Here is a 1,153,433-nt window from a genome sequence, read left to right on the forward strand (position 1 = left end):
TGTATATATCTGATGTTGGCCTAAACTACCTAAGTGATTCCAAAGCTGATACCTCATTTCCCTAGTAATTAGTAAGAAGAGTTATTAAAAATTGTGTTGCTTTACAAAATAAGCCAAATTCCTTCTGTGTTAAATTCCTTGGAAGACTCTATTTTAATTCCTAATCCAACTCAATCTGGAAAGCCTGATTGCTCAGCCTTTATTGTCGTGCTGTATTTAAGATGTTTAAGGTAAATTAATTCAGAGTCACTGCTAAGTGTGAGCTCATCAATAAAAGCACAACAAATCAGATTTTTCCCCTGTAAGTGGTTTCAACAGCTGTCTTTTCACCCTCCCTGGTCCCCCTCCCCCTCTTCCATGCTTGTTATCTCTTTAAGAAATCAGCCTCCTCCAGAGCCAGGAGTTTCACCTTCTCTTTTGCTTCTTGCTGTATCTCCTCACCCTCCCCAACACCTAATCCAAGCATGGGGGTGACAGTGGCAGGAATCACCCAGCAGAGTAGATCACAGTGGCTGTCATGTCTATGCTCTAAACCCAGGCTCTGGATTCTTTAAAAGCGCTTCTCAATCAATCAGAATCTTTTTACTGTTTTTTTTAACACATAGTTATGACAGTGCTAGCTACCTGCTTTTCTTGCCCCCAAAATACGAGAGGTAGCTAACTGGTGGTTGGAGGTTAGCCCCGGTCAGAGATCATAAGCATCAGATAACAGAAAGGAAGAAGGTAGAAAACCCTGACCTTGAAAATCACAGCCATCACTTAATGCAGATGCAAGGAAACATCTCTCAATAGCCACTTGGGAGTTTATTGTTCTGTAGAAACAGAATTCCTATCCTGAATCATGATCCTGAGACTTGGAAAGATTCTGCCACGCTCAAGATAGTCTATTGGGTTGGCCAAAAAGTTCGTTCGGGTTTTTCTGTAAGATCTTCTGGAAAAATCCGAACTAAAATTTTGGCCAACCCAGTATTTCAAAAAGCAGAGACATAATATAATAAAGTTATATATTTATGTATGTATGGAAAAGTTTCATTCAAAAAGGTAAAGAAAGTTTTAAAACATTGGCACTTGGAGAAGAAAATTTTGTTATGTAAGAGTTAGCCTTTTTAAAACAGCCCATTCCTGGTTACTCTGAATTAATAAAGGTGAACCTGATATAGAAAACAGCTACAGAGCAAAGAATTAGTTGCTAACATTAGCGATTCTCACATAGTAATATTTGGTGAAATTCCAGAGTCCCCTCCTTAAACAAATGTTGAATACCTAGGATGTGCCGGATGCTGAGTTAGGTAACATGAGGAAATCAGATATGGTACCTGACTCAAAGAGCCTGGGCCCAGTGAGGAGGGTATCTGGATCAAGAAATAATTACCACACAATGTGGTACTATTGTGAAGTGGTTCAGAGCCGTAAAGGGAGCAGTGTATTCTGCTTGGAAAGGATAAGAAAGGCTTAAAATAAGGTGTACCTTTTGAGATGTGTTTTATTGGGTTTTTAAGGGTGATAATAAACCTCATTCATCCCCTTGGAGTTTGAACCAACTGAGAAATAGAATAGGGAGTAAATGTTGCATATAAAACTGGATTCGAGAATGAGGCTTGGGGCTATGGGTGAAAAAAATCTTCACATTTCTCTCATAGTCTAGACTTCAGTACCTGCACACAGGGAGTTCATGAGAAAACCACGTGAGCAGGGCAGACTCTGAGCCAGCAGCAGGCTGGATTGTGAACTGTGGCACAAAAGTTGAACGCGGAAGAGAGAGAAAGGCCACGTGTAGGGGCGATTTTAGCCTGTTAGCCTCACTGAATAGAGAAATATAACTATAGGGGAGGGTGTCAGATTTCTCCAATGGTTCAGTCAAATAAATCATGCCTCCTTCCATAAGGAGATACAGTCAAGAGGAAAAGAGAGGGGCCAGTGGTGTTTCTGCAGCACTATTTCCTCCTGGTGAGTGTAGCAAGTGTGCCCTCCCCTCAACCTCAAAATGATCAGCAGTGATAAGCATCACATGCCACAGGTCTTGAAGGACAAACAGAGATTCAACAGGTAGATGAGAGGGAGCATTCCAAGCAGAGAAAAAACAACAGCAAAGCAGGGCAGTTTCAGTGTCCAAAGTGCCTTAGGAAATGGGGAGTGGTCATAGGGAGTTTGTGAAATATGTCAGTTTTCTAACCAAAGGTGGTCAATGCCCCAGAATAAATATTTCTATTTCTCTAATTCTAAGCCCTTACTTCTTATTGTACTCAGTTCAGGATCTAAAAACAGCACAGAAAGGCACCACAAGTTTGTATTTATCTTGCTTGGGGTTTGCTGAGCTTTCTGAATCTGTGGGAGGGAATCTATCTTTCATCAGTTTGGGAAATTTTTAAGCATAATCCCTATTGTTTCTTTCCATTCCCTCTTTCTCTCCTTCTGAGACTCCGGTGACCCCACATGTCACACTGTTGATGTTTACTTTTTCATATTTTTCTTCTGTATATTTATTTTGAATACTTTCTAGTAGGCTGTCTTCCAACTAGTTAGTAAATTATGTTCACAATCTGACATTAAACCCATTCATTGAGTTCTCAAGCTTAAATATTGTATTTTCCAGTTCTAGAATGTCCATTTGATTCTTTCTTTAGAGATTCTATTCCAAATGTCTGGTGAAATTCTCTATTCTGTCATCTCTTTTGTCCATCCTTTTCTCTACTTTCTTGAGTATATTAATCATAGCTATTTAAAAGTTCTTATCTGTTACTATCTGGACCATCTATGAGTTTATTTCTATTGTCTAGGTTTTTAATTTAGTTATCTGTGGTACAATCTTGCTTTTCACGTGTTTGGTAATTTTTTATTAGATGCCAGACATTTTGATGAAAGACCTGTAAAGGCTCCAAATGATGTTATCTTCCCCTTTTCCTCTGTTAGGCATCAGGCAGGAGACTGTCCATCAGAGGCTGAGCTGAATCAGGCCTTGGATGAGATTTTGGTAAGAGTTTTGGCAAGACTCAGTCTACCTCCAGCTTACCCTGTGCCTAGGGTATGACTCTGCAGAGTTTTCATTTAGAGCCTGGCAGGTCTTTGGCTCCTTCACCTGAAGACTACAGGAGAGCTCTGCCCTTCACAGGTTTTCAGCTTAGCTTTTTTAACATCTCACCTCATACAGATTCAAAATTTAGTACATACCCTAAGAGGGAGCCCAGCCATCTGTCTGAGGTCCCCTAGTCTTCAGTTGTATCACCCCAGTTTCTCATAAATATCATAAGCTCTCCACCTCTAGCTGCAGACTTAGAGGCAAGCCTCGACTCCCAGGCTCTAGCAGCTTCCAGAATTCATAAGTGACCCCAGGTAAAAAAGGCCTATGGAATCTCAGTGTCAGTGTACCCCTCTCCCTATAGCTTTCATCAGTTGCCTTTTTGTTTTCAGTTCATTTCCACCTGGCCATTTTAGTTTCTTCAGCACCCCTAGACCATAGGATATTTCACTCTGCCTTTTAAAACTTGTCACCTAACTCTTTTGTCACCCTCACTGCCTCAGATTCAGAAAAGTTTTTGCGGGAGAGCTAGCCGTGAGTTGGAGACTCCTAAAAGCCCTCTTTGAGCAGTGCAACCCCGCAGGGCCCCCGAGAGTTTGGCTGCTTCCTGCCTCGCGTGGTGCTCAGCCCAGCCCAGAATCAGAAAATGACCCAGGGAAATAAAGGGCAGCCAACTGTCCACTCAGCTCTGGACAGTTCTCCCCTTTCTGAAATGTTAGTCCATTTATCCTTGTAGCTTCCTCAACTCTTTGATGCCATTAAAAATATGACTTTTGTAATTTATCCAGTTTTTTCTGCTCTTTGTCAGTAAGTGAGTTGGTGTGCCATGACCTACTCTAGCCTACCCAGAAGCAGAACTCAGCTTCACAAGTTTGCCTATGCCCTCGGCTAAACCGCTGCTCACCCCGCCCCACCCCCCAAATGTGAACCCTCAATATGCCCTTCATTCTGCAGTCTTTTTCCTCACTGGACTCTTCACTTCTATAGATACTGGTGGCAATCTCCGGTCACCAAGTTTTCACCCCCCACTACAGCCCTGGTCTCCCCTGTCCACCACAGCCCTGGTCTCCCCTGTCCACCACAGCCCTGGTCTCCCCTGTCCACCACAGCCCTGGTCTCCCCGGTCACCACAGCCCTGGTCTCCCCGGTCACCACTGCCCTGGTCTCCCCTGTCCACCACAGCCCTGATCTCCCCTGTCCACCACAGCCCTGGTCTCCCCTGTCCACCACAGCCCTGGTCTCCCCTGTCCACCACAGCCCTGGTCTCCCCGGTCACCACAGCCCTGGTCTCCCCGGTCACCACAGCCCTGGTCTCCCCTATCCAACACAGCCCTGGTCTCGCCGGTCACCACAGCCCTGGTCTCCCCTGTCCACCACCGCCCTGGTCTCCCCTGTCCACCACAGCCCTGGTCTCCCCGGTCACCACAGCCCTGGTCTCCCCTATCCAACACAGCCCTGGTCTCGCTGGTCACCACAGCCCTGGTCTCCCCTGTCCACCACCGCCCTGGTCTCCCCTGTCCACCACAGCCCTGGTCTCCCCGGTCACCACAGCCCTGGTCTCCCCGGTCACCACCGCCCTCCACTAAGGATCTGCACTCAGTGTGGGGAGAGGTGCTAGAGTGCTGAACCCCGTGTCTGGCGGGGCGTAGCTCACAGACTGAGCTGTGGGACTAAAAAGGCTCTGATGCTTCTCACACTCCTGGGTCATCACCCTGCCCGAAGGGGAGTGCATGGCTTTAGGAACGGGATGAGAAAAGAGTTTTTAAAGGCAAAGTCTGCTGAGAAAAGATTTAAGCAAAGGGTCGTGGTTCAAATTTTGGCCCTCATGTGTCCCAAGGGAATGAAAAACATTTGCGTAAAAATATTTTTATTTTATTTTTTGAAGAAAAATAAGCAAATTTTATTTATCTATTTATTTATTTATTTTTAAATTCTCTATTAGAGTATATTTGAGTTACAATATTGTGTTAGTTTCAGGTGTATAGCAAAGTGATTTAGTTATACATACACATATATCTATTCTTTTTTAAAAATATTTATGTATGTATTTATTTATTTGGCTGCATTGGGTGTTAGATGGCGGCATACGGGATCTTCACTGTGGCATGAGGGATCTTTAGTTGTGGCATGTGGGATCTAGTTCCCTGACCAGGGATCGAACCCTGGTCCCCTGCGTTGGGAGCAGAGTCTTAACCACTGGACCACCAGGGAATTCCCTACATATATCTATTCTTTTTCAGCTTATTTCCCCATATAGGTTATTACAGAGTATTGAGTAGAGTTCCTTGTGCTATATAGTAGGTCCTTGTCGATTATCTATTTTATATATAGCAGAGTGTATATTTAAATTGGGAGATTTACATACACACACACACACACACACACACACACACAGACATCTAGATTCCTGTTGCTTCTTTAAAAACCAAGTGATCTGGTAACTGGGCTCATAGTCTCAGAAGCAAATACTGTCCTGAGGCAGGACATGCCCCTCCAGCAGAGCCTGGAGTGGGGTCAGTGGGTTGCCTAGTGTAAGCAGGGTCTGCGAGTGCAGAGCCAGCATTTGTATCATCACCCAGAGAGTGAACGCCTCCTTACATTTTCACCCCGATGTCTCACTGTCCTCACCTGCCTCACTCCAGTCTGGTCCTGCCCTCCAGTGCCTCACCTGCCTCCTTCCTCATTCAGGTAGCCCGCCTGGTCCCCGTGAGCATGGAGGAGGCTGCATGAGCAACTCCGGCTCCTGTAAGGACTAAGCCAGCCATCACCCTCGCACACACCTCTTCTCTTGTCACAACAGCAGACACAGCAACCCAGGGAAGCTCATTCTGACTACTCAGCCACAAAAAAGAATGAAATTATGCCATGTGCAGCTACATGGGTGGACCCAGAGATTATCATACTAAGTCAAGTCAGTCAGACAGAGAAAGACAAATATCACATAACACTTACAGGTGGAATCTAAAATATGACACAAAGGAACTTATTTACAAAAAACAGAAACAGACTAACAGACATAGAAAACAAACTTATGTTTACCAAAGGGGAAAGGGGGCGAGGGATAAATTAAGAGTAACATATATACACTACTGTATATAAAAGAGATACACAACAAGGACCTACTATATAATACAGGAAACTATATCTTGTAATAAACCATAATGGAAAAGAATTTTTAAAAAGAAAAGGAAAGCTTATTCTGAAAACTCTCCCTCTTTCCTTCACGACTCCTTAAATGGAATGTTTGTATGAATCACAAACAACTTCATTATCCAGTGGGAAAGCGAATCTGTGGCCCTTCACAGTGTTCCGAGTTCCTGCACAGCTCGATTGTGCCTCAGACAAGAAGCCAGTTGCTAGGAGACCAGCAGGCAAACTTCAAGAGTTGAGTGGTTTCTACTCTTTTTCTCTGAAGTTCTCTATCCAATCCCAGCCCAGCCCAGCCTATCAGTACATTAAGAAAAATAAAAATGGCAAACACACACACACACTCTCCCTTCCACAGCTTCAAAGAAGACTTTGCATTATCAGAGAAATAACAAAACTTTTTTATTTAGAGTTTATTAATATAGAGTAAAATATAGTCTCAACTTTCTAACTTTTACCTGGAACTGTGCTGTCTGCTTTCTTTAGGATATCAGCATGCTGTGCTGCTATAGTCACCCCTATGAAGTTACAAGGGCTTTTTTCTTTTTCTTTTTATGTTCCTTCTTCTAGAAATATGAAGGTGATGGGTTGGACCACAGAAAGAAACCTGAAAATATAAAAGAACTAGGAAACTCTTCTATATTGAATTTGCAATGTAAAGACAACTTTGTTGATCAAATAGCTTAGATCCCTTAGAAGATATGTGAATCCAGTTAAATGATAAAAGTCCTAAAATATTCACAATGAAAATATGCAGCACCGATAAGAGATTATTAAATATCATGTGCCACAGACATGTCTAATTTTGTCCTTCCAGTGGCAGATGGTAAACAGGATGTTGAGAAATTGAGGTTGGGGTCTCCGAGTCTGCAGGAGTCCCTTAACGGGGCTCATTTGTAAACAGGAACCCTTTTAGGCATCCTGGGCTGGGGATCCTGTGATCTCTTTCAGCATTTCCTAAAGTTTTCCGTCTGGGACAGGCTGACCCCAATACTATCCTGGAACCTATCCTTTATGCCTGAAAGAGCTGGAAGGATTGCAAGCACAGTCTAGCCTAGAGAGACTAAAATATTTACTATCTAGCCCTTTACATAAAAAGTTTGTGCATCTCTGCTTTCAATGAATGCCTAAAATTTAAACTTTTTTTAGTTCTTCTCTTAGAACAAGAATATTATCTTTTACAATATTTGCAAAACCAGTTAAAAACATTCATTAACTTCAACTTCCTTGTTTTCTTCTGGCAGCTCAATGATATGTATAAAAATGTTAGTTATGCACCATGATTTTGTCCCTCCCTAGTACAATCTAGTTGAATTGGATATATGTATGTTTTTTTGACTTTATTACTCATAAATTAATAATCTCATTTTGAATTCTCCATCCTAGGGAGGGATTATTTCTTTAATTTTTATCCAAACTACATGTTTCGGCCATTATAGCATCACATTTCAAAATCATTTCTGTTAAACTTAAAAATTACCCATTGTTTTCTATAAATATTGCACTGTTAGTGCCATCAAAAGCATCATTATATTTGGCTAAATATTGGACGTATAATATTTCAAGTCTTGACATGTATTTCCTTGTCATTGTTGAGTATCTTGACTGTTGGCTGCTTATCTAGTCTTCTGTCCATTTTCATAATGACATGAGTGCATTTTGACATGCAAACCTGCTCACTTTCAGCATTTCCTGTTTCTAAAGAATTTAAGCAGTCCATTTCTCTAAAGATTTTCTATTTCTTTTCTCTTTTCACCCTTTTTTCTGATTTCCTCTGTCAGATTTTCTATTTTTTTCATCATCCTGATTTGTTCTCCTCTTTTCAAGGATCTGGAGAAATTAAAGGGAATTGTATCCCAAATGCACACAATTTTTTTAAAATTAATTAATTAATTAATTTATGGCTGTGTTGGGTCTTCGTTTCTATGCAAGGCCTTTCTCTAGTTGTGGCAAGCGGGGGCCGCTCTTCATTGCGGTGCGCGGGCCTCTCACTATTGCGGCCTCTCTTGTTGCGGAGCACAGGCTCCAGACGCGCAGGCTCAGTAATTGTGGCTCACGGGCCTAGTTGCTCCGCGGCATGTGGGATCTTCCCAGACCAGGGCTCAAACTCGTGTCCCCTGCATTGGCAGGCAGATTCTCAACCACTGCGCCACCAGGGAAGCCCCCAAATGCACACAATTTTAATATCTATTTATCAAAAATGTAAACTACCATAAATGTAAACATAAAAATGATTTGGTATATTACTTCAAACATGTTACCCCTAGACCTTTACACATACAGGCTGAAGAGTAATATGAATTGTTTAATAGTACAAAATGGTCCTCAGCCGCCATATGCACCTGTTGTGAATGTCACAGAATTGGGACCATGAACTGGAACATGAAGAGAAGCTAGAAAATGGACACTTCAAACTATACAGAAGCAACACTTTGCTGTGCACAAAGCTATTCCTTTGATGCTACTTAAGAAGATGCATTTGACAAGCTAATGTGTCTTTTCTCCACCCTAGACACTCCCCGTGCTCAACTCCTCCCCACATTTCACAGTGGTATCCAGCTCCCTGCAAGCATTCTGTCTCCACCACCTTTTGTTTTGAAGCCACAGAGCAAAAGACAAGGGCAGGCATTTCTCTGAGGCCTGATAGGTTTTCGTAAGGCGACTGTTTGGGGTTTACAGGTGACTCTGTGCCAGCACTGGGGGTTGTGTCCCGAGTGCGTGTGTGTGTGTGTGTGTGTGTGTGTGTGTGTGTGTGTGTGTGTGTGTGTGTAGTGTGTGTACATGCATGATTTGTGGGCCCTGTATAGCGTGGCACCCCTCTTGCCCAGGCTTAAAGGCTGGTGCCGAGAGTGAGGGGCCATTTGGGGCTTACCCCTGCCTCAAGCTGCGCTGGGCACGGAGAAACAGGAAGACTGGAATGAGATTCTGAGAGCTTCCCCCATGCCCAGGAAGGGGACGGGAGTCCTTAGGTTCTGAGCACAGCATCCCTGGGATGTGGCAGGACCTCGAGGAGAATATCTGCTGGAACACAGCTGGGGCTGTGACCTGGGGAGTGACCTCCATGCCCTGGCTCAGCAGATAAGAACAAGGAGGGTATCAAACCAGGATATGGTGACCAGAAGACCTGGGACCTCCCTGCTAGGACCCCTGGCACCTTTATATGAACCTGGGAGGGCAGGTGAGGGCTTCGGTCATTACCAAGATGGAATTCCCTTTCAACCTAGCCAGATTAGAGCAGATAGGATAGATTTGGATTGGGAAGAAAGGAAAGAAATGTGACATTTCTTACACACCGTTTTATTCAGTAAAGTCATAATCCACTCCATAAATAAGTTTGGTGAATCCTGACACTCTTCTCCTCCTTTTATCTCTTGAAGTGGGGGGAGCTCATGGTCTGGGGAAGGGTGGACTCCAGGGCCTTCCCTGCTGGACAATCTTGACATGTCTGGAACTTGCTTTAGGGGAAAAACAAAATGTCTGGGTACTTAGCAGATCACTTTGTGGAGAATTCCTGGTCAGAGAAATCAGGGCCCCCGCAGCTCATCCCCACCCCACTCCCTAGTTCTTTCCAGTTGCTCTGGCTCCCCAGGACTTTTCAGATGCTGGTGGGGGGCGGTTATAGGTGGTAGGAGGTTTTCCCATCAGTCTGAGGGGAGGAAAATGGAAACCACGTGGAGCTATCAACAGAAGTTCTCTGTCTTCTGAACACCTTCTGGGTTGAAGCAATGCCTCTTTAAAAATTGAAGTATAGTTGATGTATGATATTATATAAGTTTCAGGTATACAACATAGTGATTCACAATTTTTAAAGGTTATACTCCATTTACAGTTATTATGAAATATTGGCTATATTCCCTGTGTTGTACAGCATATCCTTGTAGCTTATTTATTTTATGCATAGTAGTTGGTACCCCTTAATCCCCTACCCCGTCTCACCTCTCCCCCTTCCTTCTCCCCCTTGGTAACCACTAGTTTGTTCTCTATATCTGTGAGTCTACTTCTTTTTTGTCATATTCACTATGTGTCTTAAAAAATTTTTTAGATACCACATATAAGTGATATAATACAGTATTTGTCTTTTCTTTGTCTGACTTATTTCACTTAGCTTAATACCCTCCAAGTCTATTCATGTTGTTGCAAATGGCAAAATTTCATTTTTTTATGGCTGAGTAATATTCCATTGTGTATACACACCACATCTTCTTTATCCATTCATCTGTTGATGGACACTTAGGTTGCTTCCATATCCTGGCAATTGTAAATAATGCTGCTATAAACATTGGGGTGCATGTATCATTTAAATTAGTGTTTTTGGTTATTTTGGATATATACCCAGGAATGAAATTTCTGGGTCATATGGTAGTTTTGTTTTTGTTTGTTTGTTTGTTTTGGCTGTGTTTTGTCTTCGTTGCTGCTCTAGTTGCAGCGAGCAGGGACTACTCCTCAATGCGGTGCGCGGGCCTCTCATTGCAGTGGCTTCTCTTGTTGCGGAGCACAGGCTCTAGGTGCACAGGCTTCAGTAGTTGTGCCACGTGGGCTCTAGAGCGCAGCCTCAGTAGTTGTGGCGCACAGGCTTAGCTGCTCCGCGGCATGTGGGATCTTCTCGGACCAGGGCTCGAACCCTTGTCCCCTGCATTGGCAGGTGGATTCTCAGCTACTGCACCACCAGAGAAGTCCTTATGGTAGTTTTATTTTTAGTTTTTTGAGAAACCTCCATACTGTTTCCCATAGTGGCTGCACCAATTTACATTCCCACCAACAGTGTACAAGGGTTCCCTTTTCTCCACATCCTTGCCAACATTTGTTATTCTTAGACTTTTTGATGATGGCCATTCTGACAGGTGTGAGGTGACATCTCATTGTGGGTTTTTTTGTACATCTTTATTGGAGTATAGTTGCTTCTCAATGCTGTGTTAGTTTCTGTTGTACAACAAAGTGAATCAGCTATATGTATACATATATCCCCATATCCCCTCCCTCTTGCGCCTCCCTCCCACCCTCCCTATCCCACCCCTCTAGGTGGTCACAAAGCACTGAGCTGATCTCCCTTTGCTATGCAGCTGCTTCCCACTAGCTATCTATTTTACATTTGGTAGTGTATATATGTCCATGCCACTCTCTCACTTCGTCCCAGCTTACCCTTCCCCCTCCCCATGTCCTCAAGTCCATTCTCAACATCTGCATCTTTATTCTGCCCTGCCCCTAGGTTCATCAGTACCATTTTTTTTTAGATTCCATATATATGTATTAGCATACAGTATTTGTTTTTCTCCTTCTGACTTACTGCACTCTGTATGACAGACTCTAGGTCCATCCACCTCACTACAAGTAGTTCAATTTCGTTTCTTTTTATGGCTGAGTAATATTCCATTGTATATATGTGCCACATCTTCTTTATCCATTCATCTGTCGACGGAAACTTAGGTTGCTTCCATGTCCTGGCTATTGTAAATAGTGCTGCAATGAATATTGGGGTACATGTGTCCTTTTGAATTATGGTTTTCTCAGGGTATAAGCCCAGTAGTGGGATTGCTGGGTCGTATGGTAGTTCTATTTTTAGTTTTTTAAGGAACCTCCATACTGTTCTCCATAGTGGCTGTATCAGTTTACATTCCCACCAACGGTGCAGGAGGGTTCCCTTTTCTCCACACCCTCTCCAGCATGTTTGTAGATTTTTTGATGATGGCCATTCTGACCAGTGATACTTCCCTGTGGTTTTGATTTGCATTTCTCTAATGATTAGTGATGTGGAGCATCTTTTCACGTGCCTGTTGGCCGTCTGTATGTCTTCTTTGGAGGAATGTCTGTTCAGGTTGAAGCAATGTCTTTGTCATTTGCTCAGTGCTCTGTGGACCCCTTTGCCTTTACAGACTGCCTCTTCACTGCCACCCCAGGTACCCAGAAAAGTCCTTGAAAGAAATTGTGCTCCGAAGGCCACCGGTCAATGAGTGGGTCACTCCCAGCCCCGCCCATTAGCTCAGACAGTGACAGGGCTGTGTGTCCTGCTGAAATTCAGATCAGCGGCTCTCCCGGTCCTGTGAGAGCCCCAAGAGTCTGAGCCAAGTCTTCGTGCCTTCAGATTTTCTCCTGGCACAGCTCTTCTTCTTCACCTGAAGCAAGACTTAAAAGCATCCAGCAGAGGGAGCCAGCAGCCTCCCGTTGGCTTTCAGGCCAGGCTTCTGAAGTGTAGTAAGTATTCCAAGGGCTTGTTGGCTCTTCCCCCTGGAACTGGAGCGCCCGGAAAATACACATTGACTTAAGTGAATGCCTCTCGAGGGCCCACTGTGGTTTCCTTCCAAAGTCATCACCTGTGTCGCTCTCCCATGTCAACCCGTCTTTTCACAGGCGCTGTGTTATTAACAGGTGGAAATATAGCTTGTCTAGTAAGGCTCGTTTTTCTCAGATTTACAGAGGGAATTTACCTTCTTTTCCGATTCTTTTGCAGTAGACAGTCCCTTCCCTCTCTCTAGAACTTAAATGTGTGCCCTTTCCCTCTGGTCCTCTTTGAATAGCTAACCTGTGGACACCCAGAAAAGCGCTGGGGGCATTTTCTGTCTCTGAGGACCCCGAATCGTCTATAAGAAGCACCTTTTGGTAATGAAGCTAATCAACTCCTCAGCCAACTATCTGATACCTGATTTTAAACAGGTGTTCTTCAAGTAAGGCCCCCCCCCGCACTTTGTGCTACAAAGAGGGGCTGAACCCAATCAGCAAAGCCCAGGTGACGTGCATCTTGAGGAAAATGGAAAGCAGAAAAGCAGCAGAGGCAGCCTCTGTCCACCTCTCTCTCCACCAGAAGCCCGTGGGCTCCGCCAGGCCAGAACTCCTCTCTTCCTTCCCTCCTTCCCTCCTTCTGCTGAGAATTCCTTGCATCTCCCACACACGGTCCCCACAGACCTTGAGGGACAGGTGCTGTAAGTTTCTTGAGATCAGGGCTCACGGTTGGACTCTGGGTTTCAGAAACGCCTCCGCTTTCACCTTCCAGGACAGCTGCCTTCCCTTCCTCAGCCTCGTCCACCACTGGGGCTACCTGGTTATTTTAAAAGGTCCTGGTTGCCCGCACGCTGATCCCCTCCGGAACATCACAGAGGTCTCCGCTCCACAACTTTCAACTGCTGTCGGGAGACTCCGCAGAAAAACATTGACAGTTTCATGACTCGGGGCAGACATTGACCATGTTTAACAAAGAAATGGAAGTCTGTCATTGTCTTGCTCAGACATTCCAAGAATCCTGGAGGGAGCCAGGAGCCAGCAGTGGAGATGAGGAGGAAACCTGGAAGGAGAGGGGTGAGTACGGGGGTGGCATTGGGTGGTGGATTCATCGGGCTGACCGGTGCTTCCCAAGGGGCCCTGTTTAAACGCAGTGGATCCCAGTCTGGATGTGGCGTGTGGTGGCCTCAGGCCATATCCTCAGCCTCAGCCAGTCGGCACGTCATCAGTGTCCTTTGTGAGGCCACATTTACGCATGACACGCTTTGAGGGGTAGCGTGTGTGCTGAATGACAGAATCGGCATTGTTAAAAGTACTCAAGAGACTGAAACAATCAATCCAATCTAACACGACAAAATTTGATCGAGATAAATGTAAAGTTCTGAATGCAGAAGGAATACCCTAAAATACCGCGTGTGAACAAGCATCAGGTGTTGGAGTTGCCTCTGTGCTCATGTGGGATAGAGAGGCCAAAAGAAGGTCATCTTCGGCTGCATCACAGGGCATATGGGATCCAGAAGTGGAGAGGTGGTTACTAATGCTGCGGTGTTGTGTCCATTTCCACCTGTTGCCCTCTGAAGGGAGCCCGGGCAAACAAGTGACCAGGATGGTGAGGGGACTGAGGCCAAGGCTGCTAAGTGGCAATGAGAAGCCCAAGGCTGCTTGGTCTAGGAGAAAAGACCGGTGTAGAGAGGCCTAGAGAAAGAGGGGTGATGTTTTTCTTTGGGGTTTCAGAGGATAGAACCAGGCCCAACAGGCTGCGAGGAACATTGGTCCAGGGCATCCCACAAACCTGCGTTCAAACCCAGCTAAGTGACTCAGCGATCTCCTTAGCCCACTGAACCTTGAACCTCAGCTGTAAAGCAGGGATGCTGGTATGTCTGCACCCCCAAGCAGCACCCAGGATGGGACGACGGCCACAAAGTGCTCAGCAGAGGGCCGGAAGCATTGTGAGGCCTGGATAAAGTGCACTTGTTGTTACTATTAGGGGGTGCTTAGAGGGGGATAATTTGGGGTTTAGTGCAAAAGAATCTTCTAGCACTTGGAGCTTCCCCTCCACAGAGTGCAGTTTGGGGAGGTTAGGAACATTCAGGTGGTTATAATACTGAGAATGTGTGTACTTTGCTGCCCCAGCTAGATTGATTACAAGTATCGTTCTTGGTGTCGAGGGAGAATTTAGCCCTGCTTTTAAAAAAAGAACTGTGCTTGGCCCATCCGGCCACTGTGCTGCAGAACAGCCAGCCAAAGGGCACGGCTGCAGATGTCCCCACATCTGGACATGGGGAAGCTGTCCCAAACCTAGGGCAGTGCTTCATCGCACCCCCATTAAGTGAGGCTTAGAGGCCGCAAAGACAGAGACTGGCCGGACGTGGCTGGAAAGGTGAAAGGCATTTCGGTGCCGGGGGAGGTGGATATCCCTTGCTCCTCCGAGGGCGTCTTTCATGAAGAGTCACATGACATGAGATGGGGGGGGCTCACTGCGCCCCAGCTGAGGGCTTTCCTTGATTCCACTTCCTGCTACTTCTCGTGGTCAGTTCTCTGGCGGGTTAAGCATTGGGGCCCAGCAGGCAGGCCGTGTGAGTTGCAGGAGGGAGCTGTTTAGGGGATTACGCTGACAGATCTCCCACACGAAGCTCACTCAAGTGCAGGAAACAGGGCTGCCAGGCCACTTCGCATGCCTCTAGACAGCCGGCAGAGGGCGTCGCAGCCCTGCACACCGGCATTCTGGCGCATCGCTTCCCTGGCAGCAGAAGGGAGGCCGTCGCTGGGCTGCAGAAGCAGCTAGGGGACTGTCCCTAGAGCTTCGGCCCCTGGCTCCCTGCCTGCTGGCTGGGGCTCCCCGCACTGTACCACTTCCTACCAGCCACCTCCAGACTGCTCTGCTTACCCTTGTCCTTCTGGTAGCCCTTAAATGGCCTTTGGGTCCTAAGGGCTGCCCCAAATATGTAGTAAATCCCGAGTTCTCAGGAATGTGGTGATGGCCTAGGGAGCCAGCTCTTTCTTGGTCCTTCAGAGTTGGGGGCCTCTCAGGCCCCACAGCAATTGTCGACCTTGGGTGGACAGGGTCTTTGGATGGAGACTCTCAGGCTTAGTGGGAAGGGGGCTGGGGTGAGGGTTGACCGTCTCTTCTTCTGCCAGTCTCTTCTGATGGCACGCCATGGCACTCAGACCAAGCTGGGGTAAAAAATAAAAAGGAGTGTTTATCAACTGGTGAACCTCAGACCCGCTGATGGGAGTGGTGGTGAAAGGGGTGAGGGGCAGTGGGGCCTCTCTGTCCAGCAAAGACATTGAAAAGCGCCTGCCCTTCCCCCCCCATGACCACGTGAGGAATGAGGTAATTGCCCACAGGTGAAATCAGCATTCATGTTTCTTACGGCTCCTGATGAAACTTCTGGTATTCTAGTCTTTTTATGTTAATGGAAAAATAATTGACCATATAACACTATATTAGTTTCAGGTGTACAGTATAATGATTCAATATTTGTATATTGCAGAATGGTCACCACAGTAAGTCTAGTTAACATGCATCACCACACAATTTTCTTCCTGTGATGAGAACTTTTAAGATCTACTTTTAGCAATTTTCAAATACTGAAGGCAGTGTTACTAACTGTTGTCACCACGCTGTACACTGCCTCCCCGTGACTTACTTATTATGTAACTGGAAGTATGGGTCTCTTGACCCCCTTCACCCATTTCACCCACCCCCCAAGCCCCCACCTCTGGCAACCACCAATCTGTTCTCTGTATCTCCAAGTTCAGCTTTCGGGGAGGGTTTTTTCGTTGTTTTTTTAAGATTCTATATATAAGTGAGATATTACAGTATTTGTCCTTCTCTTTCTGACTTATTTCACTCAGCATAATGCCTTCAAACTCCGTCCATGTTGTCTCAAATGGCAAGATTTCCTTCCTTTTTATGGCTGGATAATATTCCTCTGTGTGTGTGTGTGTGTGTGTGTGTGTGTGTGTGTGTGTACACACACACCACTTTTTCTTTATCCATTCATCCATCCATGGATACTTGAGTTGTTTCTGCATCTTGGTTATTGTAAATAATGCTGCATTGAACATGGGGGTGCATATATCTTTTCAAGTGAATGTTTTTTATTTCTTTGATTAAATACCAAGAAGTGGAATTGCTGGATCACAGGGTAATTCTATTTTTAATTTTTTGAGGCGCTTCCATACTGTTTTCCATAGTGGCTGTACAATTTACATTCCCACCAACAATGAACATTCTTGCCAACACTTCTTGTTTGTCATCTTTTTGATAATAGCCATTCTGACAGGTGTGAGGTGATACCTCATTATAATTTTTTTTTTAGTTTTATTTATTTATTTATGGCTGTGTTGGGTCTTCATTTCTGTGTGAGGGCTTTCTCTAGTTGCGGCAAGTGGGGGCCACTCTTCATCATAGTGCGCGGGCCTCTCACTATTGCGGCCTCTCTTGTTGTGGAGCACAGGCTCCAGACGCGCAGGCTCAGCAGTTGTGGCTCACGGGCCTAGTTGCTCCACGGCATGTGGGATCTTCCCAGACCAGGGCTCGAACCCGTGTCCCCTGCATTGGCAGGCAGATTCTCAACCACTGCGCCACCAGGGAAGCCCCCTCATTATAGTTTTGATCTCCATTTCTTTGATGATTGGTGATGTTGAGCACATTGTCACGTACCTCTTGGCCATTTGTATTTCTTCTTTGGAGAAATGTCTATTCAGATCCTCTGCCCATTTTTTTAAATTGAGATAACATTGGTATATAACATTATATAAGTTTCGTATGTACAACATCATAGTTCTACTTCTGTATACACTATAGTAGATCACCACCAAAAATTTAGTTTCCGTTCATCACCATACAGTTGATCCCCTTTACCAATTTCACCCTTAACTTCTGCTTACCACTACTGTTTTCTGTATCTACATGCTTGTTTTTGTTTGGTGTGGCTTGTTGTATTTGTTTGTTTATTTATTTATTGTGTTTGGTTTTTATATTGCATATATGAGCAAAATCATACAAAATTTGTCTTTCTCCATCTGACTTAGTTTACTTAGCATAATACCCTCAAGGTCCATCCATGTTGTTGCAAATGCCAAGATTTCATCTTTTTATGGCTGAGTAATATTCCATCTTCTTTATCCATTCATCCATTGATGGGTGCTTAGGCTGTTTCCCTATCTTGGCTACAGTAAATAATGATTTAATAAACATGTGGCTGCAGATATCTTTTCAGATTAGTGTTTTCATACTCTTTGGATAAATACCCAGAAGTGGGATAGATGGATCATATGGTAGTCTATCCTCTTCTTTTTTTGAGGAACCTCCATACTGTTTTCCACAGTGGCTGCACTAATTTACATTCTCACCAACAGTGCACGAGGGTTCCCTTTTCTCCACATCCTCACCAACACTTGTTATCTCTTGGCTTTTTGATAATAGCCATTCTAGCAGAGATGAGGTGATATTGTGGTTTCGATTTGCATTTCCCTAATAATTAGTAACGTTGAACATTACATTCATGTGTGTGTTGGCCATCTGTATATCTTTGGGAAAACTGTCTATTCAGATTCTCTGCCCATTTTTTAATTGGGTTGTTTTTGTTGTTGTTGAATTGTATGAGTTCTTTATATACTTTGGATATTAATCCTTTATCAGATATATGATTTGCAAATATTTTCTCCGCTTGGGTAGGTGGCCTTTTCATTTTGTTGATGGTGTCCTTTGCTGTGCAGAGCTTTTTAGTTTGATGTAGTACCACTTGTTTAGTTTTGCTTTTGTTGTTTTTGGTGTCAGATCCAAAAAATCATCACCAAGACTGATGTCAAGTTGCTTACCATGTATGTCTTCTTCTAGGAGTTTTATGATTTCAGGTCTTTCATTCAAGTCTTTAATCCATTATGAGTTAACTTTTCTGTATGGTGTAAAATAGTGGTCCAGATTCATTCTTTTGCATGTGGCTGTCCAGTTTTCCTAACACCACTTACTAAAGAGACTGTCCTTCCCCATTATATGTTCTTGCCTCCTTTATCATAAATTAACCATATATGTGTGGGTTTATTTCTGGGCTCTCTATTCTGTTCCATTGATGTATGTGTCTGTTTTTATGCCAGTACCATACTGTTTTATTGTACCTCTGTAATAAAATTTGAAATCAGGAAGCATGATGCGTCCAGTTTTTTGGTTCTTTATCAACACTGATTTTTGGCTATTCAAAGTCTCTTGTGGTTCCATACAAATTTTAGGATTCTTTATTCTATTCCTGTGAAAAATGCCATGAGAATTTAATAGGGATTGCTTTGAATATGTAGATTGCTTTGGGTAGTATGGAAATTTTAACAATATTCTTCTAATCCATGAGCATTGATTATCTTTTGTGTCTTCTTCAATTTCTTTCATTAATGTCTTGTACTTTTCAGTGTACAGGTCTTTTACCTCCCGGTTAAATTTATTCCTAGACATTTTATTCTGTTTGATTCAACTGTATACGGGATTGTTTTCTTAATATCTCCTTTTGATAGTTTGTTATTAGTGTTATTAGAAACACAAGATTTTTGTGTATTGATTTGTGTCCTCCAAATTTACTGAATTTATTGATTCGTTCTAATAGTTTTTTGGTGAAGTCTTTAGGGTTTTCTGTGTATAATATCATGATGTTTGCAAATAGTGACAGTTTTACTCCTTCCTTTCCAATTTGGATGCCTTTTGTTTCTTTTTCTTGCCTAATTGATCTAGCTAGGACTTCCAATACTGTGTAAAATAAAAGTGGTGAGAGTGGGCATCCTTGTTTTGTTCCTGACCTTAGAGGAAATCTTTCAGCTTTTCAAAGTTGAGTATGATAACTGTGGGCTTGTCATATGTGGCCTTTATTATGTTGAGGTATGTCCTCTCCATACCCACATTGCTGAAAGTTTTTATCATAAATGAATGTTGAAAACTTCGACGGCTTTTTCTGCATCTATTAAGATGATCATATTATTTTTGTCTTGCATTTTGTTAATGTGGTGCATCACAATGATTGGCAGATTGTGGTGTATCACATTTATTTTATTGGAGTATAGTTGCTTTACAATGTTGTGTTAGATTCTGCTGTGCAACAAAGTGAATCAGCTATATGTATACATATATCCCCTCCCTCTTCGACCTCCCTCCCACTCCCCCCCTCCCAATCCTGCCCATCTAGGTCATCACAGAGCACTGAGCTGAGCTTCCTGTGCTATACAGCAGGTTCCCACTAGCTATCTATTTTACACATGGTAGTGTATATATGTCAATCCTATGCTCCCAATTCGTCCCACCCTCCCCTTCCCCCACTGTGTCCACATGTCCATTCTCTACTTCTCCGTCTCTATTCCTGCCCTGCAAACTGGTTCATCTGTACCATTTTTCTAGATTCCACATATATGCGTTAATATACGATATTTGTTTTTCTCTTTCTGACTTACTTCACTCTGTATGATAGACTCTAGGTCCATTCACATCTCTACAAATGACCCAGTTTTGTTCCTTTTTATGGCTGAGTAATATTCCATTGTATATATGTACCACATCTTCTTTATCCATTCGTCTGTCGATGGGCATTTAGGTTGCTTCCATGACCTGGCTATTGTAAATAGTGCTGCAATGAACATTGGGGTGCATGTGTCTTTTTGAATGATGGTTTTCTCTGGGTATATGCCCAGTAGTGGGATTGCTGGGCCATATGGTAATTCTACTTTTAGTATTTTAAGGAACCTCCATACTGCTCTCCATAGTGTCTGTATCAATTTACATTCCCACCAACAGTGCAAGAGGGTTCCCTTTTCTCCACACCCTCTCCAGAACTTATTGTTTGTAGATTTTTTGATGATGGCCATTCTGACTGGTGTGAGGTTATACGTCATTATAGTTTTGATTTGCATTAGAATTAGCGATGTTGAGCATCTTTTCATGTGCCTCTTGGCCATCTGTAAGTCTTCTTTGGAGAAATGTCTGTTTAGGTCTTCCACCCATTTTTTGATTGTGTTGTTTGTTTTTTGATATTGAGCTGCATGAGCTGTTTGTATATTTTGAAGATTAATCCTTTGTCAGTTGCTTCATTTGCAAATATTTTCTCCCATTCTGAGGGTTGTCTTTTCATCTTGTTTATGGTTTCCTTCGCTATGCAAAAGCTTTTAAGTTTCATTAGGTCCCATTTGTTTATTTTTTATTTTATTTCCATTTCTCTAGGAGGTGGGTCAGAAAGGATCTTGCTGTGATTTATGTCATAGAGTGGTCTGCCTATGTTTTCCTCTAAGAGTTTTATAGTGTCTGGCCTTACATTTAGGTCTTTAATCCATTTTGAGTTTATTTTTATGTATGGTGTTAGGCAGTGTTCTAATTTCATTCTTTTACATGTAGCTCTCCAGTTTTCCCAGCACCACTTATTGAAGAGACTCTCCTTTCTCCATTGTATATTCTTGCCTCCTTTGTCATAGATTAGGTGACCATAGGTGCGTGGGTTTATCTCATAGGTGCATGGGCTTTCTATCCTGTACCATTGATCTATATTTCTGTTTTTGTGCCAGTCCCATACTGTCTTGATTACTGTAGCTTTGTAGTATAGTCTGAAGTCAGGGAGTCTGATTCCTCCACCTCCGTTTTTCTTTCTCAAGATTGCTTTGGCTATTTGGGGTCTTTTGTGTTTCCATACAAATTGTGAAATTTTTTGTTCTAATTCTGTGAAAAATGCCATTGGTAATTTGATAGGGATTGCATTGAATCTGTAGATTGCTTTGGGTAGTATAGTCATATTCACAATATTGATTCTTCCAATCCAAGAACATGGGATAACTCTCCATCTGTTTGTGTCATCTTTGATTTCTTTCATCAGTGTTTTATAGTTTTCCAAATACAGGTATTTTGCCTCCTTAGGTAGGTTTATTCCTAGGTATTTTATTCTTTTTGTTGTGATGGTAAATGGGATTGTTTCCTTAATTTCTCTTTCTGATATTTCATTGTTAGTGTATAGGAATGCAAGATATTTCTGTGCATTAATTTTGTATCCTGCAACTTTACCAAATTCATTGATTAGATCTAGTAGTTTTCTGGTGGCATCTTTAGGATTTTCTATGTATAGTATCATGTCATCTGCAAACAGTGACAGTTTTACTTCTTCTTTTCCGATTTGGATTCCTTTTATTTCTTTTTCTTCTCTGATTGCTGTGGCTAGGAATTCCAAAACTATGTTGAATAATAGTGGCAAGAGTGCACATCCTTTTCTTGTTCCTGATCTTAGAAGAAATACTTTCAGTTTTTCATCATTGAGAATGATGTTTGCTGTGGGTTTGTTGTATATGGCCTTTATTATGTTGAGGTTCCCTCTATGCCCACTTTCTGGAGAGTTTTTATCATAAATGGGTGTTGGATTTTGTCAAAAGATTTTTCTGCATCTATTGAGATGATCATATGGTTTTTATTCTTTAATTTGTTAATATGTTGTATCACATTGATTGATTTGCGTATATTGAAGAATCCTTGCATCCCTGGGATAAATCCCACTTGATCATGGTGTATGATCCTTTGAATGTGTTGTTGGATTCTATTTGCTAGAAGTTTGTTGAGGATTTTTTTGTCTATGTTCATCAGTGATATTGGTGTCTAATTTGTGTGTGTGTGTGATATCTTTGTCTGGTTTTGGTATCAGGGTGATGGTGGCCTCGTAGAACGAGTTTGGGAGTGTTCCTCCCTCTGCAATTTTTTGGAAGAGTTTGAGAAGGATAGGTGAACTCTTCTCTAAATGTTTGATATAATTTGCCTGTGAAGCCATCTGGTCCTGGACTTTTATTTGCTGGAAGATTTTTAATTACACTTTCAATTTCATTACTTGTGATTGGTCTGTTTATATTTCCTAATTATTCCTGGTTGAGTCTTGGAAGTTGTACCTTTCCAAGAATTTATCTATTTCTTCCAGGTTGTCCATTTTATTGGCATATAGTTGCTTGTAGCAGTCTCTTATGAACCTTTGTATTTCTGTGGTGTCAGTTGTAATTTCTCCTTTTTCACTTCTAATTTTATTGATTTGAATCCTCTCCCTTTTTTTCTTGATGAGTCTGGCTAAAGGTTTATCAATTTTGTTTATCTTCTCAAAGAACCAACTTTTAGTTTCATTGACCTTTGCTATTGTTTTCTTCATTTCTATTTCATTTATTTCTGCTCTGATCTTTATGATTTCTTTCCTTCTACTAACATTGGGGTTTTTGTTGTTGTTGTTCTTCTTCTTCTTTCTCTAGTTGCTTTAAGTGTTAGGTTAGATTATTTGAGATTTTTCTTGTTTCTTGAGGTGAGGTTGAATTGCTATAAACTTCCCTCTTAGAACTACTTTGCTGCATCCCATAGGTTTTGGGTTGTCATATTTTCGTTGTCATTTGTTTCTACGTATTTTTTGATTTCCTCTTTGATTTCTTCAGTGATCTCTTGGTTATTTAGTAGAATATTGTTTAGCCTCCATGTGTTTGCGTTTTTCACAGTTTTCTTTCCCTGTAATTGATTTCTAACTTCATAGCATTGTGGTCGGAAAAATGCTTGATACGATTTCAGTTTTCTTAAATTTTCTGAGGCTTGATTTGAGACCCAATACGTGATCTATCCTGGAGAATGTTCCATGTGCACTTGAGAAGAAAGTGTATTCTGCCACTTTCAGGTGGAATGTCCTATAAATATCAATTAAATCTATCTGGTCTATTGTGTCATTTAAAGCTTGTGTTTCCTGGGACTTCCCTGGTGGTCCAGTGGTAAAGAATCCAGCTTCCAATGCAGGGGACCCTGGTTTGATCCCTGGTCAGAGAACTAAGATCCCACATGCCACAGGGCAACTAAGCCTGTGCGCCACAACACTGAGCTCACGCACCTCAATGAGAGAGCCTGAGTGCTGCAAACTACAGAGCCCATGCACTCTGGACCCTGCGTGCCACAACTAGAGAGAGAAAAAAAACCCACACACCACAACTAGAGAGAAGCTTGCACACCACAATGAAGAGCCCACGCCACAATGAAAGATCATGCACACCTCAACAAAGACCGCTCGTGCCGCAACTAAGACCAGACACAGCTAAAAAAATTAATTAAATAAATTAATTAATTAATTTATATTAAAAAAAATAAAGCTTGTGTTTCCTTATTTATTTTCTGTCTGGATGATCTGTCCATTGGTGTAAGTGGGGTGTTACAATCCCCCACTATTTTTGTGTTACTGTCAATTTGCCCTTTTATGGCTATTAGTATTTGCCTTATGTATCGAGGTGCTCCTACATTGGGTGCATAAATATTTATAATTGTTATATCTTCTTCTTGGATTGATCCCTTGATCATTATGTAGTGTCCTTCCTTATCTCTTGTAACAGTCTTTATTTTAAAGTCTATTTTATCTGACATGAGTATTGCTACTCAAGCTTTCTTTTGATTTCCATTTGCATGGAATATCTTTTTCTATCCCCTCATTTTCAGTCTGTATGCGTCCCTAGGTCTGAAGTGGGTCTCTTGTAGACAGTATATATATGGGTCTTGTTTTTGTGTCCATTCAGCCATTCTGTGTCTTTTGGTTGGAGCATTTAATCCACTTACATTCAAGGTAATTATCAATATGTATGTTCCTATTACCATTTTCCTAATTGTTTTGGGTTTGTTTTTGTGGGTCTTTTTCTTCTCTTGTGTTTCCCTCCTAGAGAAGTTCCTTTAGCATTAGCTGTAAAGCTGGCTTGGTAATGCTGAATTCTTTTAGCTTTTGCTTGTCTGTAAAGCTTCTGGTTTCTCCATTGAATCTGAATGAGATCCTTGCTGGGTAGAGTAATCTTGGTTGTAGGTTTTTCCTTTTCATCACTTTAAATATATCCTGCCACTCCCTTCTGGCCTGCAGAGTTTCTACTGAAAATCAGATGATAACCTTATGGGGATTCCCTTGTATGTTATTTGTTGCTTTTCCTTTGCTGCTTTTAGTATTTTTTCTTTGAATTTAATTTTTGTTAGTTTGATTAATATGTGTTTTGGTGTGTTTCTCCTAGGGTTTATCTTATATGGGAATCTCTGTGCTTCCTGGACTTGGGTGACTATTTCCTTTCCATGTTAGGGAAGTTTTTGACTAATCTCTTCAAATATTTTCTCAAACCCTTTCTCTTTCTCTTCTTCTTCTGGGACCCCTATAATTTGTATGTTGGTGCATTTAATGTTGTCCCAGAGGTCTCTGAGACTATCTTCATTTCTTTACATTCTGTTTTCTTTATTCTGCTTCTTGGCAGTTATTTCCACCATTCTATCTTCCAGCTCATTTATTTGTTCTTCTGCTTCAGTTATTCTGCTATTGATTCCTTCTAGTGTATTTTTCATTTCAGTTACTGTGTTGTTCATCACTGTTTGTTCTTTAGTTCTTCTAGGTCCTTGTTAAACATTTCTTGTATTTTCTCGATCTGTGCCTCCATTCTATTTCTGAGAGTTTGGATCATCTTTACTATCATTACTCTGAATTCTTTTTCAGGTAGATTGCCTATTTCCTCTTCATTTATTTGGTCTTGTAGGTTTTTACCTTGCTCCTTTGTAACATATTGTTGTGTCATTTTTTTTTGATTGGTGGGGCTGTGTTTCTGTCTTACTTGTTGTTTGGCCTGAGACGTCCTGCAAACTGGAGTTTGCAGGCAGTTGGATAGAGCTGGGTCTTGGGGCCAAGATGAGGACCTCCAGGAGACCTCACACTGATTAATATTCCCTAGGGTCTGAGGGTTCTCTGTTAGTCCAGCAGTTTGGACTTGGCACTCCCACCACAGGAGCTCAGGCCCAGCCCCTGGCCTGGGAATCAAGATTTTGCAAGCCCCACAGCATGGCAAAAAAAAAAAAAAAAGAGCAGAACAATAACAAAGAATAAAAAATAAGATAAAATTAGAAAAATAAAAAATATATTAGAAAAGATAAAAACATAGGGCTTCCCTGGTGGCACAGTGGTTAAGAATCTGCCTGCCAATGAAGGGGACAGGGGTTTGAGCCCTGGTCTGGGAAGATCCCACATGCTGCTGAGCAACTAAGCCTGTGCGCCACAACTACTGAGCCTGTGCTCTAGAGTCCACAAGCCACAACTACTGAAGCCCACATGCCACAACTACTGAAGCCCACACAACTAGAGCCCATGCTCCATAACAAGAGAAGCCACCGCAGTGAGAAGCCTGCGCACCTCAACAACAGGTAGCCCCTGCTTGCTGCAACTAGAGAAAGCCTGCATGCAGCAACGAAAACCCAATGCAGCCAAAAAAAAAAAAAAAAAAAAAAAAAAAAAAAAAAAATATATATATATATATATATATATATATATGAAACAACAAGGCAAAACAGAACTACAACAGCAAAAGAAAAGAAAAAGGCTGGAAAAGGCCTTGGTAGGGGGGCAGGGTTTAGCTGGGGGGGCAGGGCCTAGGCTCAGGACCTCCACAGCTGGAAAAGGCCCTGGGAGTGTGGGGGGGCGGGGCTTAGGCTCAGCACGGATGGAGGGGGCCCCGGAGGGCTGAGGTTTAAGCCTGGGACCCGAGTAGGCTTGCTGGGGATCGAGCAGGCAGGGGAGATGCTAGCCTCCTTCCCCTCTGATCCCCCAATACCCTGAAGGTCTCTCCCATCCCCACTGATCCCTGCTCTGTGGGTGGGCCCCTCAGATCGTGGGAACCCCTCCCCTCCCCCAGCCATCCCTTGCGGTGCCAGTCCCATCCTGTCTCCTCTCCTCCTTCACCCCCCCAACATCTTACCCAGTTGCTTGGGGATTCCTCCCATCCCTTTAGGTGTCCAAGGCCCCCAAACAACACCTGGTAGGTGCCCTAATTTTGAGGAGACTCGAACTCCACATCTTCCTACTCCACCATCTTGACTCCTCCCCCCTGTATCACATTATTGAACCATACTTTCATCCCTGGAATAAATCCCACTTGATCAGATGTATGATCCTTTTAATGTGTTGTTGAATTTGGTTTTCAAATATTTTGTTGGATTTTTTTGCATCTATGTTCATCTGGGATATTGGCCTGTAGTATTATTTTCTTATGGTGTCCTTTTCTTTCTGTCTTAATACCTTTTGGTATTAAGGTAATGCTAGCCTCAAAGAATAATTTGGAAGAGTTCCCTCCTCTTCTGTTTTTTGGGATATTGAGAAGGAAGCTGTCTGGTCCTGGACTTTTGTATGTTGGGAGGTTGGTGGTTGCTGATTCAATCTCCTCCCTAGTAATTCATCTGTTCAGTTTTCTATTTCTTCCTGATTCAGTCTTGGTAGGTTGTATATTTTTATGAATTTATCCATTTCTTCTAGGTGTCCAATTTTTTGGGTGTATAACTGTTCACAGTAGTCTTTTATGAGCCTTTTTTATTTCTGTGGTATCAGTTATAATATTTCCTCTTTCATTTCTGATTTTGAGTCCTCTCTTTTTCTTGGTGTGTCTAGCTGAAGGTTTGTCAATTATGTTTATCTTTTCAAAGAAGCAGCTCTTAATTTTGTTGATTTTTTTCTATTGTCTTTTTAGTCTCTATTTCATTTATTTCTTCTCTGATTTTATTTCCTTCCTTCTACTAACTTTGCTCTTTATTTGTTCTTCTTTTTCTAGTTTCTGGCAGTGTAAAGTGAGGTTGTTTATTTGAGATCTTTCTTGTTTCTTTTTTTTTTAATTAATTAATTAATTAATTTTTTAAACATCTTTATTGAAGTATAATTGCTTTACAATGGTGTGTTAGTTTCTGCTTTAAAACAGATCTTTCTTGTTTCTTGATGTAGTCCTTATTGCTATGAACTTCCCTCTTAGAATTGCTTTTGTTGCATCTTACAAATTTTGGTATGTTGTGTTTCCATTTTCACTTGTCTCGAGGTATTTTTTAATTTCTCCTTTGATTTCTTCTTAGACCCTTTGGTTGTTCATTAGCATGTTGTTTACTCTCCACCTATTTGAATTTTCTGGTTTTCTTCTTATAATTGATTTCTAGTTTCATATCATTGTAGTTGGAAAAGATGCATGATATGATTTCAGTATTCTTAAATTTATTAAGACTTGTTTTGTGGCCCAACATATGATCTATCCTGGAGAATGTTCCATGTTCACTTGAGAGAATGTGCATTCTTTTGCTTTTGAATGAATTCTTATGTATCTGTTAAGTCCATCTGGTCTAATGTATCATTTAAGGTTGATGTTTTCTTATTAATTTTCTGTCTAGATGATCTATCCAATGATGTAAGTGGGGTTTTAAAATTTCTACTATTATTGTATTGCTATCTATTTCTCTTTTTAAGTCTGTTAATATTTGCTTTATATATTTAGGTGTTGTTGTGTTGGGTGCATAAATATTAACAAATGTTATATCCTATTGTTGTATTGACCCCTTTAGAATTATGTCATGATCTTTTTTGTCTGTTATTACAGTTTGTCTTAAAATCTAATTTGTCTGATTTAAGTATTGCTATCCCACCCAACTTTCTTTTGGTTTCCATTTGTGTGGAGTATCTTTTTCCATCCCTTCCCATTTAGTCTGTTTCCTTACATCTGAAGTGAGACTCTTGGAGGAAGCATAGAGATTGGTCTTGTCTTTTTATCCATGCAGCCACTCAATGTCTTTTGCTTGGAGAATTTAGTCCATTTACATTTAAAGTAATCATTGATGTGTATGTACTTATTATCATTTTGTTAATTGTTTTCTAGCTGTTTTGTAATTCCTCTTTTCCTTCCTTTTTCTCTTGCTCTCTTCCTTTGTAATTTGATGATTTTCTGTAGTGGTATGCTTAGATTCATTTCTTTATATCATTTGTGTATATACTCTAGGTTTTTTGCTTTGTGGTTAAAAAAAAAAAAGCCATGAGGCTTTTTAGATTCCACATATAAGTGATAACATACAGTATTTGTCTTTTTCTGTCTGACTTATTTCACTAAGCATGATACCCTCCAGGTCTACTCATGTTGGTACAAATGGCAGAATTTTATTCTTTTTTATGGCTGTTTGGGTTCATCTTGTTTGGGACTCTCTGTGCTTTCTGTACCTTGATATCTGTTTCCTTCTTCAGGTTTAGGAAGTTTTTAGCTGTAATTTCATCAAATACATTTTTGACCCATTTTTCTCTCTCTTCTCCTTCTGGGACCCCTATAATTTGAATGGTGGTATGCTTGATGTTGTCTCAGAGATCCTTTAAACTGTTCTCATTTTCTAAAATTTATTTTTCTTTTTGTTGTTCCGATTGGGTGATTTTCATTATTCTGTCTTCCAGATCACTTACACATTCTTCTGCATCACCTAGTCTGCTGTTAATTCCTTCTAGTGTATTTTTCATTTCAGTTATTGTATTCTTCAGTTCTGACTGGTTCTTTTTTATATATTCTAGTTCCTTGGAAAAATTCTTACTGTGTTCATCTATTCTTTTCCCTAATTCAGTTAGTATTCTTATTACTAATGCCTTGAATTCTTTATCTGGTAAATTATTTATTTCTGTTTTGTTAGTTGTTTTGTCAGGGGTTTTCTCTTGTTCTTTCAATTGAAACAAATTCCTCTGTCTTCTCATTTTGCTTAACTTTCTCTGTCTCTATGAAATTGGGTGAAACATTTACCCATCCCAGTCTTGAAGGGGTATCCTTGTGTGGGAGCATCCTTGTACAATCTGTATGTGCCCAGTGGCTTTGGTGAGCTGGATCTGGCATAAGCATGAGTCACATCTTCCTCAGGGTGTTCTGGCAGCTATCACCTTGGTAGGAGATGGGGCTGGAGATGGAAGGGCTATGGTCAGAGCCAGGTGTGAGCTGTGTCTTCTCCTCTGCTCAGTGGCCAACATCACCCTGTTGGTGGTGGGGTCAGGTCCCAAATCGCTGGGGCAGAAGCACTGAAGGCCAGGTTCAAGTTGGCTTTATTCCCTCTAAGTGTGTGCTCTCCTCCATCCTAGCACTGGCACCCTCACCTCAGAGGGAAGCACTGATGGAGCAAGAGGAGTCAGAGTGGGTGCTTGACATGGATGTGGGTGCAGGCTCTGGCAGTCCCAGACTACTCCCAATCCTCTGCCTCTGTGAGCACCGTCAGTGGCCATCCTCACCCTGTACAGATGCTGTGCCAGGTCTGAGCTGGTTTCTTCTCTCACAAATGGGCACTGCCCTCAGCTGCAGCAGGCCTTGCCCCAGTGTGGAGCTGCAGCACAGAGCAAGAGGGGACTGGAGTGAGTGATCAGCTCAAGCTGGGCCGTGTGCTGGGGTAGTCACAGGAAACCCACAGGAAACTGGCAGAGTCCTGGGCATTTTCAATCTTCTTCCTCTGCCTTCTTTTGGCAGTAAGCAAGTATGTGCATGCTTTTCACAAGTGGAGTCTTGGTTTCTTACAGCCCTTCTATCAGTCCCTCTGCTTTTCAAACCAGCGTGGGGACTTGTCCTCCCCAGTGACAGACCGCAGGGTTGGGGTGCCCAATATGTGGATCAAACGGCTCACTCCCCAGGGAGGATCTAAAGGTCATGCTTCCCCTTCTAGGAGTGCAGGACCCGGCATGACTGCTTCTCTTCCCTTCCTGTTTCCTTGTGGATCTTTCTTACAGCCTTGGTTGTATGTGTCTCTCTGCCAGTCTCCAGTTTGTTTTCAGTGAGAATTACTCCACATGTAGATGTATTTTTGATGTGTTCATGGCGGGGGGGGGGGGGGCGTGAGCTCTGCCATCTTGATCTCCTTCCCTCTTTTTTCTTAACTTTTGACACTTTATAATGTGTCTTGGTGTGGGTTTCTTTGGGTTCATCTTATTTGAGACTCTCTGAGCTTTCTGGATCTGGATGTGTGTTTCCTTCTCCAGGTTGGGGAAATTCTCTGCCATTATTTCTTTTTTTTTTTTTTTTTTTAATTTATTTTTGGCTGTGTTGGGTCCTCGCCTCCGTGCGAGGGCCCTCCCCAGCCGCGGCAAGCGGGGGCCACTCCCCATCGCGGTGCGCAGGCCTCTCAATATCGCGGCCTCTCCCGTTGCGGAGCACAGGCTCCAGACGCGCAGGCCCAGCAATTGTGGCTCACGGGCCCAGCTGCTCCGCGGCATGTGGGATCCTCCCAGACCAGGGCTCGAACCTATGTCCCCCGCATTGGCAGGCAGATTCTCAACCACTGCGCCACCAGGGAAGCCCCATTATTTCTTCAAATAAGTTTTCTGCCTCTCTCCCTCTTCTCCTTCTGGGGCTCTTATAATGCAAATGTTGGTCCATTTGATGTTGACCCATAAGTCAGTCCCTTAAGCTATTTGTGTTTTTTGCTGCTCTGATTGGGTGAGTTCTACTACTCTGGCTTCGAGTTCAGTGATACTTTCCTCTGCATCTTCAGGTGTGTTGAACCCCTCTACTGTATCTCTCAGTTCAGTTACTGTATTCTTCGGCTCTGTGACTCCTGCTTGGTATCTCTTATATGCTCCACCTCATCGTTGAAATTCTCACTTTGTTCATGCATTCTTCTCTCAAGCTTAACGAGCATCTTTATCACCATGTATTTGAAGTCTTTATCAGGCAGATCACCTACCTCCATTTCATTAAGGTCTTTTTCTGAGGTTTTATCTTCTTTTTCATTTTGAATATTTTCCTTGGTTTCTTCGTCTTCCTTGACTGTGCTGGGTTTCTATGCATTAGATAAAGCAGCCACCTCTTCCAGTCTTTAAAGGGTGGCCTCGTGTAGGAGATGAAACTTATCATTCTACCCTGCCCTAGTTTTCAGGACAAACCTTTGTGATCGTTCAAGCTGCTTATTTTATTTTTAATAGCCTCTAGTAGTTGAAGATGTGAAAAGACCTGTCAGTATCCTAAAGGGGAGGATTTCAGTCAGCACCTAGACTCTGGCTAATCGGAAGCCAGACCTTCAGGCAGTAGCTTTTAAATTATGCAGATATACCTCTCTCAGGGGAAGACTGGGAGATGAGCATTTCTCCCTGTGCTGAGACTTGAGAGCTAGTTAAGAACTGTTTTTTTCTTTCTTACCAACCCATTGAACTCGTGAACACAAGTCCCACTGGCCATTAGAGCCAGGTGATCAAGGGGTATCCCCGGGGTGGCAGCCATAACAACAGGGTACCAGACATAAAAACCGGGGCACCAGATACAGGCCCCATTCCAGGAGATAATGGTGTTCTGGAGAACAGCAGAGGGAGAGTGTGAAGATAGTGCCTGTCTTCCCAGGTCTCTGGAGAGGATTACAGTTGGCCGTTAAATGTGTGTTTAATTAGAAGCCACCCCTCAGGCTACAACTAGGAAGACAAGCCAGTAGGTTTCTTTCACAGACAGACTGGGCACTCCCATCTGTTGCCTCTCTGCCACGTCCTGCGAATGACAGCCAATTAAGAACTCTTTCTCCATTTGTTACAGTCTTGTGGTACCCGTGAACATAAACTCCACTGGCCACCCAAGCCAGGAGATCTAGACGTGTTCCCTAGGCAGCAGCCACAACAATTGGGGCACCAGACAAGGGTGTAAACTCCTTTCTGGGAGATACGAACAAGCTGGAGCAAGGCAGAGGGAGAACACGAACACAGCAACTGCTGGCCCTGTCTTTGGAGAGTACTTCAGTAGAGCCCTAGATGTGTGTTCAGTTAGATGCCTGCTCCTCTGGCCATTGCCTTAAGATAAGCTAATAAGCCTCTTCCACAGAAAGCCTGGGGCCTTTTCATTCGGCAGCCTCTGTATCAAGCTCTGGATTGGTGAGTCTGCACGTGAGCCCTTTAGGGACTGCTTCTCAGTTCACTATAGCCCTGTGGGTCTCATGGACACAAGCCTCACTGGCTTTCAAAGGTAGATGTTTGGGGGGATTCATCTCTCAGGTGCAGGTCTTAAAAGTTGGGGTGCGAAAGTGGGGTCCAAACCCTTTGCTCTTCAGGGAGAACCTCAGGTTTGTGAGTTTCCCCCTGATCCTGTGCCGGCGGTTGGGTTTATAGTGAGACTGTGCCTCAGCCTCTCCTTCCCACTTTGATGTGGGATTTTCTCATTTGCCTGATGTGTAGGAGTCACTTGTCTAGTTTTGGGGTTTGGGATTTGGGGTGTTCATGGGAGGAAGTGAGTTCAGGATGCTCCTACATCGCCATCTGGAACTGGAGCCTTGTATTCTGGTCTTAAGGATTTAGCGGTCTGTGAAGGGAGAACGGCTCTGAACCCATGGGAGCCAGAGGAGAAGAGGCTGGCTCTGGGAGATAAAGATGGTGCATATTCTTTGACAAGCCTCTCTTTGAAAGGTAGGGTGTGTCTATTTCCCCTCCCCATGACTCGGGGCCTGACAAAACACGAGAAGTGACACTAAGCCATTTCTGGGCCTACCTTTTAAGAAGACTGGCCGTGTCCACCTTGGTCTCTTGGAGCCCTGAGTACCATGTTAGCAGCCCAGCCACTGTGCTAGGAAGGATGCAGGTAGAAGCTCTGAGACTGTAGAGAGAGGGGAATGGGCCCTTCTGAGCTCAGCCTTCCACTGTTCCTGCTGAGGGGCAGCAACATGAGTGAAGTCATCTTGGACTTTCCAAACCAGTCCAGCTGAATGCCACTGAGTCACCCCAGTTAATGCCACATGGAATCGAAGAATCACACAGCTGAGTCCTGCCCAAATTCCTGACATGTGAGATTGTGCATAATGCAATGGTGGTGGTTTAAACAAGCAAGTAGGAAGTAGTTTAAGTGGCCATAGATAACCAGAACACTGGCTGAAGGAAGAGGTCCTGGCCAGGGACACTGACTCCAGCTGTCCTGCTGTAGCCTTGGCAGGCAGTCGGGAGGCATTTGGACTTTTGCCTGGGTTTACACTTGGGAGCTGGGCTTGTTTTGCTCCTCTCAGTCTGTTGCTTTAGCAGGCAGACTGCAAGCACCTTGGGCATGGTTTTCCAACAGATGGGTTTCGAAGTATAAGCTGGAAGTCTCTTCTTTGTCTTTCTATTTGCTAAAAACAGGGACCAGCTTTGAAATCTATGACTTCTATCTGCTCACTAGTAAGGATACAGAGCTGGTAGCAGGTTATTACAGCAACACCAGTAATGAGATCTGATTAGATCAGGGTGTAAAATTAACATTGTTGCAGTTTATCCTAAGGAGGGAAGAGTGTTAGATACAATATTTAGAAGTTGGTTTTAAAATAACGATTTTAATTGGCTTCCACTTAAGCAACTACTTCTTGTTTTAAAAAAAGGAAAACCTGGGAGTAGGGTGAGGTGAGGCTGAGAATTCTCAGCCACTGTATAAATGGCTGCTCAGAGGGTAACTCTACCCTTCTGTGACCAAGAACCCTGGCTGGCCAGCAGGGCCCAGGCTGCCGTTCTCCACCTACTGGGGGAGCAGCAAGGCATCCAGGTATCTCAAGCCAGATGACCACTTGGCCTACAACACCTTGCCTTAACACACCATTCCCTTATTCAGAAGAGCTGGCCAACAGTTTTTGAAAGCTTAGGGCAGAGTTTCTCAGAGAGTGGTTCAGGAGCCATCCACGCCATAAATACTTGGGATGCTTATTAAAATGAAGCTTCCACAGCTCCACCCAGACCTAATAAGACTAAACCTTCGAGCTTGGAGCCCAGGAATTGGTAATTAGATAAGCTCTCCAGGTGGTACTGATGCATTCTTAAGTCTAGGAAGCATTGGCTTGGGCTTCTCAAAGCCTCTTTACTTCCAGAGTTGGCCTGCGGTTGGACAGAGATGTTTTCTTGAATTGATATTTGTAGGGAGAACATCTGTATTGTATCAGAGAAAATGTCGAAGCACTTTAAAGCTTCCTCTCTGCTAAAGGGTCCCCAGAAGAGATGGTTTCCTCTCAGTCCTCCAGCCTTTAGGGACACTTTGTTGTCTTCCCTGGCTCTCAGCCCCACCCCACTTATGGCCCAGTGTCTGGGATGCTCACTGTCTAGGTGCCTTTGGTAAGGATCCACGCAACCAGGTCGTGAAGGGGGCCCATAAGTTGGAACCAATACAATCGAGAAAGTACAGATTAAGTATTGGCTCTGAAATCAGAGGCCTGGGTTTGAATCCCAGCTCCACCATTCACCAGCTGTTTTACTGCAGACAAATTATTTGACCTTTCCAGGCCTCAGTTTCTTGTTTTTGTAAAGTGGGGACAAAAAAAGCACCCTCCTCACAGGGCTGTTATAAGTATTCGAAGAGCAAATGCATATAAAGCAATTGTGTCTTTAATACATATTATGTGTGATTAGATTATGCAGGGGAAGGGACTGGAAACCATGACACATGAGGACAAGTTGAGAGAATAGAGAATTCTTATCCTGGGGAAGAAATAATATTGGGAAGACTTGATATTTCCCAACATATTGATGGTTATTACCTGGGAAGGGAAATTTATATTTGTTTGTGTAATTTAAAATGGTAGGACTGGGAGTAGTTACAAAAATTAAAGGAAAATGGATTTTCTCTGAATAAAAGGAGGCACTTTTTAAAAAGAGGAGTAAATATAAAGATAAAATGTGCTGTCTCAGGAAGTAGTGAGCTCCCCATCACTGGATGTATTCAAAACCCAGGTGCTTGAACTTGCGGCTGGGTGATGAAGAGAGACTGACTCCTGGGAAGGGAGGTAGAACCGTAATGTTGAAGGTTCCTTTCCATCTTGAGTCTGTAACTCATGACTCCAAGTTTATTTAAACAGGGAGGAGTCCACTAGAAAAGGTGATGAGTGGCATCTTTGCAAAGTGGTTCCAGGCCTAACTTAATTCTTGGCTTCAAGTCCAGGAAACCACCCAATCAGACATAATATATTTCCTGTAACTTGTATCCATTGGTCCCAGTTTTGTCTCTAGAACCACAGAGATCAAGGCTGCTTTCTCCTTCACACCATGGTGTGTCAAATACTTAAAGATAGTGATCAGTAGTTCCATATCCCTGAACCCCTCCTACCCTCCACTGAGTCTTTTCTCTTTGGGGGTAGAATTGTTTGTTCCCAGTGCCTGTAAATGAAGTTCAAGTTCTTACTGCAGCTGGAATCTTTAATATTAAGCTAGACTGCACTGACAGCACATGTTTCAATAGGCATAGCCTCATTAATTTGATATGTGCCTACACTGGGCTGAATGTATCTTTGTACCAACTACTGCAAAAGTTTGCTAAACATATTCTTTGCCTTAAGATTGTAGAGCAATGTTTAAGCTGCTTAAGAGAAGTAACTGTTCAAATACCCCTAAGCTCTTTACAAAAATTACTGGGTCACTTACAAATCCATTCCCAGCTCTTCACTAAGACAAGAGACAGAAGGACCGCCTCCGGGCAATTTTATTAGTTACTTCTAGCTTGCTATTTGAACTTGAATAAAACTCCTTTCTTAAATGTATTTTCTCAGAGCTTTCACTCCCAGGAACACAGAGCAGGTGGGGTCGGGGTGGGGTGGGAATGTCTGTCCATTATGGGGCGGGGTGGGGGTGGGGGTTGGCGGAAGTGCCGCCCTGGGTTTGGCCTGGGGATCTGGACACCCACTCAAATGTCTACCTACCAGTCTAGTTAAATGTGTGCAGCGAGTTGGGGGTAGGTAGGGCAATAGCGAGTGGAAGTGTCACTGCTGAGTGGGAGAACACACACCCTCCCAGCCATTTATACTTTTGCCAAGGGAGCTGGATTTGATTGGTGGATAGCCATTTTGTGATTCTTTTCTTACATGCTGAATTACAGAAATGTGTAGGAGAGGTACGGCTGGGTGGGCTCATTAGAGATTCAGGGAGTGTTCTAATATCTTAAAAAATGTGTACAGAGATGGGTCCCTTTAAGAGAACAGAGCATTCTGGTTAAGGACAGGGAGTGACGGGTGCATCCCTAGAACATGTGATGAGATCCTTTAAGGAAAGTATTTAAAAATACACAGTAAAATGCCCAAAGCTTAGGGGATTTTGCCTGGGAGATCATTCAGCTTGAAAATGGGTCATGAGGGATACAACTTGAAGGATGACACGAGCTGCACGTATTTGAAGGTGGGGCTGTCCTGGCAGAGGAGTTCTTTAAGGGGCACAGTGACGTGTGCTCATTTAGAAGAAGTAATGGGAGGACATTTGAGACAGGCATGTTCACAGGACCAAAGGCAATCGCGGTGAAGGTGTATAATGAGAGGTGTAATGCGACAGGGAAGGCGAAAGCTCTCTTTGGTCTCAGGTACGATGACTCGGATGCGCTAAGGCATGAGAGGGGGAGATGTTTGGATATTTAAGGATGGAGGACCGGAGGGGCTCAGCTGACAAGGAAACAGGAGCACGACACTGGCCGACTCTTCTGGGGAGAGGGGGGAGACCCGAGGAAAGGAGAGCAGCAAGGGGACAAAGCAGCAGCAAATAAAACCATGGTTATAATGATCTCCAAAAAGACCGCCAGTGTCCTCAAGCCTGCGCTGCAGCTTATCTAAAGGATACAGAGGATCAGCAATGCTTTCCTTCTCTCTGGACAGTGGCACAGAAAATGGGCTGTGATGCAGCATGAGGATAGATTTCTTAAGTTTGGAGCAGGTATGAGGGCAGTCGGGAAATTTGATTGTCTAGTAACTTTGAGGGTTGATAGGTTCTTGGAGAGTAGGGTAAACAGGACGGGCTGACTTTGGAAATTAGTGACTGGAATTCAATGCTCCCAGCCTGGGACCTAGTCTCCCGGTCTTTGTACTCCTGTGAAGCCGCACACTGTGGGCCTGGCTGAGGGCTCTTCACTGGCTCCCAAACTGTTAGCTCCTCAAGGTCACCAAGGTCATTCCTTGCTGACCTGGTAACTAGTCTCATACCATTAATGGTAGTTAAGGACACTCCAGTCACATCTAGGTAACACAAGAATTTAAAATAGTCAAGTGGCAGAAAATGTCATGCAAAGGGGTCTCTAAATTACCTTTTTAGTAAAAAAGAAAAAATAAGTTATTTTGCCTAAGCTCTCTTTAGCTATAATTTAAGCCTGTTTCCTTCGGCAAGGTGCTCTGTGGTTAGCCAACCTGTCAAAATAATACTCAGGTTTCTGGACATGGTTAAGAGCCTCGCATCGTAGCATCTATTTCTTTCAATTACTAATGGGCATGGCTATCCTCTTGTTAACTCTATTCTTCAAAAGTCCTGCTTCTAAATCATCACCTGGGAAGTTGGAGAAAATACAAAGTTCCCATCCCAGACCTGCCCAATTACAGACCCTGGGGATGCAACCCAGTGACCCAAGTTTTTAACCAACCCTCCAGGTCACTGTGATGCAAGCTCAAGTTTGAGTCACTGTTCTAAAATACACGGCAAAGGGTGAAAAGCCCCGGGCCGATATTAGGCAGAGTGGACGAGCTCATTCTGGCTCTTCCATCTCCCTCTCCTATTAATATGTCAGGACTCTCTCCTAGAAAAACAACATAAAAGCCCTAACATATTGGAAATGGAAGACAAGGAAAGACACATAATTACTGAGTGCCTTGAATTTGCCAGTCACTGGCTTTACACATATGATCCCACTTAATCCTTAAAACAATATGAGGCTGTTGCTGTTTTACCAGATAGGAAACCAAACTCAAATATATTCGGTAATTTACCTAAAGACACAGCCGCTACACAATTGGATGGGATTTGAGTCCAAGTCAAATGCCTTTTTTATTAGAGTATGTTGATTCCTTATGGACAGGTCAGTAGTGGCATAAATCATACAGGGAAAAGGTATCCAATATTACTGTGCTCTCATTCTCTTAAAATAACACACTTCATCTTTAACAATGCCCAAGTCTTTACTGTTTAAGTGCATTTCTGACCAAGGTGTGCCACCTTGCACTTTAATCTTGATTTTGTTCCTTCTGGGGAAATAGCACCAGGTGGTTACATATATCTACTGTGAGGCTGTAATCTGTTCAGGTCATTGCTCTGCATTTAACTAGAGGCAAATGGCTTAAGCTTGCTGGGCCTATTTCCTTTGCCCTTGTACTACCATTTTTATCCCCATCTACAGAGTTAGTAATCCAACACAACCCAATCTGTTTATCACCTGCAGCAGACTTGTAGTGCTACCAATTGGCCCCTCCAGTCAGCTCATGGATGAAGGTCCTCCATCAATGTAGGTCAATGGCACCTTCTCCCAGGAACTCACGACCCACGTCCAAGCCCTTCGGAAACCCTCTAAACCAGGTAAAAAGCATGGTCTAAACAGACTTTTTAGCTTGCTAATCAGAGTATCTTGTGGCATCCAGTCTTAGCCTGTCTTGTAATTCTAGAATTTGTAGAATTGCTGAACCAAATAAAAGGAAGAAACTCTACTGTCAGCTCTCAATTAGCTGCACCACTGGAGAGGAACAGTGACGTGGTAGATTTAAAAAATTTGGTTCCATTTGGCTTTGGAATGCATTGTGATTTTTTTCAGTAGATTAACTTTCCTAATTACATCTTGCACAGCCTAGTATTAACAGGCATTTGTATTCCCTGAGCATACGACATCTAACATTGAGAGTTGGGCAGATGCCGTAGAGGAGTCCAAAATGTGCTGGTCTCAGGGAATGAGCGTTGTTACGGACAATCCACACACGGGTAATGAAGAGGGAACTAATTATAAAGTGCTCTGCAAATATTAAATTGTAAGCAGAGAGGGCAAATTAGGAATTCTCTATGGACATGTGAACAGACAGTATAGAAGCTTATTAAAATTCTAAAAGGGACAAAGTTTCAAGGATCATCTTGGGTGTTAATGGAGTCTGATGGAAAAATAAGGATACAAGGAGGGTCAATGAGTTACTGGGTGGTCTTTCAAAGAAGAAAGAGAATGGACTTGAGGACACGGGGAGGGGGAAGGGTAAACTGGGATGAAGTGAGAGAGTGGCATGGACATAGATACACTACCAAATGTAAAATAGCTAGCTAGTGGGAAGCGGCTGCATAGCACAGGGAGATCAGCTCAGTGCTTTGTGATCACCTGGAGGGGTGGGATGGGAAGGGCGGGGGGCACGGGGCACGGGACGGAGGAGATATGGGGGTGTATGTGTGTGTATAGCTGATTCGCTTTGTTGTGTAGTGGAGGCTAACAGACCATTGTGGAGCGGCTGTGCTCCAGTAAAGATGTTAAGAAAAGAAAAGATAAGAAAAGAAAAGACAAGACAAGAAAAGAAAAGAAAAGAAAAGAAAAATAAATAAGAAAACCTCAAGCAATAATACCAAAGTGTTTTAAAAGAGTGTTTAAAATGAATTTTATTATTTGAATTTTACAAGTAGTCTTTAAAGGCTTCAAACAAGAACTCTGTTGCAAAACTCTAATAAATAGCTTGCCCCAAGTCCCCAGACAAAATGTAAAACAAAATAAAAACTAAACTCAGAAGGCTAAGCAAGACTTCAGAATGCTTGGATGTTAGCAGTATTTCTCATTTACAAAGAGATATCAGGCAATGTACAATCTCTTTCATACAAGTCAAAGAGAGAAAGAGACAGACAACTGAGATCTTTACAGAGCACTCCGAAATCTTCCTATTTCCATGACAGAAATGTCACCAGAAAAAAAAAAAATCCCATGGAGAAATCACAATCGTGAATGAAACTGTAGCATAAAAGTCTAGTGATGGGGGTGCAGGGGAGAAGAGAGGAAAATCCATCCCGTTTCTTTCAGGGATGGAGAGAGGAATGGGCTGAGATTACTTGGGGCAGGGAACTTCCAAGCAGGTGCCACTGGATAGCTGAACGTTCCCTTAGACCAGAGTTACCACTGAAGGGGCACAGGTGGCAATTTAGTGACAATTGTGAAGGCAAGAAACAAGGCCACCAGGAGCTCCCCTGGGGCCTCTCAACACTAGTGACCCAGTTTCTCTGTTCTGTGCAGGACTGAGAGCCTTGGAACAACGGCCAGGGGCCCAAAGCAGCTGCATCACTAGACAGGAAAAATAGCACATCAATCATTTCTGCAGCAGAATCCTTTGGAAGGCCACACAAGGATGCAGAAAATGCTGGGCTGAAATTGTACACTGGGACATGCAGGTCTCAAAAGGCCATTCCATTATCACAGTCATTGCTCCTAACAAGTAAGTATTAAAGTTCACAATTTAACATTCACTTTTCCTAGTTACAAATACTGGTGAAGTCTTGCTTTGGAGAGAAGGATTTACTAATTTATTAATAAGTTCATTTTGAGCAAGCTAAAAATACAATTTTGCCACATTGTTATCTTTAAAAATCTCAAACAAAAACTCTACTTTTGACCAAAATGCATACAAATCATATGATTTTTAGTTTGGAGGAATTCTGAAACCAATTACTGTTTGGAGCCAGGAGGCTATAGAAAGGCTGATCCCACTTTAGAGGGACTGACTGACTTACTTAAGCCAAACAAAAAGGGCTCCAGCTCAGAGGAGCACACAGCACCTGGGACCATTTTCCCAGGGAAAGGAAGGAGGAAGTAGTGATGGCATAATGCAGGCTGGAAAAGGGGTGTGGCCCACAGCCTCCGTCTCTGCCTCTCTCTGGTTCACTGATTTGTTATTGTCAAGTAACCCCGATCCTGCTGAGCTCTGGAAGATAGGGACAGACACCACTAGCTCATGCACAAGCCATTCGAGGGAGGCAGGCGTTTTCTCAAAGCACCTCCCTCCCCAGGCATTTCAGGAACGAAAGTAAGGAAATCCCCCTCCCCAAATAAACAGTTTTTAAAAACTTTATTGTCTTCCTAGGAATAATGACATTTGTCAGGATACTGAGGGAAAGCTTGGGTTACCTGAAATAGATAAGAAAGAGCTGATGGAAATAGAGGCAGATGGGCCAGTGGGGGGAACCCTGGTCCTAGGCCCAGTTTCTTTTTAAATACATAACAACAGATAAAGATATTGTGCAAAAAAATAAAGACATTCACATTTTAGCAGTTAAACTTTTATTTTACTTTTTAAAATTTTTATTTACCGTTTTCTTTTTCTTTTCTACAAAAGGCAGATAATGATTGTTGATCTGCAATTGTTGTGTTGTGCACTCCCCTCAAGGGGGCAGAGTTGGGAGCTGGGGCGGGAGCTCGGAGGATGCCTTCACCGGCGGCACCAAGGGGCGCGCGCTCCCGCGGCCCCCTCTCCCGGCCTAGCTCATGTCGATGGTGTTGAAGACCCACTCCGTGAACTTCTTCAGCTTGTCGGAGGCATTCTGGGACTCCTCCTGCAGCCTCAGGTTGTCCTCTCGCAAGTGCTGAACCTCCGCCTGAAGGTGAGCTTTGTCTTCTTTTTCCTGGGAGGGCGAGCAGGGCAGGCAAGAACTAAGAGGGTGGCCTCACCCTGCCCAGCCGCTAGGAGTGCTGTGGATCTGTGTGTGCCCTTCACCCACTTCCCTCCTTCATTCCACTGAACAGCTGTCTACGTGGCCTGGTGCTGGGCCTTAAGATGCTCTTACCCAGGGAACGGGACTTCCAGAGGCATCCGCTACAGGTTGATTTTGGAATGTAAATACGTGACTGCGTAGTTTAATGTCTTTGTTAAGTTGTAAGGAATAAGGGCTGTCTTACATTTTAGACGATTGCTCTGGGGGCTCCTGTCTTAATATAAAGCCACTCAAGAAACAAACAAACAGCATCTAATTCTTTTGGTGCAAGAGCCCGAATAGCAATGAGGACACGTGGGTCTGGGCTATGGACCAGGAGTGGGGAGGCCGGGAGAGGGCTGGCTGAGGTCTAAAGGCGTTCACAAAAAAGGGAACGCTTTTTCTGTGCGTGTGACAATGAAAGCTTTCTTGCACTATGTGTGTCAGTGGGAACCAAGCTCTAAGCAGCTCCCTAAACATGTGTTCGGAGAAAGTAGGGAAAACGCCCACATCTTATTCCACTAACAAACACTGCTGACACAGGGCTCTCACAGTTCAAGGGCAGCTTGCGTGGACTGGGTAACCTGCTTCGAGAATATGGTTTACCTTCTTCAGATCTTCTCGAAGCATCTTCAGTATACCTTCCAGCTGGTCCACTTTAGAAGCCAGAGTGGGAGAGGAATTTTTACTGCTGGGAACAAGAAACAAAAGACCTTGCTGGCAGGAGCCTCCATGGCTAGCTCTGTTTGGCATTTTTTTTTTTTTTTTTTAAGGCGGCGTCTGAATTTACAAAATGGTTTTCAATATCAAATTACTCAGTATGGTGACACAACCGTGCATTTTCATTTTAAAAAAGAAAATGGCAGTCTTAACAAAAGGTAATACAAGTGTGAACTACAGCCAATCAATGGCTTCCTTTGTTAAAGATGCTGCATCTTTGTGACAAAAGAACATAGGACAGTAAGTGAAAATGGTCTCTTTGGCAGCACAAGAAGAACCTTCTGGCAGACACGACTGTCAAACAGTGAAATGAGTATCTCTTTAGAGGCTTTAAGAAGAGGAGAGTTACTCCTCTCTGTGTGCATGTTGGCTGGGGTGGGGGGCTGGGGCAGGCTCTACCTTGGGGCAACCCACTCACCCAGTGGCGACTGAGTCATCGGGCCCACGTCTTAACTTACACTAGTTTAAATATCTTCAAATATTAAAAAAATAAGGCTCCATCTTTCAGAAGCTTGTCAGTCCAACCTTAATGTCTTAAGCTCTTTGCTATTATGATCAGCAAACTCTAAGGCCCACAGTTTTCTTATTTTCTCCCATTTCATTTAAGTGCTAAAAATGCCATGCCAGTGGAGCACCAAAAGGAGGGGGAGTTAGAGGATGAGAAGGCCGTGTAACCAGCTGGACAGATGACACAGCTCGGCAGGGGCTGAAGACCTGTCAACTCTCCTTCCCCGACTCTCCTCTACTTGAATTCAAGCTCCAAAAAGTTTCCAGGCGAGTTCTAGCCAGAAGCACAACCTCAGCCTCACACAACCAAGAATCTGAAGGCTTCCACGGAGCCAACTGGCAGCTGCCTCTTTCCAGAGGTCAAGGGGAAGAGGTGGCGACTCTGAACTCTTGGCATGATGAAATAAAAGGTATTCTTTACTTTAAAAATCGAAGTTCAAGTTGGAATTCCTGACCTACAATAAGCTGTGTCTGTCAGTCAACGTCTTCTGCTAATTCTAGGTCTACCGCAAGCCCACAGTGGCGTGGAGTGTCACAAGGCTGTAAATAAAATGGCATGATCATGACCTTCTCCCTTCTAAGCAAGACAGGACGACCCGTTAAACGCTGACAGTGAATGGATTTTAAAAGGGAAGCGGTCAGCTGCAGTCCACAGCACCTCACAAGCGGGTCAGGTTTGCATGGGTTGAAGGCCAAAGATGTGACAGAATAAGAGGGGTGTTGGACGGGAAACACTGAGGCTGGGGATGGGGGCGGGGCTGTCCTTCACAAGCCGTCGAGTCCACACTCCCCGCTCCTGGCAGGGCTGACGCAGCCACTGCAGGCTGTCAGTAACTCTCAGTGGCGTATCTTGATCTCTGAAGGTCTGCAAAATGAATTCTGTGACTGTGAGTGCACTGATAGTCTTTAAGAACATATTTAACTCCATTTGCATTTGCTCATCCACACCGAACAAAGCCCCAATCATCCTCCTCATCTTAAGCTTCTACAGGTTCTACAAAGATTTAGGAACCGCTTAATAATTCCTTCTCAGGAGAACAGTCTTTGCTCACTCAGACTTCTCTTCATCCTAAGAAGGGACATTTGGGGCTCTCCCCTCGACTCTGCAATTTTTAAAAAAGTGCTCAACAGCCAAACTAACTGCCTCTTTCCTTCCCCAACTGTCCCAACAATAGGATAAATGCAGCGTCTGTTACACTCACAACGAACGAGCCATTGCTCTTATACTTCCTCTTGAAGAGGGTTTCCTTACGGACTTGCTTCAGAAGTCTTCAAGCACAAGTCGCCGGTATGTCTCTGCAAACCTATGCCAACCTCACTCTTCCCGTTACTGGCTGTTTCTGACCAAGTTTTCTAGATACCTGGATTCTTATCCATCATCAAAAGGTTTTAAGAGATTTCAAATTGATGAAATTATTCTCCGTTAAGGAGGGCTTACTATGTGTCCACGGCTGACCGCTGGGATGCTTTAACACATAGGAACATCACACATTTATCCAACCACCTCACCATTTGAAACTGAGGGGGAAATGGAAAAGTCAGCGAGTCCATACCCTTAACTCAGCTACTGCTTTTTTTTTAACTTCTTATTTTACATAAATCTTTCTTACCTATCCTGGTGACCCAGTTCTAATGTAGGTCTGAAGCAGAACGTTGGGCGCTGCTAAGATGCAGGCACATTTACAAGCGTGACCAACTGACAGCTTCAAAACTGACAGACTCAAAAACCAGACTCAAGGACTAAACGCATAGGAGTCCGAGGATATTCAGCACAAATGATTTCTCTTACCTTACCTAATAAACCCTGAGGACACAAATGTACTACGGCATTAAATAATTATGAATATTCATAATGATGACTTTTAAGCCATCAAGAACAGTTTCAGGGTGTTTAGAGTATTTGGTTACAAAGCATTCGAACAAGAAGTGAAGCGTCTGGCGCTGCAGTGATGAGCTTCATTCAGTTGATCCATGTGGCCTCCATCGCCTCTTCCCCACACCTGCTGTCTGTCACTAGCAGAGGTGGTGTGTGGTGTGGAGTGGTACCCTCGCCACTGGATGACTAACCTGCTGTAAGACTTCATCTGGGCCAGAGCCTGGTCTTCAAGCTGGTCATTGTTGGACGCAGCACTCAGGGGGCGATGGTTTTCATCACTAGCAGCAAAGAACGAGGCTCTCTGGACTGAAACGGAGAGGAGAAACCATTCAGTATTTTGGAACTGGATCCTGGGCCCTCTCTATGGGGGGCCCTCCATTTCTAAAAGAAATGGCCTACACGCACAGTCAGATCTAGTCAAGGGGCAGGAATGCATCGGAAACCTTATCTCCCAACCCTTGTAGGAAAAATTTTTTACTGTTTTAGCTGGAAGAGGATAGTAACATTGTAATTTCTCTTTTAAAAACAGCTGTTGTGACTCAACTTCTATTCCAGCTTTTCCCTTCTTGCTCATAAAAGTACCATTCTATTGTTTCCCCGGAAACAGGCCTCGTGCCAAATTTCCAGACAGATGCTTTCCACTCAGTGACAACATGAAACGCATTAAAGAGCTAGTACTAAGCTTCTTGAGGCTTCCTGAAGTATGCTTTCCCTAAGACTCCTGGCCACCTTGGTGGGCTTTAGCCTAGGCACGCACCACCTCTGTTTCAAAATACACAAACTTCAGGCTTGAGCCAAGAAAAAAATCAAATTAAAAAAAAAAAAATCTCCCACTGAAAAACCAAAACTTCTTTGCAGCAACATGGATGGACCTAGAGATTGTCATACTGAGTGAAGTAAGTCAGAGAAGGACAAATATCACGTGATATCACTTATATGTGGAATCTAAAAAAAGGGTACTAATAAACTTATCTACAAACCAGAAGTAGAGTTACAGATGTAGAAAACAAACTTATGGTTACCAGGGGGTAAGGGGGGGAGGGATAAATTGGGAGATTGGGATTGACATGTACACACTACTATACATAAAACAGATAACTAATAAGGACCTACTATATAGCACAGGGAACTCAATACTCTGTAATGGCCTATATGGGAAAAGAATCAAAAAAAGAATGGGTATATGTACATGTAGAACTGATTCATTTTGCTGTACACCTGAAACTAACACAACATTGTAAATCAACAACTATACTCCAATAAAAATTAAAACAAAAAACAAAACTGTGATTTTATATGAAGGAGAGTGACCAACACACTGAAATTTACAATCAAGTCAGTCCTGGGGAATTGCCATCAGCTAAAACGGGGATTCACTGTTCACTGCTCTGTGGTTGTCTGACTTCTGAATTCCATGGCCTAGGCAATTGGCTCCCCCAAACTGGAGCCTGACTGAAGAGCAACTTTCAATCCTTCCAAGTAAGGGCAATAAAACAAAAACTCAAAACCAATCACCTGCTAGCACCATCATTTTACAAAGACCATTTTAGCATCAAAAAGTCTGGAAGGGCAACCTTAGAGTCAGTCTGTCAAAAAAAGACCTATGACAGCCTCATGTCAACACACACAGCAATACTTTTAGTTTTTTTTCTATTTCAGCAGAGCAGGTCAGCACTAGTCTAAGGGCCTGCATTTAAGGACCACTGGCTTAACGCAAGCACACAGCCAGTGCGTTGACGTAGGAACGAAGCAGGCAGAAAGCACACCTGCTGCCACACACCCGAGAGATGAGTGAGAAGAGCAGAGGGAGGAGCCTGGGGCCGGGCCAAGCAGGACAAGCATCCCAACAGATCCAACTGCGCGTTGAGCAATGACGTCTTTACGACGGGATAAAAAACTCTCCCAGACACGTGCTGTTTTCAGTCAAGTGGCAGCTGGGATTCCCCTGCACTCTGCCCTTCTCAGATACAGGGAGGCGAGGCATCCGTGTGATGAATTCCTGTGTAGAGGAAACACTGGGTTCCACCTGATTAAATCTGACAGTGGGGGGCCCCTACCAAGTGCTCAAGAACTGTTAGCTCAACTGGTTTCCGGCTGTGCTGGTAAAATGTGTGTGTTGTCAGCGTGTCCAGAGCGCTCACGCTGCCCACGGCCTCAGTGTGGCCCAGCCTGGGTCATCAGCAGACTCACCCTCATACGCCTTGGCAGCGTCCACCAGGTTGGACCAATCCAAATCCGCAGCGGCGTCGGGCAGGGGCATCAGGCCGGGGTCGGGCATGGGCGGCCTTTGGGTGTCCTGGATGTCATTGAGGGAGCTGTCCGAGGCCGAGAACTCTCCTGCAGGAAGGGACAAGGGATAAGATGTTTCTCATGCCCACAGGAGAACCACTCAAAGTTTTACCCATTTTCTGTTACAATATATTGGTAAGTCATTTGTTACCTGGAATCAGTTTCTAGTCTAACAGGACATTAGTGGTCATTCTAAAGCTGAGTGGAACTAGGGATTGACTTCCTCCAACCTTAATTCACTTTTGTATAACCTCCCACTGTCCCATTTCTAGTGGGGAGAGTCTTGGAAAAGTCAGTCCTGCACCGAGGCAATGTGTCTGCTTTGGCAGGAGCTGCTTGTCTACGGTGGGACCCAGGGCAGCTCCTCATGTTTCCTTGCAGAGTCGAGAGATTCAGGCTGGGGTGAAGGGACCTACTTCAAGAGAGGTGGGTTTTGCAGCCAGGCCAGGGAGGCTTGGTGATGCTTGTGTGAGGGGATAGGAAAGCTTATTTTTATCTGCACTGGAACCTGGGATCTGACTGCCCTCCATGTGGACTCCCTGCATCCCTGGGACTGGTGACGGACATCCCTGGCCCACGTCTGTCCTGTATCCCAGGAGCGGCCCACTGGTTTCTGCAGTTGGATGTATCCAGGGTGGTGTGAGAACCAAATCAGAGCACGTGAGAGTGAGTGCTGGGTCACCCAGCAGAGTTAACACAGGTTAACTGGTGTTGGCATCCTTCTCCTTCCCAAGGACACGCTAAGCAACTCCCGGCATCAGTTTTCTTTCTTTTTTTTTTTTTGCACATTTTATAATCTTAAGTTCTTATTTGAGAATGTAAAAATACAAGGTACGATAGACTTCAGCAGTCTTGGTTGAGTGCCAAGAATAATATAGAAAAGGAAGATAGTTGATACATGAGTTTACAGGGTTATAATCTTAAGACAGTAAAAATGTAGAAAGACAAAAAAAAATGGTCCACATCAAAAAAACTTAAAAAAAAAATCAATTATGTAAACTTACGACTAAATAAATCATATTTTTAAAAGATGGTACTCGGGCTTCCCTGGTGGCGCAGTGGTTGGGAATCTGCCTGCCAATGCAGGGGACACGGGTTCAAACCCCGGTCCGGGAAGATCCCACATGCCGCGGAGCGGCTAGGCCCGTGAGCCACAACTACTGAGCCTGCGCGTCTGGAGCCTGTGCTCCGCAACAAGAGAGGCCACGATAGTGAGAGGCAAGCACACAGCGATGAAGAGTGGCCCCCGCTCGCCTCAGCTAGAGAAAGCCCTCGCACAGAAACGAAGACTCAACACAACCAAAAATAAAAAAATAAATATAAATAAATAAATAAAAACTATTCCCTTTAAAAAAAAAAAAGAGATGGTACTCAAGACTCATCACTGGTTGATTACTTTTTTTTTGCTATTTTCTATGTTGTGGAGGTATCTATATGGTGGAAACTCTATACAGTAGTGTATTTGTATACATCTCTTCCCAGTTTGCTTTCAGTGACATCACTTTGGTAACCTGAAATCAGCCGTAGTAGGAGTATATCTACACCACAATTACTGGCAAGTGCTGCAAGTAAGGGCCTTTGCCTCCTTCCAGGAGCTGATTGTTAAACGTTTACCAGCACAACAAGAATCATACTTCCAATGGGGACAAAAAGACACTGAGAGAGACTCAGCTGGGAAGTGATGTAATAAACTTTGTTCATTGGGAAGATCATTTTGGTTTTTTTTTTTTTTAATTCAAACAGAAAGTCACAAAAATAATCATCCTCATCAGTTCACTCAGTCCCATGTAATTAATTTTTTTTTTCATCTTAATCTTTTGTTAGCACTTTTATGAATTCATCAGTTTTCCATTAGAGTTCTGAAAATGCTTATTCATTCAGTTCAGCAGTATAGTCAGCTACCAGAAACCTGTACAGTTTTCGATTTACAGCAGCCCAACATCCCAAGCCCCTTCTAAGGTGACAATTTTTAAAAATACAAATATTAAACTACAGTAACAGCTAATCTCTGCTTATCCTGGGGACGGGAGGAGTGGGTGAAATGAGCCCCTCTGTGCCGTGGAGGGTGTGCTGCTACCGCTCAGGTTCGTATAGGTGGAGAAGCGAGGGAAACGTAGCTCAGGAAACGAAGATGCTCTCAATGGGGCAGCAGCTGGGGCAGCAACGAGAGCAGAGCACGTGCCTCCGTGAGAAGGGTCACCCGCACAATGGGACTGTAACACTAAAACTCACGCAAACACAAAACTGAAAGTGAACTTCTCAGTTAAAATCTCTAAGCGACTCTGGAAATAACTGTGTACAATGAGTTAAAAAATTTTGTCAATTATGATGGCCTATAAACCAGAGTATATTTAGCGCTTGCTTTCCCTTTCAAATTACATAAAGAACTGATCTGAAGTGCAGCTACTAGTTATTAATGTGCTTAACATTAGCAAAATTATGAGTAAATGGAAATCAACAAATGTTGCCTGATATTAAAGGCTCAGTTGTATTTAAACTTGCTCCCACCAAGGGCAAGTAGTTGGAATGATTTACAATGTTGTGTTAGTTTCTGATGTACAGCAAAGTGATTCAGTACATATATATATATATATTTTTTTTTCTTTTTCAGATTCTTTGGAACAGTTTTGTGTGTCACACACAACCCTTCTGCCCTTTTATCTCTGGGGCCCAAATTTCCACTTGGAAAAAAAAGAAGTCGCCCATTCTCCAAACACATCTCAGTATCTCAGTGGTGGTCACACCACCGAGGCCAAGGCATAGGGATCAGCCCACCAAGGACTGCTCAGTTTAGGGCGTGGGATCACTGTGGCTGCTGCCTGACTTTCAGGAAAGCAAGAAGAGGTGATGGGAAGGGGCTGGGAGAGGGTGGCCCGCTCCTTCCCTTCCTCAGTGCCAAGCCTTCAGCCCCAGGCTTCACAGGGAAGGTGTGAGGGGAGCAGATTTCCAGGCTGTTCTCTTAGTATGTGAGCTTCTAGAAGGCAGGGCCTACTGTGACATGACACATGCACACAGGCTTTCACATAGGGTTTATTTTTATCCCTATAAAGGTTAAAAAAAATGGGGAAGTGAAAGAAACATTCAAGGTAGGCAGGAAGTTGTAAGAGGAATGGAGGGCAGGGAGGGTGGTCCCAATGCAGGGAGAGAAGGGGAGAAAAGAAGGCTACTCTTTAGGGCACAACTAGGAGGTGGTTTCTAGTGTCCAGATGGTAAGAAGTGGTCATTTCATGTGTCAACTTTGGTTCATAGACGGTGACCTTTCAGAGCAAAGAGAAATCAGGTTCAAGCCATAGTTGGACCTCTTATAAAGAGGGAGGAGGGGGAAGCTGATGTGATTCTTGAGTGATGTCTGCCACAGGGGAGAAGGGGAGAAGGGAACTGTGTGGGAAGCAGGATGGAGATGATGGAGGAACAGTCATGGGAGTGGGTTGAAAGCTCAGAAAAGATGCAGGGAGAAAGAAAACTAGGATGGCAGGAGATTGAAAGAAAACACTGCTTCAGAGAAGAAGCAGAAGGAAAAGAAATTGGGTATAAATGGACATAGAGAGAGATAAAGCTGCAGAACTCCCTGAAGGAAAAAGGGCAGAAGGGAGGTGGGGTTACAGCCATATGTATAATAAGCAGGCACACAGGTTCCATAATAGGTATCTGCTGTGCTGGGCAATAATGGGAGGGTAGGTGCAGAACCCTGGAATGGAGTTGGACAGAGGAGAAAGAAAAAAAGCAATTTTTTTTGGTCCCCGAAGATGGCCCTTAATAAAACTGGGATCAAGTAAGGTGATGGAGGAACAAGGCATTTATGAATCAAAGGGAAGAATACGGAGGTGCCCGTCATCAATAAGCCTTTTCCTAAATAATACTCACTCACTCAATGAATGAATGAGTCAACAAGTGAGTGGCCGACACCACAGCTAATATTCTCACAGCTGGGAAAGACAGAACAATGGTGTGGCTCAGGGAAGCCAGTGGATAAAATTCTCTAAGAAATAACTAATCTGGTGTTAGCCAAATTTGCCCAATCCTAACAGCAGCTGGGATGTTTGGTAAAAATACAATATAAACCACACTTTTGTATTCAAATTCAGCAGGTCTTGGGTGAGGTCTGGAAATCTCTATTTTTAACAAGCATCCCAAAGGAGAGCTTTTTACCACATCAGGTGCCCCAGTTCTGTGGCTGCTACACAGTGTCTGCCCCTTGATCGTATGGCTCTGGAGCCCAAGAGGAGCTCATGTTTCTGGGTCCCACGGGACTCTAACACCTGAAGAGGCAGTTCTTGGCAGGCTACCACCCCCCCAGGGCACTGCCAGGCAGCAGACTGAAACACACCCCCAGTCTTTCTGTGAAAGAGTCCTATTTGCTTGTCCTGGAGCTTTGGCCACAGGCATAGCCTTCTGTTTTGGCACATTTAGAGGCCTACAAGGTGCTCTCAGGGAACAGAGGCCAGTGGACACAATCTTTGTGCTCTCCATCTGCCTCACTCCAGCTCATAGGCATCTCCAGAAAGGCGCTTATACATACATCTGGTGCCCCAGTACTTAATACTGCCACCCGGCAGACACCTCCAGGTCACTGGTGGTGGTGGTGGTGGTGGTGGTGGGGTGGTGCGTATACTTGTGGTCCCATAGGACTGTACATACATGCATACTTTAAAAGCTGCTGCCTGAGATTCTGGTTTCCAATCTAAGTGAAGACTGAGATCTAAGTGATGACTGAATCTAAGTGATGACTGAGATCCATCCCTTGGAGACACTGACAGGTCTTGTCACACCCTCAGCTACTGGAGGCTCTTAAAAATAAACTAGGCTGCTTGGACAATGACAAAAGTTTGAGAGACGACCAAGAGCTAGGGCAGGGTAGGAAGATATGGTTCACCTTCTACGTGAGACCACTCCATCAGAGCTGGGAGAGGTGGCTGTTTTACCTAATACATAGAAACAAACATAGCGTCAAGGAAGATGAAGAAACAAAGGAAAATGTTCCAAATGAAAAACACAAGAAAAATCTCAGCAAAAAGTCTCAATGAAATGAAGATAAGTAACTTACCAGATAAAGAGTTAAAAATGATGGCCAAGATGTTCACGAAGCTTGAGAGAAGAAAGGATGAACACAGTGAGAACTTCAACAAAGACACAGAACGTAAAAGAGAGTACCAAACAGAAGTCACAGAGCTGAAGAATACAGTAACTGAACTGAAAAATACACTAGAGGGGCTCAACAACAGACTAGATGAAGCAGAAGAAAGGATCGGTGAAGTCTAACATAGGGTAGAGGAATTCAGTCAATCAGAGAGGCAAAAAGAAAAAAGAATGAAAAATAGTGACGAGAGCTTAAGGGACATATGGGGCAACATCAAGTGGACCAACATTCACATTATAGGGGTCCCAGGAGGAGAAGAGAGAAAGGGCAGAAAACTTATTTGAAGAAATAGTGGCTGAAAACTTCCCTAACCTGGGGAAGGAAACAGATATCTAGATCCATGAAGTCCAGAGAGTTCCAAAAAAGATGAACCCGAAGAAAACCACACCAAAACACATAATTCAAATGTCAACAGTTAAAGAGAAGGAGAGGGACTTCCCTGGTGGTGCAGTGGTAAAGAATCCACCTGCCAATGCAGGGGACACGGGTTCGAGCCCTGGTCTGGGAAGATCCCACATGCCGTGGAGCAACTAAGCCCGTGCGCCACAGCTACTGAGCCTGCGCTCTAGAGCCTGCAAGCCACAACTACTGAGCCCGCGAGCCACAACCACTGAAGCCATGCTCTGCAGCAAGAGAAGCCACCGCAATGAGAAGCCCGTGCACTGCAACTAGAGAAAGTCTGCGCAGCAACAAAAACCCAACCTAACCAAAAATAAATTAATTAACTAAAAAAAAAAAAAGAAGAGAGAAGGAGAGAATCTTAAAAGCAGGAAGAAAAGAACAACTTGTTACATAGAAGGGAACACCCCGTTAGACTATCAGCACATTTTTTAGGAGGAACTTTGCAAGCCAGAGGGGAGCGGCATGATATATTCAAAGTGCTGAAAAGAAAAAACTGCCAGCAAAGAATACGCTACCTGGCAAAGCTGTCAATTCAGAATTGAAGGAGAAATAAGAGTTTTTCAGATAAGCAAAAGCTAAGGAAGTTCATTACTACACTGGTCTTACAAGAATTGTTAAAGGGACTTCTTTAAGCAGAGAGAAAGAGTGCTAATTAGTAATAAGAAAACATATTAAAGTATGTATCTCACTGGAAAAGGTAAATATATAGTAAAGGTGGTGAACTGACCACTTGTAAAGCTAGTATGAAGGTTAAAAGACAAAAGTAGTAAAAATAACTATAATAAGTTAAGGGATACGCAAGAAAAAGATGTAAATTTTACATAAAAACATGAAATGGGGTGGGGAGTAAAAGTTAGAGCTTTAGAATGTGTTCAAATTTAAGTTGTTCTCAACTTAAAACAGACTGTTATAAGTTGTTTTAAGTAAGCCTCATGGTAACCACAAAGCAAAACTCTATAGTATATACACAAAAGATAAAGAGAAAGAAACCAAAGCATGCCACTAAAGAAAGTCATCAAACCACAAGGGAAGACAGTAAAGAAGAAGAAAGGATCAGAGGAAGTACAGGCAGCCAGAAAACAACAAAATGGTAAAAGTATATAGTTATCGATAATTACTTTAAATGTAAACGAACTTACTTCTTCAATTAAAAGACATAGAGTGATTGGATAAAATATATATATCTAATTGCTGCTTCAAGAGATTCACTTCACATGTAAGGACACACAAAAAGGGATGGAAAAAGATATTCCATGCAAAAGGAAACGAGAAGAAAGCTGGGGTAGCTATACTTACATCAGATGAAATAGACTTTAAGACAAAGACTGTAGTAAGAGACAAAGATCATGACATAATCCTAAAGCAGTCATTCAACAACAGAATATAACATTTGTAAATATTTGTGCACATAACCTAGGAGCACCTAATTATATAAAGCAAATATTAATAGACCTCAAGGGAGAATAGACAGGAATACAACAACAATAGGGGACTTTAATACACCACTTTCAACAAATGATAGACCACCCAGACAAAAAAATAATAAAGAAACATTGGCCTTGGGCTTCCCTGGTGGCGCAGTGGTTGAGAATCTGCCTGCCAATGCAGGGGACACGGGTTCGAGCCCTGGTCTGGGAAGATCCCACATGCCGCAGAGCGACTAGGCCCGTGAGCCACAATTACTGAGCCTGCGTGTCTGGAGCCTGTGCTCCGCAACAAGAGAGGCCGTGATAGTGAGAGGCCCGCGCACCGCGATGAAGAGTGGCCCCCGCTTGCCGCAACTAGAGAAAGCCCACACACAGAAACGAAGACCCAACAAGGCCAAAAATAAATAAATAAATAAATTAATTAAAAGAAAAAAAAAAAGAAACATTGGCCTTAAATGACATGTTAGACTGATGGTCTTAACGGAAATACAGAACATTCCATTGAAAAGCAACAGAATGCACATTCTTCTCAGGTGCATATGGAATATTCTCCAGGATAGACCATATGTTAGGCCACAGCAACTCTTACTAAATTTAAAAAGATTAAAACCATATCAAACATCTCTTCTGACCACAGTGGTATGTACCAGAAATTGATTACAGGAGAAAACCGGAAAATTCACAAATAGGTAGAGATTAAACAAACAACATGCTACTGAACAACCGATGGATCTAAGAAGAAAGCAAGAGAAACTTAAAAAATACTTTGAGACAACTGAAAATGGAAATACAACATACCAAATTATGGGATGCAGCAAAAGCAATTCTAAGAGGGAAGTTCATAACAATAAATGCCTACATCAAGAAATGAGAATGATCTCAAAAAACCAAATTTTACCTCTCAAGAAACTAGGAAAAGAAGAAGAATTGAAGCCCACAGTTAGTAGAAGGAAGGAAATAACAAAGATCAGAGCAAAATAAATGAAAGACTAAAAAGAGAACAGAAAAGATCAATGAAACTAAGAGCTGGTTCTTTGAAAAAAAATAAACGAAATTGATAAACCTTTAGCTACACTCAGGAAAAAAAAAGAGGACTCAAAATCAGAAATCAAAGAGGAGATGTTACATCTGATACCACAGAAATACAAGGGATCGTAAGATACTACTATAAACAGTCATATGCCAACAAACTGGACAACTTCAAAGAAATGGAACACACAACCTACCAAGACTGAATCATGAAGAAATAGAAGATCTGAACAGACAAATTACTAGTAAGGAGATGGAATCAGTAATCATAAATCTCCCAACAACGAAAGTCAGGACTCAGACAGCTTTACTGATGAATTCTACCAAACATTCAAAGGAGATTTAATACCATTCCTTCTTAAACTCTTCCAAAAAAATAGAAGAGGAGGGAACACTTCCAAACACATTTTACGAGGCCAGCATTACCCTGATGTGGAAATCAGACAAGGATGCCACAAGAAAAGAAAATTATAGGCCAATATCCCTAAAAACATGGATGCAAAACTCCTCAACAAAATATTAGCAAACCTAATTCAACAATATGTTAAGAGGATCATATACCATGTTCAAGTGGGTTTTATTCCACAGATGTAAGGATGGTTCATCAATGTGATAAACCACATTAACAAAATGAAATATAAAAATCATATGATCATCTCAATAGATGCAGAAAAAGCATTTTACATTTTCAACATCCAATTATGATAAAAACTCTGAACAAAGTGGGTATAGAGGGAACATACCTCATCATAATAAAAACCATATATCACAAGCCCACAGCTGATGCCATACTCAACTTTGAAAAGCTGAAAGCTCTAAGGTCAGGAACAAGACAGGATGCCCACTCTCACCACTTTTATTCAACATAGTATTGGAAGTCCTACCCAGAGCAGTTAGGCAAGAAAAATAAATAAAAGGCATCCAAATCAGAAAGGGAGTAAAACTGTCACTATTTGCAGATAACATGTCATATGTAGAAAACCTTAAAGACTCCACCAAAAAATTATTAGAACTAATCAAAGAATTCAGGAAAGTTGTAATACACACAATCAAAACAAAAAAACCTGTTGTTTCTATTCACTAACAACAAGCTATCAAAAGGATATATTAAGAAAATCCCATATACAAAAAAGAATAAAACACCTAGGAATAAATTTAACCAAGGAGGTAAAAGACCTGTACACTGAAAAATACAAGACATTAATGAAAAAACTGACGAAGACACAAATAAATGAAAAGACATTCAATGCTCACGGATTAGAAGAATACTGTTAAAATGTCCATACCACCGAAGCAATCAACATATTCAAAGCAATCCCTATCAAAATTCCCATGGCATATTTTACAGAAATAGAATAAACAATCCTAAAATTTGTATGGAACCACAAGAGACCCTGAATAGCCAAATCAGTGTTGAGAAGAACCAAAAAACTGGAGGCATCATGCTCCTGATTTTAAATTTTATTACAGCGGTACAATAAAACAGTATGGTATTGGCATAAAAATAGACACATAGATCAATGGAACAGAATAGAGACCCCAGAAATAAACCCACACATATATGATCAATAAATTTATGACAAAGGAGGCAAGAATATACAATGGGGAAAGGACAATCTTTTTAATAAACGGTGTTGGGAAAACTGGACAGCTACATGCAAAAGAATGAATGTGGACCACTATTTTACACCATATGCAAAAGTTAACTCATAATGGATTAAAGACTTGAATGTAAGACCTGAAACCATAAAAATCCTAGAAGAAAACATACATGGTAAGCTCCTTGACATCAGTCTCGGTGATGATTTTTTGGTTCTGACACCAAAAGCAACAAAAGGAAAAATAAACAAGTGGTACTACATCAAACTAGAAAGCTTCTGTTCAGCAAAGGAAACCATCAAAAAAATGAAAAGGCTACCTACCGAATGGGAGAAGATATTTGCAAATCACATATCTGATAAGGGGTTAATATCCAAAATATGTAAGGAACTCATACAACTCAATAGCAAAAAAGCAAACAATCCAAGTAAAAAAATGGGTAGAAGATTTGAATAGACGTGTTCCCAAAGAAGACATACAGATGGCCAACAGGTATATGAAAAGATGGTCAACATCACTCATCATCCAGGAAATGCAAATCGAAACCTATTGAGATGTCATCTCATAACTGTTGAATGGCTATTGTCAAAAAGACAACAAATAACAATTGTTGGTGAGAATGTAGAGAAAAGGGAGCCCTTGTGCACTGTTCATGGGAATGTAAATTGGTGCAACCACTATGGAAAACAGTATGGAGGGTCCTCAAAAAATTAAAAATAGAAATACCATATGATCCACCAATTCTACTTCTGGGTATTTAACCAAGGAAATAGAAAACACTAACTCAAAAAGATATGTGCACCCCCATGTTCACTGCAGCATATTTACAATAGCCAAGACATGGAAGCCACCTTAGTGTCCACTGATGGATGAATGGATAAAAAAAATGTGGACACACACACAATGGAATATTATTCTGCCATAAAAAAAGAATGAAAATTTAGAGTCATAGATGTAGAAAACAAACTTATGATTACCAGGGGGGAAAAGAGGAGGAGGGGTAAATTGGGAGATTGGGATTGACATATACATACTACTATATATAAAATAGATAACTACTAAGAATCTACTGCATAGCACGGGGAACTCTATCCAATACTCTGTAATGACCTATATGGGAAAATAATCTAAAAAAGAGTGGATATATGTATATGTAGAACTGATTCACTTTGCTGTACAGCAGAAACTAACCCAACATTGTAAATCAACTATGCTCCAATACAAATTAATTAAAGAAAAGAATGAAATGTTGCCATTTGCAACAACACGGCTGGACCTTGAGGGCACTGTGCTAATTGAAAAATGTCAGAGAAAGACAAATACTGTACGATCTAACTCACTTATATGTGAAATCTAAAAAAAAAAAATTTTGAGCTCATAGATACAGAGAACAGACTGGTGGTTGCCAGAAGTAGGGTGGGGGTAGTGAAAGATGCTGGAGGGAGTCAAAAGTACAAATTTCCAGTTATAAAATAAATGAGTCATGGGGATATACAGCATGGTGACTATTGTTAATACTGTACTACATATCTGAAAGCTGCTACAAAAGTATATCTTCAAAGTTCTCATCAGAAGGAAAAAAAAAACTTTATGTATGGAGACGGATGTTAACTAGACTCGTTGTGATCGTTCTGCAATATATACAAATATCAAAACATTATGTTACACATCTGAAACTAATATAATGTTATATGTCAATTATACCTCAACTAAAAAAAAATAAAGCAAGCATCCTAGATGACTCTTGCGGTCTGGTGAGGCTCAATCTCTGTGGTCTGGGACTCTAGGTGAGAGGCTGAATGAGGGAGGGGTGATGAGCCCAGATAATCAGAGCAAGCAAGCAGGACTTCCTCTAATTCTCATTCTTGAGCAAACTGAGTGGCACGTGTCTGGGGACACTGGCCATCATAAGCAGGGCTGTTCAGCTGCAGCTGAAGACACACTTACCGTGCAACGACTTCATTCCCAAGGTGTAAGAAGGCCTCCGCAATGGAAGAGACTTGGGGAGAGAAGGGTACGTGCTACTGAAGAGGACATCGTTGGGCAGGGCTTGGTCCAGAAGCGAAGCCCTTGAGGTGAAAAAGTGCTCCCTCTGGCCGCTGTAAATACTCTCATCGGACAGCGTTCTGTGCAAGGCCCGCCTTGAGGTGGGAGTGGTGGGAAAGGGAGACTGAGGAGAGGAGAGCGCGTGGAACTGAAAAATAGCGTCAAGACAACAGAAAGTCAATCTTCTGGGTCACACACCCAAGACCGGGGGCGGAGGATGGGTGGGTTAACAAAATCACTCTGGTAGACACAACCCTTCCAATCCTGGAGCCCAACAAGGAAGCCTCAAGGTCCACCATCACTGTCTACGTCCTTAAGGGCTAAAATAGGAGTTCCGGGCACCGCATCCTCACGGCCCAGCATGCTGGCTGCAGCCGATCAGTGCTCAGTACAAAATTCAGATGTGGGATTAAGCGGATTCATCACTATTGTGTCATGGTTAACAACAAGACTTTAGGATCAGACAAATATGGGTTTTATTTGAATCCCGTGTCTTTGACCAAATCATGTTATTGCTCTGAGCCCAATTCCTCGTCTATGAAATGGGGCCACCTCTCAGGATTATTATGAGGATTCCATGAAACACTGGACTGAGCAAAACAGTATGTTATCAGTGGTGTTACGAAATAATGTCATGGTCCCCAGCGAAACAGCCATGATGCCAGGAAGGTATCCTCAGAAGCCTGTCAAGTGATTGCATGTTTGCCAGGCAACAAGAGCCTCTGATCATCACAATATATTCACTCAAATAATAGGTGGCTTTTGAAAGCATTAACTACTAATATTATATTTAATGAGCTTGGGAGATTATTTTTTTAGATGGATTTCTATTCGTGAAATAAAAATAGGGAAGTCATCTTTATAAGTGACAAGTATTAATACAGTTATGTATAAATGACAAAAGCTCCAGATAGCTGTATCTCTTGTTAATGTCTTTTGCCTTTGTGACCAGATTTGATTTTTATTTGAGATTTTCCTACAAATAGCAAGCTTCTGAGAATTCCATTCATGGAGAAAAAACAGACACGTTAACAATATTGAAATATCCAGCATCCTGCAAGCCAACAGAGTATGTGGTCCATTAACAGAGTTATCCTTATTCAGTTCCTCTTAGTTAATGGTTCACATTGGCAGGGAGAACAATGTGGAGAACAGGTGAGGATGTGAGTAGGAGGGCTGAGTTACTGCTGGCAGGAAGCCACTGTGAAACTTTCCATGACACTTTGAAGGGACAGAGAGATAATGATATGGCAATGCCTCCATCTAGGAGGCTGAGAACAGAGCTGATGCTTGGACTCATTCATGGGTTCTGAGGTCTACCATGCTTCCGGTCCAACAAGCCAAGGGTTAATCAAGTCAAAGCTACCCACAGTGTGGTATGCACAGTTGCAGCGTAAATATGAAAAAATTATTAATCAAATGCATTGTAAATGAGCCCCAGGTGTAGCCAACTGTGTTCACTTTTTAAAATTCACAATGAGTTAAGCCCAAAGTACCTATGTGCTTACCTTGAAAACTAAGCTGCTGTGATAAATGCTTTGTGAGTCTTTAAGTGGGAGGGGACTTGGTATGGAAATGATTTCCCTTCTCACTTCACACAGAAGAGTGGGCATTAGAGAGGTTAAATGGCTTGCTAGTTGTAAATTAAAAAAAAAAAAAAAAAAAAAAAGCAGATCATCTCCCTCCACCTGCAAGGTTCTAGAATTGTCATATAAGGCTCCTGCCTACTAGACCAGATTTCAGATCTCTCTATTCAAAAACTGCTCTCGATTAAGGTTTTACTGAGCTCTGACCGCCACAACAACAGTCAGCTCTACCCACCACCAGAGCCTACCATCAAGCCTCTCAGATAGCCTCAACCACCAGAGGGCAGAGAGCAGAAGCAAGAAAAACTACAATCCTGCAGCCTGTGGACCAAAAACCACAGTTACAGAAAGACAGACAAGATGAAAAGGCAGAGGGCTATGTACCAGATGAAGGAACAAGAAAAAACCCCAGAAAAACAACTAAATGAAGTGGAGATAGGCAACCTTCCAGAGAAAGAATTCAGAATAATGATAGTGAAGATGATCCAGGACCTCGGAATAAGAATGGAGGCAAAGATTGAGAAGATGCAAGAAATGATTAACAAAGACCTAGAAGAATTAAAGAACAAACAAACAGAGATGACCAATACAATAACTGAAATGAAAACTACACTAGAAGGAATCAATAGCAGAATAACTGAGGCAGAAGAACGGATAAGTGACCTGGAAGACAGAATGGTGGAATTCACTGCTGCGGAACAGACTAAAGAAAAAAGAATGAAAAGAAATGAAGACAGCCTAAGAGACCTCTGGGACAACATTAAACACAACAACATTCGCATTATAGGGGTCCCAGAAGGAGAAGAGAGAGAGAAAGGACCAGAGAAAATATTTGAAGAGATTATAGTCGAAAACTTCCCTAACATGGGAAAGGAAATAGCCACCCAAGTCCAGGAAGCGCAGAGAGTCCCATACAGAATAAACCCAAGGAGAAACACGCCGAGACACATAGTAATCAAAGTGGCAAAAATTAGAGACAAAGAAAAATTATTGAAAGCAGCAAGGGAAAAACGACAAATAACATACAAGGGAACTCCCATAAGGTTAACAGCTGATTTCTCAGCAGAAACTCTGCAAGCCAGAAGGGAGTGGCATGATATACTTAAAGTGATGAAAGGGAAGAACCTACAACCAAGATTACTCTACCCGGCAAGGATCTCATTTAGATTTGATGGAGAAATCAAAAGCTTTACAGACAAGCAAAAGCTAAGAGAATTCAGCACCACCAAACCAGCTCTACAACAAATGCTAAAGGAACTTCTCTAAGTGGGAAACACAAGAGAAGAAAAGGACCTACAAAAAAAAACCCAAAACAATTAAGAAAATGGTCATAGGAACATACATATCGATAATTACCTTAAACGTGAATGGATTAAACGCCCCAACCAAAAGACATAGACTGGCTGAATGGATACAAAAACAGGACCCATATATATGCTGTCTACAAGAGACCCACTTTAGACCTAGGGACACATACAGACTGAAAGTTAGGGGATGGAAAAAGATATTCCATGCAAATGGAAATCAAAAGAAAGCTGAAGTAGCTATACTCATATCAGATAAAATAGACTTTAAAATAAAGAATGTTACAAGAGACAAGGAAGGACACTACATAATGATCCAGGGATCAATCCAAGAAGAAGATATAACAATTATAAATACATATGCACCCAACATAGGAGCACCTCAATACATAAGGCAACTGCTAACAGCTATAAAAGAGGAAATCGACAGTAACACAATAATAGTGGGGGACTTTAACACTTCACTTACACCAATGGACAGATCATCCAAAATGAAAATAAATAAGGAAACAGAAGCTTTAAATGACACAATAGACCAGATAGATTTAATTGATATTTATAGGACATTCCATCCAAAAACAGCAGATTACACGTTCTTCTCAAGTGCGCACGGAACATTCTCCAGGATAGATCACATCTTGGGTCACAAATCAAGCCTCAGTAAATTTAAGAAAATTGAAATCATACCAAGCATCTTTTCTGACCACAACGCTATGAGATTAGAAATGAATTACAGGGAAAAAAATGTAAAAAACACAAACACATGGAGGCTAAACAATACGTTACTAAATAACCAAGAGATCACTGAAGAAATCAAAGAGGAAATCAAAAAATACCTAGAGACAAATGACAATGAAAACACGACGACCCAAAACCTATGGGATGCAGCAAAAGCGGTTCTAAGAGGGAAGTTTATAGCTATACAAGCCTACCTAAAGAAACAAGAAAAATCTCAAGTAAACAATCTAACCTTACACCTAAAGAAACTAGAGAAAGAAGAACAAACAAAACCCAAAGTTAGCAGAAGGAAAGAAATCATAAAGATCAGAGCAGAAATAAATGAGATAGAAACAAAGAAAACAATAGCAAAGATCAATAAAACTAAAAGTTGGTTCTTTGAGAAGATAAACAAAATTGATAAGCCATTAGCCAGACTCATCAAGAAAAAGAGGGAGAGGACTCAAATCAATAAAATCAGAAATGAAAAAGGAGAAGTTACAACAGACACCGCAGAAATACAAAGCATCCTAAGAGACTACTATAAGCAACTTTATGCCAATAAAATGGACAACCTGGAAGAAATGGACAAATTCTTAGAAAGGTATAACCTTCCAAGACTGAATCAGGAAGAAACAGAAAATATGAACAGACCAATCACAAGTAATGAAATTGAAACTGTGATTAAAAATCTTCCAACAAACAAAAGTCCAGGACCAGATGGCTTCACAGGTGAATTCTATCAAACATTTAGAGAAGAGCTAACACCCATCCTTCTCAAACTCTTCCAAAAAATTGCAGAGGAAGGAACACTCCCAAACTCATTCTATGAGGCCACCATCACCCTGATACCAAAACCAGACAAAGACACTACAAAAAAAGAAAATTACAGACCAATATCACTGATGAATATAGATGCAAAAATCCTCAACAAAATACTAGCAAACAGAATCCAACAACACATTAAAAGGATCATACACCACGATCAAGTGGGATTTATCCCAGGGATGCAAGGATTCTTCAATATACGCAAATCAATCAATGTGATACACCATATTAACAAACTGAAGAATAAAAACCATATGATCATCTCAATAGATGCAGAAAAAGCTTTTGACAAAATTCAACACCCATTTATGATAAAAACTCTCCAGAAAGTGGGCATAGAGGGAACCTACCTCAACATAATAAAGGCCATATATGACAAACCCACAGCAAACATCATTCTCAACGGTGAAAAACTGAAAGCATTTCCTCTAAGATCAGGAACGAGACAAGGATGTCCATTCTCACCACTATTATTCAACATAGTTCTGGAAGTCCTAGCCACGGCAATCAGAGAAGAAAAAGAAATAAAAGGAATCCAAATTGGAAAAGAGGAAGTAAAACTGTCACTGTTTGCGGATGACATGATACTATACATAGAGAATCCTAAAACTGCCACCAGAAAACTGCTAGAGCTAATTAATGAATATGGTAAAGTTGCAGGATACAAAATTAATGCACAGAAATCTCTTGCATTCCTATACACTAATGATGAAAAATCTGAAAGAGAAATTATGGAAATACTCCCATTTACCATTGCAACAAAAAGAATAAAATACCTAGGAATAAACCTACCTAGGGAGACAAAAGACCTGTATGCAGAAAATTATAAAACACTGATGAAAGAAATTAAAGATGATACCAACAGATGGAGAGATATACCATGTTCTTGGATTGGAAGAATCAACATTGTGAAAATGAGTATACTACCCAAAGCAATCTACAGATTCAATGCAATCCCTATCAAATTACCAATGGCATTTTTTACAGAACTAGAACAAATCATCTTAAAATTTGTATGGAGACACAAAAGACCCCGAATAGCCAAAGCAGTCTTGAGGCAAAAAAATGGAGCTGGAGGAATCAGACTCCCTGACTTCAGACTATACTACAAAGCTACAGTAATCAAGACAATATGGTACTGGCACAAAAACAGAAACATAGATCAATGGAACAAGATAGAAAGCCCAGAGATTAACCCATGCACCTATGGTCAACTAATCTATGACAAAGGAGGCAAAGATATACAATGGAGAAAAGACAGTCTCTTCAATAAGTGGTGCTGGGAAAACTGGACAGCTACATGTAAAAGAATGAAATTAGAATACTCCCTAACACCATACACAAAAATAAACTCAAAATGGATTAGAGACCTAAATATAAGACTGGACACTATAAAACTCTTAGAGGAAAACATAGGAAGAACACTCTTTGACATAAATCACAGCAAGATCTTTTTTGATCCACCTCCTAGAGTAATGGAAATAAAAACAAAAATAAACAAGTGGGACCTAATGAAACTTCAAAGCTTTTGCACAGCAAAGGAAACCATAAACAAGACGAAAAGACAACCCTCAGAATGGGAGAAAATATTTGCAAATGAATCAACGGACAAAGGATTAATCTCCAAAATATATAAACAGCTCATTCAGCTCAATATCAAAGAAACAAACACCCCAATCCAAAAATGGGCAGAAGACCTAAATAGACATTTCTCCAAAGAAGACATACAGATGGCCACGAAGCACATGAAAAGCTGCTCAACATCACTAATTATTAGAGAAATGCAAATCAAAACTACAATGAGGTATCACCTCACTCCTGTTAGAATGGGCATAATCAGAAAATCTACAAACAACAAATGCTGGAGAGGGTGTGGAGAAAAGGGAACCCTCTTGCACTGTTGGTGGGAATGTAAATTGATACAGCCACTATGGAGAACAATATGGAGGTTCCTTAAAAAACTAAAAATAGAATTACCATATGCCCCAGCAATCCCACTACTGGGCATATACCCAGAGAAAACCGTAATTCAAAAAGACACATGCACCCGAATGTTCATTGCAGCACTATTTACAATAGCCAGGTCATGGAAGCAACCTAAATGCCCATCAACAGACGAATGGATAAAGAAGTTGTGGTACATATATACAATGGAATATTACTCAGCCATGAAAAGGAACGAAATTGAGTCATTTGTTGAGACGTGGATGGATCTAGAGACTGTCATACAGAGTGAAGTAAGTCAGAAAGAGAAAAACAAATATCATATATTAATGCATGTATGTGGAACCTAGAAAAATGGTACAGATGAGCCAGTTTGCAGGGCAGAAGTTGAGACACAGATGTAGAGAATGGACATATGGACACCAAGGGGGGAAAACTGCGGTGAGGTGGGGATGGTGGTGTGCTGAATTGGGCGATTGGGATTGACATGTATACACTGATATGTATAAAATTGATGCCTAATAAGAACCTGCAGTATAAAAAAACAAACAAAACAACTAATACTAAACTTTCATTGGGTTATTTGTATGGAAATATGTTAATATAAATGTTTCAGACATTACATGAAATTCCTAAAAATCTTATATTTGTATTTGTATGGAAATATGTATGGAAATATGTTAATATAAATGTTTCAGGAAAAAAAAAAAAACTGCTCTCAATCATTTTTAGCACATCTGGGTTTGGCAAAGGGATTTCCTTTTCCAGTGAATATCCCCACCCTGATGGTTTTGCAGGAGAGAGATTTTCCACCAGTTCTAGTTTCAGCCTCTTTGGGAAATGTTAATATACTTCAAGGTAGTAAACAGCTACCTTGAAGAGATCCTTTGAGCAGTGAGATTTATTCAAAGTTATAACATCCTGCACTAAAGGGAGGCAGGGGAGGAGACGGAAGGAAGCAATCTGCCTAGATGCTTTCTACCCGTTAAAAAATAGCAGGACCTAGCCTGGGCCAAGCACGTTGGGATGGCTCCTGACCCCAGCCCTCTTCAACTCCAGTCTTAAAGGTATGTGCACCTATCCAGTCCCCTAGGGCAACCTCTGTCTTCCTTGCAGGTCATACCTGAGATTGCTGAGTGGTGCTGCCCTATGCTGCCAGACCCTGGGAAAGAACCACAATACAGTGGGTGGTAGACTTGGAAGGGATTTTAGAGAGCATCAGGAAGGGGGATTTCAACTGTGTTCCAAGGAGCCCTAAGGGTTCCTCCCAGCATCACTGCCTGCGGAGAGGAGATGTTCAGGTGGGACCCAAGAGCCCAAGGCACCCCACCCCTCCCATCGGAGAAGTTCTGCTTTCTTAGTTATACATATCGGGCTGCCATGTGTAACTGTATTAGGAAAAAAAGGGTTCCTGAACTTTAAAATCATTTGGGCACCATTGATCTAGTCTGGTCTTTTGTTTCAAGGCTGAGAAGCAAGGCCTAGAGAGGTGGCATCTTGCTTCAGGTCCGTCTCCTTCCCCTCCTCACTCTTTTCACCCCTCCCAGCTCTCAGTGGAACGGGTTACCCGCACTTGCAATAAGCAAGTATTGGCTCTTCCTAAACACTAGAGCCGCATGAAGCCTCTTCCTTTGGTCTGTATCTGAGAGTACTGGCTGGAGAGCAAGGCTCTCAGTTTGCACTACTTACTGTCTGTTCACTTGCCAGACGCATGCAGCCCTCGGGGAGAATACAGTGATCCCAGCTCTGCCTGCCAATGAGGTTTCTTAGAATGTTAACAGCTCTGCCCTTTTCCTTGAGATACGAGTTCCACAGCAGCTGCTCGGGGCCCTGCAGCCACCCACCTCTCAGCTCCAGCCTGCCCAGCAGAGCCCTGCCACGTCCTGCAGCAGATATCTCACTCTGCTGGCAAACGAGCCGGGGTATCTCACTCTGCTGGCAAACGAGCTGGGGAATAACCCCGTCATTTGATATTCATGATGGCTCACTGGTAGCACTTGCTATCTGAGAAAGCCAATGTGGCGTGAGTGGGTTCCAAGTATCACAGCCCAAAGCAGGCTACTCCTTGTACCCTGAAGCCTGATGCAGTGGCTCGGAGCCTTGAGCCAGGCATGGCCTGGAAGACCTCTCAAGGGCATGTCAGCCTTACGGACACAGCAGAGGCACGGCCATTCAGATGATGAGTCTCACAAGACACGCAGAGCTACTTAGCTGAACTCATCTGAAACCAAACCAAAAAGGATGAAACGAGAGAGAAAACAGAGCATGTTTCCAGCTCCTGCTTCCAGCCTTTTCACCATAATAGTTTAGCCAGCAGAAGCATTTTCTTTGCAGAGGGTCTCACGGTAATATAGTCACAACATAAAGAATGTGCATTCCTATTTCAAATAGGAATGTTAAAGTAATTCACTTTGGAAATAAAAGCCAAGGCCTGAGTAAGGGCAAGACAGACATTTGCTTTCAATTATTTCCACTGCATGAGTAAATCAAAAGGATGAAAGCTCTGAGCTTGCTCCTTTCCAAGAATGTTAAACTAAGAATTGGTGGAAAGATTCCTTTCAGGGCAGGTTTTATTTTCCTCTAACCTCAAAGGAAAAATCTGAAATAATTTTTATTTTGAAACTGGTAGTTAAAAATTTTAATATACCTCTTTGGTTTTTGATGGATAAAGAAAGAAGTTTCAAGTACTATCTTTTGCAAGGTTGCTAAGGAAACCACTTGTGCCCTGGGTGATGAGTCAGAACTGTTAAGTGCTGGCTTATAAACTAGAAATTACAGAAATCCAGAATGGCAAGTCTTTAAAATGATTTATGATGTTAATGTTTATGTTAATAACTCACTGATTTCTCAGCAAAACTCCAGAATGGTCTTTGGAGCACATTTCATCTCTGTAAATGTTGATTTGTAAGTTTAGGAGGTATATCTGACCTGTCTGAAGGAAGACGCACACACACGTGTGACACACGCATACGCAGAGGCATGTACGTGTGCACATACACTAGAATGGCGACGAGAAAGCCTGGATGAGACAAGACCACACAGCTCATCCAGCTGGGCATGTCTCTCACCCTCTGATCACAGTTTGAGGATGGTGAGTGGTTAAGGAAATATGTCAGCTTCCATTTTCAATCAGTTCTCAAAGGTCTTCTTAAATTAAGCTTTCTAGTCACTTCAGAGAGACTACAAATCATTTAACTAAGAACACAGAGAACAGAAAACATTAAAGTTTGTAGCCATGACCTTCTAGGGGGTGGACTCCCTTCTCTTGGGGCCACCCGGTACACTGCAGACAGGAATCCCTAACGCTTGGAGTGAAATACCTTGGGGCCCAGCTAAGCCAACACTAGCTCTGAGCCTGGGAGCGTGAGACTGCACTCTTTAGAGGACAAGAAAGTAGAGAGCCTTAGGTGGGCTCCAAGGGTCCTCCAAGCTGAGGTGAGCAGAACAAACCCTTCCTCGTGTTCATGCAAAAGTCTGGCCACCAACATACCCACCAACTCTGAGCAAGTTCTCGGGACTTGATGGGAGGGTGGCTGGGTTCCAGAGAAGGCATTTCTAGTCTGGAATTCTGAGAGTGGAGAGAAGGTTTTACGAAGTGAAGAGAATCTGGAAAGTTCTGAAGGTAAACGTGCAGACTTAGTTTGCTGGACTAAACAGCATGCAGTATATGGCTGGTAGGTCTGCCTGGCCAGGGGCAGGGGGCAGAGGCAAGGCCGGAGTGCAGGGTGCTGTGGACACACACAGGGCAGGAAACACACTGGGGGCTACTGTGGAAGGAGGACGGGGACCCTTCGGACAGAAGGCACTAAAGCCCTTTCAGAAAACTTTCTGCCTGACAAGGGAGCCATGGGTGTCTCTGCAGAGTTCTCAGAAGCAATGTCATCTGAGTAATAATGTCAAGAAAGCGTAGCTTGTGCACTGTACGTAGGATACACTGGAAGAAAACATGCCATGGGGGTAGGGACAGGTTAATATAAACCCGACTCATGAGATGTGGCTGCAGGGACAGAGCATTTGGAAAACATGTGAACCAATTACTGGGACAGTTAGGTGATGGTGGGAAGTGGGGTCTGATGAAGAGGAGCCAGGAACCACCACTTCCTGGAGGGTGCAACTGCCCTATTCGGTCTCTCTCTAACTGCTATTTACCCCAAGTTCTACCCTGTACCTTAAAGTTCTTCTGGGATTCAGGAGTTGGGCTTTCCAGATTGATGAGTTTCTTGAGATCCTCCTCAATGGTGGACTTGGAGGTTGGCTTTGGGGATGCCCGGAGGTCCCTGGTTGAGGCACGCAGCCTGGTGTGGGCTATTTCATTGCCATCACTCTGATGACGCCTTGAAAGAAGGGGAAGAGAGGGTAGAAATTAAGTCGACAAGGTTGACTCAAGGGTACGATGGGCTCTGAAAGAGGTAAGTCAATGGAGAGCTATTAAAGGAGAGAAAAGGAGAATCACTTCTGTTCAATTACATTAGAATCTACTCAGATAAATGCTTGTTAGAGAAACAAGACCAATTTGAAATACAAAATAAAAAGCCTGAAGAACAAATCACTCTTTCACAGGAAACTATTAACTCCACTAAGCCAAAATTAGCAACAGACTTATTAATTAAAGCCCACAGGGTATGAATCCCAAATGCAATCTTTGTACAAACAAAAACAAAGTCATTGACTGAATCATTTATTTTTTGCTGTACTACTTTGTCAAAAAGTTCTTTATGTTCAGAGGTGGTCACTTACTTTCTAAGAGTCCCCCTGGTGCCTCCTGGACCATTTAGGAATTACACGGGAAGGCTGTGATTAATAGCATCAAAGGGACAAGTGTGGTCTTAGCACCAGAGGGGCGATTATTCTGAAGTTTGTTCTTCAGACATACTCTTTTCTAGGAGACTTAAGATTCTCAAATCTGAATGTTTTGCAATCTATCTTATTTAAGGAATGTGGCAGAGGAACAATTTAAGACAAGTTTCACTTAGGAAAAAAAAAAAAAAAATCTCCCTACCAAACCACCCTCTTCCCAGCCCCTAGCCCGGCCTCCTCTCTTGCAGGCAATTGCCCCAAGCTTTTCTCTTCTCTGTCATGTTAAAAGCAAGATACCCAGCAAGAGAAGCAAAAGAATCCTTACTTTCTTGTGTCCATAAATCCCACAGAGTTTATGGTTCCTTCGGGTTTCTTCCATCCAATTAGGTACTTGCTAGTAGCGCCCTGGCGAGGGTAGAAAGTCCTAGGACCGGAGGAGGAGGAGGAGGATGAGAAGGAAGGAACGAGCTGCGAGGAGGTGGCAGGATGCAGTTCTTCTTTCGGTGAACTTCTGGCACTGGTGAAGACAACAGGGCTGGCAGAGTGTCGGGAGCTCATAGTACTGAGGAGAAGCAGGACAGAGACAAAAGGACGCGTGTGCGTGTGTGCATCCCTGGGGTCAGTATGTCAGCTATCAAAGCGTCGTCCAGGACAGGGGTTATGGCCAGGTTAAAGAACAATGAATATTTCATAAAATATTAATGGGGCTGGCTGGCCTTCCTTGCTTTCTCGCTTTAATTTAAAGGTCTGCTGTCAAAGTGAAAGATGGTGACTGGGGCTTATTCTGCACTTTAAGTTGAAAAGTAAAAATAGTTAAGACAGTCAGGGACACTTTGAAGTATGCTAGCACCGCTGAAGTTTGTTACGGTGAAGTCTAGAAGAGGCAAGTGGTAGGGGGAAGCTGGCAGTAAAGGGTCTGGGAGTATCAATGGCTCTCTGTCCTCCCTTCCTCAGAACTAAGGGTCACGGTGACACTCCCCAGGCCCGAGCTGAAGAGGGGAGACAAGACTAGATCAGGCATACAGCTCTCTATACACTCCGTTCCAAGGCCAAAGGGGCACCTTGAGGTCTCCTTCCCCATGGCATCTATCAGTAACATTGACTCTCTACAAAGCTGTTTATCAGATTAACCTGGACCATTACCTTACAACATACACAAAAGTTAACTCATAATGAATTAAAGACTTGAATGTAAGACCTGAAACCGTAAAACTCCTAGAAGAAAACATAGGCAAGTAAGCTCCTTGACAGTGATTTTTTGGATTTGACACCAAAAGCAAAGGCAACAAAAGCAAAAATAAACAAGAAGGACTACATCAAACCAAAAAGCTTCTGTGTAGCAAAGGAAACCATCAACAAAATAAAAAGGCAACCTACTGAACAGGAGAAAATATGTGCAAATCATGTATCTGATAAGGAGTTAATATCCTAAATATATAAAGAACTCATACAACTTAGTAACAAGAAAAGCAAACAATCCGAATAAAAGAATTGGGTAGAAAATTTGAATAGACATTTTCCCAAAGAAGACATACAGATGGCCAACAGGTATATGAAAAGATGCTCAACATGACTAATCATCAAGGAAATGCAAATCTAAACTATAATGAGACCTCACACCTGTTAGAATAGCTATTATCAAAAAGATAAGAAATAACAAGTGTGAGCGAAGATGTGGAGAAAAGGGAACCCTTGTGTACTGTTGGTAGGAATGTAAATTGGTGCAGCCACTATGGAAAACAGTATGGAAGTTCCTCAAAAAATTAGAAAACCAAACTCCTAGATACAGAGTAGTTGTCAAAGGTGGAGGCTTGAGGGTGGGTGAAATGGCCAAAGAGGGTTCAAAAGGTACAAACTTCTAGTTATAAGTAAGTCCTGGGGATGTAATATTAGGCATGGTGATTAAAAATAAAAAACTGTTCATCACCAATGTATTTTAAACTTTGGTTAGAAATTACAAAACTAAAGTCCTGTAGGACTCAAGGAGAAGACTACTCATTGTACCTTTAAAACTCAGGCAGAATTTTAAATAAACTAGAGATGAGAGTTTAAGCTAACAACAAACCTAGAGGGCCTTTAACTGCAAGATTTCCATACTTCCTTCCCAGTGATCTCATGGGACCTACGTTCACACCACTTGAGCCCCGCTGAGTTTTCCAGCTTAGGCTGAGACCAAAGACAGGTCACTCCAGGGGACTTTGTTACTGAAGGTTTAGTTAACAGGATGTGGTCTCCAAGCATGCCTCACTAGCACTTCCACTGGTCAAAATCTAATGGTCCTGCTCTGAATAAAGTATGGACTTTAGTTAATAAGAATGCATCAACATTGATTCCTTAGCTATGACAAATGTATTACAGCGACATAAGATGATGAGAACAGGAAAAAACGGGTAAAGCGTACATGCGAACTCTCTGTACTATCTTTGCAACTTTTCTGCAAATCAAAAACTATTCTAAAATAGAAAAGTTCATTATAAAAAACTAAGCAAAAAACCAAAACAAAATACAACAAAAAATAAAACCCTAATGGTCCAGAGATTTTATATACGTGTGTGCACACATACATGTACAATATATATACACACACACACGTACATATATATATACACACACACATGTACACACATCTGAAAATGAATCTTGAACTCCACCTCAAACCTTACATAAAAATCAATTCCAGATGGGCTGTATATTTAAATGTAGATCTAAAGATTCTGGAGTGTAACATGGAAGAACATCTTTATGACAGAGGCAGAGGTTTCCTTAATAGGATTGTAAAGGAAATGATTGAACCCCATTAAAATTAAGAACCATTCATCAAAAGACAAAGAGAATATATGTAAAACATACATCCAACAAGGGGCTCCTATCCATACATAACTAACTTCTACAAATTAACCAGACAGACAACCCAACAGAAAAACGGGCAAAGATCTGGAAAGGAATTTCACAAAAGAGGATATCCAAAAACCATTAAACATCGGTGCTCAACATTATCAGTTATCAAGAAAATGTAAATTAAAGCCACAAAGAGGGACCACTATATGCCTACCAGAACAGCTAAAATTAAAAAGACAATATCAAGTGCTAGAAAGGATGGGAAGCAACTAGCACTCTCATACACTGCAGGTGGGTACTTGTTACAACCACTTTGGCAAACTGGTTCACAGTCTCTGCTAAAGTTGAATATGTATAAATCCTATGCAAGCAATTTCACTCTTAGGTATATACTGAAAAGAAGTGCATATATACATGTACCAAAGGACATGTGCAAGAACCTGTATTATCTCCAAACTGGAAATACTCCAAATGCTCATCAACAGTAGAGTGGATAAACAAATTGTGGTGTGTTCTCACAATGGAAATATAATACAGCAATGAAAATAAACGAATGCTACTTACTTGCAACACACGGATGAATCTCCCCAACATAATGTTGACTTAAGGACACCAGACACAGAGTAATACATATGGGATGATTCCACTTACACAAAGCCCCCAAATAGGCAAAATGAGTGTATGACTTAGGATTCAGGATTGTGTTCACTTGGGGAGGAGTGGGAGGTGACTGGGTGGGCGGACATGTAGGAGGAATGGTGTCTAGATGCTGGTCAAGTTCCAGTTCTTGATCTGGGAAGCGATGACATGGGAAGTTCACTTTGGGAAAACCCAACCCGATGTATATTTATGACCTGTGCCTTTTTTTGTACGCGTGTTATACTTTAATGAAAACACACCCACAAAAACAAAGCAAAAATAGATGACCTGAAAGAAGGCCGTATCACTCCCTGAGGCTTTGCAAAGACTAGAGAGAGGGGAACAGAGTGTGGGGGGAGGAATAGGACACGGGGCAAAGGTGATCCTGAGGGTTTTCCACACTAAGTGGGTCTTAACACTTCCGATTAAATATAACCATCTCCTTTATTTCTGAAACTAAGAAGGAGGAACCAGGTTCAAACTTCATAGAAAATATAACTTAAAAAATGACTAGCCATACTCTAATAATCCCTCTAACAATTTTCCCCCAAAGATTTTTCTATCTAGGGAGAAGGGGAAAGAAAAGACCCCTCACAAAACCTCAAAGGGCAACATAACTTTAAAAGCAATGCTATCTCATTTAGTTTTTACCTCTTGATAACAGATATCCCATTTGTTTGCTTTGAAAATTAAGGGAATGGGACTTCCCTGGCGGTCCAGTGGTTAAGACTCCCCGCTTCCACTGCAGGGTACGCGGGTGCAATCCCTGGTTGGGGAACTAGGATCCCACCTGCCGCGGGGCGACGCCAAAAAAATAAATAAATAAAATTAAGGGAAAGCAAAACTCTTCCATAAGTGCAGTATATTATTGATGAATCAATAAGAACAAAATAATAGTAGGTCTCTGTTATGGAAAAGAGACTAAAAGTGGAAAGGTGAACCAAAAAGACAAAAGCAGGGAAAGACACATAAAGATAGAGGCAGACAAGCCCACGGACAGTAACACCAGAGACCCAGGTTAACAGCAAATGCATTATCAACACAGGGACCATCAACCCAGAGAAGCTTCTGAAATACCAAGAGTGCAGCCTTTGGGATACTTTAAAAGCATATGACAGGTTTGCAGCTATTTGTTACTTAGCGACAAGATCTAACCTTTAGTTTGCAGATTTTTTTCACCCAGCTATACCTACCTCATACACATTTGTAGCCCAGATGTGGAGATGTCTCAAGCCTCAACCCTGGTTAGTGTCTGAAGCAGATGCCAATTAAGTGAAAAACAACAAATTAGTGTCTAATGTACTCACCTCTCATCTTGGATAATCACATGCTTGCTTCACCTGCCTTGATTGGTATCCACAAGTGAGTAACGTGTGTTTGAATGACTCAAGCCATTCTTCCTCATCAGCATGTTAAGATATAGATTGTGGGGCTTCAACCCAGAGATTCTGATTCGGGAGCTTGGGTGGGGTGGGGTACATGAGAATTTGCACTTCTAACTTGTTCCCAGGTGATGCCGTGGCCCTGACTCAGACCCTAAAAGCCACTGTACCAGAGGTACATTTGACTGCTCATATTTTACATTTCTCATCAATAAGTATCTTGATACGGTAACATCGGTATTCAAAACCCTGGGGCTTTCAAAGACTAAAAGTTTGGTCAAAATAGAAATAATTAACCATGAGAAAACAAAGTAAATTGCATAGTCTGTTAATTTACAAATCTTTCCCCCATGTTTTACGAAATAGCTATGCTGCTTTTAGTCATAATGTATGTACTCCATAAAAGGGAGCGTTATGGACAAGGCTTAGAAACATCAAAGGCAAGAGTAAAGTATACAGCATATATGGTTTCTGAAGCTCTTTCCTTCCTATGTAAATTAAATTACTACCATTATTTCCCTGAGAGGCATTTAATAGGTTTTGTACTAGATGATAAAACTCTTTGAAGGCAGGGATATCTTTGTATACTTAACAATGCCAGAATACAGTAGACTCTCAGTAAGATATTTATTGCACAGAGGGATTCTCTTTAGTATTTACAAAGCACACTATATATTTAATTTCTTTATCTTGTTTATCATCTGTCTCCCCCAGTTTAAATGTAAGCTCCATGAGGGCTGAAATTTTTGTCTGTTTTGTTCACTACTATATTCTCCCTACTTAGAATAGTCCCTGGCCATTGTAGGCATGCAATATTTGATGAAGGAAACTGTCAAATAAATGACAAATTAGCCATCTGTTTTAAATGCAGGGAGAGTTATGCACAAAGATAGTGTATTTTACCCATACTCTATTTAAAACTGGATGTTGCTTTATTTTTACCGCAAGAAATAATTAAATCTACAGAGTATGCGTCTGTTTACAGGTGTATTCTTAAAAGGATAAATGCTTAATTATCCATAGACCCCAATTATTGGTTTTATCTGTGACCACAGACCCTGATTATTGGTTTTATCCGTGAACAGGGCAGCTGACACTAGCTCCCAGGTGTGAAATGCCAGCACACTTTTGTTCACTAATGGTTATAATCAAGGACAGCCCTACTTAACAATTGATTAGATTTGGGAACAATGGAAAAGCAAAAACAAATGACTAATCCATTGGTGGTTCTTCCTTCTTTACTGTGTACAACTCACAGCACGAAGGTGAGCACTTTAGTTTGTTCACCTGCCCCCTAATTCGATTGTCACAGGAGGATCACCTGGGAGCTTTAAAAATACACATCCTTAGGCCCTAATTCCAGAGATTTTAATTTAACAGAGTTGGGGTGGTGCCTGAGTTGTGTATGTTGGCAAAAATCTCCCCCAAGTGTGCACATCCATTGAGAACTGCTCGAATCCAGGGGAATTATCATATTGTTATGACTTCATCAAAATCCAGCTTCACACAGTCAAGATCAAGAAAGGGAAGGCATCAGAGCAGTGTTTATGCAGCCATAAACTTTGGTCACCTGCAAGTCTTGATGTAAATAATGATTCCTTGGCTCACATCCCATCTCCTAGAGCCCCAGAAATGTGTATTTTAACAAACCCCCAAAGGGCTCTCACGTTCCCTAGAGCTTAAGAGCTACTGCATTAGCCCCTCAACTCTTCCCACTCCACAATGGGTTGTCTCCTCCTTCCTCTGTGGCCCCCTCCCCGGAGGGACCTGCACATACACACTTCCCCAAATAATCTCTGAGTGGCTTTAATTACAAAACAACTGAAATGAAGTTGTCAGCTTCATACTTTCAAAGGGGAACTGAGTGGTTTCATTATCCTGGAGATTTCATGTTAATTCAATACGCTGCAATTTAGTTGTACACATGGCAAATTAAATCTCTCCCCAGGAATTGTGTAAGAAGCCAATAATATGGAACAAAAAGAGACGAGCAATAGATATGTTAGGAAATGACAAGCGCAGTATCTGCTACTTTTCTATCTGTAGAAAAAAGTGAGATTAGCTGTGAGTATGGCTAAACTGGAAGCACTAAGAATTTAATCAGGGTGTTCCTGGATTCCACATGAAGAGACACTAGCTTTCTTTCTTACATAAAGTATAGGACATTTCCCCTTTCCTAAAAATGGACCAACCTTTGATTCGTTTGGTCATTCCAGGACATGAATTAAAAAAAATTTTTTTTTTAATCAAAGTAGAGTTGATTTACAATGTTGTGTTAGTTTCAAGTGTACAGCAAAGTGATTCAGTTTATATATATATATATATATATATATATATATATATATATATATATATATATATATATATATATCCCTTTTCAGATTCTTTTCCATTACAGGTTATTACAAGATATTGAATATAGATTACCTGTGCTATACAGTAGGTCCTTGTTGTTTATCTAGTTTATATATAGTAGTGTGTATCTGTTAATCCCAAACTCCTAATTTATCCCTCCCTACCCTTTCCCCTTTGGTAACCGTAAACTTGTTTTCTTTGTCTGTGAGTCTCTTCCTGTTTTGTAAATAAGTTCACTTGTATCATTTTATAAGATTCCACATATAAGTGATATCATATGGTATTTGTCTTTGTCTGACCTACTTCACTTAGTATGATAATCTCTAGGTCCGTCCATGTTGCTGCATTCTTTTTTATGGCTAATATTCAATTGTGTAATATACATCTTCTCTATCCATTCCTCTGTCAATGGACACTTAGGTTGCTTCATGTCTTGGCTGTGGTAAACAGTGCTGCTCTGAACACTAGGGTTTACAGGACATGAATTTTGAAAAGGAGGAGAGGGCACACACACATATGCATGATTCGTCATATAAACAGAGGAGAAGAGGCAACGGGGCATCTGAGAATTTGGGACAGTCTGAATCTGTCTAAACTTCTAATCCTGACCTGTTGCTCAAACGAAACCATGAACCAAATGCGCTGTAAACTGGTTATTTACATTCCCAGCTGTGGTAAAACTTTATAGGAGACGATGCTAGATGACTAGTTTCCAAAAAGGATGCCAGTCACGGCGGGGGCCACTTTGCAGAGGAGCAGCTACACCTGCTTGCCGACCTTGCAAAAGGATGAACCCCACAGGACAGGGCAGCCTGCATGTTAAGAGTCAAAGCCCCGGGCTTCCCTGGTGGCGCAGTGGTTGAGAATCTGCCTGCCGATGCAGGGGACACGGGTTCGAGCCCTGGTCTGGGAAGATCCCACATGCTGCGGAGCAACTAGGCCCATGAGCCACAACTACTGAGCCTGCGCGTCTGGAGCCTGTGCTCCGCAACAAGAGAGGCCGCGATAGTGAGAGGCCCGCGCACCGCGATGAAGAGTGGCCCCCGCTTGCCGCAACTAGAGAAAGCCCTCGCACAGAAACAAAGACCCAACACAGCCAAAAATAAATTAAAAAAAAAAAAAAAAAAAAAAAAAAAAGAGTCAAAGCCCCAAGTACTGAAGCTATGAGGGCCTGGGAAACTGTTCTGCAATTTCTGCATCATCAACGAGGCCACCGCCTCCTACAGAAAACACCTGCCAGCCACTCTCCGTGCCACCGAGAGCTGCTGAAGGAAACACCTGGAGTCACCACTATTCAGGCATGACACAGAGGGACGGATTTTAGACCGGCTGGGATGGTATTTTCAGGAGGGGGAGAGCAGCAATTAGTCACTTGTCAAATGACTGTGGCACAATCTGCCCAAAGGCTGAATGCTGGCCTGATACCAAGGGGAGGGGAACTGACGGGTTTCCTGTGACTACTTGCACAGATAACAAATAAGCCTTTGGGTGACAGATAATGTGGAGGATAGTGATTAAGGACGACTCCTCCCACTGCGTTCAGCACTAGCCAATTATGTCCAATACTGGCTCTACAATTTAGGAGAGCTTCAGAAGATACTAATTCTAAAGGACTGGGGGAAAAAGAAGTGAGGCAGGAATGATGAAGCTGGCAAAGGGCATATCCAAGTGACTGCAGTAAAGAAGACTGCTCATCTATAAGAGGGAGATATTTAATAAGTACAAGGGCACACGAATGCATAAAGCATAGGGAGATGAGTAGCTAGGCCTACCCAGCAGAACAGACCTCAGGGGTCACCGTGGACCTCAAGCTGAACAAGTCTGCAATGCTGAGTGAGTTAATAGGGAGCTAACAAGAGAACTACGAATATTATCATTCTATTAGGCATAGCTGAGAAAAGTGTCATGTCCAGATGTGGCATCTAAAAAGGATAAAGAAAACAAAGCAGGAAACTCGAGAAGCAAAGTTTCTTGGGAGATACATGTTTGTTGAAGGAAAAGTAGCTAGATAACTACACTAAGTGATGGAGTGCTTACAAAAGGAAATGACAGAAAAAGGACATTTACAGTTTGCAATACCTTTGATAACATTTTTTTTATTCTCAACAAACATATAAAAACAACCATTTAGTAAGGGGACTAGGTATTATTAAGTTACAGATAAGGGACAAGCTTGGCGAAATGGCGGCCCTGGCCAAAGGCCACATGGCTGGTCCACAACGGAACTGAGACTTGAACCTGGATCTCAGGATCCAAATCTATTTTCCCTACATTTCTCTCTTGACTTGCCTGGAGGTGAAGGGCTGTTACCATATATATATATATATATATATATATATATATATATATATATATATATATATGTATGTATATGTATATGTATGTATATATATATACACATACATATATATATATGTATATATAGTTAAATTATTTTAAAATCACCACTTGTTGGTATCTATAAATTTCATAATCTTAGACTTCAAAAATCTTCTTCAGTCTTTAGAAAAGACTCAGCTCAGAAAAACTGTTCTCTCTCTTAATCATAGATTTAAGCTGCAGCTAGAGGAATTTCAGATAGGTAGATACAGGACAAAATTTTGAAGAGGGAGGGGACTTAAGTACTGAGATTACTCAGAAAGATTATGGAATCTCTCTCTTCTTGAGATTATTCTTTCTTTTCTTTTAGCAATTGGATAAATTCTCACCCTAGTAGTATAGTAGGATGGTTTAAATATGGCAAAGAATAGAGACTCTGTCCTTGCAGAATTCCTGTTGGTCTTCGATTTAATGGCATTTGGAGAATTTGGGCTTTCTACATGGACTGGATGAATGCTTTAGTTGCTTCACAGAACCAAGTAATGAGAAACTTTTTGTCAGTGACCTCTGCATCAAGAAATCTGACGTCTGGGGCTTGACAGAGCTCTCATTTTCTCAATGTTGAAATTTCAACCATAGTCGTCGTATTATTCATTCTTTGAGGTAAGTTGAACATCACCGAAGTTCTGGCTAAAATCATCACCCACTTTCATAAGCTGGAAGAAATGGAAATGGGGCAAGAGAGCTTAGGCCAGATCACCTGGAGTCCTGATGTGTAAAAGCAAAATAAAATAGAACCCCGAATGTTCACGGTGTCCGGGACCACAAAGCAAAAATTACCAGTGAAAACAATTCATAAACATACAGCAAGTGGAGCCAACCGCATGTTGGGGAGAAGTCCTGGGGAACTGTAGAGGCTTCACTTTAAAGTCTGACTTAGTCCATAAAACTTAGAAAAATAATAGTCTCACCCTAAGAAAAAAATGTAGAAGAGAGGTAATTAATCATTAGCAATTTAAAAAGATCCCAAGCAGAAGAGATTTAAGAGGGAAACATTACAGACAAAGACAACAGAATAATTTCTAAACAAAGAAGGAAGGCCTATTTTTCACCCAGGGTGCCAAAGAGGGTAGAGAACAAAATTTAAACTCATAAGCTCTAACACACTCACACACACACAGAGGCACTCACATATAGTCAGTGCACTAGAGTAGCCTGAGGCATTCCTTACTGTTCCATGTAAACTGAATATAAGAAGTCTTTCTTCACCCCTACTCTCAAGAAACGTACAGCTTTTCTGGCATTAATAGTTAGCTATTAGGTCAACCAGAAAATAGTTAACTATTAGTCAACCAGAAAAAGCACATTCATGAAACTGAACTGTACTAACATCTGTGGGCAGGCATTTTTCCTGGCCTTTAATCATCCCCTCTAGTGAATGTCAGACACTGACCAACTTATACCCAGATTTTGATTGATATTTGTAGATAAGCGGTTATAAAGTCTCTCCCTGTTATATTTTGCAGATTAAAAAATCTTACATAGAAGTGACTTAACTAAAAACTCATGCCATAACAAGGACTTTAGGTACACTCTTATACATACACTTGTATATAAAAGCGCTAGAGCTCTGTGCAAATACTGACAGGTCTATACAGTAAGCTTTGAAATGTAGTGGTAGTTTTCCAGAGCAGTCAGGAGTTAAGGATTTATGCTATTTTCAAACTGGTTTATTAGTAGGGACCTTGAGTCATCAGGCAAAAAGTGGGAACATTAAGGAAGAAATTATTCCTATTTGTTCATCAGAATGTCCCGAACACCTATAATGCTGGGGTATTGAGCACCTATCTGTCACGCTCACAGCGGTGCATACTATGCACAGGCGCTGAGGGTGAACACACTGGGTGAGAAGTCCTTGTGTATTGGAGGGTAGTAAAAATGTGTACGTGATCACATAAGTGGGTATTAATTGGCACCAGAGCTCTGAGAGAGGCCTACAGGAAGCAAGATGAAGCAGCAGAACGGCTGGTAATGAGTGGGTGCAGAAGTCCGGACATTTGAACAGGTCAGGTCAGGATGTTACAGACAAGATGTATATGTGCAAGCCTGAGGTGGGTTGTTTGCTTTTTTTTTTTTGGCAGCACCGTGTGGCATGCGGGATCTTAGTTCCCCAACCAGGGATGGAACCCATGCCCCATGCAGTGGAAGTGTGGAGTCCTAACCACTGGACCGCCAGGGAATTCCCTTTAGCTTTATAATATGTGATCTTGAATCTAGTTCTGCCATTAGCGATGGCCACTGGTCAGCAGGAGTAGAGTTCTGTAAGCTAAGGAAGTCTTTGGTCACCACACAAACGGACACACTGCCTACTTCCGAGGCCAGAACTCTAAGACAAAAATGAACCCAGCTGGTAACAGTATACTAAAATTGGAACTATCTTCACCTCTCCTATGTTCACCACAGATTATTTTTTTGAGTGGTTTAAGACCTGAAAGTGAAACAGCCATTACAAAAAAAAAAATTTTTTTTTTAAATCTCTCCCTAAATTCCCAAGCTTCATAGAAAATACATTCTAGGGAATAACATTTTAGAGCAATTAATAGACTTTTTAATTGTAGAAAGCTTTCAATGTGTATGGTTCCTCTTAATGACATCCGAATATAACAACCCTATATAATTACCAACCTACATTAAGCAATTCTCATGGGGGGGCCACAAAAAAACCTGCACAATCATCAACAGGGAGACTGGAGGACAGAGGGAGTAGGAACACAGCCCAGGCAGAAATACGCAGTGGAACTTAATCACTGTAATTTAGATTTTGTCACCAAGTCCCAGGTACAAGCTCTTTTATGCACTGTCAAGAGGTCTCCACATTAATTGCTGTTCCTGTCTTCCGAGGACACAAACGCTCTAATTTGCAGTGATTTTAGTTTCTCTAGCAATGTGCATTTGGTGGCTAAGTCCCCCTTTCCTCCAGAAAAGGAAGTCTGCTAAAGCTCTGATTATCCAGCTCACTCTGCCAAGATCAACAGATTGAAGTCACAAAGCATCCCCGTTACCAGAGTCACGAATGAATGTGACTCAACCTATCAGTGGGTGGGAAGCCTGGCCATCCTCCCTGAAAGGCCACATTCTTCCTTGGCAACTTTGATTTTCAACAGAAGAGTTATTTCTAAATGATGATTTAAATGATTTCTGCATGGTCAGTTGGAAGCAGAAAATGTGGATAATCCTTTAAGACCTTCAGGCAGCCTCAGTCAGCATATTCAGATAATGCAAGCCCAGGTGCTGATTTTTCAGAGGGTACTTTGTACCTCCCCTGGGATTTGGTAGATCTGTGAGATGGCGCAGCCCACGTTTTGTGCTTTGGCTTCAGAGGCCCAGCTCTTTTCAACTTTACTCCGTGGTGATGCCACTTGAGACAAGACTTCTATGACTGACTTTCTTCTGCCATCAAATTAAACCAGAGATACATCCCCAGATGGAGTATCATTTCAAAAAAGACATTCTCCTTTCAAAATGAAGAACGGAAAACCAAATCTAGGAGTCAAGGTAAACCTGAAAACCACAGAGGAACCACTGTGAACTGAAAAATGTTCTGAGTCATGCACAGGCCATACTTAATGAGATGGTGGGTGTGCCGGAAACAGCAAGCCAGTGGCATAACTCTGCGTCAAGTGATTCTACGTCTATATTATATTATTATGGTATTTGACGCCCGGCTTTCTGTCTTCCAAACACTTCCTTAATCCACTTGAACCAAACATTCTATTTTCTGAATTATGGAAAGGTAACTGGATGCATGGTACCCAAGAATCCTGAGATGACTTTCCCAGTTGCCTTTCTGCTTGGAGGCCATGCGGTTTCCAGACCTGTGGCAATCACTTTTTATTACTGCAATGTGGTAGTGGTAAACAGAGATAAAACTCAGGAAACACGAGGGGAAGCTTGTGAATCTTATCAGTAACAATACAGACAATGGGAGAAGTGAATATTTAACTTATCAAGTTAAATCCAAATTAAGTCAAGGATGTCCTCTCTCATTAAGATTATCTGGGGTTTACTGACAGATTATGTGCCTGGATTCCCATTTGGAAAGTAAAACTAAACTCATCTTCTCTGCTACTTTTCTTGAGGGCATGACAGTAAAAGAAGCCTGGAAGACAACAAGGTTGGATGCTATTATACAAGCTGATCAATGACTGACAACGATAAAAGGTAAAAGGAGAAACCACCACAGAGATCAACAGGCCCCAAAAGATAGTGATGGAATGTTTCCTCCCTAAAAGAAAGGATCTTATACTTTGGATTGTAGGCTCAAATCCAAAAGAGGAAATGAAAAATAGTATTTACTTTGCCTATCACCGTGATCTCCAAGGATACGGGGGAATATGTACTTTTCTCTTCTGAAAGGTAGACGGGCTGTGTCTAATTTTAGTTACGCTTTCCTGTTGGACAACCCCCCCAACACGTGACTGCCAGGAGCCAATTACTGAAAACAAACTGCCGTGCAAACACTGGGTAAGCAATGTCCTCTGATAGAGAGGCAGTGTGAAAGATGCGTTCAGCATCATAAATGATGCCATGTTAGTCTTGGAAAAGACCCCTTCCTTTTAAAAATATGGTCAAGATTTTCTTTTAATGTCTTCAAAAGACTGTCCCATTCTATATTCTCTATCACTAGCTGGAAGCCACATGACAAAATTCTTCTCTCATGCTGGTATGCAGTTAGGAATGTTTTTATAAAATCAAATACAGCTATGAAGAACAAATCTGCAAACCTTTCCCACAGTTTAAAATAATGCATTAGGATGGTAGGAATAAAGGATTTGGGTGGTAAATAAAAGGCATTAAATATATAAAAATAACTGTCACTGTGCAAAAAAAACAAACCAAAATAAAAAAACCCTTTCTTTATACACTCTTGAGCAAAGGGAAGTGGGATGAGGCCAGAAACTGGCCGCAGGGAGGCCAGGAGTGGGAGGGGCGGCAGGGAGGGGCAGTTACCTGGTGTGGGAAGCAGCGTCATTGATACTGAACGTGCTGTTCTCCCTGGTCAGAGGGTTTGAGCCGGCCTGGCTCTTGGCATGGATGTCCAAGCTCAGGGAGGACTCGGTTTTCCGGTCCATGCCGTGGCTCTCTGAATCTAAAGTCCGATCTGCCATGGAAATGACTTCACTGGAACTGTGCCACAGGGGGGCCACTTTCTCCTTGCCTGGCCCCGAGCGTGGTGACGACGTGGCCGCCCCCAGGGAGGCCGTGCTGCCGTGGCTAGGGCCGTAGGAAGTGGTGTCGATGCCGCTGTCTGCGGAGGTGCCTTGCAAGTAGTTGTAGCTGTTCAGCTCGGATTCGGTGCGGTCCCCGTCGTACCACTTCTCGTCGCTGTGGGCACTTGATGCGTTGCTGGAGAGGGTATTGCTGCTGGAGTGGCTGGAGTAGTGGCTCTCAGACTGCAAGGGAAGCAGGCTTTCCTTAACTACAGGCTTGGCTTCTTGAACAGCAGGGGAAAATAACGGGGGAATGACCCTGTGAAATGTGTCTAAATAGGGGGTTCTCAAGACTCAAAAACTCCTGTGAACACAAAAATAAGGCAGGAGGTATCTGGAAAAACCTACTCAGAAGAGTCCACGGCAGACAGTGCTGGAAACTTAGTTTTTTAGAATCCATTTTTCATTATTTGGCTTATGCTAAAGTATTGATGGTATTGAGAGAATTTTAATCAGAAAAAAAAACCCCACCTAAACTGTCATTAAAGTCTTTAATATCTTAATCTTAAAATAGAAAGTGATACTTCCAAAGGGCTTATAATTAGAAAGACCCTATTGATCAGAGTAAATAGAAGGCAGAATATAAGCCTTTCTCTTAAAGACATCTTTTCTTTACCCATATAGCATCTATTTAGGAGACAGCTGTCTAAGGAGTGCTTAGAGGTAAACTTACACAGAGGTGCCAAGAGAATTCAATGGGGGAAAGTAATCTTTTTAACAAACAGTGTTAGGGTAACTAGATATCCACACGCAAAACAGAATGAAGCTGGGTCCTTACCACATAGAAAAAAAACCCTCAAAAAGTCAAAGATCTAAGCGTAAGGGCTAAAACTATAAAACTCTTAGAGGAAAACACAGGTGTACATCTTCATGACCTTGGATTATGCAATGGTTTCTTAGACATGACACCAAAAGCACAAAAATGATAAGAAAAAAGAAACAGATAAACTGGTCTTCATCAAAATTAAAAACCTCTGTGTTTCAAATAACCCAATAAAAAAATGGGCAAGGGATTTGAATAGTCATTTATCCAAAGAAGATATACAAATGGCCAATAAGCACATGAAAGGATGCTCAATATCATTAGTCATTAGGGAAATGCAAATCAAAACCACAATGAAATAACACTTCACACACACTAGGATGGCTCTAATAAGAAAAGCAGACAATAAAGATGGTGGGCATTGTTGGTACGAATGTAAAATGCGGCAGTTGCTGTGGAAAAACCGTTGCAATCCTACTCAAGAGAAATGAAAACCTATGTTTACACAAAAACTTCTACATGAATTTTATAGCAGCATTATTCATAAAAGCCAAAAAGTAGAAACAATACACATGTCCATCAACTGATCAATGGATTAAAAAAATGTGGTACATCCACACAGCTATTCAGTCATAAAAAGACATGAAGTACTAATACATGCTACAACATGGATGAACCTTGAAAACAGGCTATGTGAAAAAAGTCAGACACAAAAGGCCACATATTGTATGATTCCATTCATATGAAATGTCAAATAGGCACAGCCATAGAGATAGAAAGTAGATTCGCAGTTGTTGAGGGCTTGGAGGGGATGGAAGAGGTGGGGTGACTCCCTAAGGATACAGGTTTCTTCCTGGGGTGATGAAAATGTTCTGGAGTTAGATCGTGGTGCTGGTTGCAAAGCTCTGTGACTGTACTAAACACCACTAAACAGCACACTTTAAATGTGGGAATGTTATGATATGTGAATATGTGGTATATGAATCATCTCTCAATTTAAAAAATGTGGGCAGAACCCCTGTTGCACAGTGGCTCAGTTGCTTAGAAAGAACATTTTATGGCTAACCAAAGAAATACAATTTCAAAAGATATCTGAGTAAAATAATATTTAAATGAGAGGGGGCTAGAAGTTCAGATACTTGGTGGAGATGGAGAGAAAAGGAGAGAAAAGACTTGTGTGTGTGTCTTTACTAGTTGCGGGGAGAGGGCCACAGGAGGACCATCTTGTCTCACTTCAAAGTGAAAGATCTCCTCCCCTTGAAAAAGGATCAATCCCAGTTACTTTCCTGGTGCTACTCGAGTTTTTCTCAATAACAACTTCTACATTATAAGGCCATCATTTATTTTTCCTATTTCCTCTTTAGCACTGGACCTGGGCTGTAGAATTTGCTAGCCCCGGCCACGCGTGGCTACTGGGCATTTTCAGCGTGACTCGTCCGCATTCGGATGTGCTGAGTGTGTAAAGTACAGGACAGATGTATATGGAGATAAAACTCGAACCACATCTGGAATTTGAAGTGTTCTAGCCAAATTTTAAAGAGGAAGAAGAAACAGGTGAAATTAACTTTAAGAATGTATTTTATCTACCCCAATCTTTCCAAAGTATTATTTGACCATGTAGCCCATATACAAATTGTTAATGAAGGAGGGGAAATTGACAGGTGGTCTAGGGTAATCTAGCACTTACCAGTGCGACTGTGACAGCGTCACATTTCATCAGTAACTCTCTCTCCCACAGCCTAGCACGCTCACGAACGTGCTGTGCTCTCTTTAAGCTGCAATATTCATTTCACTGAAGCAAAACTGAGCCCTCTCATTAAAGTTCTGAGTATCTTATAAATTAGTGAATATGAAATACAGTATTTCCTCATCCTATAGAATGACATAAATATAAGTACACATTCCAGTGAAGAGACAGACCAAGGAGATCAACTGAATTTAAAGAGGGAGGAAACGATAGCCTCTGCTTCCCAATTCCACCTGTAAGTGATAAGGAACTGTTTATAACTATGGTAATGGGACAAAAATGTACGTAGCCTTGGAAGATAAGAGAAGCTGTAGGGGGGCTTGTCAGGAAGCTGTCTGTCTCCTTGACTGGTGCTCCAGCCATACATACCTCATGCTGGCAACTGTGTAAGCAAATAAAATCTATATCTAGCACGTTTCTATTCCAGACATTAGGATTGTTTGTGATTGGATCACACGGCCTTCTATCCAAATCTGCAGGTGCATACCCATGAGGAATTTCAATTTATCTCAAAGCAAGCTTAAGGCCATTGGCAGTAGAAATTCCAGGGCCGTGGCAGCCAATGTCCACCTACTAGGATGACTTCCTCTCTGACATTGTGGAAGAAAGAGAGAGCAGACCGGTACCATTTTCACCTTGCAAGAAAGCTACATGGCTAGGAATCTATCATTTTTATTATTTTACAGTGAACTTACGTGCCCTTGTTTGTTTGGAGACAAATGAACCACCGGATCCTGACGCATTAATCTCCCACCGGGGCTCTCTCGGAAAGCTGGCAGTACCTTTGATACTGCTGGGAGGTGGCACGTTGGCTCTGGAATACAGAACAGGACATTCTGGTGCAGGCACTAAACAGATACTGGCACAGGTTGACAAATGAAGACGGCTTGCCATTGCACCTCTCAGTTCACTGGCCAGCAAACTCGGAATTTCAGCAAGAAGCTTGTTGAAAGTTTACACAATAGACAGCATGTCAAAAACTAAGTGGCTGATGGATAAAGCTTGCAGCTGGTGACAGTGTGTCAGATCATACACATTAGCATAGCCAAGTACCACCAAACCAGAGGCCATGAACAATGCGGCAAAGTTAGGAATCAACTTTCGGTTTGGGGGGAAAGTCTCAAATACATGGATTAAATTTATGAAATTCATTCACTGCAGAGTGTGGCTAACCTCGCTTGGTCTACGTTACCTAGACAGGCATGGATGCAATCACGCGATACTTACCATGACACTTTGGAAATATTTTACCTGTATATTCATGCTGCTCGAGGACAAAAGAATTGAAATCCTGAGGTCCTCTATAACTGTAAGCTAAGCACAACAGAAAAGACACACAGCAACTAGTTTACTTAAAACAATTGCTTCCTTTTGGACTCCACTGGCATTCAAGATGGGGTTCAAAAGGTGAAAGGTAAGTGATTTAGCCTCTTTAACACACCTAAGAGCTCACGGCAACAATTCTGCACGTCTGCAACACCATTCCTAACACGTACAGGACTGGGCAGTGTACTCTTTGACTCTGACTCTCAACTGTGTCCAAAAGCGGAGAGGCAGAAAAACAAACTGCACTGAGATGAGTGAGCCAATGAAGCACGCTAAGCTCCACATCTCCCCTGGGCATCAGTTTATCACACACTGATGGACAAAGACAGGTGAGGTCTGGCTAACAAGTGAGAATCTGCTTGACATTTTCAACCGGTGACCTGAAGGTCATTAGAGAACTGTGTTCCTACAAATTGAGTGTAGGAAGGTCGGCCCTTTATACACTCAATACGGTGTACTGAGGAATGAGAACATAACAATTATTTGTCTCCATTCCTTCCTAGCATGGCTTATACCAGCAAAGCCCCAGATTCCTTCTGAAGTGCCAGGCAGAAAGGGCTGGGTTATCCTTCTGGAATGCTGGAATATCAAAAGTTATAAAAATGTATTTGAACATTTTCTTTGAAGCCTTAGATTCTGGATGGAGAAAGGCCGTGGTTTAAAAAAAAAAAAAAAAAAAGCTTCTCTGGCAGGCTCTAGGGGTATCTTATTTTTTAAAAAAAGGTATACCTTACTAAAAGGATGAATGAATGTGTTAAAAAGATTCACCGATGGCTCATCTACGCAACGTGGATGCCACTAAACTAAAGTGGATGCAAGGAAAGAAAGACTAGAGGAAGGCTTATGTGAAAGAATGAATACGGGTCTAGGACAAACCTTGTAATTACCCTTTCCAGTCCCAAGATACCGCTTCATTCCCCGCATGACTTCACATGAGTGGGAAGAGGGACCCTGAACAGTGCACAAAGGCTCGAGGGCAGCTTTGTTCAAAGCCTGCAACTAGGAGCCAAAAAAAGCTGCTAAAGTCACATGGAAGAAGGGATCCTGTTCACATGTCCTTACCCTCTCAACAGTATCAAAACACATGGGATGTGAAACATTCTGTCAAGAGCAGAACAGCGGATCAGGATATGCTCAGGTTCTCGGTGGCAGGGTGGGAGCTGGGATGAGAGTGGGGAATGACAGATGGCTTCAATAACGAGGCACATCTCACTGAAGTGATGGAACAAAGCCTATCTTCAGAACCTAAGAATTTCGTTTCTCTTCCTCAACTCCTGTCTTAGCTGAATGCATCTCCACTCCCTTCCATGTTCAGGGGTTGTTTTTTCTGTTGACCCCCCGTTGAGCAGCTGGGAACCCCAACTTGGCTCCAACCTCTGCACTGAGGATGCCCTTCCCAGGCATGGAAACATGGGCACAGTGGTTAAAACAGAACAAAACGATGCATTTGCAGAGAAGATAAAATGATGCGGTCTTTGCCTTACACGCTGATCTTTTTTCAGCCCTGAAATTTACTTCTTTTTATGGTACTGATGGGAAAGCTACTAGAGATAAGATAAAGGGAAAAAACCCTAACAGTCCAGATTCAAGTCCCTGATGTATCAACTGTGTTGACACTTAATCCCTGGTGCTACTGTGTTGAAACTTAATCTTGCTCATGGCAAAATTTTATTGTATCAACTAGTGTTTTGGTATCTTGTAGAACTGCTCAGAGAGAGAGTGAAGGGCTATGTGCCAGAAACCCAAAGGAAGGCTCACTCATGCAAATCTTTCCCTTCCAGCTGTTTTATCCTAAGACATTTCCTTAGCTGACAGCTTAATAGCAGAGCCAGGGGAAAAAGCATATAAAGGGAGGAAAGACATTCTCACCAAGCTACAGAAGTGACTAAAGAACAATTATATTTCTTTCCTTCTCTGCACATAGTTTAAAAAAATTTTTTAAACTCAACATTAATACCAACTAATCTCCCAGGGCACTTATACTGGGCAAAAACAAATCAATAAACAAACAAACAAGGGGGAAGGGAGATACTTAGGACACATGCGGCTTGGTACTCTGGCACTTTAACTCTGGTGCTGAAAATAATTCCTATGTCCTTTGTGTCTTTAAAGTCGGGGTTACTTAGAATTCCTTGACTTTTCTCTCAGGTCTTAATTGCTGCTTTCACTTATACATAAGCTAACTGAGACTTAATGCTCATTCCCATTTATGACCCAGGGCTGTATTATAGAACAGAATGCCTTGATGACATCATCCAAAGGTAACCAAAGTCACCTTAGTATAAAAGCAACTTGCTTTTTGTAGGAATTAGTTACTTACCCATCTGGTCGGCAATGCTATCCTCACTTCTTTGCCAGCTGGGTGTGGATTTCCCGCTGCCACCAATGTCTGACTGGGTGTTGTGCCTGTCGATGGAGGCTGGGGATCTGCGGCTTATTCCAAACCTGTGGTGATTTCCCCGAAGGCAAAGACAACATCAGGGACCTCACCCATAAGGGAAGGCGGTCCTGGGAGTAATGAACTAAACTCTAACGACAGGTACTACTAGTTTTGCTTACGTTTCTGTACTTGCGTACTCATCCTCGTGCATGTGTAAATGGATGCTGGAACTGTGGATGTTATGGTCAGGATACACCCCTCTGTTCAGAAAGGTATGTATGCTAAGTATGTAAACTGTCAACAAGGGCAGGGGCCATTAGGACCGAGCCAACCTAAGAGATATGCAGTAAGAAACCAAAAAACTTCTGGCCCTTGAGTAGCTAAGCTCAGACTGTCATTCGCACCCAAAAGAAAAATGTCACCATCCTAGTGTTCCTTTTTTGTCGTCCAATTGGCACATTGCAGGGGTTTCTCTTAACTCGGTTATCTGCTAAATCACTAAGGCACTCATTCTTCGAACAAGTATTTTCTGAGCACTTACTCTAAGGTCTGAAAAACAAAGATCGCTATCATTTACATTACATAGGGACCGCTTCCAAAATGTATAAATTTTAAATCGCCTTTAGGAAGGCAATTTGGAAATAGGTAAACTGGCATATATAAAGGCAAATGTCTATTTCTGGAAAGAATGTTTAGCTATTTAATGAGCCCATTTTAATTTTCCCTGTGTAGACTAATAATATAATATAGGCTTAATTAAAGCATATGCCTTGATTAGTAACATCAGCAAAGGAAATACTGACTGAGCCCAGGAAAAAGGGCCAGAATATAAAATTCAAAGATTCATGTGGAAACTTACAAATCTGAGTGTGGTTACTAATGAATTTATGAGTAATCTACACAATAAAACACAAAAGGGCCCGAATTAACTGATGCATGTGACAGGTGTCTTCTTTGCTACAAACTGATAAATGTGTGGGCAGAACCACCAAGGGGTGTATTGGAAAGAGCAGGAGATTAGGAGGAGGAAGGCTGGGAGCCAAGTTCAGCTTCTCCACCCAGAGTCATGGCAACTCTTATATGGATCCAGGGAGAAAAATCTATATAAAAGCATTAGGAAAGCAGGGAAACTATAAAATATTTTAGTAAAACTCCTACTACAACATCTCCCTCATTACTTTTTGCACCAATTACTGTCATTTACAAACTTGACTCATATGCCTCACTAAACAAAGTTACCTCCATTATTAAAAACAAACAAAAACCTTGATTTATGAAAACTTCAGTGAAAGGGCTCATTTAAAAAAAAGGATTCACTAATTATGATCTTTGCCACTTCCTCCCTAAGTGGGGTCCTTGTTTAGGTTAGGAGAATGAATATCCTCAAACTGGTCCTATGATCCTATTCTATTTAGTTATCCTATTTAGTTAAATATCTATTTATTAAATAGATTAATTAAATTTAATAATTTAATAGATTTATTAAATCTATTTATTAAATATCTTATTTAGTTATTTAGTTATGTGCACTAACTAAATTACGACTTTTCAAAAAGCCACAGAGATCAAAGTAAGAAGTGGATCGGAATTTTGCTTTTACTTTTTTGTAGCAGTGGAAACCAAAGCCAACTTTTTGAACTTCTGAATTTAAAGTCAAATGCTTTTTTGGCTGTCTGCTTTTAAAGAAATGATAAAGTAAGGCTGTCTTTCAACTTTGCCTTGAAAAACATTTTCATCCAATGAATTTTTAATTTCAGTTCTCACATACACTCCTTGTTTACTACGTGCCAGGGCATCAGGGCTACGAAGGTCCCATCCTTGAGGAGCTCAGACAAAACCTGTTCTAATTTGACACTGTGCCTCTTTTTGAAGAGTTTCATTGTCCCTTTGTTTGGAGGAGCACTTAATACTTTAGGAGTCACGGTTCAGACTTGAAGGAGTTTTTAAGTAATCATTTGGCTGATACATGAAACGCGTTCAGTGACCAAGAACTTCTACCTCGTGAGACAGTCCATTGCTCTCCAGGGCAGGCTGACAGCTTCCAAATACCTTCCTCATAATGGGCTAGAAACTCCTTCTCTATAACTTTCACTCATTGAGCTCAGTTGCCCTCAGAGACGAGTTTAATCCCTCGTCTAAGAGTGCTAGGAGAAAGCCATCGCGGCCTCCTTGCCTCCACAATGCCCACCTGCGGGCTGCACACCCGCGGTTACGATTCTTACACCACGACCTCCAACTCCGCATCTGCCCAGTCCATCCTGCCCTCTGAACGTGCCCTGCCTCGTCAACATTCCTCAGAGTATGCGGCCCCAAAACACATCTCAAGGATGGTAGAACAGACCCTACGTCTTTTCATCAGTGTTGCTTTTTAACTCTCTCTCATTCCCATCCTAAACTGGTGCAGGTGCCTTTTCCGCCTTCACTCAAGGTAGAGCAGGTTTTATCAACCAGCCTGTGAAACTGTGCCTCTCAACTGATTTGGACGGTCTCAACATCCTTACACCAGGGAGCGGGCAGCACACACCACGTACAAGCAGACACTGAGCCCGCTGAAGCACACAGAGGGCAACAAAGGGGCGGATTACATTTATGGACGATCAGTGTGTACGGACCTGTTGTTATTACCGCACACTCTGGAGCTTTTCCAAGTTTCACATTAATGAGTTTGCAGCAGACTCCATACAGTCCTGCTTCACTGTCACCCTGTACCTATTTATTTTTACTGGGCTAAGTTATAGAGTAGATGTAACGATTGTTCCCTTGGTAAGTGTGAACTTTAGGATCAAACCTGGCCCATGAGTAAGGCACGTGAATCAGACAGTGAACTCCAATGTCTCTTGCATCACTGATACAGACAACAATTGCTTGGGATCTAAAGGAAAACACTGTACCAGCATCTTCTTGTAAAGTTTCACCCCAGGTAAAACTGATGTTATACAGTATAGTAAATAATCACCAGGTAACCTCGAAAGCAATGGGGGAGACCCTCAATACCACCTATGGCAGGTTTAGTATCAAATATCAAGTCAAATAATTACCACTGCATTAAAAAAAAAATAGTGTAGCACGAACACTGGGAACCACGTTTCTAACATTAATATTCACCAAAAATTAATGTTTCAAATTACATTTTGGCATGCCTTGAGAGTGTATACCAAAATGGACAGAAGAAGCAAACAATGATTTTTTTGTGGCTGGTAGCTCATTTATATTTTATTGCTGTATTAACACTGAAGTTGCAGTGAATTCTTACTTTTGAAGTCAAACCGGGCCATTTAAAATCTACTAATTAAAACAAGAAATAGCAAGGGGGAAGAGATATGGGGATATATGTATATGTATAGCTGATCCACTTTGTTATAAAGCAGAAACTAACACACCATTGTAAAGCAATTATACTCCAATAAAGATGTTTAAAAAAAAAGAGAAATAATTAGTTGGGCTTGTGGTGTGGGATAATAAAAATACTTGATTCATAAAACTTCTTGCAGGGGCTCATAAATAAGAGCTAGAATTGTTTTTACTAATTGTCACTGAAGTAATTAAAATAAGAAATGTGCATTTTAGATACGCTACCAAGGGAATCCTTGGTGGTGGGGTGGGAAGTATATTTTATAGTGGTTTTTGTTACTTACTTTCTGCTAACATAAACATTTAGCAAAAACATGAATAAAATTATACTTAGCTGTAAAAACCAACAAAATACTATAGGATAAAAAATACCTATTAAGAAAGTATTCTCATAAGCATAATTATTTTGTAATATGGTAAAATCTCAAGAAAGTAAACAAATCATGTGCATTTGTTAAAAATAATTCAGGGAAAACTTGGCATAGAAACATCCTTTTTTTAAACACCCCATTTTTGATTTTCCAGTGGTTTCAAGTTCTTTATCAAGTTCGCCAGAGGTATCCCAGCAGGAAGCTGGTGATGGTTCTTTTACTCTCCCTCTGAGCAAAGCCAGCTTATGTGTGTCATGCGATGTTTTGCTGCTAATTACTTCCCAGCTTCAGACATTCCAATTTTTTTACCTTTTAGTAGCCTCTTCAATCATGTACACTTAGTTTTTTACTTTGTGAGTCTGGTCGGAAGCAAACAGTTACTTTTGGGTGTTTAGTGTTTTCAAAAAAGATGGGGAGAAAAACTCCCAAACAACCCACAGGCTGAAATCACCGATTTCTAAAGTATGAGAAAAATCCCTTTTAGCTTTGGATATGATGAACATTTCCTCTACTTTACCATCAATACAAACTCCACCCAGTGCAAAGCAGTATACTACTGAGCTCACTTTGGAGGAACTTTTAAGAAGTGGCAAAATCTGTACTGTGAAACTAGACAATACATATAATGGAGGAACTGATGTAATTTGATTTCTTTGCCATTGAGTCCTTAGAGACTAAAGAATGATAAACTTTCTAAGAAGTGGTTTGAACCAGCCATGAGAACATTTTTTAATCTGGAGTATTAACCCTATTTTCCCTTTTGCTCTTTTGTGAACCGATCCAGTCTGGCTGAATGGAAGTTCTTTTACACGTCTGAAATTACATATGAGAGACAGCAATGCCAACTCCGGCATACCTACCCTTCGGGCATGGACTTTTGCCTGTAAGTGCCCCCGCCAGAGCCAGTCTCGCTGGATGAAGACAGATTGCTTGGGGAGTTGCGACATGGCTGGGATCTTGCTAAAGCCATGGATGAGACCGTCACATAGATGTCTGAACCGGGAGACAGCCTGTGTGTGCAAACCAAAAACGTAAAGTCAACGATTCAAAGGGAAAATCCCAAGGCAATGCATGATGGATAACATACAGATGCGACAAACGCGGCCACTTCGTGGAGATAATAAAAATAAAGCCAGCTGGAAGCCCAGAAAAGAAACTTCCCCATAAAACTACTCCCTAAGGGGACAGCTGGAAAACGGCCTTGAAGGGGGTAGGGGCGTGAAAAAATAATAGGGGAAAAAAAGAAAACATGTATGTTTCCAAAAGCTGCCAGAATTCAAGGGCTGCACTGCTCATGCAATTTCGTAGTATGGCAGCACAAAGTATAAATGAGCCCCAGTGACATTAACATGGCAATTAATTCCAATCTCCCCACTGGCTCTACTCAGAGTATATGACCACAGTGAGACTGGTACATTCTTTGTATGCGTCTTTGTTTTCCAATTTTATTACTCAAAGTCTGGAATGAATATTCAGATATTGCTATTTAGTGTGTATACATTTGGTTGATAGTAGCATCACCATATAAAAACTTCCATGGAAACGTGCCTAGAACTGCAGTTGTTGAATTTCACTGAAATGACTGAGTTTATATAATAACACAGCGGAGATGTGCTCCACGTAGCCCACAATACATCTCTTTCTAAAATTAGGGATCCCTCACCCCGTGGACTGGCTCGACGCAGAAACCAGAGCTTTGGAGTTAGGAGAGACGTGATTTTCTGCCCTCTACCGTCTCCACTCAAATAGGCATTGGGGCAACTGCTGGATATTAACAAGTGAGGTTGAAGACTGTGATGAGACGTCGGCTAAATCTTGATAACAACGATATTTTATTTCCGAAGTGAATGCTGGCACAGATCACTGGCTCTTGTAGCAGGGCAGGTCATTTCCATTTTATAGCTGAGGGAGGGGAATCAAAGTCACTTTTTCAATAAGCCAGGCTTCTTGATTCTGAGTTCACTGTACTCTGCCCCCTACAGAAGGCTGGGTTTTCTGTGCTTAATAAGACAGTTTGCAAGGGGTCTGCAGGGTCAGACGATTTTGCACATAGAGTCTTACACTGAAGCCAAAGTTTTGAAGCCTTGGGACTGAACCTGATTCACTGAAACATGGCAGTTTTTTACAGTGAACCTACATACCTTCTGAAGCAGGGCAGGATGGGGCTTCAGGTACAGAAATTGACAGAAGGCATAATAAAATCACGCCGAGAAGCTTTTCTATCAGAAAAAGAATAAGGACAGGCACCGAAAAATATGACACCCCCCCCAAATCCATCTATGCCCATGTGGCAGATCTGACTTGGGAGCCCCAGTTCTTTCCTCAGCGACAAACCTGTTAGCAGCTGTGATTCTGTTATCCCTTCTTTTCTATTAAAACATCTCCCAAACTTCTCACTGCTTATTGTGAAGCAGTTGGAAGGGGACTGGAGTGGGGGAAGAATGGGAGGAGTAGGTCACAAAGAAAACTAGGTAAGGATTAAGGAATGGCATGAATCACTCCTTTCTGCTTTAAGAGTTTGTTTGGCTTTTAGATGCACCTAATACAGAGAAACTTCAAAAACAGTTCATTTTGCAGCTGCTTTGATTTTCTTACTGCGAAGAGGAGGAGGTGTTACAGAAAGATGGAAAGAAAGGAGACGGCAGCAGAAATGTGAACGGGGTTGGGGCCAATGCCACGTCCGGGCGCCTGATGACTTTTTAGCTCTCTTTGGGGTAAACAAGTAATAGCCAGTGAAATTATATTCACGGTGAATGTTAAAATGTTTTTGCATCTACGAAGAAGTGACAACATGATTCCATAGCCAAAGTCAAGATGTAACTTTTGTATTTATATTTAGAGCTTGCTTTTCTTACCCTGCTCTCCAAAACGTACATTAAGCTAAAATATATCATGCTAGTTCTCAACCTCAGCTCTTTTATTTGGCAAATGTATCAGAAAATTCTATCTGGTTGCTGGAGTTATCCCAAAGTGAAAAAATAGCATTTCCAGAAGGCCAGCATTCATTCCAATGCCTTTTCTGAATTTATATAACTCAATAGTGGCTTTGTTTTCAGGCTGTCCACACACACAGAACACACATACAGCAACTGATGGAAATGCCACCCAAATGTTTTTATGACTCTAGATGTATGTACGGTAGGCAAAAAAAATTCAGAATTAGCCCTTATTCTGATGACTTACTATTCTTTCCAAATACTCTGAATTTGATACCATCTCGCAAATATTATTTGAGAACAGATCTAGGTCAGGGAGTGGAAGGTACCCACCTGCCTGGCACTGGCTGTCTACTTCTGCCAGAGGCTGCGGCTGATCATTTCTGGAAGTTGGGCTGGTTGTTGTCTTGCCACTTTGAAAAAGAATAACCCCTGCATTGGCTCACATGGGAAGGCAGCACGCTAACCTCTTGAATCTCGGACATCCCCCCTACTCTACCTTAATGGATCACAAGTCTTTTCTTCTCTTTTGAGATAAACCCAGATCTTTCTACTTTCTCTCAGTCTTAATGAGCCCGGGCATCTGGATGTTAATGCCCAAATAGGTTTAGAGGACTAAGATGAATACATCTTTCACTTGCTGTGAGATCTTTAGATTCTGTGGAATATAAGAAATAATCTTCTTCAAGAATGCTATGGTCACTGTCAGAAAGGAAATGTCTAAAAATCTTTTAGCCTTAATTTCAGTAGATTCTCTTCCCTCCATTTTTAACAATTTAGCTGAGAAATAACTAAATGTTTTTAAAGTAACCGATCTTAAATGTTCTCTAGGGCTATGACTTCCCTCTGCAGAAATAAAACACCAGGGCTTTTGGACTGTACAAAGAATGCAGCAATTGAAAAAGTCATGATCATCAGCTCGACAGACAATACTCCCATAGTCTGCAGGACTGCACTCAATGTCAGCTTTCCATTTATATGCAGCACATTTCACTGCAATGAAAACAAAGAGTTGAATGGGATGGATTAGGAAGAGATGGTCCAAGATCAATATCAGTTCTTCATTTTTCCAGAAGCCTCCTCACGTCAGGATAAAAGAGAGAAGAGAAGTGCCAAAAAATCCCCAGATTTCTAATAAAATAACCCCTGCCCCCCACCATACCCTTCCCATGACTCAACTCACAGAACTACACATACGATGTTAACATTGATAGACTCTTATTAAATTGATCTCTTGAGACTGTGACATCAATTTATGGATAAGGAACTCTCAGTATCCGAGTAACGGATGCTAAATTTTTCTTTCCTGAGTATTTATGTATGGGTTTAATTATGCCTCTGTTTCCTGCTTTTTACTCCAAAGTGACAGCACTGCTTGGATGTGTCCAAGGAGATAAGGCCCTCTGTAACTCCAGTGCAGACAGAGGAATGACGGCAAGAACAACCGAGAGGATTTCAAAGAGCAGAAATGACTGACGAATTAGATATCTGAGTCCATAACTAAGCACAGCATTTTACCACAACTTAGCAATTAAAACACTATTCACCCAGGGAATGGGATCCAGTCAAAGTCTGTCTTTAGCAATGCTTATCAACCAGGATTCTTCCAGAATTGTTTTAAAAAAATTCTCTAAAATGACTCGAGGTAATGTCATTTGGGTGCTGTATCCAGACTAGTTTGAACAAGTTGTATTCAGATTCAATCACCCCACCCCCCTGTTGTTTCATCTCTTCCTAACTTTGTGAACCAGAGCCATTCCTGGCTTTCTGACCATGCAATCCCTATCAGCTATTCCGACTGGACCATGGAAGTCCTGTTCTGATGAACCTCCCGTGATGAGATCAATTTACAACAAAGAATAACTCTTGCACAGTTAGGGAAATACAGCAACTCATCACACCAAGATAACAGATCATCATCTCCCAGCTGCTGGCAAGCTGTTGGAGGTTCACAGCCTGGCACACATCATGGGTGCCTCTTGAGAAGAGCCAATTTTATATCTAAGGGTGACTCTACAGAACAGAACATTAAAATGGGTTGCAGACAGGACCAGCTACATCATTTGTGGGACTCAGTGCAACATGAAACTCTGGGTCTCCTTGTTCAAACGTATTGCAAATTTCAAGCAGAACACTGAACCCTGCTAAGCGTGTGGCCCTGTGCAGCTACACAGGCTACACACCTGAAGCTGGCCCTGACTGCAGCACACATGGCTGGGCCCCCTTAGCCTACAAACACGCATGCATTCATCTGGCAAGTATTTCTTGAGCACCATCTATATATGGTGGTAGGCTTCATCCCTGCAGCATGGTGGCGAGGGTAGGGGCTCCGCAGTCTGGTGGCCTTGGTGCTAATTTCAGCTCCACCACTAACCAGCCAGGACTCCGCACAAACGATTTCATCTCTCTGTCCCCGGGCATCCTTATGTGTAAAAGGGGGAAAGAGCCACCAACTTACTGGGCTGTTGGGTGGATTAACTGAGAAAACTCACATAAGAGACTCTGAACAGAGCCTGGCGTATGTGCCATTCAGCTGCCATCGTCATTTGTCATATTCTAAATATAATGGGAAACTAGAAGAGTCAAACCAAAAGCCAGAGATTGGGAGCCTCTAGGCTATTTAATCAGGCTGGATTCCGACTCTCCCCAGGAGTGGGGACTGGTGGGGAGACGGCAGTGAACTTGCTAGCAGGGCCACGGTATATGAGTCAATCACCTCCCCTGCCACCCCTCCTTGTGTATTGGTGCTTGCTCCTTAAAAGGAGCCTGCAGATCCTAAGGAGGTGGGTCCAGAGCAAATGGTCCAGGGCCGTCTTCATGTGGCCTGAAGCAGCGTCCAGCAAGCCCTCCGGTGGTACGAGTCACCAGCCGACAGCCCAGTGGCCAGAGACACACATACACACTCGGGTGAAGAGATCAATTCAACTCTGCTGACCGCCCCCAAGGGCATTCTGCCAATCTCATTATTTCACGACAATCGTTCCTGCAGGTAAAAAGGAGACTAAACCCACTTTTCCCGGCAGGCACTTCAATGATAGGTGGGTCCCAGACGGCCACCCTGTCACCATACGGAGGGAGCTCCACGGGTGGAAGGAGACCTCGGTCACACCACTCACTGTCCCGGGCTCTGCACAACAGGCTTCCGGGGAGACTTCACACTGCTGACTGTGGGCGTGGGTCTAGGTAGCTCACCTGTCTCATTATCACGCATTCGCACACGTTTACACACGTGTTGTGCAATCAACAAATCTTAAAGAAAAATGTCAGTGGTTTCAAATATAAGGCAGCGGGATATCCCTTTTTACCCCTGAGAATTATTTAAATTCCTAATGATAAACGTGTCCATATGGCTGATGTGCCCTCATCAGGCAAAGGGCCTAAGACTTGTATACACTGATGTGTATAAAATTGATGACTAATAAGAACCTGCAGTATAAAAAAAAAAAACAAACAAAACAACTAATACTAAACTTTCATTGGGTTGTTTGTATGGAAATATGTTAATATAAATGTTTCAGACATTACAGGAAATTTCTAAAAATCTTATATGTTATGGTATAATGTTATAAGTCACAATTCTAGTTATTACTTTAATATGTATATCTCAGAAATAACTAAATTTCCTTGTCAATTGCATTATTATGAACTTTCATCAAATCTTTAACCGTGGTCATTTTTAAGTCTTTTGTCATTTACAGACAGTTCTGGGTGTACTGTGATGCTTTTGCAAATATATTCCTATAAAAGGGTTTCATCTTCAAGGAATTCATGGAAAAGACTCTGACAAGTACAGGTTTCTGGTAACTGACTGTACTGCTGAACTGAATGAATAAGCATTTTCAGAACTCTAATGAAAAACTGATGAGCTCATAAAAGTGCTAACAAAAGATCAAGATGAAAAGAAAAATTAATTACATGGGACTGAGTGAACTGATGAGGATGATTATAATTTTTGTGACTTTCTGTTTGAATTAAAAAAAAAAAAAATCCCACAAGGACTCAGAGGCAAAGAATATACAAATCAGTTTTCACTGCGAAGTAAAGGAGCTGTTACAGTGGAGGATTACTGGACTGAATGTCAATATTATGACATAGCATGAGTGTGTTTCGTGTTTGGTAATTGCAATCATTGTTGCTTTTGTTGTGGTCATCCAAAAAAAAAAAAAAAAAAAAAAAGGGCCTAAGACTCCTGTTGCCTTCTCCATGAGGGGAGGGCTACAGCAGGACCCATAGTAGATCTGGCTTCTGGGAAGGCCTTCCCCGTGTCAGGTGTCGGAGGGTGGACAAGGGGGTGCTTTTGGAGGAAGCCCCAGGGCCACTGTGGGCCTTTAGACCCTTCCCATAAAGTGGGATCAGGCCAGGCCTCCCTGGGTGGTCCTAATGCAGCACTCCCTTAAAAAAAGGGCTAAGAGGGCAAGACCCTGCTGCTGGATGCACGCAGGAGGACAGCTCCTTACTGACACGCAGAACGATGTGCCCAGCTGCCACCTCATTCTCTTCCCATAACACGATTGCTTTCTACAAGATCACCTCTCAGTCTATTCTAATTCAATGGATGGTTTTTGCAGTATTTCCTACACCTGCTCACCATGACTGTTCCCAGCAAAGCAGCCCTCCTGAACTCAGCCTCTCCGTCTCACCGAGGTTAACCAGGATGCTGGCGCTGAAGACAGCACAACTTGCTCCTTGGAAACACACTGGCGTGACCTGCATTAGGCTGCAAACTGACTCGTCAGTCCAGTCTGGCCAGCTCTACCCATATCCTTAAGTACCCCATTGCAACTAGCTCTCTTTGACTTCCATGTAGCTGTGTGTAGAAGAGCATCTACAAAATGACATCAAAGACAAACAGGGACTACCATTTTCTAAGCCTTACCGTGTGCCAGGCCTGTCCTAAGAGCTCGGGTTGAACACAGAGTAACTATATTACCTTAGTTAATCATCATGCTGACTCTGAGAGGTGGGGCTAGTGGCCCGTTTGATTCCTGGCGATGCTGAAGTGTAGAGGGGATCAGGAGCTTCCCACCATCACATCACTCCCAAGGGGTGGGGCCAGGATGCCAGTCAAGGCCCCTGGACGGCAGAGCCTGCACTCCTGGCACATCTGGGAATTTCTGGGCGGGTTACAGTAAAACACTGGTGGCTCTGCAAGGAGGAGCCCCCTGGAACATTTCCCTGGGTGGAGTGCAAAGCAGCTACTTTCAAGGCCCAAGGAACGATGAAGCAATTCAAGAGCCTAAGCTGGGGACCACGTGGGAGCAGCCTGGTCTCATTCCCTGGCTCACTCTAGAGTTTATAAAAGAAAGGGAACTGGGAGGTGTGCCAGGCTCAGGCCGCTGTGCCCATTTCCTGAATGCTTAAAAAGGAAACACCTTTGTTCTCTAATCTAAAAGTGTGAACTTGCAAATTATCTAAACTCTGACCCCAATGTAGATGCCAGAGTACACTTACTCCTTTGAAGAGTTGGGGAAAAAGAGGCTTAAGAGCTCGGTGAGTTTAAGTTAAGTACAGCCCTCTGCTTTTCTACCTTAACTTGGCTGACAAATAAAATGCCATAATTCAGTTTCAGCCTAACTGAAACCAATTAGAGGAAATTCAATCAAGAACAACTCACGTTTCCCTTTGAATTCTAGACAGCTTTACACACAATATACTTTTAAAATAGGAGTATTCTAAACTTAGTCAACAAAAAGCAAAGAATTCTACTTAAATCTAAGCTTCAATTCTATAGCTTTATCGGATTAAAGCATGTTTGACTTTTATGTGTCATTTAATTTTATAAAAATAAACGGATTTACCTGACTGTCCATTGATGGATGAATGGATAACAAAATGTGGTACATACATACAATGGAATACTATTCAGTCTTAAAAAAGGGAAAGGTTACGGACTTAATGACTCCCCCCCACCCCCAAATTCATATCTTGAAGTCCTAACCACCAATGTAATGCCTTTAGGAGGTGGGGCCTTTGGGAAGTAATTAGGTTAAGATAAGGTCATAAGGGTGGAGACCCCATGATGGGATTAGCGCCCTTATAAGACGAGGAAGAAACCAGAGCTCTCTGCCGTGTGAGGACACAGCAAGAAGGCGCTTTCTACAAGTCAGGAAGAGGGTCCTCACCAAGAACCACACGTCCTGGAACCTTGATCTTGGAATTCCCAGACTCCAGGACTGTAAGAAGTAAACGTCCATTGTTTAAGTCACTGAATCTATGGTATTTTGTTATAGCAGCTTGAGCTAATAAGCAAGAAGGAAAACTGGACATATGCTACAACACGAATGAACCTTGAATACATTACACTGACGTGAAATAAACTAGTCACAAAAGGACAAATATTTTATGATTCCACTTACATAAAGTTTCTATTTATGTGAGGTACCAAGAATAGTCAAATTCACAGAGACAGAAAATAGAAAGGTAACAGCCAGGAGCTGGGGAGAGGGGGAGTTATTGTTTAATGGACACAGAGTTTCAGTTCTGGAGATGGATGTTGGTGGTAGTTGCACAACGATGGAAACATACATAATGCCACAGAACTGTGGTCCAAATGGTAAGTTTTATGTTATGTATATTTTACAACAGTAAAAAAAAGTTAAAAAAAAAAGAAAAAAAACCCCAACTATTTTCTCCCAAATTGATTTACTTCTGTTCTTACTTCTTTAAGTTTTTTTGCTTACTGGTTTAACTAATGAAGTTTTAAAAAAATTCACTGCAAGCCTATTAAAATGCCAGAATCAGTAGTTGGTCCTTGGGATATGATGATGAATAAGACAGGCTACCTTAAATTGGAAAAATGGACCAATAAGATTAAAATGAAATATAATAAATTCTGTGAAGGAAGCAGACAGGCAGCAATATGAAAATTCCCAGGATGGGCAATGAAGGCAGAGATGGGAGGAGACGTCTCAGAGAAGGTGAGGCTTGGGCTTGGTGTTAAAATACCAGCAGCTGTTAAGCTGCTGAAGGATGGGGTAGAAGGCAGATCAAGCAGAGCTGCAGGTATAAAGGTTATCAAGAGAAAACCTGGCAGCAGAGAGTCACAAGCCTAGAGCCTGGGAAAGACAAAGCCAAGTCAGTAAATCCACAGCGGGAGGTGGACTTGATACTGAAGGCTGTGCGGAAGGCTAGGATGAAAGGCAGGGCCTGAGGAGCAATTCCCTTTGTATTAGGCCGTCCCGTGCAGTATGCAGCGGACAGGGAGAAAGTGGGAGGCTGTTCTGGCCAGAAAAATCTTAAGTGTGAAACGAGAGCCCCTAAGGCAATGACAAGGAGCATGCTTACATGAGGGACTGAACCGAAGGGTAGAACTTGACAACTAAATGGGTGTCGAGACGGGGATGAGGGTGCAGGAGGGCAATTATGAATTCTAGTTCTGCTCTGGCTACCTGGGCAGAATTCAAAGACCTTCACCAAGATGGGCAACACGTGAGAAGGAAGAGGTGGAGGACGGGCAGGAGTATGGCTGAAGTCAGTTTGGACTGGTGAGTCTGGGACACTGGTGTGACATTCAAGTGCAGATATTCAGGAGGAAGACGGGTATATGAATATGAAAAGTAAAGAAGAGGTCAAGACCAAATGTGTACTATCCAGGAACTGCCCACATACACATGATGGCTGAGGTTACTAAAACAAATAAACTATTCAGAGATATTGCACAGTAGGGGATTAAAAGAAAAATGAGGAAGGAGTCATGGGGGAACACAGCATTTGCGGGGGGGGATAAGACAAAGGCAAAGAACTGACCAAAAAAAAGAAAAAAAAATCAGGAGGAAAGTTTTGGAAGATAAGGAAGAGGAGTTTGAAGGAGGAGGGAATGGCAAAAGGTACCGGATATGCCGAAGCCCACAACATCCAGTGGCTCTGGAAATACAGCAGTCAATGGGGATGCAGTCTGAGCAACCCCAGTGAAACTCAAGAATTCCATGAGTCAAGGTCCTCATGTCAACTCAAACAACTATGATCCAGGAGGGCAGTATTTGAAAGAACAAGTCATGCAACTTCTAGCCACAGCTAATATTCCAAACAAAGGAAGAGTAAAGAATAAATGCATGCTGGCTTTGTCTGAAAACAAAATGACACCGTGAGGATTATTAACACAGAACCTGTTCGAAATAAACCTAGAAAACATTTCCTTGAAAATAAAGATTGAGGGACTTCCCTGGAAGTTCAGTGGTTAAAAGATCCTGCATGGGGCTTCCCTGGTGGCGCAGTGGTTGAGAATCCGCCTGTCAATGCAGGGGACACGGGTTCGAGCCCTGGTCTGGGAAGATCCCACGTGCCTTGGAGCAACTAGGCCCATGACCCACAACTACTGAGCCTGCGCATCTGGAGCCTGTGCTCCGCAACAAGAGAGGCCGCGACAGTGAGAGACCCGCGCACCGCGATGAAGAGTGGCCCCCGTTTGCCGCAACTAGAGAAAGCCCTCGCACAGAAATGAAGACCCAACACAGCCAAAAATAAATTAAAAAAAAAAAAAAAAAGATCCTGCATGCAACACGGCATGGCCCCCCCCCCCCAAAAAGAATGGACACGCAACTAATTATGCTGAGAGGAGAACTCTTTTCGTTTGTTTCAACAGTATCCTCCAGCACAGTCTTCATGCTCTGTATGGTGCAGCTGTGTCTGCAGAGGAGGGCGGCATTAGGGAGGCTGCAGGTGTAGCCAGCTGTAACTCCGTAAAGGAACCAACACTCCATCCAGCTGCTGAGCGTCAAATACAGCAGGGAAAGGGGAATAGTATGGTATTCAGGTAAAATGCAAAAGTATCAATGGTTCAGTAAGATCCGACATTAAATATTTATACAAAGCCTGGAAATATTTCATCTACAAAAAAGAGAAAGGAAAATTCCTTTGTGTGCCAACATGCCTGTTGTTTTTGCAAAGCCTCTGAAATAGTTAAGCTTTTCTGAACATATTAACCCAGATCAGGGTTTTATTACTGATCCCACATTATGTTTAAACACAGTAACGTGTTAAGTTCAATGTACTATAGCCAGCTATTTACTTACTTACTTATTTATTTATTTATATATTTATTTATTCATTTATGGCTGTGTTGGGTCTTCATTGTTGTGCACGGGCTTTCTCTAGTTGTGGCAAATGGGGGCTATTCTTTGTTGCAGTGTGCGGGCTTCTCAATGCAGTGGCTTTTTTTGTTGCGGAGCACGGGCTCTGGTACGCGGGCGCAGTAGTTGTGGCTTGCGGGCTCTAGAGCGCAGGCTCAGTAGTTGTGGCACATGGGCTTAGTTGCTCTGCCACATATGGGATCTTCCTGGACCAGGGCTCAAACCCGTGTCCCCTGCATCGGCAGGCAGATTCTTAACCACTGCGCCACCAGGGAAGCCCTAGCCAGCTATTTTTATTTCAGTCCTACCCTTACACTCTAGATAAATTTGAGGCCAGAAGAGTGATTGCATCATATTACCTATTTTTGTTAAATATTAATTCTGTCAATAAGAACTACTCCCACAAATACCATAAAATTCTGTACTTGAAAGGCCACTTAGAGAGCATAAAGCTCCTGTATTTAAACCCAATCAAATCAGACTTTTTTCTACTTAGATGGCAAATGCGCCATCTGTTCTTACTGCATCAGTTTCTCTTAACAATGTATAGAGAGCACAATTCAGTGAAATAATTCTTGTTAGAAACTCCAAATACCAACACCTTTTAGTATGTCAAAAATCGTGACCTTGGTACTAAAGGAAAAAGGATAATCTGTTCCACAAGTATTTTTTAAAAAAATTATTTCTAATGGCCTTTAACTCTGGGATCCTGCACACCATTTAAGAAAATCTATGTTTCTACAAGCAGTAGATTAAGTTTCTACAAGCAGTATATTCAGTTTTCATCTAAAATGAACCGTGCTGGGTCCAACCGTGGTGAATGAAGTAGGCAATTTGTGCAGCACGTGCAGAGTAGGCTTGAGGCGGCTGCTAACTTAAGCTTAAATACAGCTGGTTTCTCTACAGTTAAACACAACTTGCCTAAACTGGAGGAGAAAAATAAATGGAACAAACCAACCATGTAAAGGGAATACAGCTGACCCTTGAACAACATGGGTTTGAACTGCGTAGGTTCACTTCTACAGGGATTTTTTCAATACATACACTACTATGTTTACGATCTGCAATTGGTTGAATCCGAGGACGTGAGGGTCAACTACGGGACTTGAGCAGGTGCAGATTTTGGTATCCATGGAGGGCTCTGGAACCAATCTTCGCAGATACCGAGGGACCATCCTTTAGTCTCAGTATCGGGCTCATGTCACTATTGGTAAGGCAAGATTCAAGGAATGGCAGACCTGGGCATTTGTTTTGACTATTTGTGATTCATCTGAACGGTCCATAGCACACTCTCTAGATGGCCCAGGTACAAATGCAAATGGCACCCAGGGCAGGGCTGGCATGAAGGGGAGAGTCAGATGGAGGAGGTGCGCCCGGCCAGGGGCCTCACTTCCACGTCACAGTAAGGTGGTTTGTTCTCAGTAAGACTATGAAGGGAATGCTTAAATTTTTTAGTTATATTTTACTACGTTTCATGGAGGAAATTATATTCCCAGGTACACTGTATGAATCTGAGGAATCTGGAAGTATTCCCGATGAAGGTCACGAGTCTATTCTATACTCAAATATTCTGCAAACAGTAGCAATACAAAGTTTCTCAAATAGTACCTTCTATTTATGACTCAAAGTTGAAACTTAAATAAGAAATACTGCTTTACTAAAAGTTAAGAATGATGGGATAGGACAGCGAACTCTTAAATTTTCATGAAAGAATAGCCGTCTAATTACCACACCTTTCAAAATGAAGAGGAGCCAAATAACCTGAAAATGTAAAGCTTAGATTTTACAAGCCCTCCGTCATAAGCTCTTACATCCTAGTCCAATGTCCTCAAGGATCTCTGAAACTAAGAAGCCTTAGAGGGAAGTGAGTAGAGGTTAAAAAACCATTGGCAGCCTCACTTCTGTCACTTTCCTCTTACAGCTTGGAGAGCCACAGGGCTATTATTAGTCTTAAAGGGAGAGCACGCGGATTCCCTTTCCTCTGGGTGGAGTTACGATGAAAGGCAGACACAAGTACCCACAAAAAGAACCTCTAGAACTCAAAGATCTCCATCTGGAAAAAATGGAGTTGTCTTCAGCACTAAAAGTTGCTTGCATCGTAAGAGGATAATTAGCTACAAAAAATATTTTCACTTTCAGAGGTCAGTATGTTCAGCAATAAGCTTTAGTTTCTGTTGCAGAAATTAAATTCGACGTGGAATCAAAATATATTCTGCTATTTTATTATAGGGACTGTTGTATAAAGAAAATAACACAAATCCAATTTCACTCATAAAAGCCTGATGACTGTCCTGGAGAGAAAGAAAATAGCACTGAGAGGAACAAAAGGTCCTTCTCTAAACAATGGTTTCCTAGGTTCATCCTTCCAAATGTGGGCCAAATCATGAATTCCAGTTAACACACACCTCAGAGGGAGCCAAGTTTGGAATGTGCAGAACAAAGAATTTATTCAGCGACCACTTGGATGCTTTTCCTTCTCGAAAATAATGAAAGCAAGAGGAGTCCAGATGGGAATGCAGCCACTTTGAGAGAGGAATCCTTTATTGAGATAAATAGCAAGGCTCTGTAAATAAATCCTCAGTATTACATGAGGAATTTTAGAAAGACAACTAGGTTTTTTTTTGGTTGTCTGTTGTGATTAAACTATTTCTACATGGTATTCTAGTATTTCTGCAATAGTTAAGTGACAATGTTTTATGTCTTTTAAGATAAAAGACATCATTGTGTGGTTTTTAAAATCTCCAACTTTCTGCTCTCAACTTGAACCAATGACTCCTGAAGCATAGCTGGGATCTGTTTTCCTTGGCGCCCTGTTCTTGCTGGACCTGGTTCCTGAGGCTCAGATGAGTCAAGCTCACATTTTGGCTCCAGAGACCTTCCTTCTACCCACAGCAGCTCCTGGAACAGAGACTTCTCCCCACCAGCTCTGAGGGTTCCTGATCCCTCTGCAGTGCGGGGGCCACAAAAACACTCAGAGATGTGATCAAGACAAGCACAGTGGTGGGGAAAGGACAGTGCATGGACAGAAAGAAGTTGGCTTCTTCTAGGAGGGCACTAGCAGGTCATTGAGTTCAACCGTCTCCTTCATTAGCCTAGGTAATTTGGGGTAACTGAATTTACAGTGCAATGATTTAAAATTATGTAGTCCATTTGTATTCACATTTTAAGAGTACTTTATCGAGTTCAATTTTTGGCCGAGGTTCTTAGTTCACAGTGCTGCATTTTACAGTGAATTCGAGACAAAAGTGCTAGGGCATCCTGGTTAAGGAAGAGTTCACCAGTTATCACCTGTGAGGGAATCCACTGTGACTTTCAATTTAACAGCAAACCTCGTTTTGTTACTTTCTGGGATCCCTCAATCCCTCTCCTTTTGCTTACTTTGCTCAGGACTGAGTGTTTTAACATATCCACTATTTTCTTTTACATTCAGAGCAGTGGTAAAATAGGTTTGTGCTATACTAGTGGCTTTCCCTTCTCACAATTCTTTATTAACAAAGTGACACAAACACAGACACTCAACCAAAAACCTGCATTCTCTTGCCACTGTTGTATCACTCATCTCCAAAAGACAAGGACTGTCAAAGATGATGATATGGTCAATGTCACCTCAAAGAGTCTGCCAAGTTCTAGTTCATATGGCTACTGAGTGTGCAGTGATGATTTCTGTTGATATCCCATGAAAATGAAAGAGCAAAGCCCAAATACCATTGTACAGAGCCGAATGCTTTGCTGGAATACATCTTCACTTATCCTGATGGCTTTGGAATGCTGCCATGTTTTGAAAACCACTAGTGCATGCATCTCAGTTTTAAGTCTTGATTTCTAGTAAAATATGGGAAGACCTAAAGCTAGTGCTTATGGGCCTGGTGCTATTTAAATTTGGGGCAGAGATTTAGAGAAAAGCTTGGGAGGCACACTCACCGCCTCTCCAGTGGGCGCCCGTCACTGGAGATACTTCGAGGAATGTTGGCGGCCCTTTCTGGAGGAGGCATCTTCCCGTCTCCTTTCCCGGCATTCAGCCTCGAGGTCATGGGACTCTGCACCTGGGACGAGACTTGAGGTGAATGAGGCCCCTTGTTGGCATTCCTCTGCCACTTGTTATTATTTCGAAAGGGAAACTTGAATTCGTAGGAAACCCCTTCGTTCATTTTGTACTCCATCACTGGCATGCGGTAGGTCTCAGAGCAACTCCTAGGGGGGAGGGCACAGAGAGAAGAAAAATCAATATTGCTTTTTCTTGTTGGTGGAACCACACTGATTCTCATTAACAGTTAAAATGGATCAAACACTTCATTCTCAGTTTCAAACCATCTTTCAATCATTAGGCCTATAACTATTTTCCTTTCAAAAACCAGAATCCCAGGAAGTATTATACTAGTATTTTCCTTTGCTCAATCCTAAATGTTGAGTCTGAGATATGGAGTCTTGAAAATTCAGTGAGACCTATGGTCACCCTGGTGGGGATGGAGGTGGAGTAGGGGGCAGAGTCAGCACTGAGACCTGGGGAGGGAAGGTGCCCAGACAGCACGGTGGGAACAGACCCCTAAGATGGGACCTCGGAGGAAAGAGTCAGCTTTATATCCTTAATCGTAAGGGAAGCTTTAGATCCTTCCCTTAGGATTAAGGATCTAAAAGGGTATATAGTTTTGAATTCGTTGGGATCCTGATAGTCAAAAATAAGTGGGGAGAATTCTTGAAATCCAAACTGAGAGCCAAATTTAGCTCAGGAGGAGGAAAAAAAAAGCCAGTTATTGAAATCAGCAATTATCAAATCACCAGGGAACAAAGCATAATCTGAAATCAGGCCTTTTTTTCCCCCTTGAAAGCTAGAAATCTCCCATAGCAGAGCCGTCCCCAGGCAGCAGTCTGAGTGAAATTAATGGCAGGCACAAATGTCTTCCATCACTTTACCCTCTTTTTGTGCCATCATTCCATCCCCCAAAACTTAGGAAACGAGGAACCCATTTTCCATTACCTTTACCCAAACAACCAAGGAAGGTTCGACCAATTATTGACTTGATTGATAGAAAAATTACTGAAAAAAACCTACCCCCACTAAAACATTAACTCAAACTGTGCATTTGAATTTCATCACTAAGAGAAAAAATGACTTTCTCTCTTAAAGACATTTCAAAGATTGAGAAGCAGGTGGGAAGATCTGGAAAGAAAAGATTAAGAGTAATTACGAAATAGTCCTTTAAGAGGTACTTTAGAGATAGCGTAAGGAGAGTCCAGACCAGTGCTGCCCAACAGAAATACAATAAAAGCCACAAATAGGAGGCACGTATGTAAGTTTTAAATGTCTAGCAGCCATACTGCAAAAATAAAACGAAACAGGTAGAATTAATAATATGTTTTATTTAACTCAATATATCCAAAATGCTATCATTTCAACATGTAATCAATAAATCAGTATTAAAAACTTTACGAGACATTTTACATTCTTGTAAATTTGGAGTGTATTTTATACTTAGAGCACGTCTCACTTGGGACCAGCCACGTTACAATGGCTCTGTAGCCACAGGTGACTCATGGCTCCTGTACTGGACAGTGTAGGTCCAAAGGGCATCCAGCTGAAGGCCTGGTCTTGATTTGGGGAAGGGGCTTATGTTGGTGGGAGAATGAACACGATGGAACGGGCCCCCCTCTATGACCTTGTCCGTGTTATCTCAGGGTATGACTCATGACATTTTAAATGTACCCCACCATGCGTCCTCTCCCACGTCTCCATGACAGCCACGGGTTTTGAAAAGTGCTGCTTTTGGAGCATGTGCATTTGCTGGGGTCCTTACCCTCCTCAGTCTTAGCCCAAGTCTCCAGTGGGCACCTTTGCTTGGAGTTTCCTTAACCTCTCCCTCCGACTCTTCAGAAGCCTAGGTCAACCTTAATCTGACCCTATGCCCAAGATGCTGCTGTGCCCCTTTTAATGGTTTGATGACAATGGCTTTCAAATGTTTTGGACCACAATCCTGGTGACAAGTACATTTTACACTGTGATACAGCACAACCACAAATACACACACACATACACTCTTCCTCTGGTCAGCTTCCATTCTGCTATATTCTATGTTAATCCATTTCATTAAAAAAATACATTGGGTACAACCTCCTAAACTGATTTCATGATCTACTTAAGAATTACGATCTGCAGTTCGCAAAACACTGTATGGCCTACTTGACATTAGTTTCAGCAGTTATTGACTTCTTATATAATAAACGCTTTTCTCTGAAATGAAGGATTATCACCTTAGGCCTTGATATAATTTCTAGTTTTGGATCAATATTTCTGACAAAAATATGCCATTACCATACTTTTTTGGTTGTTAACACAGGTGTTACTGCAGTATATCTGAAGTCTTTCATTTCTGATCATGCAGTATCCAGAGCTCTGGATCTGGAAATACAAGAATGTTGCAAGAATGCAAAATGCAAGAATGTTGTAGCTTGCCACAGGAATATTAATAAAAATTTATAATAATGCATGGAAAAATTTCTTTCTACCTCAAAATCAGTACTAGCTTTACTTCTCCTCAGCAATGGTCTGTTTAACTTGTAAACTCAGCGGATCATATCATCCATGTCCCTTTCTGTTGGCTGCTAGGAACCAACCACAGGTACAGAACACGTACAGACCTTTATCATGTATTCCAGGGCATTAACTTTTCAAAAATTTCCCCCTTGGCCACGTTTTCCATTTACCTCCCCCCATTCCCCATTTCCCTACCACACATACACAGAGATTCCCTCACTGAATTTTAATTCTGTACCTTCATAGGCTGATTCAAGCCCATATTGCATCAGGGTAGAGAATCAGTAAATAATTAAAATAGAAACAATAATAATGTAATATCAAATAGACAATATCAGCTTTGGGGCCTTAGTTTCTTTGTAAAATGAAAGACTTGTAATTGATAATTACTAAACTTTCTTCTAGTTCAAGCACTCTTTGAAAGAGTCTTTTTTTTTAAAATTTTTATTTATTTATATTTATTTATTTATTTATTTACGGCTGTGTTGGGGCTTCGTTTCTGTGCGAGGGCTTTCTCTAGTTGCGGCAAGTGGGGGCCACTCTTCATCGCGGTGCGTGGGCCTCTCATTATCGCGGCCTCTCGTTGCGGAGCACAGGCTCCAGACGCGCAGGCTCAGTAACTGTGGCTCACGGGCCTAGTTGCTCCGCGGCATGTGGGATCTTCCCAGACCAGGGCTCAAACCCATGTCCCTTGCACTGGCAGGCGGATTCTCAACCACTACACCACCAGGGAAGCCCCTGAAAGAGTCTTTTAAGCTGCATAACGTTTAATACTAAATCTGGTTAAAAGATCCCATTAGCCAAAGATTTTGTCTTCTCTCTAGTCTATATTTCATCCCCACCACCCTTAGCATATTATTAGAGACCTTCTGCATATTCCATAACCATAGAATGAAGTAAGATAAGGCCAAAGCAGGGAGAGAAGATTCATTTACAGAGAATGAAAAGCAAAGATTCCACAGTGCTGAACCTTTGCCATCCCGCCACTTCTGACTGCCTTTCACAGGGGGGGCGGGACACCACTAGCTTCTGCTCCCTTACTTATCCCTGTGAGAATGATTCATGGAATCCAGAAGTGGGCAGTACACTGAAGGACAAAGATAAAAGCTGGTTTTTAATGACATGCATGAAAGTTCATAAAAGGATTTATATTATATTACTCCAAGTAAAATCTGGTGTTGAACAACAAAAACTCGGGCACCTAGAGCTCACGATGGGCCAGCACTCATCTGGCTGCCCTACGCTAACTCTCTGAAGTACGAGTATCATTATCCCCGTTTATCAGATGGGGAAATAGAGGCCTAGAGAGATTAATCTGCAAAGACTACACAGTTAAGAAGAAGTGGCAGAGCCAGGATTTGAACCCACAGAATAAGTCTACTTGTAGATTAGTCTTATTTTAGTCACTAACTAAAGAACATTTCTACTCCAGGTTGCCAAACTTCATCTTATACTGACTATTGCATTTCATTCGGGAATGGCCTATGACAAAACGTCAACAATTCTTAAAGAGCTACGCTCAAAAGGAATTACAATTTCGGTGCTAAAAGTGACACGTGGTGACAAGCTGAAACCATAACTTAATTGAAAAGTCACTCCATCTTCTTTCTCTTTTTCAGTCGTTTCATTCTAACTTTTTCCTTTAATTTCTTATTACCCACTACTCTCTCCTTTATTCCTAAGACACTAAGAAATACGGATAGAAAAATCAGCTGAGCGGTATATTGAACAGAACATCACAACACCTGGACTCCTGAATCAGAAAAGTTGGATGTTTGGGGACAGTTGTGTCCCTAATCATTCATGTGACTTTGGCTTGGAAGAAAAAAACGTAACCTCTTTGAACCAAAGTTCCTCATCTAAAAAAAATGAGAGACTTGAACCAGATGATTTCTCACAGCCCTTCTAGCTCTAAAGTAGGATGCTTTTGCACTTTGAAATAATTGTTTTTTAAAATGAAGAAAAAACTTTGCAACCCATTCTTACTTAAAAGGTAATCTGGTCCTTTTAGGTAACGTGTTTTTAGCTCTTCCTCTTGAATGGCCCTTGATTGCTTTCTTTAGGGAACTACATTCAATATTTTGTCATAACCTATAAGGGAAAAGAATCTGAAAAAGAATATATACACATATATGTAAATACATAACTGGATCACTGTGCTGTACACCTGAAATTAACACAACAATGTAAATCAACTATACTTCAATTAAAAAAACAAACCCATAGGCCGGTGGCCCTCAACAGAATGACGGCCTGCCACTCCCATGCGATACCATTCAGAGCATCACAACTGAATCTGCTACCTGGGTACTTCTCATTTTGCCTAGAGAATGACTGCTCAAGAGTCAGAGGTCACAGACACCAAGACATACAGCTGGTCATACACTCTGACTGGCGATGGAGGGGGTGGGGGTCCCTCCTGCAGTGCAACATCGTACTCCCTGGGGGGAGCCTTCTGGTGACGTCTGCAGGCAAATCCCAAACCTGTTTCTGTCAAGACTGCTTCCATCATGCTGTCATCCTAGTTGGCCCTATTCACTCTCTGGGCAGCTACTAAACCTCTCTAACCCTCATTCTCCGCGTTGTTTCAATGGAAATGAGGCTGCCGTGAAGATTTTTTTTTAAAGCCCAGTACACAGCAGGGGCTCAGGAATTTTGCTTTACTTTCCCTGTCCTCTCTTCTCTTTAAAACAGTTGCCTTTGGAAACAATTCATAGAGGGTCTGCTTATGTCCTGTGAATAGGGAAAAGAGCTTGATTTAACAGGTGTTACTAAAGCCCCATTTGTTGTTGTTAAACTGGCTTTTTCACTTACAAGCAGCTCATGCAGCTCAATATCAAAAAAACAAACAACCCAATCCAAAAATGGGCAGAAGACCTAAAGAGACATTTCTCCAAAGAAGATATACAGATTGCCAACAAACACATGAAAGAATGCTCAACATCAGTAATCATTAGAGAAATGCAAATCAAAACTACAATGAGGTATCACTTCACACCAGTCAGAATGGCCATCATCAAAAAATCTACAAACAATAAATGCTGGAGAGGGTGTGGAGAAAAGGGAACCCTCTTGCACTGTTGGTGGTAATGTAAATTGATACAGCCACTATGGAGAACAGTATGGAGGTTCCTTAAAAAACTAAAAATAGAACTACCATACGACCCAGCAATCCCACTACTGGGCACAATACCCTGAGAAAACCACAATTCAAAAAGAGTCATGTACCACAATGTTCATTGCAGGTCTATTTACAATAGCCAGGACATGGAAGCAACCTAAGTGTCCATCAACAGATGAATGGATAAAGAAGATGTGGCACATAAATACAATGGAATATTACTCAGCCATAAAAAAGAAATGAAATTGAGTTATTCGTAGTGAGGTGGATGGACCCAGAGTCTGTCACAAAGAGTGAAATAAGTCAGAAAGAGAAAAACAAATACCATACGCTAACACATACATATGGAATCTAAAAAAAAAAAAAAAAAAAAAAATGGTTATGAAGAACCTAGGGGCAGGACAGGAATAAAGACACAGACGTAGAGAATGGACTTGAGGACATGGGGAGGGGGAAGGGTAAGCTGGGACAAAGTGAGAGAGTGGCATGGACATATATACACCACCAAATGTAAAATAGATAGCTAGTAGGAAGCAGCTGCATAGCACAGGGAGATCAGCTCGGTACTTTGTGTCCACCTAGAGGGGTGGGATAGGGAGGGTGGGAGGGAGACGCAAGAGGGAGGAGATATGGGGCTATATGTATACGTATAGCTGATTCACTTTGTTATACAGCAGAAACTAACACACCATTGTAAAGCAATTATACTCCAATAAAGATGTTAAGAAAACAAAACAAAAACCACCTGCCTTTTCAAAACTAGTGACTCTTCCATGTGAACATACGTGGGTGCTTGTGGTTACATATGATCCCCACGCCGGTGTCTGTGTCCTGGGACCCTCGGATCCCCGTGACCCTGAGAAGCACGCGGCTGGGGACGGAGGGCAGCGTATTCCCAGGAGGCCTGCTCTTCCTGGCGCTGGCGCGGCAGCACCAGGTGACAGACAGGAGAGTGACCCGTCAAAGAGCAGAGCAATTAGCTGCAAAGACAACAGCCGTGGGAGTGTGAAGTGCGGAGGAGAGGAAAAAGTGACAGCAGAGCATTATCTTATTTTGTTGAAAACTGTACCAAGGTGTTAATGCTTCAACTATTCCTCTGAAGTTGTTTCTAACGGAGGGAAGGGGAGAGCAGGCTTCTAGTCCTCCAGAGGTATCAAGGGCATCGTTTCAGACCCACCTAGAAGGTCTGATGGTGGCTTTCCTGGTGGAAACTCTAGAGCAAGGGGCAGAGTGTGTCTCCGAGGCCCGAGGGGCTGTGCGGTGCGCCGCTCCTTCAGCCCAGCCCCCCATCCCACGCTCTAATGGGGGCAGGTTCCTAACACACTTCTGTCCCGTCACTGCCAGCTCCCTGGCTATGAGAGGATGACGATGATGCCCCAGAAGCGGTGCTGGGAGATGAAGACAAATCCAGCAAATACTACACATCAAGGTTCTTTTCCCCAACAGAAAGCCAGTTTACCATCATATCTCTGCTTATGCTGGTACATAGGAAAGGATTTGTGTCCCAAGCACACAAAGTTAAGAGTTTGGATTCTGAAGTTAGACCTGAATTTGCCAGATGAGGCTGGGGAGTTACTAACCTTTCTGAGTGTTGGTTTCCTTTAATTAGGAGTAATATTAATACTACTACTTCATAGGGTCGTTATAAGGATTAGATGTGCTAATCCATATAAAAGTGTTTTTTCTAGGGTCTGGCACATTAAAGTAATACTCGGCAAATATTAGTTGTTTTTACCAATACACCGCAGAAGATGTATCTAGCCTAGTATTTTGCTGTAGACAAATCACGTCCTGTCATGGACCTATCATCTATCCAGGGCCAGGCCTTTGGACCCATCTTTCTAGTAACTACTATTCACAATTCAATGTCAGTCATGTTGCCCATTCCATCCTATCTCCTCACACACTCACACACACCTATTTCCCTCTCCCCCATACGAACTGAAGAGCTTAGAAACACGGGGAAAGACCCCTGAGCAGACAAGATGGTGTCGCAAGATCTACAGGCTTCCTCTTGAGTAGATTAGTCCTTAGACCAGCGCCTGTAACTCTGTACTGTCTAAGGTTGACAAGTTACACAGCTTGGTTATCTTCTCCAGTTTACAGATGCCTGTTTAGACGTACAAACTATAAAGCAGACAATTTGTAGGAAAGACCTCGGGATGGAAAACAGACAAGAGGAAGAGAAGGATCACAGAGCCCTTGGAGAGTGCTGCAAGGACCCAGCTGCCTTTCTGATCACCCTCAAGAGTCATTCTTGAATTGCGGTTCAGCAAAATACTTAACATTAATACCATGCGGTTGAGGAAAGGAAGGCAGCACTTTTAGAATATACCCTCCCTGCCCTCAAGACAGCTAAAACAAAAAGTTCTGGATATAAATTCTGGTTTCCAGGGAAATCCAGTCATCCGAATGGGAGCTTTATTAAAACTATCAGACAAAGGGATTTTCACCACAGTCTGACATCAGCACATAATCTCTGGACCATCTAGGAGGTAAGCAGTATTAAATACCATCCCAAGCACAGTCTGGTCTATAACACTGGGTTTCAAGAACTGAAGTACATTGATATTGTCATTGCGCTTACTTTTTAAAGGGCACAAATAACCCCTCATAACTGTTTACATATTCTGCCATCTGATGTTCATGAATCTATGAGAGCTCAGGTGCAGGACTGGTCATGTTTTGGGGGAAAAAATAGCATAAAGAATATTGTCTTGGCTTCAGAGAGCCTAAGAATTAATTGCCAAAGCTTAACAGAAACTCTTAGAAAATAATGGGTTCAAAGCAAATTAACAGATTGAAAAAAAAAAAAAACCCAGCACAAACAGCATGTGCATGCCCAAAGGAGAAAAGAAACAGTTGATTAAATTTGTTCCATCAGGAAACCTCCCCAGAGAGAGAGAAATTAAATTTTCAACAGTGCTGCTGGCTTGGCAGGAGCCGGGAGGGGCGGGGAGCTCCTGGGCTTCCCTTTGGGAAAGTCCGGGAACCAAACTGCCCAAGCATCACAAGCAGGACCAGCTCATTTGACGCCAATTTCTGACACATGCAGATGCAGTTAAGAAAAAGCTTGCTAAGTCACATTCAGCCCTCCAGGCTGAGAGAGCAGGGGTCAAAAACAGCACTTTGAGTTTTGGACAGCCATTGGCTACAAATGGGAGATTTGGGGGAATAAGAGTGTCACGGAACATAAAAGAAAAATGTCTAACCGTTTGTCACGCTGAGTCTCTTTTTAACATTAAGTGTTCACTGTTTCTCAGCTACCGGTGCAAGATGTTTAAGATGGATATTACCAGACACCTCTATCTGTAATGGTGACTTTATATACTCAGAGATGTAAATCCTGTGAATGGTCCAAGTTAGTGATTCTTTCCAGCTGCTGTTGCCACATGCTGAAAGGGAGCTCTGTCCTGAGTCAGACTTTCCAGGGAGGGAACTTTCAGCATCACATTGTAACCGAGCGCTCTTCATAACCTCCTACACTCTGACCCAGTTGGGGATGTTCTCCACGGTACACTAATGGCCCTGGACTCTCAGACCTACCTCCGTGGGGTGCAGTCATCATGTGGGGGGATAATGACAACTTTCACCGTGACAGATGTTCTCAGGAGATCGATCATCTGCTCGTGGCTCAGAGTGGCCACCGCCACCTTGCAGATCTCCACCAGCCGGCTGCCCTGCCTCAGCCCTGCCTGCCAGGCATAGCCGTAGGGCTCCACATCTGCCACGATGCCCTCGTAGTTGACGTGGAAGCCAAGCTGTCCCAGTCCATTCCTTCGCAGCGTCATCTCCACTGATTCACAGCCTTTTGACACGAACTAGACAAAGAAACAAAAGATACACAGTTTAATGAATGCAATGAGGTCTTAAGTGGTACGCATGGCAAGCAGGGTTCTTTCTGAATACCCTAATGCCAGCTGAAGAGCAGCCTGGTTATTTTGCCTTCACTAATCTCCATTCATTAGGCCAAAAAGAACACACTTGTCTCAACGGCTTCTCAGAGGCCTACAGGGAGCTGGCAGCAAAGAAAACCGGTATTCTGCTGCTCATTTTGCCCTTAAGACAGACATTCAAAGCAGCAGATACCCGATCCAACAATTCTTTTCACCAACTAAAGCAGATTGGTTGGGCTACATCATCAGTCACAAGGCAATGGGATCAGGTCACATGCAAATGAGTTTCCAACAAAAATGCACAGTCAATGTGTCTTCCCCCACTTGTTCTACTACTTTTCCTTCTGAAAAAAATGATGGGAAGCAAGTGTGACATAAACTCTGTGTTCCTTCGCATTCTTAAGGGAGTTTTCAGAGGAGCTAATAAAACAGAACAAGCTTCTGTAACTTAGCTCTAGCCTGTACTGAAAGCTTTATGAAAGGGACATGCATGCAGGTAAGTGGAAGGAAAACACTGACCTGAAGCCTTTTGACAATCTCTTTGATGTCCTCGTTGTTAATGAAACTCTCCACTGACACACATTCACCTCGCTCGTAGAAGACTTTGAGGCTGGTATCGGTTGAGGTCCACCCTATCACATCTCTGCAGGAACAGTTGAAAACCACGCTCTTCGTTTCCTGTTCGATGAGGACGATGAACTCATTGGAGACCCCGAGTAGGCAGTCTATCTCCATAGCCTTGCTGTAGTCTTTGGCCCGGACAGCCCACACAATGGCTCCCATGCTACTGAGCTCAGCTCCTGGGTATGGCTTAGACTTTTCTTTCTTCTTGGAGGCCAGAGAGATGAACGGAAACTTGCCGGACGGGTCAATAGGAGTGTTGGTGACATTCTTTTCTGCCAGATCTTTCAGATATTCTTGACGTGTCCGGGTTGCCATGGCCCGGAACTTCTCTGACTTATGAGCAGCATTTTCTGCATTAATCACTTTGGCCAAAAGGAAGTCCCTGAACACATTTGACTTAGGGAAAGTGACCCCTTTGGGGATGGGAGGTCCAAAGGAAGGCACATCTCTGGACCTGGTGACGGCCACACTAAAAGACAAAGCAAAGATCAATGAGAAAGAGGCTTGTCAATACTTCTCAGACTCACAGCATGAGAATAAAATACACTTTCTCAAAGACAAAGATGCCCTTCAGAAGGAAAATAACTGTCATCGTCCCACAAGAAACAACACACACTTCTACTTAACATGTGCACACTTTTCATTCACTCATATTTAGGATTTATAGAACAAAATTTTTTCTAGGTCAAAATACCCAAAAAGCTTAAACTAAAAATTTAAACCATAACTCCATAATTTCACATCGTCATTATAACCATATTCTTCATAGTAGATAACATTTTAAATCCCTAGTGATTATTTCCAAAGGGGGAGGGTATTGGCTACTATAACCATATAACCTTTCAGAACAAGCACAGATTATGTAAGAACATAAATGTTATCCCCATTTTAGATATGGTGCCCATAGCAGTCAACTTATAATGAAAATATCCACAGATGCATGACATAAGAGAAATGGATTAAATTAAAAAAAAATTAAACAAATATTATTTGTTGTCCTATGTGTCAGGCCTTAAGCAACCAGATCAAAAAGCATAAGTTTAAAACAAAAATTGAAATCTGAGTAACAGAAAGAGATTATGATTTTTTTGGTAATAGCAGCAGTGCTTTAAAATCATATTTTTAAACTTTGGTCCCAATTCTCTACTTTTGGTATGTGAGTCTGACTATTTGTGAGACTATGCTCCTTTTCCCATTCCTTTAAGCAAGACTGATTTAAGAAAGCCTGTTCCAGTCATTTCCTCTGCATCTACACTGCTAAAATTGGGACTAAGAAAAGGATCATACAAGCATCTGTAAGAACCTATTATTTTTAATCTCAAAAGGAAAAAGACTAAGTTTTTCCTAAAACAATAATAACAACAGGGGCTTCCCTGGTGGCGCAGTGGTTGAGAATCTGCCTGCCGATGCAGGGGACATGGGTTCAAGCTCTGGTCTGGGAAGATCCCACATGCCGTGGAGCAACTAGGCCCGTGAGCCACAACTACTGAGCCTGCGCGTCTGGAGCCTGTGCTCCGCAACGAGAGAGACCGTGGTAGTGAGAGGCCCGCACACCGTGATGAAGAGTGGCCCCCGCACCGTGATGAAGAGTGGCCCCCACTCGCCGCAACTAGAGAAAGCCCTCGCACAGAAACGAAGACCCAACACAGCCAAAAATAAATAAATAAATAAATAAAATTAAAAAAAAAAAACAACAACAACAGAAATTAAATGGAGATAGGTTGTGTGTTTTTTTTTTTTTTTAATTTTTAATTTTTATTTTTGGCTGCGTTGGGTCTTCGTTTCTATGCGAGGGCTTTCTCTAGTTGCAGCGAGCGGGGGCCACTCTTCATCGCGGTACGCGGGCCTCTCACTGTCGCGGCCTCTCTTGTTGTGGAGCACAGGCTCCAGACGCGCAGGCTCAGTAGTTCTGGCTCACGGGCCTAGTTGCTCCGCGGCATGTGGGATCTTCCCAGACCAGGGCTCGAACCCATGCCCCCTGCATCGGCAGGCAGATTCTCAACCACTGCGCCACCAGGGAAGCCCAGGTTGTGTGTTTTATATCATATTTCAAGATCTCCTTCCAGGACCTCAGCAAAGTTTGAGAGGGCTGGAAATGAAGATTCTAACAGATCAAACATCCCCTTTTCAAATTATCTAATTATTTAATAAAAGTGAGTCAGTTATGCAACTGTACTAAGTATTAGCAGAGCAACACAAAATGTGTTTCTCCAGAACTCCCAGAACGGAAAGGACATAATCAGAGAGTGTGCATCTTTCAAATTAAACTGAAGAGCTCTGTTGCACTATTTTTTTTTTTATTTCAAGGGTTTGCTTGAAGATATTCAGCTTTGCTTTTCAAAAAATTGTTTGTTGCTTGTGAAAACAGGATAAATAAATAAAAATCAGCAGCCTCAGAAGACAAATTATATATTTTGTTAGAAAATGCCACGAGATGGCCTATTTCTGAAAATGGCTTTTCACAAATTCATTAAAAAAAAAAAAAGAAAAGAAAAAGACTACCTAGTTCACTTCACGACAAAGAAAGGTGGCAAGCAACATCCCGTTTTCTAACTGGAGATGAGAATTCACAGAAAACCTCCGCATGCGTGATAGCCTAATTACATCAGTGTTAGAAAGGCAATTTTTCTTGTCTAATGTGAACTGTCTGGCTTGAATGCTGACAGCTATATAATTTTAATTTGATTATGTCATTTTTGTTTTTCAAGTCAAGCAGACGACGCTAACATCCAGATTTGCTAGCTTTTCTAAGAGGAATCCCGTGAGGATCCAGAAATATTTAATATCTTTTCCTTTTTAAATTGGCAATTTCTTCTCTTGCTAATTTCACATCATTATTCTTTCTCAAGGAACAGCTGTGATTTTATTTTAAATAAGGAGAAGAAAATGCTTAGCAGAAGGTGTCGATATGAGGACCATCCATCCACTTGCCCCTTAAATTCACTGGTTATCTATAGGTCTACCTATTAACTAATAGGACTTTAGACAAACATATACTGAACACCCACCAATAATCAGAAGCCTCTAGAATGAACTATGAGGGAAAAGACTGAACCCTTAACATATAATTATCAGTGATTCATCATGGTAGGGAGGTAAATGATACAGACACTAAAGTCAGCTTTGCATCATTAGAGATAGAATCCTTACAGAAGAAGATGAGGAAGATGATACCCTAGAATGTTCTTTTCAAATAAAGGGTTTTGTTTTGGGTAAGTTTAACTTTCAAGGTTTTCTACAAGGTTAAAAGCTCATTAATTTAGATGCCACCAATTCTGAACTCTTAATAAGGCCTGTTTTAAGTTAAGTAGAGAGAATATTTTTGCCTTCCTAAGAATAGAAGCCTTTCTAGAATTTCAGTGTGCTATATATAGATACTTGAGGTGTATTCATTATAAATGGTTTTTGCTATTTTTAAAAGCAGATTCCAAAGGGCTTCTTGTCTACACTTATGTTCGCCTAGTATGCAATATTGTATCTCCTTAGAAATAATACATTCTGTAAAATTATAGCCATGCCTTATTTGCTCAGCATTGTCAAGGACTAGGATGTTCTACTCAAGAGGGTTATCTAGATGACAGAACAGACAGAAGATCAGAGGCTGAAATAGTTACGGAAAGTTAGCACTGGGGGGTGGGGGACTTAGAGAAGTCAGGGTTCCTCAAACTCTGCCAGTAAAATCTTGAGTTTCATCTTAACATTCATCTTGATTTTGCATTCCACTGAAGAATATCTGTATTCATTTTAACACAAAAATCTGTTCTGTTCCCCAAATCTCGGAGTACAACTGAGGGAGCAGGGAGGTGTTCTGTTTCACTCTCATTTGACACATCCCTGAGCCTCCTTTTGAACAGCTGGTAGACATTCTTCACTGTTCCAGGAAACAGACTCAGAGAAGTAAAATGATTTGCCCAGAGATTAGAGAAAGCCAGGACTGGAATCTGAGCTTCTGGATGGCCAGCAGTGCGACAAGACCACACTTAGTCCCTGAGTGTGGAATCTTCCACTCTTGAGGTGCTTGCCAAAGGGACCATCCACAAGAGTCACGTGGCCAAAGAGACCACCATTACAGGCTGTTTCTAGTGGGCCTGGGCCTTTGTTGGCATCAAAGATCTCGGATGAAGTAGCAAGTTGATACATGGGAATGTTCCAGAGACATCTGAACAGAGGTCTCAATGAAAAAGAGTGAGAAGAATAAGACACTTGAACTTCTGAAGCACCATGGAAACAGCAATAAACAACGAAGTTTAAAAGGAAGGGAACTTAGCATCAAAACAGTAGAGGGAAGTTTCCCCTTGAAGCTTAGATCAGACTGCCAGCTTGGGGAGCTTTCCAAGAAAGCGGACCTTGGCAAAGGACAGGAAAGATGAGTGGCAGAACAAATGTGTGCCCACTGTTCCCTCTTGGGGCCTCTCCACTTCTAACAGCCTTCAATCACCAGCACTCACTGGGCACCGACTATACGCCAGGACCAAGGATGAGACGTCACAGGCTCAGCCGTCCAGAAGCTCAAAGCCTGGTGGGGCTACTGCTCGTGGTCTGAGCGCTCTCCTAGGGAGGTGTAGTGCGCTACTGGAAACACTTCGGAACGGCACTTTATCCAGTCCTGGGAGGTCAGGGGAGCACTCCCAGAGAAAAGAAGAGCAGGCGTTCATTGGATGAAAGTGGCAGGGGTGTGTGAGAAGAGGCAGTCTTGCCCAGAGAGTGCCATGTGCAGAGAGGAGGGGCTGTAAGTAGCTCTATGCTGGGGGGAGGACTGGGAGAGGTGCCAGTGGACGCTGAGGGACGAGAGAGGCCAGACCTGAAGGGCTCCATGAAGTAGGCTATGCTGGGGAGTCTCAAGGTTGCCCTAAATGGTTTTAAGCACAAAGAGTGACATATTCAGAGTTTTGTCTTAGAAAGGTCAGCTACATGGGACAATAGGGATGCTGATTAAGGATGGCTTGGAATAGACTTTCTGATAGAAATTTCCACCTTTGTTATTTTTCTTCCTGGTTGAAGCTTGCATATTTATTTATTTTTATTCAAGAGGAGAAAAGAAGAAAAAGGCATGGTCATTTAATGGGCATACACAACACTCCCTGCCTACACCAGATACTTTACTTATGGGATTTCAGGTAGATGTCAAGCCACCTTCCACTGGACAGAAAGGGAAATTTAAAATCTGATATGTTTAACTGTCTGGTCTGATTCCAGGTGCTTTTTATACTACATCACACTAACTCCTTTCAACATTTATTACATCTTAACCACTGAATACAGAAATCTTTCTGAGAGGAGTAACATATATATCTACTTTCCCAAACATAGTTACTGACCACAATTTAACATCTGTTTTTGAAGACAGTCTTTATAAAAACCACTTACTACTATACTAGTTTTGCAATGAACAGTAATTCTTTAATTTCATCATAGAGTGAATCAAAGTTCTACCTTTCAATTGTTTAAGATGTCCTAAGATTTTTAAATAGTCTGTCTGAAATGAATCCAAATAAGGCCCATACATTACAATTAATTATCTTAAATTTTTATATTCTGTTAATGCCCCTCCACTTCTCTTACTTCACTTCTCTTTTATTTCTTGCAATTTATTTGTTGAAGAAACTGGGCTATGTGTCACATAGTCCAGAGCCTGAATTTTGCTGAATACAAACATGTTCTTTGGTCTTTTGTATTTCCTGGCCTCTCTAGAGGTTTGATTGGATTCGCATTCAATTTTGGGAAGAGGGGATAAGACTAATTCCTAGATGGGGTTGTATTCTTCCATCATGAGACACGCATTTGTCTCTTTTATGATGTTTGCAGCCTTTGATGATCAATGCCTAGATCCATTAATTTATCAGTTGTTAAAAAAAAATGGTGACAAAGTTTTTGCACCATGTTTTTACAAAGTGAGGCCCTCAAGGGTGAGTGACGTATATTTGGTTGTTTGGTCCCAAACCAAGTGACCCCAGACTGCTATTGCTTATTGAATTTGTACCTTTAATGTGAATCGTCTTTCTACATCTCCCTTATTGGTGATCACTTATTGATGCTTTCAGTACATTCCTGCCACTAAACGTCTCATCTTTTTGATTTGTTGCTTCTAATCTGCTCTATCAACTGAAATCAGACAATTAAGCTCTTTGTAATGATACAAGTAAAATAACAGAGACCAGAAGGTCCTCTTATCAGGTATGGGCATAATAAGCTTTTGTACGCAGACTTAGTGATTAATTTCTGAGTTCTTGGCTATGTCTACTATTCAAGGTTAACTGGCCTCTGGAATTAACTTAAACTAGTCAGTTTTTCCTGTATAAACTTTCTAGTTCCGAGGGTGATACAACACACATTATTTCAGAGCCTCATTTCCATGTGAACTATAGGGATTTTTGTCACTTTGTTCCCCTGTTGAATCCCAGAGCCTAGAATAGTGCCTAGTATATTTTGATAAGGACTGTAAAGAACTAGTGAAAAATAAATGAATAACAATAAAGCCTACATTTGTGTTTCTGTATATAAATTACCTCGCATGGTGACGGTGAGTAAATTTTCCTAGAACTATTTGTACAGTGTTATTTGCTGGCTGAGCATTCCAAGGGCTTCCACTGCCCACTAATCTTTCTGACAGCATAGCCTTCTTACTGTACTTTCCACTTTCCTTCCTGTGTCTACATGTTCATCTATACCACTTTCCACCCCTAGACTCACAGAATTATTCTCATTTTGCCACTGAATTCCACCATCTGTGCTTCAAAACACATACCGAATCCCATTTTCTCAGTTAAATGTTCTTTATATCTTTAGCCTGTGTTGACCCCACAATTCTCTACACAATTAGAGCAAGACATTCCTTTGAGGAAATAACTTTCCACACTTTGGGCACCAAGTAGATGTCAGTAAATAAAAGTGAGTGTTCACAGTGGAGAAAGTGGGAACAGGAGATTTTAAATGATGAAAAGGCTTTGAATTATTCTAACTACACCTCTTAGAGATAAATTAGATTTAAATAAAATTTGTACAAATTAAATGCATCTCTAAGCTTTCCCACCAGAGTAGCCCTAATGAAAGAGGCCTATAAATTCACATCTCTAGTAGTTTGGGGAGGGGCCAATGTATGAGAAAAACCCACAGGTATGAAAACTCTTTGAAGACCCACATTGTATCTTAAAATTGATACAAATTTTCCATTCTACTTCATAATACATTTATTTTCTCATGAAAATAAACATCCCTTCCCCCAAGCATTAAAGACTCCAAGAGAGGTACCCTAGTTATTCTGGGGGCCTTTAAACATCTCCTGGCATCACCACATACCCCAGGAAACACACCTACTTGAGTTTGAGAAGGACTGAGAAAAATTCATGTACCCAAAGTTTATAATAGGAAAAGCTCACTACTTTAGTTCCAAAAATCACAGTGCACTGGGTCTTCAAGTAAGCTTGGCAACTAGGGAAATTCCAGACGAGCCCATGTCTTGTGAGCAGGGGTGCCCAGTGTCCTCCTGCAAAGGCTCCCAGCATCACAAGGTGGGCTTAAGAAGATGGGCTCTCCAGGTAAGAGATTAAAAATAAGAAAGAGAGAGAGCAAAAATCATGAGTTTCAGGCTGGGAAGGAGGGTTTGAAAAGAATAAAACATATCACTTACTCATCCAGCCAAGTAATGAAGAAGGTTCAGACGCCTTTGCTCCTTATCAGTCTATTTAGACTTGCACTGGCCATACTTCCAGTGGCTACTGAGTACTGGAAATGTGGCTAGTATGACCAAAGAGTATTAAATCACATTAAATTTTAAAAACTGACACTCGATTCAGCTTTTCAAAAGTCTCTGAAGGAGAGGGAGACACACTTAAAAAGTATGTTTGCAATAAGCTATTATGAATCTACTTCTCCAATTGCAAATTTTATGAAATCTAAATACAGATTATTTCCAATGAAAACTGAGCATCCTGAGATGAGCTGTAAGTCAAAATTGCACTCCAGATTTCAAAGTCTTAGTCCAAAAATACGTTAAGATATCTCAATAATTTTTAAAATTTAAAAATTACGTGTTGAAATAATATTTGGATATTATCAGGTAAATAAAATACACTATTGGGTCAAAAAACATATTGTTAAAATTAATTTTACCTATTTCTTGTTACTTTAAAAATATGGTTACTGGAAAATATAAAATTAATATGTGACTTGCATTATATTTCTATCGGACAGCACTTAATTTAGACAAACACCTTTAAAAGAAGAATCTCTTTTTAAAAGAAAGTACATAGCCTTCCACTTCCCAAACTTCCTAGTGACCACTGCAAAAAGGATTTCGTTTTCTATCTACAAAGTAGTATGAAATCCTTTGCACGAATCCAGTACATAGAACATTTCAATTGCTTGGGGTATTTTCTAAATGCAAATAGTTATCCATCCCAATTACAGTCAAATGTTCTGCACTAATTCTTTCCTTCTACACCTAAATAAAGCAGCTTTTGGAGACCATATTCTTGAGAAAAAGCTTCAGATCTAGGTTTCCTTTGTTTGAGTTTCCACCCACTGAGTCTAGGAAGCTACAGAACTCCCTGGCCTGGGGTTTTCATATTGGCACCCGAGAAGTTCAGGAATAGCTAGTACGTCAGCAGCAGGGGCAGCAGAGACCCCTATTGCACATGGCATGGAGGCAGACAGCATGGCAGAGCCATTAAGAGACTGGGCTCTAAAATGAGACTTGGTACATTCAAACCTAAACTCCACCCAGTACCAGCCGACCTCGTGTAAGTTACCTTACCCCCACGCGCTTGAATTTCCTCATCTGAAAACAGGGATTAAAACAGCACCTACCTCAGAGGTTTTAAAAATTAAATGAGGGCTTCCCTGGTGGCGCAGTGGTTAAGAATCCGCCTGCCAATGCAGGGGACACGGGTTCGAGCCCTGGTCCAGGAAGATCCCACATGCCGTGGAGCAACTAAGCCCGTGCGCCATAACTACTGAGCCTGCGCTCTAGAGCCCACGAGTCACAACTACTGAGCCTGCGTGTCACAGCTACTGAAGCCCGCGTGCCTAGAGCCCGTGCTCCACAACGAGAGAAGCCATCGCAATGAGAAGCCCGCGCACCGCAACGAAGAGTAGCCCCTGCTCGCCGCAACCAGAGAAAGCCCGCGTGCAGCAACGAAGACCCAACGCAGCCAAAAATAAATAAATTAAAAAAAAAAAAATTAAATGAGGTAACACAAATAAGGTGCCTAGATCAGAGCTGGGCTTCTAATTAGAGCTCATCATACGTAGTTACTGTGGAATGGGCAAGGATGATGGCAGTCAGTAGGAGTCCAATGTAACCTTGACTTGTTTTGTTCCGTGAACTTGCTTGTTCTCCTATATTTAACCTGCATTACACCTAGGATTAGACAGTTGTAGATCTCACAACAAACCAATTATCAGTCTGCACTGGCCACTTTCTGTGTAGGTGGCTCTGTTAATTCAAAAACAAAAATCCAAAATTAACAAAGCCTTGTCTTCTAAATTTTAGGGATGGAAGGATACGATAAACCTTCATATTTTGAAAGGACAGATTCCTATTAGGACATCTTCCTAATGCTAGAACATCCTTGCACATCTTCTTGGCACTACATTCATGTCAACCCAGCATCACAGGTTCGTACCCTCTTCAACACCAACCCTCTCCAGGATTCTTGCAGAGGCCTCTGCAGGTAGATGCTTGAATTCTGATACTCATGAGACTAGGTCAATGAGGGACACTGAAACCATTCCACCAAATGCTTAACAAAGCATAGAAATACCCCTAAGATTGCAGTCAGAAATGTTAGAGGTAATCAAGTCAGCCCTAAGCAAGGGTTTGGGCTTTTTAAAAATAATAATAATAATTAAAAAAAAATTAAACTTCTCTTCCCTACTTATTATGATCATTCTTCTCTGCTTTTGGTATGGCAAAAGCAAAATATAATTAGCAGCATGAGTAATTAGCTGGTGTCCAGATGGCATGGATGAAGGATGCCACCTAAGAAGGAGGTGCAAATGGAAACGGCAGGTGTCTAACCAACATGTCTGGGGAATGTCAACGCCATCAGGTTACGTCATCCTGTGAATTCAGCCATCCGCAAGCATAGTTTAAAGACAGAAATAAATAGCAATAGACTTCCCACTACCACTTCAGAAAGCAGAGCTGGAGGGGGCCTTCGATGTGACCATGCACCAATGCCCATCCAGCCACCTCTGGAACCAGTACCTGTAACAGACACTGTCAGTGCAGGGGTTGTGAACCCTGACAATGACGAAAACGTGCTGAAAGTGGGATCGGATGTTTTTCGGGCTGAATGGCTGTGCTCCAGGCTCTTGGAAAACAATTGTTACGATATCGTTTCCAATGTGCCGCTTCCGTAGGAGCTAAAAGAAAACATAAGCAAGAGACATAAATGACAAAGCTCTGCTTGTTCCTCCCTGATTCCCTTATGTAACTGTATTTAAAACATTCATTATTAATCAGTACATATTAGGGGAGGTAATCTACACAGTTATTGTCAATATTTTAGCCGGTCTTATCATTCCCTCCGAGGAAGAATATGGAAATTATTATTCATAAATTTGCATAAAACACACAGTCCATTCAAATAGATCTAACTAATCTCTAGCATATTATGCCAAGTCCCAGCATCTCCAAATCTTCAGTTTCCATAACAACAGTTTTGTTCCATTTTCATGTGAGAAAGAAACTTGCCATAGGGAATATTTTTTAAAGATGAGAACGGCTAAAGTAATTACAACGCAATTTATGTTCTGATTTAATTAGCTTCATTTAAAGAAATATGGCTAAGGTGTTTTCTGATAGTACTTTTTGTGGCACAAGCTGGGAATACAGAAATTAATAATATCCCAAAATGTTGTAACAGTTTTAAAGCAGGTTAAATTTCAGGTTTAAATAGCTTCTTTAATTACAGTGAAAGCTGCTTAAGACCACCTTCTGTTTCACATTAAACGGTGTCTTGGAAAGGTGGTTTTCAAATTCAGACATTCAAAATCGTCCTAGCTCAGCGCCTCTCTAGGAAGGGGTTATTAGGGAGTTTAACTCAATCATGTGAAGAAAAACTGAACAAAATTTGTATTACTCATATTTATTACATGGAGGCTCCTACCAGGAGGAAAACAACTAAACATGACATTTATATAAACTATCCATTAGACATAAGCTTGTATTTATAAACCTTTTTAAAAAAATTCTCCAGTGACTTTAACTTACACAGATTATGTTATCAGTAAAATTAGTGATTGAGTATTGGCTGCCAGCTGGGAGAAACAATAGCCTATTAGATTAGGGTTGAGAATGGGGAGTTAGAATGTTCCGGAAATGTACTTTTAACCTTAGGAATTTTAAAGCATCCCAAATTATCTTCTAATGAGGCTGTGTACTTCATTTCTAAACATGCTATATTATCAGATGTTACAGAAATAAAGGCTGCTCTGTATTGATTGCTATATAAAATATACCCATCATCAAAGATTATTAATCGCCTCAGGATCTTGAACCTATCAAGCTCAAATACAATCTATGTATATGTCATTCCTGCATAGATGTCATTGTCTTTTTGATGCAATGTCATTCTTCCTTCAAAATATGGCTTGATATGTAATGTTACTGTCTTACTAAAGGACCCAAATAGAAATAAATCTGTCCATCTCACATTATATATAATGAAAAAAAAGACAGTATTTATAAACCAATTTCTGCAAAAAGGTTTTGAAAGACACGTTCTTTCTGGTTTTTCCAAGCATAACATAATCTATGTAGAAGAAATAAATTCTTTAGCTAGAGAATTTTAAATTTCTTAATATGTAGAATACCAATTATTCTTTCACTCTGATTCAGGACCATAATACTTTTGCCTTGATTGGACCCCAAATTAAATAATTTGGATAGATGTCCACTTAAATGCCAACTCACTCAGCTCAGCCCTTTGACTCATTTAGCTGGATATACAATTGAGTCTTGTTACTAAAATTTTACCCCCATTCCCCCACATGTTACCTTTCTCTGCTGAGCAATCAGGCAGAATAAGCCTTCATCTCCCCTTTAAAGATCATTTGTTGATGTTCTTAAATTCTCTCTACTGTCTGGTCAGAATGAGTTTAGTATATTTTTCTTAGCATGGTGTTTTCCTCTCAAAAATCTAGAACTTGGAATTTGCATAAAACAGACTGTCAACAAACTCCAGATAGGGGAATTTATCTTAAAATAGGTTTATTTCAGATTTATAGCTGATTCATTGCTTTGCTTCCTACGTTTTGATTGCTTTGGTAATCGTAAGAGGCAAGATTTTGTTACTGAGATGTGTGATGTAATCAAACCTAAAGTGATGACGTGTTAGATTCGATCCATGTTTTGTTAAATTCTGTGAAAGAGGATGTGATTCATTCTGCAGCTGGCCCTGTGTTCTGTTAGTACAACAATTGACAATAACAAAATCTATGTCCGTTTTAAGGTCAGAAGTGACACTAGACTGCTGTGTTTATAACAGCTACTGAAAGGAGTCTGTTAGTTCTCTGGTTCTTTTAAGTTTCAGTTTGATATCACTTGTTTTAAAATATTTTTTAAAAACAACAAGTACCACATACTCTTTAAAACAGTACCATTTCCATCTTGCTCTGTAACCATCTGCCATTTCTTAGTTTTCGCATTTTATCATCTCACAGACTACATTTTACTACTAGGCCTTGTGCTTTTAGATCTTTTTAAAAGAAACTCTCTGTATGAGGTACACAAATGCAATTGTTACTTATGCTGTCCCCTGAAGAACACATCAAGAAAAAACATTTTCCTGAGCTCCCATCGACATTTTGATTTTTCTCCAAGTTAGTGGAGGGAACCTCCTTTGAAATTTGAAATGAAACATCAGTACTTTCCTGCTTTGTACACTGGCCTCTTGAGATGAAATTTCACCCACTCATATGTGTTCTTTGCAACCCTGCAGAGTCATCTAATCACCATGATTTCAACTTGTTCTTTTCAGATTTCAGGAAAACCTCAATTCTCGTGGGTGAAAAGCAAATGATTAATTCACAAAGCCATCCAGCTGGCTGTTAACCTAGAATTTGTGTCTCTTCATTTGTTTTCAGCTCATTTGCTATTCCTTACTTCCACAAAGTACAAAGCTTCCTGCTGCTGTGACAGGTGCAACATTAAATTCTGGTTTAAGATTTTATAAACTTGCCACTTAGACTTCTGGGGGAAATGAAACAAGGGCAAAAAAACCCACAGATAACACAAGGATCTCTTACCTGCTGCTTGTTGTTAGGTGTGTATGGCAGCATGGTAGAAACATGGAACATGATCTCATAGTCTTTGTATGTTGTGTACAGAGAATGGGTTCCAGTGGAGTCAGCTACAGTAAAAAAAAAAATACATGAGACAACTGTAACAATAGGAAAAATAGTTCATTTAAGAGATGGATCTCAAAAAAAAAAAAGGGAAATGGTTTAGGATGAAGACATCCTAAGACAAGACACAGTATAGGAGTTCTTACCCATTCTTTGTACCCAATCCCCCCTTGGCAGTCTAGTGAAGCCTTTGGATTCCTTCTGAGAATAATATTTGTAAATGCATAACATAAAATATATAAGATTTCAACAGAAATCAGTAGATTGAAAAATACCACTATCAAAATAATTTTAAAATGATATAATAGCATAAGATTTATATAATAAGTTTAAGCAGTTGGTCTAATAACTACTATAATTCTGACATAGTGAAGTGTATAAGCAGTATCTTGACATATTTCCAACAACAAACAACATAGTATGAAAATACCTATGCTTTCTACTGGCGATAAAATCACAGGTAGAGCTTATACTACTGTGGTGTGTTGCCTACGTTCATAACTGAAGGAAATGCTAAATTTCAATTAGGGGTCAGTGAAGATAAATGTAAAATTACTTCCCATCCAAGTTCACAGACCCCTGAATTCCATCCACAGACTTCAAGTTCAGAACATCTTTTCCAATACTTCTGACTCAAGCAAGAGAACCGTTTTGTTCTTAACAAATAGATGGAAACTTAACAAGACTGTAACACTGAATAACAAAGGTATTACAGCAATGTCCAACAAGTTAAGACTGAGTGTGCTCTGTTCTCACCTTCCTTAAGGAAAAAAACAACCTCAACCCCCTTAATCATTAACAAATCAACGTGCTCATAAATACCTGGAAACCAAAGAGAATTATTAACTGTCCAATTGAAGGGGAATATCTTTAGATTAGGACCTGGACTTACAGGCGGCAAAATCAACAGAAATGCATTCATTTTGGGTAAACTCAATCCTCCACCAACCATATTGCTAAGGAGCAAACACTTTACCGCATTTTAGAGAATGACACTGCAAGACAGCCTCTGGCATGTACCGAAAGGCAGTAGTTCTCAAACTGGAGTGTGCATGGAGTCGGCTGGGGAGCTGCTTAAAAGACAGCTTCCCATCCTCCACTCCCAGAAATACTGCTCTGTAGGTGTGGGGCTGGGCAGAAGAATCTATTTTAATAAACACCCCCAGGGGACTCCAATGCAGTAGCTGCACTGCCCTTAGGCGCTGCTCCAAGAATAGACCATAAGGGAGGTTTGCAGAGACTTGTTAAGACGTTCTAGAGCCCTGAGTTTCAACCTTGGATCTTAATCTTGAAGAGGGCATAAAACACAAAGGGTTTTAAAAGCAAGATGAATGTAGAATAAAGCAAAGACTACTTTTGAAAAACTGCAAAGATACGTACCAACACGTAAGGCCCCAAGAAAAATATCTTCTAAATGTTAATGACCACTACCACAAAAAAATACAACTGCAATAAATCATTGACCTACTTAAGACAGATCTTGAGGATGAAGAAGGTTTCTATTGTTAAGGACCCTTGCTATAAATACCTCTAGAACTGATTCATACATTTTACAACTTTCAAGTCAATGTGTCAGCTGTGATGAGTACTTACATGTGTTTCAAGTCAATTTAAAGCAAAGTTAATGAACTAGAAAACAAATTATCATCCAGTGTTCATTTACTACATTTTGCTTTATATGTCTTTCTAATTCTAAAGGCATTACTACCAGGAAAGAAAAGTGAAGACAACCCTGAAGATAATTTGTTTTCTATTTCTTGTCCTTTCTCTCTTTCCGACACTTGCCTCATTTTATACAATGGATACTGCATGACCAGTCTTCTTCTAGGGACCTCTGAAAACCCCAGCTTTGCTGATAATTTTAAACAGTCTGTAAACAGTTTCAAAAGTTTTAGAAATGAAACTAGGGCCAAGACAATGAAATTTTCTTTTCTGAGAAGAAAGGAATTCCAAAATCCTGAAATTACTGTGTACATAATAGAATTGCTAAACTTTACCAGAGAGAATGGAAACTGAATGTTTGTTATATTCTCTAAAGAATAAGGCATTTAATGTTGTTATTATTATTATTTTAGTGACCTTGAGACCATGAAATACTTAACAGAATGAAAATCAGGAAGATGACCATTGGGAAAATGACAAAAATCTTTTTTTCTCTGGTTGAAAAGAGTATATATTGAGTTATTTCTAAGGGGAAAAATATGTTTATAGAAGAAGGATAAAAAGAAGATAATGCTCCTTCATATTTGTATGGAGCTTTAAAAGTTAAAAAATAAATTTGGGCATCTTATAGGTCATCTTGATAATTGGTCATCTTGATAATCATGTGATTTGCCTCCAAATTATACTACCAGTGAATGGTGTATATCCACTAATAAGGTCAGCCCTCTACACTAAGTCATAGAAAATAAAATTTCTAATATTCAAACTAGATGATAAGAAGACACTGAATAATTGAGGAATGATAAGAATATTCTTGTCAGCTGCTTTGAAAAGGCGTTGATAAGTGATAATACCCTACATTAGGCACTTCTATTTGAAGATGGTATGAATAGGTTAATAAGTTTGTAGAAGCAGTTTCAGATACGGTCAATGTTATATTCATCCTTGACTTCTCTTGGCTCAACTCTTTTGCTTTAAGGGGAATAAAACTTGGATGATAAAGGTGGATGTGTAGGAATCTGAATCAGGAAAAAGTAATTCGATTTTTATGTAACCACTTCCTGGTCACTAACAGATACGTTTGACTTCAGAAAAGCTACATAAAGGATCAAGCCTAAGCAATTTGATTTTGGGGAAGTTCCTAGTTTTAAATATTTATGAATACAAGGAGAAAAGCAATCTCATGACCTAACTGCATGTAGACTAACAAAGTCAATAGAATGAAGAAAGCTTAAGCTCAGTTTATGAATGTCCTCACCGCTACAGAACACATCAAATGCAGAACAAAATCGCAGACAGGTTGTGGATCTGATTATTATCCATAGTTTGAAATCCTACAATAGTCAGCTGGCTGCTGAGGCCCATCCATTTAAGACCCCAGATCTCCCTTCTATGAAAGCTTGCCTCCGGGTCTGGGGATGCAGAGGTCAATGGTCAGAAGCACAGCCGGGCACAAGTATTAACATCTGGAACAGTGGATGGCACACCCCTTGTAGTACTGTTCACGCCTCCTTGTAGTACTATTTCACCCACTCAGTAACAAAGTATTTGGGGAAGTCAAGAATCCCTCCTTCTCTGGCATCTACCATATTTACTCATGTTTTTTCAATGTACCTTTAACCATGGTCAGGAGGTAGGTTACTTTACTTCACTGAGGAAGGGATCAAGGAGAGTTTGTAATACCACCCCCTTTGCCATGACAGGAGAATTCATACTGTGTCAGTTCAGGGAACGTGCAAGTATGCATGTGTATGTGCCCGGGACGGAAGGCTTCTTAAAATCACTAACATATGGTGAGAAAAGGATAAGCGATGCTGTGGGACAGGTACTTAGGAATCAGTCACTACTATTTTCTACCTACTGAGCACTTTGCAAGATACCTGCAATTACCTGGATTCCCACCTGGAAGTAAGAAGACCTGAATTCCAATACCTCCAGCATCATTTACTAAATGACCACAAACAAGTCACTTCACTTCTCCGCCCCTCGCCCCTCGATATTCTTCTCACTGTTGTGAGGATTGAAACGATGCATATGAAAGCACTAGCCCATAAAAGATGCTCAAGAAATGTGCTGATCAGAACTTAGAATTTTGTGCAGTTGAGATAAAAAGTGTAGCTGCCTTAAATAGGGCCTTTTACATATTTTAATTTCTTTGCCAACTGCATCTCAGTAACAATCAAAGGAAAAACCTTATACTATAACACAGTTTAAAGTTTAGGAGGTGAAAAAAGAAAACTTTTCTTCATTCATCAGTCTCTAGAACTCCAAATAGTCCTTTGCATGTGTGAAACATTTAAATAATGCTAGTTTTACTCCTTTCTTTATCAAAGGTTAAATATTCCAAATAAAGGATTTATTTTCTTTATGAAAAGTCTTCCATCTCCTCTAAGACCGTGAATCTCAACGATCTTTATAATACTGCTGAAAAATGGGGGAAGCAACAAGCATTCACTAATATTGCGGCAAATCAAAGAAGGCAGAGCTTTGAAGGAATGCTTTTCAAAGGGTTTGTAAGTCTCTTACGTGCTGACTTGACAAACGTGCCTCATTCGGGAAATAATTTCCCAAATAATAATCCATACACACAGCTTAAAATGAGGGTGGTCTCCAGCTTTCAAATAATAAACTGCTTGGTGGGAAGCTTATTTTTGTATTTACCGTAGTGTGAGGGGATGGTAATTATCTAGAGGTTATGCCATCCAAATAATGAAACAAAAAAAGGAGAAAAAAATTTACTCCTGAAAATTTCTTCATTGCAGAACTGTTCCAACCCCTGACACATCTGTAGCTTGTTTGCCAGAAGTCCTTATTTCTGAGATGGAAACTGGACTTTGTATGGAACATTGGGAAAAAGAAGAAATGGTTTGACAGTTCCATCAATCCTTCCTTTCCTGGGCCTCTTCCTCCTTTACCAAAGTACTAAAATCTGAATATATATAATTATAATACATGACAAGTGGAGCTGTCTCATGAGACGGCTTGGGTATTTTTAGCTCAAGGGCTCGAGAGAGGGGAAGATACAGCCACAAGGCAGAGCTCTATGGGCTTCACTGTACCTAATTCTACATTTATGCTTTCTCTGAACATGTCGTTAACCATAACACTAGGATCTGTTCTCCCTCCTTAATGCTTACTAGCTGCCTAACCTTGGGCACATTAGTTAATCTAAAGAAGCCAATTCTGTAAAATGGGGATAACTGGCATCTAGCAGAGTTTGTGGGGATTAAATGAGATGACATATAAAAAGTATCTAAGACTTCTATTTCTGGCTGTAACAGTACTTGGTATAGAACCTGCTCTCCCATTGTAAATAAATAGAAAAATGGACAAAATATCTGAAACAACTTTTTTTCAGACATTTTATAATAGGCAGCATTGGACAGTGTTCCCTGAGAAAAAAGTATCAAAGAAGGTGAGCCCTATGATCCCCACCCAGCTTTCTACTTGGAAGTACTTTCAAAACAATGGCACAGAGCAGGGATTTGAAGAGGGGAGCTAAAACATGCTGGAGGTTTGGAAGGTCGAGGTGGCTGATATTTGCTGGGCAGAATACCAAAGAAGAGGAAACCACACGGTGAAAGAGGCTCAGAAATCTACACAGGGGTTCCCTTGAGTCTTGGGCTGAATATTAAGCTGCACAAGCATACAGTGAGGTTCCAAAAGCCAGGGAAAGAAAAAACATTAAGGTAATGTACATCATGGTGACTACAATTAATAACACTGTATTTCATAAATGAAAGTTGCTGAGAGAGTAGATCTTAAAGGTTCTCATCGTAAGAAAATAAAATTGTGTAACTAGGTATGGTGACAGATGTTAACTAGACTTATTTTGGTGATCATTTTGGGATATATACAAATACTGAATCATTATGTTGTACACCCAAAACTAATACAGTGTTATATGTCAACCATATCTCAATTAAAAAGAAAAGAAAAGAAAAGAAAAACTATTGGGGAAATAACAACTACCAGGGATTTGTCAGCCAAACAATTCTCATAGTTCACACAGGGGTAGAAGTCATTCAACTTCTGACTGACCACAGCAGAGATACCTCACTGAATATGCTGGTATTCAGGTGCCTTAGCAGGAGGGCTAAATTAGCCAGAGAGTAAAGGCTACTCTAGATATGCTTTAAAAAAGCCTAAGAACAAGATTCATAAAGATCAAGCTGTTCTATAATTATATTAATTGCCCAACAAAATAAAACAACACTCTTTAAAGAAGACAACAAAATCCAGATACTCAATGACGAAACATTCACAATGTCCACTATCCAATAAAAAATAACCAGACAGATGAAGCAGTAAAATGTAACTCAAAAACAGGAGAAAATCTGTTAAAGGGAGACCCCCAAATGACAGGGATAATGGAATTAGCACACAAAGACTTTAAAACAGCTATTATAAATACGTTCAAGGCTTTAAAGTAGGACATGAACCTAATGAGAATAATATGGAAAATATAAGAAAAGAGAACTCCCCCCAAAAGAAAGAAAAAGAAAAGAAAACCCAAATGCAACTTCTGGACCTGAAAATCACAATATCTGAAATGAAAATTTCACTAGATTGGATAATAGCAGATTAAGACACGATGGAAGAAAAGAAAAATACAGTGCCTTAAATGCATTAATTGGAATTATCCAAACACAAGCACAGAGGGGGAAAACAAGTTTAAAAATCAAATCACAACTACTAAGTGACCTAATATATGTGTAATTAGAGATTCAGAAGGTGGAGGGTGCAGAAAAATTTAAAAATGAGTTTGGCAAATAATATTTTAATTTGATGAAGACTACAAATCCACAGATCCAAGTGACAACTACACTGTCATATGGAGATGGAGTGATCCTTTAGGAACACATGTTCTGGAAAGCATTTTCTCTTTTTAAAGCTCATATTGAAAGAGTTTCTTAACACAACATAAAGTTAGGTAAGATGTGGTGAGCTTATCTCACGGTACACAGAACAAAGTCTCACCTCTGGGTGTGTCATGGTCAGTAGGAGGCTGCTGGAGAGAGTGCAGAGGCTGGTTGGTCCCTATTTCTGTGGTCTGTTACTGTTAAATACCCATTTAAGTGATGAGGCTAATGGTCTCTTCTAGCTTGGAGTAAGAGAGATAAATATGCATACTGTCTTCTTCAGGCTTTAGAATGGAAACACTTTCCTACTTTTCATTCACTTTAGGAAACCTGACCCTCTGAAAGGATAGAAAAGGAAACTGAACCCTCTTTCTCAGGAGCTATGCCTCAGCAGGTTACAAGGAACCTTAAAGGAGAGTAGTTCAGTGAAAAGGAAGCCTTCCCAGATGAATGTATTACATAACTGAAAAATGTGCCACTAGAGGCAGTTTGCTGATCCAGGCCTTTGCAGTTACTGGGACATTGGGGCAAAATGTGCAAAGTGCTTATTTTGCTTATTCCACTGCCTTACTCAGTGCCACATTGCTTAAGCCCGCCCTTGCTATACATTTCTCACATTGCCCTTCATCATCAAGAGATGGCTGGGACCGTGTAAATACACAAATAATAAATAATCTTACCAACTCCCAATCTGGCCATTCATTGACAGAATCAAGGCGCTTATTACATTTTCTTCCCAGACCCTTTTAATAGCTCTTTGTGGTGATAATTTACATAACACAACAAATCGGGACAACGTGAAGGAATTACAAAGGAAATGTCAAAATATCGTGATAAAAAGAGTTTAAGGGCATATTGAGATTTAACATATTATGCAGCTGCAAGCAAAGTATGGAACGTTAAAATAATATTTAATAGTCTAGGCTATTTATGGTTTTTCATAGGTTCTCCTGCCTGTCGTTTCCAAGTTGGCAACAGCAAAACCATGGCAACAGGAAATTCTTCCCTGCAGTGGAGTTTATGAATGCTTTTCTGTTTTCATGACTCAACTCCTTATTTAATTTCCTGTACAGAAAATCAGAGCGATTACTATAGACTGCAATACAGATGTGCTAATCCAAAGACCCTCTCAAAGAAAAACAGGTCACAGGTGTCTATGGATGGATTTTGAGATAAAATTTAAAATTACCTTCACACAGACGCATAGCAGAAGTCAACATACTCTAGATACTTGAGAACATAACTCTTTTATTAACCACCTGGTAATGGGAAGGGACAAACCTCTATGTTCATGAGCTGTAGCTAAACAGACTGTGCTTTGAATCAACACATTTTACAAGCCAAACTAATACCAAAGCTAAGCCTATATGCTTAGAGATTAAGTTAGACTATGGACAATAATAACAGGAAATAAATAAACAAAAATACCTCTAGATATTAAAATATAAAAATGACTAAGAAAACCATACAATGACTGACTACACAGATATGCACAAGGATTATGAAATGAGTTAATGAAGTCAAAAATTCTAGGGCTTGCAACCAGATGGTTTTAAGTTGCAGGAGTTTTTCAGCTAAATATAGTGAAATTTATGCAACACTATCCAGGGGCAATTCTGCATGATCTCCATCCACTGCTTTCTACCTTCCACATTTCTGATAACACTATTTTTTTTTAAAGTCCAATCCTAGCTACTTTGACTATGGTTTTCAATTGTTTTAGAGCCACATCTTCCCTCCCTGGCTTCCTCTCCCCTATCACCAGCAGTCTTCTACAGTAAGTGGCAATGTTGTTTTACAGGCAACTTATCAGGTGAACATCAACACAGCAGGAGGACAATAAGCCTAGTAGGAGGGTATAAGTATTTCTTACTTTTGGTGTCAAGCTGCGCACGATACTTCTCAAATCCTTTGAGCCGAACGCGTTCTCCCAATAGCTGGAGGAATTCCTCAAAGGCTGGGCCGGCTGATTCATTGTTGTACATCTCTTCTTCCGTGCTCTGTCCAGCTTTGCAGTACATGATGCCTACTTTCTGCTGATAGTTCAGCTGTGAAGGCAGGTGATACAATGCATATAAATATAGGCGGACCCACTCTGTCCGCTTAAATGCTAATAAGTCTTGTAGGCCATATGCCCATCAAGTAAGCTAACCTCTTTCTTCTCTTGAAATCCTTCTGCTTTCGTTCTTCCCCTTTTAAAAGGGGAGGCCTTAAGAATTTAAAAGTAAAGGTCTACTTTACAAAAGATACTTTATTTTTTAATTGAAGTATAGTTGATTTACAACGTTGTGTTAGTTTCAGTGAACAGCAAAGTGATTCAGTTACACACACACACACACACACACACATACATTCTTTTTCAGATTCCTTTCCCTTATAGGTTATTACAAAATATTGAGTGTAGTTCACTGTGCTATACAGTAGGTCCTTGTTGGTTATCTATTTTATATATCGTCGTGTGTATATTTTAATCTCACACTCCTAATTTATCACTCCCCTGCTTCTCCCTTTGGTAACCATAAGTTTATTTTCTATGTCTGTGGGTCTATTTCTGTTTACAAAAGTTACTTTAAACTGTTTTGCACTAAAAGCCCATTAAAGTTCTTATAAAATTTGGGGGGGGGGTAAAATTGGAAAAGACTTATCTCCTAATGCCATTTTTCCAATATATTAAATTATAAACCTTGGTTATATCTTTGTGACAGCACTAGCATCATCAACACTATACTTTTCAAATATTTTTCTAAAAGATGAGTACTTGGATAGAAACTTTAAAAGGGGCCTCATAATGGCAAATCAGCTAGTGGTAAATATTCCTTCCTCAAATACAGTTAAAACAAAGCATTCAAGAAATTTAAATATGATATAACATTAATAGAAACACTCATTCATCACTGAAAAGTTTAGTCATTCTATAAACAAATTTTAAAGTTGTATTAGTCATTTAACAATAAATGAGTTTTCAATCTTAAAATTTAGACTTTTAATTCTCCAGTAAAATCAGGGCTATCCATATCACTTAGGCCTGTTTCCAGAGTGGCACTGCAACCACTGTATCAGTAAATTTTTATCTCATAAAAGGGAAGGGGGAAGAGAAGAGGCAAAATTTTAATAGCTAACATTTATGGAACAGCCACTGTCTGCCAATCACTGTTTAGTGTTTAACTTACATTAGCTTATCCTCATAAAAGCCTACAAAGCAAATATTACCCCTGTTTGACAGATATGCAAAGAGAAGGTCAGAAAAGGGAAAAGCAAGTAACCGGTCCAGTAGGGAGAGATCATAAGTTATCAGCCCTGTGATTCGGCTCTAATAAATATTACCAGGACTCAACCAGGCTTGTCGTGCTCTACTTCTGTCACTGCAACGTATGTCCATAGCCCCTTCTTAGCAATTCCACAGTTGAAAGGTGAAAACCAAATTTAAGCAAATACATTTGGCAGTAAAACTTGATATGAGCTGACAGTAATACTTTTTAATTTATTCCTCTTTCTGTGAATATTCATATTTTGTGGAAATATTAATGTGTTTGGCTGCGGGGTGCTGCTCCAGATCCTGGTGACTATTACTCCACGCTGCACGCATTTTATCACCCTTCTAAAGCCGGACCTGTCTTAATTCTGAAACATATCCAGCTCCTATTGTTTCACACAAGAGACTGTGAACCTAAGCAACTCTTTTCAACTTTCTAAACCAAATGGTTCAGAATGGTGATAACTAGAAAATGTCATGAGGGAACTCCTGCTTGCTTCCCCCCCTCGCCACTGCACGCTAACTAGTTGACAAGGAAGGTTCAGCAGCTTTTACATGACCCAAAGACACGAGAGCTCCTTAGGACTTCTATAACGGTGCAGAATTGATTTTACTCTGCCTACTTCCACAAGTGGAAGGCAAAGTTCCAAATTTGAAACTTGCAAATAACTGGATATACCAATGTCGGAATCTTTTTAAAACAGCATCCAACCTTGCATTATTGCTACTTCATTTTAATTATTAACAGAAACACATTTAGGATTTAGTTCATTTGTTTTGTATGCCACATGCAGTAAAGAAAAAGAAAGTAAAACCTACCACATACCACTGGCAGCTGGCCTCCTTCAAAGGTCTGAATGTTACTAATACTTAGAGGGGAACTCCCACAGGTAGCGATTTCATCTTGGCTTTAGAATTCAGCTGAGTATCCTATTAGGTCTCAACAAATAAAAAAGTAGTGGTAGGCTCTATGTCTGTTACAAAAGAAGTCCTTAATGAAGCCAGATTCTTACTCTCCCCCTGCAGGGAGAACTGTCAAAGAAAGGAAGCAATCTGGAGCTTGGGGTTATTTGCTCTTTGGATCTGTGCCTCCCAGATCAGCCTTCTCCCATGCAACAATGCAAAACAAAAGTCACCCTGTTCAGTGGAAAGCATCACAGTGATATTGGATTTATGGGTGGCTTTTTAAACTTCTTAGATAAAGGCCTAAGATTTCACTGTGCAATATTCAAGAGGATTCATTTACGTATACGAAAAAAGAGTTCGGAGAGAAGATAAGTAACGGAACTTCCCCCAAACCACTGTAGAAGCAGAATGCAAGGACAATGAGACAGAGCGCTGCCTTCTTTTGACGGGTTTCTCACACTCTAGTGAGCTCCACCTGCAGACAGGAAAACAGACTGGTATTTGCTGGTTGTAAAAGAAAGGCTACTTTAAGAGGATGAGGAAATTTGTTGGAATGTCAAATTTCCTGTCCTTTGAAACGGTGCCAAATGTCAGTGCTCTATCCTCGAAGGTGACACTATGACTGTATCCTTGTTTCTGCTGCAATGAAGTCGAGGTAGGTGGGTATTCTGTGAACTCAGGCTCCTAGAATCTTCAGTTAGCAACCTTGTTCCCTGCCCAGAATATGAGAAGTTGTTAAGGAGGAGTTATGTAAGTGTAATAAGGAATATTTCAAGAGAAAGAGCAAGTGGAAATGGAGTTTAGAGCTATGGTTTGGGGGTTTTGAATTGCTCTGAGGTTATATAAAACACTATTTTTTTTTGAGACACACACAAACACATCTATATGGGTTTATGTATATGAATGTATAATACTTTCCTGTAATGCTCAAAATAGAGTTATGATGACACCAGAAGCCATCTTGGAAACAAGTTCAGTTTATCCACAGTTTAGGATTTTGCTTTTGGATGACCGTGAAGTCATGCTGTACAGTTCCATCCTTGCATATCTATTGTTCATATGGCGCACTGATGGAAGTGTTTGGACACTCAACAAATGTTTGCGTTGTAAAAAGTGATGATGGTCAATCCAACAGGACCAAGGTTCCGCTTGAGATGAAAGTCTTGAATATCAATAAAGAAAGTGTCTTCCAACACCCACCAAAAGTGACACTGGGCTCCCACAGCTGGGAACCAACAGTACAAAAATTGCTCTTTCTCTCATAAAATAGGCACTTTAACGAAGAATCAAAGAAACAGGTACTGCAAAATCTGACTTGCGCAGCCCTGAGTTCCTGGAAAGATGGAGGATAAAGTCAGAGCCCTCCACCAGTAGAAACAGGTTTGAATAACCAAGTTCTCAGAGACCTCTTAAGAAGTTCTGTATTTTCACCTCTTCTTTCCTGATGTCACAGCCAGAGGAAGGCCACTGGGGGCAGCACAGACCATGAGAACAACCCAGTTCTTCCCTTCTTACAAAATCTTTTAAATTGTCTGATTTAATCCAGAGATTTAAAACAGTCACTATGAGGTATTTCATTGTCCAGCAGTTCTCAAAATGTGGGTCATGAACCTTTGAGAGATGCTTTAGCTTTGCTCTGGGACACAGTTAATTGGAAATAGTTTGATCCTTTCAGTTCTTCCTGTTAAACTCTGACAGGTCTTGACAGAGCAGCATTTAATTTGAGGATAATTTTGCCCCATTATTGAGGCAAAGTCATTTTGAGACTTTACCCGATGCCATGTGAACTATGTATGAGGTTTTCCAGATTGCCTGGTGGGAGGAGGAACTATTCTCAGCCAGGCAGAGGTCTGAGCATTTGCCCCCTTCAATCTTAGGGTGGTTCTTACCCTGGCCACAAATAGTTTCCTCAAATACATGCACTTCCCAGTACTCAGCTCTGCAAATCCTTTATCTCCCTGGCCTCACATCTCAATCTCTACTCAGGAAGACCCCTGGGCTTCAAGTGGGTGCCCCTCCCAGCTCCACAGCCTGGAAACTCTCTTCAGGCAGAAAGTTGGTGCAATCTTACTGTTCATTTGGTTCCCACCTCCCAGAGATCACTGTCCTTTGTTGCCTGACGTCCAACGTCATAAAAACCAATGTTTCGTTGTTTTGCCTTGCTTTTAAAAGTTGTTTCAGATGGGAAAGTAAATCTAGTCCCTCTCTTTTAATCTTTGCTGGAAACAGAAATCTGACTCCATTTTAAAGTCAACTACTGGTATATAATTTCTGAACAGTAAACTGCATCCATTTGAGGCATACACAGTTGAATGATTTCTAATAAACCTCCAACCCAGTCAAAGCACAGAACATTTCTATCACGCCAAGTTTCCTGGTTCCCATTTGCTGTCCATCCCTGCATCAACTAACAGCCTCAGACAATCACTGTTCTTTTTTTTTTCCACTGTAAATAGGTTTGCCTACATTTTAAAAGAATATTTTTGCTGGGTAAAATTCCTAGTGAGAGTTCTCTTTCAGCATTCTAGAAATGTGGCTTCCACCTCTTCTTTACGCTTTATAGCTCAGGAAAGGGTTAATTTTAATCCAGTTGTCTGTCTTACTGTTCTTCTTCTCTGAAGGTATTTTTTCCTCTGGCTATTTTTAAGATTTTTTCTTTTTCTTTTAATTTCAGCATTTTTTACTACGATGGGCCTACGTCTGATTTTCTTTGTATTTATCCTGCTTACTAGTAGGCAGAGCTCCTTGATTCTGTCTCAATTCATGTGTTTCATCAGTTTTCGTAACTTCTTTACTGGTATTTCTTCAGACATCAATTCTGTCCCCAAATATTGCTTTAACTTCTCTTCTCCTCCTGGGAATTCCATTACATACATGTATTTCACTATGGCCCACATGTCTTTTAGGCACTTATCTGTATTTCTCATGTTTTCTTGTCTACATTCTTCAGTTAAACATTTGCTGGTAACTTCAATTCATCAATTTTCTCTTCTGCTGTGTCTAATGTGCTTTAACCCATCTGCTGAGATTTTAACTTTTTGTTTTTTCAGTTCTAGAATTTCAATTTGATTTTTTAAAAACAAATCCCAAGTTCTCCAGTGACCCTTGATCTCTATTTTTTATTCCTGCAGCCCCCATGAAATTAATGAAAACTCTGAACTGTCACCTAACTTTTTATCTGCAGCTTTATGCTATACTTAAGCCCCAAGCCTCTTACAAATCAGCAAATGTCCAAGGAAAAGAGTGCTGCAGGATGATTTAATTTTGATGAACCCAAATTTCTCAATTATTTCTTTTCTAGACTAAGTCTAGAAAAGAAATATTTTTTGGTGTTATATCTAAGAACTCTTCACCAATCCTCAGGTCCCCCAAATTTTCTCCTATGTTTTTGTCAAAAATTTTTATAGTTTTACATTTCAAACTCTGATCCATTTGAATAAATTTCTGTATAATGTGTGAGATTTAGGTCAAGTTCATTATTTTGTCTATGTAATTGTTCTGGCACCCTTGTTTGAAAAGCCTATCCTTCCTCTACCTTTGTCAAAAAAATCAGTTGGATATATTTGTGTGGAGCTATTTCTGGTTTCTCTGTTCTGTTCCATTGATCCATGCATCTATCCTTCCAATAAGATACAGTCTTGATTACTGTAGTTATACCAATATAATATAATGTCTTGAAATCACATAGAATGATTTCTCCCACTTTATTCTTTTTCAAAATTGTTTTGGCTATTCTAGTTCCTTTGCCTTTCAATATAAACTTCAGAATAATCTTGTCTATAATTTCAAAAATCTTGCTGGGATTTTGATACCGATTGTGTTAAACTGATATCAATTAGGGGAGAATTGACATCATTAATAGGTTGAGTCTTCCAATCCAAGTACATGGTACGTCTCTTTATTTTATTTAAGTCTTCTGTGAGTTCTTTCATCAGTGTTTTATAGTTTTCAGCATACAAGTCCTAAACATGTTTTGTTAGGTATATACCCAACTATTTCATTTTTTATTGAAGGATTGTAAATGGTATTTTATTTTCAGTTTCCACATGTTCATTAAAAGAGATCCAACTGATTTTTGTGAGTTGATGTTGAATCATACAACCTTGCTGGACGCACCTTGCAATTCTATAAAGTTTTTATAGATTCCTTGGGGTTTTAGTACATAGACTATCATGTCATTTGACATAGGGACAAATTTATATTTTCCTTTCCTTCATCCACCTGACTTTTATTTCCTTTTCTTGCCTTATTGTACTGACTAGAACTTCTAGTACTGTGTTGAATAGCAATAGAGACTGTGTACATCCTTGACTTGTTCCCATTAAGTCTTTCATCAACTATGATGTAAGCTGTAGGGTTTTTGTAGCTGTTTTTAATCAAGTTGAGGAAGTTCCTCTCTATTTCCGTTCTTATCATGAGTGACCACTATGTCATTCCTTATCCCAAGTTCCCCAGCCAATCTGCTTCCTTCGTTCCACCTTTCAGATTCATGTTTGCTTTATATACAGTGTATAAGGTTTTTAGCTGTACTTAGCAGGAAGAATAGGGGAAAATTACATCTGTTCCATACTTCCAAAAGCAAAAGTCCAAATTTATTTTTAAAAAATACTTTGTCCAGTGTTTCTGGTTATTCTCAGTGGGTGGGCTGGTCTGAGACAAGCTACTCTGCCATTACTGGGCATGAAGACCTTGGTCATTTTTTCAAATCCTCATGATTCACATTGATAGCATTTACTTTGGCTTGTTCTTCATAAACATGATAACTGTCTTAACTACTTCCTAAAGATTTACCACTGTACTGTCCTTCAAAAAGAATGACAAAGAGACTGGAAAAATTCAGTGTTGGGGGCAAAAAAATGCTAGTTAGAAAATTTATCTTCATTGGAATTTACTAACAAAAATCAAATTGCTTTAAAAAATGACATATGGATACTGGGTAGAAAGGTCATTTTAAAAAAATCTGACAGAGATGCTGTCAAAATTATTTATATACATGTGCACAGACAGATTCTAATCTATTTTTATCTTTGGCATGATGTAAAGGAAATATTCTATACACACACACAATAATCTTATCTAATAGCATGCTGTGCAAAAGTTCTCACAAAAATAGAAAGCTTCATATTGGGTATTAAAATGATGATTTATGTACTTGTATTGATTTGACATTAAGATGAATTTCAATTACATAGGAAAAGGCTCTTCATTGCAGCACTGTCTGTAATAGGAAAAGACTGTTATCCATCTAAATGTCCATTAATAGAGGAACTAATGAAGTAAACTATGGTACAGCAACAAAACAGAATATTATGCAGCCATATAAACAATGGGAAAACTTTCTGTGTACTGACATAAAAAGATCTCCAGAATATATTACTAAGTGAAAAAGCAAATGTTTACAGCATGCTATATTTTGTATAAGAAAAAGGCAACTAAGACTACATATGCATATCTGGTGCATCTGTATAAAGAAACATAGGAATACATAAGAAACTAATAAAAGTGGTAATACAGGGGAGAAGAGAGGTGAGAGACAGGAACAGGGTGGAAATGGGATCCCTCAATGTAAATACTTTGATTTTTGGATCATTTGAAGATATTAGCTAATTAAGGTCCTGTACGAAGGAAAGTAGTTTAACTTTTTATTTTAAAGCTGAATTTAAAGCACAATTCACAGTTTAAAATCAAGAAGACTGAAATATCTGCAAACAGTTCCTCTGTCTTTTTGGACTGTGAACCAAAGAATCCTCACTGCAAGTCTTAGCCATGCTGAGCTCCTTCAACTGCAAACTGCAGTCCTACCCAACCAAACGTCTTCCAAATGCTACTGCTATCAGTCATGTTAATCATAAATCTTATTACTGGAAAGGCCTCCATCCAGTCACCCACCCCAGCCTCAGCCAGGCAAAACAGCATGGATGAGCCCGTGTAATCATTACTTGTGAACAGACGAGACAAAGCAACCAATGCCACTGTCTCCTTTCTCTGACCTGAGGACGGCCGCGTATATGTCTTCCTGATAATGTACATATGGAACCCATCTGGTGGCCATCTGAACTTTCAACATGCATTAGCTGATACCATAATCTAGAAGAAGACTGAAATTTCAGAAATGGTAATTGTTCTGCCAAAGCTTCATTCATAGAAAATGGGTTTTGGAAAAATTGTTTTCCCTATGGTTCATTCTTTAAATCCAGCTGCCTGAATCAAAGAGGAAAGTGGCTAGTCAAACTCATTTACCTTCAATAGAATAATGCACCAGGGCAATGAACAGGCTAAGTCAGCAGAGAATTTCACCCATGCCCTTAATCAAAGGAACAGTGCTATTCATTATCAAATGAACACTGCTTCTTTCCTTACATCTATTCTTGAGATATATATTACAGACCTAATTAGATATGATTACTTTTCCCCTTTAACTTCAATAACTTGAAGGACAACATTTTAAAGAATAGAGAATCCAACAAATATTTTCATTTCTTTGTATTTTTAATAAGTATCTAGAAAAACAGTGGAGATACTCATTTAGGTAAAATCACTACTGTGTACATGAACCTTGACATTTCCTAATGAAAACAGGTCTTCCAATTTTCTCTTCTGCAAACTGGCAATTGCACTTTATTTTTAAGCTCTATTCTGATCCTATTTGGGTTTTACATGTTATACTTAATACTGGGCACTGTAGCCTGTAGCAATAAAACTTGGATCCATATTTCCAGTTCCTTCTCCCACTCAAGGGGAGGGGAGGGGAGGATGGGGTGTACAGTGTATCGGGTAAGAAAGTGGATTCTGGAGCCTGAATGCCTGGATGCAAGACTTGCCTCCACCAGATCCTAATTGTGATCTGGGGGGGGTCCTTCCGCCTCTTTGTGCCTCGGTGCTCTTGTCGGCAAAGCAAGAACAATAACAGCACCTATATCAAAGGAGTCTAAGGGTTAATTAAAATAATTCATGTAAACTGCTTCACACAGTTCCTGGCTTAGTCACTGCTCAGTTCCTGGCTTAGTAATCTGTTTTTATTACTGCCTCACACTCCTGCTCAGCAGGGCTGCTTACTGTCCCATAACCACATTCTGTGCTTCTGTCCTGCTGCGCTTTGTTCTCATTGTTCCGAGTCTAGACCACCGTGCGGCTTATTCTCTAGCCTGATGAAAGGTCCGTTTCATCCTGACCCATCTAACCAATCACGACTTGGCCCCACTGGCTTGTCTGTTTGCAGTTCTCTTATTATACTCATTATATACAGTAATTTATGACTCTGTCTCCTTCACAGGTAAGGACTGTGTCTTACTAGCCCTATTTATTTTCGACAGTATTTAACAATCTGCAAAGAGTGGTTACTCAATTAGCATTTATTGAATTTGAAAAGTTACGCTTACTTCTGAAAGTTAAGCACAATATATTATACTATCTATAACAGCAGCTTTCTCACAGGATGCTGATAAAGATGAAATAATGCATGTAAAGGACTAATGAGTTATTATTTTATCATTATTCAGTGTTCACCACATGCCTGGCATTGCAGTAAGTGCTTTACACATGCGAACTCCTTGAAACAGAGCCTGGTATAATGACCTTTCATTTCTCTTGCACTGGGTAGATGAGATAAAGGTGTTTTTTAATGACTGATGAAGAAAAACGGCATTAATATGGCAAATTTAAAAGTAACTGAATTAGCCATATTATTTAAAAGTTGGCCTGAATAGATAATGAAATTCCTGATATTTCACAGTGTAGTTTGGAGGACCAAAATAATTTGAGATGTGCAAAAAGAGATGAAAACTTGCAAATCTTAAAAACAAAAGGGGGGCTTCCCTGGTAGCGCAGTGGTTGAGAATCTGCCTGCCAATGCAGGGGACATGGGTTCCAGCCCTGGTCTGGGAAGATCCCACATGCCGCGGAGCAACTGGGCCCGTGAGCCACAACTACTGAGCCTGCGCGTCTGGAGCCTGTGCTCCGCAACAAGAGAGGCCGCGACAGTGAGAGGCCTGCACACCGCGATGAAGAGTGGCCCCCGCTCGCCGCAACTAGAGAAAGCCCTCGCACTGAAATGAACACTCAACACAGCCATAAATAAGTAAGTAAGTAAGTAAATAAATAAATAAATAAAGGTAGAATCGTGCAAACGCGTATCCAAGTTCAGGACTCCTAGGGGAAAATGGCACTGCTTCTGAAAGCCTCGATCCTCTCAATCATAAAATAGGCCAATAACTGGAACCTACTGCCCAGGGGTGCCATGAGGATTAAATCAGATGATGCTGGTAAAGAGCTTAGAACAGTGTAATAAGTAAACATATATATTTATCTAATGTGTTTTCATCATAAGAGATGCTCTCAATTATCTAATACGTGAAGATGTAGGACCATGATGGAAAAACTAAATCCAGAGTTGATCTAAATTTGCTGGGTCACAAACTGCTCTAAATTCTTGATAATGTGAAATCATTGGCAGGTTATTTCATCTTCTTATTGACCTTTACATGATAATGGAAATGGACATCAATCAATAGTGAAAAAGACCCAGGAAGGTATCAGGAAGGTGAATGTGAAAGCATGGGTAAGCCACACAGCACATAATCATTTCCTAAAACTTTGGGAATTAAAATGCCTACTTCAGTTCCCACATAAATATCAGAGTCTAGTCAAATGAAAAACAAATTTTTATATTTTTGTGAAATACTATCTTTTATAGTATATAGATATAACTTACATCTGCTCTTCTGTTCATTTCATTTTTAAATGGTTAAGATGAAAAAAAAAAAAAATGAAAAAAGTACCAAAGATCTGAAAGGCAAAATGCCACAATATAGCAAGCAAATAGTGTTTTCTTTATCCAAGCATAATTACGTGAGCTGTTAAAGTAGAAAAGATTTTAAAGGAATCATTTAAATAAAACTTAAAGGGAGATGTAGAAGGTCCTTTTAGCGAGTCCAGTTTTTTGGTATTCATACTATCAATCTCTTTAAATATAAGGATGTACAAAGCATGAAATTTCAAACAATGATGACATAGAGGGAAACCAAAAATGCTTTGCAAAGATTCAAATGCATAATGTACTGCACTTACAAGCATTTCTTTTTCAAAGTCTGTATTTGTAAAGGCACCAAAATAATTAGTTTCTCACAAGGATTTCAAGGCATTAATAAAATTTCCTACCAAAAATATGACTCCCCAGACTAAACACCTAAGTATGTGTGTCCTCTGTTTTTTTTCAGTATAATTCTGGGCTTTAAATGCTATGAATATATAAACGGAAAGAGAGGCCAAGCAGTGGTGTCCCTTAGTTCAGATAAAGAGCTGCTCATACAGAATAGCAGGTTTTAAACATCTAGATTCTACTGCCTAGAATTTAGTACAATTTCCAAAATAAAATTGGAGAGACTCACCTAGACTGCTAAATTTTAATTTCACCGGGAAGGCATTAAAGAAGACAACTAACACATATTATCATCAATAATTTATGAAGGAAAGGATAGTTTAATATCCCCAAGAATAAGAAACCCATCATTTCAGAATAATGGGCAGTTTTTTGAATTAAATAAATGTACCTTTAAGTTAAACTCATTATACTGCTCTCATCTTTCCTGTGTGGATGGGACCATATAGTGTTTATCACAGAGCAGCCCCATCTCCAACATTTTGTAAACACTAAGAGAGGGCACAAAATGTGACAGAGAGCCCATACAATGTCTACAATTGGGGCACCCATTTTTAAATTTAATATAAGTAAAACAAAAGGAAAAAGGAAGAAAATACCTCCTTTACACAAAATAATCTGTTGAATTTAGAATGTGCAGTATATGCTTATATTATCAACATATGATTATATTATCAATGTCTAAATGTTGTTGTTTTCCTTGAAAAGTGTAGTAACTGAAAAGACTGAATCCGTAAGGTTGAACCTAATCATTATTTTTCTATTCTTCCTTTGTTAGAATAAATGCTCAAAATATTTATTGGAAAAACAGCATCCAAAATAGTTAAGTTTATGTATCAGTAGTCTTCTGAAGCATTGAAGTGCTCAGATTTACATGTTATAAACATGGATACTCACAGCCTATTTGAAATATACATATGAAATAGACATTAGCTATGCTTTACAATAAGTGAGATGAATGGACGAAAGGAGCAATGATTAGAAAAGTTACATCCAAATATTGGTTCCTAATAATATATTCCTATCAGCTGATTTAAAAGACTGAATATTCCTTGAAACTGGTTTTTTTGAACTACCATTCATTTTAATAAAATTCAAATTTTTTCCTAATTAAGAAAATACCATCGAAATCTGTTTATAAAATGGAACTCAATAACTGGACCAATTTTACTTTTGGTAGAATTTTTTAAAAGTGCAATGGGAAAGCTACTACCACTCACTGCCAGGACGCAATATGGCTAAAATATTCAGAGAAAGAATTAAAATAAGAGTATATAGATACAACGTCTAATAAAACTAGCTCATATGCTCAACTGATTCCAAGCAGAATGTGGATACTCTCTCTGGTTAGTGGATTTTCCGGATTATAGTTTCGCACCCTCTACTCTTCTGCCTCCTCCATACGGATTATCCTATCACTCATTTGTATCTGGATCAATGGCCCCACGTTAAGGTACAGGAAATATGCAGGTGAGAAAATCTTGAGCACTTTCATTTTGTTACAAATTAGGACCCAGATTTTTTAAATTTTGAATTTTTTATTTAAACACCTTGGCTAAAATACATTTTTGGTGGTATTAATAGACTAAAAATTAAAGCTTTTAAGAATGGTGTGGAGTAGTGGCTCCCAGTACAGGCTTTGAACTTATTAACTGTGTGAACTTGGACTTACTACTGAACCTCTCTCCGTCTCAGATTCCTCATCTCTAAAATGGGGATAAAAATGGTATCATTCTCTTGGGGCTGGGACAATAGTTGGGATAACATATTAAGGTACTTAAAACAGAGCCTGGTGAATATGTTCATTAGTGTTAGCTATTGTTATTACTGTTATTGTTACTACTTATTCCTGGAGTATTTGAAAAATTCATTGCATTTATGGAAGATTACCAGGAGAGTTGAACATTGTTTAAGTTCTGCATCAGTCAGTCCTGACAAAGAGAATTTCAACAGATGAGAAATGTTCAGAGTTCAGAGTTAAGAAAAAAGAAAGTGAATAATTGCAAAGAGAAGATCCTTCACAATAAATAGTGTTAGTTTTCCCCATCAAAAAAGAACTATTCAGGTCTGTATTCTGGATGCCTAGTGGACACCTGAGCAGCAAGAATGTTCTCCCCTGGCAGCCACACTTACCCCCTGTTCATCCAGTTTCATGAGTTGCTCTGTGACTTTGGGGGTGTTGAAGGCCAACCGCAGGCACTGGACGTTGAGCTCGGGAATCACGTGCTCCAGCACTTCCTTCAGGGGCAGTCCCCGGGCCGTCGAGTGCTTTGCCGTTGACGGTATGGCATCCTCCAGCACTGACCCTCTCAGTGTCATGAGCTGAAAGAGAGACACGTGCTCTGGTGAGATGAGCAAATACATCAAATGCACTGAAAGCCCGGTCTGAGGTCCCCCTTAGGGAGCTGGAAATGACATTTGATTGATTGAGCCAGTGAGGGAGAAAAGATGAGGGAAGTGATGTAAGATACTTTATATATGAAAAATGAGACCAACACTTTCAAGAAGACCCAGGCAAGTCCAACGGAACTCATAATCAAGCCTTCCGAGGACATTTCCTTAAATACCAAATAGAGTGCGTATTTCCCTAGAGAGCTCAGAAAGATCAAGGTCTCCATATAGCTATACAATGCCACACACACACTCACCAGGAAATTAAGAAGGAGCTATCCCCGAGAATATCTGAAGACTAAATGCTGAGAATTTAGATGTTACCCCTTTTTGAATTATAAAAGGTAAGGGTGGGGGGAGAGTAAGTTTTAAATTTCATAATGTACTGTTGACTAGCTTAAACTATTCCCATCCCCAAATGCTGCTACAATAGGACAGTGATTATAGGTAGTAGAGCGGCACCATCAATAGCATTTAAAACGACTTTTGCTTTATCCTTATATCTTGAGATCCCTTCTATTATTATGAAATAAAAACATAAGCAAAGAAATTTCCTTAAGTAATGATGATCTGTCGAAGTAAACTAGTCTTAATTTTCAGACATTTCCACGTGGCAAAGTTGTCAGTATAATTTAAACACTGTACGGTGACCTAAACAAAAAACCCATTAAGTCAAATGAATTTCCGTTAAGTGTGTAGGTTACAAGGCGCTGTACTGCAACAGGAGCAAACGTTGAGGGCTGGGTGTGGCATGCAAGAGGGTGAGAGGTAAGAAATACCCATTCAGGAGGATATATCTACTAAGAAAAGTTTAACAAGGTCAGGTTCTACAAGAGTCCAAAGGCAGAAAAGGGATCACCGTGGCTCAGGGCATAAGGAAAGGCCCTCATGGAAAAGGGTGGCACTGAAAAGGGGCCTTGAAATCTAGGAAAAATTATACAAAAAGACAATGTCAGAGAGCAAAGGTGTGGAGATGAGAAAGATCGGGGTGTGAGCGGGAAAGAGCGACTGCTGTAGCTTAGCTGGATCTAAGCGAGCCCAAAGGGGCAGTGGGTGGTGAAGCTACAGGCAGGCCGGAGCCCCGAGCCGAGCGTACCTCGACGGGCATGCACCTCATCCGGCTCCAACTGGCCATATCAGAACTTGTTTGCATAGGGATGATGATGTAAGAAAATTCAGTTGGCAAATAAAGATGAACTGCCCGAGGAAGAAACTACAGGCAGAGAAAACAGTTAGAAACAAACTGTAAACCATCTTCAAGTAACAGGCAGAGGGTGTGACAGAGGATTAGCAGGGAAAATGGAAACCAAAGGAAGAATCACCAGGGAAGTAAAATCTATAACTGTGCCAACTGATGGAGAAGAGAGATGTGGGTAGGAAAAGCCAAGGTTACCAACCTCTGACTCTCAAGACAAGAAAAAGGTGCTTGGGGGGTATCTGCAGTCTGTTCCTTTGATTAGTATCTTTTCTTTCATTTATAAATAGTTTGCTTTCAAATGACAGTTGTGTAAAAAATATCTTTTTCCTGTGACTTAATATCTAATTGGACAGAAATAATTTTTGTTTCGATTTTTAAATCACGGGAAACGAGCAACTCTCTTGCTGCTGGGGACAGGAGGCTACAAAGGCTGGACGTATTTCCAACTGAGAACCCCAGACGAGGAATGCTAATCATTGCTAATCCTGCACCACAGGAAGACAGCAGCCCACCTCAAGAAAGCCAGAGCAGAAAACCAAAAAGGAATGATTCCTTTTTATACCTGAATCACTAGTGTTACTGATATTTTTGTTAATGACTTCCAGAAACAGGAAGAGAATCCTCCTACATCCCTGTGCACTCATGCTTAAAAGCACTCACACCACAGATTTTGTTCATAAACAAACTGTCATGCTTCCAAATACATGTAAGTTCCTTTTTTGTTTCTTTGTTGTGCAATGCCTATTTCTACTGAAAGAGATTTGTTTGTATTTCTGTTATCTTGATGCCATTTACTGAAGCAACAGGAGTGTCACTGTGGTGACTACGTTTTCTTTTTTCTCAATGGATTTATTAACAGGAGAAATCAATAGCATGAGAAGCTGCTACAAAGGCATAAGAATTAAGTCTTACTTTATTATATACTCAGTGAACTGCCTTCAGTGGAGAAGAGTGAACTGCCCATCCTACAATGTGCAGCTCTGGAGCAGAACCAACATCTAGAGATATTTCTATCAAAGGACTTTCATTAGTTTATTTCTATGAAAACTCTCATAAAGATACTGTAACCGAGCAGGACCCTATGGGGGCCTTCCTCGGACAGGCCTTCCCCCATATCCTCTGCTTTAGCTCCTCTCTGAAGCACCTAGATTTGATGCAAATTTCCTGAGTTGTTCTGCAGATGTGAAAACCCCCCACCAAATGGAAGAACTACTTGACTACCCTAAGTAGTTCTTCTCAGGCCTCCTGGAGCCTAAGGACTCATAATGTTAACCCCCGTGACACCAGCCTGCTGCCTCACCATCAGCCAGTCAGAGAATTGTGCACAAGCTGATCACGTACCCTGTGACCCACCCCCACTCCTGGCCTTTCAAAATGCTTTGCCGAAACCCTTCGAGGAGCTCGAGGCTTTTCAGGGCGTGAGCCACCTCGTCTCCTTGCACGGGTTTGCGATAAACCTTTCTCTGCTCCAAACTCCGACGTTTCAGTTTGTTTGCCCTCACTGTGCGTCAGGCACACGAATTTGTGTTAACAGTATTACAATTAAACCACACTTAAGGATTAGTTCTATCGGAATGAAAAAAATTACACAAAGGCTAGTGGCAATTAATGAAATAAACATTAGAGAGGAAGGACGGAATGAAGGGGGCGCTGTTTTAGGCGTTAGGCGTGTAGTCACGAACAACTGAGTCCTCATCTTCCCTGGGCTGATATTTGAGTGGGAGGGTCACAAAATGAACCAAGTAAGTAAGTACAATGCATGAGATAGTGGTTAAGTGTTCATGAAAAAAAGAAAGCCTGGAATTGGACATGAAATGAGATATGAGAGGGAGTAGAAATTTTAGATCCAGGGGCCAAGGAAGGCCCCTGTAACTTAAGAGTAAAGGCCAGAAGGAAAAGAGAGAGCTGCGGCCACGAGGATGCCTGGGGAGAACACTGAATACAGAGGAAGGAATAGGGACTATCTGAGCCCTGAGACAGAGGTGTCCTGAGATTGCCAGTGTGGCTGGAAAAGACTAAGTGAGGGGGAGTTTTCGGAGATGAGGTCAAGGTCGGAAGTAGACGCGTCTGGACTCCTAGGCTAGCAAGAATGACTTTAACTTGGAAGATGGGAAACCATGAAAGGATTTTGAATTGAGCAATGACAAGATGTGGATTACATTTCTAAAGGACCCCTGCTGGGCTTGAAAGGATGCAGGGCTTAAGGGCACAAGCAGGAAGAATGGTTCTTGGAGAAAGATGATGGTGGCTTGGCCCAGGCAGAGGCAGTGGGATTGGAGAAGCGGTAGAATTCTGGATACATTTTGAAGACAAAGTCAACCAGTTTTGTGGACAGACCAGATGTGGGGAGCAGGAGGGAGGAGAAGAGAGGAGTCAAAAGTGACCTCAAGGTCTCTGGCTTGAACAATTGTAACAACAGGGTTGTCACTGGTTAAACATTAATTTGAACATGAAAACAGGTGGTAATGGTTTTTTGAACCATGAACAACATTTGACTTGGATGTTTCAATCAAAGGGTAAGAAAGTGGCCCCATGGACCGTCGAATGGGTTGGCAGGAAAAGGACTGAACTATGGGACTACAGAATCCTTAAGTGTGGTTTAATTGTAACTGCAGGTGGGAGGTGCAGGTGGAGCATTTGAGGCTGAGGCAGGGAGAAGCAGAGGGACCACATTCACTTAGGATAGGAGTTGACCTGGAGAGAGAGGGGCTGTGACCAGCCGTGGCATGCCTGCAAGGCAAGCTGGAAGGGACGATCGTGGACACCAGAGACAGGATCTGAGAACGAAAGTACCAATTTAGAAAGCTTCACCGTCTGGCATGAAGAATGATAGGATAGTGGCAAGAAGAGAAATTGAAATGGATAAAAAACAGAGAAAAGGAAAAGTATGATGCGGACTTAAATCAGAGTGGCCTTGGGGAGGGGGAAAGGTAAGGACAGGAAAGACAGAAACAGGTGGGAGGAGGTAAGTGTGGCTCTCAGAAATCCGGTGGGGTCTGAGGAGCAACTACCTACACCCAGCTTCAAAAACACACTGTGTTCTCTGTGCTTTTCACATTCAACAAAAGTACTGACCCTGCTTAACGATCAGCTTTGGCATGGAGAAAAAGGACCCTACAGCATGTGAGTTCTTCGTTTCTCTCGGGCCACTCGACACAACACATTAGGTATTAAAGCTGTGCCTTTAAAAATCCTATTTTTAATTTCCCCAGAGTTCAAGCTGAGGAACAATTACTAAGTGAAGCCAACCCCTGCAACCTGCCTTGTATTCAATGGGGGAAATGAAGCCAAATGCCCTATTTAAACCAGTTTCAAAACCATTATTTTCTAGATACCTCAAGGGAGCATTAGGCATTAATGCATAACAACAATCCTAAAGTGATCTGGTTCAAAGAGGCAATAAATTGATAGCTGGCACAACTAAACATCTGTTTAGAAAGAAAACAAAGGAAAAAAACCTCATAGTCTCAAACTTGTTCACGAGTTTTTTTTTTTTAAATGCTTTGTTGGCTATTTTATGTTTCCTTTTCTTTTTTTGACCTGAATTTCATTTTAAAATAAAAACTCACATATTATGTGTACTTAGATCCCTAAAGAGCTCCAAGAACCTGTCTTACCCACAATTAGACAGCCTCTGGTTCAAATAGTCCGCATTTTAGGCCTCCGAGAACAGGTCCAAGATGGCAAAGTGAAAATGCAAGAAGAAAAGAGTTTTCTTGGGTCAAGAAATGTCCTAAGCAATAGTTTGGAAAAGTGAGTTAAGTCTTGGCTGACCCTCTCTGTCTCCTCAAGCTGGCTCGGTGCCTTCCGGCTGCCCAAGCAGGATATGTAATATCCCGTTTGGGATTCTGAGGACTCCAATTTCCTTGGGTCACACTTAATGGACATATCTTTCTGTGAATCAAAACTCCCATTCATTTATTGCATCTATCCAGGGCTAGATGGGAAGAAAGGGTCCAGATCTAACCATTATGTCCAGCCCTATCACCACTGGAATGAATGAAAGGGGTCTTTGTTTATTCTAAAGACATTTGTAACCATGAGCTATTAAATTTAATTGCTTTCCTACTGCTACTACTCTATTTTTTCCTCAATTAAATTAAGCCTCAAGTCTTTCTCATGTGCGACTTACCTCACTAGTTCTAAAAATTATTCGGTAGTTGTATGGAGATCCATTTTCTTTCGTTTCTTCTGGTTTTTCCCTTCGAATGCTCACAGCCACCGCACCAAGATTCTCATCTGCCCCAAAATAGTTCCAGTGTTCTTAGGTACAATGAGACAAAACAAAATTAGAATATTTACAGAACGCTTAAAAATGTTTTATGCTGTTTGCTATTTAGATCACTCAGAAATTACTCTATACCAATAAAATGTAAACGCATTTAACAAAATTAGTATTCTTCAATGAGTTATAAAAGTAAAGACTTAGCTATGCAGGTTTAGTCTCAGAGGAGGTAAGACAACAGAGGTGGCCTGTTCAGGTTTTTACTACTCGGCAACTTACTGCTCTGCTATTTTTTAAAAAAGAAATTTGTGGTTTCTCCTTATAAACAGGCTATATTGTGTCAGGGCTTCTTAGCTTTCATAAAAACAACAACAACAACAACAAACTCCCCCCAAACCTATTGAGAACAAAGTTTGCGTATGGAGGGATTTCCTGCAGATTAAAAGATTCCCTGGACTGGAGAGAGGAGAGAGGTCTGTGAGTTACTCGGCAGCTTTCCTCCCACGTTGCCCAAGTAAGATGGAGTCTTAGCTCAGAGGTAAGAGCGTCAAAGAGGCCCTGGGAGGCAGAAGCCCAGACCCAGGGCTCTGGGCCGCACCAACAGTTCCCACATAGTAAGCACAAAAGGCATCCCACGGAGCCACTGAACCTGGAGGGAAGGGAGGGCTGGGTTAACGGGTCTCTCCTAGGCAACCAGTGTGGCCGTGTGACTAATGGTGACTCAGGGGCCTCTCTCCTCAATGTCTGGCATTGTTCCGGACTCCAAACCTTAGCACAACCTTGGGGTTTGGGGGAAAGTGTCCAAATGACTGGTGTTGACTTTACCTTCCTCCTGACAAGAAGGAAGGTCGCGATCAAAATTAAATTAATTTACAGAAAATGTAAAAAGTGATATTTACTGTACACCTAAGTATCTACTTCTTAAAAAAAATTAAAATCGTTGATACAGACATGATACGTTTACAGATGAGAAAGCGAATAAAACAAATATATGAAAAGCTAGAACAGATAATTTACTTTTCGAACCTCCAAAACACTTACTTTATATTGTCCTATTTCATTTACGTGTGACATGGTTAAATGACTGAGTTGTGACATGGTAGGCTATTCTCATACAAAATGCATCAATATTTGAAAATACATGTTATTCTCATACAAAACATGTATTTGAAAATCCATGAGAATAATAAGAAACAACAGCATAAAATATCTAATCACGTAATTTTAAAATTTAGGTAATATGTATGAAAATGCTTTGCAAGTACTAAAGAACAATTATAAAAGATGTACTCATTAATATCACGGGCTCTATAAGAATATTATCAGGGCTTCCCTGGTGGCGCAGTGGTTGAGAATCTGCCTGCCAATGCAGGGGACACGGGTTCAAGCCCTGGTCTGGGAAGATCCCACATGCCGCGGAGCAACTAAGCCCGTGAGCCACAACTACTGAGCCTGCGCGTCTGGAGCCTGTGCTCCGCTACAAGAGAGGCCACGATAATGAGAGGCCTGCGCACTGCGATGAAGAGTGGCCCCCGCTCGCCACAACTAGAGAAAGCCCTCGCACAGAAACGAAGACCCAACACAGACAATAAATAAATAAATAAATTAAAAAAAAAGAATATTATCATAATCCATGGAAATTCAAAATAAGGGAAACAATGGGAATACAGGCAACAAACATCTCATATATGGACAGCTGAGAAACAACCCAATAAACATCACAAAATTCATGTACAAACACTTATGTACACCCTCAAAGCACAGCACGTGAGAATCACACTCAGAGGTTATTTACTCTTACTTTGCACATAATTTTAATAAGCGTGGTTGTCTGATCTTCAAGCCCACAGCTTGATTTCAGAGGTGTGATAATTCCAGATGTTGACAAAGTCCAGGGTGTAGGGCTGATAGAGACTTGCATGCAGACAGCAATGGGACAGAACAACTTACAACAAGGAAGAAAACAGAAAGGGAGGAGACAGAAATAGTATAAAAAAGCGGACAAGAACTGAAAGAGAAACAAGACAGCAGTCTGGGGCTATTCACTGAAGGAGCAAAGAGCTTAACAAACTTCAGTAACTTCAGAGCGTATTTCAACCCGGCAGCAGAGAACACCAGTGAATGTGTCAAAGATGAGCGTGACATTCATTATATCCTGTTCCTTGCACTTCATGGACTTTACTGAAACCTGACTCTCCAGAAACTCCTCAAACATCCCCCACCCCCGCCACAAACCTCAGGAAGGGCAGGTGAGACTGCTATTCTCTGCTGCTGGAGAAATTCACAAAGATGGGGGTCGCTCTCAATTAGTGTCAGTAACCTCAACTCATCCTCAAGCTGTCCCTGGTCTGCTCTCGCTCTCCTTCTCCAGAGAAGATGTCTCAAATATTCTCTGTTCTCCCTCAAACTCCCCCCATCTTACCTTCTCTCAATCTCAGCAGATAATGCTGTCTACGTCACAAAGAAGATAAAGAGCCGTTTCAGAAGCAACTGTCTTCACTTTCCACCATCACACACACTTACCTGGGTCCAGACTTTTGCTTCCTTTCCTTTACAATCTAAAACCCAATCTCCCCCGAAAGTCTGGTCTCCACTCATTCCACCTTCCCAGGGACACTGATGCCTGATCACCCTCCCCGTATCTTCAGCTTCCCCTCTGCCTGCTCATTCCCATCATCATTTAATCAGGCTCAAGTCTCCTCCATCTTTAACCGTAACCCTTACCCTCAACTCCTTATCCACCTCCAGATTATCTCCTTTTTCTTTCCTTCCACTGGCAACTTCTTGAAAGAGATGCCTAATTCTTCACTTTAGGATTCCTATCATCTGACACCATTGCACAGTCACCAATGTCAGCCTTAAAGTTCAAACAAATGGAAACTTTTGGTCCTTATCTTGCTCAAATTCGCCACAACTCGCCAATGGCACAGTTGGCCATTTCATTTTTTTTCTAGAAACACTCATCCTGGCTTCTCAGACACCACCCTCTCCTGATTTTCCTTCCACCACCCTGGCTCTTCTTACTCAGTTTCCCTTCCTCTTCCCATCTGGAATCTTCCATCCACTCTCAGAACTTCCACTGCCATCTCAATGCTGATGACTCTCAAGAGTCCACCTGCCCACTCCAGACGTCTGTGAGCCCTGGATTTTTACATCCACCTCACGGAACTCACTGTTTGTTTGTCCCATGGCATCTGTAAAAGTGAACCCATCACCTTCCCTACAAACCTATACAGCTCTCCCTGCAACCCCAATTTCAGCGACTGCTACCACATTCCTCTAGTTGCTCATGCCAGACCCAATGTCATGCCTTGTAAATTCTAGTTCCTAAATAGCTCTCAAATCCACCTACTTTCCCTCCGTCTCACTGCCACTGATTTACCCTCATCATCATTTGCCTGGATGTTTGTGAGTCTTCTGACTGGTTGGCTTTTCCTGATTGGCTTCTAAGATGCAAACCTGACCATCACTATTAAGTTTAAAACCCTCCTCATGGCTTCCCAAAGGCTCTCACAGCCTGTCACCAGCCTATCACTCCAGTTTCAACTTGGACAATTCCATCATCCTTCTGAACTCTGAGAACCAACCATACTGAACTTCTCAACTCACTATGCCCCTTCTCACCTGAGACACCCTACCTAGAACATTCTTCCCACAACTCTTTATTTGACTAAGTCCTCTCACCCTTCAGGTCGCATCTGAAATATTATTTAGACATCCTCTCAAAGAGTGATTGAACACTGGAGCAAAATGAAAGTGTGTACTTTGTATAGTAACAATAATACTTTAAGAATTCATAAAAATACAAATTAGGAAAACCAAATATTTAATATATTTCAACTACAAAAATTTAGAAATGTTACAACAGAAAAATATAAATATTAAACACAATCATTTGAGTATAAATTGGCAGATAAAATAATAGTGTTATTTTAAAAAGAAACTAAATCCTACATAAAAATGAAGAATATTGATTTAAAAATGAAAAAAAAATTAAAGATCATTTAAACGTTTTTGTGTGTGTCATCCTCAACACCTGGCTATATTTTTGTGCAATTTTTCTCAGCTACTGAAGAAGTATATTTCTGAGTTGGGGGAATGCTGATGAGATCATTATAAACTAACTTCTAACACCTTCTTCAGACTCTATGTTCAAACAAATCCATCTCTGGTTTGATAACTCCAGGAAGATCTTTTAAAAACTTATTTGTGTGTTTGTGCAGAAACATCAATCTTTTTTTTACTGAAAAAGAGCTCTAGCTATTATTTCCAAGAAGGTATTTCCATTTGATCTTTATTTCAGTTTCATCAGTAGAGATGAAGATTCTGGTCTGGCTTCCTGTGTTAAATTCACTAATATCATGTTCAGACTCTACTTGTTCAAAAAGTCTTTCAACTTGAGTAAGAATTATTCTTGCAATAAAAGCCTTGCTTTTTGGTCCACCATCCATTTTTCTGCTCCTGAGGATTACAGAAGTATAGACAAAAGTCCTTTCTACATGAACACAACTTTTTCACTTCAAAATCCGAATGCAATGTATAATTCGCCAATAGAGGAGTCTGGTTCAGCAAATTACCTTAAATTGAATTTTTGAGTCTTTAAACTTTGATCTCAAGACAAATGACTTTTTTTTTTTTTTAACTTAAAACCCAGCCTTTCAGGGATATCCTGTGCCCTGTCCTTCTGGCCACTCTTGCTGCTGCCTGTCCTTCAAGTTCACTGGACTGCGGTACTCTCCTCTTGGGACCACAGCCTTGGGGCAGCACTTCTGCACTTGCTCCCTGCTGCAGCATGTTTTATCTCTTCCTACCAGCCATGTACCTCCACCTTTTGCTGGCGGTGCTATCCATCAACTGCAGAGAGCTCTTCCAGCCATACCTACAATCAGCTTTGTCTTTTTGGGGGTGGTGGGACAGAAGGGAGAGCAGGGGTACAAGGACAGGGGAGATGCAGATGATAAGTGTTAAAGAAAGGCCAGGAAGCCTTTGATGATGAAAGTCAGAGGGAGGAAAGGGAAAGGAAAGAGGAGTTGGAGACTCAAGCAGGGTGGTTAAATCTGCTGATGGATGAACTGAAATACAGGAATTACACCACCAAAAATAATGATATTTTTGTGCCAGCCTACTGGAATGTCAAAAACCAGTATTGCAATCACTCCATTAGAATGATATAATGCAGCAAAGTGAGGAACTTTGCCAAGCACTCTAATACTCACATCAACCATGAAAATACAGGCTTTGCCTTCTTTTTCACAGATGTGGCAAATATGATTTAGAGACAATAAGTCACTTCCCAGCCACAACTAGTAAACAGCAACACCAGAACTCAAACATATTATTTTAAGTACCAATTCCAAAGCTCATTTTCTTAGCCATTACATCTAACATTATCTTCCCAAACGTTTCTAAAACTGTATTGTGAATAAAAAATAGGTAATAAAATGTGATGCCTAAAGGGATTAACTAGCCATATGACACATAAAGCTTTATTCCTTGATGTGCTACATTGCCAAGGTGTCACTGTGGGGTTTTTTTGTTTGTTTGTTTTTTAATAAATTTATTTATTTATCTTGGCTGCGTTGGGTCTTCGTTGCTGCATTCAGGCTTTCTCTAGTTGCGGCGAGCGGGGGCTACTCTTTGTTGAGGTGCACAGGCTTCTCATTGCGGTGGCTTCTCTTGCTGTGGAGCACGGGCTCTAGGTACATGGGCTTCAGTAGTTGTGGCTCGTGGGCTCTAGAGCGCAGGTTCAGTAGTTGTGGCGCACGGGCTTAGCTGCTCCGCAGCAATGTGGGATCTTCCCGGCCCAGGGCTCGAACCTGTGTCCCCTGCATTGGCAGGTGGATTCTTAACCACTGCACCACCAGGGAAGCCCCTGTCACTGGGTTTAAAGGGAGCAATATTCATGTTTTATCCTTACATGGCTGATTCTCTGCTGCCTTCATTTCTCATCTTTAGCACCTAAACAAATTTTCAGCCTAAGTCTTCTTATTAGTTCTAGTTCTTGAGTTTTAACAAGGATGGTACAAAGAGCACCAATGCCTAGCTCTGCTATCACTAGAACATTCCACACAAATAGCCATATTTCTGGCTGACACAGTCACAATAATAAATAATAAATTTAAATGAATGAATGAATGAATGAATGGCTCTTTCCAAGAAGAGCACTACTCTGTCTCTGGTCCCCAAAGGGCTCATCCTAATTATAAGGGTGGAGGTTCCACGAGAACTAAATAGCCTAGGACTTTGCATCATAATCAAAAGCAGGTCAGAGTAATGGATGGGGACACTTACACAGGACTGGCCACAGGCCACAATTCTGTCCCAAAGCACTCCACTAAGCTTATAATTATGGTTGCATAAGAGTAATTGCCCACATTTACAAAGTGCACAGTACTCTGAAGTTCCAATTCTTCTTTCCATAGGTAACTCTTAAAAGGTAAGGTGGTCTATTTGCCAAAATTACATGAAGTTGTTAGGCTTAAAAGTCTCACGTGACTAAGCAGCCCCCAGTAGCCCCCTAACTTGCCAATAAAAGGTAGACTAAGACTGACATTAATAAATTGCATACCAATGGTTAAAGAAAAAAAGTACAAAGAAAGCTCTAATTGAAACAAAGGGAAAAAAAGCATCAGCGTCAAAATGGGAGATTTTTAATTGGCCATTATCTATGACAAATAGCCAATAATTATATTTTTAAAAATTCAATCTCATTAGTGATCGAAGAAATGAAAATGTGTTGGACCTATAATAAATGGTCTAAAATAAAAACTGTAAATATTCAAAGTAGTCAAGAAAATGTTAAACACTATACAGTCTTAAAATATCGGTGGCACCTTCCTGGTCTAAGCTTTCTTAAGAAAAATTTGGCAATAAAATTCAAGGTTCCTATAAAGTTCACACCAGGGCTCTACCTTATGTAAATAATTGGACATGTGGGAAAAAAAGTTACATAACAAGATCATTTATGTAAGGTCAAGGTTTTTAAACTTGTCTATGCATAGCAATTAGGGGGTCCATGAACTTGAATGAAAAAAATTATACCTTTATTTTCACTAACTTCTAAATGAAACGTAGCATTTCTGTTAGTTGTAAATGAGCCAACCAACTACAGTAATATTAGCTGTACATGTGACTTTGATACCAACAGAAATCATAGACATTTTCATATCACATTACAGCTGTTGCAGACATATCAAAATATCAATTATGCTCATCACAACTTTGAAATTATGGTAGTTATCAGATCTGAGGCTAGATCTTTTTGTTAATGCAATAAGAAGCATCTATATAGTACGTCACAAAATTTTTAACACTCTTGCAATTGTATTTTAATATGCTTGGTTTGCTTTGTACGTCTATTTTATGCACTTAAAAACATTATTCTAAGGAGAGTCCATAGATTTCACCAAACTGCCAAAGGGGTCAATGGGGGAAAAACAAACAAACAATCAAAAGACACTTAGGAAGATCTAATGTAAGAATGATTTATAGTAAGAAACTGGAACGCCTGAATATAGAACAGCTGGAAAACTTTAAATAAATGATGGCATAGCCAATTACGGAACCAGGAAAAAAATACATAAAACTATATTTAATGATCCTTATTTTACTTAAAAAAATGAATATGTATTAAAAAAAAGATGAGAAATAAAATCAGTAGTAATCACATGATTAATTTGCTATAGTTGCTTATTTTTCTGTAATGAATATATGTGACTTTTACAATAGGAAGATTTTTAAAAGTATAAAAAATGTATTTGGTTTGCAAATGGTCAAAGAGTATAAAGCATAGTTTACAAGGTTGCATATTAATGTAACTCTTTAAGTTTAATGTTAGTTACAAATGCCAGCTCAGAAAAATAAAAGTATTTAACATCCAAATGAAAGAAATTATAATGAAACACCTGTCTCTAACTCAAATGTCTTTATATTTTTAAAAAACTTTTGTATCTCCTTACTAGGGATAGTGCAGCAAGATGTCTGTGTAAAATGCTTCTGAAGGATTTGAAAGGAAGTCCCCTCAGAAACAGTCAGAAATTCAGTCAAGGCCGAAGTCACTGCCGCTCATGAGGGTGAAGCCCATGCAATGTGTCTCAAAAACTCAGCACAGCCCACACACTTGTGTCGATATGAGTTGCTGAGGTTGCTTCTGCTGATGCTTCTACATCACTGAATGCTTCTACTTGACTCGAATGCAGTTAGGGAGGTCTCTCCTCTTGCTGCCCTGAAGTTCAGATGCATGACCTCCCCATACACAGCAGGGAGCTCCAAGAGAAGATAAGCAAAGGAAGTGGTACAATAAAGCAAGTATGTTTTGAGCACCTAATTTTGGTGGCTCACTGGTGTCTGAAGTTAATAATGAGGTGTGAATTTGAAAAATAGGTGGCAGGATTTATTATATGTTAACTTGTACTGAAATAACAGATCTAAAGGGCCCTTATGTCCTCGAAACTGCAAAACAAAGAGCATAGACATTCTTTGGGTATAGGAATTAGTAAGCATGGCATTCGCCTTGATGCATGTTGACACACAAAGCTGAGGAAGCATTCCCATTTTCATGTGGATGGTTCATATGTCAGCTGCTGTTATTGACTGTACCTGAAGGTTTTTGTTTTTTACGTTTTATCTTGACTGCTTTTGGACTTACAGAGATGTTGCAAATATAGTACAAAGAGTTTCAGTACATATACCCTTAACCCAGTCTTCCCCAATGTTAACATCTTATGTAACTACATATAGTACAGTCGTCATTAATCAGAATCAGTAAATTAACATTTACTAAAGATCTTACTCAAATTTCACTAGTTTTTCCACTATGTCCTTTTTTGTTCTGAAATCTCATTCATTATCCCATGTTGTACTTAATTGTTATTATTTCTCCTTAGTCCCCTGCAGTCTGTTACAGTTCCTCAGTCTGTAACAGTCTCTCATGACCATGACACCTTTGAACAGTATTTATCACTCAGTTTGGGTTTGTCCGGTAGTTTCACATGATTGGACTAAGGTTATGCATTTTGCGCAAGAGAACCACAGAAATGATGTAACCTCAGTGCATCATTTCATGGAGTTCATGATAGAGACCTGATTCATTCCATTAAGGTGGCACGTGACAGGTTTCTTCACTGAAAAGTTACTATTTTTCTCCTCGTGGTTTACAAATATCTTTGGGGAGATACTTTGAGATTATGTAAATCCTGCTTCTTCTCCTGTTTCTCCTCAAACTGTCATCCACTGACTTTAGCATCCATCATTTGTGCCTAAGAGGGTTTACAATAGTAAAAATCAGTTTCCATAATTGTGTTTTGGGTCTATGGGGATCGACTGGTGGTCTTGGTTAATTTCCACAAAACCACCATGACCACACACAGACTTATCTGTGGTCTCATTTCCTGAAAAGAGAGGAAAAGGAACTGTAACATATTATCTGGTGTCCAGAGTATAACGCAAGGTCATGTACACAGTGGGCCCTCCCTGCCGCTACCTGATGCTATAAATATAAGATACACTGGCTCCTCAACTCAATAAATTTCATACTTTGCATCAGGACCAAACATTCGTTCAGTTGTGAAACGTTTGCTGAGTCTGCCTAATCTGTGGTCCTTGCCTTCAAGGAGTGCTTAGACTGGTTATGAACTAGGGCGCCATAGAAAGCCCTGGGCAGAAACCAGGGCATAGGGTGACTTGGAACAGTGGTGGGAAAGCACTTGCACCTTTGGGAAGGAGCAGGTTACTCAGAATCCCAGGAGACACAGGGAGAATGACTCATTCTGATGCACGGGCGGGAGGAAAGGCAGGAGGGAGCACAATAAAGCCCTCCCAACTCCGGCGCCCACGTGGGTTTCTATCTGCACCGGGTTCACTACCCTCTCACTCTACACACTCCCCCCTGTTAGGGGGTCTCACTACTTTTCCAGTGCTAGCCCTCACTTCCCCCATGTAATGTGAGGCCAGCTAGGGAAAGAGACCCACAGCGCTGCAGAGGAAGCCTGCCACCTACACCAATCCTCCTTGGCCTTTGTTCATAAATGTGGCAAAGATTACTGGACAACTAAGGAAAACCAACAGCATGAAACACAAACAGAAAATACAACTCAGAAGGTACAGATCCCTTAAGGGAAAGAAATTAGAAAAAAAATTATGTGCTTTTGTTCTTCCTCTGAGCACTGTAGCTGGCACGGAGTAGATGCTTAACAAACATTATGTCATGAACAAATAAATAAATGTATGAATGTGCAGTTGTTAATTTTTAAAACTACTTAAAAAATATGAAGGGCACTCATTAATAGTAAATTGGATAATAAGTTTTTGAGTAAGAAAAGATTTAGAAACGTATAAAAACTGCTATATATAATTAGGTAAACAACAAGTACCTACTGTAGAGCATGGGGAACTATACTCAATATCTTGTAATAGCCTATAATGGAAAAGAATCTGAAAAAGTATCAATCTGTCTATATGTATGTATAACTGAATCATTTTGCTGTACACCTGAAACTAACACAACATTGTAAATTAACTATACTTCAATTTAAAAAAAAAGAAAAAAAGAAAAGATAGAGAAGATTACAAATCAAACTATTAGAATTAGGAGAGGGATTACTTTCTCCAACTCTGCATTACTAATTTTCACATTAAGCATGTATATACTTTTGTTTGATTTGTTTACTGTCTGTTTCCCTCCACCAGAATGTAAGCTCATGAAGGTGCTCCGTTTTATTTCTCACTCCAAGTGTCCAAAATCATGCCGAGCATGATGAAGGCACTCATGCACATGTGGCAGCCACAGAGGCGCAACACTTCACATCTCCCCTTCCAGAAAGGGCTCACAACCCATTCAGAAGAAATGCAATTAGAAATGCAATTAGCTGAAAGTCTCTGGCTGTAGCATCTGTGGATCTTCTACAGTTTTCCAGCCCAGCCACACTCTTCTTGGGCAGCCCCAGGACTGAGCATGCCAGGGGTGACAGGGCCTGCTGTTACTGCCCAACAAATGACTTCTCTAATGCTCTTTTTCGTTCCATGGCGTTGGCTGAGACTTCGTCAGATGTGCACGGTGGGCTGAGGCTCCCCCTGCCCACTTTTGCTTCTTTTCCCTTTTACTTTCATGGTGTCAGACCTGCATTGTGGACTGAAGGGCTTCCCTGCTAAATTCTGCTTCCTCTGCCCTCTTCTTTCACAGGCGTTACCTCCAGGTCCCTAACAAACCACTTGCACGCCTATACTGTTTCAACACCTGCTTCTCAGAGGACTTGACCAATAATGTATTTGTTACATGATTAAATCATAAATGCAATCATGTAAAATGTAAACTGCTATGTGATTAGACTGTATTTGGCAAAGACAAGATGTTGCATTTTGAGTAGGGCGGACTAGAGATGGAGAGACTAAGACAATGGCCAAGAATTGGGGCAAGAGGTAACGCGGGCTTGAAGCGACAGAACTGGGATTGGGACACAGAGAACGGAAGTTAGCAGCAATTCGAAGGTAGACTCAAGAGGCCTTCCCAACTGATTGGAGGTTGAGAACAATGAAGAGAGGCAACAAAGAGGCTCTGGTGTTTCAAATCCAAGTGACTGATAATAATGGTGGCATTTACAGCACGAGGGCAAGGATGTGGGAGGCTTGTTCAGGGAGAAAAATGAAGTCAAAATTTGTGTCCCAGGGTTTGAGTTGCCAACTAGATAACCAACCGGGTGGAAGCAGGTAATGGAGAGTGAGAAACATAGCTAAAACTGAAGACATAGCCTGGGAACAGAGGTCTTTTATTTGGATATAAATGTATACTAATTACCTTTTCTAAAAAGAATTTTTTGAGGTCATTCATTATAAAGGAAATATGTAAGTTGTGCCAATGAAACAGAAATTGGAAAATAAAAGACAAAAGTGGAAACAAATGTGTTATTAATGAAGGTTATACAACTGGAGCATCAAATTTGCTTCTGGGAGTTGAGGTAAAACAGGAGATACAGTAAAAATAAATAAATAAATAAATAAAACAATCAAACAAATAAAACACACCTGTCATTAGAAAGGCAGGCATTTGGTAGCTACCAGAAAACAATTCCTGGCATCAAATTCTAAAGTAAATTTCTCACGTGGAACTTCCTAAAGGGCTGAAGGATGACCAAATGGCCAATGTCACCATCATCAGTTTTATTGCAAAAGCACGTTCTGTTTCTATATGATTGGATCTTTACAAGATGACTTTGAGTAAAGTCAAGTGTTTGAGCAAATGTGGCCTTCGGCCGGTCTAGCTTGATTTTAAAAACAAAACAGAAAGGAACAGTTGAGGCACATGCCCTTTTAACCAGCTTTCATAAACCTCTGCACGGAGATGGCTCAGGTAACATGAAATCCCAAACGCCTCACAGATCAGAGCTCAGATGATCAGTGATGGGACTCGAGAGATCACAGCCAAGAAAGGAGAGGATGCTTGTTTTCCAAAGAGCAGACATGCAAACCTTCCTATCGAATGGCCTTCTTGCTACCAGAAACCCTGAACAGGTAAAGACACAGCAGCAAAACACTCCTAGGTGAGTTTCTCAAGAAGTTATTTAGTGCCCCAGATCTCCCTGAAAAGGGTTAAATAACTAGAGAGCTACCTTCGAACAAATTAAATACAGTTGATATGCTCTCAAGAAAAAATAAAAGGCAAGGGCATTAAGACAATAAGTTATTATACATGTATAAAGTCTTTCCCTATTAGTTTTGGCAGAAATAAACCGTTCAGTTCAAGAGCACAACATGGCTCAGGAGAGCAGACGTGCTGACGCTGGAGTTTACCACTTCCTTGAAATACAACTGTCCACAAAAAACTAACCATAGAATAGCTATCCTTAAAGAACTCTGAGGGGCTTCCCTGGTGGTGCAGTGGTTGAGAGTCTGCCTGCCAATGCAGGGCACACGGGTTCGAGCCCTGGTCTGGGAAGATCCCACATGCCGCAGAGCAACTAGGCCCGTGAGCCACAACTACTGAGCCTGCGTGTCTGGAGCCTGTGCTCTGCAACAAGAGAGGCCGCGATGATGAGAGGCCCGCGCACCGCGATGAAGAGTGGCCCCCGCTCGCCACAACTAGAGAAAGCCCTCGCACAGAAACGAAGACCCAACAAAGCCATAAATTAATTAATTTTAAAAAAAAGAACTCTGAGTATAAGGCATCCCATAGTACTTTCCTCAAGCTTAATGTTGCTATACTTACAGAAGAATTAAACAAACAAAATAAGCCAGGGCTTTACAAATAAGTTTAGCTGTACGATGTTCTCTGATGTTCTATATGTACCCTACGATAATCCACTAAAACTTACAATAGGTACTTAATGATGCTCATTTAACAAACTGAACTAGCAGAATAGCTCCTGATAACACAACTGGAGAGTATATCAGAGCACTAAAGCTGTCACTTCAAGTACAAGTGAAGTTCAGTGCATATAGTCAAGTCTAAAGAAATGTTAAAGACAGCTGATTAGAAGAGGGTGAGAGTTAAATACAGAAAATTGGACATTGCGAGACCAACTGAAATCCAACTTGTTTGTGTCCTCAAACTGATAATCCTGGAGCCCAGCGGACTGCTGAACCTGACTTTTCTGGGTGTGGGTGTGTGGGTGTGGGTGTGCGAACACTCATGTATGGTAGGGTAGGGTGGGGTGGAGGTGTAGGAGGAGGAAGGTAAACCAGAAAAGAACAATCAAATCTGGTGGTTCAAAGTTATCAGAAGAATAATCAGGTGCAGAGCATTACTGTTTCTTCTTTTCAGGAGTGGGCAAATATTCACAGATGAGCTTCAGACCAGATAATGGCAGCTGCTCCTGGCCACTGGGCAGGGGGAAGAGGCCCTTTCCTATCACAGCATCTTCAATAACTTGACTTTGAGAGTGACACCCTGTCTGGCATCATATAAGCCTATCAACACTTTTGATCAATGGAGCAACAAACACCACTGCCAAGGCAACCCATGGGCTCCTCTCTTTTCCATCAGTGCATCCTTCTGAATGGGATTCAGCGAGGATGTGCCTCAGATACTTGTATGCTCAGTGCAAAACTGAAAAAGTCCTGTACTGCTACTTTAATCATGGTGACTATCTAAGTAAAAACTAAACACAAAATATATATGTACTCAAAGGGAGATGACCAGATTAATTTTGATGCTATCCTACTGCCTAGTTTGTGCCTAAGAAGGATGTCGTTGTATCACTTGGACTTATCACAATGACAACTTTGCCTTGGGGTCTTATGAGCATTATGTGAGGAGGTCTGCATAAAGCACAAAGTAATAACACAATACATGTTAGCTACATTATTACTGTCATTTAATCCTAGGTGAGTCTCAATAAAAACACCACACACACTGGCCAAACAGCAAAGAGAAGTGGGCAGGAGGAAGGACCAGAAAAAACATTGATGGTGTGTTGCTTCTTTCAATAAATGCAAACAGTGGGATTCCTCTACTGGGCCAGCATCTTTCCAGCAATGGACTGGACTTATGTGATAGAGCCAAATATCCTCTCAAGTCTAAATTTGCAAAACAATGATGTTCATGAAAACAATGTAATATTAAAAAGTGATGGCAGCTTCATCAGCCTAATACAATTAAATTTTACGTATAATGTCAACAATATACACTTCAGTAAAGTGAATATTTTCCCCTCAGAGACTTAGCCACAGTGAAGTCAGGAATTCATTAAATGGCAGAATGGAAAATATCTGGTGATAGAGAGGTTGTAGTAACAACCAGGTCAGTAGTGCTACTCCATGTTGCTAGAAGATAAATTATATCTGACATTGACGTACTCCTTCAACAAGATGACTCACTTCCAGGTTCTGATTAGGAAAAATGAGTTAGTGCACTAATTTCACTGAATCAAGTTGTATATTAAAAATCATAAGACAGAATTACTTGTCTAACTCTATTTTATACTGTGATGAAAAGTACAGATACCATTTATGTATGGAATCTAAAATATGACACAAATGAACTTATCTATGAAACAGAAACAGACTCATAGACATAGAGAACAGACTTGTGGTTGCCAAGAGGGAAGGGGAACGGGGGAGGGATGGAGTGGGAGTTTGGGATTAGCAGATACAAACTACTATACGTAGAATGGATAAACAACAGGGTCCTACTGTATGGCACAGGGAACTATATTCAATATCCTGTGATAAACCATAAAGGAAAAGAATATGAAAAAGAATGCATATATATGTATAACTGAATCACTTTGCTGTACAGCAGAAATTAAACACAACATTGTAAATAAACTATCCTTCAAGAAAATAACATTTAAGAAAAGTTTAGATACTTTATAAATTTTTTAATACACAGTTATACTTTAGGGGTGTTAATTTCAGCTTCAAGTGATGTCATTCAGAGCCATAATTTGTTGTATCTTATCACATTGCGACAAATGACCTGCCTAATTTGAAAATTCTAAGTTGTATAGCCTAAGAAAACACAGCAGGCGCTCTCTGATATTGCCTTCCACTGGACCAGCTTCATGTATTAACTACTGCTCTGTGTTCCCTCTGTAAACCACAATGATAAATGCCCAATGGCACTAGCAGGCGATCTCTAGTGCCACACACACTTTCTGGTCCCACCAGTTGGGACTCCATGCTGACAAAGAATCGGCTGTGTCTTCCCAAACCTGTTTATGCCAGTTGACTTGTTATTGTAATTATGAAATTTAATTAAATATTATGAAAGCTGATGGAATATGAGTACAAGAGACAAATCTTGTTTCTATTAAAAACTAAACTGAAGGCTTTGGAAAGACTTCATAAAAGCAATCACTAAAGGAAAGCTGTTGGATTAGATGTGGGCGAGACCTATAAAAAATGAGAAAAAATTCTGAAGCCTCAGATTCTGTAAGATTCAGATTGCTTTGCTAGCGTCTATATTTTTGCTCTTATGGTTTATACTATTCACACAATGTAGAATTCAAAATAGTAGAATCACTGTCAAAGAAACGCCCTCGGCCTCTCACAAGAGTTTAGCAAATATATAGTTATTATTATATATTTTAATGAAAATAAAATATTTTGAGTATGTATACTTCTGAAAGATTCCCTGTCTTAATGATTTTTTTCAGTTAACTTGTTCCAATTATGTTAGCTAAGAGGGTATTTTCTATGTCTTAAATTAGAAACTACTTTCAATTAACTGCTCTTAAATTTATGAAGTGTTATGATCTAAGCTGGATTACTCTGGAATATAGGTGTTCAAATTTTTATTCCTTACTTTTGAAAGACAAAGTACGTTGAACAAAATTTTACCAGGTTTAAAGATAAAAATATACTCCTTCCCTTTAGTCTAATATACTAGAGAGCAAGGCAAGGCAGTCAAGAACATGACTCTGGTCAGCCACTCCAAGGGTGAAATCCTGGCTCCAATATTACTAGCTTCGTGACAGCTTAACAGCTTAAAACCAGCCACTTACACCCCAGTTTTCTCATCTGGAAAATGCCATCGATAATGATACCTATACCCCAGTGGGCATGGAGAGGGTGAAATGAGAAAATGCATGTCATACCAAATGCTAAGTTCCTGGTACACAGTAAGTACTCAAAATGTTCATCATTAATGTGATCATATTGCCTAATAGGAAAAGAGCCAACTACTACATAAATAAAGACTGTAAGTAACATGTTCTTTCTCATGTTGGAGTGTCAGTTCTTTAGCAAGATGGCCTCACCTATAGACAGCTCACAAACACCTGTGGAAAACTTCCCCAGGTACAGCAAAAACAGGGGTTTTCAGCTAGGGGCAATTTTACTTCCTAAGGACACATGGCAATGACTGGAGACTTTTTAGGTCATCACAATTGGGGGCACCTATTGGCATCTGGGGTGTAGAGGCCAGGGACGCTGCTAAACATCTTATATCCTACAATGCATATGACACATCCCCCCAAACAAAGAATTATCTGGCCCCAAATGCCAAGATGGCAAGGTCGAGAAACCCTGTAGCCTAACGGACAGAATGAGAAAGAAGTGATTTCTAAAATCTGAACTCCAGAAGGTTATGCTGAGAAAATAAAGATGGCTTACAAATGAATTTGGGATTTTCATTATCATATTGGTTTCAGGACCTATGCCATAGATGTTTAAGACACATGGATACTGAGCACCAAGACAAGATTCTTTTGGTCAATAAACTCCCGTGAATGGGGTTGACCATGTAATAACCTTACAATAAATTTTATTTTAAAGTGAGCACTGTCATAAAGCTAGAGTACCAGAATGAAGTACTAGAAATGAAACTTCATTCCGAAGAATAAATCTCAAAAGGACTTAAGCAGGACTCAAAACCCCCAAACAGTAGGTGGGAAAACAAAAACTGCTCTAGTAGCTTGCATACAGGGGGCCTCTCACTTGGGTTCAATGCAGAAATGACTGAGCTAGCTAGTGGACCACAGGTGTATGTTCTTCCTCGGCAAGCATCCTGTTTCCTAGCTTGGGTGCTTGCGTGACAAACTCATTCTTCAATTAATAATGCTGCTCAAAAACACTACTAGAAAGCTCTTAAGAGTTCATGTAAACTACTTTTCAATGAATCACAGAGTTTTCTTAAAAGCATGAGATAAAACTGTATACAAATACAGTTCACATGCAGTACAATCCAACAATATAGGCATATATTTTCCCCCATACAAAACGGAAAAGGAAGTCACCAACATGTTAACAGTACTTCTCACTCCAGTGACTTTTACACTCAAATCTAGAAGACCTAGGTTTGATTCCTGGCTCTGATACTTTTGTCAAATAGTAAAATTAATTCTCACTAAAATACCTGTGAAATGAATAGGAATGTATTATAATTCCCATTTACCAATGAGAACATTGAGGCAGAAAAGAAATGGTCCCGTACTAACTGTAAAAGTGCTAAATAAATGAAAAACAGCATTAAGATTGCTTTAGTAACCCTTTAAAAAAAAGCTGTATTTATAATATTTTTAACTTTATATGACATTTATCCCTAAAGGTGACACAGCAAGTCTTCTACACAAAGATTACAATTTCATCCATTAAATCAAAGGTTTTAAAAAAATTAATATTTCATAAGCTAGTCAATACAAGATATTTAATGTATCTAAAAGGAGAAAGTAACTCAAAAATGCAAAAGGAAATACACTGCAGCAAATAACTATTTAACTCTTTCACCATCAGGAGAAGGCATTCATGCAAATTTTACATCACGCTGCTTAAAAAACCTAATAGACAGTACTCTTTTTCAGAAAGTATGGCAAAAGAAAATTAAAATAGTAAAAGATCTCTACTCACCCTTCTGATAGAAAAACTTCCTGTAATAGTATGCGCCGAGATCCACGTGTTCCACGATGTATCTTTTCACTCGATCCAGGTGCAACACCAAGTTTTCCTTGGGCACTTCAAGTACTGCCACTCCTGCGTTTGTACAATGGGAGCTGAGGGTAGACTCAAAGGAGGCACTTTCACATCCACTAAAGGAACCAGAATTTGATTTGGACAGGCTGATTTTCCTTTCCCCTTCTCCACCGATCTCATTCCGAAAATACGGACAGCTCATTACAAGTTCATTGCTTTTATCGTCTCCCTGGTCCATGCTGAGGCTTCCTTTGGAGTTCAGGTCCTCTGTGCTGCCCATCGGGGAGCTAAAACTGGCCGAGTGGGACAAAGGCCCCGAGACTAAGGATGCCACCGCAGCTGCCGAAGCCCCCGTGGTGGTGTTTCTCCTCTTAATTACACTGTGCCTGTTCATAATCGCCTCGTTCAAGTCAAATAATATACTCTGGACGTCGTAGTGGGCAAAGCACTTTGGGCACGTCCAGGGCCTGACGGAGTCTTCCGATCGATTATCTTCAAGATCCGACGATTTCCCAAGTTCTTCACCTTTGGTATTGCGTAATTTACGAAAAATGGACGAGTCTCCGGTTTCAGACTTGGAACGCCGCTTGAGTGGTTTTTCCCTTTCCTTAAAGAGCCTGAGGTTCTCTCTCTGTGTGATGGGTCCGTCTATGACATCCAAGGAGAAACCAGAGCCCTTGCCCCCACCGGCGATGAGAAAGTCACTGAGCTTGGTCGGAGTGGGACCTCGATCAGACTTGTCGTCTTTGTAGCCCTTTAACAAGTCAAAGAAGCTGTCTCCGGACGTTCCCTGCTTATCGATTGAAGATGTGCTACCGTATTCCCTGTGCAGTGACGGCCCCGTCTTGTAGGTGGGCGAGATACATTCATCAAAGCTATCCACGTCAAGTTCACTTATGGTGATATCGCTGTTGCTGCGCTGCCGTATCCGGCGCAGAGCTTTCCTGGGGGAGCTGGGGTAGGCTTCAGGCATGAGAAATCTGGAGTCCATGCTCTCCGACGGCCTCGTCTTGTTTTTCAGTGTGTTCTGTATGCTTTTTAACATGGCTGAGTCACTGGAATTGAGGCTTACAGAACTTCCCTGACTCACAGGACTGCTTTTGGAGGACATGCTCTCAAGGCAACTTGAGGTTTCTATTTCCTGGCTTGAACGGCTAGGTTCTTTTACATTTTCCTTTCTTGGGGGCCAATCCGCAATCCTTGCCCGAACCCCCATCTTTGGGACCCCAGGGGTCGAGGTTATATGATGAGAACCTTCACTTCGGGGGGGGCCTACAGGAGCCATGACTGATGACCCTAAGCTGCCGTTTTGGGACCTGAAGCGTCGCATGTAGAAGTCGTCCGTGTGGACTTTGGGGGTGCCATCTGTGCCCACAACAGACGCCCTTTCAGTGGCAACCGGCCTTTCTGTCTGAGACCGTTTCAAGCTGGTCATGATGTAAAAGCAATCAGACTTAAATCCCTGCAGAAAGGACCATCATACCTAAGTTTTAAATGTGCACTTCCCTTTTGGAGAATGGCTTCCAGAAAATACATCAGTTGCATGAGATCTTAATCTTTTTCAATTAAAAGGTTAAACAATGCCTTATTTTCAAACCTCTGAAAATCCAGACCTTCAAAACATTATAATCCACAAGAGTTCCTCTGCTTCACTTTGATAGATGGCTTTCTTTCAGAAAAAAACTGAATGCAACTTGTATCTCTGGGACTCTGTGATTGCCATAATCCCATGCTTTCTCTAAAAGAGAGAAGGGCAATTGGAATTAGCATTTGATAAATACATCTAAAAATAAACATGCAATTGCCAAAACCAGACACATGCAAATAAAAGAGTCACTAATGGATTGTGGTTGATAAGGATCAACCCATCTTTTTAGTAAAGCAGGCTTGAAAGGAAGGAACAAAGTGAAAGCATTTAATAATATCCATCATTTAAATTATATATATTTTAAAAGACTATTAACACTTCAGATTAATTGAACTGTTTCATATCACTGCGAAGGGGGGTGAGGGATCTCGTTCCAGGATATCAAGGCTCCTAGCCCAAGTAAAGACGACGTACAGATTCCAATGACCTCTAATAATGTAGAATATCATGAACCACTGTGCTGACCAGAAGTTCAAGGCATAACCAACAGAGTTCGATAATTAGAGCAACGTACAGTTTTTTAACAAGACTAAAAATTGAAAAATTATGTCACTGAATATGTCGCAACGCTCACTTTTTAACCTCTTCTGTATTTCAAAATCCAAACTTGTTTTTTTTGTTTCCTTACAAAGGCTTAACAGAGTTGGCAAGAGCAAATACAACAGAGAGAAAATAAACAGGGTTTTCCCGGAGCCATTCTACCCATTAGCACGCTTCTATATTTCCCTCTACTTTATTACTTATGCCAAAGAGGAGTATTTCAGAATGCATCCAGCGTTTTCCACCACCTCTTCCCAAGCTCTGAGATCCATCTACCCTTAAAGCTAGAAACATTTCACTCATTAGCAAAATGCCTGCATTTCCTTACACACTGCAACCCACCCCACCCTTTGGCACTAATTTATGAAGACAGCAGAAACCAAATGCTGCTGTGGACAGACCTTTCCATATCCCCCAGGCGACGACAGAGAACTGCTAACATCCTTCCAGGTGACAGGTGAAGAAAGCCAACTTCCTCGGGAGCACGTCAATCAGGAGGAGAGAGGCACAAATTCTGAGCACAAAATCCTGAATGGTTGCGTTCGTCATGAAAATAAAGGCAGAGCACCCTTTTCCAAGGTTCCACAAATTACACAAGAGGCGGCCTTTAAATTCCTGCCAGATGCACGTTTGGAAAGATGCTGCTGAACCAGCACTGCGCTGCCGGGGCCGCATTGTCTACAAATCACGGCTGACACCCAGGCCGACCCGCGCTCGCTGCGCTCCGCTCCCCGGCAACAAGCACTTACTTCCACGATAATTAAGCATCTCGCTAGTCGGCTTCCTGCCTCCCAGGCAGCCGCTTTAATTTCTCCTGCGCTATGCAGCATCATTTTAGAAGACTCGCTGCTATTTAAAGGCTGGAACATTTAGGGGTGTTTCAAAACGTACGGCCGCCTGCAGAATGCAGGGCCAGCTGAACTCCAGCTGCGCTCGCACGGGCTGCTCAGACCAGCCCGGCACAGTAACGCCAATTGTTTTCCCTCTCGCTCCTCTTCACCATCTTTTGTGAAACGGATAATGGTTTTGCACAGCTACCCATTAAACCTGGCTTTTGAGCTTTCTAGATACTTCTATCGTCAGATTGCTATGATTTGACTTTACATCTGGGAACTGTCCAAGCTCCTCTTGAACTGTAAACCTTCAAGTGGAATAATGTGCTAACTGCTGAATCTGAAGGCAGCCCATGTGGCCACAGCCAAGGTTCAAGAAGTGCTCCTTATAAAATGGAAGGAAACTGGGCAACTGAAGCAAGATGCAAAATAAACACTAGCCCATTTCAAAAAAAAAAAAAAAATTGACAACCCCAAACCACAATTTATGAGCTATTTTGTAACGAACTAGGGAAAAAGAAGCTGTTTATTTCAGTGAAATAGCTTCCAAAGAAAGAATACACTGACATACAAAATAATTCTCAATAGATTCTTATGAAAATCAGATGTTTGCAATGCTTCTCACAAGCTCACAGAAATGCAAATAAATCACCTACCATTCCCAGAACAGACATTCTCTAAAAAGCCAATGCACCAATCCCACCGGGGTAAAAACTCTTTTCTTTCCACATTTCCTTTCCCTTAGAATAGAGTTCACTGAAGGACTGACTTTTTTAGGATATGTGAAGTTATATCCATTGTAGGAGGAAACTGAAGGCCAGCACCAAAATACAGTAAATAGCACTGACTTGAAAAATCTCCACTCTTGATCGTCACTACTACAGGACACCTTTTCAGAACCATCTCATATGCTTCCTGTGTTTTTTAATGGGTTTAAAAAAATCTTATACAGATATAACTATGTTTCTTTGTAATTTAAAAGAAATGCCAAGACTCCTATTACATCTTGATTATAATAACAACTCAATGTTATCTTTTAATTTCAAAATATAGACGGGCACATAGGGGAGAGAGTACCCACAGTTTAATGACCTGTAAAAACGGAGAAGGTTCCAGATGGACAACTAAGTTAAATAACAGATTTTCTTTTCTTGTCATGAGGACCTTTTTTCCTTTTCTCTTCCCCTTCCTCTTTCCCATCCTTATTTATAGCAACAAACCCCTTTAGGCACAATATGAAACTTCAGACACGGAGTAGCATCTGTACAAACATATATGCTTTGCATTTATTCAAGTACTAGTTGAAAATAAAGATGCCATCCATGTGTGTAATATGATGACACATCAATAACACCTAAAACCTATTCCTCGGGGTTGATGGAAAGAGCAAACATATACTGACAGTTATTAGCAATTCTCCTAATTATCAGCAAACCTGCCTAAGCATCATTAAATATGGTAAAAAAACAACAGAATAGAAGAGCAATACTAATTTACAGCATGTCACCTCCATCTGTTGAAAGAGTAAACTATTTAAGAAATATCCTTGTTATATGTTTAATTTTACAGCTCTAGGTACTATTTGAGTCCATGGTAGATCCATTTACCTAGAATACCAGTACCAGTCTAGTTCTGTGAGGTCCTGGAAACTATCAGAAAAGGAGAAGATGCGTTCAACGTCTAGTAGATCAAAGTCTTTCCATCACTCAAGGTCTATCACCAGGTAACCTATCAGCTTTTTCTGATAACACCATTTTTCCAGAAGAAGTACCTCCCCCTCTCCTCTAAATCACCCTGAGCCTTTCTGCATTCTCTTCTGAACACAGACCACACACTTGGTGCTAGGGATATTTGGGGAAACAGTCCCTCCCTCCAAGGGAAGCTACAGGTGTAAAAACAGTCCCTGTCATCCTGGCTCACTGAGACATTTACATTCTTGACCTCTCCCCCTCCTTCCTGAAACTCTGTCTTCTCTAGGCCTCCATGATGAACATGTTCTCCTTAATTTCTGGTGCCTCTTTCTTTTGGCTCATTCCTCAGGATCGCTGGTGAGCTCCATTCAAAAGCTAGTGATTCCAGGGTGGTATGCTTGGCTTACTTCTCTTACCAGTCTTCAGAGTTTTGGAAGGGGCTGTAAAGGGTATCAGCATTAGGATCCATTTGAGCACTGAGTGCATCAGGATGAGATCGCAGGCCTGGCTACACTGGAGTAAAAATATTACTCTGGAGAGCAGGGTGTTGACTTCATTGGATCAGCTGCCTGTGCAACTGAATGAAGCAGAATAATGAAATTACTTTGGGAGATATCTGCATGGTAGCCACTACTGTCTGGTGATGTCATAGGTACCCACAGCTTTAAAGATTATCTCTATGCAGTTACCTCCAAATTTCTTCTCATGACCCTCTCCCCTAAACTCCAGATAAAATATATGCACGTGCTCATTTGATATCTTCCCTTTTTATCTATTTTCAACAATGAATTAACTAACAAGCAGAAAAAAATGGGAAAATAAAATTTTTCCAAGAAATAAATGGGTGATAAGGAAATGAGAACAATAAATAATTGAAGGAACCAAACGAAACGAACAACATGGGAAACTTTCTTTGTGCCAAGGGCATAAAGAATAGTTTAAAGGTTACACAAGAAGATGTGGGAAGGAAAGAAAAAACCAACAACAACTTACAGTTCCTGCCCTGAAATAATCTGCAATACGATGTTATATTCACTAAAAAGATGTAGCATTCCTCATCAATTACTTCCATATTCCAAAATGGGATGTTGTTAGATTCCTTAACTGGTATAGCCTCAAATACAGGGCCAACTCTCAATGCTTACAGGCAATAGAAGGAATTTTGATGATGAATAACTATACAAATACCCCGAGATTCCACAGATATACAACATCAGTATTTATGAAAATGTCAATGTAAATAGTTTATGAAGTTGTATACACAGACTTAAAATACCCATAAATATTCTTGCTTTGGATTGTAACAGGAAACTTTATTTTAAAACAGAAATATCACACCACAGTGCCTGAACATTAGATTAGCTAAGATAACCAAATAAGGCCAACAATTCTCTTTACATCCCTTCTTGGCTTTCCTGAATTTCACTCACATTACATAAAAGTAACATCTCAGATAGAAGGGACGTCTCACTCTTTCAAGTTAGCCTTGAAACACATACAAACGACTCCGTGCGATGTCCTGGATAATTTAAGCTTTATGAATCAGCACATAACTTTTTAGACTGGACTTCCCCCTTCTTTCATTTCCGTTCTATCCCTTCAACAAAAAGTAGGAAGGATTGGGAAGAGAGGAGCTGATAAATCTAGTTCCTGCTCTACAAATGTTCACTATCTAAAAAAGCACTGATGGAGACAAAGTAGATTCAGATAACTTGCCCTGGAATTACCAAAGTGAAAAAAGAAGTTATGGATACAAAACATACATAACAGGATAAAGTTACATTTGAGTTTAGAGATAAGAAAGCAATTTAAAATGTGCTTGTTTGGAGACTTCCCTGGTGGTCCAGCAGTAAAGAATCCGCCTTCCAACACAGGGGATGCGGGTTCGATCCCTGGTGGGAGAACTAACATCCAACATGCCGCGGGGCAACTAAGCCCACTCGCCACAACTACTGAGCTCGCACACCCCAATGAGAGAGCCCACGCACTCTGGAGCCTGTGCGCCACAGCCAGAGAGAGAAAACCTGCACACTACAACTACAGAGAAGCCCAAGCGCCACAAGTAGAGAAACCCGAGCGCCGCAACAAAGAGAACGCGCACCATAACAAAAAGATCCTGCCTGCCTCAACGAAGATCCCATGCGCCGCAACTAAGACCCGACGCAGCCACAAAAAAATAAGGATAAATATTTTTTTAGAAAGTGCTTGTTTGGACAGAGTGAGGACCAAAAGAGATAATAACATTTGCCTCCCACCCACCCTCCAAACTAAAAAAGTTCAAAGAAGAAAGTTCCACTTCAAAGGCCTAGTAAGGCTTGAAGATACTTTGCATAGTTGCGGGTGAAGGAAACAACATGAAAATTTGGCAGTGAGCTTGATGGCAGAAGAGAGGTGATAAAATTAAAAACGTATGGAGCAAGATACATGACAGAATTACTGATGGGCAGGGAAACGATTCCATAGCTGGCAAAGTAAAGGAGAACAGAATAAATTCGAACACTTATATTTAAATATGACAAAATTTATGCAGTAAGCAATTAATATAATGTCAAAGAGCTAGGTGTGAGGAGCTTGAAATAGGGAGGTAAAAGGTAAAAAGTAGGGTCAAAGGTAATAAGTAGAAGGTAACAGTGAACCAGGATTATTAGGGGAAAAATAGTGTTTGAGGTGCAGCAAATGAACACTTTCAAGGAAAAGAAATCAGAGCTCACCAACTCATCAGGGGCATGGAGTTTCCATGGCCGGCACCCAGGATATCAAGAGAGCAGACTAAATCCACGAAGGTAGTGAGTGTTTTGAAAATACTAATTTGTACATTAATATTCATTTAAAATCCATTAAAAAGTTATTCATCAATCCTGCAAACTGTGATCTAGTACTGATCATCCTATTACCAAATAGGATCTGGGGAAAGGCATGTGAGAAATGGATGTCAGGGGAGACAACCAATAAATGTCTACTATGCAGGGGGAAAAGCTTATCAACTTTCCCTGAATTGCGCTTCAAATCCAAGTTATTAATTCATAAGAAAGGGTTCCATAAATAAATAAGGCAGGGACACACTATCACCTCTGTTACGACATGATAATACATGTTAGTATATTAAGGCTCTATGAAATCTACAGTTAAAAAAGAAACAAGAAAAACAAAAACCCAACACTTACTATTAAACTAAGATATTTCTTAACCGATTTGACCATGGACTAACGTTAAAAAAAACAAAAGCATTTTTATACTCCGCATCCTATTGAATGTAACTGGGCACAAACAGGCCCAGTTTCAGAAGAATTCAGAATACAAACAAAATGGTATATACATTATAAATTTAGCTATGCTTTTTAGAGTTATATAAAGATATATAAACAAGCCAAAGGAAGCTCACCAAAGGATTTATAATGCTTGTTGTTACATAGTTAGATTATGAATAATATTTTTTTCTTTCTTTTTGGTATTTGTCTATATTATTTATTTTCTAAAATGAGCACTATAACTTTTATAATCAGAAGAAAAAACTTAGGAGAAAAAAAAGAAACATCATTTTGTTACTAAAAAAATAAAATAAGGGCTTCCCTGGTGGTGCAGTGGTTGAGAATCTGCCTGCTAATGCAGGGGACACGGGTTTGAGCCCTGGTCTGGGAAGATCCCACATGCCGCGGAGCAACTGGGCCCGTGAGCCACAACTACTGAGCCTGCGCGTCTGGAGCCTGTGCTCCGCAACAAGAGAGGCCGCGATAGTGAGAGGCCCGCGCATCGCGATGAAGAGTGGCCCCCGTTTGCCGCAACTAGAGAAAGCCCTAGCACAGAAACGAAGACCCAACACAGCAATCAATCAATAAATCTTTAAAAAAATAAAATAAAATAAAATATGATCTGGGTATGTAGTATGATTTTGAATACTAATTATTAAAGACTGCACCATATTAAACCTCCAACCATTCAAATCACCAGACAAGTCAAAATTCAACAGCTATCAGGTCCTTCCAATAAGATGACCTTATGCTAAATCCCCTGATTAAAATGGAATCAAAGAGGGCTACATAAAGTATAGATTACTAAAGATTGTAAGATTAGCAGTATTTACAGGATTTGAATAATTACTCCATACAGATGATTAACACAATTGCTTATATTTCCTCATTTCTTCGTATTTAATATTGCTTTTTTTATATTTAATATTGACATACCCAAGAGTCTCCATTTCACCCTTTCACAAGGTTGCAGTGACGTGGGCAGTCAGGTGAGGCCGCCTAAACGAAGCACAGACCGAGTCATCATCACTCGTTGCCCTTTCCTGGAACACATCTACTTTCCGATGTACACGTACTTCTCACCTTTTGTCCTCACAACCCCCCTTCTGTGGAGACTCGAGCTAAATTGGAAGAAGGTCACCATTTGGACTGCAGACCAACACTCTGGAGAGCATTATAACAGTGCTATGAGGTATCGATGGCTCAAGGAACTGGAACTGTACATTTAACCTGGAAAGGAAGAATCTAGTAGTACTGATTTTCTCTGAGGGCAGAGAGGAAAGAGATGGTCTGAACTGTATTAAGTCAGATTTAAACTATACAAGCCATGAAAAATTGCCTTTGATCCACACGGGATGAACCACAGCTGAGAATCTGCATCACTAAGGACAGCTTTTCAGGCTGCCAGCGTGGGCTATTCGAGCACTGTTCAATGCTTTGCACTGAGCTAGTCACTATCAGAGGGGGAGGCAAAGAAGGAACATTTCCACTCTCAAGTTCCTAAAATCTAACCGCAAGAGGAAAAGAGGAGTGTAGGAAACCAGAGGGTTCAGTAAGACAGAACAACTGGCTTTGTCAAAGACATCATGGTTTTCTCATTTGAGTATTTATATTCCAAAAACAATTTAATAAAGGGCACTTTGAGGCATATTTAACTTTGGCTTAGGAAAAGAGTAGAAAGCCACATCAGTAAGAACAACAGGTGAACAGAAAGTTCCTTCTACACGACACTCTAATATCCTAAACATTATTAATCATGATTGATATCAACAGTAACCATATTTCATATAGCAGCTTTTAAAATACCACCCAAGAACCAAGAGCTTAAAAGGGAAAAATTAAAACATAAAATCATTCCACATTGCCTTAGTGTTTCCTTAAATACAGACTGCAGCTGGGTTATTTGTCTGTTTCACTGTACTCTTATTTCTGAGCATAAACTCTCTCCCCACAGAGCTCGGAGAACGTGGGACTCTGCCATGCTTTCTGCTCTCTGACCCTTGTACATCCTCTCAGCCCTCACAAGCACCCTGGGAGGTGAGTATCTCCCCTTTGGAGAGGTAAGCACACTGTGCCTGACAAAGCGCTCACTGCGTGGAGGGCTCTCTCTCAATAAATACTGGGATAGCAGTTAGAGGATTTATGGCAGAAAAACTATTTTGAAAATACATTATAAAAGAAAAAAGGCCTCCATGTGTAGCCTGAGTATCACTTCTGAAGCCCAATCCAGACATGAATCTCTACACCCAGTGGGGAAAATATATTGATAATTAACTTCCTTAAAATGCTGCAGTGGTCATGTCACTTGTCTTTCGTGAAACTTCAGAGGCCCCTCAATTGCAACCCCATTATTGTGTGACTTAGGCCTGGAGCTCAGAATTAAGTGGCACCCACCCCCAAAAGCCTACCTTCTTCCTGTAACAGCAGGGACTAATCTGCCCTCCACAAACCAGCACCTTTTCCTAAGGCTCCACAATGACTGAACTGGAATCGAGGGTGTCTCTCTTGACCTTACATTCAGAATTTTAAAACTGTGAGTTATTAGAGTGAATACCTTGTCTGATCCCTTCATTTTCCACATGGGGTGTCTCAGGGCCACCGTAAGTCCACCAAGGTTAAACAGCTGGGGCCGAGCCCACATGTGAAGCCAGACTTCCTCATTCCCTGACTTCTACCCTGTCCGCTTCACCAGGCTGTCCTTCAAGAACATGCTTTTTCAACAATCTGCTGCCACCAGCTGTAACTACAGTCTGAGCATCCATCTGTACCACCTACTGTGCACTAACTACCTCGTTTACTCCCCACATCAATCTGCATGCGGGTATCATCCACCGCAGTTCCTACTAAGACCCTGCCACTCAGAAAAGACTGGGTCACTTTTGGGTCTGATCCCTAAGCCATGTTCCTGGCACTGGAGGACCCACCCTCCATAAGATGCCTCTCCTTCTCCTACTTTCTGAAATTAACTCTACAAATGGTTGGGCCTTCCCTCCTCAATTACATTTTAGGTTCTGGAGGACACAGATCCATCCAATCCTCACCCTCAAAGCACCTAAGCTCAGTATCCTTGAAATGGAATCCTTTGCAACAAAAGCCATGCGGTCCCAGCTAAGATGAACTAGAAATTAATTGATACATTAACAGAATTTATATTGTAATCTAAAAAGTAATTATGGTTATCTCATAAAAACTGTGTTGAGGGAGACCTATCAAAAAAAAGTCGCCTTCACTGAAATTTAATACAGATTTAAGCTTCATTGTTCTCTCTTAAGGAGTCTTCACAACAGTCGTGAATGAAAAATAAGAGTGGTTTGACCTTCCTCTCTTCAATCCACTCATCATCAAAGTACATGAAAAATAGCCATAATAATGAGAAAATCTCTTAAAAGAGCAACAAGAAGTGAATCAGAACTGGATAAGGCACCATCACATGAGATAACTAATGCACAATAGAATCTGCTGTCAAGAATCCTAGCAAAGTAAGTAAACACATTCACAGGAAAAGGGAAGGAGGGGTGGTTAGTACAGCACAGGTGGCAGAGACAACAGAAAACAGAAATTAAAAATCACTGCCATCAAATTAATAATGGTCAAAATAATTTTTATCTTCTATCCTCAAATAATTTTTCTCCCATACAAAAGTCTCCACTTTGCTGCCCCCTTTTTCAGTTGTTTTTAAAAAATGAATACGCTTTGTTAAAAAAAAACAAAACTGAAATCGTGCTAAAAAAGTGAAAAATACATCTTTCCTTCAAGATATCCCAATCCCAACCCCAATGGTAGCCCCCCCCACTGGTTCATCAATTCTTCCAGACTCTGTGCTGGGGTCGGGAGTACAAACACAATAAGATAGGCACTGAGTAAGAAGGAGGGAGCGAAAGGATGCAGTGCAGGGAACAGCTCACATCTGAAGAGACTTGACTCCAGTGCTTACAGAACCAGAAAAAAAAGAAAAGAAAGGTGGAGGGTGGTTGATGAAGCATGAAACAATCTACTTATGTTCAGGAGAGGCAGGGGACCTCCCTTGCCAACCTGACATAAAGCACTTGATGAAACACTTCACAACGGACACATTTTGAATCTTTTATATACTTATCCTGGTTCTGAAAACAGGAGCCCTATACAAATGTTTCTGGCAACTTGTCAACAAAAATTACGACAAAAGCAAAGAAAGAACTTTAAGTCAATGCACACCACAACCCTCCAAGGTTTTTTTTTTTTTCACTATGTAAATTTTTTACTAATTATATAAAAATTTTAGTATTTTTTACTAATTATGTACATATACAAATATACATAAACATTACAACCTTCAAATGAAGTTATTTTTATCTATGCCTCCAAACTTAAAAACCTCTGATTTCTAAATGAGATCTTACAAATCTATTAACTTTATCACTTCAATGTTCATTTACAAACTAGGGGAAAAAAATTTAAGTAAAATGCAGACTGACCAAGTGTTCCAAGATAAAACCTTGTGGCAGGAAGTCTTCTTTTGTTTCTTGGTCACCCTTTTCATTTTTGTGGCAAAGTGAAATAAATCCCCTAACTGGACATAGTAAAGTTCGATCTTAAAATGCAGTCCTGTTCGCATTATCACTCGCTTTAAAATGTGATCACTTTGCCTATGCAGGCGTTTCTATAAAGTGCACGCAGGCAAGCACAACACTTACACTCTCTTGCTCGAAACCTCACAATAACTTCCCTCTGCTCTCAGGCAAGAGAATTTCCCAAATGCATGATGCATCTCCCTGGTTAACAGCACAGCCTCTCTGCACTCTCTGAACCTGCAGCTCTAGTAAAAGGGAAAGGGGAACCAGGTGCAAGTACTTGAATGCACCTTGAACGCACTCTGGAGCCTTCAGGAGAAACCAGGTGGCAACTTCTACTGAAACATAACCTCACCCAATTCTCTTCCCTCCTTCTCTGTGCTTAGTCCTACCCATCCCTCTTCCTCCTGCTGAACTCTTTCTTTTCCTTCAAGACTGCATTTGGGTATTGTCTCTTCCAGGAGGTTGTCCACACTCCGCCCCATCCCCTGACACGTTACCTTTTTTAACAGCATCCCTTGAGAGGACTGCAGGTAATTTATGGTGAATAAAAAACAAGAGAGGGATTCTCCACTTTAAAGAAATTGATTTCACTTTGCATTATTACCTTCTAACACCAGCTCTGCTGGGAATAAAAAGTGAGGGACTGTCAGTTTGAAGTTTTCTGACAAAATAACTGATTTTGAAAATTTTTTGATGAAACTTTCGTTAAAATAGGTTTAAAAGAAAGGATATGTTGGAGTAAAAAAAAAAAAAAAAAAAATCTTTCAACAGAGCACAAATGCAAGAAAAAGCCTAACTAGTGTTACAACAACCATGGGTATAATAAGCAACAAAAGACATACAAATCAAAACAACACTTTATCATTTTATACCTATTAGGAAAAATTCTAGGGATGTCAGTCCTCCCACTGTTAATGGTGCTACAGTTAAAACAGACATCCTTGTGTTGGTAGAAGCAACAGAAACTGGTAGAACCGTTTCAGGAAAAAAAAAAAAAGGTGGGTAAACCAGAAAATATTCATACTGTTGGGCTCCACATTCTCTCTTTCAACATTTGCAAATGGATGGCTGTCCAGCAGCAGAAGGGAGTTTCCTCTGCTGAGCCCCAGGGCTCCTTCTCACACTTACACCAGCCCTCTCTAATCACTGTTCCTTCAGCAAGCCCCATGAATATCCCACTCCTGTGACCTACGGGCATCCACTCTTTCTCTTACAGTCCCTAACACTGCCCCCACATTCTTAGTCCCCAAAAGGCAATCATAAAGAACATCTTGATTTTTTAAAGTTTCCTGATACACCACCCACTAAGCCACAAGTGTTTCAAGGCCAGGAACTGCACCTTATTTAACTTTATGATCCTTAGCCTTTAATAGAGAATGTCAACTACATCTGAACAGGAAAACAAGTGGTACAACAAACATTGAGAAGTGATTTTTACCATCTGTAAGAAGGAAAACCTGTGGTACAAAGATACTCACTACTCTGCTATTTATTTAGCTTTTCACTTATGTTTTTTTTTTTTTTACCAAAGTAATGCATACACTCGTTAAAGCAAATAGTACTTCAGGCATTTAAGGAAAAAACAAAACCAAACAGTAGTGCTTTATTTCATCTTCTCCATTCCCAGGAGCAATCACTTTCAATTCATAGCACTGTTTCCTCCAGTATTTCCATGTTCCTAAATAACATGATTATGTGCTATTTCTTGATTTATCAATCTTAGATATTCTCTGTTGAAGTTCTGTTTTGGAAGATGAGAAGTAAGCATGCTTCCAGTAAGTGTCTCCCCACTTCCCTTGCCCTAGTTTATGTAACTATGCATGGATAGATTTATATATGTATGTCACAGTTATATCACATATATACATTAGGATTTATATTACTATGGCTATATTTGCTCAGTTGCTTACTTTTATTTTTCCTGGAGTTAATAATTGCTTTTTTTCAATTGCTTAGTTTCTATATACCTACCCTTAATTCTTTCTAAATTCAACAAGAGAAGCAAACAAACAAACAAAAACACTTTTCTCATTCCTGTTTCTCACGTGGTCAAAAGTAACAGGTGCCCATTCCATTTCTCTCTCCTGGAGACTTCTCTCCATCTTCATGCTCCAATCCAGCCCTGCTGATCTCCAAGTCTACTGCACAGGCATCTCCAGAAAGACATCATCACCATCATCATCCTGACATTTCCTTCCCTCCTCTCCTGGGATGAATTCCATGCTTCCCAGATCTCATTATCTTTCTCTTTCTTAGTCTATTCCCTCATTTTAATGGACCACTATCCTCATTCAGCAACTGCCTAAGAAAAGTACCTAGGTGTTAAAGTTTTGAGTCTTGGCACATCTAGCCTTAATCTGACTGATGGTTTGGCTGGGTATAAAACTCTAGGTAGTAAGACATTTACCATTAGAATTTTTAAGGTATTATTTCATTATCTTCTAGCTTCTACTGTTGGAATTGAAAGGTCCAATGATATTCTGATTCCTGATCTTTTATACAAGTTCTTTTCCAGTAATTTTTTAGGATCATCTTTTCAATACTGGAGTAGCCTCTGTGTGAGTCTCTTTATAGTCCTTGTATTGGACACCCAATAGGCCTTTTCAACATAAAAACATACCTCTTTCAGTTAAGTGAAATGTTACTTCATTATTTGTTTTGATATTTCCTTTTCTTCCTTTTTTTTTTCATTTTGTAAATGTTTTATTTATTGGATACTGTACTTCCTCAATAGTTTCTTATCTCTTCTCTCACACCCCCCATTTCTTTTTCATTTAGGTACTTGGGAAAATTTTTGAACTTCATTTTCCAACCAGACTATTTAATTTTTCCTATTTATTCTTGAACTCAATTTTGAAAAAATTTTGTGTCCTCTGGTTGTTTCTTCCATTAAAAAAAAAATCTGTTCTTGTTTCATGACTATGACATTTTGTCTTATCCCTGTTATTATTAAACTAAATTGAAAGTGTTCTTTTTTTTAAATACTATTTTCATTTTTATTTTTTATTTTTTTAAAAATTATTTGGCTGCGCTGGGTCTTAGTTGTGGCACACGGGATCTTCGTTGCCACATGCAGAATCTTTAGTTGTGGCATGTAGGCTTTTTAGCTGCAGCATGCAGGCTCTTAGTTGTGGCATGCGGGATCTGGTTCCCTGACCAGGGTTCGAACCTGGGCCCCCTGCACTGGGAGCGCAGAGTCTTAACCTCTGGACCACCAGGGAAGTCCTAAAAGTGTTCTTTTCATATTCAATGAAAATCAATGAAATGAAATGAAAAAGTAAATTTCTCAATTTACTTTTCTTCCGTTTGTTGTGCGCACTGTCCTTCTCACGTGGAAGGCTTTTTCTCATATGTCTGCTATCACTGGCCATCCTTTTACATTTAGTACCTGGGTGGGGGCAGGGCCTGGTGACTACTAAGTAGACTTTCCTGAAGGGGACTGGGTGGGGACCCATTGGTTTACCTGGGGAAACTGGACATAGGGGGAAATATAATCATCACTGCCTAGCATCTGTGTAGTCTCTTCATATATCCAGGGAAATTCCGTGCCTTATACAGAACCTGCCTTCCACAGTAGAAGCCTAAAAGTGCCACACTGTCAATTAACCAGCTATTCTTACAGATAGGGCACAGACATTACCTGCTCCTCAGCCAATGAGGTGTGCACATCCTGGACTCTGAATTGAAAGGCAGCATCTGGAAAGAGCAAGGAGGAAGCAAATACATTTACATGCAAGCTGGTGGCATCAGTAGTGGTGACGGTGTAATAGCTCCCTCATTTAAATGATGGTGGTGGGACTTCCCTGGTGGCACAGTGGTTAAGAATCTGCCTGCCAATGCAGGGGACACGGGTTCAAGCCCTGGTCCAGGAAGATCCCACATGCTGCGGAGCAACTAAGCCTGTGAGCCACAACTGAGCCTGCGCCACAGAGCCCGCGAGACACAACTACTGGGCCCGCGCGCCTAGAGCCCGTGCTCCATAACAAGAGAAGCCACCGCAGTGAAAAGCCCACGCACCTCAACGAAGGGTAGCCCCCGCTCGCCACAACTAGAGAAAGCCTGCACGCAACAATGAAGACCCAACGCAGCCAAAAATAAATAAAAATAAATTTATAAAAAAAAAAGTGCTGGTGGTGACAATGCAAAATTGGACATCCCGTGCTCAGGGGCAGCACCACGCCGGCTTTCTTGAGTGATCTGAGTGTTGTCTTGGCCAGCTGGCCTCCCTTGTTCTTACCCATTTTCCAAACCTAGTTCTACAGCCTTTCCAGTAATTCAGCAAGTCACTAAACACTATTTCCATAAATTCCTTTCCTGCTGAAATCAGACTGACAGTTTTCCCCCTATACTGGGGACCCCAAAATGCTAGTACTCAGAGGTCATTTTTAGAATACACTTCACTTTCTTTAGAGAAGAATGGTTCCATTTCCTGCCTGGCTTCCAGCATTCTGCGAGCCAAGCTCAGCCAAAAATGTTTCAAATAATTCCTCCCTGCTTCCAGAGCCTTTACAATTACACCGGTTTGGAAAGGGACCCAACTATGTACCCATGACCAACCTCTCAGTGCAATCTTCCCAGCTACTTGGGGCCTCCAACTCTTGGACTGTATAGGGTCAAAATTTTCTAGAATTTCTCTGTAAAGGCCTTCACATGCAGCTCTCTCCTCATCACTAAATTAGTTACAATACATCCATTTCTCTCTGCTGACCAAAACAGTGTTGATAATGCTAATCTGCTCCTATTTCTTTTCCTCATATTTGACCTTGCACATTTGTATCTTTTTCTATTCCTTTAGTAACACTCGCATAGGGTATGGGAGGGGAAGAAAAAACTGCAGCATGTGTTCAATCTGGCGTGTTTAACTGAGGACTGCAATGTTATTAGTCTGAGCTGAAAACTTTCAATTATGAAATATTTGAAACATGCAAAAACTTAGAGATACGTAGTACCCCTCATCTGGATTTAATAAATGTCAGTGTTCTGCCAGATTTGCTTCAGATCACAAAGAAATAAAATGTTATAAATATAGAGAAAATATCAACTTCCAACCCCATTCTTCTCTCAGCCTCTCCAGAGAAACTTCTCTCCTAAAGATGCTAGGCACCCTTCCCACAAGTATTTGTATATTTATGAAATCTAAACAGTATCATTGGGAACACATCCTTTCACAATTTTGTTTTTTGCACACAAAACTGTCTTCTAGATTTATTCATGGTGATACAAAAAGATACAGATCCTTTATGATAACCTCTGTATGCTTTACATTCCGTGTATATACTTGGGTTTGTTGCTTGATATCTAGGTTATTTCCAGTTCTTTGCTATTACAAAGACAGAATGGCCATTCCTTTCACACCTTCTTTGTGAACATGGGTCAGTCTCTCTAGAGGACTCTATAATGGGAAGTGCTGAAACCTTGAGTTGGAGCGTTCTTCAACATTATTGGATACTATCAAACTACACTCCAAAGCGGTTGTAACAATTTTACAATCCAACAGTCACATATAAAACAACATTTGCTGCCACATTTTTGACTTTAAATTATCAGGATCGCATAAAACGTTACCTTGTTGCTTCTACTGGCATTTAGCTGATAATCAGTGAGAATTTTAATTCATTTATTGGTCTTATCTACTTCTGTTTTGTCCATTTTTCTACTAGGTCCCTGTTTTCTTTGTTACTGATTTGTAGGATTTCATTATATACTATGGATATTAATCTTTCATTAGACATGTGTCTGAATATTCTATAGGTTGTCTTTTACCTTTGTTTAAGGTATACTTTCTTATACACGCATTTAAAATTTTTAACATAGTCAAATTTATCTCTCCTCTCTTTTATAGTTTGGGCTTTTTGTATCTTGTTCAAAAAAAATCCTCCCAATCTCTAATATTATACAGATGTTTTCCTATATTTTCTTTTAAGAGTTTAAAGGTCTCTCTTTAAAATGCATGTCTTTAATTCATTCAGAATTTATTTACAGGAATATAATTTTAATTTTTACCACACTGTCCCACCATTGTTTTTTGAATAGCCTGCTTTTTCCATACGAATTTGTAATACAAGGTCAAAAACAAGTTCCCACACCATGAAGGTCTCTTTTTATAGTCTCTCTTCTGTTTGAATGGTCTATTCTCTATCCGTATGCCAATGCAGCACCAATTCAAATATCAAAGCATTATAATAAATCCTACTGACCACATTAATTCTACTTCTCCAATTAATTTTAGTATCATTCTGCCATGTTTCATGGCAAACTCTCTTGGCTTTGTTGCTTTGTTCTATTTTTGAATTGCATCAAATTCATAAACTAATGAGAACTTGGTCGTTGCATACCTTCTGTTATACTTATTATGAGGTACATTTTAATATTTTATTATTCTGACTAGGATCATTTATGTAACCACATTTTCTAATAAACTGTTGCTAGGGTACTAAAAAAATCACTGATTTTTTTGTATATTTCATATCCAGCACTCTTACTGAACCCTTATTAGCATTAATATCAGTTTGATGGTTCTTTTCAATTTTTTTAGTTAGACAATCATATCATTTGCAAAACAACTTTTTCCTTTTGTTGCCTTATCAAGTTGGCTAGTAGTTAACATGGCTTAATTTTAAAATGTACGTTAAGTTAAAAAAAAAAAGGCTATATTCTACTTTATAAACATATTTATATACCTGCAGAAGCACAGGGACTTTGAGAAAATGAAAATAGTTGATTTTTTAGGAGGAAAGATTTTCTTCTTTATAAATATTTGTTACATAGTAGTTTTCAAAAAAAACACATACGACTTTGGAAGTACTATGCAAGAAAATACACTCTATATAATTTTTATTAAAAGTATTGACAGATCAGTTAGAAAGTCATGAAAATATGCTGAAATATTTAAAGGAGGAATAAGTCTTAACCACATGTGGGAATTTATTTGGGATATGATGAAGGCCTTGCCAGCTAGCCACCCAAATGGCTCTACTCCCCGCAGTCCAACATATTCACTAAAGCAAATGGGCAGAAGTCCACTTTGGAGTGTGTTCTTGTTTCCCTATGGCATGATTTTAGGAGGAAAAAGAGATGGATTATACTTTCAAAAGCATTTTTTAAATGCTGTTAATTTGGACTTGATTACAAAATGAATGAATGATGGAACCTTCAGTAAAACCATAAGGCAGGCCTACCCACCACCTTCCCAAAACCAAATTCAGTATCTCTATAATTAAGAGCACATACAGGATATGACTTCAAAAAGTCTCCTTTAAGACTAGATCCCCAATGCCTAGCGAGTTAATAAGAAAACAGACAAAAATAACATCCTGACCCAACTGAGAAAGTTGTGTGGTACACATGAAACAAAAACTGAGAAATAAAATGAAAGGAAAACTGTCAGAAAAATAAAAATGAAAGACATTAGGGTTACTGTGAAAGTGAAAGACAACAGAATAAAAATGAAAATTTCCAAATAGAAACTCCAGAAGAGAAAATATCAACAAGTAGAAAAGAATCAATGTTCTCCATGAGAGGGTCCATTTCTCCACATTCCATCCAACAACTTTTCATTTTTGCCAATTTGCTGATGTGAAATCCAAGTACTCTTTCTACAGTGAGAAATGGAGGGCATGATTCAGGGGATGAAAGGAAACAAAAAAAGGTACCTTTAACTGAGGAATTAAAGCATGTTAAAGTACTGATAAAAACCTGTAAAAGTAACTAGTATTTATTTTAGAGTTAAAGTAAACAGCTACATTGAGTGGAGAAAGGGGTGAGGAAGAGGACAGAAAAACTAAGGACAAGAATTGATGACAACAAGGAAGGGGAAGAAATATTGCTGATATTTCTGTGTGGAGTACATGCTAAAACAAAGCAGGCCTCTGTGTATTTTTTTAAAAACTCATAAAAGGGCTTCCCTGGTGGCACAGTGGTTGAGAATCTGCCTGCCAATGCAGGGGACATGGGTTCAAGCCCTGGTCTGGGAAGATCCCACATGCCACGAAGCGACTAGGCCCGTGAGCCACAATTGCTGAGCCTGCGCGTCTGGAGCCTGTGCTCCGCAACAAGAGAGGCCATGATAGTGAGAGGCCTGCGCACCGTGATGAAGAGTGGCCCCCACTTGCCGCAACTAGAGAAAGCCCTCGCACAGAAACAAAGACCCAACACAGCCATAAATAAATAAATAAATAAAATTAAAAAAGAAAAAAAAAAGAAATCCCACACGTTCACAATCTGCAAAGCACTTTAAAAAAAAACTCATAAAAAATTAAATCATTTATTCATGTGAAACCAAAGAAAAGTGCGTCTGCAGTATAGAGAAGAAAAATGTGCAACTACATTATGAGTTATAAAAGAAAATAGTATTAAGGAAGAAGAAGGGAAGAAAAGAATATAGATAGCAATATTTATTGAGCACTGATTGTATGTCAAGAGACTGAAAATCACAATTACAAGAAGAAAGTGACTAGAAATGTACACAGAGTGCAGTAAGAGAATACAAGACAAATACCTAAGATTTGCTGGGGAGTTAGGGAAGGCTTCACACAGAAAACAGTTGAGCCGAATCTGGAGGATAAAATAGGATGGAACTGGATGCAGAGCTTGGAGAGAGTAGTTGAGTAAAAAGGAACATGTGCTATTGCAGAGAGAAATGAATCAAAACACACTATGGAAGCATAAAAAATAGTAACAATGGGATTAAGAATGTGGATGTAATATATAAACAGGTCACAAGAAATAGTTTAGTCCAGGGATTACACTCCAAACCATATAAAGATACAAAAGGAAACAAATCATGATCAACACGTCAGAAAGAACTGATTATAATGCTTAAGGATTCACAGCTTTAAAACCATCACACAGGTTCTCAGATTTGAAAAAAAAAGAAAACTTAGTTAATAGACGTATGAAAGCAAAAGCTAATTACCTCAACTTACTGAAAGAACCTCAGTTGTTAATACAACAAAAAAACAAAATCCAACATGTTACTCTAAAGATGTATAAACCAAAAGACAGAAAAAATTTTAAAGGAGACAGTAATAAAACTGTATTTTTAAAAAACCAGAGGAAGCAATATTATTGGGTGTCAAGATTAAAAGAAAAATATCAAGCTAGATGTTATGGTAAAAGAAATACTTGTAGGGAATTCCATGGCGGTCCAGTGGTTAGGACTGCGAGCTTTCACTGCCGAGGGTGCAGGTTCAATCCCTGGTCGGGGAACTAAGATCCCACAAACTGTGCAGCATGGCCAAAAAAAAGAAATGAAAAGAAATATTTGTAATAAAATACGACATTTTATGTCAAGTACTAACAAATGAAATCAAGGCAAAAACTGAGACACAGAAGGAGAAATCAGCTGAAAATAACCACATTTAGTTATTAATGAGATAAATTATTAACAGCGTGTCTACAGTACACCAGGTATTATTCTCGGCACCCAGGCACTGAATAAAAGTGACAAAATTCTCTGCATTTCTTGAAGTTACATTCTAGGGAGAAAGACTGACAATAAATAAATAAGTAAAGAAAAAATAAATAAATAAAATTTATTTTTGACATGCTGCAAAATGCTACAAAGGATAATAAAGCAGGAAAGGGAAAATTGCTGGGAGTCTCAGTTCTAAAAAACAGGGGCGACAAGAATTGAGAAGTGGACATTCCTGCCTCAGCAGAAGGAGGTAAGGGAGCAAGGCAATCACAATGTCATACAGACCCAGTGCACAAACACAGTAATGACAAAAGCAAACAAAGAATGAAATTAATGAAACCAATAAAAGTTATACTGATCTCTATGCCCTAAAAATGGGATCAACTTTCCAGTCAATTGTCCATGGTATGTATATAAAAACTGAGCAAACATAAAGTATTTTAAAAACCTAAAATGTATTTTTTTAATACACAGTCTATATTCTTGGATCAAAATTTAATTTTTAGAAGTGTTCAATAAAAACAAAACAACTACATGTATGAGCATATTGAAACACAAGAAGAAGTCATTTACAATCCTGAAAAATAGAAGAGCAAACTTTCTCACCTAGTGGATTAAGCCAAAATCATACACTGAGGTAAATGTGTGGCTTTTAATATAAACTATAAACTGAGACTTCAACTCAAAACCTCAGAAAAGTACAGAAAAATGTTAATAAAATAAAGAAAAAAGTAAAATTTAATAAACATACTAATAGAATAAATAAATATATCTCAAACATAATTCTTTGATAAAAACAATAAAATCTTCGTATCCCCAGAAATCACACTATCTTAGAAATGAGAAAAAAAATTGGAGATTAGATATATAAACCAGAGAATCTTTTTAAAAATCTGAAAATGAAAGATAAACAAGGACATAAATGATTTCCTATTAAAAATACAATAGCCTAAGTAGAATACGAGAAAAGACCAATAAAACTAAAGAAGAAATGAAAAATTATCAATAAACTACATCCCAAATATAGGAGATACAGAGATTGCTGGTAATTCTTTCCAACTTGAAGAAATGTTAATTTCTTAATTAAACTAAGAAATCACAGTGTGTTCTGCATGTATATGAAGAAACACACATAATAAAACACACATAATAAAATGTGAAGGAAAAACTAGCAGGTTATCCAATCCAATTAAACCTAAGTTAAATAGGGTTTCAGTCTCAACACTCAAGATATTTATGAAAACTAAATTACTGTATTTTACATATTGAGAGATTATTTGCCAAGCACTATAATAATAACTTTACATATGTTATCAGCAGATACAAATGAAATTTTAGGTAATACAATTAGTATTCCGCATAAATAACTTAAATAAGAACAAAAGTATAAGATCACTTAATAGATACAAGGTAGGCATTTAAAGTTCTATACAAATTTCTATAAGAATGGTTTCTATTTTTGGTACATATTTCAAACAACCAAAAAGAAAAACAACCGATTATTATTATTAAAGATTAGATAATTCTCTATGACCTAAAATGAAATGACAGAAATACTAGAAAAAAATGAGACAAAGTACAATTATTTTTTCGAATATCATGGACATGACAGCTGTTATACTGACAATAGTATTCCCAGGGTCTAGTACGTTATCAGGCACATAGACTGAGAAAAATCAATAGTATATATATTAGGAATAAAATATATAATTACTTACATAAAGAGCTTACACAAATTGTTCAAGAAAATATTAATAAACTTGTTCTCTGTGAAGTGACAACTATGGCTAACAAATGTTGTACAGTGAGAATGTATCATTTTACAATGTAAAAAATGTATTTTGTTATTTAGAAAAGTAACAAACTGGAAAAGAACAGGAAGAGCTGGCTCACAAAAGAAAGAAATACGAAAGAAAATGTTTCACCTTACTACCTTAAAAAAAGGTCACACTAATTCTTTAGTACAATGCTCTTGGGATGCAATTAGCTAAATGCTTCAAAAGCCATTAAAATGTGAGGGTTCTAAAAAAATAATCTATAACATTAAAAATTAATCCACATAAATAAAGATATAAATTTCAGCATTTTTAACAGCAGCACAAAATGGAAGTAAACCAAATGTGTAACTGGAAAATGGTTAAGTAAATTAAGACACCAAAGCAATTTTTTTAAACGGCATATACTACATGGGAAACATTTTATAATGCAATGTTAAGCTTAAAAAGAAGAAAACACACATATATATAAATGATCACTGTCAATGCATTTTAAAAATGAATCACCTTCAAGGTATTTTACTCATAAATAAAACAAAATTAACCTTCTAGATGGCTACTGAAGAGAACTTCAAGAAGTACAAATTCTTCAAATTAATTCCAAAATCCAATTTTAGAGTATTACGACTAAATTCCCATTTTTCTCAACATAATATTAAGGAAGACTCTAAAACACAGCATTTGCTGTTCTAACATCTAAGTCATTCATGAAAATGATGGGCTATGACTAAATAAGAATATTTGAAATAAATTTTTGAAAAAAAAAATCTGTAATTTATTCCAGGAAATCTGAGGAGCTGAGGGAACTGCGGATGCACAGGGCTTCTAAACTCATGTGGTACATACTGTACTCATTCCAGCAGGTGTGGCAGGCAGACACTATCCATTACCTACCCCATATTTCTCCCTCCCAATTCTTCCCAAACAGGAGATTCTCAATTTGTTCGGGTAGCCATGGAGCACCTTGGCAGGTATCCTTTCCCCTACCCCAGGGGAGAAATCAGGAATTCTCCACAGCAGTCATGGACTCTCATGCCCCTTGGCCAGTGACTGGTCTAGGGGTAACTACCTAATGTAGTTCTGACCAATGAGAAGGAAGCAGATGTCTGCAGCATGCAACTTGCTGGGTAACTTAAGCTCTCTTGATAAAAAGCAACAGACTGGGCTAGCAAGCCCTTGGCTTGCCACCTTCTGCCTCCCCCTTCTTCCTCTTGGAGTACAGGAAGCCTGGAAGAGCAATGGTATCTTGCATTGCCAAGGCCAGCCTGAGGGAAGATACCAAGGAAATGAAGGGCAAAATCCAGGGTCCCTCGTGGCATTCCTGAGCAGCACATGCACCAGCCCTGGAGTGTTGACTTCTGGGGCTGCTTCTTTCCATTTGTTTAAGTCACTAGACTGGGTTTCTAACGTCTGAAGCTGATCACATTCCTAATATATACAGCAAATAAATCTGAATAGGTAAATGTGATTTTTATTCACGAATACTTGCTATTTAATTTTTACCAAAAGTAGACAATATTTTGATCAAAGATATTTAAACAAGAGGTTGTAAGGAGAATAAGGGATGAAGAAACAAATTAATAAATAAATGGGAGATGACAAGAGGATGTTTAAGATGCATCTCTAAATTTAGTTCCTATAGAAACGAGTCCACTAAAAATATTTTTAAATCGTACATATGAAGGATAAATTTTGGATTTTAATGAAGAAGTCTCATTCTCTCAGCTCATATTTTAATGACTATTCAAGAAAAAGTTCTCCACATCAAATCTTGCTCAGGAAAACGAAGTGAATCTTCACACAAAAAATAAATTTACATAGTTTTCCCACTTTAAATGGGAGTTGCCTTCTTGTTTTTTCAACAGTTGGAAAACTTGCTTTTGGAAATTCAAATTTTAATTTTACATTTGGTAGGAAAAAGTGCAGAAAACTCTTTATTCTGTTTGTAAAGATGAATCAGATTCAAAGTGTTCTAGTGATGAATCAGCAACTAGGTCCAAATCCTTTGGTTTAAAAAAAAAAAAAATCTCTTTATTACTCTATGTTTACCCATCACGTAAATTAAAAGGTCACAGTATTTTGCACAGATATTTCTATAAGATCATTACTGCCCTATTTGATAAAACCTTGAATCTTTTGTAATGTTTTAAATGTTGGTATAAAATTTTTCATGGGGGAGTCCATTGCCATGGGAAAAAAAACCCCTATAAATGGTGTATATTATTAAAAAAAAAATAAAAACTTTTTTGTCTTACTATGCCTTTCTCTACAAAAAGTAAAGTTGCAGTTAAGATTGAATAGAAAATGAAATATTTATGTGTGCTGCTAGTTTGCATGCATTCAAAATGCTTCAGAAAATTCAACAGGTGACTTAGATCATCTGAATTCACAAACTAAACCTTCACAAGGAAATCACCTATATGACCGCATCCGCAGCTTTCACCAGCCATCCACGTCACTTCTGATTACTTGGTTAAATGAAAGCACGGGGAATGGTTCACTGAGGCTCTTGACGTACCTTCTCTCAGAACAGAAATCTACCTTCAAACATGTTGGAGCTCCCCACATGTCTGGGTGGGGAGTTCTCTGCAGTCTCCTAATAATCTATTGCCCATAATGTCTCCAGAAAATTAACAGAAAAGGTAAAAACCAGGTTCATCTTTAGAAAAGCAAGGCTCTCAATATGGTCATAAGAACAGTATCTAGTACAACGCCTGGTACATTCTGTGCACTCAAGCAAACACACTGCTTTTTCCTCTATTTCTCAGTCTATACCCTGATATTCACTCAACAAATATCTATTAGGCAACAAATATTTGAGGCGCTGTTCTACATGCTGAAGTTACTGCCCTAAAAATGTTTACATTTAGTGGGAGAGAAAATGAACAAACAAACATGATGTAAGAGCAACATACAGTACTCAGGTTTTGAATTCAACAAAATATTTTTTAACCTATTCTACCTGGAATGCCATCAAGAATATTAATTCTAAAAGTGGGATTTTGATTTAAAAATCCTAAAAGACAACTTATTTACATATCACAAACCAATACTTTTAAGAATTACCTACGACATAGTTTAGCAGTATTCATTTTCCGGCAAGTTGGAAGTATTTTCATTTCAACTGAATTGCATATTTTTTAAAAACTGAACTTGTACAAATTAGAAAATTAGTAGTTATCATCATAAAATAAGCTAAAAATAATATTTTACATTCTTTTTTAGCAGTCAACTCTAGCCTAGTATTACAATCCATAATATTCCTACCATGGAAAAGTGAGGTAGCTTTCTTTATATCAGTTACAACCTGGAAAGAGTCAACTTTCATATCTGGGCCTCTTAAACACAGTATGAACTCGAGTAGGAGTCAATCATGACTTCGGTTTAATTTAATTTTACTTTGTTCACTTCCATCCTTTTATAAATTTTTTTTTACAAATATTTAACAGTCATCTAATTTTATTTATTTATTCATTTTTGGCTGTGTTGGGTCTTCGTTTCTACATGAAGGCTTTCTCCAGTTGCGGCAAGCGGGGGCCACTCTTCATCGCCGTGTGCGGGCCTCTCACTATCGCGGCCTCTCTTGTTGCGGAGCACAGGCTCCAGATGCGCAGGCTCAGCAGCTGTGGCTCACGGGCCTAGTTGCTCCGCGGCACGTGGGATCTCCCCAGACCAGGGCTCGAGCCCGTGTCCCCTGCATTGGCAGGCAGACCCTCAACCACTGCACAACCAGGGAAGCCCCATCCTTTATATCTAATGAAGTACTTTCACAAGGACCCAAGTTTAACAGAACCATAGTGATATGAGTTACATAGGCACTCCAGTACTGAGTGCCAGAGCGAAGTCAGAAGAACAAATAGTGTTAAGTAGCCCCTTTGTGCAGAGAAGTACAAAAACACAACCTCTAGTAGCCATCTTTAGCAGCAAAGTCCTCCTGATTCGTCAACAGCAGACTTCCTTTCTTATGGAATTAATGAGTGAAAAGGACTTAGCTAAAAATTTAATAAAATGTCAGAGGAAAATATGATATATAAATGAAGGAAGTTTTTCCATGTGTAAAAGTAATGAAAGAAATTACAAAGGAAAAAGTTAATAGATTTGGTTACATGAAACTTTAAAACATCTATATATTAAAAGGCAAACCAAAAACTAGTAAGAAAACTACAACATACGTTTAATGTACTGACTATACATGATAATTATATACATAATACTCTATAAAATACTGAATTGAGTCACTGTAAATCAAGATAAAATATTAACACTCCAAAAGAAAGATGGGAGAAGAAACATTAATAGGAAATTCACAAAAGAAAACAATAGATAACTGGCTAAACATTTGAAAAATGTTTCTACCCAATAAATAAATACAAATGAAGAGTTTTTTTGGGGGAGGGGTTGTTTTTGTTTTTCATAAAATGCACTCATTGGCTACTGGGAGGAGTGAAAACTAGTTTTACAAAAAGAACTTTTAGGGCTTCCCTGGTGGCGCACTGATTGAGAATCTGCCTGCCAATGCAGGGAACACGGGTTTGAGCCCTGGTCTGGGAAGATCCCACATGCTGCGGAGCGACTGGGCCCGTGAGCCACAATTGCTGAGCCTGCGCGTCTGGAGCCTGTGCTCCGCAGCAGGAGAGGAGGCCGTGATAGTGAGAGGCCCGCGCACCGCGATGAAGAGTGGCCCCCACTTGCCGCAACTAGAGAAAGCCCTCGCACAGAAACGAAGACCCAACACAGCCATAAATAAATTAATTAATTAAAGAAATAATAATAATCTTTAAAAAAAAAAAAAAGAACTTTTAGGAATATCTATCAAGAGCCTCTATAAGGTTTACAAACTTTTACCCAGTCATTTTACTCCTGAAAATGTCTTAAGGAAGTATTCCAAAAGACAAAATGTTATGCAGAAGATATTCATCACGGCATTATTTATAATAAAAAAGAATTGTAAACTACCTAAATGCCCCCAAACTATATAAATTATGGAATGTCCAAAAATATGATATACTCAAAAAAATTAGTGCTTTTAATTATGAGAGAACACAATATAATGTTAAGTTTAAATTAAAAAACTATGTGCGCAATGTGACCTCAACAATTTAAAGAGGGAAAAAAGCTAATAACAATAGCACACACACAGATGGGGAGAATACCACCAGCAAGTAGTATTTTAGGGTTGGTAATGTTGATAGTGTTGGTTACCTTTCTCTTTCCACTCTACTGTAAATGCCAGGCTTTCTACACATTCTAAGAAGATGGGGTCTCTGCCCAGTCATCACTGTGCTCCCAGCATTGTGCCTTTCACACAGTAGGTACTTAGAAATATCTGTTGACTAAATTTAAAGCCAAAGGGAAAAAAATAAATATTTTATAGAAAAATTAACAAACACATACATATATACACACATGTAAATATACATGTATGTGTACACATATATATATATACATCCAGAGTACCAATATCAAAACTTAGAGAGGGAGGGGGTAACTTTTCAGCATCTATGTTTATATTCTTAATATTGTAAAAAGCAGGGTAATCTGGGTACAGGAGGTAAGGGGAACAAGAAAAAAAACATCCAAAAAGTTGCTTGAAAAGTTTTTATAAGAATAAAATCAGAGGGTGTTGTAATTTTGAACTGTTATCTTTGTTAATGAACAAAGAAAAGCACTCTCTAGCTCTTTATACTGAAGGTCACCTGTGGGGAGTTTTACTCAAGAATGCAAAGACTGTCTCCTTATGTTATAAACTGGGGGTAATTGACAAGGAGCTAAAGAATTAATGCAACAGAAAAAGACCATCTTTTCTCATTAGCCCATATCACAAAAGCAGTTGTGTCTTAAAACTTTCTGTTTTTAATCTTCACAATTATTTTTAAGTCTCTGATGTTTAAATTCCACAGTTTACTTGAAGGTCACCCACTTTTAAATTCAGTACCATGATTTCATTCATGCAAAAAGCAGCAGTAATATTGTTTAAAAAGAAATGAGGCATGTAAACTTTCTGAAATTGTTTGAAGGTTTCAGCACAGTGCAACCACAATAGGATTGATAATTAATAGCAAAAGATATTATTTGTTTAGAACAATGCAGCATTTTAAATAGAAGAACTCTCCAAACCACCCTTGCTGAACAGAAATAACATACTAATTACATGAAATTTCTAAAAATCTTAAAAAAAAAAAAAGAAATAACATACTAGTGCATATTCCTACAAACTAACAGAAGATGCTACCATTCATAAATATGAGGGTGAAAAACTTCTCTCACCAATTTGATATTAATCCTTGGTACATGTGAAAGTACTGAGTAGAATGTTCCACTGAGACAGGCCATGGCTCAAAGTCTATAACTGGGTGAGGCTATGAATTTCAAATAAAAAACCCAACCTGAAAACTATAAAGGGCAACCAGAGCCATCTTGTGCATTTCCTATGAATATTAAATGACTGGTTCAAGCATGCTACACCTGTCAGACTCCAACATCTCCACTAAGGAGATTAGAAACTCAAATCCTTCAATTAACAGACTATCTCTGATTACTTAATATTTCATTCACAATCCTGTGCTAAGTTCAGAGTTTAAGAAAGCTGATAAGTACAGAAGCCTCTTAGATAGCCTCATCAACCAGAGGGTACACAGCAGAAGCAAGAAGAACTACAAGCCTGCAGCCTGTGGAACAAAAACCACATTCACAGAGAGACAGACAAGATGAAAAGGCAGAGGGCTATGTACCAGATGAAGGAACAAGATAAAACCCCAGAAAAACAACTAAATGAAGTGGAGATAGGCAACCTTCCAGAAAAAGAATTCAGAATAATGATAGTGAAGATGATCCAGGACCTCGGAATAAGAATGGAGGCAAAGATTGAGAGGATGCAAGAAATGATTAACAAAGACCTAGAAGAATTAAAGAACAAACAAACAGAGATGACCAATACAATAACTGAAATGAAAACTACACTAGAAGGAATCAATAGCAGAATAACTGAGGCAGAAGAACGGATAAGTGACCTGGAAGACAGAATGGTGGAATTCACTGCTGCGGAACAGACTAAAGAAAAAAGAACGAAAAGAAATGAAGACAGCCTAAGAGACCTCTGGGACAACATTAAACGCAACAACATTCGCATTACAGGGGTCCCAGAAGGGGAAGAGAGAGAGAAAGGACCAGAGAAAATATTTGAACAGATGATAGTCAAAAACTTCCCTAACATGGGAAAGGAAATAGCCACCCAAGTCCAGGAAGCGCAGCAAGTCCCATACAGGATAAACCCAAGGAGAAACACGCCGAGACACATAGTAATCAAACTGGCAAAAATTAAAGACAAAGAAAAATTATTGAAACCAGCAAGGGAAAAATGACAAATAACATACAAGGAAACTTCCATAAGGTTAACAGCTGATTTCTCAGCAGAAACTCTACAAACCAGAAGGGAGTGGCATGCTATACTTGAAGTGATGAAAGGGAAGAACCTACAACCAAGATTACTCTACTCGGCAAGGATCTCATTCAGATTCGATGGAGAAATCAAAAGCTTTACAGACAAGCAAAAGCTAAGAGAATTCAGCACCACCAAACCAGCTCTACAACAAATGATAAAGGAACTTCCCTAAGTGGGAAACACAAGAGAAGGAAAGAATCTACGAAAACAAACTCAAAACAATTAAGAAAATGGTCATAGGAACATACATATCGATAATTACCTTAAACATGAATGGATTAAATGCTCCAACCAAAAGACACAGGCTTGCTGAATGGATACAAAAACAAGACCCATCTATATGCTGTCTACAAGAGACCCACTTCAGACCTAGGGACACATACAGACTGAAAGTGAGGGGATGGAAAATGATATTCCGTGCAAATGGAAATCAAAAAAAGCTGGAGTAGCAATACTCATATCAGATAAAATAAACTTTAAAATAAAGAATGTTACAAGAGACAAGGAAGGACACTACATAATGATCAGGGGATCAATCCAAGAAGAAGATATAACAATTATAAATATATATGCACCCAACATAGGAGCACCTCAATACATAAGGCAACTGCTAACAGTTATAAAAGAGGAAATCGACAGTAACACAATAATAGTGGGGGATTTTAACACCTCACTTACACCAATGGACAAATCATCCAAAATGAAAATAAATAAGGAAACAGAAGCTTTAAATGACACAATAGATCAGATAGATTTAATTGATATTTATAGGACATTCCATCCAAAAACAGCAGATGACGCTTTCTTCTCAAGTGCGCATGGAACATTCTCCAGGATAGATCACATCTTGGGTCACAAATCAAGCCTCAGTAAATTTAAGAAAACTGAAATCATATCAAGCATCTTTTCTGACCACAACGCTATGAAATTAGAAATGAATTACAGGGAAAAAAATGTAAAAAACACAAACACATGGAAGCTAAACAATACGTTAATAAACAACCAAGAGATCACTGAAGAAATCAAAGAGGAAATAAAAAAATACCTAGAGACAAATGACAATGAAAACACAACAATCCAAAACCTATGGGATGTAGCTAAAGCAGTTCTAAGAGAGAAGTTTATAGCTATACAAATCTACCTCAAGAAACAAGAAAAATCTCAAGTAAACAATCTAACCTTACACCTAAAGGAACTAGAGAAAGAAGAACAAACAAAACCCAACTTAGCAGAAGGAAAGAAATCATAAAGATCAGAGCGGAAATAAATGAAATGTAAACAAAGAAAACAATAGAAAAGATCAATAAAACTAAAAGCTGGTTCTTTGAGAAGATAAACAAAATTGATCAACCATTAGGCAGACTCATCAAGAAAAAGAAGGAAAGGATTCAAATCAATAAAATTAGAAATGAAAAAGGCGAAGTTACAACAAACACCGAAGAAATACAAAGTATCCTAAGAGACTACTAAAAGCAACTCTATGCCAATAAAATGGACAACCTGGAAGAAATGGACAAATTCTTAGAAAGGTATAACCTTCCAACACTGAACCAGGAAGAAACAGAAAATATGAACAGACCAATCACAAGTAGTGAAATGGAAACTGGGATTAAAAATCTTCCAACAAACTAAAGTCCAGGACCAGATGGCTTCACAGGTGAATTCTATCAAATATTTAGAGAAGAGCTAATACCTATCCTTCTCAAACTCTTCCAAAATATTGCAGAGGGAGGAACACTCCCCAACTCATTCTACGAGGCCACCATCACCCTGATACCAAAACCAGACAAAGGTACTACAATAAAAGAAAATTACAGACCAATATCACTGATGAATATAGATGCAAAAATTCTCAACAAAGTACTAGCAAACAGAATCCAACAGCACATTAAAAGGATCATACACCATGATCAACTGGGATTTATCTCAGGGATGCAAGGATTCTTCAATATACACAAATCAATCAATGGGATACACCATATTAACAAACTGAAGAATAAAAACCATATGATCATCTCAATAGATGCAGAAAATGCTTTTGACAAAATTCAACACCCATTTATGATAAAAACTCTCCAGAAAGTGGGCATAGAGGGAACCTACCTCAGTATAATAAAGGCCATATACGAAAACCCCACAGCAAACATCATTCTCAATGGTGAAAAACTGAAAGTATTTCCTCTAAGATCAGGAACAAGACAAGGATGTCCACTCTCACCATTATTATTCAACATAGTTTTGGAAGTCCTAGCCACGGCAATCAGAGAAGAAAAAGAAATAAAAGGAATACAAATTGGAAAAGAAGAAGTAAAACTGTCACTGTTTGCAGATGACATGATACTATACATAGAGAATCCTAAAAATGCCACCAGAAAACTACTAGAGCTAATCAATGAATTTGGTAAAGTGGCAGGATACAAAATTAATGCACAGAAATCTCTTGCATTCCTATACACTAACGATGAAAAATCTGAAAGAGAAATTAAGGAAACACTCCCATTTACCACTGCGACAAAAAGAATAAAATACCTAGGAATAAACCTCCCTAGGGAGACAAAAGACCTGTATGCAGAAAACTATAAGACACTGATGAAAGAAATTAAAGATGATACCAACAGATGGAGTGATATACCATGTTCTTGGATTGGAAGAATCAATATTGTGAAAATGACTATACTACCCAAAGCAATCTACAGATTCAATGCAATCCCTATCAAATTACCAATGGCATTTTTTATGGAACTAGAACAAAAAAATCTTAAAATTTCTATGGAGACACAAAAGACCCCAAATAGCCAAAGCAGTCTTGAGGGAAAAAAACAGAGCTGGAGGAATCAGACTCCCTGACTTCAGACTATACTACAAAGCTACAGTAGTCAAGACAATATGGTACTGGCACAAAAACAGAAACATCGATCAATGGAACAAGATAGAAAGCCCAGAGATAAACCCACGCACCTACGGTCAACTAATCTATGACAAAGGAGGCAAAGATAGACAATGGAGAAAAGACAGTCTCTTCAATAAGTGGTGCTGGGAAAACTGGAGAGCTACATGTAAAAGAATGAAACTAGAACACTCTCTAACACCAGACACAAAAATAAACTCAAAATGGATTCGAGACCTAAATGTAAGACCGGACACTATAAAACTCTTAGAGGAAAACAGGCAGAACACTCTATGACATAAATCACAGCAAGATCTTTTTTGATCCACCTCCTAGAGTAATGGAAATAAAAACAAAAATACACAAATGGGACCTAATGAAACTTCAAACCTTCTGCACAGCAAAGGAAACCATAAACAAGACCAAAAGACAACCCTCAGAATGGGAGACAATATTTGCAAATGAATCAACAGACAAAGGATTAATATCCAAAATATATAAACAGCTCATGCAGCTCAATATTAAAGAAACAAACAACCCAATCCAAAAATGGGCAGAAGACCTAAATAGACATTTCTCCAAAGAAGACATACAGATGGCCAAGAAGCACATGAAAAGATGCTCAACATCACTAATTATTAGAGAAATGCAAATCAAAACTACAATGAGGTATCTATCACCTCACACCAGTTAGAATGGGCATCATCAGAAAATCTACAAACAACAAATGCTGGAGAGGGTGTGGAGAAAAGGGAACCTTCTTGCACTGTTGTTGGGAATGTAAATTGATACCGCCACTGTGGAGAACAGTATGGAGGTTCCTTAAAAAACTAAAAAATAGAATTACCATATGATCCAGCAATCCCACTACTGGGCATATACCCAGAGAAAACCATAATTCAAAAAGACACATGCACCCCAATGTTCACTGCAGCACTATTTACAATAGCCAGGACATGGAAGCCACCTAAATGCCCATCGACAGACGAATGGATAAAGAAGAGGTGGTACATATATACCATGGAATATTACTAAGCCATAAAAAGGAACGAAATTGGGTTATTTGTTGAGATGTGGATGGATCTAGAGACTCTTATACAGAGTGAAGTAAGTCAGAAAGAGAAAAACAAATATCGCATATTCACACATGTATGTGGAACCTAGAAAAATGGTACAGATGAACCGGTTTGCAGGGCAGAAGTTGAGACACAGATGTAGAGAACAAACGTATGGACACCAAGGGGGGAAAGCCGCGGGGGGGTGGGGATGGTGGTGTGATGAATTGGGCGATTGGGATTGACATGTATACACTGATGTGTATAAAACTGATGACTAATAAGAACCTGTTGTATAAAAAAATAAATTAAATTAAAAAATTAAAAAAAAAGAAAGCTGATAAGAATTGTATTTATTCATAGAATCAATCAGTTCTACACTAAAAACTAGTACATACACATTCTGATACTTGCTTTCCATATGAGAAAAAATTTCTGTATGATGTAGAGGAGGTCTAAGTACATAAGTCTATAAAATAGGTGCAGGCCAAGGAAAAAGGCTTGCTTCCTACCCAGTTCTGGTATACTTTCCATTATCTTAGAATATCAATTCATGGGTCAAGTTATGTTGACATTTTCCAGGGGAAAAGAAAATGTTCTGAAAAGCATGCCTTTCCTATCCTGACACCCAATTTAAAAACATTCAAATTGAACATCCCACTTGGTTGACTGAGGGGTAAGGAAGAACTGAAGAGAAAAAAAGAAAAAAGCAGAAGAAAAACATTTTTTCCTCTTCTGTCATTACTGTTTTTAACCTAACATGCCTCTCAAAGCGTTTAGCTCCATGGTGATGAGAGCAGGCGAAAAACACAGAAACACTGAAAGAACAAATTCCCTCAGAATATTTTAGGGTTTGCAACACAAAGCTTAACATGGAATTAACAGAGGCATTCAAGTTGAAAATAGATTCTTATAACTTCGTAACGATGTAAGATGAACAGTCTTTAGAATAGCTTTAAAAAAAAGCTGATACGTTCCTTCCCCCCCCCACCAAAAAACCAGCCTTCTACTTGACTTTTTCACATTAGTAATTTCCCAATGTAAAGAATATAGAAGAAACCATAATCATTGTTTAGAAAAATGGGTTTCAACTTTGCCCCCCAGGGGGACACTTGGCAGTATCTGGTGCTCACAGCTTGGTAAGGAGTGCTACTTGCATCTACTGAGTTGAGGCCAGGGACGATGCTAAACATCCTACAATGACACAGCCTCCATAACAAAGAATTCTCTGGCCTCAAATGGCACAGTTCTAAGGCTGAGATTTCGGTTTAGAAGTATCTTTAACAGTGAAATGCAAAGATTTATAATCATCCGAGTTCCAAAACTTAGGTCAAAGCAAGTAGGGAAGTCTCCCAGGCTCTCTGTACTCCCTACAGGCTGATGTTTGCAATAGTTCTACTTTCACACGGGATACAGTCCTGAAAACCGCTATAGGAAGAGATTTCACTGTTGAATAACTTATGAACTTTTAAGAAATGCAGAGTACGGGAAAATACATTTACAAATAAACCTGAAAAGGTACTTTAAAAATGTTAACCAATGTAAAATTATGATGACAACTCATTAAATGAAGAAAACATCAATGATACTATGCTTTTGGTAGTAGCAATATTGATAACGTTCATTTCCACTGACTGATCCTTGCTTGCTAAAAATCTTTCACAATCTTCCTTCCCTCAGTTTTAATTACGTGGCTTAAGGTAATTAAATTTATTCTTTACTTCAATTAATAATATTTCCTGAATACCTACTCTGTGAACTGTTCTAAACCCTGGGGCTAGGATGGTGAACAGAGCAGAAAAACCCTCACTCTTAAAGAGCTGACATTCTAGTAGGGGAGTGCAAGAACAAGGAAATCAATAAATAATGTAAAGATCAGAAGTGAAAAGTGCCCTCCGGAAAAATAAAATTAAAAAGTAATATGGCTAACAGGACATGGAAGCAACCTAAGTGCCCACTGACAGATGAATGGATAAAGAAGATGTGGCACATATATACAATGGAATATTACTCAGCCATAAAAAGAAACGAAATTGAGTTATTTGTAGTGAGGTGGATGGATCTAGAGTCTGTCATACAGAGTGAAGTAAGTCAGAAAGAGAAAAACAAATACTGTATGCTAATACATATATATGGAATCTAAAAAAAAAAAAAAAAGAAATGGTTATGAAGAACCTAGGACCTAGGGGCAGGATAGGAATAAAGACACAGATGTAGAAAATGGACTTGAGGTCATGGGGAGGGAGAAGGGTAAGCTGGGACGAAGTGAGAGAGTGGCATGGACATATATACACTACCAAATGTAAAATAGATCGCTAGTGGGAAGCAGCTGCACAGCACAGGGAGATCAGCTCAGTGCTTTGTGACCCCCTAGAGGGGTGGGATAGGGAGGGTGGGAGGGAGACACAAGAGGAAGGAGATATGGGGATATATGTATATGTATAGCTGATTCACTTTGTTATACAGCAGAAACTAACACAACATTGTAAAGCAATTATACTCCAATAAAGATGTTAAAAAAAAAGAAAAGCAGACAAAAAAAAAAAAAGATACTCATGAAGAAGAATAAGATGAAAGGACTTTCCTTCCTAGATAAGATTTTGGAAAAGAAAAAAAAAAGCTATAGTAATTAGAGTATGATATTAGTGTATCAAAATCTAAATTGACCTTTGGAAGTAAATAGTAACCCCAGAAACAGTTTGAAATTCAAATTTAATTTGGTCTCATTTATTTTATCTGGCAATCCTACACATAAGAGGAAACAGGTACAAAAGTGTTCATAGTAACATTGTTTATAACAGCAATATCTGGAACCCACCTAAATTTGCATTGAGGAAATAATGGATAAACTGTATATTCACACAATGGAATATTAGGCAGCAGTGAAAATAAATGAATTAAAGCAACGAGAAATAACATAATGAATAACATAACACAATGAATCTTAGAAATATTATTAAACTTAAAAAAAAGTAATATGGCTAAGATGGCTGATCGGATACTCTCATCAATTGGTCAGTCAAGGAAGGCCTCTCTGTGAAGAAGTGATTTGAGATAAGAAGACCTAAATGTCCAGAAGGAACCGGCTACACAAAGGAAGGACATTCTAGGCATAAGGAAGAGTAGGTAGAAAGACCCTAAAACCTGAACAAACTTAGCATGTCCAAGGTAAAGAGAGCAGGTGTGGCTGGAGGGCAGGGAGATGACACAGGGTAAGAGAGACAGACAGCTTCAGACTGTAAGGAAGCTCGGAGGCCTTAGTAAAAGCAATGTGAAGCAGCTGCAGGGCTCCACGGCCTTGTCTTGTGCATGACCCAGCAGAAGATGCAAATGGCTTGCTCTAAGGTGGGATCAGCAGAGATGGAGAGAAATGGACAGAGTTGGGTACTTTTGGAGGTAGAGACAACAAGGCATGCTGATGGATCACGTATGGTTTAGAAACTGGACATGCTGATGGATCTAGAAAGAGATGAATCAAGGATAACTCTTGAATGTCTAGCTTGAGCAACTGGTTGGATGATTCTCCTGAGGAATTCAGAGTGGGCGAGAAGCAGGTTTATAAACAGGATGACCAAACATCCTGGTTTGTCCTGGACTGAGAGGTTTCCTAGAATGTGGGACTTTCAGTGTTAAAACCAAGGAAGTCCTGGGAAAGCAGGATGACTTGATCACCCCAGATATAAATCAAGAGTTCTCTGCTGAGCATGTCTATTGGACATCTATGTGGAGCTATCAGACTCACAGTTTGAAATACAGATGTGAAACCAACTCTGAGTTGGAGACACAGAACTGGGAATCACAGAGGCATACAGGTGGCATTTAAAGTCCCAGAACTAGATGACATCACCTCGGGAGAGAAGAGAAGAGGTCCTAGAACAGAGTTGGCATTTCTCTTTTTCACAGATAATATAAAGATGTCTGCATCAGTACAGTTCCCCATCTACACAGCCTTTCACACTTAAGACTCCATGTTTTTGACTCTTACTTTCCAGATCTTGCTAGAAAATTATTATAGAAACACAAAGTAAAATGCACATTTCAGATGCTTTGGGTGACTTATTTAAGCTACTGATAGTTTGCTTAAAGCCTCAGCTTTGAGGGCCCCATGTCAGATCCTTCCCAACAGTCACAGAAGAGCCCAAATATACAGAATGGGTTTGTTTATTGTCCATCCTTTCCCTTCTCTTTCCCAAAGCTTGACTGCAAAGAAATCCCACGACTACTACTGACAAATGTTTGGCCTCTTTTCCCTACTTCCAATCCCACTTCCCTCCTTTTCTAAGTATCTTTAAGAAGCATGACCCTCAACTACCACAATCAAAAAGTCACAATGAGGAAAAGGAACACAGAAAGAAATAAGTTGACAATAAAAACTCTCCAAAGGCAAGTTTCACTTTAGAGAGACTCACAGTTCAGCACATTAGTCTCTTTGAAAAAACTACTAACACCCTTGGCTGCAACTTAACTTGGGTACATTGGTATTCAAAAAAGGAACAATTACCAGAGTGACTCAACAGATGGCCCATTTAAACTATGGGATTAATACAATGTGTCTGGTGACCTAGTTCAAGTAACTAAATAGAAGCCTCCCAATTGGCCAACTTGTGATTGAAAATATCAAATGTTTGCAGCAGACCTTGTAAAATCTAACTCTATCTGGCCAATCTGGGCAGAGAAAGTAAGAGAATGAAACATGAGAAATAATCAAAAGAGGTCGCAGGGCTTGGAATGGCCATAGCAGAATTACCTGACTCCCCTGTGGGACATCTTCATTCCTATGAGGGTAAGCATCCTGGCTAGAGAGAACAAGAAGACTTGGGCATTTAAAAAAATACATTAAAAAAAAAAAAAAAAAAAAAAGGATGCTTTCTCACCAAAAAAAGACTCTGTCTAAAAGATAAGATAATTGAAACAGTAGAATTTCAGAGAGAAGCAATTAATGAGAATAAATTATACCTAGTAAACCCTACTCTACTGATAAATGGACCACCCCCATTGTGGGCCCCTCTGTAGGGTCCCTCTTGTAGGAGCATAGTCACTCTTCAAAAGGACTTCCCAAATTCTTCTCTGGCACTTAAAAACACTCACATGCTGGATCATTTTGAACTCTTACTAAGTTTAATAAACATGAAGCATTTTTAATCATATGTAAAGAAAAAGAAACAGAAAAGGCAGACTTGAGTTTAAAAATAAAAACAATAATAAAAACCTCAGAAGAGTAAGGGTCAAAGGTTTCTGATCAAACAGCTTAAGCAGTGTCTTATTATATCATTATGCCTTTTCATTTTACTTTTATACTGAATACCAAATTTGTTTTATTTTTAACTAACAATATTAGAAATTTAAACATCCTAATGTAAATCACCCTTAAAACATTGATTCTCCTATTGATTGATTGCCGATAACTACATTTTCAGGGCACTCAAAAAATATCATCATATTGGGGGCTTCCCTGGTGGCGCAGTGGTTGAGAATCTGCCTGCTAATGCAGGGGACACGGGTTCGAGCCCTGGTCCGGGAAAATCCCACATGCCGCAGAGCAACTAGGCCCATGAGCCACAACTACTGAGCCTGTGCGTCTGGAGCCTGTGCTCCTCAACAAGAGAGGCCACGATAGTGAGAGGCCCGCGCACTGTGATGAAGAGTAGCCCCTGCTTGCCGCAACTAGAAAAAGCCCTCACAGAAACAAAGACCCAGCACAGCCAAAAATAAATAAATAAATAAATTTTTAAAAATATCATATCTTTATGTATGTAAAAAATACTCATATACAATAATTTTATCTGCTATATAAATACCTTCTATAATCACCACATTCCTCTCTGTAAGGATGTAAATTTTAAAATCCATTGGTAATAAAAGATCATTTCTTTATCTTTCAAAGTAATTTAAATTTTGTAAATGATAGAAATTCAATGAAAAAAATGCTGATAGCAAACTTCATAACATAATTGGGTCTACAGACTTCTGACATTATGCTTAAGCACAGTAAAGCTATACAGACACATTTAATGGATACTAAGTTGCATATAATTGCCTGAAGCAAGAAATACATATTTTAATTTATATATTTTTAAATGCATTTAATTGCTTCACCTTCATTCCAGTGAAATCACTAAATGATGCTTCACATATCTATTCCATTAGCATTAAGACATTATTTATAGCTTTAGAATTTAATGATCTGAAAATACATTAATCCTTTTAAAAAAAAGTGTTCTGTGATGTCATTATGGCTTTATAAGGATACGCAGAGCTTTTTACTAGAGGCATTCTGACAAACAGAGAAAAGCAGACACCGTTTAGGTGAAAAAATGAAATGAAAAACTCCAGGTAGGAGTCTTGAAGGTAGGGCGCTCAAGGACATGTGTTCTCCAAAGAAAGAGTCTGCTGTGCCCACAGTCACAAGCCAGAGAGCCATCCTACTGCCCAGCAGCTGGAGGGAAAGGAGACCTCCGCAGGAATATTTCAACAAAAAGAATTATGGAAAAGTAACATACTCTGAAAGTATTTTCATAATTAAGTTAAATTTAAAACCTATCCAGTAATGAAATGTAAGATACAAATGAACCCACAAAGAAGTTTTCAATGAGCTACTTTTTGCAAAAATATCTTTAAGTTTCTGATGCATATTAAATTCTACAGAGCTTCTAAAGATTAAGACAAATTACTACTGTCCAGTGCTAACAAGCTATTAGGGGAGCTCTTTACATAAAACCACATAAGGAACAAAGCAATAAGCACCACAGTATAATTCTGACAACTATTCCTCTGGCTGGATTTGGAAATTGTGCCCAGAGAGATGACACAGAAACAACTGAGAACAGGTGTGAGCACATGCAGAGGAGGAATAAAAAAGAACCAATCCCTAATCCTGGGCCTTTGCCCATGAAGGGGAACAGGAGGCAGCACCATCATCTCCCCCAGCAGGTCTTCTCTCTGACCACCAGACCAGGTGAGATGTCCATCCTTTTCAGGGAATCCAAGGATCCCATTCTTTCAAAGCACTTTCCACACTTTACAGTGAGTTCTTTTGGGGCAGAGATCAGCTCTTATCATCCTTTCCAGGGAATCCGAGGATCACATTCTTTCAAAGCACTTTCCACACTCTACAGTGAGTTCTTTTGGGGCAGAGATCAGCTCTTATCAACCTGTACAGTCCCAGATACCAGCACAGTCACAAAGTACCTGCTCATTAAATGTTCGATATAAAAATAAATGAATGAGAAGAAAAAACAGTAAAAGAGAAGAAGCTATTTTCATGGAAGCAGGAGAACCAAAATGAAGAAGAAGAAAAAGAGTAACTCCTTGGGAAATGAGACAGAAAACAAAGAGAAGCAGAAAACAGTCCAGGAATACACTTATACATGTATGGTCAGTTGATTTTCAACCAAGACACCAACTCAGTTCAAGCAGAAAAAAATCTTTTTAAGCAAACAAATGGTAATGGATATACAGATGGGGGAAAAAAAAACACACCTCGACAATTACCTTATTTCATACACAAAAAATGAAAGATAGGTTATCAATCTAAATGTAAAAGGTAAAACCCTAAAGCACCTTCAAGTAAATACAGAAAAACATCTTCCCAATATTAGACAGGCAAGGATTTCTTGGATAACACATAGTAAAGCACTAACCATGAAAAATTATAAGTTGGACTTAAAATTAAACCTTCTCCTTATCAAGAGACACCATTAAGAATATAAATCTCTCTCTCTCTCAAAGCAAAGGAAATAAAAGCAAAAATAAACAAATGGGACCTAATTAAACTTAAAAACTTTTGTACAGCAAAGGAAATCGTCAACAAAATGAAAAGACAACCTACTGAATGGGAGAAAATATTTGCAAATGACATGACCAATAAGGGGTTAATATCCAAAATATATAAACAGCTCATACAACCCAATATCATAAAAACAAATAACCCAATTAAAAAAATGGGCATAAGACCTGAATAGCCATTTTTCCAAAGAGGAACTGCAGATGGCCAACAGGCACATGAAAAGATGCTAAATAAATATCATTAGTCATCAGAGAAACACAAATTAAAACCACAATGAGATATCACCTCATTTTGTGGCTATCATCAAAAAGAACACAGTAACAAATGTTGGCAAGAATGTGGAGAAGTGGGAACCCTTGTACACTGTTGGTAGGAATGTAAATTGGTGCAGCCACTATGGAAAACTGTATGGAGGTTTCTCAAAAAACTAAAAACAGAACTACCATATGACCCAGCAATTCCGCTCCTGGGTATATATCCAAAAAAAACCAAAAACACTAATTTGAAAAGATACATGCACCCCAAAGTTCATAGCAGCACTACTTACAATTGCCAAGATATGGAAGCAACCTAAGCAACCATCAATATGAATGGATAAAGAAGATGTGGTGTGTGTGTATATATGTGTATATATACACATACACACACACACACACACACACACTGGAATATTACTCAGCCATAAAAAAGAATGAAATGATGCCATTTGCAGCACCATGGATGGATGGATGGACCAAGAGGTTATCATACGGAGTGAAGTCAGTCAGACAGAGAAAGACAAATACTGTATGATATCACTTACATGTGGAATCTAAAAAATACAACAAACTAGTAAATATAACAAAAAAAGAAGCAGACTCACAGATACAGAGAACAAACTAGTGGTTACCAGTGGGAAGAGGGAAGGGGGGGAGGGGGGAGGTAGAGGTAGGGGCTTAAGAGGTAAAAACTACTATGTATAAAATAAATAAGCTACAAGGATATATTATACAACACAGGGAATATAGCCAATATTTTATAATAACCATAAAAGGAGTATAATCTTTAAAAATTATGAATCATTATGTTGTATACCTGAAACTTATATAATACTGTATATCAACTACAGTTCAATTTTTAAAAATCCAAAACAGAAAATATAAATATATATGAATATATACACATATACATACGTATGTATGTATACATTCTATATGGGTACACATTTATATGTTATTTAAATATATAGAGGTAATATATATTTAAAATCTTATAATTCAAAAAAGATAATTCAATAATATTTTAGAAAAACAATCAAGACTTGAAGATACTGCAAAAAAAGATGAATGGCCAATAAGCACATGAAAAGATCCGCAAAATCATTGCACATCAGGAAAACACACATTAAAATCACAATGAGATACTATTTCACACTCACCCCACCAGAACAGCTAAAATTAAATAAACAAACAAACTGTGTGGCCGAACCACACAGACTCCATCTTACCAGCTCCATCCTAGGCCCGAAGTCCTACCCACCCTCCCCTTTGTGTGACCGAGCTTTTGCCTGCTCACAAGGAATGCACCCAAGGCAGGTAGGTGCCCTATCAACTTTACCCTTGCCTTCATCTGATATGAAAACTGAAGAATGCCTTTTGCTGACACAGATGGTCATGAGATCCCCCGGGTCGGGGGGGAGCGGGGAATCCCCGGTTCCCGTAGGTGTGGACTTCCTCTCCCTTGGTAGTCCGCTTCTATCTTTAGCTTTGGCCCCCCTTACGCCCCCTGTACCTCCTCTGGCCGCACCACATGCAGCTGCGAACGCCTCTGGATCGTCATCCGCCCAATCCTGCTCGTAGGTAAGTTACCTGCGATAAACTTCGTAACTGCGTTTTATGGAGCTGCCTGTTTCCATTTTTCAGTCTCAAAGTTTCTTCTCAGTTCGGAGGATACTACTCAATATCTCTGCCTTCCAACACACACACACAAAGCTGACAGTACTAAACACTAGTAAGAACATGAAGCAACTGGAACCCTCACACATGATTCCTTGCTCAAGTACGAAATGGCACAACCAGTTTGGAAAAACAGTTTGGCAGTTTCTTATATAGTCAAACATACATCTACTCTATGATCCAACAATTCTATTCCTAGGTATTTATCCAAGAGGTATGAAAATAATGCCTACAAAATGACTTTATAAAAATGCTTATAGCAGCCTTATTCATAACAGCCAATAACTAGAAACAGCCCAATCTTAGAACACTTAAGACCTATGCATTTTATTTCATGTATATTATAAACGAGCCTCCCCCATAAAATCCCCGCAACTCTAGAAGAATTAAGGTATATAAGAGTGATGGACTAATCTCTCCCTCCCCTACTTTTTGTTTCTCCTACACTGGAAACAAGAAAGAGAGAATGAGAGATCTGAGAGGGGGTGAGAAAGATTTCTGCTGGAGAGAGAAAGAGCTGAAGGGGGAGGAGAGAAGGGAACGCCAGGACTAGAGAATTCACATCTGGAGAAGAAGAGGGGACCACAGCGTCCCAGCACCCACAGACTGCGTGAAGAGTTCAACTGTGGGAAGGCACAGGACCTCATTCAGCATGGAGGACAGAGGAAAGGAAGGAGTTGGGTGCTGAAAAGTAAGTTTATTCTCCAGCGTGGCAGATCCACGGGCTTGCAACAAAGCTGCCTTTAACTCCTTCCTCTCCCTTAACCCAATAGTCTCTTCTTTTGTGCCATCTGATGGAAAATGTATTGCATGGACAGCCTTGAGTTGGTGCTGTGTGACCACTACAATACTTGCCTAAAATAAGGAGAGACTATCTGGCAAAAGACTCGAATTTCTCTTTTGAATGACATATGCATTGTGTCAACATGGATTAACTTTTAAAGAAAGAAGTATGCAAGAGTCCATCTGTTCCCTGCTCTTTAAATGACTTGTTTTGTTATCTTTAACAAACAACTATGCATTTGGGCCTTTATTTACTTATACTTAAAATGTACGTCACAGACTAATAAACATTAGAATCCTTGCATTAGCCAAACATTCTGAATACAGAACATGCTCTCTAGGTTAATTTACTTGCCAATAGGTGGAACTTAACAAATGGTCCAATAAATGGCCCAATAAAGAAGCTAATTCACCTCATATGGAGTATGAATTATTATTAGGTGGAGGTAAAAAATTACACATAACATGAACAAGTTCTGGTTTCTGTAGAAGCTACAACTTAGACTTCCTTTTCTCTGTACATTTTAGTCCCCTTTCTGAACACTACATGACTTTACCCTAATTTCAAACAATTTAAAACGTCTAAATAACTGATAAGAGAGGTATCATCTCTCTTTTGAAGGAGGAGAATTCTGACCTAACAAGAGCTAAAATGTTTTCCTCGGGGCAAATCAAGTGTTTCCACTGCTAGTGTATCCTTCTTTTTCTTATTCAACAAAGATATTACTTCCAAGATAACTGACACAACTTTTTTGTCTTCCCTAGCTAACACTGTACTCTACAAAAATCCAAAATTCTGGAAAGCAAATTCTAGGAATCAACTTTATTACAGTCTTTCACAGAATTTAAGTTCCATATACACTGGAAAGGAAAGAACAGACAGGGTGAGCTGAGAGATGTCCCTCCGATCAAGCAGTCTTAGGATCCATCCAATAATCAGCTCACCTCTTCCCCTCGGTGGAGCAAGCCGCTGACAGCGAGCGATTGGTGTTTTGAAACAATTCCAAGAGGCTTGTGAAGGTAAACTACTGGCCAGCTACAGGGAATGTCAAATCTCCATGATGCGGTCTTTTTAGAGCTCCCCATTAGAGTCAGCACTGGTTTACTATGAGATGCAGGAAAGCATTTCTCATGAGGAGCCGCTGCCAATGAAGAAGCAGTTTTAGGCCAGCTTCCAAATGCCACCTGGCATCGCCCCAGGGATGAGGCACCCGCTCAGATGATATCTGCGGCAGAAGCAGCATCTCTTCACCCACAGGGGGCTGGGGATTTCACAACAGTTCCGCTTTCCAGCTACTCTGGAAGACAGGGGAAGGAAATGTCTCCCTCCACCTTTAATTCTCCTTGCAAGTTCTCTCTCTGTAGTCCAGGTCATATAGCTCTCCACAAGAACATCAATGTACACAAATTGAAAAGCCTGAGGGTGAAGAGTTAAATCACACACACACACACACACAAGCTGTATTCTGTATGAAAGCTCAACAAAAACTACAAGTCCATCTGTCAGAGAAAGCGTCCTCTCGCTGAACAGGAAGGGAGATGGAGAACTGAAAGCGTAATTCCAAGAGCCAGTTAATCTTTTTCATGGGGCCGGGAACTTCATGGTCATTGCCAATAGAAACGTACTGCCATATATAAAGGGCAGTGACTCCTCTCTTTGTAAATATTATGACATACCAACCACTAGCTTGAATGTAATATAAGCTACATTTGTTCAATGTGTGAAGCTTTTTCTTCTGCAAAAGGTCCAAGTAGGTAAAAGCTGGCCTAATCAAGAAATAGCTATTCCCTGGAAGCAGGAATGTCAAAAGCAGCCGGTTCTCAGACGGAGGTCAAGAACTGAACAGAGAATATTTATAGTTGGCCACTCAAGCAGAGAATAACTGTAACAACATTCTCTCCCATTTATGATACTTTACAGTTTACTAGACAGCATTTTTGTATTCATTATCTCATTTGGAAAAATAGGCCAAGTCCACTCAGAACTGTAGGAAGTATCCCAGCACCAAAGAGCATGTGGCCCTCTGCCCTTAGAGGGAAAATACTCACAAAATTAAAATAACTGCATCTTCTCTTGTGCTGAAAAACAGTAACTAAAAAACTATCTCGCAGACCTGATTTGAAAGCAACATCCCATGACCACAGTTAGTGGTGAGCTACATGCAATAAACACAACCAAAAAAAAGGGGAGTCTGGAAAAGAAAGACAGTAACTACTTACTAGGAAAGCAGACTTTTTTTTTTCTTTGATTGTTCTTCAAGCATTGAAACGTATAGGAAGGGGCCTACTTTGTCCTTTTGTATCCAGAAATACCAAAAACAGACACAAACTCCAAAAAGCATCATGACCCTGCCTCTATTTTATAACAATTGGAAGAAAATGAACTTGACAATGAAATTTAGAGCCCTAGTAATGAAGACAGAGAGATCTGAAGTAGCAACAAGAGAAGGCAGAAAAGAAACGCTCAAGTCCAGATCCCATTCTGCCAGATGACTGCCTTCCCTGCCAAGGATGATATCCCCACCTAACAGGTGAAAGGATTATCCCTCACGCAGTGATTCCCAACTGTGGTTTCAGACGACCACTAGGGGAGTCCAAGAATCTCAAAGAATATGGCAAAATTTCAGAACATAATTTTAATCCCACCAATTTATGGAGGACTAATGTACCCCAAAAACTGAGTGTAGGAATGGTTGGAAATCACCTCTCTGGGAACTAGGCAACAGTACAGCCTTTTACTTTGAAACATGAAGAGAAAGTAACTTCTCACATTTCTCACTCCCCTAGAGAAAAAGAGATCCTACTATATAACATTAGGGAAGAAGTTTTGATTTTAAAAAAAGGGTATGCAACTTATATCACAGCCTCCTCACAGAATTAATGAAGGAGGAATCCATCTGGTCAGAAATTAGAATGGCTATTTTAAAAAAAGAGTGAGCCTATTTTTTTCCCTGCAGTTAACACATCAGCAAGTCAATCAAACTTTCTATTAACTGAGCATCTACTATGAAAAGCAAAACAAAACATGGACAAATTAGCTACTGCTTAAAGATGCCCTCAGACCTTGCTTAGAAAATGGTAGCTACCTGGTGTTATTTCAGGTCAAAAAAGAAGCAACGGCAGAGTTAGCAATTCCTCTGTGGTGGGTTACTTTTTAAGACTACAAATTCCTCACCTGAACTCTTTTCTCTCTAACTTTCTTCCCACATCAGGTTGACCCCTTCATTCTTTACCTGAATTTGATTTTATTCCCATCCTCCATTTAGAACAAATTCAAACTCCCCCCCCCTCTTCCTACCAGCTGCCCCCCATGTCTTTCATATCAAAAAAAAAAAAAAAAAAAAAGGAAATGGGGAAGGAGAGGTAAAAAGATAACCCATTTTGAAGGAATGAGAATGAAGATTGGGAGACCAACTGTAAATGACTTATCCAAATCCTTTTGGAGAAGAGATTACATTGGAATCTTATCTGAAACAAACAAACAAACAAAACCCTATCAAGCTATCTCTGTGAAGGAGTAGTGAACTTAACAGAATCAGGAACCCACTGATAAAGAGACAGTGTTATAACGTGTTAAGAGTCCAAGTAGCAAATTAAAAAATAGGGAGGTTTCTTTATTTATAACTTTAGCATTGGGTCTGAGAATAAAATAAATAAATTTGAAATAAATCTGAAATAAATCTAATGAGTGTTATGCAAGAAAATCAACTGATACACACCCCCAGCATTGTGAATACAAAGACAACAGTTCAGAATATTAAACACGATCATGCAAAGTCTAAAAGTCCCATGAAGCCACCCATAAGTAAAACAGGCAGAAAAGATAGGATCACTATTTATTAATGATAATATTTTGAAAACAAATTAAAATTTGCTTTCTTCAACCATTTAAATGCAAAGATCTTAATTTGATGCCTAAAACTAAAAACACACTATAACACCCAGGAATCAAAGTTTGAGTGTTTTCCAACAATACAAAATTATAAAATAATTTAAAACTGGACGGTATTTGACCAATATAATTCAAATCAGTCTCTCAGTGGAAGAGACTAACGTCGCAAAAGTGAAATCCCACATGCTGTTGCTGTCTGAAGAATCTTCAAAGACAGTGCTGTGTTCTTACTAACATTAACAGCTGCTGAAACAACAATTCTTTTAAAAATCCTCATTTTCTTCCAGGGGTGCAATTTCCCAAAGAATCCCAGGCTAAAATCTAAATGGACACAGGGCCAAAACCGAGTGATACCACAAAATTCAGACTTCCTTTAAAACAACTTTTACATTCTTTCCTTGGAAGAGAGGACAAAGGACAAAGCTCTCATCATTTGCTCTGTTTACACCACAAAGGCTTCAGGACAAGAAACTCTGGGGGTGATTACTGGCCAACTGGTTGAAGTGCATCCCTGCTCATAGAGAATGTTTCCGTTATGGACAGACACTTAAAAGAAGCCCTCTGGAAGCTAAGAGGGTTGTGGCATACATACCAAGTTATTTTGAGCCTCAGAGAAAGAGGCCAGCAAACAAATCCTCAGAAACAATCAAAACACCACAAAGGGCAAATAGTTTCAGATCCAGGGAGATGTCTGTTGCTTCCTTGTGGTGTGATGATTTGAAAACCAGACAATAACCGGACTTACTGTAAACTGAAGCATGAAGTGGGATAATGGAGATGTGAGTCAGCGCAGAGTTCCCTATGCTTTGCAATGTTGCATTGTTTAAGTTACGGGACAGGGGAGGGAGCAGAGAGGAGGGGTACATCAGACAGAATGAGGCAGGGGACAGATATACCATATCAAAAACAAGTCCAGGAGGGACCCTGAATTCAATTACCTTTGGAGAATTACCGTATGCAGCCTTCGGTCACTTGCCTTTTCTCTCCTATCTTTCTATCAGGGGAACGGAGACATTTCTTTTAAAGATATAGTATTCCTCTTCCTATATAACAGCTTACTTTATAAGACTCCTTCACTTAAAAACAAACAAAACAAAACCACAGGCCTACATAGAGAAATATACCCTATACCAAAAATCTCTCCCTAAAATCGTTAAAAACAAAAGCTAACCAGAATAGGCCACAGCCCAGCTTCCCTTTAAAGAGGCTCCCTCTTTATCCTATGATGAAATGTCAACAACCTCTTGATATAAATACTTGAAGTTCAGATGATATTATGTTTAACACATTCCATATACAGGTATTTAAGAACTTCTGGGTGCCACCACCCAGGTTAGTCCTTCATTAATAATTGGTGTGGGTCCCCCTGCACCACCCTTTTAATGGTGTGCTCTGTATTCTGTGAGAACAGATTATTAGCTCATGTTAACCTCAGCTACTTCTGGGTGGTAAAATCACAGATGCTTTTCATTTTCATCTTCATTTTATGTTTGGCTGTACTTTCCACATTTTCGTAGGTATGTATTGTTTTTGGAAAAGTTATTTTTTAAATTTGGGAGGAACAGAGTGTTAAATGAGGTTTTCTGGATACTTCGAAAAAATACAACCAAATGGATATTACTCCAAATGATTAGCAAAATACAATAAAAGAACAGAATTTTAGCCACAATGAATGCTGGGCCTTGGCTTGAATCTTTATAAACAACAAGCTCCATGCATTTGCAGAGTGAATGGATGTACACTGATGTCTCCATCTTTAAAATGAGGACACTGGGCTTCCCTGGTGGCACAGTGGTTAAGAATCCGCCTGTCAAGGCAGGGGACACAGGTTCGAGCCCTGGTCCGGGAAGATCTCACATGCTGCGGAGAAACTAAGCCCGTGCGCCACAACTACTGAGCCCGCGCGCCACAGGTACTGAAGCCCATGCACCTAGCGCCCATGCTCCGCAACAAGAGAAGCCACGGCAATGAGAAGCCCGCGCACCGCAACGAAGAGTAGCCTCCACTCACCACAACTAGAGAAAGCCCGCGTGCAGCAGCGAAGACCCAAGGCAGCCAAAAATAAATAAATAAAATAAATTTATTTTTTAAAAAATGAGGCCACTATGCAGTAATAAAATGGGTATACCATCAAATTTTCAGGATGGGGCCAAATATTCAGACAGAAGTAGAGACAGCTGGTCTGTCTTCACACACTGTTTAGCAGAGTTTTCCAGAGTACAGAGGGGGCACCTACCGGTACAGATCAGACTAATTCTATTTAATTGATTTGAGAAGAAAATTTTTAAAAAACCAAAAAACAGAGAGGGTGGGAAGCTTTCACCAGGGATTAGCATTCATTTAGAAAACTGAGATTTCATTTCCACAAAGTTAGAAGGCATCTGCTACTGAGGGGATAAGATATCATCAAGCATAAAACTCCAGATATTTCTACACTCGTTAAGAACTTTGGAATTCTTGACCTAGCCTGTCACTGCACCCACTGATGAGAGATATTGACTGCCATGGAAGAAATAATTCACACAATGTAATCTAGAAGCCATAAAGTGATGTTAAATTCCCACTAGACATAAACCTTTCACACTCGTCTGTTTAGGTGTTGGCTAATAACCCAATTATTTACACAATATGCAAACTAAGGGCCATAAGGTTGGGTGATTTGTATTTGGTACTGAAGCATGGTCTCTTGGCTCCTAGTTGCAAAAAGAGATTAAGTGAGACGTTAATTGGGTATTAAACAAGTCCTTACAACAAACAGGATGGCAGTTCTTCGTAAACAGGCACCCTTTTTAAACACAGCCTAAATTGCTAATATGAAGGTCTCTAAGATTTATATCAGGGAAAAGAGCTTAACTAACTGTGTAATAAGGAATTTTATCAAGGGTATTCACTGACATGAAATACTTTATCAATCAGTTTCTTAGAAACTCACTCTAAAATCTTTCAACTTAATTCAGCAGATGTGCTAACCATAATTTTACAATTTGAACACCTGATTTTCCAAAATGAACATGACAGTGTATAACAAATAGCAATGACCCAGACCAACAAAGACAACCCAACTCACGTGCTTGTGCACATACACCCACAGACGCAAAACAGTAGCCACGCCTGCAAAACACAAAATTACACAGCGAGCTATGGCTTTCTTCAACTTCCTGTCAAAAGATGCATTCCTCTGAGAGGTCCACTCACAGATATTCCAATATGAAAACAAAGATTTATCCACGTATTAAAAAGTCAACTCACATTACAAGTTGAAAATCTGGTCTTTTGGCTACTGACTGGCTAAATCTGCTTGTCTTTTTCTCTTTAGAGCAGAAACAATAAGATGTTAAGTGCTGGGCAAGATCCCTAATGCACCATCAGAGAAAACCCGTAAGGAAAAAAAACCCAAAAAACAAAAAACCTAATTAAAAGGCTTACTTTCTATTTAAGAAAAGTCTTCACTTTATCTTTATCCCCAAATGACTTACAAATGTCCTCCACTTTAGAATGAATATGATTATTTTAATGTTTTGCACTAAAATAAATTGGAACAAAGTGAACTCATGATTCAGTGAAGACCAAAAAAAGACTTTCACCCACTTCATTGCCAGGTAACTGACAGGTGTCAATAAGTCAGAGAAGAAAAGGATATCAAATTCCATCCTAAATATGAGAGACACTGATGAGAGACACTGATGAGTGGTTCAAGTTAGAAGACGCAAAACGCACACAATATAAACTTCCAACAACCATGCTGCAGGAGTTAAGCTGAGACTCTCGGCAGCAAGACAGCCCCTGGGCCTCCCTTCCTGAAAGACATGGATGGGAGACCAAACTGGAGCTGGAAGATAGGCAACCACTACTACCCCTTCACAAAGGAAAGGCTAAAAAGCGTGGAGGAATGTTCTAAAACAGACCCGCAAAACCCGAATTGCTTACAAATGTCAAATGTTCCACTGCTTTTCACTCTATCTAGGGAAGAAATTTGCTTTCACAAATGGGTACATACCCACAGGAGTATCTTTAAACTCAAAGAACAAGTCTCCCTTTCTAGTTCCCTCAATCAGAATAAAGAGTGGAAAACATTTAGTAGCATTCTGGATAATTTGCACCAATTTAGATGATTCATGTATAGCTTCCCCAGACTAAACGGTCTATGGCTAGTGATTTCAAGTCAACAAGGGTGCGGAAAGCAAGACCTAATTACAGATCTGAGTCACTGTCTAGAAGTTCCCTCAGCCCAGTGGAGCATCCCCCAAAGGGCACCATTTCATTTTGAGGCATAAAAACAAGCCAAGTCTACAGATCCCTTTACATAGGAAATAAATAAGAAGACATCCTTCCACAAGAAATAAAAATATCAGTTCACTGAATTGATCTTTTAAAGAAAAACGTCAGTAGTCTTTTTCCCTTAAAAAACAACTATGACACTAAAGTTTTTGAAACAAGAATATGGAAATAAAATTCATTACAGGATTATAGCTTAAATATCTTGCATTTCTTGTCTATATTTGGCCTGCTATACAAATGGCATTCCATTTGAAGGCTGGTCATCTCCCAGTGGAAGAGATTTACTAGCTCTTTTCATAGGGGCCTCACTGATTGGGTGTTTCCATTTGATGGCTATAATCTTCTAGCATTGGCAACATTTTAATTTATGATCCTGGGCCCACAATGAAGGAAAATAGCTAAAGACAGTTATATTTAAATAAAATTAAAAGAAGGATCCATTTTTTTAACAACAGAAAAATGCATGCACAAAGCACAAAAACCTAAAACTGGATTCCTATAAAAGATGTTATTGAGTCTGTAGTGTGGATACAATCTATATGAATTAAGGGGAAAAAAACCTTTTGGGTTTACTTTTTTTTCACATGTTAAACATTTAAGAGATGAGACCTCCCTGGTGGCGCAGTGGTTAAGAATCCGTCTGCCAAGGCAGGGAACACGGGTTCGAGCCCTGGTCCAGGAAGATCCCACATGCCGCGGAGCAACTAAGCCCGTGCGCCACAACTACTGAAACCCACGCGCCTAGAGCCCATGCTCCGCAACAAGAGAAGCCACTGCAGTGAGAAGCCCATGCACCGCAAGGAAGAGTAGCCCCGCTCACCGCAACTAGAGAAAGCCCACGTGTAGCAACGAAGATCCAACGCAGCCAAAAATAAAGTTAAAAAAAAAATTTAAGTGAAAAATAACACCCTGGGAAAAAATGGAAATCCTCTTCTGATTGTCATAAATCTTCCTCTGACATTTTATCAGTATTTACGCTCCCAAGTTGAGAGGATTAATGATCTCTGAGTGGAAATGACTATTCAGTCTGTGGAGGCAACATTCCAAACAAGAACCAGGGGATACGACTCCTCAAATGGCAAAGAATGGGTGTTTTGAATGCACAAGTTAAATGACCTAAGAAATGTTTCAGACAAGGATGCTACAAAATCGTCTCCAAGACTCATGCTGGGGCACAAAAGGAAATAATGAGATACTACAATTCAAAGTACCATGCTTCATAATCTGTTCATAGGAGTGGATGCCTCCTCTATAACTGCTGCCACCAGTACAAGGCGGAAACAAATTTAGAAAGCACGTAAGTCAACTTCATCAGTATGATGGCTAACTGTCAGAGTGCAGGAGAATGCATAGTTTTACCCAAGTTTGCCAAAAGCATGCATTATGACCACAGGATGAATGGAGCTATTTATATGAAAAAGTAACCAACACACTCTGAAAAGCTCACTGATGACACAGTCGGTCCTGCACATGCCAAACCTTCACAGGAGTGCAGGCGCGGGTGTGAACTCAGCAGCAGACCAAGCACCAGACTCCAGAAGATAAGCGTGTTGATTAAACTCATCAGCCACTGAAAATCTAACACATTTCATTACGGATCACCAAGATGCCTAATAACAGATCTTCGGACAAGTATCTGAGAACACATTTATAGCTTCTTTCTGTGATCCTGAATTTCTTCTCAACTTCTTTGTGATTTTAAACAACAAATACACACACAGTATCTACGTTTACCTGAAGTGAAAAAGCATACAAAAATCATCCTACACATACGTGGTAAAAGCACAAACAAATGCATGAGAAGAACAAAGATCAAAACCAGGATAGAGGTTCCTCAGAGGCGGAGAAAGGACACTGCTATGAGGGAGGATGGCCGTAGGTTTTTAACTGTTCCATAGAATTGGTAAACATTCTATTTGTCTAGACTGTTGTAGCAGGACACATAATAAATATCTGTTATATCATCCCTTATGCAGTTTCAGTATTTGAGTATTCACAGTAATTTTTGAAGAACAAAAGCAAACAAGGAATTAGAAGTCCGGTATAGACTGTTCTAAGAAAACACAAGGGACAGCTCCACACTATTAAATATATACCTATACAAGGGGATGGTTTTCAGGTCAGCAGTCTAAGACCCTTTTCAGCGTTCACAGCCCAAGTGGGTTGATTAAAAGGCAAAACCTCCAGGGAAAGAAAAGAGAGAATCCGAAAGCAATGTATTTCATTCTCATGTCTTTGAATATGAAATCACTGCCTGTGAATTGTTCAGAGTGAAGAGGGTGCCGTCAACAGCAACACACTCTGTCAGATTAGTTTAACAGTATGAGTTTGCCTCCCTTTGCAATTGCTCCCACATTCCCCAGGGAGGAACTAATGGAGTACTAAAAACAAATGGAGATGAAGTGAATCACCTAGGCTGTTTTGGCTCCCAACTCAAACTGGCTTAAACAAAAAGGAAATGTTACTGGCTCACATGCTTGGACTTCTGGAGGAGAAACTGCCTTCAAGGCTGGTTCCTCTGTCCTCCACTCTGTGTGACTTCCTGCTCGGCCTGGAGCCACACCAGACCTCACACCAGCACAAAACAACATCCAGAAGAAGAGAGGCAGAGGCAGGCTCTTCCGGTAGCTCTGTTTGAAGTTTGAGAAGACTTCTGCCAGAAGCTCCTGGCAAACCTACTCTGGAGTCTCCTTGCCTACAGCAGGATTAGAGAACCATTCTTGAAGCCGGGCCGCTGGCCAGTTAATGCCCAACACTGGCTGATGCCTCCTCCCCGATGAGTTAATCATGTGTGGACACAGCAGGGATGGGACTGCCCCTCATCAGGGCCCACCCTGGAGCTGTGGTCAGCTCCTCAACCCCATAACATGGAGGGGAGGGCTTGTGGGGGGGGTAGATGAGAGCATAATATGGATTCAATCCTAATGTCTACTCACTAGCATTTACAGGGAAAGGCCTGAGCCATTCTGTGTTTATCAGAAGATTAAATAGATCATAATTGTGATATATTTGTATATATATAAAGCTAGGGATGCAAAAATCAGATGACCAAATGAATTACTTCCTTTGAGAAAAGCAGATTTTTTTTGGCCACACCGTGCTCGTTACAGGACCTTAGTTTCCCAACCAGGGATTGAACCCAGGTCCACGGCAGTGAAAACGCTGAGTCCTAACCACTGGACTGCCAGGGAACTCCCGAGAAAAGCAGATTTTTAAAAACTTTGTTCCTATACCTCCACTGTTCCAATGAGACATTTAAAGACAGAAAATTAACACTTTATAAAGCACGTAGGTCATAGCAAGTATGGTACAGTACTTACTATATTCTTGTGCCATAGCTACAGAACTTTAGATAATAGCATCCACATTAACAATGTATAATCTGAAAAAAAAAGAATAAAAATAGTTAAGTACAGAAGAAATTTCATTAAAAACAGTTGCAACACTTTGACAAGTCTTGTTTTTTTCCCTGAAAGAAGTAAACCAGCATTTTTAAAGTAAGCAGCTGAACTTAAATTAAAAATGAGAAAAATATCTGTAGTATAAAAATTCTTCTATCTTCAAGTTAAAATTATCTGTGTCTTTTGTAGATCTGACCACCACCAAACAAACAAACAAAATACATTTTAAGCAAGTAAAATTGCCCTGGACTGCTATTTATAAAACAGAAACAAAAGCAATTATTAAACGGACCTCGAAAACCATGTCCTCTAACCCCTACAACACACATCCAACCTACTGAGTTCAACGCAACTTAAAGCTAGATAAATCAGCTTCAGTTTCTAAATTCCTAAACTCAGAGATCTGAGGAAACAGTCCTCAGAAAAGAATGCACATATCTGATTCAAATATTTGACACTGCATCTTAATAAAATCTTGGAATATTCAGCATACCTTGAAATGCTAAAGAAACACAGCCAAAGAACTGGGGACTCTAAGACACTGGAATGTCTTTTAATATTCAAAAGAAAAAGGTCTGTCCCTAGCCAGACCTCAGGACAAATAACAATATGGCAAGTCACACTCTTAATTCAGAAGGACTTTGAAAACATAAAACTCTAACCATGGATGCCTGGTGTTTCCTGGGGATGGTGTGCCTTAGCAAGGCTGAGGATAGTCACTGCCCATCTATCTACAAATACCATGTCTAACTTCACTTTCCTCAGTGTATGTAAGATTCAGCCATGTTGTTGGCATTAGTTATGGTCTGCAGAAGAAGAAAAACCTTTTCCTCTACCCTCTTGGATTCAATTCCTGGGGACTTGCAAATTAAACTGACGAAGACAAATTAATAAGAGAAAAAGGCATATGTTTCTTTATTGATGTTAATGTTTTTTACATGCATGGAGATGCCATGGAACAATGAAAACCTAAAGTGTCAGTTAGATCCAGGGGCTTATACACCATTTTAACAAAGGGCAATAAATAGTGGAGAAGTGACTAAACAAAGGAAAAAAGGGGGTTAGGCTCCTAAGGATGATAAATTGTGGGAAGGTGACTAGGAAATGTACGGTGGATAAGAATTGTCTAGTAAGATTTGTTACACAGACTCAAGTGTCATTCTCTTCTTCCTGGTATGGCAGATGGGGTGTCCTGCTTACACCCCAAATGTATGCCCTGCTTTACAAATGGAAATTTACAAATGGAAATTTATGCCCTGCTTTGGAAGAAAGGGGGAGGGCAAAAAGCTCTTCCTGTGTCTGATGTTTTTAGACTTCCTTCAGTCCAAAATAATTTTCATGCCAAAGTGGCATATTTTGGGGTGGCATATTCTGATCCCCTTCATGTTCATAAAAATAAAAATAAAATAAAACAAAAGCACTATTAAAAGAATAGAAGTGCAAGTCTCAGAAAAGAAGATGATATTTGCAATATATAAATCCAGCAAAGGACTCATTAGAATATAAAAAACTCTGACAAAATAAGAAAAAGACAGATCACCCAAACAGGATATCAAAAATGGCCAACATGCACATGAAAAGGTGTTCAACATCATTCATTACCATGGAAATACAAATTAAAAACCACAAACGAGATAAAATTACATACTCATCCAAATGGCTCATATGCAAATATCTGACAATACCACGTCTTAGGATGCGAAGCAATTCAACTCTCATATGCTGCTGTGGGAGTGTGAACTGGAAAACTGTTCAGTGATATCTAATAGAGCAGAACAAAAACTGTGGCCTAGCAATTCCACTCCTGGGGAAATACCTTCTAGGAATGCATATACATAGGTCCTAAAGACACATATATTTAACGAAGCATTAATTGCAATAGCCAAAACTCAGTAACAAATAAACTGTGGAATATTCATATAATGAACACTATACAGCAGGGGGTCAATCAATTTTTTCTGCAAAGGGCCAGATAGTAAATATTTTAGGGTTTGCAGGCCAAATGGTCTCTGCGCCCTGTTACAACTACTCAACTCTGCCTTTGGAGTGCAAAAGTAACCACAGACAATATGTAAATGAATGGGTGTGGCTGTGCTCCAATAAAACTTTATTTACAAAAACAGGCAGTTTGCATGCTACACAGTAATGAACATAAATGAACCATAAGTAATTCAACAACACAGATGAATCTCACAAACTTAATGTTGAGACAAAGAAGCCAGACACATGACAGAACGTACCGTATGATTCTATTTTATAAAGTCCAAAAGTAGGTAAAACTATGTAAATCAGGATAGTAGTTATCTTTTAGAGGGAGCAGTAAAGCCTGGGGGGAAGGAAGAATTCTGGCAGGCTAGTAATACTGGGTTTCCTGGTTTGAATGGTGGTTTTCCGGTTATACTCAATTAGGAAAATTCATCAAAGTGCTCCTTTATGACACATTTGTCTCTATATGTGTAACACTTGAATAAAAAAGTGATATATTTTCAATTTTTATAAATAAAGAATACGGGCCAGTAATATAAGTGAATGATTTCTCAAAGCTCACTAGCCCCGGATGCAGTAGCTGTAGCTTTGTACCCTTGCTAAGCGCGGTCCAGAAACAACACCCCCGCCCCTTTGCTTAGTGTGACATCTACATTACAACTAAACCTCTGTGCTGAGTAGCAGGTAGGACTTTGGAGAATGAGCTATGATTAAACAGAACACACAGGAGTGGCAGGAAGAGAATGCAATACAGAGGGAGAGAGAGAAGTAACAGATGGTGCATGAAGAGACTGGTGGAAATAAGCCCCTACATTTTAACATAATCAGCTGAATAATCTATACAGAATAGAAAGTAAAGTAAGCAGCTTAGAAACACAATGTGTAAGGTTACTAAACTTGTCTTTTGGACAATAATAATGACGTTTTAAAAGCTGACTAGTGCTCCTGAAAGACGGTTGAAGGGATTTTGTTTCCAGTACAACAATTTCTTCCAATCTAACAGGTTAAACGGGCAGCAAGCTTCAGCTTTTCAAATGAAGAGGCAAATCAGACAGATAATATAGTCTTGACTTTTTAGGTCTGCATATTTTAAACAATTTCTATACCCTGGTTTCATCTCATCCCTCTATACTGCATCTGAAAATTTAATTAGATATTGTGACTTCCCAGGGATCACAGGAAGCCATTAAATTACCAAGGTTGTGCCCAAATATATGAGGAGAGGCAGAAAATACAAAAATGCCAAAGATAACAAGATCATGGGCATCACATTCTATTAATATGGGCTTATATCATGGGAGAAATAAAGAGAGAAAGAGTAAAGAAAAAGTGAAAAGAACTGACATCCACTCACTATACTGTATTCACTGTATAACTGGTAAGTGCAAGAAACTGAACTAGATGCTAGAAATCCAAGGACAAAGTTCCTGTCTTCAAGAAGCTCAGTTATAAAGAAGATGAAAAGCCTATGCATCAGTAATTTAAATCAAATGTCACAAAAGTTACACAATATTTACAAGTGCTATAGAGCTATGAATTAACAGAAGAGAATTACTAAATGGAGTGAAATGCAAATGGGGAGAGATGGGTGAGGAAAGGAAGTCTTTACCTAGTAGGTAAGAGCTGAAATGGGTTTTGAATGATTACAGATGGGCAAGACAAGAAGAGGAGCAGAGCATTATTCCAGGCAGAGGGAGAGAATATGCAAAGGCATGGAGGCGTGAATGAGCCAGTCATGCTTGAGGAATAAGAGGAAATCTGAGGCTTCCAGAACATGATGTATAAGGACAAGCTAAGACTGAGATGATGGAGGGACTTGTCAATTATACTAAGTTCAAATTTTATCTTACAGGCATTATGGAACCATTCAGGTGGGAATGAGAATGGAATACAAAGAACAGAGGGGGAGTGATAGGTCTCCAGATGTATCTTTTTGCATAGTTTTGACATTTATAACCATAGTACTGTTAAACAAAATAAAAAGGTAAACAACCAAAATCAAACAGTATGTGAAGGTAACTCAAAATGAAACACATTCAGTAATAAGGGAACTGCATTACAAAGGTATAAGTAACCACACTTAACTGAGTACAGAAGAAAAGAACTAACCTAACCGCTTTGGAAGCCAGTATCTTGACTATATACTCTGAGACTAGAGAAAAAACAAAGAAAGGAATGGGAAAGACCAGAATGAACTGTATGGTATCAGACTGGAATCAGAGATATCATGGTTTTTAATATATATTTCAGTAGATAATAGATATTGGTAGAGGCAGATATGTGTAGCTCTGTCCTCTGACAAAGACTAGGAGCAATGATACCCCTGTAGCAATGAGCACATGTAGCACCCAAATACTGGCTTCTAAACACCACCCTCCAATAAGGGGAACCAGGACTACTTAGAGAAATGTCTGGCTGCAAAGCTAGGAAAGGGAAAGTACCAGATGAACCTAGAACATTTTGTGGTACAACAAAGTAAGGAGGGCTCAAAAAAGATATGGATTTATCAAAAGGACTGGAACTAACCTGAAGGGGCCAAATCTGGGACAATCTGAGCAAAAAAATTAAAAAATTATATTAATACATTATAACTTATAGGATAAAACAAATACCCATGAGTCCATATCGATAAAAAATAAGTAACTGAATACACAAATAAATGGGCAAGAAGGCCAAGCTCCTTCTTGTAAGAGAATTTCAATTAATAAGTGCAGAGAAGAATGATAGAAATAGAAAAACCACCATTTGACAAACAGCACAGATTAAAGAAGACAAAGGAAATAAAACAACTAAACGCAATGTTGGATCCTAGACTGGATCATGGTCCAGACATAAATATTATTGAGACAGGTGACAAAATATGAATAAGGTCTGTAGCTCAATTAACATTACTGTATGAATGTTAATTTCCTGATTTTGATAAGTTGACTATAGTTATATAAGATATTAGCATTTTGGGAAGATGGGTGAAGGGTATGTAGAAATTTACCTATTTTTGCAACATTTTTTTAAGTCTAAAATTATTTCAAAATGAAAAGTAAAAAATTAAAAAAAGAAAGAAAGAAAGAGAGAAAAAAGAAAAGAAGGAAGAGACGAGAGATTGTGAGTTACAATCGTCTTAATCTAAAACCTGGCTTCAGGCCCTCTTCTCTCTGTGCCAAATATTAAAGCTAATAGTTTGGTTTTTTTTTTAAGGTATATATATACATAAATGTATAAATGAAAAGCTTGAAAGTAATGAACAAATAGAATATTGTAAATAACTAAACAGAACTGAAAAAAGAACTGAATAGAATTTTAGAACTAAAAATATGATAACAAAAGCTTAGAAAAAATTCATGGGACTTCCCTGGTGATGCAGTGGATAAGACTCTGACCCCCAATGCAGGGGGCCCAGGTTCGATCCCTGGTCAGGGAACTAGATCCCACATGCATGCCGCAACTAAAAGTTCACATGCCACAACTAAGGAGCTCACCTGCTGCAACTAAGGAGCCCACGAGCCGCAACTAAGACCCGCTGCAACCAAATAAATAAATAAATATTTTTTTAAAAAAAGATCCCCACACTTTAAAAAAAAATTCATTAGGTGAATAAATTACATTTGGACACAGATGAATAATGGATCAGGAACTGGAAGACAGATCTAAAAAAAAACATCTAGAATGCTTCCCAATAGAGAGATGCAACCATAAAAGTGACATTAAGAGACACGGATAGTAGAGTGAATAGGTATAACATTCACCTAAGAGGAATACTAGACAAAGAAAATGGAGAGAATCAATACTGTAAATGACACCAATCCTTGAATCCAGAAAGGCCAACAAACAACAAGCAGGGGGAAAAGCAATACTGAGGGACATCAGAGTAAAACTGCAGAACACTAAATAAAAAGCAATCTTAAGAGCAGCAAAGAGAAAAGAGAATCACCTACAAATGAACACCCATTAAGATGACTCTTGATTTCTCAACAGCAACAATGGAGCCCAGAAAAGGACTACTATCTTCAGTGACCTAACAGAGATAACAATCAACCTGGAATTCTATAACTAAAGACGATTCCTTCTAGAACAATAAACATTTTCAGCCAAACAAAACTGAGGGTTTACCATCAGCTGACACACTAAATTATAAAGGAAATGACCTTTGCACAGAAGTAAAATGATACCGGATAGAAGACCTGAAAGGCAAGAATGAATGATGACCTCACAGAAGACAACAGTTAACAAATAGATGAAAGATGCTCAACTTCATTAGTCATCAGAGGTACACAAGTTAAAATCCCCAGTGTGGTACCACTACATACCCACTGGAATAGCTAAAATTAAAAACCATGTTGACAAGGATGTGGAGCAAACGGCACTTCCCTTATACCTTTGGTAGGGGTGTTAACTGCCTACTTGAAAAACTGTTTGGCGGTATCTACTAAAGATGAATGTATGCATACATTATAACTCTGCAATTCAATTCCTAGGTATATAGCCAACATAAACAGACACATGTGTGGCAAAAGACATGAACAAGGATGTTCACAGCAGTGCAATTCATAACAGCCCCAAACTGAAAACAACTCCAGTGTGTATCCATAACAGAAAGAAAAAATAACTGATGAATTCATATAATGGAACACTGCAGTAAGAAAAAGAAGAAAATATTTGCTACCTGCAACAACATGAATATATAATGCTGAGAGAAAGAAGCCATATACAAAAATACATGCTATATGATTCCTTTTATATAAAGTACAAAACCAGGCAAAATTAATCATCAATGATTATAATTTGAAGTCAGAACAGGTGCTTTTAGAGTGACAGACTGTTCAATTTCTTGATCTGGGTGCTGGTTACATAGACAAGTTCAATTTTTGAAATTTATTGATCTGTCCACATATGATTTGTCACCTTTCTGTATGTATGTCATACTTCAGGACAAATTTCTTTAAAAGCAGAATGAATGATGAGCAAAGATACTGGCAGGAATATTACAGAAAAAAATGCTGTGTTCTTCTCATTGCAACCCACCAGGTGGCACACAATTTTCATTTGTATTATTATTGATGATGTTCACACTGATGAACTGATTAAGGTGGTATCTGCTAGTCTTCTCCACTGTAGAGCTACTTACACTTTTCCTCTTGGTAGTTAGTAAGTATTTCTTAGGGAAGTACTTTGAAGCTATGTACATATACTGTTCCTCATCAAGATTTCAATTAATCAATCCATTCATTCTTACATTTATATTATTCATCCATGTATTCAGTGGGTTATATTATTATTATGGTTTCTTATAATCTATTATTACCGTTATGTGTTTTGTAGCCCAATCAGCCCCAGATTGGGCCAGTGGAAACCCCTTCAAGATGGCTTCTAGGTCATTTTGACATGACCTCATCATTTTTTGAGCATTCCCTTACTTTCTAAAACTAGATGTTTCAGGCTCATTTTGTACTTTCTTACCATTTCTCCAAGGAGCCCTGGTTCCTTTTATTAGAGAGTGGTATTTAGAAATCAAGATCCAAGGTGGGATCAAGATGGCAGAGTAGGAAGATCCTGAGCTCACCTCCTCCCATGGACACATCAAAACTACAGCTACATATAGAACAAATTTCTCTGAGAACCACCTGAAGACTAGCAGAATAGCTCATCTACAACTAAGAAAATTAAGAAAAAACCAAGATGGGCAGGAGGGGCAGAGACACAGTCTAGTCAGAACCCACACCCCCAGTGTGAAAACCCACAAGCAAGAGGGGATATCACTAATGTGGAAGTCCTCCCTAAAGAGCAGGGGGGTCCTGCACCAGTGAGATGAGCCCCCACAATGTCTGGGTTTGAAAGCCAGCAGGGTTACATTCAGGAGAGCTGGAGGGCTATGAGAAACCAAGATGCTTAAAGGGCCTGTGCACAAACTTACTCACTCCAAGTCCCAGTGCAGAAGTGGCAGTTTGAAAAAGCATCTGGGCCATATATAAAGGAGATTCAATGACCGATGTTACGGCAAGTGCCAAAGGGGCAGGGATCTGTTGGAACTTCCTCCCAGAATGAAGTTCTGGTGGGTGCCATTAAAAAGAAAAATTTATTTTATCCTCCCTCTACCGAGCTGGCCTGGCACTGGTGGATGCCGTTTGTGACATCAGCGAGGTATCTTGCTAGCGCCACTCACCCAGCCCCAGCTTTCCCCTGTGGACCTGCTCCAGCCAGCACCCTCCCAAAGTGGCCCTTCTCCCACCACACCAACAGGCGGCCTCTGTCGGGATGGGAACCCCCCCCCAAAGCAGATCCCGTCCCTCTACACTGGCAGGTGGCCTTGGTCCAGATCGCCACCCCTCCCCAACAAAGTGGCTCCTACCCCTGGAGGCCAGCCCTGCCCACCAGCACAATTGCAGCAGTCAGAGCCAAGCCTTATAACAAGCCAGCCTGGGGGCCAACCCACCCAACAGCGCATCTGCAGGAACTGGAGGACCACCACAATAGGAGGGTGCGTGCACCCCACATGGGGGAGTCTTCTGGGGCACCTGGCTCTGGTGACCAGGAGGGATTGTTCATCTGGGTCCAACAGGAAACGCTCTACATAAGACCTCTCCTTCAAGATGAGGAGACACAGCTGATCTACCTATTTAAAAAAAAAACAAAACATGCTAAGAGTTAGGCAAAATTAGGAGACAGAGGAATATGTTCCAATCAAAAGAACAAAATAAACCTCAGAAAATGAACTAAATGAAACGGAGATACCTATCTGATAAAGAGTTCAAGGAAGTGGTCATAAAAATGCTCACTGAACTCTGAAAAAGAATGTATGAACACAGTTAAGAACTTAAACAAAGAGATAGAAAATATAAAAAAGAACCAATCAGAGCTGAAGAATACAGTAACTGAAATGAAACTATACTAGATGAAGTCAACAGCAGATTAGATAATGCAGAACAATGAATCAGTGATCTGGAAAAGAGGGTAGTAGAAATCACTCAAATGGAAGAGTAAGAGAGGGCTCCCCTGGTGGCGTAGTGGTTGAGAATCTGCCTACTAATGCAGGGGATACGGGTTTGAGCCCTGGTCTGGGAAGATCCCACATGCCACGGAGCAACTAGGCCCGTGAGCCACAACTACTAAGCCTGCGCGTCTGGAGCCTGTGCTCCACAACAAGAGAGGCCACGATAGTGAGAGGCCCGCGCACCGTGATGAAGAGTGGCACCCGCTTGCCGCAGCTAGAGGAAGCTCTTGCACAGAAACGAAGACCCAACACAGCCAAAAAAAATAAAAATAAAAATAAATAAATAAATAATTTTTTTAAAAAAGAGTAAGAAGAGAAAAGAATTTTTAAAAATGAGGATAGTTTAAGGGCTCTCTGGGACAACATCAAACATATTAACATTCATATTATATAGGTCCCAGAAGCAGAAGAAAGAGAGAAATGTACAAAAAACTTATCTGAAGAAGTAATGGCTGAAAACTTCCCTAACCTGGCAAAGGAAACAGACATCAAAGTCCGAGAAGCAAAGAGAGTTCTCAAAAAGATGAACCTAAATAGACCAACACCAAGACACATTATAATTCAAATGTCAAAAGTTAAAGATAAAGAGAGAATTTTAAAGGCAGCAAGAAAAAAGCAACTAGTTATATATAAGGGAATCCCTGTAAGACTATCAGCTGATTTTTCAGCAGAAACTTTACAAGCCAGAACAAAGCAGCATGATATATTCAAAGTCCTGAAAGGAAAAAACTTACAACAAAGAATACTCTACCTGGCAAAGTTATCATTCAGAACTCAAGGACAGATAAAAAGTTTCTCAGATAAGCACAAGCTAAGGCACTTAATATGCCTTACAAGAAATGTTAAAGAGACCTATTTAAGAAGAAAAGAAAGGCCATAACTAGAAATGAAAATATACGAAAGACATTTTATAATAACCTGTATGGGAAAAGAATCTGAAAAAGGTCACAAAAGAAGTCTCAATAAATTTAAGAAGAGTGAAATAATATCAAGCATCCTTTCCAACCACAACAGTGGGGAACTAGAAATAAACTACTAGAAAAAAACTGGAAAAGACACAAACACATGGAGACTAAACAACATGCTACTAGACGATAAATGGGGCAATGAAGAAATAAGAAAATACCCTGAGACAAATGAAAAGTTGGAAGGTTGTGTTTAAACTTCCAAACTCTATGGGACACCGCAAAAGCAGTTCTAAGAGGGAAGTTTACAGTGATATAGGCCTACCTAAAGAAACAAGAAAAAAGTCTAAAAGAAACAAGAAAAAAGTCTCAAATAAACAATCTAACCTTACACCTAAATGACCTAGAAAAAAAATAACAAAGCCCAAAGTTTGTAAAATGAAGGAAATAATAAAGATCAGAGTGGAAATAAATAAAATAGAGACCAAAAAACAACAGAAAAGATCAATGAAAGCAAAAGCTGTATCCTGGAAAATATAAAAAATTGACAAGCCTTTAATCAGACTCATCAAGAAAAAAAGAGAAAGGCCCCAAATAAATAAAATCAGAAAGGAAAGAGGAGATGTTAAAACTGATACCACAAAAATACAAAGGATCATGAGACTACTATAAACAATTATATGCCATCAAATTGGAAAACAGAGAGGAAATGGATAAAATTTTTAAAACTACAATCTTCCAAAAACCAGGAAGAAATAGAAAACCTGAATAGACCAAGTTACTAGCAATGAGATTGAATCAGTAATTTTAAAAACTCCCAATAAATAGAAGCCCATGGCTTCACAGGTGAATTCTACCAAACATTTAAAGAAGAGTCAAAACCTGTCCTTCTCAAACTTTTCCAAAAATTGAGGAGGAAGGCAAGCTTCCAAACTCATTCTACATGATGAGCATTACCCTGATACCAAAACCAGACAAAGACACTGCAAAAAAAAAAAAAAAAATTACACAACAATACCCTTGATGAACAGGATGTAAAAACATTCAACAAAATATTAGCAAAGCAACAATACATTAAAAGGATCATACATAATATTCAACAATACATTAAAAGGATCATACCCCATGATCAAGTGGTATTTATTCCAGGGATGCAAAAATGGTTCAACATCCACAAATCAATCAACATGATACACCACATTAACAAAACAAAGGATAAAAATTATATGATCATCTCAGTAGATGCAGAAAAAGTTGTTTTCACAAAATTCAACACCCATTTATAATAAAAGCTCTCAACAAAGTAGGTATAGAGTAAACACACTTTAATATAACAAAGGCTATATATGACAAACTCACAGCTAACATCCTACTCAATAGTGAAAAGCTGAAAGGTTTCCTCTAAAATCAGGAACAAGACAAGAATGCCCACTCTCACCACTTTTATTCAACAAAGTATTGGAAGTTGTAGCTATGGCAATTAGATAAGAAAAAGAAATAAAAGTCAACCAAATCAGAAAGGAAGAAGTAAAACTGTCACTATTTGCAGATGACATGATACTATATATAGGAAACCCTAAAAACTTCACCAAAAACTATTGGAATAAATGAATTCAGCAAATTGCAGGATACAAAATTAATATGTAAAAATCTCTTGCATTTCTATAGACTAATAACAAACTATCAGAAAGAGAAATTAAGAAAACAATCTCACTTACAATTACACCAAAAAGAATAAAATACCTTGCAATAAATTTAATCAAGGAAGTGAAAGACCTATACTCTGAAAACTATAAGATATTGATGAAAGAAATTAAAGAGGTCACAAATAAACAGAACGATATACCGTTCTCATAGAACAAAAGAACTAGTACTGAAAAAATGTATTACAATCTGTTTTAGAAAAACTATCCTAACTACCAAAAGCAACATACAGATTCAGTGCAATCCCTATCAAAATATCAATAGCATTTTTCACAGAATTGGAACAAATAATCCTAAAATTTGTATGGAACCACAAGAGACCCCAATTAGTCAAAGTGACCTTGAGAAAGAAGAACAAAGCTGGAGGTATCATGTTTTCTGATTTCAAACTATAATACAAAGCTACAGTAATCGAAACAGTAAGGTATTAGCATAAAATAAGACACATAGATCAATGGAACAGAAGAGAGAGCCCAGAAGTAAACCCATACACAAATGATCAATAAATCTATGACAAAAAGGCAAGAATACACATGGGGAAAAGACAGCCTTGCTTCAATAAATGACATTGAGAAAACTGGACATGCAAAAGAATGAGTCTGGATCACCCTATTATACCATATATGAAAATAAACTCAAAATGGATTAAAGATTTGAATGTAAGACCTGAAACCATAAAACTCCTATAAGAAAGCATGGGCAGTCACCCCTTTGACATCAGTCTTCACAATATTTTTTTTGGATCTGTCTCCTCGGGCAAGGGACACAAAGGCAAAAATAAACAAATGTACTACATCAAAGTGAAAAGCTTTTGCAGTGAATGAAATAAGCAACAACTGAATGAGAGAAGATATTAGCAAATCATATATCTGATAAGGGGTTAATATCCAGAATATATAGAGAATTCATACAACACAATATCAAAAAACAAACAATCCAATTAAAAATGGTCAGCGGACCTGAACAGACATTTTTCCAAAGAAGACATACAAATGGCCAACAGACACATGAAAAGATGAAATTACAATGAGATAGCACCCCACACCTGTCAGAATGGCTATTGTTGAAAAGATAACAAATAACAAGTGTTGGCAAGAATGTGGAGAAAAAGAAACCCTCATTCACTGTTGGTGGAAATGTAAATTGGTGTAGCCACCATGGAAAACAATATGGAGGGTCCTCAAAAAATTAAAAATAGAGCTATCACATGAGTCAGCAATTCCACTTCTGGGTATTTACCTGAAGAAAACAAAAGTACTAATTTGAAAAGATATATACACCCCTATGTTCACTGCAGCATTATTTACAATAGCCAAAATATAGAAGCAACCAAAGCACCTGTCCATCAATAGACGAATGGATAAAGAAGAAGTGGTATACACACACACACACACACACACACACACACACAATGGAATATTAATCAGCCATAAAGAATGAAATCTTGCCATTTGCAACAACATAGATAGACCTAGAGGGTATTATGCAAAGTGAAATAAGTCAGCCAGAGAAAGACAAATACGTATTATTTCACTTATATGTAGAATCTAAAAAACAAAATAAATGAACAAACAAAACAAAACAGACACAGATAAACAGATACAGACACACACTGGTGGTTGCCAGAGAGGAGTGGGGGGTGGGAAGATGGGCAAAATCAGTGAAGGGGATCAAGAAGCACAAATGTCCAGTTATAAAATAAGTCAGTCATGGGGATGCAACGTACAGAATAGGGAATATAGTCAATAATACTGTAATAACTTTAAATGGCAACAGATGGTAACTTATCATGGTGAACTTTATCATTCATAAAGTATGTAAATGTATCACTATGTTGTACACATGAAACAATTACAATAACTGTATATTAATCATACTTAAATTAAAAGAAAGAAAGAATTCAAGATCCAGGTGTTAGATGTGTTTATTGCTATTGGGGGCCACTCTCAGGCACTCTTAGTGAAAGAGCTAGCGAATAGAGTGGGCCCTCCATATCCATGGGTTCCACATCCACAGATTCAATCAAACATGGATGGAAAATATTGGCGGGGGGTGGGGGGGGAATTCCACAAAGTTCCAAAAAGCAAAATGTGAATTTGCCCTCCACTGGTAACTATTTACATAGCCTTTACATGTTATTTACAACTATTTACATAGCATTTACGTCGCATTAGGTATTATAAGTAATCTAGAGATTATCTAAAGTATAAGAGAGGATGTGCGAAGGTTATATGCAAATATTATGCCATTTTTACATAAGAGACTTGAACATCCTCAGATTTTATATCTGCAGGGGTCCTGGAACCAATCCCCCACAGATACCGAGTGACAGATGTATATATGTGCTTATACATATATACATACACACACATCTACATCTACATCCACAGGATTTTTCAAGGAACTCAAAAAGTGATTATATATAAAGTTTACATGAAAAGTCAAAGGCCCAAGAAGAATTAAGATACTCCATAAGAAGACAGTAGTGAGGGACTTGCCCTACCAACGATCAATTACAACATAGCCATAATTGTAGATTAACACAGAAAGGTTGAATTATTTAATAGTGGTACTGGCACATATGTTTATCCAGGTGGGAGAAAAATTAAATTGAATCCCTATTCCACCTTCTATATTAAATTCATTTCCAATTTAACTGAAGACTTCTATGTAAAAGGCAAGATTATAAAACTTTTAGTAGACAATAAAAGTAGATTTTATGGCCTCAGAATACGTTAACAACATAAGAAAGAAAAACCATAAAGAAAAATAATAAATTTGTTCTGTATTAAAACGAAGAACTTCTGTTCACTAAAAGAGTCATGTACCACAATGTTCATTGCAGCTCTATTTACAAAAGCCAGGAAGGAACCTAAGTATCCATTGACAGATGAATGGATAAAGAATATGTGCCACATATATCCAATGGAATATTACTCAGCCATAAAAAGAAATGAAATTGAGCTATTTGCAGTGAGGTGGATGGACCTAGAGACTGTCATACAGAGTGAAGTAAGACAGAAAGAGAAAAACAAACACCGTATGCTAACACATGTATATGGAATCTAAAAAAAAATGGTTCTGAAGAACCTAGGGGCAGGACAGGAATAAAGATGCAGATGTAGAGAATGGACCTGAGGACACAGGGAGGGGGAACGGTAAGCTGGGACAAAGTGAGCGAGTAACACTGACATATATACACTACCAAATGTAAAATAGATAGCTAGTGGGAAGCAGCCGCATGGCACAGGGAGATCAGCTCCGTGCTTTGTGTCCACCTAGAGGGGTGGGATAGGGAGGGTGGGAGGGAGACGCAAGAGGGAGGGGATATGGGGATATATGTATATGTATAGCTGATTCACTATGTTATACAGCAGAAACACACCATTGTAAAGCAATTATACGCCAATAAAGATGTTAAAAAAAAAAAAGAAAAAAGAAAAGGATAAACTACAAATTAGAAAACACATAACCAGCAAAATATAATTATCTAGAATATATCTGTCATAAATTTGTAAGAAAGACAGACAATCCAACAGAAAAGTGGACAAAAATTATAAAAGGAAATACAAAAGCTCCTTAAATACATGAAATGATGCTCTGTTCCTTTAGTAAATAGGGGAATACAAATAAAAAGCACCTTTACACACCTATCAGGCTGACTAAATTTAAGAAGTCAGACAATGTCAAGTGTGTGGCAAAGATGAGGAGCAATGGAAACATTCAGACTCCGGTGGGAGTCATACACTGAAACAAGCACTTTGAAAACTGTCCAGCTTGAGCATACCCTACCAGCCAGCAATTTCACTCCTGAGTTTATGGTCTCCAGAACTGTCACTCAGAGACAAATACAATTATTCACAACCACAGAAAACTGCAAACCCAAATTCCAACAGTAGAGTGAATAGGAAAACAAAATATGCCTTTGTTTGCAGTAATATCAGTGAAGTCTGATGCTAAATGCATCAGTGTGGAAAAAGTCAAGGGAACAATATCCCTAAATACTTTTTCAGAAAAAGATTAGTGATAAACTAAATTTTTAAAAATTAGATTCCAAGCTCACTGAAGGCTGGGTCAATATCCCTTAATAGTCATTAAAAGCTTTCCACAGTTTTGTGCTCAGAACTGTTGAATGCTTCCAAGATACAGACAATTAAGTCCTCCAAGAGATAACAGCATAACTTCCTATAGCTTTGAACACAACATTGAGCCCATGGCAAACACTAGATTAAACTAACAAAACCATAGGTCTCATTTAGTTTTTTTTGTTTTTTTTTTAATTTTATTTATTTATTTTTGGCTGTGTTGGGTCTTCGTTTCTGTGCGAGGGCTTTCTCCAGTGGCGGCGAGCGGGGGCCACTCTTCATCGCAGTGCGCGGGCCTCTCACTGTCGCGGCCTCTCCCGTTGCGGAGCACAGGCTCCAGACGCGCAGGCTCAGTAGTTGTGGCTCACGGGCCTAGTTGCTCCGCGGCATGTGGGATCTTCCCGGACCGGGGCACGAACCTGTGTCCCCTGCATTGGCAGGCGGATTCCTAACCACTGTGCCACCAGGGAAGCCCCTCATTTAGTTTTTTAAAGAAGAGGGTGCTTAAATTCCCAAGGTCTATTGAATGTACTTGCGAAGGCACCATCTACATTGTGATCTTCCAATTTTTTTCTTTAAGTATTTAAAGACTGAAAAAAATGTTATTTTGTTAGTCAGCTACTGAGACATGTTAGATTGCTTCTAAGAACTTATACCAATTAGACCAGCAATGCATTTAAAAATATATATTAGAACAGTATAACTTTCCATCGCTCACCCCCCAAAAAACCATGTTTTTAAATCAATGCAACAGGATTAAAAACAAAATAAAACACTCATATGAGCAAAACGCTCTGAGCTGTATCTGCAATCTTCTGATAGCAATGAGCTCTGATGACACCATGTGCTAAGCTGACCCGGCTGAGGTTAGGGTGAAGTGTGTCCACAAACCTCATAACTACCCTCAAACCAAACCAATTATAACAATTTGGAAAAATCATAAGCTATGTATTTAAATTTGGCATCAAAGATATAATCTATTTTCCTTGATTTTAAATGTTATATAATAGTGTTCAGAATTTAGAGTATTATGGTCCGTATTTTATATGGGTGGGTGTATGTACAAAATCTTTAAAACAGATGGTAACTTCCATAGAAACATCAAGTGACAGTTCTAGCTGATTCAGCTCTAATTCACTGTTTGCTTTCTAACGATACTATTTGAAAAAGAGCAATTCTGTAGCCCATAGAAAAGATCTCTATTTTAAGCAGAGGTGACAATCTTTACTTATGTAAGAAGCAATTATACAGGTTAGCAAAAGACATGAACTGCAATGGAATACACTAGAGATAAGTCAGGGGAAACCATTCGTTTCATTCTCAAGGGTATGTACTAAGTGTATAGGTCTAACAGTCACCAAATTGATTAAGCCATAATTTTGCTACACAAATTCTCCATTCTTTCCTTCAGAGCACACTGGATAATCAGAAGGCAATGTTTGCTTTCCTCTCTACAGCGGCAACTGTGCATTTGGCCTGAACTCTAAATAACCAGGTTCTTTATGAAATTCTTGAAATTCAGCCAATATACAGATCTTTTCACTCAAAATAAGCAAGAAGGAAACAGGCTCAAATCATAACTGTCATATTTAGCTACTCAAAATGGGGGAGAACAGCCTTCTCAGACAAGTTGGATAAACATGCACAGACCTCACCGTCACCATACATGCTCCACTGTCACTAAAAGCAGAATTGTTGCTAAGAACCTTAAGTGGGAGTATTCAATTGGATGTCTGATGATATCAACATCTATGGCTTAAAATCTATTGCACACTGATCCTTGGGACTAGAGAAGCTGGACAACGTTCCAGATAACTTAGAGTTTACCCGCACTCAGAAGGCAAAGCACCCACACATCTGGGGAAGTCCACCCTACCCCATGTGGCTGGCCCTCCCACCATGGCTCCCATAAATCAGAGCCCACAGGCACAGGTGGACAGAGTCTCCACAACGCTGAATTCAACCTTTTGGTCCTATCATTTACTACAAATAAATCTATGATAAACAACTGAAGGGGTTTAGAACATGCTACTCCAAAACATGCTGATTTGGCATATTAACTATTTTGAGCTAAAGGCACTTAAAAACAACAGGTGTGAGAAAGGCACTCTAACCTCCCCTTTTCTTCCTGAAAACAGGAGATAAAAAAAACTCCCATGTGAAAGATGCCCTCCCTGCACCTGGAAGAAAAGAACATTTTGATCACCAGAGACAGGGAGTCAAGGCTGAGAAGAACCTGTATAAACAAACCTTTTTAAAATAACCCTGTTATCTTCCTTTAGCCTCTGCCTGTATCTTAGTTATTTTTTCACAATCACTACTCTTTGTTCAACCTGATATATAAACACTTAGGCCTAACTGGTTCTTTGGGTCTTCATTTTCCTGTGAAAGCTCCCATGTACATGTTAAAAAAATATACCTATATGCTTTTTTGCTGTTAACCTGTCTTATGTGAACTTAATTCACAGGCCCAGCAAGAGACCCTAGAAGGCAAAAGGAAAAGTTTTACCTCCCCTACCCAAACACCATTCTAAGAAAACCAGCAATATGGAAAAAATTATCAAATTCAAGAATGCTCAAGGAAAAAGAGTATTAACATGACAAAACAAAGAACATGTTTTTAAAAGTAAAATAAATTTCCACAAGAAATGCAAGGAAATATGATATCCACAAGAAAAGAAAAGAGAAAATGATTATTTTTGGTTAAAATAAGATTACTGGGAAATAAAACTATGAAGGGTGATTAGCATCTGATCATGGAGGTCTGTAGTTGGATTCTACACCTTGGATCCCATCTCCAGTGGACATCCTGGGCTCTGTCCATTATCCTCTTCCTTTGGCCTCTTCCTTTCTGCCTAGAAACATGTACTAATCTCCTTTAATTCATAAAAAGCTTGTCCCTTGACCCAAACACTCCATCAAAATAAAGAAGTAATGCAGTAAGAAGATGTCAGTGATGATTTGGAAGTTCCTGGCTTAAATAACTGGGCAGATGGTTCTCCCACTAGATGAACAATAAAACTAAAGGGAAGGGTGGGAAATGGGGGAGAACTTGATGATGACATACAAAATTTAAAGTGTCTTTAACAGAAAAAGGTTATAAACTAAGAGCCTGTGTACTGAACTAGATCCATGGGCATGTTTTCTTTGGCCCATGCAGTATTTTACAAAAATTCAACCCATCCTTTAAAATTCAAGGTATTTAACATGCAAATCCTGATTTACAGCTTCTCTTGAGAAACTGGGAGATCTGGTAACTTTGGGCCAACATTCCCAAATAGCAACAAAGGCCAGAGCCAAACAGCCTGCATGGGGCCTGCACTCTCCCCTCCCCCCATGACTGTCTTCCTGACCCTGAGTCTATGTCAACAGCCACTTATCACCCCACTTACCCTGTTGTTTTTCTTAGTGTAGAAAAACATTTTTTTCTTACCCAAAGGCCTGCTTTTTACTCACTTATGTTGTTAGCCAGGCTCTTAAGCTTGTGAATCTGCTGTAGAACAACAGAGTCAAGAAAGGAGTTGAAAATGTGGGTCTCTGGCTGGTAAGAGGAAGAGAGGGCTACAGCTGGGGTGTAAGGTGGGTTTGAAATAGGTTAACATGGAAGAAGACTGAGCTAACAAAAGAGAATGTATAAAAAAGGAGGTGGCAACTGCGGATGGAACTTTAGGAAATGCCAATAATTCAAGCCAGTAAAAGACAGGGTAACAGTAACAATAAGTAAAGGGCAAGGTCACAGAGTGAGAGGTTCAAGAATTCAAAATGAATTAAGTTGATGGTGCACAGATTACAGCAAAAATTCATTCAGTTGTGAGACCAGTCCTATAGAGAGAGATGAGGGTCCACCGTAATTTATTTAGCAACAGTAACAGTAAACCAAATCTAAACTACCCATGAAACTGTACTACGTATCAGTTAGTTAAGGTTAATACAGAAAGAGGTATCTTTTAATTTCTGTCAATATAAATGTTATACCAAGTTCTCTCTGAAAGCCTTTTTTCATTCAGCAGAATTATCATATGGTATCTAAATTAAGTCGTATTTTACACGTTAAAAGCATTTTCAAATAAAGAGCAGAGGCAGAAAAATACATTAGGCACAGTTCAACAACAAATTGTTGTCAGAGAATAATTTTTATTATCATAATAACAAAACTGGTCAGCTAACAAATGGAAAAAGTCACCAGGTTTTCCTCCAAATTTCTATGTAATGAGTAGAGGGAAAAAGTCCATTGAACATGAAAAGATATACATGAATTTAAAGCATCACATTGGCAAAAGCCATCAGACTGTGAATAAGTAGGAATATTTCTGTACATTTGGTTTAAAAAGAGGGTAATTTAGAAATCCTGCAATCTAAGACAAGTTTCTCTGTAACAGCTTTTGTACTAGATTACTAGATAGATAAACAGGATACAGTATAAAGGTAGAATTCATAAGGAAATAGAAATTCAATATAAAACAAATGTGAAAATGCTCACCCTCATTAATTATCAAGAAATAAACATTAAAACAAAAATGAAATAGCCATCATATAACTATTAAATTAGCATGGTAATATTTTATACATTTATAACTATTAAATTAGCAAAATAATTTTGGTACACTGACACTAATAAGTCTGAATTAAAACTCCTTGTGGCCCTGTAAATTGGGATGGCACCTATAATCGTAGTTAATGTTCAGCAAAATGCTCATAACCCTTGTAATTGATGGCTAAGTCATCAGTGGTGCTCCTAGAAATGGATCTTATGTAAATAATACAAGAGAAGCAAAAGGTTATATGAATGAAAATACTCTCTGCTACAATGTTTGTTAAACAAAATAAAGAATCTGTAAACAAGTAAATTGTCCAACAACAGACACATTATATAGAAAATTATAGTGCATCCACACTAGAATCTATAAGTTTATATAAATACTGGAATGGCAGATGCATGGAGCATTTTTTTTAATGTTTCAATATTGTTTTAATAATAGAATAGGTGAAACAGGAAGAAAATCTGGCATCACGATTTTATAAAAGTGGCACAGGGACAAAAACTGTAGCCATAGTTCTAAAGAGAGAGCATAGAGAGAGATGGGTTTTAACAACTGAACTAAAAAGAGGTAACCAGCTTTAGAAAATGAGAAAGCTACCGGGGACCTCAGAGAGAAGAGCTTCAACAAAATGGTAGAGACATAAATCTTATGCAGAGAATTGTTTACTAAATAATGGAGGTGAGGAAGTGTGTGACTCAGGCAATGCTGGGAAAAAAGAAACAAGTAGTAATCTGGAGGAAAAAAGAAACATGATAGTAGCTTGGGGAAGAATTAGGATTGAGAACAATTTTTTAGGCTATAAACTAGAAAGAGAGTGAGTAATCAGTAAAGAAAAAAATTGAAAATTCAGAAGAGAAGGAAGGAACATGATGAAATAGCTCTTGGAGGCCACATGGTGCAAGTACTCAACTTATATGGAACGGAATTTGGTTTTTTATTCTCTGTTCCTGTAAAGCACTCAAATTTGTCTACAGAAATAATACTTCAATGAAAACTTTGATATCTTCTTAAAATAAGAGACACTGGGCTTCCCTGGTGGCGCAGTGGTTGAGAATCTGCCTGCTAATGCAGGCGACACGGGTTCAAGCCCTGGTCTGGGAAGATCCCACATGCCGTGGAGCAACTAGGCCCGTGAGCCACAACTACTGAGCCTGCGCGTCTGGAGCCTGTGCTCCGCAACAAGAGAGGCCACGATAGTGAGAGGCCCGCGCACCGCGATAAAGAGTGGCCCCCGCTCGCCACAACTAGAGAAAAGCCCTCGCACAGAAACGAAGACCCAACACAGCCATAAATAAATAAATAAATCTTAAAAAAAAATAAAAATAAAAAAAATAAGAGACACTGTTTAGAACATGTCACCAACAGTATTTGAGCATAAAAGCAAGCAACACAATTCAAATAAATGATTCTCACACTGACTTCTAAAAATGCTAGAGGTCTTAAGTTAAACCCCAAATAAAATAACTGTGTCAGGGTGATGAATGTTTTGCATGGATCTAAAATTCACATTTTTCTTCATTTTAACATCAGTAAAAATCAGGATGCATCTTATAATCACTGGCATCTTAGCACTGTGTCATAGTTTAAAAAGCTATGGTCTTTTCCTTAATGATAGATAGAATAATGATATGTCTTACAACTGAAGGCATCTTAAATTCAATAAAATGTGGTATCTCTCTGTCCTTACAAACTACTCTCTCATGTTATTATATAACTACAATAGAAAAGAGAAGGAGGGAAGAGAAACTTGGCATATGCAATTTTAAACTACTTTCTTTTACAAAAATATAAAATTGTGAACATTTTACCAGGCAGATTTCTGTTTCTATAATTAAATGATCCCCATGGTCCTGATTCAATAAGGTTTATTCCTGCTCATAAATGTGGAACATAAATCACATATACATACATTTATGTTTCACAGCTGTCCATGTAATCGATAGCCATTTTACAGCACAGGAAAAGTGATATTTAAGGAAAAAGGACAACTAAAATAGCATACTTTCACTTATACGTACATTAAAACAAAATAATTTCTTAATGAACAAAAATCAGAGGCAATGTGCTCTAGAGCTCACGAGCCACAACTACTGAAGCCCGTGTGCCACAACTACTGAAGCCTGTGCGCCTAGAGCCCGTGCTCCGCAACAAGAGAAGCCACTGCAATGAGAAGCCCTCGCACCACAACGAAGAGTAGCCCCCGCTCGCCGCAACTAGAGAAAGCCTGCGCACAGGAACGAAGACCCAACGCAGCCAATAAATGAATGAATAAATAAATAAATAAATCTATAAAAAAAAATCAGAGGCAAGAACATTTTATTAAAGATTTAAAATTTTTAATAGAAATGCCAATTAAAGGAACTATCAGGCATTTTAAAATATTCACATCTTTACAACTTTTCTGTAAATCTAAAATTATTCTAAAATAAAGACTTTACTAAAATAAACAAGTAGATATACATATGAACAATTTTTACTGGCAGTTTCATTGGTGTTTTAACCTCAACAAATAGGTTATCTGAAAAGATAAAAGTTTAAGAAAAATACTTATGAAACATTTATAGTATCAAGCTTCTTTGGCAATTACCATAATCACAACAAAGAGCAACTCCAAACTGGCATGCATTACAAATTTTTAAATATTTTACAAGGAAACCAAACTTGCCAGCTAATACATTTATTATACCCCTACCTATTCTACTGGAAATGCACAAGATAACCAAATCAATGAAATCAGCATCTTAAAATGTTTCTCCAGCACAATCAACTTATGTTGGGCCAGATTTACTCATAAAACATTTTAAAGTGATTCTGAATATAAATATGGGCTCTGTATCAAATCTAAAATAGGAACCGTGCCAGAAAATTCCTTCACGACCTTCTGGTTCTAATAACTTTGTAAACTTACAAAGCACTTTCACACAGCATTGTTCTTAGGATAAAATGAGCTATACGATCTTCCAATTTTTAAATACTATTATTTACACTGTTTGTGGCTAAACTTTGGCAAAGTTCATCACACTGATATATATATTAAGCACATTTTTTTATTAAAGGTCAGAGGTTATGATGGCTATAAAATTTCAAGACCATCAACCAGGATAGATGTTACATCATCAGCATGTAAGAAATTGCAACTAATTTCATCTGAAATAAGAAAAGGGGAATATGCAGTAGAATTCAAAACTTCTAGTACTTTATCACTCTTCTATAAAATGTGAAGACAATCAACATTTTCTATTTAATATAAGCAATACATCAGTTAGAAGAAATAAAGAAACAGTTTCTGCCCTCAAGAAAATTACAGTATACAGGGGAAAGAAATATAAAGACCTATAACATGTGGCATAATATAGTAAGTGTTAGAGGAGTTTTATGAGAATACAAGGATGATAAAAACATACCATTAACTGAGAAGTGTATTAGACCATAACTGGATTTGCATTATTGCAAGTGAAAAATATTTTCTCTGGACTAACAGAGATGTCTCCGGACTAAATACCTTATCAGCAGCTTATTTTAGTTCTCTGTAAAAACTTTTAAAAACTGATAAGTTTTCATATTTAATAAACTCACTATAGTTTATTCCTAACCTAATAACCAAGAAACTTTGTTTCTGACCCTTCAAACTATTCAGATTTCACAAAGATCCTTAGAGCAGTTAAAACCAAAATTGGCAAATAAGAGCATCAGCCCTTAAAGGTAAAAAAGATTTTTAAGAACTATAATGCCATATCTAAAGAATTCTAATTCCTCATTCTAATTCCTTATAAGAAATGATTTAGGATCTTCTTTTGTGAGCTACCTATTCAAAACGTACATCTTTGGCCAAAGGGAGGGTAAGAGGGAATGGAGGGTCTGGCTTTTATTGAGTTACAGTTCTTTATGTATTCTGGATATAAGTCCTCCGTTCAATATATATGCAGTATACTGCAAATACCTCCCTGTCACTGTGTAGCTTGCCTTTTCACTCTTTTAACAATGTTTTTTGACGAAGAGAAATTCTTAACTTTAATGTAGTTCAATTTATCAATTTCTTCCTTTATGGTTAATCTCAATGGAATTCAAATACTATTCCCTAAATGTAAAAAATAGAGACACTTAGACTACTTTCAATTAACATACTAGCCTGTTTATAAAAGAAAGTGAATATTACACACCCCTGAATATCTCATAATTAAAATGAGGGTACCGATAACTTAGTACATCAACAATTTTTTTTTTGGTAGTTTTGCTTAGATAATCTCTAGTAACATAGAAGGAATTACTCTTACTTCGTACCCTGAAATGAGAACCAAAAATAACTTAGGAAGATAAAGGTGTTAAGATTGATAATTTAGGGCTTCCCTGGTGGCGCAGTGGTTGAGAATCTGCCTGCTAATGCAGGGGACACGGGTTCCAGCCCTGGTCTGGGAAGATCCCACGTGCCGCGGAGCAACTAGGCCCGTGAGCCACAACTACTGAGCCTGCGCGTCTGGAGCCTGCGCTCCGCAACAAGAGAGGCCGCGATAGTGAGAGGCCTGCACACCGCGATGAAGAGTGGCCCCCACTTGCCACAACTAGAGAAAGCCCTCGCACAGAAACAAAGACCCAACACAGCCAAAAGTTAATTAATTAATTAATTAATTAAGTTTAAAAAAAAGATTGATAATTTAAGATATAATACCTGCATAACAAATTATCATATTATGACATAATTACATATTCTTTGAACAAGAACTTGCTTGACAGTATGAGGCATGCAAAGCAGCAAAGTACTTTAGAGACTTAAGTAAGAATCTGACCAAGAATATGCAAGCAGATGTCGTGTTTGTATAAATTACACACATAGGAACAGCTTTCTTTTCTATTTTTATAATCTTTGTATTGTGCCACCATGCCACTAATCAAGTTTTATTTATAACAAGTACATCAAAATGACATGATGAATATGGGAAAAGAATCAGCCGTGGAACCCATGATATAAACATCTCATTTATGCAACAATCACTCGAAGAATACACTTTTTCTTGCCACTTTTTAGTTTAGTTTAGGTTGGTGTTAATAACAATTCATATAGGTCCTTCTCATTTGAAGAATTCAAAGAGCTTGCCAGTATTCTAACTTTGTACAAGAAGCCTTTCAACAAAAATATGCTATACTGCATCATCAAAAATTGATATAAGCCTTGTAAAGAACATTTGGTTAACCACCCACCTATGTTTAAACTGCACAAACTAAAAAGCATACTTCATCCTGTCCTGGCTAGTCATGAAAATCAATACCTAACTTATTGAGAAAGCTCCATCTGACAACCTCTACTCACCCTCACAATGGCCAATAAAAAGGAAAGAAGCGAAAGAACTGGGAGAGAAAGTACACTGGGGGAAAAAAAAAAATTATAATGAATCCAGGGTTGCCCAGCAGCATCCACATTTCTGAAAAACAGTAGAATAGATATTGCAAGTTATATTGTTTATTCAGTTTATAAACAACGCTTGGTGCATATACAGAGTCACATTCACAGACCCCTCATCTCAATTTCATGGCCCCAGTTTGAAAGGCACTAAAACAGATGTTACAGAGTTTATGTACTGTACTTAGAGAAGAGCTCCTGCAGCATTTACTGAGAGGCACTCCACTGTTCTTTTTCAAACACAGTTCTAACAGGCTTATTCATGATCATTTCATAAAAGCAGTAAACCAGAAAGGGGACGGGAAATGGGATTGCTGCCAGAATCAGGCACACCAACAGCAGAAAAGAAAAGCCCAAAAGAGACATAAGTAGTACAACACCACTCAATAGCCCTCAAAAGCTTCCCGGTAATTCCAAACCCATCTTGTAATTATAGTCCATAACAATGACCTCCGGTATCAAGAAAAGATTATATTCAGTGTACTTAAAATAATTTTTCTCAGAAATCCTTAACATAGGGACTTTAAACCTTAAAGAGAACACTTCACCAAAGAGGATATAAAGATGGCAGACACACGAAAGATGTTTAAAATTATTCGCCGTTAGGGAAATGCAAATTAAAGCCATGACGAGGTATGACTACACACCTGCTGGAATAGCTAAAATGAAAACTACTGGCAATAAGTGGCGGTGAGGATGGGAAGCAAGGAGAACGCTCAAACATTGCTGGTGGGGATGCAAAATGATACAACCACTCTTGAAAACGGTTTGACAGTTTCTTTTAGAGTTAAACATACACTTACCCTATGATCCAGAAATCACACACCTAGGTATCTACCCAAGAGAAATGAAAACTTAACATTAACAGAAAAACCTGAACACAATTGTTTATAGCAGCTCTACTCATAATCATCCAAACTGGAAACAACCCAAGTGTCCTGCAATGGGTGGAATGTATAAACAAACTGGTACATCTGCACAATGGAAGACTCAGCAGTAAAAAAGAAGGAACTACTGATATTTGCAACAACTCAGATGAATCTCAAAGGCATGCTATGTGAAGTAAGCAGGTCTTAGAAAGTTAAATACTGTATGTGAAAATTTATAGGATGTAGCTAAAGCAGTTATTAGAATTTTATAGCTATAAACTTAAGCCTATGCTAGAAAATAAAAATTTCAATTCACTTCCACTTTAAACTAGATAAAGAGTAAACTAAATCCCACAGCAAGAAAAAGGAAGGATATTAAAGTTTAGAGCAGAAATCTGAAAACAGAAAAACAGTAGAGAAAAAAACAACAAAACCACAGTTGATTCTTTTAAAAGGGCAATAAAACTGACAAACTTTTATTTAGACTGACCAAGAAAAAATGAAAAAGACACCAATTACCAAAATCAGGAATGAAAGAGGAGGCATCACTATTGACCCTATAGAAAAAGATTATAAGGGAATATTACGAGAAACTGAATACTAACCTAATTTAGGTGAAATAGACAAAATCCTAGAAAGATATAAAGTAGTAAAACTGATTCAAGAAGAAACAGAAGATCTGAACAGACCTGTAACAAGAAATTCAATTAGCAATTACAAATCTTCCCACAAAGAAAATCCCAGGCCCAGATGGCTTCACTGCTGAATTCTACCACATATTTAAATAATAAATCCAGTTCTTCACAAACTCTTCCAGAAAACAGAGAAAAAGAGAACACTTCCCAACTCCTTCTATAAATTCAATAGTATCCTGATACCAAAGCCAGACAAAGATATCACAAAAATAGAAAACAACAGATCAATATCCCTCATGAATACATATATACAAAATTCAATTAGTAAACCAAATCCAGCAACAAATAAAAAAGATTAGATACTATCACCAAATCGGATTCATCCCAGGAATGCAAGTTTAACATCTGAAAATCAATTAACATAATACAACATGTGAAAACAAATTAATTTAATACAATATATTAATAAAGGACAAAAAGTCACATGATCATATCAATATATACAACACCCACGCATAATAAAAAAAAAAAAAAAACTCAGCAAACTAAGAACAGAAGGGAACATCCTCATCCTATAAAGGGTATTTGTACAAAACCTACAGCTAACATCATACTTAATGTTAAAAGACTGAAAGCATTCTTCCAACATCAAGAACAAGATAAGGATGTCCACTCTCACCATTTCTATTTACCAATCTACTGGAGGTTTTAGCTAGTACAGTAAGGCAAAACACCCAACAAACAAACAAAAAAGTAAAGGTATCCAAATTAGCAAGAATTAAAACTGGTAGCTTTCAAAGCCTCAATTTTCTAGATTTTCAGTACCCACACACACATAGTACCAAAGTAGACAACTTATGTTTAAAAACAAGAGCCAATGTGCTTTTTGTGTGGTAAATATTAAACCATGGATTTCCCTTAGCCAAGCTTGTCAACATCATCAGTAATCGGGAGTATGAAAGTTCTTCATCGGAATTAACAAACACAAGCAAGGAACTGAATATATCAATTTAAAGACTAACAGAAAAAAATATTTGCTGAACTAAAATTTATTCATTTTAAAATAGCTGACACATTTTCCAAGTGTTAATACATTTTAATTGTATCTTAATCCTTTGGAATTAAATTATATAGGCTTCATAGTATCAGCTTCTCTCCTGACATAACATGCATAACATTTTTTTCCACTGTTTGTTTTAGAAAGGAAGCAATAATCTAAGTTTCCAATATGAACTCGAACTATATTCTAGTGAGGGTTCCTTTCACGGTGATACTTATGATGAAATAAAATAAAGGTCTCCTCAGTCACCCTGGTCGATCAATTTAATATCACAAGTCCACAGTCGCATACACAAAAAATATATAATTTTGTATTGCTCGAAACACAGAACTAGAACAATACCTGGCACCCACACAAGGAGCTGTTCAGTGACTATTTTTGCAGGGAGGGTTAGCGGGGCAGCCATCACAGACGTGCTCCTTGTACTGGAATTAAGTGAATTAAGTTGGAAACTGGAGAATAGTACAGAGGAAGACCCTGCCTTCTGGGACAACAAATACGGAGACAGATGTATGAAAATGCCATTTACTTTCATCAGAGAGAAAATGAAGACATTTATCTCAAGCTTTACAAGTACAATTGAAGCCACTTCCAGACCCATCTATGGAGGAAGTAACCACCTTGGTGAAGCTCTGTAACCAAAGGCAAAGGAAAAGCACACTTCAGGATTTACCCACAATCCCTGGCTACTAGGGCAGAGACCGCGTTGGTTCCTTCAAATGCTTCCCTTAGAAGGCGAGCTTTCACATACAACCTTTTAGTTCAAGAAAGAGCAAATGCATGAGCCTGGCCCTGTCACACGGTCTACAAGTCTGAACCAGAAAACAAAAATATTTTATACTCAGAGCTGATACATACGACCTATATCCAAAAACAAAACTTCTATCTGCCTCAACTGATGTTCACAGCATTAAATAGTTTTATCTGTCAAGCTGTTTCAAAGATTTATCCTAAATAAAAGGAACTCTCAATTACATGTTAAAATGTAGCCTCCAACCCCACTTGTTGCTGCTGCTGCTTCTTCTTTTTCCTTAATAAAACATCAAGTCTATCCTTTATACTGTTGGAAAAACATGGTTATACTGAAATTTAAAACTTCTGAACTAATAAAACCAACACCATGTTCCTATATTCTGGTGTGCCTGACCGCCCCTGAAACTTCCAGCATTCCCCACTTGCTCCTTACTGCCAACTCCTTTTTGTTGCTGTGCCATCAGGCTGCTAGCCCAAAAAATTAAGCTAATATACCATTTCTTTGCACTTTCAGCCCTGGTGGTAGCCAGTATTTCCCAAAGTATCCAAACAAAGGCCTGTTGTCAAGGACAAGAGCCTATGTGGACCTGGCTGCAATGCCCGCGGCCATTAAGTAGATTTAAATACAGCCTGAACCGCCGGGTGGCAGAGGAGAAGGTGCTGACAGACTTGGATGAGCAAAAAACAGAAGTTCATTTTTCTCAGGCCATCAAACAGTCAGTTCAGAAATATTTATTGAGCACTTTCTCTGTGTCAGGCTCTGCTCAAGGTTATGGGCACATCACAGGGAATAAGACCAAACCGCAGGACCTCAAGGAGCCCATGCTCTACTCGGGAAGAGCACTAAAGGTCATCCAAAACGCAGAAAGCAAAAATTCCAGCTCTAGTTAGGGGAAGAAAACAAAGTAGTCAACTCCTTTATGTCCCAGGATAACATTAGTAAAAAATTGCATCGGATGCAAACTATTATATATAGAATGGATAAACAACAAGGTCCTACTGTATAGCACAGGGAACTATATTCAATATCCTGTGATAAACCATAATGGAAAAATATGAAAAAGAATGTATATATATATGTATAAATGAGTCACTTTGCTGTATAGTAGAAATTAACACAACATTGTAAATCAACTATATTTCAATAATTTTTTTTTAATTGCATAACTGATTTCCCCGCCCCTAACCTTGCCACCTTCTAATATACTCTCAACACAGCAACCAAGTGGCCTTTGCAAAACATAATACACCCTTGCCTAAAGCCGTTTCATGGCTTCTTATTACACTGGGCATAAAGCTAAAAACCCTTGACGTGGTCTAAAAGCCCCTGCGTGATATTCCAGCAAATCTTTCCAACTTCGAAGGCACCATGTCCCCAGTTACTATGCTCCAGCCACACCAATCTTTACACTTGTCAAACACACTCAGCTCTCCTGTCAGGGGTGGAGTTTTGTCTGAAATATTTTCCCACCTCCCAAGTCCCAATTTGGATAATCCCTACTCATCTTTGTTGGAAGCACTTTCTCCCCTGCCCCTATCCTCTTCCTCTCCCACCTTCACCCCATACACACCCTGAACTAAATGAGGATGTCAGGTACATTTTCAAATTTCCAAATAATTTGCTTTCATGTACTATTTGCTGAAAATGTAACCTGCAAACCCCAGCTCTTGCTCCGTGTGTGTGTGTGTGTGTGTGTTTAAATAAAATATCAGGTTTCCTTTATACTAGTGGAAATACATGGGTATATTGCTTCTAGAGCACTTACTAGTTTACATGTATATATTTACTTGTATGACCATAACTATTTTGTTCACGTCTCTTCCACTAAGCCCTAAGTTCCATGAAGACAAGTAAGGTGTCAGTCTGTGGAAACACAATGTCCCCAGAGGCTAGCAGGATGATGACTGACACAAAGGAGGTACTCAAGGAGAAAAGCAAATGAATTATGATCACCACCAATGGGAATAACTGTAATTTAAACTTCAGAGAACTGCTCCCAAAGATAGCTCAGTTCCAAGAGCCACATTTTGTTTTGCTTGCGTTTCTGCTGTAATGAAGACTTTACTAGGAAAATGAAAGCCAGACTGATTAAGAGACTGCTGAAAATCTCCTTGTAGCTGACACTTCCTTTCCAATGGGTTAGAAATGTATCTAATGTGTGGATTTGGTTTCTTTTTATTTTTAAATGTGGATATCCTGTCTATTTAAAAGGAAGACTTTGAGGATCAAAAGGAGTGTTTATTACTTAAGCACTCAGAGCATTATTAAAAAAATAAGACTTCGGCTTCCCAGGTGGCGCAGTGGTTGAGAATCTGCCTGCCAATGCAGGGGACACGGGGTCCAGCCCTGGTCTGGGAAGATCCCACATGCCGCGGAGCAACTGGGCCCATTGGCCACAATTACTGAGCCTGCGCGTCTGGAGCCTGTGCTCCACAACAAGAGAGGCCGTGATAGTGAGAGGCCTGCGCACCGTGATGAAGAGTGACCCCCACTTGCCGCAACTAGAGAAAAGCCCTCGCGCAGAAACGAAGACCCAACACAGCAATAAATAAATAAATAAATAAATAAACAAATGATTTTAAAAAATAAGACTTTATAAATATTATTGTTACTAATTTAAATGAACCAACTTCCTAGTATGAGAACAGGCATCTTGATTCCTATTAAAACACTAACTTTGAAAATGTTCTCTATAATGTATTATTAGGTAGCTACTCATACCTAATGTTGCCTATTTGAAGGAAATACTACTTTATTTAGTTTCAGCTTTTAAGTTATAATGAAAACAAGTGTTTTGCTTTTGTCCAAATATGTATACAACAAAGAAAAAATTATAAACGCCTCCACAGATGTGTCAAACAATGTCACTGTATGACATTTCTATACTAGCTATTATGGCATGGTAATCTTAGAGATGTCCAAACATTACTTGTGCAATGCAAAAATATTCACAGTAGCCCTCTGTCAGAAACATGTCAATTACTACAATAACATGGACTATACACACACACACACACACACACACACACACACGCAGAGTATATGCAATATACTCTGACCTTTTATAAACAGAAAGCAAGCAAAAAACCCATATTTCCTCTTTTTAAAAGATATTTGTTTTGATGAAAAAAAATAACATTACTAATACAGGTGGATCACAAAATAATATATAATTTTGTGCTGCTAAATGTACCAAAAAGACTCAATGTTAAACTAATTCTGTTTAAAGGTATCGGCCTCAAAGAAACACTTAAATTACCACCTGGTGAGCAATGTCCGGTTGGGCTCTTACTTTAAGCTGCTTGAGGGAGGTCCAAACAAAGTGCATTTTAACATACAAAAGTGTCAGTAAAGAGATAACTATTAAGACTATATGAAAAGTGATGTCCAGAAATAAAGATAAATCTCACTGCATTAAAAAAATGTTTACCTTCTTAAATCATAAAGAAAAAAAACTGCCCTTAATGGTTATTTTTATAATCAAGTATTTAAAACTTTAAGCTTACCATTTTGTTACACTTTTGGACAAAATTTTAGGCAATAATTCAAATACATCCATGCAATATGTTTGCTTCTCTGATAATTAAAAAACCTAGCAATACAGGCCTCCCCAATCCCAACCTTACCCTATTAACTTTTTTTGCTGAACACCTTCCATGTAAACTTTGGACTTGGGGGTGACAAATGAAGACATGAAAGAATGACTCCATATTCTGATAACCAATAACTCATCTGCATATTATAAATGGTACATAACATCATTTGTTTGACTTCCAGCCCCAGGTGAAAGCTGCCAGTAGTCATATCTTTCTCATCTTTAGGGTTACCAACGTTTACCCCGTCCCCTGAGGGAAATTTCTGACTCATCTAAATAAAACTGAAGAATCCATCATATAATGAATAGTTTTATTACCTTAAAATTAACCTGTTAGATTTTCCTTCTGTGTTCTTGAGGCTTTCATTGTCAAAGTGGAAAACCTCCAGTAAAATTAATGTACAGAAATCTGATTCTATTCTACCATACATATTCTCGTCTTGCCATGAATTCACTGGAACTAATGCGCATGGGCTGAAGAAACTGGCGTGGCAAAAGACTGGGGTCCCAAGTTACAAGGACACTGGCTCCATCTACTCTAAATGTGCACTCCCTTTCAGAGTCTAAAACAGCTGTGTGAATCACAAGAAATGGCCTAGCAGATCCCCAAGCCCCAAATGTACCAGAGGTCAGCTTTCTAAACGCAACATCTATTTTTAAACTAATATAAGTTGGGTTCTAAATTTGACCTGCATTTAAATTATCATCTGGTGAGGAATGTCCAGCTGGACTCTTACACACTTTAAGGTGCTTGAGGGAGGTCCAAACAAAATTCATTTTATGCACAACAGACAAAGCCTTCTCTTAGCAACTGGCATCCTCCACAAAGGAAGAGTAGCAGCTGTGAAGAAAGAGCCATCCTGCAGCTGAGGGTCCCTGGAATTCACTTCTTCACATAACTAATAAAAGCAGGCCATTCTTCGCATTGAGATGGTTTGGGAAAACCAATTTCCGATTGCTCAGCACAACAGAATGAAGGAATAGAGCATATTTTCAACAGCGTGCAGAGGACATGAATACCGTCCCAAAGAAGCCAACAAAGACCTATTTTTAAGGTTCCTCACAGTACACTTCTCTTTAGAAAGTTCACAGGGCAATCCTGTCCAAAATAGCCTCACTGACAATGAAGAAAGAGTTTTCTTTTAAATTTTGGGCTCAGAAACTGGAAAATAAAAGAAAACCATGAATATCCTATCATAGTTATCAGTTAAATAATTATGGTACCAATTGATAATTTTGGAAATTGGTATCATTCTCAATTTTAAGAAACTTCAAAACAGAACTTCTACAATTTTTAAAACTTACATTTCAAGAGTATTACAGTGGTAAAGGTTGACACTAGCATAGGCACATGTATCACTTAGGAAATTATGTCCTATCAATTTCAGTATCCACATTAGGAAGATCACTGCCAGGGCAGAGGTGAAAAAATAAAACAAATAAATCTCTGAAAAAATACTATAAATATAAACCTACGTAAGTTATATATCTATTTCTATAAACCAAAATCACAAGAATTCAGTAAACTACTGCTAATCAAGAATGAAATTAAAATACCAAACGTGTCCATATATGTATGTCACACCCAAAACCTATCTCCTCTCACTAGCCTACCATTCTGGCCCAGTCCATCATACCTAAAGATAAACTAACATTACGATTTAGAGGGCAAAGCAAATCCAAGTATTTGATTTTCTAGATATGTGGATAATCAATCTGATTTCAAGGTTCAAAAAACATAGACCATGAAAATTAAATGCACGGTATATGAACCAAAAGCCTTGAGTCCATCGTGCCTCCTTCACTTCCATTCATTCATTCGAAGAACATTTTTCTGAGCAATACAGCTGAGGCTGCTTGTTGCTACCCAGTATCCACTCTCTCCTTGTTCCTAACAGAACCCCTAATTTATCCGGGGAAAGCAAGACAACTAATTGAGAGACTCCCTTTCACAGCCTCCTTACAGCTCGATGAGTCCACAGGACCAAGTTCGGGCCAATGAGACACATGCACGTGTTTTGAGAAAAGCAGGCAAAGAAAAGTTACGTAAAGGGAGCTGACTCTGTTCAGAATTTCACCTTTTTTCTTCCCTTCTTCCACGTTTTAGAATATGAACATGATGCTTCCAGTAGCCATCTTAGGCCTTAAGGATGCATGCTAAGAATTTAAAGAGAGAGTCTAAGCAGTATTTCTCTTTTTTTTTAATTTATTTATTTATTTATTTTTGGCTGTGTTGGGTCTTCGCTTCTGGGCGAGGGCTTTCTCTAGTTGCGGCGAGCGGGAGACACTCTTCATCGCGGTGCGCGGGCCTCTCACTGTCGCGGCCTCTCTTGTTGCGGAGCACAGGCTCCAGACGCGCAGGCTCACTAGTTGTGGCTCACGGGCCTAGTGGCTCCGCGGCATGTGGGATCTTCCCAGACCAGGGCTCGAACCCGTGTCCCCTGCGTTGGCAGGCAGATTCTCAACCACTGAGTCACCAGAGAAGTCTTAGCAGTACTTCTTTAGTGCTGTCATGTTCAGAGAAGTCATGGTCAAAGATACTGGTAACTGCAGAAGCTATAGGATCATCTCTGATGCTGTTTTTGCCTCATTATTGCTACCAACAGTCTGGTGTCACATATATAGAAATATAAACAAGCTTATAAAACCTCTGAAAAAACAGGGCTTAAGGAACAGCACTTACTTTCTTTAACAAGAACTTAATGTTCTTAAAGAAGAAACAAAACATAAGAATCACAAGTCCTTTCTCTGTTTATACCTTTAACCTTTCACTTAAGCGTCTACATACCGAGGATGCGGTGAGTGTCTGTCTCCCCGACTCTCCTAGGAGAACTTAAAGGTGACGATTACTGTTGTTCACTTTCGCAGCCCTAGAACCCAGCATATAGGAGATACTCAATGAATGTTAAATGAACAACTTGAAGCGAACGAATGCAGAGCTCCTCCATCAAGAGTCCTCCAGTGACAGATAATTCTATAGTTTTGAAGGACGCCGGTATCTGCCGTAGGGCCAGCTCATTCAGTGACACAAAGCACAGCACAGTGGGAAACCTGCCACTCCCTGGCCAGCTGGGGAGTCCTGCTCTTTACCTCCGGGGTGTACAGACCTCACTCCCTCATGTCTCCACAGGCTGAGTCGGGGGAAGTGGGCACTGGAGAGCTCCGGTCTTCCTGTCTGCTCCTCCTGCTTGCCCACTCGCCCTTGCTCACCCATAACAAGTCTACTGAGCGCCCACTACGCACCACGCACTGTGGAGGAATGCCGGGAATAACGTTAATGACCGAAAGAACCATCCTCAAGGAATCAATCATCCACAAGAAGTAAGAGAAAAGCACAGAAGCAATTACAGTGTAACGTGAACAAATGATGACTGTACATGATGTGAGCTTCCTCTGCGGAGGCTGAGCACAGTTTGGAGCGCGTACTAATCTGACTATCTCGTTGATTCCACACCATCACTGCTGGACTTCCTCTCTGTGACAGGCGCAGCAGAGACCAAGCCACCGCACCAGTCAGGAGGGGACGGCATGGAAGACAGGAAAGGCTGAGCAGTGAAGTGAAAGTTGAACAATCGACAGAATTTTCCCGGGTTGAAAGGTGTATGCAGAAGGTTTCACACAGAGAATTAACCAGGCAGAAACATCCAGAGGCAAGAAAAGACTATAGTTCATCAGAACAGCATGGCAGAATTTGCTGCTGGATCAGGGAACACACCTACCCAAAGCAGTTTTTAACACCTGAGGGACTGAGCTTTCACGACTTGTATCTAAAGGAGAGGCTCAGAGAGAAAGGCCTGATGATTTTTCATAAATATTTCTAAATCATGTGCCTTCAGGAAAGGCATGAAAAGACTCTCTTAACCTGAAGCACATAGTATCGATCCTGCTCTATTTTTAAGCCCAGGTTATTAATATTTATAATTTTAAAAGATTACTTATTGGAGAGTAGTAATAGGACATTAAGAATTTTACAAAAGCATAGCAATGGACTGGAAAAAAAATTTTCCCAAAACTGAAATATTTCTTCAAAATGTCCCTACATAATGCATTTCCCTTTCAACTTTGAAAAGACCGTTAAGCAGATTCATGACTTAAAAATACAGTTTGCATTTGGCAGCAGAGTCAACTCTTTCAAACCTGATTTCCCCTCCCCTCCCCTTCTGTTTCAGTCATAGAAATCTGGTTTTATTTGGGCTGGCAATGTGCCCACTTAAACACCACACTGGAGCCTCCTTGAAGACAGCGGTGGCCAAGGAGTTTCAAGTACAAGTCAGGCAGAAGATTCCAGAAAGCCCCTCTGCCGCTGTTCTTTCCCCTCCTCTTGCAGGCATCTTGGCTGGAGCTCCAAGAGAGCCCTGTGGTTATGCGGACGGAGGCCTTATCCTCAGGATGCTGAAAGCCCGAAGGAGCCAAGACCCGCCCAATGATGTGGTAGAACCCCCCCACCCAAGCACCTTCCCTACAGACATTTTATGTGAGCAAATCAAACCCTGTCTAATTAGATTCCTGTTCCTACCAGACAAACACAAATTTCACTGCAGATGCGAGTGAATATTTAAACTATACACGGTAAGATTTGGCAAAAAGCAGTTTCAACTAGACTTACAGTATTAAAACATATTTCATGAGTCCCTGTCTTTTTTCATCAGAATCACACATTCTACATCCTTATTAAACAACCTTTTTAAATCAAAATAAATCTTTTCTAATTTTTTTCTTTGGACACAAGACATCTGGTTCTTGAAATAAATATCTGACCTACCCTGGGAGCTGAATGGGGAGAGTGAGGGGGGCCGGCAGAACAATCCCTGGAGAGCAGGCGTGTGGGGCAGTGTGCAGGGGGGACTGGGAAGTTACACATCGATAACAGGGCACGACACAAGCTGTTTACAAAAAGCTTCATTGTGTTTTGCAAGCCAGGTGAATTATTAGGTAAGATTCAATTTGGAGGTCTTTGATCTAAACTAATCTCTGGCAGCCACTGCCTAAGCTCATAGAATCACACTGAGATTTAAATGTAATAGCATTCTTATTCTACTTGATACCCCAGTTATTTCATTTTTTAAAGGTATAGTTGCTTCACAGTAACTTCTTTGACATCGGTGAGATACATTCTTGTATTTCTGTGGAAAAAGTACTGCACCCCTTCCTCCATCCTCTACCATCAAAATAGCTAGGATTATGCCCAACAAAAACAGAGTAATTCCACAGGGCTGGGATGGGGTACGGGAGGGGACTCCTGTCTTTGGGCAGAATCAGAAATTTACTGACTGTAGGAAAGCCAGGATCACCTCCATTGTAACTCGATGTACAGCTTTTGTTTGAAGCTAGAAACAAAATCCAAATGAAGAAACTAAACAGAATATAATCTATTTCCCCTTTTATCTCTGTTCACTTCTTTAAAAAAGAGTACTCCTTTCTATTTCAAATATTTAGCCAAACTAACAACAAGCCTACTGTCAAGTCAACACCACTAGACAACTACTGAATCCCTGCTCTATGCTGGATCATTACACAAACATCCATTTTCTTTGCCTCTTTTTTTTTTTTGCCACACCATGCAGCACGTGGGATCTTAGTTCCCCAACCAGGGATCAAACCCGCGCCCCCTGCATTGGAAGCACGGAGTCCTGACCACTGGACCGCCAGGGAAGTCCCAAAACACTGGTTTTGTTTATGGGCAAAATGGCATAGTGAAATGTATATAATGTCTAGATTCAAACCTGGGTTTGAATCCTGGCTCTAAGAATTACTAACTGTAGGTAAAACCTTGGGCAGATTAATTTCCTTCACTCTGACGTCAATTCCTGCAACTATAAATGAAAGTAATGGTATCATTCTCCTCCTAGCATTGTTGAAAAAATTAGTGCTAATGTATACATTAGGCATTTTGTAGCTATTAATATAATGCTAATTACTAGAAAGGTTTTATTTATTTAACTATCAAAGATAAAATGAGAGGTGAAAAAATTAAATTAAGAAAAGATAACTAAAAGTATCAACTAAAATAAAAAGCAAAATGAGAGACAGAGTAACTTCTGAGTAACAAGAGCCCTCTTAGCTCCTGCCTGGAACACTTCCAGTGATGGGAACTCACTACCTCAAAAGGCAACTTCGTCATTCATGCAACGTTGCCTTAGCACACACGGAGGATGGTATCTACCATGTGTCAGTTTCTGTATCCGGCTTGAGGAAACAGATAATTAAGACATGGTCCCCTGCTCTCAAAGAATTCATAGCTCCCTCTCATGAATACAATATGTGACAGGCAATGAGGGAAGAAAAGCACAGAGTTCTGCAGGAGGGCAGAGGTGGGGCACACCACCCAACCTAGGGTGTCAGAAGGAAGGAATCCCTTGAGTAAAATCTTACAGAACAAGGAGGAAGAAAGAGAAGTGCTGAAAGGGAGCAGCACCCTGAGGTGAGAGACAGCCCAGGGTATCAGAAGTACCAGGTTCAAAGCAGGGAGCGGTAGATAATGTGGTTGCCCAGCTTCCCATCAGAGGGCTGGAAGACCACAGAATAACGCTGGACTTTCTCCCACAGGCTGCGAGGAGCCTTGGAAATGTTTTCAGCAGGGAAGTGACAGGGTTACACATGCTTTTTTTGTACAGAAATCATGGTGGCAACGTGTAAAATGAACTGCATGCGGTAGGGGCAGAATGGGATGGTAAACCAGTAGTCCAGGTGGGCAACAATAAGGCTACAGAGTTAGAATTCACATTTTAAGCTCAGCTAAGCTGTTACAAGATTTTCTAAGCAATTACAATTAAGCTGGGTCTTCTTTGGTTTCTGAAGAGATTTTGTATATATGTAATCTCCCAACAATATCAATGGCTCCAGAAGAACAGGATTCAAGTGGCCTGGTTTGAAATTCTCACTAGGCATGGTACAATGTGGATGAAAGGTGAATGTAGGGATATTTTCAACTTCACTGAAAGCTCCCAGAAAACATTCCCCTCTCTCAGTTCCACAGCCAAATGCCTCTACTTATGATCAACCGTTACTAACAGAAATAAAAACTGAATCTCAAACATTTATCATTTGCCCATGCGATGTGGATAATCTACTATCTAAATAAGTGTTTAGATTTAGGTAAAGAAGAAAATTCTGATAGCCCCCAAATTTTGACCACTTTTAAGACTTTTCCCCCCAATGACTTCATAGCATGCCCTTGGCCTATAACTGTGAAGTCACTTATCAAAAAGAGCAAAGCAACTCTGTGGGCACTGAAAAAGGCTCTTATCTGTGCTTAGTTATCAGCTGAAACTGTTTGTAAAAAGGAAGAATACCACACAAGTTGTCTGGCTGACTGAGTTGGCTGCGGCCCGTACATTCACAAAGAAAAATGTGTATAAACATGAACATTCAGGCACAAGTATCCATCTGGACAGGATATTAACCCATTCCTCGATTCCTTAAGGGTCTTATTCTCTCAGAAGTATAAAATCAACCAACTGGTTTAAGTGCACTTTAATTAATTTGGGTGAGAGGGAGGGAGGACGGAGAGAAGGAATCATCTCTTTTGAACACAATAAGGACCCATCTCCATAAGATCATTCGAGAAGTTTAAAAGATTAAGCAACTAGGACTCCAAATAATCCACATGAAAAAAAAGTACCAAATTCTTATTTCCTTGAACCTCAACTTGTCTAAATCTTCCTTTGGATTCAGTCCCCTGGCACTGGATTAATGGCATAATTCTACTGAAGACATGCACTCAGGAAAAGGGTGGTGATAAAAAGTGGTTACTTACACCTAGCTGACATGGGGAAAACTGGCAGAAGAAATATTCGGATGACATAATGAATCATAAAACTGAGACTGTTCCGATTCTTACTTTGGTTTAAGCTGGATAATCACTAAACCCAGCCCATGATTTTTAAAGCTCCAACACACCTAGTCAAAATGCCCTTTACATTTATAAAATGTATAGTTAATTTTTAGTATTTAATTTGGACTTAATCCTTTCCTTCCGAGAATTTTGCCCCATTCAATGAAGAAATCTCACAGCTGAAAGGGTAAGAGCAAAGCAAGGCTCTAGAGCTAGGCCATGTGAATTCGGTCCTATGCACTTATCTCCTCTGTGCCTGCCTCCTTCCCTGTCCGTCAGGACCAACCTCACAGGGTTCTTGTGAGGATGACATGGGATAACCCACATAAGGTTGCTCAGCACGGGGTCCGGCACAGAGCTCCATAAACACTCCCAAATTGTTATTAGCCTTAAACAGTAAAAACACGGCAAGCACTAAGGGAGGCAAGATCCAAGCCCTCAAGACTTGACCCTTTTGTGGAAAACAGATGCTAAAAGCATAAAAACAACTATAATAACCAATGTGATATAGCTGTAAAGGGATATCATACAATTTTTCAACTATCTTCCATCTTCATCTTCTGTCACTTTCTATCATTTAAATGCCAGGAGTTATCCTTAATTACCTTCAACTTGGCCATTCTAATTGTCTACTCCTATAGCCCGCTGTGATCCCATTAACATGGCCTCCTGAGGTTGGTTTGAAGAGATTTATGATCACCTACAGTCGATTCCTCCCTAATTTTTAATGAATTTCTACTGATAAATAATTACTTAAAATAAATTAGCTAATTTCTAGACCATGTAGTTTTTCCACTAAGAATCTACTGAGCTATGTTTGTTTTTCACCAGCTGTTTGGATAATTATATTTAGTCCACATTTTTTAAAGGCGGTAGAGAATGAATATGTTAATTAGCCCCTCTTTTTGGACTTCCCTAAATCCTCTAATTCCTCTTAAAGCTTTTGCAAGAGGTTCAGAGTGAAGATGAATCAACTCACATCTCGGAGGCAGCTCAGTAGCTGGATACTGAGGGCTTAAAATCAGACAATTCTTGATGTAATAAAGATAAGAGCTACAAGGTAAACAGAACAGTGAATGACTACAGGCTTCCCAGGTGCATCCAGGTGCCTTTCCGCAACAAAAATCAAATGATACTAAATGTAAATTTGCATATGGTACTGAGTCAGAATGACTGGCCAGAAACAACCCGGAAACTAACCCCATCACCATAAAACCCTAAACTGCAAGCCACATTGCAGAGCAGTTTTCCTGGGTTCCCTTACCCTGCTGCTCTCCGCCCAGGGCGCCCCTCCCCAATAAAGTCTCTTGCTTTGTCAGCACGTGTGTCTCCTCAGACAATTCATTTCCAAGTGTTAGACAAGAGCCCACTCTAGGGCCCTGGAAGGAGTCCCCCTTCCTGCAACAATGGGAAGCGCACTGCCCCATTCTAAAGCCCCCCCTTTGTGTCTGGAGGACTTAAAAAAAGAGAACCTCAGGCACACAGGAAGTACCAGAGAAACTGACCCTTACTAATACAGCCAACTGATTTTTGGCCAAGATGCAAAGGTAATTCAAAGGAGAAAAGACTGTCTTTTCGACAAATGGTGTTAGAACAATTAGATATCCATATGCAAAAAAAGGAACCTTGACTGAAGCCTCAGACCTTATACAACTACTAATTCAAAATAGATCTAAATATAAAATGTGAAACTATAAAACATTTAGAACAAAGCATAAAAAACAATCTTTACGACCTGGAGCTAGGCAGAGTTCTTGGAAGCTACACACAAAGCACGATCCATTAAAAAAATTAAAAAGATAAATTGCACTTCTTCAAAATTAAAAATTCTTGCTCTGAAAAAGACACTATTAATAAAGAATGAAGAAATAAGGTACAGACTGAGAAAAATATTTGCAAATCACATATGCAATGAAGGATTTGTGTACAGAATATGTTAAAAACCAAAAAAACTCCAAAAACTAAACCAAGAAAAGAAACAACCCAATTTAAAAATGGGCAAAAGACTTGAACAGACCCTTCACCAAAAAGGATATATAAATGGCTTCAAGTAAGCACATCAAAATGGCTGCAAAGAAGCTTCAAGTAAGCACGTGAAAAAATGTTCAACATTACTAGACATTATGGAAATGCAAAAGTAAAACCGGAGATACCACTACACATCTACTAGAATAGCTAAAGTAAAAAGTACTGACAATACCAAGTGCTAACAAAGACGCCAAGCACCTGAAACTCTCTCTCATGCCCTACTGGCGGGAATGCAAACTGATACAGTTAACTCTGTAAAATGGTTTGAAATTTCCTTAAAAAGTTAAACGTACACCTTCAATATTCTCCAGCCATTCTACTGCTAGGTATTTACCTAAGAGAAAGGAAAGCATACGTACACGCGAAGACTGCTACACAAAAGTTCAGAGTAGCTTTATTTGTAAAACCTAAAAAACGAGAATAACCCTAATGCTCTTCAATGGGTTAATGGATAAATAAACTGGAATACACCCACAAAGTGGGATCCCACTCAGCTATTAAAAGGAACATACTATCAATACCCCGCAACAACTTGGATGAATTTCAAAGGCATTCTATTGAGTGAAAGAAGTCAGCATCAAAAGACATGCTGTATGCTTCCATTTAAATGACATCTTTGCATAGGCAAAACTACAAGGATGGAGAACACATCAATGGTTGCCAGGATTTAGGGGTGGAGAGAGAATGAGGGAACATTTTGAGGGGATGGAATGGTTGTGGGAATAGTTACACAAATCTACATATGTGTTAAAACCCATAGAATTGTACGACATAAAAAAAGGCAATTTAACTTTTACGTTGATTTTTTTAACCAACATAAAAATACCTCAAATTTACAATAACATCTTGTATAACTAAATTATGTAAATATTGTACTGCATATTGCCACAGAAATGGGTTTTAAAGACAACGGGACAATGGAGCAATGTAGTATGAAGTATTATTTAAACCAAGTTTATTTATAAAGTATTTAAAAGACACCATAAAATCATCTCTTTCCAAAGTTAACTGCTCAGCCACAAAAAGCATCACTGCTTAATGAAAGAAAGCCAATATTCAGTAGAGCCCAACAGAGCTAGACATCTAAGCATCTGGCTTTTGAGATGTTGATGTTACAAAGCAGGTGAATCAACAGGGACACAGATGCATGAACCTGGAGACATCTGAAGTTTGTCCATTACAGTCCGGTCCCATCTCTATCCCCACAGGGCTTTCCATACCTCCTCCATTTCCTCGACAGGAAGCACTCAATGCACATAAAGTTTGTTTGAAAACATGAAGAGCATGTATACAAAAGGAAAAGGTCAAGGAAACCAGTTTCATTGAGAACATCTGGACTGTGTCACCATGACCACAAGTGGTTGATGCCGCCACAATGTGCCAGCAGCTGAGCCTAATTTCTATAAGCCTAATGTTAGAACTGAGGCTCTACTCAACGGAGTGAACGGAGGGGAGGACCAGCTCTCAACTGCACTACTAAACCGAAAGAAACTCCAAAACGCTATGATAAAACATTTTCTAACACACATCTCTGCACTATTCCTGTCAAACTGTGTTAGTCTTCCATTTCCTCAAAGCATTTTTTTATGGAGTCATTTTTGCCTATTTCAAAGAAAAACGGTAACAACCACTAAAAGGGTAACGCAGATGTCACCCCACCCCACTTGCACTGGTGCTCCTTTTCAATACGCTCTATATGATGTAGCGCTGGCCGTTTGATTGCAGAAAATAATTATCAATATGTTACTTTAAAAAGTATTCTTAAAACAGAATTTTTTTTTAATGATGAAGCTTTGGATAATTTTTATTTTTTTCTTTCTATTTTTCTTTACTTCTTGAAGGTTCCCTATACTGAAACATGAAAACAGTTGAACTCCCTTTCTTCTACTCCTAACACAATTTGCCATAAATGATGACTGTGACCATCATGTCTTCATTTTTAATACTCTTAAGGAAATCCTACTTTTTAGTGGCTCTATCTAATATCTCACTATCACCACCAAAAGCAAGGGTGGGAGTGGTTGATACCCTAAACTTTCAGATAACATCACTCTCACCAATTATTACAAAAAATAATTCAGTTACAACCATAAGGAGAGTCCGGTTATTTTTAAATGAGAGAGATTCCTCCTTGATCTGTTTCACTTGCTTGAGAACAGTGCACAGGAACAGATGAATATTTAATAAGCCTGCTTTGACTATCATATTTCAAGCCTAAAGTATATGCTACATTATTCTTTTTTTTTAATAGATCTTTATTGGAGTATAATTGCTTCACAATACTGCGCTACTTTCTGTTGCACAACAAAGCGAATCAGCCACATGCATACACATGTCCCCACATCCCCTCCCTCTTTAGCCTCCCTCCCACCCTCCCTATCCCACCCCTCTAGGTCATCGCAAAGCTCCAAGCCGATCTCTCTGTGCTATGCTGCTGCTTCCCACCAGCCAACTATTTTACATTCGGTAGTGTATACAGCTACATTATTCTTTAAAAGTGGTACTTAAAAGTACCACTTTAAAAGTGGTACTCTTGGGGTTCTTTCAGACAGGTACTTAAAAATAATCACCTGACTGTACATGACGGAACCCTGACTCATGCACAGGCAGTGCTTCTCTTTGCTAGATGTCAAAAGTGAAAGGTGATGTCCCATGACGCCACCACAGTAGTGCTCTCCTTTCTGTTGCCTAGGATGCTATGATTTCTATTAGTCTCAGTAGCCAGCAAAGATTGTCGTCTGCATTCAAAATAAAATCAATACACAGAATTTCATCCACACTCACAATTTTTTTTTTAAAGAAAACTCATTCATTTTACATGATTTGAAGCCTAAAGTAGAAAGTTTTTTTTCAGGCTGGACTATATTAGCAATGCCTACTGGCAAAAATGCAAGTTAGAAAATCAGGCTTGAGAAGGTAATTGTAAAGAGACAAATGAAGAAAGGAAAACTTGGATGCCATACGTGAAGCTTGGTGATAGCAAGTCAGGGGAGGGATTCCGATTCCTAGGTACTGACAGTGGGGTGCATGGCAGAAGAGTCCTCACTTGAACAGTAATAGGGTTGCAAGAGGTACTCCACGAATCTGACAACTAAAAAAATTCTCATTCTGTAATTTTAGTACAAGATTGAGATCTTTTCAGACAGTGAGCTCCTTAAAGGAATTATCTTCTTCTTCACACTAGCACAGTGCCTGGTACCTAAGAGATACTCTATAAATAATTGCTGAATAGAATTAAAAAAGACATTGAATTGCACGAAAATGACCATAACTCCCAGCAGACACTATCCACTGGTCCCCTGAGGTACGCAGAACACTCCTGGTGCTGGCCATGAGCACCATCTCCTCCACTTCGGAGAGCTTGTACAACTGCTTAGTGAGTCCCCAAAAAGAGAACTGAATTTTCTTAGACAAAATTCACTTTTCAGCTAATTTCTTGGTTAATAATAGTAGCGTGTACAGAGAGAAGTCTCCGCTCTGACAATTCTTTACAGCTCATTTGTGTTTGCATTACCAACATCACCTTCAAACCACTATTCTTAGTAGGAATCTTTGTAAGCCAAGTGTCAATTTTGTAGCTGGTGCTTTAATGAAAACTGGTTAACCAAATCTGTAAGTCTACTGAGTAAACACAGCATGTCACAATAGGTGAAAAGCAAACAGGAGTGAGGGCCCCTCCCCACGCTCTGGGCTGTGGAAGTCACCCCACAATTCCCAGGAGGGCTGTGTTTCAAACGGGACACATCCTCTGACCCAGGACCCAAGCAAGGGTCCCGGTTTCAATTCCAATGTTTAATATTAGTAAATTTTAGTTTATTTCTTAATAGCTTATTAAGAGCTCTAATATTTATTTCCTGCACTCCGACATATGCACCCATTTGGGAAAACACAGTTTTAGGTTCCTTGTGATGGCATTTCTGCTCTCAAGTTCCTGTTTCAAAGAGAGACCTGTACCTCACCCAGTTTATCTAACCTTCTACCCACAAGCAGGTCCTCAATTCAGGACTTTCAAGCCAGATTCCCACTACTCCTTCTTTCTAACCTAACTTCACTGAAGAAAAGACCAGAAAGCAGTGTCAGGAGCAGAAAGACCAAGAGATTCAGAGAAAATCTGGGTTCAAAATCTGCCATTACCAACTGTGTAACTTGGGGCTGGTTACATTTCTAAGACTGTTTCATTATTTTCAAAATGAGGAAAATTCTATTTTGTTCAACTGTCTTGGTTATTATAAAGATTGATAATTATTATAAAAGATTAATAGTGATTATGAAGATAAAAGCAATTTTATTTCTATATCTATAAATATTAACATATATATTATAATCTTTATTATACAGATAATTTTATATATATGTGTGTACTTAACTTTAGAAATAAAGGTTATTTTACTTTTTTATATATTTAATTATAAATAGTTAATAATTATTTTAAAGACTACAAGTAGTTTTTACTGTTTTCATTCATGTTCCCTCCTTAGTTAAGTCATTCTATGAGGCACCAACTCTCAACAGCAAGAAATTCAAAAGACCTCTTTGTAGTTTCAAGTCATCCATTACTGTAATAAAGTTATTATGTAATTACAAAAATAACACCTCTTTAAGTGGAAAATTACAAAATTCAAAATAAGTATAAAATATAAACTCAAAGTCACCCACAATCCTATCACCCAGAGATAAACTGCTAATACTGTAGTCGTTTTTAAAATTGAGATCATATCATATAAAGTGCTTTCTATCCTTCGTAATTTAACATTATCCTACGCACATTTCTCCATGTCATTTGGTGTCATTCGGATGCTTAATCACAGTATGATAGTCTTCTACATGTATGTGTCACAATTTAACCACTTTTGCGCTACCTGACATGTAGATTGCACCCAATTTTCATGTTACAAAAGCGATAAACATGCTTGAAATTTTTATGTATTTTTAAAAAACTGTTTTTTCATAGAATCAAGTCCTAGAAGTGGTAAAGTAGGACATAACCAGTTTGAAGTTCTTTGGCATATACTATAAAACTGTTGTTTATAAAGTTCCTGCAGTAAATCCCCACTTTACAAGGTAACAGGATGATAATTGGCTTAGAAATTAAAAAGGCTGATTTAAGCAGAGGCCCATAAACACACACACACACACACACACACACACACCCCTACCTTAGCCATTTCATCATTTTATTTGACATTAACACGATATATATTCTTTTATCCATTTCCTGATGTAGGGTCAATGTCTTCTTCATGAACAATCAGTCTCCAGACGGACTGTTAGGCTACTCATTCTCACACAAACCACACCCAAGAAAATATCATCCACAACTTCCGATTTCCCTTTTCTATTAGACTGGAGTACAAACTCAAAAGGCTCTCAAGACGCAAGCTGAGAATACTTATAGAAGTTTAATTACTCCTCCAATCCTTTATAGTTGCACGACCATACTTTGCAGCATTCTTCTTGGAGGCTTGCCTTTGGAGGCTTTCCACAGTATTTAGCCTATTTCTGTAGAAAAATAACGCTCACATTTAATCAGATTACATAAAATTTTAATTATGCAATTACAATAACAAGTACCACAGACAAAAACAGATTCTTGTTATAAACAAAACTGACCCATGATCAACATTCAACACGACCAGCCTACCCCAAAGGACATGGGCATCTAGAGGGTGGCTGCCACTTTTAGGTGTTGGTGTTCCAGGCGCCCATGAGCTCGGCTGCAGAAGGAACAGGGAAGTGAAGGTCACCAGAGAGAGCTCTCATCTCTCAGCACCTTGCAAGGACTGAGTATTAAGTATACATGTAGGTGCAGTATAAACTCACACAGACACAGGCCGTCCCGGAACTTAAAGGAAGGGCAGCGCACAGACACACAAACTTGCTGAATGCAGGCTGAGGACAACCAGCCAAGGTCTCTCTCCTATTCCCCCACTCGATCCAAGTCCAAATGTTGGAGTCCAGGCTTGGTCCCCACTCCTGCTCCCTTTTCTATCTAATTCAGCCAACAGTTGATCTCATCCAGTCTCAAAGCTTCAAATACAGTGTATGTAGTGAAGACCCTCAAATTTAAAACCCTAGACAACCTGTCTCCCCAGCATGTCAAACTTAGCCGATCATGGATTCCCTACCTTCCAGACCCGCTCCATTCACCAGACTGGTAACACCACCACCATCCGCTCAGGACAAAAGGCTCAGTTGTTCTCGACTTTTCCCATTTGTAACACTACATGCAATGTAATAGTAGTTCCTGTCACCTCTTCACGTGTATGTGAATTTAGTCCCAGTATCTGCTTCTTAAAACGTAAGCATCTAGAAAGCAGGGGACCTGCTTTGTTCACGGCTGTATTTCCAGCCCCCAAAGCAGTCCCAAGTACAAAGTAAGTCCTTACTAAACACGAGTGAAAAGAGCTCCTAAAAAATTTCAGATTCCTCTAGGAAGTGTTCCATGTATAATTAGAAGACCAGGAGAACATTTTCCAACACCTTTTAAAATATACAATACTCACAGGTGGGGAGTGACAATAGGCCACTACCCCAACACTCTCATTTCACAGATGTGAACCTTAAGGTCCAGAAAGTTTACATAATTTAACCAAGACCATGAGAACACAACCCCTAAGGTAAATGTCTAATGATGTACAAGCAGCCCCACCAAACAATCACCCCCGGCATCCCTTCTCCTTTTGTTTATATACAACGCATCTCTTGCAAGTGTTTGCAGAACCCGACTGAGTTAATATCAGAGACGTGCACTTTTTTCATTTGGTGAATGTAAGAAAACATTCAGCAAGAGGCTTCCTGCAATGTCCCCAATTGCACAGTCTCTTGAAAAGCCCACAACTAGTTTGGAGGCTACTGAAGTGTCAGAACAATCCCCAGCAGACAGAAACTCAAAGTCTAGTTGCCCAGATTCAAAATCCCAAAGTCACTCCAGGAAGCTATTGCTGCAAATGTGGCTTCCTCCTTTTACCAACGTTTCCCTAACAGAAGCTGCTGTAAATTTCCAGGACAGAGAGAGAGAGAGAGAGGGAGTAGCTGAGTGTCTGTAATTTGGTAACTGTCACCTGGTTTCAAATTTACTGTTCAAAGGTTCATCATAAAATGCACTCATGGAAAGCCCCACCCAGAAAGCTCCCCAAGGTAAACTTCCTACATGAGTGAAATAATGTTACCTCATCGATTTTATCATTGCCCTGCCCCAATCTGAATACCCTAGTGCTTACAAAGATCCAGGTATCACTTCATTAAGCTCCCTCGGCATGCTATAAGGGGGCTGCCAGGCACCCCCCACTGCTGCCACCAGACCCTGCAGCTGTTAAGGTCAGCCAGGTCCCCCCTCAACTCCTGTGCCTACTCACCTAACCACATCAACTTCCTGGCCGGGGCTGGGCATGACGCATGAATGTATCCAGTGTGTGGCCCCAAGTTCTCCCTGACGTTTGTTTTTATTGGATATAACAACTAGTAAATAACATGACAGGTTTCGACAAGCATCTCTTCATCTACTCCTCATAAACACCACCGCATAAAGTATACAGCAATATCACCTTCCTCATTTTTCACATGAGAATGTGGATGATCGAAGGGGTTCAGAAAGGTGACAAATGTACAGTCCACACCTGCACTGAAGTCTTTCACATCGAAAACCCTTGCTCTTTTGCCTGCCCTAACCACATGGCCTCTTCAGGGAGCTGCACCCGTGTCCGTGCTACCCACCCTGACACAGCACCCTTCAGTTCACTCACTCACTCGTTACAGCTCCCTACTGCCTTGATTGGGTTGCTGTTGTTTGTTATTTCTTTGTTTGTCTGTTTTGCAGGCTAGGATGGATTCACATGAAACTTTTGACTTCTATGAGCTCTCAGTTAATGTCAAGGGGCACGTACAGAGGTGTGTATGACAGAATAAACACAAAACAGGTAAAAAATAATGCAAGAAAAAGATAGCAATGTTGCTCCCTCCATCTGTACTGCATTTCATAGTTTGCAAAGAGTTTCACATAGAATCAGTGCCTACCAGAATAATACATAAGCACTAAGGTTGAAGCTGGCAAAGCTGGGACTCAGTTCAGGTGGCTGGAAGAGGCATCTTGGAGTTGAGACTTTAAAGGATGGGGTAAGGCCTCAGCGAGGTTGGGGTGACAGAGATGGGCATTCCAGAGCATTCCACAAGGGCCTGAAAATGGAAAAAGACCTGAAGAGTCAGGACTGTAGGCTGGAGTGTCTGGTTTTCACTGTGGAGGAACAAGAGCTACAGATGAAAACCAGGCAAATGTTTAAACAAAAACAGGGGGACTCGAGGGGAGACCTTCAAGATGGTGGAGGAGTAATACATGGAGATCACCTTCCTCCCCACAAATACATCAGAAATACATCTATATGTGGAACAACTCCTACAGAACACCTACTGAACGTTGGCAGAAGACCTCAGACTTCCGAAAAGCCGTGTGGCTGACAGGGTCTTGGTGCTCTGGCCGGGTGTCAGGCCTCTGCCTCTGAGGTAGGAGAGCTGAGTTCAGGACATTGGTCCACCAGAGACCTCCCAGCTCCAAGTCATATCAAACAGCGAAAGCTCTCCTAGAGATCTCTATCTCAACACTAAGACCCAGCTTGACTCAACAACCAGCAAGCTACAGTGCTGGACACCCTATGCCAAACAACTAGCAAGACAGGAACACAACCCCACCCATTAGCAGAGAGGCTGCCTAAAATCATAATGAGGTCACAGACACCCCAAAACACACCACCAGACACGGTCCTGCCCACCAGAAAGACAAGATCCAGCCTCATCCACCAGAACACAGGCACTTACCCCTTCCACCAGGAAGCCTACACAACCCACTGAACCAACCTGAGCCCCTGGGGGCAGACACCAAAAACAACGGGAACTACAAACCTACAGCCTGAGAAAAGGAGACCCAAAACACAGTAAGTTAAGCAAAATCAGAAGACAGAGAAACACACAGCAGATGAAGGAGCAAAGTACAAATGCACCAGACCAAACAAATGAAGAGGAAACAGGCAGTCTGCCTGAAAAAGAATTCAAGGTAATGATACTAAAGACGATCCAAAATCTTGGAAATAGAACGGAGAAAATACAAGAAACATTTAAAAAGGACCTAGAAGAACTAAAGAGCAAACAAACAATGATGAACAACACAATAAATGAAATTAAAAATTCTCTAGAAGGAATCAAAAGCAGAATAACTGAGGCAGAGGAACGGATAACTGACCTGGAAGATAAAACAGTGGAAATAACTACTGCAGAGCAGAAGAAAAAAGAATGAAAAGAATTGAGGACAGTCTCAGAGACCTCTGGGACAACATTAAACACACCAACATTCGAATTACAGGGGTGCCAGAAAAAGAAAGGCACTGAGAAAATATTTGAAGAGATTATACTTGAAAACTTCCCTAATATGGGAAAGGAGATAGTCAATCAAGTCCAGGAAGCTAAGAGAGTCCCATACAGGATAAATCCAAGGAGAAACACACCAAGACACATATTAATCAAACTATCAAAATTAAATACAAAGAAAAAATATTGAAAGCAGCAAGGGAAAAACAACAAATAACATACAAGGGAATCCCCATAAGGTTAACAGCTGATCTTTCAGCATAAACTCTGCAAGCCAGAAGGGAGTGGCAAGACATATTTAAAGTCATGAAAGGGAAGAACCTACAACCAAGATTACTCTACTCATCAGGAATCTCATTCAGATTCGACGGAGAAATTAAAACCTTTACAGACAAGCAAAAGCTAAGAGAATTCGGCACCACCAAACCAGCTTTACAACAAATGCTAAAGGAACTTCGCTAAATGGGAAACACAAGAGAAGAAAAGGACCTACAAAAGCAAACCCAAAACAATTAAGAAAATGGTAATAGGAACATACATATCGATAACAACCTTGAATGTAAATGGATTAAATGCCTCAACCAAAAGACACAGACTGGCTGAATAAACAGGGGGACTCAACTAAAACGAATGACTAGTTCTCCAAGAGAACAATAAACACAATGAGTTCGTTTTGGTTTTTGTTTTTTGTTTTTTTCATAAAGATGTATGGCTCTCAGAGCCACAAAGCTGAGACTTTTCTGAATGGGATTTTAGAGTTCCTGTCCTCCAAGACCCAAACTCACCTTTTACACTTCTTCATTCCCTCTGTTTTCATTGGAAAAAGATTCAGACCTTTTTACTTATGCATTGCTATGTTACACTTTCATTTGTATATATCTGCATTTGGGAACCTATTTAAATATAGCGCAAGCTTTCCAAGTGGGACCATGCCTTTTATTCCTTTTATCTGCCCCGTAGACTCTAGAATAATACTTGTCATGAAAGTCACCCTACAAATATCATTGACTGATCAGAAAATCATCTTTTAATAATTCTATTTTAAAAGAATTAGAACTGATTATAGGAGAAGCCCCTGTAGCACACACACCTACCTGTTTCACCCTTTACACGCCTGTTCATTTTTCCTTACTATGAGTCAGGCACTGTTCTAAAAACATTAACTTATACTGTCCTCCTAACAATCCTATGAGGCGCATGCTATTATCACGATTATTACCACTTTACAAAAGAGGAAACCGAAGCACAGAGAGGTTAAGTAACTTGTCCAGCATCACAAAGCTGCTAAGTGGTAGAGGCAAGATCTAAATCCAGACAGTCTGGTTCTAGAATTAATGCACTAAACCTCTACACACGAAAAAACCTCTCTCAAAATAACACATTATACTTGAAAACTTATGGGCCAAGTTTTGCTTCTTCAGTTTTTGAGCTGTGGCAGTAATCACATATTTTTTTTTGAAAATTTGACACAATGCAAATTGCAATTACTTTTTAAAAATCACAAAAAATACAAAGATTTTAATATGCTTCTAAATAATGCATTTAGATTTGGGTTTTGCATGCTCTTTGTTCTAGGAAGTACATCTGCTCTTGGCATCAAACACAACAAAATTAGCTATTTTATGATTACACAATGTCAGTGCCATTATCTGATCAAATAGGGAATGATTAATGCTTCTCCTTAGATTTCTTTTTAAACATATTAATGTATAAATAGCTAAGCAAATATTACTGGATGCAAATAATCTGCTATCTACAAAGACAAGAGAGTTCTTTACCTATAAATAATAGTCAACACTCACTTGGACAAGGCAGCATCTGATGGTATATCTGTAAATATCTACACACAATGTTGACTCAAAGAATCCCCCACCGACAGTAGTCAATGCTGACACAAATCAGGACAGTGAGATGGCAATGATGGGAATGGCTGATTTCACATCACAAGTGCTGTTCCAAACGGAAAATTTTTCTGTAGAAATGTTCTGAAATCTTGCCTATGAGTTGTTAAGACAAAGCCAGTTTGACTTATATCCCAAATCATTAACTACTACATATATTAATAATGGATTTATAGATTGAAAGCATGCATATAGCATAACTACATTGATTAAAATGGAGAGAATATGAAAGAGAAAATAGTTATCAAAATATACTGAAAGAACAAACAACTAAGGCCATTAAATTGGATTCCTGTGCACAATATGAAATAGTTCATAAAAACTAACTGGTAAACATGCTTGAGACTATAAACACCCATTTTAATCCATTTTAATCAGAAATAGTAGTAAACACTAGGCAAAACAATTACTTTTTAAGAAAAAACATTTTAGTTCATAATGCATACAAATCTCCACTTTAGGCACAATGTTTGGATTTTCAAATTAATATAATCTTGCTAAGAGGATACAATTAGAACACAGTGAATTTTATTACTGTGGCTTTCATCACAGTTCTATTAATGCCCGTTGTTTATCTATATAAATAAAGAGCAGCCTGGGAACTGTCCTAGTTTCATTTGAGAGCTATCAACTGAAGCTAATGTTTCCTTAGTGAGAAGGGTACTATGAACCTGGCCAGTTTCCTCTGCTATTTACATGGACACAAGCCGATGTGCAGTTCGGGCAACACTAGCTTTGCGATGGAATCTTCGTAGCCTCAAGTGGTGTCTCTCAATAGTCCTCACTGTGTTCATTTGTTCAGCTAAAAATGAAGGGCAGCCTTCCTCCCCTCCCCCAATAAATAGCAAGTTTAAAATGAGTTTAATTGTGCATACTGACGGATGGCAGCCCAGGAACAGAGTGGAGCTCCCTTTAGGGGTCACATTAGCTTCTTCCTGTCCTGCTCATCTTTGAACACCCCTATAGTACACTGTCTTGGACATACATCCAATACATGAAACCGCTCCTCTTCCCCCAAAGCAAAGGACTCCACACACATCTCAGTACTGACTGAATTACCAGTATATTGTCGTGTTACCTATTTGGACTCAACACACTTGTAAGGACTTACGAGAAGCCACCATTCAGAAAATTTACTAGAGCACCTCAGTATATTTCCCCACATACCACCTCCAAGTCTGTGGCTGTGAAAATCTTTCTTAACTTCCTCTTTAAAACGAGACTGTTGTGATAAATACAATGCTTGCAGCACGGCTAGCACATAGTAAACACTCAAAATATATACCAACAAAACAACATCTATTGCTGAGAATTCCCTTTAGCCTTAGATGCTGGTACTGGTGACATTACTGCAATGTCAGGGAGAGACTTTATAGCCTAGGACTAAGGGATGACCCTGGGAGAACTGACAGCAATTTTGAGCCCCATACCGTGTCTACTAAAAACAATGAATTAGGCCAGGTTAAATAGTTAAATCAGTTTGATTCTTTCTTGTTGCAATATGATTAAGTATCTTGAATCAACAGGCAAAGCCCGCCAGGCCAGCTTCATAGAACATTTGTACATAAATACAACATCTCTATCTGATAAAATATATGCACACCAAGGTTTCAGTCTTAATCTGCATTTAACACCACTGGTTTCATTATGGGGATAAACCCTGGTGACGCAGTGGTTAAGAGTCCGTCTGCCAATGCAGGGGACACAGGTTCGAGCCCTGGTCTGGGAAGATCCCACATGCCACGGAGCAACTAAGTCCGTACACCACAACTACTGAGCCTGCGCTCTAGAGCCCGCGAGCTCTAGAGCGGGCTGTTCATTTGTCAATAACAATATTTTTGTGACAACAATGGCGGTATATCTCAAAAAAAGGTTTTGACCAAAATGCTACATATATGACCTAACCTATTTTCGCCGTGATCATACTCAAAATGCTCCACAATTCTAACTCACATTTATTATTACATACAGTATCTGGAGTGCCAAAACCTCACAGTGCCAAAATCCTCATTTACAAAACGGAGGTAATACCTTTTCAAGATTGAATGTCAATAATATACCATGTGGAAAAATTAATTCAAGATGGATCACAGTTTTCAGAAGAAAACATAGGAGAATAGTTTCAGGATTGGAGGGTAGGGAAAGGCTTTCTAAGACACTTAAAGTAATAACCATAAAAGAAAAAATTGATAAAGTAGATTTAATCATAGTAAAAACTTGATTATGAGGTGACACTGTTAAAAAAACCTGGGGAGAAATCAATGTAGAATATAAACCTAAAGCAAAGAGGACTGATATCTAGGCTATATAAGGAACTCCTACAACTCAGTAATAAAATGTTCACTGCAGCTTACATACAGTTGCCTGTTTTGGAGGGGACAACTCAACAGAGGAAGAGGAGATGCTGGCAATTTCTCTCCTGTGAAGAATTAAGGGGGACTTCCCTGGCAGTCCAGTGGTTAGGACTCTGCACCTCCAATGCAGGGGGTGCGGGTTCGATCCCTGGTTGGGGAACTAAGATCCCACATGCCGTGTGGCGCGGCCAAAAAATAAATTAACTAATTAAAAAATTTTTAAAAAGAATTAAGGGTTGGTAGCTGGAGGAGAGCAGACTGCCTAACACACTGCTTGAGGAAGAAGACAGAAAAAACAAATTAATTAGATAGACACCAGGGCAGTTTGAGCTATTTAAAAATATACCTTTCACAGTGCCAGTAAGTCTGTGTTTAAAAGAAATATGGATTTGGGAGGAGGGATAAATTAGGAGTTTAGGATTAACATATACACACTACTATATATAATAGAGATAATCAACAAGGACCTACCGTATAGCACAGGGAACTCTACTCAATATTCTATAATAACCTATATGGGAAAAGAATCTGAAAAAGAATATATATATGTGTGTATGTGTATAACCAAATCACTTTATTTTACACCTGAAACTAACACAACGTAAATCAACTATACTCCAATATAAAATTTAAAATTTTTAAAAATAAAATAAAAATGCAAACATTATATTATAAATCCAAAAATTAAAAAAATTTAAATAAAAGAAATATGGATTTAAAGTGGCAGTTTTGTTGTCCTATTAAGTTGTTTTCAAAAAACTTCTACCAAAATTTAATGCTAGAAGCGTTATTCTTATTTGGGTTTATTCAATTCTCCAGATCAAGAAAGATATATTTGCATTGAAAATATATTTTAGTTAAAAAATTGGATTCGTATCATATTGCATTTTAGACATTTTGTTTTGTCTAAAGATAAACTTTAATTCTTCTACAATATACCAAGAAAATAAGGATATACAGTGATCTAAAATGGCACAGAGTTGCCAATAATTATTAAAGTTTTTCAGCCATAATTCCTGAGCTGTGATTTTATACAATTATGCATTTAGTTCTGTCTAGACATGTGATTCAGTTGGATTCATAAAGCACACCACCCAACCCCACAAGTGCTGGCAGACCAATATATAATAAAGTTATCCACTGTAGTATTACAGGACATGAAAATTGATAGTTTTGTTTTAACATGTAGATGTTAACTACTTATAACAAAAAGAGTTTTTTGACATTTATTGCAAGTTTTTCAGGTGCAAGTCTAAACAGAAGATAAATGACAGATCAGTTAATGTGTACTCATACTTTTTCATTTATTTACTCTTCTCTTTGCTATTTGACCTTACATGTAAGCGGGTTGCTTTGTTGCTATCCATACCCTGCGCCCTTGCAGTTACACCACGCAACAACTTGAGATGCTCTTCTGCACAAATCAGCAAGAGAAATATCTAAACACCAGGGTTCTTCTGCACAAATCAGTAAGAGAAATATCTAAACGCCAGGGTTTTGTCTCAGAGGATTGTTAGAACCTGTTTAGACTGAACTGCCAATCAGAAAACAAAATAATTTACGTTTTTCCTTTTAGCTGTTAAAACAAAAACAAAAACGATTTCTAAGTATCATTAACACAATAGTAAATGAAAGAGTTTTGTTCATGATCGCTAAGATGTCAAACCAACAAAAACTGCTACATAAAGGACTTGTGACAACCGAAAGTATGTTATTTTAAGCTAAAACAAGAGTGCATCCTACCACCATAATATGTGAGGGGAGAAATGTAAATGGTTAGATAAAACAGGGAAGTACAATTCAAAATAGTGGCTCAGGCACCAAAGACAGACAGATCTGGGTCCATCCCACCTCAGCCACTTACAAGTTACATGACCTACAGAAACCATTTAGTCTTATTAGTAACATGAGGATATCTGTCAACATCTCACAGAATGAATATGAAGATTAAAAGAATAATGGAAGCAAAAATCTTTAGCAAAGTTCTGGGTACAAATTAAACACTCAATAATGGTAACTATTATTATTATAGTTAATTTAAAATTACTTCAATAAAGATTTGGAATTACTAAAAAGCCATAATGTAAAACAAATTTAATCACAAAAATATACCAATTAAATATTTCTAGTTTCAGCATTTTATCTCATGATCCCAACAACGTTGTGGAAACCAACAGAACTTTAAATTTTAAACTAGCAATACAGACAGTGGGAATAAGCCCCTCTCCTTCCTTTTTCCTGGTCCAAATAATCTGAGAAAAGGAATGAGGGGAAAAAAAACAAGAACAGGGACTTACCTGGCGGTGCAGTGGTTAAGAATCTGCCTGCCAGTGCAGGGGACACGTGTTCAAGAGCTGGTCTGGGAAGATCCCACAGGTCACGGAGCAACTAAGCCTGTGCGCCACAACTACTGAGCCTGTGCTCTAGAGCCCGCGAGCCACAACTACTGAGCCCGCGTGCCACAACTACCGAAGCCCGCGTGCCTAGAGCCCATGCTCTGCAACAAGAGGAGCCACAGAAATAAGGAGTCCACGCACCACAACGAAGAGTAGCCCCCGCTTGCCGCAACTAGAGAAAGCCCACGTGCAGCAATGAAGAGCCAATGCAGCCATAAATAAATAAATAAATATTTTTTAAAAAAACAACAAGAACAATCATTCAGGATCAACCATTGCAAGCAATCATTCACTTAAACAATGGCACACATACAATCATAGTTAAAGATAAAACCAAAAGATTTCCATGTGAAGTCACTAATCTGCACACTCAGTTCCTCTTAGCTCTAAATCAACTTGTTGTCGTCACACTGCAATGATTTTCTGGGGCAGGTTGCAACTAACCAAACAAGTACCTGTGCATGACGAAAATATGAACTTAGTAAAAAGGCACGACATTCTATTTCATGCAGTTCTTCATCTGTGCATTCACTCATCAAGTATCTATCTAGTTCTTACTCCCCATCAAACAGTCAAATATCAAAATGGTAACAAGATTAATCTTGCAAGGAGAAAAGCATCCTTGAAAAGTGTGAAGATGCGGCATAGGTGTCCTGTTTCTCACAGCACATGCTTCTGAACCTCCAGAGTAAAAGAGCAGATAAAGGGAGTAAAAGAGAGTGACACCAAATAGACGAGGCCAGAGCTAAAAGGGACTTGCCTGATCTTCACCCAATACATTGTGGCTTTACAATAAATACCATTTTATTGTTGATAGGTAAGTTTCTGTTTAAATTTTATTTACAGTATTCATTTGATGAGCATATTTATTTAGAGTTATAAAAAGATAAAGTCTATAGTGCCTCTGCCCCAACCAGACACCAATTTCTTCTTTTTTAATTAATTAATTAATTAATTAATTATAGCTGTGTTGTGTCTTTGTTGCTGCAAGCGGGCTTTCTCTTGTTGCAGAGAGTGGGGGCTACTCTTCGTTGCGGTGCGTGGGCTTCTCACTGCAGTGGCTTCTCTTGTTGCGGACCACGGGCTCTAGGCGTGCGGGCTTCAGTAGCTGTGTCATGCGGGCTCAGTAGTTGTGGCTCGCTGGATTAGTTGCTCCACGGCATGTGGGATCTTCCCGGACCAGGGCTGGAACCCGTGTCCCCTGCATTGGCAGGCGGATTCTTAACCACTGTGCCACCAGGGAAGTCCCAGATACCAATTTCTAAGTATCCATATTCTGGAAGTCCCAGATACCAATTTCTAAGTATCCATATTCTATCCATCCTTCGAGGACAGTTCCAAGACCACCTTCTCCAGAAAGCATTTCTTGATTGGCTTGAGTTGAAAGTTGTGTCTTGATGCCATGAATTCCTGTAGCACTTTGCCTGCACCTACCTCTCACCAGTTTCCCTTTCTATCTCTTATTAAGGTTATCCTCCTATACATCTTAGATCTCCATAACAATTCAGGTCCCTTGAGAGCAGGTTCATATATGACTTACCTAAGACAGAACCCGAGAGGAGCTTCAGGGCTCAAAATAAATGTTAATAAATGCATGCTTTTTTTTCTTTTAAGATTGAAGTTGAGCCATAAATTTCTCTAACTTCATCATGCTGCTGGCAGTATCTACATTTACTGATATACGTATCTTTAATCAGGATGCTTGCTTGAAAACCTTTACACAACAGTTTGAGGAAATGATGAAGCTAGAAGAACAACTCTCTCCATAAAATACCCTACTTGGCCTTCATCTGAGATTCAACCACTGCCACTCCATTTTTATATATTACTCGTGCCCCAGGACATCTAAAGAGTTGACAGAGGGTTGTTGAGTTTAAACCAAAGGTCCTAAATACGAAAAGCTTCCATCAGTATAATCATAAAATCAGAATTAAGGGCATTTCCACCTACCCTTACTCACTATGTAGCTTCCTTTAGCCTTTTTCAACCTTAATTTGCTCATACATAAAATGGGTACGATATTACCTCACAGTATTGATGAGGATTAAATGAGAAAACCTGTATGACAATGCCTGGTCCCAAGCACAGGTACACAGGACTTGCTCGTCTCCATATTTCAAGATGGTAGACGGAAATTCTACTATAAAGCTTCCCTGTTCTAAGGCTAACAATTTGATAACTCAAGGATCTCTTAGTTTCATTTCATGATCAAAGAAAATTTCATATTAAAAGCTAGGAACTGGACTACAGGATTACAATTCTCCTATAAATATTCCATGTGGTGATTAGACTCACACTGAATTCTCATGTGCACTCTCCACCAGCATTAAATTTACTTCGAATTTTCTATTGTACAGTGAGATTCTTTTCAAAGTTACTGTGACTAAAGCAGGAGATGAGTCATTCTTGATATACTGGTCGAAAGAAAATCACTGCACTAAAGCCAGAAAGTTTTTTTCCTTTGGATTTCTTAAATTGACCAACATTTTAATTGGTCACAAGGTAAAATGAATAGATAATGTGAAATATTACACAATTTCAAACATTCACTTAAGACAGAACAGAAAGTCACATTACATTACATCATCAAGCAGGAGAATTTGGATCATGACAAGTTGTGTCTATTAGTGACTGCCCCACTTAAATGACAGAAGAATCAGGGTTCGGTATGGTGATTTGAGAAGTTGGAACTTGGAGCACAACACATCCTCAATGCCAGAAGATAATAGTTTCTGTTAATACTGAAATAATGTTGAATTAGTACAAGGTTTAATAACATAAAATTTCCTCAGAAGGGAAGGTTTTCAGGTCAAAGCTCAAATTCTCACTAGTCATCAGGAAAACGCAATCTAAATGACAATGGATACGACTCCATACCCACTAGAATGGCTAAAACTAAAGACTAAAAACTAGTGTTGATGAAGATGTGGAGCCACTGGAACTCTCAAACACTGTCAGTGACAGTGAACTGGTACAACTACTTCAGTAAAAGGTTCTGCATTATCTACTAAAGCTGAACAAACACATATCCAACCTCAGTAACCCCATTCCTAGGTATAGACACCCAACAGAAATGTACACATATGTGCCCAAAACACAAATACAAGGATACTCACAGCAGCATTAGTTTTAATGGCCAAAAACTGCAAAAAATACCCCTCCAAGTGTCCAGTAGTAGAGTAAACAAATAACTCATGGTATAGTTACACGATGGAATACTAACTGATGAAGAAGGGACCTGTTATACTCACAAACATAATATTAAGCAAAGGAAGCCAGACCAAGGGGTACATACTATAAACTAATCTATGGTGATGTAAGTCAGGATAATGATTACCTTTGGTAGTACTGGTTGGTGGGGAAGGGTAGGGAAATGGGAGAAAACAGAAGGAGCTTATGGAATGTTGGTAATATTCTCATTTTTAATTTAAGTGATATTTAGACATGTGTATTGTTTACAAAAATTTATCAAAGATAAAAATTTAGGATCTGTGTGCTTTTCCATACTCATGTTATACCTTATTTTTTTATTTATAGGAAAAAACATCAAGGTACTTATGAGTGCATGTGCCTATATATTTTACTTAAGTATAAAAATACACAAATATATTTGAAAGAATAGAGTGATTTTTCTTCATATAATTGGGACGGTGTACAATTCCTAAGAGGCATTTTTCTCTTATTACACTATAACTATTTTCCTTTCTCTCAAATATTTTAGAATGAAAGTTTTTACGGCTGAGCTGTTGGGTACAGTACTGGATACAGCCATAAATCACTGCACATTATCCCCAAATTTATTCCCAAATTTCTGCCTTCATTAGCAATGCTCAATGAAACAGCACCATGGTACAGGCAAATCTCTGCATGTCTCTATTTCATTAAGATACATTCCTAGAAGTAAATTCCCCGGGCCAAAACATACACTTAACAATGCTAGAAGTGTGCCATAAACTCTGGGAATTTTTTCATCAACATTGCTTAAGAAATCTTAGTAATCATCAGCTAGATGAACACTTAACTACATGGAAAACTTAGCTACCCAGAATAAATAATTTCTCTGAAGTTTTGCTTAAGTAATAGCCTCCTCTTCTTACAAAGATTTTAGAGCATTTTATATAAATGGGTACAGAGTCTTAGAGAAAATACTCTATAGCTAGAAAAGGACACCCTGAGAAATAAATTAAATCTATGACATCAGTATAGGAGTGATCAAAAATCCATCAAGCCTCAAAACAGAAATATAACAGAATATAAAATGAATAAAAAGTTTTTAATATATGTATATGTATTTTTATATACAGAAAAAATATATAAGGATTTTAAACAAAAAGTTAAAATATATTGCTGGGTTTAGGATTTGGGTAATTTTTAATCTTTTAAGTTTTCTTTTATTGCTTGTATTACAGTAAACATATATCCTTTTTAAGATTAAAAAGTTAACTAGAAGATATGAGAGAAAGAGTCTCCTGTTAAAAAATAGGATAACAGACATTTTCTTCCCTGTTCACAAAACAAATTAAATTGATGAGATTTCTCTCCCATATATTTTTCATCAATCTTCCAGCATCTGCCATAGGGTTTCTGCTGGCAAATACCAACAAAAAACATATAGCAGAAGAAATAAGGAAACAGCAGTAGCAGGAAACTGGCACCTCACCCCACCTTCAAACCGGAGCCAGTGGTTGTGACTTTACTTCCATGGGTGGTCATTTTCTGCTAGTAAAGTCGTTCTTAGTTCCCAAGACAGAATTAAGTATATCGACATTTCATGGCTATCTATTAAAATCACCATAACCTCCAAGTGCCCTATATCTGAGCAAAAGACTTCCTGCTGCCAGAAGTGCAGCCTCAGGTCTAACGTCAGTTATGTCCTAGAGACCCGTAATGGTTGATTCAGCTCCCTAGGGACACAGGAGTTAAGTTACTCACCAGGTGGATTTCACCCAATATCTCAACCACCTTTCCCAAGAGAACTGATGTCACTTCATTTGTTCGGAGAAAAAAACGAAAGCCAAGTGGAGTTTACTCTCCTAGCCAATCATATCCACACTGAGCTATAGAAATCAAGCCAAAATTAGAATCTACATTTCCTGATCCCTTCCTTCCAGGTAATTACGTCTTGCTTATTAACAGTAATTAAAAACAGAGCTTTGGCAAACCAAAGAAGATCAAAACCCTAGGATCAAAACAGCAGCAGCCTTTCTGGTGTCCCTTTGACTTCAACCTCCATGAAGGTTGCTCACCATCTTGAATCAACCAGGAACTCTCCCACTTTGCAAGAAATAGGCTGACTCAAAGAGTAAACATCCCACTGATAGTAAAGGCCATATTCTCCCAGGCTAACTTCAAACTAGAGAAAACTAAGAGAGTAAACACCTACATTTATAATGCTGTCATTATTATTTTTTTTTACAACTGAATTTGAAATGCAGGCTATTATGAAGAGTCTCTTGACTACAGTTCAAGGGAAACAGAACATCCTAATGCAAAAACATTTTCAGCTTTCCCAAATGCCACTTCAGCCAATTTCAGAAAGTTCTCTATTTCAACTTGAAAGTTCATGTTATACTTGTCGTTAAATGTCAGGATCTTCAGAATACAGAATTCCAGTGGCTACAGTAGCACAAAGGCCACTTTAAGTGTGTCTCAGAACACAACCAGTCTTACAGGGTTCAATATATCTCTAACCTATACAGATGAAGCATGACGACTGATTAATCAAGTGTTTAACCAGAAGCTGAAAAGCATTACTGATATAAAATCCTAAAACCCAGAATACAGCTACACATACATTCAGTAGATCACTCAGCAGTAACAGTAACACAGCACCAACTGTGGACCAGGCCCTGGGGCTATGGCAACCAGCAAGACACATCCACTGCCCTCAATGAGCTCAATGACTAATGAATGATGACATATAGGCAGAAGTTACAACTGGATACACAGTATAATCATAATTACTATCATTTACTGAGAGCTTAGTACCTGCTTAGAATTGTACATATTTTCATTTAAGATCCTCAGTTACCTTATGACATAAGTGTTACAACCCTTGGGCAAGTTACTTCTCCTGTATGTGCCTCAGTTTCTTCATCTCTGAAAAGAGGGTAATACCTACTCCACAGGATTAAGGTGAGCGCCAATTCACGCAAAGCACTTAGAACACTGCCTGCCACATGGCAACTGATCAGTAAAGGTCAGCTCTTACTATTTTTATAATCATCGGTGTGGTTGGTGTTATTACCACTGGAAAGACAACCAAGAAAAACAAAATAAAAATAAAACAAAGGGAAGAGCACTAAGAGAAAGAAGAATGGCAGCCACCATCTAACAGCCAAAGGGCATTAGACAAGTTCCTTTAGTTTCCTCATCTGTAAAATGGGACGACACCACCTGCTCCATCCTCCTCCTCACAAGAACTGTCCTGGAGGCCACACGAAAGCATCTTTAACCACAGAACACAAAGCTAAATATCATACGTTGTCACTGGCCAGAGGGCCTCCACAAACCTTGGAAAACAATGAACTTTCGCAGTGAGCCATAAGTCAAATAACTGGACGTTAAATGACAATACTAACAACAAAAAAATCAAGAGTATATGTTTTTTTTTTTAAATCCCACAATAGCTGGATAAAAAGTAAAAAGCACAGTAAACTGTCTGCTACCTAGTGACACCAAATATCATACCTGGAGCCTTGCACTGCAGAATAATCGGAACTTTGAGGGAAGTACTTGACATCATTTTAAAGGCAACCACTAAGTGCTAAAAAAAACAAAACAAACAAACACCCAACTGCATCAAGGTACCACAGGCTCGTTTTGGGCACAACAAGCAAACAGAGTATAGCAGATCTAAACTGCATTTTATTTCAACTCTGAACATTGGAACAAAGCAATTTTCAAGCATTACTTTTTATTATAAATAAATGTTTTTACAAAGTTTCCTTTCACCTATGATACTAATGTAAAAGTTAATAGAAGGTAAAGTTTCTAATTCAGGCTTCTACAACTTCAAACACACAAACACAAAAGCTTCTGGCACTATTTTCATCTTGTGGTCAGTGTTGTGAGATCACAGATACCAAACAGACAACTCCTGCCCTGTGAAGTTTTCTGAATAGACGCCATCCCTCTTTATCTGAAGGATCAACTCATTAACAGGCAATGTACTTTCAAATACAGTTTGCATATTTTAATAATTTTAGAAAATATTAATATTAGAAACATAAATGAGGTTTTCTTTTTGTCCCTTTTTATTTTCCAAACGAGCTAAAATTACCGTCTATTTCCTACCTAGTCAGCAAAAAGGAATCCTTTTTAAAATAAATAAAAAGGTATGGAAAACTATTTGATTTTAATTAAAAACTCTGTTATGTTTACCTAATATCTACAGGATTTATTTTGTTTGATACAACAACTACAATAACAGGGAAGGAAAATGTATTTTGCAATAGCAATTCAGTTAAGAAGTATTTGTCATCCAACTGTTAATGATCAACAGATGTTGAAGATTTTTACACCAATCCGAGTGTTTTACATTTAAGTAAGAGATAATTATGCTAAGCAATATTAATATCAAATTCATATCTCCATATAGCACATATGCATTTAAATAGTTAACCACCAGTACAATCAATCAGAGAGAGACTCTGGCTAATAACTTCTCTCATCTCAAGACAACAGGAGATAGAGGAAAACTGCTTACATTCCTTAAGACATGGGGTAGACACTCCATCAAATATTCCCCAAATATGGGGTAGACATCAACAAAGGGGAAAAAAATTGTACCTTGATTCTAATCCAAGACTCTCATCAAGCCCTCAGACAACAGAGAACCCTCTACACATCAGGGAACATGGAGATCACACTTTTCGGAGAACAGAGTTTCTCTAATTTACCTTCTCTCCACTTGTTCAGACTTCAGAAGTCAATATACTCGTATTTTCAGCTTGCTAAATGGATTTTCTTTCTAACCTTGGGATAAGGAAAAACTGTCAATGAAGCAATTAGATTGTACGCTGTCTTCCACTAATTGCAATTATGAACAAGTTTTCTCTCCCCAGCTAGAATATAAGCCCTTTTTAAAAGTTCATATCATAAATATGTTAAACTTGGTGTCTGCTAGCTTTCACTCAGCCTTATAACTCTGGACACCAACAGGCCCTGGCTAGGGTAGAGATGCCCCCACGTTTAGGGCACCTCTGGCTGTTATGGGCACAGAACAAGTGCCAGTAGCTCCCCATTCCAGGCTGTAGTGGTGAGGACCACATCATCAATTTAAATCTCCCAAAGCCTCCAGTTATCATTCACGATTCCTTCACATAATACAAAAACTACAACTCAACAGCGTGTCAGGGTAAAGTCTAAAGGGTCCAACCCTGTTCTCTTGGTGCAAACAAAGGAGTGAGCAGCACACACCTCCTGGTCCTGGCTCAATGGGGCCTAATGTCAACACCATTCTCCAGGAACCAAAGGAAAAGAGGTCACTCTTGTTTCTCACAGTTCTGCTAAGTACATGAACTATTTTCAAAAAAATAAATCACATCTCCTGATCTTCCAGGGTGAGCAAAAGAAATACTAACTGGGGAACTGTGAGTGGGAAACAGTATCAGGCATTGAAAAAGTCTGATGCATATTCATTCCCTGTCCTAAGAATCGTGAATCAGGAGAGTCTGGGAATTTTTAAACTTCTGTCTTCTGAAGTTGCTCCGATTTCAGGACATTCTCCTATAACCCCAAGGAAAAGTACTGAATGGCATACTTTCATTTTTTTCAGAATGAATGCTAATTTGATTGAGAATTTTATACTGGTCCCCTTGAAGTGAATGAAGTCTTTTTTTGTGTCCACAGAGAGATGGGAAGGGCTGTAGCTCTACACTATTTGTAAAGGCTCTGGGTACCTAAGAGGTAGTCGTGGGTATTACTTTCTGGGACATGAATTGCCTGGCTCTGTCCCTAATGCACCTGGCTAAGTATACACAGAAGCTAGACCCCTGGTTCAGAGTACATGAACGCAAAAACATGAAACGTTCTAACACCACTGACATCTAACCTTCAAAAAATGTCTTGTTCTGTTGTGTTTTAATGACCATAGTAGGATTTGCCTGTACAGAAACTGTTAGCCAAAGAAAAACATTTCCAAGATTGTCTGGATTTCACATGTTACTTATCTCCTATGGGTCCAAGAGATAAAAACTGTAACTCTAGGCTGTTCTTTTTTTTTTTTTATTTATTTTTGGCTGCGTTGGGTCTTTGTTTCTGCGTGAGGGCTTTCTCCAGTTGCGGCAAGTGGGGGCCACTCTTCATCGCGGTGCGCGGGCCTCTCACTATCGCGGCCTCTCTTGTTGCGGAGCACAGGCTCCAGACGCGCAGGCTCAGTAACTGTGGCTCACGGGCCCAGTCGCTCCGCGGCATGTGGGATCCTCCCAGACCAGGGCTCGAACCCGTGTCCCCTGAATTGGCAGGCGGATTCTCAACCACTGCGCCACCAGGGAAGCCCTCTAGGCTGTTCTTGCTCCTCCCACCTAGGCAGATGCCAAAGGACTCCATGGAGCTTATGAAGAAAGGGGTCCCTGTGCAAGTACTTTTCAGCATCAGGAGGACGACAGTGGGTCTCTGATGGGAGAGGGTGGCACCACTTCATGGGCGCTGTTCCTATGGACTTCCTTTCTTTCTAAGAAAAGCGTCGTTGCAACTATGGCTACAGATATATACAAACACCATTCAAGATTCTGAGTTTACTTCGGTCTGAAAAGTCTAAATTCTACTTAGTAGAAATTATTCTGCCTCACCTGCTTAGCATAACAAGATTGTAACCATCAAGAAAAATCATTTGTTAAAAAAAAAAAAAAAAAGAAAGAAAGAAAAATCATTTGGTCACGACAGAAAATGTCCAGGAAGGAATCCTGCAAGCATATTTGTTGGTTTTCCAAAGGTTCTGTTGCATAAATCATCTCAAGTACATTTAATATCTGCAACACCCTCTGCTTCAATGTGATAAGCAGCTTCCGTGTGAAAACCCATTTCATTTCTACCCTTTCAAAAGCCCATCAGGAGGATTACAAGGAACTACAACAAGTATTAAAAGGTAAAATTCTCTATCAATGGTTAAATTTAACCAGATTTCAAAACCAATATATTGATTAACCTAAAAGATTATTTCCTTATGAAAAATACTAAAAACAATAGACAGGACCCAGAATACTACTGAGGTCTTACATTTAATACATCAATTAACCCCCTCACACTAGATACTGGGCCACAAAATTATAAAATGGAATTATGAAAGGCTACATATTTTCAGAGACAGAATGACACTGTGAAATTTCTTATAGTATAAAAATCAAATCTCAGGACTTTTTGAACTCCAGAGCTGTAAGTACAAAATTTATCTCCCCACCTGCTACTGTAAACTGGCTCCCAGATGAATGATGTCCAGAAGTTTCCAAAGAATATTGCAATAATCCCCTCAATGTGCAAACTGCCACATTACGATGATACATTATCTTAAAGAAAATGTCAAAAGTCAGAAACAGGCTCTCTTAGGATGACCGAATCCTCAAGTAACTACATTTCCCTCATATCTTGCTATCACTGCTCTATCAGAAAAACAAACATATTTAATATTTATACACATTTATTTCAACTTTCTCATTATTAAATGTTAACAAAGTTAACATTTTTTCATAATTAATTACTAGAATTACAAAAATAAATTCCAAGTTGCCAGAGCCAAAAAAAAATCCCATTACTGTTCCATGGGATTTGGCAAACCTTCTTGCATTTCCATCTATACTCTGGGCTTTGAGTCAAGTCAATGAAATCTTGGCTAGAAAGGAGATATCTTAATTTAGGGTAGTGACCCTTTCTAAAGAGAATGGAAGAGAACGCCAATACTAAATATTCTATGTTTTTTAAATTAGCCTAAAAGATTTTACATTTTTAGTAACTTCGATTCTATTTGGTTATTTTATCTAAAAAGAACTGTAAAGCGTTATTCGCATTTTGAAGCAACATATCAAAAGAGCATTTAAAAATCTTTATCACTAGCAAAACCTGTAGAACCCAAGAGAAAGGGGTCTTAAATAAAAAGTTAACTAGTTTTCCCATCAACTGCAATAGTTACTCCTTAGGAACAACTGCCCAAGATTCATCCAACATTCATTCAACAGGCACTGATTTAGGACTTAACTCTCTCTCACACACTATATCTACTCAGTCATGGAGAGACAATGACGAACAAAACAAAGTACCTGATTGGAGGAATCTCACAGACTGCACCCTTCTGTGCCACCACCTCTAGGTTCAATGAAAAAATGTGCTTCACAACCAGTCTTAGGTAGTTTTGAACAACTTTTCTCCTGACACTAACACTAAAAAATGAGAAAATGTTTACTAAGAAGTATAAAAGTATAACCTCTCCAAACAGCAGTATGATGGCTCTATCTTTATAAATAATCTAGCTGGCTAAAGGTTTAACCAGGGACTTCCCTGGTGTCGCAGTGGTTAAGAATCCGCTTGCCAATGCAGGGGACATGGGTTCAATCCCTGGTCCAGAAGATCCCACATGCCACGGAGCAACTAAGCCCGTGCGCCACAACTACCAAAGCCCACCCGCCCTAGAGCCCGCGTGCTGCAACTACTGAAGCCCGTGTGCCTAGAGCCCGTGATCCGCAACAAGAGAAGACACTGCAATGAGAAGCCCGTGCGCCGCAACGAAGAGTAGCCTCAGCTCGTCGCAACTAGAGAAAGCCACGTGCAGCAACGAAGACCTAACGTGGCTAAAAATAAATAAATTAAAATAAATAGGAAAAAAAAAAAGGTTTAACCAGAACCCTTTCGGAACTTCTGGGCAATAATACGAGCACAGCGGCCACCAGAGGTCTGGCTGGAACTGACTCTTTTCTGGAACTAGGAAAGCCAGCCCAGGGAAAGCCATACAGGGGTCCCATTTAAATGCTTGGCCAGCCTTACACCCCGTGGGAAAGACTCCGTATGCAAGACTTTGGATCTGAAACAGACCCATAAACAACCTTCACCTGCAGCAGACTTAGTGGGTATATATGTAAAGTCAGTCACAGAAACACCACTATTTCAAATAGATTTATGATAATACCATGTTTACGGTCATTTCATAGCCATGAACCCACGAAGCTGACAAGATTCTGAAAACTTATACAATCAGAATTAGAGCCCATAAAACAAACAACTAGGTTTCACAATCTTTCCTAGACAGTTAACCTTACATTCTTTTCCTACTGAATCTTAACTTTCCTTAGCTCTATCTTTTAAAGAATTCAGAAAAAATTTTATTTCATTCAAAGATATAGTTAAAGATAAAATTCAAATTCAGTGTGAAAAAGAAATCATATCCCTCACCTCTGGGGCAGCCACCTTCACCTGCCCCAAATTCATCAATGGTTTCTCAATACCTACATAAATAGAGTCCAAATTCTTTATCTAGGGATTCCAAGTCCTAGACAAGTCGGTTCCAAGCTAATTTTCCAACTTATTTCCCTCTATACCTCTTCACACAGCCATCGCTCCAGGCAAACTGAACTATTCTCTTACTAAACACACTCTGCACTTTACCTTTCACCATGCTTTTTCTCATATATTCCATCTGCATTAAGGGTCCATTGATACTTGTCTGTAATTGCAAACTGCATCCACCCTACTATGCCTAGTTGAAGGGCGGCCTCTTCTTTGAGCCTCTGTTAGTGCCCCTCTGCTGAATTTCCACAGGCGGGCTCTCTATGTGGACAGATGTGTGCTTTGGAAACCAAACATCATTGAAACCTCAACTCTGCCACGTACAAGTCAGGCCTCAAGCAAGGTACCTGCCTCACTAACCTCAATCTGAACAACAAGGGGCCATAATAACTACTCTGCAAGGTTTGGGGTTCTGAGCAACATCCGCTGCAATGGGTTTAAATCTGAATGCTAACAAATGGGGATGCTCTGACCTCGGGAAAGGAACGGACACACCACGAGCCTCAGTTTTCTCACTGGTCAATGGGGAGGTGCTACACGAATTTCACAGCAGAATGACAAATGTACGGGAGTCACTGCACAACCCTGCCTCCCACGCCCTGGGCCCCTGAGTCCCCATATCCCTTCCTCAGGATTAGCGGCCCTTCCTCTCTCCAGGCTCCCACCGCACCTGCGCTCCCCTCTGTCACAGTATTACCTGTCTCCTCCAACAGACGCTCCCCTCCCATGGCAGCTTTACGGCCTGAGCCTAGATGGCCTAGTATTTTTAGTATGAAGTGCTTCATCGGTATAAATCAAAGCACACAAATAAAAAAATCAAGGCGTTGAGAGATTCCAAGGCTGAGAAAAAAGGACAACACCTGTTGAAATGCTGCTTGTTCTTTAAGCTCCAGTTCAAATCATAATAGCTGCGACTTCCCGAATTCCTGCAGGTGGAGTACAGCCCTGGCCCTCGACTGCTACCTCCTTTATGGTGGCTTCTGTACTTTCCCAAGGAAGGTGCTTAACTTTGGACGCACACCCACTCCATCAATTCACTTCTCGTACAACTCCCCACACCCTTCCCTGCACTTGAATTTTTCCCATCATCTTATCTCCCCGATCAAAAGCTTGAGGAGGGGGGGGGCTTCCCTGGTGGCTCAGTGGTTAAGAATCTGCCTGCCAATGTAGGGGACACAGGTTCAAGCCCTGGTACAGGAAGATCCCACATGCTGCGGAGCAACTAAGCCCATGCGCCACAACTACTGAGCCTGCGCGCCACAACTACTGAGCCCACGTGCCACAACTACTGAGCCTGCGTACCTAGAGCCCGTGCTCTGCAACAAGAGAAGCCACTGCAGTGAGCAGCCCACGCACCGCAACGAAGAGTAGGCCCCGCTCGCCGCAACTAGAGAAAGCCCGTGCACAGCAACGAAGACCCAACACAGCCAAAAATAAAAATAAATAAATAAATTTATTAAAAAAAAAAAAAAAAAAAAAAGCTTGAGGAGGGCAAGGCTTGTGTGTGACTGGCCTTTCTTTCCAGTCCCTCCTCCGCTCCAAAGAACAGGAATTGAACCAACTAAACGGGAGTGTCAAAGCCGCTAGAAATATATCATCCAAATCACGAGGTAATTCAACATCACATGGTTGCTCTGCCAGGTGATTCCTCACCTCTAAGACGCCAAAGTCAAGGTTTGAAGAGACCTAGACCTCTTTCTTATCTTTCGGGAAGGAATTCAACAAAATCTCCTAAAATCAAAAGAAAAAATCTTCCCTGAATAAGGTTTTCATTGGTGGTAAAAGAATCAGAAACAACAGAAAACGGTGAACTGAAACCCAAAATGTCAGAGGAAACAATTCTGTCCTTTCGAACTTTATAATGTCCCCCCCGCCCCGATACTTGAACATTCTTCTCTCCTCAAGCCAAATACTTTTCTTAGAAAAATAAATCAATGCTTTACATTCCATATTCATGAGTAATTATAAAAACAAACTAGCATACACTCTGGTAGAGCCTTTTTAAAGTTATTGATTAATCAAATTAATGAAAGCTGACATACATTCTGAACTCACTATTTTCCAATGTGGATATCACCTCAATAAAACATCTGTTTTCTATCTCCAACATTTCAGAAACAGCAAACCTATAACAAAAACACAACGCTCCCCATCCCACCCCCTTTTTTAGTGAGGGGTGGTGGCAGTAAAGAAGAGGAAGAGGTTGTGATTCCAGAATTAAATATTGACTTTCCCCTCTCCTTGTGTGGAGCACATTCCTTGACAGTGTAAAAAGAAACAGAAGCTTCCATTTAATTCTGAGTTCACTGAAGCCCGAGGAGCTAATTGCTAAAACAGAAACTCATCGGAAACCAGCAGTCCTTTGTGTAGCCCTCTTCTCTGTGCACAATCTGCCTGGGAGAGCCCCGCTCAACCACTCCCTGGGATATCAGGGACGACGAGCTATTGGAAATGTCCTCCCCAAGCTAAATGCAAGTGAGTTGAAAGAACAGCAGGGAAGCCAGAGGGGGAAAAACCCTGCTCTCTTGGGATTTTTGGATCAATTCCAAGAACTTTCCATCTCCCACTGCCAGCAGCACCCATCAATTCCCACAGTAACCAGCCCACAGCTTTCCAACTGGTCCAAAAGGGAGGCACGCATGAAGCGCTTGAGAGCATGACCCAATCCAATCACTGCTGAGTGGCTTAAACATTCCAATTCTACCTCCTTGCTTCCCTTAATCCCCAGGTTACCAGCCGGTTCTCTCCCTTCTCCCTTCGACTTGATGCTAAGATAATGAAGGGGACTCTTTTTTTCTAGGACTCTGCACAAAACCATTTTCCGTGTTCCGATGCGATCCTGATTCAAGTCTATTTGGTACTAGAGCAATCGTGTCCCCCCAGCCACGCTGTGCATGAATGTTTGCTTAATGAAGGACTCCTCTGGTATAGAAATAAAGATTTCAAAGATTCAGGGGTACAGATTTGAGATCCAGGATAGGGTGAAGAAGCTGTATTCCCAAAAGGAATGAAGAGCAGAAAAAAGGGAGCTGAAGTGGATGGAGATGACCTTGTTATTGTGAAGAGGATTCCTTATGCTGACTGAGCAGGACGGGGAACAGGAGGAGGAGGCCGACAAAGGCTGAGAGCATTTCCGTCCCCAACACACGTCAAGGGCCCTGCAGTCAGCAACAGTGCCTCATGATGGTGATTTTCAACACAGAAAGGGGCATCGATCAATTCTAACATGTTCATCTCAAGAATTACTATGTCGCAGAGATTTTTTAAATTAGTAAGGTGGAGAATCAAATTAAAAGTGCTCAGCATGGGCTATGAACCAGTCCTGAAAGATTTCACATTGTCAACAGAATTTAATGACTAAAAGGGAAAACAATAATGAGGGTGACAGGAGGTGCTGCAAAAAGTAGTACTTGTCATGGTCCCTGGAGTCTATACCTCACTGATAAGATGCACTTGTTTTCCTTAGGGGAGATGCTGAGTAATGCAGCTGTGGGGTTCTAACGTATGCACGCATACATTCTAAATTTTAATAGACGCTCCCCAATTACTCTCTAGCGAGGATCCCACAGCAGTATGGATGAGTTCTTTAAACATTTACCTACTGTTTGCATGACACTGTGCTAATTACAGAATGTAAAGTAATAAAAAAAAGACCTTTAAACATGACTCATCATCACAAAGACTGTAGGGGAAATGGAAGGAAACACATGAGAACAGTAGTTTGTCCTGATAAGAAGGTAAGATTACGGGTAAGTACCCTTTATATTATCAGTAATAAATCTTTTTAAAATAAGCTTTAACAAAAGGCAGAATGGGACTACATCAAACAAGCTTCTGCACAGTAAAGGAAACTACAAACAAAACAAAAAGGCACCCTACTGAATGGGAGAGGATATCTGCAAAGAATATATCCGATAAGGGGCTAATATCAAAAATATACAAAGAACTCATACAACTCAACATGAAAAAAACAGACAACACGATTAAAAAGTGGGCAGAGGATCTGAATAGACATTTTTTCCAAAGAAGACATACAGATGGCCAACAGACACATGAAAAAATACTAAACATCACTAATCATCACGGAAATGAAAATCAAAACCACAACGAGATATCACCTCACACCTGTTAGAATGGCTATCAACAAAAAGACAAATAACAAGTGTTGGCGAGAATGTGGAGAAAAGGGAACCCTTGTGCACTGTTGGTAGGATTGTAAATTGGTGCAGCCACTATGGAAAAACAGTATGTAGGTTCGTCAAAAAAACTGAAAATAGAACTACCATATGATCCAGCAATTCCACATCTGGGTATTTACTTGAAGAAAATAAAAACACTGGTTCAAAAAGATATATACACCTCTATGTTCACTGCAACATTATTTACAATAGCCAAGATATGGAAGCAACCAAACTGCCCATTAGTACATGAATGGATAAAGAAGATTTAGAATATATATATATATGTGTGTGTGTGTATACATATATATGCAGAGAGAGACAGAATATATATCAGCCATAAAAATAAAATATTGCCATTTGCAACAATATGGATGGACCTTGAGGGCATCATGCTAAGTGAAATAAGTCACAGAGAAAGAAAAATAACACATGATCTCACTTATATGTGGAATCTAAAACAAAAACAAAACAAACAAACCAAGCTCATAGATAGAGAACAGACTGGCGGTTGCCAGAGGCAGAGGGTAAGGGGTGGGTGATATGGGTGAAGGGGGTCAAAAGGTAAAAAGTTCCATTTATAAAATAAATAGGTCAGGGGGATGTAATGTACAGCATGGCAACTATAGTTAATAATACTGCATTGCACATCTGAAAGTTGCTAAGAGAGTAGATCTTAAAAGTTCTCATCACAAGAGAAAAAAAGTTTGTAACTATCCTTACGTATGGTGACAGGTATTAACAACACATATTGTGGTGATCATTGTGTAATGTATGTAAATGTCCAATCATTATGTTGTACACCTGAAACTAATATAATGTTATATGTCAATTACACCGCAACTGAAAAAAATGCAGAAGTTGAGAAATATTTGAGCTATACCAAACAAATTCCTAGAGGATCAATGCTTTTAAAAAAAATCTAAATGAATGTGCCAATTTATCACGAATGGAAGTTCAGAATCTGAGTTTAAAGTTCATATGGGAAAATAAATGAGCAAGAATAGTAAGAGTAATTATGAAAAAGAAGAGTAATAAAGGAAACTAGCTTTAATACTTGCCAGATAGTAAGATGTGTTATAAATATACAACAATTTAAAAGTGTGAAACTGATTCATGAATAGACCATCAAACCAAGGATAAAATAAAAATTCTAAAAATACTTCAGAGAGTTTGATATAGGATAAAACATAACACTTAAAATTGGTGCAGAAAAGATAAATTCCTCAATAAATGGTACAGGCACAACTACACAGCCATATGGAAATAAAAATGGGATATCAACTCACAATGACAACAAATTACAAATTGATCAAACAATTTAAACATTCAAAAAAAAAGAAACTACAAAAGTACTAGGTGGGCCAAAAGGTTCGTTCGGTTTTTTCCGTAAGATGGCTCCAGTAGCACTTAGCTGTCTTTAAGTTCATTCGAAACAATTTTGTTAGATTGTATGCGACAGCTGTCCTATCAGCATGTATTTAAAAAAAGACCTGGGACTTCCCTAGAGGCACAGTGGTTAAGAATCCGCCTGACAATGCAGGGGACACGGGTTCGATCCCTGGTCCGGGAAGATCCCACGTGCTGCGGAGCAACTAAGCCCGTGCACCACAACTACTCAGCCCGCATGCCACAACTACTGAAGCCCACGTGCTCTAGAGCCCACGTGCCACAGCTACTGAGACCATGTGCTGCAACTACTGAAGCCCGTGCACCTAGAGCCCATGCTCTGCAACAAGAGAAGCCACCGCAATGAGAAGCCCGAGCACCACAACGAAGAGTAGCCCCCGCTCGCAGCAACTAGAGAAAGCCTGCTCGCGGCAACGAAGACCCAATGCAGCCAAAAAAAAAAAAAAAAGGAAAGACTTATCAAATTGGTGAATTTTTGTGGTCATTTTAATATTGAAGATGGAAGGAAAAAAGCAACATTTTTGGCATATTATGCTTTATTATTTCAAGAAAGGTAAAAATGCAACCAAAACACAAAAAAAGATTTGTGCAATGTATGGAGAAGGTGCTATGACTGATCGAACGTGTCAAAAGTGGTTTGCAAAGTTTCGTGCTGGAGATTTCTTGCTGGACAATGCTCCACGGTCAGGTAGACCAGCTGAAGTGGATGGCGATTAAATCGAGACATTAATTGAGAACAATCAATGTTATACCACGAGGGAGATAGCCAACATACTCGAAATATCCAAATCAAGCACTGAAAATCATTTGCATCAGCTTGGTTGTGTGAATCGCTTTGATGTTTGGGTACCACATAAGTTAAGCGAAAAAAACCTTCTTGACCATATTTCCACATGTGATTCTCTACTGAAACATAATGAAAACATTCTGTTTTTAAAACAAATTGTGACAGCCGATGAAAGTGGATACTGTACAATAATATGGAAAGGAAGAGATTGTGGGGCAAGTGAAATGAACCACCACCAACCACACCAAAGGCTGGTCTTCATCCAGGGAAGGTGATGTTGTGTATATGGTGGGATTGGAAGGGAGTCCTCTATTATATGAGCTCCTTCTGGAAAACCAAACGATTAATTCCAACAAGTACTGCTCCCAGTTAGACCCACTGAAAGCAGCACTCGACGAAAAGCGTCCAGAATTAGTCAATAGAAAACGCATAATCTTCCATCAGGATAACGCAAGACGGCATGTTTCTTTGATGACCAGGCAAAAACTATTACCTTGGCTGGGAAGTTCTGATTCATCCGTCGTACTCACCAGACACTGCACTTTCGGGTTTCCATTTATTTAGGTCTTTACAAAATTCTCTTAATGGAAAAAATTTCAGTTCCCTGGAAGACTGTAAAAGGCACCTGGAACAGTTCTTTGCTCAGAAATATAAAAAGTTTTGGGAAGATGGAATTATGAAGTTGCCTGAAAAATGGCAGAAGGTAGTGGAACAAAAGGGTGAATACATTGTTCAATAAAGTTCTTGGTGAAAATGAAAAACGTGCCTTTTATTTTTACTTAAAAACCTGAAGGCACTTTTTGGCCCACCTAATATTAAAAGAAACCAGGAGATATCATTCATCCTCTTTGAGAGTGTAAAACCTTTCTAAGTAGGACATAAAATCCAAAACCCATAAAATAAAAGATGAATAAATTTGATTATCCAAAAGTAACAAATTACACATGGCAAAAGTTACCATAAATGACAAAATATGAACCCAGGAAAATAAATCAACAGCTCCTATCACAAAGTGCTAACCTCTTATCTCATTAGATAAATGGGCAAAAGATCACAAGAGTCAATTCACAGAAAGAAAAACCGCTCTTAAACACCCAACAGTATGTGCAACCTCATTTATGAGAGAAACGCACAGGAAAGCCACAAGAAGATTCCTTTCTTCAGCTATGAAACGGACAAGGATCAAAGGTTTATTCACACACTACTGGCAAGTGGGAAGAGAAAGGCATACATTGCTGGTGGGAGTGTAAATCTGTACAGTGTCTGTGGAGGACAGTTTAACAATACTTATCAAAGATGTGAAGATACATATTCTTGGTGTGGGGGTTTTTAGTGGGAGAAACAATTACCATACCAGAAGAGCATAAATGTATGGCAGATGGTCATGCTTTTTTTTTTTTTTCCTAATCTTGGCAGAGCCCCTTTTTAGCTGAATGGCTTTTGCTTCTTTTTTTCTTTTAATTGAAGCATATATTTCACATACAATATTATATTAGTTGCATATGTACAATATAGTCGTTCGACACTTGTATATATTGTGAGATGATCCCCACAATGGGTTTAGTTACCATCTGTCACCATACAAAGTTAATACGGTATTACTGACTGCATCCCCATGCTGTACATTACATCCCCATGACTTATTTTATACATAGAAGTTTGTACCTCTTGATCTCCTTCACCTAATTTACCCAACCCAAATCCCCTCCCCTCTGGCAACTACCAATCTGTTCTCTGTATCTATGAGTCTGGACTTTGTTTTGGTTTTTCTGTTTGTTTTGTTTTTTAGATTCCACATATAAGTGAAACCATGGGGTACTTGTCTTTCTCTGTCTGAATTATTTCACTTAGCACAATGCCCTCCAGGTCCATCCATGGTAGGGCAAATGGCAGCATTTCATCTTTTTTATGGCAAATAGTCCGTTGTGTATCTAAACCATATCTTCTTTATCCATTCATCTACAGATGGACACTTTGGTTATTTCCATATCTTAGCTAATGAAAATAATGTTGCAATGAACACAGGGGTGCATACGTATCTTTTCAAATTAGTGTTTTTGCTTTCTTCAGATAGATACCCCTAAGTGGAATTGCTGGATCATACGCTAGTTCTATTTTCAACTTTTTGAGGAACCTCCATACTGTTTTCCACAGTGGCTACACCAGTTTTAGGATACATATTCTTTAACCCAGAAACTCCTCTATATAAACCTGCACACTTAAAAGTTCAAGGACAAGCCATAGAGGCACTGTTAACAATATCAAAAGATCAGAAACAACATAAAGTCCACTATTAAGAGACTGGATAATAAAGTACAATCATAAACTGGAATGAAAGAGTGAAAGCACGGTACAGTATGCTACAATTTGTGTAAAAATAAATTTTAAAAAGTATATATACTAAATGTAATCTGACATTTCTGGATTGGATCCTTGAAGAGAAAAAGGGCATCAGCAGAAAAACTGTGAAATCCGAATAAAATCTACACAGTTTAGTTTCACTGCATAACCTTTTGGATTTTACTCTATGGGTATACATTAGCTATTCAAAACATAAGATTTAATTTTAAAAAACCTGATTACTTCCATCGTTCATGGTATTCATATCCTTCCACATACTGCTAACAAGAAACACCAAGGGTACGTGTATTGCTTCAACACTTCTAATATACTTCCATTATTGCACCTAAACACACACCCGCCTCACCCACTAGGTTTTAGGTACTTAAAGATAGAGGCCATGCCAACTCAGCTCTGTTCTCAAAGAATCTGGAGAACATTTGCCACATGGTAAGAGTTTAACAAATGAGAGCCAAAATTATTATGTTCTGGTCCAGTGGTCCAATTTTTGATTAGTAAGAAATTTTGTATTTCAAATAGCCAAACAATTCTTCTAGGGGTTTCCTCTGATCCTTACTTCACAATGACACGGAAGAGAGAAGCGAGGGGCAGAGATGGGTGAAGTACTTCTCACTGAGGATTTGGGTAGGAACATAGAAGTATTTTAGATAAACGACCCTCCAACCTCACTTCCTAAACATTTTGCTCTGTGCTAGAGCTGCAGGGACTATAAAGACAAGTAAGATGAAGTCCTTATGGTAGAAGTTAGGCATAATTAACGTCAACACTTGAAAAGGTGACATTGTGCAACTGCCTTGGATTTTCAAAAAGTTTTTCCACAAAGGCCATTAAAATGCTTTTCAAAGAAAAATCACGTATTTAACAATAGAATAAAATGCTAAAACTCCAATTTAGACAAAGTTTTGGTTTTCTATGATGTCTCTTCAGGAAAAAAACTTGTGGGCAGCATGCTTAAGAATGTCCAAAGAGCAGAAGACCTAAATAGACACTTCTCCAAAGAAGACATACAGATGGCCAACAGGCACATGAAAAGATGCTCAACATCACTAATTATTAGAGAAATGCAAGTCAAAACTACAATGAGGTACCACCTCACACCAGTCAGAATGGCCATCATTAAAAAGTCTACAAACAACAAATGGTGGAGAGGGTGTGGAAAAAAGGGAACCCTCTTACACTGCTGATAAGATTTGGCACAGCCACTATGGAAAACAGTATGGAGGTTCCTCAAAAAACTAAAAATAGAGTTGCTATATGATTCAGCAATCCCCTTCCTGGGCATATATCCAGACAAAACTATAATTTGAAAAGATACATGCACCCCTATGTTCATAGCAGCACTATTTACAATAGCCAAGACATAGAAACAACCTAAATATCCATTGACAGATGAATGGATAAAGAAGATGTGATATATATATATATATATATATATATACAATGGAATATTACTCAGCCATAAAAAGGAACAATATTGGGTCATTTGTAGAGACGTGGATGGACCTAGAGATTGTCATACAGAGTGAAGTTAAGTCAGAAGGAGAAAAACAAGTATCATACTAATGCACATATGTGGAATCTAGAAAAATAGTATAGATGAACTTATTTGCAAAGCAGAAATAGAGACACAGATGTAGAGAACCAACGTATGGACACCAAGGGGGGAAGGGGGAGGTGGGATGAATTAGGAGATTGGGATTGACATATATACACTATTGATACTATGTATAAAATAGATAACTAATGGAACCTACTGTATAGCTCAGGGAACTCTACTCAATGCTCTGTGGTGACCTGAATGGGAAGGAAATCCAAAAAAAGGAGGGGATATATGTATACGTACAGCTGATTCACTTTGCTGTACAGTAGAAACTAACACAACATTGTAAAGCAACTATACTCCAATAAAAATTAATTAAAAACATAGTCAAAATACAAAAGACAAATGACTTAGGAAATATTCTGAGGTCCCTGAATGGGTAAAGAAATACCACTGAATCTGTCACAAAAGCATTAATAGTGCCGTCCCATTTCCACCAGCTCAGAGCCCTAAGCCCGAGCACCAACACCATAAAGCAATATAACCTGGGGCAAACACTGATCTCTGTGAATACCTATTTTTCATCTACAAAATGTACAGATGACAGTTAAGCCTCCTTCCAGATCTATCAGACTTTTTTTCCTTCACATCCCAAATATAAACTAAGACCCTGCAGTCTTTTTACACAGACACACACATCAACACACGCATTTGGTCCCCACATTACTACCCTATTTCCAGAGTGGCCTAACACAAAAACAAAATGATATTTGATTACAAACTGGTGCCATATATAAGCAGTTCTCAAGTGATTGAGAAAATGATTCATCCAACTGTATGTTGGAATGAAATTGAAATGTGTACGCTGTACAGTGAAACATTCACTGAATTGTGCATTTGTTCATGTTTAAGATTATAAAAGCTTCTCACTTGGCTTTCATGTGATCTTCTATGTACTGGTTAGTCCACATATAACTTCTTCTGCAAGCTATCTTTAGGAGTGCATATTGCTACTTGATATTTTTATTTTGTTTACCACTTTTCACAGCACAGAAAAAAGAGGGGAACACTGGGGGAAAGTCACAGGCAAACTCATCCACAGGCAGAGATACATGAATGATCAGTGGAGAGTTTTGTTCTTGTTTATTTAACACAATCCTTAGTTCGAACCTACTGGTTTGAAAGGTGATTCTGTAAAAGGCACAACAGAGGTCTGTGAGTAGCAGCGAACATGCTAAAAGCATGGTACAGTGCATATTAAGAGCTTATCTCTGTCCATTGAAATTTTCCCTTTCAAAACACAGAAATAACATTGCATTGCTAACAAATGTGGTTTTCTTCTAAAGTAGTTCTTTTCCCCTAAATAACCAGCATTTTATGGTATAGGTCCTTTCTAAATAATATAGGGAGAGAGAAGAGTTTTCCAAGAAACATACAAATGAGTTCAAATGTCCACAGTGAAAAGACACATCTGAGGGGATGAGAATATGAAATAATATCCATCTGCCGGATTAGCCAGAACAGCCTCCCTGAGGAAAGGAACTTGAACATGTTTCAAGGAGGGAAAGGTGACTGACAGGTAGAGAGAAGAAAAGGAAACGCCAGGCAAGGAGAAAGATGCACACAGAAGCTACCACTGTGCTTTCTCAAGAAGCAGAGATGCGATGTGACGTAACGTGTGGCAGAGATTTATTTTAGTCATTAAGACAAACCAAAAGTGGAGAATACATGTCACTTCACGCTCTGAACCTCGGTTTCCTCGTCTGTTACAGGGGAAGGGTGGCCCACATGACTTGGACAGCTCGCTTCCTGGGAGGCACCACACAGGCAATGAACACCTTACAACCCTGCGAGGTGCATGGCTTGGGAGCCCATTGACAGATGAAAACAGCGAGGCTCAACATCCCGATGAGGCCTCCAGGTAGAAGATTTTAGATGTTAAAAAGAAAATGCACGAGGACTTCCCTGGTGGTGCAGTAGTTAAGAATCCGCCTGCCAACGCAGGGGACACAGGTTCAATCCCTGGTCCAGGAAGATCCCACATGCCGCAGAGCAGCTAAGCCTGTGCGCCACAACTACTGAGACTGCACTCTAGAGCCCACAAGCCACAACTACTGAGCCCATGCACCGCAATTACTGGAGCCTGTGTGCTCTAGGGCCCACGTGCTGCAACTACTGAGCCCGGGTGCCGCAACTACTGAAGCCCGCGTGCCTGGAGCCCATGCTCTGCAGCAAGAGAAGTCACCGCAACGAGAAGCCCGCCCACCGCAACGAAGAGTAGCCCCCGCTCACTGCAACTAGAGAAAGCCTGCGCGCAGCAAAGAAGACCCAATGCAGCCAAAAAATTAAAAAAAAAAAAAAATGCACGATAACTACTGTGGAGAAAGAAGGGGCATCATATTAAGACTGACTTCAAAAATCCGAGCTCCTGAACATAATCAACCGATAAAATAATGGTTATATTCTTTTCTTAAGGGAGCAAAGGAATAAGGAACTGTATCTGTCTTCCCTGTCATGCTAGACAAAGGAAAGCAAAGGGGTATAGACCATCCTTTATTTGAAGAGTGTCCTCTAAGAAGTCCTTTAAGGGAAACCAAAGGACAAAGCATGGTATGTCTTCCTGTGACAGCAGTGGCTCTCATTTAATTATGTATTCCCTCTGCCTGCGGTGTCCATAATGAGGTAGGTGTTACACTGAACGTTCAGCACATTCCTTAGCCGTTAGAACAGAGGTGAACAGTTAACTGAAGGGGCCTTCCATCCTCAGAAGCACAGAAGACAGCCCTCACACCCAGCTTTACCACCAATGCACAGATTCTAAAACAAGCTGTTATTTCTATACAAAAGCTCAACAGCAATTATGACAATGTACTTGTCATTATTTAATTGCAGAATTCCATACGTATAAATAAATTCACATCTGGTAGCAAAATAGAGCCCAATAAATAAAACTAGCCTTAAAAAAAAAAATTCATAGCCAAATATTATGTTAATGAGGTCTACTTATTTGTAAATAAGTCAGTTCTTCAAATTTAGCCCCAGCTCCATCCCATTTCTCTAGATAAATATGTGGAATTAAAGAACACTTCTATATATTAAATTCTCTCTGTTGATGGGAGTCACTCTGGTAAAACAATTTGGGAGTATCTATTACAATATCCCATGACCTGACAACTGCCTAGAGAAACATATGCCCACGTACACAGAACCAAGGACAAGGATATTCTTTGCAGCTTTCTTTGTAATTGGAAGCTATCGGAAACAACCTAGAAGATCAGCAATAGGAAAATGGCAGAAAAACTATGGTATATTCCCATGACTAGTCTACATAACATTAGGCAGCAGTTAAAAAGAATGAACCAGATTTATATCAACTAGCATGGACGGACCTCCAAACCATGTTCCTGAATGACAAAAAAAATAGTGATATTCAATCCACCACCAATTACGTGAAGTTTTAAACACAAAATACAATACGTTTATATTATAAATACCAAATCAACAAAGTGTTTGCCTCTGGAGAACAGGGGAACCAGCAAGAGGAGACAGGGAGTAAATCTTATAAACTCATTTATTACTTTTATTAAAAAATTAATTTAAAAAAACACCTTGCAAGGATGTTACTGGGTTATCAAATGACAGGATTACAGAATAAGGTGAAATACAGATATCCCTGCAACCACTGCTAAATTAAAATCTAATCAAATGTAAAAGAAGACAAACTAGCAGGAGCAACCAGAACATCACAAATGAAGCTGGGGTTTTATCTGATGAAGAACAGAAGACTGTCGACTTAAATGGCCACATGAAGCTTCAAGCTGGTATAACGAATTATTATTGGCGGAAGCTTGCACACATATTCTTTTTTTCCAGGCTAAAAACTTGACAGCAACTGAAAGAGGACCTAATATAGAAACGTCAAGATTATGTTAACATCACTAAATTGAAACAGTTAACGCTCCCTTTAACCACTAAGAATCCTTTCCCACCAGTGGCCAATGTTTATGGGAGAATGCAAACAACTTTTTAATAAAGGTCAGCTTACAGTAACAATAACAAGGAGGGTTCCCTTCTTGCAGGGACTCTCCAGAAAAATCAGGGCCTTGCATGGGCACCATTTACCTCCTCAGCGAGGAGTGAACCATCCTCAGCCAGGCTCTCATTTATACACCCATCCATAGCTCCATTCTTCAGGGAAAATAAAATGGCTCTCGATTCAGGCAACTGCATTGCCAATACTATGTCTATCTATCTGTAAGAAGTCCTAGAGTGAAGAAGGAAGAAAGGAAGGAAGTGAGGGAGGGAGGGAGGAATGGGGCGGGGGGAGGGAAGGAGGGAGGGAGAGAGGGGAAAAATAACCAATTCGTTTTTGTACTACATATAATCTACGTAAGATTTACTTTAAATACAAACGCATCCTTCTCATTTTTAGTTACTATAATGCCATAAGATTTAACAGAAAAGAAAAACTAATCATAGAAGAGTAAATAATAACAAACTGTCCTCCTTATATCATGTGTTAAAAACATCTTATAAAACAGCATGCAAAGTATGATCCCAATTTTGCTTTTAAAACATATACATGGTCACGTAGAAGGACAAAAATGAAAGAAAACTATTAAAATATTAGCAATCCTAAAAAGCAAATGACCCAATTTCTCCTACAATAAATTACATGAAAAAAAGGAGAGAAGGAAAATGTCACAGATTAAGAAAGTCTTGAAAGACACAAACGCAATGCGTTCATCAGGCTTGGATCCTGATTCCAACAAACTTTAAAACGACAATTTTGAGACAAAGGAAGTGAACATGGACACCAGGACAAACTAGAAGTAAATAATATTAAACAATAATCATTAATTTCATTAAGGGTAATGACATTGTGACTATTTTTGAAGTCATTATCTGTTTAAAATTCTTACTGAAGTATTTTGGTTAAATGGTATAATATCTGGGGTGTGCTTTAAAACTCAAAAAAAAAATTTTTTTAAACAATCAAAACAGGAAGAAGATGGATGGAACAAGAAAGGCAAGATGTCTGTACTTGTTGAAGCTAGACTGATGGGAACATGGGGGATTGCTGTGCTATTCTATTTTTCTGCATGTTTGAAAAACCTCACAAATAAAAAGTGAAAATGCTTGTAGGGCTAGTTATCCCTGGGTGGTAGAGACTGGGTGATCTTGTAGGAATTTGGTGATTTTTACTTTGACGTCTGTGCCTTTTAGGAACGTCCACATTTTACACAATAAATATGAATTACTTTGGTTGTTTGAAGAAATAAATGTTACTCTTTTAGTGGATGGATGGATGGATGGATGGGTCTTTCAATGCCCAGTTCCAATGATGCCACCTCCATGGATTTAATTCTCCCTCTACAGACACCTCAATACATTTTACTTGTACTTCCACTAAAGGCCTAATTACATTTGATCACTTAGTATGACAATTTTTAATTATGTCTTATTTCCCCCTTTAGAAAAATAAGGGGCATTTCTTTTTTGTATTTCCATTCCTGTCAACACTAAGCAAAAAGCTCTCTAAATAATTGGAGTTAAATAGTTATATACTTAATTGAATTAACTTTTCCACTAATAAATCCAGGGAAGAAACAAGCGGCAATAGCAGCAGAATATCCTACTGCTTGTAACTACAAAATCTTTATGGTTAGAACATGCCCAGAGGTCCCTATACCCATCAAATGTTACCTAGACAATTTCTCAGACCATTTATTTTCCAATTGACTGGGGAAAAAAAACATCAGTCAGTTGCAGAAAGGGGTCAGTTACTGAACTGAGTTAGACTTTTTTTTTAAATGACTCCTTGAAAAAAAAAAATCAAAGTCTATTAGTTCTTGAGCAACCATTCATTATTTAGCTACTGAGGACTCCTCCAGAGCACTGATCAGTCCATTTTCATTAAGGAAACCATTACAGGAAGAACACAGAGCTAGCCATGTGCGGAGACAAACAATGGTTTGAGAAACATCCCCTGCTCTGAAAAGGCTGATGTTATCTGGAAGGGCTGTACACCCACAACTCTCATAGACTCACTAGAAACTCTGGCATCTTCTGTGCAGATGTGAACAGTAGCTTTCCTCAAGCCTAGGGTCTTGCTTAAAAGTCATTTCCAGGGACTTCCCTGGTGGCACAGTGGTTAAGAATCTGCCTGCAAATGCAGGGGACATGGGTTCGATCCCTGGTCCGGGAAGATCCCACATGCCACGGAGCAACTAAGCCCATGCATCACAACTACTGAAGCCCACACTCTCTGGGGCCCACGCGCCACAACTACTGAGCCTGCGCTCTAGAGCCCGTGAGCCACAACTACTGAGCCCACGCGCCATAACTACTGAAGCCCACACACCTAGAGCACATGCTCCGCAACAAGAGAAGCCACCACGATGAGAAGCCTGTGCACCACAACAAAGAGTAGCCCCAGCTCGCTGCAACTAGAGAAAGCCCGTGCACAGCAACGAAGACCCAATGTAGCCAAAAATAAAGAAAGAAAGAAAGAAACAAACATGTCAACTAAAAAAAAAAGTCTTTTCCAAAAAGACACAATAAATCCCTCCTCCCAGGAGAAGGAGTACCAAGACCCCCAAAACACGGCATACTGGACACCCCTACACATAAGACTTCACCCACCACATGACCTGAATTTTGCTTGCATGATTTTGATGAAAGCCACTCAAATACTAGTGAAGACATTTACAAGTTCCTTTTATGTCTAAAATATTCTTAGGTATTGACAAACATTAAAACAAAGCTCAGGTTTTAAAGCAAAACCCCCACCACTAAGAGTTTCCCAAGGCCTTTGAGAAATACCAGTGTATCATGAAGAACTGGCAGGTGCTAGCTCTCCCCAAGTTTCACCTCTCATTCCATCCTGTGATCCGCTCCCAGAAGCCAGGTGTTCAAAAATGCTTTCACCCACCCAGGTTTTCAAGGCAGGTAGGGGAGGCAGAGCGATGCACAATTCCCACCCTGCCCTCCACCCACACTCAAACACAGTTCATGTTCTTGCTTCTCTATTTTCTGATTCCTTACTTTAGAAGTTCAAATCTACTCCTAACAGCAAATTTTAAATTTACGGGACAGTCAAGAAAGTGGGTAACATGGTATCGTTAGAAAGAATCATACCCATACAAATCCAGGGCCCTCAAAATATGAGCAGGTACTAAGAAACAAGACACTCCTCCAAAGACAACTTAATTCCTATTCCCATGTGTTCTATTTGTCACCAATGAATTTAGAAGAGGCAACGCTCTATTTGATGGGGACAGCTGTACTCTTAGGTTCTGAAGAAGATAAAGGTAAGAATTCGGTGAGAATAAGTTGTTCTCACTGAAAAGAGGAAGGTGATGATAGCATTAGCAAATGTGCAGGGGTCACAGTACAGTTCTACAGTCTGTTAAAATGTTTTTTTTTTTAAGAACAAAGAAGAAGCTTTGAATAATAAATAAGCACAATGAAATAATGCTGAAGTGACCCCCAGGCATGCCAAATTCAAGTCAAATTAGTCATGGCCAAAGACAAAAGGAAAACTCTGCAATCATCCCTTTGCTACTCTAAATTTTTAATATTTTCATATTACATTATAGTCAGCTTTTAGTTAATAAAATTTCAACTTATATTTATCTGAAAAAATCTTAAAAATGATACAAATGAACTTATTTATAAAATGCAAACAGATTCACAGACTTAGAAAACAAACTTATGGTTACCAAAGGGGAAAGGTGCGGGGGAGGGATACCTTGGGAGTTTGGGATTGACATACACACACTACCGTATTTAAAATAGATAACCAACAAGGACCTACTGTATAACACAGGGAACTCAAAATTCTGCAATAACCTAAATGGGAAAAGAATTTGAAAAAGAACAGATATATGTATATGTGTAACTGAATCACTTTGCTGTACACCTGAAGCTAACACAACATTGTAAATCAACTATAATATAAAGTAAAAGTTTAGAAAAAACAAAATATAAAATTTCAACTATTATTTATCTGAAAAAGTTGCCTCCCTTTTGTACCCTCAGTGCCACTGTGAAACTCTAATTCAGATTGACCCACAGAATCTAACAAGTCTACTCAAGGTCAACATTTGAGCTTTTTTCTTCTAAGAGTTAATATATTCAAACTCCTGTTATTAGTTAATCTACTGTCTTTGTCACTGGGCTATGTTTAAAGAGGAAACTATTGGATATAAACAGCTGTTCTCGCATGTTTTAAGGAAGACATAATTTGTAAGAAAAATGAGAAAAGGGGTAGGGTGCATCAGTGGATAAGAGGGAGTTCTACAGTATGGACAGCCAGGGAGAAAATGTTTTCCAAGCTTCCATTTCTTAACTGATTTGTGAATCTGCTATAGACGTTCTATCATCTGGATGGCCAATGTAAGGCATTAGATTATTAGGTTTCTTGCTACCACTCCATATAACACCAAGAAAAGTCTAGGAGAATGCAATGACATACATTTTTTTTCTCTCTTTTTACACTTACTAAATGGTTGGGACTTCCCATAAAACAACAAAAAGGATATCTTTACTTTTGTGTATTACACCCACAAGCTATTAGTCTTAAGTAAATGTGACTAGTGTTATTCTTTTTTATTTTATTTTCAAGAAAAAAAAGAAGTGAAGAGCTTTTTAAAATTTCCTCAGTTACTCTCCCATGAAAAGCAGAAGCCTGGAATGCAATAACCAAACTGAAACAAGGGAAAAATTTAAGTAATATCTCACTCACCTATGAGTACCTAATTGTCTATACAAAAATGGGAAAATCCAAAGAAAAATATACTTGAGAAAATTATTCAAATGTCTTAAAGTTAAAAGCTAAAGCACATAATTTAGTCAGAGATCATTTTCAATTAATATCACTCCGTTTCTCGTTGGATGTTTAGAAAGAATATAGCAATTTTTTAAAATTGTTAAGGGAAGGAAAAAAGTATACTTTCTCAGTTCAGTTTTATATTCTAGAACAACACTACTCAAAACATAAATAAATTAAAAAGTATAAGAATGATGCATTCAATAAGATACACATAGGACTACATATAAAATACAAGGTTTTGTGGGTTTCGGCTTTATGGATTTTTTTTTGTCTTTTCGGATTTTTGTTTTCTTTTGAAGGAAGGGAATTGTTTTGGATATTCCTTAAATAGAGAGAAGTTAGGAAAGAAGAATCGATTTAGAAAAGCCAAGAGTCATGCCACCAGTAGGTGTGGAGAACTGTTGCATTCATGGCTTCTTCCCCTCTGTTGCCCCAGTGGAGCCAGTGTGCATGAATGCATAAGAGAAGACTCTCCCACCTCACCTAACAGATGTACTGTACCAGCATCATCAGATATTACCACCGTTAAAAGAAGTGATCTAAGTGCCCAGGCGTTCAGGTTATTAAACTCAATTTAAAAGACAAGATGTAGCTGCTCCAACATAAAAGCTAAACAGGCTTGGCCTTCATAGTAACCCTAGAACTTAACACTTCTGCTAAGAACTGTCATATTCAAGTGTACCAACCAGGAGATGATCCTTATTTAAGAGTATTTAAAAATACCTTAAGACATACAGGGAGTGCACTGAAGGTGCACATTTCAATAGTATACAGGTACTGAGGAGAGAAAAAAAAGGTAAATCTTGGAAAACAACTTCCAAGATAGAGGTGAAAACCAGAGGGCACTCAATAACATGCACTGATTTTTTCGTCCTTCGCGAAGTACCTGAGCTACAGCTACCTACATTGAGCAACCCTGCAGGCTGTTTGCTTCACCACTCAGCAGTTTTTTGATGGTTGCAAAGTGCTGCATTCTCAAAGGTAGTTTTTCAGTTGTGTTGCTAATAAGAAAACTTAGGCTCTTCAAATGGCTAAAAATTACAGAGATCTAGAAATCTTTCTTGGATTCCTACCTCTTTTAAAGAATGACTCTGGGAATGGTCAAATCAATGCTAACAGGAAAGTGTCCTAATGTACTTTAAAAACATTTTCAGAGATAATCATTCCCCAATTTCTCTTACTGAAATTCAAGGAAGGTCAGAAATAGCAAGCCACTTTGAAATCAGTGCTCCAATTACCCAGCGGGCGTCTGAAAAGAAGCCCTCAGCTCTGCACACAGGTTTACAGAGGTGAGATGCTCAGATAACCTTGACTGTCCTTTATAGAATGCAGCTCTCCAGAAGAGCTGGCTCCTTAGGCAATTTGTTTCTGCTTCTGACAAAGCAGGCGATAAAAAATTCCCAAACTCTTTGTTTCAGCATCTGGCTGAAAAGAAGGTTAAGTACAAAGTACCAAAACCAAAGAAACCTACATAACCCCAAACCACTTTTTTATCTGAATTTAGGAGCTTAGCACATTATAGCATTTCAGTCTGTAGAAAAGTCTCTCTCAATCGAATTAAACTGTTATTTTGTTCAATGAGAATGTCGTTTGACAACTGAGTCAAATGTTTGAGAAATATCCACTAAAACGCTGGGATAGGCACAGGACAGAACTGGGTCTCTACCTAGCAGTAACCAAGAGCAATCACTTAAATCAATGCCAAATGTCAATCAATCAGATCATCCAGCCATCTCTCAATTTTTCAGGATACACTTGGTATTCCAAATTATACATTAATGCATCAGGGTTAACAAGGCTCTTATTCAGAACATGGGTTGGGGTACAACCTCCCATCAAATTTTAAGAAACACATAGAAGATGTTCTGAAATGCAATTATTATGGAATGAAAATAGACATATGTAACAAAACTATTTTTATTATTAAGTTGCCAGAAAAATATCTTAAGTATTTACTGTAACAATGAAAATGCTGAATTCAGAAATCAATGACTAAAAACGGCACAGGAGTCTCCCCTCTTCCCCACTTCTGCCTCTCAGCAGTAGAACAACAAAGAAGGAAACACCAGTGGGGAAAAAATATAGAATCCAAATTTACTAAATCAAAAGTCTGCTGTGAGTGGCAGGTCTTCTAGGAATGAACACAGGAGTTCGACAAGCCTTTGTGACTTATCTACCAACTCACCTGATTCCACTTCAAAGTTGGTGGTAAATCTTGCTTCCGAGTCCAACTTGAGGTATTCTCGCAAAACCTAGAGTAAAATAATTATGAACTTTAGTATAAGATTATTTTCAAACTCTGAAAATAGTAATAAAGGGGAAAAATCATAGCTACAAAATCAAATCATAATTGTGAAATGTCATACTTTACCTCTAAAACCCTCTTTAATTTGTAATCTCTTTATGTGCAGTTCAACACACACTTAAATTTAAGCCAACCAACAGCCACTCCCACTTATACAACAAATTCCTAAACCTGACTGTTCAGTCTGGAAGATCACGTTTCTCTCCACATGATCTGATCAGAAAGTCTGGGGAGAAACCCAGGAACCAACATGAGTAAGAAGTGCCCCAATAAGGTGATTTTGATGTAGCTGGTCTATCACCTGCCTGTGGGAACCACTGTTCCCAACCAGTGGTTCTGCACAGGGGGCAATTCTATACCCCAGGGGGACATCTTGCAATGTCTGAAGATATTTTTGGTTGTCACAACAGAGGAAGGGGTTATACTACTGGAATTTAATGGGTAGAAGCCAGGAACACTGCTAAATATCCTACAAGGCACAGGACAGTACAAAGACTTCTCCAGCCCAAAATGTCAATAGCAGTGAGACTGAGAAAGCCTGTTCCAAAGCAACCAAACATTCTGACGATATAGAAATTGTACAATTCTCACACTGGTCATTTCAGATAGGCTATATATAAAAACTCTACTATAACCATAAAACATTTCCTGTGACTGCAGGCATATTATTAGTTAAAAGAATACATATATATGCCCAACATTAAAATTTGCAGCACATGTACCTATTTCTAAAAATATTAAAATAAGTCAGACTATACATGTCCAAAAGAGCTTCCAAGAAACCAAGTTTTAATATTTGCTGAGATGAAACACTATTTCAAACTGGGTTAATTCCCAAACCCTGTTCCCAAACATATAAAATGGAAGCTTAGAAGAGTAAGAAGAACCAGAACTTCGTTTCACTCACAGATATTTCCAATTCCTGGTGAGGACAAAGGGGAAAATTTCCCAGCCTGTCATCTTGGATAGTAGGCCATCTTTCATTCAGCCAAATATAAAGGTACTTCAAAACTTACACTACTTGCATTCAAAATGAGACTCGCTGAGGGCCTACCATGTCCCTGGCACTATGATCTTACATAATACAGCAGAACAGAGTTCCAGAAGACCCTGCAACAGGTCTTTCCTACCCTACCATAATCAATGGTATAAACATCAGACGAAAACTGTGGGAAAAAGAAACCTAAAAAGGATATTCTGAGCATCGGATACCCCAGATGATGAAACTTGCAGTTTTCACATGATTGGCCTACAAATTGCACCTACAGAATGGGTAAGGAAGCCTGGAACACTTGAAATATATACTTTGTTTTGTTCATCTTAATTAATAAGCTATAACCAGCTAATTATATAAACAAAACACACCTGACAGTCGATTTGCACTAGTAGTCTACTTAGAGACATGAACAAACATGCCAATGTCAAACTCAAGTGAAAGGATATGATTTATAAACATACTTAGAAAGATTCCACCAGAATTACTCCATTCCAACTGGATAACATTTCCATGATGTGGCATATGCGCTTATATTCTAATTACAGTCTGATTTCTTCCCCTGAATCTCCAGTGCTATAAAGAAACTACACAAATCAAACTCACCCACAATCATCCCAGGCAGCAAGCACCTGGCTGGTTGGCAGGTTGACTGGTATTCCTATCTCAAAGCACCAGGGGGTTCAGGAGTCCAGGTAGAATCTGTGGCAGAGGCAGGGTTCCAGTCTAGAGCTCCCTACCCAGCCCTGGAGACCTGTGCACAAGCCGTATCATTAGGAAGCTTTGCTGAATGACACGCTTTTCCAAAGGTAGGGCTAACACACATTCTAGATTCAAGATGCCCATTAACTCAGTGTAGAGCCAAACATACCCCCACTACAAAAAGAAGACAACCGGGGAAGGCAGCCTCAGACAAAAGCAGAAAAACAACGACAAAGACAAACTTCTTAATATCCATCCATGGCTGTGGCTTTACGAAGCAAAGTAATTTGAGGGCCTTCCTTTCTTCCTCCAAGAAAGGAAGAAAAGAAAGCCCAAAAATAAATAGGAAGGTTCAGAAATATTAGTGCACAATCTGAAATTTAAGCCCCACCTCCATTTTTCTAGATTTAAATCAGCCTTCAAATAAAAATTCATAATTAAATTTCAAAACATAAACACTTCTTTTTCTCTCTCTCTCAGCAGTAAAATATATTCTGTTCCAAAAAAGAAAGCTTGCTCAATTTCCTGTCAAAAGCAATCCAGAGAAGGCCACCTACACTGTAAAAGCAGCAAGAAAAAGAAAAAAAAAATGCTGAAGAAAAGCCTGTATGTGTGGGAGTGTTCTAAGTGAAATGTAACTACCACTCTGGATTTTAAAAGCTTTTTTTCCTCGATCATTCTGAGAAATATAAAAATTAGTGTAACTGCTAAAGAGAAGTTTGTCCTCTAACTTATCTAAGGAAAACAAGCCCTATGATGGATTTTAGTTCCACGAAAGAAAGAGAGGAGGGGGGTGGGCAATTCAAGGTTTTACCCCGCGATTTTCTGTACTAAAAGGAAAGGGTAGATTCTACCAAATAGATAACTTGCACTTAACGTTCACAGAAAGAGAAGGCTGCTCTGACAATTAACCCTCTCCCCATAACACCCTACTCCCATCTCAAACCATGCAAATTTTTAGACTAGGGCCAGCTTGGTCCTAATACGCTTAACCTAAACCTTTGGGGGCTAACCAATCATACACACAGTAATGAGACGACTAGACTGTGGATTAGGACAGCATTGAATTCGCCACTCTATCAATTTCCCCTTACCCTGCTTATACTTTCTGAAAACTCTAAATTCTAAGACGGCAATCAACCAGCCCAATACATTTTACTAAAAGCCTACTGAAACATGCTCAGTACTAAGGCAGAGGCAGTATGGTAAAAGAAAAAAAAAAAGAGAAAGAAAAAGAGGGGCTTCCCTGGTGGCGCAGTGGTTGAGAATCTGCCTGCCAGTGCAGGGGACACGGGTTCGAGCCCTGGTCTGGGAAGATCCCACATGCCGCGGAGCAACTAGGCCCGTGAGCCACAACTACTGAGCCTGCGCGTCTGGAGCCTGTGCTCCGCAACAAGAGAGGCCGCGATGGTGAGAGGCCCGCGCACCGCGATGAAAAGTGGCCCCCGCTCGCTGCAGCTGGGGAAAGCCCTCGCACAGAAACGAAGACCCAACACAGCCATAAATAAATAAATTAAAAACAAAAAAAGAGAAAGAAAAAGCAAGCTTAAACAGCTCACCAGAAAACTGAGGAGAAAAGAATAGCACAAAGTAAGTTGAAACTAAATACAATATTATCACTGAATTGAAACACAGTAAAGTGCCAGATTTCTGTAAATCATACTTTCCCTCGAAAGAAGTTAGTCACAAAAACAAAACATAGTTGAAGGGAAATAAATAATGAGCAGGGAAAAGAATATAGTAAGGAAATGATGGTGAATATTTTAAAACCAGAATACCAAAAGACAAAACAAGATACAACAGGAAGCCACACAGGAAGGGCAGTTGCCAGACAAGACAGCACAGGAAAGCAAACCTCTTAAACCCTTCAAATGATTGGTTTGATAAGCTAATGATATTGAAAAAGTCAACTCACAGGAGGGGTCTTTTTTGTTTTCTGTAATAATCTCAGACCAATGTACCAGAAAAAAAAAAAGAAAAAGAGCTGCAAGACTAGAACAAATTAATTTCCCTGAACCACTTGAGAGTTAAGTAGCCAACATCACGGCCTATCACCCCTACAGAGTTTGCTGAGTCATTTCTATAAACAAAACTGCAATAACTATGAACATCAACACCCAGAAATTAACACAGACATAGTATGGTCATCTAATGGTCCCAACAGCGCCCAGGTTTGACTTTCTCCAATGATCCCAATAGTGTCCATTTTAGTAAAAGGATCCAATCCAGGATCTCACACTGGCACTGACCTTTCACTGCTCATTAGTCTATATCAAACTAGAACTCCTCAGACTGTCCTTGACTTTCATGAACTTGACAATTTTGAAGATTTCAGGCCAGTTTTATATTGAATAGAATGTTCCTTACTTTGGGTTTGTTGATACTTAATTGTTGATTAGATTCAAGTTACGACTTTTCAGCAGGAATACCACAGAAAAATTCCTTCCTCTCGTTGTACCCTATCAGGTAGTACGCTATTTTGATTTTTTTTCCCTGACTGGTAGTGTGAACTTACATCACTTGATTAGGGGGGTATCTGCCAGATCTCCCCACTGTAAAGTGACTCTTTTCCTCTTTGTAATTAATAAGTATTTTGTGAGGTGATACTTTCAGACTATATAAATATCCTATTTCTCAACCAACTTTCACCCAATACTTTGTCCATTGATAATTTTTTTAAAAAAGTAATTTTTTAGTCCGATAATTTCAACCATTTTAGTGGGGAAAAATGGTATTTAGAAACCAAGATCTGGGTGTGCGTATTGCAACTGGATTATCACTATTCCTAGGTCATCTAGGTGAACAGAAGCACACACATATATGCACACACTTACTTCTTCATTTCTTTCTATATCTATCCATGTACACTGCAAACCATGAGTTCATACAGTTAGCCTGAATTCCAGTCCAATACTGCAAGATTCATTCTAGTTTTCCCCTTTCCCTTCCTATAAGAGTGGTATATCTAGTTCCCATTAACCTCTATTTCCTTACTGGATTCACCCCCACCCCCGTGTCACGCAATGCTGTCCCTACGTCTGACCCAGTATCAGAAACAGCCTGCTCTACAGGATCAGTAATGCGGAAGCCTAGGTAAGACAAAAACGTCTTAGGTAAAAACCACTCTACACCAAACACCACAGAAAAAACTGCAACCCCACATCCATGACCATCAGCAAAGGCCAAGTGGAGAACCAAGAGTTCTACACTCCCTGGCAGTGATGAAGCACTCTTATTAGAGACTACATATAACAGGATGCCATTTTTACAGGGCCCAAACAGGCAAAGCTAAAAACACACAGTAGTCCCTTCCTATTCTCAAAGGACACGTTCCGAGCCCCCCAGTGGATGCCTGAAGCCACAGATAATGTTGACTCCTATAACAGGTACCTCTCGGAGATGCTGCAGGTTCAGTTCCAGACCACTGCAATAAAGCAAATATCGCAATAGAGCAAGTCACACAAATTTTGGTTTCCCACTGCATATAAAAGTCATGTTTACACTATACTGCAGTCTACTAAGTGTGCAACAGCATTTTGTCTAAAAAAACAAGATACATACCTTAATTTAAAAATACGGCTAGAGAATGCTAACCATCATCTGAGCCTTCAGGGAATCGTAATCTTTTGGCTGGTGGAGGGCTTGAAATATTTTGAGGATTACCAAAATGTGACACAGAGACACGAAGTGAGCAAATGCCTGACACGGGGTTGCCACAAACCTTCAATTTGTAAAAAACACAATATCTGCGAAGCACAATAAAGCGAAGCGTAATAAAATGAGGTATGCCTACACATACCATGTTTTTTCCTATGCATACATACATATCATGCATGCATACATGATAAAGTTTAATTTATAAATTAGGCACAGTAAGCGATTAACAACAACAATAATAAAACAGAACAATTATAACAATACACTGTAATAAAAGTTATGTGAATGCAGTCTCTTTCAAAATACCTTATTGTACAAAGTTAATGCCTTTTCTGTTTTAACTAAGCACTTACCACACACTGTGGCCATAACTTTTGCGGTCTGATATGTGGCAGCAAACTAGCACAAATTTCTTTTTCCTTCTTCACAATTTCATGGGTAGAAGATTCATTCCTACCTTACCAGCAGCATATGATTTTTTTTTCTTTCCTTATTACATCAAGAACTTTCACCTTTTTACTTAAAGGAAGCACTTCGCGGCTTCTCTTTGGCACGTGTGAATTGCCAGCATCACTATTCTTGTGCTTTGGGGCCATGATTAAGTAAAATAAGGATCCCTTTAACACAAGCAGTGCGATTCCACAACAGTCAATCTGATAAACTGAGCCGGCTACAAAGTGACTAACCGGGAGGGGATATGCTGGACAAAGGGATGGTTCACATCAGGGGAGGGACGGCCCGGGATGGCGCGAGATTTCATCACATTACTCAAAACAGAGCACGATTTAAAACTTATGAATTGTTTATTTCTGGAATTTTCCATTTAATATTTTCAGCCCACAGCTGATCACAGGTAACTGAAATCACAAAAAGAGAAACCTCGGATAAGGGGGAACTACCCCTCGGATAAGGGGGGGCTGCCGTATTGTCTACAGATACACTCATTTTAAAAAGCAAGGGAGTGCTGAACATAAAATTCAGGACAGCTCTCCCCTCCACAGGGAGGCAGGAGGGTGGGATCCTGGAGGAACACACAGCAAGTTCAAGTCCTGACCCTGTTCCAGTTCTTAGTGAGAACCTGCACGTGCTGAGCACCAGTTCCTTGACAGACACAGTGCTTCACCAAACCACAAAGTCTAGCACGGTCTCAATTTTACATTTGAGATTTGAGGCTTAAAGAGGTTAAGCACGCTGCCTGTGGTCACGCAACTAATAAACAAGAGCTCAGATACAAACCCAGGTCTGACTCAAATCCTCTTTCTACTGTGCCCTCTGCTATTCCTCCAACAGAGGAAAGAAGACGGGTAGGAGAAGTGAAGTTACGATTCTGAGGGTAAGATTCCTTCTGTGCCTCTGAACCATTTCCAGAATGGTTTTCAGGGTATGGGAGAGTGTAGGCCAAAACCAGGGGGGTAAAAATCTTCCTGAAGGCAGGGACACAATCCTTTAGGGATAGTTTCTATCACATTCCATAGGCTACAAATTCTAGTTCAATTCAGTCACTCATAAGGTCTCTCTTTAGAGGGCCCTGGTAAAATCCTACTAATTGTTGCTTGGTTTTGTTTTGAAATCAGGGGACAAGGGAGAGAAGACCAGCAGCCCATTCATGAAATTCCAACCACAGCCTAAATATGGTGCATCTGTACATGACTTAGTGCACAGCTTGAAACATGAAATCAGTGACACAACGTCGGGCCCTTTTGAAGAATTTATACAAGGAGATAGGAAGGCAGAACAACAATACTACTCCAAAGGAAAGACCGGGACATCCTGGGAAGCTTAGATACCACTCAACCACCTGAGGGGGTTTAAAAATGCTAAAACCCCAAAAGATGGATCTCCTTAAAAAGAAAACAAAAGGAAAAAAAAAAGCAAAAAGATAGTATATTTATCTTCTCAAAGACTCAGAAATAAACACATTCTAACTGCATTTCTGGTAGAAAAATCTCCAGAGGCTACTGAAGTGATTAATAACAACTCACACCACCTGGAAAAGTCTCATGATCAGCACTAATGATTTTGCGATCTCAGTTCACGCTTTCTAAGTTTATCTTTAAAAAGGAGTAAGTTTTTCCAGTGTTGATTTCCAGGGAGCAGAGTATAAATTGAATCAGAAATAACTGTAAGCCTAGCCTCCCTCCCAAAGCCTCCCCCCCAAATTCACGAAGCTCTATCTTCCCTCTCTATCAACCTTCTCTTTCTGAAGAGGAAAAATCTAGACCTAGGCGAGAGACTATAGGAAATGTTACAGAACAAATGAAATAAAAGGACATGTGCAAGACGGTGCAAAGATAAATCAAAACTCACTCAAGCTTTATATTGTAGCCTAAAATTGTCTACAATATATAAAGGTTAAGAAACATAAAATCATCCTGTAAATATAATAAGCACACAAAAAGCACACACACAAAAATAAATCTCACTAGATAAAAAAGGGAGGTCATTTAAAAGAACTCTTCAGGACCAAGCCTTTTTTTTTTTTTTTTTTAAGCTTTGTAGTTACTTTCTTTATGAAAAGCAATCAGGTGCTGTTGAAATCAGCATCAGGCATTACAGAGACAAGAAATTATCCTAAGGAATTTCTCAGTGAGGATGACAAACTGAATAAATTAGTCCATAGGCACTTGTTTCTTTCATCCTACTGTATTAAGCTTACGTGATCACAAGATGAGCAGCAATTATCCTTGAGAATTAAGGGAGAATAGCCCAGCTTTAAAGGAAATTTAAAAACTGAAACATACATAAAAAATGTATTTCTTTAACATCAAAAAAGAGAAAACCTGGAAACACATTAAAGAGTTTCATTGTAAATTCCCAGATAATGAATTTTGGGTAAAAATCAATACGGCTATTGAAAAATAAATCCTCCCAAGCTAATCTAATTTACTGTTATTGAGACAACCCACTTATCAAGGGACTGCAGGAGTTGCATTTCTTAACGTTAATGGATTTGACAATTCGTGAAGACACAGGAAAAATGTTCTTCCCAGAAAAGCACATACCAGTGGTTCTTTGATCCCGAGTTGTACAAACTACTTCTTATTCTTCCTTTCCCTGTAATTCTAAGCATAAAAGTTCTACACAGAGAAGGAGAGAGTCAAGCAAATAAACTGACTGGAAAAAGGCTAAAGTGGTGATGACAAGAGAAACAAGTCCTTTTACAGGCTTATTATCATCGTAAGGCTTCTCCATCTCTATTCATTTGCTCAAACCAAAAACCTGGGATTCATTCTCCATTCCTTTCTTTCACAGCCCATATCCATGCTGTTGTGACCTATAACTTCCACCTCCTGAAGACCACCTTGAATTCCTCACGCCTCCCCACCTCCACAGTCACCACACTGATCCCAGCCACCGTTCTCTCTCAACTAGACAGCTGACCCACATTCCTCATTCATCTTTCTACCCCTGATCAATTTTCACAGAGTGGTCACATTGACTTTTTAAAAGGCTAAACTATATATTATCCCCCTGCTGAAAATCCCCCAATGCTTTCCATGTCCTGAGATGCCAAGAATGTGAAGGATGTAAGATTTTACCCTAATTTCAAGCTAACAAGTTAGCTGCCACAGTTGTATGGATGCTGGCAGAAGACATGAGACTCTTGGGTCAAAGACAAAGGACTTCATTACTCATAGCAATAGCAACAACCAGAGTATCATTACTCACAGCAATAGCAACAACCAGAGTATCATTACTCACAGCAATAGCAACAACCAGAGTATCATTACTCACAGCAATAGCAACAACCAGAGTATCAGCACTTTTGGTGCCAGTCCCTTCAGTCCCAATTCCCATGAGGTAACACAAAAAAGGCCAGATGACACCTGCACAGCAGTGGGTTGTGTAACAGGAGAGGAACCCTAAGCTTAATGAACCCAAGTCTTTTACAATGGGCAGTAAGCCCGTCTGACCTTTTCCCCAGAAGGAGACATTGTCTTTACTACACTAGACAATAGTGTGCCTGATCTTTGCTCTGGAGGAAGACACTCTATCTTCCAAGGCTACTGACCATACAAATCATCCTTGAAAAGGCAGTCCAGAACAAAGGTAGACAGTGCAGAAACATAAGACACATGGAAAACTCTCTTTCAACACTAGAATGAAAGTCAAATTTCTCAATATGGTCTACAAGGCCCTAAAAAATTGATCCCTTCCTCTTCATTTTCATGTGGAACCCCCTGTCTCCCCAGCTTACTATGCTCTAGCTCCACTGGCCATCTTTGGTGTCCTCTTAAATAAGCGAAGCTCTTTGCTGCCTCAGGGCCTTTGCCTGTACTGGTCCTTTTATCTGAAATGCTCTTTCCCTGGCTTAGACGTCACTTCCTCAGGAAGACCTTCCTTCATCAACCTATCCATTTACAACCCCACACTCACTGTTCATTTCCTTTTTTTTTTTTTAAAATAACTTTAAAGGCTTTTTTTTTTTTTTGGTTGCACATTGGGTCTTTGTTGCTGCGCGCGGTCTTTCTCTAGATGCGGCGAGCGAGTGCTACTCTTCGTTGTGGTATGCGGGCTTCTCATTGCAGTGACTTCTCTTGCTGTGGAGCACGGGCTCTAGGTGGGCAGGCTTCAGTAGTTGTGGCTCACGGGCTCTAGAGCGCAGGCTCAGTAGTTGTGGCGCATGGGCTTAGTTGCTCCACGGCATGTGGGATCTTCCTGGACCAGGGCTCAAACCCATGTCCCCTGCATTGGCAGGCAGATTCTTAATCACTGCGCCACCAGGAAAGCCCTCATTTCCTTTTTATCACTTTGATCACTCATTCACTAACCATTTATTGAGCACCTACTATGTGCTAATCATTATTATTATTGTTTATTTATTTACTGACAGTCTTCCTTTTGAGAGTAGAAACTTTGTCTTTACATTCAGCCACAAAGGCCCAGAACTTAAAACCATGCCCTCAATAAAATTCTGCTGAATAAATGAACAACTATTACAATATGAAGTACTGAAATATTTCCAGGTCAATATGGGAAAACAGCAGAGCACTGCACCAAAGGATGGAATAAGAAGCTAAAGTCCTAAAGTCAAACCCTGGAGTCATCTTTTGGTAATACATGAGCAATTCTACTAAGCTCCCTGTAAAATGAAGAAAATCCCTCTCCCGCTTAACTCACAAGATTATGTGAGGATCAAATGAGGGAATCTATTTGGAAGCCCTTGCAATGCTAAATATAATTTAAAACAAGTAACAAATTGATAGTTAACAGTCATGAGATAGTTATTCATTCAACAAGAATGTACTAGGCCCCTACTATGAGGCTGACCTTATTATGGGAATTTATAATAAAAATGTATAACTTAAAATGAAATTAGAAAACGTTTTGTTCTTTAATAAACCTGAAGGGGAGTCATTTTTCCCCTTTAAATACCCTATGGACATACCTTAAAAACTTTCAGATAAAAGGTGAGTCACCTTTATCTGCCCCTGATCCCAGAATATCATGTTTTTTTGGTTACTTAAGTGATTATATATATATATATATATATATATATATATATATATATATATATATATATTCTTTTTCAGATTCTTTTCCCTTATAGGTTATTGTAAAATATTAAGTATAATTCCCTGGGCTATAGAGTAGGTCCTTGCTGGTTATCTATTTTATATATAATAGTGTGTATATGTTAATCCCAACCTCCAACTTTATCCCTCCCCTCTTTCCCCTGTGGTAACCATAAGTTTGTTTTCTATATCTGTGGGTCTATTTCTGTTTTGTATGTAAGTTCATTTGTATTAATTTTTTTTTCAGATTCCACATATAAGTGATATCATATGATATCTGTCTTTCTCTGTCTGACTTACTTCACTCAGTATGACAATCTCTAGGTCTATCCATGTTGCTGCAAATGGGCGTGATTTCATTCTTTTTTATGGCTGAGTAATATTCCATTGTATATATGTACCACATCTTCTTTACCCATTCATCTGTTGATGGACATGTAGGTTGCTTCCATGTCTTGGCTATTGTAAACAGTGCTGCAGTGAGCTTAAGTGATTTTTTTTTTTTAACTTTGGGTTTATTTATTTATTTATGGCCATGTTGGGTCTTCATTTCTGTGCGAGGGCTTTCTCTAGTTGCGGCAAGTGGGGGCCACTCTTCATCGCGGTGTGCAGGCCTCTCATTATCGCGGCCTCTCGTTGTGGAGCACGGGCTCCAGACGCGCAGGCTCAGTAATTGTGGCTCACGGGCCTAGTTGCTCCGCGGCATGTGGGATCTTCCCAGACCAGGGCTCGAACCCGTGTCCCCTGCATTGGCAGGCAGATTCTCAACCACTGTAACACCAGGGAAGCTCCAGCTTAAGTGATTTTTAAGCAAGCCATTCAAATGCCAATTTAGAAAAATTTTAGACTATATTTACATCCCTGAATGCCAATCTCCAAAACAGGAATTCTTAGCCTTCTGACAAAGTTAGGAATTTATTAATTTTGTCTCCTTTTACTGACTTCATGTGAAACTAAACACAGTCTCTGCATTGTAACATGGTGTGTGTGTGTGTGTGTCTGTGTGTGTGTGTTTGTGTGTGTGTAAAATGAAGGGAAAGTAAGCTGCATCTTAGATTAAAAAGAGCAGCTTCAGAGTCATCGCACCAGGTGGCCAACAGGCGAAAATGCTGACGTGTGAGCAGAGGACGGGCAACTAGACTGCAAACAGGGACACTCAAGGCAGACACACCACACAGCTGGCGTGAGTTCACCAATGAACTCATCTTCTATGACCTCACAATAAAATTACTCGAAATTAATTAAAAAGGGTATTGTTTCTATGATACAAAATGAAGCATAAACTGATAAAGATGAGTTTATGCAACATTCTTTAGAAAGGAGGTAAAGTGGAATGTGAGAACCATATGACTAAGATTCCTTTTAGATAACACTTTTCAAATTCAATATGCCTATACATAAATAACTAACAACAGGTACATAGTGCTGGTAAACAGGAGGAATAACACGAATTGGTACTAATTCATGTTAGCACGAAGTTAAAAGTTAAAATCAAGAGGAAAATATGAGGGACTTCCCTCATGGTGCAGTGGTTAGGAATCTGCCCGCCAATGCAGGGAACACGGGTTCGAGCCCTGGTCCGGGAAGATCCCACGTGCTGCAGAGCAACTAAGCCCGTGTGCCACAACTACTGAGCCTGCGCTCTAGAGCCCACACGCCACAACTACTGAGCCCGCGTGCTGCAACTACTAAAGTCCGCATGCCTAGAGCCCGTGCTCTGCAACAAAAGAAGCCACCGCAATGAGAAGCCCGTGCACCGCAACGAAGAGTAGCCCCCGCTCACCACAACTAGAGAAAGCCCACGCGCAGCAACGAAGACCCAACGCAGCCAAAATAAATAAATAAATAAATAAAATTCAAAAAAAAGAAGAAGAAAGTATGAAAATGGGGGAGAGAAGTACATGGGAAGGCTCTTTGGAGCTAAGAAAGACATCCAGGTTAAGAGGGATGGAGACAGATGATCCACAACGTACGTATAAGAAACATTAGAGATACATGCATCTATACACACACACACACACACACACACAATTACATTCAGTAGCTTTTCATTACACATGTGAAGATCTCTCAAAAAATGCCTCCATACATATTATGTATTTTAAAGATGGCTACCTATTCCAAATCTGGGAGGAAGGGGACAGGAGCAGTTACCAAACTATTCACACAGGCCTCGTTAACCACACTTTTACAATAGTAAATACAATATAGGCATCTAGAAACTTCTTCCTTGATACTGCTTTAAATAGCCAGTGTCTAATCTTGTCTTTTGATTAAGTAATCTCCCTTATAAATAATCATGATAGTTACTATCTCAGTACCTACAATACACCAGGCACATTATATTCTCTATCTCATGTAATCAATATAACAATCCAGGGAGATGGATATTATTATCCCCATTGTACAAAGGAGTACACATAGGAATCAGTGAAGTTTTAAATCTTACCCAAGATAAAGTCCCCTGGCCAAGGTCAAACCACAAACTGAGTAATCAGACATGCAAGAATCCAAACCCAAGTCTATTTGATAAAAAGCCTGTGTTTCTACTACTGTATTATACAACCTCCACCTTACAGTATATTAGATAGGATAATTGTAATTTAGGAATTATTTATATATTACTAGTTTATTGTTCATAATATTACACGAAAATGCACATTATAAACTATAGCCTATGTTAAAATATATATTTTATAAATATTTTTTCGGAAAAATACACGGCAAAAAAATTTATGATATTTATGAGTGATTGGATCGCTAGTGAATCTTCTCAATTTCTATTTTTCTAGTTTTTCCTTAATTATGATATATAACTTACAAAAAGTAGAGCACACACCAAAAAACTACATTTTAGTACAGACATTCTTCCCCCTGTTCTCTGGAACCCATCAAAACTAAATTTAGATGATAAAACATGATGCAAGTTTAACAGAGGCTCAGAGTTGAACAAAAGGTGAACAACAATGAAAAATATGGCACAGCATTAAAATCACAGAGAAACTTGGTAGCACTAAGGAAAAATAAATAGCCTTTCGGTTTCTGTATTATACTTAACCAAAAAAAAAAAAAAAAGTAAGTAAAATAGAGAGGTAGTCAGAATTCCATAACTTGAAAGAAATGCTTAGAGGAAAATTACCAAAACCAACAAAAGTCAATTCAATTCGAGGAAAACACCCTTGGAAACCACGGTACAAAGTCTTCATGGAAAACAGTCAGTTTTGGTGATTGTCCAGGCATTTTAACAGATTAACAGTTAATCTGAAGAAACTACTTAGTGGCTCTGGAATGTCGTGTAAGCCAAACAACTAATTGGAATGTGAATGCCCACATTCAACCAAGTTTACTTTTCAAAATATATACATTTCTCATCTTGTTCAATGACCCTATGTCATGTTCACACAACCTCTTCAGAAGCACTGTAACCATAACCTGAAAATGGGAGGTGCATAAACTTCATTTCCCTACAGGAAACCACCACTCAACTACTCACTATGTAATCTGTCTTCAAAGCCATCAAATAAAATGCATTCCAATAGAAAAAAACACCGTTGGATCAGGAGGGAGAAAAGCAGAGCTTCAACTTTTTCCAAAATGTTTTACGATCTAAAACAAATATGGCAAAATGTTAAGACCTGGTGAAGCTGGAAGGTATTACATATAAGCCCCTATCTTTTCCAGTCCACCTGAAATAATTTTAAGTTAAAAAAATAATAATGTTTGTGTAGGTCAATACAACTCTCACTCCTCTCAGCACTCCTGTATTGATGAAAACACACACACACCATATCCACATCCCTCCAGCCCAACCTGCGGCATTTTACACCCCTGTGGAAGCCATTTTTGACATGAATACCAAACATTCCCCAATATTTCGTTTGCTCCTTTGCAAAGCATGAGTTCAAAAAAACTGCCATGTGACAGAATAAAAAAATTAAAAATTCTTACAACAAGGACCTACTGTATAGCACAGGGAACTACACTCAGTGTACTGTAATAACCTATATGGGAAAAGAATCTGAAAAAGAATATATATATGTATAACTGAATCACTTTGCTGTACACTTGAAACTAACACAGCATTGTAAATCAACTATACTTCAATAAAAAATCAATTAAAAGTAAATAGGCAAATAAAATTTAAAATTCTTTATGTAATGATGTCAAAATAGTCATAAAGCACCTGATAAGTTCTGTGTGTATGTACTGAATCCATTTCTAAAATGAAAATAAATAAGTTTACTTCTCGAACGGCACTTTTCCAGAACAGACAGTCCTAATCCCCCACGGGGAACCACAGGCTCAAGACACCTTACAAAATGTGCCACCTACACCAGAAAAGTCACTTTTGGTATTAAAGTGACAAGAAGATCTCTATTAAGGGCAAGCTTGTGACCTGAAAAAAACTAAACAGATCTTTAGAAAGTGAATTTTTAACTTTCCTCTCACTTGAAAGAACCAGAATCCACATTTGTATGGAGCTTTTGACTCCGTGGGCAAAGGCACTACGTGGAAACTGCTGTCATATTCAGGAAACAGATGGGGTGCATAATGCAACGAGATAATCAACTGCCACCCTCTTCCCTCCACTAGAATTTAAGAAACACTCAGTTAATAATGAAACAAACTAGAAAAGCAGAAGTTCATAGCTGAGCAGGTCTTGAACACACATCAAGGAACTTGTTATGAGCATCAAGGAGTGGTTAGACCTAAAGGACAAAGAACATTTCAAATTGTTTCCTTGTTCTCAAAAACGAGCGTTACACTTGCCACAGTCTCAGTTAAAACTGGGGTCCATCTGTAACCTCACCCACCAGCCAAGCAAGTCAGATCTTAATTGAGATGTAATTATTTACTTTATTAAAACAAGTATTTACTTCAATTCAAACACTTCTCCGACATCAATTTGCAAAAAGCTGTAGTGTTCCAAAGATCACAGTAGCACAGACTTTCCTTTCAAAAAGTTTACAACCTAACTCATGGGGTAGGATATGTAAAAACAGCAATAACACAGACCGAAGTGTTGGTAGGTACAACTTCAAGGATGGCAAAAGAACATAAAGGTCAGAAGGTCAACTCAATGGCAAGAATAACAAATAAGTTTCCAATGGGCAAACAAGAGGCAGAGGAAAAGCAATTAGGGGGAGAAAAGAGAATAAGGACAGAAAAGGCTGCCATGCATGTGGTGTTTAAGTAAACAGAAAGTATAAACCATGGAAACACATTTTAAATATCAAACATACAAAGAAACACTTAAACTCTAAAGGCTGCGTGGAAATTTTCCCTGAGAGCCACAGGAGATGAATTGGCTTTACTGTCCATTCAGTGGCTGTCTTCTGGCTTTGGCCTCATCCTTCACGTTGCCTATTTCAACATCGTTTCTGGCACCCGTGAACTTGTGTGGGATCAATCATCACATGATGACAGAGATGACCATCGAATCTCATCATTCTAACTGTGCTAGTTACCAGCACACTGCATGTCATTCAGAGTTACTGTTGTGCTGTGGACATTTAAATACAGAGAAGTATTCAGATGAAACTTGGAGGACTTGTAATTCTATCAGGCAGCTGAAACATAAATGACTGTTTTTTTTAACCTATGGTAGTGTTAATGGCTTATGAAGCTTTGTGATGGTGTAATTCTATCAGGCAGCTGAAACATAAATGACTATTTTTTTTAACCTATGGTAGTGTTAATGGCTTATGAAGCTTTGTGATGGTGTTCGTTGTACAGGGAGAGGTAGGCTAGCACAGTGAGTGTGTGTGTGTGTGGGGGGGGGTCCCCCTCCAGTTTTACTGAAATACAGTTGACATATAATATTGTATTAGTTTAAGGTATACAACATAATGATTTGATGTATCTATATATTATGAAATGATTACCACAATAAGTTTAGTTACCATCCATCACCTCGCATAGTTACAAATAAATGAGTATTTATCACAGCAGAAGAGAAGGCTACAATTCTAATGATGAATTTGAAAACTGACTTTTATGTACAAAAATAGTTCAGAATTTTCAAATAGTGCCTAAACTGGAAAATAATAACCTTCAACAAATTAGTCTAAAGAACTGCAATTAAATTTTAGTTATTTAATTCCATTTAGGCCAAAAGCCTTTCAAGAAAAAAAGTACTCTATGTGGGACTTCTTCACACCTTGTAAAGCAGAAAACAAACTTTGCTACCTTAGACAGTAGAAATGACTCATCATTTACTTGCATGAGATGTTCAGACAAGACAAAACAGTGGCTTATACATTTAAAGGCTGCCTAGATCAAAGAAAGTTTGAGTACCACACCTGGCAAATAATGCCAACAAAGCACCAATAATGACAAATTGCAAAGAAAGTAGTTCATTCGCTGGAACCAACTGGAAGGGGCAGGAGAAGGACTGAGGGGTTTGTGATGGAAGGCTAGAACCATTCCACAAAGTTTTTAAACAACGCGCTACAGAGCTTAAGATTACCCTAGAGGCAATGAGAAACTACCAAAGGTTTACTGGAGATTGTCATCATCAGAACCAAATGTGCACGTATATATGTGTGCAAACACACACGCATATATTTTTTATTTTCCCCTCCCCAAAATTTCAACAGTGCTGTGGAAGAGAGCCTGCAAGAGGACAGACACTGAATACAGAGATGCTACTACCAAAGTTGTTGCTATTTTCTAGGTGAGAGATGCCTGGGACCCGAACTAGGAGAGTGGGAAGAGAGAAAGGAAGGAATTTAAGAGAGACTTAGAACACTGACAACACGTGCAAAGCAATCAGATGGGGTAACTGAGAAAAACGGAACCAAAGTCAACTAAAATCTCTGTCTTGAGGGACCAGAGAGGACAGTGGTGCTGTTGCCCAAGTAAGAAGCTGCATCGCCGGAAAATGAATCCCTACACTTCTCTCAAAACTCATATTTCTGTCAAGGTGACACTTAACTGATCTTTGACGTTATTAATATTTCTCTCCAACACGGTCTGAAATCATACATTAACCACACAGAGACTGGTCCAAGAAACAGACTCAGCTCCAAATGGCACTTTGAAATTTGTCAATTGAGTTTACCTTGAAAATCTGTCGGGAAATAGTTTAAATTTATCAAAAAGACACAAGATACCGTACAGAAGAAACATTCCAAAAATAGGACTAACTCAAGATTCTCCATAATGAAAAATATTTGCTCAATGAATTTCATAATAGAATCTAAGGTTGACGCTCTAGTTTATGAGTTTTAGCATTAACTCATTACATCACATTTTAAAATATAGTAAACCTTTTAAAAAACATACAATTTAATATATGGTAAATTATTAACAATGCTACTCAAAACAATACAAAGGTATACCTATACAATGTAATTAGGATTAATGCCTAATACAAGAGCTAAAAGACAACTTTTTAGCAAAAAATTACTCCATTTTTATCATACCATCTTCTTTTCTTTCCAACTTTGAGGTATAATCAACAAATAAAAATATTGTAAGATATTGTAAAATATTGTAAGATATTTGTAAGATATTTAAAGTGTACAATGTGATGATCTGATATATGTATATACACTGTGAAAGGATACTTTCCACTGAGTTAAGTAGTAAATCCATCACTTCCCATATTTCTCTCTCTTTTCTTCCTGAAAGTAGAACTTTTTAAAAAATTCAGGGCTTCCCTGGTGGCGCAGTGGTTGAGAATCTGCCTGCCAATGCAGGGGACACGGGTTCGAGCCCTGGTCTGGGAAGATCCCACATGCCGCGGAGCAACTAGGCCCGTGAGCCACAACTACTGAGCCTGCGCGTCTGGAGCCTGTGCTCCGCAACAAGAGAGGCCGCGATAGTGAGAGGCCCGCGCACCGCGATGAAGAGTGGCCCCCACTTGCCGCAACTAAAGAAAGCCCTCACACAGAAACGAAGACCCAACACAGCCATAAATAATAAATAAATAATGGGAAAAAGATGGTTCAGTTAAAAAAAAATAAAGCTCTGCCTATAGACTTTTAAAAAATTCAATTATTGAACTGAAATGTCAATGATACCATACAGTGTTACCAACTACAGTCACCACATTATACTTTATATCCTCAGACCTTATTCACCTTATAACTGAAAGTTTGTAGCCCATACCACATTTTTCATATTCAAAATCAGAGTAACTGACCACTTAGACCAAATGTCTTTGTGGAACATGCTAGTTTCTAAAGATTAATAGACTGATCTTGAACTGAGAAAAAAAAACATACAGACCCAAGTCAATAATTCAAAGTACAACCATAAATGAACAAAGGACAATGGTTGGCCGGGGGCATAAAAATTAGGTTAAAAGGGATGGGGCAAAAGAAACGAACACTCATTGAGGGCCTCCTCTAAGTCTGGCACAGGGCTAAGAAGTGCAGACACTCACTCCCACCCCAAACCCACTATATAATGAGTCTTTGGATAATTCGCGTAAGCTTCATGAAGGTAGAGGGGGCTTGGCAACCAGTAGATCTCCAGGTTCTCAATCAGCACCTGGCACACAATAAGTACTCCATAAATATTTATTAGGTGCATGGATGAATGTATGGAGGGCTGGTGGATGAATGAATAGATATTTTTAATAACAATGTTGGTCTACCCACAGAGACCCAAAGAGATCCTGGCAGCTTAGGAGAGAGGGAGCAAGAAATGGTCTCCAAGCCGCTCCACACCCTTCTACAAATACAGGAGGCCACAGGAGAGTGGGAAAAGCATGGGCTTCCTCATCACACCTGGGTGGGAAGCCAAGTTTCAGGCTTACCTTTAGTGTGTTCCTGGACAGATGACTACTCCATGACAGAAATGCATAGACTAATTCCTTAATCTTGAAGTTGTAAAAAGGCTTTAATGAAATAACATATATAGAGTACCGAGCAAGTACCTAGCACATAAGTAGTACTTAATAAATATAAATCTCTCCATGTACTGGGCCAAGAGAAATGCCCCCTAGTGCTGACACAGTCTTGGTCTTAAGGATAAAGTCCAAGGGAGAGGTCTCAGTGAAAGGAATCCTAGTGTAGTCCACAGCAGGACAGCTCTGGAGTCATTGTAAACTATCAATCCAAAGGCCCAGCTCATCATATCACGTTAGAGGAATTAACAATCATAGCATGAGCCTTCACAGGATTCAGAAAGGGAACAGGACTCTGACAGTGCAAGGAAATATAAAATGAAACAACTAGCATATGCTCCGTGCTTGACAATTTCACACTTGCCAAAATCAGGCATACTTCTCTCTCTGCTATACCGTCAAAGCTACTTTATTGATAATATCTGAAGTATATTTTGTTAATTTGATGAAAGTATGCATCATTAAGGATTCTTTCTGAGAAAAATTTCCTAAGGGTCCTATCCAGGCCCCACCTCTAAGAAACCAAGACAACTACACATTTGGCTATAATTATGCCCTCATGTATTTTCTCTTTCCTACTTTTATAGCACCATATCATACAATGCAGCCCAATTATAAAACATGACTAAAACCCCCAAACCTCTTATCCATAACCAAAAAGGTGAAAATAATATTTTAACAAATTCTAATATAAGTTTCCTCTTTTGAGTCAGTAGCAAAATAAATCACACAAATTTTCTTAACTAACTTTCTAGTTATTGCTTATCCATCAGGTGAAGTCAACAGCAGGTTACCTTTCCTCTTAATCAGCCAGCAAGGAATGTACCTTAACTTCAGAAGGTGCCTTGAGCATCTTATTCAACTATAAGCTTCAGGAATATCTAAAATGTTTGTTTTTTTGCAATATGAATCCACATCACCTAATTCAAACGTGACTCTAAATTATTAAACTCAAATACATAGCTAAATAATTTGCTTTTGGATGAAGGTCATTTTATTCACTGCTGATTTTAGATGAACATTTTACAAAGGATGTATATAGCTGGAGAACAGATTTGGATAAAGAGGGACCGTCACACCACAGACAGTTTCTGAAGTAAAAGTTCTTCCTTATAAACAAAAATCTGGGTATCCATCTTACAGTTCAGAGAGGGTATTAATGGAACAAGAGATCAACAATGTAATATGCTAAGAACTTAAACCAATTTACAACGTCTCCACCTACAAAATAATAGTCCCTTACAGAGGGTTCCAGTTAATGAATCAACATTTAGAAATGAATATGATGTAATTTGGTGAACAGAGGAACTGAAACTATATAGGGTAGCAGGAGAGGTACACCCTATTTTGATTAGAATCAGCCAGAAGCTATGAGAAAAAAGGATTAGTGCCCAGCAGAACAACTCCCTGAAGAAATTTAGGATGGTATGCTGGCAGGAAACAAAACTTGGGTGGCAAGTCTTAAGCTTCTCCTGTGGGAGTAACCAATCAGTTTCACCCTTACCAGTCTTGATGTCACACACATGTACCAGGAAGCTTTCTGAAGATAATAACACTGCCCTAGAAATCTGCCATCTGGGAACATTACCCACTTATTATACTATAAAATTCCTGTCTGCTTGGAAATATATTTCTCATTGCATTTAACGACTGATTTTCTAGTAGACATCAATGTTCAAAAATTTCTATTTAAGCATATCAGATTTTCCAGAGTCTGATCAACCCTAGATAACCAGACCACTGTTGTTAAACGACAAAGCTCTTTTTAAAGCAAGTCCTGCAAGCATAAGTGTGGTCTGATAACATTTAAAATTAGCTTTTGCAAACTCTGAGCTCTACATCATATTAGAACACAATCTGTGCTCTAACTGCCCACAGTGTACACCTGATTTAATTTGGAACATTTCTTACTACAGATTTCCTTCATCCCCAAATGCTAGTACCTTTCTATAAATACCTATCACTTTTTTACTATGATTACCTTAAAAAAGTGGTGATTTTCAATTTTCTCTTAGCCTCATTTCACCCTTTTTCAGTCCTGATTAAGATGTGGTCCTTCTTGAAAATATGACTGCAACAATTTGATAACTCTGAAAGAGCTTAAAAAGAAGGTAACCCAAAACACAAAATGGTCTTGTGGAAACTAGGAATGCCTCACCATATAATAATATCCTCTCTACTAGCATCTTTAATAAAGGATTCAAGAAAACCAGACTCTTGCACTTCTCAATGTTTTAATCAACCAATCTAAAGTTCACCCATGGACATTAAGTGCCAAAGCCACAATAAGGCATCAATATTGTAAAGCCAATGAGAATCATATTCCTCCATCCAAAAATTACTGGATGCCCAGGATGTACCATTTATTGACTGCCTTTTTGGCATTGAAAAGTCAAACAGAAAACACAGTCCCAGTCTTCAAGGACTTTACATTCTAGGGGAGCAAGCTAAACAGCTAAATAAAAAATCTCATGTTGCAGAGCACGGGCTCTAGGCACGCGGGCTTCAGTAGTTGTGGCACGTGGGCTTCAGTAGTTGTGGCTCGTGGGCTCAGTAGTTGTGGCGCACGAGCTTAGTTGCTCTGCAGCATGTGGGATCTTCCCAGACCAGGGCTCGAACCCGTGTCCCCTGCATTGGCAGGCGGATTCTTAACCACTGCATCACCAAAGCCCGCACGCAGCAACGAAGACCCAACACAGCCAAAAATAAATAAATAAATAAATACATACATACATACATAAAATTTCAGTGGTGGTGGTGGTGCAGTGGTTAAGAATCCACCTGCCAATGCAGGGGACACAGGTTTGAGCCCTGGTCTGGGAAGATCCCACATGCCGTGGAGCAACTAAGCCCGTGTACCACAACTACTGAGCCTGCGCTCTAGAGCCCACAAGCCACAACTACTGAAGCCCATGTGCCACAACGACTGAAGCCCGTGCGCCTAGAGCCTGTGCTGCGTAACACGAGAAGCCACCGCAATGAGAAGCCCACGCACCACAACGAACAGTAGCCCCCGCTCCCCGCAACTAGAGAAAGCCCACACACAGCAACTAAGACCCAAAGCAGCCAAAAATAAATAAATATATATTTTTTTAATCTCAGAAATACTGTAACAGAGGTACATGCTATAAAGTAACTAACTCTAGGAAGCAAGAAAAACACTACAGATGCTAACTTTTAAGCTGGTCCTAGAAAAGAATTTATTCAGCCGTAGAGAGGAGTGTTTAAGACAAAGTGTGTTAAGAAAAAGAAAAGGGCAGCAAAGGACAAGAAGTCACGTCACACAAGGAATTTCTACATCACTGGAACAAACAAGGCTCAGGGACAGAGAGTGAGGACAGGGGTCAGAGAGGAAGCAGGATGGTCTTCTGCCACATTACGGCGTTCAGGGTTGCCTTAACCTATGGGCAGCCTATGGGTTCTGAGGAATTCCTGAAGCGCCTGCCTGCAGGAGCCGGTCCTCAGCAGATACCGGCTACTGGGAGTCACAGCTTTCCCTGAGGTCCCCAAGCCTCTGTGGCTTCCTCTTGCCTGGAGACGGGAGTGGGGTCACTGGGCAGGGAGAGGAGTGGACATCAGCTGTACACCACCCTGAGGGTCCTCTTGGTACCCAGCAGATATCGAATGACTTCAGATAATCTTAAAATGAAAAGGAAACCAGCAGAGCAGTCTCACTTCCCATCAACTATCAGAATCCCTTCTACACACCTTGATAAATGGTTACACACCGGACAACAGCTACGATGTCTGCCCTGGGTCTTCATTTCCCCAGAACACTTGCTACAGTTCTTCCAGCCAGGCATCGTTAAAATCCTTTCTAAGATCTTCTCCAGCATGGGTCCCCCTTAGAATGTAGCCCACTTGGCCAGAGCTGGGCACAAAGAGCCCGCACGCCCTCCACCCACAGCAGAGCACTGTAAACACGTGACGGTTTTCGAGTGAACAAGGTATCTCTTGGTTGCACTGACCTTTACAGAAGCACAGGACCTGGATCATATTAAATCTGTGGTCAAAAAAAAAATGCATGTCCTTATTCATTTGAACTGTTCCCATTCACCTCTCCTTCAAATTACGTATCACAATGATAAGATAACGTTTATTTGTGGGATTATCTTAGGAATGTCTGCATCTCCCCAGCCCATGAACTAAGGAACCTGAATGCAGGTACAAAACTGGTTTTTGGTGTTTTGCTTTTTATTTCCTTTGTATTACCATTGTATCGTGAGGTCTTAGCATAGTACTTATTCCAAAGGAAGGGTTCAGTAAATGTTAGATGAAGAATTAGATGTAGACAAAATATTACATGAGGCAAGTTATGGTCAGTGTGATAGGAGTGTTAAATCAACATTCCATGGAAGCCCAGTGGAGATTCTTTCAACTTCCTCTATGAATGAAAGTAATCATGGAGGAAAAAAAGGCATCCAAGCTGATTTCTTAATGGTGTTTCAACTAAATATTGAAAATAAGGAAAATATTTGGGCAAGAAAACAACCAATGAAAACTATGTTTTTAAAGAACAGTTATTTATATGGGAAGTAATAAACAGGACACAAAACAGTATGTGCCCCCCACACACATTCACATACACACACACACACACACAAACCTAAAAGGAAATAGTTTAAATGTTAATAGTAGCTACTGCTGGGTTTGGGATTACTGGTGATCTTTATTTTCTTCTTTACACTTTACTGTAGTTGCCATATTTTCTATAATAAAGATCTTCATCATCTGGGGGGAAATATCTAGATTTTTTAACTCATTCGGATGAAAGTGCTATAACATTTTAAGTCTTCAGGCTTTATCGCAAAAGGTTTGTGGCCTGTTTTTTTCTATGTCATACTTTATGGGAACGTTGTAAAGCAGAAGGAATGCTGGATAAGAAATTTCAGTCCCCAAGAAATATTACAAATAATCCCTCCACAACCCCCAGATTGTTCTAATCTACTTTTTTGAGTCTTAACAATTAGTGTCAAAGGACTTATCTTTACAGGTAATACTAAAAACCAGAAGCTAGCATCAGGGACCACACTGGTCCACAGAACATCAATTCCCTTCCACAACCTCAGTTGGGCCCTTCGAACAATGAACTACATGTGTCAACACCACAACAATGCACATCAAACTGAGGGACAGAAGGGCTTCTGAGAACAGATCTCAGTTAAACATTCAGAACATAAACAAAAGTCCCTATCTTAATTAATAGATACCTTCGTCTATGGTTAACAAGAAGAATGCCACAAAATACTGTTCTTTACTAAATAAAAGAAGGAAAGTACACTAAGTATTCTGAAACGTGAGGTGTCTAGCTTATGCCCTGCCATCTACTGGAAATCTGAAATGGGAGTTTTAAAGTACCCTTCTGTATGTAAGGCTACATAAAACATATAACACTGATGGAAAAAACTACCACTTTAAATAGATGTCAGACCTCCTACAAATAGTACTATCTTAAAAGCAGTCCAAATAGAAGTAAAAGGTTCTCTGAGCATTGGTCATTAATCATGTCTCTTCCTTATTCAAAAAATGGCAGGGATTCCCTGGTTGAGCAGTGGTTGAGAGTCTGCCTGCCAATGCAGGGGACACGGGTTCGAGCCCTGGTCTGGGAAGATCCCACATGCCGCGGAGCGGCTGGGCCCGTGAGCCACGACTACTGAGCCTGCGCATCTGGAGCCTGTGCTCCGCAACAAGAGAGGCCGCGACAGTGAAAGGCCCGCGCACCGCGATGAAGAGTGGCCCCCACTTGCCACAACTAGAGAAAGCCCTCGCACAGAAACGAAGACCCGACAAAGCCATAAATAAAATAAATAAATAAATAAAAATTAAAAAAAAATTAAAAAAAAAAAAAAAGAAGAATGGCAAAAGGGAAACATAGATGCACAGAGAAGATGGCGGAAGAGTAAGACGCGGAGATCACCTTCCTTCCCACAGATACAGTAGAAATACATCTACACGTGGAACTGCTCCTACAGAACACCCACTGAGCGCTGACAGAAAACGTCCGACCTCTAAACAGGCAAGAAACTCCCCCCGTACTTGGGTAGGGCAAAAGAAAAAAGAAATATCAGAGACAAAAGAATAGGGACGGCACCTGCACCAGTGGGAGGGAGCTGTGAAGGAGGAAAGATTTCCACGCACTAGGAAGCCCCTTGGCGGGCAGAGACTGTGGGTGGCAGAGGGGGGAAGCTTCGGAGCCACGGAAGAGAGCGCAGCCACAGGGGTGCGGAGGGCAAAGCGGAGAGATTCCCGCACAGAGGCTCGGCAATGAGCAGCACTCACCAGCCCGAGAGGCTTGTCTGCTCGCTCGCTGGGGCCGGCGGGGCTGGGAACTGAGGCTTGGGCTTCGGTCGGATCGCAGGGAGAGGACTGGGGTTGTCGGCGTGAACACAGCCTGAAGGGGTTAGTGCACCACAGCTAGCCGGGAGGGAGTCCGGGAAAAAGTCTGCAGCTGCCGAAGAGGCAAGAGACTTTTTCTTCCCTCTTTGTTTCCTGGTGCGCGAGGAGAGGGGATTCAGAGCGCCGCCTAAACAAGCTCCACAGACGGGCGCGAGCCGCAGCGATCAGCGCGGGCCCCAGAGACGGGCGTGAGACGCTGGGGCTGCTGCTGCCGCCTCCAAAAAGCCTGTGTGCGAGCACAGGTCACTCTCCACACCGCCCCTCCCGGGAGCCGGTACAGCCCACCACCGCCAGGCTCCCGTGATCCGGGGACAAGTTCCCCGGGAGAACACAGGGCGCACCTCAGGCTGCTGCAACATCACACCGGCCTCTGACGCCGCAGGCTCGCCCCACCTCCTCTGTACCCCTCCCTCCCCGCGGCCTGGGTGAGCCAGAGCCCCCGAAGCACCTGCTCCTTTAACCCCGTCCTGTCTGGGCGGGGAACAGACGCCCTCAGGTGACCTACACGCAGAGGCGGGTCCAAATCCAAAGCTGATCCCCAGGAGCTGTGCGAACAGAGAAGAGAAGGGGAAATCTCTCCCAGCAGCCTCAGAAGCAGCGGATTAAAACTCCACAAACAACTTGATGTGCCTGCATCTGTTGAATACCTGAATAGACAACGAATCATCCCAAATTCAGGAGGTGGACTTTGGGAGCAGGATATATTAATTTTTCCCCTTTTCCTTTTTTTTGTGAGTGTATATGTATATGCTTCTGGGTGAGATTTTGTCTGTATAGCTCTGCTTTATAATAGCTTTATTTTACTTCACTATATTATAGCCTCCTTCTTTCTTTCTTTCTATTTTTTCTCCCTTTTACTCTGAGCTGTGTGGACGAAAGGCTCTTGGTGCTCCAGCCAGGCATCAGGGCCGTGCCTCTGAGGTGGGAGAGCCAACTTCAGGACACTGGTCCACAAGAGACCTCCCAGCTCCACGTAATACCAAACGGCAAAAATCTCTCAGAGATCTCCATCTCAACATCAAGACCCAGCTTCACTCAACGACCAGCAAGCTACAGTGCTGGACACCCTATGCCAAACAACTAGCAAGACAGGAACACAGCCCCATCCATTAGCAGAGAGGCTGCCTAAAATCATAATAAGGCCACAGACACCCCAAAATACACCACCAGACGTGGACGTGCCCACCAGAAAGACAAGATCCAGCCTCATCCACCAGAGCTCAGGCACTAGTTCCCTCCACCAGGAAGCCTACACAACCCACTGAACCAACCTTAGCCACTAGGGACAGACACCAAAAACAACAGGAACTACGAACCTGCAGCCTGTGAAAAGGAGACCCCAAACACAGTAAGATAAGCAAAATGAGACGACAGAAAAACACACAGCAGATGAAGGAGCAGGGTCAAAACACTCCAGATTTAACAAATGAAGAGGAAATAGGTAGTCTACCTGAAAAAGAATTTAGAATAATGATAGTAAAGATGATCCAAAATCTTGGAAATAGAATAGACAAAATGCAAGAAACATTTAACAAGGACGTAGAAGAACTAAAGAGGAACCAAGCAATGATGAAAAACACAATAAATGAAATTAAAAATACTCTAGATGGGATCAATAGCAGAATAACTGAGGCAGAAGAAAGGATAAGTGACCTGGAAGATAAAATGGTGGAAATAACTACTGCAGAGCAGGATAAAGAAAAAAGAATGAAAAGAACTGAGGACAGTCTCAGAGACCTCTGGGACAACATTAAATGCACCAACATTCGAATTATAGGGGTCCCAGAAGAAGAAGAGAAAAAGAAAGGGACTGAGAAAATATTTGAAGAGATTATAGTTGAAAACTTCCCTAATATGGGAAAGGAAATAGTTAATCAAGTCCTGGAAGCACAGAGAGTCCCATACAGGATAAACCCAAGGAGAAACACACCAAGACACATATTAATCAAACTGTCAAAAATTAAATATAAGGAAAACATATTAAAGGCAGCAAGGGAAAAAGAGCAAATAACACACAAGGGAATCCCCATAAGGTTAACATCTGATCTTTCAGCAGAAACTCTGCAAGCCAGAAGGGAGTGGCAGGATATACTTAAAGTGATGAAGGAGAAAAACCTACAACCAAGATTACTCTACCCAGCAAGGATCTCATTCAGATGTGATGGAGAAATTAAAACCTTTACACACAAGCAAAAGCTGAGAGAGTTCAGCACCACCAAACCAGCTTTACAACAAATGCTAAGGGAACTTCTCTAGGCAAGAAACACAAGAGAAGGAAAACACCTACAATAACAAACCCAAAACATTTAAGAAAATGGGAATAGGAAGATACATATCGATAATTACCTTGAATGTAAATGGATTAAATGCTCCCACCAAAAGACACAGCCTGGCTGAATGGATACAAAAACAAGACCCATATATATGCTGTCTACAAGAGACCCACTTCAGACCTAGAGACACATATAGACTGAAAGTGAGGGGATGGAAAAAGATATTCCATGCAAATGGAAATCAAAAGAAATCTGGACTAGCAATTCTCATATCAGACAAAATAGACTTTAAAATAAAGACTATTACAAGAGACAAAGAAGGACACTATATAATGATCAAGGGATCAATCCAAGAGGAAGGTATAACAATTGTAAATATTTATGCACCCAACATAGGAGCGCCTCAATACATAAGGCAAATACTAACAGCCATAAAAGGGGAAATCGACAGCAACACAATCATAGTAGGGGATTTTAACACCCCACTTTCACCAATGGACAGATCATCCAAAATGAAAATAAATAAGGAAACACAAGCTTTAAATGATACATTAAACAAGATGGACTTAATTGATATTTATAGGACATTCCACCCAAAAACAACAGACTACACATTTTTCTCAAGTGCTCATAGAACATTCTCCAGGATAGATCATATCTTGGGTCACAAATCAAGCCTTGGTAAATTTAAGAAAATTGAAATCGTATCAAGTATCTTTTCCAACCACAACGCTATGAGACCAGATATCAATTACAGGAAAAGATCTGTAAAAAATACAAACACATGGAGGCTACACAATACACTGCTTAATAACGAAGTGATCACTGAAGAAATCAAAGGGGAAATCAAAAAATACCTAGAAACAAATGACAATGGAGATACGACGACCCAAAACCTATGGGACGCAGCAAAAGCAGTGCTAAGAGGGAAGTTTATAGCAATACAAGCCTACATCAAGAAACAGGAAACATCTCGAATAAACAACCTAACCTTGCACCTAAAGCAATTAGAGAAAGAAGAACAAAAAAACCCCAAAGCCAGCAGAAGGAAAGAAATTATAAAGATCAGGTCAGAAATAAATGAAAAAGAAATGAAGGAAACAATAGCAAAAATCAATGAAACTAAAAGCTGGTTCTTTGAGAAGATAAACAAAATTGATAAACCATTAGCCAGACTCATCAAGAGAAAAAGTGAGAAGACTCAAATCAATAGAATTAGAAATGAAAAAGGAGAAGTAACCACTGACACTGCAGAAATACAAAAGATCATGAGAGATTACTACAAGCAACTCTATGCCAATAAAATGGACAACCTGCAAGAAATGGACAGATTCTTAGAAATGCACAAACTGCCAAGACTGAACCAGGAAGAAATAGAAAATATGAACAGACCAATCACAAGCACTGAAATTGAAACTGTGATTAAAAACCTTCCAACAAACAAGAGCCCAGGACCAGATGGCTTCACAGGTGAATTCTATCAAACATTTAGAGAAGAGCTAACACCTATCCTTCTCAAACTCTTCCAAAATATAGCAGAGGGGGGAACACTCCCAAATTCATTCTATGAGGCCACCATCACCCTGATACCAAAACCAGACAAAGATGTCAGGAAAAAAGAAAACTACAGGCCATTATCACTGATGAACATAGATGCAAAAATCCTCAACAAAATACTAGCAAACAGAATCCAACAGCACATTAAAAGGATCATACACCATGATCAAGTGGGGTTTATCCCAGGAATGCAAGGATTCTTCAACATACGCAAATCAATCAATGTGATACACCATATTAACAAATTGAAGGAGAAAAACCATATGATCATCTCAATAGATGCAGAGAAAGCTTTCGACAAAATTCAACACCCATTTATGATAAAAGCCCTGCAGAAAGTAGGCATAGAGGGAACTTTCCTCAACATAATAAAGGCCATATATGACAAACCCACAGCCAACATTGTCCTCAATGGTGAAAAACTGAAACCATTTCCACTAAGATCAGGAACAAGACAAGGTTGCCCACTCTCACCACTATTATTCAACATAGTTTTGGAAGTGTTAGCCACAGCAATCAGAGAAGACAAAGAAATAAAAGGAATCCAAATCGGAAAAGAAGAAGTAAAGCTGTCACTATTTGCAGATGACATGATACTATACATAGAGAATCCTAAAGACGCTACCAGAAAACTCCTAGAGCTAATCAATGAATTTGGTAAAGCAGCAGGATACAAAATTAATGCACAGAAATCTCTTGCATTTCTATACACTAATGACGAAAAATCTGAAAGTGAAATTAAGAAAACACTCCCGTTTACCATTGCAACAAAAAGAATAAAATATCTAGGAATAAACCTACCTAAGGAGACAAAAGACCTGTATGCAGAAAATTATAAGACACTGATGAAAGAAATTAAAGATGATACAAATAGATGGAGAGATATACCATGTTCCTGGATTGGAAGAATCAACATTGTGAAAATGACTCTACTACCCAAAGCAATCTACAGATTCAATGCAATCCCTATCAAACTACCACTGGCATTTTTCACAGAACTAGAACAAAAAATTTCACAATTTGTATGGAAACACAAAAGACCCCGAATAGCCAAAGCAATCTTGAGAACGAAAAATGGAGCTGGGGGAATCAGGCTCCCTGACTTCAGACTATATTACAAAGCTTCAGTAATCAAGACAGTTTGGTACTGGCACAAAAACAGAAATATAGATCAATGGAACAGGATAGAAAGCCCAGAGATAAACCCACACACATATGGTCACCTTATCTTTGATAAAGGAGGCAAGAATATACAGTGGAGAAAAGACAGCCTCTTCAATAAGTGGTGCTGGGAAAATTGGACAGATACATGTAAAAGTATGAAATTAGAACACTCCCTGACACCATGCACAAAAATAAACTCAAAATGGATTAAAGACCTAAATGTAAGGCCAGACACTATCAAACTCTTAGAGGAAAACATAGGCAGAACACTCTATGACATACATCACAGCAAGATTCTTTTTGACCCAGCTCCCAGAGAAATGGAAATAAGAACACAAATAAACAAATGGGACCTAATGAAACTTAAAAGCTTTTGCACAGCAAAGGAAATCATAAACAAGACCAAAAGACAACCCTCACAATGGGAGAAAATATTTGCAAATGAAGCAACTGACAAAGGATTAATCTCCAAGATTTACAAGCAGCTCATGCAGCTCAATAACAAAAAAACGAACAACCCAATCCAAAAATGGGCAGAAGACCTAAACAGACATTTCTCCAAAGAAGATATACAGATGGCCTACAGACACATGAAAGAATGCTCAACATCATTAATCATTAGAGAAATGCAAATCAAAACTACAATGAGATATCATCTCACACTGGTCAGAATGGCCATCATCAAAAAATCTAGAAACAATAAATGCTGGAGAGGGTGTGGAGGAAAGGGAACACTCTTGCACTGTTGGTGGGAATGTAAATTGATACAGCCACTATGGAGAACAGTATGGAGGTTCCTTAAAAAACTACAAATAGAACTACCATACGACCCAGCAATCCCACTTCTGGGCATATACCCTGAGAAAACCATAGTTCAAAAAGAGTCACGTACCAAAATGTTCATTGCAGCTCTATTTACAATAGCCAGGACATGGAAGCAACCTAAATGTCCATCGACAGATGAATGGATAAAGAAGATGTGGCACATATATACAATGGAATATTACTCAGCCATAAAAAGAAATGAAATGGAGGTATTTGTAATGAGGTGGATGGAGTTAGAGTCAGTCATACAGAGTGAAGTAAGTCAGAAAGAGAAAAACAAATACAGTATGCTAACACATATATACGGAATCTAAGGAAAAAAAAAAAAAAAGCCATGAAGAACCTAGTGGCAAGACGGGAATAAAGACACAGACCTACTAGAGAATGGACTTGAGGATATGGGGAGGGGGTGGGGTGAGATGTGACAGGGTAAGAGAGTGTCATGGACATACATACACTACCAAATGTAAAATAGATAGCTAGTGGGAAGCAGCCACATAGCACAGGGAGATCAGCTTGGTGCTTTGTGACCACCTAGAGGGGTGGGATGGGGAGGGTGGGAGGGAGGGAGATGCAAGAGGGAAGAGATATGGGAACATATTGTATGTGTATAACTGATTCACTTTGTTATAAAGCAGAAGCTAACACACCATTGTAAGGCAATTATACTTCAATAAAGATGTTAAAAAAAAAAAAAAAAACGGGAAACATAAATTATGAAGAAGTGCACAGTTTCCAGATGGTTTAAACCCATACATAGCCCACTGAGCCATCTCAGAAAGACCCCTTGTACAACCCATCTCTTTCTGTGCACTTAGAGCCTCTAAGCTCTGGCCTACTTGGCCCTCTTCTTTCCAACTGCCACCACCTACCCACCTCCTTGGGGTCCGGTTTGCCTCAAGACTTCTTGCAGAGGAGCTAGCTCTATTTCATCCTTTACTGACTATTTCTGTCTCAGAAACAAACCAACCAACCTTCCTGAATAGTTTGGAGACTCATGAGAAATCACTACTAATAAACAAGTGAGGTGGTAAAAAAATATATATGACGCCCCATGATTACAGATTCAAGAAAGCTCTTCAATGAGAAATTAAAATCCTGGCTGAAATGTAGGTAGTACCAGGGAGACGCTGATGTGAAACAGATGGGTCTGGGCAGCTGTAAGGTCCTAAAGCGCCCCAGGGGATTCTGATGTTCATCCAGGGCTTGGCGCTGCTGTCCCAGATCCTCAGTCACCGGCCATCCACGCACTCGAGTGTCATCAGGAGCCCACTACCTTCCGCACGGAGGACTTCCAGGTTCCCCACCCATTCAGGTTCTAAGTCATCCTACTAGGAAAGAAAAGCAGCTATGACTCTGCAGGCCACCAAAGTACCTCTGGAGTCTGGATGGTGGCACAGAAAGGGTAAGCTTCAGTCACTTTAAAAGTCCACTTATGTGAATTCACAGCATTTCCCAGTCTATGAAAAGAGAAGGGAAAGTATGTGTGGGAGCTACCTACTCTCAAATCCTTAGTGTACAGGGTAGATAATGATATTCATGTGGTTTTGTACAAAATTCCTTATGAATAATCTCCCAAATATGCAAGATAAATTAGAATTCACTTCTTTGCTCACAGGTGGGTCAATTAAAATCGAGGCAGTGGATTTTGCTGTGACAAAGACCTGCAAAGACATTTTTTTTTACTGAATAACTTCGGCATTACTTTTTTCAAATTCATGGTACATTATCCTAAATTGAGTAACAGTGAACAAAATATTTTGCAAATATCTTTTGACTCTGGGAAAAGCTTTATATATTTTAGGCCTGTCTTTTCCTCAAGAAATGCCATTTTCTGCAAACTAGAATTACTTCTCACAAATTCAAATATTTGAACACCTTGTATAAAGTATGTACTGTGCACTGATATCTCATTAACACACTTTGCTCTGCACAGTAGGATTTGGGTCCAAAAAGTGATCAGCGTTGGCCTCTCTCCAAAAGGATGCTGAAATGCAAAGTTTCCATAAAATCATACTGATACTCTAGAAATTAACTTCAATTCCTCTTCAGCATTTTAACCATAACAAATTGAATGATACCAAAAGTATCTGCTTTAGGGTTTTATTTCAATGTTAAGCACAATAAAACCAACCATTTTAACGGCTCGAGAAACAAGAAAGCCGCTAATTCCGATAACTTAAGCACTGGAGGGTTATTATGCTGGTTAAGTCTCTTTTCCTCTGTGTAAGAGATAAGACACTTCGCCATGCACTAGAACAGCAAATCATGACCCATTCCTACTACAGAATAATGTCTGTAGAGGGAAAATGGTTATATACTAAGGGATCATTTCAAACATATGTACACACACCTTGTCATAAACACTCTTTTTACTCACCAAATTTTTATGTGCCTTCTGTAATTCAGAAGATCCTGACATCCAGAGAAGCCACACGTGCAACCTTCTCAGCTTTGTACCCACACATGTCTTTGATTATTGAATTAAAAACAAACTCTAAGTGTGGCCTTTAATAACTATTTTTTTTATTTTATTGAAGTATAGTTGATCTACAATGTTGTGTTCATTTCTGCTGTACAGCAAAGTGATTCAGTTATATATACATATATTCTTTTTCATATTCTTTTCCATTACGGCTTATCCCAGGATTCTGAATATAGTTCCCTGCGCTATACAGTAGGACCTTGTTGTTTATCCATTCAATATATAATAGTTTGCATCCGCTAATCCCAAACTCCCAATCACTACTTTTAAATAGCTCTGTATTAACAACATTTATTCAGTCTATCTTTTAGCATCTATCCATATTGAGAACCAACTAGTGTCCACAGGAGGATGAGCATACCTAAAACAAACCCACGGGAAGGTACACAGTAGTGAGGAGAAAGCACCGAACTAGGACTCAAAAGACCCGAGTATGAATCTTGGTTAAGCCACACACTCATTCAACCTCACCTCAGGTAGGCCACCTTTAAATTAAAGACAGTAAAACTTGACCTATCTAAACAATGCTGTTGAAGGTACGTATCAACACATTTGCATATGATTTTTTTTAATCTAATAAGGATCGTTCAGCTGCTGGTCTAGTAAGAAACTGCTAAGACACCCCAAAATAAGTAAAATAGTGTTCCTCCTCTGACGCATCTTTGAAGTTTTACCATTTCCTTCCTCCTTCCCTCTCTCCCTTCCTTTCTTCATTTAACTGATATTTACTGTGCTTCTACCATATACCAGGTATAGTTCAGACCTGCACTGTCCAATACGGCAGGCAGTGGTCACATGTGGCTACTAAGCATTCAAAACAGCTCTAGTTCAAATTAATATGTGCTGTAAGCATGAAATAGACACTAGATTTTGAAGACTCTGTGAACAAAAGAATGTAAAATAGCTCAATTTTTTATGTTGATTACATGTTAAGATGATAATAGTTTGGATATTCAGGTTAAATACATTATTAAAATTAATTCCATCTCTATTAGCCACAAAAAGGAACAAAACTGGGTCATTTGTAGAGACATGGATGGATCTAGAGACTGTCATACAGAGTGAAGTAAGTCAGAAAGAGAAAAACAAATATCATGTATTAACGCATATGTGTGGAATCCAGAAAAATGGTACAGATGAACCGGTTTGCAAGGCAGAAATAGAGACACAGATGTAGAGAACAAATGTATGGACACCAAGGGGGGAAAGTGGCAGGGGGGTGGTGGTGTGATAAACTGGGAGACTGGGATTCACGTATATACACTAATATGTATCAAATAGATAACTAATAAGAACCTGCTGTATAAAAAATGAATAAATAAAATTCAAAAATTCCAAAAAAAATTAATTCCATCTCTTTCTTTTAGTGTGGCAATTAGAAAATTTAAATGTATGGGGACTCACATTATATTTCTATTTGACAGCACTATTCTAGAGTCTGCGGATATATTAGGGAACAAGACCATGTCCCTAACCTCATGGAGCTTATGTTTAAACAGCTATAGCCCTAAAATCTTCAGTAATCAGTAGAAAAGGAAAACTTTTGCATAGAGAAGACTCTGGGATGGAGGCCACATGCACAAGAGCGAGACACACCTTCCCTTTAGTCTTTCCTTCTACCAAAGGTAAGGCCTCTGGTCCCCAGAATAATCAGTCAGTAAAATGGTAAGCTATGGCCTTTACCATCTTGAGGAAGACTGCCCCTTCCCTTCTGAGATGCTTCTGAGAACATGACCGCTTTTAATCCGAACTTAGTGAGGGAGAAAAGCTTTCAATCTTGGGCATCAGCAGTTTCAAGGCATCATTTTTAGTACTCTGGGTTGTGCCTCAAAAGTACTGTAAAAGGTTTCCAATTGTTGGAAGATGTTTCTTAACAAAGAGCCCCCCTCTCTGGATTCCAATGCCCTCCTTTATTATGAGAGTTCTTAAGCATGTTCCTCTCCACGGGTCCAATTAACCCTGCCTCTCCTCAATAACTTTAGTTCCCCACGTCACAAGCAGAGTGCTGCTAGATGAAGAGCAAGAAGCGCAATTCAACAACACAAGTCCATGACAGCAACCTGAAAGTCTCTACTGGTCTAAGGAGACTGGCAAAGGAAACTCAAGTCAGGCTGACTACCTGCCCGTTAAATATAAGGTTCCTTGTTTTAAGATTTTAAAGAATTTCTGGAGTATAAGTTTAATTTATACCAAATGGATCTGTCCTCCAACAGCACTTTTCCTACCAAAAAGGTATCCTGGACATTTGAATTTCCTATTCCACGTGTTAGGAACTTACCTTAAATTCAAACCACAATACGGCAAATGTTTTGCTTGCCCATACATCTTCCTGGCAGACTGTAAAGAAAACCAGGGCTTTCAAGAGATTCTCTACACTGTAAAATGCTCTACTGGGTACAGCAGGAAGCCAAGGGGCTCACGTTTCACAGCTGACAGTGTTATTTCCCATCTGACCCCATTTGTGTCCTCAGCTCATGCTGCTCTTTCAGCCGGCGTGCCCTGTCCCCTCGGCCAACTTAAATGTTACACCTCCGGAAGGGCCAAGCCCAAAGCCCAGCCCTCACAGAAATCGTCCCCAGTAACCCCAAATCCAAAATAATCTCTCACCTTCACTTTCACAGAAACCCAATCAACCAAAGTATTATCTCATACATTCCTTTCTCTCTTTTCTAGGTATTTCTAACACCTGTAACTCAGAAGAAGAGTGATGAAAAAGAGTCAGCAGGACCTCTGAAAATTTATCACCCTCCCTTTCAATCAGTCATTTATCTGAGCTTTATTCAACAACAAAGATAAGCTAACATCAGGGATACAAAAAGGATACGTCGTCCCAATCCTCAAGGAATTCAGCCTAGCTGAGGAAAAAAAAGTAAATGATGAACGCTGTATTAAAGGTGCAAACAGCCCTGGGAGCCACAGGAGGGCTCTTCTTCCTGGGTGACTGAGAAAAGCCTCACAGAAAAGGTACTATATGAGCAAAGAATCGAAAAATGAGTAGGAATTGACTGGGTAAAGTGGGAAAGGCATGTCAAAGGCATTAAAGCACAGAATATTAAAAGAAATGACAGAACCATTGAGAAAAAAATAATATCTTCCAATATATTAAATGATTCATGTGGGCATTCAAGGCTCTACATAAACAGACCCCAGTCCCCTTCTGCTACATTTCTCACAGTATAACACAGCAAGGAAGGGTGGGCTCTCCAGAACTAGTCTGGGGTCAAATTCTACTAACTGCGTAGCCTTACCCAAGTTTCTAAACCTATCTATAACTCAGTTTTTCCATCTGTAAAATGGGGACAACAACAGTACCTTCCTCCTAGGGTTATTATGTTATTGTTAAGAGGAAATGAATTAAAACAAGTAATTATCACAAGTTAGGCATTCAATAAATGCTAGTATTATTATATTATTATTACCATTTCTATTATTATTATTTACTTTTCCATGCTAGACATTGTAGCAAATCTGAAATTCCTATCCTCAACACTTGCCCATGCCTCAAACTAAAGAATTCTTCACATGTCCCAATCCCACCTAGCAAGACACTGCTTAAATACCATGGCCTACATGAAGTTTAACTGAGCCTGCTCCCCTCACTCACTGGGGAAATGAGTGTCTCTCTCTCCCTCCTCTGAACTCCCACAGTATTTGGACGGCCTCTCTTGGGGCATTCATCACTCTATCACCATGGTGCCCATGCCTGATTCCCCTACAAGGCTATAGCTCTTTAAGAACCCATACTGCATCGCACTGATCTTCATCTTCCCCAGAGAACTGACACAGTCCTTTTCACATCTGGACACTCAATGTTTGCTGTCAAACAAATTAAAATACTCTCCCCTTTAATTAAGTCAAGAACAGACAAAAGCTTTTGAAACTGCTAAAACATCTACCAAGCTATTCTTCCTAATAAAAACCCTCACCCAGAGAGAAACCTGATGCAATTCTACACAGCTCCTTTGTTAGTGAATCCTAAAGAAAAGTCAATAAAGATGGCATTCTTAGAATGACTGACAACAGACTTGAGTCACCTTTGGACTGCTGCTGTGTAAACAAATCTCTCTCCTTTCTTCATTCTCCGAACAAGTTCTAATGTACATTTGTTTAAGCCATTACTTTTCTGTTACATGTTAACAAAAGGTGGGGCAAAGTCTCCATAGCAATGTCATTTTCATTGATTATCCAGATTCTAAAGCCTATTCTGTCTGGATTTTGCTGCTTTCTTCCACCCATGCAAAGGAAGGCTAGCCTGGAACCACCAAGAACCCTTGGCTTACACAGTAACAGTGTCAGTATACTATGCACAACTCTTATCTCTGGTGTCCCTTAACTCCAGTGACAGTCCCCTGGAAGACAGAACCACCACTCTCCTCCAACACCCACCTAACTCAAAAACATAATCATTGCTAACTGTTACCTGACTAAAATCCCAAAGTTTAATTAACAGAAAAATGTTAACTAGGATGGGCTTCCTCTTAGAAAAAGAACATTCTGACAGTCAAGCACATTCAAGCAATTCAAAGACAGTCTTCAATGACTATGCTTTTCTTTTTTCATTTACTTTGACTTTTCCAAAAGAAGAGCCTTAAACAATTAGGATTAACAAAACAACAAAAAAGGAGAAAACAGAATAAAACAGAACTCAAATAGTACTGGCTGGTCTTTAAAATATGTATGCAATTATTTTCCACAGTAAAACACTGGATATCATGGATTCAAAAAGAAGGAATTAGGCACAGGAGAGAAGTGAGGTGGTCATTCCAGAAATCCATTCACAGAGACGAGGGTATCAAGAATGCAACCTGACCAGCACACACAAAGTCCATCAGAAATCCATAAAATCACATGGCCAACAAAGTACCAAAGTACGTCTGTTTAATTCAATAGTAATGTTACTTTATAATAAAGGTTATTCTGAATGTTTCTAAGACCAAAAAGGTCATAAGCAAAGGCAAAGCACTAGAAAGCTTCTAAAACCAGTATCTACATGACTTTTCAAGCAGTAAAGCTATTTACACCTTATATCAACAAATATAAAAAGTTCATAGCTATATGACTATATTTTCTATTTAAAAAAAAACTATTTCTAATGGATTGATCACCATTATCCCAAAATTGTCAAAATCACTATAAATTTACCATTTCCTCTATAATCTAGCTGCGTCTAAATACACTAAACAAGAGTGCTTGGGGGGGTGGCACGGGGGTGGTCCAAACTCATTAAATGGATGGATGCTTTATACTTTCTCCAAAGGCCAACTGCACTATAGTAATAGCCAATTATTAACATTCTTTTTTTTTCCAGTTTTCCTAATTAAGACTGGGAAAACTTCCATTTTTTTTCTCACATGTGAAACATGCCAAAAGAGGCTTGCTTACATGAGCAGCATATAAGCATTGATAAGCCACTAGTACTTACATCTTTGGTCCTCAAGTGCCATAGATCTTATGTTCAAGTATGACCATAACCATAGAAGTAGGATGATGATTAAGAGATCAGAGGAAACTTGCACAAGCCTCTTGAGGAAACTTGCACAAGCCTCTTAGATAGCCTCATCCGCCAGAAGGCAGACAGCAGAAGCAAGAAGAACTACAATCCTGCAGCCTGTGGAACAAAAACCACATTCACAGAAAGATAGACAAGATGAAAAGGCAGAGGGCTATGCACCAGATGAAGGAACAAGATGAAATCCCAGAAAAACAACTAAATGAAGTGGAGACAGGCAACGTTCCAGAAAAAGAATTCAGAATAATGATAGTGAACATGATCCAGGACCTCGGAAAAAGAATGGAGGCAAAGATCAAGAAGATGCAAGAAATGTTTAACAAAGACCTAGAAGAATTAAAGAACAAACAGAGATGAACAATACAATAACTGAAATGAAAAATGCACTAAAAGGAATCAATAGCAGAATAACTGAGGCAGAAGAACAGATAAGTGACCTGGAAGACTCAATGGTGGAATTCACTGCTGTGGGACAGAATAAAGAAAAAAGAATGAAAAGAAATGAAGACAGCATAAGAGACCTCTGGGACAACATTAAATGCAACAACATTTGCATTATAGGGGTCCCAGAAGGAGAAGAGAGACAGAAAAGACCAGAGAAAATATTTGAAGAGATTATAGTTGAAAACTTGCCTAACATGGGAAAGGAAATAGCCACCCAAGTGCAGGAAGCGCAGTGAGTCCCATACAGGATAAACCCAAGGAGAAACACGCCGAGACACATAGTAATCAAATTGGCAAAAATTAAAGACAAAGAAAAATTATTGAAAGCAGCAAGGGAAAAACAACAAATAACATACAAGGGAACTCCCATAAGGTTAACAGCTGATTTCGCAGCAGAAACTCTACAAGCCAGAAGGGAGTGGTATGATATACTTAAAGTGATGAAAGGGAAGAACCTACAACCAAGATTACTCTACCCGGCAAGGATCTCATTCAGATTCGATGGAGAAATCAAAAGCTTTACAGACAAGCAAAAGCTAAGAGAATTCAGCACCACCAAACCAGCTCTACAACAAATGCTAAAGGAACTTCTCTAAGTGGGAAACACAAGAGAAGAAAAGGACCTACAAAAACAAACTCAAAACAATTAAGAAAATGGCCATAGGAACACACATATCGGTAATTACCCTAAACGTGAATGGATTAAATGCTCCACTGAAACGACACAGACTTGCTGAATGGATACAAAAACAAGACCCATCTATATGCTGTCTACTAGAGACCCACTTCAGACCTAGGGACACGTAAAGACTGAAAGTGAGGGGATGGAAAAAGATATTCCATGCAAATGGAAATCAAAAGAAAGCTGGAGTAGCAATACTCATTTTAGATAAAATAGACTTTAAAATAAAGAATGTTACAAGAGACAAAGAAGGCTACTACATAATGATCAAGGGATCAATCCAAGAAAAAGATATAACAATTATAAATACATATGCACCCAACATAGGAGCACCTCAATACATAAGGCAACTGCTAACAGCTATAAAGGAGGAAATAGACAGTAACACAATAATAGTGGGGGACTTTAACACCTCACTTACACCAATGGACAGATCATCCAAAATGAAAATAAATAAGGAAACAGAAGCTTTAAATGACACAATAGACCAGATAGACTTAATTGATATTTATAGGACATTCCATCCAAAAACAGCAGATTACACTTTCTTGTCAAGTGTGCATTGAACATTCTCCAGGATAGACCACATCTTGGCTCACAAATCAAGCCTCAGTAAATTGAAGAAAACTGAAATCATATTAAGCATCTTTTCTGACCCCAACACGATGAGATTAGAAATCAATTACAGGGGAAAAAATGTGAAAAACACAAACACATGGAGGCTAAACAATACGTTACTAAATAACTAAGAGATCACTGAAGAAATCAAAGAGGGAATCAAAAATTACCTAGAGACAAATGACAATGAAAACACGACGATCCAAAACCTATGGGATGCAGCAAAAGCAGTTCTAAGAGGGAAGTTTATAGCTATACAAGCCTACCTCAAGCAACAAGAAAAATCTCAAATAAACAATCTAACCTTACATCTAAAGGAACTAGAGAAAGAAGAACAAACAAAACCCAAAACCCAAAGTTAGCAGAAGGAAAGAAATCATACAGATCAGAGCAGAAATAAATGAAATAGAAACAAGACAATAGCAAAGATCAATAAAACTAAAAGCTGGTTCTTTGAGCAGATAAACAAAATTGATAAACCATTAGCCAGACTCATCAAGAAAAAGAGGGAGAAGACTCAAATCAATAAAATTAGAAATGAAAAAGGAGAAGTTACAACAGACACTGCAGAAATACAAAGCATCATAAGTGACTACTACAAGCAACTCTATGCCAATAAAATGGATAACCTGGAAGAAATGGACAGATTTTTAGAAAGGTATAACCTTCCAAGACTGCACCAGGAAGAAACAGAAAATATGAACAGACCAATCACAAGTAATGAAATGGAAACTGTGATTAAAAATCTTCCAACAAACAAGAGTCCAGGACCAGATGGCTTCACAGGTGAATTCTATCAAACATTTAGAGAAGAGCTAACACCCATCCTTCTCAAACTCTTCCAAAAAATTGCAGAGGAAGGAACACTCCCAAACTCATTCTATGAGGCCACCATCACCCTGATACCAAAACCAGACAAAGATACTACAAAAAAAGAAAATTACAGACTAATATCACTGATGAATATAGATGCAAAAATGCTCAACAAAATACTAGCAAACAGAATCCAACAACACATTAAAAGGATCATACACCATGATCAAGTGGGATTTATCCCAGGGATGCAAGGATTCTTCAATATACGCAAATTAATCGATGTGATACACCATATTAACAAACTGAAGAACAAAAACCATATGATCAACTCAACAGATGCAGAAAAAGCTTTTGACAAAATTCAACACCCATTTATGATAAAAACTCTCCAGAAAGTGGGCATAGAGGGAACCTACCTCAACATAATAAAGGCCATATATGACAAACCCACAGCAAACATCATTCTCAATGATGAAAAACTGAAAGCATTTCCTCTAAGAAGACAAGGATGTCCACTCTCACCACTATTATTCAACATAGTTTTGGAAGTCCTAGCCACGGCAATCAGAGAAGAAAAAGAAGTAAAAGGAATACAAATTGGAAAAGAAGAAGAAAAACTGTCACTGTTTGCAGATGACATGATACTATACATACAGAATCCTAAAGATGTCACCAGAAAACTACTAGAGCTAATCAATGAATTTGGTAAAGTTGCAGGATACAAAATTAATACACAGAAATCTCTTGCATTCCTATACACTAATGATGGAAAATCTGAAAGAGAAATTAAAGAAACACTCCCATTTACAATTGCAACAAAAAGAATAAAATACCTAGGAATAAACCTACCTAGGGAGACAAAAGACCTGTATGCAGAAAACTATAAGACACTGACGAAAGAAATTAAAGATGATACCAACAGATGGACAGATATACTATGTTCTTGGATTGGAAGAATCAATACTGTGAAAATGACTATACTATCCAAAGCAATCTACAGATTCAGTGCAATCCCTATCAAATTACCAATGGCATTTTTTACAGAACTAGAACAAAAAAATCTTAAAATTTGTATGGAGACACACAAGACCCCAAATAGCCAAAGCAGTCTTGAGGGAAAAAAACAGAGCTGGAGGAATCAGACTCCCTGACTTCAGACTATACTACAAAGCTATAGTAATCAAGACAATATGGTACTGGCACAAAAACCGAAACACAGATCAATGGAACAAGATAGAAAGCCCAGAGATAAACTCATGCACCTATGGTCAACTAATCTATGTCAAAGGAGGCAAGGATATACAATGGAGAAAAGACAGTGTCTTCAATAAGTGTTGCTGGGAAAACTGGACAGCTACATGTAAAAGAATGAAATTAGAACACTCCCTAACACCATACACAAAAATAAACTCAAAATGGATTAGAGACCTAAATGTAAGACTGGACACTATAAAACTCTTAGAGGAAAACATAGGAAGAACACTCTTTGACATAAATCACAGCAAGATCTGTTTTGATCCACCTCCTAGAGTAAATAAAAACAAAAATAAACAAATGGGACCTAATGAAACTTCAAAGCTTTTGCACAGCAAAGGAAACTATAAACAAGATGAAAAAACAACCCGCAGAATACGAGAAAATATTTGCAAACAAATCAAAGGACAAAAGATTAATCTCCAAAATATATAAACAGCTCATGCAGCTCAATATTAAAAAAACAAACAACCCAATTCAAAAATGGGCAGAAGACCTAAATAGACACTTCTCCAAGGAAAACATACAGATGGCCAAGAAGCACATGAAAAGCTGCTCAACAATTATTAGAGAGATGCAAATCAAAACTACAATGAGGTATCACCTCATGCCAGTTAGAATGGGCATCATCAGAAAATCTACAAACAATAAATGCTGGAGAGGGTGTGGAGAAAAGGGAACCCTCTTGCACTGTTTTTGGGAATGTAAATTAATACAGCCACTATGGAGAACAGTATGGAGGTTCCTTAAAAAACTAAAAATAGAATTACCATACAATCCAGCAATCCCACTACTGGGCATATACCCAGAGAAAACCATCATTCAAAAAGACATATGCACCCCAAATGTTCACTGCAGCACTATTTACAATAGCAAGGTCATGGAAGCAACCTAAATGCCCATCGACAGACGAATGGATAAAGAAGATGTGGTACATATATACAATGGAATATCACTGAGCCATAAAAAGGAACAAAACTGGGTCATTTGTTGAGACGTGGATGGATCTAGAGACTGTCATACAGAGTGAAGTAAGTCAGAAAAAGAAAAACAAATATCGTATATTAACGCATATATGTGGAACCTAGAAAAATGGTACAGATGAACCGGTTTGCAGGGCAGAAATTGAGACACAGATGTAGAGAACAAACGTATGGACACCAAGGGCGGAAAGCGGCGGGGGGATGGGGGTGGTGGTGTGATGAATTGGGTGATTGGGATTGACATGTATACAGTGATGTGTATAAAATTGATGACTAATAAGAACCTGCTGTATAAAAAAATAAAATTTAAAAATTAAAAAAAAAAAAAGAGATCAGACAGGGCTGGATCTTAAAGTACTACAAAATAGTCATATTATCCCTACTCCACTTGAGATCATTTCCATGCTTCCCAAGGTTAACGGCTACAGCTGTCTATCGAGGCCTACAATTCCTGGCACTGCTTTAGATTTTAATTTGTTCTACCCTCCCCTCTTCCAAGAAACTTAACAGACCTATATCCTATTCGCTTAAGGTCCTGTCCTCCAGATAAACTACAGTAAGCTGGCATGCCACAGGCAAACATCATCTCAAGATATAATTTCTTCAGTGATAATACCAGCAACTTAACAGCAGTCTTTGGAAAGCATCCCAAAATATCAGGTTGAACCATGGAGCAATGTAGAGGTTTGCTGAGTTCCTGAGCATTCTATAAGTAACAGCAAAAACAGCATTTAGGTAGCTGTCTATCCTGTTTTCATGTAAGACTGGAACTGGGCATGAAGATATTACGAAATGAGCATTATGAAAACATAGGACAAGTTTTACACCATGAAAAATATTCTACTAAAAGTTATCTGCAGGAAGCATTCAATTACCAAAGAGTATAAACACAAACAGTTTAATCCCTGACTACCCAAGAACACATTAACTACACTCAATACACCGCTTTACACAGATGTCCTGCTTTATAATTTTTTTAAAATATTTTCTTGTCTGTTATCTTACAAGTAAGATACTGTTAACAACCGTACGAAGTTTACTTTTCCCATGTACAGGTGCAGAAACTGAAAATGTATTTAAATGATTTACCCAGATTAAACCGGTAACTCAGTGACTTTTGAATCCTAAATCTAGGAAATCTCCATTTTACATAACAGACCTAATGTGTTCATTTTCAAAAAGAAGGCACTTGAAAGAATATGGCAACAATTAAAGATTCTCAAAAAACAAAAGATAATCATTTATAACAACATTTGTTGCAATTGTTAGCCCCTTAACAAAAAATGACTACTATGAAAACTGGAAAAAAGAAAATGTACAAATTACTACTCAATGTCTACCAAACCAAGCACAAAGAAAGTAAACATCACTAAGACTTTCTAATGTACACGAAATCCTTAGCAGGAAATACATTAGTTTTCAATTCACTAACCCATGCATAATGGACCCCACCTACACACACTTTCTTTTTTCCATATACATCAACAGATCATGCAGAATTCGTGTTTTACAACCTAAAGATCAGGTTGTAAACATAACATAACAATAACGTATGCCAATCAAAAGGTTTACTGTCATAAAACACAAAGTCCATAAAGGAAAAAAATGAATGACCAAATACATGCCTATCTCCATTCCCTCAAGAAATAACAATAAAAGAAAAATGGGAGAAAAAACAATAATATATGAGAGATGCCAACAAAATTCTGAAAGATGGAAAACAAATGCATAACTAAAAACTGATTTAGCAAACTGGAGAAAGCTGAAACCTAACTGTCAGGGATAAGGAGAAAACCCAGGAATAGGCTAGGAAGAAGCAAGTCTATTCATGGTGCAGAATTCCAGAAGGGATTTCTACATAAAGGATGAAGCTGAAAACAAAAGGAATTGGTTTTAGAGTCTGTCTAAACAACCAATTCCCTAACCCAATAACTGGGCATTTTACCAGCATAAGTCTGGAGTTTATTAAATGAGAGGGTTTGACCAGGCATAACTGAGAATAGGAATGAATCTCTATACTAAAAATATGGGTCCATCAAGTTAATAGTAGACTGCCAGCCCCCTTCAGACTTATAGACTAGAAGATTCTTTACTGGAGAAACTGACCAAATGAAAGTAAAGATCAACAGAAACTGACATTTGAGAACTCTCAACGAAATGTCACAAGCCAAGCTCACCATCCATAGGAGAACACCAGAAACACCAGCCCCAATGATAGGGACAGAGTAAAGGACAAAGTAGGTGATTAAACAGTTAATCCCACAAGGGGACTGTAAGTAAAGAAAAAAGAATGGGAGACCCCTGCAAGTTAATGAACACTCAAGAAAGCAGGTTTGCTTAACAAGAAAACCAAGCAGGCCTGCTCAGCAACTAAACCATGAAACAGAAACATGAGACAAGGCCCAAAACAAGAAAACAATGGTGGCATGAGACCCACATCCCGCCCAGCGAGCTCAGTATGTTAATGATTCCTAGGACATGCTCCTCTGCACACACTAAAGACAAAAGCACAAGGAAAAGGTGACATTATACTGAAACCTGAGATGATTTACCATATTTTAGCATATGTTACCGCCTTTTTGCACGTTTTCTGTGCACTGTGACAGTCCTGGTTTGACCATGTAGGGACAAGAAAACTCCCCCACCCATCATGGAGGAGGAATTGATGATGGAAGCTTGACGTCTACCTAAGAATGAGGAAGAAGGTGGTCTTCTCTCCCTCCCTACTTTTCCCTTGATTATAAAACTCTAGCCCACTAAGTTCTCAGCGCGGCACCCTCTTGCCCACCCACTTGTAAGCCTCACACGCGTCCTATTCTAATAAGTCACTTCTTATATCTACCACTCTGCCTCTCTGAATTCTTTCTGCACTGAGACATAAAGAACCGGAGCCCCTCGGAGCACCCCAAAACACATTTCAGCGGTTTCACCATCATGCACACAGAACTTTTAATCAACTGTAAGACAAAGAGTATTACCACAAAAAAAAAGAACATCGTAATTACAAAAGGGACAATTTATCATGAAGACATGGCAATTATGAATGTATATGCACCTCAAAATACATAAAGCAAAAATAGAATTATGGACAGAAAAGGACAATGCATGATTAGAGGAGAAGATTTTCACATCCCATCTCAGTAACTGACACAATAATCAAACCAAAAAAAAAAAAAAAATCAGGGAAGAAAAATCAGGAAAGACACAGAAGATCTGAAAAGCACTATCAACTACCTTGATCTAATTGACATTCATAGAAAATCTAACAACTGAAGAATACACATTCCTTTCAAATGAATGTTACATTACCAACACAGACCACATGGTGTGCTATAAAATAAATCTCGATAAATTTAAAAGGATTGAAATCACACAGAGTATATTCTCTGACTACAATGGAATTAAACTAGAAATCAACAAGATATCTAGGAAAATTCCAAATATAAGGAAATTGAGCAACACAGCTCTAAAGAGTTCATGGATCAAAGATGAAATCAAAAAGGAAACTAGAAAATATTTTGAACTGAATGGCAACAACAATAACAAAAATCAAAGTTTGTGGAATGCAGCTAAAACAGTACTTAGAGGAAAACTTAAAACTCTAAGTGCTTAATATAAGAAAATAAGAAAGATCTACCAAAATGACCTGAGGTTCCACCTTAAGAAACAATAAAAAGAAGAGCAAACTAAACTCAAAACAGAAGAAAGGAAATAATAATAACCAGATAATGAAATAGAAAAATACAGACGAGATAAAATTAATAAAGTCAAAGGCTGGGTTTTAAAATTATCATCAAAACTGACAAACTTCTAGTTATACCAGTCAAGAAAAAAAAGAGACAAAACACAAATCACCAATATCAGAAATGAAAAAAACATATATTACCAGAGATGTTACAGACATTTAAGAGGATAAGACAATATGATGTATAACTTTATGCCAACAAATTCAACAACTTACATGAAATGGACACATTTCTTAAAAAAATAAAACCTATCAAAATTGACACAAGAAGAAACAGAAAATCTAACTAGTCCTATCTCTTTTCAAGAAACTGAATCTGTTATCAAAAATATTCCAAAAAAAACCCCACTCCAATTTCAGATGATTTCACTGATGAATTCTATCATACATTCAAGAAAGAAATTTAACTTTTTCAGAAAATAGAGATCACTGCCCAACTCATTTTACAAGACTAGCATAACACTAATACTAAAACCTGACAAAGATATAACAAAAAACAAAAATTACAGACTCACGTCCCTTCTGAATATAGACACAAAAATTTTTAACAAAGTTTCAGCAAATTAAATTCAATAATATATTTAAAAGGTACATTATGAGCACATACAGTTTATCCCAAGAATGCAAGACTGTTTTAACATTTGAAAATCAATCAATGTAACAAATAAAGAAGAAAACCTCAGGATCAGTTCAATAGATGCAGAAAAGGTATCTGACAAAATCCAACAACCATCATGACAAAAACTCTCTACAAACTAGGAAAAGTAGAGAATCTCCCCAGGGACTTCACTGGTGGTCCAGTGAGTAAGACTCCATGCTCCCAATTCAGGGGGGCCCAGGTTCGATCCATGGTAGGGGAACTAGATCCCGAATGCATGCCGCAACTAAGAGTTTTTGCATGTCACAACTAAGAAGTCCACATGCTGCAACTAAAAGAGAATCTCCTCAAACAGATGAAGGACAACTACCCCAAAAACCTAAAACCAGTATCACACTCAAAGGTGAAAGACTGAATTGTTTTTCCCTGAGATGAAGAATAAGGCAAGAATGCTCACATTTACCACTTTCTAGTCAATGCTATACTGGAGGTTCCAGCCACTGAAATAAGGCAAGAAAAATAAATAAAAGGCATAAAGATCAAAAAGGAAAAAGTAAAACTTATTTGAAGATCCTATGATCATTCTTGTAGAAAATTCCAAGGAATCCACAAAACAACTACTAGAACTAATAAATGAATTTAGCAAGACTGCAGAATACAAAGTTGATGTAAAAAATCAAGTATGTTCTTACTAGCAGCAATTAGAAAACGAACTTTTATTTTTAAATCCTACTCATGGGCATACAAATAGTGGTATATATTGAGAAACACACACACACACACACACACACACACATATACATATATCTCCCCGCAAAGTCAGGGAATAAACAAAGAAAGATGACAACACAGAATCCAGAAAATAAAAGATCCTCAAAGGAGAAAACCCAAGGGAATCCCCAAGATGGCAGTAAATCCAAAATGGCAGCTCTGTGGAGGCTCAACAATAAGCAGTTCAGAACCAGCAGGACACAGAGCTCTGGGAGAGACAGAGCCAAGAGAAAACTGGAACTGACGGATGCCCTAACAAGTTTTAACATTTGAGTCTTTATAGTTCCATCAGAATGCTTAGAGCAAAATTACCACTTAATCAATAGAAAGCTAAGCAAATTAAAAACAAAGTAACCACTATCTCTGAGGGGAAAAAGTTGAAAAAAGAATACGTAATCACTGAATACTCTCTGGCCAAGGTCATCAATATTCAAATGATAATAGTGTAAGTACTGAATGATGGCCTAACCAAAAATTAGATAAAACTGTCATTGGGAGAAGGGGGAAAGGGTAGTTGGGGAGCTAAATCATCACCTTCTGTAGGAAGATGTCAAAAGATAATGTTTAGAATTGAAAACTCAAGCTGGAGGAGTAAAAATAAATTATTTAGATATAGGAAAATAAATGCCAAAAGAACTAGCTTAAAAAAAAAAAAAACCAGGCTTCCCTGGTGGCACAGTGGTTGAGAATCTGCCTGCCAATGCAGGGCACACGGGTTCGAGCCCTGGTCTGGGAAGATCCCACATGCCGCGGAGCAACTAGGCCCGTGAGCCACAACTACTGAGCCTGCGCGTCTGGAGCCTGTGCTCCGCAACAAGAGAGGCTGCGACAGTGAGAGGCCCGCGCACTGCGATGAAGAGTGGCCCACACTTGCCGCAACTAGAGAAAGCCCTCGCACAGAAACGAAGACCCAACACAGCCATAAAAATAAATAAATAAATAAATAAATAAAATTAAAAAAAAAAAAAAAAAAAAAAAACCTTGAAAATGATTGCCTCTGAAGAGAGGTAGAAAGGTTGGAGCACAGAATTTTTTTTTCAAGGCTATGTTAGTATTAACTATTTTACTTACTATTTAAACCAGGCATATTATTGCTTTGCTAAAAGTTAAAATTAAACTAAAATAAATAAACACTTCAAATAAAAATCTATACTGTCCAACCTTGGGGCCACTGTCAAGGAAATATTTTTAACTGAATTTGGTTTCTCTAAACAAGTCTACAGACAAAAATCAGTTTCAGTAAAACACATGAGAAATGTATATAAACAGTTGCAAAAAATTAAAACTATTTGTAAACTGAAGAACAAGCAGTTCAATAAAAACATTTAGTAAAAGTTAAGACTATAGAAACACTGAGTCCATATCAAATATATCCAGTTTCCTAATAAATACTGCAAGTGGTAATTAAGGAAGTAAAAAATTTTTTTTTCAAATATACTCGCATCAACCTCAAAAAATATATAATATGCCCAAAAGGCCTTGCTACCCACTTTCAGTTCTTCAGCTACCCACAGTACCTGGAGTATTTTTGAATACTCCTTAAGACCTCCAAAGACCAGTGACATTCATAGCAGAGACGCACTGAATGGACACATTACCAGTATTTGAGAAGGACCCCTCTCCATCCAGTCTCTAGAGAGTGAATTACTTCTGAGGGTATCTTTTGCAAAACAGCTTTTAAGTCACAAAAATACCAGGAGGGGAAGGAAAAAAGCGGACAGGAGAAAATATGATAGAATTTTGAAAAATCCGTACAATATAATTCTAAAACACTCGTAACATTTTAACTCACTCTTTGAGAGGTCAAATGGGAGACTTTCTGGAAACTCGGATAAACTATTCATAGTTCTACTCAATCAGAAGCATTCTAATTAAATACATAATATTAATATAACTGTCTAAGAAAACACTTAAGGGAACGCTACAGATAGTTTCTAAAGTAGATTGCATTCTGTGGGGCAGTTCCTCACTAAAGATATATGCGGCCCATGTGCTCATTCCTATGTTTGTAATTTGTGATTATGCAACTTAACATGACAGTCACCCCAGGCCATTCTGCATTTAAAGAGATGTGTTTACGGCCACATCCTGCCAAACAACCATAATACATTTAACCTCAGTTCAATCACTGCTTGAATGAACTTGCTAGGATCACACCGCATACAGATGCAAAACAAATATTAGGCCAAGGAATGTGATGTTCACATATGGAAAAAAGAGGGAAATCCTTATATAACGCCTCTTAGTCTCTAGGGCAGAATGTACATGAGTATTTAAATTCTAAAAGCTGGAAATCTAAATACAGAACATGGATAAAAATAACAAATTCTTAATTTTGGAAAAAGAAATGAATTCCTCTGAAGGGTGGAGTATGTTATCTCAGAAAGCAGCTCCAAGTAGGTGGCAGTAAAGGACGATGTTGCCTCTGGATCTATCCAAGCAAATTAGTAAGTCTAGAAACAGGAGAAAAAAATGAATCTGAGAACATTTTTTAAAGGTATTGTTCAGAGTAGATTACCTTAGATTATTGCTTTGAATCCACTTGCATTATCAATAGCAACCAAAAGTCACTACCACCCAATCGCTTCCTGTGACTAATTCTTAGTGAACAAGTCCTCGCAGGAAGGTGAGCCAATGCACTCATTAAGTCAATCACCAAATATGTGTTGGCCCAAAATATTTCCTTCAGAAAAAGGCGTATAAATTAAAAACTAGGAATGAGACAGTATGATAATGTCTTAACTGTGATTTACCATGTTTTCTGACTTCCTAATAAAATACAGACTTCAGCCTGTAAGGCCAAGAGTCCACCAAAAGATCTATTTCAACTGTTCAGCCACCATATTTCATACTTGAACAGGAGAGTCACACTAAGGAGACCGAGGAAGGGATAAGGAGCTAACACTCACCATCAGTGGGCTCCGACTATGCACGCAGACCTCAGTTTCATTTTATCATTCAAGCAAGATGTAACACAAGAGTACACAAAGACTATATGTGAAATTGTATCTCTGCTACAAGTCCATTTATAATGATCACTATTGAGAAATAACCACTCATGGCCCCTTAACTTAACACTCAATTATGCCTAGAATAAATTTATAAGAACGTGTATTTCAGTGTGTTTAAAAAAACTCGGAGGCTGCCTTCTGGTACTTTCATCAATAGAGACAGATCATTTTAATCTTTCATTTGTCATGAATAAACAAACCCTTCCGGAAATGTTCTCCTTATTACTCAAGGTAAGGGAAGTATTACTAGAATTCCATTTCGCAAGTCATCTAGACCACCGCTGCCAAATGTTCTCGCAAGTATATCTTATTCACACTAATGTTTCTCAGGATTGATGGCTGATTAAGTATAAAGTGAACTATTTTACCAGTGAGGAAAAAGCATTATTTTATCAAGGTCACTGTTGGATAATAAATAGAATTCAAGATCACTTTCCCATTTAGTAGCCTTTTTCACTCCAAAACACCATTCTTACTATCAAATTCAATAAGCAAGCATTTGCCTTTATAATGTTACATTAATAGACTGCTTTTATTATACATACTTTCTACAAAATGGATACTCCAGAGCATGAACCATTTCTGTATATGTTAAATTATTACTGGTATTAAACAATAAAATATACAAATATAACTAATTTAGAAAGTAAACTGTGGTGTCATAGATAACAAAGTACCATCTCTGATTCAGCGAAATCCTAACATCAAAGCTGGAAGCAGGACCTCTGAATCCCATATCCATAAATAACCTTGGACAAGTGAGTTGACCCCTCTGATTCTCCATTTCTATATGCTTTACCTGGAGAACACCACCCACTTACTGAGAGAAAGAAGTGAGACCATGGATGTAATAAGCTCTCAGGGCAGTACCCACATAAGTGAGTACTGGCCATTGTTGTTGCGTTGTTTTTACTGGAGGGTAAGTATGTATAATCACACCCCAAAGAGTTAAACTTAAGCAATACACATACTAGTCTTTAAAAGTCTATCCAAATAGTGAAATAAGAATACCACAAAAATAAAACAAAATATACAAGAACATATGAAAAAGTTATCCAAGGTCTAGTGTATTTTACCATGATTTTTTTTTTTTAATAAATTCTTAGTTGTATTCTGACTTGAGTAGACAATGTCTAAGATTTCATACATAAATCATTTACTACTTCACCTCCCGGTATCTTGAAAACAGAATAAATCTTTTAATAAGAATAAACTAATGTTTTAATAAGAGCTCAGAATGTTAATTAGCATTTTTTTATAAAAGTAAAAAAGTGGAAAACAGGCTAAATGTCCATCAACTTGAAAATGTATGAAAAAATATGCAGCTATGAAAAGAATGAGAGGGACTTATATATCCTAATATGGAATGATCTAAGACATGTCAAGTTTTTTTAAAAAACCATATAAAGAAAGACTCTATGTTAAGACAGCCGAAAAAATAACTTACGTTACATACATACATATTTATGCACTTAAACGCATACACCAAGGATTCAAAGTATGTGACCAATAGTAACCTCTTGGTTTTACTCTGCATAATCCTGTTATTTGACTATTTCAGTGAGACTCTATTTATATATTACTTGTGTAATTTATGAACCCCCAGGAAAGCTAGCCAATAAATACACTAGGTTAAAATCAAGTAAAAATAAGTTTTAGACAGCACTTCATAGTTTACAAAAGGATTTTGCAATCCTTTCAATAAATCCTTTAACACATCATCTAATTTGATCCCCACAATAGCTTCTAGAATTTAAGGTAGTATCCTTCCTTTACAAGTGAGAACAGACTCAAGTATTTATTAATCCACAGTTAGTAAATGCAGAGCCAAAACGGAAACATGGTCTCCTGACTCTAAATTCAGTGTTGAGTTTCTTGTGCTACAGTCCTTCCATAAACTGAAATGCTGACATCTATACCGAGGCTCTCTAAACCGCTGTAATGCTTCCCTTCTCATGAAAATTCACAGTGTGGAGGTAAAGGCATTAGAGTGGGAGTCATCCCGGGTTCCAGTCTTGACTACACCACCACTAAGCCTTCACAGTAAGTCAAACCTTCGACCATGATTCTTGTGGCCACACGTGAGATTCAACAGTGATACTTTTAAAAAATACTAATACCCAGGCCTAACCTCCAGAGATAGGACTTAATTGGTCTAGGGCATTAGTACCTTTATTAAAAGCTCCCCTGGTTATTCTAAGGTGCAGCTTGGTTAAGACCAGAGCTTTAAGACTTAAATGTTATTATCTGATAAAAATAAAAGATATTAAAAATCACATGCTATGGGGCTTCCCTTGGTGGTGCAGCGGTTAAGAATCTGCGTGCCAATGCAGAGGACATGGCTTCGAGTCCTGGTCCAGGAGGATCCCACATGCCGCAGAGCATCTAAGTCCATGCTCTACAACTGCTGAGCCTGCGCTATAGAGCCTGCGAGCCACAACTACTGAAGCCCACATGCCTAGAGCCCGTGCTCCACAACAAGAGAAGCCACCGCAGTGAGAAGCCCACGCACCGCAACGAAGAGTAGCCCCCTCCTGCTGCAACTAGAGAAAGCCCGCGCGCGGCAACGAAGACACAACACAGCCAAAAATAAATAAATTAAATAAATAAATAATAAAAATAAATAAAGCAAAATAAAACTAGTGAATTAAAAATTCACATGCTACATACTTCCCCAGAGTTGAAATGAGGGATGAAAGTTATCATATATGGGAAAGCCTCATGTAAACAATAAAATGCCTTAACACATGTAACGGATTGCTATTTATTCCTTCCAACAGGTGGCACATCTTCTGTGTACCAGGCATGTGCTGGGATGGAGAGGAAAGGCATCCTCCTCAAGAAGCTGGGAAGCTGCCATGTCCTCAAATAACAGCCAAGCAGGTGGTGGTGACCAGCCCAGCCTTGGGGTATGAAGATGTATAGGGGTAATGGTGGGAAGAGGGCTTAGAAAGGGCAGTGCAGAGGAGACCCTTGAGCTAGATCTTGACATTCTAGACAGGGGGCACATCACACCCAGGCAAGTGATTCAGGATGGCCAGAGGTCCTCAGAGAGAGTTCTCAGGACCCTGGGAATCCTTGAGACCCTTTCAGGGAATCTGTGAGGTTAAAACTATTTTAATAATAATACTAAGACACATCACCACCAAAAAACTAGAAACAATTCAAATGTCTTCCAACTGTTAAATAGACAAACATATTCATCTGTTTGTCTATGGATGAATATAAATATTCATACATTGGAGTAAGATAGCCATTAAAAGGAACAAATTAGTGATACACACAACAGCATGGATGAATCTCAAATGCACTGTGTTAAATGAAAGAAGCCAGATTCAAAAGGTTACAGACTGTACAATTCCATTTACATGACATCCGAGCAAGAGCAAAAGCAAAACCACAGAGCTAGAAAACAGGCCAGAGGGTGTTGAGGCTATGGGTAGGGGAACATTTTGGGGTGATGGAAATGTTCTTTATCTTCATTGTGGTTACAGAGCCATGCGCGTTTGTCAAAACCCAGAGAACTATACATTCAAAAGGGTGGACTACACTGTATATAAGTTATACCTCAATAAATTGAACTTTTAAAAATAATACCATGCTGCTGTTTGCCTTTTTCACTCTCATTCTCTCATAGTGTTTTCCAGAAGCTGCATGACTTGATGATGTCATCACTCTGCACGAAGGGAACGTAAGCTTGTATATTTTTGCATTTTAAACTTTTCTCCATTTTAATTTCGAATAAATATTGATAGATATAATCAACAAAAACAAAAGTTCCCTTGGGGCTTTAATAATGTTTAACAGCATAAAAGGTGTCTGAGACCAAAAGTTTGAGAACCACTGCCATAGGTAATAGGGAGGCCCTAAAGTGTTCAAGCAGAAAGTAATGGGATCCAACTTTACAAAGAATGGTGCAGGGAAATTAGTTAAGTTACTACAAAGGTCTCAGTAAGGCTGATCCCAGGATGCACTGGAAAGAAATTATGTCCACACATCATCTGTAGCTTGTCATAAATCCCAAGCCAGCTTCTCTCTACTGAGCTGCCTCTTTGTTGGTGTGTTAATGTTTTGCTAAATAATTCCTTTAACTAGTAATATAGTTAGGAAACTAAATCTGCACCAAGAGCCATCCTACAATGCATTACTAAGTGATTTTTGCATTATTCACTCAATTGCCATTGTCCCTCTTCAAACGATGCCAACAACTTAAAGCTGAGTTTTACATATTTTAAACTTGAGAAGTAACCATCCTAAAGAGGTACAAAAATTAACTTAGAAGTGGTTCAATATCTCAAAATCAATTAGGAAAATTAGGCAACTGATTAAAAAGCCAATTTACTACTTCTCGGAAATGTACTTTCATTTGTAACCAGAAACACTATGGCAATCCCAACTCAGCACAATTTTTCCTATGCCATGTGGTTTTTTCGAATTTGGGTTGGGGCGGGGGGTGGGGGGCGGGTGGGGTTGTGTGTTTGGTTTTGCTTTTGGTTTTGGTCTGCACAGTTCCCTTTCTTCCTAGAGAAAACTCATTTCTAAATACTAGCCCTATCCAAATTATTTTGAGTACAGATCTTTTTTCTGTAATCTTCTCATGCCCAGAACTCTTATAGTACTTTGGGATGCCACAGAGATAGAAAAATTAATCTTAAAACCATCCATGTCTTTAAGCTTTAAAACAGAAAACAGACAAACAGATGACAGACTGATCAATCAATCATAGGCAGGAAGTAGTAGGTATCAGAAAGATGATTTCCTTCCCCTAAAAAAAACTTAGTTTTATAAGCCATTCTGAATGAACATGTGCATGTGTTTCAATTGTCATCACATATTGCTTCTCTAATTGTTTTAAGTAGCCAGCCCATTGACACCTCTTAGGTCATCCCGAACAGGTGGAAACTTGTCTGGAGAATTCAATTTGCCACCTTTTAAAAAATTCACCTATACTTCTATTCATGTGAAAGGGGGTAGGGAACCCCAAACTTCGGCCAAGGGAACCATGTATTACTAAGAGAAAGTAAAACTCGATCCTTACCTGAAAGTACAGTCCTTTTCATCTATCTCTTATACAAAAATCTTGGGAAATTAGTTTACAGTCAGTCCTACAGGAGATTCAAATTTGAAACTGAACCTATGGATTGAAAAGGGGAAATAATTAATGTGAACCACATGTATAATGAAGATAAAAACATCAATTTAATCAAAGACGAAATTTCCGTACACTTGTTAAAGCCAAATGGTTTCTGCAGGAAACCTGTTCTCTGTGACTCAAATCCAAAATGGAAAACGTGGGTGGTTCTTCCTGTCTTACCATTAAGAGTCAGCCAATTGGCTGCTGAAGTTTTCACACAACTTAAGCTCAAACGCTAGCCTCCCATCTGCTCTAATACTGTCATACCTTAGTTAAATGAAAGAGGCATAAAGGCTTTCTTCAGCCTCAACTCAGTCTTTAACAGGGTACCTTGGGCTTATTCTGTCTAGACCATGTTTGAGCACACTGCCAAGTTCTTCAAAACTTCAAATCCAGAAGATGTGAAAAATGAGAGCTAAATCACAAAATAATTCAGGGACCGTAAAGCTATCTCTCACTTCAGAGCCATGATTTCTGAAAAATGACTCTCTTGGGTACTACGCTATAGTAGCTATTTGAGGAGCTGGGGCTCTGGCCTGGTTATCTTCACCATAGCTGCACTTCTTCACCACTCACTATCTGCCAAGTCATGCCTGCCAACAGATACCATTCTTGAACTTCTAAACATATAACTCTGCCAGACTGGGATATGAATCCAGTAATTCTGTAGGGTATAGAAATACCCTCTCCACCCAGCACTAGTAAACTAGCTAGTGTGACACAGACAACTGAAACCACACACAACAGCACACCTTCAAGGTGATACTAGCATGGCAAGACAAGGACAAGGGCCTCCTGACCTTGACACCTGCAATCAAAGGAAAATCTGCAAACACCAGACAATAAAAATTCAGATAGACTCCAAGTTCCAGTTCCTTAAGACTGCAGGCCCAATTTGAAAGTTCCTCATGTCTTAGGAGGTGGTCTGAAAATTGCCAAGAGGCTCACAGAATCCACCCTGCTTAGCAGAGAAGAGCTTGCTATGAGCCACCAGTGACCATTCAGCAAGTTCTTGCATAATGATGCCTCTGGAGTCACATAGGAAAACCCACTGACCAGACTAAACCAATGGGCACTGACTCCCAAAGTATTCATCTTGAGGAAATTTTTGTGTGGAGACAATGAACAACTTGAAATATGCACACTCTTTGTACATTTAAATTTAGAAAATGTGTGTTTGGAAGCACTAAGCATATTACGAGCAAATACAGATTCATAAGCTCTTAGAGCTGGAAGGGACCTCAATACTCCATTATCACTGTGAAACTCTCACTTCACCAATAAGATTAAATCAGTCTCCTGACCACCAGTCTAGTGCTCTTCCTTTTACATCCTGCTCTCTAATTAGTTGTAGAAACAATATTTTGGAGCATATTAAAATCAAGTTATGACTGGAGGGACCACAATAATAAGTATCTCATTTAACCATGTGTTACAAAAGAAACAATTAACATAAAAGATCAAGAAGTAAAAACCTTCAGAGTATTCCCTGCTGGGGAAGGATAGGGTGGGGTTGATTGTCTTTCTCCATATAAGTATAGTCTAATTTTATGGTCAGGAAAAAATATGTACAAATTATATATACAAATCATCTCTCTCTCTTTTTTAAAACTGATCCCTTCCAAACCAGTATCTTTAGCAAAAAGATACCAATCATATCTTACTTCATTTACACAGAATGTTGAAATGACAAAAATAGCAACCCTATCTTCTCAAGTTGAGGTTTAAAATATTTTCTAAATATTTTCACTGCACTATAATTAGTTTCCCCAATATATTTACCTTCAGAACAGATCAAGTAGAGCTATTTCCCTGTTGTAGTTTTCTTTAAAACTCTGATTTTTTTTAACACTTCTAAGACAGTAATAACCTAAGGTGTTCTTTCATTCTGTTCATTTCCTCAAATTCCAAATGACGATTCCTCAAATAAGCACATTTTTGCAAAAAAAAAAAAAAAAAAAAAATGCCTACACACATAAAAAGAGGACATAAATAATTTGAATAAGATAAAATATCTGCATAAATTTTTGAAATTTTTAAGATAAAATATAAATCTCTAAACAAATTCATAATTGCTCCCTAGGTTACCTCCAAAGACAGGTTTATACACTCCTCTCCTATTAAGGATACTTCAGTGAAAATTTGTGACAAAAATTAGTACCAATTCTGCCATTCATTAGTTGTGTGATATTGGGCAAATCATTTAAGCTTTGGGCTTAAGCTTATATAAAAAGTCAGAATACTTGATTTCTAAGGTATTTTCTAGGTTTCTTAACATCTTCCTAATACATTAAGCATCATCTTTATTCCCCTTGAATTTCTAAAGTCAAATATCTCTTTAAATAATAAAAATGAGCATTTATAAACTACATTATGTCCTAGAACTTCCTAGGAGGCTACCACCAGCATAGCGAAGTGACAATTTCAGAACAGTCTAGACTTTATCTGCACAAAATGTATCTCCTTGTCTCGTGTTTCAGCTTTTCCAAAAAGGTTCAGAAATGTACTTTCACATCTGGATGACTCTACCAAAGCATCTTCCACTCTGCAGAGACTTCTAATTCCCTCCTCTTCCCTCCCCTATTGCCTCAGTACCCCAAGACTCTGAAACCTGCCCTTTTTTTTTTTTTTTTGGCCTCAATGTTGAAAATGAAAACCTTTTAAGTCAATTACATTTAAAACCAGCTACTGTCCAAGTCTATATTTGAGAAGCTCTGTGTGCATTTTTATCATTTAGTTATCTAGATTCTAAAATCTAAAGAATTTGTTCCACTGATTCAAGCTGAAACTGTAATGATTTTTTTCATCTGAGTCCAAACTCCTTGTTTATTGCCAAATAAGCAAGGAGGTTCCAGAACACTGTATGTAACACAACTCACACACTTAAAACAATTTATTTTCTTTATATACCAACTGAAGATGTTGCCATCCCCAACGAGTTCACAAATAAAATAATCACTGGGATTGAGAATCTGTAATTTTACTAGTAGGAATCCTAAAGAGTAGCTGCTTTTGCCAAGTTCATTCATTCAACATATATATATTGAATACGTACTATGGACCAGGCATTATTTAGTCTTCTTGCTGGGGATATACAAACAAACTGACAAAAGTCTGCCTTTGTGGAGCCTGTAGTCTAATGGAGAAGATACATAATAGGCAATAAACACAATATATAGACAAATTATATGGAATATACACATATAATATTAGAGGGGATCTGTGCTATTAAAAAGAAAAAGGCCAGGATGGAAAAATAAGGGGATTCAGGAATAAATGGAGGGAAGATGGGTTGCATTCTTAAACAGAATGGGTTGGGGTAAGACTCACTACAAAAACAGCTCTGAGCCAAGACTTGAAGGAGGTGAGAAGTGAACCAGATTTAATTTTCCTAGTAATTTTTACCTCGTACTTATTATGCATGTAATAACACATGCCTTAAGAGAAAAAGCTCTGTGTATGAGCAAACATATGAACAGCCCAGAAGAGTAAATAAAAGAGAGCCGTGTGTAAACCCCCGTCATTTTTGCAGCTTAGTCCACCAAGTGAAACTTACATCTTCAATTAGGCGTGCTCATTGTGCGTTCCCCTCCACACCCACAAGGGTTGTTCTAACAAAATTCTTACTTCTATGATTCACACTCCTCAAAACTCAAGAAGAAGTTTCCAAGTATTCATTTGACACATAAAAAAAGCACCAGTGTTATCCAACCAACAACCCCACTGAGATGGCCCAACTACAAGTCAGGACTTAAATCTCAGGACGGACACTCAAAAGGCACTGAGCTTTTCCCACTGTGGTGAAACCTCTGCTCTTCTAGGGTTTAATGGGAAAAGACTGGACTCTGAAATCAGGAGGCCTCCCCACCAACCAGCCCTGTAACCTTGAGCAAATCACGTCACACGATTTTCTCAACTATAAAACTAGGGTTTGAACCAAATGATTTCTAAGTCCCTTCTAGGGATAAGTCCACTTCAGAAAAAAACTTTTGGTAAATAACTCTATATCAAAAAGTATAGGGCTTCCCTGGTGGCGCAGTGGTTGAGAATCTGCCTGCCAATGCAGGAGACACGGGTTCAAGCCCTGGTCTGGGAGGATCCCACATGCCGCAGAGCAACTGGGCCCGTGAGCCACAATTGCTGAGCCTGCGCGTCTGGAGCCTGTGCTCCGCAACGGGAGAGGCCGCGACAGTGAGAGGTCTGCGCACCGCGATGAAGAGTGGCCCCCGCTCGCCGCAACTAGGGGGAGCCCTGGCACGCAAACGAAGACCCAACGCAGCCAAAAATTAATTAATTAATTAAAAAAAAAAAAAGTATAATACTTTTTGACATAGGGTTATATGAAACCCTATATACCCTTTGTGATTCTGCTAACCCACCATCACAGATCCATACACTTTAATTTGTTCCTCTAGATCAATTCATATCGACCCATGCGTAAAATCACCACTCTCCCTCTCTGATCAAAAGATCCACAAGAATGGGCCTTGACTAGCTCACCAAGGGCAAAAGAATGTGCAAAAAGATGATATTCTCGTCTCAACTTTATTATCTACATACTCTTATTAGACCAGACTAATATAGAAATTCTAAAGTAACACAAGCATGAAACTGCCAGAGTTTTAAATATTCTTTATGCACCACTACCCCCAATTTTTTAAAGTATGTTTTTAGGCTTCCTTAAAAGTTACCTGTAACCCATTAGTGTAGCTGCTATGACATTATTTCAAATAGGCGCTGTAGGGCTTCCCTGGTGGCGCAGTGGTTAAGAATCCGCCTGTCAATGCAGGGAACACAGGTTCAAGCCCTGGTCCAAGAAGATCCCACATGCTGCGGAGCAACTAAGCCCATGAGCCACAACTACTGAGCCTGCACTCCAGAGCCCGCGAGCCACAACTACTGAGCCCACGTGCCACAACTACTGAAGCCTGCGTGCCTAGAGCCCGTGCTCCGCAACAAGAGAAGCCACTGCAATAAGAAGCCACGTACCACAACAAAGAGTAGACCCCGCTCTCCACAACTAGAGAAAGGCGGCGTGCAGCAAAGAAGACACAACACAGCCATAAATAAAATAAATAAATAAATGTATAAAAAAAAATAGGTGCTGTAACGAGCAGCTGTTTATTCAGGAGGGCTGAAAATCCTTGGTCCATTCTCACCACAGTTTAATTAAGAGTTCCCTGCTGTGTAAAGCCCACCTTCTCACTGGAGAATTTTAAAAAGCAAATAAACAAACCTCGGCTGGGAGCATTGTTTCCTGCCTTCCTCTGGGATATACTTACACCTGGACAAACGTCTCCTCCAGCAACAAAATACAGGGAGCAAAAGCAGGGCACTGCACATGATCCCTGCACACAGCACCACCAAAGGGGTGGGCAGACCACCTCTGGCCCGACCCATGGCTCCACCCCTACCCTCATCCCCCGACCCTCACCCCATTTAAGGAACCAGCCTGCCCTCCTTGGAGAGCGACCAAGGGAACCTGTTACTTGTTTCTGCTCCCTCACAACAAGAGTCCCAATAAAGCCTTGCCTGAACTTCTCATCTGTCCTCTTTTCAACTTCTACTGATTAAAGAGTCCAAGGACTCAAGTCAGTAACAGTACCACCAGCCAGACACACCACACGGGACTCCTTCAGAATGGAGTCTCAGAGTTACGTGGGGAAAGAAGCAAGGTGGGTGGTAGGGTGTGCGGCACCCGCTTCGCTCACAGACAAAAGCAGAGTGATCTTGGCTCTGGCTTCCCATCTAAAGCATCCTGACCCAAGCAAGGGCTGCAGCTCCTGGGAGGGCAGGTTCCACAGTGCGGTACTCATAGCCAACCACTCCCAGTCTCTTTCTTCAGCTCTCCTGATGATTTTCTGAGTTACCTAGCAGCCTTAATCAATCCCTTTCTGCTTACAATAACTAGAATAGATCTGAGTATCTGTAACTAAAAACCCTGACCAATTCATGTGGCACATATTCCTTTCATTATTTCCCCATACGGGAGCTAAGACTGAAAGACACGACTAATCCACAGAACATTCCACTGTAAGTCAAAAGTTCTTTGTTTTGAGCCAGGGCTCAAATCCACAATCAACACCTCCAACCTTTCCTTATATGTATTTTCTCCTAAATTTCATCACCTCTGCCACACAAAAAGAAGAAAATGATTTTTGCCTAACTAATTTTCTATCAATAAGGAGTCTGATGACAGTAACTGGGCAAGGTAGAGAACGAGATACAATAAACATCACTTCCTATAGCAGCTCAAGTTTATGGAGAATCCTGTAGGGTTAGGTAGCACTTTGAGAACGTTTCCAAACTGTAGACAAGGTGATCTAATGCTGTGTTTGAATGCCAAAGCGATCAGCACTCTGTGCCAAGGCACAACTTAATTCACAAGGCGTCAATGAACTTTTCACTTACGTTCTCCCATCCCTCAGGGCAAGATAACCACGTTAAAACCACAGACACATCAGCGAACTAAAATATGACACTATTACCTAACGCCAAAAGCAGACTGGAAATGGTGAGAAGTGATTATGCATGTTAAAATTCTCTTCTTGGTAGAAAGACATTACGTCCCATAAAATCAATTAGCAAAGAGGGGAAATGTAATCAGTTGTTATTAATACTGTTCTTTAAGATGGCCGCAGGATCTCACAAAGGACATTCGATATCTTTGAATAATCAAATTACTCTGTATATCTGACGGCACAAAATCTTTCTCAGGTAATACTCAAAGGCAAAACTTTCATATAAAAGATCACTTACACACTTCCGAAGCCAATTAACGACACTGATACTATTCACAAGGCGTCTCAATGCTCTGCCAAATAGAAAGTGGGTATTCAATTCAAAGGAAAGCACGAGATTCGAGACAGCCTACTAAAGTTCGTGCCAACCTAGCTCTGGGGCACGGGCACAGAGGCTAGCTTCACCTCTGTTACTGCAGGACCACTTTCCCTCCCACTGCCCCGAACTGCTTTCATCAAATACTTTACAGCTCACTTAGCTTTAACACTGGTGGTGGGAAGAATGGGAATACAGAAAAGTTAAAACATAACTCTACGATTCCCTAAGGACAGGCAAATCAATTTGCTTAAAAAAAAAAAAAAAAAAAAACTAGGAAACTTGGAGCTTGGCTACTTCAAAACAAAATCTTTGAAACAATCATTTCATAGAGCCTATCGGCAAAGAAGTTACTAAGATGAGTACCGAGCTTTACTATGATTACGCATGTGCCATATGTGTCCTTTGGATGCATCTGGTGTTCTCTTTTTTTTTTTTAAGAAATGAAGCCTTTCTGGGCTAGAAATGACACATGGCCTACTATGATGTTTTTTATGGTTTCTCATATTTAGACTCTAACTTCAGTCTATCTTACTGCAAGTTTAAGGACAGATATGATGCTCATTTATTAACAGTGTCAAAATCAAGGGATGCATACATAATACCACAGGTCAGTGATTCCCAAAGCTGGTCTGCAAAACAATACCTGCATCTGTAGTTCCTCAGAGAAATGAGGAAAAAAGCTTGCTCACGAGTCTTACATAAAGCTAAATTTATCTCATTTAAAGGGTTGCCCTTTATTCTGAAATTATGTCCTTCCTATTCTTGTGGTATACAAATGGCCTTTCTTTACAAAACGCTAAAAAAAAAAAAAAAAAAGATCATAATTACATGTGTAAAATGCCAAAGTCTAGGTACCACTGCTCCAGATCTTCTTTGCCTTTCCCATCTCCAACATCCCAACTCCCCTCCTTCCAGCTGCTCAGGCAAAAAGTAAAAATAAATAAAACCTAATGGCATTCCCGACTCCTCTCTCACACCCCACTTCTAGACCATGAGCAAAACCTGTCAGCCTTACTCTTAAAATGTGTACCTATTCATTCTCACCAGCATGAGGAAGACACAGATTGTTTCCATCACCCCCAAGAGGGATATCAAAATGGCCAATAAACATATGAAAAAGTCCTCAACTGCATTAGTCTTCAGGGAAATGCAAATTAAAGCCACAATAGAATACTTCTACACACCCACCAGAACAGCTCAAGTTAAATGGCAGGAAATACCACGTGTTGTCGAGAATGTGGAGCTCTCCTATGCTGCTGATGGACATATAAACTTTGGAAAAACTGTTTCTCAGTATCTACTAAAGTGAATATACACATACCCCATGACCCAACAATTCTACTCCTAATTATATCCCCCATAGATGTCTTGACAAAAGACATATACGGGAATATTCATGGCAGCACGATTCACTAGCCAAAGACAGGAAACAACTGTGGTATCATCATACAATGGAATGCTCTACAGCAACCAAAATAAATGAACTGCAAATACTTGTAAGACCATGGATGTGTCTCACAAACACAATGTTGAGTGAAAGAAGCCAGAAACAAAAGAATAGATTATGCATGATCACAGTAAAATCAAGCTCAGAAACTGGCCAAAAAAAAACTAAGCCATGGTGTTAGTAGTCAGTGGTAGTGCTTTGACTGGGAAGGGGTAACCAGGCCTTCTGAGGGACCAGTAATATAATAGTCTTCTCTTAATCTGAGCATTGACTACACCAGTGTACTCACTTTGTAAAAGTTCATCTCACCATATACTTGTGCTTTCTACCCTTTTCTGTATGCTTGTTATACTATGATATATAAAGTTTTTCTTTTTAATCACCTTCCCAATAAGGCCTTCTCTAGCCTGACTTCTCTAAAATTTCTACCACTCCCCAATATTTCATATCCTTCTTCTTCTCTTACTTTTCTACTTTAGCACTTGTCAATATCTAACACACTATCTTACATACTAGGTCTATTTTACAAGCATATCTTGTTTACTGTCTCTCTCCACTCATTAAACTACAAATTCCACGAGTGCAGGTATTTTGTCCATTTTGCTGGGTGCTGGGTCCCCAATGCCTAAAACAATGCCTGGCAGAGAACAGGCACTCAATAAATTAATTAATTTATTAATGATACAGCCTTGCCCAACTTAATTATGTTTGTGGATTCATGCCACAAATTCTTGCAGTCATCATGGTATATTTAAGCAATAAGCCAGTTGCTGTTCTGGTTGTACATTTCTCAACCTGGTTTCGAGACCTCTCATCTTCCTGGTCACCCTCTGGATGCTCAAGTTTTTCCCATTTCCAGATTAGGTTCCGGCCAGTTTGGAGTACAACAGAACACTCTGAACTCATAACATCTGTTTTTTACAAATGAAGCATAAGGCTGGCATTAACTATTCTCTTATCATATCTACCCTGTGGGCTCAACTTATACTGAGTTTAGGGTCAAATAAAATTAACAAAGAAACTTAACTCTAATTTTTCTCCCTTCACATAAACATATAAATCAAGAAATATTCCCATCCTCTAGTGAGGTCTTTGGTTTCTGATCCTAAATGTAGAAATTTTCTCGTATCTCTACCTCACTGTAAGATTTTTTTTTTTTTTTTTTTGGTATCTGCCTTTCTCCCCAATACCAAAAGTAAAAAAAGAGATTGCATTGTATTCATTTGGCATAGATGTTATCAAAGTTATAAACAATGATTCTCTAAAAACTGCAAGCTCTTTCATCTACCCATCCATCACTGTAAGATTCTGCTCACCATTCCAAACCTCAAGTGCTTTTTAAAGCAGTGTTGCTTCTCAACCTTTTTTCGCTATCATTCCCAAAGGAGACTTTTTAGACATTTTTCTTAATCATTCTCCATGAAACTTTAATAGCACAGATATACTGTATACGTCTATGTACTTACACTGTATATGTTTATATACTTATGTATATTGTGCTTGAAACATTAAAAGATAAAATTTCTACCCTCCTCCCAGCAATTTCACTTCTTTGAACACGCATACTTTAAAACCTTGATTCTGTCAACTACTACATTACCTTAACCTTTCTAATTTTACTTCACAAGTAAACTTGTCAACAAGAAAACCATTTCAGTCAAAGATGAAAGTTGTAACTAACAGAAGTCAAGTACAGAGTCCAACAGCACCGGAGGAAAAGCTTCCCTCCCAGCTGATGCAAATCCACTAAATCTACCATTTTTTAAGTATACTTATTCAACGAGCTACAAACCCACCAAATACCCACTCAGTATTTTCCATCTTCTTCATAAGGACAGCATTTTGTTAAACTAAACACTCTGTTGAAAGTAAAAGACAGCAGTCCCTTGACTAATACCTATCGAACCTTCTTGAAATCTATTTTAAAAAGAAAACAAGATTAGCACAGAATGACCTGTTTTAGTCTGTCCTAAATCCCTCTAAAATCTGTTACTTTTCTTGGCCTTCTGGTCCAGGTAATCCCTACCTTCACTCTTCTAAGAATTTCCTGTTTCCCTAAGTTCAGATTAGTATTTTTTATTTTCCACATTATGTATTAGCAAATGTTTTAAATGCAAATCTGACCATTCTGCTTCCTGGACATTTAAAATCCTTCCAGAGCTCCTCCTACCTGTAAGATAAAGTCCCAACTCCTCAGCATGATACGCAAAGCTTTCCACTATGAAGCCAAACAGTGGCAACATCTTCCCACTTCTAGAAAGCTTTTTCATAATCATTTTACTCTGTAGAGTAGCAATGTTCTTACACCCAAGCCCCAGCACCTACCTGCCCTCCCCAACCTATCCACTTCCCCTTAGTCTGTGCAGATTTGAGAAGCAACACCACCTCCTCAAAGAAGTCTTCTTCCCCACTCTCCAACCTAGCGTCACAAAGCATTTCACAACCAGCTTTACAGGCACTCTGCCTACATCTGGCAATTACTTGCTTATCAGTCTGTTTCTCCCACAATTGAGCCCTTCAAAAAATATGCGCAAAATCTGCAGCAACATGGATGGACCTAGAGATTACCATACTAAATGAAGTAAGTCAGACAGAGAAAGACAAGTATCATATGACATAACTTATATGTGGAATCTAAAAAAATGATACAAATGAACTTATTTACAAAACAGAAACAGACTCACAGACATAAACAAACTTACGGTTACCAAAGGGGAAAGGGGGTGAAATTTGGGATTAACATATATACACTACTGTATATAACATAGATTAAACAAGAACCTACTGTATAGCACAGGGAACTATATTCACTACCTTGTAATAACCTACAATGGAAAAGAATCTGAAAAAGAACATATATACAGGTAGGTATCTTTATCTACCTATCTAGCTAGCTAGCTAGCTAGATATGGCTGAATCACTTTGCTGTACACCTGAAACTAACACAACATTATAAATGAACTACACTTCAATAAAAAGTTAATTTAAAAATATATATATGGGCAAAAAAATGCACTAATACTTCCTTCAAGCTGATCATCTAAACTCTGAACTTGACACTAACCTTTGTGCCCCCAGCACCAGGAATGCCACGACCCTATGGGAACTGGAAGCCCAATATGTATTTTTGGAAGTACAGAAACCATAAACAAAATATAAAATAGATAAACAACAAGGACCTACTGCATAGCACAGGGAACTATACTCAATATCGTGTAATAACCTACATTAGAAAAGAATCTGGAAAAGAATATGTATGTGTGTGTGTGTGTGTGTGTGTGTGTGTGTAACTGAATTACTTTGCTGTACACCTGAAACTAACACAACCTTGTAAATCAACTATACCTCAATAAAAAAGTAGAATATATAGTTGTACATTCATATAATTGAAAACTATAGAGCAAGGAAAAGGAACTACAGTTACAAGTAACATACGGATAAATTTTACATGTTAAGCAAAAGAAACCCAGTACATATGAAAACATGCTGTATAATGCCATTTGTACAAATTTCAAAAATATGTAAAAACCAATCTCTGGTGTTAGAAGTCAAAAGAGCAATTACCTCTGAGGAAGAAAGAGGGCTAGTGATTGCAAAGACGTATGAGAAGGCTTCTGGGTGTCTGCTCTCTTTCTTGACCCTGCATAGTGGTTACACACGTGTATTCATTTTCTGATAACTAATTGACCTGTATCTTTACGATCTGTGCATTTGATATGTATTCTACTTCTAAAAAGCTTCTTTAAATCATCGTGGTAATTTTAAAATTTTTCCTACAAGCCACAGGTCATCCTAGTTATAACCTTTCTAAAACACTTGTAGCCACTCAGCCTATTTTGTTTTCATGCTTATTATGTGCCCTTTTCTCTTTTATATACCGCTTAAAACCTGGCTTCCTATGAAAGTAAAAAGACAGACCATAGAATAGGAGAAAAATTTTGCAAATCATATATCTGATAGAAGATGTGTGTCTAGAGTATATAAAGAACTCTTACAACTCAATAATAAAAGGACAACTCAATTATAAAATGGGCCGAGGATCTGAATAGACATTTCTCCAAAGAAGATATACAAATGACCAATAAAAACATGAAAGATTCTCAACATCATGTCATTAAAGAAATGTAAATCAAATCCACAGTGAGATACCACTGCACACCCATTAGGATCACCAAAATAAAAAAGCCAAACAGTATAGAAACAAGTGTTGGCAAGGCTGTGGGCAAACTGGAACCTTCATACACTGCTGGTGGGAATGTAAAAGGGTACAGCTACTTTGGAAAACAGTCTGGCAATTCCTCAAAAGGTTAAACATAGAGTTACCATATGACCAGAAATTCCACTCCTAGGTATAGACCCAAAAGAAATGAAAACACATGTGCACACAAAAGCTTACACATGAACAGCAGCATTATTCTTAATACCCAGAAAGTGAAAACAACCCAAATGTCCATCAACTGATGGATAAACAAAGTGTTATATATCCATACAATGGAATATTACTCAGCAATGAAAATAAAGTACTGATTCATGCTACAATGTGGATGAACCTTGAAAACATTACGGTCAGTGAAAGAAGTCAGTCACAAAAGACCATATACTATATGATTCCATTTATATAAAATATGCAAAATAGGCAGATCTGTAGAAACAGAAAGTAGATTAGTGGTTGCTTAGGTCTGGGGGGATGGGAGGGGCGAGAGCTAAAGGGCATGAGGTTTCTTTTTGAGGTGATGAAAATGTTCTAAAATTGTGGTGATGGTTGCACATAGCTGTGAATACACTAAAAACCATTGAACCATATACTTTAAATGGGCTAATTATATGATATGTGAATTATATATCAATAAAGCTGTTATTTTTTTAAAATCTGCCTTTTTCTGCAATGGCCTTTAACAGCTGTGCTGACTTCTTCAGAAGTGGGCCTCATTTTTCCTTATCAGCGGGATTTGAAATCCTACAATCACAACTTTTGTTTCTTGGAGCTCCCTACCTATCTGGATGAAGCCATACTCCTTTTTATAGTTCTGCCGGCCTTGGAGGTACACTATCTGTTCTCTGAACTTTGTGAGATCTCTTCCTAAAAATTCAGGCCAAAAGATTCTCTTCCATCATGGCAAAACCCCAAGACGAAATGGCCACTTTCACCCAAAGTTCTCAGTATGAATCAGTTAGTCACAATTTCCATCTTTTGCCTTCTAAGAAAAGAACTACCAATAAGTCAAGGACTTATCAGATGTCTCCATTTATAGGGTTGAGATTTCCACAAATATACAGATAGTTGAAACACACCATTTATAAACTATTTTATCCCTGTGCCAGCTTTGAACTTACACATATTTATTCAGGGATGCATTTCAGATTAGGTTCTGGGATTGCAAAATCAAAAAAGACACAGCCCCAGCCTTCAAGGTTTAACAGAAGAAGCAAACACAGAAAAATAATTTTAAGATGTTTTGACAAAGCTCCCCCAGCTTCCCTCTATCCTGGCACTTAAAACTTGACTTGTAATTTTCTGTCACTCATCTATCAACCTGGCTCGCGCTCATGAAAACAGATCCTCCCTTTGAATCCCAAGGACTGAGAGTACCCTGAACACAGGACAGTTTCAACAAACTGTTTGTTGATTGAACATGTGAATGAAGAAGCATGAGTATGCAAGGAGAACCAAATGTGTCCCACACAAGTTCCTGTCCTGCCCTCTTAACCTCAGCTCACTGTTACAAATCCCAGCCACACCTGGCTGAGGCTGGCAGGTAGCAAATTAAGCTGAGAAAATACCCAAGTTGATTCCTCCCTCTGTCGACTCCCCTTTCCTCCATCTGAGCTCTTAGCTTTCCTACCCCTAACCTCTCCTCACCTGATACCCAGGGGGAAATGTTCAGGATGACCTTTCAAAGACAACTACTGATGAGATGGGATTTTCCTGTGTAATGCAGATGAAATTGATTTTATAAATCCAAGAACCCACCCTTACAACCCAAGTGAAATGTATCTTTCCATCAGGGTCTTTAAAAATCGGAGGGAAAGATACTAGGAAAACTGAAAAGCTGGGAGGGCTTGTAAGAAGGAAGGACGGGTAACTGGCATCTCTTGGACATCTATTATGTGCCAGGCACTGTGCGTGCTGCCACCCCACTGCCATCCTAAGTGCTCCCATCTATCGGTACTAAATCCCACCTCTGAGAAGGATGTTACATACACTGTCTCATCTCATCTTGACAATAACCTTGTGAGCTAAGCATCAGCACTGTCCCCTTTTTAAACAGTAAGAAAGAGGTTGAGAAATGACCTGAGGTCACACTGGTAGGATGGAACCCAGGTCTCCAGTGCCAAAGCCCGGATGCGCCACTGCCACTTACTATGAAACACTGTGTAACACAGACCGGCACCTTAGCCCCCGACTCCATCTTCTAAATCTCAACTATAAAAAATGAGGAAAATTCCTTCCTCAAACATTGGCGATGGAAATTAAATGGGACAATATATCAAAACAAGTGCTAGTACATAAATGACCCTGAAAAATAACACTGTTTCTTTCCTTGTTTCTCCTGCTATGAATTCTCCCAGACTTAAACCCTGGGCAAGCAGTGGACACAATGTAATTTGTATATCATCCCTCACATCCTGTCCTGGAGGGTAGGCTCTGCCTTACGCTGGTAGAATAGATAAGTGAAATCAGTGTCTGAGAAAAGCATCTGGGATGCCAACTACCGCCCTACAAACCGTCAGAACCCACCACACTTGTACCCGTAAACTATTCAGAGAGAAATCTACGGTCAAAGCAGCTCTGGTTTTGCTCCCAGTGCCTCCTTCCTGAGGAATCCCAAACACCCCTCCCTAAGGCTGCTATGCTCCGTGTCACAGCCCCAGCGATAGAAACGCTGCACTTTTCCCAGGGCCTCTCTTCCTTCTCCCCATCAAACTGCACCTGAAAGCCCTCTTTTACTGGACAGATCTCTCTGTTTTGCTTGTTTTTAGAAGCCATTTTTAAAAGACAGGGAACATGAAAACAATGGTGGTTATCCTTGGGTGATAGAATGGTGGATGACTTTTTTCTTCTTCAAACTTTCTTGTAGTTTCCCAATTTTCCACAAAGCCTTATGCAATGCTTTCATAATAAAAAAGAAAGACTATACATTGAAATGATTTCCTTAGTCTCCTGCTGGTCATTTTCTTTTATTCTTCCTGAGTTCCCCAACAAGCTGGCAGCATCTTGAGAACAGGACTGCTAAATTATCTGCACAACACTCAGCACAGGGGACTTCCCTGGTGGCGCAGTGGTTAAGAATCCGCCTGCCAATGCAGGGGACACGGGTTCGAGCCCTGGTCCGGGAAGATCCCACATGCCGGGGAGTAACTAAGCCTGTGTGCCACAACTACTGAGCCCGTGCTCTAGAGCCCACGAGCTACAACTACTGAGCCTGCGTGCCACAACTACTGAAGCCCACGTGCCTAGAGCCCATGCTCCACAACACGAGAAGCCACCGCAATGAGAAGCCCGTGCACCGCAACAAAGACCCAATGCAGCCAAAAATAAATAAATTTTTTTAAAAAAAACAAACACTCAGCACAGTATCTGATGCACAGCAGGTGCCTGGCACAAAACAGCTCAATCAGTAGCTGTGGAGTGAATGATGAATATTCGGGTAATATTTAGAAATGGACTTCGTTGACTGATGGTGGGCAGACCAAGGTGTGAATGTGGCATGTCCTTAGGGGACTTGGATTATTGCAGTTGTGTATCATTATTTACAAGGTAGCTTTCAAACAGTCAATGCAGTTAAACATGAAAAGTCTGCAACCTGAAGACAAGGTGAACTACTCAAGGTGATTCACTGCTGCAGTGGTCAACCAAGACCAGGATGGTGACAGATGTAAGATCCTTGTGCATCTTGCTATGAATGAGGGCACCACAAACTGAGTTCATTAAATAACCTCGGGGCTCCGGGCCCTACTGAGAAGGCACATCTTGGCCCTGGTCAGCCACCAAAGTTCAACAACACACTTTATTATTATTATTTTTTTAGATAGAACTTACCTAATTTTTTTTTAAGATTTTTTTTTGATGTGGGCCATTTTTTTTAAAGTCTTTATTGAATTTGTTACAATATTGCTTCTGTTTTTTGTTTTGGTTTTTTGGCCATGAGGCATGTGGGATCCCAGCTGCCCGACCAGGGATCGAACCCGCACCCCCTGCACTGGAAGGCAAAGTCCCAACCACTGGACCGCCAGGGAAGTCCCAACAACACACTTTAAAATTAACCTTTGTCCTTAAGATTAAATAAGCCTAAATACTAAAGCACACTCTAGAGGGTTGATTTAATGTGAAAGAGAAGTCTCAAATATTTGGTTTGGAGGAATGACCTGAACACAAAGCTTAAAGAACGGTATGCTGGATTCAATAAACATACAAAGCCCACAACTCAATAGAAAAATCAGGGCAGTAAAAATGTTCCCCCTTTTCACCATGACCTAAGTTAACTAATTAACTTTTACTAGTGACTTCAATTCTGTTTGATCAATTGAATGTGTGTTTCCTAGAAGCACACTTGATTGCCAGGACTGATCTTACACCTGTTTTTTGTATTTGCAATTAACTTCAGTTCCATTAACCTCTCTTTAAAAATCTATGTATTTCTAGAGAAATGGAAATAAAAACACAAATAAACAAACGGGACCTAATGAAACTTAAAAGCTTTTGCACAGCAAAGGAAACCATAAACAAGACCAAAAGACAACCCTCAGAATGGGAGAAAATATTTGCAAATGAAGCAACTGACAAAGGATTAATCTCCAAGATTTACAAGCAGCTCATGCAGCTCAATAACAAAAAAACAAACAACCCAATCCAAAAATGGGCAGAAGACCTAAATAGACATTTCTCCAAAGAAGATATACAGATGGCCAACAGACACATGAAAGAATGCTCAACATCATTAATCATTAGAGAAATGCAAATCAAAACTACAATGAGGTATCATCTCACACTGGTCAGAATGGCCATCATCAAAAAATCTACAAACAATAAATGCTGGAGAGGGTGTGGAGAAAAGGGAACACTCTTGCACTGTTGGTGGGAATGTAAATTGATACAGCCACTATGGAGAACAGTATGGAGGTTCCTTAAAAAACTATAAATAGAACTACCATACGACCCAGCAATCCCACTACTGGGCATATACCCTGAGAAAACCATAATTCAAAAAGAGTCATGTACCAAAATGTTCATTGCAGCTCTATTTACAATAGCCAGGACATGGAAGCAACCTAAGTGTCCATCATCGGATGAATGGATAAAGAAGATGTGGCACATATATACAATGGACTATTACTCAGCCATAAAAAGAAATGAAATGGAGGTATTTGTAATGAGGTGGATGGAGTTAGAGTCTGTCATACAGAGTGAAGTAAGTCAGAAAGAGAAAAACAAATACAGTATGCTAACACATATATATGGAATCTAAGGAAAAAAAAAAAAAAAGGTCATGAAGAACCTAGTGGTAAGATGGGAATAAAGACACAGACCTACTAAAGAATGGACTTGAGGATATGGGGAGGGGGAGGGGTGAGATGTGACAGGGTGAGAGAGTGTCATGGACATATATACACTACCAAATGTAAAATAGATAGCTAGTGGGAAGGAGCCGCATAGCACAGGGAGATCAGCTCAGTGCTTTGTGACCACCTGGGGGGGTGGGATGGGGAGGGTGGGAGGGAGGGAGATGCAGGAGGGAGGAGATATGGGAACGTGTGTATATGTGTAGCTGATTCACTTTGTTATAAAGCAGAAACTAACACACCATTGTGAAGCAATTATACTTCAATAAAGATGTTTAAAAAAAAAAAAATTTATGTATTTCTAACATGCCTCCGACCTCTTAAAACACACTTATTTCAAAACAATGCAGATGCTGACGTGATGACAGAACGATAATTTTAGGGCAACAGGCAGAAATCAATGACAAGATGATAACTTCACAGCAGAATTCATGCTGCAAGATGAGAAAGTAAGCATTTCACCCAGAAAATACATTTCTCACGTTTTTTTGGTCATGCCTTCAGTTGGGAAGTAAAATTAAAGTGTTCTTACTAGAAAAAAAAAATTCTGTGGTTATTCCAAACTCTGTGCAGATTTCTATTTATTTCACCACAATTATAAATATTTACATTTCCTCTAGCTATTTGTACTAGACATAGTAGGAACCCTGAGCCTGGAACTTCTCTGGCAGGTGGGAGCCCCTCGTGAGGTTGTTTCCCACATCTCAGAAAACTGACCAAAGAGAACATTCAATGACAACTATTATTTTGACTCCACTGGAAGGGAGAAAAATACATTATCCAAAAATTTGGATAGGGATCAGACATAGTCTTCTTCAACTCCTAAAAGTTCACTCATGTACCACCCAAGTTTTCTTGGTGAAGCAATAGGAGGAAGTAAGAGAAATGGAAAGAAATAATGTTAACTCCTGTGTAAACCATGCCTGAGTCCCCTGGAAAAGTGCAAATAGATTCTCAAAACAACACAAGTTACTGAACCTTTCCAAGCTCCAGCTTCATCATCTGTTAAATATTGATAATACCTACCTCACAGAAATTCCATGAGGATAAAAATGAGATGGTATAAGTAAAGAACCTACCATAAAACCAATGCATGGGGGAAGTTCAGCATAAGATATTTATGACCATTGTTAACGGAGCACTGTGGAGGTCACGTTGACAGGCCAAAGTCCTACAACAGATACAGGGAAAGAGACCACCAAATGGGTCACATGCCAGTTCTGGGAAATCCAGATCATCGCTTAAGATACAAAGAACTGTCCCTGACTCTCCAACATGGTACAACACGGCCACCACGCTTAAAAATTACACCAGCAAAACCAGCCTTTCACTGGAGAAATGGGTGGGGAGCTTCCATCATCAGCATGGTATAGGGTTTAAGGGTGATGGTCATAGCAATCCTATTATATGTAGACAGGCTTTCTAGCATTCCAACAAGAAAACACATCCTATGCACACAGCCAAATCATGATTTCAACCATCTGGTCCCAACGGACGACTGTACTAGACAATTCTTCAGCTCAGTGGCTATAGCAATGTCTGTTAATATGTATAAGAAGAAATTCTATAACAAGAACTCAACATCTTGGCTCCCACTCAGAGTCCTAATATCTATCTTGCAGGCTTATTATAAAGATTAGCAATAATGTGACACGAAGTGCCTGGCACAGTGGGTACTCAATAAATGGGAGCCAATGTAAATTTTATTACTAGAAAGCAACAAAATCAAAAGGATGAACCCGTCATGATGCAATTGGGAATACAGTTGCTCCTTTTCAACCGAGAAGTTAAGCTGCATGAAAACGACTGGTTAAAGAACACAGTAACAAGCCTTACAACGGGGAGTAAATCAGTCAACAGCAGGTTAATCAGTTTACCACCCAAGAATGAATGTCAATGGGCCCGTCCCTCTGGGTCAAATAAACAAAATGAGAAATGGTTCCTATCCTCAAAGAATCTACATCTGCCTGAGAAGAAATCACAGGGTGTTTCACGGTCTGTCTGCATGTCCCCCTTGACTCGAGGTCCTACGAAAGCAAAACCCACAATTTTACACTGCCACACGATGCACGCATTCAATAAAAATTTGGCAAACAAATGCGACACTCATTGGATCTTGGGCCTAAAAGCGTTATCTAACTCAAAAGTTTCCAAGCCTGGCTTCACTACTCAATCTCAACTTTCCAAAGACTGAGAATCTGAGTACTTAAAATGCTGCCCAGGTGATTCTGATACTCCAGGCAGACTGAGAACCATGCATCTCACTGAGCCCCCGCGAACTGTATGTATGAATGGCCTTTACAATGACCCGGTCCTAAATGATCCTGCCTATGCATGCGATGGGGAACAGAACATAGCCTGGCACACCTGCATGCAGCTCTAGAAAAGTCCTTTCTGACGCTCATTCAAACACCTGCATTTACTCACTGTTCTACCCTGTGGGGTCTGAGAAGACAAAGGTAAATCTCCTCCTTCCCTAAGACTGATTTTCAATTCCTGTGACAAGGGATGACGTTCCTTCTGAGTCTTCTCCAGGTTAAACATCCTTGATGAATTATGCATTAATTATTAAACTGTAAGCTCTTTAAGTATACAATGCAGTACAACAGCATTCCAAACAAGGGAGAAATCGAGGTGAGTTACAGCAACCAGAAAGACAGCAATGAAGGAGGTGAGCCTTGAAGGCTGAGAGAGTTACAGATAAAACTAGAGTTCAGGGGCTGGAACTGCCTCAGCAGGGACAAGGGAGACAAGATAATGGTGAAAAGCAAGATACGCAGGGAGGGGGATAAGACAGATAAAGAACTAAGTATATTGATTTCACCTACGTTTTGAATTGAATGGAACTAAAATCGAAAATGAACAAAGGCTCAAAGGAAGTCAGAAATACTTGGGAAGAGGAGAGAACAGAGGCCTTGCACATGAAGGCAGAAACACAGTCCTACAGTCCTGGAGAGGCCAAAGAAACCAGATGAACAGGAAAGGAGAGACCCAAGAGAAAGGTCACGAAGCAGGCAGGAAAGCTCACGTTTTGATGTGCTGGAACAACTTAAATTCCTCCAGGTGGCACACGTACGTAAACGATCCATCAGAAAGAATAATCAGGCAAGACACCCGGAGCCTGGGGTTAGCAAGACTCAAGCTGGTCAGAAAGGAGCCTGCTCCAGCCACCCAGGTATAAAGGTCAAGGGTCTGTATCAGATGGTGGCGATAAAACAAAGAGGACAAGTTGAAAACGGTCAATTCAAAAGGAAGAAAAAAAGGCAAGGCTTGCTCCTGGACCAGACCCAAGGTAAAAGAAAGGCAAGAATCAGAGATGACTTCTCAGAAGTATCTGAAATGCTCAAAGAAGAAGCAGGCAGCGGTCAGGCAGAGAGAATCAAGCAACCATGCAATGGAGAGTAGTGAGCGTATTGGTGGATTAGTGCCAGGGTGGCTTTGTGTACAAAAGCTTCAAAGTTCACTCCCGGTTCCACAAACGCACCCGGCAACAGGTGGTTTTGCTATTTTCTCTGGTCCCAGCACAGGCTGCAGTTTCTGTGTCAGCAGACAGGGAATGTCTGCTTTTGACTCTGAAATATGTAACATTACCACCAAAGTTAAAGTGCTTTGATAGAGCTCGGTGAAATGAGCCAGGCACAATAGAACACATATCGTATGTTCCTATTTATAGGAAACGTCCAGAAGAGGCAAATCTATAAAGATGGACAGTAGGTTAGTGGTGGCCTAGGGCTGGGGGCAGGGAAGTGGGGTGGGATTGGGGAGAAATGGGAAGTGACTGCAAATGGGGCTGGAGCTTCTTTTGGGGTGATGAAGATGTTCTAAAATTGTTTATGGTGGTTACACTACTCTATGAACTACTGACCTGTACACTTCAAGCAGGGAAACTGTACAGTGATTAAAACTCAATAAAGGTTATTAAAAAAAAAAAACCTTAGGAGTGCAATAAATAGGTACTATGACTTCAGAAGCTTAGAGATTATCTCCCCAGTAAAAATGATTATTAGACTAGAGTTCAAATAAAAAGCCATTAGGCAATTTGGAAATCCTAAAAGATTTTAGAAAGTCTAGTAAGTTGTATTCCTCCTAGGAGAAAAAAATTAGGCATGGAAAAGATACAGAATTAAATATACAGATACCTTTCAAATTATTTCTTACAATTGATATAAGTTTTCTAAAACGTACTTCAAAAGGAAAGACAAAGACTTAGGGTTTTATCAGACAATTATGTCAAGTGATACTGTACTGAATACCTATAGTTCAGTTTCTTAGAAGCTGAAATAAAATAACATATAGTAAGCCGATTCAATGAAAAGCAAAAAGGTTACGTAACTTAACAATTATTGAGCAGATGGGTCAACTTATTTTATAAATTTGAGGACCTGAGAAAAGCCCTAACATAAAGAGATGTCCTCTTACTTGAAAGATACCAGAGAACTACCCAAGCAATTTCTCCTCCACAATATCTACTGAAAAACATAGTTCCTGTTCCCCTGACACCTTGCTTCAGTGTTAAAGCCATTACTGCTCTTTCCACTGAACACCCAGAATATTTTTTAGACCAAGTTCCCAAAGACTGTCAGTTATTCATCAAACGTTACATTCGCTACATGGGTCGGGCTCTCAAAGGCACCCTTTAAAAATGGCTTTACCTTCTCTTTCTGCATCACATAACCTGCAATGAACGCACACCGCCGATGCCAATTGAATCTTGTGAACCGAGGATGAAACCAGGAGGGCAGTGAAGAAAGAGCAGCAGTGTTTCTGTTCAAACTGCCTTATGGATGAGAAGAACCAAGAACCACCATCCTATCTCTTGACTGAAGATGTTCCTAAAGCAACATATAACTGTTGAGAAGGTATCAATTATCAGCAAATACTGCATTTCAAAGACACAACCATTTACTACTACCTCAAAGGAAAGACATGTAATAACTTCAAAATACCACTGACTGAACTATGACTGATGCTTTCAACACTTTTACTTGAAACTTAAATGAATTTTAATTCAGTGGATTCAAATATATAGTTAACATATTTCACCTGCCCAGAAGAAAATTTTAAGCAATCAAAAAACCTAGGAATATGTAAATAGGCATTCTGAATCAGGAAACAAGGAGAATGGTCTCCCTAATAAATATGGTCTATTAGATCTTATTTGTTAACTGATCCAAGTTATGGAAAGCATAAAATAATAGAGACTTTGAGAAAGGAAACAGCCAGGGTTTTTTCCTACTACAACATCCTCCCACGTACATAAAATCACTCTGGCCTGAAGCCATGTTTATTAAGGGGCGAGTCTGGTACCGCACACCACGTACTGCCCCAATGGCTCCACACGAAGTGAAGCCCTCTGACACCCCGGAGGGAACCAAAATACCAAGTTCTCCCAAAAGCTGCTCAGGAATCACAGAATGGATCAAAGAGAAAGCTTTTCCATCTATCCAGAGAGGAAACCAGCCTTTGGAGGGAAAATGCCAACTTTCCACAATACATTCTGGCCTATGAGTTAAGCAATTCCACAAAGTATGTAAGATGGAAACTAGTCTACTTTCCAGAAATAATACCATCACAACGAGACATTACTTTAGAAGTCTGAACTTTTTTGCTCTCATTTGATCTCAAGAATTCTGAGAAGGGCAAACACTTTCCCCATTTCACACAGATGAGAAAACTGAAGCTCGTTGAGGATTAACAGACCTGCCCAGCTGCCAACTTGACCTCATCCACGGATACCTCAAACCCAACATGTACCTATCAGCTCAATTCCCCACCCAAACCTGCTCCTCCAGCCTTCCCCATTTCAATACCCGGCACCACCATTATTCCAGTTGCTCAGGCCAAAAACCTTGGTGTTCCCCTTAACTCCACTCTTTCTTTCACTGCGTATCATTCACCCTTCTGTGAGCCATGCTAGTCTCACTTGAGATGAGTCCAGAATCCAGGCACTTCTCATCTCCTCCACCACTGCTATCATCATACCCCACCTAGGTCATTGCTAGAACCCTTTAATATCTCCCTGTCTCCACCTCTGCCCCCACAATGGAGTTCTATTCTCCACACAATGGAGTTCTGTCCTTTAAAAATATGTCAGATCAAAACCCTCATTCTATTCTCAAATATGTCAGATCAAAACCCTTTGTACAAAACCCTCCAGTGGCTTCCCTTAACACTCAGAGTTGTTCACTGCTGTATATCCAGGATGAGAACAGTATCTGCCATCTAGAAGGTGTTTACTGAATATTGCTGATAAGTAAGTGAAGGAAAAATGGCCACAGTCACAGAGCCAGGGCTACACAAATCTTCCAATGTTCTTTTGGTAACAGGAGACCAGATTTATAACAGTCAACAATCCACATGAGAGAAAATTCTTAAATTTTACTCTGCGTAACTGAACCTTATAACACATAACACATAATCAATACTATGTCAAATTTCTAACAACAAATTAAAATTAAAATATCATTTTATAAAGCCATGAAGGGACTGCCCTGGTGGTCCAGTGGCTAAGACTCCAAGCTCCCAATGCAGGGGCCCGGGTTTGATCCCTGGTCAGGGTACTAGATCTCACATGCATGCCGCAACTAAGACCCGGTGCAGCCGAATAAATAAATACATATTAAAAAAAGAAAAAAGCCATGAAATCTCACACTAGGTTATCTGAGTATTACAGATTTGGCAGCACGGGCAACTGCCAGCTTATTGTCACAGCACTGGTACGCAGATCTTCTGTGTGACATGATGTCACCATACCTCAAGACCACCTCATACATAAATGACAAGGGCTCTAAGAGACACAGAACTGAGCACCTAGGAGAAGAGGTGCTAAGCATTGCTAAATCTCTACACACTGGCACTACACCAATCATCTGAAACAGGAATTAAGTTTCTAGCGTGTTACAAGTAACATCAGAAAGGCTAGCTTTAAAATTGTGTCCTGCCAAAATTACAAGGAAAGACTTTCAGCTGAGTTAAAATGTTGATTATTTTCAGATCAGAGTGAAATTAACACTAAAATTATCCACCAATGAGGAATTTTCCCACTAAAATGTTTGAGTTAAAAACCAAAACTCTAAATTTCTCTTTTTTTAAGCTCTTTCAAAAACACTTCTACTATCTGCAAAAAAAGCCCTAAATCTCACTAAACCATAATAATAAATTCACAGAATTTTAACAGTTGGCCTTAAAGGAAACTTAATTCAACCCTCAACCTTCCTATTACAAATGAAAAGGTTACCTGGTATATAATAAATGAACAATGAAGACTTGTTAAATGAATGAACAAATCAATGAAGATCCAAAAGGGGTATATGACTTTCAAGATCTCACGATTAATGGAAAAATCCAGAATCAGCCAAAACTAGGTGTTTAGATTCTCTTGGAGTGGGCTTGGAAGTAGAGGAAATGAAGATCTGAAAACCATATCTGGGTCCCCAGGAAAACCTTAAGCAAAATTCATTAAAGCCAGTTTCCTTCAGTTCTGTTACTTAGAAAAGCACTTGATAAAGTAAATTTAGCCAAGACAGATCTCCTTGGAAACCAAAAGGCAGAATTGTCTAGTGTTTCTTTCTTCCTCCACACAAAGAATATTTAATGTAGAACTATTTTCATAATAAACAACTACAATTGTTTTGCATCAAAAGTAAAACAGGTGGCCTTTGGCAAAAAAAGAAAAATCCAACCAGATGAGAGGAATGGAACACTGAAAAGGACCACATCAATCACTAAAAGAATATCAGCCACATGAGGGCAGGAGTCATGCATCCTTTTTCCACTAGAAGCAGCCCCTAGCCCCTGGCATATAGTGAGAGTCAATAAATACTTATGAAATAAATGAGTAAATTACTCCTTAATGGACCCACCCATGTAGACTTAAATTCATTTGGTCACCACTAAACAACGCTTTACTACAGGCCTACTATATGCAAGCATACTACATTTTTCCTCCATAGAAGTTCTATCAATTGTCCCCTCAAGTAATACACTCAACCAAAATATCCTTATAGTTTTATTAAGAAGGTGAGAAAGTATGTCTTAAGTAGCCTAAATTACTTACTAAAGCAGCCACTGAGTTTGCTGTTCTGTGTTCAATCTCTCTCCTTCAACTCATCCTATACAACCCAGCCAGGTGAATTTTGTGTTCTTTGCACATCCTAGAAAATAAAACCGTACTGTGGCTAAGTATTCTATCTCTGTATGTGGCCCACTGCTATTCAATGAGCAGAAATGGCAAATCAGCAACTACTGGATTGGAATGGGGAAGACAATAGAGTGTCAAGGAAAAAAACAGTGACGGGTCTTATAATAACTGATCCCCATTGAAAATCTTGAGATTACTATCAGAGGCTTTCATTAAAGACCCACCTTTAGTGCAGTGATAGAACTGACACAGCTGGTTTGAGGTTTTATACCCACTGAAGTACATCCAAGCTTCAAGACCAATTCAAGGTCCATCACCTTTTTGAAGCTTTTGCAAGCCATTGTATTCAATATCCAAGGAAGTGCTAGACTATAGCTCTTACTACACTAGTTGCCGATTGACAGCCTCACATACATTCTGCCATTTAAATCACCTTACTTCATTCTTTAAGTGGGTCTAGTCCCCTCCAAAAAATGAAAAATTCTTTGAATTGTTTTTCTCAATTGTTAATTTCTCTATTACTTCTCTATTTCTCAGCACCTACGATAGCATAAGTTAAAAATAAGTGTCACTCAAACTTCCTGATTTCAAAATGTATTACAAAGCTAAAGTAATCTAAAAAGCTAAAGGTGGTACTGGCATAAAGACAGACAAATAGATCAGCGGACTAGAACAAAAAGCCCAGAAATAAACCATCATGTATATGGCCAGCTGGTCTTCAACAAGGATGCCAAGACCACTGAAAGGGGAAAGCACAGTCTCTTCAATGAATGGGGCTGAGGAAACTGGATATCCGCACACAAAAGAATGAAGCTGGATCCTCGTCTTACACCACAGACAAAAATTAACTCAAAATGGATTAAAGACCTAAATGTAAGAACTAAAACTATAAAACTTCTAGAAGAAAACACAGAAAGCTTCATGATATTGGACTTGGCAACGATTTCTTGGATACGATGCTAAAAGCGCAGGCAACAAAAGCAAAAATAGACAAATGGGATTACATCAAAATTTTAAACTTTCATGCATCAAAGGACACAAAAGAGCAAAAAGAAAACAAAATGGGAGAAAATATGTGCAAATCATGCATCTGATAAGGCGTTAATATCCAGAATATATAAAGAACTCCTACAACTCAACAACAAAAAATCAAATAACCTGATCAAAAAATGAGCAGACTTGAAGACATTTCTCCAAAGATGATATGCAAATGGCCAACAAGCATATGAAAGATGCTCAATATAGCTTATCAACAGAGAAATGAAAATCAAAACCACAATGAGATATTACCTCACACCTATTAAATGGCACTATCAAAGAAACAAAATAACAAGTGTTGGCAAGGATGAGGAATAACACTGGTACACTGCTGGTGGGGTATAACCTCTATGAAAAACAGTATGGCGGTTACTCAAAAAAATTAAAAATAGAGCTACCATACGATACAGAAATCCCACCTTTGAGTATATATCCAAAGGAATTGACAGCAGGGTCTCAAAGAGCTATGTGAAAACCCATGTTCATAGCCACACTATTCACAATAGCCAAGAGGTAGAAGCAACCCAAATGTCCATCTATGGATGAATGGATAAATAAAACGGGATATATACATACAATGTGATATTATTCAGTCTTAAAAGGGAAGAAAATCCTACCACACGCCAACAGGTATGAACCTTGAGGACACTATGCTAAGTGAAATAAGCCAGTCACAAAAAGACAAATACTGCATGATTCCACTTCTGTGAGGTATCTGAAGAGGTCAAATTCATACAAACAGAAAGTAGAATGGTGAGTCCCAGGGATGGGGGGAGGGGAAAGGAGAAGTTGTTTAATCGGTATAGTTTCCAATTTGCAAGATGAAAACAGTCTGGACTTCTGTTTCACAACAATATGAATATACTTAACACAACTAAACTGCATACTTAAAATGGTTAAGATGGTAAATTTTACACTATGTGTTTTTTATCCCAATAAAAAAAGTGAGTGCCAACATGCAAACACCAAGTTGGATTTACTTGTTCTACCTCCACTGCCGGAGTCTAAGCAGCCTGACCCTTTTTTACCTGCTGGCAGTCATTTCCAAATTTCTTCCAAGTTGTCTTTTTTAATCAAGGGAACTGTACACATGATCGAAGGCCCTCCCCCTTTACCTTACTGTCAAGCATAAATCCAAAAATGACATAAAAGCCATTGTGTTCTCAACTGGGTGGGAGAGAAGCGTAACAGAACCACCTACTGAGTTTCTTCAAACCACCCAACCCATCCATCCAGAGTAATACCCCAGAGTTCTCTGCGATCCTACACCCTCCCCCAAACACACACCTGACCCAACCCGCTGAAAACCACTATTTTAAAATGCTCCCTTGAAAATGACCTTCAGAACAATCCCACTGAAAGCGATTATTAGGCTGAGGCTCTAACTTTTAATAAGCCTTTTCTGTGAATCCTATAGCTCTCCATAACGTATCATGTATCTACTGAAACATTATTTTGTCATGCAATTATTATACCTCATTTCCTATTACAAAGGATCAGCACTAAGATCCTAATTTAAAAAAAAAAAAAGTAACACTGAGACTCTTGGAAGAATCACAGGCATTTCTCAAACTGGAAAAGAGATGAGGGTCAGGAACCACATTCAGTCTCAAGCCTCCTAACAGGTTTCCCAAGGGCACATTCTGAGCCAGGAGTCAAACCCCACCCCAAACATATATACACACAGAGCACTGTCTCTTTACACATGAAATTCCAGCTACTCAGAAGTTAGACTCTGGCAAAATATATTGGCAGAAGCTTCTGAGGTCTTCGCTGGGGCAGCCAGAAGTATGGTTAGGGAAAAGGGAGGAGTTAAATCAACTACATACTAACCCTCATTTCAGGAGTAAGAACATTTGTTTTCTAAGTCTTTGAAAGAAAAGGCAATATGGTTCCCAAAAGTCACATACTTATATTTCTTGCAAAAATATGGGAAAATACTTCTTTCCATTTTTTTCCCTAACTATGTACAGGTGAAGCAAGGAATAAAAGTTAGTCAAAGTGGGTGAAAATTTTAGAACATTCTATTAATGTACCATTATATATCCTATAGGTATCTCCTTATAAGAACCCTCTCTTCTTGAAGGCATGAGATACCACAGTTCAGTTGTCAGTTGCTTTGCTGAAAGCATCAAGAAATGAAAAGAAACTTGTAAAAACAAATAGTCAATCAATTCTGAGAACTGAGATGTTAAAGGAAACGCAAGGAGCTTAGAATATATCAAACTAGAATCCCTATCTAGGCAAATAATTAATTGAAAAAATTGAAAAAAATGAATTAGAAAAAGATAATATAGAAGCCAACGTAAATGATACTGATCATAGTCAAGTCTCGATTATAGGAACGTGGTCATTCAGCACATGGTCCTTTGCTTTTTACTTCTAAATAGCTTTATTCTGAGACGTTTGGAACTCATTCTAAAAGGAAGCAAGACATTAAGCCACAAAAAAACAATCAATGACTATACTTGTAGCTTTGGTAAAAGGCTTCCTGGAAAAAACAGAAAGAGAAAAGAGGAATAACCAAAATTCACTCTGGTGTCTGCGAAATTCATTTAACCTAAGACCTGCTTTGGAGGAGGAGAGAGGAATAAAGGAATCCAGTGGCCGCCACGGCTGGATGGCCAGTCGGCTCAAGTTGCCTCTGAGTGACCCCTGTATGTGTGCAAATCAGTAACTCTCCCTCTCCAGGCCAACGTTCTCCAGCAAGCATACATTCTCCTCGTGCCTCTCCATAATTGAAAAAAAGGGAAATCTAACATTATGTAATTGCCTGCTTCCCACAATTTAAAGTTAGGCATACTACAATCCTAATTAGAGGGAGAACTTAGTGCAACGTGACAAATAACAAATTAGAAATCTAAAGGCTGAAAATTCTCATCCCAGACCTCCGGAGGCCAAGAGAAACAGCTTTGCCTGCCTCTGTGGCACACCCCCAATGCACTACTGTTGACTAACGTCCAATGAAAGAAGCCCCTGACATTCCTCTGTGTCACTGTGGTGTCATCTATCTAGATTTTCAAGAAAGCTTTCATGTTATCTTTGCAACTGGGGTTACCTCACTCCTCCCAGGCCAGAATAAAAGGAGAAAATGGATGTGGACCAGTCCTTACCCTCAAAAGATACACCCAATGGATTTTCTTACCCACCTGATCACAAACCCAATCACACTCGTGCTATTCTAACCCTCACTCAAATCACCTGCCTTGAAGAGATCCAAAGAAAAGGGGCTCTTTCCCACGTTTCTATGACTCACTCCACAGCTCATCAGAAACCCACCGAAAGAAAAAATGAGCTATCATCTCAGAATAAGTAACTTAATTTGTATTAAACCTTTGGAAAACAAAGTGTCATCAAAGTGTGTGGGCTTTGTTTTGCTTTTTTTTTTCTTTATTAGCTAAGCACAGAAAAAAAACTAAGAACAAAAATCCAATGAGGCCAATTTATTTCCCATACTAAACCAGTAAAAGTGCAGTGGATATAAGGTTGGACTGTCAATCTCAAGTGATAGTGGAAAACCCCTATTTTAAATAGCACCGTATGTGGAACAGACACAGATTTTTGTGTGAGTGCTGAAGGAATAACATAATGCTTTACCCTTCTCGGGAAAGGGAGAGTCCCTCATCTAAAGGGCAGTCACCCAAGTGGCAGGGATGTTTCTTCTCTCCTGGCTCAGATTACCCCAGTGGAAGTTGGGTGGTGCTATAGAAATCACTCATGTTTTCAACAGGAAGCTCCTACAACACTGTCCTGTTTTATGTGCAGTTATACCTCCACCTAACAGATCCTCCCTAGCCCTTACCCCTGCCCCCAGTAACCCGTACATGTAGCCACTGTTCCAAAAATAAGGGAGGCACACCACTTCCTTTTACAAATGAAAAATTAGTTTAACAAGAGAAAAAAAAGATGGTCAACTACAAAAAATTAAGTCTGGCTTCTCTAAAGCATATAAGTATATTATGCTCTGAGTTAACCAAGATTCCTATAAAAAAAAAAAAAAACCTACAGGCTCTACCATGTAAATACTTTAACTCATAATTTCTTTTGCCATAACTTTGTAATTTGAGTAACTCTAAACCTGAGTTACCAAACACTACATCCGTGTGGTTCATGGCTTTTCAACCTTCATGTACATTTTGTTTCAGTAAGTTTTTCTTCTTCTCATTTTAGACATGTAATAAATACTAAACACTTGAGTGGGGGGAAAAAGTAGTAAATAAATTTTAACATAATAGACTCTAAGGTAGAGGGAAAAAAAAAAACAGGAAGCAAAAGAGTACAGTTAAATCTGAAAACCTGCCTTCCAATCATTGCATGATCACTGACTAGTTCTTCTACACCCTTTAAAAAAATCACTTCAACTTTCTGGGCTTCAGTTTCCTCATCTGTAAAATGGGGAAGAAGGGCCAAATGATTTATACTCAAAATCCCTTCTAAACCCAACAATCTATGAATCTGTTCATCAGGAAGCAAGAAAATGCAATTGCAAATAAGACTATGGTTTACAAATTACTTTCATACATATATTCTCAATAATTTTTGCAGCAAGGCGGTGAAGCAAGCATTGTACCCACTGCTGCAAAAAAAGACGCTGTTTCAGAAAGTTCAGGAAGAGGTTCGATTACTTTTTAAGATCCCATAGCTGGAAAATTTGAAACCCAGGCCTTCTGAGGACAAATACTGGGCCCCATTATTGAAAAAATTAATTTAGGACTTCCCTCGTGGCTCAGTGATTAAGAATCCGTCTGCCAATGCAGGGACACGGGTTCGAGCCCTAGTCCAGGAAGATCCCACATGCCACGGAGCAACTAAGCCCGTGCGCCACAACTACTGAACCCTGCGCTCTAGAGTCCACGAGCCACAATTACTGAGCCCACGTGCCACAACTACTGAAGCTCGCACGCCTAGAACCCGTGCTCAACAAGAGGAGCCACCCCAACGAGAAGCCCGCGCACCACAACAAAGAGTGGCCCCCCGCTTGCCGCAACTAGAGAACGCCCGCGTGCAGCAAAGACCCAATGCAGCCCAAAATAAATAAATAAATAAATAAATTTATTTAAATTTATTATAAATTTTAAAAAATTAATTTAAATAAGTTACAACTCAGAAATAATTGCCTGCTCTGCAAAACTTTTATGGGGGCTTCAGTGTATCAAAACACCAAACCAGGGAAGGTCACTACAAACGGCCCCATTGCACTGTAAGTTCCTTGAGGCAAGGAACACACTTTTACCCACCACTGGAATCACAGAACTCAACAGCATGCCTCCCAGACAGAGGCACTCAATAACTACCTTTTGACTTAATACAAATCTCAAAAGATTAGGAATATGGTGACATTATGAAGGAAAATTTTTTTTCTGAATTTGAGATATGAACTTCTGTGATCTGAGTCCAAAGGAAGAAAGAAGCATTCTATATCAGAGCACTAGCTCTATACATGGGGGATGAGTCTATTTGTCTTCCTTAGAGAAAGTCCAGTTTGGTCAGTGAATCAAAAGGCTCAAATCTGCCAGGTCACCTGAAAATCTTCAGGCTAGGCACACTTCATACGCGCACTGAAGTGGACCAACAGAAATGACAGCAGGACAGTGAAGACCAGCAGAAGCACATAACCATGTTATTTATAATCAATCAATACATACTTTCTCCTAAACGGGAAAGAGTCAAAGAATCTGTCCTCTTACACTGTTCTGCCTCTTCTCATGCTCCTGTTTCACAGCTCAAAGAGACAGAGAACAGCCATGTATTGAAAAACTCAAACTGCAAAAGTAAGATAGAACAGACACACGTCCCAACTCATAGTCAACCAAGATCCTCCAAAGTTTTTACAGAATCGCTCATCTCAAGCAAAATCATGACTTCAATAAAGTTACTAGAGGGACTTCCCTGGTGGCACAGTGATTTAAGAATCCGCCTGCCAATGCAGGGGACACGGGTTCGAGCCCTGGTCCGGGAAGATCCCACATGCCGCGGAGCAACTAAGCCCGTGCGCCACAACTACTGAGCCTGAGCTCTAGAGCCCGCGAGCCGCAACTACTGAAGCCGGCACGCCTAGAGCCCATGCTCCACAACAAGAGAAGCCACCGCAATGAGAAGCCCGCGTACCGCAACAAAGAGTAGCCCCCGCTCACTGCAACTAGGGAAAGCCCGCGCACAGCAACGGAGACCCAATGCAGCCAATAAATTAATTAATTAATTAAAAAAAATAAAAATAAAAATAAAGTTACTAGAAGGTGTATTTTAAAAGTTGTTAAAAAAATTAAGATGTGGTTGGCGGGCGGGCGGGCGGGGGTGGGGAGACCTACACCAAAATTACACACCTAATTCAATGCAAAAGCAAAGCAAGTAAGGAATTCAGGAAATAATAGCGGAAGGGTACAGTTAAAAGATTCTTAATATAAAATTTCAGTGAGCTGCTTTGCAATTATTATTGCAATTATTACCAGGAGTTCAAGTCAACCTTGTCACAGAATCCTATGATGAACTCACAACTAATACTGACACTTCAGCGCTAAAAAGTTCATTGCACCAGAACTGCAATTTCGAACTTGAGGAGCAGTACCAGGAACCGCAGAGAAGCTAACAGCAACACCTACTGACTGTCTTGAGCCACTTGCCAAACTTGTTCTCTCGGTCAACTAGAGAAATCTAATGATACAGTCAACTTCAGGAGTCCTTTACTTAAGCATAAAGAGATAAGAAAATAAGTTGTCAGCCACATAATACCACTCATCCGGCAAAATCTCTTATTTTGCCCCTAACCATTTACGTGCAAATCATCACCCAAATCATTTTGAATGCACTGTTAATTGCTAATGCCTGAGTATAATTTATTCCATAGGAAAAATGTGTTTTAATATTAATATTCTCGTTAATAACTGGTATGTCATCTAATAGTCGGACACTTCAGTGACCATAAACTTCCTTATGAAAACCTTTTATTTGAGACTACTGCTGTGTTCTATATTATTTCCATCGGCTTTTTTTTTTTTCATCCTGGTAAAGGTGGCTTAATTGCAGCTTTCAAAAAATGAAAAGGGGGAAAGTGAAGGTCATTAAATCAGGATTTTAGAGAAAATTAATACTGTTACTAAACTGGGTGCAGAGAAGGATTCCATAGGACTTCATCTTGTACTTTTCCAAAAGATTAAGTCAGAGAATCTTTGCCTTGGATGAATATTCCATATGAGAAAACGAGAGAAAGTTGACACAACTCCCACAGAGTACCAGTATAAAAACAATGTCTTTAAGAGTCTGAGTCAGAATTTCAACATGAAAGGTTTGCTTTATAGAGGAAACGCCAACCCCAGTCCATCCAGACAGACCTGGAACCTGATTAAAGTCAACACCTTTACTCTAAAATTTGCATCGCGTCACTGGCTCCCAGTTTAGAAATGTAATCGTTTAGCAGGTAGTAAGAATTTCAGTAAGTGCTGCCTCTAAAATACCCGTCATGATAAATAAAATCTGTAAGGAAAATGCAGTCTAGGATCCATCAGTCCCCAAATGCTTCTCTTCAAAACAAGCATCAACAACTCAAACATCTTCCTTGAAAGTGAGCCATTTCCCTCGCCTATATGTTTTCCAAATGGTGAACCCGATGAAATTTCAACCTGTCCAACAAGATTACTTGTCCACCTAGAAATGCCGTGGAGCGATAGGGAGCTTGGCAAATACCCTTTAAGGTCAGGATAGAAGTTGGAAACAAATGGGGCGAAGAAGAAAAACTTCTTTTTTGCAGTACCTTCTCGCCTCCCCAGCCCTCTTGTGGTTTACTTGCTCCAAGAAAAGCAGGTTAAAGCAGCTCCGGCTTTCACTCCCCCCCCCGACCCCGGGAGAGAAACGAACCACCCGCGGGCAACGAGCTGCTCTTCCCCCTTTCTCACGATCAAACCTCTCGGCCTGTCCCTCCGGCATAGCCTGCAAAGCGCTCACCCACGTGACTGAACTGGAAGAGTCTCCCGGTGGAGACGAGAGCAGCCTGGTGGGCGCAGCCACCCCAAGGGGTCGCGGGTCTCCTGGCCTCTCGCACAGACGCCGGGCGGAGAGTTGTGCAGATTCGGATTCCGAGGTGCGCGCGCGCGCGCGCGCCGGGCGCGGTGCAGCTCGGACTCGCCCCCGCCGGGCTGCGCTATCAGCACGCAACGAAATCGGAAATAAAACTTTGACCGGCCTCTCGGCGTCCTGCTCCGTGCCCTGGACCTGCGCCCCGGCCAGAAATGGGGTGCGGGCTGTCAACAGTCTTGCACCCCCGCTCCCCTGCCCGGACCCGGGGCGCGGGAGCCACTTACCGCTCGGCCCGGCCTCCCGGTGCCGCCACACGTCCGGGGCGCGTCCGCCGCGCGCTCTCCCTGGGGTAAAAGAGAAACCTTACAGACGGTCGGCGCGCGCTCACTCGCCGCCTGCTCTGCGGAGAACGGCAGGCGGCGAGGCAGGGGCGGGCGCCGAGCGGAGGGGGACCCGGGGGAGGCGGGGGCGGAATCAGCCCAACTCCCGAGCCTGGCTCCGAAGGAGACGCGGAATGCAGGCTGGAGAGCAGCCGGCTGGGGCCGCGCTCCCGGCGGAGTGGGGGCGGAGGTGCCCCCGTCCCCGGGCATCAACTATTGTCTGGGCGCTCGGGTCCCCACTCGCGCCGCCTCCGAGGCTCAGCGCTCCCCATCCCACCCGCCTGCCTCCAAGAGAAAAAGCTGAGGGGGCGGCCGGCGCGGGAAGCGAACGCGGGGTGGCTGAGCGGCCGGTGGCCAGAGTCCGAGGTGGACGCCGGGGAAAGGGGAGGTGCGTGCCGAGTGGGGGAGGGGACAGGTAACTGCAGAGGAGGGGGGCGGGAAGGCCCGGGAGGATTGGTGGGGGGAGGAAATGAGGAGGGAGCCACGGAGGCGGGAGAGGGTGGAGTGGCTGGGAGGGCGGCCTCTGAAGCCCAGACCTGGCCCTCCCCGAGGACCCTCCTCCCGGAGACTCAGCGCCGCTCTGACTTTTCGTTCACTCGCTCACGCACACAGTGAACTCGCTCACAAAGTTGCCGGCGGTGGCGGCGCCTCCCTCGCCCTTCTCTTCCCCGCCCCATTCCTTCCCCTCCTTCACTCCCTCCCCAACTCTCGGGTGAGATCACCTCTGTGCAGCTCAGCTCTGCGCTCAAATCTCGCGAGAGAAGAGGCAGCTCAGCCCAGACGGCGGGGGTAGTGGTAGGAATTAGAGGAAGGTGGGGGACCGCGGAACTCATAGTTGCTATGACGACGGCAAAGCCCTGGATTCTTGTCTCCTGCAGAGAGCCCAGGCAGCAAACGTGGGTGCCGTTTGCAACCTGCCCCCTCCCTTGCCCGACGCCCTAATGGTGGGGAAAGCAGGGGCTAGAAGCTAGAACCTATTTGAGAGGGCATCCGGAGAAGACCAGCGTCATGATATCTGGCTAAATTTGGCAAATGAGGCTAATTATTTAAGAGATTCTGAGATAGATTTCTGCCATAGAAGTCAGCACATATCTGAACCCCCAATTTCCTACCATATATTCAGTTTTTCGACCTTCCTGTCTAGTCTCATCCCCCACCCCTCACCCACTCCATACGTTCCCTCTCTCCTCCCCGCCCCCCCGCCCCATCACCACCGCCACCATCAGACTGAGATCCTTGAGGACCTGCCTTATCCATCTTTGTATTCTCAGCGCCTCCACAGGCTTGGTACATAGTAGGTATTTACTTAATGTCTGTGGGGGGAAATGAACGCCACAAGCTGTACGTGTCCTCAGTACTTTCACCCTACCCTGGAAAGTACTTAGGCTTAGACTATGATTTTCTGCTCCACAGTTTGGCTTTTGACTTTGCTAAACTATCCTTCCCCTTCTGTTCACACAGAGTTACCTATTTTTCAAGAGTTATAATCCCTCCTTTCTCTTTCTCCATCTTTGTCTCATAAAAACCCTATTCACCATGGGGGACCGGGTAATCATTAAGCTTCTTCAGATACCATCCTACCTACTCCAAAATGCTGTTGAGGATGAAGATGAAATTTTCTCATCCCCTGTTTCTTCTTTTGATTGTAGAAACTTTTCTTTGGGGGTTTTATATACTCACTGCCTAAATAAAATGGGTACTGTTAATAGAAGTTAAGCTTAAACTTTCGATATCAAAATGAATGAGTAAAAATAGATTCCATAGTATGTGAATTATATCTCAATTTTTTAAAAATGCCATCTCTATTTACATAAATATGGGGAAACCATTATTTAAATCAATCCCTTGGAACCAGAAACCCAAAAAGTACATAAAGATTCTTTTAGGTTACATGCAAGCTTAAATGTCATGTCGGTGAAGGCTTTTATGTTAGAAACCTAATGATATAGTGATACAGTGATGAAAAACACTGGACAAAGTCAGGAAACTAGGGTTTGAGTTTTTCTGTGTTGCTAATAATTGAGTCTCCTTGAGAAGTTATTTAATCTTTCTGATTCTTCATCTCTAAAATGAGGGGTAGCCCACATGTTAGGTCATTACAGCTTTAAAATTCTGTGGCTCTTAGACCTATACAAATTTCCAGTAAATAACAGATATTTTCCTTTTACATCAAACAGAATTTTCAAAATGAGTGTTTCATTTTACAGTAGGTCAGTTTCACAAAGTTCAGCTACATGTTGACAAGTTGCTTTTAAAGTTCTCTTGTCTCAACTGTAAAAACAACAGGGACTTCCCTGGTGGCGCAGTGGTTAGGAATCCACCTGCCAATGCAGGTGACACGGGTTCGATCCCTGATCCGGGAAGATCCCACATGCCGCGGAGCAGCTAAGCCTGTGAGCCACAACTACTAGCCTGAGCTCTAGAGCCCGCGAGCCACAACTACTGAGCCCACATGCCACAACTACTGAGCCCACATGCCACAACTACTGAAGCCCACGTGCCTAGAGCCCGTGCTCTGCAACAAGAGAAGCCACCCCCATGAACAGTAGCCCCCACTCACCGCAGCTAGGGAAAGCCAGCACGCAGCAATGAAGACCCAACGCAGCCAAAAATTAATTAATTAATTTTTAAAAATTGACCATGTTACAGTAATTTCAAAGGGAATCCATTGTTCTTTATTTACTTTTACACTAACTCAAAACAGATTTCTTGTTATTTAATAAATATGGTAACTCAAAGACCCAAACTAAATACATCCACACCCCCACCAAATAACTATAAGAAGGAAGGAGGGAGGGAAGGAAGGGAAGAAGGAAGAAACGAAGGAAGGAAGGGAGGGAGGGAGGAAGGAAGGAAGGAAGGAGGAGAAGAAGGGTGAGTCTTAAATTCACAGACTGGTATTTTTAGTATCAAATTTTTACAAAGAAACACATTGGAGCATCACCATCAATCCTGTTGATCTGTTTTCAGGAGCTATCTTTCATAAAATAGCACACTATTGTAAATCAGTTGTTCATTTGCCCTGGCTCCGCTTTTAACATAGTTTTGCCCTTAAAGGATGGCTGCCAATCTGTATCCACCAACCCAGTACAATTTCAGAACCACCTGTTTTATGACTCCCAGATAGCCATTTGATACATTTGAAATAACTGACCCAAGTGCTAGCCAAATCTATTAACTTTTTTCAGTGTTTCTTATGAGGCTCAAGAGATGGGTATTGGCCTCAAATTACAAAGATAATTTCCCTAACCTTCAGGCATAGTGGAAGAGTAAAGACTGTCCTAGGGTTCTAAAACTGCTCTTTCAAGACCCTAAGCTACTATTTACCCCTCACTGGTGGCAGAACTTTCAGCAGTATGTTTGAAGGAAATAAAAGGCAAAATCCACCAAAGCTGAGGTTTCAACTACCTGGTTCTCTGGGTCAGGCACTCTGTCTGCATCTTCCCTGACCTTCCTGGGGTTTCAAAATAGCAGACAAGGGGCAGCAGAAGAGGGAAAGTGAGACTAGAGAGTTTGTCAAGCACAGATTAGATCTCAACCACTTCCTGCCCACTCCATCTGCTGGCTGTCTACCCACTTCTGCCCAGCCCCCTCCCCAACACGCTCAAGGGACGTGTAACCTTTTCTCTGATACGAACTCCCTCCCTATTAACTTCTTAGTTTGTTAAAGCACAGTTGAATTCACTTTCCTCTGGTTATTCGCTTCTACTCAACAACGCACCCTAACATATCAAATATGGAATGAATTTTGACAAAGGCCTACCAAGCAAGGAAAATATATGTTTTTATTAATATTATAAACATCGATTCACATTTGCATGTTTTACAGTTAAAATCTGGTCTATCCAGCCTATTATCATCAGTTCAGAACTTCCTGTTATTGGCTATACAGCTACAGGGCATTACTAACTAATATTCAGAGAAATGACTCAACCATAAAGAAGGACCAAAGTGCTCCTCAAATCAGCCAAGATTAAATTATATCCAGTGCTGTTTCACTTTTAGGATTTGATTGTTTCAGCCCTAGGTGATATAATTCTATTGATCTGAATACTAGATTTCTTAGAACACCTCATTCTCCCATTTACATTACAGTATTTATTACATGTTTAAAACATCACCTACTGGATAATCAATGAACATTCCTCAGCAAAGCTACTACACTTCCTGTCCACCCTCCCACTCTTCTAAAGGACTATTTCATACCTTCTCCTCCTCCATCAAACCTCCTTCTTATTACTCACAGATAACTGCCATGCATCTTTCATTGGTAAAACAGAGGCAACCAGAAGAGAACTTAGCACACACTCCATCCCTACGTCTCTATCTACTAACCCACCTGCAACTGTCTGCATGTACTCTTCTGTCCTCCTGGCACTTAGGATAAACTCTCAGTGCTCTTAGCCAAGATTAACCTCTCCACCTGTGTACCCGTCCCATCCCCTCTGACTCCAGGACATTGATTCAGCAATTGTTGCCTCTCTCTCTTGCAACAGGAAAATTTCCCTCTCTATGGAATTGTTTCTGAGTGCTTACAAGCATGCTGTAATAGATGCTTGGTAAAAAATCAAACATTTCATAGATTCTATATCTCCCTCTGCTTCAATTCGCCTCTGGATTCTTCAAAAGGTTTTTCCACACTTGCTATCTTCAATTCCTCCCCTTCCATTGTCTTGAATCCTCTCTGAGCAGCCATTCTCGCCCACCACTCCAGAGGAAACAGGTCTTCTCAGGGTCCCTAGTGACTGCCTCATTGCTAAATCCAGTAGGCAATTCCCATCCTCACCTCACCCAACTTCTCAGACACTGGGGAGAGGTTGATCACTCTTATCCTTGAAACAATTTCTTCACATGGCTTCTGGATTAAGAGTCTGTCTTGAGTAACCTATACCCACTACTATATATAAAATAGATAAACAGCAAGGACCTACTGTATAGCACAGGGAGCTCTACTCAATATTCTGTAATAAGCCATATGGGAAAAGAATCTGAAAAAGAATATGTATATATACATACATATACATATATTCGGTTGGCCAAAAAGTTCACTGGGGTAAGATCTTACAGAAAAACCTGAACGAACTTTTTGGCCAACCCACTATACGTACATATAATTGAATCACTTTGCTGTATACCTGAAACTAACACAACATTGTAAATCAACTATACTTAAATTTAAAAAATAAATAACGTGGGGGGGGAGGGGTAAATTAGGAGCTTGGGATTAACATACACACACTACTATATATAAACTAGATAACCAACAAGGACCTACTGTATAGCACAGGGAACTCTACTCAGTATTCTGTAATAACCTATATGGGTAAAGAATCTGAAAAAGAATGAATACATGTATATGTATAACTGAATCACTTTGCTGTACACCAAAACTTAACACAACATTGTAAATCAACTATGCTCCAATAACATTTTTTAAAAATTGTCTTTTCTATATAATAAATAAATTTAAGTTTAAGAAAAAAAAAGAGTTTGTCTTGATTCTTTTCCTACCTTTCTGGCCTTTTCAGTATCGAATCTCTAAACATAAAAGTCCCCAGAACTCAGTCCTTAGACACCTTCTCTTTGTGGTCTCCTATTAGTCCATGGCCGTCTCACCAGTCCTATAGCTTAAATGCCATCCATATACTGACAACTCCCAAATGTACATCTCCAGTCCAGATGCCTCCCCAAACTCCAGACTTACACATCCATCTCTGACTCAACATTTCCAACTGATTGTGTAGTTGGTATCTCCAACTTCACATGTCTAAAACTGGAAAGCTCCAGATAATCCTCCCAAACCAGTGCCCTCCTGCAGTTTTCCCTACCTCAGCTAAGGGTACCCCTCCAGAGATTCAGAGGTTTTTGTTCAGAGCAAAAGTCTTAGCGGTGTCCTTAATTCTTCTGTGTCTCTCAGATCACACATCAGACCAGCAATGAATTCTGTTGGTTCTTCCTTCAGAGTATGTGCAGAATGCAGTCATTTTCTACCCACCACGACTCTCCCTCTCTGATTCAAGCCATTTCTCACTTGGATTATCACAAGAGTTTCCCTATCTGGTCTCCTGATTCCAGCCCTTTCCCTCAATATTTTATTCTACACACACAACCAGAGTGTGGAGCATAAGCAACTCAGATCAGGTCACTTCTCTGCTCAAAAGCCTTCCAGGCCTTCTCATCACACTCAGAGAAAAAGCCAAAGTCCCCATTCTGGCCTGGAAAGCTGTTCATTCTCTGACTCCCGTCTGGAGCTCTGGCCTCATCTCCTTCCTCCCACCCTCCCTCTCTCCTTCCCAGCCATACCCGCATCTCTCTGTTCTTTGAATTCACAAGGTACTCTCCTGCCTCCAGGCCTTGCTTTTGCTGTTCCCTCTGCCTGGAAAACTGTTTCCCCAAGGGTCTGCATGACTCACTCTCTGAGTTCCTTTCGGTGTCTGTTCCAAGGCAGCCGTGTTGGTCATCTGTTGTCTTGCTCTTGGCTGCTGTCCTTCCTCCTGTGATATCTTACTGGCAGTGGACCCCCCATGGGTTGTGTTTCCCAGGCTTCCTTGTCTGGTGCCTCTAGCTGGTTGGGTTCAGCCACTGAGAAGCAGGAGAGGAATGTGGCCAGATAAAGGGGCAGACCTTTCTCCTCCTCTCTGTCTGCCTCAGGCAGCGTCTTAGCGGCAGATACATCTCCTCTTTGGCCCCAGGTTGTACTGGGTAAGAACCTTCCCCAGGCTCTGGTAATATCTTTAGCCTAAGGGTGGTAGCAACTTCCTAGTGTTAAGAATCTCTGGGTTGCCTCATCATCCTGGTATGCTTCTCAGCCCTTCCATCACCTATGTAAGAGTTCCCCTGTGTTAAATTCCCTCGTTTTGAATTACCAACACTGGTTTCTATTCTCCTAACTGGACCTTGATTGTTACAGTCACCCCTTATGAAATAGCAACCACCCACATCCCATACTCCCCAGGCGCCTCACCCAACTTTATTCTTTTCTGGAGTCCTTATCACCCCCAGACACAGTGTTTACTTGTTTGCCAGTTTACTGTCTGTCTCTCATCTAGAATGTCTGCTTTATTACCGCTGTATTTACAGCACCTAGAACAGTGCCTGCCACATAGTAGACACTCAATGCATGCTTGCCGAATGAGCAAATAGTGCTGTTTTAAAGACAGAGTAAAAGGGCTAGCAGAGTGTGGTAGGCAGACTGGCTCTCCACGCCTGAATGCCTGGAACCTGTGACTGTGTTACCTTACATGGTAAAAGTTACCTTACAGATGTGATTAAATTCAAGATCTTGCAATGGGGAGATTATCCTGAAATTATCCAAGTGGGCCTAATGCAATCATAAAAGGGAGGTAGAAGTGTCAGAGTTAGAGAAGGAGGATGACCATGGAAGCAGAGTCAGAGAGAGAGTTGAAATGCTTCACACTGGAGGAAGGGGCCATGAGCCAAGGAGTGTAGGCAGCCTCCAGAAGCAAGAAAGGGCAAGGGAAATGGATTCTCGCCTAGAGCCTGCAGAAGGATTACAGCCCTGCTGACTTTACTTACTTACTTACTTACTTATTTATTTATTTATTTATTTATTTATTTATTTATTTATTTATGGCTGCATTGGGTCTTTGCTGCTGTGTGCAGGCCTTCTCTAGTTGTGGCAAGCGGGGGCTACTCTTTGTTGTGGTGCACAGGCTTCTCACTGCAGTGGCTTCTCTTGTTGCAGAGCACAGGCTCTAGGCATGCGGGCTTCAGTAGCTGTGGCTCGAAGGCTCTAGAGTGCAGGTTCAGTAGTTGTGGTGCACGAGCTTAATTGCTCTGCAGCACGTGGGATCTTCCTGGACCAGGGCTCGAACCCATGTCTCCTGCACTGGCAGGCGGATTCTTAACCACTGTGCCACCAGGGAAGCCCCCCTGCTGACTTCTTGATTTTAGCCCAGTGAAACCCACTTTGGACTTCTGACCTCTATAACAGCAAGACAATAGATTTGTGCTGTTTTAAGCCACTAAATTTGTGGTAATTTGGTATAGCAGTCATAGGAAACCAATACACAGAGTTTTCTCAGTATATAAACTCTTAGGCATGATATGTGTCTTGTTTCCTCTTAAATCTCCGCTTTCTAGCATAGTTCCTAACACAAGCAAGGCACTCAATAAATGTTTGTGGAATAAATGAACAAAGTTTAATAGCAAAGGAGAATTAGGGCTCCATCCTGATGGAGTGGTCCAATCGCTAACTGGCTTTACCTGATCTTAGAAAGGGTAGAAAGCATCTTGCTACTAGGAAGCCTCTTTGAGCTTCTGAAGCCATGAAGATATGGGGGACTGGGGCAGGGAGACAATCCAGGGTTTAGGCACAAATGCCAGCTAGAGAGAATGAAGACCAGTCACAAGGGGCTTTGTGTGATACATTCGGGAGCTTGGGCTTTATTCTGTAGGCAATAAGGGGCCACTGAAGGATTTTCAGAAGGCAGAGACGTATTCAAATTTGCACCTAAGAGGTTATAGAACACTTAAAGCATGATATTTAGAAATCCATGGGTCAGAGAAGAGGTCAGAACTAGAGTTATAAATGTGAGAGGCAGTAGCTTATAGCTGTTGATATGTCACATTAAATAACGTTTTAATTAAAAGCACCATCACAAATTTTCTTGTCCGTCTCATAGGTATCTTCTTTTGAAACATACTCCATGGAGCTGTTCAAGCTATTCCTGGCTTTCTGATGATTTGCTTATTAACATGGGCTCCGTAAAAATTCCAGGAGGACTGAAAGTCCTGGTCCTTTTGATCCTTTTCTATGTAGGCATCAGCACATGCTACTCCAGCAAACATTTTTAAAAGAAATCATCTTTGGATCATTTCAAATATTTTTATTCATCCCTTCAATAGTATTTCCTTTCAGGGAGCTCTTTTAAACAACTTGAATACTCTCTTAGGAGGTGGAAATTTCCTTCCACTCACCCTTGTCTCTTTATTCCTTTCATCAGATTTTACGGTCGAGGATGTGTCAGGGAAAGAAGGTGGGGAAAAAAAAAAGGTCTCTCTCCACTCCCTTGTCTTTTTAAAATCCCTAGAAATGAAAAGAGACTTGCTCGTGACTTGGAAGTTGTGGGCTGAGGCCTCCTAGAACCATCTGGCTTGTTCCCTTGCCAGCCAGAGCTGAGGCGACATTCACAAGGACCCAGGAGCTACAGGGGCACTTGAGTTTGCAGCTGCCTCAAGGCATCCAAGGAGAGTGCAGCAAGATTCTGCAAGAGAAATCACACCTGGCGTGTTCCTGAGGGCAGGGAACATATGTAACGAGGGTGCCCTTTGCAGGGCATAGCAAGGAGCACAGCTGGATCGTTAAAGCCATCCTAGCCTTTATTGAAGAGCAAAGAGGTGACAATGAATAATGCTGATGGTTCAAGTATATTCAGGACCTTAAAACAGCTCGTTTTTTAGAGATGAAAGTTTTAAGTTTCTTTCCGTATCACTGATTCTTTTTACTTGGGGGGAGTAGTGATGAGTATATTTACTCAGGTATGAGAAATGGCTGAGGACAATACATGTAATTTTTAAATGTATTCTGTAGATTTATTAAATTTATTAAATTTATTCTGTAGATACACAGAGAAATGATCACCCTGTGAAGTGGAGGAAGATCTACTAGACCTTGGATTCTGGTGTGGATTTCTGGACTCAAACTCAACTCTAACATTATTTAATTTTCCTGGACTTCTGTTTCTTTAAATGCAAAAGGGGAAGGCCAAAGGCCCATCCCTTTAGACTAAACACTTATGTGTTGAGGCATTACCCTCTTTCAGAGGTCTCTATGCTCCTGGTCAAGAAGCTTTTGTTCCTGAAAAAGAAAAAGTTTCCTGAACCTCCCTCCATCCCCACTGGTTTTGCCCTTTTAAACATGGTCTCTACCTTCCCGTCACCTCTCCTGCCCCTTCCCCTCACTCCCCTTGCACAAGCCCGTCTCAGATATCAAGGGCAGCCCTAACTCGTGCTGGTAGGGTGGACTCTTCCCAAAGGCACCTCCTGCTGGGCTCTCTTGGTGGCTGTGGTTGGCACTGCTAGAGTGGATCTTCACCGTTGCCTGTGGTGAGGCTCGCCCATGTGAGCTGCTCTGGCTGGCAGTGGAGCTCTCAGGACTGCTGCCCCCAGCTGCTCCCACCTCTCAGGACAATCAGCTCCGGCTCCTAGGGATGCTGAGCAGTTTTGAGTTCCTTGCTCCATACTTCCTCTAGAGGGCAGCACAAATCGCAGTCCCTGCCAAGTAGCTGGGGACAACTCAAAGGTGCAGGATTGACTGGTGGAATTCATTCACATCCCCCTAGTCCAGGCTGATACTCTGGGGGCAAGAATGAAAGTATCACACCCACTGGTCCTCACCTGAAGGCAGTTCAACGTGGTGGAGACAGAAGGACCTGGCCTCAATCCCACCTCCACCTCCGCCCTTAGTAGTCAAGTGGCTTTGGGATAAGTTACTTGACCTCTTTAAGCCTTGATTTTCTTACCTTTAAAACAGGAATAGTAATAATGATAGATTTTTTTTAAAAACCACATAATTGTTTGGGGGATTAAATGAGATAATACACATTTTGTTAGACCCTGTGGATTGGCTACCTAAAAGCCATCCATAACCCCCTTTTCCCTTGCCCTCCTTTTCTTTCCAGACTTCCCTGTAGCCTCCAGAACTAGCTGGAATGAAACAGGGACTTTATTCCGAAAACTCTGACTCCAAGATACCCAGGGGTAGGCCCTTGACCCTTGAACAACACAGGTTTGAACTGCAGGGATCCACTTGGATTTTTTTCAGTAGTAAATACTACAGTACTACACAATCCATGTTTGGCTGAATCTGAGGATAAGGAGCAACTACAGATACCAAGGGGTGACTATTATTACTATTATTACTAAATTATTCTCGAATTTTCAACTACTCTGCACCCTTAACCTTCGCCTTGTTCAGGAGTCAACTCTACAGTACCATCCGAGTTCTCTCCATCACTCACGTGCTTCTCCCTCTGCATGTGCCTCTATAGCATCCTTCTGTCTTTCTGCAGGTTGGTTCCTCGACTTTTTTGTCCACATGGGGAAAATACCTTCTGGGTTCATTCAGAATTCAAATATCTCCCAAGTTTACAAAACTCCCGAAGAGAAAAGTTTACAAAACACCTGGCTAACTCAGCCTTGGATCAGGTGCCTGCCTCTAGCCCAATCAGCTGTGACCAGGAGCCCAGGGCCATGTTGCACAAAAGGGCATAAAGGAACCATGGCATAGCTGTGGAAGTGGCAGTTCCCATAGAAAAGGTCCTGCAGGCAACAATAAACGTGCAGGATGGAAGAGTTATGTAAGAAGTATAAGTCTAGGTATCAGCCCTCGAGGAAATTGTTAGGTACTTGGGAGAAAACAGAAACATTAAGTCTTCAGTTTAAATTGATTTTGATGCTGAGGAGGATAATGTAGGGGGAAAAAACCCCAAAACAATCAATAGTGGTGGAAGAAGTCTTGTGCTTCTTGAGGTCCAATCACTGAAACCCAGTACAATGGTGTGGGTGGCCTGTAGGCCCATCCTTCCTTCTGTCTTGGAAGATGAGAAGTAAAAACACTTACTCAAAATAAAAGATGGCTGGGAGACAGGTCTTGCCAGAAAGGGGAACCATTTGAGGTGGGAGCTTTCTGCCCTGGGCAGGAAGTAATGGAATTAGGTCATGAAGGGGGATTTGCCATCCATATCAAATAGGTTACAAAATAGGATAAGACAGGATTGGGTAGCATAATTAGAGTTTATGGAAAAGAGATCAAGAAGTTGAGGATGGCTCCATGAAGCCAATGGATCTTGGCCCATGTGGTGAAGAAGTAGAGGGGGTGGGGCGTTCCTGGAGGGAGAACAGCAAACAAAGGAACTGAGGCTGGAGCACACATGGAGTACTTGGGAATAGTCACATGCAAGGGAATGCAGAGCAGCAGACCTGAAACTGTGGGATGCACAGGGAAAGCACCCAGCGTGCCTGTTAAATGTAGATTCCCAGGCCCCCGGGTCAGAGGTTCTGATTTAGTTGGTCTGGGTGGCTCCCAGGATTCAACATGCTTAGCACCCTAAGAGGCTACAGAGCACACTCTGAGATGCACTGCTGTCTCCACTGGCATTGCCTGCAAGGCAAAAATATGACTTCTCCTGTTGAGGATGTACTTAAGAATCTTCACTCAGTGACAGCAGCTGACTACCAGCCCAGGAGAGCTGCTCTCAGCCAGTGCCACTGTGGCCACTTCCTGGGGCTCCTTTGTGTCCCCAAACGTCAGAAGGGCAGCTGGCTTGGCCTTCATCTCATTGTAGGGGGATTACCCCCAGCCCAAGATGCAGCAGAAAGAGTCTAGCTGTTGAATTCTTCTTAGAAAATGTTGCTGTTTATATGTCTCGCTGGTTCATTTACTGCCTTTCATTATCTAACCACAGTTTTGGTTTTTTTTGGGGGGTGCCATGCTGTGTGGCATGCAGGATCTTAGTTCCCCGACCAGGAATCGAACCTGTGCCCCCTGCAGTGGAGGCACGGAATCTTAACCGCTGGACTGCCAGGGAAGTCCCCACAGTTAAATTTTTATATAAATTTAATAATCAGATTTTATATAATAGTAAAAGAGTGATTTATCTTAATTTTTTTTTAAAGAGGTTGTTTGTTTGAAGAGTTTCTATTCCAAACTTCTCAAGAGTTGGTAGGTATATATCTTAATCTTACATTATTTCTTTTTCTTTCTAAGCCACTTCTTAATCTCCTCTCCTGCAATTCAACCCACATAATTTCCATTAAGGTATCATTTTACAAGAAAACAGAGTTAAGAAGAAGTCAAGGACTTCCCTGGTGGCGCAGTGGTTAAGAATCCACCTGCCAATGCAGGGAACACGGGTTCGAGCCCTGGTCCGGGAAGATCCCACATGCCACGGAGCAACTAAGCCAGTGCACCACAACTACTGAGCCTGCGCTCTAGAGCCTGTGAGCCACAACTACTGAAGCCCGCGCGCCTAGAGCCCATGCTCTGCAACAAGAGAAGCCACAGCAATAAGAAGCCCGTGCACCACAATGAAGAGTAGCCCCTGCTCACCGCAACTAGGGAAAGCACGCAGCAACGAACACCCAACGCAGCCAAAAATAAATAAATAAATAAAAATTTAAAAACATTTAATTAAAAAAAAAAAAGAAGTCAAATCATTTGCAAGGAGTTGGGACTGAAATGGAAGTTTCTTAATACCCCGCCTGAGGGTTTTCTTATTAAGCCATTATCTTGTCATTATTTTATTCTTGAGTTATTCCCTCCAGTTGTTTTCAGAAAAATTTTAAATGTTGTTAAGATGCTTTCCAGTCGCTTGAACCAGAAATTCCAAGTACACACAGAATGATTAGATCCTCTTGTTCTCTGCTCGAATTTCTCTCATTCTTCATCCCACCCCCAGTCGATATCTGCAACCATATTTCTCTGGACCTACCATTAGGATGAGAAAGGAAAGGCATCTGCCTTGTGTCATTATGTTCATTTAGTCCAGTGGTTCTCACTCCATCATCACCATGAATAGTCTGGGTCTTCTGTCTAATTTCCATCTTATCCCATTCTATTAGAAATGTTATTTCTATTCAGTGGTTAACTCTTCCAATACTCACAAGAAAAAACTAGGATGACTCAGTCCTCTTGGGTTCCAAGTGCCAGATATAATCCTATTTGAAATCTCTGTGTCCTGAGGTTGGTCTGGTTCTCTGGTCTACACTGCCCAGCAGCACACAAGATGAGAAACAACATTTATTGGGCCATAACTAGCTGGAGCGAATCAGCCCTACTCTTCTCACATGTGTACTGCCCTGCTCTAGCCAGGTGAATGATAGTTATAAGGATACAAGTTGATCTCTAGGGTGCTGAATAATATATGTGGAGCCTCCCCAAGGATTCTGTTCTGGTTATTATTGTATAACAAATTATCCTAAAACTTAAACGCTTAAAACGACCATTTTTTAAATATGCCACAATATTGTGGGTTAGAGAATTCTGGGAGAGCCCAGCCAGGCAATTCTCTGTTGTAAGTGGTACCCAGCTGGTAGTCTGGAGTCTTCACTCACAGGTCTGCATCTTGGTGGGGAGAGGGGGGAAGGCTGAACTTCGCTGGGACTGCCAACTGGCTTCTTCACCAAAGCTGTCTCAGGGTGGTTGGACTTAACCTGGCAGGGCTTTCAGAGTGTTCTGAGGGAGAGGAAATGGAAACCACCAGTCCCTTAAGGTCTGGGCCTGGAATTGGCATGACATCACTTCTGCCATATTCTATTGGTCAAGAAATTACATCATCTGCCTATTCAGTAAGAGAGAGGAATAGTAAGTGACATCTTTAATCCATCTCAGAGGTTATGCACCAAACATTTGTAGAGCATGTAGTTAAGGCCCAGCCCAGTGTAAGACTCTGCGTGTGTGGAGGAAAGTTAACACATCCCCTGCCATTGATAAGCCCACAGCCTAGAGGAGAAGCTGCTGTGTTGTATAGTTCCTCCCCACAGCCTTTCAGGAACTCTCCAAGAGAGTGAAACCAGGAATCCGTTTTGGAAGGAGATAATTTAAAAAGAAAAAGAGAGAAAGATCCACTGTCTAATAATCTCCAGTTGCTCGTAATTCAAATGTCTGTTTATCCAACAACTCCTGGCATACAAATAAATCGTGATGTGGAGCCGAAGCTTGAAGTGTTAGAGGGGAAAATAAATGGCAGAGACAACTTCTCTGAGGAACAGATCTTGTGCACGCTAAGAAGAAATTGGAGTCCAAGCTCAGTGATAGTGGGATAAATTCCAGACGACTTCCGTTCTCAGCTGTAAGGCAAGCAGTTAGGCCAGTTATCACCCTGCGCAAACCTGCCAATCACAAATCAGGGAAGGCTTCCCCTTGTAACAGCGTGTTAGGATCATAAAGGAAAGGCAGAGCAATCATGCCTCATCTTCTAGGGGGAAGAGGGAAGATAATGTTTCTAGTTCAGCAGCTTTGCAGCTGGGAGGCTGCCTCGCCCTGAAGCACACCTGTTAGGCATGAAGCCACTTAACTTAATAGACTGATATGTCACAGTTTGTTAAGATTTGAGATTTCTAGCAAGAGCAGGAAAAGATGGTCACACTGTAACAGGACATTGTGTTCATGAAGCAAAAATATGGTTAAGATTCTGACCATGGAGAAACTGGTTTACGTTCTGCTTTTTAGGGATGTTTCTAGGGGACACAACTATCAAGTGACTAACCCACAGACCTTAATGCCAGGTTCTTTGGGGCCTCTGGGCTTTGCCCATGTTGCTCTTACCTGATACGTCTGGCTGGTATGGAAAAGAGACAGGAAAACAAGAGAAGGTAGTTGGGAACAGAGGAGGGGCCTTAGCAGCCCAGTATTTGGAAGGCACATGTTTCCAACCGTGATGTAGATGATAAACGCTGTTGTTTAGAAACGAGAGAAATCAATGAGGACTCTTATGGAGGGAAAAGGTCTCTTACAGGGTTTATAAGCTTTAGCTAAATAGAGATGTCCAAGAAAAGGATTCCAGGCTGGCAAAACAGCACATGGAAAAAATGGGTGTGGTTCCAGCCAGTGGCACCTACTCAAGGGCAGGCATTGGCTGCTAATGAGCAAAGCATGGGACCAGGACACACTCGGGAGGCCTCGAGGAGACTAGCCCATTCTGGCTTCGATGGGTGTTTGAAGGAAGTTGGGAGATAAGGCTAGCAAGATAGGCGTGGCCAAGATAGGAAGCACTTGAGTCCTCTGCCGAAGTCTTTGCAGCCGGTATTCCTTATTCTAGAAATAGAAATTTCTTTGTTGGGGGCAAAGAACTCTTGATAGATTCCTTTCCAAAGGTATAATCCATACTTCACCGAAAAAAGAAAAGCACTTGTATGCTTCATATACCTTTGTTGTCATCACTGTTAAACATCATTTACACACGGGATCAAATGCCTACTGGTTAGGTACCCATCCCTGTGCTCTCTTTGGCTTCTTGTTCTTATATGTTTCTTGGTTTAGACATGATCTGAACTGTGTGTTGAACAATAACTTAAAAAATATCACTGAAAGTGCTTAGATGAGCAGTTATGAAACAAGGAATAAACTATTTCACACGCTGTGTTTTTCTAAATCACATTATTAAAATATTCAGTTTATTCCAGGAGAAGGAAAAATAAATGACATACATAAAGTAGTCTCCTGAAAATGAAAGGTACTGGTAATCCCCTGTCCTCTCTCCATTCCCACCACATCCATTCTACCCATCACCTGAAATCCTACTTCCTCCACCACGGTCCCCCTAACCTTCCCAGCCTCAGCTGATTATTTCCCTCCCTGATCTCCTCTTGCACGTACATCATTTTTGAATTCTCTCAGTTTTTTTTTTAATGCCTTTATTAGAGTATAATTGCTTTACAATGGTGTGTTAGTTTCTGCTTTATAACAAAGTGAATCAGCTATACATATATATATATATCCCCATCTCTCAGTTTTTAGAAACTAAAATAATAAGCACTTTGAGAACAAGAATTCGATCAAGTTTTATATTGCTCAAAGTCTAGCTAATAATAATAATAAAAGCCAGCATTTATCGGGCACTTAACTGTGCCAAAAGCTTCACTTCCACCATTTAATACTCATAATTATCCTTTGATGGTGGTGCTATCATTATCCCCATTATACAGGTGAGGAAACAGATGTACTCGAGGTTATATGGCCAGCAAATGATGAATTTAGGGTTTAAATCCAAGTATTCTGACTCCAGAGTCCATGTACTTAATTACTTCTCAAAATAATACCAATAACATTTATTGAATATTTACTGTGTTCCAGGCATTGAGTTAAGTGTATTACAGGGACTATTTCATTTATTTTTCACACATATCCATGAGCTTGATTCCATTATTGTCTCCATTTTAAGGATGACGATATTGAGGTTTTGAGGTATGAGGTAGTGGGGGTTTGTTTTCGTTTTTTTGTTTTTGTGAGAGCATTTAAGTTCTCAGCAAATTTCAATTATATAATACAGCATTATCAACTACAGTCACCATGTTTTACATTAGAGAGATAGTGAGCTTTAACAGCTTTGTCAAGATCACGTGGCTAATAGGAGCGGGAACCCAGATTGGGACTAGCTATGACTGAGTCTAGAGACCACAAGATTGCTGCCTAGTATAGTAAAGGTGAAGTACATAGAATTCTCTACCTAATGCAACAACGCCTTCCATTTATCAACATCCCTGTTGCTAGAATTCTCTTATTTCAACCTTTCTTTTCATGGCATGTTTTCCAACGTCTTGACTATCCTAGGCTAACCTTAGATAATGTCCATCTCAAGAAACGGTCTTCTTTGGGCTTCCCTGGTGGCGCAGTGGTTGAGAATCTGCCTGCCAATGCAGGGGACACGGGTTCGAGCCGTGGTCTGGGAAGATCCCACATGCCGCAGAGCAACTAGGCCCGTGAGCCACAACTACTGAGCCTGCGCGTCTGGAGCCTGTGCTCCGCAGCAAGAGAGGCCGCGATAGTGAGAGGCCCGCGCATGGCGATGAAGAGTGGCCCCCGCTTGCCACAACTAGAGAAAGCCCTCGCACAGAAACGAAGACCCAGTGCAGCCAAAAATAAATAATAAATAAATAAATTAAAAAAAAAAAAAAAAAGAAACAGTCTTCGGAACTAGAGCAGATATTTCAGCTGGGATCTGATCAGACCATGTCGCAAGTTTGGTTTCCCAAACAAAAGTATGAGGCTCTTAAACCAGAATCACTGCCTTTTCCCTTTCCATGGCCCTGAACCCTAAGCACAGTGTGCCATGTCTGTTTCCATCTTCTGCCACATTCACGCTCAGCTCCAGTCTCTGAACGTGATAGTGGTTAGGATTTCCATCTTCATAGTGAGTGGGGTATCCGTTAGGAATGCTCTCCACTGTGAATAATAGAATATCTATCAATAGTTTGAACAAAGAGGTTTATAATTCTTACATCATAGCAGTCTGGACAAAAATGGCTGCTGGCATTAGTTTATTGGCTCAGTGATGGCAGGGCTGACCTCCCTATGATTCTCTTTACCTTTTCTTCCTGGTTAACAAGTTGCAGGCAAGTCAGGAAGAAGGGCTGTGCCAATTCTGTTCCTTTTAAAAGAAAAACAAAAGTTTTTCCAACAGCATCTTAAACAAATTCCCCCTCTGTCTCATTGGCTACAACTGGGTCACATGGCACTTACTGCTGCAAGGGAGTCTAGGAAGCCAGGGAACATGACTGCTATAACTAGCTTCTTAGACCTTTCATAATCCATTGCCTTGGGCTGGGTACATTGCTGCCCAGAACAAAGAAGAAGGAAGAAAAAGGTCCTGGATACCAGAGAGGCATGTAACCGTGTCTGCCATGGTAGAGCATGAAAGTCATCTATGGCCCTATAATCCAATGTCTAATTTGCTTGGGGATGAAATTAGTCTTTGGGCAGCAATATATACATCCAGCTACAGCCCTCTTCCCTACCTTGCTAGTATCCATTTCAGTTTCCTGCTAGAACTGAAGTCCAGCTATGAATAGAAGCCATGAACTCAGCTAATTCCTGCTAATCTCTCTGAACCTTGTACCAGTTATAACTTCTGGCGATCTGAACAGATGTCCTGGTCTTGGACTCAGACTTGACCTCTAAGAACTAGTGCTGTTTGTTACTGATGAAGGTCTGCATCATGCACGATTCTACCGTTCCGAATCAGACTTGTTGATTTTGGACTTGGACCTGGATTGGGTTTTGGTCTTGGCTGACTTTAGCTCAAATCCTCTTCCTAGCTGGGAACTCCCAGCATGCCTTGAAGCTCAAGCCGCACCACTTATGACACATAATAGATTGCTAAATAAATTCATGTTGAATTGCTTTGAACATTTAAATTCTCAGGATGTCAACGGCTGTTACTAACAGCAATAGCCATCTTTCAGAAATGCTATTAAGGAAATAACCTCATTCAATGAAGATTTGTAGCAAGTTACCTTCATATTTATTAGGCAGTATGGTCAAAGATAAATGAAGTTCCATTTTTAAAAAGGAAACTTTTGGACGTTTCATACACTGAATAATGCCACAACAACAGACAATGATAAAACAGGACAAATCTTAATATGGGTTGATCTTGTGCGGTATGGCCAATCTACACTGAATATTGATGACTAAGCTTTCAGATTTACCTTGAAGTAAAAAGAGAAAGTCAGAAGTCTTAAAGAATAACAGGGTAGCAAATAGGGTGACATCACGTATGAATCCTGACACTTATATTCCAGGCGTGTCTCCTCTGAAGAGTGGAAGTACTTTGTTTTACCCAGATAATGAGAATTATTTAAACTACCATATTTCTCTATTGCTCAGAGCCAAGAATAAGCTTAACCACAATAACCAATTATTCTAGAGTCCTAGTACATGTGCAGCCCTGAAATTCTGCAAAGCTTTTGATTTTCTATTTTTTTCTCTAATTGGTTTATCACATATATGTCTCATTGAAAGCTATCTCAAAGTCTTTTTTCAAAAGAGAGGGTTTTTTAAGGTGGGATGGCGGCAATCCAAAGGGATCGAAGCTAATCAGCTCACAGTATACAAATTTGTTGTGATCTATTTCCCATGAAATGCAGCATATTAGAATAATTAGATATAGATAAATAAGTAGATAGCATGTGACTTTCACACTATGTCAGTTGGACACTTAGCACGGTCTGAAAGGATTTTTTTAAAAATAAATTTTATTTATTTTTGGCTGCGTTGGGTCTTTGTTCCTGCACACGGGCTTTCTCTAGTTGCGGTGAACAGGGGCTACTCTGTTGCGGTGCGCGGGCTACTCATTGCGGTGGCTTCTCTTGTTGCGGAGCACGGGCTCTAGGCGCACAGGCTTCAGTAGTTGTGGCATGTGGGCTCAGTAGTTGTGGCTCACGGGCTCTAGAGCACAGGCTGAGTAGTTGTGGCGCACGGGCTTAGTTGCTCTGCAGCATGTGGGATCTTCCCGGACCAGGGCTCAAACCCGTGTCGCCTGCATTGGCAGGCGGATTCTTAACCACTGAGCCACGAGGGAAGTTCCATCTGAAAAGATTTCAATGGCAATTACATCAAGGTTGAGCTCTCTGGCAGGGGCTTGTGCTACAGACATTGTGCCTGTGTTGCTAACTGGGGGAAATTTCATACGCTGTGGTTACTAAGCATGTGTATGTCAGGGAGGAGAGTTGATTATGAAAGTTCACCAAGTACTTTCTTGGTGTCCTGAGGGTCTCCTGACCTCTTAAGGTAGAGGCACAATTTTCCTTCAGGAAAATTCAAGTAATTGAAAGAATGCTTGGACTTCCCTGGTGGTCCAGTGGTTAACACTCCACACTTCCAACACAAGGGGTGCAGTTTCGATCCCTGGTAGGGGAACTAAGATCCCACATGCCACATGGCATGGCTAAATAAAAAAAAATAAAAGAAGAGAAAAAGAAAAAAAATAAAGAAAGAATGCTTAATTGAGACCTCAGAGTACCATCCCTGACCAGCCATGCCAACTCGGATTGATTTGTAGTGACTGTGGACACTGTATTGAAAAGGGTTCTACGCTTTCATCCAAACTCAGTGGGAAAGATGCTCAGTTTGGGACTTCCCTGGTGGTGCAGTGGATAAGACTCTGCTCTCCCAATACAGGGGGTCCAGGTTTGATACCTGGTCAGGGAACTAGGTTCCACATGCATGCAGCAATTAAGTTTGCCTACCACAACTAAGGAGACCTGGAGCCGCAACTAAGGAGTCCTGGAGCCACAACTAAGGAGCCCGCCTGCCACAAATAAGACTCGGCACAATCAAATAAATAAAAATCAATCAATCAATTAATTAATATTAAAAAAAAGAATCTTGTAAAAAAAAAGAAATGCTCAGTTTCATTAACAGTATCTGTCAGGGATAGGGAGGAGGTAGAGTGCAGTGGGAAGCATGGATCTATATGCCAACCATGCTATATAGATCAGTGTCACCTGAGGGCTTGTTAAACCACAGACGGCTGTGTTTTAATAAGTCCGGGATGGGGCCCCAAAATGTGCATTTCTAACAAGTTCCCAGTTGATGCTGATGGCGCTGATCTAGGGACCACTCTTTGAGAACGGCTCCTATAGGTTATAACATAAATCATTTTACCCAGGACATCTAAAAAACTACAATTGTTTCCAATTGTCTTAATCATAGAAGAGTCTTGATATACCACTTGAAGATTTTCTAATTTTAATTAACATACATCTCCATAAAGTCACTTGGAAGGGTTAACAGCCCTTTGTGCCCTGCAGAAATTGATGTGCTGGATGAGTTGCTTAATACTGATCATTTGAACTTTAAGGAGATATTAGCTGAAGATAGTGCTGTTTGGAGTGTCGTCTAACTAACATAGAATTGTTCTCTCAGTGTTTATTCGAAGTCAGGAGAATCTGCATATTGAGCCCTCTCTTGGTTCATGGATCATGTAATCAGAACAGAACACGACACCTGTCTTATTTGCTGAGTTTGAGGAAATGGCATTCTGCTCATCTAACAGTTATTAACAGGACTTAATAACTTAGTATGTGCCAGGTAGATCGGGTTTTAGATATATTATCATATTTAATATACTGTCACACTTAATCCTCATGTGAACCATTTTTCAGATGAGAAAACAGAGGCTAAATAACTTTCCCAAGGTCACAGAAAGAGAAAGGGGCACAGCTGGGACTCAAATCCAGGCAGTCAACCTCCAAGGCTTATACTCTTAACTCCTACAGTTGACTGCAACTGCAGGCGGAATTGAATTAAAGAAGGGTTGGCTGAAGGGGCGAGGACAAGGACAAAACCTGGTTTCATAACATTTGAGTCAGACAATGTGTACTCAAAGATTCTTTCTCTCCACTGTGGTTCTAGAAATGCTATTTTAATGCAACCTTGAGTCGCCTGGGTCTCCATCGCTCTTGTCTGGCAAGGCCAACACGATGACATGTATGGGATGTGTAGCCCAAAAGCTCCACATGCGTCATGCCATTGTCAATCATATCTCCTTTTAAACATTCCAGGGGAATTGGTTATTTGAAGGAATCTACTGGCAAATGCTCTCCTTGAAAATGAAAAATCTTCTTGTAATGAAAATAATCACTCCATATTCCAGTTTATAAGTCTGAATTTTTTTTCTTGGCAGGTAGGAGGTGTTTGGTTTGAGTGGGAAGAATTTAGCCCAGAGGACAAATCAGGAGCCAAAGCCAGAGCCCATTTGCTTTTTTAATCCTTCTTCTTAAAACAAAGGTAGCAGGAGCGGGCATGGTTGCCCTGGACGTGAATTTCTCTGCCTGGGGAGTTGCTGCCCTCATGCCAGGGGGCAGCTGCCTTACCCAGCAAGAATCCCCACAGTGGACTCCACGGCAGCCTAGCAAGCACACTGGACCAGACCACCAGCATCTGGAAGGCCAGCCTCATTCAATTTTTGGTAAAGATCAAGGAAATGAGAGAAAAACGTGAAGCAGTAGTTCTCATACTGAAGGCCAAAGAGATCGTTTGTAACTCTTCCACACTTTCATCCAAGGGTGAACTATCGAAAAGTTCAATGGCAGTTTCTCACAGGGACCTCTCATCTTGGGAATCTTAATGGGATCCTTCTCACGGATGTGAGTTTGCCTGGATTTGTCTCTATGTACTTAACTGATTTACAAAGCCATTTTGAACTGTGAAAATTCTGGGGCCATGAATAAGAAAGGGGAGGGAAGACATGACACCTAGACTAAAACCTGTGCTCCCAGAACAACTGCTCTCCTGCATCAGCTTCTTTATGACTCTTCACTTATTGTTATTTAAATTATGTTACAAAGCTGAAAGATCCCCCCTAATACCTGAGCTATATATAGAACAATGCTTCTCAAACTTTTCAACTGAAGTACCTCTAACAGCAGAAGTGTTGAACCCACGCTCTGCCTCAGCCCCCATACTCTCCTGATATCTAAGGGTCCTGGAAGGAGCCTGTTCAAAGGAACATCCTCCTCAAGATCACATGTTTCAGCTAAAAAATTCATGTAGTTTTGCATTCCTGCTTTGGCGCTGGGGGTGTGAGTTATGCCAGCATGGGAATGGGTGCAGGTCAGGCATCTACCTATTGAGCCATCAGATCAGCTCTGGATTATCCAGTTTGGGCTTTGAGGTCACATGTGCGACCAAATGCCATAGACCTATTACATTTTACTTAGAGCAGTCTAAGTAACCAGACTGTGCTACAGTCAGAATTTCAGATCCTTTCTCAAATACGAAAGGATACACTGAAGTCAGGTTTAGTTTTGCTGATTATGGTTAAGGACAGAGGAGATTGTAAAGGGAGAGGATGTGTGTAACTTTACAAATCCTGGTGGAAGGATTTGTAAAAATATAAACATCTTAAATGAGGGTTGAAAGGAGAGAATACAGTATGCAATGACTATATTCTGAATCATAAACACAGAAGTATTTTTACAAGAGGGATTTTGGAATGAGCATATACTAAAACATTTTAACTCTTTTCAGTGATCATATTAGTGGTGAGAGTATTGGTATCGTTATTCTGAGTCTGTTGTGTACAAGGTGGGATGAAACCATAGCATCCATGAAAATGAACCACTTTTTCAGATCTTCAGCTTCCTGGAGCGTAGTTGACTGACAGCCCCAACTTCCACCCTCTGGATCTCCCATTGCCACACCCCCTCCTCCCAACCGATGAACGAGCACTGGGGTGGGGGGGGTACATTAGTACATTCCTGCTGGATGCAGGACTCCAACTCACATTTTGGCTTGAGGGCTCCCCATCTGCCTGGCCCAAACTTTCTTAGAATTGGGCTGTAATCTGGGGCTCTTCCTACCCATCCTCCTTCTTTCCCCAGTCACTTTCCCAGGTCTTAGACTTGCATTGTAGTCTGCAGACTGTCCCTGCTACTCTTGTTTCCTCCCATTCACCCTTTCCAGGCTTTTCCTCTCCAAAATCTTTTGCATGTCTAATCCCATCTTGGTGTTTGACACTTGAAAGACCTGAACTAACCTAAGAACAAATGGGTAATTATGAGATAACTCTAATTGCTAGGATTCTCAGTATGAAAGAAAGGCAATATAATATAGCATAAATAAATAAAAACCCTGAGTCTTACATGTGAAATGGAAGTATCAGTAGTAATGTGTGTGAGTTATTTTATCTTTAAATATCAACCGTCCCCCAGGATGCTTCCCACTGATTCTGTCCTCTGGGTGTTTGTGACCTTCTGTCATCCCCTCCCCTCTGCTGACCCTTCCTGTGTAACTAGGAAGATCACTTGGGATGAGAGAATGTGACTTCCAAGGCTAGATCATAAAAGACATAGTGGTTTCTGCTTTATTCTCTTACATCACTTGCTCTAGGGGAAGCCAGCTGCCTTGTCTTGAAGATACTTAAGCAGCCCCTTGAGAGGACCATGTGGTGAGCAGTTGGGCCTCCTGCCAACAGGCAGCACCAAATTGCCAGGTTTGGAATGCCCTACCTTGGAAGTGGATCTTCTAGCCTAGTCAAGCCTTCAGATGACTGCAGACCTGGCCAACATCTTGACTGTAACCTCATAAGAGACCCTAAATCAGACCCACCCAGGTGAGCCTGTCTTGGATTCCTGACCCACAGAAACTATTTGAGATAAGAAATGTTTATTGTTTTAAGCATCTGTGTTTGGGGGTAATTTGTTACACAGCACTAGATAACTAACACACACACACATAAACACACACACATATTTTATAACTTTCTCCATTTACTGAAAAGGCCTAAAAACAATGTCTCACCCTAGTGGGTTCCTCTAGTGCTCAGACTGTGGTTGTGAAACACCATTTTACTCTAAAAGTAGCCAGGGCTTCTTAAAAAGTGATTTCAGGTCCAGGGTAAGAAAGGTACAAGATGGATCTGGAACATCTTATTATTCCAGATAGCAAGGAAGCTACAAAAGACTATTAGGGTCCTCACAGAAGGACTCAGGAGTCAACTTAAAGTGACTCCCACTGGCCCAAGATGGAATGGTTTGAGCTTCAAAAATGATCATACTAGTAATGGATTGAAACATATCAAATATGTGTAAATCCATGAGTCATAATGATACTAAAAAAATAACTGGTCACCTTTGGAGGATAATGGGGAACTAATTTACTATCTTCAGACCTGGTTTAAAAAAATGGGAAAGAAGCAAACATTTATTGCTGGGGCCTCCCTGTGGTGCACTGGTTAAGAATCTGCCTGCCAATGCAGGGGACACGGGTTCAAGCCTTGGTCAAGGAAGATCCCACATGCCGCGGAGCAACTAAGCCCGTGCGCCACAACTACTCTGCCTGCGCTCTAGAGCCCGCGAGCCACAACTACTGAAGCCTGCATGTCTAGAGCCCGTGCTCCACAACAAGAGAAGCCACCGCAATGAGAAGGCTGAGCACCGCAACAAAGAGTAGCCCCTGCTCGCCGCAACTAGAGAAAGCCCACGCGCAGCAACTAACACCCAACACAGCCAATAAATAAATAAATAAATAAACATTTATTGCCTTTTCTATATAAATTGTACTATCAGATTAATAGATGAGGGAAACATCTCTGTAAAAGTATTCTAGCTAATAAATAAAAAAAGACATGATAGAATTCGTACATCACCATTTTTCAGCCCATAATAAATTAATGGATCTAGACATTATTATCGGCTTCTAACATCACAAAAGGAGGGACAACCAGACTTTATGTATCTCCTGATCAAAGAACAGAACACCACCTATAGGCTTGCCAATGAGATCAAACTGAAGTCCAATTAAGCTTCTGGATCCAGCTGCCAACATGCAGGAAATACAGAGGACAGAAGAATATGTTGCACTGCACCATGAATATTCATGTATTCATCAGCAAATTCATGTATTCAAATTCAAATTCATGTATTCCATCAGCAAAGTCCAAACCATGGGAAACTTTACAGGTCAGATAGCCTGAGTTATTTAACACACAAATTGTAAGGAAAAGAAAGGGCTGATGGGGAAACACTTAGATTAAAAGAGATGTAAAAAACATATTAAATCTTAAAAATGGGTAAGAATAAAGGACAGTATTTGGGATGCAGGTTTTGGTGATAAAACTATAAAGAGAAAGAAGGAAGAGATTACTATAAAGCAGTAGTTCTCAAACTTTTCAAAAAATTTTATTTTATTAAAGTATAGTTGATTTACAATGTAGTAATTTCTGCTGTACAGCAAAGTGATTCAGTCATATATATATATATATATATATATATATATATATATATATACACACACATATATATGTAAATGTTCTTTTTCATATCCTTTTCCATTATGATTTATCACAGGATATTGAATATAGTTTCCTGTGCTATACAGTAGGACCTTGTTGCTTATCCATTCTATATATAATAGTTTGCATCTGCTAATCCCAAACTCCCAATCCATCCCTCCCCCATGAGTCTGTTCTCTACGTCTGTGAGCCTGTTTCTGTTTCATACATAAGTTCATTTGTGTCATATTTTAGATTCCACATATAAGTGATATCATATAGTATTTGTCTTTCTCTTTCTGACTTACTTCACTTAGTATGATAACCTCTAGGTCCATCCATGTTGCTGCAAATGGCATTATTTCATTCTTTTTTATGGCTGAGTAGTAGTCCATTGTATATATATACCACATCTTCTTTATCCATTCATCTGTTGATGGACATTTAGGTTGCTACCATGTCTTAGTTATTGTGAATAGTGCTGCTATAAACATAGGGGTGCATGTATCTTTTCTAATTATGGTTTTCTCCAAATATATGCCCAGGAGTGGGATTGCTGGATCATATGGCAACTCTATTTTTAGTTTTTTGAGGAAGCTCCATACTGTTTTTCATAGTGGCTGCACCAGTTTACGTTCCCATCAACAGTGTAGGAGGGTTCCCTTTTCACCACACTCTCTCCAGCATTCATTATTTGTAGACTTTAAAAATAATTTTTTTTTTGGTACTAAGTTTTTATTTTTATTTATTTATTTATTTGGCTGTGCCACGCAGCATGTGAGATCTTACTTCCCTGACAAGGGATCAAACCCGGCCCCGGGCAGTGGAAACACGGACCCCTAACCACTGGACCACCAGGGAATTCCCATTTGTAGACTTTTTACTGATGGCCATTCTGACCGGTGTGAGGTGGTACCTCACTGTAGCTTTGATGTGCATTTCTCTAATGATGATGAACATCTTTTCATGGGTTTGTTAGCCATCTGGATGTCTTCTTTGGAGAAATGTCTGTGTAGGTCTTCTGCCCATTTTTTGATTGGGTTGTTTGTTTTGTTGTTGTTGTTGAGTTGTATGAGCTGTTTGTATATTTTGGAAATTAAGCCCTTGTGTGTCTCATTGTTTGCAAATATTTTCTTCCACTCTGTAGGTTGTCTTTTCATTTTGTTTGTGGTTTCCTTTGCTGTACAAAAGCTTATAAGTTTGATTAGGTCCCATTTGTTTATTTTTGCTTTTATTTGTATTGCTTTGGGAGACTGACCTAAGAAAATATTTGTATGATTTATGTCAGAGAATGTTTAACCTATGTTCTCTTCTAAGAGTTTTATGGTGTCATGTCTTATATTTAAGTCTTTAAGCCATTTTGAGTTTACTTTTGTGTATGGTGTGAGGGTTTGTTCTAACTTTATTGATTTACATGTGGCTGTCCAACTTTCCCAACACCACTTGCTGAAGAAACTGTCTTTTTCCATTGTATATTCTTGCCTCCTTTGTTGAAGATTAACTGACAGTAAGTGTGTGGATTTATTTCTGGGCCCTCTATTCTGTTCCATTGATTCATGTGTCTCTTTTTGTGCCAATACCAAGCTGTTTTGATTACTATAGCTTTGTAGTATTGTCTGAAGTCTGGGAGGGTTATGCCTCCTGCATTGTTCTTTTTCCTCAGGATTGCTTTGGCAATTCTGGTATTTTTATGGTTCCATATAAATTTGTTCTAGTTCTGTGAAAAACGTCATGGGTTATTTGATAGGAATCACATTAAATCTGTAGATTGCTTTGTGTAGTATGGCCATTTTAACAATATTAATTCTTCCAATCCAAGAGCATGGGATATCTTTCCATTTCTTTGAATCGTCTTCAACTTCTTTTGTTAATGTTTTATAGTTTTCAGCATATAAGTCTTTCACCTCCTTGGTCAGGTTTATTCCTAAGTATTTTTTTTGATACAATTTTAAAAGGGATTTTTTTTTTGTTTTTACATTTCTTTTGTGATATTTCATTGTTAGTGTAAAGAAATGCAACATATTTCTGTATGTTAATATTGTATCTTGCTACCTTGCTGAATTCAAACTTTAAAAACACATCAGAATCACTTGGAAGATTTCTCAGAAAAACAGACTGCTGGGCTCCACCTCCAGAGTTTCTGATTTAGTAGGAGCCCAAGAATTTGCATTTCTATCAATTTCCCAGGTAGTGATGAAACCACTGGTCCAGGGACCACTCTTAGAGAACCACTGCTATACAAATCAGGACAGTGGTTACTTGGGATAGGAGAGTGAGAAAGAATGAAGGGAACTGTAATTGGGACAGGATACATGGAAGGGTTTCTGGGGTGGCTGGTCAAGTTCTATTTCTTGACTTTGGTGTTGGGTATAACAATGTTAGCCATGTAGGAACTTCCCTGGTGGTCAAGTGGTTAAGACTCCATGCTCCCAATGCAGGGGGCCTGGGTTCGATCTCTGGTCAGTGAACTAGATCCTGCATGCTGCAACTAAGAGCCCCCATGCCACTACTAAAAGATCCCGCATACCACAACTAAAGATACCGCATGCTGCAACTAAATATCCCACATGCTGCAACGAAGATCCCACATGCGGCAGTGAAGATCCCGCATGACGCAACTAAGACCCGGTGCAGCCAAATAAATAAATAAATAAATAAATAAATACTTAAGAGAAAGAATGTTAATCATGTAATAATTCTTTAGACTATACATTTGTTTTAGGTGGCTTTTTTGCATCTGTGTTTTATTTTACAATAATAAGGTTAAAAAATTAAAATTGTGCAAAATTAAACAAATAACATAGACTTCCAATCTTCACAGTCCAATTGAGTGATTTCCTCACGTTCTAAAACCAGAAAGTAGGTGTGACATATATGTCTCATATATTGCATAGTCTATATTCCAATTCATGACTCAACATAGGCTGTCATGTACCCTACTACAGAAATTAGATAAATCAGTGAAAAATGGAACAATCTCATATATGAGAGACATTTGATAACCTATTCATAACTAGATACTTCTCATTCATCTTTATCAGTAATATTTCTAAAGCATCAATGAAAGTAAAGCCCTGTGCTCAGTATAAAATGTTGGGAACAAGAAAGGAACACATAAACACAAAACATGGGTCCAACCTCAAGGCACTTTTGGTCTATTGGGGAGAAGCGGAATTTTTTAAAGCTACATAAAATTAGAAACATCGACTATACTTTTGGTTGCTCTCTTCAATACATTTGTTTTAAAAAAAAACTTTACAAGAGTATAAATTTAGAAATCACATTTATAATTTAGTTGCTCTCTTCAATACATTTGTTTTTTAAAAAAAAAAAACTTTACAGGAGTATAAATTTAGAAATCACATTTATAACCCAAGCCTCCAAATATTCTTAAAATATTTATGACAAAATTAAGTTCTAGCAAAATTTTTATGGTGATATCTTTACAGTATCTTATTTTTATTTCATCTTGCTTCCTTCTTGTTACCATCAAATATTTATGCAGTATCTTCTCTTTGTAAGACACTGTATTGAGGGTTTTACAGTAGTTTGATTGTTGTGAATTAAATAGATAACCTGAGCACATTGTCATTGAGCTGGGGTGAGAGCATAGTATTAAGTGACAGTCTTCCTATCCCTTCCTACTTCAGTGTCAGCAAGATGGTCATGGTGTTCACCTTTTTCTTTTCTATTTTATCCCTTTGCATTTGGTATTAAATGGACAATGCAGATATTGTGAAACGGTGTAAGTTCCTCCAGAACTCTGGCACTTCTGAGGAATGACCAGAATTAATTGATAATGTTGAGAGAGAAGAGTTGCAGCTGCACATTCATTCAATAAATAGATATTAAGAGCCTCTTTTATGGTTTTTAACTGTTTTTGTTTGTTGTTGTTTCTGTTTTTTGGCCCACACCATCGAAAAATCAGATGAAAGCTATAGACTTACATCTCAAAAGATGCCGAAATGCATCACAAAACTTCACGACACTTCCAGGCTGCTTGTCAGCATGCATGGATTTCCCACTGGGTTCAAGGACCAGGCAGAGAATACCAGCCTTCGTTATACTGTACTATGCCGAGTGTTGGAATAGAAATATGTAAACACATGGTCCCTGTTTTCAAAGAGCTTTCATGCCAGTGAAGAATAAAATAGACACAAATATTTTTACTGCAGTAAGATCATATTTTAATTGAACTACATACAGAAAAAAGCCTTTTGGTAAACACCACTATTATTTGTACATGCTTATACCTTTTTTGAAACAAAATGCCTAGAGCTCTTTATAAACCATATTATCTAGATGGAAAAAACAGGAGAAAAGAGAGGTTCTGAGCCTGCCAAATATGACTCAGCAAGTCAGTGACATACCTAGAAATAGAAAGGAGAAGTGAAACCAGTTTCCCACTATCTACCTTGAAATAAGCGCTCTCTCCGTTAGCTCAGCGCTGCAGTTGGGAGAGAGACACGGTCCTCTGACACCGTAGGAGGAGGAAGCCAGTGAGTCAGCTCAACGTGGAGACCAGGTTTGAAGAGAGTCCTCCTGTGTGGGACAGAGCAGAACTCTGACTCCCAGCCTTAGTCACCTCCTCCCTGGTGGCTGGTGAGACCCGACCAGGATATATGCAGCTGCCCATCCTGGCACCTGTGTTTTCTTTGATCCATAACACAGAGCCTGTCACTTCTGACTTCTTAGAACAGCTCTTGCTTCCTGCAGGTAGACCAACTGGTTGGAGGTTGAAGGGGAAGAGAGTTCCAGCCTGTGAACTCTGTCCTGCAGACTTTCGGGCGAAACTTGAAAGCCCTGAGACCTCTTGGTGAAAAGCTTTCCAGATGAAATGATGTGTTTCTGTCCCCAGCACTTGCCTAGGGCTTGGCTCATATGTGGATGTTTAATGAAATGTGTTGTGAAATTGAGTCAGTTCTTCATGACATGTTAAGTCAGGAAATGGTGTCATCATACAAATCAGAACGTGTTAGAGTTGTGTGCTTAGTATTCTTCTCTAAATTGTGGTTTCCTAAAAGGTCAACATGATTTTTATTTATTTCATTTTTAATGCCTAATATATGACCTGGAGCACAGTATATGCCCAATCAATTAATGAATTAGTGACTCTTGAATTATGGAGGTTCTATATGATGCTAGTTCTTGATAAAGGAAAAAAAAAGGGAGTTGCAGAGAAAGGATTCAAACCAAATTTTTAAGGACATTTTTATTAGACTTACTGCTTATTTTTAGAAATCCAAGCAATAACTGGAAGTACAAAGAATAAAGTAATTACCAATTGCTTGAATCCAAAAGTAACCTTGATGAAAATTTAGTGGCTATCATTCCAGACATACCTTAATGCATAGATTAACAGCTAATATTTTTAAATATGAAACTGATCCATTCTAATTTCCTTCTGAATTGGTTCCCCAGCAGCCTTCCCTCATCAGAGTTGAGTTGTTGAGTTACAAGGCTTATTGTTACTGGGGAGGAACAAGTATGGCCTGGAACAGGGAGCATGGATCACAGCTAACTTCCTTGACCTCTTGATTTCAAACAAGAAAATATTCAGGAAAGCCAGATGTAATCAAGAGAGAAAAGGATTTTTAAGCTATGTCATCTCCCCCTTTAACATCAGTACTAGATCATAGAGCTTCTTCTCTGGCATACAGGAGCCCTCTCTCCGGTGTGTGATGGTCATGTCATGAGGCTGGCTACCCTAGGAACAGCATGTCAGAAGACAGATGTGCTACAGATGAAACAGAAACCCCCAAGCCTGCCCAATTCTCACTCCAGGAATTGTAGGAGAAGAAGGGTCAGACAGAGATGGAGAAGGTCAGACACAAAGTTCTGGTTTTCAACCTGCCTCAGAACCAAACTTGTATGCACAGAGGGAATCTTAAAACATCCACATAGCTAACCGAAGCCAAAGAGCTGGAGGGCTTCCCCACCCATCCCACAAGGAGGTTGTCAATCTCTAGAGCGGCACTGCATGCCGCCGCCTCCGATAGGGCACAGGGCAATAGTGCAGCAACTTTGGTGGGGCTCACGAGGACAGTTCAACCTGAGGTCGTGCTCCTCATCCCCCATGGCTTGGTGTGGCCTGCAAGGGGCCCAGAAGTTCCTGCATGACTGAGGGCAGGAATGCAGAGGAGCTGACAAGGTCAGTGGACAGGCAGAAGCCTGCTTGTGTGGGACTTCAAGACCAGAGGCAACAGGCCAGCGCCATCAACGCCAGTGGTGGGTGCCTCAGAAGCCACAGGCCAGGAAAAGCCTACAACTGTCAGTGCAAAGCAGAGATCACTGGTGATCGGAGGGTTGAGCGTGGATTTGAGGACTTCGTCTTTCCCGCCCTGCTGATGACACCATGAGGCCATAAAATCCACAGACTCCACCTTGGAGAGGAGCGAGGAGAATCTGAGAGACTGAGAATTTACCGCAATGAACTCCTTAAGCCACTTCATTATATTAAGTTTACCAGACTGGAGTAAAATTTCAATCCCTCCTTCTTTGTATTCCATCCACCACAACATAGCTGAAGAAGCTTACAACCAATACCAGAGCATTTATTTAAAACAAAGTGGTGTCTTTTCTTTGTACATAGGAGTATAGTCAATGTGCAGCTCAGCTATATAGATGTACAGATAAAAGTATACAGAGGTAAATATAAACAGTTGTACCAACATGTGACCATGTTTGTATGTATCCATTAGGACGCAGTTGCAGGTAACAGAAAGCTCTTGTAGTTTAAGCAGACAGGGAGTTGTGTGCAAATAGAATTCAGTGAAGGACCCAGGGATCAGGCTTCAGGCTTGGGTCTCTAGGTATAATCTCCAGAACAATGCTTTAGAACTAGTGTGTCAGGCAGTGTCTGCTTCTGCCACAATCAGGAATCTGGAGAACCAGTAAGATACTGCCCCAAATTCAGGCTCCAGGATCATGCCATTTATGGTATACTAAAAGATAGCCCTAAAATATATCCACGTCCTAATCCCTGGAACCTGTCAATATTACCTTATGTGGAAACAGGGTCTCTGCAGATGTGATTAAACTGAGGATCTCGAGATGATTATCATGGTAGGACTATCCTGGATTATGGGGGTGGACCCTAAAGGCATGGATACAAGTGAATGAATCCTTATAAGAGAGAGGAGAGGGAGACTTAACACAGACAAAAATGGAGAAGGCAACTGAAGATAGAGACAGAGATTAGAGTGATGTGGCCACAAGCCAAGGAATGCTAGCAGCCAGCAGAAGACGGAAGAAGCAAGGAACAGATTTCTCCCTAGAGCCTCTTGAGGGAGCCTGGCCCTGCTGGCACCTCAGTTTCAGCCCAGTGATACTAATTCCGATCTTTGGGCTTCCAGAACTATAGTACAATAATTTTCTGTTGTTTTAAGCCACCAAGTTTGTGGTAATTTGTTACAGGAGCCACAGGAAATTAATATACGACCTGAAGGTGATCTGGCCACAAGGAAGTCACCACCTTAGTTCTCAGTGGTGGCTCAGGAACCACGGGGTTGTCTTAGCTGCAACACAGGAGTCAGAAGCCCCAAAGGAATTGTGGGCTCCAGAGCCATGATGTAACTGCTGAAGCTCCAATGCCACCACCTTATCCTCACTGAACGCTGTGCTGAATTCATCTCACAGAAGTGCATCTGATTGGTGACTCCTAAATTCTATTGGAACAGGAGCTGCAAGAGTGTGGAAATACAGCTCCACTGTATCATTCCAGCCCCAGAAGAACAGGAAGACACAGCAGACTGAAACTGAAGAGATGTTAAATATTGCATCTACCATACTATCCACGCTATTTTTAGGAAAGTATTAAATTTAATATTACTCAAAAAAAAAAGGAAAAAAGAAAATAAATGAACTTGAAGTGAAAAGAGGAAAGTGCCAAACTTCAGATAAATGTTACCTTCACCACTCAAGATATTGCTTCCTCAAAGAGCCCCCTACAATTAAGATGAAAATATTACTCAAAACAAAACAAAACTCAACAGGTTAAAGTGCCTTTAAACAACTGTTTTAATTTTAGACAAGATATTTTGGCTTCCTGGTATACATTCATAGCTTGTTCCCAGTGCCCCTCTGAATACAACTGAAGTTTGATTATATTAAATTTACCTTGTCAAGGTTTTAACATTTACATCGACATGTATAGCATAAATCCCATAGGATACAAGGCTAATTTCTGATTCTTTTTCCTTTTTTGACTTCTCTATTTTGATTCCTCTCCTAGGGTCTTGCACTTCAACTTTATCAATAAGTAATTTATTCAAGAAGGACACATAGTAATATATACCGAGCTCTTCCATGCTTGAGACTATGTGCCTATTTACTTTATTCTTGAAGGATAAACTGGATAAATTGTTAGGTCACAAATCTTTTCTCTGAGAAGATGGTAAACATACTTCTATTGTCACCTAGCATTGAGTGTTGGGCAGGGTTTTTTGGTTTTTTTAAAAATTTATTTATATATTTGGTTGCTTTGGGTCTTCGTTGCTGCACGCAGGCTTTCTCTAGTTGCGGTGAGCTGGGGTTACTCTTTGTTGCCGTGTGCAGGCTTCTCATTGCATTGGCTTCTCTTGTTGCGGAGCACAGACTCTAGGCAAGTGGCCTTCAGTAGTTGTGGCGCACGGGCTTAGCTGCTCCACAGCATGTGGGATCTTCCTGGACCAGGGCTTGAACCCGTGTCCCCTGCATTGGCAGGCGGATTCTTAACCGCCACCAGGGAAATCCCCGTGCAGGGTTTTTTGTTTGTTTGTGTTTGCTACAGTTTACCTATTCATCCCGTCTAACTGGATTTCATAAGCCTTTAAAAAATTTCTGGCAGGAAGTTGTACTTTTTAAAAATTTTTTTAAATTTTAAAATTTATTTATTTTTTATACAGCAGGTTCTTATTAGTTATCTATTTTATACATATCAGTGTATACATGTCAATCCCAGTCTCCCAATTCATCACACCACACTGCCCCCCCCGCCGCCACTTTCCCCCCTGGTGTCCATACGTTTGTTCTCTATATCTGTGTCTCTATTTCTGCCTTGCAAACTGGTTCATCTGTACCATTTTTGTAGATTCCACATATATGTGTTAATACACGACATTTGTTTTTCTCTTTCTGACTTACTTCACTCTGTATGACAGTCTCTAGGTCCCTCCACATCTCAACAAATGACCCAATTTCATCCCTTTTTATGGCTGAGTAATACTCCATTGTATATATGTACCACATCTTCTTTATCCATTCATCTGTCAATGGGCATTTAGGATGCTTCCATGACCTGGCTATCGTAAATAGTGCTGCAATGAACACTGGGGTGCATGTATCTTTTTGATTTATGGTTTTCTCTGGGTATATGTCCAGTAGTGAGATTCCTGGGTGATATGGTAATTCTATTTTTAGTTGTTTAAGGAACCTCCATACTGTTCTCCATAGTGGCTGTATCAATTTACATTCCCATCAACAGTGCAAGAGGGTTCCCTTTTCTCCACACCCTCTCCAGCATTTATTTTTTGTAGATTTTCTGATGATGCCCATTCTAACCGGCATGAGGTGATACCTCATTTTAGTTTTGATTTGCATTTCTCTTATAATTAGTGATGTTGAGCAGCTTTTCCTGTGCCTCTTGGCCATCTGTATGTCTTTTTTTTTTTTTTTTTTTTAAAGTATTTATTTATTTATTTATGACTGTGTTGGGTGGGTCTTCGTTTCTGTGCGAGGGCTTTCTCTAGTTGTGGCAAGTGGGGGCCACTCTTCATCGCGGTGCGCGGGCCTCTCACTATCGCGGCCTCTCTTGTTGCGGAGCACAGGCTCCAGACGCGCAGGCTCAGTAATTGTGGCTCACGGGCCTAGTTGCTCCGCGGCATGTGGGATCTTCCCAGACCAGGGCTCGAACCCGTGTCCCCTGCATTGGCAGGCAGATTCTCAACCACTGCGCCACCAGGGAAGCCCATCTGTATGTCTTCTTTGGAGAAATGTCTATTTAGGTCTTCTGCCCATTTTTGGATTGGGTTGTTTGTTTCTTTAATATTGAGCTGCATGAGCTGTTTATATATTTTGGAGATTAATCCTTTGTCCGTTGATTTGTTTGCAAATATTTTCTCCCATTCTGAGGGCTGTGTTTTTATCTTGTTTATAGTTTCCTTTGCTGTGCAAAAGCTTTTAAGTTTCATTAGGTCCCATTTGTTTATTTTTGTTTTTATTTCCATTACTCTAGGAGGTGGGTCAAAAATATCTTGCTGTGGTTTATGTCAGAGTGTTCTTCCCATGTTTTCCTTTAAGAGTTTTATAGTATCCGGTGTTACATTTAGGTCTTTAATCCATTTTGAGTTTATTTTTGTGTATGGTGTTAGGGAGTGTTCTAATTTCATTCTTTTACATGTAGCTGTCCAGTTTTCCCAGCACCACCTATTGAAAAGACTGTCTTTGCTCCACTGTATATATCCTTGCCTCCTTTGGCATAGATTAGTTGAACCATAGGTGCGTGGGTTTATCTCTGGGCTTTCTATCCTGTTCCATTGATCTGTACTTCTGTTTTTCTGCCAGTACCATATTGTCTTGATTACTGTAGCTTTGTAGTGTAGTCTGAAATGAGGGAGTCTGATTCCTCCAGCTCCGTTTTTTTCCCTCAAGATTGCTTTGGCTATTTGGGGTCTTTTGTGTCTCCACACAAATTTTAAGATTTTTTGTTCTAGTTCTGTAAAAAATGCCATTGGTAATTTGATAGGGATTGCACTGAATCTGTAGATTGCTTTGGGTAGTATAGTCATTTTCACAATATTGATTCTTCCAATCCAAGAACATGGTATATCTCTCCATCTGTTTGTATCAACTTTTATTTCTTTCATCAGTGTCTTATAGTTTTCTGACTACAGGCCTTTTACCTCCTTAGGTAGGTTTATTCCTAGGTATTTTATTATTTTTGTCGCAATGGTGAACGGGATTGTTTCCTTAATTTCTCTTTCTGATCTTTCATTGTTTGTGTATAGGAATGCAAGAGATTTCTGTGCATTAATTTTGTATCGTGCAACTTTACCAAATTCATTGATTAGCTCTAGTAGTTTTCTGGTGGCATCTTGGATTCTCTAAGTATAGTATCATGTCATCTGCAAACAGTGACAGTTTTACTTCTTCTTTTCCGATTTGTATTCCTTTTATTTCTTTTTCTTCCCTGATGGCTGTGGCTAAAACTTCCAAAACTATGTTGAAATACAGTGGCAAGAGTGGACATCCTTGTCTTGTTCCTGATCTTAGAGGAAATGCTTTCAGTTTTTCACCATTGAGAATGATGTTTGCTGTGGATTTGTCATATATGGCCTTTACTATGTTGAGGTAGGTTCCCTCTATGCTCACTTTCTGGAAAGTTGTTATCATAAATAGGTGTTGAATTTTGTCAAAAGTTTTTTCTGCATCTATTGAGATGATCATATGATTTTTTTTCTTCAGTTTGTTAATATGGTGTGTCACAATGATTGATTTGCGTATACTGAAGAATCCTTGCATCCCTGGGATAAATCCCACTTGATCATGGTGTATGATCCTTTTAATGTGCTGTTGGATTCTGTTTGCTAGTATTCTGCTGAGGATTTTTGCATCTATATTCATCAGTGACACTGGTCTGTAATATTCTTTTTTTGTAGTATCTCTGTCTGGTTTTGGTATTAGGGTGATGGTGGCTTCGTAGAATGAATTTGGGAGTGTTCCTTCCTCTGCAATTTTTTGGAAGAGTTTGAGAAAGATAGGTGTTAGTGCTTCTCTAAAGGTTTGATAGAATTCACCTGTGAAGCCATCTGGTCCTGGACTTTTGTTTGTTGGAAGATTTTTAATCACAGTTTCAATTTCATTATCTGTGATTGGTCTGTTCATATTTTCTATTTCTTCCTGGTTCAGTCTTGGAAGGTTATACCTTTCTAAAAATCTGTCCATTTCTTCCAGGTTGTCTATTTTATTGGCATAGAGTTGCTTGTAGTAGTCTCTTAGGATGCTTTGTATTTCTGCAGTGTCCATTGTAACTTCTCCTTTTTCGTTTCTAATTTTCTTGATTTGAGTCCTCTCCCTCTTTTTCTTGATGAGTCTGGCTAAAGGTTTATCAATCGTGTTTATCTTCTCAAAGAACCAGCCTTTAGTTTTACTGATCTTTGCTATTGTTTTCTTTGTTTCTATTTCATTTATTTCTGATCTGATCTTTATGATTTCTTTCCTTCTATTAAGGGTTTTGTTTGTTCTTCTTTCTCTAGTTCCTTTAGATGTAAGGTTAGATTGTTTATTTGAGATTTTTCTTGTTTCTTGAGGTAGGCTTGTATTGCTATAAACTTCCCTCTCAGAACTGCTTTTGCTGCATCCCATAGGTTTTGGATCATCATGTTCTCACTGTCATTTGTCTCTAGGTGTTTTTTGATTTCCTCTTTGATTTTTTCAGTGATCTCTTGGTTATTTAGTAAGGTATTGTTTAGCCTCCATGTGTTTGTGTTTTTTACGTTTTTTTCCCTGTAATTTATTTCTAATCTCATAGTGTTGTGGTTGGAAAAGATGCTTGATATGATTTCAGTTTTCTTAAATTTACCAAGGCTTGAGTTGTGACCCAAGATGTGATCTATCCTGGAGAATGTTCCCTGTGCACTTGAGAAGAAAGTGCAATCTGCTCTTTTCAGTTGGAATGTCCTATAAATATCAATTAAATCTATCTGGCCTATTGTGTCATTTAAAGCTTGTTTTTCCTTATTAATTTTCTGTCTGGATGATCTGTCCATTGGTGTGAGTTGTTAAAGTTACTCACTGTTATTGTGTTACTGTTGATTTCCTCTTTTAGAGCTGTTAGCAGTTGCCTTATGTATTGAGGTGCTCCTTTGTTGGGTGCATATATATTTATAATTGTTATATCTTCTTCTTGGATTGATCCCTTGATCATTATGTAGTGTCCTTCCTGGTCTCTTGTAACATTCTTTATTTTAAAGTCTATTTTATCTGATATGAGTATTGTTACTCCAACTTTCTTTTGATCTCCATTTGCATGGAATATCTTTGTCCATCCCCTCACTTTCAGTCTGTATGTGTCCCTAGGTCTGAAGTGGGTCTCTTGTAGACAGCTTATATATGGGTCTTGTTTTTGTATCCATTCAGCAAGCCTGTGCCTTTTGGTTGGAGCATTTAATCCATTAACATTTGAGGTCATTATTGATGTGTATGTTCCTATTACCATTTTCTTAATTGTTTTGGGTTTGTTTTTGTAGGTCCTTTTCTTCTCTTGTGTTTCCCATTTAAAGAAGTTCCTTTAGCATTTGTTGTAGAGCTGGTTTGGAGGTGCTGAATTCTCTTAGCTTTTGCTTGTCTGCAAAGTTTTTGATTTTTCTGTTGAATCTGAATGAGATCCTCACTGGGTAGAGTAATCTTGGTTGTAGGTTCTTCCCTTCCATCACTTTAAATATATCGTGCCAATCCCTTCTGGCTCATAGAGTTTCTGCTGAGAAATCAGCTGTTAACCTTATGGGAGTTCCTATGTATGTTATTTGTCGTTTTTCCCTTGCTGCTTTCAATAATTTTTCTTTGTCTTTAATTTTTGCCAATTTGATTACTATGTGTCTCGGCGTGTTTCTGTTTGGGTTTATCCTGCCTGCGACTCTCTGTGCTTCCTGGACTGGGGTAGCTATTTCCTTTCCCATGTTAGGGAATTTTTTGACTATAATCTCTTCAAATATTTTCTCGGGTCCTTTCTCTCTCTCTTCTCCTTCTGGGACCCCTATAATGTGAATGTTGGTGTGTTTAATGTTGTCCCAGAGGTCTCTTAGGATATCTTCATTTCTTTTCATTCATTTTTCTTTATTCTGTTCCATGGCAGTGATGTCCACCATTCTATCTTCCAGGTCACTTATCCGTTTTTCTGCCTCAGTTATTCTGCTATTGATTCCTTCTGGTGTATTTTTCATTTCAGTTATTGTTGTTTATCTCTGTTTGTTTATTCTTTATTTCTTCTAGGTCTTTGTTCTTTAACTCTTCTAGGTCTTTGTTAAACATTTATTGCATCTTCTCAGTCTTTGCCTCCATTCTATTTCTGAGGTCCTGGATCATGTTCACTATCATTATTCTGAATTCTTTTTCCAGAAGTTTGCCTATCTCCACTTCATTTAGTTGTTTTTCTGGGGTTTTATCTTGTTCCTTCATCTGGTACATGGTCCTCTGCCTTTTCATTTTGTCTGTCTTTCTGTGAATGTGGTTTTCATTCCATAGGCTGCAGGATTGTAGTTCTTCTTGCTTCTGCTGTCTGCCCTCTGGAAGAAGTTGTACTTTTCTCCTTGTTTGGTTGTTGTTAGTGAAGCTTGTTTGTATGTTTATTGGTTAGTTGGTTGTTTTTGTTTTGTTTGGAGAGGCAGGTTTTATTATTTGCATATTATTGCATATTAATCTGGGAACCAGTCTTCCTTGCCATCTTTACCTGAAACTCTCCAAAGACTTGTTTGGAAGATTAGTGTTGGAAACTCCATCTGGTAGCCAGGTCCTGGGGCCTCTATTGGTCATAAATATTGAAGGCACACAGTCAGAGTGTCCCTACAGGCTGGTTCTCTCTGCTAGAGCAAAGTACACTCCTGCTACAAGTAGCAACCTGAGAAGTAGCCCTTTATATGTTTGCAAATGGCTCTCCTATTCCCAGTCTCTACTTCTTTCTAGGATAAGTGTTCCCAAATCATTTCCACATCTTTTGCCATCTTGACAGGATTTCTTTTTATCACTATCCCTCTTCTAATGTGATTTCCAGCACAGAACACTGCAGATATGACAATGACATATCCGCAAGGACACTGCAGGTCTGAGCAGACTTGGGCCTTCCTTTGTTTGGGACCCTCTAAGCCTATTAATATGGCTCAAGTTCATGTTAACATTTTTGGCAGCTATATTTCACCATTTACTCATGACAAGTCTGTCTTTAATTAAAACCTCCAAGACTCTTTTACACATGCTACTGTTAAGCCATATCTCTCCTATCTTGGAGGTAGGTAGTGGGTTTTTTGTGTGTTTTTTTGCTGTTGTTTTTTGTTTGTTTTGTTTTAGACCTTCAGTTATTCTTTCTGTTTACATTCACTATTTTAAATGTGATCCACCATTTTGAACTGCTGATCTTTTTGGATGATAATTTTATTATCTGACTCATTACTTATCCCTGATAGTTTCATGTCATAAGAGTATCACCAGTGTCTTCATCTGAGTAATAGCAAAGTGTTTGGAATCCATTAAGCATAGTCCTCACTCCTCCACTTGCTAGTTATATGATATTGAATAAACTAATTGTCCATTCTGAGCCTATGAAGTGGAGATAAAAATGGTATCTGCCTTTAGGATTGAATATAAAGTGCTTAGCACCTTGCCTCGAATATATTAAGCATCTAATGAAAGGAAATTATTGCTAGAATTATTGATTAAAATGTCAAAAAAGAGCCGACTGAAAAGAGTCCCTTGGCAGGCCATTAGAAATTCCCCCAAAGTTTGCATTAACCCTTTAACCAACAACTTTTGGGGATGGTCTTAATAGTGTTGCATCCACCCAATGGCATCATCATAGAAACTTCATTTTGTTTGTAATGCTATAATTAAAGATGTTGTTATACATGTTGCTCAAGTCTTGATGAACTCTGCTGTAGCATTCCACCAACAGCCTATGGAAAAGGAAATGAAGTTGGTCTGGCCTTGTTCTTTCCTAGGCAACCCTAGCTTGCTGGCCTCCAGGGTTCACTGCTTCCCTTTATAGGAGCTAACGAATGGTTTATTCAGCAAATGTCAACTTTCCTGATCTAGAGAGGTGGTTTTCACTCTGGGGTTCAATAGAGTGTTTCAGAGTATGCCCCCTTTCCAGGGAGAGAGGGGGAGGCAAAATAGGGGTGTTCCTAGCCTCCTTTCCCTATGACACCCAGAGCATCTCTGCTTTGACCAGTTTTCTATGTTTGAGTTCTGTAGCCTCAGACTGCATTTTTTAAAAAAGGGCATCAAGAGGGATCTGAGAGCCATCATTTGGAAACAACTGGTCTGAGCTATATTGAGATCTCGCTTTTTTATCCTTTGCACCCCTTGAGTTTAAAAACAACATTCCAGGTCTTTATGGCCTGTCACAGGTCACGAGAAGAGGACAGCAAGTTTATCTGCAACAAGTTCCTTCTGACTTCTGAGATGACATACCTTACTTGGGCGGAGAGACTCAAATCCACCTGGGATTCTCGGAGCTCTGGACCCCTGGCTTCCGTTCATGCTCACCACCTCCTGTAGCTCCCCTTCCAGGATGAAGAGCTTCCTCTCTTCCTGGGAGGCAGGAGCACTGCTGGACCCAGTCTCTCTCTTTTCTCTGTCATCTGTTATAATTACACATCTTGCCCCAAGCAAAAGGACTGTGTCTTCCTTGTTCTTCCTTCTATAACTGAAAAAGCCCCTTGCATTGTCTTAGCAGGACACAGGACCCAGCTGTTCTGCGTTGTAGAATCCCTATGGCTTTTACAAGTTGGAAATGACTCTCTCAATTTCTCTCTTTTTCTCTCTCTGTTGCTCTCATTTCTATTCTTGCTCTTTTCTTTTAGTATTTACCATGTATATGTGGTGATCTGTCTAATCCTCTTCAAGTTTTAAAGACATTCTTCTCTTCCTTGTTTGTGTGCTTCTGTTTTTTGTTCTTACACTCAGTTTCTCATAGTGCTCTCTGTATAATCACATCTAATTCTTTGGCCATCTGCCCATTTTTCCTCACCCGTTTCCATTCATTTTGAAAATATTTATCAGGGTTTAACTGTGTGCCAGACACTGTGTTGAACACTGGGGATGTAAAACATGGTTCCCATTCATTTTTAAAATATTTATCAGGGTTTAACTGTGTGCCAGATACTGTGTTGAGCACTGGGGATATAACACATGGATCCCATTCTCAAGAAGCTGGAGGAAATAGACAAATAAACAGGAAGTTCCAGTACAGTGATTACTTTGTCACAATTCCATTTTTGGTATTTTTACTCTCTTTTGAGCCACTTTCTTTTTAGAACCTGAGAGCATAGGATAACTCTGGAGCAAGTAATGACCTCTACCAGATGTAAAAGAACATGACTTTATGCTGATTGGAGCCTGAGCAATGGATTTATATGAAAGACTGGAAAGAGAAAGGGAACTACCACGTATTAAGTGCCTACTGCATGCTAAGCACAATGCTGGGCCCTACAATATACATTATCTTATTCTTCACAATCACCCAAGAAGGAGATATTATAATGCTTACTTTACAATGATGGGAAAGTCAAGTTGAGAGAACCCTAAAGTCACAGAGCTGTAAATCAAGCTGTTGGGATTCACATCCAAGGTTGTCTCTCCAGTGCATCATGTTGCAGAACTCAGCCTCCTTTGCAGGGGGTGTGGGGGGGGGAGGAATGGAGTGGGAGTTTTGGGTTAGCTGATGCAAACAAGATAAACAACAAGATCCTACTGTATAGCACAGGGAACTATATTCAATATCCTGTGATAAACCATAATGGAAAAGAATATGAAAAATAATGTATGTATATGTATAACTAAATCACTTTGCTGTATAGTAGAAATTAATACAATATTGTAAATCAACTATATTTCAATTAAAAAAAAAACTCAGCCTCCTTTGAAATGGTGCCTTAACTTTCCTTCTCTCTCTTTTACTCAGCATACATCTCTCATCATCTTCTCAACTCAGCCTGGCTCAGAACTCACTTCTTAAGCAGCCTTCACCAACTGCCCTAGAATATTCTTTACTTTTATGCAATCCCTCTTTGGGGTTTTTCATTATTTTGTACTGGTTGACTTTTGCTTTATAGCTGTCCTGGCATTATTTTGTACTTGTGTCCTTGGCTTTCCTGAGTTGCTAATTCCAGGAGGGCTGAGTTTCTCCCACCTCGGTGACCAGCACAATGTGTCCCCATTGTGGATTGCGTGCAGTCTCCTTCAGACTTGGTCCCCCTCCTTTCCCTCTTTTCCTCCTTTGTTGGACTTTTGCTCTATGTCCTTTTCCTCTCATTTATTTATGGGTCTTTAAACCATCTCCAAATGATTAAAATCCGGGTCTCTACCCCAAGTACGTAGCATGATGGCTTCAGGTGTTGTCTTTATAGGCTCTGCCCATAGTTGGGGCAGTAGGGAGCTGCTGTGTGCCCATGGTAGGGGGTTGTAATCCACCAGCTATAAGGAGCAGCAGAGGCCAGAGCACTCGCCTTCCTCCTCCCACAGAGATGCTGTCTTCCTGGAATGCAGCCCAGCATCACTCATTCCCTTGGGAATGCCCTCTGGTTCGTGATGCCCTCTGAGACCACAGCTGGCACTCTGAGGGACTCTGAGCTCTCCTCTCTGCTCTGTGACCAGCGCCTCCCATTTAACAACAGCCAGAGCTTCTGCTGCATTCGTGAGAGTTATGGCATTTTCCGATGGAACCATAAGCTTTTTTTTCCTCATTTCCATTTTCCAGACCTTGTCCAACAAGTAAGGCCACATTTTCATTGCCATCCCTGCAGGCAAATCTTCAGGTGGTTAGAGAATAGGTATTGGTGCCATAGGACAGCATGTGTGGGAGTTTGCTCTGTTTTTCTTCTCATCTCTGTAGAGTGTACATATCCTAGCTGTAGTCTGTGAATCTTCATCTCTGACATGTGTGCCTAGCCCCTGACATCACTGTGTGGCAACACTGCCGTTGTCTCCACGCTAGGACTAAACAGTCAGGCCAAGGGCGGGCTTGCACACCATTGCCAAGCTTCTGTGTCAGTCCCCACACCTGCCAAGGAAGGTCCTTTCCCGCTCCCACTAATGCATCCCCATACTGACAAGCCTCTGAGCAGGTGTGCTGGCAATGGTTGCCCATCATTTTGTAAACAGAGAAAGTAAAGATTCTGGATAAGAAACTCATTCAGGGACACACAAGTTGGTGACAAAAACCACACACAGGGCTTCCAGGATCCAGACGCTGCCTGTCCTGACACTGTCTGTCCCAAGTCTGCCCAGGGAGTCTGGAAGTCCAGACACTGTGCTGGATTAAGCCATCACTTAATCCTTATAACAACCTTAAGTGGTGGGTACATGCCTTCCTCATTTTATATGTGAGAGAGGTTAAATAACTTGCCCAATTCAGGAATCTGGTACCTTACAGAGCCAGGATTAGAACCCAAGCCATCAAGTTCTAGAGCCTGTGCACTTGAGCGTCCTGCTCTGCAGGGTCCAGGCTGCATTTTACAAACAGAGCCTGAGGTATGTTAAAGAACTTCTCCAGCCAAAGCAGCAAGTCAGGGCAGAACCAAGGTTAGACAAGGATAGAGGGCAGTTGAAATGGCCCAAGAAGCATCTAGTCAGCCTCATGGCAGGACATGGGTTCAGTTCTAGCCCAACCAGGAGATGGCATTTCTCATGACAATGTTAGAAATCCAGATGCATCTCTGTTTCTCTCTCTGTCTCGGACTCTCTCTCTCTCTCCCCCTTTCTAATGGACATGAACCACCCCTCACTCCAAATCTGATCTATCACTTTCAAGTCGTTTCTAAGGAATCCCAGAAAACCCCCTACCCTCTGATACTATCCTTTCCTTAAGACAAGAAGGAACAAAAGAAATTCTTTTGATTGGTTCGTACTGAGCAAATATGGGTATGTTAATCCATTCACTTTCAAATTCCCACTGTTTACTGAGAGAAATTACCTGCGCCTGTTCTTTAAACTAAAAGTAATTTCTTCTGAGAGACAGAGGATAAAATAAACTGTGCCTCTGACCTTTGGTATTAAAGTATCTTTCCTTTTTCCTCAGAGTGTGCCAAAGCACAGGGAGATTGTACAGTCTCCTCAAACCCTTCTATTTTTTCTTCTCAAAAGCTGCATCTAACTGTACATGGTAAGTGCTAGAACTATGGCCTAGGGGACTATTTTCTCCACACAAAGGTGAATTAGTGGAAAAGCAGAGTGACCAATGCTGGAAGGCTATTACCAGAAAATACAAGTAAATGTATCACCTGGGGGCAATGTAACTAAAAACAACCAGCAGTGTACCAGAGCCATTCTGAGCTTCTTCCACAAAACTTTCCAGGATTTAGCAATTGAATAAATCATTATAAGGGAACAGAAGCAAGAAAAACTACAATCCTGCAGCCTGTGGACCAAAAACCGCAGTTACAGAAAGATAGAGAAGATGAAAAGGCAGAGGGCTATGTACCAGATGAAGGAACAAGAAAAAACCCCAGAAAAACAACTAAATGAAGTGGAGATAGGCAACCTTCCAGAGAAAGAATTCAGAATAATGATAGTGAAGATGATCCAGGACCTCGGAATAAGAATGGAGGCAAAGATTGAGAAGATGCAAGAAATGATTAACAAAGACCTAGAAGAATTAAAGAACAAACAAACAGAGATGAACAATACAATAACTGAAATGAAAACTACACTAGAAGGAATCAATAGCAGAATAACTGAGGCAGAAGAACGGATAAGTGACCTGGAAGACAGAATGGTGGAATTCACTGCTGCGGAACAGACTAAAGAAAAAAGAATGAAAATAAATGAAGACAGCCTAAGAGACCTCTGGGACAACATGAAACGCAACAACATTCGCATTATAGGGGTCCCAGAAGGAGAAGAGAGAGAGAAAGGACCAGAGAAAATATTTGAAGAGATTATAGTCGAAAACTTCCCTAACATGGGAAAGGAAATAGCCACCCAAGTCCAGGAAGCGCAGAGAGTACCATACAGAATAAACCCAAGGAGAAACACGCCGAGACACATAGTAATCAAAGTGGCAAAAATTAAAGACAAAGAAAAATTACTGAAAGCAGCAAGGGAAAAACGACAAATAACATACAAGGGAACTCCCATAAGGTTAACAGCTGATTTCTCAGCAGAAACTCTGCAAGCCAGAAGGGAGTGGCATGATATACTTAAAGTGATGAAAGGGAAGAACCTACAACCAAGATTACTCTACCCGGCAAGGATCTCATTTAGATTTGATGGAGAAATCAAAAGCTTTACAGACAAGCAAAAGCTAAGAGAATTCAGCACCACCAAACCAGCTCTACAACAAATGCTAAAGGAACTTCTCTAAGTGGGAAACACAAGAGAAGAAAAGGACCTACAAAAACAAACCCAAAACAATTAAGAAAATGGTCATAGGAACATACATATCGATAATTACCTTAAACGTGAATGGATTAAACGCCCCAACCAAAAGACATAGACTGGCTGAATGGATACAAAAACAAGACCCATATATATGCTGTCTGCAAGAGACCCACTTTAGACCTAGGGACACATACAGACTGAAAGTTAGGGGATGGAAAAAGATATTCCATGCAAATGGAAATCAAAAGAAAGCTGGAGTAGCTATACTCATATCAGATAAAATAGACTTTAAAATAAAGAATGTTACAAGAGACAAGGAAGGACACTACATAATGATCCAGGGATCAATCCAAGAAGAAGATATAACAATTATAAATATATATGCACCCAACATAGGAGCACCTCAATACATAAGGCAACTGCTAACAGCTATAAAAGAGGAAATCGACAGTAACACAATAATAGTGGGGGACTTTAACACTTCACTTACACCAATGGACAGATCATCCAAAATGAAAATAAATAAGGAAACAGAAGCTTTAAATGACACAATAGACCAGATAGATTTAATTGATATATATAGGACATTCCATCCAAAAACTGCAGATTACATGTTCTTCTCAAGTGCGCACGGAACATTCTCCAGGATAGATCACATCTTGGATCACAAATCAAGCCTCAGTAAATTGAAGAAAATTGAAATCATACCAAGCATCTTTTCTGACCACAACGCTATGAGATTAGAAATGAATTACAGGGAATAAAACGTAAAAAAGACAAACACATGGAGGCTAAACAATACGTTACTAAATAACCAAGAGATCACTGAAGAAATCAAAGAGGAAATAAAAAAATACCTAGAGACAAATGACAATGAAAACACGACGACCCAAAACCTATGGGATGCAGCAAAAGCGGTTCTAAGAGGGAAGTTTATAGCTATACAAGCCTACCTAAAGAAACAAGAAAAATCTCAAGTAAACAATCTAACCTTACACCTAAAGAAACTAGAGAAAGAAGAACAAACAAAACCCAAAGTTAGCAGAAGGAAAGAAATCATAAAGATCAGAGCAGAAATAAATGAAATAGAAACAAAGAAAACAATAGCAAAGATCAATAAAACTAAAAGTTGGTTCTTTGAGAAGATAAACAAAATTGATAAGCCATTAGCCAGACTCATCAAGAAAAAGAGGGAGAGGACTCAAATCAATAAAATCAGAAATGAAAAAGGAGAAGTTACAACAGACACTGCAGAAATACAAAACATCCTAAGAGACTACTATAAGCAACTTTATGCCAATAAAATGGACAACCTGGAAGAAATGGACAAATTCTTAGAAAGGTATAACCTTCCAAGACTGAATCAGGAAGAAACAGAAAATATGAACAGACCAATCACAAGTAATGAAATTGAAACTGTGATTAAAAATCTTCCAACAAACAAAAGTCCAGGACCAGATGGCTTCACAGGTGAATTCTATCAAACATTTAGAGAAGAGCTAACACCCATCCTTCTCAAACTCTTCCAAAAAATTGCAGAGGAAGGAACACTCCCAAACTCATTCTATGAGGCCACCATCACCCTGATACCAAAACCAGACAAAGACACTACAAAAAAAGAAAATTACAGACCAATATCACTGATGAATATAGATGCAAAAATCCTCAACAAAATACTAGCAAACAGAATCCAACAACACATTAAAAGGATCATACACCATGATCAAGTGGGATTTATCCCAGGGATGCAAGGATTCTTCAATATACGCAAATCAATCAATGTGATACACCATATTAACAAATTGAAGAATAAAAACCATATGATCATCTCAATAGATGCAGAAAAAGCTTTTGACAAAATTCAACACCCATTTCTGATAAAAACTCTCCAGAAAGTGGGCATAGAGGGAACCTACCTCAACATAATAAAGGCCATATATGACAAACCCACAGCAAACATCATTCTCAATGGTGAAAAACTGAAAGCATTTCCTCTAAGATCAGGAACGAGACAAGGATGTCCACTCTCACCACTATTATTCAACATAGTTCTGGAAGTCCTAGCCACGGCAATCAGAGAAGAAAAAGAAATAAAAGGAATACAAATTGGAAAAGAGGAAGTAAAACTGTCACTGTTTGCGGATGACATGATACTATACATAGAGAATCCTAAAACTGCCACCAGAAAACTGCTAGAGCTAATTAATGAATATGGTAAAGTTGCAGGATACAAAATTAATGCACAGAAATCTCTTGCATTCCTATACACTAATGATGAAAAATCTGAAAGAGAAATTATGGAAACACTCCCATTTACCATTGCAACAAAAAGAATAAAATACCTAGGAATAAACCTACCTAGGGAGACAAAAGACCTGTATGCAGAAAACTATAAGACACTGATGAAAGAAATTAAAGATGATACCAACAGATGGAGAGATATACCATGTTCTTGGAGTGGAAGAATCAACATTGTGAAAATGAGTATACTACCCAAAGCAATCTACAGATTCAATGCAATCCCTATCAAATTACCAATGGCATTTTTTACAGAGCTAGAACAAATCATCTTAAAATTTGTATGGAGACACAAAAGACCCCGAATAGCCAAAGCAGTCTTGAGGCAAAAAAATGGAGCTGGAGGAATCAGACTCCCTGATTTCAGACTATACTACAAAGCTACAGTAATCAAGACAATATGGTACTGGCACAAAAACAGAAACACAGATCAATGGAACAAGATAGAAAGCCCAGAGATTAACCCATGCACCTATGGTCAACTAATCTATGACAAAGGAGGCAAAGATATACAATGGAGAAAAGACAGTCTCTTCAATAAGTGGTGCTGGGAAAACTGGACAGCTACATGTAAAAGAATGAAATTAGAATACTCCCTAACACCATACACAAAAATAAACTCAAAATGGATTAGAGACCTAAATATAAGACTGGACACTATAAAACTCTTAGAGGAAAACATAGGAAGAACACTCTTTGACATAAATCACAGCAAGATCTTTTTTGATCCACCTCCTAGAGTAATGGAAATAAAAACAAAAATAAACAAGTGGGACCTAATGAAACTTCAAAGCTTTTGCACAGCAAAGGAAACCATAAACAAGACGAAAAGACAACCCTCAGAATGGGAGAAGATATTTGCAAATGAATCAACGGACAAAGGATTAATCTCCAAAATATATAAGCAGCTCATTCAGCTCAATATTAAAGAAACAAACACCCCAATCCAAAAATGGGCAGAAGACCTAAATAGACATTTCTCCAAAGAAGACATACAGACGGCCACGAAGCACATGAAAAGATGCTCAACATCACTAACTATTAGAGAAATGCAAATCAAAACTACAATGAGGTATCACCTCACTCCCGTTAGAATGGGCATCATCAGAATATCTACAAACAACAAATGCTGGAGAGGGTGTGGAGAAAAGGGAACCCTCTTGGACTGTTGGTGGGAATGTAAATTGATACAGCCACTATGGAGAACAATATGGAGGTTCCTTAAAAAACTAAAAATAGAATTACCATATGACCCAGCAATCCCACTACTGGGCATATACCCAGAGAAAACCGTAATTCAAAAAGACACATGCACCCGAATGTTCATTGCAGCACTATTTACAATAGCCAGGTCATGGAAGCAACCTAAATGCCCATCAACAGACGAATGGATAAAGAAGTTGTCGTACATATATACAATGGAATATTACTCAGCCATGAAAAGGAACGAAATTGAGTCATTTGTTGAGACGTGGATGGATCTAGAGACTGTCATACAGAGTGAAGTAAGTCAGAAAGAGAAAAACAAATATCATATATTAATGCATGTATGTGGAACCTAGAAAAATGGTACAGATGAGCCAGTTTGCAGGGCAGAGGTTGAGACACAGATGTAGAGAATGGACATATGGACACCAAGGGGGGAAAACTGCGGTGAGGTGGGGATGGTGGTGTGCTGAATTGGGCGATTGGGATTGACATGTATACACTGATATGTATAAAATTGATGCCTAATAAGAACCTGCAGTATAAAAAAACAAAAAAAAAGAAAAAAAAATCATTATAAGGGAAGTACTGTTAGGCCAGGTGCTGTTTTGGATGGCAGGGGCACAGAGTGATCAAAATAGATGAAATCCTTGCTCTCCTGGAGCTCATCTTAAAGAGGAGAAGAAACAGGCGATAAACAAATGAGCCAATAAGTATGTAATTTGTCATGTTGTGATAAGGGCTAAGAAGGAAAAAAAAGCAGGGCAAGGGGGAGAGATACTGATGAGATGAGGGTTTGCTAGGTGTGGTATAATATGAAATATATTTAGTCTTTGTTCCCAATTCCTGTCACAAAGCTCCTAAAACCCTTGGAATGTCTTGAGTGATAGGAGTGTCTTTTGTATTCATTAACGAGCCCCTTTTGAGCACACCTGAATTTATGCTAATGAGATGACAGCGTGGGGCTGCTAGATAGGCCCTCAGGATGGGGATGGTCACCAGAAAGACCCTGAGATTAGAAGGCTGTAACTTTCAGCCCCACCACTGACTTCTGGGACAGGGAAGGAGGGGGCTACAGATTAAGCTCTATAAAAACTCTTGAACAATGAGATCTGGGACCTACTGTATAGCACAGGGAAATATACTCAGTATTTTGTAATAACCTATATGGGAAAAGAATTTGAAAAGGAATATATACACACACACATACATATATACATATATATGTGTATATATATAGCTGAATCAGTTTGCTGTACACCTGAAACTAACAAAACATTGCAAATCAACTATACTTCAACTAAAAAAAAAGAGAGAGAAAGGTTTGATGAGTTTGGGGGTTGGTGAATGTATTCACATGCCAGAGGGGTGCACACCCCAGTTACATGGGGACAGAAGCTCCTGTGCTTGGGACCCTTCCAGACCTTGCCCTATGTACTGCTTCATCTGGCGTTCATTTTTATCCTTTATGATATCCTTGATAACAAACTGGTAAATGTAAGTAAATGTTTCTCTGCTTTCTCTGAGCCACTCTAGCAAATTAATCAAACCCGAGGAGGGAGTTGTAGGAATCTCCCGTTTATAGCTAGTCAGTCAGAAGCACAGGCAACACCTGGACTTGTGATTGGCCCCTGAAGTGGAGGCCGTCTTATGGGACTGAGCTCTTAACCTGTGGAATATAACACTATCTCCAGGTAGATAGTGTCCGAACTTAATTTAATTTGTAGGACACCCAATCAGTGTCCACTGAGAATCAGAGAATTCCTTGGTGGTTTTGGAAAACAAACATCAGAGTGAGGTAGGTTGGACCATGAAGGCTTCTCTGATAAGGTTAACGTCTGAGCAGAGATCTGAAGAAAATGAGGGAGTGAGCCTTGTGGTTTTCTTGCAGAAGAAACAGCACATGCAAAGGTCCTGAGGCAGGATTATGTTTGCCATAGTCAAGGAAAAGCAAGGAAGCCAGTGTGGCTAGAGCAGAGCAAGAGAGGGCGAGAGTGACTGAAGATGCCAGACCTGTAGGGCTTTAGAGGCCCTCGTACAGACCTTGAAGCTTATGCCGAGACAGATGCAAAGCCATTCAAAATTTTGAACAGAGGAGTGATAAGAACTGACTTGCCTTTTAGAAGGACCACTCTGGCTGCTATGTGGAAAATGCTACCTCCAGAGCCAAGCATTTCTCACCATAAGCAGTGAGAAAGCTGATGGCCCAGGGGGGAAGCCAGGTAAAGGGTAACTGGAAAGAGAAATGCAGGATGTTTTGGAATCTAAAAAAGGAGGATCTGACCTAATCTGAGGATCCAAGGGAAGGCTTTCTGGAGAAATTGATTTTAAGCTGAGACTTAAGGGATGAGTAGGAATAGAGGAGATAAAGAGGGGGAGGGGAAGAGCTTTCTAGGGAAAGGAAAAGAAACATATAAAGACTCTAGGCATGAAAAAGCATGGACTCATTGCGGGGACCAAAACAACATCAAAGAGGCTGAAGCATAGTAAGCCAGGGCCAGGGTAGTGGGTTAATGCTAGTAAAGGAGGGGCCACGCCTGTAGGGCTGCATCTAGAGTGGTAAGGACTGGTCACAATCCTAAAGCTACAGGGAGCCAGTGAAGGTTTTCCTCAAAAGACTAACACGATCAGATCTGCATTTTCAGAGAATGACTCAGGCACAATATGAAGAATACACTTACTCAGGGGGTGAAAGTGGATGAAGGGAGACCAATTAGGAGACCATGTCTGGGCCAGAGAAGATAAAGGCCTGGACCTGGCAGGAGCAGAGGGGAGGGAGCTAAATAGGTGGGTTTGAAGGATATTTTGGAGGTGGAAGAGAGCAGATGTGGTCACTGTTTAGAAGTGGGCAGAGGGGGCCGTAAAGTAGCTCTCCATGACTTTCGCCCTTGGGCACCTGGATAGATGGAGGTGCCATTCCTGAGAGAGGGAACCAGAGTCCCACATGGTCTGGAATTCCAGGGCCTTGGCCAATGTTGATCTTGCCTCTTGAGCAGAGCGACCACTGCCCTGTAGGTAGAGTGTGCTGGAGCCAGCTTACACCCGCAAGCCAGCTGCTCAGCGTTTGGTTTACTTGAAATCAGCTCTGGGGGGAGAATTTACACAATGAGGACAACATTACAAATTACAGCTTTCCTTCCAAAGAGCCAGTTTACAGCACACTACTGTCTGCAAAGAAAACTTGGCCCTGGTTTCAGGCCCTTCAGTGACTGCTTGTTGGTACTTCAGTGGTTTGGGAATACAGGTCATCATTCTCCAATTTTGTTACAAAATGTTGACCTTGCTTCTTGGATTTAATTCATGGGCACCTTCCTATGTATAGCTTATCTTCTCTAGGCTCTTGCCAGAGTTGAGAATGAAAGCAGCTGTGGGACATTGGAAAGAACCCTGACTAACCTTGAGGCACTCCTAGGATACCAATATTGGCTGCCTTTCTGTTTTATGGCTTTCTGGACTTCCTGACTAAACACCTTACCTCCCCTTGATATTTTACCTAATGTCAAGGATAAAACGATTAGCAGGATATTTGAGAAGGAGGCAGATACTGGAAAGCACAATGGGCAGGATGCCAGAAGTTTCATCTGTCTGTGCATACATCCATCCATCCGTCCATCCAACAAAAATTTGCTGAGCATCCAGTAAGTGGCATGAGTTTCCTAGTGCTGGGGGTATAAAATCAAAGGCGTTCTTTGGGGTTCTCAACATCACTGGGGAGAAAGACTCATAAATAACTCTAATGCCAAGTTTCATCAAGATGTGTTCCACTACAAGTGACAGAAAACCTAACTCAGAATGGCTTGAACAACAAAGACATTTATTGCCTCAAATATCAAACAGTCCAGAGGTAGGGCAGTTGCCATGAACATTACATAAATTTTAGTTCCTCTTCTCTGTAATACTCTTGAATTTGCCCTGTTCTATGTGCATTGGTGTCTAAACCAGGCTAGAGATAATATGGCTGCAGCAGTTCCAGCCATCACATCAGATATCACAACAGCCAAAGGAAGAAAGAAAACCATTTCTTCCTGTATCTTTTTTTTTTTTTTTAAGAAAAGAGGATACTTCTCACAAATTTCCCAGCAGATGTTCCTTCATGTCTTAGTTCCCAGAATCAGGTCATGTGCCCATTCCAAACTTCATCACTGGCAAAGGGAATGAGATAACTCTGATGGGCACAGACTAGTTAGGTTCTATTCCTAATGCTGAGAATGAGGTCACCATCCTCGAGTCTCATGGGGGAAGGAGTAGATACCTGAATAAAACTGAGTTCTGTTAGCAAAGGAGAATGGGGTGAGAGCTCTGGGTGTTTGGCAGGTGGCAAACTGCATCTACTACAGAGGACTAGGGAGATGCTATATCAGAGGTGTATGTACATTGCATGGTGCGGTTCATGGGGAAAGACAAAGTTTTTTCTGGATGAGGGAGGCAGTTGGGAAGATTTCAAAACGGAGGTGACTTGGGAGCTGGGCTGGGGATAAAGAATACAAGGCTGAAAGCAGTGCCAGATCCAGGTTGAGAGGGTCTTCTAAGCCCTTCTCAAAGGATTGCACTAGATCCCACGGGAAGTGTAGAGTCACTACATGTATTCTTAATATTTTAAAATCCTATTTTTAAATTGAGAAATAGGAAAGGGGAAGAAGAATAATCACTTATTGAATGCCTTCTATGTGCTCGATGCCGTGTTGATGCTTTACATAGATTCCCTCCTTTAATCCTCACGACAACTCTATTGGAAAGTTATCACTGCCCCATCTTAAAATGAACAAATGGCTCAGGGATCAGGGGCCATGTCCTGATCAAGTAACAGAAGCCCTCGCCGGCTGATGTTTGCTCAGGGATACGCCTGCAGGTGTGGCAGTTCCCAAGCCTCTGATGGGGGCGGGACAGGGCCCTTGCAGTGGAAAGAGCGGGGGCGGCTGTTGCCATGGGAGGTGATGAGCGTCGGGGTTGGAGCCGCAGCGGCAGGGACGGCGAAGAAGTGAAGAGGAGAAGAGAACGGATGTGAATAGGAGCAAAATGCATGGGAATTCACGACCAAAGCCCTGTGTGGGTGAAAAGATGGAGCTTTTCAGGACACAGTAGTTCAACTATAGTCTTTGCTTTGAGAATTCAAATTTGTTCCAACCCTATTGAGATATTAGGGAACATTTTGAGCATACCTGTCCCTCAAAAAACACTAGGTGAAGGCAGAAAACTGCACCTAGTTTAGGAATGCATGATACACATGCATACACACATGCACGCACACACACACACACACATACACACGCCCCTCATACATTTATCAGCTTCCTCAGTTCACCATGTGTGTTATGAGTCACACTTATCCACATCTGGGGTGACAACTTTCTGCCTGATTTCCACCACATCACAATAACCCACAAACTGCAGCCCTTCTGATGCCCACTTCCCCAAGCAAACTTCAGGTCTTTAGAAAGTGCCACATTTATTCTATTATTTACATATTTCTCAACTATTGAACATGTGTAAGACCATGCTACCATTTAATACGTTTCTATCTCTTTTTTTTAAAATGTCAGTGATGAAGTTTCTGGGCGTTGTGCTCATTTTCCCCATGAACCCTGTGGTTTTCATCGATCAATTTTGTACAACAAAATTTTCAAGGATGATTTCAAATTTTTAGGCTTATAATAGGATTGACTATACGTTTAAGGTTTCTGCTTCGAATACCTGGATGTATGATTATTCACTTTATAGAAAGGGGGTTTGGTGGGAGGACAGGGGAAATTGCCGCTTTGGCTTTGGACATACTGAGTTTGAAGTTCCAGCAGTTGGAACTGACTAAAAATATTGATCTGAAGTTCAGGAAAAAAACAACTAGGGGATATGTAAGTAGTTTGTAGACAATTAGCAAATCGCAAGCCACATAAGTGAGAGAGGCTTCCCAGAGAAAGGTGTGGACAGAGAGAGTCTAGCAGGACACCTGAGGACACCAGCATCCAAAGACAAGGCAGGGAAAGAGGGGCCAGGGAAGGAGCCCGGGCAGCGATGGGGTCAGAGAGGTGGGAGAGTGTGGTGTCAAGAAGTCAAGAGAGGTCAGAGTCCAAGATGGGACAGGTGGGCCAACAATGTCAAATGTTACAAAGTTCAGACAGAAAGAAGAGTGAAAGGTGTTGGTTGAATCAGGGCATTCGTAATTCATTTTTAGCCATAGGGAGGGCAGGCTTTGGGAGTCTCTTCTCCCAAGATTTTTAGATGTGAAGTGAAGCAAAAGAATGGTATTTTGGAAGGGAGCCAAAGCTGAAGGAAAATTTAAAAGCTGTTTTTAAACACTCCCATTTACCATTGCAGCAAAAAGAATAAAATACCTAGGAATAAACCTGCCTAAGGAGGCAAAAGACTTGTACTCAGAAAACTGTAAAACACTGATGAAAGAAATCAAAGATGACATAAACAGATGGAGAAATACACCACGTTCTTGGATTGGAAGAATCAATATTGTGAAAATGACTATACTACCCAAAGCAATCTGCAGATTCAATGCAATCCCTATCAAACTACCAATGGCATTCTTCACAGAATTAGAACAAAAAATCTTAAAATTTGTATGGAAACACAAAAGACCCCGAATAGCCAAAGCAATCTTGAGAAAGAAAAACAGAGCTGGAGGAATCAGGCTCCCTGACTTCAAACAATACCACAAAGCTATAGTAATCAAGTCAGCATGGTACTAGCACAGAAACAGAAATATAGATCAATGGTACAGGATAGAATGCCCAGAGATAAACCCAAGCACATATGGGCACCTAATTTATGACAAAGGAGGCAAGAACATACAATGGAGAAAAGACAGCCTCTTCAATAAGTGGTGCTGGGAAAAATGGACAGCTACATGTTAAAGAATGAAATTAGAACACTACCTAACACCATACACAAAAATAAACTCCAAATGGATTAAAGACTTAAATGTAAGACCTGAAACTATAAAACTTTTAGAGGAAAACATAGGAAAAACACTCTTTGACATAAACCACAGCAAGATCTTTTTTGACCCACCTCCTAGAGTAACAGAAATAAAAACAAAAATAGAATTTTACGAGAAGATGGCGGAAGAGTAAGACACGGAGATCACCTTCCTTCCCACAGATACAGTAGAAATACATCTACACATGGAACTGCTCCTACAGAACACCCACTGAACGCTGGCAGAAAACGTCAGACCTCCCAAAAGGCAAGAAACTCCCCCCGTACTTGGGTAGGGCAAAAGAAAAAAAGAAACAACAGAGACAAAAGAATAGGGACGGCACCTGCACCAGTGGGAGGGAGCTGTGAAGGAGGAAAGATTTCCACGCACTAGGAAGCCCCTTCACGGGCAGAGACTGCGGGTGGCAGAGGGGGGAAGCTTCGGAGCCACGGAGGAGAGCGCAGCCACAGGGGTGCGGAGGGCAAAGCGGAGAGGTTCCCGCACGGAGGAGCGGTGCCGACCAGCACTCACCAGCCCGAGAGGCTTGTCTGCTCAGCCGCTGGGGCGGGCGGGGTTGGGAGCTGATGCTCGGGCTTCCGTCGGATCGCAGGGAGAGGACTGGGGCTGGCAGCGTGAACACAGCCTGAAGGGGTTAGTGCACCACAGCTAGCCGGGAGGGAGTCCGGGAAAAAGTCTGCAGCTGCCGAAGAGGCAAGAGACTTTTTCTTCCCTCTTTGTTTCCTGGTGCGCGAGGAGAGGGGATTCAGAGCGCCGCCTAAACGAACTTCAGAGATGGGCGCAAGCCGCGGCTATCAGCGCGGATCCCACAGCAACAGGGGCGCAGAGGAAAAAACGGAGAGATTCCCGCACAGAGGCTCGGCGCCAAGCAGCACTCAGCAGCCCGAGAGGTTTGTCTGCTCCCCCACCGGGGCGGGCGGGGCTGGGAGCTGAGGCTTGGGCTGCGGTCAGATCGCAGGGAGAGGACTGGGGCTGGCGGCGTGAACACAGCCTGAAGGGGTTAGCGCACCACAGCTGGCTGGGAGGGAGACCGGGAAAAGGTCTGCAGCTGCCGAAGAGGCAAGAGACTTTTTCTTGCCTCTTTGTTTCACGGCGCGCGGGGAGGGGGGATTCAGAGCGCCGCCTAAACGAACTCCAGAGATGGGCGCGAGCCGCGGCGATCAGCGCGGACCCCAGAAACGGGCGTGAGACGCTGGGGCTGCTGCTGCCGCCTCCAAAAATCCTGTGTGCGAGCACAGGTCACTCTCCACACCGCCCCTCCCGGGAGCCGGTACAGCCCACCACCGCCAGGCTCCCGTGATCTGGGGACAACTTCCCCAGGAGAACGCACTGCGCGCCTCAGGCTGGTGCAACGTCACGCTGGCCTCTGCCGCCGCAGGCTCGCCCCGCCTCCTCTGTACCCCTCCCTCCCCGCGGCCTGAGTGAGCCAGAGCCCCCGAAGCAGCTGCTCCTTTAACCCCGTCCTGTCTGGGCGGGGAACAGACGCCCTCAGGCGACCTACACTCAGAGGCGGGTCCAAATCCAAAGCTGATCCCCAGGAGCTGTGCGAACAGAGAAGAGAAGGGGAAATCTCTCCCAGCAGCCTCAGAAGCAGCGGATTAAAGCTCCACAAACAACTTGATGTGCCTGCATCTGTTGAATACCTGAATAGACAACGAATCATCCCAAATTCAGGAGGTGAACTTTGGGAGCAGGATATATTAATTTTTCCCCTTTTCCTTTTTTGGTGAGTGTATATGTAAATGCTTCTGGGTGAGATTTTGTCTGTATAGCTTTGCTTTATAATAGCTTTATTTTACTTCACTATATTATAGCCTCTTTCTTTCTTTCTTTCTATTTTTTCTCCCTTTTACTCTGAGCCGTGTGGACGAAAGGCTCTTGGTGCTCCAGCCAGGCATCAGGGCCGTACCTCTGAGGTGGGAGAGCCAACTTCAGGACACTGGTCCACAAGAGACCTCCCAGCTCCACGTAATACCAAACGGCAAAAATCTCTCAGAGATCTCCATCTCAACATCAAGACCCAGCATCACTCAATGACAAGCAAGCTACAGTGCTGGACACCCTATGCCAAACAACTAGCAAGACAGGAACACAGCCCCATCCATTAGCAGAGAGGCTGCCTAAAATCATAATAAGGCCACAGACACCCCAAAATACACCACCAGACGTGGACGTGCCTACCAGAAAGACAAGATCCAGCCTCATCCACCAGAACTCAGGCACTAGTTCCCTCCACCAGGAAGCCTACACAACCCACTGAACCAACCTTAGCCACTGGGGACAGATACCAAAAACAACGGGAACTGCGAACCTGCAGCCTGTGAAAAGGAGACCACAAACACAGTAAGATAAGCAAAATGAGACGACAGAAAAACACACAGCAGATGAAGGAGCAGGGTCAAAACACACCAGACTTAACATATGAAGAGGAAATAGGTAGTCTACCTGAAAAAGAATTCAGAATAATGATAGTAAGGATGATCCAAAATCTGGGAAATAGAATAGACAAAATGCAAGAAACATTTAACAAGGACGTAGAAGAACTAAAGAGGAACCAAGCAACGATGAAAAACACAATAAATGAAATTAAAAATACTCTAGATGGGATCAATAGCAGAATAACTGAGGCAGAAGAAAGGATAAGTGACCTGGAAGATAAAATGGTGGAAATAACTACTGCAGAGCAGGATAAAGAAAAAAGAATGAAAAGAACTGAGGACAGTCTCAGAGACCTCTGGGACAACATTAAACGCACCAACATTCAAATTATAGGGGTCCCAGAAGAAGAAGAGAAAAAGAAAGGGACTGAGAAAATATTTGAAGAGATTATAGTTGAAAACTTCCCTAATATGGGAAAGGAAATAGTTAATCAAGTCCTGGAAGCACAGAGAGTCCCATACAGGATAAACCCAAGGAGAAACACGCCAAGACACATATTTATCAAACTGTCAAAAATTAAATATAAGGAAAACATATTAAAAGCAGCAAGGGAAAAACAACAAATAACACACAAGGGAATCCCCATAAGGTTAACAGCTGATCTTTCAGCAGAAACTCTGCAAGCCAGAAGGGAGTGGCAGGATATACTTAAAGTGATGAAGGAGAAAAACCTACAACCAAGATTACTCTACCCAGCAAGGATCTCATTCAGATTCGATGGAGAAATTAAAACCTTGACAGACAAGCAAAAGCTGAGAGAGTTCAGCACCACCAAACCAGCTTTACAACAAATACTAAAGGAACTTCTCTAGGCAAGAAACACAAGAGAAGGAAAAGACCTACAATAACAAACCCAAAACATTTAAGAAAATGGGAATAGGAACATATATATCGATAATTACCTTGAATGTAAATGGATTAAATGCTCCCACCAAAAGACACAGGCTGGCTGAATGGATACAAAAACAAGACCCATATATATGCTGTCTACAAGAGACCCACTTCAGACCTAGAGACACATACAGACTGAAAGTGAGGGGATGGAAAAAGATATCCCATGCAAATGGAAATCAAAAGAAAGCTGGAGTAGCAATTCTCATATCAGACAAAATAGACTTTAAAATAAAGACTATTACAAGAGACAAAGAAGGACACTATATAATGATCAAGGGATCGATCCAAGAGGAAGGTATAACAATTGTAAATATTTATGCACCCAACATAGGAGCACCTCAATACATAAGGCAAATACTAACAGCCATAAAAGGGGAAATCGACAGCAACACAATCATAGTAGGGGACTTTAACACCCCACTTTCAGCAATGGACAGATCATCCAAAATGAAAATAAATAAGGAAACACAAGCTTTAAATGATACATTAAACAAGATGGACTTAATTGATATTTATAGGACATTCCACCCAAAAACAACAGACTACACATTTTTCTCAAGTGCTCATGGAACATTCTCCAGGATAGATCATATCTTGGGTCACAAATCAAGCCTTGGTAAATTTAAGAAAATTGAAATCGTATCAAGTATGTTTTCTGACCACAACGCTATGAGACTAGATATCAATTACAGGAAAAGATCTGTAAAAAATACAAACACATGGAGGCTACACAATACACTACTTAATAACGAAGTGATCACTGAAGAAATCAAAGGGGAAATCAAAAAATACCTAGAAACAAATGACAATGGAGATACGATGACCCAAAACCTATGGGACGCAGCAAAAGCAGTGCTAAGAGGGAAGTTTATAGCAATACAAGCCTACCTCAAGAAACAGGAAACATCTCGAATAAACAACCTAACCTTGCACCTAAAGCAATTAGAGAAAGAAGAACAAAAAAACCCCAAAGCCAGCAGAAGGAAAGAAATCATAAAGATTAGGTCAGAAATAAATGAAAAAGAAATGAAGGAAACAATAGCAAAAATCAATGAAACTAAAAGCTGGTTCTTTGAGAAGATAAACAAAATTGATAAACCATTAGCCAGACTCATCAAGAGAAAAAGGGAGAAGACTCAAATCAATAGAATTAGAAATGAAAAAGAAGAAGTAACCACTGACACTGCAGAAATACAAAAGATCATGAGAGATTACTACAAGCAACTCTATGCCAATAAAATGGACAACCTGGAAGAAATGGACAGATTCTTAGAAATGCACAAACTGCCGAGACTGAACCAGGAAGAAATAGAAAATATGAACAGACCAATCACAAACACTGAAATTGAAACTGTGATTAAAAACCTTCCAACAAACAAAAGCCCAGGACCAGATGGCTTCACAGGCGAATTCTATCAAACATTTAGAGAAGAGCTAACACCTATCCTTCTCAAACTCTTCCAAAATATTGCAGAGGGAGGAACACTCCCAAACTCATTCTACGAGGCCACCATCACCCTGATACCAAAACCAGACAAAGATGTCACAAAGAAAGAAAACTACAGGCCAATATCACTGATGAACATAGATGCAAAAATCCTCAACAAAATACTAGCAAACAGAATCCAACAGCACATTAAAAGGATCATACACCATGATCAAGTGGGGTTTATCCCAGGAATGCAAGGATTCTTCAACATACGCAAATCAATCAATGTGATACACCATATTAACAAATTGAAGGAGAAAAACCATATGATCATCTCAATAGATGCAGAGAAAGCTTTCGACAAAATTCAACACCCATTTATGATAAAAGCCCTGCAGAAAGTAGGCATAGAGGGAACTTTCCTCAACATAATAAAGGCCATATATGACAAACCCACAGCCAACATTGTCCTCAATGGTGAAAAACTGAAACCATTTCCACTAAGATCAGGAACAAGACAAGGTTGCCCACTCTTCTCACCACTATTATTCAACATAGTTTTGGAAGTGTTAGCCACAGCAATCAGAGAAGACAAAGAAATAAAAGGAATCCAAATCGGAAAAGAAGAAGTAAAGCTGTCACTATTTGCAGATGACATGATACTATACATAGAGAATCCTAAAGATGCTACCAGAAAACTCCTAGAGCTAATCAATGAATTTGGTAAAGTAGCAGGATACAAAATGAATGCACAGAAATCTCTTGCATTTCTATACCCTAATGATGAAAAATCTGAAAGTGAAATTAAGAAAACACTCCCGTTTACCATTGCAACAAAAAGAATAAAATATCTAGGAATAAACCTACCTAAGGAGACAAAAGACCTGTATGCAGAAAATTATAAGACACTGATGAAAGAAATTAAAGATGATACAAATAGATGGAGAGATATACCATGTTCCTGGATTGGAAGAATCAACATTGTGAAAATGACTCTACTACCCAAAGCAATCTACAGATTCAATGCAATACCCATCAAACTACCAATGGCATTTTTCACAGAACTAGAACAAAAAATTTCACAATTTGTATGGAAACACAAAAGACCCCGAATAGCCAAAGCAATCTTGAGAACGAAAAATGGAGCTGGGGGAATCAGGCTCCCTGACTTCAGACTATATTACAAAGCTTCAGTAATCAAGACAGTTTGGTACTGGCACAAAAACAGAAATATAGATCAATGGAACAGGATAGAAAGCCCAGAGATAAACCCACACACATATGGTCACCTTATCTTTGATAAAGGAGGCAAGCATATACAGTGGAGAAAAGACAGCCTCTTCAATAAGTGGTGCTGGGAAAATTGGACAGGTACATGTAAAAGTATGAAATTAGAACACTCCCTGACACCATGCACAAAAATAAACTCAAAATGGATTAAAGACCTAAGTGTAAGGCCAGACACTATCAAACTCTTAGAGGAAAACATAGGCAGAACACTCTATGACATACATCACAGCAAGATTCTTTTTGACCCAGCTCCCAGAGAAATGGAAATAAGAACACAAATAAACAAATGGGACCTAATGAAACTTAAAAGCTTTTGCACAGCAAAGGAAACCATAAACAAGACCAAGAGAGAACCATCAGAATGGGAGAAAATATTTGCAAATGAAGCAACTGACAAAGGATTAATCTCCAAGATTTACAAGCAGCACATGCAGCTCAATAACAAAAAAACGAACAACCCAATCCAAAAATGGGCAGAAGACCTAAATAGACATTTCTCCAAAGAAGATATACAGATGGCCTACAGACACATGAAAGAATGCTCAACATCATTAATCATTAGAGAAAGGCAAATCAAAACTACAATGAGATATCATCTCACACCGGTCAGAATGGCCATCATCAAAAAATCTAGGGACTTCCCTGGTGGTCCAGTGGTTAAGACTTCGCCTTCCAAGGCAGGGGGTGCAGGTTCAATCCCTGGTCGGGGAGCTAAGATCCCACTTGCCTCGTGGCCAAAAAAAAAAAAAAAAAAAAAAAAATCTAGAAACAATAAATGCTGGAGAGGGTGTGGAGGAAAGGGAACACTCTTGCACTGTTGGTGGGAATGTAAATTGATACAGCCACTATGGAGAACAGTATGGAGGTTCCTTAAAAAACTACAAATAGAACTACCATACGACCCAGCAATCCCACTACTGGGCATATACCCTGAGAAAACCATAGGTCAAAAAGAGTCATGTACCAAAATGTTCATTGCAGCTCTATTTACAATAGCCAGGACATGGAAGCAACCTAAATGTCCATCGACAGATGAATGGATAAAGAAGATGTGGCACATATATACAATGGAATATTACTCAGCCATAAAAAGAAATGAAATGGAGGTATTTGTAATGAGGTGGATGGAATTAGAGTCTGTCATACAGAGTGAAGTAAGTCAGAAAGAGAAAAACAAATACAGTATGCTAACACATATATAAGGAATCTAAGGAGAAAAAAAAAAAAAAAGGCCATGAAGAACCTAGTGGCAAGACGGGAATAAAGACACAGACTTACTAGAGAATGGACTTGAGGATATGGGGAGGGGGTGGGGTGAGATGTGACAGGGTAAGAGAGTGTCATGGACATATATACACTACCAAATGTAAAATAGATAGCTAGTGGGAAGCAGCCGCATAGCACAGGGAAATCAGCTCGGTGCTTTGTGACCACCTAGAGGGGTGGGATGGGGAGGGTGGGAGGGAGGGAGATGCAAGAGGGAAGAGAAATGGGAACATATTGTATATGTACAGCTGATTCACTTTGTTATAAAGCAGAAACTAACACACCATTGTAAAGCAATTATACTCCATTAAAGATGTTTAAAAAAAACAAAAAACAAAAAAATAGTAATAGTAGAAGCAGAGGTAAAACTAATATTAGTTAAAATTATAAGTAAAATTAATGGGTTTCCCTGGTGGCGCAGTGGTTGATAATCTGCCTGCCAATGCAGGGGACACGGGTTCGAGGCCTGGTCTGGGAAGATCCCACATGCCGCGGAGCAACTAGGCCCGTGAGCCACAACTACTGAGTCAGCACGTCTGGAGCTTGTGCTCTGCAACAAGAGAGGCCACGACGGTGAGAGGCCCGCGCACTGTGATGAAGAGTGGCCCCCGCTCGCCGCAACTAGAGAAAGCTCTCGCACAGAATTGAAGACCCAACACAGCCTAAATAAATAAATAGCATTCCCTTAAAAAAAAAAAAAGTCCACTTGTGTTGCTTTTAAAAAAAAAAAAGTAAAATTAATAAAGTAATCTATATTTAGTGTTTTATGGCTTACAAAACTTTTGATAAATTCTTTAATAAAATATTGTTCTTCCAAGTACTTTACCAAACTAAGATGTAATAACAATAATAGTATTCATAAATACAAAATAAACATTTTGGTATGTCAAAAAAGAAAAGGAAATGGAAGGAGACAGAAAGAGATGGAAATGGTTACGTTTGGAAAGAAAGATGGTCCCTTCCTCCTCTAAGAATGAATAAGGCAAGATGAATTTAGCTATGGCAGAGTTTATACCCCACAGCCTCTATTCTTCTTGGGAATTGAGAGGAATGTAAAATAGGACCGCAGTCCCTTAACCGAAAAGGGGCTTATTTTTCTAGCATAATAAGAAGCAACAAGAAGAGCCAGTCTGAGGCTGATGCAGGGGCTCAAAATGTCACCAATGCCCAGACTCCTTCTATAGTCCTTCTCTGTCACCCTAGGGACAATATGGCAGTTGACACTCCAGATAGCGTGTCTTCACTTCAGGAGGAAACATGGAGAAGGGTAAAGAAATTGCATGCCAGCTATATAGCCTGCTCTTTTTAAATCAGGAAGACAATGGCTTTCCTGAAAGCCCTCACCCAGTGGATTTCCATTTATATCTAACTGGCCAGAACTAAGTCTGGCTGCAAGGGAAGCTGGGTAGTTAGTGTTTTTAGGAAGGAAAGAAGAGATATTGGGTAAACAACTAGCTATGCCTGCTGCACTGACAATAAGTAAGAATGAATTCTCAGGCAATGTAAAGGACACAGGTTTTGAAAACACAAACTGCTAATAGCACTAATTTGTCCTGGGTTCCATCATTAGCTAGTTGGGTAACTGGGGGCCTAAATTGTTCTCATCTATAAGAGGAGATGCTTAAGCCATATTATTTCTAAGTTTAAAAAAAATTGTACAATCTATAGTTCTAAGGGCTTATATAACATCTATTTCTAAAATAGCAGGAGACTATGACTGACTTTCTTGGAAGCCTGAGAAACCTGTTGATGATTCTTCAATAAATTTGTTCAGAAGGGCACAGTGTAGGACCCAGGGAAAATGTTGTCTATAGGTATGTTTAATAAGGCTTACTAGCATATGAAATTCAAGTTTTCAGTTAAATATGCACTTATGAATAGTTCTCTAATATAGACACCTAGAAGTGCAATTGCAGGCTTGAAGCCCATGAGATTTAAAAAATTTAACAAAAATGGCCCTCCAAAAAGACTGTACAAATTTATATTCCTTCCAGCAATGTTCTAGTGTGCCAATTTGCTTAGCAGAAAATACACGTGAACATGAAGAAATAAATATTATGAGTTCTTCTATTCTTTGTCAGACACCATCATATGCCCTTAAAATCATTATTTTATGTGATTCTCCTGGCTACCCTATGAGGCAGGTAGTGTTATTATACCCACCCTAGAGATGAAGAAACTAAGTCTCAGAAAGATTAAACAGCTGCCCAAGGCCAGTCACTTCATCATTGGCAAAACTGAGACTGGAACCTAGGCTTATTTGACACCAAGTCCATTGTCTTAAACCCTGTACTCTACTGCCTTACAACTTCTTCCTACTGGGTCTTTAGTCTACATGGAAAAACATGGAAAGACTTATCTATCTTGCCTCAGGATTCTGTCCAGAAGCCCTAGCATTGCAAAGGCTAGAATTTGGTAGAAATCAATACTACCCAGAGTAAGTCTGAGACACCACAAAGCCGCAAAGCAGTATTATTCAATAAGAAAACCTTCAAGAATCTTACATAAAGAGGTCTCCCTTTTACGGTTCTCAGCAGTGTGAATAACATAGGAATAAAGGAAACTTATTTTCACCTTTTCTTCCCTTTACTCAGTAGGAACTAACTGTGACTTCTGGTTATGCTTTTAAAGAAAGTCTCAGGCTTTTCCTGTTCTTTGTCATAGACCCGAGGTGAGGTTCCCACAGGGCCGTCTCTGCCTATTTGATCCTCCTTGGATACGTGTTCACTCACAGAACCAGGCACTGAACTTCATTTTGTTATAATACATCACCACCACAGGAGGAAAAAGAAACCACTGAATGGAATGGAATGGGATGGTTTTGTCACAACAAGGTCAATAAGCTGTAGTAGCGGTTAGTCAGTGACCTGTTCTTGGAATCCTGCTAAGACAGAAGTGGCTAGCACAAGCAAATCTTCAGAGTTTCACCTGGGCCTTTTCAAGTAAGAAAGAAAAAGGGTAGAGGTAGGGTGGGAATGGTCATTACAAATCATGGGGTACCTTGATGAGAGGAAATAACATGGCCTTTGAAAGATGTACAGTCTCACATCATGGAAATGGACGGGTCATCTTACCAAGCAACGGTCAAGAAAGATGCTTAGATCAGTATGCAAATAACTAATTTAAGAGTCCTCTATCTCAAAGTCTGGAGAATTGTCATCAACTGATATAATCACACGGCTTTTCTTCTTTATTCTATTAATCAAGTAGATTACACTGATTGTTTCTTTTACAGCTTTATTGAGGTTTAACTTGCTTACAATCAAATTCACCCATTCTAAGCATATAGTTTACTGAATTTTGGCACATATACTTACAGCCATGCAACCACCCAATGTCTGCAGGACTTGTGTTTCTCTCTCCCATTCCTGAAATAGGTAATTTATATTTTCTCTCTTTGTTTCTTTATCAGTCTTGCTAGGTGTTTACCACTTTGACTAATTTCAGAGAACCAACTTTTGGCTTTATTTTCTCTATTGTTCATCTCTTTTCTAGTACATTGACTTGTGCTCTTATCTTTTATTTCCTAATTTTTACTTACTTTGGGTTTAATTTGCTCACTTTGTTTCTAGTTTCTTATGTTGAATATTTAGATTATTTTTTTGGTAACAGCTTTATTGAGGTAGAATTCACATTCTATACAATTCACCCATTTAAAATGTACAGTATGATGGTTCTTAGTATATTCACAAAGCTGTGCAACCAAAATCAAATACATTTTACAGTATTTTTATCACCCCCCAAAGAAATCCTATACCCTTTATCAGTCACCCTGCCCCTTGCTAACTTCCTCGCTCAGCTCTAAACAACCACTAACCTAATTTCTGTCTTTATAATTTGCCTGTTTGGGACATTTCTTATAAATGGAATCATACAATATGCGGTCTTTTGTGACTGGCTTCTTTCACTAAACATGTTTTCAAGGTTCATCCATGTTGTAGCATATGTCAGCACTTTATTCCTTTTAACCACCAAATAATATTTCATTGTATGGATTCACTGCATTTTATGTATCCATTAATCAATGTATGAAAAGATGATTGATTTTCATGTCTTCTTCATTCCTAATACATGAATTTAAAAATGTAAAATTTCCTCTGAGAACTCCTTTAGCTGCATCATATGAACTTTGATATCTTATATTTTCATTATAATTCTATTCAAAATATTTTCAAATTTCCCTTATGAAATAAGTCATGGATTTTTATAAATGTATTGATTAATTTCCAAATGTGTGGGACTTTTGTCTATGTCCTATAGGTTGAATAATCTCTAAGATCTACTTTCATGTTCACTGTTTCTTCAGCTGCCTCCAAAATGCTGTTAAAAACATCCAATGAATTTTTCATTTCAGTTATTGTACTTTCCAGCTCTAAAACTCCATTGGTTCTGTTTTTATAGTTTGTATTTTTCTGCTGTGATTATCCTATTATGTTCATTTGCTGTGACTATTTTTTTCTTAAATCCTTGAACATATTTATAGTGGTTGCCTTAGTCCTGTCTATTTATTGCAACAGCACCTAGATAATCTCAGAGTTCCTTTTTTTTTTATTTCCCCTGAGTATGGGTCACATTTTACTGTTACTTTGCATATCTAGTGATTTATAATTGGATGCTGGTTATAAAGGAATGTACAATGTGGAGACTAGATTCTACTATGTTCCTTTGAAGAGTAATCATTATTAACTTGGCTAGACTCAAATTCCAAACTATGTTTTCCTGCACTCAACAACAGCTGAATTTTCTGCTCAGTTCTTTCAGCTTCCAGTTGATGCCTTTTCCTTCCTTTCCTTCTTTCTTTTTATTCTTTTTTTTTTTTTAGATTTTTTTTTTTGATGTGGACCAGTTTTTAAAAGTCGTTATTGAATTTGTTACAATATTGCTTCTGTTTTATGTTTTGGTCCTTTGGCCGTGAGGTGTGTGGGATCCTAGCTCCCCAACCAGGGCTTGAACCTGCACCCCCAACATTGGAAGGTGAAGTCCCAACGACTGGACCACCAGGGAAGTCCTTTCTTTTTATTCTTTTCTTTTCCCTTTCTCTCTCCCTCCCTCCCTTCTTCCTTCCTTCCTTCCTTGTCAAGAAGTTGGGTGGATGTTTTAGATAGATTTTGGGTTTCACACCTCCTGCAGTTCATTTTGTTCTAGGATTTCCCCCTTAATTCCGGCTGATCTGCCAGCCTGAACTCTCCCCTGACAACCCAAGACAGTGGATTGTGGGTGTGCTCAGGTAAAAAGTTGCAAACTTGCAAATCTCAAGGTATACTTTCTGCTTTTAATGGTGGACTGCTCTCCACTTTGTTTACTTTTGATAGGTCTCCAGTGTATTCAAATTGTTTTTTAAAAACATTTTGTTCAGGTTTTATAATTATTGTTTATGAGAGAGTTAGTCCAACCAAGCTGCTCTGCCATTATCAGAAGTCAAAATTTGTTTTCAAACAATTTTTTTAAAAGCATACCACTTGCAAAGATCTTACAGGGAAGGGATATAGGTATGATGGATCATGAGAATGTGGTTTTGGAAAGAATCAAGATTAACTAAGAATATAAAAATTAAGGAAATATAAGTCTTTATGGGAAAATTACGTTCATCTCTCTGAGGTGCTTACATTAGTTTTTAAAAGGGAAAGAACACTGAAAAAGGAGTAAGCAGTCAAACGATAACACCAAACTTAAAAATCGGTATTTTTCATAGAAGACTTTGTTTAACATTGAAGAGATTGGTGCATGGCCGCATGTCATTCTAAGTCTTAAATTTTAAATGTACTCTCTCAAATTGTGGTCAATTGCTATGTTAGATGTCTTCTAGTTGATCCCATCACATTCAAAATATCTATAGCTATAAATGACAAACAACAAGCATTCCTGAGGCTGTCACTAAAGCAGCTGCCACAGAGCCAGTGAGGCTGACGGTGGTAGGGCACAGAGTGATCCCACAGACTCAAGGTCCTAGCTGCTGTGGGGAACGGCAGCACATCAGGGACTGGCCTGTTGGATGAGCAGAGCTCATGACAGATTTTGTCCCCACAGAAAAGCTCAGGTTCACTCTTTGGCAAGAAAGTTTTATAGTAAATATCTCATGCAGATCAAAATATTTTAAGTCACATGACTGAAGCTGGTTTTACAAGCAGATAACTGGTTAATGGATTAGCAAGATGGGCCAGTTAAAAACTCCACTATTATCACAGGTTCCCTTGGGTCATGAGTGTTCTCTCAGATTCCACTTTTAAAAATGAAACTCCTCCTGTTAAGATCTTAACATTTTGGAATGAAAATATTTTTAAAAATCTTTCCTCCTCTAGAGCTGTGTTATAGCAACATGGGGACTACTGAGTTCAAAGTATCATAATTTTTGCCCTGAAAAAACAGAGCTAATGACCCTAATTTAGATTTTTTTTTTTTAAAGCAAGTTCACATGATCCAACGAACCATCAGGATTTAGGGCCAAAGAGAGTAAGACTTGGTTCTCAAAGATAAACTGAGATCCTGGCTAACAGCCAGAAGGGATGGGGTACACCATGAAAATGTTATGAGAGGGAAATAAGAGAGAGTTAAAAGGAAGCAAAATAAAAATTCAGTACCATTGTGAAGAGTCATCAACATTTCAAGTTCAAAGCCTTTTAACTGGTCAGGTATCGCTAGTATCTTTAAAAAATTATTTAAAAAAATTTAATTGTGGTAAAACATGTATAACACAAAATCTATCATCTTAACTATTTTTTTTTTCATCTTAACTATTTTTAAGTGCACAGTTCTGTGGCATTACATACATTCACATGGTTGTGCAACCATTGGTATAAACATTATAGCCTTTATGATGGCTCTATTACAGTGTTTCCTAAGGCTAATAGTTTCTCCTTGAGGAAAAAAGACTCAGGGAGAAGACCTTGCTGACTGATGGGTGAAAGTTACAGGGAGGAAGAATTTTGGCTCAACATGAGAAAGAACTTTCTATGTTTAGATCTGAAACAGAAGAACAGGAGGCCGGGGAGCTCTTTTTGAAGGTGAAGAGTGTTCACACAGGGCTCTTAGACCATCTGTTGGGCGTGTTTTGGAAGAGATTCCTGTCATGGGTGGGAGAGGGCCCACTGGACTTCCTCCAACAATGTGATTCGATAGTTGAACTGACTTAGAAATCACTGTACAGTCAGGCTTCAGATGAGCTTATTGGAGTTCAAGTACACTAGATTTGGGCTTTAAAATAGTCACACTAAAAACCACTTATTGGCAGGTTATATCCTTTCCTGGTACACTGTCTGCTGGTTTTGTCTAAACTATGAAGAAATAATTAAAAGTAGGATACTTAGGTTTCATGCTTGGTCCAACCACTTATTAACCAAGGGATGTGGGTCAGGTGACTTTCACAAAAAGGCTGCTTTCGCTTAAATGGGCTCTGCTGGCTTCAGGTTTGCCCCATTCCAATTCATTTTCAAAGTTGCTGCCACAGTAATTTTTCTGAGATGCAAATCTAAGCACGTTACCTTTTCCCTCTTAAAAAATAATCTTTAATGGTACCCTTTCATTTTCAAAATAAAGTTCAAATTTCTAAGCGTGGCATCCAAGGCCATCCTGCTCATCTCTTGAGACTCGTCTCTAAGTCATTCTCTCTCTGAAATGCTAATCTTTAGCTGGAATGAATTATTTCAGTTCTCCAGTCATTATTTGTCTGGTTAACTTCTACATATTCCTTAAGACTCAGCTCAGGTATGGTCTTTTTCAGGAAGATGTCCCCATTTTCCCTTATGGCTTAGCCAGAGCACCTTCATCATCTGTGGCCATGACTATGAGCATCATAGAATAAGCTTGGGGGGGACTTTCAGCTCTTTGGGAAGAAAAATAAAGTTTGATCCGTACCTCAATCCATACATCATAATAATTTCCCAGTGGATTAAAAAATAGGAGGATTAAAAAATAATCTTGGAGTGGTGAAAATCTTTGAATATATGACATAAAACACAGAAGCCAATTTAGAAAGACTATTAGATACAATTACGTAAATGTTTTTGAATTCTCCATGTTAAAAACATTATAAAATATCTAAATATAAGATATTTAGATATATCTCTAAATATATCTCATATAGAGCCTCTACACATCTCATATAGAGCCTCTACACGTCAATAAAGAAAACAAATGCATAGAAAGAGGCAAAGAACATAAATAGTATGCATAAAAGAGTTACATGTGGCTTTTAAACAAATGAAAAGATAAAATTTATTATAAACTATATTAATAGTAAGAGAAGTGCAAATTAAAACTGCAGTGGAATACCAGTTTTCATCACTTGATTAGCAAAGGTTTTAAAATTTGAAGACATTGTTGGTAAAGATATGTGAAAACAGGCATTCCATTCATACACTGCTGGTGGAAGTATAAATTGGTATGATCTTTATGGTAATAATTATCAAAATTACAAGTGCATATACCCTTGATCCAGCAACTTTACTGGTAGGACTTTATTCATAAATTTGCACAGGAGCAAAGTGACAGATTGATGAAGATTTCCTTCTTTTTCTGTTCACTGCAAAAAATTTTAAACATGGGAATTATCTGTTTCTTGAAAGTCTCCTAAAACTTGCCTGTAATACATTTGGTATTTTGAAGGTGGTGGGTTTACGTGTACTTTAAATTATTGATTCAATTTCTCTAGTAAGTATTGGTTTATACAGATTTTCTACTTTTTCTTAGGTTAATTTTAATAATTGCTTCTTAAAGTAATTTTGGTAATTCACATTTTTCTAGAAAAAATACATATTTTATCTAAGTTTTTCAATTTAATGGCCACATTCATTTGTATCATTGTACTATTGATTTTTAATATAGTTACTGTGCCTGTTATTACATCCTCCTTTTTGTTAACATTGTTTATTTGAACTTCTTTTGGTTTTGTTTCAGTCTTTCTAGGTATTGTATCTCTTAATTTTTCAGAGTGAAAGTTCTTGTTTTTGTTGAATCTCTCCATTGTTCGTTTTTTATATCATCAACATTTTTTCATATCTTAACTTTTTTCTTCATATTACTTTCTTTGGATTTACTTTATTATTCAATTTTTTTAGGTATCTGAGCATAAGGATTTACTTATTTATTTTAAATATTTCTTGTTTTAATAAATTTATTTAAAGCTATAATTTTCCCTCTGAATACTACTTTAGCTGTTTTCCACAGGTTTTAACATGTGTTTTTGTTTTCCATCTTAAATATTTTACAGTTTCTTCTGATTTCCTCTTTAGCTCATGAGTTATTCAAGTTAATTTTCCCCAACATTTTGCTTTGTAAAATTTTATTTTGAAAAATTTCCGAAGAGTAGAAAAACTGAAATACTTATACAATGAATTGAAATAATTGTAAAATGAACACCCTTATACTATTTACTTAGATTTACAAGTTAGGAACATTTTGCCACATTTTTTCTCCATTAACTTTTTTTTTTGATGAACCATTTGAATGCAAGTTGCAGACATCATGCCTCTTCATCCCTAACTAAATATTCACTGTTATTGTTATTGGTAGACTTTTTATTGTTAATCTCTCGTAAAGCCTATTAAACACTTTTTTATTAAATTCTATTTTGTCTGCTATTAATATTGGTACATAGGCTTTCTTTTTTTTCTTTTACATCTTTATTGGAGTCTAATTGCTTTACAATGGTGTGTTAGTTTCTGTGTATAGGCTTTCTTTTGATTGGCATTTGCATGGTAATTTATTTTCACTTCTTTATTTCAAACCTTTTTTGGGGGGAAGTAGTTTGTTTAGGCATGTTTCTAATAAGCTGTTTACCTGGGTTTTACACCAACAATAACTATCTGAGAAAGAAATTAGGAAAACAATCCATTTACAATAGTATCAAAAACAAAATACTTAGGAATAGACTTAACTAAGGAGGTGAAGACTTATACACAGAAAACTACAAAACATTGTTAAAAGAAATGAAAGAAGACACAAACAGATTGAAACATCCCATGTTTATGGACTGGAAGACTAAATATTGTTAAAATGTTCATATTACTAAAAGCAATCTACAGAGTCAATACAATCCCTATCAAAATCCTAAGAGTACTTTTTACAGAATAGAAAAATAATTCTAGAATTTATTTGGAACCATGAAGGACTGCAAAGAGCCAAATTAATCTTGAGAAAGAAGGACAAACCTGGTGGCATCACACTTTTGTAATATATTTTGATTTCAAAATATATTACAAAGCTACAGTAATTAAACTGATATGGTATGGCATAAAGGCAGACATATAAACCAAGGGGACAGGAATACATCCATGCATGTAGTCAAATGATCTTTGATGAGGGTGCCAAGAACACACATTGAGGAAAGGATAGTCTCTTTAACAAATAACGTTGGGAAAATTGGATATACACATACATAAGTGTGAAATTAGACCCTTATCTTATGCCATACACAAAAATCAACTCAAAATGGATTAAAGACTTATAAAGTAAGAACAAAACTGTAAATCTCATAGAACAAAACATGGGAGAAAAGCTTCAGGACATTGGTCTTGGAAATGATTTCATGGCTATGACACCAAAAGCACAGGCAACAAAAGCAAAAATAGATGAGTAGGACTACATCAAACTAAAAAACTTTTGCACAGCAAAGCAAACAACATAGTGAAAATGCAACCTACATAATGGGAGAAAATATTTGCAAACCATACATCTGGAAAGGGGTTAATTCCAAATATCCAAGGAACTCTTATAACTCAATAGCAAAAAACCCTAATAGCCTAATTTAAAAATGGACCAAAGGCTTGAATACTTCTCCAAAGAAGACACACAAATGGCCAACAGGTATATGAAAAGATGCTCAGTGTCACTAGTCATCAGGGAAATGCAAATCAAAACCACAGGGACTTCTCTGGTGGTGCAGTGGTTAAGAATATCCCTGCCAATGCAGGGGACACGGGTTTGATCCCTGGTCTGGGAAGATCTCACATGCTGTGGAGCAACTAACCCCATGGACCACAACTACTGAACCTGCGCTCTAGAGCCTGTGCACCACAACTACTGAGCCCATGTGCCACAACTACAGAAGCCTGCGTACCTAAAGCCCATGCTCCGCAACAAGAGAAGCTACCTCAATGAAAAGCCTACCCACTGCAATGCAGAGTAGCCCCCACTCACCGCAACTAGAGAAAGCCCACGCTCAGCAACAAAGACCCAACGCAACCAAAAAAAAAAAATCCAATTCCTCCTATATTTAAAAACAAACAAACAGAAAACAAAACCACAATGAGATATCATTTCATATCTGTTTAGATAGCTGTTATCAAAAAAAAAGAAAAAAAAAAGACAGAAATGTTGGGGAGGATGTGGAGAAATTGGAACCTTGTACACTGTTGGTGAGAATGCAAAATGGTGCAGCCACTATGGAGAACAGTATGGAGATGCTTAAAAAATTAAAAATTACAACTAGAGCTACCATATGATCCAGTAATCCCACTTCTGTATATTTATCCAAAAGAATTGAAACCAGGATCTTGAAGAGATATTAGCACTCCCATATTCATTGTAGCACACAATATCCAAGATTCGGAAACAACCTAAATGTCTGTAGGCAGATGAATGGATAGAGAAAATGCGGTATAAACATATAATGGAATATTATTCAGACTTAAAAAAACAAAGAAATTCTGCAATATGCAACAACATGGATGAACCTTGAGGACAGCATGCTAAGTAAAATAAGCCAGTCACAGAAGGACAAATACTGAATGATTCCACTTGCATAAGCTATCTAAAATAATCAAAGTCGTAGAATCAGAGAGTAGAATGGTGGTTACCAGGGAGTGGGGGTAGGATGGAAATGAAGAGTTCTATACACTTAAAAATTTAAGAGGGTAGATCTTATGTTAAGTGTTCTTACCACAGAAAAATAAAACAAGCAATTTGTTAATCTCTATATTTTTATTGCAGAGTTAACTAACTGACATTTATTGTTATTTGATATATTTGGAATAATTTCTATCATTTTATTTTATATTGATATTTTCAGTTTGCTATTTTTTCCTTTGCTTCTTTCTTTCTTCTCTTATACCTTCTGTGGAATATGACAAAATTGAAGATACTTTTCTTTTTTTCCCTTCTTCTGGATTTGGAACTATACATTGTATCATTGCATTTCTGTTCTTTTAATGACTACTGTTTTTTTGTTTTTGTTTTGGCTACATAAAACTATGTCACACATGTATATTCAGATGTTACCATTAATATTTCTAAATCTTTGGTGGCCAACTGTAAGCAAGAGAGAACATAGAGGTTCTGTAGTGCTTGGGACCTCCCTGCAACTTTGCCTCTCCAAATGTGGTACAGGACCAGTAGAATGGTCATCACTTGACTGCCTCAGGTTAGAAATGCAGGCTGGCCCAACCCCAGACCTACTGAATGAAAAGATACTTTCAACAAGATCTTTGGGTAATTTTGCATACACATTAAATTTTGAGAAGCACAGTTCTAGACATCATCATACCATTGTGATGTTTTCTTTTTATCTCCTGGTAGAATGTGACCAATATACATAGAAACATCATCTTTTATAATTCTATCCCTTAGACCTACACTGCAATTGGTACAGAGTGGATGTTCAATAAATGCTTACAGGATGAATAAAATGGGGATAATGACACTCCTACTAAGAAGTTGTTTGCTTTTGGTGAGGGCTGCACCTAAGGCTGGCTGCTGCTTTCTTACCAAGGTTTGTTTTAACTATCACCCTCTAGCAAATAATTGGACCCACTCTACCTTGGGCCCACCAACACTATCTGTCATTTCATAACCACATAGGAAAAGTTCTTTCACCTCTGATGGAGCTGTTAACTTGGGGATTTAAGAAAGATTTTTTAAAAGTCAGAGATCAGAGAGCTGTTTATTTAGTGGCATATGTTAGGTTAGAATATTAGAAACATCCCAGAAAAAATCCTTAAAAATAGGCCCAAGGAGAATGGAATTAGATTTGGCAACAGCCATTCCTCCTTGCCTAGAGGAGAGGAGCAGATGAAAGGAGTCCTGAAATTGATCAGGAATAGAGTAAAGCAAAGGGGGCAGACAAGAGTAGAAAGAAAAATATATATGGGAAGAAAAGAAATTTTCCATCAGCATCAGGTGCAAGGACAGAGAAGAGAAGGAAATTTTTAGCATCCCATCTAGTGCTTAATGCTTGATAAGTGACCACTGAATTAAATGCAAATGCTTTAGCCTGACATTCAGAATTCTCCACTTAACATCCAAATCTCTCCCTTCAGCCACATTTTCCATTATCCCTGTGTGTGTGCCCCACTTCAGCCAAACTACGTCGCTTATATTTGTCCTTTGTTGATCTGGGTCATTGCTCACAATGCCCTCTTGATCTGGACTGTCCCCTTGCTATATTTCCTTCTATAAAAATTCTACTAATCCTTCAAGACTCTTCCAAAATGCCCCTCTTCCTTGAGGGCTTTCTTTTATTCTCTCCAATGGATGCCCTAGTCTCCCTCCTTGCAGAGAATCCTTTTCTGTGACTTTTATCTTCAAGTCGTTATTTGTGTACTTGTTTTCTCTTATTCAACTGCAAATGTCATTGACCATTTTGTCTCTCAGTCTCCTAGAGTACAGCCCAGTGCAGATCAATGCAGAAGGCATCTATTGGGCATGGAAAGAGAAACGATTTCAGTTTATTTGCAGTGAACTGATTTGGACCTTACCTGGAGATAGAGTGACTTCCTTCTCAAAAACTTACCCCTCACTCTATTTTAAAACTATATATATGTTTAAAATTATATACATATTTTTTTTTCTTTTTTTGGCCAGGCAGATCTGTCTTCTTTTTTTCTGACTGAACAACAGCTTGGTCCCATGGAGAATTCCTCTCCCATCCCCTACTGCTGATGGCTCATCTTCAAACATGCATTTAACTTGGATTACTAACAGAGCAAGTTATTCTCACCCATAGTTCTGACCACTCATGAGCGGCCTAGGAGGTTAACAATGTGTCATAATTTATGATCTTCCAGGGACTTGGATTTATAAGAGCTGCCTCGTGTGAAAGTGTAAACCACTTGAAGATGGGCATACCCAGCTGACCACCCACCATATTTCAACACAGCTTTGTTGTTTGCTAGTCACTTTAGAATTCTGTTGACTCAGGAGGGGAAAGCCTAGAGTCTCAAAGAGGTAACTGGACTCAGATATGTTTGTTCGGCCTACTCAGTGTTGATTTGTATCAAATTTAGAAAAACACATTGGTTACCAACATTTTTTAAAATTCCGATGTATTTTTATTAAAGTCCAGAGTTTATATTAGGGTTCATTCTTTACATTGTGCAGTTCTATGGGTTTTGACAAATGGATAATGTCATGTATCCTCCACTATATCATAGAGAGTAGTTTCATCACCCTAAAGATCCCCCATGGTCCTCCTTTTCATTCCTCCCTCCTTTCTCCCAACCCCCTGACAACCACTGATCTTTTCAGTGTCTCTATAGCTTTGTCTTTTCCAAAATGTTATATGGTTGAGCTCATACAGTGTGTATAGAGTTTTCAGACCAGCTTCTTTCACTTAGCAATACGCATTTCAGGTTCCTTCATGTCTTTTCTTAGCTTAATAGCTCACTTCTCTTTAGTGCTGAATAATATTCCACTGTTTGGATGGATCATGATTTGTTTATCCATTCACCTGCTGTAGGATACCTTGGTTATTCTAGGTTTTAGAAATTATGAGTAAAGCTGCTATAAACATTTCTTTTTGCTTTGTTTTGAATTTTTGAACTTTATTTTTTTATACATCAGGTTCTTATTAGTTATCCATTTTACACATATTAGTGTATACATGTCAATCCCAATCTCCCAATTCATCACACTACCCCCCCACCCCCCACCGCTTTCCCACCTTGGTGTCCATACGTTTGTTCTCTACATCTGTGTCTCAATTTCTCCCCTGCAAACCGGTTCATCTGTACCATTTTTCTAGGTTCCACATATATGCGTTAATATACAATATTTGTTTTTCTCTTTCTGACTTACTTCACTCTGTATGACAGTCTCTAGATCCATCCACCTCTCTACAAATGACTCAATTTCGTTCTGTTTTATGGCTGAGTAATATTCCATGGTATATATGTACCACCTCTTCTTTATTCATTCGTCTGTTGATGGGCATTTAGGTTGCTTCCATGTCCTGGCTATTGTAAATAGTGCTGCAATGAACACTGGGGTGCATGTGTCTTTTTGAATGATGGTTTTCTCTGGGTATATGCCCAGTAGTGGGATTGCTGGATCATGTGGTAATTCTATTTTTAGTTTTTTAAGGAACCTCCATACTGTTCTCCATAGTGGCTGTATCAGTTTACATTCCCACCAACAGTGCAAGAGGGTTCCCTTTTCTCCACACCCTCTCCAGTATCTGCTGTTTGTAGATTGTCTGATGATGCCCATTCTAACTGGTGTGAGGTGATACCTCATTTTAGTTTTGATTTGCATTTCTCTTATAATTAGTGATGTTGAGCAGCTTTTCATGTGCCTCTTGGCCATCTGTATGTCTTCTTTGGAGAAATGTCTATTTAGGTCTTCTGCCCATTTTTGGATTGGGTTGTTTGTTTTTTTAATATTGAGCTGCATGAGCTGTTTATATATTTTGGAGATTAATCCTTTGTCCATTGATTCGTTTGCAAATATTTTCTCCCATTCTGAGGGTTGTCTTTTCGTCTTGTTTATAGTCTCCTTTGCTGTGCAAAAGCTTTTAAGTTTCATTAGGTCCCATTTGTTTATTTTTGTTTTTATTTCCATTTCTCTAGGACTTGGGTCAAAAAGGATCTTTCTGTGATTTATGTCATAGAGTGTTCTGCCCATGCTCTCCTCTAAGAGTTTTACAGTGTCTGGTCTTACATTTAGGTCTCTAATCCATTTTGAGTTTATTTTTGTGTATGGTGTTAGGGAGTGTTCTAATTTCATTCTTTTACATGTAGCTGTCCAGTTTTCCCAGCAACACTTATTGAAGAGACTGTCTTTTCTCTATTGTATATCCTTGCCTCCTTTGGCATAGATTAGTTGACAATAGGTGTGTGGGTTTCTCTCTGGGCTTTCTATCCTGTTCCACTGATCTATATTTCTGTTTTTGTGACAATACCATATAGTCTTGATTACTATAGTGTTGTATTATAGTCTGAAGTCAGGGAGTCTGATTCCTCCAGCTTCGTTTTTTTCCCTCAAGTCTGCTTTGGCTATTCGGGGTCTTCTGTGTCTCCATACAAATTTTAAGATATTTTGTTCTAGTTCTGTAAAAAATGCCATTGGTAATTTGATAGGGATTGCATTGAATCTGTAGACTGCTTTGGGTAGTATAGAAATTTTTGCAATATTGATTCTTCCAATCCAAAAACATGGTATATCTCTCCATCTGTTTGTATCATCTTTAATTTCTTTCATCAGTGTCCTACAGTTTTCTGCATACAGGTCTTCTGTCTCCCTAGGGAGGTTTATTCATAGGTATTTTACTCTTTTTGTTGCAATGGTAAATGGGAGTGTTTCCTTAATTTCTCTTTCAGATTTTTCATCATTAGTGTATAGGAATGCAAGAGATTTCTGTGCATTAATTTTGTATCCTGCAACTTTACCAAATTCACTGATTAGCTCTAGTAGTTTTCTGGTAGCATCTTTAGGATTCTCTATGTATAGTATCATGTCACCTGCAAACAGTGACAGTTTTACTTCTTCTTTTCCCATTTGTATTCCTTTTATTTCTTTTTCTTCTCTGATTGCTGTGGCTAAAACTTCCAAGACTATGTTGAATAATAGTGGTGAGAGTAGACATCCTTGTCTCGTTCCTGATCTTAGAGGAAATGCTTTCAGTTTTTCACCATTGAGAATGATGTTTGCTGTGGGTTTGTCATATGTGGCCTATTTATGTTGAGGTAGGTTCCCACTATGCACACGTTCTGGAGAGTTTTTATCATAAATGGATGTTGAATTGTGTCAAAAGCTTTCTCTGCATCTATTGAGATGATCATATGGTTTTTCTTCTTCGATTTGTTAATATGATGTATCATATTGATTGATTTGCATATATTGAAGAATCCTTGCATCCCTGAGATAAATCCCACTTGATCATGGTGTATGATCCTTTTAATGTGTTGTTGGATTCTGTTTGCTAGTATTTTGTTGAGGATTTTTGCATCTATATTCATCAGTGATATTGGTCTGTAATTTTCTGTTTTGGTAGTATCTTTGCCTGGTTTTGGTATCAGGGTGATGGTGGCCTCATAGAATGAGTTTCGGAGTGTTCCTTCCTCTGCAATGTTTTGGAAGAGTTTGAGAAGGATGGGTGTTAGCTCTTCTCTAAATGTTTGATAAATTCACTTGTGAAGCCATCTGGTCCTGGATTTTTTTTTGTTGGAGGATTTTTAATCACAATTTCAATTTCAGTGCTTGTGATTGGTCTGTTCATATTTTCTACTTCTTCCTGGTCCAGTCTTGGAAGGTTATACCTTTCTAAAAATCTGTCCATTTCTTCCAGGTTGTCCATTTTATTGGCATAGAGTTGCCTGTAGTAGTCTCTTAGGATGCTTTGTATTTCTGCAGTGTCCGTTGTCACTTCTCCTTTTCATTTCTAATTTTCTTGATTTGAGTCCTCTCCCTCTTTTTCTTGATGAGTCTGGCTAAGGGTTTATCAATTTTGTTTGTCTTCTCAAAGAACCAGCTTTTAGTTTTAGTGATCTTTGCTCTTGTTTTCTTTGTTTCTATTTCATTTATTTCTGCTCGGATTTTTATGATTTCTTTACTTGTACTAACTTTGGGTTTTGGTTGTTCTTCTTTCTCTAGTTCCTTTAGGTGTAAGGTTAGATTGTTTATTTGAGATGTTTGTTGTTTCTTGATGTAGGATTGTATTGCTATAATCTTCCCTCTTAGAACTGCTTTTGCTGCATCCCATAGGTTTTGGATCGTCGTGTTTTCATTGTCATTTGTCTCTAAGTATTTTTTGATTTCCTCTTTGATTTCTTCAGTGATCTCTTGGTTATTAGGTAACACATTGTTTAACTGCCATGTGTTTGTGTTTTTTACGTTTTTTTCCTTGTAATTGATTTCTAATCTCATAGCACTGTGGTCAGAAAAGATGCTGGATATGATTTTAATTTTCTTAAATTTACTGAGGCTTGATTTGTGACCCAAGATGTGATTTATCCTGGAGAGTGTTCTGTGTACACTTGAGACGAAAGTGTAATCTGCTGTTTTTGGATGGAATGTCCTATAACATCAATTAAATCTATCTGGTCTATTGTGTCATTTAAAGCTTCTGTTTCCTCATGAATTTTCTGTTTGGATGGTCTGTCCATTGGTGTAAGTGAGTTGTTAAAGTCCCCCACTATGATTGTGTTACTGTCGATTTCCTCTTTCATAACTGTTAGCAGTTGTCTTATGTATTGAGGTGCTCCTATGTTGGGTGCATATATATTTAAAATTGTTATATCTTCTTCTTGGATTGATCCCTTGATCATTATGTAGTGTTTTTCCTTGTCTCTTGTAACATTCTTTATTTTAAAGTCTATTTTATCTGATACAAGTATTGCTACTCCAGCTTTCTTTTGATTTCCATTTGCATGGAATATCTTTTTCCATCCCCTCACTTTCAGTCCCTATGTGTCCCTGAAGTGGGTCTCTCGTAGACAGCATATATATGGGTCTTGTTTTTGTGTTCATTCAGCAAGCTTGTGTCTTTTGGTTGGAGCATTTAATCCATTCATGTTTAAGGTAATTATTGATATGTATGTTCCTATTACCATTTTCTTAATTGTTTTGGGTTTGCTTTTGTAGGTCCTTTTCTTCTCTTGTGTTTTCCATTTAGAGAAGTTCCTTTAGCATTTGTTGTAGAGCTGGTTTGGTGGTGCTGAATTCTCTTAGCTTTTGCTTGTCTGTAAAGCTTTTGATTTCTCCATAGAATCTGAAAGAGATCCTTGCTGGGTAGAGTAATCTTGGTTGTAGGTTCTTCCCTTTCATCACTTTAAATATGTCATGCCACTCCCTTCTGGTTTGTAGAATTTCTGCTGAGAAATCAGCTGTTAACTTTATGGGAGTTCCCTTGTTATGTTATTTGTCATTTTTCCCTTGCTGCTTTCAACAATTTTTCTTTGTCTTTAATTTTTGCCAATTGGATTACCATGTGTCTTGGCATGTTTCTCCTTGGGTTTATCCTGTATGGCACTCTCTGCGCTTCCTGGACTTGGGTGGCCATTTCCTTTCCCATGTTAGGGATGTTTTTGACTATAATCTCTTCAAGTATTTTCTCGGGTCCTTTCTCTCTTTCTTCTCCTTCTTGGACCCCTATAATGTGAATGTTGGTGTGTTTAATGTTGTCTGAGAGGTCTCTTAGGCTGTCCTCATTTCTTTTCATTCTTTTTTCTTTATTCTGTTCCACAGCAGTGAATTCCACTATTCTGTCTTCCAGGTCACTTATCGGTTCTTCTCTCTCAGTTATTCTGCTACTGATTCCTTCTAGTGTAGTTTTCATTTCAGTTATTGTATTGTTCATCTCTGTTTGTTTGTTCTTTAATTCTTCTAGGTCTTTGTTAAACATTTCTTGCATCTTCTCGATCTTTGCCTCCATTGTTTTTCCGAAGTCCTGGATCATCTTCACTATCATTATTCTGAATTCTTTTTCTGGAAGGTTGCCTATCTCCACTTCATTTAGTTGTTTTTCTGCGGTTTTATCTTGTTCCTTCATCTGGTACATAGCCCTCTGCCTTTTCATCTTGTCTATCTTTCTGTGAATGTGGTCTTTGTTCCACAGGCTGCAGGATTGTAGTTCTTCTTGCTTCTGCTGTCTGCCCTCTGGTGGATGAGGCTATCTAAGAGGCTTGTGCAAGTTTCCTGATGGGAGGGACTGGTGGTGGGTAGAGCTGGCTGTTGCTCTGGTGGGCAGAGCTCAGTAAAAGTTTAATCCGCTTGTCTGCTGATGGGTGGGGCTGGGTTTCCTCCCTGTCGGTTGTTTGGACTGAGGTGACCCAACCCTGGAGCCTACCCAGGCTCTTTGGTGGGGTTAATGGTGGACTCTGGCAGGGCTCACGCCAGGAGTACTTCCCAGAACTTCTGCTGCCAGTGTCCTTGTCCTCATGGTGAGACACAGCCACCCGCTGCCTCTGCAGGAGACCCTCCAACACTAGCAGGTAGGTTTGGTTCAGTCTCCTATGGGGTCACTGCTCCTTCCCCTGGGTCCCAATGCACACACTACTTTGTGTGCGTCCTCCGAGAGTGGAGTCTCTGTTTCCCCCAGTCCTGTCGAAATCCTGCAATCAAATTCCACTAGCCTTCAAAATCTGATTCTCTAGGAATTCCTCCTTCCATTGCCAGACCCCCAGGTTAGGAAGCCTGACACGGGGCTCAGAACCTTCACTTCAGTGGGTGCACTTCTGTGATATAAGTGTTCTCCAGTTTGTGAGTCACCCACCCAGCAGTTATGGGATTTGATTTTATTGTGATTGTGCCCCTCCTACCATCTCATTGTGGCTTCTCCTTTGTCTTTGGATGTGGGGTATCTTTTTTGGTGAGTTCCAGTGTCTTCCTGTTGATGATTGCTCAGCAGTTAGTTGTGATTCCGGTGCTCTCACAAGAGGGAGTGAGAGCACGTCCTTCTACTCCGCCATCTTGAACCAATCTCCTCTGCTATAAACATTTGTGTGCAGGTTTTTGCGTGGACACAAGTTTTCAACTAATTTGTGTAAATAACAAGGAGCATGACTGATGGATTATATGGTAAGACTGTGTTTAGCTTTGTAAGAAACTGCTAAACTGTCTTCTAAAGCAGTAATGAATGAGATTTTCTGTTGCTCCACATCCTCACCAGCATTTGGAGTTGTTAGTGCTTTGGATTTTAGCCATTCTAATAGATGTGTAGTGGTGTCTCATTTTTTAAATTTGCAGTTCCCTAATGACACATGATATAGAGCATCTTTTCATATGTTATTTGCCATCTGCATTTCTTCTTTGGTGAAGTGTTTGTTCAGGTCTTTTGTCTATTTTAATTGTGTCGTTTGCTTTATTGTTGAGTTTTAAGCACTCTTTGTGTATTTTGGATACAATGCCACAAAATATGCATTTTGTAAAGATTTTCTCCAAGTCTGTGGTTTGTCTTTTCATTCTTCTTAACAGTGTCTTTCAGAGCAGAAGTTTTAAATTTTAATGAAGCCCAGCTTATTAGCTTTTCCTTTCAGGGATTGTAATTTTTTGGTGTCTTATCAAAAAAGTCATCACCAAATCCAAGCTCACCTGGATTTTCTCCTATGGTACCTTGTAGAAGTATTATATTTTAAACTTAGGACTATGATGATCCATTCTGAGTTAATTTTGTGAAAGGTCTCAGGTCTGGATCTATGTTAATTTTTTTTGCCCGTGAATGTGCTGCTGTTCTAGCATCATTTATTGAAAAGACATCCTTTCTCCATTGAATTCCCTTTGGTCCTTTGTCAGAGATCAGTTGGCTGTATTTATGTGGGTCTATTTCTGTGCTCTCTATTTTGTCTCATTGAACTATTTGTCTATTCTTTTACCTATACCACTCTGCCTTGATTACTGTAGCTTTGTAGTAAGTCTTGAAGTTGGGTTGTGTCAGTCCTCTGACTTTGTTCTTCTTTAGTATTGTGTTGGCTATTCTTGGTCTTTTGCCTTTCCATATAAACTTGAGAATCAGCTTATTGATGCCCACAAAATAACTTACTGGAATTTTGACTGGGATTGTGTGGAATCTACAGGTCAAGTTGGGAAGAACATACATCTCAACAATGTCAAGTCTTTGTAGCCATAAACATGAAACACCTCTCTGTTTTATTTACATCTTTGATTTCTTTCATCAGAGTTTTGCAGTTTTCCTCATATAGATCTTATACATATTTTGTTATATTTGTACCTAGGTATATAAATTTTTTGTGCTAATGGAAATGGTGTTTTTTTTCTAATTTCAAATTCCCATTGTTCATTTCTAGTATATAAGAAAGCAATTGACGTTTGTATATTAATTTTGTATCCTGCAAACTTGCTATAATTGCTTATTAGTTCCAGTTCCTTGGGATTTTCTACACAGAATATCATGTCATCTGTGAACAAAGACAGTTTTATTTCTTCTTCCCTAAATCTATATATCTTGTATTTCCTTTCCTTGTTTTATTGCATTAACTAGTATTTCTAGTCTAAAATCAGGATACTTAATATAAATATCTATATTTCTGGCTTCTCTTGAAAAAAATAGAGAACTGGGCAAGCAGCCTATCTTGGAAGAAGTTGGCTGGAGTTGAGATGGAGTATCTGCTTCTAGTTTACTGCAGTCCCCACCATTCATGGTCACAACACTTTGCTCCTTTGTGAAAAATGGCAATCAAGAGAGGATTAAAATTTCTGTTTAAATTGAAAACATGGTCAAGGTATACCAAGATCTTCACAAAAATCAGAGAACAATCTCCATGGGCATGTGATTTGTAGGAAAGCCAGACCCTCCATAAACAGCTCCTTGTTCAAGTATTTGGGAATTTTTAAGATCTCCAAATACCTCCTTGTAAATGTCAATGGTCTACTAAACAGGCAGCCCCCATCTCATACCACCTCAGTCACAGCTGCCTCAGCCTATCCCTTAGATCTCAAAGTTCTGCTCTTGATCTATCCCTGTCCCTACACCATTGCCATTTCATGTCAGTCTTCCTGCTTCTGCCATTATTCTTTCAGGGAACACCTTGCTATATCAGGAATCCAGCAGGGTGGACACATGCCATTAGTGCTCTAAATCCACGACTGCCCTAGAATTTTTTGTGCGCTTTGGTTCCGATGTATTACGGGTTAACAGGCTGCACTGAGCGGACTTAGGAACTTTATCACAACGATCACACCATTTCTATGAGAACGTGTTGGAATTCCAAACAAATAACTTAAGATGGAATACAACTTGTCACTAAGTTGAGGCCACCTGCAGCCCAGTAAGGGCAGGAAGACCATTTTGACAAAGAGACATCAGCCACCTCGCTGCTTTGTGCCAGGTTGGCCAAAGCTGGAGTTTGTGCGTAGAGCTACAGTATGTCACTGTGTGTATGTGTGTGTGCAGGCACGCTAACACACATGTGTGTTGCACATGCATGCAAGCATGCATGCACATGGGGGAGGAGCAGGGAAGGAGGGAAAGAAGCATCATCACAGTTTGCCCAGCATTCAGATTCTAATATTTGACTTTTCAGAAGTTTGGCACTTATTATCTTTAGGTGTTACACTTCCTTTCTCCTTCGTTGCTGATTGTCATTGGCTGCAGACAGGCAACCAGTTTCAAGAATCTCCTTTTGAATCTCAGAAGAAAGTTATCTAATTCATAGGGCAACAAAGTCAGGTATGGGAATGGTCAGATTTCTACTTGAAGCTATGACCCAGTGATTCTCAACCTGGATGCATGCTAGAATCACTAAGGAGCTTTAAAAACCTGCCAGTGCCTGGCCCTACCTCAGAACAATTGAACCAGATTCTCCAGGGTGATGCCCAGGAAATCAGTGTGTATGTGTATGTATGTGCGCGTGCACACACAGACAGACACACGTGGTTCTTATGTGCAAATTCAGTTAAGAAGTACTGCTCTCAGGGTATGATGCTCAAGCTTGTACCCTTTCAGATGTGATGTTAAGATCTAATCATCTTGCCCCCTAACCTGTTCCACTGTGTGAGAACTCAGAGAGAAGACAGCCATTTATGAACCAGGGGGATGTCCTGTACTAGATACAGAATCTGCCAAAGTTTTGACCTTGGACTTCCCAGAATCCAGAACTGTGAGAAATAAATGACTGTTGTTTGGGAAAAAACAGAAAAAAATCTAATCATCTTATCTGAACAAGGATCCTACGCCCACCCCTGCAGAGGAGGCTGCTTATAGACATTTTTCTTTAGTGACATGACAGGCACCTGATACTTTAGAAGGGAACTGGATCTCCTTTTTAATAAACCATGTTTTCTCTTTCAAGAGAAGAGGAAAAGGTGAAATTGACATCTACCAAGATAATTGAAGCAAATAACTCCAGGCACAGATGACAAGAAGTTCTTCCACATATCCATTAAATAAAGGTAACTGCTGCTTTTACAAGAAATGTAATTTGTACTAAATCTTCCCCTCTTTGGAACTATCTATAAATTTCTAAATTAACTTGTAGCTGCTGACACATTTCTTACTGTTGAGAGAACATCTTCTTCCCTCCCCCAGGTGTGCTTTTCTTTTATTTCTTTAGCTACAGTTGGAAGAGCGGAAGAAGAGGAAGGTTTTTATGTGTTTATTTTAAAGGTAACACCTAAAATCTTATCAAAACAGGACCCAGTTAAAAATACTCTCTCTCTGGCTCCTTCAGCAGTTGAGTAAGGGGTAAGCAGGGGAGGGATTCACACATTACTTCCCTTGGAACAGAACTGGTGAGTATCTGGCATCCTTGTGTGATGAGTCAAGCCATCAGAAGAGTGTAATTTGTGGAATAAACAACCAGGAGTGACACCCAAGTTCGTAAGTAATCAAAACTGGAGGCCATATCGGTTACTGTCTCAAGGTAAATTAGTGAGGAAAACTGATCTACTTTGGAAACTAAGCTGGTTTTCTTCTGTGGCTGGGAAATGTGCTCCACCCCTCAAAGGCAGCTAAGCCTGGTTGACTGTGTGGTTCATCCTACCTGAATCCATAGGTGCAGGGCACAGAGTAAAGAGGAGATAAGGAAGGCAAAAATCTGAGGCAGTGGGGAGAAGTGAAGAAAGGTGAAGTGGGTGAGAATGGGAGGTGTGAGAAGGGTGTACCTTTAAATGTCCATACTCATCAGATCCCATTTGTAATTCATAGACCCTCATTGACACTGAATCATCTCTGAGCTAGGAGAAACCTGCATGGGCTGCAGAAGTTTGGCTCTTGAGTTTAGAATGGAATAGTGACCTGTCATCACTCACTGGTCACTGAAGGGTAGAGAGAAGAGAGAGTGGCTGTACTGAATGGTTGGCTGGAATCACCATCACTTCAGAAAAAACTATTCAAGATGCATGCACTATTGATGCTGTCATCACAGCTGAAGACAGATGGCCTTCCTTCTTGTTATTACCACAACTTCTGTCAGACGTGTTTATCGAGTGTCTGGCTATACTGCCAGGTCAGTTTAGTTAGATGGGAGGAACTCATTTGGCACAAAGAGACAATCTGTGTAGAGGGGGGCCACAGTGCATTTACAGGGGCAGGAAGATCACAAAGCTATTCTAAACACACTTTCACAACTCTCCTCAAAGAGCTGAATCTCAGTAGATACTAACTTTCTTTTAACATGTCTTGATCTGTGGATGAGAGAAGTGAGGAGCAGGAAGGTCGGGAACCATGATCCCTAACATACAGTCTAGGGCACGAAGCTTGTTTCTTATACATGGGAAATTTGACTTTTCGTTTTTCCAAAACTTGACTTCAAGATTATGAAAATAAAAATAATATTCATTTACCTGCATACATCTGGTAGTACGTACCAGGTGCATACAACAACTTTGCTGGCTAGTCTCCTTTGCCCCTCCCCCATCCATTCTCCACCCTTGTCTCTTTGGCTTCTTGTTGAGTTTGGCCAAGGTGGGGGGACAGTAACAGAGATCAGAAGGTGAGAGGAGAGAAAAATGGGGACATTTGTTTCCCGTGCTTCCTTGTCCACAGCCTCTAGGCCAGCACTCTTTTTTGGGGACTTATAAAATGCCTCATTCATTGCTGTGGTATCCCTCACAACACTGCCTCCCATGAAAGAACTCATATGCCAAAGGAATACTGGCAATGGAAATGGGTCTAGAGAAACTAAGTAACTGCCCAAGGACTGTCAACTAGAAAATGGAGTCAAGAATGAAACCAAGTCTGTCTGATTCTTCACTGAAATGGCTACATCTTATTATTGCTATGTTGGATATGTCTTCCAATTTCATGGCAACATCAGTTTTCCCTGACCTGAATAATATTGTACAACAAATGGCACTAACAGACACATACAGAACATTCCATCCAACAGAACACACATCCTTCTTAAGTGCACATGGGAAATTCTGCAGGATAGATTATATGTTGGGCCACCAAGCAAGCCTTAACAAATTTAAGAAGACTGAAATCATATCTAGTATCTTTTTCAATCACAGTGGTATGAAACCAGTAATCAATAACAGGAAGAAAACTGAAAAATTCACAAATACATGGAAATTAAACAACACACTCCTGAACAACAAATGGATCAATAAAGAAATCTAAAGGGAAATCAGAAAGCATCTTGAGACAAACAAAAATGAAAACACAGGGCGGGCACCGCGGGGCGGCTGCGGGGGCACAGGGCCTGTCTCTGGGCTGAGCCCCGACGGCGGTGGCGGTGGTGGCGGGTGGCAGCAGAGACAGCTGCCGCCTCTGTCCTTGGGTCCGCTCCGCTCTGCTCCCTGGCGTGTTGATTCTTCCCCACCTGCTGCCCAATGGAGTCCAGGCTCTCGCATCACAGGAAATGCCTATACGGCCCTCCTCACTCACTTCCAGTGGCAGCTGCACCGCGTGGCTTGTGGGATCTTAGTTCCCTGACCAGGGATCAAACCAGCACCGCTGGCAGCAAAAGCATGGAGTCCTAACCAGTGGACCACCAGAAATTCCCATGAATGACACACAATGCTAGCACAGAGGAAAGTAAAATGGAAAGATAGTGAGAAACTTGGTCCAAATGAAATTGCTTGAGCCCCTGTATGCAGCTATGACAGATTTATACTAGGACTATTCAGTTACATGACCTAATAAATCTTCACCCCCTTTTTTTTCACATAAACTAGTTTGAATTGTGAATGATTCCTAATAGGTATCAGTACCTAGCAGTGAAGTGTTACAAATGATAGACTTTAAAAGGTACCATCCAAGGTAGGATGAAGGTCAGCGAGGATTTGTCTATCCCTGGCTAAGTTAGCTGTCTTTGTTATGCTTTAACAAAGCAGCTGGTTAAATTGTTGCCCATTCTCTCTTGGGACTCAGAGCATGTGCCGTTTGAGACTGAATCATTATTTAGCAGAACTTTTCAGGCTGTAGAATGTGTTTGCTGCTTCTTAAAGATCTCAGTGAGTTTTTATGAGAAAGAGATAAGCTTCTCTCAAAGTTCGTCCATCTACAAGTAGAAAAAGAAGAAAAATATGTCTGATAAAATGTCTTTTCTGCTTTTCGTAGCTGAGAGTCAGGTAAAACTATACCTTGCAAGATTGGAAGAGGTGAGTTCTCTGTCTTATGATGAAGTTTGTTCCAGCAAAAGCAGGAAGACTAGAAACAGAAGATAAGACTAAAACCAGGAAGGAGCCTGAGCTTGACTGCCATTCATCCTCATGGTCATCAAAAGACATCATGGCAGAGTGAAAGCACAAGCCACAGGATGGGAGAAGATGTTACAGCACATATAACTGACAAAGAGCTCATATCTGGAACTCCTATAAGCAAACAAGAGACAATCCAATAGAAAAGTGGGCAGGATTGATCAACAGATATTTCACAAAAGGGGATATCCAAATAAACATGGGAAAATGCTGAATCTCACTTGTCATGAGAGAAATGCAATGAAAACAACTAGGGGGGTCCCACTATAGACTCTACCAGAAAAGCTAAAATAAAAAAGACCGATCATACCAGTGTTGTTGGAGAACTGTTGGAGCCATCAAACACTTCTGGTAGAAATGTAAATAGGTGCTTTAGAAAAGTGTGGTATTATCCATTAAAACTGAATGTGTGTATATCCTATTACCAAGCAATTCCACTCTTAGATATATGAGTGCATATGTACCAAAAGACACAACAATATTACAACATTGTTTGTAACAGTCCCAAATTGGAAAACCCTAAACGCCCATCAACAGCGAATGGGTAAATAATTGCAATGAACTCTATACTCCAATGAACATGAACAAACTATCGCTACAGTCACCAGCAGGACTAAATCTGGCAGATACAATTTTGAGTGAAGAAGCTTGACATAAAGGAACACATCCTGTAGGGTTCCATTTATGTAAGCTTCAAAAACAATATGTGGTGTTAGAAATGAGGTGAATGGAGATCTTGAGGAGGAGGGAGGGGGTCTGATTGGGAGGGCACACTAGGGGCTTCTGAGGGTCCTGATGTAGTCCTATTTCTTGACCTGGCGCTGGTTACACTGGTGTGCTCACTTTGTGATAATTCATGTGTGATTCCAGCACTTCTCTATCTGTCAATAACATTAAAATAATCTTTTAATCATAGACCATGGAAGAAGAAAAAAAACAAAAATGAAAACACAACATACAAAAACTTATGGGTTTCAGCAAAAGAAGTTCTAAGAGGGAAGTATTTAGCAATAAATGCCTACATTAAAAAAAAGAAAGATCTAAATAAACAACCTAGCTTTACATCTCAAGGAATTAGAAACAGGAGAAAAAACTAAGTCCAAAATTAACATAAGGAAGGAAATAATAAAGATTACAGCAGACACAAATAAAATAGAAAGTACAAAGACAATAAAAAAATCAATGAAACTGAGTTGATTTTTTGAAAAGTTAAAGTTGACAAACCTTTAGCTAGACTAACAGAGAGAGAGAGAGAGGTTTCAAATAAAATTATAAATGAAAGAGGAAGCATTGCAACTGAGACCACAAAAATATAAAGGGTCATAGAGGTCACTATGAACAATTATACATCAATGAACTGGATAACTAGAAGAAATGGATAAACTCCTAGAAACAACCTACCAAGATGGAATCATGAAGAGACAGAAAATCTGAATAGACCAATAATGACTAACGATATTGAATCAGTAATCAAAATCTCCCAACAAAGAAAAGCCCAGTACCAGATGATCATTGGTAAATTCTACCAAACATTTACAGAAGAATTAATATGAATCTTCTCAAATTCTTCCAAAAAACTGAAGAGGAGGGAACACTGCTAAATTCATTTTATGAGGCCAGCATTACCCTGACACCAAAGCCAGATAAGGACATTATAAGAAAAGAAAACTACAGGCCAATATCCTTGATAAATATAGACGCAAAAATTCTCAACAAAATTTTAGTAAACTGAATTCAACAGCACATTAAAAGGATCCTGTACCATGATCAAGTGGGATTTATCCATGGGATGCAAGGATGGTTCAATATACACAAATCAATAAATCAATAAACATTATACACTACTTTAATAGAATAAAAATCATATGATCCTCTCAATAGATGCAGAAAAAGCACTTGACAAAATTCAACACCCTTTCATGATAAAAGCTCTCAACAAATGAGGTATAGAAGCAACATCCCTCAACATAAAGGTCATATATGAAAAAATCCACAGCTAACATCATACTCAACTGTGAAAGGCTGAAAGCTTTTCCTCTAAAATCAGGAACAAGACAAGGGTAACCACTCTCACCACTGTTTTTCAACATAGTACTGGAAGTCCTAGCCAAAAGCAATCAGACAAGAAAAAGAAATAAATGCCATCCAAACTGGAAAGAATAGCATAACATTATCTCTATCTGCAGATGACATGATCTTGTATATAGAAAACCCCAAAGACTGCACCAAAAAACTCTTAGAATAAATGAATTCAATAAAGCTACAGGATACAAAATCAACATACAAAAATCAGTTGCATTTCTGTACATTAACAATGAAATATCTGAAAGAGAAGAAAACAATCCCATTCAAAGTAGCATAGGGGAAGGCCCCACAGAATGAACTTTTATCAGTCTCAGCTGGTCTGTTTATCTAGCTTCCCTTGCCAAAAGATTGCTTTCGGCAATTGCATGGGAGTGTAATGCAATTATGGTTGAAAAGATGTGAGGAAAAATTATGAGAAGCACTTCTGGGAAGGGATTCTTTGCTGTTAAGAAGTTACACAAGTGAGGGACTTTCTTTTTTTCCTCTCTTGAACATTGTTATCTACATGGATGCCTAAAACTGCAGAAGCCATGAGGAGAGCCATCCTAAGAGGACACCACTTTGAGGATGGGGGAGGTGAAAGATGGAAAGAATTGGGTTCTTGCAGGAGGCATGGGGACCCTGATTGGAAGAACCCTGGAACTGCCCTATCTCACCTAACTTCCTGTTCTATGAGACAATAACTGTTCCTTATGGTTCAAACTCCTTTCTGCCGGGTTTTCTGTTACTGTTAGTAGATGGGGGCGGGGGGGGGGTGCCCAGAGAAAGAGAACCAGTCATGGCTTTCTTGACATAAGAGAAGCCATTTTGTGATCTGAGCCTGGCCACAATGCTTGTCCTTGAGGAGGTCTCAGTAATTAATGACCTTTAGGGAACAAAGGAATGAAAAGCAGTCAAGAAACAATAGTTCAGCAATGAAACAGAATCCTAGTTCCTCCTCAGGCGATATACATCACAATCTGATACACATCTTTGAGTTCTTCAGGAACTAAGGTCCCTACCTAGGTGGAGGATGGTAACTGCTTAATGAGACCCCAGTCTGGTCAGGACCTAAGGAATGATGACATTGACCTTTTCTGACCCTTATGACTTCAATCAACTAAAGCTTAGACTCTGTCAACCTCTGCCCCAATTCAATGCTGAATTCTCCTCTGCTCAAGCCCCTTCATGAATATGCATATACTGCCCAAACCCCTTCAAGAATATGCATGTACCCTTAGCTTAAAATTTCCCCGGTGTTTTCCTTACTTGCTGCAAGTAATAAATACTGCCTTCTCCCGATCTTTGGCTCCGTTTTGTCTCTTGGCTTGACATCCACCAAAAGATGAACCCAGTTTTGGGGTAACATTGCTTGTAGCCAAAATAAAATGAAGATAGATACATATAGATTGTGGTTCTGGTATTAACTTCTAATATTTAAGGACATTGTCTAAAGGAAATAATTTTGTTACGATCCTGTTTGGATCCTCTTATTTGTCCAAACCTCTAAGTAGTTCCTCTAAATGGTCACCCTAGCCATGGATCAAGCATCATATAAAAGAACTCCAGAAATTTAAGACTCACTGTCTTTGTTCTGAATTTGCTGCTTTGACCCTTCCCTTCCCTCAGTTCTTCCAGCTTGCCTTTGACTTCTTTTTTCAGTCTCCAGTATTCAACTTCCCCTCGTCCTCAGGCTTGACCGTGAGACCTGCCTTCTCCATTACAGCTTACACTTCTCACCAGTTAAGACTAGGGGTCTCCCTGCAACTACATGGCCTCAGTAGGACTTAGGAAAATGTCCCTGTGATTTCCCCTCTCATCTCATACCTCACTTGGGTGACCTCAGGACTTTTGCTTCTCATCCTTTTTGGTTTGAATTTCCCTTCTGGGTTCTACAGCTACCATGTCTGCTTACTCAGACCAGAGGTTTTATCCAACTGCTATAATGCCTCAGTCGGGCTGAACTGACTCAGTGTTCCCCCTGTTAAGTCTGAGTTGACTTCAACTCTATTTCCACGGAGGGTTGCTTCTTTTCAGTGTGTACTTTATGGAAAAAGCCAGCTGCAGCTGTTACCTGGGAAGAATTCTCCCTCTGTGCAGTTCTGCACGGTTACCTTTGCCCCTTCTCTGACAGACAGGAATTGCAATCTTGCTATGGCTGTTTTTGATAGAAAGGGAAGCACTCTCAGATTGCATGCAGTTCTGTTTGATGCTCCCAAACCCCTCCTCATTCCCAGGTTTAGCAACCAGGGCTTTTTCTGTTCAGTTTTTCAGGCCAACAATATGAAAGCTACATTAGGAGGTGAGAGGTATGCAAAAGTGCACGCAAAGTTCCCTGCCCTTATTTTAGTAGGTGATGCCTGCCTACCTCGAAGGTCCATTCCAGCTCTTAAATTCCATGTTTCCAAATAAGATAGTAAAATATTCAACTTTATGGATTGCTAACAGATTCTTGGACCGAAGCATGAGCCACCCCCAACATGCCTGATTGGATAACAATGCAAAGGACAATGGTATAACATGTGCAATGCACTGTCTTTCCTTTTTAAAAACTCATTTTGTGAAACCCCGTAATTGAATCAGGCTTGAACTTCCCATGGCATAAAACCAAATAGAATTACACTGATGCTAAAAATGTAAATGTATCCCAGATACCACTGAATGATGTATTCATGGGAACATTCAAGCCTGAACAGTTGTGTGCACACACTGTGATAATAAAGCAGAACCTGAAGATCAGGCATTTGAGATATAAACATTTATGGGAACATTTTTAATTCCCTGCTTTTTAAAAATTGTAAGACCACTTTTGATCTTGAGACCCTAGAATGTTGGACCTGGGACAATCCCTAAGAGATCATCGGTTCATTCTCCAGATGGTAAAAAGGATGCCTGGAAGGGCAAAGAGATACACTCAAGGGCACTCAAAGTACAAACAGAGCCAGGTCCAGGTTTGGCTCAACACACCTGTATGAGGCTGCAACCTGGTGTCTATTGTTGCTCTAGGCATTGGGATCCAGAGGTGAAAAAGAACCACTGCTCTTGACGTAGCCCCACATGTGCAGATGTCTAGATCAGTCCTTGTTCCACTTTCTCCCTCATTCTGAATAGACTCCTTGAGAAATAGGAAACTCTATATTTAGCAGCACATGCCTAAAAGCTTAGGAAAAAAATAGAGGAATATTTCCCTGTGTCCCTAGCCTTGAGCCCTACTCCCTAAGCAGAGTCCTACACTGAGTCGCAGAGAGTCAGTTAGCTCTGCTTCTTTCAGCTTCATCTTCCTGCCTCTCACTGTATTGCAGAAACTCGTTTCTTATTATTCATGTATAACATCTCCGTGGACAGACCCAGCCCGGTGACATTTCAGTTTATTGCAGTCTCCCTGTTTGATGGCAAGTTAGGGGATATCTTTGGGAGAATGCATGTACAAAACACTTATTTTCCTTTTTTTTTTTTTTATAAAGAGGGTAGTCAGCCCACCAAGGAGGAAAATTGTGCAGCGTGATGCTTCTCCACCAGTGTGGAGATGCTGGCTCTGATCTTGGGGCCTGGGATCTCTCCTAGTGCTGTTGCCAGGCAGACTTGTTACTGACACACATTGCCTCCCCGGTAAGTAGAGTTCTTCCCCCCTCCCAACTTCATTATGCCTGCAGCCGGAGCTCGTCTGCAGAGGGAGCCATGCCAGACACTCTGATTCACGCTCCTAAAATATCAGCCGGCCTGGGTATGCGAGTGATGCGGTAAATCTGGAAAACATAAATCAGATCGTTGGATGCTATATCTGTTCGTACACATAGGCTGCTGCAGCAGGCACGGTGACATGCCCTCCAACTCTTTGGGGGCTACAGCCAGGAGGAGGTAAAAGGACGTAGTTTCCAGACCTGGGAAAGGAGGGCAGGAGCTGACATGCAGAAGAAGCTTTAAACGTGCTGACATACATCCCAGACACCAGACGTGAAGTGGAGTTCAGGCTCAGAGATTGTTGGGAGGGGCTGGAAAAGGATGCCTAAGGAGTGGCCCCGATGTTAGCAAATCTTCCAGCGTAAAGAGCTTGTCAGTTCCCTGCATTTGGACATCAGAGGGAAGGCTTCAGCTTTCCTAGGAACCCAGACAAGATGGAAAATCAAATATATAGAATCTGGAAGGTGGGAAACTTCCTTAAAGAACACTCTAGAAAAAGCCAACCAACAAGGCCCTTCCTTCAGTGAACAAAGAAAAGTGCCTCCATTGAGCCAGTTAATCGTTTCAAATTCCGGAAAAGAAGGGCCTTGTCCATTTAGCGGAGTTCAGGCCATTTGATCCCAGGGTTTCTTGACCTGGGCCTGGGGACAGCTGGCTTGTCACAAATGGCAGTACTCCTCTGGGTCAGAAGTGCCAGGATTCCTAGTTCAAAAGTAGTTTTAGAATTGTATGAAAGTATGGAGGGTTCATACCTTAGATTCCCAACCCTCAGTCACTGCTTTGCTAGGGTTAGGTCCTGCTATATCAGTGGGACTCTGCCTTAAAACCAGATCAGATTCCCTGGGTCTTTGTGCCTAGGGATGCAGGAGAATGTCTAGGAGTGAACAGGAGACAGAGCTGGGATGAGATGGGAGGTGCCACCTAGGGGCAGCTGTGAATGTAAATTAAAGGAAATGAAGGAGCAATCAGTGGCCCACCCAAAAGTGTCCAGCAGTTACATCTTGGGGAGTCAAGAAAGACCCATGAACAGACTACCAGGTGGTAGGGCCAACGGCTCCACTTGACATTATGGTATCAGATGAGTGAGCCCAGCTCACCTGCCTCCAGGTGTTCAGGTGAATGAGACCATCCATGTGCAACAAGGTGAGATATTGAGAAATTAATCATAGCTTATCTTTTGTGCTATTCTGACCTATCAGCAAAAAACAATGGAAAGATAATTTCCCCCTTTCCCTTCCAGGAAAGGCAGCCAGGGCTTTGTGTTCCCAGACCTGGGTATCCTGACCCCAGGCAGGGAATTTCCAGCTCTTTGTGAGTCAGGCCCACCTGGGGAATTAAGGAGGCTTCCAAGAAGGGAAGAGGGTAGAGGTTTATGTGCTGTTTGGGTAAGAGAGTCAAGGTCTGACCCCAGGTAGGTGATAGAATCCTGGGAACTTAGAAAATGAGACAGGGTACATTTGCAGGATTCTCCACATGGCCCGTCCCCTATACTCTGTGCTCCTGCCATGGCCAGATGAGATGTGGCTGTGGACGCTCATGGATCCTGGACACTTCTGTGGCCTTGGGAGCAGGGGTAAAGTTCCTCTTAGGGGAGCCTGGGGATGCAGAGGGGAGCCGTAAAGACCATCTTTGTGGTTGCCGGAAATAGAAGTGCCCAACAGAAGGCAGGGACCGGCACACGGCAGAGAATTCAAAGAGCAGAAACAGCTGCAGTGACAAGAGTGACCCACACCGATCGACAATAAACTAGCGAATGAGTTGATCTTGATGATCTTCCAGGTCCAAGACGTGTAATTCTACACGCCCTCTGTCTCCTTCTCGCAAGCTGATTTCCCCCCCACCACCAATCCCACGACTCAGAATGACTGACACAGCACCCACGGATTTCCAGCTCACAAGCACGCTCTGTTCTCCCCCTGCCGGGGCCAAGGCACTGGTTGTACAGCTGTGCACCATTTGCACTCCACTGCCCCACGCAAGTCCATGTGTGTGGGTACTGGGGGGAGACGTGCTGCAGAACGGCCAAGTCCAAGATGCCGACAAGAAATATTACATAAGCTTTTGCAGTTAATGAAAAGCACTGCTACTCCGTTCCTTGTCAGACTGCAAAACCAACAGCTGCACACAATCAGGCACCAACATGCAGGGAGCCATTCCCCTGTTTGCACAGGAAGCTCCAGCATGCTCCATGTCCCTCTAGAATCACACCACCGAGCCAGCCAAGGTCTCAGCTCTGGTCCTGACACATGGCTGGCTTGGACTTTGCTTTCTGAGTTCAGCCCACATCCTGGGTCATCTCCCCAGGAAAGACAACGCTGCCACGTCCAGGCCTGAGCTTGCCCCCCTGCTGGCATTCAGCCAGGTGTGTTCAGTGTCCCATGATGCCCTAAGACTGGGGTGACTGATTTCCTCCTGTCTCAGTGCTGTCCCCCGTCTCTATGTCACTTTCCAGTGTGTCCCCCATGTTCATCCCATCTTTTTCATGAGTAAATTCATAAGGGTTTTTCAAAGTCCAGTTTAAACACCTCTTTCTCTGAAAAGCCTCTTTAACTACCCAGGCAGAATTCACTGCTTGTATCTCTACACTTGGCCACTATTGCACTTCCCTGTGGATTGTAGTTAATTGCTTACCTGTCTTTCCCACTTATTAGATGGCAAATCCTTGAAGAGAAGCCATATCTTATTAAACCCCTGAGCCTTATGTAATACTGGTAAAATGAGTATTTCTTCTTTTTTACAAATTCATATAAAAAGGCATACTGTGTAGGTGGAAAGCCCAAACTAGGGAAATATCTGGTTTTCAAAAGAGATCACAAGCTATCCAAGTCAAAAATTCTTGTAAAATTGCCTATGGAAAGATAAATTCTTTTTTTAAAAAAATTATGAAAAATATACATACCATAAAATTTACCATGTTAACCACTTTTAAGTGTACAGTTCAGTGGCACTAAGTACATTCACACTGTTCTGCAACCATCACCACCATCCATCTCTAGAACATTTTCACCTTTCCCATCTAAAACTCTACACCCATTAAACGCTAACACACCGTCCCTGCTTCCCCTAGCCCTGGCAACCACCATATTACTTTCTGTCTCTGTGAATTTGACCACTCTACATACTCACATAAGTGGAATTATACAATATTTGTCTTTTTGTGACTCCTTATTTCTCTTGGCATAATTCCTCAAGGTTCATCCGTGTGCATGTGTCAGAATTTCCTTCCTTTTAAAGCTGAATAATATTTCATCATATGTATATGCCACATTTCATTTATTCATTCGTTGATGGACATGTGGGTAGCTTTCATCTCTTGGATATTGTGAATAATGCTGCTATGAACATGGCTGAACAATTATCTCTTCAAGACCCTGCTTTCAGTTCTTTGGGGTATAAACCCAGAAGTGGAATTGCTGGATCATATGATAAATCCTATATTTAATTTTTTGAGAAACCACCATACTGTTTTCCACAGTGGCAGCACCATTTTACATTGCCACCAACATGCACAAAGGTTCTAATTTCTCTGCATCCTTGCCAACACTTGTTATTTTCTGTTCTGTTTTTTTTTTTCCATAATTGCCCTCCTAATAGGTATGAAGTGGTATCTCACTGTGGTTTTGATTTGCATTTCCCTACTGATAAGTAAAATTGAGCAAAAGACAATTTTCTTTACTTTTTTTCTTTCAGATTAAAGAACTACATCATGTACTTTAGAAAATTTGAAAGATAGGGAAACAGAAATTAAAGTACAGGAACACACAAGAGGAAAAAACCACTTGCAATCCAGTTACCTAGAGATAAACACTGTTAACATTTTGGGAATATCCTTCCAGTCTTTTTTTCTATGTAAATGAATTTTTATGGCAAAAAATCATTTCCTTGGGCTTCCCTGGTGGCGCAGTGGTTGAGAGTCTGCCTGCCAATGCAGGGGACGCGGGTTCGAGCCCTGGTCTGGGAAGATCCCACATGCCGCGGAGAAACTAGGCCCGTGAGCCACAATTACTGAGCCTGCGCATCTGGAGCCTGTGCTCCGCAACAAGAGAGGCCGCGATAGTGAGAGGCCCGCGCACCGCGATGAAGAGTGGCCCCCACTTGCCGCAACTAGAGAAAACCCTCGCGCAGAAATGAAGACCCAGCACAGCCATAAATAAATAAATAAAATAAAATAAAATTTAAAAAAACGAAATTCATTTCCTTATTTAGCAACTCCCCACCCAGCCCTGCCCCAAGAAGAGACCTTTTTTGTTCAGTGAATGATCTGCTAAGTTCCCTGAGGGGTATGCTGGAGGTAAAAATATCTTGTTTGGTTTTAGGCTTAATATCAGGTTTTTGTTTTGCTGAGTGGACATATAACAAAGGGCAAGAGCCAACTGCTCAATGAGGACACTTTCAGGGGCTGGAGATGGCGAAAGGGAAGCATGTGGCCGAGAAGCATGTGGACGAGAAGAGGAACAAGTGAGGTGAGTGTGCTACAAGGGAAGAGAATTTTGGAGCAAAGAACAGATATCCATGGAGGAATTTGATTACATTTCTGTCTTCCTCCAAGAACTTCAGTGACATCCATATTGCTCATCAGGGTATGGTGGGGTGGGTTTGCTATAGAGAACATCGTGAATGTACCAACACGGCTGGAAAAGAGCAAGAGCGGAGCCTGGCAACAGGGCTGGAGCAGAAAGAGACATAGCTTACGCTATGTGGGACCTTAGAACCTTAGAGACTGGGACCTTAGAAAACCTGGGCTCATACTATGCACAATGCTCTGCTGGCATTTTCCCACGTATTTAATAGTCTCCTAAAGTATTCTATCTAGGCCAAGACTAGGAACTAGTTACCAAAAATCCACTTCCTCTTCCTGGGTTCCTTTGCAGTTAGATGTGCCCACGTGACTAGTTTTTGCCAAGAGAGGGTGTAAAGAGTTTGTCCCATTTCTAGGCCAAGGCTTTTAAAAAGCAGTGGTGCCCACCTCATCCTCCTTTCCCTTCCGCCAGCTTGATAAGGGTGATGACAAGGTCCTAAGCGATGGGGGAGCCAAAAGATGGAAGGAACCCAGGTTCCTGAAAAACCAATGAAACCATGCAGAAGAAAGCCAGCTGCTGACCAGGAACACTTGTTTCCTATTGTTATGTGACTGTCATTTCTATTTATAACAGCCTAGTCTGTCCTGGCTAATATATCACCATCGAATGCAATTTAATTTTCCAGTACTCTACTGTTAGATGGTTAGACTGGATAAACTGCATTTTGAGGTGTAATATTGTGTTTTAGTTCCACTGCCCAGTAGTCGGGTGTATCAGATAAAAGGGTTTTGGCTGCAAGTGACAGAAAACCTAATTGGAATTCACAAACAAGAAGGGATTTATCGGCTAACTGGGAGCATAGAGGTAAATGGACTGTACTGATGGCTACAATGATGTGAAGACTCAGTTTCTTTCTACCTCTCTTCTCTTTTATACCCAATGTTCGTTGCCTCCTAGGGCTAACTTCCTGGTGATCGTAGAAGGATTTCACGCTCTCTTGTTCTCACGTGACAGGAGAGTTTGTCTCTCACAGTCAACCAACAGCAGCTCAAAGCTTTGCACTGACTGGCTCATCCCTGAACCAAACCTTGTGACCATGACAATTGGGCCTCCAGTAGCCTAGACCAATCAGGGCTATCTGCTGGAGCTGACAGTAGCCTAGACCAATCAGGGCTATCTGCTGGAGCTGATAGTAGGTTTGGTCCCACCCAACAATGGCTAGATGGCTGCCGCCAGTGGTGCTTACCTTTACACAGAGATGGAGAAACTGCGTTGCTCAGATATACAGAGGAGAAAGTCACTTGATTCCAGCTTTCCCTGAAACAAAGAAAGTTTCGGGAGATGCTAAATAAAAGTGAAGTAATTTCCCCCTTCTATGCATTGAAATATGTCTTTGGAAAAATTACTTTCTGCAAAAAAAGATAAGAAAAATGGAAATGGTGAAAGAAGTAGATGATTTAAAGACAAGGACACAGAGTCAACAACCTGGCGAAAATTAAATGACTTGGAAACGAAGTCCGGATATTTGAGAAAGAATATTTTATATGAGACACTGTCATGGTGGGATGGTACAAAACAGAATTTAAGAAAAGGACAGTGGTATATCTGGATGTCATGTGTGGGAAATTAAAGTTCAAATCTCTTTCTTGGCTGGTTCCCTCTCTGCTATTGGAATACCTTGCACATTTATGCACATTGAGCATGACTGTCAAGGACACTGTCTGTATGCTAAATTCAGGCTAGTTATGCTGATCTCAGCCTTTCCTCCAAACAGTATAAATTCATTTCCCTGGAAATCATGGAATGGACTAGAAACAGAAGAGAGGTAGTTAGGTAAAGGCTTTTCTTCCTATACTGCATCACTCTTTACCTCTAAGACAGGAATTAGATAGGTTTTACTTGTTGGTTCACAGAAGAATTGGGTCAATTATGTTTATGCACACAAAAATAATTCCTTTTAGCACAGATGCTCATTGATTGACTTAAAAACCCCCGTGTGCAAAATCTGCACAAACAAAAGGCATGCAAAGAGATCTGCTATAATAAGATTAAGTTCAAATGGCAAGGCAGGTGTTGAATTGAAAATTAACTGGCAATGTCAACCACAAAATGGTCTAATTCACCTTCTCTACAGAAGCAAGGGAGCCTGCTCTGTTTGTTTTTCTGCCTTACTCCCTCCCCAATGCAATTCTCATATTTCCAATGCAATCCTCAAAATCCAACTCATCTTCCACTTCCTCCGTGGAATCTTCCTGAACTACTACAGCCTCTATCTCCAAACTCCCTGGCACTCACTGAAAAGGTACTAAAGAATAGGGGTTAAAAGCTCAGACTGTGATGTCAGACCTGCGATCAACCTAGATCCTTAGTCCACTAGCTGTGTGACCTGGGGCTCATCCACTCTGAGCCTCAGTTTCCTTGTCTGAAAAATGGGACCAAGAGGGTGACTGTAAGAATAAAATGAGATAATGCATGCAATGAGATAATGCCTGGAGCAGGAACTCAAACGGGGACTTTAAATGTCAACACATTGTTCAAAAGTGCACCACTAGTCAGGACTTCCTGTTTGATGGCTGGTCAAACGGAAATTTGGATCTTGAAGCAATTCAGAAATGGGCCAAACTCACTTATGAAAATTGTTTTTGTGAGATTGTAATGAGGTTGGAGGGGAGAGGCAACGTTTAACAGATTTTCCATCACCTGAAAAAAACGAATGAACCAATGAGCCACTTACAAAGGATCATTATGAATTTGTTCATTGAAACAAATCTGTAAGGCCCTGGATTGAGCAACACAAGCTAACCGGCACTTAAAGTGGTGAAAGTTTCTTTCTTTTTCTTTTTCACAGATGTCTACTGCTTGTGTAAGCAGCTTTTGGCAGGAAAGAGCTCTTTGCAGGAGGCACCCTTTTGTCTTGTCACTAACCTTAAACCAGGCGCCCCCATGCTCTACTCACCTCCCGTCTTAGCACCCTTTTCAAATCTTTTGATCACCCAATACCTTGCCTAGTTTGTTGGTTCTTTCTGTAGATCAAAGAAATAGAAACGAAGAATAAGTAATTATCAGATGACCAGATCTCTTCCTTAGTTTCCCCTTCAGTAATCCTGTGAACAAACTGTGTGAACAAGATAGCATAGAAAGAAAAATCACAAGAAGTCGACGAGCCTGCACGCAGTGGGGAATGGCAACGACTCTGATCCCCTATCTCCACGATTAACAGAGATTACTTCCCTTTTTCCCTTTAAAAACTTTCATGGCTGAGCAGAATCTTCGGAGATGCTTTTCGAGGACACTGAGTCCACCACCTCCCCAGATTGCGAGCATTCTGATTAAAAGCAACTTTCCTTGCTACCAACATATCTTTCTTGGGTATTGATTTTCAAGCAGCAAGCAGCCAGACCTGATTCGGTAACACTTGTTCACGTCCAGTAGTAAGAGAATGGACCACGGAACGGTATAAATCGGCACCGGAGCTCTGGCCCAGTTCCCCACTAGGCCTGATCTTGGGAAAGTTATGTACTCCCTCCCAAGTAACAGTTTCCTCATCTATGAAATGGGAATAAAATTCTCCCTATATCAAATGGTTTCTGTGAGAATTAAACAAGCCAATTCATGCAAAGAACTCAGTTTAGTATCTGACACAATATATAGTCAATAAATGTAAGGAATTATGGTAAAAATAACTATCCCACAATTCAGATTTCTTACTACTTTTCTTTAGCATTGTCTTCAAATGTGGACTCATTTGTTTAAGCACACCTTTACATGAGACTTGGAGCCAGCACTTTGCTGTTTTATGGAATCTGCATTTTTTAACCAATATATCTTTTGAATAGTGCTCTGTGGATATCAAGAATGATAATGATAAGGGTTGTCACAGAAAATCCATGTAAGAGATGGGAGAACTAGACCTATAGGTGAGGGAGGTTGGTATGATTTATAATTACTTATTTGAAAAATCAGCTCCTCTCCCAAATTGAGTTGATTTCCTACCATCAGCAAGACATGCTTCAAATTCTTCTTGGACAAGAAAATTTCTAAAAATCTTATACCTAACCAAATCATCTATGCCCTTGAACTAAATCTGGGAAACTCTGAGTTATGATATTATGCACTTAATACAGTAGGAATGAGCTTAAAGTAATTCTCCATAGAGAGATTTACAGAAAGGCTGTTCTTTGTATATATTCTGAGACGATGTCATTGTCTCACGTTCACTGGGAGGGGGCCAGGAATTGTGACAGGGCTGGGGCCCAGCAATGACGGATGGCTCCTCTCACCTGGACCCTTTGAGAACAATAGCCCCTTTGTGAGTTATCAGGCCTTTCTTCTGGTGAAAGGAAGAACAGACTCTTGACCTACAGGTGCCTAATTGTAAGAAGGCTCCAACTACCAAGGCTAAAGGCCACAGACAGGCACTGGCCAGCCACTGAGAATGCACTGAGCCAGACAGGCATGGCCACTACCCTCCTGGAGCTTACACTCTAGTGGGAAAGACAGCAAATACATGATGGGCAAACATAATTACAACTGTAATGAACCCCATGAAATACAGAGCAGCACTGGATTTTATACTGGGACCTGGTGGAAAGGGGAGAGGGGAGGTTAGGCATGAAATTGCAAACACAACTTTTATATCAAAACGAGCATAGATACATGATGTAGAACACAAACTTGCTTCAGTGTTAGAGATAAAGGTGGAGACGGCAGAGAAATCGCATTTGCCTGGAGCGGGCCTGGCTATGCCTCATCCTCTCCTGGGTTCTGTGCTGAGGCTTCCAGCCTCAAGGGGTGGCTGAGTAGGAAGAGTTTGAGAAACCCTGGCTGGGGCACAGTGGGCTTGGGCTCCAGGGGTGAAGCCCTCTAAAGACATGAGAAGACACCTTCTGGCTGGCTGGGGGGCAGCCCAGGGCCAGGAGATCCCTGGCCCAGATTGGCAGCCAGCAACTCCTTTACCTGCTGTGGCATTCTCCAAATTCTTCACGAACCTTTCAGTGTTGTCTCCTCAGCCCAGGAAGCCCCTCTTGTTTTAAGTTATCATCTAATCTTCCATCAGGGTGTAGATGAAACTGTTTGTCTTGGGACACAAAGGAGCCAGTGGGGCATGTGGTGGGGGGAGAGGAGACGGACCTCTGACCCACTCCCTTTTCCTACCGCACTCTGTTCTCTTTCTTTAGGCAACTGTCAACTCATCTGCTAATTATCTAAGTCCACCCCCTGGGACACAGTAGGCTCAAAGCATCTGCCGTATGATGTCAACCATCCTCTGAATACTACCTGCACTCCTCTACCCCCCCACCAGCACCTTTAAACTCCTCTGACTAGACCAGCATGAGGCATTTCTGAGGTGTGGAGAAGGGCCACTCAGATTGCCATGGGAGGAGGAGCCACTGGTGGTGAGAAATGGACGCACAGACGGCAGCCTTCTCTCTCACACAACGTGGGGGACGGAAACACTTGGAAAAGTCTCACCCGCTCCTGCCCCAAGGTGGTACCAGTTACAGGAGAATCTCCAGAACCAGGAAAGCTCATGGCACAGTAGAACCTGAATGTTTCCAGGGACTCAGCCCAGAACTATTGAATCCTTGAATTCTTGAACACCATCAAACCCAAACAGGCCCTGCGTAAAACATATTAAAGGATAACTGAGAAACTAAAACAACCCCTTAAAAACTTTAATAATTCTATTACTACAGGACTCTAGTTACTTGTAATGGTCTTTCACTTTCTTAGATCCCTTTGAGATAGGCTGGGACCTGGCACCTGGGACCCTTTACCGGAGTGCTTGCACCTGGACTAATGTCTCCTCCAGCAACAGAATACAAAGAAACTATAAGGGACTAAAAATAACTGCATGCATGTGCAGTTGGGACAAATTATGAGCAACAAGATACAAAAAAGCCACAAACCAACTGCCATTTCTTAGGTGTGGGGAGCAAAAGCAGGGCACTGCACATGATCCCTGCACACAGCACCACCAAGGGGGCGGGCAGATCACTTAAGCCACCCCTCCTGCCTGACCCACAGATCCACCCCTACACTCACCCCATTTAAGGAACCAGCCCGCCCTCCTCAGAGAGCAAGCAAGGGAATCTGTTACTTGTTTTCACTCCCAATAAAGACTTGCCTGAATTCCTAGTCTGGCCTGTTATCAATTTCTATTGATTAAAGAGTCCAAGGACCCAAGTCGGTAACACCTTGACATGCATCATTAGCAGCTGTCTGGCTATCAGAATCGCTTGTCACACATAAGAAAGTTTTTACGTTTGTGAGAATAATTACAATGTGCAGGGAATGCCTGTGTTGATCCACGGATGCTGTAATTAACCTCATGCTCCCTGAGATTTGCACGCCTGTACACCAGCTCCACCATAAAATCTGATGCCTTAAGATACAGAATACCTTTTTTTTTAATGCTGAGAATTTAATTCATGGTACATTTCAAACCAGTTGGAGAAAGAAGGAAATATCCAATAAATGGTATTGGGTTGATATGCTACCTGCTTCAGGGCAGAGAAAAGGTAGCCTAGCCTTCTCTACCCCACCTCACATCTTATCCAATAATTAATTCCTTATGATTAAAGAGCTAAACAAAAAACAAAACTAACAACTTTAAAATATCTGTATATATAGGATAATTTCAAAAAGAAATCCTGAGTTAGGAAAAGCCTTCTTAAAGCAAGACTTCAGATCCAGAAATATTAAATAAAAATAACTGAGATTTGATTGCATGAAAATGGCGAACTGTGCGACTAAAAAAATGCCATGAACAAAATGAAAAACAATGGCACAGCCACAGTGGAAAACACTATGAAGTTTCCCCAAAACATTAAAACTAGAACTATCCTATAATCCAGCAATTCCACTTCTGGGTATATATTTAAGTGAAATGAAATTACTATCTCCAAGAGATATCCACACTCCCATAGTCACTGCAGCATTACTCACAAGAGCTAAGACTTGGAAATAACCTAAGTTTGTTTGAGGGATGAATGCATAAAGAAAATATGGTATATATATATTCTTCAGCCATAAAAAAAGAAGGAAATCGAAAACATGGGTGGACCTTGAGGGCATTATGCTAAGTGAAATAAGTCAGACAGAGAAAGACAAATAGTGGATGATCTCACTTATATGTAGGATCTTAAAAAGCCAAACTCATAGAAACAGTGGGATGGTGATTGCCAGGGGCAAATGTGGATGTGGGGAGATGTTGATCAAAGGGTACAAACTCCAGTTACAAGATGAATAAGTTCTGTGGACCTCATGTACAGCATGGTGACTATAGGTAACAATACTGTATTGTACACTTGAAAGCTGCTAAGAGAGTAGATCTTAAATGTTCTTACCACACACATACACACATAAGATATTTTCATGAGGTGATGGATTGTGATGAACATTTTTCAATGTATTACATATTGAATCATCACATTGTACATCATAAACCTACACAATGTTATATGCCAATTATATCTCAATAAAGTTGGGAAAAAAAAGCCAAAAACAAAATTAAAAACTAAATGGCCGGGCTTCCCTGGTGGCGCAGTGGTTGAGAGTCTGCCTGCCAATGCAGGAGACACGGGTTCGAGCCCTGGTCCGGGAAGATCCCACATGCCACGGAGCAGCTGGGCCCGTGAGCCGCAATTGCTGAGCCTGCGCGTCTGGAGCCTGTGCTCCGCAACAAGAGAGGCCGCGATAGTGAGAGGCCCGCGCACCGCGATGAAGAGTGGCCCCCGCTTGCCACAACTAGAGAAAGCCCTCGCACAGAAATGAAGACCTAACACAGCCATAAATAAATAAATAAATAAATTTAAAAAAACAAAACAAAACTAAATGGCCAAACTGGAAGCAAATAGAGATACACCTCACAAGCTGCCTCCCTAGCAATCTTTTCTCAGTAGAATCCCTCTTTATCAACACTCAGATTTCATAAAGCATACATACCTCTCCAATGTAACATGTTTAGGGCCTAGATTTATATAGAAAACTTTATTTGTACATCTCCCAAACTCAATATAACATTTTAAACAAAGTAATATATTTATGGTGGAGGGGGCAGGAATTCTTTAGTTACTTTCCAAATATAACTGGAGGAATTTCAGAATCATATGCAGATGTTTTGAAGAGGCAGAATGTCAACAAAGGGATGAGAGTCAGATGTTGACGGTGCTGAGAGGCCGGCCGTGCGGCTGCACACATGCAAATGTCTGTTAAAAGTCAGTCACTGTGTGGTCAACAGGAAGCAATGTTTTCTACATCTGACATACTAAGTAATTTGTTACGTTTACTGACTTTCTCTTTGTTTTAGGAAACCGGTTGGTAGTGATGGATTAGCAAAAAAGGGGCTACCGGTTAATATTTTCACTCTGTGTCTGGCTTTTAGGAAGGTTCCTGATGGTAAATGAAAGATACTCATATTCACAAGCAGTAGTACAAAGGATTAATATTGAGAAAAACTATAATTCTACATATTCAAATGTGAAAGAATAAACAACCACTAGAGAATGGGTGAAGAAGGGAAACAGACAACTCACAAAAGAAAAAACTGTGAAATTAGCCAATAAATACAATCGACCTCACCAACAAACAAGAAAATGCACTATATGCATTAAAACAATGAACAACCATTTAAAAAACTTATCAGATCAACAAAAAGTTTAATAATATTAAGAGTTGTTGAGGATTTGGGAAATCAGGCATATTGCTGATGTCTGTGTACATTGATGAGGCATTTTTCCAGGCAAATTGGTGGTATCTATTAGAAATGGTGATGCACACATGCTCTACTTTAACAATTAATTTCTAGAAACCTATTATTCAGAAATACACATGTGCACAGACATGTGCATAAGGACATCACATTATTTGTAATAGAAAAAAATTTTGAAAAGATCCAAAAGTACACCAAGAATTTAAATATATTATGGCATGAAATGCCATATAGTTGTTAGAAGGAGTCGGGTAGGCTTATATGTACTGACATGGAAAGGTCTCTGAGGTAGATTAAATGAACAGAGCAAGCTGCAGAACAGCATGTGAATATTCTACATTTATGTGTATATATATGTTCATACACACACACACACACACTTAGGCAAATACATAAGAAAGGGGACTGAAGTGCTGACAGCAGTTACCTCTGGGAGGGAAGTTGTCCTAGGAGGAGGTAGTGGGAGATGTCTTCTTGTTCACCAAACTTTCCAGTTTCTTTCCCAGCTGCGCTCCTCTCTGTAGGATATATCTCCACACTGTTGACCTTGGGAATGGCCATGTGACTTGCTTTGGCCAAAGAAGAGATGTTGATCACTTTTGTGCTAAGTTGTAGAAGTCAGGGCCTCATTTGTCTTGTCTTTTTCTTTCTGCCAGATTGACAGTGTTCCAGATAGAGGCTAGGTTTTTCCATCAGCTTTGGTTCTGGTGTGAAAAAGGCAATAAGCAGAGCTTGTAGCCAACTCGTGATAAACATGTAGTGTGAACAAGAAATAAACATTTGTTGCTATAAGCCACTGAGATTTTGGGGGTGTTTGTTACTGCAGTATAACGTGGCCTACTCTGACTGATACAAATAAAGGAAGACTTCTACACGTTTTCTTTGTGTACTTCTCAACTATATAAGCATTTTGCAATATATATATACACTCATATATTACTTGTATAATAAACTAATTTTTTAATAGTTTAATTATTTTAACATTATTTATTTATTCATTTTTGGCTGCATTGGGTTTTCTTTGCTGTGAGCGGGCTTTCTCTAGTTGCGGTGAGTGGGGGCTACTCTTCATTGCATTGTGCAGGCTTCTCATTGCAGTGGCTTCTCTTGTTCTGCAGCACGTGCTCTAGGCGCATGGGCTTAAGTAGTTGTGGTACGCAGGCTCAGTAGTTGTGGCTCGCAGGCTCTAGAGAGCAGGCTCTGTAGTTGTGGCGCACAGAATTAGTTGCTCCACAGCATGTGGGATCGGCCCAGAGCAGGGCTTGAACCCGTGTCCCCTGCATTGGCAGGTGGATTCTCAACCACTGCGCCACCAGGGAAGTCCATAATAAACTAATTTCTAAAAATTGACATCTTTGCAAAATTACAAATGACTATATGTCAAGGGCCTTTGAGATTGTTGACAAATAGAGACTGCAAAGCTAAATCCTGGAATTCCAAGGGCAATTGAAGCGCCTTCCTGAGACCTGCAGGCCAACATACCATGGCTACAACCTGAAATGCTGGGAAAAGGTAAAAGGTGTGTTTTATCAAACCAGTGGCCAAGAAATACAGTGGTTAAGTGGATATGTGAGAATTCTTCTTGCGTACGTTAGTTGGGGAGGTCAGGGCAGTAAACATTCTACCCCCCAACCATAATGACAAAGGGCATCCAAATACATGGTGGGACCACAGTGGTTGCTTTCATAGATATTGGGAGACATCGTTCTTCCATAGCAGGGATTGAGTGGCAATTACTGCTGACTCACAGCTGTCTGAATGTATCAGTCCCATCAGATGTGTCCAGAACACAAAGAATTTGAGAACTACCGACCCAGGAAATAGAGAAGGTAATTGCATGTGGACTCTTATTTCCTGGTGGGGCTGATGTCCCATGCTCAAATTCCAGACTTATTCATTGATTGCACACCTCCTCTGTGTCAGGCACTGTCATTGCCATCAGCCATGCACACAATCTTAGCTCTCAAACTCACAGCCCAGATCAAAAACACATACCCTGAGGCAGGGATAACAGTAATAGCAGTAGCAACCCTTTCTTATGGGGGTAGCAGTTTCCAAGCATTGTGCCAGGTATATATCATTTCTAATTAAAAAAAAATCCTGAATGCCAAATATAATTATGCCTACTTTTTTGAATGAAGAAACTGAGGTGGAGAGAAATTAATGAACCTCCTTCAGTTCTGAGAACCCCTAGGTAAGGGTCCATCTCAAGTTCCTTTTGTTGTCTAAACAAGTCACCTCCTCTGCAAAGGGATGATTAATAATAGCATCAAAGGGGGAATGACTGAGCCTTGAATCAGAACTTTAAGCTAGAGAGCAGGGCGCAAAGACCCAGCTTTTTGCCTATGCTATCTGCAGAGGGCGATGCAGAGCCTGGCTAGCGGCCAGCCTGGTGATCTGACTTAGGTTAGCTATGGTCAGCATTCCTCCCATCTCTGCCCTCACCCCCTCCTTCTTCTAGTGCTGGAAGTAAACATCTGCCTTGCTCAGGGCATGAGGGTGGGAGTAAAGAAAGTCCTCACAACAGCAACAGTCCTTTGCTGTTGTGCAAAGAATTCTAGAAGATGCAGATCTGGGTTGTGGCAGCACGAGAGGCCCCAAGGTCCAACCCCTCAAGTCCCTTCCATGGCTGAGGTTGGGGAATCAGTCCCATGTATTTGCCATCAGCTCAGTACTCTGTTTAACTTTCTTCCCGGTGAAGCACTCAGCACAGAGAAATACCCTAGGAAATCTAACTCAGGGCTGTGCTTGGTTTCTTAAGGAAATTTAACCTAAACAAGGATGTGGCAGGGCTCTCAGCCCCAAGACTGTAACCATGTGGGGCTCGTTTTCCCACCCAACGGGGGAGCAGAGAACAGTGAGTAGAGGATGGTTCACCAAAGAGCCTGAACGCTCCCAAGCAAGAGGCGGCGTTGGGGGTGGTCTCCTTTCCCAGGCTCTGCTTCAGGGCTGAGGTCACAGGGTTCAGCTGCCTTTGCACCCGAGGACCGGCAAGGCCCCCAGGGCACTCAAAACAGAGCCAGGGGCTTCTCAGTCTGATGAGAGAAATTCTGGGCAACGTACAGGATGGCAAGTCAGATTTTGATGAGTGGCTCAGCTCCGTATTGCGGATGGAAGTAAGGGGAAAGAAAGAAATTCATGTAAATCTCCCAACAGGCAACGCAGCTGGCACTGAAATGGCCAATAAGAGAGAAAACTTGAGCGAGAGGTGAAGAGGATATGAGGATGCTGCTGGGACACATGGGTTTCTCCCCGGGATGTGAGAAAACCGCACAAACATTTTGGTGGAGCACCAGGTGGCGGAGGTTTCATCAGAGTTATGATTCAATGAAACGGAGCACCGAGTTTATACTAGGGTCAGATTTTATCTTAATAGTGTTATAAATGACTCTACACCTTTATTTATGGACTCATCAAAGGTCAGAAGGGGTCAGTTTTTAGTTGTACTCAACTATGCTTTTTAAGAGAAATTTTGTGCCCTTCTGAAGCTAGTGTGCAAAATCTCAGGGGGGCAGTCATTCTCAGGGTTGCGCAAATGGGCACCCCTTACATCTTACCTGTCCCCAGGTGTTTCACTAATCTCACTCTAGACATGGCCCTGGGGTCAAGCACAGTGCCAAGGGGAGAATAGGAGCTCAGTCATTGAATGAATAAAGGCACAAACAAATGAGGTAGAGAAGAAGGACAGTCATTGGAAAACTCTAGATACTGAATGTTTTCACAGCCTTTGAACACCCTGTTTTCCAGAAGGCTCGTGTGAAAGTAGATGAATGGGACCTTTGGTGTTGTAGTCATCTTAGTCAGCTTGGGCTGCTATAACAAAATACCACAGACTGACGTCTATTTCTCACAGTCCTGGAGGCTGGAAGTCAAGATGGAGGTGCCAGCTAGTTCAGGTCCCAGTGAGGGCCTCGTCCTGGCTTGTAGACAGCTGCCTTCTCACTATATCCTCACATGGCAGAGACAGAGGGCTTTGGTCTCTCTTCCTCTTCTTATAAGGACACCAATCCCATTGTGAGACCCCCACCCTCATGACCTCAAATAAACCTAATCACCTCCCAAAGGCTTCCCCTCTGAACATCATCACATTGGGGGTTAAGGCTTCAACATATCAATTTTGGTGGGACATAAACGTTTAGCCCCTGTCAGTAGCGTATTAAGATTACGTATTTTGGATCCCTGCTTCTGTATGAAAGTTTGGTCACTGAGGTAGACAGAATTCTAAGATGGTTCCCAAGATTCTCACCCCCTAGTGTGCATACTCATGTAATCTCCTTCCTTGAGGTGAGTAAGCCTGACTTAAACAGGTGAGCTCTTTAAAGAGGATCTAGTGGTCAGAGATGGAAGAAGTCAGAGAGATTGGAAACGTGAGAGGGATTTTCCTGGGGCCTTGAAGGAGCTAAGAGCTATGTTGTAAGAGGGCCTATGGAGGGTATCACATGGTAAGGAAATGTAGGAGGCTTCTAAGAGCTGACAGCAATTCCCAGCGACAGACAAAAAGTAACGGGGACCCTCAGTCCTACAACCAAAAGTAACTAAATTCTGCCTAAAGCTGTGTGAGCTTGGAAGAGGACCCCATACTTCAGATGAGGCCCCAGCCTGGCTGACACCTTGATTTCATGTCATGAAACCGTGAGCCGAGAACCCAGCCACACCATGACTGGACCTCTGATCTACAGAACACTGTGATAATAAATTCATGATGTTTTCAGCCACTAAGTTTATGGCAATTTGTTACACAGCCTAGAAAAACAATACAATCTCCTTTCTACAGGAGATCAGCCCACATCTCTTGAGTCCCTTTATCTTCCTAAAACCAGCTTCTCTTTGGTTGTTGATTACATTTTCCCTTATATTAATACACAACCTCCTTTCTTTCTTCTTCTTTCTTTTTTTCCCCTACTGTTTCCTTTGGGAATTTACACAGTAATTCAAATCTGCTGTGTACACATTGTTATTTTAACACTATTTAACGCAGAAACTATATTATCTTCTCCCCAACCTCTACAAAGCATCTGCAGGGCACACATCATTGTGAGGCTACTGTTTTCCTCCCTCCCAACCAGTGTTCAAGTCTTCCAAAGCTTAACATTATGTTTATTACATAACAGCACGACATAAGCCCAAACAACCTGCTGCTGGGCTTTTAAATATAGCAACTGCAGAAATCTCTTCTGGGCTTGATGAAGAGCCACTTCAAATGCCTCCTAATTTCAGCAGTTTTCTGGTCTACAGAAAACAAGGTCCAAAAATGGCTCTGCAGGTAAAATGCACACACAAGAAACCCACCCCTCCCTCAACAATGACACAGAGGGTGGGAAGTGGGGAGGGAGCCGAGGGCCCTCTGGTTGTTGGGATTTGCAGGCGGCCTCTCAAGGAGTATTGCCTCTGTGTGAACCCCTCTCAGGGGAGAAAATGGAAAAGGCCCAGAAGTGGAGCCCTTCCAGGTTGGCACCTCAGTGATGGTCCCCCACTTTGTTCCCTTTTCTAATTGACGGGACCATTGGCAGTTGTATTCACCAAAGGGACTCTTGGTTGCATTAAGAGCTGACTCAATCTGGCTTAAGAATAGGGAATTTCTTGGCTTGGGAACCTGTTGAATAAGGGTTGTGCTGCTCCCTTTGACCTCCCCATGTTGGTTCTATTCTCAGGCACCAACACCCCACACAGCACCCCTCTCCTCCTCACCCCACCCCGAATCCCTGGGCTTGCCCCATGGGAAAAGGGTGCCTCTTTCTCCTATTCCAGCCATCTACCCTAGGCTAACTGGTTGGGCTTGGGTCTCATGCCCTTCTCCTAAATCATCACCATGGCCAGGGGGATGGAACCCACTGTTTGGCCAGGATGGGAGCAGGTGTCCACTTCTAGAGCAGGAGTATGAGGTCACAAGGACTGGGGTTGGGGAGGGGGAGGGTGGATGTCCAAAGGAAAATCAGGATGCCATTGTCAGAACAGGGTGGAATGGATGCTGGGCAGGCCAGAACAACTGATGTCCTCAGCCGTCTGACCTATTCTAATGCAGGATATTTGGGAAAAGTTGGGACCTGGAGAGGCAATTGGGAGCAGGGGTTCTCTCTCCACCTCTGTGCTTCCACTGAGCCACCGGAATCCTATATGTTCACCTGTATGTGTGTGTGCATTTCACCCAGGTCATCAGCTGAGAAGCAGAGTCAAGGTGTAAATTTATAACACATTTCTGCTCTGCCCTGGGCCTTCTAATTTCCTCTCCTGGCTACAAGGTGGTAGAAATTTCTGTGCTCTTATACCTGTACTCCTCTGAGAGTGGACTGCCTTCCCTCAATACACAGAAAATCTGGGGCCACATGAGGACTTCACACCAGAGACCTGGCCTGCCATGTGTGGGAGTCTGGGTGCAGCAAGAAAAGGGGAAGCTGGGGTAAGCCTGTGTCCCAGGCTTTGGGGGGCCCCTGGAGTTACTGCTTCTCTCCACGGGGTTGCTCTGTCCCCACTCATGACCTATCAGACCCGCCACCTGGTAGGACCTTTCTGTGCCCACTTCTAATGGGTTTTCCTTGTGCATCTGTCAGGGGTGACATGACCCCTGCTTTCTGGATTGGGGCAGGGAGAGGGATCTCATAAGTTCCTTCTAACTGAGCTCTGGCCCATGGCAGACAGACAAATACTCACTGACGGTTCAAGGTGACCCCCCCCCCAACTGCCTTGAACAGCTTCCATTTCTGCTCTGCCAGTGAGATTTTCCTATTCCATCAAAGGGTTAAACAGTTTTTGATGGGGAAGGCAGGAGATCTTCCTTATATAGGACACATATTTGGAAACTGGTCTCTTAGAAGTTGGGTGTGCCGTATGCAAAAGGAAGTGTCAGTTAGTTTAGCCCAATTTTATTAATATCAGGGTCTATTATAAAACCACTCTAAAATGCACATCAAAACTACAATGAGGTAGTTTCTCACACCAGTCTGAATGGCCATCAATAAAAAGTCTACAAATAACAAACGCTGGAGAGGGTGTGGAGAAAAGGGAACTTTACTACACCGTTGGTAAGAATATAAATTGGTGCAGCCACTGTGGAAAAAAGTACGGAGGTTCCTCAAAAAACTAAAAATAATTTTAGTTTAGTTAGCCATATGATCCAGCAATCCCAATCCTGGGCATATATCCAGAGAAAACTCTAATTCAAAAAGATACATGCACTCCAGTGTTCATAGCAGCACTATTTACAATAGCCAAGACATGGAGACAACCTAAGTGTCCATCGACAGATAAATGGATAAAGAAGATGTGGGAAACACATACAAAGGAATATTACTCAGCCATAAAAAATAATGAAATAATGCCATTTGCAGCAACACGGATGGACCTAGAGATTATCATACTAAGTGAAATAAGTCAGAAAGAAAAAGACAAATACCATATAATATCACTTACATATTGAATCTAAAATATGACACAAATGACCTTATTTACGAAATAGAAACAGACTCACAGACATAGAAAACAAACTTATGGTTACTAAAGGGGAAAGGGGGTAAGAGAGGGATAAATTAGGAGTTTAGGATTAGCAGTTACAAACTACTATATATAAAACAGATAAACAACAAGGTCCTACTGTATAGCACAGGGAACTATATTCAATATCCTGTAATAAACTGTAATGGAAAAGAATATGAAAAAGAATATGTATATATGTATGTATAACTGAATGACTTTGCTGTACACCAGAAACTAACACAACATTGTAAATCAACTATACTTTAATAAAAAATAAATAAATAAAACCACTCTAATATATAACAGTATACCTTAAAATGTATCCTAGTGGGATTATCTATTTGATTAATAATACTTAAAGCATTAATTTTATATTTAACATAAGGAATGTGATTGAATGATTCATTTATGTATTAAACTTGTATTTATTGAATATTTAATAAGTGTATGGTTGTGAGCCAAGGGATACAAAGGTATTTAACACTCAAGTCTCCTCCAAAAGTTTATAATCTACTAGATGAAATTAGTGCATAGCACAAAAATAACTAAATATGATTCTATACCAGAATCAGTCTGTTTCTTTAAAACGACAGCTTACTAAGTTCACCTAACTCTCAGCTTGAGGAGTTTAACTGAAATTAGCTAAGGTTTGACTCAAGTATCTGGTATAAAAAGGGCCACTCAGAAGCTCTGAATACCAGGAAAGATTCCGGAGGTTGCACAGAGAGCTGTAGTGTTGAAAGGAATCCTTGGGCTTCAAAATGAAGTCAGAATCTTTTGACTGCCCTGAAAGAAGCTGTGTGAAATCCAATGAAGAAAATGACTAAATCATTCTTGATTTTTGGCTTTAGAGCAAGGCATACATGGAAAAGAAGCAGGAACATCAGATTTCCAATGGCATGTTAACCATTTGGAGAGTGCGCTGGTCAATGGATAGAGAATCCGTTACGGGAGATGTGTCATAGGAAGTCAGAACAGAGGGTAAGAAAGAGGGGACACATGCTGAGCACTGGCAGGGTGGGCGAGAGTCACCACGGAGAAGGTGTCTCAATGAGTTGGGTCCCAAGTTTAAACATCTCTGGGAAGGGCCCTGGTCAGTCACCCTGGTCAGATGTTGCCCTTGGACCAGTCAACTGGGGCCATAGGGGGAGGGGTATGCCACATAAAATAGCTGATGATTCTGTAGTAGCCGTGCAGGGAAGGTAACGATGTGGATCGTGTACTATCAGAGGGTGGGTGGGGCTGGGGAGGAGCAGGACAGACAAAAACATGTGTTCAGTATGCCTGCCTTTAGCTGCAGAGATTTCAGTAGCTCAACTTCAACGACCTGCCACTTAGCACTGAGTTACTCTTGTTGCTTCTGTGACTCGGATATTAAGCCCCAGTTCTAAAAAGTGAGCGAGGATGAGAAAACAAATCCCCACCCAGACTGTTGAAACTAATTATGGTTCTTCACCCTGCACCATGTGAGTCCCCACTTTTGTAACCTGCCCCAGTAACTCAGTCTTTCTAGGACTGGACTTCTTGGGGCAGAGGTCCTTATTCTGAACCTGGACCTATGTCCCCAGCTTCACTATCTGCTGAGAGACTTTCCTTATGTCAACACACGACCTCTTGTCTTTTCCTGGATCCCCAGCGGCCATACTTTCAGCTCCACGTCTGCCCCCTTCCTGCTGCAGTTAACTGAGTCTTGATCACTACCTAACCAAGGCTGCTTTCAAGACCGAGCTCAGTGTGAGGGCTTTGCAGGCTTTGGTGCGGGTGACGCGATATGAGACTGAGTCAGTGTTCCTGGAGGCGTTTGGCGCCAAAACTGTCGGGGAGGGCAGGTGGCCCCGAAAGACCATCGAGGGAGTTCTTACATTTTTCCTGCTTTCCTTGCCTCTCCATACAGACGCATAGGGAATTTGAATGGGCTGGAGTGGCTGGGTGAGGGGGAGTACGAAAAAGAAATCTTTTTTGACCCACCACCTAGAGTAATGGAAACAAATGGGACCTAATGAAACTTAAAAGCTTCTGCACAGCAAAGGAAACCATAAACAAGACGAAAAGACAACCCTCAGAATGGGAGAAAATATTTGCAAACGAAGCAACGGACAAGGGATTAATCTCCAAAATATACAAACAGCTCTTGTAGCTTGATATCAAAAAAACAAGCAACCCAATCAAAAAATGGGCAGAAGACCTAAATAGACATTTCTCCAAAGAAGACATACAGATGGCCAAGGGGCACATGAAAAGATGCTCAACATAGCTAATTGCTAGAGAAATGCAAATCAAAACTACAATGACGTATCACCTCACACCAGTCAGAATGGCCATCATCAAAAAATCTACAAACAGGGCTTCCCTGGTGGCACAGTGGTTAAGAACCTACCTGCCAATGCAGGGGACACAGGTTCGAGCCCTGGTCCGGGAAGATCCCACATGCTGCGGAGCAACTAAGCCTGTGTGCCACAACTACTGAGCCTGCACTCTAGAGCCCGTGAGCCACAACTGCTGAGCCTGCGTGCCACAACTACTGAAGCCTGCAAGCCTAGAGCCCATGCTCCACAACGAGAAGCCACTGCAATGGGAAGCCCACGCAGTACAATGAAGAGCAACCCACGCACTACAATGAAGAGTAGCCCCTGCTCTCCACAACTAGAGAAAAGCCCACGCGCAGCAGCAAAGACCCAACACAGCCAAAAATAAAATAAATTAATAATAATAATAAAAAATCTACAAACAATAAATGCTGGAGAGGGTATGGAGAAAAGGGAACCCTCTTTCACTGTTGGTGGGAATGTAAATGCATACAGCCACTACGGAGAACAGTAGGGAGGGTCCTTAAAAAACTAAAAATAGAACTACCATATGACCCAGCAATTCCACTACTGGGCATATACCCTGAGAAAACCATAATTCAAAAAGACACATGCACCCCGATGTTCATTGCAGCACTATTTACAATAGCCAGGTCATGGAAGCAACCTAAATGCCCATCAACAGACGAATGGATAAAGAAGTTGTGGTACATATATACAATGGAATATTACTCAGCCATGAAAAGGAACGCTATTGGGTCATTTGTAGAGACGTGGATGGACCCAGACGCTGTTATACAGAGTGCAGTATGTCAGAAAGAGAAAAACAAATATCGTATATTAATGCATATATGTGGAATCTAGAAAAATGGTACAGATGAACCTGTTTCCAAAGCAGAAATAGAGACACAGACATAGAGAACAAACGTATGGACACCAAGGGGGGAAAGGGAGGGTGGGATGAACTGGGAGACTGGGATTGACATATATACACTAATATGTATAAAATAGATAACTAATGAGAACCTGCTGTATAGCACAGGGAACACTACTTAGTGCTCTGTAGTGACCTAAATGGGAAGGAAATTCAAAAAAGAGGGGACATATATATACATATGACTGATTCACTCTGCTGTGCAGTAGAAACTAACACAACATTGTAAAACAACTGTACCCCAATTTAAAAAAAAATCAAGACTTGACAGCTTCAAACACCAGAATAACAAAATCATACTGTGGATCCTGCCATAGATATTTGGCTAGTTTGTGGGAATGCTTGAAAACTACACGCAACATGCAAATCACATGACAACCAACAGACGGCCCTCCAGTGCTGTCCATTTTCCTGATGGGACCCTTCAGAAACCTCCATGGGGGTCTGTGCCATCTCCTGCTCTTCCAAGGGGATCACAGGATGAAAGAGGGTCATGAATGAAGCTTTTCAGTAGACTGACAGTGTGAACCGCTTCTTGGACCATTGAAACTCCCTCTCCAAGGATGTGAAAAGACAGCGCAGCATCCATGCTGTTTCCAGGACTCCAGGAGATGACTTCTGAGACAGAGGCCAAACCACAGTGCTCAAGTGGTGGTGTCAGAAAAGGTTTCCCCTACCCTCTAGAGGGTGAAGAAATGTTTAAAACATCCAGTTTTTAAAACTCCAGGAATCTGAGACAATGATCTCCAAGTCCCTGGTCTTAGAAAGAATCACTAGACTTAAAAACAACAACAACAACAAAAAACCCCTAACTGTCAAAAGGAAGGGGTGGTAGAGAGAGTGCTAAAGCCCTAGATATTTCTTTGTTCTTTTTGTTCTGAGTGTAGATAGCCAACTGCCGAGTTTTGGTGGCTACAATGGAAGAAGGAAGAAGGTGGGTCTTGAAGGCAGTCCATCTGGGAGGGATCCCAGCTGGGCCCTTAGCTGTGTGAGCTTGGACAATTTATATAACCCCTTAAGCTTTAATGTCTTTATCTGGAAAATGGACACAATAGAATCTGCCTGATGTGAAAACTTAAATGAAAGAATGCATGCAAACCCTTAGCTCACTGCTTGGCACACAGAAGCCTCTAAGGAGGACACGTGTTCTGTGAAAGGGAGAGGGTAGAAGGTGGAACGGGATGAAAGCAGGTATCTTAGGAAGGTGTCACGATTGGGCCAAACCCACTGACAGCAAGCTCCCTGAGGTTCCGACTTTGTCCTACTCGTCCTTGAATCTCCAACACCCAGCATGAGCCTGGTACAGAGGTGGCACTCAGGAAATGTTTGTTAGACCGAATGGAGCCCTAGCTGGGCCTGAGTCAGGGAGAGGTTTGCAGAAGGGGAAGGAAGGCAGGTGAGAGAGAAAAGGACACAGAGTGACAAAGCCTGAATGATGGAGATTCCAGATGATAAACGCTAACCTTGCCCTGTCTTTGGAGTCCCCCTAAAATTAATGGACTTGAGATGGAATCGTTTCAAAAGTGTTTGGGGAGCCAGATGGGAAGCTTATGTCATTGTGTTCCCTCGCGAGTTCAAAATAATGGGTCGCGTTCCTGCCTGCGGGGGAAGGTAGCCATCCTCCACCTCTCTGTCCATCACTGCTGAGATGGAGCCTTCCCATCCTCTCTGCAGATGCCTTTTGGAAATGCTACCTGCTCTGCGAGGCTGTCCTGGGCAGCTGGGGACTGGGGCAGGTGGGGGGAAATGCTGTGAGGTAGAGCCAGGCAGGGAGAACTAGACGTTCCAGCCTCACAACAAAAGACACATCCCACATCCCCTACGGGAAGTGAACGCAGCACCAAAAGCTAGCCGAATTCTCAGGCTGGGCGCCTGGGGGTATTTTAGGTCTTAGCTGCACAGGAAAGCTGTCAGAAAACTGTGAACTGCTCTGCAAATATAGCGATTTGTTAGTTAATAGTGTGGGGAGAAGAAAATAACACCAGACCAAGAGATACAACAGGGTCCTTCCACTGCTTGGCAGCTCACCCTGTGTCAGACAGGGCCATCAACCTCTTTGGACGTGAGTGCTTCACCGACAGAACAAGGATAGCTTCCTTGAGCCCATCTGGGTCAAAGTGACCCCGTGCTTTTCTGTGCTCCAAGCCACGTAGCCCAGATTTTTATGTGACATGTATTTTGCTCTCTCTGGCATGAGATTTTCTTTTGATATTTCAGTTAACTGTTTGTATAGCTCTTGACTCTGCCGATTATAAGCTCCCTGAAGGCTGGGATTGGTGGGAAACGCAGTCAAGAATTATTCATTTTTAAGCATCCACTTAACCAGCATTGACTGAGCCCACCCGGCACTGTGCTAAACTCTAAGATGATAGTGCTAAGCTACTCAGGTACCCTCCCCGCCCTTTGAGAGTGTTTCTTCTGCTGGGGAAAATGGATATTCATGATAAAATAGAACAGACCAAGAAAAACAGAGGCAGAGCTCCTGCATCGCACAAGTCCAGGGGGCAGATTCATACAGAACACAGTGTGAGTGATGTTCCCCAGATTGTGCAGGGCGGCAGCCCTGGTGTCACCACGTTCCCAGGGCCTGGCCTGATGCCCGATGCTGTAAAGATTTGTTAAAGAGCAAAAGAGGATTAAATGAGGGGTCTTCCCCAGTGTGGTGACGGCTTTTAATGTCTGACCGTATCCATTTTTCTTTCTGCACACACCTCCCGGCCCCTGTGATTAAATCTGCCCAGTGTGATGCCAGCAGAAGTGCCAGGATTCACTTTTGGGGCTGGCAGGGCGGGGTGGGGTGCGGTGCCTGACCCCCTCCAGCTGTTTCTTTTCCTGCTGCGGTGACCAAGGCAGCTATAAGATGATGGATTCTATCACCCTGAGCCCCTGAGAGATTCTGTGGAGCGGAGCAGAGCGGCCCCTCATTGGCTAAGAAGCATTTATAAAGTAAGCCTTTGTTATGTTAAGCCACTGAGTCTGTGGGGTTGTTTGATACCCTGGCATAGACTGATCTATTCTGACTGATGCTCTCACTTTCCTGTGAGTTGGGTCATGGGGCCATTTATTGGACCAAGCACAGAGGTGATCGGTAAATGTTAAAAAAAAAAGAACTGAGAGGTGGAAGAGGAATGTACATGGATTAATAAGTATTATCAGTGCCTTTTCCCTCTGCTGGAATTCCTCAGCTCTTAGGAAATGTGCTCTGTGGGCCCCAGGCCCCAGACACAATGGCTGGATTGTTCATTTCCAATAGGTGGGTTTCCTTTTACCCCCAAGGCCCTCTCTGTGGTAGGTAAGGTAATGCTGCCTTTTCCACATAGGAAAAAGCACACCAGCTTCTTTCCATTGATGCAAACAATCTGGAAGAAGGACGTAATTGAGGAAAACTCCAGGCCCCCAGAGTTGGAGCAGTTGGGGTCTTTGCCTACCCAAGCCCCCCAGTGTGGCTCACACAAAACAGAGACACTTGCAGCTGTGCTGTGACCACAGCCAGAGGTAAGGACCAAAACACTCCATCCCCACTGCCACAGACCCACTTCCTTAGACCAGGGGTTCTCAAACTCTGGAGTGTATTCGAATCACCTGGAGCGCTTGTTCAAACACAGACTGTCAACCCTCATTCCCAGAGTTTGCAATGCAGTGCTCTGGGGGGGGGCCTGAGAATTTGCATTTCTAACAAGCTCCCCAGTGATGCTGATGCTGGTCCAGTGAATATATTTTGAGAAACCATTGCCTTAGATGGATGCTCTGCCTCTCAAAGTCAAGGATAAAAGCAATACCTTTGAGATTAGCCCTATAACCTGCTATTAGCCTTAATGATACAGAAGGAACTCTTTTTTTTTTTTTTTCAGATTACCCAGTTCAGCAGAGAGGAAAGGATGAAGAAAAGATAAGTTTCAGGGAGGAGAAGGCCTGGGAAAGAATCCAATTTGAGGACTGTTGTCCAGAGGGGAGGGCTGATGGCTGTCACAAAGGAAGGTCCTGGGATGAGAGCCAGAAGGAACCTGGGTGCTGAGGTAGCCAGAGAAAGACAAGTTTGAGAGCTGATCATTGGGTAGTGAAAAAGAGCACTAGATTTGGAGTCTGAAAACCTGCATTTCTCTCCCATAAGGCCTTGCAGCTACTGGCAAGAGCCAAGATAAAACCACTCTGAATTCAGTCAAGGCTGATCTAACAGCTCTCGTGGGCAGAGACTGCCAGTTTTCTGGGTGGGTAAGCCCAGTCCATGGCCCTGTGCCCAGTGCGCTATTTGTACTGGGCCTGAGACCCAGGGCAGGAAGCCACCAGGCACTGCAAAGCACTCCGGCAACCTCCTGCTGATTTATCCATGCTCCCGGCAGGATGGTGCTGTGCCACGGGTTAGCGTGGGCGGCCGTGACTCACCCAGCCTCGTGGGGAAGCAGATGCTGCCACTGCAGCCAGCGCTGCCACGGAAACAGGCTAAATCAATCTCAGATCCCTGTAGGGGCAGAGAACAAGCCACCTGCCGCCAGGGAGCTGGGGCTGCTCTGGTGGTGTTCTGGGTTCAGACGCCAAATTGGTGAGCGCAGCCCGAGCTGTGCGGGTCACGGAGCCGGCTGGAGAGCCAGGTCGGGGTCAGCAGCAAAGAAGCTGGTGCAGCGACTAGAGCATGTGACCAGGGGGGGGCTCCCCACCCCTGCTGCCTGTGTCTGATGACGGCAGCAGGTGGGGAGTGGCGGGGGGGACAGAGGGCCCTTGGATACTGGATGGACCAGTTCACGCAGATCCTGCTCCTAAATCTGTGGGATGTCTGTGCCCATTCGAGGGGGTCGGGGGGAGAAGAGATGCGAACCTGACTGACTCTTGACTCTCTTTCTGCTCTCAGATTTGGTAAGACCCAACTCCTATGAAGTTGCTCCCTCACCAGATGATGTGACCACAAATACACCCCCAAGAAGACGAGGAAACGGAGGCCAATGACCTAAGCAAAGTCCCGCAGTTTTCTGAGGCAGTCAGGCTGGGCTCCCGATATCCTGAGCACCAATCTTTCATCATTTGCCACTAGACACTGCATCCCAAGGAAATAATTCGATGGGTCTTGCGGGATTTGCTTTGCCTTCAATATCTGCTCTCCGGGGCAGTGGGTGGTGCCACTGATAACGTACTCTGCTCTTCCCAAGAGCTACAGTGAGCTTTTAGCCAGCTTTCCCCACCTGCATCAACTCCTAAGCCAGGCGATGAGTTTCCACTGGCTCCACCAATCAGACAGAGGAAACCCCGAGAGTTTCCAGGTTCGCCCAATATCCCATCATTATGGCATCATGGGAACAGAGCCAGAAGTGGGCCCCTGGGGTTTTCAGGCCAGCCCTCCCTGGGTGGGGCGGGGGGGGGGGGGTGAATGTGTACACTCAGCAGTCCCTCCTGGTGACTCTTGGGCCATTTCCCTAGTTGTCCCCTCTATGGATTCCCAGCCGAGGCTCACAGCTGGTTGTGGTGGCTTCGGCACATCTTCAAGCCCTGAGGTCCCCAGGTCCTGTGCAGCCACTTCAGACCTTCCGCTTCCTCGAGCCCCTCGCCTGCAGCGGGTGCTGTGAGGGACCTCCCCCTTCCATTGCAGGGGTGGGGTGAAGGCTACCTGGTGGGTCTCTACCTCCTTCCTGCCTTCCTCCTCCCCTGTCCTGTTTAAGGAAAATCCCTTCTGCCTTCAGGATCCCTTCCCCACCCTGGCTGTGTCTTTGATCCATTAATTATCTTCCTCCTAATGGTTCAACTTCGGCTTTTCTGTGAGCTCCTCCTCCTCAGTCTGTAATCACGTTTCTGTCTCTCCTACATAAAAACAGCTAAACCAAACATGTGTTCCACTCTGGTTACTCTCCTTCCCTAACTGCAAAGCTTCTTCTCAGAGCAGCACTTTTTCTCTCTCCTCTCTTACCACCCAAGGGGTCCAAATTTCTCTCTGTGCTGCCTGGCATCTCTGCTTCCTCCCCTGCTCAGTTCCCCCCGCTGGCTGGCGTCCACCATGGGCACATCAACACCTGGGGCTGTCTCAGATGTTCCCAACACATATAGTTCCGGGGGGCGCCAGAGCGGGCTGGGCTTCAAGCAGGGGAGTAGGGGAGGGCCCCCTGACCCCAGCTGCACATCTTCTCTTGAGCCCCAGAGCAGCTGTACTTGTGTTCAAGGTTTCCTCAACGGTCTCCTTCAGCTCCAACTCTGTCCTCCCTCCCTACCCCCCACTGCCAAATTGGGCGATACACCGGCTCACAGGACCAGCCAAAAGAAGGGATGACGAATAACCCCTTTATCTCCTCTGGCCTTTCCCCTACCAAAAATATTTTATCCTCCCCAAGTTACAGAAGAAAATCTCCCTTGCATGGAGGGTGGGCAGCAGAGACCGGAGGGTGCGTACGGTGGGGAGAAGTGTACGGTGGGGAGGAGAGGACAGGCTCCTTCAGGGGCGCTGAGGGCAGGAGCTGTCTGTCCAGCCACCCTGAGTCAATTCTTGTGGAATGGGAGAGAATCCTCCCAAAAGGACCTTTAGGGAGTGGAAGGAGAGGGTCTGATTCTCAGTCTTGGAGCCGAGGGATAGGCTTTGAAAGATGTGAAAGATAACGTTTCCTTTGATCAGAGTTTATAGCTAAAAACCACCAGGAAAGAAGGCTGGGCCTGTCTCCCGGGGAGGCCCCGCTTGTACCAGTTTTGCAGGGTCTGATTTCACGGTGGAGGACACCTGGCCTCCCTGTCTGAGCACTCGCATCTCCTTGAGGGGCCAGTCTCACCATTGGCCTCCTCCCTTGGGAGCATGCGGCCCAGCCAGAGGAGCCTGGGCTCTACGGGTCCCGAGAGCCGGTTCCCACTAGAGTCAGCCCACTGCGGGGACCCGAGCAGAAAGTGCCTGTGCTCTCTGTCGGTGCGCTTGCCACACGCAGAAGCTCTGGACTCCAGGTGCTGCCGGCAGTGGCAAGGTCACTCTGTGACGCCAGAACCCAGGTGGTCAGTTGGCTCTCCCCTGGCTTTTGGGGCCCATCTCCCGTCCCTGAACCTGGCCTGGCTTCTGGGAAATGCGCAGAACGGCCAACATACTTACAGCCTCACGTAGATTCTTCCCAAAGCCCTTTGATATCCACCAAAATGTAGCCGCTCGCATTTCAAAGGGACCTTACAGCCCAGGGTTCAGCCCCCCTCATGCAGGACTTCAGTTAATGGAAATTTCTTCTTGATTTTGACCTAAAATCTGCCCCCTTGTGACTTCCACCCACCTGGTTCTGTTCTCTGGTCCTTGGAAGAAAATATCTCCTCAGTCCTCTAATTGGTCTCACAGTAGCCAGTGGAGGTGAGGATGGAATTATTGGCCTCTTTTATAGAAAGTGCACGCCTGGGGAGGTTAAGGAGGTTTGAAAACGCTACAGGTGGAATTGGAGATAGAATCCAAGTGTCTTAATTTCCCAGACCAGTTCTCCTGCCATTACTCTGCATTTCTTAATCTTTGCCCATTATTGTTGAGTACCTACTGTGTGTGCCTGGAATGCCAGGTAAGGGTTGGAGGCATGGGACACCCGGAGCCTCTCTCCAGAGAGTCATTGATTCCAGCTCAGAGGACACACACACACACACACACACACACACACACACACACACACACACACACACACACACACACACACACACACACACACACACACACACACACACACACACACACACACACACACACACACACACACACACACACACACACACACACACACACACACACACACACACACACGATTCAAAACACCTGCTCAGCCAGCAGACTGGGTGGCCTCACCTTCACCCTCTGAAGTTCAGCCTAGAAAATCAGCCTTCTTCCTTACTTTTGGCTGCTCTCCCCCCCAGCACAGGCTGACAGGTAGGAAAGGGAAAATGTAGAGAAGATGATTTTAACCACAGAAGAGCCTGAACTCGAAAGGAAGAAGAAAGGCCTGAAGAGGAGTTTGAAAATGATAGCTGTCAACACTCGGCTTGGAAAGACGGCGGCACAGAGAGCTCGTGGGCGGGCGGGTGGGAGGGATGCTCACCGGTGCCAAAGCTCAGTCGTGTGGCAGCAGGGAAGTGGGGGCGCGGGGCCGGGGCTGCCAGAACTGCAAACCAGAACCGCCAAGGCCTGGTCTCAACAAAGGCAGGCCCTAGCAACTTCCCAGGACCTGGATAATTGGGCCAGGCCCCACCCCCGAGATGTGCTTTCATCTTTCTTAAAGGCACAGTGCCCTGATTCAGTGTCCGCTGAGTATCCAGCAACAGCACTAGCACTCGGTACTCTAGGCTTCACTTTCTCTCCCTTGGACGGCAGCACTTATTCTACCAAATCATTTAGGCATAGAGAGACCCAGGCTCTACCCTCTGCAGCTTGGGGATGCAAAAGCTGACCAGAGAGGGAAAACCCAGGGTTTTGACTTTAACTCTGCCCATTGCTCGACAGTCACTGAGCCCTGGGGGACGAAGTCCTATAAAAGGACAGCAGCCCTCACTCCTTTATTTGGCAAAGTGGAGGAAAGAGCTGTCCCCCTCAACATGGGCAGATAAAACTGTCCTTCTCAAACCCAGGCATCTTGCTAAGGGGCAGATTGCTTCCGTGGGGCTGGGCCTGGAATTCTGCATTTCCAACCTGCTCCTGGTCGAGGTCGATGCTGTTGGTGCCTGAGTACTTGCATCCTTTGGGGGAAAAGCTCTACAGGGTAAGACAGGGTGGACCAAAGGAGGAAGCGTTTGGGCCGTTTCAAAGAGCTCTGGTAATCAAAAGAACTTCCGCGGAGTCCCTGGGGTGAAAGCCAAGTTACTGAGAGCTGAGGATGGGGGTGGCAGCCGGGGGAGGGAGAGCAGATGTCACAGGGTGTGGGACTCCTGATCAAGTGACAGTAGCTGCCCACCTCCCGTCACCTGCCCTCCCCAGGATGTCAGAGGATGTGCTTCTCAGAGGAGCTCTCTGGATAGAGATGCATCGGCGTTCATGGGGGGATGCCAGGAGCGTGGAAGCCTGGCCCACTCACTCCTGCCCAGTCTTGCCCCGAGCCCTTCCCAGCATCAGCCAGGCTGCCGCTCCTGGGCCTGGGGCCTCGTGGCCCGTCCCCTCTGCTCACTGGGCGTTCCTGGCTCCTTAGGGGCTTCCCACACTTTCCTCCCCTCTCTCTTCCACCCCATCCCGCGTCTTCCCATCCTCCCCATGACCTCAGAGAACACGCTGACCTAACACAGGGTCAGGCGTCCGCTCATGCGTTTCCCTGCTCAACACCATCCAGTGGTCCTCACGTTACTCAAACCCTTACAATGGCTCCCGATGCCCCCCGTGACTCACCACCCATTTCTCTCAGCCCTCGTCTCCCTCCGTCTCTGCCTCACAGAGGCCTCCTCGCTTTTCCTCACACACGCCACGCAGGCTCCCGACTTAGGGCCTTTACGCGGTTGTGTGTGGTTAATTCCTTCATCTCCTTTCCATCTTTGCTTAAAAAACTGGTACACAAATGTTCACAGCAGCACTGTTCGCAATTGCCGAAAAGTGGAAGCAACCCAAGTGTCCATCGACAGGTGAGCGGATAAAGAAGATGTGATGGGTCCACACAGTGGAATATCATTAGGCACAGAGGGGCCTGGGGCACCAACACCTGCTACAACGTGGCTGCATCTTGAGAACATTGTTACCTGAAAGAAGCCAGTCACAAAAGTCCAGATATTGTGCCATTTCGTTCACATGAAATGTTCAGAATAGATCTACAGAGACAGAAAGTAGATTGGCTGCCTATAGTTGGAGGGAGGGAAGAATGGGTACAGAGTGGGTACGGCCAGGGGGTACAGCTAGTGGGTACAGAGTTTCAATCGGGGTGATGAAATGTTCTAAAGCTGATTGAGGTAGTGGTTGTGCAAATCTGTGAGTATACTAAAAACCATTTAGTTGTACATTTTAAATGGGAGTGTAATAGGGAAGAAACTTTGTACTCTAGTACAAGTTAATCACTAAAGGGATGTTGCCTATAAGCTTAAATTATACATAATGGCTCATCTCTGGGAACCCTGCCTCCCAGGTAATGAGCATTAAGTTAAAATAACCTTTGTTTAGCTCACAGGGAAACATCCTGACCAGGCTCACCTGTGAATGGCTGCAGGAAGGAAGAAATTAACACATCCCCTCCGAGTCTGGCCAGAACCAGGACTTTCCCCTTTCCCCTAGTATAAAAGAAGCCTGAATTCTAACTTGGGGAAGATGGTTCTTTGGGACACTAGTCCACCAGCTTCTCAGTCTGCTGGCTTTCCAGATAAGTCGCTATTCTGAGGACCCAACAGCTCGTCTCTCGATTTATTGGCCTGTTGCGTGGCAAGCAGTGTGAGCTTGGGCTGGGTAACCCTGGCACATTTAGCTCAACAAGAGATGCCTGCAAAAGCTCAGCCTCACCCTCCAAGGGCACAAAGGCTGTGTGAATGCACCACAGCACCTGCTGGAGGTGTCTCAGAGGTGATGACACCAACCCGGTGCTGCTCAGGGTCCCTAGAGCACTGCCCCCTCATCAGAGGATGTGTTTCCACCGATGGCCCTGCGAGGGGGGCTGTGTCAGAGCTGAGCCCACGCCCACGTGGGCAGGGGTAAGCACACCTCCCCAGCTTGGTGTGGGGTGTCTCTCTCTGAAGAGAGAGCTCAGGAACCCCGGGGCTTGAAGCAGAGAGGGGTGGGGGGACACGACCCTATGTCTCCCCTGCCCCCGCATTCAATGCTCAATCCTAGTGAAGATCATTCTAGGTTTGTTTAAAGCAAAATTATCTATTTTTTAAATGACAGAATTCTTTTGTTTATATTTTATGTAGTTTTAGCTTTAACTTTCAAGAACTTTAAACTTTGGTTTGTTTTATCAGAGAAAGTGCTGCTTAGTGATGAACAAAGGTATGCTTTTCTGGGCAGCAAAATGAGCTCTTTCGGTTGTACTTGGGACCAGAGAGTCTGATGGGCAGGGTGGGCACCTTAGGGCTGGCATCGGCCCTCATCTTCCGCCCTTCCCTTTGCCCTACTGTTGTTTGCACTCTCCTTACCTGCCTGGAATATCGCTAGGGGTTCCATCTCGTGGAATGGCTCTCAGATCTCTCTCCCTCTTCAATTCCTTCAGCCAGGTTCAATTCCCCCAAACACACTCAGGTTGTTTCCCTATTAATGGCCCTCCATGGCTTGTCACACAGCGTTCCAGACACTCATCCGGCTCCAAGCCATCTCCTCAGCCTAACAATCAGCTACCACCCTACCTGGGCCTTGTGCCTCAGTCAGGCTGCACTTCTGTTCCCACACTTCATGTTTCCTCTCCTTATGCCAATCCTCTCCACCTGGAGTGGCTTCCCTGTGGCCGCCTCTTCATAGCACCTCCTCCAGGAAGCCCTCCAGGGGCTCTCAGTTGAAGTCATCTTATGATTTTTGTGCCTCCCTCGTGGCGCTGTGCACCTTCTGCCTGGCTGGAGTCGTTCTCATCCATGATTTCTCCACAAGGCTGTGTGGTTCTCAAGGCCAGGACTTTTTTCATCCTTCTTTGTAATTCGATACTTGGCACACAGCAGGCCCTCAACAAGAGCATTTAAAGTGGTCTGACTCTGCTCCCACTTCTGATCACCAACTAAAGATTCTAGCCACCAATTTTCAATGTGTGTGTTGGTGGGGGGAGGGCAGTGTCCCCACACATCCAAGCAAGTCTCCCACACCAGCTGGGCGTCCTACAGTCGAACTCAATTCTAACACCGTCTACCCAGCGATAGCGTCAGATTCCACAGGTTAAGGGCTCAGTCCTATAATACTGCCCCCCCCACCTCACCATACACACACTTCAGATGCCACTTCACAAGTCCAGGTTGTCACCTGTGTTTCTGACTGACTGGCTATAGATTGCAGGTTTCAATGACCCCCTCTTTGGGTTCAATTAATTTGCTAGAGCAGCTCACAGAACTCAGAGAAGATTTTACTCACTATATAACCTGTTTGTTATAAAAGGATACAACTCAGGAACAGTCAGACGGAAGCGGTGCATAGGGCAGGGTATGGGGGTGGGTACAGACCTTCCATGCCCTCCAAGCTGGACAGTCTCCCTGCATCTCCATGTGTTCACTAAGCGGGGAGCTCCCCAAACCCCATCCTTTTGGGTTTCTTTGGAGGCTTCATTACATAGGCATGATTGATGAAATCATTGGCCAAGGTCAACTGACTCAGCCTCCAGACCCTCTCCCTTCCCCCGAGGTCAGGGGGATAGGACTGAAAGTGATTAGTTCTGGCAACCAGTGCCATCCACGGGTGTGGGTTCAAAGTCACCCCATAGCTCTCTCTTCACAGGAAATTCCAAGGGTTTTAGGAGCTTTGTGCCAGAAATGGAGACGAACAACAAATATACGTTTCTTATAAATCACAGCAGCACAGCAGCAAATAAATGGATGTTGGGCTTGTTGTCTGCTCTCTGTCCTGCTCCCACCCCGCCTGGCAGGAAGGGGCACTGGGGCTCTATTTACTTACTTTGCTGTGACCCACAGCTGCCAGGGGCTCAAGGGAGAGTGATTGCTTTGTTATCATCAAGGGCGCTGCTGGCCGGCATTAATGCCGGCGCAGTCTCACTGCGGGCAGCTGCCTGCCCCCTCCAGGAAGGGACACAGGTGTGAACGGGCTTCCCACAACATCTGAGGAAGCAGCCTTAGGAGCTGCAGCCCTATGTCACCATCATCATAACCCTGTCCGGAACCGCAGCTCTCTGCCCAGCCTGGAGGGAACAAGACCCTCCCTCCCTGCTCCCCAGGCTTTGGAGAAGGTCAGGGAGACATGCTAGCTCCACTTCTCTAAATTTTCAGGGGGTTCAGGGAGTCCCTCAGAAATCAGTCTACAGCTTCAAGCTGAGGTCAGGTGGCAGGAGTCCACGTTTCAGCACCTGCCCGGGAAAACCTGGCTGCTTCCTCACCTGTGAGAGTTGCTGGAAGCCCGCACTTCCTCTCCAAACTCCAAAGGTAGGGACCAGGCTGTCCAAGGAGGGGCTGAGATCTGGGGCCTGATTAGCTTTTCCTAAAGCCTTGGGGCTGGGAATGGGCTCCATATCCTCCACCCCCTTGTCTCCCCTCCACTTAAGTCACGTGAGGTCAAATAAGTGCTTTCTATGATGCTTAACAGACAGTAGGTGCTCAGGAAACGGTACTTCCTTTTTTCTTTTTGATTCATGCCCATTTTCTGCTACAATAAAAATTTTGATGGGCTGTGTAAGTAACAGAAGACCCAACTAACAGGGCTTAAATGATATATCATTCTCACATAACAAGGAGTGTGGAAGTTCACAGTTCTTGGATTATTTTGGTAATTCAACAATGTAATCAACATCCCAGGTTTGTTTTTTCTTATCTCTCAGCTATCCTTGACACGTGGCTTTTCATTCTCTTGCTGTGACCTAATAGTCACAAGAGGGCTGCCACAGCCCTTGCTATCATGTCTATTTTCAAGGCAGAAAGAGTAGAGGAAAGGGTGGAACCAGCCATGTTTTTTGGTTTTTTAATCAGAAAAGCAAAAGTTTTTGCAGCAACCCCCCATTAGAGTTTCTCTTATGTGTCTGTATTAGTTTCGTAACATTGCTGTAATAAATTACCACAAATTTAGTGGCTTAAAACAACATATATTTATTTATCTTCCAGTTCTGGAGACCAGAAGTTTGAAATGGGTTTCACTGGGCTAAAATCAAGGTGTCAGCAGGACTGCATTCCTTCTGCAGGCTGTAGGGGAGAATCTATTTCCTTGACTTTTCCAGCTTCTAAAAGCTGCCCACATTCCTTGGCTCATGGCCCACTTCCATCTCCAAATCCAGCAATGCCTGGCTGAGCCTCTCTCATGCTGCATCACACTGACACTGACTCTTCTGCTTCCTCCTTCCATGTTAAAGGACACTTGTGGTTATATTGGGCCCACCTGGATAATCCAGGATACTCTCCCTATGTAAAGGTCAGCTGATTAGCAAACTTAATTCCCTCTACAACCTTGAATCCCCTTTACTGTGTAACATAGTCTCAGTTTCCAAGGATTAGGATGCAGACATCTTTCTGAGGTCGTTATTCTGCCTACCATAGTGTCCTTGGCCAAACCAGATCCCGTGGCTACCACCAATTGCAAGCGAGATTGGTAAATCAATTAGTCTGTGAAAGGGAGCAGGAGATCACGACTGGCTTAGACTAATCACGTTTCATCATCTGAATCTGGTGTCTTTGTTAAATCAAATCAGGGCTGCATTTGCAAGGAAAGGGGGTGAAGGAATGGATATTGGATTGGCTGCTGACTGCCTGTCACAGCACGCAGCAGCTGACTTTGGGCGGATTTCCCTGTCACGTGTCATGTTTGCATTTTGTAATGCGATGGGATGTGCATATTCCCAGGCTGTACACAGACCCCCTGCGCATTCCAGTGGACTCTAGTTCTGCCAGTGAATTCTCACTCCCTCCCCTGCTCCTGGCTCCAGCCCTCCAAAGAAAGAACCTGCCCAGACAAAATGATTTTCTTGGGCAAAGAAAACTATTCTGTAATGGGCAAAGAGGAGTGAATTAGATGGGAGAAGCAAGGTAGACTTTATTGAGAAAGTGTGTCAATATACCTCATAAAAGTCTGAAAGAAGGAAGGGGAAAGAGAATAGAATTAGGAAGGTAGGAGTTTTCCCAAGGTCTCTGAAGAGAGAGCACAGGAGCTGGGGGCTACAGTCCTTGTCATTGGGTTAGAAAAATGTAAGTAAAGTCATGAGGATTTTGGAATGACTTTGCTTGCACAGTTGATTGTGACTCCACTCTGGAACTCAACCAAATGAGAGATTCAACACAAATTATTACAAGTAGCTCCCCCACCCCACTCCTACCCCCTGGTGCTAACTTGCTAGTCAGTGGTGCTAGTCAGTGCCTGGCAAATTGTTAACACGGGTTTCAGAGTCTCAAACAGGTGAACAGCTGTAACATAGGTATTTGTACAAGAGGATATCTGAGTGCCCTTCCAGTTTGGGTAATTGACAATCCTGTCATCACGTGTGGGGTCCACGTCAAGCTCCTTTCTGTACCCTCGGGTGTCTAGGGTGTCATATTCTAAGAGATGGCCTCAGAACACAAAGAAGATGTAATTTGGAACTCTACCATTCATAGGGTCACTTGACTTCTCTTAGCTTCAGTTTCCTTAAATGCAAATGGCCTTACTAATGCCCACATCAGGGTGTTGATATGAGGATTAAAGATAACATGTGCAAGGCCTATGGCCCATAGTAGGCACTTAAGGAATTTCCACTCCTAAAATAAAGGAATTGAAGATGAAACGTGATGATCTGTGATCAAAGGGAAAACGTGGTTGTCCTTTGGGTGGTGACAACAACAAAAAATTATCAAAAGCAAACATCTTGAAATTTTTAGTTTTGGGTCTCAGAAGTATTCAATTTTTTTCTGCTCTATACTTTCCACACTCAAGCTGACTGGTCATCCCCGCATCTGACAACTAACACGTTTACAGAACAGCACACCTATTCACTGGAAAGGGGAATACTAGCTTGCTTGTCCCCTTTCAAAACACTGCATAAGATTCTCCCATTCTCTGTGACCAGGGTCCTCTGTAAATATGACAAAAGACTCAGGCACTGTTTTTGTGTTTGCAAATTTGTGAGCCTCTTCATTTTGACCAAGATCCCCCATCTGTTCAATATGGTAGCCACTAGACACTGAAATCTAAATAAGTAAAAATTAAGTGAAATAAAAAATTCAGTTTCTCAGTCACACTGGTCCCACGTCAGGAGCTCCATAGCTACAGGGGGCTGGTGGCTATCGCACTGAACAGAGCAGATTATAGAACATTCCCATCACCACAGTTCTACTGGGCAGCACTCTCCCAGACTGATTCACCTAGCTTTTAATAAAAATAAACTTTAAAAACCCAGCCTGGGACTTCCCTGGTGGTCCAGTGGTAAAAAATCCACCTTCCAATGCAGGGGAGGCGGGTTCACTACCTCGTTGGGGAACTAAGATCCCACGTGCTGCGGCGCAGCTAAGCCAGCGCGCCACAACTACTGAGCTCGCGTGCCTCAGCTGGAGAGCCCGTGTGCCGCAAACTACAGAGCCCACGCGCCCTGGACCCCATGTGCCACAACTAGAGAGAAGCCCGCGCGCCGCAACAAAGAGCCCGCGCACCACAAGGACGATCCCTCGTGCTGCAACTAAGACCCGACGCAGCCGGAAAAAGTAAAAAAAATTAAAAAACAAAACAAAACAAAAAACCCCACCTGACGGTTGAAGTATCAGTCCTGATAAAAGGGCCATCTGGCGAGGACCGTTCTCCCAGGAACGCATTGCGCGAGAGCAGAGTCCGCCTGGTGACCTGCAGGTAGGGGAGGCTGTGTAAAGCCCGTGTCCCTGGGCTCACAAGGGCCCCAACTGGGAATGCCTTTCAGGCCACGCTACGTGCCAGCAGCTTTGTGACTGGTAGCTTAACCAGTCACCAGTTCAGATCCAGATGAATTTGGGTGAAAAGGCCCCCTCGGTGCTTTCCACGGAGCAGTTAAGGGCTGCTGGCTTTCCTCACACTCTTCCCCGGCCACAGATGAATAGACAGGCACGTCCTTGACACCTTTTCTGCCTGTCAAAATCTCCCCCATTCTTCTCCACGGTCTCAAATGCCACCACCTCCAGGACCTCCCTGACTCTCTGTGAAGCCCCTCTTAGCTCTTTCTTTGCAAATCTCCAAGAGTACTTATGCATCGTGCCTTGAACCCGAGGTAGTTTGTCGGCCTCCTCTTCTCCTCTATTGGATAGCAAACTCCTTGGAGTGAAAGGCCCCATGTTTGTCACCCAGCCCAGCACGGGGGGCCATGTTGTAACGTGGCAGACATTAATTAGCAGGACCTGATCCTCGTAAACCCCGGAGGGTCCACCCTGAAGAGTTTTGTGGGATGGCTCTGACCTATACACTTGTCACAGGGAGACCCTAATGGTGGCCTCTGTGCTTGCCACTGACTGCAGCTTCATTCAACCACTGGCCAGGGCCCCTGCTTCGGGAGGGGCTGGAGTGTCACTACAAGCTCAGACCCCACCTCGGCCCCTTACTCACTGGGTGACATCAGGAAAGCTATCTCATCTCTCTGGGCCTCATTTTCTGTAAAATGGGGATATAAATACAGATCTTCCTCTACTTAAACGATGGGGTTACATCCAATAGGCCCATTGTAAGTTGAAAATACTGAAATACTAAACATCATAGCTTAGCCCAGCCTACCTTAAACATGCTCGGAATACTGACATTAGCCTACACTTGGGCAAAATCATCTTAACACAAAGCCGATTTGATAATAAAGTGTTGAATAGCTCATGTGATTTATTGACTACCGTACCGAAAGTGAAAAACAGACTGGTTGTCTGGGTCCAGAATGGTTATCTGGGTCCAGAATGGTTATCTGGGTCCAGAATGGTGGTAAGTGTATGGGTTGCTTACCCTCGTGATCGCAAGGCTGCCTGGGAAATGCAGCTCAATGCCCTGCCCAGCATCAGGAGAGAGGATCGTACTGCATAACACCAGAAAAAGATCAAAATCTGAAATTCAAAGTATGGCTTCTACTGAATGTGTATCACTTTTGCACCACTGAAAAGTTGAAAAATCATAAGCCGAACCATCTTAAGTCGGGGCCATCTGTAGTATATATCCCCTGGAGCTGCTGAAAGAATTAAAGAAAATAATGCACCTAAAATACATATTAAATGCCTGGCAAACAGTAAACATTCAATAAATCATAGCTATTGCATTATTATCATCATTCTCTGCCACAGCCTAATTGTTCTGGGAAGTAGCTTCCTGACTTCATTCATACCCATATTCCTGCCTTTGACCTTCAGTTTCCTGGTTTCTGTCATCATCTATTCAACCAAGCATCTCTCAGACCCTGCTTGTCTTGGCCTGCCTAGCCCCCATCACGGGCACCTACCTGCCTCCTGTGAGACCCAGGATGCCCAGCCTCTCCTGGACATGGCCCAACTCAACACTGGGTAACGATGCCTTGCTCAGGCTGAGGGTACTCAGTAAATGTTGGCTGGTTGGAATTGCTCTTCTCAGAAAAACTAGCTCCTGACAAACATGTTGGTGTGATCTCTGGGCACAGGATTCCAGCTCAGATGGGGGTATGTTTCCAGGAAAAATGAGCAGGTTGTCAGGAAAATCAAAGGAGTGAGCCTTCTGAGGATATGTCATTAGGAATAATAAAACGGAAAGTATAAGCTGATTCTAAAAGCTTTCACTAAAATGGCATTTTGGAAAAAAGAATTAGGGACCCACCAAACTGTCAGTGATCAGAAAACAATGGTTTACACTGTTGGCGAGCATGCCATTGTAATGGGTATTCTCTTAATGATGGGCCTCCAAAATGTGGAAGTAACAATACTTACCAAAAGGTCCATATCTTTTGAACCAGAAAGACACTTCTAGAAATATAGTCCAATGATATAGTCAGAGTCAAAATTCATATATAAGAATATTGGTGGCAGCATTATTTACAAAAAGGAAACTTTGGAAACAGCCTAAATAGCCAGCAATGTTAAAATGCTTATGCAAGAGTGAAAAATCCATCCTTTACTCAGTGGAATATCATAAAACACATTTGGTCTCTTCTGCTGCCCAGGAAACTCTTGGACCTGCAGCCTTCTCTTTTCACTCACTTCAGGACCCTGGCTGGCCTGGGTTCTTTGCACGGCAGAAGTGGCACCATGAGCCTCGAGCAAAAGCCCAGCCCCTGCCAACCACACCAGCAGAATTCCTCTGTGGTGTAACTTGCAGAGCAAAGAAACTGGGGCTTTTGCAACCCTGCGGCGTTCACTAATTATTACAAATTCCCTGGGTGAGAAACATAGCTCTTCTCCATCATTTAATCTCAAGCAGGAGCCAGAGAGTGGGGCGGATGGACTGACCCACCTCGGGGACGTGGGCAAGTGAGTTCTGGTCTGGAGACAGGGCTGTTTTCTCAGAGTGCTAACCCAGTTTGGGCAGTGACCCCACGCTGAGCCAGTTCTTTCGTTCCATGGGATCAAACTTCCCCTCTAATCAGGTGGTAATTGAGAGGTTCCAAGGGAAACTGGGAGAGGAGGGAATGTTACTTGGCATTTGCAACACATTAGCTGCGGGGGATTTCAGAGAGAGACTCTGATCCTCACAATAGCCCCATAAAAAGTGGGATTCTCGACCCATTTCAGAGATAGGAAAACTGAGACTTGCCCAGGATACTGCCAGTTACTGTTCCTGCAGGGTCTGAAGGGCATGGGGGTCAGCAGCCAACTCAGATCCTCCCCACTCTCTCTTCCAAGCTACCTCATGCAATTAGCAGTGTTTCAAGAGGGCTGACAGGGCAAGCGGGGGAGCCAGGTTCCGATCCATGGGCACCTCGTGGACTCAAGTTCCACATATTCCAAAGCTCACAGCATCCTGCGGGTGGATGACCCCTCCAGCTGAGCTGTCAGGCTAAACTTTGAATGCCCAGGCAGCCCTGAGGATAGGAGGGGAATATTTGCATGTGCACTGTTTTTTCCTACACCAGTATTTTATTCTAATTACTTGTGATTGACTCATTCATTCTTTTATTCACTCAATAAAATGTTATTGAATTCTCTCTCAAGGGCAGATCTAGCTTTTGTAGGGCCAGACACTTATTTGGGAACCCTCTGTAAGAAAAATTGCAAGTAAAAAATTAAGTACAAAAATGAATATTTAGAATGAGAAGAGAAATCACAACATATTATTAGTGTCTTGGACATTCAGCTCCTTTATTCTGAGGTTTCTTTGGGCAATGATGTGCCAGGCTTGAACAGAAATGCTTCCCTCATTGCAGCCTGCCACACTAGAATGTTCTGGAACTCCCAGCCCTCACAGGGGCCATGCAGGGGAGGGTCCTGAAGCTTGACCTTTATTAACTGCCGAGAAATTCCATGTGCTACGTGCAGGGAGGAGCAAACACAGATAGAGTCTGCTCTCTTGGCGCTTGCCATCAAATACTGTCAAATAATCACACTAAATGTTTACAATTAAAAACTGATTAGTTCCATGGAGGAGAAGAACACAGAGCCATCTCTGAAGTTGTGTGACAAAGGGAATGACACCTTTAGAACACCTTCTCTAAGGCGGTGACACTTGGGGGGGTAACAGGGTGGACAGAAGAGGGTTCCAGACAGCGCATTACTCTGTTCTCCAAATGCTTTTTCATTCCTCAGTGCTGGTGTGGGAATGTGTGAGCTTTCCCCTGCCAAGAAGGCCCTCGCCAGGTCCCCGGTCCACCTGCACTGCTGATCAGCTCTGAGAGGACAGGGGAGCTGGCCTGGCTCGTGAGGCTGCTGTGCTCAGTGCCCAAGAAGGCTGCTCCCGCTCCGACACCTGAGGAACCGATGACATCCCTCCCTCCATCCTAACCCACTCCTCCTCTGGCTTGGATTTCGTTCCAGTCTCCATCCCCAAGACACCTCCTCACTGTCCCAGCTGCATCCAAGTGGCATGCTGATACAGGGCACTTGGAAGGCAGCAACTGGCACCACACAGCGTGCGAGAATAGAGCTGCAAGGCTCTGTGATCCGGACTCTCCTCTACCGCTGCTTACATGCTGTGACCTGAGAAGTCAGTCCCTGGAGTGATGCAATGAGATGAGGACTGGGGGACAGGGACCACCATAGAAGCCAAAACTCAAAGATGGGGAAGTCCATGCCAAGCACCCCTGGGAACCACTGATTTTAGTGGAAAACTGCGTTCCTGTGTAATTGGGAAAGGAAGAAGCCTTTGCACCTAACTGTGTGCCTGGCACACAGCAGGCTCTTGGCAAATGGTTGGCAAACGAAGGAACGAATGGATGAAAGAACACAAGTCCTGCTCGGTCCTCCCTGGAGAAGGAGAGAGAACACGCAGGGCGGGCTAGGTGTGTGCCCTGACTGGATCCCACTGTTGTTTCTGCATCCCGACCTCAGGCTTGCAGGAGATGCTCCTCGGGCCGCCCTGAGGGAGAGGAGAAAAGCAGCCAAGGAGGCAGCGCCACTCCCAAAAGGGGAGGGGAGGAGAGCTGTGCCTCCAGCTAGAGCCCTGGGGCCCTCCCCCACTTGCATCTGGGACACCCTCACAGACCCCGCTGAGTCCAAATGTGCACTGACTGGGGTCGGGGCCTCTTGCTGGGAGGGGGTGAGCTATTCCATGTGGTCTTCTGCAGAGGGGCTTCTGCAGCTGCTGCTTCCATTGGCCTCCAGCTCCCCCTTTTCTTGTCAAAACTTCACTTGAAAATTACTCTGTCTCTCCCGTGTCTGATGAGTCCATGGTTCTCTTTTCGTTGGGTTTTCCCCTTAGTATGAAGAGAAATATGGTACCACACTACAGAACGTTTGAGGAATAGAGAAAGGACACCTCTATGGTGCTACCATCCTAATACCCACCCGTCCTCTGTGCTTGGTCTTCGCGTTGCTCATGGCAGCCAGCCCAGGACTCTGGGCTCCAAATGCCTGCAGGCGAGCCACTGCTGCCACCCCCAGGCTCTCCACCGTGATTACCCAATCCCCAGGCCACCTTCTGAGCCAAGGGCAGGGCCATGGCTGGGGTGGATGGGGAGAGCTGGTCCGAGTCTGGGGGCCTCTTAAAGGGCTGCAGGGCTCAGCCATGGCCATTCTTTCATGGAAAACATCAGAAGCCAAGGAAAGCCCTGGCTGGAAGGGAGTGAATTACCGGGAGAGGGTCACGCCTGGGCTGAAGGGCTGCCCAGCCATGAGGGGCCCCAGTGAGGAGTGGTTTGCTCAGGGACTGCAAGGCTGCACTTAGGTTTGTCCAAGCTGCCCTGGGCAGGCAGCCTGCCCTGGGTGGCCATCAGAGATAGGACAGGGAGCAGAGACCCCAAACCTCCCTGTGGGCCTGCAGCTTTCCCACTTCCTCCGGCTGGTTTGCCTCTCATTTCTCAAGTCTCCTGTCTCACTTCATTACGGGGCTCAGCCTTCTGGCAATTTCCAGACGTTAGCCCCACCTTCTGCCCCAGCAGAGGGTTGCTGATGGCAGCCCAGGTGGAAGAGGGAGGCCAGATGGCAGGCGGCAGTGCTGACCCACTGTCACCCCAGGGATACTGGGCGCCTGGTGGAGATTGCGGGAACCTCGTGCTCAGCAGTCCTGTGCGCCTTGGGTCAAGTTGGGGATGAAGGCGGGGGAGGGTGGAGACATTCCCATTTGAGTCGGCTGCTCATAGCACACGGCATGTGCCTGGGAGGCACACACACAGACTTCCTTTCATAAAAGAACAATATGAGGCAGTAATAACAATAACCACAACTCATAGGAGTGCAGTACTTTACAGTTTACAAGGAGCAGGAATAGCATGGGTATAGTCTCCCTTGTGCAACCCAGCCGGACGCATCGTGCTTAGCTTGAGAAGAATAATTAGGAAGGGGAGACAGACAGATGATGCTTTCTAATGAAATGAGCACAGCGTGAGGAGTAAAGTGGCCATGTGACTTTGAGCTAATTATTTAACCTCTCCAGGCTGCGGTTTGTTTCTCTGTAATATAAGGATAATGTTAACGACCTGAGCACACCTGGCTCCCAGATCTTGGTTGCTAGTACTAGTCTCCAGTAAAAGGAGCCAGGGCTCCTGGGAGAAATGGCTGATTTTAGGACTAGAGCAGGAAATTTCCAAGATAAGCCCGGAGTACCTTGTAGTGCCAGAAAGTAAGGAAGTACTGAAAAAAGAAATAAAACAAAAAATTACCCAACTCACAATGATGGGGCGGGGTGGGGATGGGGAGTTCTGTGAAAGGGACACAGCAGGGAACTGAAAGAACTCTCAATGACCAAAGTTGGGACAACCTGACAATGAAATAAATAGTGTTATATTATAACCCAAGGTACAAAATAAATTTCCATGAGCCCATATTGATACAAAGAAATGATCAGAGAACAGACTTGTGGTTGCCAAGGGGGAGGGGGTGGGGGAGGGATGGATTGGGAGTTTGTGACTAGCAGATGCAAACTATTATACAACTATTATACAACAAGGTCCTACTGTATAGCACAAAGAACTCTATTCAATATCCTGTGATAAACCATAATGGAAAAAAAATGTGTGTATCTGAATCACTTTGCTGTATACCAGAAACTAATACAACACTGTAAATCAACTATACTTCAATAACTTTTTTAAAACAGACTGCAAAGTAACACCAAAAAAAAAAAAAAAAACGAAATGATTAGAAACATAAATAAATAGGTGGGAAGAGACAAATCTTCCATGCAGAAGAATTCCAAATAATTTATATAGATGCTCTGCCTTCAAGGAGGCATGAGTTGTGCCTGGTGACTTCCTTCCAAAGAGGACAGTATGCAAAGGGAAAAAGAGTAAACCTACAGCAGAGAAACCGACAAAGCCTCTCTCAAGCCAGGTGACCAAGATTAACATCAACAGTGATACCTCATGTTATCAGCATGTGGTCTTGATAGGATGTGATGAAAACGGCACGTTGCCTCTGGGGTCTTCTTCCCAGAACACACGAAGTCTGATCTAATGACAAGAAAAACATCAAATTACAACTGAGGGCTATTCTACAAAATACCTCCTCTTCAAAATTGTCAAGGTCATCGAAAACAAGGCAAGTCTGAGAAACTATCATGGCCAAGAGGAAGCAAAAAGTAATGTAATATCCTAGATGAGATCCTTGAACCGAAAAAGGACCTTCTATAAAACGAAATTTGAGTCAAGTACAGACTTTAGTGAATAATAATGTATCAATGTTGAATCATAAGCCGCGACAAATGTACCATACTAATGTAAAATGTTAATAATAGGGGAAACTGGGAATGGGTTATATGGGAACTCTCTGAACAGTCTTCACCACTTTTCCGTAAATCTAAAACTGTTCTAAAACTAAAAATTTAGTTAAAAACTACTGTCTGCCTCATAGCGTTGTGAGGATTATGATAAAGCATGAAAAGTGCTTAGCACAGTGCCTGGTAGATGGTAAGTGCTCCACACATGGCAACTCGGATATGATCAGGTACCAGACAGGACAGAAAGCAGAGGAAGAAACACACTGGAGAGCATATGAATACAAGACTTATGACTCGGACTTCCCTGGTGGCGCAGTGGTTAAGAATCTGCCTGCCAATGCAGGTGACACGGGTACGAGCCCTGGTCCGGGAAGATCCCACATGCTGCAGAGCAATGAAGCCCGTGCTCCGTAACTACTCAGCCTGCGCTCTAGAGCCCGCGAGCCACAACTACTGAGCCTGTATGCCACAACTACTGAAGCCCGTGTGCCATAACTACTCAGCCTGCGCTCTAGAGCCCGCGAGCCACAACTACTGAAACCCACGCGCCTAGAGCCTGTGCTCCGCAACAAGAGAAGCCACCGCGATGAGAAGCCTGCGCACCACAACAAAGAGTAGCCCCCGCTTGCCGCAACTGGAGAAAGCCGGCTCGCAGCAACAAAGACACAAAGCAGCCAAAAATAAATAAATAAATAAATAAATATTTTTAAAAAGACTCATGACTCTACGCCCAGCTGTGGCCACAGCACCTCATCAGCAACTCCAGGGAGCTGCCGGCCTCCTGGAAAGGACTGTCACACCTTATCTCAGCACAATAGGGTTGCTTAATATGCATCGCTGTAAAAACCTATAGCTCAGTGGATGGGGCACGGGGTAGCAGTGCCTGCCGGTGCACTAATCAGAGCCAGGAACAACAGATGATGGCTGGCTGATTTGCACACAGCCAATCAGAGCTAAGGTGTGAACATTGACACGCCCTAGGAAAGGAGGCCCCCTTACAGAGCTTTCAGCACATGCTGGCACCGGCTCCCCGCGCGGGGCTGCACGCTGCCTCTCTGATTAAAGTTGGAGCCTGGCCAGAGGCTCTGAATTTTGTGCTCTAATCGATCCCTTGGACCAGCCAACAATGAGATACCTCATGCCAGCCACCATCCTTGTGCCAGCCACCTGCCATGAGGTGAGACCATCTACACCTACCAGGTGACATGGGTCACTCTGGGGCTAAGACCCCGCAGCTTTGATTCAATTCTTGCCCCCAAGGGGTGCTATCCAGACACAGACCAGAAAGATCAGTGAAGATTCCAGGGGGCAGTTGATGGCACTGGAGAAATCCAGGACATGGAGGAACAAACCCAGAAACCCAATACCCAGTGGGTTATTTTGCATCCTTGGGGTTGCAAGTGATAGAAACCCAACTCACCTAGGTTAGGGGCACGAGAGAAGGACGTTAGTTCACACAATCAGGCTTGAGAAGCAGAATCAGGGCTGCTCCACGGATTACCCTTGGGAACCGGGATTCCAGGGCTGAGAGGAGGCATTTTCTGTGGGTTTCTCGGATCTGCACCCCACCCCCAGTTGCCAGCTGTGTCCTTTCAGACCTGCTTTGTCCAGGCTCAGACAGCTCCCAGGCCCACCATCACCCCATGTCACCAACAGAGGGGACCACTCACCTCTCTCCTCTGACCAAGCTTCAGTTAAATGAAAGCATGGGAAGAACTCTGATTAGCCCACTTGGACTGCCGCGCTCACCTCCAGACGGGTCAGGAACCGACAGTTCCGGGAACAGAGAGGAATTTCTAGAAAGAGTTTCTAATTATGTGTCAAGTTGTTAACTGAGGACCTGGAAAGGTAAAAAGAGAAGTCTAATGGATCACAGAGTTAGCAACTGCCTGAAACAGCTACTAATCCTAGGACTGGGGAAGAAAGGGAAGATGTTGGAATTATTTAAATGTAGAAATTGAAAGATGGGGACCCTGTGAGCTGGGAACCAGACTTCTGAAGAGGGGGCACCAGCTGATTGGTATCTCTGAGGGGGATGCAATAAAACTGGTTTAACTCGGGTTGGAAAAACTGCTAACAGGATTCAGCTGCTGCACAGGACTGCGTTGCTGCTGATGGATGAACAAACGTGGTGTATCCGCCCAATGGAGTACGTACTATTCGACAGCACAAAGGAACAAAGTCCCGATGCCTGCTGATAACATGGAACAACATCAGAAATATTACGCTAAGTGAAAGACGCCAGACACAAGAGGACACAGGTTGTGTGCTTCTATTTTTATGAACGTCCAGAAAAGATAAATCCATAGAGACAGAAAGGAGACTAGTGGTTGCCTCGGGTGGAGAGTGATTGCTCACAGGCTCGGGTTTCTTTACGAGCTGATGGAAATGCTGTAAGATAAGATTGTGATTTGTTTGCACAATTGCCAATAATACTAGCAATTATTGAATGGCACACTTTAAACAGGTGAATTTTATAGCATGTAAATTATACCTCTATAAAATCTTTAAAAAAAATAAGCAAGGATGATCCCAGGGCTAGCCAACACTATAGTAGTAATTACTTTGCAAGATAGGAGTGTATTAAATCAACACATTGTACACCTTAAACCTACAGAACGTTATACATCAGTTATGTCTCAATAAAGCTGGGGAGGAAAAGCAAGTAGACAGAAAACCATAGGCAGGTTTTAACCCTTCACCCTCCTCCGGCTTCTCAGAGTCCCTTTAAGGACTCTTCTCTGCAGAGCCGAGCAGGGAAGGTGTGGAGTCCCAAAGCATCATAGGAAAGGGTGAGTGTGAAGCAGAAAGGCAGTTACTTAATAAGTGTCACAGGGAGGTAAGTGCTCCCCAAAGGAAGGAGGTTTCTGGCTTCTGAAAAAAAGGTCTGAAGGAGATGCCGGGCAATCAGAGCAATAAACATTCACAGCAGAGGGCCCGGGAGGCTGGGGACGTAAGACAGGAACTCAGTTGTGGAAATACTGCGGAACAGGGCAACTGTTGAGTAAGAGAGAGTCTGATGACAGCAGGAGTCACAGGCAAGGCAGGAGCTCCTTCTATCCCCCTGGCCCAGAGTCAGCGACCGGAAGCTGGGTGGAATCTTTCTAGCTCTGACGATTTGTAGACAGGAGGCACCTGGTTCTAGAAGCCACCACGTCCTGGTGTGCAAGGAGCTCGCCAGCTGCACCGCACTGGGTGGGTGTTTGTGAGGGCCACCAGGTCTGAAATACCCCCATTCAAGGGCTCGTTCCTTTGAGCTCACTGCTCCCTCCTCTTACAAAATGCAAACACACTTCAATGGCAGCTCTTTTGTTTTACTTCGGAAATGGGTATCACATGCCTACTATGCGCCAAGCACTTCTAAATCATTTTAGAAATCTAAACTCCCGGCATTTTTAAATCACTCCTTGCCCTGACAGGAGAAACATCCATTGCTGAGCCCTGTGGGGGGAACTGGGAAATCTGGGTGAGAAAAGTGCCTGAACCCAGACTGCTGTGGACATTTAGGGAAGGAGGAAGAGAGAGGCAGAGAGAGACAGGGAGAGACAGAGACACTGAGAAGGGAAATCAATGGTGCCAGGGCTGGGGGTGGGAACGGGGAGTGACTGCAGTGGGCACCAGGCCCCTCTCTGGAGTAGTGAGGATGCTCTGAAATGAGATTATGGGATGGCACACAACTCTGTAAAGATACTGACAGTCACTGAACTGCACACTTAAAACGGGCGAATTTTATGGTATGTAAATTAGACCTAAGTGTCCATCATCGGATGAATGGATAAAGAAGATGTGGCACATATATACAATGGAATATTACTCAGCCATAAAAAGAAACGAAATTGAGTTATTTGTAGTGAGGTGGATGGACCTAGAGTCTGTCATACAGAGTGAAGTAAGTCAGAAAGAGAAAAACAAATACCGTATGCTAACACATATATATGGAATCTAAGGGAAAAAAAAAAAAAGGTCATGAAGAACCTAGTGGCAAGACGGGAATAAAGACACAGACCTACTAGAGAATGGACTTGAGGATATGGGGAGGGGGAAGGATAAGCTGTGACAAAGTGAGAGAGTGGCATGGACATATATACACTACCAAACGTAAAATAGACAGCTAGTGGGAAGCAACCGCATAGCACAGGGAGATCAGCTCGGTGCTTTGTGACCACCTAGAGGGGTGGGATAGGGAGGGTGGGAGGGAGGGAGATGCAAGTGGGAAGAGATATGGGAACATATGTGTATGTATAACTGATTCACTTTGTTATAAAGTAGAAACTAACACACCATTTTAAAGCAATTATACTCCAATAAAGATGTTAAAAAAATAAAATAAAATAAAAATAAATTAGACCTCAGTAAAGTAGTTTCAGAAAATGAAAGTATCTCAAAAGACAGTTTTTTTTATGCACACTTGAGCAGATAAGGACAAGACACCCACCAAGGACTCAGCACTCGGCCAGCAGGCGCCGAGGCCACTGCTGTTAGAGGCGTGGGCGCGGTTGTTTCTGCCACACCCTCCCCTACTCCTCCGAGGGAGGGGCGTGGCTCACCGAATCCCGATCCTCCTGGCCTTCAGCTCTGCCCTCAGCTCTGTTTTTCCGTGCATCCTGAGACGGGGATTCAGGAGTGGGATGAGGGATGGTGGCTACGGGCTCCTACCCAGTTTTCACCCCAGTTCTGCAAAGAGGCTACTGAGTTATGGCTCAGCTATTAATAAAGTGGGGTATTGATTCCTATTCTGTGTGTTTAAAAAATAAGACAGCATTTGAGCATTTCCAGTCTCCTGCCATAAAACAATGAACCTACCTCCGGAGCCCAGTGTTACCCTCGGTGCAGGGTCTGATTCAGGATGTCCTGTATTGCCCTAGATTCTGCGTCTCTCATCAGCTCTGGGCGATGCTGGTGCTCCTGTCCACGGACCCCACGCTGAGCAACTTGCATCCAGAGCTTCTCTGCCAGAGCTGCAAAGCCTCTGCTGCTTCTCCTGGAGAATCCAGCTCCAAGGGAAGGGGCAGGCAGGCCTTTTTTGAGCAGAAGCTCATGGGAGCCACCAGGCTCTCCGGGAGTACCCCCGGGGATGCTTGCCTCTGCACCAGGCTGAGGCTCCAGAGAGGCTGCAGGCTGGGACAACGGCAAAGGCAGCAGCTGCTTTACCCGACCCCCACCCCCACCCCCCGCCGCCCCCGGCCCAACAACAGAGAAAGTGATGAGCTGCTGATTAAGCAGGAAGGGACCTGCTCCACCGAGATCAGCCGTGCACCCCGGACTCCCGTTAGTGCGGGAGAGGACGGGCGCCACGTGTCCCCTCCTCAGCGCCTTAGAGGCCTGACGCCAGCAGGTGATGGATGGGCCCTGGAGCGCCGGCAACAACAAACAAGGAAGAATTCGCTGCCAAAGGCAGGAACAGCCACCCCTGAACTCACATGGCTATTCTCTCAGTCAGGGAACATTCGTTCAGCATCACTAGGTGCAAAGCACTGCCCACGAGCACAGAGATGATTAAGACCTGGCCCATGTTTCCGGGAGCCCAGGACCCTGGGGCAGGCAGCGTGAAGTGTGAATGACCTGTGATACAGTGCAGGGGGAGAAGGAGGCCCAAACACAGAGAAAACTGTGGGGAAAGGAACACAGTTGTGAGCAGGGAGAAGAAACTTCGTTGGAGGACGCGGCATCAGAATGGAGTCGCCATGGCTGGGTCGGGTTGTGGTGGGTGGAGAAGAGCCGAGAAGAGGATGGGCAGTCCAGGAGGGGAGGGAAGGCGGAGGGGGAGGAAAGAGCACGTCTGCAGAATGGATCTGGTGCGTCTGATGCGGCACGGAGGTGTGTGGTTAATCGTGTCTGCTAAGCATTTACTACGCGCTATAGGGGCCTCAGGAAATGACAGAAAAGCAAATGCTCTTACATGATAGCACATTCGTGCATTCCAAATATAGAGAAGTCACTGGCAGAAAGGGCCGTGAGGAAAACCCAGAGCCGTGTAGGGGTTCAGACAAGGGACACATTTCTCTGGGCCCTGTGCTGGGAGAACTTTGGGAGCCTGGAGAGCAGACCAACAGGCGGAATGTCCAATTAACCAGGAATGGCCTTCTGGTCAAAGCACAGAACTGGGAAGTTTGGCCCTTTTCCACTGGCGTTCTACCTCTGCTTACAGCAACTTCTGTGCAGCCTGCCTGACAAAGCCTGATGTGTTCAGTACCCCACTGCGGTGAGGCCGTGCCCTTGACCAGCTGCTATGGCTGTAAGGGTCACCTGACAAGTATTAAGAAAAACCACCCAGAACCTGGAAACAAGGCCAAGGGCTTATCTGCGTGTCCTTTTAACGTCATGCTGAAGTATTGTTTAACAGGCTCACCCAAGGATTATCAACATTCTAGGAGAATGTACTGTTGTTTGACTGCACTATTTTCTATTAACTAAGGGCTCAGACTCTGAAGTTAAATGTTGTCTTGTAGAGTTGTATAGATGCAAATGTGTAGAGTTGTATAGATGCAAATGACTCCTGTCTAGTAGAAAAGATAACCTCAAAGGTGAGGGCTAATTGCCAGGACGTTAATGAGTTTTGTATCCAACCTATGTAGCCAATATTCCTTCTTTAGTAGGATTACGTAAACCCCAAGGCCTCCAATGCTCTTAGAACCAGCCTGACCGTTCCGCTGTTTCCCTCCTTAATGAATGAATTGAATAAAGTTTTTGACATGGGTTCATTCCATATTTGTAAGAAAGTCATGCTTTTAATTTTTGAACCTTATACTTACCCAGCTAAAAACTGAGGGCTCTAAGTATTATGAGAGACAAAAACATGTGAATTGATAATGCTCAATAGTATTAGAACTTTCTAATGGGCTACGATGGTCATTACCCAGGTCCCCTGTGGACAAAAGGAATCACAGATCCCAAGGGGAAGTTCATCAGAATGAAGAGCTGATATAGACTAAATCAATATGTTCCTATGTGAGGTTTGGGGCCATTTCTCTCATGTGTGTCTTGCGCTAGAAGTTCCCACAGACTTGCAAACCTTGACGTAACACTCGTGCTTAGGAAACAACAGCAAAATACGTGAGTGTAACATACAAAGGCCGGAACCTTGGGGACTCCATGTTTGGGGACCTGGACAGGCTGAATGTCAGCCCAGCAGGGCCTGGGACAGGTCACATTGGGCAGTACAGAAGCTGCTTGCATCATGCTGCCATGTAGCAGTAACAGAAGCAACGATAATCCAACCCTTGGCCCCGCTGCAGGCTGAGCAGACACCTCCACCACAGTCTCTGCCTGACATTGGGAAGGAGGCCAGCCCTTTGGACTGAACCCCCTTAAGTCCGAAGGACAATTCAAGGCGTCAAGAAGAAGGTGTTGGGCTTCCAGCAGGTGGGCACCTGAACGACACATTGGAAATGAAAAAATATAGTTATCTGTACCCCAAACTGGTCACACCACTTAATATACACATGGGGTTACGTAAGAGATTGCCTTTTAATAAGAGTCCACAGCTGAAGAGAAGTCTGCTCCCGAGCTGTGGGAAAGCATGGAAGGAACTGCCAGCTCCCACATCCCGAGGCGGGAAGGGAAGGCCTCAGAGAGTACATGTGGCCGCCAGCACCTCCCAGATCCATGTACGAGGCGGACCATGGAGACTGGGATGGGACTGGGTATCACTTTGCCACATAGCAGAGCAGCCTGCAGCCCTGGCGTAAAATAACAATCCTTTATTGTCATGGATCAGGCTAGGCCGGGCTCAGCTGGCGGGACCTGAGCCGCACCGCAGGTCTGGGGGCTGCTCTGCTCCACCCCGCGCTCAGTCGGGGCTCAGGCGGAAGGTGGCTGTTACCTTTGCAAGAGAACAAGCGGAAGCATAGGAGGCCTCTTAGGCTCAGAACCACACACCATTCCTTCCATCCACATCATTGGCCAAAATCAAGGTCAAGGGGTATGCGCCTTGCCTACGATAAGGCCGTGGTAAGGGTCTGGATGCAGGGAGAGGTAAAGGATTGGGGCCATTCGATCTGCCCCAGAGAAAGGCTGATGGCCTTGGGAGCCCCCATCTCCCGTGCATCTGCCTCTTTCTGGCTGGGCAAGCAGAGCTGGGCCACCTCCAGCCCACAGGTCTGAGCGCCCAGCGAGTCTCCGTGGGGAGCAGGGGGTCAGTCCAAAGGCTGAATGGCATGGGCCACGCCAAAACGTAGAGTCTTCTCACGCATTCCGTTCCGCCCCTTTCCCTCTGGACTACCCTGGTGAACATTTAAATCATTCCAGAACGGTTTCCTTGAGCTCGTTAAAATGGTCCCCTTCCTACCTCATCGTGCAGGGGCGCTGTCAATCAGTTCAGCGCCTGTGCTGGCATCCCAGGGACACCCAGCCTGGCAGATGGATCCTCACAGAGGCCCAGTGTCTACCATGTGGCCTCTGCGACCAGCAGTAAGATCTCTACTGCCCCCCACTCCCCCTGTGGGGATGAGAAGAATTCTAATGACTAGACTGGGACCGCGATTTGGGGCCTCAGGACACACACAGGCAGTCAGTCGGGGACTCAACCGAAGTTACTGTTGTTTATTGAGTGTGAGTCCCAATTACGTGTCAGGCGAGTGTCGGGGGGCTCTCTCGGCACGGGGTGGAGATGGACCTGTCCCTGGAAGAGGAGTGGTTCCTCCGGGGAAGCTGGTGGGCCTTGGGAGCAAGGTGGCCGCCATGGAGGTTATGTGGGGCTATAGGGTCACTGGCCAGGGATCAGGAGCTGGAGAGGGTAGGGGTTTCTGCTTGTGGCTGAGGTTAGAAACGCTTTTATTCCCTATTCACTGGCGCTGTAGAAGAGGAGCGTGGTGTGTGTGTGTGTGTGACAGAGAGAGACGGGGGAGGGGTGAGGAGGGGAAGGGAATGATTAAGAGATCAAATTGCCAGGTAATTAGAGAACACGCTGGATCGTAATCCCATTTACGTGTTACATGTTACCTATGACCAGGGCCCCCAGCCAAGGTCCTGCAGGTGGAGGGCAGTGGGACGGGCAGATGCGCACACCCTGCAGTCATGCCCCCCCATTGTCCCCGAGGGGACTGAGACCAGGGTGGACAGGACTTACAACAGCCAGCGGAGGCCTGTCTTCAGGGGTGCGGGGTGTGGGCCTGGCTCCCAGCAAGTCTGCGGGTGGGAGAAGAGGATGGTGCTGGGCATGACCCAGAGTGGCAGCAGTGGCCTAGATTCCTACTCCACAGCAGACTGGTGAGGTCTGCCAAGCTCCTCTTTACGAGGAAATTGCAACCAAGACCAGATGGCTTAAACTGATTCTGTCCCTGGCAGTAGTGACTGATTCTGTCCCTGGCAGTAGTGGATTTATCAGGGAGGGACCCCCAGGAGAGGAAGGCTAATGCCATGATAGTGACCTGGGCGCGTAAGCCATTTATTCTGAATGGGGAATGAATGTGTTCTTATGTATATTCCACACTGGAGACACAGAGCATAACAGCTACACGTAACAGTTACACATCATCACCATCATCAGCATCATCGTCATCATAATATATCTCAAGGTTGTGTAAGAACTAACAGTTACACGGTTAGTTCTCCCTAATCCTTACACAGCCTTGAGATATATAATAATAATGATTATTATTCCCATTTTGCACACACACCCAAGTCTTCATTCAGCAAGCTGGTCAGTTCTGTGCTCACCGAGCCCTGGGAAAGGACAGTGGGGTGTGGAGAAAAAGTAGCCTGGAGGAGAGTGGATGGGCCAGCTGGGGGTGATGGGACAGGCTGGGTCCTGCGATTCAGTGCTGAGGTGACAAGAGACACTCAGACAATCCCTAGGGAGCCTCAGAAGGGCCTGAAGAACACTGTGCTTCTGGAAGCTCCCCCGAATGCAGGTGTGAATCATCCTTATCTAACTCTCTAAGGGATATAAGACTCCTAAGGGCTGGGAACAGGGCAACTACGAAAACCTGGACTGTATCTCTGCACTGAGTCCCAAGTATGTGTTAGGCATCATGAATTTTAAATACATCGCAGGGTTTTTTCATTAAAATTTAAAACAAATACATGAAAACAAGCTTGTAAAAATCCAAACAGTGCAAATGTGTGTGGAACAAAAAGTAAATCACCCTTGACATGTCCCATCCTCCTCTCCTGGAGAATTTCTGGTTCCTCCTTAGAGATGGTGTTTCTCCCATGGTTGACAGTTTGGTGTGTGCGCTTCCAGGCCTGTTCACAGATACATGAGACAGTGTGGATAAGTGCTTACTAGGAACCAGAAACTACACTGAGTTTACACACAGACACACATTCACACTTTTTTTATAAAACACATAAATGGGTTCACATTCTACCTTTTTTTCTAAGTTGCATTTTAATTAATATGTTTTTGAAAGTTTCCCAAGTCACTACTAATAAATATGCTGCCTTTAAAGACAACATTTAACCTTTAAAAATGCAGTGGGTGCACATGGTAAGAACTTTAATCAGAAGGATGAGAAATGGTACGTAAAATTTCCCGACTGCCCATTTCATTTTGCTCTGAAGTCTATACTTTCATTAATTGTCAGCACCTCATTCACATATATGTATTTTCACATTTTTTTATTTAATAGTTTTGCAACTCCCTTTTCTCACTTCATATATCTGGATCTCTTTCCTCATTAGCAGATAAACCACTGCTGCTTTCATTTTTAACTGCTGTGTAATATTCCACTGAATAAATGTATCATTCTCTATTTAATCAGTCTCAGACTTGTAGATGTCATTTAGATTGTTTCTAGGGTTTTTCCAATTATAAAACATGCTGCAATGAACACCCTTATGCCTACATCTATGCCTACGTATGTAAGTGTTGTATTGGAGATTGTGCAGTGGTCTCTGTTAACCAACCTCCTCTGTTTTCTTTAGTCATAGAGCCTCTAGACTTTTGAGGGCACATGGCTGCCCAGAATAAAGACTACATTTCCCAGTGTCCCTGCAGTTAGGTATGGATATAGGATTAAGTTCTAGTCAATGGGATATAGCAGAAGTGATGAGTGCAACTCTGGGATTGTGGCCTTAAAGGGAAAGGATATGCCCCCCATCCCTTTCTCCATGTGGTGGGGAAGCTGCCTTCTGCCATGCAGATGAGGGCAGCACTCTAAGATAGTAGAGCAAAAAATGTGGAACCTAGGCCCTCAGTGCCATGGAATCATGACCCCCCCCCCCCACACACACACACCATCCCAGCCCTAGATTGATTAAGCTGAGCTGTCATGTTCCAGAAAGAAATATGTCTCTGTTATGTTTAAGCCACTGTTATTTTGGGTATTATAGCAATCAATCCAATATCCTAATTAAAATTAATATATTCATTAGATTAATTCAGAGCAGTGGAATTGCTACATCAAAAAGTATATGCATTGAGGAGACCTTCAAGATGGCGGAAGAGTAAGACACGGAGATCACCTTCCTCCCACAGATACATCAGAAATACATCTACACGTGGAACTGCTCCTATAGAACACCCACTGAATGCTGGCAGAAGACCTCAGACTTCCCAAAAGGCAAGAAACTCCCTACGTACCTGGGTAGGGCAAAAGAAAAAAGAAAAAACAGAGACAAAAGAATAGGGATAGGACCTGCACCAGTGCAAGGGAGCTGTGAAGGAGGAAAGGTTTCCACACACTAGGAAGCCCCTTCGTGGGCGGAGATGGCAGGTGGCAGAGGGGGGAAGCTTCGGGGCCACGGAGGAGAGCGCAGCCACAGGGGTGCGGAGGGCAAAGCGGAGAGATTCCCGCACGGAGGATCGGTGCCAACGAGCACTGACCAGCCCGAGAGGCTTGTCTGCTCCCCCGCCGGGGCGGGCGGGGGCTGGGAGCTGAGGCTTGGGCTTTGGAGGTCGGATCGCAGGGAGAGGACTGGGGTTGGCAGCGTGAACACAGCCTGAAGGGGTTAGCGCACCACAGCTGGCCGGGAGGGAGTCCGGGAAAAAGTCTGGAGCTGCCGAAGAGGCAAGAGACCATTGTTTCCTGGTGTGCGAGGAGAGGGGATTCAGAGCACCACCTAAACGAGCTCCAGAGACGGGCGCGAGCCGCGGCTATCAGCGCGGACCCCAGAGACGGGCATGAGACACTAAGGCTGCTGCTGCCGCCACCAAGAAGCCTGTGCGCAAGCACAGGTCACTATCCACACCGCCCCTCCTGGGAACCGGTGCAGCCCGCCACTGCCAGGGTCCCGTGATCCAGGGACAACTTCCCCGGGAGAACGCACGGCACGCCTCAGGCTGCTGCAACGTCACGCCGGCCTCTGCCGCCACAGGCTCGCCCTGAATCCGTACCCCTCCCTCCCCCCGGCCTGAGGGAGCCAGACCCCCCGAATCAGCTACTGCTTTAACCCCGTCCTTTCTGGGCGAAGAATAGATGCCCGCAGGCGACCTACATGCAGAGGCGGGGCCAAATCTAAAGCTGAACCCTGGGAGCTGTGCGAACAAAGAAGAGAAAGGGAAATTTCTCCCAGCAGCCTCAGGAGTAGCGGATTAAATCCCCACAATCAACTTGATGTACCCTGCATCTGTGGAATACCTGAATAGACAACGAATCATCCCAAATTGAGGCAGTGGACTTTGGGAGCAACGATATATATATATTTTTCCTTTTTCTCTTTTTGTGAGTGTGTCTGTGTATGCTTTTGTGTGTGATTTTGTCTGTATAATTTTGCTTTTACCACTTGTCCTAGGGTTCTGTCTGTCTTTATTTTTTTTTCTAGTATAGTTTTCAGCACTTCTTATCGTTGATGGATTTGTTTTTTGGCTTCATTGCTCTCTTCTTTCTTTCTTTCTTTTTTTATTACTTTTTAATTTAAAAAATTTTTAACATTTATTATTTTAATAACTTTATTTTATTTTATTTATTTTTCCTTCTTTCTTTCTTTTTTTCTCCCTTTTCTTATGAGCTGTGTGGCTGACAGGGTCTTGGTGCTCCAGCCAGGTGTCAGGCCTGTGCCTCTGAGGTGGGAGAGCTGAGTTCAGGGCATTGGTCCACCAGAGACCTCCCAGCTCCGTGTAATATCAAACAGCGAAAGCTCTCCCAGAGATCTTCATCTCAATGCTAAGACCCAGCTCCACTCAATGATCCGCAAGCTACAGTGCTGGATACCCCATGCCAAACAACTAGCAAGACAGAAACACAACTCCATCCGTTAGCAGAGAGGCTGCCTAAAATCACAATGAGGTCAAAGACACCCCAAAACACACCACTGGATGCGGACCTGCCCGCCAGAAAGACAAGATCCAGCCTCATCCACCAGAACACAGGCACTAGTCCCCTCCACCAGGAAGTCTACACAACCCACTGAACCAACCGTTCCCACTGGGGGCAGACACCAAAAACAACGGGAACTACGAACCTGCAGCCTGCGAAAAGGAGACCCCAAACACAGTAAGTTAAGCAAGATGAGAAGACAGAGAAACACACAGCAGATGAAGGAGCAAGGTAAAAACCCACCAGACCAAACAAATGCAGAGGAAATAGGCAGTCTACCTGAAAAAAAATTCAGAGTAATGATAGTAAAGATGATCCAAATTCTTGGAAATACAATGGAGAAAGTACAAGAAACGTTTAACAAGGACCTAGAAGAACTAAAGAGTAAACAAACAATGATGAACAACACAATAAATGAAATTAAAAATTGTCTACAAGGAATCAATAGCAGAATAACTGAGGCAGAAGAACAGATAAGTGACCTGGAAGATAAAATAGTGGAAATAACTACTGCAGAGCAGAATAAAGATAAAAGAATGAAAAGAATTGAGGACAGTCTCAGAGACCTCTGGGACAACATTAAACACACCAACATTCAAATTATAGGGGTCCCAGAAGAAGAAGAGGAAAAGAAAGGGACTGAGAAAATATTTGAAGAGGCTAGAGTTGAAAACTTCCCTACTATGGGAAAGGAAATAGTCAATCAAGTCCAGGAAGCACAGAGAGTCCCATACAGGATAAATCCAAGGAGAAACACGCCAAGACACATATTAATCAAACTATCAAAAATTAAATACAAAGAAAAAATATTAAAAGCAGCAAGGGAAAAATAACAAATAACATACAAGGGAATCCCCATAAGGTTAACAGCTGATCTTTCAGCATAAATTCTGCAAGCCAGAAGGGAGTGGCAGGACATATTAAAGTGATGAAAAGAAAAAAACCTACAACCAAGATTACTCTACCCAGCAAGGATCTCATGCAGATTCGACAGAGAAATTAAAATCTTTACAGACAAGCCAAAGCTAAGAGAATTCAGCACCACCAAACCAGCTTTACAACAAATGCTAAAGGAACTTCTCTAGGCAGGAAACACAAGAGAAGGAAAAGACTGACAATAACAAACTCAAAACAATTAAGAAAATGGTAATAGGAACATACATAATGATAATTACCTTAAATGTAAATGGATTAAATGCTCCAACCAAAAGACATAGACTGGCTGAATGGATACAAAAACAAGACCTGTACATATGCTGTCTACAAGAGACCCACTTCAGACTTAGGGACATATACAGACTGAAAGTGAGGGGATGGAAAAAGATATTCCATGCAAATGGAAATCAAAAGAAAGCTGGAGTAGCAATTCTCATGTCAGACGAAATGGACTTTAAAATAAAGACAATTACAAGAGGCAAAGAAGGACACTACATAATGATCAAGGGATCAATCAAAGAAGAAGATATAACAATTGTAAATATTTATGCACCCAACATAGGAGTACCTCAATACATGAGTCAAATGCTAACAGCCATAAAAGGGGAAATCAACAGTAACACAATCATAGTAGGGGACGTTAACACCTCACTTTCACCAAGGGACAGATCATCCAAAATGAAAATAAATAAGGAAACACAAGCTTTAAATGATACATTAAACAAGATGGACTTAATTGATATTTATAGGACATTCCATCCAAAAACAACAGAATACATTTTCTTCTCAAGTGCTCATGGAACATTCTCCAGAATAGGTCATATCTTGGGTCACAAATCAAGCCTTGGTAAATTTCAGAAAACTGAAATCATATTAAGTATCTTTTCTGACCACAGTGCTATGAGACTAGATATCAATTACAGGAAAAAAATCTGTAAAAAATACAAACACATGGAGGCTAAACAATATAGTACTTAATAACCAAGAGATCACTGAAGAAATCAAAGAGGAAATAAAAAAATACCTAGAAATAAATGACAATGAAAACATGACGACCCAAAACCTATGGGATGCAGCAAGAGCAGTTCTAAGAGGGAAGTTTATAGCAATACAATACTACCTCAGGAAACAAGAAACAACTCAAATAAACAACCTAACCTTACACCTGAAGCAATTAGAGGAGAACAAAAAAGAAAGAAGAAAGAAAGAAGAACAAAAAAACCCCAACGTTAGCAGAAGGAAAGAAATCATAAAAATCAGATCAGAAATAAATGAAAAAGAAATGAAGGAAACAATGGCAAAGATCAATAAAACTAAAAGCTGGTTCTTTGAGATGATAAACAAAATTGATAAACCATGAGCCAGACTCATCAAGAAAAAAGGGAGAAGACTCAAATCAATAGAATTAGAAATGAAAAAGGAGAAGTAACAACTGACACTGCAGAAATACAAAGGATCATGAGAGATTACTACAAGCAACTATATGCCAATAAAATGGACAACCTGGAAGAACTGGACAAATTCTTAGAAAAGCACAACTTTCTGAGACTGAACCAGGAAGAAATCGAAAATATAAACAGACCAATCACAAGCACTGAAATCGAAACTGTAATTAAAAATCTTCCAACAAACAAAAGCCCAGGACCAGATGGCTTCACAGGCGAATTCTATCAAACATTTAGAGAAGAGCTAACACCTATCCTTCTCAAACTCTTCCAAAATATAGCAGAGGGAGGAACACTCTCAAACTCATTCTACGAGGCCACCATCACCATGATACCAAAACCAGAAAAAGATGTCACAAGAAAAGAAAACTACAGGCCAACATCTCTGATGAACATAGATACAAAAATCCTCAGCAAAATACTAGCAAACAGAATCCAACAGCACATTAAAAGGACCATACACCATGATCAAGTGGGGTTTATCCCAGGAATGCAAGTATTCTTCAATATACGCAAATCAATTAATGTGATACACCATATTAACAAACTGAAGAATAAAAACCATATGATCATCTCAACAGATGCAGAAAAAGCTTTTGACAAAATTCAACACCGATTTATGATAAAAACCCTCCAGAAAGCAGGCACAGAGGGAACTTATCTCAACATAATAAAGGCCATATATGACAAAACCACAGCCGACATCGTTCTCAATGGTGAAAAACTGAACAAGACAAGGTTGCCCACTGTCACCACTATTATTCAACATAGTTTTGGAAGTTTTAGCCACAGCAATAAGAGAAGAAAAAGAAATAAAAGGAATCCAAATTGGAAAAGAAGAAGTAAAGCTGTCACTGTTTGCAGATGACATGATACTATACATAGAGAATCCTAAAGATGCTACCAGAAAACTACTAGAGCTAATCAATGAATTTGGTAAAGTTGCAGGATACAAAATTAATGCACAGAAACCTCTTGCATTCCTATACAATAATGATGAAAAATCTGAAAGTGAAATTAAGGAAACACTCCCATTACCATTGCAATAAAAAGAATAAAATACCTAGGAATAAACCTACCGAAGGACACAAAAGACCTGTATGTAGAAAACTATGACACTGATGAAAGAAATTAAAGACGATTCAAACAGATGGAGAGATATACCATGTTCTTGGATTGGAAGCATCAACATTGTGAAAATGACTATACTACACAAAGCAATCTACAGATTCAACACAATCCCTATCAAACTACCAATGGCACTTTTCACAGAACTAGAACAAAAAATTTCACAATTTGTATGGAAACACAAAAGACCCTGAATAGCCAAAGCAATCTTGAGAAAGAAAAATGGAGCTGGAGGACTCAGACTCCCTGACTTCAGACTATACTACAAAGCTACAGTAATCAAGACAGTATGGTACTGGCACAAAAACAGAAATATAGATCAATGGAACAGGATAGAAAGCCCAGAGATAAACCCACACACCTATGGTCACCTTATTTTTGACAAAGGAGGCAAGAATATACAATGGAGAAAAGACAGCCTCTTCAATAAGTGGTGCTGGGAAAACTGGACAGCTACATGTAAAAGCATGAAAGTAGAACACTCCCTAACACCATACACAAAAATAAACTCACAATGGATTAAAGACCTAAATGTAAGGCCAGACACTATAAAACTCTCAGAGGAAAATACAGGCAGAACACTCTATGACATAAATCACAGCAAGATCCTTTTTGACCTAAGTCCTAGAGAAATGGAAATAAAAACAAAAATAAACAAATGGGACCTAATGAAACTTAAAAGCTTTTGCACAGCAAAGGAAACCATAAACAAGACGAAAAGACAACCCTCAGAATGGGAGAAAATATTTGCAAATGAAGCAAGTGACAAAGGAGTAATCTCCAAAATTTACAAGCAGCTCATGCAGCTCAATATCATAAAAACAAAAAACCCAATCCAAAAATGGGCAGAAGACCTAAAAAGATATTTCTCCAAAGAAGATATACAGATTGCCAACAAATACATGAAAGGTTGCTCAACATCACTAATCATTAGAGAAATGCAAATGAAAACCACAATGAGATATCATCTCACACCGCCGGTCAGAATGGCCATCATCAACAAATCTACAAACAATAAATGCTGGAGAGGGTGTGGAAAAAAGGGAACCCTCTTGCACTGTTGGTGGGAATGTAAATTGATACAGCCACTATGGAGAACAGTATGGAAGTTCCTTAAAAAACTAAAAATAGAACTACCATACGACCCAGCAATCCCACTACTGGGCCTATACGCTGAGAAAACCATAATTCAAAAAGAGTCATGTGCCACAATGTTCACTGCAGCTCTATTTACAATAGCCAGGACATGGAAGCAACCTAAGTGTCCATCGACAGATGAATGCATAAATAAGATGTGGCACATATATACAATGGAATATTACTCAGCCATTAAAAGAAACGAAATTGCATAATTTGTAGTGAGGTGGATGGACCTAGAGTCTGTCCTACAGAGTGAAGTAAGTCAGAAAGAGAAAAACAAATACCATATGCTAACACATATATATGGAATCTAAAAAAAAAAATGGTTATGAAGAACCTAGGGGCAGGACAGGAATAAAGATGCCGATGTAGAGAATGGACTTAAGGACACGGGGAGGGGGAAGGGTAAGCTGGGACGATGTGAGAGAGTGGCATGGACTTATATATACTACCAAATGTAAAATAGATAGCTAGTGGGAAGCAGCTGCATAGCACAGGGAGATCAGCTCGGTGCTTTGTGACCAAAAATCACCGAGCTGATGGTGGGATAGGGAGGGTGGGAGGGAGACATAAGAGGGAGGAGATACAGGGATATATGTATCTGTATAGGTGATTCACTTTGTTATAAAGCAGAAACTAACACACCATTGTAAAGCAATTATACTCCAATAAAGATGTTAAAAAAATGTATATGCATTAAAAACCTGATTTTTAATGCCAAATTGCCTTCTGCAGCTATTGTACTAATTATACTCCTACCAACAGTATGTGAAGGTGCCTGCTTTATCACACCCTTGCCAACACTGTCCATTATCAAACTTAAAATATTTGCCCATGAGTTTATAAACTTCATAATTCAGAAGTCTGCATTAATTTAACGATGATGGGAAAGTCGGTTTTGCCTATGTTTATTATCCTTTTTATACATTATCTTCAATCTTTATCAGAATTCTAGGGCATGTTATCATTATCCCCATTTAGTTTCCCTCTGAAATGTTAAGCAACTTGTCCAAGATGGCACAGCTGGTAAGTAATGGAGCCAGCCTTGAATTCAGGCTGGACTCACTCTAGACCAGAAACTAGACACTTTTCCCTGCATCATACCTTTGGCCTTGACGAAGCTTCCACCTCCCCACTCACTACCTGCATATTTACTGAGCAAGCACTCAGGGGCCCAGATAGGCAAACCAGCCTCCACAGCCAGGTCCAGCTGGGCCCTCTGGAGCACCCACGCCTGACCGTCTCATAAGCATCTTCAAAAGAAAAGATTTTTCCATTGGTTTTGTTTATTTTGTCTAACCCTGGCAGAGAAAACTGTCTTTGCAAGTAAACTTTGTATCATCATCATCAGTACCCTATAGTCTAGGCAAAGAGAACAGCGTCCTGACCAATAGAAGAGGTACCTCATCTTTATGTTGAGAATAATTACAGCTTCTTATCTTTGGGGAGGTGTGTGTAAAAGAGAGGAGAGGAGAAATAATAAATGTAAAATGCCTGGCATATAGTAGAAACTCCATAAACTGTACCCATGTTTTTATTATTGGGGTTCCACTCCATCCCATACACCCTTGCAGCTCACGAGGCTGTGACATATACACATGTATATTTATCCTATTTTCCAGCCTCTCAGAGTCATTCATTCAGAAAATATTAATAGTTGTTGCCCAGTCTTGGCCTCTTTGGGCACGCTAAGGAATAACGTTCACAACGTTAGGAACACATGCATAATGCTTACTCTGGGCCAGCACTGTCCTGTCCTCTAACTTCATCTCATAACCACAGCCCTAAGCCATAGGCTCCCCACTGTACAGTTGGGGGGTCTGAGTTCAGAGGGGCTACTGAGCAGCCCCCCGAGAGGCGGTCAGCAGCAGAGGCGGGACTCGAACCCCGGCAGGCTGGGGGAGCTTCCTATGCCTCCTCCAGGCTCAGCAGGCTTGTCACCACCTTAAGTGGCTGTCCCAGGTGCTCCTCCCCGTGGAGGACGTCCTTGTCACCTGCCCTGCCCGCCTGCATCCAGCATCACCCTCTCCAGGCCACCCTCCCCTCCGTCTTCTCAACTCCCAGCTCTATGGCAGGTATTCCCGACCCCTGACAACCCCACCACCAGCCCTGAGAGCTCCTCGAGGGCAGGGATGTGTCTGATTTATCTGCGTATCTGAGCCTGGTCTAGCCTGGTCTCTAGATAAAGGAGGAACTAAGAATGGGGATGCAAGGGCCCAACTCAGGGGAACAAAGCTACCTTCACGCTCCCACAGTGAACCCGCCGCCGAAGGAAGGGGCTCCCCTCCAAGAGGTGGGGGAGTCTATGGGGGAGCGTTGGCAGGCCTGGGAGGATGAAATCATTAAAGCTTATTCGTTTGGGAAAGATGTTCCAACTCTACCACCTCAGTGTCCCAGTCTGTAAAATGGGGGTAAAAATTACAACTATCTCCTGAATTAAATGAAATATTTCATTTAAAGTGCTGAGCCTAATTCTGAGTGTCGAGTAAGTTCTGAATAAGTGTTACCATCCTTATTACCCTCATTACAGGTAGCACAAGATACCGTTTCAGTGGACTTTAATTCCTTCTACTTTCTGTGTCGTGTTACTTAGAGAATGGAATTTCCTCACAATGTTATTCTTGCCTGCTGAGCACAGGTTTTCTATCTTTGGAAAGGATAGACACCTCTCTCCGAAGGACAGCACTCCAGAAGGGTGAGCAGCTGGTGACCGCTGGCTCCGGAATGTGCTCAGCCCGGAGCAGGCTGGCCTGTGAGGGCTACCGACCCTACAGGGAATGCGCGGGCGGCGAGGCCAGGCTTCCGATCCCTGCCTGGGTGTCCACCTGTGGTCCCTCTGGGTTCCCGCATTACCCGCCTCTACACACACACACCCCTGCCTGCAAAGGCACCATTCTGGGCTGGGCTCTCAGGGAAGGCTCGGGGGGAAGGTGCTCTCTCGCAGCCCACAAGACTCCTTAGCTGCAGTTAACTCCAGAGTCACAGGGTAGCTTCTCCTCAGGTTGTCAGCAGCCATCTGTGCCCCACACAGACCCGCCGTCAGGCACCTGCAGACCTCACCCTGTGAAAGGGAAGAGCCGGGGTCAAGTCATTCGGACAGATGGGAATTCAGGCCTTAAGGAAACAAGAAACAGGTCAAAGCCCGACTTACTACCTTTAAGGGGCTGAATTTCCACATGGGGGGGAAACAAGCACAGCAGCATAACATTTTGTTGCTGAACGGAACTTAGGTTGATCTGGTCGGACCCTCCTTTCACAGTTGAGGACACCAAGAGGTGAGGTATCCCGGCCCAAAATCACAGAGGGAGTTTGGAACAGAGCCAGGACCAGGCCCCAGGTCTCTCCTCATGACTCGATCACACTTTTTTATTTAAGGCCTAGCTTTTGCACGAGGGAATTATCACACTTTGTTCGGAAAGCCAGGGACTTGTAGGTTGGTGCTATTGGCACCTACTGGGTAGAGATCAGGGATGCTGTTAAACATGGTACAAGGCAAAGAACTGTCATGCCTCAAGTGTCAACGCGGTTGGCTGTCAGTGGGTGTAGGTTACAATCTAGGCTAATCACCCAGGCCTCCAGGAAAAGTGGAACTGCAAGAGGGGAAAAAAGGTAGTAGAAACAGATTATAGTTTAACAGGGAAGTGTTTGGTGAGAAAACAGGTAGTGTCTGCGGGGTATTTTCCACACCAACAAGCAATCCTCTGACACCAACTGGGTGTCCAACAGTTCAATTCCATTCTGACACCAACTGCCTTGAGGTAGCACAGACCCTGCAGGTTGAGGGCTCAGCCCCACAAGATGGTCCCCACGTCAGATGCCAGTCACAAGTGCCAGGGGCCACCTGTACTTCTGACCCACCAACTCTAAGTTCAGGGGTCTCACGACTCTCTTCTCAGCTTTAATAATCCTCTGGACGGATTCACAGAACTCAGGAAAGCACTTTACTTACATTTACCAGCTTATTATAAAGAATACAACCCAGGAACAGCCAAATGTAATGGGAGAGACACACGGGGCAAGATGGGGGGCTGTGCGGAGCGTCTATGCCTGCTCTGGGTGCACCCCCCTCCCAGAACATTGATGTGTTCACCAACCCGGAAGCTCTCAAACCCCATCATTCAGTGTTTTTAAAGGTGTCATTACACAGGCACGATCGATTAAATCATTGGCCGCTGGTGATCGAGCTCAGTCTCCAGCTCGCTTCCTCTCCCTGCGGTTGGTTGCGAGCGGGGGTCGGGCTGAAAGTTCTAACCCTCTAATCACAGAGTTGACTTTTCTGGTGACCAGACCCTATGCTGAAACTATCAACCCACCCCACCCTCGACCCCCACCATGAATCATCTCATTAGCACATAAGACAGTCAATTCCAAGGGTTTTGAGGGTCTCTCTATCAGGAACTGGGGAAGACCACATATATACTTTGTATTTTCCCACAACAGGTTAACTCCAAGCCCTAGATGTCCTGGGCTGAAGGGGAAGGAGATTTTTTGAGTCAGGAGACAAGAGCCCGGCAGTGCAAGGTGTCCTGTGTGTTCACAGTCTCCTGGTCTCCTGTGTGGTTCGGTGGTCCTCAGACTTCACGGGATTTAGGTGGTGTGGGACCCCCCCCCCATTAACTCATTATGCTGTAACCAGGGTACCAGATCTCTCAGATGCCAGACTTTTTGTAAAAGTTTCAAAAAAGACATAGCAAGCTTCAGTTTTTACTTTCTCCCCTTGCAACTGGACAATTTTCAGACAGAAAGAACAACTGAGTTTGCTTTCTCTCTGCAAACTACCATGCTGATACTGAGTGGAGAGAGGGAAGAATAAGAGCCTGCCTCCCCTCTTCATGCTGTTTACAACATCTTCCAGAACCCAGCAAAGAAGGCAGGAAGCGAGCCTACCAGGCAAGTCTCCTCGGTTAAAAGATGTAAAGATGAGGTAAAAGATGAGGGGACTGTGGACACGGGTGATATGTTTCCTGCTGTTGGTGTCAGTGAGATTTCATAGGGGCCTTTTCCTGTCTTCGCTCAAAATGAAATGCATTGACACCAAGGGAAGTGGTAAAACCATGGGCCATTCTATGTTTTAGAAATCTGATACTTGGGAACCTGCAGGTCTGACCTGCAGACCTGAAGAGTCAGTCTTCTTATGAGGATCTGATACACAGGGGCTATCCAGACAAGGAGCTGACTCATCAAGAAGTGTGGTGGACTTCTACGTAAAGCCTCAAACCACAAATGCTTCACCCCTAAATTCTGTAGACTTAGACATTTTTGTTAAGCCCTGTGTGAAACAATGGGATGACTGGTTTCTTTCCCCTCCTCACAGTGACTACATGCGTCTTTTATAATATGCCCTTGCCATGTGGTCAACTTGCAAGGACGAATTTATTAATGAGCCTGTTTAGGGATTTTCAAATGGAAGACCTTATAGGAATGTAGGGTAGGTGCTCTTCTTGTACATGGAAGTATGTGAGCCCTAGTCCTCATCCCCAATCAGGCAACTGAGGTTACTGATGGTGGGAGAATAGAGATGGTGGGAATTTCCTGTAGAGGACGCCTCACTGAAGAATTCTCTCTACCCCTTGATTTGACCTAGACTTTCCAGGGATAAAATAAGACTCAAGGTTTGATGGCGAAACAAAAAAAGTCATCATTTCCAAACTCCCAACACCCCTCCCCAACTCTCCAAATTTTCAGCCTGACTCACTTCCCAGCAAAACAGTAATGGGTCCGAGCTGATCAGATGGCAACAGAAGTAGGTGTCTTTCCTGGTGGCTACCTGTACTTATCAAGACGGGCTCATCGTGGTCAACAGCACCGTCTCTGAAACTGACTGCTTGGCTCGAGTCTCAGCTCTGCTACTTACCAGCTGTGGAACGTCTGGCAAGTTACTTCACCCCTCCTACCTCCATTTTTGCTTCTGTCAAAAGGGGGTAATAATAGCAACATTACTCACAATAGCCAAAAGGTGGAAGCAACCCAAGTGTCCACTGGTGGATGCATGGATACACAAAATGTGGCATAACCCTACAATGGAATATTATTCAGATTTAAAAAGGAAGGAAATTCTAACACATGCTACAACATGGATGAACCTTGAGGGCATCATGCTAAGTGAAAGGACAAATACTGTATGATTCCACTTACATGAGGTACCTAGAGCAGTCAGATTCATAGAGACAGAAAGCACAGTGATGGCTGTCAGGGAATGTGGCGGGGAGAACAAGGAGTTAGTGTTTAGTGGGTAGACTTTCAGTTTTGCAAGATGAAAGAGTTCCAGAGATAGAGGGTGGTGATGGATGCACAACAATGTGAAAGTACTTAATGCCACTGAACTGCGCACTAAAAAATGGCTAAGATGATAATTTTTATGTAATGTGTATTGCACCACAATTTTTAAAAAAGTAATTAAAAAAAAAAAGAGGGGTAATAGTGCAGGGTTGTTGTGAGGATAAAATGAGTTACTGTCAAGTCAATAGTTCTCTACCAGGCGGCTCCCCCCACTTCACACAAATCAATGTGTCGGGCTCAGACTGTCACAGTGCAAATGTTGAGGAGCCCGGGAGAAAAGCAGCCGGCACAGGGTAGCTCTTGGTAAACAGTGGCTGTGATTTTCATGTAGTGTATATGAAAAGGATTTATCATGCCCCCGAGTTCCCGTCGCCTCTCCATAGGAGTCTGTTGCTGATGCAGAAGCACCCAGAGGGCCACTCATAGCAACAAAGGGCTGGAGGGTGAAGTCTGCGTGTCTGAGGGCACATGGAAGTTTACGGTCGTCAGTCGAGCCGGAAGGATCTTTCTCCACAAACTTGGGTTTGCTAACAATTTTATATTACCTTATTTTCCTTCAAATTAATTTGGACCACAAACTCCGATCCCCCCCACCAAAGATGAGCAGAGAATCTGGGGTCTCATATGGGGCCAGACACCCAAGGAGGCTCCTCTGGCTGCAACCTGCCCAGGGTTACCCCCGGTGGCCCCCATCCAGCCTGTGTGAGCCCTGGAAGGCCCTCGAATCTTGGGTGTGGCCAGGAGTCCAAGTTTGGGGTTGCAGCCTCCCCATGCCTCCGTGAAGACCCTCTCCTCTTCTGCACATCCCACCCTCACTACTCTGAGGAAGCTGCAGACCTCCAGCCACCGAGCGTGGTTTCCATCTGGTGTCCTAGATGGCGTGTGTGGCAGGGCCACCAAGGCTCTTCCCCCTCCCCCGCCCACCACCGAGAGGCTGGTCCTGTGATGTCACCAGGAAACCGCCCAGACGGGAAAGATGGCTCTGAGATGTTGGAGGCACACCACGCTCGGCAGGCAGCACGCTGACCTTGTCACAGTCACCTGTCCCTGCCTGTCACGGTGGAAGCAGGGCAGAGGCCCCCCCTGCCTCCTCCCGAGAGGAGAGGCTGAGTGGCTGAGACACACAGTGTCCCCGCAGGTCCCGGGAGAAGGTCCAGCTCCATAGCCTCAAGGGACGGCTCCTGTGAGGCTCAGTAAAATGACGGAGAGAAAAAACGACTCAGCAAGACCTGGGATGCTCTAAGGGCAGTCCTGATGGTGAGGTTTATGACCGCAGGGCCCACGTTTAGCTGGAGGCAAGGACTCAGAGGGGCCACGCAAACGGGCACCGGCATCAAGCAGTAAACATGTGAATCCGGGAACACAGCCAGGGTAACTACCCCCATGTAGACCCCCGATTTAACAGGCTCCGAGAGCCTTGTCGTTTAGCTATTTTTTGTTCCTCACACCTCTCCTGGCACGTGCGTCTCTGGGGCTCCAGCCCACCCAACACGCCCCGGTCCTCAACGCCTCCCCAGCCTGGGCTGAGCGGCTGCTGCCATCTGCTGGCAGTTTATGTGAGGACACCAGTGAGGCAGCCGCTGCTTCCCTTCCTACACTCTATTTGCAGAGACGGGGAGCTTCCTTGGCATTTCCTTCACGGACAGAAGGAAAGGCCACTCGGCACGTCACTGCCGTGCTCCGTTGAGATGTCCCGTCCCCGCGCACAGCACAAGTCAGGGAGATGGGACACACGAGGGGGGGGTGGGGGGGCGGTGTGTCACCGCTGATGGGGCAGGTCCCCACAGGATAGCTCTGTCCTTCCCAGCCCTCCAGGAAGCTGTCTCCTTTTCAGTCAGGGATCTGGGCGTCTCTTGAGGGAGGAAAAATACAAGCTCCGAAGCTAATGAAAAAGCTCCACCACATCACAGGATTTATCTTAGCCACACACCCACTCACATTGCAGACTGAAATCCTGGCACGTCCAGACTCCTCCACTGGTGCGTGGTTTCAATTGTGAGCTCCTTGAGGTCAAGGACCTTTTGTGTCCATAATCTGTACCTAGCACAGGGCTGAGCACAGAGTGGGTATTAAATATTTCTTCAGTGAAAGACCTCTATGCCATCAGGTCAGCATAACCTATCAATTCATCTTCCGGAAGCCATTCTCTTGTCTGTAGCTCTCCTCTCTATCCCCAGGGTCAATGGGTGCTATGTGCCACCCCTTGACTGCTCAAACCTAAGGCCCTCCCCAGGAACTGCCCTCCTTCCAAAGGAAGCTACTTAACCAAGGTTGAGTCTCCTCCGGGAGACTAGTCATATCCAGTAACTAGTCAGTGCTGGCAGGGGTGGTTCCAGCCTCTGTACCTCAAACCGGGATAACTTGGAAGGACCATCGAAGCCCCAGAGCTTCCCGTGGGACAGGCTGAGGCCTTGGCTGTGACTGCATTGCAGCTCATCTTCTCCCTCCACCCACCATGCACCCTTCACCCCTCCCAGGTTGAGGGCTCTCGATGCACCAGAGAAAGACAGCAAGAGGCTGAGGACAATTACTTGCCTATTTAAGGCAAAGAGTCAATGTTAGAGGGGCCTCCTTGGTAGCATGTAGAGATTCCTGTTCTTCAGCGAGAGGGCAGAGTAGCTGAGGCCTGGCCCAGGACAGAACACGAAGGGAACAGAGCTCCAGAGAAGACTGAATTTTCGACTCGGCGAGTGTGCCATGCCAAGGACAGGGCCTGGCTGGGAAACAGGTGAGACTTGAGAGAGGGATTGTGACGTGTCTGGAGCTCCCCGTGAGACTGGCCGATGCCTCTGTTGTAAGTGCATTGCAGGTCAACTTGACGCTCTTGACAACCTTGAAACCCCAGATCCCCAAACCCTGGCCTGCAGATGTGACCCGCTCTCCGCTGCTTGAAGATGACTCAAAGGCTGCTCATCCCCTCCAGGATCTGCTCCCACCTCCCCTCCCGGCTCCCTGGCCAATAACTGGTCGGGTCACAACATCACCTGGCCAGGGGTGCGCTGGGGCTGCTAGGGGAAGAAAGGGCTAGGGGTTGAAGGAGCTGTGAGACCCCGCCCGTGTGAGCTGGCAGAGGCCGGGAGGGTGTATATGAGACTGGGTCTGCAGGATGCTGAATCAAGACAAACCGAATACAAAGTTGGAAAAGAGAGAGTTTATCAATATGAGAACACTCTCCTATGACAGAAGATTGATATCTTGGCAAAGCCCCTAAAAGATTATGCAAATATACTGCTAGGTTGGTTCCCAGAAGCCTGGAAAAAGCAATAATGCATACTAAGTAGAACAGAAATGCCAGAATTGCCACGATAAGCGGTAGAGAAGGAATCCAAGGCTCAGAGAAGTGAGCATGCTAAAATGGGTATGTTACATAAAGTCAGAAAACCCACCAACTACGTTCCACGGGAAGGAGGGCCAGCCTCCTATCACTTTGTTTAGCAAAATGGTAAGACATGTGTTGGTGACAAGGGCACCAGCACGACTGAGAAAGCTCAGTGGGGGCTGTCCTCTGTGGGCCAGGGCTGATGCTAGGAGATGCTGTTATAGAGCAAGATTCCTTGATAGCAGTGGGATGATAGAGTCTCAAATTAAAAGAGGCCAGGAAGCACAAGGCATCAGAAGCAAGGTGGATGCAACGATTGTGATAAGGAGCAAAGTCAGCATGACAACTGGGAAGACTGACCCAGAGGGAACGTGGAAATGGTTAATAGAACGTGGCATTCAGAAGGGCAAGACAGAGAGGCAGGCACCAACAAGGGTATCATGCAATCTATACAATCAAAAGAAATCAAGGAGGCTGAGGGAAGTACCCCAATAAGAACTTAAAATCTGTGGCCCAGTTTCTGGGTCTGGGCCAGCTTTCAGACCTGGAAGTCAGTGACTGAAGGAAAAGCTGGGCCCTCAGGAGGAAGGATCCTGCAATACCACAGCAGCATATACAGAATGATGCCCTCTGTCCTTCCCCAAGGGATCTATGGGCCAAGGTGAAAATCCAGAGATTCTAATGACTTGGTTGGACACAGAAACAGGATCTGAGGTGTCATGGATACTGGGCACCCAAAGCATCTTCATGATCCCTGTTAGAATGCGGGTCAGGGAGGCATATGAGAACCACGTAAATAAAATACAAATAAAGTCCTAGTGAAGGTCTGGTTTAGAGTGGGCCCACTGGGTCCACAGACCTGCCCAGTGTTTTATCCCTCATCCCTGCATGTATGATCAGAGTGGGCATACTTGGTAGTCAGGCAAACCAACTAGTCAACCACACTAGGGAAGGCCGAGTGGAAGCCTATGAAACTCCCTCCGACCCCATCCCTCCACCCAAGACAGTAAATCACAATACCTGTGGGGATGAGAAGAGATATAAAGGAGAGGGGTGGTGGCTCTCATATTCCCAACTGATTCACTAGTCAGGTCCCTACAAAAAACACAAATGCAAATTAACACTGCTTCAGGTACATGGTGATACTTGGCACATGGTCACTCTGGCAAATGTATTCTTATCCATCTCTACTGAGGATGAAGGCCAGAAGCAGCCTGCGTTCATGTGAGGTGGATAACACTGTACATTTACGGTCTTCTGCCCTCCATCAAAAGGTATGAAGGAAGCTGTGTAGACATGTTGCTGAAAATTACATTGGTCCACTACCTTGATGACATCACGCCAGTCAGACTGGATGATCAAGAAGGGGCAAGTATGGTAGGAGATAAAGCCTATAAAAATTCAGGAGCCTGCTGGAACTTCCCCTTCAATGTAAAGGACTCATTTTTCCTATCACTAAAAACGACTCAGAATGCCCATAGGTCAATGTGGATTCTTAAGTCTGCAAAGTCCATTTGTGAGAATACTGCTCTGACCCATTTGCCAAGTCACATGGAAAGCTTCGAGTGGGGCCCAAAGGAGAATGACTCTGCAGCCAGTCCAGGATGTGGTGTAAGCAGTCTTGCCACTTGGTCCTTACTACCTGGTAGATCTTACGATATTTAAAGCATCTATGATGGGAAAAGATGCTATACAAGGTTTATAGTAAACCTAATTGGAGAATCACAATGTAGCCTCATAGGATTCTGGAGTAAGGCCATGGCATTTATACCAGCTCCTGGTTTGCTGCTGGCCTTGGTAGAGAGTGCTTGGCTACGTGGCTTGTCAGACATTAAGCCGTAAACCTGAATAGGCTCAGCAGCAACCCATTTGAAAATGGAAGTGGTACACAGGGCACTGGACATGAGCAGGAAGAGGGGACACAGGTAGGCTGCATGAGTAGGCAGCCCAGGCTCCCTGCCATGTCACTCACTGCTGTCGCACGAGCTCATCCCTATGGCTAAGGGCATGGGAATGTGTCCCTTATAACCAACTTACAGAAGAGGAAAAAAGCCAAGTTTGGTTCACAGGTGGGTTCATGTGGTAGGTAGATGCAAGCCAAAAATGGACTGTTGCTGCAACGCAGCCCCACTCAGGTGGCCCTTTAAGACAGCAGTGAAGGGAAATCACTGCAAGGCAAAAATCAGGCTATCCAGTCATCCACTTTGTGTGGAATCAGTATGAGTCCAAGGCCAGAAAAAACATGAACTAATGGGAGTAGCAAATGGCTTGGCTGATTGGTCAAAGACCTAGGAGGAGAAATCTAAGGTGGTTAGGGACACAGGTTGGGGCACATGGATGGTCTATGGGAGTGGGCGTGGTATATAAAAATCTTTGAATGGTGTTAATGGCCACCAGAGAGCATCTACTATGGAAGAGGCACTAAACAACCAAGTGGTCCAAATGATTTGGGCAGTTGATATCTGCTATATTCTTCATTAATCACTCCTGTGCTGGCAAAATGTGTGCATGAAAGGAGTAGCCATGGTGGCAGCAATGGCAGATACACACTGGGATTCCATTCACCAAGGATGGTCTAGCTACTGATGTTGCCAAATGTTTAACCTGAGTGCTAGAGACCACTGCTGTATATTGTATATTGACTCAATACCCACCCCTCAAGGACAAAAACCATCCACCTGATGGCAAGTGGACCCCTTCCACTCTAGGTGGGGCAGTCATTTATCTTGACTAGAATTGACACACGTTATGAGAATCGGTCTTGCCTTTCCTGCTTGCAGGGCTTCAGCACTATGATCGTATGAGGGTTTACAGAGTGTCAGACCCACTGACACAGGATTCCATGTGGCACTGAATAGGACGGTGGGACTTTACAGCAAAGAGAGTGAAACAGTGGGCACATGGTCATGGGCTCTACTGGTCCTATCATGTACTGGAAAAGTTGCTGCTCTGACAGAACAATTAAGTGACATTTTAAATGTGCAGCTGAGGTGCCAGTTTAGAAATGATATCCTGTGAGGATGGGGCACCACCCACCCTTCAGGATTTCTGGATACATCCTAAATCAATGACCATTCTAGTGGTTCAGGTGGCCCCAACTGGCGGAATACACCAGACTGGGAACCAACAAATAGAAATGGGAATGGCCCCGCTAACCATCTTTACCAATGACCCTCTTGGGGAACTTGTGCTTCCTAGTCCCACAACTTTAGGCTCGGTGGGTCTAAAGAACCCGGTTTCCAAAGGGAGACATCTTCCGTCAGGGGATATAGCAAGAGTCCCATTCAACTGTAAGCTACGGCTATCGCCCAGTCACTTTGGGTCCTTTGTGCAATGAGGCCAGCAGGCACGAAAGAAGTCACCACCACATTCTTTCCTTGGTGGAAAGGAAATTAGGAGAGGCGGGGCTGCCACGCAATGGGAGGAGGAGAGACACGCCTGGCGTCCAGGTGATACACTGGAGTGTCTCTTGGTAATCCCTTGTCCAATTTAAATGGAAAATGGTCAGTCAGGTACAGCAGTCACTGCTTGAGAAGGGCCTGGTGACCAGAGGCTCAGAGCTCTCAAGGATGAGGGAGGCTGGGTCATCCCAGCAGGTAAGCTTACGGTAAGAGCAGGTCAGCACCTAGACTAGCAGAGGTGCTCGTCAGGAGAAATCTCAAAAGGGTGATAGAGGAGGGAGACACGTGGATGTGAGCAGGACAAGAACTGCACTGGGCGCTGTGGTCTCTGCCCAGATTACACTTCAGGATGGAGATAACGATCCCTATCCCAGCTGTCAGGAGTACTGCCAGGTGTGTCCTCAGAATATCTCAGAAGGGCTCCAGATCTTCCCATGGATTCTTAACTAAAGCCTTTGTTGTAACTGCATCAGCAGTTCCATCAATCCAGCTTCTCGTGCTCCCTCACCTATACTGTCCCTGAAGAGCATCTCCAATAAACTGTGCAAAACCCCCAGCCTCAGAGTCTGCTTCTACAGAGGCTAACTAACGCCCTACAGTCAACACCTCAGTCCCAGCCAACACTGCCTCAAGGCTGACTCACAACAGCCTCCGAGGACATCCTCAGGGCTTCCCTTGCAATTCAAATGTCCTGGACACCACCCCCCAGATTTTCTCCATCATGCCACTTATTGTGTGGATTATCTCAGGCCAATTACTGAAAATAAGGTAGACAAAACTTGTACGCCAATGGAAAACTATGCACCGTCTATAGCATACCCCTCTGTCTTATCAGGTTCTGATTCTGTGGGAGTTATAACTTTGTAAAATGTAGGTATCAAATAAGTCATGTAAATTCTGTCTCCTCTAGTACAGGTTCAATGGACAAAAAACCAAAACAATTTGTCTCCGTTTCACAATTCATTTTTAACATTTTTTTACTCCACATCCACTTGTGCCCTTTTCTAAAAAATTTAAATTTGAATGTGTCATAACATGTGGTTAGTTCTTCAGATTAATGCATCAGATAAAGTCTTGAACACATGCAGTACATTTTTATATCTGAGGACCATGATTTTACCTTTTCCTTAAAACTATCTTTTAACCCTCAATTTTCACGTATGCAAGACAGTAAAAACATATGGCAGGTTTGTTGTGAATTTATCTGGTACACAGTAGGGACTCACATGTTTACTTCGATAAACACTTTTCAAAGTGTCATTACTGCTTTATATAGAGTCCTTTTGCTCAGATTTGCAGTCGAAATATAATTTATTACTTTCCAGAATCTTTAATCTGGCAAGAGTTATCATATGCCAGCCCTCTGCCACAGACATGTCACCATCTTGTTTTAATGTCTTTACACTATTAGATTGTGTCTAATCAGTCTGTCAGTGTCATTTATCTTCCGTCCTTGAACACTGAATATTTTCAAGATAACTTACAACAATCCCTTTCAAGCTAAACAGATCCCGAATTCTAAACTTTTTAAAATTAGACTTTGCTTTTCATCTCTTAAAACACGTTTGCTCTTAGTTTAAAAGTTATGAGTGGGACATTTTCCCCTCCCCAAATTGATGAGTGTATTTGGAGAAAATAATTAAATTATTCTTAGTTGGAAATGTAATGAAGTAGGAGGTGTAGTAAACTTGTGTCCTCTGAACTGTAAGATAAAGAGATTTTCCCATGTTTGAACTAGTGAACTTCACACCAGTGGGTAAGACCAATTCTCTGCAATCAAAGCAGGAAGGGCAAGGTGTTGAGTAATCCAATTATAGCATCTCAGCAGCAGCTGACTGTGAGAAAGCTGGAGCCTAACACAGTCGTATTGACACACCTGAAGGAAGAATGTGACAACAGAAGAAATGTGGTCTGCTTGGGAGTCTAGTAAAAGGAAGCCAAAGATCAAAATTTGACAGTGTTTACTGCACAGTGAAAAAACTAAAGCTGATGGACATAAATATTCCATCACTAAAAAGTAGAAAAATTATAAAGCATGCTTTTCCCAAGGCAGGAAAAAAAAATGTTCAGAATTATAAAAAATGATGTTCCTTGTGCTCTAATTCTATGTCCATAAACTAACTTCTGATGACCAAAGTGGCCTAACAGTTACCTTACGAGGCTGGGAGTGCACTAATCTCTAGAACTGGTCAATCAATAAACTGGCATTTTCATCAACATATTGACCTTCTACTACTTTCATTACCATGAACTGCTTCTGAAGTTAATTCAGGTTCTGACAAAATCAAGTTTGAGTACTAACCCTAACAAACCCCAAAGCCAAGCATATCTGAATAGCCAATCTGCCTCTCTCCAGAACCTCTCTCTCCACATTAATTCTAGCTCTTAAGCCATCTTCCTCCTTTACCTAAAACACACTCTGTGCAACTTTAGCTACAAAGTGATGTTAATGAAAACTTCATTATGAAAAAATGCATCCTACATTTAACCTTATTCTTCATGTTCTCTAGAAGTGCAGGGGCTGAGGAGCTCGTATTTTTTAGGCCCAATACCCAGTTCTATGAGGCTTGCTGGGTTGGCCGTGGGCAGATGAGCCAGTGCTCGCCTTGGTGGTGACACCTCAACATCTAATCACTGGAGACACCAGAGCTTTTCCTGCTTCAGTACTTGTCATTTCTTTGGCCCTCTCACCCATGACCCACATAACCTGTAGGTTTTCTTTCTGACCTGCATACCCAGAGGGTGACCCAACACAGGTTGAGAAAGAGAGATGTTAACTAGAACATGTCAGAACTCGTGGAACTGGATAGTTCTCTCGTTTCCAGAAAGGAAAAGATATTATCCAAGTGAAGTTATTTTTTGCCTCCTGTCCTCTGGCCCGATATTTCTGAAAAAAAAAAAAAAAAAAGGAAGTCTAAGGTCTTCCAAAATGAATCATAAGCCTCTGGTGTGGATGGTTTTCAGTAAATAAACCATTTTATTTCTCCGAACACTCAACTCACTCAGCTCAGTAGATTAAGCTTTAAGAAACTACCACTTAGCAAATTTTAGTGAAGTAACAAAACAAGAATATTAACAATTATCTGAAAAGGCTATTTAAATATTCCTCTCTTTTCCAACTACATATATGTATGAAGTCAGGTTTTCTTCATATACTTCAATCAAAATAATGTAATGCAGCACACATTGTATGTAGCAGCAGATAGTTCAGATGTCTTATGCAATTTTTAAAATTTGGAAGCACTATTTTAAATAAAAATGTTATGTTAACATGTAATGAGTTCACTATTTATTAATTCATTTAGAAATAACATCTTTAGTATTTGTAGTTTTAATTTCTAATGCAATAGGTATCAGTAAATATAAGTATTTCTTACATAAAAAGAAGTTCTTTGGTGGGGGAGGCTCAGTAATTTTTTTAAATGTCAAAGTACTCTGAGACCAAAAAGTTTGAGATGTGCAGTCCTAGAGAAGTCCAACTTACCATAACTAACTGAAAAAAGAATAGGAAATCTGAGTAGTCCTTTAGAAACTGAACCCATCATTAAAAGCCTTTTCCTAAAGATCATCCTATGTCTAGGTGTTTACTTTTTTCTTTTTTTCTCCAACAAGTTAAGGAAGGAAATAATTTACATGGAGAAAAGCAGAAGCACGATGAGATGTAAGGAAGCCCCTCAGAAAAAAAGAGCAAACATTTGGACCTAGTCTACCTCAGTTTCTGCTGACTTTCTGTTCTAGGTCTGCTACAGATGCATCCTAAAAGAAACACCTTATTTTGTAGGTAGTCTGAGTCTCTGTTTCTTGAAAACAATACTCAAGTTCCAAAATGCTATGTACAGACCTGTTGTGGACATTGCGGCAACTCCTTTGCACACATCATATAGCAACCATGCTGTTTGCGGGGTGGGCTCTGGGTTCCGGGCTAAGCTCTGATTTGTCTGAGCCAATCATGGTGACTGTTCTTATCAGTGACCGGTTCAGACAATCAGGACATAGGGACAGGTTAAGGATCTTGCATCTGTCAAATCTTACATTAATGAGATGCAAGGAGAAATATGCTTAGGCTTCTGGGAGATTTTCCCACTTAGGGAGGTAACAGGAAGTGCTTTTTTCTGAATGATAATGTGTATGGAGTGAGGTCTAGAAATAGACACTTGGTTCCTGTCTGAAAAGAAAGCCAGCATACACAGGAGGGCAGAGCTGAGAAAATTACAGATACACGGAGCTGGAGTAACATGATTAATCAATCCTGAAAGCCCAGTTTACCTTTCATTTTATAGTGAGCCAATTTCCTGTTTCAGGAACTCTGAATTGGGTTTTTTCTTCCTTGCAACTGTAAGCATCCTAAGTAAATATTTTAGAACTATTTAAATAGTATCTTAATGCAATTGTACAAAAGGAGTCATCCCCAAATTTATCAGCTAGACAAATCTGCATTTTGTCTAAAAAAAAGGTATACCTTACTTTAGCCATTTGTGCTCCACTGTTGAGTTCCCACTGGGACATCCTGTGTTATTAACTAGTACACAACCGAGAAGTGGTGGGTGGTTTTTGAGAGTAAACCCATTAACACTATTAAAAACACGGCTTGGTATCTGATTAAATTCGGTGCTGGCCTGGGACGGTGACTATATGATAAAGACAAGTCAGGACGCTTGTGCTTCAGGATGGGACTGACCTGGAGTATGCTTACATGGGCCCAGTTATTATGGTTTCATACAATGTCCTTGGGAGCAAAAAGGAACCCTGGACTAAAAGATGACTTTTCCCTTTCAGCACAGTTTACTGGGCACTGAAACTGAATGGTTTCTTAAAAGGCTTTCAGATAAGACGGATTCATCTCTTACCACTTGCTGTTAATATATATCCTGAGAAATTACAGAGCGATCTAGGGATCCTCTTGTACCAAATTACATTTTTCTAAGCATGAAGTTCAATTATATTTAGTTTCCTTTAATAAGCACACATGAATGGGGGAAAAGGGGAATAAAACAAACGTTTTATATAGTAAGTACTGAATGAATACCCCAAAAGCCATCATTTGGTCACGTCCTTACTTCACAAGGTGTGTTTTACTTTCCCCAGAGGAAAATGCACCTACATGGTGAGATTCATTGGTTACAGGCCAACATTTTCGGATCCTTTAGGAGAAAAAAAAATCCTAAGTAAACTGCACTTTACGAACAATGAAGAGCTTTTAGGGGACCCAAATTTCAGGTCAACTCCCTTTTGAATCTCTGGCTCTAAGATTAATGTAGATCACATACACAGAAAATCCCTTTCTTTGAAGATGTGTTTCATTTAACCAGCATGTTTCCTGTCACTAGAAAAAATACTGTCCTATAAGATCCTATAAGACTAAATGCCATTACATTTCTAGGTGTGCCACTGTGATCCTGGGCAGGAAGACAGCAAACTGTTTGGGACTCTGATGCTGATGGCACGTCACCTGCACCCTGCTGGCTCTGGTTGTTACTTATAGTTAAAATGACTCACTGAAGGATTAATAAGTGACTCAGTCAAGAGTATATCTATTATCATTGTAAGTCAGCTTGCACTTTCTTGAAGTATTATACATGAAATCAGTGGGTTAGTACACACACCAAGTTAGCATTTGTCTGATTTTGATGACCATAATCTGTATGTTCTTTCCATTTTCTGTACTGTAATTTAGTGTAATACAGTGAACGTGTACACATTTTCATCCATCATCCTACATGTTCCATCTGATTTTATATCATTAATTGGACACATTCAGATAAGTTCAGAAGATGTAAACTACAACCTTTCTGCCAAGTGTGAAAAGCTATCCTTTTACTATGAAATATATACATTTCTATTATAAGCTGAATCCCATGTTAATAGGCCAAAGCTTCTGTTTAAAATGATTATTTTCAGAACCAAGTACGTGTTTTTAAAATATGCTAGGCAGAGCTTAATATGGTAAACTCTAATTTTTCTTAATTTGACAAAAATGGACAGAAGGCAAAATGAAAAAAAATTTATTTCCTCCGTGTTTTATCCACTGTCAATACTGTATCTTTGATGCAATATATATGCAAAGAAAAAACAATCTCAGCTTTTAGTTTCCATTTTAAACATCTACAGTATTTACAAGCTGTTTAGAATAACAAACACTCAGACACGCACACACACACACACACTCACAGACACACGTGAGTACATATATTCTTATCTCTGGTTTATACTGAATGCTGGTAGAGGCAATGAATACTTTCAGAGCCCATGATCAGAAAAGGGAAACCCATTCTCCTTCCTCCCACCTACCTTCCTGGAATCATTTTCAGTATTCTTTCTTCCATTTCCTCATGCAGAGCTCATTGCCAGACTTGTACAGGGTTAAGGTAATCATTTTTTACAATTCATTTTTACTTAAACTATAATAAACTTTAAAAAAGCATAAGCAGACATGATTTTCCCCCCCATTTCTATTATTTTGGTTGTAGAATCAAGCTTCATATATAAAAAATCTTGTTTAGCCACAATTATGCTAAATCCAAGAGTCATCTGGGGCAGCCATCTCATTCTCTACTACTACTCTGTTTTGAATTCCAGGGTATCACCCCATCTGTGCAAATACCACGCAGGAACTCATCCTTATCACAATCTTAGATGACCTTTCTTCCTTCTAGCTTGGATCCTCTGAATCATAAATTGTCAGGTACAGAGCTGAAGCATAGAAAAAAGGTATAACCCTATATAATAGGTGCGCCTTAGAACAGAGCTGTCATGTAACCTTGTGATGACAATCAGCTCTGGTCCCCCAAAGAATGTTATGCTGCTTCCATAAAATGGCAGATAATGAAGTTCAGTTCACAAATAGAACTTATTTTCTCTAATTCAGAAAGAATATGTGGCTGACAGGCAATAAAGAGAAATTCTTATCACACATAATTCTTGACAAGATGACTCTGGAGAGGTGATTCAAAGCAGAAAATATACATCCGTTTCAAGCAAAATTAATACTCCACTCACATACCTACCAGATCTATTTGTATAATAATTAACTTCTTTCCAATCACAGTTCTCACCTCAACAAATGAGAAGGACTAGGTATATATCAACCAGATTTTTTTAAAAAAATGAAGTGAAGAAAAGAGAGGCTGGTTTTTTAATACTTAATTTAAAAAAAACTATACATATCCAACGTAATATTAAAATTTATGCTGCACAAATACATGGTAATAGCTAATTTTCCTCTTTCTCCAGATAAATAAAACTCAATTTCCATATATGACTGAAACAGAAAGTTCAAAGTCCATTAATAGGCTCCAAGTATCATCTTAGCCTTGAATGACATCTTACCCTTGGTCTGTGTCCAAGCAAAGTAATTTTATGTGATTAAAATATACTACAAAAAAGAACAAGAATGAATATTGAGGACTTTTAAAAAAGGGGGGGCTGTGTCCATATTCATGAAAAAGTAATGAAAACAAACACGAAAGTCAATCACAATGCGGGCAGCAATTTATAGTTTTGTAGCTAGTAAACATAAATTCAAAGAATTCTCATGCAAAATTATTGTTATCTTTTTCTCAGGTCACATATTTAGGAGGAAAGATTTTTGAAAGAAAACAATAACCTTAGCCTCTGGGCAAATCATAAGTTTAAAAGACTCAGTTCTGGATGAATGTGACTCAGTGCAGCAATCCACCAAATGAAGATTTCCTAAGCAGAGGCAGAAGGACGCCGCTCAGAAGCAAAGTGGAATTCATTAAGGCTAAGCTACCCTTGCTTAGATTTGAGGCTGTTTTTTTATATTTTGATACGAGATGGAAAAGTAAACCAACCCAGGAAGAAAAAGACGTCTTTTTAATGAGCTGTTGTTTCTTACGTAAAAACTTGTATTTTCACTGCCTGACATTTGGTACACAGAGTAATTTTCCATAGTTCACTCGGGAGGGAAATCTTGTCTGGCTAATTCTGTTTCAAGGGTCTGTAGAAGTATCTCAGATATACTTGAAATATTAAAAAAAAAAAAAAAAAAAAACTTCATATTTAATGGAAGTTAATCTTCCAGTAATGGAAACTCAAAGAAGGCAGAACACTGATGAAGTTTGTTCGCTAATTTCCTGAAAGGTAATTAATCTCCTTTTACCTTAAAAATATAGAGCCTCACCACCTACTCTCCCAAGTCCCTTAAAGATCAACATCTTATATTAATCTAGACTTCTGGAAAAATTATAGTTCTTTAGAAAAAAGTGAACATATAAAGTTTTATCAAGTATTGAAAAATGGTGTAAAAATAGGGCTTACACCAAATTATAAACTGGAAGATTAACCAAAAATTTAATTTTGAGTTATAAAATGATTTTTAACACTGAATAACAACAACAACAAAAAAGCTAGGAATTTATAACTTATTCCAGAACTCTCTCTAAAGGGGGAAAAAGCAAAATCAAACAAGAAAAAAACCAGAAAGATATCAATAAAACTATTTAAAGCAAATGAAAAAAACTAGTGTTTTAATTACATATTTTTACTTTCAAATTATGGAACTCTGAACGTTTTGGCAACTGTGAACTAAAGATGCTAATGTGTGTATACTGGAGTCTTATATACTAATCAGAAAGGCTAAGCAGGGAATCTAAATGAATAGCTCACTAATCTCCAAGGGGGTGTGGAGTGGCAGGGGACAGGGTTGAATAAGACATGTATAATCAACTTAATTAATCAAAGTGTGTATATTTCTATATTATACTTTAGTTCAAATTATTTTTAAGACATGACTCCTTCTTTAATTATCAATGCTTCCCCTGATGCAATTATTAGAAAAGTATTATGATTTTTAAAAGACTATATGTTTTAGTCTTAAACATCTGAAGTTCAGGTTTTTCTTTTTCTCTGTGTAGGAAAATGAAGTATCTTCTATTTAAGACTGGAAAGGCTCCACTTATCTTCTCAGCTAGGCAATGACCATGAAGAGATCATATTCATCTCAGAAAGGGAACAAGCAGCAGGGAGCATAATTCCTCTGAGAGGATTTTAGATAATATAGATAAACAAACAGATCAGATATTCAGTTTCAGAAGAAAAAAGAAGAACCTGAACCTTAATGGCATATTGTAGATTTGCCAAAATAAGGCAAACACAGAATATGATGACAGTATCAGGAAAAATACATTTTAACTGGTCAATTTAGAAAGGGTACCTTTGTGTAAATGTTCAGTAAATCATTTGACAAAAAGTTTTTCAACAGTAAATTCTGCAAAGTGTGAAGTCTGGAAACCTCAACACGAGGCACATTGGCTCCTGAATACCCACAAAAATTTAAAATTGGAAAAAGGAAAAGTCAATAGGTTTTGGAGTGAAAATGCAATCAGAGGCTATATCTTAGCTGTTTACTTCCTTAGCTTTCATTCCTTCCACTGAAGTGTCATGTGATACTGTAAGATCTACATCAGAATTAGGAGGAAAAACAGCTTCTATCTCCTCTCACCTCATCAGAAGACACTTTAAACCCACGCTGCCCAATACAGTGACCACTAAGCACACGTGGCTAGCAAGTACCTGAAATACGGCTAGTACCACATGGTGAAAGAGCAATACTTTGGATATAATGGACTCAACAAAATGTATGACTGAAATTAACTTCACCTGCTTCTTTTTACTTTCCATTCACAGGGGGCAGAAAGATGGCTGCTCCTAAATGCTCAGATGTAGTCTTCTTTGGAGTTTCACACAAAAGGAGAAAAATCTTCTGAAGGATTTAAAAAATGCCATATGTTGAAAATTAAATCTAAACTGCAGTTCCCACCTAGTCCAACTGTAAATCTGAGTTATATATTTCCCTGAATACATACATTTTTAAAAAACCAATAAAATTTAAGTTATGAGACAACATATGAATTAAGTCAATTTCATCACAGTTATAAATATTTCAAATTACAGCTACACACTATAAATCACAGGAAATAAAGTTCAAGTAATAGAATAAGAAGAGAGGAGGAAAATAAAAGGCAAAGTTATTAAAGAGGGATATAACAATAAGAACTGCACCATTTGGATAATTTTGTTTGAAAAAATTTTACTTGATTAACTGAACTGCATGTGAATAACTTCAAGAGCTAAGAACTCTTAAAATAAAAGGCAATCCATCCTTTCTTTAAATTCCTGGACGTTCACCTTCTTCTTTGAAAAGCAAAAGTATTTTCTTCCCAGAACTGACCCCAGCAGAGCTTGCCCCAAGTGGGAGAAACAGGGTAGCTGGGACGCACACAGTGTTGGAGCCCATCTGAAATGTGGACACAGGAGCTGGCAGGAGTGTTCACGGGACTGAGTCACTGACTACTGGCTCCGGGAAATGCCAGTGATGAAGCTACGTGTGTCTTGAGATTAAGTATTCATTTTAAAGGAAACATCCAATGGACTGGCATGAAGTACAGACTACTAAAGAAAAACGAGCAGCACGGTTCCTGCTACGTATAAGGAAAGGGAAGGGGCTAATCCCAAAGGCAATTTAAATAATGGTATTTTATTTTTATATATAAATAAATGTTCTGAGAAATCTCAGACTTTATAGTGCATTGTAAAAAATTAGTGCAGTTTTTTTCATTAAAGTTTTTAGCGCTCAAGGAATAAGATAAATCTATGTCTGTTCATAGTCTTTTTCACTGTACATTAAACTTTTATACTGCTATATGTCAAACTGAAGGTTTCTACACTTGTCTGTTTTTAAAAATCAAGGTAAATGGATTTCATGTTTTATGAGAAAACATGGCAATTATTTTTGGCAAAAAAATTAGAAAAATATGAGATCATAGTTTAGAAAGCAAGAGTTTGTTGATTTAAAGCATAGGCAATGCATAGGAAAAAACTTTTTTTAAGGATGTATTTTAACAGAACTTTATCCTTCATGCAAGATGTTTTCTCAGCAGCTAACTTAAAAAAATATTTCAGCTTTATTTGGGGATGGAGACAGTGACAGGAGTCAGGGTGAAGGGCGAAGGAGCGGTGCTTAACCAAGCCCACTCTATGTTCAAGTCTCTCCTACAGGATCAAAGGGATACCTGCAGGCATCTTCTGCTCTCTCCTCTTTTTTCCAATCTCTTGGAATTTTGAGGGAAAAGAAATGAAGTTATAAAACACTGGCTCACACTTCAGCCCCAAGTTCTAGTACCCCAGTTTCGATTACAGTCACGTATTTATCTTCAATCTGAACCAGAAGTACTGTCTTGTCGATGTGGGATCTAGTACCTGGATCTCTGCTGCAAGGCACCCAACGGTGAATCACCTAATGATTCAGAATAAAACAAGCAGTTAGTGGCAGAGACCCGGAATACACTCACAGACTCCATCCTTAAGATCAGAGGTAGTAATTCAGTTTGGTAATTAAGCATAAGTACATAAATCAGTTAAAAAACAGGCATACCAGTCAGGCTACAAAAAAGTCAGAGCACCAGCTTCGTAAGAGAACTTACATGGCCTTCCATGCCCTCCTGAGGACTCCAGTCTTTCCAGCTGTTTCTCCCAGCTTTTAACCGAACACCTTCATCAGGCCACTGCAGCTCTTTCCTTTTTGACAGGTTGATCCCATCCAGAATCTGACTGGGATCCACAATCTGCAGTGTAAATCAATATGGATCATTTCCAATTCATTTTCCCCTCGACGGCAAATCATTATATAATCCCAAACAGAATTTCTTTCACAGTGCCTCAAATTCTCCGCTGCCTATAACGGAATAAAAAACAACCTAAAGAGCCACCTGAATTCCTCTTAGCCTCCTAGGAGACCTTAACTGCAATGGCCACATAACCGTGGCTGAAGAGGGAACAAATACCACCAGTGAAAAACTGCTTGCTTTCACTTTTTATACTGGCAGAAACACTTTTTCAACATTCAAAATTGTTCTAGTCTTCAGACTAAGCAATATAAGGTGTGTCTGCACAAGAGTCCTTCACTCAAAAAAACAAGAAATAAAAACAAACGAGTCAGAGAAACAGTGCAAGAAGGACCGCGGGCTTACTCACCTGGACTCTGTAAATCACCTCCCCCTTTTTGGCATGTGAATTATTGGCAGGACTTAAGGTGTTGCCGGGTTGCGTATCAGCGGCACTGCTGTGACCGCCGTCTGTCCCAAGAAAGCCCACGAGGGTGTGATGCTTGCAGGCTGGGATGCTTTGGCTGGAGCTGCTAGAGGAAGGCAGGCCATGCTGCACGCAGGCCGGGCCGCTCTGGCTGGAGGGTTCCATCTGGTTCACCACAGAGAGGCGGGACTGGATGGATGACGGCAAGTTGCGAAGCGATATCTGGCTGGTGGAAGAGCGCCGACAAGGCACAAACCCCGTGGTGGACATCCGGAGAGATGAGTGCCGGCTGCTATAGCAGTAAGACGACTGGCTGGCTACAGAGGCCCGGGCAGGGGACTGCCGGACCAGGCTGGACTGCACAGAGTGAGAGCTGTGGCTCGCGGCTGGGGAGGGAGAAACGACAGCGGCGCTCGTTCTCAGTGACCCAAACACAACTGCTTTTTCAGTAGTTTCTAAGAATTTCTCCCTTAAGCCTCGCACCTTAAAGTAGCTGGTGAACTTATTGAATTGAATATTTATACCTAAAACTTTAAAGTTGCCAAAGAGAAATAAATATCTGAGATCTATTTTCTTGTGTGGTTTTTGTAACATAATTTCTGTTTGTTGAAGCTTTTTATATATATATATATTTTTTTTAAATGGGAATTATTTATTTATTTATTTATTTTTGGCTGTGTTGGGTCTTCCTTTCTGTGCGAGGGCTTTCTCTAGTTGCGGCAAGTGTGGGCCACTCTTCATCGCGGTGCGCGGGCCTCTCACTATCGCGGCCTCTCTTGTTGCGGAGCACAGGCTCCAGACGCACAGGCTCAGTAATTGTGGCTCACGGGCCTAGTTGCTCCGCGGCATGTGGGATCTTCCCAGACCAGGGCTCGAACCCGTGTGCCCTGCATTGGCAGGCAGATTCTAAACCACTGCGCCACCAGGGAAGCCCCCCTGCTGAAGCTTTTTAAAATTCAAATTCTGGGGCATAAAAAAGATACAATTAAATAATTTATAGGAAATAGCAGGTATTTAGGTTGAGATAAATCCTAAAATTTCTTTCACTGAAATATTTCAGAATACATGAATATCTCATAGAAATGAGACAGTGAGAAATATTTATTAAGGATCTACTATGTGGCAAGCTCTGTAACTACCATTTCTCAAAATACGGTCTTAATGCCCTTTCAATCTATTCCAATGACAAGCTATACTACCTATAGAGGCACAGTGATGCCACACTGTAATATGCATATACATTAAGGGATCACTACTGAATATGAATGATCAGTGATACCAAATAGCAGGTTATTCTGTGTCCTTTTTTCTAATGGCTCGATAGGATTCTTCAGATTTGTGAAGAGTGATGTGAAGATTATTAGAAAATTATTATTAATTATATTGAAAAATAACTACATGTACTTTTTAATCTGAAAATAAAAAGAGGTAATCGATGTTAAGAGTAAAAGGTATATTTAAAGAAGCACGCTGGCAGTTTTAGGTTTCAACTCAGAAGTTAAAAAAGAACATAACAAAACGTCGATCACACGCCTATTTAGAGTCTTAACAATTCCAGTGCCATTACATTTTTTTAAATCATTTTAAGTAAATGTTTTAAAACTTCATCTGATCCATGCAAAACAGAGGGGGAAAGGACAGTGTTGGATCAACCGACCAGCCATCCGGGAACAGGTAAGATCTGAGTCCTGCTGCATGCCAGGTGGATTACAGCTCTCGTGTAAAAGGCAAATTAGTAAAAGAATAGCTTCCTTTGGGATAAGGAAAATTTTCTTAAATAGGATACAAAACATATTAATCATAAAGGAAAAGATCAGTAAATTGCTCTACACAAAAATTAAGAACTTACCAAAAAAAGGCAAGTCACTCTTCACAGAAAGAGAAGGGAAAGCCAAGATACAGAACGGAAAAAGATGTCTGTGGTACAGAAAACTGACCAAGAGTTCCAATCCAGAATATACAAATAAGAAAAAGATAACCAAATGGAAAAATGGGCAAGAGACTTAACATGCACTTAAGAAAGAAGATCTGATAAACTCATTTAAAAGTTTCCAACCTCAGGTATTATTAGAGCAATGCAAATTAAAAAAATGCAACTAAAGACCACCCCCCCTTCTCCTGTCTCTCTGAGAGAGCAGGGAGCAGAGGTGGAAACAATGATACTCAAAGCTGGGCATTCCTCTGTACAACTGGTCAGAGTACCAATTGGTGTAAAAGAAATAAAAAAAATTCTGGAAAGATTTTTGGCATTATGTATCATGTCTTAAATATTCTCATAAACTTTGACTTGATTCCATTTTTTAAAGTTTCCAGCCTAAGAAAATAATAAGTGATTACAAAGATTTATATACAAAGATTATTACAACACTCAGAAGAAACCAAATTGTTGTTCAACAGGAGAGAAGTTAAATAAATTATATTAGTTAACTATTATTGGCCTTTAAAAATGATACTTCCAAAGAAATGCTATTTCAAATGGTGTATATTTATATTTATATACATTAAATGATTAATATAAACAAGTAGGATAATGTCCTATTGGGAATCAAACAAAACATTCTATTTATGTATTTCCAAGTAGGTAATATGTCATCCTCTTTATATACACATACTACCTGAACCCCACAGTTGAGAGGCTAACATTACACACATAATTTTGTTTCAGATTACCTAGTGTTGGAGGGTAAGATGTGACAGGTGGATGGAGTCCTGCTCCCGGTCCCTGGCCTGGGTTTCCAGTGCTTCCTTGGGACGCACTGCTGTGGGGATCATTGGCAGTTGTCGCACTGTTACTGGTGCAAAAGGTTCCACCTCCGGCATCAGAATCTTCAATATTGCCACCACTGTTACAGCCAGCTCCACAACCCTTCCTTAACCTAGGAACAAACACCAGAGTAGGAGGCATTGTCCCAAGATCACTTCAGGATAGGTACTGTATTCTTTTTCTAGCTATTCTGAACATTTAACGCTACTAGTGTTCACCTTTGGAAGTCTTCATGCGGCAATCGACATTAAGAAGCAAAAGAGTCTATGATGTTTGCATATCTCCCTCATACTCACTGCCTCCGTTCTTCTAATCAACTTCACTTTTACACTACACTCTATCATCTTTTCTACGCCATAACAAAGAACTGCACATAACAAGTTGTTCCATTAAGATCTCAGCTGGAAATAGAATCCTTGCCACTGTATACAACCCACGAATACCTAATTGATTTAAATTAAACCTAATCTATGCTGTAGCACACCTGAAGAGAACTGCTGTAATAATTTTTCTTCTCTTTTTTTAAAACGTAGGGTGACCAACTCTCCTGGTTTGCCCACAACTGTCTCAGTATGGCACTGAAAATCCTGCATCCCAGAAAACCACTCAGTCCTGGGCAAACAAGGCAATTCCAGCACAGCACGTATCTTTTGAAAAGAAAACTTCTTTGAACACTACCCTGGTTTGTATTCTTCCCTCTGTTTGAATAGGGATAGACGTTAAAATGGTGAAATTTTACTCCTTAATGCTGGGTATTCCTGGAAGAATTTTAAAACACCTATTTGTGAGTTTGTTGCTCTAGTCCTGTCTTGGATTAAGTTTTGATTTTTAAGGATCTGAATAACTCTTAATCTGAGATTTTTCTTTACCATGCATCAAATTATGATGCTCCTGCACCATATATCATAATTTACGACGCAAAAGGCAGAGGAAAAAAATTGATGTGCATACTTGAAGACACTAAATATCTGAGATGTGAGTGCTGACTGACTGTTCAAATGGCAGCAGCGTCTCTGCGTCTCACAAGGAGGAGTTTCAGCACGGACACCATGCTCCCCCTACCGCTGGAACGGAATACAAAAAGAACGTAATCGACTTGCACGAGATTCTTTTATTTTTCTCTCATTTGCCCTGTTTGTTGACCCACACATTCTAATAGTGGCAATAAGCTGCAACAGAGAGTTTAAAAAACTAGAAGGAGGGAATTATCCAAGATTCTACTAAATGCTAGAGCAGTGGTTCCTGACCAGACTACTGTACATTAGATTTATTTAATAAGAGTTTGAAGATACAAATGCTCAGATTCTACTTCATGAAGCTCAGCTATAACAGGTTTTTATTGTACCGTGGCATCTGTATTTTTCCTGCAATCTTTCCAGGTGGTGCTAATGCACACTGCCTAGATTAAGCGGGTCAGGACACACCACCACTGGAAAAGGCAGTCCTATGGCTCACCTGTGCCAGGTTGACACTACGAAGTTTCTGATATTTCCCAAGCTGATAGGTCCCCCAAGAATTTCTTTAAGCTGTTCATGGCTGTCAGAGTAAGAAGTTGTCAGGGGTGAGACAAAGATCGGGTAGCCAATAGGTTGATCACAAGATGAGTTTATCATGTTTCTCAGAGCTTGCTTGGCATTTTGGATGCTACCTCTCTCTGGGTTACGGTTACGTAGGAAAACAAGCTCCTGCTGTTGCCCTGCCCAAAGGCCTCGGACACACTCCTTATTCACCTGAAAACCAGAACACATGGGAATTAGGTTAAGGGGCCAAGAATAAAATTTATATAAACAGAAGAGTAGAAATGGGAGGGATATAAAAGACATTACGATAACCAACTGTGAAAAGCAGGAAACAAATATAAGTAGGTCACATCTGAACAGGAGTTAACTATTTTCCACTGTTATTAGGCTATTAAATAATAAGCAACTACAGAGCTCTTCCTTCTGCTCTGTCTTGTAAAAATACCAAGTAAAATGTAGTCCATTTACTTTTCTAAATTGGTGAAGCACTGAATTTTGTAACTAAGATAATAAATATTTTTGATAGAAATAAGAGGTAACAAATATTTAGAGTTGAAAGGATGTTTGTGATTTTGGGGGTTGATTAAATGAAGAAAAAGCATTACAAACTATCAAAATAAAATGTCAGAGATTAAGCCTCCTAAAGCCCTGAGATGTTTTAAAAAACAACAAAACAAACAAAAAAGCAAGTTAGAGTGAACCATTCACAGTTAGCTACTATGAAGTACAAGCTGTAGTATTATTTTGCAACCTAGGAATCACATCTTATTAGCAATACAGTGCTGACATTTTAGGAAGAGATGCTGCTCAAATAGCACATATAACAGGCAAGAGACTGCCAAAAGAGAAATAAGCAAAAAGTTTAAGGCTTTATGGCACATGAAAAAATTTCAGAGGACAGAGTAAATTACTGACAAAATAAATTAAGAGCTCAAAAACAATAAACGTTAATATAGTATGGTCATTATTTTTGTTTTCTATAAAAGAGTTTCAATTACTTTTTAAAAGTTTGGATACAGTTATCTAAGCTCCATTGTTTTCAGAGGCAAACAAGTGCCTCCAAACCTTACTTTAATGACCCTGAAGCTAAGGTAGCGTCTGTTGAGCATGATGATCTTGTACTCGTTGGTGCCGTCATCCATGACGTGCCGCAGAGCAAGCAGGGAGGGTGAGTTGGCGAGGACTGCACTCCGCCACGCAGGGTCCCCTTCGTGGGCTATGACGAGGTTCTTCTCATGAGATACAATGGCTTCGTAGAGCACAGTGGGGTCATCGTATTCATCCGGAGAAGTGAAATGGTCCTATACACAGAGATAAAAAATACACCTACAATTTTAGGAAAAGAAGAGAATGACTTCCAGGATGATGAAAGCTTCTGAAATTACTAAATCAGTTACTAAATTAAAAGTCTTAAAAAACTAGTTTATATATTTCATTTCAGCACATGTTAATATTACTAGAGATAAATTATTCAAGTCGGTTTTCATATCTTCATTCATTTTTTTTTTTCTGTTAAAGGATTATCTCACTGTTATCAGTTAAGGGAGGCTAAAACTACATAAAAGGTCTCTAAATTGCGTTTCTTTTTAACTAGGTGCTTTTCACTTAAAGCCACATCTCTAGAATGAGTATAATAAACCATTTTATCCTGCCTCTCATTTAGTTAAGATAAGGCTCAAAACTATGAGCTCTCAGGACAAATTAAGGGTCCTAGCCCTAGAGAAGCTAGTAAAGTCTTCCCTAAAAAAACCTCTCGGCCTTATTTGACAAGTCGTTATTTAATATCTACCACGTGCAAGACATTCACACTCCAGAGCTCCCTCTGGAGACCAGGGGAGGCTAGAGCTCAGCTGAAAGACACTTCTGCTTAGCTTCTTCCCTTGCTCTTTCCTGCTTCCATCATTTCCTCACAGACTGTCCTGAGGGCATCCCCTCAATTAGTCTCTTGCACGAGAATCCTGGACTCTGACTCTGCTTCTAGCGAACATGCCCTAAGAGTATTTACAACTTAGAATACTGATGGATGGTTCTTGACTTCTGTCCATCACACACCACCAACCATCCTAATCTTGCTTTTAAATACTGAGTTCACTTTCCTACACTAGCAGATAGCTAGATGCCATAAGATGTGCTTTCTTTCATCAAGTTGTTCAATTAGGGAAGGAATGACATCCTTGGATAGTAGTATTTGTACAATTACTTAAATGGAAAATAAACATGCAGAGACAGGCAATAATCACATTCTTAATAAAACGGACACAAAGTTGGAAATCATTATGTATGCCAAAAGTGGAGAATGCTTAGTCTTGTCCAAATATTTCTTCTCACTGGGATTAAAATAGTTGAATGAATATGTAAACTTCTATGTATATCATTCAGCACCGTTTTACTGATAAAATATTTGAAACAGGGACTTCCCTGGTGGCTCAGTGGTTAAGAATCCACCTGCCAATGCAGGGGACATGGGTTCGATCCCTGGACCGGGAAGATCCCACATGCTGCTGAGCAACTAAGTCCATGAGCCACAACTACTGAGCCTGCGCTCTAAAGTCCATGAGCCACAACTACTGAGCCCGGGTGCCACAACTACTGAAGCCTGCACGCCTAAAGCCCGTGCTCCGCAACGAGAGAAGCCACCACAATGAGAAGCCCGCGCGCCGCAACAAAGAGTAGCCCCCGCTCACCGCAACCAGAGAAAGCCCACGTGCAGCAACGAAGACCCAACACAGCCAAAAATAAATAAATAATTTTATTAAAAAAAAAAAAAAAGAAACAATCAGAATGTCCGTGAATAGTGAGATAGCTTAATAAATGGAGTAAAAATTATACTCTGGAATACTACAGGGTCATTAAAAAATGTGGTGTGCCTCTGTATGTGCTAGCTTAGAGAGGTGTCCACGTTAAACTAAATGGGAAGAAAGCTTGCACTCGAGATCAATTTATATAGCAAAATTACATTTTTAAAAAGGAAAATATTTATACATATAGCTGGATATGTCTGCATGAACTTGGGGAAGTCATAAAAGATAGGCATCAAATTATTGGCAGTGACTGCTTCGTGGGGCTGTTGTATGATGGTATGGGATGACGGAAGGTGCTTAACTCTTGGGAAATGTTTACTTTTCAATGTTTTTCATTAGTTTTCAAATAAATAAAAAGAGATAATGTTTCCAATTCTAGGAAAAGTTTTCAAAAGCATTTTAGAAACTTCTCATAACTTGAGAAGTTATGAGCAGATGCACAGGAAATATTATTTTTCGAAAACAATGAAACTCATGTAGCAAACATTCACAGGCCACCATGCACTGTGCTAAGCAATGAGGACACAGAGATTAATATTATCCCTGCCCTCAAGGAGATCACAGATTGTAAGATTTTCATTATATATCTCTTGTAAACCAAGCTAGATTTTAATTGGTTTATTTTATTTCTAACAACCAGGTAAATCCTTAAAGAGACTAGCAAAAGAGAAAAAAATAAGGAAATAAGCTGTTTTACAAAATGATTAAATAGAGGACAAGAACGAACACATGAAAAGGGCAATTTGCATAATTTCTCTGAGTTTTGATTAATCTTCGTCTATAAAACTGGGATTAAAATAATTTTCTGGGTTGTGGGTGATATAATGTGTATGAGAGCACTGATACATTATAGGACACTGTAAAATTAAATATTACACAGATAACAGTTTTAATTTCTAAAGTAAAAACATATAACACATTAGATTGGAGGATTAAAAAATTAAAAAAGAACTGTAAAGGAAAAAAGCAAAAGTTAAAAAAACATCTATGAAAGTGCTAAAAGCACCCTATCAAAGACTGTGTCTGAAACAAAAGTTATTATAAATTTCGTATTTTTAGCTCTCTGGGAACAGGATCTTTTTTAAAAAATCAGGTTGAGGTATAATTTACATACAACAAACTGCACCCATTATAAGAGTACAGTTAGATGCGCTTTGACAAATGGGCAAACCTGTGTAATCACTGCTACAATCTAGATACAGAACATTTCCATCATCCCAAAGTTCCTTCCTGCCTTTTGGTATTCAATCTCTACATCCGAAACAACCACTGACCTGCTTTCTGTCACTAGAGATTAGTTTGGCCTGCTTTAAATTTTATATAAATAAAATAATACAATATGTACTTAAAAAAATTTTTTTTAATTTAATTTTATTTATTTTTTTATATAGCAGGTTCTTATTAGTCATCAATTTTATACACATCACTGTATACATGTCAATCCCAATCACCCAATTCATCACACCATCAACCTCACCCCCCCCCGCTGCTTCCCCACCTTGGTGTCCATACGTTTGTTCTCTACATCTGTGTCTCAATTTCTGCCCTGCAAACCAGTTCATCTGTAACATTTTTCTAGGTTCCACATATATGCGTTAATATATGACATTTGTTCTTCTCTTTCTGACTTACTTCACTCTGTATGACAGTCTCTAGATCCATCCACGTCTCTACAAATGACCCAATTTCGTTCCTTTTTTGGCTAAGCAATATTCCATTGTATATATGTACCACATCTTCTTTATCCATTCGTCTGTCGATGGGCATTTAGGTTGCTTCCATGACCTGGTTATTGTAAATATTGCTGCAATGAACATTGGGGTGCGTGTGTCTTTTTGAATTATGGTTTTCTCTGGGTATATGCCCAGTAGTGGGATTGCTGGGTCATATGGTAATTCTACTTTTAGTTGTTTAAGGAACCTTCATACTGTTCTCCATAGTGGCTGTATCAATTTACATTCCCACCAACAGTGCAAGAGGGTTCCCTTTTCTCCACACCCGCCCCAGCATTTGTTGTTTGTAGATTTTCTGATGATGCCCATTCTAACTGGTGTGAGGTGATACATCATGGTACTTTGGATTTGCATTTCTCTAATAATTAGTGATGTTGAGCAGCTTTTCATGTGCTTCGTGGCCGTCTGTATGTCTTCTTTGGAGAAATGTCTATTTAGGTCTTCTGCCCATTTTTGGATTGGGTTGTTTGTTTTTTTAATATTGAGCTGCATGAGCTGTTTATATATTTTGGAGATTAATCCTTTGTCCGTTGATTCGTTTGCAAATATTTTCTCCCATTCTGAGGACTGTCTTTTCGTCTTATCTATGGTTTCCTTTGCTGTGCAAAAGCTTTTAAGTTTCATTAGGTCCCACTGGTTTGTTTTCATTTCCATTACTCTAGGAGGTGGATCAAAAAAGATCTTGCTGTGATTTATGTCAAACAGTGTTCTTCCTATGTTTTCCTCTAAGAGTTTTATAGTGTCCGGTCTTACATGTAGGTCTCGAATCCATTATTTTTGTGTATGGTGTTAGGGAGTGTTCTAATTTCATGCTTTTACATGTAGCAGTCCAGTTTTCCGAGCACCACTTATTGAAGAGACTGTCTTTTCTCCATTGTATATCTTTGCCTCCTTTAACATAGGTTCGTTGACCATAGGTGCGTGGGTTTATCTCTGTGCTTTCTATCTTCTTCCATTGATCTATGTTTCTGTTTTTGTGCCAGTACCGTATTGCCTTGATTACTGTAGCTTTGTAGTATAGTCTGAAGTCAGGGAGTCTGATTCCTCCAGCTCTGTTTTTTCCCCTCAAGACTGCTTTGGCTATTCGGGGTCTTTTGTGTCGCCATACAAATTTTAAGATTTTTTATTCTACTTCTGTAAAAAATGGCATTGGTAATTTGATAGGGATTGCATTGAATCTGTAGATTGCTTTGGGTAGCATAGTCATTTTCACAATATTGATTCTTCCAATCCAAGAACATGGTATATCTCTCCATCTGTTGGTATCATCTTTAATTTCTTTCATCAGTGTCTTATAGTTTTCTGCATACAGGTCTTTTGTCTCCCTAGGTAGGTTTATTCCTAGGTATTTTATTCTTTTGTTGCAATAGAAAATGGGAGTGTTTCCTTAATTTCTCTTTCAGATTTTTCATCATTAGTGTATAGGAATGCACGAGATTTCTGTGCATTAATTTTGTATCCTGTAACCTTACCAAATTCATTGATTAGCCCTAGTAGTTTTCTAGTGGCATCTTTAGGATTCTCTATGTATAGTATTGTGTCATCTGCAAACAGTGACAGTTTTACTTCTTCTTTTCCAATTTGGATTACTTTTAGTTCTTTTTTTTCTCTGACTGCCGTGGTTAGGACTTCCAAAACTATGTTGAATAATAGTGGTGAGAGTGGAAATCCTTGTCTTGTTCCTGATCTTAGAGGACATGCTTTCGGTTTTTCACCAATGAGAATGATGTTTGCTGTGGGTTTGTCGTATATGGCCTTTATTATGTTGAGGTAGGTTCCCTCTATGCCCACTTTCTGGAGAGTTTTTATCATAAATGGGTGTTGAATTTTGTCAAAAGCTTTTTCTGCATCTATTGAGATGATCATATGGTTTTTATTCTTCAATTTGTTAATATGGTTTATCACATTGATTGATTTGTGTATATCGAAGAATCCTTGCATCCCTGGGATAAATCCCACTTGATCATGGTTTATGATCCTTTTAATGTGTTGTTGGATTCTGTTCGCTAGTATTTTGTTGAGGATTTTTGCATCTATATTCATCAGTGATATTGGTCTGTAATTTTCTTTTTTTGTAGTATCTTTGTCTGGTTCTGGTATCAGGGTGATGGTGGCCTCATAGAATGAGTTTGGGAGTGTTCCTTCCTCTGCAATTTTTGGGAAGAGTTTGAGAAGGACGGGTGTTAGCTCTTCTCTAAATGTTTGATAGAATTCACCTGTGAAGCCATCTGGTCCTGGACTTTTGTTTGTTGGAAGATTTTTAATCACAGTTTCAATTTCATTACTTGTGATTGGTCTGTTCATATTTTCTATTTCTTCCTGGTTCAGTTTTGGAAGGTTATACCTTTCTAAGAATTTGTCCATTTCTTCCAGGTTGTCCATTTTATTGGCATAGAGTTGCTTGTAGTAGTCTCTTAGGAGGCTTTGTATTTCTACGGTGTCTGTTGTAACTTCTTTTTCATTTCTAATTTTATTGATTTGAGTCCTCTCCCTCTTTTTCTTGATGAGTCTGCCTAATGGTTGATCAATTTTGTTTACCTTCTTAAAGAACCAGCTTTTCGTTTTATTGATCTTTGCTATTGTTTTCTTTGTTTCTATTTCATTTATTTCTGCTCTGATCTTTACGATTTCTTTCCTTCTGCTAACTTTGGGTTTTGTTTGTTCTTCTTTTTCTAGTTCCCTTAGGTGTAAGGTTAGATTGTTTGAGATTTTTCTTGTTTCTTGAGGTAGGCTTGTATTGCTATAAACTTCCCTCTTAGAACTTCTTTTGCTGCATCCCATAGGTTTTCGATCGTCGTGTTTTCATTTTCATTTGTCTCTAGGTATTTTTTGATTTCCTCTTTGATTTTTTCAGTGATCTCGTGGTTATTTAGTAAGGTATTGTTTAGCCTCCATGTGTTTGTGTTTTTTATGTTTTTTTCCCTGTAATTCAATTCTAATCTCATAGCATTGTGGTCAGAAAAGATGCGTGATATGACTTCAATTTTCTTAAATTTACTGTGGCTTGATTTGTGACCCATGATATGATCTATCCTGGAGAATGCTCTGTGCACACTTGAGAAGAAAGTGTATTCTGCTGTTTTTGGATGGAATGTCCTATAAATATCAATTAAATCTATCTGGTCTGTTGTATCATTTAAAACTTCTGTTTCCTTATTTATTTCCATTTTGGATGATCTGTCCATTGATGTAAGTGAGCTGTTAAAGTCCCCCACTATTATTGTGTTACCGTCGTTTTCCTCTTTTATAGCTGGTAGCAGTTGCCTTATGTATTGAGGTGCTCCTATGTTGGGTGCATATATATTTAAAATTGTTATATCTTCTTGGATTGATCCCTTGATCATTATGTAGTGTCCTTCCTTGTCTCTTGTAACATTCTTTATTTTAAAGTCTATTTTATCTGATGTGAGTATTGCTACTCCAGCTTTCTTTTGATTTCCATTTGCATGGAGTATCTTTTTCCATCCCCTCACTTTCAGTCTGAATGTGTCCCTAGGTCTGAAGTGGGTCTCTTGTAGACAGCATATATATGGGTCTTGTTTTTGTATTCATTCAGCAAGCCTGTGTCTTTTGTTTGGAGCATTTAATCTATTCACGTTTAGAGTAATTATCAATATGTGTGTTCCTATGACCATTTTCTTAATTGTTTTGGGTTTGTTTTTGTAGGTCCTTTTCTTCTCTTGTGTTTCCCACTTAGAGAAGTTCTTTAGCATGTGTTGTAGAGCTGGTTTGGTGGTGCTGAATTCTCTTAGCTTTTGCTTGTCTGTAAAGCTTTTGATTTCTCCATCGAATCTGGATGAGATCCTTGCTGGGTAGAGTAATCTTGGTTGTAGGTTCTTCCCTTTCATCACTTTAAGTATATCATGCCACTCCCTTCTGGCATGTAGAGTTTCTGCTGAGAAATCAACTGTTAACCTTATGGGAGTTCCCTTGTATTTTATTTGTCGTTTTTCCCTTGCTGCTTTCAATAATTTTTCTTTGTCTTTAATTTTTGCCAGTTTGATTACTATGTGTCTCGGCGTGTTTCTCCTTGGGTTTATCCTGTCTGGAACTCTCTGTGCTTCCTGGACTTGGGTGGCTCCTTCCTTTCCCATGTTAGGGAAGTTTTCGACTATAATCTCTTCAAATATTTTCTTGGGTCCTTTCTCTCTCTCTTCCCCTTCTGGGACCCCTATAATGCGAATGTTATTGCGTTTAATGTTGTCCCAGAGGTCTCTTAGGTTGTCTTCATTTCTTTTCATCCTTTTTTCTTTATTCTGTTCCACAGCAGTGAATTCCACCATTCTGTCTTCCAGGTCACTTATCTGTTCTTCTGCCTCAGTTATTCTGCTATTGATTCCTTTCTAGGGTATTTTTCATTTCAGTTACTGTATTGTTTATCTCTGTTTTTTATTTCTTCTAGGTGTTTGTTCTTTAATTCTTCTAGGTCTTTGTTAAACATTTCTTGCATCTTCTCAATCTTTGCCTCCATTCTATTTTTGACGTTCTGGATCGTCTTCACTATCATTATTCTGAATTCTTTTTCTGGAAGGTTGCCTATCTCCACTTCATTTAGTTGTTTTTCTCGAGTTTTATCTTGTTCCTTCATCTGGTACATAGCCCTCTGCCTTTTCATCTTGTCTATCTTTCCGTGAATGTGGTTTTTGTTCCACAGGCTGCAGGATTGTAGTTCTTCTTGCTTCTGCTGTCTGCCCTCTGGTGGATGAGGCTATCTAAGAGGCTTGTGCAACTTTCCTGATGGGAGGGACTGATGATGGGTAGAGCTGACTGTTGCCCTGGTGGGCAGAGCTCAGTAAAACTTTAATCCGCTTGACTGCTGATGGGTGGGGCTGCGTTCCCTCCCTGTTGGTTGTTTGGCCTGAGGCAACCCAACACTGGAGCCTACCTGGGCTCTTTGGTGGGGCTAATGGCTTACTCTGGGAGGGCTCATGCCAAGGAGTACTTCCCAGAACTTCTGCTGCCAGTATCACTGTCCCCACCGTGAGCCACAGCCACCGCCTGCCTCTGCAGGAGACCCTCCAACACTAGCAGGTAGGTCTGGTTCAGTCTCCCCTGGGGTCACTGTTCCTTCCCCTGGGTCCCGATGTGCACACTACTTTGTGTGTGCCCTCCAAGAGTGGAGTCTGTTTCCCCCAGTCCTGTTGAAGTCCTGCAATCAAATCCCACTAGCTTCAAAGTCTGATTCTCTAGGAATTCCTCCTCCCGTTGCTGGACCCCCAGGTTGGGAGCCTGATGTGGGGCTCAGAACCTTCATTCCAGTGGGTGGACTTCTGTGGTATAAGTGTTCTCCAGTCTGTGAGTCACCCACCCAGCGGTTATGGGATTTGATTTTGCTGTGATTGCGCCCGTCCTACCACCTCATTGTGGCTTCTCCTTTGTCTTTGGATGTGGGGTATCTTTTTTGGTGAGTTCCAGTTTCTTCCTGTTGATGATTGTCCAGCAGCTAGTTGTGATTCTGGTGTTCTCGCAAGAGGGAGTGAGAGCACATCCTTCTACTCCGCCATCTTGGGTCCTAAAATATTATGTACTCTTTTTATGTTTGGCTTCTCTTACTCTGCATAATGTTTGAGATTCATTCTTGTTGTGGCATCTAGCAGTAGATCATTTCTTTTTATTGCTAAGTAATATTCTAGCTGTTGATGAACACTGGAGTTTGCAGTTTGGGGCTATAGAATGGCTATGCACACTTGTGTGTAAGTCTTTGCATGGCCATACACATTCATTCTCTTGGGTAAATACGTAGGAGTGGAGTTGCTGCATCATACGCCAAGTGTGTACTAATCCTTTAACATATAAGCCTTCTGTGGATTTTCATGAGTACATATGAACTTTGGAGATGACCAGTACTGATTGACACATCTATCTTTTCCTGGCCTGAGAGTCCCTCACTGGCAACCCACCGTCTGGTCAAAGTGATGTGCAGTGAATGGCTGTTGCTTGTTACTTTACAGGTCAATCTCACCCTCCTCAAAGGTGTATGTGAACCACAGAACTTCTCCAGGTTGCATCTGTGTTCTCATCTCCTCCCCTCCCCCAGCCCTCCATGGCGCCCAGTTCCCAAGTCCACCTCCTTACCCTCCCTGTTTGTCACTGTTGCTGTCTGTCATGGCTAATGATGACAGTGTGCTATACCCAACTGTGTTGGGCCTGATTATAAGGTGGAGGACCACTGTCGCAGGCTAAAAACACATGTGAGGAAATGGACTGGGAGCAACAGGCAAGAGCACTTGTAGGGACAGATCGGGACAGAGACGGAAGGATCAGAAAATACAGAGAGCCTGTGCCTCAGTTCCTCTCTCCCAGATGGAGATAAAATACCTGTCATAACGTTAAGAATTAACTGTTAGTCAGTCATGCTACATAAAAGAGTATTTCTTATGTAGCAGGTACACAATACCTTCTGAGAAATTCTGAAGTTTTATAACATTTTAGTATGAAGTCATTATCTTTTTCTTTTCAATACATTGAATTTTGTCTTGAAACTCTAAAGCTAGCCTGAAGATGGACAATTCTATTTGATTCCTATTGTACATTTTCCCCATCACCCTCAAAATAGTATTCTTTTCACAGAGATTTTCAAATACTATAGCCCTTATTAGTAATGTTCCTAAATAATGTGGGGTGTTAACTTCATTGCAACACGTTTTATCTTACTTTATTGTATTTTTTGGCTGTGTCGGGTCTTAGTTGTGGCATGCAGAGTCTTCACTGAGGCATGCGGGATCTTTCGTTGTGGTGCATGGGCTTCTCTCTAGTTGTGGTGTGCGGGTTTTCTCTCTCTAGTGTGGTGTGTGGGTTTTCTCTCTCTAGTTGTGGTGCATGGGCTCCATAACACGTGGGCTCTGTAGTTTGTGGCGTGCGAGCTCAGTAGTTGTGGCACGTGGGCTCAGCTGTCCCGCAGCATGTGCGATCTTAGTTCCCCAACCAGGGATCGAACCCGTGCCCCCTGCATTGGGTTGCAGATTCTTTATCACTGGACCACCAGGGAACTCCCCATTCTAACACTTTAGATCATAATAAAATCATTTGAAGAGTAATTCACCCTTTATTTGAGGGAAAGAGTCGTCCAGATTTGAGCACAGCAGATGTATTTTAATGAATATTGTCATGTGCTCTCTATCATCAGATCTCATCATTACTGTCAAGTGGAATGATTAGAGCAGCAAGTGCCAGTATTTAATTTCAAAATATATTCTTAAAGTGATCCAGGGCTTTAGATATGCATTTTGGAGCCCTCATTTTCATTTTATTACCTTACTAGGATTATTTAATTAAGGCTGAATCTGTCCTAACCATCTATTACTCTATACAACATGCTGAATGGAGCTCATAGTTCAGTAACAGCAGCACTTACAAGACTCCTGAGATGCTATCACACTGCACCAGGAGTCAGCTACGTCCACCCGCAGAACAGGAATGAATTACAATCACGTGAAGTCAAAGCAACCATTACAGGGGCCATAGGTATTTATTTCCAGTTTATCACTGCTTGCATTTTTCCTCAAGATCATGCCCAGGTCACTCTCTAATATTAACGTTCAAATTTACTGTTAGAAACACAGGTTTAGGCTCCTAAGATTTAATATCGTGTCATGAATCATGTTTTTCTTTGCTTCAGATCAGAGTATTTCTCAAAAGGATCCTAAGGAACATAATTTGGAAGTCAAGTGAAGAAGTACCATTAAACACCAGTAATGCATTAGAAATTCCCTATTCTTACCTGATGAAGTTTAATGGACATACGAATTCCAGGGACTACTACTTTTCTCAGCAATTCCATGTCAGCAAAGATCCATTCGTCTCGAATTGAAGAAATACGGAAATCTCCCTTAAATAGGGCATGCAATCCATAGAGGAATGACTCTAAATTACTGTTAAGATTAGAGATAAAAGTTTACATATTTTAACAAAGGTCTTCCATTACACTGATTCTAACATCTAGTTATGCATCAGAAGAATGTGGGAGTGTTTTGAAGATACAAATGCCAAGAACTAATGTAAGCACCCCTGAATCAGAATCACAAGGGACAGGGCCTGTTTGACCTGGGACCCTTGTTAATGAACTACTATAATAGTGAGTCCCTGAAAATAAACAACAGGCAAAGACACTGTAACTTAAAAGAAAGTAACGAGGGCCTAATGGAAAACATGTAGGAATCACAGAAGAAACTTAAAATATGTGGCATTTCTTAATTCTAATTCAATTGGATGTATATGTCAAGAAATCCAGTTTATATTTAGAGTCCCCAAATCTAATGTACCACTATATTAACAGTATAAATGCTGTGAACAGAAATTGCAAGGAGAAATGGAAAAATAAAAAGAAGTGAATTGTTAGAAAATAGATGTATATGGGAAGAGACCAATCATACGTTATGAGTTGATTGTTTCTTAAAATGTCTTAAATCTATTAAATTCTCATTATCTATAGTTGCCCACAAGTGTGAATCTTAAAAGCCAGTTCTGTTAACCACTTAGAACTCCACTGTGTTCGGCAAAAAGATCTATACAATACAATACCCAAAGAGGCGTTTGCAATAAATTAGCACCGAATGCTTCCATTAAAAACTATTTCAGATTTTTCAGATTTCAGTTATAGAGCTTCCCAGTCTCCTTCTGAAAACAGAAATGCCTTCCTTACCTGGACATATGGTGGGATGCAGTCCCCAAAGCTCTCCGTCCCAGAACACAGAGTCCATAACAAAGAGTCACCAGGGATGAATCTTTGTCCACATCCAGTGGCTTTAAAAAACAAAAAACAAAGAATGGGGTGACGGGGTCAAAAGGCACAAATTTCCAGTTATAAAATGAATGTCATGGTGATGTAATGTACAGCACAATGACTACAGTTTACTAATACTGTATTGCATATTTGAAAACTACTGAGAGAGTAGATCTTAAAAGTTCTCGTCACAAGGAAAAAATAATTCTGTAACTATGTATGGTGAAAGATGTTAACTAGACTTATTGTGGTGATCACTTTGCAATATACACAAATATGGAATAATTATGTTGTACACCTGAAACTAATTAATGTTATGTCAATTACATCTCATTAAAAAAAAGGAAAAACAAAAGAATGTTAGTTATCAGAAAGGAATATGAGTATTTAACAAATCAGAAGATATCTATTTAATAAATCAGAGAAGTTAAGGAACTCAACTAGTACATGCTTTCTATCTCTTCAGATAATAGTTCTAATGAAAAGAAACTTAACAAAACAGCATAAAATGAAGTGTGAATGTGTATGAGAAGGGTCATTGGAATCTTTAAATAAAATCTAATACTTTATAATAATACTAGAACATACTAAAAAAAAAAGTGGCTGTATCACAGAGTATTAGGATATTAGCTAAACATCTCAAAGTACTTGTTGATATACATCATTACTGATACTGTCCTCTCCTGAAAAATATAGTATTCTATCTATATAGCCTATTAGTGACTATAACCACAGTAAAGAAAATCAAATTGATATCCGTAGAATACTGCTTCCCCTCAACCTTTTAATTTTTCAACAACTGCATACCTTGATTATTGACTATTACATATATATTATATATTAAAAATATATAATACAATAATTATATATATATATATACACAAGCAAAATGGTATACTTTATATAATACTACAGAAAATCTTGGTAGCATCTCAATGACTGAGAAACAATCTAAAGCAGTGGTTCTCAAAGTGTAATCTTGGGACACAACATGAGAATAATCTGGGAACTTATTAGAAATGCAAATTCTTGAGCCACTTCAGACCTATGAAGTCATATTCTGAAGGTGGTGTCCACCAATCACACTCCAGGCGATTCTAACGCATGCTAAAGTTGAAGAATCATGGATCTAGGCTGATAATGAACTTAATTATTCTAACTTTGCCAATGGTATATATATTTGGCTTTATAAACCATTAACTTATAAACAAAAAAGGGCAGTTGTCTAAGATACTAACTTAATATAGCTTGGTTAGTTAATTACCATTAATTGCATAATTCAGTTAACAATATAACTGTGTAGGAGATCCTACATTTCTTTCTTTTCTGTCTCCCTCCCTTCCCCACCCAGTCAACTTTATATGCTGAAAATGTATTGCTTTTGTGATGGGAAAAAAAAATTTTTTTTTTGGCTGCACCACGTGGTATGTGGGAATCTTAGTTCCCTGACCACATATTGAACCCGTGCCCCCTGCAGTGGAAGTGCAGAGTCTTAACCACTGGACTGCCAGGGTAGTCCAAAATATTTTTTTATTTTAAATTTAGTTCAGGCCTCTGCTACTGGCCAAGACAGAGTAATAAAGGCCGGATTTACCCCTTGCACCTGAAATGACCAAGAAAAGAATATATTGAGACATTGGATACTAATCCCTGAGAAATGGGAAACCCTACGAGAGTTTCCAGGCTGTAGTACAAGGAAGAGGAACACAGGTAGAGCCTCCTCTAGAGGTCTCCAAGTTGAGGAGATAGCTGGGAGTCTGGGGAGGTCAAGGTGGCTAGAGTTTGCAAGGCAAAGTGCCAAGGAGAGACCTACATACAGAGAGCAAGCTCTGGAGATCTGCAGAGGATCCCTCTTGAGTCCAGCAGATTACTGATCAGCACATGCAGCAAAGGTCCAAGGCTGAGAACAGAACCATCAGAAAAAAAGCAGAAAGGAACAATGGGAAATTCTATGATTGGCTAGAGTGCTCAAAAGAATACTGTCTCAGTAATGGGGAAAAATTAGCCCCAGACTAAAGGCTGCTTTTGTCCCTCCTAAGAAAGCTTAAAAGTAAACCCTGAAAAGATCAAACTGTCCCCAAGGAATTTAATTGTGTCACAGAATAAGGTCAATAATATTTATGGGAATACAAAAATATCCAACACTCATCAAGGTAAAATTCATAAAGTCTAGCATCCAATCAAAAATTGTCAGGCATGCAAACTAGCAGGAAAATAGGACCCACAATTAGAAAAATAATCAATTAATCAGTCAAAACTGACCCAGAAATGACACAGATGTTAGAATTAGTCAACAAGGACATTAAAAGAGTTATTATAACTGCATTCCATAAGTTCAAAAAGATAGAGGAATGACAGCCTGCTAGTAGAGACATGAAAGGTTTATATCAGTATAAAAGACACAAGGAATTCCCTGGTGGTCCGGTGGTTATGACTCCACGCTTCCACCACTGGGGGGCTGGTTTCAATCTCTGATTGGGAAACTAAGATCCCGAAAGCCCCACAGCGCAGCCAAAAAAAAAAAAAAAATTAAACCGCAAAAAATACAAAAAAATGCAATGTCTGAGAATAAAAAAAATACACTGCATGAGATTAATGGCATATTAAACAATGCAGAAGAAAAAATAAATGATCTAACAAATATAACAGAAACTATGCAAAATTAAACACAGAGACAAAAAAAGACTAAAAAAAAAATACAGAGCATCAGTGAGCTGTAGGACAACTTAAGGCAGTCTAATATAAATGTTAACTGGAGTTCCCCAGAAAAGGGAAACAGGAAGACAGGAAAAGAATTTGAAAAAAATAATCACCAAAATATTTCTAAATCTGATGAAAATGACATATACCTAGGGATTCAAGTAGCTCAATGAACTCCAAGAACAAGAAACATTAAGAAGACAGCACCAAGGTACATCATAATTAAACTGCTTGGGACTTCCCTGGTGGTCTAATGGCTAAGACTCCACGCTCCCAATACAGGCGGCCCAGGTTCGATCCCTAGTCAGGGGATCTGGTCCCACATGCTGCAACTAAGAGTTCGCATGCTGCAATGAAGATCCCGCGTGCAGCAATGAAGATCCCGCGTGCAGCAACTAAGACCCAGCACAGCCAAATAAATAAATAAATTGCTTAAAACTAGTGATGAAGAGAAAATCTTAAAAGCAGCCAGTAAAAAAAGACATCATTATGTGGTACATACAGGCATACATTGTTTTATTGTGCTTTGCATATACTGTGTTTTTTGTTTTTTTTTTTAACAACTTGAAGGGTTGTGGCAATGTTGCTTTGAGCAAGTCTATTGGCATCATTTTTTCCAATGGTATTTGCTCACTTTTATGCCTCTGGGTCACATTCTGGTAATTCTCAAAACGTCCACCAGCAAAAAGATTATGATTTACTGAAGGCTCAGATGATGGTTAGTATTTTTTAGCAATAATGTATTTTGAAATTAAGTAACGTACATGGTTACAGTTTTAGACGTAATGCTATTGCACACTTAGTATACTTCATAACATTTACAATTGGGAAAAAAAACAATTCGTGTTGACTCGCTTTACTGTGATACTCGCTTTATTGTGATACTCGCTTTACTGTGGTGGTCTGGAACAGAACCTGCAATATCTCTGAGGTGAGCCTTTATTATTTGTCAGAAACAATGCAAGCCAGAAGGCAGTGTAGCCACATCGTTAATGTACTGAGAGAAAAAATAATTGGTTCAACCCTGGTAGCTCTATTTTGTTACTGTTGGAGAAGACGTGTGTCTTACATCCTCAAATGCATTAGAAATTCTCACAAAAACTTCTTGCTAATACTAACAACAATGGTGAAAGAAATGTACTATCACTTAAGAAGCAGGAAGCAAAGTCAAGCTGAGACGAATCTTTCCAATTTAGCATTCCAGGTAGTTTTAATGCAGTCAATCCAGGGCTACACTTACAAAAACATTATTTCAAGCTCTTTAGAAGACAGGTACAGCTATTATATGAAAGATTATTTCCTCCTAGAATACATATAATAAGAGAAGGAGGAAAGAATAACTTTTTTATTTCTGTGTAATATGCAAGTTAGAAAACTATCTTGGAAGGAAATTATGGGAAAAAAAGGCTGGAGGCAACTTTATTAACATTCAGATGAGGGTACCAGAATTTGGAGTCAGCAAATCTTTCTGGTTTAATTAACTTCCTTCACTGGGAAGAGGTTATTCTGGGAATGGTGATTCAGAAAACAGAATTCATGGTTTTAAGGAGGCAGGGATAATCTTGTTCAATTTAAAAAACTGGAGAATGAAGGGATTATTTTAATTTTCCTGACAATTTTCTTCTGGAGGGGACTACAAGAGTAGAATATAAGCCAGACTGATCTAGTGATAATAAACTCTCTGAAGAGACTGGGGATACCCAAGTTTGGAGGTAAACATTTTGAATATGATTTATAAGCAATTAAGAGGATGACTTCCTCGAGGTACATCCATGACCTCAGCAATAATTTCTAAGAGATTATTTATTCCTTAAAGTTAGGAAGGATGGAGCCTATTCCTGAGTCGGTAGACAGTGAGTTCCTAGCCTAGGTGACGATGGTTAAACCAAACAAAAGTAACCAATATAGTCTAAGCCAGAGAAAGGCTATCAGAATAATATGGTCACCCCAACCGCCCCCCACCTCCCCCTCCCCTGCCAAGAAATAAGTCCAAGGATTTGAGAACAGTGTGCAAAGCATTCTAAGTATATTTCATTTATGAAAAAAAATAAACTGCTTGTTATGTGTTTGAAAGAAGAGAAGATTAGCTTTGAGGGCCTCCATTTCCAGACATTGTCTGCTGGTCCTTTTTCTGAGCTCTTACGAGGTTATTTTATTCTATCTTTTATTCCTTCCTTAAAAATATGCTACTCTGCTCAGTATCTACTGTGCATCCAGTACAAAAGCTCAAAGGCCACTGTTCTAAGAGGAATTACAAGGAGGCTCCCTTTCTTATGGATGAAGTTAGAGAAACAGGCTGATTATGATGGGGTGCCTTACTCTAATTGAGTATCTGTAAAGGAAAGACTAAACCAGGTGCTACATCTAAAGACAGTCAGTGTGTACATCCCAGATCATGATAAAGGCACTGGTTGTCAAAGTGGCTCACCATGCTCCATGGTACAGAGTAATCCTGTACATCGGACGCTGGTGGTTCAACGACACAAGACTTGGCACTCTGCCTTGGTACTGTGGTTGTGGTACCTGGGGTCGAACCAGGGGGAGCAACACTGCCACAAGAGCCATGGGACCCAGGAGGAAAACAGTAGTTGGTGAAGTCTGTGACTCAGCTTACCTTTAGGATAAGACAAGTTACCCTGAAGTGCGGATTACGAACCCCTTGCATTATAATCACCCAGCATGATACAGATCTTGGGTCCCCAACCTAGACCTACAGAATAAGAATCTCACAGGCAAGCCCCATGAATCTGCATTTTTACATACTCCTGTATCATTTTTACCCATGTTAACATTTTAAAGTCAGTAGTCTAGATGAACATTGTCCAGTATGGTAGCCACTAGCCTAAATTTAATTGATTTAAATTTAAATCAATTAAAATTAAATTGAAAAATTCATTTCCTTAGTCATACTGGCTACATTTCAAGTGTCTCATAATCTACCATATGTGGTGGGTTAGTAATTACCATATTGGAACAACACAGAATGTTTCAATCATTGCAGAAAATTCTATTAGCACTGGATTAGACTTTGGATTTGGGACAAAGATATTAACTTAACTTTAAGTCTGCTGTGTGTGTTTGGGGGCTTGGGGCTGGGGATGCTCCAAAACGCAGTCTTTAAGAAGGTGCTACACATAATCTACAACCTGAATCTGTGTGTATGTCCGTACCTGCACAGGGTGGAGGTTGCTATTTGGACAGTGAGATTATGACACTGCAGATGAAAGAATGAGAGAGGTCGCTTACTCTAACCTGTTTTGGCAGAGTTGGTTTGGCCCAACCATAATGAACTAGACAGGTTCTCTTACCCGGATAGTTAGAAAGAGGAAAGTCTAGAAAAACCAACCTCATGATAACAAATAGAGGTATTTTTTCCATCTTTGGAAAAACAGATTCAGAGTTATAAACGAAATAAACTCTACCTTTGCTCTTCGGGAAGAGCAATACTCTATCCAGTTGAGGTAAATCACACAGAAACTCTCCCTGGATATGCCTGCAAGTCGATGGTCATAGTCTTCATCAATGTTTGGATTAAACGTTGGGTCCACATCAACGTAATTTCGATCTGCACACAGACGTAGTCCTTCCTGCATCGTCTCATTAGCTAGCCACTCCTCCAGTTTAGAAGAAGTTGTAACATAATAAATGATACCCTAAGTGAGGAAAAGATAAAAAACAAAACAAAACTCAGGCTAAATCACAATCTGAATTAACTCCAAGTCCTCAGTAAATTAATTCCAACTGTTTATACTGACAGTAGGAATCAAAAATGTATATTCCAGCTCAATACTGTAAGTATACTATTTTAAGAATGCTATAGTAATACATCTCAGGCCTTCCTGGATAAAAAAAAATTAATTTAATACTTTTAAAATCACAACCATAAATTCAAGAAGGCAACTTCAAAACAACTCCAGTCCACTGATTTTAGGATATTCTAAAAACAATTCTGTCTACTGAATTTAGGATCTTTTAAGAGAGATGAAAAACCTTTACTGTGGTGTACTTATTTTGAGAAATTTCTCATAGAAAGCTATTAAACCATCTTGTGATCCTAGGTCAAGTTATAAAAATATAACTAATAAATAAAGCAATAGAAATATACATCTTTAGAGATAGGAAATTCCACACACAAATGCACACGTTAAAAAATGTTGTAAAGTCAATTTCTTTAGCTTCCTGAGGTTGGGTTTAACCAAACATTCAACAGAGGACTCAGGCTTCAACCCAATCAGCACAAATAAGGTGGTACATAGAGGTAATAACACATGAATCATTAAGATTTAGCATACGTTTTTCCTCTTGAAAATGTTGCCTTAGCCTGTAAACCCCCAGGCATAACCATGCTGTACTTCTGTAAAATCTTAGCAAAAACAGAATACCTGTGCAATAAAGAACTAATCTTGCCCAAAGAGAGGTTTGGCCTTTGCACTTGGGTTCTGGGAGGTAACCTCTAATCCCATGCAATGTCCTGCCTGATAAGAGAGTCTTTATTTACCTGGAGGCTTAGAACCATGAGCTCTAGAGGATCTGGAGACTAAGGCTGGCCATGTGGGTGGTCAAACAAGTCTAAATGACAGTGTGTCAAGACAAACTCTGCCCACTGAGGCTCAGGCGAGCTTCCTTGGCTGGCAACACTCTGTAGGTATTCTCTCACATCGTTCCTGGGAGAAATAAACATTGTCTACACAACTCCATTGGGAGAGGACAACTGGAAGTTCAGGCCTTAGTGTCTCTAGACCCTGCCCTATGTGCCTCTTCCCTTGGCAGATTTTAACCTGTATCCTTCCACTGTAATAAGTTCTAACCGTGAGTATAATGGCTTTGCTGAGTTCTGTGAGTCCTTCTAGCAAATTATTGAACCTGATTGTGGTTTCAGGGTCTTGGGGACCCTGAAATTGCAATTGGTGTCAAATGTGAGGGTGTTTTTGGAGACCTCCCAAATCTTGCAATACTTTCATTCAGTTTGTTGAAAGCAGTGCAAAGCAGTGGTTAACAGCAAGGACTCAGGAGTCAGACAAGCCTGGGTTTTAAATCCCCAACTCCACTTGCTAGTTAGACGACTTCGGCGAAGTTAACTTTTGATCCTTAACTTGTCTATATGTAAAACAGGGACATAATATTCCTTTAGAGAATTAGGTAAGATATACATATCATATATATACATGCGTGTATGTGTGTACTCCTTAACGCAATACCTAAAAGATATGCACTACAGATGGTAGCTATTAATATTAATGAACAAATGTAATAAGTTTCACTAAAGAAGGAAATAGCAAGACCTTCATAGGTATAATTTACTGACTGTACCGGATACTAGAGAATTTAAATCACTACCTAGAAGCAAAGCACAAGTTAAAAAAACAAACGTGTGTGTGTGTGCACCCGTGTGCGTATACGTGTCTTTTCCAAGAGCCTCTGATACCAGATCTAAGTAGGCACATATCCTTACCTTGACATAGTAAGTGGTGAGTACTTTCCGAAGATCAAAGACTTGAAGCATAGAAGCAGCACTATTGTCAGTGATGCTATAACCCTCCAAAATATACTTGGTGACTATCACTTCCCAAGCTAGCCAGCGCTGGCTAAATGCAGCATTAAATGAAAGCGCATGAGGAATATGGCCAGGTTCACAACAGCAAAATCCTTCATCTTCCTCAACACCTTCAGTAATGGCCTCCACTTCCCGTTGTTGACAGTAAGTACCTTAGAGAGAGAGAGAGAAAGCACTTACAACAAAGGGGAAAGAAACATGAGGTGAAAAAAACACGAGGTGGAAAAATGAATGCTTCAAAGACATAAGAAACTTAGAAAAAAGACATTTTATTTATAGCAATTGAGAGTATGTGATTGATTTACCTTAGACTGTCCATTAACAAACTGCAGCATGCTCCAGAAAACAGGCACAGTATCTGTTCATCTTCTGCAGAATCATAATGTGTACTAGCACATTCAAGGTTCTGAGAATTTGTGCAATAAAGCAACCTTAATTTTGATTCATTGATTCCCAAATTTTTCAAATTTGGGTTTACAACTGCATTCATATCAAATGAAGACCAAATAAGTCAACGTGTGTCTCATGAAGGTCTGAGTTAACTCAAAGCTAGAGGAGCGGAATGAGAACTGAATCATCCCAGGGCACACGACACAGACAGACATGCAGAACTCAGAAGAATCTGGGCTGTATTCTCACCAGCACTGTGTCCACGTGGCAAGCAGAAACAGTATATATACGTCCTGCTTACCTGGCTATACAACTTGTAATGGTTCACTATAGTTTAATATTAAATATATAATTACAATTTTTCTCTGTTGCCAATTCCAACCATAACTGGATAAGATTACATTATTGGCACTTGAGGCCTATCTGCTGATAAAGTTTCAATTAGGTATCAGGTCTGATTGTTCTGTACTAGCAAACAATTCTTTGAAATTACATTCTTTTATACATGGTACTTATCTAATAGGCATTCTCTGCATTAGTGTTATTGAAATAAAAATAGAAAATCAGATTAAATATAGAATTAGATACACAGCCATCTATGCCAACAACATACCATCCATCACATTCATGTTAACTTTTATTTCGTTCTGTGGCCTTGCTTCCATTTAATTTGTAAATTCCTTATAGGACTATAGAGTGATTATAGCTAATTTTATAAAGGCACATATTAAAGTTACATTATAATAAAAATAAGTGGGACTTCATAAGAATTTTTTTCTTTTAAAGAGGATATATACAACATCCATATTTAAAACACCACTTTGAGAGAAAAAGATGCCAAGAAATTTAGCCCCCGTTGGTGATGATGGTGGTGGTGGTGATGGTGGTATGATGAACGACAAGACTGAGAGGTAAGCTTGGCCAAGCTAATGAGCTGTACTGTCGAGAACTCTATAGAGCCTTCAACAATTTTATTATTTCATTTCTTGTTTAATTATGTTGACGAGCACTTCCACAATAGTGTTACATAGTGGTGAAAAAACTTTGTCTTGAACCTGACATAAACAGGAATGCATGCTGTGGCTGACCATTGCACATGATACTGACTACAGATACACATGTACATTTTCTTCAGAATAAGGACGTATGTAATTTTATAAAGTACTTTTGAAACCAATAACGAAAATTAAATTTAACAAATTTGCTTTTAATAATTAATTTAAAGAATGAAAAACGGCTGAATTGGTGAGGGATACTTAAAAATAAAAGTACTGCTGGTTTCTCCTTACTCGGGGCTCTGAGGATTTTTGTATCTATAGTCATAAACGAATTAAACTACAGTTACTTTTTTAGCCAGTTCAGTCATATTTTGACATCAGTATTACATTGGTTTTGTACAAGAGAGCCTTGAGATATTTTCCTTCCTTATCCATTTGCTAGAATAGATTAGAGAGGGCAGAAGAATTATTCAATTTCTAGAAGAAACTTTCTGAGGCTGGGTTTTTTAAACTGTGGCATGAAGTTGGGTCTATTCCTTAGGTTTTATGTTTTTACTTTATTTTATTCATTTTGTCATCCTTCTGCAAAGTCAGTCAAAGGTTTTTAAGTAAAGGAAATAACATAACGAGAGCTGTATTTTGTGCAGATGACTCTGGTAGTAGTATACAGAGAAGAGAAGAGGCAGGAGTGAATTCAGAGGTTTGACATTTTCTCACGAGAGACAGAATGAGGTCCTTGTTCAGAGTAGCAGAATAAACACAGTAACTGAATTAATGTGGGGGTGTTTTCACTCTGACATACAAACCCCAAGAATATTTTCTACCCCAACATACCCAGTAATATGCTTGGAAAATGAAGCATTTTGCTTCATTTTGCTTGGAAAATGAAGTCAACAATAAGCACAGTAATATTAATAACTGAAAAAAGAATTTTGAGATTTGGAAAGGGATTCTAGAGAAACCATTACTAATTGTTTCCTGGATTAGCTAGATCTTTCAGTCACTTCATAGTGAATATAACTGGTAAAAATTAATAAAACTAACAATTATGAAAACCAGACATGTTAAAATTAATTTGAGTAAAAACTGAAAGGAATCCAAACAGAATAAAAATTTTTGACCTATGAAGTTTGACCTGAAAAACCATACTTGGTAGAAGTAACATTTAAAAATATATAGAAGTAACATTTACAAACTTGGTAGAAGCTGTAACCAGGAAATTCTGATAGACAAAAAACATGATTGATAACTCAAATATCTGACATAAAATTTACATGGAAAAGAATCTTGAGAATATCAGTAAAACGAAAATGGAAATGAAAACCATGAAGGTATTTAACCAAGACCTATAAAAAACTGATCAAGAAATTTTAGTTAAATGTCACTTAAAATTTAGCATCCACTATGAGAGACAATAAAATCAAAGGAATTAAATTGGCTTAATGGAGTATACATCAGAAAACACATCAAAATGCTCAGCAGATCCAAATATCTGCCTGGCAAAATACTGACGACACTCTTAATTAATATTTTGAGGGGCAGGAGGTAGACGGAACAGGGACTCCCACTGTGAAGGAAAGAAAATAACCAAAGGTCACAACAGCATTTGAGCAAGAGTATAATCATTCCTCATCAAAGTTCTGGAATGAAGAGGAAGGAGAAAAGACTATTACTTAGATTACTTAACCATTCTACAAAGTGATCTTTATCATATGCTAGCTGCTGTGATAGGTGCTGGATATACAATGATAAATGAAGCAGATAGGACTCCTGCCCTTGAGGAGTTTATAATCTACAGCAAAGGTTTACAAAATACAGCCCTGGGCCAAATCCAAGCTAAGAGTGGTTTTGATATTTTTAAAGGACTGTTTAAAAGAAAAATCAAAGAAGAACATGCAACAGAGAATGTGTATGGCTCCAAAAGCCTAAACTATTAACTATCTTGGCTCTTTACAGAAAATGTCTGCCAACCCCTGGGCTAGAGAAGAAATAAACTTTAAACAAATAAACAAATAAATATAAAATTAGAACTCTGCTAAGTGCTAAGGAGGTAAAAACAGGGTAATATAAGAGATAATCATGTGGGACAGGTGGTTAGAGACTAAGGCTTCTCTGAGAAAGTGACAGTTAAGCTAATTCTTAAAGATAATTAAGGAATTAGAGGTGGAAGATTGGCAGGAAGAGGGGAGACAGTTGGTACTTTCTGGGCAAAGGGAAGGGCGATAAGGAGGCCTTAGTAAAGAATTTAGCACAGCTAGGACACTGAAGGAAGGCCAGTGCGGCTACAGTGGAAGAGGAGGGTGCTACAAAGTAAGGTGGAGAAACTGACAGAGGCCAGATCGCGCAGCTGTCCATAGGATGTGTTAAGGAATTTGAATTCTATTTTAAATGCAATGGAAAGCCACTGAAAATTTAAAGCATGGAATGGAAAGGACATATCTGAATTTGCCTTTAAAAAAAAAATCACAATGGCTGAATGAAGAATTACAGTTATGGACTGCTATTGAAATTCAGCATGAGTGTAGAAAGTAAGGGGGTACTGTGTTCTCAAATTGATTTGAGTTTTGTTTGACAAAGAGTGAGAGTTTGGATGGCAAAGGATTTATCCAAAAGTTTACTTGAATCTATTTGGTACCAGAGAGTAAAGTGGGGAGAGTGAAAATTTGGATCAATTTTTGATTTGGACAATTTCTGATCAATACGGTGAAATGATCAGATAAGAAGGACCCCCTTCCAATTCATACACATAGAAATTCTGGATAAAATAACCTCCCCACAAATACTTGTTTAAAAAAAAGTTAAATTAAAATCAAAAAGCAAAGATGAAATCTTCAGGTGCCAACAATTTAAAAAGGTGAAGTTACAGCAGTGGTATGTGTAGTGGTAAGGGGGTGCTGACTTTTGGATGAGGATAGATGGATTAGATTTGAACAGCACTGGGTTAAGACCCTAGAAGAGATGGAATTAAGGTCCTGGGCTTCTGACAGAGAGTCAGAAACAAACCATAAGACAAGAATAGGAGATTTTGAAGAAGAGAGAGCGAATGGGTTACAAATAAATTACAAATAAATAACAAACATTAACATTTACTACCTTGAGTTTTACACAAGTAAAATCTTATTTCCAATGAATGGAGTAACTTTAGAAAAGCACTTGCTCCATTAACAAAGATATTATGCAACAAAGGTGCAAACTTTCTGATTCAACACCAGGGTAAAAATAAAGCTATAGGGTACAGGTCTAATTTGATCCTCTACTTAGACAAATGCTTTCTTATTTCCTATTTCAGGTTAAAAACACCTAAGGTACTTCTTAGAATAGACCAAAACACTGCTTGGATGCTTTCTCTAAAAACTCTCAAGTCCAAATGTTGCCTAGATTGGAAACACATGCATTAATAGGACTCCTTCAATTCCTATAAGACAAGTTTCTATTCCTGCTTACAAGACACTCAACTTACAGAAGTGGATAACAGCAAGCTGGTATGTTTCTGAATGCACAATTTCCTGTGTAGAAACAGCTTCATTTGTCAGTATACAAAATTGTTGAAGGCTGGTGGGGAAATAGGGAGTAACTGCTTAATGGGTGTGAGGTTATATTTTGGGGTGATGAAAATGCTTTGGAACTAGACAGAGGTGGTGGTTGCACAATATCGTGAATGTACTAAATGCCACTAATTTGTTCACTTTAAAACTGCTAATTTGATGTTATGTGAATTTCACCTCAATTTTAAAAAATTGTTGAGGACAAAGGCATGGCAACTATATGAAAGTAACTTGGTTAGCTAATCTCTGCCCTCAGCATTCTATGCTGGGGGCCATCTAATGAGCATATGCAGCTGATCACAAAAAAAGACTAGCAAGAGGGCAAGCACAGAACAACAGAAATTCACTATTACCAGGAAAAAACAAGTCTGTTATACACTATTGATACTACCTTTACATACAGAGCATACTGCAAAAATGATTCTTCTCTGAATGTGAAATTTGGGAAATTTGGAAAAAAACTAATAACTACTCTTTAACAGCTTTTCTCATTCCAGAATTCCAAATACTAAGGACCTACTTTTATAACTTTTGATTTGAGATGTAAACACATAAAACTTAGATGTCACAGGAGTACGTTATAAAAATGAAAGGTGAATGTCTTACCTCTGAATTCAAGTCCCCGCAGCTGGAAGGTAACCAGCCCATTGCCTATCTCTATAAGGTGTACTAACGCATTGAGGTAGTCAGAGGCAAGAATGAAACAGTCCCCTGTACTGTAGTTTCCCCACCGTCCTAGGTGCAAATCACCACAAAGACTGTGTTGTAGGGATCTGGTTAAATGTTCATAAAAGATGGAATTCAGATTGTTGTCATCTGATCCTATAAGAAGGGATTAAAAAAATGTTAACTTTACCTTAAGTACCCTTTATATCAACAAACAAGATTGTTAAAAGTATTAAAACTAATTTCCAGTTAGGGTTGTATCTATAGTTCTTTGACAAGGAAGATAATATACCCTTACAAGGGTACCCTGAACCCTTATAATACAGATATCCTTAGAATTCCTATATAAAAATGAAATATAGGATAATGGGAAAACAATTTTCAAATTAGGGTTAGACGTAACGTAACCTCTCTGAGTCTCTGGTCCCCATCCATAAAATGTGGGAATTGGATTAGGTGAAATCTAAGGTCTTTTCCACCTCTTTAACAGTCCATGATCAAAATTTTCTATCACTGTTCAATTAACTATGCCTTATAATTAAAACCATGCAAGAGAAATGAAAAAGATAAAAGAAATTCAAAACTAGAACAAAAAGACATACTGGTAAAGGAAGTGGGTTAAGTAATACAAGATTTGAACAAATGAGATAGTCCAAAACAAAGAGAAGTTGGTCAGTCAAAAAAACTCTGTATACTGAGATGCCTAATATTAGCTAAACAGAAATAAACTGTCTACACAGAAACAGCAGTAAAGAACCACCTACAAATTTATTAGTCATCCTTTAAGAAAAAAAATTAGGATAAAACATCACCCAATAAATTAGAAAACCATCTTTAGAAGTAACCCATCCAAAGCAATAATCTGTAAATGGGTGCCCAAAGCACAGAATTGAAGAATGGCAAAACATACTAAACTTAATAATTATTTTAAACTCAGCCTAATTAAATAATAAAATAAAAGGGAAACCCTAGGCTCAAGCTTCAATAAAACAGTTGTATCTAACGTTGTCTGCCCATTATGAAAGTGTGCATATTAATTCAGGACATGGTCTTTGTGGTATGCAGGATGGCATCATCAGCATCATAATTCCAAGCCCCCTACAAGGACATACCAGAGCTGAGATGGCTGTTATATCTACCAGAATATGATAATGACAGTCATTAATATCAAATAACTAGTCCTCCTTAATCAAATTTATAATTATGAATCAATCTGATTACTATAATTTAGTTTCTCAAGCAGAGCATTTGAAGTAATCTGCGAGTCAAATGAATACAAATCTTCCAGTGTATTGGGAGTCATATTTCTTTAGTAAATTAATACACTGATATTCTGGTTGATACATTAATCTTTTATGGGTGGGGCAGTGAGATTCACCCTCTCTATGCCAGATTACTAATAGGTGGGCCGACAAAAAGATGTTTCCCAAAGGACAAAACTAAGAACCAAACTTTAGATAATGGTAACACCACCAAAATGTCACCCACTGACGCCTTATCTTGAGTGGCTATTTGGCTCCTCTAGATGACATCTCTGTATACAATAAACTTAATGAAATTAACATTTATCTAACCATTTGGGGAAGCAGGGAAGCAAACATAATAATAAGTTCAGACTGCATACTCTTCAGTACACCTCATCAGTTTTACTTTCACTGTGCTCTACTTTTTTAACCGATGTAAGAACAATCTTTCAATGGAATTTTAAATTCTTATCAGCATTCTTAAAATGCATTTTATAAAAGATGGGTATATAAATTTTAGATATTCTAATTCACGTATACTTTGCTAAAGTAGAACAAAATAAAGCGAAGGATATTTAGCTTCTCAGAAATGACCTTTGGATCCCATAGAGGATTCCCAATAAGTTGGGAGTGAAATACGTATATAACGAATTCCTTAGACTTGCTTCTTTACTCACAAATAGGGCTATTACCTGGATTTCTATCAAGCTGGGAAGCCAATCTGGTATTTGAATGATCCACTCGTTTTGTGCTAAAAAAGGCAAAATGAAACATCTTTAGTAAGCTTTTTTATATTAAAAAAGTCTAACAAAAGGGAGAAAACTATACAATAAAGATGAAATAAATATTATCGCTTTATAAAAATGAGAAAAATCTATGAGTAACATATGAATAAAGCTCTTTGATAGAACAATTTTAGGAGTAAGGATTTATTTTTTACTCTTCCACCTCCATTATACATAAAGACAAGTTTTTTTCTTAACTGATGTTTCACCGAACAGTGTATAGAAAAGACACTGAGTTTAATGTAAAAAAAATTTTGATCAGGATGAAAAAATGCATACTGTATACAGTTCCTAAAAATACACAGTGCATGAAACATTCCTTATAAGGGGAAGGTTATTAATGTCCAGTGGTACAGTGTTCTTTAGAACAGGGGTTCCCAAAATGTGGTCCACAGAACCTGGAGCAGGAGACTCAAGATCTTTCAAGGAGTTTTCCAAATCAAAACTATTTTCATAATAGTACTGAACTGTTATTTGCTTTTTTTCACTGTGTTGACAACTGCATTGACGGTGCAAAAGCAACGGTGGGTAAGACTGCCGGTGCTTTAATATGAATCAAGGCCGTGGCACCAAACCGTACTATTTTTCACTGCTACCCATGCACAAGAAAAAAAAATTCAAGTTTCCCTTAAAAATGTCCTTAACGAAGCAATAAAAATAATAATTTTGTTAAATTGCAGCCCCTCAGTACAGGTCTTTTTAATACTGTGTGTGGCGAAATACACATAAAGCACTTCTGCTGCATTCTGAAGTAGGACGATTGTCTGGAGGGAAAGCATTTGTGCAACTGCTTGAACTGTAAGTAGCGGTAGCTGCTTTTTTTCCATGGAACACCATTTTCACTTGAATAAACTATGACTATTCAGACTTGAGTATTTGACAGACATTTCTCAAGTGAAGAAAGTAAGTCTGACATTTCAAGAAAAATAACTGATAAAGATACCTGTTGCCAATAATAACAATTCAAGTTTTCAAGCAAAAATTAGAATTTCAGAAAACTTGCATCTACCACCATGCGCTTGACAGCTTCCCGATACTTCAACACTTTTTTGAGATTGGTGGTGATATGAATATATATATATTTTTTAATATTGTACTGTGAAATGGGTCAAAATTTGGAAGATCTACATTACTTAATGAGCCAGTATTTTCCAAACGATAGATAAAGATGTATCAATATAAGTGTACGCATGGGTAAAAGACCCATTCAAACTATAAGACACATCAGTGAATTCTGAGGTAATACAGTTCCAAAAATTCACTGATATGGCTTTAGATTCCACATTGCCACTAATCTTTAAGAAACTACCATTTGTCGAAGGATCCAAGAATATCCACAATTGTCTAAAAAGGCTATTAAAATACTTCTTTCTTTTCAAACTGTATGTCTGTGTGAGGCCAGATTTACTTTATATACTTCAACCAGAACAACACAATGCTACAAGAGACTGAATGCAGAAGCAGAAAAGAGAATTCAGCTGTCTTTTATTAAGTCAGACATGAAAGAGATTTACAAAACTATAAAAACAATGACATTCTTCTGATTTTTTTGGTGGAATGGTAAATAGAGTTATTCTTCATTAGAAAAATGTTATTTATATTAACATGTAATGGGTTTATTGTTGTTATTTTTATATTAATTCATTTAAAATTGAGTTTTGACTTATAATCCAATAAATATTGTACAATATTTATTATAGTAAATAATTATGTAGTAGATAAAACCCCTATCAACAAAAAGTCGTTGGAGACGTCAATAATTTTTAAGATTGTATGTAAAGGGGTTCTGAGATCAAAAAGTTTAAGAACTGCTGACAAAGATGTTATTCTGGACTAAATTTAAGTTGGTCCAGAAGAAAAAAAGGGTATAAATAACACTGAAATTCACCAAAAAGAGAAATACTATGTGTGATTTTAGGTAAAAGACCAGAGCAAAAGTTTCACATCCATAAGCCAGTTCATTGTTAAAAAGTCAAGATTACCGTTTTCACCTATTATATGTACCTATGTGTGAAAGTGTAGAGAGAAAGGCGTGGAGCTGGCCAGTAGAATTATAAATTTGTACAAGCTCTTTCTGAATCAACATGTTAATACATTTATAAGCCTTTAAAATGTTTAAGCTCCATGATTCAGTAATTCCCCTTTAGATATTTTCTTAAATTAAAAAAAAAGAAGAAAAAAATTTGGAGATTACATACAAGGATAGTTACTAGGCATCATATTAAACAGCTAACCTAAGGAATTAAGCTTAAATGAAGATAATACTTTATGTACAAAGATGGTTATTTAAAAACCTATCCTCATGAAAAACTACAAATAACCTATAAAAACTTGAGCTCTAAAAATAGCTACTTCTTAGAAAACTATGAGATAACTAATTATGACTGTTATAATGATGTAACAGTGTATAGCATAAAGTTTCAAAGTATTATTAATGTGGAGCAATTCTAAGAAATAACATTAAAAGAAAAAAGACAGAAAAATGAATATATTTAACTAGGACTATGTTTTAAAAATCTTATAAATAGAAAAAAAGGTAGAGAGAGTATTCTCTGACTCTTCCAATTTTATATAATTTTGAAACTTTAAGAATATTTATAAAATTTTAAATATTTCAATAGAAAAAATTATTAACCATGAATAATTTATAACAATGCTGTCAATAGTTTTTCCTAGTAAAAAAGATAAAAACTGGCTTTCAAGTGTTGTTCTTTACTCACTTATAGTCTCTCTCCCAGAATTTCACAGGTCGAACATATGAAGTGATGAATATTGCACTTCCCAGAAAGGGGTTCAGTGGAGTAGAAAAGAAGGCTGATACGGCAGCCTGAACAAACAACATGGCTGAATCTATGGGAAAACTGGTTAAGGACCTTAACGTTCATCTGATTGTGCACGTGTGTTCACACACCTGCACGCACGGCACACACACACACACACACACACACCCCTCACAAACACATTGCAATTACAGCAATTAGAAAAATGAGGTTCATCAGAGGAATACAGAAGAAGGTGTCACTGGACAGTATAAGGGGTAGAAGCAGAAAGACACAGCCAGGAAGGTACAGCCTGGCATGATGCTCTGGAGGGAGCCAAATAAACATTTGCTAACATGTGTCTGGTAAAATTCCATTTATCACTCTTGGGTAGAGATGGTTTTAATTTTCCAGAAGATAAAAACTAAAATTTAAAGATACAAAAGTCTGCATATCAACATCTACAAGGTCCCTAACCTTTATGTTTACTTAGAAAGTACCTTTAAGAAAGGATGAGAATAGAAAATTTTGAATGTAAGTTTAATTACTATCATATCAATATGGTAAATGTTTTGAATGCTCATTCATTTATAAATATTTCTAAACACATTTTGTATATATTGAAAATTCCTGTACTTCAATACTCACATATATAAACATGAAATTTTTAATCAGCATTACTTAATTATAAAGCCTTAATACTTTTCTCATGTTCAGATGATCTGTGAGCCACAGAAGTTAATACAAATTAAACAATCAAAATTGGTATAGGTGTGGGCTCAAAAGACCGTGAATTTTTGATAATTTATCATATAGTAACCTATATTCTATGCCTGTGAAAGGTTATGCCTACAAACCAACATTCTCATCAAGGATATGACTGCCCTTTCTTATAAAACTTTTATTAGAAGGATACGGGGCACTGCAAAGGGCTGAGCGAAAGCATGGAAAGCAGAACCCCATGTAATTTGCCATGGAGCAATGTAAGTGTATACAAACTGCAATTTATAAAGGAGTTCCCAAAGCTGTAGGAGGAAAACAAAAACAATCAGTAAAAAGCTTACCATCAGATTTTTTAATTAGAAAATGAAAAACTTCTAAAATGATTTTCTTCCTAACAGGGAAATAGCATGGAAATTATTTGCCATTTGCATCAAAGGAAAAGAAATATCACTGCCCAAACACTGCATATGTTTTTAAGTAAAGACAGTTAACTGACTTACGGATTTGTGTTTTATCAGTTTAAAAAATTCTATGCTCTCTATTGGTTCTATTACTACTAACAAGCAAAATCAAAAAAAAAAAAAATCTAGATGTCTGTAAAGCTTAAGCAATAAATACATATTTTTTATTCTGACATTTCCCTCAAATTTTAGTGCTTTGGAAAATGAGTAAGTTTTAAATGCAATGTCAAAAGGAATTTGAAAGCAGCCAGGCAGGGGATAAAGTTGTAATTCAGTTGTCACTGTCTGTTTCCTAAGAATTTAGGAATTACTAGTGTGTATTAGTCATCTGTTCATAATCAGAATTGTTATTGCCAATGGAAACATAATATACATTTTAATCTTATTTCAATTAGGATCTGTTTTGTTGTTGAACATGTCTTCAACACTGAAACAGAACTATTGTGCCCAAGATTGCCTCTGCATGCTAGGCAATGCAAGGCCCCATTCTCAGAACAGATCACAGAATCTTAAAAGCAAGAGGTTCTGACTAATTCAGTGCCATGATTCAGGCACCAAACACCTCACATTTAAATTATTTAGCCGATTTACAAATGAACTTGTTTAATTTCCAATTTAAAAAAGAAATCACAACTTCAAACAATCAGAAAATGCAGATGAATCCCTGCATTCTTTGCCACGACTCCAAATTACGCTGGCAACCCTTGGTACTAATGGGATCAGGATGACAGGAAGTAAAAGCATCATGTATAATATCAGATGCCATTGCAACTGCTTAAAAACAGTGACTCAGAACACTCTTCTGTTTCTAAATGGGAAACAGACTGTACTCAAATTTTGACTGTAATATTAAAGAAAAATGATATGTAATTACATGTTTAAGTGATTAGTGGGTGAAAATATTTTTGTATACATTCAGAGCAATTTTTTCTTGAAATATTATTAAGTTGGTGGTACACCTTACAACGATATCTTAAAATAAATATATCTAAAGAGATCCCTTGAATATTACTTGCTTATTATCACTGTTAAGTTCTATGAAGTAACCATATAAAATGCAAACTCCTTACGGGCAGAGCTTCTCTGTTTTGCTAACTAATGTAGCCTAAGCATCTAGAATAGTTCTGGAACATGGTACACTCTCAAAAACAATTTGCTTAACAAATGAAAGTATTAAGAAAATCCAAACTAATGCGAGTTAAGTGTAGTGACTATTTCAAGGACTGTTTATATTTTACTGCAACTTTCACTTTTTTCCAACTGGTATAAGATTCAATACAATTTCCAATCTAAATATTAAATTTGTGAGAAATCACATGCTTTTTTTATACAATTCTCTGATTAACTTTCTGGCTTCCTCGTTTGATTAATCATGTTCACTAGAAGAGGAAATAAATGATAAAAATGCATACAAATTAGTGATTGAACAAATATAATATTGTGATATTTTAGAAGCTATTTAGCACAACATTTAGTACAATATTTAGAAACTGACTATTTCTAAAAGCTTGTTCAGATTAACGGTTTTCATTTTTACTGTCCCTATCCTAGGCCAGACCTCTATCATATCTGAATTACTGTCACAATCTCTTAAGCTGTTCTCCATACCTTTAGGTTCTCTCTTCCCCAATTCATCCCAAATGTGGCTGACCAGGCTAACTTTCCTAAAATTGGGATTTCACTGTGTTTTGTAGCTGCTCATATGCTTCAGCTCTCTGTCACCTATCAAATGGGATAATATATGTCAAAGTCCTTTGTATGTGGTCAGTGTTAACATGAAATCTAAACTATTTAATTTCAAATAATCTGACTACACAACCTATTTCACTTAGAAAGGCAGTGTGGCTCAGCAAGAAGATTCTTGGAGGCAGAAGATGCAGGCTTTACCATCTTGTTTGTAAAAAGACTACAGGCAACTATCCCATGGGTGATAACGAATTTTAGGAGCATTCTGTAAACTTCAGTATATCCTGCAAATAAACTAGTGTCTCACTGCTCCCGCATGGCCTGACTGCCTTCAGTCTCCACCATCTTCATTCAGTATCAGGTTATTTCCTCCCTCCATCTATGAAGCGGCCCACAGTTCAGCTCAATTATTACCATGTTTGTCTCTAAAATTATTCAAAACCACACCCCCTTTTGGAAGAACCCATATATTTATATACTTATTAGAGTTCCTCTAATTTTTCCATATAATTTAATCTTACCTTCTTAGCCACAGCAAGAAATATATCTTCTATGGATGACAGTGACTGGCATTGTTTAGGGATTCTAATCCTAAATAACTGGTTGACTGAAGAAAGATATTACTTAAAAGATAATGAAGCGAATGAAACGCAAGCGTAATCCTCACTAAATGGCATATTGCTTAGGGAGACACTTTTTTGCAGATAAGGATGTTTCCTTCAGTGACAAATTACCTTGCTGAAGAGTATGGACATGAAGAAGAGATCCAACAGCATGGTCTCTGAAAAAGCTTCACAGTCAATGTTGAAAAAGAGCACAGTAAAGATGACTGTGACATACTGACAGGCGGGGCTGCTGAAAGAGGACCGCAGCAACTTCAGACCAGCAATGGTCATCATTAAAGCACCTAATCTACAATATAAAGAAAGCACATTCATCAACTGATGACTGAAAACTTTAATCTACGAACTTGAGAAAAATCACCATTTCATTTACTAAGCTCAGAAATATATATATCAAATTTAAACTTCTAAATATTCCTTTGTAAGCATATGTATCATAACTCTTATCCTTTATATAAATAATAATGTTTAAAAAATAAGTAACACTGCTGCAATTCTGACATTTGGTTCTCCAGTTTCTCAGTACTTCTATTGCTTAAACATTAACAGCATTTAGCACATAAAAAACATATTAATGCTTACCCAACAACATGTACCTAGTGTAGTGGGTAGGCCTACAGGATGATTGTATAGGCAAATGAACACCTAAATGGTCTGATTCACATAGTACACAAAAATAATCATCTCTAAAACTTACCATCTAATATTAAAATTAACCTTATTTAATAAATGTCATCTCATAAAATGTTAGTTCACAATGAGATGTCTGGAGTAGTAATATGCCAAGAGCAGAAACAGATGTTCAGAAAAGGGAAGTCCAAGACAAAACTTCACTTGAATTTTTCACACAGTACTTTGCACCAAAGGGACACTCAATGATTACTTGTTACTAGATCAGTAACTTAAGACATTGCTATGACAGACCCCAACAGTCAAACGTAGATAAGAGGAGTACTGTACTTACTCTGTATCCAGTTTTCTTGGACTAGCAATTGTCTCTGCACTGCTACTAAGTTCATTGAGCACAATCAATGGATAGATGATATTCTTCTCCACAAAAAGAAGCCACACATGAAGTTTCTCAAACCACATCACAGTAGCTGCGTCTAACAAGGCAATATTAAGTCAAGAAAACCATGTCATCTAATGCATAAAATAGTCTGGTAATGTGATAAGAAAGGAAAATCTCACCACTCAAATGCAGCTGTACTATAAATAATGTAAGTAATCCAGTATGTCAATCAATAGTCAATTTTATGAATTCTGAGACACATCCAACTTTCCAACTTAGATGTTAAATTTAGATGAACTGAATTTCATTTTAAATTTTATTCTTGAAACCTCAGTTTTTAACCATAACTTTTTCTTATTTATGCCTATAACTTTTGGAGAAAAGGTTAGTGAAGATTATTAGACTGCCCCTTTCCCCCAAAAGAAATAAATGATCTATTAAATTATCTGTTTTTAAAATCCTTATATACACATACATCTTATAAGACATACATCTCAGAGCAGATATGAAAGTATGATATGTTTTGGATTCACACACTTCATAAGTGTCATTTTCACTGCCAGTAATATTTTCCCAATACTTTAATATTTAATGTCATTGGGGAAAGTGTCTAGCATAAGCTGAAAGATTTAAAATAAGGTCCTCCAGCTATCTGGAAATAATGTCAAGTACCTCTAGGAAGTTCTCTAATGAATCATATTTTTCTTTATAGCTACTATAGTCAAATTTGCTAATGCCTAATACTCTCAATAAGTGAAAAATGTTATGTTGATTCAAAATTTATAAAAATTTAGACTAAATGTTTTGTTAAGATAAAAAACAAACAACATGATCAATGATTTACTTTAATGAAAACCGTTCTTCAAAACAAACCAGATACACCTGCTAACATTTATATATGAAAGCAATTAATCATTAACCATCAAAAATACATCATTCTGAGTTATTTTCCTTATGGTAAGAATAGGCCAGTACAGATTGTTATAGTTTTACCTCATTTTACTACAATCTACACATTAATATTCAATTATCTCTCCAGGATCAAAATAGTGATCAAGATTACAGTACCATGATGACTTAAGCAATTTTGCTAAAAGGCCCAGGAAATATGCTTTGATACTGTAAAGTCAAGTTTGGTATAGAAATCTTTCAAAAGCTTCAGAGTTCTCTAAAGAAGTTAATTTATCTCCAAACAGTTGAGAAATTTACTCTCTATGGCAACTCATTAACTAAAGAGAAAGTCTGAGGAAAAAACATTGGCTTGTTTAATCACTGGCATATAATAATGATGACACAGGTATTAACTTTTATTATATCCCTAAAATGAGGAAGTATATTATAGGTCATGGAACCAATGAACCAGACTGATTACTTATAACAGAAAAGTCAGGGTTTAAAGTGACAAGTAAAAAGCTTGCCAAATGGACTGGCGTTCTACCTCTTTTTAGTCATTTTATACTTTATCCCAAATCTGAATGAATAATAGCAATTACAAATGTTTTTCACCTCTTTTCTCTTGATCAACTCTTTATAACCCTCTCTGGTAGGACATAGTGTCACTGGTGGAAACAGGAACGACCTTTCTATTCCCTTTATGCTTTGAGTTAAAAATATACCAAATAGAAGTCTTAAAGAGGATTGAGTTGCCTGCATATGGCAAGGAAGATTGAGGGTAAAGGTAGCGACTGGAAAGAGAAGTCACAGACATACACTGAAGGATTCATTAATGAGAGGTCTGTGAAGAACAACTTAGAGAAGGAAAGAGCAAGGTTTATTCTGTGGTAAGTTGGCATTTTAGCCTGACATTTATACTTCAACTGAAATGAAAGCAAAAGGTCTGATTCATTACAGTGTCAAACCTAAGAAATACAAGCCAAAGTGTTACTTGATGATACTTACTTAACTGTCACCTGTCAACAAAGTAAAAGAAAAAAATCCACAGTATTGAAAGGGAAAGTGTTAATGAAATACTTACTTCGAACTTCATACTGATTATACTCCACCGTCTTGAGCAGAGGGTGAGAGAAGCAGTGCCACGGTAGCTGCTTCCTAACTTGAGGCAGCACGTAATGGGTTACAAAACCCACGAAGCCGACAAGCGCATACAACACATACTTGAGCGCAGGCTAAAAGAAGGATAAAGTTGAGGACATTAAAAGTGATTTTGAGACCCAAAGGAGAATTTCTAATTGGTCAGTTCAATTTTAGTCAACTATAGAATCTAAAAACTAAACATTTGTCTGCAGTTAACATTTCTATATTATGTAATTTTCTGATTAAATCAGCCATAAAAGTTAGTGACTGTTCACGTATTACAGATATTTTAAAATGTGTTAACTACTTTCCTTGGTGTCTCACACTGTCAATGTAATTAGAGTGTGGCCTGAGGTATATTGCTTGCTTCCCTAAGAATGTTCTATGTGACTTGCAGAGCAATGTATTCAATTGTTTTAGCTAGTAGAGATAAAGGACATGAGCTAAATAAAACTGTAAGTTTGAGTGAAGAGCAAAATAGAATGAGAAAAAAGTTCTTTTTTTGTGGCTTCACATGGTTTGGAAGAGAGTTCTTATGTATGACTAAATCCACAAAAACCAAGTACCATCACTTCAAATATTCAAATTAAAAGTTATATGTTTAGAAACTAAAGAGGTTTCCATCGGACCCCTAAAGACCCACTGGACCTCACTCAGCTTGTGAGATACTCAGGAGTTAATGGTTCAAGTTGGAAGAGAAGAAAACAGGCAAAAATGTTAAAATTAAATAATATAACCTTTGCTTCTGGCCAAATGGAATAATAAGAGATTTACTCTATTCCACACGAACCAAAATAGAATAAAATATATGAACCAATGGTTTGCAATATACTAGACATAAGGAAATAATCAGTAAACACTGAGAGAAAGAAAATAGATGAGGTAAGTGTCAGGACTGCCCCAGCTTACTGCCCTTAGATACTTTCCAAGTTGCAGTGAAGGGAGGGGAACCCACATGAAGCCTGGTACCTCCTGAGTTGAGGAGATAGAACTAAAAGCCTGGAGACAGCAAAGCAGCTGGAGCTCACCAGAGCAGACAGTGTTCCAAAGAGAAAACTGCATGGAGACAGAACTTCGAAGATCTGCAGAGTCTCCCTCGAGTATTCAGGGGAATCAGCACATGTGTGTGGGAGGGAAGGGAAGGAACCTCGCCAAGGGATTAGAGAGAAGAGTATCCAGCACTCACACAGGGCTAGGAATAGTGCCTGTTCTCACAAGCCAGGTTGGAAAAACTCAACATTCACAGGGCACTGGTCAGAGTATTCCAAAGCGTGTTGCCTCAGTAGGGGGAATATTAGCCCTAAACTAAACAGCCCTAGTCTCAATTAAGCAATCTTAAAAGTTAGATCTGAGTTAGAGCAAACTGTTAACAAGTAACTTAACAGTGACAAAAAACAAAGTTCAAGAATATTTCTAGGAATACAAAAATATCCAATACACAAAAGGCAAACCTTATAATGCTTGACATCCAATCAAAAATTACCATGCATGCAAAGAATCAGGAAACTATGACCCATGGGGAAAAAAACCAATTAATCAAAACCAACCCGTAAGTGACACAGAAACTAGAATTATGAGACAAGAACATTAAGAGAGTTAGAAGTGAATTCCATTTGTTCAAAAAAGTGAATAGAGGCATGAGAGATACAAAAAAAGACCTAAATCCAACTTCTAATGATGAAACTTGTTAGTCCTGAGACAAAAAATACACTGGATGGGATTAACTGCAGATTACATATTACAGAAGAAAAGATTAGTGAGCTTAACAACAAAGCAATAGCAATAGAAAGTATTCAAAATTAAACATGCGGGGGGCGGGGGGGGGGAAGAATTTAAAATGAACAAAGCATCAGTGAACTGTGGGACAAATTCAAGAGGCCAAATATACATGTAACTGGAGTCCATGAGTGGGGGTGGGTGGAGGGACAGCAAAAGGAAAAGGGAAAAAACATTTACAGTAATAATGACCAAAATTTTCTAAATTTGATGAAAACTAGAGCACAGATGCAATGTACCCCAAACACAAAAACATGAAGAAAACTATGTGGAGGTGCATCATAATCAAATTGACACCACGCAGAAATACAGGTCTGCACAAGAGAATGAAGAGCCCTGAGGACGGTAACCGCGTGGCCTGCAGATGCGCAGCACTGCACTGCAGGACCAAGCATCACCCACACCCGGGCCTGATTTAGAGGACGGCATTCTGGACTTCCAGTTGTAGTGGGATGAGACTTTGCGGGGTTTAGAAGGATGTGAATCATGGAGGCCACAGGGCATACGGTGTTAGTCCAGCACGGTTCCTGGTGTTTGTGCCTGCTTGTATTCCCCTCCCACACCGCAGTAGGGCTGCCCTGTATGACCAATGGATACGGAAGGAATGGCGGTATGTATGCCGCATCCAACGTCAGTTATAAAAGACGGGGCCTTCGGTCTTGGGCCTTCTCTCTCTAGGATCACTGGCTCTGGGGGAAACAGGCTGCCATCTTGTGAGGACACTCAGGCAGCCCCTGGTGAGGACCACATGGAGAAGAACTAAGGTCTCTGGCCAACAGTCAGCGAGGAAGTGAGGCCTGCTGACAGCCTCAGTGGATTGCAGCCATGTACGACTGCAGCATCATAACACATGCTGAGCCGGGATCATCTGGCTAAGCCACTCCCAGAGTCACGGCCCATGAGAAACCATGAGCAAATAAGTATTTGTTGTTGAAACCAAACAAAAAGTCATATATTTCGGCATTACGGACCAACACTACAATCAAATCAGAAGTGAATCCAAACAAAGTTATTTTCCCCGAGTGAGAAGAACAAAATGATTCCTTACCTGCAATACTGTGAACACTGTGCTTACATGAATAGCAAAATACAGCACACCAATTACAATGCACACTACTAGGTCAGACTGTAAACGCTCGCTCTGTGGAACAAAACAGAATAATCAAACATTACACTAAAATTTAAACAAAATCTTTCCTCCCAAGTGGCCAAGCTTAAGAAATAAGTTTTCACTGATCCTATTCTGTAGCACTTCTAGGTATTTCTTACACATAATAATTAACTACAATAAGTCTTATTTTCTTCCTCGGTTTCCTCATATTTTGGTTTGATACTGCAATACCAAGGAAATTAAACTAAGCTTAACTAGTTCCACACACAGTAAACATATCATAACAAAGTCTTTTAGAATGAAGACTTTTCCCCCATTGGTCTGTAAGCTTTACATATGGGAAAAAGAAATGAGATATTTAAGTTCTTTTATAGGGTATATCCTTTTGGATAACAAAGTTATATTTTCATTGGCCTTCTGAAATGTTGAAACTGCATGCATATGTCCTGTTCTACTTATTGAATCTTGTTTTTTTAAAAAATATATTTATTTATTTTTGGCTGCGTTGGCTCTTCATTGCTGCGTGCGGGCTTTCTCTAGTTGGGGGGAGCGGGGGCTACTCTTTGTTGCGAGTGCGTGGGCTTCTCATTGCAGTGGCTTCTCTTGTTGCGGAGCACGGGCTCTAGGCACGCGGGCTTCAGTAGTTGGGGCTCGCGGGCTCTAGAGCACAGGCTCAGTAGTTGTGGCACACGGGCTTAGTTGCTCCGCGGCATGTGGGATCTTCCCGGACCAGGGCTCGAACCCGTGTCCCCTGCATTGGCAGGTGGATGCTTAACCACTGCGCCACCAGAGAAGTCCCTACTTACTGAATTTTGGTTCTTTTAGTGGTTGCAGTGAAAACCAGAAACCTCTTGATGTCTTTGGTCTTCAACTGACCCACAGATTTATGCTTTTAAGCTAATACATTCAGAAATATCCTATTATACTTAACAAGAAATGTCCTTTGCTAACATGAAAACTAAAGTCAGAAAAAATTGTTTAAATTATATCTAGAGGCAGTTTTGTATTTTTCTAAAGTTTTCTAAAGAATATGTGAACAGCTCAAGTTCAGTGAAGGTAAATATTACCTAATTCAAGACCGATATAAATTCAGTCTTTCATAAATGGAAATATGTAAAATAACTTAGGAAAAACTGTTTTATGTTTTGTTCCATAAGGCAGATATGAATCTGCAGAATTCATTTTTTAAATAATAACTGAAAGAATGCAGGTAACATTAAAATTTTTTAAATTACTACATCTGCTTGAGTATATGAAATTAGTACAGGTTATTGTTCTCTCCTTCAACCTGGAAAATAAACACACACACACACACACACACACACACACACTTACCCTTGAAAAACAAAACACACTAAAAGACCAGCAGATGACTTATAAGGATGTAGCTTTTATCAACAAAAATAACAACAAAATAAATCTAATTTATGTTAATATTCACCTTTCAAATCCTAGTTTAAATTCAATAGGATTAAGAATTCTATAAACAATGCAATCACTTAATCTCGCCTTATCTAAAAATAAATATTTAGCATACTGTTCTACATTGAAACAAACTTTGAGGAATGAGCATTTCTTACATGTTAAAATTGAAATAAAAACCACCAACATATTACAACTATATCTGTATTTTTCCCCAGTTATTAAAATTGTGTTACCTCAAGAAGTGTTCATTATATAACATGATGAACTATATAAAATTTAAGTCTTTTAGGTCATTTTAAAAAGCTAAAACTTACAACAGAATTTCTAAGTTTTTCAGGCAGTGGATCTTTTACTTCAGACAATGGGTCTTCTGGATTTTTCTCTTCTGTTTTTGGAAAAATCTTGGATTGCACCAAAGAGCTTTACATTAAAAAAAGAGAGAAAATAATTTAAAAATATATTTATAACCTAAAAACCAGTACTTCAAATGGCAAATAAAGTTTATGATAGAAAATGAAGTGATCCAAGTATATTTACTCATTAAGCAAATGACAAATTCTAAAAAGTTTAAGATGCCATAAATAAGCATACAATAAGAATATTTTTATGAAAATATAGTTTTAAATCTTAGGAGAGAAAAAGCTAACAAATACTTTCAGCCAGTGGTAATCAGAATGACCCAAAGTTAATATATTTTGAAATCAAATATAGATAAGTCAAGAGCACTTTGACAAGGCATTGGAAAAACAGACTTTGGAAGTTAAACTTGAAAGACATGCCAACGTATTTAAATTTCTTTAATTCAGTAACAAGTAATCTCACTTACAAAAGTACAGACGGATCACTGCTTTGTCGGCTGAGATGATAGGATACTGCCACTGATAAACCACAAAACACGGAGAAAAGCACTGGAATATGCTGCCCATCCCAAGACTCCTGTCGGGGAAAAAAAGTTTGACAGAACAATATGCTTCCAACTCACAACGTACCACATGATCCTTTGATGTCAGTATTTTGGAGAAAGATAATTTAATTAAACAAAACCCTTTCACATGTTATTAATTGCATTTTATTCCACATAAACTTAGATTTATTACTTTCTGATGAACTAGAATCTAACTGCTAGATCATCGTCAGATTTCTTTTGGTACTAAAGCTCTATTATACACTAGGAATAATACATTTGTTTCTGATACATGCTGCTGTCAATTTCTTTCATATTTTAAGTGGTATTAAGTTTACAGTAAACTACGTTCTCTTTTTTGAAAAAGAAAATAACTTGGTGTAGCAAACTTCTGTTATATATAATAATGGAGTAGGAAAAGGCAACACATGATACAACACTTCAGGCAAAACAAACTGTTGACATTTGGTATGCTACTTTCTGGATGCCTCTGCTCATATAAAATGCCATTATGTCCTCCAGAGCACTGAATAGGCATCAGTGTTTCTTGAGTGAATAAACTGTATATTCCCAGAAATAAATAATACAAAGCTAGCTTCTAAGGCCAACCAAACATGTGGATGTGGATATGCCACGTCTGCTTTGCTCACTGCAGTATCTCTGGAGTCTACTAGCACGGTACTTGGTATAGGGTAGATAACACTGCTATAAGGAATAGTTAACAGTACTTAAGTATGGCCTCTGAGGTAAGCGCCTTTGTCTTTCTCTGGGGATTCAAGAGGGGAGAATGGCGGAGTGGGTAACCAAATGGTAGTTTATTATACAACTTGCTTTTTTTCCCATTTAGTAATAGTCTTGGAAATTGTTCCACATCACAACAGAGACCTTTTTTTTAATGGCTACATCAAAATCTTATCATCATCATCGTACTATGTGTATCATACTATGTACCGAGCCCCATTCTCAGAGCTTGATAAGTACTTCCTAAATTCTTACAATCATCCTTGGAGATATGTACTATTACTCCCCAATTTATAGATGAGGAAACTAAGGTACAGATGGTTTAAGTAATTTGTCCAGTTAAGTGGTGGAGCCAGGAACTGAACTTCCTGATATGTTCGAATTTACTGAGAATAAAGTTAAACGATATGTGAAGAGTTTGAGAACGAAAGAGAGATAAACACATAAGAAAACAAAGTAAAGGGGAAAACGAAATGTATGTAGGAATAGCATTTGCACAGTGATAGTAAGGTAAACATACCGGGTGTGTGAGGGAGACAAGGAAGGCTGCGTCTAGTAGAAATGTGGGGGGAGAGGTGAAAGAAAGTTAAGCCTACAATTCCATGACGTGCAGTCCATGGATAATGTCTAAACCTTGACAAAATACAAGAAGTGTAAGTTAGTTGCTTAGAGATACGGAAGCGAATACCAAAAGAATCAGCTCAAAGAATTGAAAGTGGTAACTCTGAGGAAGAAATAATGGGGTAGGGGATTACTGTTCCTGGCACTAAGTCTTGTAGAAATATTTGACTCTTTAAAAGATAACTACGTGCAACTCTGGTAAAAATGAAAACTGAAAAAAAGATGTGCAGTACAACCACTTTGGAAAACTGGCAATTCCGTTTTAGTTATCTACCCAAGGAACATGAAAACATATATCCACAAGAAAAGACTTGCACGAGAACATTCATAGCAGCCTTATTCATAATAGCCCTAAATTAGAAACAACCCAGATGTTCATCTCTAAGACAGTAGATAAACTGTGACATATTCATACAGTGGAAATAAGGAGGATTTAAAACTAAATGGGATACTTCTCTGCAACAAAACGGAACAAACTACTGATACACATAACGTAGATGAATCTCAAAAACATTATATGAACAAAACACATCAGTTACAAAAGAGTAAATATGGCATGATTCCATTTATATGAAGTTCAAGAACCGCAAACCTATAATAAAATAAAAGCGGCTGGGGCAAAGCGACTGGGAAGGAACAAGAGAGGGAACTTTCTGATGGTGATGAAACTATTTTGTATCTTGCTAGGGGTATATATTACACAGGCATATGCATTTGTCACAACTTATCACATTGTGTACTTAAGATACGTGGAATTCACTGTGCATAAATTTTGCCTCAAAACAAGTATCTGGAAAAAAAACAAAAGATGCTTGCATTTATTTAACAAATGCTTGACACTACTTTTTATTGCTCTCAGACAAAAAAAACCCTTAAATTGGTCTCAAAATGACTTATTTTATTTAGATTAATAACTTAGAATAATATGCAATACAATGATTAAAATATGGATTTGTTCTACACACTGTATTGGGTCTGAACGTTTTCACTTCATTACATAATGGCCCAAATTCTGGCAATCTCTTAAAAATATGTAAGCATCTAGAAAGTATATACATAAAAAACAGGAGGTACTAAAGTCGTCTTAGAGGAAAAATGTTAACTTTTAATGAGCTTTAAAGTTCAAGGAAAAACAAAACGTAAACACAAAAAAAGCAGAAATCAGAAATAACAGATGTAAAAATCTACATTAGTGAATAGATTAAAAAATTAAACCATTCCTAAAGGCATGCAACAATGTTCCCCAATGAGCCTAACTGTCCAGAAGTAACTTCTATTGTCAATTTCTTGTGTATTCTTCCATAAATGCTCTATGTATATACAAGCCATCAGGTGTGCTTTTTTTTAAAAAGGCACAAAGGAAACATCTATTTTTTGGCAAATTGCCTTCCTTTATATTAAAACACACACACACACACACACACACACACACACACACACGTACACACAGGAATATTATTCAACCTTAAAAAAAGGAAATTTTGTCATCTGCAACAACATGGATGAAACTGGAGGGTATTATGCTAAGTAAAATAAGCCAGACAGAGAATGACAAATACTGCATGTTATCACTTATATGTGGGGGGAAAAAAAGTCAAACTCATAAAAACAGAGAATAGAAAGGTGGTTGTCAGGGACTGGGAGGTGGGGGAAACAGGGAAAGGTTGGTAAAAGGGTACAAACTTTCAGTTATAAGATAAAGTTTAGGTACAGCATGGGCAAATGGGTAAAGAGGGTCAGAAGGTACAAACTTCCAGTTTTGTTTAGTATTTATTCATTTGGCTGCGTCAGGTCTTAGTTGCAGCACGCGGGATCTTTTTTTTAGTTGTGGCATGTGAACTCTTAGTTGCGGCATGTGGGATCTAGTTCACTGACCAGGGATTGAACCCGGGCTCCCTGTATTGGGAGCACGGAGTCTTACCCACTGGACCACCAGGGAAGTCCCAAACTTCCAGTTTTAAGACAAATAAGTTCTGGGGATGTAATGTACAGCACAGTGACTACAGTTAATAATAATGTATGCATATTTGAAAGTTGCTAAGAGAACAGATCTTAAGAGTTCTCACCACAAGAAAAAATATTTGTAACTATGTATGGTGACAGCTGTTAACTGGATTTATTGTGGTGCTCGTTTTGCAATATATACAAATATTGAATCATTACCTGAAACTAATATAATGTATATGTCAATTATACCTCAATAAAAATTAAAATAATAAACTTAAAAAATTTTTTAAAAAGATGAATAAGTTCTGAGGAGCTAATATGTAACACAGTGACTATAGTTGATAACACTGAATTGTAGAATTGAAATTTGCTAAGAGAGTAGAATTTAAATGTGCTCTCACCAAAACAAAAACAAAAACAAAAACAAAACAAAGGTAAATATGTGAAGTGATAAATGTGTTAACTAACTTGTCAGGAGGAATCCTTTCACAATGTATACGTATATCAAATCATACTGTACACTTTAAATAGCTTACATTTTTGTCAATTACATTTCAATACAGCTTGATAAAAAAGAAACAAATTGTATGTCTTGGAAATCATTCCACATTTGCACATAAAAAATCTATTTTGGGACTTCCCTGGTGGTCCAGTGGCTAAGACTCTGACTAGTCTAGGACTGAACTAGGGGTTCACATGCTACAATTAAAAGATCCTGCATGCCACAATGAAGACCCTACATGCGGCAATGAAGATCCCGTGTGCCACAACTAAGACCCGGTGCAGCCAAATAAATAAATAAATAAACAAATAAATAAATAAATTTAAAATCTGTTTTTATTCTTTTTCGTGGCTGTATAGTATTCCAGTGTGAGGCTATACCATAATTGATTTAAACAGTCACAAACAACAAATACTAGGTCGTTTACAGTTTTTGCTGTTACAAACACTGCTATGATGAAATCTCTGCACATAGTCTTTGCTCATTTATATAAGTACATCTGCACATTTATTCTATTACAATGGGGAATACCTAAAACTAAAATAGTCTAATGTAAATGCCATGGCCAAGAAAGAAGGAAAAAAAACATATCTCCCCGCCTGTCTTAGGACACAAGGTTCTAGTTGGCAGTTTTACAATTGCTGCTCTTCTGCTATATAATTATAGTTAAATAGGCCTTTAGAAAATTAGAAAACTTACTGCATTGTTAACTTCTATGACTGCAACTTCCAAATGATGATGCACTTTCCAAAACATGTTCTCCAAATATAGATCTAAAACCTTTATACCAGGATGGTTTATAGGTAGTGTAGCTGGGAGAAGCTTGGATTTGGATCTCATTACCTCCAGTTCCTTCCTGGGCTTAATGTCATCAAGTATCTCCCTCTCTGATCAATTTTCCATCTCCCCTTTTAAATGCAATCAAGGCTCAGATCTTTTTTAAAAAACAAAACCCAGAAAACAATCCTCATCATGTGCACAGGTTTCCCGACTATATTCTAGAGAGAGTAGAATACGTTTCCTTAATATCTATTCAAACCTAAACTTACATTCATCTAGCTTCCTCAGCCAAAACACCAAAAAAGCTGTTTTGTTAAAGTCACCAATATCCTATTAACTGTCAAATTCAATAAATTTTTTTTCACACTGTATTGCTTCTGAAGTTTCCTTTGTTGGATTCTGTTCCATCTACTGCTTAAATATTGGCATTTCCCAGGGTTCTATCTGCATCCTGCCAACCCAGGCTAGCAGTCTTTTTCTTATACTTTAATTTGTTGATGAATTCTAAATCTTTTCATCATTACTGCAAATAACTACCCACTATGTATCTCTGGATACCCCATGAATGCCAACAAATAAAAGTGTCTAAATGTAAACAATCACTTTCCCCAGTAAACTCAAAGATTTCCAATCATGTGCATTAATATCACTACCTAACCAGTTGTTCAAGCCAGCCCCTATCCAGCAGTCATCCTGGATCCTACTCTGGCTCTTTTCATCCACAGAGTTCCCAAATATATTCACTGAATCCAATTTTCATTAAGTCCCTTATAATTAAGACAGCAGCACAAGAGTCCCCCTACTTCTGATACTTCCTGCTTATATTTCAGTCTCCTTCACACTGGGGACCAAGTAATCTTTCTAAAATGCAACATTGATCATTTCCTTGCCTTACCTCGAATATTTGGTGGTCTTCCATCTCCACCCAATACGTTCAGGATAAAAGATATTTCATAATCCAGCCGTTGCTTACCTTTCCAGCCTTACTGTAGGCCATCTTTCCTCATGTACCCAAATTTCCAGCAATTCCAAATTATTTGCTCTTTCCTGTACATAACACACTTTCTTCACAACTCCATGGCTCTTCATCCCGTGTTTCAACTAGCTATTTCCTATTGTTCTTCAAATTTTGGTTAAAAAACCACCCCCTAGGAAAATCATCTTTAATCCCTTTAGGTTGAATAGGGTAATACCTTAATTTGTATACCTGTAACACTCTGTTTTCATAGCCTTCATCACCCTCTATTAAGAGCATCGATTGACTTGTTAATCACAGTTAACATATAAGCAACTTAAAAGCAGAACTAGGCACACAGTAAGCACAGTAAATGCTACTGAATAAATGAAGCAAGGAAGGATACTATGAGTCACTTTTCATAGCCCTTTCAACCCTATCGTTCTCTGATTATCTTGTATTAATCATAAAAAAATAAAATACCAGGAGCTGAGAGTTGTTTATGAGAAATCTAAAATTTTTAGTTATAATTTGGTGACAATTGTTTTAAAATGGAACTAATAAGGCTTGTCCAGATTCTTCTAAACCAATAATGACATTAAATTTCAGTGTGTTAATTTTTACTAGACTGTATTTTAAATTGCAGTCCTTGAACAACTTCTCCTAAGTTTTAAAAAATCTTGATGTGAAAAGTAGTTACACATATTCTTAGGTAGAAACCTAAAATTAATTTCATATTCTGTTATTACTATGCCCACCTCTATCCCAGACCAGCCTAGTTTTTACTAATCTGTTTCTAATATTAACCTATGAATACTGCATGGAAAAGGATTTTCCTTTAGTAATGATTAACTATGAAATTGCTTTCAAATTCAAACTAAATGAGAATAAGAATAATGCTCAACATAGGAAGACCATGAAAATTAATGCTGAAGAGATACCAGGAAAAAAATCATTAGTTAATTTAAAACAATCTTCATATAGAAAAGTAGCCTTAAAGACACAACATACTACATGTATTGCTCACCTTTAAGGCGCCGTAACACAATCCATATAGTAAGGCTACTGCCACAATGCTACAGATGAAACTATAAAGTGCTGCAAGCAGGCTTGTAGTGGCTAGACAGGAAAGGGAGAATGAAATCAACATTTATAAACATTTACGGAGAAAACATACCTTAAAAGGTCACTGAAAAGTATTTAAAATGGTAGGCTATTAACTATAATTAAATATCTACTTGTTTGATTTATAAAAATTCAGTTTCTTCATCCTGTTCTTTCAAAAAATTTTGAGGACTTTCCTGGTGGCACAGTGGTTAAGAATCCGCCTGCCAATGCAGCAGACACGGGTTCGAGCCTTGGTTCGGGAAGATCCCACATGCCGCGGAGCAACTAAGCCCGTGTGCCACAACTACTGAGCCTGTGCTCTAGAGCCCGCGAGCCACAACTACTGAGCCCATGTGCCACAACTACTGAAGCCCATGTGCCTACAGCCCATGCTCCGCAACAAGAGAAGCCACCGCAATGAGAAGCCCGCGCACCACAACAAAAAGTAGCCCCCGCTCACCGCAACTAGAGAAAGCCCGCGCACAGCAACGAAGACCCAGCGCAGCCAAAAATAAAATAAATAAATTTATAAAAAAAAAAAAATTGAAACGACAAAGGTTTACTATCAACAATTTCTGATACAAGGTAAAATATATTCCCCTTGGAAGTAATAAACATTTATCTACAGCAGAAAAAAATTGTACCTATATTATGCTTCAAGAATGTATCTTATTATTTATAAAAGTATGGGAAAATGAAGCTTGCAGAGCCTGAAAAGAAGCTAGAAATGTATTATGTAGACTGTCTATGTAAACAGAACTTGTATTACCCACAGAAATAAATGTATATTCCCATGTGTTAATCAATTCTTGCAAAAGAGTATCGATCTAACTGCTAACAATAACAACAAAAAATAGATCTAATGGGATTATTAATAATAAGGAATAGAGGATGGCTAAGATAACAGACTTTAATAGTAATTTTATATGGTGACCATAAAAGAACTCTACAAGAAAAATTTTTCTTTAGGAGATATTAAAAACCTAACACCTTGCACAAGTTTGTAAATTATGACGAAGCCCACTATTATAAATTACCTACACTAAACCTTCTGCATAGCGTTTAGATTAATATAGCACCTATAATAGTCCCCTAAATACTGAAATTGTTTTCTACCCATTAAGCTATGCTGAAGCCCAGCCCAGTCTTAATTCACACTCCTTCAAATTTTCAAAACAATAAAAATGCTCTAGATACACAGTGACATAGAAAAAGCTTAGCTTCCATTTAAAATTTAAACCATAATATCAACATTTTATCAGTAGAGATAATTTCAATGCATATACTTGGAAGATGCAGACTGCAAATGTGAAGTATGAATAGAAATAAACTATAAAGTTCAGTAATTTCTTGCCCTTTCATATTTTTTTCTATAGTTGTACACTCATCTTTCGATAAGATGTTAGATGGTTAAACTAAATAAGGGTGTATTTTAACCATGGTGGCTGCCCAAAGTGTTATTTTCAAGTTCTGCAAAACATTATTCCAGGGTAATTTTGGTATAGTCTTACTTATTTTGAAAATAAAATGTACATGTAACAGGGGAATACATTTCTAAGTATACCAATTCATATCCACATATCCTACTCTAAAAACAGAGATATTTCTAAAAATCTTATTTAGTAAAATGCCTTTACTAAAAGCATTCTGGTTTTGGTGTTCCCATTCTAAAGATAAAACAAAGCTCTGAAACCAAATATATAGAATATCAAATGCATACACTAGTTCAAAATCTAAATATAATGCCACGTATCAGAGCTCAATCTATTTGATCTTTTATAAATATTTCATAAGTCTATTCAGGTTCCATGTAAACTCACTATAACTTTTACTTTAAGATGACAGTATTTTAACACTTACAAATCAACTCCATTATTCCTGGATCTTTCCCTAAAGTAGCAGCCTTGACTATTTTTTCCTATCTACAAATTAATTCCTGTTCAGTCTTTAATTATTAAATAAGTGCCTTTTTCTTTCTAATTACAATTCTAAAATAAAAACTGGAAAAGCAATTTAATGTTCAGTTTATTACTTAATGATCTGTAAAAGTAATACCGTAAACTGTAATTTTTATAAAGAAGTACTCACCATTACCACCAAAGATATGGATATCCAATTGTTCACAAAGGTACATTACAAATGTATTCACCTGAGGCAGGAGACCAATGAAAAATACTATTGGGAAACAGAGTGTAAACACTATAGAAGGAAAGAAAAGCAAGTTAAAAACAGTATGTCACATCCATCCTTTTGTTCACCTAAGATAATAAAATAAATGATAAAAAGAAACCCGAAATTAATATAAATTACTAAGGTAGTTTCTTAAAGTTGCTTAAAACTACGAACCAAATTTCTTAAAATATACCATTTTAAATTATTTCTCTCTCGATAACTGCCTGAATATTAAATAATCTTTCCAACTATGAACAACAGCTTTTAAAATTAATTCAACTGTTTTCACATAATAGGGACCTGAGATCCAAAGGAAATCTTTCATTCCATCTGCTTCAACAACAGAAGAATTACTATAATATTTGTTCATCATTAGCTTTTTTCATTCCTAACAGCCCTATAGTTTTGTTCCTCACTGAGAGGACGGCAATAAACAGCAAAATAAACCCAGTAAAAGTACTTTTATCTACATAATTGATCTATTTATCAGTGAATGGTTTGTATACAAATAAATTAACATTAAGATCTAAGATACTTTAAAGATGACTCACCTATAACTAAATCCCTGGCTGATATAAGCACCAGCGGATTGGTGAAAGTTATTCCATATAATTTGAACTTGGTTGTAGTAAGGTTTCTGCTACCATAATCCAAGAGCCAAATAAGACCACAACACAAACAGAAATAAACTGGTCTACTGTAGGCAATGATACGATTATGACCCTGAAAATGATATTAAAAAAGAAGTCAGTTTATTTAATTTGAAGTGTCACAACTAGCTACTGAGATTTTTGATGGCTTATATTCTAAGGATTCAAAATGCATCCATATGGAGGTCAGGTTTCTGACTGTGGCAGAAGGGAATTACAAATAAGGATAGGAGGAAGAACAGAATAAACCCCACGATACTTGATTGAAATGAAGTATCAGTATGAACTCAGTATTTTTAATATGCATATAAATAGATAGGTATAAGAATAAATGTGTGTATATACGTGTATGAGTGTATGTAAGTGTATACATGTATTTTTCTAGCTTTATCCACTGAGAGGACCTAGAAGCAATGACATTCTAGTAATAAAGATTACTAGCATCCAGATCTTAGTTTATAAATAACATTATCCAATAAAAAGAACTAAGGATCCACAGAGAAAAGGCTGGTTTCAGGCTAGGGTCGGGAAAGTATAAGATGAGCTTGGAACAAATAATTGTGCCCAAAAGGAAGAAAGTACGTTTAAAATGATGAAGGTATGTCAAAAGGACACAGAAGGCAGCTTGATGGGCTCCCAATGGCCAAATCAGGGACAATTTGAGCATCAAAATAATGATAGTAACATTACTGTCCATTTAATAAAATAAGAATCCATGAATCCACACCAATACAAAAAAAAAAAGGAAAGTTCTTACAGTAAAAAGTCAACTAATAAATGTAGAAGCTATGATGGAGCTAAAAAAATCACTATTTGGCAACCATCAAATGATAACTGATTCAGGCAAGAAACATCAATAGATACTAAAAACAACTGGGCGGACGTTTGCAGGGCAACAGGACATATACACAATCTCAAAGTATCTCCTATGATATACTTATTAACTACAAGAGAAAAATGGTAACATTACAGTAGAGTATTGGTTCTCAAGGGAGTGGGAGGGGATTCTGCCCCCCAGGGAACATATAGCAATGTCTGAAGACATTGTGGTTGTCACAAGTGGGGTGAGGGTGCTACTGGCATCTAATGGGTAGAAGTCAGAGATAATGCTAAACAGCCCACAATGCACAGGACAGATCCTCCCCACCCCCAACTTTCAACAAAGAATTATCCAGCCCAAAATGTTAACACTGCAGTGTTTCAAAAACACTGCATACACTACCCTTAGCCAAAAAATCAAAGTTAACATCACCAGTAAAAGCATAAACTGACATTATGTGCTTCTGGATATGATGAGTTACAAAGAACACAGCATTTTTGTAATATTCCTACCAAAAAAGCACCGCCCGTATCTAATAAAGAAGAAATATCAGACAAACTCAAATTGAAGATCATCTGTCTACAAAATTACTGGCCTGTACCCATTAAAAATGTCAATATTGTGTGAGACAAATACTGAGGAACTGCTCTAAATTAAAGGAGGCTAAAAAGAACAAATGCACTATCAGGGACTTTCTATTGCCAGTGAGAAAATAATAACATAAATCTTAGTTCAGTCTTACATATGACCAAAAAAAGGTTTTGAGGAATGTTAAGGAAACACAAGTTACAGGTGTATTAGAGTGACTTACATGTCTGGGAGAAGAAGAATCTGGTTGAACACTCTAAAAAAGAAACAGACAGATTATACTACTAAAGACCTGGTAATTTTACATTAACTTACAAAATGCCTGAAATAATTTCAAGTAAATATCCCATAGATAAGAAATGACCTACATTAATTCTGTTGAAACATCAACAGAAGACAAAACATCAGCTCCAGATACTGATGTCACTAATATTAAAACATCTCAAATCTTTCCTAACTCTTATACTTACTATGGTTAATTATTAATTTGCATCTAGCTTAATGTTTCTGAAGTGGCATATAGCAGATAGATCCGTCCTACTACTTGGCCCATTACAGCACTTAAGTACAGTTAAGGTAGAATGCTTTCTCACGGGAACATCACTCCATTCAGGAAATGCACAAAATATGGGTTAGCTTAAAAGAAGGATTCCAGTTCTGCCCAGATTCCAAACTTACTAAACAATTCAATGGTAGTTGTGTTAAATATATTCTTTGCATTTTCACATCAAACTCATCAAATTAGTTAAGCTGTATCCTTCTAAGAGACTTTAACAACTTTCCATAAAAATGTTCAAAATGTATAGTGCAGCTACCTCCCAAATCATGACTTTTCTCCAAAGTTGCTGTTCATTTTCAATAGCATACCAAGCAATTTCACTAGGATGGTCTATCACCATCCTACAATTCTACATTGGACTAAGCTCACTGAGTTTAGGATGTGGCCCTTGGCTGGATATGAGACCAGACAATCTTTAAACTCTTTCAATTCAAACATCTATACTCCTAAAGCTCTGTTCCCGCCTTTCTTATTTCTATTTATGTTATTACTATTCTTCTAGGCAACTAGATTTTAAAAATCTGAAATATTTTTAAAAATCTGAGTCATCCTTTGCCTTTTCCATATCTAACCATATTAAGCAGTGGACAAAATTAACAGGATAAGGGACATTGGATCCAGGGAATGAATTTAAATGGGTTAAGGCAATAAAGGGATGGATTAAGGGGAACTGAAATGAAAAGCAAGAAGAAAGGCGAGAAGCTGTAACACAGAATCACCAAATTTAATCAGAGGACGTAGTCACTGTCATTAGGGGTGAAGAAGAAGGAGCAGCGGCTCTAGGATCTGGGTTGGTATACAACTATCAAAAGCAAAGGAACTGGGGCAGAGGCAAGATGGCGTACTAGGAGGAAGCGGAATTCTCGTCTCCTCACAATTAGGGCACCTTACCAGGCATCCGTGGGGGAGGGCACCTAAGGGGACAGAAGGAACCCCAAGCGACTGGGTAGGACGTGGCGCATGGGGGGAGTGAAGGGGGAGAAGAAGTGGAGGCGGGATGGGACTGGCGCCCCTGAGGGGCAGCTGGGGGAGGGGAAGGGATCCCAGGCCCAAAGCGGGAAACTGGGGAACCACTGGGAGGGCAGAGGATCAAAAGGGCGCATGGCCAGCTTTCCCCTGCCCACTTGGAGCCCAAAAACCTGTTGAGATCCCAGGCCTGATCCTCTGCCCACCTAGGCTCCCTCCAGCCATGCGGGTCCTGAGGGAGTGGGAGGGAGGGAAGGGGGAGCAAAAGTAAAGGCCACACCTCTGGGACCGGCACCCCTGAGGGGTGGCTGGGGGAGGGAAGGAGCTCCTACACCCAGCAGGACCCCCCACGGTTAGGGGTCCAGCAGCAACGGGGGAGACCCTGGGAGAGAGGGGGAGGGGCGCGAAGGAATGGAGGGGAACGGGGCCAGTGCTACCCTGTCCACTTAGGCACTGGGAAGCCTGTTGGGCTCCAGGACCTAATCGTCTGCCCTCAGAGCCTCCCTCCTGCCACGCAGAGCCCAAGCCCCGCCCTTACACCCCCACCCAGGGCCCCACCTCTACCCTTGGAGACCCCCTCCGAGACCCCCTCCAACTGTGCTGGGCCTAAACCCCACCCACACACCCTCACTCAGGGCCCTACCTCCAAACTCCAGAACTCCACTCTCCAGAGGCCCTCCTTTCCACATGCTTCCTCCCCACTTCTGCCAGGTCCTAAGCAGAGGCCCCACCCCACACTTGAACGTCACCCTGCCTAGGGCCCGCCCCATGCTCAAACATCACCCCCCCCACCCGCCTAGGTCCCACCCCACCCTAAACCCCGCCCCTGCCTAAGTTCCACCCCCCACCTAAACTTCACCCCCATAGCCAAGGCTTTTTATTTTCTTTTCTTTTTTCTTCTTTTAGATTGGGGTTCTGTTTTACCTTGTTGATTCACTGTTGTTGATTTTTTTTATTTTTCCTAATAAATCTTTTATTTTCCTAATTTTATTTTATTCTTTATCCTTTGTTAGTGATCTCTCTCCTTTTCGCTTGTGCCCCCCCTTTTTTTCTGCTGTGTTTTTATTTTACCCTGTTGCAGTTGTTTCAATTATACTTTTATTTTTCCTAATATATTTTTTATCTTTCTAATTTTATTTTGTTTTTTATTCTTTGATATTGTACTGCTCCTTTTTTTTCTTTCTTTCTTCCTGTTTTTTCTTTTTTTTTTACCACGCCACAAAGTTTGCGGGATCTTGGCTCCCAGGCCAGACGTTGGGCCCAAGCTCTTGTGGTGGGAGCTCTGAGGTCAAACCACACTAACACAGAACCTCAGACCCCAGGGAATATCAATCGGAGTGAGGCCTCCCAGAGGTCCTCATCTCAGCACCAAGATGCAGCTCTATCCAACTGCCTGCAAACTCCAGGGCTGAACGTCTCAGGCCAAACAAATCAGTAAGACAGGAATACAGCACCACCCAACAACAACAACAAAAAGACAAAAAGATATGTTACAGATGAAGGAGCAATGTAAAAACCTACAAGACCAAATAAATGAAGACAAAATAGGTAACATACGTGAAAAAGAATTCAGAGTAATGATAGTAATAAAGATGATCCAAAATCTTGGAAACAGAATGGAGAAAATACAAGAAACATTTAACAAGGATCTAGGAGAACTAAAGAGCAAACAAACAGTGATGAACAACACAATTACTGACATTAAAAGTACTCTAGAAGGAATCAATAATGGAATAATTGAGGCAGAAGAAAGCATAAGTGACCTGGAAGACAAAATGGTGGAAATAACTGCCAGGGAGTGAATAAAGAAAAATGAAGGAAAAGAATTGAGGACAGTCTCAGAGACCTCTGGGGAAACATTAAACACACCAACATTTGAATTATAGGGGTCCCAGAAGAAGAAGAGAAAAAGAAAGGGTCTGAGAAAATATGTGAAGAGATTACAGTCGAAAACTTCCCTAACATGGGAAAGGAAACAGTCAATCAAGTCCAGGAAACAAGGAGAGTACCATACAGGATAAACCCAAAGAGAAACACACTGAGACACATATTAATCAAACTATCAAAAATTAAATACAAAGAAGTAATATTAGAAGCAGCAAGGTAAAAACAACAAATAACATACAAGGGAATCCCCATAAGGTCAACAGCTGATTCTTCAGCAGAAACTCTGCAAGCCAGAAGGAACTGGCAGGACATATTTAAAGTGATGAAAGGGAAAAACCTACAACCAAGACTACTCTACCCAGGAAGGATCTCATTCAGATTCAATCGAGAAATTAAAACCTTTACAGATAAGCAAAAGTTAAGAGAATTCAGCACCACCAAACCAGCTTTACAACAAATGCTAAAGGAACTTCTCTAGGCAGGAAACAAAAGAGAAGGAAAAGACCAACAAAAACAAACCCAAAACAATTAAGAAAATGGTAATAGGAACATACATATCGGTAATTACCTTAAATGTAAATGGGTTAAATGCTCCAAACAAAGACATAGACTGGCTAAATGGATACAAAAATAAGACCCGTATATATGCTGTCTACAAGAGACTCACTTCAGACCTACGGACATATACAGACTGAAAGTGAGGGGATGGAAAAAGATATTCCATGCAAATGGAAATCAAAACAAAGCTGGAGCAGCAATTCCCATATCAGACAAAACAGACTTTAAAATAAGGACTATTACAAGAGACAAAGAAGGACACTAGATAATGATCAAGGGATCAATCAAAGAAGAAAATATAACAAGTGTAAATATTTATGCACCCAACATAGGAGCACCGCAATACATAAGGCAAATGCTAACAGCTATAAAAGGAAAAATCGACAGTAACACAATAATTGGAGGAGACTTTAACACCCCACTTTCACCAATGGCCAGATCGTCCAAAATGAAAATAAATAACGAAACACAAGCTTTAAATGACACATTAAACAAGATGGACTTAATGGATATTTATAGGACATTCCATCCAAAAACAACACAATACAGTTTCTTCTCAAGTGCTCATGGAACATTCTCCAGGATAGACCATATCCTGGATCACAAATCAAGCCTTGGTAAACTTAAGAAAACTGAAATTATATCAAGTATCTTTTCCAACCATAACGCTATGAGACTAGTTATCAATTACAGGAAAAAAAACTGTAAAAAACACAAACACATGGAGGCTAAACAATACGCTACTAAATAACCAAGAGATCACTGAAGAAATCAAAGAGGAAATCAAAAAATACCTAGAAACAGCTGACAATGAAAACATGACGACCCAAAACCTATGGGATGCAGCAAAAGCAGTTCTAAGAGGGAAGTTTATAGCAATACAATCCTACCTCAAGAAACAAGAAACATCTCAAATAAACAACCTAACCTTACACCTGAAGCAATGAGAGAAAGAAGAACAAAAAACCCCAAATTTAGCAGAAGGAAAGAAATCATAAAGATGAGATCAGAAATAAATGAAAAAGAAATGAAGGAAACAATAGCAAAGATTAATAAAACTAAAAGCTGGTTCTTTGAAAAGATAAACAAAATTGATAAACCATTAGCCAGACTCATCAAGAAAAAAAGGGAGAAGCCTCAAATCAACAGAATTTGAAATGAAAAAGGAGAAGTACCAACTGACACTGCAGAAATACAAAGGATCATGAGAGATTACTACAAACAACTATACGCCAATAAAATGGACAACCTGGAAGAAATGGACAAATTCTTAGAAAAGCACAACCTCCCGAGACTGAACCACGAAGAAACAGAACACATAAGCAGACCAATCAAAAGCACTGAAATTGAAACTGTGATTAAAAATCTTCCAACAAACAAAAGCCCAGGACCAGATGGCTTCACAGGCGAATTCTATCAAACATTTAGAAAAGAGCTAACACCTATCCTTCTCAAACTCTTCCAAAATATAGCAGAGGGAGGAACACTCCCAAACTCATTCTATGAGGCCACCATCACCCTGATACCAAAACCAGACAAAGATGTCACAAAGAAAGAAAACTACAGGCCAATATCTCTGATGAACACAGATACAAAGATCCTCAGCAAAATACTAGCAAACAGAATCCAACAGCACATTAAAAGGACCATACACCATGATCAAGTGGGGTTTTTCCAGGAATGCAAGGATTCTTCAGTATATGCAAATCAGTCAATGTGATACACCATATTAACAAATTGAAGGATAAAAACCATATGATCACCTCAATAGATGCAGAAAAAGCTACTGACAAAATTCAACACCCATTTATGATAAAAACTCTCCAGAAAGTAGGCCTAGAGGGAACCTATCTCAATATAATAAAAGGCCATATATGACAAAACCACAGCCGACAATGTTCTCAATGGTGAAAAACTGAAACCATCTCCTCTAAGATCAGGAACAAGACAAGGTAGCCCATTCTCACCACTATTATTCAACATAGTATTGGAAGTCTTAGCCACAGCAATCAGAGAAGAAAAAGAAATAAAAGGAATCCAAATCGGAAAAGAAGAAGTAAAACTGTCACTGTTTGCAGATGACATACTACACAAAGAAAATCCTAAAGATGCTACCAGAAAACTACTAGAGCTAATCAATGAATTTGGTAGAGTAGCAGGATACAAAAGTAATGCACAGAAATCTCTTTCATTCCTATACACTAATGATGAAAAATCTGAAAGAGAAATTAAGGAAACACTCCCACTTACCACTGCAATAAAAAGAATAAAATACCTAGGAAAACACCTACCTAAGGAGGTAAAAGACCTGTACTCAGAAAACTATAAGACACTGATGAAAGAAAGGAAAGACGATTCAAACAGATGGAGAGATATACTATGTTCTTGGATTGGAAGAATCAACATTGTGAAAATGACTATACTACCCAAAGCAATCTACAGATTCAATGCAATCTGTATCAAACTACCAATGGCATTTTCACAGGACTAGAACAAAAAATTTCACAATTTTCATGGAAACACAAAAGACTCCGAATAGCCAAAACAATCTTGAGAAAGAAAAACGGAGCTGGAGGAATCAGGCTCCCAGACTTCAGACTATACTACAAAGGTACAGTAATGGTACCTTGGATGTACCAAGACAGTATGGTACTGGCACAAAAATGGTACCTTGGACGTACCAAGACAGTATGGTACTGGCACAAAAACAGAAATATAGATCAATGGAACAGGATAGAAAGCCCAGGGATAAACCCATGTACATATGGTCACCTTATCTTTGATAAAGAAGGCAAGAGTATACAATGGAGAAAAGACAGCCTCTTCAGTAAGTGGTGCTGAGAAAACTGAACAGCTACATGCAAAAGAATGAAATTAGAACACTTCCTAACACCATACACAAAAATAAACTCAAAATGGATTAAAGACCTAAATGTAAGGCCAGACACTATAAAACTCTTAGAGGAAAACATAGGCAGAACACTCTATGACATAAATCACAGCAAGATCCCTTTTGACCCACCTCCTAGAGAAATGGAAGTAAAAACAAAAATAAACAAATGGGACCTAATGAAACAAAAGCTTTTGCACAGCAAAGGAAACCATAAACAAGATGAAAAGACAACCTTCAGAATGGGAGAAAATATTTGCAAATGAAGCAACTGACAAAGGATTAATCTCCAAAATATACAAGCAGCTCATGCAGCTCAATATCAAAAAAACAAACAATCCAATCCAAAAATGGGCAGAAGACCTAAATAGACATTTCTCCAAAGAAGATATACAGATTGCCAACAAACACATGAAAAGATGCTCAACATCACTAATCATTAGAGAAATGCAAATCAAAACTACAATGAGGGGGGCTTCCCTGGTGGCGCAGTGGTTGAGAATCCGCCTGCCAATGCAGGGGACACAGGTTGGAGTCCTGGTCTGGGAAGATTCCACATGCCGCAGAGCAACTAGGCCCGTGAGCCACAATTACTGAGCCTGCGCGTCTGGAGCCTGTGCTCCACAACAAGAGAGGCCGCGACAGTGAGAGGCCCGCGCACCGTGATGAACAGTGGCCCCCGCTTGCCGCAACTAGAGAAAGCCCTCGCACAGAAACAAAGACCCAACACAGCCAAAAATAAATAAACAAATAAATTAATTAAAAAAAAATCTACAACAATAAATGCTGGAGAAGGTGTGGAAAAAAGGGGACCCTCTTGCACTGTTGGTGGGAATGTAAATTGATACAGCCACTATGGAGAACAATATGGAGGTTCCTTAAAAAACTAAAAATAGAACTACCATATGACCCAGCAATCCCACTACTGGGCATATACCCTGAGAAAACCATAATTCAAAAAGGTACATGCACCCCAGTGTTCACAGCAGCACTATTTACAATAGCCAGGACATGGAAGCAACCTAAGTGTCCATCGACAGAGGAATGGATAAAGAAGATGTCATACATATATACACTGGAATATTACTCAGCCATAAAAAGAAACGAAATTGAGTTATTTGTAGTGAGGTGGATGGACCTAGAGTCTGTCATACAGAGAGTGAAGTAAGTCAGAAAGAGAAAAACAAATACCATATGCTAACACATATACATGGAATCCAAAAAAAAAAAAAAAAAAGGTTCTGAAGAACCTAGGGGCAGGACAGGAATAAAGATGCAGATGTAGAAAATGGACTTGAGGACATGGGGAGGGGGAAGGGTAAGCTGGGACGAAGTGAGAGAGTGGCACAGACATATATACACTACCGAATGTAAAATAGATAGCTAGTGGGAAGCAGCTGCATGGCACAGGGAGGTCAGCTCGGTGCTTTGCGACCACCTAGAGGGGTGGCATAAGGAGGGTGGGAGGGCGACACAAGAGGGAGGGTATATGCGTATGCGTATAGCTGATTCACTTTGTTATACAGCAGAAACTAACACAACACTGTAAAGGAATTATACTCCAATAAAGGTGTTAAAAAAAAAGAAAAAGAAAAGGAACTGGGAAAGGAAAATATCAGAAGATGATGATGTGCCATTTTCAGAATTTGCCCAGCTGCCTGTTAGATATATAGGACTAAAGCTTACGAGAAAGGTGAAGACTGTGAGACATAAATCTGGACATAATTCATATACAGGGGCAACAAAGTAATAAAAGAGGATGACTTCACTGGCAAGGAATTACAAACTGAAAAGAGGGCCAAATAAAACACTAGAGAGTTCTTGTACATTAAGAGGTAGTCAAAAGAACAAAGAGGCATCAACAAAGGAAAATAAAGTTACCTGAAAAGTAGCATAACCATGAGGGTAGTATAAAGTCACAGATCGACAATGAGGAAAACATAAAAATGGAAGAAAGTATTCACAGGTATTTAAATGATGCAGCACTCACAGAGAATGAAGACTAAGAACATAGATTTGGCAATTAGAGATTATTAGCCCACAAAGACTGTAATTTCAACACTGTAATGAGGAAAAAAGTATGGATGGGTCTTGAAGAAATGGAGTAGTCGACAAAGGTGGCTTACTCCAGATGTCTATATATGGAGAGAGAAAAAAGAAAGGATAGCTGATGGTATAAACAGAACTAAACAAATAGTTTTCAGGATGGGAGAGGGTTCTGCATGTTAGTATGTATCAGGCAAATAACCAGAACTGGCTAAGAAAGGAAAGAAAACAGTCCATGTTACCAGTGTACACTGATGTGGCACGGAAAGTGAAAAATTTGGTATTTGATTCTCCCATTTATGGAAAGCTTAAAATTGATAACATTTGGTATTTTAGAACCACTATTTAAACAAAAGCAAAGGGACACCGATCTTCTGCTCTCTGTGTCCACAAAGAATGTATATGCTAGTTTCGACATTATTCTATCTACCAATGATGGATCTTAATAAATTTCACCTACATAATAGAAGACTGAAAATATGAGAGTAGGACAGTTAACGTTGATAAATTAAAAGAAAATGAATTTCAAGAACTCGAATTCTTAGGAATTCCCTAGCGGTCCAGTGGTTAGGACCTGGCACTTTCGTTGCCAGGGTCCAGGTTATAACCCTGGCTGGGGAACTAAGATCCCGCAACCCATGTGGCATGGCCAAAAAAAAAAAAAGAAAAGAAAAAGAGAGAAAAAAAAAAGAACTCGAATTCTTATTTTTTTATTTTGTATATTAATACAAAAAAAGTTTTTAGGAAGCTTCATTCACATGTCATTATTTTTTAAAGTTTATATGTCCCTTTTGTTGCTTTCCCAATCTTAACGTAAACGTCCAAGGAAAATAAATCTAAAAATTATATTCTTAGATAATTCACTGAATTATCATTCAATGAATGATACAAAACTTTCTGCTTTTTAACATAACTATGATGCCAAAGTCTGAAGAGAAGGGAGATGCTGGTACCTTAAGTAGTGAATATTGACAGCTGGCTATCACCAGGCAGAACTGGAAGACCCAGATATCTCTGAAGAAGCCTTGTATGAGAAGAATAGATCCCAAAAAAGCCACAAGAATAGCCAAGATGACAGCTAACACATTTTCCAGGATCTCACGATTTCTGTAGACAGAAAAATTTATGAGTAAGTATATCATCAATAGAAGAAATTAATCAGAATGCAAAAAGGGAAGACATCAATATGAAGTTCATACTATGCTTGTTAAGATTTATTTTTAGTACTGGGTTTGAACAAGGTTTTGGATCATAATGAAAAAGTATGTTCAGTTTAGATTGAAAACTGGCACACATTCTTATGTGCAAATAAAGCATGCTACAGTGGATTGTGAAGTTCTTATTATAATACATAATACAGTTGCAATTTCTATGTTATAACTTTACTTTTCTTATCATCTGCTTCTCTGTCAAGTTTGTTGCCAAATAACTAAACAACCTGAATGGCAAATAAAGGAAATATACAAAGAAACAAGTTCGAAAAACAAAATCTCAAAAGAGTCTCTAGAAAATTAAATTGAAAACATTTATATGACAAAGTCTGTAACCAAATTTTGATACCAAGTGGTTTCATTTCCCATGTCTAAATCATCTGAAATAATCAGAAATCTTACTAAAATTACTTAAACACAGGCTCTTACATATGTTGAGAATGAAGGCAGTGATAGACCATCAATGCTGCCTCTATCAAAGTTACTGAGACAATTCCATATTTTACTAAACTGACGCTGTAAAAGAAGCAGTACAATGTTCAACATACTACATACAGCAATGAAGATAATTTTTTAAAAAATTTATTTTATTTTATTTTTTGGCCGCACTGCACAGCATATGGGATCTTAGCTCTCCGACCAGAGATCAAACCCGCACCCCCTGCATTGGAAGAGTGGAGTCTTAACCACTGGACTGCCAAGGAAGTCCCTGAAGATGATTTTTATAAATCATGCCAAAAAATAAGAATCTATCTTACTTCCTGGGGAAATTTTATTCACAAAATGTTAGGTATGTGCTAAAACTCTTGATTTCAAAGAATATTTACTGACACAGGAACATGCTCAGTACATTTGCTATACAAAGAAAGCAGGACACAAAACTGTATACGAAGATACAAGTTCTATTACTTAAGAAACATACATACACAGGTTTAAAAAGACAATATATCAATTTGGTACTACTAATAATGGTTCTCTCTGGGTGGAAGGATTTTGGCTGGCCTCTGTCTTAAAATCTTTCTACATATTTAATAAAGAATTGCTTTCATAATCATAAAAAGATTTTTATTTCTTTATATTACATCAATGCCCAATTTATAATCATCAATTGACCTAAAAAATAAAATTCACAAACATCTCTGTACTATTTCACTTGATAGTTCTAGCAGATTAAAACAAGTTCAATAGTAATTTCAAATCAATAAACGAAACACTGGTATTTTCATCTGTTCTTATATGGCAGTTGTGGAATCCCAGACTTGCCGAATCCAATGATCCCTGTCGGCCCTGGTACACTATATTCTGTCCATGTCACTTGTCACTGAACACGTGCTCTCCCTCCGGCTTTTGTTAGTTTTTAATTTTGATGAATCCAATTTATCAATTTGTTTTCTCATTGATCTGTTTTTCATGTCACATCTGTGCAATTTTGCCTAACCCAAGGTCACAAATCTTTTCTCCTACGTTTTGCTTTTTTCTGAATTTTATATTTTAGATTTCACATTTAGGCCTATGATCCACTCTGAGTTAATTTTTGTAATATGATGCAAGGTAATAATACAAATTCTTTATTTTTCTTTTTCTTTTCTTCTTCTTTTTTTTTTTTTTTGCATATGGAAATCCAATGTTTCTAGCACCACTTGTTGAAAAGCTTATCCTTTCTCCACTTCACTGATTTGGGATATTATTTTGGCACTATCTAGGCCTGGAATTTTCTTTATGGGAAGGTGTTTAACTACAATGCCCATATATTTAATAGATATAGGAACATTAAGATATTGTATTTCTTTCAGAACTTTGATAATTTTTATCTCTCAAGAAATTTGTCCACTGTCAAATTTATTTACATACAACTGCTCATAATATTTTATTATCCATTTATTACCTGTAGAATCTGTAGTGATATCCTAGCTCACATTCCTGATATTGGTAATCCATAACTTTTTTTGTGTGTCCTGATCAGCTTGGCTAAAATATATTACTTTAATTGAGCTTTTTGGTTTCCTTGATTTTTCTCTACTGTCTTCTGTGTCCTCACTGATTTCTGCTTTGTTCTTTATGATTTTCTTTCTTCTGCTTTCTTAGGGTTAATGTGATCTTCTTTTTCTAGTTTCCTAAGGGGGAAGGTGAAGTCATTGAATTGACTTTTCTTCTTATTCAGTGCTATAAATTCTTCTAAGTACTGTCTTAGTGGCATCACAAAAATTCTGATTGTGTTTCATTTTTTATGTGGTTCAAAATATTTTCTAATCTCCCGCTTGATTTGTCCTTTGATCTATGCGTTATTTAGGTGTATTTAGCTTTCAAATATTTAGGGATTTCCCAAGGTTCTTTTGTTACTGATTTATAATTAACTCCGTGGTCAGGGAACACACTATATAGAACTCAACTCCTTCTAAATTTGATCCTTATATTATGGCCCAGAATATGGTCTATCTTGGTAAATGTTCTGTGTGCACATAAAAGAATGTGTATTCTGTGGTTATGAGTGGAGTGTTCCATAAATGTCACTCAACTTAGGTTGGCTGACAATTATATCTTTGTTGATTTTCTACATACTTGTTCTATCAATTATTGAGAGAGGTGTGTTGAATTCAACTATAATTGTGAATTTATCCATTTCTCCTATTTCTATCAGCTTTTCCTTCAAAGCACTGTTTGAGATATAGAAACATTTAGGATGGTTAAATCCTATGCATTAATTGACCACTTATCATTATAAAATGACCTCCTTTTACCTTGGTAATATTCTTTGCTTTGAAATCTACTTTGTCTGATATTAATTCAGCCACTCTAGCTTTACTGTGCTTAGAGTTAGCATGGTATATCTTTTCTGTTTTTATATTTAAAGTGCATTTCTTGTAGGCAGCAAAGAAATGAGTCTTGCTTTTTTTCTCCAATTTGACAATTTCTGACTTTTCCAACTATCATCCTGTCATTTATCTTCTGTCAATCTGTTTTTGATCTCTTTCCTTTTCTGCCTTATTTTACATTAAGAGAGCAATTTTTATGAATCTATTTTATCTCCTTTATTTTTTTAACTTACTAGTTATAACTCTTTCTTTTGTTACTTTAGTAGTTGCTTTAGTATACATTTTATGACAGTCTACTTCAAGTGACGTAGTATAAGTATACATACAGTATAAGCAACTTATATTTAATTCACAAACAGTATAAGAAACTTATAGTACTATACTCTTATATGCCCCTTCCTGGCGTTTATGCCATTATTGTCATGAATTTTACTTTTACTTATCTTATAAATCACACAATACATCATTATTATTTTTGTTTAAACATCCATTATGTCTCAAAGAGATTTAATTAGTAAGAAAAAATTTTATATATTTATTCATGTAGTTACTTACCATTTACAGTGATCTTTTATTTCTTTGGGTAGGTCCATATTTCCAGTTGGTATTATTATCCTTCTGCCTGAAAGACATCCTGTAATATATTTTGTACTGTGGGTCTGCTTGAAAAAAATTCTTTCAGTTTTTCCTAGTCCAAAAATGTCTTAATTTCATCTTGGTTTTTGCAGTTTTGTTGGGTATAGAATTCCAGGTTGAGTTTTTTTCTCCTTTCAATACTTCAAAAATGCTGCTCCATCATCTCCTCATTTGTATTTTTTCCAACAATAAATCTGATGTCTTCCTTATTCTTGTTCCTCTGTACAAACTACATCTTTTTTTCTCTTGCAGTTTTTAAGATTCTGTCACTGATTTTGAGCAATTATGTGCCTTGGTATAGTTTTTTTCATGTTTCTTGTACTTGAGGTTCATGGAGATTCTTCAATGTGAACATTTGTAGTTTTCATCAAATTTAGAAAGTTTTCCACCACTACTTCCTCAAAATTTTTTCTCTCTTCCTGTCTCCCTTGGCTTACTTTCATTTTGTATATTCTTTTCATTGGGGGATGGGCATAGGAGAATGATTCTTTTTTCTTTGTTTCATTTTCAATAGTTTCTACTGTCATGCTGTCAGCTTCACTTACATTTTCTTCTGTAATGTCTAATCTACCATTAATCTCATCCATTGTATTTTTCATCTCAGACATTTTAGTTTTCATCTCTAAGTGTGACTTGGGTCTTTTTTTTCATATCTTCCATATCTCTACTTAATTTTTATTAACATGCAAAGTACATTTATAACTGTTTAATGTCTTTGACTGCTAATTCTAATATCAGTGACAGTTACAGGTTGGTTTCATTACTTCCCTCATTATAAACCACATTTTGTCATTTCTTTGTATGCTTGGTAATCTCTGATCGGATGCCAGATATTGTGAATCTTAACTTTTTATGTGGTGAGAATTTCTGGATTTCTATAAATCTTGTTGAGCTTTGTTATGCTACTTGGAAACAGTTTGATCCTTTCAGGTCTTGCTTTTATGACTTGCTAGGTGGGTCTGGAGCAGTGCTCATGCTAGGGCTAATTACTCCCCACTTCTAAGGCAAGACTTACCAATATTCTGCTGAACAGTTGAGGAGACCCACTAAAAATCTCTGAGGTTCTCTCTCTGAGCAGCAATCCTCTTTGATGTTCTATCCTACAGACTTGAGCTGCTCTAGTCTCCCTGGACTCTGAGCTCCATCTCCTCAACTCAGGAAGTCTTCTGGACTCTACTTCAGTACCACAGCCTGGGGACTCTCTTAAGGCAGTAAGGTGGGCTCACATAATTTGCTTCCCATCTCTCAGGAATCACGGTCCTTTTCTGTCTTATTTCCAATGTCTTGAAAACCACTGTTTCATGCATTTTATCTGTTTTTCATTGTTTCAGGTAGAAGAGTAAACCCAGTCTTTGTTACTCCATGTCAACTAGAAGCAGCAGTTGGTCACCAAGTTCATAACTGACTAATACTATTTACTATTATACCTTTTATAGTTAGAGTCATATTACATATAACCTTATGGTCATTAACACCTCAAATTCTCTGGCTTTTAAGTACAGCTGCATGATTCTTAATGATAAAAACAATTTTTTAAATAAACATATTAAAATTGCCACAAAAAAAGCTTTTAATGGATTCAGGAGAGTCAATGTTTGGGAGCCTTACTAACTTAAATTTTATCTCAAGAGAACCAAAATAGAAAACACCTTCCAACATGGAAACCAAGTCAAATACTCAATGGGTAATTTAATACATTTCAATTTAAAAATAAAATCTGCACATATCTTTAATATCACACTATATTCTCACCTATCAAACAGGGCCAAAAGTGTGAGTCTGTCAAAGTTAATGCCGATCCACAGCTGGGGCAGGATCCAAAAGCGATAATAGTGTTTAACTTTTTGGGCAGCTTCTTCTGTTGGACCATAAGTAGCTGCCAAATCAGGGCTTAGGTCAATGTCTTGTTGCTCCAACAAATCTGTATCGATGGTCAATAGTCTGTTCAATCTAATCTGTGGAAGAGAGAGCTAAAAGAAAATCAGCATCGAAAGGCTTAAAATATCTTTAATCAAGTCATGCTTCAAGGGCTACGCAATCAGCTTGCAAATTATCTAAACCTCCTTAATTCTCTACACTAGTCCACTCTTGTGGATATTTTATGATTGCTAGAAACTACAGAAGGTGACAAAAGGAAGTGAACTACAACAAAGGCCTTTTGGAAAGATTTTACTAGGAAGTATTTGAAATTTTAGTATTTTATGATTGTATAGCTAGTGAATCCATTACAATCACCAACAGGGAATCATTAGCGGCTTCCCTTCTCCCTACCCCTTCTCTTCTCTCATTAAGCTATGAACCTCACTACTGTGTCAAATCTAAGCTCCTCTGCATTGGATTCAATGCCTTCAAATCTCAATTCTTCGTACAGCCTCTTATCACTGTTACTGCTGTTTTCAAATCCCTCCCACACTCCTTTACTTTTGTTTTGGCAGGCTGCTCATCTGAGGCTATACAGGATATTACCACATTACATTTCTTTCAGGTTCAACTCATCCGTTCACCAGTTTCCCCTGCCTCTGAAAGAATCCAAAGTTTACTGCATTTAGCAGAGCACTAGCCAGCATTTTGCTGTCTCAAGGCTCTCATACCATTTAACAGTGGAAAATACTACTATGCCATTTTATATAAAGGACTTGAACAAACATAGATTTTGGTATCCGCACAGGGTCCTGGAACCAATCCCCTGTGGATACCAAGGGATCACTGTAATCATTTCCCCATTTCTGCTTTCCTGTGGAGTTTCCAGGAATACACTGCAGCAAAAGAGTAGGGACAGTCTTTACTTTTCCTACACAGGGGTGGGGTATAGTCAAGAAAATATGTTTCTTATATATAACAGCCATTTCTGTCTCTTAAGCATTGACAAATATCTCCCCAAACACTTTTTTTCCCTTATCCTCTATGCCAGGGTTTCTCAATCTTGGCACTACAGGTACTTTCAAGCCAGGTCATTCTTTGGGTGGGGGCTATGCTTTCCACTGTAGAATGTTTTACAGCATCCCTGGCTTCCACCCACTAGATACCTACAGCAACCCCCTGGTGGTAACAAGCAAAAATATTTCCAGACATTGCCAAATGTTGAAAACTATTGTTCTGTGCCAATTCACATCTATGGTTTTAAAACCCTGCTCACAACTCATCATCTTCAGGAAGCCGCTAATAATTAATCTCTTCGGCACTAAATTTATCTACACGTACCTCGTATCTCTTAAATATTGCTTATAAGGATTTCAACTGTTTTATCTTTTCTAACCTCAATATATATACTTTGATATACATCACACAAAGGCAGTGTTATCTTTTTAAAATATACCCACTGCATCTCATATGGCATTTTTTTATACAGCGATAACATCACTAAGCACACACACTGGTATACGAATAACTAATAGTTAACCAACAGTTAGTAGATAAGTACCAAATCAGTTAGCTATGTACCAAAATCATAATGTTCAAAGTGAAGTTTTAAAATGGCACAATTAAAAATGGCACAACCAGATTATGACACTGGTGAGTAAACAGACCTCTATGTACCCTCAAAAGTGTAATTACTGATTCATAAATAGCTAATTAAAATGCACGGTGCTTTACACTTGTTTGTTTCTTAACAAAGGACTTATGAGAAGAGATCCACTATGGGACAGCAAAGGTGATTTTGCCAGTTTTCAACAAAATTGATATTTTGCAACCTCATCAATTTTCTGATTTGTATAGCAACTTAATCTGAAAATACAGCATTTTATAAAAATAAAGGAAAACCTACCACATCATGTGGGTAAAATCGAACTGAGGTAGAACTGGATACATGTGAATCCGTGTCACTAAAGAAAAATGAAGAAGACTTTAGGGAATAAACAGCTTGTCAAGTAGTAGAAAGAAAAATAAGTCTATTAACAATTACATGATATTTACACGGTCTACTTTTCCATGTAAACTTCAAAGTACAAAATCGAATTTTCCTAGAGTTGTGATTAGGAGCATAGCCTCTGGGTCAAAGTATCTATATTCAAATCTCCTCATCAACTGAATGAGATCTTGGACAAGTTATCTAAACTTTTTATACCTCAGTTTCCTCATTGGTAACATAGGATAAAAGTACCTCTATCACCAAGTTCTTGTGAAAATTGTTTAAGAAAGCAATTAACATATTGCCAGGAGCCATAATAAATTTAACCTATGATATAATAGTCTAGAACGTGACAACTCAGTTTCCACAGTTCAGTCAAATTTAGATTTCAAAACTTAAGACCTTACCACATTTATGGTGTAAGGAATTGTTCTTATCTTGAATTATATTAAACATAATAAAGTGTTCCCATTGCTCCATCCTCCTATGGGTTCCACTGTTACAAAATCATCTAAACACTCCAATCATTTTTGAGGGGGTGAATTCTGAAACTGGACTAAAGGAGCTTTATTAAAGAGTACAGTTTCTGAAATGTTCTATCTTTTCAGCATGCTAAGCTAAGTGATCACAAGACCCTATTACTTTAAAGAGACCCTCAAAACTGAAAAAACTAAGTGAACTGTCCATAGATATGTAACATATAAATAGGTGTGTCCCACTATTAAATGGAAGTCCTAAAATAAGAATCAAATGACTCTTGTGGAAAAAAAGTGAGCTAATCAATCAACAATGAATTTCAATGCAGCAATTTGAATAGATGAGTAAGATTAAAATTTCAGAAAAAAATTTAACACATTCTAAACTATAATTGATTATGTTATACGATCAAGATTTCTATTTATTTGCTTTCCTCCTAACTTCTCTGTTATCTTACATAATTCCTTCCTGAGGGAAGGAGAGAAAAGAAACTAAATGCAACATATGACCCATATTTTAAGAAATTCCTCCTTCTTACAGCTGGTAAACACATTTTAAAACAAAATGAAAGATAATCATTTAAAAAGACACTTGACCAAAACCCTCACACAGAAATAAAAATTTGAAATTACACAAAGAAAGAGAATCGATCGGTTTGAACTTAGCTGTGTAAATATTTTTCTAATAAGTTTTTTCCATCACGCAATATATACATAGTTAAGTTTGAAATTGCGGGAAACCACTGTCACATGGTAAGATCTACAGGAAATTTTTACTTAATTTTTTTTTTAAAATACATAATAGCTTTTGTTTTAAGAATAACAACTTTCTTTTTTTCCACAGCAAAAAATTATACTTTAATTCTTTGGCGACAAATGCATAATGACAATTTATTTAAGCCACTATAAACAAATGTTTTCAAAATAACTTTTCTATCTCAACGCTTACAAACTTTAAAAACGGCAAACATATGCTAGTACATATACTTCCCTAATATGACTTCACACATACCAGATATTGGATGCTCTTCTTGCTGCTGGTTCAAAATTCACAAGTGACATATCACAGCCACCAGTCTCATAAAGCGTAGAAGAGAACTTACCTAGCAAATAAATGATTTTTTTAAAAAAGCCATTAGAATACTCAGAAATTTTCCTTCATGAAACACTAATTTTAAGCTTGTTACAATCTAAGAAAATGTACTATAACCGTCTTTTTCCAAAATATTTAAAAAACAATGATCTACATACAATTCAGCGTGATGTGAATGAAAAGGAATGCTAAACAGTGGGGCAAAACGTCAACATACATAATCAGGTGTTAAAAGTGATTTAAGTCAGCTTCGTAATAGCAGTCTCCTTCTCTTCTCTCCTCCCAGCACATTCTCAATTCAAGTTATAATACAAACAAACTGAATGTTGTTTAAAGGTCACCTGACCACTACTTACAAGTGGTGAGTAGCCATTTGGAGGGCTGCTTAAGTTTTAAGATAGCTCAAACTGCAAGACAACAAATTTATGTGATTACCTTCAGAGTTTTTTGGTTTTGTTTTACTTTTAAGAAGAAATAAAAAAGTATCAAAATGGATCTAAGGAAGTTCAATGAATGAAGCATAATAATGTTGGTGACAAACTACAGTATTCAATGAATATTAATAGTTGTATGATTCTACAAGAACTCTATGAAAGAATTTAGGAACACCATTTGCTGTAGCCAAGTATCTACAGAACTGATAAAAGGCTTAGAAATTTTATTGGTTGCAAAGAATATAGGTTTGAAAAAAAAACTCTCTTAAAATGAACTGTATAACGTAAAATGATTTCTGATAATGGAATTTTAGAAACCTGAATACTGTCTGAAATGCATGCTGTACTTTGAAGATCTATGGTAAGCCATATCAATGGTGGGTAGGGAGCATAAATAAATGAATATAAATTTCTAGTAGGACAATAAGATGAGGTATATAACTGCAACTGTTTGGATCTAGTCCAGACTGCCTTTTGAGTATTTATGAGGTTTTTGTTTTACTAGCTAGAACTACTGAGGTTATAAATATGAGAAATCTAAAGGGCAATTTCAACTTGATGACAAGGCTAAAAGATTTCTTTTCCATGACTACAATGAAAACAGTATACAATAAGAATTTTTATTTAAGTGAAATCCTTGAAAAATGACAATAAAAGGCCCCCATAATATTCTGATATAACCAAGGGTTCACAGAACATTTCAACAATTACTTCTTTCGTCAAAAGGACTAGAATCAGAAAAAGTACTTTATTAAATAGGATTATTTGAGTACTTTCTATGAGTCATAATATTTTATCCTATTATGGTGTTTTCTGTAGTAGCATTTTTTTTGGTCAAAATACTCCTGAGATAAATTAGGGAAAAAGGCATTCTATGAAATGCTCAGCTCATTTGCTGTTTTTCAAGGGAGGATTACTGAGCACGTAGATTATCTAAAACTCTGCTTTTTACCCCCCTGTCTTCTAGCCATGAGTTACTCTTAGCACCTCTAACAGAAACCAGAGTAGGGAACTAAAATGAAATGACAGAGTTTTTTGAAGCGATAGGGTGGGTTGCAGAAATTGTTAGTAAATAAAAAAGTTAAAAACTGCCTTGACTGAGATTTTAAAATTATTTTTAAATTGTAACTTTTTATGCTGTGCTCTTTCCTTACTTATTAGCATGGATAATCAGAGATTGGCTGTGCTAAAATTAACTTAGATTAGCAGAAAAAAAGAAACACCTGATCAAAATCACAGACTGCATAAATGCAGAAGAATTATAAAACCATATTAAATGACTAAATCACAGAGTAACAGAGCTGGGCGGGCTTGTATGAAATCTAGTAAGAATGGAATGCATAAATATTTGTGTTTATATCACAGAATTTGTGTGTATTTCTGAAATAAGTTAATTCTATATTCAGTAGAATTTAAATTATTGGAGTATATTCTGAGTATTTAAGCATTCCATGGGATTTTTAGTAATATAAGTCCTGTTTTGGGATATTAAAAATAATAAATATTTATATGCAACTGAAATCAACTAAAATATTACTCTCTGTAATTTTCAAATGAAACAGTAAAAGATGATTAAGTCATTACTGCAACTATGTTGTCTTTTATGTATAGATGTCTAGTATGAAACTTATATAGAAATGGGTGCATTTTTAAATAAAAATAAAACACCCCCTCCAAAAGTTTTTCAGAAAGAAAGCTGGAAAAACTGAGTAGTTTTATTACTACATAAATCTACAACTACAACTACAAATCTACAACTCTGAATGCATACAAACAACTGAGTAACAAGGAATAAAATTTAAACAAGGCATAAAACATGTCTAAGAAAAGGGCAGTTATAATTTCAACAAATGTGCATGACTTCAACAGTGCTTTTTTTTCCCTAAGAAGCTTCTGTCTACCTACTAACTTTACAAACATGTCAGGTTCATAAAAACATGCATGGCATATGTCAGAACAAACTAACTTCGTATTAAGGCTTCATGGTGTATTCCCAACTTAACTCCACCAAAAGAACAGGTTCTATGTCCCTCTTACATCTTTGGGCTTGGCAGCTGACAGCACTTCAGAAGTAACAAATTTTATTCAGAAGATAATTCAGAAAAAAAAAATTACACTAAAAAGTGTTTAGCTTGGGCTTCCCTGGTGGCGCAGTGGTTGAGAATCTGCCTGCCAATGCAGGGGACACGGGTTCGAGCCCTGGTCTGGGAAGATACCACGTGCCACGGAGCAACTGGGCGCGTGAGCCACAATTACTGAGCCTGCGCGTCTGGAGCCTGTGCTCCGCAACAAGAGAGGCCGCGATATTGAGAGGCCCGCGCACCGCGATGAAGAGTGGTCCCCACTTGCCGCAACTAGAGAAAGCCCTCGCACAGAAACAAAGACTCAACACAGTCATAAATAAATAAATAAATAAATAAAAGAACGTGAATTTCTTTAAAAAAAAAAAAAAAGTGTTTAGCTTAAGGTTTCAGTGAAAACTTAGTAACATTTTAATATATTAATAATCTACTAAAGACATCTTCAAAAATAACCAAAACAGAAATAAGTACATGTTGCTATTGGTTTATAAAAATTAATATCTTAAATTTGTACAAATCTTCTTAGCAAACATAACAACTTGACATATATCTCATTTGAGATTAAAACCATAATCACAGTTAACCTTTCTGAACTAATAAGTAAATGTGCCCTTATTAATAACCCTATTTTAATAAGTATTCTGTATTTAGAAAAATACTTCCATGTAAATATTATTTCTAATGAACATTAATTGGGAAGAAAGTAGAACATCAATGAAATATGTCCTCCTCACATGTATTATGATTATAAACTGTTATCGCCTCATAATTCAACTCCCAGGTCATAACTAATTATATCTAATAGTATGGCTCTGTCATGATTTTAAAAGAAAAACATTAATTTCTGACAAACCAGAATGGAGGCTGGAATTTCAGACTTAATAATGACATTGGCCATGATATAGCATCTCTAAGATAAAGAAAAGTTAAGGCACCTGGTATTTCTGTTTCAAATATTCAATAATGACTGCTATAGTCTTCAAAAATTCAATTTAATTACACAAAACCCTATTTTTCTTGAGGTGGGAGAATTTCCAGTAACCACAGGTCAATAAATAAGTGATGAACAAGAAGATAAGTAAAACTGAATACTGATTTAAAGAACAAGGACACTTGAAGCATTTCCTTGAAGCCACAAATTCAAAATAAACACTGGGGGCTTCCCTGGTGGTGCAGTGGTTGAGAATCTGCCTGCCAACTCAGGGGACATGGGTTCGAGCCCTGGTCTGGGAAGATCTCACATGCCGCAGAGCAACTAAGCCCGTGTGCCACAACTACTGAGCCTGTGCTCTAGAGCCTGTGAGCCACAACTACTGAAGCCCGCGTGCCTAGAGCCTGTGCTCTGCAACAAAGAAGCCACCGCAATGAGAAGCCTGCGCACCACAACGAAGAGTAGACCGCGCACTGCAACGAAGAGTAGCCCCCGCTCACCGCAACTAGAGAAAGCCCGCGCACAGCAACGAAGACCCAACGCAGCCAAAAATAAATAAATTAAATAAATAAATTAAAAAACAAAAAAACAAAATAAACACTGGCAAAACACTGATAAAAGACATAGAAATTAATGAGATTCTCTAATTAGTCCTATCAATAAAAATCCTCACCACATAACACAAAGTTCAGTTAATATTGTGAGAAACCCTTAATGCATTCTTAATGTCACTCTCATTTCACTTGTTTATCTTAGAAAGAGGTGGTTACCAGGACAAATCATCCGTAGGGTTCTTCCAATCTTCCCAGCACCAACGACAAAGAAGGCCTCTTACATTTCTTGGACGATTTCCTTCTGTAGATCCCCACCCTACACCCCCATTCATTCTGCGTTCTCCAAGCCTAAAACCCTGATACACTGCTTGACTTCGCACTTCTCTAGCATTATTCTTAGCGCAAGGAGGGGCTACAAGAGCAAAGAGAGAGAGAGACAAGGGAGGCAGCTCTACAAAGTGTTTTTAGAAGACAACTGGGGGACTACATACATCTCTATGACTAACTTGAGTACTCTACGAAAAGTGACTTTTTCTGGTGGTGATGAGTATTGTGCTCATGATGCCATTCCAATGAATACACGACACTTTTAAGAGAGAAGGCCTTGACAAGTTCCAATTCCTTGGATAGCACCCCCCTTATTATGAGTGGTGCCTGTGAGTCTCTGAGGAAACATGAGTTTTCACCCAGACAGAAATGACTCATTTTACTGCTGCTTACAGGTTTATGGACCTGTTTCTCCCTAGACCAGGGATCAGCAAACTTCTTCTGTAAAGGGACATTTAATAAATATTTTAGGCTTTGTGGGCCAGATGGTCTCTGTTGCAACAGTTCGAGTCTACCATTGTAGCGTGAAAGCAGCCACAGAAAACACATAAAATAAATACTTATTTACTTTATTTACAAAACAAGCATCAAGCTAGATATAGTCACCAGGCCATAGTTTGCTAATCCCTGTCCTAGACCAAAAGCCTTACTCTTATAAAATGTCTTTAATTCTTGTGCTAAATGGAAATCAAGTCACTATGCTGCTCCTGTTCAATACTGAGAACCAGTCCTTCTTCCTAGAACGTGCAATGCTGTGCTAGGTTTTTAAAACAGGAGAAGAATAAGAAAAAGGGTAGAAATGAGAAGAAAGAGGTTGGTTTAGAGGAGAGCTTTTGAGGACTGGCAAGAAAAGACAGACAAACTCTATTGCTTGGTAACGGTGAAAGAGATTCATATACTGATATATTTTACTGCCATGGTCGCTGTTCGCTAGTTCTGACTTAACACAACATGTCAATTCATTAAGTGGAATCCCCAGATCAGGTGAACCTTCCAGAAGTGAATGTACAAGTTCATATTCTGATATAATTTCATCATCTCACATCTCCTTCAAAAGGGCAAGTCCTCCTCATCTTGGTAAAATAATCCATAACAATGACACTGATGACATTACAAATGATCAGATAAATAAACAAAAAACGTCACAGAATGGGAGAAGATATTTGTAATTGGTATCTGACAAATTAGTTGCATCTAAAATATCAAAAGAACTCTTAAATGTCAATAATAAGACAAACAGCTTGATTTTAAAAGTGAGTAAAAGATTTGGACACACTTCACAGAAGATATATATATATATGTATAGTCAATAAACACACCAAAGGATCCTCATCATCCCTGGTCATAGGAGAAATGCAGATTTAAGCCACAATGAGATATTATACACCCATTAGGGCTAACATTTAAAAGGCCAAAAATAGCAAATGTCAATGAGAATGGGAACAACTGGAACTCATACATGCTGGTGGGAATATAAAATTACTTTTGAAAACATTTTAGACATTTTATTCACAATAGCCAATACCTGGAAACAACACAAACTTGTCCATTGACAGATGAATGAATATAAAATACATAGAATGAATACTCAGCAACAAGGAACATACTGCTAACAACATAATGAATCTCAGAAGCACCTTGCTAAGTGCAAAACTAAACACAAAAGGCGACATACTGTGTGACTGCATTTATATGAACTTCTAGGAGAGGAAAAACATAATGACATAAAGCACACAGTGGATGCCTGTGGCCAGGAGCAGAGGAGGCACGGACTGCAACGGGGGCACAATCTTTTGAAGATAATGAAAATGTTCTGCACCTTGATTGTGGGATTTCACAGGCGTGCACATCTGTTAAAACTCACCAAACTGTACACGTTGAATGAACACAATTTATCATGCCAAAATTATATGTCAATAAAGCTGATTTAAAAACAAACAAGAAAAAAAACACTAGTCAGGTAAAAGACCAAGTAGATGGATAAACATGAGACAGCATGTAGTCAGTGAAATTCCCACAAGTTACTAATCAAGGTTTTGGAGAATGAGTGACATTTGTTGTTTTGTTTTTGTGTTTCATTTTAAAAATATGATGCATCGAAAGATTCAAAAGCAGTATATAAAACGAAGGAAGTTCCCCACTCTCCACAGAAAGCCACTGCCAAGAGCAGTTTTCTGTGTTCTTCTGAACAATGTTTATCTACATTTTATCCCAAAACAAATGGATCATTCTCTTCATACACACTTTCTAAAATTTACTTCTTTTGCTTACTAAATAGCTTACCTTTTCATGTCGATAACATATATATATCAAGTTCTGAACATTACAGTTATGTTCATGAATAATACACCAGGGGTTCTCTAGTAACAGACATTTAGATTGTTTACAGTTTTCCAAATTACAAGCAATGCTACAATGAATATCCACGTACATATATCTTTGCATGTTTGTGAAACCTGTGGATTAAAACATATCGGCATTTTGGGTCTATTGTTCTAAACCTCCCTCCAAAAATGTTCAATCTTGTAGTGGTCTATTTCACCAGACCCTTTCCAACAATGGACATCACTATACATTCAGTACATGAAAAATATCATAATCCTATTTTTAACTTGCAATTTTAAAAATTATGAGCAAAGTTGAGCTGTTTGCCCATAATTGCAAGCTACTTGTAACTCTCAACTTTTCTAGTAGGTCACTGATCTTAATCTTACTGATCTGAAGTGTTTATTGTCTTACTGTGGCAAAGACTGATGACTGGCCTCCAGTATGCATCTTGTCCTTTTCCCTTTTAAAAATAGGACCTTCCCCTCACTGAATTTCAGTTGAGCCTATGTCTATCTACTTAGAGACCTCTCCCAGCCTCTCCTGAAGCTAGAAGTTGCCATGTGACTATGTATGAGCCCATGGAAGGCAGGAGAAAGTGACAGGCACATTTCCCAAGTCACAGTCTGAAAGATAAAGGCTAGCTGTCCTTGACCTTTTTTTTAGCACCCCCCCTCCCCACTGCCCTCCTGTCTGGGGGGAAATGCCAACAACTGGAGCAGTCACTGTGGACCAAGCAGGGAAGCCATATGTGGAAGATAAAAGAACCAACCCATCTGCTAGGGACAGCTCCCAACAGACTGTTATGAGAGAAATGTAAACTTCTCTCTAATTTCAGTCACTGATGGGGGATGAGGGAGGGCAGGTCTCTCCATTAAAGACTCTACCTATATTCTAACTAATGCACATACTAATGAAATTTAATTTAGAATCTTAAGAATGTTAATGTTAGAAAGCAGTTAATCTAGTGCTTCAATGAATTCTTTACAACACAGACTGGCAAGAGACAAATCAGATATCTCAACCAGTCTCTGTTATCGTCTGTAAAATTCCTAGAGTAGTTCAAGCATCCCAAACTTTTAAAAATAATATGCCGGTAGTCCTTCCACAGTAACAATGATAAACTTCTGAGCATTTCCAGGAAATGACAGTTAGAGTAGATAAAGTAAAATTTATCTAGGTTTATTTTTAATTTTAACATTTGTGGGGATAAAACAGACACTCTCAAACCCTGCCAGATAAAGTGTAAACAAGCTTTCCATAAAGTAATTAAGCATATACATCAAAGTCTCAATAATGTTTATTTCCCCTTGACAGATGATTCCATTTCACTGTATTTGTCCTAAGGACATAATCACAGCTGTACAGAAAGGGCTGTGCAAAGGATGTTCAGCAGAGTGTTTATTACAATAGAAAATATCAGGAATCATCTTGAAGACTAACAATGGGGTTAGTTAACTGGTTAAATAAATTGTAATAAATAATAATGTTAACAATAAGAGTGATGATTATTTATGTAATTTACTATTGCCAGGCACTGTTCTAATTGCTTTCACTATTTTAATAGGTATAACCCTCACCACAAACCTATGAAGTATGATTACTATCCCCCCCTTTGATACATGAGGAAACTGAGGCACAGGGAGAGAAAATAACTTGTCCAAGGTCACACAGCTAGGAAGTGGTAGAGCTCGCATTTGAGGCCTGGAAGTTTAACTCTAGAGTTCACTATTCTATACTACCTTTCATGTAGCTCTCAGTGATAAAATATTATGCAGTCACTTAAGAACAAGTTAAAAAACAACATGAATAAATGTTCAAATGTGCTAAGAGAAAACAGCAAGAAGCAAAACTCATACAGTGACATAAAAGTCATACAACATCATCCCAGTTCTGTGTTAGAAAAGCATATACATGTATGCATTAAAAAAGAAAGGAAAAAAGAATAAAATGTTAATAGTGAGTATCTCTGAGTGGTAAGACTGCAGATGACTTAATTTTCTTCATTTTATTTTCCAGTATTTGTAAACTTGTATTAGAACATGCTTTTCCCATCCTTACACCAAAAAGTATAAATAGAATACATCCCCCTAAATTCTTAATACTTTTTCCTTCTAGAGATAATGAAGCATTTTTACTGTTTCCATAAAAATAAACATTTTACTTTCATTTATAAATACTGGAGATATGGGGATATATGTATATGTACAGCTGATTCACTTTGTTATAAAGCAGAAACTAACACACCATTGTAAAGCGATTATACCCCAATAAAGATGTTAAATAAATAAATACTTTGTGTTGCCCTCCCCTGCAAAAAGTTACAAAAAATAGAGTTTGTATTCAAAAACAACAATAAAGGGTAAGATCAAGGTTGTTGCAAAAAAGAATATAACATTTAGTTTAGATGAATGAAAAAGATCTACCATAACATAGGAGACTAAAGTATGGACTCCAAGGTCCCTTTAAAGCCATCTTGACTTTGTATTTATAGTAATGAGAAGTAATTAATGACAGAGCCCAAAATGTTGCAGAGTAGTCCATAATCTATTTTAAACACTAAGACTAACATAAAAATCACTGAAAGTATTATAGATCATCTGAGTTTCTGCTTTTTAAAATAAAATTTTAAAAGCCTCCAAATTGTATTTCTCCTTAATAAGGCATAGCTGCTATAAACTGCTTAAGAAGGTCAATAGGGTGTTGCCAGATTTCCGTTAAATCTTTTTCTAGAGCTGATCACATTTTCAAGGTAATAAGTTCTGTAGTAAAGCGGATTATCAGAAAGAATACCTTCTTTGTAAATACTTGTACAATAATGAAATTTTAAAAAAACCTTAGAAAAATCAATTCATTACTCTTTAAACCTCTAATACATTAATGAAATTAAGAAAGTCTTAAATTCAGAGGAACACTACCTATGATATTTATATATTTTACATTTATGTCTTGATAAACATAAAACTCTATTGTCCTCATTTCTTGCCTATAACAGTATTTTTATTTTTCACGTGAAAATAATTTTATAAATACTTCTCAAAACATATCCTCAACACCACTAATTTCATACACAGAAAAAGAAAAGACAAATTTTCCTGTTTGATCCTATCTAGAATACTTCCTCTGAGATGTGATATATATTAAGAGTTTAACTATCAATTATAATAATCTGTTTCATCACTACATCAATTTATTAGTCTTAATTCACAAGCAGAAGCCAGGATTATCATAAAAACTGTCTCTTGTGTGACTTACCTGGGTAATAAGCAAAAGCTTGTTTTATTTAGTAAAACTGCAGTTCAATTCAGACTACAGTATGAAATCAACTGCAAATAAGTTCAACAAAAGGCTGATAAAAAGAAAATTAACCTTTAGAATGTGGTTTTTACAAAAAGAATAACATGTTACATTGAAGGATTTGAGAAATTCTTTGATAGTAATTTCCTTTTCAAAGATTTTAACTTCAAAACTTACCCATCACTTACATAATTATTTAAACAAAGTTTCCATGGAAATGAAGTCTATAAATGAGAAAGGAAACCATCCAAATTTTTCCAACCAGGTTCTAAATTATACACTTATAATTCAGTTTTTTAAATTATGATGAACAATTATGCCTGTGGAAAATGGATGATGAAAATGTATTTTCCTCTGCTGATTAAGCTACTAATAAAACCTTATAATGCCATCGTCAATGAACTTTTCCACCACGTCCAATGCTACCTGATAATCTTGAAATGCTAGATAAAATGCAACAGAAAAACAAGGATTCTCAGGGTTTAGTATAGGAAATTGATGTGGTTATCTATTATAACACCACAGAGTAAAAATGTCAAAAACATAGTTAAGGAAAACTACCTAGGCTTGGAATTAAATAATGTCTGACTGCAAGTTTCCTTTAATCGAAAAAGGCTAATATTCCTCACTTTAAAAAGTAAACACACAATTACAACATATACATGTATACACGTAAAAACATTTATATGCACCAAACATATATATGTATAAGTAGATATATGTAAGTTTGAGTGTGTATGTGTATGAGTGTGTTATATAAATGTATTATGTGTATTTATAAATTTTCACATGTAAAAATTATACATTTAAAATTTTCAGCTGAAGAAGCTAAATTTGGAAGGAAGCAATCCTTGGTAAATACTCCATACATTCAGGGAATATCATGGCTAACTTCAACATATTTGAGTATACAGTATCCAAATTCATTCACACAAAATTATTTTACTACTGTTAACTAAAATCATGTAGAAAATTAAACCAAGCAACAAAAATATCCTAGTGAAATATATTAAAAAACCAGTGTCTCTACCAATTCCTTCAAGTTCAGCTGCAGTTCATTTTTAGAATCTTTTTTGGCCAACCTTATGTGCTATGAAACGAACAGGTAAACACTGTCCATTGATTGTGTGTTTTGTGCTAATTATTACTAAGCATTCAATTTGGCAACATTCAACTACCACAGGCCAAGAACTATCAGAAAGCAGTTAACACAAACGATAAAATCCAAATTTTAAGAGAATATCCTGAATATTCACCAGTAGATGCTAAATTGATATGTACATATTCTCAATAATCTGCATGTGGTTTAAGCACGGAACTTTATAACTAAATCTTGCTTAGCAAGTTTTTTGAGCAAATTAAGAATTTTTACAGAGGAAAATCACCTACTGGTTCAATTTATTTTTCATTTGACAAGAGTTTAAAAATCCAAAATGGATTAAAACTAAGCTTAGCTAATCTACTACCAAATGATCAATGGACAATGGTGATAGTGACTGTAATTTTACACATACAAATTGACAAGTCCTCTGTTCATAGGAACTTTGGGTTAACCCAAGAGAAATGTCAATAAAAAGATACTATTTACTCAATATATTTGCAACTAAGGAAGCATCCCTACTTTCAGTCAAAGTAAGTAACTAAATTAAAGTTTACCTTACTCTTCTCAAACACCCTCTTTATAGACTCCCTGCCCTCTTCAAATTACAAACGCAAAAGCAAAAGCACTCTAAAATTAAAATGTTTTATTGCCTTCTCATTTTATTTAGAAATCACCGTACATTCTAATGTATAAATATCTTAGATGACCATTTTCAGCTTTCTATAAGATTTGCTAAAGATGACAATTTCATCAATATGCATATCTAATACTTATTAATTCTCTCTGTAACTAAGAGTTTTTACAAAATGGGAAAAGAGTCAATAAATAGCATATGAAATTTTATTATACCTATTTTGGGCACCCTATACCATACATCCTTCTAGTAAAAGCATCAACTAAATTATCTTCTTTATAAATGAAAGACAGTTATAACATGGAGAAACAAAATCACAGTAAGCAAATATAATACTTTGAAATGTGTATTTCTGAATAACAAGATTTTCTTCTTCATTATATTTACTTAAATTGCTATTAATCTGCATTTTGAGCATGAGAAAGCTGAACTGGACAGAGAAATAGAAAACAAACCAGTATAAAATACTGTCTCTTTAAGGCATTACTGAGGCTTTAAACTATACCACCTCTCTGAGAATTAACTATTTAATAACTTACATTTCTATTTTTAGATGTATTAACAGGAAAAAGAAAAAACTTTATAAAGTTATTTGATAGTGGTATATAGAGCCATGATGTCCTCAGAATACTGCATTTAGAATTATAGTAAGTCCTACTTCAGATGATAGACATTGAAGTAAAATATAGACTACTTAAAAGAAAGATTATACAGTAATAGGCCATTAGAAAGTACTTTTGCCTTTCCTGCAGCAGAGAATTCAGAGAAATTAAGGTTCAATCAAAATAATTTTTTAAAACTCAACATTTCACCACATGGTACAAATGCCAAGAAATAATAAAATTGCCCAAATCGTTATAAGAGGACAGTAAAGCATGAACATTTATTAATACTTTACCATTAATAACGGACATGCTCAAAAGAAAATGTAGAGTAAGAGTTGAAAGAAACAGAAAAGGGAAAAGCAAATGTCAAATTTTCCTTATACACAGGGCAAATCCTAAAAAAAGTGCTCTTATGCATAGTTCCAAAATGAAGCTATCTCAGGAAAGAAGTGTAATCACTGTTACCCATTATCTGCCACATCAAAGTTTTATGTCACCAAGATTATATAAGGCCTGCGTACCAAGTTCATCGTGCAAACTGCTGCCGCCTACAGCAGATGCATTGTCATGTGATGCTTCTAAGTGGACACTCCCATTTCTCACCAGCAAGGAGGCACTAGCACTGAGCACTGCAGCCTGGGAAGGGGGGCGGGACTGGACTTTGACCTGGGCTGTGGACTGCTGGTCTTGCTGACCATCTTGAAGGCTAGGAGAAAACATGGATTGGGGAGACATTACAGGGAAGAAAAGAGAAAACAATAGCTAGAAGTCAATATAGAAAACTAATTAAAAAAAAAAAAAAGATTTCAATGTAACCTAAGAAAGAGCCAACAAACTGTAAAATATGCAGATCATACTGCCGGCTTAAAATTTCTGGTCTTTAGAAATCTGATTCATGGTGATGAACACAGAAAAAATTCAATGTATACGTAAAGCAACCAATCTGTGACACCTTTCCACCTCAAGTCAACAAAGTTCTAGTATAAGGAAAAAAGTAGCAAAGAAGAGTCACAAGTACACTAAATATATGTAGGCTGTAGCTGGTCCCTCATAGAAAAAACTTATTTTTTAGTTCAATATGCATTTTTATAAATAACCTTGATATAATTATTCTAGAATTGTTCTTTCAATTTCATATTCTGGCATCTCAAATTCACAATAAGACAAAATTCCTATGCACTTGAAAACCAAAGAATCTTTATCAAATGCAACCAAGATGACATTTTTGAATCAAAAGAAAATCACAAACTAGTGAAGAAAACCAGAATAAAAAACACTGACTCAATCAAGTGAAATAAAAATGACTGCTGAGATGCTAGAAGAAATATAATTCATATATAAAGTGTTTTTTCTATCAAAAGCCTACATAGTTCTGAAATAAGGCCACAGGCTTTATATACAGGTGTTAGTTAACAATAATTATGTTCCCTTAGTGAATTCTGTTCTTACCTTTTCCAATTCATACCAAAGTTTCATTACAAGAACCCATCGTTTTAGAAAACCATAAAAATAATTTGGAAACCAGTAATTTCTCAAGGGATATTATAGTCTTTTCTGAATTTTACAAAAATTTAAAAATACTTAGTATTTTGTGATTATAAACGTTATTAAAATTATCTAAAAATTAGATAAAATTAAGAAACTATATTATATTCTTAACTCATTTTATATGTTTATATGTATTTTAAAACACTGAATTTTAATTTTCTTAGTATAACACTCAAATTTAAACTGATGAAACTCATGAAAACACTTTGAGTATAATTATTATATGTCGTTCTCTACATGATGTTCAATGCAACTCTGCACTATTATTAAAATTATTAGACCTTTTAGGAATTAAAAGAAGTATGCTACTTAGAATGGCCTTATTCGGTAACTTTATCATTTTCATGAGTATCAACTTCTCTCTAATCCTTTGAATTAAACGCAGAGATTTCTCTGATGTCTATAAAACAAGACTAATCCTGCTGCAGACTGGGAAGAGAGCTGTAGTTTGAAGTAGAGTTGAGCCTTGAACAACACGGGGGTTAGGGAGCCAAATCTCCAGAGTTGAAAGTCCACATATAACTTATAGTGCCCCTCCTTACCCACGGTTCCGCATCCAAAGATTCAACCAATTATGGATCATGTCATCCTATAGTATTTATTATCGAAAAAAACCCACGTGTAATTGGACCCACACAGTTCAAACCCATGTTGTTTAAGGGTCAACTGTAACCATGAAATAAGACTAAGTAAAAAATACTTCATATATTGCTTAAAGCTGTGGTTATGGTAACAGAACACACTCTGGAACTGTACTGTCTACTACAGTAGCCACACACGACTAAAGTAACTAAAATGTTAGTTCCTCATTCATGCTAACCATATTTCAAGTGCTCAAGAGCCACGTAACACAGCTAGTGGCTACCATGGCTACCACAGCTACCAGAGTGGGCAGAAGCTAGTAGTTAGTGTCTTCTATACTGGACAGTACAGATTATAAAATATTTCCACCACCACAGAAAGTTCTGTTAATCACCACTACCTGAAACATTAATTTTTTTTCAGGCTTCTTTTAGAGCCAATAAAAAGTACATAATCTAAGTAGAGCACAGGAATGTATGCAACATATAAAAAAAAATAAGTCTGCAAAACACTGACTTAATGCTTACCGGCACTAACTTTTTAAGTCGTAACTATAAATAGTAAGTCTGTCCTTGGAAGCCATCTAAAGTTATCCATAAACCTTATCAAAATGACCCAATTTCACAAGGGAGAAAATTTTGAGTAGCTCAAGTACTATGATCCTTCAGATTCAGAAGACAAAATTTTATAATATATGTATATATATACTCAACAAATTTTTCCATCAATTTTTTCACTTAAAAGTCATAAACAAAGGTGCTATATGGCAGTTAGATGTATTCTAATGTGAACGTATTGAGAACACACTAATCTTCAACATATCCATATATAAAAGGTTTTCAAAATATTAGGCAATGCATGAAAATCAACTCCAGAATAAAGAAACAAAGAAAATTAGCCAAAATCTATGCAGTTGTAAATGTCAAGTTTCTGAACATCAAAAGCTAGACAAAAAATATTTATGTCCCCTGAATTCCTGTTTTCAAGAATCCTTCAACAAGAAAAAAGCGTATTATTTTTGCACAAATTGCTAGGAAAACTATTCCTGGAGGGTGGTACTTCACCTTAAGCTAACTAATAATTGACAAAAATTAATCTTTTTTACAATACCAATTATATATCAAAACTATCAGTTTCAGAAAAGGTAGCAACTATTTCACAACACAGAAAAGGTAGAAATTTAGGTTTCTAAACTATTGGCTATCAGTAGCATCACTGACATGCAGTCTTACTAATTAATTAACTCTTCTAATTTAAATGATAAAAAAATATAGTTGGTCTTGGTCTTTCCTTCCTCTGTACCACTTACTTAATATTTGACACATTCTGCCTTACGCTGTTAGTTATCTTTGTATGTATCTCCCCAAGTAAACAATAAACTCTAAGAGTATGATCACATTATTGCTATGAATCACCAGATTCCAGAGAACACTCAGAAGAGTATCTTGAACACAGTACACAAGCAACAAATATTTGGTGGATTCCTTCCTGAGTACCACAAAATGATATGAATTTCTAATTATGGACTCAGTTATTACTATGACCTTATTTGATTACAAGTCTTTCAATCTTATATTTAAAAAAAAAATCTAAGAATACAGTAAAGCTTCTTTCCCTTCCCCCAAATGCACTGATGATTTATTTTCATTCCAGTCCATTAACTAGAGTTCTAAAGATATCACATTTAGGCTGATAAATATAGAACTAACTCTTAATATTAGTGTTACAGAATTTTTTAATATTCATTTTTGTTTTTATCTCTAGTAACTGGGAAGAATTAATAAGGGCCTACAAGGTTAACTTAATGAACAAAAAAACTTTAAAAAGTAATTCTGAAATAGGATATTCTAACAAGCATAAAAAATACATGCAAATTCTCTTTGTGAGGAAATTGATGATTCACCCCCAATCCTTGGAGACATATACTTTACAAAGTTGCTTTTTAGACTGTCGATTACTTACATTATTCATTAAACTTTAAAATACGTTAATAGATTTTACTGATATTTATAGAGTAATTATAATTAAAGTATTATCATACCTATTCCATTTCCAACTTGACAAGTTTTCCAAGTTTTGCATAACCACGCTATCCTATATTTATTTAAAGATGAGATTATTATTATGTAACTCACATTGAGAATTAATACCACTATTACTTTACCTGAATATTTTTGCAATTAAAAAAGATGGTTTTATTCAATTGGTGTTTCTCCTAATTCCTCACAGCTAAATTTTATCTTATTTATCTTATTTCATTCATAATGAAGTCAGCCTCTTTAAGATACATGCAATCTTTGTACTGGAAATATCATGGAACCTTAACAAAATCTACATGCTGACTGATTACCGGAAGACTACTTTCCAAAAATCCTAATGTGAGCCCTATACAAATAAAGGGCTCACAGTATATCCTCATTTGAATGGTGATGTATTTAAAACCTTAGAAAAACATGGAGAAATCCTATGTGGTTGGCTGGAGTTAGAACAGTTCTTTAATATTCCACCAGGCAGAGAAAAAAACCGAATTTGTCTACATTTGTTTAGTGAGTGAGATCCAAAGAATGAAAGGATTTTTAAAGACTAAAAAGAGAAGGTTAAAAAAGATTAAGAAATATCAACATGGAGTGAGAAGGTAAGCAAAGAATATGTCTATGGCAAGTATTATTCAAGGGGGAAAAAAAGAGGTTAGAAAACACAAAATAGGAAAAGTAAAATGAAATGGTGAGCACCTTCTGCAGGTTGGGACTACAGCCCAAATCCACCAGCAAAAAAAAGTTACCTCAGGGAGCAAAGGAAATAGAAGAGGAGGGCTCACAAAAAGTAAAGGCACTCAGAAAAGATTTCTAGACCAAATGTTTCTTTTCAATGGTTGCTTTCCCATTTTTATATTTTAAATATTCGTTTAACTAATCCACACTGCATTATAAATTAGGTATTACTGCAGGATTAATTAGGAACATGATCTTTGAAAGATGAAGTTCCTGATTGTAATGTAAAACTCAGAAAAACAATCGTCTTAAATCCCAAGGGGAATATAAAATAAAGCAGTAATTTAAAGATATAAGGATTTTGCTACTCTCATGAACAAGATTTTAACAAGGGAAGGAATTTATCTCTTCAAACCTACCATGCATTCAACAGCAGTTATTTCACCAAATTTTCTTCCTTTTGAATTTCAAAATGTAGTAAAATAATTTGGGTAATGATGCTTTTGGACACAAGAGATTAATAAGAGCATACGGTATAATAACATACGCGCTGCTTAAGCAAGCACATATATTTTCGTCCATATTTGTATTCTTTAAATAAAGCATAAATCTTTTGAACAGGTTTTTTTATATTTCTAATTCAAGCCATAGGCTCATTAGATCTGACATAATTGAGAATAAAAAAGCTTAAGAATTTCAATAAAAAATTACTCCCAAGATTATAAATAGATGCTTTCCTAATTAGGAATATTGGAAAGATAATTTTTTTTTGTCCAGCATACTATAGAGGTTGAGAAATTCACCATAAATGTACATACAAATATATATATCTGTATATACATAACTCCAACTGACCATAAGTTACCAACAATTAAATATTCTAGTTCCGTGTCATTTACTAGGTCCTGGTGATTAATTTTCAGGCAATGCAAAATAAAATATATCATATTTTAGTGAAATAAAATAATCAAACTGGTTTATCAAGCTGACGTCAACAAGCTCACCACTCAGTCCATATTTGTTCATATTGAACACTGTTCAAGGTGTTCGGGAAAGATACTGCATTAATATTACTAATTTGGAGTAAGAAAAAAAATGAAAAGCTGACTTAAGGCCTCTACTTACATTTTTATAACTGCCCTAAAATAATATTTGTGATTTAAAATTGGCTAAACCAATCTGATCATTTTGTTTAAATAATGCAATATAAGACATGCATAATGCAATAAGCTCACAGTCACATGCAGAGAAAGCCTAAAGAAGCGTAATGGTGTAAGAGAGAAACTGGAAGAAAAAGAAAGCTATTTAATAAATGCTTTCTTGAGACTGACAGAACAAGTTAGAGGTCTGTTACATGCATGCTAAGCTTGGTGGAATTTTAAAATACCATACCTTAGGGGTGATCCGATGAGCAATGTAGGAGGGGTAGGGTTACTCCCTGCATTGTGCCGGCGCCGTACTGCCTGGCGCCTAAATGTGCTGCGTTCACGGCGAAATGACACTGCCTCCTCGCTGGCCTGTGCTGCTGCATCAAGACAGACTTAGGTCAAACAGGAGCCTAGGTCAGAGGCGTAAACAGCAGCTGAGCCTGTCCTCCCCAGATACGACAGATAACAGTGAACCTATGAAAACCTTTTGGCTCAGTCAGTCAAGTTCCCTTTACTTTGAGGGTGGGAAGTCAGGGACTACACACATTCCTTTTTGTTAAAGATAACTGTTTCTTTAAAACTAACGTTTCTGATCTGTTATCTGGCCTCACCGTCTTCTCTTCAACCTCAATTTTCTATTTTAAGATCTCTGTTGTTTTAAATCTTTTTCTAAAAGTCTTGTTTATTTAGTCCCATATTCCTCTACTAGCCCTTTAAGTCAGCCTTAAAAGTACTGTATGTGTCAGTTCCAACCAATGGTAAAGGGGCATTAACTTCTTCCTTTCATGAAGACAGTAAAAGCAACAATGATAGTACTTGTGATGATGAGGAGTCAGGCAGTAAGTTTATCTCACACTACCCTGTGCCACAGTTTTGGCAGCATTAAGTGAAACTGCTGCCTGCTATGCGGCACAACTAGCTTTTTAAATGCTCAATTAGGTAGCATGTGTATATGTTAACTGCAGAGTAGTTTGCTGCCATCGAACTTTATGCAACTCCACGCCCTCACACTGGTCCCCTCAACACTAGGAAGCAAATGTCAGCAAAATATCACCAAAAAAATTAGAAACCCATAGCTTAATCCAAAAGCAATAAAGTACAAACTAAAACCAAATATATAACAATGAGAAAATCAAAAATCAAAATCATGGAGAAATTCTATGTGGGTGGCAAAAACTATGGCTTAATAGAATTACATAAAATTTTATAAAATCATGACTGATTTGGGTTTCTAACACAAAACGCAAAATGATGTTTATCCATTTGAATCTAAAACAATTGTTTCCTATAGTGATCTAAATATTTTAAGAATCATTTTGATTTTGAGAAAGGATATTTTGATACTAAATATGAATAAAGACAAAACAACTTAGTCCAGATGACATTTTTTTTTACAACAAATGAAAATTTCTTTCTTTTTAGCAAGTATGAAATGGATTACAAAATCAACAATGTTGTATTTGGACTTCAGTTCTCTGACAAGCGTTCTTGACATTTTGAAGGCGTTACTAATTCTCATCATTATTCTGCTTAGCAACAGCCATTTCCATCAATTTAAATGTTGATTTTAATAAAGTATTCTTTTAAATGTTTACACTTTTATCCCTTCCCCAGGCTGCCCCAGTGAATGTTCTTTGTGCAATTAATCCATTATAATTAGGAATATATGGATTACCTCCAGAAGACATGGACTTCTCTATCTTTAGGCAATGTTTTCTTTTATTAAAGGGATGACAAGCACAGAATTATTTCAGCCACTTGGAAAGATTCTGCCAGTAAGAAGTGTAAGTCACAAATAACGGGTCAACAATTTACATTCCTTCTTTCTTTTTCTGCTCACGCACTCCAGTGACATTCTAAAGTTAGACAACTAAATCAGAATTAGGCTCTGGGGCTTTGAATCCAAACCAAACTTGACTCCCGGAGCTAATACTTCTTTTCTTTTCTTTCACCAGTTTTACTGTGATATAATGAAAATTCCTTTAATGTGAAAAGGCTGTTACTTGTGATATAAAAGCTCATGTATACAAAAATTATATATGACCTGTGAGAACAAATAATGCTGATTAAATATGATTATTTAGAACTGTGCTGTCCAACATGGTAACCACTAGCCATATGTGGCTATTTAAACTTAAATTAATGAAAATTAAAAGTTCAGTTTACCAGATTCATGACCCACATTTCAAGCGCTCAACAGCTGCATGTGGCCAGATACAGACACTTCCATCACCACAGAAAGCTGTATCGTACGGTGCTGATTTAGAGAGTCAAGGATGCCTGTTTGTCACTGTAACCTACAGAGCATATTGTGTGCTTTGCCTATTCCTGACAACCAAGACCTCAACAAAGGAAACAGAAACCAGCACTGTCACTAAGAAGAAAACATAATATTGGCACGGCAGTCATTGGATGAAGGATAAAACAAAGCAAACAAGCCACTTGAAAGAAGAAATGAGAAATTAGATGAGTGACTCATATATCTGTTAATGGTTCTCAGACATCAGTAAGGTTAATTTGGGTTATGAAATTTTAAGTCACTATTTTAAACCTCAATTCAAGACTTATTTTTGAAATTATATTGAAGATTTCTATTCTTTTGTTGTAATAAACTATTGCTCAATTTACAGGTCAATTCACTTCTTTTAAGAAACTTTCAAACATTCTTTCTAGTTTTAGATATGTTGTTTCAACCAAAATAACAGAGTAAATTTACCCAGCTAGAATTTATAGAGAATAATTTAATCCATAAAATGTACTAAAATTATTCAGAAGGATTTGGAAAAAAGTAAAAGATGATCACTGAATACTCAGAACAGGAAGAAGGGAAATAGGAAACAGCTTTCTTTACGATCTTCCTTCTACCGAGGACTTAATGGGGTTAATTTAAAATAAAAGCTAGTTATTCCGTAGTATTGGGATAAAAAAACAAAACTACAGTGTCCATTTGTAGTCAAAATGTTCTTTGGCTTCTCCAGAAGGCACTTTTTTTTTTTGCTAGTAACATACCACTTACATTTTGTTATCTGCAAAATAACTATTAACACTATTTTCTTAATAAAATAGTTTTAGAAACATATCAAAAGTTTAGACGTCCATAGAACAACATATTAAAGTGGAGTTATGATTACTGCCCATGTTATCCTCTGTAATATTCAGGGTATAAATAACCAATGATAAAAGAATATTCAATGTTTACTAGAGTCATCCCTTTAACAGTAGCTAGGATCACACATTCGGCTGAAAACACTGTGCTATTATTTACGGTCACACAAATAAGATTAAACCATGCCCCCCCTGGGAAGGTGCTACTTATATAGAACATTTCCATTTAGAACAGGTTCCAGTGGGGGTCCAGTTCTATTAGAGCCGAGGGGGAAAAAGTGTCTAAAGCTTAAAAATAATTTGCTGTAAGCATGCTCAGTCACATAAGTTATAGCCTTACTTGATGAAAATTCACTTCCAAAATCCAACTACAAAAAACTCTTTTTGAATCCTTTAACTTTATAAGAGAAAGAAAACAACAACAACAAAATCTTTTCACTAGGGAAACAGAGAGGAGAGAGAAAACACTTTAAAGCCTGGTTTTGAAGTTGATATTGCTTAATACTCAGTATCCCCTGGCAAAGAATAAAATTAACTAGTATAATAATAAGAGTATAAAATGCAAACAGTAAAAATTTAGCACTCTAGGTACAACTAAATTTTATGCATGTGTAGGTAAAGGAGAAAAAAATCACAAACATTCAAGTGATTCAAAAACCATGAATGGCAAGACAGATATAAAGCACTTTCAAGGACATATATTTAGACAAATGTGAATTTTTTAACATTTTTAAAAAAATTATAAGAGTCTTGGCTTTCTAATTATTTCTTTGTGTTAAAAAGACTTCAAGAGACTGAATTACAATCATAAGTTTAAGAGAGAACTTCAGATAATTTACCTCTACTTCTGGAGTAGTGATACAATCATTCAATTAAGTTTAAACATTCTCATGCACAAGGCACAGATATCCGAAGATGTTTTAGACAGCTGTGGTCTGATCTATTCCTAAAGATCACAGAGAAAACAAAATACACACCTCCTGCCTAAGGAGTTATTTCCCATTTATCTCAACGAGTTAAGGAAAATTCTACACATTCTATAGTGAATTATTTTAATGCACTATTTTTCTTTAATATGGGGGTATTAAAACAATAGACTTCGTTTGTTTTAGTCTGTTAAAAAACAGGGAAAGCATTAAAGGCACTAATATACTTTCAGGATGACTGGGATGGCACAAAAGAGCACAATTTGGTGAGGTCGGAGGTGAGGGTTGTTCATATTGTATCTCAAAAATTGGAAAGTTATGAGCAAAAATACATATAGAAAAAGATGTCACTTAAAAATGATGCGAATCATACAGCTGACTGCTCAGTGAAAGGATTCATATGTAATAAGCTGCTTTCTAGTTGTTACATGCTGCTATGGCTGGCCTCTTGTGATAGCTCAATGGCTAGTAAATGAATTGATAAAAATTTAGACAGAAGACACTGCTCAAGAAAGGTGTTGTTTTCAGCAGGGAGTGTCTATTGTAGGAAAAAAGGAGTAAATTTGGGAAGATCACGAAAATAAAAATGTGTGTTTTGGTACCACAGAAGCAAGTTGTTTAAGCAAACACTTTAAGGAAAAAAGATGAAAGTATGAAACAAATATATACACATTTCAGAAAATTAAAATATATATGTAAACATTCTGAAATACACTGAAATATTCTTCAAGGTAAAAATTATTTTACTTAAGAATTAAGTTACTATATGAAGAAATGAACATTCAAATGATTTTGCAAAAAAAATTTTAAAGGAAATATTTTAGTCTAGGCATGAAATCCATTTTATCTAAACATCTTCTCCCTTTCTTACTTTCCATGTCAGTCAAGAACGATGCTAACATCAGCATGCAAAGATTTTGTTCTAATATAGAAACAAATGCTTATAAGCATCATTTTCTGGGAGGCCAAAGAACAAGAATCTGCACAATTTCTAAGCATTCATTCTGAATTAAAATAATTTCCATCTATGAAAACATTTTAAAGGTCTACTCTATTTTTTGACACATTAACCAACAAACAGTAGCAAACAACAACAAAATTATTAGCTGTATCTTGAGTTAGAGGATTTGCATATCTTTACTGATACTCTCCATAATCCCAGGCAGTCAAACAAATACAGTTGGGTAGACAAAGTTAAACGATACTCTGGAGTCATTTCGCAACAGTTCCTAAAAGATATAGTTTAAGGATTACTTACTTTCATAGGTGGTTCCTAATCTTTTTGAATCCTTTGCAAATGGTCTGATAGACCCTCTCTCCTGGAAAACTGCACTCAGAAAACAGTTTTGAATATATTTTCAGGAGATTCACATAATAAGGGATCATTAGTAAAGAATATATATTTGAAGTGACACATTTGAAAAGGAAAACTTCCTTACAAATGGCATCAGTGTCTTCGTTTTCATAATAAATCTAAAAAGCACTTGACACATGGAAGCTTGTTAGAGTCTGATCATTAACTGTGAGACATGCTTAAACAGTTATTATTACTGTTTCACAATTGAGGAAATTGAGACACAGGTTTAACGGCTTGCCAGACTATCTAGTTAGTAATTAGAGGTGGTATTAAAATGTAACTGTTTGATTCCTTATACAGAACTTTACTGCTGCTAGAAAGAATGGGCTGGTTTTGGGAATTTGATACACAAACCCTTATTTGCCTCATCAATAAAATACCTCTTTTCTTGACACTGCTTTAAGAGAAGATAATTTTTTCAAGTAACTGAAGCATCCAAACCTGTTTACTACATCTAATGAGCATTCTTCTATGTGGTTTTATATGTCTAAGCTTTCTTCTCAGTATAGACTAAATATAATACAATCTTTCCTTAGTCACATACATTTATTAGTGCGTTATACTGTAATACAGCATTAAGTTATGATACTATGATGTCCTTGAACAAATTAAGATAGTTTGCCCTGCATTTAATGACTCCCTACCATTGTGTTTTTGGCACTGGTGTGTATGGTTATTCCAGCTTCCGTAGAATTAGCAGTGCGTTTCTTCTGCTGTCATTATTTTTATCCTCTACAAGCACCCCTCCCTTTCTACTAATTTTCTTCTTCTCACTTACTATGTTGACTGGGAAATCAGAAAATTAAGTTTCTTAGAATTTAGAGTGCCTCTATTCAGTAAAATAAAACAGCTTTAATCCACATATTCTTGTCTGTTCAGTGGTCTTTGTCTTTTTTTTTCAATGATATTTGGGATCAAATTTATATGTATGGTACAAACCCTCATAAACTGTTTATCAAGAAGATTTGGCTTTTCTTTAAATAAAGTGATATTCCCTTAAAAAAAGACTATCTTTGGTTCCCAACACAAAAATATTATAATAGGATCCTATTTCATGCTTATAAAATAGTGACCCAAGTATTACATTTAAAATAATTTTCTCAAACAGAAAAACAGAGGTTGAGAAATTCAGAAAAAAATACAAAGAATAACAGAATGAATATAAACCTTCCTATTCTGGTTGCTCTTTATAGTCTGTTGAATCAGGCAGTATATAAGTTTAAGTTACCCAAAAGAAAACAGGATAATTTTCTATCATATATAACTTGTCTGTACTTTTTATTCCTAAAATACTAGTCATAAGTTATTAAAGATATGCTTTATAATTATAAAAGAAAACTTAAATGCAAAAACAAGAGATCATCAATAGAAAATGTCTTAGCCTGAACATAAAACTTTTTTCCTGCCTAAGCAATCACAGAACATTATTGATGAAATCCAATTTTAACCAAAGTACTAGATTAATGGTGAGACATCCTATGAAAACAATCATTTGCTATGTGACTGAGTATCAAAAGAAAAGTTATATGACATATTGCTGCCAAGGTAAGATTAAAATCCATATTACTAGACTAGATGTTAATAAAAATATTTTTCTTTTTGGTATTATGTAAGAAATTAGGAATTCAGGTTATTTATTTTTACTATTATTGAGTTTCACAATGGCACAATGAGAGTATCTTTAATGTATTTCTATATCTAATCATTTTCTTCAACTTTAAGGACAGGATACCTATGAGTAGCGTAACAGACTGGCCTGTGAAATAGAAACATCAGCACTATTAAGCTGTTACTATGTGCCAGGCACTGTTGTAAGCATTTTACATCTATTAACTCCTTTAGTCCTCATAAAAACCCTATAGGATGGGCGAAGCTGGGGCGAAGTGAGAGTAGCATCGACATACATACACTACCGAATGTAAAACAGATAGCTAGTGGGAAGCAGCAGCACAGCACAGGGAGATTGGCTCGGTGCTTTGTGACCACCTAGAGGAGTGGGATAGGGAGGGTGGGAGGGAAGCTCAAGAGGGAGGGGACATGGGGACACGTGTATGCATGTGGCTGATTCGCTTTGTTGTGCAACAGAAACTAACATGGTATCGTGAAGCAATCATACTCCAATAAAGATCTATTAAAAACAAAAAACAAAAAACAAACCCCTATGGGATAGACACTGTTATCATCTCCATTTTAAGATGAGGAAGCCAAGGCTTATGAAGGTAAGCAGCTTTCCCAGAGTCACGACTACAATGAGCCCATATACTAACAAGGACGTATGACTCCACGTCACTGTATTAGGTACCTGCTATTTTAGAATATTTAATTTTAGTACTTTAAAGTACACTTCCTTAGTTCCATCCTTCCACAGGACCAACACCCATTCAGCTTAAAGATAAGACAAAAAGAAATCGTCGGAGAGTTCATTAACACATCCAAATTCATTAGGATAAAATCTACTTATGGTTTATGTATAGCCATGTGAATGGTCAAGCAGTATCCTCTGTTGTGCTGACACATTTCAGGAGTAGAGTATGTAAAGCAGAATAGATAGCCAAGAAAAATTTCTCCTAATTATCAAAGAGAAGTAACAATCTAATAAATTTTACAAAGTATTTGGGAGTCTATATAATTTTTAAATAATGAAAACCAAAATATATCCTCTCCCACTACCATCAATCATCCAAAAAGCCCAAACAAGACCCGAATAAAATGTCATGAAAGCCAACTAAATGTAAATCCAATACGTTTAAGCAGTTTAGTTTTGCTCTTATTTTTATTCTAAACACACTGAAGCTCAAATAAAAATAGCCCCGACAATGCCTTCCTTTGGCAAAAAATGTTTTTTAAAAGCCCATAGATGATTACATTTATTCCACTAAAGTGCGTGGAAATTTTTAGTTCATTATTTGTTTCTTATTAACAGTCGATGATTTGGTTTTTTAAAAAAAAAATAAGAACACAAACAAATGAAAAGCTGGAATCTGGAAAAATGAGGGCTCATCTTAGTCAAAGATCAGCACTGAGAAGCAAATAAGACCTCCATATAACTTTTCTTAAAAAACAGAACACCCCACATCCTTATGAAAAGGAAATGGCATTTTAAATACAAAAACATAAGATTTACTACAGCTCTTACACATATTTTAGTATTTACATTTCAACAATATTTAGAACAGCAATATTTTTCTATCATTGCATATTCACTCTTAAAATTTATTTTAATGACTTTAATAAAAATTAAGCTATAATTTAAAACCCAATGGTTTCTTGCATATTGTGAACATATCTGATATGATTTGTGTGAGAAATCACTAAAAGCATTTCAGACCTTTTATAAAAAACAGAATGATACCCACATCAAAGACTTGAGGGAATTTAATTACTATACTGTCACCAAATGATTACAACTTCAGATATAATTAGTTCTCAATATTCAGGTCTGACAGACTAGTTTCTTCCTCAGGTACTAAAGATCATTTTTCTACATTCCCATTAGAAATTAATCTCTGTTAGAAACTATACCAAAAGAAGAGAATGTTTACCACTTTATGGACTTTTAAAACACTGTGGGTGAAATTAGAATTCTTTGAGAGGAAAAGCTTGTTCCTTGTTTCAGAATGTTTGTGCAAACAAAAAACTCAGCTTAACCTTTCCTAAAAGACTGAACATTACTACACCAACAGACTATAAACTTTAAAGCTAAAGATATAAGCTTTATTAAAGGATATGAGGCGGAGGATAAAAAAGCCACGTGCTAGCTAGCAACACAGGACTTCATTCTTCTGATTCTAGTCAAGAATGAGATTCCATAATAACCAAACAGAGTAAGCAAACTATTCTGGGCAGAAAGAAATACCAAGAAACAACTCTGAAATAAACAAAATGGCCAATACACACTGACAATATAAAATCACCTATCAAATTTTGCACAATTCCTCATAAACCTGAAATAAATAAGCTATTACTTTAATCAAAACACCATCACTGTTATCATAGGGAGCACTATTTATCCACTAATGGACAATAAATGTCAATATAAACTATAAACGCTGATTAATAAATTTAATGTGAAGTTACAGAAAAAAAATAAAATGTTTTTAATGCCTAAAACTTGAGTAAGCAAGAAATAAAACCAAAGAGACAGACAAAAAAAAGAGCCACAAGTTTTCAAAGTACATAGTCAGAGCTAAAGTAATATTTGGACAAATCTTATATAACAGGTTGAGTGACCTAATTCTGAAAGTTCAGTAGCACACATTGTATAAGAGAGAACTAAAAATGGTTTGGCGCCCTAATAAAATTCTACATTTTGTTGTTGCTATGGCTGTACGAAGGAGGAAGGGGACCAATTTTTTGTTACTCCTGGTAAAACATTAACAGGTGGCAAATGGCTTAGAAAAGGTGAATGCCATCAAGAACAAACTGACATACTCAAATAATACAACAAAAAAACATTTTCTTGGTGTTCACACCAAAACCTTTTCTAAGATAACCATCTCCCTCTTCATGGAAAGAAAGTTTATTTTAACAACATAGTGGAAGAGGGGCTATTAACACGAAATACACTCTAAATTGGTACTCCAATCGATAGCACCAAAAATTGCAGTGACTCCTGGGTAAATCTCTTCCTGCAATTCACTTACCTCCACTGACTGCGTCTTGCTCTTCACCTTCAGGAAATGCAACCTGGCTTGGCAAGCTATTCCTAGATCGAGTGACTGTCTCTAACTGGGAGGCCCGTCCCAATAAAGATAGCTCATCTAGCACCTCTCCCTCTTTGGCCTCGAGATCTGATTTTGAAGTGGTTAAGGGTTCTATGCTTTCGGGTGCCATCAGCCTGGTGGAGTCATTCAAACACGCTACTGTGCCGCTGTCCAGGCTCAACACTCGGGCCCGAGTCTTGGCACTATTTGTGCTGGAAGTCCGCCGTGCTGTCCGCTTCTTGCCAGTTCCTTCAGGGCCCAGATGGGCTTTGTGTGCGTGCTCAGAGTCGGTGCCCCTCTCCTTAGGGGCGTGTTTGGTCTTTAGGGCGCTGTATCTGCCCTCGGGAGACTGACATGAATGAGAAGTGGTGCTAGAAGAGCTGTCACTGCCGAACTGGTGGGCAGACTGAACACTTGACGCTCTGCTCAAGTCACTTTGGTCACTGGAGTCCTCATCGTGACAGAATATAGCACTATGCGGCTTGGTAGCAGAAATACCTCGAAAGGACACGTAGTCCCTGTGCCGACTTGAATCAAAACTGCTAGCCCGTTTTTTCCCTGTCCGTCTCCTGCCTGACTTATGAGCAGAGGCTGTCCGGTGGATTAAGCTAGAGGATTTAGGTCGTACATCCCCTTCCTTTTGCTTTCCACCAACATCTTTACCAACTTTTGAATCCACTGAAACAGCTGACTTATCGCTCTCCTCCTCTTTGTTTTCAGCAGTTTTCCCAAGTGGTGTGTCCCCCTGTGAAGTAAATTCATTCGCATGGGGGTTTTTATTGGCTTCCTCAGATGCCGAGGTGCTGAGACCTTTCCGATTGTGCATATCATCAGCGCTATTAGAATCCTTGGGTTCTTGAACCCCACTATTCGTACTCACTTCCAAGGCAGTTTTCTCACTGCTAGTCCTTTTGTCACTGGCACAGCTACTCTTGTCCTCCGGCTCAGCGCAGCACTCTTTCTTCTGAGCGCTGTTCTTTCCCACTTGGGGAGACCCCTCGTGCTCTGACAAGATGCTCTCTATGTGCGTGGAGCTGGTCTGCTCGCTTTTGTAGCTGCTGGCGGTGCTGTGAGTGTCCCGGTCCGTACCACTGCAGTAGCTCTCTGTCGAGCCACTACTGCGCGTGCTCAGACTCCGCAAGCTGTCCATGCTTTTGTCTGCTTTCAAGGGTTTGCTCTTCCCACTTTTGGTAGGTGGCTGAGAATTACTGTTTTTCAGCTCACCAACAAGCTGAAATTGCCCAGATAAACAAGAATTTTCCACCAAGGATTCTTTGGATCCCGAATGAGGCTTGGAAGATTCTAACTCACTAACAGGATCTAACCCACGTCTTTGCTGATACAGAGGGAAGTCATTCAGTGAAGTGTCTGGAAAAGCCACAGCAGAGCTAGAAGTCCGTGGTACACCTCGCGGCCGGTGATCTTTCCTGTAAGAGTGTGAATGTAAGGGGACAAGAGATGCTACTTCTGTGTCACAGGCACTGGACAGAGACTGCTCGATGTGGTGGTGGTGGCTGTGACTTGGCAGGCTCACTTTGTCACTGAAGTCTCTCGGTAAGTCCTGTCCACATGAGGATAAGGACGGCTGAATGGAGATGAAGGAATCATTGGAGACCAGACGGAAGAGCTTCCGATCAGTTGCCAAATCTGTTTCAAACATATATTTGGAAATGTTAACACAAGTCTACGATCTGTTTTTCTACTGTTTAACAATGGAAAGAATTCACAGTGCACCATAAAAGTATAAACAATTTCTCAAGTAACTTACTGAATAACAGTTGGCCAGTCATTCCAAAGGGCTGGTTTTATTTCACAGCTGTACAAAGAAAGCATTCTACTAACGGAATGAACTCAACTTCCAAATCTTCAACTGGCTTCAGAAAAAGTTCTATAGATTATTAACAATAAAATAAGAAGTAACGAAGGATTATACTTAAAATGAACCTGGATTTCTGTGCGAGTTCTGTCCCTAACCTACTAACTGGGTAACCTTGGGTTACCTTTCTAAGCCTCTGTTTCCTCATCTGTAAAATGTGATATCAATCTCACTTAGTACCATGGAATAACTGAGTTAATAACATAACGTTGCTTAGCACAATGTATGGGTAGCTATCATTATTCTACCTTGCAAAATTAAAAATCTTTAAAAAAAACTAATATAATTGCTTTACAAATCCACAAAAACCTAGAGTAATCAGAAACAAACAAAAAAAATCAAAAGGCTGACCAATGCACAGACAAGATATGATATAATGATATAAGATATGTTACTGTTCACAGTGGTTGAAAAAAATTAAAACAATAATTACACAGCAAAATACTACATTTTATTTTTCACCACAGATGCAACAATTACAAAATGCTTCATGAAAAAAATACATATCCCTGGGCTTCCCTGGTGGCACAGTGGTTAAGAATCTGCCTGCCAATGCAGGGGACATGGGTTCAAGCCCTGGTCTGGGAAGATCCCACATGCCGCGGAGCAACTGGGCCCGTGAGCCACAATTACTGAGCCTGCGCGTCTGGAGCCTGTGCTCCGCAACAAGAGAGGCCACGATAGTGAGAGGCCCGCGCACCGCGATGAAGAGTGGCCCCCGCTTGCCGCAACTAGAGAAAGCCCTCGCACAGAAACGAAGACCCACCACAGCCATAAAATAAATAAATAAATTTTAAAAAAAATACATATCCCCTCCTATATCCGTAAGACTATTCCTTTAATTCTCCATTTAGGGCAGTGATTAGTGACTTGAGTTATCATATATACTATATATATAAATATAGATATAGATATAAATATAAATAAACCCATCTACCCACCTACCTACATAGTAATTTATCTTGAAATATAGCTTGAAAACCGAACTGCACAATAGCTGATTTTTTATATACCTTTTGACAGATAAGGATGGTTGAATCTGCTGTTAGTTCAATAAAATGAAATATTACTGTCTTATTTGTCATAACTAGATAGGAAAATACAATAACAGATTCTATAATAAGTTAGACTCTTCCCAGTAGTTACCTTAAATAATAAAAGCATACATTTTCCCCTAAGATTAATATAAAATAAAAATGAACTACTAGAAATATTTATGTACTTTAAAAAATCTAAATGTAGATTAGATCTAAGTAATTAAAAACTTAGAGGTACCCTCTAGAATGTACCATACAAATTGTGATCTATAAATGATGTATTGGCTTTATCTTATGTTTTAAAGTCTTCAAGATAAGTGAAACCAATGTTCTTTTCATTTGTCCAAAACTGTGCCACTGTACTTGGGTTCTTGTATTCTCTAAAAACCCAAATTTAAAAATTAGTACTGTATTTACTTTTCTGTAGTATTAATTTATAATGTTATTTCTAAAAACTCTCTATATCCCTAATAAGCAATTATGGGATGGTGTAAGAGTCACATTTCAAGGATATGAATTTCATAAAACAAAAACTTAACTAAGTAAGTAGTTGAAAATCACCAATTCTAAAATACAAAAGACTTTTTAAAAAATACTAATGATCAAAACCAACTCCTTTCCAAGACATTAATAAAGCAGAAATTTAAGTTTTTCATTTTAAAAGACGCAGCCAAACTTGCTTTAATACATGTGTTTTTTTCAGTGTTGCTAAATAAATATACCATAATAAGTTTGACTTTGTCAGGAAGAACTTTAGGTGGTTTTAGGAAACTTCCAAGTAAACATGTCTTCTTAGACATTTTTCTTACTGGTAGCAATACCATCAAAGACAGGCTCAAATTAACCCAGAGAGATACTATTTTTCATCTAATGAAACTTTTTTCCAGTGATAGCTACCAGTAGTGTTCAGGATAAGAAAAGCATCTCACATACTGCTCCTGGTGGTGCAAACTGGTGCAACCAACCTGCAAAGCAATTTAGCAATGTTGCCAAAAGCCCTCAAAAATATACTTACCCTTTGATCAGTAATCTACTTCTAGAAATTTTTACTAAAGGATAAAAATCAGATATGTGAATAAGGTTTTAGAAAAGGGTTATTCGTCTCAGGTTGTTATAAAACTCCTTAAAACACAAAACTATAAAAATGTCCAATAAAATTAGGTTGAATAAATTACACTGTCTAGTAATAACACCATGCAGGCACTACAAATGTTTTCAAAGATTATGTAATATGAGAAAATACTTAAAGTGAAAAAGATGGCACTATATAAAAAATATGACTCCAGTCTGTAAGAGTTAAAGAGAGTACTAAGGGTATATGTACATATGTTTGTAGGAATGTTAAAAGTAATATATCAAATTTAGCCATAAAAAGGAATAAAGTCCTGACACATGCTATAGCATGCAAAGTGAAAGAAGTCAGACACAAAAAGCCGCATATTACATAATTCCCTTTATATGAAATGTCCAAAACAGGCAAATGCATAGCGACAGAAAGTAGATTAGTGGTTGCCAGGGGCTGGTTGAAAGAGGAAATGAGGAGTATAATGGTTATGGGTTTCTTTATGGGGTGATGAAAACGTTCTGGAATTGGATAGTGGTCATGGGTACCCAAATCTGTGAATATACTAAAAACCACTGAATTGTATATTTAAAAGGGTGAATTTTATGATATGTGAACTATATCACAATAAAAAATAAGGAAAAAAGCGATACATGAAAAAATATTAACAGTTATCTCAGTGGCAGAAGTGTAAATTATCTTCTTCCTCATATTTAACTGTATTTTCTAGAATTAACATACTACTTTTATAAACAAAAATCATATCTTCCTCCTCTCTTCTAGATCATCCCCATCAATTATAAAAAACAAGCCGTTATTTCTCTTACATTCTTACAAAATCCAAATCTCCTCCTTTGTCCTCACTTCCCCTGCAAGCTATCACCTTGTATCTCTGATCTCCTTTACAAAACTTCACCAAAAAGTAGTCTATATTCACTGTTTTCAATTCATCTCCTCTGACACGTATTCTAGTCCCACCCCATTAAGAAGCTTATTAAGGTCACCAACAACCTCTACGCTAAGTCCAATGGTCAAGTCTCAGTCTCATATAACTTGGCCTGTCAGCAACATTTGACAAAGCTGATCACTGTACTCTCCTTGAAATGTGGGGATACACACCTCTACCTCACCAGTTGTTCCAATTCAGTCTCCTGGATTTATTAGACTGCACTGGCTCAGAGCTCAACAGCTGGAACTCTTCATTCTTCTATCTATACCTTCTCTTTTGTAGGTCTCATCCAATTTTCTGGCCCCATAATAACTGAAGTTTAGAAATACGTGTAACTAGTTTCTCCATCTCTTCTACCTAGCCCCGGTACTATACAGGGACGGACTAGAGTTCTGATCTTGGGTAGGGAAGACATGAGTGAGGCTGGGGAGGGAAACTGTAGATAACCCCTTTTTAGAAAACGTAGAGGACCCATCCCCATAACCTCAGTTTTCTCCCAATCATCCTGAATCATGTTGATAAAATGAGTGCCAACTAGTCAACTAACTGCTAAACTAACAGCTAATTAAAAGGTCACTGTCCTGTAAATCCAAACCAGCCAGAGAGCCAGAAGAGCCCCCGCTGATATTTAAGCCAGAATGAATGACAGCCACTAGGTGGTGCCTAACCGTAGCCAAGATCTACAGGGATTTGGCTCAGGGAGCCAGGCTGCCTCAGCTCCAGTCCAGCTAACCGTGGAGGCTTCCCCTGTTAGTTCATGAACTTCATGTTAACCCAACCCCACATTTGACATAACTTAATTTTTATTTTTGATATTTATACACTGAAAGCTCCTAAATTTAAAACCCCAACCCAGATTTCTTACCCGAAATCCAGGCCTATCTAATTATCTACCAATTACTGCTGCTTAGAAGTCTAACAGCAACTCATACTTGATATGCCCAAACTGAACTCCCTCTCTTGTCCTCCACCATGCTCTCCCCACTCCTAAATCTGCTCCTTCTCAGTCTTCCCCCTTCCAGTTAATGGAGACTCCATCCTCCCGATTATTTAACCCCAAAATCTTACAGTCATCTATGACTACTACTTCTCTCACACGGTATTTCCAAATCCATCCACAGATCTCTCATTAACATCTGCCACACACAGTCAGACCACTTCTCACTACCCTGATCTGTGCCCTGATTATTGCAATAATCTGCTAACTGAGCTCCCTGCAACAGCCTTTGCCCCTTTTAATATATTCTCAACACAGGAGCCAGAACAACTGTTAAAACGTAACACAGATGATGACACTTCTCTGCTCAAAACCCTACATAGCAGTTCATCATCTCCCTGGAAATTAAAAGCAAATCTTCAAAATGGCTTACAAGACTGTAATTTGGCCTCTCACTTACTCTGTACCAGCCCCACTATTTCTCAAACCTGACAGGCATGTTCCTGCTTTAGGACTTTAGCCTGTGCTGCTACCTCTGCACGGAGGCCTCCTTCCTCCCAAATATCCCAAGAGCTCGCTCCTTCACCTCCTTCAGGTCTTTGCGCTTAGCGAGGTTTTCCCTCAACCATTCTATTTAAACTTAACGATGGCCAGAGCCCCCAGCATGCTCTATCCTCTGTCTCTATTACTACATTTATATTTGATTTATAATAGTATGTTTCCGTACTAGTAGTATGGAAGCCACAAGGATAGAAATTTTTGTCTGTTCACCCATTATTTCTAGTACTTAGACTGGTACCAGGCACATATGAGTACTCAATAATAATTGCTAAATGTGAAATGCGTGTGAAAATGTTACATGATAAAAGCAAGTTATAAAACTATATAAAAGTAGTATAGCATAGTGATTAAAAGCAGGATTTAGAACTCGATTTGAACTACAGAACTGCCACTTTGCAAATGGGTGACTTTGGGCAAGTTTCTTATAACTTTGCTCTAAGCTATGCTACGCTCATCTATAAAGTGAAAATAATAACCGTATTAACTTCAAATGCTTGTCGTGAAGATTAACTGGGTGAATGGATATAAAGTGCTTAGAAAAAGACCTAAACCAGGGTTTGATAAACTAAGGCCTGTAGAGCCAAAGGGGCCCTCTGCCTCTTTGTAAGTAAAGTTTTAGTGTAACACAGACATTCCCACCCATTTATATGTTGTTTACGGCCTCTTTCACTGGACAGTGGCAGAGCTGAGTGGCTGCAAGCGAGACCACGTGGCCAACAAAGCTTTACAGAGGAAGTGTGCTGACCGCCCACAGGGCAACAGTATGCACTCGGTGACTGTCAAACACCATTATCTATGTCAATATGTATCTGCCAGGGTAGATTTATAGGAATATAATTCCCAACCTGCTTGCACAAGGTACTTTCCAGAGGAAAATAAAGAGACCTATGACCCGTAATGGTAGTGGCACCAGCCCCTCTAAGATCACTATCCAGTTTCTGAGACACTAATGATTACGTATTATAGAAGGGAATACTGTAATTCTCAAAGAGATTAATTCGCCTTTCCTTTTTATAAGAAAATAGCTTCCATACCATATAGTATGTTTAAAGGTATTTTTAAGGGGAGAGGGGTAGGTTGTGAGGGGTGGTCCACAGAAGCAAACAAACAGTGACGAGGTACTGTAATTCCAAAAAAGCAGCTACAGTGATAAACCTAGAATGCTAAGTACCAGGAACAAAATATACTTGCAAGAATTAAACCTGGGTAAAACACTAAATTAATGGGAAAATGTCACAATTCAGTGATCTATTTGTAACTTCATAAATAAGTTTCATAATTCAGTACAGGAAATTTATCACCTTGCCTGCCTACCAAACATCACCCATAAGCTAATAAAAACAACAGGCTGGAAACAGGGAGACAGGTTTCTAATCCAATTTTGGCTCACTGATTATATAACCTGGGATAATCTCCACTTGAAATGGGTATGACATATCCATCCTTTCATGTTTGAAAATTAAAAACCAAACTTGAAAATGTGGCAGTTCTTAAAAAAAAAAAAGGAACTCTATAAAAACCAAAATACTCATTTATAATGGAGTTGAATAAGGAGAAAAAAAAAAATACCACTTAAAACCAAAATTTCTATTAAAAATTAAAAATCTGCTACAGGAAGGCACCAAGCTGGAAGCAGACAGTTTCTCAGTAAGTCCAACAGCAAGTTATTTCTCTGTGAAAACACACTGTTGTTTCTGCAGTTGGGCAACATATGCAGCAGTTGGCATTTAGACGTCATACTGAATGGAAAGGAACAGTTTTACATACTAGGTTATCACTAAGCTAAGCAAGATGCTCTGACCAATTAAAGGAATAGCAGATTCTTATCTCCCATCTCACATTCATTCTGGGGCATATGCTCATAAAGTTTCCCTGTTTACTTGGCAGAACATGTGTAGCTGAATTCCAGAAAGCTGTAAGTACTTATAACACTGTGTTACTGTTATGCTAGCAAATCATTTTATTTTAATGTTTCTAAAAATACCATATTAAATTATTATAAGTTTCTGCCAAAATATGAGCAGCACATTCCACAAACTCACCCTGGTCACCATAATACATAAGGTCATCATCAAGTAAAATGTTCTTACCTTGTTCTTCACTTCCTTCCTTACAAAGACTAGAGCTCTGGCCCAGACTTAAACTGATATCATCAGAAGTCTTGGCGGTGTCTGTATCTCCTACAAAGTGAAGAGAGACCCATGAAGACATTATGAAGACATTATATGAAAAGTAAAGGCCGTACAGTGTGGCATAACAAGGAAGGACATGAGGGAGTACAGTAGACATTTATTAACTAAAGCAGTTTTTGTATCAAGGGTTACAATGATGGGAGAGGCATTAAACTAACAGGAAGTATCGTGGACTGTCAGATCACATAATTATTCTCATAGTGCTACAAACCAAATACGGAAAGCCTCATAATATTAGCTAATACAACTATTTCTTTCAAAAGAAGTTTTAAAAAGGAAATGCAAATCATGTAATAACAAGTTGAAACAATATAAAATCCCCTCCCAGGGAAATTAGAGAGTTATAAAATTATAGGGCAAAAATAATAATGAATTTATCTGAAATAGATGTATTGAATAAAAGGGATATATAAGATGTACAGGAAAAAACCTTTTTTTTAGTGTCTTATTCGTGCCCAATTTAAAGGTTTCACATTAAATTAGTTTTCTATGAACCTCATCAAAACCCATGAAAGTATTTTCCCTCAAGGCAAAGAAGTTTCTTAAAGATCAAAATTTATAATTCATATAATGTAATGAAAATGGTCAAATACTTTTATGAAATTTGGATGATGAAAGGGGACCACAATTTAAATCAATTAATCTTTAATATAAGATACATAATTTTGGGCTTCCCTGGTGATGCAGTGGTTAAGAATCTGCTTGCCAATGCAGGGGACACGGGTTCGAGCCCTGGTCCGGGAAGATCCCACATGCCGCGGAGCAACTAAACCCGTGCACCACAACTACTGAGCCTGCGCTCTAGAGCCCATGAGCCATAACTACTGACGCCCACATGCCTAGAGCCCGTGCTCTGCAACAAGAGAAGCCACCGCAATGAGAAGCCTGCGCACCGCAACGAAGAGTAGCCCCCGCTCGCCGCAACTAGAGAAAGCCTGCACGCAGCAACGAAGACCCAATGCAGCCAAAAATAAATAAATTAAATAAATAAAATTTTAAAAAAGTTTACCATAAAAAAAGATACATAATTTTATCCACAAAATAATTTCAAGAATGATTTTTCATTACATGTAAATATATGATACAGTTATCTTTACTACAAACAAAAAAGAAATGAAAAGTCAGAGGTAACTTTTGGGTTAGATCACACCTACCTTTAATAGTTGTTGCTGTTCCAAGACGAGAGGAACCAGATCCAATCTGAAAACATGACATGAAGTAAACGAAATGCTAGCTACGCCATCAGCACAGACTAGCAAGATTATCAAATGAAATTATATTATCAAAACATGTTATCAGTCACTTTCACCAAAAGGCCATGATATATCAGAGCCGCACTCCCTGTCTGCTGTGGCGCATGCTGAGCATCTAGTACAAATTTGCTGAGACACTGAATCCCTCTGCGTACTCAGGACCGATGGAGCCCCCAGGGCAAGAGCCTCCAACCTCAAACAATCGGTGCCAAACGGTCATTGTCATTTTTATATTGCATCATGACATGTTCAAGTTATAAACAAAAGCAAAACTAGGTGTTAAGTCTACCTGAAATAAATTTAGACTTATCAGGGCATAGAAAGGGAAAGTTTGGAGGACATAACATACTTACAAAGAGCAACCTAAATCTTACTTTCAAATTGTTAGTAGATCAATATGTTCTTTCCTGAGTTTCAGACAGAAAGTAAGTACTTCTTTGTAGGCTGCTATAACATATTTTTAAAGAATATAAAAAAACTAAGGCATCTAAGAAAAAGGAATTTTTAGCACAAACTCTATAAACAGCATACTGATATCTGCGGAGCTTTTAGGGCTTATAGTCAAGATGGTATAAGACGTCCCTAAAATTTCATAACCATCATATATTATACTATCATAAAAATCATAGAAACAAATACCACAAATTCCATGAACACATTAAGGAAACCAAATATAACATGACAGTTACTAAATCAACAAGTCTGAGTAACTCTTTTTATAACCTGTTTTCAAGGAATTCAAGAAGAAAATAGTCAAGCAAATTTAACACCTTATACTAAAATCAAGAACATTCATATAATACTCATATTTTGCCAAATCTTTTCTTTCATTGATTCAACTGAACGAAGTATACAATGAGAAATTTGGTCAAAATATAGGTTAATATTGACTTTGAAGGGGCATGAGGGACTTTCTTGGTCTGGACGGCAATTAAATGGGTGTACACATATGTAAAAATCCACTGAGCCGTACACTTAATAAGTGTATACTATGCTGTATAAAAGTTATATGTCAGTGAAAAAGTAAGTAAAAATAAGCATACACATACAGGTTAAAACTACTAATAAATTCTTATGTAGCCAATAAAAAAAATGAGCTTTGCAATATTTTTTGAACTGTTTATTAAGTTTGATTCTCCTGATTTGTCCTAATTTCTGCTTTCAATTAGCCATAAAAGGCACTGCAACTAGACAGAAAGAAAAAGGCCAAAAAGCATTTTACTGCAAAAGAGTTTCATTCTTATCACACCTGCTAAACAAGTTATAAACTAACATATGTTATTTTTCTACTAGAATAATAAACATGTAACTTCCTAGACAGAAGTTTAAAAACAAGTAAGCAAACAAAAAACAGCATTTCATGCCACCCTTCTAAGAATTTAAAGTTAAAAAAAAATGTTTTTTGAATATGTGTACGGTAGTCATTTGCTCACAACCTCAAAGTGTTCTCTTTTTCTCTCCTTAACAAGCTTCCCGTTTTGTTCAAATGTTGGGCATATATCTTTTGATTTATGAGAAGAGGGCCCAGACTCTGATCTAGGTGTGTGCTCTAGTCCTGCTCAATGAATATATGGGAGAGTCTGCTGGAGGGCTTTGAGGAAAGACCTTTTCATGTCTGAGAAGATGATGACCAAGGACAACTCTGCCCCACACTGTCACCTGCTTCTTAACTTTTCAACAGGATCATAATTGAAGCTGCTGTGCTCATCCTGCAACTCTAAGGAAAAGCCAAAAGAACTAGGGAAATTCCAACCCAGAGCCCTAATATTACTGAGCTGCTGAACAAATGCTATTAATCCAGCTCCAAACTTAGGTGACAAACATAAACTATTTCTTTAAGTCACCTAATTAGTTGAGTTCTATTATTTGGTGACAAAAGCAATCTTAACAGATACAATGGGTGGTTATGTTTTATTCTTCATGCTTTTCTGTATTATTTAAAGTTTATCCCCCCCCAAATATAATGGAGTTGTGACTGTTCACACATGAAACAATAAGGGATTGAAAATATAAACCACAGTGCATACAAATAAAAGAATGCAATACAGTCCCCAAAATGTCACTGCAGAAAAACACTTAATAATATTAACATTCATGATATAGTCAGTAAAGAGAATCAAGTTCCAAAGAACAAGCACACTAAAATCTCTGTTTAAAAAGTTTTTTTGATTATGACATTACAGATGATTTTTATTTTCTTCTTGTTATTTGCTAACTTTCTAAAAATAAACACATTCAGAAAAGGAAAAAATTAAGAAAAAAATGATATCTTCATACACTTAGAGGTAAAGTTTTTACTTAACAGGTTTACACAAACTAAGATGGTCCAGTGTTTCTTCTCTTTGATAAGTGCCAAAGGAAAGTCCAGGAAGGATTATGGATGCCAGAGAAGAAAAATTACTTCCAACTAAAGAGCAATCAGGCAAGGCCACCTCCTCCATGAAGCCTTGCCCCTCTCTCTAGCTGGAAACAATTACTTTCTCCTCTGAAATCTATAGCCCCTTTTCTGTACCATTCCTATGACAACTATTAACTTTGTATCATGTACTTACATTTACTTGGTAACATATATCATATTTATAACTTCAGTTACTTATAGACATCTACTAGGAAACTGTAAGACCCACTCCACATCCTGGACAAACAAAACGCCTTAAATACCATCAGGCACTAAAATATTTTAAGGAAGATAAGTGATAAAAGGGAAGAGAGGGACGGGGCGGGGGTGGCAATGGAGAGTAGAAGATGGAAAGGAGAAGAGTAGCAGTGGCAGGAAGGAAAGAATGATCACAATGACTATGATAGAGCTACTGTGTTCAAGGAGTTCACTATCTAGTATAGAAGACATTTATATACAACTATGATAATGTGCAATAAGATCTATATAATAAAACATGTGCGAGAAACATAGTATGTCTATATTGGTAATATCTCTACCGATATACAAAAAGCCCAACTTTACTTCCGCACTTCAGCTTCTCTAAAGGATGACAATAATTATGTCAATAATTTCTTTTGGTATAAAACAGTATAAAACTAAAACACCAAAATCTAAGTAGCACAATAGCTTCTGTTATCTGCCCTTTTTTATTCAAGAGTTAATATTTTAAGGAAAACCAAATTAGATGTGCTGTGCATTTAGGTGCAGACGTGCAATAATTACATTCAAGATGGGACTCCCTCCCCAAAAAAAGTAGGGTAAGTTCTAATGGACATGATGCCAAGGGTAGAGTTACCAAAGGTGGCTGGCCATTGCTGTGTCCTTTTGTCTGTCCTAACAAAAAAAGAAAAAAGAAAAAGAAAAAGAGAAAAAAAAGAAAAAAAGTGTGGCTCTTCAAACGTTTGTTGCAAAAGTGTAGGCTTATTCCTCAGGGTAATCTGATGTTGCTAATATTTGTCAGTAAGAAGAAAGGCCAGGTTTAATTAAGAATATAAAATGTGCAGCCATATTTAAGGACTAAGTCATTTCATTCTATAAAAAGAGACTGAGAAAAGCACAAGGGATAACCTATATGTCTCCAATACAGACAGACACCATGAAGGTAAATAAGCACACACTAGGAGCTAAAGTTCCTAAGGGCACTCACCACAACTGTCTCGATCAAAACTACCCCTGGGCAATGAGCATGTGGTATGTGCTCAGCAACAAAGTACTTAATTAATGTGAAAATTCTGTTTAAAATAATAGTAATAAAAGATAATCAGTAAACAATCAAAATACTATTAATCAGCAAGATAAACCCAAACACTGACTGACTGTTACAGACAAGAGAATACCTGAGACCACCATCAGGAGGAGGGAAAAAAGCAAAATAAAACAGCACAGGTTCCTACCTGGTTGCTTGGATCGAGGCCAGCATAAGAATTTCTTGAACTGCAACCAACTGGGGGTGTGGCCTCTCGAATGAACTCTGACATTTCAATGCCCCCACCAGGATCACTGTGGGGAAAAAATGAGAAAAGGAGAACAACTGTCATTATTCTGACACCAATGGTTTTCTTTCTGTTTGTTTTTTAAATTATTATCCTTTTTTCTGTACAACTAACAGGTTCAGATATTTAATACAGCAAATTGAAAAAAAATCATTCTTCTTTTATAAGTCTGATAATTTGAACTATTTTATAACCATGTCACTACTCCAAAACATTTAAAACTCTCCCAAACTATCTATATCCAATCCAATATTAGAAACTGGCCTTGATTACAATTGTACCATACTAAATATAGCACATATTTTATGATATGTGCCATAAAACCACTCTAGCAAAGAAAGTATCTGCCTTTTGTTTCCTAACAGCAAGGAGAAATTGGTCAGAAAGTAATCAGATCTTACACTCCCTGATCTCTCCAAGAGCACAGTCTGATTGAGCTGCATGATACAATGACGAACATGCATGAGAGCAATTATCCTGGTCAAGCTATCTGTATCTGTATTTCTTAAATTAACAGAATTTAACTAGGATACTAACTTGTTTCACAGAGCTGGGAACCTAAGATTTTAGACTTGCATGTGTAGAGTTAGAAGGCACAAGTTTAAAAAGTGAAATGATGCTATGTAGTAAAAACAGGCATTAGAAAGACAAAAGAGAAAAGTACTAGGTTCAAAGAACTAAGGAAGTCCACATATAGAACTTAAAGATAATGGGATCCCAAAATAAGGAAAAAAGATCACACCAAATTTCAAAAAACTTAGACAATTAAAAAAAATTTTAAGTTGATATGCTGTATTTTCATTTTTATTCAGTTCAAGGAATTTTCTTTTTAGTGGGGGAGCCACTCGGCATACAGGATCTTAGTTCCATGACCAGGGATCGAACCCGCACTCCCTGCGGTGGAAGCGGGGAGTCTTAACCACTGGACCGCCAGGGAAGTCCCCTAGACAATTTTATAATAAGGTTCCTCAAGAACACAACTTTTAGAACAATTCAGGCCTAAAAGTTATCATAATCCTATTTTTGCCCAAAGATTTTTACTCATTCTACCTGGTATACAAATCAGTCAATAAATTTTTTAGCTATTATTATCAAGGATAAAAGATCTAGCATATATGCTCAACATTATTGTGGACATAAGCTATCTCACCATCTAGCATCTAATTCAACCTCCTGGTTAACAACAACAAAAAAAGCAACTCCAAATTATTCTGGTGAATCACCTCATCCCAGTCTCTCATATGGCTGTGGGTAATGCTGACCCCACTCTCAAGTTCAGGGGTAAGCTCTACTGGCCAAAGTCAACCAGCCTATCCCAATCTTTTGGTCACAGCAACTAGTAGTTCATGACCCAACTCAGGCCAGAAGTGTTCTACTGTTGAGAGAAGAAACTTCTCTCTATCTGCTTGTCTTAATGCTGAGAAGATGAGTCCTGGAGCTGCTGTAGCCATTTTACAACCATAAGGGGAGAGCCTGTCTAAGAAGCCAACTAAAAGAAAAGCACAGCCTGGTAAAGGGAACCAGAGTCATGAAGCTACTTGAAATTCTGCACGTTGCCACATCTGAAGACATCCCTTAAACATAGACATTTTGGTAATGTGAGCCATAAATTACCTTAAGCCTGTTTGGGTGGGGATTACAACAGCTGCAATCAAAAGATATAGGCAAAATACAATTTGCTTACAAGTTCACCTTCCATTTATGTATTTATCACAATAGCTGTTTGAATTCTAGTGTGTTTTTTAAATTAATGGTCTCATAACTACCATGTCCCTGTTTGCTCATTGGGTCTCTAACTCTAGGCCACTGGCTACAGTTAGCTAACAGAAATTATCTTTCTAACTTGTTACCCATTTACAAAAATAAAACATAATGGAACTCAGGTACAAACATGATGGCCAAGTCCACATACAAATGTCCATGTGTAAGAAAAGTGGAGTATTACCAAGTTGCTGGCCATTTGGTGTTAAGTCACACGGCTATCTAGGCCGGAATGAGAAATATTTTTCTAATTTGGCAAAATCTCAAGTGTGTATATACAGGCAGCTATCACCCACTGAACTAGTGATGAGTAATAACCAGCAATACTGTTAACTCCATTGGAATGCATTCTCCAATTAAGATTGCAAAGAAATCAGAAGATGGAGAGCAAGGTGAAGACCAAGGAATAAAATGTTCTATGCCACAGAAAGGATAAAGAGCCCTCATCTTCCCTAGTTTATATGCATCAGCTTTAAGGATATGTAATTCACATACCTTACAATTCATCCACTGAAACTGTGCAATTCAATGATTTTTAGTATATTCATAAAGTTGTGCATCCATCACCACAGCTGATTTTAAAACATTTTTATCATCTCAAAAGCAAACCCATTTAGCTATTACCCTTCCCAACCCTCCTCCCCCCAGCCCTAAGCAACCACTGATCTACTTTCTGTCTCTATAAATTTGCCTATTCTGGATTTTTTTTCATATAAATGGAATCACATAATACGTGGTCTTCTGTAACTGACGTCATTCTTTCACTTAGAACAATGTTTTCAAGGTTCATCAATGTTGTAGCACGTATCAGTGCTTCATACCTTTCTATGGCCAAATAATATTCCATTGTATGGATAGAACACATTTTGTTTATTCACTCATCAGCTGATGGACAATCTTACCCAGTTTTATACATCACTTCTGATAGCAAGTCCAAATGATTATAATTGGAACATAAAATTATTATTAATAACAAAGCAAATATTTACTAAATACTTAATACATTCCAGTCATAGGGGCACATGCTTTATTTGCATTTTCTCATGAAACATTCCCCTAAAAATCTATGATATAAATACTATCCTCCTCATTTTACAGATGAAAAAAACTGAAAACGGAAAGGTGTAAAAACTTGCCTATGGTCTCAGAGGAGTAAACAAAACAAGCCAAGTCATTGGCATATGGAGTTCAGGTGGGAAGGGAGGACACAAATAATACTTCCTCATCACTCTACAATGTGTTATCATATCTGCTCTTTCTGGTTCTTTTCCTTCACACATGAATGTGGGTACTCATAACCAGCAAGGACTGAGAAAAGATTTGAACACCAGGTCTAACTCTAAAGGCTACAGTCTAAGACACCAATAATGCCTTTTAACAAATAGGCATTAAAGTTCTCTTTCCAGTTCAAAACCAAAAGTAAACACCATTATCTAGGGAAGGTTTCTTAACGTCAGCACTATGGACATTCTGGGCCACAAAATTCTCGACTGTGGGAGACCATCTAGTGCAGTTAGGACGGTTAGCAGCGTCCCTGACCTCTACCCACCCCATGCCAGCAGCATTTCTCCCTGTGATAACCAAAAATGTCTCCAAATATTGCCAAATGTCTCCCGGAGGGCAAGGTCATCTCCAGTGGAGAAACAAAAATCTAGAACTAATGCTCAATGGTCAACATTGAGTGGGAAGGAGGTATTAAGGGAGCAAAAAGATGAAGGAAAAAACAAACAGCTCCTTTCATAGAAAAAATATATCCTCTTGCAAACTTATGGTACCTTTCTCTTCTCTACAAATTCAGAAGCAGACCTTTTAGTCAGCTGTTGGTGTCCTAACATATAAATTGACTGAATAAGAATTTTCTTTACTAGCAAGACTTGCAGATTTTCAGCAATGGCAATTTCAGCACATACCTAGAAAGTAAGTAGTTCACAATTCTCACAGAAGCCAAGTGGTCTACTGCAGTAAGCAGTACACCATATTCAGGGAAACTCTACCTTTATGCCTTAATTTCCTCATCTGTTTAAAAATAAAAACAGGTACAGGGAAAGGCAGAAAAGCAGAAACGGTCTAATCTGAATTATAAAGGAGACTTCACAAATTAATTTGTTGATTATTAGTATCATAAACTGCTCAGGCTTTAATTAGAACTTCACAGAGCCAGCACAGTACTAAATTTACAAATCTAATCTAGATCACAAGGATGTTCCTAAAAGTACAAATAGATAAAAACAAAGTCCCTATACAGAATAAATCTTCAGAAAATTTAGCCTAAAATTCACCTATGTATATTTTAAATGGATCCTTAATTTACAATATTGTAAGCATCACTGAATGAGAAACGGAAAAAAAATATGGTTTGTCTCCAAATAATTGTATTCAAATTCTAAAATTCAGTGTGCTAATTTCCTCTCCTGAAACGTTAGAAATGTAATACATACATTAATCGCTTTAACTCTTTCTCTAAGATAAAGATTGAACAAGCATTTCTGAGCTGCTATACCACAGCCAACGACAACCACAGAAGCACAAGTAGTCAGTCCTACTACATTCATTCATTCATGCAACAAATTGACAGCTCTAATGTACCAAGCATAGTGATAGGCTCTGGAAATAAGTGTATCTGTTTTCCTGTTCATTTCTATTCAGAACAGAGATTTATAAGTGGGAGAGTGGGGGAAAGGAGATGTCGAAAGCAAAAATCTACAACAAAGACCTTATTTAATGGTGAAACTTAAAAACACTCCTAAAAAGACAAGGATGTACACCAATACTATTTCAATTAGAAGTTATACCCAAAGAAAAGTTAAACAAGAAGCATAAGGTCTAGAAAGGAAGAAATAAAACTGTCATCATTTACAGAAAATCAAGAAATAACCTACAAAGTTTTACCATTAATAAGGGAGTTTAATAAGGTTGCTGGATACAAAGTAAACTGCTACATTTAAAGGGAGAAAAACAAAAGGTAATTAGAAAAAATCATATAATAGCAGAAAAACTATAAAATAATTTGTCAAATTTAATAAAAGCTATGAAAGTCTTTTAATGGAGAAATGATAAATCTTTACTGAAAGACATTAAAGAAGACTAAATAAATGGAGAGATTTAATATTGTAAAGATACCAATTCTCAGCAGAGGAATCTATAGCCAGTGTAATTCCAATAAAAACCCTAAGTTCTTGTAGATTTTGCCCAGTAGACTCTAAAGTTTACATCAAAGATCAAGGAGGGGCTTCCCTGGTGGCACAGTGGTTAAGAATTGGCCTGCCAATCCAGGGGACATGGGTTTGAGCCCTCATCTGGGAAGATCCCACATGCCGTGGAGCAACTAAGCCTGTGCGCCACAACTGAGCCTGAGCTCTAGAGCCCACGTGCCACAACTACTGAAGCCCGCGGGCCTAGAGCGCGTGCTCCACAACAAGAGAAGCCACCGCAATGAGAAGCCTGCACACTGCAACGAAGAGGAGTCCCCGCTCGCCACAACTAGAGAAAGGCTGCATGCAGCAATGAAGACCCAAAGCAGCCAAAAAATAAATAAATAAAATAAATTTATTTAAAAAAAAAAAAAAAAGATCAAGGAGCCAAGAGTAGCAAATTAACTCCTGAAAAAGAACGAGGTACGAGGTTTGCCCCACTAGGTACCAAAGTCATGTTATAAAGCACTTAGGATAGTGTGGTAACTGCACAGGCATAAACTAGATCAACAGAACAGAAGACAGCCCAGAAACATACCCACCATATATGAAAACTTAATTTATGACAAAATGAGTACTGCAGATCACCAAGGAAAAGACAGTCTGTTTAACAAATACTGATTAAACCAGTTATTTATAAAGAAAAAAAAAAATCCTGAATCCCTACCTTACAACAGACCATAATAATTTCCAGCAAAACTGAAATGTGAAAACAAAAGAAACATGAAACTTTAAAAAGACAATCTTTCTGAGAGTATTCTTCTGATATCTGTGTAGGAATAATTTCTTAAACAAGACACAAAAATGTTAATTACCAAAAAATGATAAACTGTGTATTAAATTTAAGAATGTATGATAATCATAAGAAACCTTAAGAAAAGCAAAATGACAAGCTACAAACTGGGAAAAGATGTCTGTAATGTATATAACCAATAAAGGAGTAGTATAATGAATAATTTTTTAAAACTCGTTTTTCTTAATCAATAAGAAAAAGAGAACTCCACAGAAAAATAAAAAAGAAATGAATGGGCACCAGAAAGAACAGAAAACTTAAATGGACGATATATGTGAGATAAGATGCTCAGCCTCATTAGTAATCAGAAAGGTTAACTAAAGTCAAAATGAGACACATCTAACACTTAACTGTTAAAATGGCAAACTGTTAAAACTTACCAAAATCAAAGATTGAGGATATGAAACAATAAGGACTTTCACATACTAACAGTGAGAGTATAAACTGGTACAATCGTTTTGGCAAACAGCTTGTATTACCTAGTAAAACTGAACGTGAAAATACCCTGTGAACCAGCTTACATATACTAGATATACACATGTGTATGAAGAGACATATATAATAATGTTATCTGAGCAAAAAAACTTGAAATAATCTGAATGACTATCAACAGAAGAATGGATAAATTGTAGTCCATTCCTACAGTGGTGGACTATACAACAGCAAACATAAATGGTAGCTAAAAGCATCAACATGGGTAAGTCTACAAAATATGATATTCTGCACAAAAAAAGCCCTTCACAGAGAAATACATACAGTATGATTCTCTTTAGGATGTCCTAAGGTAGACAAAATTAACTACGAATATCTACAAAGACCATATAAGAATAAAGCAAGGGAATTATTAATAAAAAATTCAAGATAAAGGTCACTCCTGAAGGGAAAAGGGTAGAATGATATAGGAAAGGAGTACATGAAGACTTGTATGGTATCTGTATAATGTCCTTATTACTTAAGTTGTGTGGTGGGTAAGTATTCACTTGATTATTATTCTCTAAATTATACATGTAATTGATATACCATTTGGAAATATATATATTTCACAATGAAATTTTTTGAAAACTGAAAGAAAATAGAAAAATTCAGTAACAGAAGCAATTAAAAATATATACGATTATACAGAACTAATAAGAGCTAGGAATTACTGAGTTGTTCCACATACAAGAAATGGTTCTAAGTGCTTTACATATATGATCTCATTTATTCTAATAATCCCTATGAGACAGTACTACTATTTGTCTCATCATCCAGATGAAGAAGCCAAGGAATAAAAAGCTTTAGTAACTCCCCCAAGGTTATACTATCAGGAAGTAATTCAAGCCCCTGGCAGATTAAGTGCAGAATCTACATTCTGTTTGCGTACCCACTAAATGAGGGTATGCATTTCCTAACAGAAATAGAATAGACTTAAGAACTATGCAGAACCCACTAAAAAATGTACACACATATACCATGTCTCTGAGTGAGACTTTCTATTTTAAAGGCTGAGTTCTCTCCAGATTTAATACAATTATCATCAAAATTCTACTAAAATTTTCTGGAGGATGAGTTTACAAGGGAACATCTCATAAAAAATTAAGTAAGTATACGCATGAGGATAACTAAGATAATATTGAAAGGAAAACACTGAAGAGGGATTCATACTGCTAAGTATTAAGCATATTAGAAGGCCATAAAAACGGTATGTTATAAGCAAAAAGAGAGATCAATGGAGCAGAAAACAAAGCCCAGAAATGGACATAATACAAGTATGCTCCATGAAAAAGCAAGCATTTAAAATTACTAGGGGGAAAACTGCATTATCCACTCAATGTTGTTGGTACAATACTAACAAACCTTAAAAAAAAGAAGTTAGAAATGTTTTCAGATTGACTACAATTTAAGAGTAAAAAGTAAAATGATAAAAATACTAAAAGTAGATAAAGGTGAATACTTACATAATTTGGGGAAAGAAAAATATCTCACAAAACTTGTTATCAAAGACAGAACTAATAAAGTTTCATAGAATAGAACACATCACAGAAAAATTAATTTTGGCATATAAATATATAAATAAAATGCCATAAAGTGAGGAAAAGTATTTGACACAAAATGATATCCTTCATAAATATTTTCTCCAAATCAATAGTAAAAAATTAACCACCAACAGAAAAATATACAATTCACAAAATAACAAATATAAATGGAACAGCACAAGAAAAATACCTCCATTTCACTAGTAATCCAAAAACTGAAAAAAGTAAACAATGAAATATTTACCAGTTTGTGAAAATACTAAATAGTGTAGTCAAAAGTACAAAAAAAGAAGCCCTCAACCTGCTGATCACAGTAATTAAAAGATAAAAATCTTCAGAATTTGGCAATATATATGGAGAAACTTTAAAATGGGTGTAGCTTTCCGGTAATTCTACTCCTGCTAAATCATGATAAAACATTTAGTAATTTAAAATTTAAACATCACAATGATCTAACACAAGTTTAAATTAGAAAATAATTGAAATAATTAAACACAAGATAGCTAAATTAAGGTACTGTATACCCACAAAATGGAATACAGTGTAGTCATTAAAAATACTATCACAGAGTTAGATAGCCTCATCCACCAGAGGGCAGACAGCAGAAGCAAGAAGAATTACAATCCTGCAGCCTGTGGAACAAAAACCACATTCACAGAAAGATAGACAAGATGAAAAGGCAGAGGGCTATGTACCAGATGAAGGAACAAGATAAAACCCCAGAAAAACAATTAAATGAGGTGGAGATAGGCAACCTTCCAGAACAAGAATTCAGTATAATGATAGTGAAGATGATCCAGGACCTCGGAAAAAGAATGGAGGCAAAGATTGAGAAGATGCAAGAAATGTTTAACAAAGACCTAGAAGAATTAAACAACAAACAGAGATGAACAATACAATAACTGAAAGGAAAACTACACTAGAAGGAATCAATAGGAGAATAACTGAGGCAGAAGAACGGATAAGTGACCTCGAAGACAGAATGGTGGAATTCACTGCTGCGGAACAGAATAAAGAAAAAAGAATGAAAAGAAATGAAGACAGCCTAAGAGACCTCTGGGACAACATTAAATGCAACAACATTCACATTATAAGGGTCCAAGAAGGAGAAGAGAGAGAGAAAGGACCAGAGAAAATATTTGAAGAGATTATAGTAGAAAACGTCCTAACATGGGAAAGGAAATAGCCACCCAAGCCCAGGAAGCGCAGCGAGTCCCATACAGGATAAACCCAAGGAGAAACACGCCGAGACACACACTAATCAAATTGGCAAAAATTAAAGACAAAGAAAAATTATTGAAAGCAGCAAGGGAAAAACGACAAATAACATACAAGGGAACTCCCATAAGGTTAACAGCTGATTTCTCAGCAGAAACTCTACAAGCCAGAAGGGAGTGGCATGATATACTTAAAGTGATGAAAGGGAAGAACCTGCAACCAAGATTACTCTACCCGGCAAGGATCTCACTTAGATTTGATGGAGAAATCAAAAGCTTTACAGACAAGCAAAAGCTAAGAGAATTCAGCACTACCAAACCAGCTCTACAACAAATGCTAAAGGAACTTCTCTAAGTGGGAAACACAAGAGAAGAAAAGGACCTACAAAAACAAACCCAAAACAATTAAGAAAATCGTCATAGGAACATACATATCGGTAATTACCCTAAACGTGAATGGATTAAATGCTCCAACCAAAAGACACAGCCTTGCTGAATGGATACAAAAACAAGACCCATATATATGCTGTCTACAAGAGACCCACTTCAGACCTAGGGAGACATACAGACTGAAAGTGAGAGGATGGAAAAAGATATTCCATGCAAATGGAAATCAAAAGAAAGCTGGAGTAGCTATACTCATATCAGATAAAATAGACTTTAAAATAAAGAATGTTACAAGAGACAAGGAAGGACACTACATAATGATCAAGGGATCAATCCAAGAAGAAGATATAACAATTATAAATATATATGCACCCAACATAGGAGCACCTCAATACATAAGGCAACTGCTAACAGCTATAAAAGAGGAAATAGACAGTAACACAATAATAGTGGGGGACTTTAACACCTCACTTACACCAATGGACAGATCATCCAAAATGAAAATAAATAAGGAAACAGAAGTTTTAAAATGATACAATAGACCAGATAGATTTAATTGATATTTATAAGACATTCCATCCAAAAACAGCAGATTACACTTTCTTCTCAAGCGCGCACAGAACATTCTCCAGGATAGATCACATCTTAGCTCACAAATCAAGCCTCAGTAAATTTAAGAAAATTGAAATCATATCAAGCATCTTTTCTGACCAGAACGCTATGAGATTAGCAATGAATTACAGGGAAAAAAAACGTAAAACACACAAACACATGGAGGCTAAACAATACGGTACTAAATAACCAAGAGATCACTGAAGAAATCAAAGAGGAAATCAAAAAATACCTAGAGACAAATGACAATGAAAACACGACGACCCAAAACCTATGGGATGCAGCAAAAGCAGTTCTAAGAGGGAAGTTTATAGCTATACAAGCCTACCTAAAGAAACAAGAAAAATATCAAATAAACAATCTAACCTTACACCTAAAGGAACTGGAAGAAGAAGAACAAACAAAACCCAGAGTTAGCAGAAAGAAAGAAATCATAAAGATCAGAGCAGAAATAAATGAAATAGAAACAAAAAAAAAAGGCAAAGATCAATAAAACTAAAAGCTGGTTCTTTGGGAAGATAAACAAAATTGATAAGCCATTAGCCAGACTCATCAAGAAAAAGAGGGGGAGGACTCAAATCAATAAAATCAGAAATGAAAAAGGAGAAGTTACAACAGACACCGCAGAAATACAAAACATCCTAAGAGACTGCTACAAGCAACTCTATGCCAATAAAATGGACAACCTGGAAGAAATGGACAAATTCTTAGAAAGGTATAACCGTCCAAGACTGAACCAGGAAGAAATAGAAAATATGAACAGACCAATCACAAGTAATGAAATTGAAACTGTGATTAAAAATCTTCCAACAAACAAAAGTCCAGGACCAGATGGCTTCACAGGTGAATTCTATTAAACATTTAGAGAACAGCTAACACCCATCCTTCTCAAACTCTTCCAAAAAATTGCAGAGGAAGGAACACTCCCAAACTCATTCTATGAGGCCACCATCACTCTGATACCAGAACCAGACAAAGATACTACAAAAAAAGAAAATTACAGACCAATATCACTGATGAACATAGATGCAAAAATCCTCAACAAAATACTAGTGAACAGAATCCAACAACACATTAAAAGGATCATACACCATGACCAAGTGGGATTTATCCCAGGGATGCAAGGATTCTTCAATATACGCAAATCAATCAATGTGATACACCATATTAACAAATTGAAGAATAAAAACCATATGATCATCTCAATAGATGCAGAAAAAGCTTTTGACACAATTCAACACCCATTTATGATAAAAACTCTCCCGAAGGTGGGCATAGAGGGAACCTACCACAACATAATATAGGCCATATACAACAAACTCACAGCAAACATCATTCTCAATGGTGAAAAATTGAAAGCATTTCCTCTAAGATCAGGAACAAGACAAGGATGTCCACTCTCACCACTATTATTCAACATAGTTTTGGAAGTCCTAGCCAGGGCAATCAGAGAAGAAAAAGAAATAAAAGGAATACAAATTGGAAAAGAAGTAAAACTGTCACTGTTTGCAGACGACATGATACTATACACAGAGTATCCTAAAAATGTCACCAGAAAACTACTAGAGCTAATCAATGAATTTGGTAAAGTTGCAGGATACAAAATAAATGCACAGAAATCTCTTGCATTCCTATACACTAATGATGAAAAATCTGAAAGAGAAATTAAGGAAACACTCCCATTTACCACTGCAACAAAAAGAATAAAATACCTAGGAATTGTAGGTATTTTACATACTTTTTGTCTCCCTAGGTAGGTCTTTTGTCTCCCTACCTAGGGAGACAAAAGACCTGTATGCAGAAAACTATAAGACACTGATGAAAGAAATTAAAGATGATACCAACAGATGGAGAGGTATACCACGTTCTTGGACTGGAAGAATCAATATTGTGAAAATGACTATACTACCCAAAGCAATCTACAGATTCAATGCAATCCCTATCAAATTACCAATGGCATTTTTTATGGAACTAGAACAAATCATCTTAAAATTTGTGTGGAGACACAAAAGACCCCGAATAGCCAAAGCAGTCTTGAGGGAAAAAAACAGAGCTGGAAGAATCAGACTCCTTGACTTCAAATTATACTACAAAGCTACAGTAATCAAGACAATATGGTACTGGCACAAAAACAGAAACATAGATCAATGGAACAAGATAGAAAGCCCAGAGATAAACCCACGCACCTATGGTCAACTAATCTATGACAAAGGAGGCAAAGATATACAATGGAGAAAAGACAGTCTCTTCAATAAGTGGGGCTGGGAAAACTGGACAGCTACATGTAAAAGAATGAAATTAGAACACTTCCTAACACCATACACAAAAATAAACTCAAAATGGATTAAAGACCTAAATGTAAGACTGGACACTATAAAACTCTTAGAGGAAAACATAGGAAGAACATTCTTTGACATAAATCACAGCAAGATCTTTTCTGATCCACCTCTTAGAGTAATGGAAATAAAAACAAAAATAAACAAATGGGACCTAATGAAACTTAAAAGCTTTTGCACAGCAAAGGAAACCATAGACAAGACGAAAAGACAGTCCTCAGAATGGGAGAAAATATTTGCAAACGAATCAACGGACAAAGGATTAATCTCCAAAATATAAAATCAGCTCATGCAGCTCCATATTAAAGAAACAAACAACCCAATCCAAAAATGGGCAGAAGACCTAAATAGACATTTCTCCAAAGAAGACATACAGATGGCCAAGAAGCACATGAAAAGATGCTCAACATCACTAATTATTAGAGAAATGCAAATCAAAACTACAATGAGGTATCACCTCACACCAGTTAGAATGGGCATCATCAGAAAATCTACAAACAACAAATGCTGGAGAGGGTGTGGAGAAAAGGGTACCCTCTTGCACTGTTGGTGGGAATGTAAATTGATACAGCCACTATGGAGAACAGTATGGAGGTTCCTTAAAAAACTAAAAATAGAATTACCATATGATCCAGCAATCCCACTACTGGGCATATACCCAGAGAAAACCATAATTCAAAAACACACATGCACCCCAATGTTCATTGCGGCACTATTTATAATAGCCAGGTCATGGAAGCAACCTAAATGCCCATCGACAGACGAATGGATAAAGAAAATGTGGTACATATATACAATGGAATATTACTCAGCCATAAAAAGGAACGAAATTGAGTCATTTGTTGAGACGTGGCTGGATCTAGAGACTGTCATACAGAGTGAAGTAAGTCAGAAAGAGAAAAACAAATACCGTATATTTACGCATGTATGTGGAACCTAGAAAAATGGTACATATGAGCCGGTTTGCAGGGCAGAAGTTGAGACACAGACATAGAGAACAAACATATGGACACCAAGGGGGAAAACCGCAGGGGTGGTGGGGATGGTGGTGTGCTGAATTGGGCGATTGGGATTGATATGTATACACTGATGCGTATAAAATTGATGACTAATAAGAACCTGCTGCATAAAAAAACAAACAAACAAATACTGTCACAGAAAAAAATGTTTTCAGTAGTTCAAAATATTTCCTGAGTACCTATCAGTGCAAGACACTGTTCTAGAACCTGGGAATATAATAGTTCGTAAGAAAAACAAGGCCCTGCCTTCAAAAAGCTTATAAATGCGAACAAATGATTAAGTAAGATAATTTCAGATAGTGATTTATTCTATTCACAAAGTTATTATAAGGTAAAATATCTGTTCAATGAACAAACAGGGTAATCATGTTAGGGATGGAGGAAAATGTAACTGAAAAAGGATAAAGGCTTTCAGTGCACCGGAGAATATACAGAAACATTACCTGTCTTACTAGACGAGTACCCACTTTTAGTGATATTATTTATATCTTGAACCTGAAATATTTCATATTATGCTGACTGGAAACATGGCATAGTGGTTAAAAGCATGGCCTTGCCTCCAGAGCTTGACAGCCTAGATTATTTGATCTTTCTCACCTTACTTTCCACATCTGCAAATCAGGGATAATAAAAGCAACCATCTCATAGACTTTTTGAGGACTGTATGAGCTTAAAAATGTCAAGTGCTCATATAGCAACTGTTTAAAAGTTATATTAGGGACACCTATTATTTCTATAAAGTCACTATAAGCTTTTGACTATGATAACTAAATCCCTCTGTCAGAAAGAGAAAGTGGGTGAGGCCAAGGTAATGGGATAGAATGTGACCGAGAGCAGTAGGGGGAACATTTCAGCTGAGACAGGCTCCAGGAAAGCCTCCAGGAAGGGGTGACAGCTACACAGAGTTGAACCCTAGGAAGTCAGTCATGCCAAGATCTAGGGAAGGAACAGCTAAGTTTCTAAGGTGAGCATATAAAATTGAAAAAAATTTACAATGGATAAAATGAAAACTGTAGATTATAAATGTCAAGTAAAATAGTATCACAGTTTGCTTAAGATATATATACGCATTTTATTTATATGTATAAAAATAAATGCTTAGATTTATAAAGCCATGTTTTATTATTTCTTTAACCTGTTTTCCATTGGTTTTGGTCTTTGGTATGAATAACTATTACACTATTATGACTATTATTGTTCTAACATGTTATTTATTAACAAGGCCAAGGATACTGATTTATCCCCAGATAGCCAGTCAGCTTTGCTGTGGTCTAATGTGACAATCACACTTGTCACTGTATCAATAGTGGTAAGATATACCACTGCCTTAAAACCAGGTAAACAGAACAGGCATGACACAATAATCATATCATTGTACACATGCATCACTGTACATCATTACAAACTGAGTGGCATGGGTTTCCTTACCTTGGGCCATTGCTGTCTTTTCTCCTTGTTGAACAGTTGCCTTGCTCAGCTCTGGCTCGCTGATCTGTGAAATCATTTGTGTTCCTATCTACAATCTCTCCAGCATCAAGTGCTCTGTGGAGTCGATAGTTGACCATCTTCAGAACAATGAAAACAGCAGCTATCACAGGACAATAGACTGCTACTATAATCATGGAAGAAGGAAGGGCCTTAAAGAGAAAGAAAATGAAGATAGGAATTTTAAAATATTTTATACTTTATTCAATTAGAGAAATCTGTAACTAAAATAATAAACACACACATTCTCTCACAAAGCAACAATTGTGTTCCTAGCACTAAGTTGTAAAAGTATAAGACAGCACCACCCAATACAGTAGCCACTTGCTACATGTGGCTATTGAGCGCTTGAAATGTGGTTAGCCTGAATTGAGATGTGCATTAAGAATAAAATAACACTGGATTTTGAAAACTCAGTATGAAAAAAAGAATGCAAAATATCTCATTTTTATACTGATTACACGTTGAAATATATTTAATTATATTGGGTTAAATAAAATATATTACTAAAGTTAATTTCATCTGTTACTTTTATTTTTAATGTAGCTACTAGACAAATTTTAAATTACATATGTGGTTCACAATACATGTCCACTGGACAGCACTGTTACAAAGTCCCTGCCAAAAAGCCTACAATACAAGTAGAGAGTTAAGGCGTCACATTATATAATATGTGAATAAGACAGGGTTGTGATCCAAATACATGTAATCCCTGTTTATGTGCTCCCTGTAACTTTTTTTTTTAGGACATAAACTTTCTTTGTGTTCTAGAAAATCCCAAGTTAAAACTGTTATGAGAATAACCTTAGAACTAAGACTATAAAACCAGATAAGACATGGGGGGACATTCAAAATCCAAATGTTTTATTTTAAAATACTTAAATGCTTAAAATACTGAAAAATTGTAACCTGCCAAATAAGACGAATAAAAGAATACAAAATAGAATCAAGCAATAAATAGACTTATTGAAATAAGTCAGAAGCACCCTAGGCTTCGGGACTGCACAGCCATCATACCTGAGGATTCAGTGATGTGGACATGAGTCCGGGGCTGGCGGGCTGGAGAACACCCCACTTGGAAGGCATGACTCAGAGTCACTGTTAGCAGAGCCTATAAAACTACGCTCAAGTTATGCCCCTTTTCATGAGAAAAAAATCATCCCAGGTGTTGACAGCTCTAGATTTCACATGTTTTCATAAGATTCCACCTCAGTAATCTGAGAACGTGGCTCTAAATTTACTTGGAAAGGTATCCTCAAATCGCTTGAGAAGGTGAAATTGAAAAGGTTCTAATGAACCAGGGAGGTTTCAAATACAGATATGATAGAAGTTTAAAAAATAAGACAGTTATTTGGGAGGTAGAGAGAGGGAAACAGTGTGGGTTGGAACTGGGAGGGGGGAAAAGAAAGTAAATCAAGCCTAAAGTTTAATACTTTTGGGTTGAGTGCAGGCATAATAGGTAAATATTTGGTATTTTTATTTTTATTTTTTAATTTTATTTATTTTTGGCTGCATTGGGTCTTCATTGCTGCACATGGGCTTTCTCTAGTTGCGGCGAGCGGGGGCTACTCTTCGTTGTGGTGCACGGGCTTCTCATTGTGGTGGCTTCTCTTGTCGCGGAGCACAGGCTCTAGGCGCACAGACTTCAGTAGTTGTGGCTCGCGGGCTCTAGAGTGCAGGCTCAGTAGTTGCGGCACACGGGCTTAGCTGCTCCGTGGCATGTGGGATCTTCCCAGACCAGGGATTGAACCCGTGTCCCCTGCATTGGCAGGTGGATGCTTAACCACTGCACCACCAGGGAAGTCCTATTTGGTATTTTTAAATGCTTAGATTAAGAAGCCCTTCATATTCGTGTATTTAAAAAATTACACTGGTGATTTCAATTTAAAATGTCATTGAATAACAGATCTAGGCTTATAAAATGTATTTAAAATCTTACAAAATCCATAAATATCAGGTTTAGAAGAGTTAAGTACTCCAAAAGATTTGTTAGATAATTTACATAATTTACTTAAAATAAATACTAAATTTATAAATGCAATTTAAATTCAAGGGATCTTAAGCTACATGAAAAAACGAAATCTCTTAAAAATGATTGTTAAAATGTGTTCAATTTGTAAAGAGTTGAGTTTAAAATTCTAAGTTAATTTACAGCTTTAATAAATCTAACATTCATTGCAAAAAAAAAAAAAAGAAAGTTCCCTGAATAACTTTTTCCAAACAGAAACACACACACACAAATTGACAAAAATTTCAAAGTAAACACGCACATAAATACATACAAACACATACACTGCTTAGAATATTTATAGAAGTTCTGCATGATGCTGATTTCCATATGATATGTTCACTTAAGGACTGGAATTCTTGGAGATCATTTAGTTCAACACCCTCATTTCCGGACTAAAAACAGAGCTACCTTATGATCCAGCAATCCCACTCCTGAGCATATATCTGGAGAAAACCATAGTTCGGAAAAATACATGCACCCCAATGTTCACCGCAGCACTGTTTACAATAGCCAAGACATGGAAGCAACCTAAATGTCCATCGACAGATGAATGGATAAAGATGTGGTACATACATACAAGTAATATTGTACCTATATACAGTATTACTCAGTCTTTAAAAAGAATGAAATAATACCATTTGCAGCAACATGGGTGGACCTGGAGATTATCACACTAAGTGAAGTCAGACAGAGAAAGACAAATATCATATGATATCACTTATATGCTGAATCTAAAAAAAAAAATGATATAAATGAACTTACTTACAAAACAGAAACAAACTCACAGACTTAGAAAACGAATTTATGGTTACCAGGGGGGAAGAGTGGGGTGGAGAGATAGATTGGGAGTTTGGGATTGACATGTACACACTGCTGTATTTAAAATAAAATGACTTTCCATGAAATTAATTAATTAATTTAAAAACATGTATCACTATATATAGGAATATGTATATATTTATATATGTATGTGTGTATATTAATATGTATATTATATAAAGAATAAATATAAAGAATTCCTTCAAAATCAATAACAAAGAGGCAGACCAATGAAAATAAAGGACAATAGACAGAACTTACACAGAAAAATATAAATAGCCAATAAAAACAACATGAAAACATGTTCAACTTCATCAGTAATGAGCAAAATACAATGTAAAACCTCAACAATGTATCATTAACACCCATCTTAATGAACAAAAATTAAGAAATCAGACAAAATTAAGTATGGACAACCAGACCTCTTATAAACTGCTAGTAGAAATATAAATTGATAGATACATCACCCAAGATCCAGCAATTTCTCTCATAAGCATAAAAATGAAAGAAACTCTTACACTCGCAGCATAAGACTTTTACCAAAAACTGGGGGCGGGGGGGGGACCTCAATTGAAAATCAACAGGAAAATGGAAAATGGCAGACTAGTTACCAATGTAATATAACAGTAAAAACTACAGCTACATGCAGCAACATTAACTGTACACATACAATATGTGTTGTATTCCAAATGTAAACTTACGTTTTACTGTATTTTCTTGATTTTTTGATAATAAGCATGTATTTCTTTTAGAGTTAGAAAAAAGAGCTAAAATTTTAATAGTGATAAAAAGGTTTTCATATTAGAAAAAGAGTATATTAGCTTTCATCTTTTACAAAGACATGATCTACATTCTTCTCATTAATGGATGACTTATCAATAGGTCAAGTTCCACATCAAGGCAGTTTGTCACCTTACTCCTTACTTGCAAGAAGTTAAAAAAAAAACTTAACTCTCAGTTATACATCCCTGAATGGCAGGAAGTGTTAACAGCTGTCAGAGAGCTCTAGATATTCAGATCAAACATAGCCCCCAAAACTGTAGTAAGCCTCCTTACTAAGAACTGTGTTAGATACTTTACATAAGATCATCCCTCTTAGAAGCTGGATGAATAGAAATGTAAATTAAAACTACAATTAAATATTACCACATACCCATTAGGATGGCTACTATCAATTAACCAGAAAAAAAAAAAAAGGACAGAAAATAACAAGTGTTGGCATGGGTGTGGAGAAATTGGAACCTCTGTACGCTGTTGGTGGGAAAGTAAAATGATGCAGCCTCTATGAAAACAGTATGCTGGTTCCTCAAAAATATTAAAAATAGAATTACCATATGATCTAGCAATTCCACTTCTGGGTATTTATTCAAAAGAATAAATCGAATCTTGAATAAACTGCAGGATCTCGAAAAGATATCTGGACATTCATGTACACAGCAGCATTATGCACAATAGCCAAGAGATGGAAGCAATGCAGTGTCTATGAATGGATGAATAGATAAACAAAATGTGGTCTATATGTATGATGCATTATTCAGCATTAAAAGGAATGAACTCTTGTCGCATGCTGCTGCATGGAGGAACCTTGAGAACAGTATGCTAAGTGAAATAAGCCAGTAACAAAAAGGCAAAATACTGGATGATTCCACTTATATGAGGTATCTAAAGTAGTCAAATTCATAGAAATAGAAAGCAGAATGATGGCTGCCATGGGCTGGTGGGAGAGAGAGTGAAGAGTTGTTGTTTAATGGCTGTAGAGTTTCAGTTTTGCAGAATGAAAAGGTCCTGGAAATCCATTCCACAACAATGTAAATATACTTAACACTACTGAACAGAACACTTAAAAATGTGTTAAAATGGTAAATTTTATGTTATGTGTTTTTTACTACAATTTAAAAAGTTAGACGGACAAATGTTTCACTCTTTTCTCTCTGGTGAGAAAAGAAAGTCAAATGTTGAGAAACAAGCTAGGAGACTGAGCCATTTACACCACTTCTTAAATTCTGACAGTTTATCCTGAACGTTAAAAAGTTGTGTTATTTCAGCCAGGAGTGATAGGTTCAAGCTATTCAAGATGCCAAATATACTTCTGATAGGACTCTTGAGAAAGCCACTTGGAATCACAGAAATGGTCATACCGGAATTAACAGTGCCATGAAGTAAATTTATCTTACATTTATCTTATCTTACATTTCATTTCAAAACTCAAGTGAATAATTCTCCCCTATGGCAGGCACACTGCATGGCAGAAAAGCTATCTTTTATACAATGCTCATTTTATTGTGCAGCAATGTAAAGACATTATGTTCACTGTCTATGCTTTGTGGTGGAATCTTAATTTTCTCTATTTTCTACACCACTGAGTCGAGATCTGAAGCATACTGTTAACAAATGCGTATCCTTCCTTAATATATTTGTAGCTGTTCTCAATTAGAACTGATTTCAATGCATCTTTTCCAGTTCATGTTACAATACCTAGTGCCAACTAACATACTTAGATATCAACTAACATCTAACACTTAGTGAGCACCACGTGCTAGGCACGTTTCTACGTGCTTTATGTATATTAACTCATTTAACCCTCATGATCACCTCATGAAGTCAGCACTATCATTCTTCCCATTTTACAAATTTAGAAACTGAGGCACAAAGAGGTAAGTAACTTGCTCAAGGTCTCAGAATGAGACGTTAAGGAGCAGTTTGCCTCCAGAGTCCTTGCTCTTCATCATGATACCTAATTGTCTCTAAATCAGGGGTTGGCAGACTTTGTCCGTTTGAAACAAAAAATATTTCACAGTTTGCAGGTCATATGATCTGTCATAACCACTCAACTCTGCTGCTGTAGTCTGAAAGCAGCTATAGGCAGCATACATGAACGTGAACATGAACATGGTGTTTTCCAATAAAACTCTATGGACACTTTGTAGACACTGAAGTTTGAAATTCATTTAATTTTTACATAGCATGAAGTATTACTCTTATTTTGATTTTTTTCCAACCACTAAAAACTGTAAAGACCATCCTTACTTAGCTCATGGACCATACAAAAACTACATGGGCCGTAGTTTATTGATACCTGCTCTAAATCAAAGTTTATTTTCTTCTCTCACCAGTAAGATATCATCACCAAACAAAAGATCATCAAGCACTTTCCCCTCATATATGCCAAGTACAAATCTATCATCTCCAACATCCCCAGTTTCATCCAACTATGAAGCAAAGTAACTGCTAGCAAACATAGGCCAGTAATTGCTCTTCCCTTTCAGTGAGAAAGTCTATCAATTTACACAGAAAGCATTGGTTTGGGATTATCAAGGAAAATTCCACTGGTTCCACAGAAATCACTGGAAAAATGAGAAAAACAATGGCTTTCAGAAACTATTTGACAAAGTTTCATGAAAAGAAACTAACTAGGGACGAGGGGCAGAGGGTCTCTCTGTACTATGAAGGAAAACTTCCGACGCAAACACGAAGACTGAACCTCACTGTCTCTAAAATAGTAGATTAACTGTTAAGAGAGTCGTAGAAGGGACTTCCCTGGTTAGGACTCCATGCTCTCACTGCTGAGGGCCTGCGTTCAATATCTGGTTGGGGAGCTAAGATCCCACAAGCCGTGTGGCACAGCCAAAAGAAAAGAAAAACAAAACAGAATCACAGAAGTGAAAAAACAAATTTAGGTCAGCCTTTCAAAACAAATAGATAGCAAGAAGGTCACGTTTCTACGCATTTCCTTTAATTAGATATTTTTCCTCAAAATGTTTAGCCATAAATTTGTAATTAATAAATACAACTGTCATTCCCCTGAGGCCTTTCTTTGCTGCCTTACGATAAACCATAGTTCGATATTCAGCTATAAGAAAAAACTGAGTAACAGTTTTGCTTCCAAGTTCAAAACACTAAATTCATTCAGATTATTCCTTTTAAGTCCAAGCTTCTCTCCTTGTGTGGTTTGGGATCACTGAATGCTGCCAACTACCAAGGTAGTTGGTGCTTTTACTGAGCTACAACATAAACAATTACTGAGATATTTAGACAGAAAAACTGAACTTAAATTTTTCTTAGCTTTTTTTTTTTTTTTTAATTTTATTTATTTATTTATTTAATTTATGGCTGTGTTGGGTCTTCGTTTCTGTGCGAGGGCTTTCTCTAGTTGCGGCAAGTGGGGTCCACTCCTCATCACGGTGCGTGGGCCTCTCACCGTCGCGGCCTCTCCTGTTGCGGAGCACAGGCTCCAGACGCGCAGGCTCAGCAATTATGGCTCATGGTCCCAGCTGCTCCGCGGCATGTGGGATCCTCCCAGACCAGGGCTCGAACCCGCGTCCCCTGCACCGGCAGGCAGACTCCCAACCACTGTGCCACCAGGGAAGTCCCTTTTCTTAGCTTTAAAGTCCTGTCTGCTCTGTAAACATGTAATAGAAAAGGAAGTAAAAATAAAATGATAGCCGGGCTTCCCTGGTGGCGCAGTGGTTGAGAATCCGCCTGCCAATGCAGGGGACACGGGTTCGAGCCCTGGTCTGGGAAGATCCCACATGCCGCGGAGCAACTAGGCCCGTGTGCCACAATTACTGAGCCTGCGCGTCTGGAGTCTGTGCTCTGCAACAAGAGAGGCCGCGAGAGTGAGAGGCCCGCGCACCGCGATGAAGAGTGGCCCCCGCTTGCCGCAACTAGAGAAAGCCCTCGCACAGAAACGAAGCCCCAACACAGCCAAAAACAAATACAAATAAAAATAAATAAATTTATTAAAAAAAAATGATAGCCAAAAAAATCTGGTAAATGAAAACAAAAATTAGCAGAATTTGAAAGCAGTATGCCTTATGCCCTGGGGATGGGACAGGGAGCCACGGATACTAATCCTGTCCTAAATTATAAATTCCATCCATCAATAATATCCGGACTAACTTTTCTTAAAACTTTTTCAGAGGAAAAACTAGACGTCGGATAACAAGGGTACTGCCTTCCTTCCACAGTCTACCCCCAAATGCATCAGGCCTATGGTTATTCTGCTGGGCACAAATGGCCAACCGGGCAAAGAATTAAGAACCAGTCTTCATAAAGCTATACCGAGATAGCTAATTGGCCCTGGGTTCTAGCTTTTCTACTGGTATACCTGAAGCTGTGGGAACACCTGTACTTCCTCATCCTGATGGAAAATCCCTTCTGGCTTATTCACAAAAAAGATAAATGCATAAGCTAATTCCTGCAAAGTGCAGAATTCAGTTCCATATCTGTACCCCCTTTCATTTCTGGCCAACAGAGAGAATGTTGGGGGAAAAGGAAGGGAGGAGGTCTTAGTAACCAAATATTGCCCATAAATTGTAGACAATGACTATTAATTAGGGGTAAAGAAAGAGGTTGGATCAGAAAGAAAAGGACTGTTTTTAAACCTTAGGGTTTTCGTATGCAGGCTGCCCCCAAAGGACTTAGGAAAGCCCTTGTGTCACAACCCTAACTCTAGGGATTCGGCCCTCGTCACAGCCCCCTTCGGGGGTTGACGATAAGCACTGCAGGTAAATACCTCCTTTCAGAGGACGGGCTGCAGAAGAAAAAGAAACTACTCTCAATGTCAGGATTCAGGCATACTTGCCCATAGGAAAAAAACCCAAAATATAACTTCCTAGAATTCCAACTACATAGGGAGTCAAACTGATTTCAGCAGGCCAGCTGAGAACCTCGAACAAACTCAGAATACATTTTCCCCAAAGGCACTGGTTTACAAGTGACTACTGGAACTTGAGCCTATCCATATTTCTGCAGAAGTCTGAATTTTATCTACGTACTATTTTAATACAATCATTAAAAATACTAGATATTTTTCTGTTTATACTTGCATTTTATGTAACTCTAAAACATATATTTGTATTTACATTTTTATCTACAGTAGAATGTTCTTTGTAGGAAAGCAACATTCAAAAATACATATTAACAAGCTGCAAAGAGACCAAAGTAATATAGTACATACAACTCATCACCAATAATATGTGTTAGGAGCTAAAGATAGCCAGGATAGGCATATATAAAACATAAATGAGAAGTCAGGGCACAAATGTGAAAAATAAGGGAGGAAATAAGAGTCCTAAGAAATAAAAGCAAGGATGTATACTGATGGACTAAAGTTATCTCCTATACTTTATAGGAATTTTCCTATACTTTTAATTTTCCCAACAAGGAAAGAAAGGGCTTTTAGACAATCTGAATCTGTAAATTTTGGTGAAAGTCAATGTCTTTACAGTTAAAATGTTACAAAAAATATATTTAGATATACTATATTTCTACCCTATTTCATAAAACAATTGTGTTCAATTCATTTACATGTACCTTGAGCAACAGAGCTTTCTTCGTCACAAAAGCCATCATGAGTTATTTAACACAGGCTTACATAGCACATCATCATCATTTTGGTACATATCATTTAAGTTACAAGACTTTTTAAAAGTACATGATGCTGTTACTGGAAATTCTGTTTATAACAAATATCCATTTGCATTTCATTAGGACAACTGTTCTTTTTCCATTCACATCATAAATGCATATTCCTATCTCCATAACTGAATAACACATTGTTTTATCTTTAATAATTTATTATGACATTCAATACTTGCAAATTATTAAGTTATAACCCTAGTAATAGTTACTATACCTATTGATATGTTAAGTTTTTTAGGACTTAAAAAAAAAAACATGTTGTTGAAAACACAAAAAAGCAACTGGGTGAAAAAAGTAACTGAGCAAGCAGCAGGTAATATAAAAGACTTTGTAACGACTCAGATAATACGGTAATTCTTTCTTTGCTGAGGGATAACTGTTGGGGAGTCAGGGGGAATCTAGCCTTATACAGGCGTACCTCCGAGACATCGCGGGTGGGCATCCAGATCACCGCAATAAAGCGAGCCACGTGAATTTTTTGGTTTCCAAGTGCACATAAAAGTTGTATTTACACTATACTGCGGTCTATTAAGTGTGCAAGCATTATGTCTAAAAAAAGGAACGTATCTTAATTAAAAGATACTTTGCTAAAAAATGCTACATCATCTGAGCCTTCAGTGAATCATACTCTTTTTGCTGGTAGAGGGTTTCGCCTCTATGCTGACGGCTGCTGACTGATCAGGGTGGTGGATGCTGAAGGCTGGGGTGGGCGTGGTCATTTCTTAAAATAAGACAGCAATAAAGTTTGCCACATCGACTGAATCTTCCTTTCACGAATGATTTCTCTGTAGCATGCAACACCGTTTGATAGCATTCTACCCACACTCGAACATCTTTCAAAATTAAAGTCAATCCTCTCAAACCCCACCACTGTTTTATCAACTCAGTTTTTGTAATATTCTAAATCCTTTGTCATTTCAACAATGTTCACAGCATCTTCACCAGGAGTAGTTTCCATCACAACAAACCACTTTCTTTCCTCATCCATTAAGAAGCAACTCATCTGTTAAAATTTTATCATGAGGGACTTCCCTGGCGATACAGTGGTTAAGACTCCACACTTCCACTTCAGGGGGCGTGGATTTGATCCCTGGTCGGGGAACTAAGATCCCACATGCTGCGTGGTGTGGCCAAAAAAACAAAAAAATTTTTTTAATCATGAGATGGCAGCAATTCAGTCACATATTCAGGCTCTACTTCTAATCCTAGTTCTCTGTTATTTCCACCACAACTGCAGTTACTTCCTCCACTGAAGTCCAGAACCCTTCAAAGTCATCCATGAGGGTTGGAATCAACTTCTTCCAAATTCCTGTTAATGTTCAATATTTTGACCCCCTCCCATGAATCACAAATGTATCTTAATGGCATCAAGAATGGTGAATACTTTCCAGAAGGTTTTCAATTTACTCTGCCCAGATCCAGAGAAATCACCATCTATGGCAACCATGGCCTTAAGAAATGTATTTCTTAAATAATGAGACTTGAAAGTCGAAAATTACTCCTTTTTTAAAAAAAATATTTATTTACTTATTTATTTATTTGGCTGTGCCGGGTCTTAGTTGGGGCACATGGGATCTTCACTGCAGCGTGGGGGATCTTTAGTTGCGGCATGTGGGATCTTTAGTTGCAGCATGCAGGATCTTTAGTTGTGGCATGCAGGATCTTTAGTTGCAACATGTGAACTCTTAATTGCAGCATGTGGGATCTAGTTCCCTGACCAGGGATTGAACCCGGGCCCCCTGCATTGGGAGCGCGGAGTCTTAGCCACTGGGTCACCAGGGAAGTCCCCAAAATTACTTCTTGATCCATGGGCTGCAGAATGGATAGTGTTAGCAAACATGAAACAAAAAAAAGAAAGAATCTCATTGTACATCTCCATCCGAGCTCTTGAGGGGCCAGGTGCATTGTCAATAAGCAGTAATATTTTGAAAGGGATCTTTTTTCTCAGCAGTAGGTCTCAAGAGTAAGATCTACTGTTGAGACATAAAATATACAGTAAACCATGTTGTAAATGGATGTGCTGTCACCCAGGCTTTGCTTTTCCAATAGAGCACAGGCAGAGTAGATTTAGCATAATTCTTAAGGGCCCTAGGATTTTTGGAATGGTAAATGAGCACTGGCTTCAACTTAAAAAGTCCCCAGCTGCACCAGCCCCTAACGAGAGAATCAGCCTGTCCTTTGAAGCTCTGAAGCCAGGCACTGACTTCTCTCTAGCTATGAAAGTCCTAGGAGGCATCTTCTTCGAATAGAATGCTGTCTCATCTACACTGAAAATCTGTTGTTTAGTGTATCCACCTTAATTAATGATCTTAGCTGGATCTTCTAGATAACTTGCAGCTTCCACATTGCACCTGTTGCTTTACCTTGCACTCTGATGTTATGGAGATGGCTTCTTTCATCAAGCTTCATGAACCAACCTCTGCTAGCTCCAAACTTTTCTTCTGCAGTTTCCTCACTGCTCTCAGCCTTCACAGAATTGGAGAGTCAGGGCCTTGCTCTGGATGAGGCTTTGGCTAAAGGGACTGTTGTGGGTGGTTTGATCATCAGACCACTCGAACTTTCTCCATATCAACTATAAGGCTATTTCACTTTCTTGTCATCCGTGTGTTCATTGGAGTAGCACTTTTAATTTCCTTCAAGAACTTTTCCTTTGCATTCACAACTTGGCTGTTTCATGCAAGAGGCCTAGCCTTCAGCCTGTCTCGGCTTTTGACATGCCTTCCTCACTAAGCTTAATCATTTATAGCTTTTTATTTAAAATGAGAAATTTAAAGTGAGAGAGTTTCAGTTGAACACTTAAAGGCCACTGAAGGGTTATTAATTGGTCTTATTTCAATACTGTTGTGTCTCAGAGAATAAGGAAGCCTGAGGAAACCAAGAGAAGTGGAGAACAGCTGGAGCAGTCAGAAGACACATTTATCAATTGTTTGCTGGCTTGTGTGGACACGGTTTGTGGTGCCCCCAAACAATTACAACAGTAACATCGAGGATCACTGATTATCACAACAAATAATGAAAAAATCTGAAATACTGCAAGAATCACCAAAATGGGACACAGAGACACAAAGTGAGCTAATGCTGTTAGAAAGATGGTGCCATTAGACTTGCTTGATACAGAGCTGCCAAAACCTTCAATTTGTTAAAAAAAAAACACACAGTTATCTGTGAAGCACAATAAAGCAAAGTTCAATAAAATGAGGTTTGCTTGTATTAAAATATATATAGTAATGTGGCAGACTAGAGACAGAATGCTACAAAAGATGGTGAGAAGGAAAAAAACGAATGTACATTAACAGCAGAGCTTTCCCTCAGTTTCCATAATCATCTTTAGATTACTATTCAGAACAAAAGGAGGGTAAAAAACAATCATCACGTAATTCCAAAAGATTCTTCAAACAATTCCTGTCTACAATTTCTCAAAGACAGCACACTGAAATTCTAGAAATTTTTCAAAAATGAAGGTAACAAAGAGGTATAGGCCCTCAAATAGGATATCCAACAATCCAAACTCTATAGATGGAATTAATGACACAAAAATCCTTTCTAAAACAAATTCATGCTTTCCTCTATGTTGAAATGGTTTTCTGATGAGATTAAATTCCCAAGCCATCAAGCAACAGCCAACCTGAAGTATAGTAAAAAAATAACTGATATACATCTGGAAATTATAATTGGTTATTAAAATATGTCAGAACAGCAAACAAAAACTGGAAGATAGAGATATTCATGCATCTAAAATAAAGAGACCAGTACAGATTTATCTTTCAATATTCTCCAGAGGGTATTATCTAGAGACTGATTCTGTTCTTTACCAAAAAACCCCCCAAATGAAATTATAAGAACACTGAGAGGCACCAATGTTTTGTTTTTAATTTAAAAAAATTTTTTACAATTTTTAAAGGTTACTTTTCATTTACAGTTATTACAAAATATTGGCTATATTCCCCATATTGTAGAATACATCCTTGAGCCTATCTTACACTAAGAGTTTGTACCTCCCACTCCCCTACCCTTATATTGCCCCCCCCCGCCCCACTGGTAACCACTGTATCTGTGAGTCTCCTTCTTTGTTATATTCACTAGTCTGTTGTATTTTTTAGATTCTACATATAAGTGATATCATACAGTGCTTGTCTTTCTCTGTCGCTTATTTCACTTAGCATAATGCCCTCTAAGTCCATCCATGTTGCTGCAAATGGCAAAATGTCATCCTTTTTTATTGCTAGGTAGTATTCAATTATATTTATATACCACGGCTGCTTTATCCATTCATCTGTTGGACACTTAGGTTACTTCCATATCTTGGCAATTGTAAATAATGCTGCTATGAACACTGGAGTGCCTATATCTTTTCCAATTAGTGTTTTTGTTTTTTTCAGATATATACCCAGGAGAGGAATTGCTTAGTCATACAGTAGTTCTAGTTTTAGTTTTTTGAGAAACCTCAAACTATGGAAAATACTGTTTTCCACAGTGGTTGACACCAATTTACATTCCCACCAACAGTGTAGGAGGGTTCCCTTTTCTCCACACCGCCTCCAGCACTTTTTACTTGTGTTCTTTTTGATGATAGCCATCCCGACAGGTATGAGGTGCTATCTCATTGTGGTTTTGATATATAGTTCCCATGATTAGCAATGTTGAGCATCTTTTCATGTGCCTGTTGGCCACCTGCATTTCCTCTTTGGAAAAACGTCTACTCAGTTCTTCTGCCCATTTTTTAATTAGCTTGTTTTTTTTTTTGACATTGAGTTGTATAAGCTGATTATACATGTTGGATATTAATCCCTTACCAGTCATATCATTTACAAATATTTTCTCCCATTCAGAAGGTTGTCTTTTTGTTTTGTCGGTGGTTTCCTTTGCTGTGCAAAAGCTATTATGTTTAATTAGGTCCCGTTCGTTTATTTTTGATTTTATTTCCTTTACTTTAGGAGACAGATCCAAAAAAATATTGTAGCGATTTATGTCAAAGAGTATTCTGCCTATGTTTTCCTGTAGGAGTTTTATAGTATCCAGTCTTACATTTAGGTCTTTAACCCATTTTGAGCTTATTTTTGTATATGGTGTTAGAGAATGTTCTAATTTCATTCTTTTACATGTAGCTGTCCAGTTTTCCCAGCACCACTTGGAAGAGACTGTCTTTTCTCCCTAGTATATTGTTGCCCCCTTTGTCGTAGATTAATTGACCATAAGTGCATGGACTTACTTCTGGGCTCTCTATCCTGTTCCATTGATTCGTGTGTCTGTTTCTGGAGAGGCACCAATGTTTTGATTTACGTGTTGTTCTGAGTAAACCTAACCGTCCTGGAAAGAGAATGGGATATCCTATACAAAGAACTATCTTGATTCATATCATAAATTAGTAACTTGACATTTTGCTGTATGAATCACTCTTTTAATGGTTTAATCAGTCTAAATAAATCCCTGAGTAAACTGATAAAAACAATTCATCTAAACGGTAAATATGAGGACCAGAAGCTATCTCATAAAGTCCAACTTAAATTGCTTGACCTATTTCTTTATTCTATTTGTTTCTGATATATTCTATTGAAACAATTTTTCAGGATTTATAGTAAGTGAAAATAAGAAATCTGTCAACATGACTTTGCAATTCTAAAGAATAGAAGCTAGGTTACCTTTTTACTATACCTCACAAAACAATAGTTCAAGATATATTCCGTGAGATTACTTTATAGGCAAATATATGTAAAATACTGGGACTCTTCTTGCACTTATTAGATATACTCCTATAAAAGCAGTGTACTATACAAGCACAAAATAAGTAACAACAGTTCAAATTTAAGGCTTAAAAATCAAAAGAAATTAATTCAATAACAAAAGCATTAAGCCAAAGTAAAACTACAAGGACCAAGTAAAAATAAATATTTTAAAATAAAATATGAATACACACAAAAAATTAGGTTATCAAACATTATTATTTGTGTATTCTTTTATGTTTCACTCAAATAGAACGGAATAAATTGCAAGCTGAGGTCCTAACACAAGAATGTAAGTCAGTAAAATTTATAAATTAAAAGTATACTAGCTCTCTTGAGAGTACTAACAAAACCCATATTTCGTTTTTGCCCTGAGCTCACTCAATTGGCTTGAAACAGGATGATGGTATTGCATGCTATATAATCCACGTCTTCCTTTAAAAGTAAATGCTAAAATAGGGAATGCATCACACACTAGACTTTAGGTGAGATAAATATGAAAGCTGCCTACCAGAAAAAAAGAATGAAGGAGAGTATAGCTTATCTTACTACCACCATTTCCTCAGTTTCCATAATGGTAACTCTGACACACTTAAAGCAATAAATAAGAGTTTTATTCATTCATTCGACATATATTTACCGAACACCTATTAAGCCCCAGATATTCTTCTAAGGAATGTAAACACTGCAATAAATAGGATCCTTTCTCTCCTTGAGCATCTTAAGGAGAATGACTATTGTTTTACCAAGTGCCAGGTACTTTAAATGGATTGCCTCACAACAATCCTTTGAAGAAAGTCCTATTATTATTTCTATCTTACAGATAAGAAAACTTAGACAATGAAGTCACTGCCTGCAACCGGTTAAGTGGCAGAAACAGGATTTACATCCAGTCTGACTCTAGTGGTTAAGAATCTGAGTTTTTAACCACTACGCTAGACAGTCTCCCTCCAAGGCAGTGTTTCTCAACTTTTTTTTAAATTATTGCTCTCCTAAGGAGTCTTTTTAGGCATTTTTTCCCTAATTACTCCCTGTGAAATAATAAAAAACACATATATTGGCTTCTGTCCCTGGTTCTTGACACAGAGCTCCTAAAACCCTTGTGATTTCCTAAATGATGAGCGCGCAAGGAGCATCTTTTGTTCTAATATTTGGTCTTTGACTCTGGTTCCTGTCACCTAAATCCCTTGGAAGTTCCTGGGTGATGGGAATGCCTTTTGTTCTAATGAGGTGACTCTGGGTGGGCTCCTGGATGCGGGCTGGTCACCAGAAAGACCAAGCCATGATTGGAAGCTTGGGATTTTCAGCCTCATCTCTCATTCTCCATAGGGGAGAGGGGCTGGAAATGGAGTTAATAATTGATCATGCCTATGTGATGAAACCTCCATAAAATCCCAATTTTATGACGTTCTGAAGAGTTTCCAGGTTGGTGAACACAGGGAGGTGCTGGAGGGTGGCACACCCACAGAGGGCATGAAAGCTTGGTGCTCTTTCCCACATACACTGCTCTATGCATCCCTTCCTGCTGAAGGTTCACCTGTATCTTTTATCATAGCCTTTTATAATAAACTGGTAAACAGTAAGTAAACTGTTTTCCTGAGTTCTGTAAACCTCTCTAGGAAATCAATCAAACCTCAGGATGGGGTCACGGGAGCCAGTGATTTACAGTCAGTCGGTCAGAAGCGCAAGTAACAACCTGGACTTTGGCCTGGCATCTTAACTGTGGGGAAGAGGAGCAGTCCTGTGGGACTGAGAATTTAACCTGTGGGATTTGATGCCATCTCCACGTGGACAGCACCAGAATTGAATTAAACTGTAGGACTCCCAGCCAGGGTCTCAGAGAATTGCTTGGTGTGGGGAAAACCCCACACATCTGGTGTCAGAAGTGCTGTGAGTATAGCAGTGTGAGAGTAAAGGAAAAACACACAGAAGTGCAGGTTTTCTAAACACTGCTCCTCATGAAAGTTTACCACCACAGGAACACTGTATATCTATATGTACTGTGTGAACATCTGTACTTTGTACACAAAAATACTTGACCACCACCCCCCAACTCAAGAACTAATTTTCGCCCCCTTAAGGACAACAACATACCCACTGAGAATGAATGCTCTAGAGCAGTTTCGCAGCCTCAGCACTGTTGACATTTTGAGCCAGATAATCTTAAATGTTGCTGGGGGCTGTCCTATGCAATACAGGATGTTTAGCACCTTCCCTGGCCTCTACCCACTAGAAACCAATAGCACCGCTGCGCCAAAGTTAGGTTAGAATTTCCCGAAAAGTTCCAGTCCTTGAAACAATTGCTTCTCTTGCTGCTATTTACCTATTCATAAGGACTACAGTTCCAGATTTTGTTCATAAAAGACTGGAATGGACAGGATATAAACAGACTGCAAATGTTGCATCTCTGTAGCTGGAGTGAAGGAGCACATGTAATAGTAGTAGCAACGGCAAGAAGAAATAGTATTTTATATAAACACAGCAAGGAAAGAGGCCTGTATAAGACCAATTAGTAAAAGGATATTAAATTTCAGTAAAATCCATTTATAATACAGGCATACCTTGGAGATATTGCAGGTTTGCTTCCAGACCACTGCAATAAAGTGAAGAGCACAGTAAAGCAAGTCGCGCAAATTTTTTGGTTTCCCAGTGCATGCATATATGTATATATATTTACACTATACTGTAGTCTATTCAGTGTGCAATAGCATTATGTCTAGAAAAAATGTACATACTTTAATTTTAAAATACTTTATTGCTAAAAAATGCTAATCATCATCTAAGCTTTCAGTAAGTCAGAATTTTCTTGCAATAGTAAACAAAGATCACTGATCACCACAACAAATTTGATGATAATGAAAATTTTGAAATATTGGGAGAATTACCAAAATGTGACACAGAGACACAAAGAGAACAGTGCTGTTGGAAAAATGGCGCCAAAAGACTTGCTCAATGCAGGGTTGCCACAAACCTTCAACATGTTAAAAAATGCAGTACCTGTGAAGCATAATAAAGCGAAGCACAGTAAAATGAGGTATGCCTGTACATATGGTAGAACAAGGCTAACTAACCTCTCCCTCCAAAATGATGAGTGAGACAAATTATCTCACTTTATATGTGAGAACCATAACTAAATCCCTGGGAGATTTATAATGGGCTGCCACTGTATTCATATAATATGCTAGTTGAGAAGGGGAGCCAAGATTAAAGATATAATTAGATGGTGATTTCAAGGCCAGCTCTGAGAGTTCTAGATTCAGAATACATATTGAAAAAGATCCAGGGACACTTAGTTCATCCCAATCAATCATAAGTAGGCTTTCAGAAACAGATTAATCAGAAAAGCACCTTGCAAGACTGTGGAGGAACACGGTGGAGGGTGACCGTGATGGCCCTCCGGAGGCCAGAGGGAAAAACGGCAGAGGCAATCTACATAACCCTGAACCAGCGGTTTAACTTCTAGGAGCCTCTGTTTCCTCATCAGAAAAATAGGGATAAAAGCAGTATCTTCATTTCACAGGGCTGCAATGAGTATTAAGTGAGAAAACTTGAAAGGAGATAGTGCATGGGCATATAATAGCACAAGAACTATCTGATGTTGTTAATAATGCTTGAGCAACGTAGTGACAAATCTGAGATAAGCAAACAAAGAGACCTCTGAGTAGAAATGGTTCAGAGAAAACAAAGATTAACTACACAAAAGAAGATGAGGTAGGTAAGACTTGTGAGACCTCAGAATACACAGAGGTAAACATTAGTCTGACAGTGAACCACCAGAAGTCACTGGAAAATGGAGAAATACTTCCATAACATAGTAAAGAAAAAAGAATCAATATTCCAAAAAAAACTTAGTATGCTCAGTGGTAAAACACTAAAATTCCCATTAAAGAAGGGTACAAGGCAAGGCTGTTCATATTTTCAACATTATTTTTTACATCAATAGATACGTAAAGTACCATACCAAGCAATTACACAAGAGAAAAAAGTATAAATACTGGGAAGAAGTTAAAATTATTATTTACAAATATAATTGCATATTTGATAATCCTTATAAAATAAACAGAAAAATTATTAGAAAGAATAACCTAATTCTACAGTATCTGGTTGCAAATTTAATAAATTGAAATCAATAGATTTGGATGGGATCCTGGAACAGAAAAAAAGGACATTAGTTTAAAAAAAGAAAGAAATCTGTACAAAGTACAGATTATAAGTTAATAATGGTGTATTAATATTGGTTCATTGCTTGTGACAAATGTGCCACAGTAAACTAAGATGTTAAGAACAGGAGAAACTGGGTGCAGGATATATAGGATCTCTCTGAACTATGTTTGCAATTTTTCTATACATCTAGAACTATTCTAAAATAAGGTTTTTTAAAAAACCATGATTTTTCTTACATAATAAGCAATAATCAGTTAGAAAGAATTGGTTGCATTTACAGTAGTGTTAGAAACTAAAATCTAAGAATAATAATCCTAAGGGAATATGTGCAAGGTTAACATAAAGAAAACTTGTTTAAAAAAAAAATCTACTGAGGGACATAAAAGAAATGAAGAGTTCACCTTAACTCAATATTATAAAGACATCAAACTTCCCTCCCTAAAGTAATCCAAAATTCAATACTTTTCAGTAAAAAATTCAGCAACATCCCTGGGAAATGTAACAAAATGGAGGAATAAACATGCAAGAATAGCCAAAGAAATAACAAGAAGAAGAAATAACAAGGTAAGACTACTACTAAGAAAGGAAAATACATAAAACTAGGATAACTAAAAAAAGTATGGTATTGGGCTTCCCTCGTGGCGCAGTGGACAATGCAGGGGACATGGGTTCGAGGGGACATAGGATCGTCCCTGGTCTGGGACGATCCCACATGCCACGGAGCAGCTAAGCCTGTGCACCACAACTACTGAGACTGCGCTCTAGAGCCCGTGAGCCACAACTAATGAAGCCTGCACGCGTAGAGCCCGTGCTCCGCAGCAAGAGAAGCCACCGCAATGAGAAGCCAGCGCACCGCAACGAAGAGTAGCCCCCGCTCACTGCAACTAGAGAAAGCCAGCGCGCAGTAACAAAGACCCAACTCAGCCAAAAATAAATAAAAGAAAATAAATTTATAAAAAAAAAAAAAAAGTATGGTATTCATGTAAGAAAAGACATATTGATAAAACAAAATGCAAATACCCCCATGGAAACTTAGATTAGAAAGGTGGCATTTAAACCACTGAGAAAAAGACAGGACTGTTTAATACATTAGGTTGATTGGGACAACTGCCTATCAAAAAAAAAGTTTTTTTTAAACTAGACACTCATATATTGCTTACAGCAAAATAAATTCCAAATTGGATGAACTATAAAAACTATCAGATGTTTGCAATTAGATTACAGAGGACTAACATATAATTAATCCTTAATATAGAACCTCGTAGAAAATGGATAAAGCACATGAACTATTGCAGAAAAATAGGAAAAAAATGACCCTGAAGCTTATGAAAAGCAGCTCAATCCCACTCAAAGCAGGACAGATGCCAATTAAAACCACTCTAAGATACTATTTCTTACCTATGAAAATCGCAAAAGTATGTGAGGCTGTGGCAGGCAGGAGCACAAAGAGGCACTCTGATACGCACCTTGCGGGCGTGCAAAGGAAGCCATACAAACCCTCTGCAGGGCAGTTTGGCACTATCTCTCAACACTACAAAAGCATTTACCCTTTCGACCAACCAATCTCATTTCTAGGAATTTATCTTAATATTATATCTAGACACATGTGAGATGACATCTGTATGATTATTTACTGCAGCATGGTTTGTGTTAGCAAAAGGCTGTAAACGAATTAAATATCCATCAGCAGGTAACATGATAAGTAATATATCCATGCAATGCATTACTATGGAACTATTAAAAATAAAAAAACTAAACCCAACAAAAGTCCAGGACCAGACAGCTTCACTGGTGAATTCTACCAAACATTTAAAAACCTAATACCAATCCTTCTCACAGTCTTCCCAAAAACACAAGACAAAGGAACACTTACAAACTCACTTTATGAGGCCAGCATTACCCTGACACCAAAACCAGATACCACAAGAAAAGAAAATTATAGGCCAATAACGCTGATGAATAGATGCAAAACTCCTCAACAAATCAAAACCACAATGAGGTATCACCTCACACCTGTAAAAATGGCTAATATCAAAAAAAAACAATAAAGAGCAAGTGCTAACAAGGATGTGGAGACAGTTACAGAAAGATAGAGAAGATGAAAAGGCAGAGGGCTATATACCAGATGAAGGAACAAGAAAAAACCCCAGAAAAACAACTAAATGAAGTGGACATAGGCAACCTTCCAGAGAAAGAATTCAGAATAATGATAGTGAAGATGATCCAGGACCTCGGAATAAGAATGGAGGCAAAGATTGAGAAGATGCAAGAAATGATTAACAAAGACCTAGAAGAATTAAAGAACAAACAAACAGAGATGACCAATACAATAACTGAAATGAAAACTACACTAGAAGGAATCAATAGCAGAATAACTGAGGCAGAAGAACGGATAAGTGACCTGGAAGACAGAATGGTGGAATTCACTGCTGCGGAACAGACTAAAGAAAAAAGAATGAAAAGAAATGAAGACAGCCTAAGAGACGTCTGGGACAACATTAAACGCAACAACATTCGCATTATAGGGATCCCAGAAGGAGAAGAGAGAGAGAAAGGACCAGAGAAAATATTTGAAGAGATTATAGTCAAAAACTTCCCTAACATGGGAAAGGAGATAGCCACCCAAGTCCAGGAAGCGCAGAGAGTCCCATATAGAATAAACCAAAGGAGAAACACGCCGAGACACATAGTAATCAAAGTGGCAAAAATTAAAGACAAAGAAAAATTATTGAAAGCAGCAAGGGAAAAACGACAAATAACATACAAGGGAACTCCCATAAGGTTAACAGCTGATTTCTCAGCAGAAACTCTGCAAGCCAGAAGGGAGTGGCATGATATACTTAAAGTGATGAAAGGGAAGAACCTACAACCAAGATTACTCTACCCGGCAAGGATCTCATTTAGATTTGATGGAGAAATCAAAAGCTTTACAGACAAGGAAAAGCTAAGAGAATTCAGCACCACCAAACCAGCTCTACAACAAATGCTAAAGGAACTTCTCTAAGTGGGAAACACAAGAGAAGAAAAGGACCTACAAAAACAAACCCAAAACAATTAAGAAAATGGTCATAGGAACATACATATCGATAATTACCTTAAACGTGAATGGATTAAACGCCCCAACCAAAAGACATAGACTGGCTGAATGGATACAAAAACAGGACCCATATATATGCTGTCTACAAGAGACCCACTTTAGACCTAGGGACACATACAGACTGAAAGTTAGGGGATGGAAAAAGATATTCCATGCAAATGGAAATCAAAAGAAAGCTGGAGTAGCTATACTCATATCAGATAAAATAGACTTTAAAATAAAGAATGTTACAAGAGACAAGGAAGGACACTACATAATGATCCAGGGATCAATCCAAGAAGAAGATATAACAATTATAAATATATATGCACCCAACATAGGAGCACCTCAATACATAAGGCAACTGCTAACAGCTATAAAAGAGGAAATCGACAGTAACACAATAATAGTGGGGGACTTTAACACTTCACTTACACCAATGGACAGATCATCCAAAATGAAAATAAATAAGGAAACAGAAGCTTTAAATGACACAATAGACCAGATAGATTTAATTGATATATATAGGACATTCCATCCAAAAACAGCAGATTACACATTCTTCTCAAGTGCGCACGGAACATTCTCCAGGATAGATCACATCTTGGGTCACAAATCAAGCCTCAGTAAATTTAAGAAAATTGAAATCATACCAAGCATCTTTTCTGACCACAACGCTATGAGATTAGAAATGAATTACAGGGAAAAAAACGTAAAAAAGACAAACACATGGAGGCTAAACAATACGTTACTAAATAACCAAAAGATCACTGAAGAAATCAAACAGGAAATAAAAAAATACCTAGAGACAAATGACAATGAAAACACGACGACCCAAAACCTATGGGATGCAGCAAAAGCGGTTCTAAGAGGGAAGTTTATAGCTATACAAGCCTACCTAAAGAAACAAGAAAAATCTCAAGTAAACAATCTAACCTTACACCTAAAGAAACTAGAGAAAGAAGAACAAACAAAACCCAAAGTTAGCAGAAGGAAAGAAATCATAAAGCAGAAATAAATGAGATAGAAACAAAGAAAACAATAGCAAAGATCAATAAAACTAAAAGTTGGTTCTTTGAGAAGATAAACAAAATTGATAAGCCATTAGCCAGACTCATCAAGAAAAAGAGGGAGAGGACTCAAATCAATAAAATCAGAAATGAAAAAGGAGAAGTTACAACAGACACCGCAGAAATACAAAACATCCTAAGAGACTACTATAAGCAACTTTATGCCAATAAAATGGACAACCTGGAAGAAATGGACAAATTCTTAGAAAGGTATAATCTTCCAAGACTGAATCAGGAAGAAACAGAAAATATGAACAGACCAATCACAAGTAATGAAATTGAAACTGTGATTAAAAATCTTCCAACAAACAAAAGTCCAGGACCAGATGGCTTCACAGGTGAATTCTATCAAACATTTAGAGAAGAGCTAACACCCATCCTTCTCAAACTCTTCCAAAAAATTGCAGAGGAAGGAACACTCCCAAACTCATTCTATGAGGCCACCATCACCCTGATACCAAAACCAGACAAAGACACTACAAAAAAAGAAAATTACAGACCAATATCACTGATGAATATAGATGCAAAAATCCTCAACAAAATACTAGCAAACAGAATCCAACAACACATTAAAAGGATCATACACCACGATCAAGTGGGATTTATCCCAGGGATGCAAGGATTCTTCAATATACGCAAATCAATCAATGTGATACACCATATTAACAAACTGAAGAATAAAAACCATATGATCATCTCAATAGATGCAGAAAAAGCTTTTGACAAAATTCAACACCCATTTATGATAAAAACTCTCCAGAAAGTGGGCACAGAGGGAACCTACCTCAACATAATAAAGGCCATATATGACAAACCCACAGCAAACATCATTCTCAATGGTGAAAAACTGAAAGCATTTCCTCTAAGATCAGGAACGAGACAAGGATGTCCACTCTCACCACTATTATTCAACATAGTTCTGGAAGTCCTAGCCACGGCAATCAGAGAAGAAAAAGAAATAAAAGGAATACAAATTGGAAAAGAGGAAGTAAAACTGTCACTGTTTGCGGATGACATGATACTATACATAGAGAATCCTAAAACTGCCACCAGAAAACTGCTAGAGCTAATTAATGAATATGGTAAAGTTGCAGGATAATAAATAATAAATTAATGCACAGAAATCTCTTGCATTCCTATACACTAATGATGAAAAATCTGAAAGAGAAATTATGGAAACACTCCCATTTACCATTGCAACAAAAAGAATAAAATACCTAGGAATAAACCTACCTAGGGAGACAAAAGACCTGTATGCAGAAAACTATAAGACACTGATGAAAGAAATTAAAGATGATACCAACAGATGGAGAGATATACCATGTTCTTGGATTGGAAGAATCAACATTGTGAAAATGAGTATACTACCCAAAGCAATCTACAGATTCAATGCAATCCCTATCAAATTACCAATGGCATTTTTTACGGAGCTAGAACAAATCATCTTAAAATTTGTATGGAGACACAAAAGACCCCGAATAGCCAAAGCAGTCTTGAGGCAAAAAAATGGAGCTGGAGGAATCAGACTCCCTGACTTCAGACTATACTACAAAGCTACAGTAATCAAGACAATATGGTACTGGCACAAAAACAGAAACATAGATCAATGGAACAAGATAGAAAGCCCAGAGATTAACCCACGCACCTATGGTCAACTAATCTATGACAAAGGAGGCAAAGATATACAATGGAGAAAAGACAGTCTCTTCAATAAGTGGTGCTGGGAAAACTGGACAGCTACATGTAAAAGAATGAAATTAGAATACTCCCTAACACCATACACAAAAATAAACTCAAAATGGATTAGAGACCTAAATATAAGACTGCACACTATAAAACTCTTAGAGGAAAACATAGGAAGAACACTCTTTGACATAAATCACAGCAAGATCTTTTTTGATCCACCTCCTAGAGTAATGGAAATAAAAACAAAAATAAACAAGTGGGACCTAATGAAACTTAAAAGCTTCTGCACAGCAAAGGAAACCATAAACAAGACAAAAAGACAACCCTCAGAATGGGAGAAAATATTTGCAAATGAATCAACGGACAAAGGATTAATCTCCAAAATATATAAACAGCTCATTCAGCTCAATATCAAAGAAACAAATACCCCAATCCAAAAATGGGCAGAAGACCTAAATAGACATTTCTCCAAAGAAGACATACAGACGGCCACGAAGCACATGAAAAGCTGCTCAACATCACTAATTATTAGAGAAATGCAAATCAAAACTACAATGAGGTATCACCTCACTCCTGTTAGAATGGGGATCATCAGAAAATCTACAAACAACAAATGCTGGAGAGGGTGTGGAGAAAAGGGAACCCTCTTGCACTGTTGGTGGGAATGTAAATTGATACAGCCACTCTGGAGAACAATATGGAGGTTCCTTAAAAAACTAAAAATAGAATTACCATATGACCCAGCAATCCCACTACTGGGCATATACCCAGAGAAAACCGTAATTCAAAAAGACACATGCACCCGAATGTTCATTGCAGCACTATTTACAATAGCCAGGTCATGGAAGCAACCTAAATGCCCATCAACAGACGAATGGATAAAGAAGTTGTGGTACATATATACAATGGAATATTACTCAGCCATAAAAAGGAACGAAATTGAGTCATTTGTTGAGACGTGGATGGATCTAGAGACTGTCATACAGAGTGAAGTAAGTCAGAAAGAGAAAAACAAATATCATATATTAATGCATGTATGTGGAACCTAGAAAAATGGTACAGATGAGCCAGTTTGCAGGGCAGAAGTTGAGACACAGATGTAGAGAATGGACATATGGACACCAAGGGGGGAAAACTGCGGTGAGGTGGGGATGGTGGTGTGCTGAATTGGGCGATTGGGATTGACATGTATACACTGATATGTATAAAATTGATGCCTAATAAGAACCTGCAGTATAAAAAAACAAACAAAACAAAACAAAAAAAAACAAAAAAAAAAACAAGGATGTGGAGAAAAGGGAACCTTGTGCACTGCTGATGAGACCATAAACTGGTGCAGCCACTATGGAAAACAGTACAGAGGTGCCTCAAAAAATTAAAAATAGAATCACCATATGATCCAGCAATTCCACTTCTGCATATTTATCTGAAGGAAATGAAAATATTAACTCAAAAAGATACATGCATTCCCATGTTCACTGCAGCATTATTTACAATAGCCAAGACATGGAAGCAACCTAAATGTGCATCAATGGATGAATGGATAAAGAAAATGTGATGTATATATATAATGGAATACTAGTCAGCCATAAAAAAGGAAATCTTGCCATTTGCAACAACATGGATAGACCTTGTTTGGCATTATGCTAAGTACAAAAAACCAGAAAGAGAAAGACAAATACTGTATGATCTCATATGTGGGGTCTAAAAACAAAGCAAAACAAAACACAGACCATAGATACTGCATAAAGCACAGATTGGTGGTTGCCAGAGGTGGGGGTAGGGGGTGGGTGAAATGGGTGAACGGGGTCAAAAGGTACAAACTTGCCGTTATAAAATAATATATCATGAGGATGTAATGTACAGGTGATTACAGTTAATACTACTGTATCAATATATTTGAAAGTTCCTAAGAGAATAAATCTTAAAAGTTCTCATCACTAGAAAAAACCTTCCTATATATGGTAAGAGATGTTAACCAGATTTATTGTGGTGATCATTTCACAAATATACAAATATTCAAACATTATGTTGTATACATGAAACTAATATAATGCTATATATCAAGTATATCTCAATTTAAATAAAACACTGAAGAAGCCCATTTGGTACTGATGCACAGGTGTTTAAGATATATTAAATGGTGGGAAGCAGCCGCATAGCACAGGGAGATCAGCTCCGTGCTTTGTGACCACCTAGAGAGGTGGCATAGGGAGGATGGGAGGGAGACGCAAGAGGGAGGAGATGTGGGGATATATGTATATGTATAGCTGATTCACTCTGTTATAAAGCAGAAACTAACACACCATTGTAAAGCAACTTTACTCCAATAAAGATGTTAAAAAAAAAAGATGTATTAAATGGAGGGAAAACAATATATAGAATGCAGTGGTGGGGGACTTCCCTGGTGGCGCATGGGTTAAGAACCCGCCTGCCAATGCAGGGACAAGGGTTTGAGCTCTGGGCTGCGAAGATCCCACATGCCGCGGAGCAACTAAGCCCGTGCGCCACAACTACTGAGCCTGCGCTCTAGGGCCTGCGAGCCACAACTACTGAGCCCACGTGCCATAACTACTGAAGCCTGTGCGCCTAGAGCCCATGCTCCGCAACAAGAGAAGCCACCGCAATGAGAAGCCCACGCACCGCAACGAAGAGTAGCCCCCGCTCGCCGCAACTACAGAAAAGCCCGCGCGCAGCAACAAAGACCCAACGCAGCCAAAAATAAATAAATAAATAAATTTATAAAAAAAAGAATGCAGCGGTGGGAGATGGAGACAGACATTTGAATTTGCGCCTGCAAGTTGCGGTGGGATTCACAAGAAACTATTCACAGTGGTTTTCTACGGGAGGTAGTGCAGGTGGAAATCGGGAAGATGGTGGCAGATACGAAAGAGGGACTTTTCACCACCTTTTAGTTTTTTATTTAACCACGCAAATTTATTCCCAAATTTAAAAATTATTAGACGAAAACATGATTTTTTTTTTTACAAGTTTTTAACAGGGAAGGTCTTAATCACAGGAAGAAAAGTAGCAAATGTAACTACTAAAAATGTTAAATTTATATGCTCAAAAAACTCAATCATACAGTTAAAAGACAAATTAGGGGAAATTTTTAATACATAACAAAGAGCTAATTTTTAAACATACAACTGGCTCTCAAAAATCACTTAGAAAGAACATGACTTTCAAAAAAGGATAAAGGATACAACAGGCAGCTAAAAGAAAAAAGATATAAATGTCTATTAAGCCTATGAAAAGATACTTAAAGAACCTATTAATAAAAAAACAAAAATTAAAACAAGATGCCATTTTACACTATCACATCAAAAGACTCATAATAACCAATGTCGGTGAAAACAAAGGGCAACAGGTCCTTTCATACACTAGTGAGAATATAAACTGGTACAACATTTTCTGAGGTATAACTTGACATTCAATTTTAAATGTACATAATTTGACCCAGCAACTTTTCTAGAAACTTATGCTGTGAACTTCCAGGTGTAAAATCTTATATATACAAATGTGCACCACACTATTGCCACAGCATTGTTTGCTTTTATTTTGGACCCTTACTTTGGATTATATGTACTTTTATTTTGGATTATATATACTTGAGTACCACATGGAACAATTTCTACAACTAGTAATATTTTCATGATAAAAAACCTAACAATGGCATTTTAACTGGAGGGTGAAATGCTCAAGGATTATACTATACTGGGTAAAAAGCACTATATAAGCGTTACTATTATCAGTACCATAAAAGCCCCTATTACAGCCAGAGTCAAAGTTATTCAGTAATTTATTCACTGCTGAAAAAAGGAGATGAGTTAAACCAGCAACCTAAGCAGGAAACAATAAAGTATTTTCAGACAGTCACAAATAATAGACTAAAACTCCCAGGTAGTGACTGTTAGCATGAGGTGTTCACCAGCAATCACCGACAGGCTTTTTCTGTTGGTACATCTAGGGGGAGTGGCTTTTCAAAATACACTTGCCTGGAATCTCCCCCAGATACTGATTTATTGGAGTAAAGCAAAATAGGAATGCAGGCAAATTAATTCCCAGTTATTAGATGGTGGGCTTTTTTTTTTTTTTTTTTTTTAAGAAGAAAGGTAATGGCAGCTCTGTCCTATGTTATCCCTTGTGTAGAAGCCTGTGTCATATGGCAGGCCAGCAATTCTCAAGTGGAGTATCATGACAGACACTAGTAAGGAATATAAAAAGAATTCCTAATAATCTTCCAAAGCTGCTGAGTAACTTCCCTTTTAAAAAAAAAAAAAAAAAAAAGCAGACTCAGGATTATCTCAACATCAGCCTCACTCCAGCCTGTGTTGTGATATGCATCTTGCTACAGAAGGAAAAGGCATGAGCAGTTACTCAGAATGAGCAGAGGAGTGGAGGGCAGGTAGTTTGAAACCATCCAATGGAGAATTCTAATTCTCCTCACCCCACTAGTGAGCAAAAATATATAGTTATAATTAGCTGAAAGCCACCTGCCAATGCCTAGAACAGTTTGAAGAGCTATGTGGTGCACTTTGTGATTTTAGTTACTTTGACTTTCCGTGTTTTACCTACAGGTATTCTTTAATAAGGAAGAAAGCCAAGATAGATACACAGTGAAAGTTTGAGTACCACTGACATTGCATAATGATGTGAACAAAAACGATGCTATAGACACTTGTCAGTAGTTGTGTAGAGATGACCAAATCAAAGGCAAAGCCAACAACGAAAGGGAAATTTGGAACAAAACACTAACCATGGTAGATATCATGTTAAATTTTATAAATTCTAGGAACTATAACTTTGAACAATTAAACAAGGTTTAAGAAAGCTTTAACATGTTGGATATATTACAGTAAAATACTTGATAGCAGAGCAAACCATTACACCCAAGAACACCTATTCTTTCACTAAACGATCTTTTCCATAGAAAAAGGATTCACTTGCCTGGTGGGAAGATTATGGGAAATGATGTTCCAGCACAAATAACAAACTTTATAAAGGTCCCCCACCATAAGGCCTACCACAGTGGCCAGCATAGTTAAGGTTGTGAATGTATGAATTATCCTCTGCATAAAGCCTTCTAGGAAATAACTGCATCCTCCTTCCAATTCCTGAACACTTTATGACACATAAGGGATTAGTCACAGTCTACCTTGTAATATGGTTGTGCATTTGCCTCATTGCTTCTAATTTATAAATTAGGAAAACAGCATTATAGGAGGAAGCTAAGACACTGGTGTCCATTTTGTGTGAATGAGGTCTAAAGCCTTTTCCTTCTTTAGAATTATTTCACGTCATACAGTTCTTCACATGTAAAATATCTCAATTCAAAAACAGCCTCACATAGGTTAATGGTCAATGCATGGTTTAAAAATCATTTGGAATACTCTCCTCTTTTCTCCATCTAAAATGTACCTATCACAGACACAAAACCTTTCACTAATTTTTCTTATAAGACACAATTTGATTAATTGTTATAAATTGTAAAATTCCTTAAAGAATAGAATCCCAGCATGGTAAGGGAAAACAGAAAGAAAGAAAGCCATATTAAAGATGATGATACTAAATGCAATATAGTATCCTAGGCTGGATCCTGAAACAGAAAAGGGACATTAATGGAAAAACTGGTGAAATCCAAACAATGTCTACAATTCATTACTAGTACCGTACCGATGTTAATTTCTTCATTTTGACAAATGCACCATGGTTATGTAAGATTTTAATATTAGAGGAAGCTGGGCAAAGGGTATATAAGAACTCTCTATACTGTTTTTGTAACTTTTCTGTAAACCTAAAATTATTTCAGAATACAAAGTTTTCAAGATGACAACTATGGTGCTTGGATCTGTTTAGTTTATGTCTAGACAACTTTCAGGGAGTGAGGAGGATTAGGAGAACAGCCACATACATGATTCAAGTTTCTCAAATTTGTGACTAAGATTCCTGCCTATTCTCAGGGAAGTTGGCACTCTGGTTTCTATTTGCTTTGTACAAAGCTCTACAAATAGGACTTTTTTTTTTTCCCTTAAAACCTCAAAAGGAAATGGCTTGCTTTCCCCTAGGTTTTCTTTTCTTTCTTATTATAACACAAAGCAACAGAGACTAGCACCAACGGTACAAGTTATAAAACATGCAATCCCTCAGGTTCTAATGATAAAGGGAGGAAAGGAAGTGTGAACTATTTTACAATTGCAGCAAAGAAAGCATTTAATCAACTTTTAAGGGGACAGGCAGAGGAACCAGAGGAATCAGAATCAGTAACTATTTATTCCACTGTGGTTTGGAAAAATTCATCTGCAATGCTAAAGAAGTCAACAGTATAGTGGAATCTACAGAATATTTGTTGTAATCTGTGCTTTTCCATACCATTACTCTATGCTATCCTAGTGTTACTACCCCAGTGTCCCAGATGTCCTAGCCCACCTACAAAATAATTCTGTCCTCCCCAGCTATGCACAGAGACACAGGAAAACCATTTGATTTAACTCAGATAAAATGACAGAAAGAGGCAATCAGTCTTCTCTCAAAGAAACATTTCTGCTTGTTTACCAATTACCTAACTGTGAAAATTATCTGAGTGCAGAGAATAGGAAAAATCAAATAAAAGTTGTTTTGTGATATATGTTAGTGCTGTAAACATCCTTAGTTTGGACTAAGAAAAGTTTGGATTAAAAAGTACTTTAAGACAAATTCTGCCTATTATCAAAAACAGAATATTACTGAAATCATTTATTCAACATTCCGTTGAAAAAGAAATTTACAACCATTAACACTCTTTTTTGCAAAGTGTTGAGAAGAGGTGGGAAGACAAGTACTCTCAATCCTGTTGATGAAAATTTAAATTAGTACTGCCTTTCAGGAGGGCAATTTGGCATTTTTTACTATTTTCTCCTTTTCAAAAACTTTTTCCTTGGCTTCTGTTATGGGTTCCTCTCTTCTTTTTCCTTTTACCTTTCTTGTCTCCTTTGCTGATTTTTAACTGCTGTTAGGCTTTGGAGTTCTGGACAAGCCATTTTCTTTTTAATTAATTATACTTTCTCCCCAGATATTCTAGTCTGTGGCTTGGATTGTCCTCTATAATGCTGATAACTTCCAAGTAAACATTTACCAATCTTCTTTGCTAACTGCCCCTAGACTAGGATCAATCCCCTGACTAAAAGCTCAGGGTCATTCTGTACTTACCTTTTCACAACAATTCTAATGCTTGTAATTGTTCATTATCCCCGAGCTAGACTTGAACTTCCTTGAAGGCAAAAGCTGTGTTTTGTTCATTTCTAATCATTCATTTAATATTTGAGTTCTCACTATGTGCTTGGCACTGAACTAGGTCTTGACAACACAGCAGTAAACAAAAAGTCTCTGCTCTCTTAGAGTTTATATGCTAATAGGGTAAGAGAGACATTAAGTAATAAATATATACCAATTTGTAACAAGTGCTATTAAATAAAGGAGGGTAGGAGGGCTAAGAAGTATTGTAGGAGCTGGGAAGTTGCTATTTTACATTGGTTATCAAGGAAAGCCTCACATATAACTGAAACCTGAAATAAGTGCAGCACGTTAAGTCACACAGATATCTGGAGGGGAGGAGTCATCCAGACAGAGGGAGAATAGCAAGTGCAAAGGCCCTGAGGCAGGAACATAGTTATTGTGTGGGGGAAATTGTAAGAAGGCAAATGGAGTGGGGGGAGGGTAAACACATGGGAAGGGAGGCTCTGAGCTGAGTGCCATGATCTGACTTATGTTTTAAGGAATCACTCAGACATCTTTATGAATAGAGAATAAAGAATAGAAGCACTGACCCTCATTAGAACACTGCAACAACCCAGGAGAAACATAATGATGGCTTGAACCAAGGGAGTGGTGATGATGATTAGCTGGATTCTAGTTAGGTTTCGAAGACAGAACCCACAAGATCTGTTGATGAACCGGATGTGAAGAGAGAGGAAGAGAAGAATCAACGAGAGCTTTTTAAAGGTTTAGGAAGAACAGAGTTGCCATTAACATAAACAAGAAAGTCAGAGAAGCAATTTTATTTTCCCAGAACCCAGCAAATTGCCCAGCACACAGCAGACATTCAAATATTTATTTGTGAATTAAATTTAACTGTATAAACTCCCACAATAAAGTAGTGAACTCAGTGCTTTCCATTTGCTCTAATAACCCCTTAATAACACCAAGAGTCTTAGCCGAGAACCAGCTTCAGTTTTAAATTTACAAGTCTCCTGGATATAAAAGAAAACTGCTATAAAGAGCTCTGTGACAGCCTGAGGATTCTTACACCCAAAGTAATTAACCTGTTCATTAATTATGTCATATTCCTGGAAGATAGAGAAGTGCAAATAGAACTAACTCCCTGGGCCAGAATTAATGGAAAATTATAACACTTTGTGATAAATTTTCAGAAAGTGACACGACTGAACAAGTCCCCTAAAGAAATAAGCCATCAGTTACTCAGTATTTTTTTTAAAACGGTTTTTTTACCTCTAGCAGCAGGTCCCTCCCAAACGACTTCAATGAAAAATTAAAAGTTGCTTGAGAATGTGAAATTTAGTACATCTTCCTCCACTTTGTCTGCCAAGTAGTGTAAATGAGCTTCACTTAGGAAACAAATGGGTATCCTCACCAGATTTTCTAATCCAGCACCCTTACTACAGCTCCACGAAGAACCACAACATTAGCAGAAATATATATTCAAAGGCATTCTCCTAAAATAAAGTTACCAATCTTTCCCCCCTCTGGTTACTTTAAAATTTTCACCTCTCTTCCACATTAGTCTCCCTAATGCCCCACCCTAACCCAATGTGTTTTAAAAAAGAAAATGCGCTCACAACTTTCGGTGAAAATATATCTTAAAAACCTAGATCGTTCGGAGAAACTGATCGTACTGAATTCATCAACAGGCAGTACTTTCCTTTTTTCCTATCAGTACAAGGCCTTGAACCAACCCAAACAAATCTGCTGAAATGCCAGCCAGATTCCCAGTATCTCCCCCGCTCCCTACCCGCAAAGCTGGCCTGGAAATAAAAGCCACTGACCGCGGAGCCGAACAGAAAAGAACCACTGGTAAGCAAAAACAGGATTTTGAGAGGCAGGAAGGGCGAGAGTCAGATTTTCAACCACTACGTCTAAGCGAGTAAGAGCCCGGACTCCGCACAAAATATACTCCACGCCGAGCGGCACACATTCTTCCCTGCGGCTCCAAAAGCTCCGCACCCGGATTAGAGGCGCGGTGGAGGGAGGGTACTCCCCGGAGAGGAGGAGCGAGAACCGCCTCGGGGGCAGGGAGTGCCCCACGGGTGTCCGGCGCCCGAGGAACGGAGCGCAGATAAGCACGCGCGCCACGGACGGATGCGGCGGCCTTTGGGAGAAGAACGCTCGGCGCCCACCACCAGACGCGGAGGCAGGGAGCCCCACTCGGGCTTCACCCACCCGGGTAGAAAGGCTGGAGAGGGCAGGATCAGGACCCCCGAAGAAGGGGCCTAGGAAGCTACTACTTCCCAGAAAACGGGCTGGGCGCCCGGGGGCGGGAGGTGGAGGCTGCTGCTGATTCGCTTCTCCTGTCATCACTGAAACAGGGGAAGCCCTCCAGGGAGAGGACAGTGGGGAGTACGAATGGGGGAGGGGAGCACCAGAGCGCGGGGGGCGGCGAGCCCCTAGGGGACCGGGGCGCGGGATGGTGGGGCGCGCGCACCGGGAAGGGGAAGAGGGCGCACCCCCCGGCCCGGAGCCAGGGAGGCGCGACCGCCCGCCGGACTCGGGAAACCCGGCCCGCCAGAAGGGTATGGAGCCGCCCTCCTCCCCGCCCCCACACTCACCATGTAGAGGGTGAAGGGCAGGCCGAGCAGAAAGAGCCACAGGTAGAGGTGCAGCGCGTTCACGAAGGTGGCCTGGTGCGGGTCGTAGTACCAGCCCCCGCTTAGCGCGGCCCACACCCCCTGCCGGAGGATCTGCAGCGTCTGCGACCCCATCCCCACCCGGCGCCGCCGCCGCCGCCGCCGCCGTCGCCGTCCCCGCCCCGGCCCCAGCTCTGCCTTGGTCGCCGGAGCCCACAGCTGCCCAATCTATCCCCCTCCGGAGCTCCGGGAGAGCCGGCCGGCGCTTCTGTGGTCGCTGGGGTTGCTGCAGGAGGAGGAGGAGATCGAGGAGGAGGAGGCGAGCGACGGGGCGGAGGAGAGCGGAGAAGAGGTGGGGACCGGCCTTCGGAGCGCCGCCGCCATCTTGTTTCCTAACACCCGGAGTTGGAGCCAGGCCCCCGCCGCCCGCGGCCCGCCAGCGCCGCTGCCGCCGCCGCGACCCCCGCCGGCCGCCAGCCCAGAGCCTGGCGGAGAAGGAGGCCCGGCGCCCGGGAGGCACCGGGAGCAAGCCGCGCCCCCTCCAGCTCCTCCTCTCCTCTCCCTCCGCCCCTTGATCCGGCTCCCCGCGGGTGCGCGCAGCGCCTCCGCCGCCGCGGGCGCCTCCTGGTGGCGCCCGGGGGAAGCGCGAGCGGACGCGGGCCCGGCCCGGGGGCGGGGCTGCCGAGGTTCCGGGGATAGCGTGTCGAGGCTCTGGGAGACTCCACTGCGCTCCCGGTACCCGAACCTGGCAAGTTCCTTCACCCGTCCAGAAACCGGGTCTTCCACCCCCCGAAACCTTGTCAGCATCCTGGCTGACGAATTACGGTATTTATTAAAGGCCTGGGAACAATGAGGCTCTTATCTGAGATACGCCTTGAAGGCCGGAAAGAATTAGGTACAGCTGATGACGGTTGAAAACTCACAAACGCACCCACTTGGAGCAAGAATTGTGTTGGTCCATAAAGTGAGCTGGAGGCCCTTGACTGAGAAAAATAACCACGGCCAGGATTGGACAGATTTACTACTTCCAAAGACAGATAAATTAATAGAAGTTGCAAGAGGTGTAAAGGTATGGGGTGGACAGGTTGATCATTGTACACGGTGATTTTATTTTTTAACGCGCTGTAACTTGTAGCCATTTTTATTAATGGGCCAATTTAAACAGGGTTGAAAGATGAACTGCGCCTCCACCCCAAGTCACAACAGGGTCTCGTACTTTTCTTTTTATAGCTGTAAAGTCTGGGAATCATTCTTGGCTCTGTGTAATGTTTATACGGCATGTCTGATCTCATTGAATAAAATTTTTTTAAAAAAAGAGTTTGAAGTTTGAGTTTATGATAGCAATAAATGTACTGTCTATTCCTGGATTAAAGTTGCTATAATTAATGAGAAAAGCAAGGGAGCCAAAAGAAATCCGTGGTGACGTTTTAAGAAGAATATTGAAAAACAATTGCAATACCTCCCAGAGTCACACCACTTTACAGTTCAAACATTTCCACACCCATTTCATTTGACCTTCACAATACTCCTGTAAGGGCAGCATACAGGCTAGCCTTATTTTATGAATTAGCAAACTCAAGCACAAAGAAACTAAGTGATTGCCCAAGTTCTCAGAAGTGGTTGAAAGACCTCTGGAACCAGCAGTCATCCTAACTGCAGGGACTGAACTTTGGAAGTTTATTTCTCAGCACTCTCCACCTTATCCATTCAGATAAGAGTTTGAACTGGTCAATAACTGCTCAGCTTCTGGTCACCTGTGGCCAGTTTAAACGTATGGCCAGTTCTCAAAGTGTAATCCCAGGACCAGCTGTGTCAACATTGCCTGAGAACTTGTTAGAAACAAATTCTTAGAATTTCCCTGGTGGTCCAGTGGTTAAGACTCTGTGCTCCCAATGCAGGCAGCCAGGTGTTCGAATCCCTAGTCAGGGAATTAGATCCCGCATACTGCAAGTAAGAGCCCCAATGCAGCCAAATAAATATTTTTTTAAAAAGAATATTAAAAAAAAAAAGAAATGCACATTCTCAGGCATCCAGAGAAACTGTGGGTGTGAAACCTAGCTATCTATTTTAACGAACCCTCTGGAAGATTTTAATATACCTTAAAATTTGAAACTACCAATGTAGAATACCATCCCCAGCGTTGATTTGTTCATTTCCTTATAAGCACAAAGCCATAAAGTTCCAATAACATACCTTGAAATTGAGAGACGTGAATGAACACTGGCTAAAATATACTTTAAAATATATTAGTATGTCTAAAAGCAAAATTAAGGTTAAATATGCAATTTTACAATTAAGAGAGTGGGCTTGAGCCTTTGTCACAGACACAAGGTATTGTCAAGTGTTCATTTGTTTCTCCTAAAGAAGACAGGAAAGCTCTCTAAGCAGCTTTTGGAAGTGATCCCAAGCTTTTCCAACACAAAGGAAGATGTAAACAAGGATAAAATTCCAATACCACATCAGTTTCCACTCCAGCAAATATCTGCTGTAGTTTAATGTAAAAGGATTAACTGTAATTGGGGTGAGGTAGACTGGAAGAAGTGGAGACCAGAACTAGATACATCCATGGAATTGGAGGCAGAGCCATCTGTCGTGATGAGTGTGCAGCCAGAAGACAGTATTTGGAGGGTATGTAACCGGCAGCAACCAGGAAGGCAGCCAGGATCAGGCTGGTTCAACACAGAGGATGCGAGTGTGGTAAGCCAATGGGCAGCCGCTACACAGCCTTGGGAAATCCAGGAGCAGACAGAAATTGGGAAATCATGGCAAGCATTAAGGAAATGTGTTGCTTATAGCAAGGCCCCAGCCTCAGTGCTGTCTTCCAGGTCTGGATTTCTCTCCCTTTGGGGAACTGATGAAAGCAAGTAGAATTCAGGTCCTTGAGAGGAGGTACTGGGCAAGTTTGGAGGACAAGGACTTGGGCTCAGGGCAACAAGACAAGTATCCAAAGGCCAGATCTGGCAGACAGAGGGAGACTTAGAAACAAAGGAGGAACTTAATACCTAGAACTGAGACTGCATTTCATACTGACCATGGTTACTTCATGCTGAGGTCCCAGAGTATTAATATAGAACTCTAATTCCCCTCCAGCATGGCTGGGATTGATCCAAGGGCCTAGAAGTGGGAGTCACATGGCACCAGCCACTGAGTAAAAAGGGGTCAGCAGGATGAGCAAGTCCAAGAGATAGAAAAGACAGTTATAGACTACATCTTTGAGCTCTGGACTGTTAAAAGCATTTTAGAAAAATGCTAATTAACTGACTTAGGGAGTTAGCCATTGAAAGAATTCAGTGAAATGGATGACCTTTCCCAGACACGGACTCAGTCTTTGGGGTGAGGGTGGGAGGCGAGAGAATCCTGCAGTGCTTTTTATCTGTAGCTTTCAAAATGTTTATGAACGTTGCCACAACAAGCTTCCTATTTTAAAAACAGGAAGCCGAGGCGCAGAAAGGTAACATACCCTATCATACCCATAAAATACAAGAGCAGGACAAAAACTGAGGGATCTAATTTGCTAAGTGTTAACCCTCTTAGCCATGCATAAAAGCCATTAATAATGTGACACTTAGCCTGTCAAAGTTAGCAGCAATGACTTACTGCCAAACCACCACCTGACATGTGTTCATCTTTCAGCTAATTCTTAATAGAATTTTAATAAATTGTACTTCCTGACCAGGCCCCTTGAGGACTGGGAAGGCTCTGACAGTGGATGCTCTCTCCTGCCTGAAAGGGACAAAGCTGAGTGTGCAAAACCTTCTAATAACCCCCACCCAAGCCCACCTCAGAGCAGAGGCATACAGACTGCAGCTCTGGTCAGTTTATGCGGTAGCAATGATCCACTTAGACATCATAACCTCATGTCCTGCCGGCAACCTAAATGTAGCAGGTATCCATGTCTTTCTCTACACACACGCCCCCCCAGACCAGCCCTTCTTATTTATTTCTCTTGGTGAAACCAACATTTTCCCACTCGCTCAGGCTTAGAACCTCATACACCCTCCTCCATGTGTAGTTTCCTAGTCTTTCTCTTGCTCAATCCTTCCTTTACACTGCCAGATCAATCAATCTGGTGAAAACTCTCATAAACTCAGACCAAATAGCCTCCTGTTGCCTCCAGTCTCTCCTCAAAACCATTTTGCATTCCACCAACAAATTAATCTCCCCAATCCACTTTGCCCATGCCCCTCCTTTTCTCAGAAGCTTTCAATTCCCTTCTGGTGCCTGCAGTACTAAAGACACACTCCTTAGCCAAGCATTCGAGGTCCCCTACAACCTGAATCACTATTTTCTCTAACTTAGCTCCCGTTATTCCCCAACATAAAACCTTTTAACATGAATATCAGCATACACATTTATTTATTTTTATTTATCAGTCCATTGATTTACCAATTTCTGCCTCTATACTGTTACTGATGCCATGTGCCTTACCTAGAAAACCTTACTCCTTCATCTGCCTACTAAGATTCATTATGACTATTTCAAACCCATTCATCTATTTTTTGAATAGCCTAGAGTACTCATATGTTCCATTCTTTTGGCACCTAAATGTGTACTTCTTTATATCTCTCCAACTAAACTGTACATTCCTTGAGGGCAGGGCACTTCTCAGCCTGTCACACAATGCCTAGTAGTAAGCTGTTAAGGTCAATTGACAGTCAATGTAAGTTGAATAAATAAAGCAATACAGAAAGCAATGACTTTTCAATTAAAGATTTTAATATGTTTTAGCTTTTAGTTGGTAACTCTTCAACAGTCAAAAGCATTTCACCAGCATAGAAGAAATAGGGAATAAAGGTGAAGAAATTTGGAAGAGACGGGAGGTGCCCTAGAATTCTTCCCTGATTCTCTTTTTAGTCGTTAGCTATATATACCACTTTATAACACATCAGGAAAATGAAAGTCAAAGGGTGGCTGGGGCGGGGGTTGGAGGACTGTGGAACTTCCCAAGTCTTACATAATACAATTGTAAAATACTAATATCTGGATATGGAGCTAAATATCAATAAGTAAAATAAGAGCAGCTGGGCTTCCCTGGTGGCACAGTGGTTAAGAATCCGCCTGCCGGGGGCTTCCCTGGTGGCGCAGTAGTTGAGAATCTGCCTGCCAATGCAGGGGACACGGGTTCGAGCCCTGGTCTGGGAGGATCCCACATGCCGTGGAGCAACTAGGCCCATGAGCCACAACTACTGAGCCTGTGCATCTGGAGCCTGTGCTCCGCAACTAGAGAGGCCGCGACAGTGAGAGGCCTGCGCACTGCGATAAAGAGTGGCCCCCGCTCGCCGCAACTAGAGAAAGCCCTCGCACAGCAACGAAGACCCAACACAGCCCCAAAAAATAAATAAATAAATAAATAAATAAATGCAATTCACTTTTCTTAAACTCACACATAACACTTTTGGGGCAGGGCAATGAAAGGAAAGGGGAAGTGTATAGGATATTGCAAAACTCCCCAAGTACTGGGAATCCCTGAATTATAAACAATATATCCATGCATTATTCCCCATCTTTTGACATTAAATGATTCTTCTATGTCAGATGTCTGATGTGTTTAGCTACACCATATTAAGAAGCTTGTTTACCATTCTGATTCAGCCAGGGTAGCATAATTCCAGCAGGACCTATTGGGCCAACTGATGAAGCGGGGTGATTCCCTGAAAAGCTCACTTGATTAGTAGTTACCAGTATCATCTAGAGCATCTGCCTGAAGTTATGCAGAAATGAGAGAGGTGTCACCTCTGGAGGCTGGATATCTGGTTTCCCTGGCAGGGAGCACCAAGAACATTCCTTGGTGGGAAGTAGTGTTTGGTAGTGGAAAGATAATGAGGTGTGGAATCAGATAAACTTGTGTTTCAATCCAGCGTCTGCTACTTCCTAAATTAGTCCTAGACCCAAGTCAAAAAATCCAAGCTGAATTCAAGAATCCTGAGGAATTCAATGTTGTAGACTCATTGCATTTAGTTTTGAGTGCTGTGGCTTTTTTCTAATGGCAAAAATGAATATCCCAATGATGTAATAAAAAGATCTTTCCTTTGGAGATTTTTCACAGCTTTCTTTATGGAAACCCTGACAGCACATGGGAATGTATTTCTTACTAGTTTTGTTTGTTCATGTGGTTTGACTTGGTTTGGTTTGGTTTTGGTTTTGGTTTTGATTTTTGCTTTTGCTTTGCTTATCGTCACTGGGATTCAGCAACTGTTGATATACATAAGCATTTTCTAATTATGCACAAAGAGTATATTTTGCATCTATGTCCCAGGGGAGTGATATAGTCAAGATAAAATCTCTCAAAAAAAGATCAGTAGAGATCACCATGCAAAGTGAAACGTCCCTGTTTTTCTAGTTTTCTCACTCTCTTTCTCTAAGTATTTCCATCTTTTAAACTCATTATGCTCTCAAGTCCTGTGACAAGTGTTTTTCAATGTGTAGTCCATGAACCACACAAATCACAATGTTCTATTAAAAACGTAGACTTCCAAGTTATGGCACGTCTATACATAGGATGTTGAAAAACTCCTCCAGTGTTGGGAATCCCTGAATTAGAGAATTAATGTACACACCCATTGTTTTCCATCTTTTGATATTAAAAAAATAGAATTCCAAGCAGCCAATAGAATATTAAAGTAGCTTTTTAAAAAAAATTTTTTTATTTTTTTTTTGGCTGCACTGGGTCTTCATTGCTGTGCACGGGTTTTCTCTAGTTGCAGCGAGTGGGGGCTACTCTTTGTTGCGGTGTGCGGGCTTCTCATTGCGGTGTCTTCTCTTTGTTGCCGAGCATGGGCTCTAGGCGCGGGTACTTCAGTAGTTGTAGCACACGGGCTCAGTAGTTGTGGCTCATGGGCTCTAGAGCTCAGGCTCAGCAGTTGTGGTGCATGAGCCCTAGAGAGAGCGGGCTTCGATAGTTGCGGAGCATGGGTTTAGTTGCTCCGTGGCATGTGGGATCTTCCCGGACCAGGGATCGAACCCGTGTCCCCTGCATTGGCAGGCGGATTCTTAACCACCGCGCCACCAGGGAAGTCCAGAATATTTATGTAGCTTTTAATGAACCGACATGGATTGATCTTTAAGATACATAGTTAAGTGCAATTAAAAAGTGCAGAACAGAGCTTCCCTGGTGGTGCAGTGGTTAAGAATCCGCCTGCCAATGCAGGGAACACGGGTTCGATCCCTGGTCCGGGATGATCCCACATGCCGCGGAGCAACTAAGCCCATGCGCCACAACTACTGAGCCTGCGCTCTAGAACCCATGTGCCCCAACTACTGAAGCCCGTGTGCCACAACTACTGAAGCCTGCGCGCCTAGAGCCTGTGCTCTGCAGCAAGAGAAGCCACTGAAATGAGAAGCCGTGCACCGCAACGAAGACTCGCCGCTACTAAAGAAAGACCGCGCCAGCAACAAAGACCCAACACAGCCAAAAATAAATAAATAAATAAATTTAAGAAAAAAAAAAGTGTGGAACAGCGTGTATCATCTACCTCCAGAATTCTCCCTGGTCCAGAAGATGCTAAAGTCTCCCAATCTCAATTCAGTAATGACCCTCAGCCTGTGGGAATTACCAGAAAATGAAAACAAACTCCATATGAGGGGTAATCAGAAATATGACATCTCAGGAGTATTTGTGAAAATCATTGTCTCAAGAAGAGAAAAATGAACTCTGCTTCAAATATTACAGCTGTAATCTAAATTTACTTTCTCCATTTTGTTTATTTTAAATCCCTCACTCCTAACAGCCTCAGGTTTACAAGGAATTCTTAAACTTCCTAATCTCTAATTTATGAAGAGCTTTTTAAAAGGTTTGTTTATTTACTTTTTTAGCCTTCAGGCTTGTATTATTTGAAAACCTGACATTATCTTATTGGGGGTTTGCTTGGCCCAGCCTCTCTACCATTCTGCTTCCAAGGTGCCTTTTGGACTGGTATGTAGTTTTTCATCATAAAAATAATATATTCACATTTTTTAACCTGAGAAAATATAGAAAAGGGAGATAAAATTTTGTGACCCCCTACTGGGTCACAACCACTGTAAATGTTTGGTATCTTTCTGCTCAGTGTCTCCACCCCTTCCCCCCAACTTATTTCTGTACCATATTCTAATTGGAGTTCAGAGCCTGATTTGGAAAGTTTTATGTCAACACATGCCATGTACCTTGGCAGTTTGCTAAGTCTGAGAAACTTCAGAAGTCATTTTTTTCCTTCTGACTTACCCATGTGTTTCACTTCGATGCTTGGACACATATTCCTCTGTGCAATCTGGGTATTATTAGCCTATGGCTTCAAGTAACAGAAAATTCAATTCAAACTCACATAAACAGAAAGGAAAAGTATTGCTTCATACAACTGCAAGTCCAGGGGGTAGGGCAGGCTTTAGAGACAGTTTAATTAGTGGCTCTGGATCTATTTTTCTGCAGTACCCTGAGATGACTCCTCTGTGTGTTGGCTTTGACCTTGGACCACTTCCTTCACAGACGCAAAATGGCTGTAGCAGTTACTGGTTTCATATAGAAATGCCATCGACTTGGGCGAGGTTCTCCTAAGACCAAGGAAACTTCTTTCCCAGGAGCCTCTAGCATTCTTGAATCAATCCCTGTTCTCAGGGCAATGCCACACACTGACTTTGGCCATGGTTCCTGAACCAATTACTGGCCATGGGAATAGAAGTACACTTAGACCAGGCAGTCCCAGATGTGGACTGAGACACAGGGGTTATGTTTAGAGGAACAGGTGCCTAAATAAAACTGGATTATGTTAAGGATCAAAGAGGAGGATTAGAGATTGAACAGACAGACAAACATACGTGTGTTTAGAAACCTGGCCATTAAATTATTTATTAATAAAATTGATTTTATTTAATGTATTAATTAACTAACTGACTTATTTACAAATTTTGGCTTCTTATTATTTCATTTTTTAAAGTTTTAATAGATGATACCTTCATATAGTTGAATATCCAAAAACAACCAACCAAACAAACAAAAGGATATACAGTGAAACATCCTTTCTACTGCTATACAGAGATATTTTATGTATATACAAGGAAAAAATATATATATACATAGATAGTCATATAAACTCTCTTTTTGTACACAAAGTATAATGTTGTACACACCCTTCTGCACCTTGCTTTTTTCGCCTAACAATATATATTGGAGATTACTGTATCAGCACATAAAGAGCTTCATCATTCTTTTTTCACTGCATTGCATTATACTGTATATAATTATACATTATATTATATGAATGTGCCACAATTAATTTAATGCCTAGGGATGGGCATTTAGGTAGCTAATAATGTTTTGCTTTTAAAACATGCCTATAATGTTTAATAGTGCATATATTGGGCTGGCCAAAAAGTTCGTTCGGGTTTTTCCACATTGTACCCAAACCCGAACGAACTTTTGGGCCAACCCAATGTTTCATTTTGCACATTTGGGGAATATCTAAAGCATAGATTCTTAAAAGAGGAGTTAATGCCAGTTGCTCTACCTAGCTGTTGCACCAGCTTACACTCCCACTAGCAGGGTATGAAAGTGATTGTTTCAGAACACCCTTGTCAACAGAAATTGGTATCAGGCTTTTGGGTCTTTGCTAATTTGATCATTGAAAATGGATATCTCAGTGTAATTTAAAATTTATTCTATTGTGAGTGAGGCTGAATCACTTTCATTTGTGCTTTCTCTTCCAGGCCCTGCCTGTTCATACTCTTTGCCCATTTTCCTATTGCACTGTTGGTCTTTTCCTTTCTGATTTGTACGAGTTCATATGCTAAGGAAAATTAGTCTTTGGTCTGTAATAGAGCCGCAAATATTTCCATTCCAGTTTGTCATTTGTCTTTCAAATTTGCTTATGGTTTTTCTATGCAGAAAATTTTTATTTTATGAGATTAACTATATAAGCTTTTCTTTTATGGCTCTGGATTTAGTGTCACAATGAGAAAGGCCTTCCCCACTCTATAGTGAATAACTCTCTTTTAGCTTCTTCTAAAAGAGAAGACGGTTTCATTTTAGACATTTAAATATTATATCTACTTAGAATTTATCCTGGTCAGGTGTGAGAAATCAATCCAACTTTGATTTTTTTCCCATTTGACTTTAATTTTATGCTATTTAATAACGATATCCCTTCTTGCTTTGTGACATTCAAGGTACTCCCAATATTCTCTATAAATATTTAAAAATCTAAGTTTTCATTGACTTTAATTAGCAAAACAATAGCCCAGAGAGTTTCTGTACCTCACCCTAGGCCATGGTATATTTTGGAGGTTGGGGGGATCATGGGATGAAAAGGTGCTTGAAATCATATGAAGAATTATGCTTGTTACATTTCCATCATCATTGCTATTTGGAAATGTGCTTACTCAGGACATGTACTCGCAATATAAACAATTAAAAACAATAAAGTCTGACAAGTGATTTAAGTCACTTAAAACTGGCACATTTAATGGTCTAGCTAATAATTTAGGCTCTTTTTAGACACGGCATGATTAATCTCCTAGAGGATCAGGACAGATAGCTGGCTCCTGTATGCATTCTAAGATGCTGCTGAGCCCCAGACTCTTAATCAAGAGGCAGAACACCTCGGGGTGTGAAGCCCCCTCCAATGCTACCCATGGAGAGGGGAGCCCAGAAGCAAAGACAGAACGGAGACACATCTTGGTTCCTTAAGCTGTGGATTTTGACAGAGGGACTGGCCAAACTCAGATAACCAGGGACACTCTACTTAACTCTCTCTCACTACAAGGAGAATGTAATATGCATTGTGATTCTCCAGTTAGATAGAAACTAACATCTATCCACAGCAACAGTGTCACGGTCACTGCTAAGTAAAAATCCTTTGCCAAGTATAAACAGACTTCTGCTGTAGCCCTGTCACATTGAGTTATAGTTATCTGTTTACTGCTCCGTCTTTCCCAGGAAACTGGGCGTTCTCTAAGGGCAGAAGCCCTTTGTCTTCTTTGAACCCCTATAGCTTAGTACACTCAGCCCTCTATAGGAATGTGCTTATTGCACGCTTTCTCTCTTACGTGAGAAGTCTGCTTATATACCCCACTCTTCAATACTCACCGTTTGTTGAGTAGCTTCCCTGTGTCAGCCACTGAACTAAAGTACTTCGCATGCACTAACTTTTCAAGTCTCACAACAGCTCTATGAGGTTGGTACTATTATTTTCTCCATTGTAATAGTGAGGAAACTAAGGGACAGAGAGGTTAGTAACTTGCCCAAGGTCACACAGACAAAAAATGGTAGCGCCAAGATTCAAATCCTTGATGGTCAACTCCAGTGCCCACTGTTCTTAGTAGCTACATCACATTGTTTCTCCCCAGTCTGTTGGAAAGCGAAGAAAAAAAAAATTCTATGTAAAACAGTACTTACTGACTTCCCTGGTGGCGCAGTGTTTAAGAATCCGCCTGCCAATGCAGGGGGACATGGGTTCGAGCCCTGGTCCTGGAAGATCCCACATGCTGCGAAGCAACTAAGCCCTTGCACCACAACTACTGAGCTTGCGCTCTAGAGCCCGCGACCCACAACTACTGAAGCCCGTGCGCCTAGAGCCTGTGCTCCGCAACAAAGAAGCCACCACAATGAGAAGCCCGCGCACCGCAACGAGGAATAACCCCCGCTCGCCGCAAGTAGAGAAAGCCCGCGCTCCGCAAGTAGAGAAAGCCCACGTGCAGCAGCAAAGACCCAACGCAGCCAATAATAAAATAAATAAATAAATAAAAACAAAAAAACAGTACTTACAATTTTGCCTTCAGCCCATGGGATACGGGTTTTTTATTATTGTTGTTATTTGTCTAGGAAAATGCTTTGATGTTCTTATTTGATTAATCCCACTTCCACCCGACCCAGGGCAAGAGAAGAAGCAAGTGAAACAAAGAAGGCCAAATTACTTTGTGTACTAAAGAAATAGGAATCTGTGAGTTTTTAGCTGGCCGCTCAAGAGACAGCATAAGGCACCTGAAAGAGATGAGCAGGGCATGAGAGAGTGACATCTGGATGGGATAGTGAAACCCTATGTAAGATCATGGCCAGGAGGAAATTTCCTGTGGTGAGGAAGACTTGAGAAATGTACAAATAACCCTGAACCATCAGCAATAGTTTGCAACCTATAATAAGCACATGTAAGAGGTGTTTTGTCAGGATTTGAGGAGAGTGAGAAAGAGGAATGGGCCCGGGGAGGCGGGCAGCAGATGCAGGAGTTGAAAGCAACAGTTTGGAACAGGTAGTAGCAGTGAAAAAATGCAAATAGCATCAACAGCCCGCTGCTAAAACAAAAGCCACCCAGAAACCCACAGGAAATACTGAGGGTGACTTTCCACCTGTAATCTGGAGGCTTGAGCAAAACTGACGCCCAAAAGCTGAAGGACATAGAGATGGCTGAGTTCTAATAACAAATTTTCTCCCCTTCTATGATTGAACCTGATTGCATTTGCTCAGCTGCATCACATAAAAATTTTTATCAACGTGTTTATCCTTTTTGTGTCAGTGTAGATCAGAGTTTGAGCCTCAGCCCTCTTGATATTTTGGGATGAATAATTTTGTGTCGTGAGGGGGCTGTCTTGTAAGACGTTTAGCAGCATCTCTAGATGCCAGTAGCAGTAGCAAACCAGCCTCTAGTCGTGACAATAAAAAATGTCTCCAGACATTGCCAAGTGTTCTGGGGTGGGGGGGAGGGGGGCAGAAATCACAGCATTGTGTGTAAAAATGGCTCCCAAACATATTTTGAGTGTTTCTACTAAGTCACACTAAGTGGTACAGCTTCTGAACATCTGCAGAGTGGCCAAGAGTGATGCTGCAGCAAGTTCCCAGGTCTTCAAGAATATTTATATTGTATTTGTGTAATAACAGCATTTACAATTTTCTATGGCCTACATTACAAAGTGATAATATTGCCATTAATAGAACACTGTAGTTTTAACGTTATGTGCAAATATAAATTAAGAGTTGGTTATACAAGTCTTCCCTCTAAGCAGAAGTCCATTTACCTTAGTATGTGTCTGGGATGGGTACCCAGCATTGATACAGAGTAGTAACTCCCAGGAACCGAACTGTGTGCTGCCAGAGTCAGATCTGTTGGGAAGTCTGCATGATGAGCTCCAGTGATTGCCCACCTGTGTCTTCTGGAGGTGTTCAAGGTGGATGACATTCACACAAGCAGCACACTCTTGTAGAAGAACCCAGATTCAAACTTTGGTGAAAACCAGTGTTTTGCAGGGAAGTGAAGCAGGGCAATAACTTATAATCATGACAACTATTATGGTCTCTACCAGCCATGGTCTTTCAGTGCTATTGCACAGATAAAACTGATGTGTGTGGTTCCCCAGGGAGATTGCTTCAATTTGACCCATTCTCCTTGCTCCAAAAGCACATTTGAATACAAGAAAGTGAGAGAGACATCACCTACTCTGATTCTAAAATATATCACCATTACACCTGAAACTAATTTAATGTCACATACCAATTTTACCTCAACTTAAATCAATCGATCACCATCAAATCTAATTGTTTTGTTAATGACAAATTATTGTGTGACATCTCACAACTGATTGCCACACAGTGGACTAGAACCTCGGCTTCACTGGGAAGGATGTGGGACTGAGATTCAGACAGACTGGGTTCATTTCTGGATTGCAACTTGCTGACTTTTGCTTAAGAAAGGGAGTCCCTTTGCTCATCTGTAGAATGCACAATAAAATAACCTCTTTTTCTCAGTCTTTTTGAGAGGATTAAATGAGGTTTGAAACAATCTGCTGTAAATTGCTGAACAAGTGTCAATCACTGTCATTACCTCCCAAAACCACCGGCACCTTGCACAGGTCACCCACTCCAGCCCTGTAGGGTGCCTGGCTCTTTCCTGCTACAAGCCCACAGGAAAAGCCTCCTCAGTGGTGTGGTACATACGTTATTTTCTGAAGGTGAAAAAGTTGCTACATTGGGGTGAGTTGAAATACTAGTCCAACCCAAGTGTCAGGTCTGCTGAAGCAGCTGCTAATGGAAAGGAATTATCCCAGCTCCTATTTCTCATTGCTCCTGAGGATTCAAACAGCAGCTGAGAGCCAAGATTCTCTACCACCAGTTCCCTTCTCAGCGTTATAGGCTAGGTCAGTGTCCTGGGATCTGAGATTAACAATTAGGGGGGCTTCCCTGGTGGCGCAGTGGTTGAGAATCTGCCTGCCAATGCAGGGGATACGGGTTCGAGCCCTGGTCTGGGAAGATCTCACATGCCGCGGAGCAACTAGGCCCGTGAGCCACAATTGCTGAGCCTGCGCGTCTGGAGCCTGTGCTCCGCAACAAGAGAGGCCGCGATGATGAGAGGCCCGCGCACCGTGATGAAGAGTGGCCCCCACTTGCCGCAACTGGAGAAAGCCCTCGCACAGAAACGAAGACCCAACACAGCCATAAATAAATAAATAAATAAATAAAAATTAAAACTTAAAAAAAAAAAATTAGGAATTTCTTAAGCAGCAGCAGACTGGGAAAGGCAACTGTCAGGGCTAAAGAAATATGTTGAAACTCATTTTTTTACAGTAAAAGTCACAGAGATAGACAAATATGCTGAGTTGATTCATTCTTCTCAATATAGAGCAGTCATCTCGAAGGTGACACTCATCCCAATGATGCTAAACAGGTGACCTATTCTGTCAGCAATGGGATCCAGAGCTTTTGGAACACAATGTGTCTCATTATGTCATCTAGCGGGGAGAAAACGTTGTTGACTCAGGCTCTAAGATCCCAAGAGTTTTAATCAACAGGAAAATTTGATTCAATCATAGTCATTAAACAAATGGAAAGGAACCAGGAATCAGAGTGGTAAGTAAGGTTGGGGAGCCCAGGCAGGAAGCATGTAGGAAAATACCCTGCAGGCTTGTGATGGGCACTGTCGCAAGTCAAGGCTGGACTGGGTAAGAGACTGAAACAGATTCTTGGCCACAACTACAGAGCCTGGGAGCTACCTGCACTGTCATCCTCATCATGTTCTTCTCTTATCAAGCAAACTCCACTTCCTTTCTTTATCTTCTGCTTTCCAAGTACTCATCCATCAGCTGTTCCACCAGTGGCTGCCCTTGCAGGAAAGAGTCTTAACTATTCTTACCTGGGTAAGAACAGGATGAGGAAGCTATCTCAGGATATTTTTTACCCTCCTCTCTCCACCCCCGTGAACATCTCCTACTCCCAATGCCCAGAATCTGCTCCTCTTTGCTTAAAAATTCAAACCATTCCCCATGGCCCACCAATTCTACGAAACTTGCCTTGACCTCCCTGGCACATACTAATTTTTTCTTTTTTTGTAACACCTGCAACTTGTACATAACGCAGTTAAGGGACATCCAGACATGTTTTTCTCTGTTTCAGGTGTGCTGACCTTTTCTTCCCAAATAAATTATAAACCCCTCAGGACAGGAACCACATTTTCAACTTCTTGAAATTGCATGCCTAATTCTGTGATTTGCCAGTTAGTCCAGCTGAGGCCCTCGAGATCTCTACGGTCTGGGAGAATTTAAGGAGCCCTACGCTGGTTTCTCTAGAGAAGAGCATCAAATCAGCCTTGCTGTGGGGTCTACACAAACCTTTTCCCACATCCTAGTCTCGTGCCTGGGGATCAAGTCCCTAGCAACCTGAATCTGGGTCCCTTTTCCGGGATCCTTGTTCTATCCCATTTGTTCTGGATTGGGTGCTGGGCTCTTGCTCCTGTCGGTCCTCCCAAATCCTGCCTTTGAACCACACTCTGCAAGAATCAGTTCCCACAACCCATTATCCACAGCAGCTAGTTTGGATTTCAGGCTGCCCAGACCTCTCTACCATGTGGGTTATGTCCACTCATATATAGTTCATCTCTTCCCCTTCCTGGCACTGCCAGCCGGCCAGCTTCTCAGTCTGACTCTTTCTGCCAAGACCTTCTGGGAATGTCTGCTGTGCTCCAGGGCTTCTGGCTGACTTGTGTGTCCTTTTCACTCTGCCATCAACTAAGCCATCATTCTGAAAGTAAAAAAAAAAAACATCACCTCTAAGTTGGAGACAAGCATGCACACACACACACACATGCACGTGCACACACACACACACAAATTCATTTATCAGTCCAGAAGATTTCTGTTACCTTCCTAAATTTATACTCTCCCTTTTCGGGCATTTATCATCATTTCTAGGTCTGCCAATGTCCACCTTGGAATTTTCTTTAAATCAAAGGGGCCTTTAGAGATCACTCATTCCAACTCTCTTATTTTATTTCTAGTCTCTATTTTGCTACCCTACATTTATGCCTCTATTTAGAAGCCAGTGGCAGAGAACTCTGCTAGTGATAACTTTAGTGAGGAATTCTCCTTGTCTGTTAGCAAACTGCCACAGTGTTAGAAGACTTCATAGAAAGTCTCAACTTGGGAATCAGTTACCGTCAAAATGTGTTTATCCGTTGCTGAGATGAGATCATTTCCTTCTCAGCCCCAGAAAGGAGACACATACACACCATAAAAGTACACTCCCTCTCTCTCCCTCCCTTTCTCTCTCTCCCTCTGTCTCTCTCTCACTCTTAATGTGATCAGCCAGCTTTCTGTCTGGAACAATCAAAATACCTCCCAGCTGGAATGACAGCATCATTTTCTTGATGCTAAAATAAGAGAGTGATAAAGCAAGTCTCAGCAGGCACAGCAGAAATTTACTGCTTTCATGATTTGTATTTCAAAAATGATGCCATGAGACCAAAAATGCAAAGCAGAGCTTCTTATGTGTTGGCAAAAATATAGTTAAGGGCAGTTACCTCAGCCATGCCTTTCAAGCTCTGGAGGAAGAAACACCACTACCAATTTCCCCTCCTCACCCCGAGGTTGCCATGGACACTGGGATTTTCCCGCAGCCATTCCCTCGCTGCGCTCTATGCTGTGAGCGGGCTAAGAAAATTGCAGTATTTCCCACATGGTGCTCTTGCTATAGCTTTGAAGGTATAAGGAGAATTGTGTTGGAAAGAGCATCACCAGGATTGTGTCCTGCTTAGCCCCACCTCTTGACCGGGGGCTGTCTTTGGCGACACTTTCCAAACCTAGGATCTACAGGGTGTGCGTGTTCCTCCCCTCTCTGCTTTGCTTGGAGAGGGAACTCTCCAGACTACCGAAAACCCCTAGGAATTTCCTCCCCCTGCAGGTTTCCAGCAGCTTATTTCCCACTTCTTACTTTGACTTGTCTTCTTTGAGATCCAAGTAAGGAAAACAATCCTGGGTTAACACCTTATGAGCCATGTAACTGTAGGACAGTGCCATTGGGAGGAAAACAAGATAGAACTCAGAAAAGATGGGTTTGAGTCCTGGGACTTCAGTCAGATCTTTGACGTCAGGGTATTGCAAACCCTCCTTCTTTAAAATGCAGACACTAATGTTTATTTTATTTTATTTTATTTTTTAAAATTTTATTTATTTATTTTATTTTTGACTGTATTGGGTCTCCGTTTCTGTGTGAGGGCTTTCTCTAGCTGCGGCAAGCGGGGGCCACTCTTCATCACGGTGCGCGGGCCTCTCACTATCGCGGCCTCTCCTGTTGCAGAGCACAGGCGCCAGACGCGCAGGCTCAGTAATTGTGGCTCACGGGCCTATTTGCTCCGCGGCATGTGGGATCTTCCCAGACCAGGGCTCGAACCCGTGTCCCTTGCATTGGCAGGCAGATTCCCAACCACTGCGCCACCAGGGAAGCCCTATTTTATTATTTTAACATCTTTATGGAGTATAATTGCTTTACATTGTTGTGTTAGTTTCTGCTGTATAACAAAGTGAATCAGCTGTACGTATACATATATCCCCATATGCCCTCTCTCTTGCATCTCCCTCCCACCCCCTCTATCCCACCCCTCTAGGTGGTCACAAAGCGCCGAGCTGATCTCCCTGCAGGCACTAATGTTTAATCAGCTCATGTCATCTACGGAGCACTCAGGGTTTTTTGAGTAGAAGCTGCTGCCTTCGGGTAAATATCACTCTGTCTGGGGACTTATTCCTGGACATTGGTTATGTGTCAGTGAAAAACTCCAAATGATCTATGTATCAGTTGCTATTTCACACTTTCAGTTTATACAACAAACAAGAAAAAGAGCTTAGCTCAATTTGCTGGAATCTCCACCAAGACAGTTCGTTTCTATTTTGAAACCATTGTTGGTAAATTTTCATAGTAAGGAGAAGAAATGAGAAGAAATGAAAGCAGAAATGAGGCAGTTTATATAGTCTCAATTTCCATGGCTCTAAAATCATCAATCAATCAACACACAGCTCAACCAGAAAAACCAAAACCCTTTGTTATAGGCAGAATTCTAAGATGTCCCCCAAGATTTCTGGCCCCTGGTATCCTCAAGCCTTCTCCGAGTTGTTCAGTCAAACACTAACCTAGGTGCTGCTGTGCAGGAATTTTGCAGGTGTAATTAAGGTCCCAAATCAGTTTGACCTTAAGAAAGGGAAATTGTCTGGGTGGTCTTGACCTGATTGCATGGCCCTTTAAATCTGCAACTAGAGGTCAGAGGCAGAAAAAGCCAAAGAGATTTGAAGTATGGGAAAGATTTGACAGAAAGGAGATTCTCCATTGCTGGCTTTGAAGATGGAAGAGCCAGGTGACAAGAAATACAGCGTTTCCAGGATGGCTGAGACTGGGCCCCTGGTGACAGCCGACCAGTGAACAGGGACCTCGGTCCTCCAGCTTCAAGGCACTGAATTCTGTGACCACCAGAATGAACTTGGACAAACCTGAGCTCCAGATGAGAACACAGCCCGATGACACCTAGATTCAGCCATGTGAGACTCTGAGCCAAGTCATGCTCTTCCCAGATGCCTGACACACAAAAACTGTGAGATAATAAATGCGTGTTGTTTAAGGTGCTAAATTTGTGCTAATGTGTTACTCAGTGTGAAAAATGAATACACACTCCATAAATGGTTTGAAAGCTTCTTATCCAAGACCAAAATCCAAACTCCTCAGGACAGAAACCTACCAACCATTGTGAATCAGATCTATCAGGCAAGCCCCTTGTTGCTCCAAGTATGATCCATGCACCAACAGCATACACATAGCCCGGGAGCTGGTTAGAAATGTAGCCTCTCAGACCCCATCCAGATCTACGGAGTCAAAATCTTCATTTTTACAAATCCCCTGTGACTCATATGCATATTAAAGTGTGAGAGACACTGGTTAGCATTCTAATTCAGAGCTGGAGAAGCAGAATCGGCAAAACCTGAATTCCCAACTTGGCTCAGAGTTTTACTAGCTGTGTGGCCTTGGACAAGTTGATTAACCTCTCTGAGCCTCTATTAATCTATAAAATGGAGCAAACAATAGTACCAGCTTCATAGAGCTGTGATGAGGCTTAAATGCGACAGTACGTAAAATGCGTTAGCCCAGTGTCTGGCATGCAGTCAGGGTTTAATAAATGTTGGTTGTTATTGGATTGGGCACTAAGAGTTGAGTGAGCTCAGCGTAAAGGATGAAAACCACATGAGCTTTAAACAATGCAGGATCACTGCAGTGAACGTCCTCCTCTGATGAAATATGCCATCACGGACCCCTCAGAGGCTGCAAAAGGTTGTGACCTTGGATTTCTACCGCAATAAGCATCCCCTGACACTAGGCTGGGTCAGCCATGTCCTTCCATCTCGAAAATCACCTCTTGTAACCACCTGTGTCTCCCATCCCCCTTTTCCTTCTAACCTCCCCTGCCAGCATTAACCTATTAACCTCGCTGGGCTCCATCTCACTTAGCTAATGAGATCTGGCCAGAAACCATAGAGATGGTTGTCAGAACCCCCCAGCAAGTGGTACCCTTGGATATTGATGACAGCTCACCCCACAGAAAAGATGAATAGATATGCCGGCCACAGAGCACAAGCCGTGTGGCTGTTTTAAGAAAAATCAAAGGTTCTTTTCATTGTTGCTGGAGGGAATGATGACAGTGGTGATAGCAGCACAGAGTGTAAGAAACAAATGACAAGAACACACCGACAATTACAAGTGACCAGTACCTGAGTCAGAGAGGTCATCTGGGATCAGTTCTGGAGAGGCCCGGCTCCCCCTCCTGGCTTCTCTGTTCTTGGCAAACACGCCTCTCATTTGCTTTATCTTCTCATGCTGAGCCGAAGAAATCTCTCTGGTTCAATATAAATAATGAGGATGATACTGATAATAATAATAGCTCTCATTTGTTGACAGCTCCAAGTGCCAAGCACTTTTCATGAATTATTTATACTCATTATAACAACTCTGTGAGGTAGACGTTATTATGTTCCTTTTTAGTCAAGGAAATGGAGGCTCAGAGAGGTTAAGTGGCTTGCCCAAGTTTACACAGCAGGTAAATAGTCGCCATTGGATTCAAACCTGGGTCTGCTCGACTCTGAAACCTCTGCTCTCATCACCTTGTCTCTACAACATAGCTCTTGTCCTGACTCCTTGTCTAGGCTCTTGACCCTCTGCCCGAACCCAGTATTTGGGCCTTTGATGCTATTGCCTGGTCAGCTGCTTCTGCTTCTTCTTCTTCTTCTTCTTCTCCTATTTTTGCTGAAGTATAGTTGATTTACAATATTGTTTTAGTTTCAGTTGTACAGCAAAGTGATTCAGTTATACCTATATATATGTACATATCTATATTCTTTTTTCGATTTTTTTCCATTATAGTTTATTAGAAGATATTTACTATAGTTCCCTGTGCTATACAGTAAATCCTTGTTGTTTATCTATGTTATACATGGTAGTGTGCATTTGTTAATCTCATATTCCCAACCGGTTCGCTTCTGAATTGCCTTTCTTCTGTCCTTCCCAGGTATGTACCACTTCTGGATCTTGTCTCCTCTACTCAGATACTCACCTGTCTGGCCCTTGGACACATGCAGCACTCACCTATTTCCTGTTGGTCCACATGGTTCCGATCCAGGGTTTCCTCATCTCACTGCTCCTAAGTGTGCTGGCTGGGCCTGACCAATGAGGGGCTGGCATGACACCCCTAGACTCTGGATAACTATCCCTCCATCTAGACCCCACCTCACAATTAGGGTCTCCTATATCTACTAGCTTGACTCATGACTACAGAAGAGAATTTCCTGGATGTTTCCGGTGTCAAAGTAATTAAACAAAGAGGGCATTAGACTGAGGCGGCTCTAGTGTCTTGGCAGCCTACGCAAGAAAACTAAAACTTAAGTCAGAGTCAATGCACTCATATCCTAGAAAATGAAATTTAAGAACAATCACAAACAGACACCTAGGCTTTCCCAAAGAAGGTACCTACTTAAGCTATAGCCAAGCAAATAATTTCCTTGCTTTTCTTCCATGTCCTCTCTATAAAAACCTCTCCCCACCTTCTGTCGGCGGAGTGTCCCTAACCACCTTTGGTTTTGTGTTGCCTGATTCGAATCACTGTACGCTCCAGTAAACTGAAAATTTTAATGTGCTCCAGTTTACCTTTACACAGAGAAACCACTCCACCTAGGTTCTGCTCTCTGCTCCTGCTATGCCCCGTCTTGAATACTCAATTTCTTTCTTTCCAAACTACACTCTATTGCCCAGCTCATACCTGATTCAATTTCCACCCTCCTGCTCACGGAATAATACCTGGACTTGGAGTCACAACCCTTCACCATTTGGCCTCAATGACCCTTTCAAGTTCCAGCTCTATTTTTCAGCCAGCTGTTCCCTATCCACTCTCCATGATTTTCTTTTGGGCCTTTGCCTCCTGCTCCCACTCTGCCAGGAATGCTTCTTTTCTTTGCACTGCTTCTGTATCATCCAAGATCTAACTCAAAATCCATCTTTAACAAGGTCCTCCTGTATAGCACAGGGAACTATATTCAATATCCTGTAATAAACCATAATGGAATAGAATATGAAAAAGAATATATATGTATAACTGAATCATTTTGCTGTACAGCAGAAATTAACACAACATTGTAAATCAACTATACTTCAATTCAAAAAAAATTTTTAAATCCATCTTCTCCACAAAAATGGCCCTAATCCTCCCAGCAGAAAACAATCTTTTCCTTTTGTTAATCGGCTGTGGCACTTTATCTGCACTTTAGTGACACTTAACAGTTTTATACATTTTGCCATAGATAATTATATACATAATTTCCTGCCCCTTTCAGACTGTAAGGTCTTTGAGAGCAGAGAGCACTTGATTTTTTTCTTTTGGTAGCCTAACAATACCTAGCAAAATGCTTTGATAAATGCTTGCAGTAAATCTGTTGATCCATCAGCTGGATGGTAGATGGATGGATGGGTGGGAGGATGGGAGGGACATTACAGGCACTGGGTGAAATTTTCCAGCCAGGCCTCCTTGTCAAGAGAAAGGCTGCACCTGTCAGGTGAGCAGGCTGTCATAATTATGGAAAAGGAAGAATAGCTTGAACAAATGGACCATGCTGGGAGTGAAATTAGGCCATGAGGCCATGCATGGTCACCATTTTTTTTTTTAATGTTTACCAGGCTATATCAGTAGGATAATTTAAAATACAAGTAACAGAAAAGCCAACTCAACTTCGAATTAGCTCCCATGGTAAAGAAACTGGCACAAGTACAGGAAATCAGAGGTAGGGGTAGGGTTGAGGATTGGTGGATCCAGTGGCTCTATCCATTCCTTTGCTCTCCTATCCCCAGTGCTGACTTTATCCTAAAGTAAGTTTCCCAGTTCTTAGAAAGCTTCTAGTAGTTATGGGCTAATTGCCTCCTTTTTCAAACATTCTGCTAACTTCCTACGGCTCTTTCATTTTCTTTTTGTTCTTTTTTAAAAATATATATTAATAAGTTCATTTTCATTGTCCTCGAGATCTGCCGAACTCTGGATCCAGGCTCAGTCAGTAGGGCTGGTGTGGTGCTTTATATGTCTCTGGCTCCTAAATTCCTATTTACCATCTCCAGAAGGCTCAGCTTCTAGAGGAGCGGAAGGTATGTTTAGAAGGGTACGTTTCCAGGAAGAGAGAGAGTGATTTGGAGCCCAATCTGATGATATCAGATACTCTGAATTTGTCTCTCTGTTCACTCTGTTCTGGCTCCAGAGAAATAAGACAGTTGCTAGTGAGATTGGTGCCATTTTCTGTAGTTTCTATACCACGAACTCTCTCATCTCTGAGATCTTGTCTCTGGTTTTGTCTTTGTTCTAAGGCCTCATCAGGTTCTCCTTTTATCTGCTCAGTTCTGGAACCTCAATTTCTTTAACAAGTTGCTCTCTGGAATCAATCCCAGGATAAGGTTTGTCCATAAATCCCTTGCTGAGGGTGTGTAATTGGGAGGAAGCGTAGCTGGTAGGACATCATCTATCTTCTTTGCTTTGAATCTTCTCTTCAGGGTGATCTTGGTCTTGGCTTGATTCTGTCCTCCTCAGGTTCTGATCTTTTCTGGAATCAGTGCCTACTTCTTCAATTCTGAAACCAAATCTGGATTCTAGACCCTTCAGTGTTGATTTCTAAAGCACATCCCTGTTTGGTAGCATAACTTGGGTAAGAGTTTTGGTGAATTTGGTGTGGCTGCATCTACACTTCATTGTTTGGAGAGCTGTCTTGGGCCATGTTGGAAGAGAGTCATGAAGTCTAAGGATTCAACCGGGAGCGTATGGCTCTTTCTTAAGGGTAAGGGAACATATTTTCCAGAAGTGCCTAGAAAACCCCTCTTAGTGACTCCTTGGTGCAAACTGGCCTAGGCCTGCCTATTCCAGACCCATTTACTGGCAGTGGGGATGGGGATGGGGCTCAGACCACTCAAGGCCCACCCAGGAGCTGCAGTGGAACTTGTGATGGAGAGTCACTACAAGATCGATTACAGCAGACCGTTGCCTGGGTGCCACTCCCATTGAGGGCTGGCTCTTGTGACCTTCTCATTTTAGAGAAGTAATAAACAATGGAAAACACATCATCCAAAAGATCTCATTGCTATAGATTTTACAAGGTATCTGCTTGCCTAAGTGTCCTTCAGTGTTTCTTGTGCAAAACCATTGGTTAGTCTGTAGGGTTTACTGAACACATGCTTTTTAGATAGCATCATTCTAAGCGCTGTGCAAAGATTAGAAAAGGAAAAGGAGACAATGGCAGTGACTTTTTTTTTTTTTAAATATAGAATGAGTGTTGAGGGAAATAGTTCTGTTTCAAGGTCAGCATTAATTCTACTCAATTATTTTCTAGAATGTGAAAACTACTTGACTCCCTTCCTCCTGCCCTTGTCTTCTGTTATTCAACTCTCCCTTTTCTTGTCACTATTTTTCTCCTCTCTTACTCTTTGCTCTTTTCAGGAAGGCAACATAGCCGAGATTAAGAGTGTGGAATCTGGAGTCAGACTTCCTGGGTGGGAATGCTGGCTTTGAGCCCCAGCTGTGACTTTCTAGCCAATTACTTCATTACTCTAATCTTCTATTTTTTGTGGGTAAATCATACCTAATAATTATACCTACCTCCTAGGATGAGGCACATTCAAAATGATTAATAAGGGTTAACTATTTTAATTTTCTTTTTCATTAATTCTCTTTCAATTGGGCCACACTTTGTGCCTATTCTTCCCTGTTAAATCTCAGAGTGATAGATGGTTAGGAAATAGAGTCAGGATTAAACTTACAGAATCAACTTTCTAGTGAGGAATGGAATGGAGCCATTTTATTTCCTTCTCTTTCCCTTATTTTTTTTTTTCTTTTCCTTATTATAATTAGGGTATTTAAAGAGTGCTATGTGAATATATTAAGGCAGAGATGAAAATGTACAAAACCAGTTGAGAGGAACACATATGTACTATACATGCAAACAGGAGAATGTCCTAGTTTAAGTAAGAATCTCCCAGATGACAGTATCAGCTTCATCTAGGCTTAGTTTATTCAGTTAGTGAGAGCACTTTCTGATAAGACCAAGATGAGGGCTTTAATAATTCTAGAATGTGGTGACCCTGCTTTATCTCTTTTATGGCTATAGACTGCTCTCCTGACCCTGGCCAGCCATCTCTAAATGCATCCATTGTTCAAAAGATGATCAGTTGGAGGAGTCTGATGAGAGCAGTGCAAATTTATCATCTTAGTAGGAAACAACAACTACAATTGAGAGTACATTCTATCACGGTGGTGGGTTAGTCTAATGTTTGTAGATGAAGAGAACACAGACTGACATCATCGTAGACTTCATAGAAGACCAATAGGTTTGGAGCGATAGGTTCCACAGCAGTTGACAACCCACAGCAAGGATTACCCCTGTGTGCTTTGCCTTCAATGCCCCAGCTCTTCCCAGAGACCACTGGAGAATTACCATCTATCCCTTCAGTTTCATGTTTGTTGAATGAATGACTGACTGAATGAATTTGTGTGAAGAGCTGATCAATGTATCTGGTTCCCCACCTAGAATGTGAACTCCACAAGGCCAGAGGAAGCCTGTTTTATTCACTCCTGTATTCCTAGAACTGAAGTGAGGGCCTAGCAGGTAGTAGACGTTAGGTAAGTATTTTTTAAATAAATAATTTAAAATATCAATAATGCCAGTGTTGAGAGAAGGAATTTACTGGCAGGAACATGGTAATGCAGATGTCTTCACAGCTATGAGGCTGCCTAAGCAGTCTCCAAATTAATATCAGAGTAATACTGGGTATTGTGAGGATGGGGGGTCACTTTTCATACATGCTTAGCATCTGACAACTTGAAATGACACACTACAGTGTGTGGCAGTGGTGTTGTACCAAGCTTGGAGTTTGGGTTCTAAAAGTCAACACATAGGGCAAAAATCATATCAATAAAAAATTACCATTAAAAATCTCTTAAATCATCCATGTAGTACAGATTACTTGGTTTTATGTATTCTGTGCCATCTCACAGTAAGTTCAACACAGCCAGTTTTCCCCCAGAGTTAGAACAGATGGCCATGGCTCTTTCTTTGGTTGAGCACCAGATGAAGTAGTTGGCTTGAACTGAAGGACCATATTGTTGGGGGGAAAAATTACATATATACGTATATATTCATCAGCATTATTTTCTTTTGTTGAATGTGTAGCTGACTACAAGCAACTTAAGTACTTGTGTATGTAACTCCATTGTACTATTGGGTCCTCAGTGTTGTCAGATGCTCTTCACTGTTTATCAGGAAGACAGGTGTAAAGGAGGTGGAAAATAACCCTTTGGGGGCATCACAATAGCTGGCATAACCAATAGGAGAATGTTAACCATAATGATTTTCCAAATTAAAAAAAAAAAGCCTTTTATCTAAATTGCATACATGCTCTAAATCCCAACAAAAAAATAATACAGAGCATGTGTGAGGTGCCTGCTATGTTCTGGGTACTAGGTTGTTTATGTATATTGTCTCATTGTACTGCCTCATAGTAACCCTTTGAAGAAGGTATTACAAGCCCTGAGACCTTGCTGTGATTCTTTACAACAGCCAGGCAAGCACACAGGCTTGGCCCATTGCCTGAAGGAACACATTTAGCTGTAGCCAGTGATGGAGACGCTCCCAGCCCAGGGCATGATATAAACATTCCTGTCCTTTTCTCTTGGGTTGTCTTTTCGTCCACACCAAGTCTGCCTTGCAGGGTTGCTTGGAAACCTCTTCCCCACTCCACAAATGTACCTGGGTATTATCTGCAAAAAAAAATAAAAAAGGAATGAGAGGACTTCCCTGGTGGCGCAGTGGTTAAGAATCCGCCTGCCAACGCAGGGGACACGGCTTCGAGCCCTGGTCCGGGAAGATCCCACATGCCGTGGAGCAACTAAGCCCATGCGCCACAACTACTGAGCCTGTGCTCTAGAGCCCACAAGCCACAACTACTGAGCGCGTGTGCCACAACTACTGAAGCCCACATGCCTAGAGCCCGTGCTCTGCAACTAGAGAAGCCTGCACACCGCAATGAAGAGCAGCCCCTGCTCGCCACAACTAGAGAAAGCCCGCCCACAGCAACGAAAACCCAACACAGCCAAAATAAATAAATAAGTAATAAAATAAAAAAGATATTAAAAAAATTATGAAAAAAAAAGGAATGAGAGTCAGTCAACTTGTTTCAAGAGTTCTGCATTATGATGCTCACTTTATTAGTAGCATTGGAAAATTTTAAATTCCACTTTGATGGGAACTTATGAGTTACGTATAAACCAGCTCATTTAAGGGCTGGAAGGAATCATATTCACTGCCTTTGTTTTTCTTTTGAACCTGTTCTCTGCTTAGTGTCCTATTTTCTACATTAGATAAATTCTTTGCTTCAACGCGCTCTCAGTGTAAAGACTACTAATACAGCACCATCGCTTCAGACAAGCAGCATTGGAATATTCCACCTTGGTTGTGTTTTACACCTCCTCATATGTTTTTCCCTGAGCTTCTTTAGGCATCACAGTTTCTTCCACATCTCCCCAAAACATACTTAATATTGATCATAAGCATGGGCTGTGTTGCCAATATGCCTAAACTTTCTATCATTTTCCCTTCCTTTCTTTTCTATCCCCTTTTCTTCAGGAACCTGGCTTCATCCTACCACCAGCCATTGTGTTCAAACTGGGGAAAAAGAACTCTACTTGGCCCCACTGGTGAAATGGAAAAGGTGCTGGGGAAGGAGGCAGAGATGCGGTGATCCTACATCTCACATTTACAGATGGTGACAGTGGTTCTTGGGGACTTTAAGTAGATTTTCCCATGTTACCCACCTAGAAAGTAGCAGTGTTGGGAGTTGAACCTAGGTCGGCAAGGCTCCAAAACCCCTACTCTTTCCATTGCACCACACTGCTTACCACAAGCAGCAAAATCCCATTAAATGCAGGTTTGGGGCAACAATGATGCGCAGATTTGCATGAACAAACAGAATCATACATGATTAATAGGTCTGGTAACGTGACCTTGGAAAGAGGGACCAGACTAAGTGAAGGACTTTCCTGAGATCACCAATAGCATGGATGACCAGTGTTTACTCTGTGCATGGGACCATGCTAGATATTTTGAAGAAGACACAGGGCATCTTATAAGAGACAGTCTAGTTGAAGGGAAAATCTATGACTTGTAATATCCAGGGTACCTCCTGGATACAGAGAGCACACTCAAACTGTGCAATTAAGAAGAGTTTAAGGGAAAAGAAGCAGACTCACAGATATAGAGAACAAACTAGTGGTTACCAGTGGGGAGAGGGAAGGAGGGAGGGGCAACATAGGGGTAGGGGAGTAAGAGGTACAAATTATTATGAATAAAATAAGCTACAAGGATATATTATACAACACAGGGAATATAGCCAATATTTTACAATAACTATAAATGGAGTATAACCTTTAAAAATAGTGACTCACTATACTGTACACCTGTAACATATAGTATTATACATCAACTATACTTCAATAAAAATTTTTAATAAAAAAGAGTTTAAGTGTCTAATCTACTTATAAAGTGTGGGTGAGGTTTAGGGAATTGGCGCCAGCAACAGTGGGATTCTGTTACCCACCCCCACACATGCAGGGGCAAGGGGAAGGGGCAGAGCATAGCTGTGTGAAGAGGAAGGGACACTCCCCTCTCCCAGGAACTGTGACCTTCAGTACAGAAAAGCAGCCAAACTGTGGTGACCCATGAGGGAGGGAGCCACAGTCAAAAATATCTCAACCTCACTCTTTCTACTCTTCAATCTTTTGGTGATGCTTCCCATTAGCTAATCCCAGCAAGAAGGTAGAGGGCAAGCATTAATTCCATCCATAAAGCCAGGCAACTAAAATTGTCAGCAAAGAGATGCTACAGACCCATGTCGACATCTTCCACTCTGAAAATATGGTGCCCTATATCAGCATGAAGAAATTATAGAAGATGGACCTTCACCCCTAAACCCATAGAAATGGAATGATGTCTGACAAATAGGGATTTGTAAGCAGCTCTTTTGCCCCTTTCCTGTTGGTATATTTCTGTTCCCCTTAAGCCTTAGTCATAAAAGTGAGATTACTAAGTAACATTTAACCTAACTCCTGATTTTTGCTTTACTGAATGTACACAATGCCTTGCCTAAACTGTTGATTCTTTTCCCAGATTAAAAGGAGTACGAATGAAGAATTAAGCAGTTAAAGAATGACTGACTCTCTATCCCCAGATGCCCCGTTAGCAAATTTGCAGGCAGACCATGCGGGCAGGAGAACATCCAATTGCAGGCGGACCATGCAGGCAAGACAGCATCCAAAAGAAGATCAGGAGAAGTCAGCAGGTCTGCACACGATGGAAAAATGACGAAGAATATGACCTCCTACCTTAATGATTGAGATTGTTACCCCTTTCTCCCTTTAAAAATGTCATGGCTGAGCAGAACCTTCACAGTTGGTCTCTGGACAAGAGTCCACCTTCTCCCCAGATTGCCAGCTTTTCTGAATAAAGCACCTTTCCTTTCTACAGACACTTGCCCCCCAGTTATTGGCTTTTGAGCTGCAAGCAGCCAAACCTGAATTCAGCAACAGTTTCAAGTAAGAACAGTCCAAATTAAATACTGAAATAGACTGCCTTCCTGGTTCATTCAAAGTGAAGGGCAAGGTGAGCTTAAGCTTTCAATTGCATCACATAAGCAATGTTTTTGCTCAATTCTCTTTCCACTGCATAACTTTATTTCACTCATTCAGAGTTTTCTCCATCATTTTTTACATCTTCCTTCCATTTTTGCTCTTTTCTTTCCTCCAGTAAAAAGTGCTGCTTGGTTTGTGCCTTCATCGGCAGACACTTGGAAATAATGCACCATGGCAGCTTTGCAAGGAATTTTCTCTTTCTTCCATCCAGAGAGAAAAAACAAAAGGGTAAGGATGGCTTGAGAGATTAGATCAGAATGTTGTTTTATGGCAGCTGTTTCTGGATTGCAGGAGTCACCAGAGGGAAACAATGTGCTCAGGGACTGAAGGAAATGGTTTGGCTCCAATCTGTCCTGAGTCATCTGGGGAGGAATTTCTCATTGTTGGAGAGGTTAATACTCAACAAAGATTTTGCTTCTCTCTGCAGAGAGTGTGTGTGTCGGGGGGAAGGCATGGGAACTTCACATGTGATGGGAGCAAAGAAGGCAAATGCAAAAAAATAACTGAACTTTGGTCAGGGCACAAACCATTTACTCTCTGGACTCTGGTTTAGACGTGTAGCTCAAGAAAGATCCACCATCTATTTCTAAGAGTTGGAGGGCTGGTGAGTCAATGAGATCTCCATTTTCACCCAGCAGGCAAAATAAAGATGGGGTTAATTTAGGCAGGTGGATCTAGTTGATGAATGAATGAGTGAAAGAAGTCCAGGGGAAGATTTTCAAGTGATATTTATGTGGGAGGCTCATTTTGGCTTCTCATCAAGTATGAAAGGCTAAATTTATTTGCTTGAGTATTGCTGGCTCTATAGGTATGTAGGACAAATAAATCCATCTTCACCTTTGCCCTCATATATATGTGTTATTGGTACAATTTGAAGAAGCCTCTGTGTTTTCCTCCCTGGTACTATCCCTGCTATAGATCCTGTAATCTTTATGGAAGGAGCCTGTAAAATACTCTGCAGTTTGGCAAAGATCAGGCTAGGTGGGCTGTGGAGACCTATCCAACTCCCATTCCAGCTTCTCTTGGTAGATGTCTCAATTTACTTTTGGACTCACATATTTTTCCCTTTATTGATTTTTTTTTACAAAGTTAGTGCTATACATTGAATCGTGTCCCCCTAATAAATATTGAAGTCCTAACCCCAGGTACCTATGAATGTGACCTTATTTGGAAATAGGATCATTGCAGACAATCAAGTTAAGATGAGGTCATTAGGGCGGGCCCTAATGTAATATGACTTGTGTCCTTATAAAAAGGGCAAATTTGGACACAGAGACAGACTTGCATAAAGTGAAGACAATGTGGAGATGCAGGGAGAAGGCAGTCATCTACAAGCCAAGGAACGCCTGAGGCTACAAGAAGCTAAGAGAAAGACAAGGAATAGATCCTCCCTCACAGCCCCAACCCTGCCAATGCTTTGATTTCAGACTTCTGGCCTCCAAAACTGTGAGACAATAAATCTGTGTTGTTTAAGTCACCCAGTTTGTGGTGCTTTGTTTGGGCAGCCCCAGGAAACTAATACAGTTACGTATGATGAAATCTTCTGGTTCAGTCCTTCAATTTCTTCAGTGAAGTCTGAAGTGTAAAATGTAAAATGGCTTAGACAGTCACAGAGCCAGTTGGGGATAGAGCTCTAAATTCCCAGATCATCCTTCTACCCATTGATATAACTGGTCTGATTTGGATAAATCACAGCAACTGGCTTCTATTGTTGGCTCAAGAGGATGGAGAAATGACATCCCTATCTTCCGTTTTTTCTTTTAATTTCTTTTAATTTATTTTTGGCTGTGTTGGGTCTTCGTTGCTGCACGTGGGCTTTCTCTAATTGCGGCAAGCAGGGGCTGTTCTTCATTGTGGTGCACGGGCTTCTTATTGTGGTGGCTTCTCTTGTTGTGGAGCATGGGCTCTAGGTGAGTGGGCTTCAGTAGTTGTGGCGCATGGGCTCAGTAGTTGTGGCTTGTGGGCTCTAGAGCACAGGCTCAGTAGTTGTGGCACACGGGCTTAGTTGCTCCACGGCATGTGGGTCTTCCCGGACCGGGGCTCGAACCCATGTCCCCTGCATTGGCAGGCGGATTCTTAACCACTGCGCCACCAGGGAAGCCCCCATCTTCTAATATATATGCTACTAGACTTTAACAGTTTGAAACAAGACTTTGACATTATTAACGTGGAGTTGGAATGCTTATTCTGTGTCAGTGTCAATGAATTTGTCTCAATGTCAATGAAGTTCACTTAATGCTCACTGGTTTATCTTTTGAAAACCTACAGAAACTTGAAGAAGATTGCTAGTGGGTTATGTATCTAAATTACACCTTATACATGAAAAGAGGTAACTACCTGGGGCACCTCTTGGGAAGGTCAAGGGCACTTTCTCCTACATCTGGTGGCTTCTCTTACAAGAATCTAAAGTTCTGGTGAAGTTGCTGGAGCTCCTGAGCCAGGGAAAGTTGTGAATGGTGAGGAACAGAATTAGGAAGGAACTCAGCCTTCCTGGCTCAGTTCTCTTCAGCTTCTCCTAGGACCCAACATCCTGCCTGGTGCTGCCCTTCCTGGGTGGTGGGGGATGGGAGGGTCCACTAATCTCTCCACACCTGATTCTTTTTTGGTCCTTATGCAGAGCTCTCAGCAGTCAGTCCCAAGATCCCATCTGACAAGGAGGGAGTCAACACTTTTGATTTCTTGCTCTCTGGATGCTAGCACAGCCCATGTCTCACACATCTTCCCTAGGCTTCTCTGCATACTCCTCCCAAGTATCTGCTCCACGTCAGAGAGGTGGTTAGTAACTGGATTTGAATTGAGAGAGAAAGGTATCACCCTTCATGCCATCATCATCTGAATTTGGTGAATCAGATGTAGAGATTTGGTGTAGAACCCTTACATACTCAAATATTCAATTTAAGTATAAGACTTCGGGCCCAGGGCTTCCCTGGTGGTGCAGTGGTTAAGAATCCACCTGCCAACGCAGGGGACACGGGTTTGAGCCCTGGTCCAGGAAGATCCCACATGCTGCAGAGCAACTAAGCCCATGCGCCACAACTACTGAGCCTGAGCTCTAGAGCCTGTGAGCCACAACTACTGAGCCCACGAGCCACAACTACTGAAGCCTGCGTGCCTAGAGCCGGTGCTCTGCAACAAGAGAAGCCACCGCAATGAGGAGCCCGTGCACTGCAGCGAAGAGTAGCCCCCGCTCGCCACAACTAGGGAAAGCCCACGCGCAGCAATGAAGACCCAACGCAGCCAAAAATAAATAAATAAATAAAAATAAAAAATAAAAAAATTATTATTAAAAAAAAAAAAAGACTTTGGGCCCAAAGGACATGGACTCCCAACATAATAACTGAAAAAAACAACTTCTTAGAGAATATTGGCATTTGTTTGCCTGCAGGAAAGTTTTGATTTTGTAACTTGAGAAATGGAGAGGAATTTTGGTGAAGGGGGAGCCAGAAAAGAAGGAAAGAGCTGTCTCATCACTATCTGATCCAGTTTGAAACCCTACAGTTAAGAGAAGAAGGGCAAAATGTGGACCCAACTGTCTAAGAGAGACTTAGAGCTTCTGAGCTTCTGGCAACACACATATCTTCTCCAGGAAGGGCTGCATTACCACTTTCAAGGGCCGTTAGGTACTTGTGCCTTCCTGGGCCCCTTCCTCTATGAAAAACATTAGAAATTATCTTTTATAACTGTATTGATATACACATGAATATTAATATTAAATATTAAAACATTTTCTTGGACCCCAAAGTTTAGTTTTTTCTTCTGGTTTTAAAAGAACTTATTTCATGGGGCCCTAAAAGTATTGTGGGCCTTAGGTACTGTGCTTGTTGTGCCTAACGGATAAAGCCGAGGCTTTAGAGCCCTGGAACAAAGTGTGGCACAGAGTTAGGAAGGAGACCCTTCTCCCAGCTTCTGCATGAAATTCTCATCCACTCTGATATCATCATAATAAGAGGCATTGGGAAGACCCCAAGATAGCATCCACAGCACTGATTTGGCTTTCTCATGATGGGTGGTGGCATAGACAAGGTTACTTCAAGTGGTTCTGAGGTCAACGCACATGAATAAGTGGGAGCTAAAGCAGGAGAGGACAATCAGGATGGACAACTCATGATGACTCTGGTGACAATTTTTATATTTTGAGACATTAATCAGGGTATTTTTCTCTTGCAAGTCCTTACACCTTTTATTCCTCCCTGATGTTAACTAGCATTTATTGCCACAGAGGACAAATGATAGTATAGGGTTTCATAAACCAATACTTTCCTATTGTTATTATTATTTATTTATTTATTTTTTGGCTGCACCACACGGCATGCAGGATCTTAGTTCCCCAATCAGGGATCAAACCCGTGCCCCCAGCAGTGGAAGCTCAGAGTACTAACCACTGGACTGCCAGGGAATTCCCTCTCCCCATTATATTTAAGAAGATTTAATATTTATTTACAGTAAAATTTATCCTATACTGTGTGGTTCTGTGAATTTTGACCAAAGTATATAGTCATGTAAATAACCACCATCACAGTCAAGTTCCATCACCCCCCAATTTCCTCCGTATCTCTTTATAGTCAGCTGTTTCCTCCACTCTAGCCCCAGGCAACTGTTGATCGGGTATCTGTCCTTATAGCTTTGCCTTTGCAAGAATGTCATATCAATGGAATCATACTGTACATAGCCTTTTGACTCTTCTTTCACTTAGCATAAAGCATTTGAGTTTCACCCACATTGTTGTATGTATCAGTAGTTTGTTCCTACAATTTTGGTACCAATACCAATGTGTGTATTTTTTTAACACACCACTGAGCAATTTTCTGCCACCAGCTGGGTGTCCTACAGTTCAGCTCAATTCTGTTACTATCCACCCAGACATACGATCAGATCCCACAGGTTAAGGGCTCAGTCTCACAAGACTGCTCCTCACTTCAGATACCAGTTGCAAGTCCAGGTTCTTACCTATGCTTCTGACTGACTGGCTAAAAATCAGAGGTTCTCACACCCCCCTCTGTGGGTTCAATGAATTTGCAAGAGTGGCTCACAGAACTCCTTGGGTTCAGTGAATTTGCAAGAGTGGCTCACAGAACTCAGGGAAACATTTTACTCACTAGATTATCAGTTTGTTATAAAACGGTGTAATTCAGGAACAACCAGATGGAAGAGATGCATAGAGCAAGGTATGTGAGAAGGGGCAAGCAGCTTCTATGCCCTCTGAGCAGGACACTCTCCAATCTGCACATGTTCATCAACACAGAAGCTCTCTGCACCCTGTTTTTTTGGGTTTATGGAAGCTTCATTACATAAGCGTGGTTGATTAATTTTTTTTTTTTTTGGTCTGCACTGGGTCTTCACTTCATTGTGGTACGTGGACGTCTCTGTTGTGGTGTGTGGGCTTAGTTGTCCCTCAAACCTGCGTCCCCTGCATTGGAAGGCAGATTCTTAACCACTGTGTGTTGTGTTTCCCACTTAGAGAAGTTCCTTTAGCATTTGTTGTACAGCTGGTTTGGTGGTGCTGAAATCTCTTAGCTTTTGCTTGTCTGTAAAGCTTTTGATTTCTCCATCGAATCTGGATGAGATCCTTGCCGGGTAGAGTAATCTTGGTTGTAGGTTCTTCCCTTTCATCACTTTATGTATATCATGCCACTCTCTTCTGGCTTGTAGAGTTTCTGCTGAGAAATCAGCTGTTAACCTTATGGGAGTTCCCTTCTATGTTATTTGTTGTTTTTCCCTTGCTGCTTTTAATAATTTTTCTTTGCCTTTAATTTTTGCCTATTTGATTACTATGTGTCTCGGCATGTTTCTCCTTGGGTTTATCCTGTATGGGACTCGCCGCACTTCCTGGACTTGGGTGGCTATTTCCTTTCCCATGTTAGGGAAATTTTCGACTATAATCTCTTCAAATATTTTCTCTGGTCCTTTCTCTCTCTCTTCTCCTTCTGGGACCCCTATAATGCGAATGTTGCTGTGTTTAATGTTGTCCCAGAGGTCTCTTAGGCTGTCTTCATTTCTTTTCATTCTTTTTTCTTTATTTTGTTCTGCAGCAGTGAATTCCACCATTCTGTCTTCCAGGTCACTTATCTGTTCTTCTGCCTCAGTTATTCTGCTATTGATTCCTTCTAGTGTAGTTTTCATTTCAGTTATTGTATTGTTCATCTCTGTTTGTTTGTTCTTTAATTCTTCTAGGTCTTTGTTAAACATTTCTTCCATCTTCTCGGTCTTTGCCTCCATTCTTTTTCCGAGGTCCTGGATTATCTTCACTATCATTATACTGAATTCTTGTTCTGGAAGGTTGCCTATCTCCACCTCATTTAATTGTTTTTCTGGGGTTTTATCTTGTTCCTTCATCTGGTACATAGCCCTCTGCCTTTTCATCTTGTCTATCTCTCTGTGAATGTGGTTTTTGTTCCACAGGCTGCAGGATTGTAGTTCTTCTTGCTTCTGCTGTCTGCCCTCTGGTGGATGAGGCTATCTAAGAGGCTTGTGCAAGTTTCCTGATGGGAGGGACTGGTGGTGGGTAGGGCTGACTGTTGCTCTGGTGGGTGGAGCTCAGTAAAACTTTAATCCACTTGACTGCTGATGGGTGGGGCTGGGTTCCCTCCCTGTTGGTTCTTTGGCCTGAGGCAACCCAACACTGGAGCCTACCTGGGCCCTTTGATGGGGCTAATGGAGGACTCTGGGAGGGTTCACACCAAGGAGTACTTCTCAGAACTTCTGCTGCCAGTGTCCTTGTCCCTACTGTGGGCCACAGCCACCCCACCCCCCCGCAGGAGACCCTCCAACACTAGCAGGTAGGTCTGGTTCAGTCTCCCCTGGGGTCACTGTTCCTTCCCCTGGGTCCCGATGCACACACTACTTTGTGTGTGCCCTCCAAGAGTGGAGTCTCTGTTTCCCCCAGTCCTGTTGAAGTCCTGTAATCAAATCCCACTAGCATTCAAAGTCTGATTCTCTGTGAATTCCTCCTCTCGTTGCCAGACCCCCAGGTTGGGAAGCCTGACGTGGGGCTCAGAACCTTCACTCCAGTGGGTGGACTTCTGTGGTATAAGTGTTCTCCAGTTTGTGAGTTACCCACCCAGCAGTTATGGGATTTGATTTTACTCTGATTGCGCTCCTCCTACCGTCTCATTGTGGCTTCTCCTTTGTCTTTGGATGTGGGGTATCTTTTTTGGTGAGTTCCAGTGTCTTCCTGTTGATGACTGTCCAGCAGCTAGTTGTGATCCTGGTGCTCTTGCAAAAGGGACTGAGAGCACGTCCTTCTACTCCACCATCTTGGTTCCAATCTGAGATGATGTAATTTTACCAGAGTTATTCCAATACAGAAGAAAAATGATTAGAAGGAAGTGTTCCAAAATGCTGTGGATGATTGTATTAGTTAGGATGGTGGAATTAAGGATCATTTATTATCTTTTCCTGAGCTCTTGGCTTGAAGAAAGTCCTAATTCAAGAGGAGGTGGTCTATAAGGGAAGGGGTGGGGTAAACCTCAGCCTACGTCAACTACATGGAGCCAAAGAAATACAGATATGGCCACGGATGGGCAGACCTATGGATGGGGGCCAAGAAGGAAGATTCCTCTAAAAGGTGAAGGAATAAGAACTCCCAGAGCTGAAGATTTTTGTATAATTATGACATTCACCAGACAAAAAGAAAGAAGGACAGAATGAGGAGAAAGATTGAAGAGAATAAGAGAATGCCAATGAGCGGCTCGTCAGAACATGGAGAGGACATGTTTAGATCAGGAATTGGTCTGCTTAAGACAGGAATTAAGATGCAGATGTAGAGAATGGACTTGAGGACACGGGGAGGGGGAAGCGTAAGCTGGGACGAAGTGAAAGAGTAGCATTGACATATATACACTACCAAATGTAAAATAGATAGCTAGTGGGAAGCAGCTGCATAGCACAGGGAGATCAGCTCGGTGCTTTGTGACCACCTAGAGGGGTGGGATAGGGAGGGTGGGAGGGAGGCGCAAGAGGGAGGGGATATGGGGATATATGTATACATATAGCTGATTCACTTTGTTATATAGCAGAAGCTAACACAACATTGTAAAGCAATTATACTCCAATAAAGATGTTAAAAAAAAAAGAATTGGTCTGCTTAATGCAAAAGTTATTTTCACTTTACTTAATGGGCTTGCTAGACAAGCTGACTCTTACATTTGCTATTTTCCTAATCTTTTTAAAGAGCATTTCCATTTTCTTTCAGACTCTGATGGAAAATCAGCTTCAGTCACATTTTGTTACATGAACCAGCTTCAGTGAGCTCTATTAAGTTGGCTTCATAAATCAGCCTCTCCGATCCTTCATCATTTATTCTGCTCTCTCCTGGATTCTCTCCCACTTGTCTCTTTCTGGCAAGAAGTTATCCATGGTGAGCACAGTGTCCTTGATCACAGCACCAAGTGTATGATACTTTCTCACTCCTATCATCCCTCGGTCCTTTCTTTTCATTCCTCCTTTCCTAGGTCTTCGCTTTAGTGGATGTATTTTAGATACTACTTTGTTCTCAACTCTACTCCCAGACAGGACTCTGGGCCAAATCTTATCTAGATACTTCTTGTGGGTGTCTCTGTCTTTGCCTACAAACTTGGCAAGCTTCTTCAGGCAAGAGTGACATATGGTGCATTCCTAAAATAAATTCCCACAGAAAGTGTCACAAAATTGGGGCTCTCAAAGCATCCGGGGGCTGGAATTAGGTGTCAATGGTGAGAAAACTGTTAGGCAGGGCTCAAGACCAAACTTAGACAAAATTGTGAAGCTGGCAGAACTTATCTTCAGACCTACCGCCCACTCTCCTTTCAGCCCTGACCACCCTCCTCCAAGTTTTCAATGCCCACACACTCTTCCTGCATGTTCTGGTCCCCATTCCCAGGCTTGCCCAAACTGCACAGCCAGTAAGATTCTGGGTCTAATTTTCTATGCTTATGCTTATTCAAATTTACATTTAATTAGCTCTCAATCAATAATAAAAGAGCAAAAAAATTGGAACAGATACTTCACTAAAGAAGATACAGGAATGACAAGTACATGGAAAGATGATAAACATCATTAGCCATTAGGGAGATGCAAATTAAACCCACAGTGAGATACCACCATGTATTTACTAGAATGGTGAAGAATAAATTGCTATCCAAAATTAAATTGTTTTAAAATTAAAATGACTGATCATACTAAGTATTGGCAAGAATGTAAAGCAGCTGGAAATTCCATACACTGCTGGTGGGATGCAAAATGGTACAGCCAGTTTGGAAAATAGTGTGGACAGTTTTTTAAAAAGGTAAATATACACGGACCATATGACCCAGCCATTTCACTTCTATTTAGTTACCCAAGAGAAACAAAAGCATGTGTCCACACAAGCACTTGGATACAAGTGTTCATAGCAGCTTAATTTGGAATTGCCCCAAATTGTAAACAATCTGTATTGGTCTACTCAGGCTGCTGTAACAAAATGCCACAGACTGCATGACTTAAACAACAGAAGTTCATTTTCTCACAATTCTGGAGGCCAGAAAGTCCACAATCAAGATTCCAGCAGGGTTCTGGTTCTGTTGAGGGCTCTATTCCTTGTTTGCAGATGGCTGCTTTGTCCTTTCCTCTGATTATGCTTGGAGAGAGAGAGAGAGAGCTTTCTGGTGTTTCTTCTTCTAAGAACACTAATTGAATCCCATCAGAGCCCCACCCTTATGACTTAGTTTACCTTAATTACCTCTTAAAGACCCTAATTCCAAATACAGTCACATTGGAGGTTAGTGCTTCAATTTTGGCGGGACATACTTCAGTACATAGCACAACCCAAATGTCCATCAACAGGGGAATAAACTAACTAATTATGGTGTAGCCATATAATGGTATACTACCCATCAATTAAAAGAAATAAACTATTGCTTTACTCAGTACTGTGGATAAAACTCAAAATAATCACGCAGAGTGAAAGAAGCCAGGCAAGAAAAGAGTGTATACTAGGTATTCCCATTTGCATTTAGAAATGCAATGTCATCATTAGCAACAGAAAGCAGATTAGTGATGGCCTGGGGATGGGTAAAGCGGAGAGGGACAGGAGGAAGGGATTATAAAGCAGCATGAGAAAATTTATGGGCTTGGTGAGTATGTTCATTATCTTGATTGTGTCCGTGGTTTCGTAGGTAATGGTTTCATTACCATATCGTCTACTTTAAATATATGCAGGTTACTGTGCCAATTATACCTCAATGAAGCTGTAAAACTTTTAGATTTCATTAGCCCTCACTTGGGCAAGTTTAATCCATTTGTAGCAAGGTTGGCCTCTCTTAGGTATCCGGTACAGAGCCATTTCTGGCTCCTTCCTCACTCCTTCATCTCCTTGCCTGAGCCAGGAATTTCATGTGTTCTACCAAATATTGAGAGGCCTGCCTATAAAGAAAAACAATAATCAGGTCTAGCAAAGTATTTTCTTCTAAAACATATTGTGAAATCTGAAGAAAATTGGTTTGCTCTGTATTAACTTGGCTTTGAAGAAGTGATGTGCCATGTCTGGGGATGCGAAGCTATCACCTGAGAAATCATGTGATGATGTGATCATGAATGTATGATGTCTGCTCTGTGTACCTGTGCATTGATGGCAGCAATTACCACTAATGTGTCTACTCAATGACTGCTGGTCTGCAACTTCATTTATAATTTCAGCATATATACGTGATGATATCCCAGGAGTTCAGGCATCATCCAGGGGCTAAAGCTAAGTCCCCAAGTTCTCAAGTGCCAATGTAGAAGATGTTTCTTGCAACCATCCCCATAGGGAGCAGGGGCTTGTGGATGCTGGTTGGGTCCCAGCAGTGACAATAACAGCCAATGTGTGTAGCCTGGTAAAAATGAGGCCTAGCTATCTCTCATTGTGAAAAGCATGGCCATTAATACTTTGCAGCTCCCGCCATCAGAAGGTGGAGTCTATTTCCCCACTTCTTGAATTTGGACTGGTCTTGTGACTTGCTTCTTGACCAATGAGATGTTGGAAAAGTGACACTGTACAAGTTCGAGAACCTAGGCCTAAGAGATCTTGCAGTTCCACCCTAGCCCTCTTGGCATGCCCCTGCAGCCATGTAGCCTGCAGTAGACAATTGAATGACATCAACTGGAGAGGAGCAGCTAGCATCAAGACCCTGGTCCTGTAAGTGAGGTCATCTTAGATCATCCTGCTTTAGTCAACCCACCAGATGACTGCAGACTCATGAGAGACCCCAGGCACGACTGGCAGAATTGCCCTCGTAAGCCCAGTTCCAATGCAGAATCATGAGCAAAAGATGGTTATTGCTGTAAGTGGCTCAGTTTTGGGGTGATTGATAGGTTATTTGTTATGCAGTCATAGGTAACTGCAAAGTTTATCTAAGGACCCTTTGTGAAATCTAAGGCAGTTCCCAGGAAACTCCTTAGAACCAGTTTCTAGTGTTTTCACTGCCTTGCATCACAATAGCAGGCAAGTCACTTACCATCTGCACCTCAATTACTTTGCTATTCAGATGGGGACAGCATCATGTATTGCAGAGGGTGTGTTGTAAAAGTTATTCTTGCGAGATGTTTCTATATGCAGTTGTGGGGGAGTGAAAAGTTTAGCTACATATTTAGAAAGTGGGTCTATTTTGATAGTGTTGGCTAATAAGTTTTCTTTGTTGAGGCTGTTCTTTTTTTTTTTTTTTTTTTAATTTTATTTATTTATTTATTTATGGCTGTGTTGGGTCCCCGTCTCTGCGCGAGGGCCCTCTCCAGCCGCGGCAAGTGGGGGCCACCCCTCATCGCGGTGCGCGGGCCCCTCACCATTGGCCTCTCTTGTTGCGGAGCACAGGCTCCAGACGCGCAGGCTCAGCAATTGTGGCTCACGGGCCTAGTCGCTCCGCGGCATGCGGGATCCTCCCAGACCAGGGCTCAAACCCGTGTCCCCTGCATTGGCAGGCAGACTCTCAACCACTGCGCCACCAGGGAAGCCCCAAGGCTGTTCTTAAATAGACTTAATGTCAGCCTGTTCTGGCTTTACTAGCAGACAGTCTTCAGATTACTGATTACTGTCTCTTCCCTCTTGTTTACCACTGCTCCCTTCCTTCTCCCCTCCCCACGCCCTTCCTGTCATCTTTGGGGCAGGAGACCTGGGGATGTTGCAGCCTTGTACAGCTTTTATCCTTTACCTTTAGGAAAGCTTTTATCTTATTTCTATCTTTTGCTCCTAGCACTGTGCCCTACATATAATAGGTGCTCAATATATGTTGAATGATGACACTATTAAACTGCCAATGCTTGGATAGAAGGGCCTAAGGAAGGTAAAAGTTTAGTTATTTCATTAGAGAGAGAAGCTGCCTATTCAAAGAGGCACCTGCTAAAGTCTAGGATGGGTACTACAAAGGACCTTGGGGCAAATCCTGTTTTGCAAGAATTGTCTGAGTTGCCGTTTAATTATGCAAAGATAGAGCCAGTGGTGGCCCATTGTCTTGGAGGAAGGAAGCAAATATGGCAAGCTTTGTGGCTAGGGTTTGGTCTGATGCCTTGAGTGTGGTTGACTGCTGGGAAGAGGTTGGAGAAATATGCATCGGGGGCCAAGGAGTCTACCTGAATGAAAGGTATTTAATACTCAGACTACACCTCTTTACAGTTTAATATTATTCAACACTTCCGATGCCTGAGATGGTCCCAGCTAAGGTCAGCAGGCAGGAAGTGACACCAAGGCTCCCCAAAGGGTGAATTAAATCAATGGCAAGGGTGAGCCTAGAATGGCCATTTGGGCTCAACACTAGTACTGAGATCATCAGATTAGAAAGACTGTTGTGGGGCTTCCCTGGTGGCGCAGTGGTTGAGAATCTGCCTGCCAATGCAGGGGACGCGGGTTCGAGCCCTGGTCTGGGAAGATCCCACATGCCGCGGAGCAGCTCGGCCCGTGAGCCACAATTGCTGAGCCTGCGCGTCTGGAGCCTGTGCTCGCCAACGAGAGGCCGTGATGGTGAGAGGCCCGCGCACCGCGATGAAGAGTGGCCCCCGCTTGCCACAACTAGAGAAGGCCCTCGCACAGAAACGAAGACCCAACACAGCCATACATACATACATACATACATAAAAAGAATGTAAGCAGACAAGAATAGCATTAAAAAAAAAAAATTAAAAAAAAAAAAATTAAAAAAAAAAAAAAAAAAGAAAGACTGTTGTGGGCAGAATGTGTCTAAGGCTGGAAACCCTTCCTGACCTAGTCACCTAGTACTTTGAGTGAGCTTTGGAATCAATAACTGTGTGCGTGTGTGAAACACACAGACAAAACTTCAGGATCCCAGGTCTTTAGAGGTGAGGAAAGACCGTTATAACAACCAGGGGCTAAAACTCTGGCCTAGTGTAACAGTGTGAGGAAGGACAACCTCTTTCTCTATTCCTTACACTGACAACAATTTTATCTCTGATTAAGAGTGTGGGGTGTACATAAAACTCCTAGAAGAGAACATAGGCAAAAAATTCTCTGACATGAATCATACCAATGTTTTCTCAGGTCAGTCTCCCAAGGCAATAGAAATAAAAGCAAAAATAAACAAATGGGACCTAATCAAATTTACAAGCTTTTGCATAGCAAAGGAAACCATAAACAAAACGAAAAGATAACCTATGGAATGGGAGAAAATATTTGCAAACAATGAGACCAACAAGGGCTTAAATTCCTAAATATACAAACAGCTCATACAACTCAACAACAAAAAACCAAACAACCCAATAGAAAAATAGGCAGAAGAACTAAATAGACATTTCTCCAAAGAAGACATACAGACAGCCAACAGGCACATGAAAAGATGTTCAACATTGTTAATTACTAGAGAAATGCAAATCAAAACTACAATGAGATACCACATCACACCTGTCATCATTAACAAGTCTACAAATAACAAATGCTGGAGAGGGTGTGGAGAAAAGGGAACCCTCTTACACTGTTGATGGGAATGTACATTGGTATAGCCACTATGGAAAACAGTGTGGCGGTTCCTCAAAAAACTAAAAATAGGGCTGCTATATGATCCAGCAATCCCACTCCTGGTCATATATTTGAACAAAACTATAATTTGAAAAGATACATGCACCCCTATGCTCATAGCAGCACTATTCACAATAGCCAAGACATGAAAGCAACCTAAATGTCCATCAACAGATGAGTGGATAAAGAATATGTGGTATATATCTATCTATCTATATCTATCTATAGATATAGATAGATATATATATATTACTCAGCCATAAAAAAAGAATGAAATAATGCCATTTGCAGCAACATGGATGGAGCTAGAAATTATCATACTAAGTGAAATAAGTCAGAAAGAGAAAGGCAAATACCATATGATATCACTTATATGTGGAATCTAAAATATGACACAAATGAACACATCTATGAAACAGAAACAGACTCGTGGACATAGAGAACAGATTTGTGGTTTCATGGGTTGGGGGAGGATGGAGTGGGAGTCTGGGATTAGCAGATGCAAACTAGTATAAATAGAATGGATAACAACAAAGTCCTACTGTATAGCACAGGGAACTATATTCAATATCCTGTGATAAACCATACTGGAAAAGAATATGAAAAAGAATGTATGTATATGTATAACTGAATAATTTTGCTGTATAGCAGAAATTAGCACAACATTCTAAATCAACTATACTTCAATTAAAAAAAAGAGTGTGGGGTGTAGAGCTGAAGTACCTGGGTGCAAACCCCAGTTCTACCAATTACTACCTTATAGTGTTGTTAAAAGGATTAAATAAGAGCTACGTGTTACTTGCTTAGAACAATACTTCATATGGAGTGAAAGATTAGTAAATGTTGGCTGTGTGCTTTCACAGGTGTAGACAAGGATCACAGGGTTGAGCAAAATGTCCTTTTTTCAACTGTGGTCCCATGGGCAGCGATGGCAGATTCTCTGGCTCTCCCTCTGAGAGGCACTTGGAACAAGCAAGGACTGGTGCTTTGTCATGACCATCAACAGTGTGTTCCAGTGCCCATGGTACTGATTTCAGAGGATTGTCATGTCCAGGTGTGAGCTTTGACACTGTCTCTGGCCGCCTATCCTATATTACGAGCAACTTTAGGTGTCTGTCAGCCTCAAGGAGGCTCTCTTTGTCCCAGCTTCAAGGTGAGCACAGAGGTATGTGCAGGATTTCGACTATCACCAAAGGTAGCCCCAGGCAGGAAAGAAGCCCAGTTTCGTATGGCAACACGGAACCCAAGCTGTCTGATAAGACATTGAATAGAAATGTGACCTAGCTTTGTATACCTTAGCTGGAGTGAAATGTCTCATCCTAACCACCACAGTGGTTCTTAAAGTGTGGTCCTGGACCAGCAGCATCACATGACCTGGGCACTGGTTAGAAATGCACAGCTTCAAGCCCCATCCCAGACTCCCTGAATCAGAAACTCAGGGGTGGGTCCCAGCAATCTCTAAGCTCTTGGGATGATTCTGGTGCTTATGAAAGAGCTGGAGAACCAGCGCTCTCCAACATCCCTGACAAATGATTGTTCGTCTGACCTCTGCTTGACCTCTTGTGATGGAGAACTCACCACCTCTGAGCATCCCCTTAAACCTGTCTTGCCCAAATCAAATTCCTTGTCATTTTTCTTTCATTGGTTCTAATTCTACCATTCACTTTGGGGAGTGGAAAAAAATAATAACTGAGTACCAGGTAACTTTGTTTACATTGTATTTAGTTAAGAGTTGAATGTACATTAAATTGTGCAATTTGAATTCTATATCCGTACTGACAATTTGCATAAAGTATGGATCTTGACTAGTAGTGGAGGCACATACTTTAGGGTTTTTGTATCCAGATTCTCTGTCAAGTATTTATTGCCCAATGGAATATTTATATATATATATACAGATTAAGGAAATTCTTATATTTAAAGAAAGTGAGTTGTAGTGTGAGAGGAGGCATGAAATAGTGGAAAAACTCCGACCTAGTGGTGAAAGGACCTGAATTCTGGTCCCGGATCTGCTGTTGGTTAGCTCCGTGTTATCGAGTGTGCAAGCTACTTGCTCTGCACCTTAGTTTCCTCATTTGTAAAACGAGGGGCTTGGATTAATGGTTTATTTGGGGGGATTCCATGAGTCTTACTTTGGGAGGCAACCTTTGTGAGATAAGAAATGCATTTTCATGAGGCATCTGTGTTGACTGGCAAGATTATATTAAGACAATTTATGACAAAAATCACACACCTGTTTCTCTAAACATCACTTACAGCCTGCTTTGGAATCTGGATCCTGGTTCTTTTTGCTCTGGAAATTAGCGATAGGTGGCTTGACAGAAGAGAGAACAGGTGCGGGAGGAGCTAACAGGGGCTTTGGAGAAATGAAAGAGTTGCTTTCCTGAAATAAGCTCCAGCCTTCAGCCAAATGACTTGTGTAGATTTCCATAAAAAAAAAAAAAAAAAAAAAAACCTCATGACAAATATAGGCTCATTAAAGGGTCTTAAAAATAGGATCAAGGCTTGGGCTGTAGGCTTGGGTGGGGAACCTGAGGCAACTTTCCTCTTTCTTCTACTTTCCTTCTCTTTTCTTCATTCATCCATGAGCATTGATCTGAAAAGGAGACAGTTCAGCACTCTTAGACTGCAAGTAACTGATTGGCCAATTTAGTTCAGAAGATACTTATTTTTTGAGTGATGGACGCTGGAGTGGCTACAGCTTTAAAGCAAAAACTGAGTCCAGGGAGTGGGCTGCACTGCTCTCAGCAGGGCACCGGGGGGAATCTGTTTTATGGGGTGCTGCTATGAGATGACTCTCTGTATTTGTCTCAACTCAAAGTTCAGGCTCCCCAGGAAGAGATTCTGATTGCCCACTTAGGTCCTGTGTCCACCCCGTGATCAGGGGAGGAGTCCTGTGATGAACAGCTTCACCAAAAGACCATGGAATGGGGTAGGGCAGCTCCCCAAAAGTATGTGTGTATGTGTGCGGGGGTAAGAGTGGGCTCTAGTGGCTGCTACCAGAAGGGGAGGGGTGACGGGCAGACAAATGTCATGGTGTCCAAGGCTCCAGAGCCTCTCAGGAATAACTGCAAGTGACAGCAGCACACGGTGCCACCAAAGTGCTCCCAGGGCACAACTGGGGAATTTCAGGGGCTCTGAGAGCCAGCTGGCCTGAAGGCTGACACCCAGTGTCTGGTTTATATCATAGAAGATACAGCCAACTTCTCTTCTACTTCTTATGAATCTTGTAAATAGTTGGCATTCAATAATATTCATTTACTAATTGACTGACTGAATGAATGAATGAATGAAAGAATGGCACAGCTCTTAAATGGGCTAGGGAGGGACTTCTGTCCTACATTAGCCTGAATTGAATTTGTTTAGAAACTGCTTAATGACAAATCTTTTAGTTGCAAGGGATTGAAGGCCATCAGAGCTATCTTTAGCAAAAGATGGTCCTTACTGGGATGCCATTTCTGGCAGCCAGGGACAGACCTGAACTAAGGCCTGAATGCCAGGTAGACTCTGCCCCTTGTCTTGCCTCTTCTCTAAATCTGCTCCATTTTTCCATTCAGGTGTGGCAGTTTGGCATTCTTTAATTTTTCAGTCCACCTTGTCAGAAAATAGCTGTCTGTGCCTCCAGAATTTGAATCTGCTCTAATCAAGAGCCCAGGGTGACTGAGTCTGAGTTACCTTCATTCCCACTCCAAACCTAGAGCAGGGAGGCTATGTGGCCCAGCTTGGGCCAGGGGTCTGCGTCTGGCTCAATCAACCAAAATGGCCAAAGTGGCGCTTGGAGCGGGGGGCGGGTCACCATTATGATGTGGATTTGGGTATAGGAGCAGTTCTTGGAAAAGGAGAGATCTGAGCAGACAACACATCTGGTGTCTCCTACAGAAGACAAATAACATATTTGCTTACATTTGCAGTGCTTTAAGAATACTTGATATGCATGACCTCATTTGATTCTTGGCCCAACTGCCAAATCAGGTTGGCAAATCAGGTATTAATAGCCTTTCTTCCATATCTACTTTAGCTCACTCTGCTGTGGGTTCTGCTTTTTAATTCCTATCTCTCCCATGTGACTTTAATTTATTGAGGGCAGAGACCATATTCTGTTGATCTATAGCCCTACTACCTAGCCTGGGCTCTGTACGCGGTGGCATCTAATTTATATTGATTAAGTTCAATTCTTATTTTCACAGATGAAAAGACTGAGGTCCAGAGTACTGAATAGTTTGCTATAGGACACACAACTAGAAGGAAAAGAACCTGATGAATTGTGATGATGAATCTAGAATACATATCATTCCTCTCTATCCAGTGGAGGATTCTTAGCAATTACAGAGAAGCCCTCAAGAGCCCCCAGTTATATCGTGGCTTACACTAGGTTGCCATCTTAGAGATGGGGTCTGCAACAACTTTAAGGCAGAGGGCCCGGGCTCTGACGTCAGAGGCCTGAAGTCTGGTGGCCTCCGGGAGAACAGTTTCTGCTCTTCAGGTAGGGTCTTTGCCGGAGGAGGTAGACAAGCAGAGAAAGAAGGCAGGTTATCAAAACTTTCAGCTAGGGAATTCCCTGGTGGTCCAGTGGCTAAGACTCCATGCTTCCATTGCAGGGGGCATGGGTTCGGTCCCTGGCCCGGGAACTAAGATCCCGCATGCCACTCAGCCCGGCCAAAAAAAACCCCTTTCGGCTATCTTAGCCGTTTGACATTTGAACTTGATGGGAGAGAGAGGAGAAGGAAGGTGAGGGGAATACTGACTTTGGGGGAATTTTTCTCCTACATGACAGGAGGCTTTCAGGGACACCTACAAGCTGAGGTTGATGGTCCCCAAACTGGGTGAAATCTTCCAGTTCTACTATTTACCAAATGACCTGGGAAAGTCATGTCACCAGGGCTGTGTAAAGGCTAAATGAGAAAATGTAGGGGAAAGCCCTTTATGACGGTAGATCATTATATAACCACTCTTATCTCTCTCCATTCAAAGTAGGACAACCAGGAATGTGCCAGGCAAAGATGAAGGCCAAGTCTCTTTCCTCAAAGATCTGATGGTCAAGGGAGGGGAGGAGATGGCAGTGCAAAGTAGCGAGGGCTCTGAGTGCGGGGCAGTCCTGTGTGACCCAGAGAGGAAACCTCCTGTGTGTCTTCAGGATAGTCAGGAAAGTGTTCCCAGAGTGTGGAGCTTTGGAGCTAGGTCTTCAAGGATAGGTAGGAGTCAACTAGGCAGAGGAAGTTATGTTTGCAGGAAGTAGTGAAGGATGATTTTGAAGAGATGGAATTACAAAAGGGCCTGAGGCTGATATCACTACTGTCAGATACTGTCAGAGTCATAATATTTATGCTGTATAGGCCGCACTTGGCCATCTGATTTCAGGCATCCCAACCAGAAGACTCTTTGAAATCACAGGCTCTTAAGATGCCTTTTTCCCAGCTTGCTGGTGGCGTCCATTCCTCTGTTCATCTCCGTTTCTTCAGAGCTAGAAGAGATCTCGAGGACGATCTGGTGCCATCCTCTGCTCCAAGGTAGGAATGGGCTGGTGTTACTGACGCTGCCAATGTGCGTGAGAGATGCTCCAGTCAGTAACTGGGGACATAGAACCCAGAACCGACTCTCTTAGAGCTCTTGTTCTCTATTGAGATGCTTCTCTTCTTGGGTCCCTTTTAAGTTTCAAATCTTCATTTCAGGTAATAGTTGAGGTATTATTTATTTATACTTCAAATTTCAAGTCCTTCCTTGGTAGCAGTTTATAAAAAAGGAGAGAAGCTGAGTCAGGGAAGAAACAAACAGAATGGGAGGGCTGAAGGCTTCACCAACAGGAAGATAAATTTCCTCGACTGTTAGTGGGTTCAGCATCTGTAGCAAGCCTACCCAGTGGAAAGGCTCCTTATCCAAACCACAGGCCTTGGGAACTCTGAGACCCAGGAGCGCTATTTTCATAGTCAATGACTGGAAGGAACCTGGGTGTAGAATGTTAAGGGTTGGAGGGTTTATCAAAATCAATTGTTATTATTTTATTTTCCTCTTTCCTTTCCTTCTCACTTACCCCTATTAGTGACCTGGTGTCACGGCCCCAGAAGAGAGCAACACAGGGATGGAGGAAGAGGCACGTGAGAGAGGGGAATGTGGAGCAGATGGTGTCTGCAGACCCAGCTGTAGCTCACGAGGGAGGAGGGCAGGGCAGAGAGTGGGTCACTGTTGGAGCAGCTGGAGTGACAGGGGACAAGTGGGCTGCCTGCGGTTATTAATAGGCACTCGGACATATATTTACGATCAGTGGCTTAACTTAGGGGGAGAACAGTCACACCCGGCCACATCCGCGCCCCACACCAAAGACACCTGGAGTGTGCAAAGTGCCTGTTCTGAACCAGCTCGCCCAGGATAGGAAGCAGGCTGCCTCTTGTGGGAGTAGGGAGATCCTGGGAGCTTGCTCAAGCTGTATGTTGTGGTTCTGCCCCTCTCTGTAAAAAGAAGGAAGGATAGAAAGAAGGAAAGAGTGGGGGGAAGAAGAAAGGAAGGAGGGAAGGGAGGGAGGGGAAGGAAGGAAGGGGAAGGAAGGAAGGATAGAGAGAGAGAAACACCAGGTTGCTCACATTAAAACCTAAGCTCAGGCCAAGCCCCCATAGGTTTCTATTCTCCCACACCTAGCCTCACGTCTGAGTGGGGAAATTGTCCCATTTACCCATGAGAAATTCTACTTATGACGTGCTGGAGGCCCAGAAGAGGAACGAGGGGATCTAAATGCCAAGAGGCAAGGAATAAACGCAGACTGCCAACTCTGACGCAGGAGGGTGGATGAGGCCTGCGATGGGGATGGTGACGGGGCGTGGGATTGAGTCCAAATCTCAGACTTCCTCTGCGCTCTCCTTGGCCCCAAACAGACATCTTCAGTCCATCCTCCGCGCCTGGAGACACCCTCTGGACCAGGGATTCTCTGAACTGGAGGCTACACTGCGTCTCAAGTGGAGGGGTTCGGCCTGGCCCTGGGCTGGGAGGGCTGAGAGCCTGCATAGCCTCTGAGCTTGAAGGGTGGGTGGGGCTGCCCCAGGTGTCACTGTTTGACTGTCACAGCTTGGCCTGGGGACAGGTTAGCATAAGGGGGTGGGAGTCAATCTGCCTCCCCCAGTCCGGATCTGAAAGCCTTCCCATATCGGCGGAACCTGAAAGTCTTCCTGTGCATAAACGGGTGGATCTTGGATTCTGCCCCAACTCACACCACTCCTGTAACTTAATGGCTCTGGGCCCCAGTTTATATACAAAGGGGTTATTAAAAGTACGCAGCGCATAGTTTTTTGGTGAAGATGAAATGTGAAAGGCATGAGAAGCGCTGGACACCGGCCTGACACACTGATGTGTCCAAGAACGGTTATTTTTGCTGTTATTCTCCTCCAATCTCAGTGTGCTGTTTCACAAAGCCAGCGGACACCAGAAGACTTGGTGAGAAAGTTAACACAAAAACCAACCCTCTGGAGGAAATGGATTCCAAGTAGGAAAAGTTTGGGGATCGAAGGCTGTTACCCGTGACTGGGTCTAGGGCTTCTGCTACTTACTACTGAGTTATCACATTAAATAGCTTCCCTGAGCCTCAGTTTCCTTATTAGCAAAGTCGGTTAAAAAGAATACTTGCTTTATAGGAATTTTTTTTTGAGGGCCCAAAGAGGTAATAGAATCCCATCTGCCTTTATTGAGGGCTCACTAGACTGCAGGCACAGCTCTTAGAGCTGCCCATGCATTACCTCAATCCTTAAAACCACTTCAGATTGTGGGTGTTTACATACATCCAAACTCATCAAATTTAAAACATTAAGTATGTGCAGTTCTTTGTATATCAATTATACTGCAATAAAGCTATAGAAAAGCACTTTAGGAGGTAGGTACGATTTTTTAAATTCCCATTGTGCAGATGAAGAAACTGAGGTTTAACAGACACGTTAAGTAAATGGTCCTAGAACACACAGCCAGTCATAACAGAACTGGGATTCAAACACAGACAGTCTGGTTCTAGAAGCTATACTCCTAATCAGTGCACCTATATGTAAAAGTGTTTTTGGAACTGAAAATGCTGTTTAAATGTTGGTTGTTGTTACAAGTGGTGGCCTAGTTGGTAGGTCAGTGGCATTGTCCTTGTACGCCAAATGAGGGCATGTGTATCAACTCCTAACCTATTGCCTGGTACTCAATAAGCTCTCAGTCACTCTGCCATCCCTTGCTGTTGTCCCCAGGAGACGACAAGATGCAAAAGAAAAAATGTCAATTCCATCACGTATAAAGCTATAGGAGGGTGGAGTAGGGGGTGGATTAAGGGCAAGTAATAAAATAATAAAGAGACAGATCACACTGCTGCAAGCAATTGCACCTTACCTGGGCATCAACACAATCCAAAGAAGCAAAGAAGGGAAGTCTTCAAATCGGGATCGAGCCACCTTTAGTCCAACAGGAAGCACAAGATCATTTCCCTGACATTCCACTCGCCTGACAGGCCGCCCTCTGGGGCTCCCACTGGCCCACGCGGGGCTCCATTCTGTAACCTAGAAAACACACAAACGTCATCCCACAGACCTGACCAGTGTCGCGAGACTCATGTCACGTCTGTGAGCAAAACGTGAACAGCCTTCAACTCTGCAAGGCAGAGCCCTTTAAAAAGTTTCTTTGGATAAGTCAGACATAGAAAGACACATACTGTATGATATCACTTATATGTGTAATCTAAAAAATACAACAAATGGGACTTCCCTGGTAGTGCAGTGGTTAAGAATCCGCCTGCCAGTGCAGGGGACATGGGTTCGAGCCCTGGTCCGGGAAGATCCCACGTGCTGCGGAGCAACTAAACCCGTGAGCCACAACTACTGAGCCTGCACTCTAGAGCCCGTGCTCACTGCAACTACTGAGACTGTGTGTTGCAACTACTGAAGCCCGGGCACCTAGAGCCCGTGCTCCACAGCAAGAGAAGCCACTGCAGTGAGAAGCCCGCGCACCGCAATGAAGAGTAGCCCCCGCTCGCCGCAACTAGAGAAAGCCCGCACGCAGCAACAAAGATCCAACGCAGCCCCCCAAAAAACAAAAATAAAAAATAAATTAAAAATACAACAAACTAGTGAATAAAACAAAAAAGAAGTAGACTCACAGATATAGAAAACAAACTAGTGGTTACCAGTGGGGGTGGGAGGGGGAATCTAGGGGTGGGGGAAAAAGGGGTTATTATATGAAACCATGTGCGTGAAACTTTTTTTTTTTTACAAAGCTGGTTCTTATCGTCTTTTTTTTTTTAATTAATTAATTAAATGTTTTTTTTTTTTTGGCTGTGTTGGGTCTCTGTTGCTGTGCGCGGTCTTTATTTGTGGCAAGCGAGGGCTACTCTTCTTTGCGGTGCGTGGGCTTCTCATTGTGGTGGCCTCTCTTGTTGTGGAGCATGGGCTGTAGGTGCACGGGCTTCAGTAGTTGTGGCTCACAGGCTCTAGAGAGCAGGCTCAGTAGTTGTGGAGCACGGGCTTAGTTGCTCCACGGCATGTGGGATCGTCCCGGACCAGGGCTCGAACCCGTGTGCCCTGCATTGGCAGGCAGATTCTTAACCACTGTGCCACCAGGGAAGTCCCTGCGTGAAACTTTTGAAAATTGTAAAGCACTATAGAATTTAAAGAACCTTTCATTCAATGAAAATAAAAAACAAATTTTGGGGGGGTAGAAATCTGGAAAGCTCCATGCTAAAATAGGAAGTATTTTACCATTTGGGCTTGAATGTTTTCTATGGTGCCCTTAGTCACTTCATGGAGTTCATGTTCTCTGGACTGGACTGTTACTACTTAACAGCTCTTGGCTGAACTCCAGACCTACATAACCAGCTGCCCACCCGACATCTCCACTTGGGGGTGGGGCGGTGATCTCACACTGAGCATGCCTAGCAGTGAGCTGCTGAGATGCCCTCTGTTTTCCATTAATGGCAATGCTACGCTTTCAGTTGCTCAGGCCCAAAACCTTGGTGTCATCCTTGACTCCTCTTTCTTCCCCACCTCTTCCAATCCACCAGCAAAGCTAGCTGCTCTACCCTCAAAATATATTTTACAGTTCTGACCACCTTTCACCACACTCCTGTCACCCCCCTTGCCTAACCTGCTGTTATATGTGTTGCCAGGATTACTGAAGAGCCTCCTCCTCTCATGCCCCTGCTCTTGTTTCTGCAGCCCATTGTGAACCTAGTGGCCTGAGTGTTCCTGTTAAAGTCGGACCACGCAACTCCCCCTGCTGAACACTCTTCAATGGCTCCCATCTCATTCAAAGTGTCAACTTCAAAACACACAACGTAAGAGTTGCTGAGTTTCAGTTTTATTCAGGGACTTACTAAGGACTATAGCCCGGGAGACAGCCACTGAGCTCTGAGGAACTGCTCCAGATTAGGGAGTCAGTTTACATACAGATTTTTGGGGCTAGGGAACACATGCAGTCAAGCATGCATCTTGGTAGAAGAGTGTTGCTGGTCACAAAGAACAGATATCTCAAGATAACGACTTTAGTGCTTTTCTATGTATGGAAGATGCAAGAATCTGGGGTCATTGAAATTTTTCCTGAGACATGTGTCTACTATCTAGCGGCCCATTTATGCTGAGCACAGAGTGCCTCATCTTGTCTTGCATTCTGAATTCCTCTCAGGGCACACCGTGAGTGGGAGAGCCCAGTGGGTTGCGATTTCACCCTGGTAGAACTGGGTGATGAGTAATGCTTTTTGTTCTTCTCTGTTCACAAAAGTAAAAGCCAAAGTCCTCCTTTGACTGGAAAGTACCCCATGATCTGGCCCCCCATTACCTCTCCTACTTCTTGCTACCCTGGAACTCTCATACCCATTAGGTTGGCCTCCTTGCTCTTTTCTTCAATACACAGGTACGATCCTGCCTCAGGGCCTTTGCACTGCTGTTTCCTCTGCCTGAATGCTCTTCCCCCATATCTGTATGGTTGGCTTCCTCAATTTCTTCAGATCTTTATTTCAAAAGTCACCTTGCTAAGGAGGCCTTCTCTGGCCACTCTGAAATATAACCTCTTCTAACATTTCATCTTCTACTCTCTCCCTCCACTGTCTTTTTTCCTTTCTTAACACTGATCCCTCTGTAATAATATATTGTGTACTTTACTTGCTTATTCTATTTGTCTTTCCTATTAGAAGATGTGATTTATGAAGGGCCTTTTGTCTATTTTTGTTCACTATTGTATCTCTAGTGCCTTGAATAGTGCCTGTCACATAGTAGACACATGCGTAAATGTTTGGTGAGTAAATGAATGAATGGAATAAAAAACAAGGGACACAGAATTAGCTGTGGACCCTTTAGCAAGTAATTTGTCCTCTCTAGGCTTGGGCTTCCTTGGATGTAAAAGTGAGTCATTGCATTAGATGGCGCTAAGTTTCCCCGCAAATGACATGCAGCTAGTCCCTGAGTGAACTTGAAGAACTAGAAACAATTGTGTGGCAAGAAAGGGTCAGAAGAGGGTCTGAAGAGTTGGGTTCAAGCCCCAGTGATATCCATGGTTTAGGTTTTGGTTTCCACAACAATTGAAGAGGCTCCACCCAGTGATCACGAAGGTTACTTTCAGCACTTAAAGTGTAAAACTAGGGACTTCCCTGGTGGCACAGTGGTTAAGAATCCACCTGCCAATGCAGGGGACACGGGTTCAAGCCCTGGTCTGGGAAGATTCCACATGCCATGGAGCAACTAAGCCCGAGCGCCACAACTACTGAGCCTGCGCTCTAGAGCCCACGAGCCACAACTACTGAGCCCACGGGCCACAGCTACTGAAGCCCATGCGCCTAGAGCCCATGCTCTGCAACAAGAGAAGCCACCACAATGAGAAGCCTGTGCACCGCAGCGATGAGTAGTCCCCGCTCTCTGCAACTAGAGAAAGCCCGTGCGCAGCAACAAAGACCCAACGCAGCCAAAAATTAAAAATAAACAAATTTATTAGAAAAAAAGTGTAAAACTAGAAAACAAATGTCATTAAAAAAGAGAGAAATACGGCCGCCATACTCCTCAATACCACACGGTGGCGAGGTTGTCCACCATGGTCTCTAAGAGGGCATTGCTGTGCCACGTCCATAACTACACAGCTCCTGCTCTCATAAAATCTATTTTTCACGAACAACTGTGAGAGTTGCTCATTCATCAGATCTTACTGGTTTATTTAAATAATAACAAAAATCTTTAAATTGATTTTTTTTTCTGATAAGGGGGCATTAATCTCAAAAGCGAAACAGTGAGCTGAAGTTTCAGTTAAATCTTGGTCACCAACATGATTTAAAGACGGAGATTTGAAAAGCTGAAGAATAAAAGAAGTCTATGCCTGTGTTAGGTGAGTAAGACCACAGCTAAGCTAAACTACTGAATAGTTCTAAAAGTACCAAGCCACGTGTCTGTCTGCATATAACCAAGAATGTTCCCTCCAGGAGGTGGAAAAGATAGGCAAGCAATGGACTGTTTATATTCCAGGAATTTTTGTTTGCTTGGAAGAGTCATTAAAGGCTCTGAAAAATAAAAAAGATTGTAAACAGTGATGGCATTCGCAGTGTGCCCTCAATTCATAGGAGTCATTATCAATATTGTCATTAATATTATTATTGTTGTCATCCTCGGGGTCTATTTTTTTCCCCTCCTCTACCATCTCTCTAACTAGCAATAATGCTTTCAGCTTGAAATCTATTTCATTATTACCAAAAAAAAAAAGATTTTGTGGTTCTTTGTTCTAATTATAATAGTATTGCATGGTTATTTTAGCTATATGGAAAATAAAAGTAAAACGAAGGCAATACAAATTACCCATACTCCACCACTCAGCTCAGAAATAACTAAAAATGAGATTTTGGGTACTACACTTAATGCACACAGACGCACGCGCACACCCACAAACATTTGTAAACATATTGTATGAAGGATTTTTTTCACTACTTTTTCATTTATTGTTATACTATGCACATTTCCACATCCTTAAAATTTTTCATAATGATTATTAATAATAACATACTTTTCTGATTAGAAAATCAGTACATTTTAATGGTAGAAAATACTGAATAGTACAGGACAAAGAAAAAACAAATCACTCCTAGACTGGAGATAATTATTCACATTTTTTTAAAAAAAATTTATTTATTTATTCATTTATTTATTTTTGGCCGAGTTGGGTCTTTGCTGCTGCATGCCGGTTTTGTCTAGTTGCGGCGAGCAGGGGTTACTCTTCTTTGCAGTGCACGGGCTTCCCATTGCGGTGGCTTTTCTTGTTGTGGAGCACGGGCTCTAGGTGCGCGGGGTTTAGTAGTTGTGGTGTGCGGGCTCAGCAGCTGTGGCTCACGGGCTCTAGAGCGCAGGCTCAGTAGTTGTGGAGCACAGGCTTAGTGGCTACGTGGCATGTGGGGATCTTCTCTTGTTGTGAAGCACGGGTTCTAGGCATGCGGGCTTCAGTAGTTGTGGCTCGCGGGCTCTAGAGTGCAGGCTCAGTAGTTGTGGTGCTTGGGCTTAGTTGCTCCGTGGCATGTGGGATCTTCCTGGACCAGGGCTCGAATCCGTGTCCCCTGCATTGGCAGGTGGATTCTTAACCACTGCACCACCAGGGAAGCCCAGTTAACATTTTGATATACTTCTTTCAATAATATTAATGCAAATATACATTCCATAAAATTAGAAATATATTACATATACAGTTCTTTGTCTTGATTTATCCAATTTACTTTTAAATTTTTTTAAGATTACAACAGATAGTTTTCTATCTTTTTTTCCTTTTCACTTTATGTGATCATTTTCCCAGTCATTACATGTTCTTCAAAAACCCCAATTGTGGGCTTCCCTGGTGGCGCAGTGGTTAAGAATCCGCCTGCCAATGCAGGGGACCCGGGTTTGAGCCCTGGTCCGGGAAGATCCCACATGTCACGGAGCAACTAAGCCCATAAGCCACAACTACTGAGACCGCGTGCTGCAACTACTGAAGCCTGCATGCCTAGGGCCTGTGCTCCACAACAAGAGAAGCCACAGCAATGAGAAGCCCGCGCACCGCAACAAAGAGTAGCCTCTGCTCTCCACAACTAGAGAAAGCCTGCGCAGCAACAAAGACCCAACCCAGCCAAAAATAAATAATAAAATAAATAAATTAAAAAACAAACAAACAAAAAAACCCCCAATTGTACGGATAATCTTCCCTTTAATTCTCTTTTGATTGGACCTATTTGGGGTCCCTGACTAAAAGGCTTAAATGAAATCCTTGCAGACCCAGCATGGTCGTAAGAGGTGTAATTTCATGGAGAGCCGTCCCACGCGGCTAGCTCTGCAACCAGGCTGAAAGAAGCAAAAATTACCTTTGATCTTTTTTCCTTGATTAAAAGACGCTGTTCATTGTTAAAATGCAACTTGGTCTCCAGAGATAAGACATTGTAAACAGTTGCCATGGGACTTTCCTGGCGGTCTGGTGGTTAAAACTTTGCCTTCCAATGCAGGGGGTGTGGGTTCGAGGCCTGGTTGGGGAGCTAAGATCCCACATGCCTCGTGACCAAAAAACCAAAACACAAAACTGAAGCAATATTGTAACAAATTCAATAAGGACTTTAACAATGGTCCATATCAAAAAAAAAATCTTAAAAAATAAAATAAACAAAGAGCTGCCATGGTACAGTTGTTTTCTGAACTGAGGTTTTTGTAGGAGATGCAAGGGAGAAGAAAGGAGGGAAGATTTCTTACCATTTTGTTGTTTCAAGCCCCATTAACTCTCAGAAGACAGGAATTAAAATACTATCGATTGTGTTAAGAACATTTACAATTTAATGAGCACCTATTATGTATTAGGTACTGCAGGGAGTCCTCCTGACTTCATCTAATCCTCAAAACAGCCTCATTCTATAACAAATGAAATGGAGACTCAGAGGAATGAAGTGCCTTGTTCACAGTGACAATGACAGTGACATTGACAATGATTTGGACCCGAGTGTTTGGCTCCAACTTCTGTCCTATCAGCCCTACCACACATTGTCCAAAACATTTACTGAATGTCATATTACTGCAAATGGGGTTTATGAATCAGGAACTAGGGCTCCTCTCCTGAAATGGTGTACTGTGAGAGGTGAGAGGGGTGGGCTGACTCTTGGAAAAGCTTAACATCTCTGCCTGAGAGATTTTAGCACCAAAGTACTTATTTAAAATACTTCCCAGAAGACCTGAGGAGAGAGTGATATTCATTTACCAAATCATGCTTTAGGCTCAAATAATAATAATAACAATAACTACTACTACTTGACAGACTCTGTGCTAAGCACATAATATACATCCTGTCATTTAATCATTCTAGGAGCCCAGTGAGATAATTATCCCCAATTTCCAGATGAGGGAGCTGGGGGGACCAGGGAATTAACTTGCCTAATTGCAAACAGTGAGTATGGATTCCGATTCAGTTAAAAGCCAAGGCCCCAAACTTTAATCATCAGTCTATGATGCCTGTTTGTTTTTTTCTCCCTCCCTCCCTTCCCTCCCTCCTTCTTTCTCCCTTTTCTTTCCTTCCTTTTTTATTTTTATTTTTTTTAAGGGAAAAACCCTGGTTTAACTCCCAGTCAAGAAGCCTCTGCAGTTTCCTAGGGTGCAATTAACTAATTACTTCCCTTGAGTGTTTCTGAATGTGATGGGTAGAGGAAAGAAGAAAATAAATACCTTGAATATCTAGTGGGTGTTAGGCAGCATGCTAGAGCTTTTGTAGGACTTGTTTCATTTAATCCTACAAACCTCTATAAAAATCAGGTTCTATTTTTACATCTCTTTAAAAATAAGGAAACTGAGGTTCAAACAGGTACCCTGCCTCAAGTCACATGGATTTCAAAGGACAGAGCCAGGAGAAAGCATGATCTTCTGACATAAGTCCATTGCCAAGCCGCATCACCGATTGCTATTATTTTCTCCCTGCCTTATGCTATACCTTTCAGTGTGGTAGAGAAAATGATTCTTTTTGGGGTGACACTTGTCACCCCTTGCTTAATAGTGGTGAAATCTTGGTAATTCTACTTGCCTTTCAAAGTCTTTTGCAATCTGCCCTTTTTTTATTTAGTAAAGTTTATTTTCCATCACTCCCTTTTTGCTCTCTTACCTCTTCTCGGGCTGGTATTTCTGTTATTTCTATCCACTGCATTAACTTCCATTTCCACGCTTCCTATTCTCCACTAATCAAGCTGTATACACCTTTGGATGCCCGACTTAAGCACCTCCTCATCCATTCCTCATCTATTCTCATCCTCAGAGATGGTGAACATTTGATCACCTCCCAGCCCTACTCAAAAGCTTTCAGGGCTAAACTTTTATCTGCTAAACCAAACACAGACTTTTTTTCTCAGCCTGGTATTCAAGTCAGTCATTCAGTCACAAATATGTACTGAGAACCAATTATGTGCCAGGAGCCCTCTAGGTGCTGGGACAACTGTGGAGAACCAGAGGGCTCCTGCCCTCATGGTGAACAAGCTAGACATTAAATAATTACAAATAGTCAATGAAATATTTACTTGTCTGAAACAAGTAATTACAAGGCCCTCGACAAATCTGGTCTCAACCTATCTTTTCAGAGTTCTTTCTCATCCTCTTACTGTATCCCTGGGCTTACTCAGGCTTCCCCACCTCTGCGGTGGGTCCATGTTCACCCTTCAATCCTGAATGCAGGTTCCTCCCTGTCCCCTCCATCCACTTCCAGGACTGGCTTTAGTTCTGCCTCTTCCATGCAACCTGGCTAGACAACTTCTGCTAGACAGCTTTAGCCTGAAGGATATTCCCTCATTTGAATTCCTAGCACTTATCCATTCAACAAATATTTACTGAGTGACTTCTTGAAATGTTTGGTGAATGACACTTCATGAAAGATTTAAGTTATGTGGGTAGTTAGACTTTTCCTACTGAGAGGGATCAAGGATTGTTTTTCTTCTCTTCTGGGTGGGGGAGAAGTAGAGATCAAAACTGTATCATAAAACATACAAACTTATCAATAAGCAAAATGACAATAAAAATTGCCCAATTACTCATAATCCTACCACTTGAAAGAGATCACCACTGACAATCTTTCTCTATATCTTTTTAGTGTTTTTTGTTTGTTTGTTTGTTTCTCTCCGTGTGTCTACATCATTTTGGAAAATTCCTTCTTCCTCCAAATTAAATTTTTATCAAGAAAACCTTTCTTCTTATGGTCTTTTTTAAAACATGAAATACCTCTACCCCCTCCTTACTTGCTCTCTTCTGCTTGGGAGTGCCATAGTTTTATTTTGAACAAAATTTAGGGAGTTTACTCAAAGACTCATCCATATCTTTTTCAGTTCACTGATCCTCTGTACAATAAGAATCTGGACACTCTTTTAGGGCATTTACTCAGAAATTCCTTCTCAAGACCTACTGCAGTTGACCTTTGGTATGGCACTCTACCCTAACTTCTTCAAGGCCTGAAATGGGTGGGACACTCATGTGGGACACATGAGTGTAGCCATTCTCATGTACAAACCACAGAATGTCAGGCCTACAAGATCCCCTCACTTTAAGGTTGAGCAGTCGGTTAAGTACTTGCCCAAGATCTTGCAGCTGGTGGCAGCAAAGCTGGAGATGCCAGCCCTGGTTATCCTTCCAAATTGCCCCACTGTCTTCAGTGTGTCTAACAATTAACCCCAAACTATAATTAGACAAAAAACACTCAGTGAATGCCAAATATATCGGATCTATTCCTACCACGGAAGGGGAAAAGTTTAGTAGAGATCAGGCTAGATCTCTCAGCATGGACTGGTTTTGAAATGTCAGAGAACCATCTCATTGGAAATCTATATTGCCATGAAAGGATTAAAGCACAGAAGAAATATTAGGGGCCATCTATCTCTTTCTTCCTTCCTTCCTTCCTTTCTTTCTTTCCTTTCTTTCTTTCTTTCTTTTTCTTCCTTCCTTCCTTCCTTCCTTCCTTTCTTTCTGTTTGAGAAGCGGAGGATAACAAAAGGATGTAGGAAAAGTCAGCCTTGCTCATGAACTGCAGTATCGTTCTGAATCTATATTCAGCTTTGGTTCTTAATCTGATTTCTGTTAAAGTCACTGTGATCCAAGGTGCAATTCCCCCAGGCAAAAAAATTCCAAGATTTGTAGAGAAACTGAGCCTCTTCAGAGAGACCAAGCCCACTTCACCGACAGCTTTCCCACCCTCAGTTTGCGCTCCAGTAAAGTGGTCTTTCGTCTGAATTCTAAAAATCAACGGTATTGGAATTTCTTCTTACAGGAACCTAGGAAAGGGCGAGCTGTATGCAGTCTTCACAAAGGCGAGAACTGTAGTTTTAAGAGTTCTAAAGAACATTCCAGTGGGCCTGAAGGTCTTACTAGATGAAAGGTTACGGAAGGAGTCGGGGTGCAATTCAGTCGGACTGGAGTGGAAACTGATCCACCTGGTAGGACTAGGGCAGAGGCAGCTCCAAGAGAAGGGAAAATCCAAAGGTAAGAAGGAGCTGGGGAAGAAAGAGCTCTACCGGGGGGCGCAACCCAGCTCGCTTCTCCTCTGCTCACTCTCAGAAGCTCACTTTAGGATGAAGAACACAGGTGCTGCCCAGTGGAATCCCTACCTCTCAGCGGCAAACAAAGGGAACGATCTCCTTCACCCTTTTTGGTCTGAATGAGGGCTCGGCTTTACCTTTGAGTATCCGCCCATCCTTCCTCAGGCGCCCAATGAGGCCGCAGCCTCTTCCTGACGGGCGGTGTTGAACTCTCCCAGGAAACGGACAGGTACCTTGGACCAATGGTTGGAGACGCGGGGGTCCAATGGGAGAGAGAAATGGGTCAACCTGGGGTTTGAGAATGAGAGAGCCCGCACGTTGGGGAGGGGTGGGAGGGGGAGGACGACGTAGGCGCAGGGGGTGGAGAGGGGCGGGGCGGGCGGCTGGCGGGGCAGCCCCAACCGCGGCTGGAGAAACCTGCGGACCGGTCGGCGGCGGCCAATGGGAAGGCAGGATGGCGCGGGGGCGGGCCCGGGCGCCGTGAAGCCCCGCCTCCTCGGGTCCGCAGGGCTGGGGCGGAGCCAGGTCCGCGTCAGGTGGTCCTGGGCGTGCGGACGGCGCAGGGGGCGGGGCGCGGCGCAGAGCGGTGAGCGGCGGCCGGCTGGCGGCACCGGGCCCCAGCTGCGCGAGCAGGTACCCGCGGCAGAGGTGGCCAGGCCGCCCCAGGGGGCGAGCGCGAAGGCGGGGGCTCCGGCCCGCTGCGCCCCCATGCTGCGGTGAGCACTACGCGCTCCGCGCACTTGTAGCCGCGCCGCGCCGAGCCAGCCCCAGCCCCAGCCCTAGCCAGCCGACTCTCCCCGCCCAGCCAGCCCGGCCCCTACCTGCGGCCGCCGTCAGGGGAGGGGGGTCCCCCCAGCTCTGCGGAGCCGCATGAACAATAGGCGGCGGCGGCTCCTGCGGGCGGCAGCAGCCCCGCACCCTATGGATCGGCCGCTCCATGGAGCCCTCCAGAGCGCTTCTCGGCTGCCTGGCGAGCGCCGCCGCTGCAGCCCCGCCGGGGGAGGATGGAGCGGGGGCCGGGGCCGAGGAGGAGGAGGAAGAGGAGGAGGAGGCGGCGGCGGCGGTCCCCAGGGAGCTGGGCTCCGACGCGCCGCTGCCTTACTGGACGGCCGTGTTCGAGTACGAGGCGGTGGGCGAGGACGAGCTGACCCTGCGGCTGGGCGACGTGGTGGAGGTGCTGTCCAAGGACTCGCAGGTGTCCGGCGACGAGGGCTGGTGGACCGGGCAGCTGAACCAGCGGGTGGGCATCTTCCCCAGCAACTACGTGACCCCGCGCAGCGCCTTCTCCAGCCGCTGCCAGCCGGGCGCTGAAGACCCCAGTTGCTACCCGCCCATTCAGTGTAAGGCGAAGGCGGGGCCCGGGAGCTCGGCGGGGAGCGCGGGGGGGTGGGGTTATGATGGAGGCCTTGGGGTTGTCGCAGGGGGAGGGGAGCCCTCCTCGAGGGTTAGCTTGGGTGGGCAATGATTGACCTGGAGGTGGGTGTGTGTGCGCGCGCTCGGGCTGCAGGGGCTTTGGTGGGTGCAATCAGTAAGATAGACATGCCGCAGGCCTCGCCTGGAACCTCGGGCGCTTGGGCTTCTTCACCTTCACCCGACCACCTCAGCAGCAGCTCCTGATTCCACATCTTGAAGCGTCAGCAGGAGAATCTTCCCAGCCCCAACCTCCCCGCCCCCCCACCCCCAATCTGGAAGGATTTTAGGCAAGCTGGTGGTTTCTGTCATGACATTAGTCCCCAAATCAGGGACCTTCCCGAGCTCTTCTACCGCCTGTCCCCGCCCCTGAAAGGCATTTGCTTTAAAGGAGATGGGGGTGTCTCCCGCAGGGCTGGGCTGGCTCACAAGTCCCGGAAGCCTATGTGAACTCAAGGCTGAAGTGTCTTTGAAATACCGTGTTGATTTCTTGGATCCTAATCTTGTATTTCAAAAGTGGTCCCTTGAGGAGTCTCACCAAATAATGTGCTATAAGAAGAGAGAGAGAGAGAGTGTGTGTGTGTGTGTGTGTGTGTGTGTGTGTGTGTGTGTGTGTGTGTAGGGGCAGGTGATGAGTGGAGAAATGATTAGCAAGGGAAAAGTATGTCATTCCCCCATGAGAGATCAGGAGCACAAGGTATAGTGGCTAAATCCCAGGGCCTTGACACCCAGACAATATATTTTCTCCTTTCTTCTCACCCTAGATCCTTGCCTATATTTGGTATTTGTCAAATCTCAGGGGAACCATGCCCAGGGGTCCCTCCCAGGGCCTTTCTTCTAGTGTCCTGGTTTTCACTAGTTTTCCAGGAGGTCCACTTTTCCACACCCTGAAATGAAATTTTCTTTGTTTTTTCAAAGGAGTTAAATTGCCGTTAGAATCCTTTAATCAGTGATGCTAGGTGGTTTTAGAAGAAAGATGTAAATATCTCCCGGTGCAGTTTACACTATTTTGTATTTGAGGGTTTCCGTAATTTCTTTCCTGTTAAAAAAGTATTGTTAATTCACTTATATCATTATTTATTCCATATTTTGTATACTTTGTCTCTTAGCTGATTTAAAAAAATCATTGCCAAGGGCCAACTTTAAACATTTAATTTAAAAATTTTATTTGTAACAGTTATTCTTCTGGTCCTGTAACTTATTTTCACCTGAACAATTATATTATATCTTAAGATGTTTATTAAATACCATTTATTAATATCAAAATCATAACCTCTTGTTTTTCTACTGTCCTTTTTTTAATTGGTGTTTTGACTGTCAAATTGATGTTCAAATGTTTAATTTCCTTTGTTTCTCCCTCTTATTCAGTTTAAAACTTCCTGCTTCTACAGTTAATCTTTATAATACCTGCAGGTGACAAATTAAATTGTTTCTAGGTGTTACATCTTTTTGGCGTTAGTGCTGGAAAGATCAAGGCTAAGGGTCCTAGCAGATAATGTCTCAAATAGTGTTGAAGATGAACTTGGTCACATACCGGAAGAGATGTTGGCCTGGCATGTTAGAAAACAGTGTAGTTTTAAACATGTCAGACTTTGAGGGTCTTTGTGGGTGAGGTTTGGTGATTTTTTTTTTTTTTTTTTCCCAGAGACAGCTAATATCAGAGTAGAAGAGCTCTGTGAGGTTCATGAGCAGGAGCTGAGTTTCTTTTTTTTTTTTTTTTTTTTTAACTTTTATTTATTTATTTATTTATTTTTGGCTGTGTTGGGTCTTCGTTTCTGTGCGAGGGCTTTCTCCATTGGCGGCAAGCGGGGGCCACTCTTCGTCGCGGTGCGCGGGGCTCTCACTATCGCGGCCTCTCTTGTTGCGGAGCACAGGCTCCAGACGCGCAGGCTCAGTAGTTGTGGCGCACGGGCCCAGCTGCTCCGCGGCATGTGGGATCTTCCCAGACCAGGGCTCGAACCCGTGTCTCCTGCATTGGCAGGCAGATTCTCAACCGCTGCGCCACCAGGGAAGCCCAGGAGCTGAGTTTCTTTAATATCTTATGCTCCCTGCTGTCAGAGCAGTCAGGAGTGAATGTGACTTAGGTTGGAAGAACCCATATGCACAGAAAGCCAGAAAGGTCTACACTGAGCCACTTTAGAAGCTTCTTCTCCATTGGGTGCCCAGGACTTCACCCTGACTGTAACAAAAGTTACCTTGGATAGAGTAGATTCTGATATCTAAAACTCAGGTGATGAGAAAGTAGGAAGTACGTTGTACTTATTGAAAGAATTGACTTGAACAACAGCATTTGAAGGTCTTGCTAAGTTATTTTATTTAGCCACACTGAATTCTGATCTTGACTGGAATTAATTTTTGATAACTCAGAAAATTTAACTCTAGTCAAAAGCCAACTAGAGTGCCTAGTGAAAGAAAGATACTGTGTTAAATACCAGGGGATAAAGAAATGAGGACATGAGGAGGTACTTAGAAGTCACACGTGAGGGAAATTGGTGATGTAAACATATAATTCAGTGCAGTGCTTTGCTCAAGGAAGTTGGTGATCTGATAAAGGGCCTCTGGTCTGTATGCTGTGTCCAGTGGTTCAGTTAGTGTCACTCAGAAAATAAAGGTGATTGTTGACCTTGTCTCCAAAGACTTAGAATGAAATTGAGCCTCTGACAACTTTTCCCCAGTTACTTTTTTCAACTTCCTCTCTGGGACATGAATTTTGATATTAGATTGTGAATAGAAGACACAAAGTGAAGTAATAATGTTCAGTTTACTTTCAAATACTGCTTTTCAAAGTGAAACTTCTGTTTCAAACTTTAATCAAAACAGAAGAGGGGGAAATTACTAAATCTTGTGACAAAGAAAGCATATAAGAGTGATACTATAAATCATCTAACATTTATAGAGTGCTTTTATCCTCTCCAGTGTAGGTATTAGAGTTTAGCTGTGCACGGGGCTGACAAATATAAATAACCCAGGAGCTTGCTCATCTTCTTTATTTTAGTGAAAGATGGAAAATGTAAAGTTCCAAATGTATCATCTTCAGAGATCTATAACCCTAGGTATTAAAAAAAAGCTTCTCTTACAGGAGAGTTGTGTCTGTTTTCAAGCAGGGCATAAATTAAGGATATTACTAATTTACATTTCTTTTTCTTGCCTTCACTAGCAATATAAGGATGTATTTTCAGATGTACTTAAGATTTTTAAATGAGTGAGGTATTTACCATTCACTTGCCCCAAACTCACCAGAATGTGCCTGTATATTTAGTTTCCAAGGATACAGTTGAGAGGGAATAACATCTTGACTCCAAGACTGAAAGAAATAAGGTTTTGCTCCTGATATTCCTGGAAATATTCTTCCACAGAAACTGAAAAATGTGCTGTATGAGACTTGACCTGATTCTTACTTACAACCAGGTCTTGACTGGGGCAGGGAAAGGGAGGAGAGTCCCACATCCTCGCAGCTGCAGTGAAGGTCTAGTTTCTATCCAAAGGGACTTCTTAGCAGGGAGAGGAAAAGAAAGGACCCTCCCCACATCCCCCACTGTTTTGTCTTCTGTCTGCTTGTAAGCTGTGTTCTATACTTTTCCTGAAGGCTGGTCATAATATTTCCTCGACGAAATAGCAAGAACCTGAGAGTTTATGTTCTACCCAGAGAGAGATCATTGCTTCGCCTTCCCCACAGAGGTTTTCTATCTTCTGTGAAATACCATTGGAGGAGCTGTCCTTTCAGCACCCTGGTTCAGAATCACATCTTTTAAATCCTCATATGTTTAAATAAATATCTAACACCTCCTGTGTGTTCACAGCTATGCTTCAGACCAGAGGAAAGAAGAGGGTGGGTACAAGAGAAAATACAACAGTTAATTCCCTTAAGGAGAATTCAGATATTCAGTTGAGGAAATAAGGTATGTAAATGCACATTTATTAAAAAGGCACACATCTTTTCATCAGTGAAAAATCTGGCAGAATGAACGAGTGTTTCTTCCGTCTATAACCACGGGGACTCCTAGGATAACTGACAGTTTTCTCCAAGAGGGTTTCTAATCTCTCTTTGACATTGGCATATTTTTCTCGTTCATATAGATGAGATAAGGCAAGAATTAGTAATCGGTCAGGATTCATTTTAGGACCCAGAAACACTCAAGCTATTTTAAGCAGAAAATGATTTAGCACAAGAAGTTAGTTGCTTATAGATTTTTTGGAAGGTTGGGGAGAAGGGGCTCTCAGCTGGACCTAGAGGACCAACTCCCAGAACATTGCAGACCTGGCCCACCAGGCAAGCTGCTGCTTCTCTAACTGAGAAGGTACAGAATCAGGAGTTGCCACTGAAGCTGTTGACTTCTCAAACACCCTGTCGTAGTTGGTGTCCGATGAGGTGACTGCTTGGCCTGGCAACATTCCTTCCACATCCACAGAGCTAACTGGACATTGACATGCTATTGCAGGAAAAACCCCACTTCTCCACAGCCATGCTTGCCAGGAGAAGCAACAAGGAGATGGTCTCCATCTCACTTCTGCCTTCTGAATCTTGTGCATCTCATTGGCTAACCAGCACTCTGTCAAGGAGTCTGGAAAATGTACTTTTTTAGCTTTCTGACCTCTGTAGTACTGAAAGGTATGCTGGAGGATTGTAGAATGGATGTTGATTGCTAGTCTGCAGGACCTGCCACACCATTTATTCTTCAGAAACAGTGCTAGATGAGGTGATAATCTTTTGTATACCTAAAGGCAGTCCAACTAACTTTTCCTAAGAGTTTCCTTTGTGCAGACTGCTGGGTGCATTACAAAATACAAATGAATATTAGCCCTAGATAGGATAGAAGTGCTATAACTAAGCAAAAACAGAGTTATGAGCACCACCAGCATCTGAATGGAGAATGAAGGCGTCATGGAGCTGGCTGAGAATGGAAGAGAACAGTCAGCAGTGGGCAGTTCCTCTTCGGGTCTTGCCAAGAGTTCAGAAATATATCTTTGTGTTCTTAGTTTTTTAGCAAAGTGTGACTATTCTCTGTATTTGTTTCAGGAGGTCCAATTCAATTTCTTCCCCCCAGATCTGAGTTTGGTTTATTTCATACTGAGATAGATTTTTTCCCTCATTTTACTTCCTTGTCTATTGGTCACCAGCTGAATATTTGGCATTGATAAAGGACAGTGGTGAGTAAGGCAGACAGGATCCGCCTTTGTGCATCTCGCAGTCTAGCAGGACGATAGGCGTTGAACAAGTGATTATAACCTTGTTGAGTCTTGCCAAATAGAGACTGCTATGGAAGTGCTTGACTCGGGCCTGACCTCGTTTAGTCGGGGGGGGGGGGTTAGGAAAAGTTCCTCTATTAGATTGATGGTTAAGCTGAGACCTGAGGGATGCCCATGAGTCATCTAGGTAAAGACAAAGAAAGAGACTGAGAAGACAGAGAACAGGGTTTTGATGACAGAAACATGAGATAGCACTTTGCTCGTATAGCAGCACCATATCTAGCCCAAGATTTATTATCACTGGTGGTTATTATTACCTATCCATGGAAGCCTTTCTAAGCAGAGCTAAAGATAGAATCAAGTACTGTAGATTCGACCTCTGGATTTGGGATGGGGAATGAGTAGTTGGGTGTGATACTGGAAATCTCAGGGGTGGACCTGTGGCCCAGGTGAGTGCTGGGGTAAGATGTTGCCTAGGAGACTCCTTCCTCGAGCATCTTAGTCACCAGGTCTTGGTAGAACCAAGTTTTGAAGATCTCCCAGTTTCCTCTGTACTTTGTCCTCCTGTCATCATGGCTGCTGAGGTTCAGACCCTTGTGCTTGTGCTGCTGGGTTACTGCAGTGGCCTCCGTTTGCTGTTATATTCCACATGGCTGCCAGAGTTGGTTTCCTTTCTAAGTCACAAGACTGACAACACTCTCCTTCTTAAAGATACATGACTCCTACTATTTACAGTGTGAAGTTTAAGCCCCTCAGAATGGCTTCAACAACATTTCATGACCTGGCTGAACCCAGCAAGGCTTTGAGCCTCATCTACCCTAATGCTTATAATCCAGCTGCCCTGGACTCCCTGAAGTTCCTGATAGGCCATATACTTTCATGGCCTACGTTCTTTTTTTTCCTTTTATTGAAGTATAGTTGATTTACAATGTTGTCTGCTGTACAACACAGTGACTCAGTTATACATATATATTCTTTTCCATGATGGTTTATCACAGGATATTGAATATAGTTCCCTGTGCTATACAGCAGGACCTTGTTGTTTATCCATCCTATATATACTAGTTTGCATCTGCTAATCCCAAACTCCCGATCCTTCCCTTCCCCCACCCTCTGCTTGGCAACCACAAGTCTGTTCTCTGTATCTGTGAGTGTTTTTGTTTCATAGATGTGTTCATTTCTGTTGCATTTTAGATTCCACATATAAGTGACATCGTATGGTATTTGTCTTTCTCTGTCTGACTTACTTCACTTACAGTGATAATCTCTAGGTCCATCCACGTTGCTGTAAATGGCATTATTTCATTTTTATGGCTGAGTAGTATTCCATTGTATATATATATATATATATATATATATATATATCTCACATCTTTTTTTTTTCAGCTAAATGCTATTTGTTTTTTTAAAAATTTTTTTGGAGTATAGTTGATTTACAGTGTTGTGTTTGTTTCTGCTGTACAGCAGAGTGAATCAGTTACACGTATACATATATCCACTCTTTTTTAGATTCTTTTCCCATGTAGGTCATTACAGAGTATTGAGAAGAGTTCCCTGTGCTATACAGTAGGTCCTAATTAGTTATCTATTTTATATATAGTAGTGTGTATCTGTATCACATCTTCTTTATCCATTCACCAGTCGATGGACATTTAGGTTGTTTCCATGTCTTGGCTGTAGTGAATGTACTCCGTGCCCCACGGTTCTTGCTCATGACCTTCCCTCTACCTGGATTGTCCTTCTCCACCCTGATCTTCACTGCCTGAGGAGATCCCTCCCACTCTTTCTTTTTTTAAATTTTTATTTATTATTTATTTATTATGTTTATTTTTGGCTGTGTTGGGTCTTCGTTTCTGTGTGAGGGCTTTCTCCAGTTGCGGCGAGTGGGAGCCACTCTTCATCGCGGTGCGCGGGCCTCTCACTATCGCGGCCTCTCTTGTTGCGGAGCACAGGCTCCAGACGCGCAGGCTCAGTAGTTGTGGCGCACGGGCTTAGTCGCTCCGTGGCATGTGGGATCTTCCCAGACCAGGGCTCGAACCCGTGTCCCCTGCATCGGCAGGCAGATTCTCAACCACTGCGCCACCAGGGAAGCCCCCACTGTTTCTTTAGGGCCCATTTCAAATGTTTCCTTCCTTGAGAATCCCTTCCCCACTTGCCCTCTTAATCCCTGTCCCGTGGTGGGAATTAGTGATTTTCCTCATCTTTGGATCATACTGCTGCTAAAGTGGTTTGGTTGTGTGTCTGCCGTGGCACTGGATTTTATGCTTCTCACTATCTAGTATGTACACAGTAAAATGTGAATAAGTCTCATAAAAATGATCTCCCCCAATTTTCCTTTTAGTTAGAATGGTTGATCTCGGTACAAGATTCTGCATGAAGTCCCAAGTGGAAGTTATTTCATGAATATTTATTGAATGCCTACGCTGTGCTAGTCACTAAGGATAACGTAACAGAAAAAAAGTTAATCACATTTCCTGTCTTTAGGGAGTGTATAGTGAGAAGGCAGAAAATCTGAGTGCACAGACAACTTGCTGTGTTTACCCACCCAGGTAAATGGGTGATAAAATGGTGTTTTTCACATTTTTTTGACTTGCTTCTTTTTTTCTTTTCCTTCTCAGTGTTAGAGATTGATTTTGCGGAGCTAACCCTGGAAGAGATTATTGGCATCGGGGGCTTTGGGAAGGTCTACCGTGCTTTCTGGATAGGGGACGAGGTCGCCGTGAAAGCAGCTCGCCACGACCCGGACGAGGACATCAGCCAGACCATAGAGAATGTTCGCCAGGAGGCCAAGCTCTTCGCCATGCTGAAGCATCCCAACATCATTGCCCTTAGGGGGGTGTGTCTGAAGGAACCCAACCTCTGCTTGGTCATGGAGTTTGCTCGCGGAGGGCCTTTGAATAGAGTGTTATCTGGGAAAAGGATTCCCCCAGACATCCTGGTGAACTGGGCCGTGCAGATTGCCAGAGGGATGAACTACTTACATGATGAGGCAATTGTCCCCATCATCCACCGCGACCTTAAATCCAGCAACAGTGAGTACGGAGAGATGAGGCTAGAGGGCTTACAAGCACTTTCAGACTCAGTCCATGGCTTCGGTTGGAGTGGATTCCTCAGGAATCTTAGTGGGCAGTGAAACGCCTTGCTTAAAACCAGTCCATCCTTGACTTGAGATGTAGCGGGTGGGATGAATGCCAGGAAAAATTGGTTTAGGAGGAGAAGAATGAGGCACCGGAGGGGTTTGGGATAATTCTGAGCTCTTATTAGCAGGTGTAGTTGGCAGTATGTAATTCTGATGTACTGTGCAAACAAAACATATAGATTTATTTTTCCACTTGAGGAAGGGGTGCCTGTGATCACAAAAGGGGTTTTCCTCTTCAGTGGAACAACAGGTAAAGCAAACCAATACCACCTTTTTGCATTTCTGCCTAACTCCCCAACCTGAGGTCCCCACCAGAGAAGGGGTATAAGGAAGAAGAGGCATGTTGTTCAAGCTGTGAGGCCCATTCAGGTGGCCATGTCAACTTGGAGAGCACGACCTGGCTGGTAGAACTACAGCCCTCCTGGTAGCCTTGGGGTGGTATTAATTAATTGTCATAACTACCCAGTGTTTAATAGCAGGGAACTGAGAAGTAACTTTATTAAACATCTAGGACCCATAAACTGGATTGTAAAGCAAGTGTTACACATAATTAAATGGTGAGTTGGTAGAAACTTCAGTCTCTTTCCTTGCCTGAATCAGCAGGCGCTGGGAGTATGCTTCTTTTGTGTGGTAATTTAGACTTTCCCTTGCCTAAACTGCATGGTAGAGAGGATACAGTTTGCTAAATGGCATATGCTTAAAATCACGTTGAGCATCCTGTCCAGAGAGGAGGGCATTAGGACTTCGGGGCCCCAGGAACTTCACTGTCTGCATCCTTCAGCTTTGAGCCCAGAAATCCTTCAGGCTTTGTTCGGCCCCAAGCTGTTCCAGATGTGGCTTATTTTTCTGTTGATGCTATTGTGAATCTGTTAACTTTAAAAAATACGTTTTAAATTACATAGGTAGTAAGTGTTTTTGTTGTACAAAAATTAGAAAGTGTAGATAAACAAAAAGAAGAGAAAGATCACCTGTAATGTTTTCCTCCCAGTAGTATAAGCATTGCATTGGGCATGTTTTTCCAGACATTTAAAAAGCATATGTGGGGGGCTTTCCTGGTGGCGCAGTGGTTGAGAGTCCGCCTGCCAATGCAGGGGACGCGGGTTCGAGCCCTGGTCTGGGAAGATCCTACATTCCGCGGAGCAACTAGGCCCGTGAGCCACAACTACTGAGCCTGCGCATCTGGAGCCTGTGCTCCGCAACAAGAGAGGCCGCGATAGTGAGAGGCCTGTGCACCGCGATGAAGAGTGGCCCCCGCTCGCCGCAACTAGAGAAAGCCCTCGCACAGAAACGAAGACCCAACACAGCCAAAAATAAATAAATAAATTAATTAACTAAAAAAAAAAAAAAAAAAAAAAAAAAAGCATATGTGAGGACTTCCCTGGCAGTCTAGTTGTTAGGACTCCATGCTTCCTTCCACTGCAGGGGGCACGGGTTCAAGCCCTGGTCAGGGAACTAAGGTACCACGTGCCTTGTGGTGTGGCCAAAAAATAAAATAAAATAAAATAAAAATAAAAAGCATATATGGCCTATATATACACAAATATACTTTCTGGTTTACTTTACTTTTTTTTTTTTTTTTTTAAAGCTTGGTGGTATTCACATTGCTTAATTTGTGTCATGCTTTATTTATTTATTTATTTATTTATTTATTTATTTATTTATTTATTTTATTTATTTATGGCTGTGTTGGGTCTTCGTTTCTGTGCGAGGGCTTTCTCTAGTTGTGGCAAGCGGGGGCCACTCTTCATCACGGTGCGCGGGCCTCTCACTATTGTGGCCTCTCTTGCTGCGGAGCACAGGCTCCAGACGTGCAGGCTCAGTAGTTGTGGCTCACGGGCCTAGTTGCTCCACGGCATGTGGGATCTTCCCAGACCAGGGCTCAAACCCGTGTCCCCTGCATTGGCAGGCAGATTCTCAACCACTGCGCCACCAGGGAAGCCCGGTGACCTCCTTTTCAAAATAATTTCTGCCTAGAGATTGCTTTGGATGATGGGGTAAGAATAAGCAGATGTGTTGGTAGAAAATGTGATATAGAAGCTGAATTTTAAAATGTTTTCTTACATCCTTATCATGCTGGGAGAACTAGGCTAAGTGCACTAACCTTATGTAATTGAGCCCATTTTAAAACTTGGGCTAGGATGATTGTAAAAGTTAATAATTTCCTCTGCGAAGTTTTAAATCTGGGTGTAATTTCAAGATGTAAGTACAAGGTTTTACCTTTTGTGACTTGTGTTTGGAAGTCTAGGCTCTTGTGAAGGAAAAGCTGACGTGCCAAGGTTATGCTGTTTGCAGGAGACACCAAGAGACCTGAATGTCATTCTGTCACGCTGGAGACAAAGCCCTGGTCCTTCTTTGTCCTTACGTGGGTTTTAGGATTGCTGAGGGGGACCTTCAGGTACAGTGTATGGTGGCAGGAGTTGGACTTACACATAGGGCAGTATTTTAAAGGACCTCATCAAGACAGTTGAGGCCCTGAAATGTCCATAGCGCCCTGGGCCGCATGGGTGGTGCTGATGTTGATGCCTGCTATAAATGTCACATGTGAGTTGGGGTGGCTCCTTGACATTGGTCTGTGGGCGGGTGTTTGCCTGGGATTGAATTTAACCAATATGAGCCCTGACGACACCATTGCTCTTACTCCATTGCTGTGTGTGCATGACTTGAAAATCATTTTAGAAATGTTATGCCGTTTGTTTGCCTCCAGTTTGAGTGTCATAACTTCTTTGTGTTTTGCAGACCTGGGGATACTGGCCAGGTTCTCTTGGTTTTTGTTAGGGGCTCCAGAGAGTTGGATTTTGATCACAGTCATGTGAGGGCAGAATTCTATGAATTATATGTGTTAGTTGACTTTGAACCACTAGAGAAAAGAATAAATATATAGGGGGCCTGTCTTTGTGGAAAAAGAAAGTAGTTGGTGATAAACATCTAGCTGTTACAAAAGGTTCAGTAAAAAAGTGATTTATTAAAATGTTTCATTATCTGGATGACCCACTTAAAAAAGTCATGTGCTGTTTGCCAGATGTGTATAGCATATAATATCCTACGTTCATATATCATCTGTAGTAAGTTCAGGTTTAACGCACATAACCTAAAAAAAGCAAAGCAAAATAACAGTGGCTAAAACAAGGTATCCATTCATTTGTCTTTGAAAAGAAGGCCGGGATGGGGTTTTAGAGCATCTCCACATGTCATCAGGGACCCAGGCTCCTGTTTTTCACTCCATCATCCCAGTACATGGCTTGCATCTTGGGGCTGTCGTATGGTCCAAGATGGCTGGTGAAATGCCAGTTATTTGGTCCAAGTCACAAGCCTGAAGGAGCAGGAAAAGCAGAAGCACAGAAGAAGCTGCTCCTGTGGCTGAGTCGACTCCCATTAAGTTCCCAGAAGTCCAGCACAACACATCTGCATGTATTCAGTGGCCAGAATGGAGTCCCACAGCCATGGCTAGCGCAGGGGGCGCTGGGAGATGGAGGATTTTATTCTGGGGGGCGTGGAGCCTAGCTAATAATCAGGGTCTGTTACCAAGGAATAGAGAGAACATGGCTGGTGGGGAAGCAGCTGGCAGTCTTCACGGAATCTGGGGACATGCGTTGGGAGGATGTGTTATCCTAGATACTTAGCATCTTAGAGCCAAACGAGCAGGGTTAGCTAGGCCCTGGGACGTGTGGCTCAGACCCCTGATTTAACTGATGGTTTCTACTATTTTATTACAGTGCATCATTAACTTAAACATCTCTTCATGAAACTACTCACTAAAGCCCTGGCTATAAAAGTGGATTTATGTGTCTCTGCTCCTCACATTGGGGAAAACCAGCTACTTGATTGTTAGCAAAGGTGTTAGTGAAGGATGGTCTTTTAGTGGAAAGATTGTCCTTTTGGGGGTAGATACGTGGATTTCAGGATTTTGGTTTAAGGGCATTTGGCAGAATAGCAGTTTAATAGGGGCCATTAAAAATAAAATTAGTATAAAAATGAGACATGTGAAAAAGCTTTGGAAAATGAAAAGCCTTACTCCAAGTGAAGGCAGTGTTATTACTTTTATTTTATTATTAAATAACTTCTTTCCTCCCCCTTAGAAAGCACAGAAGAACATGGAGCTAAACACAATGTGTGTTTTTCCATTTTTCTGGCATTTATGCATATTTGTTTTCACCCCTAAATCTTACACAGGAGACCCTAATAAGTCCATTGCTTGTAGTATGCTTTCTCCCCTCCCCACTGCCCCCGACTGCTTGGTGTATTGTGACCACTTTCTTATTAAATAAATGGTCTCATTAAATAAATTTCTTATTAAATAAATGGTCTTCTACCACAGCATATTTAAAGGTTTTACATTATTCCACTATTTAGATACAGTATATTAACTAAACCAAACCCCTATATAATCATCATCATCATCATCACCAAAGCCCTAAATAATAGTAATAATAGTAATAATAATAGCAACCACCAAACCCCTGTATAATAATAACAACAACAAGCAACTAATGCTTACTGAGTGCTCTCTTTAGGTCAGGCACTGTCTTAAGCATTTTATGCGGCTTCTCATCTGATTCTCACAGCAGCCCTGCAGAGTAAAGACTGTGAATGTCTTTATTTTACAGGTGAGACAGTGGAGGCTCAGAGTGGGCAGCCAGTTCTCTAGGCTCTCACTGCCAGTCCTCAGACCAGATGTTGGGCCCAGGTGTGACTCCTCATGGCTGCACTGCTGCCGGCGCTCTGCAGTGGGGCAGCTAGGGTGTTTCGCTGCCCCCCTGCTTGTTTTGTGTGACCCTGTAGTGCTCTAGTTTTATATGATTAGGAATAATATTCCTCTGCGCACAGGGAGCGTCCACATTTCATTGACGTGTGATGAACTCATTCTTAATTTCGTAGCCGAAAGAGCAGAGGTGAGCGGTGAACTGTATTTGGTTTGGGACTAGCCATCCCTGCCTTCCTCTTTTCAAACGTCAACGTAAACTTCTCATGGGTCTTTGCTGCCTTATCGCCCTCTTCTTCCTCTGAAGGCATTTTCCCCTTAAGCCAAGCCGGTTTCCTCCTTCCCCTGGCATATACTGTGTACTACTTCCCAACCACTGGGCCCTCATCACACTTACTGTTGCTATGGGAATAACCTTGCTTTCAGGAGTACCCTCGCCTCATCTCTCTGCCTATCCAAACCCTACTCACTTTCCTGTGCTCAACTCAAACCTGGCCACTTTTCCTTCCCACTGACCTGTCACTGGAGTCAATGCTAAGTAGTCATTTGGTGCTAAATCTAGATCACCTGATAGTATGTAGAAGAATACTAGGGGGACAACGGACCAGAGCCACTAGTCCAGTGGTTGCAAGCTCAGATGCCTTCCATTCAGGGCCCATAGTTTGGGAAGCAGCTGATGTAACGCTGTAGGGCTTGGTGGGCATGATGGTGAAGCGAGTGCAGGCTCTACCCAGCACAGGCCGTTGGAGGACAGATCGAAACACGGTGCTGGCCTGCAGCCCGCTGCCCTGTTGCACCCCCTGGCCTCCTCTGTTTGTTGGCTCTGCTGTCAGGAGCATCCGCTACATCTCCAAATGGATTTTGTGTCTTTAGCTTCCAGGCACGTGAATGAATGAATGAATAAACGAGTGAAGAAAGTATCACTTGAATTGGTCTACTTGCAGGATCTCGAAGGGTAAAGATTCCCCTCGTCTTGTTGGAGTGCATCCCTCGTGCCTCACTCGCATGGAAGTTGCTCTTCATCCTCATAATCTCCAGGCCCTTGATCCTTCCTAATGTCAACCTGTTTCAGGTGCCAAGTGTGGCATTTTTTACAGGGCATTCGTTTCCAACCTCTAACGCCCCTGCCCTCCTCTTTCCCCACACCCTTCCTGGAGGCCAGGCCCGAATAACTCTCACTGGCCGATGTCTCCCCTGTGGCCTGGTGCAGGCTGCCCGGTGCCGCAGGAGCAGGCCACTCCCCCCGTCACCTGGGTCCACTGCCTGTGTGTCCCCTCCAACCTCAGCTCTCCTTTTGTTCCCAGCTGTGAATTCCCTGCGGTGCTCCTCACCACATCCGTTCCAGTTTTGCTGAATTGTTCAATGGGGCTGATCCCCTTGCAACTGGATGTCTGGGAGCAGCCCCCTGCCACCCAGTTCTGTGCTCGCATGTGCTTTGTGCCTTTCTCCAGCCTTCTCTCAAAGCTCCCAAGGTAAGGAAGCGGAAGACCTGCTTTCTTAAAGTGTGAGGAGGACAGAGCGTCCGTCTCGCCCTTGGCGTCAGGCTGGCTCTCACGTTCTGAGCCCTGGAGTGCCCCCTGACCGGACACTGGCCACAGCCCCTGACTGCGTTTCCTGTGCAGAGTTTCTCCAGGCTGAGGGTTTGCCTGCTGTGAGGCTTGTGGAGCTCTGTGACCCACTGAATCCACGCCCTAGTGTCCTCTCTCCTGTCCACTGAGGTGGAACCCATTCCTGTCTGAGGGATGCAGCCGCTAAGGCACAGGCATCCTGGCGAGGAGCCATGTGGCAGAGAGGACTTCCCTAGACAAGAATGAGGAGTAGCCGTTATTTTCCTACAGGAGAATGAGATAAGCTATACGACATTCCCAGGGTAGATCTAGCAGGCAGCAAAGTATCAGCCAGAGCACCCGATTCCCAGTTCTTTTCGAGAGGTGCATAAATGACTTTTTCTGTGCCTCATGAATGCATCCCCAAATGAGATACTTCCAACAGTACCTGGCTCAGGTACTGCCAAGTCTCCCTCCCCATTTCTGCTCTTCATGGTTCTTTGCTACAAGTTCCCTTGCACAGAGAGTTGGAGGATGTCAGACATATTTTGAGAGTTTTTCCTGGCAAAAGTGTACGAGCCCTTACTCAATGAATTAGATTTCTCCTTTGGTTACAGGAGGCTATACCTAAGGTTAGCCAGCAGGCACCAGGCATGTCCCAAAGTATCGTGTTCAGTTGATGGGTAGCATTTTCCATGAGTACAGAGACACGTTCTGCACGTCAAAATAAATACATAAGTGAATAAAGCTGAAGTGAGGCAAATAACCAGTCAGGTGACTCAGCAGGAGAAGCTGGCGAGGCCAGGAGGTCTGACCTGCGGGCTTCATTGCACCTCTCACTTCTTTAACTTTGCCTGGGAGCCTTGCCTTCCCCCTTTCGCTTGGCCGTGGCTGTCTCCTGTGCCGAGATGGTTCTCGTTTGTGTGTCATTTTGAGCGCTTGGTGTTGAGACTATAACAGGAGGCAAAACCAGACACGGTCCCTGCCCTCGAGGAGTTGCCCGTGGGGTCACGGAGAAGGCCCTAAAACCAGCACGCAAATGCCCAGTGCGAGCGTGGCTCTCCAGGAGGCAATGGTGCCCTGGACAATCCCCCTGGATTCTCTTGCCTCAGCCCTTTCCCACAGTTTGCGGGGCTGAGGGGCCCCTTCTGAGGATTCATGAGGGTAACTGCCCTCTTCATGGAACATTTGCCCTCATTCTCCCCAGCTTGCTCAGGGAGGCTGCCTACCTCTCCTTCCTCTGGTGACTCTGGGGACTTCTCTGCAGCTTACTCAGGGGCAGGGAGAAGCTTGGGGCCCTGGGCAGCATTTAGACACCTAGAAAGCCTGTGTTGGAGCAGAGGATTGTGTTGTGTGAAGGATCTTGGAGGTATTTCCGGACTGTGTTTGAGCCTTGAGCTTGGGAAAAACAGCCACAATGAGGGGTTGGGTTCAGGGCAAGAAGGGCTTTGCAAGGTGTACGGGCTCTGATGTCCCCATGATTCTTTAGTCTCTTCCCCGTTACCTCTGTTTCCTCCGATTTGAGCCACGATTGAAAGTCAGGTAAATTATTATGTCTTCCCTTCCCCACAATCCTCCCCGAACAAATTTGGTCACAGCTAAGTAGCGATCTCCCCTTTTCGCAGGTGGCCTTTGGCACTGTCGTCGCTCAGGGTCAAGATTTGTGCTTCGGGATCTCAAAGGAGGCAAGAGCCTGCCTGTGTCTCCTTTCGTCCATTTTCCAATTTTGAAAAATTTTCCATTCCTGACTTGGTGCTTTCCCTCATTCCCGTGAGGTAGCTCAGGGTCACTTATGGATGGGGAAACTGGGACACAGAGTGGTGACAGCGATCTGGTTGAGGCAAGAGAAAAATGTAACTTCTTCCCCAAATCACCCATCTCTTTACCCTGGAGTCCCTGTCAGGACCCCCATCGGCTTCCTGTTGAACCACACGTATTCCTCTTATTAAGCAAGGATCTGTACAAAATGTGTGTAGGCTCATTTTGGGGGAAGAGGGTTACAGTTTTTATTAATCTAAGACTCAAAGAAGGTTATGAAGAAAGGAGAACTTTTTAATTGGGCATCTGGGTAAGAAGAGGATGGGGGCAGGGCACCGGCTAGGTGCTCCCAGGCACATCTGGTGATCTCTCTGGGCCTCAGATTCCTCGTCTGTGAAATGAGAGGTTTGGACGAGACGGTCCCTGAAGTCCTTCCCTCCCGGGACTGACATCACGTGACCTGAAGTGCGAACGTGTGTGTTTGGGAGTGGGTGATGACCACACGGTCTGTCTGAATCTGTGTGTCAGGCTACAGCGCACCCAGGCTCCCCACTTCCTGGCTTCACTGCAGGGGCCAAAGCTTCTGATGGGGAGTGTTCGCCAAGTGGTTCAGCGGGGAAACAGCTGACAGGAGCCCACAGGTGCTCCCTTCCCCCTTTGCTCCCCGAGGCGTGACAGATGGCCTTGCCGAGACAAGATGCTCCGGTCACATGAATCATGACGGGGACTCACAGTACACCGAGGGCAGCCTTCATCCTGGAAGCAGGGCGCAGTTAGTCAAATGCCACTTCTGTCCTTGGCGCTAAGCGAGGGGCATCCTGGTGTCTCAGAGCCCTGCTGCTGCTTTCCCACTCAGTTCTCTGAATCAACGTAAGGCTTTTTCAGACGGTTTTAATCGTGTGCCTCTGTGCCCACTCACCCACAGAACAGTGGGAGGCTGTGCCTGAGCAGTGCACTAGACGTGGCCGTGAGACACAGAAACGAGGCATTAAACCTGTAGGTCACGCGTCCCCTTCTCTTCTAACTTCCCCGGGACTTTTGCTCTCTGTGGGAAACTTGGAGGTTTTGATTTGAGAAGGAAGCATTTCCCTCTTAAGCTTGGCATCGGGAGCCACTGTGGTCTGATGGAAGGAACACCGGCTTGGGAGTCAGAGACTGGGATTTAAACTACTTCTTGAGTCCCTGACGTGGGGCACGTCTCTTGGAGCACCAGGATTCTCATCTGTAAAATGTGGAGAAGACAGAAGAGAGCAGTGCTGTTTTAAGATGGCATGAAATGATGTCTAGCGGGTTATCACCCAGGAACCACATCCAGTGAAGGGGCCGCCCCTTTCCCCCCCTCTTTCTGTCCCTTGTTATTTTAGGTGTACACAGGGTATAGTTGGGTTTCCCTTTTTAAAGTAGTATGGGGATTTTAGGCAGCCCTGAGCTGCCTTCTCCTGAGTCAGCCAGGGGTAGTTTTATGGGTGGGCAGGTTTGTTTCAGCGGAAGCCACAGAAAGGCATCGATCCCCTGCAGCTCCTTCCTGCTGTGCGTGGGCCTCTTGTGCGAAAGGCCTGTGCCTCTTGCTCTCTCTGGACCCAGCCTTAACTCGCAGTGCTCGGCCCCCTGAGAAATGTTGCCTCCTCTTGTTATGGCCTTTGGCCTGATTGCATGGGACAGCTGGCCAGTTTTATGGCTCTGCTGGCCTCTCAGCTGATAATTAAAATGCTTTTGCCCCAGGAGGAAGGCAATATATTTCTGTCGCTCCCTTGTCTGCTGCCAGCGTCAAAGAGAATGCCCTTTCTCATATCCCCCTCCTGGGTTCCCCAAATCAACTTAGCGTTCTTGTGGCACAGTCTCTTTTAAGACTCTGGAATATTCAGAGATTTTATTTTGAGTAGTAGTGTCTGTTTTTGGAAGGAGAATGGAGTGTGATTGTCTCTTTTCTTTCTCTGTATTGCAGCTTTATTTCCAAATCTGGGTGTGCCCAGCCCTTAAAAGGTTCTCAAGAAATGTTTGTGGTTTTGCTCATTACAGATTCCAGCCCTGTGCCTTTTCCCATGCATGAACCCCCTTGCCTCCCGGTGTCCCCCAGAGCTCCAAACAATGCCAAAACTCTCCTCCTTTAGAGCCCACACTTGAGTTGTAAACCCCCTTTTCCTCTGGAGATGAACCCACGTGAGCTCTGGGTGACATTGCGTTTGAGTCCTGGCTCTGTTGCTAGCTGGGACCTTCAGAAAAGGATGTACTTTCTTAGTTTCTGTAAAAGTAAAATGGGAATAATTATAATCCCACCTCTCTCATTTTACAGGGTAGAAGTAAGGATTAAATAAAATCCTCTAGGTGCAGCTCTTAGCAGTGCCTGGCACACAGTAAGTTGTCCATATATCTAGCGATCAGTAGTATTGTAATTCCAGCAGCTATATTTATTCCCTTAGTATTTAGATCCACAATTTGTGATCTTGTACTTTTGAGTATAATTTGTCTTATACTTGCATTTTCAGTATTTTAGTCCTATTTTCTCCGATTGCACTATAGATGATTTTTTTTTCCAGTAAGCTTTTTTTTTTTGGCCACGCCACGCGGCTTGTGGGATCTTATTAGTTCCTCGGCAGTGAAAGTGCAGAGTCCTGACCACTGGACTGCCAGGGAATTCCCCTGCACTGTAGATTTTTACAATACAAAATGCATTGCATACACATGGTCAGAATAGTACAATTGAAATATAAAGAAAAGTCAGTCTCCTTCCTACCCTAAATTTATTTCTTAGAAGCAAAGGAAAGTAAGGGGTTTTTTGGTCTCCTTTAACAATTTTTTTTTCATGAAAACAAGAATCCCAATAGAATTCTCTTTTTTTTTGGTGTTTGTTTCTTTCTTAGTGTTTTAATTTTTTATTAAAGCATAACATTTACATATAGTAAAGTATATATATCTTAAGCCTTGAGCTTGAAGAATTTATTTTTTTTTTCCTTTTTAAAAAAAATTTTATTGAAGTATAGTTGATTTACAATGTGGTTAGTTACAGGTATACAGAATATACATATATATATATTCTTTTGCAGATTCTTTTCCCTTATAGGTTATTACAAAATATTGAGTAGAGTTCCCTGTGCTATGCAGTAGGTCCTTGTTGGTTATCTGTTTTATATATAGTAGTGCATATATGTTAATCCCAACCTCCTAATTTATCCCTCCCCCCCCCACTAGGATTCTTGACAGCAGAGGTGTTGTTTTTCCTTCTTCCACCTTTCCCTGCTCCCTACCTCCCCCATCCTTCGAATCCTGCCTAACACAGGACTTGCATATGGCAGTCCAGATGTTTGGCAGAAATTCCAATTTTGCTATGAAATCTTGCCTTTTCTGTCCCTAGTTCCTTTCTGGATGGACTCAAACTCCTTTACTGAGTGAGCTGCCTTTGCTCTTGTCCAGCCCTGGCTTTTATATATTCATTTCATAAACTTTTCAGGAGCTTGGGACCCTAAGGAAGCGGTTCTTTGGAGTTGCTGGGAAAGTCAGAAGCCTACTGTTTGCCTCTGGAATCGCCCGCCTCTGAAGGCTGTGTCTGTCTACCCATCCCTGGGAGCACGGTTGTGGGTGAGGCAGGGGCGAGGCCTGTCGCCACACCAGTGGGGCTGCAGGGCCCTGGCAGTGATGGGTCTTGTAGCTCAGACCTCTCCCTGCAAATCCTTGAGACTTTTGCAACCTGATTCGTCTGATAAGGCAGTGTAACAGGAAGAAGGATGATTGAAAAAAGACAAGAAGTTATCCCAGATTCCGCTGTGCGAATCTGGCTTTTTCAATGGTTATATATGATTTGCTCATTTGCTCAATAGACCTCATCTTCTCCTGCCATTTTAGTCATAGTGCACATTGCTGTCTGGACACTTCCTATATTTTTTTGTTTCTGCATTCTGTTAACCTTCAGAATCCCAGAGGAAGGGGAAAGCGGCATGGCTGGGGAAAATAGTGATAGTCTTCAGTTTCCAGTGATTCTGATTTTCTCTTGTGTTTATTGGTAAGGTTAGAGCTTAAAGGAGCCTTCGGTTATGACCTGGAGAAGTTGAGTGGTTTGCCTAAAGCCACGCTCTCGGGGCTGCTGAGTCTTGTGACTGTGTTCTTTCTCTCAGCCATCCCCAGACCCTGACAATGGCCGGCTACTCTGCCTGGCTTTCCAGCCAGCCCACAGTATGGTAGACAGTGGTGGCACGAGGCTCTAGACACCATCTGAGGAATCAGGTGAGGCATGACTGACTTACAGGGCCCAGAGGTCAAAGCTGAGGGGTGAAATCTGTGTCTTTCCTGCTTGCGAACATGAACTTGGTCGTTTTCTTCACTGTGTCATGTAGAAGGATAACCGTATTCACTGCTCTTCTAGGTAGTTGAATTTTCAGGAAAATAAAAACCAGTAGAAACATTTTGCTGCTTCTTTTTTTTCCTCAGCTTTACTGAGATATAATTGACATATAACATTGTGTACGTTTTAAGGTGCACAGTGTGATGTCACACGTATATACTGCGAAACGATCACCACGATAGGGGTAGTTAACACGTCCATCACCTCTCATAACTACCATGTTTTTGTATGGTGAGAACGTTTAAGATTTATTCTCCTAGCGACTTTCAAGTATATAATACAGTGCTGTTAACTAGAGTCACCATGCTGTACATTACATGCCCAGAACTTATTCATCTTATAACTGGAAGTTTGTACCCTTCTCCTCATTTCTCCCATGTCTCAGCCCCGGGCAACCACCTTTCTACTCTCTGTTTCTATGACTTTGGCTTTTTAAGATTCCACATGTAAGTGAGATCGTTCAGTATTTGTCTTTCTCTGATTTATTTCATTTAGTGTAATGCCCTCAAGGTTTATCCATGGTGTCACACATGGCAGGATTTCCTTCTTTTTTTTTTATGACTGAATAATATTCCATTTTGTGTGTGTGTGTGTGTGTGTGTGTGTGTGTGTGTGTATATACATACATACCTCATCTTCTTTGTGCATTCATCCGTAGATGGACATTTAGTTTTTTATGTATCTTGCCTATTGTGAATAACACTATAATGAACATGGGAGTGGAGATATCTCTTCTAGATAGTGATTTCATCTCCTTTGGATATATACCCAGAATTGGGATGGCTGGATCATATGGTAATTCTATTTTTTAATTTTTTGAGGATCCTCCATACTGTTTTCCACAGTGGCTGCACTGATTTACATTCCCACCAACAGTGCCCAAGGGTTCCCTTTTTTCCACATCCTCACCAACATTTGTTTCTTGTCTTTTTGATAATAGCCATTCTAAGAGGTGTGAGGTCATATCTCATTGTGGTGTTAATTTGCAATTCCCTGATATTATTGATGTTGAACACCTTTTCATGTGCCTATTGGCCATCTGTATATCTTCTTAGGAAAAATTTCTATTCAGGTTGCCCATTTTTTAATCAGATTGAAAAACATTTTTATATCTTAAGCAGTCAACTCCTGGCTACCTGAGCTTAGGGATGGGAGTCCCGGGGGTGGATCAGTAACAATCTCCCTGCCACTGGAGGTTCTTCTCTCCCCGCTGCCCACCCCCCATAGGAGACCTACCCTTTCTAATTATTTGGATTAAATTATTTGTCTGTCCCGTGTGCACAGCAGCTAGTGACAAGGAAGGATGCACCATCAAGTCCCATGGATGGTAATGGAAAATCAACTTAAATTTTTCCCATAAAACTTCTCTCAGTTGATTTAAGATTATTAGTGTAATGTGGCATTATCTGATTTTTTTCCCCTTAGCTTATTATTCATGGTGAAGCAATAGATGGCGCTCCCCAGTATTCTTAGAGATGGGATGAAGAATAATCACATTTTGTATTTGGTGCTATAGAATTTTGTTTGGAACAGTATCTAAGGTACTCCAGGCAGAGATGGTGATAACCCCCATTTTACAGTAGAGGAAAATGGGGTTCAGAGAGGTTTACTGCCTTGCGCAAGAATAGAGCGAGAGAATGGTGGTGCCTGAACTTGAATCCTGGGCATTTGTCGGGCAGCTCATCCCCGCATCTAGAATTGCAGGGAGGGGATCCTTCACTGTTCCAGCTCAGGGGCCTCTCACACCTCTAGACCTGAGGTCCTAAAATGCACAGGAGCTGAGAGCTAGTTTCTCATTTCTCCTTTCCCCCTCCAGAAGCACAGCATGAGCCTCAGCTGTCATTCTGTAGCCTGCCTCAGCTTTGCTTCTGGTTAGTGTTGGCCCTGAACCAAAATTATGCTTACCTACAGCTGTGCAAAAGTTGGGCCATAACAGAAGTTTCTGCTTCATTGACTCTTGCTTTTGCCTGTGTTTGTGTTGTGGTTTTGTTTTTGGTTAAACAAGGGACGTATGTATAGATTTCAGATAAATTCACAGATGCTGGTTTATGGAATTTAAAAATTTCAAACCAGAAGAGTAATGTAAACATTCAGAAAGTGTTTGGACACATTTGTTAATGGCAGAGCCCTTTGTGGTTTTTCAGATGCCATGACTCTTAGCTCCGTGTCATCTGGGAGGTGAGCAGGCCTTCCTGGGGCATTGCTTTTGCAGCTGAGTCTGTAACCAGATGGACCATGTTGGACCAGTGTGGCAATTCCATGCCCCAAGGAGGACAGACCGCTAGGCATGTTTTGTGGTGCCCACTTATATTTTTAGATTAACGCTATGAGAAAGAAATTTGACTTTTCACCATTCATTCCTTAGTTCTCTGATTTGGATTGATCGCTGGGGGAACAGCACCCAAACTCTTACGAGCAAAGCTTCCCAGCTGTTCCCTTTTCCTGCCTGCCTCACAAAGAGAATTTTGACTCTGTTGCTACTACTACTTTTGAGCTTTTGTGATGGGAGGAAAGGAGAGGGGACAAGAACTAGAATCCTACACGTTCAGCCCGACGGAAACACTTTTTAGAAAGGAATTCTAAGCAGGAAATTTGTGAGCTTCTTTGTGCAAGGGCAGTGAGTGGGAGAAAAAAAGAAGGATTTAAGAAGTGTTGCTGTGAGCCCTCCGGTGCCTGACAAAATAAGCCACGTCCACCTAAGTTAGATTTACTTTAGGATCTTCCCTGCAATGAACACATCTCTGCCCTGTGATTCGAACATGTGAGTCTGGCTTTATATGCACGGCTCTAGGTTGGATGGATCAGGAATCTGGTCAGTTTCAGGCCCCTCATAAGCTTTCTGGTGCTCGATTTGATATGTAGTATATAGGAGGAGCGGCTGAGATGGGAAAGTCAACCATAATGACCTTCCGGGAAGAGTAAGAAATGTTCCCGCTCAGGAAAAAGGAAGGACGTCCCTTAAGTACAGCAAATAAGGCACTTGAGCTTATTCCCAGCAGTTTCTGGCTGTGCGCAGTATGCGCACCTTCCCAGGTAGCAGGGATGGAAGGAACAGACCGGCTTTCCCCTGGAAACTTGAGCTGTACCACCTTGAGAATCTGTGTGGTCTTGAGTTTTCCCAGCCACAGTAAGATCCTCAACTCCATCCCACAGGGAGTGGGATTTGTAGAGTACTCTTTGGAGGTAGGCTGGAAAGGTGCAGGCACATACCTTGTCTCACCCTGCCCAGTGGGCACGGAGGTGGAAGGAATGTACTAGGAAGGACATCCATAGCATAGAGAGGAAGACGGTGAGTCAGAACAAAGCTAGTCTGACCTGCGGAGGCCTGGAGGTTGGTCACTCCCTACTCTTAGGCATAGAGGTTGAGGGATGACTCACAGGAAACTTTAATCTGTGTTTCTTAGCTTTCCAGGATGATTAAGGACTTGTGGTTCAAAGTGGCAAGTCCCACTGTGTTGAGCCTTTGTGGTTGGGGATTCCTTGCTTGCAGGGTGATGGTGATGGGTGTCTGCGGTGGGCGTGCTGCTTCCTCCTCCGCCCCCAAATCCTTTCTCCCCTTTGATGCCCTGGGTGAGGTGCAGGTCACAGAGCCTGGAGTGTTTGCATTGTGCCTGGGTGATGATTCTCAACCCAATAGATCCTTGTGAGAAATGGATGTGTCTGCTATTATAAAGATGCCGTAGGCAATATGACAGGTCACTTTATCATAGGCCTACGTAGATGTCTCTTCCACCATGTTCTTTCCATCCTCAGGAGCCGTACTGTGTAAACACACCCAAACAACCAGAACAGTATGAAGCAGTGTGGAATAGTGTGCCAAGGGAATATGAGATGGTGTCTGCAGAAGTCAGAATTCTCTGGAAGGCCTTGATGGAGGAGTTAGGAGAAGGAGTGGGATTCAGGGGGAACCGGTAATAGGGTGGTGGGCCACAGCAATGACTTTCCAGGGAAGGGGCCTGTCCCAGCTCAGACAAGGCCAAGTGTTTGTCGACACTGTGTCCCTGTCACCTGGGTTCTTTAGGGAATTCCCAGACCTGGGCTACTGAACAGGAAAGCCAGGCTCCCAAGCAGTTGAGCCTTCCCTGTGGATACAGCTCCTGTCTCTACGTGGCTGGAGAGCAGACTGTGGTACAGTGTTAGGGCCTCTGAGTCAGGCAGATCGGGCTTTGGGCAAGGTCCTCATCCTCTGAGCCCATTTCTTCTTCTGTCAAATGGGGATAATCCTAGCTTTAACTCATAGCACTGTAATGAGCATTAAGTGAACTTATGCACGTAAGCCCTTGGCACGAAGTAAATGCTCAACAAAAGGGAGCTTTTCCTTTTCTTAAAATTCTATTTCCAAGAGCAGCTGCTTCTTTGGTGGCAGCAGATATGAGAATAGACTCACAAGTATGTCACCAACTGTTTCCATTCCTATTGCCTCGGAACAAACCACCCCAAACAAGAGCCATTTCATCATGCTCGTGGGGATTTGGCATCAGGAGTTTGGAAAAGGCTTAGTAGGAGTGGCTTGTTCCTGCTTCTCAGCGTCTGGAGCCTCAGCTGGGAAGATGTGAAGGCTCTGGGTGAGGCCACAGATGGAGACAGGAATCCTCTGAAAGGCTTGTTTGTGTACATGTCTGGTGCCTGGGCTGGGAGGACTTGAAGGCTAGGATGGCTGGTGGGGTTGCCCGTGTGTCGCTCCTCCCTGAGCGTGTCTGTCTCAGGGCTCTCGGACTACCGATGTGGTGGCTCAAGGCTTCAAGCACAGGTGGTCTGGTGAACAAGCTGTATCATCTTTTCTGGCCTGGCTTGGAAGTCCCACAGTGTCACTTCCTCTGCATCCTGGCAGTTAAAGTGAGTCTCAGGCCCACCCAGATTCACCCAGAGGCGAAGTAGACGCACCTTTCAGTGGGAGGGGTGTCAGGGTCCCACTGGAGGAAGCATATAAGATGGGAGATGTTGTTGTGCCATTTTGAAAGTCAACCTCCTGTGCCTGCCCGGGAACTCTGGTGGCAGAGCTGGGGATACAAGGTTCTGGGGAGCCGGTGATGTAGAACCCCCCCACATCCACATGCCAAGAAAGAAGAATGACTCTTTGTTGACAAAATCATCAACGGTCTGAGGTGCTGACTCTTTTGTGATTATTTTTATCTAGTATGTAGCTGGGTGCGTCCGAGGCCTGACAGAGATCTGGCATCTGTCCTCAGTCACTTTGAGCCAGGATGGTGGGAATATTCAGGGCAGGCGGGTGTTGGAGATGTTTTTTTAATAAGGAAAGTGGCTGCAGGGGGGCTCTGCCTTTGGCTTTCTGTCTCCTGCTGGTGCCATCTGTGTCTGGACGAGCTCAGGGCTGGAGTCCCAGCTGTGTTATCTGGGCTTAATTTGCACAAGGTGGCAACGGCTATAGGTGCCCAAGTGGACGTCTTTTGAAATAGTCATATTTTAGGATGCTGCCGATAGCAAGGTGTCTGGCAAACACACGCTGGGGGCTCTGGCCAGCGAGGTGGCACTGGCTTTTCTGTTTTAATCACAGGAAGCTTGGCTGTAAGAAAACTTTTCCTCAGCAGCATGAGCGAGGTGGGAAGGGAGGTAGAGCATCCAAAGAAGAGATGAAAAGGAAGTTCCTGTGGAAAGCTGGGGCTGGTCAAGGGGTCACTGAAAAATAGCTTGAAACAGCCTGATGAATTGCTGTGCCTGCTTGAGACCAGCCATTGTCAATCTCTAAATAGAGTAGTTCCCTACCAGGTCCCCTTCTATCCTTCAGCTCAAAAAGGCAGCAGAAATCCACCTCTCTTGCTGTTGAATTGCGTGCCAAGCACAGATGTGGGCACATTCTGAAGAAGGCTGGTGCTCTGAGCTGTTTCTCAAGCGCTGGTCCGCACATGTGCCCATGATTTTCCCTTATTTCCCCATGGCACATAGTCACAACACAGCCAGCCAGAGTCGGGCGTGGCCCGGAAGCCTGGACACTCCTGGGATGTGACCCAAGGCCCCCGTATCGCAGTCGTGGTAACTATCCAGCCTCTCGGAACTGTGCTTAAGGCCCAGCTGCCTGTCTGAGGACTGGCTCTCCAGAGTAACACCGTAGCCGGCCCTGGGAAGCTCATCTATCAAATCCATCCCCTCTGGCCTGATTCTTAGCCCGGGCCGTTCCCCAGGCTCTCAGCTGCACACCTTTGGCCGACACTGTGAAGCACGGGACCCTGGCATCTGGGGCTGGCCCATTGTGCCAGATCAGTGCAGGACGGAGCTGCTCTGGCAAATAACGTCTGGTCTCAGCATGCCAGGACCGTGGAGCTGCGCGTGGTCCAGACAGCGGCAGTTAGTGATGTGTGAGTTGGTGGCTACAACTGGACTCAAAGGAGCCGTGTTCCTCCGTGGTTGTGGAGAGGCCGGAGGGGGATGGGCAGCTTTGGTCCCTGTTGGAAGGGAAGGGTGGGTGGGAGGATGTTGGTGCAGACGTAGGGGAATAGGGCCCCTAAAAGCCCCTGTACTCACTGAATGCTCGTACCTTCCCGTGTGCCGTGCGAAGCCAGAGGGTTTTCCTATGACTAGCCAGCCGCTCCTTCTCCCCGTACGTGTAATTAATGACTCTGTCTCTTCTCCCATCATCCCCATCCCCATCCCCAGTAGTATCTAGTTCATTCTTCACCACGTGCCCTGGACAGTTGTAATACGTTACGTATTGTGTCCTTGCTGCCAGCCTCTTGCTTTTTCAGTTCCATTTGTCTCACTGCAACCTTGTTTTGCTAAAACACAAATCTGATCACACCACTTCCCTGCTTAAAAACTGCCTGTGACTCCAGGGTAGATCCCAGCTCCTCCGTGTGGCCTGCGTCTTTCACTCCTGCCCCAGCCCAGTGCTCCGGCTCCATCTTTTCCTTTTCCCCCTCATAAAGGTTCTGCTCCGGCTACAAGGGACTCTTTCCTATTTCTCCAAGGCATCAAGGTTTTTTCCCTCTTTGGATTGGAATCACATTATTCCGCCTACCGAGAGTGGCCTTCTGATGCTCTCCCCTTGGACTAAGCCCTGACCCTTCTTTACAGCTCCAAGAGCACATGTGTATTTTGTGACCATCTTCGGAGGAGATCCTTCCTTTGTTATTTCCAGAGTCCTCAACAGTAGGTGCTCAAATAAGATGGGGCAGAATCAGATCATCGGTAAGCGCACGGCAGCTGAAGCCGGTCATCTCAGTTTCGCCGCTTCCTGGCTGTGTGACTTGGAGGCAGATCCTCACTTGATTCAGCCACAGCTTGCTTCTTCATCTGTAAATAGAGATGAAAACACTACCCACCTCCTGAGGTTTTTAAATGAGATAGTGCATGTCAAATGCTTAGCACAGTGCCCGGCATGTAGGAAGTGCTCCATGAATACTAGCGATGATGATGGTAGTGGTTACAGGTGTAGCCTTGTGGCCAGAATGAATGGGCGTAGAGACGTGAGAATGAGGGAAGTGCCATCCTATTTTCCTTTATAAGATCATCTCTTCATCCCTCTCTGTTCCTCCCCCTTTTGCCTATCTGGGTGTCTGCTGGCTTTTTCCAGTAGCCAAAGCAGTTGGTATCTTCTGCTGGCCAAGGTCAGTGGATTCTCACGCAGGAATGTTAGTAGGGATGAGTCTTGATCCCTTGGAGTAACAACCTGGATACTCTCCCACTTCTAGTTGTGATCGTGGATGTTGGTTGTATTTTAGAGGCTTTAGTTAACCTCAGATCCCTTTCCACCCATGGTGGTGGGGCCTCCTTCCCAGAAAGGAGGTGGATGCTCCAGTTAGGGTGGGGCCCTGAGGTCTACGGACAAAGCCCAGCATTTCAAGAGTTGACTTGGTGGGGCGTGTGACCCTCTGGTGAGGGGCTGCTCCTTGTGCTTCAGAATTCCATCCAGTGTACCTTGGCCACTTTTAATAGCTCCAGGCTGGACTTATAGGGGAGACTTTCTGACCCCTGGACTACGATGGAGCAAGGAGGATCTTCCTCTCTGAAATAACCTTTTCCCCCATTTTTGAATATGAAGAATGGTCCTTTCTGGGCTGAATAAGCAATGAGTAATGTTTCCCTGTTGGTGGGCAGTGGAACCCAGGTCCAGAGTTTCAGAGTTGATGCTTATTCTTTGCCTTTCTGATATATGAGACTAAGCCTTTCTTACCACTCTGTGGAGGGCCTTTCTGCTGTTCTGGAGATGCATCACTGGGTGGGGCACATGTTTTAGAAAAGGAAAAAGAGATGCAGATGGTGGCTTGGTATGGGTAGGGGCAGGAACTGAAGATTGCCCTGTGAAAGGGATAGTTAGATACGCACTGGGCCAGGCACCAGGGGCCCTAGAGGTGGGTGGAAAGTTAGAGATGCGTCAGTCTTGGGTGTTTCATAGTCCTTACAGCCTAGTGGCTGAAGGGCTGATGGGAGAGGATTCTGTAAATCGAAGTGGAGATTCTGGAATGAGAACATTTTGTTTTGGGCTCCACTGAACAACTGTGTTGGGCCCACCTGCTACTGCTAAGCACCAGATACACACCTGTCTCGAGGATGAAGGCCCAGTGTTGGTAGCGGAACTTCAGGATCCTAGGATTTCTCTGCTTTATGAGTTCTTTTCCTCACACTTTTGAACATTTAAGTTTTCTCTCCCCAGCTCTCCCACTGACCTTACTGATGGTTTGCCTAGCTATGCCATCTAGAGGGCTGTGACTTAAAGATGATCAGTGGTATTGAGTTTGCAGGATCAGCCTGTATGACCCAAAGCAAAACTCACAACTTCTAAAATGGTGGTGCAGGAGGGTTACTTGTCCTGCCCGCCGTCAGCACCTTTCGCCCAACCCTCAAGCTAATGTACTGTCTCAGCCGTAGTGCTTTTAGCACACCTGTGCCTTGAATTAAGGCTGGTGAGAGGCTGCCCCCCAGCAAGCTTTTGCCACTGCACCTTGCCAAAGCTGTCCTAGTTTGAGTGTCTTCTAGCTCCTCAGGTATTTACAGTCTTCACTTCTAAAGCACTCCCACTTAAATGTAAAGGGGCTGGTTCCCTTCCTTAGAAGGATCTAGATCAATACTCAAACGGTTTGGTTTTAGAGACCCTCAGGGTTCTAGTGGAAAGGACAGTGGACTCAGAGGTAGAATTAGGTTTGACCCCTAGCTTCCGGGGCTTCTCTGCCAGTTTTCTTCAGCTCTGAACACCGTTATCCCTCCTTGTCCCTCCCAGTGAGAATTAGCCGTAAACTTGACAGAGAAAACCACTCTTAGCAGTGGCTCTGTCCATACAGGACATAGGATTAGGTGAGCAGCCTGCCCAATTAACTTATGATCTGAGCCCACCCCAAGACACATCAAATGCAGATGTGGTTCATACACCGTGGCATAGGAGAGACCAGCATTGTGGAGATGCAAGGTATTATAGAGATGAAACTATTAAACCCTGGGACCCCCGAGGGGAGGGGGCAGCAAGGTATAGGGGAAGGAGCACGGGCAAGAGTCACCTCCTGCCTCTCTCTCTGCCTGGATGTGGAAAGGTTACTTAACCTTTGAGCCCAGCTTTCCCATTTATAAAATGAGGATGTTACCTCCCTTGCAGAGTTGCGATGAAGACTGGATGAGGTGACGTATGTGAAGTTCCTAGTATTATACCTGGGACATAGCAGGCATGCAAGAAATGGTAACATAATTTTAAAAAATTTTTAACAGGAAAAATACATGTTTATTTCAGATGATTTCAACAATATAGATGAACATAAAAAAAAAAAAAAACTTGTCACCCCAAATCCCAGTACCCAGAGGTAACTACTGATAGCATTTAGGTATATATCCTTCAGGTGTTTTTCTATGTGATAGATAGCATATTCTTAACAAAAAGTAGTATGATCAAATTATGTATTTTGGTATACTAATACTTTATTATAATATAGTCACATATATTATTAAATTGCCTACTACATCTCTTTTACACGTATTTTTAAAGTAACGCATGTACATTATCTAGTTTAACAAGCCAAATTATATCACAAGGCTCATAATAAAAAATAAAGACCTCCTGCTCTAGCTTTTCTTACTCCCTGAATCTCCCTCTTGGCTAGTGATCTTTTTGAGGGGCGGTACTGGTTTAATTTATATTTGAACACTCTGTACTTAGCACAATGCATATGGGCCCTCTATACATGTGGGCTTCTGGGGGGGAAGGATTTAAGTAAACACTTATTATAGAACATGACATTCTACTTAAAAAAAAATACACAGCTGAAACACGTTTCAAGTTGAATCATTTTATAGCAGCTTGGAGAGGCCGTCCAAATCTTTGGCTATATCTTATGGAGATTTTATTGCCTGGAATATTGCTTTTGGGTTAGATTTTCAATTATAATATGTCTACTTCTGTTTTGCTATAAAGAGATTTTGTAGTAGTGGAATTGAACTTTGTATTAGTTAGATTAGGTTAGCTATGAGAAACAGACACCCAAAGTAACAGTGGCTGAAATAAGAAGTTTTTCTGTTGTATGTAAAAGTTGGATGGGAGACAGTCCATGGTTGGCATGACATCTCTGTTCCACGAGCCCTACACTCCTTCCCATCCATAGCTCTGCCAACTTTTGGGCATGATCTTCTCCTCCTGGTCCAAGATGGTAGCTCCAGCTGTCACGTTCATGTTCTGGGCAGCACAGTGTAGGAAGGGGTGAAAAGAAGGGCCAAAGGCCCTGAGCTGATGTCTTTCAAGACAGGTTACAGAAAGCAGCCACATGATACTTTTTAGTCACTTGGCTGTACCTTGGAACAAGGAGCCTGGGAAATGTTAATGGTATCCGTGGCCAGATGCCCATCTTGAAATGGAGGGTTCTATTACTATGGGAGGAGGGGAGAGTAACCACTGCAGGGCGACTAGCGGTCTAGGTTGCAGATTTTAGGCTCTTTTCCTATCATTAATCCCTTGTTAGTCCTTTCATGATACGTTGCCAGGATTGCTAAAGTAGCAGTTCGTTTCTGCTGTGTTTTCACTTTGTTTTCTCTTTCTCACAAACGCTGCTGACTCTGTCCTTCTCTTTTAACCCTTCCTTGGAGATGCTCTCCCATCCAGTCCTCTAGAGGCAGAGGCTTTGGGACACCTGCTTGGATGCGAGATGATGGGAGACAGGTGGATCCTTTCCTCAGGGACGGTTACCGGCTGTTTTTTGCAGAACGGTCTTCCAGTGGCAGCACTGTGGTCAGCAGTTCCCAGTGGTGGGCTGCAGACCCCTGGGGAGGGGGCTACTGCTAGGTGCCTTTGAATCTAAATGCATTGTAGAAAGTGTAAATATTCCTATTTCTGTTTTTCAAAGGTGTGTGGGTGCTGTTGTGTTGATAAAATACAAATGCATTTAAAAGCACTTTTCATCGGGGTGTTTAATACAGCATGGTGGTCCTGGGCCCTCATTGTGATTTCATCCAGACCTGGGTTGTGTCCTGACCCTGCCTCTTGCACCTGTGGACCAGCCTGTCTGAATTTCACTCTCCACATCTCAAGTGGCTTCCCGAATTGTTGAGAGAATTAAATAAGATTATGCACGTAGGACTTCCCTGGTGGCGCAGTGGTTAAGAATCCGCCTGCCAGTACAAGGGACACGGGTTCAAGTCCTGGTCCGGGAAGATCCCACATGCCGCGGAGCAACTAGGCCTGTGCCCCACAACTACTGAACCCACGTGCCACAACTACTGAAGCCCATACAGCTGGAGGCCGTGCTCCGCAACAAAGAGAAGCCACCTCATTGAGAAGCCCGCGCACCGCAACGAAGAGTAGCCCCCCGCTCGCCGCAACTAGAGAAAGCCTGCACATAGCAACAAAGACCCAACACAGCCAATAAATAAATAAATTTATAAAAACAAAAAAAGATTATGCATTTAAATAACTTAGCTCAGCTGCAGCACACATGAAGGCCCCCCTAAACATGAGCTCTGGTTATTGTTTTTTTCTTAACACACACTAAAAGTACATCTACCATCATAATAACATTTTGTAAGCTGAACGGACATATTTTAAAAGATTAGGAATCATTGCCGTAGCTTCTTTGGTGAAGCCAGTGTAGTCAGCCCTCAAACAGGTGTTTGGGGGGCCACTCCTTAACTGACTTAATTAGAAACCTTTGCGGATGGTTTGTATTCATTCATTCAGGACAAGTATTTATTGAGCACCTATTATGCCTCTTCAGGTTACAGGCCCAGAAAGGGAGGTCATTACAGTTCAGCTTTGCCCTGGCTCTGGGTCATAGGACAAGGTCACTCATTGTACCGAGGGTTCTCTGGCTTTGCCGGGAGTGCATCGCACACATCCATTAACTTTGGTTTCCTCTTCTTTACCAAGAGGGGGTGGAACCTAAATCCCCAGCCAGCCAGTTCTCTCCGCCTTTCCGTAGTTCTTCCGACAGGGATTTGTGGCTGCCTGTGCCCAGATGTTTGTCGGGAAGCACGGTTTTCTGTGCTGGCTCAGCGCCGCTCTGCTGACGGTGCTGAACGCGGCTGGGTCCTCGGCGGCTGCCGGCATGGCAGCACCACACCTCTGCTGAGGCGCAGAGTCAAGAAGTCTAGGCGGTGAATCATTTGCCTGGGCAAGCAAGTCTGTCTGGCCTCTCTTGGTCTTGCCTGGAGGGACAGTGGGCTGAGGGCCAGGGCACAGGAGAGGCTGGGGCTTGGATGTTGGCCGTGCTCTCACTGGATGCTAGTGGCCCATGAGTGAGGCTCTTCTATGTGGCTCTGGCTGATTGAGCACCACAGAGGGTCTGCTGTGTGCTTACTGCTGGCCTGTTGGTACCCTGGGCTGCTGGGTGGGGCTGGAGCCCAAGGTCGTCTTCCCACCTCCACTGCAGGCAATGGGCTGCAGGAAGCAAGCGTCTCCAGTGCTGACTCAGGCACCCTAAGGCCTGGCTGTGTCTGGTGAGTGGAGCTTTTCTCTGGGGTAGAATCATTTGGCCTAACTCCTCTTCGCCCTTGAGTGTAGCTGTCCTTCAGCTCAGGTGGGTGGTGGAGCTTGGCTGACCCCAGGAGAGACCACCACAGCTTTCAGGGAATTATAGACTCTGAGAATGTCAGAGATGGGGGCACAGGGGCCTGGTGAAGATCGCACAGTGCTGAAGCCAGAACCCAGGCGTTCTGGGTCTTCATCTGTTTCTTTTTCCTTTCTGCCTTGTTGAAGCTCAGAGATTGTTCTGGTTAAGGTGGGAGAGGATGCTGTGACGTACATCTGGTGGCTGTACTCTGAACTTTGACAGGAGCAAGCGAGAGGACAGATTTCTCCAACTGGGAGAGATAGAAGAACCAAGCCAAGGAAAGCTGGAAGCCCCTGCAGGATACCTTTGGGTACAGACTACATCAGTTTCCTTCTCCCTACCCCAGCAAACAAACGAAACCAAAGGCAGGATCTGGGCTGGGATGGCAGGCTGAACACATACAAATACTACCTCTGCTTGTGGTCTCTCTTAAAACCCAGCTAGAACTACAGGAGCTCACAAGGCCAACAGCAGAGCAGACAACAGTAGCGAAGTTTTAGAAGCTGGAAAACAGGTAGATGAGCCGTAACTAACTTAGGACGTTTGAGAAAGAGAATTTTAACCTGACAGTGAGGAAAGCAAAGAATGAATTTATATCACAGAATCCCTAAAAGTCTAGGAAGTGGCAGCACCAGGTACCTCCAGAACTGGAGTGAAGGGGGTGCTAAAAAAGGGTCAGGCAACAATGATACGAAATGCATTCCTCCTCCACGCCGTGCAGCCACCTGACTGCCTTTCCTTTTGGAAGAGGAAAACGGTTTCTGGACTGGGGGACACAGGCACAGGGTATGGGTATGCGGACTTTATTTTAAAAATGGAGTGATGAGACAACTGTTTACATACTGAAGCCTGCAGCCACCTCGGCCCTCCCCCCCACTTGATTCCCAGCACACTGGCAGCCAGACCTTTATTTTCCTGCAGTTGGAAGTGTGTTTGACCAGCTCAACAGAATGACCACAGGTGTTCTTGTCTAGGCTTCCCTGGCTCTCCCTACAGGGAAGCTCAAAGTTGACAGATGCCTCCTATGTGCTTAGAGGTTCTAGTTAGCTTTTGATCCCTCACTCCTTGCCCCCATCCCCTGCTCAAACTTATTTTTATGGAAAACACACACACAAGGAAGGAGAAACAGCATAATGAACCCCCGTGTACTCAGGCAGTTTCCATAATGACCAACTCATGGGTAATCTCGTCTCTTCGGTCACCCCACTCATTTCCACCCTTGATTATTTTGAAGGACATCTGCAACATTATATTTTTTTGGGTAAATATTTCAGTATGTACCTTTGAAACATAAGGGCTTCCTTTTTAAAGCATAAGCCCAATTTGGTTCTTGATCGTGAGCAGACAGTCAAGGAGTACAGTAATGCACTCTGAGCAAAAGTGCATTAGAGACCAAAGCACAAATACAAAAAGCAGCTGAGACACACTGCACTGGGAGAAACAAAGAAATAAAAAAAAGAGCCATTAGTAATATGCTCAGGTAAAAGAAAGGATGTGCCCGTATTACAAAAACAGGCATTACACAGCTACATGTGTTCTTGCCACTCAACTGAAAAAAAAATTCAGAGAACAAAAAAGAGGTCCATTAGAGATTACAATCATGATAGGGGAAATGAGAAGAAACCCAATAGAAGGGTTAGAAGACAAAGTGATGACATCTCAGAAAGAATATCAAAAAAAAAAAGATGAAAAATAGAGGAGAAAAGATAAGAAAACTGGAGGACCAGTAAAGAAAGACTAATACCTAAATAATAGAGGTTCTAGAGAGAGAGAAAACAGAGAAATATAGGGGAGGAAAGTAACAGTAAGATACTTCAAGAAAATTCCCTGTAACTGAAGAGCATGAATGTTCAGATTTGAAAGTACTCAGAAAGTCCCCACCCAAGGCACATTCCTATTCCTTTGATATTTCAGAACACTGGGGATTAAGAAGAGACTAAAAATTTCCCAAAAGAAAAAGACATGTGACATACAGAGCATCAGAAAGCAAAATGGCTTGGGGCTCCTTAACTGCAATGTTGGAAGCAAGAAATTGATGCATGATGCCTTCAAAATGATGAAGGAAAATCTCCAATCATTTTTATGCCAAGTATGGGGGTGGAATGTAGACATTTTCTAACAAAAAAAATGTACCTTCCATGCGTTCTTTCTAAAGAGCTGTTGGAGAATGCATATCACCAAAGTAAGAGAAGAAAGCAGCAGAAAGAGAAAGTGGGGTACAGGACGTAGGAGATAGATGAAGGGAAACCCCTGAGGACTGTGAAAGGAGACCCCAGGAGAGCAGCTGTGCATCGGACATAGAGGGGGGCAGTTTAGATCCGGTAGTGTGACTCAGGACTCTCATCACCAACTCACCTATTGCCGGTGTTCCATCAATTTAACCTGAGGAATGACTACCTGGGGAGCCCGGTCAGGATTCTTCTCTGTATTTGGCTGTCTTGCTCATGTGCTGATGAAGCTCTTTGTCCTGTTGACTGGATAGACAGAAGTGTTTTCTTTGCCCAACCCCAAGAACCCGAGTGAATTTAGAAACAGAAAATACAGGGAGCCCACTCCCCAACCAAATTTCTGATGTATGTCCAGTATCTGCATCTCTCCCCCCAGTTCCCTGCTGCCAAATGTCCCCACTGTGGTCATCTATGCAGTTTTTCTAGCACTCATACATGATCTTGCTTACTGACTTTCCCAGAAAGGGCTCTAGTCAGCTCTCTGGGACCATGGCCAGACGCTGTGCTTAGCTTCTTTCCTTGAGAGCCTTCATCTAGCAAAGGCAATATTTTTACTGTACTGTGGGTAGCATTGTGTCCCCCTGAAAAAGACATGATGAAGTTCTAACCTGTGAAGGTGACCTTATTTGGAAATAGGATCTTTGTAATCAAGTGAAGATGAGGTCCTACTGGATAAGGACTGGACCTCGTCCAATGCCTGATGTTTTTATGAGAAGAGGGAAATTTGGATACAGACACATAGTGATGGAAATGCCATGTGAAGAACAGAGACAGACACAGAGGGCAGATGGCCAGTGAAGAGATTGGAGTTATACTGCCCTAAGCTGGGGAACACCAAGAATTGCTGGCAGCCAACAGGAGCTGGAAGAGGCAAGGGAGGATTCTCCCTGCAGCCTTTGGAGGTAGCATGGCCATGGCCAACACCTTGAGTTTAGACTAGAATTCTTGCCTTCAGATCTGAGAGACAGTAGATTTCGGTTGTTTTAAGCCACCACATTTGTGTTAATTTGTTAGGCAGCCCTAGGAAACTAGTATACACAGCTACATCTGTGCTTGTCACTCACTTTTACAAAACTAAGCAATATCTTAATTTATGGATGTATACATAGGTGATAAGATGACAAAGTGAGGTAAAGGGATAAATAACACAAGTCAAGATTGTGAGACGTCTGGGGAGAGGGAAGGGATGTGAGGGAGAGGAACATGTGGAGCTTCTAAGGGACTGGATGGAGTCATGGGTTTTCATCTTATTTTCTTTAAATCATGTGTTTTTTATACACTCTTTTATGTGTATATACCTTTGACAGTAAACTTAAAAAAAAAAAAAGACTAAACCAAGCAAGACACAGCCCTCAAAACAGAGTTAGACCTATTGCTTAATCTGGGAGAGATGATGTTGAATCATTTGGGCCAAATGAAGGCCTGGGGATGTGGGAACCTTGGTGCCAAGGTGAGCATTTAGCAAATCAGAGCCCTTTGTGCTAATGGAGATGAATAATTAATAAGAAATCTCAAAATGATAAATCATCAACCAAAGCTAAATTTACCATTAGGACATATGGGAGTCTCCTCAGTCATGCCAAGTTTTGAGAGCCTGGCCTCCAGCTAAATGATATTAGGTCAGACTCACAAAGCCCTTTGTGGCCACCCCTGCCTGACTCATTTCTCCCTCTGTTGTCCTAGCAGGGGGTGGCCTTGAGGTCCTTTTAGGTGGTCTGTGTTAGATAACATCGAATTCCATAGAGAGTCATTCACCCTCTCTATATTCATGGAGGATCAAGATTCGTTTTGGTGCTGGTTTGCCTTTATTCCTCTCTAACCCTTGTAATCTTTTCTTTCTAACAGAGGCAGCTGGCCTTAGGCTCAGAACTTTGAGTAGTAGCAGGATCTACTGAAACTTAATGACATTTATTTTGGTTCTCGTTTTATTTATTTGTACAGGTTACCTGACATTAGGAGGATATTTGTTCTTTCCACTTAGAATAATGATATAAAATTTCTTCTTTTCATAATTTTTTAAAAGTCATTTTAAAGAAGAATACTAAGTAAATGGTATATAGGTGGTGGCCTGATCTGGAAATAGTGTCCTTGTGTTACTGAGGTTTGGAAAACTGTGATTATCTTACTGCTTCTAGTAAAAAAGTGGGCCCTTGATTGAAGCACATGTTATCTTAACGTGATACTCAGTTTTGTCGGGTATCTTTCCATACAGCATGTAGGGGGCCCTTAAGGACAAAAATCTCTAGCTTATCTCTCCTTGTGTCCCCCCACCCCGCCTGACACCAGCAGGATGTGTAGTCACTAGTAACCCTGGCCGAGGTATCCCTCTTTCTCCAGTCTCCTTGTCTTGCCTGGTACCCACCCAGCTTCCCTTAGTGCCTCAGGGTTGGATAACGTTGGAGGGATGCCCCCCCCCCAAGTCCCGGCAACAATAGAATGGGGAAGTGGATAGTCTGAGAAGATGAGCAGTGACTACTTCAGTGAAATGAGTAACTGGTGAAGGGTCATTTCTTTCAGAGATCCTGGTCCTCTGCTTGTTTCCTGGAGGGGGATGGTATGAGTTCCAGAAGAAAGAGAACGGGGTTTCTGCCCTCTAGGAGTCGTATTCCATCACATTCTAGAGGAAACGATGAGACACGCACATGCAGCAGTTGGGAATAATTAAAAGAAGCATATAGTGTTAAATTGTATGGTACTGGTTCAGGGTGCTGAAGGAGTACTTCACGAACGGGGAGAGCAGTGAAGACTGGTTGATTAATGACAGTGTTAGGGACCAGGTGGAAATTGAGCTAAGCCTTAAAGACTCATAGGATTCCTTTCTGTCCTCTGGATGGCACAGCATGTGAAGAGACATCTGGCTTTGGAATCCATCTCCAACCCTCACTAACTGTGGGCAAATGACTTAACCTTTCTGTGTCTGTTTCAGCATGAGTAAAATAGGGAAAATAATTATGCCTACTTCATAGGGTTGGTTTAAGGATTAACTAAGGTGATGGTTGTCAAGCTCTTTACATACATCATGAAAAGGGCATCAAGCCACTACAGGCATATTCCTTGGACATATTGCAGGCTCGCTTCTAGACCACCATAATGAAGTGAGTATTGCAATAAAGCAAGTCACATGAATTTTTTGGTTTCCCAGTGCATATAAAAGTTATGTTTACACTATGCTGTAGTCTATTGAGTGTAGTCTATTATGTCCACAAAAAACTGTACATACCTTAATTAAAAATACTTTATTGCTAAAAAAATGTTAACCAGCATCTGAGCCTTCAGTGAGTCATATTTTTTTGCTGGTGGAGGGTCTTGCCTCAGTGTTGAGGGCTGCTGGCTGATCAGGGTGGCCATTTCTTAAAATAAGACAGTGAAGTCTACTGCACTGATTGACTCTTATTTCTCATCTATAGACAAATGATTTCTCTATAGCATACAGTGCTTTTTGATAGCCTTTTACCCACAGTAGAACTTCTTTTGATATTGGAGTCAGTCCTCTCAAACCCTGCAGCTGCTTTATCAACTAAGTTTTATGTAATATTCTACCTTTGTCATTTCAATGATCTTCACCAGGAGTAGATTCCGTCTCGAGAAATCACTTTCTTTGATCATCCATTAAGAAGCAACTCCTCATTTGTTAAAGTTTTATCATGAGATTGCAGCAATTCAGTCCCATCTTCAGGGTCCACTTCTAAATTCTAGTTGCTGTTTCCATCGCATCTGCAGTTACTTCTTCCATTCGAGTCTTGAACCCCTCAAAGTCATCCATGAGGGTTGGAACCAACTTCTTCCAAATTCCTGTTAACGTTGATATTTTGAACATCATGAATGTTCTTAATGGCATCTAGAATGTTGAGTCCTTTCCAGAAGGTTTTTAGTTGACTTTGCTCAGATCCATCAGAGAAATCACTATGGCAGCTATAGCCTTAAGAAATGTATTTCTTTTTTTTTTTCTTTTTTTTTTTTTTAATAAATTTATTTATTTATTTATGTATTTTTGGCTGTGTTGGGTCTTCGTTTCTGTGTGAGGGCTTTCTCTAGTTGCGGCGAGCGGGGGCCACTCTTCATCGCGGTGCGTGGGCCTCTCTTGTTGCGGAACACAGGCTCCAGACGCGCAGGCTCAGTAGTTGTGACTCACGGGCCTAGTTGCTCCGCGGCGTGTGGGATCTTCCCAGACCAGGGCTAGAACCCGTGTCCCCTGCATTGGCAGGCAGATTCTCAACCACTGTGCCACCAGGGAAGCCCCAGATATGTATTTCTTAAATAGTTTTAAGACTTGAAAGGCCAAGTTGCACCTTGATCCACGGGATGCAGAATGGATGTTGTGTTAGCAGGCATGAAAACAACAAGAATCTCATTGTACATCTCCATCAGAGCTCTTGGGTGGCCACATGTATTGTCAGTGAGCAGTAATATTTTGAAAGGAGTCTTTTTCTGAGCAGTAGGTCTCAACAGTGAGCTTAAAGTAATCAGTAGACCATGTTATAAACAGACGTGCTGTCATCCAGGCTTTGTTGTTCCATTTAGAGAACACAGGCAGAGTAAATTTAGCATAATTCCTAAGGGCCCTAGGATTTTTGGAATGGTAAATGAGCATTGGCTTCAGCTTGAAGTCACCAGCTGCATGAGCCCCTAATAAGAGAATCAGCCTGTCTTTTGAAGCTTTGAAGTCAGGTATTGACTTCTCCTCTCTAGCTATGAAAGTCCTAGGTAGCATCTTCTTCCCATAGAATGCTGTCTCATCTACACTGAAAATCTGTTGTTTAGTGGAGCCACCTTCATTAGTGATCTTAGCTAGATCTCTAGATAACTTGCTGCAGCTTCTACAGCAGCGCTTGCTGCTTCACCTTGCACTTTTATGTGATGGAGACGGCTTCTTTCCTTAAACCTCTTGAACCAACCTCTGCTAGCTCCAGACTTTTCTTCTGCAGCTTCCTAACCTCTCTCAGCCTTCATAGATTTGAAGAGAGTCAGGGTCTTGCTCTGGTTTAGGCTTTGGCTTAAGGGAATGTTGTGGCTGGTTTGATATTCTATCCAGAGCACTAAAACTTTCTCCATATTGGCACTAAGGCTGTTCTGCTTTCTTATCATTTGTGTGTTCACTGGAGCAGCACTTTTAATTTCCTTCAAGAGCTTTCCCTTTACATTCAGAACTTGACTCACTGATACAAGAGGCCTAGCTTTTGGCCTTTTTTGGCTTTTGACATGCCTTGCTTGCTACGCTTAATCATTTCTAGTTTTTGATTTAAAGTGAGAGAGTTTCACCTGAACACTTAGAAACCATAGTAGGGTTATTACATGGCCTAATTTCAATATTGTTGTGTCTCAGGGAATAAGGAGGCCCGAGGAGAGGAAGAGAGATGGGGGAACCGCCAGTTGGTGGAGCAGTTAGAACACACACAGCATTTACTGATTAAGTTTGCCATCTTATGTGGGCATGGTTTGTGGTTCCCCAAAACGATTACAAGAGTAAGATCAGAGATCACGGATCACCATAACAAACGTAATAATAATGAAAAAGTTTGAAATATCGTGAGAATCACCACATGTGACACAGAGACAGGAAGTGAGCAAATGCTGTTGGAAAAATGGCATCAATAGACTTGCTCAGTGCAGGGTTCTCACAAACCTTCAATTTGTAAAAAATGCAATATCTGCGAAACACCATAAAACGAGGTATGCCTGTACATGGTAAATGAGCAATAATGGGTAGCTATCATTATTATTTAATCAACCATTGCATTTATTTATACAGTAAAAATTTATTACATGGTTATTATGTGTCAGGGCCTGCCAGGCTTCCTACCAAGGTTCTCAATACCTTGAACTTGGAGTCCCATGGTTTCCACTTATGTGTGAGACACTTAATCGTAAGAGTAGTAATGATGGCTGTAATGTCCTGAGTTCCTAATTATGTGTCAGGCATTCTGCTAGGTGCTTTATTACTGTATTGCCTTTAATCTTTATCCCCATTTTATAGAAGCAGGAATAGAGATGGAGAGTCTATGAAACTTACCCAGGGTTACAGAGAAAATGTCAAGCCTGGGATTTAAATTGTCTGCTCTTTTTTTTTTTTTTTCTTTTTTCTGTTCTGCACTGACTCCTGTTACTGTCACCCTAAATCCATTATGTCCCAGACTGAACTTGGTTTCCTCAAATGGGCTTTGTCTTTCAACTTCTCAGTCAAGGGCACTACCATTCTACTTGTCATTCATGTCTGAAAGGCAGGAGATGTCTCCCTTCTCCATCAAGCCCCTATATCTGGTTAATCACTAAGATTTTAGTTCAAATGCATCTTTTTCTCCCTCTTTCTCTTATCCTGGCTGGGTCCCTCTTGACTTGGATTTGTTAGTTTTCAGCATTTGTTCCACTGCCCTCCCCATGAAAGGGGAGGTTTACACAATACACTTTCATGGACTTCACCAGATTTTGATAAAACACCCTTAAGTTTTCCAAGAAGTAAAGCACAATAGTTTGTTACCGCTGCAGCTGTTTATCAGCGGTAGAAGCTTAGAATGGGCTCACAGCAGTGGTACAGATAAGTAAGCTGCTGTGAATATAACCTTTCTCTCCTACCTAGGAAAACATGTCTGGAAAGAACTATGCTCCACTCTGTTTTAAAAAGTAAAGCTTTCCCCTTTCACAAACAGTACTGCGAAAAGTGGATATCCACATGCAAAAGGATGGCGTTGGACTCCTATCTCATATGATATACAAAAATTAACGAAGAATGGATCGACAACCTAAATATAAGAGCTGAAACCGTAACACTCTTAGAAGAAAACATAGGGGCAGATCTTCATGAACTTGAATTTGACAGCTCTTTGGTATTACATCAAAAGTACCGTATGAGCAACAAAAGGAAAAATAGATAAAGCAGACTTCATCTAAATTAAAAACTTTTGTACATCAAAGGACATTATCAAGTAAGTAAAAAGACAGCCTACAGAGAGGGAAAAATATTTGCAAATCACATATTTGATAAGGGTCTGGTATCCAGCGTATATAAAGAACTCATAACTCAACAACAAAACAACAGACATTTCTTCAGAGAAGACATACAAATGGCCAAAAAGCACATGAAAAGATGCTCAACGCTGTTAGTCATTAGGGAAATGCAAATCAAAACCACAGTGAGATACCACTTCACATCCACTAGAATGGCTATAATAAGAAGAAAAAGAAAAAGGAAAATGACAAGTATGGTGAGGATGTGGAGAAATTGGAACCTTCATACATTGCTAATGGGAACGTAAGATGGTTCAGCTGCTGTGGAAAATAGTTTGGTGATTCCTCAAAAAGTTCAACATAGAATTACCATATAACCTAGTAATTCCACTCCTAAAGAATTGAAAACAGGTACTCAAACAAGTATACGTGTACACGTGTTCATAGCAGATTCACAGTAATCAACAGATGGAAACAACCCAAATGTCTGTCAATGGACAGAAGGAGAAACAAATAGTGGTATATACATATGATTGAATATTATGCAGTCAGAAAAAGGAGTAAAGTGCTGGTATGAGCAACAATGTGGATGAACCTTGGAAACATGATGCTAAGTGAAATAACCAGATGTGTCACATATTGTATGATTCCATTTATATGAAATATGCAGAATAGGTAAATCGATAGAGATAGGAAGCAGGTTGGTGGTTGCCAGAGGCTGGGAAGAGGGGAGAATGGGGAATAATGCTTAATGGGTATGGAATTTCCTTTTTGGGGGTGATGAAAATGTTTTGGCACTAGGTAAAGAGGATGGTTGTACAACGTTGTGAATGTACTAAATGCTACTGGATTGTTCACTTTAAGATGGTTAATTTCATGTTGTGTGAATTTCATCTCAATTTTAAAAATCTCCAAAAAAAAAAAAAAAGTAAAGCTTTCACAAACTTTGTTGCTTTAATTGTTAATAGTAATGCATACTTGGTAGATATCAGTATTTCAGGACACTGTTCTTGAGAATCATTGGCTGTAACCATCTGCCAGAATTACTAGCTGCCAGGATTATAGCCTCTCTCCTTTGCTGGGGGCAGGACCCCTAGGCCAGGGCTTTCTAACTCAGATGCCTTCAGGGACATTTATCCTGTTGGGATAAATGTTTGAGGTCAGCTGGATGTAAGGCATCAGGGAGTCATGGAGATTAGGTGGAACTGGGCTGGACGTGCACTGTCTAAATGCATTCCAGTTTAGACAAACTGCCCCTGGGCTGGTTCTTGTCTTCATCTTTCGGCCATCCCTCTTAAGCCATCTGACAGACTGATGTATTTTAAAAATCATCTTCAGTATGCCATCCCATTTCTAAAAACCAGTTTCCTGTCGCAGAATCTAAACCTCTCTGCCTTCCCTTTCCCGCAGAGGCTCTGAGAAAGCTCAGCTGGACCCATACAGCATCGTGAAACTGTTACCCTCCTCCTACCTCACCCTGTCCCAGCCACCTGGAGGCCTCGGGTGACAGGACTGAACCCCATTAGATCTGTAAGGGGAAGGGCTCTCTCTGAATCCTCGGTTTAAGGGTGACCCCGGGAAATGCTCAGCAGCTGGTTGCCACCACTGCAGAGGGCATGGTGGGTTTCTGTGGTGCCACTTTCCCAGCAGTCTGAGTGCATGTCAGTCTGTTATCTGTCTACCCGAAGGGAAGGGGAGAGAGGCACAGAAGAATCTGGAAAGATTTTTGTGATTAGATGAGATGTAGGAAGTTGTTTTTTGTTTGTTTGTTTTAATCTGCCCAAGCTCTTAGAGGCTTGGACCCATCAGGATGCTGGAAGCTTGGAGTGGGCGGGGTGTGTCAGGGGAGCAGGGGAGAGGGTGTGGAGGAAGGAGACTTAGTCCATTAGATCTAGGGAGTGGCTGGCACTGACTTCTTTTATGCTTCCAGCCCTATAGCTGCTTGTAATCCCTCTTTACTGCTGATTTTCTGGGAAGCACGTAGGACGTAGAGATCTTTGGCCCACGTCCTTTCATTATGTAACACTTCAGTGGACGTGTGCCGGGGCGGGGTTTGCGGGGGGGCAGGAAGAGAAAAGTACCGTCGTGTGACTTGAGGGACGCCCTGCGGCTCTTGCCCTGAAATCCGCCCCCCTTACCCCACTCTCCCCATTTAGACTTGAACGGCAGAGAGAATCTTCCTTCCTTCCCTGAAATCCCGTGTACAGAGCTCTGAACTCCTTGTGGCTCAGCGTCTGGCCCACAGAGGTGGTGCTGACCCAGGGCCCTGGGAACCATCCCACCTGTGGAAATGGAGGCTCGGCTTCCTCATATCCCAGGAGCTCACTAGCTGCCGACTCAGGCAGAGTTCCTGGCCTTTGCTTACAGCACTTTAGTCAGTGAGCGTTTTTGCTCTTTTGGGGGAGATTGGCTCCCACAAGGGCATGCTTCTCGCTGGAGCCGTCATGTCGGTGAGCATCAGAGTGTGTGCCCTCTGACCTCCAACCGGTCAGCCACTCCCCAGTGGGTGCTGGCGAGTTCCTGGATTAAGGGAGTATCTCTGCCCAAAAGACATGCTTTTTTTTTTCTTTAATTTTTATTTTATATTGGAGTATAGTTGATTAACAATGTTGTACACCTGAAACTAAGACATGCTTTCTTAAGACTTTAAATAAAGTAACGTGGAGAGGTTCATGGAAACTGTTGAGACACTGTCGGAAACCTTAAAAGCCCAGCAGGCACCTCCACTCCTGGTGCTGTGAGAGTGCTTAAAGCCCAGCGGTGGCCTGGAAGTCAGGAAGGCCGGGTAGCCGCTCCTCGGAAGGGTAGGCTGTGGCCCCACGGCTCTTCTTGCGTAGGGTGTGAGTGGGCCGTATGGTGTCATGGCAACAGGGAAGGCTCTCGAGCCAGGCTGCCAGGGTTTCAGTCCTGGCTTATTAGTTGAGTGGCCTTGGAAAATTTATTTAGCGGTGCTGCATCTCAGTTTCCTCATCTGTATGTAGATCAGCGATGGCAATAGTACGTACCTCATAAGGTTGTTGTGAGGGTTGAAGATAATGCCTGTAAAATACTTGGCACCAAAATGGATGCACCCTAGGTGTTTAAGGATGGTGGCTCCCACCACCCACCCATGGTAGCCACATGATGGAGCCTGCAGGAGAGGACAAGAGGATGGCAGGAGGGCTCTGTATTGTGTGGTTTCCCTGTGATTAACGCAGACTCTGGTTTCTTCTGTATTCCTTTCCTTGCCCAGTACTGATCCTCCAGAAGGTGGAGAACGGAGACCTGAGCAAAAAGGTTCTGAAGATCACCGATTTTGGCCTGGCTCGGGAATGGCACCGGACCACCAAGATGAGCGCAGCAGGGACGTATGCCTGGATGGCACCTGAAGTCATTCGTGCCTCCATGTTTTCCAAAGGCAGCGACGTGTGGAGGTAAGGTCCAGAGGTGCAGGGTCAGCGCTCCCCAGATCTATTTTGGCTGCACAGATGCTTCAGGACTTGGAGAATTGAGGTTGCATAGAATCCCAGGCACCCCAAGTAGGTCTAGGTGACCCCTTCAGAGCAATCTACACTAAATCCCACATTGCCAAAGGACAGTTTCTAACACCTTCATCTGCCAGAAATCCCCCCAGTGCTATGGGGCAAGTACCACCTCTATGTAGACCCCTTTGTGTTGGTGAGTGAGGTAGCCCCTCACTCACGTCTGGCCCCTGGCATTCGACCTTTGGGCAGGAAATGCTTGTTTCTATCCCTGATTTCACTCGCTTAGTCCCTGTAGCCTTTGAGTTTCCAACTCCCGACTTGCTCAGTGCCAGGCTTTTTCTTTTGTAGGAGCACTTTTTGAGTCCTTACTGCACCCCATGAGGTTGATATCATGGTCGCCCCATTTTACAGATGAAGACACTGAGGCTGAAACCAGAGTCCCTTGTTCAAAGCACGTGGCCAGTAAACTGCAGCCCCAGGATTCCAGATCTTTCCTGGAAGGACCAGGAGATTCTAGGGGCAGTGTGTACTGACCTCTAGGGTGGTGAGGGTACCCAGACACTCCTGGAGACCTTCCCCACAGTCACCCTGGCTTCCTTAGCAACAGTGGCTGTTACTGTTGGACTTGTTCTCACTATAAGCCCTTCAGCTGATGAGTATTGTTTGTGCTGTCTCTTTTTTCTGGGTGGGCTGGAAATTATCCTTTCCAGTTATCCAGTTAAACTTTTAGTCAAGGCTCTGTCTTGCCTGTTGAGCACTGATATAGAAATGGGAAAAGATAAGTCTCAAGCATGCACCCAGAACTGCAGAGTCAAAGATTAGACCAACCGTTCCCCTTAGTGAATGTCAGCCCAAGAGGTCACAAGGTCATGGATCTAAAAATCTTTTTCCCGCTGATGGGAGGATGAGCATCTACAGAGTAAGCATCCTCATGACTGTGAGACAGTAGCCTCACCTTGGTATGCAGAAGAAAGGACTGTAGATTATCATCGTATTCATCTATGAAGTTGTTGCTTCTCAGTGTGTTGTAAAGTGAGCTTGTGTGTGTGTGTGTGTGTGTGTGTATTTTAAATAACAGCTTTATTGAGATATTACTCACATACTGTAAAGTGCACTTTTTAAAATATATAAGCCAGTAATTTTTAGTAAATTTACAATGTTTTACACTGATCATCATTGTTATTAGTTTCCTAAGGCTGCTGTAACAAATTACCACAAACCTGGTGGCCTAAAGCAATAGAAATTTACAGTCTAGAGGCCAGAAGTCTGAAATCGGTATCAGCAGGGCCATACTCTCTCCAGAGACTCTGGGGCAGACAGATTGTGTTCCAAATAAGGATTCTGGGTATTAGGACATGGACATATCTTTTCAGGGCCACCATTCAACCCATGACAACCACTAGCTATTTCCAGAATATTTTTTATCACTCAAAAAAACCCTCAATACCTATTAGTAGTCATTCCCTAATACCCCCTACCCCTACCCCTACTCCCTGGCAACCACTAATTTACTTTCTGTCGCCATGGATTTGCCTATTCTGGACATTTCATATAAATGGAATCATACAGTATGTGGTCTTCTGTGACTGGTTTTTTTCACTTGCATAATGTTTTCAGGCTTCATATATGTTTTTCAGAACTTCATTCTTTTAATAGCTGAATCATATTCCGTCATATGGGTTTACCACAATTTGTTTGTCTGTTCTTTAGTTGATGGACATTTGGGTTGTTTCACTTTTTGTCTAATGTAAGTAATGCTGCTATGGACATTTGTGTACATGCTTTTGTGTGAACATATGTTTTCAGTTCTCTTGTGTATATACCTAGGAGTGAAATTTCCTGAGTCATATGGTAATTCTATATTTAACTTTTTCAGGAACTGCCAGACATTTTTTTACCACGGCCATTACCATTAGCAACACATGAGGGTTCCAATTTCTCCACATTCTCTCAACACTTGTTATTTTTTATTATAGCCATCCTAGTGGATGTGAAGTGGTATCTCACTGTGGTTTTGATTTGTGTTTCCCTAATGACTAATGACATCGAGCATCTTTTCATGTGCTTATTGGCCATTTGTATATCTTCTCTGAATAAATATCTGTTCAAATCCTTTGCCAATTTTAAAATTGGGTTATATGTCCTTCCATTTTTAGGTTGAAAGGGTTCTTTATATATTCCAGATACAAGTCCCTTATCAGATACATGATTTGCAAATAATTTCTCCCATTCTGTGGGTTTTCTTTTCACTTTCTTGATGATATCCTTTGAAACACAAGCATTTTTAATTTTGACGACGTTGGGTTTATCAGTTTTTTCTTTGATTGCTTGTGCTTTTGGTGTCATATCTAAGAAACCAAGTCATTAAGTTTTATACGTATGTTTTCTTCTAAGAGTTTTGTAATTTTAGCTCTTACATATAGGTCCATTTTGTTCCGTTTTGTTCCATTTTGACCTAATTTTTATATGTGGTGTGATATAGGAGTCCAGCTTCATTCTTTTACATGTGGCTATCTAGTTGTCCCAGCACCATTTGTTTAAAAGACTGTTTTTTTCCTCATTGAATTGTCTTGGCATCCCTGTCAAGAAGCAGTTCACCACAAATGAAAGAGTTTATTTTTGGACTCTCAATTCTACTCCATTGATCTGTGTCAGTAGATCGTTATGCCAGTGCCACCTGTTTTAAGAACTGTAGCTTTGTACTAAGTTTTGAAATTAGGAAGTGTGAGTCTTCCAACTTTCTTCTTTTTCAAGATTATTTTGGCTATTCCAAATCTCTTCAATTTCCATACGAATTTTAGGATCATTTTGTCAGTTTCTGAAAAGTAGGCAGCTAGAATTTTGATAGGGATTATGTTAAATCTGTAGATCACTTTGGGGAGTATTGCCATCTAAATAATATTGTCTTTCAATCCATGAACATGGGATATCTTCCTGTTTATTTAGACCTTTAATTTCTTTCAATGATGTTTTATAGCTTCTGTATTATTGAATCTTATTTCACTACACATTAATTATGGGTGAAGTACCTATTGTGAAGAAAAGAATTTTCCTTTCGTTAAAATATCTGACTAGATCTCATTAGGTTGAGCTGTATCCTGATATTCAACTGTTTTTCACCCACAAAAGCAGCAATTTCATATGCTTCAACCTACACTTTCATTGCTTGACTGTAGGCTAATGAGATTAGTTAATGTATTAATTAAGCTAAGCTGCTATTGCAAAGAGACCTACTGATGGTAGAAATGTACTTCTTTTTCAAGAGTAGTCCAGCCTGTCTAGGCTGGTGGGGCAGCTTTGCACCTTGAGATGATTCAGGAACTCAGGTCCTTTCAGTGTCCCTCGGTGTGTTATTCTTTTCTGAATGGTTACATCTGAGTGAAAGTGACTTCAGAATAATTATATCCCACAGAAAAGGGGAAAGAGAGCTTATCCATGGCAAGAAGCTTGTCTTTAATTTGGAGATGACTCCAAAAGTAGCTATTATTATTTCCATTTTACAGATGAGGTAACTAAGGCTTAGATGGTTGAAATCAGTTGCCTAGGTTCACCCAGGTGGTAGAGGTAAAGCTGTGATCTGAACTAGATATGTGTCTCTTGAAACTCTGTGCTTGTAGCCACGTCACCATCTATATACTCTTACTCCTGCGCTTTGGGCACCCTCTTCCAGGATGATTGGCCCACCGTGCCTGGGACCCAGCAGCCTGTCCCAAGAGGGCCAAAGCATGTCTAGGAACTCGGGACAAAGCTGGTTCCCAGACTGACTTGTAATGCATTTATTCCTCCAAGAAATGTTTGTTGAATACATACTTACTCTGTTATGACCAAGCAAGTGGACTTGCTTCCCGCTGTACAATGGAAAGACCAAACACCGAGGCAGCGGTCTTTTGCAGAGGGAAAAAGGATTTATTGCAAGGGGACCAAGCAAGGAGGCAGGAGGCAATGCTCAGATATGTTTCCCCAGTTGATCAGCTGTTGAGTGGGATGTTTATCATGGAAGTAGGGAATAAGAGGCGGGGTGGGGGGTGCTGGGCAATGGTCGGTGGAAAGTAATTTGTAAGTTTCTGGAGTTCTCTGCCCAGGCTCGACTGTTCTTCATGCCTCTTCATGGATTGCATGTGCAAATTCAGGGGGGTTCCCTATGTTACATGGGGTGGATTTTCAGCCTGTGACGTCTAAAGTTCACTATCAAAGTTCACTATTGGTTGTCCTAGTCCCTCAGTGTGCCTGAAGGGGCTGCCAGCATATCTGTGGTTTCCCTGGTATTCTGCAAAACAAGCTTGGTGTCTTCCATGTATCATTTTATTTCTATCCTGTTTCTACCTTATGGGCCTTGAGTGTGTAAGGTAAGGGTATGACTTCAGTGTCAGGTACTGGGCTGAGCCTGAATCCAACCCCCTTCCCTCCCACTCCCCTCCTGGAGCTCATCCGGGGCCTTGGGCCTCTGCAGTTGGTGGGTGCCCAGGGCCAGCTGAGTTTGTCTCACTGTTCTTCGAGTATAGTTCTCTAGGCCTCCTCTGTGCTGTGGTGGAGTGTAGGATGAGAATGGCCCAGACCCCCTCAAGAAGAGCAGTTCTTGCCCTTTGGTTGTGTTGTGCAGGGAGGGCAGCGGTGACAGCCAGAGGCCATTGTCCCACGGTGACTCTCTGCCTGTCATGTGTAGGATGAGGTGGAGGCATTTTGTTAATTAATCATTTTACGTTTTTTAAATTACGGAAGGAAAACATGTTCACTATAGAAAAAAATTAGAAAATATGGATAAACAAAAAAGGAAAAAGAAAAGGAAAGAAAATCACCCACAATGCACTTCTAAAGATAATCTATGTTGACATTTTGGTGTGTTTATTCCTGTTCCTGTGATCACCCACCCATCCCTTAAAATGGGATCATTCTGTTTTGTAAGCTGCTTTTTGAATGCAACAGAGCACGAGCAGCATATTGCCATGTTAATAAGTATTTATTATGTCAGTAAATATATTAACATATACATTTATAAATAAGTTAGTAAATATGTTGTCATTTTGAATGAGGGTCTGGTTAACAGCAAGAATAGTAAACTGTGTGTTACCTAACAGTTTACAAAGTACTTTCACATATGGTAGTTCAGTTGTCTTTGCCAAAGATTATTAAACAGTCAGCTTGGTTCCTGGAATGTGGGCTCACAGCTGATGACCAAGTGCAGGAGCCCATTCAAGGGACACCCTCTCCTTTTGGAGGGTGGGTCCCTGAGTTGACAGTCTTAAAGTCCATGCAGGTTAATAAGAAAAACAACCCTGGCCCAGCACGGGTACAGAATTGCTGCACCTTCGGTTGGGAAGGGTTGCTATTCGCTCTAGGGCTTTTCTTCATTTTGAAAAAAATAAAACTTCCCTCTCCCACATCGGATATTACCAAACAGTGGAAAAGATTACTGCACCTCTGGAGGTGGTTAATTATTGACACAGGGTGCATTTCTGAGGGTTTGGGTTTAGGCTCTCGCTCTTGGGAAATCACTGGCAGCACTGTGGGAGCTGGCACTTCTCTGGGGGGAAGGGGCTCCGAGGCAGAGTTCTAGCTGAGCTGGTACTTTGAGGCTGCTTGTAAACAGTCTTGAACAGACCTCTTGACCTTCTCTTAACCCAGGGAGGGCAAGAAAGGAGGCTAAACCTGAGGTAAACCATGTGGACTTCTACTGTCCTCCTCTCCCTGAGGCTCAGATCCCTCTAATGTGTGCTTCTCCGGTCCCCTTTTTGGACTCTGTTCCTGCCAAAGGAGCACCAAGCCTTCATTTACATCACCCACCTTCTGTTATAAAAATACAGAGGAACACTGGCAGAGGAACACTTTGACTGGTTTAGGCATCCCCAGAAAGCCTTCTTCCCTGAATGCGGGTACCCCTCTGCACGGCTGTCCCCAGCCACTTTCTCATTTCAGGCCTTTCCGAGAGGGAAGCACACGGTGTTTACGAGCCATAGATGGCGGTTTCAGGATGCGGGGTAGTTTTTTTTTTTTTTTAATTAATTAATTTATTTATTTATGGCTGTGTTGGGTCTTCGTTTCTGTGCGAGGGCTTTCTCTAGTTGCGGCAAGTGGGGGCCCCTCTTCATCGCGGTGCGCGGGCCTCTCACTGTCGCGGCCTCTCTTGTTGCGGAGCACAGGCTCCAGACGCGCAGGCTCAGTAGGTGTGGCTCACGGGCCCAGTTGCACCGCGGCATGTGGGATCCTCCCAGACCAGGGCTCGAACCCGTGTCCCCTGCATTGGCAGGCGGATTCTCAACCACTGCGCCACCAGGGAAGCCCCAGGGTAGTTATTGTTATTCTTTCCTTGCAGCTCTTCTATGAGGTAGGGAATTGCTGTCTCTGTTACACAGATGAGGAAACAGGTTCGGAGAGGTGAGCTCGCTTTCTCAAGGTCCCACGGCTGTAAGTGGTAAAGCAGGCATTCGACTCAAGTCTGTCTAAGTCTTTCTTGAGCAGCACTTCTCCCACTTTTCCTAGTTGTAGAGCCCTTCAAATGGAATGGAATGCCCATGAACAAAGGACCAAGCCAGGTGAGAGCAGAGCTGCCCTTGTGGAAGCTGGGAGGAGAGGGTTCCTGGCTCCTTTCCCTTCCAGGTGGCCTGAGACATCTCCACGGAGTAGAGCTCAGTGTAAACACCATCACAGAGGAAATGCCAGGACACAAACAGGACACGTGTTTGGATCTTCGAAAACACCCTGTCTTTCCAGGTCGTTAGGCTTGGGACATCGACTGTCTTTGCCTGGATGGAAGAAAGGGGTTTCGGGAACCTTGAGTTTTTGTTCCTCAGGGTGGAAGTGGGCAGTAATGCCGAGAGCAGGCAACTGAAGATGGGAGTCTCTCTAACCGGGAATCTAGTTAGCAGCGCTGAGAGCTCGTAGAGGTCACTTGGTGGTTGCTGCCCAGCATGACTGCTGTCTGGATAAGTCACATGAAAAGTTTGGCAGGAAGTGTCCTAGTGCAGTTCTTGATGATATTTGGGGCTTACTCTGGGGTACCCAGTGCAGCCTGCAGGACCATCTGACTACACACTCACTCTTACACCCACCCACCAATTCATTCATTATGTGAGGGCCTAGGCATCCCAGAGCCTGGGCAAGACCCTGAGAATGCAAAGATTAGGAACTACTGTCCCTGCCCTTTAGGAGCCCACAGGCTAGTAAACAAACAACTAGAATACCTGACAGCGCAAACAAGGGCTGAGTAACATGCTGGGGTGTCGGGAGGCTTCCTAAAGTGTCCAGTTGCTCCCATCAGCCTAGACTAAAATCCACCTTCTTGTCAGGACAAGACAAGACCTGCAACTACCAGTCTACTAGGCTCTTTTTTTTTTTCCTGTCAAAATACATAAAGAAAATGATAGTATTTGGAGGGCTTACTCGGGGAAAGCCATTGTCCAAGGACACTGGCCAGTCCACTCTGGGGATCCCTCTGTAGAGAACCCCGGGATGCCCTGGTACATTGGTGGGCATATTGCTCTCCTTTGGAGCCATGCCAGGCCATGCCACGGGATCCTTTGAGGGCAAGCCCATGCTCTTGTGCTCTCTGATCCCTGTCTCTGGAGCCCTGGCTCCTCCCTCAGTTAGCAGAGTTTCACTCAGGGTTCAGCACCTCCTGCCTCCATCCTGGTCTGGTGTAGGTGACCGTCCTTTGTGCTGTCATAGTATCTCTGTTGTGACTCCTCTTTCCATATTCTAATTGATACTTTTTCTATTCCTCTTGGTAGTCTCTTTGTGGATAAGATCTGTGTTTTTTTATCCTGTATCCCAGTTCTTGGCATTAAGTTTGATGCATAGTAAATATTTAGTAGATGTTTAAAATGAGTGAATAAATGGTGGTACATTTGAATCATATCTTGAAAGATGATTAGTAGAGTTTACCAAGCAGAGAACTGGTCGAAGGGCATTCTAGGGAGAAATAATTGAGACTTGGTCCAGGTCCACTGTGACTTACTCCACATATGCCCTTAATATATGCTGCTAACCCCATCTAAAACTTGCTTTCCTCATCTGCAAAATGATGATAATACTTATCTTGCAGGTTTGTTGTAGGGATTCAAGATCATGTTTGTAAATGTCTTAGCATGCTGCACATACAAGGTACCATGATCGAATAGTTGCTGGGTTTATTATTATTTTTTTAAAATAAATATGTCTTCTTGTTGGTTGTAAACTACTGATGAGTATTACCAAAAAATTGAGCTTTGTGTTGAAAATATAAGGAGAGGCCCTCTTCCAACTGTTCATGGCCTTATGGTTTCTGGTCCTGACTTATTCCTGGAAGGATTAAACACTACATGAGTTTGCCTGGTTCTGATTGTGAATTCATAGAATAATTATTCCGTAAGCTTTGTGCTCCCCATTCCCTAACTCACAGAACATGTGAAAAGAAATTCTTCATGTGGGCTTGAAAGGTAGGGAAAGAACTCGAAGCCCTCACAGCTGATGCGCTGCTCTGCTCTGCCGATGCAGTCCACCCTTGTGAAACTTTCCCCTTTGAATTAGACAGAGGTCACCGTTAGGGACGCAGTCACGCTGACGGGGGCAGGAATCTATTCAACCTAGTGGGCACTGAAAGAAATCTTTCACAGGAGCAAAATATGTTTGTTTCGGGTGGTCATCTCTCTGCTTTTATAAAGCTAAAAAAAAATGTATCTGTTGCTATATGATCCAGCGATCCCACTTCTGGGCATATATCCATACAAAATTATAATTCAGAAAGATACATGCACCCCTATGTTCATAGCAGCACTATTTACAATAGCCAAGACATGGAAACAACCCACATGCCCATCAACAGACGATTGGTTTAAGAAGATGTGGTATATATACACAATGGAATGTTACTCAGCCATTAAAAACAATGAAATAATGCCATTTGCAGCAACATGGATGGACCTAGAGATTGTCATACTAAGTGAAGTAAGTCAGAAAGAGAAAGACAAATACCATATGATATCACTTATATGTGGAAACTAAAATACAACACAGATGAACATATCTACGAAACAAAAACAGACTCACAGACATAGAGAACAGACTTGTGGTTGCCAAGGGGGAGGGGGGTGAGGGAGGGAAGGATTGGGAGTTTGGGATTACAATAGCAGATGCAATTGTATATCTACAATAGCAGATGCAAACTATTGTATATAGGATGGATAAACAAGGTCCTACTCTATAGCACAGGGAACTATATTCAATATCCTGTGATAAACCATAATGGAAAAGAATATGAAAAAGAATATATACATGTATAAGTGAATCATTTTGCTATACAGCAGAAATTAAACACAGCATTGTAAGTCAACTATACTTCAATAAAATTTTAAAAAATAAAAAATAATATATCTGTGACTTAAGCTGAAGTTTTCTTTTTTTTTTTTTTTTTTTTTTTTTTTAATTTTTATTTATTTATTTTTGGCTGTGTTGGGTCTTCGTTTCTGTGCGAGGGCTTTCTCTAGTTGTGGCGAGCGGGGGCCACTCTTCATTGCGGTGCGCGGACCTCTTACTATCACGGCCCCTCCCGTTGCGGAGCACATGCTCCAGACGCGCAGGCTCAGTAATTATGGCTCACGGGCCCAGTTGCTCCGCGGCATGTGGGATCTTCCCAGACCAGGGCTCGAACCCGCGTCCCCTGCATTGGCAGGCGGACTCTCAACCACTGCGCCACCAGGGAAGCCCTGAAGTTTTCTTAAAGCAGGAAAAAATGTATTCCCAGAAGGCTGCCTCTTCTCCCAGTTTATTACATTCACAATAGCAACCACAAAATAGACGTGGCCCTTGAGCACTGATTAAAACACTAGAGCAGTGCATTTCATTTCATGACAGCCTTTTCAGACTGCTTGTGTTGTTTGCACTTCACATATGAGGAATTTGAGGAACAAGACTTTGAAACCAAGTGTGCTTGACTCCAGAGTTTTCGCTTATAGCCAGTAGGCTTTATGGTCTCCCTTTTATATTATAGCAGTACTTCCATTTCGTTAGTCTCCCTACATGTCAGAGAGGATGTGGGATGCTCGTCAAAGCTTCGCGAGATATTTGTGTGAAGTTGCACCTATGGTTCATGGTGCGGCTTCTGTCTTCTTCCTCTCCTTAGCTATGGGGTGCTGCTTTGGGAGCTCCTGACCGGTGAGGTGCCCTTCCGAGGAATCGATGGCTTAGCTGTCGCTTATGGAGTGGCCATGAACAAGCTTGCCCTTCCCATTCCTTCTACATGCCCGGAACCTTTTGCCAAACTCATGGAAGGTGAGTGACCCCTGGCTGGAACAAAACTGGAGACCGTTTATTTTTCTATCGGCACTCGATAGATTGTGGCCAGTTCTGCAGGATCAGTAACTGAAAGAGGAGGTGAAGTATGAGTCAGTCAAGGAGGAATCCTAAGGATGGTTGGAAGAGCTACTTCAAGATGATGTCAGCACCCTGCTACACTGGTGTCACCGATGTCCCTTCTGTCCATCTAGTGACTGTAGAACGTGGCTTAGAAACTGAAGGCTGCTATCCAGTGCCTCAGAATATTATTATTTAATCCAAAGTAAGAAGGTATAGCAGCTTTTATCTCAAGACCTCTGAGTGTCTTACATGTAGAAATGAAGGTCTAAGAAGAAAGGAATTCTAAAATTCATCTAGGCAAGCCCTGTGATTTTGTCAGTGAGAAATCCTAAGCTGAGAGAGGTTAAATGGATAGGTTTACTCCATTGGTTAGTGGCTCAGCTGAGAGTAGATAGAATTCACTTTTCCTGACTCCCATGCCAGTGCTTTTCGTCCTTGCCTTCTCATCAGCACGTTGAGTTGGGGAAGGGTAGCTCATTTATTTATGGGAAATTGGGGCCCAAGGTGTAGTTACCCATGTCAGGACTGGAATCGTGTAGTAACTTGATAAACTGTGGTAGCTGTAGTTCATGCAAGAAAACGCTTTGGACTTGCCTTACTTATGTGAAATCAGTAGTCAGAATGGAATGGGTGCAGAGCTGCTGCATTGTGTTTCCAGCTTCACTCTTGATGATTGTGATGTTGGGCAGATTGCTTTACTTCCTGAGCCCTGTTTGGGGTTCCCTAAGTCCCAGTCTCTATTTCTGGAAGGAGAAATGAGAGGTGGTTTTCTGTCAAATGAGGTCACGTAATATCCTAAGTCTTACATTTGCCTCTGTCCGCTAATGCTTCCTGCTGACTCATGTGCCCCATGCAGATTGCTGGAATCCTGACCCCCATTCACGACCATCTTTCACGAATATCCTGGACCAGCTAACTACCATAGAGGAGTCTGGTTTCTTTGAAATGCCCAAGGACTCCTTCCACTGCCTGCAGGATGACTGGAAACATGAGATTCAGGAGATGTTTGACCAACTCAGGGCCAAAGAAAAGGTAAGAAAGAGAAGCAAAAGGCATGCATTGAATGAGTGGATCTTCTCCACTGGGGCCTCTGGACCGATTCTGACATGACCACGTTCCTGCTTGGTTTGTGGCAACAGAGCAGCTTTTTCCTTCCTGGCTTTACATGGAGACTTCTCCAGGCCTCAGGTGTCACCTGAAACGATCGAGAATTTTTCTTTCTTTTTGGGATGTGGCAGAAATAAGTGAGGGGGGGCGGTCATGAATCCAAAGCTCTCCTTGCAGAGTATCTACTTCATTGTCCAAACTGGAGGAGGAGCACCGCTGGGCAAGTACCAGCAGGGTGTCCCACCCCAGCCCCCGCCGGCTGGAAATCCGAGAGCGCTCTAGAAAGCTTTCTTTGTTCTGCAGTGGGCTTGTGGAAGGGGTTTAACTGGATATAGGGGTACTTCAACACTGAGAGCAATTATCAGAACATGCTGCCAGTGTCTTTGGGGATCAGAAACAGCATATGGGCTAAAAATACCATGAGTCTGACATTGTTTGGCATTTTTCATGTTTTTATGAAAAGGGCTCAACGGCTGAACCAACTGAGGAGTTCAGAGACTCATAGCCCATTAGAGATCTGCCTTTTTGTTTTGGAGACCATTCCTTAAATGGCCCCTCTCTCTGCCCATAGTGTCTGGCCAGCAGTCAGCGCCCACACGGAGGAAGCCAATCAAAGCGGTTATGTTGTTTATCCTGCGGGGCCAGTGGCTAGGGGCACGAGGGATGTCCATGGATAGACGAGGTTAATTTCTTCTTTCCCTTCTCACTCCCCTCTGTGGAAATTTGGGAAGCAGTATAATAATAGTAGAATCTAAAATTATCTTTATGGCTTCCCAGTTCTTTCACTTGAACGGTCTGATGAGACCTTTTCACCCATTTTATCCAGGAGTCTTATGGCCCCTGCTGCCAGCATGTAGGGCAGGTGTTATTAACTTTTTCATCTCAGAGCTGAGGGTCAGTGTCTGTCTAAAGTCACACAACTAGTAAGTGAGGAGGCAGAATCTTGAACTGGGGTCTTCTGATTCCAAAACCATTTTCTTTCCAATATCATCGTTTCCCTTATCAAAGGACTTAAAAATCATTTCTGGAGCTGATTTGAAGATATAACTCTTTTGATGCAACATAGCAATCCTTGTACTGTTTGGCAAGTCAAGGAGCATGCTGCAGGGGGATGCAGTGAGCTTATGATATTCTTTAGGGACCCAGGGGGAGAGACGGGTGGATCTGCACTGACCATTGAGCAGAATGATTAAAAGAGGCTGTTCCAATTACTAGTTCTATTCCAACTAGAAGAACACCAGAGTTCCTGGCCTTTTTTGAGATTGCTGAATCACTGACTCCTGGTTATTTCTTTTTCTTTTTTTTTAATTTATTTTTTATTGAAGTATAGTTGAATTACAATGTTGTGTTAATTACTCCTATACAGCAAAATGACTCAGTTATATTTTATATATATATATATATATATATATATATATATATATATATATATACATTCTTTTTCATATTCTTTTCCAGTATGGTTTATCACAGGATATTGAATATAGTTCCGTGGTTATTTCTTTTGATTGATGAAATTATAAGGGTACCAGAGAATAAGAAAAATGAAAGTTGGATTTTGTCAGGAAGTAGTTACTAGAAAAAGTCAAACCAATTCTCATAATAGCTAACATTTGTAGAGCATGTGCTATTTGCTATGCTCTGTTATGAGTAATTTATATGAATTCTTACATAATCTTGCATAATAAGGTAATAATTGCCTTATGTAATACAGTCCTGTGATATTGGTGCTAGTAACTCCATATAACATGTGATGCCCATTTTAACTTGCTCAAGGCCACAAATCAGCCACTTTGTTCCAGAGTCCTTGCTTTTAACACCAATGCTGTGATACCTCTCCATTATAAGGCTTGGAGTTGGGCAAGTGAGGGTGAAATGGGTAATGAGCTTTCTCTCTGGAGAGATTCCTCTTAAATCATTTTATGTGGAAGATGTGATTTGCATACTATGGAGTTGATACCCAAATAGGTGTTTCGCAAGAAGGGGATTTACCATGCTGGAGGGTTTCCAGGTATATGGTGCCATAGTTGAGTACTCCATAAATGTCCTGTTTTCCCATGTGATTCACTCTTCAGGTTGGCTCAACCTACTACTGCTTCTGTGTATGTGAGGATGGATTGGTCTCTGGGCTGGGGTTCAAGTTCCCTTAAAGGAAGGAGCTTAAACCCAAGCCATCCCTTAGGCAAGAGCATGCAGGAGAGAGGACTTAGGAAGGCTGAGATTAGCTCGAACTAATTTTCAGCTTTCCCATTTAGCAGCAAAATAACCAACCAGGAATAATTTTTCTGAATCTTCTATGTGTTTTTGTTCTGATGGTGAAAACAAAGCAGTGGGACCGGGAAGCCAAGGATGTGGAGGGCGCACAACAATTAATCTGTTTGGGGCTTATTTCATCAAAGAAGGAGAAGTTCAAAAGTTCAAGCTCATTTCTCAGGCACTGTGATGAATCCATGTTCCCATAAAGAAGGACTGCATTTATAAAATTGTCTTCTCTCTCCTCCTCCTTCTTTCTCTCATTCATTCATCGACTCAACAGTTAATCAGCAACTACTGAGGACCTACCACGTACCAGACAACTTTCAAGGTGCTCATCCTCTTCTCATTTTTCTCCTTTCTATCATTTTTATGGTCATTTTCATATACTCTTGAGAATAGAAGGCAAGTTGAATGGAAAACTCCTTTCATCAGAATATTTTATTCCCATTTTGTTTCTGTTTTCTCTTCTGCTCTCTGCCTGCCGCTCTGCTTCCCCGATATGTGTTCACATACTTTTTTCTAGCCCTGGGTTCCATTTCTATATTTTGTTCTAGTCCAGAATGACTTCTTATAAGGGAGCATTTCATTGAGAATTTTGAATTTCATCCACAGAAGTGTTGCTCTGGCTGCTTTATTGAAAAAAACTTCTCCCTTTTTAGACATGGTTCTCTCAGGTTGTTGACAAGAAAGCTTCCTAAGTTTTAGTCCTCCGCCTCCACCCCACTTCAATCCTAGGCCTGTGGTAACCAGTGTTAAGTTTAGAGTCCACATGTTTAAATTGTATACGCATGCTTTGTTCTCTTTCCTGGGCTCTCTCCTATTTCCTGATGCCGTAAGCCCTCACCTCTTTCTAGGAATTCCATGGTGAGTTCATCTGTAAATTCATGCAGGAGGAAAAAGGGGAGGGAGGGAAGAGGTTCTGCCCACCTTCTAGAGAAAGTGCCTGGCAAAGACTTCAGGAAATGTTCTCTCTTCTCTTTGCTGTGCTGTCCCCATCCTTCCAGAGCAAATGGTTGTCCTTTAAGATAAGATGCAAGTTTAAACCACACGCTCAGTGGATTCACTCACCAAGTGAACAAAGATTTAGATGACGCGCGTCACGAACCTTTTGAACAGCCACCCTGGAAATATATTTATTTTCATTTGAATGTTAGGCGATGCCTGGAGGGTGATTCATTTACAGCACACACATTTTAAGCTAGATCACATTAAGCTGGCTCTGGTTTTAAGAAACTTTCCTTTATGTAACAGAAAAAAAAAATCAAAATAGAACCAGATCTGTAAAATTTGAGAATATGATTATATTTTCTACCCAAACGCCATCGTTTTTCCTGGTCACAGGTAATTTTGATCAGTCAGTCAAGGGGCACAGGGAACCATCAGCCCCCGTCTCCAGGGCTTGGCCTGTGGCTACTCTAGCTGTATCCTCAGGATGGCTCCTCTGACCCTGCCTTTCCTCCATTTGCGGTGGTCGGGTGTTCATTTTCCAGCCAGCTCTTGAGCCCCCATCTCCGCCGGGGACTGAAGCGTGGGGCGTTGGAGGACAGCTGTCCAGGTTGCCGTGAGCACTGGCCCCCCAGGGGCGAGCGCCCTCTGCATGGACCACCTGCCCCCCACACCGCCCCCTCCCCCCCTCCCGCCCCATGGTTCTACCTGCCTGGCAGGAGCTGCACACCTGGGAGGAGGAGCTGACGCGGGCCGCACTCCAGCAGAAGAACCAGGAGGAGCTCCTGCGGCGCCGGGAGCAGGAGCTGGCCGAGCGGGAGATCGACATCCTGGAGCGGGAGCTCAACGTCATCATACACCAGCTGTGCCAGGAGAAGCCGCGGGTCAAGAAACGCAAGGGCAAGTTCAGGAAGAACCGACTGAAGCTCAAGGACGGAAACCGCATCAGCCTCCCTTCCGGTCGGTGGCCGGGGACCTGGGGGAAGTGGGAGTGGACCGAGAGGCTGGTGTGGCAGGGGGTCTGTGGGAACCGGGGACTGAGCTCAGAAACGTGAGACCCCCAGGGCTCATCACGGAGCTGGTTTAAGAAGGTCCGTTCTATTCCGTGGAAAGCCTGGCCTGCTGGACAGCTTCCGCCTTCCAGGGGGATTTTGTGGTGTGACTACACTCAGAATATGAGGGGAAGGCCATGAATGTGACAGGCCTGACAGGTGGGCTCAGTCCGGGCTGCTGGAAGCACGCCCTGCACACAGGCACATCTCACTTTAGTCAACCCTGGAGAAGGAATGTGTCCCTGGGGGAGAAAAATCCCAGGGTACGTGTGTATGTGCGTGTGAGTCTGCAAAATAACTCATCTCAGGGTTTCTGTAAATAATTAGCTCTCTCTGTGCAGTTGAGATTAGGATGAACGTTTAAGAATTTGATTTACACATAACCTTTCAGAAACACATTAGCTGAACAAAGGTACATTTGCAGTAGGTACAGCCTTGGGAAAATGCAAAGAAATATGAAACTATGAATTAGAATCTCTGCGGGGCGTAACGTACCCACGGAGGGAGGTGAGTACTCAAGTGTGTGTTATGTAAATTAAAAAGTTCATTGTATTCTGAGTCTGTAAGGCCCCAGGAAGCAAGCTTATTAGAAGTATAAGGAACCAAGGGAAAATGGCATAATAGGAGTAGTAGTGGATGATTTTAAGCACTGGGAAGGTGGCTTAGGTACAGACAAGAGAATCCATCTAGTGAAATTCAGTGAATGTGTCGTTGCACATTTTTTTCCTTTCAGGCAACACAGAGTCTTTAAGCACCTCTGGAGCATCTGGCACGTGCCAGCATCTTGCTGGGTGCTAAGGAAGCAGATAGAAAAGCCATGGAGCTCACCTACAGGGAGATCACAGTCTAGAGGGGAGACCTAGGTGCAAACATGCAGATCTTTTTTATAGCCTTTTGATAGATGGGGAGAATGAAGCTCAGAAACTCAGAGAATGTGCATTTTACATTCCTCATGTGTGCTGTAAATGCCTTTGGAATACATCAGAATTTGGACCATTAACCGCACCTCCCTCACTTCCCCAGGTTCTGTGGGTTAGTCCTGTTACCCCGCACTTAGCGAGAGCATCAGTCTCCCTGCTTTGGTCCCTGAGAAAAGGAGGCGTGTACGGATAGACTATATGAGATGGAGAATTTTAAGTTAGATTTCCTAGAATAATCGACAGGGTCTCATGATATTTTTTTTTTAATTAATTAATTTATTTTATTTTTGGCTGTGTTGGGTCTTCGTTTCTGTGCGAAGGCTTTCTCTAGTTGCGGCAAGTGGGGGCCACTCTTCATCGTGGTGCGCGGGCCTCTCACTATCGTGGCCTCTCTTGTTGCGGAGCACAGGCTCCAGACGCGCAGGCTCAGTAGTTGTGGCTCACGGGCCTAGTTGCTCCGCGGCATGTGGGATCTTCCCAGACCAGGGCTCGAACCCGTGTCCCCTGCATTGGCAGGCAGATTCTCAACCACTGCACCACCAGGGAAGCCCTCTCATGATGTTTTTAAAAACTATTCTAAGCATGTACTTGCTACACCTATATACATTATATAGACATATGTACATTATATAGACGGCTTTATGAAAACCATATAATGAAGTTCACTTGGGTAATGAAGTTTCCTTCTCTTCATACGTCCATCTTGCCACATCCCTATGGGAAAAAGAAATGATTGTGAAAGAGAACATTTCCCAGGTGAAAAGGAGCTTCTCAGGAAATAGGGCCTGTCCCTCAAGCCTGCCAGGAAGTGTCAGTTCTCTCATAGGAATTTTTTTTTTAACTGAGGTATAGTTGATGTACAATATTACACAAGTTTCAGGTGTACAACATAGTGACTCACAGTTTTTAAAGGTTATACTCCATTTATAGTTATTATAAAATATTGGCTGTATTCCCTGTGTTACAGTATATATCCTTGTAGCTCATAGGAATTTGATAATGGGAAAATTCTAATGCACACGCATCTGTTTGTCTTTCCCCAAGCAGATTTCCAGCACAAGTTCACGGTACAGGCCTCACCCACCATGGATAAAAGGAAGAGTCTCATCAACAGCCGCTCTAGTCCTCCTGCAAGCCCCACCATCATTCCTCGCCTGCGAGCCATCCAGTGTGAGGCTGTTTCCCAAATTAGCTGGGGCCAGAACACACCAGGGGCACCTGTCCCCTGCTCTGTCCAGCCACCGACTGGTCCAGGCTGGCTCCGTCCATAACTCTGCCACTTCTCCTCCACAATATGTATATACATGCACATGTGTACGCAGACCCTTACCCCCCACCTCCTCTCTCCATGACCTTGACCCTTTCACTCTTAGTCAGATACCAGCAAAGGGGCTTGTGGGTATCAGCGGGCTCTTTAGTGAATTACAAAGCAATTTGGGATGCAATGAAGGTACCCTGGCCTGGGGACCTTGTGCACTTGCTGCCATATTTGGGGCATCGTGGTTTTTCTTTTCCAGGCTTCCCAGGAAAGGGCTTTGTCAAAGTGTAGGTTCCAAGGTAAACTTCCCAGCTACTTTATGATAGGCCAAATCTGAACCAATTTTATTTTATGACAGTGTTTATTAAAAAGAACTTATACAAACACACATATATGCATATATGTAAAGTGTGTGTATGCCCTAATTTAAAGATAGAGAGATTTCGTCAAAAAACCCCCCAAGACCTGGATTTCTGGCTTTCCTTGAAAAATCAAATCAAATCAGTGGATTCTTTTTTTCGTATGCTCTGTATTTTGCCTCAGTCCCCTCAACTCCCTGTTTTCTGGTAATTGGATCACTCCATTCATTTATGATGTAAGGCCAGTCTCTGAAGCATTTGGCTTTCAACCCTTGCTCTAAGGTATCAGGGTCAGAAGAAGGCACCTCCTCTCCTATCTGTTATATTTCTCCAGGCCCGTTCCTTCCCCCTCTCCTACCCCTGACTTCCTTCTCCACAGTGTTGAATTCCTCACTTTCTTCCTTTCCAGCACTTTCTTACCAAAATGTCTTCACTTCTACATCTTCCTTACCCCTTATCTCTCACCTACTTCCTCACCGCCCCCCTCGCCCCCCAAGCCAGTCCCCGGCAACAAAACATGTTCCTAAGTCAGGTCTGCTTGGAGCTCTGGTGACTGGCCGACCTGAGTGCCCACTTTATGCTGGACTCGGGAGAATCTAGGAGGTTTTCTCACGTTTGGTGCTTTGAAAGCACTGAGTGAGTGGTGGCTGGGAACTCCTTTACTTGCCTGGCAGGCTCCACTCGGGCACAGAGTTTTTGACAAGGTCTGACTATCCCCCGCAGCTCCCATTATGTGAGTGTGTGTGTCCGGTCGGGGAGAGGCTGGTTTGGGGGAACCTCTCTGTTTTCCAGCTCCCATTCGACCTTTGTTATCCACAGTGACACCAGGCGAAAGCAGCAAAACCTGGGGCCGGAGCTGTGTCGTCCCCAAGGAGGAGGGGGAAGAGGAGGAGAAGAGGGCCCCCAAGAAGAAGGGACGGACGTGGGGGCCAGGTACACTTGGTCAGAGGGAGTTTGCCTCAGGAGACGAAGGGTAAGAGCCAGATGATGGGAAATCCTTTAAAAATACGATGTGGAGTACCTTTTTCTCTGTTGCGTGTTTCGCTGCGTTCAGAGAAATGACAAGCTTCTTGATCTTTACAATAAGGTTTTCCAATCTCCTTGTTCCCTGGAACCTCCTAGGACAGGAGTTGGCATACTTTTTCCATAAAGGGCCGGATAGTAAGTATTTTAGGCTTTGTGGGCCACGTGGTCTCTGTAGTAACTACTCAGCCCCACTGGGGTAGTACAGAAGCAGCCACAGACCATGGACAATATGTAAATGAACGAGCACGGCTGTGTTCCAGTAAAACTGTACAAAAACAAGTGAAGGGCAGGATTTAGCCCATGAGTTACAGTTTGCCCAGCCCCGGAGGCCTCCTGTTCAGAGTAGCAAGTAGTCCAAGCGTTCACTACGTGTGAGGAGTGCAGCCTGAGTGTTCTGTTTACACCTGGCTCTTCCCCTTAAAACGTCTGCCCAGGAGAAAGAGAAGGAAGGACAGAGGTGACACGCCTCTTGAATGGAGGCTCATCCTGAAGCAGGGGCAGGCAGAATAACCCAGCCCTGCAGGTGCAGTTGGAGGTGACTCCAGGGCCACTAGCACTTCCTGATGACCCCACCCCCTAGCCACGCCGACGTGTATGAGTGCCCCCTCTAGGCAAAGCACATGGCACGCCCTGGTGCCTTGGATGTGCTTGTGTTCTCACTGTGGGCTTGTGACCCAGGGGTCCTAGTCCTTCACAGACCAGTTGCTTGTAGTGTAGTAGTGAAGACCATGGATGCTGAACCCAGGCTGCCGGGGTGTGAATCCCGGCTCCTCCATGCCCAGCTGTGGGACCTTATGTTTTCTCATCTATCAAATGGGGATTCTCTCCACACCCGTCTCATGGAGGTGATCATGAATAAGCTCATATTTGGGAAGTCCCTAGAAGATGGGCTGGCTCGTAGGAAGCATATGTAAATACTTGCTCTCATGATTCGTCCGCGCTTCTCATGCAATTCTCCTTCATACTCGAAGAATGCATGTCATGGGATATACTTCTTATTCTTGTGTTAGAATCGAGAACCATATTTCTTGACTTTTCCAAGTGGGAGGATTAGCAGTAGCCCCCTTCATCCTTTGTAGTGGCTTTTCAAAGAGCTTCTAAGGTTGACTGTTTGACTTAGAGGTGCCCTGAACCTGTAACTAGCCTTGGTATTTCTCTGAATACTAAGATTTCATGTCCAAAATCTACTTCCCCATGTCAGATCTGTGCTGAAGGTGAAAATAACAGGTTGGTTCATGAAGGATGGACTCTTTGAAGCCAGGCTTTGGAAATCACTAGCTACCTTGGAACAGAGTGTTTAGAGATGTAGGGCAGACTGCCTAAGCTGTATAAGAATTCAGTGAAAAAAAAAAAAAAAAAATTCAGTGATTGAGTCCTCTGGGGATTGCAGGTTGCTCTGCTATACTAAGTTCTGTAGGTAGAAGCACTCCTCAGTTTGTCCTTTGAGCCTTGGCTAGAAGTAGGGTTGAGCTGGGCCTGAGGAGCTCCGTCACCCTGAGTCCCTTGGCATTTCTGACATTAGTGTGTTTCCAGATAGGCTTTACCAGGTTGGCTCTGGATCCCAATAGTTTCTCTGGTTCTGCTTCATTTAAAGGTATTTTTTGTCTTGCTAGTAAATTAACTGCATTTCACATTACACAAAACATTAACTTTGGAATTTTCTTACATTACATTAACTTACATAGATTTGCCCTCAAAACTTTTGAAGCAGTTCAAAATATGTGACTTCATTTTTCATGATTCTCAGTTCCTATTGATGAAATAAGGAAAATCCATCCAGTCTCAAGAAAAGACCTCTTCCATGTGAGAAAATTTTGAGAGCCTCTATATGATACTATTTCTAATGTTAGTCCCTGTTGATTGAAGAAAATATGTAATGATAAAAAGCTGTATTGAATTCAGTAATGTTAAGTGAATTTGCATCTCCATCCTTTAAAAAAATAGTACATATCTGTAGGAAACATATGCGCTGTCTGTAGACAGCGGAGATGTATGGATTCACAAGCCCCCCATAATTAAGCTGTGGCTGCTCAGCGATGTTTGTCCCACAGATTGGGAGGTCCTGGGCCTGTGGTAGTTCCGGCATGGTCATCTTGTTAAGATTCCTTCATGGGCTTCCCTGGTGGCGCAGTGGTTGAGAATCTGCCTGCCAATGCAGGGGACACGGGTTCGAGCCCTGGTCTGGGAGGATCCCACATGCCGTGGAGCAACTGGGCCCGTGAGCCACAACTACTGAGCCTGCGCGTCTGGAGCCTGTGCTCTGCAACAAGAGAGGCCGCGATAGTGAGAGGCCCGCGCACCGCAATGAAGAGTGGCCCCCACTTGCCGCCGCAACTAGAGAAAGCCCTCGCACAGAAACGAAGACCCAACACAGCCATAAATAAATAAATAAATAAATAAAAATAAACAAACAAACAAACCCAAAGTTTAAAAAAAAAAAAAGATTCCTTCATGGTGTGGGGCTTTGCTGACCGGACAAGGGGAGGGCAGCTGGCGACGTGGCTGGAGCCCAGCCTTGAGGGTTCTCATGTGGGAGAGGCTGAGCTGCATGTACCCACTGTTGCCTGCTACTGATTGTCTTTATTCATTGAAGATCCCCTCAGAGACGTGAGAAAGCTAATGGTTTAAGTACCCCATCAGAATCTCCACATTTCCACTTGGGGTGAGTCTAATCTTCACCCTGTCATCACATGTACTGGTAATAACCCTCCCTCTGTTTCCTTGTCCTCACAGCGCACCCCGCAGAATCAAGCCTCATTATTGCCAGGGCCATGCTGACTTTTTTTTTTTTTTTTGGAAGCGGTACCATCGTGCACCTTGGGAAAATTCCTGTGTTGGTCTGACTTGACGTTTCCTTGCTCCCCTGACCACTCCTGTTGTTGGGATTCTCCCAACATCCTTAGTTTTAGGGAGACAGTCCATGGCTGTTTATCCTTTGGTCGTCAGCACTGGCTTTGACTCTGCTGATCTGGATTCCTTGGACCCAGAGCTGGAGGTGATGTTATGAGGCTTCCAGTGAGAAGTCTCAGGCTGTGGGTTGGGCAGTACGCTTCTCTCTGGCTGTGTATTTTGGTTGAAACCACTGGTCGCTGGGAGGTACTTTAATTCAGTGGTATTTCTGATTGCACTTGAAACAGAGGTCTGCAGTCAGGGAAGAAGTTGGTCCTTCTCCCTCCCTCAAGATGGGCTGGGAAGAGTGGGCTTTAGTTGAATGGCTCTCTCTAGCCCTAAAAGGAGAGCCACCCCTGGTTATATACTGGTATCTCCAGGGCAGTCATAGCCCACAGACTCCTCAGTCCTCCTTCTTTACTGTCCTTTAGGGGAAAGACCAGTGCTTCTGGGCCTCTGATGCCCCTGTCCTGTAAGAGAGTTGGCGGGGTACCCAGTCAGTGACCTTGGAGTTACTGGCTTGCCACTGTGAGCTGATTACAGGGTTTTGAAAGCAAGCTCCCGTCATTTTCCTCTCCGTTCCCAGACAAACCGAGGGTTCGAGTCCAGCATTATGTACTGCCCACATAGGTCTGTCCCAAAGTGCACTGGGTTGGTGCAGCTTTGTTGGTTGATTTTTGTTTTTGAAACATGGATGGCTTTGAAAGTTGCCTAAGCATGCCGTAAGCTTGGAAGGAGAAATCGAGAAAGGGTGTGAGTGGAGTGGCCTGGCCTGGCCCATCTCTGCTAGCTCATTGCCCGGTGCTTGCCTTGCGTTGCAAATCTCAGCACTGCAGTTTTTCTAACGTCACCAGTGTGTTGTAGTCAGCGCCTGCGGAGTGACTGCCTCTCCCTTAAGTTGGGCTTCGGCAAGACCCTGGCCAGCGCCGGGCGGTCCTTGTTCTTGCTGTCCTCTTGCCAGCCTGCCCAGCAGGTCTTCCCACAGCTCCGTAGCAGCATGTGAGGGGTGGGTTATGTCTGCTTTTCATTCCCTAGAGCATGTGCACTTTTGCTAATGAAGCGGGTGGGCTCAATAAGGCTTGTTGCCTATACCCCGAGGCTCTTGGGCTTTGCTGTAATCAAGCAGACCGGGAGAGGCATTTCCATAGGCCCAGGGAGCTGAGGGTAAAGGAAGTAACCAGTTCTCACAGTTTCCTCACTTCCTCTCATTCAGCCTCAAGTCCCTGGTAGATGGATACAAACAGTGGTCGTCCAGTGCCCCCAACCTGGGGAAGGGGCCGAGGAATAGTCCAGCCCTGCCAGGGTTCACCAGCCTTATGGAGATGGGTAAGTACTGCCTTTGTCTTGACTCTCCCCCTTTTCCCTCAGGGAATTCTTGGCCAAGCTTCTCGGACTCTGTAAGGACCCCTAGTACTGCTTCATGGGGGTGTTTCCTCTTTTCCTCAACTCCTGGTCCCCCCACCCCCCGCCCCCCGCTTGTTCCTTCTCAGTTTGCTCTACTCCCATTCCATCGAGTCTTCTCAAATCACTACTGCTGCCATGGAACCTGCCTTTGGCCTCCTATCCCAAGGGGCCAGTTATAGCCTCCTTAGGGCAGTGAAGAAGGAGAAGGCCTGGAATCAGGCAGTTTCCTCTCCTGGGTCTATTTCTGGGTATTTTAATGTGGGGAGTCCACAGAATGGGAGATGGTGATAGAAGACACCACAGTGTTCCTCCAAGGAAGCTTTTCCAGTGTTGCCCTGTGATTACTGAATGGGTAAGGCCTTCTCCAGGCTCTCTCAGAAAGTACTCTTCTCTCTAGAATTCCAAGATCATAATAAGTCAGTCCATAGAGTAGATGGGCCTTCACCCATACAGGGGGTTCTAATCCTTTGCAGGAGACTAGTCTTTTTTTTTTTTTTTTTTTAATTTTGGTTGCACCAGCTCTTAGTTGCGGCAGGTGTGCTCCTTAGTTGTGGCTTGCCGGCTCCTTAGTTGTGGCCGGTGGGCTCCTTAGTTGTGGCTCGTGGGCTCCTTAGTTGGGGCATGCAAACTCTTAGTTGCAGCATGTATGTGGGATCTAGTTCCCTGACCAGGGATCGAACCTGGGTCCCCTGCCTTGGGAGCGCAGAGTCGTAACCACTGGGCCACCAGGGACGTCCTGCAGGACACTAGTCTTAAGACAAGTCTGTAGGCCATTATCCTAGAAATCCAAGGTCCCTTCCAGTTTCAAGTTGTAAAATAATTAGGGATCTCTCTGTTCTAGGAAACTCATACCGCACTTCTTGTGTTGAGGGTCCCTACGACAGAAGGAGCAAATTAGCAGATCATCTTTTCTGCACATAGGAAAACAGGCTTTGGAGTAGAGAGTGATTTCCCCACGTTGGTCACAGTTGAGTGTGGAGGCATGAAGTCCTGTTGGTTCTTTGTCCTGCACCTCAGACTGTTCAACGTCTGCATCCCTGGCACTAAGCCAGGGGCCTGGGGTTGGGGAGAAGGACCAGGTATTTACTCTTGCCGCTTCGTTCCCATTTTCTGTTTCCCCTCCACTCCTCTCATCTTCGCAGAGGACGAGGACAGCGAAGGTCCACGGAGTGGGGAGAGTCGTCCACAGCCGTCACCCAACCAGTCCTACCTCTGCATCCCATTCCCTCGTGGAGAGGAGGGGGACGGCCCCCCCGGCGACGGCGTCCACGAGGAGCCCACCCCAGTCAACTCGGCCACCAGTACCCCTCAGCTGACGCCAACCAACAGCCTCAAGCGGGGCGGCCCCCACCACCGCCGCTGCGAGGTGGCTCTGCTCGGCTGTGGGGCCGTCCTGGCGGCCACGGGCCTCGGGTGTGACCTGCTGGAAGCTGGCAAGTGCCAGCTGCTCCCCCCGGAGGAACCCGAGCCGCCAGCCCGGGAGGAGAAGAAGAGGCGCGAGGGCCTTTTCCAGAGAGCCAGCCGTCCCCGTCGGAGCACCAGCCCCCCATCCCGGAAGCTCTTCAAGAAGGAGGAGCCCGTGCTGTTGCTAGGAGACCCCTCTGCCTCCCTCACGCTGCTCTCTCTCTCCTCCATCTCCGAGTGCAACTCCACCCGCTCCCTGCTGCGTTCTGACAGTGATGAGATCGTGGTGTACGAGATGCCCGTCAGCCCCGGGGAGGCCCCGCCCCTGAGCCCCTGCACCCGCAATCCCCTGGTCAATGTCCGAGTGGAGCGCTTCAAGCGAGACCCGAGGCAGTCCCTGACCCCCACCCATGTCACCCTCACGGCCCCCCGCGCTGAGCCCAGCGCCCACCGGCGGACTCCTTCCGATGGGGCCCTCAAGCCGGCGGCCCCTCGAGCCAGCAGGAGCCCCTCCAGCAACGGGCTGAGCCCCAGCCCTGGAGCAGGTGAGGCCTGCCCGCCCCCTCCTTCCTCTTGCCCGCCTTCGTGCTTCCCCCAGGAGTGGAGGTATCGGGGTCAGCTCCGTTTCTCCTCTGGCTCAGCCAGTCAAGACAGGCTGCTCTGGGCCACGGGAGGTGGCCGACTTCTCTCCATCCTGTGCCTCAGGGGGTCTCCCCTGAGGAGGGAGAGCAGACAGGCGGGTTCTGGGAAGAACCCCATCAGGACTCCGGTGGGATGCTCAGGCCCTGGGTGTGGGAGTGTGTGGCGCGGTGCTTTCAGGACAAGGGCGGGAGTCCAGCTCTGTTTGTTCCCCGAAGAGGAGGCTGCAGTTACCGAGAGGAATCCTGCCCTGCACGCAGGAGGGTATTTTCTGCCGCGCAGCTGGGCTCTTGCCTCTCGTTACAGCGTGAGTCCAGACACTCGCAGAAGGCAAGCTTCCACCCGGGCATCACGCCCTCCATCACTCACCCCTCAGTCACTCATCCCGTCGCTCAGACGCGGAGATGTGTCCAGGTGAACTGCTGTGCCGGTGCACACGCTCGCCTTCTCCGTCTGACGTCCCACACGCCCTGACGTGCACTGTCACCCTGGGCCTTCCCCACCCTGTCCCTTGCGCCCTAGAAGACCTCAGTCTGACCTGAGGTCAAGAAACCACCTTGAATCCCGTAGGAGAAGAGAACATGGCAATACCCTTTCAGTGAGATTTGAGTGTGAACGACAATAGTACTTGACCATTCAGCTTGCCCTGCCCCTGCTTAGATTTTTTTGTTACAATCAGATAGGTGGCCTCTTTGGGAAAAGAGACCCCTAGATTACTTGTCTTTAGATTTCTGACACCTAGCTTTGTTCTTGTCACACGTAATGAACTGCTAATGAACAGACATTTCCTCAAGTTGTTTCATTGCAGATACGAGCCCCGTGTGTCCCATTATTATCAGATACAGGGACCGTGGCCTTGTAGTTCGCTGTTATATCCCCAGTGCCTGCCAACACACTGCATGAAAAATAGTAGGCGCTCTTGATTCACGTTATCCCAAGTGGATGGGGATGTGGCGAGGTGGGGAGGAAGCAGCGTGTGTGGCCCAGAAGTGTGGTGCCATTATCGAACGCCTCTCCCTTTGTCTCTTTGACCAGGAATGTTGAAAACCCCCAGCCCCAGCCGAGACCCAGGTGAATTCCCCCGTCTCCCTGACCCCAATGTGGTCTTTCCCCCGACCCCAAGGCGCTGGAACACACAGCAGGACTCTGCCTTGGAGAGACCCAAGACCCTGGAGTTTCTGCCTCGGCCGCGTCCTTCTGCCAACCGGCAGCGACTGGACCCTTGGTGGTTCGTGTCTCCCAGCCACGCCCGTAGCGCCTCCCCAGCCAACAGTTCCAGCACGGAGACGCCCAGCAACCTGGACTCCTGCTTGGCAAGCAGCAGCAGTACCGTGGAGGAGCGGCCTGGGCTGCCAGCCCTTCTCCCCTTCCAGGCGGGGCCGCTGCCACCCGCCGAGCGGACGCTTCTGGACCTGGACGCAGAGGGCCAGAGTCAGGACGGCACCGTGCCGCTGTGCAGAGCCGCGCTGAACACACACAGGCCTGCCCCTTACGAGATCCAGCAAGAGTTCTGGTCTTAGCACGAAAAGGGTTGGGGGCGGGCAAGGGGGAAGCAGGAGGAGATGGGGGGGAGCTGGCTGGCACAGCCCTGTCTCAGAATTGGACCCCCTGAGCTCCCGCCCTACTTCTTGCACTGATAATGCACTTTGAAGATGGAAGGGATGGAAGCAGGGCCCCTTGAGAGGGCTTCTTGCCCTGCAGGGCCCTTCTCCCCAGGTCCACTGGAGGGGCCGTGGCTGTGGAGGGCAGGGAGGGGTGCGTGCATGTCCTCCACCCTCCACAGTCTTCCTTGCCTTCAAGGTGACCCCGCAGAGTCCCTCAGCCGAATCTGTCAGCTCCTCCCTCTCCTCAGCCCCCTGGGTGTGCCCTCCGGGGCTCCCTGTTAGCCCTGAGTTCAGCCTTTCCAAACACCAGTACTGGATGTTCTGTGATTGATTTTGCTCCTCTTCCACATTCTTCCCTGACACTCATGAATCAGAATCTCGTTTGGTGTGAGATGTGAGCTTTTCTGTGTCCTGAGCCCTTCGGTGCCGGCCGGAGGACTGAAGGCAAAGTACCCCAGTGTCGGGCACAGGAATTGATGGAGCTAGCACCACCTAACTGCACTTCCAGGCGCCCCACTTATTCATTTGAGCCTCCCAGTGGTAGGGACCTGCCTCTGTGAGCCCCGGGGGGGGGAGGGAGTTAGGAAATACAGTTGAGTTGCAGTAAAGAGGGTAACGGAGTCTGTCTGTCCTCATTCCTTTTGTAAACACTCAAGGGCAGAAACCAGCACCTGTTGATGGCACCCATCTCCTACCTGGGGTCCAAATGTGGTCAGACCAGGTTCTGATACAAACATACTCTCAGCCCAGGAATAGTTTCCAGGGAGACTCACTGGTGACAGTTCTGAAACCAGAGACAAAGTTCTTGTGTTTGTCCGTTTGGTCATCTGATCTGTATGGGTTCTTCTCTTCCCTTGATCTTTCTTCCGGTCCCTGGAATTAGTGGACTTCAGGTTGTGTGTTTGGTGGGGAGATATCTCTGCGCTGCACCAGAATAGCATATGGGGGTGGGTCCTGGACCCTGGGAGTTGGAACTGGGGGGATTCCTTCTCATCCATCATTACTCTGTGATGCCCTTGAAGTAAAACGGAGCGCTTTTTAGTTCCCTGCGTGAATGGATGTGGTGAGCGATGATGTCTGTAAGGTGCTCAGTGAGCCCCTGATATACAGGAACCTTCAAGTCCCGAGCACTGGAGACCAACCAAGGCCTCTTGTCTCTGTGCACAGATAGCCCCTCCTGCTGGGCTCTGGACCATGTGCTGGGTAGGAAGGACAACAGAGGCCAACCCCGACGTTTCTGGAATTTGTTTCCTTAACTTGAACGTTGAGCTTCTTCTGGAGCTTCCTCACGTGTGTCTCCACTGCTCCTCTTACCCTCAGGCTCCTGCAGCAAGTGTGAACGGTTGTCTTTGCGTGGGAATAACAGCTTGACAGGAGTAGCGTCCTTAGGTCATGCTCCTCCCCCCTCAAGACTCTACACATCACTCCACTGTCTTTTATCCTGGACTATTTCTCTGCAGGTGTTGGAGGGCCACCTGCAGGTTCCTTGCGTTTGCTGCCTGGATGCCAGGACAGGAGAGCAGCCATCTGGGCACGAGTGATGGATTTGGTCATTGCTTGCTCTGTAACTACGATAGAAGTCCTGCCCTGGGGATGACAAAAGGGGAGACCTTGGCTTTCAAGTTGTTCGTTGTTTTACGAGCCCACTGGCAGACACTTTGGTTCAAGGGCCCCATGTAGTCTTGGGCGGGGAGGCACTGTTGGTTTTGTTGTCCAGCGTTCTGTTATTGCATCTCATCTCTCTCCGTCTCTTTGTTCAGCGAAGACAGTACGTAAGAGATTATTTTTGCCCCCATGCCCTGCTCCTCGGCTAGGAGGGGAGAAGCGTGAATCCCGTCAGCAGTTCCAGCCAACCACGTGACTCCCCTTCATTCCTGATGGGGAGAGGGACACAGATGGCCTGTTCTGTGCCCTTTCCCAGGACTCTCCAGGGCCCCAGGCCCTAAGCCACTAACACATCTCTAAACCCTTAGCCCCACTAAATGGCCCCCTGGTGGGTGAAGCATACAGTGTAGTCCTGACCACGCTGGCTCTGGACAGTGCTCTGTGGAAGGAGGCAGGGGGTCTTCCTTTGCTCATTTTCTGCTTTTTGTCATTTTGTTGGATTGCAGCTGTCTGTCTTAGAAGTGTAGTGTAACTGGTGTGGAGTAGACTGATGGCTCACTGCCGCTGAGTAAGAGGTTGAACCCGGTTCTTCCTCATCCATCCAGGGGAAGACAAGGGAAGGCTGGGTGTCTGCTAAGGGAAGGATTATACCCGCAAGAGGCAGAAGCGGGGTTATTCTGAAGATGCTTCTGTGGGCTTCCACGAAGATGGAGGACTTACCATCTCTCAGCTCCTCCAAACCAGGTCTCCTCGGGCCCCCTGCCTGCCACACTCTCTCTCTCTGTGGGGCAAGGCTCAGGTGGGATAAGGATCCTATATAGTAACAGGTTTGGGTTGCTTTCTGTCCACTCAGCTTCCCTTGTCTCCATGGTCATGGGCAGGGGCAGGCCTGGGAGCGGGGGATCAAACCCCTGCAGCAGCAGTAGCTGACCCCCTTTCCCTTTCCTCAGACACTTTCCCACCCCTCTTGGCAGGTGCTGCTACGTGGAAGATGGTGATGGGAAACAGATACTGCTCTCCGCCCCTTCTCCTTGGCTCCTTCAGTTCCTTCCACTGATTTTGCACAGGACTGTCCTCTGTCCTTGGGGATCCAGGCCACTGCCAGGGGCTGAGTAGATGTCCCAGTTATTTTCATGTCATGTCTAAGAGGCTTTGACAGATGCTCTTATCTTCGCATCTTTTAGTATCCGGAGGTCTGGTAGTGAAGATGATGATGATGGTGGTACCTTGCATTTGGATGACTCAGAATTGTGCTAACCTTTCCTCCTGACCTTTACAAAATTACATTATTTGCCTTCTACATTTGTTATACTTACTGGTAGAGAAGGGGAAATGCTTAAAGATGAAGACTGAAATGAAGAGAAGTTAAAAAGCTGCTTGGACTGATTGCTGAGTCGGGCACCAGACTCTGAGACCTGAACAGATTGGCTCTGTCCTCCGTTCTGCTTTTGCTGTCTGACCTTGGGCTTGTCTCTTAGTCCCTCTCAAATTTCCTTCCTGTAAAAGCAACCATCACCTGCTTCCCTCACAAGGGCAAGAGAGTGTGTATCAGAGCAGGTCCGTGAAACCTGTGGCTCCCTGCCAGCGAATAGGACGAACTGCTGAAGTTGACAGTGCAGCTCTTACCGCCTTTGCCTCTAGGGGACTTGCCTACTTCCTCTGGCTTCTGGAAGAGGAATGATTTGGAGTTGGCTTAGCATGACTAATGGGGACCGTGGTCAGGCACATGATCTTCTGCTGCATTACGTAGCCCCTGGTGTTTACAAGCATCCCTCCTAATTCCCCCACCTAATTTGTCAGGCTGATGGTCCTACCATTAGTGTCTTACAGGGGAGGCGATGGGAGACGGGGAGCTGGAGGCAGCATCTGAATGATGATTCGGGGTCTCTTGTTTCTTGGAGTCATTCCCAAAGTCTGATGTGTTTAGAGGCCGGAATCAGGCCGGTTCCGGAAGGAATCCTTGGGAAAGGGTCTGCTGGCCCTTGGGACATGGGTCATGGTGTGGGCTTCCCCACAAGGCCCCTTTTCCCCCAGACCACAGTTGCTCAGGGACACCATGAGACACCCCAAGGACATCTAGGCCTGAAGTGGTATCAACACTCTTGCTCCACAGCCCCCCTTTGGAGGCTCCTTCCCTGCTCCCTCCCCCACAGGGAAAGAGCCGCCTCCTGAGCATTCCTAATTCTTCCAGCTCGCTTTTCACAAAGCACAGAGCAAGCGGGTACTGAAGGCTGGGTGGCTCTGAATGGTACGCTGCACAGTTGAAATGTCCGTGTGGCAGGCCCCTCTGTGAATGCAGAACCTTGACCTTTTCTGCATGTGTTTCATTTAGCCTGTGCCTTTGACTCAGGTGTGGGTCAGGCAGGTCAGAAACACTATTGTCTCTTGAAGAATTTCGGGGAAGGAGCAGGTGCTGCCACTTCTGTAGTGGCAGGCTTTTCCTGAGGACTCTGCCAGAGACTGTAGACCGGGGTCAGGGGGAGAGCAGCTCACAGTGCCTTGTAAGTGAACGTGGCGGCAGGAGCGGCAGGAATCCGGTGATCGGAGCTACCCGCCTGCAAGTTGTGTGATGGCGCAAACATCTCTCGCAGCTCTGGACCTCTGAGCCCAGCTGTGAACTGAGGACGATGAAGCGCAAAGCCTTTCTAGCTTGAAAATCTGTGGTCCTGGGGCCCCTGGTCTAGCACTGGTAAGCCTCCCCTTGCTGGGTTGCTTCCTTTTGTGGAGAACAGTGTGTGTGTGTGTGTGTGTGCGTGTACGTGTGCGCGCGCGTGTGTGGTTGGAAGTCAAAAACAGTCAAATATTGGCAATTTCATGTGGTTTGACCGACTAGACCACCTGCCTCTTCTCCTTGGCTTCAGGCCTGAGATGACTTCTTTTGAAGCTCCAGCTGTTGTGAGGAACACATTCCCAAATGTCTCTCTTTGTTCAGACAGATCATTGTTTTCTTAGATCAGGAATTCAAATGAATAAAAATCCACATCAGAAGGGGAAACTCAGTGGTACTTCCAGGGAGCCCTCAGTCCCTGACTTTGCCCTGGCCTTGCCTCCTGGGTGCCCGCCACCCCAGGCACTGGCTTTGGAAGGGCAGGAGGCAGAAACTGGAGTCCTAGCTGATTAAGGCTAATTAACGGGGCTTAGGTGTCTAATTAGCCTGACCCAGCCCTGGGCTTCTGGTTGGCTCTATGGGCCAGGTGAGCCTCTCATTCACTTAGACTATTTTCCATTTGTCCTGATACACTATCGACAGGCCTCACCCTGTCCCTTCTCCTTTTCAGGGAGCCCTGATTTGTTCTTCCAAAGGTTGGGCTGCTCCTTGATCTGGAGGCAGTAGGACTGGTTCTTCCTGATTCTTACTGGCTGTGTGGTTCCCTGCATCCCCTGCCCATGGCCTTCCTTTGGGTCTTTCGCTCATGACCACAGCTAGAAATAGAGAAGAGCCTCGGGGCTCAGCTGGTTAGCAGAGGCATGAGCTTTTCTACTCCTCTCTTTGTTTCTCTTGGAAACAGACTTGCCTTTTACCTGACCCAATCTCCTTCCTGACTGGTCTGACCCACCCTCCCTGCAAACACCCACAACCTAGTTTTACTAGCCTGATTGGCAGGCGTGAACCTGGCAGCTAGATAGGTATCTCAGGACAGACACCAGAGTACAATTTCAGAGGTTCAGAGATAGGCCTTTCCTATTGGGATGTGTGAGGGAGACATTCAGGAAATCTGAACCCAGAGGTCAGATTGATTTATCAAGAGGGGTCCTGGTGAGTGATGGCCCCATGGATATGGTGGTCTTGCTCTACACTCCCTGTAGTCCAAGACCGTAATATGTTGCCCACGTTCCTGAAATCCTTCACACCCAGGTACTTGCTTTGACAGATCCCGACTTTATTTAAAATGTAGATATTGTGTTCGTCATGAACTTTTCATTAACTTTAATTTTTAAAAGTATTGCACTGAAATATGATTCATCTGGATAACTGAGTTTTGTTTTGTTTTGTTTTTGGTGACCCCTTAAATTCTGTATCCAAGGCGAGTGCCTCACCTTATCCTAGTCTCAGCCCTACCTGTTCCTCCCCTGAACAAGCTCAGGCAGAACCGTGAGGTAGGGTTAGGTCTTTCCTGCTTGCCCTTCCCTTCAGTCCTGAGTGGGTGGTAGCTCTCTGGAAGTGTTTGCGTTTGAATAGGAATGTGTTGACTTAACAGCAGTGAAACACCTAGGGCAGCTTTCATCCTTGGACCTGTGACTGAGATGACTTTTCCTGGATGTCCCCCAGCTTCCTTTCAGCCTCTCTGAAACCCTGAGGCCACTTAGAGGTGTGTATGTGTTTTAAGGGAAAGGGAAGGGATTATAGTGGAGAGGATTCTTCAGAGTCTCATTTGAAACCTCTTTGGGACATCTTTGAACTTGCAGAGAAGTGAATAAATCATTCTCTCTCCCAGTTCCAGAAAGGACAGAAGTTAGACAGAGGTGTTTTTACTCCTTTGCCTGCCTAGCACTGTGCCTGGCCTACAATGACCTTCAGCAGTCATATCACCTCCCTTGGGATCCTTTTCCATACTATTATTATTCTCTGTCATCTTTATTTTACTCTCATCATTTATCTTTCCCTCCAGTTCCAGAAGCCATGCTGGCTATGGCTCTTTTCTTCGTCACTGTCAGAATGAGGCATGGGTTTATCCTGGCCTGGGTATGGGGACTAACAATAAATTGTATGAAACCATTATATTTCTTCTAGGTGAGAGGTGCTGTCCTAAAGGTTTATATTCTTTCTTTCTTTTTTTTTTTTTTTTTGGACTCACAATAATCCTGGGAGGGTGGGGTGGGGGATGTTACCTCCATCTAAGGATGTGGAAACTGAGGCTCAGATGGCTGTGTAGCATGCCCAAGGTCACATGGCTAGGAAGCACTGTTGCTGACCTGTTTGGCTCCAAAGCCATCTCTTCTTTTCCTCCGAGCACATTTTAGGGCACTGTTTAGAAGGTCTGGGATAAAATCAGCCTGGCTTAGGTCCCCTGAGGCTCTGAGGTGGCTCTTTGTCCAGGGAGGAGTTGTCCTGTGGCTAACCCATCACCTCCCTTTGTGACTGGAGACACCCTGCAGGACTTGCAATCTCCCTGGAGCTCAGCCGACCTCCTCTCTGCTCCTGCTGCTTCCTCCTCCATCATTTCCTCTCCACGATTGTTCAGGGACCTGTTCCACGGGGGCGGGGGTTGAACATGTCCATCCTGTAGCTCTTCTCCCAGGACCACTGAAGGCCTATGGGCCTCTCGCCTCTGTTTCCAGCCCACAGTTGCCCCATTACTGCCCTTTAGCACAGCTTCAACCCACATCCCTCCCGGCCTCTGGAGTTTGGAAGCCTTACTGTAGCTCCTCTTGGGAACTTGAAATCAGGCTTTTGTCTTTTCATTGTATTGAGCCACATGCTCTTGATACCCAGTTGTAGCAAAGAAGGGAGGGGATGAACTTGTCAACTTTCTCCTCTAACTACCCACGATACACACACACACACATACACACATGCTCACACACTCACAATCTCACACACGCATGTTCACACACACGGAGATCTAGTCTGAGACTGTATCTATATCTTCTAGAGGGTTAAGGAGAGGAGCTGGAGATGGGTTTTATTTAATTCACAGAAAACCTTTCTTTGGGATTTTCCTCCCCCATAGAGCCTTCAAGTCTAGGTAAAGTGGAAGTTCACATACACGTTAGTTTTGTTCCTCAGGATGTAGCTCCTAGTTTTCATCTTAAGCCTTCTCTGCTCCAGTGTCTTGTCCATGTGTGATGACCCCGTGTCCTTGAATTCCCATTTTGCTTTGGGATTTAAGTTATTGTAATTTGTCAACAATATTTAAAAATAGAAAAGTCCTGAAGGAAACTTATCAGGTTCTTTTCTTTGGCTTTTTTTTTTTTTTTTTTTCAAGGTACTGTAAATTGTTAACTAGGGATGCCAAGCAGGCTTGGTTCAATGGCTAAACCTCTTGTATTACAGTGTGATGCTGATCTCAGCCTGGTCTCACCACCAGAGCACACACAGACTTGAATAAAACTATTACAATAATGACTTCTGGTTTGCTGTGGTGCTTTGTAAACTTGTCCTTTTCCCCTCTTTTCCTTGTAATTATACAAGATGTCCAAGTAACTGGCTGTTTCTCGAGAATTTCCATATGTAGGGGTAAAATAACTGGAGAGAGGGGCAGATACGGTGCAGGAAAGAGGAGGTGGCTGAGGAACCTCCCTGAAGGTCCTAGCGCCCCCAGCTGGACCACAGGGGCCTTTCTGAAGCGTAGCACTGACCAGTGCCTGCCCGGGGAGTTCAGTTTCTTCGCATACCTGCCTTTCGCCCAGGTTGTGAATTTTGGCTTTCAGAGCTCCTGGCAAGTATGTGCCGTCTCTCACCCTCTACCACTGTCCACCCTGACATTCCTGGTGAAGCTGTGAATGTGGCTAAGAGGACAGACACCAATGGACTTGTACACTTGTGGACAAGGTTTGCCAGCTGTGAGTCACGGGTTCCTTGTGGTCTTGATACTCTTAATGGCACTTGCCAGCTCTGTGACCTTGGGCAAACCACTTAATCTCTCTGGGTCTCTTCTGGAGCAGGCTGATCACAAAGCAGCCTTTGTGCTCTCACTTTCCGTGATGTGCATTGGGTGGGGATGAGGGTTAAAACAGACAGAAGAATCTTGTTTGGGGGCATTCTTTGGCACTTTAGTCCACTGTTTCATTATTCAGCTGCATGTGGAAAAGTGGCTTCTGAATTTCTATATTGACCCGTTCATGCTTTAATACTGTGACCTTCACTCACTCCATCCCTCTCAGCCCCTTCCTCTGCTACCCACGGACGGTGACTGTGGTAGGTGCTGGATACTAAGACTGTGAGGAGAAAGATGACCTTGTGCTGAACTTCAAAGTAGGTTTGACCAGGGCCACATAACCTTTGTCAGGCTGATTGGGCAAAGATGAAAAATTGACCCAACTCCTTGCTTGAGAAGATACCATGAGAAGAGTATGTATATAAATTGCTCCATGTTTCTGCAAAGCACTTTGACCATGTGGCATTAATTCTATAACATGGGCCCGGAAATTTCATTTAGTAATAACAGCTAGCTACAACGCGCCAAGCCTTGCGCTAAGACTTGACCTGCATTATCTCATTTACAACATCTCAACATCCTAGGAGTAGATCCCATTATTCTCTCCATTTTATACTGAGAAAAATGAAGACTGGAGTCAAGTAACAGGCCCAAGGCCACAGAACTCTCAGACAGTGAAGCTGAGATTTGTCTGATTCCAGCCTCTGAACTCATATCAAAGAATGAGTCAGATGCACACAAAGACTTGTTTACAAGTCATCTCAACATTATTTACAGGAGGGTTCTAGTGACTACAAATGACCCAAACAAGATTTGGGGTGGGGGGGGATCTACTTCTACCCTCTTCCTCGGTCAACATGGAATCTGAGAACATGAGAGCATGTTTTTTTTTTTTAACTTTATTTAATTATTTATTTATTTTTGGCTGCATTGGGTCTTCGTTGCTGGGCTTTCTCTAGTTGCGGTGAGCGGGGGCTACTCTTCGTTGCAGTGCGGGGGCTTCTCATGGCAGTGGCTTCTCTCGTTGCAGAGCACGGTCTCTAGGCACACAGGCTTCAGTAGTTGTGGCACGTGGGCTCAGTAGTTGGTGGCTCGCGGGCTCTAGAGCGCAGGCTCAGTAGTTGTGGCGCACGGGCTTAGTTGCTCCGCGGCATGTGGGATCTTCCCGGACCAGGGATCGAACCTGTGTCCCCTGCATTGGCAGGCGGATTCTTAACCACTGCGCCACCAGGGAAGTCCCAATGAGAGCATGTTTTTAATTACAAATTATAAACAGTCTAAATGCCTGGCAATGGGATTGCTTAAACTTTGCCTCTCTGCAAGGCGTTTATTGAATATCTTCTATGTGCCAGGTGCCAGCTGGACACTGGAGATTTACAGCTAGTTCAAATACAGCCCAGTTCTCCAAGACCTTATGGTCTGCTGGAAGAGATTGAAATGTACAGAAATCTGTTTAATGTGGTCAGTGCTATGATGGTGCTACAGGAACACCATGGATTGGCGTTAGCCTGAGCTGGGGCTTCACAGACCTCAGGGAGGCGGCGACACCTGAGTTGAATCTTAAGGGTAGGAGGAGCACAAAGGCACAAAGGCTTGAGATGGCTTTCTCTCATAGCAAGCAGCACACGCCTGTCTCTTCCTTGTGTGAAAGTGGCCCCAGGCGATACCTCACCCTCGATTCCTATCTCTGATTTTATTATTCAACCATATGTGAGGTTACATAGCCATTAAAATTAGATTGTTCAAGAATAGTTAAGGAAATAAGGAAGTGTTCAAAAGTTAAAAGGCAGGATACCAAAAACTTCAAAAATAACTTGATCCCAATTATATACAGAAAATATATTTCCTTTCCTTTCTATCTTTTTAAAAAAATATCCACTTGGTAGGCATAAGAAAAAGATGGAAACATAGTCAGTTACTGATATCTTTATGAAGAGGTATCATGGTTAATCTAAAAAGGTTCTTTACTTTCAGAACTTTTAAGACCTTTTTTTTTTTTCAATGAATATATGTTACTTTTACAGTCAGCAAAACAATGGTGAATACAGTAGTTTGAGGGTACTTCTTCATGATCTCAGGTTTCTCTGCAGATGTTCCAGAGGCCACTTGCTTTGAGGCTGCCCCCCTGCCCCAAGTAATACAGCAAGGTAACTACAGAAGCCCTGCTCTTGAAAAGTAGAATTGGGGCCAGGGCCAGTACCAGCTTCCTGGTCCTAATGGAATCTCTTCCTCACCCCCTTCCTCATCTCTTCCTCCCTACTGAGAGAGGTGAGCCACCTGCACAATGCAAGCAGAAGCTGGTGAGAATACATGAACAGAGAAAGTTCTAAGAGAGAAGGTACATGCAGGTCTCCTAGAGGGCATAGCTGGTTAGGAATGTCAGGTCCTGGAATGCGCTCTTAGGTTTGTGACACATGGACACACCCCTCCATGAAAGGAGCTGGGCTGGACCAAGGTACACCACACCCTGTTTACTTGACTATGGAATGTGCTTCATTCAAGGCTGGGATGTACTAATCCTCTCAGCCCTCTGGTCCCCACCCGATCTAGTCTAACCAGCTTGAGTTGGAGAACATGTTCTGGCATAGGGGCATTGGGTGGCGGTGGTGAAGGGTGGGCGTCTGCTCTGCCCCTCCTCTCGGAGGCTGGTCACACGGCATCCACCCAATCAGGAGGGCCTCTTGTGCAGTCTCAATGGCAGGCGCTGGAGACTTCCCTGTGATAAGAGGAAAAGGGGGAGGGTTGGGACAGAAGATCAGCCCTAGCGAATATGCTCACGGAATACAGGTCTGATCATGTTACACCCCAACGTCTGTAGAAGATCCACATTCTTTAGCACGGCCTTCACGATCTGCTCCTAACCTACCTTCCCAAACTCCTACCACACTTTCCCTGCCCCCAGCCCTTCCCCACACATAAGACGGTACCCCTTTCTGTTTCCTGTAAGACTTGATCTTCCAGGAACAGAGGCCTCCTGCTTGAAGAGCATTCTCTTCTTCATGAGCATGAAACTGCACAACTCAGATGGGACTTGAACCCACGTGCCGGGACTTGAACCCAGTTGAAACCCAGATTGGGACTTGAACCCGTAGTCATCTGAGATCACACACCTGCTCTCAGGACTCAGTGAAGCTCAGGTTCTTTATGTCTCATCGCAGAAAGAATTCAGTGAGATAAAAAGTGGTAGGTAAGAAGTGGATTTATTTAGAGAGACACACATTCCATAGACAGAATGCGGTCCGTCTCAAAAGGCGAGAGCAGCCTCAAGGTATGGGGTCATCTCAGAAAGTGAGAGCGGTCAAGGGAGAAACACATTCCACAGACAGTGGGCCATCTCAGAAGGCGAGTGGCCCTGAAATATGGGGTGGTTAGTTTTTATGGGCTGGGTAATTTCATAGGCTAACAAGTGGGAGGGTTACTCCAACTATTTTGGAGAAGGGGTGGAGATTTCCAGGAATTGGGCCACTGCCCACTTTTTGGCCTTTTATGGTTGGCCTCGGAGCTGTCATGGTGCCTGTGGGTGTGTCATTTAGCATATGCTGATGTGTTACCGTGAGTGTATAATGAGGGCTCAAGGTCTACTGGAAGTCAAATCTTCCGCCATCTTGGACTTAGTTGGTTCTAACCAGTTTTTGTCATGTCCTATGGCTATGTCATTCTTTGAAAAGTTGTACCCTGCCCCCTTCCCTCCTGTTTCAAGCAGACTCTCTGCTATCTACCCAGGTGTCGAAGCTGACTGTAACTTAAGTGGCTGACAAATTAAGTGGTCACATTTGGGTTGGGGAGGGGGAGAGGCAATGGAGAATTGGGCCAGAGGAGGAGAGAAAGAGAGGCTGGATTCTGCCCCTAGAAGTTCATAGTCTCCCTGGTGAGACCAAATGTGCCAGGACGCGCTGAAGAAGTTTACAATGGGAGTGAATCCGAGTGGGGCCCTGTGGGGCTCCCAGGCATGGAGGCTTTTTTGTCCCCTGTTTCTTGTAGGCAAGACTCCAGCCTCCATGACCTTTCCTGAGTTCCAAAGAGCACATTTGAACATTTGCTAATCAAGGGAGGAGCAGCCAAGAAACCGCCTGAGGCCAGATTAATGGGAGAGAGAAGCTCATCAAGATTAGGAGAACGACCACCTGAGGCCCTGCACACACCCTCATCTTGTCAGCAGCCCCACCCTTGAACTATTGCTATAAAAACTCTCATCAAATCCTCCTGGGTAGGGACACAGTTTTTCGAGGTAGGAGCATGCTGTGTTCCCCTTTGCCTGGCAAAGCAGGAAAGCTATCCTTTTCTACTTCACCCAAAACTCTGTCTCTTAGGTTCAGTTTGGCACAAGTGTACAGAGAGGCTGAGCTTTTGGCATCAGGGCTCCTGCAGGTAAAGACAGTCCAGTCTTGAGGGCCATGGCTAGTGAGGGGCAGGGGTCATTAAGGAAATACTGACTCCCATCTTGTTCTGTGCTTTACCCAACCTGAAAAGAAAAAAAATCATCCCTCTGATAAATGCTTATTGAGGGCCTACTCTGGTCTGGGATGCAGGAGGTGGGGGGCTTGGGAGGGTCAGGCAGGTCAACGAATGATGCATTCTTACGACAAAAAGATGCAGTCGGGGGCGGGGCTGGGGGATCTGTGGCCATGAGAGGCAAGCCCCATCTAAAGGCATCCACTAAAAAACAAAACGTGTTAAACACGTCCCCTCTGTGTTTTTTAAAATTAATTTTAATTAATTAATTAATTTATGGCTGTGTTGGGTCTTCGTTTCTGTGCGAGGGCTTTCTCTAGTTGCGGCAAGCGGGGCCTCTCTTGTTGTGGAGCACAGGCTCCAGACGCGCAGGCTCAGTAGTTGTGGCTCACGGGCTCTAGAGCGCAGGCGCAGTAGTTGTGGCGCACCGGCTTAGTTGCTCCGGGGCACGTGGGATCTTCCCAGAGCAGGGCTCGAACCCGTGTCCCCTGCATTGGCAGGCAGATTCTCAACCACTGCGCCACCAGGGAAGCCCCCCTCTGTGTTTTAAACCCCGAGAGTGAATGACTTCTCCCTTTTGGGAGTTTACCATCTAGTGGGGAAAATCAGGTAAGCTACAGACAAATGAGGCGCTATGAGAATATACTGTTTCTCTCTCTCTCTCTCTCTCTATGTATATATACATATATATAAGTATATATGTATATATACATAGAGAGAGAAGGAGAGGGAGGGGGGAGGGAGAAATGGGGTGGGGGGAGGGAGAGGGAGACAGGGAGAGAGGAGAGGTGGGAAGTGATGTCTAAATTGAGACCTGAAAGGTGAGTAAGGTTGAAATAGGCACTAGGTGGTGAAGGTAACGAGATTCCAAGGTTGCAAGCAGCCCATGTAAAGGGGATTTTTAGCCTCTGCCAGACTGCTTATCTTGCATTCCTCACCTCATAGGGTACTTTGTTCTTGTCATCTTTTCTTTATCATTGTGTTAGGTTAGGTGATAAATGGGGGTGGGGGGATGGGGGGGAGTGTGGGGGGGATGGGGGGAGTGTGGGGGGGATGGGGGGAGTGTGGGGGGGTGGGGGGGAGTGTGGGGGGGATGGGGGGTAGTGTGTGGGGGGGTGGGGGGGAGTGTGGGGGGGATGGGGGGGAGTGTGGTGGGGATGGGGGGGAGTGTGGGGGGGATGGGGTGAGTGTGGGGGTAGTGTGGGGGGAGTGTGGGGGGGATGGGGGGGAGTGTGGGGGGGGATGGGGGTAGTGTGGGGGGGTGGGGGGGATGGGGGGGATGGGGGGGTGGAGTGGATGCTTCCAGCTGGGTTCCCACCTGTGCTATTTAGGCTGCCCAGGAGTGAGGAAAAAATGTATCTCTAAGGAGACTTTCTATAGGGAATCTGAAAATGCTGCAGGCAATGGGAATAACAGGGGATGTGGGGTTTAGGAGGTGGGTTCTGGGCATGGGGATCTGATTGCTGACGCCATCTCTGAGCAAACGATGTTAATGACAGAGTATAACGGCCCCTCCCTCCTTCGTCCCTCAGCCCATAGAGCAATGGTTTTCAAAGTGTGGCCCACAGACGCCCGGGGCCCTGCGAGATCAAAACCATTTTCCCAATAATATTAAAGAGTTGTCTTTTTGCTGTGTTGATATCTGCACCGGGAGTACAAAAACAATGATAGGTAAAACTCCTGGCACCTTAGCACCTGCCACGGCAGTGACACCAAACTGCACAGAACTCCCTGTATTCTCCACCACCACGTGCTTCCAGTAACGGAGGAGGTGCCAGTTCCACTTAAGAACATCCTTGATGAAACAGTAAATATTACCAACTTAATGACATCTTGACTCATGAGGTCATCTTTTGAAGGTTCTGTGTGATGAAATGTGAAGTTCACATAAAGCACATCTGCTGCCTATAGCGGTTGTCTCGAGGGAAAGCACGCGTGATTGAGTTGCTAGCTGCACTGGCTGCTTGTTTTTTTCATAGGTCGCCATTTTTACTCAAGAGAATGATTGTCAAGTTAACTGTGGTTATAGCTGAGTAGCTTGAGTATTTGGCAGATATTTTCTCGTAAATGAATGAAGTGAGACTGTTACTTCAAGGAAAACAACTGACAGTATTTGTTCCCCAATGATAAAATTTGAGCTTTCAAGTAAAAATTAGGATTTTGGAAAACTTGAGTCTGTCATGTGCTTGACAGCCTGCTGATGCTTAAAAGGTTTTTCTGATGAGATTGGTAGCAATATTAATGAGTGTGATTTTTTTATGTCATATAATGAAATGTGTCAACATCTAGAAGTTCTGCATAACTCAGTGAACCAATATTTTCCATAATACAATGAATGAAGCTACAAAATCAAGCATTCAAAAATCCACTCAGGGACTTCCCTGGTGGTCCAGTGGTTAAGACTCTGTGCTTCCACTGCAGGGGGCGTGGGTTCTTTCCCTGGTCAGGGAAGATCCCACATGCTGCAGGGTGCAGCCGAAACAAACAAACAAAACAAAAATCCACTCAAAGCCCAGGATAGACCAATGGATTCTAATGCAGCATAGTATAAAAAGATCATGGATATGGTTTCAGATTCTACATTCCAACTAATCTTTAAGAAACGACAACTTGTTGAGTTTTGGTATAGTATCAAAGAAGAATACCCACAATTATCTGAAAAGACTATTAAAATATACCTCTCTTTTACAACTACATATCTGTGTGAGGCCAGGTTTTCTTCATATGTTTCAACCAAAACAAGATGTTGAAACAGACTGAATGCTGAAGCAGATAGGAGGGTTCGGCTGTCTTTTATTAAGCCAGACATTAGAGGGATGTGCAAAAATGTAAAATAATGACTCTCTTTTCATAGAATTTTTTTAAAATATAGTTATTTTTCATTAAGATACCTATGTTTAAAATTTAACAAGTTTCTTATTGTTATTTTTAAGTGAATCAATAATTTTTTTTTAAATTTCTTGGTGTTATTTTCAAATACGATAGATAGAAAGCACATATATACACAGGCACTCTTTGGGGGCTTCAATGATTTTTAGAAGTCCTAGAGGATTTGAGAGACCACCAGATGGCGCTGATGAAAATAAAGAGCAGATTGTGTGTGTGTGTGTGTGTGCGTGTGTGAATAAACGTGGGACTTGCAGTAGGGAGTTTTATGGTATGAGACGTCCTAATAGCAATGATATTTGTAGACTCCGTAGGAAGAAAGTGACAGGCCCAGGATTTAATCAGTGGGTTTTCACAATATAAATTAAATAAGCAGATTTATGCCAAATAATATGTTGGACTTTTCTTTTTTTTTTTTACTTCCTCTAACAAAAGCCAAGTGCATTCCCTGGAGAAGCTCTGTGCAGCCTTGGAAACTAAGCAGATTAAACTGAAAGAGCTCCATCTTTTCCATTTTGTGTTGTTAATAAGATAACATTAATCTCTGGGGTTTAAGAGTGAAATGTAGGCAGATTCATTCCAGTAAGGAGTGCATTGTAGTAACCTCTGAGCTGGCAGCTCCTTCCCACAGGTCCTTGGTGGCCCTGAGTGGGCGGGGAGGTGACTGGGTTAGGAGTCTTTGCGGTGGAGGTGGAGAGAAGGTCATCTTTGAGAGAGTTAGCTGGCCTCTGGAGGACAAAATAGTGTAAATGGCTGGGTTTTGTGTGAGGAACTATAAATGGGCGTTGGAAAAACTTGAAGCCAAATTTATTTTTCCTTCAAGGGCAGTCTGAAATAGCTGACAAAGGACAGAATGCTCTTCCGAAGGTGAAGTGCTTATTGGCAATGCTCTTTTAAGGGTCACCAAGAAAAGGAACTAGAGCCTGAACTGGGGGCTGGCTCTCTGAATGGGTTTACCAGCTGCTAGAGAAATGGATGCAGTGTGGTATCTCCCATCCCTCCCCTCTAGGCTGGGGGTTTATGTGTACCTTTCACTCATATTGGGTTGGCCAAAAAGTACATTAGGGTTTTCCGTAACATCTTATGGAAACCAAGTCAATACTGGAGAAATCTAGTTATGGAAACCAAGTCAATACTGGAGAAATCTAGATATCTTCATGCCACCACCCAGCATAGACTTTTTTAAATGCTTCAAAGTTCAGGAAGCTTATTCTCTAGTAGAACCATCAGTGCAATTGGCCAAGTTGAGCGGGAAGATTTTCCACATAAAGATGAAGGTGGGCGTGACACTGCAAGAGGCTCATAAATAATAGGAAGGGATGCTGTTCAATCTTGGCTGCCGTTTCTCTTTTCCTTCTTCCCTTCCTTCCTGTCCTTCTTCTTCCCACAAATATTTATTGAGCATCTACTAAGTGATCGGTGCTGAGGCAAAAGAGCTGAACAAGACATACTTGGTCTCTAACCTGGTGGAGCATACAAGTATGTAAACAACAATACAAGTAGGTAAACAACAACAAAAACATATTGACAGATTGTGGTTAGTGATGTGAAGGACAACGGGGTGGGAACCAACTTGAGATAAAGATAGTCAGAGAAGGCCTCTCTGAGAAAATGAATTTAAGCCAAGATTTCTCAACTTCAGCACCATTGACATCTCAGGCCAGACATTTCTTTGTTTTGATGACTATCCTGCACATTGTAGAATGTCTGGCAGCATCCCTGGCCTCTGCCCACGAGATGCCAGTAGGAGGACCCTCCACCCCCATTTGTAAGAACCAAAAAAAAAAAGACTCCAGACATTGCCAAATGTCCCTTGGGACCAAAATTGTTCCTGATTGAGAACCACTGATTTAAGCTGAGACCCGAAAGATGAGGAGTCCCTCAAGAGAGGATTGCATTGGGGGTCTTTGAGGCCATAGTAAAGAGTTTGGATTTTACTCTAAGTAGAAAGAAATCATTGTTCTTAGTCATGGGTGACATCATCTACTTTGAATTTTGAAAAGCTCCTTCAGGCTGTGGAGTGGAGGGTGGATTAACTAGAGTAACAGAGAAAGTCACAGCTGGCAACGGAGGCTGTTACAGTTGTCTGCCCAACACCCAGGAAGGCCTGGACTGGGGCTGTGGCACCGGAGGTGAAGAAAAGGAGAACACCCAGGTCTTGCTGATGGATTTGATGTGGAGATTCCATCCCTAAGCGTACCCCATGGGGCCTCCTTTGCTCCCTGGTGAAGTGGCAGCATTTGCTGGGGCAGGAAGCGGTGGGAGGTTGGGGAGATGTTAAACTTCACGCCTGACCCAATAGCTTCTGGTTCATAGCTCTCGCGAGAATATATAGTTGGCGTTAACATTTGGTTGGGATGATCTCTGGAAGTGTGCGTGCTGGGCTCAGGGCTCTCTGTCCCCTGTGATTCTGGCCGATGGAACGCATCCCTTAGGCACTCAAGATTTCTGCTCAAAAACCTGGAAAGGCAGAAAAAGCAGAGCTGATTAATGAATGGAGGCTAACTGAGGCGGGATGCTCAAGTCTCACTTTCAAAGCCAGTGATGCAAAATCCACTTGGCATCCTCAACTCAGTCCAAGAATCTTGTTCCTTAATGGGGAAAAATGGAAGCACAGTGACCTGGCAGCTGGGGCTGGGAGTAAGCAAAGCTATTGTTTATGGCAATAAATCATAGCTGACCATGGGCCCCTTGTCTGAAGTCAGAGAATGATGGGCAGGCATTAGGGGAACAGGGGAGTGAGAGTGTTGGGTGAAAAGCATTGTGTTACCAGGGATGTGGAAGAACAGCAGGAACAAACTAACAAAATACTGGGGTGCAAGGAAGGCCTGTTGGTGTGTTTTTTTTTTTTTTCTTTTTTTTTTAACACAAGAGGCTGTTTATCCTAGGGACAAGGTGATTACCTCCCTAACCACTTACTTAGACCACCACTGCACTTTTTTTTTTTTTTAATTTTATTTATTTATTTATTTTTGGCTGTGTTGGGTCTTTGTTTCTGTGCGAGGGCTTTCTCTAGTTGCGGTGAGAGGGGGCCACTCTTCATCACTGTCCGTGGGCTTCTCACTGTCACGGCCTCTCTTGTTGCGGAGCACAAGCTCCAGACGCGCAGGCTCAGTAGTTGTGGCTCACGGGCTTAGTTGCTCCGTGGCATGTGGGATCTTCCCAGACCAGGGCTTGAACCCATGTGCCCTGCATTAGTAGGCAGATTCTCAACCACTGCGCCACCAGGGAAGCCCTGTTTATGTGTTTTTAATTGCATAGAACACAGTTGCCAGAATTTTAAATTGTAGTGCTCTCGGCATGTAATTAAGCAAGCGGGCTTAGTTGGCACCAACTGGGATACCAGGTTGTTGATACAGCTTATTATCTTCTGATATTAAAATTTCAAGGGCTGAGTGTGTGTGTGTCCGTCTCCTATTTGTACATTTTTCCTCTGGGCCTCCAAGCTCCACGTAAAAATGACCAGCTCACTTCATGTGTTTTGTCTTGGCGCCCGGATGAAAACCCCCATCTAGGTCTCAGTCTGTCCCGCGGCAGTAACGTTCAGTTGAAGGGGTTTGTGGACTGGAAACAAAGATGGATCGTCTCAGCCCAACCATGACATCCCAGTCATTACAAATGCTCCCATGCAGTTTCTTCTTCTGACTATCATCACAGCATTTTAGAGCTGAATATGAACTTGGCAATTACCTTCTCACTTTATATATGAGAAATCTGAGGCCAGAGTTGTGGACTTCCTGAAGGTGGCTCAGGTGATGGGTGGTATCAGGAAATGCCCGGGACCGGAACCTGGGCCCAGGGTCCTCTCTGGTATAACCCTGAGGCCCCTCCCATAGCTCTAGGCTGTCTCTTCTCCACCCTCCTCCCTGCCCAACCTCCTTCCACATGAACTCCCACCCTCTTGAAATACTGCTGTTCTCCCAGTCTTTTGACCAGAAGTATGGCAGCCCTGCTGCAGATGTTTCATGGAGAGAGAAGAGGAAGGTCATGGCCCACGTAACTTAAATGCTTTATGAAATGGTAGACGATAGTTCACTTTTCAAGTCACGAGGGAACCATTTCACCTTGGCAAAGGCAACTTACTTAGTGGACCATAATGGCCTGGAAGAGTTCCTGCCCCTCCCCAAAGTGAGCAATTTCCTCCGTTCAGCTCTGCCTGCACAGGCCCATTACATCATAAATACACTGTGTGTTTACCTGGCAATAATCTGGAGTGGGAACCTTTCAAGAGGTTCTCTTCGATCCTTCCTAGCAATACACTCAGAAATGTGGGTGGGTGGGGGCAGGTGGAGGGCCTCTTCCTAGAGGACGAAAAGGAAGGCACACAGAAGGTCCCGAGAGTGACCGGAAGTCAGGATGGGGTCTCTGAGCCTCCCAGCCACCCCTCCTTCATGCTGCCTATTTGGACCTTGTTGCTACCACAGCAGATAGAGGATTTGAACGAGACCCAGTTTCCCCTTCCCCGGGCCAGTGAAGGAGGAGTTTCTCATATGCTCTTTATTAGGGGTGGATAAAGGAGAAATAGTTGAGGATCTTTGGGATTGAAAAGCATTTTTGTTTGTTTATGGTGACCATGTCCTGGATGTCTTGGATGCCCTGATTTCAAATATTCTGTCTTTATAAGTTCATGTACTTACCGAAATTTATATTCCCGTTTTTGGTTCTAAAGATAGAGACATTACACTTACTTGGAAGAGGAATTCTTCACTCCCTTCCTGGTATCTGACTTTGAACCACACAAAGAACAGAATCAACACCCCGCCCTCACAATCACACCAGCTAATTATCTAGGGAGCCTGTGACGGGGGGGCCGAGCAAGGCAGAGTGTGTTTGTGAGCCTGGGTTTGGGAATCAGTTCTGGGTTCAAATCCCAGCTTCCAGCATCATAATTGACAACACTTTTCTAATGCTGTTTCAGAGCGTTACCCTCCGTGTTATCCCTCTAATCCTTGGTGCCTGACTCAGGGCCTTTGCATGTGTGCTTTCCTTTCTCTGGAATGCTCTTCCCCCAGAGATACACATACCTACACCCCTGCCTCCTTCAAGCCTTTGCTCAATGTGATCGGGTGGATGCCTTTCACAGCCGCTATCTAAAATTGCAGTCTGCCACGCCCTCACTCCATCTTCTTCCTTGCTTTGTTTCTCCACAGCACTTATCACCCTCTGGTATATTGTACAATTCACCTATATTTCTTATTTATTGTCTGTCTTCCCCAACTACAATGTAAGCTCCATGAGGGCAGGGATTTTCGTCAGCTTTGTTCGCTGCTCCATCCCCAGTGTCTGGCTATTGGTAGGAGCTTAACAAATACAAATGGATACATAAATTTGAGCAAGTCACTTACCTTTCTGAGCCTATGTCCTCCCTCTCTTAAAGGATGGTGTGAGAATTAAGTAAGACAACTGCTGGAGATAAAAATAACAGCCAACATATATTTCGTGCTTGCTTATTCAGTGCCAGTTTTCAAATGTGCTAAATGCTTAATGGGGATTATTTTGTTTCATCCTCCCCCAAATCCTATGAGGTATTCGTTTTATGTTCATTTTACAGAACCTGAGGAACCTGAGGCTTAGAGAAGTTGAGTCATCTATCCAGGGTCACACACAATTCAGGTCCATATTTGTTTGAGCCCAGAGCCAGCACTCTTAACCCTGACAGCATCGTGCACAGGGCCTGCTGTGTAACCGTGGCTCTGCCAGGGCTAATTCCCTTCTCCAAGTCACAGAGCGTAAGAAGCTTGTGGCCTGTCTGCCCCCTCTTCTGTTGTGAACCTGTCCTTCCCACTGAGACCTGACATCTTGGAAGCATCCCCTGTCCTCGAGAGGCATCGTGGTAAATGTAGCAGAGAGATAGTAGGTTTGTTCTTACTGTGTGATCTTGGGTAATCACGTCCTCTCCCTGGGCCCCAGGTTCTACTGGTTTGATGAGCACTGAGGTCTCTCCCAGCTCGAAACAGCCCTCAGGACCGTGGGAGGACACCACCGGGTTGTGCGGTGTATGAATCACGAGGGAAGATCCTGCCCCCAGGCTGTGGCCTTAACCCCACTCTCCTCAATAATACAGTCTATCCTGTTTTGACAATTGCTGGCCTTTCCCCTCCCACACCTCTAGAGCTTGAACTTCTGGCTGCTGGATTTGAGCGGGAGGATGGAGGAAGCAACATATCTAGTGATTTTCTAAGCACTTCTCTAGGGGTGAGACCAAGAGAAATAAAAGGAAGACTTGAGAGCCCTTCCCACCCATAGTCATTGCCTGGGACAACATAACTGCAGGAAATGGACTTCCCTTGGGGGCTCACGGGGGAGATATGCCCCGCCCTCTGGAAGCTCTGCAGAAGGGCTTGGGCACTGCTTGTAAAAGCTCATCTGCCCAACAGCCCCTTTCCGATTCCCCACCACACATCCCGCCAAAAGAGCCCCCGGGATCCCCTGATTTGCCAACCCTAAAACTGTCTCACTTTAGTTCCAAGTTCTAAACTGGGATTTTTTTCCCCCTCCTTGTGAAATGGAGGTGATATGGAGGTTGATTAAGCTGAGCTAGCCAATGGCTTGGGTTGTTCTCCTCACTGAGTCATTCACTTACTCATCATTCATTCATTCAACTTTTGTACCCTAGATTATTTGCAAGGGATTCAAAGAGGAAACTAGTCAAATCCTGGCAAACTTAAATTGGGTAATTAGTCATTTGAGGAGAGTTAGTAAAGAGATTTTTCAAAGGTGGATAGAGTGTAGAAAAACAAGGCGTAGTGTAGGACCCTGGAGCTAGTAATATCAGGATGATGTTATTAACCCTGGGCTGAAGGGGTAAAAGGAGAGAACATTCCCAGAATCCAAAAGGAGAGAGCCATGTGGAGAGGGCCACCTGGCAGGAGCTATGTGTGACCTTAGGTTGAAGGACTTATCTCGCTGGTGGGGTGAAAACCTTGACCTCCTTCACTTCCCTCCATTGGCTGAACTCTGTTGATGTAGTTGGTATGAGTCAGCCTCTTGGGGTTCACAGTAGGGCAGAGAAGAGCAGAGTGGGGATCGGAAGGACAAACAGATTTCTAGCACAGAAATCAGACACAGCCTCTGTCCTCAAGGAGCTTGCATACCAGAAGGGGAGACAGGAGTGCAAATTACAGTGTGATAAATGCTTTAACAAAGACATGAACAAAGGACAAGAGGAGCTCAGCGGTCAGGAAATGAAATCTGCCAGGGAGGGTGTTAATGTGCGTGAAGGTCGGGGGAGGTGGTTGGTTCCTGGGAAGGGGTTTGCAGACAAACTGTTTCTCAAATGATGATCAGGATTCTTGGAGGAAGTAATATCTTGAACTGAGACCTGAAATATCAATAAGAATTGACCGGAAGAAGAAAAAAAAGAAAAGGAGTCCAGGGAGAGTGAAAAACGTGTATAAAAGCTGGAGGCTGAAGGAGAGTATAGACCTCTTTGAGAAATTGTAAGTAATGTAATATGATAATGTGATAAAGTAATGTAACATAATAGTGTCAAGGGGGATGAGTGAGAGATGAAGCTGAATAGAAAAGGGCCCAGAGCATGACGAATTCTTTTGCCAGACTAACTAATTTGGAATTTTGTCTAAGGCCAGTGGTAAGTTCCTAAAAGGTCTTAATCAGGAGAGTGATATCATTGTATTTATGTTTCTGAAAATCGTTTTGGTTGAAGAGGAGAGAGTGGATTAAAGGCAGGGAGATTGGAAAGAAGGTTGTTTTCAGTAATCTAAGTGAGAGATGACAGTGGCCTAAAGTCAACTGGTAGAAGAGGCAACGAAAAGAAGTATTAAGAAAGTAAAACTTGGTGGGATTTGGGGATTGGATGTAGGAGTGAGGGAGAGTTTAGTCCTGGGCAGATGGTGATACAGTTCACTGAGATAAGGATCTTTAGAGAAGGAAGAATGTGTGTGTGTGTGTGTGTGTGTGTGTGTTTTGGGGAAGATAGTGTGTCATGATGGAGAAGATAGAAGGAATTGATAAATAATCCAGTTTGGGGCATATTGAGGTGATTGGCACCAGCAGGATGGCCAAACAGAGCTTGGTGCTGAGACTGGAAGGAAGGGGGCAAGGCACAACCATTAAAAGAATGACACAACCATTAAGAACAGGATACGACAAAAACAGGTTAGAACCTACTAGGCCCAAGATGGCAGAAGACTCTACTTCTAGTAGACCTTGAGCCTCATTACACACACGTTATAATACATTAGCGTGCTAAATGACATATCCACCAGCGCCATGACAGTTCCAAGGCCAACCATAAAAGGCCAAAAAGTGGGTGGTGCCCCAATTCCTGGAAATCCCTGCCCCTTCTCCAAGATAGTTAGAATATTCCTCCCACTCATTAGCCTATGAAATTACTAAACCCGTAAAAACTAACCACCCCCACACCTCCACTGCTCTCACATTCCCAGATGACCCCATGCCCTGGGGCCGCTGCTCCAGCCTTCGGCTCCTGCCTTCTGCAACGGCCCACACCCTGTCTATGGAGTGTGTATCTCACTAAATAAACCTGCTTTCACTTTACTATGGCTCGCTCTTGAATTCTTTCCTGCTGGAAGCCAAGGACCCTCACTTAGCAGCCCATCCCAGGGACTCACTTGAGACCTGGGACATGACCATCCTCTAGTGCCCCATTTTTTTTCTGCAACAGTGCTTTGAATGAGTTGTTCAGAAGAGGTCTTGGTGGAAGCTATGGATCTGAGAACCATCAGGCTGCAAAAGATGACTGCAGCAATGGAGTACATGAGATCAGCACGGAAAGAGCGTAGGGTTAGGAGAAAAGAACAGCAACAAACACTGACATTTTAGAGGATGATAGAGGTAGAAGAATTCACAAAGGAGAAGAAGAAGGAGTGGCCTGAGAAGAAGGAGACCTAGGAGAGAGTGGAGTCATAGAAGCCAAAGAATATTGAGTTCTAAGAGGAGGCAAGAGAAGTAACCATGTTGAACATTACTGAGAGGTCCTGGGCACAGGAGTTAGTTAACAGCATGATTATTCTTTCTCCTTCTGTGTCTTTTAATCAGATAGATAAGAAATATTTCCTGAGCATCTACAGTATGGTTGTTACGGGCTGAATTGTGTCCCCACAAAACGATATGTTAGAGCCCTAACCCCTAGTACCAGAATATGACTGTAGTTGGAGATAGGGACTTTATGGGGGTAACTAAGGTAAAACGAGGTCATATATGTGGGTTCTAATCCAACAGGACTGATGTCCTTATAAGAAGAGGAGATTAATACTCAGACAGGCACAGAGAGAAGACCATGTGAAGACAAGGAGAAGATGGCCATCTACAAGCCAAAGAGAGAGGCCTCCAGAAGAAACCAACCCTGCCTATGCCTTCACCTCCAACATCTAACCTCCAGAACTGTAAGAAAATAGATTTCTGTTGTTTAAGCCACCCAGTCTGTAGCAGCTCTAGCAAATTAATACAACGCTTTACGTGGGGATTTGAAAAAGCAAACACCATGGGCTAAGTCTCTCAGAGAACTTAGAAGTCTTTTAGGAAGCGAAGAAGCACAGAGATTGGCAACTGGCCCTTCTAGCCAGTATGACTCAGATTTCGGTAATCAGGCTGGTAATAAACCCTTTTGGAGGTTAGAGAAGCAAGCACTTGCTCTGGGTGGGGGACATCTGGGGGACGTTTAAAGGAGGAGGTGGGGGACTTCCCTGGTGGTCTCCAGTGGTTAAGGCTCCCCACTCCCAATGCAGGGGGCACGGGATGGATCCCTGGTCAGGGAAACTAAGATCCCACATGCCACACAGCGCGGCCAAAAAAAAGAGAAAAAATAAAGGAGTAGGTGGGATTGAGCTCAGCCTCGAAGCATGTACAGGATTGGGGTTGGCAGGGCAAAAGGGAAGGCAAGCCCCCGTCGGGAAACAAGGCTAGCAAAGGGGTGGAGAGGAGAAAGTGGGAGGTGTTGAGGGAGATAGTCTGTAGTGCAGGCTGGCCGAAGGGGTGGCTCCTCCAGTAGAACTGTGGAAGATGGGGCTATCCACAGACACTAACAGCCACAGGTCCTCCCAAGATCTCTTCTCTCATCCATGCTGATAGAAGCTTTAGCTGAGCACTTGGTTCCCTGGCCAGACATGTCCTTTGCTGTTAGGTGTGGTCATGTGACTGGGTTCTGGCCAATAAAATGTGAGCGGAAGAAGTGATGCGGCCAACTTCCCAATTGTAAAATTGTCTAAAATAAGAAGTGCACCCTCCCCTTTCACCCTTCTTTCCTCATCCCTGGTTGGAAGTGGACACGTGCTAGTGGGCATTGGAACAGCTGTCTTAAACCATGAGATGTTGAAGATGGCAGGAACGAGATAGACAGAGCCTGGACGAAGACAACACGCGGCTGCTGTATCAGGCCTGGACTGATCTCGCTTAGACTGTTATTTGAGAGAGAAGCTCCTATGCTGTTTAATCTACTGTTGTTTGTCCCTTATAATAACAGACAAATGGCTAACTAATACATGCAGGATGGGGCTAAATGTTGGTGCAACCTCTGGTTTGGACTGTATACAATGATAACTGCTAAAGTCTGTTGGATGAGAGAATGGAGATTAGGGAAAGAAACAAATATTTGCTGAGTGCTTATCGTGTACTAGGCATTGTGTTAGGTTTAGGTATGTGTTATGTGTTAGAAGTATTTAATTCTCACGATGGCTCAGTAAGGTAGCTATTATCAGCCCTGTGTTAATGTCAAAGAAACTAAAGGTTCAAATAAGTTATGTCTCTTCATATGCTTCTCCAGCCATCACATCACCAAGGGAATCTAGTTAGTAGGTGACAGAATCAGGATTTGGATCTAGGTCAGTGGTTCTTAACTGGGGGCAGTTCTGTCCCCCAGAAGACGCTTGGCAATGCCCGGAGAAATTTTTGGTTGTAGCAAGTTGGAGGTGGGGAGATAGGGGTGTGCTACTGGGTAATAGGAATGCACTAAATGTTCAACAATGCACAAGACAGCCCCCCACAATAAAGAATGATCGGGTCCCAAACGTCAATAGCGCTGAGACTGACAACCCCTGAGGTCTGTTCTACAAAAATCCCATGTTCTTTCCATTACACCAAATTGGGTGGTGAAAGTTGAAGAGGGGGTTATGAAAAAAATGATACGGTAGGGTAAGAAAGTCGTGAAAAAATTAGTTTAGGATTGCAAGCCTAGAGGGGTGGAAAGATGAGCTGGAGATGGGAGAAACTGAAACTAAGAGACTAATGGAAACCACTGACAAGGTCCAGGTGAGAGGCAGGAAGGACCTGGAGGGGTGGGCAGTGGGGCCGATAAAGTGAAGAGAATTTAAGTGTCCGTGGCAAGAACTTGCTGACTGAGAGCATATAGCAGATGGGAGAGGCAGGGAGAAGTGAAGACAGGCTAGTCAATGAGGATTCCATCTCTCCTCTCCCCTTCCGGCTCCCCCCCGTCCCCTCCCCCCTCCTCCCTCCCCTTCTTCCTCCTCTTCCCATCTTTCCTTTCCCATCCCTCCCTTTTCCCTCTTTTCCCTGCAGCCCCTCCCCCATCTGCCTCTGGTACTCTCTTTCTTTCCTACTAACCCCTTTCTGTAAAGGTCTGCTCTGTTTCTCCCTGACCCCTATTTCTAGGCTGTGGGTCTCAGCTTCTACCCCCATCAAGTATAACTCGGAAAAATCTGCGTTTCCTCAGCTTTATCCCCCGTGATAAGAACCAGCAACAGTGACAGACTCTGATGTGTCTTTTCCATCTTGCTTCCTTCTCCATTTCCTGTTTGCAGGGTGGATTAAAAAGTTTGACCAGTGTCTAGTATTGTTATAAAGACAGACCCGTGGCTCCCGGAATAGCCCTAAGGGAATTTCTGACAGGTCAGAGGAGGAAGGAAATCCTCTGTCTCACTTTTGCTGTTTTTTTCTGGAGTGTTTTCCAAAGGACGCTAGCCTGTTGACAAGATATCCCAAGGGCATTGGGGGGTGGCCTTCCTCCCTTTCCTAGGCCCCGGCCTGGCCTGGCAGCCTGCAGCCTGCTTCAGGGCCAGGGAACCAGCATTGCCAGGTAGGCCCTGAGCCCTGCTGGCAGAAATGTCAGTGTTTGGTCTCCGTCTCTGCATCCCTGGCCCTCCTTTCCCCAAGACCCGTTTTGAGGTCACTGGTGTCTCATGCCTTTGGAAACATTTGGTCAATAAGAGGGCTATAGTGATAACCTGATTGCTTTCATGGCTTACAGCTAAAGTCAGCGACTGCCTGGCTCTGCCCGGGATCAACGACCTAGACAGAGGGGTCAGCACTGGCTCCCCAGCTCCTCTTCCCATCATTCTTCCCGGATGTGCTGTATCCATCCCACCGCCTCTCGCAGGTAAGCCTGCCTGCGTTCCTCGCCTCTAGGCCCCCTCTGCTCATTTACTCTCTTTCCAGGTCCTTAATTTCCTCTTCTCCTCACTCCCACCCTACAGCTTACCATCTGCCATGGGAGCCAGGTCTTGGGGAACAGGAAAGCAAATCCCAAATCTTTGGCCTTTGGCTCCAATCCCCTTTCTGCACTCTTTCCCCTCCCTCTTTCAGGTATCTGCCTCCTCATACGCTTCTCCATCCACCGCATCACCACCTGTTTTGAGGAAAGAATTGGGTACCAGTCCTCTGTACCTTCGGTGGCCTCATGGCATGATGTTTTGGAAAATGCCTGCACTCTGGAGTTTAATAGCTTGGGTTGGAATCCAGGCTCTATTCCTTACATGCAGCTCTGGGTATATTAGCAAACGTTTATGCACCAGTTTCCTTAGTCCATAAATCGGGGCTTACAATAGTATAGAACTTGTGGAGTTGTAAGGATTAAATGAATAATACATGTAAACACTTTGGATAGTGCCTGGCACTTGAGAAGTTCTAGAAAAATTAGGTGTTGTTATCTGTATAAATATGAATCGAAGTAACATAGCTCAACGAGAGTTCTGTGTGTAGGAAAGGCCGCCTTCCAGCCATGACGAGCTGAATCACGGGCCACGATGGGATGACCGGGCTATTGGGGGGGGGGCAGATCAGTGTCTGCTGCCATCAGAGTGGCCAAGCCAACATTGGTGATGCCCAGGAAAGGCTGAGCCAAATCCCCAAATTGGCACCGTGGGCTTGAGACGTGGGGACTGCCGTAGAGAAGAGGAGCTGAGGTAGGGAATGGAACGTGGGTTCTGCACGGGCAGGGATGACGTCATTCCAGCACTCACTGGTCAGCATCAGGCCAGCAGTGGGCTCGGGGAACAGAGAGTGTGTGCCACGGCAGGGGGAGGGATGGCCAAAATGCAAAACACATATGCTTCCCTAGGAAGCTGCTGGAGACGGGCAGGTAGGAGGCACCTTGTAAGGAGGACTGATGTGCCAAAAAAGACCTTTTTTTCTGTTATTTCTTTAAAAATTTTTTTTAAAATTTCTATACAATTTTTAAAGGTTACTTTCCATTTACAGTTAGTACAAAATATTGGCTATATTCCCTGTGCTGCACAATACATCCTTGAGCCTATCCTACACCTAATAGCGTGTACCTCCCATAGCCCCACCCCTATACTGCAGTCCCCCACCAACCACTAGTGTGTTCTCTATATTTGTGAGTCTGCTTCTTTTTTGTTATATTCACTAGTTTGTTGTGTCTTTTAGATTCCACATATAAGTGTTGTCATACAGTATTTGTCTTTCTCTGTTTAAATTATTTCACTGAGCATAATGTTCTCTAAGTCCATCCATGTTGCTGCAAATGGCAAAATTTCATTCTTTTCTATGGCTGAGTAGTATTCCATTGTGTATATGCACCACATCTTCTTTATTCATTCATCTGTTGATGGACACTTAGGTTGCTTCCATATCTTGGCAAGTGTAGATAATGCTGCTATGAAATTGCACTGCATGTATCTTTTCAAATTAGTGTTTTTCGTGGTTTTTTTTTTTTTTTAAGATATACCCAGGAGTGGAATTGCCGGGTCATATGGTAGTTCTATTTTTAGGTTTTTGAGGAGCCTCCATACTGTAATAAAGACCATTTTAATTGTCACAAGTGCCTCCCCTCCATTTCCTGTGCCCTTTCTCCCTTGTTCAGGTCCTCAATGCCATTCATGGGCTCGCTTTTCCCCTCCCAGGGGAGACCCCTTGGAAAAGCCCTGAGAGCAGCCATAGCTGAGGGTGAATGATAAGGTCTTCTATGTGTCTTCTAAGTTTTCTCTATGGGAGGACTGGAAGACCTTGACTTTTATTAAAGAAAGAATATCTTCACCCAGCAGGAGGGCAGCTGTTGGAGGTCTAGGCTTCTTCCTACTGCTTCCCAAGTGAGGAGCAGCATGTGGCACGCACGCCCCCGGAAGGCAGGGCTTGGGGGCACCGCCCATCCTGGAGCACCAATCACATCTGACCTCCGGCATCACCCCTCGGACCCTGGCCAGTCAGGGACTCTGTCTCAGGATCCTTCCTCCCTGTTCTCGGTTCTCTTTTTGTGAAGGACTGGGGGTTGGCGGGAGGTGATTGTGGGAAGTACGAGGAATCAGATTGAAACGCAGGACTGAGAGAGGCCGTTGCTCGGGGCAGGAGGAGGAAGTTAGAGCAGAGGTGAGAGCAGGGCCTTAAGCTTTCACCTCCCCTCTCCTCCTGTCCTGCCTGGCAGATGACGAACCGGGAGCCGGGCAAGGAGCTGTGACGTGCCCACAGATCCAGCTTTCCACTGGTTCATTAGGAAGAGAAATGATGGAGGCAGAGCTGCCAAGAACCAACTCTTTCGGACTGTTTTTTTCTGACACGTTCCACAGCATTTCCAAGCTAATGGAGGGGTCAGGGGTATCTGATGCTGGGAGCATCAGGAAAACCAGGTGCCCACAAGGTGAACAGTCAGGGTGTGTGAACAGTCAGGGTGTGTGCCCAGCGGGGTGGCAATGCCTCATGTCCTTATATGGTCCTTGTGATCATCGTGGGCTCAGGAAGGAACCATCTCAGGGTCTGTACCTTCAGACTCCCAAAGAACACAGTGGCGTGGCTGGGTGGGGTTACCGCCCTGGTGACTCAGCAGGAAGAGAGTTCCAGGCAATGCTTACTCGCTTTTGCAGGGATCCCACCTCAGGAAAATCCGAGGCCAGAGTATAGTGGTTGGGTCTGTTTGCTTTTTCCACACTCTTCAGCAGCAGCCCTGCCCACCTCCCCCATTCATCAATATAATGGTTGTGTTTTTCCATCTTAAGAAAGATGCAGTGCAAAAGCATCTTTGAGCCAAGTCCCCTAGACCCAGGGGTGATTTTCAAAATAGTGCCAGACATGAATCCTTTAATAGCAGGATGTCAGGGGGGTCCAGGGGAAGGAGCCTTGGGTGGCTCAGGGCAGTGCCATTTACCATCTGAAAGGGAAACACTATTTTGAGGGAGGTGGTATTCATGTTTTTTTTCTTTATTGTCAAAAACACATGATATTAAATGTACCATCTTAGCCATTTTTAAAGTACAGTCCAGTAGTGTTAAGTATATTTACATTGTTGTGCAACAGATCTCTGGAACATTTTCATCTTGTGAAACTGAAACTCTATACCCACTAAACACGAATTCCCCCCTCCTCCCTCTCCCCAGCCCCTGGCAACACCTTTCTCGTTTCTACGTCTATGATTTGGATGACTTTGGATACTCCATAGGAGTGGAATCATACAGTATTTGTCCTCTTGTGACAGGCTGATTTCACTTGGCATGATGTCCTCGAGGTTCAAAGCACATTGATGTTTTAAGGACCCATATTTAGGCACGTGTGTTGGCTGCACGTCAGCCCTGCCCAGCCTCCACCTCAAACTTAAGCCCTGTTGTGCAGGAGTTCTGGAAATTACTCTTGCCCGAATATCAAAGAAATCCCATTCCTCCTTCCCAAATCCCTACTATGGTTCCTTACCCAGTATGAGTTCCAGGAGACTCTTGGAATGTGAGAATCTCTCTGCTTTGGCCAATTTTTTATTCAAGGCCTCATTTATTTAATGAGGCCACTGGTGTGGTGGGGTGTGTGTGTGTGTGTGTGTGTTTTCCTTTCTAGCTCATTCCCAAATATTTCCTTGCATATACCACATACTATCTAAAGGGAACTTCTTGCTATTTTTTTTTTCAAAAAACACACCCAACATGTTCCCCATCTTCTTGCCTTTGCTCATGCAGTGTCCTCTACGTGGGGGATCATTTTCTCTTTTCTCATTGTGTCCAACTCCTATCCATATGCTAAGTCCTACTCAAATGGCACCTCCTCCCTCAAAGTCCCCAACTCTTTCCTTGTTCAGAAATGATCTCTCTTTCCTCTGACACCCTAAAACATTTTCTTTTAAAACTTTAGTATGGCACTTAAAATTGTATCATCATCATCATCACTTGGTAGTATTTACTGAGAATCTATTTGTGTCATGACAATATTCTGTGCCTTACAATCTCATCTGCTTTTCTATCTTGTTGAATAGTTATTTATGCATGTCTTCGTCCTTTCTAGGTTATAATAATTACGCAAATGGGATTAAGCATCAAACTTGGATCCCAGTTCTGTTGTTGGCTGTAGGACTTTGGGCAAATTAGTCTCTCTAACCTTCAGTTTTCTTGTTGGTAAAACCCAGATAATAGTAGTTCATGTCAGGTAGTTGTAGGGCATGAAATAATAATAATAGCTAGCATTTACTGAATGCTTATTATGTGCTCAGCTGTGCTCTAAGCACCTTTTCTGTATTATCTCACTTAATAATTTAAATCCTTTATAACAACCCGATTTAGTAAGTTTACAGAAGAAGAATCTAAGATAAAGAAAGTTTAAGCCAGTAAGTGGAAGAGCCAGAATAAAAAGTTTGACTTTAGAATCCTTACTCTTTTCTTTATTACTTTTATTTTTTATTGAAGTAGAGTTGATTTTACAACATTGTGTTAGTTTCAGATATATAGCAAAGTGATTCAAAGATATATAAATATATATGTGTGTGTTTTTTATATATATATATATATATATATATGCACATTCTTTTTCAGATTCTTTTCCATTATAGGCTATTATAAGATTAGAATCCTTACTCTTAATCCTTACCAACAACTGCCCCCCTAGGGTGGATAATGTCCAGCACGGGCTCGAGAATATCTGTGTACTACTTCGCCTAGCACTGGCGGGTGGCAGCTGTTATTCTTACCCTCATTCTCATTACTGAGGACTGGGGTCTGTCCTGTGCATCTTTGTGTCCCCACAGCACCTCATAGTAGTAATAACTAGTATTTGTTAAGCATTTTCCATGAATTTGCATTTGCCAGAAATTGTGGGAAGTCTCTAGCCCTAGCACAATTAACGAATGAGTGATTGAATAAATGGATAAATGAAAATAGGGGACAAAAACTCTTGAACAACAGGCAAAGCCTGTCTGAAAAGAGGGGTCATCCCTGCCGGGTTGTTAGCAAGGCAAGAAGACATGGCACCCAAGGAGAGGCCTCCCAGGGATCTGACTTATGCCCAATATTCATCAGTGTTTTCATTAATGACTCAAAAGATGGAGTGCAGAGTATACTAATCAAATTGGAGAAGCCTGGGAGGCAGGATAGAAGCTGAGCACTTAGGAGGCAAGCACATGCTTGCAGACAGTACTTGACAAATTAGAGAAATAAAGAGAGTCAATAAACAGAGCTCCAGGAGCTGCAGACTTCAAGTGGCTCCGAGGGAGCAGCTACCTCTAATGGATCTGCCCAGAGAAGCCTTTGGCCCACTTTTCTTTGGGCTTCACCTGGCTTGATTGCGTATTTGGGGACAAGTCTGAATGCAGTTCTCTTCATGGGGGATTTGGGCTTGGAGGCCTCATGGACAAAGTCCCCTCTCCAGAGACTGTCCCCATACTCCTTCCTGGGCTCTCCTGTCCTCACCCTAGCCATCTGCTTAGCTGGGTCTGATGGAGGGAAGGAAACGGTTCACCGGCTCCCCAGAAGACCTGAGACTTTGTAAAAACATCAATTACCCCATGATGTCTCCTCCCTACCCACAATATATTGCTGCTCTTTTCTACTTGCTATACACTCTCATCATTAACTAACTCCTTTTCTCATTTGAGGCTGCCCTGGAGGTTATTGTGACCTCGGTTTTCCTTGGGACAATGTATTGGGTGTGAAAGGAGGGACAAGGAGGGACAAGGAGGGTGTGACCTGGTAGAGAATCCCCTACAGCTGGCCTGCCAGCCTCTGGGAGAAGACACAGCCCGGGTGGTTTGGCAGTTATGGAAATGCATGGGCTTTGAAGGTCCAGCTTCATCCTTCTGGGGCTATGTGGAATTTGGTAAGTTACTTAACTTCTCTGAGTCATGCCCCTTTGGTTACAAATAATTGAAAGCCACTTGGTTTATCTTAATCAGAATGGAGTACCTAATTGAAAGAGTCTCAGAAAATCTGGGAGCCAGTGGAAGAGTCACCATGGACCATGGCATGGCCTCTTTCTTCCTCCTCTTTCTTCCCTGGAGTTGCAAAGTTCTCAGTGCACCTGATTTTCAGCGCATCTGATTCTTTCTTCTTTCTCGCTTAGCCTTCATGGTACACGTGACCACAGGCTGATGTTCCAGTGCCCCCTTCATGAAGGGCCGTACAGTAATGTCTCTATATCCACATCTACATTTCTGGGAAAAAAAAAACTGAACCTGCTGCTCTGGGGTCAAGTTTCCACCCTGGCCTGAGGAGTGTGGGGCATGCTTGGTACCAGCATGCCAGCAAAGACCCACCTTTGTGGGTAGATGGCAGGTCCTCAAAGAAGAGAAAAAAGTCGAAAATCATTCAGTTGGGTGTTCAATGCAGTCTTTAAGCTTTGGTTTTCTCATATGAAAATGGGAATGATATAACCTACCTCATGAGGATGAAATGAAATACTCATGAGGATGAAATGAAATACTGTTCATAAAGCGCTTATCATCGTGGCTGACATAGTAAGTGCTGCCCCTTGAACAACTGCTCTTATTCAAGTTGAGGTTCACTGGACTTGGCAGGAGGATCTCTGAGGCTGGATGGGCCTGGGTAGGAAAGGAGGCTCAGGCTGAAGGGACACATGGGGAATATGTGGAACGTGTCTTTTTTTTTTTTAATTTATTTTTGGCTGCATTGGGTCTCCGTTGCTACACGCAGGCTTTCTCTAGTTGCAGTGAGCAGGGGCTACTCTTCGTTGTCGTGCGCAGGCTTCTCATTGCGGTGGCTTCTCTTGTTGCGGAGCACGGACTCTAGGCGCGCGAGCTTCAGTAGTTGTGGCACACAAGCTTAGTTGCTCCGCGGCATGTGGGATCTTCCCGGAGCAGGGTTCAAACACGTGTCCCCTGCATTGGCAGGTGGATTCTTAACCACTGCGCCATCAGGGAAGTCCCTGGGGAGAGTGTCTTTATTCATCGCCTACAGGGGGAGACAGAGTTATAAACAGCTGGGGATGGGGATGCTCAAACGTTGTTATTTCAGGGGGCCTGACTCCTCATTCCCAGCTGGGGGGCAGGTCAGTGCTACCATGTCATGGACACCCAAACCACACTTTCCTTCATTCAGCCACAGAATGTTTGGGCAGTGACCTGGAAAAGAACTAGTTTATTCTAGGAACAGACAGGTTGAATTTTTTAAGTCATCTCTAGCTATTCAGTGAAGTTGATCATCTAGTTATCAGTCTCCACGTTTCTGTCCCCCATTAGACACAAGTTCTTCAAGGGCAGAGACCATGTGTCGTGCTCTCTTTTGCATCCTTGATGATAAGCATACAGTAGTGGGGGTAATCCACTGGCCTTTCAACAATTAACTGATGTTAATTGAATACCTACTGTGTGCTGGATATCATTCTGGTTGCTGGAGATGCAGCAGTGAACCCTCATGGTGTTTGTGTTCTAGTGGGAGAGGAAGACAACAAATAAGATAAATAAGTAAAATATGTAATGTGTCACTGGCAGGTGTGAAGGAGAAGAAATAAAATGGGAAAGAGATATATGAAATGTCAGCCAGCTGGGATGAGTGTTAACATTTTAAATAGGGCTAGTCAGGGAGGGCCTCCCTAAGAAGGTGTCTTTTGATTGAAGACCTGGAAAGAAGTGATAGAGTTAGTCATGTTATTGGGGTGAGGGTGGCATGGGGGGTGGGTAGAGAATTCCAGATAGGGGAAACAACCAGTGTAAAGGCCCTGAGGTGGGCACCAAGAAGGAGTCACAGGGAGACCAGCGTTGCTGGAGAAGATGGAGAGCAGTAGGTGATGAAGTCAGAGACGATAGATCCAGATCCTGTTGGGTCCTATCGTTCATAGTAAGTGGTTCGTAGTTCAGCTTTTACTCTGAGTGAGAGGGAAGCCATGGAAGGTTTTGCACAGAGGAGTTACATGACTGGAATCAAGGTTTAACAGAATCACTTTGTAATAGACTGGGGGAGTCAAGCACAGGAGTACTGGGTCCAGCTGGTGCTGTTAAGGGGGCTAGAGATCATGTCTCAGACCAGAGTGGTCCTAGTAGGAGTGGAAAGAGGTGGTCAGATTCTAGATATATTTTGAAAGTAGAAGTGATGGGATTTGCTCAGCTTAACTACTGTTGTGTTTTGCTAGCAGTGACGTAAATTCCAATTCCAGGCCCTCAAGTATAACTTGGCACACGGTCCTTCCTGCCAGCCAATCCTTCCCATGCATGTCTCTGTCAAGCATGCTCAGGGATCACCCCCTTTCCATGGCGACCCAAGGTGTAGAGAACTGCTAAGATCTCTAAGGTCACAGCCATGGCTCCTGTGCTTGGGGAGCTCTGAAGCCAAGCCCCCCACGAGGAGGCATGAAGGACTTTTATTATGGTGGCAGCTCTCTTTCAGTTCAGGGACCTGACGGTGAAGCCCAAATGTCACTTCTTCCTTCCCTTCTTAGTTTTAAGGTACACATTGAGGGGTTCCAGGAGGGAGTTCCCAACCCAGGAAACAAGTTGCCAATCTAGAAGTACATGGAGGGTCCAGGGCCGCTAAGAAGTACGGAGCTCGGGCTCCAAAAGAAATGGATTTGAGTCCCAGCCCTGTCACCATGGGCCTCCGTCTGTTTATAAAGGCTTCAATTAGATGAGCTCCTTTTAAGTTCTAAAGGCCTGTGGGGTTTATGCGATAAAAGCATTTTGTTAACTGAGATATTTACTTCTCTGGCCGTGACTTCTTCAGAGTCCTCATTCTTTTAAGATTAGCCTCCTACAAATCAGGAGAGCTAGGTGAATTACAGTTTTCCAAAATGGCCTGATGACAGAGAGGATGCCTTCAAGCTAGATTACCAGGCTAAGGCTTGGAGAGCTCAACGTCCTCCTGTCAATGGGCCTCGCTTGGCAGCCTGAGTGGAAGATGCTCATCTTTGAGGCAGGAAGGAATAAGTCAGGAGAAAGGAGGGATGAGAGAAGGTGATGCCTGCAGGGGTTAGTTTTCTGTTGCCAGGTGTCTTTATTCTCGTTTCTTGTGAGTTGTCTTTCAGAAAGCACATGAAGTTTTTCTGTCAGCTCCAGGGCTATAGGCGTGACAAGGCATGAAGATGTGAAGAAGTGGCCCATCGTTTCTTGGGTGTCACCAGGTCACCCTTCTCTAACTGGTTCTGTTTGGGGTCATCAGCCTGGTAGGAGGGGCTGTAGAGAAAGAATTTGAACTCTCCTAGCTTTGGACAGGGGGGGATCTTTGTTTTGTGGCAACACAGAGCCTGCCAGCTGTCTTGGAGCCAGCCTGGGAGCTATTCCTTCAAGCCAATGATGGGAAAGCCCAAATTCTCCCTCTGATCTTCCTGAACTGGTCGCCATCACCCTTAAGACTATGTTTCCTAAATGACGCTTGAACGAGTGACACTGGTTTGCTGGTGACTCTTTATGGGGTTATCGGAGGAGGAGTCACGTGCCATATAGATGGTTTTTCCCGACTGAGACTCAGTGACCAAAGCGGTCAGAATTAGGAGTTTTTGCTTTGAGGGGGAAAAGCTGTAATGTTTAGGCAACAGTGATGTGGGTGAGGGCTTCCCTGGTGGCGCAGTGGTTAAGAATCCGCTTGCCAATGCGGGGTACACGGGTTTGAGTCCTGGTCCAGGAAGATCCCACATGCCGCGGAGCAACTAAGCCCATGGGCCACAACTACTGACCCTACGGTCTAGAGCCCGCGAGCCACAACTACTGAAGCCCGCATTCCTAGAGCCTGTGCTCCGCAACAAGAGAAGCCACCGCAATGAGAAGCCTGTGCACCGCAAGGAAGAGTAGCCGCCGCTCGCCGCAACTAGAGAAAGCCAGCGCGCAGCAACAAAGACCCAATGCAGCCAAAAATAATAAAATTAAAAAACCCCAAAAAACAATGATGTGGGTGAAATGCAACATGAGAGCGGTAGAGGATGAGGGAAGGCTGCATTTCCATTAGGGCAAATTTAGGGCCTAGGTCTTCCCTTGCCTTTAGCTTTGTGCAGAAGTAGGTGATGCAAAAGCAGTTCTAGCTATTCAACTTCTTTTTCTTGCCCTTGATATTTATTGTGAACTCTTTTCCCTGGCTATTAAAGGTCGGTGGATTACCCACACTATTGTATGGCTATCGTCAAGGATGCAAAAGCAAGCATGACGCATGGTCTCTGCCCTTGAACTTGTGTCTAATGGGGGACAGAAACATGAAGACTGATAATTAGATGATCAACTTCACTGAATAACCAGAGATAACTTAAAAAAAATTTAACCTGTCTGTTCCTAGAATAAGCTAGTTCTTTTCTAGGTCGCTGCCCAAACATTCTGTGGATGAGAACCTTTCTTTTGTTTTTCTAGCAAGATGTTCTACTGGTTAACATCTCTTATCCCACACTTGACAATATAAAAGCTCAGAATTTTCCTTCTAAATGTCTGTGCTAACACATTCATCTTGCTCTTTGTTCTTATAAGTAGACCCTTACCAGCCATGTGTCCCTGGTTCTCAACCCAAGAGACAACGGGGAGATGTTTCAGCAGATGATAAGAAATTGACGGTTTGTCTGGACCCTTGTTCCTTGGCCTGTACATATGATCCCAACGCGTCCCCAGGTCCCCATTCCTCACACTTCTATCTTCCATTCTAGTCTAGTCTAATACACTTCTATTCATTGGTACACAGGCATCAACCAATGGTAGAGCCCTCCTGCTGCCTGAAATTTACCCTAAAGCTGCTTTCACTGCTGTCTTCTTGCTTGTTGCTCTCTTAGAGGAGTGGTCACAGGTCCCCATAACTCAGACAAGCCAAGGGGTTGGAGAGTGAGGGCCAGAAAAATGAAAGAATGGGTGGAGCTGACAGATCATGCACTGGGTTGATAGGTAGACTCCCTGGCAAAGTTCTAGGTTCTGGTTCCTATTCCTGACAAGGCTCCAAAGGTCAGAGGCCAGACTCCTAATGATTATTGTCACTCTTCTAGAAGGAGAAACTGTGTGGAGGCCTGAATAACCAAATGAGCTAGTGGGACGGTAAAGGAGGCAATTCCAACCTGTTCCATCATAACAAGTACCTTTGGTTGAATGTCAGAGATTTCCTCTTGTTTAAGGGGTACCTGGTGGAATTATTATTTTTACTTTTAGAATACTAAATTAAAGGAAAAATCAACCTATGTGGCCAAGAGAAGGGGGAAAACACTATCTATTAAGCATATTTTGTCCAACTCTCTTAGAGTTGGATAAAGGCTCAGGAGGGGAGGCCAGATTTTTTGCAGGGAGAGCCCTCTCTGGTCCCAGTGGACCTGAACGTATCCATTTCCTCTTCAGTGTTTTGTCAACAAACATTTATTGAGTAACTACGATATGCAAGCATAGGTCCTCCTGCCTGGAATGCCCTTTCTTCGCCCACTTCCCTTTCCAGCCTGGGCCTAATCAACAGCCTTATATCCTTCTGACCTAAGCGCCCCAGAACTTTTCTCCCTTGATTAAGTGATAAGGCTTAAAATGCAAACTGCCTCAAAAAACTCATGCATGTGGAGACACTGAGAAATCTTTTCAGATCTTTCTCTAAAAGCCACCTTTGATGTAGAAGGAAAGGAGAGTAGAGAACAAAGGAAGGCAGAGGCTCCTGAAGTGAGAGGGACGAGGGGGCTAAAGGTGGTCCCATGGAGGCCAGCAGGGAGGGTCAGGGAGAGGAGGCTTGGGGTCTCAGACATCAATCTGGCCAACTTCTCTAGTGTTGAAGAGGCTCAAAGTTTAACCCAGACTTCGATCCTGGACATTCAGGACCTAATGTAATTTTGCTCCAGGCTAAGGAGAGATGAAAGCAGCCAGAGTGGGTTAGGACCAGATACAATTAGGCTGAGAAGAGGCAGTAAGAGTCCTTGACATCCCAGGGAGAATGGATTGCTCACGCTCCCAGGACAACTTCCCACATTACAGTGGCCAAGAATATGGGCTTTGGAGTCAGATGGTCTGGGATCACATCTCGGTATTTCCACTTATTAATTGCACGACCTTGGGCAGTTTATTTAACCCTTCTGGTTCTCAAGTTTCTTGTCAGTAAAATGGTTGTTCTAATAATAACTGTCTCATAGAATGATGTTTACAAACCTGATAGGACCGTAAAACACAGTTCTGGCACATAGAAGTCAACTGACGTTTCCTATTATAGAAGCAAATTATTTCAGCGGGAGGAAAATAGGGAAATAAAGTAAATTGGGGAGTATGGATTATAGGGTACGGATTAGGGTGACTGTGCAAAGAAGGACTTAGAGGTTAGCAGAAGGGGTTGGAAGTAGAGGTGGCCTGTGGGGTTCAGATCCTGATTCCCAAGATGTTTGGAGTGCTGGAATACCCAAAAGTCTCAGTGAGACTTAAGCATACAGTAGTTTATTTATAAACAATATGTAGCTAGATAAAGATATGGTCAGAGGAGTATCTGGATGCAGGGTTAGGAATAGCTGACTCTGCAGGCTGGCTGTCTCTGCTCAGGAGTCAGGCTACTCTCTTCTCTCTCTACTCAGAGCGTGGCCCATACACCAGCTGCAGAACATCTCCCGGGTCTTGTTAGAAAGGCAGAATCTTGGGCCTCCCTCCAGACTTACTGAATCCTAATCTGCACTTTTTTTAATTGAAGTATAGTTGACTTACCATTTTACATTAATTTCAGCTGTACAGCATAGTGATTCAATATTTTTATAGATAATACTTCATGTAAAGTTATTACAAAATAATGGCTATATTTCCCTGTCCTGTACAGTATATCCTTGTTGCTTATTTATTTTATACATAGCAGTTTGTGTCTCTTAGTCCCATACCCCTCTCTTGCCCCTCCCCTGAACTTCTCCTCACTGGTAATCACTAGTTTGTCTTTTTATATCTGTGAGTCTGTTTCTGTTTTGTTATATACATTCATTTGTTTTATTTTTTAGATTCCACATATAAGTGATAATGTAGAGTATTTGTCTTTGTGTGAATTATTTCACTAAGCATAATACTCTTTAGGCCCATCCATGTCGTTGCAAATGGCAGAATTTCATTCTTTTTATGGTAATATTCCATTGTGTATATATACCACATCTTCTTTATCCATTCATCTGTTGATGGACACTTAGGTTACTTCCATATCTTGGCTATTGTAAATAATGCTGCTATGAACATATGCATGTATCTTTTCAAATTAGTGTTTTCGTTTTCTTCGGATGTATACCCAGGAGTAGGATTGCTGGATCATATGGTACTTCTATTTTTAATTTTTTGAGGAACCTCCATACTGTTTTCCACAATAGCTGCACCAATTTGCAATCCCACCAACAGTGTACTAGAGTTCCCTTTTCTCTGCATCCTCACCAGCATTTGTTATTTGTAGACTTCTTGATAATAGCCATTTTGACAAGTGTGAGTTGATATCTCATTGCGGTTTTGCTTTGCATTTCTCTGATGATTAGCGATGCTGAGCATCTTTTCATATGCCTGTTGGCTACCTGTATGTCTTCTTTGGAAAAATGTCTATTCAGGTCTTCTGCCCATTTAAAAAATTGTGTTCTTTGTTGTTTATTGTTTTCTTTTTCCAATATTGAGTTGTATGAGCGGTTTATAAATTTTGGATATTAACCCCTTATCAGTCATATCATTTGCAGATATTTTCTCCCATTCAGTAGTTTATCTGCATTTTAACTAGCTCTCCAGGTGATTCTTGGGCTCATCAAAGCTTGAGAAGCACTGCTGTTCACCCATCTAGGTCCCAGGTTCTCCATGGGGGATGTGTGAACTACTACGACTTTAAAACTCTAAGCCAGGATATAATGCCATCAGGTACGCTAAGAACTGGATTACATTCTATATTGAAATTGACTTTATACTTTAGTGAGCTCATCTTTGAATAAAGTCTTTGTATATAGACCAGTAGCAAGAGGGAACCACATCACCAATACGCCTTTGCCATATCAAACACTCTTGGCCTTGGCATATATTCAGAGTTTAACATCAGCAATATTCAGTATGAGATTTTTTAAAAAAAATCACCAGACATAATTCTTCTATTAGTTGATTCACTAGACATTCCCTAATGCATACCTTCTATTAATAGTCTTATTCAAAATTCCCCTATTGCCACCTGCCAGGGGATGCAGGAAATCAATTTAAGCAACCTCCAGCAGTCCTAAAGAGAGACTTTGAGGTCTCTGTGCAGTGACTCCCAGGAAGACTGAAGACCAGGCTAGCAACGCTCTTGCTGCGCATGAGTGCTCTGCGCCTCAGTCTCTCAACTGCAAAGTGAGCAACATGATTGACACAGAGAGTTTTAGCTTCGCTCAGCTCCCTTTCCTCTTCTGTTTTACCGTTCCTTTTTCTGGATCTCAGAACACGCTTCAGCTAAGACCTTGGGTTCTTTTAACTAGAAACTGGTGCAAACCTGGGCAGGTGTAAGATTAGACCCAGGCTAGGAAAGTGGGACTTAGTGGCTTAAAAGGTAGCTGTGGTTGCAAGGAGCAGAAAGAGAATGGAGGAAGTGAAAGAATTTAATTCTTCGACAAGTTCAGTGACGGCTCTGATGGTACCCAAGAGGCCTAAGTAACCTCATGCTCAAAGGTTTCACAGTTCAATCCACTGGGGATAAGGTGTCAATACCTTGCTTATGCTGAATTATGTTCCCCCGACCAGAGACTGAACCTGGCCCACAGCAGTGAAAGCCTGGAATCCTAACCTCTAGGCCAGTAGGGAACTCCCCTGGCATACCTTTTTAATTTCCTCATTTCCTCATCATAGAAGTTTCCATCAAATGTCAGCCTACCATGGACTTATAACCATACCTGATGGTCAGACACTCCATCCCTACTGTCTTTATGTCTATCTCTCCATCTTCTCTAAATCTCTGGAAAAAAAAAAAGCATTTTCTCAACTTTGACCAATAGGTATATTGATTCATGCAGATAAACAAAATAAATACATGGACCAGAAAGGACCAATTCTGTTTGGTGTCAGCTAGGATCTCCTACCACATATTTATAGACTATTAGAACTGTCAGAGACCTCAGTAGTTCAGTGATTCCCAAATATGACTCTATGAACCACTATCAGAATTTTAGCTTCTAAAAAAATGCAGTTTCCAGGACCCCACATCTGTATTTTCTAAATGCTGGCTGGGTGCTTCTGATACCCAGACAGGAGTCTGACTCACCTTCACCCATTTATAGATGAGGATAAGGTCAATGAGGCCTGCCACACGTTCAAGGTGCCAAAGCCAATGATGGCAGATGGAGGTTCAAGTTTCCTTTGTCATAGGTCATGCACTTATCTACATTTCTCAGTTCACATGTGTGTCAAAGAAACAGAAGCCCCTATGATGCTGAATCAAAAGTAATCAAAAAGTAAAAGTTTAAAGAACATCTTGATAAGGTGGGCTTTACTTTACCAGAATTATCCCCTGACTGAAAGATGAAAAGAACCAACAAGTCCCAAACATCCTTTCCCGCAGCTCCACCTTCCAGCCTGCACTCAGCGGGTACCCAAAGCCTCACTGATTTGAAGCTGGGGAGAGACTAAGAGCGCTCCATGGTTTTAACAATTTCAGTAGATTCTAAATCCAGGAAAATAATTTTTCTTATAAGCTGCCAGACTCCATTTGGGACTTATCAACACAAGTAAAACCAAACATAAAACCAGACCAAACAATCACCTTAGCTCAGGACTTCCGAGATGATCTTGGAAACTTTCGTGGCCCTCTAACTATGGATGAGTGATGGGTCCTTGGTTCTCCATACCCCCCGCCCCAAGCTCTTTTCCTCCCTCCAGCTCAGCACTCATTTCTATGCATGTGAGTCTCAGCCCTTCCTCTGCAGCCCTGCCCTCTCCCCAGCAGGATGCCATGTCACCACTGCCCTCTTTCCATGAATCCAGGCAGAACTCAGTCTTCTCCATCAACATGGAGCTTCTCCACATGCCCCCTTTCTGGCAGCACTTCCACAATGCTTCTCATCTCCTAAGCTTTCAAATTAGGGGAGATTTCTAGTCATGTACTGCTGGACTCCATCTTTGTTCTTGTTTCCTGTTGGGTGAAGGACAAGAAAGAATTATTATCAAATCTGTAGATGGCACCAAGTTGGATAAATTAGCAGATATGGGTGATGGGATCAAGATGAAAATGCTCACAACAAGCTGTAAGGGAAGACTGAAATCAATATGATTAAATGTAATAGGAATAAAATTGTGCATTGAGATAAAAATACAATGTGACAATACTGTATTATTCCACTTACATGAACTTTAAAAGCAATTTTTATTTTTGCAAGACCAGTCTATGGGGCTAGAAATTGGAATAGTGGTTACTTCTAGGGTTTCTGGGAGGAGATTAACTGGAAAGGGGCATGAGAGAACTTTCTAGGGTGACAGCAATGTTCTATATTATGATTGTTGTGTTGGTTGCAGGGGAGTATTCATTATTAGGACTTATCAGTTTGCATACTTGGTAAGACTTGAGATCTGTGCATTTTATAAGTTCCAGTCCAATATAAGATGGTGGATTTCAACAAGTAGAACTACCTAAAAATGGAATGGGCTCTATTTGATATGAAAATCCCTGGAAGCATTCACTCAGAGACTAGAGAACCAACTGTTGGGGATGTCATAAGCTTCCAGGGTGGAGAGCTATGGTTTCCTGAGTATCTATTATATGCCAGGCACTCTGCTAAAACCTAGAGACATTAGGAATGATAATATTCCTCTGCTCGTTCATTGCAACATTATTTACAATAGCCAAGATATGCAAACAACCTAAGTGTCCATCAATGGATGAACGGATGACAAAGATGCGGATAAGGTTGAATGGATAAGCAATATACTACATTATATTATATATTTATATATAATATGCATATATAATGTATATAATTATATATTATATTCCATTAAAAAAATATTCCTCTGCTCCTTCTTCTTCCTCCTTCTCATCTTATTACTATTATTATTATTATCATTAAATAATTAGCTAATGCTAAAGAATGCTTACTTTGTACCAGACGCCATCCAAAGCAGTTTACCCCCATTATTGCATTTAATCTTTACAGTAAATCTTTGAGAATGGTACTGTTATTATCCTTAGTTTCAGAAATGAGACACACAACAAATAAGTGTTAAAGTCTGAAGTTGAACTCTGATTGGCTCACATTACAAAAGGTGTGTGAGCCAGAGTGGGGTCAGAAGTAGAGGCTCAGGGAGCAGATGATTGAGCTCTCTTCTCCCCTGCTGCCCTCTCTCCTACAAAGTTGCAATCCTTGCCCCTCTGCCTTGGTTCAGTGGCAGCAGCTATGGAAGGGTCTGGAGTTGGGGGACATGGAAACTCCATGAAGGAGCAAGATTAAAATAACCAGGAAGGCCCCTGGTGACTGTTTAGTACTCATAGGACGGTCCTTGAAGCTCTAGAACTTTGCTGTCCAATACAGTAGCCACTAGCCACGCGTGACTATTGAGCAATTAACATGTGACTAGTTCAAATGGAGATGTGCTGTCAGTGTAAATTACACACTGGATTATGAAAAAAGAATGTAAACACATCATTAATAATTTCTATATTGATTATATGCTGTAATGGTAATACTTTAGATATATTGGGCTAATAATAATTGGGCTAATTGGGCTAATAATAAAATAATACATTATTTTAACAGTTTTATTAGGATAAAATTCACTCATTTAAAATGTACTTGAGAGAATTCCCTGGGGGTCCAGTGGTTCAGACTTGGCGCTTTCACTGCTGAGGGTCCAGGTTGAATCCCAGGTGGGGGAACTAAGATCCCACAAACAGGCAGCGCAGCCAAAAAAAAAATGTACTTGACAATGGCTTTCGGTATATTCACAGAGTTGTGCATCCATCACCATGATCAATCTTAGGACATTTTCATTACATTTCAACAAGAAACCCTGCACCACTTAGGCATCACCCCCCAGTCCTCCCACCACCATGCCCAAATCTCCAGCTCTGGGCAACCACTAATCGACTCTCTGCCTCTAGTATTTGCCTATTCTGGAAATTTCATAAACATTGAATCATATGTATGATGTATTTAGTGACTAGCTGCTTTCACTTAATGTTTTCAAGGTTCACCCATGTTGTATAATGTATCACTACTTAATTTCATTCCATTGTACAGATATGTCACATATTATTTATCCATTCATCAGTTGGTGAGCATCTGGATTTTTCTCACTTTTTAGCTTTTATGAGTAATACTGCTACGAATATTAGTGTGCAGGTTTTTGTGTGGACATATGTATCCAGTTCTCTTAGGTATATACCTAGGAGCTGAATTGCTGGGTTATACAGTAACTTTATGTTTAACCGTTTGAGGAACTGCTAAACTGTTTTCCACAGCAGCTGTACAACATTATATTACTACAAGCAGCGTATAAGGATTCCAATTCTCTGCATCGGAACACTTGTTATCTGTCTTTTGATGATAGTCATCCTACTGGGTATGAAGGGGTGTCTCACTGTACTTTTGATTTGCATTTCTCTAGTAGCTAATGATGTGTTGAGCATTTGTTAACGTGTTTAGTGGCCATTTGTATACCTTCTTTGGAGAAATGTCTATTCAGATGCTTTTGCCCATTGTCTTTTTATTATAGGGTTTAATAGTTCTTTATATATTCTAGCTACAATTATCTTATCAGATACATGATTGCAAAAATTTCTCCCATTCTGTGGATTGTCATTTTGCTTTCCTGATGGTGTCCTCTGAAGCACAGAAGTTTTTAATTTTAATAGATAAAAAGTCCAGTTTATCTATTTTTACTTTTGTTGCTGGTGCTTTTGGTGTCATACCCAGGAAATCATCACCTAATCCAAGATCATAAAGATTTACACCAAAGTTCTTTTCTTAAGAGTTCTATAGTTTTAGTTCTTAGATTTAGATTTTCAATCCATTTTGAGTAAATATTTTGTATATGATGTGAAGTAGCAGTCCAACTTCGTTCTTTGGCATATGGTTATCCAGGTGTCCCAGCACTGTTTGTGGAAAAGACTCTTCTTCCCCCATTGAATTGTCTTAGCACTCTTGTCGAACATGAATTTACCACAAGTGAGAGGGTTTATTTCTGAACTATTATTTCTATTCCATTGAGCTATATGCCAGTATCACACTGTCTTAATTACTGTAGCTTTGTAGTAAATTTTGAAATCAAGAAGTGTGGGTCATCCAACTTTGCTCTTCCTTTTAAAGATTATTTTGGATATTCTGGGTCTCTTGAATTTCCATATGAAGTCTAGGATCAGTTTGTCAATTTCTGCAAAGAAATCAGTTGGGATATTAATAGAGATTGTGTTGAATCCATAGATCAACTTGGAAAGTACTAGTATCTTCTTTTTTTTTTTTTTTAGCCACGCCACGAGGCATGCATGATTTTCCCCAACCAGTGTTCGAACCCCTGCCCCCTTCAGTAGAAGTGTGGAGTCTTAACCACTGGACCATCAGGTAAGACCCAGAAAGTATTACTGTCTTAACAATCTTAAGACTTTCAATTCATGAATATGGAAAGTCTTTCCATTTATTTAGGTCTTCTTTAATTTTATTCAACAATGTTTTGTGGTCTTCAGAGTATAAATTTTGCGCTTTTGCTAAATTTATTCCTGATGATTTGATTTTTTGATTGTTTTCTTAATTTTATTTTTGTTTAGAAAATATTACTAAAAGTAATTTTCTCTGTTTATTTTTACTTTTTTAAGGTTGGCTACTAGAAAATTTAAAATTAGACAGGTGGCTCACATTATATTTCTTATGGACAGTGCTGTTCTAGAATAAAGAGGCTGAGATTAGAGGAAAAAAGGAACATGAAACAATGGAACATATCAAAGGCATGCATGCCATGATGGCTCTGGAGCTACATTTGTGAAACCGAGTGTAGAATTTTCACCTATTATGGAAATCACAAGTCTTGAAGAGCTTCTGATTGCACTCAGAGATAACAGGTGTACTTGTCCCTACTCTGCACAGAGGGGATTTAATCAGATAGAGTCTGCAGAGTTTTCTATGACTTCTCAGCCCTTGGGCCTATAAGGGTAGTAAAGTGACATTGCCACTGCCTGAGCCCAGGCATGAGAAAACAGGGAAAGTGTAAGAAAAGACAGCTCATGCTGACGGCCTCAAACCCTTTCATATGGTATCCAGGAAAGGGAGTAACAGAGCTTTGCCATTGACGCTGGTCTGAAGTTGACCCCTCTCTCACCACTTCTGCTCCTCTAATTGGCAATCCCTCGGGAAAATCTTCCTTGATCCTTCAGAATTGTTATAGATGCCCCTTCTTGGTGTGCCTTGGTGTTTTCCGTAATATTTATTGCACAGATTTGAAGTTGCCTGTTTACTTTTCCTTCTTCCCTATAGACTGTGAGTTTCTCAAGCAGAGACAATACCTCGTTAACCACCTACAATGAAGTGATGGGAATGCTAAATATTGAGTGAGGCAATGAGTGCATGAGTATTATGTTCCTTCTTTCTTTAGAAGAGAGTAATGTCACAGCATTACATTAAAAAAAGAAAGATGCTTTGTAAGTGTATTTTGGTTCAGTGGGTAGAATTTAATTTTGTTGTTAGAAAACTGATGTGAAAACTAATGTGAGTTCTAGCTCTGGCTTTGTTACTTACTAGCTGTGTGACCTTGAAGAAGTCACTTATCTTCTCTGGACTTGATCCCTCATCTGTAAGTTGAGAGGTTGAACTATTGAGCTTTAAGATTCTTTCCAGCCCTAATATTCTGTGAGATGTTGAAGACAGGGCAAATCTGGCTTTCAATTGTTGGCTTACTTCCAGACAGGCAATTCAACAGAACAGCTGAGATTCCCAACATTTTGCAGGGGCCTCTGCCTTCTCCCCCTTCTCCATGTCTTAGCAAATATGAATAGCCAAGGGCCTCACTGAGTGTGGTTTTTTACAGAATCCAATTTCAGTCCATTTAGAGGGGAACTTTTCATGCTGACTTGGTAATTTGAACTCTGTCATGCCTGATGGACTGAATGCATTTTCCCTGCCTGTGCTACCCGCTCTGGGCTGGCAGGAAGAGAAAGTGCAGGCATTGGGAGTGGGAAGCAGGGGCACCTTAATCTAAGCAGCTGCAGATCAGCTATTTTGGCCTTGCAGCCAGTTTTGTCTTTCCTGCTCTGAGGCACGGGATGTGAATACCATGGCATTGGAAGGAGAGTGGGCGATGGCTATCCTCTTCCCTGACAATCGCCTTCTCCTTGCAGCGCAGAAGCCGCTAGCCTCTGGGAGCAACTGCAGCAAGAAAACTGTGTTGATCTTTGGGTGTGACTAGGAAACACCTGGTTCTGAAAACCATCAGAATAATTCCAACCGATTGCTGTGGAGTCTGACATGCTTGGAGAAGGCATGCGATGGAGTATGGGGCTTCCTCTGCTCCCCTAACCCCCAAGTATCTATACTCATTCTATTTGATCAGAGAGTAACCCAGGGGCCTGCTGGAAGTTCACTTTCTTCTAGAGTGCAGTGTAGGGAAATACAGAAGATAAACATACGGGTATTAGTAGCCACACTATAAATGAGGAAACTGAGGCTGAGGAGGGTGGGAGGAAGAAATGAATGTTTATTCCATGCTTACTCTGTGCCAAGTACTGAGCTGGGAGACAGGTACTTCTTAATCCTCCCAACAGCCTTTTAAGAAATATGACATTATGCCATGTATAGGTGAGGAAAATGAGGATCAGAAAAGTCAAGCAACTGCCCCAAGGTCACACAGCTAGTAGACATCAAAGCTGGTATTCAAACAAAGCTCCATCTATCCACGCCGAAAGATCACAGGATTTGAAATAGTGGAGCTGCATGTTCTGATTGTCTGCTGGTATACCTCAGCAGTGGCTCCTTAACCTGGCTGGTCAGCGGAAACTTTTCAGGACATTAAAAAACTACAGTATCTTAAGCATCATCCCCATGATTCAATGGATCTAAGGCACAGCCTGAGATTATGTATTTTTAAAGAGCTGCTTCAAGTGATTCTGATGTTTTGGAAAGCACAGCACTGGAGCACGTAGCTTCTCTTCTAACCCAAGTCTCCTAGGATTTCTTCAGTCCTCAGAAGCCCAGATCCAGTCCAGCCCTGCACTTAACTTCAAGTAACATTTGCCACCGAATCCATCATTCATTCCAGGTTCAATGCTCAACGTTTATTGGCCACTTAGTATGTGCCAGGCATTGTACTAGGCATTCTAGCTGCAAAGATGAATAAACCACAGTGTCTGCCTTGAGGAACATCCAGATAGTGGGCCAGACAAATAGAAATAGGAAGTTCCGATTCCTATTTGTAGCAAATGCTAGGCAGAGGTAGACTCATGTTGTTTGGAATGCAGACTAAGGGGTCAAGGAAGGCTTTCAAGCAGTGATGACTTGAACAAGTCCTATAGGAGTTAGCATGGCAAAGAGTGGATTGGAGGGGTGAAGCATAGCCAACCAGGCAGAGGGAACAGCATGGAAAGGCCCAGAGACCCAAGAACAATGGGTTCGGGGAATCACAAGAAGCTATGCAGCAGTAGAATGTAGGGAACCTTGGGAAGAGGACCAGGAGGTGTCAGTGGGAGAAATCACATGAAAGACCTTGTGTGTTATGCTGAGTTTGGCCTTTATTCTAAAAGTGATGAGGAGCCACTAAAGATTTCTAAGCTGTGGAGTGACATAATCAGGTTGTGTTTTAGAAGGGCCACTCTGATAGAAATGAGGGGGTGAACCGTAGGCAGAAGAAGCTGGCAACAGAGGAACAAATTAATTGCAGAATTAAGAATTTATGTATGTCAAAAAGCACCATAAACAAAATTTGAAAGCAAAGCACTTGGAAAGCATATTTGGCAATGTTTCTTGCCAAAAATAATACTCTTAATAAAATTACATATTGATGATAAAGATAAACATACCAATATCAAATAAATAGAAAAATCACAAAGAAGGAGGTACAAATGGTCAATAAGCATATGAAGATGCTATTCACTCATAAAGAATTGTGAGTTCATATAACATTGATAAACTATTATTTTCCTATCATATTGGTAAAGATTTGGTAACTGATAATAGCCACCCGTAGTGAGGGTGCAGGGGACAGGGCACTCTCAAGCCTGCAAATAGAAGAGTGCTTTGGTACAAACTCTCTGGTGGGCAGTTGGTAAAATATATCAAAATTCTTAAAGATAGCCAAACGATATCCTTCTCAGATTTTATCCTAAGGAAATAGTCCTAGATATGTGCAAAATTTAGCTACAAGAATGCCTGTTGCGATATTATTTACAATAAAGATTGGGAACGAATGAGATAATCACTATTGGAAGATTGGTTACCAAATGAGGGTCCACCCACATAATGAGGATGCTGTTGAAACAGTTTGGGAGATGAGCAAAAAATGTTACCTTCGTGATATAGTGGGTGAAGTAGCACAAGGTGCAAAAAGTGTGTCCCATGTGCTACCATTTGTGACAAAATAGATACACACATTTGAAAATGCGTAACTGTCTCTGAAAGGATATACAAGTAGCTGGAGAGAAACTAGAGGCTGGCGGACAGGGCAGGAAAGAGATTTACTTCTGACTCCAGATCTTTTGGTACTTCTTGAATTTTGTACCTGTGTATGCATTACATATTCTACAATACAAATACACATTTTGAAAAGTAAGTTATTAAGGAGTATGTACAGTATGATCCAATCTTTGTTTAAAAAAATGCATGTGCATGTGTACATTTATACCAAAAAAACCAAAAGGTACATCCAAAAGGATAACAATATCTGTCTCCGGTAGTAGGATTATGGGGCGGAATTTATCTTTTTTTCCCTAATATTTCTACAATACACATGTGAGGCTTTCATAATAATTACAATAAAAGTATAATTTTTTTTTCCCCAAAGAGTCTATCACAAAAGTCCAAGCAGGAGATGGCAAAGCAGGTCAGATCCAGGATGAGCGCTCCAAGTATAGCTCAGCAGTGACATCTGCAAACAGAACGTGTAATTAAATAACAGTCCCTGTTTGGGGGAGGGTTGAGGAGAAGGAAGCTGATGGTTTGTTAAGGGGAACAGACCTGATGTTGCCTACCAGCTCTCTGAAGTCTCTGGACAAACGCACAGGAAGTTCAGTCCCACCATCTCAAACAAGTCCCAGGCAGCTTTTTTCTTTGGGATCATTTAACTTTGGGTCACAGTGAATGGAGTTCCCAGCACGTGTACCTACATTACCAGACAAGCAGAAAGCCTGGTCGCTTGTTCTATGAAGTCCCATGAGGTTGTCCTCACCTAGTTCTGGTTTTCAACCTTTTTCTTTGGAAGGATGGCAACAATCTTCTCATCCCCATCTGTCCAGCCCTGCCCCAGCTCACTCGGTGAGGCAAGACCCCTCTCCTGCTCCACGTTGGGAATAGTTACTCTGAGTCCTTCTTCATGGCACGAAGACCAAAGGAAGACCCTGCCAGTTTGAATTGGCTCTGCACGCCACCTCTGACCTCATCTTCATCCTTCAGATCCTAACAAGCAGTCTGCCAACTCACAGACTTTCTGGGCTGGAGCCTCAGGAAGAGGGGAGTTTTGCATGTTTGCTTATACTATGTGTGCTGCAGGGTGGTTTTGAGTTGGGGTCATGTGAAACCATTTTGGAGGAAGAGGGCAGAGAGAAGGACATGGTAGGGGTGGGGGAGAATGTGGCAGCAGTAACAGCTTTTTTCCCTTTTTCCCTTCTCCAGAGGGTGAGCTATAGGCAACCAACTGGGGGCCCCTGGATATTTCTAGCACCTTCTTGCGGCCCCCGTTGGAAGCCTTTGAGGAGCTATGTGAACATAACCTGTGCTGCTGGCTTCTGGGCCCCTCAGAAGTGATTGGATCCTGCAGTGTTGGAGCCTCTGATTAAATAAATAACCCAGAATTAACTTTGTGTTTCGTTTCAATCTCTACCTATGATTGTGACTCTTCCCCAAAGCTGGGGATGGGGTGAGGAATGCTAGGTGGATTGTTTGGATACATGCTGGCCCATCAGCAAGGAGAATAAACAATACACAGAAATAACTGCTGCGTCTCAGCTGTCTTTTCCGCCACTAGGGAGTCAAGTGTTTGGGACAATTTTTCACCTTGGGCTAAATACGAAAGGCAGCCCACGTACCATCATTGATGTAGTCAAGGTTTGTCACACATACTGTCCTGCTTTTGAATGGTTGTAACTACCCAATATTATACTTTTTAGGGCAGCAACTAACTACAGAGTAGTTAACAGCTGAAGCTCTGGAGTCAGACAGACTCGGTTCAAATCCCGGCTATGCCACTTACGGCCGTGCAACATTGGGCTAGTTTTCTCTTTTTCAGTTTTCTTATCCATCAAATGGGAATAGTAGGTTAATTGCACGAAAGAAATGAGATTATACATGTAAAGATCTGAGGATAGTGCATTTAATAAATGCTCACTATTAATATTATTGCATCTGTATATATTTTAATTTGTACAATATTGTCTCACGGATCACACAAAAAATACATGAAAGTGCTTTGAAAATCTTAAAGCATCATATAAATTAAAGGTATCATTGGTAATAATCTCCTATGACTATTTTTCAACTCCTCCAACTCCTTGGAGACTGGGACTACATCCTATGTCCCAGGGCAAACTGCACAATGACAGGCAAACAAGAAGCCCTCAGTAAATGTCTCTTATCTGACTGAAGCAACATGGCATCGCAAAAAGGGCACAGGTATCAGGAGACTAGGCTGGGATAAAATTAGTTTAAGGCAGGAGAGCCAGTCTGCAGTCATCATTTAGTCATTCAACAAATATTTGTTGAACACATTCTATGTGCTAGATATTGAGTCCAGGTAATTTCATCAAAAAAGAGGTTACAAGTTCCCACATAGCCAAATCCCTGGGCAGTCTCCACAGTCCCAGCCTACTCTAAAAGCACAAAGGTGCAGCCAGCGTCGTACACCACTGAACAAATGGCGCATTGCTTTGGGGGAAGCCCCATCCTACCTGGCTGCCAGCAGCTCTGATTGAGGGTTGTGGGAGGGAGTAAAAGTGAGGGAGTGGGCCACTTTCAACAGAAATGACAGGAACTGCTGCCTGTTAATTTATTTTTATTTACACTTAATTCGTCCGCAGTTCAGTCTCCCAGTCTATACAATGCTCTTTCCCCTAGATATCATCTCTCCCTCCCCCCATCCCTATGTGGTCAGCCCCTGGCCCACTCTACCCTGCCCTTCTGCTGTCACAGCTGCCTGCTGGCTGGGAGTCTGGGAGAATGGTATGTGTGGTCACCAGAGGGCACTGAGAGTGGGCTTCGATGGCATGTGAATCCTGGCAGAGTCTCAGATCCCCAAGTAGGAGAGGAGAAAGCACAAACCAAGACAACGCGTGAGGGAGGGAGGCAGGGCCTGAGGTTCTTGTGGGTGGGGAGCGGGTGTGTGTGCAGAAATCCAGTGTACAGATTCTCAGACTCTGTTGGCTTAACCAACGCTTCTGGTGTCTGTCGCATCCCTGGATTTGTCACAGTTGCCTTGAGATGCTGCAGTCTGTCAGGAAGCTGTGGAGGGGTCCAGCCCGTGGGCTCCGTGCCTGACGCCTTTGGGATGGTTCACCTGCCAGGCTCTGCCTCTGCCAGAAGCACTGGCCCAAGTCAAAGCTGCAGTGGCGTTCCCAACCTGTGACAGTCCTCTCCAGCTGTTCCTGCTGAAGTTAGGTCTCTCCCAGCGGCTGCCCTACTGGAAAGAGGATGTCCCTTGTCAGGGCAACCCACCAGATTCCAAATCTGCCCGTCTCCTTCTTTTCACACTGGGAGTAGACAAAGAGTTGAGGGGCAATAGGAGGAGGAAGTGGGGAGAAAGGAACAGAAGCCTCGGAAGGGCTCTCCACCAGGGGGTGCCTGGATGTCCCGGGTCAGGCTCGGCTCTAGAAAGGTGTTCTTGTTACATGGCTTCCTTCTCTCTCTGGGAGCATCGGCTGAGCTTCATCTCCGTCAGCTGGATATATCGAATCACGTTGGTGTCTGTGAGGAGAGAAACACACCTTAGGGAACAGCTGGTGAGGGGAACACTTGGGTCTACGGAGAATCAGACCAAAGCTGTATCTGCAGACCATGGACAAGCCAGACTCACTCAGCCAAGGTCCAGCATGGCTGAGAGGGCATCCAGGATGTGGTTCCCCTCCTTCACTGCTCCACGCGGACAGGTCCCTGTGACCCAGAGGACAGACGGCAAGGAGAGGAGAGGCAGGGGACTTTCTCCCCTTATTTCTATGGAGCAGCAAACCCCAGTGGTCCTGAGTCAGCACAGTTAGCTGGAGTTTAACCTCAGGCAACTTAGAAGTTTCTCTGAGCCTCCTGTCTCGTCTGCAAGAAACAACCTCCATTTCTGAGTGCCTACTTTATGCCGTGTTTTTAACCTTCATTGTCTCACTGAACCCTCATTATAACCCTGTAAGGTACATTTCATCATCCTCACTGTGACCAAAGTTAAAACTGGGCCCCGGAGAGATTAAGTCAGATGCCCAAGGAGACACACATAGTTGCTGCATCTGAATCCAAAGGCTTCCTCTCCTGGGGATCATAATATCTTCCTCATAAAATTGCAGTCAGGACCAAAATAGATATGTCTGAAAGGGCTTAATCCAAATGACCAATAAATATGAGTTGATTGTAATGCTTTTTAGTTGGAGAGTTTGGAAGAAATTTGCTTCATTGTCTTATTTTGTTCTTACAAGTAAGGTTAGGCAGCCACTTCACCACAAACTGGGGAATTTCGCCCCAGTTCCAGCCCTTAACTTAGTGAGTGCGGAAGGACATAGAACAACTGTTCAGCCCTGCACACACCAAAATATGAATTAGGCTGCCTGAGATGTTTACTTCCAGAAGTAGAAATGAATGCTGTATAATATTCCAAAATGCCTGCCAGGGCATCCAGAACAGTACTGGCATATGGCAGGTACTCAAGAAAATTCTGTTGAATGAGTCCCATTCTTGGTCCTCAAGTGGCTTAGAGTAGAGTTGGGGGAACACGATTTATATACAGAAAACAAATCAGCAACACATAAAAATAAAGATGTTAGTGTTCTTTAAAAAAATAAAGAAAAAAAGTATACTGGGTATTTGCAAATTCATCCTAACAAAACTCCTTGGAAGGAGAATTGCATTAAAAAAAAAAATCAGCCATATGAACGACCATGGCAACAGCAAGTCAAAGTCATGGTTTAAATGATACCTCCTCAGGGGTTCCCTGGTGGCACAGTAGTTGAGAGTCCGCCTGCCAATGCAGGGGATACGGGTTTGATCCCTGGTCCGCAAAGATCCCACATGCCGCGGAGCAACTAAGCCCGCGAGCCACAACTACGGAGCCTGCGAGCGGCAACTACTGAAGCCCACGCGCCTAGAGCCTGTGCTCCACAACAAGAGAAGCCACCTCAATGAGAAGCCCGTGCACCGCAGCGAAGAGTAGCTCCCGCTCACCGCAACTAGAGAAAGCCCCCGTGCAGCAACGAAGACCCAACTCAGCCAAAAATAAATAAATAAATAAATTTTAAAAATAAATAAATAAATCATACCTCCTCAGAGAGGGTGTTCCTGACCACCTGAAATAGCACCCCCTTTAATCTTGACCCTTTGACTCTGCTTTATTTCCTTCATAGCACTTACTACTACTAAATATTACGTTATCAGTTTGTCTGTCTGTTTACTGTCCATCTTCTTCCATTATAACATAAACTCCTTGAAGGTAGCAACTTTTTTTTGTTCCCTGCTATTTACCCAGCACCTAGAAGAGTTCCTGGCCCATTGTACCTGCTCAATATATATCTGTGATGTGAATGAATGGCGGGGCTAGTGGATGTGATTTAAGTGAATGGTACAGATAACGCCTGCTCTAAGGACTGGGGTCTGACTGCAGGAGCTGGAGCACGCTTCCTGGAAGATGCTGGGCTTAGCCCCCAGATTATCCATTTGTATTCTGTCTCATCAACCAGAAGGTGAGCTCCTCACAAGTGGGGACCATGTCTTCTTATCTACATCCTTGGCACCCAGCACAAATCTTGGCACATAGCAAGAATGCAATATGTACTTGTTGAATAAGTAAAGAGGGCTGGATTCTGGGTTGGAAAAATGAAGAATTCCATATTCTATTTGAAAAGAAGAGATGCCCAAACTCCCTGGAACCCAGACCCCAGGCAAAGGCATGGACTATGTGTTCTCCTTGTTCCAGGACCTAGCACACACCTGACCCCTCATTTGCCATTTCCCTCCCTGCCTGGCCCTGCCAGCCAGGAAATCTGACCATGGCAATAAGGCGGCCTGGGAGCTGCCCCAGGGGGATGGTGGTAAGGAAACAGCAATTGCTGCCTTACCTGTTGGCTGTCGGGTCCTTGCTTCTTTCAGGTAGTAGAGTGCTTTGTCATAGTCTCCAAGGTGGTAGAAGGCCACACCGGACCGGTAAAGGGCCTTGAAATTCTCCCCTTCTTTCTTCAGGACTTTGAGGCAGTACTCTTTGACTCGTTCATAGTTCACCAGCTCAGCCTGCAGCAGGCAGGCTACAGAGGAAGGGAGAAAGAAGGGAAAGTGCCATCAACACAGCAGCAGCAGCCTCTGAATGTCTCTCTTTGGTTTTTCCTCTCTGACCAGAGAAGGTTTACGAGTGCTGGGGTTTATGCCATGGAGTTTGTCATCAAATAATCCTGGGTTCTAGGATCCAGTTTCATCTTCAACAAGCTGTGTGACCTTGAGCAAGTTACTTGACCTTGTATTATGGATTGAATTGTGCCCCCCGCCCCCCTCAAAAGATATGTTGGAGTCCTAACCCCCAGTGCTTTACAATGTGACCTTATTTGGAAATAGGGTCTTTACAAAGGTAATCAAGTTAAAAAGAGGTCATTAGAGTGGGTTCTAATCCAATCTTACCAGTGTCCTTATAAAAAGGGTACAACAGACTGAATGTTTGCGTCCCCCCGAACATTCACATGTTGAAAACTAATCCCCAGAGTGACGGTATTTGGAGGTGAGGTCTTTGGGAGGTGACTAGGTATTGAGGGTGGGGCCCTTATGACTGGGATTAGTGCTCTTATAAAAGAGACCCCAGAGAGCTCCCTCACCCCTTCTGCTATGTGAAGACACAGTGAGACAACAGCCATCTATGAACCAGGAAGCGGGCCCTCACCAGACACTGGATCTGCGGTGTCTTGATCTTGGACTTCCCAGCCCCTAGAACTATGAGAAATAAGTGCTTGTTGTTTGAGCCAACCAGTGTGCAATACTTTAGTTACAGCAGCCCAAAGAGACTAAGACAAATGAGAAGTCTGGACACCAAGACAGACACACAGGAAAGATGATGTGAAGAGACACAGGGAGAAGACGGCCACCTACAAGCCAAGGAATGCCTGGGGCTACCCGAAGCTAGGAGAGAAGCACAGCTCTCGGAAGGAACCAACCCTACCAACACCTTGATCTTGGACTCCTAGCCTCCAGAACCATGAGACAGAACATATCTACTGTTTAAGCCATCAGTTTGTGACACTTTCATTGTGGCTACTGTAGGGACAAGCCACAAGAGGCAATGATAATACTAACCTTGGCCAATATTTGTCAAGTGCTTCCCTTGTGCCGGATGCTTGCTTCATTGCTTTACTTGACTCACCTGATAGAATCTTTGGGATACTATAACAAAGGTCCAACTATTATTCCCATTTTACAGATGAGGAAGCTGAGGCCCAGAGAGGTTTAAGTAACTTCCCAAGGACACACAACATGAAAGAGGCAAGGCTGAGATTTAAATCAAAACTGTCCAGCTCCAGAGCCCAAGTTCCCTACTGAGCTGTTGAAGGGATTATATAAAATGACGGCACAGTATTTGACACAGGGCTTGGCACATAGTAAGCACCCATACTGTTACTTTATGTAATTATAATTCTTTGCAGCCCCTGCAATCCTGTGGCGACAACTGCCTCTGACTTTCCTCAAGTTCTCTTCCACACGTTTGTCTCTGCAGTCCCTGGGAGCAGGGGCCTCTGATGGGCTAGTGACCAGCCTTCTACAGAGCACACCTCTGGGCATGAGAGACCTGGGGGTCCCAGGCAAGAGGAAGCTGAGGCTGGCAGGTGCCTATGTGGGGCTCCTTCCTATTCCAGAGTCAGTTATCTCTGAGTACACCGTCTCCCCCTTGAAGCTTTCTCTCACCAGCGATCAGTCACAGGGCCAGGGCTAGGGCGAGGGTGAGGAAGTTTGTACCCTTGAGAGTGAGCACCTCCTTACATATTGTGCCCTAGGGGCCTCACTTGCCTCACCCTAATCCCAGCCTTGCTGAGCTACCTCGGTCTCCATTCCATCCCTCAAGCATTCAGTAGGCGTTGACTAAAGGCAAAGAGGGGTGTCAAACACACTGGAGGAATTTTTTAAAAGGGGGTGGGGTGGGGTGGGGGAAGGGCACCTGTCTGCTTCTTCAAAGTGAATGAAAACAGACTGAGGAGGTCAAACCGCTGCTTCCTGGCAAGACCTGGCTGGTGGGACGTGGGAGGGTGCTGATGCGCTGCTCCTTTGCACTCAGGTTCCTCCCACATTGGAAGAACCATCCTCGGGATAGAGGCAAGTCACTGATTTTAATCTTCAGGGGTCTAACTTCAGCTGTTTTGATCCCTTAAATAACTTCCCAGGGACGTGAACTGCTGATTAAGAGACCAGATCTTTCATTGGGCATTTTAGACAAAAAAAACAAAAAACCCCCAAACAAAAAACATCCTTTTGCAGGCTGAGTTGGAGGTATGACAACCAGGAAGTGGCAGAGAATCAGCCCAGATCTGGAAATTGACCCATCACATTCCACTCGCTACAGGGCAGGAAACCAAACAAGTCGACAGAAGCAGCAGGCTGCTAACCCCGTGGGCATGGGCGTGGGTGGCTGTGGTCTCTGAGACACGCAGACCTGCTGGCACACTAGGGGTCCACGCTGCCGAGCTGATGCCACCAGCTCCCTGCCCTCTCTTCCCTCAGCTGTGGGGTGGAGGCCCCCCTGCCCCCCTGCTCCACCCCGATGCTGCTGGAGTTTGCCTTGGTGATTTCACAGCTCTGCCGACAGGGAGGGGTTCTGTCATGAGGTTCCTGCCTGGGAATAGGGCCTCCACACCCTGTAACCTGCCAGGCCCCACCTCCCCTGTGGTCTGAACCCTGGTCCACAACCAGGTCTCACAGTTCACACCAGATCTGCAGGGGAATTCCAGACATTTTCACTGAATGAGTCCTGGAAATCGATTGCTATCCTTCTTTTGCCCAAGGTGGGGGGATGGTGTGTGAGGGGGAGGACTTTCCCATTTCCAGGCCTTTTTGCTTCCCCCCGGCCCCAGTTTTAGACATTTAAAAACTGTTTTTTAAAAGAAACAAAGATCCATTTCCTAGACTGCTTCGGTCAGCAAACAGAAGTGTCTGAGGATGGAGGGCTGGACGGGAAGAGGGCTCTCAGCTGAGAACAGAGGACACGAGATGGCGCGTGGAAGCTTGGACAGGAAACCCTTCAGTTCTGGGGGCAGCTGTTGGAGCCAAGTCTCACACAGGTAGCAGCCAGTGAGGTTCCCACTATAAATATTTTAAGCTGGGTAATTTTTTTTAAGGGGTATGTCCTGTGCATCGTAGGATGTTTAGCAACATCCTTGTGTTCTACCCACTAGATGCCAGTTGTGACAAGCAAAAAAATGTCTCCAGATATCGCCAAATGTCCCCTGGTGGGGGGCGGGGGGAATCACCCTTGTGTGAGAACAGTTGATGTAGGTGGAAAGGAGAAAAAGCTTTCTATGTGGTGGGGGGGAGGGAGGGAAGGATGGAGGAAGGAAGGAAGAAGGAAAGAAAGAAAGAAAGAGAAAGGAGGAAGGAGAAGGAAGGAAGAAAGGAAGAGAGAGAAAGAAAGAAAAAGAAAGAAAGGAAGGAAGGAAGAAAGGAAGAAAGATAGAAGGAAAGAGAGATTATGGCTTATTTGAGGAGGTTTGAGTAGCCAAGCCCAGCTGGAGCAGAGAGACTGAAGGGAAGGGTAAAAGGGAATAAAGCTAGAGAAGCAAGATGAAACCAGGACACACAGACCCTTCTGGTTCATGTTGAGGATCTGGGACTTTATTCTTAGGGCGAGAGTGGATTTGGATGATAAAATGATGGTGACTCGGTTGACTCAAGCTGAGGCAGAAAGGCAGGAGAAAGGGATTCATTCAAGCGGCACCCAGGAGTCAGAACTGACTAGCATTAGGGAACCCCTGAAGTATGTCCCCTCTGCTGTTACTCTCATGTGCTTGGAGCCCGTCATCCCAGGAGATCCTAGATTGCCCTTTTGGATTCACTGATGATCCACGAGTTTTCTTCCACATTGTAGCAACCTGGTCTCCATTTGAAATAAGGTTTAAAATACGAGTCTCTGTGCTCTACGATACAGCACAGATCAACATTCTAAAGAGTACTGGGCTGGGGATCAGAAGAGCTGGCTCCTCGTCCCACCTTTGCCACTAGCCAACATTAGGAAAATCATTTTCCCTTTCGGGGCCTCAGCAAAAACGAGGGGCCCACACTTCATTGAGAAATCTCTACCATCCGTTTCCACCTAACAGCCTGTGAATATAAATGTTCTCCACTTAATAGAAGGATGAAATTGTTTCACTGGTTCCTCTTCCAAAGGACTTCTGTTCTATCACTTTTGGTAAGGCATCTTCTGCTGGAGATGACAATCAGAACTGGTGGGGCAGCGACTGAAGGGCTTGTCTAAAACAGTTCTGCTATGTGGAGATTTGTTTTGGCACAGAGACGGGATCATGTTCGGATGTGGTCTTCCCAAGCCAAGGCTCTGGGGCGGGATCTTCCGTGCAGGGCATAAGCATTGCCACTGTTGGCCAGTCCCAGCTTAGGAGACAGTGGACTTGGGAAGGCAGGCCTCGGGCTGGCTGGAAAGGGAGCTTGTTCTTGTCCATGGCCTCGGCTCTGAGCATATATTTGGCTTCAAAGATGCAGTTATTAAGCGGCAGATGCCCGGTGGGGAGACATGTCCAAAGTGGACATGTGGAGATGGGCCCGGGCTCCCAGACCACCATATCTAGAAGCTCTTTTCAGAGAAATATTATGAACTTTCTGGTCTCTGGGTCTTCTGACAAGTTTGAATAAATGCTGCATCCTGGAATCAACCAAGCTGTGGAGAATTAGGACAAGCTTCCATTCATACTTGGAAAGGAGTGCTACAAGGGAAACTGCCTTCCCTGAGCCTAACATGGTGGCAGCAGTAGTGGCCAGTGCAACTTACAAGAGAAAGGTAAATTTGGAGGACAAAATTGGGGCGGTAAATCCTCAATCACTCCTCCCATGTGGAGATTCCTCTTCCATTGCCAACCTTGGGTGGTTAGGGTATGATTTTATGAAAAGAGCTTGGCAGGCTTTCTTAGCTCCGCAGAGGAGTCTGCAGTAGGAGAAAGAGAATCAGCAACTTTAACAGCCCCAAGCACTCACACACAGAGACAGAGGAAATCATAAGTTTGATGTTCCCCAAGGCAACCACACCGAGACCACAGGCTAAAACATGTCAGGCTCTCCTGGCTCTGGCACCTGTTTTGTTTCTGTTTTTCCTGGTGCATGCAGGGCATGGTGACAGCCCGGGCAAAACGCCACTTGTTGGCATGAGATGAAAGGAAACTGGATGTGAGGAGGAAGACCAAGTTCACGTAGCCATTGGTTTTCTTCTGACAGCCGATTCACTACCATTTGCCCTTACCTGCTGGACGGGAGGGAAGCCTGGGCTGGATGGGAGGGAAGAAAAGACCCATCTGGGGCCAGGAGTGAGGAGGGGGAACCCGCTGTTAGGAGTTGAATTGTGCTCTCTGTTAGGAGTTGAATTGTGTCCGCCCAAAAAGGTATGTTGGAGTCCTAATCCTCAACACCTCAGAATGTGATCCCGTATAGAGAGAGGGCCTTTACAGAGGTGATCAAGTCAAAATGAGGTCAGTAGGATGGACCCTAATTCAGTACGACTGATGTCCGTATAAAAAGGAGAAATTTGGACACAGAGTCAGACACACAGAAAAGACGATGTGAAGAGACACAGGGAGAAGATGGCCACCTACAAGCCAAGAAATGCCAGAGGCTACCAGAAGCTAGGAGAGAGGCCTGGAACAGATTCTCCCTCACAGCTCTCGGAAGGAACCAACCCTACCAACACCTTCATCTTGGACTCCTAACCTCCAGAACTGTGAGACAGTGTTTCTCTGTTATTTTAAGCCATGCAGTTTGTGGCGCTTTATGATGGTGGCCTTAGGAATCTAATGACCACCTTGCTGGTCATTTCTTTGGGAAGTGGGCCCAGGAATTGGCTATTATGTTCCTGGGGGAAATTTTCCCAAACCAAATTATTTGATCCATTTTCAAATTAATTTCAAAGGGTGCTGGCATAGTAGTCAAGTGGAAAGAGCTTGGATCAGGATAGAGGTGACGTTCAGGATATTTAACAACTGGTATAGGTCCTAAACACACTGAATAGGCACATGGGGTTGTGCCAGTTCTGGGATGTTCTGGCTGCACGTCAGCGCTGGATCTGAAGATACAGTCCTAGGCTGGAATCCAAGCTCTGCCACGCACTAGCCCAGGCCCTTGGGCAGGTTACTTCATCTCCCTCGGTCTCCTGCTTCTCATGTGTTAAATGAAGATAATAATACCTATTTTGTAGGAACTCTTGTGATGATAAAATGAGGTAATTAATGTTTGTTTTATGCCCCACACAGCGCTGGGCACAAAAACTGATTCTCATAAATGCTAGTTCTTTAGGAAATCACTGGTCAAATGTGGTTTCCCCAGCAACGTATTATGTTAATCAGAGGAAACTTCCATTTTGAATCCTACGCACAGTGCAGGAAACTACAGCTTAATTTAAAGCCAATTTTCAAGAATAGGTCAGATATATTTTGGAGGGTAATTTAGAGTGTCTTTCTTTCTTTCTTTTTTTAGCATCTTGATTGTTTTTTTAAAAATTGAGGTAGGGACTTCTCTAGCGGTCCAGTGGTTAAGAATCTGCACTTCCACTGCAGGGGGCACGGGTTCAATCCCTGGTCGGGGAACTAAGATCCCGCATGCCACGCGGTGTGGCCAAAGAAAATTAAAAATAACAAAAAATAAATAAAATTGAAATAAAGCTTTAAAAATTGAGGTAAAGTTGACATAACATGATGGTCGTTTCGGGTGTACAACATGGTGATTTGATGTTTGTATATATTGCAAAATGATAGAGGGTCTTTCTGTGGCAGAGCAATGGGAATGTAGTGTGTGCAGTGAAATGATGGGTATTTTTACTTATTAAGCTTCATATCCAGGACTGTTATGACCCACCCAATTTTACCTTTCCATAAAAGTACTGATTGTCCTCTCTGTGTACACGAATGCTTACACTCAGTATTCTGAAAACAACGTTCCTCTCTTGATTTCTCTCTTTTTTTTTCTTTCTGGACATTTATGTTGCCTCTACATTTTAGATACTGAAGTAACTTTATGATAAATATACTCATGGAGGTTTTGTTTATGTTAAATATAACCTATAATCCCAGGGTTACAATTACTAGGTCAGGGTGTGTGACCGTCTGCATGGCCTTTGCCACGTAACACACAGATCTTTCCCCTTGACAGTGGCTGTTTACTTAGAGCCTTGGGCCCTCCCAAACGCCTAGGAATCTTCATTTCAGAAATAATCTATGTTTGGCTTGCTTTTATTTCACTGGGTTGTGGGGAGGGCAAAGAAGACAGCTGGGAGGAGACGGGCAAACCCCAGTTTGCACAAAGAGATGTCTACTTTCTAAGGGAGATGAAGAATTTAGGGGTAAGGCAGACCTGGGTTCTAATCCTGACTACCCCTGGCCAGTTATGCGGCCTTAGAAAGTGACTGGCCCTCTCTAAGACTAGTTTCCTCGCCTCTGAAATAAATACAGCAACTCTATCGAACTCACCGGTCTGTTCTGAGGATGAAGTGAGAAAGTGCACCACAATGCTGGATGCAGTGCTGGGCTCACAGCAAATGCTCCGTGGACATGAGCTGATTCAAAGATCAGCAAAAATGCTCCACCCCCAAACCTGTGCAGCGAGGGCAGAGCCCATCCCCGATTTCTCATTTTTCCTTTCATGGTCTCGGATGTACATAAACTCATACTTGCCCCAAATGTTTCCCACACCTAGGTTTGATGCTTGGTTTTACTTACCAGTTTTCCTTTCAAAACTGTGCTCAAAGGTGTGTTTTCCTGTTGGGGGTGGGTGGGTATATGCAGAGAACATGATAAAAGCAGCTTTGCAGCCAGAAAAGGGGGCTTAGGGCAAGAACGGGGTAGGGTTCTGGGACTATTTTCTTTTCATTTATAGACTAGACAGCCTCTGAGTCAACAGTTGGTTGTACCCTCCCCCCACCCGTCTACATCCCTAAACTGCAGACGTGAATGCTGCCTCCCGCCTGCTCTCAGCCCTTCTCTCATCACGAGTGGATGATTGGGTACCACTGCCGATATTTCACTGACAGCTTTATGGATGGGGTGGCAGACAGACCCAAAGTTGCTGGGCTCCTCTGGAGTCCTAATAATTTGGGAAAGCTAGGAGCTCTAAAAGCCAGCTGTGGCAGGAAAATGAATAGGCCTGGTTCCTGACTCTATAGGGCATGAAAGAGCCTTCGAGAGAAGACGGAAATGGTTTTACGGAGAAGTTGCTGGCCAGTTTCAGTGCCTCTGAGTTAGTTGATACAAGACAATGTCCCCAGCACCAGCGTTCACCCGGCATCCTTGGGTTAAAACAGCTCGCCTCTCAGAGGTTCAGCTTTGAAGTGGGTAAAAATGAAGGTAATTATGGCTGCTCCCTACCTTGAAGGCTTGTGAGCAGGATGAGAAAAGCCAGGGTTTCCCAAGGGCCAGACCCTGACATCTGATGAGAACCCCACAGTGTTTCTCATTAAATCATCCTTGCTAACTGATCATCATTAGTTAACATGGAGATTCTGAAACCCTGTAATCCACATGTTTTTCTTAAGTCTATTTTTTTTTGGCTGAGCCGCACAGCATGTGGGATCTTAGTTCCCCGACCAGGGATCGAACCTGCGCCCCCTGCAGTGGAAGCGTGGAGTCCCATCCACCGGACCGCCAGGGAAGTCCCTGTAATCCACACTTTTAAAAAGTCCCCAGTGAGCACCTGCAGGTGGGCCGTCTCACCTGAGCTAGTACTTTACATTCTACCATTTTCGATGTATGTTTCTTCAGGAACATCTACTGGTTAAACCATGAGAGCCCAGGATAACCATGGGAGGCCCCAGGATTACCGACAAGGGCAAACAGGTCCCAGAAAGCCATGCCCTAGAGCCGGGAAATCTGCACATGTAGGCAAACAACTGTTCTCCGACAGTCAACATGTGACATTTTGGGTTCTTTCCTTCTTAGTGATTAGAGATTTCTGACTGGCGAATAGGAGCCCAGGCCAAGGAAATGAAGAAACAGTGTAGAACGCTGAGATGCTTCATGATGAGCTCAGGAGAATCTAGCCTTGCACCCTAGGCAGTATTCATCTATCCTCCCAGAAGGGTAGTAAGAGTAAGAGCAGGTAACCTTGATCAAGCATGAATTGGCCAGGGAGTGTTCTAAGCATTAACTCATTTAATCTGGACAACAGCCTATGAGGTAGGTTCTAGTATTTTGCCCATTTTCCAGATGGGGAAACTAAGGCCCAAGGAAGTTCAGTCACTTGCCAAAGGTCACAAAGCTAATATGCATCAGGGCCGGGATTTGATTCTAAGCCATCTGTCACCTGAGACCGCGCTCTTAAGCATTACCCACAGTGCTCTCCTAGAATGTTCAACTGCCTATAATGAATTTTAATTCAGTTCCTTCATTAGACAGCTTTGAGGCTTGAGTTCTGCTTCTTGCCAGGTGCAACTGTGGGACCCTGTTGGTACCAAACTGTGCTCATTTTATTTGTATACTTTATCTGTATACATCTTATTTGGAAGCTTCCTATATAACTCTCTGGGACCCTCTACCCCTTGTATGTCTCTGCATTCAAAGACAAAAACAAACAAACAAAACCAAGTGCAGAGTTTCCACCAAGGCTTCTCTTTTCTAAGTCCTAAAACCACCTGCATCTCCAATTCCATTGAGAGTCGGCTGTGATCCTAATAGGGCTGACATGACACATCTCTGGTTTCTTCCTGAAACAACATCCATCTTAGCTGCTGCTGGCCAGACTAACACCAACAGTATTATTTTTTAATTGAAATTTTTATTGAGATAATATTAGATTCACATACAGTTGTAAGAAATAATACAGAGATCCCTTGCACCCTTTATCCAGTTCCCCCAATGATAACATCTTATAAAACTATAGTATAATATATTGACTACCATATTGACACTGATACAATCTGCAGATCTTATTCAGGTTTTCCAGCTTTACTTGTACTCATTTGTGTGTGTGTGTGTTAATTCTATACCATTTATCACATATGTGGTTTCCTCTGTCTACCGCCAAAGTTAAGTTACAGAACAGTTCCATCACAGGAGGGATCCTGTTGCCCTTTTATAACTACATCCATGTCTCTCCTGTATCCCCACCTCCTTTTTCACCCCTGACAACCACTAATCTGTTCTCCATTACTAAAATTTTGTCATTTCAAAGTGTTACATAAATGGAATCATATAGCATGAAGTTGTTGAGAATTAGCTTTTTTTTCACTTAGCATAATCTTGAGATAATCCCCTTGAGATGCATCCAAGCTGTTACAAGTACCAATAGTTCATTCCTTTTCATTGCTGAGTAGTATTCCATGGTATGGGCGTACCAGAGTTTGTTTGACCGTTCATCTGTTGAAGGACATCTAGGCCATTTCCAGTGTTTGGTTATTATGAATGATGCTGCTATGAAGAGTTGTGGACAGCATTCAGTCTCTCACCATTTAGTATGATGTTAGCTTTAGTTTTTTTGGTAGGTGCTCTTTATCAAGATCAGGTAATTTCCCTCTATTTCTAACTTGCTGAGAAGTTACCATCTTTCTAATACCTGTGAATTATAGTACAACCCTCCCTAATGGTAATGCTTTCACAGAACATGTAGGGTGGTCTTTTTCTAATGAGGCCAGATCTACAGGTACAGTCATCAAGTGAGCCCTTTTGTTTTCCAATGAATAAAATCATTTTTCACAGCCACAGACTCAGCTCATGCCCATCATGGCAGCTATTTATGACACATACCTTCTTTGCTTTCCAGACAAGCATCTGTAGGGCATCTGTAAACCCTCACACAGCAAAACTACATCATACTGGTTTACACATATTGTATGCTCAGTAAGTAGCAAAACCAAACATTTATATAGTGTTTCATGACTCACTTGACCTTGACAGTGACTCTGGGAAAATAGGTCTTATTAGTCCTGCTTCCAAGAGGTGAGGCTTATAGAAGTTAAGTGATTTGCTAAGGCCATTTGAGTTTTAGGGAAAGAGCCAGGACTGTCTAAGCCCAAGCCTACATTGGTTCCACTCCAGCAAAGCTGGTGGGTAAAGAGACCTGGACTCACTGATCCCTGAAGGTCTTTTCCAAGTCTAAGGCACTGAGAAGCGATGACAACTTCCTGCTGACTCAGGAAGCCAGCACCCTTCAAGTGGCAGTATCTTCATTCACATCATTCCTGCCCTGCCTGGCGCCTAGATAGAGTTCCCCCATCACTGCTGATGCTGTTCCCATGACCAGGAGTCGTCTGGCTTTATCTCATGAGCTAAATCTCCTCTGATTCCATTCACATTAATTTCCGACCTTCTATTTTTCCAATCTAGCACATGCTTACACTGGATTCAAATAACCATTGCCAAGTGTTTCTTTTGTTTTGTTTTAGCAACATTATTCTTGGAGGTCTCTTTACACCATTCCCAAGCTGCCCTTTGTTTCCTGCCCTTCAAATTCTTCACATGGATGTCCCCAGCATTCAAGGGCTGCTGCATCCCTCTCACCATCACCACACAATCCTGGGTACAGGCTCTTCGTAAACTTATTCGATGAGGATTCATTCATCACAGCCTGTGCCGGGGCTTTGTAAGGAAATGGAGAGCATTCAAAAGATATTGATATCTTCAGGGAGTTTATATTCTTCTTATTCACCCTCTGTTGGCCACTACTTGGCTGTGAACGTGGCAGTTGAAAGAGCTCAGGTGAAAAACCAGTGTAAAAATCTTATAAGCTAAAGGCTTATGTTGACAGTCCTTTAAGGGGTATCGAAATCTGCTCAAGAGAGTTGTAATGCCAAAGCCTGAGGTCAGCTCAGCCTTTTGGTGCCTGTCACATGCTCCTGTTCATGAGGGAAGGAGCAGACTTGGGTGCTACAGCAGCATACTTACAACTTATCCCATCCACAGCCCCCAACTCTTATCAACTTCATTGCGGTATATACACAGAGAGAAGTGGAGTAGTAGGAAGAAAGTAGGACAGGATTACTGTTTGTCTTCATTAACACCCTTTCTTGGGTTAGAAGTGGGACTTTGGAAGGGCCAGTTGGGCCATCTGGAATATGACAATGAGTATATATACCCAGAAACATTCAGAAGAAACCCATTGCCTGATAGTGTCTTTACCTTGTTGGCTCTGGCCAAGGACACATGTCATGCCCACTGGCAGGAATTCTGAGCCAGGATGGGGGAAAATCTCAGAAGCCAAAATGCCATCTTGTTCTCTTTTTAGACTTTAAAAAATACCTCTCCTGTTCTGATCACCTCTCCCTCCATCCTTCTGTGACCCCAGCAACATCTCTCCTATTCCTATTGCCTCTCCTGCCATCTTTCCATGACACCAGGGCAAATACCACGTAACCAGATATGTTAGTTAACAGGCACACGTGTAGCAGAAAGAGTACCTCTGTGGCCTCTCTGTGGCAGCACTGTGTGTATTAGCAAAGTATTGGAAATAACTTAAAGATCCATCAGTAGGAGACTGGTTAAATAAATAACAGGACATTGGTATAATGGAACATGACACGGACATTAAATCATACTGTAGAAAAATACTTAATGACACTGAAAAATGTTTTTAGTGTAAAATATTGGTGGAAAAAGTTGTGAACGTTTGTGCAGTACAACTTGAATCTTGTGAAAAATAAATGTGTGTGTGTGTGTGTGTGTGTGTGTGTGTGTATCAGGGTGAAGAATGTGTTATAACAGGCATCAGAGTTCCTTTTAGGGAAGAAATTATCTTTTTTTAGAATACCCTCATCAACTGTGATTTTATTAAAAAAAAAATCACTTCTGCCCATTATGTCTTCAAAGAGAGCAGTGGGGGAACCTGGGAGGAGAGATGCAGTAAAGGCTTCTGAAGGGTTTACTGAGCAGAAAGCACTGGCTGTTCACGGAGCACCAATCTGGAGAGACCCAGGGTCATGAGAGGACCCCGGGCATTACGGCAGAGGAGTGCCTGGAAGGCGGGATTAAAAGGAGGCTCCAGGGGACATGGCTGCTAGGGCTTTTATTCCCAGGACACCTGATCAGGCCAGGGGCTTTCCTCATCCGACGTGAGGAAGGCAGCTCAGTAAACTGGCGCCAGCATAAGACACAAGGGGACAGGCAGAGCAGGCGTGAGGCTGCCAGCTTAGCAGCTTCTCCCTCTTGCAGGGGCCTTGCCTTCCTCCACAGCCTCCTTTCCCCAGCGCACCAGTCAACGCTCTTGCTTGTGAAGCTCCCCAGGGAACCCAGCTGATCACAGCACGCATCTTCTCTTCCTGGAACATCCTTGTTCTCTGCTCTCAGACTCTGAACTGGTCTAACTTGTGAGAGAATCTGAAGTTCTTTCCCTACTAGTTCAGTTCAAAGAACGGGTCAGAGAATCCTGGGGCAGAGGATGGAAAGTGGCAGAGAACAAACACCGTCTGAGGCTTATTCGCTTGCACAACCTCAGGCCAGAGACATGTCTGCCTGGAACCCAGCAGTTTCTCATTCATTCATTCATTCATTCATTTATTTATTTATTTATTCTTGGCTGTGTTGGGTCTTCATTGCTGCACGCGGGCTTTCTCCAGTTGCGGCGAGCGGGGGCTACACTTCATTGCAGTGCGCGGGCTTCTCATGGTGGTGGCTTCTCTTGTTGCGGAGCTCGGGCTCTAGGCGTGTGGCTTCAGTAGTTGTGGCACGTGGGCTCAGTAGTTGTGGCACACGGGCTTAGTTGCTCCGCGGCATGTGGGATCTTCCTGGACCAGGGCTCGAACCCGTGTCCCCTACATTGGCAGGTGGTTTCTTAACCACTGCACCACCAGGGAAGTCCCAACCCAGCAGTTTCTAAGTGTTTTCTGGACCGCCTTATATTCTGAGAAGCTGGAAGCAGGCAAGGACCTCAGGGCCCAAAGGCCCTTGGTTCTGCTGGAGCTCAGTTGCCCTTCAGAGGAAGCCTGATGGCTTACTTGTTCACCCAGCCCCGTGGGCCCAGGTAGGAAACATCGATACCAAAGGCTGTTGGTTCACACCCTGCTTGCCTCCCCTGCACTTAAGAGCTGAAACTTGCTCTTAAGTGGCTACAGTGCAGGGGAGGCGAGCGAGGTGTGACCCCTCTTTTGCTCACTTGCTTCCCATAGTCCCCCATAGCCTCCTTTGCTGAGTCCTTTCTCCTCCCCTCTTGCACACTTTCCCGCCATAGTACATACCGGAGTAGGAGTTAGATTTACACACAGCCATCATCTATTAAGCATCTGTTACGTGCCAGGCACTGTGCTAGGCATGCGTGCATGTATCCTTTAATTTCAATCACCATCACAATCCTGTTTGGTGCATACTACTACTCCCACGCTATAATGGAAACAGAAGCTTGTCAAGATTAGGACCATCCCAAGGTTAACGGAGGAGTCGATGGGAAGTCAGGAGTCAAACCCAGATCCTCTTACGCTAAGTAAAGATCTTTTCCATCAGGCCACCTTGCCCTACAGGTTTTCTGTTCCTCTGTGCTCCCTTTCTTCCCTCCCATCTTCACTGGCACACACAGGAACGCAGCCCTTCTCTCTCTCTCTAGGTATCAGAGAAAATTCCACACAAGTTCCAATAACCCAGTGGCACCTACAGCCTGAGGTTCGGGTCCATTCAGGAAAGGAGCTCAGTTCTGACTCAGCAAGAGCAGTAGGCCCAGAATCACATCCCTCAAATGCTCAGATCTGGCCCGGACTCCTCAGGGCTCTCCAGTCTTGAGTCAATGGTGGCAACCCTCTGAGATGATATAGCTTAGCCAGCAACTGTTCCCTGAAACTCTTGGCCCTGCCACTGGCAGTCCATTTCTTAAAAGCTTTTTTTTTTTCCCCTCCATCAGAACTTCCTGGCCTAATACAGCCAGTCTTGCCAGATTTCTTATGGTGAATGACTGCCTGAAAGTCTGAATTTTGGAATAATCTGAGAAGGTCTAGCAGCAGTAGGTAATCTCTGGTGCCATCAATTTAGATTCCAGGGCCCAGGCAATATCTTATAGAGGCTTCCAACCCCTACTCTGGTTTCTCTCTGAGACCCTCTGTCTGCCTCTATCGTCCTGGGAGACTGCCGTTTACTTTGGTTTACCCTCAAATTTGCAAGGTTACCTTGGAAATCTTAGTTGAGATCTTTATGCTTATTTGTCAGCACATATCAGTAAACTGGAACAAAAGAGAGCTTGTTTCCTGTTTCCTTCCTAAATCTGGTTGCTTCCAGAGGAGAGAGGCTAGAAGGTGGGGGGAGAGGGGAGCTAGAGGATCTTCAAAATCCTAGACGGTTCAACACTTCTGAAAGGGGGACTTGGAGGGCATCTGACCCAACACCAATTGTTTACGTATGAGGAAACTGAGGCTTAGAGCGATGTGACTTTTCCAAAGTCATGGAGCAAGTTAGCAGCAGGGTCTAGATTAGAACCCTGTTCCCACAACCACATGCCATGTTTTGAGGAGAACACAGCGGCTTTGAGATTTGGGCTGTGAACAGCCATGGCAAGTATCCAATAAAGATCTGATGAGTGAGTGAGTTTCCTTCTGGGTGCTGTGTCTGAGCTACCGATGGGCGGGATTTCCTAGACTCAGGGGCCAACAAGAATCTTGGCCACGGACCACCCATACGGTCCCTTCCTCCACGCCAGCGGCACATCACTAATGCTCAGGACCAGTTTGTGTCACAAGCTCTGACCCAACTTTCTTCCCTGCCTCACCAGCAGATTCAAACCGTCACTCACGTGCTACTGAGTCCAAAGGGGTGTCCCCCTACTGTGGGGTACCATGCTGCCAGGATCCAGCCCTATGTGTGCACTGGGGTGGTGGGCAGTGCAGAAAGGATAAGTCATATTATGGGATACTAAGAGAAAGTTTGGGGCTTGGGATTAGTTTGCTTGACATCTTTGGTGTCACAGTCTGACAGGATTAGACAAGGCACAGATAATATCCAGAACGGCATTAAAAATTATGTGTATAAGGTAGGTTTTCTTCGGGAATATAAAAGAAGAAAGCAAAACTACCCATAATCTTTCTACACAGATAATCTTGTCATCGTTTTTCTTAAAAAATAAAAGTAATAATGCATATACTTAGAAAAGTCATGCACTATAGAAAGATTTAGAATAAAAAGTTAAAAAAGGACATGGAGGAACCTTAAATGCATATGACTAAGTGAAAGAAGCCAGTCTGAAAAGGCTACACACTGTATAATTCCAACTATAGGACATTCTGGAAAAGGCAAACTATGGAGACAGTAAAAAGATCAGTGGTTGCCAAGGGTGGGGTGTAAGAGATAAAGAGGCAGAGCACAGAGGATTTTTAGGGCAGTGAAAGCACTCGGTATGGTACCACAGTGATAGGTACATGTCATTATACGTCTGTCTAAACCCATAGAATGTACAACACACGAGTGAACCCCGAAGTAAACTGTGGACTTTTGGTGATCGTGATGTGTCAGTGTAGATTCACCAACTGTAACAAATGTACCACTCTGGTGGGGAGTGCTGATAACGGGGGAGGCTAGGCATGCATGGGTGCAGGGAGTATATGAGAAATCTCTGTCCCTTCCCCTCAATTCTGCTGTAAACCTTAAACTGCTCTAAAAACAATGAAGTCTTAATCTTTAAAAAAAAAAAAAAAAAAAAAGTGAAAGTCTCTCCCCAATTTCTCTGCCCAGTCCCTATTCAAGTGAAGTGAACAGCTTCACTTGCATGGTATCAGGTATCTTCTTGAAAGCAAGTACTGTACTAGAGTATATATTGATGCTAGTTTATATCTTTTTTCTTTTTTTAAACACAAAGCAAATAAACACTGTTTTGCATTTTGCCTTTTCACGTAATAACAGATTTTGGAGACGGGTCTCTATCAGTCCACACGGAACTCTCCCATTCTGGGTAATGGCCACCCAGTTCAGAAAGAATGGAGAATTATTCTTTCCAGAGCTGGAAAGGACCTTGGAGATCCTGGACTCCAACCCTCGGTTTTTAGACATCAGAAAACTACGGCCCAAGAGGTAAAATTCCTTGACCCAAGGCAGCTGGTGAGTTAGAGACAGAACTTGCTACCCACGTCACTCTTTACCGAGTCGCGCTTCCGCTGTGTCCTTGCTGGGGACGTCTGAACACATTCAAAGAACATCCCTCGCATTCTGCTCAACAGAAACACTTTTGTTTTACTGTATTAGCAAGTGCTTTTTTTGGTGGAGTACGTGCATTTGGGGAGCAGTTTTTTTGTGTGTGTTTGAAACAAAATGGGAGAGTCAGCCTCAATAGATATTTAATGCAGAAACCACGCATCAAGAGAGTTTTCCTGGTAGGTACTACTCAAGTATCCCTTTTGTCTTAAAACAGTTAGAAATAAAGGTGGAAATTTCCTTCATTGGGCAGTTCCCACTTTTTAAAAAAAAAATTTATTTATTTTTGGCTGCGTTGGGTCTTCGTTGCTGTTAGCGGGCTTTCTCTAGTTGCGGCGAGCGGGGGCTACTCTTCGTTGCGGTGCGCAGGCTTCTCATTGCGGTGGCTTCTCTTGTTGCGGAGCATGGGCTCTAGGCACACAGGTTTCAGTAGTTGTGGCACGCAGGCTCAGTAGTTGTGGCTCACGGGCTCTAGAGCACAGGCTCAGTAGTTGTGGCACACGGGCTTAGTTGCTCCGTGGCATGTGGGATCTTCCTGGACCAGGGCTCGAACCCGTGTCCCCTGCACTGGCAGGAGGATTCTTAACCACTGCACCACCAGGGAAGCCCCAGTTCCCAATTCTTATTTCTATTCTTATTTTTGTTCTCCTAAATATCCCTGCCCACTTAAAAGGATAATTTACACTTCGAATACTTTGTAGTTTATAAAGTACATTCATACGTTATCTTCTTGCTTCTCACCCTTATCTTGCGAGTCAGGCAGGCATGATTATACCCATTTAATATGTGAGGAAACTCAAGACCAGATTAAGTTCACATATGTAGCAAATGTGCCACCAGCTGTCACACGAGCCTCCCTCAGTTCCCCTCCCACTAGACACAGGGCCAACTGGTCTATTTACTGCTGGGTTTGGGGGAGGGGTTGTTTTTGTTTCTTGGGAGATAAGGTTTTGGCTCACAAAGTTAGAACTTATCAGCCAGTCATAAAAACACAAACTACAAAATAAATACGACTTTACAGGATGTTAGGAGAGAAAATGTTCCATGCCACACAGAATAATACTGTGTCCAATCTCGTTTAGCACTTAAACCAGAACATATTTTTAAATGATGGTATCATCACTCTCATGACATTAAAACTGACCAGGTCTGGAGTAATGCATCTGGACAAGTCCAGATGTTATTCTTCTAATGGGTCATTTCCCGTCATTGTATCCACAAACTGGTTACTGAAAAGTAATGGCTGAAATGAATTCCTACTCTTAGCACATCCACTTAAATTTCTCAAGACCTCTTAACTGGAATTCACACATTCTGGAGCAAAGGGGATAAAAACTAGGGGGGGGGTATGGGTGGGGCTTCTGTAAGCCTCTAGGCTCATTAGAAATTATGACTCATCAGATTCTCATTCCTCTCAGGTCACCTTCCTAGTGACATAGAACCTGGTTACAGAGAGCAGGACGGTTTCCCCTTAACCACCCAGGATGGTCATGGAATGGGAATCCTAATCACACAAGGCACAATCACGGTAAAAGGAATAACTTACAGAAGACAAGACTGGAGGATGGGCAAGCGAGTTGCCCTAAAAATGTCAAGGCTTTTCCTTGTTACAGTGATGAGATGTATTTTTTGTTGCTTCAAAAGATAGAATATGGCTGGATCGACAGAAATTTCAAGGAGGAAAATTTTAGTACCTAAGGAAGAAACTTCTAAAGATGGAGGTTGTGGGGTGAATGGTTAGGACTATAGTCTTTGGAATTACATACCTGGCAGATGAGAAATCCCAGTTTGCCACATACTACTGTGTGACCATGGGCAAGGGACTTAACTGTTCCAGCTTGAGCTTTCTTTCTCACAAAGTTATACAGGTATATATGCAAGTTCATGAAAGGCAGTGACCTTGTTCTTTATGTTTACTCCTGTGTTCCCAGCCCTCAAGTCCGAGCGTCTAGCACCTATTAGTTGCTCAATGAATATTAATGAAATGATTGAATTTCTTGGATCCTTAATATGAGACAAATGCTGGAATAAGTATTTTCATTCCTTTCAAACACATTTATGGAACATCTACTGGGGGCCAGAAGCTGGGCTCATCATGGTAGTCTTTACTACCATTATTGTTACTGCTATTATTATTATAGTTGTTGTTTTGTGGTGGTGGTTATTAAGTAAGTCACTATAGGTAGTGGTGACTATCCCTATTTTTGGAAGTGCCTAAGCTCATGCTGATAACAAGGTGGTAATGTTGACAAGGAAATTCACACACCTCTGTAAGGTATGGAGTCATAACCAAATCTGAAATCGTAATTCTGGTTTTCCATAACTCTCGAGCTAGCTAGTTAGCACTTCCTTAGCACTTTTGTTCTTTTCACACAGACACACTGTGGAAGGGAAACCTTTGCTCCACAAGCTTCCTCTCTGTAAACCTTGTCTGTAATTTCAGTGCTGTTTTAAACTCCTTTTGGCCGAAAGAGAAGAGAAGGCCCACTTGGATATATTTCAACCCAGGATTCTTCTAGTTCAAGTCAGCTCTCCTTGGCACTACACATTCCGCTTCCTTTTTTTTTCTTTTTCTTTAATTGAAGTATAGTTGATTTACAAATGTTGTGTTAGTTTCAGGTGTACAACAAAGTGATTCAGTTTTATATATATATTATATATATATATATCTCATACTTTTTCAGATTCCTTTCCCTTATAGGTTATTACAAAATATTGAGTATAGCTCCTACATCCTGCTTCTTTTTAAAAAATATTTGGGAACTGTTGGTTTTGAGTCCTACCAGACATGGCATCATTTCATTGCTGATATGAAAATGTGTATGTATGTTTAAAAGGAAGATAATGAGCTTTACACTGCTTATGATCATTTCAAGGCCATATGAACACCATGAGGAAGACTAAACTCTTTTAATCTTCTGTAGTATTATCTTTGGCTTTTTAAAAAAGTTTGTTTGTTTTTGCTGCACCACATGGCTTGTGGAATCTTAGTCCCCCAACCAGGGATCGAACCCAGGGCCCCGGCAGTGACAGCAACGAGTCCAGTCTTAACCACTGGACTGCCAGGGAATTCCCCTATCTTTGGCTTTTTAAATGTCTGGTACCACTGTCCGTGCTGGAGCTGTGCTTGCTGCTATGTAATTAGGAATGGACCACACTAATCGTGTTGGTGATAATGGGAAACTCTGGTCCCAGCATGGACATCTGATTTCCCAAAGCCAAGTATCTGGGAATTAGGAAATTGCTAGTTGGCTTGTTGGTTGAAACATTTGATTTTCATCCTAGCTCTTTGGAGGAGGCACAACCTGGTGACAAAAGCGAAGAGCTGGCAGGAGAGAATGTCCCATCTGAAGGTCACTCCCAACCTGTGACGCTCTGTGAAGCTTTTGGCTGCTGCATATCTTGGCTTTCCTGTCCATCCTGCAGCCAAGTCCCCTTGCCTTGGATGGGGCACTCCCATGCCTTTTGGCTGTAGGGACTCTTACTTCAAGATATCTTAGAGAGTTTCTGGCTACGAGCCACCCAACTCACTACTTTTGCAGGTAAACTAAGGAACTTCAGAATCCACTTTAGAAACTCAGCCCAAAGTCTACATTCAGAATATTCTCTCCTTGAAAGCATTCTACAAGTTTCAATTCTCACATCCTTTCTTGGAAGATGATCTTTGAAGCCACATTTACAAGCTTAAGATTTATCGGCCAAGGGGCTGCCTGAGGAACAGCCTCAGGTTAACAATGGCTTGGCCAGTCAAACTCTCCCATCCAGATGGCAGTATCTTGGCTGAGCATCTTAGCATGAAGCCCCTCTTCTTTCCCCTCCTTTGCCAGTTCTTATCCCAACAATTCATCTTCTGGCTACCAGGTTACTGCTTGTCTCTAGCTCTTGACCTCTTTTTTTTTCCCACTGAGTTCTTGCATTTGTAATTTATCCATCTTCCTGCTTGGTTCGTTGGTTCCCACACCAATTTCTGTGGGGTACCTTTTGTCTTAGAATCTTCCTCAGGGTCTATATCTAATTCTGTCCACCTTAGGTGTATAAGCTCAGTCATCTTCTGGTGTCCCATTGCAGGGGCGGCTTTAAGGGTGCAGTCACATAAGACCCATGCTCAGAAGGGCCCTGTATTTGGTTTAATGCTCTGCTGTTGACTTCTTGAAATTCTTAATTATTTTATCTTTGAAACTGTGTTTTGTAAGTGAAGCCCGATTGGATAATGGAGCATGAAGTTGAGCAGAAGACAGAGGTACAACTATTCTTTGCAGGCCCATGTAGTATATAGCATTCACGATGCCCCATGAGCACAGAATTCCAGTGGATCCACAATGCAGGGGAGTTCAACAAGCATAAGTAAGAGGGTCAGGTCAATAACTAAGCAAGCACACACATTGACAGCCCAAAGAGGCCAGGCTTTCCATTCAACCCAGAAATTGCTTCAAATGCAGAAAGAGAGCAATAGTGTTCTAAGAAACAAAAATAACCTAAAACCCCATCACATCCTTTCTTGCTTAAGTGCCCTGTACTAGCCAACCACTTATGCTGAAAATGATGACAGAGGAGGAAAGACTAGGGTAGGAGTATGCAATAGCTCCTTTTCCTTTCCTTACTCATCAGAAAGCCAAGACTGGTAGAAAGGGCACCTATAAAGTATGCATATAAAAAGTGAAATAAAAGCAGTTGAGTTCGTTTTGTCAGCATTTCCATGGTTCCAATAAGAATAAACTACATATGCATGTACAAGCTACGAAACGTGAATTGTATAACTTACATGATTCATATACCAGTTAAGTGTTCTTATATTTCCACTTAAAACTGGCATTGCACACTATAAAGATGAATAGTAAATTCATGCCAATAATTTAAAATAGTAATTTTCTTGAAATGACATTAAATAGCAGATAAAAACACCATTTCCAGTCGAGAGAGAAACCATGAAAGAAAGGGAAAAAACTTTATCTTTTAGAACTTTTAATGACAACTTTCTCCTGCTTTTTTGAACAAGGAGCCCCACATTTTCATTTTGCCCTGGGCCTCACAAATTATGTAGCTGGCCCCGGTCCCATGGCTTCAAGACACGTCCACAAGCACTGATAAAGCTGGCTCCCATCCAGGCCTTTTTCTTGCGTGACTTCTTTAGGCCTTGTCACTCCCCTGTCCTGGGACTTTCAGTTGGCATCAATGGATATTATCTGCCCCTTTGGTAAAAAACAAAACAAAACAAAAAAAACCCTGCCCAAACATAGCTCTAAATGGATGGGAAAATGGAGGTAAAATGATGTGGTAGGGACTTATACAAAGTCACAGGGTATGCCAGGAATAGGGACATAAGCTGACTCTTGTCTAGCCTTCAGATCCAATGCCATGGCCTGTCAGCACCCATCTCCACTGTGGGCATTTGAGTCCTGAACATCATTTGAAAATACCAACAGAGTCATGCATTGCAACCTTTTGATCAAACCCAGCTGGGGCCACTACCGCCCCACAGGAACAGCTGTAAAGCAAAAGGTTCTGTCCTTCAAGAGGTTTTGCACAGAACATTCCAAGGCCCCAGGGGAGTCCTGTGTCTTGTTCAAGGTCAGTGGGAGTTGATCGACAGGCCAGTACATGCTTCTTTTGCAGCCTTGGTAAGAATCACATGCCTACATCTGCCCAGGCAGGATATCTTTTCTAATCATTGTATCAAAGTCATTAGAAATTCTGAAGGAAGAAGATGCTTCTCATTTCCTTCCTTGAATTTCTTAGAGAATAAGACATGCAAAATCAAATCTGGGGGTCTTGCACCCCTGGCCAGATCCCTACTAATCAGAAGGAACTCCAAGCCAGAACAGACCACAGCCACAGGCTGTTCTCTTGGAGCCTTCCATGCAGAGTGCAAGGGTCCAATGAACCTAGGTTTCCTCCTGAAGCCTCATAATAGTCTTTTGTTTGGTGCTGAGATGCCCTTAGCAACACAGCCTAATCCCCCAGGTGTTTCTGGGCTAGTTCATGTTGCTTCTAAACCCCAAACCTCTCCCTCTATGCACAGCTGTGTGGAAGGACAGATCCTTGAGAGAACCAACATCTTCAGACTGCTCTCTCCTGAAGCCCACTGGGTTGCTCAGCCCGCACTGCAGCCCCAGTGGAAGGGCCAGTTGCCTTTTTGCTGGAACAAACTTGCAGTTGCTGTCTCCTCCCTTTAATCAGGCACGGGGGGTGGGGGGGGAAGATTATCTTATGGGCCACGCTGCACTGTTCTGGTTCTAACAGCAATAACAGTGATCATCTTTCTTTCTCTTTCCATCAAATGCTCATTGTAAACATACATTTAAAAATTTTAGGTTGCCATTTAAAATAATCTTCACAAAAATATTTTAGTGAAATGTAAAAATGCTCTGACACAATGGCAAGTGGGAATAAAAACAGGATACAGGAGGTCCTTAGCTTTGTAAATAGTTTATGTTTAGCTATAGAAAAAAATACAGGAAGGAAATATATCACAATGGATTTCTTTAGGTTGGTGGGATTAAAGGTAATTTTGTATTTTCTAAAAGAAAACACATTTTATAGGTAAGCATTACTTTTGTAATCCATAAATTATTAATATTCGTAAGTGGTAAGCGCCCGAGAAGGCAGCAGAGGGGGAAATCTGCCATTGCTACTTTCCATTCTCTCACCACCAAAGTTTTCCAAAGTGTGTGGAGGGGTGGGTATGGAAGTGGAGGAACCATCCAGATCTTAGCCCTGCCCTGAGTGGGCTGGCCTGACCAAGGACACAGCTTTGGTTTCACCTTGGAAATGTAACCACTTCTGGGGTAGAAAGTAGGCGGTGCTAGCCATCGGCTGGCAGCCAAAAGCATGGGGTGAGGGGCAACCCTAGAATGCCCATGGAAAACGCTAAATATAAGACTCTATTACCACTCTGAAATCACTGCATTAGTGATCCAGAGTGCCCCCTCCTCCACCCATGGCCACTCTGCCCTTTATATTCATCAGGCAGTAATGAATATGCCAGAGACTCACGGGAAATAAAGGGAATCATGGTGTACCTTGTGATGGCTTGAAATAGTCCATCTATGCTGTATTCCTACTACTTCATCTGCTGCCGTTATTACTAGTACTGCTATCAGCACCACCATTTCCACGATTGCTACTACTACTATTATCATTAATCCTTTAAGTTTGTAAACTACTTAACAATCTACAAAGTGCCTGGGCTTTGCCTGATTAAAGATGACACTGGACATGGCGTTATGGGAAGGCAGAGGTAGGCTGGCACTAGAGATCTCAAAGGGCACAGAGCTGACTGGCACTTAGGAACAGAGCAGAATTATTCATACATTTTTTTTCATCCCCCAACTGTCTGGGCCCCAGACAAATCCACCGTCCCCAACCACACCCATTCTCCCAACTTGACTCTGCTACAACTGTCCAGAGCTAGTTTAGGCAACTTCAAGGGTTAAGGATTAGGAGTGATGGCCCTTATCTGGTCAGAGGAACTGGATCATGCCCAGATCCCACCAAGTGGGGTGGGAGAAGAGGAGAGAGAGTGTTTTTCAAATATAAGGCCATTGCCTCTGCCAACATCTTCCACTTTCTCACATGAAGGCCCTGGAGTGACCCAGACTCCTCCGGTTTTAGAGACTTTAAAATTTTCTGTGCCAAAGTTAATTTTTAAAATGCTCGACTTTGACCTTAATCCCCAAAGTGTGCTCGGGAATGTATACCTCACCTTCTCATCCCAATAAAAGGGCTCCGTTTTCCTCAAGCCTAGCAGCTAGCTGGTGTGAGAACCAGTGCTACACGGAGCGAGGCAGGGAGGAGAGCGAGAATGCAGCACAGCTCAAGCCCAACCTTGGACTAGCTTTCCTTTGAGATCGCTCTCTTCACCTGGCAACCGGGGCCCCAGCAGAGCTCAGAGAGAAGAAAGTGCATTTTGGAATCCATTTTGCTTGAGATGCTGAAGGCATCGTAGCAAACTGCCCTTTGCTACTGGGGCCAAAGGAACTTGGGGAAGGACTTGACTCAGAGGAATGCGGTCAGCTGCGGGGAAGGCGAGGGCGAGCTCTGGTGCCAACGACCCCTGAGGCAAGCGGCCACTGGGCATGCGGTGGGTGCGGGTAGCCCACCCTGGGTGCTGCCTCCTGCATTTGGACCCAGGGCCACTGGTGAGCAGTAGTAGGAGCAGCAGTTGTCGCCAGGCCGGCTGGGTCCCCATCTCTCTGTCCAGTTATTTATAGGCGAGATTTACGAGGATGCGGGGGAGGAATGAGAGATGACAACGAGTTTCGGAAGGTATAATCCTAAAAGTCACACTTTTCCCAAAGCGCCCCCCTCCCAGGTTCTCCTTCCCAGAGCGGCACGGTCCCAGCGGGGGCGTGTGCGTCGCGGCGCGCCGCGGCGGTCGGCTGCGACCCGGAGGCCCGGGGCTGGGGAATGGGGACCGGCGCCCGGCGGGAGATCGGGAGGGCAGGGGGAGGAGGGGCCGGGGGCGCGGCGCGGCTCACCTGCCAGGCTGTTGTAGCAGTCGATCTCGATGGCTTCCACCGTCTTGCTCTGCTCCTCCGAGAGGCTCCCGGGGTTGGGGGCCCCGGCCTGGGAGGCCGCGCGCGAGTCCCGCTCCCGTTCCCCGGAGGCCGGCAGCAGCCCCTTCAGCTCCAGCAACGCCCTGTGGTATTTGCCGATGGCTTCGCGGAATTTCTTATCCTTGTAGCACTGCGCCCCTTGGCTCTTGAACTCTTGCGCTCGCCGGATGAACTCGGCTGGCTCCGCAGCCGCTCCACCCTGGCCCCGCGCCGGGGTCCCTCCGCCGCCGCCCGGGACGCACAGCGGCGGCTGCGGCCGTTGAGCCTCGCCGGCTGCCGGCGGGCTCGGGTTCCCCTTGGCCCCGGCCGCCGAACCCTTCCTCTCCATTCGGTCGCCACCCGGCGCCCAGCGCGCGCCGCGATCCGCCCGCTGCCGCCGCCGCCGCCGCGCCCTCCCGGGTTTAAAAGCGGCGGGCGCCGGCCCCACGCCTGGCAAGCTTGGCCGCGGCCGTGACACCCCGCGGCGGTCTGTCGTCCCGCACTCCCATTCTCCTCGCCAGCTGCGGGAGGCTGCTCTCTCCTCCTCCTCCTCGGATTGCCTTCCCCTCCTTCCCTCCTCCCTCCCTCCCTCCCTCCCCCACTCCCGCGCCGCCCGCCCTCCTCCTCGCCCTCCTCCCCTCCCTCAACCTGCGGGCGGTGGCGACCTGGCCCTCGCGCGCTCCGGGGCTAGCGGTGTGGGGGACCGAGGGCCTGCTGGGGTTGGCGGTGATTGTCGCTGACCCGGAAGAAGCTTGGCTCGCCTGAAAGAGGGGAGGATTAATGACAAAGACGGGCCCGTTCTTTCCCATTCAATCCAGCCCTCGGAGACGCGCCTAGTCTGAAAGAGACACACGGGGGAGGGGGTCTGTGTGTGTGTGTGTGTGTGTGCGCGCGCGCGCGTGTGAGTGTTCTTTGCAGTGAGGCGTTAATATTTTTAAGGTGGCAGGGCCTCTTTTTTTGTGGATGCAGGTTGTCGCTGAGGTGCGTCTCCGTGTGTGGCTGCCCAGGCGCCCAGAACACAGTGGGCACTTCAGCGTGTAGGGCGCTGTATTCCAGGAGCCGCCGTGTGCTGACGCCTGGGTGTGCAGGCAGTTGTGCAGAATGAATCACAGACATCAGAGATGGAAAACACCTGTTACTGTTGGTCATCAAGGCTGGGCGTGCGTTCGAATTTCCATTTACAGGACAGTTCTGCCCTGCTTCGGGAGGTTCCATCCCTTCGTTCATTCATTCTTTCAGTCTGCCCTGAGTGGCGGCTGTCTACTGGGGATTTGCTGGGGTCAGGGGGCAGACAAAGATAGTCAAGGAAGGGACTGCCCTGCTCACAATTAACTAACTCCCAGTCTACTGGCGGAGATACACCACCCACCGGCAGAGTCACTCTGCCAGGCAGAGATTGGTAAGTGCCATCAGGGAGGAACAGAAAGTCCTGTGGAGCCCCAAGGAAGGGAAGCTTTGTGCCGGAAATGGCCTTTGAAGGCCTTGACGGACGGGTAAGATCTGGGCACAAGGAGGTAGAAGGAAATGACATCTCAACCAGCGTGAGGAAACAGCAGAGGGCATGAAGTTCGGAATCTTGGCTGTGTTTAGGGCATTAGTGGTTTGATTTTTATGGCCTAAACAAAAGTAACTGGAAATGATGGGGTTAGATTATGGAGGCATTTGGATGAAGAGTTTGCATTGGATTTTGTAAACAGTGGAGAAGGCTGGCCTGTATTTTAGTGCTCCCCCCTCCTTTATGATGCTGAGAAAAAAAGTATATGTATATATATTCTACAGCAGTGGTTTTTGAAGCATGGTTTCCAGACCTGCAGCATCAGGATCACCTGCAAAACAGAAATGCAGTTTCTAGGGTCTCAGTCCAGACCTACTAAAATCAGAAACTCTAGGCATGGGATCCACCCCCCCACCCTTGGTTCAGATGCACACTCACGTTTGAGGACCCCTGCTCCAAAACCTTGCTGCTCAAAGCGGAGACCTTGGGCCAGTAGCACCAGCATCACCCAGGAGCCTGTTAAAGATGGAGAATCTGCAAAATCCCAGACCTACTGACCCAGAATCTGCATTTTAACAAGATTACCAGGTGATTCTTATGCCTGTGAAGAGTGTGAAAAGCACTGTTCTGGAGGATTTGCAAAGTACAGAAACATATAAAGAAACCCCCAACCCTACACCATCACCCAGATATATTCTTTGTTAATATTTTGATGTAATTCCTACTGGTTGTTTTCTATACATCTGTATCTGTACAAAGTGCTCTTTTAATGAATATGAGTGGTATGGGACGATATATACAGTTTCCTGCTCTTTTTACTTTACATTATATGTGATTAAATAGTCTTTTAAAGCCTTATTTTTAATGACTTCATAATATTCCTTTTGTGTCTATAGCATAGCATACTTAATCATTTTTCTGTGGTCAGATAGATTGATTCCAATTGTTTGCTATTATAAAAAACACTGAGATAATACAAATAATAGATACCGCTTATATCATAACAATCCAGTGAAATAGGTGCTATTATTATCCCTATTTTGGACACCAGGTCACAGAGACTTGCCCAGGGTCACACTGCTAATAAGAAGTAGAGCTGAGATTTAAATCCAGGCAATCTGGTCTTAGTATCTATGCTCTTAACTAACTATATTTATACTTAAATTTTTGTCCTAATTTGTTTTTCCTTGCAAGAAATTATGCTAATGTCTAAAAATGTCTTGGAACATACTTTCAATCTGCTTTTTAGAAAGGTTGTATTAACTTGACCTCCCACCAGCAACGTACTAGTTTGCCAACATCCTTGCCACCACGGAGGATTAAATTTTTAAAAATATTTTCTAATTTGATAAATAAGAACTGTGTATCGAACAAACTGGGATATCTCTAATTTCAAGGGTGAACATTTTTCACACGTGTACTTGCCATTTGTATGGTACTGAGGGTTTTTATTTGGACACAGCCTTAATGTACTGAATTATACCTTATATGTTACAGCACCTTACTTTTCTAAGCGCTTGAACGTCTTTAATCTCATCTAATCCTCCGCATAGCCCCAGAGAAAGAAAATGGTTTTTTTTTAACATCTTTATTGGAGTATAATTGCTTTACAATGGTGTGTTAGTTTCTGCTTTATAACAGAGTGAATCAGCTATACATATACATATATCCCCATATCTTCTCCCTCTTGCGTCTCCCTCCCACCCTCCCTATCCCACCCCTCTAGGTGGTCACAAAGCACGGAGCTGATCTTCCTGTGCCATGCGGCTGCTTCCCACTAGCTATCTCTTCTACATGTGGTAGTGTATATATGTCAGTGCCACTCTCTCACTTCATCCCAGCTTACCCTTCCCCCTCCGCACGTCCTCAAGTCCATTCTCTACGTCTGCATCTTTATTCCTGTCCTGCCCCTAGGTTCTTCAGAACCGGAAAATGATTTTCTACTCACGCAGTGAGTTTATAGTAGTTTCTGATCAGTGAGAGATCATACTAGTTCAGTGGTTAGGAGGCTTTGGACTTAGACAGGTGTGGGTTAGAATTCTGACTTTGCTGCTTCCTGGGCAAGTTATTCAACTTCTGACAACTTCAAATTCCCTCACTCATTAAATGGAGTTACTACTTACTTCATAGAGTTGTTGTGAAGTGCATTGTAAGTGCTCAACACATTATGACTTTAATTACGACTCATTAAATCTCATTATAGGATTACATAATAATGTTACTGCAGACTCAGTCCATATTTGCCACCCCCTGGCCCTTTTCACTTTAAGGTATTGTGTCAGGTAGAGCAAAGAGAAGAAACTGGGAGTCGGGTGCTCTGAATTTTTATTGTTACCTTCCTACTTAGGTAGGAAGAGCCACTGAAAGCAAATATTAGATGAAGATCCAGGCCTGGGATTTGGCTACTGTCAGAAATAAGATGTGAATTGGGTCGTGATGGTCACAGTATTTAAATGTGAGAAGTATTGATGTGCCCAATTGCTTTTTGTTTTCCTGCTGTGTCCTGGCTTAATGGTACGGTGTCTCATTCTTCAATGTTGGGTTTGAGGACAGAGCTGCAAGAGACATGTAACGCACGTGGTACTATCCTGTGTAGGAAACAGAGCTCAGCATAAGAGCTTCAGACTAGCTTGGATGAAGGAGAACATGAGTGAGGAAGGGAGGGAATGTTATGGGTGGGGGGATGGCGTGAGAGGAAACTGACTATGCCCATCTGTCCCACTCTACAGAGCCGTGTGTGTATGTCTAGAACAGTTTTGTTTGCTTGCTTTCAGTATGCTTCTGTCTCTGTCTAAGCCACTCATTGGTAAGTGTGTGCTGGTTTCTCAGAAATGGCCTCCTCCCTTCAAATGGAATTAAATAGGTGCCAAAGAGAATTTCTCAAACATCTTTTCATTAACTGTTGACTATATGCAGAGCACTATTTTAGCAAGTGAGTGAAGATCCAAATGACAGGCAATTTGGGCATGGATTTAGGATTCACAAACTCAGTGCTTCTCAAACTTTAACACGCATGTGACTCCACAGATCTTATTAAAAAGCATTCCCTGATTCTACTAATTTAGGGTGGGCCCAAGAATGTGCATTTAAAAAAAAATACTTATTTTATTTAATTAATTAATTTATTTATGGCTGTGTTGGGTCTTCGTCTCTGTGCGAGGGCTTTCTCTCTAGTTGCGGCAAGTGGGGCCACTCTTCATCGCGGTGCGCGGGCCTCTCATTATCGCGGCCTCTCCCGCTGCGGAGCACAGGCTCCAGACGCGCAGGCTCAGCAGTTGTGGCTCACGGGCCTAGTTTCAACGCGGCATGTGGGATCTTCCCAGACCAGGGCTCGAACCGGTGTTCCCTGCATTGGCAGGCGGATTCTCAACCACTGCGCCACCAGGGAAGCCCAAGAATGTGTACTTTTAACAAACTACCAAGAGATGATGATACTGCTGGTCCATGGCCCACATTTTGGGGAGAAAGTATTTAAAGGAAAGGGACATTCCATCTCTCCCCTTCTCTCCTGTTCTTTGCTTTCTCCCAGAGAACACTTGTTCATTAGATTGGGCAGATTCCAGGAAATTAATTGGTCCACATTTCACAAGGGCAGGGTTCTGAACCTCCATGCAGTTTCCTCTTCTATTTCGTGCAGCAGGAATAGGTAAGCTGAGCTAGAGCCTCCCCTTGGGATCTCGCCATCTTCTTTTCTCTTCCTCAAATGCATAGCCAACCATACTTTTTATTGCTTCTATTTCTGGCCCAGTATGGCAGGACAGAGGGTGAGATTTTGGTGTGTAATGGGGAGGGAAGCATTCGTGTAGGCCTTTACTATTGGCCTTTACGTTTCTCCAATCTTGTTTTTACAGGAGAACTCTGCACTAAGAAATTGGGCACCCATTCAGGTGAAAATAAAGTAATATTTTGACTTCTCATCTATAGATGCTTCTTGAATGTATTGCTTGCTCATGAACCTCACAGGGGAGAGCGATGATTGAGCCATAGTAGGTTTCTACTACATGGTTGGTTTCATTGATTCTTTGGCCCCATGTCATCAAAACCTCTTCCTTCATTCCTAACAGGCAAGCACTGGGCATAGGCCAATGAGTCCTATGGATGATCATACCACTAATGGTAATAGCTCATTGACGCTGAGACGTGTTGCAGGATTTCTTAGAGATGTATGTGGATTATTTTGATGGGAAGAATTTGGTGTGGTACACAACAGAAGGCACAGTGCTCCTGCTGGCTTTATGGGCCTCAGACTCTGTATCTGCCCTTGGTCCTGACCTTGTTTCTGTTTCTTTGCGTCTCTGCCTTTCTCACTGCCTACTGGTGTTAGAAGACTGAAGCCTCCCTTTCTTTCCAAACTCTCTCTGGAGCTTTCTTACCTCCTAAACAGATGGCATGTGCTGCTTTTTTCTCTTCCTTCAGCTCAGTTTTTTAAGCATATGTGAAAGACATATATTTGAATATCTTTTATACTAATCTAAGCTGTTCAGGGTTTGGTCACGTGCCAACAAAACCAATGCTATTTTGGGGATGTTTTTCTAATTGCACTCAACTTCACAATTTACCTGAGAAAATTACAACATTTCCATCACCAGTTTTTAATCCATATTCAACCTTCAAAAATCCCTCTATGGACAAGTGGGAGATTTTTAACTATCTCATGCCCAGATGTAACATTAACCATATGAGGCTAATGTGAGTTTCATATTTTCATCCCCCCACCCCCACCCCAACAAGAAATTTCTCTATAATTCCAGAACCTGGTTCAGTCTGGTCTTATTTAGAAAAATAAGCCCTCTCTATCTATCCTTACACTCTCCTGCTACTCAGTCCATTCTGCACCCCCCAGTCTTCCCATCTCCAATATCAATTGTAGCCCTCCATGGGGGCTATGATGTCAGTTATTTGGACCTGCTACCCTGTCTTCCTTAAGGGATTCTTCCTTCCCCTATTCCATGTGGTCCTGGTAGAGCTGTCAATCATGGTGTCTATATTATGATTCATTTTTTATTTTTTATTTTTAAATTATTTTTGGTTGCGTTGGGTCTTCATTGCTGTGTGTGGGCTTTCTCTAGGTGCGGTGAGCTGGGGCTACTTTTCATCGTGGTGTGCAGGCTTCTCATTGCAGTGGCTTCTCTTGTTGCAGAGCATGGACTCTAGGTGCGTGGGCTTCAGTAGTTGCAGCACACAGTCTCAGTAGTTGTGGCATGCGGGCCCTAGAGCGTGCGAGCTTCAGTAGTTGCGGCACGTGGGTTCAGTAATTGCAGCGGACGGGTTCTAGGGTGTGGGCTTCAGTAGTGTGGCACACAGGCTCAGTAGTTGTGGCCCATGGGCTTAGTTGCTCCACAGCATGTGGGATCTTCCCAGACCAGAGATCGAACCTATGTCACCTGCATTGGCAAGCAGATTCTCAACCACTGCACCACCAGGGAAGTCTAGATGTATTATGATTTATAATAAGAAATATATAATTGATCTTTATTTCTGTTTCTGGCACAGAGCTTCTAAAACCCTTGGAATTTCCTGAATAATGAGAGCAACGAAGGTGTCTTTTCTTTATATTGATGAGATGACTTTTGGAACTCACCTAAGGCTGGAGGCTGGTTGCTAGTGGAGTCAACCATGTGATTAGAGGACTGGAATTTTCAGTCCTTGGACATCCAGCCTCTGGGGAAGTGGGGAGGAGTTGCAGCTGGAGTCCAATCACCAATGATCAGTTATTTAATCAATCATGCCTATGTAATGAGACCTCCATAAGAAAACCAAAAGGACATGGTTCAGAGAGCTTCCGGGTTGCTGAACACACGGAGATTTGGGGAGAATGGGATGCCTGGAGAGAGCATGGAAGCTCCGTGCCACTTCCCACATATCCTGCCCTATGCATCTCTACTATTTGGCTGTCCCTGAGTTGTATCCTTTTATACTAAATCGGGAATCTAGTGAGTAAATGGATTTCCTGAGCTCTGTGAGCCTTTCTAGCAAATTTATCAAACATGAGGGGCGGGGTGGGGGGGATCATGGAAACCTCTGATTTATAGCTGGTTGGTCAGAAGTACAGGTAACAACCTGGACTTGTGACTGGCATGTGAAGTAGGAGGGGGGTGGCAGTCTTGTAGGACCTGTGGAGTCTGATGCTGTCTTTGGGTAGACAGCGTCAGAATTGAGGCTAATTGTAGGACACCCAGCTGGTGTCTGAAGTATTGCTTGTTGGTGTCGGGTGGAATTCCCCCTCCCCTACACTGGAATTGGGTGCTCAGAACACCAGAAAGAGTGTCTGAGCCTCCATCTTCTCCTGCTAGTGCCTATTCTAGGCTTGGCCAATCATATCATACCATCTCTCTACCCTGTAGTGTTTGGTCAGGGAGGAGCACATGACCCAAGTAGAGAATCAGAATTTTCCCTGAGAGATACATACAGACATTGGGAGAGAGTGGTTTTTTAAGTTGGGAGGATTTGAGGTGGGGGCTATCGATGGTCATCTTGCTTACCACCTAGGGAAGGCCTATCTGAAAACCGAAGCTGAACAGAGATAAAAAGGATATGAGGGAGAGACAAAGCTCTAGTGGTATCCATTAAGTTCTTAGATCCTGCAGTTTTTAATGCCCAGATACTTCCTTGGACTTCCTAGCATGTGAACCAATGGTGATTCCCCTTTACACTTGAGCTTGTTTGAGTTGTCATTTACAACGGAAAAACTATGGACTTATATGTTCCTTCTCTGGTATTTACCCTTTTCACCTACTACCTACTGCCACCCTAGTTTGGTTGCTGTTACTTGTGGCTGGTAACCACAGCCATGTTCCCCTGCCTAGAAAACATTTTTTAGAGTTCTTTTACACTCTTCAAAAGTGGTTTACTTATTCATTTATTCCCTTTTTTTTTTTGCAAAGGTTTATTTTTTTTTAACTTTATTTATTTATTTATTTATTTGAGCCGCAACCTGCGGCATGTGGGATCTTTGAGGGATCTTAGTTCCCCAACCAGGGATTCAACCCGTTCCCCCTCCAGTGGGAGAGCGGAGTCTTTACCACTGGGCCACCAGGGAAGCCCCTTATTCATTTATTCTTAACTTTGTGTTATGGAAAAAATTTGAACATACATAGAAGAAATAGCAAAGTAACAAATCTTCAAGAACCCATCATCCCACCATCATAAACAATTAACAGCAACCCATACTTGTTGCCATATGTTCAGTTTTTCATACATGTCATTCTCTCATATCTTTATACCTTTGGACTTCCAGTTCCCTGTGTGTTTCATCTTTCTGTATTTCTCATTTACTTGCTCTTAGAGTATTAGGCCTTTCAGGCAAAGTCACTCAGATTTGCTTCAAGACAGCACAAATGTCACTTCTACTGTGAAGCCTTACTGACCTACATGTACATATTTTGTGTTCCTTCTGCTGTGTTCTGATAGCTCCTTTTTCATACTTTTATATTACGTAACATTTATTCATTCAACATTAGTTCAACAAACACCCACTGAAAAAATTTACCATTTCAGGCATTGGAGATCTATCAATGAACAAGACAGACAAAATTTTTCACATTCATAGAATGGAGGGAGACTGACAATAAATATCATAAATAAATAAATTATATAAAATGTTAGAATGTGATGAGTGCAATGAAAAAAAAGGGAGTTTAAGGGGCAATTGGTGTGTGTGCGTGTGTGTGTCTTCAAGTTTTAAATAAGGAAAATCAGATAGGCCACACTTATTACACTGCATAATGGTTATCTACTTGCTTTTTTGTCAACTAGACTAGAGCTACTTGAAAGTAGGGATTGTGTCTTATTTTTTTTTGTAGTTTTGTAATGGTTGTGGAAAAAATGGAATAAATAGAAGAATATGACTCAAAAGACTTTTGATATCAAGATTATATAATAAAAATTAAAGTTTCCTTCTACCGCTGGACTCAGTCTTCCCAAATCCTTCCTAATGGCATCCACTGTTCCTTGTTTCTTGTGAATCGCTCCAGAGGTTACCTATCTATCTATCTACCTACCGATCTATCTATCTATCTCCATATCTATCTTAAATTAAAAGTATTATCTTGAAAATCATTGTATTTCAGTATATATAGAACTACCACATTTTAAAATATACCTATACAGTATTTGTTTATATGGATGTATCAGAATGTTTTTTACCAGGCATCAGTTGATGGGTGTTTAAGTAGAAACGAAGATGGTTTGATGAACCACTCAACTAGTTTGGAAGTCAGATAGCACTGTGAATCTGGTAATCAAATTTTTCATGCTTAACTAGGTCAACAGCTCCCTGTCAGGGAAGAGCCCAGTCTCCTCACCTCTGTGTTTATTATTTAATTTCACCACAACCCAGTGAGGTTGTTATTATGATGCTTGCATTACAAAGAGGAAACCTGAGTTTTCAGAGGTTAGGTAATTTGCCCAAGGTTACACAACTTGGCAGTGTGGAGCAGGCCTGCCTGACTCCAGAGGCCATGCTTTTTGCTACCATTGGAGGTTTTGGTACATCTGCTGGAGGTGAAGTAAAGAGGATTTACACAGACAGCCTGGTAGACTGTCTTAGATGACCTTAAAGATTCTTTAAGAATCTAGAAATTCTCTAATACTGTGCCATGCCTCACCATCCATTCTCTGTCTTTTTCTGTCTGGTTTTGCCCTAGGAGACTGACCCCTGCACCAGCTGGGCTCCTTTGCCCTCTTGCTGCTGGTCAGCTTTGCCCAAAGGAAAGCCCCAACATGAGACTGGAGGATGGGGGAAGAGAGAGATGAATAAATTTCTTTCCCACTTTCTCTCTCCCTGGGGAACCATGGTTTTGGGGGTGGCCATGTCCTGACATTATGGTAGTTATGATGGAGTGCCCCCTCCTCCTTGGGTCCACCTGTCAGTGGACTCTGATAACACAATTTCTGCCTTTTGCCCAAATATCTTCCCTCTCCTGATGGTCTCTGGATGCTTCAACATTCTTTCTTGGTTCCAATAACCGTGCCCATACTTTTGTAAGTAGTCTCAGTATTAAAAGTCTTCTCAGACGAACCATTAGAGTTAGATTTTGTTTTCCGTCATGACCCTATTATAAATATTGTTTTAAGATGTTATGCCTTTCAGGAGACCCTTAAAGACCTGATGCAGTCTTTAAGGGTCTCAGACTTGTAGTCCTGATACTATAAGACCCAACGAGGGCTTCCCTGGTGGCACAGCGGTTAAGAATCCGCATGCAGCAATGAAGACCCAACACAGCCAAAATAAATAAATAACTAAAATAAAGAAAGAAATAGAAAAAAAATTTTAAAAAAAGACCCAACGAAATTTGTCTTTACTGGTAAAATTTCACATTAATAGGGCAAGCTATTTAGAGCTAATCACAACCTTTTTACTCTCAAATTCTACCTGCTTGGCAGCAGCCTATGCAGCCAAATGCTGAGACCTGCTCTGCTGTTGGTATGTGAAGTTGTGCATATGTGGATTTTTTCTCTTTGTTCTGTGCCTCATAATTTTATGTGTGCATTGGGAGTCATTTAACATTTTAACAGCCTTTTCTGAAACACACACCCATAACTTTTTTCCCTTACAGAATTGCTGGAGAGATGTATTAGTTATCCAAAACTGAGTAACAAATTACCTCAAAATTTAGCAGCTTAAAATATAATTTACTGTTCTTAAACAGTCCCACAATATCTGTGGGAGCATCTTAGTTAGGTGATTCTGGCTCAAGGTCTTTCAGAAAGTTCCAGTCAAGCTGCTGGCCAGCACTGAAGTTATCTGAAGGCTCTACTGGAGGAGATTCCAGTCCCAAACTCACTCACATCATTGTTGGGAGGTCCACGTCCATTGCTGCCTTTTGGTTGGACATCTTAGTTCTTCTCTAAGTAGGTCTCTTCATAGGCTTCTTGAATGTCCTCATGACGTGCTACCTGGCTTCTGCCTAGGTGAGAGTTGTAAGAGATCCATAGTCTTTTAAAACCTAATCTCAGAAGTGACTTATCATAATTTCTGCCATATTCTATTGGTCACACAGACTAATCCGGGTACAAAGTGGTAGGGGACTACACAGGTTGTAAATACTAGGGGGTAGGGAATATTGGGAGAACATTTTTGGAGGCTGGCTACTTCGAGAGAGAAATAGGTATTTGTTTTTTTATTGTACTTATCTATTTGCTAGAGCTAAAGGGGGCATTTGTGTACTATCAAAAGAAAAATAAAATGAGATAAGCTGACCATTGCTCATAATATATATAAAAGCATGCATTGTTTTTCCATGTCAGCACCATTATGTTTATTTATTTATTTATTTATTATACAGCAGGTTCTTATTAGTTATCCATTTTATACATATTACTGTGTATATGTCAATCCCAATCTCCCAATTCATCACAAAACTACCGCCCCCTCCCCCCTGGCCGCTTTCCCCCCCTTGGTGTCCATATGTTTGTTCTCTACATTTGTGTCTCAATTTCTGCCCTGCAAACCAGTTCATCTGTACCATTTTTCTAGGTTCCACATATATGCGTTAATATACAATATTTGCTTTTCTCTTTCTGACTTACTTCACTCTGTATGACAGTCTCTAGATTCATCCACGGCTCTACAAATGACTCAATTTCGTTCCTTTTTTATGGCTGAGTAATATTCCATTGTATATATGTACTACATCTTCTTTATCCATTCGTCTGTCAATGGGCATTTACGTTGCTTCCATGACCTGGCTATTGTAAATAGTGCTGCAAAGAACACTGGGGTGCATGTGTCTTTTTGAATTACAGTTTTCTCTGGGTATATGCCCAGTAGTGGGATTGCTGGGTCATATGGTAATTCTATTTTCAGATTTTTAAGGAACTTCCATACTGTTCTCCATAGTGGCTGTGTCAATTTACATTCCCACCAACAGTGCAAGAGGGTCCCCTTTTCTCCACACCCTCTCTGGCATTTGTTGTTTTTAGATTTTCTGATGATGCCCATTCTAACTGGTGTGAGGTGACACCTCATTAGAGTTTTGATTTACATTTCTCTAATAATTAGTGATGTTGAGCAACTTTCCATGTGCTCCTTGGCCATCTGTATGTCTTCTGGGGAGAAATATCTATTTAGGTCTTCTGCCCATTTTTGGATTGGGTTGTTTGTTTTTTTAATATTGAGCTGCATGAGCTGATTTTATATTTTGGAGATTAATCCTTTGTCCATTGATTGGTTTGCAAATATTTTTCCCATTCTGAGGGTTGTCTTTTTGTCTTGTTTATAGTACCCTTTGCTGTGCAAAAGTTTTTAAGTTTCATTAGGTCCCATTTGTTTATTTTTGTTTTTATTTCCATTACTCTAGAAGGTGGATCAAAAAAGATCTTGCTGTGATTTATGTCAAAGAGTGTTCTTTCTATGTTTTCCTCTAAGAGTTTTATAGTGTCCAGTCTTACATTTAGGTCTTTAATCCATTTTGAGTTTATTTTTGTGTATGGTGTTAGGGAGTGTTCTAATTTCATTCTTTTACATGTAGCTGTCCAGTTTTCCCAGCACCACTTATTGAAGAGACTGTCGTTTCTCCATTGTATATCCTTGCCTCCTTTGTCATAGATTAGTTGACCATAGGTGTGTGGGTTTATCACTGGGCTTTCTATCCTGTTCCACTGATCTATATTTCTGATTTTGTGCCAGTACCATATTGTCTTGATTACTGTAGCTTTGTAGTATAGTCTGAAGTCAGGGAGTCTGATTCCTCCAGCTCCGTTTTTTCCCCTCAAGACTGCTTTGGCTATTCGGGGTCTTTTGTGTCTCCATACACATTTTAAGATGATTTGTTCTAGTTCCGTAAAAAATGCCATTGGTAATTTGATAGGGATTGCATTGAATCTGTAGATTGCTTTGGGTAGTATAGTCATTTTCACAATATTGATTCTTCCAATCCAAGAACATGGTATACCTCTCCATCTGTTGGTATCATCTTTAATTTCTTTCATCAGTGTCTTATAGTTTTCTGCATACAGATCTTTTGTCTCCCTAGGTAGGTTTATTCCTAGGTATTTTATTCTTTTTGTTGCAATGGTAATTGGGAATGTTTCCTTAATTGCTCTTTCAGATTTTTGATCATTAGTGTATAGGAATGCAAGAGATTTCTGTGCATTATTTTTGTATCTTGCAACTTTACCAAATTCATTGATTAGCTCTAGTAGTTTTCTGGTGGCATCTTTAGGATTTATGTATAGTATCATGTCATCTGCAAACAGTGACAGTTTTAATTATTCTTTTCCAAATTGTATTCCTTTTATTTCTTTTTCTTCTCTGATTGCCATGGCTAGGACTTCCAAAACTATGTTGAATAATAGTGGTGGGACTGGACATCCTTGTCTTGTTCCTGATCTTAGAAGAAATGCTTTCAGTTTTTCACCACTGGGAATGATGTTTGCTGTGGGTTTGTTGTATATGGCCTTTATTATGTTGAGGTAGGTTCCCTCTATGCCTACTTTCTAGAGAGTTTTTATCATAAATTGGTGCCGAATTTTGTCAAATCTTTTTCTGCATCTATTGAGATGATCAGATGGTTTTTCTTCTTCAATTTGATAATATGGTGTATCACATTGATTGATTTGCATATATTGAAGAATGCTTGCATCCCTGGGATAAATCCCACTTGATCATGGTGTACGATCCTTTTAATGTGTTGTTGGATTCTGATTGCTAGTAGTTTGTTGAGGATTTTTGCGTCTCTATTCATCAGTGATATTGGTCTGTAATTTTCTTTTTTTGTAGTATCTTTGTCTGGTTTTGGTATCAGGGTGATGGTGGCCTCATAGAATGAGTTTGCGAGTGTTCCTTCCTCTGCAATTTTGGGAAGAGTTTGAGAAGGATGGGTGTTAGCTCTTCTCTAAATGTTTAATAGAATTCACCTGTGAAGCCATCTGGTCCTGGACTTTTGTTTGTTGAAAGAATTTTAATCACAGTTTCAATTTTATTACTTGTGATTGGTCTGTTCATGTTTTCTATTTCTTCCTGGTTCAGTCTTGGAAGATTATACCTTTCTAAGAATTTGTCCATTTCTTCCAGGTTGTCCATTTTATTGGCATAGAGTTGCTTGTAGTAGTCTCTTAGGATGCTTTGTATTTCTGTGGTGTCTGTTGTAACTTCTCCTTTTTCATTTCTAATTTTATTGATTTGAGTCCTCTCCCTCTTTTTCTTGATGGGTCTGGCTAATGGTTTATCAATTTTGTTTATCTTCTCAAAGAAACAGCTTTTAGTTTTATTGATCTTTGCTATTGTTTTCTTTGTTTCTGCTCTGATCTTTATGATTTCTTTCCTTCTGCTAACTGTGGGTTTTGTTGGTTCTTCTTTCTCTAGTTCCTTTAAGTGTAAGGTTAGATTGTTTATTTGAAATTTTTCTTGTTTCTTAAGGTAGGCTTGTATTGCTATAAACTTCCCCTTGGAACTGCTTTTGCTGCCTCCCATAGGTTTTGGATCATCGTGTTTTCATTGTCATTTGTCTCTAGGTATTTTTTGATTTCCTCTTTGATTTCTTCCATGATCTCTTGGTTATTTGTAACGTATTGTTTAACCGCCATGTGTTTGTGTTTTTTATGTTTTTTTCCCTGTAATTCATTTCTAATCTCATAGCGTTGTGGTCAGAAAACATGCTTGATATAATTTCAGTTTTCTTAAATTTACTGAGGCTTGATTTGTGACCCAAGATGTGATCTATCTTGGAGAAAGTTCTGTGCACACTTGAGAAGAACGTGTAATGTGCTGTTTTTGGATGGAATGTCCTATAAATATCAATGAAATCTATCTGGTCTATTGTGTCATTTAAAGCTTGTGTTTCCTTATTAATTGTCTGTTTGGATGATCTGTCCATTGGTGTAAATGATGTGTTAAAGTCCCCCACTATTATTGTGTTCCTGTCGATTTCCTCTTTTATAGCTGTTAGCAGTTGCCTTATATATTTAGGTGCTTCTATGTTGGGTGCATATATATTTATTTTTGTTACATCTTCTTCTTGGATTGATCCCTTGATCATTATGTAGTGTCCTTCCTTGTGTCTTGTAACATTCTTTATTTTAAAGTCAATTTTATCTGATATGAGTATTGCTACTCCAGCTTTCTTTTGATTTCCATTTGCATGGAATATCTTTTTCCATCCCCTCACTTTCACCCTGTTTGTGTCCCTAAGGCTGAAGTGGGTCTCTCGTAGACAGCATATATATGGGTCTTGTTTTTGTATCCATTCAACGAGCCTGTGTCTTTTGGTTGGAGCATTTAATCCATTCACGTTTAGGGTAATTATCGATATGTATGTTCCTATGACCATTTTCTTAATTCTTTTGGGTTTGTTTTTGTAGGTCCTTTTCTTCTCTTGTGTTTCCCACTTAGAGAAGTTCCTTTAACATTTGTTATAGAGATGGTTTGGTGGTGCTGAATTCTCATAGCTTTTGCTTGTCTGTAAAGCTTTTGATTTCTCCTTCGAATCTGAATGAGATCCTTGCCGGGTAGAGTAATCTTGGTTGTATGTTCTTCCCTTTCATCACTTTAAATATGTCATGCCGCTCCCTTCTGGCTTGTAGAGTTTCTGCTGAGAAAACAGCTGTTAACCTTATGGGAGTTCCCTTGGATATTACTCGTCAATTTTCCCTTGTTGCTTTCAATAATTTTTCTTTGTCTTTAATTTTTTCCAATTTGATTACTATGTGTCTCGGCATGTTTCTCCTTGGGTTTATCCTTTATGGGACTCTCTGCGCTTCCTGGACTTGGGTGACTATTTCCATTCCCATGTTAGGGAAATTTTCCGCTATAATGTCTTCAAATATTTTCTCTTGTGCCGCAGACCGGCTGCAGAAAGCTAGAAGTTCCTGGCGGTGAGGGGTAAGGAACTGAAAAGCACCAGTATGGGGTCAGAAGGGCCAAGACAACTGATGGTTGCAAGGCAAGTTTATTCAAAGAGCATGAATGTATATATAGGTTTAGTACGGAACGAATACTAAACAACAAATCAGTAAACCTTGTATTTCCACATAGTTCTGTCCCACTATCTATGCACCACTATCTATGCACCACTATCTATGCACCACTATCTATGCGTCAGCATGCCTTATGGGCCATTCTTTGGAGATACAGACTTCCCCCTCAGGGCAGCACGTCCTTCTTCTGGGGAACAACCAGGGGCTCTTAGATTCAGAGCAGGCACCTGGAACGAAACTGGCTGCAAGCCATTTTCCTTTTTTACGCTCAATACCACAGCGTCAGGAGTGCATACCAAGAAAGAGACAAGCAGTTCTCCGGAAAGCAGAAAGCTGAATAAGCTTACAGCTTGGGGGCCACCACATTTCCCCCTTTTTTATTATTTTTTAAAGCTTGATAATGTAGTTTTAAGCCATGAACATCCTGACGCAAGACAGCGAAGCGCCCCATTACAAATCTAACAACACAAGGTAATAAACCGATCACCAATAAAAGTAGTACACCAATTGATATCAGGCCTGAGAGCCCTCCATGAATCCATTGTATCGGATTTAGCCCTTGTAGTTGATCTAATAATCCTTGAATCAAATTCTGGGGTCCATCTTCGTCCAGGTGGGCCTCTTGAATAGCTTGTATTTCGGCATTTAACTTTTGAATATCAAGGCTAATGTGTCCATCAGTCCATACACTTAATATATGCATTTTTACTTTTTCCCAATCCCATTGTGAATCATTATATAAATGTTGAGTTACACAAATCCAGGTATATTTGGCATGACAAATCAAACGCATTTTTAATTTTAAAGCCATAACTTGATCCCCTATTCCTATTAGAACATTTTTTAATTCATCTACTTCCGTTTTTAGTTGGGTATCAATATGACTTTGTAGGGCTAATGCTACACTAGTATTTTTAGATAACTGATTAACATAATGAGCCTGGTGAATAGTTTGTGAAAGAGCAATCCCAGCAGTGGCCGCAGTAGCAGTTAAAGCTGCTAAGGCTAGGATTGCACATATTAGAACACCTATAAATCTCTTTGGTCGTTTTAATGCTTCAGTCAATTCCAGCCAGGCTTGCATGCCAGTGTTATGATACCATGGTTCAGACAAATTAACAGGTAACATTATATAAGAAGGTTGCTTCATAATCATAACAGATGTAGATCCTTTAACGGGCAAAACACAACTACTAAAGATACAATTAACACAAGTAATATTATAACCTATAGGATTCATAGTGTTTTCTACAATTAAATCTCCAATCAATAAAGCATAAGGAGGAGCGACGCAAGTAATCACCGGTCTATAAGAAAAGGATAAGGCAAGTTTCCAGAATTCCCATTGCTTGTAAAAAACAAGGCTGTTATTATTAACGGGGACAGAAGAAACTAGTATGGTGCCATTATCATAATCTAAAGTACACCAGACAGAGGCTTTAGTCCATGTATCATTACAAACAGGAAAATCAAACTGCGGGAATTCAGAAGCCATAAAAGCAGGAAATTGTAGTCCTGTGACAGTCTTTACGACCGTAATTTGATGTCCAGCTAATAACGTCCCTTGATTACCTATGGTAGTTTCAATACACAAATAATGTCCAGTATCTTCAATCCTCAAGCGATATATGCATAGAGAATGATCCAACGAAGTATTAGAAGCAAGCTTAGTTACTCTAGCATTCATGTGAATGGGAACGTTATCCTTATACCAAAATACAAAGGTGGATAAATCTTCTCGTCTAGAAACAGTCTGTTTGCAAGGAAGACAAATATTAGATCCCACAGCTTTATAATTTTTACGTAAATGAGTAAAAAATTGAGAATTTACAGTGGTTTGGTAAGAAATAGCATGTTCTAAAGCAACAGCCTTAACACAACCCGAATTGGTACTCATAGGACTTAAACAAACAGGGGGAGTATTAAACCAATTAGAGTAATTAACAGAAGTATTAGTAATAGGCAAATTTCCTAGCACTCTTCCAAAAGTAGAATCATTATAGAAAATTGGAAGGTCAGCTTCAGACCATGTAACAGGTTGTAATAAAGGAGGATCGGGTACATAAGCCCAATAAGATTTAGCCTCTATAGGTGGGGCTGCCAATACAGCTATCATGGCTAAAAAAAAAGGTAAGAGGAGAGCGAGGATGAGCACTCTCCTCCATAATCCTACGTGCTTGAAATACTAAACATTGCAATTGATACCAAGTAATTTGATTTCGATCTCCCCTCGCCTCCCTGACAAGTTGTCTCCTACTCCGTCGCTGCATTCTTCTCGTCCGCCGGGGGAACCGGTTGGGGTGTGCTGTGGTCGATTGCGAGAGCCTCAGGCGATGCATTCTTCGAGTCAGGATGTTTATTGGTGATGGCATGATAATGTCGAACCAAGCGCTCCGGGAGCCACCTAGGAGAGTCTGCTTCCCTAGGGAAAACACAAACATGGCCTCGGCCCCATACTAAAACAGGGTCTGGTCCATGCCAAAGGTTAGTCATGGGATCTTTCCATTTAACAAGCGCTTTTTCAGGAGGGATTCCAGAAAGACCTGTAAACAATCGTTCATAAGGCGTGTGACTAAATGCATCTAAAGTTAAAAAATTTAAAATAAATAAAGCATGATTAAGCATAATCTGAGGAGATCTATCATATTCCCCCTTTTTTATTTTTTGTAAGGTAATTTTTAATTGTTGGTTGGCACGTTCTACAATACCTTGACCCTGAGGATTGTAGGGAATGCCTGTTTTATGTGAAATATGGAAAGTTGCACAAAAATTGGCAAAAGCTTTACTCGTATATCCTGGAGCATTATCTGTTTTTAAAGCTTTAGGAATTCCCATAGATGCAAAACAATGAAATAAATGAGTAATTACATATTTAGTAGATTCCCCAGCCAAAGGCGTAGCACATATAAAATTAGAGTAAGTATCAACAGTTACATGAACAAATTGTAATTTACCAAAAGAGGGAATATGAGTAACATCCATTTGCCAAAGATGATGAGGGAGTAAACCCCGAGGATTGACTCCAAATTGTGGAACAGGAAGGTGGGGTAAACATTTAGAGCAGGACTTAACAATGTATCGGGCTGTTTCTCTAGAAATAGAGAATTGTTTTTGAAGCATAGCAGCAGATTGATGATGTAAATTATGTGATTGAGTAGCAAGATCCTGAGGTTGAGATAAACTTAAGCCTATAATCTTTGTATTTTCGTCAGCCAATTGATTTCCCAAAGACAATGGGCCAGGGAGACCTGAATGGGCTCGAATATGTAATATGGCTACAGGAAAGTCATGCTGACGAATAATCTTTTGTAGTTGAAAGAAAGTCTGAAACAATTGAGAATCAACAGTATTGCCAATTATAGCAGTTTCTATGTTACGCAAAATAGTAACCAAATAATGGCTATCCGTATAGAGATTAAAAGAACAATGTGAAAATATTTGAAAAGCCAAGGAAATCGCATGTAATTCAACTCGTTGGGCAGAGGTATGATCTGTTTGTTCTTTATGAAGTAAGTCATCAGAAATAACAACAGCGATGCCATTGGCAGAACCATCAGTAAAAACATTTGGGGCATTGAGAATAGGAGTTGAACAGATAGTTTTAGGAAAAATAAATAGATGTTGAGTAGCAAAATGAAGGAGCTTATTAGAAGGATAATGATTATCAATAATTCCTGAATATCCAGCAAAAGCAAGAGCCCAAAAATCAGAGACAAATAATAGCCAAGAATATTGATAAGTAGTATAAGGTATAATAATAGAATTTGGTTCATATCCTACCAACTTAATATTTCTTCTACGACCCAATTGAACAAGGGTTGCTATTAACTCATAATAAGGTGTAATGACTTTATTAGGCGTATTTTTCATATGAATCCATTCAAGAATTCCTGTTTCTTGCCATAATAAGGCGGTAGGGGTATGTGACGTAGCACAGATTATTAATAGTATAGGTAAAGAAGGCTCAATTCTAGTTAACTGAGCAGATTGTATTGCTTTGTTTACAAGCTTGAGTGCTTGTTGAGCTTCAGAAGTTAAAATACGAGGGGAAGAAGGATCAGGACTTCCCTTTAGGATATTAAAAAGAGGCTGTAACTGACCCGTAGTTAATTTTAAAGAAGGTCGCAGCCAATTAATATCTCCTAATAACTTTTGAAAATCATTTAAAGTTTTAAGAACGTCAGTCCGTATCTCTATCTTCTGAGGTGTAATATTATAATTTGTGATATACTTACCAAGATATGAGAAAGGTGGGTTCATCTGTACTTTGTCAGCAGCAATGACTAGTCCTGATCGTGACAAATGACTTTGAAAGGAATTATAAGCCTTAAGTAAAATATGTTTATCAGAATAAGCAAGTAATAAGTCATCCATATAATGAATAAAATATATCTGAGGGAACTGTTTACGAACAGGGGCAATAACTTGAGCTACAAACTGTTGACATAAAGTAGGACTATTAGCCATACCCTGAGGCAGCATTTTCCATTGATAACGTTGCATAGGTTCTATAAAATTTAAAGAGGGTAAGCTAAAAGCAAATCGCAACTTATCAGCCGGAAATAGAGGAATAGTAAAAAAGCAATCCTTAAGATCAATAATAATAATCATATAATTTTTAGGTATGGCTGCAGGAGAAGGCAAACCTGGTTGCAGAGCTCCCATAATTACCATAGTTTGATTAACAGCACGTAAATCTTGCAATAAACGATATTTTCCCGATTTTTTTTTTATAACAAATATAGGAGTATTCCAAGGGCTATTAGACTTTTCTAGTCTGCCCAAAGCAAGCTGTTCATTAATTATATTATGGGCCGCCATTAATTTCTCCTTAGAAAGGGGCCATTGGTCCACCCAGACAGGATTATCAGAAATCCAAGTTATAGGGTCAGCATGTGGTGGAGGAGAATCCAAGGCCCCTAGAAAAAACCCACGCCTGTTTTATCCCGTTTATTATCAGTCTGTAAGGGTAATTTATTTCCCTGTTGATTTTTTCCCAAACCATTCCTAGGATCATACCCTTGATTTAACAACATATTAGTTACGGTAGGGTTGGGACTAAGCAATAGGATTCCCATTTGTTGTAATATATCTCTTCCCCAAAGGTTAACTGGCAATCCGGGCAATACGTAGGGTTTGAATATTCCTTGATTACCTTCAGCATCCTGCCAATGTAGGTATTGCGAACTTTGTTGTGGAGAATTAGATTGGCCAATACCTTGCAACTGTGTAATGGTTTGGTGCACGGGCCAATTTTTTGGCCAATGTATAAACGAAATAACAGAAACATCAGCACCAGTATCTAATAACCCAGAAAAAGGCCTTCCATTTATTTTTAATACCAATTGTGGTCTTTCCCTACCAATTTGTTGAATCCAGTAAACTGCATCAGAGGAACCGAAAGCCCCAGTTCCTCTTTTGTTATGTTGTAAAATTTTTCCTTCTGGTATATATGGAATTAATAGAAGCTGAGCTATTCGCATACCAGGCATGATAAGAAAAGATCCTTTTGATGTTTGAACCATAACCTTTAATTCCCCTTCATAATCAGCATCAATCACCCCAGGAATAATAGTTAAGCCTTTCATAGACATACTACTTCTTCCAAGGATTATACCAACCGTTCCCTGGGGTAAAGGCCCAAAAGTTCCCGTAGGAAGGGCTTGGGGTCCCATATCCGAGGTTAATAAGAATTGGGTGGAGGCACAGAGGTCCAGTCCTGCACTATTTGGCGTGGCCCTTTGAAGGGAGGAGATTCCATTCCCTGAGGAACAAAGGTCTGAGCTGGAGGCGGTGGAGCAGGGTGTGGGGGGATTATTGACATTGCTCCAATTGTTTGATGGGGCCGGAGCAGGCCCCTCCGGAAGTTTCCCGACAAGGGAGTTCCATCTTTATGAGTCACTGATCGACATTCTTTAGCCCAATGCCGTCCTCTTTGGCATCGGGGACAAATTGTGGGAGGAGGAGATTTACCTTGAGGCACAGAATTTACGACAGGCATATTAGGAGTATCAACAGTACAATTTTTTGCAAAATGACCTGGCTTCCCACATTTAAAACAGTTTTTACTTTTAGCATTTGGCCTAAATCCTGCCTTAGTTAGGGCTGCAGCTATAGCTGCTCCCTGTAAGTAAGATGATCCAATATCAGAACAAACTCGAATATAATCCTCTAAATTTCCTTTCCTTTTCCATGGACGTATAGCTGCTTGACAAATATTATTAGCATTTTCGAAAGCCAATTGTTTGACGATAATTGCTCCAGAAGGACCATCAGAAATAATTCTATTAACAGCCTGTAATACTCTAGCCACAAAATCAGCATAAGGTTCATCTGCCCCTTGCCTTATTTTAGCAAGGTCTTCAGTCCTAGTGGAGGCAGGTAAATGTTTCCATGCATGTAGAGCTATATGATTGATCTGAGCATAAGCCACAAAAGGGAAAGCTAATTGATCCTGTAATAACTCATGTTGTCCTTCCCCAATCAACATCTCATAATTTACTAGCACATTATGTGCAGTATTTCTTTCAGCTTGTTCAGCAGCCTTTTCATAATATTCTGATTTCCAAAGTAAATAGTCGCCACCAGTGAGACAAGCACGAGCAATAGATTTCCAGTCTGCTGGAGGCAATGCTTCTGTTGCAATAGTATCCAACATAGTAATAGTGAAAGGGGCTATAGGCCCATATTGTGCACAGGCTGCTTTTAAATCTTTCAAAACCTTAAAGGAGAGAGGCTGATATTCCCGATTATTTTGTTGTGGATTTTGAGGATTGGGTCGTTCCACCACCGGGCAGCAGAATAAAGGATCCTCCCCTCTATTAAGAGCTCCCCGTACTGCTTGTTGTAAAGGACTAAGCTTAGGAGGGATAGGGACAGAGACATGCAATTGCTGTAACCGCGGAAGAATATTTTCATCAGGATATTTTTCAGCCTCATATTTGGTTTCTTCACCCGCTAAATCAAAAGAAAAGTCATCATCATCAAGTGAATTAACACTGTTTATCCTCGGTGGCAACGGAGGAGCAGTAGCTACTGCAGCAATATGTTCTACAGATTTAGCTGTTAATTTTGGAACTGAATCATAAATTGGATTAAAACAATCTCTTATTAAATTCCACAAGCTAAAAATGGAAACTGAAACAGAAGATGGTCCATGAGCTTCATGATATTTAGATAATTCATCTCCTACACGAGTCCAAATTGTTAAGTCCACTGATCCTCCTTCAGGGAACCAAGGACAAGCATCATATACTAATTGCAAAAATTCCAGAAGTTGTGAGGTAGTTACCTTAGTTCCACGGGCTTTTAACATTGAAAGCAAAACCTGAGCAAATAAATCACGCTCCTTAGAGCCCTTTTGTCCCATATTATTTTACTTCTGACTCTTTCTCGAGTTACCGTCCTAAAAACGAAATTATTTCTTGTGGCCACACTATCTCACTCGAGAGTTCTACTTACCTGAAATCTTCCGAAATGCCTCACGCACTCAGGTCCCTGTTCGGGCGCCACTTGCCGCAGACCGGCTGCAGAAAGCTAGAAGTTCCTGGCGGTGAGGGGTAAGGAACTGAAAAGCACCAGTATGGGGTCAGAAGGGCCAAGACAACTGATGGTTGCAAGGCAAGTTTATTCAAAGAGCATGAATGTATATATAGGTTTAGTACGGAACGAATACTAAACAACAAATCAGTAAACCTTGTATTTCCACATAGTTCTGTCCCACTATCTATGCACCACTATCTATGCACCACTATCTATGCACCACTATCTATGCGTCAGCATGCCTTATGGGCCATTCTTTGGAGATACAGACTTCCCCCTCAGGGCAGCACGTCCTTCTTCTGGGGAACAACCAGGGGCTCTTAGATTCAGAGCAGGCACCTGGAACGAAACTGGCTGCAAGCCATTTTCCTTTTTTACGCTCAATACCACAGCGTCAGGAGTGCATACCAAGAAAGAGACAAGCAGTTCTCCGGAAAGCAGAAAGCTGAATAAGCTTACAGCTTGGGGGCCACCACACTCTTGTCCTTTCTCTCTGTCTTCTCCTTCTGGGACCCCTATAATACGAATGCTGTTGTGATTAATGTTGTCCCAGAGGTCTTTTAGCCTCTCTTCATTTCTTTTCATTCTTTTATCTTTTTTTAAATTAATTAATTAATTAATTAATTAATTAATTTATGGCTGTGTTGGGTCTTCGTTTCTGTGCGAGGGCTTTCTCTAGTTGTGGCAAGTGGGGGCCACTCTTCATCGCAGTGTGTGGGCCTCTCACTATCGTGGCCTCTCGTTGTGGAGCACAGGCTCCAGACGCGCAGGCTCAGTAATTGTGGCTCACGGGCTTTGTTGCTCCGTGGCGTGTGGGACCTTCCCCGACCAGGGCTCAAACCCGTGTCCCCTGCATTGGCAGGCAGATTCTCAACCACTGCACCACCAGGGAAGCCCTCTTTTTTCTTTATTCTGTTCCGCAGCAGTGAATTCCACCATTCTGTCTTCCACGTCACTTTTCCGTTCTTCTGCCTCAGTTATTCTGCTATTGATTCCTTCTAGTGTATTTTTCATTTCAGTTATTGTATTGTTCATCTCTGTTTGTTTGTTCTTTAATTCTTCTAGGTCTTTGTTAAACATTTCTTGCGTCTTCTCGGTCTTTGCTTCCGTTCTTTTTCCGAGGTCCTGGATCATCTTCACTATCATTATTCTGAATTCTTTCTCTGGAAGTTTGCCTATCTCCACTTCATTTAGTTGTTTTTCTGGGGTTTTTTCTTGTTCTTCAACTGGTACATAGCCCTCTGCCTTTTCATCTTGTTTATCTTTCTGTGAATGTGGTTTTTGTTCCACAGGCTGCAGGATTGTAGTTCTTCTTGCTTCTGCTGTCTGCCCTCTGGTGGATGAGGCTATCTAAGAGGCTTGTGCAAGTTTCCTGATGGGAGGGACTGGTGGTGGGTAGAGCTGGCTGTTGCTCTGGTGGGCAGAGCTCAGTAAAACTTTAATCTGCTTGTCTGCTGATGGGTGGGGCTGGGTTCCCTCCCTGTTCGTTGTTTGGCCTGAGACGACCCAACACTGAAGCCTACCTGGCTCTTTGGTGGGGCTAATGGCAGACTCTGGGAGGGCTCACGCCAAGTACTTCCCAGAAATTCTGCTGCCAGTGTCCTTGTCCTCATGGTGAGACACAGCCATCCCCCGCCTCTGCAGGAGACCCTCCAACACTATCAGGTAGGTCTGGTTCAGTCTCCTATGAGGTCACTGCTCCTTCCCCTGGGTCCCGATGCACACACTACTTTGTGTGTGCACTCCAAGAGTGGAGTCTCTGTTTTCCCAAGTCCTGTCGAAGTCCTGCAATCAAATCCCGCTAGCCTTCAAAGTCTGATTCTCTCGGAATTCCTCCTCCCGTTGCTGGACCCCCAGGTTGGGAAGCCTGACGTGGGGCTCAGAACCTTCACTCCAGTGGGTGGACTTCTGTTGAATAAGTGTTCTCCAGTTTGTGAGTCACCCACCCAGCAGTTATGGGATTTGATTTTATTGTGATTGCGCCCCTCCTACCATCTCATTGTGGCTTCTCCTTTGTCTTTAGATGTGGGGTATCTTTTTTGGTGAGTTCCAGTGTCTTCCTGTCGATGATTGTTCAGCAGTTAGTTGTGATTCCGGTGTCCTTGCAAGAAGGAGTGAGCACATCCTTCTACTCCGCCATCTTGATCCAATCTCTAAAAGCATGCATTTTTATTACAAAGGCCAGATGAAATTCAGGATGTTGAAAGGAATTTAGAACTCAAAGCTCTTTCGGTTTTTTGTTTTCCTGTAAATTTAACTTCCTAATTTTAAAACTGGAAAGTATTATCAATGCACTTTTCAGATGTTAAAATATCATTGGTTCCTGGAACATTGCTTTGAAGCTACTCTGCTGATAGGAGGTTGTTTTCCATAAGATTATTCTGTCAATAGTTACCGTATGGTCCATTGGTTCTTAATCTTCTGCGTGGAGGAGTCATGGATTGCTTTGAGAAGTGTTGCCAGTGACAGAATCTGGTGATGGTGGTGCAGGCTACAGCATCCAGCACCTGGTGCTGGTAGCATGCTGCACACACTGCAGATTTATTTAGTGGCATGATTTAGAGGCACTGTTCTTACCTACACAGCCCTGAGTTTTGCCCTGGTAATTCTGTGAGCTACCTCATAGCATTTTTTTTTTTTTTGCAGTATTTTGCTTGTTTCTATTGGCAAATTTTGGGGAATATTTATGTAATGGATGTGAAGGCGCTATGCCAGAGAGAATAAAACACAATTTAGAAAGAAGTGATTTCATTGATTTGGTCATTTACTGGTTATTTTGGGTTCAGTGCTTTTTAAAAAAAAACTGGAGTAAAATACATATAACATAATGGCATTAGGTACATGCATATTTTTATGCAACCACCACTGCCATCCATCTTCCAAATTGTTTTCATCTTGCAAAACTGAAACTCTATACCCATTAAACATGAACTTTCCCTTCACCCTCATAATCTTTTTTCTCTTGTGGTAAAAAGCATAAAATTTACCATCTTAATCATTCTTTAAGTGTATTGTTCAGATGCGTTAAGTATATTCACATGGTTCTGAAACAGATCTCCAGAACTTGTTCATCTTGTAAATCTGAAACTCTGTACTCATTAAACAATTCACCTCCCCCTTCTCCCAGCCCCTGGTAACCACCATTCCATTTTTGGTTTTTATGAATTTGACTAGGTACCTCATGTAATATTTTCCTGTGGTTACCATTGCAATTACATAAAACATCTTAGAGTGATAGCATTCTATTTTAAACTGATAATGACAGTTTTCAGTTGAAATAACTGAAGGACTCTTTACTAATTCTTGTAGAGCAGGTCTAGTGGTTAAACGTCCTCAGCTTTGGTTTATCTGGGAGAGTCTTAATTTCTCCTTAATTTTTGAGGGGCAGTTTTAATGAGTATGATATTCTTGGTTGCCAGATTTTTTTTTCTTTCAGCAATTTGAGTATATGATGCTCTGTTCTGGCCTGCAAAGTGTCTGCTGTGAAATCCGCTAGTAATCTTAAGGAAGCGCTCTTGTATGTTATAAATCATCTTCTGTTGCTGCTTTCAAGATTCTCTCTTTATCTTTGACTTCAGTTTGCTTGTAGTGTATCTCAGTGTGGTTTTTTTTGGATTTATCCTAGCTGAATTCTTTCAGCTTCTTGAATCTGTATGCCCATTTATTTCCTCAGATTTGGGAAGTTTTGCCATTATTTCTTCAAGTAAGATTTCAGCCCATTTCTCTCTCTTATTCTGTGAATCCCTAATATGTATATTAGTCCTCTAGATAGTGTCCAATAAGTACCTTATGTTCTCTTTGCTTTTCTTCATTCTTTTTTTTTCTTTCTGTGCCTCTGACTCAGTGATTTCAAATGACTTATCTTCAAGCTCACTGATTCTTTCTTTTGCCTTATCAAGTCTAATGTTGAACTCCTCTAATGAACTTTTCCATACTTTTGTATTTTTGAGCTCCAGAATTTCTGTTTGATTCTTTTTCATAGTTTCTATCTCTTTGTTGATATTCTCATATTGTTTATGCATCATTTTCCTGATTTCATTTAGTTTTCTATTTGTGTTCTCTTTTATCTCATTGAGCATCTTTATGACAGTTAAATTCCTTGCCAGACAGCTCATAGTTCTGTGTTTCTTTAGAGTCAGTTTCTGGAGTTTTATTTTGGTCCCTTAATTGGCCCATGTTTCCAATGTTCTTTGTGTGCCTTATAATATTTAGCTAGGATTTGGGATTGGAAAAAAATAACCACCTCTCCCAGTCTTTGTGGATTCACCAATCAGCTCAACTGCAAGTTCTAGGACATCTCAAACTTTTTCTGATCCATTGCTCCCCCTGGTGTCTACTTGTGGTCTGCAGCTCTAACATGATGCTTGCGTCCGTTTTCAGAGATTCCAAACTCTGGTACAAGTCGGGCAAGATAGAAATCGGTCCCTCAGGCAAACCCCCAGACAAGCTAGAATGCTGGACACATGGTCCACTCCTTTGTTTCCATATTAAGAGGGAGCTCTGGTCTGAGAGATTTCCTCCCAGTTGCTCAGCACTATGCTGGACAGAGGAAGGGCAGGCATGGGTTTGCCAAATGCAGCAAATTTACCTACCCCTGTTGTTGGAAGCTCTTCTTGGTTTTACAATGACCTGGCTGATGTGGCTTCTTGACTGGTCTCTAAAGTTCTCACAGAGGTAGTCTAGTCCATGTATTGTTAACTTGGTGTCTCTGTGGGGAAGGAGGGCCTGAAGCTTCTTAGTCCACCATCATGCTGACATCACTCTCTCTCCCCATAGCCTTTTAATCTATCTTTTTTCTACTCAAATCACTCAAATTTGAGTACCTGACTGGTACAATATTGTTGCCCTGGTATTGTGATGTTGGAACTGGGAAACCATCAAGGTTTGATGAATGAACGGAACATTTCAAGCCAAGGAAGAGAGCTTTTCCTGAGCAGGTGACTGTTCTTATTTAACTCAAATCACACTATTGAGCATCACAAGTGTTTGGATTTTATGGGACTGTCTGTTGCCTTGTGACCACCACATGTGAAGTGTGGGCTCATAAGGAGCTGCTGAAGATGACCAAATTTTCTTTCCCTTCTCTTGTACTCAAGATCTCTTCAGATCTGCAGAATTGCATCTAAACTCCTGCAGATTCTGCTGCTGTGGCAACAATCTGTCACCAGCCAAGCTTATCATCCATTATTTATTTCCTTTCCTTACACTGTGCCTCAGCCCTCCCACTCACAGACTGCAAAGGCTTTGTCAGTAAATTCAGAGCTGAGGTGTAGGCCTGGGAGGGAGGTATTTGGATATAAAGGTTGGTAAGGCAGAGAAAAAGAATTAGGATGAACATGAAGCTTCATTTATACTTCTGTTTCTTATGTGTACCAGGTAATCTTATACAGGGGTTGTAAAATATCTGACCTATTAAGACCAGAAATCCAGGGCTCTCTGAACTTTCTTGATAAATCAAAGTTCAGGCTCACTGGTGGGATTTAAGGAGGCTGCTTATGGCTCATATTAAGAGAGAAACATGTGAAAGCATATATTATACCACATAGAGAAAGTTTATTAACAATTTCCCTTTTTTCTTTACCTCTTTCCTTTTTCTCTCCTTCCAGTTTTTCTTTACTTCTATTTTCCAGCAACCAAGTTTTACTGTAGCTGATAAATTTATTCTATATTCACCAAGTACTTTTTTGTGCTGACAAGGTAAGGTACTCTATTGTTTTGAGTTGGCTACGTGGGAGAAAAGGAGAGGTCTAGTGAAGAATTCAGAATCAGAATGGATAGACCCGAATGCGGTGCTGGAAGAGCAGTACAAAGGTATTATGAGGGCTATCATGATATGAGTTAAGCACTATCAGACGGCTAGGGGGCAAGTTCAAAATAGCAAGCCAAGGGTTCATTTCCAAGTCTTGCGCATTAGCTTGAAGACTTTGGGTAGCACAATGCTCAGGATTTTTTTGAAAAACAGTCTTTAAAAAAGTATAGTAGCCTATTGTACCAATCCTCTTTCAGTTAAAAGAAAAAGCCAGAGAAAGATGAAGCGTTGTTTTATTTTGTTGCCCTGGTAAATCTGGGCTCTGGAGTTCCTCCTGAGCCCTGAGAAGGTAATCCAGCCAGCCTCGTGTTTCTGGAGCCAAAAGAAGAGCCAAGTAGAATATTTGCTTTGTGAAGCAGAGACTCCTGCTGGCAAAGGTGACTTCTGCTGCCTGGGGAGGCACTAGGCTCTCCCAAGCTGTGGAGTGGGAAGCCAAGACTCAGCCCTTTCCCTGTACCTTCAGGACTGAAAATTAAACCTCTTGGCCTCAACTTGGTCTTGGGCCAACCTGTGACAGGCTCTACTTGCTTCTTCTTCCTTAGCTACTTCTAGTGTTTAAGCTAGACAAAAACTTGTTAAACAAGATAAACTCAACACAACCATTCAAAACTCATAATTTTAATGATGTAACTTATGTGAAATAAAATGTGATAAGGCTCCATGGTACAGGAACAAATCACTGAATCATTGAATAGGTGGCAGCAGGGGTTAGGTAGTGGGAGAGGGACCTCAGAGGCTACCCTGACCAAAGTGTAGTGATTACAGTGAGGACTCTGAAGCCAGCTTTTGTGTTCAAATCCTGGCTTTGTCATTTATCACCTGTGTGCATTCAGCAAGTGACAACTTCTCTAGACTTCAGAGTCCCCATCTTAAGATTGGAGACAATAGTACTTCATAAAACTGCTGAGAGGATTAAACGCCAAAATTCATGTCAAGTGTTTCATTGAGTTTCTAGGGCATAATAAATGCTTGATACGTGTTAGTTATTTTTGTGGTAGTTATTGTCACCATCAAGACTAAGATAATAGATAGAAAATGGAAGCCAGCATAGCTAAAGAATGTGGGCTCCATGACCTTGGGAAAGCTATTTAACCTCTCTAAACCCCAGTATTCTCTCTATGATCATTGTGGGGTTTACATGAAAAAAATGTTGTCTGTAATTAGCTCAGTATCTGAGCAACTGAGATATGAACTGAAATATAGAGAAGTTTGGTGCCAAACTAGAAAATCATCTCAGTGCTTTCTAAAAATGGGGGGATGGAGAGGAGTTTGGAGTTGAAAGAAGCTCACTAAAGTTTGAATTCAAAGGTCTACTATGTTTTTTAAACAATAGAGGCCAACCTAACTTACATTCAGGCAAGGGATATCATCATTCTAGTTTAGGCTGGGCTCTTTCCTAGGAGAACACCTAAGTTTTTGCAATGACGAATTTGGATTAGAAGAGGGAGTTATGAGACTGGCAGCTATAAAGGGTGTTTAGACATTACCCTGTTCCAAACACTTAAAAAATTAGATGTTGTTTGTGTTGTTTCTAGAAAACAATGTGACTTCATTACCACCCTCTTTGAGTCACCTCTCTCAAATGTAGCCCAGGTAACTGCCTGGAATGAAAATGATCTAGAATAGTTTAACAGATAGGATCTGCTTCATAACAAATACCAGGGTTTTTTTGTTTTTTGTTTTTCATGCTGGATCTTAGTTCCCTGACCAGGGGTCAGACCTGTGCCCCCTGCAGTGGAAACACAGAGTCTTAACAACTGGACCACCAAGGAAGTCCCAAACACCAGGTTTTGAGAGGTCTTTATTCAACAAGTAAGGGCAGGAAACCAGAATAGAATATTAAATCAACTCATGCTCATGATGGGACAATAAAAGTATCCATCATACCTGTTTCCTTTAATATTTTTGACACAGCCCCAGCATTCCACTATATACTCAATGGCTGCCAGAGCTCCTACATTTACATATGGGATTTATGGATTTTACTTGGTTTTATCTGCCCAGTAGACATATTCACTTGGATAATTTAGTGGCATGTGAAATACAACTAAAACAAAACCCACCTATTCTACTCCTGTCTCCAAACTGCTCTTCCCTCTGCTTCCTATTTCAGTAAATCATTCACCCACCTGCCAAGCTAGCTATCTTGAATTTTCCCTCGGCTCACCCTGGGTTCTTCATCAATTCCTATCAATTCCACCTCTTAAACGTCTATCATTTTAGTTCATTTCTTACTGTTCCTTCTTTAGTGGAGGTCATCTTCTTTTCAGGCTTAGATTATAGTAACAAATTTCTAAATTCAAGTCTGACCTTGTCACTCGCCTCCTTAAAATCTTTCTTTAGTATCCTACTGCTCTCAATTCCTCGATGTAGTTTACAATGCTCTTGCCCCTGAGTCCTGCTCTAGGTTTGTCTCTCCCAATCTTCATATATTCTATGCTCCAGTCATTCTGAACATTCACTTTCTTGTTCTCTCTTGCCTCTTGGCTTTGCTTCATGCTCTTCCTTCTACTTTGTAATTTGTCTTTCTTTCTTTCTTTTTCTTTTTCTGGCCACACCGCGTGGCTTGTGGGATCTTAGTTCCCTGACCAGGGATTGATCCCCAGGCCCTCAGCAGTGAAAGCGCAGAGTCCTAACCACTGGACTGCCAGGGAATTCCCTGCCTTGCATTTTCTTACCTCTCCTGTTCAGTTGGTAAACTCCTATTCTTCTTTCATGTGTCTGCTTAGACATGCCTTCTTCCAGGAAGTCTTCCCTATCTCCCTCCTGTGTTTTGTATCTTCTCTTTATGCTCTCAGACTGCTCTGCTTCCTCCATCATAGCTCCAATTATAATGTAGTTTAATTCTCAGATTTTTTTGTCCATATCTCTCACTACACTGAAATATTGAGACCATGTCTATCTTATTCACTGTTATTTCTCTGTCATCTAGCACAGTGGTTGGCACAGGAGTTTACATTCTAACTATTTTTTGAATGAATTTTGAATAATTACACAAAAATATTCTTTTTTTTTAATATTGCAGCTCTCCTAAGGTAAAATCAGTCATACTTAGAGATATCAACATGTAATCAGAAATTGAAGGATCCTGAAGTTCTCTCTTGATCTGCATCTCCTACAAGTCCATCACTGGGACTTGCCATCCCATCACATGCTCAGTCCAGTGCAGGTAGCCTGTAGAAAGAGTGAGCCAATTGCTTGATGCAGGAGTGCTGAAATGCTGACTATGGTAATAGCTTGAGATGTCAAAAGTTTCCATCCCTTACAGATTCAAGAACCTCTAAACTCATTGGCTTCTTATTGAAATATTTAGAAATGAAATGTGACACATTATGTTTGCATTGAACAACCAACAAATATTCATTGAGCATCTGCTATGTGCTGGATCCTATTCTAAACATCAGACAAAAATCCTTTGAGAAGCTTTCATTCTTGTGGCTTACTTAATCCTCTGACAAACCAAACCTACTAAACCCCTCATTACTAATCATAATGTAACATCTGTGGGAAAGACTTTGTTAGACTTGTATGTGCATGTGTGTGTGTGTGTGTGTGTGTGTGTGTGTGTGTGTGTATAAATTTTTTTTTTGTTTTTTTGCTGTGTTGGGTCTTCGTTGCTGCATGTGGGCTTTCTCCAGTTGTGGCGAGCGGGGGCTACTCTTTGCTGTGGTGCACCAGCTTCTCATTGTGGTGGTTTCTCTTGTTGCAGAGCACGGGATCTAGGCACGTGGGCTTCAGTAGTTGCAGCACGTGGGCTTAGTAGTTGTGGCTTGCGGGCTCTAGAGCGCAGGCTTAGTAGTTAGTTGCATGGGCTTAGTTGCTCCGTGGCATGTGGGATCTTCCTGGACCAGGGCATGAACCCGTGTCCCCTGCATTGGCAGGCGGATTCTTAACCACTGTGCCACCATGGAAGTCCCCATTCTTTTTTTTTTTAGCTGAAGTATAGTTGCTGTACAATATTATATGTTACAGGTATATGATACAGTGATTCACAATTTTTAAAGGCTATACTCCATTTATAGTTATTATAAAATATTGGCTATATTCCCCATGTTGTACAATATATCCTTGTATCTTATTTTATACCTAATAATTTGTACCTCTTACTTTCCTACCCTTATATTGCCCCTTCCCCTTTCCCTCTCCCCACTGGTAACCACTAGTTTGTTCTCTATATCTGTGAGTCTGCTACTTTTTTGTTAGATTCACTAGTTGGTTGTATTTTTTGGATTCCACATGTAAGTGATGTCATACAGTATTTGTCTTTCTCTGTCTGGCTTATTTCACTTAGCATAATGCCCTCCAAGTCCATCCATGTTGCTGCAACATTCTTAAATATATATGAAAAAACTGAACATATTTGTACAGTTTTTTATATTACCATGTGGCAATATGTCTTAAAGAAATAGCATATCATACCTGATACATTGCATGCCAGATAACACAACACATAGATGCATGGTATTAAAATGTACATTATTGGCAACATTTACTAAATATTCTTATGTTGATGGATATGGCTTCTTTGATAATGGCTGGTTCATCTATTTTGTTGTAATATCCATATACATTTGTGATATTAGCTAATGTTAGCTGAATATTCATTACGACACTATACAAATTCATCCCCTATGGTTCTGTCACTGAAAGGATGAATTCATCTGGGAGGTCACTTTCTGCAGTCAACTTTAGTTATAGCAACCAAGAAATCTCAGTGAGCTTCTGTTGGTGCTGTTTAATACACCAAGTCTGACCCTTGTGAAATGCTGAGTGGGATGAATGCTATGAGGCACCACCCAGACACCCCTTCAGGAGTGAAGAGCTTCTGCTCAGCTGTTGGGACAACTCTGAAGTGCTATCCCACTGCTAGAGCTTCTCTTTTTTTATTATTTTTTTAAATTTTATTTACTTATTTTTGGCTGTGTTGGGTCTTCGTTTCTGTGCGAGGGCTTTCTCCAGTTGCGACGAGCGGGGGCCACTCTTCATCGCAGTGTGCGGGCCTCTCACTATCGTGGCCTCTCTTGTTGCGGAGCACAGAATCCAGACGCGCAGGCTCAGTAGTTGTGGCTCACGGGCCCAGTTGCTCCGCGGCACGTGGGATCTTCCCGGACCAGGGCTCGAACCCGTGTCCCCTGCATTGGCAGGCAGATTCTCAACCACTGTGCCACCATGGAAGCCCTAGAGCTTCTCTTGAGGCTGGCTAAACCCATTGTCAGGCTTGCATCAGAGCTCAACCTTTCCCTCGGCTGACTCCTGCTTCCCTCCCCTCTTTTCCACGGAAGTTGATTCCCAAGCCATGCTTGCTGAACACCTCAGAGTCTATCTCCCTGAGGGCTTACGCTGTGACACTGAGTTAGACAGTTAAGTGCTCAAGGACCCTCTAGCCGTCTCAAGCAACCTAGTTTTTAGGAGATGGTTTCTGATCCCTATAAGGTGTGCCTCCCCCAAACCCTTTTCTCAGCCCCACTGCTCTCAGAGACCAGGTTCTGGGCAGCAAACCTAATTCCAGATTCTACCTATTGGTAGAGATGAGACCCAGAAGACATTGCCTGGCTTGGGTAGGATTAACCCAGGAACTGTTCAGGCTAAGTGAGGATGAACTGTCATCATGGATGTTTGAACTGGGAATACAGAGATTTAAAATGAAATTCATTTTGTTGGTCCAAGGCAGCATTTCTCAATTTTTTTTTTCATTATTGAGCCCTTAAGGAGCCTTTTTAGAGGCTTTTCTCTAATTGCCATCCTCCCCCATGACTTTTTAAGGAGGGAAGGTGTTTTTTTAAAACAATTTTATTGAGATATAATTCACATACCATAAAATTCATCCATTTAAAGTGTACAAATCAATGACTTTTAGTATATTCACAGAGCTCTACAATCATCACCACAATAATTTAAGAACATTTTCATCAACCCCCAAATAAACCCTGTACCCATTAATTATCACCCCAGGCCCCTACCTTCATTCCCCCCAGCCCCAGACAATCACTAATCCACTTTCTATTTCCATAGATCTGCCTTTCTGAACATTTCATATGAAAGGAATTATATAATATGTGGTCATAGGACAGATATACTATACATTTATTTAGGTACTGCATATATATCTGTGCTTTATACATAAAGAGAGTGAAATTTTTTTACACCCCCCCCCCCAAGAAACAGTTTTCATTGCCCCATTGAGAACGCATGACCCTATGTGACAGTTTCTTTCTTTCTTTCTTTCTTTCTTTATGGCTGTGCTGGGTCTTCGTTTCTGTGCGAAGGCTTTCTCCAGTTGCGGCAAGTGGGGGCCACTCTTCATCACGGTGCGCGGGCCTCTCACTACCGCGGCCTCTCTTGTCGCGGAGCACAGGCTCCAGATGCGCAGGCTCAGTAATTGTGGCTCACGGGCCTAGTTTCTCCGCGGCATGTGGGATCTTCCCAGACCAGGGCTCGAACCCGTGTCCCCTGCATTGGCAGGCAGATTCTCAACCACTGCGCCACCAGGGAAGCCCGACACTTAGTTTCTACACAGAATTTTCCTAACCAGTTGCAGATATCAAAACTGAGTCATTTGTTGGTAATACATGATTATCAAAATGAGGTCTTTGTGTAATTGGTTTTAATTACTACCACCACCTCCAGAACTTGGCTACAAGTGAACTCTTCATGAGCTTAAATAGAAGTGGGTACACTTTTTCTGACTCAACCCAAATATGCCTTTATAAACGGAAGAACCTGATCCTTAGAAGTAGCAATCTGTACTCCATCTTTTACCTGCATCTGCCTTTGAAAGGATACCTGGAGATGTCACTAGGGTGAGCATATAAGTCAAAATCACTCAACAGGGTAGGTACTTAATATATTTTTTTACTCATTGGTGGATGAACCATGCGTTAGAAACCCTGGGTTTTACTTCCAATCCTGCTACTAACTGGCTGTGCAAGTCACTTCTCCTTCCTGTGCCCTAATTTACTTATTTGCAAAGTGAGGAAAATGGGCCTCATGACATCTAAGACTTTTTCTCATTCCAACATTCTATGGTTAATACCAATTGCTTCTGTTTTAAAGCTACAAATAGCCCTTGAAACTTTTGTAGGATTTTTTATATCAGATAAATAAAATGGAATAATAGTGCCACTGTTCTCCTTTGGCCAGTTAATTTTCACTGAACAATTCAAGAAAAAAAATATTTATCAACTAATTACTAGGTGCTGGACATTGAACAAAACTAATATCATTTCTTCCCTCCTGGAACTTAGAATCTGTTGGAGAGAACACGGGGGGGGGAAGGGGGGAGGGGAGTGAACAAACAAATGAAAATATTTATAAGCAGTGATAGATGCCATAAAATAAAACAAACAAACCCAGTGAGAGCTCATATGAATTAAAGGGAGAGGGAGGTTGCCCTTACATGAGGCAAGCATGGAGGATACAGTCAAGCAGAGACCTGATAGGAAGTTTTAATTCACTCAACACTCAACAAATAACTATTGAGCTCTTCCTATGGGCCAGGCACTACTCTTGATGTTAGAAATAGAGCAGTGGAAAAAAACCAAAGTCCTGGCCTCAAGGAGCTTGCATTCTGGAAGTGAAAAGGGGGCAGAGGTGGTCTACAGTCTGTGAGTGTGTGGGAGTGGTGGGTGGGATGGAGTTATATCTCAGGCCAAGGAACTAGCTGGTGGGAAGATCTGCAGAGGTCAGCTGGGTATTCCCCAAACCAAAATCAGGCCAATGTGGCGGGAGCATAGCAAGGGTAGTGAAACTTGGTTGGAGAGGTGAACTGGAGCTAGATCATAAGCAGTTTCACAGGCCATGAAAATGAGATAAAAAGGTTAAATGAATATGGCTTATGGAAAGAACCTAGCATGAATTTGAAGCCACTAACTCTAGGTTTAAAATTACTTTGCTGGGTAGTAATTTAGCTGATGATTGAGCCCCACATCCATACCGCAATGAGCCATATTCTTAAATCTGGAAATGCAAGAACTTCTGCAGTGTATGTGCATTGTTTACCCACAGGGCTGCTATGATACCAGTTACTTGGCGGGGTCATGGCAGTGGTGAAAATGTGTGCATCCCTGGGATGGGGAGATGGGGCTATAGCTTGTCTGGATCCTTAAAGGTCAGAGATCCACAACCCATAAAAGAAGAGGTCTAATCAAAGGATTTGGGCCAATAGAGATCTACAGCAGCACCAAGAAACATATTTGGTCATTTATTCATTTATTAATGCCACGCTGGACACACTGAAAGCTTATGACCACAGGAGTTGCCCCAAAGAAGACAGAGACAATTTGACTATTACAATATAAATGTGATAAGTATTGTGACAGAGAAGTGCTATGGATGCTATGGGAACATTTAAGAGAGCTACCTAACTCACAGTGGTGATGGGGAGGGTCTGGGAAGAATTCCAACACAACTAACTTGAGTTGCCTCAACTAAGTTTTGAAGGACTTCTAGGAGTTGGCTGGGTAAAGAAAGGGAAGTTTATTCTAGGTAGAGAGAACTCCATGAGTAGAAGGATCAAGATGAGAGAGATTAGAGTGCATGGCTAGGGGCAAAAGTAGAGAAATGAGGTTGGAGAGGAAAATAGAGGTCAGGTCACAAAGGGCATTGTAATCCATGTCAAGGAGTTTGGACTTCATCCTGAGGACAATGGAAAACCAGTCCATAATTTTAAGCAAGGGAGGGACCTACTATAACTTCAATAATGAATAATAATTCATTCAAAAGTGTGCCAGGCACTCTTTTGAGGATTGTCACGGACGGCTCACTTAATCTTTTCTAGAATCCTTTGAATTAAGAACTATTATTAGCACCATTTTGTAAATGAGGAAGCTGAGGCACAGTTAATGTAGGAACTTTTCCCAGGGTGGTTCAACTAGTAAGTGGCTGAACTAGAATCCCAAACCAGACTGTTGACTCCCCAGAGAAGCACTTGACTACTATGCTACCTATTTAATTCCTTGTCACCCAAAGTGTGGCTCCTGGGCCTGCAGCAGCAGCATTATCTGGGAGCAAATCTCGGACCTCACCCCAGACCTACCAAGTCAGAAACTGAATTTTAACAAGTTTCCCCAGGTGATTCGCAGGCGCATTAATGATTGAAAAGCACTGGCCTAACCCCCATGAGAGAACTGGGTCAGAGGTGATGAACTAGAAGATAAATACCCCATCTAAAGAGGAATACTGTTTTAGCTCCAGTTGATTGTTGAATGTCAAAATGTAAAGAGCACCGCCACCCCTTCTGCAAGTTCATTTTTCATGTTTTGATGGCAAGAAAAGGATAAAGATTTTTCAAAATATATTGTGCGAGGCCTCACTGTGTTGGCTAACAAAAGATGCTTGTAAGTAGCATTTGCTGTAGCAGCTGCCAGTGTAAAATCTCTGGTTCACATTTTAGTGATTTAGAGGGCAGGGAGAACCTTCTGTCCCCTTGGGTCATTTATTTAGTTGCTTTTTATTGTCACTAGGATGACAAATATTTGAGGGTAATGATCAGGGAATAGGTCTAGGGGCAAGGGGCCAAGGAAGGCCCTCCACCTGTGTTTCACCTGGAGTTTTGAGAATTGCCTGTTCTAAGTGGCTCTTATGTGGTCAATTCAAGTTCTCCAGGATAATACATTGGGGTTTGGAGCCAAAGTCATAGGTTGGTAATGAAAAGCAATTACTTTCGTGGTGTGTCTGAGATCTTATGGTTAAAGTTGAAGACAACTTGTGAAGAATATGGGGGCTCAGGATCTTGACCATCTGACCTTGTCTTTTCAGAGGGTAATCAATATACATATGTTTGGGAACCACTTTTTCAAGATATCCTGGGGGATAACTGTGAAGTGTTAGAGCCTTACAATATATGATGTAAAAATAAGTATCTTTAGTAAGGCTGCTCTATTCTCTAACTGCCAAGAAAGCCAAAGCAAGAAGTATAGATTTTTCTTTTGCAGACTTGTAGGGAGCCATGAGAAGTTTTAAATGGCAGAATATATATAATTGTATTTTAGAAATATCACTCTGATGGGAATATGAAGAATGAACTGCCAAGGGTAGAGATTGAAGATCAATAAGGAGAATATTTTAGTGGTCCAAAAGAGAGATGATGAGGTCATGAACAAAGTCATTGGCAGGGCTACAGAGAGGAAAGATGAATTCTCTTTGCTTCAAACATTGCCCAGGCACATAAGACTCTAGTCCACAGCTTTCCCTTGACCTCTAGCTCTTATTCCAATTGCCTTCTGGATCGCACTGTTTTATATGTTCTATAGTCGTCTCAAGCTTAATATGTTTAAAACTCCCCTTCTCCTCTTTTACTCCCTGTCTCAGTGAATGATATCAAACCATTCACCCAAGCCAAATAACTAGGAATCACCCTGGACTTTTCTCAATCCCACATCTATTCAGTTACTAAGTTCTTTAAATTCTACTTTCTTGATGCCCATCACATTCATTCCTTCCTCTTCATTCCATTGCTATTTTCTCTCCAGTCACTTATACCCTTCAAACTGTCCTTCATACAGTTGCCAGATTGGGCTTTCTAAGATGAAAATCTTACCTTATTATTACTCTAAGTAAAAAATTCTCCAATGGTTCCCCAATTGCCTACAGAATAAAGCCCAAATTACTTATCACGGACTACAAGCCCTCCAATTACTGGGCTTCACTTTGCCTCTTACTGTTTCTTATACTCACTCATCTCACTCATTATCCACCTTATCCAGACATAGGGAAATGTTTGCAATAGTTTGAAAATTCCAGGATGCTTCATATCTAAATATTTCTGTTTCCCTTCCTTTTTCCTCCCTACTCCTCTCTTTCCTCCCCTCCCTACCCCATCTGGAAAAAAAACTTCATCTTTCATGTCAGTTCAAATGTCATATAAAGCCTTTGCTGAAAACTCCACCCCATTGCTCCCCTTATTTCCTGGGAAGAATTTCTTTTTTTTTTTTTTTTTTTTAAAGAGCAGTATTACTCTCTTCAGCTATACTTTTTTTTAAAAAAAGATTTATTGATTACTTGATTGCTATGTTGGGTCTTCGTTTCTGTGCGAGGGCTTTCTCTAGTTGCGGCAAGCGCGGGTCACTCTTCATCGCGGTGCACGGGCCTCTCACTATTGTGGCCTCTCTTGTTGCAGAGCACAGGCTCCAGACGCGCAGGCTCAGTAGTTGTGGCTCACGGGCCCAGTTGCTCCGCGGCATGTGGGATCCTCCCAGACCAGGGCTCGAACCCGTGTCCCCTGCATTGGCAGGCAGATTCTCAACCACTGCGCCACCAGGGAAGCCCCCTGGGTAGAATTTCTTAATCCTTAGAATATAGTAATGGTATAATAATAAATATTCATAATAATTATTTATTGAATAAGTGAAAAATGTGTGTGTGCTCTTTCCCTAGTTCGTTAGTAGAAGAGTTTTGTTATTTGTTTTTAATATTACATCACTGTCTAGGAGAGCTTATTCATTCCCATGGGCTTCAGTTACCAACTCTACATAACTGACTTCCAAAGAAGCTCTGGTTCTATGTCTTTTAAGGCTTATCAGATAGTCCAGTAGGAAAAATAAACCAGAGGTGGAGACAGTAATCCAAAGTCTGTTATAATAACCTAAGTGAGAGGCAGTGAGAATGGAAATTAGGGGAAAAATTTAAGAGACGTCAGAGAAATGAGTTGCATCCAGGTCAGATGAGGGGCCTCCTGCCACCGCTCTGAAATTACACAGCATGTGCTGACGTCTACTTCCCGAATGGTGAAGGCTGACACAAGGAGTGTTCACCGGACTGAGAAGGTCAAGTATTATCAGAGCACCACTCCTTCTCTCTTCCCTTCTCTTCTCAAACTCTAATGTACAGATTGCTGAGAAATCAGCAAAGTTGGGAAACAGGAGGGAAAATCCCAGTTTCTCCTTTCCCTACCCAAGCCCCGGGCCTAACCTTTGTACTTGGGCTTCTCAGATATAACATATAAAATCAAGACTGCCAACTACCCTTAGCAGTTGCATAACATTAGACCAAAAATTTTCCTTTATTCTCTCTAGTCACAATTTATGGCTTTTGGCAGATTGGCATGCTGGACACATGAGTCCATTTCAACTTATTATCAGATCTGGATTCTCCTGGATTCACATTGAGTAGTGTGGCTCCAGGACAAACTCCTATGTGTGGTCAGGTTTGACCACAGGGAATTACAGGACTTTGGTAATTGCCTGGCAGGCCTCACGGGGGAAGCTGCCCTCCCCACATCATACTTGTGCATTGTAGTTTTCTGGAGGGAGTTGCAGTCAATGACTCAGGCCTTGTTGGGCAAGCCATGCTCGTATGCATATCTCCATTCCCAGCCCGGGCACCTCCATTTGGAAGTCTCTTTATCCGGGGCTTTGGCTGAGACATTTTCCAAGCCCCTCCACCAAGACCTCATTATCAGGGACCCTTGGCTGAGGCCGTTTTTCTCACTTTGACTCAGTACTTTTCACACCTGGCCCTTTCCCCTCTTCCTTCCTGTAGACACACAGGTCTGTAAAAGAGCAGGAGCTTTTTGTTCAGGGTTCTTTGCCAGTGAGATGATATCTCACATCTGTGCTTCCATTGATCCTTGCCTGGGGCCGTTCCATGGGGGAAAATGCAACACTAGGGAGTCAATGCCTTTCTCTTTTGCCTCTTGCTTGCACTGTCGCAGTAAATGAATAAAGAGGTTTGATTGTTACTTTCATTTTGGCTTGTTATCCTAATTGAACACCTCAACATCTGGCAGCTTGGCACAGATCTGCCTGGTTTCTCTGTCCTTTAACTAGGTATAAGAATATCCTATCCTAACCCCGTTCTGTGAAGGGTGCTGGGCTCTTGAAACAAGAGTTTTTTCTTATACATTCCATATATTCTATTTTTTCTTTTCACTCTAGCAAGATTCAAATATTTCAAGAAAAGGAGAATGGATAATTCAGATGCATGTGAGACTACACTGGATAGGATATTGAAACCTCTTTAAAAAAAACAAATATTCTTGCTTGGCCTACAGAATAGTGTAACTAATTTTGGCCAGATGGAGCATGATTATGAATTAGCTACATGTAGATGAGATTTGAGACATAGACAATGACCCACTGCATAGCTTTAAATTATACAGACGAGGCTCTTTGCCCACGGTGGTTTAATTATTTTCTTGGAAGACATTCATTCTTCTTCATTCAGGAAGCCTAATGAATTTTATAATTACCTTTTCCTCTGAAGTCTACAAGTGATAATTCCCCATCTGGATTGGTAAAGAAGAACCCACAGCAGGAAATATTATTGATGTGTGAAAAGCTCAGGACTGCACTTTTTTGCTGACCATTCCCATTTTTGCACATACTCAACAGCTGATTGAAGTGCTTGCATCTGGGAGGAGGAGAGCAAATTTCTTTTACCCCTCCAAGGTCTATATCTCCATTACTTTGGTAGTTCCTGCCTTAGTTTGGTCCATCATCAGTTCTTGTCTGGATTGTTAGGAGCTATTACTTAGTATTCATCCAATTCAGCCTCCACACTGACATCTGAGTTTCCATGATCAAATAGCAATCTCCATTGACTAGCCATTGCCTTTAGGATCAAGTCAAAACTCTTAAGCAAATAAGATCTGAAACAAATGGGGCACAAGGGTCTTATCTTTCATCATCATCTTCCAGCATCATCACATTGTTTGCTCAATGTACAATATACCTGCTCTCTTTTAAACAAAATCCCTTCTACATCTGAATTTGCATTAGCTATTCCCCCAGCCAAAGTGCCCATTGCCTTTTCTCTTCTAGGAAAAAAAATCATACTCATCTTTTCATACAAGTTCAAATTTCGGTTTTTGTGTTCAATATGTAAAAAGCAGAACTGCAAAATGGGAAAGAGTAAGGGGACTGGAGACTTGGGCTCCACCACTGATCACTGTAACCTCAAGTGACTTGTTTAACTTCCCTCAGCTTCTGTTTCCTCATATGTAAGGTGGCAACGTTTTCCTTCCACCTTTACTGATGTATGATTGACAAATAAAAATTGTATATATTTAGGCTGTACAATGTGGTGATACATATACACTGTGAAACGAATACCACAGTCAAGTTAAGTAACACATCCATCACCTCACATAGTTACTATTTTTGGGGGGGGGTGTATGGTGAGAACATGAGATCTACTCTATTAGCAAATTTCAAGTATACAGTACAGTATTAGTAACTATAATCACCATGAGAGTCCCAGAAGTTATTCATTTTTAACTGAAAGTTTATACCCTTTGACCAACATCTCCCCAGTTTTCCTCAGCTCCTGGCAACCATGATTCTACTCTCTGGTTCTATGAGTTGTAGATTTAATAGTAAGTAACACATGAGGTTGTTGGGACGATTAAGGGCAGCAATCTTTTTATAGTGCTTAGCACTGTACCTGCCATATTGTAAGTACTTAATATGTAAATATTAACTATTATTCCTATTTTTGCTGACATTTACTCCAACTCAATTGTATTTTAACTTTGTTATGTTTCAGCTTAACCAGCTTTTATGCCTAGAATTATATTAATTTGGGTGAATTGAATGAGCAAGGTAACAGTCATTACCAACTCTAGTTCCTTTATTCCTTAGCATTTATCACAGCTGTATCTCATGGAGTATGGTTGAACAAGTGATATTGAACTGCCATGTGACAGTGACACTTTTAAGTGTGATTCCATCAAGAACTTTTAAGCCAGGATCAAACTTTTGTATTTTGGGCATTCTTAGAGTCCAGTCAGGTATTTTTAATGCTTTGCATTAATAATAAGCAACATTAACATAACCAAATAATTTCAAGACTCTACCTTTGTAAAACTCTTTCTACCTATGTTTGCTATGTCTGTATGGAGAAAAATACTTTTACCGAATTTATACACACAAGTGTGATTTTTAAATACCACTTTGAACTTACTCTAATTTAAAATTTGACTTATTTCAATGTTAACTACACATCAAAATTAAATTTATTTTCATTCTATATCAAAATGCCACAGATACATTGTGATTTTTAATCTAGCTTTTGAGATCTGACAAACTCTTACATGTAAATATAAGTTTCTGGTAAGAAGGGTAATAAAATTTGCAGCACAAATTAATTATGAATTACTTATCTCATCTTTGAGTGTATACATGTGTACAACTATGTCTTATCATCTAAAAATACAAACTTAGGGGACTTCCCTGGTGGTCCAGCGGCTAAGAAACCACGCTCCCAATGCAGGGGCCCCGGGTTTGATCCCTGGTCAGGGAACTAGATCCCATATGTTGCAACTAAGAGTTCACATGCCGCAACTAAAGATCCCGCATGTGTCAACTAAGACCTGGCGCAGCCAAATAAATAAATTAATTAATATTAAAAAAAATACAGACTTAAGTGTCTTAAGCATAAAAGGATTTCCCCATTATTCCACAGCTCCCCATGAGCTTTACCGTTGATTTGTCTTCTGTAAGCCTGTAATGGTAACATCTATTACATCACTTTTCAATTTGTATTACAATATTGGGTCACAGGGCCATTTTGTACTCACCCACAACTGACAGCTGAATAGATAAATAAAAATGATTAGATGAATGATCACTGAGAAGATAGATTGTTTCTCTGAGTGATTTGTCCACAAATCAGACAGATATTTCCAGGTTTGTATATAGCACGTTAAAAAACAAAGCCCTGAATGCTAGCACATGTATAATTTGGTTTTACATTTTACATGGGTATATGGTATATCCAAATAGTATATGCATTGATACTTTTCTTGCATATAACTTGGGAATAACTTTTGGCATGGACTGGAGACACAAGAAAAGACACTATTACAAAGTCTATCATCTCATACCTTTTTTCTGTTTTTAAGTTTTATTTGGCTCTTAGTGAATTTTTTATCTTGTTTTAATCCAGATCTGTGAAATGACATTGAAGGTTACACTTGAGCACTCACAGGAAAGTAAAGAATTAGCTCACATTGTATGTCAGGTTCACATAAAGCCATACTCACAAGGACAGATAATCTGTGAAGCAAAGGGTCACTTTATCTGGCAGGAAATGGAAATGAACCCAGAAATTTTCCTTCTACCAATAAACATTTGGTAAATGTTTTTTATAAATACACTTTATACATGACCCTAAGAAAATAAAATTATTTTCTTAGGTCCACATATATGAAATCTAGAAATAAATAAAACATAGACTGTAAGAAAACTCAGCAGGAGACAATTATTGGAGAATACGAAAAGCATAATTACTAGGAAGGCAAGCTTGGTATCAGAGTTACCAGGCAACCAATCCCAAGAGAAAGTAACATGAAAGTGGATTAGGAGATGGAATCATCCAAATGCCTGGGCAATTAGGTGTCTGAGAAGGAGTGGAAATGGACGTGTTATCATTTCGTGGAATCTAAAGAAAATTTCCTAAGTCAGCAGAGAGAGAATAAAGAGAAGGGAACTATCTGCCAACACAGACTTTATTAACCATTTCCTGACTTTTCCCTGTACCTACTCCCCTCTAACGAAATCACATTCATCACTCATTGGCAGCATCTGCAAAATAATAAACTTAAAAAAAAAAAAGAATATAAACCTTTCCCCCCATTCTAATCTTGCTTACACATAGGTAGATTTTTCCAGGTAAATGTGTGTGTTCGTGTGTGTGTGCACGTGTACCCATACACACTTGCTCTCCTGTATACTGAGCTGAGAGTGTGAGTGAAGGAAGGGAGAGGATAGCATTTGAAGTTTCCAGGTAGAACCACTTCCAAGGGCGCAAAGACATAAACATCCTCCGCAGTTCTGGAATCTTCGATAAGCTCAGTATTGTAGGAGGGCTTCAGAGTGTGAGTGGTGGTTTGTGGTCTGGAGATAAAGCTGAAAAGCAAGTTGAGGCCCACTTAACATTTCATTCTGTGGGCAGAAAATAGGGAGTCAGTAGAGATTTTAGAACAAGAAAACACTTTTCAAAGAAAAGTTCCCCTAGCAACAGTGCTCAGGCAAGACAGAATGAGGGTTGAGATGAAAAGCGCAGCAATGGTGTTGCAGAGGAGGAGCCTGATACAAGAGAGGTGCCTGAGGAGGATGGACGAGATTTGGTGAAGTCAGGAAGAGGGGAGGCAAGGTTTCTCAGCTAAGATCAAGAATACAGTCAGGAGTGAAAATCTTTCAGTCTGGGACGCAAAACAGCAAGTCGGAGCTGTCCAGAAGGCAGTTGCAAATATGTTCCTAGAACTTAGGAAAGAGATCTAGATTAGGCTACTTTGTAAACCATGATAACATAGATGGAAATTGAAGCCACAGTGTGAACTGGATCATCTAGAGAGGAGAGTGAAAAGCAGGAAGATAGAAACGATGAGGCATGGAACTAAGGATTAGAGAATTTGAGGGTAAAACAGAGGAAGAGAAGCCAATGTAAGAGGTAGAAAAGTAATGGTCTGAGAGGCAGCAGAAATGCTAGGAAGGTAGTGCTATGGAGACCAGAAAAAGATAGTTTTGAGATGTTGGGGGTGTCTAATGCTTCCAGATTCTGTAACCAACACTCAAAGGATGCATTTCCTTCTTAAGCATACATGATCATATAAGGCATAAAGCAAACCTAAACAAATATCAAAGAATAGGTATTATAGAGAACATGTTCTCTGAAAACAATGCAATTAAGTTAGATGCTAGCAACAAAAAGATAAATTTTAAAATGCCATATATTTGGAAGTTAAAAAAATACATATAAGTAACTCATGTGTCAAAGAATAAACTGAATTAAAACTTAAAGAACACTGAACAAATGATAATGAAAACACTATACTTCAAATCTTGAGGTATACAGTGAAAAGGTTTCTTCAAGGAAAATTTATAGCCTTACATGCTTATTGAAGAAATAAGTAGAGGCTGAAAATTAATGAACTAAATGTTCATCCCAAGAAATTAGGAAATGAGCAACAGAATAAAGCCAAAGAAAGTAGAAGGAAGGAAAGAAAAAAAAAATAAAAGCAGAAATAAGGGAAACAGAAAAAGATACCAAAAAAAAAAAAAAAAAAAGAGAGAGAAAAAAGAAAAAGATACCACAGAGTGAGTTAATAAAGCTAAATGTTGTTCTTTAAAAAATACAATCCAGGGCTTCCCTGGTGGCGCAGTGGTTAAGAATCCGCCTGCCAATGCAGGGGACACAGGTTTGAGCCCTGGTCTGGGAAGATCCCACATGTCATGGAGCAACTAAGCCAGTGTGCCATGACTATTGAGCCTGTGCTCTAGAGCCCGCGAGTCACAACTACTGAAGCCCACGTGCCTAGAGCCTGTGTTCTGCAACAAGAGAAGCCACGGCAGTGAGAAGCCCGTGCACCACAACGAAGAGTAGCCCCACTCGCCACAACTAGAGAAAGCCTGAGCGCAGCAACAAAGACCCAATGCAGCCAAAAATAAATAAGTAAAAAAAAGAAAAAAAGTTTATTAAAAAAAAAATCCAATTGGATAAACCATTAGTGACATTAATCAAAAAAAAAGAAGAAAAGATATGATTAAAAATGGGGACATATGTGCAGCTATAGCCTAGATTAAGAAGACAATATGAGAATACTATGAACAATTTTAACACTAATAAGGCCTAGGAATTACTTCTTTCTTTCCTGTAATCTTATTGAGGAAACTACCAAATCCTTTACTTGTAGGTCCCTAAGAGTAAAGCAAAATCTACCAGCAGATTTGCAAGCTATTGCCTCAGCCACTCCTTTCCCAAGGTTTGCTGGCATAGTCACTTGAGATATAGCAATTTGACTTTCAGCATCACTTTCTAGGGCCCTACTTGCTGTATCAGTGGTTAGCCAATGATCTTCTTTGGGATACTCTCTTTGCTTCACTCCAGAATTAGCAAAACAGCTCAGGGGCATGCTCAGCCCAACAGGATGAGACTTGTTAGCCATCTTTGAATGCCATAGTGAAATCTAATCAATTTAGTCAGCTTTTGCAATTTTTTTTAAAATAATTTTTTTGGTATTTATTTATTTTTATTTGGTTGCGCCGGGTCTTAGTTGTGGCAGGCAAGCTCCTTAGTTGCGGCTCCCAGGCTCCTTAGTTGTGCATGCGAACTCTTTGTTGCGGCATGCACGTGGGATCTAGTTCCCTGACCAGGGATCAAACCCGGGCCCCCTGCATCGGGAGCTCAGAGTCTTAACCACTGGACCACCAGGGAAGTCCCAGTCAGCCTTTGCTATTGCTTTGTGATGCTGCATGGAGTCTTATTGGAGGTTTAGTACTGCCCAATCTCATGGATACTTGACCACTGTCCTGCAATGGGAACAAAATCCAAGGAGAGGTTCTTGGAGGGAAGATGATTCTCTTTCTTCTGGACTAAGCTTATGTGTACTCTATGTTTGGGATTCTAGGGTTGAACTCTTAGTGATTGGGTTTTTTGGTCTACAATTATAGCTAATTCCTAAGGTGAACAGCTGCCTTCAGAGGTACTGCCCAGGGTCAGGTTTTGGTATTTGCCATGCAGGGGTAGTGTAGATTTTCTCACAACCCTTAAAATACAAAATATTTAGTACCATATCTCTCCGTGGACCATTGAGGCCACTCCCAGAGGTTCCAGGGAAACTTTTCAGAGATACCTCCTAAGTAATTCCGAGGTAATTTTCTGTCCTGTTCTGTATTTTGAAGTAGCTGGCTTTTTGCTCATTAAATAAGAGAGAAAAAACTCACACAAGTTTAATATTTTCTAGAACATTTTTCTGGTAAGATATCACACAAAACACAACCTTGTGTTTTTCTTTTTATTCTGTGGATTTCCAGAACATTAGCATAAATGAAATTGTTGTAGTTTGTTCTACATTGTTCTAAGATCAAGAGAGATTTTAAGGAGTTTTCTTATAACTTCCCATAAATCCATTTCCACTTAACAAACCCATTACATTTATCCATTATTGAAATGCAGAAGTTTGTTATTGATCTGAGGGCCATTGTATCATCCATTCATTCATACATGATTTGTTAATTCAACAAATACTTGTCGAGCACCTATTACATGGAAGACACCATGCCAGGGACTAGATCAATTATATCACGCAAACACATACCTGACCATGTCCTTATGGAGTTTACAGTCTAGAGAACTTCTTTTTAGGAAAGAGTCTTAATTCAGGCCCTGGAATTACAGAGGTATCCCTATAAAGAAGGGCACACAGGTAAAGAAGTGGGAGGATATGACGTGTGCAAATTTAGACTATTGGAAAGAATGTTAAAGAAAGTAAAACATAGTAAAGAGGAGCAGTGTGTCAAGTATTTAAAAGGCACCTATGTGAGGAATCTGGATTGTGACCACATGGAGGAAGGTGCAAGCAGGTAATTGTTTTTAATGTGCTATTAATTTCTCTTAACCAATCAGGAAATCATTCCCACCCTCTTACTGAAGAGCTTTTTGTTTTTCTCTTTCATTTGCACTCTAACACTTGCATATCAAGTGATGTAAGTCCCCAAACCCCAAAGCCTCAAAGGGCCATACTGTATATAGGGGAGGCAGGTACAAATTTTTAGCATATCCTACAGAAGAGGGAGTAGATTACATCACCATTACTGATTTTATAGAAGAGAGAGTACAAAGCAAATTGTGGGTGTGCGTTGGGGGGTGGTTTAACACAATAAAACCTTATTTCTTGCTTTTATCCAGGTCCGATGTAGGTCAGCGGGGTGGTTCAGCACCATGGTCAGCCATTCAGAGATCCTGGCTCTCCCCATTTTCAATCCATGACTTGAAGGTCTCTCTGATATCTACCAAGTGGAAGCAGAGAGAGATAGTGGAAAAGGCACCAATGCTTTTAACCACCTTGGCCTGGGGATGACACTAATCACTTCCATCCATACTCCATTGATGAGAACTACCTATGCAGCTACATCTAGATATAAGGGGAGTGGAAAATGTAGATTAACGATGTACTCACATAGATAATAAGTTTGTGAGCAGCTAATTCATCTGCCTCATTCAGTCTCCTCATTTGCAAAATGGGAGTAATAATAGCATCTGCCTCATAAAATTGTTAGGGGAAAACTGGATAATTCATCAAAGGGCTTAGCACAGTGCCTGATCCATAGTAAGTGGCTCAATAAACAGCAAATATTTTTGACATCCAGTTTAAATTTCCAGTTAGAACTAATACCTTTGTGGCATTCTACCCCTTAAAGTCTTTAATAGCTTCTCATTTCTTTTGAATAAAAAAATAAATTATTTACAAGGCCATCTATCATCTGACTCCTACCTTCTTTCTTTGTCTCTTCCCACTATTCCTCCTTCACTTATATGATTCAGTTTATATTGGCCTTTTCCTGGTTCCCAGACCAAGCCACTTTCCACCGCAAGGTCTGTACACGCTTCTCTCTGCCTGAAAGGCTTGAGCCCCAGCTCTTCCTGTGGCTGATTCATTCTCATCCTCCAGGTATCAGCTCAGAAATATCACCTCCTCAGAGAGGTCTGTCCTGACCATCGTATCCAAAGTGGCTTCCTCCAGTTAATCCCTATCTCATCTCCCCCCATTTTTGTTAGCACAATCTGTAATGCTCTTCTTTATTTATGTACTTGTTTATCGTCTGTCTTTTCCATCAGACTTGTTGACTCCTTGAAGTCAGAGGCTTTGCTTACTGCTTTACCCTCTGCAACTAGAGTTGAGCAAAACATAGAGTAGGTATTAAATGATTGGTGGCTGACTGACTGAATGAATGAATTTGCTGAAGATTAATTGAAGATCTTCTCTGGGTCTTTTACCTTAGCCTATCCACATATTCACATTTCAGTATTATTATGTCCATACGGCTTCCAGGTAGCACTCTAGGCTTCCCTCTCAGCCTTGAAAATACAGTCTATACCCAACGCCACTTCCCTTTACTCCTGAACATACTCTCCTCTGACCCTTATCATTCCACAGAAACTATTCTTGTTAGGGGCATCCTATTTACCGAATCCAATGTCTGCTTCTTAGCCCTTATCTCACTTATCTGCTTGACACTGTGAGTACTCCTCTCTTCCTGAAACTTTTCTGCTTTGACTTCATACTACTATAGATAACTTTGTAAGCAGTGGTTATGAACTGGGGGCAGTTTTGCCCTCCAGGGATATTTGGTAATGTCTGGAGACATTTTTGGTCATCATAACTGGGAGGGGGCTGCTGCTACTGGCATCTGGTGGGTAGAAGCCAGGGTTGCTGTTAAACATTCTACAATGTACAGGACAGGTCCCCATACTTACAGCCAAGAATAATCTGGCCCCAAATGTCAATAATGCAAAGGCTAAGAAACTCTAGTATACAGAATGCCCTGCAGACACTTCATGTATAAGATGGACATGTTCAAAAATAAATCATTACTCCCCTTTTCACCTACTTACTTGTTACTTGTTATTCCTAATTTGATTAACAACACTTAGGCTTATAAAGCAGTATCCTGGGAATAATTTTTTTTTTCCTGCCTCTCCTTCATCAGGCCCATCTACTAGTCACTAATTCTCTTTTGATTTTATCTCCTAAATATCTGTCATCCTTTTTCTTCCCTCAGCTACTACTGCCTTTGTATGAGTGTAGACATCATTTAGTTTGCAACAGTCTCCTAAACGGACTCCCTGTTTTTAGGCTTATAAATGACTCCAACTCATGCTCCTTGGACAATCTTTCTAAAATGGAAGCCCAATTACATTTCTCCCACTGCCTACAAGATAAAGGCTGAGCTCCCAGGTCTGGCCTACCATGCTTACCATATGTTTTATTACCTACAGATCTGTGTTCTGTTGTACTTATTCCTAATCCTCTTCTAATAAAAACACAAGAAAACAGAACCAACAAAACAAAACAAAAAGCTTGATGTTTCACACTTCTGTTTATTGGACATGATAACCCCCGTTTTGGAATGCCTTCTCCACCAGGCCCCCACCAGGGCTTTCTCCTTTGAAAACTCTGCTCTGTGCATGTGCATACTTTTATTGGGACACATATTGTATACATACCATCTCAAGTATAAAATCTCAGTTCAAAAAGTGGAGTGTAACAAAGCAATATATTTTTATGCCACTTAGAGTTAAAATATTTGAATTCCCAGTCTATGAGGTAGAAAATTCCAATAAATTCATGGTTCCCCACCCCCTTACCTCTGTTTTGTGGTTAAATTCTGGGGGAACCTTCGTAGTACCTAAGTTTTGGACAGATATAGGCACTAACACTTCATCACCATACAAAGGGCTTCTTCAGATTTGGGGGTTCTCTTCTTGGCATCTGTGTCTTGCTTGCAGATATCCTCATCATTTTGCTTTTATGGAGCTTGAAAATCTTTCTAAGGCTTCCTATGGCTTCTGCATTCCACAGAATTATTCCCTCTCTGGCATCTTGCTATCTAGCCCAGATTAGCCAGAATGCAGACATTAGGTCTTTACTCAGGGACCCAGGTGTATTCCCTTTCTTTTAATCTTGTTAATATTTTGCTTCAGAAGCATTTCCTGTCTTGTCAAAATTTATCTCAGAGGCATGTAATATTTTCTTCAATGGGTTTAGACTTTTAATGGGCTTAGTCACATAAAAGCTAATGACTGTCAAATTCTCCCTGCTTAGTCCGGCCCATCCCCACACTTGAGGCAGGGTGAAAAACAGAATGGCCAGTAGCTCCTAAACTGAACAGTTCATTGGATACACCTGAAAGAGCTTTTAAAATGAAAGATGTTACCACCCCCAACTCTGCACAATCAGAATTTGTTCTTATAAACGATCACAGGAGATCAAGGTCGAATTTTCGAATCCCTCAGTGGCGGACGTTGGGCAGGGCTCTGCTCACTCTGTTTTTCCTCAGAGTCTCCAAATTTTTACCCCGGTAGTATGCCCTGCCTCTACCTCTCCTTCCTTTGGCGCTGCTCTCTCCTTACTGCTAGCGGCTCCTAGCCTCTCCCTCCCCTTCTTACCCCTTCCCTCCCCGCCGCGCTCCACCTCCCAGCCCCGCCCCGCCCTTCTCTGCCTCGTCCCACCCCTCTCCTCCCCACCCAACTCTACTTCCCGGCTCCATCCCGCCCCCCTCCTCCTTGCCCCGCCCCACCTCCTAGCCCCGCCCCACCCCTTCTCTCCGCCCCTCCCCTCTTCCCCGCCCCGCTGCACCTCCCAGCCCGCCCCACCCTCTCTCAGCCCCGCCCCTCAGCCCCGCCCCGCTCCGCTCCACCTCCTATTCTCTCCGCTTCTTCCCTTTCCCTGCCCTGTCTTCCTGGCCTCTCAGTCTCCTCCCCTCTTTTGGTTCCTCCTTAACATTCCTCTGCTCTGCAGCAGAGCTCTTTCGTCTCAGACTTGTTACGTTTACTCTGCGCCGGAAGAAGAACCTGAGAACGCCTTTGGAACTATGGCGGCGGTGGATATCCGAGGTAACCTGTGCTGTCCCCTTTGTTTCCTGATTGTTTGGAATCTGGTTTAAGGATTTATAGCTCTTGAGGGCAAGATTCCGGTTCCTTTGTGGTGTCTCCCAAGCTCTTTGGAATGTTTTCTGTGAACGACCCAAAGCGCCAATCTGTCGAAAAATTGCCTAGATTTTCGCAATTCTTCAGGAGTCTCTTAGAAGCGTCAAAACGAAGGGGTTGGAAGAAGCTCTGGGCTTTGAGTCCTGCGGTGTCGTCCTACATACGTATCTCTACAGCAGTATTGGGGCTGTTCTGTCCAGGTGAAGGAACGACAGAGAAGGGGGTGGGGTCGTGAGCCGACAGTGTTTGGTTCATTCTTGGTACTTGGCCTGGGGCCTACCTTATTACTGACGTTTGAGGTTTCTTTTTCTATATTAACCAAATTGGAGTCTAGCACACATATTACAAATATATTGTCATTTATATATTGTCAAAATGTCCAGTGATCTTCAGCAGTTCTGGATAATGTTTACTATATGTTTGTCTTTCGTTATGAGTGAGAATATCAAGTATCTAATTTCATTACTTGCTGATTGTTAGAGAGCTGTATTAGAGCCATGTCAATATGCTCTCCCTTGCTTCTGAATAAAAAAGAGAAACATTTAGTCCATCAGGCTATTTAGCTTTCGTAACTTTTAACTTTTTATTTAGATTTGTTAGGGCCATTGCAAAGGCTCTAAGGTGGGAACAAGTCTGAAGAACAGCAAGGGGGCCAGTATGGCTGAAGCACAGTGAGAGAGGAGGCGGGAAGTAGATGAGGTCAGAGAGAGAATTGGTGTGGTGGCTTGATCATACAGGAATTGTAGGCCGTGGTAAGGCCTTTGGTTTGTCCTCTGAGTAAAATAGAGAACCACTGGAGGGTTTTGACCAGAGGGGATGAACGTAACCTGACTTACTTTTTTTTAGGATCACCTTGGCTGCTGAGAACACTGTAGGAGGGCAAAGGTAGAATTAGGGAGACCGGTTAGGAAGGCATTTTTGTAATGCATGGAGATTTGGAGGTGGCTCAGACTAGGGTGGTAACAGTGGAGATGGTAAGAAATAGTTGGGGTCTGCTTGTTTTGGTAGTGTATTCTCTTTATTGGGCTGTGGTCACAGGTAGTTCCTATGTGGGAGAACTAATATATCCTATTTCACAGCCACACACCACCCTCTTAACCCCAGTTAACTAGTTTGTAACTGAACATCCTTGGATACTGGAGTGTGTGTTATTTTATGACCGGTGGAGTAACTTGTCCTTAGCCCTTAATCTTGAATTAATAAACATTTTCTAATTCTTACCAAACAGGTCCTGTGCTAGTTCTGATGAGTAACCCACAGCCCCAGTTCCTTAAAAAACTCAACATTTAGTGGGAAAACATTTGTATTTGTGGGTTATTAATAATTAATAATAAAACTATATAGAAACCGCTATGAGGACATAGAGAAAGAAACCATTATTTCTGCCTTGCAAAGTAGAGAAAGGCTTTGCAGAGATTAGTGACATTTGAAATGAGTTTAATCTAGCGTGACCATTTGAATATCTAGTAAACCTATACCCTTTTGAGAATGAAAGCTGTTTCTATTTTTTTTTAAAGTGCATAAACTAGAAAAAAAAAAAAGAGGCACAAACTAGGACAGCCTTTGGTTAAGCCAGAAATAAGTTTGTTCATATTAATCTTAAAAGAAATTGACTACCAGCACTACCACCATCATCATCATAATGAACATTTATTGGGTTATTACAATGTACTAAGCATTTTACGTATATAATCTAGCATGGAGATACTATTATAATCCCTATTTTATAGATGAGAAAACTAAGGCATGGGGAGGTTGAAGTTTTCCATTCTTCCTCCTTCAACCAGTAATTCTACAGGCAATTTGATGTTTCATGACTTACAGCTAGTGGGATTTAGTACTGTCAGTGGTATGAAACATTGCAGCCAGTACCCAATAAAAGCTCATTAATTAAAGCTATCTAGCCCTACTTATCATGCCTTTTTAAAATTTTTCCATTTTGAAAAATTTAAGGTTTAATTCTTTAAAATATGAAATTGTATGGCTGTAATTAAGGACATTCTACTTTTCATTTGCCCCTTTTACATCATTATTATCTCATCTATAATAATAGACTCCTAACTTATTTCTGTCTCTTTAATTGGAAGATCTCCCACTAGTGGCAATGGATGTGTTTTCTTTGGCATACATATTGTCTGAAAATTTTTGAATTAGTTGCCAACATTATAAAAACTCAGGATTTCCAATATTTTGAAAGACCTCTCTAGATTTCAAATCCTATAACTTCTTCACGTAATTGAGTTATTCTTTAAACATATAATATACTTTTACTTATTTATTGAATCTTTGAATTTTATTTATTTTTTATACAGCAGGCTCATTAGTTATCTCTTTTATACGTATTAGTGTATATATGTCAATCAGAATCTCCCAATTAAACATATAATATACTTTTATATTTCCCTGCCTTTGTATATGCATTACCTCTGCTTGGAATTACTTTGCCTCTCTCTTCTCCACGGTGAGCCTCTATTTATTCTTTAACATATAGTGCTAAAACCCACCTCTTCCTCACCCCATGAAAAGTCATTCCTGTTCCCTCAGGTAAGGTATTCTGCTCGCTTCACTGTGCTCTCATAACGCATTTATTCATACCTCTATTATGGATCTTGTGTTGTCATTGCTTTCTTGCATACTTATCTCTTCTGCTGGACGGTGAGGGTATGTAGGTTAGGGTCCACATCATCCTTATAGTCATAGTGCCTCCTACGTTATATGCATAATAAATGTTTGTTGGATTGGAGTTTTTTCTCTTTTCTCATCCTTTATCATTTTGTTTCCTTTCTATAGATAATCTGCTGGGAATCTCTTGGGTTGACAGTTCCTGGATCCCTATTTTGAACAGTGGAAGTGTCCTGGATTACTTTTCAGAAAGAAGTAATCCTTTTTATGACAGGACATGTAATAATGAAGTGGTCAAAATGCAGAGGCTAACATTAGAACACTTAAAGTAAGTTATTATAAGAAGGTAGCATCTTTGCCAACTGCAGATTTCGTAATGAATAGTTCTTTCCAGCTGTGGATCATGAAGTACAGAGTAGAAGTTTTGGAAGAACCGGAGTTTTGTTTGGGTTTGTGCAAATTTGACATGCAAAGGAATTACTAGTAGTCACTTGTAACCTAGGAAGTCTTTTCTTTATAACTTCACATATTACTGTCCAGTTAAAATGCAACTATGAGGTTTAGATGTAAATCTCATTGATTTCAGCAATGCAACTGTTGTCCTTAACCAGGTAACTATATATGTTGTCTCCTCTACATCTAATTTAATGTCTTAAACCACAGTCGAGTTTACAGTAGATTTTTCTTTGTTTGACAAACAAAATTTTAGCCAAATTTAGCAAGATTCTTCAGACTTGGGATGCTAAATAATTAAGAATTTATTACTATTACAAAAGTTTCTGAAACAACTGTGTAATGAAGTTTTTCATCTGTCAGCTAAACATGGGGAGCAGGGGATCTAAGAACTTAAATTTCTGGTATTTTAAATAGCTTTTGTTATGAGGTAAATATTTACATTTACTGAGATACCTTGGTGTTGCTTTTAAACATAGTATGTCAGGAAAAAATATGTTGGGGGTGAGGGTAAGGTTTTTGATGTTTTCTGGTTGGGTACAATATATAGTAGCGGTCTATATTAAGACAGGTATAGTGTTCATGTATATTTTTATATTTTATATATATTTATAGATCTCCTTGGTCAGGAAGCATCCTGGTATTTTGGTTGCCTTTTTTGAAATGTAGGTTCATTGTACTTTCATGACTGAAAACATTCCGATTTAAGTTCATCATGGATTTTTGTAGAGAAATTTTGTTGTTGTTTAAAAACAAAATCTTACTTTATCTGTGCCCCACCTACCTGGGAAATATAGCCAGTTTTATTCAACAGCCAATTTTTAATATCAAACATAGGCAGTTTTATCCTGTTTACAGTGTTGCTATACTTTTATGTGATAATTTGAATGTTCTACAGAATTGTTTGTAGGGCATTCATAGATCTCTGAATGTCTGTGTCCTGTTTTCAGTCAGATGGTTGGAGTGGAATACATCCTTTTACATGCTCAAGAGCCCATTCTTTTTATCATTCGGAAGCAACAGCGGCAGTCCCCTACTCAAGGTAAAATATGTAAACTTTAGGCATTATTTTCTTCTTAAAATACCATGATTTATTTACTCCTGAGCTATATGTTCTTATTTTTGTGGATTGGGTTCTGTTTTAGGGATTTGTAGGAATCCATGTGTACGCTTCCTATGCTTTCCCTTCTGTGAGGGGCCACACCAAGTGCACCTTCCCTCTAGTAGTGAAATGCAGCCCCACGTGTGTAACATGTCTGCTCAGAGCAGGGGGAAGACTGAGACTCTGAGTCCAGAATTTTTATTGAGGGCTGATCATGTAGACGTCCTCTGCCTGTCAAAATTCTAGTCTCTCAGAAGGAAATCAGGTTTAATTCATGGTACATGTAGTTGCACCAAATTCATAAAAGATCAATGGAAAATCCTCATTGACACATTCAACCAAAATTACCAGACAAAAACTTGCTTTAGAAATCATACTGAAAAGTATAGAATTCAGACTTGATTTTGAATCAAAGAGCTAGTCACCTATTCCAGAGATGACCAGCTATATCTCTTAAATTAGATACTCTCATCAAGACCTTTGAGAATAACCTTCACCCTAGTATTGATGCCAGAGAATGACTTGCTACTGAAGTTGTGGTTCCAGAGTCAAGAATCCAAATTTACTTTCAAAGTCCAAGATCTAGGACTTCCCTGGTGGCGCAGTGGTTAAGAATCCGCCTGCCAGTGCAGGGGACATGGGTTCGAACCCTGGTCCGGGAAGATCCCACATGCCGCAGAGCAACTAAGCCCGTGTGCCACAACTACTGAAGCCCGAGCGCCTAGAGCCCGTGCTCCGCAACAAGGGAAGCCACCGCAATGAGAAGCCCGCGCACTGCAACAAAGACCAAACACAGCCAAAAATAAATAAAGATAAATAAATTAAAAAAAAAAAAGTCAAAGATCTAGAGTCCCTGACCAGAGAAAAAGAGAAACTTAGAACAAAGACAAGGCTGGGGACAAGAGTTCCATGATGAAAGGGTTCCAGGTACAGAAGCGACAGAAGATGGCACCAGCCTCACTAGCCACTGTTTTATTCCTTAGGACCTCGGACTGGGGCACAGAGGCAAGTTCGGCGTGTCTGGTATCTTCATCCTGGTCCCTAAATCTCTCTTGCTCTAAGGTCTTACTCCCCAAAGTGTGATTGACTGACAGCAGCATTGGATCACTTAGGAACTTGTTAGAAATGCATTGTCCCTACTGAGTAAGAATCTGATTTTAACAAGATACTCAGGTGATTCAAATGCACGTTAAAGTTTAAGAAACACTGCTCCTAGGGCAAACTTTTTTTTTAGCAGACTTTTTCTGTGAAGGTCCAGAGACTAAATATTTTAGGCTTTGTGGGCCTCATGGTCTCTGAGACAACTATTCAACTAGTGCCATAGCAGCCTTAGATAATAACGCAAGTGAATGAGTGTGGTTATTTTCCTATATAACTTTATTTACAAAAACGGGACTTGCCAAACCCTACCTTAAGCTTTAGTATGGGAAAATGTCAAGCTTTAGTTGTTCTTTTTATGGAAATATATTTAGCAGTTTGTGTGCATAGCTATAAACTTTTTTTTCCCCACTGCTTTAGTTATCCCACTGGCTGATTACTATATTATTGCCGGAGTGATCTATCAGGCACCAGACTTGGGATCAGTTATAAACTCTAGAGTGGTGAGTGTCTTTACATACTTTAAACATTAAAGAAAACTTCTAACTGAACTACCTTGCTACTGAGAATTAAACAGGAACTCCTCTCCCTTGTGTAAGTTGGTATAAAGTGTTGACTATTAGAATATCTTAAGCATTGGTTCCTATGGGCCAACTCCATCTTCAAAGTATATACCACCCCTAGATACATAGTGATTCAGGTTCTGAAAAGCAGAAGAATTACTGTCTTTGCATATGTAATATTTTGTGTTCACTCTGTAAATTTTGGATGATTGATGAGAAATTCAGAATTTGTTTTCTCTTTATAAGCTTACTGCGGTACATGGCATTCAGTCAGCTTTTGATGAAGCTATGTCATACTGTCGATATCATCCTTCCAAAGGGTATTGGTGGCACTTCAAAGATCATGAAGAGCAAGGTAGGTGGGACACCGAGACCCTCCTAAAACACTTTTTGTTACTTGGAGAATGAAGCTGCTTTCTTTCGGAAAATGGCTATTGATGATTTCTAGCTGTGTTTTACTTCTCCATAGGAAGGTTTCATAGGATGATGACATTGTCAGAGCTATGATTCATGTAACTAGATGTGGTAGTAATAGCATTCCCATAGGAACAGGTACAAATTTTAATCTCTTTGGTACATGATAATCTTTGATAAGTTGATGCAAGGTTTTAAAATATTTAGGACATGTAGGGGAAATCAGTGATGAGGAACGAGTAATGATGATATTTCCTGCTTACCAAACTGTTGAGTCATCTTGAAATCTGGAACCCAAGTCTTCCAAGTTTTTGAAACAGGGGAGATGCTCTTAAAGCCCTATCTCCAGATGACCAGTCTGTTTTCTGATCTTTCCATGTTACCGCCTGTCGTGATGCCAGGTCCTCTAGTTGCCATAGCTGCTAATCTGCTACTTGTTCTGCACCATATTTTACCAATAAAAGTACTTCTAGAAATGTATCTATAGCAGTATACCTATATTCTGCATTTCTTTCTAGAGAAATAGCAACTTAAAATGAATTACTATGGAAAAAGTAACCTTTAAATAAAATTCAGACCCATGGAATGAATGGTCTTTGAGATACAGTTATATTTATTCATAATAGTAGGTCCTGGCAACAACATTTGACTTAGGAAAGTTAGCATCAGTTGAATAAACTTCTCCCTAGAGCTCTTTGCCCCTACCCTAATGAAATGTTTGGAGTAAAACTTAACTGGAACCCTTTCTTTATAGACAGTCCACCAGCACACTCCCCTCCCAGGAAAAATCCCACACGTGATTAGCTTCATAATTTTTCTTGCAAGTTCTTTTCTCTCTTGTCTTTATGATCTTCTGTTGTTTGGTTTGTCCTGTTTTTCTCAGTGGATTATAGTCTTCATAATTGAGTATGGTTACTTGAGTTTATGAAAGTTGCATTTTCCATTTGGACCTATTAGGTTTTGTGGGAAAAGTCCGTTTAATACACTTAAAATATACACAAGATAATTTCAAACCAATACTCTGAATGTGACTTAGGTAATTATGGAAAATTTAGCCTTAAAGTTTTCCATAATGAAGTAATTATGGAAACATAAGAACGATGTTTATCCATGTTTACATGCTAAAACTGAAATGTCTTTAAAAGATATATCAACTTTTTAAATGTTAGAATTTTAACCTCATTTCAGAGGGAGAGTTTGAATGCTTCTCTGTGTATGCTATGTTTAACTTATTTGGGGGGATTATCTTTGGAATAGCAGCCATTAGAAATAATGAAATTTGAATATATTCATGGCAGACAAAGATTTGTAAAATATAAGGCACCAAAGTAGTTAGACAATGTTTTGATTTGGACTTTATATTTTAATAGATAAAGTCAAACCTAAAGTGAAAAGGAAAGAAGAACCAAGCTCTATTTTCCAGAGACAGCGTGTGGATGCTTTACTCCTAGACCTTAGACAAAAATTTCCACCCAAATTTGTGCAGGTAATGAGAATGCATGTGGTTAATTTTGATTCAACACTTTTTCCTGGCATATTTATTTTTAATTGAGAACTGTTTCAGATGTGACCTAAAAATACTGATTTTCCTCGTTAGTTAAAAAAATGATCTCTGAATCAAAGGAAGGTTTTTCAAGGACTTAATGGAAGAGGTGGTAAAGGGAATGGAATTAGTACTGGTCTGTGCTCTTAAGTTTAATTCCTCATTGAATCTTCATAAACTATGAGGACTGAATATAGATAATATTCTCATTCAGAAGGTTGCTGAAAGTGTCATAGATGGTAACAAAATTAGAATTTGAAACTCATGCTGTTTTTACTGTACGTGCTGCCTTCCAGCCTGATGTAGAGGCTATTTAAGTCCTTAAATGATAGAATAATAAAAACTTTGTAATAAAAAGAATAGTACATTTGATGTGGAGGGTTTGGCATGATAAATGGAGGAGGCAGGAGTAATAATAAATAGACTTATAACATATACTGGTGTTGGAGTTATATGAATTCCATTATGTTGTCTTGGGCATTCCAACAGCAATAGCAGGTCCACGTACCGTGGTATTAAATGAACTTTTGCAGAGAAGTAAGTGTGAGATGGAATATGTGAACATGTTGTTCTTATGGTTTGTCTAAGCTCTTACTTATCTTTACAGGGCTGTGTACACACAGGTCATGTTTTTCCCGTGGAGGGCCTATTTAAGAGATTTTCAAGGGTTGTTTTAGACTGAGGTTTTTCACACACTGAGATGACTTTAGAATAGGCCTTTCCTTCCCCCTTCCCTGACTCTACTGGATGAGATGTACTGTTGGAATGGTGACGTGGTAGTGAAGGGAGCAGAGGCCACAGTTGGAACTCAGGACCAAAAAGCCAGTTTAGAGAAATCTCATGAATTGCGCTTGAAGATGAAACAGTGTCTGCTGAATAAATAAATAAGTGAATTATAGCTGTGTGTAAGATGATGAGTAGTGACTACAGAGTGTAAGAGGTTAGGTGTGGTTGGCCATTCGTGGCAGAACACCTAGACCTGCACAGTACAGTAGCCCCTAGGCACATATGACTATTGTGCATTTGAAACACAGCTAGTCCAAATTGAGTTGTGTTATGTGTGAAATACATACTGGGTTCAAGCACTTAGTACAAAAAAATTTATAAAATATTTCATTAGTAGTTAAAAATATTGGTTATATGTCAGTGATACTATTTTAGATATATTTGGTTAAAAATAATAAAATTCATCTGTTTCTTTCTGAAAATGTGACTACTAGAAAATTTTAAATTACATATATAGCTTGTATTTGTGGCTCACATTATATTTTGGGCAGTGCTGACCTAGAAAATGGGAACAGAAAATACAAAACCAAAAACATGAAAGATTATTAATGAACACATCTCAGAAACCAAGAAAATCCCTTAGTTTGTTCTTTGTCTAGTTTCTTGAGGTGTAAAGTTAGATTGTTTGTGATCTTTCCTTCTTTTTAATATAGGATTTATTGCTATAAACTTCCCTCTTAGTACTTCTTTTCCTGCATCCCATAAGTTTTGGTATGTTGTATTTTCATTTTAATTTCTCTCCAGATAATTTCTGATTTCCTTTTTGATTCCTTCTTCGGCCTACTTGTTGTTCACGAGTGTGTTGTTTAATTTCCACTTATAAGTTAGCAGAAGGAAAGAAATTACAAAGATTAAAAATTATGATAGAGACTAGAAAAACAATAGAAAAGAATCAGTGATACACCGGAAACTAACACAACATTTTAAGTCAACTATACTTCAATAAAAACAACAACAACAACAAAAAAGCAAGGAAACTAAGAGTTGGTGTTTTGAAAAGATAAACAAAATTGACCAACTTTTAGCTAGACTAACAAAGAGAGGAGACTCAAATAAATAAAGTTAGAAATGGAAGAGATGTTACTACTAATGCCACAGAAGTAAAATGATCATAAGAGACTACTGTAAACAGTTTATATGCCAAGAAATTGGGTAACCTATAAGAAATTCCTAGAACATATGACCTACCAAGACTGAGTCATGAAGAAATAGAAAATCTGAACAGACCAATAATGAGTAAGGAGACTAAATCAGTAATCACAAACCTCCCAAAGAAATGTCTAGGAACAGATGACTTCATGGCTGAATTCTACCAGACATTTAAAGAGAATTAACACCAATTCTTCTCAAACTCTTCCAAAAAATTAAAGAGGAGGGAACACTTCCAAATTCATTTTATGAGGCCAGCATTACTCTGTTACCAAAGACCAAAAGACACTACAAGACAAGAAAACTACAGTCCAATAAAAATAGGTGCAAAAATTCTCAATGAAATACTAGCAAATCAAATGCAATAGCCCATTAAGAGGATCATATATCATGATCAAGTGGGATTTATCCCTGGGTTGCAGAGATGGTTCAACATACTAAAATCAATCAGTATGATACACTACATTATCAGGATGAAGGATGAAAATCACATGAGCATCTCAATAGATGCAGAAAAGCATTTGGGAAAATTCAGCATCTTTTTATGATAAAAACAGCAAACTAGGTATAAAAGGAATGTACCTCAACATCATAAAAGCCACGTATAACAAACCCACGGCTATCATCATATTCAGTGGTGAAGAACAAAGCTTTTTCTCTAAGATCAGGAACAAGACAAGGATATCCACCCTCCACACTTCTATTCAGCATAGTGCTGGGAGACCTAGCCAGAGAAATTAGGCAGTAAAAGGGATCCAAGGGTTTCCCTGGTGGCGCAGTGGTTGAGAATCTGCCTGCTAATGCAGGGGACACGGGTTCGAGCCCTGGTCTGGGAAGATCCCACATGCCGCGGAGCAGCTAGGCCCGTGAGCCACAGCTACTGAGCCTGCGCGTCTGGAGCCTGTGCTCCGCAACAAGAGAGGCCATGATAGTGAGAGGCCCGCGCACCGCAATGAAGAGTGGCCCTCGCTTGCCACAACTGGAGAAAGCCCTCACACAGAAACGAAGACCCAACACAGCCAAAAATAAATAAATAAATAAATAAAGGGATCCAAATGGGAAAAGAAGTAAAATTGTCTGTTTGCAGATGATATGATCTTATACATAGCAAACCCTAAAGACTCCATTAAAAAACTGTTATAACTAATACATGAATTCAGTGAAGTTGCAGGATACAAAATCAACACACAAAAATCAGTTGTACTTCTATATACTAACAACTATCAGTAAAGGATATCAAGAAAATCCCACTTATGGGCTTCCCTGGTGGTGCAGTGGTTGAGAATCTGCCTGTCAATGCAGGGGACACGGGTTCGAGCCCTGGTCTGGGAAGATCCCACATGCCACAGAGCAACTAGGCCCGTGAGCCACAACTACTGAGCCTGCGCATCTGGAGCCTGCGCTCCGCAACAAGAGAGGCCTGCGCACTGCGATGAAGAATGGCCCCCGTTCGCCACAACTGGAGAAAGCCCTCACACAGAAACGAAGACCCAACACAGCCAAAAATAAATAAATAAATAAATAAATAAATAAATAAAATCCCACTTATAATAGCATCAAAAACATACTTAGGGATAAACTTTTTGTTATCAGCTTTATTGAGATAAAATTGGTGTAACATTGGGTGAGTTTAAGGTGTACAACCTATTGATTTGATACACTTATATACTGCAAAATGATTACCGCCATAGCATTAGCCGACATCTGTCATGTCACATAATTACTGTTCTTTTTTATAGTGAGTTCATTTAAGTTTTACTCTCTTAGCAACTTTCAAATATATAATACAGTGTTACTAACTATAATTACCATGTTGTGTATTAGATTTCCAGAACTTATTTCATCTTATACCTTTCACCAACATCTCCCCATTTCCCCCACCCCCTCAGCCACTGGCAGGCACTGCTGTACTCTCTGTAGGAGTTTGAACATTTTAGATTCCACATATAAGTGATGTGATATATCATATTTGCCTGTCTGACTCCACTTAGTATAATGCTCTCCAGGTTCATCCTTTCACAAATGACAGGATATCCTTCTTTCTCATGGCTAAATAATATTCCTGTATATGTGTGCGTGTGTGTGTGTGTGTGTGCGTGTGTGTGTATCACATATGTCTCTCTCACACACACACATACATATATCTCACATCTTCTTTACCCATTCTGTTGACAGACATGTAGATTGTTTCCATACCTTGGCTGTTGTGGATAATGCTGCGGTGAATGTGGGAATGCAGGTGTCCATTCGAGATCCTGTATTCATTCCCTTCAAATATATACCCAAAAGTGGGATTGCTGGATCATATGGTAGTTCTGTTTTTAATTTTTTGGGGAACCTCTGTACTATTTTCCATATTGGCTGCACCAATTTATATTGTCACCAACAGTACACAAGTGTTCCCTTTTTTTTACATCCTCACCAACACTTGTTACTTCTTGTCTTTTCGATGGTAACCATTATAACAACTATGAAGTGATATCTCATTGTGGTTTTCATTTGCATTTCCCTGATGATTAGTGATGTTGAGCAACTTTTCATGTACCTGTTGGCCATCTATATGTCTTCTTTGGAAAGATATCTATTCAGGTCCTCTGCCCATTTTTTAATTGAATTGTTTGTTTTTTCACTGTTGAGATGTATGAGTTCTTTATATATTTTGGATATTAACTTCTTATCAGATATGCGATTTGCAAATATTTCCTTCCATTTTGTAGGTTGCCTTTTCATTTTGTTGATGACTTACTTTGCTGTTCAGAAGCTTTTTGGTTTGATGTAGTCCCACTTGTTTATTTTTGCTTTTGGTGCATTTGCTTTTCATGTCAAACCCAAAAACTGATCACCAATACTGATGTCAAGGAGCTTACTGCCTATGTTTTCTTCCGGGAGTTTTATGGTTTCAGATCTTACATTCCAGTCTTAAATCCATTTTTAGTTAATTTTTGTGTGTGGTGTAAATTAACTGACTATATATGCATGGGTTTATTTCTGGGCTCTCTATTTTGTTCCATTGATCTATGTCTGTTTTTATGCCAATACTATACTGTTTTGATTACTGTAGCTTTGTAATATAGTTTGAAACCTGAGCTATCTGTATTCCCATTTATTATTTTAGTGAATATTTAGCATTATCCACAATAGCCAAGGTATGGAAATAGCCCTAATGTCCATCAACAGATGAATGGATAAAGAAACTGTGGGATATACATATAGTTGAATATTATTCAGCCTTAAAAAAGAAGGAAACTACCATTTGTGTTGTCATGGATGAACCTGGAAGATATTGTGCTAACTGAGATAAGTCAGTCACAGAAGGATGAATACTATATGATTTCACTTACATGAAATATCTAAAATAGTCAGACTTACAGATGCAGAAAATATTATAGTGGTTGCCAGAGGATGGAAGAAGGGGAAAATAGGGAGTTCTAAAAAGGCTGTAAAGTTACAGTTATATAAGATGAATAAGTTGTAGAGATCTGCTGTACAACATACTGCTTACAGTTAACAATATGGTGTTGTGCACTTAAAAACTTGGTAAGAGGGTGGATCTCATATTGAGGGTTCCTAACACACACGCACACACAAACCCCAAACTAAAGGAGCAGAAGAAATCTTTTGGAGGTGATGGATATGTTTATTACCTTGATTGTGGTGATGGTATCACAGGTGTATGTATATGTCCAAACTCATCAAATTGTGTATATCAGATATGTGCAGGTTTTTTTCGTGTATCCGTTATACCTCAAAGTACCTGTAAAAAAAAGGAAAGGAACCAGAAAATACTCTGAAGTTTTATTACTCATATGTGTTTGTGAAGGGAAGGGTAGTGAAATATGAGACTTAAAATTTCGATTAAGGTCATATTGAGAAGAATTGTATATGCTCCACAAAGGAGTTTGTGGTTAGTTCGATAGTCCAGTGTTTATTCACTATTTTAAACCCATAACCTGGTACCACTCCTGTAAACATACGTTTCCAGGTACATTAAATGTTATTTGAAGTATTAAAACAATAGCTATCATCACTAAAGACAAATGAAAGCATTGGTAATTTTTGTACATTCTTTTTCAAATACACCCTCTCTTGAAGTAAACTGAGATATCCTCTACCTCATTTTCTTGACCCTCAGCACTGACTAGCTGTGAATTATTGATGATGGTAGTAGGGACCCATTAAATGTTTAAAAACAGTTGCAAGGAAATAATGTAGTTACTTGTTTGTTTTAGGAAGATAACCATTAATGGTATAGAAGATGCATAGGAAAATGTGTCATGTACCACAATGTTCATTGCAGTTCTGTTTACAATAGCCAGGACTTGGAAGCAACCTAAGTGTCCATTGACAGATGAACAGACAAAGAAGATGTGGCACATATATACAGTGGAATATTACTCAGCCGTAAAAAGAAGCGAAATTGAGTTATTTGTAGTGAGGTGGATGGACCTAGAGTTTGTCATACAGAGTGAAGTAAGTCAGAAAGAGAAAATCACATACCGTATGCTAACACATATATATGGACTCTAAAAAACAAAAAAAAAATGGTCATGAAGAACCTAGGTGCAAGACGGGAATAAAGACGCAGACCTACTAGAGAATAGACTTGAGGACACGGGGAGGGGGAAGGGTAAGCTGTGACAAAGTGAGAGAGTGGCATGGACATCTATACACTACCAAATGTAAAATAGATAGCTAGTGGGAAGCAGCCGCATAGCACAGGGAGATCAGCTCGGTGCTTTGTGACCACCTAGAGGGGTGGGATAGGGAGGGTGGGAGGGAGACGCAAGAGGGAAGAGATATGGGGATATATGTATATGTATAACTGATTCACTTTGTTATAAAGCAGAAACTAACACACCATTGTAAAGCAATTATACTCCAATAAAGATTAAAAAAAAATGTGATGTTTGGAGTCAAGGAAGTTAGACTATGGAAAGCCTGAATTAATTCTGTGGCCATAGATAGAGAGGAAACAGATTCAAGATATATTTCAGATTTAGCATTGCCTAAATTTGGTGGTTGGATGTGGAGAGATTGGCATTATGGATGATTCTGAGGTTTCAGGCCTAGGATTAGAATCAACTTGGTGTTGAACCCAAATTCAGAATATAGGAAAAGAAACAGATTTGGGGTTAAATATAGTTGTTAGGGGTTCTATTTTCATAAGCCAACCTCCAGAACATTCAATAGCTTACTGCTGTGTTTGGGTTCTGTGGTACTCCAGCTGAATGACAGTTCCTTTTTCTCTGGCTAGGGGTCCTGACTTGAATTCCATATACTGTTCTATCCTGGTGAGCTAGGCTGGACAATGTAGAAAGCTCAGAGACTCTCTTGAATCTTAAAACAAAAAAACTTCACTTTGTAGAAAGTTATGGAAATTTAGAAACGCATATAAAAATAGAGGGAATAATAAAAAATGAAACCCCCATGTACCTATTGATATTATCCTGCTTCAACAGTTATCAGGCATGGTCAATCTTGTTTTCTCTCTTCTTCCCCTATTTCCTCCCAATTATTTTAAGCAGGTTGCAGACTACATATCATTTCAGTGAGTTTTTACATTTTTCTTGTAAAGGTTTAGCCATAGTCATCCTTAAGTTGTCATTTTCCAGAACCTCACCTTCTTCTTTTAACCATCCAGGGGCCAAAAGCCAACTCAAAGAGAGAGAGTATGTCAACTCCATGTAGCAGAACTAGGAGAAGGAAGGCTTTCTCTAGAACTTTTAATAATCTCTTTGTTTCTGCGACACACAGCATTTCTCCTCAGATCTGGAGAAGAAGATAGACTCTTGGTGTCCTTGAAGCCTTCTGTGAGCTCCTGCTTACCCATTGTGTCCCCCAGGACCATTCGTAGCTTAGGACCTTCTGGATCCGAGGGCTGTTGCCCCTTTATGGGGTTGCTCAGGAGAATCTCGGAGAAGCCCCGCAGTTTTCCTTGAAGCTCCTTTTTCCATATTTTAACTTCTGTTACTACGGAAAGTAACAAAACTGATGTGATAGGAGTTCAGGCCTTCAGTGCCTTTTATTATGAATGTCTTTTCAGTGCTGTTTTCAGAAGCTGCTAGGACACCATAGGATATTGCTTCAGCTAGGTTTATTCCAAAGTTACCTAATAAATTTTGTCAGAAAGGCCACCTCCGTTCTGTTTTCCCGTCTTAAACCACATCCTACTAGTTTGTGTGACAGTATTCCCTAGAAAAGATTAGACAGTGTGCACTAGGTAGATACTGACATTATTTCGATGTCTGGATATGGTCCAGTGTCCACTATAGTTCAAGTGGTTCAGTGGTAGCAGTATAAGAATATCCCCTCTCAATTTCTCATTCCTCAATGTTACACCATCTATTTCCTCTCCTGTTTTAAAGTAAAGAAAAATTGTTAGTTCCCTCAAATTACTTTAGACATGTTTAAGTCCTAATATGTTCATAAAATAGGTAATAATGTTGTGTTGGGGGTTCCCGTGACCACCCCCATGTTTGGAGATTTGCTTGAAGGACTCACAGGAGTTATTACAGTGACATAGTAGGGCTATACAGCCAGGTATAAGGAAAAAAGGCGTTAGTGGAGTCTGGAGGAATCCATCTGCAGGCTTCCTCACACTCTTTTCTTCCCATGAAGAGTCATACAGAGTACACTCTTGCCTCAACAGTGAAAATGCAGCAACATGTAAGTGATATTTCTGCCTAAGGAAGTCCATTAGAGACTTGGTGCCCACGTTTTTGGGGGAGGTTTTTCAGGTAGGTACCTTCTACCTAGCACATACCAAAATTCCACATTCTTTGAAGGAAGGCAGGTATTCAACAAAAACAACATTTTTTTATACAAACAGTCTAGGCATAATGAACTGCCATTATCAGTTACAAAATGGTGGGAACCCTCCTGAAATCCAAATTTCCAGATGCCAGCCAAAGGCCAACCTTGCAGCCTGGCCCTTCTAAGGATAGTAGCCTCAGGCCTTCTATGTTAACCTTTTCTGTACAATGGGTAATAATGGGAAGCTCAGTTTTGGTCTTATTAAGTGTAATGGTTCCCAGAACTTGTAGTTGGAGTGGGCTAGTAGGCAGTTTGTAGCACGAATCTGGAGCATGTGACATCAGAAAATTGTGTAGTCTCTAGTCATAGGAATAGATAAGAAGCTTAAGGAGGGCATGTAAATTCAGAAAGAAATTCAGAAAACAAATGGAGGCATTAAACTTTATAAAAATAAAGAGAACACATTTATTCTGAGATGACAGGGAAGTATAGAGAGGTATTTTTTATGTATATATGTCTGTATATAAAGGTATAATAAGTTTGGAGGTAGATAGATGGGAGAGAACTTGGGGCATTGACACCCTTATTGGCTGAGGGTGAGGGGTAGGTTGTGAGCCTTGAGGAGGAAGAAGGAGGGAGAGGAGGAGGAAAGTGTTTTAAAGCATTTAACTTGGGTAGTGAGAACAGGGAGATGACAGGGCCCACTGAACTAAAAGAATTGCTGTGCAGAATGAAGGATCTGACCTTGTTCCTGACTCCTAGTGCCCCCGTCATTTTTTCCTGCAGTTTGATGTCTAATAGTACACTCAACAGAAGCCTTATATTCATAGAAAAATACCTCTTTTTCTTTACGTCCCATACCTGCCAACTTTAAAAGTCAGACATCCAAATTTCATTCTACTTACTTACAGCTCATATCCCCTATGCAGATAAGCCTCTGGAGTCTTGAAAGGCTCCGTTATTCCCTCTCATTGGATTCTCCTTAGGTACTTTTTAATTAATTAATTTATTTATTTTTATTTATGGCTGTATTGGGTCTTCGTTTCTGGGTGAGGGCTTTCTCTAGTTGCGGCAAGCGGGGGCCACTCTTCATCGCAGTGCGCGGGCCTCTCACTATCGCGACCTCTCTTGTTGCGGAACACAGGCTCCAGAAGCGCAGGCTCAGTAATTGTGGCTCACGGGCCTAGTTGCTCCGCGGCATGTGGGATCTTCCCAGACCAGGGCTCGAACCCGTGTCCGCTGCATTGGCAGGCAGATTCTCAACCACTGTGTCACCAGGGAAGCCCCCTTAGCTACTTTTTATAAAGCATTGTAGCCTCGGTGCAGAGGCAGAGGGCTTTGTTGATGTTCAAGAGTTTTTTTTATGTTTGATTCTTTTGTTCTAGTTTTAGATTTGTGTCTTTTCTGGAACAGGGGAATAAGAAGTAGAAAATGATAAATTTACTTTTTTATGGTACATGGATAGTAGTTGCTCTTCATGAAGTCATTTATAATGTAATTCTCATGCAGGTGTAATTTTAATGAAAATTATGACGTCAAGAAGCAAAAAACTTTGCTAACCTGCCCTGTTTTCTTCTTCCTCTTCCTCCATCCCTCTTCCCCACTTTTTTTTTTTTTTTTTTTTTTAATTACAGCAAAAGTCTGGAGAAAAGCCTGTCCCAGGTATGGTTCATCTGATAATTCTTATCAAACTTGAAATAAGACCAAACAGCCCGTTTAACTCAGTAACAATCATAACATGTGAGGTGAATTATGATCATTTTGTCCTTTTAGACTCTCTAATGCTAGTTTGTTACTCCTAACCTTTGATCTGCTGATTGCCAAAAGGTGGTGCTTTTGTGGTAGTGATATTAGCATTTGAAAGATGCGTTGGAGTGGGATGAACAGGTATTGAGGGTGTGTGGAGAAGCTGAGGCGATGCGAGGTTGTCAGAAGTTTGAAAAAAGGCCTTCTGTTTCATCATTGAGAATAGGTATTGGACTATCCATTGACCTGGCATAGAATAATTATGTATCTTTTGTGTGCATAATGTCTTATTTAAATGTCATGTGTTTTTGTCTAGTATCATAATTTGCTTGTATTATCAGGTTTTTGGTTTGTAAATTGGTTCTTATACATCTGCCTGATGAAACAGCTAAATTTAGAACTTGAGATAAGTAGTTCTAAATTAATTTGAGAGTCTGAACCATTCACATTAACTGTTGTCTAAATTGGTCTTATCCCTCCACCCTCCTCCGCCTCCAAAAAATATCTGCTTTTGATGTCTAGTGGATCAGACAAAGAAAGAGGCAGAACCTATACCAGAAACTGTAAAATCTGAGGAGAAGGAGACCACAAAGAACGTTCAACAGACTGTGGGCACTAAAGGCCCCCCTGAAAAACGAATGAGACTTCAGTGAGTATTGGACGAGAGAGACACTTGGAAGACTCCTCTTGTCCATATTTTACCTCATTACTGTGACAGGCTCTTGAACTTTAAAATTCTTTGTCACAATCATTTGTATAGAATGTGCTTGTTCTTTGAGAAAGGATGTAAGGATGCTCATGCTTTCAGTCTGAATATTCTTAATGTATCTTTTGTAAACTTTTCCCTACTGGACTTGAGCAGCTTCCTCCCTCACATGTTTACTGTGATATATGTTTAAAGACAAAATAAAGGTATTTGTATAAATTAGTTTATCATGACTTTTTCCCCCTTATTTTCCCTCTGAAATATTTCCAGATGCATTTTGTAAACACAAAGGATTAATGTTAAAATAGTAGCTAAGCTTATTTTCTATTATTAGTTGCTTATTCCTCAGTATTAAAATAGTAAAGTTACTGACAATTTGAAAGGTAAAGAAAAGGAAAACAACCTCGTTAAGCAATATCACCACCCTACAGATACAATAACAATGTTATGGATTTTCTTTGTCTTCTTTTTCTGTGTGTAGATTTCTTTTTTTTTTGGCCGCACCACGTGGCATGGAAGCATGGAGTCTTAACCACTGGACCACCAGGGAAGTCCCTGTGGGTAGATATTTTTAAAACCATAGTTTGTAATTATTCTGTTCATACACTTTTACTTTATCATGTTATGTCTGTTATATGTGCTATTCCATGTTTACTTAGTTTTTATAGACTATTTATACTTTGTTAACTGAATAATTCCTATGAGTGATTATATCTGTCTTCTTAAACTCTCCCTGTGTTGTACTTAAGTTTTTCCCAATTTACAATTTGCATTAAGGCTGTAGTGATTACATTATTTAAATAAGGCTGTAGTGTATCATGAGTTTTCAGTATTTAGTATTTATTTCCTTAGTATGGAGTCCCAGCTGTAGAATCATTAGAATCTGTACTTTTTTTTTTAGACCTGTTATTACTCTAATAGCAAAATATGAAAGTACCAAGTTCTCTAGAATCTCGCTGACACTGAGTATTGTCATCTACATTTTTAGTGCCAATTAAGTAGCAAAAAAATGGTGTTTCATTATTTTAAGTGGTTGCATAGTTTCTCATCTTTGATTCTTTTATGAAGTGTCTGATTTTCTGTATTGTGTAAGATTTTTTAGTTTTTTTATTTTGACATAATTTCAGGCTTACAGAAGAGTTGTCAGAGTAGTACAGAGAATTCCTCCATATATACCTTTTGCCCTAATTCCCCGTATATTAAAGTTTTCCATATTTGTCTTATTCTTTAATCTCTATCTCTCTTTCCCTATGTCAAACTCCTGTTGTCATTTGCTGTTTCTCCCTCTCTCTCTCTGTGTGTGTGTGTGTGTGTGTACATATACATATAATACACACATATATACACCTTTTATTTTGGATTGAGAGTCGGTTGCAATCTTGATGCCCATTTTCCCTAAGAACTTTAGTGTGCATTTCCTAAAATCAAGGACATTCTTTTACATAGCCTTGGTACAATTATCAAAATTAAACCGGTATGATACCATTATCTAATCTGTAGGTCTTATTCAGATCTTGCTAGTGGTGCCAAGAATGTCATTTACAGCAAAAGAATATCCTGAATTGTGCATTAGATTTAGTTGTCCTATCTCTTTAGTCTCCTTTAATCTGGAGCAGTTCTTTAATCTTCCATGTTTTTCATGACTTGATATTTAAAGAGTAGGCCAGTTATTTTGTTGAATGTCTCTTAATTTGGGTTTGTTTGATATATTTTCATAATTAAATTCATCTCATGCACTTAAAAACATTTTTTTTCACGTTCCAAGCATTGTTTATTCCAGGATTGCGAGAATGATTCAACAGTTGGAATCTGTTACTCTGAATTAACATATTAATTGCAAAAATACACTTTTGTTAGGAATACCATGGAAAAGATGCTTATGGAGGCACGTGCTGTCAATTTGTCCCATTTCTGGTGATGTTAACTTTGATCACTTGGTTAAGGTAGTGTTTGTCAGGTTACTCCACTGTAAAGTTAGAATTTTTCTTTTTGTAATTTAGGTATTTTGGGGGGGGGGAGTAGTTCGAGGTCTGTAAATACCCTGTTATTGCTCAGAACTTTTACCCTCCAGTAACATTCACTGATAATTCTTGCCTAAATCATTTATTACTATTATGGTTGCCAAATGGTGATTTTCTAATTCCTTCATTCCTTCTGTGTTTATTAGTTGGCTTTCTGCTATAAAGAAGAGCTTTCCTTTCCCCCCTACTTATTTATTTATATCATTGTAGACTCTTGGATTCTTATTTATTCAACGAGTTATATTTCTTTACTATCATTAATTTATATTGATGCTCAAATTGTCCCAGACTGGGCCAATGGGAACTGTTTCAAGCTGATTCTTAGGTCCTTTTGACATGACCTTGTCATTCATTGAGGATTTTCTTTATGTTTTGGCACAATAAGATATCCCAGGCTCATTCCAACCCTGGAGTCAGCCATTTCTCTAAGGATCCCTAGTTCCTTTTGGTGGAGAATATATTTGGAAATCAAGATCTGTGTGCTAGGTGTGTTCATTTGCTACTGGGGTGTCATGGCTTCTGGGCTTTGTCAGCTGATAGAGTTAAGAAATAGATACATACTGGGACTTCTCTGGCGGCCCAGTGGTTAAGACTGTGCTTCCACTGCAGGGGGCATGGGTTCGATCCCTGGTTGGGAAACTAAGATCTTGCATGCTGCTTGGCATGGCCAAAAAAAAAAGAAAAAGAAATAGATATGTACATATGTGTGTGACATGAGTAAATGCATATATGTCCACACACATATCTATCTGTCTATTCTATATATATTAAAAGCAACCAATTCACACTGATAACACCAATTCCAGTTTATCCTCACAGGGTTCACTCTGTTCTCTTTCACATTTGTAACTTTCTTCCACATTGATGAGAATTGTTTCTTGTTATCCACAATGTTTGTACTTATTTGCTTAATCCTGGAATAACAGAAAGTTGTTTTAGAGTTGCTAACCTATACCTCTGCAAAAAAAGAAACCTCTTAATTAGAATTCAGTATTTACTTAGAGTTCTTTTTGTCTTTAGTTTGTAGATATATAGTTCAGATACTGTGTTTAAAAATTACTTGGGTTAATTTTTTTTTCCAGTGTGGTTACACTACTCATTTATCAGATGTTCCAGTTCATTTGGTTCTGTTTTGAATTCCATTTTAGTTTTTCCCCTCATTATTATTGATTACTTTGTTTTGTTGTTGTTCTGTGGGATGTGAGTTGTTAGCATAGTTCTTAATGGCAGACCTGTCCAAAAGAGATTCTGAGTATCATACCCCTTCCTCATTTCTTCTTTCTTTTCCACCTTATTCCTACCTACCCCTCTCGAAGAAATGAACCTAATTAGTCTCTAGTTTACCTTTACTGTATTTCTGCTGCACAAATGAATAGATGTTTTCTTATTTCCCCTTCTTACACAAAAGGCAACATATTATCTGAACTTCTGCACTTTGCTTATTTTCCACTTATTTAAGCATGAACTTTGAGATAAAGATATTAACTCTAGTATTTTTTCAACTTTTTATTTCCAGCAAAGCTCCTTTTTCTTTCACTTACATTATTTTAAAATTTCACTTAACAGAAAAGTACACAAGATAATAGTACAGTTCATTGTACCTGTGTAAACTTACCATGCAGGTAAAGAAATTGAACATTGCCAATACCCCAGAAGCTCCTTTATGTCCCTTCCTAATCACAATGTTTGTCCTGATTAGAGGTCACACTTATTCTCAGTTTTATGGTAATCATTTGTTTTCTTTACATTTTTACCACATCACCTTGCATCCCTAAATAAATTTTTAGTTTTGATTGCCTACTTTTTATTTTTAGTATGAGTAGATTCAGTATGTATATTTCATGTATGACTTATTTTGTTCAATATTATGTTTGTGACATTTATCAACGTTGTTTCATGTTATTGTGGTTCTCTTATTTTCATTTCTGTTCAGTATTCCTTTACATACATGTATTACAACTTAAAAAAATCCATTCTAATGGTGATGGACATTTGGATTGTTTGTAGTTTTGGGCTATTGTGAAAAATTGCTTTTATGAATATTCTTTTTGGTGTATATTATAGGCTGAATTGTGTCATCTCACCCCCCTCTCCACCCCCAACATGTTGAAGTCCTAACTCCCAGTACCTCAGAATGTGATATTATTTGGAAATAGGGTCATTGCAGATGTTATTAGTTAAGATGAGGTCATGCTAGAGTAGGCTGAGACCCTATTTTGATGTGACTGGTGACCTTATAAAAAGAATGCCACATGAAGAGACAAAGGGAGACACCATGTGAAGATAGAAGATTGTAGTGTTGCATCTATAAGCTTAAAAACACCAAAAATTGACACCAAATTACCAAAAGCAAGGAAGAGGCAAGGAAGGATTCCCCTGTAGGCTTCAGGGGGAACATGGCCCTGCACATACCTTGATTCTGGACTACTAGCCTTCAGAACTTTGAGATAATAAATTTCTATTGTTTTATTTTCCAGTTTATACTCCCACCAGCAGTGTGCGAGACTTCGTATTGTCCACACCTTTGTTGACCCTTGATACTGTCAACTAAAGAAAATTTTAGTCATTCTGATGGGTATACAGTGGTATCTTGTTGAGGCTGAAATTTGTATTTCCTGGTGATTTGATGATGTTAAGCATTCTTTCCTGTGATTGTTGGCTACTTGAATATCCATTTTTGTGAAGTGTGTTTTTTGCACATTTTTCTACTGTTTTGTCTGTGTTTGTCTTATAGAGTAAGAAGAATCCTTTGTATGTTTGGATAAGAGTCCTTTGTTGGTAACATGTATTGTGTTTAAATGTTTCTTCTCTCCACTCTGGCTTGCCTTTTTACCCTTCTTAATTTTAACGTAACTCAGTTTGTCAATCTTCTCCTTTATTGTTAATGCTTTTTTGTGTCTTGTTCGAGGTTTTTCCCTACATTGAGGTTATGAAGATATACTCCTCTGTGATTATCTACAAGCTTTATTATTTTACATTTCACATTCAGGAGTATAGTCCATTTGGTTGGGATTGGTCTATAAATCAATTTGGGGAGAACTGACAATTTAGCAATATCGAGTATTCAGAACCACAGACTTGTTATATTCCTCCTTTTATTTAGGTTTTCTTTAACTTCTCTGAGTAAAGTTATGAGCTTTCAGAGTACAGGTCTTGTACATGTTTTGTTAAAGTTACCACTAAGCATAATGTGTTTTTTTGATGCTGTTGTAAAAGATGTTTAAAAAATTTTAATTTCCATTTGTTTGTCTCTAGTATATAGACCTTGTATCCTGTTACTTTACTAAATTCAATAATTAGTTCTGGTAGCTTTTTTGTGCATTGCTTAGGAATTTCTACATCCATGATCAATGTCATCTGGGAATAAAGAGTCTTATCTTCAACCTGTATACCTTTCAAAAAATTGTGGTAAAATATAAATAACATAAAATTTACCATTTTAAGCACTTTAAGTATACAATTCATTGACATTAACTACATTCACATTGTTGTGCAGCTATCATCACCATCTCCAGAACTTCTTCGTCATTCCAAACCGAAACTCTACTCATTAAACACTCCCTTTTTTCCCCTTCCTCCAGCCCCTGGCAACCACCATTCTACTTATGTCCTGATGCATTTGACTGCTGTTGGTATCTCATATAACTGGACTCATACAATATTTGGTTTTTTTGTGTCCGGCTTATTTCACTTAGCATAAGGTCTTCAAGGTTCATCCATATTCTAGCATGTGTCAGAATTTCCTTTTTGAGGTTAAATAATATTTTGTTGTATGTATCTATGTATGCACACACACATTCTGTTTATTCATGCGTCAGGCCATGGACATTTGAGTTGCTTCCACCTTTTCACTATTGTAAATAATGCTAGTACAGGGACTTCCCTGGTGGTCCAGTGGTTAAGACTCTGCACTCCCAACGCAGGGGGCCCGGGTTCGATCCCTGGTCAGGGTACTAGATCCCACATGCCACAACTAAAAGAGCCTGCATGCCGCAGCTAAAGAACCTGTGTGCCACAACTAAAAGAGCCTGCATGCCGCAGCTAAAGAACCTGTGTGCCACAACTAAAGATCCTGCACGCGGCAACGAAGATCCCACCTCCCACAACTAAGACCCAGTGCGGCCAAACAAATGAATAAATAAATATTTTTAAAAAAATAATGCTGGGGGCTTCCCTGGTGGCGCAGTGGTTGGGAATCTGCCTGCTAATGCAGGGGACACGGGTTCGCGCCCTGGTCTGGGAAGATCCCACATGCCGCGGAGCAACTAAGCCCGTGCGCCACAACTACTGAGCCTGCGCGTCTGGAGCCTGTGCTCTGCAACAAGAGAGGCCACGACAGTGAGAGGCCCGCGCACAGCGATGAAGAGTGGCCCCCGCTTGCCGCAACCAGAGAAGGCCCTAGCACAGAAACGAAGACCCAACATAGCAATCAATCAATCAATAAATAAATCTTTAAAAAAAAATAATGCTGCTACAAACAGTGATGTACAAATATCTGGCAATGCATGTGGGAAGGGGTGCACCACTCTCCGAATCTCCCCATGTTCACTGACCGGAAAGCTTTCAGAACCTTGTCCTTTTAGGGTTTTTATGGAGGCTTCATTACATGGATATGATTGATTAAATTATTGGCTATTGGTGATCAAACCCAACTTCAGCCCCCTTTCCATCCCCAGGGGTGGGGGTGGGGCGGTATCGAAACCCTCTAGTCACAAGGTTGGTTCCTCCAGTGACCAGCTCCCATTTTTAGGTGACATAGGGGCTTTCCAAAAGTCACCTCATTAACATCACAAAAGACACCATGGTTCTCCTCTCAGGAAATTCCAAGGGTTTTAGGAGTTCTGTGCCAGGAAGAAGAAGACCAAATATATATTTCTTATTATAAATCACAATATCACACCTAACAATTATTGAGGTTGACCATCTTTTTATGTGCATATTGGTCATTTGTGTATTCTTTCTTTACATAAAATATTTTAATAAAATTCATTATAAAATTAAAGCAGAATATTTGTATATCTTTGGAGAAATGTCTATTCAAGGCTTTGGCACATTTAAAAATATTTTTTAATTAAGGTATAGTTGATTTACAATATTATGTAAGTTTCAGATGTACAACGTAGTGGTTCACAATTTTTAAAGATTATACTCCATTTATAGTTATTATAAAATATTGGCTATATTTCCTGTGCTATACAATATATCCTTGTAGCTTATTTATTTTATACATAGTAGTTTGTACCTCTTAATACCCTTCTATCTTGCCCCTCCCCACTTTCTCCCCACTAACCCCTTATTGGTCATATCATTTGCAAATATTTTCTCCCATTCAGTAGGATGTCTTTTTGTTTTGTCAGTGGTTTCCTTTGCTGTGCAGAAGCTTATAAGTTTGATTAGGTCCCATTTGTTTATTTTTGCTTTTATTTGTTTTGCTTTAGAAGACAGATCCAAAGATCTATGATTTATGTCAAAGAGTGTTCTGCCTATGTTTTTTTCTAAGAATTTTATGGTTTCTGGTCTTACATGTAGATCTTTAACACATTTTAAGTTTATTTTTGTATATGGTGTGAGAAAATGTTTTAATTTCATTCTTTCACATGTAGCTGTTCAGTTTTCCCAGCACCACTTATTGAAGAGACTGTCTTTTCTTCATTGTATATTCTTGCCTCCTTTGTTGTAAATTAATTGACCATAAGTGCATGGGTTTATTTCTAGACTCTCTCTGTATTCTGTTCCCTTGATCTGTGTGTCTCTTCCTGTGCTAGTACCATACTGTTCTGGTTAATGTATCTTTGTAGTGTAGTCTAAAGTCAGGGAGTGTGATACCTCCACCTCAGTTCTTTCTCAAGATTGTTTTGGCTTTTCAGGGTCATTTCTGTTTCCATGCAAAATTTAAAATTATATGTTCTAGTTCTGTGAAAAAATGCCATTGGTATTTCAGTAGGTACATTGAATCTGTAGATAACCTTGGGTAGTATGGTCATTTTACCAATATAAATTTTTCTGGTCTATGAACACAGTATGTCTTTCCATCTGTGTCATCTTCAATTTTTTTCATCAGTGTCAGTGTTCCGCGTTCAGATCTTTTACTTCCTTAGGTAAGTATATTCCTAGGTATTTTATTCTTTTTGATGCAATTGAAAATGGAGTTGTTTCCTTATTTTCTCTTTCTGATAGTTTGTTGTTAGTAGATAGAAATGCAACAGATTTCTGTATATTACTTTTGTATCCCGCAACTTTACTGAACTCATTGATGAACTCCAGTAGTTTTTGGTAGCTTCTTTTGGATTTTCTACATATATCATGCTGTCTGCAAACACTGACAGTTTTACTTCTTCATTTCCAATTTGGATTCCTTTTATTTCTTTGTCTTGTCTGATTGCTGTGGCTAGGACTTCCAATACTCTGTTGAATAAAAAGTGGCAAGTGTGTGCATCCTTTTCTTGTTCCTGATTTAGATGAAATGCTTTCAGCTTTTGACCATTGAGTATGATGTTAGCTGTGGGCTTATCATATATGGCCTTTATGATGTTGAGGTATGTTCCCTCTATACCACCCACTTTCTGGAGAGTTTTTTTTTATCATAAATGGATGTTGAATTTTGTCAAAATCTTTTACTGCATCGATTGAAATGATTATATGATTTTTATTTTTCAATTTGTTAATATGTATCACATTTATAGATTTATGGATATTGAGCCATCCTTGTATTCCTGGGATAAATCCCACTTGATCATGGTGTATGATCTTTGTAATGTACTGTTGAGTTTGGTTTACTAATGTTTTGTCAAAGATTTTTACATCTATGTTCATCAGTGATATTGGTCTCTAATTTTATTTTTTTCTGATAATCTTTGTCTTGTTTGGATATCAAGGTGATGTTGGTCTCAAACAATGAGTTTGGAAGTATTCCTTCCTCTGCAATTTTTTGTAATAGTTTGAGAAGGATAGGTGTTAACTCTTCTCTAAATGTTTGGAGCATTCACCTGTGTAGCTCTCTGGTTCTGGACCTTTGTTTTTGGGGAGTTTTAAAAAATTGCTGATTCACTTTCATTACTCGTAATTTGTCTGTTCATGTTTTCTATTTCTTCCTGGTTTAGTCTTGGGAGATTGTACATTTCTAAGAATTTGTTCATCTAGGTTCTTCATTATTGGCCTATAGTTATTCACAGTAATCTTTTATGATCCTCTGTATTTCTGTGGTTATAACTTCTTTTCCATTTCTGATTTGGGCCCTCTCTCTTTTTTTCTTGATGAGTCTGGCTAAAAGTTTATCATTTTTGTTTCTCTTTACAAAGAACCAGCTCTTAGTTTCATTGATCTTTTCTTTCTTTTTTTAGTCTCTATTTCATTTATTTCTGCTCTGATCTTTATGATTTCTTTCCTTCTAACTAACTTTGAGTTTTGTTTGTTCTTCTTTTTCTAGTTCCTTTAGGTGTAAGTTGGGTTGTTTGAGATTTTTTCTTATTTCCTGAGGTAAGGTTGTATTGCTATAAACTTCCCTTTAGTGCAGCAATTCATTGGTTATTTAGTAACGTATTTTTAGCCTCCACGAGTTTGTGTCTTTTGCAGTTTTTTTCTTGTAGTTGATTTCTAGTCTCATAGTGTTGTGGTCAGAAAAGATGCTTGATATGATTTCAACTTTCTTAAATTTACTGAGACTTGTTTTGTGGCCTAGCATGTGATCTATCCTGGAGAATGTTCCATATGCATTTCAAAAGAATATGTGTTCTACTGGTCTAAGTGTGCCCTTGTTTCCCTACTGATTTTCAGTCTGGATGATCTGTCCATTGATGTAAGTGGAGTGTTAAAGTTCCCTACTCCTATTGTGTTACTCTCAATTTCTCCCTTTTACTCTGTTAATATTTTCTTTCTATATTTAGGTGGTCCTACAATGGGTGTGTATATATTTACAATTGCTATATTTTCTTGGGTTGATCCTTTGATCATTATGTAATGTACTTCTTTGTCTCTTGTAACAGTCTTTGTTTTAAAGTGTATTTTCTCTGATATAAGTATTGCTACTTTGGCTTTCTTTTGATTTCCATTGTATGAAATACCTTTTTCCATCCCTTTACTTTTAGTCTATGTGTGTCTTTAGATCTGAAGTGAGTCTTTTGTAGGCAGCATATATATGAGTCTTGTTTTTGTATCCATTCAGCCACTCTATGTATTTTAATCGGAGCATTTAGACTATTTACATTTAAAGTAATTATTGATATGTATGTTCTTATTGCCATTTTTATTGTTTTTGCAGTTCTTTTTTGTTTCTTCTTCTTTTGTTCTTTTCTTTTGTGGTCTGGTGACTATTTTTAGTGTTATGTTTGGATTCCTTTCTCTGTGTGTGTGTATCTGTTACAGATTTTTGGTTTGAAGTTACCATGAGCTTTATATGTAGCTATCTGTCTATCTATGCTGTTTTAAGTTGATAATCTCTTAATTTCAAACATTTTAATAACCCTGCATTTGTACTCTCCTCCTGTCATGATTACTGTTTTTGACATACTTTGTATCTAGTTGTTTTGATATCCCTTAACTGTTTACTGTAGATATAGATGATTTTACTGCTTTTGTCTTTTAACCTTCCTACACATTTTGTATGTGGTTGATTTTGTTACCTTTACTGTATATTTGCCTTTGCTGATGACCTTTTTCCTTTCGCAATTTTCATGTTTCTAGTTGCGGCCTTTTCAATTTTGCTTAGAGAAGTCCCTTTTACATTTCTTGTAAAGCTGGTTTGGTGGTGCTGAGCTCTTTCAGCTTTTGCTTGTCTGTAAAACTTACGATCTCTCAATCAAATCTGAGTTAGAGCCTTGCTGGGTACAGCATTCTTGGTTGTAGGTTTTTCCTTTTTCATCACTGTAAATATATTGTGCCTCTCCCTGCCTGCAAAGTTTCTGCTGTAAAGTCAGCTTTATGGCCTTATGGGAATTCCCTTGTATGTAACTTGTTGCTTTTCCCTTGTTGCTTTTAATATTCTCTCTTTACCTTTAATTTTTGCCATTTTACTTATAATGTGTCTTGGTGTGTTTCTCTTTGGGTTGATCCTGTTTAGGACTCTTTGTGCTTCCTGTACTTGTATTACTTGTATGTCTGTTTCCTTTCCCATCTTAGGGAAGTTTTTAGCTGTTATGTTTTCAAGTATGTTCTCTGCCACTTTCTCTCTTCTCTTTCTGGAATCCCTATATTGTGAATGTTAGTATGTTTGATGTTGTCCCAGAGATCTCTTAAACTATTCTCATTTCTTTTCATTCTTTTTTCTTTTTTCTGTTCAGCTTCAGTGATTTCCACTATTCTGTCTTACAGCTTGCTGATCGGTCTCTCTGTATCATTTACTATACTGTTGATTCCTTTTAGTGTATTTTTCATTTCAGTTATTGTGTTCTTCATCTCTGTTTGGTTGCTCTTTATATTTTCCCAGTCTTTGTTAAAGACTTCTAACTTCTTGCTCTGCATCCATTCTTCTCCCGAGTTCTTTGGTCATCTTTACAATCATTACCCTGAACTCTTTCTTAGGTAGAGTGCCTATCTCCCCTTCACTTAGTTCTTCTTCTGGGGTTTTATCTTGTTCCTTCATTTGGAATATGTTCCTCTGTTGCCTCATTTTTGCCTAGCTTGCTTTTTTATTTCTGTTACTGGTAGATTGGTTATGTTTCCCAACCTTAGAGAAGTGACCTTTTGTAGGAGACATCCTATGTGTCCCAGCAGTGCAGTCCCCTCTCGTCATCTGAGCTGTATGCTCTAGGGGTGCCCCCTATGTGGGCTGAGTGGGTCCTTCTGTTGTGGTTGGCGGACTACTGTGGGTGGTCTAGTAGGCTTGGTTGGCCTCCAGTATCTTTGGTCGCCAGGCCCTGCCTGTGCAGAGGCTGCTGGCTGCTGGTTGGTGGGGCTGGGTCATGAGTCGGCTGGCTGCAGGACCCCAGGGCTAGTGCCGGCCCTGTGGTTTGTAGAGCCAGGTCCTAAACTCTGGCTGCAGGGCCCAGGGGTTCCAGAGCTGGTGTCGGACTGCTGGTGGGTGGGGCCAGTTCCTGACACAGCTGGCTGCAGTGTCTGAGGTGTCTTGAAGCTTGTGTTGGCCTGCTTCTGGGTGGGCTGGGTCTGCAGGCTGCAGGACTGCAGTTGTCCTGCAGCTGGTGCCTGCCCACTGGTGGGAAGAGCTTGGCCCCAGTTCCTCTGGCTGCAGGACCTTGGGGGTATCAGGTCTAGTGCCTGCGCACTGGTGTGTGGGGCTGGGTCCTGGACCCTGTGTTGGGCAGGGCCGTGTCCAGGGGCAGCTGTGGGCTCAGGGGTTCTTAAGGCAACCTGCCTGCTGGTGGGTGGGGCTGTGTCCCTGCTTAGTTAGTTGCTTGACCTGTGGCATCCCAGTACTGGTGCCTACAGACTGTTGGGCGGGGGCAAGGCTGGGTCCTGAGGCTGATAAGCTAGAGGGAGGATTCCAAAATGATGCTTGCCAGCACCAGTGTCCGTGTGGTAGAACAACATCCCTAAAATGGCCACCACCAGTGTCTGTGTCCCCAGGGTGAGCTCCAGTTGCCTCCTGCCTGTCCGGGGACTCTCCATGATCAGCAGGTAGGTCTGACCCAGGCTCCTTTCAAATAACTGCTTCTGTTCTGCATCCAGGAGTATGTGAGATTTTGTGTGCTCCCTTTACTTTGTCTCCATTTCTCCTTCCTTCCATCAGCTCAGGTCAAGGAAGTAACAAGGATTAAAAAGATCCTGAGGTGGGCTTATGCTTTGGTGTGTTAGTGGATCAGCAAGGAGAACTGCTGAAAAGGAGTGAACAAAGTGCAGAATAGGTAGGAGATGAATCAGAGAGATAAGGAGGGAGGGATGGGTAGTGGTGGCAGGAGTTGTATTGGGTAGGACTTTATAGAACATTCTATAGACTGTTATTGTGAATGAGATGGGAAATCATTGGAGGATTCTGAGCAAAGTAATGATGATATGACGCATCATTACTTGTAGAAGCATTCACTCCGTCTCCTGTGTGGGAATTGAGTGTTGAGGATCAGAATGGAAGCAGAAGACAAATTAGGAGGCTATGGCAGTAATCAAGGTGAAAGATGACGGTAGCTTTGACCATGTGGTAATAGTGGAGGTGGTGAAAAGTAATCAGATTCTATGTATATTCTGAAGGTTGAAACAATAGGATTTGCTCACAGATTAGATATGAAGTAACAAAAAGAAGAATCAAAGTTGACTGTAAGATTTTTGTTCTGAGCATCTCAAAAGATAGACTTGTCATTAACTGGGATGGGGAAGACTGAGACAAGCAGATTTAGGGATGAGGGTGGGAGGGGGGAGATAAATAATTCAGTTTGGACATACTTATTTTGAGGTGTTAATTAGACATTCAAGTGGTGATGACAAGTAGGCAGTTGGAAGCATGTATCTGGATATTAAAGAAGTCTCAGGCTGGAGGTCACATTTTGGAGTCATCTGCGTGTATATGGTCTTTAATACCATGAGGTGGAATGAAATCACCAGTAGGATGAGTGCAGAGAGAGGGGAAAAATATCCAAGGACCAAGCACTAAAAACACTCCAACATTTCGAGTTGTGGAGATAGAAAGAATAGCAATAAATATGAGTAGCAGCAGCCAGTGAAGTGAGCCCCTGAAAACCAAATGAAGAAAGCAATTCAAGGAGGAGGGAGTGGTTAACTTTGTCAAATGCCAATGATAAGTTTTTGAAGATGTTGTTCCTTTTTCGTGAAATTTTTACATTTTGCCTCCCAGCTTGCTTATTTTTACTTCATTTGCACGTCTCAGATCAAGTGTCTCTTCCTCAGGGAAGCCTTTTCTGACTCAAACTAGTTTATACATTTTCGTAGGCCCTTACATTCTCTTTTAGGAGTTCTCAACACAATTGTACTTAATTATTTGTTTAATGTCTGCCTCCTGTATTAGACTTTAACTTCCATAAGCAATATCAGAGTTGATTGTTGCTACATCCCAGCATTTCTCACCGTGCCCAACAGCAGTAAATGTTTGCTGAATGAAAGGATGAATGAATGAACACCCACGTCCATGTATGCTATGACTAGCACATTTTAGGATGACTTAGAAAACTCCACCCTAACACTCTTGGCCTGGTTCATACTTTGGAACTTGAGCAACACCAAAGCAAAATGCTGAGTTCTTGGCCTTGACTTTTTTTTTTTAACATCTTTGTTGGAGTATAATTGCTTTACAATGGTGTGTGAGTTTCTGCTTTATAACAAAGTGAATCAGCTATATGTATACGTATATCCCCATATCTCCTCCCTCTTGCGTCTCCCTCCCAACCTCCATATCCCACCTCTCTAGGTGGTCACAAAGCACCGAGCTGATCTCCCTGCGCTATGCTTGCCCTTGACTTTTGCCTATGAGGAACAGCAGAGAGTGTGGAAGGCAACACCACCATCCTTACTATGTGACAGATGTTTTATATGCGCTGTCTTTAATGTTCACATCAATCCTGTAGGCAACTGATAGTGGTGTTACAATCAAGGAAGTAAAAATTTGCAGAGATTAAAATGTGGAAGTACTATTGCTAATAAGTGGCAGAACTCGGATTCTCCAACTTTAAAGTCTGTGCACTGTCTTCTATGCTATGCAGATTTTTAACTCTTAGTTTAATGATTAAGAATACAGCCTAGGTTCAAATACTACTTCACTTTTTGCCATCTGTGTCCTTGAGTATGTTATCCAATCCTTCTGGGCCCGGTTTCTCCAACTATAAAATGGGAATAACAGCAATACCTACATGTCAGGATTGTTTTTTGAAAGTTAAATTAATTAACATTATTTTAGATTAGAACCTGATACTTGATAAGCATTCAGTAAGGGTTGGCTGCTTTCATTATCACTTGTCCTTCTGAGGTGACTCAGTTTAGCTGTCACCTCTTTTAGGAAACCTTTCTGATTGCCTCTTCTCCCCTCCAATAACTTATGCTTCCAAGAACCCTGTGTACACCATCTTAGAGCACTTATCCTACTCTACTGTAATTCTGTAAATTCTCACATCTATTTATCCCAGCTAGACATGGAGCAACTTTAGAGGGCAGGAGGGTCTCCACAGCTCTGTACAGTGTACTTGGCACGACACACACACACACACACACAATGTTTGAAAGTTAGGTAATTCATCAGCACAATTACCCAGAGACACCTAATTGGGTGCTAAAGGCAGCTAGAGTCTCCAGGGTTCCTTTCTAGTAGCCAGGTTGGTAACTCTAAGGTTTGGTGCCTGTTGGTTATTTTTATTTTAGACTAGACTTTTCCTTGCCAGATTCCTTTCTGAAACTAATTCACTGGAGATCTTTTCAGACCATTACCTGCTTTTATGAAAACCATAAAAACAGAAAGCACATTTTCCTGTGCTTTCCTTTGACTGCATGAGTTTTGCCTTTTAATATCTTTTTGTAATTCTCACCTCATTTCTGGCTCTTTGTTTATTAGCCTTATTCTTTCCTCTGATTTCCTCTACCATTTCTACTTCAGATATTACAAAGGAGCCTATACCTTTTAATGCTTTGTCTTAGTTATTATGCCACACACTTGTTCCCTTATACCTGGTTAAAGGGTGTAGCCACAGAGCTAATATAATGAAAGCACTGGAACACATTTCCAGGGTTTCCTGCTGAGAGCAACCCTGCCTTAAATAGAAAGAACTAAATACTAAGGAAAAGCAAAAGACATTTAATTTTGGAAGTTAGGCGCCTGCTTATCTTTTGATTGAATGCAGAGAACCAAGAATATCTGCCTTTAATCAGACTTTCTAAAGTAATGAACTGTGGGTCGTTGGGCAATGATCATGCAATGTCTTCCCTTTCCAAAGACATTTTCTTCAAATCAGTGAATATTTTGCAATACTCTGTTTCCTATTTTAAGTTCTTTTACTCTTTTCTTGAGTAGGGACTCTTAAAAACAGAGCAGTACTCTGATAAAAACATACGATACTGAGGCAAGGAAAAAGAGTTGGACTGGAATTACTGTGTAAAGAAGTGTTAATAGTGAGGGAAGGACACTGCCCCTTGGAGCGGGACCGCTGTCTGAGCTTTCCGCATAGGCTGTAAGGTCACAGTAGGGGGAGCACACTCGCATCCACAGTGGCAATGGTTTTCGTCGTTGTATACTCCTCTCTTATGACATTTCTACAGTTTGCAGAATTGAGGGTCGAATAATTGACGCAGCTCCTTCTCGTACATATCTTGCCTAGAGCATGCAAGGTGCCATCTTTTACTTCTCCAATATCAACTGTATCCCTCCCAAAGTGGTAGCTGGTTTCCCAGCACTTGGTACCGTTAACAGGGTTATCTGAATTATGGTGTTGTGTTATTTTAGATTGGGAATTGTTTCTATATATTCACACTGCACTCTTTCACACAAAATATTTCAAGGAAGATATCTTTTTTTTTTTTTTTTAAATATTTATTTATTTATTTTTGGCTGCGTTGGGTCTTCGTTGCTGCGCGCGGGCTTTCTCTAGTTGCTGCGAGCGGGGGCTACTCTTCGTTGCGGTGGGTGGGCTTCTCATTGTCATGGCTTCTCTTGTTGCAGAGCATGGGCTCTAGGCGCGCAGGCTTCAGTAGTCGTGGCACGTGGGCTCAGTAGTTGTGGCTCGCAGGCTCTAGAGCGCAGGCTCAGTAGTTGTGGTTCAAGGGCTTAGTTGCCCTGCGGCATGTGGGATCTTCCCGGACCAGGGCTCGAACCACTGTTCCCTGCATTGGCAGGCGGATTCTTAACCACTGCGCCACCAGGGAAGTCCAAGGAAGATATCTTTTGTATGTTGAATTTCCACGCCATATTGGCCACAACAATCTCCTTGTACATTAATTGTTTTGTAGCAGCTCGGGGGGCACTCCTTGCTGTTCGGTCAAAAATATATTGACATTGTTTATTGTGGCTGTTGTACATTTTGTGATAACAGTAGTTGCTGTCACCACAAGGCATCCCATCCTGCATATAGAAATTGTCAGGGCATCACCTTGAACTTCCATTGTACCACACAGGAAGGTCACATTCACTGATATGTGCTCTACAGAGCATTCCAAGAGAAGCAGACTTACATTTTACATAGCAAGGTCCAAAAGCACAGTCTGCCCAAGGTTTCAGATCCCTTCTGCACTGACATTCTGATCCACAGTCACAACAATCTTCTTCACCTTCCACTACCTTGTTACCACATTGTTTCAATGGGATAATGTTTTGAGAAGCTGGTGTATTCATCAGACAGACTCCCTTGTGGTTAATGGGTTAAAATAACTTCCATAACTGCAGTTGCTAAAAGCACTGGTATTTGTATTATAGGCATTCATGATGCAATGTTTTTTCCTACATGAACAGAATTCCTCTGTATGAGACATACCAAGATTATGACCCCTGCAAAATGAAAGAAATCGATTTATCTTTGAGGAATTTATAAACTGCTAGCCCAAAATGACGGTAGCACATTCCTGAGATTCAGGCCAACTTAAATATATTAGGAAAATCCTTGCACACAAATCCTCCCCCAAATCAGGTGGCAGACGGGGATAAAGATGAATACTTTTCCATTCACTGAAGCTGTCAAGAAGTTGACTCATGTGTTGTTCAACACTTATAAGATTCCCCTGGTTCCAAATCTCAATCCCAATTAAAGAAATAGGAAGGCCTAGCCATAGGTAGATGGAATCTGTTACCTTGATCACATTTCATATATCTTCTGTTGCCTTTGAGGCATTGTTACTTGAATAATTGAAACTGTAATTGTCCACCACCACAATCACACTCCACAAAGGGCCAGTGGGTCCACCAGCCATGGGAATGGCCGTTTTGTGGCATTGTGGCAGTTTTGAATTCTCTGCCTTGAACTCCAGCTTCTGACATATTTATTTCCTCTTCTAAGCTGCATTTCATGGGAATTGAACCTTGTTACTGTCTTATGCAACTGGTGTTCAAATGTGGTAGAGTCCTTAAGGGCTCTGTTTCATAAGTGGAATCATTTATCGGTGGCATCCCTCGAAAGGCCCCCAAATGCTGGACAACCAGGGAATTGGGAGCCCTTCCACATAACCATGAGAGTAGCAGTTATTCTGGATGAAGGGCTGATTCTCATGGAAGCCGCCCTGCTCCGTGTAGGTAGGTGTCTGGAAACCAAGAGCTTCTTAGGCTGTAGACGAATGACGTGGGTGCAGCTGTCGGCCAGCCCGCGGGACACGTCGAAGGCTCCACGTGCGCTGGGGGCGTTGGAGGCCTTCCAGGGAAGCACCACGTGGGAGACCAAGTGCCAGGTGGGCTGGGTTTGCGAGGAGCCCGCGGGGGGCCTGGAGTACCCGGAGCCTGAGCCGCAGGAGGGCGCCCAGCTGCAGGCACCCGGCCCACACCGCTTTCCACGATGCGGCCTTTCGGAGAGCTTGGGTGCAGCTGTCAGCGGCGCTAGGAAGGTGGGTGTTGGAGACTTGAGTCTGAAACTCTGCTTCCGAGGCAAATCCTCTTCCAAGGCGGGAACCCAGCCTCCTGGGTTCGGCGGCCGCCGCCCCGCCCCAAAGAAAAAGGGCGGTTCCTCAGTGTTGGTTCGTCATAAGGAACTGGCGCCAGGGTTCCAGGGTCTGGAAGCTGGCCACAGAGAGGCTTAAGGGAAAAAGCAGAGTGAGAACAAGAGGGAACTGAGCAGGCAGCCACTCGGCTTGGAGGGGAGGAGTGAGAGGGTGTGCAGTAGAGGAGAGAGAGCAGCAAAAGGGTGCACTGGGGTGACGGGAATTCAATTCAGAAGAGAGAAATTTAGGGAATCTTAGCACTCTGGAACCAGAGGCTATGGAAATTGAGAGCCCAAGCCTGGTTCACTTCTTGGTGTCAGTCCTGAACAAAAAGGCAAAACTAAACTTTCATTAACTTGTTTCCACTGTGGGCTGATAAAAGTTTGCTAAAGCCAGCAGCTGGTTGTCCGTAAGAGCGATATACTGTAAGTGAGCTTCCGTGAGGAAGACTAAGAGGGTGTTGCTGCATTTTTGCTAAACTCCTGCAGTAGATAGTGAAGTGTGTGTGTGTGTGTGTGTGTGTGTGTGTGAGTGTGTGAGAGAGAGAGTTAGGGACTGCAAATACTTTAATACAGTATCATTTTTTCACCCCTTTAAATTTTTATTTTAATAAAACAGCTTTATTGCAGTTTATTTAATCTATAATAAACTGCACATACTTAAATTGTGTAACAAGCTAAATTTTGACATATGTGTACACCCCTGAAACCTTCACCATTATTTGCTTATCTGTTTTCCTGTTGATGAACATTTGGTTTGTTTCTAGTTTGAGGCTATTACAAATGAAGCTGCTGTGAGCCTTCATGTATAAATCTTTGTATGAACCTGATCTTTCTTTTCTCTTGGGTAAAAACTTGGGAGTGGATAAAGTATATGTTCACATCTTTTGCCTATTTCTTGAGGAGTTGTTTCTTTTCTTACTGAGTTTTGAGTTTTTTATATATTTTGAATAGTCCTTTAGCAAATATATGTTTTGAAAATATTTTATCCCAATCTGTGGCTTGCCTCTTCATTCTCTTAATAAAATATTTTAAAGAGAAGTCTGTAGTTTTGATGAAGTTCAACTTATCAATTTGTTCTTTTATGGATTTTGCATTCTCTGCCATATCTAAGAAATCTTTGCTTAACCCTAGGCCCTAGGTTTAAATGATTTCTCCTAAAAAGGAAAAAAAAAAATTCTCCTCTGTTTACTTTTAGAAGTTTTATAGTTTTCGGTTTTACATGTTGGACTGTGGTCTATTTTGGACTAATTTTTGTATGTGGTTCCAGGTATGAAAGTAAGTTCTTTTGTGTTCCATTCAGTTGTTCCAGCACTCTATGTAAAAAGACTATCCTTTCTCCAGTGATTTACCTTTGTACACTTGTCAAAAATCTGTTGCCAAATTTGTGTGGGTGTATTTCTAGTCTTTCTAGTCTCTTCTATTGATCTGTCTATTGTTACACAAATAACCCACTGTTTTGAGACTGTAACTTTATCTGTCTTGAAATCAGAAAGTGGTAGTCCTCCAACTTTTTCTTCTTTTTCAAAGTGGATTGGCTATTCTAGATCTTTTGCATTTCTATTTGAATTTTAGAATCAGTTTGTCAAATTCTACAAGTAAAACCTTCTGATTGATCTTTCTGGGGAAAATTGACATCTTAATGATGTTAATTATTCAGATCAGTGAATAAGATCTCACCACTTATTTAGGTTGGTGTTAATTTCTCTCAGTGATGTTTATAGTTTTAAGTTACAGGTTTTCCACAGCTTTTGTCAGAATTATTGCTAAGTACTTAATTTTTTTTTTTTTTGCTGTGTAATAGTATTCTTTAAAAATTTTAATTTCCAGTTGTTCATTGCTAGTATATAAAAATAGAATTGACTGCTGCATATTCATCTTAAGTCCTTTGAGCTTGTTAAACTCATTAGTACCTTTTTTTATAGATTCCCTCAGGTTTCTACATAGACATCTATAAATGTCACCTATAAATAAAGACAATTTTAAATCTTCCTTTCTAATCTTGAATCCTTTTATTTCTCTTTCTTGCCTGATTGCACTGGCCAGAACCTCTTGTCTTGTTTCTGATTTTAGGGGGAAGGTATTCAATCTTTTACCATTAAAATCTACTATTAGCTGTAGATTCTTCCATAGATGCCCTTTATCATGTTGAAAAGTTCCCTTCTATTGACAGTTTTCTGGGAGTTATTATTAGGAATGGATGTTGGATTTTGTCAAATGATTTTTCTGATCTATTGATGTGATCAGATTGTTACTGGGCTTTCTCCGGATTCTTGGACAGCAATAGCATAGAAATGAATATCACTCCCAAAAGATTCTTAGGCAAGCAATACTTTTTATTGAAAGGATAGCTTGTGCACAAGGGAGATGGTGAAAGAGTGCCAACTCCCCAAGGATGTTCAGGGAAAGGGTTTTAAAGGCAGTGTGAGGGCGGGGGCCACAGGGTGCCTGATCAGCTTGTGCTCAGTTCTCAGTTTGGTTGGCATCAAAGTGAAGTTTTGAGCGTTATCAGCGTTCTGGTTTCCGTCGGTCTGGGGTCCATGTGCTTGCAGTCAGCAGTTTTCATCGGGTGGGGGTCTGCTTCCTGAAGCAACAACTTAGGAGTGTGTGTCAGGCCTGTATCTCTAGCTTTTAGGGAGCTGGGAGTTCAGTGATTCTGCTGTCTGGTGGATTTATAGTTCCGCTTTTGTCCTTTGGAAACTGTACATACATCAGTGGGACAGAGATAATCTTTTGCTTCTGTGGGTCTCTAGTTGTTGTCTCAAAGACCCAAGCCTTCAGGAGCTTTGTTTTACTGGGCTTGTTAGGCCTGTTTGCTCCAGGCCGTTCCCTAGCTCCTTTTCCAAAACGGCTTTCTCAATGTGATTATTCATTTTAACTTTCTTAATATGGTAACATACATTGATTGATTTTCAGACCAACCCTATATCCATAGGATAAATTTTATTTGATCATGGTGTATTATCCTTTTTATATATTGTTTTTTTAAATAAATTTATTTATTTATTTATTTTTGGCTGCATTGGGTCTTTGTTGCTGTGTGCAGGCTTTCTCTAGTTGCGACGAGCAGGGGCTACTCTTCGTTGTTGTGCGCGGGCTTCTCATTGCGGTGACTTCTCTTGTTGCAGAGCACGGGCTCTAGGCACGCGGGCTTCAGTAGTAGTGGCACGTGGGCTCAGTAGGTGTGGCTCGCGGGCTCTGAAGTGCAGGCTCAGTAGCTGTGGCACACGGGCTTATTTGCTTCGCGGCGTGTGGGATCTTCCTGGACCAGGGCTCGAACCCGTGTCCCCTGCCTTGGCAGACAGATTCTCAACCACTGTGCCACCAGGGAAGCCCTGTATATTGTTGAATTCAGTTGCTAACATTTTGTTTAGGATTTCGCCATCTATGTTCATGAGGAACATTGATCTGAATTTTTGTATTAATGTATGTTTTAATCTGATTTCCACATCAGGGTAATGCTGGCTGCAAAGAGCTAGTTGGGACATATTTCCTCCTCTTCAGTTTTCTTGGAGAGTTTGTATAGAATTGTTCTCTCTTCTTCCTTATATTTTTGATAGTATTCATAAGTGAAATCAGTGTGGGCCTGGAGTTCTCTTTGTGGGAAAGTTTTAAATTACAGATTCAATTTCCTGAAAAGATACAGAGCTATTTAAGCCATCCATTTTCTCTTGCATTAATTTTCATAGTTTGTGTCTTTCAAGGAGTGTGTCCATTTCATCTCTAAGTTGTCTAATTTGTAGAAAGAAAGTTGTTCATATTACCTTTTATTATCCTTTCAATAACCATAGAATCTGTGACATCATCCTTCAACCATTCCTCATATTGGTAATTTTTGTCTTTCTTTCTCCTGATCAGTATGACTAGAGGTGGATGAATATTATTGGCTTTCTTAAAAAAAAAAAAAATCAGCTTTTGTTTTTGTGTGCTTTTTTTTCTTTCTGTTTTTCTGTTTTCTATTTCATTAATTTTCATTCTGATCTTTATTACTTCATTTAATCTATTTGCTTTGGGTTTAATTTGCTGTTCTCTTTCTGGTTTCTTGAGGTGAAAATTGAGATAATTGATTCGAGACCTTTATAATTTCTTTTCTTTTGTTGTTGAGATGTAATTGACATATAACATTGTATTAATTTTAGGTGTTCAACATAATGATATGTGTACATATTGTGAAATGATTACCACAAAAAGTTTAGTTAAGATCCTTCACCACACATAGTTACAGATTTTTTTCTTGTGATGAGAACTTTTGAGATCTACTCTCTTAGCAACTTCCAAATATACAATACAGTGTTGTTAACTATAGTATCCATGCTGTATGTTATATCCCCAGGACTGTTTTATCTTATACTTGGAAGTTTGTATTTTTTGACCCCTTTTACCTATTTTACCCAACCCCCCACCCTTGCCTCTGGCAAATACCAATCTGTTCTCTGTATCAGTGGGTTTGGTTTTAGATTCTACATATAAGTGAGGTCCTGCAATATTTGTCTCTCTCTGTCTGACTTATCCTGGAATAAATCCCACTTGATCATGGTGTATGACATTTTTAATATATTGTTGAATTTGGTTTGCTAATATTTTATTGAGTATTTTTGCATCTATGTTCATTAGAGATATTGGCTTGTAGTTTTCTTTTCTTATAGTGTCCTTGTATGTTTTTGGTATTGGTAATGAGGGCCTTGTAAAATGAGTTTGGAAGTGTTCCTTCCTCTTCTATTTTTGGAAGACTTTGAAAAGAATTGGTATTAATTCTTCTTTAAATGTTTGGTAAAATTCACAGGTGAAAATATCTGGTCCTTGACTTTTCTTTGTTGAGAGGTTCTTTTTTCTTTTTTAACATCTTTATTGGCGTATAATTGTTTTACAATGTTGTGTTAGTTTCTGCTGTATAACATACTGAATCAGCTATATGCATACATATGTCGCCATATCCCCTCCCTCTTGCATCTCCCTCCCACTCTCCCTATCCCACCCTTCTAGGTGGTCACAAAGCACCGAGCTGATCTCCCTGTGCTATGCAGCTGCTTCCCACTAGCTATCTATTTTACATTTGTTAGTGTGTATATGTCAATGCTACTCTCTCACTTCGTCCCAGCTTACCCTTCCCCCTCCCCATGTCCTCAAGTCCATTCTCTATGTCTGTGTCTTTATTCCTGTCCTGCCCCTAGGTTCATCAGAACCATTGTTTTTTTTTAGATTCCCTATATATGTGTTAGCAAGTGTTATTTGTTTTTCTCTTTCTGACTTATTTCACTCTGTATGACAGACTCTAGGTCCATCCACCTCACTATAAATAACTCAATTTCATTTCTTTTTATGGCTGAATAATATTCCATTGTATATATGTGTCACATCTTCTTTATCCATTCATCTGTCGATGGACACTTAGGTTGCTTCCATGTCCTGGCTATTGTAAATAGTGCTGCAGTGAACACTGTGGTACATGACTCTTTCTAAATTATGGTTTTCTCAGAGTATATGCCCAGTAGTGGGATAGCTGGGCCATATGGTAGTTCTACTTTTAGTTTTTTAAGGAACCTCCATACTGTTCTCCATAGTGGCTGTGTCGATTTACATTCCCACCAACAGTGCAAGAGGGTTCCCTTTTCTCCACACCCTCTCCAGCATTTATTGTTTGTAGATTTTTTGATGCTGGCCATCCTGACAGGTGTGAGGTGGTACCTCACTGTAGTTTTGATTTGCATTTCTCTAATTAGTGATGTTGAGCATCCTTTCATGTGTTTGTTGGCAATCTGTATATCTTCTTTGGAGAAATGTCTATTTAGTCTTCTGTCCATTTTTGGATTGTGTTGTTTGTTGTCTGATATTGAGCTGCATGAGCTGCTTGTATATTTTGGAGATTAATCCTTTGTCCATTCCTTCATTTACAAATATTTTCTCCCATTCTGAGGGTTGTCTTTTCGTCTTGTTTATGTTTTCCTTTACTGTGCAAAAGCTTTTAAATTTCATTAGGTCCCATTTGTTTATTTTTGTTTTTATTTCATTTCTCTAAGAGGTGGGTCAAAAAGGATCTTGCTGTGATTTATGTCATACTGTGTTCTGCCTATGTTTTCCTCTACGAGTTTTATAGTGTCTGGCCTTATATTTAGGTCTTTAATCCATTTTGAGTTTATTTTTGCGTATGGTGTTAGGAAGTGTTCTAATTTCATTCTTTTACATGTAGCTGTCCAGTTTCCCCAGCACCACTTATTGAAGAGGCTGTCTTTTCTCCACTGTATATTCTTTCCTCCTTTATCAAAGGTAAGGTGACCATATGTGTGTGGGTTATCTCTGGGCTTTCTATCCTGTTCCATTGATCTATATTTCTGTTTTTATGCCAGTACCATACTGTCTTGATTATTGTAGCTTTGTAATATAGTCTGAAGTCAGGGAACCAGATTCCTCCAACTCCATTTTTCTTTCTCAAGATTGCTTTGGATATTCGAGGTCTTTTGTGTTTCCATACGAATTGTGAAATGTTTTGTTCAGTTCTCTGAAAAATGCCATTAGTAGTTTGATAGGGATTGCACTGAAACTGTAGACTGCTTTGGGTAGTATAGTCATTTTCAGAATGTTGATTCTTCCAATTCAAGAACATGGTATATCTCTCCATCTATTTGTATTATCTTTAATTTCTTTCATCAGTGTCTTATAGTTTTCTGCATACAGGTCTTTTGTCTCCTTACGTAGGTTTATTCCTAGGTATTTTATTCTTTTTGTTGCAGTGGTAAATGGGAGTGTTTCCTTAATTTCTCTTTCAGATTTTTCATCATTAGTGTATAGGAATGCAAGAGATTTCTGTGCATTAATTTTGTATCCTGCTACTTTACCAAATTCATTGATTAGCTCTAGTAGTTTTCTGGTAGCATCTTTAGGATTCTCTATGTATAGTATCATGTCATCTGCAAACAGTGACAGTTTTACTTCTTCTTTTCTGATTTGGATTCCTTTTAGTTCTTTTTCTGATTCCTGTGGGCAAAACTTCCAAAACTATGTTGAATTATAGTGGTGAGAGTGGGCAACCTTGTCTTCTTCCTGATCTGAGAGGAAATGGTTTCAGGTTGTAAACACTGAGAATGATGTTGGCTGTGGGTTTGTCATATATGATCTTTATTATGTTGAGGTATGTTCCCTCTATCCCTACTTTCTGGAGAGTTTTTATCATAAATGGGTGTTGAGTTTTGTCGAAAGCTTTTTCTGCATCTATTGAGATGATCATATGGTTTTTCTCCTTCAATTTGTTAATATGGTTTATCACATTGATTTGCGTATATTGAAGAATCCTTGCATTCCTGGGATAAACCCCGCTTGATCATGGTGTATGATCCTTTTAATGTACTGTTGGATTCTGTTTGCTAGTATTTTGTTGAAGATATTTGCATCTGTGTTCATCAGTGATATTGGCCTGTAGTTTTCTTTTTTTGTGACATCGTTGTCTCTTTTTGGTATCGGTGATGATGGCCTCGTAGAATGAGTTTAGGAGTGTTCCTCCCTCTGCTATATTTTGAAAGAGTTTGAAAAGGATAGGTGTTAGCTCTTCTCTAAATTTTTGTTAGAATTCACCTGCGAAGCCATCTGGTCCTGTGCTTTTGTTTGTTGGAAGATTTTTAATCACAGTTTCAAATTCATTGCTTGTGATTGGTCTGTTCATATTTTCTATTTCTTCCTGGTTCAGTCTTGGAAGGTTATTCCTTTCTAAGAATTTGTCCATTTCTTCCAGGTTGTCCATTTTATTGGCATAGAGTTGCTTGTAGTAGTCTCTTAGGATGCTTTGTATTTCTGTGGTGTCTGTTGTAACTTCTCCTTTTTCATTTCTAATTTTATTGATTTGAGTCCTCTCCCTCTTTTTCTTGATGAGTTTATTAGAGAAGTTTTTGACTATAATGTCTTTGAATATTTTCTAAGACCATTTCTTTTTCTTTTCTTCTTCTGGGACCCCTAGAATTCAAATGTTGGTGCATTTAATGTTGTCCCAGAGGTCTCTGAGACTGTCCTCAGTTCTTTTCCTTCTTTTTTCTTTATTCTGCTTCCTGACAGTTATTTCCACCATTTTATCTTCCAGCTCATTTATCCGTTATTCTGCCTCAGTTATTCTGCTATTGAGTCCTTCTAGAGTATTTTAAATTTCAGTTATTGTGTTGTTCATCACTGTTTGTTTGCTCTTTAGTTCTTCTAGATCCTTGTTAAATGTTTCTTGTATTTTCTCCATTCTGTTTCCGAGATTTTGGATCATCTTTACTATCATTACTCTGAATTCTCTTTCAGGTAGATTGCCTATTTCATCTTCATTTATTTGGTCTTGTAGGTTTTTACCTTGCTCCTTTGTCTGTAATATATTTTTTTGTTGTTTCTCTTTTTTTATTTTTGATGGGTGGGGCTGTATTCCTGTCTTACTGGTTGTTTGGCCTGAGGCGTCCAGCACGAGTTTTCAGGCAGTTGGGTAGAGCTAGGTCTTGGTGCTGAGATTAGGACCTCCGGGAGGCCTCACTCCGATTAATATTCCCTGGGTTTTGAGGTTCTCTGTTAGTCCAGCGGTTTGGACTCAGAGCTCCCATCACAGGAGCTCTGGCCCGACCTGCAGCCTGGGAACCAATATCCTGCAAGCTGCATGGTGCAGAAAAAAAAAAAAAGAGAGAGAAAGAAAAAAAGGAGCAGTACAGTATCTAAGAATAAAAAACAACATAAAATTCGAAAGATAAAAAATATATTAGGAAAAATAAAAATATAATTGAAACAACTGCAACAAGGTAAAATAAAACCACAACAGAAAAACGAAAAAGAGAAAGAGGGGGTGGGGTGGGTGGGGGGAACAAGCCAAAAGGAGAGAACAGTAACAAAGTATAAAGAATAAAATAAAATTAGAAAACTAAAATATTTATCAGGAAAAATAAAAATATAAATGAATCAACCACAATGAATCAACAAGGTAAAACAGAATCCCAATCTAAAAGAGGAAAAAAGAAAAAACAAAAAAAAAGAAAGCCTTGGCTATGGGGGCAGAGTTTAGGCGGGGGTGGAACTTAGGCAGGGGTGGGGTTTAGGGTGGAGCAGGACCTAGGTGGGTGGGGGGTGAGCGTGGGGCAGGGCCAAGGCTCAGGACCCATGCAGTCAGAAAAGGCCTTGGGGGCGGGACCTAGGCCGGGCGATGTTCAAGCGTGGGGCGGGGCCTCTGCTTAAGACCCGTGCAGAACGGGAGGCAGTGCTTCCAAAGGAGGGCCTCTGGAGTGTGGAGTTTCCGAGTTTGGAGATAAGGCCCTGGGTGAGTGTACGTGGGTGGGGTTTAAGGCCCAGCTCATTAGAGAGGGTGTCAGAGGGGTTCTCTGAGTGTAGAGGTAGGGCCCTGGGTGGGGGTGTAGGGGTGGGGCTTGGGCTCTGCACAGCAGGAGGGAGGCTCCAAGGGCAGAGTATTAGGCCCAGGAGCCCAGCAGGCTTCCCGGCGCCTAAGTGGTTGGGGAAAGCGCTGGCCTCATTCCCTTCTGTTCCTCCATGCCCCACCCCACCATCTCCCCCAGAGTCTCCCCCATCTCCACTGGACTCCTAACCATTGGTGGGTCCCTCTGGGTGTAGGAACTCCTCCCCTCCCCCAGCCATCCCTCAGGGGTGATGGTCCCAGAGGTCTGGCCTTTACTTTTGCTCCCCCTTTCCTCCCTCCCACTCCCTCAGGACCCACGTGGCTGGAGGGGCCCTTGGTGGGCAGAGGATCAGGCCCAGGGTCTCAGCGGGCTCCCGGGGGCCCGTGTGGGCAGGGGAAACCTGACCATGCTCCCTTTTGACCTTCTGTCCTCCCAATGGTCCCTCAGTTTCCCCCTTCGGCCGTGGGATCCCTTCCCCTCCCTCAGACGCCCCTCAGGGGCGTCATCCTGTCCCATCTACACTTCTGCTCCCCCTTCACTCTCCCCATGCCCCACATCCTATCCGGTCACTGGGGATTCCTCTCGTCCCCTTAGGTGTCCGTGGTCCCCCACTGGTGCCTGGTAGGTGCCCTAGTTGTATGGAGACATGAATTTCGCATCCTCCTAGTCCTCCATCTTGACTCCGCCCTCTGTTGAGAGGTTCTTGATTACTGATTCCATCTCCTTCCTAGTAATTAATCTGTCTACTTTTTCTATTTCTTCATGATTCAGTCTTAGTAGGTGGTAGATTGTATGTTTCTAGGAATTTATCCATTTTTTTCTAGGTTGTCCAGTTTGTTGGCATGTAATTGTTCATACTGTTGTCTTATGATCCTTTGTATTTCTGTAGTATCAGTTGTAACATCTCCTCTTTCACTTCTAGTTTTATTTGGGTGCTGTTTCTCTTTTTCTTTATGAATCTAGCTAAAGGTTTCTTCTATTTTGTTTATCTTTTCAAAAAAATGAGCTCTTAGTTTTATTCATCTTTTCTATTATCTGTTTAGTCTCTATTTCATTTATTTCTACTCTGATCTTTGTTTTTTCCTTCCTTCTATGAACTTTGGGCTTAGTTTGTTCTTCTTTTCCTATTTCTTTGAGGTGTAAAGGGTGGTTGTTATTTTAGATTTTTCTTGTTTCTTAATGTAGGCATTTATAGCCATGAACTTTCCTCTTAGAACTGCTTTTGCTGCATCCCATAAATTTTGGTGTGTTGTATTTCCATTTTCATTTCTCTCAAGATATTTTTTGATTTCTCTTTTGATTTCTGCTTTGACCCATTGGTTGTTATAGCATGTTGTTTAATCTCCACATATTTGTGAATTTTCCAGTTTTCTTTTTGTAATTGATTTCTAGTTTCATACCATGGTGGTTGGAAAAGATGCTTGATATGATTTCAATTTTCTTAAATTTATTAAGACTTGTTTTTGGCTCAACATGTGATCTGTACTGGAGAATGTTCCCTGTGCACTCAAGAAGAATGTGTATTCTGCTGTTTTTGGAGAAATGTTCTGTATATGTATGTTAATTCCATCAGATATCACGTATAGTTTAAGTCTAATGTTTCCCTATTGATTTTGTGTCTGGATGATCTCACCATTGATAAAAATGGGGTATTGAAGTCCCCTTCTATTATTGTATTGCTGTCTATTTCTCCCTATTATTTCTTAATGTAGGCATTTAATACTATAAATTTCCTTCTGAGTACTGCTCTAGTGGCATTCTGTATATCGTAATTTTTGTTTTTATTTTAATTTAAAATAGTATTTAATTTCCCTTGTTTTGTCATTGAAATTTTCAATAGATTGGTTTTTTTTTTTTTTAGAGCAGTTTTAGGTTCACAGAAAAATTGAGTGGAAAGTACAGAGTTCTCACATACCCCACTCCCTTGGCTCCACACAAGCACAGCCTCCCTACCATCGACATCCCACACTTGAGTGTACATTTGTTACAATCAATGAACCTACATTGCTATGTCATTATTATCCAAAGTCTGTAGTTTACACTAGGGATCACTCTTGGTGTTATACATTCTTTGAGTTTGGACAAATGTATAATGACATATATTCAACATTTTATCATGCAGAATAGTTTCACTGCTGTAATAATCCTCTGTGCTCTGTCTGTTCACCCTCCCTCTCCCTAACTCTGTGCAGCCACTGATGTTTTTTACTGTCTCCAAAGTTTTGCCTTTTCTAGAATGTCATATTGTTGAAGTCTTACAATATACAGCCTTTTCAGTTTGGCTCCTTTGCTTAGTAATAGGCATTTAAGTTCCCTTATGTCTTTTCATATCTTGATTTTTTTTTATTTAAGCACTGAATAGTGTTTTGTTGTTTCGATGTACCACAGTTTATTTATCCACTCACCTACTGAAGGACACCTTGGTCACCTCCAACTATTGGCAGTTATGAATAAAGTTGCTATAAACATCTGTGTGAAGGTTTTGGTATGGACATAAGTTTTCACCTCATTTGGGCAAACACTAAGGAGCACAATTGCTGGATTGTATGGTAAGAGTATGTTCAGTTTTGTACATAACTACCAAACTGTCTTCCAAAGTGGCTGTACCATTTTGCATTCCCACTAGCAGTGGACTAGAGTACCTTTTGCTCTACTTCCCTGCCAGCATTTTGTGTTGTCAGTGTTTTGGATCTTGGCCACCCTAGTAAGTGTGTAGTGGTATCTTGTTGTTTTAATTCACTATTTCGTGGTGACATATGACGTGGAACGTCTTTTTATATGCTTACTTGTCATCTGTATATCTTCTTTGATGAGATGTCTGTTCAAGTCTTTTGCCTATTGTTAAATTGGGTTATTTTCTTATTTTTGAATTTTAGCAGTTCTTTCTGTAATTTGCATAATATCCATTATCAGATATTTGTTTTGCAAACATTCTCACCCAGTCTGTATCTCTTCTCATTTCTTAACAAGGTCTTTGCAGATCAGAAGTTTTTTTTTGTTTTGTTTTGTTTTTTTAAATTTTTATTTATTTATTTTTATACAGCAGGTTCTTATTAATTATCCATTTTATACATATTAGTGTATATATGTCAATCCCAATCTCCCAAGTCACACCCTCCGCTGACTTTCCCCCCTTGGTGTCTATACATTTGTTCTCTACATCTGTGTCTCTATTTCTGCCTTGCAAACTAGTTCATCTGTACAATTTTTCTAGATTCCACATATATGTGTTAATATACAATATTTGTTTTTCTCTTTGTGACTTACTTCACTCTGTATGACAGTCTAGGTCCATTCACGTCTCTACAAATGACCCAATTTCGTTCCTTTTTATGGCTGAGTAATATTCCATTGTATATATGTACTACATCTTCTTTATCCATTTGTCTGTCTATGGGAATTTAGGTTGTTTCCATGTCCTGGCTATTTTAAATTGTGCTGCAATGAACATTGGGGTGCATGTGTCTTTTTGAATTACGGTTTTCTCTGGGTATATGCCCAGTAGTGGAATTGCTGGGTCATATGGCAATTCTATTTTTAGTTTTTTAAGGAACCTCCATACTGTTCTCCATAGTGGCTGTATCAAATTACATTCCCACCAACAGTGTAGGAGGGTTCCCTTTTCTCCACACCCTCTCCAGCATTTGTTGTTTGTAGATTTTCTGATGATGCCCATTCTAACCATGTGAGGTGATACCTCATTGTAGTTTTGATTTGCATTTCTCTAATAATTAGTGATGTTGAGCAGCTTTTCATGTGCCTCTTGGCCATCTGTATGTCTTCTTTGGAGAAATGCCTATTTAGGTCTTCTGCCCATTTTTTGATGGGGTTGTTTGTTTTTTTTAATATTGAGCTGCATGAGCCATTTATATATTTTGGAGGTTAAACCTTTGTCCGTTGATTCATTTGCAAATATTTTCTCCCATTCTGAGGGTTGTCTTTTTGTCTTGTTTATAGTATCCTTTGCTGTGCAAAAGCTTTTAAGTTTCATTAGGTCCCATTTGTTTATTTTGTTTTTATTTCCATTACTCTAGGAGGTGGGTCAAAAAAGATCTTACTGTGATTTATGTCAAAGAGTGTTCTTCCTATGTTTTCCTCTAAGAGTTTTTATAGTGTCTGGCCTTACATTTAGGTCTTTAATCCATTTTGAGTTTATTTTTGTGTATGGTGTTAGGGAGTGTTCTAATTTAATTCTTTTACATGTAGCTGTCCAGTTTTCCCAGCACCACTTATTGAAGAGACTTTCTTTTCTCCATTGTATATTCTTGCCTCCTTTGTCATAGATTAGTTGACCATAGGTGCATGGGTTTAACACTGGGCTTTCTATCCTGTTCCATTGATCTATATTTCTGTTTTTGTGCCAGTGCCATATTGTCTTTATTACTGTAGCTTTGTAGTATAGTCTGAAGTCAGGGAGTCTGATTCCTCCAGCTCTGTTTTTTTCCCTCCAGATTGCTTTGGCTATTTGGTGTCTTTTGTGTCTCCATATAAATTTAAAAATTTTTTGTTCTAGTTCTGTATAAAATGCCATGGTAATTTGATAGGGATTGCATTGAATCTGTAGTTTGCTTTGGGTAATATAGTCATTTTCACAGTATTGATTCTTCCAATCCAAGAACATGGTATATCTCTCCATCTGTTTATGTCATCGTTGATTTCTTTCATCAGTGTCCTATAGTTTTCTGAGTAAAGGTTTTTTACCTCCCTAGGTAGATTTATTCCTAGGTATTTTATTCTTTTTGTTACAGTAGTGAATGGGATTGTTTCCTTAATTTCTCTTTCTGATCTTTCATTGTTCGTGTATAGGAATGCAAGAGATTTCTGTGCATTAATTTTGTATCCTGCAACCTAACCAAATTCACTGATTAGCTCTAGTAGTTTTCTGGTGGCATCTTTAGGATTTTCTATGTATAGTATCATGTCGTCTGCAAACAGTGACAGTTTTACTTCTTTTCCAATTTGGATTCCTGTTTTTTCTTTTTCTTCTCTGATTGCCGTGGCTAGGATTTCCAAAACTATGTTGAATAAGAGTGGCGAGAGTGGACATCCTTGTCTTGTTCCTAATCTTAGAGGAAATGCTTTCAGTTTTTCACCATTGAGAATAATGTTTGCTGTTGGTTTGTCATATATGGCCTATTATGTTGAGGTAGGTTCCCTCTCTGCCCATTTTTTGGAGAGTTTTTGTCATAAATTGGTTTTGAATTTTGTCAAAAGCGTTTTCTGCTTCAATTGAGATGATCATATGGTTTTATTCCTTAATTTGTTAATATGGTGTTTTACATTGTTTGATTTGCATATATTGAAGAATCCTTGCATTCCTGGGATAAATCCCACTTGATCATGGTGTATGATCCTTTTCATGTGTTGTTGGATTCTGTTTGCTAGCATTTTGTTGAAGATTTTTGCATCTATGTTCATCAGTGATATTGGTGTGTAATTTTCTCTTTTTTGTGATATCTTTTTCTGGTTTTGGTATCAGGGCAATGGTGGCCTCGTAGAACAAATTTCGGAGTGTTCCTCCCTCTGCAATTTTTTGGAAAATTTTGAGAAGGATTGGTGTTAGCTTGAGCTCTAAATGTTTGATAGAATTCTCCTGTGAAGTGATCTCATCCTGGACTTTTGTTTGTTGGAAAATTTTAAATTACAGTTTCAATTTCAGTGGTTGTGATAGGTCTGTTTATATTTTCTAATTCTTCCTAGTTTAGTCTTGGAAAATTGTACCTTTCCAAGAATTTGTCCATTTCTTTGAGGTCGTCCATTTTATTGGCATATAGTTACTTGTAGTAGTCTCTTATAATCCTTTGTATTTCTGTGGTGTCAGTTGTAATATCTCCTTTTTCATTTCTAATTTTATTGATTTGTGTCCTCTCCCTGTTTTTTCTTGGTGAGTCTGGCTAAAGGTTTATCAATTTTGTTTATCTTCTCAAAGAACCAACTTTTAGTTTTATTGATCTTTGCTATTGGTTTCTTCATTTCTATTTCATTTATTTCTGCTCTGACCTTCATGATTTCTTTCCTTCTACTGACTTTGGGTTTTCTTTGTTCTTCTTTTTCTAGTTCCTTTAGGTGTAAAGTTAGATTATTTATTTGAGGTTTTTCTTGTTTCTTGAGGTGAGATTGAATTGCTATAAACTTCCCTCTTAGAACTGCTTTTGCTGCATCCCATATGTTTTGGGTCATTGTGTTTTCACTGTCATTTGTTTCTATGTATTTTTTACTTTGATTTCTTCAGTGATCTCTTGGTTATTTAGTAGCACACTGTTTAGCCTCCATGTGTTTGTGTTTTTTACAGTATTTTTGTTTCTGTAATTGATTTCTAATCCCATAGCGTTGTGGTTGGAAAAGATGCTTGATATGATTTCAATTTTCTTAAATTTTCTGAGACTTGATTTGTGACCCAAGATGTGATCTATCCTGGAGAATGTTCTGTGTGCACTTTAGAAGAAAATGTATTCTGCCACTTTTGGGTGGAATGTCCTGTAAATATCAATTAATCTAACTGGTCTATTGTGTCATTTAAAGATTGTGTTTCCTTATTAATTTTCTGTTTGGATGATCTGTCCATTGGTGTAAGTGGGGTGTTAAGTCCCCCACTATTACTGTGTTACTGTTGATTTCCCTTTTTCTTTTTGTTAACATTTGCTTTTTGTATTGAGGTGCTCCTATGTTGGGTGCATAAATATTTATAATTGTTATATCTTCTTGGATTGATCCCTTGATCATTATGTAGTGTCCTTCATTATCTCTTGTAACAGTCTTTATTTTAAAGTCTATTTTATCTGATATGTGTATTGCTACTCCAGCTTTCTTTTGATTTCCATTTGCATGGAATATCTTTTTCCTTCCCCTCATTTTCAGTCTGTATGTGTCCCTAGGTCTGAAATGGGTCTCTTGTAGACAGCATATATATGGGTCTTGTTTTTGTCTCCATTCAGCCAGTCTGTGTCTTTTGTTTGGAGCATTGAATCCATTTACATTTAAGGTAATTATCGATATGTATGTTCCTATTACCATTTTCTTAATTATTTTGGGTTTGTTTTTGTAGGTATTTTTCTTCTCCTGTGTTTCCTGCCTAGAGAAGTTCCTTTATCATTTGTTGTAAAGCTGGTTTGGTGGTGCTCAATTCTCTTAGCTTTTGCTTGTCTATAAAGCTTTTGATTTCTCTGTCAAATGTGAATAAGATCTTTGCCAGGTAGTAATCTTGGTTGTAGGTTTTTCTCTTTCATCACTTTAAATATATCCTGCCACTCCCTTCTGGTCTGCAGAGTTTCTGCTGAAAAATCAGCTGATAACCTTTTGGGGATTCCCTTTTATGCTATTTTTTGCTTTTCCCTTGCTGCTTTTAATATTTTTCCTTTGAAGTTAATTTTCGTTATTTTGATTAATATTTGTCTTGGTGTGTTTCTCCTAGGGTTTTTCCTGTATGGGACTCTCTGCACTTCCTGGACTTGGGTAGCTATTTCCTTTCCCATGTTACAGAAGTTTTTGACTATAATCTCTTTGAATATTTTCTAAGACCATTTCTTTTTCTCTTCTTCTTCTGGGACCCCTATAATTCGAATATAGGTGTGTTTAATGTTGTCCCAGAGGTCTCTGAGACAGTCTTTAAATCTTTTCATTCTTTTTTCTTTATTCTGCTCCTTGGCAGTTATTTCCACCATTCTATTTTCCAGCTCACTATTTGTTCTTCTACCTCAGTTATTCTGCTATTGATTCCTTCTAGTGTATTTTTCATGTCAGTTATTGTGTTATTTATCTCTGTTTGTTTGTTCTTTAGTTTCTCTAGATCTTTGTTAAACATTTCTTGTATTTTCTCAATCCATGCCTCCATTCTATTTCTGTGATTTTGGATCACCTTTGCTATCATTACTCTGAATTCTTTTTCAGGTAGGTTGCCTATTTCCTCTTCATTTATTTGGTCTTGTAGGTTTTTACCTTGCTCCTGCATCTGTAACATATTTCTTTGTCATCTCATTTATTTTGATGTGTGTTTTATATGTGTCAGTTAGGTTAACTTGATTAACTTGATTATCTTTGCTTAAATCTTCTACTTCCTTATTCATTTTTTTGGGGGTGGGCGGGGTTGTTGTATTCATTGCTGACAGTGTGCTAATACTTACAAGTAGATTTTGAATTTTTCTCTTTCTCCTTTTTGTTTTGTCAGTGTTCGCTTTATGTATTTCAAAGCTATTTGTTAAGTAGATACAAATTCCTCTTGAATTTTATCATATTAAATATATCTTTATCTCTGTAAGTGCTTCATCTTTTCTGCTACTAATATGGTTTGTTTCCTTTCTTTTGCCAATATAAATTAGTAAACTATTGTTATTATTTTAGAGTACCTTTTCTTTCCTCTCAATTCAGACGTTGAACCTTTTTCTCTGGAGCACATTGAATTAGATTCTGATTTTCATTTAGAGCCAATAAGGGGCAGTAGGAGTATGTCTTGAGGATACTAGGCATCCCCTAGCAGGATAATTTTCCCAGCTGACATAATTACAGTGTCTCCAGCTAGAGGTGGTTAGACTTTTCAGACAGGAAATGTGTAGTCTCCCTCCCTGGTAAAGGAGAGTCAAGGATACTTGGGAGCATCTAGATACCCAGAACCAATCCAGTCCACCTGGAATTCCTCTTTTCAAGTGTCAAGGTTTTTTCCTGTCTCAATCAGATTTCCCACTACAGTCTTGGCAAATCTCTGTATTCAACTTACTCTGTGATTCTGTAACTCCACAGTTAAATTTTGATTTTCTTTGAAGTTGACCATGTGGCTAAAAGAGAGATTTTTTTGGGGGGGGTGGTTGTCCACCAGTATCAGAAATCTGAGCTGAGAATTTAGAACCTTGAACCTCATTTTGCAAAATCTCCATTAGAATTTAGTATAGCTATTCCACACCTCAGTCCTTGAGATACTTATAGGCATCATCACAGCCCTCCCTTGGTCCCCCACACACTTGCTTCAGTAGGGCACTTCATCACAATCAACGTGAGTAGTAATTTAATTAATTTTGATGTTACTATGTGCCGATTCCCCATTCAAAAGGAGTTCAGCATTGTGTTAAGGCCATGAACATACCCAAGCCAATCCCAGAGTCCCATTTTGTCTGTCTCTCTTGGCAGCACTCTTGGTACCAAGTCCTGTATCTGTCAAGATCTAGTTCAGAAAAGAGAAACCCACCAAGAGCAATTACTATAGGGAATTCTTGAAAAGGTAATAGAGGACTGAAAAGGTAAAAAGGGAACACTGAGGTACACAGAAGTATGAGTTGCCAGAAGGAGTTCCTCCCCTACGATTGGGGGAACAAAGGGAAGAGGTTGGGGTTATCATAACCTAGAAGCTGTCACAATGGGCCTCATGTGTCTGGACCTGGAGTGTAGAAGATAGGGCATTACGAGCCCAGGTGATGTTGGTAATTTTGGAACTCAGAAAAGGGGTACTGTGGAGTTGATAGCTGTACTTACTATAAGGTAATGCTGAGCTGGTACTGGTTCCTTAAGGACTTGGAAAAAGGTCCTCTAAAACTCTGACTCAGATATTAGAGGGGGGGGTGCTCTTTTATGGGGCTTGTATCAAGGAGCTTTGTGGTATAGCCAGGGAACATCTGAGAAAGAGACACTGGCTGGCTGGTGTGGGTTGCCCAGGGTACTGGAAGATGGCTCTGTACATCTGGTTTTCAGACTTCTGAGGAGGGGGTGCTGTCCCCTGGGTGCCTTTGGTAGGGCTTGATAGAGCTGGTTCTGGGAATGTGGTAACCGACTCTCGCCACCAGAGCAAGATCCCATTGCAGGTGGCGGTCACTGAAAGTAACAGCAGGCAAACAGGTAGAGCCCCTTGTCCTTTCGTTTTGCCTTTTATTCTCCCTCTCATGCCCTTCTTGACAAAACTCTTCAGGAAGCCAGCTAGAAATGGGGAAATATAATCTGCAGATTCCCATCTCCAGCTACATAGACAAAGTATAAATTTTAGTTTTGGGGTTCAGAAAATAGTTGATAATCAGCATAAGATGTGTCAGCAGAATGCTGCTGTAGCTTCTGTGGTGACAGGTAATAGCAGGTGATACTGATCTGTGTGAAGCGCTCTGATGTTTTCTGTTGTTTTATTTAGTTGTGGCTCACTAAATTGATTTCATGACCCTGAATGGTTTGTGACCTAAGTTTTTGAAACACTGAATGAGCTGTGACTAAGAGTGTGTGGAGACAAGGTAAAATAGGGGTTTTGAGGAGTTTGAAATAGCTGCTGGAAATAGAAGAGTTAATTACTGATACAGTGGAAGATTCTTACACTGCTTGAAGTGCAGGTAATGCTAGAGAGGAAGGGCTTTGGTGTGACACCAGTTCACGTAATTAATGGTAATGTGATGGTCCTTCAGGACTTGTCTTTGGAATAGTGCAATAGTGACAAAGACTGGTATGACTCAAAGATTCTTGGCAATGAAATTTTCTATTATTACCACATCATATTTCTGATGAAGCTTAATATAGGTTATTTTCCTCTTTATAATGCTTTAATAATCCTCTTCCAACTCACACATTTCCATCTTAATACCCCCAAATCTGTAGCAGATACCAAGGATATCATGAAGAGAGACATGGAAAGGAAATCTGGTCACTAGGATTTCACCTATATCAGAGATGCTTTCCCTAAGAGGTTTCATCTAGTATTCTTGGCTTCCAGTAGTCATCCATTAGTCTGGAAAAGTATCCAGGAGTGTACAGCATAATGCTGAGGATATTTCTTACACTCTTTACTACTGAACCCATTTGTGTCCTTATTTAGAATATTAGGCCACCAATATGTGTTCAAATGTGTCTCCAAATTTTTTTTAAACTTTTGTTTTTAAATATTAAACAAATTATTGATACTTTTAAATTTTATTTATTTATTTATCTGTGTTGGGTCTTCGTTTCTGCTCATGGACTTTCTCTAGTTGCAGCGAGCAGGGGCTACTCTTTGTTGTGAGTGCGTGGGCTTCTCATTGCAGTGGCTTCTCTTGTTGTGAAGCACTGGCTCTAGGCACATAGGCTTCAGTAGTTGTGCTTCACAGGCTCAGTAGTTGTGGCTCGTGGGCTCTAGAGCACAGGCTCAGTAGTTGTGGCGCATGGGCTTAGTTGCTCCATGGCAGGTGGGATCTTCCCAGACCAGGGATCAAACCCGTGTCCCCTGCATTGGCAGGCGGATTCTTAACCACTGCATCACCAGGGAAGCACAAATTATTGATACTTTTAACTGAAAATCAGAAAATGAGTGAAATTAGCTTCTACCTGAGGTAAAATTTATGTTTTTAGCAGGTATGAAGAAAGTCTATTCAAATTGTGGTCTTTGAACATTTTAGTGAACTGATTCTAGTTTTAAATTCTTCAATCCAGCTTTCTCTAGAGAATTCAGCTAACTCACCAGCCATGTAAAATATAGAATGGAATCTATATTTACACAGCCAAGATGAGTCTCTTATGATTGAGAACATGATGCAGCTGGGCTGGGTGGAGAGAAGGCTGCTGCTTCCATGCTGTGATTGGAGGCAATGGGGCTGTTTGCCTTGTCCCCAAATAGCAGCCCCTTTCCCTATTACTCCGTCAGTATGGATGCCTTCCTTTGAATGTCCAGGAGTTTTCTGCATGTAAGAATGCGTTATAAAATAAAAATTTGTCTTGATTGGAGAGGTTCTCACAAAACTAATGAGTCCATTAAGTGAGGCTTAGTTTGACTGCTAACCTCAATCAGAAATGGGGGCTAGATAAGATGTCTGTAGAAGAGAAGGACAGATGGATCAAACTGTCTGAATAAAGGGATTAAAAAAATGGTGAGCTTTGGATGGGCCGTCTACATGCTTACTGAAGCTAGCAGAGTATGAGTAGATTTTTGGGTGGAGGAGAAATTGGGAGTCAGATGTCAGTCTTTTTAATAGGGAAAATGTCATGCCAGTGTCAATGTTTAGAGAGCAGTATATAATGAATCTTTATCAGGTTCAATAATTACCAACCTACGATGCATTTCCTTCATCTCTTTCCCTGGAAACCTGCTCTTCCCCCACCCCTTGCCCTTACTTATATATGAAACAATCTCAGGAATTTTATTGATTCAAGCCTTGTCCCAATTGAAATCACCTTCTTCTCTCTCTCCAACCCCCCACCCTCCCTGCCCCAACCACCCCATCCTAGTTCTTCTTTCTATTTTCACTTTCAGCACTGAAGCTCTGATGGTTCAACTCTTCCAAGACACAGATCCATAAAGGTCAGCCCTGCACCCTGAACAGCTCAGAGGGAGGAGCCAGACCAGTAGCGCCTGATGCCCTGCCCTCTTCTGCCCTAAACAGATGGCTCCATAATGGCAGTGGGTGAGGCCCTGGTGCACATCAGAGTCACTCTTCTGCTGCTCTCATTTGGAGTGTCTTTGTTCATTTCTGACCACTCTCAAGCCAGGGCCTCCCAGCACTTCTCCTCTCCAGAATTGGTGATCCCCTTGAAGGTGACTGGCAGGGGCAGAAATGCAAAGGCTCCAGGCTGGCTCTCCTACAGCCTGCGGTTTGGGGGCCAGAGACACATTGCCCACATGAGGGTCAAGAAGTTCTTGGTTTCCAGACACCTCCCAGTGTTCACCTACACAGACCAGCGTGCCCTCCGCCAGGATCAACCTTTTGTTCCTGATGACTGCTACTATCATGGTTATGTGGAGGGGGTTCCCAAGTCCCTGGTTGCCCTCAGTACTTGTTCTGGAGGTTTTCGAGGAATACTACAGATAAATGATCTTGCTTATGAAATTGAACCAGTTAGGTTTTCTGCCACATTTGAACACCTGGTGTATAAGATAGACAATGATGATACACAGTTCCCACCTATGAGATGTGGGTTAACAGAAGAGGAAATAGCACGCCAGTTGGAGTTGCAAGAGTTGCATAATTTCACTCTGATGCAAAGTTCTTACACAGGCTGGTGGACCCACTTGCGTTTTCTTGAGTTGGTAGTGGTTGTGGACAATCTTCGATTCATTCACTCGGAAAGTAATGTGTCAGTAGTGCAGCGTGAAATACTTGATGTTGTCAATGTAATAGGTAGCTTGTATCACTCTTTGGAACTTGATGTAATTTTAACTGGGCTTGAAGTCTGGACTGAAGGAAACCCAGTTCCCATCAATAACATAGATAAGCTTTTGGAGGATTTTGCTGTTTGGAAGCATTTTAACCTTGATGACCGACTGTCACATGATGCGGCCCATCTTTTCATAAAAAAATCATTTGGCATAAAGCTTGGACTTGCCTATGTTGGTGGAATATGCCAGCGTCCTTTTAATAGTGGAGTTAATGTTTTTGAAGACGAGAGTCTGTATGCTTTTGCAATTGTTGTGACCCATGAACTTGGTCATAATTTAGGTATGCAGCATGATACTGAATGGTGTGTGTGTGAACTTCAGTGGTGCATAATGTTTCCTGCCAGAGAGGTGACAAATAAATTCAGCAACTGCAGTTATGCCGAGTATTGGGACAATCTTATCAGTAATAGATTATGTCTTTACTCTCCTCCACATCCAGGGAATATCTTTAGGCTGAAGTATTGTGGGAACCTAGTGGTCGAAGAAGGAGAGGAGTGTGACTGTGGAACCATAGAACAGTGCATAAATGATCCCTGCTGTCTGTTGAATTGCACTCTGAAGCCTGGAGCTGCTTGTGCTTTCGGGCTTTGTTGTAAAGACTGCAAGGTCATGTCATCAGGGACTTTGTGCAGAAAACAGATCAGTGAATGTGACCTTCCAGAGTGGTGCAATGGGACATCCCATCAGTGCCCAGAAGATGTATATGTGCAGGATGGGATTCCCTGTAGTGATGGTGCCTACTGCTATCAAAAGAGCTGTAATAACCATGATGAACAGTGCAGGGAGATATTTGGCAAAGATGCAAGGAGTGCACCTCAGAGTTGCTACAAAGAAATCAACACCCAAGGAAATCGATTTGGTCACTGTGGTATCAAAGACACACAATACGTAAAATGTGCATCCCCTGATATCCTGTGTGGGAGAGTTCAGTGTGAAAATGTGGGAGTAATTCCTAATCTGATAGAACATTCCACAGTGCATCAGCTTCACTTCAATGACACCACTTGTTGGGGCACTGATTATCATATAGGGATGTCCATATCTGATATTGGTCAAGTGAAAGACGGCACAATGTGTGGTCCAGGAAAGATATGTATCCGCAACAAGTGTGTCAGTATGGTTCACGTGCCACAAGCCTGTCAGCCTGAGACCTGCCACATGAAGGGGATCTGCAATAATAAACAACAATGCCACTGCAATCCTGGATGGGCACCTCCCTACTGCGAACACCAAGGCAATGGAGGTAGTAATAGTAGTGGCCCACCTTTTAATCCCCAAGCAGAAGAGACAGGACTGAAGAAGGGAAACCAGCCATTATTGTGGTTTATTCCTTTGACTTGTTTATTTTTATGTTGCATCCTTGTGCTTTGTAAGAAACATAAAAAGAAGAAGGAGGCAGAAACGATGGAAGAAAAGGAGACTGAGGAGGAAGAAGGTGACTAAGGCTCCTGCTTCATTTTTTTTAAATCTCTGGTTTTTCTTTTAATAGTAGAGAAGCATTAGGGCATGTCTGTTTCAAGAAAAATTTAAGGATCCCTCATGTCAGAATCATAAGCATTAATATTTCACTGAAGGATTCCTAGCATGTTCTTACTTACTCTTCAGTGTGTTAAGCAATATTAAAAGTTCATTTTTTTTTCCTGGAAGTCATCTCTTTATGTTTCCTGAGCAAAGGCATGGCAAAGTCACATTTTTAAGCTAATGTCTATCAGTTGTAAATCTCCTCCCACCTTTGTACTCTTAAAATGTCCAGGATGTGCCGCTACATACCCCATTGCTGTTTTGCCAGCTTTTTTCCAAGTAGCTGTGCCAAAAGGGGGCAGTAGAAGTAGCCTGGAATGATGGATGAAGGGAGAAGGGAGTTTACTTTCTTGTGTGCTAAAAGTTACTCTGTCATATTGGTAGCCACATTTGGCTTTGGATTGCAGTTTTGTTGACCCTGTTAGAACTACCCTCATTCTTCATTAGAGGTACCAGCACCAGATGACCACTGATACTTTCAGAGATCAGAGTTGCAGCTCTGGGGTTAGCAGTGTGGTCCTCCTCTGAGTTGCTGAAGCACCAGCATCAGCTAGTCACTTGCTCTCCTTAGAGGTCTTGGTGCCTGCTTTGCAGAGGACCTCCTTAAGTCATCAGTACTTGAATGAACCCAACTTCTTTCCTTTGTTCCCTTGGCCCTAGGACGTCTAGGTGCTTTCAGTAGTTACTTCATTATGATAGTTTGAGTTCTCCAGTAGCAGACACTGAATTAGAGGTTAGAGAGAAAGGATAATGAAGTCAGTTGTGCAGATGAGAAATAGCCTTGGCCATTTCACATTTCAGCCTTGGCCATTTCACATTTCAGCCTTGGCCAACCTGGCAGCAAGCTCTAGGATGAATATTGCCTGACAGACTAGTCTTGAATTGGTCCAAAATGGCCTGGTCTTCATACCCTCCCCTTGCTTATTCACTGGATGTGGGTGCCCTGGGAAGGGTAAGAGCTTGGCCATGCACCTCCCAGCAACTGAGACTGACCCCAAAGAGCTAACATCTGGAGGCTCTATGCTGATCATAATCCCAGCAGCTGGTCAGCAAGACTTTCCTGGGAGGAGGATGAAGGTGGCTCATTTGGAAATTCCACAGTCTGATCTTTGCATTGCTCTGATCAACTTTTCTTTATATGTTCTGGAAACAGCTCCTCCAGGATTCTGGCAGGCATCTATGCCTGTGGGGAACCATAGAAGAGAGAGGTTAGTGGGATGAAGCAGAGACCCTAGTACTGTGTTTGGTTCTGGAACTAAAGTTGATACTTACTGTCTCTCCACTATCTGTTCTAGTTTCCCTCATCTCTAGATAGCATTCTGATGACTTGGGTTGGATGTTAACCCTGTGTTATTACCCAGGCTCTTATCTTTAAAGCACCTGAGTGCCTGGTCACCATGTCTTTCTCAGGCTGGGATTGCTGAATCTATCCATTATAGTAGCAATAGAGCTAGAAAATACAAAGGGGCACCTAAGGAGATCACCTGGGTTCCACACATATGCCCTACCTCCTCTCGATGATTAGGCTCAGGTATGCCTGTCAAGACTGTGACACCTCTTCTTGCTACTGCAGGGACACAGGAAACCCCAAATGCCCAGGTGGGACTCTAGCTTTGTCCCACTGTGAAAGTGTGACCCATTTGGTGACCCTGCAGAGCCTAGAGTTGCAGGGGACAGGAGACACAAACCACCTCAGTGAGTCATAGGGAGTGATGGTAAGTGGTGCCACTTCTACTTCCAGCCCCTGGTTCCCATGTAGAGGTCTCTGGTTTACTGTGTACAACCCATCATGGAATGGAACTTGTATTAGGGTTCAGCAGAGAAACAGAACCAACAGGATATGGTGATTTATATATTTACCCTTTCCCCAGAAGAGGAAGTAAAGCCCTCAGGGATGTTTGTTCTTCTTGATATCCGGTAACTTAAATACTATGATGTGAAATTAATAATGAGATACTATGATATAAATTCAATATGCCTTATGCTACATGTTAAGGGAATAAGAGGAAATAACAAGGAAAAAAAAGGAAAGAAAACAAACAGGAAATATGAATGCAAATGTATGCAAATAAAAATAAGAACATACTCACGACATATTGCAGTCCTTGTTTCTATAACTGGTCACATGGTTGTAGCTGGTATTTATGACCATCTTCTTTTACCACCCACTCTGTTCCCTTTGCCTTCAGCAAGTACTTCATCTAATCATGGTTCTTTATCTGGTGGGGTGATCCAAACCTTTATTCCTGAAGGGTCTGGGCCAATGCTGGATTGGGTTTTTATAGTTTTCCATTGACCTTAATAACAGGGCATGTTAATACTGAGATACCCTAAGGTATTTCCTGTGTTCCAGACCTACTCTTCCTTACCTTTACTGTGGAGAAGTAGTCCAATTTCCCCTGGGTAATCAAGATCAATCACCCCAGCCATCACCATAGTTCCATTCATTGCTTATTGATTCAGAGGCATGAGGAGCCCAAATTGGCCAGGTGGCAGTCTTCTTTTCTTTTCTTTCTTTCTTTTTTTAAACATCTTTATTGGAGTATAATTGCTTTACAATGGTGTGTTAGTTTCTGATTTATAACAAAGTGAATCAGCTATACATATACATATACATATATACCTATATCTCCTCCCTCTTGCGTCTCCCTCCCACCCTCCCTATCCCACCCCCTAGGTGGACACAAAGCACCGAGCTGATCTCCCTGTGCTATGTGGCTGCTTCCCACTAGCTATCTATTTTACATTTGGTAGTGTATATATGTCCATGCCACTTTCTCACTGCGTTCCAGCTTACCCTTCCCCCTCCCCACGTCCTCAAGTCCATTCTCTACGTCTGTGTCTTTATTCCTAACCTGCCCCTAGGTTCCTTAGAGCCTTTTTTTTTTTTTTTTTTAGATTCCATATATATGTGTTAGCATACACATGTGTTTTTCTCTTTCTGACTTACTTCACTCTGTATGACAGGCTCTAGGTCCATCCACCTCACTACAAGTAACTCAATTTCGTTTCTTTTTATGGCTGAGTAATATTCCATTGTATATATGTGCCACATCTTCTTTATCCATTCATCAGTTGATGGGCACTTCGGTTGCTTCCATGTCCTGGCTATTGTAAATAGTGCTGCAATGAACATTGTGGTACATGACTCTTTTTTAATTATGGTTTTCTCAGGGTATATGCTCAGCAGTGGGATTGCTGGGTCGTATGGTAGTTCTATTTTTAGTTTTTTAAGGAATCTCCATACTGTTCTCCAAAGTGGCTATATCAATTTACATTCCCACCAACAGTGCGAGAGGGTTCCCTTTTCTCCACACCCTCTCCAGCATTTATTGTTTGTAGATGTTTTGATGATGCCAGGTGGCAGTCTTAACTTCCAGTTAATAGAATCATTGTTGTGCCTCCTGGTGGAAGCATTCCTCCCTCTAGGACTAAGACCTCTAGGCCAGCAAAGTGTAAAGTCATGGGAACAGGAAGCAAAAATTTTGCTAGTGGGTCACTAAGGTTAATAATGAGTGATGTCAATTCCATTTCCACCTTGATTCCTGGGCCCATGAATCCTGGGTTTGGGAGAAACAGCACCATATATTGGACATTGATTCAGGGCATATACAGCATTCTGGAGACCCTTGCTCCAGACCTGCAAGGTATGGCCACCTAGCTGGCACTATAACTGAGTCTTCAAAAGGCCATTCCACCATTCTGTCAAGACAGCTGCTTCAGGATGGTGGGGAACATGGTAAGACCAGTGAATTCTATAAGCATGGACCAATTGCCACATTTTTTTCCCTATGAAGTGAGTTCCTTGATCAGAGGCAATGCTGTGTGGAATACCATGGTGGTGGATAAGGCATTCTGTAAGTCCATGGATGGTATCTTTGACAGAAGCATTGGGTGCAGGGAGGGCAAATTACATCCAGAGTGTCTACTCCAGTAAGAATAAAATGCTTCCCCTTCTGTACTGGAAGCAGTCCAGTGTAATGAACCCTCTTCTGGTACGCACCCACCAGGTAGCTGTCTGATCACCGCAGGAAATGTTGCCATATTTGGGGCTCAGTGTTGGTCTCTGCCACTGAAGATTGGGTAGTTAGTGGTGGCCATAGCTTGGTCATCCTTGGTGAGTGGATGTCCATGTTGCAAAGCCCATGTATAACTGCCAACCCTGCCCTGCCACCATGGCCACTTTGTTAATGAGCCCATTGGGTGATGACGGGTGGCTGGGGAAAGAGGCTGACTGGTATCCACAGAATGGGTCATCCTATCCACTAGGTTATTAAAATCCTCTGCTGAGATAAGCTTTTCGTGAGCATTCACATGGGACACAAATACCTTCATGTTTTTTGACCATTCGGAGAGGTCTATCCACATACCTCTTTCCCATATTTCTTTGTCACCAATTTTCAAATCATGTTCCTTCCATGTCCCTAACCATGCAGAACAAACCTTTGGTCACAGCCCATGAACTGGTATATAATCACAGATCTGGCCTTTTCTCCTTGTAAGCAATGTGCACAACTAAGTGAACTCCCCAAAGTTCTGTCCACTGGGAGAATTTCTCTTCACCACTATCCTTCAGGGATGTCCCAGGGAAAGGCCGTAGTGGTGCAGATGTGCACATTCAGGTGGTGCATGCATATCATGCAGAACCATCTCTAAACCAGGCCAGATCTTCTATTCCCCTGTCAACTGATCACAGGGAACTCCCCATGAAGCTCCCCTGCTTGGGCCTGACTTTGTATATATCAGTTCCATTTGATGATGAAGTGTACTGTTCAGGCCCGCTTTATGGTGTGGTGGGTCGGATAATACCCAGTTCATGATGGGCAACTTGGTGGCCCATCATCAAGCATTCAGTAGCTACTATGGCCCACTAATACGCCAAGAGCTGTTTCTCAAAAGGAGAGTAGTCATCCAAAGGTGATGGCACAGCCTTGCTCCAAAATCTTAAAGGCCTGCAGTGTGATTTACCTATAGAAGCCCGACAAAGGCTCCAAACAGTGTCCCTACCTGCCAGAGAGACTTCAAGCACCATTGGATGTGCTGGATCATATGGCCCAAGTGGCAGAGCAGTTTGCACAGCAGCCTGGACCTGGGGCAGAGCCTTCTCTTCTTCTGGGCCCCACTGAAAACTAACAGCTTTTCAGGTCACTTGGTAAATGGACTGGAGTAACACACCAAATGAAGAATATGTTGCCTCCCAAATCCAAAGAGGACCACTAGGTATTGAGCCTCTTTCTTGGTTGTAGGAGAGCCAGATGCCACTTCCTGTTTATCTTAGAAGTGATATATTGACATGCTCCATACCACAGGACCCCTATAAATTTCACTGAGGTAGAAGTGAATTTTAGTCAGATTTATTTCCCACCCTCTGACACGCCAATATCTTACCAATTAGCCTAGTGTAGTTATTACTACTCACTTACTAGGTGTAATCAACATCATATCATCAATATAATGGACCAGTATGATATCCCGTGGAAGGGAAAGGTGATTGAGATCCCTGCAAGCTAAATTATGAATAGGGCTGGAGGGTTGATTCGCCTCTGAGGGAGAACAGTGTATGTGTATTGCTAGCCTTGCCAGTTGAAAGCAAACTGCTGCTGGCGGGCCTTATGGACAAGTATGGAGAAAAAGGCATTTGCCACATCAGTAGCTGCATACCAGGCACCCCGGGATGTGTTAATTTGCTCAAGCAATGAAACCATATCTGGTACAGCAGCTGCAATTGGAGGCACCACCTGGTTAAGCTTACAATAAAGTAATCCACTGTCATTCTCCAAGATCTACCTGTCTTTTGCACAGGCCAAATAGAGACGAATGAGGATGTGGTGTGAATCACCACCCCTGCATCCTTCAGGTCCTCGATGGTGGCAGTAGTATCTGTGATCCTTCGAGGGATGTGGTATTACTTTTGGTTTATTATTTTCCTAGGTAGAGACAGTACTAATAGCTTCCACTTAGCCTTTTCTACCATAATAGCCCTCACTGCATAAGTAGGGAACCAATGTGAGGATTTTTCCAGCTGCTAATATGTCTTTTCCAATTATGTATTCTGCAACTGGGTAAATAACCACAGGGTGGGTTCAGAGAGCCACTGGACCTACTGTGAGATGGGCCTGAGCTAAAGCTCCATTGACCACCTGACCTCCATGAGCACCTACTCTGACTGGAGGGCCACAGTGATGTTTTGGGTCTTCTGGAATCAGTGTCAGTTCAGATCCACTGTCTGGTAGTCTCTGAAAGGTATGATTATTTCCTTTCCCCCAATGTACAGTTACCCTGGTAAAGGACCACAGGTCCCTCTAGGGAAGGCTGGGAGAAAAGTTAACTGTATAAATTTTCATTAGTGTATCAGGGTCCTTCCTCAAGGGGAACTGGCATCCCATTCATTCAAGGGGTTTTGGGTCCGTAAACTGGCTTAACCCTGGGAATTGATTGAATGGCTGTGACTCTGTTTTTCTGAGTTAAGTGACTTTTGTTCACGTGACTTAGAGCTTTTCTGCTTATTTAGATCAAGAGAGAATTTCTATTTCTCTTCTAGGAGCATCGTGATTAACTCACCAAGACCAAAGGTTTGCGTGAGTCTGACCTTTCTGATTGCTGCTTTGGCTCTACTGTTCACTATGGTAATCTTGCCTTCCTTGTCTTGTCACTCTGGGTTGAGTGCCACCACTTGGCCCCTGCCACCCTAGGATACATATATTCCTATTGCATTTAGGTTTCCCAATTGAGTGGCCGTGGTTCCCACTCTAAGATCTGTCCTCCAGAGAAGAGCCATCATGGAGCTCTTCAAGGATGTTGGGCTCCCCTCATAAATTTATTTCTCAAAATATTAGTGAAAGGTATGTCCTCTGGACCCCTTCAGTGTGGGTGAGTAAGTCTTAAATGACAAGTTCACTCTAACATTTCAGTCTCTCTAAGCCTCTGAATGCCTTCCTTTACATTAAACCAAGAGACGTTGGGTATTTCCAGTTAGAGCCCCTTCTAACTCCCCAAGCTGCAACATTAAATGCAGAATCTCAGCTTAGTGAGCCCATGTCAATAAATTCAGCCTGATCCAACTTTATGTTCCCTTCACCATTATCCTACACCCTCAGAGTCCATTCCCACACATGTTCCCTGGACGTCTGCTTGTATAGATTAGAAAACTCAAATAGTTCTTATGAAGTGTAGTACACATCCTTATGGGTCACACTTTGTACCTCACCTCTAGAGGTCTGCTAAGTCTTGACTCTAGTTGTAGGTCCAGAAGCAGAGCGGGTAGTGGGTTGGGTCCTGAGGAGAATCAGCATTGTTTTGCATGGCAGCTCTCTCAGGGGAGGCCATTACTGTTTCCTCAGGCAATGTAGGGTTAATCCCCTCAGATACAGATGGAGAAGCTGCTACCACTGTGGGTGGGGAGGCTGCTGCTACTGGGTGGGGGTGGGGAGAACTCTTCCCCTGGTCAGGAAGACTCACTAGAGAAGGCTCAGTTTCCACAATTTCATCAGGGTCTTCTCACACATCCCATCCCAACTTACAGGATCTCGTTCTTTCCTAATCAGTCCCTTCACTTTAACAGTGAGGCTGGGAGTTCAATTTGTGTTGTAATTCAGCCTGTCTCAAAATGAGTTTCTGTATTTCATTTTCACCAGTTTCAACCTTGTGACTCCTAGAGATAAGGCTGTCTTTCAGGGCGTGCATAGGAGCTCTTAGATCACTTACGGAGTGCCTGAGCTGGGAATTGGAATCCCTAGGTTCATGCTTTTCTTTCACCACTTTGTCCAGCAACATTAGGCAACCAACCAATGTCATTTATCCCTTAGTTTTAAAAAATGTCCAAAAGTATCCACTTCTCTCTTTGCTTCATATAGTGGTTGATTAGGAGTTTCCAATGCAGATATATTACCTATCTTTAATCAACAGTTCACCACAGACTATCAGTACTCTCTTTACTACAGGAAAGAGTCATTAGAGTCTTTAATCAGATTAAAGAGCCAATTTCAGAAATGACAGAACCAATTCAGAAAACTCATCTTTAAAATTCTGTTCTTCTAAAGCCACTCCTGGTATCAAAATCCGTATTAGTCCGGGGTTTTTAGAGAAATAGAACCGATTGAATATGTGCTCACGTGATTATAGACCCCAAGAAGTCCCACAGTCTGCCATCTGCAAGCTGGAGAACCAGGAAAGCTGGTGGTGTAGTTCATTCTGAGTCTAAGGCCTAAGAATCAGAGGAGCTGATAGTGTAAGACCCAGTCCAAATCTGAAGGCTTGAGAACCAGGAGCACTGATGTCCAAGGGTGGAAAAAAGGGGTGTCTCAACTCAAGCAGAGAAAGCAGATTCACCCTTCCTCTGCCTTTTTGTTTTATTCAGGCCCTCAGTGATTGGATGATGCCCACCTGCACTGGTGAGGGTGACCCTTTTTTATTCAGTCTACTGATTCAAATGCTAATCTCTTCCAGAAATACCCTCACAGACACACCCAGAAATCATGTTTTAGCAGCTATCTGGGCATCCCTTAGCCCAGTCATGATGATACATAGAATTAACCATTACAGGGATATAAGTAGACCCCACATCTCAAGTGGAGTAGTGTCAAAGAAGTTGCAGCCCTCTTTAAGCTACCAAATATATCACACTCTGTTGGTGAGATTATGGGGAACAAAATTCACATACAGTGCAGGTGGTAAAGACAACTGGTAGAACCTCTATGGAGTGGAATTTGTTGACATTCAGCAAAAATACATGTGCACTTAACGTTGCACTCAGCAATCCTTCTGGAATTTTATCCTAAAGATATACTTCAAAACTTTGAAATTACTTTGGTATAAGGTTATTTGTGGCATATAATGGCAAAAGATTGGAAGCCTACCCACACCAATGCCTACCCATAGAGGACTAATTGAATAAAATATGATACTTCCACACAATGGATACTTGTCAACATTTAAAATGGATAAGCAAGATTTCTATACACTGATATGACATGATCTCCAGGACCTGTTCTTAAGGGATACAACGCTATACTCATCGCATTACATGTAATATACAGCTGCTCCTTTTGTAAGAAAGAGGATTGGTTCAAATAGGCACATTTATTTTCTTTTATTTGCAAAAAAAGAAAGATTGGAAAAATAAACCAAAAGTTAATAAAATGGTTACTTAGAGGGGAATAGGGAAAATAAGATGGGGGAGAGTCCAGAATAGAAATAAGACTTATTTGAACAGCATTGGTTATATGGTTTCAGTTTGGGATCATGTAAATGACTGATATAAATAAAAATTGACCCCTAAAATACCAATTACTCAAAATTGAAAACAAATAAATTAACCTAAACACATATCATGTTGATGACATAACCACACAGACAAAAGAATTGTTTCAAGTGACTTTCAAACAGTCTTATTGTTAGTAATAATATTGGTATAATTACTTTGACTGTATTTGATATACAGCATAGGATAAAGCAAAAAGTAGCAAAGTTAATGTAACAGAAAAAAGTTACAAGTAAGCAATCAAAGAAGTCAAATAAAAATTTTATTATCTTTTGTTTTGAAAGAAAGTATTAATATGAATTCATGATTTTTGGTCAACTTATTCATGTATAATTTATATACAATATCATGAATGTGCCCACTCTAAGTGTAACAGTATGATGAGTTTTGACACATAATACATATGTATCAACATATGGAAGAATACCATTACCTCCCAAATTTCCTTGTGCCCCTGAGCAGTCAGTGCCCCTATCCTCTACCTTATGCAGCCACTGATATGATTTCTGTCACTATAGAATGTAGCCTATTCTAGAATTTCATATAAATTCAATCAAATAGTATTATCTGAGTCTTGCTTTGTTCACTTGGCTTTTCTTTTTCTTTCTGAGATTCATCCATGTTGTTGATTGTATCAGCAGTATTCCATTATATGATTCTAACAAAACTTGTTTTTTCAATCATCTGTTAATGAATCTTTGGGTTGTTTCCAGTATTTTACCTGTTTGTAAGTAAAGCTGCAATGGACATGCATATACAAGTCTTTTGGAGAACATGTGTTTAATTTTTGCTGGGTAAACATCCAAGAGTAGAGTTATTGGGCATAGAATAAGTGTATATTTAATCTTATAAGAAACTGCCAAAAATGTGTTCCAAAGTAGTTATAACAGTTGACACTCCCACCAACAATGGTTGAGTACTCCAGTTACTCTACCCTCCAGACTCCTGGTGCCATCAGACTTTTAATTTTACCATTTTGGTAGATTTGTAGTGGTATATACTTGTGGTTTAACTTGCATTTCCCTTATGACTAATGATGTTGAGCATTTTTTTCATGTATTTACTAACCATTTTTATGTCTTCTTTTGGAAGTGTTTTCATGTATATGTACATTGAATATTTTCTCCCAATCATTTTCTCACCAGTGTCTTGGGAGAACAGAGAATTTTAATTTTGATTAAATCTAATTTACCAATTATTTTATGGTTAGTGCTTTTTGTAAGCTGTATAAAATTATTGCTTACCCTAATATTACATAGATTTCCCCATATTTTGGGGAAAGTTCTTTTGTTTTAACTTTTATATTTGCATCTGTGATGCATCTTGAGTTTATTTCTGTTTACTATGGAAGGTGGTGGCAGGTTTTCTTTTTTCTTTTTAAATAAAAATATTCAGTTGTGGCAGAGATCAAGATGGTAGAGTATGAGGATGCTGGGCTCACTTTCCCTCATCAACACATCAAAACTACAACTACATATAGAGAGACTCTCACTGAAATAGACCTGGGGACTAGCAAGAAAGCTCTTCCACAACCAAGACTGTAAATAAAGATCCACACAGAGTCTGTTAGGAAGGGAGGAGAAGTGATTTGGTTGGGACCCACATCCCTAGCAGGGGACACACAAGAGGAGGGGGATATCACAGGCTCGGGGATCTTCCTGGGGGGGTGAGAGCTTTGAGCCACATCTTAGGAACCCCAGCCCTGGGGTCCAACACCAAGAAGATGAGCCCCCTTAGCTGGTTTGAAAACCAGTGAGACTTAACCAGATGACTGTAAGAAACTGAGACTCTGCTCTTAAAGAACACATGCACAGACTTGCTCACTCACAGTCACAGTGTGGAGGCAGCAGATTGAAAACTGCCTGGGGTTCTGGCTGGCTTGCCAGAACTGCCCCAGCACCTGTTCCCAGCTCCCCTCCCCAGCCTGCGCTGAGCTCTTGCTCCAGCCACTCTTTCTCTCCACTAAGGTAGAGGCTGCCATTGCCAACAAGAGTGCACACACTTGGAGACCCTGGCCCTGCCTCTGACCAGGACAGAGGCAGCCACTGCCAGCACATGCATCAGTGCACACACTTGGGAGGGAGCAAAACTAACTCCATGATGGAAACCACCATCACTGGAGTGTGTGTCCCTGTGCACACTCAGAGAGTGGGGGGCGAAATAAACTCAGTAATGTGATGCCAACCCCTCCAGCCCAGACCTAGCCTCTAACCAGGGTACGCACACCTGGGAAAAAGTGAAATGAGCACAGAAGTACAGTCCCAAGCCCTCAGGACCCAGCCACACCCCAAACCAAGGTGGGGACTGCCATCACAACCTGGAGAAATCCAACTCCCTCAGGGCTCCTGCTCCAGCCCCTTGGGCCCTGCCTCCACTCCTGACAGGGAGTGCTGAACATTAAGCATAGGAGAGGCTCAGGCTCACACCTGGAATTGACTCTAGCCCCTGAAACTCCAGCCATACCTCCCACCAAGGCAGTGGTGGCCAGCACACCCCAGAGGATGACACAGCCAGTGCTCACTTCAGATCCAGGTCTCCCAGCAAAGCCACTGGGCACATGTAGACTGCATAGGGATGCCCCCACACAGAACATGTCTTTAAGACCAAGACAGTTAACTGTTTCACCTAATTTCATAGAAATAGAGAAAATTAAACAAAGTGAGAAGACAGAGGAATATGTTTCAAATAAAAGAATAAGAAAAAAGACCAACTAATGAAAAAGAGATAAATAATTTACCAGATAAAAGTTCAAAACTTTAACAATAAGCATGCTAATTGAACTTGGGAAAAGAATAGATGAACATGGAATTTTAATAAGGAACTAGAAAAAAAAAAAAAAGAACCAGAGTTGAAGAATAAAATAACTGAAATGCAAAATACACTAGAAGGAATTAACAGCAGACACAGTGATACAGAAGAACACATAAGCGATCTGGAAGGTAGAATAATGGAAATCACCTAATCAGAATAGAAAAAAACCCCCAAATTTTAAGGGACTTCTGAGACAATGTCAAATGTACTAATATATGCATTACAGAGATCCCAAAAGGAGAAGAGAAAAAGAAAATGGCCAAAAATATATTTGATGAAATTATGGCTGAAAATGTCCTGAAGCTGAAGAAAGAAACAGGTACAAGAAGCACAGAGTCTCAACCAAGATGAACGCAAAGAGACCCACAACAAGGCATATAATAATTAAAATGACAAAAATTAAAGATAGAAAATTTTAAAGGCTGCAGAGAAAAACAAAGAGTAACATGCAAGAAAGCCCCCATAAGGCTATCAGCTGAATTTTCAGCAGAAATTTCATAGGCCAGAAGGGAGTGGCATGATATATTTAAAGTGCTGAAAGGGGAAAACCTACAACCTAGGATTCTCTATCCAGCAAGGTTAACATTCAGAATTGAAGGAGATAAAGAACTTCTCAGACAAGCAAAACTAAAAGAGTACACCAGCACTAAACCAACCCTACAAGAGGTGTTAACGGGTCTTATTTAGGTGGAAAAGGAAAGGCTACAACAAGAAGTAAGAATTTTTAGGAAAGAAAAATCCCACTAGTAAAGGCAAACATATACTGAAGGGTGTGAATCAACCACTTAAATAAGCTAGTGCAAAGTTTAAAATACAAAAATTTTTAAATCAACTATAACACAGTAAACAATTAAGTGATAGGTATAAAGATGTAAAACATGACATCAAAAACACAAAACCTTGGAGAAGGGAGTAAAAACTCTAGATCCTTTAGAATGTGTTTGAACTTAAATGACTATCAGTTTAAAACAAGTAGATGTAATAATATATTGAACCCCATGGTAACCACAAATCAAAAACCTACAAACAAACAGATGGCACCTAATCAAACTTATAAGCTTTTGCACAGTGAAGGAAACCATAAACAAAATGAAAAGACAACTTACGGAATGGGAGAAAATATTTGCAAACAACATGAACGACAAGGGCTTATTTTCAAAAAATATACAAATAACTTATACAGCTCAATAACAAAAAAACAAACCACCCACTAAAAAAAAAATGGACAGAAGACCTAAATAGACATTTCTCCAAAGAAGACATACAGATGGCCAACGGGCACATGAAAAGATGTTCAACATCACTAATTATTAGAGAAATGTGAATCAAAACTACACTGAGGTATCACCTCACACCAGTCAGAATGGCCATCATCAAAAAGTCTACAAACAACGTATGCTGGAGAGGGTGTGGAGAAAAGGGAACCCTCTTGCACTGTTGGTGGTAATGTAAATTGATACAGCCACTATGGAGAACAGTATGGATGTTCCTTACAAAACTAAAAATAGAATTACCATATGATCCAGCAATCCCACTACTGGGCATATACCCAGAGAAAACCGTAATTCAAAAAGACACATGCACCCCAATGTTCATTGTGGCACTATTTATAATAGCCAGGTCATGGAAGCAACCTAAATGCCCATTGACAGAGGAATGGATAAAGAAGATGTGGCATATATATACAGTGAAATATTAGCCATAAAAAGGAACGAAACTTGAGTTATTTGTAGTGAGGTGGATGGACCTAGAGCTTGTCATACAGAGTGAAGTAAGTCAGAAAGAGAAAATCACATACCGTATGCTAACACATGTATGTGGAATCTAAAAAAAAAAAAAAAAAAGGTCATGAAGAACCTAGGGGCAAGATGGGAATAAAGATGCCAACCTACCAGAGAATGGACTTGAGGATACGAGGAGGGGGAAGGGTAGGCTGGGACAAAGTGAGAGAGCAGCATGGACATATATACACTACCAAATGTAAAATAGATAGCTAGTGGGAAGCAGCCGCATAGCACAGGGAGATCAGCTCAGTGCTTTGTGACCACCTAGAGGGGTGGGAGGGAGGGAGATGCAAGAGGGAAGAGCTATGGGGACATATGTATATGTATAACTGATTCACTTTGTTATAAAGCAGAAACTAACACACCATTGTAAAGCAATTATACTCCAATAAAGATGTTTAAAAAAATCAGCAGAATACACATTCTTTTCAAGTGCATATAGAAAGTTCTCTAGGATAGATCACACACTAGGCCACCAGTCTCAACAAATTTAAGAGGATAGAAATTATATCAGGCATTTTTTCCAACCACAATGGTATGAAACAAGAAATCAATTACAGGAAGAAAAATGGGAAAAACACAAACACATGAAAACTAAAAAAAAACACACCACTAAAAATGCAATGTGTCAATGAAGAAATTAAATAGAAGTTCAGAAAATACCTCAAGACAAATGAAAATGAAATCATAACTTTCAAAAGTCTATGGGATGCAGTAAAAGCAATTTGAAGAGGGAAGCTTATAGCGATACAGGCCTACCACAAGAAACAAGAAAAATCTCAGATAACCATCCTAATCTACCATCTAAAGGAATTAGAAAAGAACAAGGCCCAAAGTCAGCAAAAAGAAGGAACCAATAAAGATCAGAGAGGAAATAAATAAAATAGAAACCAAAAGAAACAACAATAGAAAAGATCAATGAAACTAAAAGCAATTATACTCCAATAAAGATGTTAAAAAAAAAAGAAGAGAGACGACCCAAATAAACAAAATAAGAAATGAAAATGGAGAAATTACAACCAATATCACAGAAACTCAATCATAAGAGAATACTATGAACAGTTATATGCCAACAAATTGGACAATCTAGAAGACATGGATACATTTCTAGAAACATACAATGTTCCAAGAAGCAATCAGGAAGAAAAAGATAATCTGAACAGAGTGATCACGAGTAGTGAAATTGAATTAGTAATCCAAAAACTCCCAGCAAACAAAAGTCCAGCACTCGAAACCTTCACACGGGAATTCTACCAAACGAATAAAGAAGAATTAATACCTATCCTTCTCAAATTATCCCCCAAAATTAAAGAGGACTAAACACTCCCAAATTTATTCTATGAGGCCACCATTACCCTGACACCAAAACCAAAGACACTCCAAAAACAGGCCATATTACAGGCCAATATCTCTGATGAATATAGATGCAAAAATCCTCAACAAAATATTAGCAAACTGAATTTAACAATATGTAAAAAGGATTAAATACCATGATCAAGTGGGATTTATTTCAGAGATGCAAGGATGATTCAACATATGAAAAAAATCATTGTCATATGCCACATTAACAAAAAGAAGGATAAAAAATCACATGGTCATCTCAATAGACACAGAAAAAGCATTTGACAAAATTCAACACCCATTCAAGACAAAAACTTTCATCAAGTTGGGTATAGAGGGAACATATCTCAACATAATAAAGGCCATTTTTGACAAACCGACACTAACATACTCAATGGTGAAACTTTTCCTCTAAAATCAGGAACAAGACAGGGATACCCACTCTCACCATTTCTATTGTATTTAAAACATTATTGCAAGTCCTAGCCAGAGCAACAAGACACGAAAAAGAAATAAAATTTATCCAAATTGGAAAGAAAATAGTAAACTGTCACTATTTGCAGGTGACATGGTAATATATGGAGAAAATCCTAAAGTCTCCACCAAAAAAATGATTAGAACTAATCAACAAATTCAATAAAGTTATAGGATACAAGATTAATACACAGAAGTCTGTTGCTTTTCTACACACTAATAATGAACTATCATAAAGACAGAGCAAGAAAACAATCTTGTTTAAAATTACACCATAAAGAATAAAATACCTATTAAACTTAACCAAGGAGGTGTAAGACCTGTGCTCTGAAAACCATAAAACACTGATGAAGGAAACTGAAGATGATACAAAGAAATGGAAAGGTAGCCTGTGTCCCTGGATGGGAGAATTAATATTAAAATGGCCATATTACCCAAAGCAATCTACAGATTTAATGCAATTCCTTTCAAAATACTCATGATATTTTTCACAGAACTAGAACAAATACTCCTAAAATTCATATGGGACCACAAAAGAGCTTGAATAGACAACACAATCTTGAGAAAAAAAAGAACACAGCTGGAGGAATCACCATCCCAGACTTCAGAGTGTACTACAAAGCTACAGTAATCAAAACAGTATGGTACTGGCACAAAAACAGAAATATAGATCAATGGAAGAGAATAGAGGGCCCAGAAGCAAACTGTCACAATCTAAAACAAAGAAGACACGAATGTACATTGAGGAAAAGACAGTCTGTTCAAAAGGGGTGCTGGGAATGCTAGACAGCTACATGTAAAATATTGAAATGAGAACATTTCCTCACATCATATACAAAAGTAAACTCAAAATGGATTAAAGACCTAAATGTAAGACTGGAAACCATTAAACTCCTTGAAGAAAACATAGGCAGTACACATTTTTATATAAGTCTTAAAAATAAATTTTATTTTGGATCTGTCTCCTCAGGCAAAAGAAACAAAAGAAATCTGTTGCTTTCTTTTAAAGCAACTAACTTTTACTAAAAGTAAAAACACACAGATGGGATCTAATTAAACTTAAAAGCTTTTGCACAGTAAAGAAACGATCAACAAAGTGAAAAAACAATCTACTGAATGGGAGAAGATATTTACAAATGATATGTTTCATAAGGGGTTAATATCCAAAATATGTAAACAGCTCATACAACTCAATATAAAAAACAAACAAATAAACAACCCAATTAAAGAATGGGCAGAAGACCTGAATAGACATTTTTCCAAAGAAGACATACAGGTGGCCAGCAGGCACATGAAAAGATGCTCAGCATCACTAATGATCAGGGAACTATAGATCAAAATCACCATGCAATAAGACCTCACACCTCTCAGAATAGCTATCATCAAAAAGACCACAAATAACAAATGTTGGCAAGGATGTGGAGAAATGGGAACCCTGGTACTCTGTTGATGGGACTGTAAAGTGGTACAGCCACTATGGAAAACTGTATGGAGGTTCCTCAAAAAAGTAAAAATAGAACTACCATATGATCAGAAATTTCACTCCTGGGTATATATCCAAAGAAAATTAAAACACTAATTTGAAAAGATATATGTACCCCAATGTTCATAGCAGAATTATTTACAATGGCAAAGATATGGAACCAACCTAACAAATACTGTATATTTTCACTTAAATGTGAAATCAAAAATGTAAAACGAATGAATATAACAAAACAGAAACTGACTCATCGATACAGAGAACAAAGTAGTGGTTACCAGTGAAGGGAGGGGTGAGAAGAGGGGCAAAACAGAGGAAAGGGATTAAGAGGTACAAACTACTAGGTATAAAATTAATAAGATACAAGGATGTATAAGATACAAGAATGTAATGTAAAGCACAAGGAATATATCCACTATTTTATAATAACTCTAAATGGAGTATAATCTATAAAAATATTGTCACTATGTTGTACAGCTGAAACTAATAACATTGTAAATCAACTATATTTTAATTTAAAATAGTAATAATAAAGTCCAAAAAAGAATATTCAGTTGTGCCAGAGTCAATAACTTTCATTTCCTCATTGAATTACTTTGGTAAATTTGCCATAAAATCAATAGAGTATGTATGCATGGATCTCTTTCTGGACTCCCTATCCTGTCCCATTGATCTATATGTCTTTTCTTATGACAAAACTACCGAGACTTCTGAATAGGTAGCATGGATGAATCTCCAAAAATATGCTGAGTGGAAGAAGCAATTCTCAAAAGAATGCATACTATTTAAATTTATATGAAATCCTAGAATAGGCAATATTCTATAGTAACTGCATAGTCTATATTTTATTTGAATATTTAAATATATAAATCTAGACATGTAGTAAGTTTATTTTCATTCAGTTCAAATATTGTCTAATTTCCCTCATGATTTGTCCTGTCACCCACAAGTTATTTAAAGGTGTGTCGATTAATGTTGAAATATTTGGGTGAGTTTCCTAAATTTTTTGTTATTGTTTTCTAATTTATTTACATTTTGTTCAGAGAACATTCCTTGTATAATTTTAAACCTCTTAAATTTCCAAAGACTTATTTCATAGACCAGCATAGTGACTGTTCCATGTGCACGTGAAAAGAATGTGTATTCTCCTATTGTTGGGTAGAATGTTTCCTAATATCACATAAGTCAAATTGGTTGATACTTCTGTTCAAGTCTTCTATATCTTTACTGATATTCTACTTGTTCTATAAATTAGTGAGAAAGGAGTGTTGAAATCATCATATCACATATAATGGCTTTGTTTATTTCTCCTTTTAATCTGCCAGTTTTAAACTTTATGTTTATTATGTTTTTATTATTATGCACCTATACAGTTAGGACTGTTATGTTTTCTTGATGAAGTGACCTTTTTATCATTGTGAAATGTCCCTCTCAATCTCTGGTAGTAATTTTTTGTCCTGAAGTCAACTTTTTCTGGTGTCAATTTATCAACTGTACTTTCTTATGATTAGTGTTTGTGTAGCTAACATTTATTATTATTTTTTATTGGAGTAAAATTGCTTTATAATGTTGTGTTAGTTTCTGCTGTACAATGAAGTGAATTAGCTTTATGTATACCTATATTCCCTCCCTCTTGGACCTCCCTCCTACCCTCCATCCCACCCATTTAAGTCATCACAGAGCACCGAGCTGAGCTCCCTGTGCTATACAGCAGGTTCCCACTAGCTATTTTACATATGGTAGTCTATTTATGGCAACCTAATCTCCCAATTAGTCCCACCCTCCCCTTTCCCCAATGTGTGCACATGTCCATTCTCTATGTCTATGACTCTATTCCTTCCCTACAAGTAGGTTCATCTCTACCATTTTTCTAGATTCCACATATAAGTGTTAATATACAATATTTGTTTTTCTCTTTCTGGCTTACTTCACTCTGTATAACAGACTCTAGGTCCATCCACATCTCTACAAATGACCCAATTTTGTTCCTTTTTCTGGATGAGTAATAGTCCATTGTATATATGTACCACATCTTCTTTATCCATTCATCTGTCGTTGGACATTAGGGTTGTTTCCATGTCGTGGCTATTGTAAATAGTGTTGCGATGAACATTGGGGTACATGTGTCCTTTTGAGTTATGGTTTTCTCAGGGTATATACCCAGTAGTGGGATTGCTGGGTCCTATGGTAGTTCTATTTTTAGTTTATTAAGGAACCTCCATAATGTTCTCCATAGTGGCTGTATCAATTTACTTTCCCACCAACAGTGCAAAAGTGTTCTCTTTTATCCAAACCCTCTCTAGCATTTATTGTTGTAGATTTTTTGGTGATGGCCATTCTGACCAGTGGGAGGTGATACATCACTGTAGTTTTGATTTGCATTTCTCTAACAATTAGTGATGTTGAGCATCTTTTCATGTGCCTCTTGGTTATCTGTATGTCTTCTTTGGTGAAATGTCTATTTAGGTCTTCCACCCATTTTTTAATTGGGTTGTTTGTTGTTTTTGATATTGAGCTGCATGAGCTCTTGTTATATTTTGGAGATTAATCCTTTGTCTGTTGCTTCATTTGCAAATATTTTCTCCCATTCAGAGGGCTGTCTTTTTGTCTTGTTTGTGGTTTGCTTTGCTGTGCAAAAGCTTTTAAGTTTCATTAGGTCCCATTTGTTTATTTTTGTTTTTATTTTCATTACTCTAGGAGGTGGGTCAAAAAAGATCTTGCTACGTTTTATGTCAAAGAGTGTTCTTCCTATGTTTTCCTCTAAGAGTTTTATAGTGTCCAGCCTTACATTTAGGTCTTTAATCCATTTTGAGTTTATTTTTGTGTATGGTGTTAGGGAGTGTTCTAATTTCATACTTTTACATGTAGCTGTCCAGTTTTCCCAGCACCACTTATTGAAGAAGCTGTCTTTTCTCCATCGTATGTTTTTACCTACTTTGTCATAAATTAGGTGACCATATGTGTGTGGATTTATCTCTGGGCTTTCTATTCTGTACCATTGATCTATAGTTCTGTTTTTGTGTCAGTATCATATTGTCTTGATTACTGTAGCTTTGTAGTATAGTTTGAAGTCAGGGAGCCTGATTCCTCCAGCTCCGTTTTTCTTTCTCAAGATTGCTTTGGCTATTCAGGGTCTTTTGTGTTTCCATACAGATTGTAACATTTTGTGTTCTAATTCTGTGAAGAATACCATTGGTAGTTTGATAGGGATTGCATTGAATCTGTAGATTGCTTTGGGTAGTACAGTCATTTTCACAATATTGATTCTTCCAATCCAAGAACATGGTATATTTCTCCATCTGTTTATGTCATCCTTGATTTCTTTCATCAGTGTTTTATAGTTTTCTGAGTACAAGTCTTTTGCCTCCTTAGGTAGGTTTATTCCCAGGTACTTATTCTTTTTGTTGAGATGGTAAATGGGATTTTTCCCTTAATTTCTCTTTCTGATTTTTTGTTGTTAATGTATAGGAATGCCAGAGATTTCTGTGCATTAATTTTGTATCCTGCAACCTTACCAAATTCATTGATTAGTTCTAGAAGTTTTCTAGTGGCATCTTTAGGATTTTCTATGTATAGTATCATGTCATTTGCAGTGACAGTTTTACTTCTTCTTTTCTAATTTGGATTCCTTTTTCTTCTCTGATTGCCATGGCTAAGACTTCCAAAACTATGTTGAATAAGAGTGGCAAAAGTGGGCATCCTTGTCTTGTTCCTGATCTTAGTGGAAATGCTTTCAGTTTTTCACCATTGAGTATGATGTTTCCTGTGGGTTTCTCATATATGGACTTTATTATGTTGAGGTAAGTTCCCTCTATGCCCAATTTCTGGAGACTTTTTATCATAAATTGGTGTTGAATTTTTTGAAAAGCTTTTCTGCATCTATTGAGATGATCATATGGTTTTTATTCCTTAATTTGTTAATATGGTGTTTTACATTGTTTGATTTGCATATATTGAAGAATCCTTGCATTCCTGGGATAAATCCCACTCGATCATGGTGTATGATCCTTATAATGTGTTGTTGGATTCTGTTTCCTAGTATTTTGTTGAGGATTTTTGCATCTATGTTCATCAGTGATACTGGTCTGTAATTTTCTTTTATTGTTATATCTTTGGTTTTGGTATCAGGGTGATGGTCGCTTTGTAGAATGAATTTTGGAGTGTTCTTCCCTCTGCAATATTTTGGAACAGTTTGAGAAGGATAGGTGCTGTCTCTTCTCTAAATATTTGATAGAATTCGCCTGTGAAGCCATCTAGTCCTGGACTCTGTTTGTTGGAAGATTTTTAATTACAGTTTCAATTTCATTACTTGTGATATGTGTTTTTGTATTTTCTAATTCTTCCTGGTTCAGTCTTGGAAAATTGTACCTTTCCAAGAATTTGTCCGTTTCTTCGTGGTTGTCCATTTTATTGGCATATAGTTTTTTGTAGTAGTCTATTATAATCCTTTGTATTTCTGCAGTGTCAGTTGTGATTTCTCCTTTTTCATTTCTAATTTCATTGATTTGCATCCTCTCTCTTTTTTTCTTAATGAGTCTGGCTAATAGTTTATCAATTTTGTTTATCTTCTCAAAGAACCAACCTTTAGTTTTTTTGATCTTTGCTATTGTTTTCTTCATTTCTATTTCATTTATTTATGCTCTGATCTTTATGATTTCTTTCCTTCTACTGACTTTGGGCTTTCTTTGCTCTTCTTTCTCTAGTTGCTTTAGGTGTAAGGTTAGAGATTTTTCTTGTTTCTTGAGGTAAGATTGAATTGCTATAAACTTCCCTCTTAGAAATGCTTTTACTGCATCCCATAGGTTTTGGGTCGTTGTGTTTTTGTTGTCACTTGTTTCTATGTATTTTTTGATTTCCTCTTTGATTTCTTCAGTGATCTATTGGTTATTTAGTACTGAACTGTTTAGCCTCCATGTATTTTTCACAGTGTTATTTTTTTCCTGTAATTTATTTCCAATCTCCTAGCATTTTGATTAGAAAAGATGCTTGATAAAATTTCAATTTCTTAAATTTTCCGAGGCTTGATTTGTGACCCAAGATGTGATCTATCCTGGAGAATGTTCCATGTGCACTTGAGAAGAACGTGTATTCTGCCACTTTTGGATGGAATGTCTTATAAATATCAATTAAATCTATCTGGTGTATTGTGTCATTTAAAGCTTCTGTTTCCCTATTTATCTTCTGTTTGGATGATCTGTCCATTGGTGTAAGTGGGGTGTTAAAGTCCCCCACCTTTACTGTGTTACTGTCAATTTCCCCTTTTATGGTTGTTAGCATTTGCCTTATGTATTGAGGTGCTCCTATGTTGGGTGCATATATATTTATAATTGTCATATCTTCTTCTTGGATTGATCCCTTGATCATTATGTATTGTTCTTCCTTATCTCTTGTAACAGTCTTTATTTTAAAGTCTATTTTATCTGATATGAGTATTGCTACTCCAGCTTTCTTTTGATTTCCATTTGCATGGAATATCTTTTTCCACCCCCTTGCTTTCAGTCTGTATGTGTCCCTAGGTCGAAGTGGGTCTCTTGTAGGCAACATATATATGGGTCTTGTTTCTGTATCTATTCAGCCAGCCTGTGTCTTTTGCTCAGAACATTTACTCCATTTACACTCAAGGTTATTATCGATATGTATGTTCCTATGACCATTTTCTTAATTGTTTTGGGTTTGTTTTTGTGGGTCTTTTCCTTCTTTTGTGTTTCGCACCTGGAGAGGTTCCTTTAGCATTGTTGTAAAGCTGGTTTGGTGATGCTGAATTCTCTTAGCTCTTGCTTGTATGAAAAGCTTTTGATTTCTCCATTGAATCTGAATGAGATCCTTGCTGGGTAGAGTAATCTTGGTTGTAGGTTTTTCTTTTTCATCACTTTAAGTGTATCATACCACTCCCTTGTGGCCTGCAGAGTTTCTGCTGAAAATTCAACTGATAACCTTATGGGGAGTCCCTTGATTAACCTGATACCATAGATATAGTGGACATGTGTGATGTTCTGAGGAGTGTCAAGATGATCAAATTATTTTCAAGCTATATTGTGGCAGAGAAGAGAAGGGTTAACATAGACTTGAAGTGAGATTTTGAATGTATACTGCTTTCCATCCTGAGAGAATGCTAACTGGTTTTGATCTTCCTTCCTGATAGAGACTGAAAATAATGTATCTGTCAGATCAATGGGTATATATCATGTGCCAGATACTGTGCTGATCTCTTCCAGTAAAGTTAATATACCCAGCACACTATGCATGTTTGAGACCTCTACTTGGGTAAGTTTATGGTAATTCACCAAGACTTATTTGATCTTTGCAGCAGAAAAGCAGTAAATTAAATGGGAATGTGATGTGGATCACCACTCTTCAACCTTTAAGTCATTAGTGATCTTCTCTTTCACTCATGATGTATTAGTCCTTCTGTCTTACTATTTTGGCTGGAGGTGCGTGGGTGTGGGGGAAATTTTTAGGTCCTCTTACTCGGTATTTCCTTCCATGATAACTTTTACTCCATAGACCAAAAAACCACTTTGAGGATACTGTCAGCTTCTGAGTTTAGGCACTCAGGACCCAGGGAAATTACCACAGAATGGGTTCATGGGCCCATTGGACCCATTGTGAGATGCCCTTGGATCAGGATTTTATTTCTTACATGGTCTCCTTCATGAGGCATTTTGGGTTCTTTGGTATCTGTATTAGGTCAGACCTTGCATCTGATAGTCCTAAAAAGATCTGAGTATTCCCTCTTTCCCCGTTGAATGGTTACTCTGGTACATGTGTATCCACTTGACGAACATGCCCCTTTGGGAAACAAGGTCCTGTTGGGGGAACAAGTTAGGGGAATATTTATTGTATATATATTTGTGATGACATTTCAGGGTCCTTCCTAAAAAATACCTGGTCTCTCCTTTAATTGGCAATAAATAGTCAGTGATATTCTGACTTAGGTCTGAAAACTGGACAAGAGATGCCCATTGCAGAAGTTTCATTAGTCTATTGGTCACCAGCTTTTGATCTTTTTTTGGCTGTGTAAGGTAATAAATGCCCTCATTATCTGCCCAGCTATCTCATCCCTAGTAGAACCAAAATCTATTAGACATGGCATCAAATACATTTATGTCAGGGCCCAGTGTTTGCAATTACAGTCTTACTGCCCATTACAGTAATTATGTCCACCATGTTGTTTTTAGTTAAGGGCTGTCTCCTTTTTTCTGCTATTATTGTAGGCCATCATATCTGGCCTACAAAGACAGCTACCACTGAGGTCCCAATGATGCCTACTTTCCTCTGACAAGTGAATTTCTTACTGCTTGAGTGAAGATAGTGTCCTCTAGGACCTCCAGATAAACAGGATCGGCAGTGATTTCTCTGGTCATTTGTAATAAATCCATTTCCTAACAAGCCTTCTTCCCTGAATATTCTGACCCCCAAATTCACTTAACTGCCAAAGTAGTTCTAGCATTTCCACCTCAATTATTATAGTCCACCAACATTTCCAAGCCATGAAGATGCAATAATTCCAGCAGCACATGAGGATAAGCTCTGAGCGTCTTTGCAAGAATGTTAAGTCCTAAGAACTTCCTTATTTAAAAGTTTTCCCTATGTAAGGACAACCCTCAGACTGGGAGAAAATATTTGCAAATAAAGCAACTGGCAAGGGATTAATCTCCAAACTATACAAATAGCTCATGTAGCTCAATATCAAAAAAAGCAAATAACCCAATCAAAAAAATGGGGGGAAGATCTAAATAGGTATTTCTCCAAAGACGACATACAGATGGCCAACAAGCACATGAAAAGATGCTCAGCATCACTAATTATTAGAAAATGCAAATCAAAACTACAGTGAGGTATCACCTCCTACACCGCCCGGGAGGAATGTAAATTGGTACAGATGCCATGGAGAACAGTATGGAGGTTTCTTAAAAAACTAAAACTAGAACTGCCATATGACCCAGGAATCCCACTCCTGGGCATATACCCTGAGAAAACCATAATTTGAAAACATACATGCACCCCAATTTTCATTGCAGCACTATTTACAATAGCCAGGACATGGAAGCATCCTAAATAGCCATCAACAGAGGAATGGATAAAGAAGATGTGGTATATATATACAATGGAATGTTACTCAGCAATAAAAAAGAATGAAATAATGCCATTTTCAGCAACATGGATGGACCTAGAGATTGTCATACTGAGTGAAGTAAGTCAGACATAGAAAGACAAATATCATATGATATCACTAATATGTGGAATATAAAAAAGAGGGGGTACAAATGAACTTATTTACAAAATAGAAGTAGAGTCACAGATGTAGAAAACAAACTTATGGTTACCAGGGAATAAGTGTGGGGAGGGATAAATTGGGAGATTGAGATTGACATATAAACAGTATTACATATAAAATAGATAACTAATACGAACCTACTGTATAGCACAGGGAACTCTACTCAACACTCTGTAATGACCTATATGGAAAAAGAATCTAAAAAAAGAGTGGTTATATGTATATGTATAACTGATTCACTTTGCTGTACACCCAAAACTAATACAACATTGTAAATCAACTATACTCCAATTAAAAAAAATTTTTTTAATGAAACATGAATAGAAATAAGAGCATGAGCAATTAGAAGTACTGGAAAAAGATATTTCATTAGGCTAAAATCTATAGCATTCATGGAAGAATGAATGACACATTAATAAAATATTAAAAATTAAAAAAATTTAACAAGTAAAAGCTTTCCCCTATATAATCTTATATTCTATTTCTCCTGATCCATTATCCTCAGGATATATTCCTATATATATCCTCCTGGCTTCTAATGGCATATATTAGCCAGTTCCCTATGTTCTCTTGAGAAAGGATCCAGTTCCTCTCATACTAAGAACTGTACAGCCCCACTTGGGCCATTTTGAGGACTGACCCTAGTTATAGGTCTAGATGCTATGAGGGGAAATTAAGGACAGATCTTCAGGAGGGCAAGCGTAGTCTTTGGTGCAGCATGGTCTCCAGGCAATGAGAGACTGCTCTCTTCTAGCAAGGGTTAAGGAATGAGTTCTCCTGGCCCAGAGCGTTCAAGAAAACCTCAAAATTCAAGTTTTCAAATGCATCCCCTCAGATGTCCTCATCCAAAATCCTAGGATAACAATTCTCTTCTAATAGGACCTTTGATTTTTACATAGGGAAACATGCCAGACATCTAAACCCAGTGATCTTTATAATTCTGCACAGTTATGACAAATCTTGGGTATTATTTTCAGTACAGTCTGTAGGATGAGATTCTCTGTAAATATTGTTGTAGAGGTCTTGGGACAGTCACACCACACCCAAGTTTTTTAACCTGAACCTGTAATTTTCTTTCTTCATGGCTTCTTCACTAGTTAACTAACCTCATAATTCTTGCATTTCTAATTCAAATACTAGGACTAATGTATAATCCAGGGCACTACTTCTGTCTCTACCTCATCCCAGCACACCACAAGTGAGAGTCTTTATTTACAATGTTGCAGCACACCAGTTTCTACTGGATGGACTATGTGTTCTAGTCGCAATCTAAGTAACTGATCCAATTCTAAAATCTCACATCTTATAGATCCTTCTTTTAAGGAACACTTCTGGTACCAACTGTTAGAAATGGACCCTGAGACAAGAATTTGAGTATGAGCAGTTTATTTGGGATAAAATTCCAAGATTTGAGTGCATGGTAAAGGAGTGGGAAACTGAGACAGGAAAGGGATAAAAGCAAATCAAGCATACATTAATGGGTGAGTGACCACATGAGCAACTAGGACACAATTCTACTGTGGACTCTCTGAGAGACACTGTCAGATACCTCAGAATTGTCCCATGAGGACTGGGGAAATTGTGAGATTTATTCGCAAAACATTCCTCATTGGTTAAGAGTTGCTTCCAGATGTATTAACTCCTTTTTGCTCCTAGCCTGCTCCATGGATGGGCCAAATACACTCCTGTAAAGTAGGAAGCCACTAGTCTGTATAGGAATCACCATACTACAGAAGATACATATGCATTTAATCCTTGCCTCAGCATCTATTTTCTAGAGAATCTGGGTACAGTATATGATGGTCCACTCTACATCCCCCTGTTCCACCTAAGTTCACTGGCAGCTGCAGGAGACAATTTCCATTCTCTGACAGTTTCCTATTTCAAATGCTGTATCTAATTTCTTTTCCTGACAGCTTTCTCCTACCCCATGGAGGAGTATTCCAAGGTGTGTTTCACATGACTTAGAGAGTCCGCAGGGAATGGCTCCAGTAGCCCACAGTGGAAACTTGCTCATAATATACTTTTTTTGTGCTTCCCAAATAAACTAACTCCACATAAACCCTGGTCTCAGCACATGCTTTTTGGGGAACCCAAATTTAGAGAGTAGGTAAGACTCTATGTTTGTTATAAGGAGGTTAATTTTATCCACTAATCTTGATATAATTGACATATTCAGCCCTAATTAACTCAGCCAACATAAAATAACAATGCAGCTTTTCCTCAAATTAGAAATATTGCAAAAGTTGCAGCTTCTTGTAAAAATTTGCAAGGAAAATAATATGACTCTAACAAATTAACTTTAAGATATAATACAGAATCTTAATTTACCAGTAAAGCAGTGAACAATGACTTATTCAATAAAGTGTATTGGGCTAACTGGCTAGCCATTTGAAAAAACATATGGTTGGATTTCTATTTAATTTCTTATAGCAAAATAAATTCCAAATTTAAGCATGAAAACTGAAGTCAACATAATCCCAGAAAACAAAAAGGATTATCTCAAAGTTATCTCAAGCGAAAATATAAAACCCAGTAAATATAAAAGAACATTAGATTGACACATTTGACTGTAACAAAATTAAAAATTTTTTATACAAAAAACAATTTCAAAAGAGAATGAGTAAATTGGAGCAGCTGCCTTTTGTCTCCATATGAACATGTATACATAAAACACGTGAGTCATTCTCTGATTTACATTCTAAAACTAAACAATCAGTTTGTCTTGGTTCTTGCTTCCCAGTTTCTATGGTCCCAATAGATGTCCTTTTCTTCTCTCTGTCTCTGGGTGATACATTGTTACCATCTAGTCCTAGAGTGCATCAAAAGGATGACCACAAAATGACAGGAGCACACAAGTAGAACACATAACATTTCAAAAGGAAATACTTTTCCAAAGATGTGATATTTAACCTCTGTTGAGAGAAAAATGGGAGTTTTCCAAGGCAAGGGGGTTGGGAAGGGTGGTAAACAGAATTTTGGGAATGGGAATTGATATACAGATGCGCAGAGGCATGACACAGCCAAGTATATTTAAAACAGAAAATAGCTAGAGGATGCAAAGTGTGCAAAGCATAATGGAAAATGATATAAAAAAGGTTATTTCAGTTGACAAAGAGTGGCATTTAGAAGTTATCTGGACCATCTACAGAAGATATCTGATTTAGAAATGTGTTTTCAAGAGACAAGACTTCCAGAAATACTGAGAATAGACTGAGGAGATGATAAATTGGGGACAGAAAGATGGCGATGGACAAGTACAAAGGGAGCATTATAAATACACATTTTAGATATTCAAAGTTCAATTTTGAACAAGAACTACAGTAGTTTTAAAAAGAAGACAAAAGTATCAATATTATTTTTACATTTCCTAATTAACTTCATGCAATTAATAATCCATTCAAGCATTTATTGTGTACTAGGCGTGTTCTAGGTATTGGGACTCAACAGTCAGCAAAAACAGTTAAAACAACCCTGCCCTCAGGGAGATTATATTCTGGTATTCAAAGAAAATACTCCCAAGAGGATACCCAAACTGCCAAATTAAGGCAAAGAGTTAGAGCAGACAAGCTTGGCTGGGAAGCTGAGGGAACAGGGTCAGGAGTTTTTGTTAAACAAACAATTTGTTTATACTTTAACAAGAAATCATTCCTTTCTCTCTTTTGGTTATCAAATAACCCCAAGAGGTTGTATGGGAAAGCATTATTATTATCCTTCTTTTCAGATTTTGTAGCACAGTGTTAGAAAATGTAAGTGATTTTTCCAACTTTATTACATCTCTTTTCATAGCAGTAGGTATTGTCACTACAGGGAATCCTGTCCTGCATATATACATCTTCTGGGCACTGATGAGATGTCCCATCACACCACTAAGGAAGGTCACATTCATTGACCTGATGTCTACAGAGTTCCCCTGATGGCATGAACTGCATTGCAGTCTTTGCTTGTTCTATGCATTTCACTGGGAAAATATTTCCATGATTCCAAATCTTAGTCCCAATCAAAATCACATAAGTACCCAAATGCTGATAAATGAATCCACTATGTTGACAACAACAAATACATCCTCTGCACACTCTGGGAATGAAAAGAGGCAAGACTCACCCCTGGGGCCTCAGATTTCTGTGCCCTGCCTTTTCTATGAGTCATATTTGTGCTCAAGAAACACAAAGAGGACTAACTTAGGGGGAAATGAGCTTTATTTGCTGCTTACAACAATGAACAGTAGATAGGAAAATGTTAGGAATTACCTTTGTTTGATGGCAATATTTCTGATACTGACAGAAGGCAAGGTCTCTGCATTTTTCTGTAAACTGTCAGAAATGTGCTCAGTTTCATGCATGTAGGAATATTTCTACTGCCAATAGACTAAAACTTAATCATGTATAGGCTATTAAATTTTAGGCATGTTCTTAATCGGAAGAGTGAGTCTTAGTCTTCTTGGATCCAAAATGTTTTCGAAGGTATATAAATACAGCAGGTAAAAGTAAAAGCAAAACAGATGAACTAAGAGTCACAACTAGTGGCAAGAAAACTCTTCTGGCAGATGCTGGGCCACTGTCAACACTACCTCCATTGCCTCTGTGTAGGCAATAGGGCGGGGACCACCCATAGCCGCAGTGGCAGTGATGTTTGTTATTGCAGATCCCCTTCATGTTGCAGGTCTCAGGGAAACAGACGTGTGACAGGAGAGACAAATTGACACACTTCTTGTGTATGCAGATATTTCCTGGACCACACATGGTACCATCTTTCACTTCACCAACATCAGGTGTATTCATCCCTAAGTGATAGTCGATACTCCAGCAGGTGACACCATTGATGTGAGTGTACTGCAAAGTTGAGTGATCTCTCAGGTGGGGAATGTCTCCCACATTCTCACACTGAACTCTCCCACAAAAGCTATCTGAAGTATGACATTTTAGGTATGTTGTGCCATTTATACCACAGTGGCCAAAACGGTTTCCCTGGGAGTTGATTTCTTTATAGCAACTCTGAGATGCACTCTTTGCACCTTCACCAAAAATCTCCCTGCACTGTTCATCATGCTTATTACATCTCTTTTGATAGCAGTAGGCACCATCACTACAGGGAATCCCGTCCTGCACATATACATCTTCTGGGCACTGATGAGATGTCCCATTGCACCACTCTGGAAGGTCACATTCATTGACCTGATGTCTACAGAGTTCCCCTGATGGCATGAACTTGCAGTCCTTGCAACAAAGCCCAAAAGCACAAGCAGCCCCAGGCCTCAGAGTGCAGTTCAACAGACAACAGGGATCTTGTTCACACTGCTTTATAGATCCACAGTCACACTTCTCTTCTCCTTCAATCACACCATTCCCACAGCGCTTCAGCATAAAGACTGCCCCTGGAATTGGAGGACTGTGCAGACATGATCCCTGGTTTAAAATGGTCTTTGTAAAATCTGCATAACTACAGTTCGTGAATCTCTCTGCTGGCACTCTGATAGCATTCATGATACAAGCACTTTGCCCACACAAACAGAATTCTTCATCATGTTGCATACCCAGAGTATGACCTAACTCGTGAGCTACGGTGAGGGCAAAAACAGACCAGGGGTCTCCTTTGAAATTATTAACTCCACAGTCAAGAGGAGGACGACATATTCCTGCCACATAGGCTATACCGAGGACACTTATAAATGAATTTTTAATGAAAATATGTGCGGCATCATACTGTAGCTGGGAAAGACTGATTTGTTTCCACTGAGAGAAATTCTCCAGAACCTGTTCTATGCTTATCATTGGGAAAACATTTTCATGATTCCAAATCTCAATCCCAGTCAAAATCACATAAGTACCCAACTGCTGATAAATGGAATCCACTATGTTGACAACAACAAATACATTCTCCTGCACCTTTGAGAAATTACTTTGAGAATAAGTGAAGAAATTGTGATCTACCACCACAACCAGCTCCAGAAACCATAAATGGGTCCACCAGTTATAAGTAGAATTTTGTTTCAGAGTTGATTTCTCAGCCTCTTCAAATTCCAACTGTTGGTGTGCTGCTTTATTTGTTAAGCCACATCTCATAGGTGAGAATTCTGCCTCATTAGTGTTTATCTTATAAACCAGGTGTTCAAATGTAGTAGAGTGCCTGATGGGCTGGATTTCATAAGTAAGGTCATTTATCTGCAGCATTCCTTGAAAGCCCCCAGCACAAGTACTGAGGGAAACCAGGGACTCGGGGACCCCCTCCACATAACCATGAAAATAGCAGTCATTAGGAACAAAAGGATGATCCTGGCGAAGGGCGTGCTCTTCCGTGTAGGTGAACACTGGGACGGGTCTGGAGACCAAAATCTTCTTAACCCTCATGTGGACAACATGTCTTCGGCCCCCAAACTGCAGGCTGTAGGAGAGCCAGCCTGGAGCATTTGCACCTCTGCCCCTGTTGGTAACCTTCAAGGGGATCACCACATCTGGGGAGCTGAGGCTTTGTGAGCGCCTAGCCTGGGAGAGGCCAGAAGGGAACAGAGACACCTCAAGCCAGAGCAGTACAACAACTCTCATGGACACCCTGGCCTCACCAATCACCATTATGGAGCAGCCATTATGGAGCCATCTGTTCAGAGAAAAACAATGTGAGGCACTGCTGATCTGGCTTCTACCTCTGAGCTGACCTTTAAGGATCTGTGTCCTGCCAGAGTTACACCATCAGAGCTGCAGTGCTGAAAGTGAAAATAAAAAGAAGGGTGGGGATGGTGGTGGGATTGGGTAAGAAAAGTAGGAGAGAAAGAATTTGAATGAGGAAATACTGATTAATGAATCAAGAAAAAGCGTTGGATTTGCTTTCAGTAAATGGGGGGTGTGAAGTTAGAGGGGGCATAGATAAGACAATATTGGCCATATTGATAGTTGATAGTTGTTGGAGTTGGATGATAGGTACTCGGGTTTTCATTATACAATTATCTCAATACAAATAGGTGGTATAAAAATCTCCACAATAAAAAGTTAAAGCAAAACTAAAGAAACTTCAGAGTACAGTGACTCTATATCTTAATTTGTCCAAGACTATGTTGGTTTATGCCTGTTGTCCTTGCATAACTATTGACACCTTCCCCTGTCAAAACTGGAGAGGTCAGAAACAATTACAACAATTCTTATGTCAATTTGCATCAGTCTTATGATTTACTTTAGACTTTCTTTATCTCAAGTTATCTACTTGTCTCCTTGCTATATTCTAGTTCATTCATAACTCTATGGGACTGCAAGGTCATTGAATGCAGGATTTATGATTTTAACTCATTTTAGTATCCCCTATAAGACCTAATATACTTCTCTCTACAGTGAAAAATGGAAAAGGGAGGAGGGGTGGTGAAGTACTTGGGTTGTAGATGAATGCCACTTAAAATGTATTCATATTTGAATATAATTTTTATAAGAGAAAAAAATCATAAAAACTGACATCTTCTAAAGGAATTAGGAGGACAAGGTTGTTCTCTCCAGGTACCTATAGGAGAATACCAAAGATAGGAGGAAATGACTTATGAAGGGATAATGAGAATTCATGAAATTTAAAGGCTTGGGAAAAGGAACTCTGTCTTCTTGGGGCAAAGACATCAGAGTGCCTGGTATTTTAGGATTGCAAGGGAAAATTCCCAATATCTGCTCAAATATATTTACCAACAGTTTTTGAAAGTGAAGAATTTCTGTACCTGGCATACAGTCTGACTGGCAACGTTCATTAATTTGTTTCCTAATTCATTAAGCAATTATTTATATGTCTGGAGCATACAAAGTATAGGATATTGTTCTAGATACTAGGGAAATAAAAATATAGAGCATTAAACAAATTATCAACTGAGTGAAGAAAGATGTGGCAGGAGCAAGAATAAGCTGTAGAGGGATCTATAACATTGTATTCAATATTTATATATTATATGCCCTCTTCTTTGGCCGAGGAGAGTGTCCATAGACAACATCATAGTCTCAGCTAAGTGACAAAAAAAGGCTAAAAAGCAATGAGCCTATGGAAAAACAGACAAATCATCAGATTATTATAATAGGATCTGAACCAGATTAATCTGAGGCTAATAAAGGTAAGGATTCAGGGATCCTTATTGTATAGACCTCCATAAACACCTGGGAGGTGCTTAGTAATGCAGTTTATGAGAGTCATCAATATAAAAGTGTTCAAAATTAGTTACTACACAAGAAAATTTGAAGTGCCCTGAAATATTACAGCTCATAAGTTAAAGACTTGATGTTTCCTGAAATTCAATAATTTATGTAATTTTTTATTGTATTACCAATAACAAGATGTAAAGCTGAATTTTTTCTAAACTGTCAATAATAAAGAATAAATTTTGATCGAATATGCTAGGGATAGGCAATTAACTTTCTGTTCTCTCCAGAGAAAATATAACAAAATAATACTTATAAGGGAGGCAATTAAAGAGAAAGCAATTATAAAACCAGGAAAACATAGAAGTGTGTCAGGAAGTTAATATAAGTATTGGGTTTTTAAATTTTTGTGATGTTTACAGTATTTTCAAACTTTTAAAATTTATTGTTTGTTGTGATTTCTTCTTCATGCTAAATAAATGTTCATTTTTGTACTTATTGTAATTTTCTATTCTTTTTCTTAAAGTGGCCTCTCCTCTTGTAGATGCTTCAGGCTCAAAAATTTGATTTCATACATGACTGTGATAAATGTACTGACAAAGGTAAGTTCAGTTTCTTATGAGTAAACATAGGAAGAGCAACTAAGCCAAGCTAATCTGAGAAGCCTTGCATGGGAGATATGAAAATGAAGATGCCTGACCCAGTACCAGTCATCTCCTGGACTCTAAATCCATTTCTAGTCAATACTTCTTTTACCCTGATTCAAATTCCTCTATATCATTCCTCCATACAACTTCCCCTTTATTTCTGCAGTCTTCACTTGATGAAATAGAGATAGAGAGAGAGAGCCAAAATCAACCCTCAACCTCTTCACAAAGCTCCCTACACATACTTACCTTATTAAACTTGAGCTTCCACAGAATTTACTTCTTGCCCTAAAGCTCACTCTAGAGAAACCCAAATCACAGAAGTCATATGTGCTTTATGGTTCACAGGCTGGGTTCCTGTTTTCCTCATCGCACAAAGTCAAATCCAAACCATTTATCCAGCTGCGTTCAACTACAGTAAGTTTTAACCTTCCTTTCTCATTCTTCCATCAACCACTCCCTATAATTCTTGCAAAAATTTCAAGGACTTTGACACCTGATAGAATTATTCTCTGTCAAAAACCCTGCCTTCATCATAACTAATGGTAGCAAGTATATAGACAACCCATTTGAAAACCAGGAGGGTTTTTCAATGAAGTTTTTTTTATTTTTGTACTTGTTTTTTAAGTCAAGTTTTTTTTTTATAAATTGAAGTATAGTTGATTTACAATATTGTGTTAATTTCAGGTGTACAGCAAAGTGATTCAGATAGATAGATAATTTCAGATTATTTTCCATTGTAGGTTATTAGTGGATCTTGAATATAATTCCCTGTAGTATACAGTAAATCATTGTTGCTTATCTATTTTATGTAGAGTAGTTTGTATCTATTAATTCCATACTCCTAATTTATCCCTCCCCATTCCCATTCCCCTCTGGTAAACATAAGTTTGTGTTCCTTCTGTGAGTCTGTTTCTGTTTTGCATATAGATTCATTTGTATTATTTTTTAGATTCCACTCATAAATGATATCATATAATATTTGACTTTCTCTGTCTGTTTTACTTCACTAAATATAATATTCTCTAAGTCTATCCATGTTGCCTCAAATGGCAATATTTCATTCTTTTTATATTTGAGTAATATTCATATATATATATATATATATATATATATATATATATATATATATATATATATATATATATATATATATATCATCCTCTTAAGCCGACTGTCTGTTGATGGGCCCTTGCGTTGTTACCATGTCTTGCATATTGTAAATACTGCTGCTACGAACATTGGGGTGCATGTATATTTTCGAATTGATGTTCGCGTCTTTTCTGGATATATACTTAGGAGTGGGATTGCAGGATCACGTGGTAGTTCTATTTTTAGTTTTTAAAGGAACCTCCATACTCTTTTACGTAGTGGCTACACCTAGTTACATTCCCACCAACGGTGTAGGAGTGTTCCATTTTCTTCACACCTTCTCCAGCATTTTTTATTTGCAGCCATTCTGACAGGTGTGAGGTGCTATCTCATTGTGGTTTTGATTTACATTTCTCTAATAATTAGCGATGTTGAGCATCTTTTCATGTGCCTGTTGGCCATCCATATGTCTTCTTTGGAAAAATGCCTATTTAGGTCTTCTGCCCATTTTTTGATTGGGTTGTATGAAATGTTTATATATTTTGGATATTAACCCCTTTCTGGTTACATCATTTGCAAATATTTCCTCCCATTCAGTTGCTTGTCTTCTCATTTTGTTGATGGTTTCCTCTGCTGTGCAAAAGCTTTTAAGTTCAATTAGGTCTCATTTGTTTACTTTCACTTTTGTTTCCTTGCCTGATGAGAGAGATCAAAAAAAATATTGCTATGACTTATGTCAAAGAGTGTTCTGCCTGTTTTCTTCTACAGGTTTTATGGTTTCAGGTCTTATATTTAGATCTTTTTTTAAAATAGAAGTATAATTGATTTACATTATTATATTTGTTTCAATATTTGTGCAGGTGTACAGCATAGTGATTCAGTATTTTGCAGATTATACTCCCTTATAGGTTATTACAAGGTAATTGCTATAATTTCCTGTGCTATACAATCTACCCTTGTTTCTTATCTATTTCATACATAGTAGTTTGTATCTGTTAATACCCGTAATTTGTTCTTCCCTCTTCCTCTCCCCTTTGTTAACCACTAGTTTTTTTCTATATCTGTGAGTCTGTTTCTGTTTGGCATATACATTCATTTGTACTATTTTTTAGATTCCACATATAGGTAATATCATACAGTATGCCTTTCTCTGTCTTATTTCGTTAAGCAGAATATTCTCTAGATCCCTGTCACAATTTCATTAACACAATTTCATTTCAATGTCACAATTTCATTCTTTTTCATGGCTGAGTAATATTTCATTCTATGTATATACCATATCTTCTTTATCCATTAGTCTGTGTTTGGGCACTTGGGTGGCTATTTTAAATAGTGCTGTTATGAACATCGGATTGCATGTATCTTTTTGAGTTATTGTTTTCATTCATTCTGAATATATACCCAGGAGTGGGATTGCTGGATGATATCGTAGTTCTATTTTCAGTTTCTTAAGGAACCTCCATACTGTTTTCCATAGTGGCTGAACCAGTTTAGATTCCCACCAACAGTGTAGGAGGGTTCCATCTTCTCTGCACCCTTTCCAGAATTTTTTATCTGTGATCTTTTTGATGATAGCCATTTTGAGAGGTATGAGGTGATAGCTCATTCTTGTTTTGATTTGTATTTCCCTGATGATTAGCAATGTTGAGCAACTTTTCATGTGCCTGTTAGCCATCTGTATGTCTTCTTT

General features: G+C 40.8%; 7 protein-coding genes and 6 long non-coding RNA genes across 32 annotated transcripts; 7 read left to right on the forward strand and 6 right to left on the reverse strand.

Annotated features, from left to right (window-relative positions):
• Positions 1 to 39,429: 39,429 nt before the first annotated feature.
• SIPA1L1 (signal induced proliferation associated 1 like 1) lies at positions 39,430 to 422,807 on the reverse strand. Of its 8 annotated transcripts, none has more exons than XM_082451505.1 (24): positions 422,754 to 422,807; positions 329,323 to 329,389; positions 237,069 to 237,130; positions 179,927 to 181,727; positions 161,555 to 161,685; positions 155,967 to 156,155; positions 142,391 to 142,565; positions 133,895 to 133,998; positions 130,851 to 131,008; positions 120,539 to 121,112; positions 119,670 to 119,944; positions 110,395 to 110,664; positions 95,330 to 95,479; positions 90,688 to 90,812; positions 88,293 to 88,355; positions 87,737 to 87,855; positions 84,272 to 84,714; positions 70,054 to 70,290; positions 69,100 to 69,265; positions 58,454 to 58,700; positions 46,814 to 46,960; positions 44,815 to 44,929; positions 42,127 to 42,211; positions 39,430 to 41,451 (listed from the first exon to the last, which is right to left on the reverse strand). In XM_082451505.1, exons 4-24 carry the CDS (start codon positions 181,422 to 181,424, stop codon positions 41,308 to 41,310), a joined length of 5,415 nt encoding a protein of 1,804 aa, XP_082307631.1. In that variant the 5' UTR covers positions 181,425 to 181,727; positions 237,069 to 237,130; positions 329,323 to 329,389; positions 422,754 to 422,807; the 3' UTR covers positions 39,430 to 41,307. The 8 variants fall into 8 exon arrangements, with proteins under 8 accessions (XP_082307631.1, XP_082307634.1, XP_082307629.1 ...); XM_082451508.1 differs by lacking the exon at positions 422,754 to 422,807 and adding an exon at positions 387,338 to 387,406 and having other exon boundaries at positions 42,127 to 42,208; XM_082451503.1 differs by lacking the exon at positions 422,754 to 422,807 and adding an exon at positions 387,338 to 387,406.
• Positions 217,264 to 219,935, forward strand: LOC309655988. The gene is made up of 2 exons (XR_014261109.1): positions 217,264 to 218,507; positions 218,543 to 219,935. It is a non-coding gene; the product is annotated as an uncharacterized lncRNA (long non-coding RNA).
• On the reverse strand, positions 284,718 to 784,117 carry PCNX1 (pecanex 1). Of its 7 annotated transcripts, XR_014261021.1 has the most exons (46): positions 781,137 to 784,105; positions 746,290 to 746,498; positions 731,432 to 731,537; positions 727,499 to 727,544; positions 726,243 to 726,332; positions 717,670 to 719,376; positions 707,883 to 708,015; positions 702,171 to 702,355; positions 689,279 to 689,369; positions 687,707 to 687,764; positions 685,693 to 685,910; positions 680,234 to 680,387; positions 670,598 to 670,630; positions 668,868 to 669,039; positions 668,233 to 668,343; positions 666,065 to 666,156; positions 659,414 to 659,523; positions 658,902 to 659,007; positions 657,100 to 657,192; positions 654,217 to 654,367; positions 652,194 to 652,335; positions 651,341 to 651,518; positions 648,653 to 648,761; positions 647,698 to 647,827; positions 644,885 to 644,943; positions 642,889 to 643,104; positions 637,248 to 637,501; positions 635,218 to 635,448; positions 629,015 to 629,115; positions 628,094 to 628,244; positions 616,910 to 617,140; positions 615,775 to 616,049; positions 614,226 to 614,431; positions 611,499 to 611,941; positions 610,949 to 611,089; positions 604,534 to 610,761; positions 597,127 to 597,201; positions 578,746 to 578,845; positions 562,340 to 568,394; positions 534,629 to 534,905; positions 526,735 to 526,805; positions 387,338 to 387,433; positions 329,323 to 329,389; positions 322,424 to 322,565; positions 290,682 to 290,876; positions 284,718 to 285,024 (listed from the first exon to the last, which is right to left on the reverse strand). XR_014261021.1 is itself a non-coding variant. In XM_082451496.1 (36 exons), the coding sequence occupies exons 1-36, from the start codon at positions 781,287 to 781,289 to the stop codon at positions 610,621 to 610,623; spliced, it is 7,023 nt and encodes a 2,340-aa protein (XP_082307622.1). In that variant the 5' UTR covers positions 781,290 to 784,117; the 3' UTR covers positions 605,494 to 610,620. The 7 variants fall into 7 exon arrangements, 4 of the variants coding, with proteins under 4 accessions (XP_082307622.1, XP_082307623.1, XP_082307625.1 ...); XR_014261020.1 differs by lacking the exons at positions 290,682 to 290,876; positions 322,424 to 322,565; XR_014261022.1 differs by lacking the exons at positions 284,718 to 285,024; positions 290,682 to 290,876; positions 322,424 to 322,565; ... (5 more) ...; positions 578,746 to 578,845; positions 597,127 to 597,201 and having other exon boundaries at positions 605,494 to 606,559; positions 609,126 to 610,761.
• Positions 689,379 to 693,394, forward strand: LOC309655978. Its single transcript, XR_014261099.1, has 3 exons — positions 689,379 to 691,916; positions 692,248 to 693,266; positions 693,317 to 693,394. It is a non-coding gene; the product is annotated as an uncharacterized lncRNA (long non-coding RNA).
• A 33,268-nt stretch (positions 784,118 to 817,385) lies between the features above and the next one.
• On the reverse strand, positions 817,386 to 843,433 carry LOC309655975. Its single transcript, XR_014261096.1, has 3 exons — positions 843,121 to 843,433; positions 832,914 to 833,080; positions 817,386 to 820,208 (listed from the first exon to the last, which is right to left on the reverse strand). It is a non-coding gene; the product is annotated as an uncharacterized lncRNA (long non-coding RNA).
• A 63-nt stretch (positions 843,434 to 843,496) lies between these two features.
• Positions 843,497 to 925,596, forward strand: MAP3K9 (mitogen-activated protein kinase kinase kinase 9). Of its 3 annotated transcripts, none has more exons than XM_082451565.1 (12): positions 843,497 to 844,391; positions 852,267 to 852,680; positions 890,504 to 890,684; positions 900,829 to 900,977; positions 901,918 to 902,093; positions 906,089 to 906,329; positions 908,389 to 908,511; positions 909,778 to 909,931; positions 912,578 to 912,646; positions 914,087 to 914,199; positions 915,420 to 916,226; positions 917,356 to 925,596. In XM_082451565.1, the coding sequence occupies exons 1-12, from the start codon at positions 843,989 to 843,991 to the stop codon at positions 917,838 to 917,840; spliced, it is 3,315 nt and encodes a 1,104-aa protein (XP_082307691.1). In that variant the 5' UTR covers positions 843,497 to 843,988; the 3' UTR covers positions 917,841 to 925,596. The 3 variants fall into 3 exon arrangements, with proteins under 3 accessions (XP_082307691.1, XP_082307693.1, XP_082307692.1); XM_082451567.1 differs by having other exon boundaries at positions 917,444 to 918,540; XM_082451566.1 differs by lacking the exon at positions 912,578 to 912,646 and having other exon boundaries at positions 843,499 to 844,391; positions 917,356 to 918,540.
• Positions 925,597 to 971,194: 45,598 nt separating this feature from the next.
• Positions 971,195 to 1,001,848, reverse strand: TTC9 (tetratricopeptide repeat domain 9). The gene is made up of 3 exons (XM_082451895.1): positions 1,000,821 to 1,001,848; positions 975,142 to 975,324; positions 971,195 to 972,796 (listed from the first exon to the last, which is right to left on the reverse strand). Exons 1-3 carry the CDS (start codon positions 1,001,224 to 1,001,226, stop codon positions 972,717 to 972,719), a joined length of 669 nt encoding a protein of 222 aa, XP_082308021.1. The 5' UTR covers positions 1,001,227 to 1,001,848; the 3' UTR covers positions 971,195 to 972,716.
• LOC309655960 lies at positions 998,178 to 1,003,230 on the forward strand. Its single transcript, XR_014261072.1, has 2 exons — positions 998,178 to 1,000,608; positions 1,001,847 to 1,003,230. It is a non-coding gene; the product is annotated as an uncharacterized lncRNA (long non-coding RNA).
• Positions 1,003,231 to 1,017,241: 14,011 nt separating this feature from the next.
• Positions 1,017,242 to 1,019,626, reverse strand: LOC309655963. Its single transcript, XR_014261080.1, has 2 exons — positions 1,019,494 to 1,019,626; positions 1,017,242 to 1,019,041 (listed from the first exon to the last, which is right to left on the reverse strand). It is a non-coding gene; the product is annotated as an uncharacterized lncRNA (long non-coding RNA).
• Positions 1,019,627 to 1,054,796: 35,170 nt separating this feature from the next.
• MED6 (mediator complex subunit 6) lies at positions 1,054,797 to 1,074,222 on the forward strand. Of its 3 annotated transcripts, none has more exons than XM_082451861.1 (8): positions 1,054,803 to 1,054,972; positions 1,057,856 to 1,058,015; positions 1,059,091 to 1,059,182; positions 1,060,761 to 1,060,843; positions 1,061,150 to 1,061,258; positions 1,062,688 to 1,062,803; positions 1,073,183 to 1,073,210; positions 1,073,817 to 1,074,222. In XM_082451861.1, the coding sequence occupies exons 1-8, from the start codon at positions 1,054,951 to 1,054,953 to the stop codon at positions 1,073,945 to 1,073,947; spliced, it is 741 nt and encodes a 246-aa protein (XP_082307987.1). In that variant the 5' UTR covers positions 1,054,803 to 1,054,950; the 3' UTR covers positions 1,073,948 to 1,074,222. The 3 variants fall into 3 exon arrangements, with proteins under 3 accessions (XP_082307988.1, XP_082307987.1, XP_082307986.1); XM_082451860.1 differs by lacking the exon at positions 1,054,803 to 1,054,972 and adding an exon at positions 1,055,242 to 1,055,265; XM_082451862.1 differs by lacking the exon at positions 1,062,688 to 1,062,803 and having other exon boundaries at positions 1,054,797 to 1,054,972.
• LOC309655974 lies at positions 1,062,810 to 1,073,173 on the forward strand. The gene is made up of 2 exons (XR_014261095.1): positions 1,062,810 to 1,072,534; positions 1,072,841 to 1,073,173. It is a non-coding gene; the product is annotated as an uncharacterized lncRNA (long non-coding RNA).
• A 16,554-nt stretch (positions 1,074,223 to 1,090,776) lies between the features above and the next one.
• LOC309655845 (disintegrin and metalloproteinase domain-containing protein 20-like) lies at positions 1,090,777 to 1,127,035 on the forward strand. 3 transcript variants are annotated; one of them, XM_082451633.1, is made up of 2 exons: positions 1,090,777 to 1,092,428; positions 1,115,400 to 1,127,035. In XM_082451633.1, exon 2 carries the CDS (start codon positions 1,115,570 to 1,115,572, stop codon positions 1,116,401 to 1,116,403), a length of 834 nt encoding a protein of 277 aa, XP_082307759.1. In that variant the 5' UTR covers positions 1,090,777 to 1,092,428; positions 1,115,400 to 1,115,569; the 3' UTR covers positions 1,116,404 to 1,127,035. The 3 variants fall into 3 exon arrangements, with proteins under 3 accessions (XP_082307759.1, XP_082307757.1, XP_082307758.1); XM_082451631.1 differs by lacking the exon at positions 1,090,777 to 1,092,428 and adding an exon at positions 1,092,467 to 1,092,946 and having other exon boundaries at positions 1,114,058 to 1,127,035; XM_082451632.1 differs by lacking the exon at positions 1,090,777 to 1,092,428 and adding an exon at positions 1,092,470 to 1,092,946.
• Positions 1,127,036 to 1,138,569: 11,534 nt separating this feature from the next.
• Positions 1,138,570 to 1,151,256, reverse strand: LOC309655846 (disintegrin and metalloproteinase domain-containing protein 21-like). The gene has a single exon (XM_082451634.1). The coding sequence runs from the start codon at positions 1,148,475 to 1,148,477 to the stop codon at positions 1,146,321 to 1,146,323; it is 2,157 nt and encodes a 718-aa protein (XP_082307760.1). The 5' UTR covers positions 1,148,478 to 1,151,256; the 3' UTR covers positions 1,138,570 to 1,146,320.
• Between the last annotated feature and the right edge of the window lie 2,177 nt (positions 1,151,257 to 1,153,433).

Source organism: Balaenoptera physalus, assembly GCF_965194825.1.
Source record: "Balaenoptera physalus genome assembly, chromosome: 2".
In the NCBI taxonomy this organism is placed as follows: Eukaryota; Metazoa; Chordata; class Mammalia; order Artiodactyla; family Balaenopteridae; genus Balaenoptera; species Balaenoptera physalus.

Excerpts from the sequence above, each read along its gene's own strand:
- MED6 (XM_082451861.1), top strand. The coding sequence starts at position 1,054,951 with ATGGCGGCGGTGGATATCCGAG. Across the intron at positions 1,059,183-1,060,760 it reads GCGGCAGTCCCCTACTCAAG|TTATCCCACTGGCTGATTAC; the intron begins GTAAAATATGTA and ends CCACTGCTTTAG. Across the intron at positions 1,061,259-1,062,687 it reads CAAAGATCATGAAGAGCAAG|ATAAAGTCAAACCTAAAGTG; the intron begins GTAGGTGGGACA and ends ATATTTTAATAG.
- SIPA1L1 (XM_082451505.1), bottom strand. The coding sequence starts at position 181,424 with ATGACCAGCTTGAAACGGTCTCAGACAGAAAGGCCGGTTGCCACTGAA. Across the intron at positions 161,686-179,926 it reads GAAGTTTTTCTATCAGAAGG|AACACTGGAACTATTTTGGG; the intron begins GTGAGTAGAGAT and ends ATTGTACCTAAG. Across the intron at positions 46,961-58,453 it reads GGGAATGAAGTCGTTGCACG|GAGAGTTCTCGGCCTCGGAC; the intron begins GTAAGTGTGTCT and ends CCCTTCCTGCAG.
- PCNX1 (XM_082451496.1), bottom strand. The coding sequence starts at position 781,289 with ATGGGGTCGCAGACGCTGCAGATCCTCCGGCAGGGGGTGTGGGCCGCG. Across the intron at positions 657,193-658,901 it reads AAAAACTTAGAAATTCTGTT|AGCGAGCGTTTACAGTCTGA; the intron begins GTAAGTTTTAGC and ends TTTGTTCCACAG. Across the intron at positions 652,336-654,216 it reads TAATCAGTATGAAGTTCGAA|ACGCAGCTACTGTGATGTGG; the intron begins GTAAGTATTTCA and ends TTGCCTTGTTAG.
- TTC9 (XM_082451895.1), bottom strand. The coding sequence starts at position 1,001,226 with ATGGAGAGGAAGGGTTCGGCGGCCGGGGCCAAGGGGAACCCGAGCCCG. Across the intron at positions 975,325-1,000,820 it reads CTGCTACAACAGCCTGGCAG|CCTGCCTGCTGCAGGCTGAG; the intron begins GTGAGCCGCGCC and ends CTTCCTCTGTAG. Across the intron at positions 972,797-975,141 it reads AAGGACCCGACAGCCAACAG|ACACCAACGTGATTCGATAT; the intron begins GTAAGGCAGCAA and ends CTCTCCTCACAG.
- LOC309655845 (XM_082451631.1), top strand. The coding sequence starts at position 1,114,199 with ATGGCAGTGGGTGAGGCCCTGGTGCACATCAGAGTCACTCTTCTGCTG.
- MAP3K9 (XM_082451565.1), top strand. The coding sequence starts at position 843,989 with ATGGAGCCCTCCAGAGCGCTTCTCGGCTGCCTGGCGAGCGCCGCCGCT. Across the intron at positions 906,330-908,388 it reads CCGCATCAGCCTCCCTTCCG|ATTTCCAGCACAAGTTCACG; the intron begins GTCGGTGGCCGG and ends TTCCCCAAGCAG. Across the intron at positions 909,932-912,577 it reads TTTGCCTCAGGAGACGAAGG|ATCCCCTCAGAGACGTGAGA; the intron begins GTAAGAGCCAGA and ends TATTCATTGAAG.
- LOC309655846 (XM_082451634.1), bottom strand. The coding sequence starts at position 1,148,477 with ATGGTGATTGGTGAGGCCAGGGTGTCCATGAGAGTTGTTGTACTGCTC.